The sequence below is a fragment of the Pleurodeles waltl genome, chromosome 2_1, assembly GCF_031143425.1.
Source record: "Pleurodeles waltl isolate 20211129_DDA chromosome 2_1, aPleWal1.hap1.20221129, whole genome shotgun sequence".
NCBI classification, from domain to species: Eukaryota; Metazoa; Chordata; class Amphibia; order Caudata; family Salamandridae; genus Pleurodeles; species Pleurodeles waltl.
The window spans coordinates 299,620,213-300,773,645 of record NC_090438.1 but is presented as its reverse complement, the minus strand read 5'-3'; the positions used below and the strand labels follow the sequence as shown (position 1 = coordinate 300,773,645).

The 1,153,433-nt window shown below is 45.0% G+C and overlaps 1 protein-coding gene and 2 long non-coding RNA genes across 9 annotated transcripts; 2 read left to right on the top strand and 1 right to left on the bottom strand.

The window, feature by feature from the left end:
* Positions 1 to 412,583: 412,583 nt before the first annotated feature.
* MBNL3 (muscleblind like splicing regulator 3) lies at positions 412,584 to 937,735 on the bottom strand. 7 transcript variants are annotated; one of them, XM_069212526.1, is made up of 10 exons: positions 937,437 to 937,735; positions 784,087 to 784,960; positions 595,969 to 596,133; positions 556,182 to 556,382; positions 512,080 to 512,310; positions 449,748 to 449,898; positions 447,886 to 447,921; positions 433,270 to 433,364; positions 431,228 to 431,301; positions 412,584 to 423,244 (listed from the first exon to the last, which is right to left on the bottom strand). In XM_069212526.1, the coding sequence occupies exons 2-9, from the start codon at positions 784,258 to 784,260 to the stop codon at positions 431,245 to 431,247; spliced, it is 1,110 nt and encodes a 369-aa protein (XP_069068627.1). In that variant the 5' UTR covers positions 784,261 to 784,960; positions 937,437 to 937,735; the 3' UTR covers positions 412,584 to 423,244; positions 431,228 to 431,244. The 7 variants fall into 7 exon arrangements, 6 of the variants coding, with proteins under 6 accessions (XP_069068627.1, XP_069068622.1, XP_069068623.1 ...); XM_069212521.1 differs by lacking the exon at positions 447,886 to 447,921 and having other exon boundaries at positions 937,437 to 937,731; XM_069212522.1 differs by lacking the exons at positions 447,886 to 447,921; positions 937,437 to 937,735 and adding an exon at positions 853,798 to 854,029.
* Positions 733,810 to 761,215, top strand: LOC138264207 (uncharacterized). The gene is made up of 3 exons (XR_011199289.1): positions 733,810 to 733,953; positions 734,122 to 734,166; positions 760,432 to 761,215. It is a non-coding gene; the product is annotated as an uncharacterized lncRNA (long non-coding RNA).
* LOC138258773 (uncharacterized) lies at positions 789,980 to 806,952 on the top strand. Its single transcript, XR_011198562.1, has 3 exons — positions 789,980 to 790,032; positions 796,270 to 796,402; positions 806,798 to 806,952. It is a non-coding gene; the product is annotated as an uncharacterized lncRNA (long non-coding RNA).
* Positions 937,736 to 1,153,433: the final 215,698 nt, after the last annotated feature.

Here is a 1,153,433-nt window from a genome sequence, read left to right as displayed (position 1 = left end):
CGATCCCACAATCCCACCAGCACCGCCAGGCAGAACAGACCTGGCAGGGCCTGTGTTGCCGCTGGACACATTATGAGGTTGTACACCGCCAATGTGAACACGGCGGTCCAACCACCAAGTCCCAGCAGGTGGAAATGGACAGTATAAAGAGAGATACTCCTCTGGAGGCAGCCTCTCACGTCCAGTGCCATCATGGAGCCCATCACACATGTCCTGCTGCTGCTCCTGCTCATCGAAGGTGAACAAAATCAACACCACCGTTGTCGCAACGAACTGTAATTATACACACCTACCTGTGTCATTAACCATTCATTGCGCCGTCGTTCTCATGATTTGGGGGAAAAGCTATGGGCACCAAGTACATGTGTCATTGTGTACACAGTCAGAATCATACAGAAAGAAGGACACATTCACAGTCACAGTACACCTTCTTTGGGTAGGTCACTCTCTGCACCACACCACTCCACAAAAACACACGTCTGACCAGGTTAGGCATAAGTACAGTGAAGGATACACAACATTGTTCCACACAACACACCAACATCACATATACAAATACAATACACACACTCACATTCCTCACGGTGTCGTCAACAATGCTCCTGGTAAACAGCCCTGCAGTCATCACACACATTGCAACACAATAGAAGGACAATGGCATGCACAATAGACAGACAAATATACAAAAGTCACTATGCACACAATAACTGCAATAGAGATGGGGCCATCAGGAGAACTCAGGGAAGGAGGCTGCACTGGGACACATATCACATTAAGACTGCCCATAAAACAACTATTGCACAGGAACTGGTCCTTCTGGTATCTCTGGGAAAAACAATACCAGACCCAAATTACATGACTATCTACACAATGTGGAAGTGCAAGTCAACAAAGCATGTACTACTCTAACTGCATACATGAGTAGTACTCTACAGGAACTAGCTGCAAGGTACGCACAGATAAATGGACACATGCACAGTCAATTGCAAACAAAGGTAGCACAACTGAACACACTCCATGTCTGTGCAAACAAAACTCAAGCTGACACATATCAGATGAATACACAGTCCATATCAGGGGAACAATTCTAACACCATACATGCTCATATTGCCCAACACAAGATGAAATACTTACCATACCAAACAGAACCCAATGCTATGACACCACCAATGCATTTACACTCACATATTCATACAGTCAACATATACCCTTGTCTTGAGGGACACCCACACTGCCCATAAAGTCAAATACTACAAACAACAGCAAATGGATCAGCAAGCAGGTTGAAATACACACAATTGTAGGCAGGCAATACAAGTTACTCAGGAACAGCATAAATGTAGAAAAGGAATGGCAGGACAAATGTGTACCCAAAAAAAGACAACTGTTTGAGTTTGTTTCAAAACCAAATTCAAATAGTTAAAGGTCATTGGCCAGTAAACATATTAGTCCATCATAGCACAGTATTGTGCCAAAACTTGACTCCTAACTGCCAGGGAACCGCCACATGAAGGGGCATCAAGTGTGCAGCCAGGAACCTCAGGGATCATCCTGGGATTGGGGGATTGGACTTGAGGGGAAGTTTGGTCTTGGGTTCAGGAGGGGTGGTCTGCTTTTTAGAGGGATGGGCTTCTTCTTACAGGGGAGAGGTATGGGTGCTTACAGAGGGCAGGGGAGGCCTTGGAGGTAGACAATACGGTCTGGGAGGTGGGTGGGGGGTCTCTTGTGTTTGGTACAGGGGGTGGGGAGAACAGGAGAAAGGTCCAGGCCAAACAAAAAAGCTTTCTTAGGGACATGTGGACGGTCATCTGAACGGGTTTGGGATGTGGAGGTCGAACTATCAGTTGTCTGTTGTGTTGGTGTGGATGTCATGGGTGCGTGCGTATGGGAGGTATGACAGGTAAGTAAAAATGGATACTTGAGTGCGTAATTTAGGTTTAGGTATTTTTGTTTTTTGGACGCGGTCTGTGGAACTTGAATCTGGGCCCTGCTGAACCTGGGGTGGGACTACGTCCCCGAGGCTCCCTTGCTGTCACTGTGCACATTTAAGCACTTCGAGGCCCCGCAGCGTGGGACGCGTTCTGTGAAACTTGAATCTGCACCTGTAGGAGGCTGGCATGGCTTGTAGAGGGTACCAGAGGTACTTACACCTTGTGCCAGGTCCAGTGATCCCTTATTAGTGTATAAGAGGTGTTTCTAGCAGCTTAGGCTGATAGAAGGTAGCTATGGCAAAGCAGCTTAGGCTGAACTAGGAGACATGTAAAGCTCCTACTATACCACTGGTGTCATATGCACAATATCATAAGAAAACACAATACACAGAAGTACTAAAAATAAAGGTACTTTATTTTTATGACAATATGCCAAAAGTATCTCAGTGAGTACCCTCAGTATGAGGATAAGTTATATACACAAGATATATGTACACAAACCAAAATTATGCAGGTAATAGCAAGAAAAGTAATGCAAGCAGTGTAAAGTTACAATAGATTGCAATAGGAGCACAATAGGTACAGGGGCAACACAAACCATATACTCCAAAAGTGGAATGCGAACCACGAATGGACCCCAAACGTATGTGAGCTTGTAGAGGGTCGCTGGGACTGTAAGAAAACAGTGAGGGTTAGAAAAATAGCCCACCCCAAGACCCTGAAAGGTAGGTGTAAAGTGCACCTACTTCCCCCAGAGACCATAGAAGTCGTGATAGGGGGATTCTGTAGGAAGAACAAACACCAGCAATGCAACAACAGTGGATTTCCAGACCTGAGTTCCTGTAAGACAAGGGGACCAAGTCCAATACTCGCGACAGTGTCGAGAGTGGGCAGGAGCCCAGGAAATGCCAGCTGAGGGTGCAAGGAAGCTGCCACCTGTTGGAAGAAGCTTGGAGTTCTGCAAGAAAGAAGAGGACTAGGAACTTCCCCTTTGGAGGATGGATTTTCCACGTCATGAAGAAGCTTGCAGAGGTGGTCCCACGCAGAAAGACCGCAAACAAGCCTTGCTAGCTGCAAGGGTCGCGGTTAGGGTTTTTGGGTGCTGCTGTGGCCCAGGAGGGACCAGGATGTCGCCACTTGGAAGAGGAGACAGAGGGGGCAGCCAGCAACGTAAGGAGCCCTCATAGAAGCAGGCAGCACCCGCAGAAGTACCTGAACAGGCACTTAGAAGAAAAGTGAACCGGAGTCCACCCGAAGTCACAAAAGGGAGTCCCATGACATGGGAGGACAACTCAGAAGGTTGTGCACTGCAGGTTAGAGTGTCGGGGACCCAGGCTTGGCTGTGCACGAAGGAAATCCTGGACGAGTGCACAGGAGCCGGAGCAGCTGCAAATCACGCGGTACCCAGCAATGCAGTCTAGCGTGGGGAGGCAAGGACTTACTTTCACCAAACTTGGACTGAAGAGTCACTGGACTGTGGGAGTCACTTGGACAGAGTTGCTGAGTTCCAGGGACCACGCTCGTCGTGCTGAGAGGGGACCCAGAGGACCAGTGATGCAGTCTTTTGTTGCCTGCGGTTGCAGGGGGAAGATTCCGTCGACCCGCGGGAGATTTCTTCAGAGCTCCTGGTGCAGAGAGGAGGCAGGCTACCCCCAGAGCATGCACCACCTGGAAACAGTCGAGAAAGCCGGCAGGATGAAGCGATAGAAGGTTGCTAGTTGTCATCTTGCTACTTTGTTGCGGTTTTGCAGGCGTCCTGAGCAGTCAGCGGTCGATCCTTTGGCAGAAGGTGAAGAGGGAGATGCAGAGGAACTCTGGTGAGCTCTTGCATTCGTTATCTGGGGAGATCCCCAAAGCAGAGACCCTAAATAGCCAGAAAAGGAGGTTTGGCTACCTAGGAAGGAGGATTGGCTACCAAGAGAGGTAAGAGCCTATCAGAAGGAGCCTCTGACATCACCTGCTGGCACTGGCCACTCAGAGCAGTCCAGTGTGCCACAAACACCTCTGTTTCCAGGATGGCAGAGGTCTGGGACACACTGGAGGAGCTCTGGGCACCTCCCCTGAGTGGTCACTCCCCTTTCCTTTGTCCAGTTTCGCGCCCGAGCAGGGCTGGGGGATCCCTGAACCGGTGTAGACTGGCTTATGCAGAGATGGGCACCATCTGTGCCCATCAAAGCATTTCAAGAGGCTGTGGGAGGCTACTCCTCCCCAGCCTTCAGACCTATTTCCAAAGGGAGAGGGTGTTACACCCTCTCTCAGAGGAAGTTCTTTGTTCTGCCTTCCTGGGCCAGAGTTGCCTGGACCCCAGGAGGGCAGAAACCTGTCTGAGGGGTTGGCAGCAGCAGCAGCTGCAGTGGAGACCCCGGAAAGGCACTTTGGCAGTACCCGGGTTTTGTGCTAGAGACCCGGGGATCATGGAATTGTCTCCCCAATGCCAGAATGGCATTGGGGTGACAATTCCATGATCTTAGACATTTTACATGGCCATGTTCAGAGTTACCATTGTCACGCTGTACATAGGTAGTGACCTATGTACAGTGCACGCGTGTAATGGTGTCCCCGCACTCACAAAGTCCAGGGAATTTGCCCTGAACGATGTGGGGGCACCTTGGCTATTGCCAGGGTGCCCACACACTAAGTAACTTTGCACCCAACCTTCACTAGGTGAAGGTTAGACATATAGGTGACTTATAAGTTACTTAAGTGCAGTGGTAAATGGCTGTGAAATAACGTGGACGTTATTTCACTCAGGCTGCACTGGCAGGCCTGTGTAAGAGTTGTCAGAGCTCCCTATGGGTGGCAAAAGAAATGCTGAAGCCCATAGGGATCTCCTGGAACCCCAATACCCTGGGTACCTCAGTACCACATACCTGTAGTGCTGGAAGCGCTCTGTGGAACTTGTACCTGGGCCCTGCTGAACCTGGGGTGGTACCACGTCCCCCAGACTCCTTTGCTGTCACCGTGGGCATTTAAGTGCTTTCAGGCCCCGCAGCGCGGGACGCGCTCTGTGGAACTTGAATCTGGGCCCTGGTGAACCTGGGGAGGGACTACGTCCCCCATGCTCCCTTGCTGTCACCGTGCGCATTTAAGCACTTCCAGCCCCCGCAGCACGGGACGCGCTTTGTCGAGCTTGAATCTGGGCCCTGCTGAACCTGGGGTGGGACTACATCCCCCAGGCTCCCTTGCTGTCACCATGTACATTTAAGCTCATCCAGGCCCGCAGCGTGGGACGCGTGCAAGACGCACCCAGGCGTGTGCCCTGGCGAAGACCGGGCCAAGACGGGCCCGTCTTCGTCCGTCGTCGCCCGATTGTGGCTGGGCTGGGCGTTACCATCTGCTTCTAGGGAAGCAAGTTCTCGCTCCAGGATTTGCTTAAAGGCTTGACTCATTTGCTTTTGCATACTCTCTTACTGTTTACTTCTTATTGTTATCTAGAGATGGGGAAGCGTAAAGCTGTGGATGTTCCTGCTCATATTAGTGGCCCAAAACAAATCTAAAAAACGGTCTAATAATAAAACGAGCTTTACATCTAATCGAGGAAGTCATTCCCTAGAAGATATAGATACTCTAATTGAAGAAGTGGAGGCTATTTTAAGAAGTAACTCTAACTTACCCTCTTTAAAACAGGGCACCCCTGCTATAAAAATCCCTGATATATTTAAGAAAAGGCCGCAGCCGTCTAATTTAGCTAGGGAGATTGAACAAAAGACGATTCCCCAAGCTTCAAGGTCGGAACCATCCTCTGTTCCGGTCGCTACCCAGTGTAGTGGGTCAGATGCTGCATTGTGTACTACAGGTGGCCCCCCTGCAGGGCACGAGGCCTTTTGCTTTACTCTAAGTCCTGAGGTTTTGGTGATTCCCAATACCCTGTGTTCTAATCGGTATGGGCCCCTGGTAGAGAAAGAAGGGTCCTGCGATATTCTTAGACATGTATATACTGGGGCATGCGCTGATGCTGATGTTGCGGCCAACTTATCTTTGGGCATGGAAAAACCACCAATGTTGTGTGGCAACTTTGATTTGTCCTCTGTTCACCTAAAATTGGACGAAGTAAAGAGCCTGCTGCTGACATTGATGAACAAATTAACAAGGGAATCTGGGCTATTGTGTGGTTATAGGTGTTCTAGGCCAAGCATGGATGGGCCCCTGTCTGTCATGGGTAGAACATCTATTGTCTCTGCTGTACCTGAACCTAGGCCTCAATTAGGCAATCAATATTTACAGCCCGGCATCATTCTCCTCCCCACATATCCATCTGTTTTCCATACTGAAGGACCACAGGCCTCCCCTGAGGCCACAAGGCGTAAGTGCATCACTGGTACCAAGGGTTGGGATCTCACCAAGTCTGATAGGCCTGGTAAAACTAAATTTGTTGATTACACCAAGGATCTCGAGGGCGGCTGGCTCCCAGGTGCTGGCTGGAGCAGTCATTTCCCCTATTCAACGTACCAAGCCACCTAAAGGCGTCCTATGCCAGGCTGGAAACAGTTCCAAGCCCCTGGGAACAAAGAAGGTACCTTATTTATGGTTGAGGTACCCAAGCTGCTTCCGGGGTCTGTGGAAACTCAGGACTCCTTGATAAATAAGGTCATCTGTTGGTTGAGAGTTCAGCGAAAATGTCTTTCTGTTATTCGAGCAGATATTTTAGAGGTGGGAAGACGCTGTCAGTTTGGTTCTAATTTCAATTTTATCTCTGTTTTTTTTGCGGACAGGTTGTTAGTGGAAAATGTTATTGATTTTGAACTGCGCACTTGTTATCTCAGGAAATCTATGGGGGTTGGAATTAGGCTTAAATCATCTCCGCCTACCGCTAGTTCATCCACAAACTGCGGAGATCTAATTGGTGGGAAGTCTGATACTAGCCACAAGTGCGCTTTGGCTTTTCCAGCAAACAACTCCCATCTACTATCAGATATTGATCGACTATTCACTGACTCCAATGGAACAATCCCTATTCTGGGTTCTGCGGATAGGCTTGGGGTGTCTGATGAGCTTGTCAACTGTGGGAAGCCCAGTGTCCCAGGCCTAGAGACTTAGAAACTAGTGCTGAACTCGCTATTATGTCCTGGAATTTGGCTGGGCTAGGCAGGAAATTGTTGGATCCTGAATGGGTTAATCTTATAAACACGCAAGATATATGTTTATTCCAGGAGACCTGGGCTGTGGACCCTGTCTTCCTGGATGGTTTTTTATCATACCATGTGATGGCCCAACCTGCAGATGGTATTACTGGTCACGCTAAGGGAGGATTACTTATATTGTTAAACAGGAAATTGCAGTGCGACCATTCTGCACTAAAAATCGATTCCCCGGATATATTAGGTGTTAAGTTTGGATTTGATAGAGACTTCAAGGTAATTATAATTAATATATATGCAAGGTCAGTGCTGTGGGGATTGGAGTCACAGACCATGACTCAGTTGTTTGAATATCTAGACACCCTGGCTTCCAACATTAGCTTAGTGGTTGCAGGGGACTTAAATTGCACATTTGAACCCTCATATTTAAGCAATGACCTAACGGTACTCCTCACTTGATGAATGAGCAATTTTGTATTTGCTCCTGTGCTGCCCTACAATTGACATCACTGTGTCTTAAGTATGGACTTAGGGCCTGCAACTGCCGCAAGCGTTCCGATCCAAGTATTGCCTCCACTTTTAAACGAGGCCAGTCGTCTAGTGTTATTGATTATTTTTTACTGGATATCAGGTTATGGCCAATGCTGGAAGATATGAAGGTGGATTTTCGCTACGACAGCGACCATAACTCTCTGCTCCTTACTTTACATAGTGTTTAATTCAGAAGGTCTCCGAATATTTATTATACAGTTGTCCCGGAGCCATTCTTGGATAACAGTCATATTTGTGTTAGCTGCCCGAAATTGTTGTCTAATCCATATATGATTAGGAAGATTTATAAATTGTTTGTTGATGTAATGGCTAACTTCGAGGAACACAAGGTCGTCAACATTCTAATTCTTACTATTCATGAGACAATGATACACAAGCTACAGAATATCTTTTATAAGAAAATTCCTACTAAACAACTTGACCATACACATAAAACTAGGGAGTGGTTTAATAAGGATTGCTCTAAGGCTAAACTTGCATTAAAGCTAGCCATTGTATCCCGCTCACAGGGGGCGATTAGAACTGCCAGACTAGCCTATTATAAAGCCATAGCACAGGCAAAGAAAAACTGGGATGATTTAATCTGGCAGAATCTGTTAGATGCTGCTAGATATAATAATAAAGTGCTTTTTTCGAAATTATTGTCTGACAGACATAGAGGGGGTAAGAGCATAATTTGCATCCATATTCAACCTGAGAGTTGGGTTGACCATTTTTCTAATCTTTATGCTCTGCCCTGTAATTTTCCCACTCACGATTCTCCTTCGCAGCAGTTGGGTGGAGTGTGCCACCATCTGACGACTTAGGAACGGATGTGCGCAGTCAAGATGACCGCATTGTCTTTTCCCTGGTCGAAACAATTGCTGCAATCAATTCTCTTAAACCCTCTAAAGTCCCAGGCCCAGATAAGATACTGGGGGATTTATATAAGTCTGAACCAGTGATCTGGTCCAGTTATATAAACATGACATCTAATGCAATAGCAGCTGGGGGTCCCATACCCATTACTTGGAAAGGGGCTTAAATAGTTCCCATCTATAAAAAGGGAGTAGTGAGCTCTCCTGTTAATTATAGACCCATTAGCCTTATTGATAATCTCCAAAAAATGTTTGCTAAACAGCTTTTGGATAGGCTTTTAGATTGGGCTGACACCCATTATGTGATGTCTCCACTTCAGGCAGGTTTTCACCCTAAAACTAGTACTGTGGATCAGGTTTTTAGGCTGGCGCTCTTATATTGGAAATATGTAACGCTTGCCAAACAAAATTTATATGTTGCTTTCGTGGACCTTTGGTCTGCGTTTGATATGGTTCCCAGAGAAAAACTATGGGGTGTTCTATATAAAATAGGTACTCCAATGAATATAATCCATCTTTTGCAGCGCCTACACGAGGGCACATATGCCCAGGTGAGGTAGGGTAATCAAGGAGAACTAACACATTGCCATCCAGTGGGGGGTTCGTCAAGGATGTGTTTTGGCACCAACTTTATTCACTTTATACATAAATGAGGTGGAACATGCTGTATCTCTTTTTCAAAATGATGCCCCCTCCTTAAATGCGCAAAACATTCCTATATTGCTTTTTGCGGATGACTCCCTTCTCATTTCAAAGACCCCAGTGGGTCTCCAGACTCTTGCTGATAAGTTTATAACTTTTTGTACTGACCATGGGCGGGAACTGAATGTTAGTGAAACCAAATTAATGGTGTTTAGCCCAGGACTAGTCAGGAGACGTCCTATCACTTTAGCTGGGGTTCCTTTGGAAAATGTAAGCTCGATAGACTATCTGGGTGTGAACATCTCTAACAAATTACACTGGGAAGAACAGATCAACAAGAGTGTGTCTCTTCTCCAATATAGATCTGGGCCCATTTTGCGTTTTTATAAGAGTATCGCCACGAAAGCCGCTTCTCCGGCTATATAGATTTATTTGGCCAAAGCACAAAATGCTGCTACTTACGTCGCTGAGGTGTGGTGCTTTTGTAAAACCACTAAATTGTTTGTGGGTGAAAATAGTTTTGCTAGAGCACTACTTGCGTGCCCAGGCTGTACTCCCTTGATTCCCATCTTTTTGGACCTTGGTTTTAACTGTATTTCTGATATGATAGCTTTAAGACCTTTACTCTTTTGGGTAAAAATTTGGATGACTCCTCAGCTCATTATTTATAAGGATTCCTCTTCTTGATCTCTTAAAAAGACCTAATGCAGCCTCTATTCCATGGTTTAGGCATGTGTCTAACTGGTTTCGTACCCTGGGACTTGGTAATTACTGGGAGAATCCACAGGATTTAGGGAAGGCTCATAAACTATCCCTGAAAACATCTTATTGGTCTTAGGTTAAGAACATCTACCTCCTTGGTACATCACATGGATGATTGACTAATACATTTCTTGATTTTAAGTGATACCCCCAGTATGAGCCTTATTTAGATCTTATCGGCGACTCTCTGGAAAAGAGTCTTTATGTCCGCTTCCGTTACGGATGCTTACCGTTACTGTCTTTTACTGGGAGTTGGAGGACACCATTGGTGTACAGCCTATGTCCAGGCTGCAGTGTTGCCCTGGAATCAGTTGAACATTTTATGTTCTTCTGTCCAGCGTATGCTTCTCCTTGATGTGAATGGCTTTGTCCAGTTTGTCAAAAGTTGGGTTTTAGACAATTTGCTATTACCCCCAGGAATTTAAAGAGTGATACTTCTGGTATTTTGATTCATGCAGTTAGCAAGTTCCTTGTAGCTGCATGGTACATACGAATTTGCTTCTTAAAAATATTGTAATTTGTAAATAAGTATGTTTTTGTTTCTTTTTTTAGTTTTTTAGGGCACACACTGAGATATTTTTATTGGTTTTTAACATCAGTAATGAATGATGTTCCTATATTGTGCAACTTTTTTTTTTTCCTTCTTAATAGTGATTTGTAATTATATGGTGTATTGTTCTCTGCTTTGATGGTTTTATGACCAAATAAAGCTTGTGTTATATATATATTTTCTTTTTATTTAGTTTCTTCCACAATTATTTATTTTTTCTCATAGTTTTCTCTCTACAGCTTTGTAGGTCTGGCTGGAACTCTTCTTTTCCTTCTTTCTGGTTTCTTTACTTTTCTTTTCTTTCGGTTGTAGGTTGGCGCCTTAGAGATCAGAAGAACATTCACTGGAAGAGGGAGAAAAACAAGAAGCCTGTTTTAGAAGGTATGTTGGTCTATGGTTGTTAATTCTCTTTTCCTGTCTGGCTTTCTCTCCTCTCTCTCTCTCTTTCTCTCTCTCTCTGTCTTCTTTTTGTTTCTCCTGTGCCCCTTTTCTAGTTTATGTTAGTAACTGGAGGGTTCTCCTCTATTTCTTTAGTCTGAGGCCTTTCTTTCTCTTTTACTGTCCTCTAAATTACCTTCTTCTATTTCCTCTTCGTTTTCCTTTTGATTAGTATTGTGTACCCTCTCACCTTGTGCCTATCAGCTTCTTGGAACTAGGCTTAGGTACATTACTATTATTATCTTCCCTGCAGTAGGCTTTCTTTTGCTCTCGTTTTTGTGATCTGGTTACCTTTTTTCTAGGTAAAGGGTTCTCTATTTCTAATGAGGTGCCTCAGTCCGCCAGGATTCTGTCTGATGACTAGGTTTCAGGCTGTCCAAGAGTTCAGGAAAGGATATATAATCAGTTCCAACAATGAGTTCTTTGACAAGATCAGGAATGGCTCCTACGAGAACGGATTCTTCCTCTCCTCGCCATTTCATCTGTATGATAGCGACTGGGTATGTTTTACTATCCCCGTGTACACACGTGATCAGGACCTGCTCTCCCATTACCCATTGTTCTGGTCGGACAAGTTTTTGACTGATGAAACTCTGACTACAACCAGAATCTATTAGTGTTTTCTTTATTTCTTGATTCACCAGAAGAAAGGTAGAGTACCGAGTCATTGCATTGCCTAACCATAATACCCTTCCTCTGGTCATCCCTATCTATATTGGCTCCCCTTGATTCCTTTATTTAGGGCAATATCGTGCTATGTGTCCCCATTCTGCACAGTTAAAACATTGGGGGTTCATCATGGGTTCTTTTAAGGGAGCTCGATAGGGATAGGGTTTTTCCATATTTGACCCCATTAATGGTTTACTAGGGAAAGATTGGAGGGGGGATGGTTGGTCGCGTACTGGAGCCCCGAAAGTCGGGAGCCCGGTGATAAGCACACGCTAGGTCCACCACAGCAGCATTATCCAGTCCAGGATGTTGTCGGATCCAATTCCTTGTGGGTATAGGTAGTGCGTCTAAGTATTGTTCTACTACTATAGCTTCAAACATTTCTTCTTTAGTGGCTTCGGCAGGGTTCAACCATTTGTTAGCTTCATGATGAACCCTTTAATAAAGTGTACATGGATTTTCCTGATTCACCCATTTAGTACGTCGGAACCTGATACAATAACTTTCCTGGTCTAATCCTTCACGTCCCAGGATAGCCTTTTTGATGTCTACATATGGGGTTATACCACCTGGGTTCACTGCTTGATAGGCCGCCTGTAGAGGGCCTGTTATTAATGGAGCAATTTATTGACCCCATCTTTCTGTAGACCAGTTAGTCAAACTTGCTACCCATTCAAAGTTTGTGAAGAATGCGTCAGGATCATCATTCTCCTGATATATCCGTAAAATGGTGTTGGGTACATTTGGGTGAACTCTGGTTGTAGCTATTGTTTCGGTGAGCTTCCCTATTGCAGTCTCATGTACTAGTTGATTATTGGCAATAATCGTTGCTTGATTTTTCAACGCATTTTGTAAAGCTTCACGCTCTTCCTTCGCCTCTTTGATTTGTTCTTCCCACATGAGTTGTAAATGACTTTGGCACTCTGCTAACTGGGTGATTATGGGGGTCATTTTGACCTCGGTGGTCTTTTTCCAAGACCACAGAGGGACCGCCGTGCGGAAGACCGCCAGTGGTGGCGGTTTGCCGCTCTGCCTATTATGACCGTTGGCAGCTCTCCGTCCTTTTTCGGACAGAGAGCGGCCAACAGCCATACTGGCGGGAGGCGGGGAAGTTGAGGTTGCTCCACCTCCACCGCCACGCCAACAGAACACCGCCCAGCGAATCACGTCCTGTGATTCGCCGTGGCGGTGTTCTGTTGGCGGAGCTGCCCCCATGGCTCCCGTCCCCTCCCGGAGGATCGACGGAACAGGTAAGTCGATCGTCGGTTAGGGGAAGGGGAGGGGGTGGGGGTGTTGTGTGGGTTTATGGGGGTGTGCGTCTGTGTATGTGGAGGGGGTGTGTGAGTGCGTGTATGCTTGCGGGGGTGTTGCGTGTTTTGGGAATGAGTGCGTGTATGTTTGTGGGTATGTCTGTATGGATGTGTGCGTGTATGTTTGTATGTGGGTGTGCATGTCTGACTGTGTGTGTGGATGTAGGCATGTATGTCGGTGTGTGTGCGTGTAAGTGTGTAGGTGGTGCCTGCGTGCGTGTCGTGTGGGTATGGGTGATGTGATGTTGGGGGTCGGGGTGGGGAGGGGCACTGATAGTGCTTACCGCCATGGATTTCATGGCGGTTCAAACCGCAGGAAATCCACGGCAGAAAGCCGGGTCAAAATACCGGATATGGAGAACCGGCGGATGACCATGGCGGTAACCGCCATGGTCATATTACTACAAAAAAAGACCGCCAGCCTGTTGGCAGTCTTACCGCCGCTTCTCTGCCTTCCGCCAGGGTAATAATGACCCCCCTATGTCTTCTAAGGTAGGCTTCTCCTCCATTTTACTTATCCTGTCCTATAGGGAGTTTTTGATCCTACTTCTGACACCACTTGTGACAGGTAAGTAGAAATGGATACTTGAGTGCGTAATTTAGGTTTAAGTATTTTTCTTTAGTCTGAGGCCTTTCTTTCTCTTTTACTGTCCTCTAAATTACCTTCTATTTCCTCTTTATTTTCCTTTTGATTAGTATTGTGTACCCTCTCACCCCGTGCCTTTCCTAGATTACGTGTAGCTTGGTATTATCATGATTTTTTTTTTATTTCCTGTGTTTTACCAAGTGCATAGTGAACATAGTGCTCCCTACTTCTATGCCCCTTTTATGACCCTTCCTCACACTTCCCCAGTGTGTACCTCCGTACCTGACGTGGCCACGTTCTTCCCAGAACTTGGCCAGCTCCTTCACGTCTTCTCCCCATCAGTTTCCTGGGTCCTCTGTGTCTCCGTCTTCCTACTGCTGCTCGTCTCCTCGGTCCTCTGTGGCTCCTTCTCCCTTCCGCTCCTGGGCTCTGTGTTCTTCCTCCTTTCGTTCACCGTCTCCGCGATCTTCCTTCTTGTTTACGCCGTGCACCCCGTCCGCTTCTTCCCGCGTTTTGTTATGTGAATTGGCCCCGCCTCTTCCTCTCCAGAGTTGGCATGCCGAGAAGTGCCGCAGGGGTACTTCCCGTCGGGCCCCAAACTCTGCGCACTATCACAGGAGGTATGCTTGTGTTTGTGTGGTGTATGATTGGTGGGTGAATGAGTGTATGTGGTGTATGATGGGTGGGTGAGTGAGTGCGTTTGTGTGTCTTGGGGGTCTGGGGAGTGGAAGAGCTGGGGAAAAAGAGTTGTGGATGTGTTTGTGTCTGTTGGGGTAGTTGCTGAGGGTATGCTAGATATGGTGGATATCTGTGTGTCGGCTGGTATGGTAATTGTGGTGGATGTCTGGGGGTCTGTTGGGGTAGTGTCTGTGGGTATGCTGAGTGTGGCGAATGTGTCTTTGACTGTTGTTGTGGTGCCTGTGGGTATGCTTGATGTTATATGTGTGATGCTGGGGTTGGTGGGAGTGACTGGGGAAGTGGTGACTTTTGTTGTGTCTGTGGGTAGCTGTTGTTTGCTTACATCCCAGTGTGTTTTGTGGTGCTTGTGTGTGCTGCTTTTGTGTGTTGATGTGGATACACGCAGGTCTTTCTGTATGCTTTGTGTAGGTAGGGGGTGGGGGGATTTGGATTGGGAAGTGAGGGGGGGGGGGAGGGGAGGTTGGGTATGACTGGCTGCTGTCAGTGAGAAGGCCAGAGTCTGAAAAAATCTCTGTAGGCCAGCCATTGAACCATTAATGCCTTACAGGAATGCATTTGTTTGTTGTATTTGAGTTGTCAATACCTGGATGGCATTCGCAATCGCTGACTGACCCACAGAGATACTTCTCAGGAGGTCAATAGCCTCCTCACCCAGGGGAGCAAGGATAACATGGACTGGAGCAGAGGTGCCTGTGGCAACGGAGACATCCACCCTCTTGCAGGCACAGCCAACTGGGTGGGGAGAAACACAGAGGGATGTGATTGAACGGTGCATGGCGGACAAAGATGGTACAAGGAGATGCCCGATGGGTCCGCCACCATACGGGAGTGGCCACTGGAGGAAGAATCAAGAGGCTGAAGGAATGATGGGGATGTTCTGGTCTCCCACGTGGCACTCCCCTTGCCCATCAGGCCAGTGGGTCCCTCTGGTAAGGTGGTATCTTGCCCAGATGTCCCATGCCCAGATGCTTCCCCACTCAGCTGTGCCCTGTCTCTTTCACTTTCCGGTTCTGATGCTGCAAATACAAAGAGACATAGAGTCATCACATGTCCATGATCACACTTGAACAACATCTGTGATTAGCAAACATTATCATGATATCAAGTAGGCCCCAGCAACAAACTACACCCAAGTGGCCCATATAGGTGCCAGACCATATGCATGGCATATGTACTGTCAACAATTCCCCAAAGGAAATTCAGGGTCTCAGGAAACTACAATTGCATGGCTGAAGTTGTGCAATCACAATAAGCATTCAACAAGTAGCAGACCCCATCACCCTCAAAGCTTTCCCCCGGAGCAGACCTCAGTTACCTGTTGACATACATTAGTAGGCCAATGCCAGATGCTTTCCACAGACCCCACACAAGGTCATGCACACATCTATTTGTCACATACATGATGGCCCACCAGTAAGAAATGATGATCCAAAATCATGTTGATGACAAAAGTGCAATATCATGGAGGAGGTGACATGGAAATACTCATGTCACACTGGAAGCATTCCACTATGCACACTTCACCAAGTGATATTTGTCCCAATAGGGGCATGGAGGTTATATTAATGTTACTCAGATAGGCCACACATGTGCCATGGAAATGGACGCTGTAAACACCATGTGCAATATTTTAGGGAGAGATGTCCCTAAAATCCACAACACAATGAATCAGCAAGCCTCGGGGTAATTACCACTAATGTCTGGCACACCTTACAATGACATACTCTGAGTGCATCAGTAGATGACATTACTGCCTTGGATGTTGGAGAGGCCCAAAGATTTGAAAGTATACTTTTTGAAGGCACTCAACATGTTGCCGAATTGAAAGCTACATCATTGTCTCCATTATGGTCGTTCAGACCCAGTTGTTTTGTCTGTGGATGAATGCTTGTATCCAAACACGAGTGATTCAAACACAACTGCAAGTCACTCCATTATGCTGGCCAACAGTCATGTCACAAACCTTACCCATTACACATGTGAAGTGCACTTTTCCACATGATGCCACATCAAGGGCATAGATATTCACATTGTGGTTGTAATCTCTAGGCCTACCTGTCAAGTTCCTCATTGTCACTGCTGTTGGCTTACCAAATGACATGCTCTGACGCATGAGGAAATGTGTCAGCCAATTAACAATGGTGACACAATCCTGTCTGTGTCACAGTATGAAATGTACCCCCATTGTAAAGGTACTATTCTACACACAGTTTGCTATGCACATATATGCTAGGGAATACAGACATCACCCATCAACATAGGGAGACCATGTATGAAAGAGCAGTTTATAAATGTTTTTAAAAGAGAAAGGGACACATGTTGAGATATAGGCACAAGGAATGTTGGCAACAGTGATGGCATATAAATCATGTCAATGGACAGTCCCCACTTACCTAGGGAAATTATCGACCTATAGCTGCATCCAAACAACAGTGTAAGCTCTGTCACATACCTGTTGGACATTATCACATTACAGGCTGCAGTGAGGCACCAGCACTTATTGAACGCTGAATACAACCAGCCTCTGGGTGTCAGATGTATATATACACTTTTAGCCAGACACATGGCTGAAGACAGTGATCCATCACCTACTTACCTGTGGCCTGTAACATTTAGGAGTAGTGGTCCGTTGCACGGAAATTACACAGACTACAATAACAAACAGTTGTTGTTGATCAATGTACACAGCCATATGTCATCCCTGCAGAGCAAATAGTTTGCAAATTCTACATAGTTGTGCCCTAGGTCCCTGGGCCAGTATGTGAAGCACATTAGTATGCACCACATGACATGTCTAGACAAACAATCACTTATCTACTGTGTGACACATGGCTCATCCCTAATTGTCAGGGGGAGCTGTCAGATTGTAACTCATTCACTTGCAATGTGACAGGCAGGAATATGGCCTGTATTCACCCATTGTGGCTGCTGTGCTGCCCTCAAACGCCCATCAAGCTCTGGATAGGCCACCTCCAGAAAGCGGGCCATTAGGAGGGTCATGGTCTGACAGTCACTGCATCGGCTGCTCTGCTGGCTGTGGACCCCCAGGGTTCGCACCTTCCAGGCAATAGCTCTCCATAATCCCTTCTTTTGTTGGGGCGTTGACCTGCATCAATACAAAAAACAAATCAAGAGAACATGATCACAAGTTTCATCACAAATGGTTGAGTCACATACATGTCAGTAACATCAAGCTAGGACTTTCCAATTTAGCAATACTCCCAAAGTGAGACACATACAAGCAAATAAGTACAGGGACGACAACAGACATATATTTTTCCATCTGCAGACTACCCCACTACCCTTTACAGGCCCTACAATGACTAAGCAAGCTTATTGACAACATGTAGCACATCCTCTAGAAACCTGACTGTGATATGAGCCACTATGAAACACATTACACATATGTGGCTTCTGACGGGTAAACTCCTTAGGCATGAATGAAACAACACATTCAGACTCTGTGAGAATGACTTTCTGCATATAGTCACTACAGGCAACTGCCAGAGTACAAACTTCACCCTTACACTTGAGTAACAATCAAGGGCCTGGCATAGTGGGCCCAGAAAGTGTCTTCCTTGTCCATGTGTGAACATGTGGGATAACAAATGCTGACTCATGCCACTTCAGGGGGTGGGTTCTGTGGTATGTACTTGTATCACAGAACACACCTTTGGACATTTGTCTATCCTACAGAGATGGCATCCAACATACAAAGGCATGCATTGTCCAGTCAGTTTCTGCTATGTGACCAAGCTACTGAGACGTATATCATGGCCTCCCAGGAATCAAAATACTGATCTGTAGGACTGTAATTTATGCAGTAAGCCTGTGCAGGACAAATATGACCTGTGTGAAGGTGATACAAGAGCTGTGAGAGTAAAGGACCTGTCATGAGTCTAAGACACACCTTAACAATGATGCAAAATGTGCACATATGGACTAGACAAACGATTTACCTCTGTAACCATTCCTAACCTAGTCAAAGAAATGAGGCATTCAGGGCAGGTTTTGCCTCTAGAACATCATATTGGCCACATGCCAGTATCTGCTAGGGGTACAGGGAGTGGGCACAGTGATACAGTTGCATAGCCACAGTGACTTTCCCACAGCCTAGACTAGGCTCCATATTGGTATATACATTTCACAGGCCCTGGTCTCTGCAGGCTGAGCAGACAGAACCTACATGCCATTCTATTTCCATCACTTCCATGCATGACAGTACATCATGTGGCCAACAGCAATTTGGCATGTGGTGTGTGCGTTGCAACCTGAAGGACAGAGTGAGTCATGATATGCCTTCTACACATTAGTTTAGCAAGGCCAGATGTGGTTTGAAACATCAGTCGCAGTATGCACATTGCTCACATGATTCTCAAATAACTCATACAACATGCATACACAGTTCATGCACATACATGTTGTCTGACATTTGCAACAATCATGAGGAAAGAGATGTCAGTGGATGACAGTAATGTCTCTTTTCTTAGTTATGTGCATCCAACAAAAGGATGATCTAGCACCCCAAAAACCTCACACTACACAATGTGACTGAACGTAACATATGGCACATATGGCACTGGCCATCAATACTTGCATGTTCTTCATCCCGTTGATGCCAAACAGACTCACAAGAAGTCTAACTGGCACACGGGTACAGTCTAGCCTGTGAGGAGGAAAAGGATGGGGAAGTACAGAGAAAGTTGTGCACATGAGGTACTTACCTGCTCCTCTGGTGAGTCATAGTGCTGTTCATACCGGGGTAGGACCTCAGCCAAAGCCTCTTCAGCTCCTCTGGAGAGAAGGCAGGGGACCTATCACCTGCTATACATGGCTTGATTGCTCCCAGAGGTGGCACACAGGAGCTCAGGTCGTGGAGATGTTGCTGGCAGAAGTGAGTGAATCTGCAGAACATGGCGGTCATGTCCACCACATATGTGGTTGTCACTGCTGGTGGACAGAGCCAATGGGCCGTGACCACCACTGGCAGCAATGTTAGCTTATAGCTGTGTCCGCCACAGTTGCAACTGCCTACTGCAATGACGACTTGCACCGGCGGTCGCGGGTGGTTCCTAATATCCAGTGGAGTAGGTCAGGTATCTGCCATTTTGGAGGCCTGAAATGCTGTATTGGGCTTTATAAACTTCGTCACACCTACAAAAAAGGTTTTTGTACCTCAAAACAGACTTATCTTGTCTTGTCATGTAAGTCCTTCTACTCAACCACCAATGTAGCATACTGTAGGGCCCAGATGGCATTTAACATTAGGGTACAGTCCACCACCGCCAATGTTCATTTTGCGGTCAGGATACACAGTCACATTTCGAGGGGCAATTGTGTAGTTTATCTTTGATTTTTATCCAAATCCATGTTGTGGCCACGTGTTGAAAACCATGGGGGTCACATGTGACGCTTGTGTAGTTGGGAGCTGGTATGTGTACTGGGTGCCATGTCTATCCAGTCAGAAATGCTCTGTCACATGATATCATTGACATTCATTTTCTATGTTGCTTTGGACACACTGACTAATGTTATAAATCATGTCCTGTCAAGGTATCCAGGAACCTCTTGTTTATCGTCCACTGCCAGACCTTCAGACCATGGAGCAACGCCACATAATAATGTATTACCGCCTGGATAGGCAAACAATACTGGATTTATGTCATCAGTTGGAGCCATATCTGATGCCAGCTATTAGTTATCCAACCAGCATACCACCCATTGTACAAATCATGTCAGTATTGCACTTCCTAACCACAGGGTTCTTCCAACATACAATGGCCCTATATGCTGGTATCTCCCAACCTATGTTCAGTCTGGTGTTGAAGGATGTCCTCTCAGCAATATTGAACTACCTTGACAGCTATATCCAGTTTCCCTGATGTGAGGATTTAAGTCATGTGAAGGCTGACTTTTGTGGTTTTGCACACATCCCTCATTTGGTGGGGGCCATTGATGACACACATGTTGGCTTGGTCCCACTGCAGGCCAATGAACAAGTTTATTGTAAGAGAAAGAACTCCCATTCCATCAATGTGCAAGTTGTCTGTTTGGCAGATCTCTACATTTCACATGTACGGAAACCTACTACTAGACAGTGCTACGCAAACAAGTGGAAAGGATTTGTCTACTATTGTCAATCTAAAACCATAGATCCACTTACAGCATCAATACAAGGTATTGTATGCTATTTACATCATTTACAGAAATCAAATTTGGCTTTTTAATCCATTAAAATACACCTTACTGCAATATCTGCATACTTATAAACTGTTCAACATACTTCTCTATTCAGAGTTCCTGTTATCAAAGCCTTCATGGGAGGATTAAAACGCATCATTCCATTCAGAACACCACCTGTTCCATCATGGAATTTTAATATTGTACTTACCAGACTCATGGGACCACATTTTGAACCCATGCAATCTTGCCAAATTCAATTTTTAACATGGAAGGTCGCCTTCTTTGTGGCTATTACTTCTTTAAGAAGAGTTAGTGAAATACAAGCATTCACTCTTGAAGAACCTTTTTTTCCAAGTGCACAAACATAAGGTTCTACTAAGAACAAATCCAACATTTCTACCAAAAGTAGTATCTCCTTTTCACATCAATCAAACAGTGGAATTGCCAGTCTTCTTTCCACAACCAGGTTAGGTGGCAGAAAGAGCTCTTCATACCCTAGATCTCAAAAGAGCTCTTTTGTACTACATATACAGAACTAAAGATTTTAGGAAAACAAAGCAACTTTTTGTTGCTTTTCAAAAACCACATACAGGCAATCCTATATCAAAATGTTATTTATTTATTTATAGTTTCTTTAGAAAATATGTATCGCTACTATGTCATAACAATAAAATACACACACACTCTTTAAACCTGTTTGACTAAGTATTTTTTACCCATGGTTCTAATTATGTATTGTATGTGCATATGTGTGTGTATTCGTGTGTGTGTGTGTGTGTATATATATGTATGTATGTGTATATGTTGTTCCTGTGCTTGGCATGTTCGTGGATCATTGCATGGCTCCTGGGTGGGTTGTTATACTAGATATGTATGAATTCCTGCTCTCATCTTATCACACTTATCTACTTATCATCATATGTCATGTCTCTATCAAACTATCCTCCATTCTCACTCTGACTCATCCCAAATCCCTTCTACTACTTTCATCTCCTAAATAACTCTGCCTAAGCTCTTCCCTCCGCTTCCACATCTAACTCACCAAACCTCACTCTACTACTGTGACCTCCCACACAACCCTACCAAATTCTCCCGCATTTATCTCACACTGCTACTATGCTCTCCCTAACCCTTCCACATACTCTTCCCTCCTCCACCCCCCTTTACTCATCCCAAGCCTTTGGGTTGAGTAAATGAAGGATATACTCCCAATTAACACTTCTGGATTTCTTTCCTCCTCCACCCCTCCATTACTCCAGTCAATCTAACTAACAAACTCTCATATCCGCGGCTCAAATTAACTCATAATAATACTAAAACTGTACTCATTATTTCCCGATACTAATCCATCACTAATTCTTGTTGGGTTCCAGAGTAGCGTGCATGAACTGAGTGACTCATTGTTGCTCATATGTCCCATTCCTTAACAGGAGACTCTGCATATCCGAACCGTCCTTGGTTGTTGACGCCACTAAGGAATCCAACTACGCCCGGGGAAGTCCACTTCAGTGAGGCCCATGGAAGAACATGGCAGGTAGTGGAGTCGGCTTTTGGGCTCCTGAAGGCCAGATTTATGTATCTGGAGAGGACTGGTGGAGCCCTCCTCTACTCACCCAAAAAAGTGTGTCAAATCACTGTGGCATGCTCCACAACATTGCTCTGCGTACATTCCAGAGGAAAGCGAGCCTGCAGTGCCACAGGGTGAGAATCCTGAAATGCCAAGTGAGGGTGACAGTGGTGAAGAGGAAGCAGCTGACTTGCAGGACGATTTTATCAACAGCTACTTTTCATGAGTGTAAGTATATCATGTGATGTAATGACTGTGACTGTACAATGAACTGTAGTTGTGAGCATGTGTGGAGTTGAGTGTTTTAGAAACAACTAGGGAGCTGATACTCTGCAATATCCAGCAAAAGGCTGCTTGAAGTGTTAACTTTTGACATTTCCCCTCCTTGATGGTTTTGCTTTGTTTGTGTCAGTTTCCTTGCAATGTCATTTCATTTCCAGATGTTTGCTATGTGATTTGTGTAATAGGTATGTTTTCAAGCCTATATTCCTTGTTTTGTCTTTGTACAGGTACCTTCACCTTGACAACCTCATGTGGGCATTTCAGAGTTGTGAGGTTGGCAGGTATCTGATGCTGTTCTGACCTTCAAAATGGACATGGATTGTTCCAGGTAATGTAGGTCACAGATATTAGACCTGTGTCTAAACAGCTTGCACAGTGTTTAGGTGGAAGGTCAGAAGTGCACATTGGACTTGTTTTGTGTGCTGTGGTGGGCTGATTGCATCATGTGTGTCATCATGTGGGCATGACATATGTAGTCATATATTGCAATCAAGTAATTTTCCCTTCACAATGGCAAAACACTCTTCTTGTTTGACCTCTATGTAACTGTAGATGTGTTTCATCATTGCAGGGCAGAAGTGACTGTGCCACAACACTGACATATGTTTGTGTCATACTACCAGATGCACGCTCATTGGATTATGATGGGCATGTGATCAGTGACTGTTGTACTGCCATCCGTCTGTATCTTGGATTATGTGAGGTTGGATCACTTTGGTGTGGTATGCGGTAAGATTCAAGCTGGTGACATCATCCACTTTAATGTTTACCTATGTTACAGGACAATGTCTGAGAAATACCTTCCTTCCATGGTCTGGGGGACGTACCTTGGAATATGCACTTTGACTCAGTGTGAGTCACACATTCTTGTTTCAAAAAGTCAAGACATATGGACAGCCTATCTGCTGTACACTGGAATAACACGTTTGGTGTGACCAGACACTTGTAAGTATGTGTCTGTGTCTGTGTGTAATGGCTGTAGTCCTGAGCAGTGCATTGTGTACCTGTAACATATCCCTCCCTGCACAAGTAGGTCATCATATGGTGTAGTGAATCGTAGTTTGTTTTAATGGGATAGCAGGAGTTAGCTTAGCCGAAGGCTTGTAAACTCGTGCCCCCGTCACCTAGTGACTTTTAACCTACTTAGCTTGCTCTGTCTTAGCCCCTTTAATTATTTATTTCTTCTAAGATGGCTACCTTGTTTATAGTTAGGCCACTTGTTATGAGTTTTATTATCAGTGTCACTGCGTCAAGGCGTCAAGATCAAGCACAAAAGACAAACAAACAGTAGGTGCTCACACTTAGGGATTTTCCCTCTCTATACTTTCGAGGGATTGTTGATATTAATTGCCGTCCCAAGCATGCCTGTTATCCATTGTTTTGGAATACACCTACGTCAGGGGACCTTGTAGATCTGTATAAATACATCACACTTTTAGACAGATAATCAGAGGGATTCCGACCAGAGGGCATCGCCACCATCGCTGATACCGATGCTGTAGTCATCTTGACGCTGACCCAGTCTTCGTGTCCCTGCGGAGTCTGAGATAGAGACCTCATTTCAAGGTAACGAGGGTTGGGGGCTCCTCTCATGGACTCGGCTTTGGCAGATTAGGTTTAGCAAACCCAGCTCTCCTTTAGGTAGGAGGTTAGGCCTATTCTCATTAGGGTATTAGGGCATATTCCATCTTATATATACATATATATATTTATTTCATATATTGCAAAATGGTGGGGGTCTTCATAACAATGACTCTCTTCTTCACAATTCTGTTACTTGCTATATTCATTATCCTAATCATTGCAGTCCATGCAACTTATCGCAAATTGCAGTTATGTTAAATAAAAAGCTATTATAACTTTACTGCATCTGTGCCATTGCCTGTGTTTGTATGAGACATAATATATCTGTGAGAAAAGGGTAATCTCCGTTTAACCACGACAACCCTGAGATATCTTACTTTGAGTCCATGCGTAAGCGACTGCCACAAATCACCTTTTAATATTGTGTTTCTGGTGAGGTGCTGCTATTGAGCCGGTAAGGTTGGGACAACAGTAGCGACTTGTTGTAGGAAAGACTCAGTCACCTACAAACAAAAGTACTGTTATCCTTAAACCAGCAGTCTTGCTCAGAGCAAGAGTCCAAACTACGACATGGCGCCACCAACGATGGTGTTTAGGCACTAATTTACGGATACCCTGACTATCACTGTCTCACAGACAACAGGTACCCTAAGTACCGTTATACGGAGACGTCCGTGGTCTTTGGGAGAATCCTCCTCAGCTGAACAGGTAACACCTAATTAAGCTGTAGGTTGTTCAAGCTCGAACTCATAAAAAGGAAAAACTTCCCCTATTTGGTGTTCCGTTTCTCTAAACGACTATGGCTAATACCATAGACATTCCTGCGAATGCTAGACATGCACTTACACAACATTTATTAGCGCATGGCCTTACAGAGGAGGGCGGGGATGTTATGTTGATAATAGAGGCAACTGATGCATACCAAACAGAAACGTTTTACTGTTGGGTCACCTTTCCTGAGGCTAACCAAAGAACGCACACATTTCACACATATGAAATTGCGAACGTACCTGTACGGTACGAAGCATACCAGTATCATGAAATATCGCTCACATATCAAGAGCATCAGAACTGGTTTGAAGGTGCCCTACCACATGTACTACGACGACTGAGGCTAGGTCCTTTAAGTAATGAGGGACCTGCATGGCCTACGTTTGCCACATATACACCTCACCCAGGCATACAGACCATGCCGATCGCAGATTTACGAGTATTATATAATGAATTAGTGGCATTATATAGACGATTGGTTCAGTTCGTAATGCGAACATTGAACACTACACCAGCGCGTCCAGCACCCCCAGTAGCTGGTGGTTATCAATTGGCTACTGGGATTAATCCACAAACAGTGCATACTATTATGGGTAAAGTGCCCACGGAACGGGAAAAAATACCGTTCTGGATAGCCCAGAAACCTAATCAGCTGGAAGCTGTGTTTCCCCATACGGGACCACAGGAAAAACATAAATTTCTCACTATGTGCTTGCCGTTTCCGATGGTTCCCTCAGTGGATGACTGTGCCACATGGGGTACAGTCTTCGCTGCCGTTTATACTACCACACATGGTACTGCGACACTTGCCAATTTACCGGAAGTGTTAAAACAAATACAAAATAAACATGGGGCTGCACCGGCCTTAGATCTGGGGATGAAATTGATGCGTAACTTTGATGCTGTCTCTTCAATAATACTGAGTAATATTAAAGGGGAAGCGGTAGCACTGGCAATACGCCAGCGTCTCTGGGAAACTCCAAATTTGGAACAAGAGAGACAGCTACCGAAAATAATTTCTGATACTTATACCAGTATAGGACGGGATAGTTTGGGAGCCAAACCTAAAAAAATTGAGTTACAAGCTACTTCCCATAAGGAGGGTACAAAGCAGGCACAAGAGGGCTCTAAAAAGCGCTGGGACAAACAAAAAGATTTCAAAGAAAAAAGAAATAAGAGAGCTGATTCTCCACACCCGGAGTACTCCGAAAGAAGGTATACTCTCAGAAATAGGGAGCACATTAGAACTCCAGACAGATATACTGATTCACGTCCCTCTCGTTCATTTCAGGACGCACCGGATAAACGTAGCGAGAGAGGGGGCTGTCAAGATCGACGTCCGGAATACGTGAAAGAAAAGAAAGACTCACCACAGTCTGCCATTAAAAAAGAAGAAAAGACTCCTCAGCAAAAGCCGCAGTTTAAAAAGAAGAAAGTGGCGGCACTGACAATTAAAAATGCCAGTAGTATTGAGAACACTGTTGAGGAACAAGAAGTGGGCCGTGACTCTGTTGGACAGCGCAGCAGAGGTCACGATATGTCGCCAGAGTCTGAAAGATCATCTGGATGCGACAGCAACTAGCGATTACATTGTGGTTGAGACAGCGGATGGCCGCGTTCTCCCACCCAATAGGGTTTATGATTTAACAATTCAGATAGAGGGGGACGTGGAACGCATTATTAGTGTAATATTTTGGGATTAACTTACCAGTGATATCCTGTTGGCCGAGAGAGACTGGCCACCTGAACACGTCCGCAAGCTCCCACATGGGGAAGATGTCATTTTGCCTTCTTTCTCCGATCTTGTTCCAGAAGCAGCCAAAGAAGCCTATGCTGCTGAATGGGCTTTAGTGCAGGCACCCGCTCTATACCGTAATCATGTAGGTTGGGACAAGGACTCTCCTTGTCATGTTATTCCCGTTAGGTCTACAAACCAACCACAGCCACAATACCCTGTTAAACATGAGGCGAAAGCTCCGGTGAAGGAGATACTATCACAACTTGAGTAACAGGGAGTGCTTGAGCCCTGTACATCGGCAATGAATAATCCACTATTCCCCGTTGCAAAGCCAGATCACTCATATAGAATAGTGGTTGATTATAGACACTTAAATAGTCATACACGCACATATGCTATACAAAATTCACATAGCACAGCACTGATAAACAATATAGTGCGTAAAAAAAATAAAACTACATTGGATATATCTAATGGATTTTTCTGCCAGAATTTAGCACATGAAAGTAGGGACCTAAGTGCATTTTCATTTGGCTCTCAGAAACGCTTTTGTCGTTTACCTCAAGGCTATAAAATTGCCCAGGCCTTTTTTCAGCCCGTGTAACATCGATTTTGCACAAGCTTGATTCCGATGCATTGTCCTATGTGGATGATATCTATCTCACTGACGACATTCATCTTGCGAGGGTCGATCGGATCATTTTAGGATTTGCAGACCTCGGTTATAAATTTAATTTTAAGAAAAGCAAAATAGCCTTTCTTAGTGTATTGTTCCTGGGATATGAGCTATCCAACGAGGGGAAGAGCCTGGCCCCGCACTTCCTATAAAAGTGTGCTCAACTACAGCCTCTGAACACACTTAAGAAATTACAGTCATTACTGGGTTTCTTCAATTTTGGCAGAACATACATTCCAGATTATGCAGAACGCATCAAGCCACTTTATGACTTAATTCAGCCCAATTTTTCTAGCAGACGATAGACGATTGAACACACACACATCCTTAGGGACATACAAAGGGACATGCTAGAAGCTAAACACTTACACACACGTGACAATAAAACAAATTTGGTCATCAGAATAATTGCTGGTGCCCTTGGGTTTATGTCACCTTTAATGAGGGTGACACAGTGCCGATAGCATATAAATCACACTTATACTCAAATGCTGAAAAACGTTTTGCACCTACAGAAAAGATTCTGACAGCAGTTCAGATGGCCGTCATAAAAGAGAGGCTACTTGCCCAGGGGAAACGCATAATTGTTGTCTCCCCAGTGCCGGCCTTAGAGGCTGTCACTAAAGCGAGCGTTCCGAACGCTAAGGCATTACATCCACGCTGGATTCAATGGGCAACGTCTCTGACCGCCACTGATGTTGATTATGTATTTGACCCAAGACTTCAGACACAAGAATTTCTCCAGTATGAACAGGAATACCCCGCTCCTCTACATATCTTGCCACTGGACAGTTATACTACTATCATTTATACTGACGGATCAGCACAACCGGCTGTAGGTACAAGACATCAATACTCGGCAGCTCGCGCAGCCGTATGCGTAGTGATGGAAGATGGAGTTTTCCACCCTCACAATACCTACACGCAGACCTTAGGGGACTGCACAGCCCAGTTGGCTGAGCTTAAGGCTCTTCTTCTAGCGCTCGAACATACTGAGGCAGGAAGCCAGACTTTGATAGTCTGTGATTCATATTACTGCGTCCAGTCATACAATAAATATCTCAATCATTGGAAACTGAACGGGTTTAGGGATTCTAAAGGGAACACCATTAAACACAAAATGTTGTGGGGAAGGGTGGCTGATCTTAAGGATAAGCTACCATGTGTCCATGTAGTTCATACATTAGAACACCAACGTGTAGGAATACACGTTGCCGGCAATACATTGGCTGATGAAGCGGCCAAAGCATCAGTAGCTACGGCTTCTGTGGCTGCAGTGACTCGTTCTCGGACGAGGTTGGATAATGAAATACTGATTGCCGTTAAAGCTTCGGCTGTAGGCAAGACCCTTCCAAAAGGATACCCTACAAACTATACTTACCATATCAGTGCACAGAATGTTGCTTATGCAACAATTCCTGGAGTTGGAGATCGAGTGATCCCCAATGAAGACCAGAGGTTAGAGCTGATTACAGCCGCACATGAGGGTGTCGCTTCTGAACATGCTGGTATACAGGCCACAATAAAAATTCTACAGCAACGATACTGGTGGCCTGGTCTATGCAGACGGACTAAACAGTATGTCCTTTGCTGTGACATTTGTCAGCAGATTAAGGGCTCTAATATCAAACGCCCTCTGCAGACATCCCTCTTAGTGTCAGACAAGCCACTCCAGTGTGTGTACCTAGACCATTGTGGTCCCTTACAGCCTCATGGTGCATACAAATACATTTTAGTGGCTGTGGATTCCTGTTCTAGATTCCTGTGGGTATGGCCACAGCGGCCGGCTGATGCCCGGACTGTTATAAAAGATTTGCTGATCTTTATCGGTACATATGCGGTTGCAGCATTCCATTCGGACCAGGGCCCTGCATTTGCCTCTAAAGCATTCAGTGACACCATGGGGACAATGGGTATTGAACTCCATTACTCCTCACCATACCATCCCGAGGGAAATTCGGTCGTGGAGAGGCGGAATCGGGATCTAAAGCAGTCCTTAACAGCTCGAGTATTAGGTTCAGGCCGCAGTTGGTTACATCACGTATATGGGGTCCAGAGAGCACTGAATAATCTGCCAAGACGGTCCTTGGGGGGAAAGTCTCCATATGAGGTTCTCTTTGGGCTACCTATGTATGTCCCCGATCTTGAATTCCCTGGTATGGTGGCAGCAGAAACACCATTTGACATAAAAGAACGTCTCACTGTTTTACAGGAGCTTCAACAATTTTGTGATGATAAATTGTCTGCAAGTGCTGCCACCTTAGGAATAAGGGACTTGGCGAAAACTTCAACTGGCTGGATTCCTAACGTTGGGGATCTGGTTCGTGAGAAGATCGCTGTGAAAAAGGAGTTCGGTCCATCATACAGAGCACCTGTACCAGTCTTGGGAATAAAAGGCACCAGGACTGTCATCCTACCACCATTGTCCGGTTCTAAATCGAATAGATTCATCTCCATTGATAACATCAAATTACACCATGTGGCCGATTCTTCACAGTAGACCAGGAGGTCCCTTGGGTGGTTCCCGATCCCCTCTCACTACTCAACAGGACATCCATCTACATAGTAGGATGAACATCACTGCTACTGACTATGCAACTATGTCAACTGCTGTTCCAGACACTTCCTCGACCATGGGGAGGGCGGAAAATGAACTTTTGTAGGTTCCAGTCACATCTTCGGTGACCATCCCGCTTCAAGATTTGGCTGTATTTTACACGAACACTTCCACGACTAATGACTATCAAGAACCTCCACAAGCGGTGGATCAGAATTCAGTGGGTCCTGTGTTTGCAGAGACTTCCTCTGGCTATTTCGTAGACATTGATAATTTTCCTTCGGATTCATCTTCAACTGTGACTAACGAACTTTCAAAAAGTAGTAAGCTGTATCGATGGCTTAAAAAGAACTATTTGATCTACCCATGGAACTATCTATGGTTCTGTTTGACATTTATTGCATTATTTTTATGGATTGGATTTGTGACTGTTTTCTTTTTGCTGATTAATGGTCACTATATTCCTGATCGCTCCTCTGTGGAGCCTGTTGATGAAATTTTAACACCACATCATTCTTCACATAAGGTCCGACGAGATTTGTCCCCTGTAAATATTACAGCTATACCAATTACTGATGGGATTGTGTGGGACAAAGTTCCATTCGATATATATGGGCCTACAGAGATTATTCAAATACCATACATGTTAAAAATTACAATGTCTGATGTTATTACACCTAATGTTGTCTCTGATGATTGGGATGTCCAAACAATTGATTCCATGCTAGCTGAAATGAGGTACTATTCCACTTTTGGAAGTGATGATGTATACCACTAAACAATGAATTATGGGGAAATGTTCTGCTATAACAATTGGGGACATCACTACCTACACCGTGCAACTAGATATAGGCCTCTCGTGAATTACACACAGTGGGAACACTGTTCCACACCACAGGTGGGGAGTCCAAAGTATTACAGCGATAAATGTACATACTTTTCCGGGCATGATACAAAAAAAGCAGAGTCGTATTATTTTAAAATACCTCCGGCACAACTTAGAAAACTTTTGCTAACAGATACGAAATTGATTTATTCAGATTCCTTTGTTTCCCGGCTCTCGCTTGAGGGTTACGAATATTGGAAAAGCACTATTGATTTGAAAAGTGTATGGGGAACACAAGATTGGCAGATACAGGGTAGGGAGGCTTTGTTTCGAGCATGCCTGATTCCTGTGCAAATGATTTTCTTAAATGACACTATTGAGCAGACATCCTGTCTGGGGTTGGCAAAAATTAAAGACCTAAACACGCCCAGTATCCCTACTCCGGCAAAATTTAGAGATTGGCAACACTTTCTTAATGTTTCAGAAGACAGGCTAGATGCAATGGTTAAGGCTGGTACCTATAATTCTTCACTTTCCCATCCCGGTGGGTGGTTGGAATGGCCCACCGACACTGATGAGTGTCAAAAGCGTTTCTTGGACTCCTCAGGGGGTTTTTCCATTCACAGGCCTGACCCTCGCTTTCTATCAGGTCAACATACAGGTATAATTACAACATACAGTGTGGGTAAGCTGTGCCAGCAATGGGTGCAGACAAACATGTTAACAGAGGTTAAGAAACACCTGAACACTCTTTCTGACAGTATAGACTTACAGGATTTCCTGTTAGGTCCTAGGAAACAGCACTCGAAACGGTTTTTATATGCTATGTACAATGAAATTTGGAAACTTTCTCAGATTGAGGCTGCTGCACGTTTAAGGCAAGTAGATAGGGAAAATTTGGAAAAAACATTAGCTGTTGTCGACAATGGCATGAACACGCTGTCCAACAGGATTTATTCACTGTCAAATATAGTGTCGTCTGCTATTGATATCACTCAGACAGACTTGTCCCGATTATATCATGGGCAAACACAGCTACGTTCCATCATGCAGCTGGGTTGGACATTACAGACACTGAAAAGTGGGCACATTCCATGGAGGTACATTAATGGGAGTGAGCTATTCACTGCTTTTAATTTTTCCAGGGAACAAGAGACAATGGCTAAAAGGGAGGCTCGTTTCACCCTGCTTCAAGTAGAGAAATTAGATAAGTTGCCCTTCACGGTAGCAGAGAGTCCTTCAACTATCTGGCTCTTGCACGGCATTATTAATTTACCGATTTCGACCTTTCGTTTCTCAAGCTGCCTGAAACATCTTGTAGTAGGATGATATGAGCGGCTTGGAGATAGCTTTATTAAGGAAGAGTGGGAGTTGCACTTTCACTATAGATGTCTGAATGGTGAACAGGAGGTCTTTCTTAGCGGTAGTGAGTGTGAGACTGCTGTTTGTAATTCTATGATATGCAAACAGGTGTCTCTTCACGGTCTTTGCAATGCGGGTGTCGCAAATTTGGCCTGTTTTCTGAAGGGTACTCCTGTCCCCTTGATTCGTCCAGTATTTCATGTACTTTTCAGTGGCAGTTATGTGGTACTCAACGATGAAAGCTGTTGCGGCTTGCGACCTGGAATTGCCTACGCAATCTCAGTCACGAAGGTCGTTACGTGCTGTGGACATGTTTTGTTTCCCCCCACATGAGAGATAAAAGTAGCTGAAATGTGGCCCCACATAGATACTATTAATGTGAACTATGACAAGTTTAGTAGACTAAAGGCGCAATTGTTTCAGAAACAGGTCGCCTTGACATCCGCAAAAGAGACGTATGCTCTCCAGATTGCGAGATCATCAGCCGAGATACAATCCCTTTTAAATACCGATTTCCCCAAACACTTTGGAGAGCTGGTATCCAGAATATTCAATGCTTCAAGCACAACTGGGATTGTTCATTTCTTTAAGGCTGTCGGGTCTGGTTTCGTGTCCATCTTCCAGACTGTCTTCAGAGACATCCCATCAGCCATCCATTCTCTCTTTTCCAGTGTGTTTGGTGGCTTTCCAATTATTTTGGCTTTAATTGGCGGACTACTACTGCTATTTCTTCTGATTCGCGGTGGTTGTTTCTTTCCAGCAACCCAGAGCAATGGAGCCGCTCCCGCCAACTCCACTGTGCAGTGAGCGCATGGTCCGGATCTTCTGTACACCTTTGCTGGTGGAACTGGAGTTTGACTGGTCGTTGTCATTCTGGCCCCTTCTCTGGTGTGTACAACCGGTCTTCCGCTGCATATGGTGTCTCTTTGAACATCTGCCTATGGTCTGTCTTGCTGTTGCACCGACATCTCCTGTGGACCACGAACTGCTGATGTCCCTGATGAGGGTTCATACACGGTCATGCCCCTTGAGACTGAGGTTGCTCCGCGAGGCCACCTATGAGCCTTCCGTTATAAGATCTAACATGGATGAGGACGCTGCAGCAAGTATCGATGCACCAGTGAATATGGCTCACTTCTGCTCTGTGGATCCGTTTGTCCGCCCAGCACTAGACTTCACTTCAGACGATGTTGACTCATTTTTGAGGTCCTTGACTGGTGACTTCGATGACATTCTTCAAGATCCTGCGTATAACACATAATTTGATTAATTTGCTTACCATTCCCGGTTCCAAATTATGCAATTATAATAGACGTTTGCTGTACTTGTCATAGTTGATATTAACATCTCTGTATGTATTTTTAGACAGATTAATTTTAACGTATTTTAACACACAGCGGTTGTTTTATTATTAGTTTCATTTATTAGCTTGTTTTTTGCCTTTGACTTTTAGTTCAGAAGCAGTTTTCTTTAGCGTTTGTGTTCCTGTAACTTCATCATACCTGTTACGGCAATGGGGAGGGTGTAGTGAATCGTAGTTTGTTTTAATGGGATAGCAGGAGTTAGCTTAGCCGAAGGCTTGTAAACTCGTGCCCCCGTCACTTAGTGACTTTTAACCTACTTAGCTTGCTCTGTCTTAGCCCCTTTAATTATTTATTTCTTCTAAGATGGCTGCCTTGTTTATAGTTAGGCCACTTGTTATGGGTTTTATTATCAGTGTCACTGCGCAAGGCGTCAAGATCAAGCACAAAAGACAAACAAACAGTAGGTGTTCACACTTAGGGATTTTCCCTCTCTATACTTTCGAGGGATTGTTGATATTAATTGCCGTCCCAAGCATGCCTTTTATCTATTGTTTTGGAATACATCTACGTCAGGGGACCTTGTAGATAAACACATCACACTTTTAGACAGAGGGATTCCGACCAGAGGGCATCGCCACCATCGCTGATACCGATGCTGTAGTCATCTTGACGCTGACCCAGTCTTCGTGTCCCTGCGGAGTCTGAGATAGAGACCTCATTTCAAGGTAACGAGGGTTGGGGGCTCCTCTCATGGACACGGCTTTGGCAGATTAGGTTTAGCAAACCCAGCTCTCCTTTAGGTAGGAGGTTAGGCCTATTCTCATTAGGGTATTAGAGCATATTCCATCTTATACATACATATATATATTTCTTTCATATATTGCAAAATGGTGGGGGTCTTCATAACAATGACTCTCTTCTTCACAATACTGTTACTTGCTATATTCATTATCCTAATCATTGCAGTCCATGCAACTTATCGCAAATTGCAGTTATGTTAAATAAAAAGCTATTATAACTTTACTGCATCTGTGTCATTGCCTGTGTTTGTATGAGACATAATACATCTGTGAAAAAAGGGTAATCTCAGTTTAACCACGACAACCCTGAGATATCTTACTTTGAGTCCATGCGTAAGCGACTGCCACAAATCACCTTTTACTATTGTGTTTCTGGTGAGGTGCTGCTAGTGAGCCGGTAAGGTTGGGACAACAGTTGCGACTTGTTGTAGGAAAGACTCAGTTGCCTACAAACAAAAGTAATGTTATCCTTAAACCAGCAGTCTTGCTCAGAGCAAGAGTCCAAACTATGACAATGGTTCACATGGTCTTACATCTCTACATAGCAAAATGTTGAAATTAAGCAAGCAGACAATGAGTTTGTGATGGATGAATTTCTTACAATGCTGATGCAGAAAACGAATAAGTACAGAAAAGTACAAAAACGTAAAGTGAAGGTGTCTGTCATGGTGAATGAAATCATTAGAGTAGATGTCACACCTCTGGGAGTCCAAAGTCCAGAGTACTCCTTCAATTAGAACTGGTAAGTGGTTGAGTATTAGTCAACAGATTGAATATGTGGCACACACAGGAGAGTTCCCTTAGGAAGAGGTCTGGACGTCCCCACTTGTAGGGGTGGGGGATGATCTACTGATACAGAGGCAGCGGTGTCTGGGACCGGTTCTTCCACTGGCAGGGCCTCCCTTCTAGTGTCTGACACCAATGTAGATATGGCTGGTGTTGATGAGCCAAAGGAAGGGGAAGATTAGTTTTGAAAAGCCCTGCTCAGGACTGTGGGTATGTCCCTTATCACCCATTCTAGGGAGGCCATGCTGGTATTGTGGGCCTCCATCTGTTCTTGCATGCACCTATGCATGTCCCTCTGTAGCAGTTTTATTTCCCGGAGTTCGGTCAAGGCCTGGCTCATCAGGCCTTGGGACTCTTGATAGACCCCCAAGATGTGGCTGATGGTGTTCTGGCCAGGAGCAGCCCCAGTGGCCTCACCCTGCTGGCCACAGCATCACTCCCACACATTCTACCCCCACGGCTCTGTGCCCTTACCACAGGGTGACCTCTGCCACTGGGTCCTGGAACCTCATTGTCCAAAGTGTTGAGCTGCAACTCAGGATCCAGGAACGGGGGGAGCACAAGATGGTAGTCACTGTGCTCGGTACACAAGTTGGGGGAGCGAATGGTTGCCTGTGATGTTGAGGCAACCAGGCTGCAAGGTGTTGATCTGGCCACAGTGAGACTCACTGTTGGTGTCTGACCAGGTTGCCCAGATGGGCTAGAACCGTCCTCCACGTCCAGATGTACAGGAGTGTCTTCTTCTCTGAGGGCTTCATTTGGGGGGTAGTTGCAGTCTCTTCTGTGGCCTCTGTATGCCTAGTGGCAGCTCGAAAGATACAATGTTATTGGTTGTATTGTGACATCTACCTCCAACAGTTTAGTGTTACATTAAGCATAGACCTTGTACAAAGTTAATTTGCAGTTAATCCTATTGTGGCAAGTACCCATGGTATTGGTTGAATTGACATTACATTTGTAAAGCATACCAATTCAATTTGAGTCAAGCAGCTGCTGCTATGTGCAGATCATTAGCAATTGGGAGGGTGGCATGAGAATGCCATCTTGCCACAAGTGTAGGCAAAACAGTGGCTAGGCAGTATATAATTTTGGCCATTTTGAGGCCTAGTTGATTGTTATGCAGGCAGACCCAGGAGTTTGTTGTATATGTGACTGAAGTCATGTGGTCAGTGCAGTGTGAATGCGTCTGCTGACAATACCCTTCTCTTTATGCATCTTGATGCCTTTGGGATAATTGTTTTGCATATTGAGTAAGGTGTCTTTCCTGTCCTCAATAATTTCATCTTGGGTCAGCAGGTCAAGATGGAGCTAGACACATCTCGGAATTGAGCATGATCTGTATCATGGTCACTCCCAGGTGAGTAAACGTCAATTGAGAGTTAGCAAGCAACGGTATTTGGGCAAGTGTCCACTGTGCTGGTATTTGGAGTTATAGAAACAGTGCCTCCTAGGAGTTGCAGTCATGTCACTCTACATGCTACACACACTTGACAAATGTTATCTTCCCAGATGAGTAAACTTCATTAGAGAGTTCATTAGAGAGTTCACAAATAGATGGATTTGTGCAAGTTAACACTGGTTTTGTGGTTGGAGTTAGTGGAACAGGACCTATTTGGCTTTGAATTCTAGATACCCCTTCTACTTCCTACCATCATACAAATGGTATCCTCCCAGATGAGTAAACGTCAATTGAGATTTAACAGACATGGGCATTTGGGCATGTAAACACTGGGCTTGTGTTTAGAGTTAGAGAGACCAAGCCTCCTGGCCTTAGCAGTCATGTCACTCCCTCTACTTTATACACTTGATAAATGACATCTCCCTAGGTGAGCACACTTCATTTGAGAGTTGACAAACAGATGTATTGGGGCCAGTGACCACTGTGCTGGTGCTTGTAGCAACAGAAAAGGTGCCTGTTGGGACCTGCAGTCATGTCACTCCCTGTACTACACACACTATACAGATGGTATCACCCCAGGTGAGAATACTTCCTGTGCAAGTTCACCAACAGAAGTCTTTGTAGAAGAGGACACTGGGCTGGTGAGTAAGGTGACTGTGGCAGAGCCCCCTGGCCTTAGCAGTCATGTCACTCCCTCACACACTATACAAATGGTATCCCCCCAGCTGAGTTAACTTCCATTGAGAGTTGCCAAACAGGGGTCTTTTGACAAATGAACACTGTTCTGGTGTTTAGAGCAGAGCAATAGTGCCTCCTGTGATTTGCAGTTGGGTTATTCCATCTAGTTCACACACTTTTCCAATGTTATCCCTCAGGTGAGTAGACGTCATTTAGGAGTTGACAAACAGGTGTCTTTGGACAAGGGAACAATAGGCTGGTTTTAGGGTTATATAAACATTGACTTCTGTGTGTTGTAGTCATGTAACTCCCTGTACTACATACACTATACAAATATTATTCCCCCCATGTGAGTACATCTCATGCACGAGTTCCCAAAGAAGGGTAGTTTGAGATGGAACACTAGACAGGTGGTAGGAGTGACAGTAATAGAGCCTCCTGTGAGTTGCAGTCATATAACTCCCTGTACTATACACACACTACAAGTAGTATCCTCCCCAGGTGAGTACACTTCATGTGTGAGTTCCCAAAGAAGGGTATCTTGAGAAGGAAGCACTGGATTGGGGGTTGGTGTGACAGTAACAGAGCCTCCTGGGAGTTGCAGTCATGTAACCCCCTATACTACACACACTATACCAGTGGTATCCCCCAGGGTGAATATATTTAATTTGTGAGTTGACAAACAGGGGTATATGGGCAAGTTGCCACTGTGCTGGTGTTTGGAGTTACAGATACAGGGCCTGCTGAGAGTTGCAATCATGTCACTCTCTCTAGTACACACACCATAAAAATGGCATCTTCCCAGGTGAGTACACTTCAACTGAGAGTTATCAAGCAATGGTATTAGGACAAGAGAACACTGGGCTGTTGGCTGGTTTTACAGACACAGGATCTTCCTAGGTTTAGTAGTCATGTTACTCCCTCTACCTCCCACATTTGACAAATGGTATCCTCCCATCTGAGTAAGTTGCCAAACTGAGGTTTTTAGAAAAAGTGTCTCCTGTGAGTTGCAGTCAGGTCACTCTCTCTACTACACACACTAGACCAATCACTTCAATTGAGAGTTCACTAACAAATGTATCGTAGCATGTGGTCACTGTGTTAGTGTTTGTGGTTACAGGACTAGTGCCAGCTGGGAGTTGTACACATGTCAGTGCTTTAAAAATGTTATCTCCCCAGGTGTGTATCCTTAAATTGGTAGGTAATAAACAGGGGTATTTGGACAAGTGACCACTGGTCTGGTGTTTGGATTTATGGAAACAATGCCTTTTGGGAGTTGCAGTCATGTCAGTCTCCCCAGGTGAGTACACTATACAAATGTCATCTCACCAGGTGAGTGCACTTTAATTGTGATTTGCCAAATAGAGGTCTTTGGACAGGTAAACACTGGGCTGGTGAGTGGAGAGCATGCATGACATAGCATTTTGGTGACATTTTTTATGTTGTGCCTTACAAGACTTCACTCCCCCAGGTATTCTTGTCAAGCTCTCAGGATGGAGGACTGCCAAGACCTTCTCCTCCCAGGGAAAAAGTATTAATGGGGCACTGGGAGGGCCACCGCCAGTCTTCTTGGCCTGCAGCTGGTTCCTGAAGACCAGGAAACAGACCTTGCCCCTGAGGTCATTCCACCTCTTCCTAATGTCCTCCGGTAGGAGAATGGCCCTTGTTGCAGTTACTCCCCACCCCTCATTTTTTGCCTGATATTGATGCTGACTTGACAGAGTGTGCTGGGACCCTGCTAACCAGGCCCCAGCAGCAGTGTTATTTCACTACAAATGTGCCATTGTTTCCATAATTGGCGCACCACTCGCACACAGATAAGACCCTTGTAAAAGATACCAGTGGCACCCAGGGCCCTGTGACCAGGGTAGGTCCCTCAGGGCTGCAGCATGTGTTGTGCCACCCTAAGGGACCCCTCATCTAACACACGCACACTGCCATTGTAGATTGTGTGTGTTGGCAGGGAGAAAAAGGCAAAGTCGACATGGCTTCCATCTGAGGGTGCCATGCAACAAAACAGTGCCTGTGGCATAGGTAGGTCACCCCTCTTGCAGGCCTTAAAGACCTAAGGCAGGGTGCACTATACCACAGCTGAGGGCACAGCTGCATGAGCAATATGCCCCTACAGTGTCTAAGTCCATTCTGAGACATTTTAAGTACAGTGTGGCCATATTAAGTATATAGTCTGGGAGTTTGTCAAAACAAACTAAACAGTTCCATATGGCTACATCAAATACTGGGAAGTTTGGTATCAAACTTCTCAGAATAATAAACCTACACTGATGCCAGTGTTGGATTTATTAAAACAATGGACACAGAGGGCATCTTAGAGATGCCCCCTGTATTTTACCCAATCCTTCAGGGCAAGACTGACTGGTCTGTGCTAGCCTGCCACTGAGAGACACCTTTCTGACCCCCTGCGGTGAGAGCCTTTGTGCTCTCTGGGGCCAGAAACAAAGCCTGCACTGGGTGGAGGTGCTTCACACCTTCCCCCTGCAGGAACTGTAACACCTAGCAGTGAGCCTCAAAGGCTCAGGTTTCGTGTTACAATGCTCCAAGGCATTCCAGCCTGTGGAGATGCCCAGCTCCCGGACAAAGCCCCACTTTTGGCGTCAAGTCCAGAGGGATAATTAGGAAAAACAAGGAGGAGTCACCATCTCAGCCAGGAACACCCCTAAGGTGTTCAAAGCTGAAGAGACCCCCTCCTTGCAGACTCCTCCATCTTGGTTTCGAGGACAGGGACCAATAGGGATAGGAATGTGGCCCCCTCCCTAATGGGAGTGGATACAAGGAGTGTGTGGCCACCCTCAGGGACAGTAGCCATTGGCTACTGCCCTCTGACCCCTAAAACACCCCTAAATCTGGTATTTAAGGGCTCCCTGAACCATGCTAGTCAGATTCCTGACAAGGTGACAAGAAGAAGAAGGACTGCTTAGCTGAAACCCCAGCAGGGAAAGGAAGGAGACAGCAACTGACTTGGCCCCAGCCCTACCGGCCTGTCTCCTGCTTCTACGAAACTGCAGAAGAAAAGCGATGCGTCCTGCAGATCCAGTGACCTCTGAAAAACCTCCAGAGGACTTCCTGGATCACAGAGGATCAAGAACTCCCATGGACCGCGGCTCTGTCCAAAGAAGAACAGAAGAAGAAACCTCTTCTGAAGGACTTCCACCTCACTCCAGAAGCGCAAGTCCTAACCACTCTGCACCCGACGCCCACGGCCCAAGTCCAGGTGGCCCAACTGACCAGAGAGGAGCCCCAGGTGACGGCGACCAAGGGCCCACCCTGGGTTGACCTCTAAATCCCTCCACAATGACGCCTGCAGAGGGAATCCCGAGGACCCCTCTGACTGCGACTGCCCTGGACGAAGATAATCAACACCAAAGGACCCACTGCACCCGCAGCCACCAGGCCTTGGAGGAATCCACACCCGGTACAGCAACGATCAAAAGGCAGCCCTCTTCCCTGTCTGACCGGTGGTGTGCCCAGGACACCCCTCCCCCCCAGAACTTGCCTGCAGCGCCTGAGTGACTCCCGGGGTCCCGTCATAGAGTTTCATTGGAAACCTGATGCCCTGTTTGCACCATGCACCCGGCCGCCCTAGTGCCACTGAAGGTGTGGGATTCGTGCCTACTTGGGGCCCCTCCTGTGCTCCTCTAATCTTCCCTTGTCTGCCCTCCGAGCCGTGGGTACTTACCTGCTGGCAGACCAAATTAAAAGTATCCCCTGTCTCCATAGGAGCCCAAGCTAAAATTGCTCAACTTTGTCCTCTGAACCCGGGCGGCCCGTGTTGCTGGTGGTGGGTGTTTGGGGTTGACTTGAACCCCCAATGGTGGACTACCTATAACCCAGAGACTGGAACTGTAAGTCATGTACTTACCTCTAAAACGGTACTTTATTTTCTTCCCACAGGAACTGTTCTGAAAATGCATTGTCCATTTTTAAAATATATATTATCTGTTTTCTTCAAAACTGTTTACTTGACTAAAGTGAAACAGAGTTACATTGATGTCTATGTTAAGTACTTACCTGCAACAGCATTTACTTCTGAACTGGGTCTTGTGGTTCTAGTAATAAAGTAACAAACAAAAAAAAATTCTATATAAAAACCTATTGGTCTGGAGTTAAGTCATTGAATGTGTGTTTCTTTTTATTGCTTGTGTATGTACAACAAATGCTCAACACCACCCTCTGGTAAGCCTAACTGCTTGACCACACTACCTCAAATTGAGCATTTGTATTATATATTATTGCCTCTGTCAAGCCTCTTGGGGAACCCGTGGACCATGTGCAAACTATATTTCATTTTGATTTAGTATATACAGAGCCAGCTTCCTACGCCTCCTTTCTGTGCATGGTGGTGCCTACAGCATTCACTCTGTTGACTATCCTGTCCCACATTTCCATTTTCTTCTGAAAGGAATGTGCTGGACTTGTGCTCCAAACAATTGTGGCTCTACTCTTATGATTTCATCCACCATGACTCATAACTCATCTTCAGAATAATGGGGATCTATGGGATGTGACATGGTGGAAAAAAAAAAAAGCGGATGACAGTGACTTACTAAAAAGGGGAATGCAATAGGGTGTGAATGGACAAACGTGTGTGCAGGGTGTTCCATGGGATGGTGAAAAAAGGGGTGCCTAATCTATATACTCTACAAATAAAGATGCTCGGGCTTCGTTGTCTTGCAGTATAAATGCAAAGGATTGTGGTCTGTGAAGGGATGTGTTTTTTATAGTGTCCTTTGCAGGTGTGTCTATTGTGGTTGGTCGCTGTGCTGTCGGCACTGGAGGTCGGACCGCCTATTTCCAGGCCTCTGTGCCGCTGGTGGTTGGCCTTTTTTGGTTGGTAGTCGGCGGTCCTGCCTGTATAACTTGAAATATGACGGTCTTTTTAGGACCAGCAACATGGAGGTCTTGTGGCTTGTGGTCCAACTCATAATGAGGCCCTAAATTCCCGCACTATAGTCCAACAATTAACATATATCTAAATTAAAAAAATATAATTACACAATTTGCATAGTTAATTAGCAATTAAATAATGATTAATTTATAAAAAGTTAATTCATAAATTATAATTTAATAAACTTTCCACCCTATAACCATACAAACACAACCACCTGCACATAAAATACAACTTAAAAAATATTTCCACAATTTCCACACTTAATAATAAAATAAATAATTATTAGTAATTCCAAAAATATATAAATTATTTATACTTAATTTATTTCCCACCCTGTACCCCTACTTGTCCCTGCACCCCTACAAACCTCACAATCCACTACAACACTATGAATTAGTATTTTACAATTAAATTAAAAATATAAATAACCTAAAACATTAACAACATGTACACAAAATAAAACATAAACAATTTTAATATCATTTGAACACATAAAGAAATATATTTCTTAACATAAAATGATATTTCTGTTAACAATTTTTTTGCTCATGATATTTGTGTCATAAAAATTTAAACTCGATATTTGTGCAACTCAATATTTTTGATTCAATATTTTGTCAGAATACCAACCAACCCACAAGATACCTATGCTCTGCCTCAATCTCATCTGTACACACTCCCAGCATCCACAAATGCAAAAATGGTGGTTTCTCATATTCCTATATTACACCCAAGATATGGAATGACCTTTCTCAACACATTAGAGCCTCTTCCTTACTTCTTGCGTTCCACAAGAACCTGAAGACCATATAAGCACCTTGGGACCACACACTTATAGACCTTGCCCAAGCACCAGGATACCCTCGCAGGTGATTAGTGCGCCATACAAATCAACATAGCATACCGGGGGGATTCGACAGTCATCACAGTCATTTTTATTTTGCATAGCTGCCATCGCATATCAGAGTTCGGAACTGGGAAAGGAAATGCCACGAAAACAATACAGCAGGGAACTCTGGCTTTCAAACTGACGAGGCCCACTTGTGCACTCATATCACGGCCCTCCTATGCCCTGTCAAGTTGCAAGCCCACTGAGCAAAGGTCCTTAAAGACTCCACCCATTTTCCTGTCTGTCTCTAAGCCTGTTGGCTCTTGTTTCCAGGAATAAGAACTCTATGTCTCTGCATTCTACCACAAGGTCACCACTGTAATGTTCCCTGTGTCACTTCTATATGTTCTGAATTGTTTGGTGTCTCTGACCAGCAACTGCAAGATGAATAATCAATACACAATTGATCTGGTGATTATGGCAATTTTACCTTTAGGACACAAAGAGGACAGGTGCATGAATACTATATGATTCTTTGAAAAATCTAATTTTCCCTTTACTCCTTGTGAAGATCCAAAATTGTTGCTGCTTTTGTCCTCTGTAATGTGACCAGTGACTTCTCTACTTCTATGTAGAGTGAGTTACACAGGTGCAGTTAAACTCTGTTCAAGGTTGACAGTGATGGTATCCAAAAGACCGTGACATGCTATAAAGCAAGGTGGATTCTGAAAGGTGAAGGTGACCTCAGACACATCCATTCTGCTGGACATGGTGTGGCACCTTCTCAACCACGTTTTGAACAGCTCACAAACATTCACTGAATGTACTAATGATTGCTGCAATGCGTTTATCAATTGCCTTGTTATATTTTGAAGTTGGTGGGTGTTTACATAACATAGGTTTTACATTATGAGTGTATTTGATGTGTGGTGCAAACCGTAACTATAATTTATGTAATTGACTATACAGTACTGCTGTAGTATGTATATAAAAAGAGTCTCTCTGGAGTGTTCTCAAATTATAATTACGAGTAAAGACAAGCTGATTTGTCACACTGCTTAATAGTTACTTGTAAAAGGGTCTTAACAAGCAGTGGGATTCAATTTTCACTGTGGGAAGTGCCTGTGTCACCTCTTAAGTGCTTCTAGAAAGATTATGTAAGCTACATTCCTTAGAAGCAGAATTTAAAACTGTTTCTTTCAACAGGTTTACATCCACAAATTGCATGCAGAATTCTCAGCATGCTATATTCTTTAAAATCCTGCCTGAAAAAATGAGATTCAATTGAGTGCCAATACCTCATTGTTTTAATGCACCTCTGCTTCCTTCCGTATCTCATCCGTATCCATCTTAAGCTCTTTTTGGAAGTCATAACAATATCTGTTAATAATTCAAGCATTCAATTGCTTCTCACATTGCCACCTCTAATGATCAAATCTATGTCAATAATGTACCACATTGAATGCATGGATTGAGCATGCAAAACTAACCCCAATAACAAATGGACTGACCACTAACTTTGGGCTCCCAGGTAGCATGCTACTCACTGTACAGCGATTCAATGCCTTGTCAGGGGTAGTAAGCACTATATAAATGAACATATGCCATGCATTAACACTTGGCTGTGCTTTTAAAAATTGGGGAAAACAATGATTTATTGGGAAGCTGTGTCTTATGCTTGAGAAACTAGGACCTAAACTCACTACATGGTGTGTATGTGCTCACATGGCACTGCCCTATTTTAGGCCTTTATGAGGATACACAAATCAACAGAGGGGTGGCTAAGGGAACAAAGAGATTGATGATAACTTAGGCAGTTTTGACTGCGGTAGGACTGCTGGAGTTGGAGGCCATAGTATATCACTCTTTATAGGGAGAGGCTAGACTGAGGAAAGTATATCGAGAGCTGAAGAGTTCAAGTCACAGAGTGTTAATCAGGAACTTCTATTAAGCCATATTCCTGTATACTGATCCGAATAAGGATGTGCATTAGGATGTTCACTGCTGATCTCAAGCGACATGTACTATTGTGGGATTGATTACTGAAGAGATCGGGAACCTGATGTGAAACCCACGTTTAACTGTTGGTGTGCATCAGGATGGTGACGCTCCTGTGCCAAAGGAACACAAAAGACCCTGAGTTCCTAGGTGCTGCAAGCTTACTTATGGATGGTATGATCTGTAGACATCCTGATTTTCTTCAAGCCGGGCAGGGGAATAAAGAGTGAAATAAAGTTTTACAGGGCATTGGCTACCAGCGGGTTACAAGTCCATGACCTATTGGAGTTAGAAATAGGCTTTCAGAATGGACTTGAGGCACAGTTATAAATAAGTGAATTTTCGTTTACCTACTATTGTCTCTGAGACACTTAGAGAGTGTAAGGTGATGGCTTCTTTTGAGCATCTATTTTCTTGCTTGTAGATAAGCAAGCATTTGGTTCAGTTAGCAGGATTTGTTTATAGACCCAAGACCTCCTGACCTTCAGAAAACGTCTCAAGACATGGTTATTCGACCAGTAGCTCCCCCCCCCCAGCGCCTTGAGACCCTGACAGGTGAGTAGCACGATTTATACATTTATTGATTGATTGATTGATGGATATTGTGAATGACGGGTGGTTGATGTAGAGGAGATATCAACAGAATGAAGGTAACCTGTTGGTGCTACAGAAGCTATTATAAAAATAGCAGAGGCAAACCTTTAAAGAATATAAATCAGCATGGAGTTGTCCAGCCTGAAAAGGAAGGAAGGCACATGAGATTAATTGTAAAAACACTTGGGTGGTTGGGCAGATGGATCAATGACACAATATTGATGCTAATAACATTGCTTCACAAAAACATCGGAAAATAAATATTGCTCACAAACATATTGCCTCCCTATGCTTACCTAATAAAAACACAAATATCGATAATCAAAATAGCACTATTAAAAATATCTATTTTGGCACATTGTTTGTTTTAAAGACATATTTTAATATTTGTAACCATACAAACAAGCATCAACTGATACATAGCCAAGGGCCACAGTCCATCATGTCAAAGGTGAGGTAAGGTCCTATAGTAGAATCATTGTTTCATCATAATAATGATTTGCCCAACATATACATTCACATAACTTTCCTACACTATAACCTGCCTTTCCCCCTTAGCCCTCCACAACAATCATGACAACGGTTCAAGCTTATTCTTCGTCAATAACTGGCGACCCTTCATCATCTGTTGACAAGGATGACCTTGCCCCCACCGGGTACATAAATCTATTCAGTAGTCCCATCCGTACCTCAATGTACATAGCTTCAAGTGGACCTCCTCAGCTACAGCCCATTCAGCTATGTCTGCTGCCCACCACCTTTCACTTGGTTCGCACTGACCCATCCATGTAATCGCCACCTGTCTCTTGGGCAACTGTGACGTCAAGTGCAGGATTTTAAAGCCTATTTTTTGGCCATTCAAACTGCATATAAACAGCAGGGTTCGTATCCACAGGGATCCACACCACAGTATTAATTCGGGTTAATACTTTCCCCCAACATTCATTCACCTCAGGGGCTTCCCAGGCCAGATGTGAAAAAGAGGCCCTCCAGAGCGTTGCACCTGTGGCAAGAGGCTGACTTACTATGGTCTATTCTATGCAGTAACCTTGACTTGAAATACGTGCGATGAAGGAAGTGAAAGTGTGGAAGCTTAAAACATCCATTGCTCGACACAGTCTTCACCAAGGTACACATCCTTTTCCAACGGGGATTCCCCGCTTGAGCCCCAAATCTCCTCTCCCAGGCCACCCATGCTGGGAACTGATTCCGCCTATGATCCCCCTTCAAGTCTTTGTACAAGTGGGAGACCAAGTGGCATCTCCCACCCAACACTAAGAGGCCTCTAAACGTATATGTCCCTCACAATAGCTGTATAGCCCTGAAAGCTATAAATTCTTCGCTAGGAAACAGATCTCCCAACATCTCGCAGGCTCCAGCCCTCCAGGCCGAAAGATCTACAGATTCCCTCAGTGTTCTACAGGCCAGTAGATCCCAAAAAAACATATCCTCAAGCAAAGGGGGCCCTTCCCAGAACCATCTGTTTGTTCCCATAGGTAGGCACATCAACTACATCCCGACCCCCCTGTCATCAGGAGCCCTGGTAGGGAAGAGCGCCATCCCATGTCCCCCAAAAGTGACTTCTCCTAAGTACCCTCCTCTAGTAACCAGTGTGCCACATGCTGTATTTGGGAGGCCAAGTAATATCGCTCTAGATTAGGCACAACCAAGCCTCCTTCTTCTAGCCATTTAAACATGCCAGCCCAGATCAGCAATGTCAGGAGGAAATTTAAACTATGAAAAACCGTTTGGGGCAGAGTGTCAAATGAATGCTGAATAATATAACGCAACAGGGCAAAAATACCATCTTCGCGGCAGCCACACGGGCCATGAGAGATAGTGGTAGAGAATTCCAAAATTGCACCAATGAGCGAAGGCCCTTAGTGACCCTCCCTATATTATGCTGCATATATTTCTGTGGTGTATGGGTCACAATCATTCCCTGGTACCGGAAGGTATCTGATTCCCAGCAGAGAGGCACAGTTATCAAGTCACCTAGCTCACAAGTAGCAAGAAACCCCCAGAGGAAAAGCAAGTGATTTTCCATACTTGAGGCTCCGGACAGTTCCCTGAGTACAGTTAATTATAACAACAGGATGGGAAGCGAGTGCCTAGGGGACGAGATATAAAAAAGTGTATTGCTCAACTATAGGGACACTAACGGCCCGATTATGAATTTGGCGGTCGGACTGCTGAGCCTATTACAAAAACACAGTTGACATGGCGGCCCCCTTGCGGTGGTTAGCTGACGGCAGTCAGCTGTCGTAGTATGCTCTCAGCAAAGCATCAGAAAAGTGCCGATTGGCTGGATTCAGAAACAACACAGCTGACATCCATTGGCCAAGTAGACACATCTGCAAATCACTCTATAAAACACACCCCATCCCAGGCCATGAACCTTTGCCTCTCCACTGCAGCACAGCAAGACAGAGACCACACATCACTTTTTCATTTTTGTTATGTAAGGCAACCCTGTTTTCCCATCTAATTTAACACCTTTCACACACTTTTTCCCCCCCCCAATATCACTTGTCTTGCTTAGTTAGTCACTGTCACCCACTTTAATTTACAGTCATGTCACAGCCTAAAATTCCACGTTTTTCAGAGGATGAGTTGAGAGTCATGGTGGATTAAATCATAAAAGTAGAACCACAATTGTTTGAAGCCCAAGTCCAACATACTCTTCTCAGTAGAAAAATGGAAATGTGGCAAAGGATTGACTACAGAGTGAATTCTGTAGGCACCATCTTATGTACAAAGGAGGATATGAAGAAGAGGTGGAATGAACTGAGAGGGAAGGTGAGTTTCCTGGCCTCCAGGCAACACATGGAGTCCCAGAAGACTCCAAGCGGCCCATTACAACTCTTTCCCTGGGAGAAGGTCTTGGCCATCCTGAATCCTGAGGCCTTGACAGGAACAGCTGGGGGAATGGAGTCTGGTAAGTAACACCACAAAAACTGTCACAAAACTTCAATGTCCTGCATGCTCACATCTCAGCTTTTTCCATTGTGTTTTTCATCTACTTTTCTAACATGCAATACCGAAAGTATCAGAGACAGTAGATTGTCAATGTGTATTGTCATACATAACATCACATGTGTCAATATCCATTGCATGCCATATGTTTGAATGGGGTCTGTAAGAGTTTTACTATCAAAAGATCATGTCAGGACCCACGGTATGTGTCAACATGCAAATGTATGGCCCAAACTAACTACAGTGTGGCAACAGTGTTGGGACGTAGAGAGAGTGGCATGACTACAACTACGATGAGGCCCTATTTCTGTAACTCAAATCAAGAGGCCATTGTGCACTGGCACAAAGGCACTTGTTAGCCATGTCACAACTGATGGTCATTCTTCATGGAGTTTACCATTTGTCTAGTGTTGGGGGGTTAGATAGTGACATGACTACAACTACCATGAGGCCCTGTTTCTGTAACTTAAAATAAGAGGCCATTGTGCTCTTGTACAAAGACATGTTAGCCACGTCACAACCGATGTTCACTCCTCATGGACTGAGCAATCTACATATCATATTTAACTCTGAGACGTGTCTCCCTACCTAGCTTGATGTTGTCCTGGTAACCCCAAATAACACTATTGATGCCATGAATTACACCTTACCAAGTGTCTACATTAAGGGGGTCATTCCGACCCTGGCGGTCCATGACCGCCAGGGCCGGGGACCGCGGAAGCACCGCCATCAGGCTGGCGGTGCTTCCATGGGCATTCTGACCGCGGCGGTACAGCCGCGGTCAGAAACGGGAAACCGGCGGTTTGCAGCGCCGCCATGGGGATTCCGACCCCCTTACCGCCATCCTGTTCCTGGCGGTTTTCACCGCCAGGAACAGGATGGCGGTAACGGGTGTCGTGGGGCCCCTGGGGGCCCCTGCAGTGCCCATACCAATGGCATGGGCACTGCAGGGGCCCCCTAACAGGGCCCCACATTGATTTTCAGTGTCTGCCAAGCAGACACTGAAAATCGCGACGGGTGCCACTGCACCCGTCGCACGCCTTCAACTCCGCCGGCTCCATTCGGAGCCGGCTTCCTCGTTGAAGGCGCTTTCCCGCTGGGCTGGCGGGCGGCCTTCTGGCGGTCGCCCGCCAGCCCAGCGGGAAAGCCAGAATGGCCGCCACGGTCATTTGACCGCAGTGCGGTCATTCGGCGGCTCCCGCCGGGCGGGCGGTTACCGCCGCCGGCGGGAGTCGGAATGACCCCCTAAGTATTTGTAAGGCAGTAAGCTGCTACAGCCGATTGAAAGTGGGAGGTAGCCCATTGGCTCTGCAATGCTCACATGATGTCTACTGTTACATATATGACCAAGTTGTGTGTTCACCTGTATCTTACTCAACTAGGCCTTGAAATGCTCAAATACTTGACTGTGTTGGCTATATTGTTTGCCAGATGTCATGTTAATTCCTTAATCCAAAATGCAATTTATCAGCTCGTTTTATAAGCTGCTAAATCCTAATAATTTTTGCAACCTTCACAAATATCTTGTCAATGACTTCAATACCACGGAAATATATCACAACAGGAACCCCTACCGTTTAACATTTCCCTTGGTCTCTATTTACTGTGACACTAAACATTTGGATGTAGATTCCACACTTCCACCAATAACAACGTACTCTATTTCTCAAAAGGTTGAACTGGCACTACACCTGGGTACACACTGTCCACCAAACAGACTCCCAACCCACCCCTAGTTGAAGCCCTCAGGGATGACAACACTCCAGGACGTGTCGATGTGGATGATGACCTAGCACATATGGTCAGACTGGTCAGACAGCAATAGTGAGTCTCACTGTGCCCATATCAATACCTCCCACCCCAGCTGCTACAACATCTCAGTCAGCAACATACCCACTAACCTGCGTACCTGGCACAGTTAGTACAATCTTGTTTCCCCCCCAGTCCTGGATCCTGTAGTGCAAATCACCACCCCTGAAACAGAGGGACCAGGACCCAGTTGGAGAGGGCACCCTAGGCCAAGGGCACAAGCTTGTGGGGTAGTGCCTGTGTGAGGTATGCTGTGGGCTGGCAGAGTGAACTCCAACAGGGACACCCTAACAGGGTTGTATGGATGAACATCCTTAAAATCCTGAGCAATAATTTTCTACCACCATCTACTCCTTCCTGTGGTGCAACTACATCAAGCCCATCTACATCTGCAGCTGACACAGGAAGGGAGACCCTGCCAGAGGAAGAAACACCGTTAGACACCCCTGCCTCTGTTGCAGCTGTATCTCCCGCCCTCGCAAGCGGGGACTTCCATGCATATGTCCAGGATGTGCAGATGGCTAGACACCCACCACTGCCAGCAAGAAGCCTCAACCTTAATGTCATCCTTTGTGAGTCACACATTCACTCTGTGGACTAACCTTTTCTATTTCTGATGGGAGGAGTAATCTGGACTTTGGATTTCAGATGATTTGGCATCTACATCTATGGGTTCATGCACCATGATTACTTAACTTTCTATTTATGTTTGTTTTTGCACCAAATATGCCTTCAGTTTTAACACTTGAATAAATTAACAAGTCAGAAACTCATTGTCTGCTGTAGTAAATTTCATATTTAGCAATTTAGATATGTAAGACTACATGAACTATACAATGGCAAATCAAGCTACTTGTGTACGCATGGATATGTTGCATGTACACATGTATGTACCAACACATACATACAAGTGTCTTGTCTTAGAAGACTTTTATTACCCCTCTCTGAGGGTACCTATGTGTGGATTCAAATAAATGGGTGCATCAGTCACAGGATCCAGAGCAATACGTATGATGAATAAGACAAAAGTAATGTGACAGAACATTACTGTCTGAAAAACCATTACACACATTTCACATTTCAATTGTCTACTCCTCAAGATCCAGCTATAATTCCCATTGTTGTCTACACGTGTCTACAAAATATATGTGCACATTATACACCTTAATGGTCTTCAAGTGCACATAGATATAGAAAAGTATGTTCTGTCCTACCAAAATACAGTCACCAGCAGTGTACAGTGCACCACTGTTATATGGCATTTATTACCAGTAATGCACTACACTGATGATTGTGTAGAAGAAATGACACATAAATGGAGAATAACATATATTTACATGTTGTAGGAAAGTACCATCTTGCCTGGCATGTTACCCCCATATTTCACTGTATATATGTTGTTTTAGTCTATGTGTCACTGGGACCCTGCCAGACAGGGCCCCAGTGCTCATAAGTATGTGCCCTGTATGTGTTCCCTGTGTGATGCCTAACTGTCTCACTGAGGCTCTGCTAACCTGAACCTCAGTGGTTATGCTCTCTCTGCTTTCCAAATTTGTCACTAACAGGCTAGTGACCAATTTCACCAATTCACATTGGCATACTGGTACACTCATATAATTCCCTAGTATATGGTACTGAGGTACCCAGGGTATTGGGGTTCCAGGAGATCCCTATGGGCTGCAGCATTTCTTTTGCCACCCATAGGTTAGCTCTGACAATTCTTACACAGGCCTGCCAGTGCAGCCTGAGTGAAATAACGTCCACGTTATTTCACAGCCATTTACCACTGCACTTAAGTAACTTATAAGTCACCTATATGTTTAACCTTCACCTAGTGAAGGTTGGGTGCAAAGTTACTTAGTGTGTGGGCACCCTGGCACTAGCCAAGGTGCCCCCACATTGTTCAGGGCAAATTCCCCGGACTTTGTGAGTGCGGGGACACCATTACACATGTGCACTGTACATAGGTCACTACCTATGTACAGCGTCACAATGGTAACTCCGAACATGGCCATGTAACATGTCTAAGATCATGGAATTGTCCCCCCAATGCCATTCTGGCATTGGGGGGACAATTCCATGAGCCCCCAGGTCTCTAGCACAGAACCCGGGTACTGCCAAACTGCCTTTCCGGGATCTCCACTGCAGCTGCTTCTGCTGCCAACCCCTCAGACAGGTTTCTTCCCTCCTGGGGTCCAGGCAGCCCTGGCCCTGGAAGGCAGAACAAAGGACTTCCTCTGAGAGAGGGTGTAACACCCTCTCCCTTTGGAAATAGGTGTGAAGGCTAGGGAGGAGTAGCCTCCCCCAGCCTCTGGAAATGCTTTGATGGGCACAGATGGTGCCCATCTCTGCATAAGCCAGTCTACACCGGTTCAGGGATCCCCCAGCCCTGCTTTGGCGCGAAAGTGGACAAAGGAAAGGGGAGTGACCACTCCCCTGACCTGCATCTCCCAGGGGAGGTGCCCAGAGCTCCTCCAGTGTGTCCCAGACCTCTGCCATCTTGGAAAAAGAGGTGTTTGTGGCACATTGGACTGCTCTGAGTGGCCAGTGCCAGCAGGTGACATCAGAGGCTCTTTACCTCTCTTGGTAGCCAATCCTCCTTCCTAGGTAGCCTAACCTCCTTTTCTGGCTATTTAGGGTCTCTGCTTTGGGGATCTCACCAGATAACGAATGCAAGAGCTCACCAGAGTTCCTCTGCATCTCCCTCTTCACCTTCTGCCAAAGGATCGACCACTGACTGCTCAGGACGCCTGCAAAACCACAACAAAGTAGCAAGACGACTACTAGCAACCTTGTATCGCTTCATCCTCAACTGTTTCCAGGTGGTGCATGCTCTGGGGGTAGCCTGCCTCCTCCCTGCACCAGGAGCTCTGAAGAAATCTCCCGCGGGTCGACGGAATCTTCCCCCTGCAACCGCAGGCAACAAAAGACTGCATCACCGGTCCTCTGGGTCCCCTCTCAGCAGGACGAGCGTGGTCCCTGGAACTCAGCAACTCTGTCCAAGTGACTCCCACAGTCCAGTGACTCTTCAGTCCAAGTTTGGTGGAGGTAAGTTCTTGCCTCCCCACGCTAGACTGCATTGCTGGGTACTGCGTGATTTGCAGCTGCTCCGGCTCCTGTGCACTCTTCCGGGATTTCCTTCGTGCACAGCCAAGCCTGGGTCCCCGACACTCTAACCTGCAGTGCACAACCATCTGAGTTGTCCTCCGGCGTCGTGGGACTCCCTTTTGTGACTTCGGGTGGACTCCGTTTCACTTTTCTTCTAAGTGCCTGTTCAGGTACTTCTGCGGGTGCTGCCTGCTTCTGTGAGGGCTCCCTACGTTGCTGGGCACCCCCTCTGTCTCCTCATCCAAGGGGCGACATTCTGGTCCCTCCTGGGCCACAGCAGCATCCAAAAACCCTAACCGTGACCCTTGCAGCTAGCAAGGCTTGTTTGCAGTCTTTCTGCGTGGAAACACCTCTGCAAGCTTCTTCATGACGTGGGACATCTATCCTCCAAAGGGGAAGTTCCTAGTCCTCTTCGTTCTTGCAGAACACCAAGCTTCTTCCAACAGGTGTCAGCTTCCTTGCACCCTCAGCTGGCATTTCTTGGGCTCCTGCCCACTCTCGACACTGTCGCGACTCATGGACTTGGTCCCCTTGTCTTACAGGTACTCAGGTCTGGAAATCCACTGTTGTTGCATTGCTGGTGTTGTTTTCCTTGCAGAATCCCCCTATCACGACTTCTGTGCTCTCTGGGGGTAGTAGGTGCACTTTACACCTACCTTTCAGGGTCTTGGGGTGGGCTATTTTTCTAACCCTCACTGTTTTCTTACAATCCCAGCGACCCTCTACAAGCTCAGATAGGTTTGGGGTCCGTTCGTGGTTCGCATTCCACTTTTGGAGTATATGGTTTGTGTTGCCCCTATACCTATGTGCTCCTATTGCAATCTATTGTAACTTTACATTGCTTGCATTACTTCCTTTTGCTATTACTTGCATAATTTTGGTTTGTGTACATATATCTTGTGTATATTTCTCATCCTCATACTGAGGGTACTCACTGAGATACTTTTGGCATATTGTCATAAAAATAAAGTACCTTTAATTTTAATATATATGTGTATTGTGTTTTCTTATGATATTGTGCATATGACACCAGTGGTATAGTAGGAGCTTTACATGTCTCCTAGTTCAGCCTAAGCTGCTTTGCCATAGCTACCTTCTATCAGCCTAAGCTGCTAGAAACACCTCTTCTACACTAATAAGGGATAACTGGACCTGGCACAAGGTGTAAGTACCTCTGGTACCCACTACAAGCCAGGCCAGCTTCCTACACATGTTACAACACATTTGTAGTGTTAATGATGCATTTACCAGTCAACAATACTGTAAACCGCTAAAATGGCGGATGCCTGACCTTGTATATTGGACTTTTGACCGATGGAAATCGACCGCACGGTGGGCAATTTTATCCATGTAGGGCACACCCATAGGCTAACGTTGTTGATTGTGACGGTCGTGAGCCAATGACTGTGCCCATCCACGCTGATGACTGTGTAGTTGTAAGCTGTGGCTTGAAAAATAACTCACTTGCCTCCTGACACTGCTGCCATCAACACCTCCGCCTTTTTATCTGCTGTCTGCCACCTCTGGGAGCAATCATGCCAGGCCAAGCCGGTGAAAGTGCCCCGCCTTCTCTCCAGAGGAGCTGGAGAAACTTGTTGAAGAGGTTGTTACCGTGCATGGTTAGCTCTGTGGCTCACCAGAGAAACAGGTAATTACCTCATATAAATATTCAAGCATGTTCAACAAAATCCTTTCCTTTCTCATAGGCTACAATGTACCTGTAGGTCCCAGATTTATTTTTTGGATGACTGTAATTACATTTTGTGGTCCATACATAGGATGTACATGTCATGGATTATGGAGCCCTGTACGTCATGTATTTCAAATGACCATTGTGTTGTGTGATGTATGAAAAGCCCTTCTGTTGCATTCACATGTCTATGCAAGTAAACTTTTCAGGACAACAATGGTATATTTGATGATCATATGATCGTAAATGAGAAAATAAATGTAGTTGCATTACAGCATGAGCTGTGCATGTATACTGTTAGAAGCAGTTGGGGAGGATGTTAGCAATGTGTACAGTCCCACATATCACTCAGCCCAGATCATGCCTTGGCAAACTGTTGTCTGAAAGCTAGCTAAACCTCACTGACCCTTCAAAGTGCCACACAACCTTGAGCTCACATTTAGGTTGACCACAAGATGTACTGCTATGCATTGAAATAAAGAAGTGTGATGTTCGTGTTGGTTCAGTATGCTCAACCTGAGGAAAGGAAGGCCTGGCAAAGGTTTTCCCATTAGGGGCCATAGCCCAGACTGGGTCAGAGTTACTGTGGCAATGCAACTGATGTAGAGGGTAAACTCCCTGTAGACCTGCAGATCCTTGGAGGTTCCCAAAATGAGTCTTCCGAACCAGTAGTATACCTGAATGCCTTCACATTGACTACATTTGGAATGGTGACTGAGCTAACCCCCTGACCTGCTACATCTTTCCATTGACCCTCATTGCCAATGTGTGACATTTACTGCTGACAGGCCCCTAACTCCCACAGGTCTGTTGTCCCTTTTCTCTAAGTTATGTTTGCACTGTACTGGCCTATTGTACAAGTGACAAACATACAGTGCAGATAGTTGGTTAATTCTGGAGCGATCATTACATGTGAATCATTAGCTTTGTTACATTCAACCAATTAGACTAAACATACCTTCATATGTTGAATGTCATCTGTGTAAGAGTGCCACATATGGTAAAAGGTTTGTCCTGTGATACCAGTACAGACCACACAAACTCAATCAGATGTAGCATGAGATTCCGTTCAGTAGTCCACATGTCTACACATCCACAGATAGTAGGTTATCAGTGACACTCATTCCAGCCCTTTCATTGTCACCTAAGTCTTAGGGTGTAATCTATACTATGGTAGCAGCCTGTTTGGACTGTATGAAATAAGTCAGTGTGTCTGTACAGTCATGCACAAGTAGTTTACTCTTCAGAAGGTCACAATGGTGTGTTGTGTTTCGTAGTGTCTCACATCACAGTACATGTCGGTTGGCCCCCCGGGCTTCATTATGTTATCGGGCTTAGTTAATGTAGGTCATGACCAGGGTTGTGGATCGTCAGCAGACGACTACAAAAGCGTGTGTGTATATCCCTGTACTCATCAGCATGTGAAATGTCCACATGTAATGTGTTAATTCAAAAATTCTTATGCTAGTTGTCTACAAAATGTGTGTGGCCCAAACAGATATCCTAAATTATGCATTTATGATCTCTTTATTCATCTATTATATCCATACAGGTTAACACCCATCAGAAGGAAGCCATTTGGAGAGCCATCACTTGTAAGGTGCGGACCCTGGGGGGCTATCGCTGACACAGCATCAATTGTTAAAAATCTGGGAGGATCTGAGACGCTGGGCCCGGAAATTCACGGAGGTTCAGCTGGGGCTGTCCTCGCAACATGGATGGGGTGCACGCCGGACCCTGACCTCCCCCCCAATGGCCCGCATACTGGCAGTGACCTACCTGCTGCTTAAAGGCCAGTTTAGGAAATCACAGCAGCTACAAGGGGGTGAGTCCTGGGTAGATTAATACATGTTACATTGCCACATTTACGTGTTAGAAGTAGCCATCTCCCCCTGAATGTTGGAGGTGGCCCATATGTGACACACACAAAGAGTTATTGTTTGTGTAACTCTGATGATAGGAGCATTCTGATGTGCCTTGCCTATTGTCCAAATGACTATGTACACAACAGAGTCCAGTCCACTATCAATATGCTACCTTGAGCAGACACATGGCTGAGTACAGTGATCAATCAGCTCATGTTGTTTGATGTTGTTGGTGACACTTGTACCCAACAGGACACTTTTTTCTTCAGTGTGTCATGAGTGCTGGTACCTCACTACAGTGTCTCATGTGATGGTGGCCCTCATACATGTGACATAGCATATAGTGCACTTTGGGTGCAATACTTTCCCTTGGCTAGTGGGGAATATACAGTTATGTAACTTGGCTAACATCGCTGTTGCCAACAGTATTTGTGCCTTTATGTTGTCATGTGTACTTTTCACTTTGTAGTATCATTTACACTACTGTTTCACACATTATCAACCTGTCTTCATGGGAGGATGTCTGATTCCATTGCATATGTGTGCCTGCAAAGATATATTAGAAAATACTTATATGTGATGGGTATGCAGTTCATGTGTTCCCACAGACAGAAGTGTGTAAACATTGTTTTTTGGGCCAGACATACCCTACTCCATTACTTAGTGTAATTTGTCTTGTCCACTTGCTGAAGCAATGAAGGACATGACAGGTAGGTCTACAATAATTCTTCACAATGTGCACTTCCATGCCATTTATGTTCAATTATTAATCTTACTGATTTGTACGTTTATTGGTGAAGGTTCATTAACTGACTGTTGACATGCATCAGGAAGTGACATGCAGAAATGTGGGAATCATATGTGAGTGTGTAAACTCAGTAATACAATGGAATGTGTGTTTGCATAAAAAGGTACAGTGATGTGCCTTTCCATTGAGAAACAGATTAAACCACCTCTTCAGGTAATTGAGTTTCCCTGACCCTCAACAATATTCAATGTACTATTGGCGTTTAGTTATGCAATTTTAGAATGGTGTTCTCACCAGTACCAATCACAACTGGTGATTTGCCTAGGCGTAGCTGATTCATTGTGCAGTGGCTATTTGTAGAAAATCTCCCAGACATTTTGACCAGATTGTCTCCAGTGCAACATGTTGTATATAGCGGAGCTACATTAGTAAAACTTTCATGAGACTATTTTGACAATGGACATATTAAGAAGTTACAATTGGGGAGATTCTACAGTGTGACACAAGTTTTTCCGTGTCACCTTCTTCCAGCTACTGTACATCTTGCTGCAGCATAGCTGCATTAGTTGATCATCATTTCATCATGATGTGGTATTAGATATATGAACATTTGCTGATTTTAGGGCCTTGTGTGGAATCTGTAGGAATATATTTGGCATTGCCATACTATTTGATGATAACAGGTTACTGAGGTGTGTTACAAGAGCCAAACCATTCAAGGTGACAAGGTCTCCTTCTTGATACATGGCTATTGTTATTGCACAACTTCACTAATGCAACTGGCTTTATTCTGACTTCACTGTGATTCTGACTTCACTGTGGGCAACTGTTTACAGTTCATGTAGCATGCATGCATGTGGCCTTGCAAATATTGGAGCCACTTTGGTAAACCTTGTAGCTGGGGTCTACTATACATTATAGTAATGTTCTCTGATCCAAACTGTTGGTCAAGGGTGCTGTAGCACATGCAATGATCCTATTTGTATTTGTCATTTCAGCATCATCCCAGGCAAGCAGCGGAGACAGGGCGACATCTGTGTGGAAGCAGCTGGCCACGGTACCTCCTCGAGTGACACTACAGACACAGAGGGACCCAGTGGCCTGAGGGTGAGGGGGGTGTCATGGGGGACACAGACTGTACATCATCGCAATCTGAGTCCAGCTCCAGTGAACATTCCCTAGTGGTGGCGTGATATACAGAACCAGTTCCTACACCCCAACTACCATCTCCACCTTCCCTGCTGCTCTCCCCACCCAGTTAGACAGTCCTGCTCACTTAAGAGGGGAGCCATCTACATCAATCTAGGCACCTCACCTCCTGCCCCTGTTCCCACTGCTGTCCTGAGTAAGTAGGCTATTGACCTCCTTGGAAACATCTCTATGGATCGGACGGCACTACTAAATGCCATCCGGGTACAGGGCAAAGGATTGTGGCCTACCTGGAAGGCGTCCACAGTTGTATGTCGGTCCTACAGAGATAATTTCAGGCTCTGGCCTCCTCCCTCATGGCAGCCTTCCACCCATACATATTTCCACCTCACCACCTGCCTCGTTCCCATGCAATTTCCCTATTCCAACACCTGTCCAAATCACACTCACACATAAGCATACACATACCTCAACAGCCCCAAGTAGCACACATAAACAGAAACACCACAAAACACACAAGCATGCAACCACTCACCAGACAGTCACCCCTCTCCCAACTACCACCACCCTACCATGCCCCAGACACCATATCCACAGTCCTATCCACCACCCCTACCATGCACCCAGATACCACAGCCACACCTACACACCCATGTGCCACCCCACCATACCCTCACACCCCACACCCACATACACAGGCATTGCTACCACACCCACAGATACTACACCCATGCCAACAGACACATCAACCCCTCCCACCATTCCCCAATACACCACACCCATACCAATAGACACATCCACCAGTCCCAGCATACCCAGCATATCCACATCACACACCACAAAGAAACACAAATACCCACACGAACTCACACAACAGACATATACAAAACACAAATATACTTCTAACACACAAACAGCAGCACCAACAACACATACACCTAAACCTGACACTTCCACTTCCTCACCCTCCCAACCCCTAGTCTTACCCATTTCCCAACAGAAAGTTGCTTGCCCTTACCCCTGTAAAACTCACCCCTCTCCCAAAGCCAAAAGGACCACAACTAAACCCCAACCCATACCTTCCACATCCAAGTCCTCCCCTGTGACACCTGGTCCTCCCCAACTAAATCCAGCCATACCGCAAAGAATCCGAAAAAAGACACTCCTCCCAAAGTCAGGCCTACCCCTCCAAAAACAAAATCCACCCATCCCAAAACCGACCCCCACCCCTCCCAAAACACATCATTGAGGTGCCTGGACTGCCCACTAGATGCCCCTTCCTGGTGAGATTCACATGGCAGTGCTATGAGAGGCACATTTAGTGGCACAGCAGTGTGTTTGACCACATATTGTTTGCTTGGACTGGCCATTGGCCTTTACTTTGCTTCAGTTTTGAATTATTTGGAATAAAACAAAATTGCTAGTTTACTTACACACTAGTCCTGCCATTACATTTCTGCCATTTTGATGTTCATGGATACTTAGGGACAAAATACTACAGTTATGTTTGTTTCACCTTGATTGATGATCCATTTGAAATGGTTGGTATGATCTGACCTTGGAATCAGTGCTGGAGCCACCCAGGACAAGGGGAAAAGTTCAATGGATGGATGTGTGGGATGTAATTTTATTAAGGCTAGCATTGCATTGGATGGAGCTTCATATGGTAAGTGTTTAATCTTGGCTTGGCCAATGTCAACATCAATTGGGTAACCTTTCTCCCTATGACGTAGATTGGACATTTGTTTCATGTGTTCAAACTAGTGATCTGTTTCTCCACACAGGTAGGGTGTTCAATTGTCATAAAATTGTATACATTTTAATGGACATGTGTCCATTTTCATGTATGTACCTTACACCTACTTTAATTAAATATGTGACCCATGCGGGTACTGCTGTATTTGCTTTCATGACTTGCACTTACACATTTCTAACATATGCATGGCACTTGTGTATACTGTTGGTTGTTCCTGATATACATCAAGCCACAGTTCCCGTGCAAATAATGGTTTTGAGGCATGTGCAAAGTGGAATGAGGAGTAACCCTTCCACCGAGATCGAAATCAGGCCCTACGACTCCATATTGTACTGCCCAGATCTTGAGTCCAGGTGATCCAGGGATTGTATGAGAAATTGGTTTGTGTGGTTGGATGGGGTAAAACCCTACTCAAGCAATAGCCACAATCCTTGTCAGGGTGAACCACAAAAAATCACTAAATTAACCTGGGTTTAATCCTCTGGTAGCTTGCCACAAAAGCAGTCAGGCTTAACTAAGGGGCTATGTGTAAAGTATTTATGCAGCACACAAACTGTAATAACGTGAAAACACAACATAAGAAAAGCTCCACACCAATTTAGAAAAAGAGTCCATTTTATTAAATATTAAAGTATTTAACAGAACACTACAATGACAGAAATTCAATAACTAGAACCAAAGTAATTTTTTAAAATAAATTTCAAAGTGTAAAACAGCACCTAAAGATTCAAAGCACCAACCCGGACATCTATTTGTGCAAAACCGGGGCAAAGTTGAAAGCAGACCGCGTTGGAGCACATGACAGATACACAAAGTGTATTTTGTACGGTCTCTGCTTACCTTCAGACTTAGAAGACATTGTGGAAGAAAATGTCTGACAAGGTAAAGTTCAGTGGGCCAAGGTAGTCAGCGGTGTCCAAAGAGGAGGGGTCATCATCGAGTAGTCGCTGGACAAAGTCATGGTGAAGATTCCTTTGTTTGGACTTAGGGCCTGATTATGAGTTTGGCGGTCAGACCGCCAGACCGCTAAGGTGGTCATCCCAAAAAGACAGCTGCACTGGCAGTCTCCAGACCTCCATATTACGATGTGTGTAGGCTGAACCACTGACCACCAAAACAAATGGCTGCCTGCCAACTGTGCGGTGGCCTGCAATCTTGGCTGTGTCATCATGACCAAGTAGAACCACTGAGCCAATGCAGAAACAGTGTTGACGTGGTGTTCTCCTTGCTGCGATCAGCTGACAGCAGTCAGCAGCAGTGGTACACATTCAGCAAAGCAACAGACCCATTGGATGTATTAAAAAACAATACAGTTGACATATATTGGCCCAGTGGACACGACCGCAAAACACACTATAAAACACACCCCTTCCCAGACCATGAGCCTTTGCCTCTTCACTGCAAGAAAGAGACCAGAGCCCATCGTTTTTCACATCATTAACAGATAAGGCACCCCCTTTTCACCATTCCATTCAACACATTTCACACACTTTTGTCCATTTACTCCTTAAATCACTTTTTTTAAAGTAAGTCCCCGCCACCCACTTCATTTTACACCCATGGCATGCTACAAAAATCCCTGTTTTTTCTGAAGATGAGTTGAGAGTCATGATGGATGAAATCATAAGAGTAGAGCCACAATTGTTTGGAGCCCAAGTCAAGCATAGTGCTCTCTGAGTACAGAGTGAATGCTGTAAGCACCACCCTGCATCCAAAGGAGGACATTAGAAAGAGGTGGAATGACCTGAGTGGGAAGGTGCCTTCCTTGATCTCCAGGCAACACATGGAGTCCCTGAAGACTGGTGGTGGTCCTCCCAGTACTGCATTACAACTCTTTCACTGGGAGAAGAAGGTCTTCGCCATCCTGCATCCTAAGGGCTTGACAGGAATAGGCTGGGGGGGGGGTGGAGACTGGTAAGTTATAACACAAAAACTGTCACAAATCTTCAGCGTCCTATATGCTCACATCTACCACTGTGTTGTTCATCTACTTTATCAACATGCAATACCCAGAGTTTCAGAGACATGACTACAACTACCAGGAGGACCGGTTTCTGTACCCCTAACCACCAGGCCTTTCTACACTTGTCCAAATACAAATGTGTGCTGTTAGAAATGGGGTCTTTGGTTGAAAGTCAGGTTACCCCCTGTTCAAGCAAGGACCCTCACTCTAGTCAAGGTAAAAGAGAATCACCCTCAGCTAACTCCTGCTTACTCCCTTGGTAGCTTGGCAGAGCAGTAGGCTTAACTTCAGATTGCTAGGTGTAAAGTATTTGTACCAACACACACAGTAACTTAATGAAAACACTACAAAATAACACAACACCAGTTTAGAAAAATAGGAAATATTTATCTAAGCAAGGCAAGACCAAAACAACAAATATCCGACATACACAAGTCAAGTTATGAATTTTTAAAGATTAAACTCAAAAATAGCGCTTAGAAATACAAAATGCTTCGATGAGATGTTAACACGGAGTCGTGACTGAGTCGTTCCCAACAAGCCGACACCAGCTGCGCCGAACACGGAGTCGCATATACCCCCAAGTACAGTACTTTTGGTGAAGAGTGAAATCAAGTCGATGCGTGAACTCGGGGATCGCGGCGTGTGTGCAAAACGTTGAATTCATGCAGATCTGCAGCGGTGTCAGGCCTGCGAAGGTCGTCACGTTCCAGCAAAGATCACAGAGTCAGTTGCAGGCGGTGTCACCAGATTCAGCAGCGTCGTCAGTCCGAAATCGTCCGAAGTCTATTTCCTTGGATTTCCACCAGCTTTCCTTTCAAGGGCCCAGGAACTGGATAGGGCACCACTTGTCAGAACCGGAGTCTCTCCAGAGACTCCAGGTGCTGGCAGAGAGAAGTCTTTGCTGTCCCTGAGTCTTCAAACAACAGGAGGCAAGCTCTAAATCAAGCCCTTTGAGATTTCTTAACAAGATGGAAGGCACACAAAGTCCAGTCTTCGCCCTCTTACTCTGGCAGAAGCAGCAACTGCAGGATACCTCCACAAAGCACAGTCACAGGCAGGGCAGCACTTCCCCTCAGCTCTTCAGCTATTCTCCAGGCAGAGTTTCCTCTTGTTTCCAGAAGTGTTCTAAAGTCTGTGGTTTTGGGTGCCCTTCTTATACCCAATTTCTCCTTTGAAGTAGGCCTACTTCAAAGTAAAGTCTCTTTTGAATGTGAAATCATGCCTTTCCCAGGCCAGGCGCCAGACACTCACCAGGGGGAAGGAGACGGCTTTGTGTGAGGACATGCACAGCCCTTTCAGGTGTAAGTGACCACTCCTCCCCTCCCTCCTAGCACAGATGGCTCATCAGGAAATGCATACTACACCCCAGCTCCCTTTGTGTGAGGTGCAACCAGCCCAACTGTCAAACTGACCCACACAGGGAATCCACAAACAGGTAGAGTCACAGAAAAGGTATAAGCAAGAAAATGCTTACTTTCTAAAAGTGGCATTTTCAAACACACAATCTTAAAATCAACTTTACTAAAAGATGAATTTTTTAATTGTGAGCTCAGAGACCCCAAACACCACATGTCCATCTGCTCCCAAAGGGAATCTACCTTTAAATCTGATTAAAGTGTAGATTCAAGTTGAATTTACAGTTAAAACTGCACACACAGACACTGCAATGGCAGGTCTGAGACATGATTACAGAGCTACTCATGTGGGTGGCACAACCAGTGCTGCAGGCCCACTAGTAGCATTTGATTTACAGGCCCTGGCACCTCCAGTGTACTTTACTAGGGACTTACTAGTAAATCAAATATGCCAATCGTGGATAAACCAATCAACAATACAATTTACACAGAGAGCATATGCACTTTAGCACTGGTTAGCAGTGATAAAGTGCTCAGAGTTCAAAAACCAACAGCAGCAGGTCAGAAAAAAATAGGAGGCAGGAGGCAAAAAGATTGGGGATGACCCTGCATAAGCAAAAAAGTCCAACATGTGCCATCTCTCAAATGATGTACCCTCCCCTGGGAGTTTAGCATTTGTGTAGTGTGGAGACTCAGCAGGTGGCATGACTACAGCTCCCAGGAGGCCCTGTTTCTGTATCTTTAACCAACAGTCCTTCTTGCACTTGTCCAAATACTCCTGTGTGCCATCTCTCAAACGATGTACCCTCCCAGGGAGTCTGTCATTTTTGTAGTGTGGGGAGGCAGCAAGTGACATGACTAAAACTAACAGGAGGCCCTCTTTCTGTACCTCTAAACAGGCCTTCCTGCATTTGTATAAATACACCTGTGTGTCATCTCTCAAATCATGTTCACTCACATGGAAGTTAGCAATCCATATATCATGCTCAACTCAGAGATGTTTCTATCTACCTAGCTTGCTGTTGTCTTGGTATCCCAAAATGAAATTATTGAGGACAGGAATGGCACCTTAACAAGTGTGTACATCAAGCGTTCCTAAGGCATTAAGCTGCTTCATCAGATTCGTAATGGCATTTAACACATTGACTCAGCACTGCTCATATGATGGCTGCAGCTACATATACCACAGTGTTGTGTGTATGCCTGTATCTCAGACAACTAGGCCTTGGAATGGTCAAATACACGTCTCTTCTCCACTCTGTTGGCTTAACTGTTTCCAGGATGTCATGTTTATTTCCTCATCTAAAGTGCACCTGATCACCACATCTAATGAGCTGCTTGAGTCTAATAGTTTCTGGAAGCTTCACATGTCATGTCAACAACTTCAATACCATGGTAACATAGCACAATCAGCAAACCTACCACTTAGAGTGCCCAAGGTCTCTATTTACAGTCACACTAAAAACGTTGGATGTAGATTCCACACTTCAACAAATAACATTGTACTCAACAGGTCGAGCTGGCACAGCACCTGGACAGACATCATCCACCAACCAGACTCACAACCCACCTCTGGATAAAGCTCTCAGTGACAACACCACTCCTGGACATGTGGATGACAGTGCTGGCCCATCTGGGCAGCCAGGTCAGATGGCAACAGTGAGTCTCACTGTGCCCAAAACAACACCTCCCACGTAAGTTGCTTCAACATCAAAGATAACAGCGTGCCCCCCAACCCATGTACCTAGCACAGTTGTACCATCTTGTGTCCCTAGTCCTGGATTCTGAAGTGCAAATCAACAATCCTGATACTGAGGGTCCAGGACACAGTTGAAGAGGGCACCATGTGCAAAGGGCACAGGCTCGTGGGGGATGCTGTGGGCCATCAGAGTGAGGCCACTGTGGCCTCTAACGACTGGGATACCATCAGCCAAATCTTGTGGGTCTATCGTGAGTCCCAAGGCGTGATGGGCCAGGTGCTAACCGAACTTGGGGAAATCAAGCAGCTGACTAGGGACATGAGCCAACATATTGAGGCACATATTCAACATGGGCACCCTAACAGCGGTGCTGAGGGACAGCCATGCAACCCTGAGAAGGGCTTTTCCAACATGTACCCCATCTTGTGGGCCAACTACATCAAGCCTAAGTACATCTATGGCAGACACAGGAAGGGAAGCCCTGCCAGAGGACCAACCACCCTCCGAGACACCTGCCTCTGCAGCAGCTGGCCCATCCCTTCCTCACAAGTGGGACGTTCCTGTAACAATCCAGGAGGTTTGGATGGTAAGACACCCACCACTGCCAGCAAGAAATCTCATCCTTAATGTCCTCCTTTGTGCGTCACACATTCACTCGGTGGACTGATCTCAAACACCATTCCATTTCTGATGGGAGGAGCTCTCTGGACTTTGGACTTCTGTTGGTGTGGCATCTGCTCCTATGATTTAATTCATCATGACCGACCCTTCACTTTTCATTTATGTAAGTTTTTGTCACAAGTTTCTTTTCACCCTTAGCACTGTAATAAATTTACCAGTCACAAACTCATTGTCTGCTGTCTTAAATTTCACATTTAGCAATATAGGGCCATATGTACAAACGCATTTTCCCATAGACACAGAATGGGTAAAACCCTTTGATACATGTGGCCCATAGAAATGTAAGAACATGTGAACCATACAATGACAAGCTACTTGTGGAAGCAGGGATATGTTGCATGTACACAGTGTCCAGCTCAGGATTACAACCATTCCACACAAACAAATGCATACAAGTGTCTTGTCAAAGAAGAACATGTATTACATTGTTCGGCTCATAGGCTGTCAACATGTCTGAAACATAGAAAATCTTACATGTTTGAATCATACTGGGTAATTGATCAGATTTACAGTTATAGACCTCCAGACCATGGAATATCAGACATTGTCCTGTAGAATAGGCAAAATTAAAATTGGTTGATGTCATCAGCTGGAGTCACATAGCCTACCTCAGAAAAGGAATCCAACATCATATAATACAAGACTCAGTCAGATGGCAGTACAACAGGTTCTGATCACAGGGCCATTACAACCCTGTGCTTCTGCATCTAGTTGTATGACACCAACAAATGTCAGTGATTTGCCAAGGCACTTTGGCCTACAATGATAAAACATCTCAACAGCTACATACAGTTCATACAAAAAGAATGTTTAGCCAATGTAAAGGGAACCTAACGTGAATTCCGCCTAGTAGTACATATTTTCTGACCATATGATGACACACATGATGCTTCAGGGCCACCACACAACAAGGAACAAGTGCAATGGAGTCTTCTAAACTTCCATATTGTCACTGTACAAGCTGTCTTGGCACAAGTCTTGTACACCCAAAGTCTATGACCTACATTCCCAGGAACAAGCCATGTACACTTTGTATGTCCCAACAGGATCATATACCTCACAATGTCACAGTTCGGAAATGCAAATGAAGATGTCACCGTGAAGGTATCTGAACAAATTAAAAAACAAGCAGTATAGTTATGAAACCATACATATGACACAATTCACATAGCAAATGTCTGGAGAATGCTGTCCATGTTATACATCTCACACAAACAAAGCCACATCTCTTAATGTTATTGTGTCAAAAGCTTCTTCATCAGACACACTTTGCCCTTATTTGGCAGATCTTCAGCTTCAGAACTGCTAAAACAATATACTCACGTCATCACAACAAGAGTTCATTGTACAGTCAAAGTCATGATATCTCATTACATGCCCACATTCATGAGAAGAATCTGCTGATAAGATCGTGTTGCAAGTCAGCTCCTTCCTCATTACCACTATCATCTTCATTTGGCATTTCCAGATTCTCACTGGGTGGCACAGCAGGCTCCCCCTCCTCTGGGATGTGAGGGATGTTCCTTTGCAGTGTGATGTTATGGAGCATGCAGCACATCACAGTGATTTGACACACCTTCTTGAGTGACTAGAGGAGGGCACCAACAGTCTTGTCCAGACAGCAAAATCTGGCCTTCAGGAGCCCAAAAGCCCATCCAATTGGTCGGCATGTTCTTCCCTGGACCTCATTGAAGCGGACTTCCCCTGGCATAGTTAGATTACTCAGCGGTGTTAACAACCAAGGTGGGTGAGCTATGCTGATTCTCCTGTTTTGTAATGAAACATAAGTGCCACAATAAATCACACACTTTGTGATTGTAGCACCTGACATTGCACACAAGTTCACAACAGATGTAACTTACCAACAAGCCAGGCCCTCTCCGGTTGTAGTTGTGGTATCAGCTGGGATATGATGTTGTTCCGCATTACAAAGGAATAGTGGACTGAACCTGCAAACCTGGCACAGGCGTTTTAAATGTACACATCTGACAAGCAGACAACTTGCACGTTGATCGAATGGAAGTGTTTTCTGTTGCAATAGACTTGTTCACTGGCATGCGGTGGCACAAATGCAATATGGGTGCCATCAGTGGCCCCCACAACATATGAGAGGCGTCCAAATCCTCAGAAGTCAACCTTCATGTTGGCTAAATCCTCACGTCTGTGGTGGAATGAAATTAGTTGGTGCGTTAGTCACTATGTCCAGACCAACATATCTGATTAAGACCAAAGTCATTTGACAAAAAATTACTGACTGGAAATACATTACACCCATTACACATCAAAACTGTCTATTACTCAAGTCCAGCTATGATCCCCATGGTTGTCTAGACATGTGTCTACTACATATATATGCACATAACACACCTATCTGCTCCTCTTGTGCCCCTTCATATTGTGAAGTATGTTCCGACTGCGAAAAATACCTTCACGGGCAGGGTACAGTGTACCGGAGTTAATCTGTGACCAACAACACACTACACTGATGACTGTGTAGGAGAATCTACAAATTAAGGGAGCTTTACATCTGTTGAGATGGTACTACACATTGATAGATGTTGTGATGCATTTAAAAGTCAACAAAACTGTAGTTTCAAGTGCCAAAATGGCAGATGCCTGATCGCGTTCATTGGACTTTAGAAACCTCCCGCTTCCAGCGGAAGTCAACGCATGGCAGGCAGTTCCAACTACGGCAGACATAGCCATAGGCTAACATTATTGACTGTGACGGTCGTGGCCCAATGGCTGTGCCCATTGACGGTGATGTTCGTGGCATACATGTACACTACACTTTGTTAAATAATTCTTCTGCCTTCGTCACTGCTGCCATCGACACCTCCACCTCTTCAGCTGCTGTGTGCCACCTCTGGGAGCAATCACGCGAGGCCAAGCAGGTGAAAGGGCCCATGCCTTCTCTCCAGAGGAGCTGGAGAAACGTGCTAAAGAGGTCCTTCCCTTGTATGACCAGCTCTATGGCTCACCAGAGGAACAGGTAACTACCTCACATACATATTTGACCATGTTCAAAACCATCCTTTCCTTTCTCAGAGGCTAAAATGTGCCTCTGAGTCCCAGTGAGTCATTTTCGTGCATATTGTCACAACCTGAGGCCCGTAAATAGGGTATACAGGTTGTGGATTGTGGAGCCCTGTACTCAGAGTATTTCAAATGACCATTGTGTTTTGTGATGTGTGATAAGCCCTAGATCTTCCTTCTCCTGCATTCACATATCTATGCAAGTAAACTTTACAGCCAAACAATGATTTGTCTGATGATCCGATGACAGTAAATAACACTGTACATGCATTTGCATTACAGCATGAGCTGTATATGTATGCTGTTTGAATCAGTTGAGGATGTTGTGAGCAAGTGTAAAGTACCACAGATCATTCAGCCCAGATCAGACCTTGGCAAGCTGTGGTATGAGACCCATGTAAAACTCATTGGGCCCTTCAGAGTGCCACACAACCGTGAACTCATATATAGAATGGCCACAGGATGTACTGTCATGCATGGAAGTGATAGAAATGTGCTGTTCATGTAGGTTCTGTAGGCTCAGCCTGCAGAGAGCAAGGCTGGTCAAAGTTTTTTTACAGTATGGGACAGAGCCCAGGCTGGTGCACAGTAACTGTGGCTATGCAACTGAGGCACTGGGCATACTCCCTGTAGACCTTCTGATCCTTGGATGCAGCCGAAATGAGTCCTCTGAAGCAAGATTTGGCCTGCATGCTTTTACGGTGACTATATTAGGATTGGGGACTGAGGTAACCACCTGACCTGGTACTTATTTCCATTGACCCTCATTTTCAATGTGTGTCATTCTCCATCTACAGGTCCCTTACTCCCATACTTCTGTGGTCACCTTTTCAGAAGTCATGTTTGTACAGTACAGGCCTATTGCACAAGTAAATAACCCGCACTGCAGATAGTTGGTTGAAGTAGAGGAGATCATGACGTGAATCACTAGCTTTGTTACATGCAACCAATCAGACCAAACATTCTTTTCTGTGTGGAATGTCATCTCTGTAGGAGTGCCACATATGGTAAGAGGTGTTTCCTATGATACCAGTACATACCACACAAAACCACTCAGAACTAGGATAATATTCCATCATGTGGACCACATTTCCACACATCCACAGAGAAGAAGCTTCCCCTGACACCCATCCCAGCGATGTCTTTCATTGTCTTCTAAGTCTTACCTGTAACATTGCCAGGTTGATGTGTTAGAGGCAGGCATCCCCCCATGAAGATAGGAGATGGCCAATGTGGAAAGTTTTTGTTTGTGTAGGTATGGTGGTTGGTGCATGGTGATGTGCCTTGACTCTTGTTCTAGCGACCAGGGAAGTAACAGAGTACAGTCCACTAACAATATACTCTCTGACAACATGAGGTAATAGATCACTGTACTCAGCCATTTGTCTGCTCAAGAGAGAATATTGGCATTATACCCAACAGGCCACTTGTCTTTAGTGTCTCAAGAGCGCTGGTGCCTCACTACTGTCTCTCATGTGGTAGTGGCCATCATACATGTGACATAGCAGACATTGTTCTTTGTGTGCAGACACTAAGCAATACTTTCCCATGGTGTAGGGAATGTAAAGTTAAATGATTTGGGTAACATCACTGTTGGCATCAGTATGTGTGCCTACATGTTAGTATGTGTATCTTGCACTTTTGTAGTACCATTTCTACTACTGCTTCATACATGATCTACCTGTCTTCATGGGGTGATGTCTGATTCCATCACATGTGTGCATGCCAAAATCTCTTGTTGAATAGTTTCATATGATGGGTATACATTTCATGTGGTGCCACAGACAGGAGTGTGTAAACACTGTTTGTTGAGTCACACATACCCTAACCCATTACTTCATGTCATTTATCATGAACAATTGCAGTAGGAATGAAAGACATGATAAGTTGACCTACAGTAATTTTCCACAACGTGAATTTCCATGCCACTGTTATTGAATCATTTGGCTAAGTGCTAATTGTTGAAAGTTAATTACCTGACTGTTGACTTGCATCAGGGAGTGACATGCAGAAATGTTGGAATCATATGTGAGTGTGTACACTCAGTAATCCAATGGAATCGGTGTTTGCATGACATAAAGGTACAGAGATGAACCTTTCTATTGAGAAACATGTTAAAAGCCCTCTTTAGATTTTGGAGATTCCCTGAGCGGAAACAATGTTCAAGGGACTATTGCCTTTTAGTTATGCAATGTTAGAAGGGTGTTTTCAGCTGTACCAGTCAAAACAGGTGATTTCCCTTGGCCTAGCTGATTCATTGTGCTATGGATATTTGTCGACAAATCTCCCAGACATTTTGACCAGATTGTCTCCAGTGTACTTGTCTGTGCAAGATGTGTTCTCTAGCAAAGCAACGTTAGTACAACTTCGATTACACTATTTTGACAATGTGTGTATTGTAGAACTACCATTGGTGACTTTTTACAGTGTTGCATGGGTGTTTCCATGTCACCTTCTTCGGGCTACTGTACTTCTTACTACAACAATGCTGGATTATTTGCCCATCATTTCATCATGATATGGTATTGTGTATATGAACATTTGCTGATTGCAGGACCTTGTGTGGAATCTGTGAGAATGCCCTTGGCATTGTCATTATATTTGATGCCAACAGGTTAATGAAGGATGCTACAAGAACCAAACCATTCAAGGTGATAAGGTTTCCTACTTGATCCATTGATACTGTGATTGGACAACTTCACTCATGCAACTGAAGTTGTCTGTGATTCTGATTTTCCTGTGTGGAAATGTTTACAGTTCATGTAGCATGCATGCATGTGGAGTTGCAAATATCGGAGGCACTTTGGAGGACATTCTGGCTGTGGGCTACTGTACATTATGGTAATGTTTTGTAATCAAAGCTGTTATTCAAGTGTGTTCTGGGACATGGACTAACCCTATTTGTCCTTGTCATTTCAGCATCATCACAGGCAAGTTGAGGAGACATCAGTGGGGAAGCAGCTGGCCATGGTACCTCCGGTCACAAGACATCAGACATGGAGGTACCCAGTGGCCCACAGGGGAGGGTAGTGCCACGGAGGAGACCGGCTCTAAACCATCTTTTTCTAAGTTGACCTCCAGTTGTCCCTCCCTAGTGGTGGTGGAACATTCAGGACCTGCACCTGATCCATTCTTGTTCGCCTCCCCCATTTCCAGCTCCACCCTCCCTGTTGCTCCCCACCCAGTTGGCCGGGCCTGCTCCCCCAAGAGGTTAGTTGTCTCCTTCGCGCCAGGCACAATCAATCATTCAGTTTTTTTAGAGCGCAACTTCTCGCCATGAGGGTCTCAAGGCGCTGGGGAAGGGGGGACAGACAGAGCCTTATTCAAAGAGCCGCGTCTTGAGGTTCTTTCTGAAGATGGTGAGCGATGGGCTTTGTCTGAGTTGCAGGGGTAGGTTGTTACAGCTCTTTGGTGTGAGGTAGGTGAAGGACCGTCCTCCGGCAGTGGTTTTTGGTAAGCGTGGCATGGGGGCCAGTGCTTGCTGGGCAGAGGGGAGGGATCTGGCGGGGGAGTAGAAGGAGATGCGGTGGTTCAGGTAGGCCTGTCCGATGTTGTGTCTGGCTTTGTACTTGAGGGTGAGTAGCTTGAATTTGATTCATTTTTCTATCGGGGGCCAGTGGAGGGGCCTCAGGTGCTGGGAGACATGTTATTGGTGTGGGAGGTTGAAGAAAAGTCTGGCGGAGGTGTTCTATATAAGTTGCAGCTTTTTGATGTTTCTCGTCATGGTGCGTGCGTAAAGAGCATTGCTGTAGTCAAGCTTGCTTGTGACTAAGGCATGGGTGACAGTCCTGTGGCAGTCTGCTGGGATCCATTTGAATTTCCAGAGAATGAGGAGGGTGTGCCAGCAGGAGGATGTGACTGCGTTTACCTGACGGGTCATAGATAGGGAGAAGTCGAGGATGATGCTTAGGTTGCAGGCATACTCAGTAGGTGAAGGTGGGGTGCTGAGAGATGTGGGCCACCAGGACCCGTCCTATGCTGAGGAGGCGTTTCCCAAGATGATGAGCTCTGTCTGGTCAGAGTTGAGCTTGAAGCAGCTTTCTCTCATCCAGGTGGCAACAGTTTCCATTCCTGAATGGAAATTCCTTTTGGCCATGTCCGGGTCTTCGGTGAGGGAAATAATGAGTTGTGCGTCATCGGCGTATGACATGATGTTCATTCCGTGGCTTCTGACGATGGCTGCTGCGAGTGGGGTCATGTATATGTTGCAAAGAGTTGGACTTAGAGAGGATCCTTGGGGAAGACCACAGCTGACTCCTGTGGGTTTAGATGTGTAGGGTGGAATCCTGACCCTCTGAGTTCTTTTGGACAGGAAGGAGTGGATCCATTTCGGGGCTGTTTTGCAGATTCCCACGTCGTGGAGTCTGGTGCATAGTGTGCTGAGGAAGACCATGTCGAAGGCTGCTGAGTGGTCGAGGAGTATGAGTGCTGTGGTGTGGCCGCGGTCTAGAAGTGATCGTATGTTGTTGGTGGCTACAAGAAGAGCTGTCTCCATGCTTTGGTTGTTGCAGAACCCGGACTGGGAGCTGTCAAGAGAGTTGTTGACCTCAATGAAATTTCATAGTTGTGTATTGATGGCTTTCTCCAGTACTTTGGCCGGGTAAGGTAGCAGTGAGATGGGTAAGAAGTTCTTTAGTTCTGATGGGTCGGCCAAGGGTTTCTTCAGGAGGGGGGGCACTTCGGCATGTTTCCAGTCCTCTGGGAAGGTGCCCGTGTTGATGTAGCGGTTTATCGAGTTCTGGAGCTCAAGGGTGATGGATGTGCTAGCTCTTTCGTAGATGTGGCGTAGGTCAGTGGGGGCTCCGGAGTGGGTGCTGTTCATGATGCTTTCTGTTTCCTCTGTGGTGAGCGTGGACCAGCTGTGGATGGTCTGGGTGAATTCTGGGGGGTAGGTCGTCATAGGTTCTGGTGAGGGGTTGGTTTTCTGGGAGGAGGCTGTCATAGATGTCTTGGATCTTGCGGTGGAAGAAGGTGGCGAGTTTGACGCAGAGGTCTTGCAACAGGGGGATGTTGGTGGCTTTGGAGGGAGGATTTGTGAACTCGTTGATGACTGAGAAAAGTTTCTTCGTGTTGTGTGTGGAGGAGTTGATGCATTCCTGGAGTGCGTTCTTTCTTACGTTCTTGATGTGTCGGTGGTGGATGGCGGTTGCGGCTCTGAAAGAGGCGAGTTTTTTGCTGGATTGGCTGTTCCTCCATTTCTTCTCTAGGCACCGGCGGGTGCGTTTGGATTCTTGGAAATTGGTGGTGAATGAGCTGGCTTTCTTTGGTATGCACTTAGCCGATGTCAGACGGAGGGAGCCTAGAGTGTCAGCGCATTCGGTGATCCATGCATTGAGATTGCACGCTGAGGTGTTGGTGTCATCGAGCTGAGGGAGGTGGGAGGGATTTGGTGAGAATTTTAGTGGGTTGCTCGTTGGTTATTTCATTCCGTTTCTTGTGGGGGCACCTGGAGGCGCGGATGCGGCTACTGGGTGCAGTGATGGAAAAGTGTAGGCAGGGGTGGTCGGTCCAGTCTGGGGTTGAGATGGTCTTGATGGTAATCCAGTTGCTTGAGGTGAAGATGGGATCCAGTGTGGGTCCTGCGATGTGCGTGGGTGTGGTGATCAGCTGTCTGCGGCCGAGGGTGGCAAGGTTGTCGAGTAGAATGGTGGTGTTCAGATCGTTGCGGTCCTCAAGGTGGAAATTCAGGTCACTGAGGAGGAGGTAGTCGTCAGATGCCAGGGCCTGGGGGATGGCAATGTCTACGATGTCATCAATGAATGCTGGACGGGGCCGGGTGGTCTGTAGATGAGGTTGCCTCGGATGGAGGAGTTGGTATCGGTGTGGACCAGGAAGTGAAGGTGTTCCATGGTGGTGCACTATTCTTCTGAGTTGGCCTTAATACGTAGTGAGGACTTGTGTATGATGGCAAGTCCTCCGTCTAGGCGGGAGGGCCGGTCCCTCCTTAGGATGCTGTACCTGTCCAGGATTGCGATTTCCGGTCCGGAGAAGGGGTTTATCCAGGTCTTGGTAAGGAAAGTGATGTCCGGTTGGGTGGTGTTGTAAAATGCCAGAGTTCGGTGGTGTGCTTGTAGAGGGAGCAGATATTCAGGAGGAAGCAGTTGATGGGGTTGTGGTGGGTGTTGGTGTTTCCGGGTGTGGGGAGTACCTTCTGCTTATTGTGGCCAGCACTGAAGTTGCAGTTCCTGCAAGAAAAAGGTCTATGGGTGTCCTTGGGGGATGTAGAGCAGCAGTCGGTTAGACGTCCATTGTTAAGACGGTGGAGTGTTACGGCGTTGTAATGGATAAATACAAACATCACAAGACACCCAAGCATGCAAGCACTCAACAGTCACTCACCCCACTCACAACCACCACCACATCCACCATACCACCAGACACCACCCCAACACCCATAGACACAACCACCACATCAACCATACTACAGTTGTGTTTGTTTGTGATGATCCATTTGCTGAAGCTGGTAATATCTGACTTTGGAACCAGTGCTAGAGCCACCCAGGGCAAGGGGAAATGTTCTAAGGATAGATGTGTGGGATGTGATCCAATTGGGGTGGCATTGCATTGGGTGTTGTTTCATATGGTAAGTATTTCGTATTGGCTTGGCCACTGTAATATATATATAACATATAATGGGTTACATTTCTCCCCCTGATGTAGATTGGATATTTTTTTAATGTGTGCAAGCTAGAGGTTTGTTTGTCCACACATGGAGGGTATACAATTGTGCTATCTTCCTATACAGTTGAACGGGCATGTGTTCATTTTAATGCGCAAACCTTACTTTATCTAAATGTGTGACCCATTCTGTTACTGCTGTATTTGCTTTCTAGACTTGCACTTACACATTTGCCACATGGGCATGGCACTTGGTTATGCTATTGGTTGTCCATGATATTCACAAGGCACAGTTTTCCTGTCCAAATAGTGTTTTGAGGCATGTGCAAAGTGAAATGTGTCCCATGGCAGCAGCATTCCTGGGGTTTCCCTGATGCTGCCATACCTAATCTGCTTAGGCTGTTTGTCACAAACATTATTCTGCATCCCATTTACCTTACATGTTCTTGCAATGTGGGTGTTATGTGTGAGTGCACTATAAGGATTTTGCAGGGAAGGTGTGTTTGGGTTTAGTAAAACATCCATACAGATGAATGTGTTCTGTCACGACAAGCCATAAAATGTGTACAATGTGAGGGTGTCACTTCAATTTGCAGGTGTAACATTGATATGGATTTGCTTTCTGTTTGACACAATGTTATGAACACATCACTTTCCTTGATACTGGGATGTGTTCACATATCAAGTTAAGTAGAGTGTGGCGGTCCAGTGTCAGTGACTTACTGTCGGTTGCGTCCACGACGACGTTGATTTAGTGCACCATCGAGCAGCACAGGCAGCAGCAGGACATCTAGGATCGGCTCCATGGCAGCAACGGATGTGTGAGGCTGCCTACAGGTGAGTTTCAGCCTTATATCCCTCCGTTTCCGCCAGCTCAAATGTGGAGGTTGGACCATCACGGTCTCGTCAGCAGGAAGCAACATCAAGATTGGGACAGAGGTTGCACTGGCAGTCCACCCTTCGATAAATGCATTGGCCTATCTCACCAAAACTGCAGTCTAGATTTGCTGGTGGTGTGGGCGGGACCGTGGCAGTCTTTTGTTTATGTATCTGAATGTATCGTAATACATGAGTCGGACTGCCAATATTGCGTAGTTGGACCGCTGCCACTGCTAGGACGGTCCCCGGACTGCCAAACTCATAATCAGGCCCTTAGTCTATTTTTTGGAAGTTGAAAATCTTGAGTGAGACGAAGCTGCAGGCTGTGGCCAATGAGGGCCTCACAAGGCTGGATACCCCTCCAGTGAAGAGCACTGAACACGATTTGCTGCTGCAGAGAAGATTGTAGCAAGAGCTACAGAAAGTCAGTCTGACTGACGATGAACCTTATGTGGATCGACGATCAGGTAGGGCCTGGACTCCTTTCAGTTCTCAAAGCACTTTTTGGGCAAAAATGTCCCAAGTTTTGGATTTGGGCTGTCTGGGCACCTTTCGCACCACTTTCATGGGTCCAGGACTGGATGGCCACCACTTCGAGAACTCACTCATGCAGTGCAGGATCAAGATGGTTGGAGCCTTTTCTGTCCCTATGGCTCTGATCAGGAGGCCAGCCAACTAGCCCTTGGAATCACTCTGGAAGTCTTGGGTTCAAGTAGAAGTGCAGGCTCAATCAGGAGGCAGACCTCCGGGGGTTCAGAACAAGCCTCAGGCCGTCCTTTATTGTGCAGCAAAGTAGTCTTCTCAAGTAAACAGCAGGCCACAGGCAGTCTTCTGAAAGTCCTTTTGCAGGTCCAGGAGTGAATTGAAGATTAGGTCTGAGGGTCCTAATTTATACCTGACACCCCCTTTTAAGCGGGAGAAACATCAGGAGGCTTCCACATACAGTGGTATATGACATGTTCTGCCTCTCTGCCCTGGTCCCAGTCTGTCTGCAGGCACAACAGGCTAGTGAAGTTCTTTGTGCGAGAGCAGGGCATAGTCTTTTGAAGTGCAAATAAGACTGTGAACAGCTCTGTCCCATCCTGCTTGAGATGCCTTCTGTCCCTTTATTATGTGGTTGTCTGAGAAGAACATACAAAGGCCAACTCCCAACTACACCCAGTCATGTGACCAGGAACAGGCCATGGCACCAAATGGCTAGGACAAGAAAATGCCAACTTTCTGAACATGGCATTTTCAGAACTGTAACTTAAAATCCGACTTTACCGTTAAAGAGGATTTTAAATTACAATTCCTCAGACACTAAACATACCTTTCTCACCTGCTCCAAATAAAAAGTTAATAAGTATTAGTAACCCAATGTTATCCTATGGGAGAGGTAGACCTGACAGTAGTGAAAAACAAATGTGTGAGTTTTTCTTAAAGTACATGTCTACCTTTTTAATTCCAATTCACTCTGCCCTGTGGGCTGCCTATGGCCTACTTTAGGGATGGTTCATATATAATCTAATAGGGAGCTTAAAGCTTGGCAAGGGGGTTATTTTGCCAAGTGCAATTGGCAGTCTAAAGCTGCTAAAAGGTGGGGATGGCAGACTTAGGATTTGGTTTGAAGGGCTACTAGGTGGGTGACACAATAAGTACTGCTGGCCCACTAATAGCATTTAATGTGGCAGCCCTTGGTGTATGGTGTACCATTTTACTAGGCACATATAAATACATGAAATATGCCAATCAGGTATAAGCCAATTTTACCATGTGTTTGGGAGTAAGAAGAAGCATGTTAGCACTAAGTAGCAGTGGCAAAGTGCACAGACTCATAAGTCTAGCAAAAACAAATTCTGAAAAAAAGGAGGCGCCCAGTATTCCTGCTCCTGTACAATTTTACAAATGGCAAAAGTACATAAATGCAACTGAAGATCAGCTCAATGAGTAGGTCCAGAATGGAACATTTAACACATCACTTTCAGGTCTTGGTGGGTGGTTATCGTGGCCAGTAGACACCAATTGGTTCCATGCACGGTTTGTAAATTCCACATGGTGTTTTAGAACAAATAGGCCAGACCTTCGCTATGTGTCATTGGAACACTTGGGTATAGTGACAACATACAGTGGGAAAATTATGCCAGCAATAGTTGAAAAGTTTTTCACTTGATGCTGTTAAAGAACACCTCAGTCTCCTGTCTAATGATACAGATTTGCAGGATTTCCTGTTATACCTCAGGAGACAACACAGAAAACTCTTCTTATATGCAGTATATAATGAAATTTGGAAACCTTCCCAACTAGAAGCTGCTGCCCAGTTAAGGCAAATAGATCAGGAAAAATTACAGAAAGCATTAGACATTGTAGTTCACCGGCAACACATTAGCGCAAGGGACATATTTTCAACATTTATTTTAACGCAGCAACAACAAATAATGGCTAAAAAGGAAGCAACTTATGTAAAGCTAAACATTGAGAAATTAGAAAAGTTGCCCTTTACTGTGGCTGAAATATCATCTGCTGAATGGTTAATACACAGGGTTCTTAATCTGCCTATTTCAACACTTCAATTCACATGCTGCTGGAGACACATTCCAGAAGGCAGATATGAAAGGCTTGGAGATAGTTATATACACGAGATGTGGGATTTTCCCTTTTTGTACAAAATGTTTCAATGGCACGAAAGAGGTCTTTCTTAGCAGAAGTGAATGTGAGACTCCCGTGAGCCATTCTATGGCTTGTAAGCAGCTGTCTTTGCATGGGGTGTGTAATGCCTCAGCAGCGTACTTGGCTTGCTATCTGAAGGGAGTTCTAGGCCCCTTGATTAGACCTGCATTCCAGGTGCTCTCAAATGGATCTCTGTGCTACTTAACAGTGAGAGTTGTTGTGGAATGCCAGCCGGAATAGCTTATGTCATTTCGGTCTCCCAAATTGTCACCTGTTGCGGGGAATGTCCTTTTCCCCCTACAAAACAAAGGGAAGTAGCAGAGATTTGGCCTCATGTTTCTACTTCAGATGTAAATTTTGATAAGTTGAGCAGAGTCAAGGCTTTATTGTTTCAGAAACATGTGGCGCTTACATCTGTGCGTGAGACCTATGCGCTTCAAGTTGTGAGGTCATCTACAGAGATTCAGTCCCTTTTAAGTACAAACTTTCCAAGATATTTTGGTTAACTCATGGGATGAATATTTAACACGGCCAGTACTATTGGGGTCACGCATATCTTTAAGGCTGTTAGTTCTGGTTTCATTCACACCTTTTCCTCTATTTTTGGCTTAATACCTTCATCCATACACCCAATATTTTTGAGTGTATTGGGGGATTCCCAATTACATTGGCTATCATAAGTGCATTTTGCTGTTGGTATTTTTTTTTTGTGCAACGGCTGTCCCTTCACAACAAGGAGGATTGAAAGCGCTTCCAACAGTGAAACTGTGTCGTGAACACATGGGGGGTCATTATGACCCTGGCGGTCCGAGACCGCCAGGGCTAAAAGGACGGAAGCACCGCCAATAGGCTGGCGGTGCTTCCAGCCCTATTACGACTGCGGCGGAAGCACTGGGGCCGGCGTTTTCCCGCTGTTTTAGCCCCGGCGGTGATAATCCGCCAGGGCAGCGCTGCAAGCAGCGCTGCCCTGGGGGTTATGACACCCCTACCGCCAGCCTGTTTCTGGCGGTTTGCACTGCCAGGAAGAGGCTGGCGGGAAGGGGTGTCCTGGGGCCCCTGGGGGCCCCTGCACTGCCCATGCCACTGGCATGGGCAGTGCAGGGGCCCCCTAACAGGGCCCCGGCCAGCTTTTCACTGTTTGCATAGCAGACAGTGAAAAGCGCAACGGGTGCAACTGCACCCGTCGCACGGCCGCAACACCGCCGGCTCCATTAGGAGCCGGCTCCTATGTTGCGGCCTCATCCCCGCTGGGCCGGCGGGCGCAAACTTGGTTTACGCCCGCCGGCCCAGCGGGAATGTCATAATGGGGGCCGCGTACGCCGCACAGCGGTTACCGCCTGGCCGCCAAGGTCGTAATGACCCCCATGATGCAGTGTTTCGGAGCACCACCACTGGAAGAACTGGAGTGCGACTATGTAGGAGGCTGGCCTGGCTTGTAGTGGGTACCAGGGGTACTTACACCCTGTGCCAGGTCCAGTTATCCCTTATTAGTGTAGAAGAGGTGTTTCTGGCAGCTTAGGCTGATAGAAGGTAGCTATGGCAAAGCAGCTTAGGCTGAACTAGGAGACATGTAAAGATCCTACTATACCACTTATATCATATGCACAATATCATAAGAAAACACAATACACAGAGTTACTAAAAATAAAGGTACTTTATTTTTATGACAATATGCCAAAAGTATCTCAATGAGTACCCTCAGTAAGAAGGTAATATATATATACAAGTTATATGTACACAAACCAAACTTAGGTAAGTAATAGCAAGAAAAGTAATGCAAACAGTGTAGAATCACAATAGGTTGCAATAGGAGCACGTAGGTATAGGGGCAACACAAACCATATACTCCAAAAGTAGAATGCGAACCACCAATGGACCCCAGACCTATGTGAGCTTGTAGAGGGTCGCTGGGACTTTAAGAAAACAGTGAGGGTTAGAAAAATACCCCACCCCAAGACCCTGAAGAATAGGAGTAAAGTGCACCTACTACCCCCAGAGAGCACAGGGGGATTCTGCAGGAAGAACACACACCAGCAGTGCACTGACAACGGATTTCAGGACCTGAGTACCTGTAAGACAAGGGGACCAAGTCCAATAGTCGCGACAGGGTCGAGGGGGGGCAGGAGCCCAGGAAATGCCAGCTGAAGGTGCAAGGAAGCTGCCACCGGTTGGAAGAAGCTTGGAGTTCTGCAAGAAAGAAGAGGACTAGGAACTGCTCCTTTGGAAGACGGATGTCCCACGTCGCGATGAAGCTTGCACAGGTGTTCCCACGCAGAAAGACCGCAAACAAGCCTTGCTAGCTGCAAGGGTCGTAGTAGAGGTTTTTGGGTGCTGCAGGGGCCCAGGAGGGACCAGGATGTCGCCACTTGGAGGAGGAGACAGAGGGAGTGCTCAGCAACTCAGAGAGCCCTCACAGAAGCAGGCAGCACCAGCAGAAGTACCCCAACAGGCACTTAGAAGAAAAGTGAACCGGAGTCCATGTGAAGTCACAAAAGGGAGTCCCACAATGCCAGAGGACAACTCAGAAGGTTGTGCACTGCAGGACGGAGTGCTGGGGACCCAGGCTTGGCTGTGCACGAAGGAAATTCTGGAAGAGTGCACAGGAGCTGGAGCAGCTGCAAATCACGCGGTATACAGCTTTGCAGTCTAGCGTGGGGAGGCAAGGACTTACCACCACCAAACTTGGACTGAAGAGTCACTGGACTGTGGGAGTCACTTGAACAGAGTTGCTGTGTTCCAGGGACCACGCTCATCAGGATGATAGGGGACCCAGACGACCAGTGTTGCAATCTTTTGGTGCCTGCGTTAGCAGGGGGAAGATTCGGTCGACCCACAGGAGATTTCTTCAGAGCTTCAGGTGCAGGGTGAAGACAGGCTACCCCCAGAGCATGCACCACCTGGAAACAGTCGAGAAAGCCGGCAGGATTAGGCGGTACAAAGTTGCTGGTAGTCGTCTTGCTATTTTGTTGCGGTTTTACAGGTGTCCTGGAGCAGTCAGCTGTCGATCCTTTGGTAGAAGGTGAAGAGGGAGATGCAGAGGAACTCTGATGAGCTCTTGCATGCGTTCTCTAAAGAATTCCCCAAAGCAGAGACCCTAAATAGCCAGAAAAGGAGGTTTGGCTACCAAGGAAGGAGGATTGGCTACCGAGAGAGGTAAGAGCCTATCAGAAGGAGACTCTGACGTCACCTGCTGGCACTGGCCACTCAGAGCAGTCTAGTGTGCCCCCAACACCTCTGTTTCCAAGATGGCAGAGGTCTGGGACACACTGGAGGAGCTCTGGGCACCTTCCCTGGGAAGGTCACTCCCCTTTCCTTTGTCCAGTTTCGTGCCAGAGCAGGGCTGGGGGATCCCTGGACCGGGGTAGACTGGCTTATGCAGAGATGGGCACCATCTGTGCCCATCAAAGCATTTCTAGAGGCTGCGGGAGGCTACTCCTCCCCAGCCCTTCACACCTATTTCCAAAGGGAGAAGGTGTAACACCCTCTCTCAGAGGAAATCCTTTGTTCTGCCTTCCTGGGCCAGGGCTGCCTGGCCCTGTCTTTGCTCAGGTATGGGGGATGATGTCTTCCCAGGGGGAAACCTGAAGGGTGGATTAGGGCTTATCATCCTTTGCTCTAACATAGAGTAGGTAGGAAATATATATATAATATTCCTAGTGACAGTATGGTGGGACTGTTTTTGTGTTTCACTTCTCACATCCTAGTTATTGTGAAACATGGCATTTTAGCTAAGATGCAGTTACTTCAATAAATCTTAATGCATTATACTCTGCTTCTGTTTGTCTTTGTCTGTGTGAGAATTATGTAACTGCGAGAAAAGGAAGAGATTTGATTGACCACAATTCCCTTGAGGAGTCTTCTCTGTTATGTTCCCGGTTGCACAATCATCCCCGCTCTGTGTGGAGATGAGGTACTGCTAGTTGGCCGCAAAACCCGGATTGTGCCGACAGGTGTCACATGGTGTGGGATTGTACTCACTACCCCACAATTCAGGTGATTCTGCCACCCAGATCTAGTAGTCTCATTAGGATAATGAGAACCTACCTGACAACATCAGTAAATATGATGAGGAACCACAAATTTCAACATTAACCCATGACATTTAGTACACATCCATTTTGAGAATAATTACCATTTCAAGAGTAACTGCTTTCTAATATCATAAGGAAACATACAAAATCAACGTAAATGATGATATTTTGGTTAATATGGTTATACAACACAGGTTTCAATGCTACACTACAGTGAATGTACCTCAATATATAGACTTTTAATGCACCACTTTACGATTAGCTTGTTATAAAGTCACACAGTGTAATGTCAATGTGGTCATGTGTAGATCAACACTGTGACATAAAAGGTGACAGCCAAGTCTCTGCTGTATCAGTCCCCCCCCTCTGATGGCGTGTCAAGCTACCACATCAGATTACAATCTCTCATATCAATGAGACCGGTCAAAATCTCTGAGGTCGAACCAGGTAAGAACTTCTGAACTCCTCTAACTGCTTAATGTCACTATAATAGATGTTTCCTCTGTTCTCAAGTTCTATTTCTTCATGTTTCCTCCACTTTTCTGCTCTTTTCTTTTGTACGAATTTGTGTAGCTTAAAATAACTTTTGCCCTACTTAGCTTTCTCTGTTTTAGCACATTTATTGAATTAAATCTTTTAAGATGGCTGCCTTGTTTTTGGTTAGGTCCATGCTTTAGTTTACGTTATCAGTGCCACCTTGCTAAGGTGTCAATATCAAGCGATAAAGATAAACAAACTGTAGGTGTTCACATTAGGTACTTTCCCTCTTAACGCTTTCGAGGGAACTGTTTATATAAATTACTGTCCCAAGCATGTCTTGGTATCTATTGTGTGGGAACAAACCTACGTCAGCGGTCCAAACAGATCTGTATAAATTCTTCTCACTTAAATAGATAGTCAGAGGGATTCCAACCAGATGCCATTGCTGCTATCAATGCTGCATGTCGCCTTGATGCTGAGCCAATCTTCGTGTCCCTATGGACTCTGAGCTAGGGACCTCATTCCAAGGTAATGAGGGTTGGTGGTAACCCAGATCTGTGACTGGGGGTGAATGTTTGATTGATTCCGCATTCCGTCCATCCAGTTACGCTATCCCACAGCGTTTGTGTTTTGCTTTGCTTTTGACGCCCTAAGTGCGCCGGGTATGCCCAGACGTGGGTCCCGGGCTCACTGTGCCACTGGATTCAAGCTAGCCTGGCTGATGAGGGGTGAAACCCCGAAACCGGTCCCAGGATGCTTGTTTCCGGTCCAGGGAGAACCTGGCCTGGCAGTTCGGGCTGGACTGTTCCCTTGAGGAACAGGGTCAAGACTGATTTGCATATGGCTGGGTTCAAACTGGGGTGGCATGGTGAGCAAAATAATGGATGGATTAAACCCAGATCTGTGACTGGGGGTGAATGTTTGATTGGTTCCGCATTCCGTCCATCCAGTTACGCTATCCCACAGCGTTTGTGTTTTGCTTTGCTTTTGCCGCCCTAAGTGCGCCGGGTATGCCCAGACGTGGGTCCCGGGCTCACTGTGCCACTGGATTCAAGCTAGCCTGGCTGATGAGGGGTGAAACCCCGAAACCAGTCCCAGGATGCTTGTTTCCGGTCCAGGGAGAACCTGGCCTGGCAGTTCGGGCTGGACTGTTCCCTTGAGGAACAGGATCAAGACTGATTTGCATATGGCTGGGTTCAAACTGGGGTGGCATGGTGAGCAAAATAATGGATGGATTTAACCCAGATCTGTGACTGGGGGTGAATGTTTGATTGGTTCTGCATTCCGTCCATCCAGTTACGCTATCCCACAGCGTTTGTGTTTTGCTTTGTCTTCTCATGGACATGGCATTGGCAGATTAGGTTTATCACACCTAGCTCTCTTTTAGGTTAGAGGTTAAGCTCATTATGCTAGAGTATTAGGACATATTTCACATCTCATGTCATTACGTGCTATTGCGTGATGGTGGGGGTCTTTGTATTAATGACTCTTGTCTTTACTATTCCGTTTCTTGCACTGTTCATTATCCTAATCATTGCAGCCCATGCAACTTATCGCAGATTGCAGTTTTGGTAAATAAAACCTATTGAAACTTTACTGCATCTTCTTCATTGCCTGTGTTTGATTGAGACATTGAGTTTATGTGAGATACGAGTAATCTCCGTTTCAACATGACATTCCCTGAGATGCCACACTTGAGTCCATGCGTAAAAGCTGCCACAAATTACCTTTTACTGTTTGGGTTTTTAGTGAGGTGCTGCTTGTGAGCCGGGACGGTTAGGACGACAGTTGCAATTTGTTGTAGGATTGGCATTGTCGCCTACAAACATAAATACAGTCATCCTTAAACCAGCATTCTTGCCTAGAGCAAGGGTCAAACTACAATACTAGTATCTGTAGACAACTTATTTAAAATAGTTGGCAATTTCCTTATCTTCAGATCATTTAAGATCACACCTATAGATAGAATCATAGCACCAAAAATATGTCCTACAATATATGAAGCACCAGCACCTCTCTTGACTTAGGCATTTAACTTCTCATCCCATAGGAGATCACCAAAATGTTCCACATGATAAATCTTTGGAAAAACTATTCCTACATAACATGTCCCATTCCTTCCTTTCAATAATCTAAAATAAGCTCCTGGAATGTGGGGTCCTTTCCATTCAACATAAATGTCCACTACTCTGAAATTTAAATACATGCCTACACTCACTTATCCCAACAAATGTAATGTCAGTTTTCGACTTAGATTTATATACACCTAATTTCTGTACATGTTGTCAATCTAGTGTCAAGACAGCTCGGTTTCTGGCTTCTGAATGGAATTATTATTCTTTTCCCCAACTACTTACCACCACACCTCTCACTGCCTTGTTTTCCTTTTCTCTTCTATCTTCAGCTGGTCCTAAAAATTCATTTTCTACTGGCGTAAGATCACATGTCACATTGTTTCTATGGACATAAACTGTACCAAATGTCAAGGTAGATTCAAAGTATCCTCCTATTGTCTCTACACTTTTTCCCTTAGAAACCCTATTCGGTTGTCTTATGTCTAGAAGGTGTAGGTAAGCCTATTCCGATAAGCAATGCAATCATCAGGAAGATTATCACAACTAGTACTCCTAAACATAAGTATCTATATTCACTGCTCTTATTTCTTTTGGGCTCCATGAGTTCTTTAATTTCAGACCAGTATTTAAAAAAATGGAAATGTAAAATGCAAAAATGTCAAATATAAAATTGCGGCTGCAAAAACAGCAATGGTCACCTTCAGTCTTTTCGTTGTGAGCAAATAAAATAGCAAGCAATTATCTTTCAAAAAAGTTCAAATGTTAAGTGCATTAGTCTTCCTTAAATTGACTCCATGTTCTTCTAAATGACAACCCTACAATGAATGTTGCATATTCGGACCCAGCAATCTTCAATATTCCCTACAAAGGTTATCAACTGGTTCTACTAAGTGTTCAAATATCTCTAATAAATGTTCAGTTCAAGATCACTAATAATCACATCCAGAATAAAATGTCTCAGTCTATCAAGTGGCAAGGTAAGTGCAAAGTTCATTTGAACCACAAGAGTAAACTCAAGAATGTTTATCTGGGTACTAATGTTACGTACTGCGCTGGACTTCTCACCTCTGGATACCTGGTTGGTGAATACACCAAGGCGGTCATTCTGACCTCGGCGGTAAAAGGCGCTTACCGCCGGTCAGAAGACCGCCATAACACCGCCGCGGCCGCGGTAAACCGCCACAGTCATTCTGACCCGCAACTGGCAAACCGCCAAAAACCCGACATCCACAAAAGGTCAGCGAAAAAATGGCGATGACCAAACCTCCACCGTCACGCCAACAGAAATACGTCCATACCATTCCGACCCACAAATCCACGCGGCGGTCTTTCAAACGCGGTATTCCATTGGCGGTACACACCGCCGCGGTCAAAATACACACACACACACAGAAAACTCAGCCACATTGGTCAGTTTGAAATACACACACCTGATACACATACTAACACCACTTCCACACACCCAACACAATATAAAACACACACCCACATCACCCACATGCCCTTACGACCCGGAATCATCAACGAAGGCTAGAGAGAGAGCACAGAATAGACAATCCCACAACACAGAGGCACACAACACCATCACCCACACAGAATCCACGCACCAAACACCACACACCACCACACGCACCACACTCATCACCACAAACGCCACCCCACACCTCAACCACACCACCCCATGGCACCCCAAAGACACCCCAGGTTCAGTGACGCAGAACTCAGGGTCATGGTGGAGGAAATAGTCCGTGTAGAGCCCCAGCTCTTCGGGGCACAGGTGCAGCACACCACAATTGCCAGGAAGATGGAGCTATGGCAAAGGATAGTGGACAGGGTCAACGCGGTGGGACAGCATCCACGCAATCGGGACGACATCAGGAAGAGATGGAACGACCTACGGGGGAAGGTGCGTTCCATGGTATCAAGGCACAACATTGCGGTGCAGAAGACTGGCGGCGGACCCCCACCTACTCCCCCAGAATTTACCGCGTGGGAGGAGGAAGTCTTGCACATCCTGCATCCTGAGGGCCTCGCAGGAGTAGGTGGAGGAATGGACTCTGGTAAGGCAAATCTTCACTACTGCTTCCCACCCCCACCCCACCTGCATGCCAAATCATACCCCCACCCTCACCCCCTCCCCCATCACACCAACCCCTAGCAAAAGGCTCACCATCACAACCCACCCATCCCAACACCAAGCCCTGCATGCGACCACAAAGCATGGACACCCATCACCAAAGCATGCCCACTGCACACACACATCACCCCCACAAGCCACCCTCACAAAAGCCCCCACAAGGAAATGCCTGCACTTGGGTACACAGACACCCACCCATCACACGAAATGCCACACACAGAAGCAATAACCATACCTTTATACCCCTGCAGGACCCGAACGCCACCACACCGCCACGGAGGGTCCCGAGATGTCCATCCCACCCCCAGAAGAGGCCCCCAGCGATGACAGCAGCTCTGTCTCCCTGGAGCCAGATGACCAGCCCGGCCCATCGGGGACCTCTGGACAGTCGGTTCCCCACAGACAGCCACAGGCTACACCAGACCCAACCCCCTCTGGGAACACCAGCACAGCTCCCACCCAGCGGGCCCATGCCTCTGTCTCCAGGACACGTCAATCAGCGGTGCGTCCACCACTACAGGGCACCCAGGTTGACCCACCACCCCAACAACAACAGGGACCTGGGGGCAGTGGTAGTGGGCACACCGTCCAGGGGACAGAAGCCCAGGAACACAGGGGAACTGGGAGGGCTGCTGTGCGACAGGGGGGGGACAGGCCCGGGGAACCCACTCTCCAAGAGGCCCTCTCCTCCATCATGGGAGCATACCACCGCTCCCAGGAGACGATGGCGACGGTACTGGCCCGGTTCCAGGAGATCCAGGAACTGCAGGAGGAATGGTACATGGGGTTCAGGGAGGAACTGAGGAACATCGGTTCCGCAATGGGGACCATCGTCCTGGCCCTTACCCAGATCGTCACCACATTGCGGGACCATTTGGCACCCCAAAGGGCCCCTGTCACTAGCCCAGGCTAGGAACAGCCTACCACCTCCGCCGGTGCAAGTGGACAGGAGGCCCCCACACAACGACAGGCCACCAGAACCCCACCTCCTGCAGAAGAAGAACCACCCCGCAAGCGGAACCTGAGATCTCACAAGAAGACAGAGTAGGATTGCAAGACCCCCGCCAGCCTAAGATACCCCCTGATGTCATCCCACTGTCCCACATTGTCACCCTGTCCAACTTTGAACTGCCCCTGCTCCATCCTTACCCAGGCATATGGACAATGCACCTGTGCGACTGAGAACTGGACTCTGCCATGGACATTACTCCACCCCCACCCATCACCGTTTCCCAATCATGTACCTATATGTAGCACTTAAAATAAATCACTTATTGCACTTAAAAAAACAGGAGTCTGCTTGTATTTTCAACAAATGTATTACACATAACGGTGCAATAATGTCCAGTTACTTTTTGATGACAACATACCAATCTCAATAAGCTTTAGTCCATGGGCAAACAAAGCTGATGTCAGGCAGTGGGTCATACAGCTCTGAAAAGGGAAGGGAAAGTCACAAATCAGTTAACAGGAACTGGGGGGAAACACAGACAGTGGAGACGCATGAGGCCTTCAGTAAATGTAAAATGGGGTGGCTGATTCTTACCTGGGTGCTACTGAAAGTATTGTTGTATGACTGTCTCCCTGTTGTCCGTGTCGTCCCAGTCGTCTTCCTCCTCTTCACTCTCCACAGGCTCCACAGCTGCTACAACACCACCATCTGGACCATCCTCCAGCAGAAAAGACACCTGGCGTCGCAATGCAAGATTGTGAAGCATACAGCAGGCCACGATGATCTGGCACACCTTCTTTGGTGAGTACATGAGGGATCCCCCTGTCATATGCAGGCACCTAAACCTGGCCTTCAGGACCCCGAAGGTCCTTTCTATGATCCTCCTAGTTCGCCCATGGGCCTCATTGTACCGTTCCTCTGCCCTGGTCCGGGGATTCCTCACTGGGGTCAGTAGCCACGACAGGTTGGGGTAACCAGAGTCACCTATTAGCCACACACGGTGTCTCTGTAGCTGTTCCATCACATAAGGTATGCTGCTATTTCGCATGACATACGCGTCATGCACTGACCCAGGGAACTTGGCATTTACATGGGAGATGTACTGGTCCGCCAAACAGACCACCTGGACATTCATCGAATGATAACTTTTTCTGTTTCGGTACACCTGCTCACTTCCACTGGGGGGAACCAAAGCCACATGGGTCCCATCAATGGCACCAATGATGTTGGGGATATGTCCAAGGGCATAGAAATCACCCTTCACTGTAGCCAATTCGCCCACCTCAGGGAAAATAATGTAGCTCCGCATGTATTTCATCAGGGCAGACAACACTCTGGACAAAACCTTAGAAAACATAGGCTGAGACATCCCAGATGATATGGCCACTGTTGTCTGAAAAGACCCACTTGCCAAAAAATGGAGTACTGACAGAACCTGCACCAGAGGGGGAATCCCTGTGGGTTGGCGGATGGGGGACATCAGGTCTGGCTCCAGCTGGGCACATAGTTCATGTATGGTTGCTCTGTCAAGCCGGTATGTAAGTATGATATGTCGTTCTTCCATTGTCGACAGGTCCACCAGCGGCCGGTACACGGGAGGATTCATCCTTCTCCTTGCAAGTCCCAGCGGACGGTGCCTAGGAAGGACAACATGGAGCACAGAGTCAAGCAACCCACAGGTTCGTTCACACAGCTTGCACAGTACAAGAATCGCTATGCATTGAATGGCTTGTATGAGTGGCAATGCAAGGCCTAGGCCTGTGTGACGCAGTAGAAATCATGCCATGTGGGCCCTTAAAATGGCGGCTGCCTGACCTGTGAAGTGTGACAGTGGGATGTGAGGTCACTGCGCTTGGGTGGCACACCGTGGCGGTAGGCGGTCGAAGACCGCGGCGCAAAGCAGCATTGGTTAACATTGAACCCTATGGCTCTCAGGAGCCAATGACGATGTGCGCCGGCGGTACGCACCGCCGCGGTACGCACCGCCGCGGGCGTGACCGCCATTTTCTATCTGATTAATCACTCGAGACCTGATCATCCACAGGAGAGGACCTATACTGCAAGTGCTGCTGTGACCTCGGTCTGGGAGATACAATGGCTGCTGCGACTGGGGAAAGGGCCCCTGCCTTCACTTCCGAAGAATTGGAGAAACTTGTTGATGGGGTCCTCCCCCAGTATGCGCTACTTTATGGTCCTCCAGACCAACAGGTTAGTACACAGGGTGCACGTTGAATGGGCTATGCCTGTGTTGAGTGGGGTGCATGTAAGATGGTGGGGAGGGGAGCGAATGAGGAGTGCAACGCACGTAAAAGATGAGAGCATGTGCCACATGGCAAGGTTGGGTAGGGGGGGGCACTCACATTGACCAGGCAGAAAACTGATGCAATTTCTTTTACCACCCTGTACATGTCACATAGGTCAGCGCCCATCAGAAGATCGACATTTGGCGTGCCATCGCCAAGGACGTCCGGGCCCTGGGGGTCCACAACAGACGGGGCACCCACTGCCGAAAGAGGTGGGAGGACATCCGCTGCGGGACCAGAAAGACCGCCGAGTCTCTGCTGGGGATGGCCTCCCAACGTAGGAGGGGTGCCAGCCGCCAATTGACCCCCCTGATGTCCCGGATCCTGGCGGTGGCCTACCCCGATTTGGATGGGCGCGTGAGGACATCACAGCAGACATAAGGGGGTGAGTATCAGCACATTCTGCTATCTTTGCGCGCAGGGAAGGTGTCTGGGTGGGGGAGGAGGGCTGTGGCTATCTCCAGGCCAGGGCGCATTCTGTAAGCTAGGCCCCTCCATTAGACACGGCCCTGTGCCCCCACCCCCACCTCTGTAGGGTGCCAAGTACAGCTATCCATGGTCCGGCCTCACCCATGTGTACATTTGTTGTCCATAGACCCGTAGGACTAGTCACAATAACTGAGTAGTGTACCCCCCTTGCGCGGCCTAGTTCAGGGGGCTTCTGTGTCTGTCCTCTCCGACAACGGTGTTGCCAATGCATGCACTCAACCTGTCTTCATTTCTCCACCCCCTCCCCCCATTTTCTTTGTCTTCCTGTTCATGTGTGCATTAGCATCATCTGGCGGAGGAGAAGTTGCATTGGAGCACGAGGGAGCTGCATCTCACATGGCCCCGGAGGGCCATACGACAGACTCCGAGTACACCAGTGAGACGGAGGGCGAGTGGAGCTCCACAACGGGGACCCGTGGAGACGTCAGCAACACCGACACGTCCTCGGAAGGGAGCTCCCTAGCGGTGGCGGCAACATCCGTGCCCACCGCCACAACAGGTACAGCCGCAACCCAGCGCACCAGCCCCTCCCTCCCAGCAGCCCCTCAGCCTTTGCTCCGTGCCCGCTCGCCCAGGAAGGCGGGCATCTCCTTCGCCCCAGGCACCTCAGGCCCTGGCCCAGTTACCCCTGCTGCCCTCAGTGAGGAGGTCATTGACCTCCTCAGGACACTCATTGTTGGGCAGTCTACCCTCTTGAATGCCATCCAGGGTGTAGAAAGGGAGGTGCATCGGAGCAATGCATACCTGGAGGGCATTCATTCGGGTCAGGCTGCCCATCAGCGATCGTTCAACGCTCTGGCCTCAGCACTGACGGCAGCCATTGTCCCTGTCTCCAGCCTCCCTCTTCTGACTCCCTCCACCCAGTCCCAGTCTCCTGTTCCTCTGCCTATCCCATCCACACCATCAGACCAGCCTGCACACACCTCTACACCCAAGGGCAGCTCATCCAGACATAAGCACCACAGATCACACAAGCATTCACACAAGCAACATCCAGATGCAGACATGCCAACAGTCACTACCACCTCTGTGTCCCCCACCTCTTCATCTCCCCCCTCCCTCCCTGTGACTTCTCCACTCACACCTGCATGCACACCACCATCAGCCAGTACTTCCATCACCAGCACACCCTCCATTACAGTCCGCACACGTGCAGTCACCACCCCCACTGCCATTTACACGTCCCCTGTGTCCTCTCCCAGTGTGTCTGTCACCCCCTCTTCCAAAGCACACAAACGCAGGCAGCCACCCACCCAACAGCCATCCACCTCACGACAGCCTCCGTCACAAGCACCTGCACCCAAAGACAGCATACTTGACTCTCCTACAACCACATCCTCTTCCTCCACTCCCAAACCCACTACACCTACCCGTCCCTGTCCTCCCCAAGTCCTTTTCCTTTCCAACCTTGAACTCAGTCCAATCACTGACCCACCCCCTCCATCTGGTAAGACCAAAAAAAGCACCTCAGCCACCACCAGCCCTGCATCTACTGTGACCATAGTGCAGGGCTATTGGAGTCCACCAGATCCTAGGGCAGGAACATCGGCCAGCAGCAAGGGGACAGCCAGCCCCCCCCCCTGGGAAGAGGACAAAGAAGAAAAAGGCCCGGCGCGACAAGCCTGAGACGGCTGCCACCAAGGACAGTAGCCTTGCCCCGTCACCTGCCACATCATCCAAGGGAGGCAAGGGCCACAGAGCTCCTGCGAAGGAGGGCAAGGGCAGCAGGCCGGAGAAGTCAGCCAGCAGGCGAGCTGCCCAGGAGGTCCCCACCAGTCCCATCCCGGGTGTGACGGACGACACCCACGGGCCCAGGACTCCATCACAGGAGGGCGCCGCGACCGCAAGTTCGGATGGGGAATGAGCGGGAAGTCTTGCCCAGGTCTGGCTCCCTAGACACACAGAACAAGCACCGCTGAACGGGCCCCGCCGGGCCAAGAACCGCTGAACAGGGCCCCGCCGGGAGGAGCATCACTGAACGGGCCCCGCCGGGGCAAGCACAGCTGAACGGGCCCCGCCGGGAGGAGCACCGCTGAACGGGCCCCCCAGGCCAAGAACCGCTGAACGGGCCCCCCGGGCCAAGAACCGCTGAACGGGGCCCCGCCGGGGCAAGCACCACTGAACAGGGCCCCGCCAGGGCAAGCACCGCTGAACGGGCCCCGCCGGGCCAAGAACCGCTGAACGGGCCCCGCCGGGCCAAGAACCGCTGAACAGGGCCCCGCCGGGAGGAGCATCACTGAACGGGCCCCGCCGGGGCAAGCACAGCTGAACGGGCCCCGCCGGGAGGAGCACCGCTGAACGGGCCCCCCCTGGGCCAAGAACCGCTGAACGGGCCCCCCGGGCCAAGAACCGCTGAACAGGGCCCCGCCGGGGCAAGCACCACTGAACAGGGCCCCGCCGGGGCAAGCACCGCTGAACGGGCCCCGCCGGGAGGAGCACAGCTGAACGGGCCCCGCCGGGCCAAGAAGCGCTGAACGGGCCCCGCCGGGCCAAGAACCACAGAACAGGGCCCCGCTGGGGCAAGCACCGCTGAACAGGGCCCCGCCGGGGCAAGCACTGCTGAATGGGCCCCGCCGGGAGGAGCACCGCTGAACAGGCCCCACCGGGCCAAGAACCACTGAACGGGCCCCACTGGGCCAAGAACCGCTGAACAGGGCCCCGCCGGGGCAAGAAGCGCTGAACAGGGCCCCGCTGGGAGGAGCACCGCTGAACAGGGCCCCGCCGGGGCAAGCACCGCTGAACGGGCCCGCCGGGCCAAGAACCGCTGAACGGGCCCCGCCGGGCCAAGAACCACTGAACGGGCCCCGCCATCTCAAGCACCTCTCCGCTGGGCCCCGCCGTCTCAAGCACCGCTCCGCTGGGCCGTTCATCTCAAGCACCGCTCCGCTGGGCCGTTCATCTCAAGCACCGCTCCGCTGGGCCCTTCATCTCAAGCACCACTCCGCTGGGCCGTTCATCTCAAGCACCACTCCGCTGGGCCCTTCCTGTCAAGCACCGCTCCGCGGGGCCCTTCCTGTCAAGCACCGCTCCGCTGGGCCCTTCCTGTCAAGCACCGCTCCGCTGGGCCCTTCCTCTCAAGCACCGCTCCACTGGGCCCTTCATCTCAAGCACCGCTCCGCTGGGCCCTTCATCTCAAGCACCGCTCCGCTGGGCCGTTCATCTCAAGCACCGCTCCGCTGGGCCGTTCATCTCAACCACCGCTCCGCTGGGCCGTTCATCTCAAGCACCGCTCCGCTGGGCCGTTCATCTCAAGCACCGCTCTGCTGGGCCCTTCATCTCAAGCACCGCTCCGCTGGGCCGTTCATCTCAAGCACCGCTCCGCTGGGCCCTTCCTGTCAAGCACCGCTCCGCTGGGTCCTTCCTGTCAAGCACCGCTCCGCTGGGCCCTTCATCTCAAGCACCGCTCCGCTGGGCCGTTCATCTCAAGCACCGCTCCGCTGGGCCGTTCATCTCAAGCACCGCTCCGCTGGGCCATTCATCTCAAGCACCGCTCCGCTGGGCCGTTCATTTCAAGCACCGCTCCGCTGGGCCGTTCATCTCAAGCACCGCTCCGCGGGGCCCTTCCTGTCAAGCACCGCTCCGCTGGGCCGTTCATCTCAAGCACCGCTCTGCTGGGCCCTTCATCTCAAGCACCGCTCCGCTGGGCCGTTCATCTCAAGCACCGCTCCGCTGGGCCCTTCCTGTCAAGCACCGCTCCGCTGGGCCCTTCCTGTCAAGCACCGCTCCACTGGGCCCTTCATCTCAAGCACCGCTCCGCTGGGCCCTTCATCTCAAGCACCGCTCCGCTGGGCCGTTCATCTCAAGCACCGCTCCGCTGGGCCCTTCCTGTCAAGCACCGCTCCGCTGGGCCCTTCCTGTCAAGCACCGCTCCGCTGGGTCCTTCCTGTCAAGCACCGCTCCGCTGGGCCCTTCATCTCAAGCACCGCTCCGCTGGGCCCTTCCTGTCAAGCACCGCTCCGCTGGGCCCTTCATCTCAAGCACCGCTCCGCTGGGCCCTTCATCTCAAGCACCGCTCCGCTGGGCCGTTCATCTCAAGCACCGCTCCGCTGGGCCCTTCCTCTCAAGCACTCCTCCGCTGGGCCCTTCCTGTCAAGCACTGCTCCGCTGGGCCCTTCCTGTCAAGCACCGCTCCGCTGGGCCCTTCATCTCAAGCACCGCTCCGCTGGGCCGTTCATCTCAAGCACCGCTCCCCTGGGCCGTTCATCTCAAGCACCGCTCCGCTGGGCCGTTCATCTCAAGCACCGCTCCGCTGGGCCGTTCATCTCAAGCACCGCTCCGCTGGGCCCTTCCTGTCAAGCACCGCTCCGCTGGGCCCTTCATCTCAAGCACCGCTCCGCTGGGCCCTTGCTGTCAAGCACCGCTCCGCTGGGCCGTTCATCTCAAGCACCGCTCCGCTGGGCCCTTCATCTCAAGCACCGCTCCGCTGGGCCCTTCCTGTCAAGCACCGCTCCGCTGGGCCCTTCCTGTCAAGCACCGCTCCGCTGGGCCCTTCATCTCAAGCACCGCTCCGCTGGGCCGTTCATCTCAAGCACCGCTCCGCTGGGCCCTTCATCTCAAGCACCGCTCCGCTGGGCCGTTCATCTCAAGCACCGCTCCGCTGGGCCGTTCATCTCAAGCACCGCTCCGCTGGGCCATTCATCTCAAGCACCGCTCCGCTGGGCCCTTCCTGTCAAGCACCGCTCCGCTGGGCCCCGCCGTCTCAAGCACCGCTCCGCTGGGCCCTTCCTGTCAAGCACCGCTGGCCCATTGACAGTGCCGGTTCAGTGTCGAGCAGGGCTTCAGGGAGCACTCGGGGCACCATGCCTCCTCCAATCACAGTGGAGTCAGTAATCCATCTGATGGACTGTGGCTTTGCACCCCCCAGGATGGGACAGTGGGCATGGAGGCCCCTCGTGGATCTGGCGTCGTGGACTCATGTGGCTGAGGTGCCCCCCCTTTCCTTCCCCCTGAGGTGCCTGTACTTTTATCATCTGATGCCCCTGCAGTGTTCTCTCCAATGGTATCTGGTCTCCTGTGTGGGCTTTGCCCTTGTGTTTGTGCACATTGGCCCACGGACTGTGGAACTTTGACGGAATGTGCAGGACTTTTTGCCTATGGATATCTTGTTGACTATCTTCATTCCTTATTTTTTTATCTTTTATATGGCATATTTGCCATTCCTTCTATGGAGCTATTTATACATATATTTTTTCGAACATCTAAATTGTGTCTTTGCATTATTCTGGGGGGTTTGTGTGGTGTCACTCTGACTTGTTGCTCGGCAATGGGGTGTAGGTATTTGTGGTGGGGGGGTGGTTGTATGGCGCATGTGTGTCCCCGTAATATTTTCTCCTCCCCCCTCCCCTGTGTCGTAGGTGCAGTACTCACCGTTGTCGTCTGCGCCGGCGTTCGTACTCCTGGTAGATGAGCAGGTAGACAATAGCTGTTAGGATGTGTAATTCGGGCTCCATGCTGTCCTCCTTCCTCGTGGAGTGTGTATAGGTGAGCGTTTTCCCGTTCGTTGTCTGTTTCCGCCGTTTTTTATCGGCGGAGCTCCCGCCCCGGAAAAGGTGGCGGATTGGTGAGTTGTGATAGGGTGGGCGGTACATTGTCTGCCGCCTGCCTGTTGCCGGTGACCGCCGCGCTGTTTGTCGGTCCCGCCGTGGCGGTCGGAGTGTTAATGTGGCGGCCTGTGTTGGCAGTTCCCGCCAGAGTTAGAATACCATTTTTTGGACCGCCGGCCTGTTTGCGGGTTGGCTGCCGCTTTATCACCGACCGCCAGGGTCAGAATTACCCCCCAAGTCTTTTACAGGTTCTGGATACTCCCAGATAAGGGCGACCCCTTCTAGTAGCCCTGTGCCGCTTGACAGGCTATGCCAAAGCAGACCGTACCCTCCAGAAGGAGTCCCAGAGGGAAAAAAAAACAATACTGGGCAAAAAAACTCAAACAGGAATTCCTGAAGAAAAAACAAGAAAAAACAGGACTAAACAACAGGAAACAAAAATAGGCAAAAATCTCCCAAGACAAAAAGCAGGAACAAAGAACAGGCAAAAATCTCCCAAGGCAAAAAGCAGGAACAAAGAACAGGAGCGAACAGCACAACCAGAAGGAAGTGTTTGCAACGCAAGGTGGAACAAGACTGACTAACTTATATACTGAGAAAAGGGAAGTGACATCACAGGAAAAGGAAAGAGCACCATCTTGAATTGGGAGGAGCCCATAGACCAGTATAGGAAAAAGGAAGTAGTATAAAAGAAAAACAGAGCATGCTGGGACAAAAACACGAAGAAGACAAGATGGACACAACATGGACAGAGACAGGTAAAAAGACCAGACAAACACACCAACAACAAAAAAGAAGAAAAAAGGGCTACAGGTAAGTGTAACACGACCGGGAGCAAAATATATGCTTCCCAGAATGTGTAGTCAAAAAACGCGGGGAACGGCGCTCCAAATATCGGTAGCGTGTTCCATCCGCGAGGACAGAAAGAGACGCTGCGTCTGAACGCGGAGTTACAGTAGGTCCCCTCCCCGAGGCACCAGGTTTGTCAGGATGACTGTCAAAAAACAGGCGGACCAAACGGGGAGCATGGACGGAGGAAGCATCCTCCCAAGAACAGTCACTGAGAGGGTATCCTTTCCAATGGACCAAAAACTGTAGTTTGCGTCGAAAAATTCTGGAGCCACAGATTTCCTGGACTTCATACTCAGGCTGTCCGTTAATAGAAAGAGGAGGCGGATGCTGGAACTGGCGATGGTATGGATCTGGAACAAAGAGTTTTAACTGGGACACATGGAAAACAGGATGAACCCTCCAGGTATGAGGTAAGCGGAGACGCACAACTACAGGATTCAGGACTTGCAAAATCCGAAAAGGTCCATAAAAACGTGGCTTGAACTTATTGGTGGAAAACCGGGGAGGTAGGAATCTGGAAGATAGCCACACCTTGTGGCCCACTTGATACAAAGGTGCGGCTTGTCGATAACGATCCGCCTTTCGTTTCATTGCCTGTTTCGAAGCTAGGAGAGTTGTGTGAAGTAGGCCCTGGATTTGACAGATCTGTCGTGAAAAAGAAGTGACAGCAGGCACAGAAGAGGATGTTCGGGAAACAGTAGTGAAATTCCTCGGATGAAATCCATAGGTACAATAAAAGGGTGTGGTCTTGGTCGCATTGTGTATTGTGTTGTTATAGGAGAACCCGGCAAGAGCAAGATACTCTGACCAATTGCTTTGTGTGGCATTGCAGTAACATCTCAGATACTGCTGAAGTTCTTGATTCACTCTTTCAGTTTGCCCATTAGTTTGTGGATGGAAACCAGAGGATAAAGAAATCTCAATGTTAAATAAGGCTCAAAAGGCCCTCCAGAAACGTGATACATATTGAGGCCGTTTGGCTGAAATTACCTCTTGCGGAAGACCATGGAGGCGAAAAATATCCTGCAGAAAAATGCGACTCATTTCTGGGGCCGTCTGTAGTTTCTTCAAGGCTGAGAAATGGGCCATCTTGGTGAATGAATCTACGGTCACCATGGTTACTTGGTTACCAGAGGAGGTAGGTAGAGAACATATGAAATCCGTGGATAGAGTACACCAAGGAGCGGAAGGAACCGGTAAAGGTCTTAATAAACCTGCCACCTTAGTTCGGGGTGTCTTAGTCTGAGCACAGACTGGGCATGCTGACACATAGGTTTCAGTGTCTGTCTTAAGCGAAGGCCACCAAAAAGATCGCTGAAGCAGCTCCTGGGTCTTCCTGATACCTCGATGACCGGCTATAGAAGAATCATGGCACATTTGTAGAGCTTCTGTCTGCACTTTCTTGGTAGGTAGAAAAAGAGCATGTTGATGATAGAAGTAGTTGTCCTTCTTCTGCAAAAAAGGAGTCACTCTATCCCATTCTGAAGCAGACAGAAACTGGTACTCGGATTGAACGCGTTCTTGAAAAGATTGAGAAGCTCCGATGATTCTGCTAGACTCAATCAGAGGTGGAGAGGAGTTCTGGGCTGTGTCAGGATATCTGCGGGATAAGGCATCTGCCACTGAATTCTGGGAACCATATATGTACGTGATCACGAAATCATACTGGCTAAAGAAGAAAGCCCATCAAGTCTGACGACTATTGCGACACTGAAAACCCCAAAGACATTGGAGATTACGATGATCAGTCCTGGCTTCAAAAGGTTCTCTGGAACCCATCAAGAAATGCCTCCATTCTTTACAAGCTACTTTGAGCGCGAGTAGTTCTCGTTCTAGTACAGAATAATTGCATTCAGCCTCTGATAGGATATGAGGCAGATAAAAGATAGGATGTTCCAGTCCATCGGTGCCTTGTTTTTGTAGTAGAACTGCCCCAATAGCTCTGTCTGAGGCATCAGTCTCAACGATAAATTTCTTGGTATTGTCAGGATGACGCAACACGGGTGCTTGGGTAAAGGCTGTCTTCAGTTCTTGAAATGCGCGTTCAGCATCCTTGGTCCAAACGAAACCCTTCTTCAGGTTCTCTTTCTTAATTGTTTGTGTTATGAAACTTTGTAGGTGGGCAAAGTTCTGAATAAACTGACGATAACAGTTTGATAAACCAAGGAAACATTGCGTTTCCTTAATGGACGTTGGAGAAGGCCAATCTAATATGGCACTGACCTTGTCAGGATCCATGGATATTCCGTGTTGATTAATACAGAACCCCAAATACTTTACTTCAGATTTATGGAACTCACACTTCTCAGGTTTACAAAACAATTGTTTTTTCTTGAGCCTTTCCAGGACTTGCAGGACGTAATTTATATGTTGCTCAGGATCATGGGAATATATCAAGATATCATCCAAATAAATGACTACATATTGGTTGAGTACATCAGAGAACACCGAATCCATAAATCATTGAAAAACAGAAGGGGCGTTGGTCAGTCCAAAAGGCATAACACGGTACTCATAGTACCCAAAAGGGGTACGGAAAGCTGTCTTCCATTCATATCCTTCCTTGATCCGAAGGAGATGATAGGCACCCCGTCAATCTAATTTGGTAAACATTTTGGCTCCTTGAATGGCATCCAATATATCTCTGATTAAAGGCAGCGGATATCGATCCTTAATTGTTATTCTGTTGAGTTCACAAAAGTCAACACAAGGATGCAGATCCTTGGTCTTCTTTGGGACGAAGAAGAGAGGAGCCGCAGCGGGGGACGTGGAAGAAGCAATCAAACCGTTGTGCAAGTTCTCGTCTAAATATTCCTTTAGCACCTTCTTTTCTTGGTCTGTCAGAGAATGCATTCGACCAAAGGGGACGACTTCATCAGGAATGAAAGGAATAGCAGTCATAACTGCGATGAGGCGGCTAAATAGGATTACTAGGTTTCTGAAGAATCCTGATATATTCCTGATAACAATCTAGAACTGCATGGATCATATTGTTAGAGTTAGTGTTATCCTTAGTTGACTGACAGGACCTTTTGGGAGTCCAATAAAAAGTAGTGGAATAACAATTCTGTTGACAAAATGAAGACGTTAGGGATATAGTTCTTGTTTCCCAATTAATATAGGGGTTGTGTCGGGCTAACCAGGGTATTCCCAAAATCATGATGTGATTTGGTGAGGCTATAAAATCAAAGGCAACATGTTCTTGATGCCCACCAAATGTCAAACAAAGAGTAGGAGTTGAGGCCACCACAGGTCCTGAGGTTAACGGAGAGCCATCCACTGTGTGAACCTGCTCAGGAGTCTCTTTAAGAATGTGGGGAATTCCTTTACTCGTAGCCCAGGTCTCATCCGGATAGAGTCCACTGGCTCCACAATCAAGGAGAGCCAGAAGGTGGTGTTCTTGATCTTGTGAACTTTGTAACTTGACCGAGAGGATAAACAGGGTGGACATGCTTTCTTTGGAGGAACATATTGATGGTACTTCAGCTCTTCTCGTCTCCTTCCTCCTTACAGGGGATGGGAGCTGGCATTTCCCGCAGGTCTTGAGGGACGTACCGGACAACTACGGATCAGGTGGACAGCCTTACCACAGTACAGACAAAGTCCCTTTCGTCGTCGTTCCTCCCTTTCTGACTCCATCAATGGCCCACGAACCAGATCTATCTGCATGGGTTCTCCAGGGGGAGTTGCAAGGGCTTCGTATGGAATATCTTCCGTTCGCCGACTGCTAGCACGAAAGGTACCAGACTGGTATGGAGCTCGCGTTCTACGTCTCTCCATCTTGCGCTCTCGAAGTCTATATTCAATGTTCATATATTGATCCATTAATTCCTTCAAAGAACAAGCTGGAGAAGAATGAACAAGCTCATCTTTAATTTCTTCACGCAGGCCTCGGCGGAAAAGGGTTATGAAGGAGCGTTCCACCCAGGAGGTTTCAGCTGCCAGCTGTTTGAAGCGGGTTATATACTGCAGAAGATCCTGATTACCCTGCTGAATGTCACATAAGGCTTCTTCAGCTGCTGCTTCTACCCCAGGTCTCTCAAACATTTGTTTGAAAAGAGTCAGGAAAGCGGAATAGTTAGCCAGGACTGGGTCTTCTGCAGAAACCAGAGGGGTCGCCCAAGAAAGCGCCGGACCAGACAAGGCGCTGATCAGATAGCCCACCTTAGCTTTATCCAAAGAAAACTGGAGTGGACGAAAGGCAAAGAAAACCGTCAGGGTGTCCAAAAATTCCTTCATCTTCAGAGGATCTCCAGAATATCGAGGAGTAGTGGCAGATACGGGTGGTATGTCCATTGATCGGGAAGACAAGACCTGTCATAGCGCAGTGTTCTCTGCCCGTAACTGTTGTAACTCTTGGGCTTGTTGTTGGACAGTCTGCAACATGGCTTGAGCATTTTCTGACGCCTCTCCCTGTGGATCTTCCATGGCGATCTTGCAATGCGGAATCTTTTGGCGTTGCAATCTGTTACGTACTGCGCTGGACTTCTCACCTCTGGATACCGGGTTGGCGAATACACCAAGGGGGTCATTACAACATTGGCGGTAAAAGCCGCTTACCGCCGTGCAGAAGACCGCCAACACACCGCTGCGGCTGCGGAATTCCGCCACAGCTATTATGACCCACATCTCGGAATCCGCCGAAATTCAGACACCCACACAAGTCCGCCACACCAAAGGTCAGTGATAAACTGGCGAAAACAAATCCTCCACCGTCACGCCAACAGAAACACGCTCATGCTATTACGACCCATGAATCCACGCGGCGGTCTTTCAACCGCGGTATTCCATTGGCGGTACACACCGCTGCGCTCAAAATACACACACATCTACAAAACACCGCCACATTGGACAATTCAAAATATACACACCAGATACACATACACACACCACTCCCACACAATCAATACTATATAAAACACACACCCACATCACCCACAAACCCCCACGACCAAAAACTATAGACGAAGGCGACAGACAGAGAGCACAGCAATAGACAACCCCACCACACAGAGGCACACAACACCATCACCCATACAACATCCACGCACAAAACACCCCACAGTCCCTAGTATATGGTAGGGCATGTAGGTTTAGGGACCACAGCATAGGTGGTGCACCCATAGGTGCACTGCTGAGGTGCCCAGTGTCATTTTAAAGGCAGGCCTGCCTTGCTGGCTGCTTTTAAATTAAATGTATCTGCAAATTCGACTTTGGAATTAAAAGTAGTTCCAAAGTCTTAAACTACCTTATTTTTACATATAAGTCACCCCTAAGGTGTGCCCTATGTGCCCCTAGGGCTGGGTGCCATGTTACTATAAGCAGGGACTTTATAAAAATAGTTTTAAACGCCCTGGTGAGGTAAAAACAGCCAAATTCGTTTTTCCCTCATTGTAGTAAATGGCCTTCATAGGTTAGAATGGGGAGCTTTATTTTATTTTAATTTTTAAAGTCTCCTTAAATGATGCATACCAAGAATTTGGTATCAAATTAATTGTTGTAATAAATCCCACAACTCCCAGTTGCTGGATTTAATGTAACTTGTTCAGGTAAAGACTTTTAAACTTTACCTGAAAAGTTGCCCATTTCAGCCCTGCATTGTTTTTGCTGCTGTGCTCTGATTGGCCAGCTCTAGTAGCTTGGCCAAGCTGCCTTGATGAGGTGTGAAGTGGCCTGGCTTCACACAAAGGAATGTGCCTGTGGGAGGGAATCTCCCCTCAGCAGATGTTGAGGCAGGAAGGGGGAGGGCTGCCAAACTGGTCTTCAAAGGCAGAGAAGGACATTTGGAGCAACCAGCAACACCCCCACATCCTGCAACCCCAGACAACTAGGTGCTCCCTTTATTAGATTAGGAGAGGGCAGGAGAGGGGTGTGTTTATGATTTTTAGCCACACCAGTGGGTGGGCTCAGCCAGATGTAACCTCCAAAAATCAGATTCAGCCATGATGGATTTTTGGAGAATGTTGCCTCCTGGGATTGATTTTTGCCACACTTCCCAGGAAGTGGTCATCACAGGGGGAAGGACCCTGCACCTGATTGGAGAACCAGGACCCCCCTGCTCTTCACCCAGGAGCAAGGATAAAACTGGCAGACCTGCACCCACACCTCAGTTCCCTACCACATCCAACAAGGAAGAACAACAGAAGAAGAAGGACTGCCCTGCTGGACCCCTGGCCTGCACCTGGAACCTGCACTCAGAAGGACTGCACCAGCTGCACACTTGGGCTTCACCACAAGAAGGACTTTGCCTGGCTTCAACTGATTCAAGGAGGGACTCCCTGTTTGCTACAGGTGAAAAATTGCTACAGAGTCCCCTGCACCAACTCCTGAAGAAAGTGACCAGCTGACCACTGTCCAGTGGCCAAAAATGAGTTTGCGCCAGGTGCATTCTGGGAGTTGTAGTCCGCACCCCCCAAGGACCATCTCAGAACTTCTGGACCCTTGGGGTGAGCTGTGGACCTCAAAAGAACCTTCAAAGGACATCTGGGAGAAGCCCCAGAAGTTTGGAGAAGTTTGGACAACTTTTGAAAAAAAGCTCCATAGAGGGACCGACCCGCCGCGGCAACTCTAGCCGGCTTGCCTCAACTGCGACCCGGCCTGATTTGCTGGTTCGTCCCAGTAAAGAAAAATCTCCGAAAAAGAGACTAAGGCCCTCATTCTGACCCTGGCGGTCGGTGATAAAGCGGCGGCCAACCCGCCAACAGGCCGGCGGTCCAAAATATGCAATTCTGACCCTGGCGGGAACCGCCAACACAGCCCGCCGCATTAACACTCCGCCCGCCACGGCGGAACAAACAAACAGCGCGGCGGTCCCCTCCAACAGCCAGGCGGCAGACAATGTACCGCCCACCCTATCACGACCCACCAATCCGCCACCTTTTCCGGGGCGGGAGCACCGCCGATAAAAACACGGCGGAAACAGACTACGAACGGGAAAACGCTCACCTCCACATACTCCACGCGAGATTCCGGCAGTATGGAACCCGAGTTGCAGGTCATCCCCGCACTCCTATACCTGCTCCTGTACCAGGAGCACGCCCGGCGGCGCGGAAGACATCGGTGAGTACTGCACCTACGACACAGGGGAGGGAAAAGATTACCGGCACACACCCACCCACCCACACCCACTACAACACACACATCAATGCATTCCCACAGATCACTGTCACAACCCACAAACCCCCCCCTTCCGAAATAATGCAAAGACCAAAAGAAGAGATCTCAAACGGGCAGATATATTGAAAAATGGACAGCAGTAATCCAAATAAATAAATAAACTATGTACAAAATATATACAGCTACTAAATGTAGTCCAACCACTGTCCGTGGACCACAGGGGTCCTGAGCAAAGGGGCAAGGCCCAGTCCCACGACAAGAACTCCACGGAGAGAACACTGCAGGGGCATCAGAAAGAAAAAAGGACAGGCACCTCAGGGGGAAGGGGGGGCACCTCAGCCACTTGAGTACACGACGCCAGATCCACGAGGGGACTCCATGACCATTGGCCATCCTGGGGAGAGCAAAGCCACAGTCCAAACAGTCCATACAGTGGGTGGCCTGCCCACTGGGCCATCCTGGGGAGAGCAAAGCCACAGTCCAAACAGTCCATACAGTGGGTGGCCTGCCCACTGGGCCATCCTGGGGAGAGCAAAGCCACAGTCCAAACAGTCCATACAGTGGGTGGCCTGCCCACTGGGCCATCCTGGGGAGAGCAAAGCCACAGTCCAAACAGTCCATAACAGACTCCACTGCCACTGGAGGAGGCATGTTGGCCAGAGGACATCCTGCAGCCCTGCCCGAGACAGATCCTGCCCTGCCACGTCTGCCAAAGGGCCAGCGGTTCCTGCCTGGAAGGGCCCAGTTCAGCGGTTCTTGCCTTGAAGGGCCCAGTTCAGCGGTTCTTGAGACGGCGGTCCCCAGCGGAGCGGTGCTGGAGACGGCGGGGCCCAGTTCAGCGGTTCTTGCCTTGAAGGGCCCAGTTCAGCGGTTCTTGCCTTGAAGGGCCCAGTTCAGCGGTTCTTGAGACGGCGGTCCCCAGCGGAGCGGTGCTGGAGACGGCGGGGCCCAGTTCAGCGGTTCTTGCCTTGAAGGGCCCAGTTCAGCGGTTCTTGCCTTGAAGGGCCCAGTTCAGCGGTTCTTGCCTTGAAGGGCCCAGTTCTGCGGTTCTTGAGACGGCGGTCCCCAGCGGAGCGGTGCTGGAGACGGCGCGGCCCAGTTCAGCGGTTCTTGCCTTGAAGGGCCCAGTTCAGCGGTTCTTGCCTTGAAGGGCCCAGTTCAGCGGTTCTTGCCTTGAAGGGCCCAGTTCAGTGGTTCTTGAGACGGCGGTCCCCAGCGGAGCGGTGCTGGAGACGGCGGGGCCCAGTTCAGCGGTTCTTGCCTTGAAGGGCCCAGTTCAGCGGTTCTTGCCTTGAAGGGCCCAGTTCAGCGGTTCTTGCCTTGAAGGGCCCAGTTCAGCGGTTCTTGCCTTGAAGGGCCCAGTTCAGCGGTTCTTGAGACGGCGGTCCCCAGCGGAGCGGTGCTGGAGACGGCGGGGCCCAGTTCAGCGGTTCTTGCCTTGAAGGGCCCAGTTCAGCGGTTCTTGCCTTGAAGGGCCCAGTTCAGCGGTTCTTGAGACGGCGGTCCCCAGCGGAGCGGTGCTGGAGACGGCAGCCATTCTATTGCCAACTGCTCATTGCCTGGTGGTGCCCTCCTGGGCAGCGGGGATGGTGCTCCTTCAATGCCCACCTGGGCTGTGGGTGGTGGGGCCCTCCTGGCCAGCTGGGCTGGGTCCTCCCTGGGCAGCGGCTATGGGGGTGGTGGGCTCTCCCGGGGCAGCTGTGCCGGTTCCTCCCGGGGCAGCGGCTATGGGGGTTGCGGGCTCCTCCTGGGAAGCTGTGACGGGTCCTCCATGGGCAGCAGGCCTGCTGCCTGACTTCTCCGCCTTGCTGCCCTTGCCCTCCTTAGTCGGGAGTCTGTGGCCCTTTCCTCCCTTTGGAGCTGTGGCTGTTGACGGTGGCTGGCTAGTGTCCTGGGGGGATATCGAATCCGGGCTCCGGCGGCGGCCCTTCCGCCTTCTGCTCCTCTTCCCAGGGGGTGGGCTGGCTGTCCCCTTGCTGCTGGGCGAAGATCCAGACCTGCGGGCTGGTGGGCTCCAATAGCCCTGCACCCTTGTCAAGGGGGCTGCAGGGCTGGTGGTGGCTGAGGTGCTCTTTTTACCCCGACGAGAAGGAGGGGGGGGGCTCAGGGTCAGGAAAGAAGGTAGCAGTAGAGAGATAGATTTTCTTGGGACAATGGAGAGTGGTAGGTACAGTGGGTATGGGAGTGGAGGGAGAGGATGTGGTTGTAGGCGAGACAAGTTTGCTGTCTTTGGGTGCAGGTGCAGGAGCGGGAGGCTGTCGTGAGGTGGATGGCTGTTGGGTGGGTGGGTGGCTGCGTTTGTGTGGTGTGGAAGAGGGGGTGACAGACACAGTGGGAGAGGACACAGGGGACGTGTAAATGGCAGTGGGGGTGGTGACTGCACGTGTGCGGACTGTAGTGGAGGGTATGCTGGTGATGGAAACACTGGCTGATGGTGAGGTGAATGAAGGTGTGAGTGTAGACGTCACAGGGAGGGAGGAGGGAGACGAGGAGGTGGGGGTCACAGAGGTGGTAGTGACTGTTGGCATGTCTGCATCGGAATGTTGCTTGTGTGAATGTCTGCGTGATCTGTGGTGCTTATGTTTGGATGAGCTGCTCTTGGGTGTTGAGGTGTGTGCAGGCTGGTCTGATGGTGTGGGTGGGACAGGCAGAGGAACAGGAGACTGGGAGGAGGGAGTTAGTAGAGGGAGGCAGGAGACAGGGACAATGGCTGCCGTCAGTGCTGAGGCCAGAGCCTGGAACGATCGCTGATGGGCAGCCTGACCCGAATGAATGCCCTCCAGGTACGCATTGCTGCGATGAACCTCCCTCTCCACCCCTTGGATGGCATTCAAAAGGGTAGTCTGCCCAACACTGAGCGTTCGGAGGAGGTCAATGACCTCCTCACTGAGGGCAGCCGGGGTAACAGGGGCAGGGCCTGAGGTGCCTGGGGCGAAGGAGATGCCCGGCTTCCTGGCAGAGCGGGCACGGGGCGAACGCTGAGGGGCTGCTGGGAGGGCGGAGATGGTGCGCTGGGTGGCGGCTGTACCTGTAATGGCGGGGGGCACTACGAGGACGTGTCCGTGTCGCTGCAGGGTCCAGTCGTCCCCGTTGTGGAGCTCCCCTCGCCCTCCGTCTCACTGGTCCAGTCAGACTCTGTGGCATGGCCCTCCTGGGCCATGTGAGATGCAGCTCCCTCCTGCCCCGATGCCACTTCTCCTCCGCCTGATGACGCTGATGCACACAAGCACAGAAAGACAAACAAAAAGGGGGGGGGGAGAGAGAAATAAAGAGATTTTGAGTACATGGATCACCGGTACAGTTAGCGGACATGACAGACACAGATGCCCCCTGCACTAAGTTGCGCACTTGGGGTCCGCTACGCATTCCGTGGAACATGCCCTACACGCCTAGAGTTGACAACTGCACCCATGGATGACACGGCCCAGGGATGGCTGTACTGACACACTACTGAGGGTGGTGGCTGGGGACACAGGGGCTTACGGGGGTGCCCAGCCTACAGATATCGCCCTGGCCTAGGGGGACCCACAGCCCTCCTCCCCCACCCAGACACCTCCACTGCGCGACAACAGAGTAGATAATGCTTGTACTCACCCCCTTGTGTCTGCTGTGCTGCCCTCACGCGCCCATCCAAATCAGGGTAGGCCACCACCAGGATCCGGAACATCAGGGGGGTCAGTTGACGGCAGGCACCCCGCCTACGTTGGGAGGCCATCCCCAGCAGAGACTCGGCGGTATTCTTGGTCCCGCGGCGGATGTCCTCCCACCTCTTGCGGCAGTGGGTGCCCCGTCGATGGTGGACCCCCAGGGTCCGGACTTCCTTGGCGATGGCACGCCAAATCCCGATCTTCTCGTGGGCGCGGACCTATGTGACACGTACAGGGAGGGAGAAATACCACGTTCAAGTTTGTCTGCATTTTCGTTGCCAGTGGCCCAACGCCCCCCCATCCCCGCCAGGCCACCCGCCAGGCCCCCCGCCAGGCCCAACATGCCCCCCATCCCCGCCAGGCCCCCTGCCAGGCCCCCCGCCAGGCCCAACATGCCCCCCATCCCCGCCAGGCCCCCCGCCAGGCCCAACATGCCCCCCATCCCCACCAGGCCCCCCGCCAGGCCCCCCGCCAGGCCCCCCGCCAGGCCCCCCGCCAGGCCCCCAAGCCAGCCAGTGGCCCCAAATCCATATTGAATTAAACTCACTTGTTGGTCTGGAGGACCGTAGAGTAGCGCATACTGGGGGAGGACCCCATCCACAAGTTTCTCCAACTCTTCTCCAGTGAAGGCAGGGGCCCTTTCCCCAGGCGCAGCAGCCATTGTCCCTTCCAGACCGAGGTCACAGCAACACTTGCAGTATAGGTCCTCTCCTGTGAAAGTTCAAGTCGCGAGTGAATAAGTAGATAGAAAATGGCGGTCACGCCCGCGGCGGTGCGTACCGCGGCGGTGCATTCCGCCACCGCCGGCGCCCTTCGCCATTGGCTCCTGAAACCCATAGGCTTCAATGTTAACCAATGCGGCTTCGCGCCGCGGTCTTCGACCGCCGACCGCCGCGGTGTGCCATGCCAGCGCATTGACCTCACATCCCATTGTCACACTTCACAGGTCAGGCAGCCGCCATTTCGAGGGTCCACATGGCTCAATTTCAACTGCGTCACACAGGCCTAGGCCTTGCATAGCCACTCAGACACGCCATTCACTGCATAGAGAATCGTTTACTGTGCAAGCTGTGAGTACGTACCTGTGGGTTGCTTGACTCTGTGCTCCATGTTGTCCTTCCTAGGCACTGTCCGCTGGGTTTGGCGAGGAGACGGATGAATCCTCGCGTGTACCGACTGCTGGTGGACCTGTCGACAATGGAAGAACGCCACATTATCCTGACCTACCGGCTTGACCGTGCCACTATACATGAACTGTGTGCCCAGCTGGAGCCCGACCTGATGTCCCCCATACGCCAACCCACAGGGATTCCCCCTCTGGTGCAGGTCCTGTCAGTACTCCATTTCTTGGCAAGTGGGTCATTTCAGACAACAGTGGGAATTGCTTCTGGGATGTCTCAGCCCATGTTTTCGAAGGTGTTATCCAGAGTGTTGTCTGCCCTGATGAAATACGTGAGGAGCTACATCATTTTCCCTGAGGTGGGCGAATTGGCTACAGTGAAGGGTGATTTCTACGCCCTTGGACATATTCCCAACGTCATTGGTGCCATTGATGGGACCCATGTGGCTTTGGTTCCCCCAAGAGACAGGGAGCAGGTGTACAGGAACAGAAAAAGTTACCATTCCATGAACATCCAGGTGGTGTGTTTGGCTGACCAGTACATCTCGCAAGTAAATGCCAAATTCCCAGGGTCAGTGCATGACGCCTACATCCTGAGGAATAGCAGCATCCCTTACGTGATGGAACAGCTAGAGAGACACCGTGTATGGCTATTGGGGGACTCTGGGTACCCCAACCTGTCGTGGCTACTGACCCCAGTAAGGAATCCCCGGACCAGGGCAGAGGAACGGTACAATGAGGCCCATGGGCGTACTAGGAGGGTGATCGAACGCACCTTTGGCCTCCTTGAGGCCAGGTTTCGGTGCCTGCATATGACAGGGGGATCCCTAATGTACTCACCTAAGAAGGTGTGTCACATCATTGTGGCCTGCTGCATGCTTCACAACCTGGCTTTGCGCCGCCAGGTGCCTTTCCTGCAGGAGGATGGTCGAGACGGTGGTGTTGTGGCAGCTGTGGAACCTGTGGAGAGTGACGAGGAGGAAGACGACGGTGCTGAAACAGACAACAGGGACAGAATCATTGAACAGTACTTCCAATAGGACACAGGTAACAATTCAAACATAATTTAGTAAATGTGAACTACTCTCCTGCATCTCTGCTGCCTGTCTATTTGCCCCAGTGTATGATGACTGAGTTGTGGCTTTTCCCTCCCTATTTCAGATCTGGGGTCCCCACTACGAGTCCTGTGCTTCGTTTCCCCATGGACTACAGCTTTGTGGCAGCTGTTTGTTGACTTCACTATGTACAAGGACATATTTGCAATGTCATGTCAATTACAATATTTTGAAATCACAGCCAGACTCCAGATAGTTTTGTGCAAAATAGGTGTTTATTTCAGTGCTCAAAATGGGATGGGTGGTTTCAAGTGGGTGGGGGCTATGGTGAAGGAATGTCCATGGCAGAGTCCAGAGTAACAGTCACACAGGTGCATTGTCCGGAGGCCTGTGGAGAGATGGAGCATGGGCAGTTCAAGGATGGACAGGGTGACAATGTGGGACAGTGGGCTGACATCAGGTGGTATCCTTTGCTGGCGGGGGTCTTGACATCCTACTCTGTCTTCTTGCGAGATCTCAGGGCCCTCTTGCGGGGTGGTTCTTCTCCTGCAGGAGGTGGGGGTCTGGTGGGCTGCTGTTGTGCCGGGGCCTCCTGTCCACTAGCGCCGGCAGAGGTGGTTGGCTGTTCTTGGGCCAGGCTAGTGGCAGGGGCCCTTTGTTGTTGTTGAGTGTCCGTCCTGGTGTTGATGAGGTCCTGCAGCAGCCCTACCATGGTAACCAGGGTGGAGGTGAGGGCTCTGATGTCCTCCCTGTACCCCCGATAGTGTTCTTCCTGCAGTACCTGGATCTCCTGGAACCGGGCCAGTACCGTCGCCATCGTCTCCTGGGAGCGGTTGTATGCTCCCATGATGGTGGTGAGGGCCTCGTGGAGAGTGGGTTCCCTGGGCCCGTCCCCCCCCCCTGTCGCACAGCTGCCCTCCGAGTTGCCCTGTTTCCCTGGGCCTCTGCCCCCTGGCCAGTGTGCCCACTACCACTGCCCCCAGGTCCCTGTTGTTGTTGGGGTGGTGGGTTATCCTGGGTGCCCTGTAGTGGTAGACACACCGCAGATTGACGCGCCCTGGAGACAGAGGCATGGGCCCGCTGGGTGGGAGCTGTGCCGGTGTTCCCAGAGGGGTTTGGGTCTGTAGTGGCCTGTGCCTGTGTGAGGGTAACCGACTGTCCAGAGGTCCCCGATGGGCCGGGCTGGTCATCTGGCTCCAGGTCGACAGAGCTGCTGTCATCGCTGACGGCCTCTTGGGTGGGGGGTGTGGAGAATTCTGGGCCCTCCGTGGCGGTGTGTTGACAGTCGGGTCCTGCAGGGGTATAGAGGTATGGTTATAGTTTCAATGTGTGGCATATGGGTGTATCTGTGGGTTCCCGTGTCCCCAAGTGCTGGCATTCGTGTGTGGGGGCTTTGGTGAGGGTGGCTTGTGGGGGGGATGTGTATATGCATTGGGCATGCTTTGGTGATGGGTGTCCATGCTTAGTGGACGCATGCAGGCCTAGGTTTTGGGATGTGTGGGTTGTGATGGTGAGACATTGGCAGGGAATAGGTGTGCTGGGGGTGGGGGTGAGGATGGTGGTGGGGGTGAGGATGGTGGTGGGGGTGAGGGTGGGGGTGAGGATGGGGGTGGGGGTGAGGGTGGGGTTCGAGGATGGGGGTGAGGGTTGGGGTATGATTTGGCATGCAGGTGGGGGGGAAGCAGTATTGAAGCTTCAACTTACCAGTATCCATTCCTCCGCCGACTCCTGCGAGGCCGTCAGGATGCAGGATGCAGGATGTTCAAGACTTCCTCCTCCCATGTGCTCCATGTAAATTGTGGGGGTTGAGGTGGGGGTCCTCCGCCAGTCTTCTGCACGGCGATGTTGTGCCTGGATACCATGGAACGCACCTTCCCCCGTAGGTCGTTCCATCGCTTCCTGATGTCTTCCCGATTTCTGGGGTGCTGTCCCACAGCGTTGACCCTGTCGACAATCCTCTGCCATAGCTCCGTCCTCCGGGCAATGCTGGTGTATTGGACCTGTGTGCCGAAGAGCTGGGGCTCTACCCGAACGATTTCCTCCACCATGACCCTGAGTTCTTCGTCTGAGAAGCGGGGGTGTCTTTGGGGTGCCATGGAGTGGTGTGTATGATGTGTGGGGTGGAGTATGTGTAGTTAAGTGTGTTGAGTGTGGTGGTGTGTGTTGTTTTGTGTGTGGATATTGTGTGGGTGATGGTGTAGTGTGCCTCTGTGTGATGGTATTCTGTGATCGCTGATGTGTCTCTCTGTGCTTCTTTCTGAATTTTTGGTCGTAGGGGTTTGTGGGTGATGTGGGTGTGTGTTTTATATTGTATTGTGTGTGTGGGAGTGGTGTGTGTATGTGTATCAGGTGTGTGGAATTCAAATCGGCCAATGTGGCTGAGTTTTGTTCGTTTGTGTGTATTCTGACCGCGGCGATGTGTCCCGCCAATGGAAAACCACGTTTGAAAGACCGCCGCGTGGATTCGTGGGTCGTAATGGCATGGGCGTATTTCTGTTGGTGTGACGGTGGAGGTTTGGTCACCTCCACTTTTCCGCCGACCGCTGGTCTGGCGGTCTGTTGTGGCTGTCGGATTTTCGGAGGTTTGGCTGCTGCGGGTCAGAATGACCGTGGCGGGTTACCGCGACCGCGGCGGAATTATGGAGGATTTCTGACCGGCGGTAGGTGCCTTTTACCGCCGAGGTCAGAATGACCACCTAAGTCCGGAGGTAAAAAGTTGACCGGGACCTCCCAGCCAGCGTATCCGAGGAGGGCTCCATGGACGTCGGATCAAGATCCAGGTTTATCCAGGTCGAAGGATTTTCACCTAAAAAAAACCGACTAAGTCCGAAGGTAAAAATCTCCACCGAGGATTCCAGCATCGCGTATCCGGAGAAGGGCTCCAGGAGGTCGGATTGGACTGGCAGGTTCGTCCCGCTGAAGAAAATCTTCAAAAAAAAGACTTAGGGGGTTATTCCAACTTTGGAGGAGGTGGTAGTCCGTCCCAAATGTGACGGATTTACCATCAGCCGTATTACGAGTTCCATAGGATATAATGGACTCGTAATACGGCTGGTGGTATATCCGTCACTTTACCGTCACTTTTGGGACGGATTACCACTTCCTCCAAAGTTAGAATAACCCCCTAAGTGTGAAGGTAAACTTTTAACCGAGGCCTCCCGCAGCCTGTAGCCGAGCAGGGCTCCATCGCGGTCGGCCTTAAACTTTGACTTTGCCCCGGTCGAGGTGCAACCAGATGACCCGATTGGCGCTTTTTGTTTCTAGGCACTAAAAAATAATAATTCTTTAAAAATTCATATCTCCGGTTCCCCTTATCCGATTTTATTCGTTTTGGTGTCATTTTAAAGATAAAAATATATTCTATTTTTATAAATTGGTTTTGGATTTTTAAACTGTTTCCTGTGTTTTATTTAATTACTGTTTTGTGATATTTGAATGCTTTACACTCTGTCTCCTAAGTTAAGCCTTGACGCTCGTTGCCAAGCTACCAAGGGTTGAGCTGGGGTTAATTTACTGAGACCTAACTGGACCTTAGTGGAGGTTAGTGGCCTATTGCTAAGTGTAGGTACCTACCTGCCCTTACTAATAACCCATTTTCCAACACACAGTTCCTGGATTGTGGCACGGTCAAACCTGTAGGTGATGATCAAATGTCGCTCCTCCATTGTTAACAGGTCCAACAGCGGTCGGTACACCGGAGGATTCCGCCATCTCCTCAAATGTCCCAGCTGACGGTGCCTAGGAAGGACAACAGCGACCACAGAGTCAACAAATTCCCAGGTATGTACCCACAGCTACACAGAACACGACACCAAATACAAAACTCTTCCTGTATGTGTGTTGAGTGTAGGCCTACGTATGTGTGACGCTGTAGTAAATGAAGCCATGTGGGCTCCTGAAATGGCGGCTGCCTGACCTCTAAACTGGAACAATGGGATGTGAGGTAACTGCGCTGGCGTTGTACGCCATCGCGGTAGGCGGTCGTAGACTGCGGCGCAATGCTGCATTGGTTAACATTGGACCCTATGGGTCCCAGGAGCCAATGATGAAGTGCGCCGGCGGTGATGATACGCACCGCCGCGGACGTCACCGCCGCGGACGTGACCGCCATTTTCTATCTGTTCAATCACTCGATACCTGATCTTCGGCAGGAGAGGACCTACACTGCAAGTGCTGCTGTGACCGCGGTCTGGAAGAAACAATGGCTGCTGCATCTGGGGAAAGGGCCCCTGCCTTCACTGCTCAGGAGTTGGAGAAGCTCGTGGACGGGGTCCTCCCCCAGTACACGCTACTGTACGGTCCTCCAGACCAACAGGTAAGTACACAGGGAGCACGTTGTATGGGCTATGCCTGGGTGGAGAGGGCTGGATGTCAGTAGGAAGGGGGCAGAGTTGTGCGAGCATGAAGGACTGTGAATGCATGTGCCACATGGCAAGGGTAGGGATGGGGGCCACTCACTTCGACGGTGCAGTTGGTAATGACTTCTCTTCTTCCCCTGAACATGTAATGTAGGTCAGCGCCCACCAGAAGAAGGACATTTGGCGTGCCATCGCCAAGGACGTCCGGACCCTGGGGGTCCACCAGAGACGGAGCACCCACTACCGTAAAAGATGGGAGGACATTCGCCGCTGGAGCAAGAAGACGGCGGAGGCTCAGCTGGGGATGGCCTCCCAATGTGGGAGGGGTGCCCGTTGCACCATGACCCCCCTGATGTTCCGGATCCTGGCGGTGGCCTACCCTGAGTTGGATGGGCGCTTGAGGGCATCACAGCAGACACAAGGGGGTGAGTACACTCTCATTCTGCTGACTTTGCGCGCAGTAGAGGGGTCTGGGTGGGGGAGGAGGGCTGTGGGTTTCCCTAGGCCAGGGCGAGTTACGTAGGCTGGCCCCTCCAGAATGCAGGCCATGTGCCACTCCACCCCACCTCTGTAGAGTGCCAAGTACAGGTAGACATGCCCCTGTGTCATCTATGTGGACAGATGACACTCATAGCCATGTAGGCCATATCCCAGTAATTGCATCTGTAGAGGCCAAGAGCACGGCGTAGTGCAGGGGGCTGCTGTGTCTGTATTGTCCGCCAACGGTAGCGGTAAGCCATGCACTCAACCTGTCTTTCTTTTGTCGTCCCCCCCCCCTTTTTGTGCTGTCCCTGTTCTCTTGTGCATCAGCATCAGCAGGCGGAGGTACAGTGGTACCGGAGCACGAGGGAGCTGCATCCCACATGGCCATGGAGGGCCGCACCACAGACTCTGAATACACCAGTGGGACGGAGGGCGAGGGGAGCTTCACGTCGGTCACCGGATCAGCAAACAGCGACACGGACTCGTCCTCCGATGGGAGCTCCCTTGTGGTGTCAGCACCATCTGTGCCCCCCACTTCTACAGGTACAGCCGCCACCCCACCTACCAGCACCACCCTCCCAGCAGCCCCTCAGCCTTCGCTCCGTGCCCGCTCACCCAGGATGGTGGGCATCACCTTCTCCCCAGGCACCTCAGCCCCTGCCCCTGTCACCCCTGCTGCCCTCAGTGAGGAGGCCATTGACCTCCTCAGGTCACTCACTATTGGGCAGTCTACCATTGTGAATGCCATCCAGGGTGTAGAAAGGGATTTGCAACACACTAATGCATTCCTGGAGGGCTTTCATTATGGTTAGGCTGCCCATCATCGAACCGTGCAATCTCTGGCCTCAGCACTGATGGCAGCCATTGTCCCTGTGTCAAGCCTCCCCCCTCCAACTTCCTCCACCCAGACCCAATCCCCTGTACCCCAGCCTATCCCAACCACACCATCACACATGCATGCACACACCCCAACACACAAAAGTAGCTCAGGCAAACATAGGCACAACACATCCCACAGGCACTCACACAAGCATCACCCACATACAGACACAGCAACATCCACTGCCTCCACTGTGTCCTCCTCGTCGTCGTCTCCCTCATCCCTCCCAGTGTCGTCTACACTCTCACCTGCATGCACTACATCTACAGGCACTAGGACTCGCACCAGAACACCCAGCACCACACCCCGCTCACCTGCACTCACCACCCCCACTACCATTTACACGTCCCCTGTATCCTCTCCCAGTGTGTCTGTGATGCCCCCCCCAAAGTACACAAATGCGGGCACCCACACACCCAACATCCATCCACCTCACGACAACCACCATGACCTGCACCTGCACCCAAATCACCTAAAGTTACACCTCCTACAACAACCTCCTCTTCCTCCACTCCCAGACCCTCTCCAGCTACCCATCCCTGTGTTCGTCAGAAACTTTTCCTGAGCAACGTTGACCTCTGTGCCACCACCCCCACCCCTCCAATTCATAGGTCCCGTAGTAGCACCTCAGCCAAAAAAAGTCCGGTACCAGTGGTGCGTGTTAGAGGTCTGTGGAGTGCATCGGCCACCATGGCAGCCCCTGTAAAGCACCTTAAGTTGGACAGTGCCCGACGGGAGAGGGGGAAGAGTCCTGCTGGCAAAACAGCTCACAAGGGTCCCGGGGGGAGTGCCGAGTCAGCTGTGACTCCTCCCAAGGTGGTGAAGGGGCAGAAGAAGTCTCCAAAGTCTGGTAAGAGCAGCACGTCGGAGAAGGCCGCCATCCTCCCCGCTGGCCGGGACGCTACCGCCAGCACTATCGTCACAGGTCCGGAGACCACCGCCAGAGTCAGTTTCCTGGAGGGCACCACTATCGTCACTGGTCCGGAGGCCACCGCCAGAGTCAGTGCCCTGGAGGGCACCACTATCACTGGTCCGAAGACCACCGCCAGAGTCAGTGCCCTGGAGGGCACCACTATCGTCACTGGTCCGGAGACCACCGCCGGAGTCAGTGCCCTGGAGGGCACCACTATCGCCACAGGTCTGGAGACCACCACCAGCGTCAGTGCCCTGGAGGGCCCCGGCAGCCACAGCCCGCTGGGCACTGAGGGACCGTCATGCCACACACCGCTGCACAGGTCAGAGACAGCAAAGTCAAGCACCGCTGAACAGGGCAAAGACCGCCATGGCAAAGCACCGCGGAACAGGGCAAAGACCGAGATGGCAAAGCACCGCTGAACAGGGCAAAGACCGCCATGGCAAAGCACCGCTGAAAAGGGCAAAGACCGCCAACTCAAGCATCGTTAGCCCATGTGCAGCTGGGACAGTGACGGAACTGGGACCGTCACGGGGAGTGTGATGCACTCTGGGCACCAGTCCCCCTCCAGAACCAGTGGAGACATGCATCCACTACCTCTGTCCTGCACAGGATGAAGCACTCTGTGCACCAGTCCCCCTCCAGAACCAGTGGAGACATGCATCCACTACCTCTGTCCTGCACAGGATGAAGCACTCTGGGCACCAGTCCCCCTCCAGAACCAGTGGAGACATGCATCCACTTGAGAGTCTGTGGCTTTGCACTCCCCAGGATGGTACAGTGGGCAAACCACCCACTTGTGAGACTTGAGAGACTGTGGCTTTGCACTCCCCAGGATGGTACAGTGGGCAATCCACCCACAGTAGAGACTTGAGAGACTGTGGTTTTGCACTCCCCAGGATGGTACAGTGGGCAAACCACCCACTTGTGAGACTTGAGAGACTGTGGCTTTGCACTCCCCAGGATGGTACAGTGGGCAACCCACCCACTTGTGAGACTTGAGAGACTGTGGCTTTGCACTCCCCAGGATACATCAATGGACATGGAGCCCTGTCGTGGATCTGGCGTGGTGCTGTAATCCGGCTGAGGTGCCCCCTCCGTCCCCCTGAGGTGCCTGTTGTATTTCTATCTGATGCCCCTACAGTGTTCTCTCCGTTTGTGGACAGGTATCTAGTGTGGGCCTCGCCCATGCTTTGTGGGCCCAGTGGTCCACGGACATTGATATGTGCATACCTGCAATACTAATCGTGATGTATAATTTTTAGAATGTGTATATATATCAGCATATATTTGGTTACTGTGTTTTGATACATTACAATGGTTGAACTCATTTCCTTTTGTCTTTGCATTCTTCCGGGGGGGTTGGGGGTTGTTACTGTGATGTTTGGAAATGCATTGGTGTGTGTGTTGTAGTGGGTGAGGGTCGGGGTGGGGGTGGGGGTGTTGCGTGTGTGTGTCCATGACTTTTGCCTCCCCCCTTCCCTATGTCGTAGGTGCAGTACTCACCATTGTCTTCAGCGCCGCCGTTGCTGGTGTTCGTAGAGGAGCAAGAAGACAAGCGCAGGGAGTATTTGGAGTTCCGGCTCCATGGTGCCCTCCTTCCTCGTGGAGTGTGTTGAGGTGAGCGTTTTCCCATTGCAAGAGCTGTTTCCGCCGTGTTTTTATCCACAGTGAATCCGCCCCGGAAAAGGTGGCGGATTGGTGGGTTGTAATCGTGTGGGCGGTACATTGTCTTCCGCCTGTCTGTTGGCGGTGACCGCTGCGCTGCTTGTCTGTACCGCCGTGGCGGTTGGAGTGTTAAAGTGGCTGTCTATGTTGGCGGTTTCCGCCACGGTCATAATTCCCTTTTTTTTCCACTGGCCTGTTTGCGGTATTACCGCAGCTTTAACACCTTCGGCCAGGGTTGTAATGACCCCCAATATCTTGAAAAGTATCAAGCTATAGGGTTTATTTGCCCTTCCAAATTCCATGCGACCTCACCTTTGTATTTTATCTCCAAGGCCAATGGTGAGCTGCGCTTTTATATTTCAGAGAACTTAATAACATCACTATAAAAAAGTTACCCACTGCCGCTGATTCCTGTGTTGCAGGAACAGGTGAAAAATGCAGTCATCTATACCAAATAGGATCTTGAAGGAGAGTACCATCTGATACGCATGCGGGAGGCAGATGAATGGAAGACAGCTTTTTATATTTGGTATTGTCTATACAAGTATTTGTGATGCCTTTCGGTTTATGCAATGCTCCTGCAGTGTTTAATTTTTTTCTTGAATGATGTGTTGAGGGAATATTTGGACATATTTGTCATTGTCTATATTGACAATATCCTCAGATACTCTCCTACTAAATCCTTCCTCATCCATCTTGTTAGCACCAGCCTCTCGACATTGAGAAAGAATCACCTGTTTTGCAAGCTCTGTAAATGACCAACGTTAAGGTCCTGGGAGTAATGCTCATACAAGCCATGAAGGATTTGCCTACACTGCGGAATGTGTGATATATCCAATGCTTTATGGGGTTTCCAATTTCTACCACAGATTCAGAAATTATTTCTCCAAGATGGTGGCCCTGTTAACAAAATTGTTGACTAAGAAGACTGTCTTTCTATGGCCTGTCGAAGCACAATCTGCATTTGAGGACTTAAAGAAGGCCTTCACCTCACCTCCTATTTTAGCCAACCTGGATCCTGAGAGGCAATATATCGTGGAAGCTGACACATCTGATGTAGTGTTGATGCAGATATGCTAATTAGAAATTATTAATAAATGCTTATATGTTATGGTTTATAAAAGTTCATAGAGAAATTAATCATAGAGAAAAATTAATGTGCATGTTTGAAAATGTGCCCATGGGGAATCGCACCCACTTATACGAACTTGTACTAAAAGGACAAAAAATGTGTGAAATAATGAAAATGTATAAATAATAATGTAGTGGTATGTCATATTAAGATGTATAACCTATGTTTTGCATTATATTGTAGAGTTAACTTAGCCGAAGTTGTGGCCTAATTTTCCAGGCTTCATGCAGAAGCTGAATTTCTAGTGCACTGCAGAGAAGCTGGTGCGTTGAACTGTCCCTGAACTGCATACGTTAATAAAATCTGCTTAGCTAGAATCTTCTGCAATGTACTGATGAACAGGAGATGAGGGACTAGAATATGTAACAAGTTTAGTGTTAGACAGACTTGATGTACTTTCCCAGGACTCGAACAATAGAAGCACTGACTGGAGAAGAAGATTCAACATTTTCGATACCTGATGAGCCGGATGATGAGGACATCGTACAGTAAACCAATCAACGAATTGGGGATGGGGAAATATTAGAATTCATAGATTTGTAAAATTAACATTATAGTTTAGCGTCACAACTGCCGATTGACTACCCAATTAGGAATTAGGGGGATGGACTCAAAAACTCTAATAAAAAGTCATGACAAGGGGCTAAAACTTCAGATGCGAGGGGTGAATTGAAGAGGCCAGAAGATGCGATTCGAGATTCTGTCATTGGGCTTATGCTTTGAGAGCCTGATGCGTTGATGATCGATTGATGACCTGAGGACGAAGACTGACTTTGTTGCTGATCCATTCCCTGAATAGGTAGCTATGACAATCTGACTGATTAACTTTTGTGCCTTTCTTTCTAGGTACCAACTGTGCTGTTTAATAGTTATTCTCTTAGTTAAATGTTTTCCCAAATTCATGTTTCTAAATTGTTTTCGCATGAAGTCCTACATGCTAAATGCTAATCTGGGTTAGGTGAGGATTCTTTGGGTGACTCTGACAGTGACAAATGATTGACAGACTGATTGCTGAACTCTGCTTTTAATGCTGTTATATTAATCTTTATTGGCTTATGCTGAAGCATTTGAGCAAATGTTTTCTCAAGTTCTGATTAGATTATGTTACTGGTGGTCAATAATGAACTAATTCTGAGCTGATTGAATAAAGTTTGAATTAACTTTATGACTTAGTATTATAACTAATAGGGAAATAAAATTGAGAAATGTATAATTGAGTTGTGGTTATTCGTGAAATGTTGATATATTGTCTCATGCTTAATGATTTTCTTAGTGGTTGTTGATTGATTACATTGATAATTGATGTTTATCGATTACTACATAGCTAGGATACTCCATGCGATCCAAAAGGTTAATTGGCCTATACGTGTCCCCTTGTAAGTTTACTTACTAACGACCAGGTGCGCTAACAGTTTTCGGTAGCAGCTTGATTGTTAGTTTCCTTGGAGATCTAGTTATGTGGTGATTGGTGGTTATGGTGGTAGTTTAAGTTAGGGTTAGTTTAGTTTCTGAAATGGCAATTGTAGCCAAGATGATGTTCCTTTAAAACCAGAAATGACTTTCCCAGATCCTGGATCCCGCTAGTAAAGGTGGGTATGTTCTCAGCATATTTGTGATAGTATGAAAGTGGTAGGATTGCGATTGCAAAGGCTTGTGCAGATCGCAGGTGAATTGTGATGTATGAAAAAACTAAACCAAATGGTTTCGCTATTTTTTTTATTTTGCAACTCGTTTTCCTTTAAGGAAAATGGGCTGCAAAATAAATAAAAAATCTGCTTTATTTAAAAAGCAGTCACAGACATGGAGGTCTGCTGACCTCAGCAGGCCACCATCCCTGTGAGTGCAGGGACTCGCTATGGGGTCGCAAAATGCGACCCACCTCATTAATATTTATGAGGTGGGTCTTTGCGACCCCATAGCGAGTCGCAGACGGTGTCTGAAACACCGTTCTGCATCCGATACTGCGACTCGGAAATTGCGAGTCACACCGACTCGCAATTTCCAATTCGCAATATCGGAAATTCGTACATCTGGCCCTAAGCCACTTCCGAGACCTGCACAATTTGAGGCTTTAGCGGGTTGGGAGCTCATAGCCAGACAGCAGCAAGAGATGAAGTTTCAAAGGAGGATAAGGAAGGTAGAAAAATCCTTAGCAGAAGCAAGGTGTGATTGGGTACAGAAGAAGTGGAGAATGACGACATTACAGGGTGTTAGGTTGTTTCCTGCTATTGCAGTGGAAGATCAGTCAGAAGAAAAAGAGGATGATGTCAAGAGTGATAAGGGTTCAGGAGATAAGAAGAAGAAAAAGACTTATGTAGACGAAGAAGATTCAGATGTTGAGGATCTTATCACACAGATATTGAGGGATCAACCTCTGCCATATGCGGCGCATGAAGGGGGTCCAAGTACTAGTTCTGTTCCAACTGCTCCAGCTCAAGTGATGGGAACAGTGGGACCAGTGCAGACAGATAATGGACAGATACAAGGGGTAGTGCAGAGTACTCCTAATGCAGTGACTACTGCGGTGGTACAAGCGCAGATGCACCCACCATTGATACAGACAATTTATCCAGATGTACCAGTTCTTGAGACAACTTCGAACTTAGTGGTGCTGACAGTGCAGGTGGTTCCGAGGCTGATACTAGTTCAGACCGAGCCAACTCCAATGTTGTTGCCTCAGGCACAGCCACAAAGTTTGCCGAAGTTCACGCCAATGACAGGGACACAGTCAGATGTGATGAGTCATAGTATGGGAGTAGCCCTTCCACAAAATGCGAGTGTCAGAGCAGCACCAGATGCAATATCGCTGCCGATTACTGTTGGTCCAGCAGTACCATTGTTTGCGCAGAAGAAAACGATTGCAGGAGAACAGGGCGAAATGCCACAGAGCCTTGTGAGGAAGGGAGTGAGTGATCATGTGCAGGTGATATCATCTACGGGTCAGACCTTTGATGGATCTAAACAGTTAATGAATTTTAATCCACTTGTTGTGCTTCCAGATGCGGTAAATGGCCCGAGTGCAAGTCAGAGCCTGAAGCTTTTGACACCGCAGACCCCAGGTGCAGTAGTACAGCAGGTACCATTGCCGAATGAGAGTAACATCTCATTACAGGGATTGACAGCACAGCAATTGAATGAGTGGTTGGATAGTTTGAATACTCCTTGGAACACTTCCAAGGGTGAAGAGCAGATAAACCGTATAAGGTTGGCTACCTAGATAACCGAGCTAGTTGAGGGAACGATGGGAGTGAATAGATAGAATCCTATACAGAAGAAGAGCTGAGGTATTTTTGTCTGAGGATTACAAGAGAAGTAGGCAAGATACATCAGAAATTGGCAGACCTGGCAGACAAACATGACATAGAAATTGAGAAAACAAAACACTTGAAACGAAGCTACAGGTTAGATTTCGAGACAAAAGATTTTGAATCCATGAGGTCAGCAGGGATGAAAGCACATCTAAAGGAGTTATTGCAGATTGCTCAGATTTGGGTAGCATTAGAAAAGTGGGAAGGAAGATGGGCAAAGAAGAAGGATAAACAGAAACGAGATTCACAAGAAGAGTCTGAAGGTGCTCAGAAAGAAAAGGATCCAGTGAAAATCTTACCTCTGAGGAAAATTCCAGGAGGGCAGTTTGTTCATGTTCCATGGCACAGGAGTGATATTCTGTCATTCACAAATGATTATCCAAAACTGAGAGAGAAACCGGTTGAGTGGTACCAGCAGACAGATAGATTTGTGAAGCTTTCTAAATGTCTGTTAGAAGACTTGAATACCTTGTTGGAAATAGTGGTTCCAGCTGATTTGTGGGATGAATGTAAGAAAGCAGTAGATTGGCCGACGAGTGAACCAGAAAGGGATAGAGTTACAGGTGCACCATCACCTGAAGTGATGAAAAATTATTGTAAAGTGATTGAGTTCCTGAAGATGAGAATTTCACCTAAAAACATTGACTGGCAGAGGATTAACAGGACAGTGCAGAAAGTGAAAGAGTCAATACCTACTATGAGAGATTGCTGAAAGCGTTCAAAGAGTACAGTGGCAGAGAAGCAATTGAGCCGAAAGACATGTTGCACTTTGTGGTTAGGTTCATTGAAGGATTGAGACCTGAAATAGGGCAGGTGATTAAGAGTCATTTGATTTGCTGGCAAGCAAAAATGATTGATCAGGTATTGCAGTATGCGAAATACTGCAGTGATGAGACTGAGTTAAAGCAGAAAAAGCTGAAGGAGAAGTCAATGGTGATGCAAATCAAGGCAGCTCAGACAGGTGTGCAAGGAGCTTTAGTGCAACAGATACCACAGCAGCAGGGAACTGTCATGTTCCAACCTCAGATGAGAGGTAGGGGTTGTGGAGTCAATATGAATCGTGGTCCGGATTTGAGTACTGTAGTGGTTCATAATGATGTACAAGGGATAAAAAAGATGTTACAGTGTCATCTGTGTGGAAACGTGGGACACTGGAAGTGGGAGTGTCTGTTGATGGTGCAGGATGGTGTTGTTCAGCAAAGTGGTGATGTCAATACATTTCAAACTGTGAAAGTCCCTAGAAAATCTAGTGCAGAATTTTCAACCCATGCAGTAGGTGCAAGTACCGCGTGCACAAGTGACACAGTTGCAACCAATGCAGCAGCAGGTTCCTATGGTACCTAGACAGCAAATGCAGATACCTCAAGCCCCAATGGAACAGCAACAGATGATGCTTACTCCGCAGGTCACAGGTCAGAGACAAGATAGAAGTATTGACACTGTGCACCAATTCCCATTACATAGTGAGAATGAAATAAACGACGAATGGATGAGTATTAGTTTGGATGAAGAACCATGTATGCTTGCAGCGTCCTTAGAGGTAGTTCAGAGAGGACCTTTTGCGAAGGGAAAAGTGATGGGTCACAGAGTCTCCTTCTTAGTGGACACAGGAGCTACGCGCTCTACAGTGAGAAGTGCAGAAGTCCTGAACTTACCCCTTTCAGAAAAAACAGTTCAGGTTGTGGGAGTAGCAAACTGACAGTTGACAAATCCGATCACAGATCTAGTACAGGTTGAGATTGGCAATTTCCACGGATTGCATAGGTTTGTAGTCTGTTACTCAAGTCCAGTATCTCTACTGGGAAGGGACTTGTTGTGCAAAACCAGATGTTCAATTAGTTGTTCGACTGCAGGAATAGAGGTTCAGACGAATAGTGATGATGATGAAGAACAGGCACCTGAAACTGAGACTGAAAACGTCAATGAAGAGTACCCATTGATTGAGTTTTTTCTGATGTTTACTGTGAAAGAATTGCATGCAGACTTGCAGGGAACAGTACAAGAGAACGGTTGGGATCTGACAGGTAAAGAAGTGGGTTTGATCAAGGGAGTGGAACTGATTAAGATTACTTTGAAGCCGAATGTAGTGTTCCCGCAGCTTCCACAGTATAACATGGCACAGGATGTTCTGATGAAAGTGGCACAGATAATTGGAGATTTTCTGAAACAAGGAGTTTTGAAAGAAGTGTTGAGCAGTCCATGTAATTCACCGATAATGGGCTTAAAGAAGCCTTGTGGGAAAGTACGAATTGTGCAGGACTTGCGAAAAGTGAATGACATGATGGTCAAGTGTTTTCCTGTATTGCCGAACCCAGCAGTGATACTGTTTCAGATTCCACGCGATGCAGAGTTCTTTTCTGTGCCTCTTCATGAGGATAGTCCGTTTCTTTTTAGTTTCAAATTCCTAGAAAGAGTCTACAGCTGGTGCAGACTCCCACAAGGGTATACGGAATCACCGTCTCTATTCAATCAGATCCTGAAAAAATATTTGGAGTCATTGGAACTACCGTACCAATCAACTCTAGTGCAGAACATTGATGACTTGCTGATTGCGTCCAAGACTAGGGACGAGTGTAAATACGACTCGATTGCCCTGTAAAGTGTCACCGTTGAAATTGCAGTATTGTCAGAAGTCAGTGAAATACTTGAGACACCAGATTGAGAAAGGGTCAAGGAGAATCTCTAGAGAGAGGATTACAATGATACTGCAGAGACGTCCTCTGACGTCACAGAGAGATGTCAGAATGTTTCTGGGAATGGTAGGTTATTGTCAGCAGTGGATTCCAAAGTTTGCTGAGATTGCCAAACCATTGCAGCAGCTGACACACAAGGATGTTATAGATCCCATAACTTTAGACGAGGATCAGATGAAAGCGTTTACTGAGTTGAGAGAGAGTTTGTGCAGAGCTCCAGCGTTGGGAATGCCTGATTACACAAAGCCATTCACATTGTTTTGTCATGAACGTGATGCTTGTTCTTTGTCTGTCTTGACACAGGTCCATGGAGGTGCTTATCGCCCAGTAGACTATTTTTCAGCTACCTTGGACCCAGTCACAGCAGCTTTACCAGGTTGTCTGCATGCTGTTGCCACAGTTTGTCAAAGCCTTTCACAATGTGAGGGAGTAGTGATGGGATACCCTTTGACGGTAATGGTTCCTCACTCTGTTTAGATTTTACTGACAAGGACGAAACACAGTACTTGACTGGTGCAAGATTGACAAGGTATGAGACAAGCATAATGGGTGTTCCAAATGTAACACTGAAAAGTGGTACAGTGTTGAACCCGGCAACACTACTTCCAAACGATACTGTTGGAATTAAAAAGGAGGAAGACATTGAGCATGATTGTCTTGAGGCAACTGAACTGTGTACAAAACCAAGGCCTGATATCAGAGATGCTCGATTGGAAGAAAATGACCAAATTGTCTTTGTTGATGGCTCATGTTTCAGAGATGGTACAGGGACATTGAGAGCAGGAAATGCTGTATGCACAATCACAGGTACATTAGAAGCTTCTTAGCTTCGAGGTGTATATTCTACACAAGTGGCAGAATTGGTAGCTCTTACTAGAGCGTGTCATGTTTCTGCAAGACTGAGGGGCACAATCTATACTGACAGCCAATATGGATTTGGCATTGTTCATGATTTTGGTCAGTTGTGGTCACAAAGAGGATTCCTGACCTCTACCGGTACACCAGTGAGAAATGGTGACAAGATAAAAGAGTTGTAGGCGAAACAGTTACCTGAAGACATTGCCGTGGTGAAATGCAGTGCACATCAAAAGGCACAGGATAACATCTCACTGGGAAATGGATATGTAGATCAAGTCGCAAGGTTTTGCGCATTGAACTGTATATCATTCAAAGACAAATGGGAATTAATGTCAGAAGAAGACAACACGTACAAGTTTTGCATTGAAAGTGATCGATACTCTGGAAGAGTTTAAAACATTGCAAAGTAATGTTGACAAGGAAGATAAAAGTCTTTGGGCCAAATTGAAATGTGTCCAACGTCCTGATGAGATTTGGGTTTCAGAGGAGAGTCAGATGGTCCTGCCAAATAGTTTATTGTCACAAATGGCCAGATATTATCATGGCCAGGCACATATTAGGAGGGTTGCCATGGTTAGATTGTTCAAGATCGACTGGTTTAACCCTAAGTTTATGCAGCCAGCAGAGGCAGTATGTCATCGCTGTATAGTTTGTCAGCAACTAAACATGGGAAAAGGGACAGTGGTGAACTTGAGACACATTGGAAGAGCAGGAGGTCCATTCAGTAGAATGCAATTGGATTTTATTGAGATGCCTGTGTGTGGAGATTTGAAGTACGTGCTGGTGATTGTGTGTGTTTTTAGTCACTGCATTAAAGCATACCCTACCAGGAGGAATGACAGTCTCACAGTAGCAAAGTTGTTACTTAGAGAGTTGATACCACTTTTCGGGTTTCCGATCTCTTAAGAATCAGATAGGGGAACTCACTTCAATAACGAGGTGATTAAACTCTTATGTGCAGCACTAAACATCAAGCAAAGGTTGCATTGTAGTTACCGCCATGAAGCATAAGGACTGGAGGAACAGATGAATGGTACCTTGAAGTCAAGAATTGTAAAGATGTGTGCAGCTACAAATCTGAAATTGCCAGATGCATTGCCTTTGGTGTTGATGTTGATGACAGGAAGACAGGACTGTCTCCCCATGAGATCCTCATAGGCAGAGCAATGAGATTACCAGCAGTTCCAGCCAATGCACTTATAACTATTACAGATGATATGATGTTGGACTACTGCAAGGGTCTGGCTGGTGTGGTTCGCTCTTTTTCTCAGCAAGTGCAGGCCACCACCCTGCCACCCATCCACGATCCAGGGCACAACCTGAGAGCCGGTGACTGGGTCATTGTCAGAAAGCATGTTTGCAAGACCTGTTTGGAACCGCGCTGGAGAGGTCCTTATCAGGTGGTGTTAATAACTACGACAGCTGTGAAGTGTGCAGGACTTCCAAACTGGATACACGCGAGCCATACAAAGAGAGTGGTATGTCCACCAGATCATGAAGAAGCGTTGTTGAAAGCACCAACAACAGCGAAACAGGTCGCCGCACCTGAGCCAGAAAAGGAGCCAATAGAGCCTGGAGTTGAACCAGAGCTCGTGGAAGATGGTTCTATTACCCCTGTAAGAGACAAGAGTGAAGAATTACAGGAGGGTGCGCAAGAACCAATCTCGACGGACACAGCAGGAGAGCCTAGCTCAGCAGAGGTTTTCCCAGAAGCAGACGGTGCTGAAAAGCAGACAGAGCAAGTGCCAGACTAAGAGGGGGAAAGAATTGAGACGGATCAAAGTCAAAGTGATCCGACTCCTCCTGAACCCGTTGCAGGTCCATCAAGAGAAAACACCATAGAGAAAGAGAAGGAGAAGAGTCCAATCTTGAGAAGAATATTAACAGAGGGAACAAGAAAAGGAGATAATTGACCTGAATCGCAGATAGGGAAGAAAAAGGAACTGGTCATAAATGAAACAATAGAGGAAGAAGTGGATACTACGAGAGAAGAAGAATTGAGTGAAGGAGAACTAAGTGGTGATCGAAAATTGAAAAGAAAGAGAATAGCAAGTCGACGCTACGCAGGTCCTGAATGGGCGTATGCAACTACCAATTAATGGCAACACAAGTTTATGTCTTTTTGTTTTGATAGAGAAGTTCTGAGTCAGTACTTTGATGTAACCTTTAGGGAAACAAGAAGCTGAATTGTTGAGCTAATCTGAAAAACCTAAAAGAGACTGTTTGAAAATAAAAATTGAAAGAGATTAATAATCTGATTTGACTTTGAAAACCGGATGTGACAAGCTGCTAATCGAATTGACAAAAGAGAAGGGTTCCTGGATGTGAAACTGAACTGCGAGAGAAGAATGTTTCTTTATTTTTGATTTTACTGCACTTTATATAAGAGTTATTTCTGCTTTCTGATTCTTTACAGATCATGGCTGAGCTAAATAATCAAGATAGAATTGCTAGGCGCTGTAGATACATGAGTGTTGGATTGGCAGTTATGTGTAGAATAATGTTTATAGTAATGATTGTGGGAATGTCTGTTCATGAGACGAGGAGAACCACTATTACTTCTGACCCTGAAACTACTACACTAACAGCTTTAGAGTGGTTTAAGCTAGATGAGAAATATTTGCATGACTATACTAATGTTCAAGGAGAGCTTTCTTCTAACGTTTTCTATCGCTTGTTGAGTGAGTATGTTGAAATGATGGACGCGAGGAATTGTCTTGTGTGTACGCAAATTCCTTCATCAGTAGAGGAAAGAGTTACGTACCATAGTCGTCTGCTAATTTATGGAATAAGCTGTAGTCTGCTACTAACAAGGTTCTATAATCAAGAGTACATACAGTATTTTTACTCAAATTATGATTTGGTGTTTTCGTTTGTTCCTATTGTTAGATATCTGAGTAGAGTAGCTAAAGAGCATGATATAGTGCTAGGATTCTTTGACTCTAAATTAACATTTGGAACAACCTATGCGCATCAAAATATTCTCACATGCCTGCTTACACCTTAAGAAAAGAGCTTTATAGGTCATAAAGTGATAGGAGAAAAGCACTAAAAGAAAAATTAGAAAAAGGTCTAGAGAAAAGGACTTATAACAATGATTATGCTTACACTGCTATTAAAACGCAAGGGAAATTAGCCTTAGATGCACTACATGTAGGGAAGTTTTTTATATATAGGCAAAAATCACGCACTGACACTTTATTTGTGGCACCGAGTGAATGTAGGCATGTGTTCTTGTTTCAGAGTAAGTGTACTTTTATGCTGAATGGCCAGGACCATGCGATTCCAGGAATCTACTATATGTGTGTATTAAATGATTATTACCATCTTCCAAGAGGATGGTATGGGACATGTTATTTGTGGATAGTTTTCCCTAAAAGTTACCAGATAGATGACTTAAGAAGTGTCTGAAATTTACTGAATTACTTCCTCCTACTTTTTCTGACCAGTTTTGTTTTTGGCTTTAGGACTCTGGGTACTTTACTACTGCTAACCAGTGCTAAAATGCATATGCAATGCATAGCAGACAGTGAAAAGCGCGACGGGTGCAACTGCACCCATCGCACCGCCGCAACACCGCCAGCTCCATTTGGAGCCAGCACCCGTGTTGCGGCCGCCATCCCCGCTGGGCCGGCGGGCGGAAACTCGGTTGTTGTGATGGCCACTGTAGAAGTGTGGCCGCATTGGCGGCCGCGCAGCGGTTACAACCGCCGCCCGCCAAAGTTGTAATGAGGGCCATGGTGTTCACAATTTAAAAATACATCTTTTGGTAAAGTTGGTTTTAAAATTTTCATTTTGAAAATGCCACTTTTAGGAAGTTTGTGCGTTCAACAAAAGTTCTATGGTACACCTGAAGAAAACAATGGTTCAGCCTATGTTTTACTAATTGGAGCATTTTGTACCACATGTTAATTTCTTTCAATAAACATACATTGGAATGGTTTGGTTTTTCTGGAAAGATGTGGCCTGTGACTAGCCAATACAAATGCTTTGATTCATATGTTTTTGCTATAATGAGAATGCAAAATGGATGTAAGGAGTGGTAAATTTCTGCTTGCTCTGTTTTTGATGCTTTAGCAGGATTCCTCGTGAGAGTTCCTGCATATTCTCTACCCCTGGGGGTTGTATGTCGGAACCACGCATTCTGTTGGAATGCACGTCGTTACCATGAGTGCGTTACGATGAGAACGTAATTACTATGCATATCCCTTCCCACGCATGCCTTTAGTACGAATTATGTTGTGAAAGCATGTGTTTTAAAGGCATGTCCATGGTAAAGGGCGAAGCACAACTCTGCCCCCCAGTCATTCAAAAAAATGCCCCTCCCTCACCCTGAACCCTAAATCTGTCCAACCCTATCCCCCACCCTGATCCCTACAATCATAGTCCTGCCCTAATCCTGAAAAACGCCCGCCCTAAAACCTAACCCCATCCCCACCCTCTCTTCAAAACAATACCCACACCCCAAAGCCTAATACCCCCAGTCCTAAGCCCAAAAACCGTCTTCCCTGCCCTAAATTCTAACCCCCATCCCCTCTCTAAAACAGTACACCACAGGCCCAATACCCCCAAGCCCCAAAACCACCCTGCCCTAAAACCTAACCCTGCACCCCTCCCTAAAACAGTACCTTCCACCCGCACCTAATGCCCCGCCCTAATCCCGAAGACTGCCCCTCCCCTAAAACCTAACCCCTAACCCCTGCCCCCTCCGTAAAACAGTCCCCCACCCCCTAGCCCTCCTCCGCACTTAACCTGAAAACCGCCCCTCCCTAAAACAGTACCCCCAGGCCCAATACCTCCCCAAGCCCAAAAACCACCCCACGCCCTAAAACCTAACTCCCACCCCTGCCCCGCCCTCCCTGAAACAGTACCCCACCCCAGACCCAATCCCCCACCCTAATCCCGAAAACCGACCCCGGCCCGAAACCTAACCCCCAAACCCCTCCCTAAAACAGTCCCCCCAAGCCTAAACCCCCCTCCACACTTAACCTGAAAACTGCCCCTGCTCTAAAACCTAACCCCCATCCCCTCCTTAAAACAGTCCCACAGCCCACCCCCTCCATACTTAACCTGAAAACTGCCCCCACCCTAAAACATAACCCTCCATCTCCGCCCCCTCCTTAAAACAGTACTTTCCCACCCCCCAGCCCCAATCCCCCTTACCTTACTCCTAAGGTGCGTCTCAACTCATTCTGAGGAAACTGAATGATCTTTCAGTTTTCTCTAACGACGCTGATTGCCTTCACCATGATTACCACACATAGCCCTTACCATGCATACCTTTACAATCGTTGTAATGGTATCTGTGGTAAAGGCTATTTGTTGTAATGATGCATGCACTGTAATGCATGCATGGTAAAGGCTAGTCGGGGGAAACAGCCATGTACTAATGGCTGTTTCCCCCCCAAGTGATGCAAGTCCGTAATGGTGATTGAACTGTACTTGAGGATTATCGTTCAAGGTGTGAGTGTGAACAAGGATTATAACAAGACTTCTTATATAATGTTATCCAGAGCAACAGTATTAAACACATAAGGAAAGCCCCCTCTGGATGTTTGTGATTAGCCTAAGAGGTTGGACACTTGCTTGTTATTTATTTCTGGTACTACGTAGTGGTAGTTATGCACACATGTGTTATATGTCAAACTCACAATCTCTGACCTTGTATATTGTTTCCTTTTTTACTTTAGATCTGCCTCCCAGCTGTTCCTTCTGTTCCCTTTCTTCCCTTTCCTCAGTTGATCCCCTTAACAGTCTGCGCTGTCATAGCATACAGACTTCAAGCTATCGAGTGGTGAACCATTCTGAGTACGGTTCTGATCCTGTGGAGTCAAGGGCTGACAGCAATAATCCAGCACCACGTCATCTGTAATTTGCAGGCACAGCTGGTAATCTCATGGCAGAGCCCATAATTATTTCATGGGGTGATAATCCTGTTTTTCTGTCCATAGTACTGCGCAAATCACCAACACAAGAGGCAAAGCATCAGGCTATTTCGATGAGGTGGAAGAACAAACACTGTGCAGAACACTTCACAACCACAATTTGGACAGGCAACTGTAATGCTTTCAACAAATTGTAAACTTTTTCTACATTCCTTATTGGGGATCCAAAAGGGGTCATAAAACCTCTCTGGGACCACACCTGTCAAAAAACATGAACAACACCAAAACCATACTGACTATCAGGGAAAATGGTCATCTTCAGCTGTTCAGAAAAACAGCAGACTCTTGCAGGAGCACATAGGCCCATATTTATACTTTTTTAGCGCTGCTTTTTGGCGCAAAAACGGCACAGACTTACAAAATACAATTGTATTTCGCATGTTTGCGTCGCTTTTGCATCAAAAAATTGCGCAAATGCAGCGCTAAAAAAGTATAAATATGGGCCCTAGTTCAGCTACTTGGGCAGAAAAGACTCCTTGAAGCCAGCAGGTTTTCACCACACCTGAGACAGTACAAACTACATAAGCAGCTATCAAGGTACCTTCAAAGTCTCTCAAACAGGAGCTATCAATAAACCTCGACAAACAAACATTACATGATCAGAGTCAGAAAGTGGGGTATCTTGAATATCAGGTCTTCACTTGGTGTACAGTTCAGTGACATCTAGGCAGTCATCTCAATTTCAACATCATCAAATTTTTTGTCATCGACAGGTAAGGGTAATAAAGCGGTGGGGTTTCAAGTCAAACACCTCTTCAATGTTACGTGTCGAGCAGATAGAGTGGCACGATCATACTCTGTTAGCCTGTTGCTTGTCAGATGCTGGGTCTTGGTAGGTGTTAACAACATTTTGACAGAATGGGGCACAACAACATTCAATGCCTTTTCACTATTCTATGATGGCTCTGGTTGCAGCGACTGCCTTAAGACAGCTGGGCAACACAGAAGTCACTGGGTGAAGAGTGGCTGAAGAGTATGTGCCAGGTCTCTGCATGTTTCCATGTAGCAGAGTCAAAACTGAGAGGGCACATCCCTCCCTCTCACAGCACATCAAAGTAAAACAATTGTTGTAATCAGGCATTCCCAGAGCAGGGGCAGCTCCATGAAGGCAAGTATGTGGTTATCATCCAATGGTACCGGATCAGACACATTCTTGTGTATCAACCACTGTAAAATGCTGGCCAAAAGGGAAACGTTTGGAATCCACTTGCAACAGTAGCCAACCCTTCCCAAGAACATCCTGACTTCTTTCTGAGTTGTTGGGGATTCCAGATTCTTTTACAAGATCTGGTTATTGATAGAAGGGCTCATTGTATACCCTTGTGGGATACAGCACCATGCCAAAACACAACGAAAAACTGGCTCTCCTCATGAAACCGTATGGAGAAGAAGGCTTGGCACAGGTCAATCAGAGTGAACCACTGTACTTCACATGGAATTTGAAACAAAATCACTGCTGGATTCGGTACCACAGGACAACAAGGAACTACTATTTTGTTGACTCTTCTAAGGTCCTGGACTATACAGTATTTTCCATTCAGCTTCCACAGTCCCATAATGGGAGAGTTACATGGACTTCCCATTATCTCCTTCAGAATTCCATGTTCCACCATGGACTCAATCTCTGGAGTAATCCCTGCAATTGTTTTAGATGTCCTGTTGTATTGATGTATTCTTGGGTACTCAGGGCCATATTTATACTTTTACACGCAAAACTGCATTAGCGCAGTTTTGCGTGTAAAAGTATAGCACCGGCTAGCAACAATCCTGGATGCTGGCCGGGCGCCATATTTATGGAATGGCGTTAGCCGATGATAATGTTCTGTTAGCGTCTTTGTAAAGGACGCTAACTGAGTGGGGGGGTGTAGGGGAAACTGGAGCCTGTGCGCCAAAATATGGCGCTACATTGTTTAAAACCAAAAAAATGCCTTTACGCAGTGTAACACTATTTCCTGGCGCACAACCCCCATAGACATGGCTCCCGTCTTAATAAAGACAGGAGCCATGCCCACCACCCCAATGCCCATGCCCAGGAGACAAACGTATGGCATGGCCATTGAGGACAGTGCCATGCAGGGGGCCCCAAGTCAGGGCCCCTGAGTGGGAAAACAAATATTTATATATATACTTACCAGGACTTGCCTGAGATGGGATCCCCATCCTGTGATGTCCCTCTGGTGTGGGTGGGGGTGTCCCTGGGGCCAGGGAAGGGCACCTGTGGGCCCTTTCCATGGTCCCTGACCATGGAAAAAGGTGCACAGGTCCCCTAAAACCTGCCCATACCCAGGCATTAAATAATGACGCTAAGCAAGTTTAGCACCATTATTTCAGGCCCTCATCACCCGTGCTTGAATTTAGCACAGGGAGATAAATATAGCGTTAAGGCCATATCGTCATTTTCTGGACGGGAACACCTACCTTGCATCTCATTGATGCAAGGTAGGCTTTGAGGTCCAGAAAATTACGTTAACTCCATATCTTTGGCGCTAGATGGGTCTAGCGTCAATGTATAAATATGGAGTTAGGATTGCGCTGAATTAGTGTAAACAAATGATGATTATTCAGCGCAACCAGGGTATAAATATGTGCCCCTAATTATCTGGCTTCACAGTTATCTTAACAGTCTTAACACCTTTGATGAGTCCTATCTCTTTTCCTGAAAAGTCCTACTGTAGTGTGGTTGGTTTTACGTATCCTTTGCGCGTTAGCTTCAGGCTTTAGGCCTTTGTGCACTTTGCCCTGGATGTATTTTATTCATTTACTGGCAGCCTAGAGCCTCTGTGCACTTTGCTCTAAATGCTTTTTATTAGGTTTCGTACTGTTATTTTTCAAATAGCCAGTTCTACGGTTTTGTTTTTTATTCATATCACACTGTTTTGCCTACTTCAGCACTGGAGTTCTCCATAACACATTCACTCTGTCCTTCAGTCAAGGATACAGTCTGGTACATTGCCGATAGACGTGGTAGGAGTTTAGATTTGGCATTCCTGCGTAGGGACATTTTGTGATCACGCTGACATGTTAGTTATAAAATCACTTCCTTGTCCCAATACACGCAAGAGGGAGATTCCGACCAGGGAACCACAACTAGACGCTGACTGCCTCGTTGCAGATGCTGAACCAAGATCACAAGCCTTTGCTCAGGTATGAGGGCTGATGTCTCCCCAGTGATACAGACAGGCAAGCTAGAAGCTTAACATGCTGTGCTCGAAATAGAACAAGCAGAGGGAGAGTAGAAACTATTATACACGATGATCGTTTTGTTCTTATGTTTTACTCTCCTGGTAACTATTTCAGTCCTACTGTGTTGTATGGTTCTGGTTATTGCGGCTCATGCCTTATTATCTAAAATACAGTCGTTTTATTAAATCATTATATAAAACTTATACTGTCTTTGTCATTTGTATATGAGATCATAATGTAAATGAGAGAGTTGGTTTGGATCCGAGTGACCACGACTTCCCTGAGAAGTTCCAAAGATGTCATGCGCTCGGCTGCCCAATCATCTCTTCCAAGTGGGAGAAATGAGGCACTGCTAGTTAGCCGGAGCAAAAAATGGATTTAGGGTGACAGAGTTCCTTACACGTGGGTCAGACTCAGTCCCCCACAGCGTTATCGATCCTGCTGCCTAGAAATCCAGTAGTCTCATTTAGGATAATGAGAGCCCACGCGACATGGCGCCGCCAACGATTGGTCTGGCTCTAATATTTAGGTCCGACTGACTCTCTCGGTCTCATATATATTTTGACTCCTCGGTTCCGTAAGCGGAGACGACCTTGGGGCTGAGGGTTTCCGCCACCACGGGATAGGTACATCCTATTACTTAGTGGTTGGTTGTTCAAGCTTGAACTTTGAAGGGAAAAACCTCGTTATTGGTGGGCCTTCAATACCCAGGTGCTGTTTTTTTCTAGATGGCGAATCCGGTAGTGGTGCAAGTAGCGCTTAATATGCGACACCCGCTCACAGGACATCTGATAGCACATGGACTGACGGTCCAGGGGGGTCCGGTCACTTTTGTGGTGGACGCCCATAGAACAGAACTTTTTTATTCTTGGGTCGTATTTCCAGCAGTTGATGGGGGTACAAACACTTTTTACGAATACACTGTTGCGAATGTCCCTGGACAATACAGGGCTTATGCATACTTAGAGATACCTTTATCTTATCAAGAACACCATAATTGGCTTGATGGCGCCCTCCCACACACAGTAGCACAAGTTAGGTTAGGTCCACTGAGTAATGATGGTCCTACCTGGCCTTTATTGGCTACATATACACCTCATCCTGCGGCTGCTCAATTGACAGTGGTTGAAGTTCGTCGTTTATATACAGACTTAACGGCTACATATAGACGATTAGTTCAGTTTGTCATGCAGACACTAAATACAAACGCAGCGCGTGCTGCTCCGCGCACCCACAGGCGGTGGTTCCGGGTATCAATCCGGCCACTGTACACTCAGTTATGGGTAAGGTACCGGCTAAACGAGAGGAAACTCCATTTTGGCTGGCGCAAAAAATTAATACACTGGAAGCAGTGTTTCCCCATACGGGACCTCAGGATAAACATAGAATATTGACGATGTGTTTGCCGTATGGGATGGTTCTTCCGGTGGACCTTTGTAATACCTGGGGCACGGTGTTTGCCGCGCTCTATACTACGGCACACGGTACACCGACATTAGCTAATTTACCGGAAGTGCTTAAACAAATTCAAGATGAATATGGGGCTGCCCCTGCCGCAGTTTCTTCTATTATTTTGAGTAATCTCAAGGGGGAGGCAGTAGCACTAGCAGTGCGAATGCGCCTTCGGGACGTTCCGCAGATTAATCAGGAGCGGGAACTTCCGAGAATAATAGCAGAGACATATTCCAGTATTGTTCGCGATAGCCTAGGGGCTAGACCGCAAAAACCCCAATTACAGGGTGAAAATAATAAAGACAATGCTAAACAACAGCAACCTGAGGGTACTAAAAAGCGCTGGGAAAAGAAACAGCAAACACCTAAGAAAGATGGGGGACAGTCTCTGCAACCGGAGACCCCGCAGAATAGGTATAATCTCAGGAATAGGGATCATTTGAAGACGCCTGATAGATATCAATATACTGATACACGCCAATCTCGTTCCTTTCAGGACTCCTCAGAGAAGAGAAGTGAGAGAGGTGGGCGGTCAGAGCGGAGAACGGAGTACGTGAAACCAAGACAGGATTCACAACGCTCAACGGAGGTTTTTATTAAACAAGAAGAGAAACCGCTGCAAAAAAAACAGCAATTTAAAAAGAAGAAAGTGGCAGCAGTCTCAGTTAGACATGCCGCTCAAGAAGAGAGTTCTCTTGACGAACAAGACATGTGCGTTGGCACTGTTAGACAGCGCGGCAGAGGTCACAATAGTTCGCCGGAGTCTTCTAGAGCATCTGGAGGTGAAAGCAACTGATGACTTCATACAAGTCGAAACGGCGGATATGCGAGTCTCTGATCCTGATAGAATATATAAAGTGACTCTGCAATTAGAAGGGGACACTGACCGCATTGTACACGCCATCTTTTGGGACCATGTGGTAAAATCATATGATGTTCTGCTGGCCGAACAGGATTGGCCACCTGACTTTGTTCGCGACTGTCCGGTTGGGGAGGAGGTTATTATACCTTCCTTCTCACCACTTGTTCCGAGAGAACTAGCGGAGTCCTATAGTAAAACATGGGCTCTAACACAGGCTCCCGCCCTATATAGAAATAACGTGGGGTGGGATAGACAATCACCTTATCATGTAATTCCAATAAAGGGCGAACCTCAGCCACAGCCGCAGTATCCTATCAAATTTGAGGCAAGGGCATCGGTTAGGAAAATTCTTACACAATTGGAGTACCAGGGTGTAATTGAGCCCTGTGTCTCGCCGATGAATAATCCCTTATTTCCGGTTGCTAAACCGGACCATTCATATAGGATAGTGGTGGATTACAGACATTTAAATGGTCATACACGCACATATGCAATACAGAATTCACATAGTGCAGCGCTTATGAATAATATAGTGCGTAAGAAATACAAAACAACGTTAGATATCTCGAATGGATTTTTCTGCCAAAATATAGCGCCCGAAAGTCGGGACTATACCAGTTTCAGTGCGTTTGGCTCTCAGAAAACGTTTTGTCGTTTGCCTCAGGGGTATAAGAATAGCCCAGGACTGTTTTCGGCTCGTGTGACTGAAATGCTGCACGAGTTGGACCCTGAAGCGTTATCATATGTTGATGACATATATCTGACAGACGATGAGATTCTGCAACATCTAAGGCGTGTATCGTGCATTGTTGTGGGGGTTGCTGATATTGGCTATAAGTTTAATTTTAAGAAATCGAAGAATGCCTTCCTCAGCGTCATTTTCCTGGGATATGAGTTGTCGGCTGAGGGCAAAAGCTTAGCGCCACATTTTTGGGAGAAATTTGCTTTATTGCAGCCTCCTAATACGGTTCAGAAGCTCCAGTCATTGTTGGGGTTTCTGAATTTTGGCAGAACTTACTTTCCTGATTATGCTACGCGTATAAAACCCTTATATGAGTTGATTCGTCCGAATTTTCCGAGTAGATTTTGGGCGATTGAGCATACACACATACTACGAGAGTTACAGACTGATCTCTTAGCAGTTAAACACTTACACACACGGGACAATAAGACACATTTAGTCATCAGGTGATACCTGGGGCTGTTGGGTTTACATATGTCACCTTTAATGAGGGTGAGACAGTCCCGATTGCATACAAGTCCCACTTGTATTCTGCTGCAGAACAACGATTTGCACAGGTTGAAAAAATACTCACTGCAGTACAGATGGCTGTGATTAAAGAAAGACCGCTTGCCCAAGGACAACGCATCGTTGTTGTTTCCCCGATTCCGGCCTTAGAGGCTGTTACAAAAGCGAGTGTTCCTAATTCGAAAGCTTTACACCCGCAATGGATTCAATGGGCTACGTCTTTGACAGCCACTGATGTAGATTACATATTTGACCCTAAACTGCAGACTCAAGAATTTCTTCAATATGAAAGAGAGTACCCAGTCCCTGCTGGCACATTGCCTATTGACCAATATCAGGTGGTCATGTATACCGATGGCTCTGCCCAACCAGCGGTTGGGACTAAACAGCAGTATTCTGCTGCATGTGCGGTGGTGAGCGGCACGATGGAGGGGGAAGTGTTCTGCCCCCGACATACTTATACTAAAACCTTGGGAGATTGCACGGCACAGCTGGCTGAGCTCAAAGCTCTATTGTTAGCGTTGGAGCACGCGGATCCGGCGATTTTAACCTTGCTGGTCTGTGACTCCTACTACTGTGTACAGTCTTTCAATGAATATCTACACTATTGGAAGATGAATGGGTTCAGAGATTCTAAAGGCAACACCATTAAACACAAATTGTTGTGGGGTAAGGTTGCGGATCTGAAGGACACGCTTCCTAAAGTCCATGTTGTACATACACTTGGACACCAGCACGTTGGAATACACGTTGCTGGGAATACTTTGGCTGATGAAGCCGCGAAATCAGCAGTGGCTGTCGCCACTGTGGCCGCAGTGACTCGTTCGAGTTCCAAACCAGACACCGAGATTTCGGCTGCCATAAAAGCTACGGCTGATGGCACGCCATTTCCTAAAGGATTTCCTTCTAAATATAGTTACTGCTTGAGTAGTGCGCTAAATGCTGTTGTTAATATTCCAGGCATTGGTGTATGTGAACTACCCAATAAAATTGAGAGACCTCGATTAATTTCTGCAGCACATGAGGGGGTGGTGTCTGCACATGCTGGTGTGGCGGCCACGATTTCACTTTTACAGGCTCGTTACTGGTGGCCTGGTCTCTATAAAGAGACAAAGCAATATGTCCTTTGTTGTGACGTTTGTCAACAGATCAAAGCTTCGTCGGCTAGACGCCCGCAGCAGACGCCCCTTCTGATTTCAAATAAACCTTTACAGTGTGTGTACTTGGATCATTGTGGTCCGCTGACACCAGATAGTGCATGCAAATATATTTTGGTTCCTGTAGATTCGTGCTCCAGATTTGTGTGGGTCTGGCCACAACGCTCGGCTGACGCTCGGACTGTTATTAAAGATTTGCGCATCTTTGTCGATACATTTGCAGTTGCGGCTTTTCATTCGGACCAGGGCCCTGCTTTTGCCTCTAAGGCATTCAGGGACACCATGGCTTCGTTGGGGGTCCAACTCCAATTCTCGTCTCCATTTCATCCCGAGGGAAATTCTGTTGTGGAGCGTTTAAATCGTGATTTAAAGCAATCCTTAACGGCCAGGGTTATAGGTACGGGTCGTAGTTGGCTAGCCCACCTATATGGAGTACAGAGAGCACTTAATAACTTGCCTAGACGGTCACTGGGGGGTCGTACTTCATATGAGTGCCTGTTTGGAACACGAATGTATGTTCCTGCTCTAGATGGTTCTGGTGTGGAGGCGGCAGATACGCCCTTTGACATAAATTATCGTGTCACTGTTTTGCAGGATTTACAACAATTCCGTGAAGATAACTCTTTTGCAAGTGCTGCCTCCTCAGGAATTAAGGATGAGCCAGTAACACCTACTGGTTGGATACCCAGGATTGGGGATCTGGTGCGTGAAAAGGTCGCAGTAAAGAAAGAATTTGGTCCTTCTTATCGAGCACCTGTCCCTGTGTTAGGGGTTAGCGGCACGAGAACTGTGATTTTACTGCCGCTGCAAGGGGCCAAAGGAAATCGCTTTGTTTCCATTGATAATGTCAAGTTACAACATGTGGCCGATTCTGCACAGCAGACCAAGAGGGACACCCAGTAGTTCTGGAATCCCTCTCACTACTGGGGAAGAAGTCCCGCTGCAGGTGATTTACACCGACGCTGTTTCCTCTCCGAGCTTGGGGAGGGTGGAAGATGATCTTGCGATTGTTCCACAGACGACGATTAATATGGAATCTTTTGATCAAGTTGCTGTACGTTCTACTGATGTTTCTGAACATGTGGTTTATAGCGTGCCTAGGCGAGAGCCACCATCTGCTTCTTTGTTCACAGTTGCTCCTTTTGCAAGAACTGCCTCTGGCTGCTTCAACGACACTGATGATGCAGTGTCCAGCTCCTCTTCCTCGATGTCTTCAGTCCGAGGTCCACGTAAGCTGCTTTGTTGGCTTAAAGAAACATATTTTGTTTTTCCTTGGAACAATTTGTGGCTATTTATGGCTGTAATGACTCTTTTTTTGTGGTTGGGATTTGTGGTTACTTTTTTTCTAGTAATACATGGTCATTTTCTTCCTGAACGATCTGACATTGAGCACGTGGAGACTGTGTTGAAACCACATTTTTCGTCTCATATGGTTCGAAGAGACTTGTCCAATGTAAACATTTCTGCAATACCGATTCCGGATGGGATTGTGTGGGATAAAGTAATGTTTGATATATATGGTCCCACTGAATTGATTCAAATACCGTATGTCCTCAAGTTATCAATGAATGATATTGTTATACCAGGCATTGTTTCTGATGATTGGGATGTGAAGACAGTAGATGCTATGCTGACAGATTTGCAATATTATACTGTCTATGACGATGAAGATGCTTACCAATTTAGAGATAATCATGGTGACATGTTTTGCTACAACTATTATGGACACCACTTTATTCATAAAGCTAGTAGCCCTAAGTCCATATTTAATTATGTGCAATGGGAACATTGCTCGACTCCCCCACAAGGGAGTTCGAAAACGTATTATGATAAATTTGCATATTTTTCTGGGCATAATCAACGAAATGCTAGGTCTTACTATTTTAAAGTTACTCCATATTCTAATAAGCAAATGTTATTGACCGATACTAAATTACTGTATTCAAATTTGTTTGTATCTAAACTTTCGGTCGAGGGGTATGAATACTGGTTTAAGACTGTTGACTTGAAAAGTGTTTGGGGTACGAAAAATTGGCAGATGCAAGGCAGGGACACATTATTTAGAGCATGTATTATCCCTGTGCAGATGATTTTCCTCAATGACACAGTACAACAGACTAGCTGTTTGGGCTTGGCGACAATTAGAGAGTTAAATTTGCCTAGTATACCTCCCCCTTCCAAATTAAACAACTGGCAGCACTATGTGAATGCTACTTTTAGTGAATTTACACATTGGGTCCAGAATGGTACGCTTAACACTTCATCGATACATCCGGGCGGGTGGTTATTATGGCCTATAGACACTAATAAGTGTCATCAACGTTTTGTCACCTCTTCAGGGGGGTTCAGGACTAGTAGGGCAGACCCTCGTTACATTTCACCAGAACATGCTGATATTATAACTACATACAGCGTGGGGACGCTTTTTCAGCAATGGTTGAAGTCATCCACGCTGGATGCAGTTAAGTCACATCTCACGTTACTGTCTAATGATACTGATTTACAAGATTTTTTGTCAGGTCCCAAGGTACCACGGAAGAAAAGGTTTTTATACGAAGTTTATAATGAGATTTGGAAGCTTTCACAACAGGAGGCTGCAGCCCGGTTGAGGCAGATTGATCAGGAAAACCTGATGCAGACTTTGTCTGTTGTTGATAATGGCATGCATACCCTTTCTGACCGTGTTTACACGATTGACAGCATTGTTTCCTCTGCTATTGACAATATTAAATCGGACATGTCTTCTTTATATCATGGGCAGAGTCAGATGCGGTCCATCATGCAGCTGGGTTGGACTCTTCAGACCTTGAAGGCAGGTCGCATTCCATGGCAGCACATTCGTGCCAGAGAGATCTTTGTCTCCTTTAATTTGACTCGTCAACAACAGCTGATGGCTAAAAAGGAAGCGACGTATGTTATGTTGAATATTGAGAAATTGGAGAAACTGCCTTTCACAGTGGCTGAGATTCCGTCAGCTGAGTGGTTGATTCATGGGGTTATTAATCTGCCTATCTCCACTCTGCAATTTACTTCTTGTTTGAAGCACATTCCGGTGGGTAGATATGAACTATTGGGAGACAGTTACATACACGAGGTGTGGGAGCTTCCCTTTCAATACAGATGTGTTAATGGTTTGAGGGAGGTTTTTCTTAGCAGTAGTGAATGCGAAACTTCTGTCAGCCATTCTATGGTTTGTAAACAGCTGTCCTTGCACGGAGCGTGTAACGCTTCGATTGCTAACTTAGCTTGTTATCTGAAGGGAGTTCCAGTCCCGGTTATTAAAAACACTTTCCAGGTGCTTTCTAACGGCAGTTACAGTGTTCTTAACAGCGAACGCTGCTGTGGCATGCGTGCCGGAATAGTTTACGTTGTCGTTGTCAACAAGGCCGTTACATGCTGCGGGAATGTGTTGTTTCCCCCCACTCAAATTAGGGAGGTAGCGGACATCTGGCCTCATATTGCTACTTCCAAGGTTAATTTCGACAAGTTGAGTCGGCTAAAAGCTTTATTGTTTCAAAAGCATGTGGCCCTTACATCTGCTAGCGAGACCTACGCACTTCAGGTGGCAAGGTCATCGGTGGAGATACAGTCCCTTTTGAATACTAACTTTCCAAGTCACTTCGGTGAACTTGTGGGACCTATATTTAATGCATCCAGCACTGCTGGTATTGCACATTTTTTCAAAGCCGTTGGTGTTGATTTTGCTCACACCTTCTCTTCCATATTCGGTTTGATACCTTCGGCTATACACTCCATTTTCTGAAGCATTTTTGGGGGTTTCCCGATTACTTTGGCTTTATTGGCTGTGTCGTGAACGCATGATGCAGTATTTGGTTTGGATCTGAGTGACCACGACTTCCCTGAGAAGTTCCAAAGATGTCATGCGCTCGGCTGCCCAATCATCTCTTCCCCGTGGGAGAAATGAGGCACTGCTAGTTAGCCGGAGCAAAAAACGGATTTAGGGTGACAGAGTTCCTTACACGTGGGTCAGACTCAGTCCCCCACAGCATTATCGATCCTGCTGCCTAGAAATCCAGTAGTCTCATTTAGGATAATGAGAGCCCACGCGACACTACACTTCAGGGGACACAGTATCTCGCAACTCAGTGGGTAAATCATTACATGTCAAGATAGGGAACAGTTTGACACTTGGAGTTTGATTTGCAATTTTAAATGCCATATCCCTATCATGGGTTTGACTCTCGATGACTTTTGGTGTACAGTAGATGGATCAATTCAACTTGCAAAGCAAGTTGCTTTCAAGTACACTCAAACTACTTGAATCACACATCACAAGTTGGTATTCATCTTTAAAGGATCCTATTTCTACAAGGCAGCTTCTGTTACTGGGCTTGACAATTGATGGTTTGAAACTCCTACACCTTGCATCATCTTTCCTGAGAGAGGTAGGTTTGAAACCTCTGTTCTCACAGTAGAGCAGGTAGAACTAGTGTCAACCAGAAAGGACACATGGTAGCCATTCACATTACCATCAAAGTATGGACCACTCTGGTCCACCTCTAAGGATGCATTAAAAGTGCATCCTCCTACCCCCGGGCACCGTCATTGGGAAGTATCTGAGAAGTACTCATCATCCAAAGAAATAAAGGGAAACTGACTTGCCTTTGGTTGGAATTTACATTTGTGTCTTGGTTCAAATTTTGTCTGGGAACATTTGGCTGTTTTTGGGGCATCAGGGTTGTGGAACCTGTATCTGTTGTCTCTGGGCACATTTGAATTTTGCATTTTGGGGTTTTGGCACTTGCTGCATCTGAACCTGATTGTTTCTCTGTGTTTTCACAAACCCACCATTTTGCATCTGATTATTATTCACATTAAGAGGACAGTACCCCTTCCAATGGCCCAATTTGGTGCACAAATGACATGGGTTAGTTGTCTTCAAATTCACTACATCCACACCTGTATTGGGATCAAAAGGAGCACCTCATCCTCTGCTCTGCTACTGAAAGTCATTACCTCCTTGAATTAATGGGGTTCCCTGTAGACACACTCCCTGCATTCAGTAGTATTCCTTGCAAACTGAGGATTCGGATTCCTCTGTGCAGCCTTCAATTGCATTACCATCAGTTTCTCTTTTAACTTTTTCTGCTTCAAATGCAATTAATCACTGCAATACTTTGCGTGTCACAGGATCTCATCAATCAGTTTGTTCTGCCAACAAATCAAATGCTACTGAATCATGGTATTCACTTCTGGCTTCAAATCCTGTACAAACCTGAACAAGAAATTACCCATATCTTTTGCTTCAATTGTCTAGGTACCACTTAAAAGCTTGAAAGCCTGCAACATTCTCTCATAATATAAATGTATCAACTCTTTAGACTTTCAAGACATTCTGTCGATCCTCAGCCAATTAATATCTTTACAGGAAACCTTTTCTTTCAAAACCTTAATCACCTTCTGATACTTTTTCATCACCTCTTCAGATGCGCATTACTCAACGGGTCTCTTGGAGGCTCCCTATCAGGCCAATAAACAGCAATTTTGCTTTCACTCCACAAGTCACTCGGAACCACAATGCCAAGCAAGATGTTCACATCCTCCCACAAACATTTGGAAAGTTAACAAATCATTCAGTCTGTCATTACCATTCTGCAGGTTTCTCTCTCAATTTTGGGAAATCATTGGTATATGACAAAATGTCACTTCTAATCTAAGGTACATGAACATGTCCTCTACCAGAAACTTCTCTCATTGGAAGAATCTTCATGTCCCCCTCTCTCTTACCTGCTCCAGCCGGAGGCAGATCTAGTCTAATTTTTTTCTGATCCTTCTTCTTTACCCAAAATAATTGTCATTTCAAGTGTAACTGCTCTCTAATATCATAATTAAACATGAAATCAAAATAAATTATTATATGTCTGTTAATATGGTTATACCACATGGATTACAATGCTATTCTCCAGTGAATGCACCTCAGCTTGGACTTTTAGTGCACCACTTTATGATAGGCTTGTTATAAATTCACACAGTGTAAAGTCAATATGGTCACATATAGATTAACATTGTGACATCAAAGGTAACAGCCTAAGCTCTGCTGTATCAGCAGTGACCTGGACCATCCGATTGTTGGAAGAATCAAAGCTAACCCTTGCATTGCCTGGGAGTCACACGTACACACCTATTGTGCTCAAGTGGAAGTCACCAGCTGCAATGCTGCAGTGCCTGGGTGTGCCTCACTGGCTTCCACTCAAGGCTCTCACTGCGAGGTCCGGGGTCTATGACATGAACAATGTGGAATTCTGCAGAAATTGTTTAGTGCATATTTGCACATCTGCTTTTACTCTAGCAGTTGGACCTTTCAACTGCCATAGACTTAGTGTGGGTGTATCCTGAAGTCAATGTAAAGCTATCCCTAAAGATACAGTTCAATACAGGCGTTTACTTTTTCATTTCTTCCCTGGCTTAACAACTGAAGCCTCATGCCCTTCAGCTTCATTCATTCTTTAGTATCTTGATTTAGGCTCTGCTTTATCACTTTTTTGCTATCCACTTTATGCACAATAATGAGTGTACTGGCTGGCTGAACTGTTTCATGGAAATGAAGATGGTGTTATTCTTGTGAAAAGGTGTTCCACTTTCGGGAGAGGGAACGCTATTTCACAGTAGAGGGGGTGTGGAGAGAAAAGAGTGGTGTAGATGTTACCTACAATTCCCACATTGTATCACAATTCCCATGTTACACACAAATGAGCCCATGCCCAAGTCACACATACGAATGCAGATACCCTCAGTCACTCATGCCTTCACAAGCACATACATTTACAGATGCTCAGTCACAGAAAAGCTCACTTCCACACACTCGTGCATGCACAGATAATCAACCATATGCCCACACCCTTCCTCCCACTTCTTACCTCATCGATGACAGAAATGATCACCTCTTGGTTCTGCGGCATTCCTCTAGGTTTGAGCTTTTCAAACACTACTCTCTGGCAACAGCAGCTTGGAGCAGGAGTGGGAGCAGTGGGGCCCCATGGTGGCCCAGTCAAGTGGGACTAGACCCTCTAATGGCACAGGAGAAATGCCCACTGCAAGTGTCAGTCTCCTGTGTCATGGAGAATAGAAAGACAGAAATTTGGCCGGTCAGCATGGACACAAGAAAGGAATGTGGCTTCTGGGAGCCAGAAAGTAGGACCTGCTCCAGACTGAGACACCTTGGAGTAAAGGCCCTAGGGAGGGTGGATCTTCCACCTTTCCTCGCCATGACTCAGATTGGAGTGGCATTAGCAAACTCACTGACTTCATCATCAGCCAGCGAAGGGCCTTGGGGAAAGGTGTGGTCAGATGGAGGTAAGGGAACATGGCCTTGCCTCCTGCTTAAGATTGTCTCCCCAGGCCCACACCCGAATCAGGACAGACATTTACACTTGTGGCGTGGAAGCATTTCTGTGGGATTGAGAGGGCTGCACAAGGTTGGAGTCCTTGAAGGATGGTTTTCTACGCCTAGGGCTGCTCCTTGTGCCTCAGTCACTTTCCCTAGGTCCCTGAGGTTAATTGCAGCAGGCACAGGGAGGCTTGAAGAGAGAGAAAGAGATGGAGGTGGGTGGGTGGGTGTAAGGAAGGTAGTGACTGGAGGGGGGAAGGGGAGGGTGGGGGAAGAGAGAGAGGGAGTGAGAAAGAGAGAGAGAGAGAGAGAGAGAGAGAGAGAGAGAGAGAGAGAGAGAGAGAGAGAGAGAGAGAGAGAGAGAGAGAGAGAGAGAGAGAGAGAGAAAGAAAGAGAGAGAATGGATCGATGGAGAGTGATGGCTTGAGGAGACAAAGGGAACAGTGCATATTTGAGCATTTTTGCCAGGACTGCTTTCTGCTCCAGAGTTCGACCCTTGCCCTGCCTGACCCTGTGCACGTGTGCAGTGAGGTAAGTAGTCTGGTTATGATTAGATCAAAGCAGGCCACTAGGGTGCACAGCTGAGAAAAAAGAAGAAATATTAGTGAGGTGTGTAAATTGTGTGTAGGCTACAGAAATCAGTACTAATATTGACTGCATAGTTGGGTATCCCTGACTCAAGGTTAAAAAACATTAGACATTGATATTCAGCCTGTTCTGGAATTCACAAATGGTCAACGACCTTTAAGAGTGTTGTACCAGGAGTACTCTTGCGTGGCTCATCAGTGCTCGCCTTTGCATTCTAATTACCATTTGTAAGAGTGTACAGTTGAGTCTGGTCCATTGCTGTTTCACTGGTGAACTATATTAAATGCTCTAATCAGTGTACATGCAAATTAAAAAAAGGACTTGAGCAAATTCTTCTAATATTAAACGTAATCAGGTGAGTGCAAACATACCTATACACGTACTCTCTGAATACTAATAATTTAGAATCATCATTACTATTCTCAGTTTAATACCCATTTGTATATTTCTTCAATGCAGACACACACAATTTGAATTATGTCTGCCGCGATTGTTCTAGAAAGCTATGCGAGTATGTTGCTTCAAATCATAAAATTGTGTGAGGGGCTATATGAATATGTGTTGTCTTGGCAAATAATGATTTTGTTTATTTCTGTAGTGATCGATGTTGGTGGCAATGCACCAGAGCCACCTTGGCTTTTGAAGTATTGATCACAAGATCATTTCACTGGACAAATCCCAGAAGGTCAGCCTTTTGCTGCCCGAACATAGAATCGTTGGTATCAACAGGCAGCAGATTATGATGTAGGCATGCAAGCTTGATGACCACATGTAAGCACCGAAGTATGTTTGCCCCATTCCTGAGTGAATGTCAAAGTATATTTTAGTATAGGTTCCTAGCTCCCGCCCTTTCATCCCCATGGTCCACCCTGGTAGCCGTCTAACAAACCACTTCTTCTAAGAATACATCTTGGCCAGTAAGGTGTCAAATCAGGGCCCTAGTATGTGACTCCCCAGAGTGAAAAGGCTATTTAAACATTCCATGTAGTGATTAACCACTGAAAACAACATTCTAATCTTCATGCCCCTTTTCAACAATGAGAACACCTTAAGACGAGACCAGGGCTATGTCGAGGCTTAGCAATTGATTGGCCACCCATTGGTACTTCAGGCTTCCCTCAATATCTCATCCACCTTCCTTTGAGATACTACAGTGTGAGATAGTTATAAAGTCAATTCCGTCTGCTCTATGAGCTGAAGTATCATGTCTATGAGCAAAGGAACTGCTTGCTCCTTCTTGCTGTAACCTGCTTCATGTGAGGGTAGAATTAGTTGGATTACTACCCCTTTTCCTTCTGCAATTTTCACATACTTTTAATGAAGTTGTAATAGGATTTGATACCTCTGTTCCTCCTAGTGCTGTGGGCGTCTTCTGATTCCTCAGTGTGAACGTTGTGGAAACCTGACCTTGCTGCAGTCCTTGAGTAATTAAATACTCACACTCCAGAAAATCAAATACTTTCAGATTCTAATCCTGGTACTGTTTTCTGCGTATACCCATCTACTCTTGTTGTGCTTTCTCCACAGAGATTCAATATAAACCCATGCATGCAAAGGAGACAGTTACCATCTCTGGAGATGCTTGGGGACAAATACATTTCACAGTTTCTCCTTTGACCCTTGCAACTGTCCGGTTGTTGCAGACTTCTGTGCGTTACCTTTTAACGTTCTTCGTCAAAAGCTAAAGGCAATAACGAATATAAAGCTATATAAATGTATTTATCCTGGGTTCCTTTGATTCATGTTGGCGCCACCAATAAATTTCCAAAGGTCTGAGTCCAGATGCCTTTTAAACTGCCTCGGGCACTGCCTGTGGAACGCTAATTAATTCCAAGTACTGAGCAGCAGTGTAAAAACATGTTTGGGACAGCGGAAGTAGCAGCATGCACCCTCTGACCAGTGATGACCTTTTGTGATATCACCAACAGCCTCGCATTGCCTTTTAAATGACTATGGACTTGAGTGCAAACCAACCTATGTTCTAAGAGGTCAGTCCACAAAATTCTAAATGGTAGTGGGTCACAATCTGACTTACCTCATCAATTTTCAGGAGGTAGTTATCAAATTGTAACTCACTGCGACTGGATACCATCCCAGAAATGGTAGCCTGCTGTGGTCAGAGGACCACCTTGTCTGTGTTCGCATAAAGTCAACTTTTTTTTAATGCAGCCCATTCTTTTTAAAGGATCAGGGGCAGCACTTAAAGAGAAAAGCTTTTTTAAAGTTTGTTTGAGGGTTTGCAGTGGTCCCCTGGACCACTTCCACTCTCCATCGTAAATGTATTTACATTTACAAAAAGACAAGGGGTGCCTTTGGGACCCCTTCCTTTTTAGGTTGAGCATAGCAGCGCGCAAGAGCTGCTTTTCTGATGTGTTGGTATGTATCTGGGCTTTTAAACACACCCATCACGATCACTCATTCATGGGCTTGCCTTTCAAAAATCCTTTCTTTTTGTTGGTAAATGCTTTATGTTTGTCCTTCCTTAGGGCGGTTTTGTTATCGTCTTGGCCGTCGGCCCTGTTACATGGTTAATTGCATGTTTACTGATAACTTTGACTTAGAGCAAACTTCTTTTTCCTTTTCTGTGTCTCCTTCACACCCACGGTGCTTTGAATACGCTTGCTTAGGTCAATTGTTTTACTTTTTATTTTCAGTTTGTGGCAAGAAAAGTCCACAATTTACAATGTTAACAGCTCTAACTCGAGCAAACGCTAGACCCATTGCAGTGCAAATGCTTGTTTTTTTGTGTAGTCCTCCCTGCCATAAAGTTTGAGTTATTTTTATGACTCTACCTCGAGGAGAGAAACGTTATACAGTTGCCATGAAGTTGTTTGGTAATTGCTGGTTGTAATACATGCTGTATTGTTGCTTTTTGAAACATGGCAGAGCCTTTTATTTTAGGGTCCCTGTGATGGAGAGATGCAGGTGTTTCCCTGCAATTGAGTTAGGGTGATTTGTGGAGAGAAAATGTGGTAATATTGAATAATCAGGCTGTTGTGCAGTTGGCGGCCATGTTTAAGTATGGCTGTGTTCACCAGTATCCCAACACAGCCCATTCTTCCACTGGGCGATGATTTGTTTACATGCAGCTAAGGAGCACAGGAAGACTGTCAAACCTGCCGCACTAGAAACGATGTACGGGGTGAATGGAGCAGGTTACTGACAGTCTCTTCAAACACCGAACTGTAGAGAAGGTTGTGGTGCTATCCAGACAGCTGCCGATTCAATGCTGCACTTAGTCAACTCAACCTAGAAAGCATCCAGTTTCAAACTATAGATTCCCTTAAATGTAACAGGCTGAGTTTTTGCGCACAGATTTAAACCCTATGGAAGTGTGTCAGCTTTCCTTTCAATTTTGCAAATAACCAGCGTATTATGATGTTGAGTCACATTAAATTACTTTACTTATAACGCAAAATAGGCACTCTTGCTTCAAAATGCACTGATATGTAAAAACTGGGTTCATTTAGGGGCATATTTATACTCTGTCTGTGCCGAATGTGCGTCAAAAATTTTGATGCACATCCAGCGCAAACCTTGCCCCATATTTAAACTTTGACGCCCGCGGACGTCAAAATTCCACTGTGTGCGTAATTTTTTGGATGCGGCAACCCGCCTTGCGTTAATTATATGCAAGGTAGGCGTTCCCGTCCAAAAAATGACTTAAGTGGCCGTGCGTCCTATTTATGCTTTCGGGCAAAAATGGTGCACGGCCGGGAGGCGGAGCCGGAAAATGACACACAGCCTGATTTGCAGAAAAAAATAACACCTGGGTCAGGGCAGGTGTTAAAATGGGGCAAACACACCTGTATTTAATCAGAGCACACAGAAGCAACAGCAGAGCAGCAAAAGGGAGACATGGAGGTGCTTCTTTTCCAGCGTGCACGCAGACACAGAGCCCAGCAGCAACAACAGCAGCTACCACAACACCAGCAGGGACCCCAAAGGCAGCACAGAAGGCAGGAGAGGATATTCCGCCCCAGAACAACCCTTCATGGCCTCAGGGAACATGACATCATCCAGAGGTACAGGTTGAACTGGCAGGCCATTCAGCAGCTGCTGCGAAACATTGAGCCAGAGTTGGCACCCACCTTGCTGACACCCAGCACCACCCCAATAGAAACCAAGCTGCTTGCCGTACTTCACATGCTGGCAAGTGGCTCTTTTCAAACAACTGGTGCCCTGGTTCCCGGAATATCACAGCCATCATTCTCTACCTTTTTGTCCAAAGTACTGGATGCCACCATTGGACTCACACACCGCCACATCTGCTTCCCTAACACACTGCAGAAGCAGCAGAAAACAAAACAGGGGTTCTACCTCATTAGTGGCTTCCCACACGTCCTTGGTGCAATCGACTGCACACATGTACGTCTTGTGCCACCTGCTGCAACTGAACACCTCTACCGCAACAGGAAGCACACACATTCCATCAATGTAAAGGCCATTGTCGATCACCAAGGATTGTTCACCAACATTGTGGCTAAATATCCTGGGAGTGTCCATGACTCATTCATCTTCCGTCACTGCACCATCAATGAACACTTCCAGGATGGACGGTATGGCAATGGACTACTTTTTGGTAAGTACAAACACCTACTTATATACACACTGCATAGCAACCCTCACAACGTTTGGAGTGATTTGCCTAATTGTCACCTTGCAAATTGTAAGCGTCTCAATAATGTTTACATTAATCCATTGCATAAGTCTAAAGGTATGGGTTTTCCAGGGTACATAGATGCTAACATGTTACCACCACTGTCAATTTTAACCTGTGTATGGAACTATCATCTCACCCCCAGTGAAGACACAGGGACACCAGTATCACAAGTCACAATGCTAGGGAGGGGACACTGTACCGCAAATCCCAAAACATACTGCTGACAACCGGTCAACAGCCAAACACTCGTTCAGCCAAGGAAACAACCCAATGCAGATGGTACATCCTACTAGCCTAGGATGCGACATAATAACACAAAAGATTCACAGACAATACAAGACAACTACTGCCATGAAAGGTGATTTCAATGGGGCTAGCTACATCAACATGATCCCATCCATTTTCTCTTGCAGCTGATCAGGGGTATGGCATCCAGCCATGGATAATGACACCTATTGGCAACCCGAGTACTGCAGCAGAGCGTGCCTACAATGACGCACATAGGAGGACATGCACCATAGTCGAGAGGACCTTCGGCATCCTCAAGTCGAGGTTCCGGTGCCTCGACATCACTGGTGGTAGCCTCCTATATTCCCCGGAAATGGTCTGTAAGATTATCCTAACATGTCCTATTCTGCACAACATTTGCATAAAAAGGAACATTCCCCTCCTGGAACCCGAGCTACAAATTCCTGAAGAGGAGGAAGAGGATGATGGTGGCCTGCAACATGAGGGGGAACAACAAAACACGGCTGCTGGTTTACGTAGGCGGCAACATATCGTGAGTAATTTTTTAAAAATATAATCACCATCACCACTTTATTAACTATTTGAAATAAACACCTATAATAATCACCATATCATTGTTTGGCTATTCATTTGTGCACACCTTTATCTCCAACTATCAGATTAAGAGTGTTGCCTCATGGAGCATTGCTGATATACCGAATAGGACACTGAAAATCCCAGAGCAAATCTGATGCGTACCATACAACGGTCACATACACACACACAGTAAATGACATATATCCTGTACATTTCACCTTTGAAAGGCAATAGCACACCTATTTCACACATACATGTTGAAAACATGGTTCATCGCAGCATATGTCTCACAACTAAGACACCATCACTCAATAAGGGGAAAACAAGCCTCATACATGAGGCAGTTGATGTGCTTTTGCATCAGTAACAGGAATGTATGACCAGACCCTTGACAGCAGTAAGTCCAACTGCATCCAATCTTTGCAAGGACTATCTGTGACCAGAGTTCCATAAAAGCAGAACATAGACAGCACAAGTGCCACACATATGAGCAGCATTGCGCACATGACATTCCATGTACATGTCAGCCCCTTTCCTAACTCCTGACACACCCATGCTCCTGGTCACAACCCACCTGTCTGAAGAAGTCCCTGGAATAGTAAGATGTGTACCTTGATATTCCCTCCTCTACACACACAGACAAACAATAGTAATCCTGTGTGCTACACCCTTTCCTATGGTATACCATTGTCATAGATCATCTGACTGCATGGATGTCAGGTCAATTAATACACTGGCTTCTAGTTTTCAAGCCCTGTTAGCACTTGTAGATTGCTTCCCGTATTAAAATGTCTGTTGGCCATTAGAATGCAAATCTTACCTACAGGACTTGTAAGAAATTGATGCAGCCCACACCTGTGATCACCTCCATGAACACCACCCATTTCAACAAGCACTGGCCCTGCTGATGCCTGGAAAAGCATAGGAGTTGCCATTTTGTCAAATACACCGTTAAGCATTGCTACGAATTAAGCCGTGTAACACAGCCCTAGGGTTCATTTGTCACCTTCAAAAACACAGGACATACACAGTTTTACATGTCAACTGTCTAGTTCGTCCTCCAAACAGTCTTAGTCAGACCACCGATTATGTAACTCGTTAAATTGCTGGATCCTGATTCACCCTGCATCCTGTCAGCCTGACTGGCATCTGTCTGTGCGTCACCCTAAAGTTTTCTGTGGCTACATATGTACCACACTTGCCTTAGCAAACCTCTCATTCCTCAGAGGGTATTTGGGCATGTGCTTCATCAATGCATACCCAAATACATTGTATAGCATCATCTGCCTTTTAATTGTACCATATTTGTTAAATCCCCTGTGAATACCAAAATTCATGGCCCATCCCTTGTCTGGGTCTCATTTATGCATGAATGACAAAGTGTGACAGTGTCCCAGGGCCGTATGCAGGGATTGGGTACGGGGCCTTCAGCAGAACTAGCAACCTCTGATAATGTCAATGAAAAATTCACACGTCAGGACCCTGACAGTTCACACACAGAATTACATTGCTCACAACATTTTGATGGGCTGTGTGTGGTGAATAGCTGCGAGAATAATCAGCACAGAGGCTATGATGTTCCCAGATGCAGTGGGAATTGCAGAAGCTAACCTGTGTACGAATGTTGAAATTACACCTGCCGGAACATGACACCTGAGACATTATCTCACTCAGCACACCAAGGTTGCCATGTTGACTGTCTCATTACACGTCTTCAGTGACAGGGTGGGACCATCCCCATGTAGGTTCTTATGTCCACATCCACTTTACTCACATTGATCAACAAAGGATACTCAGTAGATACTGGAATAGCTACCACTGACTCATGATGAGACATGGACCTAACTGTGACAAATTACACCCCTAAAAATATACAGGCTCAACATTGGACCACACACATGAACAAGACACCTCTGTGAAAGTGATCACTGGAAATATGTGGACACATGCTGCCTCGTCTGCTGGTTCACCACAGCCACTGGAGAGTTGTGGCACAGTTATATGACTTCAACTGTGGCGTCATATTACATTTGTGGTTCACCTTTGGCTGTCTGGGCCAACTACATGGTACCCACTTCCTCTATGCATGTGTCTGACTCACTGTGGGATTCACCAACAAGTGCCTAGGAAGCTGTTACCACATTCATACAGGCATATGTTCAATAATGCATCATGTGATGCACACACACTTGGTCAACAAATACATTAGTTGCTACTGCACACACATTGAGCCATAGGCATTGAGGTATTGTACATATGTGCATCACATTGCTATCCTCTCCTGATGCCAAACATGCCCAAATTGTGCAATACATATATGTAGGCCACACATATGGCCATCTAGTGTGTCAGCCAACCGTCAAAATACTGTTAAGGAAGTAGCGTGTCATGGTCCACTGCAGTATGATGTCTCACATGTGAACACACACCATCAACACCATAGTGGGTGCCATCAGCCTATCTCTGATGTGTCCCAAATGTAACATAACATAAAAACAGAAAAAATGCCCAAAACCAGTTCATGTACTGAAATTTTGACGTTGCTAGCGTTATGTTTTCCCCATAAATACTGTTTGTGCGTCATACATTTTTACGCACAGGAGTGAAAATTAGGCCGCATCCAAATAATTGTACAGACTATTTACTATTATTTGGATGCGGGCTAATTTTCACTCCTGTGCGTCGAAAAAATATGACGCACAAACTGTATGCGTGAAAAAATATGACGCATAACGCGAAAAAACAGCGGACATTTTATGCAGGAAGTGATGTAATAGGATATCCTGTTTACAGATCATGTACAGTGGGTGTACTTTCACTTTCAGTTTGCAGTCTGTGAATCTTCTAGACTGTGTGGCTGTTTACTGAGTGGTGTCCAGTGATTTTGTGCTTATGTGTCCTGTGTGCTGTCTCAATTGTCAATTTGTGAAATAAATATTGTTGGTGTATAGTGTCCTACTGTGTGTTGTTTAAATTTGTCCAGTTTACTGGTGTTTTTGTTGTTTGTGGGAGTCTGTTGTCGGTAGTGTTAGTTTGGGGATAGTTGGGCTCTTTTAGTGGTTGTTTACTTTTCATTTGTTTTCGTACCCCTACTTTCCCCCTTTTCCCCTTTCTATTTCTTTAACCCCTATTTCCCTTCTCATTTGCATGATGTCTGGTAGGCCACGTCTTGGCAGGATGGGTGAAGAGGAGTTGGGGGGCTTCATATGGCTTGTGTGCCATTTCTTACCACTGATGATCGAGGCAGGGTGATACAGGGGTATCAAACTGAGGCACGCAGAATCCGGTGGGGAAAGGTGCTGCATCACCTTCAGCGTGTGTATGCCAGCCAGAGGAGTGACCACCAGCTGAAGCACCAGTGGGCAGACATCATCACCAGGGAGCAGGATCTCTTGGACCACATAGGAATCGTGATTGGTGGCACTGTTGGTGAGTACTAATCATGTAAATGTGCACGATTAAATGCTCTGTAGTGACATCAGATGATTTGTACAATATCTGCCAGCTAACTTGCTGACTGTGTGTAATGCTGTGGAAACATACAGGGTACTTGATACACTATGGGAAGGATCAGAATTGCTAGCTGTCAGGTAGCACGTGCTCTGCAAACTTACAGGATACTTTTCCGTTAAGTAAATTAGTGCTGCCTTTGTGTCAGACAACCAAACAAAATAGGAGCCAATCATGTCTATATAGTCCACATTTGCCAGAGAAGTAAAGATGTACTAAAATATTGGCTAACTTTGTTGACGCAATAGTTAGACTGACTTTGGAAACACTACATGATGCAGAAAATGAGTGCTGGCTTCACGTCAATTGATGATAGCAAAGTGGCCCAGACATATGACTCATGTGAGTCTGGTGAATGTGGAAGGAAAGCGTTCACGGAAGTTCTATGAATGTTAGGGATGATTGTGGTCCTTCAACTTTTTGGATACATGTGAGATCTGGATTTGAAAATATCGGTAAAAGGTGTAAGGTGCCCTCAGCTAACATCTTCGACTGGTATTTGGAGAGAGTTGTGCCGCATTCCAATTAGGGATGGCAGTCCAAAGGTATGCACATGGCTTCAAATCTCCATGGTTGGTGCAAATCACTATTGCAGGGCCACATGAAATGAAGAAACTGTAACAACAGGAGGGCTTACAAAAGTCCCTGCCCCTCTGTACATTGTACCTATGTGTATGAAATGTGTCATGGCCACATAGGCTTTTTGACTGGTAATGCAGTCCTCAAGTAACCAGGCTTTGGATGTCTCTCTTGGATGCACATGATGAGACGATTACACTCCATTATTTTTTCTGATCACTAATGACGGGGCATGTTTGTCACCACATGATAGATAGGGCCACTGCATGTGTGCAGATATGTGTGTAACTGTCACAGGAGACCCATGCTATGTACATGTTGGCCGTGATATATCAGATGCAGTATCATCATGTCAGAATGGCTGTCATTTCCTTATTCAGCCTACACATTGTATATGTCTTTGAAATTGTTGGTCAGTGCACAGATTTTGAGCACATTTCTTCTTTCCATGCCTTACCGGTGGACCGGCACCCTACACTGTGGGAGAGGTGGCTACATTTGAGGACCCCGACCACTCCAGTAAGTGTTGATATGTCTGTTATGTGTTGTGTTTGCTGGTTATGTGTAATGGACTCATGTGTGTTGAACGCATAGCAAGGTGTGATGCATTGGTCAATCATTTGTCTTGTTCCATGAGTGGGATTTCAGTTTCTCAAATGTTTTGAGTTGGCCAATGCATATCCTATTGTATTATCTAGGGATTGTAGGTCATTACTGTAGGCCCCACAATGAGTACTGGGGTGAGTCATGTGGATGACACTTGTATCAACAAGAGTCGCACTGGAAGTCAGCTCAGATTTAGTCAGCCTGTCAGACCCACATTCTCCCAGATTGGTACAGCAAATTGCTTTCCAACAGACTTCTGCTTCCCTACTTACCAAGGTACTTATTAACCTGTAGGTAGAACTTCCTAGCAGCATGTGCTTCCACATGTTGTGCTACATGTATGTGGAACTTCAGTGCAATGGCCTAGGTGAGCATGCTAATCATGATCATGGGTGTTCTTGCAACTCTGTGTCTGGTGTAAGTCATGCCTTACTGGAAGTATATGTTGTGTACCAAGCTCTGCATTTCCTGACATGTGTGGCGCTTTGACTGGTCAAGAGTTTGCAGACTCCTAATTGTTGATAGACCTTACCTGTGGTGTGTGTGTAGAGCCAAACACGTGTGGAGTTTTCTATACACCCCTCGGTGTCCATGTTGTTTGGAATTGTTAGTTGTTTCTCCACCCCCCCACCCTCAAACACAGGCATGGGTTTGTGAATAGGGTACCTAGGACTGATGCTACCAGTATGTTACACATACATGGGAATAAGTGACTGTTTGGTTGGAACCTAGTATACACACTCAGGTATGGCACATGGGTACTATACTGGCAAGTCCTGTTACAACTTGCAGACCATGTGGCTTTAGGTTTGCATTCCGTACACTGACATTTGTAGCCCAGGTATTTGCGGAGGATATGCAGCATGATTGTTAGCTGATAACTGGCAGAACTCAGATGGCAAGTCAATGCCAGTTGTTACCTATCTTGTAGGTTTTGGATGTGCTATGTGTGATATGACCTTTGTAGGCTGGCCTGCCATGTACTTACTCAGGGACATTCAATGATCTGTATGGTGATATGATCTGTTACAAGTACAGTAGATATATTGTCTGATTGACTTCTTGTGCCATTTCGCACAATGCAGTTCCTAATGTAAATTATTTGCATTTGTCTTCACAGCTGCAAACATGACTCCTGACCAGGTCCGTGAGTTCCAGCGGCGGGCCATGAGATACCAGCACATCGTGCTGGTAGAGTCGGGGTTCAGGAGGATGGCCCGTCGATACCACCATGAACGGGCCTCCGGGGCATGGAGGGCCTTCTCACAGGGTGGCCCTACTTTGCCCACCACAGCCACCACCAGCACAACCACCACTTCAACCCAGGTGACCCCTCCCACAGCTGGGACTGTTGTCCCTGCGTCTGCAGTACTTCCAGGCCCCAGCATATCAACAGGTGCAGGACAGCCCACTGGCCTTGGCTCCACACGCGCACAGACCTCCTCCGCTGGTACCCAGACTGCCCCAGCTCCATCAGTTGACCCTGCACAATTCCATGAAATGGAATGGAAGATGGACCGTGTCTTGCGGAAGATAAGCAATCTGAGCCGGGATGTTCGCCATATTAACAGGCGTGTGAAGTCCATAAAGAGGACCCTCCGGAGAGCCAACCTCTAGACTGTTGTGACAATGGACATGATTCCCTCCCCTCCCTCCTCTTTCCTTGTTCTCATACTTAGTGGGCTTAGGGGGCTTAGTGTTAGGTTAGTATGGTCTGTTAGTTTAGTTAGTGTTAGTGGGTGGGGGGTCCTGATTCTTTCTATTTTTACTTATTAAGTGTGTGGGTGGGTGGGGGGCTATGTTGGGGTTCTTGTGTGTTTAATAAAAAATAAAAAAAACAATGACAATAAAAAAATACAAAAAAAAATATATTTGTTTAGGATAGTATAGTATGTGTTTAGGTTAGTATGTGTTGTCCTCCATGTGTCCCGTCTCATAAGGGGGGTGGGGGATTGATGTTTAGAACGTTTCGTTACATGTGATAAGTAAGTTTAGCTTAGGTTAGTTAGGGACAGTTGTGGGTAATGAGTAGTCAGGGTAGATTAGGGTAGGTAAGACTTTTCCCTTAGTTTCCTCTTCTGTGATTACCATTAAATAAATACATAGTTAACCCTTTACAGTATGTGTTAAATGCTACTTGATCATGGCCTTGGAATTACTGTACATGAATGTTGTTCTATTACATTTGTGTCCTATGCTACAAACAAATCCCAACTGAGCTGTAAGATTGGCAACTACCCTGGAGCTACCTTGCAATGTTTCCACCATTCGTTTCAACCACCAATCACAATTAATATGGATCCCAATGTGTTTCTGTCGATAAGTATGTTTTCTATGTCACAAACAGTGCTTCCAGACTTGGTATTGGGGGAACAGTTTTAGGTCTGACTGCAGTGTGATGTTCATGGACACCCTTATAAGATGAGTTCTCGTAAGCACTATTGTATTCTTGTCTTAATGACTAACATTGATCATTTGTGACACAGTTCAGCATGTGTTGGTATTGCATGGTGACAACATTTTGCTGCCACTATTTGATGACTTAGATATCCCTTGAGGAAGCATCATTCTGTCCAACACAGCATGATGGTGTATGGTTTCTCACTTCATCAGATATTTCCCTCAGGAAGGGCAGATTAGGATGCAATCATGGTCACTGTGCAGATTTATCTGACTACATAATATCAGGACAGTTGTATTGACAAGCTACGTAATTTGACAGTAGGCACATTTCAGTTATCCACTGCACAGTTGATATGTCACATTACCCAGAGACAGATTTGTTGTGTAAGTGCTATATGTGCATTGTCCATGAGTGTGAGTCCATTATAGTGACATATTACATTGTGATCCTACACAAGGGGTTAAAGAAATGCTTTTGACATGCTGGGGTGATGTTTCAGACAGTGCAGAGGGACAGGATTTGCCAATGAGTAAGAGAGAGACAATCACTGGGCAGGCTGACAAGATATACAGTGGTAAGCAAAACAGTCATTAAGTAGAGTTGTTGTAAGACTGGCATGTTACAAAGCGCAGGACCTTGGTAATAGTTGACCATGTGGCAGGGAGTAGTGCTTCCAGTTACTTTTCCGGGTGAATGTGATCTGTTCCAGGTCTTCTTCTTCTGATGTGTGTGTTGCCTCCTCTGTCCTTGTTGGTGGTGGTTGTGAAGGGGCAACACACACCTCAGTGTTAGAAGACGTGGAGTCAGACAGGCTCTTGGGGAGAGGCAGCCGAGAAGACACAGGAAGGGGCACAATTTAAGGAAACTTTGGTGAAGGAAGCCAGGAGAAACACAGTGAGGCAGTGTGGGGGGGGGGGTGACCCCCCTTCCCCCCCGCTTTTCTTAACAAGTGTGGAGGGGACTGATCAGTGGCCCCGGGACAACTTGGTTGTAACTGCCGAGGAGAAGGGAGACAAAAGGGGGTCATCAAAAAAAAATATCTAAATCTAAATCTGGGGAAGGAGGAAGGACTGTGGTGAGGAAGGTGGGGGAAAGCAAGCTTAAGGGAAGAGATAAGTTGACGCCCTCCCTAAGGTCTTTTTTCAAAGTGAAACCAGATGTAATTAAGCTAACCCCTGGTCAGGACAGAGTGGCAATGGAGGTTACCACCAGGCAGTCGGATAATGCTGATGGCGAGGGCAGTGGTGGGGGAGGCCCCCCCGCCACCGTCAGTAGAAGAACAGATGGCCCCAGTACAAGCTATGATCCCAAATGCTACGCGCGCAGAAGTTCAAGACCCCGTATCTAAGTTGATAGTTGTGGAATCTCCTCAAGCCGCTCCTGTCATCTCCCCTTCATTGAGCTCTTCATTGGAGGCGTTAATTGTGTCCATTTCTGAGGATGTAAAAAAGGGTTTTGCGAGTTCAGAGGTAAACCAAGGGGAGATAAGAGAGGTCTGTGCTATTTTAGAAAGAAAAATTGATGGCGTAATGGAAAGAACACAGGCTCTGGAAGAAGCGATGGGGGGTATGAAGGAGGAATTGGCACAACATAAGGGTGAGATCGATACACTGAAAGGGAGCGAATTGGCGTTAAAGAATAGGGTTGAGCAACTGGAAAATTACTCGAGAAGAAACAATTTAAAACTTTTGAAAGTACCTGAAGGAGTAGAGGGTAACGATCTTAAGGCCTTTGTTGTATCACTAATTAAATCAGCAGTGGATCTGGAGGAGTCTGAGGAGGAAATCGGAAAGGAGATTCAGAGAATCCATCGAGACCCTTTCAAGCTGCGAATGAACAGTAGTAGACCTCGGAAAATTTTGATACATTTTTTGACATATCAGATGAAAGAAAAGATCTTATCTAGAGCGTTGAAACAAAAATCTTTAAGAGTGAAGGATATTGTTTTCGAGATCAGGTCTGATTTATCCAGGGTTACTATGGATAGGCAGTGGGAGCTGGGGAAACGTTTGGAGAGTTTCAAATCTTTGGGGGTCTCAGCTCAGTTGAAATTTCCAGCCTTCCTCCGGATCATGTATAATAACAAAGGGCCAGATGTAGTAAAATTGCAAATTGCAACTTGCAATTTGCGAGTCCTTCCGACTCGCAAATTACAAGTCGCAATTTGCAATGCAGAACGGTGTCTCAGACACCGTCTGCGAGTCGGTATGGGGTCGCAGAGACCCACCTCATTAATATTAATGAGGTGGGTCACAAATTGCGGCCCCATACCGACTATAGGCACTCGCAAACATGGAGGCCTGCTGTAGTCAGCAGACCTCCATGTTCGTGACTGCTTTTAAATAAAGCAGTTTTTTTTTTTTTAAGTGTAGCCCGTTTTACTTAAAGGAAAACGAGCTGCACTTAAAAAAAAAAACCGAAACCTTTAGTTTCGTTATTTTTTCAGGGCAGGTAGTGGTCCCTTGGACCACTACCTGCCCTGAAAAAATAGTTTTGGGTCCATTCACAAAGGGGAACGGGTCCCATGGGGACCCCTTCCAATTTGCGAGTGGGTTACCATCCACTTCAAGTGGATGGTAACTGTGACACCATTTGCGACCGCATATGCGGTCGCAAATGGTATTGCATACCACTCCGAATCGCAAATAGGAAGGGAACACCCCTTCCTATTTGCGATTCTGAAATGCATTTTGCGAGTCGGTTCCGACTCGCAATATGCATTTCTGAATAGGAAAATGCGATTTGCAAATTCGCAAATGCTTTCCTACATCTGGCCCAAAATGTATAATATCAGAGACATAAGTGAGGCAGATGAATTATTGGTAGTGGCAAAAAATACCACAAAAAATGGGCAGTATACTAAATAAGTTTGCGTCTAAAAGTTTGAGTTCCCCCAGGAACACGGGGACGCTCTAAAAATTGGGATCATTATGGTCCTTAGTCGGGGGGGTTTTCCACGGGTGGGGTATGGGGGGAAGGGTGTGGGGAGTGGCGGGTAGGTTCAGGGTGGGGGAGGGAGAGGGGGGAAAAATGCAGGGCCTCTTTCAACCCAGTAATCTGTTTCCTAAGATTGATCTATAGCTAGCAGGGAGAGAAGGCAGCGGGTGAAGAATATATCATTGCAAATCCTTTCATGGAATGTTAATGGCTTGAGGGTGCGAGGAAGAAGGGAGCGAATATTACAGTATTTGCAGGATTCTCCGGCGCAAATAGTGGTTTTGCAGGAAACGCATTTAACAAAGGTAGAATGTACTAACATTATACAAAGGTTGAGGTGGGTCCAAACATTTTCATGTACAGAACATAACTATCATAACGAAGGGGTGGCAATCTTAGTTAAACACTCACAGCAGGGGAGTGGGGCAATTTTGGAATCCAGATCAGACACAGCAGGGCGATGGGTGATAGTTAAAATACATTTTGGGGGTCGTAATCTGATCGTAGCAGGTTACTATGGCCCCAACTGCGATGATATAGAACCGTTGAAGCATCTCTTTTCTCAGCTTCTTGAATCTTCGGATCCGGTTATCTTGATGGGGGATTTCAAGGTGGTGTTAGATAATAAGCTGGGTAGGCATAACTGCAAGTCTCAAGGCACGCCTAAGTCACAACAATATTTAAGGAGGATGAGGAAGGAATTTGGTCTGTGCGATATTTGGAGACAAAGGGCGGGGAATAGCAGGGATTTTTGCTTTTTTAATAAGAAATATAGACACGCCTCTTGAATTGATTACTTTCTATTAGATTCACGTTTGGGAGAGGAGGTGAAGAATATAGCGTATCTGCCCTCGCACCTATCTGATCACTCTGCAGTGGTGTTAAATATGAGTTTGCGGCAGAGAAGCTGTAGTAATCGGTGGACGATTGACCGATCCTTGTTATTCGATCAGGAGGTGCTGTTAAAGTTGCGTAAGGAATCCGAATTCTTTATTAGTGTAAATCTGGGTTCCGCCCCAATATCAGTAGTATGGGACACGTTTAAAGTGGTTATTCGTGGGGAGATTAGGAGGTGCTCTATCCAGAAACATAAACTGCTGAGAGACGAGATCAATACGATTGAGCAGGAAATGCAAAAATATAAAGTTGAAATAATAGAAGCAGGGGAGACTGAGGCTTTGAGGGCCAGCTTGGATGGGCTGAGAAGTCAGCTGGAGAAGATACTACAGGGAAGAATTCAAAAGAAATGGGAGGCAAGCAAACTGGCTCATTTTGAATATGGGGAAAATGCGGGGAAATTATTAGCCTGGAAAGGCAAAACAGATTGTGTTAGAAATTACATCAAGGAGGTTGAAGTGGAGCACTCAGGAGAAAAAAGAACGGATGAGGCGGCAATAGAATCGGCTTTTCTATTTATTTTTTCACAATTGTATTCAGAGGAGTTAGAGGTGGATGAAGACATGGTAACGGATTGGATGGGGGCCGATATATTTTTAGGGATATCATTACAGGAGAGGGAAACATTGAATGCTCCAATAACGGCTGAGGAAATTAGGAGAACCTTGATTAGTAGTAAGTCGGGGACGGCGCCGGGTCCAGATGGTATCCCAGTGGAAGTCTATAAGGTATTAGGGGATTCAGTTATCCCCGTATTGACTGAGTTGTTTGGGGGGATTCTGGAATCTGGTAATGACATTCCTCTTTCATGGAATGAGGCGGTGATCTCTTTAATTTTGAAACCGGATAAAAATCCCGCGAAATGTGCTTCTTACAGGCCTATATCATTGCTGAACAGTGATTATAAATTACTAGCTAAGATTCTAGCAGATAGGTTGAGTAAGATAGCTAATAACTTAGTGCACACAGATCAAAAAGGCTTTTCTAAAGGCAGATATCTGAATGAATTAACTTTTGAACTGATTGGGGCAATAGATATGGCTACAACGTTTGGGGCACCATTGGCAATTATTATGTTAGATGCAATGAAAGCCTTCGACCAAGTAAATTGGAACTTTTTTAAATCGATCTTGAGGCGGGCCAACTTAGGATCCAAGTTCTGTGGGGTTATTGACCAGTTCTATACATCGCCATGTGCTAAGATTTTGGTGAATGGGAATCTTACAGACCCCATAACAATTTCAAGAGGTACTAGGCAGGGCTGCCCCCTGTCGCCTGTATTGTTTAATTTATATATTGAACCGCTTGCTAGGAAAATTAGACAAAATTCCCTAATCTCGCCCTTTTGCTGCAATGGTTGGGAAAAGAAAATCTCCTTATATGCGGATGATTTACTGATATATACTAATAACCTGCCTGTAGCTTTTAATACAGTTAAAGATCTGGCCGAACAATTTGGAAGGGTATCAGGGTATCGGATCAATGTGGGGAAAACAGAAACCATGCAGTGGAATATGGACGTAGGGTTAACATCAAATACGCAGGAAATACGGTACCTGGGCATTTTAGTGACCCAAAATCTGAAGGATTTAGTGGAAAGGAATGCACGGAAGTTATTAGTTGAATGTAAAGCCATGTTACAAAAATGGGCATATCTCCCTTTGACGATTCTCGGGAGGATACATTTAATTAAGATGTTTATTCTGTCCAAATGGAACTTTGTGTTTGCAGCCATACCTTTGGCAATGCAGAAGGGATACCTGGAGAAATTGCAGCAGGCGATAAGTAGTTTTATTTGGAATTCAAAGGGGCCGAGGATATCATGGAAAAAACTATGCAGAAGAAGGGAAAAGGGAGGACTTGCCTTACCTGATTTGGCATATTATGCGTGGAATTTTTTGTTTAAGAACTCAAGGAAGTTGTTTCTGTGCCCAGATGGTTCAGCAGTGGGCAGAATGTATAAGGCAATGGTTTCATCTGTGAAAGGGGCCTCAAGGTTTTTTCTATTCAAATTTGGCGATCCTAAATTTTTCAAAAAAGTTACATTGAAAGTGTTGCAAGGATTGGCAAGGAGTTGGTATCAGTTGAGACGATGTCTGGGTGCACATTATTACAGCTATCAGGCCCCTATCTGGGATTCTCCTGGCACCCCAGAATGCTGTAAAGATATCTTAGCATTACCATTCAAAAGGGCAGGTGTGGAAAGGTGGGGTGAGCTTTCGCGAGAGGGTACTTTACTTTTATGGGATGAATTGGTAAGGATGACGAATGGATCGCTGTCCAGGTTAAAATATTTAGAGATAAGAGAGTGGGAAAAAGAAATTAAAGGGGGATTGTGAGTGGTAAATGCTTTGGAGGATTCTTTTTTAGATCTGGCGAGCTCGACACCTGTGAAGAGGTTGACGGTGTGGTATTGGGAAATATTAGAAACTTTTGATGAGAATTTTGTCTTACCAAACAATCTATGGGGCAAGGTGGTGGCAGGCGATAAGATTGGGATATGGTGGAAGAAGTCATTTGTGACTCTTTACGAAGTAGTGAAGCCTGCCACACTAAGGAAAAACCATCTTTATACTTTGCACAGAGCATATATATCACCGGCAAAACTTGCCAAGTTTAAGAAGGGGGAAGGGATTAAATGTCCGAAATGTGGCGGGCCAGGAGCAACGGATATACATATGTTTTGGGACTGCCCTGCTATTCAGGTGTTTTGGGAGGAGGTTTTTGGGGCAATATCATCTATGCTGGCCTGGAAAATCAATATATCACTCCCACTGATTATATTTGGGCAATTACAGGAAGAGGGTTTATGGACCAGGGTGAATCAAATTAATCGTAAATTTTTGTTTTATGTAATTGTGTTGGGCAGGAACGAAATTTGTAAAAAATGGATGAAGGAGCATCCTCTGAGTTATACAGACTGGCTTAAGGCAGCTCTACGGGTGGCGAATATGGACTTAAATGTGCAGGGTTCTAAGAGAAACGCGGAACTGTGGTCGCCATTACTAAAATGGGAGGGAGAAGTTTGAATCTGTTCTCTTGTTAATATTTGCTAAGAAAAAAAAAAAAAAGAAGGATCTGCTGATTCTTAAGAATAGCAGCCACATCACGATGGTAGGCAGCCAGGTCGGCCCTGAGGGGTTCAATGTTGCATTCGTGCACGCGTTGACAGGATTGCTGTTGTAGGTGTTGGATCAACTGTATTACAGATGTGCTGATTTCCTTCAGGCTTTTTTGCTGTTCCTGCAGGATAGATGTTATCGCTTGCATAGTTGCTGCCTGATCTGCAGATGACATCATGCACGAGCGCACCCCCTCAAGGCTGGCTGCCATAGTTTGCATCCCTACCCGCACCTCCTTGGCCAGCTCCCGCTGTACTCCGACTACAGTTCGCTCAACGCTGGTGCCTGTGTCGTCTGAGTCCTCAGCTGTATTGGAGCTGGCAGGTCTTACAATTGGGGTGGTGGGTGGGTTCTCTGTGATGGCTGCTTGTTCTGTGCTCCTCCTTGTAACTGAAGGTGGGGTCTGGAGGGTTCCAAGGACCTCTTGGATGGTCTCCTAGGAAATGTTTGTCACCTCGTCATCCATGTCATCAGGGTATTCTGGCACAGGCATATCCGCAGGAGATCCATCTTCCTCTGCAATGAAACGGGGTACAATTAGTGTGTCTGTGTTGTGGCATTAGTGATGTGACATGCCTGCCTTGTGATGAATTCACATTGTGATCTTGTTTCGTGTTCATTGATCCAGTCTTTCAGATGGGCATTCTCCCAGGCCTATGGCCCACCTGCATGTCCATGTATAGTATTAAGGGTTTGGACTTCTCTGCATCTTCTCCTCTAGTATAGTTTTATGCCAAATAGTGATTTGCCACCTTCTTGTCCTACTCAGCCCTCTGTCTACATCCATTCTCATGGTGAGGCCCTTCACTGGCTGTGGGTGTTCTGATGACACTGGCAGCACACTTAACAATCTGGACCTGCCCCAGTCTCTGATCTTTCACATCCACTTAAATGTGGTTGACATGTAGCATTACCTATACATAGCAATGTTATGGCACACTTAACAATCTGGACCTGCCCCAGTCTCTGATCTTTCACATCCACTTAAATGTAGTTGACATGTAGCACGTCCTATGAATAGCAATGTTATGGCACGATATGGATGTTGGCATTGGTAATGTGTACAGCTGATGTTGGGAATGTGTGGTACATTGGATTGCCCTGATAATCGTATCAGTGTACTATTTCCTCCTCTGACTGTGCAGGTGTATTTCAGTGACCAGTTACATGTGTCCTCCCCCTCAATGCTGTTGTCTGAGCAGTATGACATTTGGGATGTTACATTGTGACCCAGGCACAGGATGGACCCTGACATATGCAGCATGGGTATGTCCTTAGTGCTGTGTAGCTCCTATTGTTGTTGACATTGGCTGATGTTTGCAACAACTATGGGCATTGACATTTGACAGTACTGGGGCCTTTGTCTTTTTTCAGGGGATTACTGGAGCTGTCATCCTCATCCCTCTAATTTAGGTGTGTATGATCCATGGGGAGGTTACTGCCATTGACAACTTGAGCTGCACACAGAGCGGAGTTGGTAGTGGCAACTGTTGTCGCAGTTACATTCCAGTTCTCGGTATGGCTAGAGGTTGTTAATAGGACCCTAGTTAATGTAGGGGGTATGGTCGCTGACGTGTGCCGGGATGTCAGTTTGACGTTGTACCCTTCCCTCCTGGCGTGGCTTTCCCTTTGCTCCATCGTTGGCATGGCAGCATGCCCCCATGGGACTGTTGTTGGTGTAGTGTAATGGTGTGCCCCAGCTTCTGTCTGTGCAGGCCTTGCCCCCATGCCATTCCCCCTTTACCCATGCCACTCCATGTATATGATGACTTCCATGCATTTTGTGGTCAGTATCCCCCCCATTGTAGTTGACATTAGTGCATTATAATTCCCCATGCGACTTACCCTGCATGTGTGTTGTCTCCTGGTAGTCTGCGCTGTCCTGTCCTTGAATCCCTGTGATGATCTCCTCAGGGATGACGGCTGAGACCATCTCCTCCATGTGGTCCAGGGCCTTCTGGTGTGCTGGACTCCAACCTTCAGTCTGCAGTGCGGCCTTCCTGTTCCTGGCCATCTTTTCCTTGGTCCTGCGCTTGCAGTCATGCCAGCGTTTCTTGCACTCGATGACTGTTCTGCGTACTTCTGCTACACTGTTGATCTTGTCGACAATTTGTTGCCACATAGCCTCTCTCCTACTAATTGGCAATTTTGAGGTGACAAAGAGTTGGTGCTGGTGTTCCGTCACCTCTTTAACCAGAATTTCCTGTTCCTCTGCACTGAAGCGACACTTTCTTTTCTTCTTAAAGTGTCCTGGTTCTAGTGTGGGTCCTCCTGGCTGGTTCCTGGTCTGTTGTCATCTTCCTGGGGTCTGTAGATGCATTTGGGATCCATTTTGGCTCTCCTCTGCTGAAATGGCAGTGTTGGTTTTTTTTTTTAACGCTATTGCGTCAACAAACGTCGCACATCCGGTTTGCAGGGTCGTAAATCGACCCACAGTAATTTCCGCTGCGTTAACGTCATTTTGCTTTACGACTTGACGCTGCGGTGTGCATACAAAAAAATGACTCACACCTGTGGTTTGCGCCGCCGAGCGTCAAAGTATAAATTTGACGCCCGCACAGCGCACCAAAATGGCATTATCCAGGGGTATTATTTTTGACGCAAAACTGCGCCGGCGCAGTTTTTCATCAAAAAGTATAAATATGGCCCTAAGTCTTTGGTGGGTGACCGGTGCTCGTGTCGTAAAACACATTCAGAACAGGTTGACAGCTGAAAAACTGGCTCTACTCTTCCTTGATTTCTGTAGTACAAAACCCTACAGCCTCAGCTTCCACCGGAAGCACAGGGATTGGAGAGCCTAGGGTTGACTTTTTGATTGGGCGAGCCTCTTTCTTGAGCGTTGCGGATTTGAGCAAATGGTGGGATTAAGCTGACAGTGCTGCTGTGTGCCTTGAGCTACTATGAAGCTGCAGTGTGAGGTGGAGGTTGTTAACCATGTGCTGCCCACCTTCGGCATGAGGAACTGATGCAAACGCACATGTGCCATGCTGTCCATTGGCAGACAACATTTCCAGAGCAAGTCTGGGGGTAGGAGTGCTGCTGTCTATTTGGTGATCTGCACACTTAAAGGTAAGGAGGGGTCCAAGTACAAAGTAAGGGCTCACTCCAACACTACTATCCTGTTTTATCAACATAAAGCTACATAGCTGCCAAGTTTTTGGTTTGCTTTTCTGTGACTCTTCTTTGTTTTCAGTGTGATTGTGTGTGAGGCTTTTACACTTTACTGCAAGCAGATTGGTTTATCTCCTTGTAATTAGATGTATTTCTAAAACATCCCAGTTGTGCAACGTAATGGTCTGTAAGCAGTAAAGGAAGGTGTTTAGTTTTATATGGGCATTTGTTGTGGTACACGACTGGGAACAGGTAGGGGGACCCTGTAGTAAAAGAATATCACCATTGCTTCTTGTTTTAATGCACTTTGACAGCCTTCTCAGGTTCTTAATGGTGAGAGAAAGTGAAAGTAAGTTGCACCTGCTCAAGGGCATCTCGTCCACCGAAAGATTATCAACCTTTGCTGGATTTGAAGGCATAAACATCCCATATGGCATGGTGATGGGCCTCTCCTCACCAAGTCTATCTTACACACCACATGCCTCAACCATTCAGTTCATTACACTCCAGGGTGAGCAGTGGTGTGTTTATGTCTTTATTTTACATAAATGGTGAGTGCTGTCCCTGCGCAGCAGGTGAGACAAGGCATAGGTCTCTACTGAGGTGCTCACAGCTGCATGACAGTAAACACAGCACATTCTGTCAAGGCGGCATCAGAAGCTGAGTATTTGTATGTGTTCTTTCTGCCTGCGTGTGTATCTGTGCAAGCATGTCTATGTCTACCTACGTGTGCTAATGGCCGTCTGTGGTTCTCTTTGAGTAGTGCATGTCCATGTGTGCAGGACACTAGTGCCATAAACTAAACATGCCAACACTGTCAAAGGACCTTAATTAATGCCTGGTAGTAATGGGGCCAGTGTACCATAGATGATTTACCACAAACACTGCTGTCAGGAAAATGTGTTGCATGGCTAAACACTTAAGTTCCCAAAGTCATTTACAATGCCAATAGCTTCAACTCTCACAAATGAGAGACCTATTGCATTGCACATGCTTGTTACAGATGTTTTCCCTTAATTTTGGGAGTAATGTTTTGCGACCGGATTACGGTTGCAAAACAGTGATACATGCTATTTGGAAGGGGCGCCCTAAGAACGGCACTTACAAACAGTAATTTGTTATGCCTTTCTAAATCCGTTTTGTGATTTAGAAACTTGTTGCCGAATCATAAAACAGGATAAGTAGATAAAACACACATTGCAATGCAATGGGTCTCTCAATGCATTTGCAATGCACTGAGTCGTTTGCTCACGTTAGAGGTATTGGCGCTGTAAATTCCTAACTGGACGTTTCTTTCCACATAAATTGATAATGAAAAGTGAAACAGTTGACATAAACGAGCCGTTTCAAAGTGCCATTTCCGCCATGAGCATGAGTGCAAAGGAGAGACACAAAAGGAAAAAGAAGTTTGCTCGCAGTCAAACATATCGGCAACCATGCAATTCTATGTCAGGACCGGAGGCTTCGGATTATTCTTTTCTCTCTAAATGAGCTAAAAATAGCCTTCTCTCCGTGACCGACGCACAGCACACACCCCGTTCTCTTCAGATCAGAAGGAACGAGGCGTGCGCATGCGCGCGCATGAAAATTAAAAGAGGACTTGTCCTCTAGCGCGCGCCGCTGTCTAGGAGTCGGAACGACTCCTAAGCTAGACGCGAGCACGCCCTCCGGCAAAGCCGAGCCCTCAATTAATGAAAGGCCGAGAAATCCGTGCGGAATGTGCACGCGACGCGTTCAGAGCCTGCTCCCGCTCCACGTTGTGCCGGCAGAAAAATAGTAGAAAACAATAGTAATGAAGAGCAGAAGGAAAGGAATACACATATCTCTTGGCTGCAGCAGCAAAGAAAGAGGAAGGACTATGCAGCGAGGGACAGTTATATGGACAGGTTACTGGTGATTGGTGGACTAGAACTACTGTGTTTATGGGAAATGTAGTTCTTTTGTTTTGTTAAATTTCATTGGCTGCTGAGTTTTGCAGTAAAGAGAGAGAAAAGCATAATCCTCGCCTCCGTGTCCTTAATAGAATTGAAAATTCTTGACGCAATAGCTAGACATTTTTTTATTATCCATGTAACGGGGCAGTGTGCAAAACGGTAACAAAACAGCACCAAGGAGGGACAAATGTAAAGCATTTACCAATGATAAAGGATTTTTAAAAGGCAAGCCCACTAAGGAGTGAAAGTGAAAGGCATGCAATGGGCGTGATTAAAAGCATACAAGACTTACAACAGGTCAAAGCGCTTGCATCCTCGACCTAAAAACAAGTTTGTACATTAGGCCTTTGACACATACCATAATAAATCGTTATTTGGAAAAGATGCCCTATATACACCCCTTCCAAATAGAGATTCTTCATGGGTTTCCAAACACATTTTGCGATTCAGTAGCATGTTACCACATCATAAAACAAGGTTTAGTACATAACAAAAACCCATTTTGGGGTCGCAAATCCTGTGATTTTGAGAATCGCAAGCTTTGTAACGCCAAAGTTGCTTTATACATCAAGCTCTAAGGGTAGAGCAAGAGGTGGAAATTAAAGAAAGTAAACTGGGACATTACTTTCTATTCTTTCAGCTGCCTCCCTGACTGATGAAATCACTTGGGGTAGTAAGGCAAATAACAGCGATATCAACAAGGAAGACCAACGGTGAAGTTGTTACCCTGGATACAATTAGTTGACATACATAGCAAAAGTGGTATTTTAACACGATATTTTGCTCCATTTCTGTTTGAGGCTGCCAGCACTCCTTGCTGGCAGTGTGTTTGTGAAAAATACATAGAATGCATAAACAAGACCGGCAATTTAGAACTGACATTTACACAGAACGCAATGTTCAAAAAGAAAATTTGCACCAGACAAGTGAAAAAATGTAAATTGCTTCTCATTTGGCACAGATGTGTTTTTTGCATCTACATTCACGCAAATGTTAGTTTTACACAGGCCGAGTGATCCAAAGTTCCTTCTAACATGAAAATGTATGCCATCTGGCCTCTGGTGACTCATGCAAGGCAATGATGGGCAAAAAATGCTTCTTGGGTGACAGTGACCCGAGGCATTTAAAAAATAGGTTTAGCTGATGTCACCCCATCTGTATCTATGTAAAGCAGTAGAAAAAGTGGAAGCTCTAAAGCGTGATGCACACATTGTCATGGGACCTTAGATGAATATAGATTCATAAGCGGCAAATACATGGCCTCATTGAAATATCAGAGCTTCCAGAAACTTTGGACGCAAAAAGTTGGATTAAAACAAAGAAACCCGAGTCTTGGCTACAGCATGGCGTTCAAGGACGAAAGTCATAAATATAGCAGCAAGAAATCTTTTGAATGTGATGTGAATATATTTTTGGGACAGTACAGGTCGTATTAAAAAAAAACTCACAGGTACATTAGTTAGAGTGAGATGGCACCTGTAGCAACATCCAACCATCTTTAGCCCCTTCAGTTCCACTCCAGGGTAAGCAACCCTAAGGTGAGTAGAGTAACGCTATAGGCCAACCGCCCAACTACTGGCATTCCAGCTTTACTTAAGTGACTATGGTGACTCTGGAAGCCAAACTTGACAGATCTGTTCCCAGTACTTTGCTCTCCTTAAAATCTCTAATTATTGCTCGCTGAGTCGGTGCGTAATTTGTTTCATTGCATCCAACTGTGCTACTACTTGGCCATCTTTTATTACAGAATAGTTTTCCCAGGACCGCGCCGTGAGCTCTATTCTGGTGTGGTGCTTAGGGGCTGCTTCTCCATCCACAGCAGTGGCTCTACCAACAATGGTGAAAAAAAGACTTTCAACTGAAGTGAGTGTTGTCATGCACTGCATTTACTACGATGCATTTGGGCAAATTATGTGCTGGTATGCCTGGCAGTGTGCTCCCTCCCCCACTTGATGTATTTGTAGAGGTGTCTGTTATTGTGTTTATTGCAGGATAGTCTTCTATCACAGCATACATCTCTGCTCTGTTGAATGCATCTTGAATCAAATATTTCCCCAATCTCCATGTTCTGTACCAGTGGTTTTGAGCTCACGACCCTGGTATTAACCATATGTGTGCATGGTCAGAAATTGCTTTGATGCCAAAATCAGTGTCTGATAGCAAACACATTGCTGATCTGGAAATGAGAATCATGTCAATCCTGGGATAGGACTGGTGGGATGTGAATAGAATGTATAATCTCAATTTTCTGGGTGCATCGCTCTGTAGGCATCGACCTTCCTCAACTCCCAGATTTGTTCCTGGATCTCCTCGGACATACCATTGTTTGTGGACCAATGAGTGTGGACGTGCCTAGTACAGTTTGTGAGGCTATGTTGAAATCTCCAGTGAGCCTAAGAGTTTCCATAATACCTTTTCAGGTAATCTGCCCTGCCCCAGATTATGTGCATCTAGGGTCCTAATCTTGATAATGTCTGATGTGCAGATGCTCATTGCATCCCGTCTTTGCCTAAAAGTACTTTCAGTACAGTGCCTCTAGCACTAATATGTCAAAAAGTTTACATGGAGAATAGTGCCCCTTCTGGCATCTTACGGATGCATTTCAATGATACTGATGTGTAATTTTCAGAGTGGAGACAGACAGAATAGCCCTTTTTTAAGTGCATTTTCTGCATCACGATTTCCACCCTGTCAGATGTTAGGAAGGTGTGGATTCTCCTCCTTTAGAAGGGGAGTTAAGTCCCTTCGCGTGTAACGATAAGATCGAAAATGGTGTTTATATTGAATGATCCCCATAAGTAGGTTTGATGTGGTTTGGAACCTTCTTGCCTATGTGCTTTCTCACATCTTTCCCACCCCAACCTCCAACATCCAATTCCATTGTTCTCTGTTATATGAAAAACTCTGCAAACCATACCAAATGTAGTGATTCCAACTAACAACAGGAATAAAAAGGGGAAGACACATGACCAGTATCTGGTACGATTACCACTCATAGTTGTGGAGTTGTAAATAATTCTATTAACTGGTGGCTATATTCATAGTGTCCATGTTACTGAAGGTGTTCCTTTGTGAAGACCTCATGCTCCACATTAACATCATGTTCATAGATAGTTCAGGTTAAATCTATGCATTATTATATTTGGAAAGGCAAATCTCATTATCGTTCTCACTTCTTCCTATCCTCGCATCATTGGCTATCTCACTTAGGCTATCACATTGAAGATGGTGACCTTCCTCTGGTTCTCGTTTTATTACCCTCTACTTATTGTCTATAACCACCTGCTGCGTTGTTCTCCTTCCTCTGTTTTGTGAACATTGTGGGTTTAAACTTCTACTTGAAAGGTCACCAAGCATGGAAATGTCCATCACAATCTATTTTTTTTTCTTTGTTTAGAATGGCAGCAATGGGTTTCAACTTCCTTCATTTCTCAAGGGTTGATGGGCGAGATCTTGTAGCAATATAATCTTGTAGCCAATATGTTCTCTTTTTGCATAAATAAAGATAGCTTTCCCACTATATCCCTGGGCCTGTTTTTGGTGCTGAAGGTTTTAGCCCCTGCTCTGTGTGCTCTTGCGATACCAACAGTCTCTCCTTTCATTCACAGTATCTGGCCAAATAGTGAGAGGATATACGCAAGTAAGTCTTTGTGTTCTGCTCCTGCTGTTATGCAATGTCTCTTCGTGCTCTGTTCCTGATGTCTCTTCGTGCTCTCTTTTCCAAGTCTCACATTTCATTTGAAAAGTATCCATCTGCGTGATCAAATTCTATTGGAGTTCTCTGTTTTCACTTGTGAGAGCTTTTGAATATCAGTCTTCAGTTCACCCACTCTTGTACTAGTTTGATCAATATCTTTGCTGATTGACGAGATTGAATTATTGATGCTGTTTGTGATGCTTTCTAGTTCATGTTTTAGATTTGCCTTGCATTCTTCCTTCAGCTCTTGTTGGCATATATTGAGGTTGTTCTTTGTGAGGGTAGATTTGTCCCTACAAATGTTGGCCATTTTGTGCTTTTCCTGCAGGGACCTCCAAAGTGTGTCCTCGGATTCTTTCTGTCTGGCACCCTCGAAGGACTCTATTCCTTTTCCTGGAGGCTTTGAAGGCCTCTAAGGCATTCTGGTTGTCTTTGGTGCAGTCTCCAACTGGAGAGAAGACAGGTTTGTTTCAAAGATTTCTAGTCTGTGGTGACTCCCTTTATTTACAGCCTCCTCTATTATCCTTTGCCTTATGTCAGCCAGTGATAATGAGGCCTCCCAAGCACCTTCCCCTGGAGCCCAATTCTGTCCTCAGGTTTATGATTAGTGCTGAGTTTGTATCGCAATGGAAGGCATTAGAGGATAAAACTCTGAAAAGATTTGCCCATACTTATAAGGGTTCTTCCCCAAACCCTTCAGAAAAATCGTTTCATGCATGAGTATTTGAGCGTGTGTGGGTGGGGGTTCCCTTCAAATTTAGTTAGTAATGTAGATTTGGGAGCTGCCGTGGGAGCCCACAGTGCCACATCCATCCATGTCATCAGGCCCCTGTTGGTTGATGTTAATCTTTAAGGCCTCACAAGCTCTCACAAGGTCAGGGTTGGCGCCGGACACTCCCTTCTCCCGACACTTACTCCGACATATCCACTCTTGTTCCTGGACTTTCCAGGTCGTATTCCACTTCTTACCACAACCCTACTGGGCTGGGAGCCCCTCTTGGCACTGGCGCCACCATCTTGATTTTGTGCGGCAGTTTCCCTACATGTATTCCGTGTCTCGAACAACTGTTGCCCCTGTTTCTCTTCTACTTTAAATCTGTAGCATTAGTGTGGTAACTTAATGTGGTAGAATGCAGAATTTTGGCTCTGTAAAGGTTCCACATTCTTACCTATTACATCACTTGTATTCTTACCTGGCTGTCTCCTTGAGGTAAGAGTGCTTATGTTTGTATAAAGTTCCATATTCTAAACTGTGCTTTGGGCAGTTGTAATCTTACTGCTGTTGCATTTGGATGAAACAATATATGGACATGACTTTTGTTAAAAGTTCAGGTACGCATCTTATCTTGAACCACAACATATTTGGTGACTAGGGAAACCTTGAGGAACCCACACAGAGCATCCATACACTGTTATTTTTATTCGAAAGAAAGAAGCAGCGGCCTGTTCTCAAGATAGCAAGAAGACAGGAAGGTATTCAAAGGCATCCTACCATCACCTTAATACAGCAGAGTGCCAAGGATATTGACGAAATTTCCGTAGACCAGAAGAGGTGTTCATTTTGATTACTGATTTGACGTTGTGAGAATGTAAATTTTCTAACATGTTTATTAATGCTTTTGGTATGCTAATTACATAATGAATTAATGTGTAAAACGGGTGACTTTGGAAATTGTTCACCACAGTTCATTTCTGTTCTTAACTGAGCAAAATCCGAACTAAATGTTTTGGTTATTTTCCTTAGTACAATTCTTATATAAAAGTGTACTTGATGGTTTAATAGATGTGTCCACAGCTACCCCTAGTGGGTTGCTGCATTATGTCTTACAAGGCCATGTTTAACTGAATTCTTGAATAAGTTGAATGTTCTATTGTTTGAGAATGTTACTAATATGTGGTTTCTTCCTCGAGGATGGAAGTGAATGTAGCAAGCAAGAAAGTTTCTCCCTGAGAAGAGAAGTTTAGACGAGATCGAACAATGGAGCTACAGACGAGACGGAAGAGGAAAAGTTACTGTTGAGAATATGTCCTGGTTAATGTGACATTGTTGTATTTAAGTTTATCAATTAGAATTATTATTGGCTGAAACGTAACCACCCCATGAACTGACCATTCATAAGCTTTTTGAAGATTAGTATAACAGCCTGAGTAGGATTTTCTTTAGTCATATTTTTAGAGATTTAGATTTCAGAATTGGAGAACTAAAGACTTCATGATAGAGACCTTAGTAGTGTAGGTTTAGCTGTTGATAGGCCCGATTCTTCTGAATACTTACCTGATAATGTCCCCTTGCTGATGTAGACTGCTTGTTGTTATCGTTGGGGTAAAGTATGCAGTTTGTTTGTTATATGTGTCTCCTTTGCTTTGCAGGTACCATCTGCAACTTATAATTTGATTGCTGCATGTTATTTATGTTTTATTTTTTAATAATAACCTGAGTTAGAGAGATTTTTCTAAATTTGTGTTTCTAATTTTTTTTACATGAAGCCCAACATGTTGATGGTAGTTCATTGTTAGTGAGGGTATTATTAATATTGAATGCTCAAGATTTATATTGACACACTTTGAATGTTGTACTAATGCACATATTGCCATTATTATTGATTTTGGTGTTGCTAATCAGTGTTATTATTTTGGAGATTATTTGTTTGATTGTTTTGATTAAACCCAGATATATTAGACGTTCTAATCAATCATTATTAATTCTATATGCTTACCATTTGTGTTTGAGAGTTATTTTCGTGACACTAGCATTGTTAATCTAGGGAAATACATTTTATATTTCTTCTTAATAAATGGGTGTGGTTATTGTTTGAAGTTAAGATCTTTGATTATATTGATTATTGTTGATGATTAGATTCCTCATTGATGACATCCCCTCAGTCTTCTGTCGCTTCGATCCATTGACCTCTTGCGCAGCATCCACTATTCAGTTTAAGTAATAGCTAGGATTTAGTGGCGCTGCAGCAGTTTTTGGTAGCAGATTACTGTTACGTCATTGTTTGATGATGTCATAATGAGTTTAATGTGATTTTCTTCCTTTTCTGAAAATAAAGTTTGTTGGTTTTCTTTTTCTAAAATGTTATACGGATTTAACAAGATGAGTTGCTAGTTGCCTTAAGTGACTTTCCCCGGTTCTCGGAGACCCTCTAGGTTGAAGGGTATGTTTCTAGTGGTGTTTGGTTGAATTGAATGAAGTGATTTGCGCTTGCAAAGCTTGAGCTAATTTTCAGATGATTGAGGTGTGTATGAGTTTAGAGGAGTGGAGATACTCAAGTAGAATTTAGAAGGAGTGGGCGTACACATATAGGCATGAGAGCAGGGGAGCGGCGTTCTTCATTTGAGTGTGGCGCTTAATGCAGGACAAATTATCCCCATGGTTGTTGATCACAGACCTAAGGAGAGGGGTCTGGGACTACGGAGTATATTGACAAATGTAGTGAGACACTTGGTATATCTTGTAATTTGTCCATTTAACAGACCTTTCTGGCGTGATTGGTAAGTCGAGTTTGCGAGATAATTGCTGCGATTTAAACTATTCTGAGACTTGGTGAGTACTAAGTGCACTAGAACGACAGTCCAAGGATCAGTTGGGAAGTATAATTTGCATTTCATATTTTACTTGTAATTGAGGGAACTGTGAAAAAAGAGTTGGTGAAAGCAGAAGGTTACTTTGGAAGGTTCTGAAGCGATTGTGTTACCCTACCTGTAGTAAATGGGGAAATTTATTTTCTTATTTTTGGTTTGAGGCTCACAAATTAATATTGTGCTGAATTTATGTGTGGGTTGTGAAAGAAATCGGTACAATAGACTTTGTCAGTGTCTCAGCGAGCACGCTGAGGAGGTGTGTATGTGTTAGTGTGACGTATATGTGCCACACTAGGATTGGTTGATTAGTGAGAAGGGTCGCGCATGGATTTCTCAATCAGTCCGATGATAGAGTAACGCGATTGGAAGGTGAGAGGGTCGAAGAGAATTGTGGGATCGTAGTCTCTTTTCTTGATTGGTTGTTTTTTTTACATTCTATTTATTATTTGTGTTTCTTAGTTTAATTCAGTTTGTAAATAACTTTTGCTGTGGACATCAGGTTTGAATAAAATTCAGTTGCAAATGAAGTTTTTCAAGGCTTTGAGAAGTGCACTGAGAGATGATGAGTATGTTCTGGCGCTCGAAGGAGAAGTTTGTGAACCAGAAAATACTCCAGCATATATTGTGTTTGAGGAGAGGGGTGCAGGAGTGTGTCTTTGGTTGAAACATTGGGTTATGATTCCAAGAAAAGAAAGTTGTTTGGCTTTTCCAGAGAATGGAACATTTAATTTGAGAATTTTGGAGAATTTGAAGTAAAAGATGTACAGTTCAAAACCTACACCGAGGCCAGCACAATATCAAGCTTTAGCGACTTGGAAGCTGGTAGCTAGACAGCAACAGGCATTGAAATTTTAAAAGAAAATGAGGAGAGTGGAAAAGATGCTAGCGGAGGCTAGATGGGATGAAGAGCAGAAAAGATGGAGAGTAGAAACACTACAGGGAATTAGATTATTTCCTGAAAGAACAAAGGAGGATGAGAATGAAACAAAAAATCGAAAGAAAAAGGGTTCAACAGAGACTAAAGAACAAAAATTGAAAGACTTGAAACGAGTCATGTTTAATGACGATGATGAGATGGGTGAAGATGAGATAGTTTCTGAGATTTTAGAGACTTATCCTCCACCAAATGCGAACCAGAGAAGCAATAGTAGATCAAATGGAAGTGAAATTAGTTATACAAATCCTACTGCACCATCCACATCAGAAATATCAAGGAGTATCCTGAACAATGAAAGAGCTCAGATGCAGAGTAGTTTCAATGATTCATTGAACAACAGACAGCAGATGGAAATAAATATTCCTTAGATACAGCCAGAGGCTCAGTTTATAAGGACGACTACTAATTTAGTGTTGTCTCCTGGTCAGCATGGATTGAACATAAGAGAGCCTGTTCAAATACAGATTCCACAAATGCAGAGCATGGGTGCAGGACAGATGCAGAGAGTTGCATCTTTAGCTAATCCAGATGCAATTACTGTACCTATTACAATGGGTCCGGTAACTCCATTATATGCACGAGTAAACAATAGTGGAGTGAATTCTGATTAAAGTTCAGAATGGGGTTTTGTAAAAATCAATTCCCAGACAAGGACAAGCTTTGAATGAGACTAAGGCCCTCATTACAACATTGGCGGTAAGTGCCGATAAACCGCCATGCTGACTGCCGCCTACATACCATGACCGCGGCAGTATACCACTACCCTTATTATGACCTACACATAGAAATCCACCACTATACAGACACCCACACAAGTCTTCCAGCCCAAAGGTCAGTGATACACTGGCGGTACCAAAACCCACACTGCTACGCCAAAAAAACACACCCACAGCATCATGATCCATGAATCATTGTGGTGGACATTCAACCGCAGTAAACCATTGGTGGTATATACCGCAACGCTCAAAATACACACACACTAACAAAACAGCACTACATTGGACAATTCAAACTACACACACCTGACACACACACCATACCCGCAACACTATAAAACACACACCCACAATACCCACAACCCTTTATGACCCTAACATTTCGGCAAGTCAGAGAGAGACAAACCAGGAGCACACACTGAATCAGCGCCACAAAACACCATCACCCATACACCAACTACGCACCTCACAGCACACTCCCCAACACATCACCCCACACACCCTCACAGACACCACTCACACTACACCCATGGCACCACAAAGAGACCCCAGGTCCTCAGAGGAAGAGCTAAGGGTCATGGTGGAGGAAATCATCCGGGCAGAGCCACAGCTATTTGGATCACAGGTGCAGCAGACATCCATTGCTAGGAAGATGGAGCTATGGCGGAGGATCGTGGACAGGGTCAACGCCGTGGGACAGCACCCAAGAACAAGGGATGACATCAGGAACGATCCTACGGGGGAAGGTGCGTTCCGTGGTTGCAAGACACCAGCTAGCTCTACAGAGGACTGGCGGTGAATCCTCACCTCCTCCCCCACAACTAACAACATGGTAGGAGCAAGTCTTGGCGATCATGCATCCTGAGGACCTCGCAGGAGTAGCAGGAGGACTGGACTCTGGTAAGTCAAATCTTTACTACTTTATCTCCCACCTACCTGCATACCATCACAAACAAAAACCCCTACCCTCACCCCCATCACCCCACACCTCGCACATACCCCACCATCACAACCCACCCACCCCAAAACCAAGCCCTGCATGCAACAACAATGCATGGACCCCCATCACAGACCTGCATGGACAACCATCACCACAGCATGCACCCTAGTGACACTCACTTAGCCAAACCAATAACGTCTCACACAACCCCCAGGTGCCTTGCTTATAACAACCATAGAGGGAAACATATCCAGGCACCAGATGGCACACGCAGATGCAATAACATTTTCATCCCCACAGGACCCCCACTCAACGCCACCGGAGAGAAAGTGCCAGCCACATCCAGTCCACCCCGAAGAGGCCCACAGTGACGACAGCAGCTCTGCACACCTCGATCACGATGACCAACCTGGCCCATCAGGAGCCTCTGGACAGTCAGTGACCCAGCCACAGTCCCAAACCACCACACGGCCTCCCCCCACAGGAAACACCACCACAGCACCCACCCAGCAGGCCCATACCCCTGTTCCCAGGACACGTCAATCAGCAGTGTGTCTACCACTACAGGGACCCTAGGCAACCCCACAAACACAGGACGATCAGGGACCCTGGGTAAGTGGCAGTGGGCACAAGGTTCAGGGGACAGGGCACAGGACAACAGGGAAGCTGGGAGGACTGCTGTGTGACAGGGGGAAGACAGGCCCAGGAAACCGACTCTCCACAAGGCACTCAGCAACATCCTGGGAGCATGGAGACCATGGGTCAGATACTGACCAAGCTGCAGAAGATCCAGTGGCTGCAGGAGGGACAGTACCTGGGGATGAGGGAGGACCTGAGGGACATCCACACCACCCTGGTCAGCATTGCACGGGTGCTGGCAGACATGGCCAACACAATGAGTGAGGCAGTGGCACACCAACGGGCCCGTGACACTAGCCAAACCGAAGAACAGCCCTCTACCTCCGCCAGCGCTAGTGAACAGGAGGCCCGCCACAGGACCAACAGGCCACCAGCACCTCACCACCTGCAGAAGGAGAACCACCCCACAAACGGTCCCTGCGATCCAGGCAGAAGCCAGAGAACACTGCCAAGACCCCTGCCAGGAAATAAGACTCTCCTGATTGTCACCCTTGTGTCCCACTCTGTCACCCTGTCCACCTTGAACTGCCATTGCTCCACTGCCTATGCCTCCTTGGACAATGCACCTGTGATACAAATAGACTGGACTCTACCCTGGACTTTCCTTCATCAGCAACCCAGCCCATTGCACTACCCCCTCCACTTATTAGCACATAAATGAACACCCTTGGAACAAAATCAAGTATGGAGTCTGTCAATTGTTTGACATATGTATTAGCTTAACAAACTATAAACATTGCAATTGAAATGTACTATAATATTTACATATGTATGACCTGCAGTGGGCAGCAGTAAACACACCAGGAGCCAGAGTAGGGCACAGAGATCTGAAAATAGAGATGCCAAAGGGTACAGTAAATGGCCAGAGAAATAGGGAAATCAGGCTGCCATGTTCAATGTCAAACACAAAACTGCAATGAAAGGTGACGTTACAGTGTTTTACCTGTGTGTCACTGGAAGTACTGTTGAATAAGTGTAATTCTATTGTCCATATCTTCGTCCTTAGCCTCCTCTTCATCACTGTCCACAGGCTCCACCACTGCCACACAACCATCCCCAGGTTCATCCTCCTGCAGAAAAGGCACCTGGCGTCTCAAGGCCAGGTTGTGCAACATGCAACATGCAACATGCAACGATGATCTGGCACACCTTCTTGGGTGAGTAGTACAGGGATCCACCTGTCAGATGGAGGCAGCGGAATCTGGCCTTCAGGAGGCCAAAGGTTCTCTCAATGATCCTCCTTGTTTGCCCATGTGCCTCATTGCAATGTTCCTCTGCCCTTGTCCTGGAATTCCTCACTGGGGTCAGTAGTCATGAGAGGTTGGGGTAACCAGAGACACCTGCAACTATTCAAGGGATATCTACTGGCCACACACTCACCCTTAGGGCCAAACCCACACCCACATACCTACATCAACTGGGTGGTGACCATGGGCTCACCTATTAGCCACACCCTGTGCCTCTGGAGTTGAGACATCACACATGGAATGCTGCTATTCCTCAAGATAAAGGCATCATGCACAGAGCAATGATACTTGGCATTCACATGGGAGATGTACTGGTCCGCCAAACACACCATCTGCACATTTATACAGTGAAAGCTTTTTCTATTTCTGAACACTTGTTCTTTTCTCCTGGGGGGAACAAATGCAATATGTGTACCATCTATGGCACCAGTGATGTTGGGGATATGTTCCAGTGCATAACAGTCAGCCTTAACTGTGGCCAAATCCACCTGGGGGAATAAGATGTAGCTGCACATGTGTTTCAGCAGGGCAGACAACGCTCTGGTCAGCACGTTAGAGAACACTGGCTGAGACATTCCTGATGCTATGACCACTGTCGATTGGAAGGAACCACTTGCCAGGAAATGGAGCACTGACAGAACCTGCACTAGAGGGGGGATACCTGTGGGGTGGCGGATAGCTGAAATCAGGTCTGGCCCTATCAAGTCTGTAGGTCAGGATAATGTGCCTGTCCTTCATTGTCGCCATGTCCACCAGGGGTCTGTACACGGGGGATGTCTCCATCTCCTATTCAATCTTGGGGGTGGAACTCTAGGGTGAAAAACGGTGAGCAGAAGGTCATATTCACACATATGTCAAAATTAATATGCATTTCTTACTTTACAGAAACAGTATGTGAACTCGTGACTCAGCTGATGTGCCAATGTCTGCTATGACGCAGTTAGGTGCCATGGCCTGTGCCTCCCTGAAATGGCGGCTGCCTGACCTGTGAGGAGGGACAAGTGGAAATGAGGTAATTTCGCTGGCGTTGAGCTCCATTGCAGTAGGCGGTCGACGACTGCCGCGTAAGATCGCATTGGTCATCATTGGGCCATATGGGTTCCAGGAGCCAATGGCGATGTACGCCGGCGGTGACGGAATGCACCGCCGTGGACGTGACTGCTATTTTCTATCTGTGCACTCACTTGCTACCTGACCTTCAACAGGAGAGGACCTAAAGTATAAGTGTTACTGTGACCTGTGTCTGGAAGCAACAATGGCTCAAGTGTCTGGGGAAAGGGCCCCTGCCTTCACTTCGGAGGAGTTGGAGAGACCAGTGGATGGGGTCCTACCCCAGTACACTTTAATCTATGGTCCTCCAGACAAACAGGTGAGTACACTGTGTGCATGATGCGTGGGCCATGAATGTATGGAGTGCTGTGTGTGTAAGCCCTGTGTAGGGTGGGGTCTGAGGGGTCCTGGGCAGAGCGCTGCATGTATGGTGATCAATGTATGTGTGCAAGGGGATGGGAGGAATATGGTGGGCCATGAGTATGACAGTCCGGACGGTATGACTAATCCCTTTTCTGCTGTATTTTATTTGCAGGTTAGCGTCCATCAGAAAAAAGGTATTTGGCGTGCCATCGCCAAGGAGGTGCAGACCCTGGGGTCTTTGACAGGCGGAGCACCCACTGCTGCAAACGGTGGGAGGACCTGCGCCGCTGGGCAAGGAAGAGGGCAGAGGCCCAGCTGGGGCTGGCCTCCCAACGAGGAAGGGGTGCCCATCGTACCCTAACCCCCCCTGATGTTCTGCATCCTGGCGGTGGCCTATCTGGAGTTGGATGGATTCTTGAAAGCATCACAGCAACCACTAGAATCAGAATCATGACTTTGTGCGTGTTAAGGTTTTACCTGGGTGGTGGATGTGGGCTGTGGGTGCCCCTAGGCCAGGGCGAACATGGCAGGGTATGTTCAAGGATGGGCAAGCTCAGATGCACTCCAACCCCAATAGTGTTAGTGGGCATCTACTACTGGGCAGGGTCCTGTGAGTTTCGAGTGTGCAGCTAATGGTGTTAGGCATTGAACCCCATGGGCTGGTGACTAACATTGTAACTGGTAGTGCATGGCCTAGTGCATAGGGCTGTTCCCTGTGTGTTGTGTACGCCAACTGTAGTGTTGTTGCTGGCATTGACGAAGTGTATCCTCTTTCTCTCCCCCCCCTTTTTGTTTTGTCACCCTGTCCTTGTGTGCAATAGCATCATCTGGCGGAGGAGCAGAGGCACCGGGGACAGAGGGAGCTGCATCCCACATGGGCATGGAGGCCGAATCCACTGACGCTGAGGGCAACAGTGGGACAGAGGGCGAGGGGAGCACCACGACGGAGACAGGAGGGGACTCTACCGACAGCGACTCCTCCTCAGATGGAAGCTCCCCAACGGACACCACTGTGCCTACACCAACAACAGGTACAGCCTCCACCCCCGTACCAGCAACGCCCCTCCCAGCAGCCCCTCAGCGTGTTTCCCGTGCAAGCTCACCCAGGAGGGTGGGCATCTCCTTCGCCCCAGGCACCTCAGGCCCTGCCCAAGTCAGCCCTGCTGCCCTCAGTGAGGAGGCTATTGACTTCCTGAGATCCCTCTCTGTTGGGCAGTCAACCATACTGAATGCCATCCAGGGCGTAGCAGGGCATTTGCAACAAACAAATGCATACCTGGAGGGCATTCACTCTGGCGTGGCGGCCCAACAGAGAGCATGCCAGGCTCTGGCCTCCGCACGGATGGCTGCCATTGTCCCTGTCTTCAGCCTCCCCCCTCCAACTTCCTCTACCCAGTCCCAATCCCCTCAACCCCAGCCAATCCCAAGCACACCTTCAGACCTGCATGCACCCAAATTAACACACAGAAGTGGCTCAGGCAAACACAAGTACCACACTTCATCTCACAGGCACTCACACAAGCACCATCCTCATGCAGACACATCAACATCCACTGCCTCCACTGTGTCCTCCTCCTCTCCTCGTCCACCTCCCTCCCAGTAGCGTCTCCACTCACACCTGCATGCACTACATCCTCATCCACTACCTCCATCACCACCACGCCCATCACTACACAGCCCTCACTGGCAGTCACCACCCCCACATCGATGCACACGTACCCTGTGTCCTCTCCCACTGTGTCTGTGACCCCTCCTCCCAAAGTACACAAACGCAAGCACACACACACCCAACAGCCATCCACCTCACAACAGCATCCAGCCCATGCACCTGCACCCAAACACAGCAGAATGACACCTCCTGCAACCATTCCCTCTTCCTCCACTCCCAAACCTTCACCCTCTTCCCGCCCCAGTGTCCCTAAGAAGCTTTTCCTCTCCACCATTGACCTATTCCCTACCCATCCCCCTGTCCTTCACCGCGGGCCAGGATGGCCAGAACCCAGCCCAGCACCTCAGCCACCCAGTCCACGACCACTGTGGTTTCTGCAGCTGTGAGGGGCTCCAAGGAGGCACCCATCAGCCCAGCCAATGTGCCAGCACCACCTTCCAAGGCCAAGAAGGGTCCGCCACCTGGCAAGGGCAAGAAGGGGACACCAGCCAGCAAGGGGAAGGAGGCACAACCAGCCAGCAAGGGCAAGACAAAGACTCCAGCTGGCAGAAGCAAGGAGGCACCACCATCTGCCAAGGGTAGGCAGGGGCACAGAACACTAGCCATGGCACTTCAGTCGTCTGAGGCTGCAGGTGAAGGCCTGGAGGCTACCACCACCGCGGCCAGCACCGCCACCTGCACCGCTGCCAGCACCGCCACCTGCACTGCCGCCAGCAGCACCACTGCCAGCAGTAGCAGCCGCAGTGGGCAGCCGTCCGAGGCTGCAGGTGAAGGTCTGGAGGCTACCACCACCACTGCCTGCACCGCCACCTACACTGCGGCAAGCACCGCCACCTGCCCATCCGCCAGCAGCACCACTGCCAGCAGCAGCAGCCCCAGTGGGCAGCCATCCAAGGCTGCAGGTGATGACCTGGAGGCTACCACCACCACTGCCTGCACCGCCACCTGCAGTGCAACTGGCATCCACTGAGCAGCCGTCACAGCAGGAGAGCAGTGTATAGTGGTGACTACATGGGCTGCAGTGCATCCTAGACCCTGCAACACCTGTCAGTGTGACACACAGGTGAGAGACTGTGACCTTGCACCATCCAGGATGAAGCACACTGGGCACAAAGCCCCCTCCAGAACCAGTGGAAGAAGCCATCCACTCAGCCCCTGCTTGCCAGGATGAAGCACACTGGCCACAAAGCCCCCTCCAGAATCAGTGGAAGAAGCCATCCACTTGAGAGACTGTGGCTTTGTACTACCCAGGACCAAGCAGTGGGCAAACCACCCACTTGAGAAACTGTGGCCTTGCACTCCCCAGGACCAAGCAGTGGGCAAACCACTCACTTGAGAGACTGTGGCCTTGCACTCCCCAGGTTCAAGCAGTGGGCATGGAGCCCCCTCCAGGCCAGTGGCGTTATTCCATCTTCTGGCTGAGGTGCCCCCCATTCCCTGTCCCCCTGAGGTGCCTGTGTGTTTTCGACCTGATGCCCCTGCAGTGTTCTCTCCGTATTGAGGCAGGAGTCAAGTATGGCCCTGACCTATGTGTTTTGGCCCAGTGGGCCATGGACATTTTGGAGTGGGCATTGTCCCTCCTTTTGTATATATTGTACATCCTGTTTATTGTTTAAGGACGTATATTTCTAAAACTGTACTATTACACTCATTTTACTCCATTCCTTTTCTCTTTGCGTTATTCCTGAGGGTTACGGGATGTATATGTAATGTTATTGCATCTTTTTGTGTGTATGGTGTTGGGGGTAGGGGTGTTGCATGTGTGTGTCACTCACTTATTCCTCCCCCCATCCCTTGTGTGCTAGATGCAGTACTCACCGTGGTCGTCTTCACCGGCATTTATGTTCCTGGTGTATGAGAAGGTACACCAGCTCAGGCTCCATGGCGTCGTGGTTCTTCCTTGAGTGTCGAGAGGTGAGTCGTTTCCCTTCAATGTTCTGTTTCTGCTGTGCTTTTGATGGCGTTGGTACTGCCCCGGAAAAGGTGGCGGATAGGCGTGTTGTAATGCAGTGGGCGGTACATTGTCTTCCGTCTGGCTGTTGGCGGTTACCGCCGCGGTGTTTGTTTCTACCGCCATGGCAGTCAGTGTGTTACAGTGGCTGTTTGTGTTGGCGGTTTCCGCCATGGTCATGATTCCATTTTTTTTACCGCCGGCCTGTTGGCAGTGATACCTCAGCTTTATCACCGACCGCCAGGGTTGTAATGAGGGCCTATATCTTAAAGACAGAGAGTAAGACACAATAAACAGAGTGAGATTGACAATGGAAAGAAATGAACTTCTAGAAGGGACCATGGGAATAAATAGACTTGAGTCCTATACCAAAGCTCAGTTGAGATATTTGTGTAAAATAATTACCAGAGGAGCAGAGAAAGTTCACCAGCAGTTACAAGAAATAACAGATGATTATGATATTGATTTGTCAAAAATGAAAACTTTGAAAATAAGTTAGAGATTAAACATGGAGGATAAAGATTTTACATACATGAGATCTGCAGGGATGAAAACACATCTTAGAGAATTACTTGAGAGAGTGCAGGTTGGGAAAGCATTAGATAAATGGGAAAGCAGATGGTTCAAGAAAAGAGAAAGACCAAAGAAAAATGATGTGACACAGGCAGGAGATTCAGTGAAAATGCTACCTATGAGGGAAACACCTGGAGGGAATTGTGTACATGTACCTTGGAATAGAAGTGATATTTTAAGTTTTACAAATTATTATCCAAGGATGAGAGAGAAGCTAATGGAGTGGTACCAGCAGACAGATAGGTTTGTGAAGTGTCTGTGTCTGTGGGAAGACCTGAATACACTTTTTGCTCTTGTTGTTCCAGCAGATTTGTGGGTTGAATGCAAAAGGAGTGTTGATTGGCCAACGAGTGAACCGCAGAGAGATCTGAAAACAGGTGCACCATCTCCCGAAGTAATGAAATATTACTATAAGGTTATTACATTTTTGTCAACACCAGGGCAGTGCGCGCTCTATTGGGACTAGAATGCAAAAACCCAGCACTCTCAAAACAACGTAATTCATGCATTGTGCTGATATGTTGTTGTTTAACCTTTTGCATTGCAGAGTTCAATCCTGAAGACTTATTTTTAATGTGCTTACAAATGCTGTTCATTTGCAATGTATTGCTGCAGGCTTTCAGAGTGTGTTAGGGTGTGGTCCCTTTCGAGGGCCTTCTAGAGACTTTCCCTGCAACATGCTTGGGTGTGGTTGTGGGCTGGTCCAAGACTCTATAAAAAGGAGCCAGCCCAGCTCCAAGTGCTCACTATTCAGAGGTCCCGGTGCAGAGCAGCAGCTACTTCCTGAGCTCCTGTCCCGGTGGCCTTTTTGATCTTCCAGACATCTGACTTTCATTCTTCATTTGGAGATCCTTGTTCTGGGTGGTAAGACGGTGTTTGGGTTGGCCTCCTGACGCCGTTATCGAGAACTCTCATGTTCTTGGGCCTAATTCTTTTATGATTTGACAGAGTACTTTGCGCGTGTGAAATATGTGCTTGAGTGTTTGTGACATTTGCAGGGTGACTTGCGAATCGGCAAGACGCGCGATTCGTTTCATGATAATGTAATCTTGTTATTCATTGCACACTACCATTTCTTGACAGTTGCATGGTGGCTTAAGAATCGGCAAGACGAGCGATTCGTTTTAGGGTGTTTTAACTTTGTTGTTCATTGCACGCTACCATTTCTTGACATTTACATGGTGGATTAAGAATCGGCAAGACGCGCGATTCGTTTTATGGTGTTTTAACTTTGTTGTTCATTGCGTGCTACCATTTCTTGACATTTACATGGTGGCTTAAGAATCAGCAAAAGACGCGCGATTCATTAAATTGTACTTTGATCTGTTATTTCTTGGCATTTACATCGTGGTTTACGAATCAGCAAGACGCGCGATTCGTTTAATGATGATTTGACTTTGATATTCATTGCGTACTACCATTTCTTGGCTTTTTACATGGTGACACTCAAATCGGCAAGACGCACGATTCTCTCCTCAAGTTTAATTCATGTTGTTTATTGTATGCCACTATTCTAAGATATTTATCATGTAATATTCGAGTTGACAAGTTATGTGATTTGTTTTTCCTGAATCCATATTGTGTTATTCATGGTGCACAATCCTTTTATGTAGTTTACTATATATATATATATATATATATATATATATATATATATATATATATATATAAATCTACAATATGTGCAATTTGTGTTGAAACATTTTAAGAGTACACAGAAGATCAGAGTTTCTAGATGCAATATTGTATGGTCCTAGTATGCATTCTCAAAAAAGGATTTATATGACTGGTTTAAAATTTAGTCAGAATGTTTTTCTGATTCTCATGTAAAGGAAAGTACTTGAATAAGAAAGTTTTCATTTAATCCATCTTGATTCCCTTACAGGTATCCGGCCATCTTGAAACTTAGTCATTTTAAACTTAATTCTTAGATTGTTCATGTTTTCAGAATGACTATGCTTAGAATCATAGTCTAGTATTGATTTCAGGAGATATAATTTTGATATTGTGTGCTCTAAACTTTTTCTTACTACAGGTCTCCTTCCCAGCTGTTTCCCTTCCTAATCCCCTCTTCCCCTCTTGAACTCTCTTAGCCTCTGTGATTTATCTATCAGAGTCTTGGAGCTGTTCAGTGGTGGAAGTGTTGGGAACGTGCGCAGACCCCAAAGATCTGGTGACTCTGACAGTTTTTGAAAACAAGAGTTTCGCCGAACAATGTTGGTTGGCAGCGTATAGATAGAACATCACAGAAAGGAAAGTAATTGGTTCATGCATATTATGAAAGGTTGTTGAAAGCGTTCAAACAATTCAGTGGTGTGAAAACAATTGAGAAAGGGAGTATGAATCATTTGGTGTTCAGATTTGTTGAAGGGTTGAAACCAGAAATAAATCAGATGATTAAGAATCATTTAAGTTGCTGGCAGGCAAAACCGATTGATGAAGTGTTGCAGTATGCTAAATACTGTAGTGATGAAATTGAGTTGAAGCAGAGAATGTTGAAAGAAAAAGCGATGGTGATGCAGATTAAGGCTGCACGGACAGGATTACAGGGAAATTTTCAGCAGATGCCACAGGAAAATGGTTTGTTTCCGAGTCAAGGTTGAGGCAGAGGTCGAGGTAGAATGATGCTTCTAGTAGTCAATAGAAATGTGGATTTGAGTTCAGTGGTGATGCAGGATGAGCAACAAAGGTGAAACGTATTACCTTATCATATTCGCGGAGTAATTGGACATTGGAAGTGACAGTGCCCGATGTTAAATCAAAGTGGAGTTGTGCAACAGACAAATGGTGTCATTCCATATCAGAAATTTCCAGAACTATGTAAATAATATGCACGGTTTTCAGCCTTTACAGCCAATAAAGCAAGTACAGAATGCACAACCTCTGGTACATCAGGTACAAATGCCACAAATGCAACAAATGCAGCCACAGGTGCAGATGGTACCTGTACAGCAAAGACACATGCCAAGACAGGTTAAAATGATACAGAGCCCTATGAATCAACAGCTAATGCTTTCGCAAGTGGTCACAAATCAGAGAAAGCACAAAAGAGTAAAAACAGCTGAACAGTTTCCTTTACACAGAGAGGATGAAATAAAAGCTGAATGGCTGTTGGATATTTCAGATGAGGAGGAGTATATGATGGGCGTATCATTAGAAGTGGATCAGAGGGGTCCTTATGTGGAGTGTGAAGTACATGGTCATGAGGTTAATGTTCTGGTCGATACAGGAGCAACACGCTGAACAGTGAGAACTATAGAAGTTCCAGACATACCGATTTCATAGAAGACAGTGCAGATAGTAGGAGGTACAAATAAACATTTGATTAATACTCTTACAGAACCAGTTCTTGTGAAAGTTGGACATTTTAGCGATTTCCATAGTTTTGTTGTTTATGATTCTTGTCCAGTGTCATTATTGGGAAGAGACTTGCTGTGCAAAATAAATTCTTCAATCTTGTGTTCAATGAAGGGGATTGAGACAAACAGTGATGGGGAAGATTTGTCAGTTGTTGTGGAAAGAAGGATGGTGTCTCGAGAAGATAGTTTGATTTATCACGATGACCAGACAGATGAAAATGAGCAAGCTAATGAGGATAACAATTCGGAAGATTTAATTAATTTCTTTCCAGTTTTTAAAATAAAAGATCTGCTGATCGATTTACAAGAAAGAGTTAAGTAAAAGGTTTGGGACTTATGAGGAAAGGACATTGGTCTGATTAAAGGAGTTAAAGGAGTCAAGGTAACAGTGAAAGAAAATGTAGTGTTTCCGCAAAGTGCACAATATCCAATGACAAATGAGGCGATTGAAGGGATAAGACCTTTGATAGAACAATTTTTGGAACATGGAGTCTTGAAAGAAGTGATGAGTAGCCCGTGTAATTCACCAATAACGGGTCTGAAAAAGGCGAATGGGAAAATTTTTCTTGTCCAGGATTTGAGGAAAATAAATGATATTGTGGTGAAATGTTGTCCAGTTGTGCCAAATCCAGCAGTGATAATGTTTCAGATTTCATGTGATGCACAATGGTTCACAGTAATTGATTTGTGCCAAGCTTCTTTTCTGTGCCTCTATATGAGGAGAGTAGATATCCATTTTGTTCCTGACCAGAGTCTGTTGCTGGTGTAGAATTCCTCAAGGTTTTCGGAATCACCATCAATTTTCAATCAGTTTTTGATAAAGAACCTGGAGTCATCGGTAATGCCTTACCAATCAACACTGGTGCAGTACATTGATGATTTGTTAATTGCATCAAAGACAAAGGAAGGTTGTAGAGAGGATACAATTGCATTGTTGAACTTTTTGGGAGTGAATGGGCATAAGGTAGCTCCTACTAAGTTGCAGTATTGTCAGCAAGAGGTGAAATATTTGGGTCATTTGATCATGAAAGGATCAAGGAGAATTTCAAGAGAAAGAGTAGCAGCAATAATGGAAATTAAAATACCTAGTTCGCAGAAAGAGTTGAGGATGTTTCTGGGAATGGTAGGATATTGTCGCCAGTGGATTCCCAATTTTTCAGCTATTTCTAAGCTACTGCAAAGACTGACACATAAGGATGTTTCAGATCACATAATGATGGATGAAGAATGCATGAGAGCATTTACTGAACTCAGAGTTTGTGTCAAGCTCCAGGTTTAGCTATAACTGATTACACAAAACCTTTCGTGTTGTTTTGCCATGAGCGTGATGGATGTTCTTTGTCTGTCTTGACACAAACACATGGTGGTGTCAATCGTCCAGTAGCATATATTTCAGCTACTTTGGATAATGTTGCAGCAGCCTTACCAGGATGCTTGCGAGCAGTTGCAGCAGTTGAGCAGAGTATAACTCAAAGTGAAAACATTGTGATGGGTTATCCTCTGACAGTGATGGTGCCTCATTCAATAGAAATTCTAATGACCAGATCAAAAACACAATACCTGACAAATGCAAGGACACGATATGAGACAGTGATTCTTGGAGCACCAAATGTAACGATCAAAATGTGCACAGTGCTTAACCCGACAACATTATTACCAAATGAGGGAGAAGATCCAAACAGAATAGATGACATTGAACATAATTGTTTGGGAGTGACAGAATTCTGTGACAGAATTATGCACAAAACCAGGAGATGACATTAAAGACACTTGTTTGAAGGACAATGATCAAATTCTCTTTGTTGATGGTTCTTGTCTAAGAGACAACAGAGGGGCATTGAGAGCAGGTTACGCAGTGTGTACGGTTACTGGCATACTAGAAGCCTCATGGCTTAAAGGAGTAATTTCTGCTCAAGTTGCAGAGTTGGTGGCTCTTACTAGAGCATGCCTATTATCAGATCAGATGAAAGTAACGATCTACACTGATAGTCAGTATGTATTTGGTATTGTACACAATTGTGGGCAAATTTGGCCAAAGAGAGGATTTCTAACATCGTCAGGTTCACCTGTGAGAAATGGTGAAAGGATACATGATTTACTAAAAGCTGTACAGAAACCTGAGAAAATTGCCGTGGTTAAATGTAGCACACCCAAGAGAGGACAATATTATATAACATTGGGAAATGCTTATGCAGACCAGGTTGAAACATTTTGCGCTCTAAATGGAATTTCATTAAAAGGAAATTGGGAATTGATGTCTGAAAATGATAACGTGTATACAAATTTTATGCTGCAAATTGTTGACACACTACAAGAGTTAAAAGCCTTACAGAATAATGTTCCAGAAGAAGAGTGTAGGGATTGGTTAAAACATCACTGCATTCAAAGAGAAGACAACATTTGGATGACAATAGAGGGAAAAGTGGTTTTACCAAACAGTCTATCGACACAGGTGGCCAGATACTATCATGGTCAGGCACACATAGGGAGAGATGCAATGATCAGATGTTTTAAACAGTTCTGGTATAATCCAAAATTCAGACAAGTTGCTGAACTGGTTTGCCATAGGTGTGTGGTCTGCCAGCAAACAAATTTCGGCAAAGGAACAATTGTCAACATAGGACATATAGGTATGGCAGGATGTCCATTCAGCAGGATGCAAATTGATTTTATAGAGATGCCTGTGTGTGCTGGTTTGAAATATGTGTTGGTGATTATATGTATTTTTAGTCACTGGATTGAGGCATATCCAACAAGGAGAAATGATAGCCTTACACTAATTCCACGTTTTGCTACCCCGGTCTCTATAGAATCAGATAGGGGAAGCCACTTCAATAAGGAAGTGGTAAAATTGCTTTTCTCAGAATTAAATATTCAGCAGAAACTACATTCTAATTATCGCCCAGAAGCTTCAGGACTTGTAGAGCAGATGAATGGAAATTTAAAGTCACAATTGGCAAAAGTATCTGCATCAACAAATTTAAAATGGCCAGATGCTTTACAACTAGTGCTAATGTCAATGAGACACACTCCTGATAAGAAGACTGGGTTGTCTCCCCAAGAGATCCTAATGGGGAGAGCAATGAGATTGCAGGCAATACCTGCAAATGCGCTTCTGAATATTACAGATGACATGGTGCTAGATTATTGCAAAAGCCTAGCTGATGTGGTTTGGTCCTTTTCTCATCAGGTAGAAGCAACAACAGTGCAACAGATGCAAGGTCATGGCCACAGCTTGAGAGCTGGTGATTCGATGCTCATCCAGAAGCATGTGAGAAAGTCTTGCCTTGAACCACAGTGGAAAGGTCCTTACCAAATCGTACTTCCAGCAACAACAGATGTGAAGTGTGCAGGTTTGCCGAACTGGGTGCATGCTAGCCACACGAGAAAAGTGAATGATCCAACAGAAAGTGAAGAAGAACTGTTGAGATTACTGACATTTGACAACATCGGGAGCAAAGAAAAGGAAAGTGAATTGAACATTGAAAATGAGAGAGATGTGCCTACTCCTATAACAGATGAAAAGGAACAAAATGCAGAAGAAGCTGAACAATCTGGCGAAGAAGTAGAAAAGTTGGTTTGTGAAGAAAGATAAACTCTGACTGATTCTGATCAGAGGAGAGTGTCCTCGAATGAGAGTGATCAGAAAGAATTGGTTAAGAGAAGATCTGCGTAGAGGAGGGTGTCCTCAGAGGCAGGTTGTTTGACACACCAAACCAAACAAAAGACTGACCCCATTGGGAATGGAATTGAGGGTAGTCCCGTCCAAGTGGATTATACTCTTCCTGAACCAGTTGCGGGAACGTCAGAAGAAAAAGGTTCCTAGGCAAGTGAAGACTCAATCTTGAGAAAGTGGTTAATGAAAAAGACACTAAAAGGAGACAATTGGCCAGAGAAAAGTTCAAAGAGTGGAAGAATGAATGTAGTACCACCAATTCAGGAGGAAAAAGAGTTGAATGAAGAAGAAAATACTGGTGGAGAAGAAGGTGAAAGCAGTAAAAGACCGAAAAGAAAGAGAGTTGCAAGCAAGCGATATGCTGGACCAGATTGGGCTCATTTAACTACAAATGATTGGCAAGAAGAATTTTTGAGCCATTGTTTTGATAAAGATACTGAAAATATTTATTCTGGTATGTGAAGATTGTGAGAAAAGACTTTGGGAAAAGATTTTGAAAATTATTTGAAAGTCGTACTTAAGAAAGACATTATGACTGGAATTGACAAATGAATAAAGGGATTTGACAAGCTGCTATACCGAAAATTGACAAAGAGAGACTGTACAGAGTGAATACATTTGTGAAAAAAAAATTCAGAGGGATTTTTGATTGCTTACTTAATTTTAAAGGTTTTTGAAAAAAAGTTTTTCTTTTTTTTTCTTTTAGACCATGGAGACTATGAGAAACTTTCATAACCAAAACAGTAGAATTACTTGTTGTAAAGTTCTAAGTATTGGATTGGCGGTAGCGAGTGTGCTAATGTGTTTATTGTTGTTTATAGGGGTGACTGTTTACGAGACGAATGGAGCCAACCATGCTGCAAAGATTGATAATTCTTTGGATATTACTGGTACATCACTTACAAAAGATAAGTTTAGAATAGATGTTAAATACTTACATGAAGACGAAAAGCTTTCCTCTAATGTTTTCTATTGATGATTGCATGAGTTTGTTGAAGTGATGGACTCGAAAGATTGTTATGTATGTACACAGATTCCGACTTCAGTTGAAGAAGGAACTACTTACCATAGCTTGCCTGTAACATATGCTATAAGTTACAGTCTTTTACTAACGCTCTTCTATAATCAAGAATATATTCAGTATTTCTATTCAAATTATGATGTGGTATTTTCATTTGTACCTGTCATAGGTTATTTCTTTGAGCCTACTTTAACTTTTGGAACAGCATTCGCGCACAGGAACAACCTAACATGTGTATGAACTCCTGTAGAGGAGACATTTTTAGATAACGCAGAAGAAGAGAAATAAAGGCAAAGATAGATAAGGGAATAATAAATAGAAAACCTGGGGTTGATTATGCTTATACTGATATTACTAAACAAGGACAACTAACATTAGATGCTGAACTTGTGGGAAGAATGTATATATAGACCTTGGAGTAAGAATGATAGAGTGTTTGTGGGAAAGAGTAAGTGTAAACATGTTTTTCTGTTTAGGAGTAAGTTGGATTTTTTGATGAATGGACAGGATCCACCAGTACCTGGAATTTAATATATTTGTGGAAGAAATGCATATTACCGTCTTCCTAGAGGATGGCATAAAACATGTTATTTGGGAATAATCTTTCAGAAAATCTATCAGTTGGAAGGCTTGAGTAAAATACCTGAAACGATGAAATTTCAAACGAGACACAAGGGAGAATCAATTTGTAGCATTGTGGGAGACTTGAATTCTAGCAAAATACAGAAGTTGTCTACAATAGTGGATAACATGTTGACAAGTTATTCTGGAGCTATCATTCTTCTAGATACTGAGTTGGCTGCTACAAGAGCTATGGCATTTTAGAACCATCTAGCGTTAGACATTCTTTTAGCAAAAGAGGGAGGAGTTTGCAAATTACTTGGTTTGAATCATTGTTGCTCATGCATTCCTGATAATTCAGGAAAAGTTAAAGAATTAATTAAAAATGTAACGATTAACAAAGGAGATTTAAAAGAACTAACAGAAACTACAGTTTGGGAAAAAGCTGGCAAGGGAATTGCAGCTTTGGGAAATTGGTTTAGTAATGCGGGAAGAAGTGTTATTTTGGCAATAGCAAAATGGGTGTTAATTATTGTATTTTGTCTAATTGGAATCTGGGGAGCATAAAAAATGATAAAATGTTTGAAAAAGAGAAAGCTGGAAAAGAATCGGAAGAGATTTGATATACAAATGACTAACATCTATGGGGAAACTAGAAGGAGAAAGAGAAATAATGCGAAAATAAATGAGACCAAATTTTGAAGTATTGATGATAATGAATAAATTTAATGTGGATTGATGTGATGACATAAATAGTCAGCGGAGGAGGAATTGTGAGAGTGTGAATTTTCTAACATGTTTATTAATAATTTTGGTATATGTAGACGGGTCTCATCGTCCTCGTCTAAGGCTCTACGGACTGGCGCCTTTCGCGCGCCTAGTCCGACACCCTTACGCGTTTCCATGGAGACGCATGGACGCCGGCCGGAACATCGGCACCGGATTTCCGCGTGTCAGGCGGACAACAAAAGATGGACTTCCAAGGGAGAGGGGCGGAGCTCGCTGGAGGAGAGGAGCGACGGACGAACGGAGACAAAACCCCGAGAGAGGAAGACGGCGGAGCCGAATCCGAGGAGAGGGCGGCACGCCAGACGAACGATGAAGCAAGAAACCAAGACACCGAAGGAGACAAGCCCCGCCACGACCCAGGAGGGTCGTGGCTTTACAAGGTACGGTCCTTGTTGAGGGGACAACGGTATTCTGTCAATAATAATAAGGATAAAAGGGGGGGGTTAGAAGAAAAGGGGCACCGGGGACGGAGCAGTAAAGGGTGACTAGCTGGGCTGAGCTCTTAAAACTGTGTAAGACCACTAACCCTGAAAACTCCCCACCACGTCCTCACAAAGGTATAACCCTATACCTGTACACCCTAACACACCACCCTCGCTACTTTCTCTTCACCCTCCCTCTCCTTTACTAACTTAGCCCGAAAACCCCCACACAACGCCACTTACCAGTTGTCCTGTTCCTGTTTTCTTGTTTTTCTGGGACCACGAGAGGGAAAGACGCGACACAGGAATCCGCCACGACCTAGGAGAGAAGGAATAAAAACAGAACTTTAAAACAAGAAGATCCTACGGGAAGCAATTCCAAAAAGGACATTTGTATGGTTGCACTGTACGAACAGTTTAGACTCTACTACAAACAATAAAATAAAACCCCTTTTTAGGTTTCTCCTATAAGACGGGTCCGAGTCCTTTGTACCGCCAAGCCTTCCACAGTATACTAATTACATAATGAATAAATGTGTGAAACGGGTGACTTTTGAAAATGGTCGCCACAGGTCATTTCTGTTCTTAATTGAGCAAAATTCTAACTAAATGTTGTGGTTATTTTCCATAGTTCAATGTTTATATTAAAGTGTACTTGATGGTTTAATAGATGTGTACACAGCTACCCCTAGTGGGTTGCTGCATTATTTCTTACAAGGCCATGTTTAACTGAATTCTTGAATAAGTTGAATGTTCTATTGTTTGAGAATGTTACTAATACATGGTTTCTTCCTCAAGGATGGAAGTGAATGTAGCAAGTAAGAAAGTTTCTTCCTGAGAAGAGAAATTTAGACAAGATGGAACAATGGAGCTTCAGACGAGACGGAAGAGGAAAAGTTATTATTGAGAATATGTGCTGGTTAATGTGCAGTTGTTGTATTTTAGGTTATCAAATAGAATTATTATTGGCTGAAACGTAACCACCCCATGAACTGACCTATCATAAGCTTTTTGAAGATTAGTATAACACTGTGAGTAGGATTTTTTTTAGTCAGATTTTGAGATTTGGGAGATTTAGATTTTAGATTTGGAGAACGAAAGACTTCAGGATAGAGACCTTAGCAGTATAGGTTTAGCTGTTGTTAGGCCTGATTCTTCTGAAGACTTACTTGATGATGTGCCCTTGCTGAAGTAGACTGCTTGTTCTTATCATTGGGGTAAAGTATGCGATTTGTTTGTTATACGTGTCTCTTTTGCTTTGCAGGTACCAGCTGCAATTTATAATTTGATTGCTGCATATTAATGATGTTTTTTTTAAATAACCCGAGGTAGAGTGATTTTTCTAAATTTGTGTTTCTAAATTCTTTTTACATGGAGCCCAACATGTTGATGCTAATTTGTGGTTAGTGAGGGTATTAATATTGAATGCTCAAGATTTATATTGACACACTTTGAATGTTGTTCTGATGCATACATTGCCATTATTACCGATTTTGGAGTAGCTAATCAGTGTTATTATTTTGGAATCATTTTGATTAAACTAAGATATTAGACATTCTAATCAAGCATTATTAATTCTATATGCTTACCATTTGTGTTTGAGAGTTATTTTCGTGACATTAGCATTGTTAATCTAGGGAAATAAATTTTATAATTCTTCTTAATAAACTGATATGGTTATTGTTTGAGGTTAAGATCTTTGATTATATTGATTATTGTTGATGACTACATTCCTCATTGATGACATCCCCTCAATCCTATGTCGCTTCGTTCCATTGACCTCTTGCCCAGAATCCACTATTCAGTTTGAGTAATAGCTAGGATTTCGTGGCACTGCAGCAATGCCACCTCACCCATCGGCTGCCTGTCCATCTCAGTGCATCAGAGAGTAATTTTAACATAATTGGAATTATAACATTTTATTGGCGCCGTCTTGGGTGCAGCTGTGCGTACTCTACCATTGGTCAGTGCAGATATACATGATGAACGCCGGTTATAAGAAAATAAAACATGTCAAAGGTGTTTTGGCACAGCTATATGGACGACGATTATGTGCACACCAGATCTGTTAGCCCACCTTAAGAATAACTTCTGATTGTAAGTTAGTGGTGAGCATTTACACAGTGATACGCACACATTGTTCTATGTATTAAAGACATGCTTCATCCATCGGTGATGCACGCAACTTACATTTAAAACTATAGACGTGCATTTTAAAGGCCGTATTTATTTTTTCATTTCTAAGTCATCTTTTCATCAACAATCCTGCTGTGTTCACTCATTTTGGTGCACAGTTGTCTAATTCTATTTAAAGGAACTTGTGGATATGTTTGTCACATGTGATAACCCACCACCTCAATTTTTTAATAGTCCAACCTTCCATGAAATGGGAAAAATTGAAAATAAACTTTAATAATTATTTATTGGCCCCAGCACCAAGGAAGAAATCGCATTTGTTGAATTTAATGGGTTCTGATGCTGAAGATGTTATTGAACACTTACGGTACTGGCAGCACCGTAATGGGTGGAAGCAGGTGATTATGACTATTTTTCAGAAGCTTTAGATCAACTTAAGAAAAGGTTTAGGGAAGATCCTCATATTGTTATGGGGAGGTATTGTCGAGACGGGGCCACTCACCTGAAAAGCAGGATGTCTGCAGGGGCGATGGTATACCCCCAACCTCCTGGAACACCTCTCGGCACTTCCTGGTGGACAAAGAAACCCCAGCAGGTGTCCCAAAAAGACTGGGGGAGTGGAAGAGAAAGAGACAAAACACTGCCACGTCTTGCAGGTCCAGCCAGGCACCCTGTATCTTCGGGGGGGGGCAGGTCGTTGTTGACAGAGTGATAGTAGAGTTAGTGTACTCACTTCCTTGAAACTGAATCTCTCTTTTTGATATGGGCACGGGAGCGGTAGAAGAACACCGGGATGCTCCAGCACTTTTCTTGGATAATAATAACTGTTGGCACAATTACTAACACTGCATTACCAAAAACCCAAACTGAGTACCATAACAATAAGTACTGCCACACTAGGGCTGGCTTCACAGAGATTCACTGTTGCACACTACAATTAGAACTGTGGTTGCACTTATCATGCACAAGAAAGGCAAACAAGGGCATTAATTATATCACGTATAACTTTCCTGCATGCATAGGGTTAAACTAAAAGGATCAAAAACAATCCAAGAAATACAAATGTCCACTCTGGGTTTAAACAGTTAGGGTGACACAGTTTCGTTTGGTTTCACTGACGCAATTTAAATCCAAAAGGTATGCTATTAGAGAAAAAAAAGTTACGTAAATGCTCTTTTTGTAGTACTTGAGCTCAAGCAGACTTCCTGAAGCACATTTAGGCAAGTAACTACAATAATAATGTAAAATGTTCAGAAATGCATTTGTCTCTTCAAGATAAGTGCTCTGCCAAAATATGAGGTATGAAATACACCAGCTCAAAGAACAAACTCCCTGGAGAATACTAGTCACATAGCTGCAGTCTTTTCCGGAGTGCTGGAAGAACGCCTAGTGTCAGCTGGTACAGGAACGAAGAAAAGAAATGCCTCAAAAGTCCTGAATAAGAGGATGACAGCAGGGGCTAAACTGCCAAATCAGATGCTGAGATCAGGAAACAAAACAAAGCCAGGCAGGGAGGCATGCTTCACTCTGCTCTTTATAGCCAATTAGGAAAGCAGTTGAGTTTCCACATGTGGATGAGTCTCCACACCCAATTAGAAGCACATGTCTACACCACACCCAATTAGAAGCACATGTCTACTCCTGCTCACATTAGCAAACAAGCATTGGTATAACAAGCATTGATAAAACCAATTGTGTAACACAGCACATTATGTTTACTTAGAAACATGAAGTTTAACCGGGAACAGAGATATGATTTAACCCTAATCCCTGGGGATGCTGACAGATAAGGCAGGAGACACCTTGGGGATTCCTGACAGGTATCACTTTTACACTTGACATCAGTTTCTGAAACAATCAGTGGATTCGTATGTTTCTGCTCTTCACATTCTTGCAGCAGATTGTGTATTTGGGGCACAGAATGACACATATTAGAGATCAGTTGATTATAAAATGCTTGAATGAGAAAATCCAAGGAGAACTTCTGCATCAAAGCAATCCAACATTGCAGGAAGCAATTGACGTTGCTAAAAGCGTAGAATGTTCCATCAGTTCCTTTAAGACTATTAATGTAGATAATACTTCTTTGAGGTAGCAGCTTTATCAATAAAAAATCCAAATAAACTGGTAGGGTTTAAAAGGAAAGTTAGTAAACCTTACACACCAGTGGTTGACTTGAACAATAGAATACAATGCACTTGTTGTTGATCTAAAACACATTTTGCCCAGTACAAATCTTGTCCGTTGAAGGAAGGCAGTGTTTTAAATGCGGAAAACTTGAACATATTGGTACAGTCTGTCAAAGTACTGCCAAAAGAGTTTCAAGTGTACATAATGAATATGTCGAGGAAAAAATGCTCACTGAGAATGTTGTTCTGCGTCTCAGACAACAAGTTGACAGGGATTGATTAGTTCGAGCAAAGGTCTTGGAAAAAACTTGTCTTATGGATGATATTGGATCTGATGCTGAAGTTAGGAAGATTCATATTGTTGCTAGCAGTGAGGTAAAATGTACTGATGTGGACTCAGAGCCATATATACCACCCATGTTTGAAATAACAATTGAAATTAAAATATTAAGAGTAATGGCGGATTCAGCACCCCCATTTACCATTATTTTAGACATATTATTTAAAAAGAATTGGCAAAGCAAAAATTTAGAACCAACTGAAGTGAGAGTTTTTGGTTTTGGTGGGGAGTAAATCAACATAATGGGCTATTTTGTTACTGACATAGGTTTTAAGTGTAAGACAAAAGTTGGCAAAATATATGTACTCCAAGTCTTAGGTTGGAGAAATCAAGGGAAATTTGATGACTCTCAACCCAAATGCTAAAGTGTATGTATATTTAGCAGAAGATATGATGAGGGTACAAAGGTGGTCATTACAACCCTGGCGTATGGTGTTAAAGCGGCGGGATTTTTTTTGGAATTACGACTGTGGCGGAAACCGCCAACAAAGACAGCCACTTTAACACTCCGACCACCACGGCGGTACAAACAAACAGCTCGGCGGTCACCGCCAACAGACAGGCGGGGAGACAATGTACCACCCACACTATTATGACAGGCCAATCCGCCACCTTTTCCGGGGTGGATTCACTGCGGATAAAAACACGGCGGAAACAAGCATTTCGAAGGAAAAACGCTCACCTCTACACACTCCACGAGGAACGACGACACCATGGAGCCGGAACTCCATATTCTTCCTGCGCTAGTCTTCCTGCTCCTGTACCAGGAGCACCAACGCCAGCGGCGAAGACCACGGTGAGTACTGCACCTACGACATAGGGGAGGGTGGAGGAAAAAAACAGGGACACACACACGCAACACCCCAACCCCCACCCTCACCCACTACAACACACACACCAATGCATATCCAAACATTACAGTAACACCACCCAACCCACCTGGAAGAATGCAAAGACAAAAGGAAATGAGGGTAACCATTGTAATATATCAAAATTCAGTAAGCAAATATATACATATATACACTATTAACAAAATATACACCACGATTAGTAGTCCAGGTATTGCACCATTCATAGTCCGTGGACCACTGGGCCCAAAATGCATGGGCGAGGCCCACACAAGATACCCGAACATGACAGAGAGAATACTGCTGGGGCATCAGATAGAAATACAACAGGCACCTCAGGGGGAATGGAAGGGGGGCCACCTCAGCCGGATGAGTGCACGACGCCAGATCCACGAGGGGGCTCCATGCCCATGGATGTATCCTGGGGAGTGCAAAGCCACAGTCTCTCAAGTCTCTACAGTGGGTGGTTTGCCCACTGTGCCATCCTGGGGAGTGCAAAGCCACAGTCTCTCAAGTCTCTCCAGTGGGTGGTTTGCCCACTGTACCATCCTGGGGAGTGCAAAGCCACAGTCTCTCAAGTCTTTCCAGTGGGTGGTTTGCCCACTGCTTTATCCCGGGGAGTGCAAAGCCACAGTCTCTCAAGTCTTTACAGTGGGTGGTTTGCCCACTGTGCCATCCTGGGGAGTGCAAAGCCACAGTCTCTCAAGTCTCTCCAGTGGGTTGTTTGCCCACTGTACCATCCTGGGGAGTGCAAAGCCACAGTCTCTCAAGTCTTTCCAGTGGGAGGTTTGCCCACTGCTTTAACATGGGGAGTGCAAAGCCACAGTCTCTCAAGTCTTTTCAGTGGGTGGTTTGCCCACTGCTTTATCCTGGGGAGTGCAAAGCCACAGTCTCTCAAGTCTTTCCAGTGGGTGGTTTGCCCACTGCTTTATCCTGGGGAGTACAAAGCCACAGTCTCTCAAGTCTCTCCAGTGGGTGGTTTGCCCACTGTACCATCCTGGGGAGTGCAAAGCCACAGTCTCTCAAGTCTCTCCAGTGGGTGGTGTGCCCACTGTACCATCCTGGGGAGTGCAAAGCCACAGTCTCTCAAGTCTCTATAAGTGGGTGGTTTCCCCACTGTTTTATCCTGGGGAGTGCAAAGCCACAGTCTCTCAAGTCTTTCCAGTGGGTGGTTTTCCCACTGCTTTATCCTGGGGAGTGCAAAGCCACAGTCTCTCAAGTCTTTCCAGTGGGTGGTTTGCCCACTCCTTTATCCTGGGGAGTGCAAAGCCACAGTCTCTCAAGTCTTTCCAGTGGGTGGTTTGCCCACTGCTTTATCCTGGGGAGTGCAAAGCCATAGCCTCCACTGGTTCTGGAGGGGGACTGGTGCCCGGAGTGCTTCATCCTGTGCACGACAGATGGAGTGGATGCATGTCTCCACTGGTTCTGGAGGGGGACTGGCGCCCGGAGTGCTTCATCCTGTGGAGGACAGGCAGAGTGGATGCATGTCTCCACTGGTTCTGGAGGGGGACTGGTGCCCAGAGTGCTTCATCCTGTGCAGGACAGAGGTAGTGGATGCATGTCTCCACTGGTTCTGGAGGGGGACTGGTGCCCAGAGTGCTTCATCCTGTGCAGGACAGGCAGAGTGGATGCATGTCTCCACTGGTTCTGGAGGGGGACTGGTGCCCAGAGTGCTTCATCCTGTGCAGGACAGACGGAGTGGATGCATGTCTCCACTGGTTCTGGAGGGGGACTGGTGCCCAGAGTGCTTCATCCTGTGCAGGACAGAGGTAGTGGATGCATGTCTCCACTGGTTCTGGAGGGGGACTGGTGCCCAGAGTGCTTCATCCTGTGCAGGACAGACGGAGTGGATGCATGTCTCACTGGTTCTGGAGGGGGACTGGTGACCAGAGTGCTTCATCCTGTGCAGGACAGATGGAGTGGATGCATGTCTCCACTGGTTCTGGAGGGGGACTGGTGCCCAGAGTGCATCTGCCGCTCATGGGCTAGCGGTGCTTGACTTGGCGGTCCTTGCCCTGTTCGGCGGTGCTTGACTTGGCGGTCCTTGCCCTGTTCAGTGGTGCTTGCCCTGTTCAGCGGTGCTTGACTTGGCGGTCCTTGCCCTGTTCAGTGGTGCTTGCCCTGTTCAGCGGTGCTTGACTTGGCGGTCCTTGCCCTGTTCAGCGGTGCTTGACTTGGCGGTCCTTCATTGCCCAGCTGGGCTGGAGCTGGCGGTCCTTCATTGGTCAGATGGGCTGTGGCTGGCAGCGCCCTCTTGGGTAGCTGGGCTGTGGCTGGCGGGGCCCTCCTGGGCAGCTGGGCTGTGGCTGGCGGGGCCCTCCTGGGCAGCTGGGCTGTGGCTGGCGGGGCCCTCCTGGGCAGCTGGCGGGGTCCTCCTGGGCAGCTGGGTTGTGGCTGGTGGGGTCCTCCTGGACAGCGACGATGGGGCTGGCGGTGGCGTCCTGGGCAGTGACAATGTGGAAGGCAGTGGCGTCCTGGGCAGCGACGATGGGGCTGGCAGTGGCCTCCTGGGCAGCGACGATGGGGCTGGCGGTGGCGTCCTGGGCAGCGACGATGGGGCTGGTGGTGGCCTCCTGGGCAGCGACGATGGGGCTGGCGGTGGCCTCCTGGCCTGCGGGGATGATGGCAGTCTTCTCCGCTGTGCTGCTCCTCCCAGACTTTGCGGGTTTCTTCTGCCCCTTCCCCACCCTGGGAGGAGTCACAGCTGAGTCCACACTCCCCCGGGACCCCTGTGAGCGGCTTGGGTGGCTGGAGTCTTCCCCCTCTCCCGCCGGGCACTGGCCAACTTCTGGTACTTCACAGGGGGGGACTGGCTGTGCTCTGGCTCCGTGATACACTGGCTGGCCTGGTGGCCGGTGCACTCCACATACCTGTGACAACAGGCACCACTGGTCCCTGAGATTTTGTGGCTGAGGTGCTAGTACGGGACCTATGAGTTGAAGGGGGGGGTGGTGGGAAATAGGTTAAGGGTGGACAGGAAAAGTTGTTTGGAGACACTGTGACGGGTAGCTGGAGGGGGTTTGGGAGTGGAGGAAGAGGTGGTGGTTGTAGGAGGTGTAACCTTTGTGGTTTTGGGTGCAGGTGCATGCGCTGGAGGCTGTTGTGAGGTGGATGTATTTTGGGTGGGTGTGTGCCTGCGTTTGTGTATCTTGGGAGGGGGCGTCACAGACACACTGGGAGAGGACACAGGGGACGTGTGAATGGTAGTGGGGGTGGTGACTGCATGTGAGCGGGGTGTGCTGGTGGGTGTGCTGGTGCGGGACGTAGTGGCTGTAGTGGTAGTGCATGCAGGTGTGAGTGTAGACAAGACTGTGAGGGAGGAGGGAGACGAGGAGGAGGGGGACACAGTGGAGGCAGTGGATGTTGGTGTGTCTGCATATATGTGATGCTTGCGTGAGTGCCTGTGGGATGTGTGGTGCTTATGTAGACACAGGGACAATGGCTGCCATCAGTGCTGAGGCCAGAGTTTGAAAGGTTCGATGAAGGGCAGCCTGACCAGAATGAATGCCCTCCAGGAATGCATGTGTATGTTGCAACTCCCTTTCTACACCCTGGCTGGCATCCAAAATGGTAGACTGCCCAACAGTGAGGGATCTGAGGAGGTCAATGGTGTCCTCACTGAGGGCAGCAGAGGTGACGGGCAGGGGCTGAGGTGCCTGGGGTGAAGGTGATGCCCACCCTTCTGGGTGAGCGGGCACAGGGCACACGCTGAGGGGCTGCTGGGAGGGCGGTGCTGGTGGGGGGGTGGCGGCTGTACCTGTAGTAGTGGGGGGCACAGATGTTGTCACCACCACAAGGGAGCTCCCATCGGAGGACGAGTCCGTGTCGCTGGTTTCAGCACCTGTCACCGCCGTGGTGCTCCCCTCGCCCTCCGTCCCACTGGTGTATTCAGAGTCCGTAGTGTGGCCCTCCATGGCCATGTGGGACGCAGCCCCCTCGTGCTCTGGAGTCACTGCTCCTCCGCCTGATGATGCTAATGCACACAAGAACAGGGAGACCGCAAAAAAGTGGGGGGAACAGAAGAAAGACAGGTTGAGTGCATGACTTACCGCTACCATTGGCGGACAAGACAGACACAGCAGCCCCCTGCACTACGTCGCGCTGTTGGGCTCTATAGTGCAATTCCTGGGAAATGGCCTACAAGGCTATGGATGACATCTGCACACAGATGACACAGGTGCATGAATACCTGTACTTGGCACTCTACAGAGGTGGGGTGGGGGGCCACAGGGCCATGCCTTACGAAGGGGCCTAGCCTAGGGAACTCGCCCTGGCCTAGTGAAACCCAAAGCCCTCCTCCCCCACCCAGACCCCTCCACTGCGCACTAAGTCAGCTGCATGAGAGTGTACTCACCCCCTTGTGTCTGCTGTGATGCCCTAAAGCGCCCATCCAACTCTAGGTAGGCCACCGCCAGGATCCGGAACATCAGGGGGGTCATGGTTCGACGGGCAGCCCTCCCACGTTGGGAGGCCATCCCCAGCTGAGCCTCCGCCGTCTTCTTGCTCCAGCGGCGAATGTCCTCCCATCTCTTCCGGCAGTGGGTGCTCCATCTGTGGTGGACCCCCAGGGTCTGGACGTCCTTGGCGATGGCACGCCAAATATCCTTCTTCTGGTGGGCGCTGACCTACATGAAATGTACAGGGGAAGAAGAGAAGTCATTACCAACTGCCCCGTCAAAGTGAGTGGCCCCCATCCCTACCCTTGGCATGTGGCACGTGCACCCACCGTCTTTCATGCACTCATAACTCTGCCCCCTTCCTTCTTACAACCAGCCCTCTCCACACAGGCATAGCCCGTACAACATGCCCTCTGTGTACTTACCTGTTGGTCTGGAGGACCGTAGCGTAGCGTGTACTGGGAGACGACCCCGTCGACAAGCTTCTCCAGCTCCTCCGATGTGAAGGCAGGGGCCCTTTCCCCAGACACACAAGCCATTGTCTCTTCCAGACCGAGGTCACAGAAGCACTTGCAGTGTAGGTCCTCTCCTGTTGAAGATCAGGTATAGAGTGATTTAACAGCTAGAAAATGGCGGTCACGTCCGCAGCGGTGCGTACCATCACCGCTGGCGTACATCGTCATTGGCTCCTGGGACCCATAGGGTCCAATGTTAACCAATGCAGCATTGCGCCGCGGTCTTCGACCGCCTACCGCGACGGTGTACAACGCCAGCGCAGTTACCTCACATCCCATTGTCCCACTTTAGAGGTCAGGCAGCTGCCATTTCAGGGGCCCACATGGCCTAATTACCAACTGCGTCACACATACCTAGGCCTACTCTCAACACACATACAGGCCAGATTTTGTGTATGATTCGTGTTCTGTGTAGACCGTGGGCACATACCTCTGACTTGTTTGACTCTCTGGTCGCTGTTGTCCTTCATAGGCACCGTCCGCTGGGACATGTGAGGAGATGGCGGAATCCTCTGGTGTACCGACCGCTGGTGGACCTGTCGACAATGGAGGAAAGAAATCTGATAATCACCTACAGGTTTGACCGTGCCACAATCCAGGAACTGTGTACCCAGTTGGAGCCTGACCTGATGTCAGCAATCCGCCATCCCACAGGAATCCCCCCTCAAGTGCAGGTGCTATCAGTGCTCCATTTCCTTGCAAGTGGGTCTTTTCAAACAACTGTGGCCATGTCATCAGGGATGTCCCAGCCTATGTTTTCCAACGTATTGTCCAGAGTGTTGTCTGCCCTGCTGAAACACATGCGGAGCTACATCGTTTTCCCTCAGGTGGAGGACTTGCCTACAGTGAAAGGTGACATCTATGCCCTTGGACATATCCCCAACATCATAGGTGCCATTGATGGGACCCATGTAGCTTTGCCCCCCCCCCCACAGGAGTGAACAGGCGTACAGGAACCGGAAGAGTTATCATTCCATGAATGTACAGATGGTATGTTTGGCCGACCAGTACATCTCCCATGTGAATGCCATGTTCCCTGGCTCAGTGCATGACGCCTACATCATGCGGAATAGCAGCATCCCTTATGTGATGGGTCAACTCCAGAGGCACCGTGTGTGGCTATTAGGTGACTCTGGTTACCCCAACCTGTCATGGCTACTGACCCCAGTGAGGAATCCCAGGACCAGGGCAGAGGAACGCTACAATGAGGCCCATGGGCGTACTAGGAGGGTGATCGAGCGGACCTTCGGCCTCCTGAAGGCCAGGTTCCGGTGCCTCCATATGACAGGTGGATCCCTATTCTACTCACCAAAGAAGGTGTGCCAGATCATCGTGGCCTGCTGTATGCTCCATAACTTGGCTTTGCGACAACAGGTGCCTTTTCTGCAGGAGGATGGTCCAGATGGCGGTGTTGTGGCAGCTGTGGAGCCTGTGGACAGTGATGAGGAGGAAGCAGAGGAAGAAGACATTGACAACAGGGACTCAGTCATCCAGCAATATTTCCAGTGAAACACAGGTGAGAATACATTCCTGTCTACTACAAGTACTTTTACACTTCTACCTCTATCCTGTCTGTCTATTTCACCCAGTGTATGGTCACTGAGTTGTCACTTTCCCTTACGGTTTCACAGGTGTGGGTCCCAACGTGTGTCATCTGCTTAGATTCCTCAGGGACTGGAGCTGTGTGACATAGGTATGTTGACATTACTATTTCCTGAAAATGTTGTCACTGTAATTGCAAAAACACTATTTCAAACTCACAGACAGACTCCAGATCTTTTGGTGCTTTAGGTGTGTTTATTTACATACAAAATATTGGAGGGGAAAGTTAAATGGTGAGGGGTGATGGCGGAGGAGTGTCCATGGCAGAGTCCAGTCTATTTGTCTCATAGGTGCATTGCCCATATGGGCATAAGAAGTGGAGCTATGGACAGGGTGACAAAGTGGGACAGTGGGTTGACAATCAGGGTGGTCTCATTTCTTGGCGGGGTCTTGGCATCGTGCTCTGTCTTGTTCCTGGATCTCAGGTACCGTTTGTCGGGTGGTTCTCCGTCTCCAGGGGGTGGGGTGCTGGTGTGGTGGTCCTGTGGCAGTGCCTCCTGTCCACTAGCGCCGGTGGAGGTGGTGGGCAGTTCATCGTCCATGCTAGTGTCAGGGGCCCCTTGTAGTGCCACAGTGTCCCTCCTGGCGTTGAGTATTTCCTTCAGCACCCCTACAATGGTGCCCAGGGCGGAGCTGATGGTTCTGAGTTCCTCCCTGAACCCCATATACTGTTCCTCCTGCATGCGCTGGGTCTCCTAAAACTTGGCCAGGACCGTTGCCATCGTCTCCTGGGAGTGGTGGTATGCTCCCATGATGGAGGAGAGGGCCTCGTGGAGAGTGGGTTCCCTTGGCCTGTCCGCCCCCTGTCACACAGCAGACCTCCCAGTTCCCCTGTGTTCTTGGGCCTCCGAACCCTGGACCGTGTGCCCACTACCACTGCCCCAGGTCCCTGTTGTTGTTGGGGTGGTGGGTTATCCTGGGTTCCCTGTAGTGGTGGACACACAGCTGATTGACGTGTCCTGGGGACGGAGGTATGGGCCCGCTGGGTGGGTGCTGTGCTGGTGTTACCAGAGGGGGGAAGGTCTGTGGTGGCCTGTGCCTGTGTGAGGGGAACCGACTGTCCCGAGGCCCACTATGGTCCGGGCTGGCCATCTAGATCCAGTTGGACAGAGCTGCTGTCATCACTGTGGGCCTCTTCTGTGGGTGGGGTGGAGATGTCTGGACCCTCCTGTCTGGTGACGTTGGGTAGCGGTCCTGCAGGGGTGGAAAAGCATGATTATTGCATCTGTGTGTGTCATGGTGTGCAGTGGGTGGGTGACCATGTACACCCAGTGCTGGCATTCCTGTGTGGGGGCTTGTGTGATAATGGTTTAGGGGGGAGTATGGGTATGTGCAGTGGGCATGCTTTAGTGATGGGTGTCCATGCGTTGTTGTTGCATGCAGGGCTTGGTGTTGGGATGTGTGGTTTGTGATATTGGTACATTTGTGAGGAGTTGGAGTGATAGGGGTGGGGGCGAGGGTGGGGGTATGTGATAGCATGCAGGTAGGGTGGGGGATATGGTAGTTAAAGGTTTGACTTACCGGAGTCCATTCCTCCACCGACTCCTGTGAGGCCCTCAGGATGCAGAATCGCCAAGACCTGCTCCTCCCATGTTGTTAGTTGTGGGTGAGGAGGTGGGGGTCCGCCGCCAGTCCGCTGAACCGCCTGGTGGTGTCTTGAGACCACGGAACGCACCTTCCCCCGTAGGTCGTTCCACCTCTTCCTGATGTCGTCCCGATTTCTTGGGTTTTGTCCCACTGCATTGACCCTGTCGACTATTCTTCGCCATAGCTCCATCTTCCATGCAATTGAGGTGTGCTGCACCAGTGCTCCAAATAGCGGTGGCTCTACCCGGACGATTTCCTCCACCATGACCCTGAGCTCTTCCTCTGAGAACCTGGGGTGTCTTTGCCGTGCCATGGGGTGGTGTAGGTGATGTGTGGGGTGCTGTGTGTGGTGACAAGTGTGGTGATATGTAGTGGTGTGTGGTGTTTTGTGCGTGGAAGTTGTGTGGGTGATGGTGTTGTGTGCCTGTGGCTGCTAGTTTGTGGATGGTGGTGTCTCTCTCTGGCCTTCTATCTGTATTTTTGGTCATAGGGGTTTGTGGGTGATGTGGGTGGGTGTTTTATATTGCAATGGGTGTGTCGGAGTGGTGTGTGTATGTGTATCAGGTGTATGTATTTCGAATTGTCCAATGTGGCGTGGTTTGTAGAAGTGTGTGTATTTTGAGCGCGGCGGTGTGTACCGCCAATGGAATACCGCGGTTGAAAGACCGCTGAATGGATTCATGTGTCATGATAGTGTGGGCATATTTCTGTTGGCGTGACGGTGGAGGTTTTTTTTTCACCAGTTTATCACTGACCTTTGGTGTGGCGGGCTTGTGTGGGTGTCTGAATTTTGTCGGATTTCGAGATGTGGGTCATAATAACTGTGGCGGAATTCTGCGGCGGCGGCGGTGTGTTGGCGGTCTTCTGCACTGTGGTAAGCGGCTTTTAACGCCAATGTTGTGATAACCCCCAAAGTGTTTTGAATGGGGAAAATAATTTGGAAAGTATTTTAGATAAACCCAAAGGTCTATTTAAACAACAACTTAGTGAAGTAAAATACTTTTCTCATCAAATTCAACTTTAAAAGAATTCTGTCCCTACCGAACGTAAATTAAGACATGTTAGTTTACAAAGATTTGTCTCAGATGTTAAACAATATGGTGGTCATTCTGACCCTGGCGGTCTTTGACCGCCAGGGCGGAGGACCGCGGGAGCACCGCCGACAGGCCGGCGGTGCTCCAATGGGGATTCCGACCGCGGCGGTAAAGCCGCGGTCGGACCGGCACCACTGGCGGGGTCCCGCCAGTGTACCGCCGCCCCATTGAATCCTCCGCGGCGGCGCAGCTTGCTGCACCGCCGCGGGGATTCCGACCCCCCCTACCGCCATCCAGATCCCGGCGGTCGGACCGCCGAGATCCGGATGGCGGTAGGGGGGGTCGCGGGGCCCCTGGGGGCCCCTGCAGTGCCCATGCCACTGGCATGGGCATTGCAGAGGCCCCCGTAAGAGGGCCCCTACATGTATTTCACTGTCTGCTGTGCAGACAGTGAAATACGCGACGGGTGCAACTGCACCCGTCGCACAGCTTCCACTCCGCCGGCTCGATTCCGAGCCGGCTTCATCGTGGAAGCCTCTTTCCCGCTGGGCTGGCTGGCGGTCTGAAGGCGACCGCCCGCCAGCCCAGCGGGAAAGTCAGAATTACCGCCGCGGTCTTTCGACCGCGGAACGGTAACCTGACGGCGGGACTTTGGCGGGCGGCCTCCGCCGCCCGCCAAGGTCAGAATGAGGGCCTATGTGTGAAGAGGGGATAACCGAGCTGGTGAAATCATCAGTTCAAATTGACTGTGGATTCCAGACACATTACCACATTTATCATACTGGATAGGGCATTCAGGTATATCAGAATGTCGTTTGGACTTGCGTCTGACGCATCGGTATTCCAGAAGTTGATGTTTTTTCTATTCAGGGAGATCGACGGGGTGGCGGTATTTCAAGATGACATATATTGGTATACTCTGAAACTGCAGATCAACATTTTAACATACAAAATAAAGTGTAAAACCCTTTAGAAAAAAAGGAAATAACTGTTTGGTTGGATAAGTGCAAATTGTTTGTTCAAGAGACAGAATATTTGGGACACACAATTCACAACGAGCGGTATTTACCCCATGAATGATTTATTGGAATCAATTTGCAATTTGCAAATTCTGGTTGGCAAAGATCAACTCGAATCATATTTGGTTTATGTGAATATTAGGTGAGGTTTGTCAAAAAGTTTGCTGATATTGTACATCCTTTGCGATTATTACTTAAGAAAGGTACAAAATTTGACAGGGTTGAGGAATACACTCCAGCTTTCACTAAGTTGAAAGAGGGAATTAATCTTTCCAAACCTTTGTTTCCTTTTTCACACAATGCTGTGAATGTTGTCACTGTAGATGCTAGTGCCAGTGGTTTGGGTGCTGTGTTGTCAGGAATTGACCTTACTATTGCTTTTGCATCAAGACTGCTGATTATTGTTGAATGTAGATATTCAACCATTGAACAAGAGGATTTAGGATGTACCTGGTCATGCCGCTGTGGACGCAACAGACGGTAAGATCACACACCTACCCGTGTCCCTAAACACAACAACAGATCAACACACTGCTATCCACATGGTATGTGGGTTACAATATGTGGACCAAATACAGTTGTCATTGTGTCCTGGGTCGGAGTTGTTCACAATGAATGACCCATTCATAGCCACATAACTACCCCTTTGGGCAGGTCACTGACACTGCACTGCCACACTCCACAAAAACACATATCTGCTCATCCCAGTTTGAGGGACAGTGACCTGTACAGAACATTTTGTCACAAAACAGCAACACCACATCAACATCACACATAATTAAACTGACACCCTCACATTGCTCACATTCCATGGAATGTTTTGAGATTGAAGACACACATGTATGGATGTGTCATTTAACACAAATACTCCTTCCATGCAACGTCCTTGTAATGGGCCCATACATATCACCCACATTGCAACACTATGGAAGGTTAATGGGGTGCACAATGTTTTGTGAGTAAAATGTCCAAAGCTCACAATGCGTACAATACCTGCACAATAGGGAAGGGAGCAACAGAAGCTCTCCAGGAAGGAAGCTGCCCTGGGATACATTTCACTTTGCATATGGCATGCACTGTCCACCGCTGCTGGGGGCATTTTTATCCGTCGGAACAGACTGTTAAATTTCAAGGATATTTGAGAAGCAGATAGTTAAGTGTTGCCCAAATTCTTGTTGTGGACACGTGTTGATAACCATGGGGATCACATTTGACCATTGTGTAGTTGACAGCTGTGATGTGTACTGGGTGTAATGTATTTCCAGTAAGAAATGCTTTGTCACATTATTTTGTTGCTCTACATCATGTATGTTGGTGTGGACACTGTGACTAATGCTCCAACGCATGTGTTTTCATACATAGGTACCCTGGAAGAGGAAAGAGACAACAACCTCTAGTTTACCATTCATTGACAGACCTTCAAACCATGGAAAAATTTCACATCATCAAACAGTACTGTCTGCATAGGCAAACAATTGTGGATTTATATTATCAGTTGGAGCCAGATCTGATGCCTGAAAACACTAATCCAACATGCATACCACCCATTGTTCAACTCATAGCAGTATTACACTTCCTGGCCACAGGGTCCTTGCAATATACAGTGACCATATCTGGTGGTATGTCACAACCTATGTTTAGTCTTGTGTAAGAGATGCCCTATCAGCAATAATGAAACACATTGACAGCTATATCTGCTTCCTCCGACATGAGGATTTAGCCAATGTGAAGGCTGACTTCTATGGTTTAGCTCACCTCCCACATGAGGTAGGAGTCACTGATGGCACTCATGTCGCCTTGATGCCACTGCACGCCAGTGAACAAGTCTATCGCAACATGAAAAACTTCCATTCTATCAACGTACAAGTTGTCTGCTTGTTAGATCTCTACATCCTAAACGTCTGTGCCCACTTCCCTGGTTCAGCCCATGAGTCCTTTGTAATGCGGAACAGCACCATACCCCAGCTGATGTCACAACTGCAACCAGAGAGGGCCTGGCTGGTTGGTGAGTCACATCGGCCCAGATGTACGAAAATGCAATTTTGCATTTCTTAAATAGTGACTTCATAGAAATTGCTATTTAAGAAATGCAAAATGCTATGTACAAAGATACAGATTTCCTAAAGAAATCGGTATTAAGTAATCTCATTTCACTTGAGTCAAAGAGCCGGTTTTGCATTTCCTAAATAGCGATTTCTAATTAAGAAATTGCTATTTAGGAAGTGCAAAATTGGGATGGAAATGGGAAAAAAGCCCCCCTTGGTGCACCCCAAAAATAGGGGTGCACCTGTAGAGCACACATATGCCTAAGTGGTGCTTTTTTATAAATTGCACCTGGTTACCACCGACTTCAAGGTGTTGGCAATTGCATCGCTGAAAAATGCCCAAATCGCTTTCTGGAAATGCATGGTACATCAGAACAGGAAATACAAATAAAAAATCCCTATTTGCATTTCCTGTTCTGAGAATCACAGACTGCAATTTCTACAGGGTAGAAATGACAATTTGCGATTCCTTAAAGGGCTTTCTACATTAGAAAATCACAATTTACATTTCTTAATGGCTAGAAACAATGATTCGGACCGTTAAGAAACGTAAACAACCTTCGAACATCTGGCCCATCTTTCCTGATTTTGTGGAGCAATGGCAAGTGCTACAATCATGATGTGACTGACTCATTGTTCCACTTATGTCGGATTCCTAAATAGGAGACTCAGCATATTGAAACCATCCTTGGTTGTTGATGCTGCTGAGGAATCCAACTAAACCAGAGGAAATCCACTTCAGTGAGTCCCATGGAAGAAGACGGCAGGCAGGGCAGGGTGCTTTTGGGCTCCTGAAGGCCAGATTTCACTGCCTGGACAGGACTGGTGGTGCCCTCTTCTAGTTACCCAGGAAAGTGTGTCAGATCACAGTGGCATGCTGCATGCTTTGTAATATTGCCCTGTGGTGGAATGAAGAGGAAGGAGCTGACTTGCGGCAAGATCTCATCGACAGCTTCTTCTCATGAGTGTATGTCATGACTTTGACTGTACAATGTATTGTAGTTGTGACAATATGTGGAGTTAATGCTTGGAAATTGTTAAGGAGCGGATGCTTAGGCAAAGTCAGCCAACTGGATTTTGGTAAAGTAGCTTTTGACACATCCACATCTTGATGATGTTGCTTTGTTTGTGTCAGATTTATTTTAATGTCCTTTGTTCTCCAGCTGCTCGCAACGTGACTTGTGTCATATGTATTGATTAATAACTATACTCCTTGTTTTGGTCTTTGCTCAGGTACCTTCACCATGACATCCTCATGTGGGCATTTCAGAGTTGTGAAATTGGCAGGTATGTGATGCTGTTTGGACATACAAAGTGGACATGGATTGTTCCGGGCAATGTAGGTCACATACTTTCGGTGTAGGAGACCTGTTCCAAGACAGCTTGCACAGTGATAGGATGGAAGTGCAGAAGACTCCATTGGACTTGTCCATGTTGTGTGGTGGCCCTGATGCATTATGTGTGTCATCCAGGTTGGCCCCTCTGCTATGGCGGAGGAGGGTCACCCGCTGCTGAAAGCAGAAAAATAAAAGGGAAATAAAAGTATTTTACTATCCCTTTATTTTTATGCTTTCAGAGGGAGCGGCGGGGCAATTGAAATGCACACTTCGAAACTCTCCAACTGGCTGTATTTCACAGCAGGGTGAAGACCAAGTGCAGTGCCCCACTCCCTCCTTGAGCGGCCTTTCTGCCCACTCAGGCTAATCACAGCACTTCTTTCATGCTGTGTAACAGCATCAGAGAAGTGTCGGGATTGGTTGGGGAGGGAAGAAGACGAGAGGAATATGACACTAAACCACTACTACCTAAACAACTACTACTTAAACAACGACTTCCCAACACCGAAAAAACCTATAAAATGAATTATTTTACAACGAAGTCTAAACAACGAAAAAAAACATTAACTAAATTATTCCTTAACAACGAACACCTATTTAACGACTACGAAAACCACTAAATCACGAATCTTCCATTAAACGACTACTATGTAAACCACGACTACCTAAACAACGACTCCACAAATAACTACTACCTAAATAACGACTACCCCAAAAAAAAATTACCTAAATAACGACTCCACAAATAACTAATAACCAAACAATCTACTACCCAAACAACGAATACTTAAACAACGTATCCTAAAATAACGACTACCCAAACAAACGACTAGCCAAACAACGAATACCCAAACAAATACTACCCAACACCGAAAACGCCTAAACACCGAATATATTTAAAACAAACTCCAAACAACGAAAAATATTAATAATTAATACCACATCTAAACAATAATGATTAATAAATAAAATATTAAAACCACTACATTACTAGGCAAAAAAAAAAAAACGAAATCGAAAATAACAATATATTTCCTACATACAAAAACACAAAACATCACATAAACATATAAACACCATTTTAAAACAAAATAAATAATACTTAAATAATTATAAAACAAACACAACACTAAAAAAAAAACCCCACATAAAACGATAGTCCTACAACACTTTCTACATAACCCAGGAAGTACTTCCTCTACTGAACAAATGAGAACGAACATAAAAAAAAATACAAACTACAAAACAAATACACTCCACAATTATATAAATCTAATATCACAAACGAATTCGCAATAAAAAAACACATCCAAAACACATTCAATTTTCAAATAAAACAATAGTTACAAAAACACATATAAATACCAACCACCTCCATTTTCTACTCATTACTACACCGAATAACTTACAGAGAAGACAAGAATATCACTACGGAAAATAATTAAAATATAATTTATCCAACACCGCCATCTACTGAGATAACAAGGTAAAATATCCATAAATAAATATAAAGAAATTTACTAACCTATACCACAGCTAAAATAATACATAATTAACATACCTTTCGTACTATTTTGTTACAGGCATAAATATCAAGAATCTGACCAAAAAAATAAACACAACACCTTCATCATCAAAGGTAAACCATTACCATTATTCAAAAACAATTTCACTAAACCATAAACAATTGCATTAAAAAAATTGTTAAATAACGAATACCATAATAGAATTAAAATATATATATTAAATATTAAAAGTACAAATTAGTTTAAAAAAATTAAAAAAATCACCTAATAAATTTAACCAAAAACCAAATATTATTCACCAAATTTGAAACCTACTAAAAAAATACTTCTAAATCAAAATAACTAAATAATTCATAAAACAAAAGAATAAACTAAATAATACACTTTTTCTTATTTCTTACAGACTCCAAGAACCCAAAAAAACACCAGAAGACCTAAAAAATTGAAAGAAATCAATTTAAAAAAAAATAACATCTGAAATAAGAAGAAAAACTCAAAGTAAGTATAATATTTTCATTATAACATACAAGCAGATTTTCTAGTTAAATAAAACAAAACAAACATTCTTATTCAAATACCCCTTAACATAACACCAAACACACATAAATTCTATAAAATTAAAAACTCTTCACAAACACAGCACATATATTATATAAAAAAAAATAACTATAACAACTCCACCAAACACTTACCTCTAAACAGCTGCTCCACAATAAACATAAATACATTTTACAACAAAACACCAACTTCCAAAACAACTAGAGCCTTAACAACAAAGACAGACTACCAACCTTGTTCTTACTACTAACAATCTTACCACAAATACCTTAACAACAATATTTCATTGTAAAACCATACTTGAAAAAAGAATTACTAATATGCACCATTCAGCCTACATCCCTCACGCCACCCCCCAACCACACCCCAAAACCTAAAACACCCTGAACCCCCTCCCCAAAACCAAAAACGTCCCACCCCCCCAACCCCACCCCAAAACCTAAAACCCCCTAACCCCCCACCTCATCCCCAAAACCAAAAACGCCCCACCCCCCAAACCCACCCAAAAACCTAAAACCCCCTAACCCCCACCTCCTCCCCAAAACCAAAAACGTCCCACCCCCCAAACCCACCCAAAAACCTAAAACCCCCTAATCCCCCCACCTCCTCCCCAAAACCAAAAACGCCCCACACCCCCAACCCCACCCCAAAACCTAAAATCCCCTGACCCCACACCCACTCCCCAAAACCAAAAACGCCCCACCCCCCCAACCCCACCCCAAAACCTAAAATCCCCTGACCCCACACCCACTCCCCAAAACCAAAAACGCCCCGCCCCCCCAACCCCACCCCAAAACCTAAAATCCCCTGACCCCACACCCACTCCCCAAAACCAAAAACGCCCCACACCCCCAACCCCACCCCAAAACCTAAAATCCCCTGACCCCACACCCACTCCCCAAAACCAAAAACACCCCTCACCCCCAACCCCACCCCAAAACCTAAAACCACCTCACCCTCCACCACTTACCAAAACCAAAAACGCCCCACCCCCAACCCCATCCCAAAACCTAAAACCCCCTCACCCTCCACCACTTCCCCAAAACCAAAAATGCCCCACCCCCCGTCCCCACCCCAAAACCTAAAACCCCCTGACCCTCCACCCCTCCCCAAAACCAAAAACACTCCACCCCCCCAACCCAACCCACCCCAAAACCTAAAACCCCCTGACCCTCCACCCCCTCCCCAAAACCAAAAACACTCCACCCCCCCAAACCCACCCCAAAACCCTAAAACCCCCTGACCCCAACCGCCTAACCAAAACCAAAAATGCACACAATCACCAAATATAAAAGATAACAAACCACCTACCCCAAATAATTACAAATAGAAAACATTATGGGGGTTATTCTAACTTTGGAGGAGGTGTTAATCCGTCCCAAAAGTGACGGAAAAGTGACGGATTTACCACCAGCCGTATTACGACTCCATTATATCCTATGGAACTCGTAATACGGCTGGTGGTATATCCGTCACTTTACCGTCACTTTTGGGACGGATTAACACTCCTCCAAAATTAGAATAACCCCCTATATATTAATTAACTTACTAAGTGTTAAACTAAATCCACCACAAATGTAATAATAAAAACTGCAAACTTCTTTTAACCTATTTCTTTTATATTATTTACAGATATTTCACAAATGGCATCGCAAGGAGAAGCAAGTTACATAACCTCAAGAACCGGAAACCAGCTACTAAAGTATGAAGGTTATCTTTATTGCAGAGACAAGGTTGTCAACCTCAGGAGCCATTGGAGGTGTGTACAATTCTACTCTTCACATTGTAGAGGCAGAGCTGTAACTCTAGAAAACACCGTTGTTAAAACAACAGATCACAACCACTCTGCCTCTGCAATAGAAATTGAAATAAGAGAAAACATACAAAAAATAAAAAACATTGCACATACCTCCAATGACTGCTGCGGACAGGTTATAAGGGAGGTAGTACAAAATATTCCAATACAGATTTCCGGTAGCATGCCTTCTGTACCAAACCTCAGGAGAATATTTCAACGAGAAAGACTAGCAAGTAATCCCCAACATATAACACCACAAACCTATGAAGACATTAACATCCCCCCAGAACTAACAATTACCTTCTCCAAAGAAACTTTCCTCATCCACGACAACGAAAACCCTCAAAAAAGAATACTAATATTCAGCACAACATCCAATTTACTAATCCTACAAAATAGTGAAATTTGGATGATGGATGGAACCTTTAAATCTACACCCCATCCATTCACTCAAATTTACACCATACATGCCACAAAAAATAACACTACAATCCCCCTAGTGTATGCATTACTACCTGATAAACATTCCTCTACTTACAGTGAATTTTTATCAACAATCAAAAACAAAACATTAAATAAAACACCTAGAAAAGTAATACTAGATTTCGAATTATCAATTATAAATACAATACTAAAAATATATCCACAAATGCAAATTCAAGGATGCTTTTTCCACTTTTCACAAGCATATTGGCGTAGAATACAAAAATCATCTCTAAGTAGAGAATATTTCTCAGATTGCATACTACAATTTGAATTAAAAAAACTCACAGCATTATGCTTTGTACCACCTACAAAAGTAGATGAGTATTACACCACAATAACACAGAGTCTAACTATTATACACAAAATGAAGACAAATTAGAACCCTTACTAAATTACTTTGAAGAAACCTGGATTGGACACCTAAACAGAACTGGTCGCAGACGAAAGCCAAGATTTCCAATAGAATGGTGGAACTGCTACCAAACCGGTTTAGAAGGTGGTGCAAAGACTAATAATGCCATAGAAGGATGGCACAACGCCTTCAATAAAGTAATAGGTAAACCCCACCCAAACCTGTATCATTTCATGGAAATTTTGAAAAAGGAACAAAGTTTCCAAGAAATGAGACTTGCTCAATCACTGTCAGGTAGCCTGAATCCACGCACAAGTAAAAAAAGCAAAGAAATGACTGAAAGAATTTTGGCAAAAATACAACAATTTGATACAATAACACCATCAGACTACCTCAACAGTCTAGCATATATTCTACATTACTAACAACAACTAACCTACTGAAAAAAATACTTGCCAGTTTTAAAAAAACAAACACCATGAATTAAATTGGCATTTTCCAAAATTCTTTTACACTAAATTTGCACAACAAAAATTGTTCCTACCTTTGAAGTTTTCATGTCTTTATCCAAACACATGATGGTGAATAAATCTTCTTCATTAATATAGAAAGAAGCATCTCATACTGAGAAAAGAAAAAAAAAACATTAATCATCCAAAAACAATTCAGAAATATTCAGATTAAATTGATGATAAAAAAAACAATTCATTATACTATAATAACAATCAAAGAAATAAAATATAATACTTTACTAAAGCAGAAATTAGAAAAATATCTAAAAAACGTAAAATACCAAATATACTTTTTTTTTACCAAAAAAAAAGTAACAAAATTAATCACATACTAACCAAAGCCACATCATTAATTAAAACATTAGACATGAAAACGATATAAAGGATACTACTAACACAAAAAAAAATTAACTACAAAACCTATTACAATAAACTACATTTTTTTTCATAAAACGAACAACTCCCTCAAAAATCCCAAAACTAAATTTTTCAAAAATATATTCAATTCTTTCCAACTACTACAAAAGCACTATAATCATTTATAAGATATAACACTGCTAGACAAATTTTTTTACTTTTACGAAACCACTATCGTATACAAAAGTATACGAAAAGAAATAATTAAACATAACCAACATAACAAACACCGAAAATCTACTACCTACCTTATAACAACCTCCGACAACTATTTCTGTAATAAAAATACCCGACTACATACTACAAAAAAAGTTATAATCCCACTTACCTGAACGAGGTTTCCGCTTCCGTCCTATCTTGACCGCGACGCTCCTCCGACTGAATACAGAAGATGTCAAACAACGTAAACATGGAAGAGCACTAAAAATAGAAAACGGACTATTTCACTCATAGACTATAATAGGGAAATTAAGAAAATAACACTAAAAATAGATAAAGAAATATAAATAAATAATGAAAAAAATTCTATAAATATGTAAATATCAAATAATACTTTTAAAAAAAAATTGCATTTTTTTAAACTTGCATATGTTCAAAATAAAAAATATTTTACAAAAATGAATGGGATTTAAAAAAAATAAAATGTAATTTGCATGCAAAAAAAAACATTATTGCAAATGCAAAAAATTTTAACACCTAAAAAAAATAAAACAATTCTATATATAATCTATAAATAATTATTTAACTAATTAATTTTTAGAAATAATATTAAGACAAATTAATATATATAAAAAATTATACATCCTAAAAAATAATTAAAAAATATGAAGAATATTAATCACATCACATCCAAAATAATATAATCAAAATAAAAAATAAAAAACATTTTAACAAATTTTTAAAATCACAAAAAAAAGTAAGAAATATTAAAAATAAAAAAAAATGAATTATTATATTCCAAAACCTACTATACCAACTACTATACTATTAAAAAATCAAATATACATTTTTAAACATAACTATTTTCAAACTAATTTATTTTTACACCTTCAATAACAAAAAAAAATACAAAACCTAAAAATATAACACTAAAAATAATTCACCCATAATAAAAAATTATAAACTATCAATACAGATCCAAATCATAATCCACCAATAAAGCAAATTGCATCCCCCCAAAAAAAAAAAAACATAAATAAAATAAAACTCAAACATAGAAAAACAAAATATTCATAAAAACAATACCCCAACCATAAACCCTACATCCCCTATATCCCACCCCTAATTCTAAATATACTTTCAATAAAAAAATAAACAATTAATTAAATACAATAAATAATACCAAACTACTAATATACTGCCAACCCATAACTCCTAGATCCCATATATCCCACCCCTAAACCCACAACATAAATGCCAAATTTTAATAAAATACAACTACTTAAATTAATACCCAAATATTAATACACTTCCCCACCCATAACCCCTACATCCCATATATCCCACACCAAAATCCACAACAAAAATTACAACAAATAAAAAAACACAAGTACTTAAATTAATACCTGACTATTAATACACTTCCCCACCCATAACCCCTACATCCCACATATCCCGCCCCTAAACCCACAACATAAATTACAACATATAAAAAAACACAAGTACTTACATTAATACCTGAGTATAAATACACTTCCCCACCCATTACCCCTACAACCCACATATCCCGCCCCTAAACCCACAACATAAATTACAACATATAAAAAAACACAAATACTTAAATTAAAACCTGAAAATTAATACACTTCCCCACCCATAACCCCTACATCTCATACATCCTGCCCCTAAACCCACAACATAAATTGCAACATACAAAAAAACACAAATACTTAAATTAATACCTAAATATTAAAACAGTCGCCCACCCATAAACCCAACACCCCATATATCCCGCCCCTAAACCCACAACATAAATTACAAAATATAAAAAAACACAAGTACTTAAATTAATACCTGAATATTAAAATACTCGCCCACCCATAAACCCAACATCCCATATATCCGACCCCTAAACCCACAACATAAATTAGAACATATAAAAAACACAAGTACTTAAATTAATACCTGAGTATTAATACACTTACCCACCCATAACCCCAACATCCCATATATCCCGCCCCCAAACCCACAACATAAATTACAACATATAAAAAAACACAAGTACTTAAATTAATACCTGAGTATTAATACACTTCCCCACCCATAACCCCTAAATCCCACATATCCCGCCCCTAAACTCACAATATAAATTACAACATATAAAAAAACACAAGTACTTAAATTAATACCTGAGTACTAATACACTTCCCCACCCATAACCTCTACATCCCCTATATCCCGCCCTAAACCCACAACATGAATTACAACATATAAAAAAACACAAGTACTTAAATTAATACCTGAGTATTAATACACTTCCCCACCCATAACCCCTACATCCCCTATATCCCGCCCCTAAACCCACAACATAAATTACAACATAGAAAAAAACACAAGTACTTAAATTAATACCTGAGTACTAATACACTTCCCCACCCATAACCTCTACATCCCCTATATCCCGCCCCTAAACCCACAACATGAATTACAACATATAAAAAAACACAAGTACTTAAATTAATACCTGAGTATTAATACACTTCTCCACCCATAACCCCTACATCCCAAATATCCCATCCCTAAACCCACAACATAAATTACAACATATAAAAAAACACAAGTACTTAAATTAATACCTGAGTATTAATAAAATACCCCACCCTTAACATCCACAACCCATAGAATCCATTACTTAATCCACACAATATACTTTAAAAAATTAAACATATAATAATTAAACCCTAAACAAATAAAAAACAAAACACAAAATTCACCTTAAAATTCATCAAAAAATAATTCACTTACCTTAAAATTTGTTGTTCTGGCATTAGTTGTTCAGGTAAAATCGTTGTTAAACCAGTAGCTGTTCAAAACTTTGTTGGTAAGACCCAGTAGTTCTTCAAGATTCGTTGTTAAAGCAAGTAGTAACTCAAACTTAGTTGTTCAGGTTGTTTCCCGACGACAGGCATCAGGAGTGGCGCATCAAGGAGGGGCAGGTACGATTATTATTTATTAATTTTTTAACTACCCCACAGTGCTCCCAGTCCACCCACTTAACCTCCCATGCCTTCCTGGCAGCAGCCGTGACTGGTGTCATCATGTAGTCAGAAAATATGTAGTTGTAGGCCAAATTAATGTTAGTTTCCCTTCACATTGGCCAAACACTCTTTTTGTATGAACTGTATATAGCTGTTAATGTGTTTCATGATTGTAGGCCAAACTGACATTTGTTTGTGTCATATCACCAGATGCAGAAGTACTGGATTGTAATGACTTTGTGATCAGAAACTGTTGTACTGCCATCTGTCTGAACCTTGCATTATATGATGTTGGATTCCTTTTGTTTGGTAGGCGATATGGCTCCAGCTGATGACATCAACCACTTTCATGTTTGCCTATTCTAAAGGACAATGGGCCTGATTCTGAACCTGGCGGGCGGTGACCGCCAGGGTCACCGGCCACGGGAGCACCGCCGACAGGCTGGCGGTGCTCCGAAGGGCATTCTGACCGCGGCGGTTCAGCCGCGGTCAGAAAGGGTAAACCGGCGGTCACCCGCCGGTTTACCGCTGCCCTTCTGAATCCTCCATGGTTCAGACACCCCCTACCGCCATCCTGTTCATGGCGGGAAACCCGCCATGAACAGGATGGCGGTAGGGGGTGCCGCGGGGCCCCTGGGGGCCCCTGCAGTGCCCATGCCAATGGCATGGGCACTGCAGGGGCCCCCGTAAGAGGGCCCCGCAAAGTATTTCAGTGTCTGCTATGCAGACACTGAAATACGCGACGGGTGCCACTGCACCCGTCGCACCTTCCCACTACGCCGGCTCAATTCTGAGCCGGCGTCCTCGTGGGAAGGTTGATTTGCCCTGGGCTGGCGGGCGGCCTTTTGGCAGCCGCCCGCCAGCCCAGGGCAAATCTCAGAATCACCGCAGCGGTCTTTCGACCGCGGTGCGGTGTTCTGACGGGGTTACTTTGGCGGGCGGCCTCCGCCGCCCGCCAAAGTAAGAATGACCCCCTATGTCTGATAAATCCATTCCTTCCATAGTCCAGAGTTCTGTACCTGTATATTTGATCATTTACCCAGTATGATTCAATCATGTATGATTTGCTATGTTTCAGACATATTGACCGCCTATGCTCTGAACAATGTAATAATAGTTCTTCTTTGACAAGACATCTGAATGTATCTGTTTTTGTGGAATGGATGTAATCCTGAGCTGGACATTGTCTACGTGCAAACTATCCCTGCTTGCACAAGTACCTTGGATCATCATCGTATGGTTCACATGGTCTGATATATCTACATGGCTAAATGTGAAATTTAAGATAGCAGACAATGAGTTTGTGACAGGTGAATTTACTGAAATGCCACTACATGCAGAAAATATTTGTGACAGAAATAAACAAAAATGTAAAGTAAAGGGGTCAGTCATGGTGGATAAAATCATTGGAGTAGGTGTCACATGACTGGAAGTCCAAAGTCCAGAGTATTCCTCCCATTGTAATAGGAATGTGGTTAAGGATCAGTCCACAGAGTGTATGTTTGACACACAAAGGAGGTCATGAAGGAAGAGGTGTATTTCTGGCAGTGGTGGGTGTCTTGCCATCCACACCTTCTGGATTCTTTCATGAGGGTCCCCGCTTGCAAGGGAGGAAGGAGATTAGCTGCTACAGAGGCAGGGTTGTCTGTTGGTGGATGTGCCTCTGGCAGTGCCTCCCTTCCTCTGACTGGCAGCGTTGTACTTGGACTTGATGTGGTTGACCCAAAGGAAAGGGAGGATTGGGTTCAAAAAGCCCTGCACAAGGTTGTATGAATGCCCCTCAGTACCCCTGTTAGGATGGCCATGTTTACATTGTGGGCCTCCATTTGATCACACGTGTCCCAATGCATGGTACTCTAAAGCTGCTTCATTTCCTGGAGTTCAGTAAATCCCTGGCTTATCATTCCTTTAGACTCCTGATAGACCCCCAAGATGTGACTGATGGTGTCCTGGCTGACAGCAGCCCCAGTGGCCACACAGCCCTGGCCCACAGCATCCCTCTGACGTACCCTACTCCCACAAGCCTGTGTCCTTGGCACAGGGTGCCCTTTCCAACTGGGTCCTAGACCCTCAGTGTCAGGAATGTCAAGTCACACCTCAGGATTGAGGGGCACAAGATGGTGGAAAAGGAGCTAGGTGCGCAGGTTGGGGGTGGTCGTAGCCTGGGATGTTGATGTAACAGTGCTGGGAGGTGACATTGTGGGCACAGTGAGACTCAGTGTTGATGTCTGACCAGGTTGCCCGGATGGGCCAGGACTGTTATCCACGTCCACAATCTCAGGGGTGTCATCACTGAGGGCTTCATCCAGGGGGTAATGGGTGTCTGTTCGTGGCCTCCATATGCCAAGTGGGAGCTTGACCTGTCGATGAAGGAAGAACATTGTTACATTGTTACTGGATCAAGTCTGGCATCTACCTCCAAAGGCTTTGTGTTACGGTACGCAGAGACGTTGGGCATTCTTAAGTTGTAGGGTAGCCTATTGTGCCATGTTACCATGGTATTAAAGTATTTGACACAACATGTTTGAAGCTTTCCTCAACTATTTGACTCAATCAGCTGATGAGATGTGAAGATCAGCTGGACTTTGGATGATGTAATGAAAATGACATCTTACCAACAGTGAAGCCAACACAGTGGAGTAACAACATATGCCTTTGACCGTTTGGAGGCCTAGTTGAGTCAGATACAGGCAAACACAGAACTTTGTTGTATATGTTGCTGCAGTCATCGTGTGTGCAGTGCTGTGTCAATGTGTTTGCTGCCGCTACCAATCTGGTGATGCAGCTTAAGGCCTTAGGAATACTTGCTGTACACACTTGGTAAGGTGTCATTCCTGTCTTCAATTGTTTAATCTTTGGATAGTAGGTCAAGATGTAGCTAGGTAGAAAGATAGGTATCCTAGTTGAGCATGTTCTGTATTTTGCTCAATCACAGGTGAGTACACTTCAATTGAAAGTTAACAAACAGGGGTATGTTGTCAAGTGACCACTGGGCTGGTGGTTGGAATTACAGACACAGTGCCTCCTGGGACTTGCAGTCAGGTCACTCCCTCTACTTCCCACACTTGCCAAATGGTATCGTCCCAGGTTAGTGCACTTCAAAGGGGAGTTAACAATCAGGGGTATATGGGTAAGTGACCACTGGGCTGGTGGTTGGAGTTACAGACTCAAGACCTACTGGGAGTAGCAGTCTGGCCACTACCTCTACTTCACTCACTTGACAAATGTTATCCTTCCAGGTGTGTACACTGCAATTGAGAGTTAACAAACAGGAGTATATTGGCAAGTGACCTTTGGACTGGTGGTTGGAATTACAGACACAGCACCTCCTGGGAGTTGTAGTCTGGCCACTCCCTCTACTTCCCACACTTGACAAATGTTATCCTCCCAGGTGAGTGCACTTCAATTGAGATTTAACAAACAGGGGTATATATGCAAGTGGCCACTAGGCTGGTGGTTGGAATTACGGACTCAGGGCCTCCTGGGAGTTGCAGTCAGGTCACTCCCTCTACTTCACACACTAGTCTTATCTTGGTTATTACATATCTGTAGGCAGACTGTATTTAGGTTTGAGCATACATTTCCATGTTGAGACATACTATGAGTCCTCGTATGATTTCTTGAAATGGAAAGACTTAGAGGCACCGTTTTGACTTATGGCATGTGATGGGCCTTGGTAGCTGTGATACATATTGACAGTGTAACATCTCAGATACTCTGGGTATTGAATGTTGGTGAAGTACGTGAACAACACAGTAACAAAAGCTGAGCATGCAGGACATTGCAGTTTTGCAACGTTTTTGCATTGTAACTCACCAGACTCCACTGCCCCAGTTATTCCTGTCAAGCCTGCAGGATGCAGGATGGCAAATACCTTCTCCTCCCAGGTAAAGAGTCTTAATGGGGCACTGGGAGGGCCACCATCAGTCTTGTTTGTCTCCATCTGTTGCCTAGAGGCCAGGGAATGCACCTTGCCTCTCAGGTTGTTCCACGTCTTCCTAATGCCCTCCTTTGTATGCAGGGTGGTGCCTACACCATTCACTCTGTCAATGATCCTTTGCCACAGTTCCATTTTCCTACTGAGAGGAGTATGCTGGACCTGGGCTCAAAACAATTGTGGCTCCACTCATCCACCATGACTCTCAACTTTTGACATGTGTTATGGTGGACAACTAAAGTGGATGACAGTGAGTTGATTAACAGGGGAAGTGCACTAGGGAGTGGATGAAAGAAAGTGTGTGCAGGGTCTTAAATGGGATGGTGAAAAAGGGGTGCCTAATCTATGGAAAAATTAGAAAATGGTGGTCAGTCTACTTTATAGTCTACTGGAAATGCAAAGGATTGTGTTCTGGGAAGGGGTGTGTTTTATAGTGTGATTTGTAAATGTTTACTTGGTGAATGTGTGTCAGCTATGTTGTTTTTGAATTCATCCAATGGGCACTTGTCTGTTGCTTTGCTGAGCTCATACCACGGCAGTCAGCCGGCATTGGCTTTCTGCCACATGGGGGCCAACTTGCAACTGTGCGTTTGTAATAGGCTCTGTGGTTGGCCATGGCACTGGACGTTTGACCGCCTAGATATAAGACCACCATGCTGCTGGCAGTCTGCTTTTTTACAAGGCGGTGGTGGTTCTGCCTGGATACATCGTAATATGGCATGCTAGAATTCATCGGCACAGAGGTCTTTTCTGGACCGCCAACATGGCAGTCTGACCGCCAAACTCATAATTGAGGCCTAGGTTGCCAAAGAAATTCCCATTTTTTTGTCAGGTTTTGATTGATGGTGTCGTCTATATTTGGTGTTTGTTTTTGTTGTTGTTTTATTTTCTTTCATTTATAGGGAAGGGAGGCAGGTATGTAGCAAGTTAATGTATTAGAATGTAGAATTTGGGCTTCTTAACGGATCTACATTCTTAACTATTACATCACTTGTATTCTCACCTGGTTGTCTCCTTGAGCTAAGAGTGTTGATTTTTGTATAAAGTTCCATATTCTAAACTGTGTGTTGGACAGTTGTAATACTGCTGCTGATGTGTTTGGATGCTCCAATAAATGGACACGACTTTTGTTATAAATTGCTGTGCGCATCTTATCTTAAACCACAATAGTTAACCCTAGTGAAGTGGCAGACATGCTCTGGGATCTTATCCTTCCTTGCAACCTTTTTGAAAGGCAAGGAGTCACTGCAGATTATCCAGGTGCTTCTGTGTCACACTATCAACCCAGAACATATTGACTTACAGCTCTATCGTGACTATGATGGCATTATTTTGGGAGTCAATATTTTGGTTAATATGTATGAGTAGGTCCATACTTCAGCTGCAATATTGTGGTACAATATGCGTGTCACATTGGCATGGGAGGGCGGGAGCAGTTCCTTAGGTGTTACTGAACCTTCGGGCGTACAGGAGGGGAATCATCATAAACTGTTTCTTATGAATGGGTCCCTACTGCAAGAGCAGATACTTTGTTTTTGTTTTTAATTTTACAGATGGAACCATACATCCTGTCTGTGATAAAAATGTGTGCTACTTCAATGGCAATAGCACACAGTGTTATTGGCAGGGGATAGTGATACTATGACCTGAAGGACAGCCATTCAAAAGAGACCGAAAAGATTAAACCTGTATGTGAAGTTGAAAGTATTGCTATCACTGTAAGATCGAGTGGAGTGTGAGTGGAGACGAGACTGGGAGGGAGGTGGAGGACGTGGAGGAGGGGGACACAGTGGAGGCAGTGGATGTTGGTGTGTCTGCATGGGTATGGTGCTTGTGTGAGTGCCTGTGGGATGTGTGGTGCTTATGTTTGCCTGAGCCACTTTTGTGTGTTGATGAGTGTGCATGCTGGTCTGATGGTGTGCTTGGGATAGGGTGAGGTAGAGGGGATTGGGTCTGGGTAGTGGAAGTTAGAGGGGGGAGGCTGGACACAGGGACAATGGCTACCATCAGTGCTGAGGCCAGAGCCTGAAATGCTCTCTGTTGGGCTGCCACGCCAGAATGAATGCCCTCCAGGTACGCATTTGTTTGCTGCAAATGCCTCTCAACACCCTGGATGGCATTCAAAATGGTTGACTGCCCAACAGTGAGGGATCTCAGGAGGTCAATAGCCTCCTCACTGAGGACAGCAGGGCTGACTGGGGCAGGGCCTGAGGTGCCTGGGACGAAGAAGATGCCCACTCTCCTGAGTGAGCGGGCACAGGAAACACGCTGAGGGGCTGCTGGGAGGGCGATGCTGGTAGGGGGGGTGGCAGCTGTACCTGTGGTTGCGGTGGGCACAGAGGTGCCCGCCACCGCAAGGGAGCTCCCATCAGAGGAGGAGTCGCTGTCGCTGGTGTCTCCTCCAGTCCCCGTCGTGGAGCTCATCTCGTCCTCCGTCCCACTGGTGCCTTCAGATTCCGTAAATTCACCCTCTTGGGCCATGTGGGTTGCAGCTCCCTCCTGCTCCGGTGCCAATGCTCCTCCGCCAGATGATGCTAATGCACACAAGGACAGTGTGACAAAACAAAAAGGAGGGGAAAGACAGAGGAGACACATGGTCAATGCCAGCAACAACACCACTATTGGCGGACATGATACACAGGGAGCAGTCCTATGCACTAGACCATGCACTAACTGTTCATGGGAAAATTACCTGCCCATGGGGGAATGTGCCTAAGCCCATTTGATGCACACCTTGAACCCACAGGAGCCTGACTAGGTGTAGATGGCCACTACCACTTTTGGGGTTGGAGTGCCACAGAGCCTGCCTAACAATGGACCTACCCTAGCAAGTTTGCCCTGGCCTTGGGGGAACCCACAGCCCACTTCCCCCACCCAGACACCTCATACAATGCGCAGAGTCAGCTGAATGAGACTGTACTCACCTCCTTGTGGCTGCTGTGATGCCCTCAAGCGCCCATCCAACTCAGGATATGCCACCGCCAGGATCCGGTACATCAGGGGGTCATGGTGCGACGGGCACCCCTTCCACGTTAGGAGGCCATCCCCAGCTGGGCCTCCGCCGTCTTCTTGCTCCAGTGGCGCAGGTCCTCCCATCTTTTGTGGCAGTGGGTGCTCCGTCTAAGGTAGACCCCCAGGGTCCACACCTCCTTGGCGATGGCATGCCAAACACCCTTCTTCTGGTGGCTGCTGAACTAGAGGAAAAGTGAAGTAAGAATGGATTTTACTCCCCCGTCCGGTTCTTCTTACTTAATGGCCACAACTTTCCACCCTGGTCCAGAAACACATACACTGACCACCCCCCCCTGTATCTTCCATCCACCCCACTCCATACATGCATGTCCCATCCATCATGCTCATAGTGCACTCACCTGTTTGTCTGGAGGAACGTAGAGTAGGGTGTACTGGGGGAGGACTTCATCCACCAGGTTGTCCAACTCCTCTGCGGTGAACGCAGGGGCCCTTTCCCCAGACACTGTAGCCGTTGTCGCTTCCAGACTCAGTTCACAGCAGCACTTGCAGTGTAGGTCCTCTCCTGTTGAAGGTCAGGTATCAAGTGAGTGAACAGATAGAAAATGGCGGTTACGTCCACAGTGGTGCGTACCGTCACCGCAGGCGTACATTATCATTGGCTCCTGGAACCCATAGGGCCCAATGATAACCAATGCTGAATTGCGCTGCGGTCTTCGTCTGCCTACCGCAACGCTGCACAACGCCAGCGCATTTATCTAATTTCCCCTTGTCCCTCCTAACAGGTCAGGCAGCCGCCATTTCAGGGGCCACATGGCAGGGCAACTAACAGCATCACAGCACTTTTGGGCAGGAATACGGACAGACAGCGCCACACACTGATTACATCACAGTTTTTCAAAACACCCTTGTGCAAGCTATGTGGTGTATGACCCTCTGCTCACCCTTCTCCTCCATAGGGCACGTCTGCTGGGGCAGATGATGAGATGGCATCATCCTCTGCTATACAGACCCCTGGTGGACCTGTCGACAATAGAAGACAGACACATCACTATCACCTACGGACTTGATTGTGCCACAATCCATGAACTGTGTGCCCAGTTGGAGCCAGACCTGATGTCAGCTATCCACCATCCCACAGGAATCCCCCCTCTAGTGCAGGTCCTGTCAGTACTCCATTTCCTGGCCAGTTGTTCCTTTCAAACAACAGTGGCCATGGCATCAGGGATGTCACAGCCAATGTTCTCTAACGTGTTGTCCAGAGTGTTGTCTGCCCTGCTGAAACACATGCGCAGCTACATCGTTTTCCCTCAGGTGGAGGATTTGCCCACAGTGAAAGGTGACTTCTATGCCCTGGGACATATCCCCAACATCATTGGTGCAATTGATGGTACACATGTGGCATTTGTCCCCCCCCGCAGGAATGAACAGGTGTACAGAAACCGCAAAAGCTACCATTCCATGAATGTGCAGATGGTGTGTTTGGCAGACAAGTACATCTCCCATGCGAATGCCAAGTATCCTGGCTCAGTGCATGACGCTTACATTTTAAGGAATAGCAGCATCCCTTATGTGATGGGGCAACTCCAGAGGCACTGTGTGTGGCTAATAGGTGAGCCCAAGGTCCCCACACTGTTTGATAGGTGTATGGGTATGGGAGAGTCCCTAAGGGTTGGGATGTGTCTAACAGTTGTCCCTCAATATTTGCAGGTGACTCAGGTTACCCCAACCTGTCATGGCTACTGACCCCAGTGAGGAATCCCAGGACAAGGGCAGAGGAACGCTACAATGAGGCACATGGGGGAACTAGGAGCATAATAGAGCAGACTTTTGGCCTCCTGAAGGCCAGGTTCCGATGCCTTCATCTGACAGGTGGCTCCCTATACTACTTACCGAAGAAGGTGTGCCAGATAATCATGCCATGCTGTATGTTGCACAACCTGTCTTTGTGATGCCAGGTGCCTTTTCTGCAGGAAGATGGGCCTGATGTTGGTCTTGTGGCAGCTGTGGAGCCTGTGGACAGTGAGGAAGAGGAGGCAGAAGAAGAAGATATAGACAACCGAAAAAACATCATCATGCAATACTTCCAGTGAGACACAGGTAAGAGACTGGCACCGCTCCTCTCATATCATACTACAGTAGGACATTGCATGATTCTGCCTTTTTACCTCTGTGTGTGGACCCTGACAGTTCACTTTGGCTTTCCATTTCACAGATCTGGGTACCACTTTCTGCCTTCTGCTATGTTTACTGCTGCCCAACAACTGACGAACATTGGTATGTGAAAATGAACATTGACCTTGCTATTTGTCAGAGAGGTTGTAATAACACAAGTGTGAAAGTACAGACTGACTCCAGATTGTTTTGTGATTCAGGGTGTTTATTTAAGTGCTATTCAGTGGAGGGGTACGAGCAACGGGCTGGGATGGTGGAAGAAGGTCCATGGTGGAGTCCACTCTATTGGTATCACAGGTGCATTGTCCAAGGGGGCATAGGAGGTGGAGTTATGGCAGTTCAAGGTTGTCAGGGTGACATAGTGGGACAGAGGGGTGGCAATCAGGAGAGTCTTATTTCCTGGTGGGGGTCTTGGCAATGTTCTCTGTCTTGTGCCTGGATCTTAGGGACCGTTTGCGGGGTAGTTCTCCTTCTGCAGGGGGTGGGGTGCTGGTGGCCTGTTGTTCCTGTGGCGGGTCCTCCTGTCCACTAGCGCCGGCGGATGTGGAGGGCTGTTCATCATTCAGGCTAGTGCCAGGGGCCCGTTGGTGTGCCACTGTGTCCCTCATGGTGTTGGCCATGTCTGCAAGCACCCCTGCAATGGTGACCAGGGTGGTGTTAATGGACTTCAAGTCCTCCCTGATCCCCAGGTACTGTTCCTCCTGCAGCCGCTGGGTCTCCTGAAACTTGGCCAGTACCGTGCCCATGGTCTCCTGGGAATGGTGGTATGCTCCCATGATGTTGGAGAGTGCCTCGTGAAGAGTGGGTTCCCTGGGCCTGTCCTCCCCCTGTCGCACAGCAGTCCTCCCAGCTTCCCTGTTATCCTCTGCCTCTGTCCCCTGAACCGTGTGCCCACTGCCACTGACCCCAGGTCCCTGATTGTCTTGGGATAGTGGGGTTGCCTGGGGTCCATGTAGTGGTGGACACACTGCTGATTGATGTGTCCTGGGGCCAGAGGGACGGGCCCGCTGGGTGGATGCTGTTGTGGTGTTTCCTGAGGGGGGAGGTTCAGTGGTGGTTTGTGACTGTGGCAGGGGAACTGACTGTCCAGAGGTTCCTGATGGGTCGGGCTGGTCATCTTTATCCAGGCGTGCAGAGCTGCTGTCGTCACTGTGGGCCTTTTCTGTGGGGGGACTGGATATGGCTGGCACCTCCTGTCCAGTGACGTTGGGTAGGGGTCCTGTTGGGGTGTAAATTCATAGTTATTCTATCTGTGTGTGCCATCTTGTGCAATGGGTGACTTACCCTCTACTCCTGTGCTTGCATTATTGGCTTGGACCTTGTGTGATTGGTTATTTTGGGGCCTGGGTGAGTCTCTCCACTGGACGTGCTTTGGTGATGGGTGTCCATGCATTGGTGTTACATGCAGGGCTTGGTTTTGGGATGTACGGATTGTGATAGTGGGGTATCTATGGGGTGTTGGGGTGATGGAATTGGGGGTTGGGGTAGGAGTTTGTGATGGCATGCAGGTAGGTTGGGGGGATTAAGTAGTAAAGATATGACTTACCAGAGTCCAGTCCTCCTGCTACTCCTGCGAGGCCCTCAGGATGCATGATCGCCAAATCTTGCTCCTCACATGTTGTTAGTTGCGGGGGAGGAGATGAGGGTCCACCGCCAGTCCTTTGTACGGCTACCTGATGTCTGGATACCACGGAACGCACCTTCCCCCGTAGGTCATTCCACCCCTTCCTGATGTCATCCCGTGTTCTTGGATGCTGTCCCACTGTGTTGACTCTGTCGACAATTCTCCGCCATAGCTCCATCTTCCTTGCAATGGACGTCTGCTGCACCTGCGATCCGATAGCTGTGGCTCTACCTAGATGATTTCCTCCACCATGACCCTGAGCTCCTCCTCAGAAAACCTGGGGTGTCTTTGAGGTGCCATAATGTGGTGTGGGTGATGTGTGAGGTAATGTTTGTTGTGCTGTTTGATGTGTTGTGTTGGTGTGTGTTCTTTGAGGTGAGTGGATGTTGTATGAGTGATGGTGTTGTGTGCCTGTGGATGCTGGTGTTGTGTTTGCTATTCTCTCTCTCTCTGCTTCTTCCAAAAATGTCTTTGTAAGGGGTTGTGGGTAATGTGGATGTGTGTTTTATAGTGGTGTGAGTGTGTGGGTGTGGTGTGTGTATATGTATCAGGTCTGTGTATTTTGATTTGTCCAATGTGGTTGTGTTTTGTAAATGTGTGTGTATTTTGAGCGCGGCGGTGTGTACTGCCAATGGATTACCGCCGTTGTATGACCGCCGCGTTGATTTGTGGGTCGTGATAGTGTGGCCATATTCTTGTTGGCGTGACAGTGTAGGTTTTGCTATCACCAGTTTATAACTGACCTTTGGTGTGGCGGACTTGTGTGGGTGTCTGTATTGTGGCGGATTACGAGATGTGGGTCGTAATACCTGTAGCGGATTTCTGCCACGGTATCTTGACGGCCGTCAGCACGGCGGTAAGCGGGATTTACAGCCAGGGCTGTAATGAGGGCCAATATATCACAGCATCCTTGCAAAGCTTGAATACTTTCAAACAAATGCGTTGCAACTTTCAAGTGGCAGAACCAGCATTATTTGATGGAATAAAACTGGCACGTTAAGCATTAATTTTTGCTTTACATAGATTGAAGATCCTGATTATAGGTATAGTTGCATATTTAGGCAGTCATAGCTATTCAACAGCTTCGAAGCATGGGAACATTTCAACAGCATAGCCTTGTTTTGAAGTTTTGAAGGAGGGAAATCTTTATTCCTCCAGTCAATGCATTTCTAAAGATCTCTATGTAATTGAATATTTCAAAGATGTGATCCTTGAAGTGAATTTATGGAAACTTGTAAATATATATTAGCAGAGGTGATTTGGTGATCATGTTCTATTTCCTACTACATTACCCTTTTAAGAGTTTGCTGTCTTGTGGCCCCTGAGTTTTTGACAGTATTTTATATAAGCTCCATGACTCACTGAATTTTGCTAAATCCCAAACTCTTAAGTGTAATTTTGGAAGACCAAAAACGTGTTTATAAGTTTTCTACATAAAGTTATCAAGCAGTATTGTGCCTCTACCACACAATGCTTCGCTCCACATGTAAGCGTTGGCAATAGTTCTGAGGTAACAATTGTCAACATCTGTACAGGAAAGGAACTGTGAATGATTTATGTAAGGTGAGAAAATTCACAATTAAGGAGCGACCTTTATCTCTCAGCTGCTGCATTTTGGGTAAGACGGACCCTCTTAAGTCTATAATTACTCCCATATATTTATACTCTTTTATTACCTCTATTTGTTGAGTTTGAAGAAACCAATTTTGCTCTTTCATATTTTCTTATTAATTTCCATTTCCTTCATTTTACATTCATTTCGTTCTTTGTAGAATAATCTGCTAGCACATTGATAAATCTTTGTACACCTACTTTGGTTTCGCTGATCAAAATTACATCATTTGTATTCAGCAGATTTGATAGCGGGTGCCCTCCAAGTTTAGATGTGTGAGAAATGTCAGAAGTCAGGTCAGCTAAAAAACGTTTACATAACTGTTGAGCCAAAAGACAACCCTGCTTCAGACCTGAGAAAGTATTGATCTTGAGAGAGATCATGTACCATCCCTAATTATTATTCTCATCCAAGTGTTGCTCTCAATAAGTTGGATGGTCCTTAACAATGGTGGTGGCATATCCCATCGGGTCAACTTTTCCCCCAGTTTGATTTTGAGGACACAGCCAAATGAAGGTTTGTTGTCTACAAAGCAAAGATCTGGGAAGACCGAACCTTTTGAATTGTATTAATTATAAGAGAAAATGCCAGGAGGTTTTGTAGAGTTGCCTGTCCTCTGAAAGATTCTTATTTGATTGACGGCAATTACAACCCTTTCCTTCACCCAAGCTGTTAGATCTTCCATTAGCAGTGCGGATACGTATTCAGCTTCATTGCCCAAAAGCACTATTAGCCTGTAAATCACAGGTGACAATTTTGCACCCCCTTTGTAAATCGTAGTGATTATAGCTCCGCCAAGAATCAGGTACCTCCCCTGTTTTAAGAATATGGTAGAAATCCACCAATAGTTTCACTGGCCAAATGTGCAGATGTATCTTAAACAGCGCTCAAAGGATGCCGTTCAGCCCACGTGCCCGACACTCCACCCTCTAATGATTTGAACAGCTACTAGGTTTGACGTGTATTCTAGCACTTCCTCTCAGCAGTAATTTCCATATGCCTCTGCCTGTCCATTTGGCTTAGTGTCTCACTAGTCATTACAGTGTTTTCAAAAATTGGGGTACTTTCTTTAACCCATTTAGTGACCAGAAATGGTAATTTAGAAACGCAGAGCAGGTGGTTTCTGTGATGTTTGAGTTATTTGCTCTATAGGTGCCGCTGCCAATGTTGCTTACAATTTTCCAGATTTTTTTTGTTTTTTTCCCCACTTGCATATAAGACTTTGGCGCAAAAGTAATCCTTGTGTGTCCTACTTCTTGGATACCTGTGTTCAGGTGACTGTTAAATGGAGTTATTTAACATTTTAACTGCCTGATTAACTTTGTTTTTGGCCAATCTGGAGGCTGCTGCTGGCCTTTTATCGCAGACCTTACATTTATCTTTGTCTGGCTTCAGGGCGTGGGTTCTATAGGGGCAGACATATTTTGCTAATACATTATTTGGAAAGTATTTTTACAATTTTGTGCAGGTTTGAAAGTGGGGGTCTTCAAAGCTTTTCTGGAGAGATTCAGTTGCTAACTCTATTTTGATAATTGAGTGGGCACCACTTTATTTTTATGATTTCTGTATATATTGTCACTGAAAGAGTTTTTGCTGAGGAAGGTGAATTTAGAGTGGCCAACAGCTCTATTTTCTGTGCAAGGTGATCACTTTCCATCATTTGGTCAATGGTAAACAATCTTATATTCTATAATATTGATAAGGACACAATTTTATAACCAAGAAGAGAATTGTTTTTTGAGGTATGATGTGCCCATGATGGTGGATTTATCCTGGAAGTCTACCATTTATAACCTTTTAACCCTAGCTGTTCATCCTCAATCATGAAATGATTATCTCAGTGCCTGGAAGGCCATCACGTGTGGGGTGGGGTTTTCCATATTAGATTTTGATCCAGAATCAGCTCACCAGGTTCAGAAGCTGAAAACAAGTTCATGTTGAAGTCCCTGGACTGCAAGATTTCAGTTTGAGTTCAACACTTTTTCAAATCAATAATTAGGGAGATGCTCTTTTCTGATAGATCTCTTTTACCTTTCATGTCCGGATGTATACAAGCATTGATCAATATCCATTTACCTTTCGACTTGCAAAGTTTCGGATATATAGGTCACCAAGCCCCCTTTAAGCAACAATTTTTTTGTTGACTTAAATGTCGGGTTATTGAAATAAATAATGCCTGGTAGTGGGTGGGAGTTCACGGACCACGTTTCTAAAGTATGATCACTAGAAAGGTGCTCAAATAGCAAAAAAGTCGGCATCGTATGTTTTGTGTGCCACTCCACCTATGTTCCATGAGCAAAGGTTTACAAGCTGAGATGAAGTGATGTTTGGGGATCCTTGGGATCTTGACTTCATTGTCTTAAGTTTTTATTTTTATGAGGTACTGTTGGCAGTCAGTTCCAATTCTCCTGTACATGGCAACTCAAGGGGCTTTGACAATCATGTTCACCCAACTCCTTCCTGCATACTAACCCTGTCTCTTACCAATTGCATTATGAAGGACAGACTCTATGGGCTTCCTTTCATTTTATGCTTGTCCTGTCAACCACAAAGTTGCTTGTGACTCTGCTAAAAAATGTGGCTAGGCATGACCTTTGTAATAGGTAATTTTTAACCAGTTCTTGAACTAGGTATTTCAGGTGTGCATCAGGTCACCAGTGTTGCTTCCGTTTGCTGATGTGGGCATGGAGTAAGGAACTCAACGGATTCAATGTCATACAAAAGGTCCAAAAAGTTAAGAACATGCTTAAGGAGTTTCGCAATTTTGCCACGAAACGACCTTTCAATCAGAATTCTGTAACGAAGTGCAAACAATGTCCCTTTTTTTCACCACAGAACCCTGCAGATTAAGGGCCCTATGAACTTGGCTTCCTGATTAGAGCTGTTAACTACAATGTGTGTCTCACAACCATTAGCCACCACTGAAGAATTGTTTATGTTTCCAGGTGTAATAATCTCTGCCCTGTCTGGATTATCATCTGACGCTGTATGGAACCGTTGATGGAGCATTGTTAGGTCCTCTACGAGCTTGTCACTCATCGTGCCTGGACTGCTTCTTCTTTCCCTATAAGATTTTGAGAAAACCCGATTTTTGTAAACATTGAAGAGAGGGTGGGCTGGCCTTGATTTCTTAAAGACAGGAGAACCATTTTATTCCTGGCCTTCCTCTGACTTCTTCATTCACTTTTCGAAAGCACTTTAGTGAGAGTGGGCTGTATGTTGCCTAATCCACTGTCGCTCACAATTGTGTTGACGATTATCTAAAGGAGCATCATTCTTGCCCTTTTGGTATATTTCTGTTAGAAATTGTTGCTGATTATTCCCTAAAGCTGGGAGGGTGGAATTAATGGAATACTTTGCAATGTTATTATTTTTTTCATTGAGCTTAGTAACCAACAAATACCATCAATCAAGGCAGATGATTTACATCATAACAAATTTCAACGTTTGAAAAAACGTCTGGTAGTGCAGCGTAGAGAGCAACATCAGATACCAGGATACACATTTCTAAACAGTACAAAGTACATAGAATCAAAATCATAGTGGTGCAGTACATTTTACGCCATATGATTTCCAAAACATAAAACACGGTACCCCCTTCTTATAAAAAACAGCCGTGCTTTGGAAGTCTGCCACTTGCACACTTCCAAAGCAGTAGTAATGATAAGCAGTTCTTCGTCCAACCTACTCCCCAGAGCAAGCACCATACGATCTATTAACGTGCATTGCATTAAATAAAGTATACGAAGTATACGAGTTGCCTTAAAATTAGAATGTATCCCACCCAGAGCAGCATGAAAAAAAGTGCAAATACAAAATGGTAAATGATAAAGTCTTGTGTGTGAATAAACAGAGTACCCCCATCTCTATTACAGTAAAGAGCAAAGTGCATGGAAGTCACCCTTTAAGAACCACAGAAATGAGAGGCTCAAAATACTGCCAGATGGCAGCAAAGCTCTTAAAGCCTCTGACTCGTTTTGCATAAGCCTCTTCAAATTTCATTGTCCTTACCATCTCTTCCCAACACCTCTGCAATGTAGGAAAGTGGCGTATCATCCAATTTTGGAGAATCAAAGAATGAGACACTAGTAATGCAATTTATATGAAAAACTGCCCAGCCCTATTGATTCTCTGACTCTCCTTTGAAACCTCAAATAATACCAAACTAGTCCCAGGAACCAACATTGTCTGTACTCCTTCACTTATGGCTGAAAATAGCCCCTTCCAGAAGTGACTTAATTTTGGGCACAAATAAAATATATGGCGCCAATCCTCCGCGTCATGCTGCAGGCAACAAAAACATTGTCGGGGACATCAGGGAACATTCTGTGAAGGGCATTTGGGGTACAATACACCAGCCACCGGGGCAACAAAGACATTCTTTTAGAATTAGCTGCTCTCAGCGATTTATCGCCTATCTCTGTGATGACCTGCCAGTCATCTTCTGTCATTGCACATTGAGTTTTCACAAAGATTTTCTCAAAGAACACTTGGATAGCATCCTGAATCAAACTGCTACGCAACAACCTGTATCAATTCCCAATGCCCATCAGTTTGCTCTTAACAAGTAAGTGCATGACCGTGTGGGGTTCCTGGCTAACTTTGAAAGAATTTGAAGCAAAATGTGTTAATTGTAGAAAGCTCCACCTAAAAATGGTACCCTGGACGTAACACCTCAGGATTACCTCATCACCATGTTATTACTTTACCTCTGATGGCAAAATCCCATCTCTCCTTAAAACCCTGAGACAACCAGAAACTTATCGCTGCCCTCAATAGAGACATGCCACAATGACTGCACTCCGCAATCTGAAGGTAATTAGAACCTGCAGGGATCTGGTATGTTTGAAGCAAGGCTGACATCCTACATAATCACTTCTGAAGAGTCCTGTACCTTGTTTTCTTCTGAAATGCGTCTGTTTTTATGAAAGCTGCCAAACTGATTGCCGATTCCTACACCATTTTTCTTAAAAATAAATAATCCAATACTCCTTTCCCTTCCAACAATCTTCCTGCTAAATCTAAAAGAGCTGGTTGATAATAAGACTGGATATGAGAAAGCGCCAGACCTCTCTGAGTCTTATTGTATTACAAAACTGCATATTTGAGCCTGGGGGTCTTCTTGTTTCAACTAAAACTTCTAAGAAGGGAATCAAGTTCCTGAAAATACCCGCTGTTGAGTTTAAATGGAAAAGTAGAAAATAAAAACAGGAACAGAGGTAAAATCGTCATTTTGACTAATGCCACCCTCCCAATAACCGTCAGGAGGAGAAGAGACCATCTGTTCAGCAATTCTTGTGTCTTTCTCAGCATAGTGATGTACTTTAGCTGGAATAACTGGGGAAGCTGACAAGTAACATATATCCCTAGAAATCTAATTGGACTTTGAGAACTGGTCTGTTGTATAGAATCAGATGGGTCTTCTACCAATGCCTTACAAATCAGGAATTCTATCTTGCTTTGATTGACCTTGTACCCACCTACACCTGTAAATCCCCCTAGCTGGTCAGTGGCCCCCTGTACTTTATCAGGCTTGTGGTACAAAATGATGTCGTCTGCAAACAACTTTAATTTGGACATCCCCTCCACTGGTGCCCTTATATTTGCTGTGCTACAAATGTTTACTGCTAGGGGTTAAATATAAAAGGGAAAGAGTGTTGGGGACAGGGGACACCCCTGTAAGGTGTCCCTGTTGATAAACCCCTTACCTACAAATAATTTTAGTTCTGTCTTCATTGACAGATTCTATCTCAGCTTGTTTCCTTTGTTGGTGCTCCTTAGACTCTTTCTCACCTAGATATTTCTTTCTTTATTATGGAGTATTCTGACATAGTTGACATGTTACTACCCTTCATCTTGTTATTCGCCTGATTTTTCTTACATACAAATTGTGTTTGTTTTCATCTCTGTTTCTAAGGGCTCGGGACATTCAGAAGCATGCTTACCTTTTCAATCAGTGGGCATGGAGTTGTTTTTAGCTCAGCCTCTGCAGGAATAATTACATTAATCAGATCCATTAACTGGCGTATATTCCTGCGATGGATCCTGCCAGCACGTTCAATAAAGTCAATCTGAAGATCCATTTTTTGACTGATCATTTGATGAATCCACTATTCATTGGAAACGGATACAATGTACGGAGCAGGTGTCAGCTAACAGGGTGCTTAGTGACTGAAGGCCAGAATCAATGGAAAAATGTATGGGGCACCACAGGGTCTTTGTTTGAGCGGAAGACTGAATACAACTTTTATTCACTGTTCACACCACTAAGTTTTATACCGGAGTGTAATTAAAATGTATTAGACTTTAATCTCTTGCCATAGACAATCAGTGACTGAAGGTCAGAATCAATGGGATCCTTTATGGGTGGTACCCCAGGATCTTGGTTTGAAATGAAAATTGAATACAACTTTTGATCATTGTTTGAATCACTAAGTTTTATACTAGAAGGTGATTTCGATGTTTTTAACTTAAATCTATTTCCATTGACATTGATGGAACTTAAGATGGGTCTGTCCTCCAGGTTTTGTGTAGAGACACGTTTGTTGGAATAACTTGTCCTTTGGTTGATTTAGTTTGTATTTTTAAGACGTTAGTGATTTCTAAAAATGGCTCAGTTTCCTACCTTTCTAATCCCTGGGTCTTTTTGTATGTTGAATTCATTAAATAAGAGCACAACCATTTCTAGAGATGACTGAACCAGATCTTCTCTATTTTTCTGCAGGACCCTCTGTATGTTCTATAGTTAATAGTGTCTGCTATGATTCCAGTGTGTATTTCAGCGCTCGTTAGTCCTGATTTACATAAACTGCATTATCTTGTTCCTTCAAATAGTCGCTCTAGGAGTGATTATCTTGTGCAGCGCCCTCGTGAGTTATTGTTCCTTGATTTTCTTTCGGCGGTTGAAATTTCCCGTTAGTTTGGCTATTAATAAAAAATATCAGTGCTAACATTAGAAACCGTAGAAGTTGCTGCATTCATTTTAAATTAAATAAAGGGTCTAGAGTACCTATAGGACTAGTGTGACCACCTGGCATTGAGGCAAATTCTGGACAGGACTGTAAAAAATTCAGGACAAAGGGTCAAAATTCAGGACAAAAATTCAGGACAAAGGGTCAAAATTCAGGACAAAAATTCAAGAACAAACGTTAGTTTTACAGACACACGCAAGAGAGGCCATGCCTCACTATGTTGTCAGTGCATTTATTTACTCTTTTTTAACATAGCACTATTTATTCACTGTGGACCTTTTGTGATTGCCTCCTGGTATGCTACATTCAGGTGTCACATTATGTCCTTGTTCAGTAGTAAATTAATGCCCTTCAGTACTGCGGCAAGGCCATCACCCCTACCCAAATCTACCCAATCTTTCCTGAAGAGAAAGTAACAGCAACATTTTGATTATGTTTCTGAACATTTTAAAACCCCTGGCAAACAGTTTGGGACACATTAAGGTAATTAACCTTATGCAAATTGAACAAAAACATCTGGCTTACCCCAACCGCCCATGGACTTTCAACCTATTTTTTTTTTTAAAGAGGCAGGGCAGATGGTGTGGGCGACAGTCTCACACCTAATCTCAGGATGTGATGTACCCATAACTTGTCTGTAGTCTCACTGCACTAGAGTGTATGAATGGGACTCTACATTTATCTCAGAAATGGGAGCCCGGACTACCAATCAAAGATAATAAAAGAGGAGGATGAAATTGAGATCAAATGGGAGATCCACGGCAAGTAATTCAAAGGGTTGTTGCTAAAAACTGGATAAATAAAGAAGAGAAGAACAAGGTGGGACAATTCCTAAAATCAGACAAGATGTGTCCACCAAAACTATTCGTAGGTATTGGGTACCTGGGGAGTTGTCTCTGCACACAGGAGCGAAACAGAAGGGGCACTGTCAAGTGGTTGAACAAGCAACACCCATCCACCTTGGCAAACTCTTCTGGTGCAATGGTCCGCTGTTAGTGCTTTTGAAGGGTGTAGGAAGTTGGCTCTGTATGTACTATTTAAAAGTAAGAAATAGTATGCACAGAGTCCAAGGGTTCCCCTTAGAGGTAAGATAGTGGCAAAAAGAGATAATTCTAATGCTCTATTTTGTGGTAGTGTGGTCGCGCAGTAGGCTTATCAGAGGGTAGTGTTAAGCATTTGTTGTACACACACAGGCAATAAATGAGGAACACACACTCAAAGACAATTCCAGGCCAATAGGTTTATATATAGAAAAATATCTTTTCTTAGTTTATTTTTAAGAACCACAGGTTCAAGATTTAAAAACAATACTTTAAATGAAAGGTATTTCACTCAGGTATCTTAGGAACTTTGAATCATCACAATAGCATGTACAGTTTTTGCAAAAATGGCAATAAGCTATTTTAAAATTGGACACAGTGCAAAATTCAACAGTTCCTGGGGAGGTAAGTATTGGTTAGTTTTGCAGGTAAGTTAAGAACTTACAGGGTTCAAAGTTGGGTCCAAAGTAGCCCACCGTTGGGGGTTCAGGGCAACGCATAGGCTTCAATGAAGATAGGGGTGCCCCGGTTCTAGTCTGTCAGCAGGTAGGTACCCGCGACTTCGGAAGGCAGACCAGGGGGGTTTTGTAGGGCACTGGGGGGACACAAGTCAGCATAGAAAGTACACCCTCAGCGGCATAGGGGCAGCCGGGTGCAGAGTGCGAACAGGCGTCGGGTTCGCAATAGGTTTCAATGGGAGACCCAGGGGTCTCTTCAGCAATAGAGGCAGACAAGGGGGGGGCTCCTCGAGGTAGCCACCACCTGGGCTAGGAAGAGGGCCGCATGGGGGTCGCTCCTGCACTGGAGGTCGGATCCTTCAGGTCCTGGGGGCTGTGGGTGCAGTGGGTTTACCAGGCGTCGGGTTCTTTGATGCAGGCAGTCGCGGTCAGGGGGAGCCTCTGGATTCCCTCTGCAGGCGTCGCTGTGGGGTTCTGGGGGGTCAACTCTGGCTACTCACGGGCTCGCAGTCGCCGGCTGTCCTCAGGAGTTTCTTGGTCCTTTTAGATGCAGGGTAGTCCTCTGAGGCTTCAGAGGTCACTGGACCCTGGGGGACGCGTCACTGTTGCAGTTTTTCTCGAAGTGGGGAGACAGGCCGATAGGGCTGGGGCCAAAGCAGTTGGTGTCTCCGTCTTCTCTGCAGGGCTTCAGGTCAGCAGTCCTTCTTCGTCTTCAGGTTGCAGGAATCTATCTTCCTAGGTTCTGGGGGCCCCTAAATACTCAATTTAGGGGTGTGTTTAGGTCTGGGAGGTAAGTAGCCAATGGCTACTAGCCCTGAGGGGGGCTAAACCCTCTTTGTGCCTCCTCCCGGTGGGGAGGGGGTCACATCCCTAATCCTATTGGGGGACTCCTCCATCTACAAGATGGAGGATTTCTAAAAGTCAGAGTCACCTCAGCTCAGGACACCTTAGGGGTTGTCCTGACTGGCCAGTGACTCCTCCTTGTTTTTCTCATTATCTCTCCCGTCCTTGCCGCCAAAAGTGGGGGCTGTGGCCGGAAGGGCGGGCATCTCCACTAGCTGGGATGCCCTGTGGCGCTGTAACAAAGGGGGTGAGCCTTTGAGGCTCACCGCCAGGTGTTACAGTTCCTGCAGGGGGAGGTGAGAAGCACCTCCACCCAGTACAGGCTTTGTTCCTGGCCACAGAGTGACAAAGGCACTCTCCCCATGTGGCCAGCAACATGTCTGGTGGGTGGCAGGCTGGTAAAACTAGTCAGCCCACACTGGAAGTCGGGTATGTTTTCAGGGGGAATCTCTAAGATGCCCTCTGGGTGTATTTCACAATAAAATGTACACTGGCATCAGTGTGCATTTATTGTGCTGAGAAGTTTGATACCAAACTTCCCAGTTTTCAGTGTAGCCATTATGGTGCTGTGGAGTCCGTGTTTGACAGACTCCCAGACCATATACTCTTATGGCTACCCTGCACTTACAATGTCTAAGGTTTTGCTTAGACACTGTAGGGGCATAGTGCTCATGCACCTATGCCCTCACCTGTGGTATAGTGCACCCTGCCTTAGGGCTGTAAGGCCTGCTAGAGGGGTGACTTATCTATGCCATAGGCAGTGTGAGGTTGGCATTGCACCCTGAGGGGAGTGCCATGTCGACTTAGTCATTTTCTCCCCACCAGCAGACACAAGCTGGCAAGCAGTGTGTCTGTGCTGAGTGAGGGGTCTCCAGGGTGGCATAAGACATGCTGCAGCCCTTAGAGACCTTCCCTGGCACCAGGACCCTTGGTACCAGGGGTACCAGTTACAAGGGACTTACCTGGATGCCAGGGTGTGCCAATTGTGGAGACAAAGGTACAGGTTAGGGAAAGAACACTGGTGCTGGGGCCTGGTTAGCAGGCCTCAGCACACTTTCAAATCATAACTTGGCATCAGCAAAGGCAGAAATTCAGGGGGTTACCATGCCAAGGAGGCATTTCCTTACAAAGGGTGAGCAGGGGCCAGGCCCCTTGCAAGGCAATTGCCTGCTTTGTCCATGTCTTTATATGGTTTTGAAATTGAGAAAAAGCCAAACTAGAGATCTGGGTTATCCCTAAGTGTCAAGTACACATAGAATCTTCAAAATATTTGGGATGTAAATTGCACAAACTAAATTTACAAATTTTAAAATGTAATTAGTGTTTCTTTAACATATGGCACTGTTTTCGCTTTCATATACAATTAGATCTCAGATTGAACTGGGAACCAGTTACCTTTTGATACCTAGTGATTAATATCTACCATTCTTACACTGATTTCCAGGATGAAAATCTCGGCAGAGCGAACGGTCCCTCCAAGCCCAGTTTGCTTTTTGGTCTTCTCTTCTGCTTTCTGTAAAGGCCACGTGGCACTAGTGAAGATGGTGTGCTACCCCAATGATAGTATTATTTCGCAAACCTTCCCCTGCTCGTCCTTCATTCCTTCTTCAGACAGGCCACACATCTGATTTGGTCACTGCAGTGCCATCGGTTCCACTCTAAAGCTAACTGTGAATGCGGGTGGATTAGGTCTTCTGGACTTAGAATGCTAATATTCAGCTGCACAGGTCCAATGGGTGGCTCACTGGCTTTCTGCCCACCTCCCTGCATGAGATGGGGTTTACCAGTAAAGACTTTTAAGGAAGGCTTAATGCACTGCTCATTGTTTCCTACTGACCATTCTACGGATCACCATCCGGGGTTATCATGCACAGCTTTCTCTTGCCTTGCCAGAACTTGTAAACTCACTGACACGAAGAAACCCTGTGCTTCTGCACAACCTTTGCTAAGCCTTCCCACTCGCACAGGATGGCTGTGCTCAGAGCAACTCCATCAGTAGCATGTTGTAGATGTCTTAAAATTGGGGACTTTGTTTATGAACAGTGAGCTACTAAATTTCCAAACCCTTGTGGCAGACTACCATCTTCACCCCGGTCAACTCCTCACTTACAACCTCCTTAAATAATAATTAAATGCCCTATTTCATGTCTGCCACCTAGCACTAACCCTACAAGAGGTGTGCCAGAAGCTCTGTACCATAGGAAATGGTGGTAAACTGATAGAACGGGTGTACAGACCTATCCTGCAACATGGAAACCACTCCAGGTCTTCTCGTCATACTACCTGGGTGATTGATGTAGCCAAACCTCTGCAAGATATGGACTAAAATACTGGACTTTCCCCACAAAGTATCCCCCAGCTGTCACTTTAAGTACATTCGTAGTGCTTCCTTGTGAATGCATTCTACCCGTTGCTTGCCATTGACCTTGTCGTTTGTAACTCACAATTTGTGCTTTCAATTTGCTGGCTTTATTTGTTTTAGGCTATGCAGCTTGAATTCTTCCCTTCCCTTGCCAAAACCTTATTTACAGTATCCTGCCGAGTGCTCCCTTTCTGTGAACAGGCCTGTAAATATTGTTCTTCTATTATCATATGTGCTGTGCATTCAAAGAACAAAGTCAAATGTCAGGCTCTGTCTTCGGTGGGAACTTAGTGTTTACTTTTCTTTCTCTGACTTCAAAGTGAGAGGATTTATGCAACAATCTTGCTGGATACTGGGGTTAGGAAAGAGTTTTTTCTATCACATGACAACATTTAAATAAACTTCAGAATATATCAGAATTAGAAGTACAAATCAGGCACATTTTTGTTAATTCTGAACTGTGCTGGAAACAAATACCTTTACATGATTAAAACAAATCATTACATTAGGTGATGCAATTTCCACACATCATCGTCTGTGCACAGTATAGTTTGATTTAAAAAACTGTGTATCTGTGCAAATGTAATGGTAATTTCAATCAAAAATATGTTGTCTGTAATGGCAGTATGTTAGCATACCATCCATACTGCACTCCACTCTGCTCTGCACCACTACACACCACTGCACCCTACTCTACTCCACTCCATGCCACTGCATTCTTCTCCATTCGGAACCACTCCACATTATGCCACTGCATTCTATGTTACTTCACACTATGTCGCTCTACTCTACTCTGTACCACTCTACTCTATGCCACTGCACTTTACGCCTCTCTACACCACTGCCCTCTGCTCGTCTGCACACCATACCACTCCAGTCTAGGCAACACCAATCTAATCTGCACAACTCCACTCTCTGCCACTCTGCAACACTGCACCGTACGCCACTGCACTCTAAGCTAATACACTCTGCTAATGCACTTTACTCTGTAATACTCAACTCTATGCCCCTGCACTCTACATCAATACACTGTACATCACTCTAATCTACTCTGCACCTCTGGACTCTATGCCACGGCACTCTACACTACTTTACTCTATGCCATCACACTCTATGCCACTTTATGCAACTCCACTATAACCTGCACCTCTCCACTCTAAGCCACCTCACTTTACTGTGAAATAATCTACTTTATGTAACTGCACTCTACTTTGAAACAATCTATTCTACGCCACTGTACTCTATACCACTCTGACCACTGCACTCTAGTTCAATGCACTCTACACCACTGCAAGCTGACACTCTGCAACACTGCACTGGCCGCCACTATACTCTACACCACTCTGCTCTGTACTACTGCATTCTGCACCAATATACTCTATTCCACTGCATTCTATGCCACTCTACTCTGCCCAATGCCACTCTATGCAACTACACTCTACACCAGTGCACTCTAAACAACTGCACTGTATGCCACTGCCCTTTACTCTGCACCACTGTACTCTATGCCACTGTTCTCTGTACCACTTTACACCACCGCACTGACACTCTAATCTGCAACTCTGCACTCTACACCACTCCACTCTATCCCACTGCACTCTAGGCACTATACTCTACTCTACACCACTCTACAATACTCCACTCTGCACCACTCTACGCCACTGCACTCCCTGCAACGTGAGTCTACTCTGCAATCTATGCCACTGCACCACTCTACACTACTGCTCTCTCTGCCACTCTAATGTATGCCACTCTACTCCACTGCACTCTATGCCAGTCTACTCTGTCCCAGGCCACTCTATGCCACTGCACTCTAAACCACTGCACTCTAAACAACTGCACTGTACCCCACTGCACTGTACTTTGCACCACTAGGCTCTACGCCGCTGCTCCTATGCTACTCTGCTCCACTCCACACCACTATGCCACTAACTTTAAGCCATGCTGAACAGCAGCTACTCTGGTGTATAACATGGCTAATGGCTAAAACACATTAGCAAAGCCAATAACTCTTTCGTAGATGAGACCTATTGCTTTGCCAATGTTTGTTAGTACTATGAGGTACCGAAGTACTTGAAAGAACTGTGAAAAATACAATTACATCATAATAAAGGCTGCTACAAAATGCGGAAATACATTTTGGTTAAATAAAAAAAAAGTGCTTCTCAAATACAGATTTGAATAATATACAGTTTATAGCTAGTACTAAAAATTTTATAACACTCCATTAAAACCACACACTCCACAGCTCACCTTGGAACACCATTACAATACCTCTCTAAAAGAGATATCTTTGCCACCAGAAAACTTCAAGTGACTCCTTTTAGTAAAGTCAATGCAGGTTTTCAAGCCCTTTTGTATTTGCAGATTTACCAGTTGGGCACATTTGCATGTCTTTAGGGAAGGAGACCCCTGGCAAGAAGGTCTGATTCTTATCTGTCTGCCTCTCCCTCAGAGCACAGGAGACTCCCTGCCTCCCAGCCAAGCTGGGGAAACTGATCTGCCCGTAATTTTGCCCTGCCTCCGTTGCCCTTTTGGTGAAAGGCTAAAATTACGGACAAATGCCGTCCGTTAAAGCTTTCATCACGGACAACGGACAGCAGGGGGAAATTACGGACAGTCCGTGAAATTTACGGATGGGTGGTCACCCTATATAGGACTCTTGTTTTCCAATGTTCGCTATAGACACTCTGCATTTGTGACGTCATGGAAGAGAGCACGCCCCCTAGGGCATACGTTTTAAGTCATGAAGGTGTGACTCATGCTGCGGGAAAATTAAAGTCCGTTGGAATTTTCATACTATTTTGAAACCTGCTGTGAGAAGATTGTGTAGGGGTTGTCCCTCCTTGTGCCTTGTTCAATGATCCCTCCTGGCTTTCTTTGATCTCATCTGAAGAAGACGGCTCGTTTTTCTTGACCTCATACTGTTACAGCCATACTCTGATGACAATATGATTATCCTGGCTGCTTTGCTTAATAGTAGGGCCACTTTCTCGTTGTTACTACCATACACAGGACACACAAAGTGAATTGTTTAAAGCAGAGACTTTTGACCCCTGGCACCACCTGCCCCCTTACAATAACCAATGGTATTAGCACGAGTTTAAAAAGGCTTTCTTAGAAGAATGAATTGCAACATTTGGGTTGCAAGTGGTAAATCGTGAGCACATGCTGCACTGGGCCTCTGCCAGCTGCTTAGTGCTACTACAGGGCAAACCCATAAACAAACATCCTATGGGACCTCCTCCGCACCTCTGCCTCAAGCAGCCGCATTACCCAATCTCCTCGGCTCCTGAGAAATCTAAAGGCTCTCTTCGAACGGCTCCTATCCTGTAGCTCCTTCTTCAGTTGCAGCATCTTAGATTCTCAGTCTTGGTCTGACTTCAGCTCCAGCTTCCTATGCTCTCAGTTTTTTTCTCCATGGAGTGGACGGGCTTGCTGTGCAGCGTAGTCATTCTCTACTGTTTTTTTGCTGCCTGGAGTCACCGGTGTAGCATCTTGATGTTATGCACACTAGAATCCTCTTGGTTCTGAATGGACTCTGATTACAAAGTAGGTAATATACAGGGAGGTGTCAAGGTGTGGCTAATGGAAAATATGTAGGACAAGTTTGCAAAGGTTGTGGAAAGAGCACCATTTCATGACCGTGTGCAGAGCTAATAAAAATTCATGTGCATCACAATGACAAGAGAAAATGTCTGCAAGAATGATCCAGAAGCATTTGTGCCATGCCCCTGAAACCAGAAAGCAACATCAGCTAAGACAAGTAGAAACCAGGCAAAATCAATTGTCATCAAAATCATCACACAAAGGGGGTCATTCTAACCTTGGCGGACGGCGGAGGCCGTCCGCCAAGGTTCCGCCGTCAGAACACCGCACCGCGGTCGAAAGACCGCGGCGGTGATTCTGAGATTTGCCCTGGGCTGGCGGGCGGCCGCCAAAGGACCGCCCGCCAGCCCAGGGCAAATCAACCTTCCCACTAGGATGCCGGCTCAGAATTGAGCCGGCGGAGTGGGAAGGTGCGACGGGTGCAGTTGCACCCGTCGCGTATTTCAGTGTCTGCTAGGCAGACACTGAAATACTTTTTGGGGCCCCCAGGTGCCCCGCGGCACCCCCTACCGCCATCCTGTTCATGGCGGGTTTGCCGCCATGAACAGGATGGCGGTAGGGGGTGTCAGAATCCCCATGGCGGCGGAGCGCGCTCCGCCGCCATGGAGGACTCTGACGGGCAGCGGAAAGTCGGCGGTACACCGCCGACTTTCCGCTTCTGACCGCGGCTGAACCGCCGCGGTCAGAATGCCCAGCGGTGCACAGCCAGCCTGTTGGCGGTGCAACCGCGGTCATTCGCCCTGGCGGTTTTTACCGCCAGGGTTAGAATGACCCCCAAAGTTCTTTAACATCACTATCAAGTCCCAGCAAAGAAGATGAATGTGCACTGAAGATATCCACCTAAAGACGGCATGCACATGTCAGGTTGGCTACCTGTAAAGAAGATCACAGTTCAAAGAAAGTTCACCAAACATACTGACAAATGTAATTTGCACACTGTCCCAAAATCAAGTTGAAAGTGAACGATCATCCAATAACTTTCATCGTAGACAGTGGTGCGCTGATTAACATCGTACCAGTAGAAATGCTTAACAACCTATCCCCTGTTCCTAGTCTCATTCCATCAGGCATGAAGGTGCATACTTGGGCTGCTTCTGAGCCACTACAAACCTAATGGTCATTCTTAATGACAATATGACACAGACATCGGTGCGAGCCACCATTCATGTTCTACAAAGAACTATTTCAAGTGGCTGTTTACTCAGTTTTGCCACTGATGCTGACGTGGAACTGCTATCTCTCACCTACAACCTCTGTTTAGTCGGAGATTATGAGCCAATTCAAGTTGTTGTTCCATGGCTTGGGAAAACTCAAGACAATGAAAATACAGCTTCATATCAAGGAAGACATTCGTCCTGTTGCTCAGAGGCACTGTAGAGTTTCTTTTCAACTACAAGAAGCTGTAGAGAAAGAGTTGGAAGCCCTTTTAAAACATGACATCATCATCGAATGCTCCACAGGTCTTACACCCATAGTATTAGTTCATAAAAAGGAAAGTAGAGGACCAGTGCATATTTGCGTTGCTAAGCGTCAGACAAGCAAAGCCATTGAGAGGGAGTAACATCCTGGTCCACACATAGCGGGCATGATCATGTAATTGAAGTGAGCCAAAGTGTTATCCCACCTTGACCTGAGTAAAGGATACCACCAACTTGAGTTGGAGGTGAACTGCATGTACATTACTACCTTTTCAACTCATGTTGGTTCATGCAGATATAAGAGACTGAGTTCTGGAGTATCTTCGGCTGCTGAGATATTTCAGGATGATTTTCGCTGAGTGATCCAACCTGTTATGCATGCTTTCAATTACAGTGATGACATACGGCTTTTTGGGAAAACACAAAAAGAACACAAAAAAGCCCCTTCCCAAGTGTGCCAGCTACTCGCTGATGCAGGTCTTACTCTGAATGCTGCAAAGTGGTAGTCTCACAAAACCAAATGAAAAATGTTTTGGGCACGTATTCTCTGATGGGGGAATGACTCTAGAACTAGCAAAGGTGCAAGCACTACCATCCTCTTACCCCCCACCAAGATGTCACCATGCTTTGATCCTTGTTAGGCATGGTTATCGCTCAAGATACATCCGCAAGTTTGCTGCAGTGACTGCCCCATTGCGAAACTTGGCAATGTGAAATATACTTCCAGAATGCGACCAGAGTTTTAAAGACATTAAACATGGGATTGAAAATGCAATGGAAATTACCTACTTTGACCCCAAGCTACATACTGAAATAATGGTTGATGCGAGCCTGGTAGCATGAGGAGCGATCCTTGCTCAACACAGTAGCCATCCAGATTATCCAAGACACATTGTGGCCTATGCCAATCGAAGCCTGTCTGATACAGAACATGGTTACTCTCAGTTGGAGAAGGAGAGTCTGGCTGTGGTGTGGGCCTAAGAACATTTTCATATATTTCTCTATAGAAAAGGATTCACTGTCATCAAGAATCACCAGGCATTGCTTAAAATTTTTGGAAACCTGAAGGCTAAGATTCTCCCTCACTTCAAGAGGTGGGCGATATGACTACAAGAATATGACTATTAGATCATGCACAAACTGAAGAAGGATCAAAATCCAGCAGATTACTTTTCATAAGTGCCACTGTATTGTCACAGTTCAATATCCAAGTCATCTGAAGTGTATCTTAACTTTTTTGTGAACTGAAGCACACCAGAGGCTCTGTCTGTGGAACAAATCATTGCTGACAATGCATATAAAAACATTAACATAATCGAAGAACTGATTACCACGCAAATAATGGAGGAGAAATACCTGGCTCCTTGCAGATGATGATGATGTTGAATTCCAAACGTTAAAAAATGTACAGGATGAGTTAGCATTCACCAAAGAAGGTGTGATGCTATGAGGCTTGAGAATTGTCATATCTGGAAGCCCCAGACAGGAAGTCATCGAGCTGGCCCATTAAGGACACCATGGTGTTGTAGCCACCAAAAGAGCATTGGGAGATTGGGTGCCTTTCCCTCGGCTACATGAGAAAGTCGAGAAAAAGCTGAAGGCATGCCATATTTTCAATTATTTGTCCTCCAGAGTGACACAATACCCAGTGACAATATCTGATATTCCTGTCCATGCCTGAGAGAGAGTTGATGTTGACATTTTTGGGCCTTTAGGAAATAGACATTTGTCATAGATGAATATTCACATTTTCCTTTAGTGGAAGACCTATCTTCGGCAACCCGTGACAAAGTCATAGAATAACTTGATGATATCTTTGCAACGTGGGGCACCTCGGAAATCCTCAAATCTGATCCATGCAGCATCCATGGAGGGAATCAATTTGAAGCAAGCCATGTGTCAGGCCCTTTGGGCCTATTGATCAACTCCTCACTACATAACTGGGGAGAGTCCAGCTACTTTGCTATTTGGGAGCGCCATCAGAACAAAACTACCTCAATAGACGCCAGATCGATCAGTGGATACTGACAAGATTCGAGACAGCAACGCGGCTCGGAAAAGAAAAATTAAAACATACGCAGATCAGTGTTGCCATGCCCAAGAGACAGTTTTTGACAAAGGAGACCGAGCACTGGTTAAGCAGAAGCGCAGATGAAAGACTTACTCTCCTTTTGCTGCTGATCCCTTACAGATTGTGGTCTGGAAAGGACATATGGTGATAGCACATTGCCTTCACTCAGGCACTTCACATTTCAAACACGTACCCTGACACTTGTTGAGTTCTGAAACTGTATGGGAAGCGACCCAGCCAGCAGATTCTGCTCAGGAGCATGAGCGTATGGCGCCATTGCCCGATCAGGGTGGATCTCAATCATCTTGAATCACCTGAGCTGGCAGATAAGTGGAAACTCCTCACCAATTAATCAAGGAATTGTGATTTTGTTGATGTCTGTCACCTTTTTATTTAACAAAGGGGGGATGCAGCATCTTGATGTCATGTGCACTAGAATCCTTGTGATTCTAGGGGGACTCCGAACGGGAAGTACGTAATGTACGGGGACATGTTAAGGTGGGGTTAACAGAAAGTATGTGTTAATGCACAGGGTGTTAGTATATGCTGGGGAATAAAGTTATGTTTGACTGCAGCTCCCATGTGGCGTAATTCATCTACATGCTCCAGAGTTAGGGAAGATGCTACAACCAGCAGTCATTGGAGGCACCGTCAGTGAACAAAAGGCAACCAGCACGGCATACGAATGGGGAGTGAGTCATGAGGGAAGAGTCACTGCAATGGCAGCCACTAAAGGTATGCTCCAGCAAGTTGTACCGTGCAGAAGTCCTCTTTATCTTTCAAGTTCAGTTCCTGCTGCTCCCCAACCTCGCCTCTCTGTAACAGGTTGAAAACAAAGGGCAAAATAGCATAGCTTTGTCAGTCAGCAGCATATGGCAGTGTGTATTCCTTTTCATTTCCTCATAGGCTAGAATTAGTTACGTTTTGCAATGTGTGCATTGTAAACAACATCAACATTCACAAACTTTTTCATTCTATGTCTGCCAAAGACCAAAATAAAGGGAGAGGGAAAATGAGTCCCCTGAGGCATATTAGCAAACCTGCCAATCCTTCACTACTTGTTGTCTGCTTGAGTGAAGTGGTGGTCATCATTGAAGGAGGTAATTGATAACTAGGAAAAGCATTACAATGGATGCAGTCTTTGCTATAATAGCATATGATGCTAAATACCCCGACAGGAAGGACTGGCTTTAAGGCCCTTTCTGAAATGTCAAATGGATGACCCTTCCTGTAGTTGTGAGCATTCAAATGTGTGTTCCCTCGTTTATAGGAGGGCACATCTACTTATTAGAGAAGTATTTGCAAAGAGGAAGCAAATATTTAGAGCATCACCTGAATGGTCCTTTCAGTAAAGGGCATGGAGGGTCCCAATGAGGAGCTGTAGGTGTGTCCTGGGTAGGAACCTACCCTATGTCACTGAAGATCAGGGCATTTTTTGCCAGTTGAGGACAGGCTCTCAGCAGGTATATATGTGCCAGCTGAACTGGTATCTAAGAGCCCAATGGAGTTTCTGAAGCCTGAATGATGCTGTCAGAAACAAAGCTGGCTTTATCTGTGAACTTGAGATCTGGCTGAGGGTTTCTGAGGATAAACCAATGGTCTTTTGAGGGTCTGCTCAAGGTGTCTGAGAGAACTCTGAGGGTCTCTAAGGGCTGGCTGAGGCAGTGTTAGGACTATCTAGTGGGTAACTGAAGACAGGCTCAGAGACTCTTGAAGATGTTTAAGACCTGGTATGAGTAGGGGGCAGTCAAAGGGTCTCTTAGAGCACACATATGGATTCTAAGAACATGGTAGTAGTGTTTGAAGGCACACCAAAGATCCCAGGGAGCATGCCAGGTTTGTTTTAATACCAGATGGTGGTGGCTGAGAATCTGTGATAGCTAGCAGGGTGTGTCCGAAGCTAAGGATTGACAAGACATTTTGAGTGTCTTTCATGGCCTACTAGAGGTGTCTAGGGTTCGACTGGGGACCAATAGGGCCATTTAGGGGAGTACAAGATGACTGAGGGCAGGCAATGGGTCTTTGAGCTGCTGACCTCTTGGTCTGCATGCCGCTCCCCGTGGCCTGAGCTTTAGCACAGGAGTCAGCTGAGTCGTTTCTAAATGAGACCTCAGAGGTTTGATCCTGCTGCCACCCTGTAGTCATTACTCTGCTAATCTGGTTGTAAATATTTTATTTGCTGTAGTCGTTACTCTGCTAATTTTTGTTGTAATTATTTTCCAGTGTTTTACTGGTATTGCCTTACTTTTGCTTTGTGGATTTTGTTTTTCTTCATCACCCCTCTGCCCCTGCTCACTCCCACCATTTTTTCCCACCGGTGTTTCTCGCTCTCAGCCCGCCCTGTCTCTCTGTCAGCCCCTCCCTTCACCCACTGCTACCTATAGAGGCCGCTAAAAACTCATTGGCAGCCAAGCCATCGACACTGAACACTACATCTTCCTCGGAGACTTGAACTTCCACTTCATGGACCCCCAACAATGCCAACACCATAATTCTCATGGAGAGCATGAACATAATTGGACTCAACCACACTGGACTCCATCTTCACCTCCAGCAACAAAGTCTCTTATGACCATACTACAGCGCTCACCTGGACAAACCACTCCATTGTACACTTCACATCAGCTCATTACAACGCAGCCAGGCCAGCCCTCACCACCCCCATCGGAGCTTGAGCAAGATATCTGAAGCCCAACGGTGTGACACCCTCAACACTCACCACCCAGACATCCCAGCAGACAAAGATTCAGGGTCAGAAATTTCACCATGTGGATCTCAAATAGCACAGACATTGTCATCCCCAGCAAACCGCACAAACGGAATAAACCCATAAACCACACCAAGCAAGCCAGCTGGTATTCACCAGAACTTAGAACATCCAAGCGCAGGTGCAAGCTGCTCGAAAGAAGGTGCCGCTCCACAAAGGACCCCATCGACCGATCCCCTTTCAAGGACGGGCTCACCTAATACCACAAACGCATCAATAAAACCAGGAAACTAGCCCTAGCCACCCACATACAAACCAGCTCCAACCGCAGAAAATAATTTTTCAAAATGTCAAAGAATTCTCCAACCCATCCACATCGGAAAACTGCACCACCCCTTCACAGAACCTATGTGACTCTCATGCTGACTTTTTCCATGAGAAAATAGCCACCATCTCCAAACAATTTGCACCCTCACATCTGTCGCTGACACCATCAGTCTTATGAGCTCCTCGAACACCCCCACCAACTACACTATCACCAACTGGAAACATCTGACTATGCAGAACACTGCTGATCTCATGAGGTCCATCCACTTTGGATCTCCCATGAACCCTTGGCCACATGTTCAACGTAGGCAACACCACCATCGCCGGCAAACTCATGGACAACCTCAACTCCTCAATTAGCACAGCTACCTCCCCCGAAGGCTGGAAAAATGCAGGAGGCAAACCCCTGCTGAAAAAAACCCTCAGTGATGCCAACAAACTCAAAAACTACTGGCTGATCTCCCTGCTCCCCTCTGCCACCCTCTTCCTCCTTGACCTCTCTGCAGCCTTCCACACAGTCTCCCACCACACACTGCTCACTAGGCTCCACCAAATAGGAATCTGAGGAAAAGCCCTTAAATGGGTCACCTCTTTTCTATCAGGCAGAACTCAGGGAGTCAAAGACCAAGAATATCATCTGCAGTGTCCCCCAGGGATCATCACTCAGCCCCACCCTCTTCATCACCTACATGACCCCTCTGGCCAACATCGTCAGAAACCACGGACTTAGCATAATTTCCTATGCTGATGACACGCAGCACATACTTGCACACTGCAAATTCCCTCCACAATGAAATCCAACTTCTGTGACTGCATGAGCAGCATCGCAAACTGGGTGAAGGACAGATGCCTCAAACTCAACTCCCAAAAAAATGGTGGCACTACAGTTCGGTAACACCGCCTCATTCTGGTATGACTAATGGTGGCCAGTCGAGCTGGGACCCTCCACCCAACCCCTACGAACCACGCCAGGAACCTAGTAATTATCATAGAGAGCAAACTCAACATGAATGGCCAGGTCAACGCAGTCTCCTTCACCAGCTTTCTCACCCTACGAATGCTCAGCAAGATCTTCAAATGGCTCCCTCTCAACACCAGACGTATCGTCACACAAGCCCTCATAACTAGTCGACTAGACTACAGCAACACTCTCTATTCCGGACTGACCACTGCACTCACAAAAATAATTCAAATCATCCAGAACTCAGCTGCAAGGATCCTAGATCTCCCAGAATGAACCCACATCATTCCCCACCTAAGAAACCTTCACTGGCTCCCAGTAAACAAACTATGGCAATTTAAGCTCCTGACTTTTGCGTACAAATCCCTGCACAAACTAAGGCCAACTTGCCTTAATCACCACATGGACTTCCACCATCCCTCCAGACTCCTTCGAACCACCTCACTCTCTCTCGCAATCACACCACAAATTTGCCGCGGTGGTTGCTCTTCCACATACCTAGCAGCAAAGGCCTGCAATAGCCTCCTTCCCCACCTAAGAGTATCAAACTACATTCAGGAGTTCAGAAGAGGTCTCAAGAAATGGCTGTTGGACTGAGACAGATGCAGCTTCAACAGTGCCCGTATACCCTCTCTGGTGATTAGTGCACTTTGTAACTCTGATGATTGATTGATTGAGGGCATATTGTTCATTGAAAGCACACTGGAGTTTTCTGGGCACACAACAAGAGCCTTTGAGGGGAGGCCAGGGTGGTTTAAAAGAAAGCTGGAGTTAACTGAGGGCAAGAGCAGAACATCTGATGGTGTGTAGAAGGATTACCAGGGACTGACTGGTGTGTTTAAGGACAAGCTAGGATGGCCTAAATGTGGCAAATGTAGACAGAGGGTCTCTGGAGGTTCAGCCGAGAGTCCCTAAGTGCCTGCCATGGATGTCCAAAACAAACCAATTCTCTGGGTGGTGTCTAAGGGCCAATTAGGTGTACCTGAAGGCAAGCAGAGTCATCTGGAAGTCGTTGAAGAAAACTCATTGGCAGTAGGTTTAATTTATTTGGGCTTCTACTATGGTGGAAGCGATGCCTAAAGCCAATTGGCAGAATCTGAAGGTATAGAAAGGTCTTCTGAGGAACATCTTGTGGTGTCTAATGATTATTTGGGGATGTCTGAAGGCAGATTGGGGGCTGCCAGAGGTATCTAACCATCAAATGGTGATTTCTGAAGGCATGCCGAGCCTTGAGAGAATAATGAGGATTTCTAATAGCTGGCCTGAAGTGTCTATGTTTGTGTCAGAGGTGTTTTAGATTTGTATATGGTTTTCTGAAGGATCTCTTAAGGCCTTCTAGGAGTGTCAGAGTACAAGCCAAGTGTCTTCAGAGCCTAGGTGCCACTCAATGTTGCAGGAACTGAAGGGTGCGCTTGATGGCTAAGGACTTCTGAGGGGGAGATTACCTCTCTAAGAGTGATCTGGGGGTGACTGAGACCTAGTCATGGGTCTTAAACATCTCTAAGCAGAGACAGGCAGTGTTTGACGACATCCTGATCTTGTGGAATGGGACTAAAGGGGAGATGTTGTCATATCATGTTTTTTTAAATACAAATAAGTTCGATGTGAGACTGTCACTTAAATACCACAGACAAGAAATTGACTTTTTAGATTTACACCTTTTTGTACAGGGGATTACCATCCATAGTGATATCTTTGTAAAGCAGACTGCATGTAACAGTGTACTCCACACTTCCAGTGCCCATCCTAGGACCACCATTGATGCCATCCCCTATGGGGAGATTGTAGGAGCCAGTGGCAACTGTAGCTGAATGAAGAAGTTTAAGATGAGGCTTGAACTCATGAAGAGGAATTTTAAGGACAGAGGCAATGGTGATGAGAGTCTGGCTAAAGCTGAGACCATGGCCCTAAGACAGGGCCAAAGACAGACACTGGTAGGTGCCATGAAGGATAAGGGGCCCAAGTCCAAAGATGAGGTTCTGTTTGTGACACAATACAATGCGTACAATAATCATATATTTAATGTTTTGAGAAATAATTGGCCTATTCTTAGATCTTTTACCCTACCTTCTGGTATTTTTATCTGAGAGACCCCGAGTGGTTTACCATAGGGGGATGACTTTCAAAAGATCTCTATGTCCCAGTTATGTGCGTGGTTCTCAATATGATGGTGTTATTAAATCATAGGTTCACCACAAGCCGAATGGGTTTTATTCAAGTGGTATGTGTAGTGTGTGTCAATTTGTATGGAATAAAACCTACACTTTCAGTTATAATACAGGAATTGAATATAAGGTGACAACATTTATCAACTGTACCACCCCCACACTGTTTATATTTTGGGCTATGGTTTTGGTAAGGTGTATGTGGGCAGTAGCATTCGCCCTCTCAATACACGAATACTGGAACATGTGAGAGCTATTACACAGAAGAATGAGATATATCTAGCAGCAACACATACAAAAAAACCTAACCTATGGATATGGAAATTTGTTTCCGTGCATTAGAACACATAAACAATAATGAGAGCAGTGGAAACAGGCAAATGGCCCTGTGGCTAGCCGAAGCAGGGTAGATATGTAGCTTGAGAACAGTACTGATAGTGAATTCCACCATTGCCTATAAGTCCTGGGTCAGATGTGAAATATCTGTCTTGCATTAGCCTCAATTTACTAATGATTTCTATGCTTCTGGAAAGAAATGCCCGCAGTTAGGGTGTGTGATAACCAGCTGCTTATGCACTTGGGTCTACTAACAACGTTTAATTGCTAAAGGCTGTCACATCACTGTACTCAAAATATAGAAGTCACTTTTCTCCACTGCACCAAGCAAGACTTAATCCTGTGGGTCTCTGGTTATACACAGACCTCTGCAATGCATTATCTAATGGAGGGTTCATAATGAACTATAGCGCATATCCCAAAGAGAAACAACTTTTTAAATGTATTTTTCATTTAAGGTGCATGTTATGTTATATGTAGCTACTTGACGGAGAAAGACCAAAAAAACTTACAGAATATTTTATTCTTTTTAGCCACACCTTTGACCGCGTCACCTCACACACTGGCCCCACCCCCACTGCTTGCAGAATCACAGTTCCCATAATGTTTTTTTAATGCACTTCGACCTCCGGCACTGAGCGCGACGATCCAAGTTTGTGCTCTCAAAGGTGATAGTATTCACAAAGGAGAGTATGTAAGAAATGTAGGCATCCACGGATGTCAGGTTTACATAATTTCGTGGGAAGTTTAATAGGACTCAGATTTCTTCTGGACTTTGTTGGATACTGCGAAAGGTAGGTGGGGTGGGTGACGTGAACCCACAGGTGAGGAGAGTAGCAGTTTTGGCTCAAGGGCTCTTGGCATTTTAATGTTGAGCAGCTAAAGAACATTTAAGAACCATAGCTATGCAAGGGTAGAGAGAGAGAGACTATTTAGTCACAATAGTTCTTAGAGTTGCAATTCAGACTTTTGAATGAGGGGGGACGCAGATGTTGTCTATGCACCCTTAGTTTATCTACATGATTCTCTTTGTTTGAATGATCGTCGCACTCGTGTAGAGCAATATCTTGGGTGATGTTGTGTAACAAAAGTAAGTGATATTAAGTTGAAAGAGTGATTTTGGTGATTATTAGGCTGACGTCTCTTGTGGTGTAATGCCTCTACTATAAGGTACAGAAGCAGGGTGTTGCTAGCCCATTTATAAAGGTATGAGATGTAGGAACAGGCCTTAACAGCACATGTATAAGGGGCCTGTTTTGGGACATATTGTTATGCATGTGGATGTCCCTCGTCTCTTTCATTGGTGTGCGTGCAGATGTCCTGTGTGTATCTCATGTAATGGAGCAGTTACATAAAGGTGTGTGGCACTGATGATTGCCAGAATTGCCTCCTTTTCTGCCTTGACACTGTTGGAGATTACACTGGGGAATGGTTTTGGCTAGCACATTTTTAAAGGGGCTGAATTTAGGAAATGCTAGATTTACATGGATGCCCTTGTATCTACTTACGTGTAATGAGTAACATTAATCCCATCCCAAAACTAGTGCTGCATCATCCACCAAATCTTTGTTTTTTCCAGGACCTAACGATGGCCTCAGAGGAACCGTGACACAAGTTCAGAAGGAGCAGATGGTGCTGTTTTTTGGGTCCCACATTGAGATAAGGGGACCTACTCCATTCTGTGAAGGCACATACTATGGGTGTTTTCAAGTAGGTTTCATTCTTCTTTACAGGACGCAGTGTGGTCCTTTGATTCCGCAAAGGACATTGGATTCCCATTCAGGATTTAAATGCTAGTGTGGTCCTTCTATTCAACATATGAAATCTGATTCTCATTTTAGATTTTAAATGCTATCATTTAATATGACAGCATTGTGGCCCTTGGAATATGAGATGGATCATGTGAGTTTTGGGGAGTGTCTATGATCTGCCATGAGCATAAATGAATTGTTGGCCAGGCTGGTCAAACAGGAAGATTCTCATAACCCTATCCTGTCCATGACTGAACCTATCGGCCAGCTGGTCTATTCTCAAAGTGCCATCAATTATATATTTTGTTCCCATCTCGGCTTATGTTATGCCCTCCGCAACGGATATGCACAAACAAGATTGAGACCTACCTATCCCAGGTAACTCTTTCCACACTCACTCCTGCTGCCCAAGAGGGACTTGACTGGCCTCTTACAAGGGAGTAAATAACTGCAGCAATCTGTTCCCTTAAAACCTCGAAGGCTCCTGGTAGCGACGGCTTCCCAGTGAAGTTTTACTGCAAATACACCAATATAATAGCGGACAAACTCCTTAAGGTATACGGGGATTCACTACAACGCGGTCTGCTCCATCCTACCAAGCGCAAGGCTATCATAATCATGGTTCCTAAGTGGGGCAAGGACCCCACTATGTCCTCTCCATACAGGCCAGTCTCCCTATTAATCCTCGAAGACCTGGTCAGTGAACTGCTCTGTGTCGCTCCTCCAGTAAGTGCGGGCCGTGTCGGTTGAACTCTAACCCTGGTTGGAAGTTCGAGGCCTTCCTCCACCCGCAGGCTCCTGTCTGCGCCTCATCCCTGGTGTCTAGTGGGAGAGCTTTTCTCTTCTGCTAGGCTGCCCACCGTCACTAGGCCTCTTTTTCTCTGTCTTCTCCCTTTCATACTTTTCTGCTTGCTGTATTGTGCCCTTGCACTTTCTGTGCTTTTTTCTATCTGATTCCTCTTTTTCTCTGCTTTTTACTCTCATTTTCCAATTTTTCTTGCCTTCTCTCTCTTTTCTCTCTTTGACGCTTTTTCCCCAACTTTCACTCTTCCCTCTCTCTGCTGGCCCGCCCCCCTTTTTCTCACCATTTTTCACACTCCCACCTCCCAGCTGTCCTCTACTCCCCCCCTCTCCCTACTTAATGGCAGCCGCTGCGCGGTAGGAAGAGCAACCCCACTGATCTGGTCAGTGAACTGCTCTGCCTCAGTGTAGCTCCTCCTGTAAGTGCAGCCCATGTTGGTTGAACTCTGACCCGGTCAGAAGTTCGAGGCCCTCCTCCACCTGCAGGCTCCTGCCTGCCGCTCATCCCTGGTGTCTAGTGGGAGAGCTTTGCTGTTCTGCTAGGCTGCCCACCAGCCCTAAGCCTCTTTTTCCCTCTCTTCTCCCTTTCATGCTTTTCTGCTTGCTGTATTGTGCCCTTGCGCTTTCTGTGCTTTTTTCTATCTTATTCCTCTTTTTCTGTGCTTTTTACTCGAATTTTCCTCTTTTTCTTGCATTCTCTCTCATTTCTCTCTTTCACGCCTTTTCTCAACTTTCACTCTTCCCTCTCCCCGCCACTGCTGCCCCCACGGCCCTGCCCTTTTTTCACTCCATTTTTCCCACTGCTACTTCCCAGCTGCCCTCTCTTCCCTCTTCACCCTATTTAATGGTGGCCACTGTGTGGCCATGCAGCAGGTGCACCCTGGCGCGCCAAAGGCAAGACTGTTTGTGCTCGTCTGCGACCTGACCGCGACCAGCGCCAGGACCCCTGGACCTCCCACCTGCCACCTCTACAAGTCAGCACCACTCCACGCACTCAACCCAGGATGCAACAACACCTGCAAGCCCTCATCACCGGCCGACACCCATGGACCCTTCAGCTGCCTCCGCTACCGTCAATCCTACACCACCACCAAGACTTTTGACCCAGCACAACCCACCTGCAACAACACACCCACACCGAAGATCCTGAAATGCATCCTCCTCAACGTCCGTTCCCTCCACAAACACGCTACCGAAATCTGGGACCTCCTTGACAGCACCATCCCGGACATCGCATTCCTCACCCAAACCTGCACCAATACCACCTCTGGCCCGGACATTGCCATTGCCATTCCCCAAGGATACAAGATCACCTGGAAAGACCACCCCAGCCACCCTGGGTGGAGAACCGCCATCGTTCACAAGTCTAACCTCCGACTGAGTACACACTCTAAAGACTCCACAAGCCTGATGGAACACCTTCACTTCAAACTTCAGACAAGTCCAAGGTCCACCCTCAGGGGAACCCTCATCTTCCGCCCACCCAGGCTCTGCGCACATTTTTCTTACTCCATCACAGACAGTATCACCGCACAAGCCATCACAGCTTCCAACTACACCCTGCTGTGAAACCTCAACTTCCACCTCGACAACCTACAAGACCCCAACACCACATCCCTCATAGACAACCTCCACAACATAGGGCTCCGACAGATCGTGACAGGAACCAACGCGTTCAGCAGGACACACCCTCGACCCCATCTTCACAACAGGAACCTTCGTCACCGTCAGCCACACCTCCGAACTTCCATGGACAGACCATGGCTGCATCCACTTAATCTTCAACAAACCCACCATTGTCAGACCATAACACCAACCATCTTGTAGAAGCTGGACAAGAATCACCAACAACCTGCTCACCGCCTCCCTCGCCAGCTCCACCCCTCCCATCGCACACAACGAAGACCCAAATATCGCAGCCCGCACCTTTTACAAATGGATCGCCGAATGCACCAACACCATAGCCCCCCTCAAAAAGAACAACAGCACCCACGCCAAGAAAGCCAGCTGGTTCACCTCAGAACTCCGAGAATCCAGACGCACACGTCGACGCCTTCAGAAAATCTACAGCAGCCCAAATCAACTTCAGAGCCGCCACCACCGCACACTACCATCTCATCAAAAGCACCAGAAAGAAAGCAATACAAGAAAGAATCTCCTCACACGCACACAACAGTAAGGAACTCTTCAGCATCATCAAAGAGTTCTCCCAACCCAACAGCAAAGCAACGGACATCCCACCCTCACACGATCTTTGCAACAAACTCAACACATACTTCCACCACAAAATCAAACGATCTACGATAACTTCAGCGAGGGCAACCTACGTGCAGAACCCCTTCTACCGCAACCCGAGACCAAAAAAACGATGATCACCAACTGGACTCACCTCACCTCCGAAGATACACTGAAGACAATGAGGACCATACAATCCAGGGCCTCCACGGACCCATGTCCCTACTACATCTTCAACAGAGCTGCTGAAACCATCGCCCCCAAACTCTGCCTCACCATCAACCGCTCCCTAGCAGACGCCTCCTTCCACGATGACTGGAAACACGCCAAGATCAACCCTCTCGTCAAGAAACCCTTGGCAGACCCCACCGACCTCAAGAACTACAGGCCCATCTCCCTGCTCCCTTTTCCAGCGAAAGTCATCGAGAAAGCCATCAACAGCCAACTCGCAACTTTTATCGAAGACCACAACATATTCTACACCTCCCAGTCTGGCTTCAGAAAAAAAACACGGCAACAAAACAGCCCTCCTAGCCGCAACGGACGACATCCGCTCCCTGCTGGACAAGGGAGAGACTGCGGCCTACATCCTGCTCGACCTCTCGGCAGCCTTCGACACAGTCTCCCACCACACCCTGATATGCAGACTTCACAAGGCCGGCATCAGAGACAAGGCCCTCGACTGGATCCAATCTTTCCTCTCTGGTGGAACTCAATGAGTAAGACTTCCCCCCTTCCTCTTGGACCCCACACCTACCACCTGCAGAGTTCCCCAGGGATCCTCCCTCAGCCCCACACTGTTTAACATCTACATCTAGCCACCATCGTCAGAAAGAATGGACTCAACATTGTCTCCTACGCTGACGACACCCAACTCATCCTCTCCCTATCCAATGAACCCAACAAACCCAACATGGCCAGACACAACTTCCACGAAGGCATGGGAGCAGTCGCCAATTGGATGAAAAGCAGCTGCCTACAACTCAACGCAGACAAAACTGAAGTACTCATCATGGGCCCTCAACCCGACGTGGGGAACGACTCCTGGTGCCCCCCCAACCTCGGAAGCCCACCCACCCCCATGAACCAAACTAGCAACCTCAGAATCATCACGGACTCCAAACTCAACAATGACCGCCAAATCAACTCAGTCACATCCACCTGCTTCCGCACCCTCTGCCTCCTACACAAGACATTCAAATGGATCCCCCTCGAACACAGAAAGACCGTCACACACGCCATCATCACCAGCAGCCTGGACTACGGCAATGCGCTCTATGCTGGAATCAACAAGAAACTCACCTGCAAACTACAGAACATCCAGAACGCCGCCGCCAGACTGGTCCTTGACCTACCTCAACACTGTCACATCTCCCAGCACTTGCACTGGCTCCCCATAGAGAAAAGAATCACCTTCAAGATCCTCACCCATGCACACAAAGCCCTCCACGACACCGGACCAGCCTACCTGAACAGGCGACTCAATTTCCACATACCCCACAGGACCCTATGCTCAGCCCAGCTCTATCTCACTGAAGTGCACCACATTCTTCTGCCTCGCCACCACAGCATGGAATGCCCTACCACCCCTCCTCAGACAGACTACACCCCTCCTCAACTTCACGAAAGAGCTGAAGACATGGCTATTTGAAGACATGGCTATTTGAAGAACCACTGCACTGATGGATGCTCCACATCTTCCCCCCCTCAGTGCCTTGAGATCCTCACGGGTGAGTAGTTGCGCTTAACAAACACTGATTGATTGATTGATTGAAGTCAGTGTATTTGTAAAGCGCAGCTATTTACCCGTTAGGGTCTCAAGGCACTGGGGGGGAGCAGTAAGTGAAGGTCAGAGGGGGTCAGGTGAAGAGACAAGATTTGAGGTCCTTTCTGAATTCTGATAGAGTGGGAGATCTTCTGAGGTGGATAGGGAGAGAGTTCCAGGCCTTGGCGGTGTGGTGGGAGAAGGACCTTCCTCTGACTGTTGCCTTCCCGACACGGTGACGGTGGCGAGGGCAAGGTCGACGGAGCGGAGTTGCCTGGTGGATGTGTTGAATTGGAGTCTTTGGTTGAGGTATTCTGGTCCGGCGTTGTGGAGGGCTTTGTATGCATGCGTGAGAAGATTGAATGTAATTCTCTTGTCTATTGGGAGCCAGTGTAGGTCTCTCAGTAGGGCGGAGGTGTGGCTGAGTTGGGTTGGCTGTGTTTGGGGTGTTCTTGATGAGACAGGTGGAGGCGTTCTGGATGCGTTGTAGTCTTTTTTGTACCTTGGTGGTGGTTCCGGCGTAGAGTGTGTTGCCATAGTCTAAGCGGCTGCTGACGAGGGCCTGGGTGACTGTTCTTTTGGATCCGGTTGGGATCCATTTGAAGATCTTCCGGAGCATGCGCATGGTATTGAAACAGGTGGAGAAGACTGCGCTGACTTGACGGTTCATCGAGAGTGCTGAGTCCAGGATGAATCCATGGTTGTGAGCGTGGTCGGTGGGGGCCGGTGCACTTTCGGTATTTAGCTTGAGGCACCTCTCCTTCATCCAGGCTGTGACTGCCCTCATTCTATTGTAGAAGTTGTCTTTGGCTGTGAGAGGGTCGTTGGTGAGGGAGATGATTAGCTGAGTGTAGTCAGCGTAGGAGACGATGTTGAGTGCGTGGTGTCTGGCGATGGTGGCTAGGTGGGCCATGTAGAGGCTGAAGAGAGTGAGGCTCAGAGAGGAGCCTTGTGGGACGCCGCAGATGATCTTGGTGGCCTCTGAATGAAAGGGGGGGAGACAGACTTTTTGGTTCTGTCAGAGAGGAAGGAGGTGATCTAGTGCCCTGTCTCGAAGACGGCGGACAGGTCGAGGAGGATGAGAGCTGCGGTCTCACCCCTGTCTAGGAGGCGAATGTCATCTGTGGCAGCGAGGAGGGTGATCTTTGTCCTGTGGTTGGTCTGGATGCCAGACTGAGAGGGGTCAAGGATGATGTAGAGTTCGATGTGTTTGGTGAGTTGTCTGTTGACAGCCTTTTTGATGACCTTGGCTGGGAAGGGGAGTAGAGAGATGGGCCAGAAGTTCTTGAGGTAGTCTGGGTCTGAGGTTGGATTCTTCAGCAAGTGCTTGATTTCGGTGTGTTTCCAGATTTCTGGGAAGGTGGCGGTTTCGAAGGAGTGGTTGATGATGTGCCGGAGCTTGGGTGCGATAGTGCGACTTGCTTTGTTGAAGATGTGGTGGGGGCAGGGATCGGAGGGAAAGCCAGAGTGTATGGGGTTCATGATGTTGAGAGTTTCCTTGTCGGAGATTTTAGCCCAGCAGGGTAGGTGGTGGGGGTTTGGAGGAGCTTCACTGGAGGCTATGACAGGGTTTGGCGTGGGATGGTCCTGGCCAGAAAACTGTCGTAGATGTCTGCTATCTTGCGGTTGAAGTAGGTGGAGAGGTTGTTGCAGAGTTCTTGTGAGGGGGGGATGTCCGTGGAGTTCACTCTGGGGTTGGTCAGTTCGCTGATGATCTTGAAGAGTTCCTTGCTGTTGTGTGCGTTGTTGTTGATGTGTTCCTGGAAGACATTTCTCTTGGTGGTCCTGATGAGTTGGTGGTGTGTGTTTAAGGCTTTTTTGAAGGTTTTGTGGGTGGTGGGGGTCTTGTCGGTGAGCCATTTCCTTTTGAGGCGTCTGCAGTTCTGTTTGCGTCTGTGGAGGGTTTATTGATGGGGGCTAAGGTTTTGGTGCAGTCTGAGATCCAGTTGATGAGGACCTGGGCAGCTGTGTTAGTGTCAAGGTCATCTGGGGGGTGAATTGTTGAGGCTGGTGAGTAGCTGGTCCTTGGTAATCTTGTTCCAGCTCCTGAAAGGAGCTGGAACAAGACTGTCAAACTGCTGAAGGGTGTTCTAGTCTCTTATCTTTTTCCTCACCTTTCATCATTAGTACATTCTGACCAATCCAGGATTATTCCTAAACTCAGCACTCTACACAATTTGTGCTGACTGGCACATATTTACCACTCCACACAGCCTAACCCAGAGGAAATGGCTGTAGTATTCTTAGACATAGCACAAGCCTTCGATTCCCTGCATTGGCAATACATGTGTCAGTTGCTGAGCAAACTCAGCATCAGACCAGACTGTATATGCTGGGTTCAGCTCCTCTACACAGACCCTTGTGCCCAGATGAGAACTGGAATGGAAGTGTCGTCGATTTTCACTCCTGGTAGGGGATTGCACCAGGGGCGTCCCATCTCACCACATCTTTTTGCTTTGACTATGGAGCCACTGGACGAAAGCCTTTGTCAGACATTGTATCCATGGGGCATTCCACTTGTGGAGACCTCTCATATGGTCTCCCTCTATGCCGATGACACCCTGGTATGTCTCCGTAATCCATGCAAATCTGTGCCTCATCTCATGTCAGTGCTGCAAGACTTTGAGAAAACTTCAGCCTTCAGGGTTCATCCCTCCAAACCTAAATTGTACCCCCTGGGTTCTTTGTCTGATTGCACCCGAGAGACTCTCCCTCCATTGATAATACCATGGAAAACCACAGATGTGTAATATCTGGGAATTCGGCTGGCACCCACAGCACAGTCTTTCCATAATTTTAATATTAGAAGAATGATTTTGGGCCTTAGGGCCTCTGTAAAATTCTGGCGGGGATTGCCCCTGTCTCTCATGGGAAGAATAGCCATAGCCAAAATTATTATACTTCCTCGCTGCCTGTATACTCTACAAGACTCGTTTTACATGATTGCTAGGGAATTCTTTAGGAAAATAAATAGCATTATCTTTGAATTGCTGTGGGCAGACACACGGAAACGGGCTAGTCTCTCTGTCCTGCAGTGTACATAGAAGAAAGGGGGGGGGTTGGAGTTCCTAAATATAGAGTTATATTATATTGCAGCGCATCTCCAACATGCCATCTATTGGCTCTCCCCAAAAGATTCCTGGGACAAAACCCTATTGAGACTGTCCTATGCAGAGGGAGAGCTACTGACCCTCCTGATGCGTGGATTTACACTTCCTACTGATGCTCCATATTTGATACGTCAAGTGCTTAGTATATAGGAAAATGCTGTCAAGAGGGTTATCCACCGGGCTCCGTATGCCCTGAATATGTCTATATGGTCTCTACAACAATTTTGAAAAATTACAGAGTCGATGTCTATCTGGTGATGGAAGGAGGGAGGTTGCACCACCCTGAATGATACCTGCCCTAAGGGCCGCTTCATTCCAATGTTGGAGACGTTTGATGCATTCTGTTTGGGATCGCGACAATTTCTGCAATACAGTAAAATCTCCACAATAGCAAGAGAGCTTTGGCTTACCTTTCCGATTGCCCCTCCATAATGCATTCTACTCTCCTGATGATGGCAGAGGAAACGATGTCTTATATATCGTATGTATCATGTGTTGCGTGAGGACTTGATGAGCGCTACATTGGCGGTTCAGGCTCGATGGGAGGTAGTGGTTCCAGAACCTCTGTCTGAGAAAGACTGGGAACATATTCACATCGGAGTGCGTTTGGCCAGTTCTAATGCCCACTTCAAACTAACGCAATACAATTTTCTGCACCAAACATATCTCTCCCCACTAACATTACATGCGATCTATACCACGCTCCCTGATGATTGCACTTGATGTCATGTCCCCCAGGCAACCTTCTTGCACATGATATGGGCCTGCGTGGCCCTGTCCCCCTACTGCAGGGGAATACTGGATGACATTAATAGAGACTCCGGGTGGAAGCTTCACCTAACAATACAACAGGTTAAGCCACATACCTGCTCCTGCAAAGAAACCACTTAGCAGAATGTTAATTCTCCTTTGTCTGATGCAAGCGAAATTCCACATAGCAATTCACTGGCTCTCCTCTGAACCCCTCAAACATACCACATGGCTCAGAGACATAAATGAATTGGCCATTGCGAAAGAGCTCCGTATGAAATAGGTACACACGGATAATAAAATTGAAGACGAGCTTCGAGTGTGGGCAGCCATGTTGCAGGATCTCAACCATCATCCAGAGATTCTATCATTGAGTTTGGAATTGGATGGCTGACTATCTCCGGAACCTATGCTTCCCACATGTTCTACTGACACTCCAAGTTATCACATGACCCACCTCTACAAACTGCTCCGACATACCTGTACCTACATACATGCCAGACAGCGCAGATGCACACGTTCAGGGGAGGGATGGGGAGTTCTAATTGCAGTTATTATTTATTGACTTTATTGCTCCTTAATTATCAGACTGTTGACGTTTGGATATATGAACTAAGTAATTTCTACAATTGTTGTACAATTGGTGTATCCTATATGTTGCTGTTTATTTGGAAAATCAATACAAATGGTGTAAAAAAATAAAGGGGGTCATTCCAACCCTGGCGGTCATGGACCGCCAGGGCCGGGGACGGAGGAAGCACCGCCAACAGGCTGGCGGTGCTTCTGGGGCAATTCTGACCGTCAGAAAAGGGAAACCAGCGGTTTCCCGCCAGTTTTCCCCTGCCCCAGGGAATCCTCCACGGCGGCGCTGCAAGCAGCGCCGCCATGGGGATTCCGACCCCCTTCCCGCCAGCCTGTTCCTGCCGGTTTACACCGCCAGGAATAGGCTGGCGGGAACGGGTGTTGTGGGGCCCCTGGGGGCCCCTGCAGTGCCCATGCTACTGGCATGGGCACTGCAGGGGCCCCCTAACAGGGCCCCATTAAGATTTTCAGTGCATGCAAAGCAGACACTGAAAATCGCGACGGGTGCCACTGCACCCGTCGCACACCAGCAACTCCACCGGCTCCATTCGGTGCTGGGGCTTTTTGCCGCCCGCCCAGCAGGAAAGACAAAATGACCGCCGCGGTCATTTGACCGCGGTACGGTCTTTTGGTGTCTTTTTGCTCATTCATTTTTTTTTTCTTTCTAAACTGTCTTGAGAATTTTTTGTAGTTTTCCTTACTTTTAAATTGTTGGTACTGCTTGAACTTAATAGGGACTTCTCTCTGGATTGCCTGCTGTGTGTGCTATAGCTATCAGAGGTTGAGCAGAGAATCGCTCAGAACTGTGCTATGAGCTAACCAAGGGGAATTTATTAAGTTGGTGGGGCACCTCACTTCCAAATTAATAACTCCATTCCTGACATTAACATTAAGTACACTAGCGCCAATAAAGTATATCATTAGATATAAGGTATTTGTCATTAGGATTCTTAGTACAAGAGATGGAAGTAACTGATAATACTCATGTAGGAGACTTTGAAAATTTCCTAGGTAAAGTTCTAGGATTAGAGAGTATTAATATGGAAGTGCTTTCTGAACAGAAGAGAATTACGCTCTTTCTTGAAAGAACAATGTGAAGATATTGAACCTGAGAGAAGGTAATAAGATATTTTAGATGTACGAAGCACAACACAGAACATATGCAGAAAGAGTCAGTAGGAAGCAGTAGCCACTTCACCAAAATTCTTTGCCAAAGTGTTTGCCAGTGTATGTACACTGTTTGTGCATACAATATAGTGACCAAGCTCTTTCACGAAGCGAGGCCTTTTGGCTTTGTCAATGCTTGTTTACAGCGTACTTCTGGATAAGTGCATTCAAACACACAAGTGTCTTTGCAATTGTTTTTGACTGTATGCTTACAACATTTCATTTATGTGTGAGAATGGATGTATACTCTCTGTGAGGAATGTATGACAGAACAATGAATGCTGGAACCACGCATGCCTGAACAACGCGGTCGGAACAACAACCGCATTGTTACCATGAATGCCTTTACTACGCATGCCTTTATGCCTAGTAACGGCATGTGTGGGACCGGCATGTGTGGTTCTAGCATGCGACCCCCCACTTGCCCTAAGGCCCAAAGGTACCCCACCCCTAATACTAAAACTACCCAGCTCCCCCACCCCTAAAACAAAACTAATCCGGATACCTCCCACCCACCCCGAGACTTAAACCCTTCCCCGATCTCCCCCACACGCCCTAAAAACAGCCGACCCCCATCCACCCTGTTAGAAATGGGGTCTTTGGTTGACAGTCAGGTTACCCCCTGTTCAAGCAAGGACCCTCACTCTAGTCAGGGTAAAAGAGAATCACCCTCAGTTAACCCCTGAGCCCCTTGGTAGCTTGGCAGAGCAGTAGGCTTAACTTCAGAGCACTTGGTGTAAAGTATTTGTACCAACACACACAGTAACTTAATGAAAACACTACAAAATGACACAACACCGGTTTAGAAAAATAGGAAATATTTATCTAAACAAAACAAGACCAAAACGACAAAAATCCGACATACACAAGTCAAGTTATGAATTTTTAAAGATTAAACTCAAAAATAGCGCTTAGAAACATAAATGCTTCGATGAGATGTTAACACGTCGTCGTGACGTAGTCGTTCCCAACAAGCCGACACCAGCGGCGCCGGACACGGAGTCGTGTAGACCCCCAAGTACAGTACCTTTGGTGAAGAGTGAAAACAAGCCGATGCGCAAAGTCGGGAGTCGCGGCGTCTGTGCGAAACGTTGAATCCGTGCACTTCGAGCGGCGTTAGTCACGACGTGGTGCGGCGACTTCCACGGAGTCGCGGACTTCAGCAGGGCTGCTGCGGCGTCGGGCCTGCAAAGAGCGTCGCGTTCCAGCGAAGGTCACGACGTCAGGTGCAGGCGGCGTTACCGGATTCAGCAGCGGCATCGGTCCGGAGTCGTCCGAAGTCTATTTCTTTGGATTTCCACCAGCTTTCCTTTCAAGGGCCCAGGGACTGGATAGGGCACCACTTGTCGGAGTAGGAGTCTCTCCAGAGACTCCAGGTGCTGGCAGAGAGAAGTCTTTGCTGTCCCTGAGACTTCAAACAACAGGAGGCAAGCTCTAACTCAAGCCCTTGGAGATTTCTTCACAAGATGGAAGGCACACAAAGTCCAGTCTTTGCCCTCTTACTCTGGCAGAAGCAGCACTGCAGGAAAGCTCCACAAAGCACAGTCACAGGCAGGGCAGCACTTCTTCCTCAGCTATCAGCTCTTCTCCAGGCAGAGGTTCCTCTTGGTTCCAGAAGTGTTTCTGAAGTCTGTAGATTTGGGTGCCCTTCTTATACCCATTTTAGTCTTTGAAGTCACCTTTCTTCAATGGGGACTCACACCTACTTGTGAAATCCTGCCTTGCCCAGGCAAGGCCTCAGACACACACCAGGGGGTTGGAGCCGGCATTGTCAGAGGCAGGCACAGTCCTTTCAGATGAGAGTGACCACTCCACCCCTCCCTCCTAGCAGAGATGGCTAATCAGGAAATGCAGGTTACACCCCAGCCCCCTTTGTGTCACTGTCTAGTGCGAGGTGAAAAACAACCCAACTGTCAAACTGACCCAGACAGGGAATCCACAAACAAGGCAGAGTCACAGAATGGTTTAAGCAAGAAAATGCTCACTTTCTAAAAGTGGCATTTTCAAACGCACAATCTTAAAATCAACTTTACTAAAAGATGTATTTTTAAATTGTGAGTTCAGGGACCCCAAACTCCACATGTCCATCTACTCTCTAGGGGAATCTACACTTTAATCATATTTAAAGGTAGCCCCCATATTATCCTACGAGAGAGACAGGCCTTGCAACAGTGAAAAACGAAGTTGGCAGTATTTCACTGTCAGGACATGTAAATCACATTACTATATGTCCTACCTTATCCATACACTGCACCCTGCCCTTGGGGCTACCTAGGGCCTACCTTAGGGGTGCCTTACATGTAAGAAAAGGGAAGGTTTAGGCCTGGCAAGTGGGTACACTTGCCAAGTCGAATTTACAGTGTGAAAATACACACACAGACACTGCAGTGGCAGGTCTGAGACATGATTACAGAGCTACTTATGTGGGTGGCACAACCAGTGCTGCAGGCCCACTAGTAGCATTTGATTTACAGGCCCTGGCACCTCTAGTGCATCTTACTAGGGACTTACTAGTAAATCAAATAGGCCAATCATGGATAAACCAATTACATACAATTTACACGGAGAGCATATGCACTTTAGCACTGGTTAGCAGTGGGAAAGTGCTCAGAGTTCAAAAGCCAACAGCGACAGGTCAGAAAAAAAATAGGAGGCAGGAGACAAAAAGATTCAGGATGACCCTGCTTAAGCAAAAGTCCAACACGACCCCCTACCAGCCTAAAGCCAGGGGAGAACAATCAATACCTTGATGTACTTCCCTGATTGGGGCGATAGAACAAGGACCCAGGCCCACAACAGCAGGGGCATGTTCCAGTTCTACGCCTTCCTGACTCCAGTTGGATCCCTCTGTCCATACTCTCAGGGCCCACTAAGCTAACCCATGGGGAACCCTTCTTCACATCTGCAGACACCATCTGTGCAGCTCCTAACTTTACTTTGCTCACAGATGTATTGCAATGGGCAGATAGTACCACCAGGGCCAACACAGTGGTGTTGCCCACTCCACCCCTAAGGTGTGACTCTCGTTCCCCCCCCCCCCCAGGGGCAGCTATGTCCACCAGGACAGCAAGCCACAGTGACCCCTGACAACTGTCAGGGATGAGAGCCTGACCTCAGGCCTCTCCAACCACTGTGACTGTGGAGAGTGGGGGGCGGTAGCCCCAGGTGCCTGGCACCATTTGATCACTCTATCTTCCACCAGGTCAGGGATGACAACCTGACCCTGGTCCTCCCCTTTGGGGCTCTGTACCCTCCCTGCAGAAGCGGTACCCCCAGAGTCAAAAACTGTCAGGGTGCTTGTAGAAGCAGTCCTGCACAATTCTTCCACCAGTGTAGGGCTGGTAACCTGCAACTGGTCTGCCAACCTGGGGTCTGTACCTTCAGGTTGGACCAGGGCCAGGGGTGAGGCTTCCCTCCCCCTTCCCTCCCTTCTGGGGTCCTGCACCCCCCAACTAGGAGTGGCCCCCTCAGAAGGCAACATGGGATGGGCACTGTTAGCAGTAGCCCCTTCCTCCAGGTCAGGGGGGACACCCTGAACCTGATCCTCCAGTCCAGGGTCTGTACCCACAGACTGGACCACCGCCTGGCAACCCAGGACTTCCTGGGGGGCATGCCTACCCCCCACCAGGTCAGAGTTTACCCTCTGAACCTGGTCATCCAACCTAGAGTCACCACCCTGCGGTTGACCCACTGCCTGGCACACCAGGACTTCCTTGGGAGCACACTTACCCCCCATCAGGTCAGAGTTTACCCCCTGAACCTGATCATTCAACCCAGAGTCACCACCCTGCGGTTGAACCTTTGCCTGGCACACCAGGACTTCCAGGGGGGCACACTTACCCCCCTCTAGGGACACACTGTCCCCAAGGGCCACACAAGAGTCTGGCTGGCGCAGGTCCCCTGACCTCTGCCCATCTGACAGAGTCTGGATTCCCCCAACCCAGAAATGGTCTCACCAAGGTCATTCCTGGGGGGCTCTGCTCTCAGAGCTGACCCCTGACCCTCCAGGTTCTCCACTGGGGTCCGCAACCCCCTCTCAACCCTCTGTCTGGACTTCTGCACCCCCTCACTAGGAGTGGTACTGCCAGACACCAGAACTGGTGGGACGCTAGCTACAGCCGCCCCCCCCCAAGTTCTCCTGACTGTGGGGTCTCCCTCAACAGATGGCCCTATGGTACAGGCTAGGCTCCCCTCCTGGTGTTCCCTCATGGAACCCTCCAGGACCTGGGACCGGATCTCGGGCACCTTGGGCCTCAACCCATCCCCATTCCCTCTCCTCTGAGACTGGACATGGGGTCCCTCACCCATCCCACTACACTGGGACCTACCTGGGACACTACACTCCTTCCCTACCTCACCTGGTTGGGAACTACCTAGACGACTCCTCTCAGGAGCACCCCCAAATGCCTCTTCAGTCTCTCTGGTACTCACCCAGAAGTCTGCCTCCATTGTAAGCTCCCTGGGGTCAGAGAACTCACACTCCACCTGGTGTTGGCATAGCTCTGGAAAATAAGGACTAGACATATGCTCTCCAGCAATTACATCACTCAGCCCCTCACATGAATTAACCAAAGTACCCTTCACCCAACCATCCAGTGACTCTGCTTTGAAAAAGCACCCCACATCACCCTCCTGAGACTGGTGAGACAGTACCTGACTGTCCCTGACACTCAACCCACACTCTTCTGGGATGTCTTCACACTCCATAACCATGACCTCTACCTGGGGGGAACCCCTCTCCCTGTCACTCTCACCTAGAGTCAGTAGAGTGTCCCTCCCACCAGTAGGAATATGACTCCCCATGCCAGTTCCCCAATCCACCTCAGGGACCCTGTGCATCACTGGAGCTACCTCATACCCCTGAACCTCCTGGTGTGTGTTAACTCCCTCCTTCAAGTAGGGCACCACATCTCTGGGCATGTGCACTTCTTCAGCAGCACTAGATATAAAATTGTTGCTGCCACCATTCCAGCTGGATTCAGCCCTCATGACTTCCAGCTCCTTAATTTTGAGCTCATAAGCCCAAATCCTCTTTTTGATCTCTAGTCCCTCCTCCTTTCTTCCAACTCCTTCTCCCTTTGCATCCTCAACTCCTTGAACTGGCGAGCCCTCTCTGCCTGTCTGTCCTGTAACTCTTCAGGAGTCAGACCCTTGGATAACACCCTGCTACCCCTCCTGGGGACCCTCCCCCCAGGCGTAACAGGTACCTCCACTACACCACTGTGTATCCTCTGCACTTCCCCACCCACATTCTCCTCCTCTGTGTGCCCTCCAGCCTTCTTGATTGTCACCCAGCCCCTCTGTGCCTTTTGCAGCTCCCCCTCCCTGGTGGAGCTCTCAGTGGGACAGTCAAGATCTTTAAGGAACTGTTTCAATTGAGCAACTGAGTACTCCTTCAGTTTCTCTATTTCAAACACAGCTCCAGCTGTTGCATCTCCAGATTGAGACATGATGGTCACAAGTGCAAAGTTCCAAAGGCAGAAAATAAGTTCCCAATGAAGTAAAAAGAATCAGTCAAGGGATCAGCAAAATCATGGAAGTAGAATAAAAAGAGTCCCAAAGAGGAAAAATCGAAGATCACCAAACAAGTAGCATGTGGTCACGTAGTGGTCTGAACTCAAACAGTAGTCTACACTTAATTACTGTATGTCAAGTACAAATACAAGTCCAAATCCCAACCGCTGATCACCAATGTTAGAAATGGGGTCTTTGGTTGACAGTCAGGTTACCCCCTGTTCAAGCAAGGACCCTCACTCTAGTCAGGGTAAAAGAGAATCACCCTCAGCTAACGCCTGCTTACCCCCTTGGTAGCTTGGCAGAGCAGTAGGCTTAACTTCAGAGCGCTAGGTGTAAAGTATTTGTACCAACACACACAGTAACTTAATGAAAACACTACAAAATGACACAACACTCGTTTAGAAAAATAGGAAATATTTATCTAAACAAAACAAGACCAAAGCGACAAAAATCCGACGTACACAAGTCAAGTTATGAATTTTTAAAGATTAAACTCAAAAATAGCGCTTAGAAACAAAAATGCTTCGATGAGATGTTAACACGGTGTCCTGACGGAGTCGTTCCCAACAAGCCGACACCAGCAGCGCCAGACACGGAGTCGTGTAGACCCCCAAGTACAGTACCTTTGGTGAAGAGTCAAAACAAGCCGATGCGCGAAGTCGGGAGTCGCGGCGTCTGTGCGAAACGTGAATCCGTGCACTTCGAGCGCCGTCGGTCACGACGTGGTGCGGCGACTTCCACGGAGTCGCGGACTTCAGCGGGGCTGCTGCGGCGTCGGGCCTGCGAAGAGCGTCGCGTTCTAGCGAAGGTCACGGCGTCAGGTGCAGGCGGCGTTACCGGATTCAGCAGCGGCATAGGTCCGGAGTCGTCCGAAGTTGATTTCTTTGGATTTCCACCAGCTTTCCTTTCAAGGGCCCAGGGACTGGATAGGGCACCACTTGTTGGGGTAGGAGTCTCTCCAGAGACTCCAGGTGCTGGCAGAGAGAAGTCTTTGCTGTCCCTGAGACTTCAAACAACAGGAGGCAAGCTCTTGAAGATGTGGTGGGGGCAGGGATCGGAGGGAAAGCCAGAGTGTATGGGGTTCATGATGTTGAGAGTTTCCTTGTCGGAGATTTTAGCCCAGCAGGGTAGGTGGTGGGGGTTTGGAGGAGCTTCACTGGAGGCTATGACAGGGTTTGGCGTGGGATGGTCCTGGCCAGAAAACTGTCGTAGATGTCTGCTATCTTGCGGTTGAAGTAGGTGGAGAGGTTGTTGCAGAGTTCTTGTGAGGGGGGGATGTCCGTGGAGTTCACTCTGGGGTTGGTCAGTTCGCTGATGATCTTGAAGAGTTCCTTGCTGTTGTGTGCGTTGTTGTTGATGTGTTCCTGGAAGACATTTCTCTTGGTGGTCCTGATGAGTTGGTGGTGTGTGTTTAAGGCTTTTTTGAAGGTTTTGTGGGTGGTGGGGGTCTTGTCGGTGAGCCATTTCCTTTTGAGGCGTCTGCAGTTCTGTTTGCGTCTGTGGAGGGTTTATTGATGGGGGCTAAGGTTTTGGTGCAGTCTGAGATCCAGTTGATGAGGACCTGGGCAGCTGTGTTAGTGTCAAGGTCATCTGGGGGGTGAATTGTTGAGGCTGGTGAGTAGCTGGTCCTTGGTAATCTTGTTCCAGCTCCTGAAAGGAGCTGGAACAAGACTGTCAAACTGCTGAAGGGTGTTCTAGTCTCTTATCTTTTTCCTCACCTTTCATCATTAGTACATTCTGACCAATCCAGGATTATTCCTAAACTCAGCACTCTACACAATTTGTGCTGACTGGCACATATTTACCACTCCACACAGCCTAACCCAGAGGAAATGGCTGTAGTATTCTTAGACATAGCACAAGCCTTCGATTCCCTGCATTGGCAATACATGTGTCAGTTGCTGAGCAAACTCAGCATCAGACCAGACTGTATATGCTGGGTTCAGCTCCTCTACACAGACCCTTGTGCCCAGATGAGAACTGGAATGGAAGTGTCGTCGATTTTCACTCCTGGTAGGGGATTGCACCAGGGGCGTCCCATCTCACCACATCTTTTTGCTTTGACTATGGAGCCACTGGACGAAAGCCTTTGTCAGACATTGTATCCATGGGGCATTCCACTTGTGGAGACCTCTCATATGGTCTCCCTCTATGCCGATGACACCCTGGTATGTCTCCGTAATCCATGCAAATCTGTGCCTCATCTCATGTCAGTGCTGCAAGACTTTGAGAAAACTTCAGCCTTCAGGGTTCATCCCTCCAAACCTAAATTGTACCCCCTGGGTTCTTTGTCTGATTGCACCCGAGAGACTCTCCCTCCATTGATAATACCATGGAAAACCACAGATGTGTAATATCTGGGAATTCGGCTGGCACCCACAGCACAGTCTTTCCATAATTTTAATATTAGAAGAATGATTTTGGGCCTTAGGGCCTCTGTAAAATTCTGGCGGGGATTGCCCCTGTCTCTCATGGGAAGAATAGCCATAGCCAAAATTATTATACTTCCTCGCTGCCTGTATACTCTACAAGACTCGTTTTACATGATTGCTAGGGAATTCTTTAGGAAAATAAATAGCATTATCTTTGAATTGCTGTGGGCAGACACACGGAAACGGGCTAGTCTCTCTGTCCTGCAGTGTACATAGAAGAAAGGGGGGGGGTTGGAGTTCCTAAATATAGAGTTATATTATATTGCAGCGCATCTCCAACATGCCATCTATTGGCTCTCCCCAAAAGATTCCTGGGACAAAACCCTATTGAGACTGTCCTATGCAGAGGGAGAGCTACTGACCCTCCTGATGCGTGGATTTACACTTCCTACTGATGCTCCATATTTGATACGTCAAGTGCTTAGTATATAGGAAAATGCTGTCAAGAGGGTTATCCACCGGGCTCCGTATGCCCTGAATATGTCTATATGGTCTCTACAACAATTTTGAAAAATTACAGAGTCGATGTCTATCTGGTGATGGAAGGAGGGAGGTTGCACCACCCTGAATGATACCTGCCCTAAGGGCCGCTTCATTCCAATGTTGGAGACGTTTGATGCATTCTGTTTGGGATCGCGACAATTTCTGCAATACAGTAAAATCTCCACAATAGCAAGAGAGCTTTGGCTTACCTTTCCGATTGCCCCTCCATAATGCATTCTACTCTCCTGATGATGGCAGAGGAAACGATGTCTTATATATCGTATGTATCATGTGTTGCGTGAGGACTTGATGAGCGCTACATTGGCGGTTCAGGCTCGATGGGAGGTAGTGGTTCCAGAACCTCTGTCTGAGAAAGACTGGGAACATATTCACATCGGAGTGCGTTTGGCCAGTTCTAATGCCCACTTCAAACTAACGCAATACAATTTTCTGCACCAAACATATCTCTCCCCACTAACATTACATGCGATCTATACCACGCTCCCTGATGATTGCACTTGATGTCATGTCCCCCAGGCAACCTTCTTGCACATGATATGGGCCTGCGTGGCCCTGTCCCCCTACTGCAGGGGAATACTGGATGACATTAATAGAGACTCCGGGTGGAAGCTTCACCTAACAATACAACAGGTTAAGCCACATACCTGCTCCTGCAAAGAAACCACTTAGCAGAATGTTAATTCTCCTTTGTCTGATGCAAGCGAAATTCCACATAGCAATTCACTGGCTCTCCTCTGAACCCCTCAAACATACCACATGGCTCAGAGACATAAATGAATTGGCCATTGCGAAAGAGCTCCGTATGAAATAGGTACACACGGATAATAAAATTGAAGACGAGCTTCGAGTGTGGGCAGCCATGTTGCAGGATCTCAACCATCATCCAGAGATTCTATCATTGAGTTTGGAATTGGATGGCTGACTATCTCCGGAACCTATGCTTCCCACATGTTCTACTGACACTCCAAGTTATCACATGACCCACCTCTACAAACTGCTCCGACATACCTGTACCTACATACATGCCAGACAGCGCAGATGCACACGTTCAGGGGAGGGATGGGGAGTTCTAATTGCAGTTATTATTTATTGACTTTATTGCTCCTTAATTATCAGACTGTTGACGTTTGGATATATGAACTAAGTAATTTCTACAATTGTTGTACAATTGGTGTATCCTATATGTTGCTGTTTATTTGGAAAATCAATACAAATGGTGTAAAAAAATAAAGGGGGTCATTCCAACCCTGGCGGTCATGGACCGCCAGGGCCGGGGACGGAGGAAGCACCGCCAACAGGCTGGCGGTGCTTCTGGGGCAATTCTGACCGTCAGAAAAGGGAAACCAGCGGTTTCCCGCCAGTTTTCCCCTGCCCCAGGGAATCCTCCACGGCGGCGCTGCAAGCAGCGCCGCCATGGGGATTCCGACCCCCTTCCCGCCAGCCTGTTCCTGCCGGTTTACACCGCCAGGAATAGGCTGGCGGGAACGGGTGTTGTGGGGCCCCTGGGGGCCCCTGCAGTGCCCATGCTACTGGCATGGGCACTGCAGGGGCCCCCTAACAGGGCCCCATTAAGATTTTCAGTGCATGCAAAGCAGACACTGAAAATCGCGACGGGTGCCACTGCACCCGTCGCACACCAGCAACTCCACCGGCTCCATTCGGTGCTGGGGCTTTTTGCCGCCCGCCCAGCAGGAAAGACAAAATGACCGCCGCGGTCATTTGACCGCGGTACGGTCTTTTGGTGTCTTTTTGCTCATTCATTTTTTTTTTCTTTCTAAACTGTCTTGAGAATTTTTTGTAGTTTTCCTTACTTTTAAATTGTTGGTACTGCTTGAACTTAATAGGGACTTCTCTCTGGATTGCCTGCTGTGTGTGCTATAGCTATCAGAGGTTGAGCAGAGAATCGCTCAGAACTGTGCTATGAGCTAACCAAGGGGAATTTATTAAGTTGGTGGGGCACCTCACTTCCAAATTAATAACTCCATTCCTGACATTAACATTAAGTACACTAGCGCCAATAAAGTATATCATTAGATATAAGGTATTTGTCATTAGGATTCTTAGTACAAGAGATGGAAGTAACTGATAATACTCATGTAGGAGACTTTGAAAATTTCCTAGGTAAAGTTCTAGGATTAGAGAGTATTAATATGGAAGTGCTTTCTGAACAGAAGAGAATTACGCTCTTTCTTGAAAGAACAATGTGAAGATATTGAACCTGAGAGAAGGTAATAAGATATTTTAGATGTACGAAGCACAACACAGAACATATGCAGAAAGAGTCAGTAGGAAGCAGTAGCCACTTCACCAAAATTCTTTGCCAAAGTGTTTGCCAGTGTATGTACACTGTTTGTGCATACAATATAGTGACCAAGCTCTTTCACGAAGCGAGGCCTTTTGGCTTTGTCAATGCTTGTTTACAGCGTACTTCTGGATAAGTGCATTCAAACACACAAGTGTCTTTGCAATTGTTTTTGACTGTATGCTTACAACATTTCATTTATGTGTGAGAATGGATGTATACTCTCTGTGAGGAATGTATGACAGAACAATGAATGCTGGAACCACGCATGCCTGAACAACGCGGTCGGAACAACAACCGCATTGTTACCATGAATGCCTTTACTACGCATGCCTTTATGCCTAGTAACGGCATGTGTGGGACCGGCATGTGTGGTTCTAGCATGCGACCCCCCACTTGCCCTAAGGCCCAAAGGTACCCCACCCCTAATACTAAAACTACCCAGCTCCCCCACCCCTAAAACAAAACTAATCCGGATACCTCCCACCCACCCCGAGACTTAAACCCTTCCCCGATCTCCCCCACACGCCCTAAAAACAGCCGACCCCCATCCACCCTGTTAGAAATGGGGTCTTTGGTTGACAGTCAGGTTACCCCCTGTTCAAGCAAGGACCCTCACTCTAGTCAGGGTAAAAGAGAATCACCCTCAGTTAACCCCTGAGCCCCTTGGTAGCTTGGCAGAGCAGTAGGCTTAACTTCAGAGCACTTGGTGTAAAGTATTTGTACCAACACACACAGTAACTTAATGAAAACACTACAAAATGACACAACACCGGTTTAGAAAAATAGGAAATATTTATCTAAACAAAACAAGACCAAAACGACAAAAATCCGACATACACAAGTCAAGTTATGAATTTTTAAAGATTAAACTCAAAAATAGCGCTTAGAAACATAAATGCTTCGATGAGATGTTAACACGTCGTCGTGACGTAGTCGTTCCCAACAAGCCGACACCAGCGGCGCCGGACACGGAGTCGTGTAGACCCCCAAGTACAGTACCTTTGGTGAAGAGTGAAAACAAGCCGATGCGCAAAGTCGGGAGTCGCGGCGTCTGTGCGAAACGTTGAATCCGTGCACTTCGAGCGGCGTTAGTCACGACGTGGTGCGGCGACTTCCACGGAGTCGCGGACTTCAGCAGGGCTGCTGCGGCGTCGGGCCTGCAAAGAGCGTCGCGTTCCAGCGAAGGTCACGACGTCAGGTGCAGGCGGCGTTACCGGATTCAGCAGCGGCATCGGTCCGGAGTCGTCCGAAGTCTATTTCTTTGGATTTCCACCAGCTTTCCTTTCAAGGGCCCAGGGACTGGATAGGGCACCACTTGTCGGAGTAGGAGTCTCTCCAGAGACTCCAGGTGCTGGCAGAGAGAAGTCTTTGCTGTCCCTGAGACTTCAAACAACAGGAGGCAAGCTCTAACTCAAGCCCTTGGAGATTTCTTCACAAGATGGAAGGCACACAAAGTCCAGTCTTTGCCCTCTTACTCTGGCAGAAGCAGCACTGCAGGAAAGCTCCACAAAGCACAGTCACAGGCAGGGCAGCACTTCTTCCTCAGCTATCAGCTCTTCTCCAGGCAGAGGTTCCTCTTGGTTCCAGAAGTGTTTCTGAAGTCTGTAGATTTGGGTGCCCTTCTTATACCCATTTTAGTCTTTGAAGTCACCTTTCTTCAATGGGGACTCACACCTACTTGTGAAATCCTGCCTTGCCCAGGCAAGGCCTCAGACACACACCAGGGGGTTGGAGCCGGCATTGTCAGAGGCAGGCACAGTCCTTTCAGATGAGAGTGACCACTCCACCCCTCCCTCCTAGCAGAGATGGCTAATCAGGAAATGCAGGTTACACCCCAGCCCCCTTTGTGTCACTGTCTAGTGCGAGGTGAAAAACAACCCAACTGTCAAACTGACCCAGACAGGGAATCCACAAACAAGGCAGAGTCACAGAATGGTTTAAGCAAGAAAATGCTCACTTTCTAAAAGTGGCATTTTCAAACGCACAATCTTAAAATCAACTTTACTAAAAGATGTATTTTTAAATTGTGAGTTCAGGGACCCCAAACTCCACATGTCCATCTACTCTCTAGGGGAATCTACACTTTAATCATATTTAAAGGTAGCCCCCATATTATCCTACGAGAGAGACAGGCCTTGCAACAGTGAAAAACGAAGTTGGCAGTATTTCACTGTCAGGACATGTAAATCACATTACTATATGTCCTACCTTATCCATACACTGCACCCTGCCCTTGGGGCTACCTAGGGCCTACCTTAGGGGTGCCTTACATGTAAGAAAAGGGAAGGTTTAGGCCTGGCAAGTGGGTACACTTGCCAAGTCGAATTTACAGTGTGAAAATACACACACAGACACTGCAGTGGCAGGTCTGAGACATGATTACAGAGCTACTTATGTGGGTGGCACAACCAGTGCTGCAGGCCCACTAGTAGCATTTGATTTACAGGCCCTGGCACCTCTAGTGCATCTTACTAGGGACTTACTAGTAAATCAAATAGGCCAATCATGGATAAACCAATTACATACAATTTACACGGAGAGCATATGCACTTTAGCACTGGTTAGCAGTGGGAAAGTGCTCAGAGTTCAAAAGCCAACAGCGACAGGTCAGAAAAAAAATAGGAGGCAGGAGACAAAAAGATTCAGGATGACCCTGCTTAAGCAAAAGTCCAACACGACCCCCTACCAGCCTAAAGCCAGGGGAGAACAATCAATACCTTGATGTACTTCCCTGATTGGGGCGATAGAACAAGGACCCAGGCCCACAACAGCAGGGGCATGTTCCAGTTCTACGCCTTCCTGACTCCAGTTGGATCCCTCTGTCCATACTCTCAGGGCCCACTAAGCTAACCCATGGGGAACCCTTCTTCACATCTGCAGACACCATCTGTGCAGCTCCTAACTTTACTTTGCTCACAGATGTATTGCAATGGGCAGATAGTACCACCAGGGCCAACACAGTGGTGTTGCCCACTCCACCCCTAAGGTGTGACTCTCGTTCCCCCCCCCCCCCAGGGGCAGCTATGTCCACCAGGACAGCAAGCCACAGTGACCCCTGACAACTGTCAGGGATGAGAGCCTGACCTCAGGCCTCTCCAACCACTGTGACTGTGGAGAGTGGGGGGCGGTAGCCCCAGGTGCCTGGCACCATTTGATCACTCTATCTTCCACCAGGTCAGGGATGACAACCTGACCCTGGTCCTCCCCTTTGGGGCTCTGTACCCTCCCTGCAGAAGCGGTACCCCCAGAGTCAAAAACTGTCAGGGTGCTTGTAGAAGCAGTCCTGCACAATTCTTCCACCAGTGTAGGGCTGGTAACCTGCAACTGGTCTGCCAACCTGGGGTCTGTACCTTCAGGTTGGACCAGGGCCAGGGGTGAGGCTTCCCTCCCCCTTCCCTCCCTTCTGGGGTCCTGCACCCCCCAACTAGGAGTGGCCCCCTCAGAAGGCAACATGGGATGGGCACTGTTAGCAGTAGCCCCTTCCTCCAGGTCAGGGGGGACACCCTGAACCTGATCCTCCAGTCCAGGGTCTGTACCCACAGACTGGACCACCGCCTGGCAACCCAGGACTTCCTGGGGGGCATGCCTACCCCCCACCAGGTCAGAGTTTACCCTCTGAACCTGGTCATCCAACCTAGAGTCACCACCCTGCGGTTGACCCACTGCCTGGCACACCAGGACTTCCTTGGGAGCACACTTACCCCCCATCAGGTCAGAGTTTACCCCCTGAACCTGATCATTCAACCCAGAGTCACCACCCTGCGGTTGAACCTTTGCCTGGCACACCAGGACTTCCAGGGGGGCACACTTACCCCCCTCTAGGGACACACTGTCCCCAAGGGCCACACAAGAGTCTGGCTGGCGCAGGTCCCCTGACCTCTGCCCATCTGACAGAGTCTGGATTCCCCCAACCCAGAAATGGTCTCACCAAGGTCATTCCTGGGGGGCTCTGCTCTCAGAGCTGACCCCTGACCCTCCAGGTTCTCCACTGGGGTCCGCAACCCCCTCTCAACCCTCTGTCTGGACTTCTGCACCCCCTCACTAGGAGTGGTACTGCCAGACACCAGAACTGGTGGGACGCTAGCTACAGCCGCCCCCCCCCAAGTTCTCCTGACTGTGGGGTCTCCCTCAACAGATGGCCCTATGGTACAGGCTAGGCTCCCCTCCTGGTGTTCCCTCATGGAACCCTCCAGGACCTGGGACCGGATCTCGGGCACCTTGGGCCTCAACCCATCCCCATTCCCTCTCCTCTGAGACTGGACATGGGGTCCCTCACCCATCCCACTACACTGGGACCTACCTGGGACACTACACTCCTTCCCTACCTCACCTGGTTGGGAACTACCTAGACGACTCCTCTCAGGAGCACCCCCAAATGCCTCTTCAGTCTCTCTGGTACTCACCCAGAAGTCTGCCTCCATTGTAAGCTCCCTGGGGTCAGAGAACTCACACTCCACCTGGTGTTGGCATAGCTCTGGAAAATAAGGACTAGACATATGCTCTCCAGCAATTACATCACTCAGCCCCTCACATGAATTAACCAAAGTACCCTTCACCCAACCATCCAGTGACTCTGCTTTGAAAAAGCACCCCACATCACCCTCCTGAGACTGGTGAGACAGTACCTGACTGTCCCTGACACTCAACCCACACTCTTCTGGGATGTCTTCACACTCCATAACCATGACCTCTACCTGGGGGGAACCCCTCTCCCTGTCACTCTCACCTAGAGTCAGTAGAGTGTCCCTCCCACCAGTAGGAATATGACTCCCCATGCCAGTTCCCCAATCCACCTCAGGGACCCTGTGCATCACTGGAGCTACCTCATACCCCTGAACCTCCTGGTGTGTGTTAACTCCCTCCTTCAAGTAGGGCACCACATCTCTGGGCATGTGCACTTCTTCAGCAGCACTAGATATAAAATTGTTGCTGCCACCATTCCAGCTGGATTCAGCCCTCATGACTTCCAGCTCCTTAATTTTGAGCTCATAAGCCCAAATCCTCTTTTTGATCTCTAGTCCCTCCTCCTTTCTTCCAACTCCTTCTCCCTTTGCATCCTCAACTCCTTGAACTGGCGAGCCCTCTCTGCCTGTCTGTCCTGTAACTCTTCAGGAGTCAGACCCTTGGATAACACCCTGCTACCCCTCCTGGGGACCCTCCCCCCAGGCGTAACAGGTACCTCCACTACACCACTGTGTATCCTCTGCACTTCCCCACCCACATTCTCCTCCTCTGTGTGCCCTCCAGCCTTCTTGATTGTCACCCAGCCCCTCTGTGCCTTTTGCAGCTCCCCCTCCCTGGTGGAGCTCTCAGTGGGACAGTCAAGATCTTTAAGGAACTGTTTCAATTGAGCAACTGAGTACTCCTTCAGTTTCTCTATTTCAAACACAGCTCCAGCTGTTGCATCTCCAGATTGAGACATGATGGTCACAAGTGCAAAGTTCCAAAGGCAGAAAATAAGTTCCCAATGAAGTAAAAAGAATCAGTCAAGGGATCAGCAAAATCATGGAAGTAGAATAAAAAGAGTCCCAAAGAGGAAAAATCGAAGATCACCAAACAAGTAGCATGTGGTCACGTAGTGGTCTGAACTCAAACAGTAGTCTACACTTAATTACTGTATGTCAAGTACAAATACAAGTCCAAATCCCAACCGCTGATCACCAATGTTAGAAATGGGGTCTTTGGTTGACAGTCAGGTTACCCCCTGTTCAAGCAAGGACCCTCACTCTAGTCAGGGTAAAAGAGAATCACCCTCAGCTAACGCCTGCTTACCCCCTTGGTAGCTTGGCAGAGCAGTAGGCTTAACTTCAGAGCGCTAGGTGTAAAGTATTTGTACCAACACACACAGTAACTTAATGAAAACACTACAAAATGACACAACACTCGTTTAGAAAAATAGGAAATATTTATCTAAACAAAACAAGACCAAAGCGACAAAAATCCGACGTACACAAGTCAAGTTATGAATTTTTAAAGATTAAACTCAAAAATAGCGCTTAGAAACAAAAATGCTTCGATGAGATGTTAACACGGTGTCCTGACGGAGTCGTTCCCAACAAGCCGACACCAGCAGCGCCAGACACGGAGTCGTGCAGACCCCCAAGTACAGTACCTTTGGTGAAGAGTCAAAACAAGCCGATGCGCGAAGTCGGGAGTCGCGGCGTCTGTGCGAAACGTGAATCCGTGCACTTCGAGCGCCGTCGGTCACGACGTGGTGCGGCGACTTCCACGGAGTCGCGGACTTCAGCGGGGCTGCTGCGGCGTCGGGCCTGCGAAGAGCGTCGCGTTCTAGCGAAGGTCACGGCGTCAGGTGCAGGCGGCGTTACCGGATTCAGCAGCGGCATAGGTCCGGAGTCGTCCGAAGTTGATTTCTTTGGATTTCCACCAGCTTTCCTTTCAAGGGCCCAGGGACTGGATAGGGCACCACTTGTTGGGGTAGGAGTCTCTCCAGAGACTCCAGGTGCTGGCAGAGAGAAGTCTTTGCTGTCCCTGAGACTTCAAACAACAGGAGGCAAGCTCTAACTCAAGCCCTTGGAGATTTCTTCACAAGATGGAAGGCACACAAAGTCCAGTCTTTGCCCTCTTACTATGGCAGAAGCAGCACTGCAGGAAAGCTCCACAAAGCACAGTCACAGGCAGGGCAGCACTTCTTCCTCAGCTATCAGCTCTTCTCCAGGCAGAGGTTCCTCTTGGTTCCAGAAGTGTTTCTGAAGTCTGTAGATTTGGGTGCCCTTCTTATACCCATTTTAGTCTTTGAAGTCACCTTTCTTCAAAGGGGACTCACACCTACTTGTGAAATCCTGCCTTGCCCAGGCAAGGCCTCAGACACACACCAGGGGGGTGGAGCCGGCATTGTCAGAGGCAGGCACAGTCATTTCAGATGAGAGTGACCACTCCACCCCTCCCTCCTAGCAGAGATGGCTAATCAGGAAATGCAGGTTACACCCCAGCCCCCTTTGTGTCACTGTCTAGTGCGAGGTGAAAAACAAACCAACTGTCAAACTGACCCAGACAGGGAATCCACAAACAAGGCAGAGTCACAGAATGGTTTAAGCAAGAAAATGCTCACTTTCTAAAAGTGGCATTTTCAAACGCACAATCTTAAAATCAACTTTACTAAAAGATGTATTTTTAAATTGTGAGTTCAGGGACCCCAAACTCCACATGTCCATCTACTCTCTAGGGGAATCTACACTTTAATCATATTTAAAGGTAGCCCCCATATTATCCTATGAGAGAGACAGGCCTTGCAACAGTGAAAAACGAAGTTGGCAGTATTTCACTGTCAGGACATATAAATCACATTACTATATGTCCTACCTTATCCATACACTGCACCCTGCCCTTGGGGCTACCTAGGGCCTACCTTAGGGGTGCCTTACATGTAAGAAAAGGGAAGGTTTAGGCCTGGCAAGTGGGTACACTTGCCAAGTCGAATTTAGCACTGGTTAGCAGTGGGAAAGTGCTCAGAGTTCAAAAGCCAACAGCGACAGGTCAGAAAAACATAGGAGGCAGGAGGCAAAAAGATTCAGGATGACCCTGCATAAGCAAAAGTCCAACACACCCCAAAAACAAAACTATCCTAAGCCCCTCCACCCACAAAAATCAAACTGTCCTGATCCCCCACCACCAAAAACCAAACTACCCTTATCCTCACCCCGCCCCTAAAAACAAAAGTACCCCGATCCTCCACCCCCAAGAACCTAACTACCCCGATCCCCCACCCCAAAAACCAAACTACCCCGACCCCCCACCCCCAAAAAACAAACTACCTGACCCCTCAACCCCCCAAAACCAAATTCCGAATCCCCCCACTCCCAAAAACCTAACTATCCTGATCCCGCCACCCCCAGCAAAAAACAAACTACCCTGATCCCCCACCCCCAAAAACAACTACCCCGACCCCCCACCCTGCCCCTAAAAATAGTACTAGCCCAATCCCCTCTCCCCCGCCATTAAAAACAGAACTACCCGTCCCCCACCCCTAAAAACTACCCCCCAACCCAACCCTGTCCCACCTTACCTGACCACATCCTCTCCCGATGCACTCTCCCTTCTTCTCTGCCTTAACCACACATGTGCGGTGTTCAGCACAAGCTTGGTTAAGGCAGAGAAAAAGGGAGTAGTTGTTAACGCAAGCATGGTTCTGCTTTCGTTAACAATGTAATTGTTGTTCCAGAGTCGTTGTTCCGGACGTTTCCCCTCTGTGAGTGCTTTTGATTGCAACTCCTTAACTCTGTTATTAACGATTCAACTAAACTTTAATATATTATTATGTGCTGCTATGAATAAGGTTCTACCTTTACTTATATCTAAATACAAGTTCAAACTGTTTCTAGAAAATGTCCTGGAAATCAGTAACTATCACATATGGAAAGGTTTGTGAATTCATGTAATTTGGAAATCTTTAACCAGGTATAGGTGTAAATCAGAAAATACAGATTTTCTGGAAGGGTTATGAAATGGACCCCTAGAATCTTTTTTTATTTCTATGTAAATATAGGATGGCATTGATGTTGCCACAGTAAGTGGAACTGGAAGCTGGTGTTACAGTTTAACATCATAATGTACCAGTTGAATGGTACTGGAGATCTTCGAATATTAATTAGTGAACAGCAAGGTATGAACGCACACAAATTTAATAAACTAGTGCCTAACTCGTTATATATAATTACAATGAGAAGTCATGTTCTTACCTTTGGTGCCTATAGCACAAAGAAACAAGCTTTTCCTCAGAGAAATGCATGACTGTAAAGTATTTAAGCTGCAGTAGAATGCCAGTAAAGTCCAGAAGCCACTCAATAAAATTCCCAAATAATTTGAGTAAAAATAGGAAAAATGAAATGACAAGGCACCTGGGGGAATCAAAGATATTAATTTTCACAGTTTAGATTTATTTGAAAATTTGCCAAAAACATCTAAGTGAGTCAATGGGTGCTTTTTTAGGACGACCATAAATGGGGCACATTTGTATTAAGATCACTGTTCACCAGTGGGACACTACATCTAAAGAGGCGTATAGAGGAATAACAGAAGTGCACAGTAGGCAGCTGGTAAAATCATCCTTCAGTGGCACTTTATCACACACAACTTCATTTAATAAATATGACTTCAAATGACCAATGTTGGAGGAGATGCAATCAAGGTGAGCGGTTGGGCACACACTGTGGGACTGCCCAAAAGTGAATACGTCCTAGGAGAATGTATTGAAAGATTTAGAAAAGATATCTATCATTAATGTACTGGACCCTCCCATCAGCTGTACCTTAGGCTGGATGCTATCTGTGAAGGGATATACAGAGGCGGACAAAAACCTGTGCTGTATGCCTCTCTGTTAGCTTGGAAACAAGCCTTGATCTGCGGGCCATAACGGCTTGCTATAAGAGGCTCTGGCAGATATAGTGCATCCACATAATTACCTCAGCACTACACAGTGAAGATCACAGCTTTACAAAGACGTGGGGCCCACCGCTGCAGTTCCTTGATAAAGACTAAAGAGCATTTGACATGTCCCAGATCGCTTAGGGTTCTACAGGTAGTAGAAATATGAATGGAACTGAGCGGGAAAGGCACTATGCAGAAACCTTTCAAACAGACAGGTGTTCATGAACATGCACTGTCACGAGAGGGGATATTTGGCTGTTGCCCTGTTACCTTTGTTTTTTTTTTCTTTGTTGCAATGCTACGTTAACAAATGACAATGAAAATGAGTTGAATCATATAAGAAATGAAATAGCTCGAAATCCTCCAACAGGACAAGGTTAAAAGAAATAGCCAGGCAGGGCTCCACGGGGCTGGATACTTACTGCGCAAGGTCTTTTTGTTGCAGGAATAAACTGTGAGAAGGAGCCCGAAAATCTTGTCTGCCAGGGAAGTCTATGGGGGTCATTCTGACCCTGGCGGTCAGTGTTAAAGCGGCGGCCAACCCGCCAACAGGCTGGCGGCCTAAAAATATGAATTCTGACCCTGGCGGGAACCGCCAACACAGGCCGCCGCTTTAACACTCTGACCGCCACGGCGGTACAAACAAACAGCGCGGCGGTCACCGCCAACAGGCAGGCGGCAGACAATGTACCGCCCACCCTATCACGACCCACCAATCCGCCACCTTTTCTGGGGCGGGAGCCCCGCCGATAAAAACACGGCGGAAACAGACATCTCCAATGGAAAACGCTTACCTTGACACACTCCACGCGGAATCGGAACAGCATGGAACCCGAACTCCACATCCTCCCAGCCATTGCCTTCCTGCTCTTCTTCCAGGATCACGAACCTCGCCGCAGACGACAACGGTGAGTACTGCACCTACGACACAGGGGAGGGGGGAGGAGGAAAGGTTATGGGCACACACATACGCCACACACCCACCCCCACCCTCACCCCCACCGAAATACCTACACACCTATGCAGATAAAAAAGTCAGAGTGACACCCCCAACCCCCCCCCAAAAAAACAAAGACAAAAGGCAATGAATGTAAAAGTAGAACCATAGTATTGCAACAATAAAGTATAGCGACCTTAGTAATATATGAAGAATGAATACACATCTAGAACTCTATCCATACAAGTAGCAAAAGTCCGGCCCAGTCATTCAAAGTCCAAATGTCCGTGGGCCAATGTGCAGCAACACATGGGCAAAGCCCACACACGAGATCGAGTCCATTGGAGAGAACACTGCTGGGGCATCACTAAAATAAAAAGACAGGCACCTCAGGGGGAAGGGAAGGGGGGGCACCTCAGCCACATGAGTCCACGACGCCAGATCCACGAAGGGCCTCCATGCCCACTGTGCCATCCTGGAGAGTGCAAAGCCACAGTCTCACAAGTCTCTACAGTGGGTGGATTGCCCACTGTGGCATCCTGGGGAGTGCAAAGCCACAGTCTCACAAGTCTCTACAGTGGGTGGATTGCCCACTGTTACATCCTGGGGAGTGCAAAGCCACAGTCCATCAGGTGGATTACAGAGACCACTGGTCATGGAGGAGGCATGGTGGGCAGAGTGCGTCGTGAAGGCCTGCCCGACACAGAACCGGGACTGCCAATGGGCCAGCGGTGCTTGACAGGAAGGGCCCAGCGGAGCGGTGCTTGAGATGAAGGGCCCAGCGGAGCGGTGCTTGAGTTGAAGGGCCCAGCGGAGCGGTGCTTGACAGGAAGGGCCCAGCAGAGCAGTGCTTGACAGGAAGGGCCCAGCGGAGCGGTGCTTGACAGGAAGGGCCCAGCGGAGCGGTGCTTGACAGGAAGGGCCCAGCGGAGCGGTGCTTGAGATGAAGGGCCCAGCGGAGCGGTGCTTGAGATGAAGGGCCCAGCGGAGCGGTGCATGAGATGAAGGGCCCAGCGGAGCGGTGCTTGACAGGAAGGGCCCAGCAGAGCGGTGCTTGACAGGAAGGGCCCAGCGGAGCGGTGCTTGAGATGAAGGGCCCAGCGGAGCGGTGCTTGAGATGAAGGGCCCAGCGGAGCGGTGCTTGAGATGAAGGGCCAAGCGGAGCAGTGCTTGACAGGACGGGCCCAGCGGAGCGGTGCTTGACAGGAAGGGCCCAGCGGATCGGTGCTTGACAGGAAGGGCCCAGCGGAGCGGTGCTTGACAGGAATGGCCTTGTTCAGCGGTGCTCCTCACGGCGGGGCCCTGTTCAGCGGTGCTTCTCACGGCGGGGCCCTGTTCAGCGGTGCTTCTCACGGCGGGGCCCTGTTCAGCGGTGCATCTCACGGCGGGGCCCTGTTCAGCGGTGCTTCTCACGGCGGGGCCCTGTTCAGCGGTTCTGGTCACGGCGGGGCCCTGTTCAGCGGTGCTTCTCACGGCGGGGCCCTGTTCAGCGGTGCTCCTCACGGCGGGGCCCTGTTCAGCGGTTCTGGTCACGGCGGGGCCCTGTTCAGCGGTGCTCTTCACGGCGGGGCCCTGTTCAGCGGTTCTGGTCACGGCGGGGCCCTGTTCAGCGGTGCTTCTCACGGCGGGGCCCTGTTCAGCGGTGCATCTCACGGCGGGGCCCTGTTCAGCGGTGCTCCTCACGGCGGGGCCCTGTTCAGCGGTTCTGGTCACGGCGGGGCCCTGTTCAGCGGTGCTTCTCACGGCGGGGCCCTGTTCAGCGGTGCATCTCACGGCGGGGCCCTGTTCAGCGGTGCTTCTCACGGCGGGGCCCTGTTCAGCGGTGCTTCTCACGGCGGGGCCCTGTTCAGCGGTGCATCTCACGGCGGGGCCCTGTTCAGCGGTGCTTCTCACGGCGGGGCCCTGTTCAGCGGTGCTCCTCACGGCGGGGCCCTGTTCAGCGATGCTCCTCACGGCTGGGCCCTGTTCAGCGGTTCTGGTCACGGCGGGGCCCTGTTCAGCTGTGCTTCTCACGGCGGGGCCCTGTTCAGCGGTGCTCCTCACGGCGTGGCCCTGTTCAGCGGTTCTGGTCACGGCGGGGCCCTGTTCAGCGGTGCTCTTCACGGCGGGGCCCTGTTCAGCGGTTCTGGTCACGGCGGGGCCCTGTTCAGCGGTGCTTCTCACGGCGGGGCCCTGTTCAGCGGTGCATCTCACGGCGGGGCCCTGTTCAGCGGTGCTCCTCACGGCGGGGCCCTGTTCAGCGGTTCTGGTCACGGCGGGGCCCTGTTCAGCGGTGCTTCTCACGGCGGGGCCCTGTTCAGCGGTGCATCTCACGGCGGGGCCCTGTTCAGCGGTGCATCTCACGGCGGGGCTCTGTTCAGCAGTGCTTCTCACGGCGGGGCCCTGTTCAGCGGTGCATCTCACGGCGGGGCCCTGTTCAGCGGTGCTTCTCACGGCGGGGCCCTGTTCAGCGGTGCTCCTCACGGCGGGGCCCTGTTCAGCGGTTCTGGTCACGGCGGGGCCCTGTTCAGCGGTGCTTCTCACGGCGGGGCCCTGTTCAGCGGTGCTTCTCACGGCGGGGCCCTGTTCAGCGGTGCATCTCACGGCGGGGCCCTGTTCAGCGGTGCTTCTCACGGCGGTGCCCTGTTTAGCGATGCTCCTCACGGCGGGGCCCTGTTCAGCGGTTCTGGTCACGGCGGGGCCCTGTTCAGCGGTGCTTCTCACGGCGGGCCCTGTTCAGCGGTGCTTCTCACGGCGGGCCCTGTTCAGCGGTGCTTCTCACGGCGGGGCCCTGTTCAGCTGTGCTTCTTACGGCGGGGCCCTGTTCAGCGGTGCTCCTCACGGCGGGGCCCTGTTCAGCGGTTCTGGTCACGGCGGGGCCCTGTTCAGCGGTGCTTCTCACGGCGGGGCCCTGTTCAGAAGTGCTTCTCACGGCGGGGCCCTGTTCAGCGGTGCTCCTCACGGCGGGGCTCTGTTCAGCGGTGCTCCTCACGGCGGGGCCCTGTTCAGCGGTGCCTGTCTTGTGTGTCCAGTGAACCACACCTGGCCAATACTTGCCGCTCAGTCTGCATCGGACCTTTCCGTTGCGGGGCCCTCCTGTGATGGAGTCCTGGGGCCCTGGCTCTCCTTCGATACCCCCGGGATGGGGCTGGTGGGGCCCTCATGGCCAGGTCGGCTGCTCCCTGCCTTTTGCTCCTTGCTGCCCTTGCCCTCCTTGGCAGACTGTACGTGGCCCTTGGCTCCCTTACCCAATGTGGCAGGTGACGGTGCAAGGCTACCCTCCTTGGGGGCAGGTGTATCAGGCCTGTCGCGCCTGCCCTTCAGTTTTTTGGTCCTCTTCCCAGGGGGGGGGGCTGGCTGTGCCTTTGCTGCTGGACGATGTCCCAGCCCAAGGAAAGGGCGGACTCCAAAAACCAGGCACGACGTTCTTTGGAGTTGCTGGGCTGGTGGTGGCTGAGGTGTTTGTGGAACTCTTACGGGATGGAGGGGGTGGGTCAGGTTAGGAAAAGAGGTCCACTTTAGAGAGGAAAATTTTCTTTGGAGCCATGGGAAGGGTGGCTGGAGTGGGTATGGGAGTGGAGGAAGAGGATGTGGTTGTAGGAGAGTCAAGTGTGCTGTCTTTGGGTGCAGGTGCTTGGGCAGGAGGCTGACGTGAGGTGGATGGCTGTTGTTTGGGTGCCTGCCTGCGTTTGTGTGGTTGGGAAGCGGGGGTGACAGACACACTGGGAGAGGACACAGGGGACGTGTACATGGCAGTGGGGGTGGTGACTGCACGTGTGCGGACTGGTGTGGAGGGTGTGCTGGTGATGGGTGCAATGGCTGATGGTGGTGTGCTTGCAGGTGTGTGTGGAGACGTCACAGGGAGGGAGGAGGGAGACGAGGAGGTGGGGGACACAGAGGAGGTAGTGGCTGTTGGCATGTCTGCATCTGGATGTTGCTTGGGTGAATGCTTGTGTGTCCTGTGGTGCTTATGTCTGGATGAGCTGCCCTTGGGTGTTGAGGTGTGTGCAGGCTGGTCTGTAGGTGTGGATGGGATAGGCAGAGGAACAGGGGAGTGGGACTGGGTGGAGGGAGTCAGAAGAGGGAGGCTGGAGACAGGGACAATCGCTGCCGTCAGTGCTGAGGCCAGAGTGTTGAACGATCGTTGATGGGCAGCCTGACCCGAATGAAGACCCTCCAGGTATGCATTGCTTTGATGCACCTCCCTCTCCACACCCTGGATGGCATTCAAAAGGGTAGACTGCCCAACAATGATGGTCCTCAGGAGGTCAATGACCTCCTCACTGAGGGCAGCAGGGGTGACTGGGGCAGGGCCTGAGGTGCCTGGGGCGAAGGAGATGGCCGGCTTCCTGGCCTTGCGGGAACGGGCCGAAGGCCGAGGGGCTGCTGGGAGGGCGGAGCTGGTGCACTGGGTGGCGGCTGTACCTGTAGGATCGGTGGGCACGGATGTTGCCGCCACCGCAAGGGAGCTCCCTTCCGAGGACGTGTCGGTGTCGCTGCCGTCTCCACGGGTCCCCGTGGTGGAGCCCCCCTCACCCTCCATCTCACTGGTCATGTCGGAGTCCGTTGCATGGCCCTCCGGGGCCATGTGAGATGCAGCTCCCTCTTGCGCCGATGCCACTTCTCCTCCGCCTTATGATGCTAATGCACACATTCACAGTAAAACAAAGAAAATGGGGGGGGGGGTGGAAAACATAAAGACAAGTTGAGTGCATGCATTGGGGACACCGTTGGCGGAGAGGACAGACACAGAAGCCCCCTGCACTACGCTGCGCACTTGGGGTACACTACTCATTCACTGGGACATGCCCTACAAGCCTATGGGTGACAACTGCCCACACAGTATACACTGGTCCATGAATCGCGTTACTAGGCACCCTACAGAGGTGGGGGGCGGGGCACAGGACCATACTTCATGGACGGGCCTATCCTACAGAAATCGCCTTGGCCTAGGGATACCCACAGCCCTCCTCCCCCACCCAGGCACCTCCACTGCGCGCAAAATAGCTGAATGTGCTGGTACTCACCCCCTTGTGTCTGCTGTGATGTCCTCAAGCGCCCATCTAAATCGGGGTAGGCCACCGCCAGGATCCGGGACATCAGGGGGGTCAAGGTACGACTGGCACCCCTCCTAGGTTGGGAGGCCATCCCCAGCAGAGCCTCTGCGGTCTTCCTGCTCCCGCGGCGGATGTCCTCCCACCTCTTGCGGCAGTGGGTGCCCCTTCTGGTGTGGACCCCCAGGGCCTGGACGTCCTTGGCGATGGCACGCCAAATGTCAATCTTCTGATGGGCGCTGACCTATGTGACATGTATAGGGGGGGAAGAGAAACATCATCACTTTTCTGCATGCTCGATGTGAGTGGCCCCCCCTCCCCAACCTTGCCATGTGGCACATGCTCTCATCTGTCGTGCCATGCATTCGTCATTCGCTGCCCTCCCCTCCATCGTACATCCTCCCCACTCAGCCCAGGCATTGGGCACTATGCATTGCCCCCGTGTACTCACCTGTTGGTCTGGAGGCCCGTAGAGTAGCGCATCCCGGGGGTGGACCCCGTCAACGAGCTTCTCCAACTCCTCGGAACTGAAGGCGGGGGCCCTTTCCCCAGTCGCAGCAGCCATTGTCACTTCCAGACCGAGGTCACAGCAGCACTTGCAGTATAGGTCCTCTCCTGTGGATGCTCAGGTCTTGTGTGATCAAGCCGAGAGAAAATGGCGGTTACGGCCGCGGCGGTGCGTGCCGCGGCGGTGCGTACCGCGACTGCCGGCGCTCACCGCCATTGGCTCCTGAAACCCATAGGGTTCAATGTTGTCCAATGCGGCTTTGCGCTGCGGACTGCGACCGCCTACCGCCACGGTGTGCCACGCTTGCGCAATGACCTCACTTCACATTGTCACACTTCACAGGTCAGGCAGCTGCCATTTCAAGGGCCCACATGGCTTCATTCCTACTGCGTCACACATGGCTAGGCCTTGCACCGACAATCATACTAGCCATTCAATCCCGAGAGATTCGTGTACTGGGCATGCTGTGGGCACTTACCTGTGGGTTGCTTGACTCTGTGCTCCATGTTGTCCTTCCTAGGCATCGTCCGCTGGGACTTGCGAGGAGACGGAGGAATCTTCCCGTGTACAGACCGCTGGTGGACCTGTCGACAATGGAAGAAAGACACGTCATACTCACCTACAGACTCAACCGTGCCACTATACAGGAACTGTGTGCCCAGCTGGAGCCAGACCTGATGTCACCCATCCGCCAACCCACAGGGATTCCGCCTCTAGTGCAGGTGCTGTCAGTACTGCATTTTTTGGCAAGTGGATCATTTCAAACTACCGTGGCATTTCATCTTGGATGTCTCAGCCTATGTTTTCAAAGGTGTTGTCCAGAGTGTTGTCTGCCCTGATGAAATACATGCGGAGCTACATCATTTTGCCTGAGGTGGGTGACTTGCCTACAGTGAAGGGTGATTTCTATGCCCTTGGACACATTCCCAATATCATTGGTGCCATTGATGGTACCCATGTGGCTTTGGTTCCCCCAAAAGACGATGAGCAGGTGTACAGGAACCGTAAATATTATCATTCGATGAATGTCCAGGTGGTCTGTTTGGCTGACCAGTACATCTCCCATTTAAATGCCAAGTTCCCAGGGTCAGTGCATGACGCGTACATCATGCGAAATAGCAGCATCCCTTATGTGATGGAACTGCTACAGAGACACCGTGTGTGGTTAATTGGTGACTCTGGTTACCCAAACCTGCCTTGGCTATTGACCCCAGTGAGGAATCCCAGGACCAGGGCATTGGAACGGTACAATGAGGCCCATGGGCGGACTAGGAGGGTGATTGAGCGGACCTTCGGCCTCCTGAAGGCCAGGTTTAGGTGCCTGCATATGACTGGTGGATCCCTAATGTACTCACCAAGGAAGGTGTGTCGTATCATCGTGGCCTGCTGCATGCTTCACAACCTGGCTTTGCGACGCCAGGTGCCTTTCCTGCAGGAGGATGGTCCAGATGGTGGTGTTGTGGCCGCTGTGGAGCCTGCGGAGAGTGAAGAGGAGGAAGACGAAGAGAACGACACAGACAACAGGGACAGAGTGATACTGCAGTATTTCCAGTGACACACAGGTAATAATCTACTCCTGCATTGTATTATATCTGTAACTGTAGTGGCTCTCTACTGTCTGACCTTTCACCCCAATGTATGGTAACTTAGTTGTGTATATCACTTCCTATTTCAGTGATCTGATCCCCACGGAGTGCCCTCTGTTTTTTTTCCCCATGGACTACCGCTGTGTGACACTGGTATGTTGTCATCACAATGTAACTAGAAATGTTTTGTTGGTTATATCGAATACATTTGGTTTAAATAAATAGATAGCAGAATCCAGTTGGTTAATGTGCAATAATTGTGTTTATTGAAGTTTTAAAATAGGTGTATAGTTCAAACAGGGTGATGGTGGAGGCATGTCCATGGCAGTGTCCAGACTGTCGTTCCTACAGGTCCATTGTCCATATGCCTGTGGAAGCTGGAGCAGGGGCAGTTCAAGGTTGGACAGGGTAAACAAGTGGGACAGTGGACATTCAGGGGTTTCCGTGCATGGCGGGGGTCTTGACATCCTACTCTGTCTTCTTCCTCGATCTCAGGCCTTTCTTGCGGGGTGGTTCTTGTTCTGCAGGGGGTGGGGTCCGGGAGGGCCGTTGCTGTTGTGTCGGGCCTCCTGACCACTAGCGCCGGCGGAGGTGGTGGGCTGTTCTTCCTCCATGCTAGTGGCAGGGGCCCTTTGGGGGGCCACATGGTCCCGCAATGTGGTGACAATCTGGTTGCGTGCCACCACGATTGTACCCATTGCGGAACTGATGCTGCGCAGTTCTTCCCGGAACCCCATGTACTGGCCCTCCTGCATGGCCTGGATCTCCTGGAACCTGGCCAGGACCGTCGCCATCGTCTCTTGCAAGTGGTGGTACGCTCCCATGATGGTGGTGAGGGCCTCTTGGACAGTGGGTTCCCTAGGCCTGTCCTCCCTCTGTCGCACAGCAGCCCTCCCAGTTCCTCTTTGTTCCTGGGCCTCTGTCCCCTGGACGGTGTGCCCACTACCAGTGCCCCCAGGTCCCTGTTGTTGTTGGGGTTGTGGGTTACCCTGGGTGCCCTGTACTGGTAGACACACCGCTGCTTGACCTGTCCTGGAGACAGAAGCATGGGCCCGCTGGGTGGGTGCTGTGCTGGTGTTTCCTGAGGGGGGTAGGTCTGCTGTGGCCTGGGGCTGACTGAGGGTAACCGACTGTCCAGAGGTCCCCGATGGTCCGGGCTGGTCATCAGGTTCTAGGTCGACAGAGCTGCTGTCATCACTGGGGTCCTGTTCTGGGGGTGGGATGGACAAATCTGGACCCTCCTGGCCGGTGTGTTGGCGTTCGGGTCCTGCAGGGGTAAAAGTATATGGTTATTGATTTTGTGTGTGCCGTGGCGTGCGATTTGTGGGTGCCCTTGTCCCCCAGTGCTGGCAGTCCCATGTGGGAGGAGTTGTGAGGGTGGTTTGTGGGGGGGATGGGTATGTGCAGTGGTCATGCTTAGGTGATGGGTGTCCATGGTTTGTGTTGGCATTCAGGGGTTTGGGTTGAGTTGGGTGGTTTGTGCTGGTGAGACATTAACAGGGAGTATGTTTCCTGGGGGGTTAGGGGTGAGGGTGGGGGTGTGGGTTGGCATGCTGGTGGTTGGGGGGGGTGAAGTAGTTGAGATTAGACTTACCAGAGTCCATTCCTCCGCCTACTCCAGCGAGGCCCTCAGGATGCAGGATGTTCAAGACCTCTTGCTCCCATGCTGTGAATTCGGGTGGAGTGGGTGGGGGTCCGCCGCCAGTCTTCTGCACAGCGATGTTGTATCTTGACACCATCGACCGCACCTTCCCCCGTAGGTCGTTCCAGCGCTTTCGGATGTCTTCCCGATTTCTGGGATGCTGTCCCACAGCGTTGACCCTGTCGACGATCCTTTGCCATAGCTCCGCCTTCCTGGCTATTGTGGTGTGCTGCACCTGTGTGCCGAAGAGCTGGGGCTCTACCCTGATTATTTCCTCCACCATGACCCTGAGTTCTTGGTCCGTGAACCTGGGGTGTCTTTGGGGTGCCATGGGGTGGTGTGGATGAGGTGTGGGGTGGTGTTTGTGGTGATGAGTGTGGTGGTGTGTGGTGTTTTGTGCGTAGATGTGGTGTGGGTGATGATGTTGGGTTCCTGTGTGTGTTGTGGTTTGCGTTCCCTGTGCTCTCTCTCTGTGTATTACGCCTTGTCTCTGAATTTCGATTTGTGGGGGTTTGTGGGTGATGTGGGTGTGTGTTTTATATGGTGATGGGTGTGTGGGTGTGGTGTGTGTATGTGTATCAGGTGTGTGTATTTCAAATTGTCCAATGTGGCTGTGTTTTGTAAAGGTGTGTGTATTTTGAGCGCGGCGGTGTGTACCGCCTATGGAATACCGCGGTTGAAAGACCACCGCGTGGATTCGTGGGTCGTAATGGCATGGGCGTGTTTGTGTTGGCGTGGCGGCGGAGGTTTGGTCATCTCCAGTTTATCGCTGACCGCTGATGAGGCGGGCTTCAGTGGATGTCGGGTTTTTGGCGGTTTGGCAGTTGTGGGTCAGAATGACCGTGGCGGGATGATGGCGGTCTTCTGACCGGCGGTAAGAGCCTTTTACCGCCAGGGTCAGAATGACCCCCTATATTTGGTAGCCTTAGCACCTTGCCCCGGACCTCTGGAGTTTTTTTTCTAAGTCCCCACTTTTTTGTTAGCTGCTGAACGTATTTGTCCTTATCAATTCTCCAGCTCTGAAACTACAACCGACAGCCTAGAATGAGGCAAGTTCAAGTGCTCTCTTCAGCCAAGGTTTAGACATTACTCTAGTCAGCTAGTTCTTCGGCAAATCGCAGCTCTTGTCTTTTATATTTCTTGGGACCAAAGGAGGCCAACTGGCCAGTCCCTTAAAAACACTTCCAGATTTTGAGTTCAAGACAATAAAGGCAAGGCTTCGGTCTTCCCCACAAACAAAGAGCTGGTTCCTCCACTTCTGATGTTGCCCAAGACCACTTGCGTGGAGTCTCTCTGTGGAAGCCTTTCATATAACAACCGCTGCATATTGATTGACAAAAAAATCATCCTATCTCCATAAAGTTCCGACACTTCAGGTCAACTGTCTTTGCAGCAGTCCCTTTCTTTTTACTGCAAATAATTTCAGAATGTTGTATTCTGATGATCTTTCTAAATGGCAGGGCCATGAGGCCACTGTGTGGATTTATTTCTCATCCCTCCCAAACGCCAGTCTCCCTGAAAACCAGAATCCAGTCTGTGATGGTTCCTGAAATCCAAGGTAGTACAGGCAATGACGGGAAGCCAGATGTCTCTTGGGCAGGCCTTCTTCAAAGATGAGCTTATATGAGAGCTCTGTTTAGGTTAAACATTCCACTGTCTGGTTCCTATTTTTGTTAGTTAACATGTATGTCTTCCTCCCTTCTGCGCTTACAGATAATTAGAGATGGATAACATGGAATAAACCCTTGGCATGGGCACTGCAGGGGCCCCCAGGGGCCCCACGACACCCCTCACCGCCATCCTGTTCCTGGCGGTCGGAACCGCCAGGAACAGGATGGCGGTGAGGGGGTCGGAATCCCCCATGGCGGTGCAGCAAGCTACGCCGCCATGGGGGATTCCTCAGGGCAGCGGAAAACCGGCGGGACACCGCCGGTTTTCCTGTTCTGACCGCGGCCAAACTGCCGCGGTCAGAATGCCCTGCGGGGCACTGCCAGCCTGTTGGCGGTGCTCCCGCCGACCCCGGCCGGAATGACCCCCTAAATGTATGTTAGACCTGACAGCCTTAGGGTGGTCACCCCTAACTTTTTGCCTGCCTCCCTCCACTTTTTGGACAGTTTTTGCTGGCTTTTAGACTCTGCGCACTTTACCACTGCTAACCAGTGCTAAAGTGCATATGCTCTCTCCCTTTAAACATGGTAACCTTGGATCATACCTGATTGGAATATTTAATTTACTCATAAGTCCCTAGTAATGTGCACTATATGTGCCCAGGGCCTGTAGATTAAATGCTACTAGTGGGCCTGCAGCACTGGTTGTGCCACTGACTTCAGTAGCCCCTTTACCTTGTCTCAGGCCTGCCATTGCAAGGTCTGTGTGTGCACTTTCACTGCCACCTCAACTTGGCATTTAAAAGTACTTGCCAAGCCTAAAACTCCTCCTTTTTCTACACATAAGTCACCTCTAATGTGTGCCCTAGGTAACCCCAAGAGCAGGGTGCTGTGTGAGTAAAAGGCAGGACATGTACCTGTGTAGTTTACATGTCCTGGTAATGTAAAACTCCTAAATTCGTTTTTACACTACTATGAGGCCTGCTCCCTTCATAGGCTAACATTGGGGCTGCCCTCATACATTATTGAAGTGGTAGCTGCTGATCTGAAAGGAGTAGGAAGGTCATATTTAGTATGGCCAGAATGGTAATACAAAATCCTGCTGACTGGTGAAGTTGGATTTAATATTACTATTCTAGAAATGCCACTTTTACAAAGTGAGCATTTCTTTGCACTTAAATCTTTCTGTGCCTTACAATCCACGTCTGGCTGAGTTTAGTTGACAGCTCCTTGTGCATTCACTCAGACACACCCCAAACACAGGGTACTCAGCCTCACTTGCATACATCTGTATTTTGAATGGGTCTTCCTGGGCTGGGAGGGTGGAGGGCCTGCTCTGACACAGAGGACTGCCACACCCCCTACTAGGACCCTGGCAGACAGGATTGAACTGAAAGGGGACCTGGTGCACTTCTTAGCCACTCTTTGAAGTCTCCCCCACTTCAAAGGCACATTTGGGTATAAAACAGAGACTCTGCCCTACCACCTCGGACACTTGCTGGAGAAGAAACCTGAACCAGAACCTGCATCCTGCCAAGAAGAACTGCCTGGCTGCCTAAAAGACTCACCTGACTGCTTTCTACAAAGGACTGCTGCCTTGCTGTTGCCCTGCAGCCTTGCTGAACTCTTGCCTTGCTGCTGAAGTGCTCTCCAAGGGCTTGGATAGAGCTTGCCTCCTGTTCCCTGAAGTCTCAGGACCAAAAAGACTTCTCTTTTTCAACTGGACGCCTTGTGCGCCGAAAAATTCGACGCACAGCTTGCTCCACGGTGAAAAATTCACTGCACGCCGATCCGGAAAGACGCCGCTCGACGCGATGCCTGCGGTGCGACCGGAACTTCGACGCACGGCCTCGCCTGGACAACGCCGCCCGACTTCCAGAGAGGAAATCGACGCGACGCCTGCCGTGAGGGAGAAGATTCCATGCACAGCCCACCGGAACAACGCGCAGCCGGATAACAAGCCAGGATTCCACGCACAGACCCCGGGACATCTGGTAATCCCGCAAACCACAGAAGGAAACTGTCCGCGCGCCGGAAAACGAAGCTCCACTTCCCTGTGTGAAAAATTACGACACAAGTCCGTGTGTGAAGGGGCAAAACCGACGCACACACCATTTTTCCACGTATCTCCTTTGCGGAGATTTTCCACTTTAAACCAGGTACTTTGTGCTTGAAAGAGACTTTGTTTGCTTTTTAAAGACTTAAGACACTGTATATCACTTTTCAGTGATATCTCTACAATTTCATATTGCATCTTTTATCATTTTGACCTGCAAATATCCAGATAAAAATTATATATTTTTCTAAACACTGTGTGGTGTATTTTTGTGGTGCTATATTGTGGTATTGTATGATTTATTGCACAAATACTTTACATATTGCCTTCTAAGTTAAGCGTGACTGCTCGTGCCAAGCTACCAGAGGGTGGGCACAGGATAATTTGGATTGTGTGTGACTTACCCTGACTAGAGTGAAGGTTCTTGCTTGGACAGAGGGTAACCTGACTGCCAACCAAAAACCCCATTATAACAATGTAGAAATCTGTGCTGATTTTTGGTGATTCAATAAAATCATTGTACCACCCTCTTGCCACAATGTACTTGAATTTGTACTAATGGGTTAGTCAAGCATTTAAGTTACCTGTTAAAACTGGATGCCCTTGGGCACTCGTTTACATCATGCCATCTAGTTCCATTCTGCAGTGGCAGGACCGTCCTCTCTCAGCAGGTGGTTGGACTTACACACTGTGGAGTGTTTACACTTAGAATCTGATGCTCAGCCAAACCCACCACACTCCTTCATGGGCACTAGACTGTAAGACAGGCTTTCTCTCAACCATCTCCTCCTGCTGAACTCCTCCTCTAGAAGTAGTGTGTACACATTCACAGGATGTGACCTCCATTTTGTTCCCTATTACCATTTCCTTAGCCTCCGGTTTTGGGGACATTAGGTATCAAAGGGCTTTATCCCATTCTGTGTCTACTGGAAAATGTTGTAGTACATATAGGGCCTCATTCTGACCCTGGCGGTCTATGACCGCCAGGGTGGAGGCCGGCTGAAGCACCGCCAACAGGCTGGCGGTGCTTCATTTAGTATTCCGACCGCGGCTTTGAAGCCGCGGTCGCCCAGCCGGGTCCGGCGGTTTTCCGCCGGATTTCCCCCGGCTGGGGGAATCCTCCATGGCGGCGCTGCTTGCAGCGCCGCCATGGGGATTCCGACCCCCTTCCCGCCACCCTGTTTCTGGCGGTTTTCACCGCCAGAAACAGGATGGCGGGAACGGGTGTCGTGGGGCATGGGCAGTGCAGGGGCCCCCTAACAGAGCCCCATAAAGATTTTCACTGTCTGTCTGCACCCCTGCAACTCCGCCGGCTCCATTCGGAGCCGGCTTCCTTGTTGCAGGGCCTTTCCCGCTGGGCCGGCAAATGCCCGCTCCGCGGTCAGAAGACCGCGGATGCCATTCTGGCTTTCCCGCTGGGCCGGCGGGAGGTCAGAATGACCCTCATAGTCTAAATCACAATTGTACCTATTTCATCTTGGTTTCCACTAACTTTGCAGGATGTACAAATGTCCATTATTTGTTATTTGCCCCTCTTCTGATAGGGCAGAGACATTTCTTTGGCAGGAGCGGCTCTCGGGGTGCGGAAGGGGTAGGGCGGCATGCGGAGGGGGGCAAAATACAAATTAAACTTATTATATAAAAAAAACACTTACCTTCTCCAACTCCACGCCACTCCTCTGCTGCAAACAGGCACAGGCTCTCAGCCTGCCCTGTGGCCAATCCTGACACTGCTCAGAGCAGCATTAGGATTGGCTGGGAGCGCCCAGCCAAGGTACTCCCAGGCTGACTGGAAGCCTGTGCAGGCTCTCTCCAGCTCAGCAACTATGTTGATGGCTGGCCAAACATACACGTGTAGCCCCACTGCTCGTCACCACCGTGGCCCCACTCCTTTTAAAGAAAACGATAATAAACAAAGGGGCATATTTATACTCTTCTTGCGCCGGATTTACGTAAAAAAAGATTACGCAAATTCGGTGCAAACCTAACACCATATTTACACTTTGATGCCTGAGCCCGTGAATGCCAAAATTCAGCCGTGTGCATCATTTTCTGGATGTGTGAAACCGCCTTGCGTTAATGACATGCAAGGTAGGTGTTCCTGTCCAAAAAATGACTTAGACACTCGCGCGCCATATTTATCCAACTGCGCAAAAATGAGGGCACGGCTGGGAGGTGGAGTCGGAAAATGGGGCACAGTCCGATTTGCGTAAAAAAATAACGCCTGTGTCAGGGCAGGTGTTAAAATGGGGCAAACACACCAGTACTTAAGGAAAACACACAGAAGCAACATAAAAGCTCCAAAAGGAAGACATGGAGGTGCTATTCATCCAGCATGCACGAAGATGCAGAGCACAGGACCAACACCAGCAGCTTCCACCACACCAGCAGGGACCCCAAAGACAATGCAGAAGGCAGGAGAGGATATTCAGGACCAGGACAACCCTTCTGGGCCTCAGGGAACATGACGTCATCCAGAGGTACAGACTAAACTGGCAAGCCATACAGCAGCTGCTGCACAACATTGATCCACAGTTGGCACCCAGCTTTCAGACACCCCACACCATTCCACCAGAGACCAAGCTGCTAGCTGTCCTTCACATTTTGGCAAGTGGCTCTTTTCAAACCACTGGTGCCCTGGTTGCTGGGATCTCACAACCCTCATTCTCTGCCTTCCTACCCAAGGTACTGGATGCCATCATCTCCCTCACACCCTGCCGTATCAGCTTCCCCAACACACAGCTGAAGCAGCAGGAGACCAAACAGGGTTTCTACCAAATCAACTGCTTCCCACATGTGCTTGGTGTCATTGACTGTACACCTGCTGCAACCGAGCATCTATACTGCAACAGGAAGCACACACACTCCATCAATGTGCAGACCATTGTGGATCACCGGGGATTGATCACCAACATCGTGGCAAAGTATCCTGGCAGTGTACATGATTCATTCATCTTCCGCCACTGCACCATCAATCAACACTTCCAGGATGGACACTATGGAAATGGCCTACTTGTTGGGAAGTACAGAAACCTAGTTATATACACAAAGCACAGCAACCCTGTTGGACACACAACACATACACCACTACATTGACACGTGGCCAGGAAGACAATGAGGTTGTGACACTGCTAGTCATGTTTGATATCCTGAACAATGGGATACACACCTATGGACAAATGACAGATGCAAATAACAACAGATGCCACTCCAGAGACACAAGGGACAAATTTAAAACCACAAAGTGACAATGGCCTTAACTGGCAGTACAACTTGGAAGATCAATCTTCCAACATCACATCAATTACACTCAATCACACACCCTTCCAAGCAATACGTACTGTGTAAGGGGTGTGTAATGTGTTTCAAACACCATGAGACACATAGCATGATGATGATGACTGTAATGAATGGGATATTGAATCATTGAGACTGTACCAACATCTCACATCACTCCTGGGCTGACATTGGTCGCTACCAATAAGGAAGAGGACTGTGCTAAGAACACATATTGATGTGACAATATTGCAAAGTGCACATTGCTACACATACGGATTGAGACAATTACACATACACACAACAGATTTACAGGCATATGGACCTTCTGACAATTAAACCTTCACCCCCACAATCAAGTTAGCCACCTTACCTGGACCAGGTTCAGTAGTGTAGGTACACGATTGAACATGAGCCAACTTGGTGAGGGCACAAAAATAGGTTTACATAGAACTTGTCACACATGGGATATTTGTGCTTTGTCAATTGTCAACACTTCAGTGCTGCCAATGTATGGAGATGTGTTGTACATTGTCACCTAGCCAAATCAAAGGGCCTCACTGTTGTTTTTCACATACTATTACATATGTTGAATTGGATGGGATGTTCAGGCCATGTAGTGCAACCATGTTACCGCCACCGTGGAATTGATTCTGTGTGTGGAAATATCATGTCACGCCCAGTGAAGACACATGGACACCTCTTTCACATGACAGAAAGCATGGGAGTACACAATGTACTGCAAGTGTACAAAAATACTGCTGTTATCTGGTCAATCAGCCAAACACCAGTTTAGATAATGAAACAACCCAATGCTGATGGTACATCCTCGAAACCTAGGATTCCACACAATAACACAAACACAGATGAGTCACAGACAACACAAGATAACAACTGCCAAGCAAAGTGCTAATCATGGTGCAAGCTCCATCAAACTTTTTTCACTCATTTTCTCTTTCAGCTGATCAGGGGTATGGGATCCAGCCATGGATCATGACCCCATTTGCCAGCCCAAGCATAGCATCAGAGCGTGCCTATAATGAGGCACATCGGAGGACATGCACCATAGTAGAGAGGACATTTGGCATCCTGAAGTCAAGATTCAGGGGCCTCGGCATCACCGGAGGCAGCCTCTTATATTCACCAGAAATGGTCTGCAAGATCATTTTGGCCTGTGCCATCCTGCACAAGATATGTGTAAGGAGGAACATTCCCCTCTATGAACCAGAGCCACAAATGCCTGAAGAGGAGGAATAGGAGGATGTTGTCCATCAACATGAGGGGAACCATCCAAACACTGCAGCAGGATTGCGTCGGAGACAACACATTGTATAAAACGTCTTTTAACCCTGGTCACCATCAACACTGTCTTACCATATGTCATTAAACACCTCATTTAATCACTAAATCATGGTCTGGGTAATTATGTATGCATCACATGATCCCTAGGAATCACAATCAGAGTTTAGCCTCAAGGAGCAGTGCAGTAATACAGATTAGGATACTGAAAAAGCCACATCACATTTGATGGGTATGAATGTACACCCAACTTCACACACAGTGTAAATTACATATATCGTGTTCATTTCTCGTTTGAAGGGCAACATGAGAGTATCACAGCTATGGCACACATCCATGTTGGCAACATGGTTCATCGCAGCATATGGCGCACAACTAAGGCACCATCAAGCGTGAGTTTAAAAACTGCTTCATACATGAGGCAGTGGATGTGCTATTGCACTGGTAACAGGAATGTATTACCAGACCCTTGACAGCAGTAAGTGTGACATCAGCTATCTCCGCAAGCAGCATGTGTGACAAGAAGTCCAAGTAAGCTGCAAATGGATAGCATGAGTGCCCCAGGTATGACAAGCATTGCTCACAAGACATGCCCTGTGCATATCATCCCAAGTTATAATACCTCCCACAGGCATGTATTCACTCTCTCACCACCCTTCTCTAGGGAGCCCTTTAACTGAACTATTTGTACCCTGATAATCCTTCATCTACACACACCCAGACTCACATTCTGATTCCAGTGTGCTTCCCTCTTTAGTATGGCATGCCATAGTCCTAGTTCATCTGTCTGCATGGACATCAGGTCCGAAAATGCACTGCGTGGTAGTCTGTAGGGCCTGTAATCACCTGTCCATTGCTTCCCATGTGAAAGGTACTGTTGGCCTTTTGAACTTGATTCTCACCTACAGGACTTGTGAGAGACTGAAGCTGCACACACCTGTGAGCACTTCCATGCAGACCAGCCATTTGAGCCTGCACTGCCATTGCTGCTTCCTGGAACTGCTTAGAAGCTGCCATTTTATGTATATCCTTGTTGTGCATTGCCATATAAACCACTTGTGTAACACAGCCCTTGGGTTATTGTGTAACGTTGCAGCCCACAGCACAAATTCAGTTTTTATTTTCCACAGTGTTGTTCCATCTTTTCCCAGTCAGAGTCTGCTCACTGTGCATTTGCCTTGTTCATGTTAGTTCCTGACAGAGAGTGCATCCTGTTAGCCTGATTGGTTCCTGTCTTTGTGTTACCATAGAGGTTCCCTGTGGCTACATTTGTCTCATAATTGCTTTCTATGCCCTCACTTTCCTCCTGGGGTATTGTGTCTGGTAGGTCTACGATGAATCCACAAATATATTGTATAGTGTCATCAGTTTACTTATCGTATCATGGTCTGGGACATGTATTCAAATAGCCTAATCCCAGCCCTATCCCTTGTCTGGGTTTCATGTATGCATGAGTGACAAACAGTGACATTGTACTATGGCTGTATGCATGGATTGGGTATGGTGCCTCCAGCACAACAAACAACGTTTGCTAATATGCATGAAAGGACAAAACATGTTTGAGCCCTGACGGTCCACACACAGATTCACATTGGCTGCAACCCAATGATAGTGCTTGGGTGGTGACTAGCTGTGAGATTAATCAGCACAGAGGCACTGATGTTCCCTGTTGCAGTGGGAATTTTAGAGGCCACCCTGTGTACAAATGTTGGGATGAATCCTGCCGGGTTCTATTTACTGATCCATTACGTTTGTGAGCACACCAAGGTTGCCCTGTTGTCAGCCTCATAAAACTTCTGCAGTGCCATAGCTGGACTATCCCCATGTGTGTTGTCAATTCCTCTTTGGCTTTCGGTCAATTCTGCTTTGAGGGATACTCTGTTAATGCAGGGAATGGTTCCACAGACTCATGACTAGACCTGCACGTAACTGTGACAACATGGAGGCCAATAATGACACAGGGAACACCTGGCCACACACTTGAACTGGACACCTTTGTGCAATTAACCACTGAAAATATGTGAACACATGCAGCTTGGTCTGCTGGTCCACCACTGCCACACGAGAAACATAGGTCATATATATGACATAACATTTTTGGATTGGTTTGGGGACTCTGTGTCACAAACACTGTACCTACAGAGCATTTTCAAATGCCTGACTCATGGGTAGTATACAAACAAGTGACCAGGATGTGGTATCCAACATTCCTGTACATCTGATGGCTTACTCATTGCCATTATCAACCGTCCTCTATCTATCTTGTGCATAGTTTGTCATGGGAGTTGTTTTATCCCAAAAGTCAGGGAAGTTCACACAGCATTAGATGCTATGTGTATGACAAACACATATCCTGTCTCATTTCTACACTGAATAGCATCTGATGGTTATCCACATTTACAACGCATGCATACAAGCACATTAATGAAAGCACGTCTTGTGACGTTCACAAAGAGGCCCAACAACAATTGAAATTACCAATTCACAGACATTACCACACCCGCCATGAGTGAATGTATTAAGTTGCGTAGACTTGCTATCCTCTATTGACGCACAACCTGCTCAAACTGGGTAATATTAATTTTTGTTCAATATGTTTGGGTAGCTGTTGTGTCAGTGAAGAGTGCTCATCTAGTACAACAACATGAGTATTATGGTCCGCAGTAGTGTGGTCTGCCACATGTGCCCAAACACTGGAACACACAATGCAGGTGCAAACATCCTATCTCTGTACAGTTACAGCTTTCATGTACGTTAAAAATGAGAGAAATGACACAAACACTGTAAAAGACAGATATTTTGAAGCAAACGCGTCAAAAAAGACGAATATGCATCAAAATTAGCCGCATTTGGGTTGAAAAATGAAGCTCATAGCCATTATAGATCCATTGGGCCGAGCGGTAATTTCTACACTGTACCCCATGAAATTGGTTACCAATAAAAAATATTTGGAACTATGAATGCAGGGGAATTTTGAAGCATTTGCGTCAAAAAAATTTGATGCACAGCCTGTAAGCATCATAAAACTTTCCTGCATCATTAAAAAAACGCACCACATTTGAGACACGAAGTGATGTAATAGGATATCCTGTTTACAGAAATGATACAGTGGGTGTACTTTCACTTTGCAGTCTGTGATTTTTCTAGACTGTGTGGCTGTGCTGAGAGTTTTGTCTTTCCAAATTGTGCTTTTGTCTTCTGTGTGCCATCCTATTTGTCATCTGTTGTTTTAGTAATTGTGTCAGTTGTTCATTGTAAGTGTGTTTTTGTCATATTTGGTGTCTACTTTTGTCTTTGTACTGTTGTGAGTGTGTAGTGGGTATTGTTAGTTTGGGGATTGTTGGGCTGTTTGTGGGTTACTTATCTTTCATTTTCCTCCCTCCTTTCACTGTATTTTCCTCTGTACCCTTTCCTATAAATATTATTTTGGTCATGTTGGGTAGGCCACGTCTGGGGAGAATGGGTGAGGAAGAGCTGGGAGCATTCATTTGGCTGGTGTGCCACTTCCTCCCCCTGATGATTGAGGCTGGTGGAAGGGTGATACAGGGATATCACACGGAGGCGAGGAGGCTCAAGTGGTCCAAGGTGCTGTACCATCTGAGGAGAATTTTCAACACACCGTGCAACAACCACCAACTCAAGCACCTCTGGGCTGACCTTGTTGCCAGAGAGCAAGACCTGCTGGACCACCTGGGTGTGGTGATTGGTGGCCCTGTTGGTGAGTACAATTCAGACTAATGTGCACATATAAACGCTCTTTAGTGACAGTATCAGATTTGTTGAAATGCTGCATGCATTGTTTTTGGACGTGTGGAATGCAAGTTAAATATACAGTGGCCCTGATTTATACAATATTTGCTACACATTACCGTCATTTGTTGACGCAACCGCTGCATAAACGTACAAAACACAACTTGATCTTGTAAATTAGTGTTGCTTTGACATCAATAGATGACGGGAATGTGGCTCAAACATATGTTTCATTCATGGTCTGTGAGTGTACCAAGAAAGAGATGTATTTCACAGGCTAAAGCAAGGAATTAATGTGGTCCCCAATTATTTGGAATACGTCTGAACTGTATTCCTGGCCATACGTACAAAGTTCTTCCTAACCTCTGGTAATATCTTTGGCTGATACTTTGACTTGCTTTGTGCTGCAATTAAATTAGAAGTGGATGCCAAAGTAATGCACACGGGTTCATATCTACATGCTTGGTGCTACTTTCCATTGCTGTAGCGTAAAACATGAAGCAAATGCTAAAAATTTAGGAATAAAAAATATCTCCGGCCCTCTGTTCATTGTCCCTGTGTGTTTTAATTTGCCTTGGGCACAATAGCTGGAACAGAGCTGATGCATTTGCCGTCTGTGTCACTTTATAGCCATGCAATTCTCATCAGTTATTGGGTCATCATGGGATACCTGAAGTTGGTGATTGCATGGTCACAATTTGTTACTTGCATGATGTTGTGCAAGGGACCCCTGATCGATTCCATCATACATATAAAGTGCCCAAATACTTTGCTACTTTACGTTTGGTACACCCCTGCTGATCTAGTGCAGCATTTGTACAATAGCTAACTTCCCAGTATGAAGGCTATCACAGACATTGGTATATGCTAAGATCAGAAGACCAGCATTCCTGTGACTGCTGCCATTATCAAGGTGCATACAAATTGTAACCTACATCACCAAGATTGCCACAGTAGGACATTTGCTAAACCATGTTTCAATAATGGAACAGTGTCAATTTGTTGTATACCTGGAGATCACCCAACTTGGCTAATGTAAGATGCTGAATGTGGCTAACTCTGAATTCCTATACCCGATATGGGTACACAGGGCAATGAGTGACACATTTCAGATGCAATGGCTACACCTGTACCCATGCATTCTGTCACGGATGACCAAAATAGACACTGTCAGCATATATTTCTTTGTTGTATTAATTTAGATAAATTGCCAATCAATGTTTAGCGTCAGATTGTCATCAAGTAACACACAGCATCACACAATAACTGATTGTCCCTCGATGCACAAGGCACAATACCTGAGTGACAGGTATTGCAGTGCACCAGGAACGTGGCTTTGCATGTCTCTCATAACAACAGGTGAATAAATGGAGTACACTCTATAAATTAATCTGCAACCAACAGAGGAATCATGTTTGTCACCACATGATTGTTAGGGCCACTGCATGTGTGCATATGGGTGTGTATCACTCACGGGAGTGACAGGGTCAATACATGTTGGCAGTGGTATGTCTGTTGGAGTGTCATCATGCCTGAGGGGCTAGACTATCAGATATAATGTCACACACAGTAATCATTTCTTCACAGTGTCATACAGTGCACTGACATTGAGCACATTTCACCCTTCCATGTGTTACAGGTGGACCTGCCCCCTACACAATTGGAGAAGTGGCTTGATTTGCGGGCCCAGACATATCCAGTAAGTGTTGGTATTTCAGTTCTGTGTTGTGTTTGCAGCTGCTGTGTGATTGACTCCTGTGTGTTGGACACATAGCAAGGTGTGATGTGCTGGAACATGATCTGATATGTGAGTTGACTGGAGTTTGACTTTTTTTTGCCATACTTGAGTTGGACAATCAGTGGCGTAGAGTCTCCCTTTGGGATTGTAGTGCAGCACTGTAGGAATTGTCATGTGAATAGGGTGACATTTGTTGTTACTTTTCTTGAAATTAAATATTTGGAGGTAGCCATTTTCATGATTTAGTCAGCAAGTCATACCCTGAATCACACAGAGCAATGATGCTTAAGGATTACCCACAGACTTGAGCCTCCCTTTTAACTAATGAACATGTAGGACTGTATGTTTGACTTCCTAGCAGCATCTAGCTCCACATGTTGTGCTACGTTTATGTGGCACTTGAGTAGAATGTCATAGGTGTGCATGCAGCTCAAGCCCAGATGGGTGCTTGCATCTATGTGCTTGTTGTAGGACAGGTATTGATGATATCAAATGATGTTGACAATTGTCCGCAATTAGGAACATAAATGTGGATGTGATTATACAATGTTTATGTCTATCCTAGTTGGACACCCTCCTTATCTGTGGTGGACTGACTAAACCCATGGACAGCTGTCCAAAGCTTCCTGGCTTTCCTTGATGTCTGAAAGTATGTGTTGCATGTCCATCCCTTCCGAGGCACAGGCTTAGGGCTATGAAATATGTGTACCTAGGTGTGAGAATCCAAGTGTAGTACACAGACATGTTATTTAGCAATTCATTTGTTCCAACCTAGGATACCCCCTCAGGATTAGCAACTGCATACCATCCTGGCAATTCCATTTACAAATCACAGATCTTGTGGCCCTTGATTGTCATCCAGACGATAGTCATTAGTTGGCCTGTCACATGTGGAGGTCTTGCAGCATTTGTTATGTGACAAATGGCAGAACAATGATGCCTAGATCATTTAAGTAGGTACACATCTTTTTGAGCAGTGCTGTGCTGTTAGTTAGGACATGTGTAGGCTGCGTTGGCATGTACTTCCTGAGGGACACTCTGTGATCTGTACTGTGATTTGGCCTGTTTAAGCTAATTTTGAGGATTGTTTTTAATATCATCAGTAGCTGTATCACACAATGATGTAACTAATGTTTGGCTTCATCTTTTTTAACAGAAGCCAATTTGGATGCCAATCAGATCTGGGAATTCCAGAGGAGGGCAATGCATTACTGGCACATTCTGGATGTTAAGTCTGGGTTCTGCCACATGGCACAGCGTTATCGCAGGGGTCTGGAGGGCATTTGCCCAAGGGGGCCCATCCCTGCCCACATCAGCCGCCACCACAGCACCACCACTCCATCCCAAGTGGCACCAAGGATGACAGCCACCACTGCAGGTCCCTCTACATCCTCTGCTCCTGGACCACTGAAATAAGCCCCTGCACCTCCCCCTCCAAGCATGGCACCGGCAATAGCACAACCCTCCACAACTGGCACACAGACCACCCCTGCTGCAGTCATTGACAATGTTGTTTTTAGGAACATGCAACGTGACATGCAACGGATGTTGCCCAGAATGGATAGGCTGCAGCAGGAGGTGTCCCAGATTAACAGGAGAGTGCGTGGGATAATAAAGATCCTGCGGAGGGCAAACTTGTGACTTTGAGACCCTCAGCCATGATTCCCTCCCCTCCCTCCTCTTTCCTGGTTCTTATATTTAGTGGGTCTAGGGGGCTTAGTGTTAGGTTAGAATAGGCTGTTAGTTTAGTTAGTATAAGTGGGTTGGGAGGTGGAGGGTATGATATTTTTACATGTTTTTTGTGGGTGGGTGGGTGGGGGATGATGTTGGGGTTTTTGTGTATTAAAAAATAAAAAAATACAAAAGAAATGTATAAAAAATACAACAAAATATATAAAAACAAAAAAACTAAAAAATATATAATTGTTTAGGATAACATAGTATGTGTTTAGGTTAGTATATGTTGTCCTCCATGTGTCCCGTCATATAAGGGGGGTGGGGGATTGATGTTTAGAGTGTTTAGTTAAATGTGATAAGTAAGTTTAGCTTAGGGTAGTTAGGGCCAGTTGTGGGTAATGTGTAGTTGGGATAGGTTAGGTTAGTTAAGGTGTTTCCCCTAGTTTTATTATCCTTTTCTACAGTTGAATAAATATTTAGGTACTCCTTTACAATATGTGTCATATGCTTGGGGATCAGGGCCCTGGCATGGGTGAACAGTGTCAATTTAGTATTTGCATTTGTGTTCCATCCTGCATCCAAATCCCAATGAGCTGTCACATTGGCAGCTACACCAAAGCTACTTCTCTATGCATCTGCCATCCATTGCACCCACCACTCAAGGTTACTATGGTTCTCAATGTGTTGTGAAGTTTGGATGTGTGTTTTCAATCTGTCATACTTTGAGACCAGATTTTGTTTCTGGGACACTGTGGTATGTCTGCCTGCAGCCTGATGTTCATGTGAACCCTGATAAGGTGAGTGATTGTAAAATCTTATGTAGTACAGTATACATAACTCACACCTATTATTTCTTACATTGTACTGCCAGTTTAATTATTTGTCCGTACACTCGTACACATCCATTCCTGCTGTATGGTGTGTGTGTGTTGAAATTTTAGAGTCAAATGTCACATACCTAAAAATTGTCTAGAAGACAAATTTGAAGAAATTGATTTTCTGCTTAGACATCCCTTGAAGCAGACTTATTCTGTCCAACACAGCATTATACTGTAAATTTTCTATGAACTTCAGAAATAACCCTCAGGAAGGGCAGATAATGGTACAATCAGACTCCAGTGCATAGTTATCAGCCCACAATCTTTCAAGGCAGTTGTATTGTCATTCTATGGCCATTGACAAGATGCAAACATCAATAATCTCCTACACGGTTGATGTGTCACATTACACAGAGACAAAGTGGTTGTGTAAGTGCTATTTATTTTAAAGTGCTGTAGTGCTATATTTACATAGTCCAGGATTGTGAGTCCATTAGTGTGACGCCTTCTATTATGATACTACACAAGTGCAAAAGGTCATGTCATTGGACATGCTGGGTTGAAGTGTCACACAGTGCAGAGGAACATGAATTGCCAATGAGGTGGTGAGAGACAATCACAGAGCATAGTATTAAGGTAAACAGTGGGCTGGATAACAGTGCATGTGAGCTGCAGTTGCAAGACGGGCATGTTACGAAGCACAGGACCTAGAATATCAGTGCCCATGTGGCAAGGACTTATGCTACCGGGTACTCTTATGGGTGAAGTTGATCTGTTCCACGTCTTCATCTTCTGATGTGTGTGTCGTCTCCTCTGCCCTTGGTAGTGGTGGGTTTAAAGGGGCAACACACACTTCAGTGTTTGAAGACGTGGAGTCAGAAATCCCTGTAGCTGCCAACTGTGGGGCTATTAAGGGCATTACTGCAGCAAGGAGGAGCTGCTGGTTCTCAAGTATAGCAGCTACATCACTGTGGTAGGCAGCCAGGTTGGCCCTGAGGGGGTCAATATTGCATTCATGCACGCAGTGAAAGGTTTGGTGTGCGAGGTGTTGTGGCAACTCCCTTACTGCTGTGCTGATTTCCTTCACACTTTGTTGAAGTTCTTGCAAGATAGATGTTCGCCCTTGCATAGCTGCTGCCTGTTCTGCAGATTACATCATGCACAAACGCATCCCCTCAACGCTTGCTGCCATATTTTGCATCCCCACCGCACCTCCTTGGCCAGCGCCTGCTGTACTCCAACTACAGTCCTCTCAAAGCTGGTGCCAGTGTCGTCAGAGTCCTCAGCTGGGTTGGAGCTGGCAGGTCGTACAATTGCTCCTCTGATGGCTGCTACTTCTGTGCTCCTCCTTGCGACTGAAGGTGGGGTCTGGAGGGTTACAAGGACATCTTGGATGGTCTGCTGGCTGATGTTTGTCAGCTCGTCATCCATGTCACGAGTCCAAGACAGGCATATCCCCAGGAGAGCCTTTGTCCTCTGCAATGAGATATTGTACAATTAGTGTGTCTGTGTTGTGGCATTTGTAATGTGAATTTCCTGAGTTCCTATTAGTTGCACTTTGTGATCTTGGTTCCTGTTCATTGTTACTGTCATCAATATTGGCATTCTCCCAGGCATATGCCCCACCTGCATGTCACATGTAGTGTGGGCAGTTTGGGGAAATGTCTGCATCACATCCTCTAGGTGTAGGTTCCACCCAAATTGTATGTCGCCACCTTCTTGTCCTACTCAACCCTCCGTCTACTTCCATTATCATGGTGTGGCCTTGCACTGGCTGTGGGTGTTCTGATGGCACTTGCACCACATAACAATCTGGAACTGACCCAGTCTCAGATATTTCACATCCAGCTATATGTTGCTGATAACTAGCATATACTATGTATAGCATTGGCATGGCACAATACAGGTGTCAGCATCGGTAGTGTGTACTGCTGATGTTGGGAAATGTGTGCTACTTTGGATTGCACTGATGGTCCTATCATTTCCTCTTATGACTGTGCGGGTGTGTTTCACTAGCTGGAAACATATGTACTCCCCCTCAATATTGTTGTCTTAGCAGTATGACAGTTGAGATGTTGCATGGTGGCATTGCAGCTATTGTGACACAGGCACAGGGTACGCCCTGACATGTGCAGCATGTGTATGACATTACTGCTGTGTGCCTCATAATGTTTATGACAGTGCCTGATGTTTGCAGCAACTATGGACATTAACATTTCACAGGATTAGCACATTTTTATTAATTACAGGGGATTGATAACATTGTCATCCTGAACCCTCTAATGTGGGTGTGTTTGATACATGGGCACATAACTGTCATTAGCTACTTGACCTGCACACACAGCAGAGGTGGTAGTGGCAACTGTTATCAATGTTAAATTCCACTTGTGGATATGGCCTGAGACGGGAAATTGAGGCATAGTTCAAAAAAGCGACAATACCAGCTGTCGTGTGATAGCATGCCAGTTTTACGTTGTACCCTACCCTCCTGGACTGGCTTTGCTTTTCCAACATCCTTGGCATGGCAGCATATCCCCATGCAAAGGTTGTTGGTGTAGTGTTGTGCTGTGCCCCAGGTTTGCCCAGTATAGCCCACGCCCCCGTGCCATGCCCCTTTGCCCTTTCCACTACCTGATTATCATGGCTTACATGCATTGTGTAGTAGGTTTGTGCCTTCCCCCTGCTTGCAGTTTACAATTAGGCATTTTAGTTCCCCATGCCACTTACCCTGCATCTGTGTTGTTTCCTGGTAGTCTGCGCTGTCCTCTCCTTGAATCCCTGTGACAATCTCCTCAGGGATGACAGCTACCACCATCTCCCCCATGTGGTCCAGGGCCTCCTGCGGTGCTGGACTCCCACCTCCAGTCTGCAGTGCTGCCTTCCTGTTCCTTGACATCTTTTCCTTGGTCCTGGGCTTGTAGTCATGCGAGCCTTTCTTGCACTCAGTGACTGTTCTCCATACTTCTGCCACACTGTTGATCTTATCGACAATTTGTTGCCAAATTGCCTCTCTCCTCCCAATTTGGAGGTGACAAATAGTTAGTGCTGGTTTTCTGTCACCTCTTTCACCAGTATTTCATGCTCCTCTGCACTGAACAGACACTTCCTTTTCTTCTTTTCCCTCTCCTGGGTCTTGTGTGGGTCCTCCTGGCTGGTTCCTGGTCGGTTGTCATCTTCCTGGGGTCTCTCATAGCTTCTGGAATACATTTTGGAGCTTCTTTGCACATTTTGCAGTGTTTGCGCTGCTTTTTGAAGCTATTGCATCAAAAAATGGTACGTATCCGGTTTGCGACACCGTAAACCTGATAAAAGTCATGTGTGCTGCGTGAATGTTGTTTTTCTTTACGACATGGCGCATTGGTTTGAGTAAAAAAAGATGACTCTCACCAGTGGTTTGCGCCGCCGTGCGTCAAAGTATAAATTTGACGCCCGGGTGGCGCAATGAAATGCTGTTAGCCGGCATTAACATTTTTGACGCCAAACTGCATCGGCGCAGTTTTGCGTCAAAAAGTAAAAAATATGTGCCAAAGTTTATTATTGTTTTCTTTTAAAGGATTTGCAGCTGCCGCTGCTGGCTGGTGGGGATCTGGGGACGATGCTCCCCCACCCTAATGAAGGACCCGCCCCTTTGTTCATTGGTATTATTTCCCTTGTTATCTGCTGTTTAAATTCAGAGGAAATTTTGCGTAGGCACCTATTACATTTGTGCCGATCATTCCCACCCGCACCACTCTCTAGATAAAGCTGAGTGCGATTTTGCCAACAAAAGCTTAGTTGTGAAGCACATTTTATATTCCACAGCTACAAGTTCACGGAAGAGATAGTGGGTCTCTGATTTCATACAGTGATAAAACGGTTTCTACATTTAAAACTCTTTATACTTATTTAGCGCAGCATTTGTGGCACTTTTTTGACGCACAAACGGCGCATTTGCGTCAAAAAATGACGAAAATGCGGCGCTAAAAAGTATAAATATGGGCCCAAGATCATATGGTAGTACCTCGCCATATACATTGAACAGGTAGCGTATGCATTAAGCACCAGCTGACATAGCTGGCTCATTTTATTTTCCAGAAGTATGGTACAGGAACACAGTGTACAGGAACACGCTGTGGTTTTATGGTCCTGCACTGCCACCTAGTGACTATCATGCACTGTTGCGACAGCAGAATTAAATCAATAGACAAACCCACTGCTCAAGTCATTTTTGTAGGAATAAGTAATGGCAATTGAGAATTCACAGAATAGTTTGCTTTGAAATTCCTCTGCTCTGGGCGATGTCAGTGTCATATATTCCCATGGTTACAATGACAGATGTACTTGAGTGGTTGTCTGATTTGTACGCCGTGGAGAGATCATATGGTTCATTGTTCATTTTTAATAGGGTGGCTTTCACTCCCTTTATTAAAAGCTAGATTCACTAAGTATAAAAAATTGTAGTTTGCAATCAAAATTGGCATATTCTGATTCTCACGTTTTGGGACTTTTATCCCTGCTTAATTAATTGGTACAGTGAAAAACAGACATGTATGAGTGATTATCTGCGTTCGGGTTATGGATGGGACTAGGTGGTTGAATAAGGGAGAAGCAGGCTGTTGCCCATTGTGGGTAGTCACTGGGGATGCCCATTAGGAATAGGGTGAGGACTCACAAGACATAACTTTGTTGATATTCTCAAATTTGGTCAAGTTCCACTAATGGCTCCATATTTTCTGGCGGAGGCGAGGAGTTGTCGCATGAAACAAATAGAATTTAGTTGGGTAAGTTCACATTTGAGCAATATTTTTTCCAACAGTCTCCCACTGAACTGTTTAGCATTCAACAGAAACAAAACACTAACCAGGTGATGAAGCCTTTTCACCCTTCACAGGAATCAATGCCCAACGAGGTCAGCAGATCTTTGGACCCTTCGTAAGTGTGTGGTAGAACCAAAACCACAAAATGTCATTATAAACCAATTAAGTTCCACAGTATGACCTATGTAGCCAAAAGGAAAACTCCAGCCAGAAAATAAAGTTAAGGGGTTTTATTACAAACTTAAGCTCTAAGTCGTGTAGACAACTCTCAAGACAAAGTTATAAAGATGCAGTATTACCAAGGGCTGACCCAGGGTGCAGAAATAAGTTCAGGTGGACTTACATTAATAGAACTAGGCATTCAACATACATGATACAGAACATCAATAAATGTCGATAGAAAACAAGTGTTGCACAGTTTTAAGAAGCATTAAGGCAATTCAAGTCACCTGGGTTCAGCAAATGTGAGCAAGGGAAAACCCTACACAGCCAATCAGGGGATAACATCTGCTGGGCGGAACATATCTGGTCAAAAGACAAAAAGGGCAAAAATAATTTGAAAAGAGGTAATCTTGGGCAACAGGTGACTAAATAAGATGGGCATATAGTAAGTAAAAAGGGAATAACGTCAGCATATCAGAAGCTCAGTCAAAAGTATTTTTGGGAGTGTTAGAGAGAAATCTCTAAGTCTCAGCAAATCATTTCAAAAGGGCAAGGGTAGAGGCGGGAATATCTCTCAGAGTCCAAGGGACTCAGCAAACAATGGCACAAGAGATTCTGCATGGTGAAGTGCAGGTCCGGCATCTAAGAGAATCTTCTCTTCAAGGAATCTGACCAAAGTCCAGCTGGGCATCAGTATTTTAAAGTTCATAGGGCAGGCTGATTTGCCAGTGCAACTGTACACCTGAAGTTGAAGGGGAAACATCCAATACAAAACAATCATGCAACTCCAACTTGAAACATCCACATTTTTTCCCAGGTTTGTCATGAGAACGCTGTCAATCTGTACACATCCATGCAAGATTGAAAGAAATGTTAAAACAGTTTTGTAGCCCAGGCGGTTCTCTCCTCAAGGACATTTTCTCACACTCTCTATGTGTAGAACAATAGCATATCATGTATATATGACCATTGTGACATGAGGGACGGTACTAACATTTCTTCTATAGCCATTACAAAATACTCCAACTTTCATTTTCAATAAGGCAACTCAAAATTTCAGAGATCTATCCAGGTAAGGACTTCTTGACTCCTCTTACTGCTTGATGTTACTATAGTATATGCTCCTTCTAGTCTCCATCTCAATCTCCTTCTTTCTCTGTTTACTCTTGGTTCTTTTCTCTTTCAGCTTCTAGAACAATTTGTAAAGATCAACTGCAACTAGGGCACACAAGGCCATAATCAATAGGGATCTCAATATGGTCCCAACAATTCCTTTCCCTAGACTTCAGAGCCACCTTCCAGTGGCTGAAAACCCATTACCTATTCTTCCCAGTCTCCTGTCGCTGTTAACTCTTTAAGATCCTGCCTCAAGTCTGTCATGTTTGCAATGTATTTACTTATCTCCTTACTATTATCAGGAATATAAGTACAGCACTGTTGAGCGTGCAAAATTTTGCTAACTTCTCCCTCCTTTTCTACAAGAATGTCTCACGCAGGGCGATTTTGTAAAACCATTGATCTTACGGCAACCATTTCTGTGTCCATTAATAAAATTACACCTACTAAGGAAGTTGGCAACTTCCTTATCTTGAGATCATTCAAAATAACACCTACTGATGGAATTATGGCACCAAAAATATCTCCTACAAAGTCTGAAGCACCAGCACCACTCTTGACTCTGGAGTTTTATTTCTCATCCCAGAGTGGATCATTAAAATGGTCCACATGATAAATCTTTGGAAGAACTGTTCCCAGGTAATATGTAAAATACCGGCCTTTCAGCAACTTGTAATAGGCATTCTTTCAACATATGAAAAAAACACCTAGTACGGCAGGGTCTTGCCCATTCAACATAAAGGTCCAAAACTTCTAAGCAAAAATACATGTCAACATACATTAATCCCTACAAAATGCGTATCAGTCTTTGATCTAGGTCTATATATACATAACGTCCCTACATGTTGTCAATCTAAAGCAAGAAATCCTTGATTTACAGCTACTGAATGTCTCATCTTTTCCCCAATTTTGTAAAACGTTTCCCTTTTCTATTTTAGTCTTCATAGATCTGCTCCTTTCCCCTACTTGTCCAATTATCTCCTTCTCTACTGGACTAATGTAGGTCAGATTGCTTCTGTGGGCATAAACTGTACAGAATGTCAATGCAGGCTCAAGTAAACCTCCCACTGTGTCAGTGTATTTAGTCTTTGCAATGTTGCTCAAATGTTTCATGATTGGGACAATTGAGACACTAGGTCATAATTCGAACAATAATATTGCTAATATTCCTGCTGATAAAAAAGTGTTAATAACAGACTACAGGAAATTCCACAGGTTACGGGCAAACTATGGTTAGTGATCCCTTCACTCACTGATTTCTTTTGTTTCTCCTCTCAGATTTCAGAAATTCCTGTCACCGAAATGGAAGAAAAAAGTGTTTTATTTTGCCAACTTTTGAGGTTTGCAAAGGATTCTGGGTAGCAGAACCTGGTGAGAGCCCCACAAGTCACCCAATGTTGGATTCCCTTAGGTGTCTAGTGTTAAAAAATGCACAGGTTTGGTAGGTTTCCCTAGGTGGCGGCTGAGCTAGAGGCCAACATCCACAGCTAGGCACTTCGTAAAAAACAGCTCTGATTGCTTTTGGAAAATGTGAGGTGTCCACGTTGTGTTTTGGGGCATTTCCTGTTGCGGGCAATACGCCTACCCACACAATTGAGGTACAAATTTTATCGGGAGACATGGGGGAACGCTGGGTAGGAGCAAATTTGTTTCTCCTCTCAGATTTCAGAACTTTCTGTCACCGAAATGTGAGGAAAAAGTGTGATTTTCTTTACCAAATGTTGAGGTTTGCAAAGGATTCTGGGTAACAGAACCTGGTGAGAGCCCCACAAGTCACCCATCTTGGATTCCCCTAGGTGCCTAGTTTTAAAAAATGCACAGGTTTGGTAGGTTTCCAGGTGGCGGCTGAGCTCGAGGCCAAAATCTACAGCTACGCACTTTGTGAAAAACAGCTCTGATTTATTTTGGAAAATGTGATGTGTCCACGCTGTGTTTGTGGGCATTTCCTTTTGTGGGCACTAGGCCTACCTACACAAGTGAGGTACCATTTTTATCGGGAGACTTGGGGGAGCACAGAATAGTAAAAGAAGTGTTATTGCCCCTTGTCTTTCTCTACAGTTTTTCCTTCCAAATGTAAAACAGTGTGTAAAACATGACCTTTATTTGAGAAATGCCCTGTATTTCACATGCTGGTATGGGCACCCAGGAATTCAGAGATGTGCAAATAACCACTGCTTCTCAACACCTTATCTTGTGCCCATTTTAAAATACAAAGGTTTTCTTGATACCTATTTTTCACTCTTTATATTCCAGCAAATTAATTGCTGTATACCCGGTATAAAATGAAAACCTATTGAAAGGTGCAGCTCCTTTTTTGGCTCTGGGTACTTAGGGTTCTTGATGAACCAACAAGCCCTATATATTCCCGCAACCAAAAGAGTCCAGCAGACGTAACGGTATAATGCTTTCAAAAATCTGACATCGCAGGAAAAAGTTATAGAGTAAAATATGGAGAAAAATGGCAGATTTTTTCACCTCAATGTCAATATTTGTTTTATTACAGCTGTTATTTTCTGCAGGAAAACCTTGTAGGATCTACACAAATGACCCCTTGCTGAATTCAGAATTTTGTTTATTTTTGCAAACATATTTAGCTTTCCAGGATCCAGCATTGGTTTCACACCCATTTCTGTCACTAACTGGAAGGAGGCTGAAAGCACAAAAAATAGTAAAAATGGGGTATGTCTCAGTAAAATGCCAAAATTGTGTTGAAAAATGTGGTTTTCTGATTCAAGTCTGCCTGTTCCTGAAAGCTGTGAAGCTGGTGATTTTAGCACTGAAATCCCTTTGTTGATGCCATTTTCAGGGAAAAAAAACACAAGCGTTCTTCGGCAGCCCTTTTTTCCATTTTTTTTTAAATAAACAAACATGTTGCTGTATTTTGGCTAATTTCCTGGTCTCCCTCAGGGGAAACCACAAACTCCGGGTACCTTTGGAATCCCTAGGATGTTGGAAAAAAGGACACAAATTTGGCATGGATAGCTTATGTGGACAAAAAGTTATGAAGGCCTAAGCACAAAATACCCCAAATAGCCACAAAGGGGTTCAGCACTGGGTGGGTGGGAAAGGCTCAGCAGCCAAGAGGTTAACCCCTTCGCTGCCAGGCCTTTTCCCCCTCCTGTGCCAGGCCCTTTTTTGCCTATTTGGGGCAGTTCGCGCTTAGGCCCTCATAACTTTTTGTCCACATAAGCTAACCAAGCCAAATTTGCGTCCTTTTTTTCCAACATCCTAGGGATTCTAAAGGTACCCAGACTTTGTGGGTTCCCCTGAAGGAGGCCAAGAAATTGGCCAAAATACAGTGAAAAATTCGTTTTTTTCAAAAAAATTGGAAAAAGGGGCTGCAGAAGAAGGCTTGTGGTTTTTCCCCTGAAAATGGCATCAACAAAGGGTCTGCGGTGCTAAACTCAGCAGCTTCCCAGCTTTCAGGAACAGGCAGACTTGAATCCGAAAACCCAATTTTTCAACACAATTTTGGCATTTTACTGGGGCATACCCCATTTGTGCAATTTTTTGTGCTTTCAGCCTCCTTCCAGTCAGTGACAGGAATGGTCATGAAACCAATGCTGGATCCCAGAAACCTAAACATTTCTGAAAAGTAGACAAAATTCTGAATTCAGCAAGGGGTCATTTGTGTAGATCCTACAAGGGTTTCCTACAGAAAATAACAGCTGAAAAAGAAAAATATTGAAATTGAGGTGAAAAAACCATCAATTTTTCTCTACGTTTTACTCTGTAACTTTTCCCTGCAATGTCAGATTATCGAAAGCAATATACCGTTACGTCTGCTGGACTCCTCTGGTTGCGGGGATATATAGGGTTTGTAGGTTCATCAAGAACCCGAGGAACCCAGAGCCAATAAATGAGCTGCACCCTGCAGTGCGTTTTCATTCTATACCGGGTATACAGCAATTCATTTGCTGAAATATAAGGAGTAAAAAATTGCTATCAAGAAAACCTTTGCATTTCCAAAAAGGGCACAAGATAAGGTGTTGAGGAGCAGTGGTTATTTGCACATCTCTGAATTCCGGGGTGACCATAGTAGCACGTGAATTACAGGGAATTTCTCAAATAGATGTCTTTTTTACACACACTCCTATATTTGGAAGGAAAAAATGTAGAGAAACAAGAAATTAAAGAAACTATTGATGATTATGTGGCAGAATTGAGTACATTAGCGCTAGATTGTAAGTTTGGGGCACTTAAGGATGATTTAATCAGAGATCAGGTAGTTATGCATGCAAATAATCCTGGGATACAAGAATGTTTATGGGTTAATGGAGATGCACATTTGAGCGATGTTTTGGCTATGGTTTATTAAGCTGAAATGTCTAGCAGATGCACTGGTGCATTGAAAATAGGGATAAAAGAGTATGAAACAGTATGCAAAAACAAATATAAAAATTCAAAGCAGATAACAAAGATTACGAAACCTAAAGACTCACTAAAATGTTATCAATGTGATGGTAAAAACGATCTTGCACTTAGCAAAAGTTATCCTGCAGTCAAACAGAAATGTGCAAATTGTGGTAACATTGGGCATTTTTCAAAAGTGTGTAGAAGGAAAAGGAATTAGTAAAATGCATAAGTACTTCAACCTACCAGGAAGAGGGAAGCAGTTTGAGTGAAGACAGGTGTGATAGTGAGAAAGTAACTAGTTTAAGTAAGAACTTTATTATAAATATAAAGGGAGATTCAGTAAACTCTAAACCAGAATGTTGGATGAATATTTGTGGCGTTGCTTTGAAAATGTATGCTGATTCGGGATCACCTTATACCATCATTAACCTTCTTATTTGGAAAGAAAAATTTACTAAAAAAAAAGTGGGTGACAAGTTATTGCCCTCAGATATTAATCCTGAAGGATATAGTGGTGTATAAATTGACATGCTGGGTTTTAGGTGGTTGGTGTTTAAATGCAAGAACAGGAAAGAACCAGGCAAACTTTACTTGGCGAAAAAAGGACCTCCAGTACTTGGGTGTATGATCAGGGCAGTTTTCTGCAAGGATTTAAGGAATCTTAAACACCAAATCATTTTGAAGGATGGTACCATACCAAAAATACATTAAGTGAGGAACATTCCTTTTACGGTGAGAGACAAAGTTTCTGCAGAACTAGAAAAGTCTGGTGTTTTAGAACCTAAAGAAGCCTCCAACTGGATTTCTCCATTAGTGATTGCTAGACGAGGTAATGGAAAAATAAGACTCTGTGTTGACTTACGTCATTTGAATAGCAACATAATCGTGGACAAGTTTACGTTACCGAACATTAATGAAATGGTATCTTGCGTCAGTGGAGCAAAGTGGTTTTCCACAATTGATTTATCTTCTGCTTATCATCAGATTTCTTTAACGGAGAGTTCAAGGAAATATACAGCTTTTGTAATACCAGAAGGATGTTATCAATTCAAACACCTGCCATTTGGTTTAGCATGGGCAGCAGCAGTTTTCCAGAGGTTGTTTTTAAACTGTTCAAAAAGGAGAAAAATGTAAACATTTTCTGAGATGACATTCTGCTTTTTGGAAGCACAAAAGAAGAACATGATAGCAGTCTCATGAGAGTTTTGTCATTATTAAAATCTAAAGGATTAACTATTGGGTTTACTAAATGTAAATTTTCAGAAAACAGCGTTTCATATGTTGGTCAAGTTATCAGTACAGATGGAGTCACACCAAAACTCTCTTTGGTAAAAGCCACTAAGGAGGCACATGTTTCTACTAATAAAGAGGATGTAAAGTATTTCTTAGGAATGGCGAAATACTGTGCCAAGTATATTCCAGGCTTTGCTGAAAAAACATATTATATTAGTATATTAGGCAATTGCTTAAAAATACATGTAAATTTGAGTAGTCTATGTAGGAGGCTAGCCTGGCTCATAGTGGGTACCTTGTGGTACTTACACCTTGTGCCAGGTCCAGTTATCCCTTATTAGTAGATTAGAAGTGTTCTAGCAGCTTAGGCTGATAGAGGTAGTTTTAGCAGAGCAGCTTAGGCTGAACTAGGAGACATGCAAAGATCCTACCATACCACTTATATAATATAGCACTGTATCACAAGAAAACACAATACTCAGAGTTACTAAAAATAAAGGTACTTTATTTTAGTGACAATATGCCAAAAGTATCTCAGAGGATATGCTCCCTTAGGAGATAAGTAATATACACAAAATATACATACAAACCAAAATCAGGTAAGTAAATAGTTAGAAAAGTAGTGCAAACACTGTAGAACACAATAGAATGCAATAGGAGACAACAGGCCTAGGGGCAACACTAAACCATATACTCCAAAAGTGGAATGCGAACCACGAATAGACTCCAGACCTAGTATAGTGTGTAGAGGGTCGCTGGGAGTGTAAGAAAACACTAAGGGTGTCCAAGATACCCCACCCGAGGCCCTGAAAAGTAGGAGTAAAGTTACCCTACCACCCCAGAAAGACAGTAAAGTTGAGCTAGGGGATTATGCAAAGGCAACAACTGACTGCAAAGCACTGAAGACGGATTCCTGGACCTGAGGACTTGCAAAGGAAGGGGACCAAGTCCAAGACTCATGCAAGTGTCCGGGGGGGCAGGAGCCCACTAAACCCCAGATGAAGGTGCAAAAGAGCTGCCTCTGGGTGGAAGAAGCCAAAGATTCTGCAACAACGGAATATGCCAAACAATCAATCAATCAAGGATTTATAGAGCACACTAAACACCCGTTAAGGTCTCAAGGCGCAGGGGGGGGAGCTACTGGTCTTAGAGCCATGTCTTGAGGCATTTCCTGAATGTGAAGAGGTCTTGGGTCTGGCGAAGGTGGAGCGGTAGGGAGTTCCAGGTCTTGGCGGCTAGGTGAGAGAAGGATCTTCCTCCAGCGGTGGTGTGGCGGATGCGGGGGATGGAGGCGAGGGCGAGGCTGGCGGAGCGAGGAATGCGGGTGGGGTGTGGAAGGTGAGTCTGTCGTTGAGGTAGGCTGGGCATGTGTCGTGGAGGGCCTTGTGTGCGTGGATGAGGAGTTTGAAGGTGATCCTCTTTGATACTGGTAGGCAGTGAAGGTCTCTGAGGTGGGGGGAAATGTGGTCGTGGTGTGGGATGTCCAGAATGAGGCGGGCGGATGCGTTCTGGATTCTTTGCAGCTTTGTTAGGAGTTTGGTTGTTATTCCTGCATATAGGGCATTTCCATAGTCCAATCGGCTGCTGACCAGGGCATGGGTGACAGTTTTCCTGGTTTCAACGGGAATCCACTTGAAGATTTTGCGGAGCATGCGGAGAGTGTTGGAGCAGGAAGAGGAGATGGCATTGACCTGCTGAGTCATGCTGAGTGTGGAGTCCAAGATGAGGCCTAGGTTGCGTGCGTGGGTGGTGGGTGAGGGCTTGGTTCCTAGGGAGGTGGGCCACCAGGAGTCATTCCAAGTTGAGGGGTTGGTGCCAAAGATGAGGATTTCTGTCTTGTCTGTGTTTAACTTGAGGTGGCTTGATTCCATCCAGCTGGCGATGGCGTGAAGTCCATTGTGGAGGTTGTTCTTTGCAGTTGTAGGGTCTTTCGTGAGGGAGAGGATGAGCTAAGTGTGGTCTGCGTAGGAAACTATGTTGATGTGGTGGATTCGTGCGATGTTGGCGAGGGGGGCCATGTAAACATTGAAGAGCGTGGGGCTGAGCGAAGATCCTTGGGGAACGCCACAGATGATTCTGGAGGCTTCTGACGGGAACGGTGGGAGGCGGACTCTCTGGGTACTGCACGAGAGAAATGATGAGATCCAGTCGAGTGCCTTGTCGCCGATTCCAGCGTTGTGGAGGAGTGTGTAGAGAGTGTGATGACATACCGTGTCGAAAGCTGCGGAGAGGTACAGGAGAATGAGTGCTGCTGTTTCTCCTTCGTCGAGCATGGTCCTAATGTCGTCTGTGGCAGCAATGAGTGCAGTCTCGGTGCTGTGGTTTCTGCGGAATCCGGATTGGGAGGTGTTGAGTACTTTGCTGTCATGGTTAGAGCGGCAGACCCTGATGCAGAAATCTGGCCCGGGACCAGGGTTCAATTCCCGCCTTGGCGGGTCTTGGGCTCAATTTCCTCGGACCTGATCATTCTTGCATTGGTGCCTAATCTAATTCACGGGTCCCACTCTGTAACTCTGGGCAATAGCTTGCTTAATCTCCACAACGGCCCCAACAGCGCTGGGATGCCTGGCTTCACCTTGGAGGTTGCCCAGGAGTGGGCACCTCACAGGGAAAAGCCAGGAGCGGTTCCACAGCGGTATGTGTACAGCGCCTTGAGACCCTAACGGGTGAGTAGTGTGCTATACAAGTATGAAGTTTACAGTTTACAGGAACCAGGGTAGTTGGCTGTTTACAATTTTTTCGATGACCTTGGCTGGGAAGGGGAGAGTGGAGATCGGCCGGTAGTTCTTGGGGTCGTCTGGGTCTGCCTTTGGTTTCTTCAGCAGTGTGTTGATTTCTGCGTGCTTCCATCTTTCTGGGAAGGTGGCTGACTCGAAGGAGCTGTTGATGGTTTGGAGCAGGAAGAGCTCTGAGGAGGAGAGAGGGGGGCGGCACCTTCCGGGAGAGGAGAAGCCAAGAAGCCCAAACAAGCCCAAACAAGCCCAGACATGCCCAAACAAGCCCAAAACAATGGCAGCACTTACCGGAGCAGTGGTGAGGAGGAAGCGACCTGCCTGCAAGGATGCTGGGTCAGAGGTCGCTTCTAACCTCGCGCTGCGGCCAGCATAAGAAGGGAGGTGGGAGGGAGTGGCAGCTGGGACGAGGGAGGGAAACCTCCAATGGGAGTGCGGGGTGGGGCAGCAGGAGTCAGGAGCGGGAAGAGCTCCGGGGAGGAGGGAGGGGGCGGGGCCTTCCAGGAGCGGAGAAGCCAAGAAGCCCAAACAAGCCCAAACAAGCCCAGACAAGCCCAGACAAGCCGAAACAAGCCCAAAACAATGGCAGCACTTACCGGAGCAGTGGTGAGGAGGAAGCGACCTGCCTGCAAGGAGGCAGGAACTTCTCCTTTGGACAGAAGATGTCCCATGGCGTGCTGGAGGATGCAGAGTTGTTTCCACGCAGAAAGACTTCAAACAAGCCTTGCTAGCTGCAAGGGTCGCAGTTGAGGACTTTGGGTGTGCTAGGGCCCAGGAAGGACCAGGAGGTCGCCCCTTGGAGGAGGAGACAGAGGGGGCGCTCAGCAACAGTGAGAGCCCACGCAGAAGCAGGCAGCACCTGCAGAAGCACCTGGACAGGCGTTCAGAAGATCTGAGCACAACGGTCATCTTAGCACCACAAAAGAGGGTCCCACGAAGTCGGAGTCCAACTCAGCGAGTTGGGCAATGCAGGATGGAGTGCTGGGGACCTGGGCTGTGCTGTGCATGAAGAAGTCTTGCAAAAGTGCACAGAATTCCTAGCAGCTGCAGTTCACGCAGTGCACAGGATTACTGTCTGGCGTGGGGAGGCAAGGACTTACCTTCACCAAATTTGGACAGAAGGGCCACTGGACTGTCGGGGACACTTGGACCCAGCTCCTGTGTTCCAGGGACCACGCTTGTCAGGATGAGAGGGGACCCAGAGGACCGGTGATGCAGAAGTTTGGTGCCTGCATTGGCAGGGGGAAGATTCCGTCGACCCACAGGAGATTTCCTCTTGGCTTCCAGTGCAGGGTGAAGGCAGACAGCCCTCAGAGCATGCACCACCAGGAAACAGTCAAGAAAGCCGGCAGGATGAGGCGCTACAATGTTGCTGGTAGTCTTTTTGCTACTTTGTTGCAGTTTTGCATGTGTCCTGGAGCAGTCAGCGGTCAATCCTTGGCAGAAGTTGAAGAGAGAAGTGCAGAGAAACTCTGGTGACCTCTTGCATTTGTTATCTGATGAGAAACCCACAGGAGAGACCCTAAATAGCCCTCAGAGGAGGATTGGCTAAATAGAGAGGTAAGCACCTATCAGGAGGGGTCTCTGACATCACCTGCTGGCACTGGCCACTCAGAGGTCTCCATTGTGCCCTCACACCTCTGCATTCAAGATGGCAGAGGTCTGGGACACAATGGAGGAGCTCTGGGCACCTCCCCTGGAGAGGTGCTGGTCAGGGGAGTGGTCACTCCCCTTTCCTTTGTCCAGTTTTACTCCAGAGCAGGGCTGGGGGGATCCCTGAAACGGTGTAGACTGGTTTATGCAAGAAGGGCGCCATCTGTGCCCTTCAAAGCATTTCCAGAGGCCAGGAGAGGCTACTCCTCTCAGGCCCTTAACACCTATTTCCAAACGGAGAGGGTGTAACACCCTCTCTTAGAGGAAATCCTTTGTTCTGCCTTCCTGGGACTGGGCTGCCCATGCCCCAGAGGGGCAGAAACCTGTCTGATGGTTTGCAGCAGCGCTATCTGCAGAGAAGACACCAGAGGGCTAGTTTGGCAGTACCCGGGGTCCATGCTGGAGCCCCGGGGATGCATGGAATTGTCACCCCAATACCAAAATGGTATTGGGGTGACAATTCCATGATCCTAGACATGTTTCATGGCCATGTTCGGAGTTACCATTGTGAAGCTACACATAGGTATTGACCTATATGTAGTTCACATGTGTAATGGTGTCCCCGCACTCCCAAAGTCCGGGGAATTTGCCCTGAACAATGTGGGGGCACCTTGGCTAGTGCCAGGGTGCCCTCACACTAAGTAACTTTGCACCTAGCCTGTACTAAGTGAGGGTTAGACATAAAGGTGACTTATAAGTTACTTAAGTGCAGTGTAAAATGGCTGTGAAATAACATGGACGTTATTTCACTCAGGCTGCAGTGGCAGTCCTGTGTAAGAATTGTCTGAGCTGCCTATGGGTGGCAAAAGAAACGCTGCAGCCCATAGGGATCTCCTGGAACCCCAATACCCTGGGTACCTAGGCACCATATACTAGGGAATTATAAGGGTGTTCCAGTGTGCCAATCAGAATTAATAAAATTAGTCACTAGCCTGCAGTGACAATTTTAAAAGCAGAGGGAGCATAAACACTGAAGTTCTGGTTAGCAGAGCCTCAGTGATGCAGTTAAGCATCACTCAGGGAACACATATAGGCCACAAACTTATGAGCACTTGGGTCCTAGCTAGCAGGATCCCAGGGACACATATCAAACACACTGACAACATAGGATTTCCACTATGAGCACTGGGGCACTGGCTAGCAGGATCCCAGTGAGACAGTAAAAACACCCTGACATATACTCACAAACAGGCCAAAAGTGGTGGTAACAAGGCTAGAAAGAGTCTACCTTCCTACAGTCTACACAATGCAATGAAAGTTTTCAAAGCATAAAAGAAGAACGTGTTAATGCACTTGCATTAGGAGGTTTTGATCAAAATGCAATGTGCAATATTACCGCATACACTAGTAACACGGAAAAAGGGAGCAAGTAAGGAATGTGTAGCTGCATATGCTTCACCATCTTTAACACCTACAGAAGAGAAATACCCAGTAATTGAGAGGGAAACATTAGCTTGTGCATGGGTGTTAGATCATTTTTGGGTTTTTGTGTGGGGAAAACCATGTATTATACAAACTAATCATCAACCATTGGTAAAAATATTAACTACAGAAGGCATGGTAAATTAATAAGCTAGGTTAGCTCGATTATCTATGCAGCTGTCTGATTATCAGTATAAGATAGTTTATGTTCCAGAGAAGGATAATGTGGTAGCAGACTTTTTATCTAGAATGCAGAATGAACTGGAAGAATGTGATTATGATAAATGGAATGAGTTACAACTTGCTTTGATTCATGATAGAGGAGAAGCAGATGTTAAAGGAAATGTTTGGAATAAAGAGTATGAAGCTGATCAAACTTTATCAGATGTGAAGTATGTAGTTTTTGGCCTAATAAACAAAGTTTGATGCAAGTTTTGAAATCGTTTTGGGAGGTGAGATTGGAACTTACTGTGTAAGACAATTTAGTTTTGAGAGGGGAAAAAAGAATTCCACCTCAAACTTTACGAGAGACGATTATTGCATTAAATCATGAGGGTCATTCAGGAATCACAAGAACTAAATCTATAGTAAAAAAAATGTTTTGGTGGCCTAACATTGAGATTGCAATAGAAAGATTGTAAGGGAATGTCCTAATTGTAGATTAGCTGACAAGTTATTAAGGACTTCACGACCACCAATGAGTGATTGTTTAATACCTAATAATCCATGTGAAGCTATATTAATAGACATTGTTGGTCCCATTGGTAACCGACAGAAGTACATTTTAGTTCTAATTGATTTGTTTAGTCGTTGGGCAGTAATTACATTTGTAGACACATCAGATACTGAGGCTGTTTTGGAATTTTTGGATGAGACTTTCATTTCTGAAGGTATTCCAGATAATATTTTAAGTGACAATGGTGTGCAGTTCATGTCAATAAAAGCCAAAAGGTATTTTGAGCGAATAGGAGTTAAACACAAAACCACTTCACTTTACAATCCTAGTGGGAATGGCATGGTTGAAAGGTTCAACCGAGTAATTAAAGGAATCATCCATTGGCAATGGTTAGCAATGAGGATTGGGTTACTCAATTAGGAAAAATTATTTGGGCATACAGAGTCACAGACTTTGATTCTGTTGGTGTTTCACCTTTTGTTATGATGTGTGGTAGGAATGCTGGGACCAAATTTACTCCAGGATGGTTGTTCCGCTCAAGTGTTGAATAGTGGTCTATTGAAGATGCTAGGAAGAAAATTAAAGAGGTTCATGCCAAATAAATCATATTATGATGATAAGAAAGGAACTAAACAAGTAAACATCAAAGTGGGTGATTGGGTCAGGATAAAAAGACCAACTGTAGATTTTATGAACCTGAAGAGGTTGTTGAAGTATTGTGCAATGCTGTAAGATTAAGTAATGGAAAGGTTTGGAATCTGAATCAAGTAGCTCATTATAATAAAGGTGTTTGGAAACAAGAGCATAAAGATAGCAAGGAACTAAAGATAGACTTTGGAGCTGAAAATGATTTTATGGAGTGTGATTGTGTTAATAATGGTTAACTGAATAGTAAGACACCCATGGGAGAGGAACCACTGGATCATAGTAAATCTAAGCTAATGGGAAGAACAAACCTAGGAATGGATTTGAATAAATATGTTGAGAATATAGACATTAAGAGAGGAAAATGTTTGTGAATGGAAAACATCTGGGAAAGGAATTGATTAATGATAATGAACTTATCATGCATCCTGAGGTTGACAAAGACATTGGAGCTCATGATGTAGGTACTGAGGAAGAAACAAGATTTGTACAAAGGAGTAATCAGAAAAGAAAAGTTTCTAGGTGGTTGGAGGATTATATACATGAAAATGTGAAAATCTGAGATATAACTTTTCATGTTTATTGTAGGTTATAGAAACATTTGTAACATAGTTAAAGTTTTGTTCCAAGTTAGAAGCAGTATGCATTTTAATTATTCTATGAATGTAATTTATAAGTTGTATTATTATTTTCGTTTTCTTTTACTAAAGAGTGGGATGTGTTGTGGCTAGGCAAGAGCTGCTGGCTGCCTTTCTGGATTCTCGATTGAGAATACAGGTACGTAACAAGGGAGGAGAAGCGATTTAGTGGAGGACGGAGGTGGGAGTGATCAGAGTGAAGGGCTGTCTGTATCGAATAGTATGTCTTAAGGCAGAATTTCACCAGAATTAAACTACATATTAAAGCAACAATTTGTGGAGTATCCATTTCAACAATGCTTCTTCACCATTATCCATTCGCTAGACTAAGGTCATGGCAAAGCTCCTGCTGCGGCTATACTGTAGCTTTTCCAACCGGATGAGACAAAGAATGAACCATGTCAGCCAGTCCTTTGCAATAATCCAGCCCAAGTCATCTGTAATGTTCACAAGCGCATTTTCAGACACTGCTGGCAATCTCATGTCCCTGCCCATGATGATTTCATGAGGCAACAAACCAGTCTTTTTGTCAGGTGTACTGCGTACTGTGCTGCCTCTTGTAATAAGAGAAGAGGCAATGCTCCTGGCCATTTCAGAGTGTTGGATGCACATACTGTTGTCAGTCTAGACTTCAGAGTACTTGCTTGACGAGTCCAGAAGCATCAGTCTGTAACTCCAGTGTAATCTTTGCTCAACTTGTAATGTCACACACAATAATTTTAGGACCTCACTGAGGAAATGCGTTCATCGGTCTGACACTAGAGAAGTTGGGAATTGAAATCTCAGTATCAACTCTCTCAGTAACAGCTTTGCTACTGTGAGACTGCCTTTCTCCTGGTAATGTAGGCTTCAACTCAATGAGAGAAAATGCATACAATTACTAAAACATATCTGAGTCCATTGCATACAGGCAGCTCTATGAAATCCAGTTGCAATTCGTTAAACTGTCCTAATCTACTTATGTGACTCAGATTGACAAGTGTGCATTTTCCTACATTCATCTGCTGCAATGTGACACATCTGTGGCAAACAGCTTCTGCAATCACTCTCAATCTGGAGTTAAACCACAACTGTCTAAACGTTCTGATCATTGCATCTCTACCTATATTTACCTGTGCATGACAGGGTCTAGCCATGGGTGACAACAAGCTATTGGGCAACACTGTTCGTCCATCACTTAAAACCCAAATATCATCCTCATCTCTCTTTACACATCCTGCTCTAACCCAACTTTGCTGTTCCTTTTCTGTCACTTCTTCCTGCAGTCTCTTAACATCAACAGCAGTTAATAGGAAATGTTCACTTATTTCATCATTTATATCATTGGTCCTCTCTCCATTAAAGAAAGTATAGCTAAGGGTGCAATATCTCAGCATCTCATTACCATGTTTTTTCCAAAGTTACATAATCAGTAGATTTTTTCTAAGCGGCACACTTGACAACAGCGATCTTTGCAGGCAACTGTGATGCATTCAACAGATTATAAATCTCATCTTCATTGTGGATAGGTGGTCCAGAGGTGGCCATGAACCATCATTTTGACCACAACTGTCTTAAATCATGAACGACATGAAAACCATACTGACTGTCAGTGAAAATTGTCACTTTGAGCTGTTCAGAAACACAGAGTTCTCTAGTAAGAGCAACTTATTTGGCCACTTGGGCTGAAAAGATTCCTCAAAGCCAGGAGACTTCAATTACACTTGAGACTTTGCAAAATGCGAACCATGTTTATCTCTTAAACAGGACCCATCAACAAACATGACATTGTCATTTTTAGTCAGGGGAATGTCTTGAATGTCAGGTCTTGGTTTGGTGCCCACATCAGTCTCATCGTGAAATTCATGCTCAACGTCATCCTCACAATCATTGGTATTTTCAACAGGGTTAGGTAACTACATAGCAGGATTCAGAATGGTACATCTTTTCAATTTAACATTTGACGAGGTGAGAATGACCTGCTCAAACACGCACTGGTGAGATACTGAGACTTGGTTCATGTTAACAATATCTCCACAGAGTGGGGAATAAAAACATTAATAGAGTGACCCATAATAAGGCTTTCACACTATTTGATGCGGACGCTTAGGGCATCGACTGCCTTCAAACAACCAGACAGCGCAGGAGCCAGAGGATTAACTGCGGCAGAAAAATATGTGACTGGCTTGTTCGCATTTCCATGTAGAGGTATCAAAACTGAGAGAACACATCCATCCCTTTCCCAGCAAAACAGGGAAAACATTTGTTATAATCAGGAATTCCCAGAGATGGGGCGTGACATAGGCTTTCTCTCAGCTCTGTGAAGGCACATATGCACTTGTCATCTCATTGTGCTGGATCAGACACATTTTTGTGTGTCACCCTCTGTAAAGCCTTGGCCAAAAAGGGAAAGGTTTGGAATCCACTGGCGACAGTAGCCAACCGTTCCCAAGAACATTCAAACTTCTTTCTGAGTGGCAGGGGAATTTATTTTCATAATTTCTGAGATTCTGTCTTGTGACACCTTCCGCACACCTTTCTCAATATGGTGACCTAAATAAATTACCTCTTTCTTGAAATACCCTAGTTTGGCTGTGCAAAATGTATGTCTATTTTCTCCTAAATGATTCAAAAGAGCAATTGTATCACCCTTGCATGCCTCTCGAGTGTTTGATACCATAAGTGGTCATCTTTAAGTGCAATAAGACTGAATGATAGGGCATTTTAAGTGACTCCAGATTCTTTTTCAATATCTGATTAAAAATAGACAGACTCTCAGTACCCCCACCTGGAGCTCAACACCATGTCAAAACATAACTGTCGAATTGAAAGGTAAAGTGGAATTGGCTTTCCCCATACAACGACATGGACAAAAATGCTTGATACAAATCAATCACAGCAACCATTTTGCTTCAAATGGAATTTGAAATAAAATCGCTGCAGGATTTGGTACCACCGGACAACATGGAATGACAATCTCATTTGTTTTTCTCAGGTCCTGGACTATGCAGTAGTTTCCATTGGGGTCGACAGTCCTAGGATGGGAGAGTTACATGGACTTCCCATTATTCCTTTCAAGATGCTGTGTTCAATTAAACTGTTTATCAAAGGAGTAATTTCTGTAATTGTCTTGGGGGTCATGTTATACCGGGGAGTTTTAGGATATACCGAATTTGGCTTCACTGTTGTTTTTACAGGCTGAACACCTTTGTTCAGTCCTATCTCTTTTCATGAAAAATCCCAAACCTCGGGTGTCATTTTGTCATTTAAATCTTCATGGATATCATTACATGTCAGCTTTGGAGATAATGTGACATTCAGGTACTGCTTCAGAATTTTACAGGGTACATCTTCCACATTTATTTGTATTGTTATTCCTAGGGGTGTGCAGCTAATGGAACAGTTTAGCTTACACAGTAGGTCATGTCCAAGCAAGCTTACTGGACTTGAATCACAGACCACAAATGGGTGCTCATCTGCAAATTAACCTATTTTACTGAGACTAATTCTGTGACAGGGTTGGTCAGCTGCTTATTTGCGACTCCTACGACCTAGATTCCCTTTCATGAAAATTGTAAATTTGGTACTTCTGCTGTTCTGACAGTGGAGCATGTAGCCTCAGTTCCAACCAGAAATGACACATTGTGTCCCATGATGTTAGCATTTATATAAGGACTACATTGATTTACTTCTAAGGATGCACCTAGCTTGCAATCTTCATCAACTGAGCTATCTGCTTGAAGAATGTCTGAAAATGCCTCATAACTCAAAGTCATTAAGGGAAACTGTGATGCTAACTGATTTACATTTTCATTTGCAATTTGATTTAGATTTTGTCAGGGAACAATCATTTGCTGTTGTTCATCTGGGCTTGCAGTACTTGCATCCATTGTCCTTGGGATACATTTACATTCTGCACCAGGGTCTTTGAACTCTTGAGCAACCTCAGTATTCTGTACCTAACTATTCACATTGTTAAGGGGACACTCCCTTCTCAAAAGGCCCAAATTTCTGCACTTATAACACAGATTAGTTCTCTTCAAAGCCTAGACATCAATAACACTTACAGGCTAATCCCCCCGAACGTCCTCTACTTCTAGGCTGGATAACATTCATTCTCTGCTGTTGCACTTCTTGCATACCACCAGTGTTCACCATCATTTGTGGGCTTTGAATAACTTCCTGTACAGCTTTTAAGTGTATGACCATTACCTCCTCTTTCAACATTTTTCTGCTTCTATTCCAATTCATTGCTGCAGTATTTTGCAAATCACAGCATCTCATCAATTGATTTGTTCTGCCAACAAATCAAATGCTGCTGAATCATCTCACTTATGTCTGGTTTCAATTCTTGCACACATCTGAATACAAAATGACCTATAGCTTTGGCTTCTATTGCTTCTGTACTACTGAAATGCTTGAAAGCCTGAAAGAATCCTTCATAATAGGCATGAATTGACTCCTTTGATTCCTGTGTCGTCCTGTCAATCCTCGGCAAATAAATTTATTTCAGCAGCACCTTGCTTTTCAGGAACTCAATCACATCGTAATACCTTTTAAACACCTCTTCAGATGGCACACCCGTTACAGGGTCTCTTGGGGGGTTCACAATCTGGCCAATCAACATTGACTTTACATTTAGTCCATAAATCACTCAGAACCATAATGCCAAACAACGTATTCAAATCCTTCCACAAGCATTTCGAAAGCTTCACAAGCCTTCCTGTCTGCTTGTACCATTCCACAGGTTTCTCTCTCAACCTCGGGTAATAATTTGTGAATGTGAGAATATCACTCCTACTCCAGGGTACATGAACCTGGTATTTCTCTCATGGGCAACATATTTACATTGTCCTCAGCTTGATTTGCTCCTGCTACGGGCACATTTGGCTTTGCTTTCTTCTGATCTCTTTTCTTTGCCATCTACCGTTCTACTTATGTATATCACTCCATTTCAAAATGTATGTAATCAGTTCTTTAATGTGCGTTTTCATTCCAGGGGATCTCATGTTGACTATATATTTTGTGCTAAACTCCAATGTATAACTTCTCTTTAAGGACTTTGATTTTTCCAAATCCACATCATATTTCTTGGCTACTTCAGCTAATCTTTCATAAGCTTGTCCTGCACGTTGAATAATGTCTTTGCAGATGAACCGCAGTTCGTCTTCTGTGTAAATATCCATTTGGGCTATATCTAACATTCCTAATATCATTTCATTTAATTCCAATTTTAGTCTGGGCACATGTGCTGCTCTATCTCTTTCTGAGGTTTCTTCTGGTTTTACATTACAGTTTGTTATACCTGTCACACCTTTGGAACTCAAAAGTTGTTACCATTCATTTAGCTGCTGTGCAGTGAAACCTCTCAAATTACAGGATTATTCTGCAACACTTTTGCTTTTGCTCTTAAAGCAGTCTGCCGGTTTGGGGTATTAAAAATAGACATGCTCAATGCTCTCTGGCATGTTAAAGGGTCCTCGTCCTTGTGGAGTGCTGCAATTAACATTCAGGATATGATCTGGGCACAAAATAAGGTGAGACTCTCTGAGGAAACCTCACATCAGGGGTAAATCCTGCCTGACATGTCACTGGGTTTGGATCTGCAATTTGTGTAGGAGTTAACAGTCTAACATAAGAACTCGTTCTCTCCACCTCTGAGTTAGAATATACTGAGCTCTGCAAGCCATTCAGTGACATTCCAATGGATGTAACCAGTGTATTGGAAATTGTCTGGACATTTAATGAATGTGTGTTGCTTCCAGACGTACCTGGAACATACAAAGGAACAACAGGACCTATAGTTACAAGGAACTGTTAGTGCAGCTGGATCAATATGATTTGTCTGATTCTGAGGTAATGTCATTCCTACACTCTGTCCTGTTACTGAAACTCTGTCCTACTTGAGATGGTGAAACATTTGGCATTGACTGACCTGGACTAAACATTTGCACAGGTTGATTCAGAACAAAATTTGGCACAGGCGGATTCACATAAGGTGTCTGCACCGATTGGTTCACATTAGCATTTGGCAGAATCTGATTCACAAAAGGACCTGGTACACTGTACTGTGTTACAGCTCTAGACTGGTCAATATACTTCAGAAATCTGTCACTGAACTTGCAGGAGTACCTGCTACTGTTTGATTTGTGGTTTGTGCAACTGGAGAAGTAGGCACATTCGGGGTTAAATTTTGGGCAGCTTCACTACTTGCTCCTACCTCAACTGAATTGTGCGGATAATTCAACAAGAGCTGATTTTATAAGCTTATATTCCAAAACACTCCCGTATGTGACTGTCTTTTTAACCTCAGTAGATGCTGTTCTGCTTTACCTATCTTTTTCTCAGTCTTGTGTTTAGTGCTTTTACCATCTTCACTAGAAATAGGTGAATATATTCTAACTCCCTCAATTATGTCTGCTGTCCAGGCTTTCATTTCTGCATTCATGAATGTCTTTATTACTTCATGCATTCTGTTCTCATATTTAGCTGCCATTTTCTAACCCTATGAGTTCCCAAATACTAAGGGCTTCAAATTGTGTGGGTCTTGGTGGTTGTTTCATCTCATAAAGCTTTTGCCACAGATAATTTAAAATTGGTAAATTAAAAGTTCCATAATGGGCAAATGGTATTGCACCTTCTTTCTCAGTAATTGTGCGCTATTTTTCAAGCCACAAACATGCATGAAATCCTTTATCAGACAATAGATAATGACCCGGAGTACCTTTGAGTGGAGTCTCTATACACTCTCTAACAGGAATAAATACATCTCCTTTTAATGCACTCTTTAAAGCTTTAAAGAACTTTATTTTTAATCAAATCTAATCAGTCACAATAACTTTTCGGTTGAATCAGGAAGTAACTTTAATCCTTTCTCTCAATGATGTCACACTCACTTCTTTCTCACACAATCACTTACACACACCTAATGCAAAATACTGGAAGCCCAAACCAACAACCTGTCTGCACACTACAGGGTAGGAACACTTCAAATTTGTATGGAGATAGGCTTTCCAGCTGTAGCTTTCACAATTACACAACGAGGGAAACTTGATTTGTAAAACTCACTCCGGTTGAATCAGATCCTCCATGTGCACTCAGGATTTAATTAATACCAACCAAACCCACAGTCATTCGAGGAAACTATTGGCACTGTCAACAATGTTTCGTGACAAGCACGTCACTGCAGACGCCAAAAAGCACTTCACAACCTCACACTTTACTGCAATCTTCAGGCCAGCAGCAATGCAAGTGCAAAACCCTAGTAATACTTACACATCTGTCTCTAGCAGGAATGATGCTGAAACTTCAACAGTCTCCAGGGTGGATCATGGGACAGAATTTGGGGTGGACAAAATTTAGACTGGGCAATCACATGAGATCAACCCTATCTCCCTTGCACTATGCGTAAATGGTACTCACCCCTTGTGGGACCAAACATACCTCTGCTACCAGATGTGATGGAGCATTTTCATCCTTCACATGAATAATGCCCGAAAAGGTCCATGGATGTTTGGACCTTGCATATGGGTGTGGTAGAACCAAACAACTAAATTTCAATATAAACCAATTAAGTTGCACAGTCTCCCCCATGTGGCCAAACGAGGAAAACTTCAGTCAAAAATAAAGTGAATGGGGTTTTATTACAAACTTAAGCTTAAAGGCACGTAGGCAGTTCTCAAGACAAAGTTATAAAGACACAGTATCACTAAGGGTTGACCAAGGCGACATAATAAGTTCAGACGGACTAACATTGATAGAACTAGGCATTCAACAAATATGATACAGAACATCAATATATTGATCTGGTGGATAGAAAACCAGCGGTGCTCAGTATACTAAGCATTAAGGCAATTCATACTATGTGGGTTCAGCTAATTTTGGCAAGAGAAACCCTACATATTAGCCAATCAGGGGACAGTGTGCTGGGATGAGCATATGTGAGCAAAATTCATAAAAGGCAAAAGGAATTTAGAAAAAGGTCATCTCGGGCAACAGGTTACCAACTAAGATGGGCATAAAGTAAATAAAAAGGCGTCAGCATATCAGAAGCTCGGTCAGGAGTCTTCTCCTGAGTGTTAGGGAGAAATCTATAAGTCTCAGTAAATCATTTCAATGGGGCAATGGCAAAGAGGTCAATACCACTCAGAGTCTAAGGGACTCAGCAAGCAATGGCAGAAGAGATTCTGCATGGGGAAGTGCAGGCACGGCATCTGAGGGATTTTTCTCTTCGAGAAATCTGACAAAAGTCCAGCTGAGCATCAGTATTTTAAAGTTCATAAGGCAAGCTGATTCGTCAGTGCAACAGTCCACCTAACGTTGAAGGGGCAACATCCAATAGAAATCTATCAGGAGACTCCAACTTGAAACATCCACATGGTTTCCCAGGTTTGGCATGAGAACGGTGCCCATCTGGACACTTCTACGCAAGATTGAAACAAATTTTCACACTGTCACTCCACATTCCAGGATGTTCTTTCCTCAAGGACGTTTTCTCACACTCTCCATGTGTAGAACAATAGACATCTATTACCAAGCTAGCCTTCTCATAGGAACGAAGTCTGAAAGAAAGGTACACGTTAGGAAGATGACTCGATATTTTCTGTCACAAATACAGGGCCTAGCAGGCCTCACTTAGGCTAATGCAAACAAAATAAACAGCACGTTAATACATTCAAGTGAAACATATTTTAATATTCAAACAATAAATTTAGCATTAATAAATGATCATTAGCATTTATGTCACAGTAACTTTTAAATTAAATGACTTTGTCAATATATTCCCATTAGTGTTGCGCAGAACTGCATTTCTCTATTTTTGCATACAAATTTAAAACACTCATCATTAAAAATATCGTTTCAATGCATATTATTAGTTTAGACTCTTAAATATACCATAATGACAGTATAACTCTTCAAACCTATAATTCAACCTCAATACCACTTAGGGTCCAGTGATTAGTCTAAGATGAATGCACACTAACATGGCTTCTTAGTGCATCACTTTACAATCAAACTATTAGTACTTTGGTTAACATAATGCATAAACTGTCAGGTATAGATGATTATTGTGACATCAGGGATGGTACTAACATTTCTGCTATATCACAGGCATCATAACAGCACATATATTTCATATAATTGAGCATATTGTTATAATATAATGATGGGCCTATATCAGTTCCAGCATGCGTAGTTACTATAGCCATGATGTCACAGTAACAGGCATCATGTAATGTTAAGGGTGAGCTGGGACGGTGACAGCTGACGGATAGCAGCAAGAGAGAGGTTCATGTTGTAGTTGGTTAAGATTAAACCTATGAATTATTCAGTTCTGGTCGTTGGAGTCTTCTTCAATTATCTTGCCCAAATGAACGGTAATTACTAATAAGACACTCAAAGCATCCACCAGATCACATTACATAGAACACAGCAGGAACATCCAACAAAGCACAGTTGAGTCACACAGCTGAGTATCAACATGGTCTCAGCATAACTAACCATATGAAACAACACACACAATATCCAACAGAACACATTATACAGAGTGCCTCACATACTTTCAAACACAGTAGTTATGACATCATTCATCCTCTCAACATGCTATAGATCTATCTACTGCAGAAAACACTAGAAACAACTACTAACTAGGTTCCAGTAAAATCCAAAGGTGCTAATAAGTGTCTGTCGCGGTTCTCAGCGGCACCCACTACTTTGTAAACTGTAATCACGTAAGTCACGCATACTGAAAACACTAACTGATACACAAATGCAACACTGATGCTACAAAGCATCTCAAACCTAATCAGAATCTAATTTGTGATGGATTTCTGGAAACTGAGGTTGGACAGTAATTTGACAGGGTGAAAGCCATGCTAATGAGCACAACACAAATGACACTAACAAAACATAATATAGTTTATGTATATTGGAGACATGTGGCCTAGTGGCGAAAGCTACTGCCTTGGCACTTGACTCAACATTGTGGGATTCTGGGCAAATGACTTAGGCCCTCATTATGAACACGGCGGTGTTTACCGCTGTGTTCAGGCTGGCGGTCATTTATCTGATTGCCAGTCCCCCCCTGGGACCCTGCCGGCCGCATAATGAACATTTTGCTGGGCCGGCGGGCGGAAACATTGTTTCCGCCCGCCGGCCCAGCAGAATGCCTGGCTGGGACATTGCCGGCGGCTCCACATGGAGCCGCCATCAATGCCTCTGTGCAACGGGCAGTGACCAGTGTGATGGGGCACTGCATAGGGGCCCCTGCACTGCCCATGCCAAGTGCATAGGCAGTGCAGGGGCCCCCAGGGGGCCCCAGAGCACACCTTCCACCAGCCTTTCCCTGGCGGGGGAACCACCAGGGAAAGGCTGGTGGCTGTACGGATCATTATTTGAGGGGCAGCAGCGCTGCCCTCTCAGATGAGGATTCCTTCCACCGTCAGGCTGCCTGTCGGAGGCAGCTTGGCCTCCATGCGTACATTATATGGCGGTTCAGCCCGCCATGCCGGTGGCAGTCTTTTTACCCACCACCGGCATGGCGGGCTGAACCGCCTGGGATCATAATGACCCTCTTAATCTCCTTTTTCTACAACTGTGAAATGTAATGTGCGTGAAATGTCTCTGTGTAATCCCCCATGATGAACACTATTTGTAGCTCGTCTCCCAACTCTCCCACATAATGTATAGTGCTATGATGCTTCATAGCTCGATTTGTGTGATATACATACCGGGAGACACATAGCATAGAGTAGCATAGGATAACAACATAACTTAGCATAACATAGTATATCCTAACATGTTACTATTTCAATTTATCAATCCTGGTCTGTCAGGAGAATTTGCCTGGATTCCCTGCATGGGACAGGCTAAAAGCCTTTGTATGAACTCTCTGAATCCAATGGGTTGATAATGGATAAAGTTTATTTTTTGAAGATTTAGCCTTCTGGTCAGCAGTCCAAGGCCTTCTAAGTCAGTGCAGCACATCAATAACAGCTTTCCAATAAAGGCAAACACTCTCAGTAGTTAAAATTATATAGATCAGATTTTTTAAGGCATAATAGGCCGTGGGGCTAGTGTCATAGGCTTGCCCCTGTGCACACAATTTTATACTCATGTGAAGGATAACCCTCTACCACTTCTTTGTTCCTCCTGTTTAAAGCTTCTACTTAATAAGTGCAGGAAATCTACTTTTTTTGTGTGTTAATCCCAGTTTTTTTCCATCTGTTGATGGACTTTATTTTATTGCTGGTTTTCAGAGTGATATCCAGTGCCCAGTATATGTGCTCTGACCTCTAACACATGGAGAAATTAACTAATCCTTGATTGCCATAGTTAATGTTTCTATAAAGCCATAGTACCTGGTGTAGAAATACACTAATCACATGAAAAGTTAACTGTCCACTGTTAACTGTCCACTGTCACCTGTGACCTACAGCACTTAAGCCCTCATTACGACCCTGGTGGTGAGTGATAAAGTGGCGGTAATACCGCCAACAGGCTGGTGGTAAGTACCACCAAATGATGACCATGGCGGTAATAACTCCCATAGACATCAAATGTACCACACCAACCGCCAAGGTGGAAACAACAACCACCACGGCGGTTGCCATCAACAGCCAGGCGGAAGACAAAGTACCTCCCACCATATTAAGACAAACAAATCTGCCACCTTTTCCGGGGCGGTACCAATGCCACCAAAAGCCTGGCAGAAACAGAGCTCAGAAGTGAAAGGACTCACCATCGGAGACACAGGGAAGAACAACACCGCCATGGAACTTGAACTGCAAGTCTTCCTGATGATGTTCTACGTTATGCTCCACCTGGAACACCCAACACCGACGAAGACGACAACAGTGAGTACAGCCACTTAGCATACAAGGGAGGGAGGGAGGAAAACGAGAGTGACACACACACACGCACAACACACACCATTCACACACACACCATGCACACAACCAGCTGCAGGTGTAACCCAATGGCACATGACACAGGACACAATAAAACAAGGACCCGATTTTGAAAGTACTGAAAATGTATTAGCATAGCAAAACCCAGCACACAAACCAAATATATAGAAATGTTCAATGCCCAGTCCAAAGTCATAAGGCACACAAGGCCACAGGGTACAGTCCAAGGCCCAACCTGTATCCTGACATCATCTGGAGAGAACACTGCAGGGGCATCAGTATGCAAGTGGGAAGGCACCTCAGGGGGATGGGGGGCACCTAAGCCAAATACGGAAACTTCCCCACTGGTTCTGGAGTGGGCTCCATGCCCATTCGTCTTTGCTGGGGAGTGCAAGGTCACAGTCTCTGAACTGGGGAACATGCCAACTGGTTCTGGAGGGGGCACCATGCCCATTTTTATTTTCTGGGGAGTTCAAGGTCACAGTCTCTCAGGTTGGGAACATGCCAACTGGTTTTGGCGGAGGCTCCATGCCCATTTGTCTTTGCTGAGGAGTGCAAGGTCACAGTCTCTCAGGTGGGCAATATGCCCACTGGTTCTGGAGGGGGCTTCATGCCTATTTGTTTTTGCAGGGGAGTGCAAGGTCACAGTCTCTGAGCTGGGGAACATGCCCACTGGTACTGGAGGGGGCTCCATGCCCATTTGTCTTTGCTGGGAGTGCAAGGCCACAGTCTCTGAGCTGGGGAATATGCCCACTGGTTCTGGACGGGGCTCCATGCCCATTTCTCTGTGCTGGGGAGTGCAAGGTCACAGACTCTGAGCTGGGGAACATGCCCACTGGTTCTGGAGGGGGCTCCATGCCCATTTGTCTTTGCTGGGGAGTGCAAAGCCACAGTCTCTCAGGTGGGGAACATGCCCACTGGTTCTGGAGGGGGCTCCATGCCCATTTGTCTTTGCTGGGGAGTGCTAGGCCACAGTCTCTGAGCTGGGGAACATGCCCACTGGTTCTGGAGGGGGCTCCATGCCCATTTGTCTTTGCTGGGGAGTGCAAGGCCACAGTATCTGAGCTGGGGAACATGCCCACTGGTACTGGAGGGGGCTCCATGCCCATGTGTCTTGCTGGGGAGTGCAAGGCCACAGTCTATCAGGTGGGGAACATGCCCACTGGTTCTGGAGGGGGCCCCTTGTGCAGCAGTCCCTGGTGGGTGGCCTACCTGTTCTCCGCTGGCGGTGATAGCTGCACTGCCTCAGCTGGTTGTGAGTGCTGCTCTGTTGCAACAGGTGATGGTGCCTCCTGGCCTGCCTTTGCTGGTGGTGAGGGCTCCATGACCACAGGTGGTGGTGGTTTCACCCTCCTAGCCTCTAATGGCGTTGAGGGTTTCATTCCCTCCATGGCAGGAGGTGCAGGCACCTTCCCTTCCTGGTTGTAGGTGTTGTGGGCTCCTTCCCCTTTCTGGCTCTAGGTGTTGTGGGCTTCTTCCCCAACCTGGCTGGAGGTGTTGTGGGCTCCTTCCCCTTTCTGGGTGTTGGAGTGGAATCCCTAACAGTCCTGTCTCCATGACTAGGAGGTGCCTCCACTGTCCCAGTGGACTGTTTGGCTGAGGTGCTGGGCTGGCTGGTTGGCACCCTGGTTCTGTGGGCAGGACGGGGGGAAGAGGTCAAGTTGGGCAAGGAAAAGCTTCTTAGGGACGGTGTGGCGGGAGGAGGGATGGGAGTGGAGGTTGAGGGAGTGGTTGTTGGAGGTGTACGTTTGCTGGACTTGGGTGCAGGTGCATGGGTAGTGTGCGTGTGTGAGGTGGATGGCTGTTGGGTGTCTGAGTGCTTGCGTTTTTGTCATTTAGGGGCAGACACGGTGGGAGAGGAACAGGACAAGTGAATGGATGTTGTGGCTAGTGAGGTGTGTGTGCTGCTTGGTGTAGTGATGCTGGTGGTGGATGTTGAGGCAGGGCAATGGTGATAGAAACGGGTATGGTGGGCCATTTGTGTGACAGGCTGGACAGGTTGTCTAATGGTGTTCTCCTGTCTGTATTGCCTCTGCAGGTCAACACCCGTCAAAAGAAGGGAATATGGCGTGCCGTGGAGGTCCAGGTGGGGATGGCCTCCCAATGTGGAAGGGGTGCCCGTCGGACCCTGGCCCCCCTGGTCTCACAGCAGCCACAAGGGGGTGAGTACAGTGGGTATCAATACATATTTTGGCTGGTTGGGTGGTATCTGGGTGGTGGATGTGGGTTAGTGGGTGCCCCTTAAGCCGGGCCTGATATTGCAGCGTTGGTCAACTGAAGGGTAATGGGTGCATGGCAAATACAGGTAAGCTAGCTTGTTAGCAGTCCATTTCGGCCAGGGCATCGTGGGTCCCAGGAGTGCTGCAGTTGGTGGTGTGTGGTCCTTTTCTTGCCTTAATGACTAGCCATATCACTGGTAGTACAATGCATAGTGCTTAAGCTTGTTCCGTGTGTGTGGCAGTGATGTGCATGCCGATAGTGGTGTTGGTGCAGTAATTGAGCCCCTTTTCTTGTTTTGTCATCCTGTCCTTGTGTGCATTTGCATCATCTGGCGGAGGAGCAGGGGCACCTGCGACAGAGAGAGCTGCATCCCACAGGACCCAGGAGGCAGAGTCCACCAACGCCGAGGGAACCAGTGGGACAGAGGGCGAGTGGGGCACCACGGTGGAGACTGGAGGAGACAACACAGACTCAGATACTACCTCCAAGAGGAGCTCCCTGGTGGTGGCAGACACCTCTGTGACCACCCCAACTGCAGGTACAGCTGCCACCCAGTACCCACATTGCCCTCCCAGTCGCCCCTCAGCGAGTTGCCCGTGCCTGCTCACTCAGAAGGGTGGGCATCTCCTTTAGCCCAGGCACTTCAGGCCCTGCCCCAGTGAGCCCTGCTGCCCTAAATGAGTAAGCTATTGACCTCTTAGGATCCATCTCTGTAGGGCGGTCAACCATTGTGAATGCCATCCCAGATGCAGCAATGCAATGCATTCCTGGAAGGCATCCACCGTGGATTGGTGGCCCAACAGAGATCAATACAGGCTCTGGCCTCCTCTCTGATGGCAGACATTGTACCAGTTTCTACCGTCCCCCCCTGCAACTACCACTTCCCAGTCCCAGTCTCCTCAACCCCTCAACATCCCATGCACACATACAGACGAGCATGCACACAAGACAACACCCAAGAGTGGCACAGGCAAACACAGGCACCACATTTCATCCCACAAACACTCATGCAAACACCAGACAGTTGCAGATACAACCACATCGACTGCTTCCACTGTCTTCCCCCTCCTCCTCCTCCTCCTCCTCTTCCACCTCTCTCACAGTCACGTCCACACTCACACCTGCATGCACTGCATCAACAACCACCACCAGCATCACCACACCAAGCAGCACACACATCTCACTAGCAGACACCTCCACAACATCCATGCACGCTTCCCCTGTGTCCTCTCCCACCACCCTGTCTGCCCCCCTCCTAAAGGACACAAACGCAAGCACTCACACACCCAACAGCCATCCACCGCACATCAGCATACTGCCCATGCACCTGCACCCAAATCCAGCAGACATACACCTCCTACAACCACTCCCTCAACCTCCACTCCCATCCCTTCTCCCTCCTACCACCCACCATCCCTAAGACGCTTTTCCTTGCCCAACTTGACCTCTTCCCTCCCCATCTCCCCCTGTCCTGCCCATAAGAGCAGGGTCCCAATGACCCAGCCCAGCTAGTCGTGGTGGCAAGTCAGTGAAGGATCACACTCCACCAGCCAAGAAGGAGAAGGATCCTACACCTCCTGCCATGAAGGGGAAGGAGCCTGCACCTCCTGCTTTGAAGGGGAAGAAGCCCTCTACTCCTTCCTGGAAGGCTAAGGAGCATGTATAACCTGCCATAAAGGGGAAGAAGCTCTAAACCCCTGCCAGGAAGGGTAAGAATTCCACACCTCATACTATAAAGGGGAAGAAGCCCTTCACTCCAGCAGAGGCTGTCAGGGTGACACCTCCTCCACCACCAGTGGTCACGGGGCCCCCACCGCCAGCTGAGGAAGTGCATCCCTCACCACCAGCAGAGGCTGCCCTGGAGGTACCTCCATCTGCCACCACAGTTCAGCCCTCGACACCAGCAGAGGCTGCCCAGGAGGCACCTCCATCTGCCACCACAGTGCAGGCCTCACCACCAGCAGAGGCTGCCCAGGAGGCACCTCCATCTGCCACCACAGTGCAGCCCTTGCCTCCAGCAAAGGCTGTCCAGGAGGCACTTCCATCTGCCACCACAGTGCAGTCCTCGCCACGAGCAGAGGCTGCCCTGGAGGCACCTTCATCTGCCACCACAGTGCAGCCATCACCACCAGCAGAAGCCATTAGGCCACCCTCCAGGGGCTGCTGTACGAGGGGCCCCCTCCAGAACCAGTGGAAAAGTCACCCACTAGAGAGACTGGCCTTGCACTCCTCAGGACAGAGAAATGGGCATGGAGCCCCCTCCAGAACGAGAGGGAAAGTCTCCCACTAGACAGACTGTGGCCTCGCACTCCCCAGGACAGAGAAATGGGCATGGAGCCCCCTCCAGAACCAGTGGGAAAATCACCCACTATACAAACTTTGGCCTTGCACTCCATAGGACAGAGAAATGGGCATGGAACCCCCTCCAGAACCATTGTGAAAGTCACCCACTAGAGAGACTGTGGCCTTGCACTCCCCAGGACAGAGAACTGGGTATGGAGCCCCCTCCTGAACCAGTGGACTTTTTCATGTATTCGGCTGAGGTGCCCCTCACCCCCAGCCCCCTGAGGCGCCTGCCCACTTGCAAACGGATGCCCCTACAGAGCTCTATCCTGATGAAGTCAGGATTCGAGTTGGGTCTTGGACTGTGCCCTGTGGCCATGTGGGCCCTTAGTACATTGGACTGGGCAGTGGCCCTTTGTGTACATTTGTATATATCTGTTTCACATACAATTGGATTATTTATTAGTTGTTGACATCAATACATTCTCCTTAGTGCATTCTTGCTGTCCTTGACTTATTCTGCAGTGTATCATGTGTCATTTTTTTTCGTGTGCAGCTGACTGTGTGTATGGTGTGTGTGTGTGTGTCATGCGTGTGTGTGTCACTCTCGTTTTCCTCCCTTCCTCCCTTGTGTGCTAGGCGGCTGTACTCACCATTGTTGTCTTTGTCGGCGTTGGTGGTCTAGGTGGAGCATGAAGTAGAAGAGCATCGGAAAAACTTGCAGTTTGGGTTCCATGGCGGTGATGTTCTTCTCTGTGTCTCTGATGGGGAGTCCTTTCTCTTCTGTGATGCATTTCCACCAGGCTTTTGGTGGTGTTGGTACCGCCCCGAAAAACGTGGCAGATTGATGTGTCAAAATATGGTGGGCGGTACTTTGTCTTCTGCCTGGCTGTTGACGGCTACTGCCGTGGCGAGTGTTGTTTCTGCCCGGGCCGAAACAACACTCGCCACAGCAGTTGGCAGAACTGCCAGTTGGCAGTTGGTGTGGTACATGTGATGCCTATGGGAGTTATCATTGCCATGGTCATAAGTTGGTGGTAATTACTGCCAGCCTGTTGGCAGTATTACCGACACTTTATCACTCACCGCCAGGGTCATAATGAGGGTCTATGTGCCTTAGCAGACTACATCCCATTGTATTTACAGATTTTTGCCTGCTTGCTGCAAACTTTATTGCCTTTAACAGAGCCACTGCCACTCTGAGAAACCAAATGTTTTGAACAAGCTGCAATATATGCAACAGAAGATACTAAATTTTTAGGTGTGGCCACTTGCACATCTAATTTAGCTTCTAGGTAATTTATTGTATAAGCTGTGTCATCCAGTGAGTAGCACATTGTTTTTTATTAAACGTGCTAGTGACCGCACTGAAGGCATTTTGTGTGGCCATTTTAAAAAATAAGGGATTCAACTTTCACCTCTTCACCTCTTCTCCCTTACTGTTTGAAAATCTTGGTGGCAAAGAAGCCAAAGACAAATCACGATTTAATGGCCTATTTGATAAAGGGACACACATTTATAAAACCTGGTGACAACCTCAAATTCTCTAAGGTAGTTTTAAGTGTATTTGTGATTAAAAAAAGTATTTGTCCTTGTAAAACAAAGAATATACAAATTCCCTACTGTGAGAAATTAGGTTGTTGGTTGAGAGGGGTAAAACCCAACTCAATACTTGACAGGGGGGTGATTAATGAGTATTAGGCGCTCCTGCTCTCCTACCAAATAACTCGTAATATAGTGTAATACACGGTGCAGAATACTGAGGTTACACCCTCTAAATCCCCCAACATGATAACATAGCGTTATCAAAATTAAACAATACGTATTTGCACACGTGAACAAATTGAATTCAAATAAGTGTAATAACAGTAAGTAGCTCAAATCTAATATTTATCTCCAAAATAGTGACAATTCTTAAATCCAAACATCACAATGATACAGTAAGCCAAATTACAAAGTTCCAAAATTTATGTCCTCCTCATGTTGAAGTTCCAAGTTATATAGTCCATTTCCCAAAGTAACTTAAGTCCGCTGCAAGTTCCACTAGATGATCCAAACTTATTCCACCAATCCAATATAGTCCTTTCAAAATTGGTTCATCCCAAAAGTTACCACTTATAGTTCATCCGTCGTCAACACGTGTTTCATCCGGGGAGTACCCCTGGATTTCATCAGGACCTCCTACAATAATATTTCCATAAATACTGCTTCAGTATACAACTAATAAGTAACATTCCTGATTACATTACTATTAATATTTTAATATATTACACTATTGGACAGTAGGAACCACAACTAACTATTATTAATAGTAATTATATATTACCATTGTTAGTGAAACAAACCCATATTCGCGATCCAGAGACAAGACAAAAATTACTGTGTAGTTATTTAAACTATGTGTTTAAACATGCACATTCCAAGAGCAAATCACCATAACTGTGATACATTCCCAACACCCATATAATCTCCATTAGAAACCTGAATGTGTAATCAAATGTTTCAAATAAATCATACCTTCCAAATAGAATCAAGTTGTTTATATGCTTATTAATCCTCCCTGTAATTCCAAAAACCTTTAATGTACCCAGCTGAAACACAGGTAAATATTCATAAATATAACAATTTAATGGCCTATTTGATAAGGGGACACACATTTATAAAACCTGGTGACAACCTCAAATTCTCTAAGGTAGTTTTAAGTGTATTTGTGATAAAAAAAAGTATGTGTCCTTGTAAAACAAAGAATATACAAATTCCCTACTGTAAGAAATTAGGTTGTTGGTTGAGAGGGGTAAAACCCAACTCAAGCAACAGCCAAAATACCTGTCAGGGTGAACCACAGAAAGTCACTAAATTAACCTGCGCTTAATCCTCTGGTGGCTTGGCGCAAAAGCAGTAAGGCTTAACTGAGGCAAGGTGTGAAATATTTATGCAGCACTCAAACAGCAATAACATAAAAACACAACACAAGAAAAATCCCACATAGATTCTGAAAAATTAGGTGTATTTTAATAAATGATTTAACACTAAAATGACAACAATTCAATCAGTAGAACTGGAGTTATGAAGTTTTAAATTTTAAAGTGCAAAATAGCACCTAGGAGATCAAAGCCTTATCAGTGGACATATAGGTGGTCATTATGACGTTGGCGGAAAGCCACGGACGCCAGAAGACAGCCAGTGCTGGTGGTCTTCCACCCACCATATTATATTATGGGTAGTGTTGGAAATCCGGCAGTAGTCGTGGTGGCGGGCAGAGGTGCTGTGGCGGTTCCACCACAGACCCCACCTCGCCAGAGGACACCACCCGCCATATTATGTGCAATATTTCAACGTGGCGGTGTCCTGATGGTGGGGTGCTGCCTGAGGTGGAAGCGCCCCTTCCCATTCCCTGCCAGACAACCTTCTCCCCAGACCAAGTACGTTGATCATCCAACAAGGAGGGGGGTGGGAGGGTGTTGTGTATGTGTGTGTGAGTGTGTGTTGTCTGCATGAATGTGTGTATGCATGGTTGTATGCATGTCTGAATGTAGAAGTGAGTGCGTGTTTGCATGGAAGCATGTATGCGTGTGAGTATGCATGTTTGGATGGGTGTCACTATGCGTGTTTTGGATGGGTGTGAGTATGCTTGTTTGGATTGGTGTGAGTATGCATCGCTAAATTTGTGTATGAGTGCTGAGATGAGTGCTGAGATGAATACAAGTATGGATGTGTGTGAGTGAATGCATGTATGTAAGTGTAGGTGAGTAAGTGTATGCGTGCTGAGCGCGGGTGTCTGTGTGCATGTGCATGAATGCGGGGTGGAGGTGATGTGTCTAGAGGGGGGTGCTATGTCTGAAAGGGTACGGGGTGGGGTGCGATGTGTCTGAAGTGGGCGAGAGGGGGGATCTGTGCTTGGTGGGGGAGAGTCATCTACCAGTGACAGGGAAGAAATTACTCGTCACCAGTAGCCTTTCCGCCAGGGTTTTTGTAGCGGTGCTACTGCTGCAGAAACCCTGGTGAAAAAGCAGCACCTAGGACCGCCTGGTTGGAGATGCACATCTCCGACTCAGCGGCTCCAATCGCCATGGCGGTATGAATGGAGATGTGACGGGTTGGCAGAGCTCAACCTGCCACACTCTTGGGCCCTCATTACGACTGACCGCCAAAGCGAACGTACTGGGAGATCGCCAGTGCTGGCATTCTACTGCCCACCATATCAAGGGTACTGCCGGATTTCTGCCACACTTTGGGTTGAAATCCAGAAGTAAACTTGCTGGGGGACAGAAGCGTTTTGGTGGTTCCACCACTGGCCCCGCCCCACCAGGAGGACACTGCCTGCCATATTATGGGCCATAATGCGGCCTGGTGGTGTCCAGCACACGTGCCGCTTCCAGAGGTGGAAGCGCCCCTTCCCGTTCCTTGCCAGAGGACCTTCTCCCCGGAACAAGTAAGGTGATTGTCTGACGGGGTGGGGTGGGGAGTGTTTGTGTTGTGTGTGCATGAATGTGTGAATGCATGGTTGTATGCGTGTCTGAAGGTTGAAGTGAGTTTGTATCTGCATGTAAGAGTGGATGCATGTGAGTATGCATGCTTGGATGGGTGTGAGTATGCGTACTTCAATCCGTGTATGGATGTTGTTGTGAATATGTGTATGGATTATGTTGTGAATGCTTGTATAGATAGGTGTGAGCGGATGCGTGTATGTAAGTGTAGGTGAATGGGTGTATGCGTGGTGGGTGTCTGTGTGCATTTTTGTGAGGAGGGGGTGGGGAGTGCTGTGGCTTAAGCAGGTGGAGGGTGAGGGGTAGTGGGATGGGGAATTGTGGCTGAAAGGGAGTGTGGGGGGGTCTAGTGCTTGCTGGGGGGGAGCCATCTACTGGTGACAGGGAAGAAATTCCCTGTCACCAGTAGCCTTTCCGCAGTGGTTTTCGTGGCAGTGCAATCGCTGCGGAAACCATGGTGGAAAGCTGCCTCTTAATACCGCCGTCGGTCTTCTATGGACCGTCGGGTCGGAGATGATCATCTCCGGCCCAGCTGTTCTGACCGCCATGGCGGTATGAGTGGAGATGTGGCGGGATGGCAGAGGCCAACCCGGCACACTCATAATGTGGTGGTCTGCACCACCAGCCTGTTGGCGGTGAAACCACCACCTTTGCCCCGGCAGTCAGGAGACCGCCAGGGTCATAATGACCCCCATAGTCACTGCGAGACCAGGGAAAAGTCGAAAGTTATGGCCAAGCATGATGGAGTGTGGTTCAGATGGATGGAGTGGATTGGGCCTGGTTTTGAAGATAAATGTCTGAGAAAGTAAAGTTCAGCGGGGCAAAGCAGCCTGAGATATTCTAAGAGGAGACATCATCGTCAAGGAGCCACTGAACGATGTTGCACTGCAGATTTCTAAGTTGAGACTTAGGCCCTCATAATGAACATGGCGGTCTGGACCGCCATGCCGGCAGTGGCGGTAATTGCTGCCAACGGCATGGCAGTCCAGACCACCATATTACAAACGTGGCTGAACTGCCACGGTTGAAATACTGCCACCGCCAGGCTCCCGCCACCAGGCAGCCTGGCGGTGGCAGGGTTTCAGATCCAACAGGATAATGAGTCAAATTCCACAAGCCTTTCCCTGGCAGTTTACTTGGCATGGGCAGTGCAGGGTCTCCCATGCACAGCACCGTCACGCATTTCACTGCACGAATTATGCTGCTGCACCCACCTCACTGCCACATTGCCGCCGGCCCCATTTGGAGCCGGCATCAATGTTCAGGCCCTGTTTCCAGCTGGGCTGGTGGACGGAAACACTGTTTCCGCCCACCGGCCCAGCAGAATGTTCTTTATGTGGCTGGTGGGGTGTTCTTCACGCTGGCGGTCTTCTGTCGACCATCAGAGCAGAGATCTTAATGACCCCCTAAGTCTCATTTATGGAAGTCAAAAATCTCCAGACAGATGAAACTGCAGGCTGTAGCTGATGAGAGCTCCACGAGGCCTCATGCCCCTTCTGCAAGGAGAAGCTGAATAGTATTTGCTGTTACAGAGAGGAACATATTGGGAGCTATGGCAAAGTCATGCAGACCAGCAGCACACCTTGGGTGGATCGGCCAGCAAGTTGGAACTGTCTCCTCTCAGTTCTCAGAGCACTTTTGGAAGGACATTTTTTTAAGTACCAAATTTTGTTTCTCAGCTATCTTGGTACATTTAGTACCACTTTCTAGGGTAAAGTTCTGGAGGAGTGTTGTAAAGTGCCCCTTTTGGAAGGTAACCCCCCACTTTTTGCTGTCAGATGCTGTGATTTTTGACCTGTTAGTGTACTGAGGCCTGCTAACCAGTACCAATGCTCTTTCCCTTAAATTATATGTCAAATTGTATAGGCCAATTGGCAAGCACTTTCCCACTCCTGTAAGTTCCAAATAAATGGTACCCACGGTACCCAGGGCAAAAGTGTTAAAGGGGGGTAAAAGGGCTGTAGCACTGATTGGGCCACCCTGAGTACCCCTCGTAAAATAGAAACTGCAGAGCTGTCATGTCAGACTGCACAAGCAGCCTTCTGCTCGAGAGACTCTGCCCACACCAGGTATAGGCAAAGTCCCTGTTACTGCCCATGACCAGGTCAGTCACCCCTAAGGATGATCCTTCTAGCCCAGGGGGCAGGGTGCACTGTTCCATGAGCGAGGGCATATGTGCAGGAGCACATATGCCACTGTGCTGGCATTTAAACTGCTATGCTGACCCGAGTAACCAGTGGTCCATTGGATAACATGAGCTGGCATCTGACCACTGCTCAGATGACCAGCTCTGCAATGGCCCAGCCGAATTCTGTCTTGTTTGGTATCAAACACTGCACTTTTTAACCCTGAACATCATGCCCATACTAAGGATTAAAAAGCAGATGCCCAAGGTGCACCCTTAGAGGTTGCCTATCAAGTTACCCAGTCTTGTACTGTTTTGGCGGGATCTCCTGAGCCGCTGCTGCTACAGACAAGCGTCTGACCTCCTGCCGGTGGTGCTAGGCACCTTGGCAGGGCATAAGGCAAAGGACCTGGGCAGAAAGAAAGTCACACCTCCTCCCTCTCAGGCTGGCTAGTGAGATTAGCATCAGTGGTGAGCCTCAAAGGCTTCCCCCACCTTTGATGTGCAGAGAGCTGCCCCCCCAGTGGAGGACGAAGCCCTTCCCGCCCTGCCCAGCTGGGCAGGTGGGAAATTAGCTATGCTTTGAGGTGGGCTATGAGGTGTGCACAGCCAAGGAAGGGTTCTGCCATCTTGGCAGACCCTAAGAATAGTGGGTTCTGGGTAGAAAGTGACATACTCCCCACAGGAAGTCATCCCTGCAAGGGCGGAATAGTTGTGGAGACAGTAGCCTATTGGCCACTGTCCCTCACAACCTTAAAATGACCCCTAAACCAGGATTTAATGTGTTTCCCTGGCACGAGAACTTGGATCTTACCTGGACAAGAAGAAAGAAGCACAAAAAGACGTCTGCACCAACAACAGGACCTGGACTCCAGCCACAGTGCGAAGAAGAGGACACAGAGTGACCTAAGGAGATCATACGTGGAACCGAGTGGCAAATGTGTGCTGAAGGTAAAAACTCATTGGTCCTGACCAGAGGGCCCCCCCTTGGACACCGAAACCCCAAGGAAGACTCCCCTCACTGGTGGTACCAGTCCCCTGTAAATTGCAGGAGTAAAGAAGTGCTGAGATCAAAGTACTGTGACCCGACAGGCTCCGAGTGCCTGAGCCCAAAGAAACTCAGTGTCCAGCATCTAAAGAGTGAGGCCTGTGCAAAGTTTTAAGCCTCTACTCCACACCAAACGACCTCCAGCTGTCAGAAAGCTTGTGGATCAGCCTTGCAGCTGCCAAGGGCTTGTCTATCGCCGGCACAGAAAATGATGGCCATACGATGTTCATTGACTTCAGACCCTCCCTCCCCCAATCCCTCCCCCCCAGCATTGAGCCTAATGCCACCAGCGACCCCTCTCCTGTGGTACTGCAGCATGAAGGATGTGACTTTGACTTAAGCAGCAAAGCAGCTTTGGCATGACCAGCCCAGTGATTGACAGCTAGGAGCTACCTCTGCACCCGGATCAGGTGGTGAAGATCTAAGTGTCGATTCTGGGTCCTGGCCCCCTAAAGATCTCTACATCCGAAAGGTAGAGTGTGAGCCCACCCCCAAGTCCAGTTTTGCAACGGAGTGCAAAGCGCACCAGCCACTGCAGACTGTTCAGCACCATGTACAGCCAAGTCACCTCTGCAACTGGACTCCCTGGACAAGGTACCAAATGTCTGACTGTTGAATCTTGGTCTAGAACTGTGCAGAACCTTAGGTTCCTCACCCTACAAGTGCCAGAGTGCACACTGCTATTTCCCCTATTGACTTAAATTCAAGTCCTTTAAATCCACAAAGTACTGCATTTTCTAAAGAATTAAAAATTCACAACTCCGGTTGTACACAAGCTACCAAGTTGCTTTTGGTGTCTAAATTAAGATTAAAATCTGATCTATTTTTCTAAATTGGTGTTGGATTTCTGTTGAATTGTGTCATTTACGTATCATCCATGCCAGTAATGTGAACTGCTCTACACATGTTCTTCTAAGTAGCCTGACTGCTCTTTGGCACACTACCAGGACTGAGCTAGAGTTTGCTGAGAATGAATCAGAGGTCCACTACTGGGTATGGTGTTGGTATTCCATGGTAAGACTACCTCATCATACCATATAATACCTTCAGCTTGCTACAAGGGGCACATCATGGAGGGTCAGAAGTCATTCAGGCTGTGTTCAGGTGTGTGTTCATTGTGGTTGTAGCCTTTTCTGTCTTTGGGACTATCAACAGGAGACCAGCCAACTAGCCCTTGGAGTTACTCTGACAGCCTGAATTAAAACATAAAAGCAGGTCTCAAGCAGCAGATCAGTCATTTGTTGGCACAAGGCACATTGCAGGCAGCAGGGCAGTACTCTTTGTGCAGCACGGCCAGTCCTCTGATGTACCCAGCAGATCACAGCCATTAGGTAATCCTCTGAGAGTCTTCCACAGGTCCAGAAGTGAACTGAAGAATGGATCTGAAGGTCCTAATTTTATAACTCATTCCAGCTTTAAAGTGGGAGAAACATCTTGAGTCCCCCTCCACACACAGATGGTGTTGGAATTTTCTGCCTCCCTGCCATGGCCCCAGAAGGTTTGGATGTCCTAGAAACTTTGTGGGTATATGCAAGTGATTTATTTCAGTCTTCATACATCATATTCTAGGTTTTTTCCCCAAAAAAATTCCCATTGTAACTCCCGGTTTAGCAGAGTGGTCATAGCCATGGCAAATGAGGACCTATACAACCATGTCACTATTCACCTCCAACTACCTAAAGCAAACAACAGTGACAGCACCTCCTATTTTATGTGTTTCATAGTTTTAGAAAGAAATCAATCAGATCCATGACAGAATCATATAGTAGAAACTATACAGCAGTATATCCATAATTTTCAATCATTTTAGCCATTGAATTTAGTTTCCTTGAGGTTCAGCAGTATCTTACAGTAGTCAAGCTGACCTCTTTCCAGGTTTCTAATTGTCTAGCCCTGAAATAGCCCCAGAATCTTGCCAGCCTACTAAAATCATGGCCAGGGTATACATCTGAGCTGATTCAGTTCTCTGTCTCCATCCCCGTCAGCATTGCAGAGTGAAACAACACAGTCAGGTAGGTTTATTTATTACAGGCCTGCCACCTATAAATAGGTAAACCGGGGGAAATCTGCCAGTGTTATCACCTATATAATAACCATTTCCTTTATACTCTTATCATCTGCCATCCCATTGCAAATGGGCCGCAAGATAAACTAATAAAAATTGCAGTGCATACATGCCTGCCTCATTCACTGGGACCCTTGTCACGTAGGTTCTCATTACCCTACGAGGCAACTGGATTTGGGTGGCAAAGTTGCATAGATTGTGGGGTACTAAGTACAAGTTTACACCATGTGATGCCTGTTGGCCTAATCTGGGTTTTCCGGCTAACTAGCAGCACCTCATTTCTGCCCATTAGCAGAGATGATTGTGGCAACCTGGTGTATGACAAGAAAGACTCCTCAGGGGAATTGTGGTCGTCCAGATCTCACCCCCTTTCTCTCAGGTACATTAGTATCACACAGGCAAAGACAACAGATGCAGAATATGATTCAATAAGGATGTATTGAAGTAACTGCATCTTAGATAAAATAGCATGTATTCCAATAAGTAGGATGATAAAGCACACTAAAAGCAAAAGGGTGACAAGGAGTGTGAAACACAAAAAACAGTCCCACCATACTGTCACTAGGAGTGATATATATTTATCTTTCCCACCTAAACTATGTTAGAGCACAGCATAAAAATCCTAATCCACCCTTCAGGTTTCCCTCCTGGGAAGATGATATCCCCTATACCTGAGCAAGGAAGTCTGTAGTCTAGAGATTCACTGTCCCCATGTAGTCTTAGCAAGCAGCAGTAGCGAAGGCAATCAGCAATCAGCATGCAGTCATGGTCATCTGGCTAGAATCTCCCTCTAACATGTGTGGGACAAAGGAGTGTTTTTATAATAAAACAGTTGACATAATAAGAAAGGGTCCCCACGTAGGGATGTGTATGCTTCTGTGAATGTTGAAGACACAGCGTGCCACTTCTGCCGGCAACTCTATCTGCCTGCAGCCTTGAAAAAAACACAAAGTGAAATGAATGTCCTGCTAAGAACGTAATGCTTTTCTAGGTGAAAGAACAATTAGATAGAGAAAAATAAAACAATACTGCAAATGTGGTTAATGCTAGAAAAATAAAGCAATGCTGAATACAATGTAATTGGGCTAAAGTGCACAACAGCAGGCCTAGTTTTACTTAAATAACGTGGTTAAAATAGCTATACAACACCCTCCCCTTGCCGGTTCAAAGGTAGTTTAAAGCCCAAAATAAAATAAAGGTGTAATAGCGTAAGAGCAAATAAACATAAATATCAATAATGACAAGTTAAAAGACGCTTGAAGGAAAAGAAGGACAATTTAAATGGCGCCAATAGTAACCAAGTTCTAAAGTCAGTTTCATTTTTTAAATTGCCAATTATGTCCGGGACAATTGAAGCCAGGAAATGTTCCACTTTGGCAGGTGGTAAAATATCCAAATTGTTGCCAAGAAAACCATAGAGCACTCGTGTTCCAAAGCCTGAGCTCCAGATGAGGCAGCAGCATTCCGTGTTGTACCCAATATTGAGTTAAGAGTTGCATTGTCTACAAAGGGCAACTCATAGACGACTTCCCGTAGCAAATGCATCATCAACGCGCATGTCTGGTAATGAACCCTCATTGAGAACATCAACAGATCAGCGTCCAATGAAAGTAAGAGCTGTGTAGAAAGACATACTTTTCAGTGCACATTCAAAAAGGCACCAAAGGCATCGAAACACGGGTTGCACACAATCCAAGACCGGTCAGAATGACAAAGACCAGTCGCACTCCAAATGCTCCAGGAGTGGTGCTCTGATATGCTGCATCATGCGTTCACGACACAGTTGCGCTGGTGGAAGTGCTTTCAATCCTCCCTGCTGTGAAGGGACAGCCATCGCGCTGAAAACATAGCAACAGCAAGATGCCACCTATTATAGCCAAAGTAATCGGAAATCCCCCGAAAATACTTGAAAATATTGTGTATAGCTGAATGTATTAAGCCAAATATAGAGGAGAAGGTATGAATGAAACCAGAACCAACAGCCAAAAAGAAATGCGTGATTCCAGTAGTACTGGAGGCATTAAATATTCATCTCACGAGTTCATCAAAGTGTCTCGTAAAGTTTGTACATAAAAGGGACTGAATCTCTGCCGATGACCTTGCATCTTAAGGCGCATAGGTCTCATGCGCAGATGTAAGCATCACATGTTTTTGAAACAATAAAGCCTTCAGTCTGCTCAACTTGTCAAAATTCACATTTGAAGTAGCAATATGAGGCCAAATGTCTGCTACTCCTCGTTGTTGTGTAGGGGGAAAAAGGACATTCCCACAATATGTGACAATTTGGGAGACCAAAACAACATAAGCTATTCGGGCTCCCATGCCACAACAGCTCTCACTGTTAAGGAGCATATAGCTGCTGTTTGAGAACACTTAGGCCCATATTTATACTTTTTGACGCTAAACTGCGCTAACGCAGTTTAGCGTCAAAAAATTTTGCGCCGTCTAACGCCATTCTGAAGCGCCATGCGGGCGCCGTATTTATGGAATGGCGTTAGACGGCGCAATCAGACCGGCGCTGCCTCGTTTGCGTGGGAAAAAACCACGTAGACCAGACAGCGCCGGCGTAGGGGGAAAATGGCGTATGGGCGTCTTAAAATGGGGCAAGTCAGGTTACATCGAAAAAATCGTCGTAACCCGACTTGCGCCATTTTTTTTCGACGCCCATCCCCCATCAACATGACTCCTATCATTGTAAAGATAGGAGTCATGCCCCCTTGCCCAATGGCCATGCCCAGGGGACTTCTGTCCCCTGGGCATGGTCATTGGGCATAGTGGCATGTAGGGGGGCACAAATCAGGCCCCCCTATGCCACAAAAAAAAAAAAAAAAAAAACTTACCTGAACTTACCTTAATGTCCATGGGATGGGTCCCTCCGTCCTTGGGTGTCCTCCTGGGGTGGCCAAGGGTGGCAGGGGGGGTCCCTGGGGGCAGGGGAGGGCACTCTGGGCTCATTTTGAGCCCACTTGTCCCTTAACGCCATGCCTGACCCAGGCGTTAAAAAGCGGCGCAAATGCGCCGTTTTTAGCCACGCCCACTCCCGGGCGTCTCTTTTGCCCGGGAGTATAAATACCACGTAAAGGCCTGGGAGTCATTTTTTAAGACGGGAACGCCTCCCTTGCATATCATTAACGCAAGGAAGGGGTTCACGCTAAAAAATGACGCACATTCCGGGAACTTTGGCGCTAGACGCCTCTAACGCCATAGTATAAATATGGCGTTAGTTGGCGTTAGTTTAGCGTCGAATTTGCGTCGAAAAAAACGACGTAAATTCCGCGCAAACGGAGTATAAATACGGGCCTTGGAACGCAGGTCTAATCAAGGGGACTGGAAATCCCTTCAAATAGCAAGCTAAGTTTGCTGCTGAGGCGTTACATGCCCCATGCAAGGACAGCTGCTTACAAACCATCAAATGGCTCACAGAAGTCTCGCAATCACTACAGCTAAGAAAAACCTCTTTTATGCTACTGAAGCATCTGTACGAAAAGGGAAGCTCGAACACCACATGTATGTAACTATCTCCCAGCCTTTTTTATATGCCTTATGGAATGCGTTTCAAGCAGAATGTGAACTGAAGTGTTGAAATAGGCAGATTTATAACCCTGTGTATTAGCCATTCAGCAGATGGTATTTCAGCCACAGTAAAAGGCATCTTCTCTAATTTCTCGATGTTAAGCATGACACAAGTGCCTTCCTTCTTAGCCATTATTTGTTGTTGTAGTGTTAAATTAAATTTTGAAAATATGTTCCTTTCACTAACATGTTGCCAGGGAATGCGACTCGCTTTCAGTGTTTGTAAGGTCCAACCTAACTGCATAATAGACCTAAGCTGACTCTGTCCATGGTGTAACAATGACATGACAGTCTGTAGTATGTCTACTGCAGAGGATACAATGTTGTTTAAAGAGTATATCCGGTCGGACAAGGTGTTAATCCCATTATCTAGAATGGCTAATGCTTTCTGTAAATTTTCCTTATCAATTTGCCTTAACCGGGCAGCCGCTTCTTTTTGGGAAAGTTTCAAAATCTCATTATATACTGCATATAAGAAGTGTTTTCTGTGTTGTCTTCTGGGGCCTAACAGGAAGTCCTGTAAATCTTTTTCGTTAGACAGGAAAACTGAGGTGTTCTTTAACAGCATCTAGTGAGGAACTTTTCAACCATTGCTAGCATAGTTTCCCTACGCTGTATGTTGTTGCTATACCCAAGTGTTCCGATGGCACACAGCGAGGGTCTGGCCTATGTGTTCTAAAACCCACATGGAGTTTAAAAAACATGTATGACACCCTTGATGTCTACAGGCCACAATAACCACCCCTTGGACGTGAAAGTGATGTGTCAAATGTTCCATTCTGGACCCATTCATTGAGCTGATCTTCATATGCATTTATATACTTTTGACATTTGTAAAATTTTGCAGGGGCAGGAATACTGGGCGCATTCAGCTCCTTATTTTTAGCCAAGTCTAAACAACTAGTTTGTTGCGCAGTTTCATTTAAGAATTTGATTTGAAGAGGAGTCAGGCATGCTCTAGATAAAGCTTCCTTTCTCCTTATTTGCAAATTTTTTGTTCCCCACACACGTTTCAAGTCTATCAACTTCAACCACTAATCATACCCTTCAACAGCTAACCAGGAAACAAAGGAATCAGAATAAATTAATTTTGTGTCTGTCAATAAAATGTGTTGAATTTCCATTACTGGCAATTTAAAATAATACAACTCAGCATTTTTAACAATTTGGCCAGAGAAATATGCAAATTTTTCAGTATATGTTTTGGAACTCCCCAATCGTGGAGTTGGACGGTGTTCCCACTGTTTGTAATTAAAAATATTCTTTGGGGTACTTGCTCTGTGAATGAAATGATGTCCATAATAATTATAACAGAACATATCTCCATCATTTTCTTTGGATTGAAAAATATCCTAATTTTCAAATATGGTATAATATTGCAAATCAGACATCATAGAATTAGAATTTTCACATCCCAATCATCAGAAACTACTCCGGGTGTAATTACGTAATTCATGGAAAGTTGAATACATATGGAATTTGGATAACCTCTGTCGGGCCATAACTATCATATAATACTTTATCCAACACAATCCCATCAGGAATTAGTGTAGCAGAAATGTTCACTAAAGACAAGTCTCTGCGGACTTTGTGCAAAGAAAAATTTGGTTTTAAGAACCTGATCCACCAATTCAACTGTGGAGCGTTCAGGAAGGTAATGACCATATATCATTAAGAAGAAAACAATGACAAACCCAATTCGAAGGAGAAAGGCAAGTACAGTTAATAAAACCCAGAGATAGTTCCATGGAAGAATGAAATAGCTAATTTTGAGCCAAATTATCAGCTTATGTGCTCTTGACAGTTCTGTTGTAGTAGAGGCAGATGAGTCAGTGAAAGTGTCATTGATGTCGGCAAAATATCCAAAAGCAGTTTGTGCAAAAACTGGAGTCATGTTTGGAAGAGGCAAACTTCTAGAAGACTACATTGGTGGTTCATAGTAGACTATGCCATCCGTTTGTGTAAAGATTGAATAAAATTAATCATTATTATTGGTGTTATTTGTAGTAGCAGTTAGTGGAACCAATGAAAGCTCATTTTCCACCCTCTCCAAGCTCGGAGAGGTGTCAGCGTTGCTGCTTAAAACCTGTAGAGGAACATCCTGGTCTGTAGTGAGAGGGTACTACCCAGGAGTCCCCTAGGTCTGCTGTGCAGGATCAGCCATATGGTGTAGCTTGACATTGTCAATAGAGACAAAGCGATTTCCTTTGGAACCACGCAGCGGTGGAAATATGACAGTTCTGGTACTGTGTATTCGCAGGACTGGAACTGTTGCACAATATGAAGGATCAAACTGCTTTTTCACAGCAATCGTTTCTCGTACCGGATCCCCAACTTTTGGAATACAGCCGGTAGGTGTATTGGTAAATCCCTTATTCCCAAGGAGGCCGCAATGGGAGATGCGTTGTCATCACAGAAGTGTTGTAAGTCCTGCAAGACAGTGAAAAGTTCATTTATGTCAAAAGATCTATCTGCCGCCTCTATGCCAGGGCCATCAAGGTCTGGAAAATACATCTGCGTTCCGAACAGGCATTAGTAGGAAGTATACTCCCCCAGGGACCTTCTGGACAGATTGTTAAGTGCTCTCTGGACTCCATACAGGTGTATAAGCCGACTACGACCTGGGCCTAATACTCTGGCTGTTCAGGATTGCTTTAAATCTCGGTTTCCTCGCTCCACAACACTATTTCTCCCTGGATGAAATGAGACATGTAATGCAGTTCAACCCCTAATGTCCCAGAAAGCCCTTCAGGGAAAAGTAGGGCCCTGGTCCAAGTGGAAAGCCACAACAGCATATGTGCTGATAAAGACTTACAAATCTTTAATAACAGTTTTAGCGTCAGCCGAGCGTTGTGGCCAAACCCATAGAAATATGGATCATGAGTCAACAGCGACCAAAATGTATTTGTATGCACTATCAGGTGTCAAGGGACCACAATGGTCCAAGTACACACATTGTAATGGTTTGTTGGATATTAGGAGGGGTGTCTGCAGTGGGCTTTTGACAGTGGATCCTTTTATTTGCTGGCAGATGTCACAACAAAGAACATATTGCTTGGTCTGTTTGTAGAGACCTGGCCACCAGTAAAGTGCTTGTAACAACGATATTTTAGCTGCCACACCAGTATGCGCAGAAGCAACTACCTCATGTGCTGCTTTGATTAATTCTGGTCTTTGGTCTTTATTGGGAATCCCACAATTACCCACCCCTGGTATAACTGCTAGGGTTGTACTGAGGCATGAAAAGCAGTAGGAATATTTAGCAGGATATGCTTTTGGTAAGGGTGTGTTGTCAGCCAAAGCTTTCACAGCAGCTAGTTTTACATCATCCAATTTCGTTCTAGAACGAGTTACTGCAGCAACAGAAGCCGTAGGTACTGCTGATTTGGCTGCTTCATCAGCCAAGGTGTTGCCTGCAACGTGTATTCCAACACACTAGTGTCCTGCTGTATGTACAACATGGACATTGGGTAGCGTTGCTTTCAGAGCTGCTATTTTCCCCCACAGAAGTCTGTGTTTAATGATGTTTCCTTTTGAATCTCTGAACCCATTCTGGTCCCAATAATGCAGATATTCCTTGAAAGACTGGTCACAGTAGTACAAATCACAGACAATCAGTTTCAGCTGCTCAGGATCCATATTTTCGAGTGCCATTGCCAGAGCCTTGGGCTCTGCTAGTTGTGCAGTGCAGGCCCCTAAGTTCTACATGTAAGTATGTTGTGGATGGAACTTGCCATCTTTCATGTATCTACTCATGACTGCGCAAGTGGCAGAATATTGGTGTTAAGTGCCTATTGCTGGTTGGGCTGAACAATCAGTATACAAAACTGTTTGATACTGTTCAATAGGCAATGTGTTTGCTGGAACTGGGTATTCAAGTTTGTATTGCATACACTCTTGGGCTTGTAATTTTGAGTCAAAATATCAGTGGCTGTCAGAGACGTTGCCCATTGGATCCAACGTGGATGTAATGCTTTAGTGTAAGGAAAGCTAGCTTTGGTAACAGCCTCAAGGGTTGGGATGGAGGTTACGACAGTGATGCGATTCCCCTGGGCCAGTGGTCTCTCTTTGATGACAGCCATCTGAACAGTAGTGAACATTTTCTCAGTAGGAGCAAAGCGTTGTTCTGCTGTAGAGTACAAATGTGATTTGTATGCAATCAGTCCGGTCTCACCCTCACTGAATGTTACATAGGTGAAACCAATGGCAAGCGCAATTACTCTGATGACCAGGTGTTTTTTGTTGTCCCTTGTATTTAGGTGTTTTGCTTCAAGCATGTCTTTTTGTAATGCTCTGAGAATGTGTGTGTGTGTGTTTGACTGTCCAGTATTTGCTGGTAAAGTCAGGACATATCAAGTCATATAATAGTTTATTGCGTTGTGTATATTCTGTAATGTATGGTCTGCCAAAATTTAAAAAGCCCAATAAAGACTGGAGATTTTTTATTGTGTTTGGAGGTTGTACGTGTGTGCCTTTTTCTGAAAATTGGGGCACAAGGCTCTTGCCTTCATCTGACAATTTCTTTCCCAAGAACAGGACACTATGAATTAAAAAAAAAAAAAATTTTAAATTGAATTTGTAGCCGAATTCGGCAAATTCTACAACAATGCGGGCTACCCATCTCATATGTTGCATGAGGTCATCGTCCATAAGGTAGATATCATCCACGTATGACAACGCCTCAGGGTCAATGTCATGTAAAATAGATGTAACACAAGCTGAGAACAGTCCTGGACTGTTCTTGTACCCCTGTTGGAGTCTGCAGAATTTTTTTCTGAGAGCCTAAAGCGCTGAAACTTGTTAAGTACCTACTTTCAGGTGCTATATTTTGGCAGGAGAACCCATTCGAAATATCTAGGGTCATTTTGTATTTTTTGCACACTACATTGTTCATAATGTGTGCATTTTATATAGCAAATGTGCGAGTGTGACTGTTAGAATGTCTGTAGTCTAAAACTATTCTGTATGAATGGTCGGGTTCAGCTATGGGGAACAAAGGATTGGTGAAACACGCCTTGGTACTCAAATTGTTTGAGGATTTCCCTCACAGGTGCTTTAGCTTCATGTTTTATTGGATACTGAAGTTGAGGTTGAGGTTGGGATTTGATTGGTATCACGTGATGGGGGATTCCTTCTCCCACCCTACATGGTTGCGGTATAACACAGATGCCTGCGCCACTGCCCAATCAATGGCGTGCATTTCTACTAGCTTTCTAGGAACAAGGGGCAAGAAAGATTTCTCAATAATCTCTTCTCCATAAGGGAGATCACATGCAAATTCTGGTGGTCAATCCTTTTCGGCCAGTAAAATATAATGAATGATGACAACGCATTCCCAAAAGATAGTGCCAACTGTGCGTTCAGTGTCTCCTTCCAACTGTACAGTTACTTTATACACCCTGTTGGGTGTGGAGACATGCATGTATCTCAACTTGTAAGAAGTTATCAGTTGCTTTCACCTCTAGATGTACTTGAAGATTCCTGCGAACTATTGTGACAGTCTAGCAGTACTAGTGCCCACTTTCTGTCCTCTGGTTAAGCCATATTCCTGAGTGGCATGTCGTATTGCAACTGCTGCCACCTTTTCCAGGGACCCAAACATAAAGGGGTTACCTGTTCCCATTTGGAAATTACACTTGTAATAAAATGTAATAAGGTAATTCCAATGTTATCCTACAGGAGAGGTAGGCCTTACAGTAGTGAAAAACAAATTTAAGAATTTTCCCTTCTAGGACATGTAAAACTTAAAGGCACATGTCCAACTTTTTAAATACACTTCACCCTGCCCTTGGGTCTCTCTGGGACCTACCTTAGGAGTGACCTATTTGTATTAAAAAGGAAGGTTTGAGCCTAGCAAATGGTTTATTTTGCCAGGTCAAAAAATTGCACACACACAGGCTAGCTAAAGTGGCAGGCCTGAGACATGTTTAAAGTGCAACTTAAGTGGGTGGCACAATAAGTGCTGCAGATCCACTAATAGCATTACGTGTACAGGCCCTGGGCACATGTATTACCACTTTATTAGGGATTTACAAGTAAAATAACTATGCCATTTGGGTATAGGCCAATTTTTTAAGGAGCGTGCACAAACACCTTAGCACTGGTTAAAAGTAGTAAAGTATCCAGAGTCCTAAGGCGGGCAAAACAAAGTCAGCAAAAACAGGAGGTCTGAAGGCAAATAGCTAGAGGGAATCGCCACCAAGAATGCCAGGTCTAACAGGAAGGATTTAGAAATTGTGTTTAGCAGTACCACTCAGCTAATAAATTAGAAATGTAAAATCCCTAAAATTGAAGTAAAGGTACGATTTTCAATTGGCATCGGGTCATTGATTGGTTCATTTTGTGATTTTTTCAAATTATTTTTGATTGTAATTTGTTTGCCTTTTTAACATTTTAAGGGAACATGGATTTTGTGATGGCTACCCTGGCAACTCTCAAAGTGGTGGAGATGAAGGCTTATGCAGAGAGAGAAAATTGAAACTCTGACACAGTGCCAAGAAGGTGGATGTTTAAAAGGCCCTCAGGGCCTAGGAGGAGGCTTGCCAAGCATAGGCAACTCTAAAGGACGAAGGATGAAGGTGAAGTGGACAACCAGCCCTGACATTGTTTTTCAGTGCAATATTTAGGGCTGGAAGTGAAGAGGGCTTTGCCAGCACAAGCCCTTCTAAACTGGCCATCCACCACTTTGGTCTTAGTGACAGACAATCAGCAGGGAAGCTGCAGACCATACTGGAAGCCATCACCCTTGAGGAGAAGAAACTGGCACTAGAAGAAAACAAATTAGCCTTGGAAGAAAAGAAGGCGAGGTTGGACTTGATATTCAGTGAAGATGGGGTTGCAATGATGAGATACCTGCAGGGGGCCAACTAAAGGAAGGGTTCCCTACATAATGAATGAAGGAGCAGTACAGGGCCAAAACTGTACACAAAGAAAAAAATATATATGTTCCAATCCTGGAATGCTCCAAATAATCCTGTTAATGTTGAGCAAAAAAATGTGTACATACATTGACAATGGTAGACATATACATAGATCTTTGATATCCAAATGTATTATTAATCCATAAACACTTGTATCTTATTGCAAAACTACAGAGTGGTATTCCCTAAGGAAGTAATCTTAGATAAGGGACAAACTTCATGTCTGCATACATGAAGGACATGTCGGATGAGTGTGGGTGACTTATAAGTTCACAAAACTATAGCACCCCCAAAAGAATTATCTTATTGGGAGTTTCAACAAGACCTTAAAAGGTATGGCTATGGAAATGTCTGGATGACCTACTCCCATGCCTATTCTTTGCCTACAGGAAGATAGCACAAAAGTAAGTGGTCTTTAGTGCCTTTGAACCTTTGTATGGGCACCCTATCAGAGGTCCATTACGGCTTGTCCGAGAAGGGTGTGAGAAACCTCTCAAGATGACCAAACAGTATATTGTTGATTATGTGCTGGCCCCGCATTCCCACAAGGTTGAATACATGAAGGGGGCTAACAAGAACCTGGAGACCAGCCAGGAGATTATCAAGCACTGATATGACCAAAATGCAACCTTGGTAGAATACCAAGTCAAAAAGTGTTCGTTGTGGACACTGTGGCTTCCAGGTCCCTCAGGAAAAATGGACTGGGCCCTGCAGGGTCCTGGAAAAGATATGAGGGGGTCTTGGTACCCCCACGGCTCCCCAAAGGGTAGTCCATGTTAACCATCTGATGCCCCACTTTCACAGGACAAACATGGCCATGCTCATAGTCACAGATGGAGGGGATGAAGAATTGATTGGACCTCTCCAGTACTCGTATCCTACAATGTCAAGGATGGTTCAGTGGCGAGTGTAAGGTAGTAGTACTCTGTCATCAACTGTTAGGGGATTTTTCTGGGCTGTCCTTCCTGACAAAGGTAATTACCCAGTGGGTTGTGTTCAACATTCACACTGGTAATATCTTACCTGTCAAAAAGAAAATACACAGGTTGTCAGATAAATCCAAAAGGGGGAATCACAGAACTCAGGTTCTGCAGGGATTACTGAAGACTAAATTCCCTCACCAAGGCTAACGCACACCCCAATCCCAGAACTGATGAGCTCATTGACCAAATAGGGACTGCCAAGTATCTCAGTATGTTTAATTTAACTTCAATGTACTAGCAGATTTCCCTGACAGAGGGAGCAAAGGAGAGATCAGCATCTTCCCCTCCTGTGAGCCGCTTCCAATTCAAAGTAATGTCCTTTGGATTGAAGAATGACTGTGCCACCTTCCAGGGGCCAGTGTACAGGGTACTGTCTGTACTAGAGACCTTTAGTGTAGCATAGCTAGAGGATACTGCTGTCTTAAGCTCCACCTCAAGGAAGTGCTTCAGGCCCTCTAACAGACACGACTGACTATCAAGGCCGGCAAGTGCCAGATAGAGCAGCTTTCTGTAGTGTACCTGGGCCATCAACTTGATGGAATACATGTGCAGCCTCTCTGGCCCAAGATCTAGACAATCATGGCTTGGGAGCCTCCCAAAAAGACTCAAGTTAGAGCATTCCTGGGTCAGACAGATTACTACAGGAAGTTTGTCCAAGGGTACTGAACCATTGCACCCTCCCTCCCAGAGCTGACTTCAAAGAAGCACCAAAGAAAGACATAATGACTTAGGGGTGTTAGAAGGCCTTGGACATCGGGAAGGATGCGCTGTGCAAAGCACTTGTACTTAAGGCATTTGATTTCAGCAGGACAGTTGTGCAGTGTTATCACAGCTGAACAGTGAGAGTCAGGAGGAAACAGTTGCTTTTATCAGCAGGCAACTAATCCCCAGGGATCAGCATTGGAGCGCCATAGAGGGGGAAGTCTTTCCTATGGTTTGGTCATTGAAGAAGATGGGACACTACTTCTATGGGACTGACTTCAAGGGTCAAACCGATCACAGGCTTCTTTGGTGGCTCATGTAGATGAGAGAAGTAAGCCCTAAACGATCAAGGTGGTCAGTTTCCCTACAGGGTATGGTCTTTACACAGTTGAGCACAGATCAGGGACTGACCATGCCAGTGCAGATGGCATTTCCAGGTTTTTCCACTTAGATGATGAGAACTGCCAAGGGAACGGCTGAGTTGCACCTCATCTTTCATATGGGGGGGGGGATGCCTCCTTTTGGATGACCACACCTATTTTATGGACTAATGCTGATGGTTTTTTTATTCTGGCCCTAGGAGTCTGCTAAACAGGCCTTAGTACATGTTCTCTGACCCTTAAAACATGCTGAATTGGCTAACTTCCTAATTGGTACATTTAACTTACCTATAAAACTCTAGAATATGGTACCCCTTGTACTCAAGGCTTGTACGTTAAATGTTGCTAGTGGACTGCAGCACTTACTGTGCCACCATTAAAGTGATACACTAAGATATGTCTTTAGGCCTGCCACTGCAGCCTGGAGGAGTAGTTTTGAAACTATCATTCCAACCTGTAAAAACAAACCTATTGACAGACATGCACCTTCCTTTTTAACACTTTTAAGTGACCCCTAAGGTTTGCTTTAAATGTCAGTAAGGCAGGGTACAAGGTATTTAAAAGTAGGATGTGTATGTTTAATGATTTACATGCTCTGGCTGTGAAAAACCCTCCAAAGTAATTTTCCACTTTGGCAAGGATACCTCTTCCATAGGCCAACACTGGTTTACATTATTACATTTAAAGTGCTACATTTATATTACTATGAACGAACAAAAATTATTGCAAAACTATTCTGCCTAAAGCAAAAGGCTTTCTTGCCAGTGTTCTGTTGTCACCTGACCCCTGATGGCTCCCCTGGAGTGGGATGTGGATTGCTCCCAGACAATGGACAACGGGCTATGGGTGTGGGGAGGTGTCTTTTTTCCTTGAGTAGATTGGCCTGGGGCTGTGGCTATTGTATTGTGCCATACTGTACTCAGGTCACGTCCCCACATTCATAGGAAGCGTACTTCATAGCAAATTACTATGGCCACTTATGTCCTGGAAAATGTCTTCATCTCCTCACCTCTTGCCACTTCTTTTGAGATTCCCTACAGATCGGACCTCAACCCCAATGCACTGTCAGCATCAGCTACATTGTTGCCTTCTCCATCCTACTGAGGTATTATGAAGAGAAAACAAGTAGTTCCATGTAGTGAAAAGCATAAACATAACATGGTCTGCCCCGTGATGTTCCTCTTCCTCTTGAATGATGTTGGCTGCAACATGGAGTTTCTAGCGGGTCTCTAGCATTCAGCAAAGTAACGTAGTCTGAGGGGGAAGAGGGCAGAAGACTACAAAGTAGGCTGTATTAATATGCTGGCAGAGTTAATATTTGTCAGGGATGTCAGATTTAGGTCAGGTGAACGCAGCTTGTTTACAATTTTTTATTCTGAGTTTTCCATAGTCAATAGGCATACATTAAAAATCCAATTAGAAAATTACTAACTTAATCCAAATCTTCACAAATACATTTGACTACGTGAGTAGTGCCTGTTGATATTTGCAAGAGAAGTTAGCTAAGAGACAGGCCTGACATTATTATCTCCTGCATCAGGACAGGGTTTCTTCAACAAGGGGAAACATGATACATTTTAATGCTGTTCAAAAACCCTCCATTCACATGGGGCAAAATTACTAAATGTAACCAGCTGTGTAAAAGTTGATAATTCAAGTCTTAAAAGTAGTTTGCTGAAATGGGTCAATAATAAATGTTTGAAGGTTACATCCTTGGAATCATTTTGAGCCTATTATTCGCTGACATTTCTTTGAAATGTGGCCAAGTGACCCTGAATTTACAGTAAAGGTTCAGGTGATTGAAAGTTTGGAAGTTGAGGCAATTGCTCAATGGATTTGAATTTCCACTTGGCAACAGCGACTTCGAAAGAAAACAAAGGTGAAGGTTGATGGCCAATTTCACAGCTGCCAATAGTTGTTTAGGATGTTTGCATTAAAGATGTTTCTCGAAGTTATCATCATTGCTTAAGCTATCCAGGTTGGAAGACGAGGGAAATTAGCAGAAAGAATGCTCCATTATGCTAGCAGATTTTCTTTCTTCAAAATATTTTCCAGAGGGCAATGGCAGAGAGGTTTTAGATCTTTTTCTCTCATTTTGTACGATGTGCTAACTCATCAAGGAGTGCAGTCATGCATTCACTGTGTTGGTAGTAGAAACATTGATGCATGAGTTAGAATAGAGAAAATAAAATGTATTTAAATAAATTGATGCTGAGGTGTTGTTATCAATAGTTTTAGTTCTGCAAAAAGTAATGCCCTTTTTGGGTTTGCCAATGGTATCGACTATGTGAAGCCCAACAAAAAAGATGCTGTGAAATGTTCAACGAAATCATTAGGGTTTGGGTTATAAATAGTTAGCAAATGATGTTTCGAGATAATTAGGAACACGATGGAACCTTTCATATGTCGATTTACAGCAGTGCTGAACCGGTTAACGTATTGACAGCAATGTCAATAGAATCTTGAACAGAGTCTTTATGAATAACAACCATCCCTACATCAGACATATCTTCCTGGTCTCAACATATATTAGAGGGAGGAAGGAGGTCCATAATACCAAGATTCATGAAGGCAATTTTCACTAGGAAGTCTAACTCAAGATTAACAGTAGCATCAATGCTCTCTAGTCTGATCCACAGATCTCCTCAGCTGATTTACAGTTAATTAAAAGAAAAACCTACCTCCCCTCAATGCTTTTCCACCGTTTGAAACTAACGCCTCTAATCTCCAAGATAATGATGGCTACTTCAGGTTCCCCTCAGGATCCGGGCACACAACATACCCAAGATTATGGGCCCCCATCTTAGCCCAGTTGTTACTAACCTGTTTAATGTTTCCCGGTCCTCCGGCATGACTCGCATGGCAAACTAGCTAACTACAGACCAATATCACACTGTTTATAGTAACACAGGTGACCTTGGTCTAGGAAAAGACAGTAACATATGTGCTAAAAAGTGCACAATACTCGAAAATGCTCCCACTCTGGTGGCTTAAACCTTTTCTACATGCCTAAAAGAATCCAGGAGCGTGACACCCTGGATAAAGGGGAAACTGCCAAACTGCAGGGGGCTTATACTTAAATGACACATTTATTACTCTGGCAGAGGCAGGTGAACTATTCAGGATTAGTTAAGGACAATTTTTACAATAAGCAGCCATGCCACACAGCCTGTGATATATAGACCAGATCACAAAAGGGATCGCAAAAGGGACTGGTTTCCCGAATTTATGCAGTCCTGAAGGGGGACAGGCTGACTTTGCAAAGTTGCGTCATAATTCGGATACGGACCTAGATGTCCCTTTGATAGATGTGGAATGGCAGAGACTTAGACCACAGGTACGTTAGACAGCAATTAATGATAGATTCAAATTCACATAATTCTATTACTTTTACAGAGCGTATTTGACTCCCCAATGCCTGAACACCATTTACTCCACCCACACAGCCGATTGTGTATGTTGCAGAATGTCTTCAGCCAGATTTGGCAGGTGGTTGTGGTCGTATTGGTTGGAAGTTAGCTCCTCGGTCCCCCGGATTACCGTAGTCCGTTTGGACCTGTCCATCAAACTCTGCTTACGGGGCCTCTTGTCCCCCACTAAGGAGGGATGTAAGATGGGTTTCAAGTTTGCCCTTCTAGAACTGGTACTAGTCAGATGCCCCGGATAGCCATCCACTGGGCCCAAGCAACGCCCCCGACCCATGAAAAATGGCAAAAGGACTTATTAGAATAAGTCATTGCAGAGGGAGTGTGACTCCAAAGAGTTTGCACAGATGATCACACGGAGAGAGATCTGGGCATATGGGACGAGATGGTGGACCGCACTGGTGGGAACCACAGCGGACAGATGGATGAACCAGTCCCAGTTCTCTCATATGACTTATTGGGCTCCCAAACCCCCACCCTCTATATGCTGTGACCGAGACTGAAGGTCATGGGTGACTCACACCCCCTTGTAGCAGATGAATGCTTGATAGAAACTGTGAAATGATGCATGCTATAGTGGAAAGTGCAATGGGAAAATGGTGCTGTGTCAACCGAAGGACATATTGGTGTGAGTGGCATTTGATGTTTTGATTCCCTGCATGGCCTTCTTTACCCTGGACAATACCCCAGCTCGCCCCATCCTTGATTGGTCAACTGCTATGTTTGTTTATCCTGAAACCACTGACCTTCCCTTTCCTGGCCCCTCCCCTTACAGAACAAGATTGATTGTCCACTTTGCATGCACACCTCTGGATATGACGGATATTGGCATCACATGTTTTTGTAATCTTGAATATCTGTCTAAAATGTTGATAAAGACATACTAAAATAAGACTACAGACCAATAGCTCTTTTTTCAGGCTTTTTCAAGATCTTTGAAACTTGCAAAAATTCAACCTTCTGGACTTGTGTCAGGGTTTCGACATGGTTTTTAGCAATGAATCGTTGCTGACTGTGTCATAGATGACATCCACATTTACAGTGACTCTTTCTCTTCCCCCTTCTAGAAGAGGCAGCAGTGGGAAATGGCGTCATAAACTGATTTGCTTCCTTCCTCCAGGACCATTATAAAGTGGTCCTCACACCTCATTTTAAAACCATTTTCATAAATGTATCATGTGGAGTCCCCTAACACCTTTCTCTTAGCCCAACCCTTTTTAATCTTTATGCATCCCATCATCCATTCCTTTGGATTCATCTTTTACCATTACGCGGATGACACTCAACTCATTCGCCTAATGGATGCTGACTTGCCATCACTTTAGTCCATTTTCAGGTCCTGCATGCATTGTCCTGCATTGTGAACTGGATGAACTCAGACAAAATTCCTTGAAAACAGAAATATTAACATATGTGCCTCCTACAACTTGGAACCCTTTCTTGTTGTCAACTGAACTACCACCCTCTACACTGCCAGTTTCACCTGTCCAAAAAATTAAAAGTCATTTTGGACTCAGAGCCTACTTTTATAAGCACACAGGGGCAGTTTCTCCTTTTGGGCTGAGGGGCTGCGTCCCTCTAAACTTCCAACACATTCACAGCAAAAAATAATGTATTTGTTCAGAGATGAAATCGTAACTCTAGACAAATAGATACACTTAAGTCTGGGCTGGCTGTCCCAGACTGCCTGGCCCGCCTCACCTTGAAGCACGAGACAGAAGCTAGGCAGTAAATCAACTTTTTAAACTGTGACGCACAACACAGGGCTGGCTGCTCTAAAGGCCTTCTTTTCCATTATGGTCTATGGCAGTATGCACTATAGGCCAGTGATGCTTTCAATGGCATAGATCCCACCCTTTCTTCACTCGTCACGCAGTAGGAGTGGATGCAAGCAGGTGTGATTTAGCGCCTTGGCTTCGGTAGGTGTTATAATGGTAATCTTGTGTTATTTTTATTGTACTGAAACCTCTTGTCACGCCAACCTCCCCCACTGTGACACTTCAGACCATGGCTGCAGATCGCTGGCTCCTTTAGAAGTGCAGCTGTTGTATTTGTTCCTCCACGCATTGATCCAAAATACAATTGGGGTTCTTGTTCCTTTGTGAAACTGATCCAAATATCAGGATCAAGTGTAAAGGGAAAAATATGTGCTTACAGTAAAGGCACTTATCTGCTGTATGGCTTTAAAACTGAATAATCACAAATGGTGTGGTGACAGAGCTCAAAGTATGACTTTTCTCTACTTCTGATAAGCGAAACCATCTGTTGCATCCATAGGTCGTCTCGAGAATGTAACACTAATATGGCAACCTGAATATTTTCCTAATGGAAGAGGTGGTCTCACACACTAATAGCATCATGCTTCATCCTTGACCACCTCTCCCCACTCTGGTAGGACAATGCCAGCAGGGCGGATTCAACCTCTTGGTAATACCTACACCAGAGGGAGTTCTTACATAAAAACTACCGGATAAAGTCAGGGATCCAGATCTTGGTTAAAAATACCTCCTGGACTACCAGTGTTGTTCACTTTTATTAGTGGTGTCCAAGGATATGATTAAAAATACTCTCCGACAGTAATAAGGGCCTGTGACGGGCTGGACCCTGCTCGCCCACACTCTGCTCCTGCTTGTACTGAATCTGCCCCTGGTGCTCTGAGGCTCCCTGATTGTGATTGGAGGAAGGGTCGGCAGTGGCGATGCCCTGACACTTCAAAAATGCAGCGGCAGACTTTCATGGCGTTCAGAGCTTTGGAGGAAATCCCTGGAGACCAGGGGAGCGCTGTGAACCCTTTTGTGGAGGAAGAAACACCCAGCAACAGAGTTGTGAAGGTGAAAGCCCAGGAGTGGACATCGCCAAAGAGTCGGAGACGGCGGTCTCATACAAGCACTGAAGCTGCAGACGGAAGACGAGCGTCCGGAGATCCTGATCCAGGCAACCGGGGAGACGAGTGGCTGCATCCCGCCACGCTTCAGGAGAAGCGTGGCCGTTCAGGTGCGTGGGACTACGTCCCTGAACGAGAGTGCGAGTGAGAGACAGAGGGTAGAAGGGGGGAGGTCGGAAAGTGTGGAAAGGCGGGAGGGGAAAGACAAAAACGAGGAACCATAACAAGCACAAACACGGAGGAAAGGAGGGGGGGGGCTGGAACAGAGTAAACAGACAAGTAACGGAGGAAAGGGGGGGGGAGAAGAGAACGAATATAATACTTACCCGAGTCCTTGTAGAGTATCCGATACGAAGGCCAGCAAACCCATGCGTAGGTCCGTGTAAGCATTAAAGGAAAAATAGAAAGGATAGAAATGAAAACACTGAAGGAAGACAACATCTATTAATTGATACTAAACGGAATGTAATAAGAAGAACAGAGAGTCAGGGAAGGGGGAAAGGATACAGAGACTAAACCGAGACGGGTGGCATGTACACTTACCGCTATCTTCTCTTCTCTCCACATGCACTTCCCGGGGATGACCTGTGAACCAGGGAGACAGAAACGAAGAGTGAAGACAGAATCTCAAGAACATCCCCACCCTCAAGTCATACAACCAAATACTCACCTGTTTTCTACTACATCTTCAACTTTCAATAAAAATAAACCTTTCTTCAGACTACCGCGGTCTAGAGTGCTTTATGCACGACTACCCGCTCACAAGTGGTGTCAGAAGTGGGATTTTCAAACACAGAAAAGAATCCACAACTATGGAGGAGAAGGCAACTATGGCAGATGTCATAGCCCAATTGGCTGAGGGGCAACAACATCTTCAGTTGATATGGGAACAACAAATGAAAGAAGCCAAAGAGGAACAAGCATTGCAGACAGAGCTAAAAAGCCAGGTGACGATTATGGCTAATAACCAACTGGTACATGAAACAGCATTGGGTAAACTTACCGACACCATCGCCCATACAAAAGTACACCCCACAGTTCCAAGTAGTGTGTTACAACGATACCAGGAATCGGAAGACCCCGACTCTTTCTTCACAAACTTTGAAAGAGTGGCCAGTACTGCTAATTGGCCTGAGGACACATGGGGTCAATATATCGCCCCCCTACTCACTGGCCACTTGCAAACAACGTATCAAGCTATCAATCCGAGTGGGAACTTACCATATAAAGACATAAAGAAAACTATCCTAGAAAGAGTGGGCTTGGACAGTGAGAGTTATCGCACTAAGTTTAGACAACTAAAATGGCAGCACCAGGAAAATCCCCGTACCTTGTACCATAGAGTCCAACATTCAGCCGGGAGATGGTTGCAACTTACAGAGAAGACAAGAGAAGAAATGTTTGAAATAATAGTATTAGAACAGTACTTGGATGCTTTACCTCCTACCACTCGGAACTGGGTACGACAGCATCCTGGACTCACAAACGAAACAGCCGTAGATCTTGCCTGTGCTTACCACAGAGGCTCTGACTTCCGGGCTACCGTTAGCCGGGCTCCTCCTCCTACGATCTAACCAGCCCTTCCTAGACTACAACAACCTCGGCCAGTCGGAGCCCACGGACCGGAAAGAACGCAACCAGGGGGCCCGGGACCCTCTGGATATACAGGCTCTGGGCCTCAATGCTACAATTGCTCAGAATGGGGTCATATAGCCCGATATTGCCCGCATAAAAAAGATGTTGAGGAACCCATGGAGATAGGGCTGACAAAGGGGAGAGTATTCTGGACTGGAGGAGAAAAACCAAAATATACCCTCCCTATCTTTGTCAATGACATAGAAAGATTGGCCCTAATCGACTCCAGATGTAGCCAGAGCGTGATCCGTAATGATTTAGTGATGCCAGGGCAGGAAGAACCCGAGTCCCAGGTTCTCATCACCTGTGTACATGGGGACCAACGGTATTATCCCCTTGCCACTGTAAAATTACAATGGAGAGAACAAATCGAGAATCTCCGGGTTGGGGTACTCTCCACCCTAGATGAAGACATAATCCTCAGGACTGATTACGAGGACTTCCCTTCCTTATTAGAGAAAAACAGGCAAGAGCACCTTCTGAGGGGTTGGTGGGCGGAGGCACCTAGTGGTATCATAACTGAAGAACCCACACGGGAAAGGAGTATCCTCAGCAGGAGACAAAAAAAAGAGCAATGACGGGCTTATATACAGCACTGTACAGCACAAGGCGGCCCTGCTACAAGGGGGAAGATTTGCACGATCACCGGGGATTTCCGACAGAATCAGAATGAGGATCCAACTTTAAAACATGCATGGCAACAGGCTGAGGCTGGGGCAGCACCAGGGGTAGGTACCAGGTTCTTGATTCGTAATAACCTGTTATACAGAAATCCCACACCCACTAGAGGGAACGACCTGCAGTTAGTAGTGCCCAAAAGTCACCGCCAACAAGTGTTACAATTAGCACATGGGGATAACGGAGAAGGGCATTTAGGGAGGGAGAAAACTGAGGAAGCAATCCTTAGACGATTTTATTGGCCAGGGGTTTATGGTGAAATAAGGAAGCATTGTTCAGAGTGTCCCAAATGCCAGTTGTATAACCCCTCTCCACAAAAACCCGTACCCCTACAACCTCTTCCGATTATTGACGTTCCCTTTACCAGGGTTGGAATGGACCTTATCGGGCCCCTCACCCCTTCCACTCGAGGTAAACAATATGTTCTAGTCCTAGTGGACTATGCCACACGCTACCCCGAGGCCATACCCCTTTCCAGTATACACACTAAAGCTATTTCCCTGGCAATGATAGAGTTCTTTTCACGGGTGTGTTTCCCAAAAGAAATATTGACGGACCAAGGGACTCCTTTTATGTCTAGGTTAATGGCTGAAGTATGTCGTTTGCGAGGGGTAAAACAAATCCGTACATCAGTGTATCATCCTCAGACAGATGGGTGGGTGGAACGATACAACAAAACCATTAAATCCTTGCTAAGAAAGAGTATATCTGAGGCTGGTAAGGATTGGGAAAAGAAACTACCTCTGGTTCTGTATGCTATTCGTACCCATGTACAAGCCTCTTTAGGTCATAGCCCTTTTGAAATGTTGTTTGGTCGACAGCCACGCACGCTGTTAGATATGTTAGCCGAACAGTGGGAGGACACGGAGGAAGAGGTAAAAGACCTCTTGACCTATACACGGGAATTAAGAGAGAACCTTCATACAGTATGGGAGGAGGCCCATGCTGCTTTACAGTAAGCTCAAAATAAGCAGAAGCAAAGCTATGACACCCGAACTGCAGTGCGCACCTTAACCGTAGGAGACAAAGCTCTAGTCCTACTCCCTAGCACTGAGAATAAATTACTGGCCAAATGGCAAGGACCATTTGAAGTAATAGCACAGATCAATCCCACCACATATAAGTTGGCCATTCCCCAAGGAAGTGGAAGGGAACAGATCTATCACATCAATCTTCTTAAAAAATGGTTAGAACCCACAGGAGGCTCTTCCATTCATTTTATTAACACAGAGGTTACTGAGGACATCCCATATCATATGTTACTTCACCGGGGCCTGCCTAGCCAGGCACAACCATGGATCAATCCCACTCTTGCAAGAGTGTATCACGAACAACTAACCCGCCTAGTACAGCACAATCAAGATGTCTTCTCTAAATATCCAGGCAGAACCACCCTAGTCCAACATCCCATTCGTCTGAAAATGAACACTGTCTCACGACAGCGTCCCTACCGTATTCCTGAAGCCAAGCAAAAGGTCATTGAAGAGGAAGTCCAAGCCATGTTGGCAGCCGGTATAATAGAACCATCCGCCAGCCCATGGTGCTCGCCAGTCGTATTGGTACCCAAGCCAGACGGTAGCACCCGATTTTGTGTAGATTACAGGAGAGTTAACAACTTAACCTATTTCGATGCATATCCTATGCCTAGGATAGACAAGCTTATTGAGAGGTTAGGTCAGGCTAAATTCCTCTCCACCCTGGATCTCACCAAGGGGTATTGGCAAATACCCTTGAAAAAGGACGATAAAGAAAAAACAGCATTTGCCACCCCCTCTGGTTTATATCAGTTACTGTCCTCCCTTTTGGACTGCATGGGGCCCCGGCCACCTTCCAAAGACTCATGGACGAAATCTTACGTCCATTTAAGCAGTACGCTACTGCCTATCTCAATGACATCGTTATTTATAGTAACACTTGGGAGGAGCACTTGACACACCTAGCTACTATATTACAAGCTCTTCAAAAGGCCCAGTTAACAGCCAATCCTGAGAAATGTAGGCTTGGACAGACTAGTATCAAATACCTGGGGTATATTGTGGGGAACGGTCAAATTAGACCCCCAGTGGAAAAAATTGAAGCCATCTCAAGAATGTCATTCCCCAAGAGAAAGAAAGATATCCGAGCATTCTTGGGTTTGATTGGGTATTATAGACGTTTTATTCCCCATTTCTCTACAGTAGAGCAACCCCTTACTGAGATGCTCAAAAACTCATATCCCAACACCGTTGGTCCTCCCTCGGTGTCTGCCTTGCAGAGCTTTGATAAGTTAAAAACAGCCCTCATGTCTGAACCTGTCCTTTGCTGTTTTGCTGATTTCTGTAAACCCTTTGTTTTACTGACTGATGCCTCTGACGTAGGTTTGGGAGCAGTGTTGACCCAACCACAGGATGATGATGCCCTCCACCCCGTTTTATATATCAGCAGGAAACTTCTACCGCGGGAAGTGCATTATCCAACTATAGAGGAGGAATGTTTGGCGATTAAGTGAGCAATTGAATCCCTCAGTTATTATCTGTTGGGCAGGACATTTACTTTGATTACTGATCACACTCCTCTGACTTGGCTTGCCCATCATAAGGACTCTAATTCCCGTGTTCTCCGCTGTTTCCTTTCCCTACAGCCCTTTTCCTTTCGGATACAGCATCTTCCGGGGAAGCAAATGGTGGCCGCTGATTTTCTTTCCCGCTATCCGGTCTCTGAGCGTCTCGACAGGCCGCTCTCTAGGGGGAGTGTATGTGACGGGCTGGACCCTGCTCGCCCACACTCCGATCCTGCTTGTGCTGACTCTGCCCCTGGTGCTCTGAGGCTCCCTGATCGTGATTGGAGGAAGGGTCGGCAGTGGCGATGCGCTGACACTTCAAAAATGGCGCGGCAGACTTTCATGGCGTTCAGAGCTTTGGAGGAAATCCCAGGAGACCAGGGGAGCGCTGTGAACCCTTTCATGGAGGAAGAAACACCCAGCAACAGAGATGTGAAGGTGAAAGCCCAGGAGCGGACATCGCCAGAGAGTCGGAGACGGCGGTCTCATACAAGCACTGAAGCTGCAGACGGAAGACGAGCGTCCGGAGATCCTGATCCAGACAACCGGGGAGACGAGTGGCTGCATCCCGCCACGCTTCAGGAGAAGCGTGGCCGTTCAGGTGCGTGGGACTACGTCCCTGAACTAGAGTGCGAGTGAGAGACAGAGGGTAGAAGGGGGGAGGTCGGAAAGTGTGGAAAGGCGGGAGGGGAAAGACAAAAACGAGGAACCATAACAAGCACGAACACGGAGGAGAGGAGGGGGGGGCTGGAACAGAGTAAACAGACAAGTAACGGAGGAAAGGGGGGGGGAAGAGAACTAATATAATACTTACCCCGAGTCCTTGTAGAGTATCCAATACGAAGGCCAGCAAACCCATGCATAGGTCCGTGTAAGCATAAAGGAAAAAGAATCTATTAATTGATACTAAACGGAATGTAATAAAAAGAACAGAGAGTCAGGGAAGGGGGAAAGGATACAGAGACTAAACCGAGACGGGTGGCATGTACACTTACCGCTATCTTCTCTTCTCTCCACATGCACTTCCCGGGGATGACCTGTGAACCAGGGAGACAGAAACGAAGAGTGAAGACAGAATCTCAAGAACATCCCCACCCTCAAGTCATACAACCAAATACTCACCTGTTTTCTACTACATCTTCAACTTTCAATAAAAATAAACCTTTCTTCAGACTACCGCGGTCTAGAGTGCTTTATCCACGACTACCCGCTCCCAGGGCCTAATTACCCTGTCTACTCTAGCCAACATGTTTCTGCCTGCTCTATGAGCCTAAAACTGTCTTGGGCTTTCATCAGGGCTGAGGATCCCTAAAATTTAAACCCAAGGTACTTTACCCAGGGACAAGAAAGCCACTCAGGACCTACCTGTATGGGAGTCAAAATGGAGGTACCCTCTATCTGGGGGGTAACAAGCTTCCAGTCTGGAGCAAAGGTAATGAACTTTTTAGTCACACATTCATCAAAAGGTCCATCGCGTAGTAGCACCTAAACATTGTTCCTGCCAGCCGCTTGGTGGCACTGTCCTACCAGGGTGGGGAGAGTTGGTTAAGGATGAAGCATGACACTATTAGTGTGTGAGACCACCTCTTCCATTAAGAACATATTCAGTTTTCCAGATTAGTGCTACGTTCTTCAGACGACCTACGGATGCAACAGATGGTTTTGCTTATCAGAAGTAGAAAAAATTGCAACTTTTACACCGTTTGTGATTATTGATTATTTTGGGAGGACATGTGGTGTGCTTTTCTTTCTTTGCGTGTTACTGGCTTTAAAACTGGCTGGATCATCACGCCCTTAGCATTAATGCCAAAAACATGGATTCATATGCAAACATTGAATGTTAAAAGCAATTTAGTTCCTCTGTTATTTCACGATTTATTTAATGTTGCATTCATCATGAGAGTTAGCTGTTTCATGATGCTCCGTTTCTGTGCATTGTATTACTCTTGCATAGTGCACACTTTGACTCATGCCAGGTGTTTATGAGGGGCTTGATTGAGAGTGCTGGTGCCGAGACTGAATCTAAAGCAAAGTGCCTGCCAGTGTGTTGGTGCCTCTGCAGAGCACATAGAACAATGGTCATGTATTCCAATTAAAAATGAAATTCAGTTAAGTGTGTGTGAAGAGGGTGAACAGTGGTCAAAATATGTACAGGGCAAAAGCAAAAGGCAATTGTTGATTGTCATTTATCTTAAAGAGCTAACAACCACTGACAAAGTGTAGGAGGCTGGCCTGGTTTTTTAGTGGGTACCTAAGGTACTTACACCTTACACAAGGGCCAGTTATCCCTTATTAGTAAAATGTAGGTAGCCAGGCTCTCTAGAGGTAGCTGTAGCTCAGCAGTCAAGGCTTTTCTAGGAGACATGCAAAGCTCATGCAATACCACTGTAGTCACACAGTACTCACACACATGAAAGAAACTACTCAGTGTTACAAAAATAAATGTACTTTATTTTGATGACACAAATGTCCAAAATACCATAGAGACTATACTCTCTTAGGAGGAAAGTAATACACAAATTATATACACTAGTATGTAAAAATAGCTGTAAACACAGTTAGAAAACAGTGCAAATAGTGAAAATCACAATAGTTTAGAAATGGGCCCAGGGGGAACACAAACCATATACTCAGAAAGTGGAATGCGAATGTCAGTTTCCCACCTAGGCAAGTGTAGTGCTTAGAGGGGCACTAGGAATATTAGAAAACATCAACGGTAAGTAATAGAACCCACCCCAGAGCTCAGGAAAGCAAGAGTAAATAAACAGTCACTTTTCTAGAACACACAAGAACCAGGGAAAAAGGTTATGCAAGAACCAGAAGAGTCTGCAAGACACCAACAATGGATTCTTGGACCTGAAGACCTGTGGAAGAAGGGGACCAAGTCCAAGAACCACAGAAGAGTCCAGGGAGAACAGGAGCCCCTGCTAACCCGCATGAAGGTGCAAAAGAAGAACCACTGGTGAAGAACAACAGTCAATACTGCATCCAAGGAGATGGATGTAGGTTCTTGGTTGGTGCATATGATGTCCCACACTGGATGGATGATTGCAGTCTGGTTTGCGTCATTGGATTCCGCCAACAAGCCTTGGCACATGCAAAGCTCGCGGTTAGCAGAAAATGGCGTTGCCCGGAACCAGCACAGGGATAAAAGTGCAAAATGAGGCCCATGCAGCACTACAACAAAGGGTCCCATGCTGCTAGAGAACCACGCAAGAAGTTGTCCATCGTAGGATAGAGTCCTGGGGGCCAGCGCTGCACGGTGCATGAAGAACTTCGCGGAAGGATGCCAACAAGCCTTGGCAACTGCAAAACAACCAGTGCACAGGAGTACTGTCTTGCGTGAGGAGGCAAGCTCTTACCTCCACCAAAGTTGGACAGTAGGACGTCAGGACTGTCTGGACCACTTCAGTCCACCACCCGTGATGCTGGATCCACGCAACCCATCAGGAGAGGGGACCCATGCAACCGGTCTTCACTGCAGAGAGGTGCCTGCTGAAGCAGGGGAGTGACTCCTTCACTCCAAGGGAGATTCCTTCATTCTTTTGGTGCAGGCTGAAGACAGGCTGTCCTCGGAGGATGCACGACCTGGAAACAGTTGCGGTTGCTGGCAGGAGCTGAAGATACAATGTTGCAGAAGTTGTCTTTGCTTCTTTGTTGCAGTTTCTAGAGTTCCTAGAGGGTCCAGGGTGTAACACCCCTCTCCCAAAGGAAATCCTTTGTTCTGCCTTCTTGGGCTTGAGCTGCTCAAGCAACAGGAGGGCAGAAACCTGTCTGAGAGGTGGCAGCAGCTGGGGCTGCCTGGAAAACCTCAGAGGGCTGGAATGGCAATACTGGGGGTCCTCTAAGGAGCCCCCAGAGTGCATGGAATCATAAAACCAACTGCTTGCAAAAACCTTGGGGTATGATTCCAACATGTTTGATACAACATGCCTATGTTCGGAGTTAACATTATGTAGCTGGACATAGGTAGTGACCTATGTTCAGTACACGTGTAAAATGGCGTCCCCACACTCATGAAGTCTGGGAAAATGGTCTTGGAGGTCGTGGGGTCACCTCTCCTAGTGCAGGGGTGAGCTCACACACAGGTACTCTGCATTCTGCCCTCAGGGCTGGAGGGCCTGCTATAGGGGTGACTTATAAACGACCTGGTGCAGTGTAAATGGCAGTGAAAGGGTGCATGCACCTTTTCATGCAGGCTGCAACGGCAGTCCTGCAGAAGTCTTTGCATGGGCTCCCTACGGGTGGCAAAAGAAATGCTGCAGCCCATAGGGATCCCCTGGAACACCAATGCCCTGGGTACCTAGGTACCATATACTAGGGACTTAAAAGGGGGCACCAGTATGCCACATTTGGGTGAAATACTAGGTTACCAGTATGCAGTGAAAAATTTAGTGGAGGGGTCCAGGTTAGCAGGATCGCAGTGAACACAGTCAAACACACTGACATCAGTTAGAAAATGGGGGTAACCATTGCAAAAAGAGCGTACTTTCTTACACAAAGTCAACAATATTGACAGATTTTAGGTGTATGTCAGTTGTTGTTATATTTCTGGATACAATAACGTCTCAGAGAGAAACCAAAATACAAGCCAGGTTGCACACTAAAGGAAACACAGAAATTTATTTTGCATGTTCCCTTTTAGAGAGCTCCTGCTTTTATCATCCCACTCAAAGACCAGTCTGCACATATTTATTTAAGGCTGATTGCAGCCAGCAGCTGTTGGTGCTTCCTGATGCCTGGTTAGGACATTTTCTTCCAAAGTGGATGCTGCATGCAGTGCAAGACACTGGGTGAGCACACATTAAAGGGCCTGAAGTTGTTGCAGTGTACAATTGACACATTAAAGTCAAGGCTGAACATATTAATGTAGTAAGATATGGGGCAATTTTTAATGTGTTTAATATTTCAAAACTATACACTCCCACTGCTTAATAAACCTTGCTTTCTTACTAAATTTATTTCCTGTCAAATTAACCATTTATCATTCTTTTTTACATTTTTTCTTGAGAGGAAGACCAACCCTGAACCCCATGTTTGTCCACTGTGCTTGTTCGCTTCACTCACTAAATAAAAGTCATACCCAGACTTTTACGCCCCACCATGTCACCAGCCGCCACTGTAAGCACATTTCAAAAACTGTCTTAACTCGTTCCTGTTTTCTAAAACCTCTAAAAGAATCCTCCCTTTCCTACGTGTGTCACACAGGAAAAGACTTATTCAAGCCACGATTTGTGCCAAAATGGTTTACTGCAATTTAGGTGTCCCCAACCAAATGATATTTCATATTCAATATATTCTCAGAGTAAGTATGTTTTGTCACATCACTACACATTACACTATAGTCTTAGCCACTCATTGTTTTAAATTTTTGGTCCTCCTTTCACTAATCTCCTGATTGCTTTTACCCCCATTTTCGATGTCATGTTAGCACTAGGACACCCTGCCAGGATAACCGAAGCACAGTATAATGTTTTTCATTCATTCATTCACATCACAGAGAAGAATTCAAAGTGTTAATGAAGGATGTAACAATCTGGTTTAGCAGAATCTGAATGAGGTTATTGAGCTCAATGTCTTAAAAGGAGTTTTGTGGTTGATGTTTAATGGCCGCAGGGATGGTTGAAACTTAGAGTAAAGTGAAAGGGAATCACGCTGTATAAGGGGGGTTCCACATGTCCTCAATAGAGAGGTAAGAAAAAGGGCGGGCAGGGGGTTGGCAGGGCTGGGTCAATTTATAGACACTTGTCTCAATAAAAATGCTGCCCCACTTGTGTGGCTGGGTTTAGTGCCCCCAACAGGAACGGATCAAACTAACATGAATGGGAGTCCATGCAAAGGGACACTCATTGACCTTGGTTTGATCAGCTTCTGCCATGGACACTAGGCCCAGCCACACAGGTAGGGCAGCATTTCTATTGCGATAAGTGGGAGGATGCTGGATGGAAGGAATTTTGTGGATTCCTGCTGTTTCCAGAAGTTTATGTCACAGAAATGCAAGGAAAATGAGCAATATTAGGCAAAGTTTGAGGTTTGCAAGGGCTTCTGTTGAAGATAACCTGGAGAAAGCTGGTGCAAACCACCCCACTCTGATTTCTCCCAGGTGTCTAGTTTGAAAAAATTTGCAGGCTTGCTAGGTTTCTCTAGGTGCCAGCTGAACTAGGGCCCACAACCCACAGCTAGTCACATTGCAAAAAAGGGTAAGTTGTCAGTGAAAAATGTGATGTTTCCATGTTGCGTTTCGGTGCCATTCCTGTTGCAGTCCCACCTACACAAAGTGAGGTACCATTTTTATTGAGGGACTTGGGGGAATATGAGGTGGGAGGAAATTAGTTGTTCCCTGCAGATTCCAGTATTTTCCATTAGAGAAATGTGAGGAAATTGTGTTTTCTAGTCAAAGTTGGAGGCTTGCAGGGGCTTCTGGGTAAGGAAATATGTTGAGAGCCATGCATGCAAGTAACTCCACCCTAGATTGCACCAGGTTTCTAGTTTTCAAAAATGTGCAGGTTTGCTAGATTTCCCTAGGTGCCGGTTGATCTAAGGTAAAAAATGTACAGCTAGTCACATTGCAAAAAAATAGGATTAGTTTTCAGTTGAAAAATTTGATGTGTCTATGTTGCATTTTGGCATCTTTCCTGTCATGGCCACTAGTCCTACCTACACAGGTGCGGCACCATTTTTATCCAGAGACTTGGGGAATAGGAGGTGGTAGGAAATTTGTTGGTCCCTGCAGATTCCAGAACTTTCCAACACAGAAATGTGAGGAAAATGTTTTTTTTAATACAAAGTTTGAGGTTTGCAAGGGCTTCTGGATAGGCAAACCCAGTGAGAGCCATGCAAGTCAATCCACCCTGGATTCCCAGGTGTCTAGTTTTAAAAAATGTGCAGGTTTGCTGGGTTTCCCTGGGTGCTGGTTGAGCTAGGCCCCAAAATACACAGCTAGCCACGTTGCAACAAAAGGGCCATTTGTTAGTGGAAAAAAACGGATGTGTCCATATTGGTTTCTGGGGCCTTTTCGCAGACACTAGCCCTGCCCACAAAAACTAGGATCCATGGTTTCCGGAAGACTTGGGGGAATAGGAGGTGGTTGGTAATTAGTCGCTCTCTGCAGATTCCAGACCTTTTCATCACAGAAATGTGAGGAAAATGTGTTTTTGGGCACCCCACACTGGATTCTCCTAGGTGTCTAGTTTCCAAAATTGTACACATATGCAAGTTCTCCATATGTGACTTCTGAGCTAGGGCCCTAAATCCACAACTAGGCACACTGCAAAAAAGGGTCTGTTTCCAGTGGAAAAATGTGATGTGCCCATGTTGTATTTTGGTCACTTTCTCATTGTGGGCACTAAGCCTACGTACACAAGTGTGGTGCCATTTTCAAAGGAGACTTAGGGGAACACAGAATAATAGTACAAGGGTTGTTACCAATTGTATTTCTCTGCATTTGTCCCTTCCAAATGTAAGCAAGTGTGCAAGGAAGAAAACATTTTGAGGAATGCCTTTTTATTCACATGGTAGTATGGGTGCCTACAATTTCAGAAATGTGCAAATAACCACTGCTTCTAACCTCCATATACAATGCCCATTTTGGAAATACATAGGTTTTCTTGCTACCTATTTTTCACTCTTCATATTTTACCATAACAATTGCTTAAAACTCTGTACACAATGAAAAACCATTTAGAGGTGCAGTTCAGTTATTGGCTCTGGGTACCTCGAAGATTGGAAAACCCACAAACCCTATATATCCCCCCATCAGAGTGGTCTGGCAGGTGTTATGGTCTCTTGCTTTTGTAAATTGGCCATTGTGACAAGAAGTTACAAATGAATACATTGTCACAAATGGACGTTTTTTCCTACTAATTTTCAATATTATTTTATTCCAACACTTCGTTTCTTTGGGAAAACCTAAACAATTCTACATAAATGATCCCTAGCTGAATTCAGAATTGTGTCTAGATTTCAGAAATGTATAGCTTTCTGGAATCCACCATGGGTTTTACACCCGTTTCCACCACAAACTGGAAGAAGGCTGACAGCACAAACTATAGGAAAAATTGGCAATTTCCCAGTAAAATGCCAAAACTGTGAAAAAAACTATTTGGTTGTCTTAATCACGTCTGCCTATTCCTAAAAGCTGGGAAGATAGTCATTTTAGCACCGCAAACCTTTCTTTGATAACATTTGCAGGAAAAAAGGCACTATCTTCTGCAGCACTTTGTCCAAAAAAGGACGAACATTTAGCATGTGTAGCTAATGTGAAAAAAGTCATGAAGGACTAAGTGCGAACTATTCCAATGGGTCAAGACAAGGCTTAGAGCTGGGGTCCACAAAGCACACTCAGGGGGTCTTTGAATGTTTAGAAATGTAATTAATATTAGCAGAGAAATAAAATGTATATAAATGAAGAAGCTAAATGTAAAATCAAATATATTTAAACATTCTGTTAATGTTAAGGAATTTGAAATTGAAGGCTAAAATTTAAGTTACTAACTTCAAATTAATTGGTCGGAGCAGTGTAAGTGCATCAAACAGAATATAGTATCGATGACGAGCAACCACAGTTGAATTTAGAAAAATGCCAACTCTCCAATTAAAATTAAAAATGTCTAATATTTTATATTCGTTTGTAATTAAATGCATAATTTATGTATTTGTTTGAGGAATGATTTTTTCAGTATTTTTTCTGGATTTTTGTTCAGTTCAAAACTTCAAAAATGCTTAGGATGGGGTCCCCAACTTTTAGAAATGACTCAGTGGGGGCCCTCGGATTCCAGCAATGATTAAGTGAGGGTCCACAGTAGTCGAAAGGTTAAGAACCACTGATCTAGGCAGTACCGTCAAGCATTCCACTTTTATCACCGCAGTTCACCATTACCAAACACTCCTCTTTCCCTTAGATCAATGAAGGGGAAACAGTCGGTGCTGTGTTTTATTAGAGTCTGCCTCTTCCTTCAACATTCATGTTTCAGTCCAAACTTTTAATATTGAGTTATTGTTATTTACAAATGTCAAAGAAACAGTATGTATTAAATATAAACACCCATCCCCATTCACAGGACAGGACACACAGTGTTACACCTCAGCATGGGTGGAAACGTGTGACTTTTCCCCACTTCACTAAGATTTCCAGAAGTATAGGTAACACGCTTGTACCAGTCACAGGTTTCCAGGTGTAGTCCAGGAAAGCTTTTATGAATTTCTGTTACTCTCAGTCCATGGCCTCATCCTAACATGCTTTGGGGTATTCACAAAATGTCAATGCTTAAAACATCTTGAAACACCCACTTTCCAGTCCCTGGTTGGGGCCTACACTTGAGCATGTGTAGGGCAATAAACTGCAGGTTAAAACTATTTATGAGTGCTTGCTCACCTTTTGTGAATATCTTGCACATGTACATCCATACATTTTTATGCAAAGCTGTTTTCTGAGCGGAAATATGTTTGTGAATTAGTCCCTCAATATTCAAGGGAGCTCACTTGAACTTTGAGCCCACTATGCATATAGCATATCTACTATAAAATGATTGCCAGAAAATGCCTTGTGTAATAAATACAAGTAATCGTTGTCTGGAAAATCTTGCTTTATTATTCACTAAATGTATATACAGTATATATTCTCCTTTATCCCACTGTAGTGTGCTTGTGTTATGAATTATGAATCAAATAAATAGATATATGGAGGTTGCTTCAATGACATTCTTATCCTATGCATTATTAGATTGCCTAATATGCATTGCTCACGCATTTGACAAAAAATGGGTTTAGAACTCTGAATTGGTAGCCTTACTTCAGGCTTTGCAGGAACAAGAGAAATAAAAAAACAAGTTATGAAGCTAATTTCGGATATTCTCAGGGTATGTATTATTAAATAAACATGGTCATTGATTTTATACTCTTTATTAAAAGTTTCAAATAATAAACAGTAACAATATTGAAGGAACTTACTAAAATGGATAGATAGCATTATGCACGTCTCTAAAGCACATACAAGCACTACAGCAATATAATCTGGCAAAAACGAAAAGTAAATTCAAAGCATTGAGTACATCCTGTCTGTAGCAGGTGAGGGAATGCAAAATTACATTCGAAAGCACAACCGGTCGACCACTGGATAAAGTAGGTATTTCAACACATATTGACTCTGTTGCAATTTGAGATTGGTATGCTAATTTGCGTGTTTATAGTCGTCACATCGTTTTCCTGATAAAATGAAGTTGTGTTACGTTACAGTTGTAGCGCCAAATGGAGAGAAAATCGTCAGCCTTTTTGCATTCAATTTTGCTCATTTTCTTCAACACTACTATGTTTATAAACCAAAATGCAAAACTAACATTCTGTGTTCAGTTGAATCGATGTGACATTTAACTATTTTGCTTAAACTATCTTATTTACATGTTTACCATTTTTATAATAAATAACAAAGAAAATATTGGAATCTCTCCTACTTATGGTCACACCATTCCCTCACCTGCTAGAATACACGAGCCATGGCAACAAAATCATTTGGCTTCCACCGCTATCAAACAGCTTCTGTGTACAGTAATAAAGAACAAGAACCTTGTAATTCTGTGTCAGGTATTTTCTCTCGGTTGTGTGTTTGAAAAAAAACACATTTATTTTATTATGGTATATTTAAAGTTTGACATATATTTGAAGTGAACATATTGTTTTGATTAGAGAGAGCATGTCAAAGTAGATCACTGGCAAACATTTCAGAAGTGGTTCTGGTCCAATGGAGGCCATTCCCTAACTCCTACAGTCCTGCCTAAATAGCTAGACTCCACCAGGTAATGAGATGGGCACTTTTAACTTATTTTGTCACTGGCAAACAAAAAACTCCTGACAATTTTGTCATCACTGGTTTTACAAGTAATGCAAGGCAAAAATACTTTTGCAATGGCTTAGCTTTTTTTTCCCCATGTAACATTTTTGCAATGTTTTGGTCCAAGTGATATAGTGTACACATCATTGTGAAAATTTGAATCCTTTCTTCGTATGTCATTTATTAATGAGTCAAGAACGATCGGGGCACTGAACTCAAGGTAAAATATTATATGAAGGACCATAAAATACTGTGGGCCAGTTCTTGTCATTTAACTATGTGAATACATGATTTATATGGCATTGAACAGGATTAGACAGTTTTCAGGGTAGTCTAAGCATGCCTCCCTTAGATGACGCTCTAGTTGTTGTTTTGAATTGAAGCCAGATGTGACTAGTGTTACAAATGTCCTGAAAATTGTCATTAAGATAAACACAAAAGGTCCTCATGTACGTTTTACCTATGTCAGTGTGCTGTCTACAATAAGAATCAAATAAATAACCCATTTCTTTCTTGCATCCGCCTGGGGTCTACTCTCTTTCATCAAGGTCTCAAAAGTTTTAGACAAACCAGCAGAAAATTAAAAACATCAGAAACATAATTTTCAACATGTAATTATCATTTGCTTCTGAATGAAACAGTATCTAATTACAATGGATGTCCTTTAAAGGTCTCATGTAAATGTTACAAGTACAAGGGGATAGATATGAACTCTTTAAAATTGCAGTGATAATAGTTTGATAAAGAAGGATAAATGTCACCAGCCGCCACTATAAGCACATTTCAAAAACTGTCTTAACTCGTTCCTGTTTTCTAAAACCTCTAAAAGAATCCTCCCTTTCCTACGTGTGTCACACAGGAAAAGACTTATTCAAGCCACGATTTGTGCCAAAATGGTTTACTGCAATTTGGGTGTCCCCAACCAAATGATATTTCATATTCAATATATTCTCAGTGTAAGTATGTTTTGTCACATCACTACACATTACACTATAGTCTTAGCCACTCATTGTTTTACATTTTTGGTCCTCCTTTCACTAATCTCCTGATTGCTTTTACCCCCATTTTCGATGTCATGTTAGCACTAGGACACCCTGCCAGGATAACCGAAGCACAGTATAATGTTTTTCATTCATTCATTCACATCACAGAGAAGAATTCAAAGTGTTAATGAAGGATGTAACAATCTGGTTTAGCAGAATCTGAATGAGGTTATTGAGCTCAATGTCTTAAAAGGAGTTTTGTGGTTGATGTTTAATGGCCGCAGGGATGGTTGAAACTTAGAGTAAAGTGAAAGGGAATCACGCTGTATAAGGGGGGTTCCACACGTCCTCAATAGAGAGGTAAGAAAAAGGGCGGGGCAGGGGGTTGGCAGGGCTGGGTCGATTTATAGACACTTGTCTCAATAAAAATGCTGCCCCACTTGTGTGGCTGGGTTTAGTGCCCCCAACAGGAACGGATCAAACTAACATGAATGGGAGTCCATGCAAAGGGACACTCATTGACCTTGGTTTGATCAGCTTCTGCCATGGACACTAGGCCCAGCCACATAGGTAGGGCAGCATTTCTATTGCGATAAGTGGGAAGATGCTGGATGGAAGGAATTTTGTGGATTCCTGCTGTTTCCAGAAGTTTATGTCACAGAAATGCAAGGAAAATGAGCAATATTAGGCAAAGTTTGAGGTTTGCAAGGGCTTCTGTGGAAGATAACCTGGAGAAAGCTGGTGCAAACCACCCCACCCTGGTTTCTCCCAGGTGTCTAGTTTGAAAAAATGTGCAGGCTTGCTAGGTTTCTCTAGGTGCCAGCTGAAATAGGGCCCACAACCCACAGCTAGTCACATTGCAAAAATGGGTAAGTTGTCAGTGCAAAATGTAATGTTTCCATGTTGAGTTTCGGTGCCATTCCCGTTGCAGCCCCACCTACACAAAGTGAGGTACCATTTTTATTGAGGGACTTGAGGGAATATGAGGTGGGAGGAAATTAGTTGTTCCCTGCAGATTCCAGTATTTTCCATTAGAGAAATGTGAGGAAATTGTGTTTTCTAGTCAAAGTTGGAGGCTTGCAAGGGCTTCTGGGTAAGGAAATATGTTGAGAGCCATGCATGCAAGTCACTCCACCCTAGATTGCACCAGGTTTCTAGTTTTCAAAAATGTGCAGGTTTGCTAGATTTCCCTAGGTGCCGGTTGATCTAAGGTAAAAAATTTACAGCTAGTCACATTGCAAAAGAATAGGATTAGTTTTCAGTTGAAAAATTTGATGTGTCTATGTTGCATTTTGGCATCTTTCCTGTCATGGCCACTAGTCCTACCTACACAGGTGCGGCACCATTTTTATCCAGAGACTTGGGGAATAGGAGGTGGTAGGAAATTTGTTGGTCCCTGCAGATTCCAAAACTTTCCAACACAGAAATGTGAGGAAAATGATTTTTTTAATACAAGGTTTGAGGTTTGCAAGGGCTTCTTGGTAGGAAAACCTAGTGATGACCACACAAGTCATACCACGCTGGATTCTCCCAGGTGTTTAGTTTTTAAAAAAAGGTGCAGGCTTGCTAGGTTTGTCTAGGTGCCGGTTGAGCTGGGGCCCAAAATCCACAGCTAGCCTCATTGCAAAGAATGTTTTTGCACCTTTCCTGTTGTGGCCACTAGCCCTACCCACACAAATGAGGTACAATTTTTTGGGAAACTTAGGTAAATGGTAGGCAGTAAAACATTAGTTTATCACTGCAGATTTCAGAACTTTCCATCACAGAAAGGTGAGAAAAATGAGCTTGTATTAAAGTTTGAGGTCTGCAAGGGCTTCTGGATAGGCAAACCCAGTGAGAGCCATGCAAGTCACTCCACCCTGGATTCCCAGATGTCTAGTTTTAAAAAATGTGCAGGTTTGCTGGGTTTCCCTGGGTGCTGGTTGAGCTAGGCCCCAAAATACACAGCTAGCCACGTTGCAACAAAAGGGCCATTTGTTAGTGGGAAAAAACTGATGTGTCCATATTGGTTTCTGGGGCCTTTTCGCAGCCACTAGCCCTGCCCACAAAAACTAGGATCCATGGTTATCGGAAGACTTGGGGGAATAAGAGGTGGTTGGTAATTAGTCGCTCTCTGCAGATTCCAGACCTTTTCATCACAGAAATGTGAGGAAAATGTGTTTTTGGGCACCCCACCCTGGATTCTCCTAGGTGTCTAGTTTCCAAAATTGTACACATATGCAAGTTCTCCATATGTGCCTTCTGAGCTAGGGCTCCAAATCCACAACTAATAAAGGCTAAATATCCAGCAGGGATAAATATATATTTAATTATCTAAGCAAAAAACTAAATTTTTTACTGAAAAATAATTTCTTTTATTCCAAATAGATAAATTAAATCCAGAAGTCCAAATGTCGCCTGTACATAACCATATCACATATAAAACACAATACAAAAACTAAACAAGGGCACCGTGGTACATAAAAAGAGAACTGCTCAACCATCTAGTGGTAAGCATGTATATTTCCAGGTAGTGACTGTTGTGGGAAGGACATATCTTATATAGTGAAGACCATTGTTCACAAAGATAAAAGTTCAATCCATTCCCCAAGTTGTTCAATCTTATTCAAAAATTTCAAGAGCCACTCCTTCATATGATGTAGTCGACGTGTTTCGGCCTTATCACATACGGCCTCCTCAGGACAAAAAGTAACAGTGCCTAAACAATTATAATACAACAAAATTACCACACTATATACAAAAACATATCAAACAAACCCTTAACACCAGGAGTAGGTAAAAACCACTTCTGTTCACCAACACCTTTAAAGTGCTCAATAATTCTTAAAACTAATATTGTGAAACCCTTATTAACTCTAGAAATATATACAAAAATATTCACAAATATCTACAAATATATATAAGGCAGAACCCTAGAGCAGAACCATATGGCAGAGTTACAATCATATAGAATCTGCTATATGTCAAAACTCACTTAAGTACATAATCGAGTGAAAACACTCAAACCATTGCTCAACCAAATGATTGAAATATTAAATGAAGATTAACTAAATAAGCAGAACCAAAACCCAAAAGCGTCCATGCGACAAAAAAACTGACCTCGGTAAGAATCACGAAGAAATACCTAAGCGAAATAGCGAGAAAATCGCAGCTATGGAAATAAGAAAATAAACTAAATTAAATCAGTAGCGAGCTGATATCTGCAGCAATGCTCCACTACAAAACATATACACGGACTCAGAAGTCAGCGTCTGTAACTCGCGGTTACTTCCGAGATCACTTTTGAAGTCACATTAAGATTGGAGGCCTTGTTATATGTTGAAAGTTTGTAATGATTGCTGTATATGCTGTATATGCTTTATGTTTCTATTGTTTTAATCTGTGCTGTTATATATTACAAAATGGCCGATTTATTTGTGGTCTCACATATTACAAAATGGCCCCCATAGTCTCTGGCATAATGCAGCTTGGCAGTCCTTTTTTAGTTTTCTACCCATGAGTCTTTGTGACTTCAAAAGTGATCTCGGAAGTAACCGCGAGTTACAGACGCTGACTTCGCGTCTTTGCTTTACGCGATTAGAGCCGTAATGAAGCCGAGCAGTTAGAACTCGGACGCTAGAGGTAAGCGCTCATTAGTCCGTGTATATGTTTTGTAGTGGAGCATTGCTGCAGATATCAGCTCGCTATTGATTTAATTTAGTTTATTTTCTTATTTCCATAGCTGCGATTTCCTCGCTATTTCGCTTAGGTATTTCTTCGTGATTCTTACCGAGGTCAGTTTTTTAGTCGCATGGACGCTTTTGGGTTTTGGTTCTGCTTATTTAGTTAATCTTCATTTAATATTTCAATCATTTGGTTGAGCAATGGTTTGAGTGTTTTCACTCGATTATGTACTTAAGTGAGTTTTGACATATAGCAGATTCTATATGATTGTAACTCTGCCATATGGTTCTGCTCTAGGGTTCTGCCTTATATATATTTGTAGATATTTGTGAATATTTTTGTATATATTTCTAGAGTTAATAAGGGTTTCACAATATTAGTTTTAAGAATTATTGAGCACTTTAAAGGTGTTGGTGAACAGAAGTGGTTTTTACCTACTCCTGGTGTTAAGGGTTTGTTTGATATGTTTTTGTATATAGTGTGGTAATTTTGTTGTATTATAATTGTTTAGGCACTGTTACTTTTTGTCCTGAGGAGGCCGTATGTGATAAGGCCGAAACGCGTCGACTACATCATATGAAGGAGTGGCTCTTGGAATTTTGAATAAGATTGAACAACTTGGGGAATGGATTGAACTTTTATCTTTGTGAACAATGGTCTTCACTATATAAGATATGTCCTTCCCACAACAGTCACTACCTGGAAATATACATGCTTACCACTAGATGGTTGAGCAGTTCTCTTTTTATGTACCACGGTGCCCTTGTTTAGTTTTTGTATTGTGTTTTATATGTGATATGGTTATGTACAGGCGACATTTGGACTTCTGGATTTAATTTATCTATTTGGAATAAAAGAAATTATTTTTCAGTAAAAAATTAAGTTTTTTGCTTAGATAATTAAATATATATTTATCCCTGCTGGATATTTAGCCTTTATTAATTTACCCTTGTCCCTTATCCAGGTGGGTTACCGGGACTGCCCCTTTCTTGGTATATATACCAAATCCACAACTAGGCACACTGCAAAAAAGGGTCTGTTTCCAGTGGAAAAATGTGATGTGCCCATGTTGTGTTTTGGTCACTTTCTCATTGTGGGCACTAAGCCTACGTACACAAGTGTGGTGCCATTTTCATAGGAGACTTAGGGGAACACAGAATAATAGTACAAGGGTTGTTACCAATTGTATTTCTCTGCATTTGTCCCTTCCAAATGTAAGCAAGTGTGCAAGGAAGAAAACATTTTGAGGAATGCCTTTTTATTCACATGGTAGTATGAGTGCCTACAATTTCAGAAATGTGCAAATAACCACTGCTTCTAACCTCCATATACAATGCCCATTTTGGAAATACATAGGTTTTCTTGCTACCTATTTTTCACTCTTCACATTTTACCATAACAATTGCTTAAAACTATGTACACAATGAAAAACCATTTAGAGGTGCAGTTCAGTTATTGGCTCTGGGTACCTCGAAGATTGGAAAACCCACAAACCCTATATATCCCCCCATCAGAGTGGTCTGGCAGGTGTTATGGTCTCTTGCTTTTGTAAATTGGCCATTGTGACAAGAAGTTACAAATGAATACATTGTCACAAATGGACGTTTTTTCCTACTAATTTTCAATATTATTTTATTCCAACACTTCGTTTCTTTGGGAAAACCTAAAAAATTCTACATAAATGATCCCTAGCTGAATTCAGAATTGTGTCTAGATTTCAGAAATGTATAGCTTTCTGGAATCCACCATGGGTTCTACACCCGTTTCCACCACAAACTGGAAGAAGGCTGACAGCACAAACTATAGGAAAAATTGGCAATTTCCCAGTAAAATGCCAAAACTGTGAAAAAAACTATTTGGTTGTCTTAATCACGTCTGCCTATTCCTAAAAGCTGGGAAGATAGTCATTTTAGCACCGCAAATATTTCTTTGATGACATTTGCAGGAAAAAAGGCACTATCTTCTGCAGCACTTTGTCCAAAAAAGGACGAACATTTAGCATGTGTAGCTAATGTGAAAAAAGTCATGAAGGACTAAGTGCGAACTATTCCAATGGGTCAAGACAAGGCTTAGAGGTGGGGTCCACAAAGCACACTCAGGGGGTCTTTGAATGTTTAGAAATGTAATTAATATTAGCAGAGAAATAAAATGTATATAAATGAAGAAGCTAAATGTAAAATCAAATATATTTAAACATTCTGTTAATGTTAAGGAATTTGAAATTGAAGGCTAAAATTTAAGTTACTAACTTCAAATTAATTGGTCGGAGCAGTGTAAGTGCATCAAACAGAATATAGTATCGATGACGAGCAACCACAGTTGAATTTAGAAAAATGCCAACTCTCCAATTAAAATTAAAAATGTCTAATATTTTATATTCGTTTGTAATTAAATACATAATTTATGTATTTGTTTGAGGAATGATTTATTCAGTATTTTTTCAGGATTTTTGTTCAGTTCAAAACTTCAAAAATGCTTGGGGTGGGGTCCCCAACTTTTAGAAATGACTCAATGGGGGCCCTCGGATTCCAGCAATGATTAAGTGAGGGTCCACAGTAGTCGAAAGGTTAAGAACCACTGATCTAGGCAGTACTGTCAAGCATGCCACTTTTATCACTGCAGTTCACCATTACCAAACACTCCTCTTTCCCTTAGATCAATGAAGGGGAAACAGTCGGTGCTGTGTTTTATTAGAGTCAGCCTCTTCCTTCAACATTCATGTTTCAGTCCAAACTTTTAATATTGAGTTATTGTTATTTAAAAATGTCAAAGAAACAGTATGTATTAAATATAAACACCCATCCCCATTCACAGGACAGGACACACAGTGTTACACCTCAGCATGGGTGGAAACGTGTGACTTTTCCCCACTTCACTAAGATTTCCAGAAGTATAGGTAACACGCTTGTACCAGTCACAGGTTTCCAGGTGTAGTCCAGGAAAGCTTTTATGAATTTCTGTTACTCTCAGTCCATGGCCTCATCCTAACATACTTTGGGGTATTCACAAAATCTCAATGCTTAAAACATCTTGAAACACCCACTTTCCAGTCCCTGGTTGGGGCTTACACTTGAGCATGTTTAGGGCAATAAACTGCAGGTTAAAACTATTTATGAGTGTTTGCTCACCTTCTGTGAATATCTTGCACATGTACATCCATACATTTTTATGCAAAGCTGTTTTCTGAGCAGAAATGTGTTTGTGAATTAGTCCCTCAATATTCAAGGGAGCTCACTTGAACTTTGAGCCCACTATGCATATAGCATATCTACTATAAAATGATTGCCAGAAAATGCCTTGTGTAATAAATACAAGTAATCGTTGTCTGGAAAATCTTGCTTTATTATTCACTAAATGTATATATATATTCTCCTTTATCCCACTGTAGTGTGCTTGTGTTATGAATTATGAATCAAATAAATAGATATATGGAGGTTGCTTCAATGACATTCTTTTCCTATGCATTATTAGATTGCCTAATATGCATTGCTCACGCATTTGACAAAAAATGGGTTTAGAACTCTGAATTGGTAGCCTTACTTCAGGCTTTGCAGGAACAAGAGAAATAAAAAAACAAGTTATGAAGCTAATTTCGGATATTCTCAGGGTATGTATTATTAAATAAACATGGTCATTGATTTTATACTCTTTATTAAAAGTTTCAAATAATAAACAGTAACAATATTGAAGGAACTTACTAAAATGGATAGATAGCATTATGCACGTCTCTAAAGCACATACAAGCACTACAGCAATATAATCCGGCAAAAACGAAAAGTAAATTCAAAGCATTGAGTACATCCTGTCTGTAGCAGGTGAGGGAATGCAAAATTACATTCAAAAGCACAACCGGTCGACCACTGGATATAGTAGGTATTTCAACACATATTGACTCTGTTGCAATTTGAGATTGGTATGCTAATTTGCGTGTTTATAGTCGTCACATCGTTTTCCTGATAAAATGGAGTTGTGTTACGTTACAGTTGTAGCGCCAAATGGAGAGAAAATCGTCAGCCTTTTTGCATTCAATTTTGCACATTTTTTTCAACACTACTATGTTTATAAACCAAAATGCAAAACTAACATTCTGTGTTCAGTTGAATCGCTGTGACATTTAACTATTTTGCTTAAACTATCTTATTTACATGTTTACCATTTTTATAATAAATAACAAAGAAAATATTGGAATCTCTCCTACTTATGGTCACACCATTCCCTCACCTACTAGAATACACGAGCCATGGCAACAAAATCATTTGGCTTCCACCGCTATCAAACAGCTTCTGTGTACAGTAATAAAGAACAAGAACCTTGTAATTCTGTGTCAGGTATTTTCTCTCTGTTGTGTGTTTGAAAAAAAAACCATTTATTTTATTATGGTATATTTAAAGTTTGACATATATTTGAAGTGAACATATTGTTTTGATAAGAGAGAGCATGTCAATGTAGATCACTGGCAAACATTTCAGAAGTGGTTCTGGTCCAATGGAGGCCATTCCCTAACTCCTACAGTCCTGCCTAAATAGCTAGACTCCACCAGGTAATGAGATGGGCACTTAACTTATTTTGTCACTGGCAAATAAAAAACTCCTGACAATTTTGTCATCACTGGTTTTACAAGTAATGCAAGGCAAAAATACTTTTGCAATAGCTTAGCTTTTTTTTCCCCATGTAACATTTTTGCAATGTTTTGGTCCAAGTGATATAGTGTACACATCATTGTGAAAATTTGAATCCTTTCTTCGTATGTCATTTATTAATGAGTCAAGAACGATCGGGGCACTGAACTCAAGGTAAAATATTATATGAAGGACCATAAAATACTGTGGGCCAGTTCTTGTCATTTAACTATGTGAATACATGATTTATATGGCATTGAACAGGATTAGACAGTTTTCAGGGTAGTCTAAGCATGCCTCCCTTAGGTGACGCTCTAGTTGTTGTTTTGAATTGAAGCCAGATGTGACTAGTGTTAAAAATGTCCTGAAAATTGTCATTAAGATAAACACAAAAGGTCCTCATGTACGTTTTAACTATGTCAGTGTGCTGTCTACAATAAGAATCAAATAAATAACCCATTTCTTTCTTACATCCGCCTGGGGTCTACTCTCTTTCATCAAGGTCTCAAAAGTTTTAGACAAACCAGCAGAAAATTAAAAACATCAGAAACATAATTTTCAACATGTAATTATCATTTGCTTCTGAATGAAACAGTATCTAATTACAATGGATGTCCTTTAAAGGTCTCATGTAAATGTTACAAGTACAAGGGGATAGATATGAACTCTTTAGAATTGCAGTGATAATAGTTTGATAAAGAAGGAATTGTATGTTTAACTAATGGTCTTGCTGACTCAATAAAGACCTCTACCACCTTCTCTGAAAAGTAAATCAATAAATCCTATTTCTCACAATCGAAGACCACCAGGAGACCAAGCAAGACTAGCAACCCATCCATCACCCTATGATGTGTCTAACAAGTTATCTATTACATCCTGTTAGGCTGTTTATACACAAAAGACTAGGGGTGAAACCCCAATTAGTTTGTGAGCCAGAATGTGGGCATTTTGAAGATGTTCTGGGAGGTGATTGGTAACAGTATTTTTGAGGAGCAGCCATTAATGTGCAAACCTGGAATTGTTCTGTTACTTTGGAGTCAAATGGATGCACATTTGTTATTTTTTGTTTTTATTTAGCAGAGGGTCATAACAGCCTTCTTTGGAAGTCATGGTCATATGCCCTTACTGAAGAGGCTCCAATAAACAAGGATAAAGGCTTAACAGTATAGGTTTGAAACTTGCAATATAGCCATCCAGGTGCTACAATTAAGGATAGGTTTCATTTCTTTAAAATGTTGTCAGTACACATCCCTCTTCCACAAGGAGAAGGCCAATGTGAAACTTGGAATGCAAAATATACTATGCAAAATGGATGAGCTGTAATTATTAGGGGGTACAGATACAGATAATGCATGTAGAGTCTCCACTATATACACCTGACTATAAACCCTATTCACAAATAGAAGTGAGATTTCTTATTTACTGGACTGTATGCCGTTCAGTATTTCCATATGTATCTTTAACAAAAGTCCCTTTAAGCTTTGAAAAATATGCTTTTATTCTATTCATAGAAACTGGCTAAGAAGATAGAAATGGAATTCAAATACTTGTCCCCAATTTCAATTGTTATTGTACCTGGAAACTTGTGGACTTTTTTGACAGAGGGCCTGATTATGAGTTTGGCGGTCTTAAGACCACCAAACTCATGGTGGTGGTCTGACTGGTGCAGTCCTGGCAGTCCGACCGCCAGATTATGATCCTGGCGGTCGGACCATCAGAAGATCATCGCCACCGCTAGGATCAGGGATCCCCATGGGTTGGTGGCAGTGAAAGTCGTGGTCAGCCATAGCGGGGCTGAGTTTGGGACTTTCCTTTCCACCAGCCTTTTCATGGTGGGGTCCCCACAATGAAAAGGCTGGTGGAAAGGGAGAGTTGGGGCCACAGGGGAGCGCCTGCACTGCCTATGACCATGTTGTATACAATGCAGTGGCCCCCCGGTCAGCACCCTTTGAAGGCGCAATCCTGAGGGTGCTGAGTGTCGAGGCCTCTGGGAGTCGAGGCCAATGCCACCGCACTGTTTCTGCCGGTCAGCCCGCTCGTACCATTGTTATATGATGGTGGTAAGGCCGCCAGCCTGAACCTCCCGACCGCCATATTGCAGTTCGGGCAGTTCAACTGCCGAGTTCATAATCAGGCCCAGTCTTTTGACATAAATTAACACAGTGTGCATCATCTTGAACAGGAATGAACATAAGTGCATTTAACTACTGATGGGAGTACTGACATATATAACAATTGATTTGAAGTGCAGAATGAGAAGTGACCTGTTAATAAACCTCATCTGTGGGCAGTAGCTGCAGGTGATTAAAACACAGTTTTAAGCATATCTTTTCTGCAGCATTTTTCTTAGCATTTTGGCATTAATCTGGTTTCTCCACTGGTGTCACTGAAATGTTAATTCATTCAAGCTACCACTTTTATGAAAGAAGAAACCTATCACATTAAATCTGTTTAATAAATAATGTTCCATTTTAATTTCAAAAATTATAGCTAACTATATTGCCATATATGTCTGAAGTATTACAAAAAGTGATTACCTATTGCTGTTGATGGTGCTTGGTACGATGGCCAATTAAGTAGTTAAAAAATGTATATGTTGGCAATATCTCTGCATAGATGTAATTTGGTTGCACATCAAACAAATGCTCGTTTGGCATTCCAAAGATGTGTGATTAAGAAAGACTGTGTTATGTTTGAACAAGCATCAAAGGAGTAAATTAACAGTTGCTAAAATCTTTGCCAGTGATCTGGATATGTATTGGTTCCCACTTCCTGTGCTGCAGTTCGAAGTTGGCCTGTTATTAATCTGCTGTATAGTAAGCTAAGGCAGACTACAAAGCTTTTACACCAGCAAAGCAACATCATGCTTGCAGATAAGTTTCATAGCAAAAACGCCTCTGCATCAAAGCCTTAGTAACACCTATCTCGATAACAAACTTTTCCTGTATTTTATGGACTTTTTATATTCAAAATAAGTTCCAAGGATTTCTCTCGTGACTATGTACATAAGTGCAAAAAAGGTGTGCCTCACACATTCGTACACCAACTGGATCAGTTAACTGCAGCATATTTGTATCTTCAACACTGTTAAGGGGGTCATTCCACAATATTTTTATGTACATATTTTGCAAATATAAATTAGTATTAAAATAGTCCAGCGAAAAATGTTTTAAAGGCAAAACTACCTGAAACTAAATGATTCCAAACTTACAAAATGCTAATATACATAAAAATCAAAGTAAGGCAATTTAAATGTTCTTGTAAATTTAAAGTGTTGTCTTGTAAAATCCAAAACACTGTGGAACAACCCTATACACACAACAATTTCTACATGCTATAAAACCTGACTCTAAATCCATGTGTTGTAAACTTCTTAACTGAAGAAGTGAGATAAAGACACAAATTCAGTCTTCACATGGGACTTTGGGTTTTTAAAAAAGATTCAATCATAGCTTTTCTGACAGTATTGAACTATACCATAAACAAGCTCATACTGTTACACATCACGTAATTTACATGTGAAAAGTTCACAAATAATGTATACAAAGGTAGCCATGTTGTAGTTTTGTTGCCATAGCAACAACTTAATAAAACTAGTTAACAATGAATCTATCATTGTAAGAGTTACATACAAAGTTAGTTTTGTTCTTAAACTGTAAAATATACAGACTCGATATGCATTGTATCTATACCATATCATGCTACAGTGTTGATTTATCATGTAACTAAATGGATTCAATACATGTTTTACAATCTTAAACATTGCCTAACTCTCCTTCAAAATTAAGTTTGTTAGTTAATAAGGATATCAAGTTGTAATATGTTGAGAAAAAAAAACTTTAACACTATCAGTGAGTAATATGTTTTGTGAAGTTCTGGTTATGCCTTGTAACATTTTGTGTTTTAACCATATTTACATTTGGATTTGGCTACCAACTACTATATAATAATTTCAGTCTGAACGTACAATGTAGCTAGAGACTTCAGGAGGCACATGATTAAATCAGGTCAACTTAAACTATATCCATTTAACAGGAATGAAATATTAGATTTTCCTCATAGGCTCTTTTTCACTTTCTTTAAAGTCAAGTACAAGGGAAGAGGAACATTAAGTCTATGTTTTTCTTACAATAATTATTTTTGCTTTTTTAAGCCAATGCATTTGTAGAAATTTAAATTCGAGGCCACATTTTGATTTTGAGATTACATACTAAATATATTATGGCCAGTTGCTCAATTTGAATTTTATTAACTAACAAAAAGTTTCAAAAAATCTATTTATTGTATTTTCATGTATTTCCACTCGCTGCTTTGGATGTGTACCTTACAAACATTACCCATACATTTAAAAGGACTTATAGCAGCCCTGTGAAATTACAAATCTAATTTTTCATTTTCCTTCTGCATGACCTGTTTTATCCAAGTGTCAGCATTCTTGCATATTATTTGCATAAGGCTGAGAGAAATTGACAAAGATAATTAACTTTGGAGAAATAAAAAAATATAGGTCATGAAAATAGGGAAGTTTATACAATGTCCCCAAACATGATGACCATTTAACACATATTACATACACTCATCAAATGACAGATTAAATTATTTGTGTATTTTGTTTAGAGTCACCATTTGATCTGTGACTTTAGAAGAACATGTTACTTTATGTTTAAAGTCTAGTGACTGATTTTCTTTCTTGCACAAAGACATTGAAACATGAGTTCTTGCACACAAGGTTTAAATAGGCTACCTCAAAAGGCATATTTTCTTTTGCCCTGATTGTTATCATATAGATGATGAATTTAGTGCTACAAGCTTTCACATCAATAAAAAACAGGTTACAAAGGAACACTTACTTTGCCAACAGAGATGGAGAAAATAGGTGGCACCTAATACAACTACCCTGTATGTCCCTCACTGGACCTTCTTATCAGATAAACTATTTCTGTGCCTTAACAGAATGTAAAATAGTTGTAATGTAAATGTACATTCTATGCAAATCTAAGTGAGATGTAGAAGTGTTCGATACTAAGAGATTGCATCAAAATGTCATGTTACACAAAAATTCATTCAGCACTCAAACGATCTCATCTACTTCAACAAGGAAAACTCTTCTGAGCTTTAATACATTTACCTAATGAGAACAGATCTGTTCTTGAGGCACTGGCACAGGGTGTGCAAACCCTATTTGGAGACATATAACAGGAAATACTCAAATCTGCATTTCCATAAATTATGCAAGTATTTTGGAAAACAGAAAGTCAGAGCTTAAAGGAAATAAGCCCACCAAATTCACAACTAGTATGACCGGCTGACAGACTCAGCAATATGTCCTTGTCTGCTTTTGTGGTTTCATCGAAATTTTACCAAAGGTTGGTTGGAGAGGGCCTATATAATGTAAAACATAACAGGATACGTTTTCTGATAAGAGTTCTTCTACTGTAGCTATTTAGACGTTTAGATAAGTGGATGGGAATAAAATGCAAATATCTCTATTTTAAGATTTTTTTAAATAAATGTAGAAATGAAATATATTTCCCAAAAATTATTTTGAAGCCGGAGACTTTATCATGATTGTATCCATTTCCAGAGGAAAGTACTCTGAAAATGTCCTGTATAATTGGCCAACTAGAAAGTTTTAGAATGAGTAACCGTAGAACTCCCATAAGAAGTCGTCCCTTGAAATGTGCAACCTTTTTTCAGTTCCGAGGTACTGAGAGAGAGCTTTCCTCTGGATTTGTTATCCCTATGTCGCTACTTGCCTCCGTCCTCTTAATACAACCTTTGTAGTGATATGTGGGTGGTCAACAGATAATGATGGACATTTAATGGCATAGATTTCACTGGAGGAAAGGCTACATTGATAGGCAACTGCAGGATGGGAGCTTAAAGCTGCCAGTGTGAGATCTTTCAGGAAATCTTCATGTTAATGTTCATAGTGATAGGATTCTCATGCCATGGAAACACTCCACACAATATCAGATAGCATTTACTACAATGCAAAAATAGTGCTGAAATGTGTGACAGTTACACATTACTGCTTTCTAACTTACACAGAAGTAAAATTTCTACAAATTAATACTGCAATTACAACAATGACACACCTTAAAGTATGCATTGCTAAAATTGACTTTTCTGCTGCATCTGCCATTGTCCTTGCTGCAGGGCATTTAGATGCATGTTACACCAATGGACTGTTTGAATGACAATATTCTGATAGGGATCTTAGAGGTTGATCTATAATTTGGCATACAGAGATTTGACAGTCGGGGCAATAGAGTAATTTACTCCATTGCCTTAACTGCACCTCCACCCGCCAAATTATGATTTGACAGCCGAGCTGGCGGTCATTTCTGAAGCACTGGCAGAAACTGCCGTCATGTTGCTTTCAAAGGTCTGTACACTTGTTTTTCAAAGGTGTACCTTCTCGCAGCTCACGTTTCATACTGTTTGAGTTAGTAATGTTATTACTGGTATACCACTAAGGGATAAAACATTTAATAGGATGAACACCATGACCATGACTCACAAACAAGGGGATGTTCTGAATATGTAACTACAGGTGTTTTTTTATCAATCTTTTTAATCGCCACAGACAACATCGGGCAGGGTTTTCTGGTATGCAAGGATGAGTCACAACTGTTCCACTAAGATTAGTGAAATTCCAAAGCAACAGACATATGTTGCTAAGAAAGCATTATGTTTGACAATTTTGTATTGTTAATTAAATTCATCTTAGAGTGGATAATTCCTTGTATAACTGATCAAAATAGACCAGAATGTGTTAATATAATGCAACTGTAGTCAGAAAAAGATGACGAAAAATTACAGTGTAATACAGACAAATGAAGAGGTTTACTCATTTATGTGGTTATGTCTACTTACACTTTGACCTTTGTATGGTTTCGTGAAAATTTATTTCTAAGAACCTAAATGTATGTTTGCGACTATACCAATAGTGGATGTCAATGTTGGGGGATGACCACTTTTGACTAGTAACTGGGAAAGTCTATAACTAACACCTCAAAGAAACACAAGCATTAATAGAGTTAATATGTCTCTCCTATGAAATCTAGTGGCTTTGCAGGTATGTTTCTGTAGGTGGCAGTCACACTTGCTTGTACACATAGGTGTGGAAGCCATCTTGTAATGAGTTTTCTTAAAGATAAATAAAACTGCTGCTTTTATGGGCACATGTGTGGCCAATATCTTTTAATAATTTTTATTTTGCTTTTACAAAATACATGAAGCCAACTTTTACTTTATTTTTCATTTACCACTCCAATATGGCAAACAGCCAACTCGGAATGATACATTTTAAAAAATCAACTCCCGTGCATGAATTGCCAATTAGCAGTGTGCAGACACTGCAACCATGGGAAAAGTACTAAAAATAAATTGATCCATTTAAAAAGAGGAGGAGATGGAAGTGTAAGGTACTAAAAGCTGGCATAGAAAGGAGGGGTGTGGATCAACTAACAGAAAAGCAAACAGCCCGGCAGTAGAGTGCAGATGCTGGTCCCAAGGATGAACCATTTGAAAAATGTAAAAATAAATATATTAAAAAACAGTGCAGTGAGCTGTGGATTGGAGGACTAATTGACCAGTTGTGGTGGTTTTTGTGAGCTAATGGGAGAGCGAAAGGAAAAGATGCACTGCCATGGAGTGCTGGAAGCCTCCTCACATCAGAAGTGGAAGGATACAAAGCTTCCAGTCACAAATTATGTAAAGAATCAGTGCTCCAGAGGAAGCATAGGCTTTCCTTCCAAGAACAAGGAGGAAAGCCATTTAATACGGAGCTGAAAACTGAGTTAGGTTGAAAGCACCCAATCATGAGCGACCCAAAGACCACTCTGTATAATGTGTTGTACACAATAGGTCTTCACCAAAAGACAGCTAAAACTCTCTCTGAGTCAAGACATTCATAGGTGAATTGGATTAATGGTTTAAATTTACAGGCCCTGGTTTATTGCATTGCTAGGTGTATTCTCAGCGTATTTAGCATGAGCAGCAATTCTAATAAAGCAAATGTATGTGAAATTAATACACATCTTAAAGTTTTAAGCAGCAATTGGCCAAGGTCACCCTGCGACAAAGATATAAAAGTGTGAAGTGCAACAGCTTCTCAGCAACAGCCATTTATATTAGCAGCTAATTTTATATTAAGTCTGTAATTCCTCTGCATGGTTGTGTATCAGGGCACTCTGAAATAACTAAACTATATGGTGGAATCCGGTCAGCTGGTGCTTCTTGGGCGGTGATAAATCACCTGAGATCAAACATAGATCTTACACTTGCTTCGTGAAATCAATGGCCAAATCTTTCAGAAAATAGGTCAGACCTTTCCTCATTAAGAGTAGCTCCTGTGTTTGGTGTCATGTTCTTGCAAGTTCTCATCAACTGTTGGGAGTGTTCCTATCACATTGCCACCAGCGTGGGCAGCTCTCAGTATACTGCTGGTGAACACCCGCAAAGCTATGCATTTTTATAGGTTCATCAACCTTTACTTGTGCATCTGCCCAGTATGCCCAAAAACCTGCAGCTACAACTATATTCCACCACACTGGCATTTGTGGGATTAAAATTCAGCCATTCCTAAAACTGCAACTCAGAATTCAGATTTGTACAAACAAAAATATAATTGTGTACTTTTAAAATGAACTTAAATATGCAGCATTTGTGAACTCTGCCAAAGCTGATCTAAAATCGTACACCATTACATTACCTGTACAGTCTATTAATAAACTCAATCTGAAGATTTCAAGACTTACAGAATCGTACCCTGTGTGCTTTGTGAATTACTTGAAATGTTTTCTAGTGAAACTTTTGAATGAATGTAGAATGTTCCTCAAAACATGTGCAGACAACCTAGTGTTCTGCATAACATTACCAACATAAAAACAAAAACTGGCTTAAAATGTGGGCACATTCAGAACAAATTTCTGAGGAGCAGAATATTTCATGATGACTTTAAAACTATTTTCAAATTAAACCATAACATAAACATCAGCTATGAAAAAGGACAATGCAGAAAAAAGTGATAATTTCTAGGTAGCCGAATAATTATGAGATAGTTTAGTGTATCGTGAGACCTAAAATCATCTGTTTATACAGGATAAATAAAACTTTAATCCAAGCAAAACTGTCTTGAATCACTTTTAGACACTTTGTTTCTGTTTTCCATAATACACCATACAACAAAAAAGTGTATGAAAACTTAAGACATCTTAATTGAAAAAACCTACCATTGAGATAATTGACAATGATACATATATGAATCAGTTGACTAAAATGTAAACAACAGACTAAGATAACACTTTGAAAAAAAGACAAACATTTATCCATTGAGAGTATATAGTAAACCAGCAATCCAATGTGCAGGTGCACATTTGATGATGGTCTTCTTAAAATGATTAACTGCGTCAAAGTAATGTATTATGAAAGTATTTAATTTTTCTATTGTGGTTTCTTGTCTTGATGGACCACTGTTGGTCATTTATTTTTCTAGTGCTTTTCTAATACTTCCAATGCTTTAATTTTGGTTAACATGTTTGCTGCAATGGGCTTCCAGTAGAGGTGGTGTTGGACAAAGGAGAATATTTACAGAAAGGGTGTGTACAGTGTCCCACTGGAACCTCCCGATACTCCACGTGTTTTCTGTTCACAATTTCAAGATGGTCTACTAGAAAGAACAAAAGAAGGGTGATAGTGATTAAAGATTATTTATAGCAATCTCCTGATTATTAAATGATACATTGCATCCTGTATATTTCATATCAGACCTGTTGTTGTGTCGAACCTTGTTGTCATGAGATTAGTTACTTCCACATTCATCTGACATCTCTTAATACTATTTACTACCTAATGCCTCTTTTTACCCACAATAAGCATCCTCATGACTGTTTAGAAGCTCAGTGGGATAATTAATCCACTGAATGTCCCCTATGTTCGAATTCCAGACAGTCCACTATGCATTTCCTCTTTTGTAGTTCACTAAAGGAGCATTATTGTGTGAGGATATCCTAAATATCTCATATCAGTAACAAGAAACAACTGTATTGTGGTCATTTGAAAATAATGTCACGTCAAATGTCACGGATAGTCATGTGCGATAATGCTATTGCTTGCAGGCACCAAATGCCACTGTATTTCTCATATTATAGCCAGCAGGTATTATTTATCTATAAATTCACATATATGCTTAATATCATTAATACTACCAAAAAGAGCTGCAATGCTTTGCCATTAATTCATGTAATATTTGTATACCATATCATGAAACACCTACAAGTGTACACTGTTATTTATGGAATCCCCATAACTGGAGTCATATTAGTGGGGCAGGTTCCTAAATAACGTGTTCCCAATTGGTATTAACAAGTGATCTACATTTTTTATATCAAGAACCATGGGCATGTTAGATCACCGTGCTTCACTAAATCATACCTACATCTAACAACTGAAGAAGATTATAGATATAATTTCTGTAGGTTTTTGGACTTCTCCGATTCAGAAAGAAAGAGTAAACACACCAAGTTATAACGAGCAATGGCAAAGCCGATAGGTCTCACCTTTGAGAACTACTGAGTTTGCCAACGCTTTTTGACAATGTGTTTATCATTGGCAAAAAAAAGAAAGAAAAAAGGCACGATGGCCCCACTGCTGCTGGCAGCCGAGGCAGAAATACAGAAGGCAAACTAAAGCTGGGAACAGGATCTCAAATGGCTCAATCTTAAATGTCACCAATACATGCAGCACAAATTTAGCATTCAGTAAGGAGCAGTAAATGAGATCAGTTCTGTAAATGCACAGCGCAAAAGCAGTATGTGTGCTCAGACATGACCCAGTACACAAGCGAGAAACAGCCACTACTACTGATGGCATGAGACTGATATGGGAAAGGAAACAACAAGTGGCATTACTATTATCAAATGAGGATTTACCACTATTAAACGAAGTTAGGAGCATAAGGTGCTATTAAGGTCACAAAATAGCCCAGCACTACAGTGAGTGATGCATCCAGCCCAATTTCAAGTGCTCGCGGTTAATGGAGGACAGAAGTGAGGGTGGTGACATTAGCCTGCCTGCACATACAGAAGACCCCACTCTTCAGGACCTTCTGGCTGCAAAACGCAGCTGGGTACTCCTGCTCCTGATGCAAGGAAGCACCTCTGTCAGGACTCCACTGCATGCACTTGCAAACAATTCACAGTACACAAACACACCCACCACTATACCACAGCAGAGGCTAAAAAAAGGGGTGGGGGAAGGCACCTTCTTTTATCTTTATTTGCTGATTCAAGAAATGGATCAGTAAGTAAAAAAAAGTAGTGCAAAAGAGTTCTTTTTTAGCTCTTTCAATAAAGGAGCAGGTCAGGAAAGCAACGTGGAGGGCTTGGGGAAGCAGCAGCACAGAGGTTGGGCGCTCACTAGGCAGAACAACGTGAGGATAAAAGTAGAAACAGTTCAGAGAGAGAAAGATGGAAGGGAAAGGGAAGCATATGGGTGAGAGAGGGCAACATGGAATGCAAAAGGAGAACCACATGGATGACAGAGAGCAACATGAGTGCATGTGGGAGGGTAGAAAAGCACAAGTGTGAGAGAAAGCAGCATGGAGGGAGGGAGGAAAGCGCATGAAGGAGACTGGAAAACACATGCACTCTTATGAGAAAAAGTACTTTCCTCAAAGTGATCAAATGAAGCATAGAAGTCAGCTAGTCAAAGAGATGGTAAAGAGTATATGCTCCATGAGAGGGACAAACACAAGATAGTAATGTTGGAACAAAGAAAGCCACTGATAAAAGCCAGCAAATAAGAGTGACAGTTCTTAGTAAGCCCATTATATCTTTCTCGCAACCAGACAACTTGTGCTGTCTGGCAAGCTCGATCTAAATATTGCAGACTTCAAAGCATTATATTTTGGCACATGGTAATCATTTTTCCAATGAAGGAAACCCTTTTCTTATACCTCCATTGAACATGGACGTGTACCATTGTCTTTCCTACTCTGGAATGTCTTATGCTCGTAACTTTCACAGCAGTAGTTTTATGATTTATTCAAGAGCAGTAGAGTACCTGCAAAATGTTTTTGAAATCTCACAAAAATATGAGATTTTGGGATTCCACAAGAATCCTTTCTCTCCCAGCCTTAAACATACAATAGCAGAAAATTCACCTTACTGGCACATTTTTCAAATGTATTAACTGCACTTTATGCATTGAAATTTCCTCTAATTCTTATTCTGTGAATCAGGATGTGGAATTCTGAATCACTAATTTGGATATGTAACAAACACATGTGTGACCAAATCTTTGTGAATTGGATCTTCTGCAATGTTCTTGATTTACTCCATGGGTGCTTCCTATTAATATTAGAAACTGGGTAGAAAATATGTAATCGCTAATTTATGTGTGCTATCTTGGTCTGGTTAATCTAGTAATAGTACATCATATCACTGTGGCAAAGTGTTACAATAATTTCACCAGCGTTTTAAACAATTTGAGCATCACACCATAACATTAAGCCTAATTTAGAAAATTTCACATTTTTTGAGGGCCATATTGCTCCTAGCAAATGTGCAAGTATATTTGCTCTGCACACAGTACTTGATTTACAAAGAGAACTACATATAGAGAGGATTACTAAAGTCCTAATCTGGAGGCCGCCAGGGCCCCGGTGGCGGTCTGATCAAAGCCAAAGCGGTGGTCTGACCACTTTGGCAGCAGTCAGATCGCCATATTATGACCATGGCAGTTGGGCCACGGTCGGACCACCAGTTTCCCTCCAAAGAAGAACTCGCGGTCCTAATCTGCCAGGGCGGTGCTGCATGCAGCGCCGCCTTGGGGATTATGACCCCCCCTCTCTGCCAGCTTTTACATGGTGGTTGCACCTCCATGTAAAAGCTGGCAGAGACAAGGTGCAGGGACCCCATGGGAGCCCCTGCACTTGGCATGGGCAGTGCATGGGCCCCCATTTACGGCCCATTGCTTTTTTTACTGTCTGCTCTGCAGAAAGAGAAAAGTGTGATGGGTGTTGTTGCAACCTACGCACCGCAGCATTGCGACCCAGCGGTGATCTCCTAATGGGGCCCGGGGGAAATCATCTGCCCTGGCCGCAACCTGACAGCTGGAGTTTGGCAGGCGGCCTTTTCTGCCCACCAAACTCTTAATGACCCCCTAAGGACCTGATTTAGAATTCAGCAGACAGGTTACTCCATCACAACGGTGACGGATATCCCGTCTGCCAAAATCTAAATCCCATAGGACATAATGGGATTTAGATGTCAGCGGACGGGATATCTGTCACCATTTTGACGGAGTAACCCATCCACTGATATCTAATTAAAGGCCCTAGGTGGCCAACACAGGTACTGAACTGCCTTTCCTGGACCCTGTTAATGCTCACTACTTTAGTGATCACTGGCACCTGTGATTACCAAGCATTCCGATGCCTTTAACTTTTCTCTTCCACCAGTAATTCAGAATTGTTAGTGAGAATAAATTCCTTGTTTAATGAGTAGGGCTCTCAGTACTAAATACTTTTACCCACGACAGTCAATCTTTCAACAGTTATATCAAGAGCTGAGTGTTAATTTAAAAATAATCCTGAAGAAACATTGTTCTATCTATTTTCCCCCATGTGAATCCGAAAATGAAATGTTCTGCTTTGGTCGTTCAAGAGATTGTGCAGGAAAACGTACCTGATTTTATTTCTATCTCAAGATTGAAGGAAGAAATACATTTCTACACACAAGAACCCATGTTAGTGTACAAAAGGCAAATACGCCTTCCCTAGTGAGATTCCTACATTAACTCAATTTAGGTCAGGACTTCTGTAGAGCCAGCAGATATGCATCAAGCACACATCTCCAAATGCTAATGCAACACATTTTCAGCAGTGCAAATTAACTTGGTGAATCTGCTCACACACAAGTTCAATTGACAAAATATGTACATGTGCAAGTTGACCTTATACATATATATTGATGAGTGCAAATTCAAGCTCACGGTTCACAAAAAGTGGATCTACACTTGTACGTTAACTGACCCAAACAAAATATTATTGTAAAAACAAACTAAGGCCCTCATTATGAACATGGTGGGAATCTCCGCCGTGCTCATGCTGGCGGTCTGAACTCTGGACTCTGCCAGCTCAATAATGAACATTCCTCAGGGTCCGGCGGGCGGAAACTGTTTCCGCCCGCCGGCCCAGCAGAATGCTGGGCCTGGACATTGCCGACGGCTCCACATGGAGCCGTCGTCAATGCTGCAGTGCGGCGGGTGCAGCAGCACCCGTTGTGCAAATCACTACCCGTAAATCGGGCAGTGACCTGCGCAACGGGGCTGTGCAGGAGGGCCCATGACAAGTACATGGGCAGTGCAGGGGCGGCCAGGGGGGCCCCAGAGCACCCCTTCCGCCAGCCTTTCCCTGGCGAGGGAACCCACCAGGGAAAGGCTGGAGAAACAAGGGTTCTTTATCCCGAGGGCAGCACTACTTGCAGCGCTGCCCTGTCGGATAAAGAAATCCACCATTGTCAGGCTGCCTGTCGGCAGTAGCCTGGCGGTGGCAGAGGGCCGCCTGTGGCGGTCTTCCCTTGTTCATAATATGGGGGTCCAGATCGCCATGCTGGTGGCGGTAATTTCCGCCACCGCCGGCATGGCGGTCTGGACCACCATCTTCATAATGAGGCACTAAATCTGATACCCTGGGGTGGGAGTGAGTTATGAAATGTGGTGGTGTCCTGGAAATTTTGAGCACAACAATGAATTAAAACGTTTGTTGCTATTCAGAAACCTTTTTCCACAACCGATTCTCAACTTGCAATCAGTCAGAAATTTACTATTGAGAAGGGCAGGAATAAATCTGTTTCGTAAGGGGCATAGCAGTAAAAACCGCCAGCATTGATGGAGAAAATATTTTCCCCTCGGGCAATTACAATTTTAAGGACCCCTTTTCACATACACAATTGTATACGAGGTACAATAACGTAACTGGCTTTGCATGAACGGGAATTCACAAAAGTTTTGAAGGGGTAGTCCTGGAAGAATGCAACTGTTGATGCTTTCCTAGAGTACTCTTGCAAAAGGTTTAGAAACCATAAAATTAAAAAAACTTACAGGTAAAAAACAAATGAAAATATATGAGCTTTTGAAAACTCCTACCAAAAATGCATTATTTCCCGCAACAGCATGTGCAAAAATGCAACACAAGGTTTTGGAAATCATGGCCAAAATAAACATATGATTTTACTGACCAGTATGACAGTGAAACATCATGATTTAGTGAGGTCTATGCTACTTGTGATGACTGCTTGCAGTTGCCCATTATTTAGCTCTGTAATACTGCACCAGGCTCATATAATACTGAAGGGTGAGGTATGTTCTACAGGTCAGTCTAGGCATACGTACAATAAACTCTGCACCCTGCATTCAATCCCAGCATATAGTTTTTTAGATATTAACAGACAAAAAATGTTCATGGAACCTCCACACATCCCATAATTTTGAATCATTCGCAGTAGTTTCAATCCCAAATCTGAGGCCCCACACAGACAAATATATGTGGTAAAGCACTGCATATTCAGTGCACATTTGATAAACAGAAACAAGTGAGGAGTGGAATGCTTCCAATCTGCACAGTAGTCAAGGGAAACAGTACTGACTCCCAGGTTTGACTGGGCATTAAACACTGGATCCAAGCCAGTGGTGTAGCAAAGGCACCTGCAGCCCCCGTGGGATGGGAAGGGGGCACCGAGCTCTAGGGGATCTCCTCAGCACAGTACACTATGCATGGGCGGCAGGGCCCTTACTGGGTCAAGGAGGAGGGGGCCCCCTCAATTTACTTTGCAGGGGGGCCCCCTGAAGTTTCATTACACCACTGATCCAAGCTCTGCTGTGGCAGTCCTTAACATATTTCATTTCTTGGTTCTGCCATTTCTGGCCTAATAAGCTACTACTACCATGGGTAGGGAAACTCGTTCTAGCTCAGCCTTTGCATACAACTACAATATTTACTTTGGAGAATCGTGGATAATATCTAGGCAGTACCTTGAATCACCAGCTATCAGTTACAGAGCATTTAGATCATGTAGTGATCTTAGAGAAACTTGTCCCATTAAACCTTCCATGAATACCCACACCTGAATAAAGCGGCAGACGATCAAAGAGCTATACATCTGCCTAGAATTAGTACATTTGCTGAGGAGCTGAAACAAATAGGATTTAGGGACACATGCACAAAGCATTTTCGCAGTCGCAAACAGGGCGATTCGCAAAATCGGCCCATTTGCAACTAGAAAAATGCTTTTTTGGATGTACAAAGCCCAAACTGCGATTTGGTAACTTGTTACCAAATCGCAATTTGGGTTTTGCGATTCGGTATTAGGAAGGGGCATGTCACGGGCATCCCTTCCTAATACCGAATCTAAATCGTATGTATGATTTATTTGTGTCCATGAATGTGGTCGCAAAACAGTCGCAGTTAGCACCATTTTCTAACTGGTGCTAACCCATTCGCAAAGGGGAAGGACCCTTTCGCCTTTGTGAATGCATGCAAAAACGTTTTTTGAGAGCAGGCAGTGGTCCCACAGACAAATGACTACTCTTAAAAAATGAAGCTGAAACGTTTCAATATTTTCTTTTAAAACTCAGCTTGTTTTCCTTTAAGGAAAACGTGCTGCGTTTAAAAAACAAAATTGATTTATTTAAAAGCAATCACAGACATGGTGGTCTGCTGACACCAGCAGGCCACCATCCCTGTTAATTTTACGATTCCCGGAGGGTCGCAAATAGCGCCCTACCTCATAAATATTAATGAGGCAGGTATATTTGTGACCCACCGGGAGTCGCAAAAGAAACTCAATGGAGTTTCTTACATTTGGAATTGTGGTTCCCTAATTGCGATTCAAATGGGATCGCAATTAGGAAATCACAATTCCAAATATTCTTATATGTGGCCCTTACTGTGTTACAAAAGAAAGTCTGTGTGTAACTAAATTACAAGCCTTGATACCTTAAAGTGTAGGGGTATTTCCATCTGCCTATGTTAAACTGCTTCCATGATTGACAACCAATTTCTCTTTCACCTTGCCTTTTGCTGTTCATCAAAGGACATGTTTTTAAATATAAATCAACAGACTAGTGCTGAGGTCTGAAGTGCTAGAATGAAGGCACTGAATATCTTGCTTGCTACAGTTATAAACTTGTATGCTATCAGCTGCCATTTCTAATTAAAGTACGTCTTCAAAATATCATCAAAACACTGATTAAAATGTATTTTTTTAAAATGCCCACAACATATACTTGTCTCATTTAAAAATGTGGATTTCGGCCATAGAAACGCGTACATTGAACAAACGGACGCATACAGCTGGTTCAATCTTAAATACTTTCATTAGATTTAATGTAAATACAACATTAAACAAAATATTGTTTTAAAAACCAGTTACACTGTGACATTAGCAAGACAAAATTGTTTTACTGATTATGTGCATATTTTGATTTAGTGATCTCACACTGCATTAAAAAACGTATAGGGCTTAAGACAATCTTGATGGGGACACCAATTTTATGTGGATACTTAAAATTTGAACATTTAGTTATACTCCATACAGAAATTTCAAATGTGGCTATGACTTATTTAGGTTAGCATAAAAAAGAAACTTACTGTTCTATTGGAAACATCTACATCTGTGAAACAAACATGCTGCTACTCAGTTCATCTACTGATAATTGGGATATCTATAGTAAAAAAGATTTGAAATTAAAATATTTTCATCAGGTTATTGTTTGTTTTCTTTATATTGCATCATAATTGTTACACAAACAGTGCTATCGGAAATACAAGAATGTGTTATGTGCTTATTCAGTTTACAAGTCACAAACAATTCTTTCCCAATATTGTTAACAGTAATGATAATACAAGCACACTTGAGAGTTTTAGCAATATGAAAATCTATCCTCATATACAGTCACATCATCACTAAAAACAGATTTTTGTGCAAGTCACAGAGGGGCTACTACAATTAAATGTACTTCTAACTGTTACCAGAAGAATTTAAGTCATAAGGGACACCATAGTCCCACCTACTTCTACTTTAATCAATATGTTTTTTCATCCAGAACTTTAAGCCTATTTTTTTTTTTTTTATTGAGTATTATGAAAGCTAGAATGCACTAGGTTGTTAATACAACCACTACATGAAGGTCCACGACTGTGGCATGGTGTTCCTAATAACATGAAGTCATCCGGTAACCCTGTAACTTCAATTAAATATTTATGTTGTACATGGGGAACATGGTTAAGATTGGCAAGCACGGTAAAAGATATGACTGCCCTGCAACCTATAAAACCAGCATGATGTCCAACCACAAGGGGTATAGGTAACCATGCCCGAAAATGGAAGATAAAATTCTGGGATGGGAATAGTGATTACAATATAAATAAGAAATATTACTATTAATATTAGTGTTAATATTAATATTGGAATATTTCAGAAGTGTACATTTGCATGGCACATTTCAGGAACATTGCTTAGAAAAAGCAAACTAGCAGAAGGTAAACTGCTCTCAAAGATTTTAGCATGTGACTCATTCATATTACTGGAGGGCTAAGGCGAATGTGCACATTCATTAAGCAATTTTTCAACAACCACTCTCAATAAAGGCATGAGCGGGTACATACAGATGCAATGCAAAGTGCCAGGGCAGCAAACTCTAGTAACTTTATTAAATAGCCTATTTTTTTTTATTGTGGAAATAATATTTGCTGGTACTACACATTACTCGTAAAGCACCACTCAGGAGTTAAATTTAAGCATATCAACTTAGCAATAATATTTGATAGTGGCCATGTGCCAATCATTTTTCTGTTGGTGTTCGAATAGGTTGGACTTTTAAGATTTTGATGAATGGGGCAATAAGTAAATGCCAATTTTACCTCATGTGAAGAAATAATGTTATTTGAAATGTTTCTGATGTTAAAGATAGGCTTATATATATATATATGTATATATATTTAGGATTTGTTAAATACACAAGAATAACATCCAGGCAGTGGCTGAGGAACAAACAGGCCTCTCGGACACTCCTATGCTATAAATCTTACACAGGCCATTTTGATTTTATTTGATTTCTTTGGCTCTAAACATGGGTGCTCCTGAATAGGGACTGCTCTGCCAAATGTGTTGCTACTTTAAGGGGTTCTGTCAGATGCCTTTCAATATCTCCATAACTATTTTTGCATTCAGATACAATGGTCCTCTACACTCTGCACCAAAAGGTATTTGTTGCATAATTTCCCAGCCAGCGGACAGTAACCTGCGGCCCATGCAACAACATTCATACCTTTTTCCTTCTACTTTAAAAGATATCAAACTATGTTAGAAAATAATGAAACTCTTGAATTGCCTCTGAAGAAGTATACTATAAGCAGAGTCCAACGAATCAGAATAATACAGGTAAATATATTTTAAATGTAGAGGACAATGTGGTAAGCTACATTCCCAATGGAGTTCTGCCAAGTATATAAGCAAACTCCTTTATGCAGGATGCTAAGCAGATTATATAGGGAGAAGGAAGTTGACGTTTCTATGCTCAACACAATCCAAAGAGTATCTTGATTTGTATATAAGTATCTTTATTTATTTTTTTATTTATATAATAATCTAGACTTGTACATGTGAAATAAATCTATTGAAAGTGCCAAACCTGATTGGCTGTAGCTGTTGCAGCGAAGGGGACGCTGGTGGCAGGTGTTGTTGCTGCAGACACAGTGGTGGGCGTAGCACTATGCATCATGGGCACTTTCAGAAGGGTACCATGGAAGCGACATACAGGAGGGTGGAACATAATGGAACCATGGCAACATATGGTAGATTTGGGGTGTGGTAGGTATCACAGCAACAAGCCATGTGACATCACCATGAAGGATACACCAGGCGCAGCATGCAATCACAGTGCAAAGCAAGACAGCATTAAAAGAAAAAGAGAAAAGGGGAAAAGCCAATTATAATTAAAGAAAATTAAAAAAAAAAAACATTCTTAAACACTTAGTACATTTATAAGCACAAAATGAACCCTTTCTCTCTGATCCTAATTGTTCAGCACCACAGTGTAGACACTCGGATTGCAGTTCTCACTGAAGGCACGATTAATCATTTTATCAGACACCTGAATTAGTTTGTCATGAATGTCCTTTGTGCGATCAAGCAGTGCCTTCTAAGTCATAAGGTACATATGAACTATTACATTAAAAGACTGCATGGGGTTGGTTTGGCTAAAAGTGACTGGTTTGACCACACATGACCTAGATGGAGCATGCAGACATAGCAAGATTCAAGTTACTTGATCAAGCTTTGTGAGATGGGTGTTCATAATCTTGTTGATTTCTTCCCAGACAAGGTTGTGATTTATGAACCAAGATTCTTGAAACCATGATCCAGTTCTCAGTTCTTCCACACACCATGAAGAAATATGTTGGTAATTCGATGCACTTTCAATTTAAGATGTGCTACATCATATAGCTTACAGTACACACACTACAAATCAAACACCATGGGCAAGAGTAACGGTATTCTAGCAATGGGTGCAGCTCACTCCGAACTTACTCCTATCTTTTCAGAAATGTCAAACCTAATTAGTAAAAAAAAAGGGTTTCTGAGTCATGCCAAATATGACCATTTTGTATCTTCCTATTGAGCTGGTGAATTTTTAAAAAGGTACATTTCCTGAGATTTCCCAAATAAGAGGGTGGTATTAGAGGTTTTGGTTTTAGACACAAGTGAATTCAAAAACTGTTTACTTAAGCAGTGAAACAATGTGACTCATCTCAGTGAGCCCAGGGACAAGATTGGTATCTATAGGTTGCTGGAGGATGAAATGCTTTGTCTGGAAAAGTAAACCATAGTTTTGGTCTCAGTTAATGGAACAAACCAACAAAGCCATGCATTCGATCGAATGGACTTAAGTTTGAAATTGATCTAACTTTTCACTAAATGTCAACGGTGGTATTGTTATAAGCACTTTGTGGTGAGCATGCCTGTTGTTTTCATCGCTCTCTTGAGTAGATCTGGTTGGTGCTCAGACAGATTGGGACGTGGAGAGTTGGCAAAGTCTTGTTTGGCATTCTACAGTGTTGCATTGATATGGAGCCCTTTGTTGAGAAAAACAAGAAGGGGGAAACATACTAAGTTTAAGGGAAATCTGAGAAATGCACTAAATGCACAAGCTACGTTACTAAGACACTACTGAGATATGCATTTCACATAAAGTAAAGGTCTAACAAAAATGGATGTGATTCACATCTGTTTTTCTATGGCAAAAAAATGTTGTCCATATGGTCTTCCACAAGACCAGCGGATTGAACTTGCACATGGTTAGGGTTTGCTTCTTCTTGCAATTATCAAAGTGTGCTACCTCTTTGCTGGGGTAGAGCACCATTCAAAATGCCTAAACCTTCTTATTTGTTGGGCCTTCCCATTAATTTGACCACTCATTGATAAATGCAACTTGTGAGAGAAAAGTCTCCTGATACTGATTCTGTGTGCCAGATTTGGGAATGGAGGCTGTCATGTGGCCTTTTGTTCACCCAAGCTGATTTTAGGTCTTACAAATGTTCTATAAATCGTGCCCAAGTTCTGGGAGAGGTAGGGGCATCTTGAGAATATGGTGGGGTTACCAGACGATGTTGTCACTCTTGGAGCTGTGTAGTTCTAATCCTCTGATTCAAGTCCATCCCTCCAACATTCCATCCACAGCTTCTTGACACTCATTTGAAATGATGGGCAGGTCCTAGGTAACAGAAGAATCAGCTGAATCAGCAAGTACTGCATGGTGAAGGCAGAACCAGATGTAAACTAACAGTACCAGTATGGGTAGTGCCACCAATGACAGTGCAAAGTGGTCGAGAGGAGTATGAATACTGTATAAGATTAGATTGGGTATTTCAAAAGTATTTCTTCTGATGGTGGTATATAGATAAGAGAAATTTAAATTGCTCAGTAGGGAGGCAATGCCTCTCTGTATTGCTTGTACTTTGTCAGCAAATAATATATTTACTTTACATGCTGAACATGTTCATATTTAAGAACTGTTTGATAACTTAATAAATTATTTTGGGTAGAGGCTTCACTGCCTTGACAAGTGCATTGCAGCACTCCTTTGTTAGCTAATCTATTCATAATGAGCTATCTATAACTTTAGGCATATTTGTTTGCAGACGCATTTGTTTCTCACCACACCAGTGTAACCAACCGATGAACAATAGCTTGACAACTCTCATGAAATGAAATCAATCCTAACTTTAAGAGCAAAATGGCATTCTAACCAACAAAGGTACAACTTTATGCATTACTCATTTCAGAAAATTATGCACATTTGAGAAGTGCCTTAAAAACGTACAACCTGATGTCAACAAGGAGCCCTTCAAAGTCTGAGAGACTACACCATAACAATATTGTTCCCCAATGGAAGACAAGGGGGGTGATCAGCAAAAATTGCACTAAAGTTAGGGAAATGTTTTTGCAAAGGCCTTGTATGAAAAGCATTTATGGGCCTACAAGGTAGGAAGTTCCCTCAATGTCATGCAAAATAGGTTCCTGAAAAAGATGTTGGGAACACATGAGAAACGTGCAATTGGAGCTTTATTGAAGCTGGTAAAGATTCACAGGAGAGAAAAGTTGGAACTGTGGGGGTAAGCGAGAACCGTCAATGAGTGTGAAGTACTAAAAGCTGCATTTCACAAACACGGCCAAAACCACAATCATATGGTTGAATTTTGTGAAATAAGCAGAACTACTGACATAGAGCATTGTCCTAGACCATGAGAAACCACCCTAATATTCCCCCTGAATTATTGTTAAAATGTTTTATCAATACCCTTAAGCGAAATTTTAAGGGGGAAGCAATGATATTTTTTTTTATTAAAGGTATATAAGATCTGTCATAGGATGTCAGTAGCAATATTTAGGTGACAACATGCCAAATCACAGAGCCATGTAAATATTCTTATCTTGATCCTGCAGGGTACAGATTCACTATGTAACGTTTACCTACTTAATAACACAAGCCTTAAGAATCAATCATTCATGAAATTATTACTACATTGCATTTTCAGTCGAATTTATTACATGGGGGCAGTATACATTTTTATAGCAACAGGTGTGCGTGTGTAGTTGGCCACAGACAACACACGTCTTCCACCCTACAAGACTAGATTCCTCTGCAATTACATGTACTTAGGGCAAAGGAAAAACTGCACACACAAAGTGTGGTTATGGTAGAATGCAGTTACTCCACTGTTCATTGTTTCCATTGTTTTAGTTATCACGGATACAAGGGGTTTAACAAGACAAAAGAACCTGTAGCCTTTGTGTGTGCTCAAACATGACTCCTCTAGGTCTTGCTAGCTATTAATACTGGTTATGAAATTAAGGAGAGCACATTGATACTGAAATAAAACATATGCTAATTAAACTTAAAACGAAGATTTATCCTGTCTGACTGGATTACTTCTACACCAATAAAACTATCACAGTTCTGACGGTTAATTTAAATATCTTAAATGTGAGGATATTGGTATTATGCCCAATAACTTAAAGGAATGCTTGTGACTCTAGTTTAATATTCAGGATCGGCTGCCCTAGCAAAGTGAGGTTTTTATTATTCCTTAAAGTAATATTAAGCAATATAAATACATAGACCCCGTCTTATTGCTGTTAATGTGCTTCTGCACTATTACATTAGTTGATAGGAAAAAGCAATACTGATAAAGGTCAGTCCTTCTTTCCCTATGGAAATACAATTATAGGGCATATTCTGGATAGAAAGTGGGTGATCCTTCTATCCTACCAAGGCAATCATTAATAAGACAGTACAATAAATAATGCATTTTACTACACCTAGGATATAAATAATGTTCTCTTGACTGCAACCCTTTAGGAACAACATTGATCAGAATATTATGGGCAGCAACTGGGTGTCTGTTCAACCTTTTACTTTCAATTTTTAATAGAAGAGTAAAGTAAACAATGTTTCTACTGCTCTTAGGGCTCTGTGATATGCCCATCCCACTACCACCTTTTTGGTTAAAAGTGCCCTCTTTGTCCAGAGATGTCCTCCTCATCTTAAGTTTATTTCTCATTGAGGTGCAGCTGCCACGTCTGTCCGATGGAGGTATGGATCAAGTGAGTTACTATCATCAGTGGTCAGGAGTACTGGAGGAAGAAGTAAGCTACAGCATGGTTAACTAGAAAGGAAACTGCAGAAGCTATGCTCATGAAAACATTGGTCAAGGCAAATAAGACCAATGCAATTGGTTTAAAAATCCCATTTTCTTATGGCAGCCAGAGACTGGCCAGTGTCGTCTTTCGCAATGAGGATTGTACAGTCAGTACTACATGTTGCATTGCATTGGCTTAGACTGGCAACCACTTGTAATGACAAATAAAGAAAAATGTGATGTAACTGAACACAGACAATGTCTTTTAATTTGGCCGCTTAAATCTAAAAAAAGAGTTTCCCAAATATGTGAACATTTTAAAGAACATTTCATTCCAGTCATATAATTTCACATAAATATGCAATAAGTGAGGAAAAAGCCCAGCTCTGTCTTTGTTTTACAACATCCAAGTCTTTAAAATAACAACCATCTCAGTAAATCGTCTAGAATATCGCTGACACAAAGAGCCTGCATACTCACAAGCTGAATGAAGCTAGTACTGCCCCCATCATGTAGCCTCTTCTCCTCAACCACCTCATTAGACCTAGTCCCTCATTTTACAGAGTGCATGCCCTTGCTGCTGAGAAGTGGCCCTCACTGCCTTATCGATTAAGAAATGAGACAAACCACTTCACTATTGGAAAGAGACTTAAGACCTAGAACGGTTGCTTTCTTCTGCTCTATCCGTTATAAGATTTTACTATTTAGCGCCAGGACCTAAGGGTAGCAGTGTGCTTTAAAAATTCTTTAACATACAATAAGGTGAAATTCCATTCACTTGTAAATGGAAAACAACTTTTTAATGAAGTAGGGAGTTTATTACAAAATAGGTCTATGAGCTACTGAAACATATGTTTTAAGGTCAGTTTTACTGCAAGGTAAAGATTTTCATAACGGGGAGATTTTTTTATGGCTCTATTAATGGCTCTGGTAGGTGATCAAAGTTGTCAATAACTAAATTGCTGTTACTGACTGTGCCTAATTTAATAATGAATTGAAAGAGAAATACCCAATTATCTTAAGTGTTCTGCACTGAAAGGGAACACTTCTATTGTTCAAGGACAGTTATGGAAAGTTCATGGAACCTGCCCTGCTTCTAACAAAACCCTCCTTACACAGCTTCGGACAGGCGCTTCAAGAGAATTTTCCAAAGCATGCATGTGGTGGAAAATATTTAGAACGTATAGTTTATTGAAAATGGTGTCTGGTCTCATCATATGAGCACATACGAAAAACTGCAAAAAATACACACTCACAGAAAACACCTGAATTTATGTTTAGGAAATTAGAGAATTATTCAGAAATTAGAGGATCATGGAACCAAAATGTTTCAGTGAGTAGCTGTGACCTACTACTGGATTACTCCTGACATGTTTTTGAACTATACAGGAGTACATAATGCTTACTCATAGAAGAAAGCTTTGTGAGCTGGAAAAAAAAGCTGCATACAATCATGCATACTTCTGCATGTGGATCATGCTGCCTCGCGAAACCGAAGAGAGACTTGATTCTTGAAATCCGTGGGGTAACTATCTGGGACAAAGTGTGTTTCCATGCAACTGCTGAGCACGGCTGGCAAGGAAATATTCCTTAGTGTATATGTCAAGATGGAGCGGTATTTGTTTGCTTGTAACTCAAGATGGTTGTTTTAGAGCTCAGCCGTATAACTCATTAATAGACCTCACCCTCCTGCCTTTTAGTAATGACCTCTCAAAGAAATTGTTCATATTATTAGGTATTATCGCTTCTCACTAACATCCTACCTCTCTTAGATCTCTGAACGTATTGTCAGCCACCAACTTTGGTCTGTCTCGGGAGTTCTTAGTCCCACCAAGTCGGATAAAATAGCAACTGGTTCTGTTTGCTGCTCTCTTGAAATTGAAACTAAAAGAATCTACACCCTGTAGTGGTAGGTAATAAGACTGGAGGTCGGCAAGGAAGTCTACTAACATGCCCTAAAATAATAAAACCTCTTCAGTGTTCTGTTTCTCTAAATCCCTCTCCCTAGCTGGGTCTTGAGTTGCTTTCACCTCTTCAAATTTGAATATCACCAGCAAATAGTGAAACGAATCTGTCCGTCCATCTTATTTCCAAGACACTCATGGTTCTGGCTTGTGGTAAGGCAGTTGGAACAGCCTGACTGACCCCCTCACCAGATCCAACAGATGCAATATTGGTGTATGTTTTCTTTTATAAACCCAGATGTCTCAATGAATACAGAGGGATCAGAAAATCCCATTAAAGCAAACGATCACCTATGCCCAAGGGCAACACTTAAGGTATACTTGGAAAGAAATAAAAACATCTACTTTCTGAAATTGTATGTGCCTCGTACAATCATGCAGACAGAAACACAACAATAAAACACAGTGTAACATTCAACACTGAAATGGAGTCCGCCCTACCAACACTCTTTTACAGTACATCAAACAACATTTTATATAATTCCTGCTAAATTAGTTTCTTGCTTCACTTTAGTAGGTCCTTGTAGCACAACCTTATGTCATATAAACGATATTAAGGTCCTTACGGTGTTGAATCTCAAGTCCTCAGCATGATATCAGTGATTACCGGGGTGCAAACATCAAATAGTTAGCAAATAGGGATTAGTGCATCTCTGTTGGTTGTGCCACTTTTTTTGTGAGCTCTGAATATATTTGTCATTTCTTCTCTGTATAGATATTTGGGTGTGCCACGATGGCCATTTGTTTTTCTCATTGGATACACTGGCGGCAGGTCACATGTTGCTCAAAAAGCTGATGGGTCTACTTTATGCAATATATGCCCTCAGTGAAACTCAAATGCAATCATCTCTAAAGAAAAGCCTCTCCTATCATCTCCTCTATCTGTTGAATTACCAGGGTGTCAAATGAAAAATGGACTGATTTCAATATTAAAAGGCAATTAATACGTTGTTATGGCTCCATGTGTGGTATAAGCAGCTGCCTCCAGCTGCTCTGCTGTGATCAACCATACTGGGATATGACAGACTCCTCTTTGCAATGGAAGCACATCAGGGTGGTTTAATGCCAAAGTCTATCAATAACAACCGGTAGCAGAAACTGGACACAGCATCACATTCCACATTTCCCTTTTCGTGATGATGAGCATGAAGCACTGTAGACTAAACTCTTACCGGGCCAGAGGTTACTTAAGCTACTAATCTTTCCAGTCAACAAATTGATGCTTGGCTGAATCTAAAGCAAGGGTACACAATGACACTTACGTTTCCCACAGCACAGTCTACCTTAATTCACACATAGCTTCCAAGCCACAAAAACTGAGTCCAGATGGACATTTGTGCTTGTCTACCTTTGGCGACTGTACATACAGTTTAGAGTGTTATTGGCCCCTACCCTACCCCTATATATTTATTAAACTAAACTCAGGTCAGGGGAAGAAGTGCCCGAGTCCTTATAATGCCTGCCTGAAACATTTTTCTCATGTTGCAGACAGTGAATTCGAGCGCTCTCTCACGCGGGAGCCTGACATGTGGGAGTGAATGGCCCTAGGGCAAAAAGCCCCCTGGGCCAATGAGAATACTCTATTTTTATTTAAACTTGGTTTGAGGGACTCTTGTGAGAGTGCCTCATAACCAACCACCCAGATATACAAATATTTTTGATCCTCAAAAGAAAGAGCTCATCATTTACAAACTGTGTAGTAGTCACACAATATACTTAGTGTGGAGTGTGTGTGTATAGAGATATATATATCTATATGCACAGAGACACAGAAACACACACAAACACACACAATGTACTGGTTTTCATTTCTCAAACAAGATTCCATTGTCTGATTCTAAAAACTATCAATCTATATATCTATAAAAGTCAGTTAAAACATACCGTTTTAAACTAACAAAACCAAAGAAATTCACTTATCTCAAGTAACTATAACCAGTGCCCTAAAGTAACTATAAAACTTACAACCCCACAAACAGTGTGGTCGTCAATGATGCAGTTTCAGATGTTGCACTGTTATCAACAATATCATGGAACATGTCATGAGTGATGTAAATGAGGTAATTAGCAATGCATGGAGAACCAACCCCTCTCACTGAGCCAGGCCCCATCCACCAGAGCAGATTTATTAAAATTAGGGGAGGGGCGCATACCCCCCTCCGATTGAGCCTTTGCAGGCCCCAGGGACACCACCCCCGGACCTTTTGCTTAATTAAGGTGACGGAGGCACACAGCCCTCCTCCCTGGGCCACTATGGGGCTCAGAGTATCTCAACTCGTTGCAAGCAGGCAACCCCATACTGCGCACGGCCTTTGCCCCTGTGTGGCGTGGCATTGGTGCAGGGCCAGGCCTGGTGGCTAGCCGCGTGTTCAACCCCCTCTCCCCCCACTGCATAAGGCCTTTGGCCATGCACCTCATGAGGTTGGCTGCACAGGCCCTGCATCCAAACCATTTCCAGCAGTCGATCCCATGGAACAAACAGCCTTCTAGCATGCACAACATGCAAGTGGTCTCGCAGTTTCTGGCTACTCTCAGGCAGACCCGATCCCCTAGAGCCAATTTGTCAAAAAAGGGGAGAGGAAGCGCAACTCACTTCCCAAGCTATTACAGGCCCCGACGGCCCGATCCCCTGAGCTGTATTTTTGTTATTAAGGGGACAGGAGCGCACGTACCCCCACCCTGAATTTTGCAAGACCAGGGACCACATTCCCACAGGGTCTTTATTTTTTAATAAAGAGAAAGGGGCACATGCCTTCCCTCCCTTTGCCACTACAGGCCCTGGGGACCCCAACCCCGGTGCTGTATTTGTATTTATTTTTTCACAGGGAGGGGGTGCACAGTCCTCCTCCCTGAGTTTGTATGGCCCCAGGGACCCTATCCCCTGAGCCTTTCTTTGTTTTTTTTTAAGGAAAGAGGGCACCGGGCCCCACTCCCCAAGCCTTTATGGCCCGGGGATTCCCATCCCACAGGACCTTTATTTTTTTTTTTAAGGGGAGGGGGACATGTGGCCTCCCCGTCCCGACCCTTTTGGGGCCTGGGAGACCCCATTAAATGGGACTTTCTTTTTTTGTATGGCCCCGGAGGGCCCATCCCAAGCCAAGACATTTTTAAAGGGGAGGGGGGGTGTTGCTCTCCTCCCTACACCACTATAGGTCCTGGGGACCCCATCACCTGGGGGCCTTAATTATTTTTATTAAGGGGGGGCACGCAGCACCTTTCCCCCAGCCACTATGGGCCCCGAGGACCCCATTCCCTGGAGCCTTCATTTTTTCTTAAGGGGGAGGAGGAGTGTGTGGCCCTCCTCCCAGAGCCAATAGTAGACCGGGTGCTCCCCATCCCCCAGGGTTCCTAGATGCTCCGGGTGGATGCCTCACTGTCCACCTGGGGTACCCACTTAACAGTACCTTGGGGGCTGTGGGGGAGGCAAGAGTTATAGTTACTTGAGGTAACTATAACCTTAACTGGTGAATTTCAGTGGATTATGAGATTTTTAAATGTTACGCTGTTACTGAACATTTCACCTAACTGTAATGTTATTTTGACCTTTGGTGTGTGTGTATATAGATAGCTACATACACACACACACACACACATTTATATATTGGTAGACACGCGGGCACACAGCACCTTTCCCCCAGCCACTATGGGCCCCGATGACCCCATTCCCTGGAGCCTTCATTTTTTCTTAAGGGGGAGGAGGAGTGTGTGGCCCTCCTCCCTGAGCCAATAGTAGCCCGGGGGCTCCCCATCCCCCAGGGTTCCTAGGTGCTCCGGGTGGATGCCTCGCTGTCCACCTGGGGCACCCACTTAACAGTACCTTGGGGGCTGTGGGGGAGGCACAAGTTATAGTTACTTGAGGTAACTATAACCTTAACTGGTGAATTTCACTGGATTATGAGATTTTTAAATGTTACGCTGTTACTGAACACTTCACCTAACTGTAATGTTATTTTGACCACACACACACACACACACACACACAGACACACACACACACAGACACACACACACACACACACACACACACACACACATATATATATTGGTAGTCACATGTCAGAACAGAAACTTGCACCACTATCCTGGGTGCCTCGTAGGCACATTGTGAGATTGACTGTGCAGCATGCTGACAAACATCCTTGATGCGTCATTTAACATACACACATCATGCCGCCACTCACATTAAGGGAAATTAGAAAACTGCTGCTCATCTATATATCTTGGAACTGTATGAAATTCAACCAATAAAAAAGGATAATGCCAATGGAAACCCTACCACGCACAGTGTGCGCAATGAGGCAACCTGGTGTAAAGCAAATTGTATACTGTATTCCTTTGCTCCTAACATCCTACCAATGTGCATAATTAACTGTTTGTACATTCTAACATTATTTTGCTAGGCACATGTACACCACTTGGATCTGGTCTTTTCAGTACACCATATTTTTAGGGTTGAACCACCTGAGCTTATTGTGAAAGGGGTCCCTCTTGTGCTGGCAACTAATCTGTACTTCCAATGTGGACGTTTCCAGCTATTCTTCCATATCACTTGATTCACCCTCCATATCACTTGAAAGAGGTTTAGAACTTAAAATGAAGAGAGCAAAAGTAATGTTTCTTTTCCATGTTCCACTTCTGTTATGTCATGGTATGGCAATTAGAAGGGAACTAGCTAAGCAGGCAGAAATGAAGAACGAAGGAAAAACATCAAAACCTTGAAGTTTGGATCATCTCCTTGGACATTCAATTTTGTAATCACAATCCTATTTCAACAAATTATTTTCTCAGTAGACAATGGGCACAGTGGTTATTTAACTCAGTTAACTTTCTTTATATTCAGAGGCATTCTAAAGCATTCTTTCACTACTGTCTTACATTTTCTAAGTACCTCATACAAGTCTGTTCACTTTGGATGGTTTCTTAGAAATTTCATCTTGAAACAAACACATTGTACATGCTCTCCTGAAATCTTTCATTATTCTGAGATCCATACGGGTGTGTCAAAACTTTAGCCTTGTGATGTAACAAAAAGTATGTTGGGATTCCTGGGAAGCAGTCTTCCCATCATCACACAAAGACTTTCCTTCAAGTATGCTTCAAGCACTTGTGTGGGCAATGGTAATATCTGTCACATTTTAACAGATCCCTACATCTTCTACATGATCTTGAGCATCTCTCAAAAAGGCTCAGTTTATCATATTTTATGCACTGGGCCCTTGATTCCCATGGGTCATACTGATCTGCAAATGAAACTGTGCACAAGGCGTCTCGCGTCTAACTGAGTCTAAATGTTCCTGTAATTATCTTGAGGGGAAATGGCCATTAACCTCACCAGAAAAAATGCCTGGGAGGAGGAATGGAAGTGTAGTTGCTTCAAAGCCTGGAGGGCTGCTAATCAAATGGTTTCTGGCTGCTCCATGGTATCTGATCACCACCCAAACATTCAAACACACAAGAGGTCTCCCTCACAAGATGCAATACAATCAGCTGATGCATAATTAATATGATTAAAAGCAAAGTGCTGCTAAACAGGAGGTGTGTCCAAAACCTACTGCTGCATTTCTTCTATTGCAATCATATATATAAAAATTCAATGACAACAGATCATCTGGACGTTTCCCACACAAGCATAACCACGCTTGCTGGAACAACTGCCCTTTACTCTGCCTTAACCACACATGTGCTGAACTATGCACATGTGTGGTTAAGTCGGAGAAAAAGGCAGAGTGCATCGAGAGAGGACGCGGTCAGGTAAGTGGGGTTGGGGCATGGTTGGGGGATAGTTTTTAGGGGTGTGGGTAGATAAAGGGCTTAGGGCTATTTTTCTTTTTAGGGGTGAGGTGGGAGGGTGTTTGGTAGGGCTTAGGGTGGTGGGGTAGTGCAAAGTTGAGGTTAGTCTTTAGGGGTTGATAAAGGGCTTGGGGTGGGGTGGGGGTTGGGCTATTTATTTTTATTTTTTTAAGGGTGGGTGTGTGTGTTTTTTTTTCTTGGGTGGATCAGGCGAGGGCACGGTCAGGTAAGTGTGGCTGGGGCAAGGTTCAGGGGTAGTTTTTAGGGTTGGGGTAGGTTAAGGGCTTGGGGTGAGGGAGGAGTTGAACTAGTTTTTTTTAGGGGCAGGGCAGGGGGTCGGGTAGTTTTGTTTTTAGGGTGGGTGGGGGGGGTCGGTTGTTTTTAGGGCAGGTTGGGAGTCTCAGGGAAGGGTTTAGGGCTCACGGTGGGTGCGGGTGTCGAGTAGTTCAGTTTTTAGGGGTAGGGTGGGCAGGGTATATTTGTTTTTAGGTGTGAGGTGGGAGGGTTGGGTAGTTTTGTTTTTAGGGTAGGGGGGATGGAGTCGGGGTAGTTTTGTTTTTAGGGGCGGGTGGGGTAGTTTTGTCTTTAGGGCGCGTGGGGGAGTTGAGCTAGTTTTGTTTTTAGGGGTGGGGTGAGGGGGTCAGGTACTTTTCTTTTTTGGGCAGGTGGGGCGTCGGTGTAGTTTTGTCTTTAGGGCATGTGGGGTCTGGAATGTTTTAGGGCTCAGGGTGGGTGAGGGTGTTGGGGTAGTTCAATTTTTAGCAGTGGGTGGCGGAGGTCAGGGTAATTTTTTTTTTTTATTCAAGTAGTTTTAGAGCTCAGGGTGGGTGTAGATGTCTTTGTAGTTCAGTTTTCAGGGGCGGGGTGCAGGCGTCGGAGCAGTTTTGTTTTTAGGGCAGGTCGGGATAGTTTTGTTTTTAGGGGCCGGGTGGGTCAGCTTAGTTTTGTTTTTAGGGTTGGTGGGGGGTTCGGGGTAGTTTAAGTATTAGGGGTGGGGTACTTTTGAGCGTTAGGGCTGGTGGGGGATGGCATGATAGAACCACGCATGGCATTCCCACACATGCCTTTACTAGGCATGCTTTTACAACAAAAAATCGTTGTAAAGGCATGTGTGGTAAAGCCATGCGTGGAAACAATGCGGTCGTTTTTCTGACCAGTTGTTAAGGCACGCGTGGTTCCCGCATGTGTTGTACCATCATACAGTCTCTGGACACAGGGGTGTTCTTAATCAGTTCAGAAACTGGCCTGCTGGAGCATCCTGCATGACCTTCTTGACTTCTCCAAGCAGCCACTGACCACACTGCCACATCAGAACCAAACTAGGGGCTAGATGTATCAAAGGGTTTTACCCATTTTGTGTCTATGGGAAAATGTGTTCATACATATGGCCCTAAGAAACTAACTAGCCCTTGACTTTTTGCTCATAGTTTCTGAACCCTTTTGGCATTATATTTCAAATTTTCATCCGTTTCTATTGGTTACTTACACATCTTCTGAACTATATATTGCTGTCAAATTACACCCAGTAAAAACAAGTCTTGTCACATCCTCTGCAGTCTTAGGTAGGGTAGCTGAGCGTCCACAATTTGACAAGTGTCCTCCATCAAGCAACAGACGACCGACCAGAAGACCCAGTTATGCTGGCTTCTATACCTTGATGCATGCTGACCAGTCGCAACTAATTGCTGTAGGGCAGTGGTTCCCAAGCTTTTGACTTCTGTGGACCCCCACTTTATCATTACTGGAACCCGGGGACCCCCACTGAATCCTAATTGGAATCCGGGGATCCCCCACCCCCACTGAGTCATTACTGAAAGCTGGGGGCCCTAATCTGTTAATATTATTTAATTTTCTAAGCAGTCGCGGACCCCCTGAGGTTTCACGGACCCCCAGGGGACCCCGGACCACAGGTTGGGAACCATTGCATGTTCTTCCCAACAGAGGAGCTGGGATCTGGAATGTGAATGTTCAACTCTCTTTTCATGCTAGTCTGTGCCTTATCTATGCCGTTTGTCGACAAGTAACAGCATTGCGTCTCCACGAAAACTACGTGTTTCACAGAGCTCGTCCTTTGTCCAACGTTCAAGAGCTGCACAGTCAGGCAGCCAGGTATTATAGTGGCATAAAAATCAACAAAGGACATTGCCTTGGGAGCCTTCCTGATGACAACAGCATGCATTATTAGATGCAGAGGACAAATGCCGCGAATCATACTTTTTGTTATAACTGAGGTTCCCAGGATCAAATGCCAGAAAACAAGTTAGCATTGTTAGCATTTAAAGAGAAAACATCACTAAAGAACAAGGAAGCAAGGCCAAGTTTCAGTGTAGGAGATTGTATAGAAAAACCTACCAACGCTTGCAGAGGGAGTCATGCACAGTACTGACCCTGTACATCATGCAGTGAAGCGTGGAAAGATGAACAGAGGGACAGTCCATTAGTCAAGCTTTAGGGTTAGAAAGATCTGTAACTAAAAGCATGTCATTTTCTTTGCAGCATTCATTCAGTGTTTTTAGCGCATGCACAACGGCTGTTTCAAACTGCATTTGCTAAGAGTACATATAGCGTAGGCCTCCAGTTTCCAAAATAATTCTTAGATTCTTGGGCAGAAACAGACTTTGGTTTTGTTTCTCAGAGCAAGGCTGTCGCCTCGAGCTCGTTCAAAGAGCTGATATCGGAGCCCTAAAAAATACACGTTTATTTATGTCACAGAAATTGATTTTCAATCTCCATTCGGGATGAAGAAAGTGTACCGTTTGTGTTAGTCACCGAAAAAATTTAATTTCAAAATCCATTATCCTGATTAGTAAAGCTCAGTTTTGGAAGTGAACATTCTCGTGCCGTCCATGGAGATTAAACATAGCTGAAGTCCAGTATTAACAGTATTACTCAGTTTATAATCCTGTACCTGTTTGCTGAATTATTACAAATGAGACGTGTTTTTTCGTGTCCCCTCTAGTGAGTACACGAAACAAAACGTCTAGAAAATATATGTGCCCATTTGTTATATTTTGAACATCGTGAAAACATAAGGAAATAGCCAACCCGGTCAGTCAAATTGCAAAGAAATCCCGTTTTTCAGAACACTCGGTAGCATGTCAAGTCTCTTTTCTGTGGCAGAGCAAGGGCAGCATAGGTATTTGCTGTAATACATGCTATTTAATTTTTGCTCAAAATTCGATTGAGACCTATCCCAGTGAAAACATATCACCATACAGATGAGTAAGTTGGTGCTATTGGTGATAACCTTAACTAAAAAAATAAAAAAAAACAGATTCTTGTCCTCTGCCGTGCTGGACTATGGACCATGCAGCTACTAATGTCTAATTGGTACTTTTCATGGAAGGGCCTTGAAGACACAATACAGTTTTAACATTACAATGGTTTTAATGAATCGTTTTAATGCCAGGAGTGAACAATGCAACAGATCCAGAATGGTGAAAACTGAAGTCACTGAAAACAGACCACTTAGGTTGGGAAATATTTGATTCTAGTATTTTGACAGGTGTATGTCGACGGTCTTCTTTGGTGATAATAAGTCTGAAAAAGAACTTTAGGACGACCGGTAAATGGGGAACATGATAAATATTTCACAATTCAGCAAAAATACTGCACAATCCATTATTACACCCAAGAGTCAAAGAATTAAATTGGAGTTTTACTAGGGTTACCAGGTGACTGTGCCACCAGGCCATGTCTCCAGTCTTGTACTCGTCTGATATATTAGTGAATTAATGTGCCTGTGATCAGGGTTTAACCACTAAGAATTACAAAAATAAAAACAGTGTTTTATGAAAAGAAAATCCACGACTGGAAAATTGTACTTTGTAAAAACAGTGCATTGTGGGTGCTATATATTAATTGTTCATCTCAATAGGTCTAACACACATGCAAGCAACAATTTGTAAATGGAAAGTCCAGAACTGTAAAGACAAGCCTGTTGAATGGGGCCATCTGGTAACCGTAGGATTGGCCAACTATGAGACACAGGAATTACAGCATTTTTTAATTCAACTGTTTAAATACCAGTACTGGGAAACTCGATACTATCAGATAATTAAAGAAAGGGCACAGAATAGTCTTATTTCCTTCAAGCAAGTTTACATATTACTGTAGATCAACATATTCGACTTATTTTAAAAGTGTATCCAAAGTAGGACTTTACTTGTTGTCTTTTTAGTTGTAAAGCAACTGAATTGAAGGTAATTACATACCTGTTGGGATAAATGTATGATGTTGCAGCTGCATGTTAGCTAGAGCCTGTTGGTAGTGGAAAACAGTTGGGTTAAAGATGGTGGCGGCACCATTGTTTTTTTCAAGTGCTGGCCTCTTTGGTAAAGGTTGAAGTGCACCAGGCGGCAGGGCCTGTGGATGAGGGATTCATTAAAGACAAATAGTATCCAACAACCAAACCACAAATTCATCAATCAAGCGTACAATAACATTAAGTCAGGACCAAAAATCAGTTGCAACTGAATACATTTACCAAGATATAAAGACGAGTAACTGAACTAACATGAGCTGAAATAAAGTGTCCTATTTAAAGCCTCACAGCTGAGCTATTTGCCAAAATATGACGAATATCCCATTTCCAGTACTACGAGTCCAGTAGGCTATAAAGCCGTTATAATACCGCTGATGGGGCAACCACTGTGTTTGTGACAGAATATCCCACCCACAAAACAATAAAAAAGCCTGAACCTCCTAAAACGTAGGGGTGTGCAAAGTTTATCGTATGCATGCATACTCTTGCTGAGTTTTGAACATCAGCAGTTCACAACATTTGACAATGTTCTGAAGAATGGCCACTCATGGAGTTTTCTCTCACAGGTGTTAGGTGGCAGCAGTAACTTGCGAGTATTTTGTATGTGAATGCATATTCTCCTTAGATTTTTTTACATGAGTAGTCTTCAAGAATGTCACACCCCTGTCTTGTGAGCATTTCTTTATTTGCAAGTGCGTGCCTTCCTTGGTTTTTCTCACAAGTACTCTGAAATCATGTTGTGCCAGTAACTCACAAACATTTGGTATGTGAGGACATACCTTGCTTAGGTTTTCCTCGCAAGTGAATGAATACACATAACTCGCATGTCCTGATTTTCAAAGGAAGGTCCAACATGCATTGACATTTGCTGCCTTTTTATGTTTTTTGTACCTTTTCTGAAAAATACCTAAGGTTTTCCATAACTTGGCACACCCCTCCTAAGAACCAGGTAGTTGCACAGAAATGAGAAAATATTGATAAAATGGCAAAACAGCAGGGAAGTGTTTTGATGTGAATAATGATACATATAAGAAGCAAGGGCATGTATTGTATGTAAAGCCACCCTTCTCATTTGCAGCCAACAAGTAGTTCACAGTCACATCAGGACTAACTGCATAAAACTCGGAGTGAAGAAGGTTGAAAGCATATTTAGAGTAAAAAATACATGTATGTATAAAATATATTACAAGTCCAAAAACACTAAAACTACCTATAATTCACATACATGTTTACTAAATGCATGAATGGACTAAAGCAATATGACCTGTTATAAGGCCACTCATCACAGACACACACACACACACACACACACACACCCACAACCACTCCCCCCCCCTTCAAAGCCATTAGGCCTGTGCAAATTTTCAGGTACGCCAGTGTAACCCACATATATTCTGGCATTACACTTGTTACATGAAATTTCAAAAGTATGTAATTTCAAGTCCATTCGGTAAAAAGCCTATCAGAGGTGCGGAGGAATCAACAGAACTTGAGTAAATGTTTTATTGCACCATTTCATGCTGAATTGTCAGATTTACATTTTGTGCAGTTTTGTGACTTTTTTCGAAGATTTCACATAATTATGCAAAATTAATCTAGGCAAATTTAGCTCTACTATCATACTTTAAGCCTCAAACGATCTCCAACTGAATATTTCAAACAGCCAACAAAATGAAACTCACCAACATACTAGAGCCTTTTTAGGAGATGAAAACAGCTACCCACCATAAGCTTAGATGAATGCCCACAATTCTGGAACCCACACTTTAAACAATATATCAATTAGACCTTCTTCATCTAATCTAACTATCTCAACACTGATGGCAACCCCTACTACATTCAAGAGAAACCAGCACTGTGTTCACCCAGGACTAAAATCCAAAAAGATTAAGGCGGTCATTCCAACCCTGGCGGTCCGAGACCGCCAGGGTTGGGGACCGCGGGAGCACCGCCAACAGGCTGGCGGTGCTCCCATGGGCATTCTGACCGCGGCGGTACAGCCGCGGTCAGAAACGGAAAACCGGCGGTGTACCGCCGGTTTTCCGCTGCCCTGGGGAATCCTCCATGGCGGCGCAGCTTGCTGCGCCGCCATGGGTATTCCGACCCCCATACTGCCATCCTGTTCCTGGCGGTTTCGGCCGCCAGGAACAGGATGGCGGTATGGGGTGTCGTGGGGCCCCTGCAGTGCCCATGCCAATGGCATGGGCACTGCAGGGGCCCCATAACAGGGCCCCACAAAGATTTTCAGTGTCTGCCATGCAGACACTGAAAATCGCGACGGGTGCAACTGCACCCGTCGCACCCCTTCCACTCCGCCGACTCCATTCGGAGCCGGCATCCTCATGGAAGGGTGTTTCCCGCTGGGCTGGCGGGCGGCCTTCTGGCGGTCGCCCGCCAGCCCAGCGGGAAACCCAGAATAACCGCAGCGGTCTTCTGACCGCGCAACGGTATTCTGGCGGCTCCCGCCGGCCCTGCGGTTACCGCGGCCGGCGGGAGTTAGAATGACCCCCTAAGTCTGCCCATTTCCTCTCTGGACTCAGCATTCCCCTGGTAACCCCTTTTCAGTCGGAGTTAACAAGAGTGAGTCACTCCAAGTGATACAGAGATCTCCACATGAGGAACAGTTCAGGTGTCATAGCAATCAGCACTCAAGGTATGCAGTGTGCAACAGAAAGTGAGGCTCACTTAAAAAGTTGTCACAAATTAGGTCAAGGTAGGCAAGAAATTCAAAATTCAACTCAAGAGAGGGGTGAGATGAGACTAGCTACAGTGACACACATTAATTCAAGCAACAATATGTTATAAAGGTCCAGCCAAAGGTTGTGCACACAATAATTTTAATAACATCTAACATTTTATACTTATAGCATAAACAGTTCAATGAAATGGAAACTACGGGAAACATACAATGGAAAACACAATGTACACAATGACGGTGAAATGAGCTAGGACCCTCACTAGGAAGGCGTAGTCTGAGATAAGCTAACAATCAGTTGTTCATGCATAATAAGTAATCAAACTATAACCCCTGTCTAAATACTACACAAGGTCTGTGAACGGTTTTAATAATCACAAAACTCTAGCAGTAGTAATTGTTGGAATGTGTGCAGAATCACCTCCAAGCAGGAAACACCAGAGACCAATGAAATGCAGAATGGATATGGTCAGGGCCAGACAGGGAACCCAGAGCAGCCCTGACATTTTTGTCAGACCAGCCCCCGAGATGGGACGGGGCTGAAGCACAGCAGCTTTTGCTTTTTTTTTGTTAATTAGGGGCCAATATTGTAGCATAACCGGCACCCAATAACAAAACTGGCCCCCATCGCTGATAAAACAGCCCCGCCCTGCCAGGAAAATGCCTGATGCCTGCTACAGCCAGTCCGGCCCTGGATATAGCATCTGGAGTGTGGAAACTGCTATTGATTGCAAAGCTCCCGCATACAGATACAGTTTACCAAAACTTTGGATCGCAAAACAATCATGCAAAAAATTGGATACTTTGTACCTCCTAAGTTAGTTTAAAGGTTTCACTATCCTGATTGTTTGGAAACACAGGATTGAGGCAGTAATTACAACATCAACTACATTAATTGAAGGGCAGAGTGTGTCGAATTTCTAATACATACATGGGGGCACTGTTGAGGAACTCCAACGGGGGCGGGGAGCCAACTGGCACACAGTAGCTGCTGTCTAAACTGCAAACATACTGGATTTAGTAGCTGGATAGATGTTTTGGCTAGGTCAAGGGAGCAATGAAATAATAAAAAATAAAAAATAAAACAGTTGCGCAAAGAAGTGCATGCTTGCCAGATTGAGCCATTTGAACTCCCCTACACTTGTAAAGTGATCTCTCATGTTCATGATGGGATGATTCAGTGCCTCAGTGGATGTTTGTGACCACCTTTTCTCACTGAAGTTAAATGAACTACAGCATGCCTCCATCTCACAGTGAGGTATGCCGTGGTCTCAGTAGATGGGTAAGCTCTCTCTAGGTGTAGGGCTCTAGTTTTGGCTGGGGACATTCATGGGGGGCAAATGCAGCAGAAACGTCAAGCTAAGCTTTGGCATGGCCTTGTGTTTGTCGTAGCCAAAAGGCAAGTGGGCAGCACAGTGGCTCCGCAGTCTAATGTGCAACAAGGTGTGCTTGCAGGTCTCTCTCTCCAGAGGCACATCAGAGAGAAATTGGTGTAATTCCCTCAAGGCTATCTAAAACATGTAAAGTGGGGAATGTGGTTGCCTTCTGTGGACAGCATTCCGCATCTTTCTTGCAAACAACATTTAAAAGTATCTGTATGTTTGGCACACTAGTAGTGATCACAAACCCTCATCCATAACTCAGGCCAACTAATATTTGCAATAGGTTATGCCAGCAACCACTGCATCTTAATATTCATGGATATTACATTTCATTTAAAAACATAAGCATGAAGAACCCCTTAGTACCTGAGCCTCTGCAGTTCATTTAGTACAGAGGTGCATTTGAATCTCCAGTTGGTTAACATGGCCTCCCCGTAAACTGCACATTAGCTACCACCAACCAGGGCTGGGTTGAGGATGATCGAATGGGCTACTTCTGAGGAGGGAAAGGTTGGGGCATCAATGGAAGTCTCCCCTCTTAAACCTCAAATGGCAGATTAACCTGCAGGCACCAATCAGTAGTTTGGCGGTGCTGAGAATTTTGGGCTTCTTAAAATGTCACCATTAGCAAAACGTCCAAGGGAATTTTAAGAGAAATAATGAAAAAGAACGGCGCAGACACCAGCTTCACAGGCTGTCTTTGACTTTTGTCTTTATGTCAACAGAATTGGAGGTTCACATTATGCTTCTTTTTCCTTCTCTTAGCATAGCAGTCACATTTTGTACGTAAACTACTTTAAAAAAAAAACTTAGGCAAAAGTGCAGTTCTGAATTGGCAACAGTATTAAATTCCTGGATTGGTTGACCTTTAGTGACCACTTCCTACTCAGGTTACCCCTCCCCCAAGCTCATATTCCTACAGCAATGTTATGTTTTGACCTTCTCCTTCGCAGTGGTGCTGGTTCAATAGTACTCAGAATGATTCAAAGGGATTGTTAATTAGGAACTCTGGTCGCTAGGGAGTTTTAGTAGTGTGTTTTTTAAAGATTCCATTTGACACTTTTTGAATCTTTATTTCATGTGTCAAATTCCTAACACCCTTAACTCACATCTCCCTCTAGAGGACTGCATTTCTTCTATCGATACCAAGACATGTTGATGAACACAATTATCCTGTGGCATTCTAATAAGGTAGCAGATGCACAGGGATCAATATCAGGGGAAATACTGTCCACTCATGAAGTTCATCCTCTATATCCTCCCCAGACTGGAAACTAGTGAACCCTTCAACAGGTCTATGCCAAAGAATATTTTCGATCATCTAAGAGGAGCGTTCTTGAAAGGAGGCCACCATACACCTATCTCTGAGGAAAGATCAACAGGGTAATGAGGAATCTGAATGGCACAATTTAAACCACTGTCAATTTGGAATGAAGTGTGCAGGCTGAATCATGACCTATATATCCTTAGTCGGCATATGAAATAACTCAGCAGTTTGAAATGCTCCCACTCTGAAGGACACTCTTCTGGGAGAGTGGGGTGGTAGATTTGGAGATGTATTTATTGGTGATGAATCTCTCACATTTTGGATTTTCGGTGGTTCACAGTAGACACAGATGCTAAATATTTTTCAGGACAGAAAACATTCTTTTAAAAAGGATATTGTCTAGCCTTAGACAACCTAATGTCCATTGAAGCGTTGTTTAGGATAGTAAGGCTTCTGGCTTTTTTCATTCAGGCCATTTTACTGAGTTCTGGGCCCTCTGTTTTCAGGGAATCATATAGATTTAAGATACTCCTCCTAGGATGGAGCCTCTAATCTAGAGCACAAATCTTTCTGTGTGTGGAGGCTCAGATGGATCTTCAATGACAGCTGGATCACATAGATGTCTGAAACGGACAGTGTTGTATGTCATCAACTGAGTAGTTTGATACATAGATATTTCAAAGGGGGTAAACAGAACAAAAACAAAAAGAGTTGAATTTGCACACAAAGTGCCTGATTCACAAACTGCACTTTGTAGAACATATTGTAGTACTAAAAACATACCACAAATTGCAATTCATAAACTGCATGAGGAGTTTCATGACCTATACTTATATGTGCAGAGTTGTCGCCCTGACTGCGAAGTCTCTGCATACCTAAGTATATGTTATAGTATGGCAGGGACTGGCAGGAGTGGATGTGAAAACAGGCAAAATTACTACTAAAGTGGATAGGATCAGAAATGAAAAAGAGGGGTTTAGGGAGGGTTACGAAATTTAGTAGCATAAGCATATAGATCCACTTTGAAATATATAGTAAGGCTTCTGTAAACTAACACCATTAAAGAAGTCCAATAAACAAATGATTTTGGGTGCTCCCAACAATGTCCTAACACCCTCCTACCAATAAAGTACACAAATGATTGTAAGTTAATGGGAGCTACAATCAAATAAGTAAGCACTCTGTGATACTGGAACACACATTTCTCAGTAAATATCATCCAATTCTGACATTATTACAAAGAAGCAATCTATGTGTTCTTTTCCCCCCTTTAATTTCAACACTTCAAGTATTGTGGAGATTTTTGGTTGAGAAACCACAAGACCATATACACATAGCAGCCAACACATTTCATCTTGAAAATACTTCTTCAAGGCTGCAGTGATTACAGGACACAAGTTTGGATTCATACATTTACCCAATAAAGACATGTACATGTCCAATTGCATCCCTAGGCCACAAATATCTAAATTACATTAAACAACCTTGATCCATAAACACCGATCCAGAAATAAGTATTTTACTATTTTTGTTAATTACTGATCTTGACAGTCCCACTTGGAAGCACTTCTTACCAGAATTAATAATGAGTCTTCCAATGAAGATGGATCTCCTAAAAGGTTATTGTGCATCTCAGTCCTATAGTTGAGGGCCACCCAATGAGTCTAGTTGCTTGAAGGAATTCAGTTTTGATGTGGAATTTACCAGACGTAAATCAGAGACTAGAGATGATTTGTACAGTGGGTTTCCTCTTGGACTCAAGCTTTGTAGTGGATGGATAGGAGTGCAAGGCCAGGATGCAGGACCTGTGACTAAGGAACTTGGTCCAACTGTTATACAAACAGAAATCCATATGCTCCTACTTTGTCAAGCTGTGTGATACAAGAGGCAGGCATAGAAATATGTGTGTTTAGTGCCCACTCAAATAGTAATGCTCTAGCATCAATCTTTTCTTGCAGAAGTTCACCGGAAGGGTATTTTGAATGCCACTGGTTTTGTTTCCAAGGAATTTACACTTAAAACAACATAGCAGGTGGCTTTAGCAATACTTGCCAAGCTATAAGCAAGTATACAGGGATCCACTGATCTTGATACAGAATCATGATTTCCTACACTAAAATAAATGAAACTCACAATTCTGTTAAAGTTAAAAGGGCGTCCATTATCTTGCCCACTAGAGAATGAAAATCATGATATATGGTTTTAATTTTACTGTATTGGAATAAGATCTTATAAATCTCCCACAAGATGACCTTCACTGATTTTCGTTGATAGTAGTCCTCTCCAGATCTCATGTCTCTTCTAAGGAGCCCTCTCAAGTCTTTATTAGCTATTATATCTTTACTCATCCTAAGTGCTGATCAAAATAAGTCAATGGTATTATGTCTTGAGGATTCTGCAACACTTCTTTCATCACAATATTGGATTGCTACAGTAATGTACCTGTTGGGGGGATAATTGCCAGAGATGATGCAAACAATAGGAGGCTTCGGACAGGAAAAGGTATTGTTGGTGGACCTAGCTAGTGACAACTCCATGTTTCTATTTCAGGACTACTTTGTTTCCATAAAATTAGTGAGCAATATAGATTTTACATAACATTTACAGCTGTTAGAAGAGAAGAAAAGTAAAAGGAAGTATAATAAGCATCGTTTGACTTCTACATATGTGTGTATTGAAAAATAGTTTACAATCTACAGGACATGTAGAAAGAGGTAAATGCCCCTTCCTGCATAAAAACAATCCTGCTTGTCACACAGGCATGCTTGCACCATGGCCCAAGTGTGCCAGAATTGATGTTATGTAGCACTCTGGGCACTCAGGCAGGGAGATGGCTTGAATGTGTCATATCTCAGAAAATATGGCACATTGCTGCACTCTCCCTGTCACACAGCACAGCAAGTTGTCCTGCTGCATTGCGTTGCATGACATTTTGATAAATCTGGCCCCTGTCCTTCAACACTAAAGGTTCTCTGAACTGTGGAGCTTCCAGGGACGCTATCCATACTTTCCATAGATTCTAAAGGAGATGGGAACAGTTGCAAAATTTTGCAGATTGATGTTTTTCCACCTACTGGTTAACAGAATGTCAATAGTATTTTTCTTATGAGAAAATAACAGGGGCTCTACCTTTAAAAGAACGCATCTGACTTTTAAACCAACACAGTTTCATCAGCACACTCATAATAATCACACTACCATTATCCAGTAACTTCCACAAGAAGTTGAGATGTAGTATACTAGGAAACCCTTTGCATCATGCGAAGAGTGTAACAAAGTTCACACTCCTTAGTCAGTGTGTATTATGTTTACTGAGACTTTATTTAAAATGGAATTTTTATGATGACTAGAAGAGCTTGACGGGATCTTTGGAGCAACAGTAAGGTATCCTCAAGTGCGTTAGAAAGAGAGGTAAATCATTGGGAACATCAGCAACAATTTCTCAAGTGGGTTATAAAAAGAGGTAAATTATTGGGAGTTCGGTTCAAGGCCCAAATCTACATACCACGCTCAGCCCCTCCTGAGAGCAGAATCTAATTAAATTAGATTCAGGAAAGTCATGAATCCTGGCCAATTCAGACTCGGTTTATTAATCAAATCTCTGGACTCTTGGGCCCAATGTTAGAACATCTCAGAACTTTAGCTGTGGGCTCCACCCTTCTGTTTGGAAACTTTCTAAATCCCCAGCCTCCCTACCCATACTATACATCACTGAGTTTGGATAGTGTTCCTGCCACTTTCTATACTTTGAAGTAACCTAAAGGCTACATGTAGCAGATTAGAAAATTACCATAATAAATACAGGGAGTGCAGAATTATTAGGCAAGTTGTATTTTTGAGGATTAATTTTATTATTGAACAACAACCATGTTCTCAATGAACCCAAAAAACTCATTAATATCAAAGCTGAATATTTTTGGAAGTAGTTTTTAGTTTGTTTTTAGTTTTAGCTATGTTAGGGGGATATCTGTGTGTGCAGGTGACTATTACTGTGCATAATTATTAGGCAACTTAACAAAAAACAAATATATACCCATTTCAATTATTTATTATTACCAGTGAAACCAATATAACATCTCAACATTCACAAATATACATTCTGACATTCAAAAACAAAACAAAAACAAATCAGTGACCAATATAGCCACCTTTCTTTGCAAGGACACTCAAAAGCCTGCCATCCATGGATTCTGTCAGTGTTTTGATCTGTTCACCATCAACATTGCGTGCAGCAGCAACCACAGCCTCCCAGACACTGTTCAGAGAGGTGTACTGTTTTCCCTCCTTGTAAATCTCACATTTGATGATGGACCACAGGTTCTCAATGGGGTTCAGATCAGGTGAACAAGGAGGCCATGTCATTAGATTTCCTTCTTTTATACCCTTTCTTGCCAGCCACGCTGTGGAGTACTTGGACGCGTGTGATGGAGCATTGTCCTGCATGAAAATCATGTTTTTCTTGAAGGATGCAGACTTCTTCCTGTACCACTGCTTGAAGAAGGTGTCTACCAGGAACTGGCAGTAGGACTGGGAGTTGATCTTGACTCCATCCTCAACCCGAAAAGGCCCCACAAGCTCATCTTTGATGATACCAGCCCAAACCAGTACTCCACCTCCACCTTGCTGGCGTCTGAGTCGGACTGGAGCTCTCTGCCCTTTACCAATCCAGCCACGGGCCCATCCATCTGGCCCATCAAGACTCACTCTCATTTCATCAGTCCATAAAACCTTAGAAAATCAGTCTTGAGATATTTCTTGGCCCAGTCTTGACGTTTCAGCTTGTGTGTCTTGTTCAGTGGTGGTCGTCTTTCAGCCTTTCTTACCTTGGCCATGTCTCTGAGTATTGCACACCTTGTGCTTTTGGGCACTCCAGTGATGTTGCAGCTCTGAAATATGGCCAAACTGGTGGCAAGTGGCATCGTGGCAGCTGCACGCTTGACTTTTCTCAGTTCATGGGCAGTTATTTTGCGCCTTGGTTTTTCCACACGCTTCTTGCGACCCTGCTGACTATTTTGAATGAAACGCTTGATTGTTCGATGATCACGCTTCAGAAGCTTTGCAATTTTAAGAGTGCTGCATCCCTCTGCAAGATATCTCACTATTTTTGACTTTTCTGAGCCTGTCAAGTCCTTCTTTTGACCCATTTTGCCAAAGGAAAGGAAGTTGCCTAATAATTATGCACACCTGATATAGGGTGTTGATGTCATTAGACCACACCCCTTCTCATTACAGAGATGCACATCACCTAATATGCTTAATTGGTAGTAGGCTTTCGAGCCTATACAGCTTGGAGTAAGACAACATGCATAAAGAGGATGATGTGGTCAAAATACTCATTTGCCTAATAATCCTGCACTCCCTGTATATACCCTCAGTCACAACCCCTATTAGAGTTCCTTGCTGTGGTGAGTCACCAAATTAAAACTCTTTAGGACGGAAGACCACCAGTCCGGTCTTCCGCCCGCTGGCCCCATTAAGAGTTTCCTGGTGGCCCAGCAGGAAACTCACCACAACATTGATGCCAGCTTATAATCGAGGTGGCTGCAATGTTGCAGTGCGTCGGGTGCAATAGCACCCGTCGTGCTTTTCACTGCCTGTTTTGCAGGCAGTGAAAAGCATGATAGGGCTGCCCATGGGGGTCCCCGCACTGCCCATGACAAGTGCATGGGCAGTGCAGGGGTCCCCAGCACCCTGTCTCCGCCAGCCTTTGCATGGCAGTGGAACGGTCATGCAAAGGCTGGCGGACACGGGCCGTAATCCCCAGGGCATCACTGTCCTGCAGATTAAGACTGCCGGCACTGCTAGACTGTTGACCGGCAGCAGCCTGGCAGTGCCAGCAATCAGACCAGGGCACTTTCGCCACAGTCAAAATGTGGAGGCCAGACCACCGCATTGGCGGAGGTCTGACCTCCACTGCGGCCCTGGTGGTCTCATGACTGCCAGGGTCGAAATAATGGCCTCTGTCTTACTTAACTACAACATTTTACATTTGACTTTACCTCAGAGTGAACAATGGCAGGACTGAATATATAATTAACAAATTATGTGTGTTTAATTAACATGGATAAGTCACAAGAAAGTCACAAATAGTCTAAGTGAACTGTCTTTAACAGAATGAAGCTTTAAGTTAGCATATGTAGGCCGCAAAACAAATTACATGGTCCTTGGCCTGGCTGCACTGATAGTTAAATGAAATGTATCTTTTAAAAAAAAGTTACACTGTATTCTGGTTCTCGTTTATACAGTGTTTTCCTTTCCCTATAAATAGACAAAATGTGCCCTGTTCGGTGGAGAAGTTTATTTTTCACTGTAACAATTTACTAGATCCATAGGAAACCTGCCTGCGGTGAAGAAACATGCATATAATGTTTTATTGCTCAAGGCTGATATCTTTGCTAGCAGAACTGTGTTTTATTCATATTTTCAAGCAAGTACCCTTTAGCAATGCAATGTCACTTCTCCCATGTAGGTTAGAAGTCCTACTTGACTATTAATACTGTGAACATTTTTTAGAGTGTGTGTTGTATGCAATGACAATTATGAATGATGGTTTGCTTTTATTAATGCAACATTCAGAGAACAACCCATTGTGCCACTTCACACCATACACAGACACGGTTCTCTGACACCGAAATCTGAACTTTTTGGGGGGATGTGTGCCAATGCTTTTTTCCATTATTGATAGTGGCAGACACCATGTCAATCTTCTTTTTGAGCTTTACATAGAGATTTCACCTGATTCTCTCTTGCCTTTAAACTGAACAGTCCATGTGACAACTTGCTTTTTGAGTCATTATTTGCCCTGTATTGGAGTGTCATTGGCTGTGGCTATTAGCTAATACAGGGAACAGCTTCCATTGCCTATTTATGTTATTTCATATTTACCTGTATGTTAAACCATTTGATTTGTTTTTGCCTTCTGTACTGATTCAAAATCTAAAATAAACCTTCATGGTTTGGACTTGTCTTGTGTGGATTTTCCTGTGTGAATTTTGTTAGGTGGCTTCTCTGTGAGCTCTTGTAATTCAGTGTCTGTGGCTCTTGTCCTTAAGGACTCACAAATAATCTGTCTCATCGGCCCTGTTAATGGTAAAAAGTGCTGACTGTACCAAGTTCTGTGGCGTAAGGGCCCAAACATTCTCAATTTAATGTCAAGGACTTTCTCTGTGAAACATTCTTGAATGGGGTACTCCCATCAGCAACAAAAGGCTCAGTGGGCTATGTCGGAATATTATAGGTGTACAAATACTGCATCAGTAGGCCAAAATAGAATCCGAAGCCACATGATACAACTACGCTATATCATGGCTAAATACATGTACGTAACTTTAGTAAAGCCCGCAACAAGGAACAAAGTGCCTACAAATACTAGAATATCAAACTGTTGTAAAGTTCACAATATGTAGCTGGCACAACCTAAGATTTCTGGAAGTAATGATTGTGGGAAAACCAGGCTGATTGTAAAAGCCCCCTCATTTTTGCCCCCAGTTTTAGCTGATACAGGTGTTTTCCGATTCGGACTGTGACCTGGGCACTGCTTACCAGTCGCAGGGCCAGTGCTCTGTGTAAAATGATATATGCAAATTAGGCCTAATTTTAATTGCCTCTGACAACCTACCTTTAGGTCCCTAGTATAAGGTAGGGCATGTAGATGTAGGGACCACAGGGTAGATAGGGCACCCCTGGGTGCACTGATGTGGTCCCTGGTGTCATTTTAAAGGAAGGCCTGCATTGCTGGCTGCTTTTAAGCTAAAGTTAACTGTAAATGGGGCCTCTAAGGAAAATAATGTGTGGAGTAGGGATTCATTTGAAGTGTGGTTTGAGCATACTAGTATGTGGACTTTGAAAAGGTAATCTACTTGAGGTTTCAGGGAGAAACCTGCAATTACAAGAAACGGATGCATCATATACTTTCAAAACATGAGACAGTGAATCCAATTGTGGGGCTATTAGCACTGAATATTAATGGAAGGAGAAACAATAGAAATAATTCACCCAAACTTAGTAAAAGCAAAGACAACCTATCCCCATCCGAGTGTTACCTGTACAAATTATTCAGCTATTGACAACTAACAGTGCCCTCAAGCATGTGTGTGGCAAAGAAAGAAATCGTATTGTTACGGAGCTTTATGGTGTTTGATGGGCTATTTCGTCAGGGATGTTATGGTCATATAATAAGATGACTCTCTTTCCTAATTGTGCTGTCCCTTTGTGACTCCTGGTATGTGCAGAATTCTGTACAGGAATCAGGGACTAGGGCTATGTTGTATTAGTCTGGTACAGTGTACTACTATCTCCTTTTGTTATAGTAATCTTTTTTTTGATTGCCTTAGTTTCTTATTCGCGATCCATGGCCTACACTTACTTGCATATACTGTTCAGATGATGAGACGTGCTCCTCTAAACGTCATGGGTGCACTGGTCTTTCACAACAGAAGAGGTCAGCAATTGGTGTAATATGGGAAGATTCATGTCTTTCATGTACGAGAAAAAATAGGTAATGTCAGGACAAAAGACAAGTCCCAGCATTCCCCTGGACACTCATGAGGCTTGCAATGGTGATGGCCATCTTTGTAGGCAACCCAGATGCTTGTTTAATGCAGCTTGACCCTTGCTGCCAGAATTTACTGAAAATACTACTCCATGAGTATTCCAAGACTTACTGGATACAGAAACAAAATAATGAATAGTAGTTGCAATCAAGGATTTGGACTTTTGATGTTTGCACATTATTCTGGAGTCATCCTTTCAAGGTTTATGAACTCTACTTGCACTTGCTATTCTACGAAAGGAGCAAGAAAATGCTCATCTTGTAGGGATTGTGTTTACATTTAATTCCGATTCACATATGGTATTAAGTATTTATAGTGAGGGGATGGGGTAATTTCTACTCAATGCCAATTTTCAGGTTCCGGTACTTAAAGTGGCCAGAATAATAGCATTGCCACCCTACAGCCAGGAATTCATGCAAGCTCAGTTAGGGGATATCTTAAAGCAAGAAAATATCACCTCGTGCTATTAGACTGATATAAGTGAATACAGCCTCTATTCACCTAAACAACTGTAAATATGCACATTGTTGCTAATCACCTCATTGGTTGCTGAGGTTCATGCATTTTTATGTGCACATCTGTTCACCAAAGTTACCCATACAGCTATCCCTACAATTGGTAAAAAAAAAAAAAAAAGCAGATGACTTTAGTTTTATGTTACAGACTTTACCCAACTACCGTAGGTGCAGATATTGTTTTGTACGTTTTTTTCGATGTTACTGCTGCTAAATATATAAATAGTTTTTTTTAAATATTCAAAATGTTTGTATGTGTATACACTGTCAAAATTTTTAATCAAGGCAGAATTTGTTTTAATAAAATATTATCATATGCAAGGGATTTTACAGATTTGCAACTTACAATATGTTTTATGTTCTCTCGTGGTATGTCACCAATCAGCTGTGTCTTTTTTTGGTTGTTAACTGCTTCATCAACCTCAGTATAAAGGGAAACGCAAACAGGGTCTTTCGATCAGCCCTCCTTATCTATTGGTCTGTTCAAGTGTCATTCACATTTTGCTTCTACCCACTAGAGCATACAGCGGGGGGGGGGGCAATAGGTAAGAACAATTCAGCAAATGGTTGTCTTGTACTGTAAGCGACATAATTCTTTCTCGTCACATGTGGACATTTAGCTTCCAGAAAATAAGTCACTTTTTTGCCACGGCTGGTGTGCCTGGACTGGGGAGACTCTATTTTTAAATACTTAGCCTTTTTTCATTTTCCACGTGTTTGCAAAAATACATGACAAACACAATGCACACTTGCCAGGGTAAGACCTATGGCTGTATTCCACATTGCAAGAAAAAACCTTTACGCTTTGGAGAGTTGAAATTGCCCATTGGTCTTTTTAAATGGCTTTTCCAAGTTATGTCCTTTATACAATGGTAACATCTTCTTAAGATAATATAATTTTCTACTCTAACCTTCATTTCAAATTCTATAGTGTATGCAGTTTACAATTCTTGACTATGCTTCTGCTATGCCAAATAAACAAATGCAGCTGCTTAAGTGTTGATGAAGCATTAAATTAATCAGGACTTTTTTAGCACTGTTAAGAGAAACTGAATCGTTGAGTGTGATACATTATGGTATCTGTGTAGCAATGTCGAAAAAGTACAGTATGAAAATGTTTTGAACTTAAAATATGATCACAAATGAGGGTAGTAGTTATTAGTAGTGCAGGAGGTGGGGGAGGGGCGGCAAGGTGGCCAACTCAAGGGCATTTAACAAAGGACCCCTCTGCCCGCAGTATTGGGGGGGCGAGCTCCAGTGACCTGGGCTGAGAGCTCCGGAATGAGTCATAAAGGGGGCCCCTCCATGTACTTTGCAGGTGGGTCCCTCAAATTTCGTTACGCCACTGGGCCGACTGGCAGCATTAAAGCATACCTTTCGGCCCGCTCACATAATTCTCCATCATCCTCCAATCCCGAAATGTCTGTGACCCTCTGACCAGCTGCTATTCTGAAGGGGCTCATCGGAGGAGGGAGGTAAGGCTCATTTTTGGGATGAAAGACACCCCCTTCAAAGCTGCATTTCAGTTTTTTATTGTGTACCACACAACGACCCCAGCCAGGGATCCTCAGCCCCCACCTGCCTCAATCCTTCTGACAATCCACATCCCGGATTCCAGAAGTGGAAGCACCCGTTATTAAGCATTCCCTTGACATCATGAAAATCTAATCACAACATATCCCCTTTGCTAACTCAAATGTTTTCCTTATACATCCTAAAAGTGAATTTCATATTTTCCCTACACCATTGACTAAATCATAGATTGAGTACATAAATAATCCAGCAATTGTTGAGGCTTCGTTTTATTGTGAGAACCCCAAAACCTTTCCTTCACTTCTTTATCCTCAAATATTTTGTCTGAGTTCCCTTCATTACCATTTCTTTCCACTTCATTGCATCTTGTTACACTTCTCACATTCCACCACTTCCCGCCAGATAGTTTTATCATGTTTCCTTTGACCATTACAATTACCTTTGGCTCAGATAACTTTGAGACACCCTTCCTCACAATGTTTCCTGTGCACTCTCTTACCCACATTCCTTCTTATTCCATCTTCTCACTTTTTAGGTAGAGGACGCAAGTGCTCTGGCCTGCTGTAATCTATCTTTTAACCATGCCTACTGCATGCCCATCACTACCACTCGTTCATGGGCTTGCCTTTTGAAAATCCTTTGTTATCACTGGTAAATGCTTTATGTTTGTCCCTCCTTAGGGCAGTTTTGTTATCACCTTTGCAATCGACCCTGTTACATGGATAATTGCACTTTTGCTGAAACGTATGAATGCAAGCAAACTTCTTTTTCCTTTTGTGTCTCTCCTTCCTGCTCAGGGCGGCCATGGCACTTTGAATCGGCTTGCTTACGGCAACTGTTTTACTTTTCATTTTCAATTTATGTGGCAAGAAAAGTCCAATTAGGAATTTACAATGCTAATAGGTCTAACTCGAGCAACTGTGAGACCCATTACATTGTAAATGCCTGTTCATTGTACTGTTGTTTATACGCTGCTTGGTATCTTCTCACCTTTGATCTCTTCTTTTCATAATCCAAGTCCTGGCACAAAGACCTGGACATCCATGCAGGTACAGCCACAGTGAAAGGCACCTTTCCTTTCAATAAGCGGAATAGTGTTTCATCAGTAGCATAGTGACGTGTTGTTCTATAGCTCCATAACATAACTGACTTGGCTTCTCCAACATAAATTAGTAGAAACAGCCAATTGTATGCTTTCACCTAACACATGGTTAACTTGCTCAACCAGCCCATTACCCCTTGCATTATATACAGGGGTTCAGTTGGGTTTAATTACCTATTTCTTTAAGAATTCTTCAAATTCTTCAGATATAAATTGCGGACCAATGTCTGGCAATATCTCTGCTTGGCAACCCTCTCTGCAAAAAATATTTCTTCACAAAATGTGATCACCTTCCTTGCCCTCATATCTCTCATGAACACTACTTCTTGCCATTTGGAAACATAATCCATCATCACTACCTGAGCACCTCTCAATCATGCCTTAACAATCAAATGGACAGCATAAATCAATGGCCACCTTTTCCCATGCCCTTTTTGGCCTTGCTACAGGACTAATATTTAACTCTTGTATCACATGGGCTTTGTCACTAAACATGCACGGAATACACGCTCTGACAAATCTTTCTATTTCCAGGTCCTTCTCTCGCCACCAAAATGCACTTGCACCTTTCTTTTCTTCGCTGTCATACCTCCATGTCCTACGTGCAATAATTCTAACCATTTATTGCATAATCCTTTAGGTAACACTAATCTATCTCCTCTACTTATATCGTCCACAACAGATAACTCTTCTCACACATTTTTAAACATCAACAGCTCTTTCACATATTTCCAAATTTTTGTCTTGGGTAACGCTTCCTTCTACCCCACTAACAACAGATCCTTTAAAACAGCCTCTTTCCACTCCTCTTCATTTATGGCTCCACACACATCTTCCACATCTGCTACCATCCACTCTTCATCCTCTTTTTCTCTTTCATCATTCAATGGTAACCTGGATAAACAATTAACGTGAATGTTTTTTAAACCAGGGATATACTGAACACTGAATGTGTATTCTTGTAGGCGATACAGCCACTATGCTATGGGTGGAGTAGCTTTTCCAGCCCCGGCAGTGGAAAACAAGTCCATTAATGGTTAATGGTGAGTGTGCAACTCAAATTCCATACCCTACAAGTATATTCTAAAGTGCTGTACCCCCACCAACATGCCAATGCTTCCTTTTTCACAGTGGAATAAGTATTCACAGCACCTTTAAGAGTATGTGATGAATATGCTGCCACTCTTTCACTTCCATTATGCACTTGCTACAGAGCCGCTCCTAGACCATAACTACTGGTGTTTATTGAAATTATGATCTTGTCTTCCGAGTTAAAATGTTTTAAAGTCACAACTTTAACAACAGATGTTTTTACCACATCAAATGCTTGTTGGCATTCAGTTGACCAAATAAACTTTGCTCCCATTTTCTTAAGTTCATGCAATGGTTGCACCTTTTTGGCAAAGTGATGTACGAATTTTTTATAATATTCTGCAAGGCCAAAGTATGATCTCAACTGGTATTTGTCACTAGGTGATGGTGTCTTCTCTATTGCCTCCACCATTAGATTTTAGGCTTAACCCCTTCATAGCATAAAGTATGCCCTAAGTATTCCACTTCTCTCACACAAAATTTGCATTTTCCCAACCTAATGGTAAGCCCTGCTTTTTCCAGTCTGTCCAATACTTCTTTTAGTATTATATTATGTTGTTGTTTGTTCTTGCCCCAAACCAAGACATAGTCCTAAAACACTAGAACTTTTTCCAAACCCACTAACACCTTTTGCATGACTCTTTGGAACACCGTTGACACTGAGGTTAGCTTGAAAGGTATGCAAATTAATTGATACTCCCCTTCTGGTTTTATGAATGATGCTAAATGACATGATTCCTTTTGTAACCGTATCTGGTGATATGCACTGGACAGATCTAATGTGGTAAAATATTTGCCTTCTTTTGCACTAGTTAACATTTAATTTATTTGTGTGTGTGTCTGACCCACAACAGGCAAACCGCCAAAATACAGACATCCACAAAAGTCCGCCACACCAAAGGCCAGCGGGAAACTGGCGATGACCAAACCTCCACCGTCACGCCAACAGAAATACGCCCACACTATTACGACACACGAATCCACGCGGCGGTCTTTCAACGCGGTATTCCATTGGCGGTACACACCGCCGCGGTCAAAATACACACACACTTACAAAATACAACCACATTGGACAATTCAAAATGCACACACCTGAGACACATACACACACCACTCCCACACACCCAATTCAATATAAAACACACACCCACATCACCCACAAACCTCCACTCCTAGAGATTCGTGAACACGCACCGAGAAAAGACATCCGAGCACCCAGACGCCCAATTCACTGTCACCCAGCAATATTTGCACGCACTTCACACAACACAACAATACACATCACCACACTTAGCAGCACACAATCCACCCCACACATCACCCACACCACCCCATGGCACCGCAAAGACACCCCAGGTTCTCTGATGATGAACTCAGGGTCATGGTGGAGGAAATTGTACGAGTAGAGCCACAGCTGTTCGGGGCACAGGTGCAGCACACCACCATTGCCAGGAAGATGGAGCTATGGAGCAGAATAGTGGACAGGGTCAACGCTGTGGGACAGCACCCAAGAAATCGGGACGACATCAGGAAGAGGTGGAACGACCTACGGGGGAAGGTGCGTTCCATGGTATCCAGGCACAACATCGCGGTGCAGAAGACTGGCGGCGGACCCCCACCTCCTCCCCCAGAATTTACAACATGGGAGGAGCAAGTCTTGAACATCATGCATCCTGAGGGCCTCGCAGGAGTAGGCGGAGGAATGGACTCTGGTAAGGCAAATCTTAACTACTTCTCCCCCCCACCCCACCTGCATGCCAACTCATACCCCCACCCTCACCCTCACCCCCATCACATCCTACTCCTTGCAACTTTCTCACCATCACAACCCACCCATCCCAACACCTAGCCCTGCATGCGTCCACAAAGCATGGACACCCATCACCTAAGCATGCCCACTGCACATACACATACAAACCTCCCCCCCAACCACCGTCACAACAGCCCCCACAAAGGAATGCCAGCACTGGGGTACACGGGCACCCACCCATTGCACGCTATGACACACACAGAAGCAATAACCATGCTTTTATACCCCTGCAGGACCCGAACGCCACGTCACTGCGCAGGAGGGTCCACAAATGTCCCCTCCACCCCCAGAAGAGGCCCACAGTGAGGACAGCAGCTCTGTCTCCCTGGATCTAGATGACCAGCCCGGTCCATCGGGGACCTCGGGACAGTCGGTTCCCCTCACACAGCCACAGGCCACAGTAGACCTTCCCCCCTCTGGGAACACCAGCACAGCACCCACCCAGCGGGCCCATACCTCTGTCCCCAGGACACCTCAATCAGCGGTGTGTCCACCACTACAGGGAACCCAGGGTAACCCACCACCCCAACAACAACAGGGACCTGGGGGCAGTGGTAGTGGGCACACGGTCCAGGGGACAGAGGCCCAGGGAAACAGGGGAATTGGGAGGGCTGCTGTGCGACAGGGGGGGGACAGGCCCAGGGAACCCACTCTCCACGAGGCCCTCTCCTCCATCATGTGAGCATACCACCGCTCCCAGGAGACGATGGCGACGGTCCTGGCTAGGTTTCAGGAGATACAGCTTCTGCAGGAGGAACAGTATATGGGGTTCAGGGAGGAACTAAGAAACATCAGTTCCGCCATGGGTACCATCGTAGTGGCCCTGAATGAGGTAGTCACGACATTGCAGAACACTGTGGCACCTCAAAGGGCCCCTGACACTAGCATGCACCAAGAACTGCCTACCACCTCCGCCGGCGCTAGTGGACAGGAGGCCCCGACACAAGACCAACAGGCCACCAGAACCCCACCCCCTGCAGAAGGAGAACCACCCGCAAGCGGGCCCTGAGATCCAGGAAGAAGACAGAGTAAGATGTCAAGTCCCCCGCCAGCAAAGGATACCGCCCTGATTGTCATCCCACTGTCCCACATTGTCACCCTGTCCAACCTTAAACTGCCCCTGCTTCACTTCCCACAGGCATTTGGACAATGCACCTGTGAAACTGATAGTCTGGACTCTGCCATGGACAATCCTCCACCATCCCCCCTCACTGATTTGCAACAACCCATCCAATTTAGAGCACTTGAATAAAAACACTTATTGCACAAAACAATCTGGAGTCTGGCTGTGATTTAGAACAAATCTATTAGACATGACCGTGCCAAAATGTTCATTCACATTGTGATGGTAACAAACCGCTGTCACACAGCTGTAGTCCATGGGGAAACAAATCAGATGTCACGCAGTGGGGCCCACAGCTCTGAAAACGGAAGGGAAAGTCACAACACAGTTACCATACACTGGCGGGAAAAGTCAGACAGTAGAGAGGTAGGAGTTATTAAGTAAATGTAATATGCCCGTGTCTACTCTTACCTGTGTGTCACTGAAAATACTGCTGTATTACTGTGTTCCTGTTCTCTATGTCGTCCTCTTCGGCTTCCTCCTCTTCACTCTCCACGGGCTCCACAGCTGCTACAACACCACCATCTGGACCATCCTCCTGCAGAAAAGGCACCTGGCGGCGCAAACCCAGGTTGTGAAGCATACAGCAGGCCACGATGATCTGGCACACCTTCTTTGGTGAGTACATTAGGGATCCACCTGTCATATGGAGGCACCTGAACCTGGCCTTCAGGAGGCCAAAGGTTCGCTCGATCACCCTCCTAGTCCGCCCATGGGCCTCATTGTACCGTTCCTCTGCCCTTGTCCTGGGATTCCTCACTAGGGTCAGTAGCCAGGACAGGTTGGGGTAACCAGAGTCCCCTAATAGCCACACCCGGTGCCTCTGGAGTTGACCCATCACATACGGGATGCTGCTATTCCGCAGGATGTAGGCGTCATGCACTGACCCAGGGAACTTGGCATTAACATGGGAGATGTACTGGTCAGCCAAACACACCATCTGTACATTCATCGAATGATAACTCTTCCGGTTCCTGTACACCTGTTCACTCCTGCTGGGGGGGACCAAAGCAACATGTGTCCCATCAATGGCACCTATGATGTTGGGGCTATGTCCAAGGGCAAAGAAGTCACCCTTCACTGTAGGCAAATCCCCCACCTCAGGGAAAACGATGTAGCTCCGCATGTGTTTCAGCAGGGCAGACAACACTCTGGACAACACCTTGGAAAACATAGCCTGGGACATCCCTGATGATATGGCCACTGTTGTTTGAAATGACCCACTTGCTAAGAAATGGAGTACTGACAGCACCTGCACTAGAGGGGGGATCCCTGTGGGTTGGCGGATGGGTGACATCAGGTCTGGCTCCAGCTGGGCACACAGTTTCTGTATAGTGGCTCGGTCAAGCCTGTATGTCAGTATGACATGTCGTTCCTCCATTGTCGACAGGTCCACCAGCGGTCTGTACACGGGAAGATTCCTCCATCTCCTCGCATGTCCCAGCGGACGGTGCCTATGAAGGACAACAGCGAGCACAGAGTCAAGCAACCCACAGGTACGTAACCACAGCTTGCACATAGCACGATTCCCAATGCATTGAATGGCTTGTATGAGTGTTGGTGCATGGCCTAGGTATGTGTGACGCAGTTGGTAAATAGGCCATGTGGGCCCTTGAAATGGCGGCTGCCTGACCTGTGAAGTGCGGCAGTGGGATGTGAGGTCAATGCGCTGGCGTGGCACACCGCGGCGGTAGGCGGTCGAAGACCGCGGCGCTAAGCCGCATTGGTTAACATAGAACCCTATGGGTTTCAGGAGCCAATGACGATGTGCGCTGGCGGTCGCGGTACGCACCGCCGCTGTACGCACCGCCGCGGGCGTGACCGCCATTTTCTATCTGCTTAATCACTCGATACCTGATCTTCGACAGGAGAGGACCTACACTGCAAGTGCTGCTGTGACCTCGGTCTGGAAGAGACAATGGCTCATGCGACTGGGGAAAGGGCCCCTGCCTTCACTGCGGAGGAGTTGGAGAAACTTGTGGATGGGGTCCTCCCCCAGTATGCGCAACTCTACGGTCCTCCAGACCAACAGGTAAGTACACTGGGACCATGCTTAGTGGGCAATGCCTGGGTTGAGTCGGGTGGATGAAAGATGGTGGGGAGGGGAGCGATTGAGGCATGCATCAAACGACAGATGAGAGCATGTGCCACATGGCAAGGGTGGGGATGGGGGGGCCACTCACATCGAGCATGCAGAAGGTAATGACAATTTTTCTCTCCCTGTACATGTCACATAGGTCAGCGCCCACCAGAAAGTCGCGATTTGGCGTGCCATCGCCAAGGACGTCCGGACCCTGGGGGTCCACAACAGACGGGGCACCCACTGCCGGAAGAGGTGGGAGGACATCCGACGCGGGAGCAGGAAGACGGCGGAGGCTCTGCTGGGGATGGACTCCCAACGTATGAGGGGTGCCAGTCGTCAATTGACCCTCCTGATGTCCCAGATCCTGGCGGTGGCCTACCCCGATTTGGATGGGCGCGTGAGGACATCACAGCAGACACAAGGGGGTGAGTACAAATACATTCTGCTGACTTTGCGCGCAGTGGAGGTGTCTGGGTGGGGGAGGAGGGCTGTGGGTATCCCTAGGCCAGGGCGATTTCTGTAGGCTAGGCCCCTCCGTAAGGCATGGCCCTGTGCCCCCACCTCTGTAGGGTGCCAAGTACAGGTATCCATGGCCCTGTGTCATCTATGTGTGCAGTTGTCATCCATAGGCTTGTAGGCCATGTCCCACGGATTGCGTAGTGGACCCCAAGTGCGCGGCGTAGTGCAGGGGGCTTCTGTGTCTGTCTTGTCCGCCAACGGTAGCGGTAATCCATGCACTCAACATGTCTTTATTTCTCCTCCCCCCCTTTTTTGTGGTCTTCCTGTTCATGTGTGCATTAGCATCATCAGGCGGAGGAGAAGTGGCATCGGAGCACGAGGGAGCTGCATCTCACATGGCCATGGCGGGCCATGCAACTGACTCGGATTTCACCAGTGAGACGGAGGGCGAGGGGAGCTCCACAGCGGGGACTCGTGCTGATGTCAGTGACAGCGACTCGTCCTCTGAAGGGAGCTCCCTTGTGGTGGCGGCAACATCTGTGCCCCCCGCAACAACAGGTACAGCCGCCACCCAGCGCACCAGCACCGCCCTCCCAGCAGCCCCTCAGCGTTTGCCCCCTGCCCGCTCACCCAGGAAGGTGGGCATCTCCTTCGCCCCAGGCACCTCAGGCCCTGCCCCTGTCACCCCTGCTGCCCTCAGTGAGGAGGTCATTGACCTCCTAAGGACCATCATTGTTGGGCAGTCTACCCTTTTGAATGCCATCCAGGGTGTACAAAGAGAGGTGCACCAGAGTAATGCATACCTGGAGGGCATTCATTCGGGTCAGGCTGCCCATCAGCGATCGTTCAACGCTCTGGCCTCAGCACTGATGGCAGCAATTGTCCCGGTCTCTAGCCTCCCCCCTCCAACTTCCTCCACTCAGACCCAATCCCCTGGACCTCTGCCTATCCCAGACACACCATCAGACCAGCCTGTACACACCTCAACACCCAAGGGAAGCTCATCCAGACATAAGCACCACACATCACACAAGCATTCACACAAGCAACATCCACATGCAGACATACCAACACCCACTGCCTCCACTGTGTCCCCCTCCTCCTCGTCTCCCTCCTCCCTCCCTGTGACGTCTCCACTCACACTTGCATGCACAACATATTCAGCCACTACATCCATCACCAGCAGACCACCAGAACACTCCGCACACGTGCAGTCACCACCCCCACTACCATTTACACGTCCCCTGTGTCCTCTCCAAGTGTGTCTGTCACCCCCTCCTCCAAACTACACAAACGCAGGCAGCCACCCACCCAACAGCCATCCACCTCACGACAGCCTCCAGCCCAAGCACCTGCACCCAAAGACACCAGACTTCACACTCCTACAACCACATCCTCTTCCTCCACTCCCATACCCACTACACCTACCCGTCCCTCTCTTTCCAAATTGATTTTCCTTTCCAAACTTGACCTCTTTCCTACAACTCCCCCACCCCGTCCGTCTCATAAGACTCCAATCAGCACCTCAGCCACCACAAAACCGGGACCAGTGAAGACTGTTGTCCATGGACTGTGGAGTCCCCCACCCTCAAGGGCATCCAGTTCAGCTAGGAGCCAAGGCACGGCCAGCCCACCACCGGAAAAGCATCCTAAGATTGCCAGTGCCCGGCGAGAGCGACCAAAGACCCCAGGGACCAAAATCCCTACATTGGCACCGTCAGGAAGTGAGGTGCCACCTGGCACACTGCCAAAGGTGGGAAAGGGTCACAAGCGTGCAGGGAAGGGTAGGAAGGGCAGCACGCCCGACAAGTCTGGCAGCAGGCCAGCTGGCCAGGAGGGCCCCACCAGCCCCATCCCAGGTGTGCAGGAGGACACACACAGGCCCGGTACTGCAGCCCAGGAGGGCCCCGCCAGCCACAGCCCAGCTGCCCAGGAGGGCCCCGCCAGCCACAGCCCAGCTGCCCAGGAGGGCCCCGCCAGCCACAGCCCAGCTGGGCAATGAAGGACCGCCAGCCACAGCCCAGCTGGGCAATGAAGGTCCGCCAACTCAAGCACCGCTGAACAGGGCAAGGACCGCCAAGGCAAGCACCGCTGAACAGGGCAAGGACCGCCAAGGCAAGCACCGCTGAACAGGGCAAGGACCGCCAAGGCAAGCACCGCTGAACAGGGCAAGGACCACCAAGGCAAGCACCGCTGAACAGGGCAAGGACCGCTGAACAGGGCAAGGACAGCTGAACAGGGCAAGGACCGCCAAGGCAAGCACCGCTGAACAGGGCAAGCACCGCTGAACAGGGCAAGGACCGCTGAACTGGGCCCTTCATCTCAAGCACCGCTCCGCTGGGCACCGCCGTCTCAAGCACTGCTGAACTGGGCCTTTCATCTCAAGCACCGCTGAACTGGGCCCTTCATCTCAAGCAGCCGCTCCGCTGGGCACCGCCGTCTCAAGCACCGCTCCGCTGGGCACTGCCGTCTCAAGCACCGCTGAACTGGGCCCTTCATCTCAAGCACCGCTGAACTGGGCCCTTCATCTCAAGCACCGCTCCGCTGGGCACCGCCGTCTCAAGCACCGCTGAACTGGGCCCTTCATCTCAAGCACCGCTGAACTGGGCCCTTCATCTCAAGCACCGCTGAACTGGGCACCGCCATCTCAAGCACCGCTGAACTGGGCCCTTCATCTCAAGCACCGCTTCGCTGGGCACCGCCGTCTCAAGAACCGCTGCACTGGGCCCTTCATCTCAAGCACCGCTCCGCTGGGCCCTTCATCTCAAGCACCGCTCCGCTGGGCACCGCCGTCTCAAGCACCGCTCCGCTGGGCACCGCCGTCTCAAGCATCGCTGAACTGGGCCCTTCATCTCAAGCACCGCTGAACTGGGCCCTTCATCTCAAGCACTGCTGAACTGGGCACCGCCGTCTCAAGCACCCCTGAACTGGGTCCTTCATCTCAAGCACCGCTCCGCTGGGCACCGCCGTCTCAAGAACCGCTGCACTGGGCCCTTCATCTCAAGCACCGCTCCACTGGGCCCTTCATCTCAAGCACCGCTCCGCTGGGCACCGCCGTCTCAAGCACCGCTGAACTGGGCCCTTCATCTCAAGCACCGCTGAACTGGGCCCTTCATCTCAAGCACCGCTGAACTGGGCCCTTCATCTCAAGCACCGCTGAACTGGGCACCGCCGTCTCAAGCACCGCTGAACTGGGCGCTTCATCTCAAGCACCGCTGAACTGGGCCCTTCATCTCAAGCACCGCTCCGCTGGGGACCGCAGTCTCAAGCACCGCTGAACTGGGCACCGCCGTCTCAAGCACCGCTGAACTGGGCACCGCCGTCTCAAGCACCGCTGAACTGGGCCCTTCATTTCAAGCACCACTGGCCCATTGGCGGAAGGGGCAGGCCCGCATCTGTGTCGGGCAGGGCTGCACGAAGCACTCTGGGCACTAGTCCCCCTCCAGTACCAGTGGAGACTGTTGTCCACTTGAGAGACTGTGGCTTTGCACTCCCCAGGATTGAACAGTGGGCAAACCACCCACTGTAGAGACTTGAGAGACTGTGGCTTTGCACTCCCCAGGATGGCACAGTGGGAAACCCACCCACTGTAGAGACTTGAGAGACTGTGGCCTTGCACTCCCCAGGATATGGCAGTGGGCAAGCCACCCACTGTAGAGACTTGAGAGACTGTGGCTTTGCACTCCCCAGGATATGGCAGTGGGCAAGCCACCCACTGTAGAGACTTGAGAGACTGTGGCTTTGCACTCCCCAGGATGGCACAGTGGCCATGGAGGCCCCTTGTGGATCTGGCGTTGTGGACTCATCAGGCTGAGGTGCCCCCCCTTCCCTTCCCCCTGAGGTGCCTGTAGATTTCCTATCTGATGCCCCTGCAGTGTTCTCTCCGTTGGAGGCAGGTATCCTGTGTGGGCTTTGCCCATGTGTTTTGGCCCAGTGGCCCACGAACAATGGCTGATGGACATATCGGACTGGACAATTTATGTATATGAAGTTATAGATGTGTGATATATTTTATACTCAGTCTTACAATATAATTCTATATTTATAATAATTTCCTTTTGCCTTTGCATTCTTCCGGGGGGTTTGGGGGTGTAACTGTGATGTGTTGCTATGCATTGATGTGTGTGTTGTAGTGGTTAAGGGTGAGGGTGGGTGTGTCGCATATGTGTGTCCCCGTAATTTTTTGCCTCCCCCTCACCTGTGTCGTAGGTGCAGTACTCACCGTTGTCTTCTGCGCCGGCGTTCGTGCTCCTGGTAGAGGAGCAGGAAGACAATGGCTGATAGGATGTGTAGTTCAGGTTCCATGCTGTCCAGATTCCTCGTGGGGTGTATGGAGGTGAGCGTTTTCCGTTTGAAATGTCTGTTTCCGCCGTGTTTTTATCGGTGGGGCTACCTCTCCGGAAAAGGTGGCGGATTGGTGGGTTGTGATAGGGTGGGCGGTACATTGTCTCCCGCCTGTCTGTTGGTGGTGACCGCCGCGCTGTTTGTTTGTCCCGCCGTGGTGGGCGGTGTGTTAAAGTGGCAGTCTCTGTTGGCGGTTTCCGCCAGGGTCGGAATTGCATTTTTTTTACTGCCAGCCTGTTGGCGGTTTGACCGCCGCTTTAAAACCGACCGCCAGGGTTGGAATGAGGGCCATAATCTGTGTAATTCCTCTCTCAATGATTCTCGCAACGCTAACGGAATATTACGCACCTTATGTACTTTGGGGAATGCTCGATCCTTTAACAGAATACAATGTTCAAATTGTCTTAAATGCCTTACGTCTTTTTTGAATAACTTAGGAAATGTTGTAACCCATTCATTCTTGTTATGCTCCTCAATCAATAATATCTGTTTGGGATGATTAGGGTCTAGAATTATTCCCAATGTCCGTTGTTTGTTCTATCCTAACAATGACCTTCTTTATTCCACTACATAAACTTTGCCTTTAGTTTTTCTGTAATGGAATTATAATTCTGTCATAAAATAAAATATCCTAATACAGGCACTTTAACACCACATTACCCTTCAGGTTCTTTATCATTAGGGTGCAATTCATTCATTTTCATTTTCTCCCATGTGATTTTGTTGATGAAGGTAAAAGGTGAACATGAAACTGCCCACACCATTAATTCATTACTGTCCATTTTCACCATACATTTAGAGGGGTGATGTAGGAAAGTCCTCCTTTTTTCCCTGGTCACTGCCACACTTTTTGGACAGGTACTGGTAGTTACTGACTCTTGGCTGTGCCCTGGGTACTGCTTACCAGTCCCAGGGCTAGTGCTCTGTGTAAAGTGGATATGCAAATTAGGCTAATAATAATTGGCTAAATTAACCTACCTATAAGTCCCTAGTATAAGGTAGGGCATGTAGGTTTAGCACAGGATAGGTAGTGCACCCGTAGGTGCACTGCTGAGGTGCCCAGTGTCATTTTAAAGGCAGTTATTAAAAGTTGTTCCAAAGTCTTAAACTACCTTATTTTTACATATAAGTCACCCCTAAGGTGTGCCCTATGTGCCCCTAGGGCTGGGTGTCATGTAACTATAAGCAGGGACCTTATAAAAGTAGTTTTATAAGCCCTGGTGAGGTAAAAACAGCCAAATTTGTTTTTCCCTCATTGTAGTGAATGGTCTTCATAGGCTAGAATGGGGAGACTTTATTTTAATTTTAAAAGTCCCCTTAAATGACAGATACAAAGAGTTTGGTATCAAATTAATTGTTATAATAACTCCCACAACTTCCAGTTGTGGGATTTAATATAACTTGTTCAGGTAAAGAGTTTTAAACTTTACCTGAAAAGTTGCCAATTTCAGCCCTGTATTGTTTTTGCTGCTGTGCTCTGATTGGCCATCCTCTGGCAGCCTGGCAGGGCTGCCTTGATGAGGTGTGAAGTGGCCTGGCTTCACACAAAGAGATGTGCCTGTGGGAGGGAATCTCCCCTCAGCAGATGGTGAGGCAGGAAGGGGGAGGGCTGCCAAACTGGTCTTCAAAGGCAGAGAAGGACATTTGGAGAAACCCAGCAACACCCCCACATCCTGCAACCCCAGACAACTAGGTGCCCCCTTGATAAGATTAGGAGAGGGCAGGAGAGGGGTGTGTTTATGATTTTTAGCCACAACAGTGGGTGGGCTCAGTCAGATGTAACCTCCAAAAATCATTTTCAGCCATGATGGATATTTCGAAGAATGTTGCCTCCTTGGATTGATTTTTGCCACACTTCCCAGGAAGTGGTCATCACAGGGGGAAGGACCCTGCACCTGATTGGAGAATCAGGACCCCCCTGTTTTTCACCCAGGAGCACCCACACCTCAGATCCCCATCAGATTCCAACAAGGAAGAACCAAAGGAGAAGAAGGACTGCCCTGCTGGACCCCTGGCCTGCACCTAGAACCTGCACTCTGAATGACTGCACCAGCTGCACACTTGGGCTTCACCACAAGAAGGACTTTGCCTGGTTTCAACTGGTTCAAGGAGGGACTCCCTATTTGCTACAGGTGAAACATTGCTACCCAGAGTCCCCTGCACCAACTCCTGAAGAAATCAACAAGCTGACCACTGCCCAGTGGCCAAAAAGGAGTTTGTACCAGGTGCATTCTGGGAGTTGTAGCCCACACCCCCAAGGATCATCTCAGAGCTTCTGGACCCTTGGGGTGAGCTGTGGACCCCAAAAGAACCTTAAAGGAACATCTGGGAGAAGATCCAGAAATTTGGAGAAGTTTTGAAAAAAAGCTCCATAGAGGGACGACCCGCCGTGGCAACTCTAGCCGGCTGCCTCAACCGTAACCCGGCCTGATTTGCAGGTTCGCCCCGGTGAAGAAAATCTCCAAAAAAGAGACTATGGGCCAGATGTAGGAAACGGTTTGCATGTCACAATGCAAAACGGCCATCGCGATGCTGATTCACATTTTGCGAGTCGGTACCGACTCGCAAAATGTGAATCCAACTCGCAAATAGGAAGGGGTGTTCCCTTCCTATTTGCGACTCGCACCGCGATGCAGATTTGCTTTGTGACCGCGAAAGCGGTCGCAAAGCAATTCGCAGTTAACACCCACTTGAAGTGGGTGATAACTCATTCGCAAACGGGTTTCATTATTTTTTTGAATTGCAACTCGTTTTCCTTTAAGGAAAACGGGCTGCAATTAAACAAAAAACAAAAAACTGCTTTATTAAAAAAGCAGTCACAGACATGGAGGTCTGCTGTCTCCAGCAGGCCACCATCCCTGTGAGTGCAGGGACTCGCTATGGGGTCGCAATTTGCGACCCACCTCATTAATATTCATGAGGTGGGTCTTTGCGACCCCATAGCGAGTCGCAGAAGGTGTCTGAGACACATTTCTGCATACAATTTTGTGAGTTGCAAATTGCGAGTCGGAGTGACTTGCAATTTGCAACTCGCAAAATTTACTTTTGCTACATCTGGCCCTAAGTCCGAACGTACAAAGTAGACCAGGACCTCCCAGCCAGCATATCCGAGGAGGGCTCCAAGGATGTCGGATCAGGATCTAGGTTTACCCCGGTCGAAGGATTTTCACCTAGAAAAAACGACTAAGTCCGAAGGTAAAAAATCTCCACTGAGGATTCCCGTGACGCGTATCCAGAGAAGGGTTCCAGGAGGTGGGATTGGACTGGCAGGTTCGTCCCACTGAAGAAAATCTTCAGAAAAACGACTAAGTGCGAAGGTAAACTTTTGAACTAGGCCTCCCGCGGGCTGTAACCGAGCCGGGCTCCATCGCGGTCGGCCTTAAACTTTGAGTTTGCCCCAGTCGAGGTGCAACCAGATGACCCGATTGGCGCTTTTTGTTTCTAGGCGCTAAACAATAATTCTTTACAAATTCATATCTCCGGTTCCCCTTATCCGATTTGATTTGTTTTTGTGTCATTTTGAAGATAAACATATAGGGCCTCATTCCGACCCGGACGGGCGGCGGACGCCGCCCGCCGGGCGGAAACCGCCCAAACACCGCCCCGCGGTCAGAAGACCGCGGGGGGCATTTCAACTTTCCCGCTGGGCCGGCGGGCGATCTGCAAAAGATCGCCCGCCGGCCCAGCGGGAAAGCGCCTTCCACGAGGATGCCGGCTCCGAATGGAGCCGGCGGAGTGGAAGGTGTGCGACGGGTGCTGTGGCACCCGTCGCGCTTTTCAGTGTCTGCTAAGCAGACACTGAAAAGCAATGTGGGGCCCTGTTAGGGGGCCCCTGCAGTGCCCATGCCATTGGCATGGGCACTGCAGGGGCCCACAGGGGCCCCACGACACCCGTTCCCGCCAGCCAGGTTCTGGCGGTGTAAACCGCCAGAACCAGGCTGGCGGGAAGGGGGTCGGAATCCCCATGGCGGCGCAGCTTGCTGCGCCGCCATGGAGGATTCCCATGGGCAGCGGGAAACCGGCGGGAGACCGCTGGTTTCCCGTTTCTGACCGCGGCGTTACCGCCGCGGTCAGAATGCCCATGAATGCACCGCCAGCCTGTTGGCGGTGCATTCGCTGCCCTCGGCCCTGGCGGATTCAATCCGCCAGGGTCAGAATGAGGGCCATAGTCTATTTTTATAATTTGGTTTTGGATTTTTAAACTGTTTCCTGTGTTTTATTTAATTACTGTTTTGTGATATTTGAATGCTTTACACTCTGGGGGTCATTCTGACCTCGGCGGTAAAAGCCGATTACCGCCGGTCAGAAGGCCGCCACAATACCGCCGCGGCCGCGGTCAGCCACCACGGACATTCTGACCCACAACTGCAAAACCTCCAAAAATCTGCCCTCCACTGCAGACCGCCACATCAGCGGCCAGCGGTAAACTGGAGAAGACCAAACCTCCACCGCCACGCCAACAGAAATACGCCCATCCCATTATGACCCGCAAATCCACGCGGCGGTCATTCAACCGCGGTATTCCATTGGCGGTACACACCGCTGCGGTCAAAATACACACACCTTTACAAACCCCTACCACATTGGACAATTTGAAAGGCACACACCTGAAACACATACACACACCACTCCCACACATCCAATACCATATAAAACACACACCCACGTCACCCACAAACCCCTACCAACAAAAACCAGAGACGAAGGAGAGAGAGACACATCAGAGAATAGAGAGCCAGACACACAGAGGCACACCACAACATCACACACACCACATAGAAGCACAAAGCACCACACACCAAAACACACATCATCACATACACCACCCCACACCTCATACACACCACCCCATGGCACCACAAAGGCACCCACGCTTTTCGGACCAAGAACTCCGGGTCATGGTGGAGGAAATCATAAGAGTGGAACCCCAGCTCTTCGGCTCACAGGTTCAGCACACCACCATAGCAAGGAAGGCGGAGCTCTGGCAGCGGATCGTGGACAGGGTCAACGCGGTGGGACAGCATCCCAGAAATCGAGAGGACATCCGCAAACGATGGAACGACCTACGGGGGAAGGTGCGCTCGATGGTCTCGCGACACAACATCGCAGTGCAGAAGACTGGCGGGGGACCCCCACCCACTCCACCCGAATTCACAACATGGGAGCAAGAGGTACTAAACATCCTGCATCCTGATGGCCTCGCTGGAGTACACAGAGGAATGGACTCTGGTAAGTACAAGGCCAACCACTTCACCCCCCCCCCAGCATGCTAACCCCCACCCTCACCCCCAACCCCCCAGCACACATCCTCCCTGAGAATGTCTCTCCAGCACGACCCACCCAACACCAACCCCTGCATGCCATCCCCAAACTATGGACACCCATCACCTAAGCATGACCACTGCACATACCCATCCCCCCCCCCACAAAACACCCTCACAACACCTCCCCCAAGGGAATGCCAGCACTGGGGGACAAGGGCACCCATAAAACGCAAGCTAATGCACACATAGAAACAATAACCATACCCTCTTACCCCATGCAGGACCCGAACGACAACACACCGGTCAGGAGGGACCAGAAATGTCCATCCCACCCCCGGAACAGGCCCCTAGTGATGACAGCAGCTCTGTCGACCTGGAACCTGACGACCAGCCCGGACCATCGGGGACCTCTGGGCAGTCGGTTCCCCTCACCCAGACACAGGCCACTGCAGACCCAACCCCCTCTGGGACAACAGCACAGCTCCCACTCAGCGGCCCCATGCCTCTGTCTCTAGGACAGGTCAAGCAGCGGTGTGTCAACCACTACAGGGCCCCCAGGGTAACCCACCAACCCAACAACAACAGGGACCTGGGGGCAGTGGGAGTGGGCACACCGTCCAGGGGACAGAGGCCCAGGGAAACAGGGCAACTCGGAGGGCTGCTGTGCGACAGGGGGGGGAGGAGAGGCCCAGGGAACCCACTCTCCAAGAGGCCCTCACCACCATCATGGCAGCCTACAACCACTCACAAGAGACGATGGCGACGGTACTGGCCAGGTTCCAGGAGATCCAGGCACAGCAGGAGCAACGCTACATGGGGTTCAGCGACCAACTCACCAACATCTCAACCGCTATGGGGAGCATAGTCCAGGCCCTGAACCGTATAGAGGACACGTTTCGGGACCATGTGGCATCACACAGGGCCCCTGTCACTAGCCAGGAACAGGAACAGCCAACCACCTCCGCCGGCGCTAGTGGACAGGAGGCCCCACCACAACGACAGCCCACCAGAACCCCACCTCCTGCTGAACAACAACCACCCCGCAAAAGGAGCCTGAGATAAAAAAAAACGACAGAGTAGGATGTCAAGACCCCCTCCAGCATCACATACCCCCTGAAGTCCTCCCACTGTTCCACATTGCCACCCTGTCAAACCTTGAACTGGCCCTGCTCCATCCTGCCACAGGCATATGGACAATGCACCTGTGAGACTGAGAACTGGACTCTGCCATGGACATTACTCCACCCCCACCCATCACTGTTTCACTATCATGTACCAATATCTATGCACTAATAATAAATCACACATTGCACTGAAATCAATCAGGACTCAGCCTGTCTTATTTACAAATGTATGACACATTACATATCAATTACGTATTTTTAACATTGTGAATTACACATACCGAGGTAACTTAGCATTAGTCCATGGGCCAACCAAGCCGAGGTCACGCAGTGGCTCATACAGCACAGAAAAGGGAAGGGAAAATCAAACATCATGTTTATAGTTCTTGGGGGAAATCAACAAAGTTGAGATGCAGGAGGCTTTCAGGAAATGTAAAATGGCATGGGTGATTATTACCTGTGTGCTACTGGAAATACTGTTCTATTACTCTGTCCCTGTTGTCTGTGTCGTCCTCTGAGTCTTCCTCCTCTTCACTCTCTGCAGGCTCCACAGCTGCTTCAACACCACCATCTGCACCATCCTCCTGCAGGAAAGGAACCTGACGTCGCAATGCCAGATTGTGAAGCATACAGCAGGCCACGATGATGTGGCACACCTTCTTTGGTGAGTACATCAGGGATCCCCCGGTCATATGCAGGCACCTAAACGTGGCCTTCAGGAGGCCAAAGGTCCTTTCGATGATCCTCCTAGTTCGCCCATGGGCCTCATTGTACCGTTCCTCTGCCCTGGTCCGGGGATTCCTCACTGGGGTCAGTAGCCAAGGCAGGTTGGGGTAACCAGAGTCACCTATTAGCCACACACGTTGTCTCTGTAGCTGCTCCATCACATAGGGGATGCTGCTATTTCGCATAACATACGCGTCATGCACTGACCCTGGGAACTTGGCATTTACATGGGAGATGTACTGGTCAGCCAAACAGACCACCTGGACATTCATCGAATGATAACTTTTTCTGTTTCTGTACACCTGCTCATCGTCTTTTGGGGGTACCAAAGCCACATGGGTCCCATCAATGGCACCAATGATGTTGGGGATATGTCCAAGGGCATAGAAATCACCCTTCACTGTAGGCAAGTCACCCTCCTCTGGGAAAATGATGTAGCTCCGCATGAGTTTCCTCAGGGCAGACAACACTCTGCTCAAAATCTTAGAAAACATAGGCTGAGACATTCCAGATGACATGGCCACTGTTGTCTGGAATGACCCACTTGCCAAAAAATGGAGGACTGACAAAACCTGCACCAGAGGGGGAATCCCTGTGGGTTGGCGGATGGGGGACATCAGGGCTGGCTCCAGCTGGGCACACAGTTCATGGATAGTGGCACGGTCAAGTCTGTATCGAAGTATTATATGGCGTTCTTCCATTGTCGACAGGTCCACCAGCGGTCGGTACACGCGAGGATTCGTCCTTCTCCTCGCAAGTCCCAGCGGACGGTGCCTAGGAAGGACAACATGGAGCACAGAGTCAGGCAAACCACAGGTACGTACAGACAGCTTGCACAGTTAAAGAATGGCAATGGGTTGAAAGGCGTGTATGTGTGGCAATGCAAGGCCTAGGCCTGTGTGTCGCAGTCAAAATTAAGCCATGTAGGCCCTTGAAATGGCGGCTGCCTGACCTGTGAAGTGGGACAATGGGATGTGAGGTCAATGCGCTGGCGGGGCACACCGTGGCGGTAGGCGGTCGAAGACCGCAGCGCAAACGCGCATTGGTTAACATTGAACCCTATGGGTTTCAGGAGCCAATGACGATGTGCGCCGGCGGTCGCGGTACGCACCGCCGCGGTACGCACCGCCGCGGGCGTGACCGCCATTTCCTAGCTGATTGATCACTCGAGACCTGATCATCCACAGGAGAGGACCTATACTGCAAGTGCTGCTGTGACCTCGGTCTGGAAGTGACAATGGCTGCTGCGACTGGGGAAAGGGCCCCTGCCTTCACGTCAGAAGAGTTGGAGAAGCTCGTGGATGGGGTCCTCCCCCAGTATGCGCTACTCTACGGTCCTCCAGACCAACAAGTGAGTACACCGGGTGCACATGGAATGGGCTATGCCTGTGTGGATTGGGGTGGATGTAAGTTGGTGGGGTGGGGGGCGAATGAGGAGTGCAACGCACGACAGATGAGAGCATGTGCCATATGGCAAAGTTGGTGGGGGGGGGCAATCACATCTAACATGCAGGTCATTGATGATTTCCTCCTTTCCACCCTGTACATGTCAAATAGGTCAGCGCCCATCAGAAGATCGAGATTTGGCGTGCCATCGCCAAGGAAGTCCGGAACTTGGGGGTCCACAACAGACGGGGCACCCACTGCCGCAAGAGGTGGGAGGACATCCGCCGCGGAACAAGGAAGATCGCAGAAACACTGCTGGGGATGGCCTCCCAACCTAGGAGGGGTGCCAGTCGCACCATGACCCCCCTGATGTCCCGGATCCTGGCGGTGGCCTACCCTGAATTGGATGGGCGCTTTAAGACATCACAGCAGACACAAGGGGGTGAGTATCAGCACATTCTCCTATCTTTCTGCGCAGTGGAGGCGTCTGGGTGGGGGAGGAGGGCTGTGGGTGACATTAGGCCAGGGCGCTTTCTGTAGTGTAGTCCTCTCCCTTAGGCATGGCAATGTGCCCCCGGCCCCCACCTCTGTAGGGTGACTAGTACAGCCATTGATGATCCAGCATCACCCATGTGCGCGTTTGACGTCTCTTGGCCTGTTGTCCTAGTCAGTAGTACTGAGTAGTGTACCCCGAATGCGCGGCTTAGTGCATGAGGCTCCTGTGTCTGCCCTCTCCGCCAACGGTGTTGACATTGCATGCACTCAACCTGGTCTTCTTTTTTCTCCCCCCACCCTTTCTCTTCATCTTCTTGTGCATGTGTGCATTAGCATCATCAGGCGGAGGAGATTTGGCATCGGAGCACGAGGGAGCTGCAGGACACAAGGCCCCGGTGGGCCCAGGAACAGACACCGAGGGCACCAGTGATCCGGAGGGCGAGGGGAGCACCACGACGGGGACCGCTGGTGAGAGCAGCGACAGCGACACGTCCTCGGATGGGAGCTCCCTAGCGGTGGCGGCAACATCCGGGCCCCCCGCCTCTACAGGTACAGCCGCCACCCAGCGCACCAGCACCGCCCTCCCAGCAGCCCCTCAGCCTACGCTCCGTGCCCGCTCGCCCAGGAAGGTGCGCATCTCCTTCGCCCCAGGCACCTCAGCCCCTGCCCCTGTTGCCCCTGCTGCCCTCAGTGCGGAGCTCATTGACCAGGTGAGGACGCTCATTGTTGGGCAGACGACCCTTTTGAATGCCATCCAGGGTGTGCAAAGGGAGGTGCAACAGAGCAATGCGTACCTGGAGGGCATTCATTCGGGTCAGGCTGCCCATCAACGAGCGTTCACTGCTCTGGCCTCAGCACTGACGGCAGCCATTGTCCCTGTTTCCAGCCTCCCTCTTCTTACTGCCTCCAGCCTGTCTCTGTCTCCTGTTCCTCAGCCTATCCCATCCACACCATCAGACCAGCCTGCACACACCTCAACACCCAAGAGCAGCTCATCCAGACACAAGCACCACAAACACTCACCCAAGCAACACCCAGATTCAGACATTCCAGCAGTCACAACCACCTCTGTGTCCCCCTCCTCCTCGTCTCCCTCCTCCCTCCCTGCGACGTCTACACTCACACCTGCATGCACCCCAACATCAGCCAGTGCTTCCATCACCACCTCACCCTCCAGTACAGTCCACACTCGTGCAGTCACCACCCCCACTGCCATTTACACGTCCCCTGTGTCCTCTCCCACTGTGTCTGTCACCCCCTCTTCCAAGACACACAAACGCAGGCAGACACCCACCCAACAGCCATCCACCTCACGTCAGCCTACAGCACCAGCACCTTCACCCAATGACAGCACACCTGACTCTCCTACAACCACATCCTCTTCCTCCACTCCCATCACCACTTCTCCTACCCTTTACCTTGGACCTAAAAAGCTTTTCCTGGCTAATCTTGACCTCTTTCCCTCCGATGAGCTCCCCCCTCCATCTGCAAAGAGTCCCAAGAGCACCGCAGCCACCACCAGCCCAGCTTCGAGTGTCACTGTTGTGCATGGGTTCTGGAGTCCACCCTTTGCCAGCAGTGACACATCGATCAGCAGCAAGGACACGTCCAGCCCCCCCCCCGGCAAGAGGACCCGCAAAAACAAGGGCCGCCGTGCGAGGACTGACAGGGCTGCCCCCAAGGAGCAATGTGCGGCCACTTCACCAGCCACACCATCTAGGGGAGGCAAGGGCCCGAGAGCCCCATCAAAGGAGCGGAAGGGCAGCAGGAGCGCGGAGAAGGTGGACCCCACATGTCACATCCCAGCTGGGAAGGAGGACACTAAAGAGGCCAGGAGTCCATCCCCGAAGGGTCCAGAAACGTCACGGTCCGAGGGCGACTGAGCAGGGAGTCCAGGCCAGGTCTGGCTCCCTTGACCTGCTGGATGAGCACCGCTGAACAGGGCCCACCGTGGAGAAAAGCACTGCTGAACAGGGCCCGCCGTGCAGAAGAGCACCGCTGAACAGGGCCCCGCCGTGAAGATAGGCACCGCTGAACAGGGCCCGCCGTGGAGAAGAGCACCGCTGAACAGGGCCCGCGGTGCAGAAGAGCACCGCTGAACAGGGCCCGCCGTGGAGAAGAGCACCGCTGAACAGGGCCCGCCGTGGAGAAGAGCACCGCTGAACAGGGCCCGCGGTGCAGAAGAGCACCGCTGAACAGGGCCCCGCCGTGAAGATAGGCACCGCTGAACAGGGCCCGCCGTGGAGAAGAGCACCGCTGAACAGGGCCTGCCGTGCAGAAGAGCACCGCTGAACAGGGCCCGCCGTGCAGAAGAGCACCGCTGAACAGGGCCCGCCGTGGAGAAGAGCACCGCTGAACAGGGCCCGCCGTGGAGAAGAGCACCGCTGAACAGGGCCCGTGGTGCAGAAGAGCACCGCTGAACAGGGCCCCGCCGTTAAGATAGGCACCGCTGAACAGGGCCCGCCGTGGAGAAGAGCACCGCTGAACAGGGCCCGCGGTGCAGAAGAGCACCGCTGAACAGGGCCCCGCCGTGAAGATAGGCACCGCTGAACAGGGCCCGCCGTGGAGAAGAGCACCGCTGAACAGGGCCCGCCGTGGAGAAGAGCACCGCTGAACAGGGCCCGCGGTGCAGAAGAGCACCGCTGAACAGGGCCCCGCCGTGAAGATAGGCACCGCTGAACAGGGCCCGCGGTGCAGAAGAGCACCGCTGAACAGGGCCCGCGGTGCAGAAGAGCACCGCTGAACAGGGCCCCGCCGTGAAGATAGGCACCGCTGAACAGGGCCCGCTGTGGAGAAGAGCACCGCTGAACAGGGCCCACGGTGCAGAAGAGCACCGCTGAACAGGGCCCCGCCGTGAAGATAGGCACCGCTGAACAGGGCCCGCCGTGGAGAAGAGCAACGCTGAACAGGGCCCGCCGTGGAGAAGAGCACCGCTGAACAGGGCCCGCGGTGCAGAAGAGCACCGCTGAACAGGGCCCCGCCGTGAAGATAGGCACCGCTGAACAGGGCCCTGCCATCTCAAGCACTGCTCCGCTGGGCCCTTCTTCTCAAGCACTGCTCTGCTGGGCCCTTCATCTCAAGCACCGCTCCGCTGGGCCCCGCCGTCTCAAGCACTGCTCCGCTGGGCCCTTCATCTCAAGCACCGCTCCGCTGGGCACCGCCGTCTCAAGAACCGCTCCGCTGGGCCCTTCTTCTCAAGCACCGCTCCGCTGGGCCCTTCATCTCAAGCACCGCTCCGCTGGGCCCTTCTTCTCAAGCACCGCTCCGCTGAGCACCGCCGTCTCAAGCACCGCTCCGCTGGGCCCTTCTTCTCAAGCACCGCTCCGCTGGGCACCGCCGTCTCAAGCACCGCTCCACTGGGCCCTTCTTCTCAAGCACCGCTCCGCTGGGCCCTTCATCTCAAGCACCGCTCCGCTGGGCCCTTCTTCTCAAGCACCGCTCCGCTGGGCACCGCCGTCTCAAGCACCGCTCCGCTGGGCCCTTCTTCTCAAGCACCGCTCCGCTGGGCACCGCCGTCTCAAGCACTGTTTATGGTTCACTGTGCCCACCATGCCTCCTCCTTGACCAGTGGAGACTGTCATCCACCTGATGGACTGTGGCTTTGCACTCCCCAGGATGGTACAGTGGGCAGCCCACCCACTGTAGAGACATTGAGAGACTGTGGCTTTGCACTCCCCAGGATGGTACAGTGGGCAGCCCACCCACTGTAGAGACATTGAGAGACTGTGGCTTTGCACTCCCCAGGATGGTACAGTGGGCATGGTGGCTCCTCGTGGATCTGGCGTCGTGGACTCATGTGGCTGTGGTGCCCCCCCCTTCCCTTCCCCCTGAGGTGCCTGTAGTTTTTACATCTGATGCCCCTGCAGTGTTCTCTCCAAAGGACTCAGGTCTCCTGTGTGGGCTTTGCCCTTGTTTCTCAAAACTTTGGCCCACGGACATGATGAATTCGTAGGATGTGCAGGACTTGTTACTTCAGTTATACACTGATGTTTATATCATTTGTTTTCTTGTAAATATCTTTCATGGTTGTACGATAATTTTCAGGAGCTTTTTGGTACATAAATATTTATTCCAAATTTGATTATGTCATAGCATTTTTCAGGGGTGTTTGGGTGGTGTCACTGTGACTTGTTGCTCTGCATTGGTGTGTACATAGTTGGGGGGGGGTCGCATATGTGTGTGCCCGTAACCTTTCGTCCTCCCCCCTCCCATGTGTCGTAGGTGCAGTACTCACCGTTGTCGTCTGCGCCGGACTTCGTACTCGTGGTAGATGAGAAGGTAGACGAGAGCAGGTAGGATGTTTAATTCGGGTTCCATGCTGTCCTCCTTCCTCCTGGAGTGCGTAGTGGTGTGCGTTTTCCCGTTCGTAGTCTGTTTCCGCCGTGTTTTTATTGGCGGTGCTCCCGCCCCGGAAAAGGTGGCGGATTGGTGAGTTGTGATAGTGTGGGCGGTACATTGTCTGCCGCCTGGCTGTTGGCGGTGACCGCCGCGCTGTTTGTTTGTACCGCCGTGGCGGTCGGAGTGTTAAAGTGGCTGTCTGTGTTGGCGGTTCCCGCCAGGGTCAGAATTCCATTGTTTTGACCGCCAGCCTGTTGGCGGGTTGGCCGCCGCTTTAACACCGACCGCCAGGGTTAGAATCACCCCCTCTGTCTCCTAAGTTAAGCCTTGTAGCTCGTTGCCAAGCTACCAAGGGTTGAGCTGGGTTTAATTTACTGAGACCTAACTGGACCTAAGTGGAGGTTGGTGGTCTTTTGCTAAGTGTAGGTACTTACCTGCCCTTACCAATAACCCATTTTCCAACAGGTGATATACATTGTCTCATCAGATTTCCCATCCTCCTTTGGTTCTACCCCACCCGCCACTATTACTTCTATATCATTGATTTCCTCTTCCCCACTTGTGTCAGTATCATTTTGTTTTGCTCTAGTTCTTTGCCTAATTACCATGTTAACTGCTCTCTTTGTGGTGTCTTTTCTAACATTTTGCACACTCTTGAGAAGTGGCCTACCCTATTACATATAAAGCATTTGCTTTTGATAGCTAGACAATTACTTGTTTCTGCTGTGTGCTTAAAACTGCCACACATTTAACATGTTTTTTACATTTCAGAACCTTGGCTTTTGTTATCTTTTTGGATCTCTTTCCTGACACCTCTTTTTACTTTGTTTACACTGTATGTTCAACCCTTTTTTTCATGACCTTAAGACCCTGTGCCACTCAATTCCTTAACATACTGTGTGGTGTTCTCCATATGTCTAGCCACATCTATTGTTTTATGCAATGTGGGATCTTTCAATCCTAGTAATTTTTCTTGCATTTTGAGATTGCTCATTCTGTTAAATAATTGATCCCTTATAATTTAATCTCTGAGATCTCTAAAATTACATGTGACTGCAAAACTGCAACATATTGTTCTATCGTTTCAGCTTGTTTTTGAGAAAGTGAAAGAAATGTATGTCTTTCAACAACAAAGCTTAGTTTTTCCCATAATTCTCCTTCAGTGCCTTCAAAGTAATATTCATCTTCTTCCTCATTGTTAGACTGAGCATTACCTTCACTACCCAAATTTTCTGGTTTCTGCAATGTTTTAAGTATCTTCCTCCCTGCTAACCCTAGATCATGTTTGAGAAAGGAAAGTTTCCTTTTTGCTGCAAATGTATCACCCCCTATAGCTGTTAAATAGGTTTTGAAAGATTCTTTCCAATCTTCCCATGCCATACAAGGCTGTCCAGGATCTTGTAAAAAGGGAGGGGGAGCTGGTATATTGTTGAATGACATAGTCAATCTGTCTCTCCACTCACCCACAACAGCAGTACGTATGTGCGGGTTATTTTCTTAGCTTATACTTTATAGTATTTCCAAGGTCCACTGCTTGGCCTATACTTTATATTATTTCCAAGGTCTACTATTTCCTTCTTTTAAAATTTGACTTCACTACCCCTCATGTACATATTTACACAATACTGTGTCTCTTTGAAACTGTGCACATCTAATATAAATAGCATATTGCTTTTAATATTACTAGCAATGTTTCACCAAGCTGTGCGTATCAGTGATAAATAGTCCGACACTTTTAGTATTAGCAATGTTCCCTCCAAGAACTAATATGACATGCATTGCTTCAGCAAGAAATAGTACAATATGTCATTGTTGTGCATGTCAGCAAGAATTCATAAATGAACTATGTGCACTTTTCAATACCTGTTTTTGTCAGCCGTGCACAACGGCGTTAGTTCCTGGATGTGCACCTACGCTATAGCTGTGCACGTCAGCGACTCCTTCCTGATAAAACTATGTGCATAATTATTTGGATGTGCACATCAGCTACATCTAATGGGTTACATTTACCCACACCGCAACTTTGCTTTCACCAATTCCGTGTCGACTCCACTACGTTCCCTTGAAGCCTCTGCTGCTGCAACGTCTACGTCCCCTATGCACCCTCGCTGTTATGGTAACTACGTGCTACTTGGTGATGCAGTGATGTGTGATCCTTCAAAGAAAAATAGTTCTTATCCTGGGTGCCATGCCAGGAACGACACAATGCCTGGAACCAACACCTGGAATGATGCGATGCCTGGAGCTTGACAATGACGAACGCTCTAATAGTCTCTTTAAATGATCCACACTTCGAGGAAGGCCGTTAATTGACAACACGTTTGGCTCAGTTATCTCACCACCATGCATACACCCTGCTGTCAAAACACTGTTTCCTAAGCTCACACTACTTCTAAATATTTATAGCATAATGTTTTCTCAAGTATATTCCAAATATCCTTGGCTGTAATCAATTTCTTGCCACAATAGGATCCAATATCTTCTTTTATGACGCAGAGAAATCAAATCTGCATCCCTCAAGAATTACCTTCTTGTCCCTGAAACCGTTTACTTCCTTCAGCTGTAAATGCACAACAATAAAACTTGGCTGGGGTCGTCACAGCAATCGGTGCTGCCAATGTGGTAATGGCCATCAACAGGAGTGTCTTCCTCTTCAGCATCCCATCCTTGTCGTCACTTTTGGGATGAAAGACACGCCCTCCAAAGCTGCTTTCAGTTTTTCCGTCTGCTTCAATCCTTCTGACAATCCACAACCTGGATTTCAGAAGTGGAAGCATCTGTTGCTAAGCACTCCCTTGATATCACGAAATTCTGAACACTACACTCTTGTCGGAGGATTTGTGCACTGGGATGCCGGTGTTTGGCCGGGCATCCCTGTGCGAGGCCTGCAGAGCCTCTTTCTTTGCTGTATGTCAGCTCCACCCCTGATTGTCAGTGCAGTTTGCATTGTTCCTTGCCTGACTGCTGCAGAGGGAGATGTGAGGCCCGATCCCCACTGGGCCGGATCTGCTGACAGGGCCCTTGCTGATGGTAGTGGACCACATCAAGAGGAGTGTTGTCACTGTGGACGGGCCTGGGCGACCCCCTTACGTTGAATGCTGTGTGAGTGTGGTGAACAGCAGGCCCCTGCAGTGAGCGACTCCTCCACCTTCTCTACTCCTGGACACATAAACAAAGGTCCCCCCCTGTTATCGCCACGATTCCCGTGGTGCAGACCAGACCCGGCTGGGGCACTGAGTGAAATGGAAACGTTGAGCATGGTGGCAGGGAGGCTCATGAGATCGCACAAAGACACTTAACCAGTGGGATCGCCTGGAGATCAACACGATCTGCCACTGCGAAATGGGCCTGTTTGGGGTCCCACATGCTCATGGTGCAATAAGCCTGATAGTGAGTACTGTGTAGAGGAGGACGTTCTGGGCTGCATGTGCAAAACAATTACCTTGGGGGCACTGCCTGAGGTGTCTTGACCTTCCACTATCCCCCTGAGGGCACACAGGATTGTACTTGGAAGGGGACTTGGGAAGCTGGCTGTGGCTAGGGTGTATAAGCCCTCCCCCGCCAGCCTGGGGATTGAGAACTGTAGGAAAATGCCACTGTTGGCATGGTTATCCCCTAACTTTTTGCCTTTTGTTGATGCTAGTTATGATTGAAGGTGCGCTGGGACCCTGCTAATCAGGCCCCAGCACCAGTGTTCTTTCCCTAAAACTGTACCTTTGTCTCCACAATTGGCACAGCCCTGGCACACAGATAAATCCCTTGTAAATGGTACCCCTGTGTGTGTACAACAAATGCTTTACACCACCCTCTGATAAGCCTACTGCTCGACCACACTACCACAAATAGAGCATTAGTATTACCTACTATTGCCACTATAAACCTCTAAGGGGAACCCTTGTACTCTGTGCACACTATCTCTCACTTTGAGATAGTATATACAGAGCCAACTTCCTACAAGAACCGAAGCCCCCAAAGGGGCAACACCTGTGTTGGGCCGCGAGCCCCCCGTCAAGTGGAGAAGCAGAAGAACCCTGGGGGGTTGCATAGGATTATCCTGTGCAGACTGATGACATGCTGTTCGGACCCCTCGGAAGAGCGAGCACGGCCAAGCAGATGCCCAGAGATGCCCAATGAGTTCATGCGGGATGGTGTTTGCCCAGTGAGGGGAGAAAGGTGATAGCATGCAGACTTCCTTGTTCCCATGGACTGGGGTGCGTGATAGTGGTGTGCTCCAGCCACTGATCAACAATGGGCACGGACCGGGGGCTACATGGGACCCAACAAACAAAGATCAACTAATTCACTACCAAAAGGCTGGGGAGGGGAGCAGGAGGCTGGAGGGAGCCTGTAGATGCCTCAGGGCCCTAACCAGACCCAGATTTTGGCAGCAATCGAGGCCTCCAGGACAAATGTACAAAGATTGACTCGGACTACCTGGAGGTCAACCTGCATTAGGCAGCTATACGTATAGTCACAGAAAGATACACAGCAACCAAGTAACAGGACAATCAATTGCAGGAGTAACCATCATTCCTTAAAGCCATGGTGGCCACCCTCACTGCACAGTCAAAAATGCTGGAAATGGGCACGGAAAATGCGGGAGGTAAATCCAGGAAATGTAATCTATACTCTGCGGGTTCCCAGAAAATGTGGAGAGCAGCACACCTGAACTATTCCTGGAAGGATGGCTGGGAAAAGAAATCCCAGCAGCTGCCCTGTTCCCAGTCTTTGTGGTGGAAAGGGCACACTGGCTCCTAGCAGCATCCCCTACCCCGGGGGGACCACCTAGGAATGTACTAGCAAAGATCCTCAATTACAGAGACAGGGGTGCCATCCTCCAGATGGTTCGATGGCAAGGGGGCACGGTTTTGATAGCCATGTAATCTGAATATTTCCAGACACCCCACAGCGAGTCCAGCAACAGAGAGAAACGTTTGAGGGGGTCAGGCAGAAACTGAAAGCTATGGGACTTAAGTGCATGTTGCTCTAACCGGTGAGCCTAAGGTGGTACATGAAGAGCGTCTGCATTTTTTCACATGGCTGGAAGACCACAGGACTGGCTAGAGGTCTACAGAGAGGGTTGTACCCCTGCCCAAGGTCCCGGGGTAGCACCAGCTGGTTGCAGAAAGGGCACCAGAACAAGATGGCAGGATGAAAAAGACACAGGCACAGGAGGGGGTTGGAGTTGGACACCCCGGTGGTAGTGCACCAAGATAGAATGCTGGACGTTGAAAGACCGAGGCTGGAATGGGAGGAAGCCATGGCCCTGGTGGAGGTGGTTACCTCTGCTACATCAGCTGACAGTGGCTCGGAGGTGATGGATGATATGCCGGATGTTGAAGCCACGCAACCCTCAAACTAGTGGATTGTAGACAGTGGCTTGTATGGAGCTTCCCATTGGCGGGCATACCTGGATGGAGGCAAGGTGCCCCTTAGAGGACTACTGGACCTGAGAAGCTGATATGGGCCAGCACGCTGAGGTGTACAGGCTCTGATGGGACTTGTGGGTTCACTCTTAAGGTAAGTGTGTTTATCCTAACATGGGGGTGGTGGTGGTGGAGCTAATAGCTGCACCATTCACCACTCAGGGGAGGGGTAGAGGGAGGTGGGCCAGGAATGAGGACACCAACTTCCCACCTACCTATCTGTCTACTTACCCACTTGGTCCTTTTCTTTACCTTTCTTCTGCTGGGTGAGGGAGGGCAAGGGGTTTCTTTTCTAAGTTTCACTCTACAAATGTTGGAGTAACAGGTGGGAGTTCTGGGCTTTGGGGGAGGGTGAAAGACCTCTCTTGCCTCACTAATGAGTAGTTGTCCAGTTGACATGAGCTTTACACTTGCTGGGGGTGGCGGGAGGTGGGGAGTAGGGGAGGCAGAAGAGAGTGAAGGGTTCCCAAATGGGTGTTTAGCTAGTTACATTCAGTTTTTTGAGGCGGGAGACACACACAAAGACGCACTACATTGGTAAAACGGGCGGGTGCTAATCTAGACACTGACATATTCATACCTTATTATAAAGGTAGACCTCAAGATGAAACATGGCACTCCCTAAAGTCCTGGAATGTCAAATGGCTGGGTCAAAGGTGAAACGGGCCCTGGTCATGCAGTAAATATGACATCTAAAATATGGCATAGTCCTACTCCAAGAGACACATTTGCTGGGGACCTAATGCCACTTCGTGGGCAGGTATGCATATACTATACTAGCACATGAGGTGTTCACCTCAGGATCTAGGGTGTTGCCATATTGATTAAAAAAAAATACCCCGTTCCAGGTGTCACAGAACTGGATAGACCAGAACTGGGGATATGTGGGGGTGCAGGGACTTTGGGGAAGGTCTTCAATTACTCAGATCAGTGTTTATGCACTCCCCCCCTTTCCCATCTCGAGGTGCCCGTATTGGAGCAGGTGGCAGGCAACTCCTGGAAGCCAATTTCACCTTACACATCATGGTAGGTGAATTTAATGATGTAAATGCCCCCGGTTTGGACCGTTCAGGAGTGGCTATGGCCGTCTCGAGGGACACACCCTTGGCGCGATTCACAAACTCTGGGACAGGGACTCTCTGACCTCTGACGGTGACATCATCCAAGAAATAGGATAGTCCTATTTCTCTGGGATATTTTCTAGGATTTACTATGTCTTTGTTCTGACAGGTGAGGTGGCAGGTTTGGACAGGGCACACTACTTGACACAAGGCCTGTCAGACCATTTGCTTATCTGGATTACGGAGGGAGGGGGAGGTGCCCTCCCTGGGGTGCAGGCTGAAGACTTAACTTAAAGATGTGGATCGTACTGACTTTGTCAGTAAATTGCTTCACTCACCACACAGCTCCACCTGGTAGCTGCTGCCCCCTGACCCTTCAGGTCCTAAGTTTGAGGCCCTCCTCCACCTACAGGCACCTGCCTGCGCATCATCCCTGGTGGTCCAATACAGAGCATCTCTGCTCTGTTGTTGCTCTCTGCCCTCCGTTTTTCTGCTCCTCTGCTCCTTTTTCACCTTCCTTCTCATCTATTACTGCTTTCTTTCACTTTCTCTAATTTTGCCTCTTTTTTTATGCCTTTTTTTCCTTTCTGCGCTTTTGCTGCTGCTCATCCCCCATGGTCTCACCCCCCTCCAGTGCTGTTTTCCAACTTCCTGCTTCCCAGCTGTCCAGCACTCCCCAAGCACTACTTAACGGCGGCTGCATGGAACAGGCGTGCTGCCGGGGTGCCAAAAGCGTGCCACAGGCAAGCCCGTTTGTGCCTGGACCGCACCTAGAGAAACAGACCCTGGTCCTCGGAACATCCAAAGGAACGACTCCTGCACCCTCCAAGCACTCAAGCACGGCTGGTCCACCGCCTGCCAGCTTGCATCACCAAACACTTAAGGCCCATTCACCTGCCACAACTGCGCCATCTCTCTTCGCACACCAGGCCCACCGACGGCACTACCCTCAAGAACCAGACCCAACCACCTCAGATACATCCTACCTAACACCTGCTCCCTCAAAAGACATGCCGTGGAGATCTGGGACCTAATCGACTCCATCTCTTCAGACGTCACCTTCTTTACAGAAACCTGGATGACCTCCACCTCAGCTCTGGACATTGGAACTGCCCTCTCTGACGGCTACAAAATCATCCACAAGGACTGCGTCAACCAACCGGGAAGAGGCATCCCCATCCGACACAAAAACACCATCCGCCTCACAACCAGCTCCGACAACCTCTCACCCGACATGGGGCAACCCCACTTCCAGATCCAGACCAAGCCGAACGCCACCCTCCATGGCACCCTCGTCTACAGACCTCCCCGACCCCGCCCCTGTTCAGTGAAGCCATAGCCGACTTCATTGCTCACCATGCTCTCACCTCAATGGACAACATCCTCCTTGGTGACCTCAACTTCCACAACACCTCATCCCTACTGGAGAACCTTACCTTCATCGGACTCAAACAACTGGTCATAACTCCAACCCACTCAGCAGAACACACGCCTGGACCGCAAGCAACAACGTCTCTGTCAGCCACATCTCCAAGCCACACTGGACCGACTACCACTGCGTCCACTTCTCCTTCATCAAACCCACTGTATGCCACCACACCCACCACAATCCTCGCAGAAGCTGGAACAAAGTCACTGAAGACCAGCTCACCACCTCCCTCAGCAAACTGACATCCACGGGCGCCAACATCTCAGCACACAACCTTCACCACTGGATTTCTGGCTGCACCAACACACTGGCTCCACTCAAGAAACCCTTAGACAAGCAGCCCTCCAAAAAAGCCAGCTGGTTCTCCCTCGCCCTCCAAGAGTCCAAGCACACCAGCAGACGGCTGATAAAAGATGGAGGACAGCAAGATCATGGCAGACCATGCAGCCTTAAAAATCGCCGTCACCACCACCTCATCAGAACACCAAAGAATTTAGCCATACAGGAACAAATCAATGCCAGCACACACAAAAGCAAAGAACTCTTTGCCAAAGTCAAAGAATTCGCCAAACCCAACACAGAGACAGGAGACATTCCCCTCTCCAAACTTCTGTGACAACCTCACCACCTTCTTCCACTGCAAGATCAAGGAGATCATTTACAGCTTTGCAGCCCAAGACCCATCCACTCCACCGGCAACCACCGCATCCAATGGCTCCAGACCGCAGCAGACCATGCCCAACTGGACCACCCTCACCTCTGATGACACTCTCAGGATCATGAAGAGCATCCACTCTGGAGCTCCCTTCGATCCCTGCCCTTACCACATCTTCATCAGAGCCGGCACCGCCTCCACACGCAAACTCTAGTGCACCATCAACTGCTCCATCGAGTCTGTCACCTTCCCGGAAGACTGGAAGCATGCAGAGATCCACCCCCTGCTAAAGGAACCCTCTCCTGACTTGACGGACCTCAAGAACTACAGACTTATCTCGCTGCTCCCCTTCTCAGACAAATTAATTGAGAAAGATATCATCAAAAAGAACCACATCCTGGACATCTCCCAAACGGGCTTCAAAAGCAACCACAGCACTGAGACCGCTCTCCTCACTGCTACAGATAACATTCACACCTTCCTCGACTGAGGCGAAACTGCTGCCCTCATCCTCTTGGACCTCTCAACCGTCTTTGACACCGCCTCCCACCACATCCTCAGCGCAAGACTCCACGATACAGGCATTCACAACAAAGCCCTAGAATGGATCCACTCCTTCCTAACCAGCCGAGCACAGAGAGTCAGACTTCCACTGTTCAACTCAGAACCCACAAAGGTCAGTTGTGGAGTGCCTCAGGGATCTTCCCTGAGGCACTTCAATATCTACATGGTCCCGCTTGCAGCCATCGTCAAAAGCCATGGATTCAACATAGTCTCCTATGCCGACGACATCCAGCTGATTCCCTCCCTCAAAGACCAACCCACAGCCGCCAAGAGCAACTTCTACAATGGGATGAAGGCAGTCGCCACCTGGACGAAGGGCAGCTGCCTCAAGCTTAACTCAGACAAGACCGAAGTCCTCATCCTAGGCTCCACCTGGGACAACTCCTGGTGGCCCGCAGCAATAAGAACCGTCCCCACCCACACCCAAGGACCACGCACGAAACCTCAGCATCATCCTGGACTCCTTGTGCTCAATGAACCACCAAATCAATGCAGTTATATCCTCCTTCTTCCACAAGCTCCGTCTGCTTCATAAGATCTTCAAGTGGATCCTCACTGAGTCCAGGAAAACCATGTGCTCGTCAGCAGCAGACTCACCTACGGCAATGCACTCTATGCCGGTACCACCCTGAAACTCCTAAAGAAACTGCAGAACATCCAGAATGCCTCAGCCATACTCATCCTGAACATCCCATGCCACAGCCACATCATTGGTCACCTGAGAGACCTTCACTGGCTAACTATCAACAAAAGAATTACCTTCAAGCTCCTCTGACACTCCTCAAGCACGCCTACAATGCCCTCCACAACTCCAGACCTGCATACCTCAACCATCGCCTCTCCTACACTCCTACCAGACATCTCCGCTCAACTGGCCCTGGCCACCATCCTACAGATCCGGAAGACCACAGCTGAAGGAAGATCCTTCTCCTATCTTGCTGCGAAGTTCTGGAACTCCCTACCTCTGCACCTCAGGCAATCACCATCACTGCCTCAACTCAGGGAGAACCTCAAGACCTAACTCTTCAACTAAACCGCAGATCCATCGCCGCCCCCAATCAGCGCCTTGAGACCTTATGGGTGAATAGTCACGCTTCGTAAGAATCCTGATTGGCTGATGTGGAGGTTGCCCAGAAGATACAGATCGACTCAGAATTGTACTTCAAACAAAACAAGGTGATGGTAGATTCGGCAATAGTGCTTTGGGAAGCTTATAAGACAGTCCTGACTGATAGGACGCAGAATGTACTGGCACGTAAGAAACCTAAAGCAAAGGCGGAGATAGAGGAGCTTGAGTGTCAGCTCAAGGACCTTGAGGAGTCCTCCGGGGCCCGGACAGATCCACAAATCCTCTACACTTTAGAGATGCTCAAGAGGGAATATCAGGACCTGGCCCAGAGGGAGGCAAAAAAGCAGCTGCTTGCCACACAGCATAAGCTTTATGATGCCCAGGACCAATCAGGCAAGTTGCTAGGCTGGCTAAGTAGGAGAGAGGTAGAGCCACGCTGGGTGCGATGTATCACTGATGAGACCGGAGCTTCCCACTTGATAGACAACGAAATTGTGGAGGCCTTTGCATGGTTTTATACCTCATTTTATAGGGCCAGACCGCTGGTAGACATGAAGCACCTACTTAGATAACTTAGACATTCCAGTGGTGCCTGCCGTGGACCAACTGGCGCTAGAAGAGGAAATCACAGTTGAGGAGGTCTAGGGGGCCATTGCAAAATTGAAAGCAGGGAAGACGCCCGGACAAAATGGCCTCCTGGCTGAATTCTTCAAGAGGCCTGGGCCAAGGGTGAGCTCCCGTCATATTTACAATGTGCTACCACTGCAGTGATACACAAGAAGGGTAAGCCAGAGACCAGCTGCTCGACCTCCCTATAAACATCAAAACAAAGGTGCTGGCCACAATTCTGGCCATCAGACTCTTAACGGTGATAGTCCCGCTTATACACAGAGACCAGTCAGGCATGCCCGGCAGGTCGACCAGACTCAACCTCCGTCGTCTACATAACTGGATGGTGGAGGTTTGCTAACGGGAGGAACCCCATGTATTTCTAGCGTTAGATGCTGAAAAGGCATTTCACGCAATCGTCTGGCCCTTTTGTCATCAGATACTGAGAAAAGTAGGATTTAGCCCCAAATATAGACAATGGATTTCAATACTCTACCAACCCTCACCTAAGGCGGTGAGGGTGAACACCATTCTCTCGCCAGCCTTACTGATTGGACAGCGCACCCAATGGGATGCCCCCTGTCCTCCTTGCTTTTTGCCCTCAACCTGGAGCCCTTAGCCGCTATGATCTGTGCCTTTCCTGACATTCAAAGATTCAAAATCTCTGATGCTGACAGTAGTGATGAAAAGTCTTGCTTTATGCAGATGATATACTGCTCTATGTCACCGAGCCAGCGATTATGATTTTGGCTATCATCCAGATTGGGGCTCACTCTGGTTACCATATCTATTGGGGAAAGTCAGTGCACTGACACCCCTGTGAACCATCTTTCCTCAGATGCTCCAAGTGGAGACCAATGGTTTTCAGTGCCTGGGCATTTATGCTGCTCCCCGCAGGGAGATGTTTCTGATGTGCTGCTAGACAGCATGGCTAAAAGACATTCACATTGACAAAGCAAACAGCTTGGGCATAGCCGAAACCTATTGGCTTTGACAATGCTTGCTGTGAATTGACAGAGAAATAATGAATGGAATACACAATATATTCATTTTAAAGATGCAGAACATTAGGTGGTCGTTACTGTTTAAAAACTAAAATGTATATCTTTATAATGCAGTGTATACAACCCCATGAAATATTCAGTGTCGCAAAAACTTGGCTGGAATTGAAGAATCTGACCAGGGTTAAATAACGCGTTTAAAGTGTAATGCAACCACACATGACAAATACATAGCTTATGTTTTTAATAGTGAAGTTTGTCTGTTTTGAAATGTGAAAATAGGAACGAAATACTAAACTATCAGCACTTTATCTTGTGTGGGAGTTTATCGCTGGAAGGTAGCAATGTTAAATATTAAGTGTTTAATGTGTTACGGCTCTATGGGAAAGATTTACGTATCTTATGTCGTCAAGTGGGAAGTTTGCAATCAGCGATGAGTTAATTTGGTACACACTTACTATTATTATAGTGCCAACATGTTATCTCGTGTGGGAGGCTGTCACCGGATGAGTGCTGTGAGCTGGAATTAGTAGATGGGGCCAAAGCAGAGAAAAAGGCCCTACGGCGGTTTCTGAAAACAGTATCTACAATCAATGCCACGCAGGTCCATATGCGCAATTCCATATCAGACACTACAAGATCAATCAAGAGCGCTCACACTGACCAGTATCAACCATAAACTAATGCATTGAAAAGTCTTGCTGATGACTGCTCCCTTTTGTACAGCCTTTCTCAAACCAGAGGGCGGAGCTATCCCAGCGTGATGATGTGATCTCGTTACGTCGACGCGTGGCCCAACAAACTGGTTTTAATATAGTTCACCCACGCAAATAGGCCTATCTATAAGTAGTTACAGACGTACAGTTGCTCTTAATATCGAACTCACTGTTGCTACAAATTACCATTTAATAATCTAATGAAGAAAATCCAGCGTCGGAGTATGAAGTCAGAAATAGTTGCAATGTAAGACTGCTTGTTCCACAAACCAAAGAAACTACGGCTATATTGTATTCTTTTTTCAGAATGGTTAGATTGTTAAATTTTTTTATTTAAGGATATAAAGTGGCTTATTACTAACAAGATTTGTGCACCGACGTCAAACCGGTGTGGAAAAAGTGAACAAATGAGAGACTGACAGGTTCCGATACCTTTGGGTGCAGAGAACACCCATCCGTGGAAAATGCACCAGTCAGCCAGATTTGCTGCTGCTGTGTGTGATGCACATAGGTAGCAACTAGGGTTGTCACCTGACCAGTTTTCTATTAGCACCACTAGTATTTTAATATCTCGGCTGGAACAAAATTAAGCAAAAATCACCTATAGCGAGTATTTTTAGCCCTTCTATGTAACATACTTCAAACGGCAAACATAATTAGAAAACACTATTAAATTTGTTCTAGAGCGGCGTGAACAACCCTGACAAAGTAAATACAAACAGAAAAGTTTTCTATTTTATGTATATTCCTGTTTAGTATCATGTCCTGGCCTTTGCCCACCATTTAGAAAGTTTTCTATGTACATAAGAGGAACCCTGATTTACAGAACAAGCATCGGATGACATTTTCGTCCACTGATCAGATATACTTCGTGGACAATCCACCAGCTTTGGGGATTTTCCTTCTGAGCATGGTATTGACCATGGGTGGGGCACTGTATAATCCTGGGAGGCTTCCCCAGTAAAATGTTAATGAACACCCTCAGATGTTCTGGTTTTTTTTTCTCAGATAGTCGTAAAACTACTACACACAACTTTTCAAAGTAGTAAAGGAAACGAAGTACCATCAAATTTAAGAGTAGGGGAAGATAGGGTTAATCACATGTGAGGTAGCCATGTGATGCAATTACCGGTAAGTAATTGCAGTATTTCTCCTCGTGGAAACCTGTTTTTCCGCTTGAAGGTTAAAAAAGGGAAAATGTGCAAATGTTTCGCAATGTTTTATGAAAGGCCTATTTTCGCCAGAAATTGTTCTGACATGTTGTGCAATGCTATTTCGCCGTAAGGTCACGCAGACTAGAATGTGTTTGTTAATGACAGCAGCTTAAATGGCTTCTCCCCTTACAAGCACTCCATTCTCTCTACCATGATAATAAGTGCTCCAGGAGTGATTGCAGGCTACCTGGTATGGTTTTAATTACACTTAACTAATTTCAAGAGAGTGCAACTCCTCCTGCCTATGACATCACTAGCTGCATCAAAGCTACCAAATGACTCCCTGTCACTGTGGAACAAAAAATGTCCTAGCTAACGAGAAGGAAAGTTTCAATTCTATTAAGGACACGGAGGTGAGGATTATGCATAACTTTCTTCACTTTATTTCAACAGCAGATTCAAAGAACGTAATAAAAGTAAAAAATATGCAAAGACTACAAGTCCCATGAACCTTATAGTTTAGAGTCTGTAATACTCCAATCACAACACAGCACAGTGTATAAATAGGTATGACGTCCCTTCCTGTTCCTCTTCTTCACTCGGGGAAGTTAAAGATGAAAGTAGGTTAGTCCATTCCTTGATTATTGCCTGTGCAAATAGAATAATTATAAACACTTTATCCAGTTCATTATACAACATTGATAAGATTCATAAGAGAAAGTACAATGCTGAAAGAAAGATAATTAGTCATAATGAGATTAATTGTATGCAACAATCAAAATTTAAAGCATTAACAGCATTGCAATAAAAGGTTACTTACTAGAGTAAGAGAAATAACAGTAGCAGGCTATGAAGATCAAATGCCTGGGTGGGATACTCCGCGCCTCTGTGTCCTTAATAGAAATGAAACTTTCCTTCTCGTTAGCTAGGAAATTTTTCATTCTATTTCAGGACCGGAGGCGAGGATTATGCAAGTTTAAATCTTACTTACAACCAGAGATGCAGGTTCTAAAATAGGTTTAAAATATAACTTTTGAAGGTGGAATCCGAAGACCAATCCGCTGCATTCATGATGTCGTCAAGTCTACCACCTACCTGTATGGCTTTAGAAACCATTGCTCTTCTGGTGGAATGAACTCCAAGTCTATGGATGTCAATACCTGCCTCTGCCATGATCCATCTAACCCACCTAGCAATAGTAGGAGATGAAACTGCTTTAAAGGGTTTCTGTAAGGCAATGAGAAGTTGATTCTCACCCGCAGGTCTGACGTCCAACGTAATGTCCTCATATGTGTTGATACAATTTACTACACATTATTTTTGATGAAAAAGCCGGATAAGAAACCACTCTGATATTGGTTTTGGTTCTCCTAGAGATAGTGAAAGTTACACCTTGCAGAGTAAAGGCTCTAGCAGAGAGATCTAAGGCTCTAACATCAGATACTCATTTATAGGAAATGAGACAGAGTAGAATCGCCAATTTAGCCGAAATTTGTTTACGAGATAAGAGATGATTATCGTGCCACTGGGAGAGGAAATTTCAAATTACATTCATGTCCAATAAACCTGAATATCTGGGCTCAGGGGGCTTAGAAAGAGGAATGCCCTTCATTAACTTACATACCTATGGATGTTCACCTACTGGTTTGTTGTTGATGGCTATATGTCCTGCAGATATGGCTGACCTAAAGGTGTTAATGGTACGATAAGCCAGACCACAGTGGGCAAGTTCTGCCAAGAAATTTAGGATATACGTAAGTTGTGCCCCCAACAAATCAATATGTTTTGCCACACACCAACGATTCCATTGGTTCCACGCCAATCTGTATGTGTTGGTGGTACTAGTGGACCAGGCCCGTTGGATGAAGTTATTAGCTTCATTTGAAAGGAGTCTGTTTTTCCAACATCCCCGGAAATCCTCCAGCCCATGAGAAAAAGATGACCTTGGAGAGCCAACGGGTGAGGAGACCCTTGGTGATCAAGAAGAATCGAAGGGAATGATGGTAAATGGATCGGAAGATCCCAAGACAACTCCATGATAGTCAGGAACCATGCTTGAGATTTCCAATCGGAGTCATTAGAATCAAGGACGCCATTTGACATCTTGCCTGAGCTGCAACTCTGGAAATCATTATGAAGGGGGGGGAACGCATACAGAAGGTCTTTTGAGCAATCTTGAAGAAAATAATCTATTGCTATTGCTCCCGGTTCCGGTCTCCAGCTGACATATCTCGTCAGTTGGTGATTGAGACGGGATGCAAAAAGGTCTAGATTGCAAGGTCCCCACCATTCCATCAGGGCTAGAAAACTTTGCAGATCCAAATTCCAATCAGTGCTGTCCGTGAAGTTCCTGGAGTTCCAGTCTGCTACTGTGTTCTTAATCCCCGAAAGATACTCTGCCACTACGAGATCTGTTTCTGAAGGCAATAATGCCAGAAATATTTCACTAGTTCTGAAAAGGCCTTCAATCGAGTGCCTCCCAGTCAATTGATATACTGGACCGCTGATATGTTGTCCATCCTCAAAAGAATGAACAACACACCTTGTCCTTTGTGAGGGACTTGATTGCAAAAGATCCGGCCAGGAGTTCTAGACAATTGATATGGAGAGAGAATTTCTCCTCTGAACATCTGCCTCCCACGGAAATTTCCCCACATCTGGCTCCCCATCCCAGACGACTGGCGTCTGATTCTATAGTCATGTCTGGTACAGTACCAAAAATCACCGTGCCATTCCAGGCTTCCATACGGTCTATCCACCATTGTAGTTCCATTTTTAGCCTCTGGAGATAAGGAAATCATGTCTGAATAAGTTAGACACTTTCTGAGGTGAGAAGCTTTTATTTTTTGTAAAGCACGATAGTGAAGAGGACCTGGGAAGATGGCTTGGATTGAAGAGGATAGAGGTCCCACAATCCTGGCCAACTGACAAAGTGAAATTCTCTCCCTTCTGAGAACCTTGTTGAGTTCTTTCAGAATCTTGGAAAGCTTTGATAATGGAAGGCTGAGAGAAGCTGTGACAGAATTTATGAGGAAACCTAGAAAGACTGTTTTTTGGGTTGGAATTAATTCTGATTTAGATTCATTGGTCACAAATCTGAGATTCTGAAGGAGAACAAGTCATGCTTAGATTGGAAGTGAACTGATTGGTCCATCAGAAGAATATCGTCCAGATAAATTATCATCCTTATTCCCCTGGTATGAAGGAATTCTACTACCAGCCTCATGAGTTTGGTAAAACACCATGGAGCTGAGGATAGGCCGAAAGGGAGAGTTTGGAACTCGTATATGTGACCTTTCCATGAAAACTGAAGAACTCTCCGGTGAGGAGAAAAAACGGGGACTGAAAGATTTGCATCTTTGAGGTCCAGTCTGATCATCCAATCATTTGGAAGTACAATATCCCTCAATAGATGAATGCCTTCATTTTTGAAGTGCTGATAAACTATCCATTCATTGAAATCTCTCAAGTTTATTACAGGACGAAAACCCTTGTATTTCTTTTCCACCAGAAAAATGTTGCTTAAAAACCCATTCGGATGAAGAGTAGATCTGCAAGTGGCTTTTTTTCGGTAGGATATCTTCAACCTCTAGATCTATGAGATTCATCTCCTGAGATGGGAAAACTAAAGGTCTGGGCCGAGAATGCTGTATTGGAGTGCCGTAGAATTCTATGTGAAAACCACAAACTGTTTGAAGGATCCAAGGATCCTTTGTTATTGTCTTCCAAATTTGAGCAAATCTCAGAAGCCTTCTCCCCAGTTCTAGAGGGAAAGAAGGGGTAATGCTTACCAGAAACTCCTACTGGTGCATTAGCTCCTCCTCCTTTGGCTCTGCCGGAACCTCGAGAGGGATAGAATGTTCCTTAAGGCCATCATTCAGCCATTGTTCCTCTTTGGGTATCCTCTAGAGGGGCCTTGATGGTAAAGACGGTCAGAGGAGCGACCCCTTCCTCGTCCGCTCCCAGCAAAAACCTTAAAAGGGAAAATCTTTTTAATAGAGTTTTGGGCTTTGTCAAGAGCCGAAAAGGTTGCTACAAATTTGCCTAGTTCCTTGACAAAGGGTTCCTCAAAGAGATTTCCTTGGGTTATAGCTCCTGCCTCAGAAGTAGCTACCTCGCCAAGTTTGGGGTCAATTTTAATAGGAAGGGATCGCCTGCGTTCTGCAGCAAGAGGACAGTTGGCATTCCCTAAGAGACAACTAGCTCTTTGAGCCCAACCAGCAATAACCTCTACCGAGAGTGGGGTACCGGATTGCTTAGCTTGCTCCGCTAATTGAATAATCTGGGTAAGCGGGCCAACTACATCAAGGAGTTTGTCTTGGCAATTTCTCCAAGATCTGTCAATACCCTTTTTAGGGTCTTTAATGTATTTACTAAAAAATGTGCATAACTTTGGGTCGATGTTGGGAGTGACTGCTACCTTGCCCGGTAAAGAGGGTTTGGGATATTCTGCCCTAAGTTTAGCTCTGACCTCCCTCTCTACGGGTTGGCTTATTTTATCAGCCACATAATCGGCTACCTTAGGCTCAGGAACGCATTCAGAAGTCCTGGGATGATAAATTTCTGAAGGGTTAAACATATTTGAATCTTCTTCAGGAGAATCTGGGGGAACGGAGATAGGACCCCAAAGTCTACTCAATTCTTGTTCCTCATCTGAGGAAAAATCAGCATCTGAAACACCCTCCCCTCCAAGGGAGACCCCAAATAAAGGGTCTGGATTTTTTGCGACAAAGTCGCTCATTTCCACAGTATTATCTTCCTCCCGGTAGGGTAAATGTTTGAGCGTGCGCGCACTCTTATGGAAGGTTTCGGTAAGTTTATCAAAACCTTCCAGGTGACCTGCATCATGCTTTGAGGCCTTTTTACCTCCTAATCTAACCCCACTAGGGCCCGGTTTGGATTGAACAGGATCAGTAAAAAAAAACTGTATGCTCTTTGCACGCATATCATCCTGTTCCCTAAGAGGTGCAAGTGCACTGGAAATAGCCATAGAAAGCACTTGACTCACCTCTGGGGGAAGACGTTGGGAAGGCCATTCATGCTGTGCACCCTGAAAGGAAGCATTTTCGTGACCACTAGATTGGTCCATTATAAGGGTGAGAGCACCAAACTCAAATAAGACTATAATAGATTTTTTTTTAAATTATGTCCTTTTTTAAATATTTTTTTTATGTAGATTAGGACAAAATATCCTAAAAAATATATACACCCAAATAATAAAAGGGCACCCCCCTCACTGGTGCTCAAAATTATTCTGAGAAGAAAAATATATATATTATATAATGAAAAATAAATTAGTCACTAGATGAGGCAATTTGCTGAAAAAAGTGTTCACCAACGGTGTCTGAGCGAGGGTTGGTTCAGGGAAAACGAACGTGTGACAGGAATTAAAAGAATTTCCTGTCAGCGTTGCCCTGAAGCGCGCGTCGTCATCAGCTGAGGCGCTCCGTAAGAGCCACCTCAGGAAACAGCTGATGCGCCTGACAGTTCGACAGGAAGCGCGCGCGCACCTCCATCGAGGTGCGAAAAAATGTCAGAGAGTAAGCGCTTGGGCCAAAAGCCTACTGCGCTTAAAGAGCAATAAAAACAAATATATAAAATACACACAGTTAAGGAAAATATACGTTATTGAGATTGTACTTAACTGACGAGCAGTGAAGAAAGAGGAACAGGAAGGGACGTCATACCCATTTATACACTGTGCTGAGTTGTGATTGGACTATTTCAGACTCTACCCTATAAAACTCATGGGACTTGTAGTCTTTGCATATTTTTACGTTCTTTGAATCTGCTGTTGAAATAAAGTGGAGAAAGTTATGCATAGTCCTCGCCTCCGGTCCTGACATAGAATCTTTTACAAATACTTACTTTCAGATGTACTAGTTCAACTGGATCAACTGATGTGAACCAGGACTACAACTCCCAGAATGCATTAGCAGCATGCACTCACTGTGACAAGGAGCCCTTTGATCACCTTAATGTACGAGGAGTGGAAACAAGTTAACTCATCATTGCAATTAGATCATTTGAAAAATTAGAAACCTGATCATTGACACTTAATTGTTTTGTGTATTTCAGAGCAATGCCTGTTTATAGAGGGAATGGCCCTGGCTCCTTGTGACCTGCGCATGCACTTACTTTGCCTTGACCTATGATGCCATGTGCCGATTTGCCACCCAGCTTATTTTTCCTTTAGGGCATGGGTACTCGCACACATTTTCTCAGGAGCCAAAAAGTTTGGTCTGTGATGTGCCCGAGGGCCGCATTGATGCCAGTGGACGGGCGGTCAGGTGAGGGGATTAGGAGGATTGGCGATTAGGTACAGGTAGGTGAAGAGAAGGATATACATCTAGTGAGTAAATTGAGCAATATGAAACTAGAAAACCTGGGATTAATCTTGGCTTCTCCACTTTTCCAAATTGTGTGATGCTAGGCAATTGCTTAATTTCACTTTCCCTTCTTTTTTTCATTATCACATATGAGGACAGTGACATTTCAGGGTCTGCACTGTACAAATCTGCTCCCGTATTTTATTTAATGAACTATAATGTTGTTCATGTATAAAAGGAACCCGGGCCACTCAAAAAGTGCACATAACATCTGACTTGCCTCCTTAATTCACTATTCGCGTATTTGTCAGGGTAGGGGTAAGAATTAATGTTTCTAAATTCATGTTTGAAAACTATCACTTTTAAATTAATACTTCTCATTGCAATGATATAATAAATTATACTTAGGTTCTGCATGTTAACTTAATACACTTTTTGAATTTTGAAGCAGCTGTTATATTTTTACACTTTTGATGCAAGATGTCTTTAAAAATGAACCTGTTTCTGAAGTGAAGCTCAGGACTCCCTAGTTACTTCCTTTCCTTAACACAAGTTAACTTTGAAATAAAGGATTGCTTCTCTATTTAAGATTGTTCTGTTAGAGCTGAATAGAGTGAACAGCAGCCCTGTACTCCTGTTGCCCAGGGGGCCTAATGTAAAGGTAATGGGGGCCGCATGCGGCCCCCGGGCCGTACTTTGAGTATCCGTGCTTTAGGGTAACCATCTCATTCCGTGTAATCACGAACACTATTTCCAGCCCTACGCTTACCTGTGAGATGCATTCTGGGAATTGCAGTCTTGGTTTACTTCAACTGACCCAAATTCACTACCATAGATTACATCAATTGTTTGTTGGAGAAAAGCCCTGAACTAGAAATAGTGTCTATGATGATACTAAGTGAGGCGACCTCCCTAACTTCCTTTCAGAGCTTTTCTGTTCGCATGTTCTGAAGTTTGCACAAGAAGGTCACGCACTTACCATTGCAGCAGTCTGGTTCACCTGGTGCTGAGCCGCCTTGATTTTGGCTTGCAGGTGCGGCGGAGGGTGAAAGTACTTGCATTTCTCTCTTGAGCATCGGCCTTTGATGTAATCCATGCACACTGTAACAGTGTTCTCATTTGTGTCAATCATCGCGATATCTATAGGGTGGGCGTAACGGCAGTCGTTCTCACCACGTGTGCAATTTCCGCGCTGAAATTCTCTGCAAACCTTAAAATAAAAACAAACATAACTTGCATCTGAAATGTGCGCATTATACTATGCTGAAAACGGTGGCATCTTGTATAGCAAAGAAATCAAAAGTGAAAAATTATTACTTCTCCTTCCTGAAGTTCTTCTTCTTTACAATTAAGGTACTCTATGTGCAACAACTCTTTTGGCAAATATTTACCAAGAATGCCAGCATTTCATGTAATCTATAACAACTACTTCCAGCCACAAAGGTTATATAGTTAAAACACTTCTCTGCTGACAAACTTATTTTGGGGATAATTTTGATTCGTTTTGTGAATTCATATTTCTTATAAATGTTTAGTTGACCATTTTCATTGCGTGCCAAATAATTCCAATTTATGCTATCCCCTTATAAGCCCTATAGGGCTATTCATTTATAGTGGTTGGACATTATTTTTAATCTGATACATTAATACATATATTTTATCCATAATCATTTGTATCTGCTACAGCATACAGTTACTCCACAAAATATTCTTATTCTGGGTTGAAAGTCTATCCTTTATGTGGTTATATAGGTGGAACCTCAAGTTTCATTGGGCCTCATACACAAAGCTATTGCACTTGTGTAGGAAATTGATTTTTTGGGTTGTGGGGGTGGTAAACCTTCTCAAGCAACTATCACAATCCTTGCCAGAGTGAACCACAAAAAGCCACTAAATTAAGCCTCTATTAGCTCAGCACAAAAGCAGCGAGGCATTAACTTAGAGGCACTGCGTTAAGAATTTATGCAGCACACAAACAGTAATAAAGTGAAAACACAAGAAAAATCCCACACCAATTTAGAACAAGCATTTGCATTGTAATGGGTCTCGTATTTGCTTGACTTAGAGTTATTAGGGTTGTAAAGTCCTAACTGGACTTTTATTGCCACATAAAATGAAAATGAAAAGTAATACAGTTTTACATAAGATACCCGATTTAAAGCACCACGCAATGATGGTGAAGGAGCACACATAACGAAACAGAAGTTCGCTTGCAGTCAAACGTATCAGCAAATGTGCAGCGAGATTGCGCTGCTCAGGAAATAAAAATAAAAAGTTAGTCCAGAAACCATGCTGAAAACATGAAGCCTCTTATGTTTTCAGTAGTTGGCCGTTGTGCTAGAGGAGGGCTAAACACCAGAAAAGGTATGACGTATGCATGACTTGCACAAATAAAATCAAGTAATTTTAAAAGGCAAGCCCACAAGCCAATAAAACTGATGGGCATGTGGTGGGTGTGGTTAAAAGCCCTCAGACAGATAACAGCAGGCTAGAGTGTTTGCGCGCTCAAAACTAAAAGTAGAGAAAAATATATTAAATAATTTGGCACAAAAACTAATCTAATCAGTGTAATCAGAGTTTTAAATGTTACATTTTTCTGTGAAAAATAGTGCCGAAAAGATCAAAGCGCGAACCAAAGTCTCCTAGTTGTGAGAGAGAGGGGCAAAGTTAAAAGTTATTGCCAAATGCGATGGAGCAGTGTTCGGATGCACAAGGTGGACTGGACCCCATCTCAGCTTACCTACGGACTTAGAAGAAAGGGTCCTGAGAAGGTAAATTTCAGCAGGGCAGGCAGCCAACAGAGTCTGAGGAGGAGCTGTCGTCAGCGGGAAGCCGCTGGACAAAGTCAAAGTGAAGATTTTACATTTGGACTTTGTCACTTTTTTGAAACACAAAACTCTCCAGCAGGACGAAGCAGCAGGCTGTAGCCAACAAGGTCTCTACGAGGCTAGATACCCTTTCTTAGGGGATCCGGTAAACAAGATTTGCTGCTGCGGAGAAGAATGTAGTGGAAGTTAGCACAAAATTAGGCCAACTGGCAGTGCACCTTGGGGACATTGGCAAGCAGGTAGGTCCTGGTCTCCTGTCGGTTCTCAGGCCACTTTCTAGTTGAAATTTTTTAAGTCCCAAGTTTCACATTGTGACTGTTTGAATACCTTTAACATCACTTCCAAGGATCCATGACTAGTTGGACACCATTTGGAGGGCGGGACTCACTTCAGTCGGGGTCCAGGTACAGGGTTCCAGGTCCAAGGTTGATGGAGCTTGTTGCGCCCCTCTAGTTAGAAAACAAGAGCAGCCAACTATCCATTGGAGTCACTCTGGTAGTCCTGGGTTTAAACAGCAAGGCATGCCTCAAATAGCAGGGCGATCCTCTGAGGGTAAAAGGCAGGCTTCAAGCCGCAGGACAATTCTCTGAGGTACAAAGTAGGCCTCAAGCAGCAAGGCAGCCTCCCGGAGTACAAGAAAGTCCTTTTAAGTGTCGTCCATAGGTCCAGGAGTGAACATAAGAGTTGGTCTGAGGGTCCAATATTTATACCTGGTGCCAGTCTTTTAGGTGGGAGAAAACTCTAGGTTATGTGACTTGTCATTCTAGCCCCATTTGCTTCTGGAAATTCCCTTCCTTCCCCCGCCCACAGTAATGTGACACAGGCTTCAGACACCAAATGGGTCGGACAAGAGCATGCCAACTTTTTAAAATCTGACTTTTCCACTAAAGATAATTTTAAATGACATTTTTTTAGATCAAAAATGACATTTTAACGTGTTCCCACTCAAACGTTATCACCCATTAACTGTCATCATGTATGCCAAAGTTATCCTATAGGAGAGGAACGTCTCACAATAGTGAAAAACTAATTTGGGAGATTTTTTTTACTACCAGGAGAGGTAAATTTAAAAACACATGTCCTCCCTTTTAAATGTAATGCATCCTGCCTTATGGGTAGCTTATGACCTACATTAGGAGTGACGTATTTGTATGAAAATGGAAGTTTAGGCCTAGTAAAAGGGTTATTTTGCCAGGTCAAATTGGCAGGTTAAAACTACACACAGGTTGCAATGCCAGTCCTGGTTAGCAGCGGTAAAGTGCAAAAAGGCCTAAAGCCAATAGCACCAATTTCAGCAAACATGAGGTGATTAGTCAGGAAGGTTGGGGGACGACCACACCAAAGGTTATCAGGTATAACAGCGTGCAACTTTTTTAGAGTGTAAAATCTAGTTTGTTATTCACAGAACACATTTTATCATCTGTCAAGTGATGTATCCGTGTGAGTAACTCTTCTTTTCGGGAACGTTCCAGGCAGAAATGCCCACAAATGTGGACATTTCTGGGTATTCAAAAATATTGTCTGCCTCCTTTCTGGCCAGGGTGTGGCTGAACATTTACTCTTGTCAAGAGAAGGAGTAAATCCCTTTACAGTATTAGAAGGGGACTGTGACACCTAAAAAGTGACAAAGGCTGGGGGAAGTTGTTTTGCAACAGAGAGAAGTATTCATCCTTATGGAGAAAAAAAGAAACAACGTTAGCAAATGATTACTCCCGGAAAGATTTGACTGTCGTAGATTCTCAGGCATAGCCTTCAATAGTTTAATACATTTCAAATAGCTGGAAATCTGCACTTGTGGGTTTAGAAGCCTGTGGATGAATAATTCCGTCTGCTTTAAAGAACTGGGCCCAAAATGCATTTCAAATAGCTGGAAATCTGCACTTATGGGTTTACAAACCTGTGGATAAATAATTCTGACTGCTTTAAAGAACTTGGCCCATAATGTCTGTATAAGCAGGTTTCAGCAATCACCCATGGTCCCATAACCACTAAAATACCTGAGTGATTGATGTACATCAGACACAGACAAATGCCGTTTTTATTTTCTACTTTATTTTCTTACCAATACTAGTGAGTTTCAAAATAGAAGAGAAAGTCATCAGTGGCTTTGCAAACAACCATTTTCCCTGAAAAGGTGGCAAGGCATTAAAATGCTTTAGTTTTAAGTGCCACACCTACTGACACTGTTTTTGGAATGCCTAATAACATACAGGCAGCAGTATTCTGAATGATTTGTAGCTTTTTTAACACTGTCGTGGAGTACCTAAATAAAGTACATTACTGTTATCAAGGCGAGAAAGGTTCAAACCTTGAATCACAATTCTATGTGTCTCCTCCAGGAGCCACTTTAGCACCTTTCTCAGGGCTCTTAGGAGGCCAAATCAATTAACAGCCAACTTCATCACTTTGGAGGCCACAGTAAGCTTAAATTTCACTTTAGGGGATGGCCGTTCTCCCGGAGAAGGAGACCAGATGATCTGATCTCAGTGTTGAATTGTGACCCAGGACCAGGGCCTCAGTTTTGTCACCATTCAACTTCAGGCAGCTGATTTTCATCCACTCAGACACTTTCTCTAGGCAGTTATTTAGTCTTAGAGAAGTGGAGACTATGGGGGTCATTCCTACCCTGGTGGTCCGAGACCGCCAGGGTAGGGGACCGCGGATGCACCGCCAACAGGCTGGCGGTGCATCCAGGCCCATTCTGACCGCGGCGGTAAAGCCGCGGTCAGAAAAGGGAAACCGGCGGTTTCCCGCCGGTTTTCCCCTGGCCTGCAGAATCCCCCATGGCGGCGCTGCAGGCAGCACCGCCATGGGGATTCTGACCCCCTTCCCGCCAGCCTGGTTCTGGCGGTTTTGACCGCCAGAACCAGGCTGGCGGGAACGGGTGTCGTGGGGCCCCTGGGGGCCCCTGCAGTGCCCATGCCAGTGGCATGGGCACTGCAGGGGCCCCCTAACAGGGCCCCACATTGATTTCCAGTGTCTGCATAGCAGACACTGGAAATCACGACGGGTGCAACTGCACCCGTCGCACAAAAGCAACTCCGCCGGCTCCATTCGGAGCCGGCTTCATCGTTGCTGTGGGTTTCCCGCTAGGCGGGCGGTCGGCCTTTTGGCGGTCGCTCGCCCGCCCAGCGGGAAAGCCAGAATGACCGCCTCGGTTTTTGACCGCGGTACGGTCTTCTGGCGGTTCCCGCTTGGCGGGCGGCGCCCGCCGCCCGCCAAACTAGGAATCACCCCCTATATCTGGTGACAGTGTAACATTCAACTGCGAGTCGTCTGCATAAGAGACCATCTTGAAGCCAAAGGAGCATATAATTTCTGCTAGTGGGCTGACATATATATTACAAAGCGTGGGGCTCAGAGAGGAGCCTTGGGGCACTTCACACTTCAGTTGATAGGTGGTTGACAGCAACAGCCCTTTGCTGACCTAAAAACTCAGTTTCTCCTAGAAGGCGGTAAATCACCTTCAAACTTTCCCTGCAATGCCTACTTCTTCTAATCAATGTAACAGAATGGGATAAGACACCGTATCAAAGGTGGCACTTAAGTCAGGAGCAAGAAATGAAAAATCTACTCACCAGAGTGCCAGGATTTTGTAAGGTGAAGTGTCTGACCCATGTGAAATGAAAGGCTTTTGGTATCAGGTTTTTCCTAACACCCAACATTTATATAACTAACTCAACTTTACAAACATTTCAAAATATATTTCAGTAGCTGTGAAAGACCATTTCTGTGTGATGAAAAAAATATTTTAATAGAAAGGAAAAAAAAACAGAACACTTTACTTGGAGATGTGCAAATGATAAGTGTTTACTGAAACCCAATGTTCACATATTGTTATAGTTTTATCAGTAAAGTTGCAAGTTAGTGGAAAGGTTTTTGGACATTTCTTGGAAATGTACTATCTTTAAATGATAGTGTACTACCATATCATGCTTTAGTAATATATTTACTCCTGCCCTGATGGCAAAGCTATTGGTAAGCTAAGAGGCAAGTCATGCATGGATCATGTGTACCCTATGTGTGGGCTAGATTTATTAGACATGGAGAAAATGTTTAGTGTATATAATCAAACAAAAGAGGATTTTTGTTACAGCAGAAATGCTGAACTCAAATATTTGAAGGTGAGAATGAAGAAAAAGGTGACTGTAAAATACAATATTTGCCTGGGAACACACAATTTGAGACCCGTTTCTGGGTCAAGTAGATTACAGTCAGGTCGAGTAGATTATTCAAGCTACTCGACCTGCAGGTCTAGTAATATTTTTATGATTTTTCGAGGCCTGATGAGGATTAGTGCTATTGATACACCTTCATCCATACTTATTTTGAGATTCTCTGTGGCTCTTAAAAGAGCTGTTTCTGTGCTGCAGCCTGCACAAAAACCCATCAGTGTAGGATGAAGAATGTTATAAATTTCTAGAGGACCATAATATATCTATTAATTAATTTCTCTACTATTTTACTAACTCCTGGCAGAAGGGACACAGGTCTGTAATTTCCTATAGTCTCCAGATCAAAATTGGACTTCTTTAATAGCGGACTGATGATGGCATATTTCTGTTACTATGAGACATTACACTTATCTAAAGAAAGGTTAAACAGTTAATGAGTGAATCATCACTTTACCTCCCCTTAACAGAATATCAACTGGAGCCTGGTCGAGCAATGAGCCAGACGTTACTGACCTTGCCACAGCAATAACCTCCTCTTTGGTCAATTGCGGGAAGATAGAAAGTACTGAGTTGATGGCATTAACTCTAGATTTTCTGTCCACCATAACCATATCATCTGATGATCCTGAAAGGGCATAATTGATGTCCCTCACGTTCCCAAGAAAGTGTTTCGCAAGTAATTCATACCATTCAAATGATACGGTGGGCCCACTTTCTGGGGTATCATGGTTCAGAAACATATTACCTATATTGTAAAAACCTCTCTTGAGGAGTTTGCTGATTGCTTGATCCTCTCTGCAAGATTACCCAACTTTGAATTGGGTGCTGGTATTTATTCAGGAATGCTTTATAATTCTGTTTGCTTATCTCATCATATTTAATTCTCCATTTCCTTTATTATCTTTTGCATTCTTTTTTTCAGTTGCCTTAACACCTGTGTAAACCACCCATTTTTTTCTGTACTGATCTTTTTTTGCTTCCTTTTAATGGAATTAGGTTGTCTAGATTCTTTGTAACCCACTTTTTGAACCCAGCTTACACTGTTGAGACCTCTGCATCTTCAACCATTCTCTGAACTTATCTGCATAGGGCTTGCTGCCATTTGGAGTTCTCAAATTAGACCACTGCCGAGAGACTTTAGAGTATGAAGTTCTGGATGCATGGTTTCATACTATTGGGATCAAGAATGGGATGATATAGCAGTCAGTCCAAACTGCTGCTAGAGGCACCACACTACCTCATTAGATATATTTGATAAAGTTGGGCCCAAAGCGTACCCCTTTTCAGATGTTGGGAATTCACCAACTGTGGTAGAAGGATTACTGATAGGTCGTGCAGAAAGTTGGCATCCTGTGCAAAACCTGTATTATCTACATGAATATTTAAGTCACCCAATACCATAAAATTGGCTATCTGAAGACTGCACTAGTGTATTGGGCACCACCCTCATAAACTCTACAGCCGATCAAGGTGGCTGATATATCAGCAGTTCTGAGAATGTAAAATTGTGGGAGAGCTTGATTGAAAATGCGTGGCTTTCACTACCTGGGATTAGGGTTGGAGTAAATTTGCATTCTACTTCATTTTTTATGATTACAGCAACCCCTCCCACTCTCTGATCAGCCCTATCCCGCCTGGCCATTACATAGCCTGGTACTAAGGCCTCTTCCGCAAACATCCCACCTTCTTCCGTGAGCCATGTTTCTGATAAATAAAATAAAAAAAAAAGGGGGATACCGGCTGGGTGTCCTCTAAGAATGTAAACAGTTCCATTCTGTGCTTTGGGGAGTGAGCTACAGTTAACTAGAAACATTTGCCACCCACACTTTGACTGGCTATTTTTACTATATAAAGAGATACCAGAATCCACTGTTTCTGTCTGCTCTGTCATCTCCAGAAGATACTTGCACCCATGGTATTTGCCCGGTAAGCTAGCTTGGTCCAGCAAATGCTGACAACTTACTCGCAACTGATTGCTAAGGCTTTTCAGCTCTGTTGCTGATCATCTGATAATTCCTGGATTAACTGCTTTAGGACTGGTAGGGTTGCTGACCCCTGACCCCAATTGGATGTGGACATCCGCAGATGGGCTTGCCTTTGGTGCGCCAGCGACATGCACACATGCGCTGTGCATCCTCGCACCGGCCGCCATTATATATTATGGCCTTGGTAGCAACTAGAACGTCAACCGTCTGAGGCAACTCATGCAAGTAAAAGAAGGACTATTGGCACTGAACACGGCCAATATTCCCCAACAGTAAAAGCCCCTGAGCAATGTCCCTCACTGATCTCAACCCCAAAAGTGCAAAGTGCACAATAAAGTACTTCACCAAATTAAAAATGTCCTTAAAATTAGCCCCCCACACACAATAACCGCACCAAAAGCAGCTGTTAAAAATAGTCTCAAATCGCACTAACATCCGCAGTTACATAGGCCCTCATTCTGACCCTGGCGGATTGAATCCGCCAGGGCCGAGGGCAGCGAATGCACCGCCAACAGGCTGGCGGTGCATTCATGGGCATTCTGACCGCGGCGGTAACGCCGCGGTCAGAAACGGGAAACCAGCGGTCTCCCGCCGGTTTCCCGCTGCCCATGGGAATCCTCCATGGCGGCGCAGCAAGCTGCGCCGCCATGGGGATTCCGACCCCCTTCCCGCCAGCCTGGTTCTGGCGGTTTACACCGCCAGAACCTGGCTGGCGGGAACCGGTGTCGTGGGGCCCCTGGGGGCCCCTGCAGTGCCCATGCCAATGGCATGGGCACTGCAGGGGCCCCCTAACAGGGCCCCACATTGCTTTTCAGTGTCTGCTTAGCAGACACTGAAAAGCGCGACGGGTGCCACAGCACCCGTCGCACACCTTCCACTCCGCCGGCTCCATTCGGAGCCGGCATCCTCGTGGAAGGCGCTGGGCCGGCGGGCGATCTTTTGCAGATCGCCCGCCGGCCCAGCGGGAAAGTTGAAATGCCCCTTCTGACCGCGGGGCGGTGTTTGGGCGGTTTCCGCCCGGCGGGCGGCGTCCGCCGCCCGTCCGGGTCGGAATGAGGCCCATAGTCTTACCCGCTTCACCTTCCTCTAAGGACTAAGGCTATCCACACCAAACCATTTTTGTAATCTTATTTTACCATGGGGTTCCAACTCATTTGGGAATCAGAGGCTAAATTGCTGTCTAAATAAGGTTTTGCAAACAGTAACTCTCTATCTGTAATCTATCCTGTGTGCAGCCAAGTGAACTAAATCAGTAGCTTTTGTTCCCTTAAAATAATACATGTAAACCACATTTGAAAAGTAGGGAACACAATGAAAATGTGTTTATTTACTGAAATCATAAGCTGATGTTTAGAGAAAAAAACAGTTGAATTTCCAAAATATATTTAAAACTGATATTTAAGTGATGAAAAACCAAATGGTGTTGGGGAGACTATTACTAATACTATTAAGTTGGTGTGAGGGGGCCACTGCAGCTATGACTGTTATTTATTACCAATGCAGAGGCATTCCATATTGCAAAAGCTTTTTTCCTCATTGCTGCTGGCAACCATGCCTGTTGCACAGAGGTGGATACTGCTAGTAATCTTCCATATGGTGGCCACTAATGTAATCTTGCCTGATATGGTTGCTACTACAATATTAGTAATTTAAGAGGATTTTCATTTAACATGCGCATCTCTTATTGCAGAAAAGGTTGGAGACCTCTGGTCTAAAGTGATCAAGCAAAAGGACCTTTCACCTCATGCTGGATGTTATTTACGATTCATGGAACAATCACTGATACTTACTTTTCTAGATGGGAATGGATGTTTCCTGGGAAATGGTGCACTTCGCACTCCTGAAGTCCCTCATTATTAGGGTTTTCAGTCCCAATCTAAACAGGGGTCATCACAAGGTTTTTTGCCTTGCACATGATTATGGACAATGTATAGTACAGTGAATGTTATGTGGACAGAAACAGGTTGCTAGGTAAGATTGTTACTTACCCTGTTACTTACCCTGTAAGCATTTGTTCGTGGCATGTAGTGCTGTAGATTCACAAGCTCTGCATACTCCTGCCACCTAGTGTTGGGTCCAGAGTGGTGCATCTTGTCTTTCTTCAAAGAAGTATTTTGAGTCACGAGATCAAGTGACTCCTCCTCTCAGTGATATTGCACATGGGCATCAACTCCTTTGTTAGATTGTTTTCTCTCCACTATCAGGTTCGGATGTGTGTGCCTCCACCCCACCTTTCGACTTTCACGGCTACTGTCTGGAGCTCATTACCACACCCAAAATTTCCCCTCGCACTCACGGATTATCGCATGAACATTTGACGCTTCTGAAACAAGAGGTCCAAGCCCCTTTTTGCAAGAGGGCCATAGAACCAGTTCCTCCACAACACCAAGGCTCAGGAGTATAGTCCCTATAGTTCCTGATTCCAAAAAAAGTACACGTCCCTCAGACCAATACCGGACCTCCGACCTCTAAACAAATACATCCTTTCAGAACATTTCCACATGGTCACTCTTCAGGATGTCAGTCCACTTTTGTGACTGCTCTAGATCTAAAAGACGCCTAATTTCACATACAAATTCACCATGCACAGCGAAAGTACTTTAGTTCGTCATTGCAGGCAAACACTATCAGTTCAAAGTCTATCCCTTCGGGGTCACTACTGCTCCCAGGGTTCCCACAAAATGTGTAGCAGTAGTTGCAGCTCACCTTGTATTATGTCATTCCCATTACCGGTTGCTACTGATATCTGTGTTATTTCCCCCAAATCAGCCTCTTTCACCTGGGTACTTCTCCCACCTTTTACCTTGCTTACTTAATCCCTCTAGCAATATTCCAAGTTCAAAGCAGCTTCTTAACTGCCGAAACAATGCAATTATTCATACATGAAAAGTCATCTTGTACTGCCATTGTTCTGCTTTGTATTATGTCTGAAGCACAAGAGTCAACTTCTTGGATGTTGATTAAATATTTAGGTGATCTGATGGTGCCTTTTGGTCTAGTTAAAGACTATTTTAGCTCTCTCGCCAGAGCTGTTGTACTTAAAGTAATACATAAATATATACCTACAAAGAGAGGGGCTGCTGGTCGGCCCCACTGCGGCCACTGGTGACTTTAAGTGTCATTTATTGTTACCTTCATAGGCTAGGGCTGTGAGCTAGCTCAGTTCACTCATTACCTTTATTCCCACAGCCATTTGCCATTTAGCTCTGCCCATGAGACAGCCAGTTGTTGAACAGAACATTAGTCGAATGGCAGGTTTTTGTTGGTTCACATTTGCTTCCATCCTTGGGATGGGGCTGCACAAACATGCAAGCAAAGATTTACTCTCCAGGCTCTGTGCCTGCCGTTCATTCAAATGCAGGGTGAGGCCACTAAAGACTTTATTATTGCTAACATGCAGACAGTCATCAACAGATCTCATCACCTGTGTGCCACAACCCAATGTCTCCTTGGCATATGCAATTCCAGCTGCATTTTGGCACATAGTAATTCTGAGCACCATCCAGGCTGCACACTGTCTTTGTGAGCAAAATGGTGTTTGGTTGCTTCCTCAGTGCAGTTTTTTTCCCTCATTGATTTTCTAATAAAATATTTGTTTTAACTTCCCTGTCTGTTTGAAAGCAGTAAAACGTATCACTAGTATGAAGAGTTCTGTAAGGCTTTATCTAGATTCCAAGTTCAATCCGACAGGATCTACAGATGTGCTTTCACCTTGCTGAGAACTCTTGCTGCCTGTCCACCAAGGTGTTTGGTATTAAAAAAACAAGACAACAATGTCTTTGAAGGATATGACAACCACAACAAACCAAAAGTACAAGTTACTTACCTTTGATAATGACATATCTGGTAGAGACATATTCTAGTTGCATATTCTTTACCTTAGAATTTCCCTCAGGCGTCAGACTGGATCTGGAGATTTTTCTTCGAGCAATACCCTTGCGCGTCGGTAGGTGGGGTCGTCGACTCCGTGGACGTCGTTGGCATTGTAGTCACCGTGATGACGTCGGGAGTAGAACATAGGCGCCACCTTGGCGCAGTGACGTCAGTTTCTTTTAAAGACTTTCCATGCCAAAGCGCAGAGCAGCTAAGAACACTGAGATTGGGGCGCCAGAGCTAAGGACCTGAAGGGGGAATCCCTGTCCCTAGAAATCAGTTTGCAAGCGGGGAGGATGGGTGGGCGGAATCTGCAAATAGAATATGTCTCTACCAGATATGTTGTTACCGAAGGTAAGTAACTTGTACATCTGATAGAGACTTCTAGTTGCAGATTCTTTACCTTAGAATAGATACCCAAGCAATGCCATCCTTGGAGGTGGGCTGCGAACCAAGATCATACTAGGAATCCTGCAGGACCGAACTACCAAAGTAGCCGTCCCAATGGACCTGACTGTCCAGGCAGTAGTCTTTAGCAAACGTGTGCAGGGACGCCCTTGTAGCTGCCTGGCAGATATCCAGGTCAGGAACTCTGCATGCCAATGCTTTGGAAGCAGCAGTTGGTCTGGTGGAATGAGCACGCAAGCCCTCAGAGGGTTGCTTCTTGGCCAAAGCGTAGCACATTTTGATGCAAAGAAGTACCCATCGAGAGATGGTACATTTTTTCACCGCCTTCCCCTTTTTCGCACCCACATACCTGACAAAGAGTTGATCATCCACCTGGAAAGCTTTAGTACGATTAAGATAGAATGCCAAAGCTCTTTTTGTGTCCAGACGGTGGAGTCTCTCCTCCTCCTGAGAAGGATGTGGGGGTGCATAGAAAGTAGGCTGGACTGGCCTACATGAAAAGGCGTAACCACCTTTGGAAGGGAGGAAGCTTTAGTGGGCAACACCACTTTGTCAGGGTGCACAGACAAGTATGGAGGTTTAGACGAAAGGGCTTGAAGCTCACTCACCATGCGAGCAGAGGTGATGGCAACAAGAAAGACAGTCTTGAAATTGAGGAGCCGCAAGGGACAATTGTGCATCGGCTCAAAGGGAGTACACATTAAATAAGTAAGGACAAGATTGAGGTCCCACTGAGGCATGATAAATGGATTCAGAGGAAATAAATGGGTGAGGCCTTTTAGGAATCTACTCACAATATAAGATTTAAGAAGTGAGGGCTGATCAGGTAACCTAAGGAAGGCCGAAATGGCAGATAAATACCCTTTAAGGGTGCCCAAAGCAGAGCCCTGCTGTGCCAAAGAAATAATGAACAAAAGAACCTCGGATACAGGGGCAGGAAGGGGATCAACAGATTTGTTGGTGAACCATGCCACAAATTTATAACATCGCAGACTTCGGGTGGAAGGTCAAAAGTCGTCAACTGTCGCCGCTCAATCTCCACACATGAAGGCAGAGGTTGGACAGGTTTGGGTGAAGAACTGTCCCCTGCTGCTGCAACAGAAGATCCGACCGAAGAGGCAGTCTGAGTGGAGGATCGATGGACATGCTCAATAGCTCTGGATACCAGACTCTCCTTGCCCAGTCCGGAGCCACCTAGATGAAGTGGGCCCGGTCGTTCCTGATCTTCTTGAGAACTCTGGGAAGAAGTGGTATAGGCAGAAAGGCGTAAAGGAGGCCGAGTTCCACTTGAGACAAAAAGCGCCTCTGAGCAAGTGCCACCTTGGAAACTCCAACGCGCAAAACAGCTGACATTGCGCGTTCTCTGCAGAGGTGAACAGATCTAACCAAGGCTCTCCCCACTGCTGAAAGAGACCTTGTGCCACCTCCGGATGGAGAGGCCATTAGTGATCGGCTGTGCATTGACGGCTGAGTTCTGTCTGCTCTGGCGTTGAGAGAACTCACCAGATGTTGAACCACCAGGGTAATGCCCTGATGTTCCAGCCATGTCCAGAGGCGTAGTGCCTCCTGACAAAGGGTCCAGGACCCTACTCCGCCCTGTTTGTTGCAGTACCATATGGCTGTAGTATTGTCCGTGAAAACCTGCACTACTTTCCCTTTGAGAGAGGGAAGAAATGCTTTCAATGCAAGCCTGATCACCTAGAGCTCCAGAAGACTGATATGGAGCCCAGACTCCGCCGGAGACCAGAGGCCTCTGATCTCTGCCTCTCCCATGTGGCCTCCCCAACCCAGCGGTGACACATCTGTCATTATGGATACATCTGGTTGGGGAAGGGAGAGGGATCTGCCGTGGACCCAATGCGGATTAGAAAGCCACCACTGCAGGTCTATCGCAGTCCCCTTTGAGATCTGGACCCTGTCAGAGAGGTTCCCCTGATGCAGCGCCCACTGAAACTTCAATTCCCACTACAGAGTCCGCATACGCCATCAGGCATGTGTTACTAGCAGGATGCAGAAGGCCATGAGGCCCAGCAGCCTCAGAGTCAGTCTCACCGAAACCCAAGACAGAGGCTGAAAGATCGGAATCATAGCCTGAATGTCTTGGATTCCCTTTTCGGGAGGGTAAGCCCGAAACTGCACTGTGTCCAGAACAGCTCCCCTGAAGGGGAGCGTTTGAGAGTGAGTCAGGTGTGACTTTGCACGTTTATAGTGAACCTCAGCGTGTGCAGGAGGTTCGCCGTAGTCTGAAGGTGGGAGACGACTTTCTGGGGAGAGTCTGCCTTCAACAGCCAGTCGTCGAGGTAGGGGAAGACTGATACCTCTAGCCTGCGCAGATGAGCTGCATCCCAGGGGTGCTGGTAAGGCCGAAGGGGAGTACGGTAAACTGAAAGTGCTCGTGACCTACCACGAATCGTAGGTAACGTCTGTGGTCAGGCAGGATGGGGATGTGGAAATCAGTGTCCTGCAAGTCCAACGCTACCATCCAGTCTCCTGGGTCCAAGGCAGACAGAACATGAGCCAGGGTGAGCATTTTTAATTTCTCCTTCCTGAGGAAGTAGTTGAGGTCCCAAAGGTCTAGGATAGGACGTAAGCCCTTGTTGTTTTTCGGCACCACAAAGTAGAGGAATAAAAACAATGACCTACTTCAGGCACCGGGACTTTCTCTATAGCTCCCTTGGCTAAGAGAGCTGCGACTTCTTGGCGAAGAAGGGCCAAATGATCCTCTGGAAGGTGGCTGAAGGATGGAGGCATGGCTGGTGGATCAGATTTGAAAGGGAGGGAGTAGACCTTTCGAACGATCTGCAAAACCCACCTGTTCGTAGTGATGGATTCCCAGTGGGGCAGGTGATGGCGAATCCTGCCGCCAACTGGTTGGGAGTGAGGGGACAGACTAGGAGGGTTTGGAGGCTGCAGCGGAGGCAGAAGTGGAGTGGGCAGACCTCTGGTTCCCTGTCTTATACCCATGTGGGATTTTGTGTCCCCGGCCATGCAGAGGCTGGACAACATGGGTGGCACGGTGGCTGGGTGGAGAACGCGACAGGGCGAAAGGGGCAAAAAGCAGACTGCCAGGGACGTAGGGCAGAGGAAAGACCAAGGGACTGAGCCGTAGTCAGGGAATCCTTGAATCTCTCCAAGGCCGAGTCCCCTTTGTCTACAAACAGACAGGAGCTTTTAACCCCTTCTGTGCCGCGGACGTAGTGGTTACGTCCCGCGGCACAGTGCTGCTGTGCCGAGGACGTAACCACTACGTCCTCGGCACACAGCCCAGAGGGAGCGCTCTCGCTCCCTCTGTGTGCTTCCCCCCACCCCCCAAAGTCAGGGATGGAAGGGGAAGCCCTTCCCCTTCCACCCCGACCCCCCCACACCCCCATAATGACATCAGCGCGCGATCGCGCGCTGACTTCATTATGGGGTTCTCGCCGCACAGGAAGCCATTTGCTTCCTGTGCGGCGAGAAAGGAAGAGGTAAGAATCTCTTCCCGGTGGGTGGGGGGCTTTGTAGAAAGAGGCACCGGGGAAAAGGAAAGGCTTTTCCTTTCCCCCGGTGTCTCTTTGAGCATTCCTGCTGCCCGATCACATTGCGATCGGGCAGCAGGAATGCCCACTAGACACCAGGGATTGTTTTTTTTTGTATATATTTGCCTTTTTCGGCTTGCAGGGAGCGGCCCCTTGGGCAGGGTCGCTCCCCTTTAGGGGGCAATTTCTTAGGCCATTTCTGCCCCCCTTGGGGGCAGATTGGCTACTTTTCAGCCAGATCTGCCCCCAAGGGGGGCAGAAAACACTAGATCACCAGGGATTTATAATTTTTTTTGCATTTATGTGTTGGGGGGTGCCCACTTGGGCAAGGGGCGCCCCCCCCAAGGGGGCAGAGAACTGTTGGCCTTTTCTGCCCCCCTTGGGGGCAGATCGGCCTATTTTTTTTAGGTCCATCTGCCCCCAAGGGGGGCAGAAGCCACTTAGGCACCAGGGATTGTGTGTGTAGTGGATGGGGGGGCGCCCCCTTGGGCAAGGGTCGATCCCCTTTGGGGGGCATGTCTTTTAGGGCCATTTCTGCCCCCCTTGAGGGCAGATCAGCCTATTATTTTTAGGCTGATCTGCCCCAAGGGGGGCAGAAACCACTAGAACGCCAGGGATTTTTTTTTAATGTGTTTATTTTTGTGGGGGGGGGCGTCCCCTTGGGCACGGGGCGCCCCCCCAAGGGGGGCATTGACCTGATGGCCATTTCTGCCCCCCCTGGGGGCAGATGGGCCTATTTTTGTAGGCCCACCTGCCCCCAAGGGGGGCAGAAGCCACTTAGACACCAGGGATAGTGTGTGTGTGTGTGTGTGTGTTAGTGGATGAGGGGGGGGCCTTGGGCAAGGGTCGCCCCCCACTTTGAGGGCACATGTACCCAGGCCATTTCTGCACCCCTTGGACACAGATCAGCCTATTATTTTTAGGCTGGTCTGCCCCCAAGGGGGGCAGAAACCACTAGAACGCCAGGTTTTTTTTTTTATTTGTTTTTTTTTGTGGTGGGGCGTCCCCTTGGTCACGGGGCGCCCCCCCAAGGGGGGCATTGACCTGTTGCCCATTTCTACACCCCCTGGGGACAGATGGGCCTATTTTCTTAGGCCCACCTGCCCCCAAGGGGGGCAGAAGCCACTTAGACACCAGGGATAGTGTGTGTGTGTGTGTGTGTGTTAGTGGATGGGGGGGGCCTTGGGCAAGGGTCGCCCCCCACTTTGGGGGCACATGTACCCAGGCCATTTCTGCACCCCTTGGAGACAGATCAGCCTATTATTTTTAGGCTGGTCTGCCCCCGAGGGGGGCAGAAACTACTAGAACGCCAGGGATTTTTTTTTATTTCTTTATTTTTTTGGGGGGCGTCCCCTTGGTCACGGGGCGCCCCCCCAAGGGGGGCATTGACCTGTTGCCCATTTCTACACCCCCTGGGGGCAGATGGGCCTATTTTCTTAGGCCCACCTGCCCCCAAGGGGGGCAGAAGCCACTTAGACACCAGGGATAGTGTGTGTGTGTGTGTTAGTGGATGGGGGGGGCCTTGGGCAAGGGTCGCCCCCCACTTTGGGGGCACATGTACCCAGGCCATTTCTGCACCCCTTGGAGACAGATCTGCCTATTATTTTTAGGCTGGTCTGCCCCCAAGGGGGGCAGGAACTACTAGAACGCCAGGGATTTTTTTTTATTTGTTTATTTTTGTGGGGGGGGCGTCCCCTTGGTCACGGGGCGCCCCCCCCAAGGGGGGTATTGACCTGTTGCCCATTTCTACACCCCCTGGTGGCAGATGGGCCTATTTTCTTAGGCCCACCTGCCCCCAAGGGGGGCAGAAGCCACTTAGACACCAGGGATAGTGTGTGTGTGTGTGTATGTGTGTTAGTGGATGGTGGGGGCCTTGGGCAAGGGTCGCCCCCCACTTTGGGGGCACATGTACCCAGGCCATTTCTGCACCCCTTGGAGACAGATCAGCCTATTATTTTTAGGCTGGTCTGCCCCCAAGGGGGGCAGAAACTACTAGAACGCCAGGGATTTGTTTTTATTTCTTTATTTTTGTGGGGGGGGCGTCCCCTTGGTCACGGGGCGCCCCCCCAAGGGAGGCATTGACCTGTTGGCCATTTCTACACCCCCTGGGGGCAGATGGGCCTATTTTGTTAGGCCCACCTGCCCCCAAGGGGGGCAGAAGCCACTTAGACACCAGGGATAGTGTGTGTGTGTGTGTGTGTGTGTTAGTGGATGGGGGGGGCCTTGGGCAAGGGTCGCCCCCCACTTTGGGGGCACATGTACCCAGGCCATTTCTGCACCCCTTGGAGACAGATCAGCCTATTATTTTTAGGCTGGTCTGCCCCCAAGGGGGGCAGAAACCACTAGAACGCCAGGGATTTTTTATATTTGTTTATTTTTGTGGGGGGGCGTCCCCTTGGTCACGGGGCGCCCCCCCCCCAAGGGAGGCATTGACCTGTTGCCCATTTCTACACCCCCTGGGGGCAGATGGGCCTATTGTCTTAGGCCCACCTGCCCCCAAGGGGGGCAGAAGCCACTTAGACACCAGGGATAGTGTGTGTGTGTGTGTGTGTGTGTGTATTAGTGGATAGGGGGGGCCTTGGGCAAGGGTCGCCCCCCACTTTGGGGGCACATGTACCCAGGCCATTTATGCAACCCTTGGAGACAGATCAGCCTATTATTTTTAGGCTGGTCTGCCCCCAAGGGGGGCAGAAACCACTAGAACGCCAGGGATTTTTTTTATTTGTTTATTTTTGTGGGGGGGCGTCCCCTTGGTCACGGGGCGCCCCCCCCCCAGGGGGGCATTGACCTGTTGCCCATTTCTACACCCCCTGGGGGCAGATGGGCCTATTTTCTTAGGCCCACCTGCTCCCAAGGGGGGCAGAAGCCACTTAGACACCAGGGATAGTGTGTGTGTGTGTGTGTGTTAGTGGATGGGGGGGGCCTTGGGCAAGGGTCGCCCCCCCACTTTGGGGGCACATGTACCCAGGCCATTTCTGCACCCCTTGGAGACAGGGATTTTTTTTTATTTGTTTATTTTTGTGGGGGGGGGCGTCCCCTTGGTCACGTGGCGCCCCCCCAAGGGAGGCATTGACCTGTTGGCCATTTCTACACCCCTTGGGGGCAGATGGGCCTATTTTGTTAGGCCCACCTGCCCCCAAGGGGGGTAGAAGCCACTTAGGCACCAGGGATAGTGTTGTGTGTGTTTTTTTTTTTTTTTTTTTTAGGGCTGTCCCCTTTGGCAAGGGTCGCTCTCCATGGGGACACACTACTAAAGGTATTTTCTGGCTTCCTTGGGGAAGACAGGCCTATTTTATTAGTAGGCCCATCTGCCCCTATGGCAGAATCCACTTAGGCACCAATTTCTAAATGTTTGATGGTGGGGTGTTTGTCAACTGAAGAAGTCTTTGCATTTGTGATAAAAAATGTTTTCCTCCTTTTTGTTCTAGTTCAAAGCTTTTGCTTTATTTGCTGTGGCTCCTTGCGGTTTTGGCGGTGGTTGACCTGCAGTTTGCACAGTTGCATGTTTTAGGTAAGTAAAAACAATTTTCTCCAAAGGAGTATTGTTGCCATGCATGAATGACATGTTTGTAGGGGGTGTACTAAATGCAGGATTGTGTGTGAAATTGTCCTTAGGTTTGTGCACAATGATATTTGTTTTGTCTTATTTCTAATTTGCCTTTCTTTCTTTATTTTTAGTGGGATATCATTGGTGATTGCTGTGTAGTAGCTGGTGAATCAAGCTTTTTCAGGCAAGTGAGCGGTATAGTTTTTGAGTTTAGAACTCTTACTAACAAAGCTACACTTTGTTACTTGTCTTACACAGTGCTGGTTGTTGGTGGTGAATTTGTCCAGTTAATTTTAGCAGGAGAGATCATGGCTAGCCGCAGGATGACCGCTCAGCAGGTGGTTGGTATGCTTTTTGAGTCACAGTCTGATCATGACTATGAGACGGACTCTGCATCTGAGGCAGAGGAGGAAGTCAGAGATTCTGGCAGTGATGTTTCTCTTGGAGGGGAATCTTCTGATGATGAAGCCACACTCAGTGCAGATGAAGGGCCTGTTTTAGAGGAGGACATTGATGTGCCAATAGTGCAGCAACCTGGGGCTGAAAGGTTTCCCGTTATAAGACCTGATGTCTGGGTTGCCCCAAACATGGAGCAGCCAGAGTTGCCTGCCTTTACTGGTCTCCCGGGGTGTAACGCCAGTACAGAGAACTTTATGCCTATCAATTTCTTTGAGTTATTCATGGATGATGTGTTTTTGGAAGAGATTGTTGAGCAGACTAATTTGTATGGGGAGCAGCATTTGAGGGACAACGCTGCTAGACTTAGGCCACACTCTAGAGCTGCCCAGTGGATTCCCACAAATTTGGAGGAGTTAAAAAAGTTTTTGGGTTTGACTTTTTTGATGGGGTTGATAAGGAAGCCGTCACTGGCTTCTTATTGGTCTACTAGTCCCTTGATGGCAACAGCTATATTTCCAGCGACCATGAGTCGTAATCGGTATTTGCTTCTTCTTAGGATGCTGCATTTTGTTGACAATGCATTAGCCTTGCCACGAGATCACCCAGATTCTGACCGTCTTTTTAAGATTAGGCCTGTCCTTGATCATTTTGTAGATCGGTTTTCGGAGGTCTATGTTCCAGGCAAAGAGTTAAGTGTGGACGAGTCTTTGGTCCTCTTCAAGGGTCGTTTGGTTTTTGGGCAGTACATTCCTAGCAAAAGGGCACGATATGGAATTAAATTGTATATGCTGTCTGAAAGTAGGACAGGATATGTGTATAGTTTCCGTGTGTACACTGGTAGGGATTCCAATATTGACCCCCCTGGTTGTCCTCCCACTTTTGGAGTTACTGAGAAAATTGTGTGGGATCTTGGTAGACTACTGTTCAACAAAGGTCACCATTTGTATGTAGATAACTTCTACACTGGTGTGCAATTGTTCAAGGAATTGTTTAGAGTGGACACAGTTGCTTGTGGCACAATCCGTTCTAACCGGAAAGGCTATCCAAGGGAGCTTGTCTGTAAAAAACTTGAGAGAGGACAGTGCTGTGCCTTGCGGAACGAGGAGCTGCTAGCTTTGAAATTTTCAGACAAGAGGGATGTCTACATGCTAAGTACCATCCATGATGAGAGTACTTCCCCTGTGACTGTTTGGGGCCAGGTTGCTGAAGTGCGCAAACCTGTGTGCATTTTAGATTATAATAAGCACATGGGAGGTGTAGATAGAGTTGACCAGAGGTTGGAACCTTATACTGCTATTCGTAAGTCTTACTTTTGGTATAAGAAGTTAGCACTTCACCTCTTCCACTTAGCAACCTTCAATGCTTTTATTGGGTTTAGGGATAGGTCTCCAGAGTCAAAGATGACATTTGTGACATTTCAGGAGTCAGTGATAGAGAGCCTTATTGTGGTGGAACAGGCCAGAATTCCTAGAGGAGCAGTGGTGGAGGATGTGGCTAGATTGAAAGATCGCCACTTTGCTGAGCACATTCCTCCCACACCCAAAAAAGACTTTCCAGCTAAGAAATGTAGAGTGTGTTTTCGAAGAGGTATCCGGAGGGAGACTCGAATGTACTGCCCAGATTGTCCTTCAAAGCCTGGGCTGTGTGTCAGTGCTTGTTTTAAGAATTACCACACCCAGAAGAATTTCTGGGAACAACCATGAGTGTAAACTCATGTCTGTTTTGTATTTTCATGTGTTTAGTTTCATGGTTAGCATTTCTGTCATGTTCTTAGTTAGAGCTTTTGTGTTTGTAGTTTTGTAATTCTTTCTACTTAGTTAGGGGTTCCTCTGTTAAAAAAAAAAAAAAAATTATGCCATTGTGGGTGGAGTGGGGCTTGGCTGAGAGTGTACATATTGACTTGCTGTTGGCTACTGCAACACACTGCCAGCCAAACACCAGTCCACACACTCCCATCAGCTAGTGTGATTGTTGTATCAGGCATGTGGGCATATGTAAGTGATGGGCCCTTGAGTGGCGCTGTCTGTCGATGTGAGTGTTGTAATGTGCTGGGCCCGTGGCTGGCGGTGTGAATGGCCTTGTGTGTGTCATGTATGAAAGTTGTGTGAATGGACTGTAAAGCGGTTGGTGCCTTGTCGCGGCTTTACAGCTCACGAGCTGTGAGTCATTGGTTCAGTTTTTTGCCTTTCAGTTACTAACAGTGCATTTCATTTTTGTGAAAGCTCTTGTTAGTAAAATTTGATCCACTGAACCATCACTCACCCTCGTGCCAAATCCAACCAGTATGTGTGGTAAAAATGACAAAACCTGCTCCGCTGTAATCAGGCGTCGCAGCACACCTGTGACACGCTAGGTGCCTCAGGTGGGACCCCGATGATGAAGCATGCCACCAACTTGGTTGGTGGGTGAGGGGTCTTTTTCACATAACCTAACTGTGTTTCTTTTCAAAATGTTAGTGTTTGGCACATCACGGACGTATGTGGGCACATCAAAACGATATATTACAAAACTACCTGTGTTTGGGGGGGAGAGGGCACCTATGTTTTTGGTCCTGTGTGCGGCCTTCATCTAGGGAAACCTACCAAACCCAGACATTTTATAAAACTAGACACCCCAAGGAGTCCAGGGAGGTGTGGCTTGCGTGGATCCCCCAACATTTTCTTACCCAGACTCCTCTGTAAACCTCAAAATGTGCTTAAAAAAGCATATTTTCCTTACTTTTCTTCGTAGGATCACCACTGCAGCACAAAATTCCTACTCCCCAGTGTTCCCCTCAGCCTCCCAAGTAAAATGACACCTCACTTATGTGGGTCCCCAAAGCAGAGTCAGTCTAAAGATGTATAAAAGAATATGGTGGTCATTCTGACCTCGGCGGTAAAAGGCGCCTACCGCCGGTCAGAAATCCTCCATAATCCCGCCGCGGTCGCGGAAACCCGCCACGGTCATTCTGACCCGCAGAAGGCAAACCTCCGAAAATCCGACCGCCACAACAGACCGCCAGACCAGCGGTCGGCGGAAAGGTGGAGGTGACCAAACCTCCACCGCCACGCCAACAGAAATACGCCCATCCCATTACGACCCACGAATCCACGCGGCGGTCATTCAAACGCGGTATTCCATTGGCGGGACACACCGGCGCGGTCAGAATACACACCAACGAACAAAACTCACCCACATTGGACGATTTGAATCCCACACACCTGATACACATACACACACCACTCCCACACACACAATACAATATAAAACACCCACCCACATCACCCACAAACCCCTACGCTTACAAAATCGTAAAGAAGGCAAGAGCGAGACACCAGCATCCAAAACATAACAGCCACAGCCACTCAACACCATCACCCACACACTATCCACACACAAAACAACACACACCACCACACTCAACTCACTTAAATACACATACTCCACCCCACACATCATACACACCACCCCATGGCACCCCAAAGACAACCCCGCTTCACAGACGAAGAACTCAGGGTTATGGTGGAGGAAATCGTTCATGTAGAGCCCCAGCTGTTCGGCACACAGATACAATACACCAGCATTGCCCGGAGGACGGAGCTATGGCAGAGGATTGTCGACAGGGTGAACGCAGTGGGACAGCACCCCAGAAATCGGGAAGACATCAGGAAGCGATGGAACGACCTACGGGGGAAGGTGCGTTCCATGGTATCCAGGCACAACATCGCCGTGCAGAAGACTGGCGGAGGACCCCCACCTCAACCCCCACAATTCACATCATGGGAGGAGGAAGTCTTGAACATCCTGCATCCTGACGGCCTCGCAGGAGTCGGCGGAGGAATGGATACTGGTAAGTTGAAGCTTCAATACTGCTTCCCCCCCACCTGCATGCCAAATCAGACCCCAACCCTCACCCCCATCCTCGAACCCCATCCTCACCCCCACCCTCACCCCCACCACCATCCTCACCCCCACCACCATCCTCACCCCCAACACCATCCTCACCCCCACCCCCACCACACCTATTCCCCGCCAATGTCTCACCATCACAACCCACTCATCCCAAAACCTAGGCCTGCATGCGTCCACTAAGCATGGACACCCATCACCAAAGCATGCCCAATGCATATACACATCCCCCCCACAAGCCACCCTCACCAAAGCCCCCACACACGAATGCCAGCACTTGGGGACACGAGAACCCACAGATACACCCATATGCGACACATTGAAACTATAACCATACCTCTATACCCCTGCAGGACCCGACCGTCAACACACCGCGGCGGAGGGGCCAGAATTATCCACACCCCCCACCCAAGAGGCCGTCAGCGATGACAGCAGCTCTGTCGATCTGGACACCGATGACCAGCCCGGACCATCGGGGACCTCTGGACAGTCGGTTCCCCTCACACAGGCACAGGCCACTATAGACCCTAACCCCTCTGGGAACACCAGCACAGCTCCCACCCAGCGGGCCCATGCCTCTGTCTCCAGGGCGCGTCAATCTGCGGTGTGTCTACCACTACAGGGCACCCAGGATAACCCACCACCCCAACAACAACAGGGACCTGGGGGCAGTGGTAGTGGGCACACCGGCCAGGGGGCAGAGGCCCAGGGAAACAGGGCAACTCGGCGGGCAGCTGTGCGACAGGGGGGGAGGAGAGGCCCAGGGAACCCACTCTCCACGAGGTCCTCACCACCATCATGGGAGCATACAACCGCTCCCAGGAGACGATGGCGACGGTACTGGCCCGGTTCCAGGAGATCCAGGTGCTGCAGGAGGAACACTATCGGGGGTAGAGGGAGGACATCCGAGCCATCAACACCACCCTGGTTACCATGGTAGGGCTGCTGCAGGACCTCGTAAACAGCAGGGCGGACACTGAACAACACCCAAGGGCCCCTGCCACTAGCCGGGACCAAGAACAGCCATCCACCTCCGCCGGCGCTAGTGGACAGGAGGCCCCCGCACAGCAGCAGCCCACCAGACCCCCACCTCCTGCAGGAGAAGAACCACCCCGCAAGAGGGCCCTGAGATCTCGCAAGACAGAGTAGGATGTCAAGACCCCCGCCAGCAATGGATACCACCTGATGTCATCCCACTGTCCCACATTGTCACCCTGTCCATCCTCGAACTGCCCATGCTCCATCTCTCCACAGGCCTCTGGACAATGCACCTGTGTGACTGTTACTCTGGACTCTGCCATGGACATTCCTTCACCATAGCCCCCACCCACTTGAAACCACCCATCCCATTTTGAGCACTTCAATAAACACCTATTTTGCACCAAAATATCAGGAGTCTTGCTGTGATTTCAATAGATTGTAATTGACATGACAGTGCAAATATGTCCTTGTACATGGTGAAGTCAACAAACAGCTGCCACAAAGCTGTAGTCCATGGGGAAACGAAGCACAGGACTCGTAGTGGGGACCCCAGATCTGAAATAGGGAGGGAAAAGCCAAAACTCAGTCATCATACACTGGGGCAAATAGACAGGCAGCAGAGATGCTGCAGAGTAGTTAACATTTACTAAATTATCTTTGAAATGTTACCTGTGTCCTATTGGAAGTACTGTTCAATGATTCTGTCCCTGTTGTCTGTTTCAGCCCCGTCGTCTTCCTCCTCGTCACTCTCCTCAGGTTCCACCGCTGCCACAACACCACCGTCTCGACCATCCTCCTGCAGGAAAGGCACCTGGCGGCGCAAAGCCAGGTTGTGAAGCATGCAGCAGGCCACGATGATGTGACACACCTTCTTAGGTGAGTACATTAGGGATCCACCGGTCATATGCAGGCAGCGAAACCTGGCCTTTAGGAGGCCAAAGGTGCGTTCGATCACCCTCCTAGTACGCCCATGGGCCTCATTGTACCGTTCCTCTGCCCTGGTCCGGGGATTCCTTACTGGGGTCAGTAGCCACGACAGGTTGGGGTACCCAGAGTCACCCACTAGCCATACACGGTGTCTCTGTAGCTGTTCCATCACGTAAGGGATGCTGCTATTCCTGAGGATGTAGGCGTCATGCACTGACCCTGGGAATTTGGCATTTACATGCGAGATGTACTGGTCAGCCAAACACACCACCTGGATGTTCATTGAATGGTAACTTTTTCTGTTCCTGTACACCTGCTCCCTGTCTCTTGGGGGAACCAAAGCCACATGGGTCCCATCAATGGCACCAATTACGTTGGGAATATGTCCAAGGGCGTAGAAATCACCCTTCACTGTAGCCAGTTCGCCCACCTCAGGGAAAATGATGTAGTTCCTCACGGATTTCATCAGGGCAGACAACACTCTGGATAACACCTTTGAAAACATGGGCTGAGACATCCCAGAAGCAATTCCCACGGTTGTCTGAAATGACCCACTTGCCAAGAAATGGAGTACTGACATGACCTGCACCAGAGGGGGAATCCCTGTGGGTTGGCGGATGGGGGACATCAGGTCGGGCTCCAGCCGGGCACACAGTTCATGGATAGTGGCACGGTTAAGACGGTAGGTCAGGATAATGTGGCGTTCTTCCATTGTCGCCAGGTCCACCAGCGGTCGGTACACGGGAGGATTCATCCGTCTCCTCGCCCAACCCAGCGGACGGTGCCTAGGAAGGACAACATGGAGCACACAGTCAGGCAACCCACAGGTACGTACTCACAGCTAGCACAGTATACGATTCTCTATGCAGTGAATGGCGTGTCTGAGTGGCTATGCAAGGCCTAGGCCTGTGTGACGCAGTTGAAATTGAGCCATGTGGGCCCTGGAAATGGCGGCTGCCTGACCTGTGAAGTGTGACAATGGGATGTGAGGTCAATGCGCTGGCGTGGCACACCGCGGCGGGCGGCGGCCGAAGACCGCGGCGCGAAGCCGCATTGGTTAACATTGAAGCCTATGGGTTTCAGGAGCCAATGGCGAAGGGCGCCGGCGGTGGCGGGACGCACCGCCGCGGTACGCACCGCCGCGGACGTGACCGCCATTTTCTATCTACTTATCCACTTGCGACTTGAACTTTCACAGGAGAGGACCTATACTGCAAGTGTTGCTGTGACCTCGGTCTGGAAGGGACAATGGCTGCTGCGACTGGGGAAAGGGCCCCTGCCTTCACTGGAGAGGAGTTGGAGAAACTTGTGGATGGGGTCCTCCCCCAGTATGCGCTACTCTACGGTCCTCCAGACCAACAAGTGAGTTTAATTCTATCTGGATTTGGGGCCACTGGCTGGCTTGGGGGCCTGGCGGGGATGGGGGGCATGTTGGGCCTGGCGGGGATGGGGGGCATGTTGGGCATGGCGGGGGGCCTGGCGGGGGGCCTGGCGGGGATGGGGGGCATGTTGGGCCTGGCGGGGGGCCTGGCGGGGATGGGGGGCATGTTGGGCATGGCGGGGGGCCTGGCGGGGGGCCTGGCGGGGATGGGGGGCATGTTGGGGCTGGCGGGGGGCCTGGCGGGGGGCCTGGCGGGGATGGGGGCCATGTTGGGCCTGGCGGGGGGCCTGGCGGGGATGGGGGGCATGTTGGGCATGGCGGGGGGCCTGGCGGGGATGGGGGGCATGTTGGGCATGGCGGGGGGCCTGGCGGGGGGCCTGGCGGGGATGGGGGGCATGTTGGGCCTGGCGGGGGGCCTGGCGGGGATGGGGGGCGTTGGGCCACTGGAAAGGAAAATGCTGAGTAACTTGAACGTGGTATTTCTCCCTCCCTGTACGTGTCACATAGGTCCGCGCCCATGAGAAGATCGGGATTTGGCGTGCCATCGCCAAGGAAGTCCGGGCCCTGGGGGTCCACCATCGACGGGGCACCCACTGCCGCAAGAGGTGGGAGGACATCCGCCGCGGGACCAAGAAGACCGCCGAGTCTCTGCTGGGGATGGCCTCCCAACGTAGGCGGGGTGCCTGCCGTCAACTGAGCCCCCTGATGTTCCGGATCCTGGCGGTGGCCTACCCTGATTTGGATGGGCGCGTGAGGGCAGCACAGCAGACACAAGGGGGTGAGTCCAAGCATTATCTACTCTGTTGTTGCGCAGTGGAGGTGTCTGGGTGGGGGAGGAGGGCTGTGGGTCCCCCTAGGCCAGGGCGATATCTGTAGGCTGGGCACCCCCGTAAGCCCCTGTGTCCCCAGCCACCACCCTCAGTAGTGTGTCAGTACAGCCATCCCTGGGCCGTGTCATCCATGGGTGCAGTTGACAACTCTAGGCGTGTAGGGCATGTTCCACGGAATGCGTAGCGGACCCCAAGTGCGCAACTTAGTGCAGGGGGCATCTGTGTCTGTCATGTCCGCTAACTGTACCGGAGATCCATGTAATCAATATCCCTTTATTTCTCTCTCCCCCCCCCTTTTTGTTTGTCTTTCTGTGCTTGTGTGCATCTGCATCATCAGGCGGAGGAGAAGTGGCATCGGGGCAGGAGGGAGCTGCATCTCACATGGCCCAGGAGGGCCATGCCACAGAGTCAGACTGGACCAGTGAGACGGAGGGCGAGGGGAGCTCCACGACGGGGACGACTGGAGCCTGGAGCGACACGGACACGTCCTCGGAAGGGGGCTCCCTTGCGGGGGTGGCACCATCCGTGCCCCCCGCCATTACAGGTACAGCCGCCACCCAGCGCACCATCTCCGCCCTCCCAGCAGCCCCTCCGCGTTCGCCCCGTGCCCGCTCTGCCAGGAAGCTGGGCATCTCCTTCGCCCCAGGCACCTCAGGCCCTGCCCCTGTTACCCCCGCTGCCCTCAGTGAGGAGGTCATTGACCTCCTCCGAACGCTCATTGTTGGGCAGACTACCCTTTTGAATGCCATCCAGGGGGTGGAGAGGGAGGTTCATCGCAGCAATGCGTACCTGGAGGGCATTCATTCGGGTCAGGCTGCCCATCAGCGATCGTTCCAGGCTCTGGCCTCAGCACTGACGGCAGCCATTGTCCCTCTCTCCTGCCTGCCTCTACTAACTCCCTCCTCCCAGTCTCCTGTTCCTCTGCCTGTCCCACCCACACCATCAGACCAGCCTGCACACACCTCAACACCCAAGAGAAGCTCATCCAAACATAAGCACCACAGATCACGCAGACATTCACACACGCAACATTCCGATGCAGACATGCCAACAGTCACTACCACCTCTGTGACCCCCACCTCCTCGTCTCCCTCCTCCCTCCCTGTGACGTCTACACTCACACCTCCATTCACCTCACCATCAGCCAGTGTTTCCATCACCAGCACACCCTCCACTCCAGTCCGCACACGTGCAGTCACCACCCCCACTGCCATTTACACGTCCCCTGTGTCCTCTCCCACTGTGTCTGTCACCCCCTCTTCCACACCACACAAACGCAGCCACCCACCCACCCAACAGCCATCCACCTCACGACAGCCTATCCCTCCTGCACCTGCACCCAAAGACAGCAAACGTGACTCACCTACAACCACATCCTCTCCCTCCACTCCCATTCCCACTGTACCTACCACTCTCCATTGTCCCAAGAAGCTCTTCCTCGCCACTACTAACTTCTTTCCTGACCCTGAGCCCCCCCCTCCTTCTCGTCGGGGTAAGAAGAGCACCTCAGCCACCACCAGCCCTGCAGCCCCCTTGACAAGGGTGCAGGGGTATTGGAGCCCGCCAGCCCGCATGTCTGGATCTTCGCCCAGCAGCAAGGGGACAGCCAGCCCACCCCCTGGGAAGAGGAGCAGAAGGCGGAAGGGGCGCTGCAGGAGCCCGCCTTCTACATCCCCCCCGGACACCACCCAGAGACAGTCACCAGCCACAGCTCCAAAGGGAGGAAAGGGCCACAGGCCGACGACTAAGGAGGGCAAGGGCAGCAAGTTGGAGAGGTCAGGCAGCAGGCCTGCTGCCCAGGAGGAGACCACAACCCCCATAGCCGCTGCCCCGGGAGGAACCGGCACAGCTGCCCCGGGAGAGCCCACCAGCCCCATAGCCGCTGCCCAGGGAGGACCCAGCCCAGCTGGCCAGGAGGGCCCCACCACCCACAGCCCAGGTGGGCAGTGAAGGAGCACCATCCCCGCTGCCCAGGAGGGCACCACCAGGCATTTAGCAGTTGGCCATAGACCGTCCGCCGTCTCAAGAACCGCTGAACTGGGCCCTTCAAGGCAAGAACCGCTGAACTGGGCCCTTCAAGGCAAGAACCGCTGAACTGGGCCCCGCCGTCTCAAGAACCGCTGAACTGGGCCCTTCAAGGCAAGAACCGCTGAACTGGGCCCCGCCGTCTCAAGAACCGCTTAACTGGGCCCGCCGTCTCAGGAACCGCTGAACTGGGCCCTTCAAGGCAAGAACCGCTGGCCCTTTGGCAGACGTGGCAGGGCAGGATCTATCTCGGGCAGGGCTGCAGGATGTCCTCTGGCCAACTTGCCTCCTCCAGTGGCAGTGGGGTCTGTTATGGACTGTTTGGACTGTGGCTTTGCTCTCCCCAGGATGGCCCAGTGGGCAGGCCACCCACTGTATGGACTGTTTGGACTGTGGCTTTGCTCTCCCCAGGATGGCCCAGTGGGCAGGCCACCCACTGTATGGACTGTATGGACTGTGGCTTTGCTCTCCCCAGGATGGCCCAGTGGGCAGGCCACCCACTGTATGGACTGTTTGGACTGTGGCTTTGCTCTCCCCAGGATGGGCCAGTGGTCATGGAGTCCCCTCGTGGATCTGGCGTCGTGTACTCAAGTGGCTGAGGTGCCCCCCCTTCCCTTCCCCCTGAGGTGCCTGTCCTATTTTCTTTCTGATGCCCCTGCAGTGTTCTCTCCGTGGAGTTCTTGTCGTGGGACTGGGCCTTGCCCCTTTGCACAGGACCCCTGTGATCCACGGACAGTGGTTGGACTACATTTAGTAGCTGTATATATTTTGTACATAGTTTATTTATTTTTTGGGATTAATGGCGTACATATTTCAATATATCTGCCCGTTTATGATCTCTTCTTTTGGTCTTTGCATTATTTCGGAGGGGGGTGGTTTGTGGGTTGTGACAGTGATCTGTGGGAATGCATTGATGTGTGTGTTGTAGTGGGTGTGGGTGGGTGGGTGTGTGCCGGTAATCTTTTCCCTCCCCTGTGTCGTAGGTGCAGTACTCACCGATGTCTTCCGCGCCGCCGGGCGTGCTCCTGGTATATGAGGAGGAATAGGAGTGCGGGGATGACCTGTAACTCTGGCTCCATACTGCCGGAATCTCGCGTGGAGTGCGTAGAGGTGAGCGTTTTCCCGTTCGTAGTCTGTTTCCGCCGTGTTCTTATCGGCGGTGCTCCCGCCCCGGAAAAGGTGGCAGATTGGTGGGTCGTAATAGGGTGGGCGGTACTTTGTCTGCCGCCGGGCTGTTGGCGGGAACCGCCGCGCTGTTTGTTTGTACCGCTGTGGCGGTCGGAGTGTTAAGTTGGCGGGCTGTGTTGGCGGTTCCCGCCAGGGTCAGAATGCCATTTTTAATACCGCCGGTCTGTTCGCGGTCCGACCGCCGCCTCTCCGCCGACCGCCAAGGTCAGAATGAGGGCCTATGTCCTTATAAACTTGCTGTGCTATCCCCTCTATCTCTACAAGTTTTGGGCCTTATTCTGTTGCAGGCACCTGGCCCACCCACACAAGTGAGGTATCATTTTTATCGGGAGACTTGGGGGAACGCTGGGTGGAAGGAAATTTGTGGCTCCACTCAGATTCCAGAACTTTCTGTCACCGAAATGTGTGGAAAATGTGTTTTTTTAGACAGAATTTGAGGTTTGCAAAGGATTCTGGGTAACAGAACCTGGTCCGAGCCACACAAGTCACCCCATCTTGGATTCCCCTAGGTCTCTAGTTTTCAGAAATGCACAGGTTTGGTAGGTTTCCCTAGGTGCCGGCTGAGCTAGAGGCCAAAATCTACAGGTAGGCACTGTTTTCAATGAAAAAATGTGATGTGTCCACGTTGCGTTTTGGGGCATATCCTGTCACGGGCGCTAGGCCTACCCACACAAGTGAGGTATCATTTTTATCGGGAGACGTGGGGGAACGCTGGGTGGAAGGAAATTCGTGGCTCCTCTCAGATTCCAGAACTTTCTGCCACAGAAATGTGAGGAACATGTGTTTTTTTAGCCAAATTTTGAGGTTTGCAAAGGATTCTGGGTAACAGAACCTGGTCCGAGCCACACAAGTCACCCCATCTTGGATTCCCCTAGGTCTCTAGTTTTCAGAAATGCACAGGTTTGGTAGGTTTCCCCAGGTGGCGGCTGAGCTACAGGCCAAAATCTACAGATAGGCACTTTGCAAAAAACACCTCTGTTTTCCTTCACAAATTTGGATGTGTCCACGTTGCGCTTTGGGGCGTTTCCTGTCGCGGGCGCTAGGTCTATCCACACATGTGAGGTATCATTTTTATCGTGAGACGTGGGGGAACGCTGGGTCGAAGGACATTCGTGGCTCCTCTCAGATTCCAGAACTTTCTGCCACAGAAATGTGAGGAACATGTGTTTTTCTAGCCAAATTTTGAGGTTTGCAAAGGATTCTGGGTAACAGAACCTGGTCCGAGCCACACAAGTCACCCCATCTTGGATTCCCCTAGGTCTCTAGTTTTCAGAAATGCACAGGTTTGGTAGGTTTCCCTAGGTGGCGGCTGAGCTACAGGCCAAGATCTACAGGTAGGCACTTAGCAAAAAACACCTCTGTTTTCCTTCACAAATTTGGATGTGTCCACGTTGCGCTTTGGGGCGTTTCCTGTCGCGGGCGCTAGGCCTACCCACACATGTGAGGTATCATTTTTATCGTGAGACGTGGGGGAACGCTGGGTGGAAGGAAATTCGTGGCTCCTCTCAGATTCCAGAACGTTCTGCCACAGAAATGTGAGGAACATGAGTTTTTTTAGCCAAATTTTGAGGTTTGCAAAGGATTCTGGGTAACAGAACCTGGTCCGAGCCACACAAGTCACCCCATCTTGGATTCCCCTAGGTCTCTAGTTTTCAGAAATGCACAGGTTTGGTAGGTTTCCCTAGGTGGCGGCTGAGCTACAGGCCAAAATCTACAGGTAGGCACTTTGCAAAAAACACCTCTGTTTTCCTTCACCAATTTGGCTGTGTCCACGTTGCGCTTTGGGGCATTTCCTGTCACGGGCGCTAGGCCTACCCACACAAGTGAGGTATCATTTTTATCGGGAGACGTGGGGGAACGCTGGGTGGAAGGAAATTCGTGGCTCCTCTCAGATTCCAGAACTTTCTGCCACAGAAATGTGAGGAACATGTGTTTTTTTAGCCAAATTTTGAGGTTTGCAAAGGATTCTTGGTAACAGAACCTGGTCCGAGCCACACAAGTCACCCTATCTTGGATTCCCCTAGGTCTCTAGTTTTCAGAAATGCACAGGTTTGGTAGGTTTCCCTAGGTGGCGGCTGAGCTACAGGCCAAAATCTACAGGTAGGCACTTTGCAAAAAACACCTCTGTTTTCCTTCACCAATTTGGCTGTGTCCACGTTGCGCTTTGGGGCATTTCCTGTCACGGGCGCTAGGCCTACCCACACAAGTGAGGTATCATTTTTATCGAGAGACGTGGGGGAACGCTGGGTGGAAGGAAATTCGTGCCGCCTCTCAGATTCCAGAACTTTCTGCCACAGAAATGTGAGGAACATGTGTTTTTTTAGCCAAATTTTGAGGTTTGCAAAGGATTCTGGGTAACAGAACCTGGTCCGAGCCACACAAGTCACCCCATCTTGGATTCCTCTAGGTCTCTAGTTTTCAGAAATGCACAGGTTTGGTAGGTTTCCCTAGGTGGCGGCTGAGCTATAGGCCAAAATCTACAGGTAGGCACTTTGCAAAAAACACCTCTGTTTTCCTTCACCAATTTGGCTGTGTCCACGTTGCGCTTTGGGGCATTTCCTGTCACGGGCGCTAGGCCTACCCATACAAGTCAGGTATCATTTTTATCGGGAGACGTGGGGGAACGCTGGGTGGAAGGAAATTCATGGCTCCTCTCAGATTCCAGAACCTTCTGCCACAGAAATGTGAGGAACATGTGTTTTTTTAGCCAAATTTTGAGGTTTGCAAAGGATTCTGGGTAACAGAACCTGGTCCGAGCCACACAAGTCACCCCATCTTGGATTCCCTTAGGTCTCTAGTTTTCAGAAATGCACAGGTTTGGTAGGTTTCCCTAGATGGCGGCTGAGCTACAGGCCAAAATCTACAGGTAGGCACTTTGCAAAAAACACCTCTGTTTTCCTTCACCAATTTGGCTGTGTCCACGTTGCGCTTTGGGGCATTTCCTGTCACGGGCGCTAGGCCTACCCACACAAGTGAGGTATCATTTTTATCGGGAGACGTGGGGGAACGCTGGGTGGAAGGAAATTCGTGGCTCCTCTCAGATTCCAGAACTTTCTGCCACAGAAATTTAAGGAACATGTGTTTTTTTAGCCAAATTTTGAGGTTTGCAAAGGATTCTGGGTAACAGAACCTGGTCCGAGCCACACAAGTCACCCCATCTTGGATTCCCCTAGGTCTCTAGTTTTCAGAAATGCACAGGTTTGGAAGGTTTCCCTAGGTGGCGGCTGAGCTACAGGCCAAAATCTACAGGTAGGCACTTTGCAAAAAACACCTCTGTTTTCCTTCACCAATTTGGCTGTGTCCACGTTGCGCTTTGGGGCATTTCCTGTCACGGGCGCTAGGCCTACCCACACAAGTGAGGTATCATTTTTATCGGGAGACGTGGGGGAACGCTGGGTGGAAGGAAATTCGTGGCTCCTCTCAGATTCCAGAACTTTCTGCCACAGAAATGTGAGGAACATGTGTTTTTTTAGCCAAATTTTGAGGTTTGCAAAGGATTCTGGGTAACAGAACCTGGTCCGAGCCACACAAGTCACCCCATCTTGGATTCCCCTAGGTCTCTAGTTTTCAGAAATGCACAGGTTTGGTAGGTTTCCCTAGGTGGCGGCTGAGCTACAGGCCAAAATCTACAGGTAGGCACTTTGCAAAAAACACCTCTGTTTTCCTTCACCAATTTGGCTGTGTCCACGTTGCGCTTTGGGGCATTTCCTGTCACGGGCGCTAGGCCTACCCACACAAGTCAGGTATGATTTTTATCGGGAGACGTGGGAGAACGCTGGGTGGAAGGAAATTCGTGCCGCCTCTCAGATTCCAGAACTTTCTGCCACAGAAATGTGAGGAACATGTGTTTTTTTAGCCAGATTTTGAGGTTTGCAAAGGATTCTGGGTAACAGAACCTGGTCCGAGCCACACAAGTCACCCCATCTTGGATTCCCCTAGGTCTCTAGTTTTCAGAAATGCACAGGTTTGGTAGGTTTCCCTAGGTGGCGGCTGAGCTACAGGCCAAAATCTACAGGTAGGCACTTTGCAAAAAACACCTCTGTTTTCCTTCACCAATTTGGCTGTGTCCACGTTGCGCTTTGGGGCATTTCCTGTCACGGGCGCTAGGCCTACCCACACAAGTGAGGTATCATTTTTATCGGGAGACGTGGGGGAACGCTGGGTGGAAGGAAATTCGTGGCTCCTCTCAGATTCCAGAACTTTCTGCCACAGAAATGTGAGGAACATGTGTTTTTTTAGCCAAATTTTGAGGTTTGCAAAGGATTCTGGGTAACAGAACCTGGTCCGAGACACACAAGTCACCCCATCTTGGATTCCTCTAGGTCTCTAGTTTTCAGAAATGCACAGGTTTGGTAGGTTTCCCTAGGTGGCGGCTGAGCTAGAGGCCAAAATCTACAGGTAGGCACTTTGCAAAAAACACCTCTGTTTTCCTTCACAAATTTGGATGTGTCCACGTTGCGCTTTGGGGCGTTTCCTGTCGCGGGCGCTAGGCCTACCCACACAAGTGAGGTATCATTTTTATCAGGAGACATGGGGGAACGCTGGGTTGAAGGAAATTCGTGGCTCCTCTCAGATTCCAGAACTTTCTGCCACAGAAATGTGAGGAACATGTGTTTTTTTAGCCAAATTTTGAGGTTTGCAAAGGATTCTGGGTAACAGAACCTGGTCCGAGCCACACAAGTCACCCCATCTTGAATTTCTCTAGGTCTCTAGTTTTCAGAAATGCACAGGTTTGGTAGGTTTCCCTAGGTGGCGGCTGAGCTAGAGGCCAAAATCTACAGGTAGGCACTTTGCAAAAAACACCTCTGTTTTCCTTCACAAATTTGGATGTGTCCACGTTGCGCTTTGGGGCGTTTCCTGTCGCGGGCGCTAGGCCTACCCACACAAGTGAGGTATCATTTTTATCAGGAGACATGGGGGAACGCTGCGTGGAAGGAAATTCGTGGCTCCTCTCAGATTCCAGAACTTTCTGCCACAGAAATGTGAGGAACATGTGTTTTTTTAGCCAAATTTTGAGGTTTGCAAAGGATTCTGGGTAACAGAACCTGGTCCGAGCCACACAAGTCACCCCATCTTGGATTCCCCTAGGTCTCTAGTTTTCAGAAATGCACAGGTTTGGTAGGTTTCCCTAGGTGGCGGCTGAGCTACAAGCCAAAATCTACAGGTAGGCACTTTGCAAAATTTCCTTCACAAATTTGGATGTGTCCACGTTGCGCTTTGGGGCGTTTTCTGTCGTGGGCGCTAGGCCTACCCACACAAGTGAGGTATCATTTTTATCGGGAGACGTGGGGGAACGCTGGGTGGAAGGAAATTTGTGGCTCCTCTCAGATTCCAGAACTTTCTGCCACAGAAATGTGAGGAACGTGTTTTTTTAGCCAAATTTTGAGGTTTGCAAAGGATTCTGGGTAACAGAACCTGGTCCGAGCCACACAAGTCACCCCATCTTGGATTCCCCTAGGTCTCTAGTTTTCAGAAATGCACAGGTTTGGTAGGTTTCCCCAGGTGGCGGCTGAGCTACAGGCCAAAATCTAAAGATAGGCACTTTGCAAAAAACACCTCTGTTTTCCTTCACAAATTTGGATGTGTCCACGTTGCGCTTTGGGGCGTTTCCTGTCGCGGGCGCTAGGCCTACCCACACATGTGAGGTATCATTTTTATCGTGAGACGTGGGGGAACGCTGGGTGGAAGGAAATTCGTGGCTCCTCTCAGATTCCAGAACGTTCTGCCACAGAAATGTGAGGAACATGAGTTTTTTTAGCCAAATTTTGAGGTTTGCAAAGGATTCTGGTTAACAGAACCTGGTCCGAGCCACACAAGTCACCCCATCTTGGATTCCCCTAGGTCTCTAGTTTTCAGAAATGCACAGGTTTGGTAGGTTTCCCTAGGTGGCGGCTGAGCTACAGGCCAAAATCTACAGGTAGGCACTTTGCAAAAAACACCTCTGTTTTCCTTCACCAATTTGGCTGTGTCCACGTTGCGCTTTGGGGCATTTCCTGTCACGGGAGCTAGGCCTACCCACACAAGTGAGGTATCATTTTTATCGGGAGACGTGGGGGAACGCTGGGTGGAAGGAAATTCGTGGCTCCTCTCAGATTCCAGAACTTTCTGCCACAGAAATGTGAGGAACATGTGTTTTTTTAGCCAAATTTTGAGGTTTGCAAAGGATTCTTGGTAACAGAACCTGGTCCGAGCCACACAAGTCACCCCATCTTGGATTCCCCTAGGTCTCTAGTTTTCAGAAATGCACAGGTTTGGTAGGTTTCCCTAGGTGGCGGCTGAGCTACAGGCCAAAATCTACAGGTAGGCACTTTGCAAAAAACACCTCTGTTTTCCTTCACCAATTTGGCTGTGTCCACGTTGCGCTTTGGGGCATTTCCTGTCACGGGCGCTAGGCCTACCCACACAAGTGAGGTATCATTTTTATCGAGAGACGTGGGGGAACGCTGGGTGGAAGGAAATTCGTGCCGCCTCTCAGATTCCAGAACTTTCTGCCACAGAAATGTGAGGAACATGTGTTTTTTTAGCCAAATTTTGAGGTTTGCAAAGGATTCTGGGTAACAGAACCTGGTCCGAGCCACACAAGTCACCCCATCTTGGATTCCTCTAGGTCTCTAGTTTTCAGAAATGCACAGGTTTGGTAGGTTTCCCTAGGTGGCGGCTGAGCTACAGGCCAAAATCTACAGGTAGGCACTTTGCAAAAAACACCTCTGTTTTCCTTCACCAATTTGGCTGTGTCCACGTTGCGCTTTGGGGCATTTCCTGTCACGGGCGCTAGGCCTACCCACACAAGTCAGGTATCATTTTTATCGGGAGACGTGGGGGAACGCTGGGTGGAAGGAAATTCATGGCTCCTCTCAGATTCCAGAACTTTCTGCCACAGAAATGTGAGGAACATGTGTTTTTTTAGCCAAATTTTGAGGTTTGCAAAGGATTCTGGGTAACAGAACCTGGTCCGAGCCACACAAGTCACCCCATCTTGGATTCCCCTAGGTCTCTAGTTTTCAGAAATGCACAGGTTTGGTAGGTTTCCCTAGGTGGCGGCTGAGCTACAGGCCAAAATCTACAGGTAGGCACTTTGCAAAAAACACCTCTGTTTTCCTTCACCAATTTGGCTGTGTCCACGTTGCGCTTTGGGGCATTTCCTGTCACGGGCGCTAGGCCTACCCACACAAGTGAGGTATCATTTTTATCGGGAGACGTGGGGGAACGCTGTGTGGAAGGAAATTCGTGGCTCCTCTCAGATTCCAGAACTTTCTGCCACAGAAATTTAAGGAACATGTGTTTTTTTAGCCAAATTTTGAGGTTTGCAAAGGATTCTGGGTAACAGAACCTGGTCCGAGCCACACAAGTCACCCCATCTTGGATTCCCCTAGGTCTCTAGTTTTCAGAAATGCACAGGTTTGGTAGGTTTCCCTAGGTGGCGGCTGAGCTACAGGCCAAAATCTACAGGTAGGCACTTTGCAAAAAAACCTCTGTTTTCCTTCACCAATTTGGCTGTGTCCACGTTGCGCTTTGGGGCATTTCCTGTCACGGGCGCTAGGCCTACCCACACAAGTGAGGTATCATTTTTATCGGGAGACGTGGGAGAACGCTGGGTGGAAGGAAATTCGTGCCGCCTCTCAGATTCCAGAACTTTCTGCCACAGAAATGTGAGGAACATGTGTTTTTTTAGCCAGATTTTGAGGTTTGCAAAGGATTCTGGGTAACAGAACCTGGTCCGAGCCACACAAGTCACCCCATCTTGGATTCCTCTAGGTCTCTAGTTTTCAGAAATGCACAGGTTTGGTAGGTTTCCCTAGGTGGAGGCTGAGCTAGAGGCCAAAATCTACAGGTAGGCACTTTGCAAAAAACACCTCTGTTTTCCTTCACAAATTTGGATGTGTCCACGTTGCGCTTTGGGGCGTTTCCTGTCGCGGGCGCTAGGCCTACCCACACAAGTGAGGTATCATTTTTATCAGGAGACATGGGGGAACGCTGGGTGGAAGGAAATTCGTGGCTCCTCTCAGATTCCAGAACTTTCTGCCACAGAAATGTGAGGAACATGTGTTTTTTTAGCCAAATTTTGAGGTTTGCAAAGGATTCTGGGTAACAGAACCTGGTCCGAGCCACACAAGTCACCCCATCTTGGATTCCCCTAGGTCTCTAGTTTTCAGAAATGCACAGGTTTGGTAGGTTTCCCTAGGTGGCGGCTGAGCTACAAGCCAAAATCTACAGGTAGGCACTTTGCAAAATTTCCTTCACAAATTTGGATGTGTCCACGTTGCGCTTTGGGGCGTTTTCTGTCGCGGGCGCTAGGCCTACCCACACAAGTGAGGTATCATTTTTATCGGGAGACGTGGGGGAACGCTGGGTGGAAGGAAATTTGTGGCTCCTCTCAGAGTCCAGAACTTTCTGCCACAGAAATGTGAGGAACATGTGTTTTTTTAGCCAAATTTTGAGGTTTGCAAAGGATTCTGGGTAACAGAACCTGGTCCGAGCCACACAAGTCACCCCATCTTGGATTCCCCTAGGTCTCTAGTTTTCAGAAATGCACAGGTTTGGTAGGTTTCCCTAGGTGGCGGCTGAGCTACAAGCCAAAATCTACAGGTAGGCACTTTGCAAAATTTCCTTCACAAATTTGGATGTGTCCACGTTGCGCTTTGGGGCGTTTTCTGTCGCGGGCGCTAGGCCTACCCACACAAGTGAGGTATCATTTTTATCGGGAGACGTGGGGGAACGCTGGGTGGAAGGAAATTCGTGGCTCCTCTCAGATTCCAGAACTTTCTGCCACAGAAATGTGAGGAACATGTGTTTTTTTAGCCAAATTTTGAGGTTTGCAAAGGATTGTGGGTAACAGAACCTGGTCAGAGCCACACAAGTCACCCCATCTTGGATTCCCCTAGGTCTCTAGTTTTCAGAAATGCACAGGTTTGGTAGGTTTCCCTAGGTGGCAGCTGAGCTAGAGGCCAAAATCTACAGGTAGGCCCTTTGCTAAAAACAGCTCTGTTTTCTGTGATGTGTCCACGTTGTGTTTTGGGGCATATCCTGTCGCGGGCGCTAGGCCTACCCACACAAGTGAGGTATCCTTTTTATCGGGAGACTTGGGGGAACATAGAATAGCAAAACAAGTGTTATTGCCCCTTGTCTTTCTCTACATTTTTTCCTTCCAAATGTAAGACAGTGTGTAAAAAAGACGTCTATTTGAGAAATGCCCTGTAATTCACATGCTAGTATGGGCACCCAGGAATTCAGAGATGTGCAAATAACCACTGCTTCTCAACACCTTATCTTGTGCCCATTTTGGAAATACAAAGGTTTTCTTGATAACTATTTTTTACTCTTTATATTTCAGCAAATGAATTGCTGTATACCCGGCATAGATTGAAAACCCACTGCAGGGTGCAGGTCATTTATTGGCTCTGGGTACCTAGAGTTCTTGATGAACCTATAAGCCCTATATATCCCCGCAACCAGAAGAGTCCAGCAGACGTAACGGTATATTGCTTTCGAAAATCTGACATTGCTGGAAAAAGTTACAGAGTAAAACGTAGAGAAAAATTTATGTTTTTTTCACCTCAATTTCAATATTTTTCTTTTTCAGTTGTTATTTTCTGTAGGAAACCCTTGTAGGATCTACACAAATTACCCCTTGCTGAATTCAGATTTTTGTCTACTTTTCAAAAATGTTGCGGTTTCTGGGATCCAGCGTTGGTTTCATGCCCATTTCTGTCACTGACTGGAAGGAGGCTGAAAGCACAAAAAATCGTAAAAATGGAGTATGTCCCCGTAAAATGCCAAAATTGTGTTGAAAAATTGGGTTTTCTGATTCAAGTCTGCCTGTTCCTGAAAGCTGGGAAGCTGGTGATTTTATCACCGCAAACCCTTTGTTGATGCCCTTTTCAGGGAAAAAACCACAAGCCTTCTTCTGCAGCCCATTTTTCCAATTTTTTTGAAAAAAACGAAATTTTCACTGTTTTTTGGCTAATTTCTTGGCCTCCTTCTGGGGAACCCACAAAGTCTGGGTACCTCTAGAATCCCTAGGATGTTGGAAAAAAAGGACGCAAATTTGGCGTGGGTAGCTTATGTGAACAAAAAGTTATGAGGGCCTAAGCGTGAACTGCTCCAAATAGCCAAAAAAAGGCTCGGCACAGGAGGGGGAAAAGGCCTGGCAGCGAAGGGGTTAAAGGGCATGTCCATGAGGGACTGATGGACATCCCCAGTAAAATCAGAAGTATGCACCCAGGCGTGGAGTCTCAAGGCCACCGTTGTAGTAACCGATCTGCCCAGAGAGTCGGTTGTGTCCAGCCCACAACGGATTGTGAATTTCGCCACATCTTTCCCATCCTTCACAGCTTTGGAGACGATATCACGGGCCTCCTCCGCTATCTGCAGCAGGACTTGCGCAACTGTATCCCACAAAGAGTGGATATAGCGGCCTAAAACGCATGCAGTGCTCACAGACTGCAGCGCAAGACTGAAAGAAGAAAACAACTTCTTACCAAATTGTTCCAGCCTTTTTGATTCCCTATCTGGGGGTGCGGAATGTGTATGAAGAAGAGGAAGCCTGGATGACAAGACTCTCAGGCGTGGGGTGTTGGGACAGGAATTTAGGGTCGTTCGAGCGGGCTGATGGCGGCGTGCGATATTCCTATTCACAGGAGCCCCTGTGCTGGGTTTGGACCAAGTACCCAAAAGGACATCGGTGAGGGCTTCATTGAATGGCAAAAGGGGTTCGGATGTGGAAGCCCCTGTCTCATCAGGAGATTGGACCTGAGGTTCTTGGCCTTGAGCTTCCTACTGTAGAGGACAGTAGGAAGCTCAAGGCCAAGAACCTCAGCTGCCCTACTGACCACCATACCATAAGTTGCTCCCTCCGCCGCAGCCACGGTAGGAGACAGCATGCCAGCATCTGGAGAAGTATCCAGACCACTGGCGTCGCCCAATTCCTGAGCCTAGCCCAAAAGATGGGTCCCAGGGACTCCTCCAATCCTTCTGTGAATTCGTACCCACAGGAAAAAGGGTCAGAATCCGACCTGGGGTGAATAGGCCCCATCGTAGACAAAGGCGGCGTTGGACAACGACGCCCGACTCCGAGTTGTCGGGGATAAGGACCAGATCAGCGCTGGGGAAGGTCTCAATGGTGCGACCAGCGCTGGTACGGATCTGCTCGGGACCTCGGTGGCCGGAGCCGAAGCCACCAGCGCGGAACCCAAAGGCCCCTCAACCGAACCCCTTGGGCCCCAGGCGCCATATCAGGGTTGGTCCACCTAAAGATGAGGTGCCTGGCCTCATAGAATTCTTTAAGTTGGGCGGAGGTCGCTCGGCTTCCTTGAGTTTCCCAGGAAACTCGGGGAAGCACGGAGCAGACCCTGACACAGGCTCCGAGGACAGAGGCCTTGAGCATCGATTCTCCTCCCACATCGCGTCAGCCGAGCGACGGGGTGAAGTCTGAGAGCGATGGGACCTCTTCGACGACTTCTTTATCTTACCTGCACCCGAAGATTTTGAAGATGATGAGTGGTGAAGGCTGCGCGAACGGTCTTGAGACCTTCCTCTAAATAGAGACTTATGCGGAGTAGAGTGCCGGGCCACCATGAGTTTGAGGGACCGCTCCTTCAAGGCCTTCGGGTGCAAGACCTGGCACTCGGAAGCACGACTTCGGGTCGAGGTCGCGCTCAAGACACCACAAACAACCCAGATGCGGATTTGTCACCTACATCATGTGGTGACAGTCCTCGCACGGCTTGAAACTAGACTTCAGGGACATCCTCGACGCACCAAATATCTCACTCGAACACTCGACAAAACTGTCGAAGTCAGTCAAATAAAGACCAGGGGGCGCTCTCTCAGGATCAGCGTAGAAAGAAAATAACTGCTGTCACTGCGTGAAGGGGGCATCTATGTACTACTCCCGACGTCATCACGGCGACTACGACGCCAACGATGCCCACAGAGTCAACTGACACCACCTACTGATGCGCAAGGGTATTGCTCGAAGAAAAATCTCCTGATCCTTTCTGACGCCTGGGGAAAATTCTAAGGTAAGGAATCTACAACTAGAAGTCTCTATCAGAAATTATCTTGCAAAGTAGGCACACAATAAGAATACATAATTGAACCAAAAAATCACTGTCAACAACATTGTGAACAATTCCACAAACTAGGCACAAGCTTATTTTGAAGATTCCCAAGTAATTGGTCACTAAGGTTTTCAAAATGCACTTCAATGAAACACAGGAGCGTGCTCCTTTCTGCATCATTAAACAAAACCTGTTGACAAACCCTGGCAATGCATCCAGCACAACAATGTATCAAACAATGGAACAAAAACCACAACAGGGAACATGGTGCAGATACATTTATTTTCTGTAGGCATTAACTTGCAGTGAACATGACAAAAGATGAGCTGGGTTTTATGGACACAACCACAAATTCTACAAGGCCTCATTATGGGCTGATAAGTGAGATATATTAATGGAAAAATACAATGCACAGAACGCATTATAATGAGAATGACGATTGGGGAATATTTACGTTTGAAGAAATAACTGACCCCCAAACTGTGACAAAGACTTTGAAGGTCACAACATGTCAGTTTGTTGGCTGTATTTTTGCCCTGAATAAAACTGGATTTTGGAGCTCCCAGAGTGCAACATATATAGAATGGTAAATCTTTGCAAAAACCATGACAAAACAAGACTGACAAAGCTAAAAGGCTGGGATCTAATGCCAGACGTATTGGCTTTACACATGCTTGTTCAAGTTACTGTGTTGTCATCTCAGAGCCTGGCCCCCTCCTCATCCAAGCCATCTGTGCAAGCTGGTGCATGAAGTCACACAGAACAAAGTCGTATCCTGGTGGTATAAGTCTGCTAACATTTTTAGTTTTTCAGATAATGAGATTTTCCTAAAGAAAATATTTGTAATATATATTTAGCTTCTCAACAATGCAAAGGAAATGAGCAATATGGTAAACTAGTTTCTGAAAAGAAAACATTGGAGTTTTCTGAAAAATTTTACTTAAGCAGATTTAACAGAATGGATTTTGTAATCCGATTGTCCCTTTTTTGAGTGTACGGCTGTGAACAATGAGTACTAGTGAGACAAAGTTGATTTCTATAATATGAGATTGTATACCACAATATACTGTACCTCAAGCTTATCTGTACGCATTAGTTTCTGACCAGCAGAGCCTCCTGGTACTGTAACATTGGGATTTCCAGAAACCAGCATAGGTGTATTTGGTAAAAGTTCTGCAGGTACCAAGCCCATTCCATGAGAAACATGGCTCAAATAGGGGCTAAAAGCCATAGACGGACTTGTTGCAAGCGATTGGGTCACAGGGAACGTAGTCTGTATGTTAAAAAAAAAAAATACAGCATTTTTAGGTAGGCACACAGGGCATATCATTTCACCAATTATTTAATTAGCATTAACATGATCGGGTAAGAATTGTTATGATAAAGTATTGTTTATTCGGTTTAAACTGTGAAGCTGAAATGTTGGCATATCCAACACAAATAAGCATTTAGGAAATTATCTGTACAAAACATATGCTTTACAATTCTTTAACTATTGATAAAGCACAGGGAGCTGCACAGCTCAACTACATGTACTGCAGCTACAATAAAGCTATGGAATGCTTAACGAAACACATGTCAAATAACACCTCCTTGTGGCTGTATATCGCGCCATACTTTTCTTCAAACAGACAAGCACTATCATCAAAATCACCTTCCCACCTGGCATCATTCAGAAAGCCAAAATGGTTGAGATTTATCACCAAGGTTGTCAATCATCCCAAGTATCATCAGTTTCCAGTCTAACCATAAAACATACTAATCACAGATGACAGCACCACCTTTGGAGGAAATTAAAGTTCACCAGTTACAAAGGGGTTCTAACAGACTCAGTTAGTTATATGGATTTCTGGACGTACCTTAAAATATTATGAAGAAAGTTCACTGGGGGAGCTTTGGCACTACTAAAGGGGTTAACTTCTGAAATGTTCATGATGGATGCATCTTAGTATCAGTTATTTGTGTCTTATGGTGTCTGAAATTCTTTAAATAGTATTTTTTAATGTAAGCAACGCCTCTTGTTTTCAACTTATGTACCACAATCTATCCAGTCAGTATTTCTAATAACCAGCGATTTTGAATGAGGCCAGTGTATGTTGGTATGAATGAATTGAAAGAAATGTAAAATATGGTGGCTTACCAAGTGCTTAAGAAATAACCATCCATTTCAAGACTGTTTCTATGTAACTGAAATATTTTAGTAGTATGTGCTAATTCATATACTACATCAATAGGTACTAAATAATGCACAAAACAATGTCATCAATAGAAAAACGAGGCATAATGAAGAAGGCCGGAATCGTCCTAGCTGACTGACATGACATGGATAAGGACAATTATATTTTAAACGGAGAAATAAGAACCACGACACATCCAACTGTTCATAATTGTATTCTTTATTCTTCTTAGTTGGATCACACAGCAACTCGTAGTGAATATGGCATCATCACGGTCAAGGGCCACCAAATATAGTGCCAAATATATTGTCAAATCAAAACACTTGTATGTTGTTCAATGCAAACGACAGCCTATTCAATGCAAATGACAGCCAACACTTGTTTCGTCAGATGCGACTTTCTCAAGGCTGTGAAGTAATGTTACAGATAATAAATAAACCAGCTGTTAGTTCCAACAGTCCAGTATGCCATATCATTTAGCCCAAACGGTGAAAACGGTGACAATCCACCTATGATGCCTGTGTGCCAAATGAAGAAAGAGTTTTGGAAACACCACACGTTGAATAACACGGTGTCTAGTAAGTGAGTTTCATAGTGATTTCATGCTCTATATATAAAAGTACATCCTATATAGGCGACAGATAGTCGGAAGATAAAGTGGACGACAGAAAGTGCTATATGTATCAGAGAGGTGCAGGACTATAGTCAGAGTAAAGTAATTAGAGAATAATAAAACAAATAAGAAATTGTAATAATTAACATACCTTAAGTATTAAGGTAAAGAGACTATAAATTAAATGTTGAAGCTGTAGTATACGAATTCCAACAATAAAATCTTCATAAATGTGAACAAAATCTGATTGGGTAAGTCCAAGAATATGTTTTGATGTGTCTCAAAACCACACAGGGACCATGGTAAGTCTAACCAAAAAAGAAAGAGGGGGGTTATTAACAGTGGGAGTAGCCTGGCCACTGTACAGTTACGCAATGTGTAGACTAAATGCTTACTCCTGGCCATAAGGGCTTCTGCCAAACATAACATATATTTGGCACTATATTTGGTGGCCCTTGACCGTGATGACGCCATATTCACTACGAATTGCTGTGTGATCCAACTAAGAAGAATAAAGAATACAATTATGAACAGTTGGATGTGCTGTGGTTCTTATTTCTCCGCATAAACGATTGTGGACCATCTTGGCTCTCAGTCTGCACACCTTGTGGCTAGGTGTGGCAACCACTCTGGCTCTCCTGGAATACATAACTTGAGACTTTGGACTTCCTTCACTAGTTTTCTTGTTTATAATTTTGAAGCTAACTTTTTGGAAGTGCGCACCACTGTTCTACACAGCCACAAGATTGTCTCTTCAAATTATATTTTAAACTATACAGTAGTCAATACCTCTATTTTTCCTAAATCAAAACAGCTTAGAAAGGGCAAGTTTAGAGGTCTTATTATCACTGGTATTTTTGAAAGTCAAGAATACTGCTCAAACAAAACCTGAAGAGAACCTTTCAGAAGTTAACCCCTTAAGTGTTGAGGCTCCCCCAGTGCTGAGCCCTTTTTGGATATGTGCAGAAGTTCACACGTAATCCTTCATGATTTTGTTCCACAAAATATATTCATGCCAATATTATGTCATTTTTCACACACTCAGGGGATTCTCAGAGAATTGCCCAATATATTTTGTTTCTCCTAGAGTAAAAGGGGAAAATGGTATAATGAAGCAGAAGTTTGTTTCTTTTATTGGAAAATGGGAAAAATCCTGTCCAAGAAACTGTATGATCTTTTCCCTAAAGATGGGACACTCAAAAAATTTGCTATGGTATGATTGCATGGTCGTCCACCCTTCAGAAACATGCAAAGTTGTAAAAAAAAAAAAAGTCTTTTTTTTTTCAGGATAATTTTTTGATTTTTTCCTATTTTGTTGCGGCTTCTACCAAGTTGCAACATGTGAGGACGTGTGAGACCCATGGCTTAACCTGAAAATCTGTAAATGTTTTAAGAGTAGAAACAATTCTGTATTCAGCAAGGGGTCATTTGTGTATATCACATAAACTAATTTCTGAACTCAAAGAAAAAAGAAGGGGAAAAATTAAAATATTCATCAATTGAAATCATTCATTTGAATCTTTATCTTTATGTCTGTCAGATGTTTCTGTTCACAATAATATATAGTGCTGTTTACTAAACACAAGATACACAGAGTGATAAAAGGAGCTGAAGAGTATACTGATTTTCAGGTATGCAGTCATTGCAACACAGGATTTATCAGGGGTTATAATGTTCATGCAACAGTTACCACACAGTTAAGACGTTTCTTGGCACTTTACAATGTGGGACTTTACCATGCAGGTAAGAGTTTTTAAATATATTCAAATAAGGGAATTAAGGAGAGCACACAGTTTTCATAGTTTCTAAGTTGGATAAGGGTAGAGGTAAGTAAAAGGTAGTAATGTTTTTTTTAGAGTTCAGGGATGGGCAGGATTGCAGGGATGTAAGGGTGTTTAGGGTTCATGATTCAGTAAAGACAGGCGTAAGGTTTTTTTTAGGGTTCAGGGATGGGTAAAGGTATGGGTAGTAAGACTTTTTAGGGCTGAGGGATAGGAAAAGTTGCAGGGGTGTGAACATTTCTTTAGGGTTAAGGGTTGGGTAAGGATAAGTGTAAGTAAGAGGTTACTACAGTTAAGGGATAGGGAAGAAGAGGGGTAGTAAGAGGCTTTTTAGGTAAGGCAATGGGGATTAAGGGCATATTTAAGGTTAGAGGAATTTGGAAGGGGGTAAGGATAAAACAAAACAAGGTTTTTGCGGCTTTCTCCTGCAAAAAATAAAACACCTATTCCTATCCCCTCTCTCTCTCGCTCGCTCTCTCTCTTTTTTTGTGTATATATGGAGGAGTGATGCAGTTGCTCCGAAATCTATCTCCACAACTAGCGTGTACCAAAAAAGTGACACTTGATACACTGCAGCTGCCATAAGTAAACATGTGTTATATGGTAAGTGGAAAGATGGATATATATATATATAATATAAGATTTTTTTTTTATTTATTTAAAATGTCTACGTTACAAGGACGTAATAGTTAGGTTCTGAATTTACCCATACAAAACAATAGCAATTCAGCAGTCATAGTTATACAACTATAATTCATGCCCCCGACATGCACAGTTTGTTATAATGTTTCATTTATATATTTAATTATGTTATAGCAGTTGTCATGAGTGCTGTAATATATGGGGTAATTAGCAGTGCATGGTGAGGGCGCGAGTTATAGCTACCCTAGGGCACAAGTTATAGTTCTTTGAAAGAACTATAACTATAACTACTGATTTCTATGGCCTGCGGCCAGGCCCTGCAGCCAACCCCTATAGCCACCCAACCCTGCGCACAGCCTTTGGCTGTGCGCAGCGGGGGTTGGCCACACGGCCCGACCTGCAGTCAGTTCCTGCGGCCAACTTCTATAACAACCCAACCCTGCACAGCCCCCCCTTCCTCTGGGGCCCAGCCTAAATATTTATTTTTTTTGGGTGGGGGGAGAGGACTGCACAGACCCTCTCCCCAGGGCACTCTCAGCCCTGGGGAACCCATTCCCCAGGGTCTGACCATGTGCTCTGGGGGACCCCCAGTGTCAATGTTGGGGACTATGGGAGGAGTCTGAAGTCTCCCCAGGAAGGCTCCCCAAGGTCCCTACATTGCTGTCAAAGAGAGGAAGTTAATAAAGCAGCTTCCTCTCTGTGAGAGCAATTGTTTCCTCTTGTCTCCCTGCACCTCCGCGGGCATGTAGACAGAGGAAACCTGTGCTCCGATAAAGGGAGTGCTGGTGTACAGCTCGCCCTTCATCAGACCCAAGTGTTTGCTTTGACTTGGCGGCAAGTTATAGCAAACAACTTTCTCCCGGGAATGGGCACCCCAGGACATAGCAGGAGCCAGCGCTGGGGGGGTGGTGGTCCCCAGAGCCATCGGCGGCTCCAACACAGAATAGCCCTGGGGAGGTGGTGGTCCCTGGGGCTGCGGGGGGTCCGCGCGGCCCCCATAGTCCCAATTTTGTGAATGCCCCCGGGAGGTGGTGGTCCCCAGTGCAGCGGGGGAGGTGGGGAGAGAGGGCTGCGTAGCCTCCCGCATCATTTTACATTACAGCCCCGGCATCATATTTGTTAAAAACCCCCAGGGAGGTAACGGTCCCTGGGGCTACAGGGGGGAGGGGGGAATGGGCACCCCCTGTTACAAATAATAAATGCCCCGGGTAGGTGGCAGTCCCTGGGGCTCTAGGGGGGCCAGGCACCCCCCTGTATTTCTTTTGACAATAGTCCTAGGGAGGTGGTGGTCCCCGAGGCAGAGGGGGGGTCTGCAGCCCCCCCCAATTTAAAAGTAACAATGCTCCCGGGACGGTGAATTTGCGGCAATTCTTTTTTTTTAAATGCTTTTTAGCCCGTGGGATGCCCCTTCTGAGACCCCAGCACCAAAGCTTAAGGAGTCAGGGTGTCCCTATCTTGGTCCCCTTTTTTTTCTTTTACTTTTTTTGTGGGACTCTGCTGAAGCAGAGTTCCAAGATGGCTGCCAACACTTCCTGGTTTGAAGTGCTGGCAGCCAATCAAAGCTCTGCATTTGCCGTCCACGATCAAATATTTCCTAAACTACTGGACGCATTTACTCCAAATAAGCAAAAGCACAATCTGAGTACCGAAAGCTAGCTTTCTGCCAAATCTGATGTAATTATGTACAGTGGTACAGGCTGTAGCCTTGTTCAAAGGTCCTATTGGAATTAACATGGGAAATGCAACTTTTTTGATTTACCCCCCTTTTTCTTGGCACCCACTTGATGGATCACGCTGAAACCTTTCATGTGCAACAAGAATTACCAGGGCCATTTTTTGGCCAGCTTTGTGAAGATTCAGTAAACGGTGCAAAGATATAGGCAAGCCAAAAAATGCTTTTTCTATAGAAACATGATCCTAACTGTTCTTAGTGGCAACTGCCAACAGGATATATATATATAAATAAAATTTGGAGCCACAAAAAATGAGTGCTAAAGACACATTGTGAAGGTCAACACGTCATATTACAAGTGTTGTAAATGCATACATGGTAAACGCACCTGTTGTAACAATTGATATTCCTTTTCTCATTGTGTACCAGTCATGCATCAGTTCACCAAGTAAAATCTAATGAATGAAAAACTGGTATAAAGGAAAGCTATTTTTTTTTTTTTTTTACATATGCCCCAGGCTCAGAGTTTAGGAATCCTGTTTATTCATGCAACTGAATTTTGGGGTTACCCATAATTATGTGATATTTAGAGAGTGTTTCGCAAAATGTGTTCTTTGTTGCAAGCCGACTCATATTTTGTTGCATTGCACTTGAAACATTTTTTTGTTTCTACATGGGGAAAATATTCTCCCATCACCAAGCCATGGAGAAAAACCTTCCTTCAGAGTCACATCAATTTAGGTGACTTTCACCGCTCCCAATTCTCTGAATCAGAAACAAGATATTTCCAAACAAATATGTTTATATGCTCACTTGCGTTTCATTTAATATGTTTGTAAATCAGGCGCTTTGAAAGTAACATCCGAAGATGTAGAGCAGTGTTTTTAAAAACTACTTTAACTAAATTCAATTAAGGGTAACAGTTGCAAATCAAATAGGAACCTGAAATAGACATTATTTCCAAGCAAAATAACCAAAGGCAAAACAAGAATTTATAAATTGTAGACGTTTTCACGCACTGCCAAGACAGGATTCAGAGAGGCCAAGAGACAGTTTTGTCACATATCAGCTGGAAAGTTAATACATTCAAACATTTTAATTATCTAACAAACTCGGAGTAGCATAAGAAAATACCCTAAAACGATAATAGCTGCCACTTAGGAAGAAGCCACTGCCGAACAGCTTACACATGACCTTGTTCGTGATTATATTTTACAAAAGAAGGACTTTCTCTGAAAAATATAAAGAGTCAAATGTTTTCCACAAGCTTCTCCATTAATGATCAGCATGGGTCTTGGTGTTTGATACCGAAGATGTTTCTAAATGGTGAGCGCAAGCCTCCCTCAAAAAGATATCATGGCCTGACCCTTCCCAGATTGTTCTGGTGCAAACCAGCAGTGAAGCCTTCTGTGAGTCAAAAAGTGTTAATTAACCCCGGAAGATGAATATATGTATTGTGTATATTAAGAGAGTAAATTTCACTGTGCAGTCAAGATTAGAGGCTTGTCTCTGGTGCCTGTGGGGTACAGGTAAAAAAAAAACTGGGGCTTCCACTCCAACTGTCAATAAAGGAATGGTTTGGAAAACTGGCCTATAGCACAACTGTCAACTGGATATGCTTCAGCCACTGCCATGAAGTTTACTTGGTATAGTATGCATGGCAGAAGTGCAAGCTTCTGTTACACAAAGAACGTGTATGGCATGGGTAGCTGCAGCACAAGCTACACTATCACTCAAAGAACTGGTAGACTATTGGTAGTAACAAGGAAAGTGTCTTAACTCATAGAAGATGGCCAATACAACACCAAGAGTACACGATGCACAGGTAGAGCACAACAGCAGCCAGTCAATCTTCACTCACACACACAACAGGTATAGCGCGGTCAGCAACGGCACATACTTTACTAAAACAGACTATTGATAGCTGGGCACAAAAAGTATATGGAGCTCTTAACTTATTGCAGAATATCTGTGTGAACATGCTGTCCGCATGGCATAACAGCCTATAATCAGCATAATTATGAGCAGGAAAGCAGTTGAGTCACAACTATACGCAGAATAATTTTGTAAACAACATCCGGGTAGCAATTCTTCCAAAACAAACGTTCAGAAGGTCATTATACAGAGTTTGCTGGATGTGAAGAGGACGCATTAGCGAAAGCTGTTAATTTCTTTTATAGTTAGGGTAGTTGTATTTTCTCTGACTAGTGTACAATGAATTCAGCGAAAAGGGATTGGTTATAACCCTGGGCATGGTATTAGGCAATTAATGCATGTTCTACTTGAATAACTTGCTTTGGTGTCTATTGACATTGCCAAAGCATTTGACACCGTGAACTGGTGTGATCTCTTGGAGGTCCTGGAGGCAATGGGGTTGGGTCCCCGTTTTTTAAACTGGTTGACTCTGCTCTACACAGAAACCTTGGCTAGGGTTAGACAGGATAGGCAGTGCTCTGACCCCTAGTATTTGCAATGTCAACTGAGCCCTTGACCCTACGGCTTCGGCAGGACGGGGGGAAGTGGAAAATCCGGCTGGAAGGTGTAGATCACCTGATCTCACTATATGCAGATGATACTCTCTTTTATTTGACCTCCCAGAGGGTATCAATACTGCTGCTTCTAAATTACCTGGATACATTTGGGTATTTGTCAGGATTGAGGATTAATATGACCAAGGGCCGGATTACAAGGCTGGGAGTCTGAAGACCGCCAACCTCGCATTGGCAGTCGGACTGCTGTGGTGGTCTGACTACCACATTACGAAGGTGCAGGGCAGACCCTCCAACCTACCACATTCCCTGCAAGTATCTCAGATCCCGACGAGCTGACAGTACTGAAGGCTGTAATCAGCCAGGGCGGTGCTACCCTGCTGATTACAACCTTGTTCTCCGCCAGCCTTTCCATGGTGGTACCACTGTCATGAAAAGACTTGCGTAAAACATTTACAGGGGGCCACATAGGGGCCCCTGCACTGCCCAAGTCCATGGCATGGGCAGTGCATGCCCCCCCCACCCAGAACTCCCGAAATGCACACTGTCTGCTTTGCAGACAGTGAGCATTTCAAGGGTGTTTGTGCCTCCTGAGTGCTCTGTTATGAGCTGGCAACAATGCTGCCGTACCTTTCTCATTGGGCTAACTGGTGAAAGCTTGGTTTCTGCCGGTCAGCCCAGTGGGAAAGTCGTAATGGGCCTGGCGGGGAGGTTCCCAGCATGGTGACGACCATCCCATCTGGAGTTTGATGGACGGGTGTTTCTGTCTGCCAAACTCCTAATTGGCCCCCTAGTCCTTAATATTCCCATTGGGCTGAATGGTGGCTTGGGATCCTGCCACACTGCCGGCCTTGTCCTTAAGATGGGAGACTGAATGATTCTGCTGTTTGGGAATAATGGTGGCCCATACAATCCAAAAGCGGAACCAATATAACACTGATCGGGTAATGGAGGGCCTGACGAAATCCGTATGGTTTTGGAATACACTCCCCTGTCCCTTAAGGGTGAGGTATCTGTAGCAAATATGGTATTTTTACTGTGTTGCCTATATACTCTAGAGCACTGATTGGACACACTCCCCAGGGCTATATTCAAATGCCTACACGCCCTACTGACCTCTCTGGTGTGGGTGGGGGGTTGCAGTAGGGTGGCTTGGAATGTTTTACAATTACCCTTAGAGGAAGGAGGGTTGGCACTGCCAAATATCGAGTTATACTACTTAGCCTCCCAGCTACAACATGCAATGCACTGGCTATCCGAGGGGGACAAGTAGGAGAAGGAATTACTCGGGGACAACACCCTCGAAGGAACCCTGTCACAGCAACTTCACGAGGGTGGACGACGTACCCCTAAAGTTCCATATTTAATTATTCATACAGCTTCCCTGTGGGAACGAACGGTGAAGGTAGTGCTGAAAAAGGCTCCCTTCGCAAGGAAGTTCAATTTCTGAGACCTTATGGCATTCCGGCAATTGAACACTTTGGTCAACACAAGCGCATGGAGAACCAATGGGTGTTTAACTCTGGGTGGCCTATACCCAAGTGAGATGTTTATTACCTTTGAAGCTGCGCAAGAGACTTTTAGTGTGGGCCAATAACATTTCCTAGTGTATGCCGAGTTATCTGGCCTACACAACCCGAAGTTCCCAGAGCTATGACTGAAGACATGCCTAGGACTACACTTAGGTCTAAGGCCTCCTGGGAGAAAGAACTGGGTGCACCAATAGAGGACAACCATTGGAAAAGCACCTGTGTGCTGATTAAACAGGGTACGTGCAACGCACGCTTCAAACTGATATTCTTTAACTATATACATCGCACATACATTACCTCACAACTTCTTGATAGAAGTGACCCTGCCAAAATGGATAGATGCTATAGATGCAGGCATGGGCCAGCAACATTCCTTTATTTAGCCTGGTGTTATCCTCGGGTGTATGCTTATCGGGGCATAGTGGTTCAGAGGTTTAAACACGTTACAGGGTTAACAGTAGAGATGAAGCCCACTACATGCTTATTGGAGGATGTTAAGAAACAAAAGGGCAGGAAAATGAAATGGAAATTTGTACAATTGGCCCTGCTGTTACCGAAACGGGGGTTGCTATCACATGGATGAACCCAAGGGTACCAGAGGAGAGTACCTGGATGACAAATGTACAGGAATGAGCAATAGCGGAGTAGATCAGGCTTCGTCAATGTAGAAGGGATAACCATGTGGAGGAAGACCTACAGACCCTCACAGAGGTAGAGGGAGTAGAGGATGTCCTTGCAGGCGAGAATTAGAACAATTTGCAGGACACACTTTTCCAACGTTTTCACCTCCCACCCTGGCAGACAGTGTTGTATCCTGCTTCTGAGAGCGTGGCTATGTGCCATCCAGGGCACACTAAAGAGGCTTAGGAGGTGTGGCAGCTGATGTGTCAATCCTTGGGAGGGAATCCAGACCACTGGCATCTTGGAGGTCCTCCTACCAGTTATCCTCTAGGTAAGGCTGGGAAATCTCATATGCCGCATCATAGCGCCATTTTTAGAGTATGTGCCAAATAACTCATGGAGCCCTTCCAAATGGTTGAGGCGCTGTGGCAGAATGAGAAGGCTGGTAAGGAGATTTTGGATCTGATTTTTAAAAATGACCTTGGTAGAGGTCAGGGCAGCACCATCTCGGCATCAGACAGCACTATGGGTTGGCTGTAGTCATCTGCAGTCGATGGCACTGGCTTCTGTAGACCGTGTTCCACAGTGGGTGGTGGCTCCGGAAAAGGAACCAGTACCTAAGTCGTTCCTTAGCCCTGAGCCGCCATTCTGGCACCGAGGGCAGAACCTCCAGCAAAGGCCCAATTGGGTGAACTTGTATATTGCTCTTATTGTGATGCAATATATTTTTTGGTCATGTATTCTGCACGAAGAGCATGTCAAAATGCCTTTAATTGTGGGCAAGTTTGTCCTTACAGTGTTCAGTTTATTTCAGCACTTGTAAAACGGTAGTGTATCAGAGCAGGTTTAAAGTATGGTGAGGAGACAAGAAAATATTACATGAGTAGGGAAGATAAATAATAGAACACCATGATTGCATTTCTGAAAATATTTGAGGCAATCCAAAAACGTATGCATGGCCATTCAAGACAATTAAGGCATCATCTTTTGAGTTATACTAATACACATTTGAGCAGATCAACAGATAGGTGAAGGTGCAAAAAAATTAGACTTTCCCTGTTTGCATACAACATTTCCATTACCAAACATATAGACCCCATTGCGTGAGGTCTCCTAAATTAATTTTAGGTGAGCACAAAACATACAGGTGCAAGCACAAATGGCACATACACAGAATAAGGAATGCAGATATATCAACAGATTAAACATACTACCATGAAAAATGCACCACTCTGGAGCATTTTCCGCAATACTAAATGTAAGGGCAAGAGCAACAACATCAGTATTATCAAGGGGAAAGGGCACGAAGAAATGAACAAAGGAGTCATAATTTTGTCAGCATTTGCTTAAAACATAGTTCACAAATCATCCCAGTGGTTTATCACCCCAAATCATCACTTCTACAGTTAGTGAAAAGTGGGTGCAACTAAGAAATTGGGGTGCCAAAATCCTCCAATATCCCCATATTTTAGGAAGGCGTAAAGAAAGGAATTCCACTAACGGGAAAATATTTTCCTTGTGGAGAATAAAATTAAAATAAGTTTGTGATCTGCTGCAGTCTGAGTGGCTGCCATCTACTATCAAGAAAAGTAAGGTAGTTCATCCACCATGGGAGGGAGTGGGAGGTATCTGGGGACACAACAATGGGGTAGAAAAACCATGAGACAAAAAATTGGGCAGGGTGTTTGGACCATAAAATGACAACCAGGGATTGCAGCTTACCATTTTGGAATGCTGTGTTGAAATTTGACTGTGGTGGTTTCTGAAAGGTAAGAAATAAGAAAATAAACACACCCTGGGCTCAAATAAACATTACAAGGGGATTGGCAGGGTGAGAGAGCAAGCCATCACTAAATCTGCAATGAAGACAAGCTAAAGGTGAACATTAAGTGAGGTGGGGTTTTCAGACTGTGCACACGAAGTGTAAGGTCCCTGAAGAAGCATGCAGTGAGCAGAAAGCAGCAGAGGCCTATCACTGAACCAGCATTAATAGTGGGATTAGTATTGCTGGTTGGGGGCCTGAGTGTACAGTGAGTAAATGGCTCTGGGAGGCCAACATCTCCCTCCTCACTTTGGCAGCCTTACTTAGTATCGTACTTTTTGTAGGGCTGAGTCTGTCCTCCTTATAGCCTATATAACATCACAAAAAAGGCCGAGCCCAAAGGAGCTTCCACAGGGTGGAAAAAAGGGATTTTGTTGTGTGAAAAGCCCTGACCCACCAGAGTTGCCCCTTGGTGGCATGCTTCATCATTGGGTTTCCTCCTGTTCTGCTGCGGAACAGGGCATGCCACGACCGACGGAATACGTGGGAGCACTGTTTCAATTTCATCAATGTAAATTTTGAGAGGGATAGGAGTGGTGGGATCTTAGGTGAGTTAAAAATACCTGCCTCTGAGTAGTATTACTAATTTATTAAGTCTTACAGGGTGATATGGTTAAAAAAAGGGGCGCTGGAGGAGGTGTATATTATATACCTTGCCTCCTGGTCAGGCTACATGTTTCGGAGTTTATCCCTAGACTCCTCTTCAGGACCAAGGTGGACTCCCTAGCGTCACTCCTTGATTAACTAACACTAATGAAAGCACTAACATTAAATGCTCTGTGGATTGGTATGGTACACCTAACTAAAGTGAAATAGTACTCAATGGTATCGATGTCCTTCTGGAATAAGTGTGGAAAATGAAAGAATAAAGGTTGCTATTCATATTACTTATGGGTGTGGTGCCTCTTCAACCTCCATCCCACTCGTGGGAAAAGGCACTCGTGAATCACATAAAATAGACAAATACAGGACATACTACACTTAGAAAAACATGTAAACACACTTCAACGCGTGAGTCACCTCCAAGAAGAAGACGTGGTGCATGCGCGACCTACTTTTTAGTGCTACGCTTTCGTATCATAGATCCTCCGGGAGGGGGGTGTGCTTTAGTTGCACACTGAAAATATATGCCGGATATTAGATGCACCAGATGGCCGCTTCTGCTGCGTGTTGTAAAAAGAGGTAAGCGCACTTAACTTCATCTAAGTGAAACTCCTGCTTTCTGCCTAATGCTCACCTCCCTGCGGTCTGAAACAGCGTGGTTAACATGGGAGTTTAGTTTTTAAGCATACTGTACCTGACGCGCATTGCACTAAAATGCTAATCTTCTCAAACGGCGGCCTCTAGTGTGCTGAGGTAGGGCTGCAAGGGCCTCTTGCTTAGGTGTCTCTCAAGTGGTTCTGTTTCAGGGCGGAAATCAAAAAATGGGGGGACGAAATGGTGAAAAACAGCTCTACTTTCTCAAGGAAGTGGGGTTTATATGACTTCAGGTTTAAGACTAGTTATTGGTATTACAAATAATGGTCGCATATATTGATGGCCTTGTCAAGGGAAGGTGGCCTTCTGAATATTATAGCGTTACGCTCATCGGGGTAACAAGGTGTTAGTGTTGCATTCACTGGCACCAGAGGATATTCTCATTGAGACCTCGTTGGTGTGTGCATAACTTAAAAACCCACAGTTTTTCACTTTCGAGCAGGAAGGATTTGCTCTTAATCTCTTTGTGATGTTCAAGGATAACCCATCGGTAATCTCGGTAATCCTCCACTGTGTGTGCACTGTCAAGGTAACGAGTGGACATTTTTGTGGTGGCACAGCCACATCTCAAATTGCTCTGATGTTCACAGATGCGAGTTTTTACTTTGCAGGTGGTCATTCCTATGTAATGTAAATTGCATGAGCACGTAATCATATAGACTACTCGTTGGGTGTTGCAGTTGGTGAAATCCTTGATTTTCCACGTTGTATTGTCATTGGAAAAAAACCTTTTGGTAGCGTTTGTTAGATGGCACACCCTGCAGTTCCCACATGGGGAATGTCCTGTCGGTGGTGTAGAAGGTTGGTGCCATCCAGTTTTTTCTTGGACAGCCGTGGGTGGGTATGTACTAGCTTGTCTCTTATACTTTTGCCACCTTTGTGGGAAAACATGGGCTTGGGAAAATTCAAATGTCCGCTATTCAGAATGCTCCAATGTTTGTTTATAATCTTGCTCACTTGACTAGAGGCTACATTGAATGTTGTGATACATATAAGTCTTTCTTCCTTCCCCTTTTGAGGAAGAGTGTCCGGAAGAGTCTCTCTGTTATTGTTGTGTGCTCGTTTCATGGCCCGATTAACGATTTTGGGGGGTATTTCCTCGCCTCGAATTTGGATGCTAGATTCTGGGCTTGTTGTTTGTAGTCAGACCCCTCGGAACAATTCCTCCTTATTCTGAGGATCTGTCCAAACAGGAGGTTCTCCCTCAAATGATGGGGGTGAGCACTATTGAAAAGAAACAGACAATTTTTAGCTGTCAGTTTTTCATGGGTGGTCGTTTTTAGGGCCCCCTTGGTTGCTATGATGTTGAGGTCCAGAAAAATCAATTGTTCCTTGCTTTTCATAAGAATGCATCTCAGGAACTAGTCCTGTATATTGAGCCACTCTAAAAAAGGCCTCAGTTGTGTCTCTTCCCCTTTCTAGATGACCAATATGCCATCAATGTATCTCTTCCATAGTACAATGTTATCTCTATATGGGTTAGTGGATTTTAGAATTGTCTTTTTCTCAAGATGGTAGACGTAGAGACCGGCTAGACTTTGAGCAAAGGTGCTTCCCATGCTTGGCTCGTGTTTTTGAAGGTACAGGCTGCCTTCAAACTCAAAAAAACTTTTTTGTTAAGGCCAAAAACAGCTTTCCATAACTATGCTACGTGGGGTATGGTAGTCCCCATCTATATAAAAAATAACCTCCTCGATTATGCCTAAAGTGTCACCGTGGGGAAGACTGGTGTACAGCTTTCCACATCCAGATCTAACAGTGTTTCATTTGCAGGATTGAAAGGTCTATCTTTTAAAAGACACAGTACATCTTTCGTGTCTTTAAGGTATGTGTCCGCATTTTAGACTATGGGTCTAAAGAAGGCGTCAGCAAAACAGGACAACCAAGACTGAATTTTTTCCAGATAAAATAGGTCTACCAGGACGTGTTTCCAGGTTTTTATGAATTTTAGGAATGGTATAGAAATAAGGAGTCACTGGATTTTTATTGATTAGAAAATCCCCTTCTTTCTGGGAAATCCAGTCATGCGCTAGCGCTTGCTCCACCATACTGGTGATCCTAGTCTTGAGGAATTCAGAGGGGTCTGCCTGGAGTTTCTCATAGACTCGTGTACTGCCCAGTAGTCTCAGACACTCTTTCCGATAGTTTTCTGTTGTCTGGATTATGAGGCTGCCCCCTTGTCTGATGGTTTTATGACTATATTGGTGTTATTAGCTAGTTCTTGTAGTGCTTTCTTTTCATCCCTTGTTGTGTTATGGAATACCTTTAAAGTGCCAGAATGAATCTCATTGATGTCCTTCCGGACTGCTTGTTCAAAGGTAAGAATTTCTACTGGGATGGATACACCAGGGGGTGTAAAATACGATTTGTTACGTAGGTCAGTGTCAACAATTGTAGAACCAACTGTAGGTGGCCGACCCTCAAAATAGGATCTTAGCTTGATCTTTCTGATGAACTCATTAACTTCTGTATGTAGTCTGAATTTGTCTACGGGGGCAGTTGGGACAAAACCCATGGGCAACCCTGGTGGGTGATGGTTTTTCACACAAAAAAATACCCTCTTTTTCCACCCTGTGGAAGCTCCTTTGGGCAGGGCCTTTTTTGAGCCTCACAGGGTGACATGAACAGCAAGAAATCATCAGAGCAATGATGAATCAGTAACGCGGCTGAGACAAGTCAAGAGACATTACAGTAAACGCTCCCTCTACACCTGCATCTGACCTAAAGGGTTACTCATGGGGTCCCAGGGTTCTAGCTTGAAGTATTCTAAATGCATGCCAACACCATTAGAACAGGTTTTTCAAAGAAGGATTTTGCAATATAATGACCAAACCTGCAGATAAAGACAAAGGCACAGATGGGATGATAAAAAGGGGAAGCAATTCTTATATGTGTATAGAGAAAATACAGGCATAACATGATAAGGTAGAAAAGATGATAACTTTGCACTCTAAAGTCCATCAAGTTGAGACAAGCGTGATAGATGTCCAGAAAAGGGCCACACAAGCATTACATCAGGACACCATGCGAAGTGCAAACTTTCGGAGTTGTGGAGTTTCTTCCACTGTCTATATGGTACAAAAATGTGAAACTATCATAAAAACTAAGAAATATTACTGATCATGTTTCAATCCTCAAAGGCATGATCAAGAATGTCCTACACCAGAAGGCTAGCCCAGAGATAGGTGAAATTCCCCAAAGCCTACAAAAGTGGCAAACTTACAAGAAATTCAAAGAACGGGGACGGAGTTTGAGGTACCATTGAAAGATGCTTCTTGAGCTATTACCTCGCTTCTCTCATGCAGCATGCCACCCGCTGGCTAGAGGATGTCGATAACTGGGAGAAGCACCTGGTATCGGGCACAGCCGAAAGTTCCGAGCTCCCAGCTCTGCTAATGGAGGGCTACAGTGCGCCTTGCCTTTTGTGGTCATACAAGACTGCTCATGTGTGGCAGAGGCTTGTGACAGTGGTTCTCTGGCGGGCTCCGTTCCACCAGGAGCTACTGGTGTGGATTTTCATTCCGATTCAATGCATGGAGGAAAATATGTCTTTTCAGGCCTGGGGAGGGATGGGGGGTGTTGGCTGTGAGTTGCTGGGGACTTGTATCCTAAGGAGCACTTTATCTTATTCGGGATGACAGGGTACACTTGCACTATGACCAGGACATATCTTATATTATGTGACCTGACCAGGCTGACCCAGCAGACCTGGACTACATTTCCTACGGTGATGGTGGCATCTGTCACTTTGGTGGACCTTGTCATGGTGCCTTCGGTGTCCCTGCTATATAAAGCAATGGTGGAAGAAGTTGCGAGTCTCCCCTTGCATGCTCAAGCGACCTGGGAGACTGATCTAGGCATTGCTTTAGAGGACGCTGACTGGACTTGCGTCTGCACCCTTACCATGACTGTATCTAGCTAAATTTGATTTAAGTTGATCCACTATAATTTCCTCTATCGCACCTATGTGATGCCTCTGAGACTTCATTGGCTGTCTCGTACTCAGTCAGATGCATGTCTGTGCTGCGGGCTTTCTGGGGCTGACTTCCTGCATATGGCCTCGGGGTGCCAACAGGTACAAGACTTCTGGGTCTGGGTAGTGGACAAACTCACACAAACCACATTGTTGCGGGGCTCCCTACCTCACAGTTCTGTCTACTGGGAAAATTAGGAGGCCTAAAGTTTGCGAGATGGCATACAGATATCTACAGCCAGCATTATTGTTGGCCCGACAAAGGGTAGCTATCACGTGGATGGGTCAATGTCAGAACACTAGTACAGGGATCTAGCAGAGCGGACTCTTGCAGAGGAAATTCAAATGAAAAAAAATCTGAAGGGACGTCAAGTTGGGGGATAACTTGGCCACATGGAGGGCCCTGGGAGACAGATTTGTAGCTCCGGGTGATGCATCCTCTAGCGGGGTAGATACTGATACTGAAGACTAGGTTGCCTGTGACCCTGGGAGGGAGGCAATGGCGTTACCTGCCTGGAGAGTTCCCCTACCTTGAGGCTGGATCATCGGCCACTGTGTGATTGTAACTGCTGTTTTCAGTAAGGAATTGTTGCCTTGGCTGAACAGAAATTTGTCTTTTTAATTGTTATCATGTATGCATGTTGAAAACTGTGATATATTATTAGAGCATGCTACTGCAAGTGTATATTTTTCGCTAATAGGTGATGGGTTTTTTCTCAGTCAATAAGTGCACCTGGATACTGTGTTGGATCCATGACCTAAAGACAGAGGCTGATAAATCAGACAGGTATTTTGAGGAAGGGTTAATATACTTATTTCAATTTATTTAGATTCAGTGTCACACTATGAAAGAGAAAAAACATTTACTAAGGAGAAAATTATACAATTTATATTTATTAAAAAGATATCTGTATATTATATTAAGGAATATTATTTTTATAACATAATGTGTGGGGGAGTAGTTTTGATGTACACATTTAAAAAAATGTAGGTCCATGTGAATGGGTGTGGATGCTATGGCGTAGAGTCCAAATATTTTGCTTGATGAAAATGCTGGGTCTGAGAGATTTTAGGAGATTGTGGTCTTGCAAAGTAGAAATACAGTAATGACTGCCGTATCAGAACACCCTTATTCCTGGGGGTAATTGTAAACTGACCTAAAGGAAGAGGCCGCATCCTGCCAGACTGTGTGTGATTATTTCAAGTGCCCTCCTGCTTCTCTCATCCTAGCTTAAAAGCCAATATTGATTTACATTGAAGCTGCCATCCCACTATGTATAAGATATGATGTCTGTTTGCCAAGTAAAGCAAAACTTGTGAATATAAATGTTAAAGAAACCGCGCATAGCAAAACTAGCCCCCACATGTCAATATCATTACTAAATCTGTGATGTTTCAGCAACAACATTCAGGGTTAAGAGCCTAATTACGGACCGTCAAACCTGTGGGAGCGGTTAGACCATAGCACTCCTGGCGGTCCGACCGCCATATTATGACCCTGGCGGTCGGACAGCCGAGGGAGCACTGCCAGGATCATGGATCCAGACAGGTGGCGGCAGTCGGAGTCAGCCACGGGGGCACTGAGTTCAGCTTCGTCCGATCGCCAGAGTCGTAATGAGGCCCTAAATATCTTGATCCTGAATGCCTCACGTAGCAAGGCTATTCACTACTTCCAATGACAAATTCATTTCTACAGAACATTTAAGGAATATTTCTCCAAAATGCCTTTATAGGGTAATACTGACTTGTCTCCTTGTTATTTCAGCTTAACTAGTCCATTCACCATACCATATCGATCTTTTTGGAGAGGACAATTCTCAAATCTATGCCATTAAGGTTCACACACATAAGGTGTTGTGGCATTATGTGTGACTTAGTACATACGGGAGGGATCAGGGTGAGTGGCTTGAAAAAGAGGCAGTTACTTCTAAAGGGGAGGGATTTAGCAAAGAGTAAGGAGGGGCTTAGAGGGGGTTTAGTGAGCGGTTCATGCACCCACCAAAAAGTCACCCCACTGCTGTTCACAAACTGCACTTCTCAAGTTACTACAGCTAAAAAGGGAAGAAAACAGTACTATAATAATAAATCCAGGATTTGTAAAGCACAGCAAACCACCCATGGTGGTCTCAAGGCGTTGAATTGTAGGCATGGGGAGATTAAGTGATTTGCCCAGAATCACAGGATGTTGAGCTGACGCTGAGACTCGAACGTGGCTCCGTCACCTCTGAGTCAGAAGTTCAGGCCATTACACCACACTACTCTTCCTCTCAAGTGCTCCAGCTCACAGCTTTAGAATGTCCAGCACCACGAATGAGCAACCACTGGCACTGCAACACTCACCCACATAATATAATAATAATGGTAGGGCCGTAAATTAAACCCCCAAAATAAATAATGTTAAATTATTTAAAATAGTTGAAAATGTAAATATAATTGAGTGTAAACAGTCTTAATTATAAAATATTTTAACAAGCATTTTTGAATTGATAAATTAATGTAATATAAGCTTTTATTGAAATATAATTAAATTGCTTTTAATTAATTATATCCAGCACTGTTAGTAATTAATGCATAATAAAAATATTGTTTTTACTTTAGGTGGGAATTTGTCTTTTAATGTAAACTTCACAAACATGTTTTATTTAATTTATTATATTTAGATTAAGATAATAGTGCAATGGCAATTTTTTGTTAAGGTGTTCTACATTTAAATTCACATATACAATTAATTCACATTAATATGTAACATAAAGGTAATACTATTTTTTTAGTTAAATAAACTGCTTTACTTTTCCCTACACTTTATCATAGGAAGACTTCACAATCGGGGGAAGATGTCCCTATGGTAAAGTAAAGGGATGATTAAAAAAAGTGTATTGAACATCATCATAGATTTTTATGTAATTTGCATAATTTTGTTTTGATCAAAATGGAGTTCAAATATTTTATAAATAAATATGCATAATGTTTAGATATTTCTAACATTGTTTTATTTAGTTATTTAACTAGTTTAAAATAATGTAATTTAATGGAATCTTATTTACAATGGGGTTTTATTTTAAGTACCTGCCACCACTGTTTTTTATGGAAGGCTGATGCAGCATTATTGATATGTTTGTGGTGCTGAATGTAATACTCTTTCTTTTTTGGCAGTAGTAACTTACATTTGCAAATCTTAGTCCTCACCCTTTTTCAGGGAGTGGAGACGCAAAAGTCTACACTGTTGAGTAACTTTACACTCAGATTTTGTGAATAGCCAAAAGTTGCAAATTTATTCAAAAGTGTAAGAGTAAGTTACCCACAAGTGTAAATTACCTATGGGAATAGCCCCAAACGTCATTTGGCCAGAATCACAGGATAATGAGCCAGTGCTGGGATTCAAACCTGGTTTTGCAGCCCCAAAGTTGCCAGCACTGGCCATTTGTCCTTCTTAACTTGACTTCTCTTTATAGCGACTACCATAGCATCTACCTACAAAGCCTATTGTAATAGCAACTGAATAACAGACAAGGCTAAGACAGCCATGCTGACTGCCGCCAACATACTGCTGTCACTGCAGTATACCGCTACCCATATTAGGTCACACACATAGCAATCCGTCACTATACAGACACATACACAAGTCGGCCAGCTCAAAGGTCCGTGATAAAATGGTGGTAGCAAAACCCCACACCGTAACGCCAAAAGAACTACGCCCACAGAATTATGACCCACGAATCACCACAGCGAACATTAAATGGCAATAAACCATTGGCGCTACATACCGCCGCGCTCAAAATACACACAACCTAACAAAACAACATCACAATGGACAATCTGAATAACAGACACCTGACGCCCTCACACACACCAAACTCACACCCACACCACTATAAAACACCCACTGACAATACCCACATCCCTTTACGACTAACAAAAATTGCCACTAGAGAGAGATACAGCAAGAGCACCCACACAACCAGAGCCACAGAACACCATCACCCATACACCATCCACGCACCTCACAGCACACACCCCAACACATCACCCCACATACCCTCACACACACCACTCACACTACACCCATGGCACCACAAAGACACCCCAGGTTCTCAGAGGAGGACCTAAGGGTCATGGTGGAGGAAATCATCCGGGTAGAGCCACAGCTATTTGGATCACAGGTGCAGCAGACATCCATCGCTAGAAAGATGGAGCTATGGTGGAGAATCGTGGACAGGGTCAACACCGTGGGACAGCACCCCAGAACAAGGGATGACATCAGGAAGAGGTGGAATGACCTACGGGGGAAGGTGCGTTCTGTGGTTGCAAGACACCAGATAGCAGTACAGAGGACTGGCAGTGGACTCCCACCTCCTCCCCCACAACTAACAACATGGGAGGAGCAAGTCCTAGCAATACTGCATCCTGAGGGTCTGGCAGGAGTTGCAGGAGGACTGGACTCTGGTAAGTCAAATCTCTACTACTATCACCCCCCTACCTGCATGCCATCACATACCCCCACCCGCACCCTCACTCCCATCACTCCACCACCTCCCACACACCCCACCATCACAACCCACCCATCCAAGCCCTGCATGCAACACCAATGCATGGACACCACTCACAGACCTGCATGGACACCCATCAACAAAGCATGCACACGTGAGACAATCACCTATCCAACCAAATCACCACTCACACAAGCCTAAGCTGCCAGGGCAATTAGAACCTTACATGGCAACACACCCATGCACAAGATGTCACACGCAGAAACAATAACACTGCATTTACATCCTCACAGGTCCCTCACACAACGTCACCGGAGAGGAGGTGCCAGCAACATCCAGTCCCCCTACAGAAGAGCCCCACAGTGATGATAGCACTCTGCTCGCCTGGATCAGGATGACCAACCTGGCCCATCGGGGACCTCCGAACAGTTAGTTACCCAGGCATAGTCCCATACCACCACAGAGCCTTCCCCCCTCAGGAAACACCACCAAAGCACCCACCCAGCGACCACATACCTCTGTCCCCAGGACACGTCAATCAGCAGTGTGTTCACCACTACAGGGACCCCAGGCAACCCCACGCAGAAACAATAACACTGCATTAACATCCTCACAGGTCCCTCACACAACGTCACCGGAGAGGAGGTGCCAGCAACATCCAGTCCCCCCACAGAAGAGCCCCACAGTGATGATAGCACTCTGCTCGCCTGGATCAGGATGACCAACCTGGCCCATCGGGGACCTCCGGACAGTTGGTTACCCAGGCACAGTCCCATACCACCACAGAGCCTCCCCCCTCAGGAAACACCACCACAGCACCCACCCAGCGACCCCATACCTCTGTCCCCAGGACACGTCAATCATCAGTGTGTCCACCACTACAGGGACCCAAGGCAACCCCACAAACACAGGACGATCAGGGACCTAGGGTCAGTGGCAGTGGGCACACAGTTCAGGGGACAGAGGCACAGGACAACAGGGAAGCTGGAAGGACTGCTGTGTGACACGTGGAGGACAGGCCCAGGGAACCGACTCTCCACAAGGCACTCACCAACATCCTGGGAGCATACCACCATTCCCAGGGGACGATAGGCTAGACACTGGCCAAGTTGCAGGAGACCCAGCGGCTGCAGGTGGGACAGTACCTGGGGATCAGGGAGGACCTGAGGGACAACGACACCACCCTGGTCACCATTGCAGGGGTGCTGGCAGACATGGGCAACACCATGAGGGAGGCAGTGGCACACCAACGGGCCCCTGACACTAGCCACACCGATGAACAGCCCTCCACCTCTGCTGACGCTACTGGACAGGAGGCCTCGACACAGGAACAACAGGCCACCAGCACCCCACCCCCTGCAGAAGGAGAACCACCCTGCAAATGGTCCCTGCGATCCAGACAGAAGCCAGAGAACATTGGCAAGACCCCTGCCAGGAAATAAGACTCTCCTGATTGTCACCCTTGTGTCCCTCTCTGTCACCCTGTCCACCTTGAACCGCCATTGCTCCACTTCCTGTGCCCCCTTGGACAATGCACCTGTGATACAAATAGACTGGAACTCTTACCTGGACTCTTCTCCACCCCACCCCCCCAGCCTATAGCAATACCCCACCCACTTATTAGCACATGAATAAACATCCTGTAAAGAATACAAGTATTGAGTCAGTCAAGTGATTGAACTATGTATTCGTTTAACAATCTGTAGACATTGCAATTCAACTGTACAGTAATGTATACATAGGTATGACCTGTAGTTTGCTGCAGTCAATACACCAGGAGCCAGAGTGGGGCAAAGGTATTCCTAAATAGACATGTCAAAGGGTACAGTATGTGGCCATAGTAGTGTGAATATCAGCCTGCCAGTGAAAATTTACAATACAAAACTGCAATGGAAGGTGAAGTTACAGTGTCTAACCTGTGTGTCACTGAAAGTACTGTTGAATGATTGCTGTTCTAATGTCCACATCCTCATCCTCTGCCTCATCTTTGTCACTGTCCACATGCTCCACCGCTGCCACATGCCATCTCCAGCCTCATCCTCCTGCAGAAAAGGCACCTGGCGACGTAAAGCAAGGTTGTGCAACATGACACAATGATCTGGCACATCTTCTTGGGTGAGTAGCACAGGGAACCACCTGTTAGATGGAGGCACCAAAACCTGGCCTTCAGAAGGCCAAAGGTTCGCTCTATAATTCTTCTTGTTCGCCCATGTGCCTCATTGTAACGTTCCTCTGCCCATGTCCTGGGATTCCTCACTGGGGTCAGTAGCTATGAGAGGTTGGGGTAACCAGAGTCACTTGCAAATACCGAGGGATACCTGTTAGCCAGACACCAACCCTTAGGGCCAACCCAATACCCATACACCAACATATACTGGGTGGGGACCATGGGCTCACCTATTAGCCACACCCTGTGCCTCTGGAGTTGAGCCATCACATATGGGATGCTGCTATTCCTCAGGATAAAGGTATCATGCACAGACCAAGGATACCTGGCATTCACATGGGAGATGTACTGGTCCACCAGGCGCCAGGCACACTATCTGCACATTCATAGAGTGAAAGCTCTTTCGATTTCTGAACACCTATTCATTTCTCGAGGGTGGGGCGACAAAGGCAATATGTGTACCATCTATTGCCCCAATAATGTTCGAGATGTGTCCCATTGCATAGAAGTCAGCTTTCACTGTGGCCAAATCCTCCACCTGGGGGGAAAAAATTTAGCTGCGCATATGTTTCATCAGGGCAGACAACACTCTGGTCAGCACTATTGATAACATTGGCTGAGACATTCCTGCTGCCAAGCCCACTGTCACTTGGAAGGAGCCAGTTGCCAAGAAATGGAGCACAGATAGGACTTGCACAAGAGGGGGGACCCCAGTGGGGTGACGGATAGCAGAGGTCAGGTCTGGCTCCAATTGGGCATGCAGCTCTTAGATTGTGGCCCTGTCAAGTGTGTAGGTGAGGATTATGTGCCTGTCCTCCATTGTTGCCAAGTTCACCAGAGGCCTGTACACGGGGGGATGTCTCCATCTCCTATTCATCCACAGTGGTTGTAATCTAGGGGGCAAAACGATGAGCATCTGGTCAGCATTCAACATTTCCAAAATGTCAGTGCACTGCATGTTGTGACAGAAACAGTATGTTGATGTATAGGCCGAAATGGTGCCTATGTGTGCTGTGACGCAGTTAGGTGCCATGGCCTGCCCCCCCCCCTGAAATGGCACCCGCCTGTCCTGTGTGGATGGACAGGTGGGAATGAGGTAATGCCGCTAACGTTGTGAGCCATTGCGGGAGGCGGCCGAGTACCGCCGTGCAACTCTTCATTGGTTGTCATTGGGCCCTATGGGTTACAGTGGCCAATGGTGATGTACGCCGATGGTGACGGTACACACCGCAGCGGACGTCACCGCCATTTTCTATCTGTTCACTCACTTGCTACCTGACCTTCAACAGGAGAGGACCTACACTGCAAGTGCTGCTGTGACCTGTGTCTGGAACCGACCATGGCTCGTGTCACTGGGGAAAGGGCCCCTGCCTTCACCGCTGCGGAGTTGGAGAGTGGTGGATGGGGTTCTACCCCAGTACCAAATGCTGTATGGGCCTCCAGACCAACAGGTGAGTACACTGTGAGCACGATGCATGAGGCATGAATGCATGGAGTGTTGTATGTGAGGGCCTCATGTAAGGGGGGGTGCTTGAGGGATCCTGGGCAGCATGCTGCATGTATGGTGGGTAATGTATGTGCATAAGGGGATGGGAGGGATATGGTGGGCCATTAGTGTAACAGGCCGGACGGTATGACTAATACCCTTTTTCTATGTGTATTTCCTCTGCAGGTCAACGCCCATCAGAAAAAGGGAATATTGCATGCCATCGCCAAGGATGTGCAGACCCTGGGGGTCTATGGCAGGTGGAGCACCCACTGTCGCAAACGGCGGAAGGACCTGAGATACAGGGCACGGAAGACGGTGAAGGACCAGCTGGGGATGGCCTCCCAACGAGGAAGGGGTGCCTGTCAAACCCTGACCCCTCTGATGTTCTGCATACTAGCGGTGGCCTATCCAGAGTTGGATAGGCACTTGAGGGCATCACAGCAGCCACAAGGGGGTGAGTACAGTTTCTGAATATATACTACTCGTGGGGTGGTCCCCATGTGGGGGATGTGGGCCTGTTGGTGCCCCTAGGCCATGCCAGACATTGCAGGGTAGGATCCATGTTGGGCACGGGCTGATGAACTCCACCTCCAACCAAGGTAGTGGGCATCCACTACTGGGCAGGGCTCTGTGGGTCTCAGGTATGCTGCAATTGGTGTTACGTATTACTGGCCATGGCATGGTGACTAGCATTGTGACTGGTAGTGCATTGCCTAGTGCGTAGGGCTGTTCCCTGTGTGTTGTGTACGCCAACAGTGGTGTTGTTGCTGCCATTGACCAAGTGTATCCTCTGTCCCTTCCCCCCTCTTTTTGTTTTGACATCCTGTCCTTATGTGCATTAGCATCATCTGGCGGAGGAGCAGAGGCACCGGCAACAGAGAGAGCTGCATCCCACAGGGCCCATGAGGCCAAATCCAGTGACGGTGAGGGCACCAGTGGGATGGAGGGTGAGGGGAGCACCACGGCGGAGATAGGAGGGGACTGTTCTGAAAGTGATACCTCCCTCGATGGAAGCTCCCTATTGGTGGTTGACAGCTCTGTGCCCACCCCAACTACAGGTACAGCCACCACCCCGTACCAGCACCGCCTTCCCAGCAGCCCCTCAGCGAGTTTCCCGTGCCCGCTCACCCAGGAGGGTGGGCATCTCCTTTGCCCCAGGTACCTCAGGCCCTGCCCCAATTAGCCCTGCTGCCCTGAGTGAGGAGGCTACTGACCTCCTGCGATCCATCTCTGTTGGGCTGTCAACCATAGTGAATGCCATCCAGGCGCTGGCAGGGCATTTGCAACAAACAATGCATTCCTGGAGGGCATTCACTCTGGCATGGCGGCCCAACAGAGATCATTCCAGGCTCGGCCTCCTCTCTGATGGCAGCCATTGTTCCTGTCTCTAGCCTCCCCCTTCCAGCTTCCTCTGCTCAGTCCCATTCCCCTGAACCACAACCTATCCCAAGCACACATTCAGACCAGCATGCACCCAAGAAACCCACAGGAGTGGCTCAGGCAAACACAAGCGCCACACATCATCCCACAGGCACTCACACAAATACCATCGAGATGCACTCACACAAATACCATCCAGATGCAGACACACCAACATCCACTGCCTCCACTGTGTCCCCCTCCTCCTCGTAGTCCACCTCCCTCCCAGTAGCATCTCCACTCACACCTGCATGCACTACATCCACACCCACTGCCTCCATCACCATCACGCCTATCACTACACGCCCTTCACTGGCAGTCACCACCCCCACATCCATGCACACATCCCGTGTCCTCTCTCACTGTGTCTGTGCCCCCTCCTCCCAAAGTACACAAACGCATGCACTCAAGACACCCAACAGCCACCCACCTCACAACAGCATCCAGCCCATGCATCTGTGCCCAAACACAGCAGACAGACACCTCCTACAAACACTCCCTCTTCCTCGCTACCAAACCTTCACCCTCTTCCCACCCCAGTGTCCCTAAGAAGCTTTTCTGCTCCACCTGTGACCTCTTCCCTACCCCCCCATCTTTCACGTTGGGCCAGGATGGGCAGAACCCAGGCTAGCACCTCAGCCACCCACCCCACGGCCACAGTACTTTCGGCAGCTACTGCAAGTATGAGAGGCTTCAAGGAAACACCCATCAGCACTGGCAGTGTGCCTGCATCAGCTGCCAAGGGGAAGGGCAAGGTTGTAACACCAGCTGCCAAGGGGAAGAGCAAGGATGTACCACCAGCTGGTAAGTGCAAGGAGGCACCACCAGCTTACAAGGGGAAGGGCAAGGACGCACCACCAGCTGGCCAGGGCAAGGAGGCACCACCAGACGGCAACGCCAAGGAGGCACCACCAGATGGCAAGGGCAAAGGCAAAGGGCCTGCCCCTGCAGGCAGGAAGGACAGGAGGTCTGGTGCTGGGACTGAATCTGAGCCCGCAACACCAACCATGGCGGTTCAGACGTCCGAGGCTGCAGAGCAAGGGCTGGAGTCTCCCCCACCACTGCACTGCCACCAGCACCACTGCCAGCAGCAGCAGCCCCAGTGGGAAACCGTCTGAGGCTGCAGGGGAAGGGCTGGAGCCTCCCCCCACCACTGCCTGCACCTACACCAGCACTGCCACCAGCACCACCACCTGCACTGCCACCTGCACCGCCACCAGCACCACTGCCAGCAGCAGCAGCCCCAGTGGAAAGCCGTCCGAGCCTCCCCCCACCACTTGCAGCACCGACACCAGCATCGGCACTGCCATCACTGAGCAGCCGTCGCCACCGGCGGGCAGTGTGTAGTCCTGTCTCCATGGACTGTAATGCATCCTGCCCACTGCAAATTGTGTGGGTCTGACACCCAGGTGAGTGACTGTGACCTTGCACTCCCCAAGATCTTCATCATAGGGCACAAAGCCCCCTCCAGAACCAGTGGAAGAAGGCATCCACTCACCCCCTCCTTGCAAGGATGAAGCACACTGGGCACAAGGCCCCCTCCAGAACCAGTGGGCAAACCACCCACTTGAGAGACTGTGGCTTTGCACTCCCCAGGACCAAGCAGTAGGCAAACCACCCACTAGAGAGACTGTGGCCTTGCACTCCCAAGGACCAAGCAGTGGGCAAACCACCCACTAGAGAGACTGTGGCCTTGCACTCCCCAGGACCAAGCAGTGGGCAAACCACCCACTAGAGAGACTGTGGCCTTGCACTCCCCAGGACCAAGCAGTGGGCAAACCACCCACTAGGGAGACTGTGGCTTTGCACTCCCCAGGACCTCGCATAGGGCATGTTGCCCCCTTCAGGACAAGTGGAGTTGTACCATCTTCTGGCTGAGGTGCCCCCCATTCCCCGTCACCCTGAGGTGCCTGTGTATTTTCGACCTGATGCCCCAGCAGTGTTCCTGCCGTCTTGATGCAGGAGTAAGGTGGGCCTTGGCCTACGTGATGTGGCCCTGTGGCCCACGGACATTATGGACTGGGCAGTGTCCCTCCATTTGTATATATGTAAATACTGTTTTGATTTTTGAGGACATATTTCTAGTATTTTATCTTATTACACTCACTTCAATCACTTCTTTTTGTCCTTGCATTATTCCTGAAGGGTACGGGGTGGATGTGTAATGTGTTGCATCTGTTTGTGTGTATGGTGTTGGGGGTGGGGGTGTTGCGTGTTGCGTGTGTGTGTCACTCTCTTTTTCCTCCCCCCTCCCCTGTGTGCTAGGCGGCAGTACTCATCGTGGTTGTAGTCGCCGTCGTTGGAATTCCTGGTGTAGGAGGAGGTAGACCAGCATGGGGAACACCTGCAGTTTGGGCTCCATGGCGTCGTGGTTGTTCCCTTAGTCTCCAGAGGTGAGTCCTTTGACTTCTGAGATCTATTTCCGCCGTGCTTTTGATGTCGTTGGTACCGCCCCGGAAAAGGTGGCGGATAGGCCTCTTGTAATAAGTGGGCGGTACATTGTCTTCCGCCCGGCTGTTGGCAGTTACCGCCATGGTGCTTGTTGCTACCGCCATGGCGGTCAGTGTGTTAAAGTGGCTGTCTGTGTGGGCGGTTTCCACTGTGGTCATAATTTCATTTTTTTTACCGCCTGCTTGTTGGCGGTATTACTGCCGCTTTATCACCGACTGCCAGGGTTGTAATGAGGGCCTAAGCATTTTCTCAGACCACTAATATCTGGCCAAGAATGACACGGCCATCTCATAATAAAATGCTCACTGGCTATAGTAAATATTTTACTGTCTTGCTTTTTTAGGTTAGCTGCTTTTGGAAAAAGATTAGAACTTATTTGCAGGTGAAAATAACACAGCAATATTTCGGCTATATTTAGGTATCAAGAATTTTTCCCAAATGTAAGCAAGATGAATTAAAAAAAATATATATATATATATTTATATCTCACCTTGCCAATGAAATACACGTACCGGTTAACTGGTGATAATCTGTTCTTCGTGGAGCTAAATCTATTTTAACAGTGTCCAGGAAAATAGGCTGACACAGCAGAGCATGATGGTAAAAGGGACCATAGGACTGGAAGCTTGGGTGCAGAATTACACTTTCAGATATGTTAGGTTTGTAACCTTGGAAAAGAATCCTGGCAATCACTGGTCAGAGTTCTGTGCGTCAGTGAAGAAGGAGAATGCCATTTAGAGCTCAGATGGTTGTATGTCATAACGAGGTGAATAGGATTGACCTGTACAAAAACAATTGTGATATTGTGGTAAAACATCACGCAGATATCAGGTATGACCTAGGCACAAGTAGTCGCCTGATAATTACTACTACTCAAGAGCATGTGGAACAGGCATACACTGCTCCAAGTCAGAACGGCATGTTTCACCTATCAATCAATCAATCATATTTATACACCGCGCTACTCACCCGTGAGGGTCTCAAGGCGCTGGGGGGGGGGGGGGGTCACTGCTGCTCGAAGAGCCAGGTCTTGAGCTGCCTCCGGAAGGCAAGGTGGTCGAGGTGGGCGGGGAGGGAATTCCACATCTTGGCTGCCAGGTAGGAGAAGGATTTTCCACCTGCAGTGGTTCGGCGGATGCGAGGAACGGCGGCGAGAGCGAGGCTGGTGGATCGAAGTTGACGGGTGGGCGTGTAGAAGGTGAGGCAACGGTTGAGGTATTCGGGGCCCTTGTTGTGGAGGGCTTTGTGTGCGTGGATGAGGAGATTGAAGGTGATCCTTTTGTTGACGGGTAGCCAGCGTAGGTGTCTCAGGTGGGCGGAGATGTGGCTGTGGCGGGGTACGTCGAGGATGAGGCGTGCAGAGGCGTTTTGTATTCGCTGAAGACGTTTCTGAAGTTTTGCGGTGATTCCTGCGTATGGAGTGTTTCCGTAGTCCAGGGGGCTTGTCACGAGGGCGTGGGTCACAGTTTTTCTGGTGTCTGCGGGGATACAGCAGAGGATCTTTCGGGGCATGCGGAGTGTGAGGAAGCAAGAGGACGAGACGGCATTGACTTGCTTGGTCATGGTGAGAAGGGGGTCCAGGATGAATCCAGCTCAGACCCCTTTAGCTATACATTAAGAAATAACAATTCTGCAGTGTAATGATATATTGTTTGAAGTCTTTAAATGAACACAACTATGCTGTGAGGAAGACCACTTGGTACTGTACCATGGAGCAAAGTACGCTGTCAGCATACCATGAATATTTTTCCCTGGAACAATATAATTACTGTGCCCATGGACAACTGCAAATCTATGCGGATACTGAGACAAGACAATATTATGTTTTGCAAATTGAGATGGTGAGATGACTGAAATGTAAAAATATATCTTTACAAAAGCTGTAAAAAAGATCAACAGCAGCACACCCTTATAAATAAATCACCTGACAGACATCAGATCCAGTGTGAGTTATTTCATGTGAGTAACTGGTTATGGAAAAGACAGCACAAATTGAAAAACTCTTCAATATGAAGCAGAAGTGACAATTGGTTGCTTAGGACCTTTTACAGAATGCCCAAACCCCCATTTTAGCACAAAAGAGGTTTCTGGCAATCTATCAAGCCTTGGTCGCACTGAGCTTGTGTGAAACACTCCCCTCCTCCAGCCTCGGGGACCACTGTTTATAAGAAATAGTTTTTGAAATGCCTTAACAAAGCACTAGCTCAACAAACAGCAAGCGGTACACTGGAGCCATCCCATTGCCTCACTTTTTAGGGGTGAGCGCAAATCGCTCCGTCCCCTGTTGTAATCTCTCTTTGGGCTTCTAACAACCCCCATGTCACATCAGTCACTTTCATTGGTTCGTGGGCTTGCCTTTTAAAATCCGCTTGCTTTCATTAGTGAACAGCATGCATACGTCATGCCTTTTCCGGTGTTTAGGGACTACTTTTTCTGTTTATTTCGCAGCACGATCTCACTGGGCAGAAGTCCAGCGCTTTGCATAGATAATTGCACTTTGCAGGTTACATAGATAATTGCACATTTGCCGGTTACATGGATAATTGCACTTTTGCCGATAGGTTTCACTGCAAGCGAACTTTTATTTCCCTTTGTGTGTCTGCTTTGCGCTGATGGTGTCTGTCGGCTCGCTTATGTGAAACTTTTACTTTTCAGTTTATGTGGCAAGAAAAGTCCGGTTAGTTATGTGAAATTGTTTTACTTTTCATTTTCAATTTAGGTGGCAAGAAAGGTCCGGTTAGGAGTTTACAACGCTAATACCTCTAACTCGAGCGACCGCAAGACCCATTGCATTGCAAATGCTTCTTTAATGAAGCAGCAGATACATACCTCGCAGCTTGTCGCATCCTGTTACTATCTGTCCAGCTGGAGGATAAGGGGGATGGTTGTGTTGTGGCCAATAAGGATGGGCATCAAATTATCTCAGCAGCACATCAAAATCCAAGAGTCTTTAATCCCACACTTTGAAAACCAAGACAACTGTGCTGCATGTAGGATGCTGTGCCATATTTGTGTTCGTAGTGGAATCAATAACAGACGTAAATTACAGGGTATTAAAATATGGGGTGTAATGCATGGCCTAGCTATTATTCTTTAACAGGAGATCCATATCTCAAATTGTAGACTTTCCAATTCTGCTATGTTTAATACATAGTCAGGTTTTCAATGCTATTCCCCAATGGGTGTCGCCCACAGAGGGGTAGATATATTTGTGGGGAAAGTCTACAAGTTGAAACGCATAGCTGACACACCGATAAAGGAGGATGATGGGCCTGGATCAATTGCACAATTGGCCATAAATTAGACTGTTATTAACGTATAAGCCCCCAGAGGAGATAATACTGAAACATTAATAGATCTTTTTCACTATATGTCAAGATAATTATTGGTAGTGATTTAAAATGTTAGCAACTACCAGATTTAAATTTTACAATGCCCAATTGAAGGCAGAATGAAACTAAGACAATAATGGTTCTCACTTTGTAACAGAAGGATCTAGATTTGACAGATCCATGGAGATGTAGGTTATTGGATAAAAAGTAATATACATGTGTCTCAACGAGGTATAAATTGGTTGCATGTATTGATTTTTCTTCATCAGTTTTTGAATCTGTGCAACTTTTGAAGTATCCAAATGGCTTTTCAGATCTCTCAGCATTAGAATTGACTACAGCAGATATTTAGAAGCCCGTTCTGCCAAGAAATGGATTTTTAATAAAATATGTCTAGAACATAAGCTATGAGTCTCAGACGTCAGATCAACTATACAGGAATTATTTTTCCAGAACAAAGGGACAGCTAGTGGTGCTATGGGTTGGGATGTATTTAAGGAAACTCTGAAAGCACAAACAATAGCTCGGTACACAACAGAAAGGAGGAAGAAAAGGTCAATAAAATAAATGGAAAGACTAGTTAAGCAAGCTTATGATAAATATCCAAAGTACAAAAGTGATTTGAATTGAATTGGTTCCGCGAAGGTGTAACAAGACCTTTGTGAACAGTACCATAGGGAGATCTGTTTAAATAAAGTTAAGTGACATATTTACAAAAAAAAAAAAAATATGAAGAATGTGAGTTCTCAGGGAGATTCCTTGCATGGCAGATCAGAAAGAAATCCACAGAAAGAACTATTAAGATGCTGTAATTGTCCAAAAACAAAAACTAGACACACAAACCAAAATAAATTAAGGAAGATCTTCTGACAACATTACGATCAACACACCAAGACCCGTCGCCTGGACAGACCACGTCATAGTCAGTTTTACAATCAACATCCATCAACCCACAAGAGCCTCCACAGTGGGCCCAACAGAGGCGAGAGACGAGAACAAACCAGAACTGACATGCGTCCTGGTACGTAACATTGAGAACTTCAACAATGGATCACCAACTGCACTGACACTCTAGCCCCAGCTAAAGTCAGAACATGAACCAGCGGTTACAGAGAAGATCTCAAAATGACCAAGCAACACTGCAAACTACTGGAATGGAAATGGAGAACCAGCAAAGGGGAAGTGGAAAAAGATACCTTCAAAGTTGCCCAGAGGAGGTACCGCCAGTTCATCTGAGAAACCAAGAGGAAGGCTCTAGTCATATGAATAAGTGCCAGCTCCAACATGTGCAAAGAGATCTTTGCAGTCATCAAAGACTTCACCACAGCCATCCCCGGAAAAATCAAGGAATCACAAGATTTGTTTGCCGACCTCTCAAACTTCTTTTGCCTCAAAACCACATCCTTCTACATCAACTTCCCCTGTAGCCAGACCCCGTGGCCCTCTCCAGAATTCACCCAGTCGCAAAGGAAGTCAACACAATAACTACATGGGACACCATTAGCATAGAGGAAACCACAATTATGAAGACCCTGGCAGACCCCTTCTCCCTACCAAGCCTTCGATATAGAAGCAATCCCTATCAGTGAGTGATTGCTCCTTTGTCCCCTATCCGAACACCTCCATCAGTACAGCCATCTCCCTGGAACCATGGAAACACGCAGTGGCTAACACCCTCCTAAAGAAACTCTTGGATGACCGGACCAAACTTGTTAATTACTGACCAATATCCCACCTTCCCTACCTAGCCAAAGTCCTGGTAAAAGCCATCAACCTCCTTACCAAGCACCAGCTTCTCAACACCACATAATCAGGATTCAGATCGACTCACAGAACAGAAAACTGCTTTTATTGCAGCAATCGCTGACACCTGCATAATCCACAATGGGAATAATCCACAGCCCTCTACTTATAGACCTATAAGAAGTCCTCAACACCCCATCCTAATACAATGACTCCACAAAACAGTCATTCAGGAACTTGCCCTAGAATGGATCTGCTCCTTCCTAACCGGAAGATCTCACACTGTCAACATGCCCATTATGCACCTGAGATCTTATTTATGGAGTCCTTCAGGGTTCTTCACTCAGCCCAAAGCTCAACATCTACATGACTCCACAGTTTGCCATCATAAGAGTTCACAATATAAACATTCAAACTTATTCAGTTTACAGTATATTTTATTTATGTTTTGGATCTCAACATAACATACGGTGTATTTGTAAAGTACACATTCACCCAGAAGGGTATCTTGGTGCTGAATAACAGATGTTTATTGTTAACCCAACTCAATGTTACTCTGTCAGCATACCATGAACATTTTTTCCCTGGAACAATAAAATTACTGTGCACATGGACAACTGCAAATCTATGCAGATACTTTCTACTTTATATTCCTCAGAAGGATGAAAGGCTGAGTGGACCTGCCAGGATTTGAACTTGTGGCCACGAGATCAAACACAGGAATCTATGGTGGGGGATGTGTTAGTCCACTGAGCCACTAGACCAGGCTCTCAACAAAGGTCCACATAAAAAATAAGCAATAAGAACAGTGCATCCAGAAGGCATCATCACTACAACAGTTCAAACACAAAATGAAGTAGAACAGATTTAAAAATCCATACAATGATAAAATTCCATAAAGTGCTCAACTTTGCTTTTTACAAATGTGCAAATACAAAATACTTACTTCGAAAAAAAGTGCAAAAAACAGAATAATGCAAATGTGCATAATAATCAAGACTAAGACAACTCATATGCAAAAGCGCTAGAGCATTTCAAGGTCATTACACTCCATGCTACCATAAAGAGAATAAAGTGCAAATCCGCAGGCAAGATGCAGTAACCACAAATACTTAAAGATATTCATGACAAAAACAAAGTGCAGATACTGTAGCGACGATTAACTAAAAAAAGTTACACACAAATTTGACCAGCAAAAAATGAATAGCAAAAATACATTGACAAAAATAAAGATCATATCAAACCAAGTTCATTAACGTGCAATTGCAAGGGAGATTTACAATTCTCAACAAATACAATGGAGTTCGGGGAGCTTTAGCACCAATCCGGAGAACATTTTAAAACCCATTTAAAAAACATTTTTAAAAAAGTCTACATTTTTCCACGAGCCATTTCAGAAGGAGGGGCAAACAAACAAAGTCTAGCATCAGCAACCGAAGTTATATTATATTTCAAAAGGATTGGTCTCAAAAAGTTACGATGTGCAGGTTTGGACATAGAAATGTACGTGATTCAAATATTGAACATGGGAAAGGCAAAGCTTGCAATACCTCTCACCCTTTGGAATAACCTCCCAGACTCCTGTAATAACACATAGTGGTAATACGTTTAGCCTTAATAACAAAATAATTCTGCGTACACCATGCGGAAGAATCCATAAAAGATGAGGTAATTTACAGATACTACTACCTATTATTATTTCGTTCCTTACAGACTGACTACAGAGTGAGATATCTCTAGTCCTACTCACTGTCAACAGTAACTTTAGCAAATTTTTAAACATAGGTTTTGGGAAAGGGAGATTCCCAGTCTGAACAATTTCAAACATTTCCAAGGCTTTCATATAGGTAGAATAAAAAGTGCTTTTTTCTTTCATGATTTGAAAGATTGCACATTTCATTGCAGCTTCAATGCAGCCCATTTTGCCACCCAATAAACTATTCCCCCACATCAAGGCCACTGCCAGTGCAACCACAAATGTGGAAGGTAACACAAATTCAAGCCGAAGAGCTAGAGGAGAGGCCATGGAGTTTATTCAGATGACATGCGACTGATACTGTCCCACTCAGAGAACTCACCCAACACCAGGAACAAGTTCAACACGTGTGGCAGAAGTGCCCATGTTGATGAAATCCAATTGCCTCAAATTGAGCTTGGACAAGAACATCTCACCCTGGGGTTTCACCTGGTAGCCCACACAGATCTTGGAAACACTCTCACACTCTGCTCGCTAGCGAGAAACGTCAGAAACATCACAGACAACAAACTAGACATGACTGCCCAATACACATTGATCTCGTCCTGCTTCATCCCCTAAGGATGATGATAAAAATCTTCAACAGGGCACCAGATAACAGCAGGAAAACTTTCACCCAAGCCCTCATCACCGCAGACTAGATTATGGAAATACACAGGAATTAGCAACCAGCTCACAAGAAGACTGCAGACTGTCCAAAACGTAAGAGCCCGGCTGCAACTGAATTTCTTTATCACATTTAGAGAAATCTTAAACCCCTCCTTGTTAATACCGGCAAATTATGTTCTAAACAGTAGTGATATTGTCACCACCCATGATAAAGGGATAGTGAAGAGCTTTTAAAAGGAAAAGGTGACCCAGAAGATTTAAATTCATATTGACTGATCATCTTACTCAACTCAGACTATAAAATTATTTCTACGTTAATAGCATGACTAGAGTTGCTGGTACGCTAATCCATGTATATCAAAGGTGTTTAATTGCTGAGCTTGAATTATATGCCAATACAAACTATTTACTAGAAGCACCAGGTGTTTTAATAATATGCAGATTCCTGCAATGGTGCTTTTATTAGACAACGAAAAGGCTTTCGACCTTCTGTACCGGGAGAGCATGTTTTTCATTTTACGAATGGTGGGTCTTCCTCTCCAGCTCACAAGCATGTTAAGTAACGTCTATGGATGTGCTAATGCAAGACTGATGTTTAATTTATTAGATATAGGAGCTTTAAAGGTGAACCGTTGAACGAGACAGGACTGTCCGCTATCCCGGACTGTACTGGCTTTTTTTTTTTATAGAGCTTCTCACTACAGCTATTCGGTGCAATAAACCAATAAATACTCCTATTCAGAAATGGCGAAAATGAATTACATGCAGACAATATAAGGATATTTGAGTAATTGGATAATGAAACGAGAGAGGATTTTCAATAGTTTTTTAATATTTTAAAGAACTAAATGGATACAAAATGTATAAATCAAAAACTGATATTTTATTTTGCAACTATACTCCAGAACTTTTAGCTACTGAAATTCGATGATCATATAATAGAGCTAAGCACTACATGAGGATTTATCTTATATCACATCTAGAGGATCTATATGATTTCACTTGTACACTATTATTAATTTATAAAATAAAATCTTTGTTACCTAGATGGAATTTCCTCCCTCGATTGTTGGTAGAGTGGTGATAATTAGAATGTCAGTTTTACCACAGTCTGCACAGCTTTACTGCAGTCTTATGTGTTTTAAATCTTAGGTTTCTTTTTAAAGACGTAGAGAGTTTATTTTCCTCATTTATATGGGGAAATAATACTTCAGACTGTCACTTGGCACTCTATACAGATACTTGGCACATGAAGGCCTAGCCTTTCCAAATACCGAAACCTATTATTTTGTGACTTTTATATATTCATCCTCAAAATAAAAAAAATGTATTTTGCACATAAATCATTTGAGAATGCTCTCATGATCATGCTACTTAAGGTAAATATAATTGATAACCTCATGAGGTTGGCAGAATCACATAAAAAGCTCAATATAAGGTATTACAATGGATTTTTAAAAGTCTTTTTGTTTTTTAGGAATTCTTTTCCACATATAAATGCTGCTACTCATTTTTAAGGATATAAACACAAAGGATGAGCTATTCTTGGATAAAGTAACAATGTCTGGAAGGTTATTTAACATTTTTTTATCAACTGTCAGACTTTTTAACAAATGGTTTTGGAGATATTGGTCAAGACTAGAACCATAAATGAACATATTTTAAGGATGGCTGGTCTGGTGATAAAATCCTATATATCCTTTTCTCCTAGGTGCTGACACAAGCAATTTGAGCTTCAATAAGGATTTGATTTTGGATCATGAGATGTTGTAATTCCTGGAAACTTTACCTGACTAGTCTAAAAGAAAGACATTTTACTAGAGTCTCCGGTAAATAAATTGTTCTAATAACACTGGATCCATGAAATAAGGTTAATCAGATGGAGCTTTCAGCTCTAAGAGGGGTCAACTACCATAAGATGCAGTGTTATGCAAAACTGTTAATGTATCGTACTTCATTGTTTCTAAATATGATTAACTCTGAACTTTCAGCGAATTCCTTTATATGTGAGTCAGATGAAAAAGGAAATTGGTCCCATATTATAATGCGCTGCTCTAGACTAGACCTTTATTGTAAAGTAATCTTTGAATACTGTGAAAGCAAATTAAATGATTGTGCAATCATGCAATGATTTTATTTGGTTATTTGTTTTCAAGGGATTATCGGACAAGTATAGTAAGTGGATATGTATTTCTGTGCTCATAGCCTGATTGTTAACATTGTAACAATGGAAGACTACATTAATTCCAGTGTTTCAGGAATGGCTGGCCATAATGCACAGTGAAACACAGAGAACAGATATATATGTTGCTCAAATAAGAGCGAAACAAAGATTTCTTAGGTTGTGGGAGAGTTTAATTTAAAAGCGATTGTGTATTAATTTTAAAATGTGTACTCTTGACGTACCTGTGACATCTCTTACAATGTTCTAGTTACATATTGTTGCATTATTGAATACTTTGTTAGATCTCCCTTAAAAAATAAATGAAAAAAAGGTCTGCTCAGGTTTTTTCTCGAACAATATAAATACTGTATAAATCAACAATTGGAAATGACTTAAAATCTAAATGGCTATTGAGACAAGACAGTAAAATATCATAGAATGTGAGATGGTGAGATGATTGGAATGTAAAATATAAATCTGTAGAAATACAAAAAAGATCAATAGGAGTACACACATACAAATTAATGCAACTAATAACAGTTCTAATGTTAGTTTTTCAGTTGTGTTATTGGTTATGGAAAATATAGCAAAAATTGCAAACATTCTCAATATGAAAAAGAAGTGCTAGCTTTCCTCCGCATATTATGGAACAATTTTACTTACAATTGGTTGTAGTTGAGCGCCTGGTAGCATAAACTGCATTTGCTGTGCAAGCATGGCTGCAGCTGTCTTTTGCTGAATTAAATTGTTACGTCCATTAATTTCTAGCTGCGTTTTTAAATGTGGTGGAGGATGAAGGTATTTGCAGTTCTCTCTAGTGCATCTGCCCTATAAAGAAAGCAAAATCACAGCATCAAAAACAATATCTTGCTCTGGTACAAAAAGAACAAATTCATCAATTCATTTTATCAATATGCTCAGATTGTAGACAGTGCAGTCAATTTTTATCCAAAAAATCATATTTTAAATATTCCTTTAACCAGCAATGGCAACTTGAGCCGGAAACTCAACAGTATAAAGATAACACAAGGGACTGATTCATAAACATTTTGCTTGAGTAGATGTCACATACTCTTTCAGTACTCCTGATTAACTACAGAAATCCAGAAGTAGGCCAAAGGTACAATAAGAGTAAATATTCCTAGTTAACTACTGTTCATATCTAAATTTTATGTGTGGTAATCTTATTGGTGTGGGCAGTAGCAATGATCAGCAATCAGCTAAGGTAGCATTCAAACACAATTATTCTCTTTTGCTATGAATCTATGAAAATTCGGCTAACTACAAGGTTTTGCGTGACCTCTTTTGAACAAGTCCGCTCTACACATCTGAATCAAGTATGGTATAACTTATAAATATACCTCTTTATAATTCTGTGCCCCATATCTCAATAAAATACATTTTAAAATAAATGAAATTTCACAATTCCTGACCACTTTATTTGCTCTGTGTCAACCTACTACAGGTGTATGTATTACTTTTCAGAGCATTCTTGTGTTACTTTAATTGAAACCAGCAGCCTGTTATGTTAAATCTAATCTGCCAAGCAATATGTCAACACACACACAATGTACATTATATGTGTGTGTGTATATATATATATATATGAATATATATATATATTCATATATATATATATATATATATTCATTGGAAAAAACAAAGGTTTAAGTAACGTTATAATTAAGTGAAAATTTAAGTGACAACACAAGGGTTTAAACTTAAAATACCACTGAAATTCACCAGTTATATTTATAGTAGCTATAACTCATGTCCTAGGTAACTTGTGGTCCCTGGGGGGGTCACTTGCCCACCCCCGTATATTATACTGATTGACCCAGGGAGGTGGCGGTCCCTGGGGCTAAGGGGGGTGGTTGGATTACCATATAGTAATTACAATTACTTTTTCTTTTTTTAAACATAGAAATTCACTGAGAAAACCAAAAGTTACAGGGACGTTCTAGTTAGGCTCACATTTTAAATGTACAAAACCACAGCAATTCAGCAGTTATAGTTAGTTAATTCAAGTAACTATACCTTGTGCCCTACGGTAAATATTACTTGTGCCCTCACCATGTACTGCTAGTTACCCCACAACAGTCATGACATGTTTGATAACATCATTGATCATATCAATGTAAAATTTGCAGTACATTTATTAGGGGAAATCTGTGCATGGTGGAGGCAAGAGATATAGGGCCTGATTCTAACTTTGGAGGACGGTGTTAAACCGTCCCAAAAGTGGCGGATATACCACCTACCGTATTACGAGTCCATTATATCCTATGGAACTCGTAATACGGTAGGTGGTATATCCGCCACTTTTGGGACGGTTTAACACCGTCCTCCAAAGTTAGAATCAGGCCCATAGTTACCTTAGGGCACGAGTTATAGTTACTTGAAAATTATAAGTCTATCCAAAATCCTGAATATGAAAAAGGTTTTCCCTGAACCACAAAATCCTGCAAATAACAAGGCCTCTTACTGATCATTTGACTCTTCCTTCTGACATATTCTAATGTGAGCCCCTCTTTGTATGCCCACAGTCAGTCTGGACCATTTTCGTTCCAACATCACAAAGACCATTACTTTGTTTATCTTTCTCCTGTGGTAGATGTACAACAACAACTTTATTCTTGTTCCAGATTTGGCCATCATGTGTCTTTACAACATTCTTAAACAATTTGATTACTTCCAAGTTTCTTGTGATTTTAGACCACTTGGAACATCCTTTTGGCGCTCTCTGAAGAGCTGGACTCCGAAACCTTCAAGACTGCAGCAGGAGTCACACTGGCATTCTATTCCAGACTTGCTCCTTACAGAAAGCAGTGCATGTTGCCCACTCATTTGGGTAAGAGCTGCTAGGCTGCCATTGAAACCCCAAAGTTGTATGCGTGTGACATGCACCAATCCTCTCCTATACCGGCTTCCCTCAAATTCTCTTTGCTTCGCAGCCATAGTTCGTTGTGATCTGTGAGACCACTGTGGCAACTTTCCTCTGTCACCGTAGAGTTGATCTTTTTCCCCACTGCCAACATTACGCTACACTATGCTCTGACTTACCATTCCTGCCTCAGAAATATAGAAGTGAATATAGGTTGAGCAAGTCAGTGCTTCACAACTGTGCTTGCACTATGTACTATGAAGCTGGCCTTCTTATTGAATTTTGTCCTACATTTTTAGTTATGTCTCACTCTCAGTCTGCTTGCTGGTGTTTCTGACCTCCATGTTTTCTGTACCTCGCTTTCTTTTGCCCCGTCTGCCTACCATCCTCAGATCTGCCTTTGTCTTCTATTTTCAGATTTCATCCTAGCATTATCCACAGTCACTCATCTCACTGCACTTCATTACTATGGTTTAGCAATATAAACTGCTGTGGATTATACCTCAAATTAAAAGAAGTAGTGGAACTTTGGGTAGTGTTTACTATTTCCCCTCTCTACTCAACAGAGTAAGTAAGTCCTTCATGCTAGATCAATAGTGGTCTTTGCTCTCACAATCAGGTAGCTTTTGTTTGAGGGGCAAGCACAGAGGCATAGGTTGAGACTAAGGATTGCACACCATGGGAACTCCCTCCCATTTGAGCTAATCCTTCACCAATCAATGGAAAAGATGGATGATGCTCTATACAAAAAATACGTAACATTATATAACATATAACTGAAGTGTAAGTCATTCTCCCATAATAGATATGTTTAAGCAAAAAAAAACAAGAAAATCATTTAACCTTTCAATGGATACAATCAATAACTGCACATTAAAAATAATCTTTTCAGAATGGGCAGCCACTTCAAGATAATATTTGAAACTCAGGACTTAAGGAAATGAAATAAGTCTGCCAGTCTTGTTCGCAGACATGTCAGCTGGGAATATAGATAGGGCCAGTGTGGGACCATAGCACCACCCATTATGGATTTGTAAAAGAATCTGTATTTTCCATAAAGAAATGAAAGGCTGCAAATTGGTGATTTTTTTAGTTTAGTAAACATACACATTATTAAGAAGCAATGGATTATTTTCAATACATCAGTTTTCAAGCAGTTTCTCTTATTTCATTTTGCTGCTTGTTTACTATGCATTCAGCTTTGAACAGTAGTGAATACGTTCCAGCCTCTTTTCTTGCCTCCATGCTCTTACAATACATTTTAATAGCAATGGTTTATGTTGCTGTTGATGCATTATATTTGTCCATACATGGTAGAAGATTTTTATAGGTCAATATGCATTATTGAAGACTGGACTCCATAATTTTTCTATGGCCCAAAAAACCTAATACTAACACCAACATAACAGTCCTCATTAAGGGTTTGACAGAGTGGGATACATGTTGAAAACCATTTGTCCCCCTTCAAGGCTTTCCAAACCTGCAGATCCTTTATTCTGTGTAGTCAGGGACATTTTTGGGTTACCATCAGCAGAACCTCCCTTAACTGTGCGGATGGGAACCCATAGCCCAGTAGTCCGTCGGCACCAGTACCGCTGGACTACAGTGACAGTCATCCCACTCTCTTTAGGATGTGACTAGCATCATTTATTATCTCTGTAGTGAGAGTGAAGAAACTGGCAAAAAAAAGTTAAAATGGCAGATGGGAGCTCTCTGAGCTCTCTAGACAGTCTGCAACAGAGGACTGTCTGCCAAGGTCTACATAAGGCAACATATTCTTTGTGAAACTATGAAAGACTTTTTGAAGAAAGCATAGGTAAGTGCTTTCTTTGTAAGTGAGAGAGGGTGGGAGGAATCAGCTCAACTATTCCCAGTATTTCATAACCTCTCAACTAAGGTATAAGCGAGTTAAATCTTCTAATTTAGAGCCTTTAATGAGTAGAAAGAGACGCAATACAAATTCAAAGACGGAATAACATGCTCTCAAGCCTGAGAACATGAAATAAATTTCATTAGAACCTTGGTAAAAGCAATGCTTAACAAACAGCATCCAAATCTGCGTTGACTGAGACAGCTTGTAAAGACAAGTTAAACCACTTTCATTCGATGATGATCCCATAATAATACATAATTAGTGTTTGTTTTATGTACTGGTCTGTGCAACTTTGATGTAAATATAGGCAGATTTACGCTGTCTCCCATGGCAACTTAGGAAAATGTATGCAGAGCTGCTTTGGGAACTATATGTTAGTTTGTTGCCAAACTAGTCACTTGTTATGTTCCAGCGATTGAGCATTGGGAGATATTAGGATACTATATTATGTCAATGTAGATCACCAAATAAAGGGCAGCTTTTGAAATTCTTTTCTTCAAGGCCCCCCTGAGACGCAATAGGTGGCCAAATGATGAAGCATGACACTATAATGTGTGTGAGACCACTTATTCCATAAGGATGAACCCCTCAAATAGGTCCCCAACACACGGGTATCACAATAATACTTTACTTTTGACTACATCACGGAAAAGAGTGATCTCATCATAAGTTGAACAGGTCCTGCGGGACTGTTCACTAGATCCCCCCGTACCTTTTGTGTATATGGCTTTTGATTCTGGGAGGTAATATGGCGGATATAACCTTCCTCATCTCTCTATGTGTAATATGTCTTTATTGTTCATTCCATTTATTTTCAACTAATGAAAACCATAATTATGTCCTCTTTTACCACAAATAATCTATCCAGCAGGTGTGTGCAAAATCAGAAATTTCAAAACGTTCCATAGGAATTTAATGACATGATGCATTTAGAGGGAAATGTATGCGGGAATGTTGTGTGACTTTTGTTTCATGTGAGCGAGCAGTTTCTGTAAAGAAATAAAAATAAAAAAATAAAAAGTTGACAACATACAAGTAGGAGGACTGAGCAGAAAATGTTTCTCAGCAAGATATTTTCTGTATAATGCACAACTTTGGGAAATGTTAAGAATATTGCATGAAATTTGGAAATTAGGCTGATTTTACTGGAAGAATTAACATTTAACCGAGGTCTAAGGTAAATGTCTGATAAATTACTCAAGATGCAAATTAACCATCAAAACCGGTATGTCATTTCCTCTCCTGGGGTGCAGGTTGTGGAAATGGTTGCACATTACCTTTCATAACTCTTGAAAAAGTTTGATTTTTAGGTCTGGTGCTAGCCATGGACCTTTTGATTTTACTAAAATTATATATATATTTACTTAAAGGGCCTTTCAGACACTTTTCTTCATCCATTGGTCTCTTGCTGTCATTTGCTTTGCTTCCGCCCACTACACCATACAGTATAGTGCAAATTGTCTGCCTACTTCAGCCACTCGTTAACTTCACTCAGATTGACTGCATTTTGCTCTCTCACAATGAGCACACTAGGTAGTTCTCATCTGTGTCAGTGTTTTTTATTTTTATTTTATAATTACTTTAGTATTGCCTTTATGTTGAGGTTTTACACCTGATGTGTGGACAGGCCAAATTTCACACTTGCATCAGTTACTATCTCCAGCCAATGCTGTTTATTTGACATCTGGTATATCACAGCATAACAGACTGTGTCCATTTAGAAATGTAGTACACAAACTAAAACGTCAATATTATATATGTGAATTCATATGCAGAATTGTTTTTCAGAACACGTTTATTCTGGACTCAATTTCACCAATTATTCTATATTAAACTTTGCCCTGGAAAAAAGAAACTGCCTGTATGGTGTTTACTTTTCAGCATTTGTAACACTTTTCATTCTTTCCTTCCTTCTTTCTTTCTTCTTTTTTTCATTGTTTCTTTTTCAGACTTTCCTTCTTTATTTCGTGTTTTCCTTTCTTGAATTCCCTCCTTTGTTTTTTTCTTTCTTCTTTTATTGCCTTACTTTTTCCTTTCTTGTCTTACTTTCTTCTGTTTCTTTCTACCTTTCCTTCCTTCTTTATATGCTTTCTTTCTATCCTTCTTCCTTCAATCAATCAATCAGGGAATTCTTACAGCGCACTACTCACCTGTGAAGGTCTCAAGGTGCTGAGGGGGGGAGGTGTAGGGGGTGGAGGGGCTGCTACTGCTCACACAGCCAAGTCTTGAGTTGTCTCCTGAAGGTAAGGAGGTCCTTGGTCTGATGCAGGTGGGTGGGAAGAGTGTTCCATGTCTTGGTGATGAGGTGTGAGAATGATCTGCCACCAGTGGTTGTTCTGCGGATGCGTGGGATGGTGGCGAGGGCAAGGTCAGCGTAGCGAAGCTGTCGGGTCTGGGTGTAGAAGGAGAGGTGTCTGTTGAGGTATTCTGGTCCGGTGTTGTGCAGTGCCTTGTGAGCATGGGTGAGGAGTTTGAAGGTGGTTCTCTTGTTAGCGGGGAGCCAATGCAGGTCTCTCATGTGGGCTGTGATGTGACAGTGGTGCGGGATATCCAGGATGAGGCATACAGAGGAGTTCTGGATGCATTGCAGTCTTTTCTGGAGTTTGGCCGTGGTTCCCGCATAGAGGGCATTGCCGTAGTCCCGTTTGATGCTTACGAGGGCCTGGGTGACTGTTCTTCTGGTTTCAGGGGGGATCCATTTGTAGATCTTCCAAAGCATGCGGAGGGTGTTGAAGCAGGAGGAGGAGATGGCGTTGACTTGCTGGGTCATAGATAGTGAAGAGTCCAGGATGAATCCAAGGTTGCATGCGTGGTCAATGGGTGTCGGTGCGGTTCCCAGTGTGGCAGGCCACCAGGACCCATCCCATGTGGAGAGGGTGGAGCCGAAGAGGAGGACCTCGGTCTTGTCAGAATCCAGCTTAAGGCAGCTGTTCTTCATCCATGCGGCGATGGCCTTCATTCCTTCGTGGAGGTTTGTCTTGGTGGTGTCCTTGGTGAGGGAGAGGATCAGCTGGGTGTCATCGGCGTATGAGATGATATTGAGGTTGTGGGATCGGGCGATGTTAGCGAGCGGAGCCATGTAGACGTTGAAGAGGGTTGGGCTGAGGGATGAACTCTGGGGTAAGCCGCAGATGATTTTGGTGGCTTCAGAGTGGAATGGAGGGAGGCGGACTCTCTGAGTTCTGCCGGTGAGAAAGGAGGTGATCCAGTCCAGGGCTCTGTCGCGGATTCCTACGTCGCTGAGGCATGTGCATAGGGTGTGGTAGCAGACAGTATGGAACGCGGCTGAGAAGTCCAGGAGGATGAGGGTCGCAGTTTCGGCATTGTCCTGTATGGTTCTGATCTCGCCGGTGGCGGCGATGAGGGCAGTTTCAGTGCTGTGGTTGCTGCTGAATCCGGATTAGGATGGGTCTAGAGTATTGTTCTCCTTGAGGAAATGGGTCAGTTGTTTGTTGACAATTTTCTCTATGACTTTTGCCGGGAAGGGGAGCAGGGAGATGGGCCAGAAGTTCTTGATGTCCTTTGGGTCCGCCTTAGGTTTCTTGAGGAGGGCATTGATCTCGGCGTGTTTCCAGCTCTCCGGGAAGGTGGCGGACTCGAAGAAACTGTTGATGATCTTCCGGTGTTGGAGTGCGAAGACGGAGCTTGCTTTGTTGAAGATGTGGTGAGGGCAGGGGTCGGATGGTGAGCCGGAGTGGGCGGTGTTCATGATTTTGATGCTGTCGTCTTTGACGTGGAGCCAGGAGAGCAGGAGGCTGGTAGGTGGATAGTCTGTGGAGTCGGTGGTTGACGGGGGGTCTGAGTGCTGAAGCTGTCATGGATCTCTGCGATCTTGCAGTGGAAGAAGGTGGCTGGGGAGTCGCAGAGGTCTTTTGATGGCGGGATGGCGTTGACATTGGAGCCGGGGTTGGAGAGCTCCTTCACGATGTTGAAGAGCTCCTTGTGGCTGTGTGCGTTGTTGTTGATGTGTTCTTTGAAGGCTGTTCTCTTGGCGGTTCGGATGAGTTGGTGGTGTCTTCAGCATGTTTGCTTAGATTCTTGGAGGTTGGTGGTGAACGAGAAGACCTTTCTGTCGGTGCGTCTGTTGGAAGGATTTTTGATTGCGGCAAAGTGTTGGCACAGTCGTCGATCCATTGCCAGAGGTTGCGGGCAGCTGTGTCTGTGTCGGTGGTGTCGATGGGTGGGTTCCGGGAGAGGGTGGTGATCAGTTCGTCTTTGGTGACATTGTTTCATCTGCGGTGGGGAATCCGTTGCGGGTGATGGTGTGTTGTGGGTTTCTCTAACAAGAAGTGGATGCAGCGGTGGTCTGTCCAGTGGAGTTTGGTAGTGTGGCTGAAGGAGACGTGTTTGCCTGCAGAGAAAATGGGGTCTAGTGTGTCCCCTGCTGAGTGGGTGGGTGTCGTGACGTGCTGTTTGAGGTCGAGGTTGGAGAAGTTGTCGAGCAGGGTGGTAGAGTTGTTATTGTTGGTGTTCTCGGGGTGAAAGTTTAAGTACCCAAGGAGTATGTAGTCTGTGGATGCGAGAGCGTGCGTGGCAATAACGTCGGTGATGGAGCCTTCTGCGCGTGGCCGCCATTAAGTAGGGAGGGGGGACAAGCCAGTTGGGAGGCTGGAGCAGGGGTGAAAAACAGCGTGAAAAAAGGGGGCGGGCCACGGGGCAGCGGCGGCGAGAGAGGCGGGGAGAGAGGGGTGGGAGACCGAGAATGAGAGAGAGAGAGTGGAGAGAAAAGCACAGAAGTAAAGCAAGAGTCAGCAAGAGCACAGAGGGAAGCAAATGGCAAAAGGGGGCAAAACGGGGCAGACACGGATGAGAGAGCACAGAGAGAGAGAAGCACAGAGAAGGAGGAGAGAGGCAGTCTAGTAGGAAAGCAGAGCTCTCCCGCTTGACACCAGGGATGAGGTGCAGGCAGATGCCTGCGGGTGGAGGAGGGCCTTGAACTCCTGACAGGGGTCAGGAATTCAGAGGAGCGAGGGCTCTACTTAGCAGGTGGAGATACGGGAGGCAGAGCAGTTCTCTGACCAGGTCAGTGGTATTGCTCGACCTACCGCGCAGCCTTCTGCCTATCTTTCTTTCCTTCTTTTTTGATTTAATTCCTCCTTCCCTGCTTTTTTCCTTCTTCCTTTCCTTCTAGCCTATCTTTCCTTCTCTTTCTTTCCTTTCTTCCTTCTTTTCATGTTCCTATCCTTTCATTCTTTCTTGCTTTCATTCCTTTCTTTTTTCTTTCTTTCCTTCCTTCTTTCTTTCTATGCTTTCTATACTTTTTTGTGCCTTGTTTTCTTCCTTCTTGCACCCTGTCCAAGTAGAGACCACAGTCCTAGTCAGGGTAAATCACAACACAATCTAAATTATCCTGTGCTCACCCGCTGGTAGCTTGGTACAAAGCAGGCAGGCAGGCTTAACTTAGAAGGCAATGTGTAAAGTATTTGTGCAGTAACTCATACAGTAACACAGCAAAAATACCTCAAAAAGACCTCACACCAGGCTAGGAAAATAGAGAATATTTATCTGATTCAAATAAGATTAAATTTATAGAAATTCAATAAATATTCCTCCATTTATTATGCTTAATGTGCAAGGGAATCAGTGCAAAATGCAGGTTTTAAAGTGTTCTCAATCCCAATCAGGGACTACTTGGTGCACATGGCACCTGTCAGAGGATCTGCACACTTCCAACAAGACCGGCGTGTGCATGAAAGTCAGCGACCTGCAAGTGTGCCGGCGTGCGTACAGACCTCTTGTTCAAGGTCGGGAAAAATCATTACCTCTCTAGAGCTGCCGGGGCTCGGGTTGCCTTGGCTGATGTCAGTGCCTGGTTTTGGAGTTTCTCACAGGGTGGGTGGCATTGACACGCAGACTGTTGTCATCTAGGCAACCTGGCAGAGCCTCACAGCAAAAGGGCTTCTCTTGGTGCTGCAGCATCGGGGACCGCAGAAGCGGGAGGCATTCTTGTGGTGATGCACTTGATATCTCAGTTGCGCTGGGTCAGAGTGAAGTTGTCAATGCTCGATCTCAGAGAAGCGCTACGAGTTGAGATACACAAGATAGTGGGCCGGCTCGCGGGTGATGTAGATGCAGGACAATGTTGGACTCCTCGTAGACTGGAATTCCACAGGAGACTTCGAAAACTTTGACAGCCCTGAGATTTTGGGGAGTAGGGGGCAGGCCAACAAGCCCTTGGAGATCACTTTGGAGGGAAGGGAGGGTCCTTCCAGAAGAGTCTGGAAGCAGCAGGTGGAAGGGCTACAAGCAGGCAGCAGTGCTTCCAGACAAGCAGTCCAGTTGAGTCTTTTGAGCAGCACAATAGTCCTTCTGCCTGAGGTTCAGTTATAGGTCCAGAACTGTCTTCAAAGACCCAGTACTTACACCTAAATGTGCCTTTCAAGTGGGGGAGACTTCAAAGACTCGGTTTGAAATGCACCAATTCCCCTTTCTTTAAGCCCAGTCCTGTCTGCCAGGTGATCCGTGGGGGTTATCAGTCCTTTGTGCTGGGTAAGACCACAACCCTTTGAAGTGTAAGCGAGAGCCCCTCCACCATTCCTGCCTGGGGAGACCCATTAGTATGCAAATGAATGCAGATGCAGTTGAGTGTCCTGTGTTTATGGCTGTCTGAGTGGAAAGCACCAGGGGAGCTGTCACCCAGCACAGACCAGACATTGACTGGAGACAGGCTGGAAGGCACACAGAGCAGTAAGAGCAGAGAAATGCCTATTTTATATAGGTGGCATTTCTAAAATAGTAATTTTACATCTGACTTTACAATTAAAGATTATCTATCACTACCATTTCCAAAGATATGAAACCTAATGTAGCTACTCCTGTCTGATCAGGAATTACAGCTAAAAGGTATTTTAAGGGATTCCCAATGCTGGCCTATGAAAGGAGCAGTAGTGAAAAACGACTTTGGGGATTTGTCACTACCAGGACATGTAGAACTTACAAGTAAATGTCCTGCCTTTTAAATACCCTGCATCCTGCCATGTGGATCACATAGGGCCTTCTTTAGGGGTGACGTATATGTAATAAAAGAGGGGTTTAAGGCTTAGCAAGGGGTTTTAAATGCCAAGTCGAAGTGGCAGTAAAACTTCACACACGGGCCTTGCAAAATCAGCCTTGAGACATGGTTAAGGGGCTACATATGTGGGTGGCACAATTATTGCTGCAGGCCATTAGTAGCATTTACTTTACAGGTCCTGGGGACATAAAATGCAATTTACTAGGGATTTATAGGTAAATTAAATATGCCAATTGGATAGGAGCCGATGTTACCATGTTTATGGAAGAGAGCACAAGCCCTCTAGCACTGGTCAGCAGTGGGAAAGTGCACAGAGTCCTAAAACCAGCAAAAACGAGAATATATATAAATATATACTAGAAGTGTGAAATTCCTATTGCCAGACTCCCAGGTCATATTGTTTGGGGTCAAGGACAACAAGTTTTCATGTTTATTTTGTCTTTGGGACAAATAGGCCCAAAACCCTGCAACAAAAAATCTGTGCAACCAGTTTAAACAAGATAATGGGAAACATAAAAATAAACAAGCATTGGTGAAATGCAATTTCACATGACCTAATATGTTGACAACATTTCCTCAACATCTATATTTAAATACCTTTCAAATTTCCATCTTGCCCCGACAAAGCAGATATGATACAACTGCAAATGTTATTAAAATAGGCAGTGCGAGAAAATGTTGTTACATCGGTCACCCTTACAAGCTATCCCCACACTCCATAGTTATGGCCATTCTCTTTCTGCCCCTTTTATTCTCCCTATCGCACTCTGTAAGACAGGGAAAAGTAAGAGAGTACTAGTGATAGTAGTACCCACTTACGGACAAGATACACAGAAACAGTAGTGTGCCAAATCCTAAGAAATAAAGCTATTACCTTTCAGCCTCACACGCCCTAGGATCTGGCACTCTGCTGCTCTTAGGTTGTGCAACACCCACGGTCTTTCACCTCCATAGCCTTTTGCTCTTTTGGACTAAGCACTTTGATTGGCTGCAGCATAGCAGCAAAGGCTTGCTGCCCGGCGAGTCAGGGATCTATTAACCCCTTCGCCGCCAGGCCTTTTCCCCCTCAGGTGCCAGACCTTTTTTTGGCTATTTGGGGCAGTTCGTGCCTAGACCCTCATAACTTTTTGTCCACATAAGCTATACACGCCAAATTTGTGTCCTTTTTTCCAGCAGCCTAGGAATTCCAAAGGTATCCAGAGTTTGTGAGTTCCCCTGAAGGAGACCAAGAAATTGGCCAAAATACAGTGAAAATTTTGTTTTTTTCAAAAAAATGGGAAAAAAGGCTGCAAAAGGCAGCTTGTGGTTTTTTCCCTGAAAATGGCATCAACAAAGGGTTTGTGGTGCTAAAATCACCATCTTCCCAGCTTTCAGGAACAGGCAGACTTGAATCAGAAAACCACATTTTTCAACACAATTTTGGCATTTTACTGGGGCATACCCCATTTTTACTATTTTTGTGCTTTCAGTCTCCTTCCAGTATGTGACAGAAATGGGTGTGACACCAGTGCTGGATCCTGGAAAGCTAAACATTTCTGAAAAGTAGAAAACATTCTGAATTCAGTAAGGGGTCATTTGTGTAGATCCTATAAGGATTTCCTACAGAAAATAACAGCTGAAATAAACAAATATTGAAATTGAGGTAAATAAAACTGCCATTTTTCTCCACGTTTTACTCTGTAACTTTTTCTTGCGATGTCAGATTTTTAAAAGCAATATACTGTTACATCTGCTGGACTCTTCTGCTTGCGGGGATATATAGGGCTTGTAGATTCATCAAGAACCCTAGGTGCCCAGAGCCAATAAAGGAGCTGCACCTTGCAATCGGTTTTCATTCTATACCAGGTATACAGCAATACATTTGCTGAAATATAAAGAGTGAAAAATAGGTATCAAGAAAACCTTTGTATTTCCAAAATGGGCACAAGATAAGGTGTTGAGAAGCAGTGGTTATTTGCACATCTCTGAATTCTGGGGTCCCCATACTAGCATGTGAATTACAGGGCATTTCTCAAATAGACGTCTTTTTTACACACTTTCTTACATTTGGAAGGAAAAAATGTAGAGAAGCACAAGGGGCAATAACACTTGTTCTGCTATTCTGTGTTCCCCCAAGTCTCCTGATAAAAATGGCACCTCACTTGCGTGGGTAGGCCTAATGCCCGCGACAGGAAACACAACATGGACACATCACATTTTCCCAAAGAAAACTGATGTGTTTTTTGGAAAGTGCCTAGCTGTGGATTTTGGCCTCTAGCTCAGCCGGCACCTAGTGAAATCTACCAAGCCTGCATATTTTTGACAACTAGACACCTAGGGGAATCCAAGATGGGGTGACTTGTGGGGCTCTCATCAGGTTCTGTTACCCAGAATCCTCTGCAAACCTCAAGATTTGGCCAAAAAAGCACTTTTTCCTCACATTTTGGTGACAGAAAGTTCTGGAATCTGAGAGGAGCTACAAATTTACTTCCAACCAATGTTCCCCCATGTCTCCCGAAAAAAATGGTACCTCTCTGCTGTGGGTAGGCCTAGTGCTCGTGACAGGAAATGCCCCAAAACACTATGTGGACCCATCAAAATGACCAAATACTAAACTACCTGTTTTTTGCGGGGGACCTGCATTTTTGGTCCTGGGCTGAGCAGCCATATAGGGAAACCTACCAAACCCAAACATTTCTGAAAACTAGACCCGGGAGGGAATCCAGGGAGGTGTAACCTACGTGGATCCCCCAATATTTTCTTACCCAGAATCCTCAGCAAACCTCAAATGTAGCTAAGAAAATCACATTTTCCCACATTTCTGTGTGGGATCACCGCATCGGGACAAATATCCTACCACCCAATGTTCCCCTCAGTCTCCTGGTAAAAATTATACATCACTTGTGTAGGTGGGCCAAGTGTCTGTGACAGGGAAAAGCCAAAAACATGTTGAAATTGAGGGGAACCAAAGTGGGTCCAAAAGAGCAGTTCGAAAAAAAAAACTTTTAGGCTGACATGTGGGGCCGAATCTTTATTAGTATAGATGAGACAATGCTGGGTGGTAGGAATTTTGTGGATTCTTGCAGATTCCAGAAGTTTCCATCACATAAATGTGGGGAAAATGTGTGATTTCCAGCAAAGCTGGAGGTTTGCAGGGCACTGAGGGTAAGAAAATGGTGTGGGGTGCATTTGAAGCACACCATCCTGGAGTCATCCAGATGTTTAGTTTTCAGATGTGCCTAGGTCTTGTGGATTTTCCTAAATGGCAGCGTCCCAAATTCCATAAAGTGCAGCCCTCACCATCCCAAATGGGACGATTTTGAGAGTTGGCCGAGCTCTCATGGCCCAAATGTAAAACCAAAACCCAAAATAATCAAATGTCCTCTTGCTTGCCGTGGGATAAAATGTTTTAGTGTGCAGGGGGAGAGCTGAAAGACTGTTACCCCCTTCAGTTGGGGTGGGCAAAACCAGGCCCATACTGGTTGGTAGCCACCACCCCACTATTTTCTTTTAATTCCCTGGCATCTAGTAGACTTTCTGCCCCCCCCGGGGGTGGATCCGGGGTAATTGCCCCATCTGCCCACTGGTGGGCAGTACAACTTTGGCCCCCACTCTCTTATTTCGAAAAAAAAACTTCCCTGCTCTCTGGTGGGCTTTCTGCCGGGGCCAATGGCCTAACATAAATTTGCCTCCCAGGGGAACGACCCTTGCCTAAGGGGTTGCTCCCCTTGTGTGAAATTGAGGCAAAAAAATAAAAATACATGGTGCCCAGTGGTTTCTGCCCCACCCCGGGTGCAGATCGGCCTAATTATAATAGGCTGATCTGCCCCTGGGGGGGGGGGCAGAAAAGGCCTAAAAATATTTTGCCCCCTGGGAGAGGCCCTTGCCCAAGCGACCGCTCCCCTTATGTATGAATATATCTTTTTTTTTAAATCCCCTGGTGTCTAGTGGCATTTCTGCTGCCCGATCGCAACGCAATCGGGCAGCAGAAATGCTGAGAAAGACATCAAAGGAGGAAAAGAAAGGCCTTTCCTTTCCTTTGAGCCTCTCTCGGCCCCTCCACGTGATCGGAGGAGAAATGCTTTTGCATTTCTCCTTTTGCATTTCTCCTCCAATTCGCGCGGGGGGTAGGCCTCTGATGAGGTCAGCAATCAGACGCCACAGGGGGGTAAAGGGGAGGTGGAGGAGGAAGCTATTCCCCTTCCATCCCTGCTCAGGGGATGGAGGTGCTTGGCCCCCATAGCAGGACGAGCTGGCCTCATCCTCGGCACCGGACAACCGTTGCTGAGGGCAAGACCAGCTCCTCCTGGGCACCCTAGGGGTTAAAACTTCTGGTACACGACACTTAACTGATGTTTCAGTATAATACTTTTCTGAAGCACTCCAAATGTGATTATCGCTGCTGTTACTTGCTTGGCTGAAAGTGAAAGAAAAATGAAAAACAGAAAAGGGGATAAGAAGAAGAAGGAAAGAAACAAAACAAAATAGATTCCATTAAAATCAATTAAAATCCAGTCATTTCCAGAGGACTAAAATGGACTTTGGAAAAAGCAGTATTTCACAACTCAAATTCAAATGCCATTACACTCAACCCTGGGCATGATGAATACACAACACTGCTCATATAAGTTTTCACCCTCAGTATACCAACTTAAACGTACATTCATTTCTTCATCTGTATTCAAGTCCCCATGAACTTTGCTATCCAATTTCAGAATCTATCAGGATTCTCATCTTCTCAAGGCTGCTATCCTATCGCCCCCTCTTATAGTAAAACATATCCTGTCAATGATAAAAAACCTCAAGAGACTGATGTAGCCCAATGAAATTGTGCAAAATGTATAGCTAGAGGATAGTGTTTGTTGTTATGGGTGATAGCTCTCAGATGTTCTAGGACAAATCTCTTTACTGGATGGATGATACTACCAAGGTACTATCTTTCACACTGACACACAAGCACTTACACAAAATCTAAATTGTGTGTCAAACATTTCTCAATTTCTCAGTACCCAGAGGGGTTGAGTAAAATTTCTTGACATCAAAGCTACTCTTGTAGATTTTACACGCATAAAAGCCTGTTTTTAGATTAGTCAACCAGGAAGGTCTGTGTTTCATTTATGCTCAATCTATCCTTCAATGTAATCCCTCTTCTTTACTGAATCATGGGAGGATCTTTGATCACTTCACTTAAGCAGCTTTCACTGCGTAAGATCTGCCAATGTTTACCCAAAATGTGTCTGACTACTTAGCTCTGTTTTTGAAGGTGGTAATAAACCTGATGTTATTTTCATCTCCCTTAGTACCAACATGCTTCTTAGGGATCAGGCGTTCCTGTCTGTGAACACGTGTGCGTCCTGAATACCAAGTGTGGAATACCATTATACCTTAATTATATAGGCATAATATTTATGTAAAAAATACTGGTTTGCAAGTTTATACAAATTTTCTATACCTAACGATGTCTTCAAGTTAAGTAGAAGTGGATTTAAGAATAGTAAAATTATATATATATATATATATTATTATTATTTTTTATTTGTACCCCCTGATTTCTGCATTGATCCCTCTGACCCTGCGTGCCTCACCATCCCCTGGATCTTGCAGTGCTTCCTGCTCCATAGACCTTTAGCTCCCTCCCTAACTTTGATCCTGCATGTTCGCTTAAACCTGTGTTGCATAATGTGTCCTCGCCCCGCCTCTTGAGCTGCTCCCTTACCCACCGCACCCTGCATTGCCCTCTCTTTAAGAGGCACGAGCTCCCTCTTTTCAGCATGGGTTGCTTCCCCCCAGATCCTGCACACTTTACGTTGTGTGGCTGCACTCCCAACTCCTGGGATACTGCACTCTGCATGCTCTGCTCCCCCGACCCCCACCCAACAGTGCCAGCCATTATTTTCTTCTGTACAGTGAGAACATGTTCACCAGGCTTCGCTAAGACACAGGATGGGTACAGAAAGGACCAGAGCAGCACAAGTGCCAGCGCATGTGTAACAAGCATCCGCTTCCTTGAGCAACGTCTAACTCAGGGTTGCAAACTTATTTCCAACATGCAAACGCCAGTAGGAATGGCATTACCGCTCCTGGTAGCTCATTAGTATCAGTCATACATTATCTGCCAGGCCTTTGAGAAAGGCCCCCTGTCTTGTAAATGTTTTTGATAAACCACTAAAGCCTCCCTACCCCTGCTGCAGCAATAAGTGAGCAGCACGTGGGGGGGGGGCTGCCTTCCTCAATGACCTTGTTTGGCCGGAGAGAGGTGGGGGAGGGCTTCGCGAGCAACCTCTGCTTTATGAATCATTCCCCTCTTTCTCCTCATCCCGCTGCCACGCCCTCTCGCGCTGCCAGTTTCCAGGCTCTCTGTTTGTTTTGCAATTGCATGTGGCGGCCCTTAATTGGCTGGCACTAAACGCTGGCTTCAGCTGCGATTCCAGCACTCGGGTCCACAATGCCAGCTCTGGGGGTTTTTTAACTTTGGAAATTAACTCTTTCAGAAATGCGCAAAATGCAGCATATGTTGAATGTCACATCAATTTGCTTTTAAGGCATTAAGAATGTAAACGGGCAACAGTGCGGTGATTTATTGAGTGTAGGATATATTGGTTTTAGTGTAAAAATACATTATCAGATTCATGACACTCTCGCCTGGAAGGCTCAATTCCAGCGAGGAAATGTGTAGTCATTTAGGCTAATTAGTACTTTTCTGGGTAAAAGATGACAGTTTTGTAATATATATATTTCTTTATTTTTTTAGTTTTTTTTAGTTTTAGATATATTTTTGTACGTATCTGTTTCTTGTTGGCATTAGTAGTGATTTTTTCACCTGCAGGGTTTTTGTTTAATCAATTTTTTGGGGGTTATGAAGTATGTGTACTGGATATATAAACACGGCATTTAAGACATAACTATTTGAAAAACATGATATTTATTTGGTATACGCAGTTTAATAATAACATTATGTTGAATACTTTGAGGATACTAATAATGTAATGCTATATAGGCTATACAAATAGTAAGAGAAGGAATATCAACACATTGTGGAAGTGATATTATGTACAAAAGACTAGCCTAGTATGGCCGCCATGCTATTCAAGGTATTCTATAGATGTGCTGTGTTTGTCAGTTTTTAGTTTTGTTGAGTGTTGGTACTTGTATGCTAATTTGCCAAGCTCCCCCATCTGTGAACAAGGCTACGGCTGAAACGCGTTGGGAGGAATTTCGTTGTAAAGAGTAAAAAGCTTTAATCATACTGGAAGTGTCCTGACCCTTCTTGTTATTACAAGATTTCCTTGCATTTTTATGGCATTTCTCGAAGCCATGGTCGGACCGCCACTTTTTGAGCCTCGGTAATTCGAGTTCTTTTTGTGAATATATATATATGTATATATATATTTTTTTTTATTTGTACCCCCTGATTTCTGCATTGATCCCTCGGACCCTGCGTGCCTCACCATCCCCTGGATCTTGCAGTGCTTCCTGCTCCATAGACCTTTAGCTCCCTCCCTAACTTTGATCCTGCATGTTCGCTTAAACCTGTGTTGCATAATGTGTCCTCGCCCCGCCTCTTGAGCTGCTCCCTTACCCACCGCACCCTGCATTGCCCTCTCTTTAAGAGGCACGAGCTCCCTCTTTTCAGCATGGGTTGCTTCCCCCCAGATCCTGCACACTTTACGTTGTGTGGCTGCACTCCCAACTCCTGGGATACTGCACTCTGCATGCTCTGCTCCCCCCACCCCCACCCAACAGTGCCAACCATTATTTTCTTCTGTACAGTGAGAACATGTTCACCAGGCTTCGCTAAGACACAGGATGGGTACAGAAAGGACCAGAGCAGCACAAGTGCCAGCGCGTGTGTAACAAGCATCCGCTTCCTTGAGCAACGTCTAACTCAGGGTTGCAAACTTATTTCCAACATGCAAACGCCAGAAGGAATGGCATTACCGCTCCTGGTAGCTCATTAGTATCAGTCATACACTATCTGCCAGGCCTTTGAGAAAGGCCCCCTGTCTTGTAAATGGTTTCGATAAACCACTAAAGCCTCCCTCCCCCTGCTGCAGCAATAAGTGAGCAGCACGTGGGGGGGGGGGGGGGGGGGGGGGGGGGGGGGGGCTGTCTTCCTCAATGACCTTGCTTGTGCCGGAGAGAGGTGGGGGAGGGCTTCGCGAGCAACCTCTGCTTATGAATCATTCCCCTCTTTCTCCTCATCCCGCTGCCACGCCCTCTCGCGCTGCCAGTTTCCAGGCTCTCTGTTTGTTTTGCAATTGCATGTGGCGGCCCTTAATTGGCTGGCACTAAACGCTGGCTTCAGCTGCGATTCCAGCACTCGAGTCCACAATGCCAGCTCGGGGTTTTTTTTAACTTTGGAAATTAACTCTTTCAGAAACGCGCAAAATGCAGCATATGTTGAATGTCACATCAATTTGCTTTTAAGGCCTTAAGAATGTAAACGGGCAAAAGTGCGGCGATTTATTGAGTGTAGGATATATTGGTTTTAGTGTAAAACTGCATAAGCAGCGCTTTTAATTGTTTCAGCAACCACTTGCTAAAACGGAAAGTTTGTAGCATTTTGCGCCCTTCTACGTTCAAGGTTAGCAGGCAGTTCAGAAGCTTCTCTCACTCCCACAAACAGTAAATAAACAGGAAAGGTGTAGCAAGGCATGGATCCTACACACAAAGGATGGAAGAACGTTGAGGAGGAGTGATTCGCCACGTGGGCCATGTGACTGATGATGCTCTGGTCCCACATTCTATGATACTTGCCTTATTCAGTGCTTCCGAAACTTTTTAAAACCACGACGCGCTTTTACAATTATACTGATAAAGCCATACTGAACGCAAATGATAATGAATGGAAATAGGGTTTCAGTGAATATCCAATATTAGTCCATCACCAAGTAAAGTGTCTTGATTTGTTTTGTTCGTACTGAAATCGTTGCTTCCATCACAACTCAGAATCACAAAAAAATGTCTTTCATTTATGCTTTCCTAACTCCTGAATGTGCACAGTTCAGTTATTGGTGTTTATATTTTAGTGTGTGTTGCAAAAAATGAATTCCTGCAGCCTTTCCATTCACACTCTCTGTACCCCAGCACGATTATCATATAATTAACTTTACTTATCTTTATCTGACTGCAAAGTGAGAGGGCTCTGCAAACTCCAATCACTATTACAAACAAATAAGCATCAATTTGTCAGAAGTGACAGCCTGGCATTTGACCTCTGTTTCTGAAGGGCAGAAAATGTGACAAGTTCAATACAGAGTTTAACGCATCTTTATTTATTGCTTGGACTTTCAGAACCCACCCACATTTTGGGAAACACTGCCTTATTTAGTTTTTTAATTCTTTGTGCACCCAATTAAGCATGCACATGGACACCTGGAGCATTATATCACATTCTGAGTCCCAAATAGACAAAATGCAAAATTCCCAAACAGAAAAAAACAAATACAAGGTAAGTGGCAGCAGCAACAATGCGAGGTTCCTTGACATACACAGAAAAGGTACAGGACAGGGCAGCATGTGCACCAGCGGTGCAAACCCCCTCACATATCCACAGCAGTAAGTGGCATTCCACGCGGAACAGCACGCTTCCTGACACACGTGTGCAGCATGTCCAACAGCAAAGTTACACAGATCAAAACAATCAACTGCCCCATTAGAAGGCACTCCACTCAAAATTGAATTTGCAGGTAAAAATTTGGATAAAATGTTTTAATTATGCAGTGTTTACATTTACAGCCTTAGGAACATAGTTTCATCAACAACTGCTGAATACACCAATGTCTCTGCTGTTATTAACTGGCTACATTCCCTACTCCCGCTAGCTCCTTAGTCCTTGGGAATATACCGTTCATGTATCCACATCCACTGCCTCAGTAAAATCCATATTGGCCCTATGAATCCCTGAATCCCTGTAGTGGGCCTGACTCCTCAGGCCTATACGCCATACTGACTTTGGTGCTGGCACATGGGAAGCAGAGCTTCTCCACTCAACAGCAGAGCTTCCCAAGACTACAGTTGCATCAGCACCTCGACCAACAGAAGTAACTCGGATACTCGGTATGAGTGCAACAATGCTAGGGACGTCAATTATGCAATCAAGATGAACCAATGGAGGTTGTGACCAACTGAGGATTAGAGTGGGCCAATCGTCAGACGAGCACACATGAGACGGTGAAGGGTGAATGACCAGTGCACGTGGAGGTGGCAGGGAGGGGACCAAGCACCATCAAGCTTTAGCCATACCTGCACTTTATCGGTGTCGCTCACAGCATCAATGTCCACCCACAGTACTCAAAACAAAAGAAGTACTAAGAAGAGAACAGCAGTAGTATCTCTGGCATTAGCTGAGGCGGTAGATAGCATCTATATACAGCGGATTCATACACCACGAAAAACCCAAATAAACATTTCTCTGTCCATGAAGAGCAATGGAAGCACTCCTTGAGCAGAGCAAATCAATGTTAGGTATCCAGCTGTGTAGTACTTTCCTTATACCCCTCTTCTGCTGGCACTAAGGAACTATTGTACCAAAACATTAACTGAAACCGGACGGACACTACAGATTAGAAGCCATATAGGAAATAATATTTGCAATTCTTACTAAACATAGGAAAAGACAGTGAAAAGTTTAAAGTCCATAGGAGGAAATCCACATTTCAGCACAATGGATGAAAAGGTCAGGTAAGATTTCCGGAATTTATTTGATGTGTTTGTTTATTTCTAAACGAAGAAGTAAGCAGCCTGCCAATCCACAGTCCAGCACAACCTTTACCTTTGTGTGCTGCAAGCAACATAAAGCAAGTTCCTTTTATCCTTTATCCACTTAGTGAAGCTTGCAGCTCTCTGACCATGGTGGCTTTGGAATTTGTTAAGAGGCTACTATTTCAAGGTCAGCAACCACGTTTACACGCTAACAGTAAAGTGGTTTGCTGCTCTGTTATACATATGTCCTGCACACCTTTCATAATATACTGAAAGGAAGAAAAAATATTTTCCCTATGGTCAGTGAATTCTGAAGTTCTACCACTATGACGGCTTTGGATTTTTTTGTGATTAATGTTGCAAACAATGCAACCTTGATTGGAGCACAACAATACAATTTGCAGTACTAATATATCTACTGATTACATTATTTAGATAAGAAATGTATACCTCTCCTAGAGGTCAACCCAAAAACGATGATCTTGTACATGATATTTCTTCACGAATATGCTTCTAAATTTCCACCTGATACTGAAAGGCTATGCTCGATTGTCATGTAGAATTGGCCCTCCTTCCTTCAACACCCATACACAGGTAGTGCAACCTGCCACACTAGATAATGTGCATTTTACCACAGAGGAGTGACACACTGCTGATCTACTGTAACCCAAAGCATTTCACATTTGTCATTATCTTGTGTGATGCAATTGCTTTATAATATTGTGTGTTCTATCAGCGCTTTATCGATCTCTAAAATAGAGTCTGTGGCTACCTTACAAAATCCCAAAGCTAACTTGTCAATGAAACAAATGAAAATACCCTTATACAAGCGTGACAACTATACAGGGCCAAACCAACTTCCTTTATGCAAGTGTTACATGTATCACTTTCACTCACATCTGACAGGCATAAAGAACTTACCTAGAATGCTTAAACAAGTTGACAATTCTTCGTTTTTTGTTATCATTTTTCTAGTCGGGCATTCTTCAAGACAGAATTATCTAGTACACAGTAATAATTTATAAAACAAAGGTAGTCTTGCACATCCATCATAGATGCAGCAACACGAAAATTCCAAACTCATTGATGGGCAATATAATTGTCAAAATTACATATTATTTTCAGAATACCAGACTCATGTATTTCTATTTTTCTTATGCATACATTATTATAAAATATAATAAGATTTACAATAAAAGTAATATCAATGATTTGCGTATTTTGATGCAGACGTCAAAAATGAATTCTTCGGGTCTCAAATTCTTCTACCTGGCAGAGCGCTCGTCCTTAGCATTAGGGACGTAGAATCAAAAGAAGAGCGTCCTCGAAGGCAAAGAAGACGCAGCTTCAATGGGGCTGTTTAGAACAATTACGGCGCTCCCTTAAGCGCTCCACTTCCCAGGATCACACCCGAGCCTGCATGCCAACCTGTGTGGTCCTCTAAACATTTGTAACCCCCGAAGCAGCGAAGGTATTCTTTCATTCATTTAAACCTTTGTTTGCCAGTGGACTTCACCCTGTATCACTCTGTAAAATACACAAGTAATCAAATATTGCTGTAGGCAGCTCGAGATAAGGACTGTACATTATCAACTGTCTTACAAAGGAGGGCAGAGGCTCAGTGTTTGTTTCTATTGTAAACCACGTTAATTATAAACGGAGTTTGCCAACCGTTTTTGGGACCGAATCATAAGTGTTCCTAAACATTACGTTTCTACTAACGCCTTTCCTTATCACGTGCACAGACATACATTTTCTTTACTTTTCACATCCAAGGCACAATTCTTAAACAAGCACTGGCAAATCCAATAGGTCTTGAAAATGCAAGTACCTTCATAGAAGAATTCATATTACCTTTGCCAATATGATTTAGCCATGTTGTATACCAACTTGGCAGCTGTTCAGAATAGCTAAAAGTTAGTGGCATAAAGGAGAAAGGCACGGAGTGTAGTATCGTAAAGTAAAGTGTTGAGGACCAGAGTGCGGTGTGATGGAGTGTGTAGAATGGAGTGCATAGAGTTGTGGAGGGAGTAGAGTGTCGTAGAGTAGATGAGCATAGACTGGAGTAGAGTGCCACAGAGTTGAGTGATGTAGAGAGGAGTAGAGTGCCATTGAGCGGAGTGGAATAGACTGTTGTGGAGTGGTACAGAGTGGAGTGGCTTAGAAGGTGTTGCGTAGAGTGGAGGCGGGTGTTGTAGAGTGGTTTACAACAGAGTAGATTGTCATAGAAGAGTGGCACAGAATGGTGAACTATAGTAGAGTGGAATGGCATTCAGTGGAGTGGTACAGTGTCAGAGTGGAGGGGTATAGAGTGGCATGGAGTGAAGTGGCATAGAGCGGAGTATTGGATTGGTGTAGATGGGTGGAGTGGAGTAGTGTGTTAGAGAACAGAGTGGAGTAAATTGGCAAGAAGTGGTGTAGAGGGAGTTGCTTAGAGCGTTTGAGAGTGGAGTAGTGTCGTAGAGCACCATAGAGTGGAGTAGAATCTTGTGAAGTGGTGTAGAGGGCACTACGTAGAGTGTTGTAGAGTGGTGTATAGTGGAGTAGGTTGTCGTAGAGTGGAGTGGCATAGAGTGTAGTAGAGTGGAAAGGTATAGAGTGGAGCAAAGTGGAGCACAGTGTTGTGGAGTGGCATAGAGTGTCAGAGTGGAGCAGCATGGAGTGTTGTAGAGTGGAGTGAAGTAGTGTGTCACAGAATAGAGTGGAATAAAGAGGCATATAGGGAGTTGCTTAGAGCGTCGTAGCGTGGAGGAGTGGCATAGAGTGAAGCAGTGTCAGAGTGGAGCAGAGATAAATGGAGTAGAGCGTCAGAGTGAAGTGTTATAGAGTGGCCAGAGTAAAGTGGCAGAAAGCACAGTGGTGCAGAGTAGATTGGCATAGAGTGCAGTGGCCTGGAGTGCACTGGGTTTGAGTGATTTGGCAAAGAGTGCAGTGGCATAGAGTGCTGTGGCATAGAGTGCAGTGGTAGAGAGTAGAGTGGAATAGAGTACAGTGGTGTAGAGTGGAGTGGCACAGCGTAGACTGCAGAGGCGTGGAGTAGATTGTTTCAGAGTAGAGTGAAGTGGTGCAACGTAAAATGGAGTGGTGCAGGGTAGAGTGCAGAGGTGTAGACCAGAGAGGCATAGAGTGCAGTGGTATAGAGTAGATTAGAGTGGCATAGACTGTGGTGACATAAAGTTTATTGGAGCAGAGATGAGAGGTGCAAAGTAGAGTGCAGTGTAGCAGAGTATAAAGTCTTTGAGTACAGTGGCACAGAGTGCCTTGGCGTAAAGTGCAGGGACACAAAGTGCAGTGGTGCAGAGTGGAGTGCTATAGAGAGCAGTGGCATATAAGTCAGTGGTGCAGAGTAGAATAGAGTTGCACAGAATGCAGTGACATCGAGTGTAATGGTGATGAGTGGTGTAGCGTGCAGTGCTGTAGAGTTCAGAGGTGGAGAGTGCAGTCTTGCAGGTTACAGTGTCTTAGAGTAAAGTGTTGTAGAGTGCCTTGGTGTAGACTTTTGTGGTACAGAACAGTGTGTTGAAGAGGTAAGTGCTGTAGAGAGCTGTGGCATACAGTACAGTGGTGCAGAGTCGAACAGAGTGGCACAGAGTGCAGTGACATAGTGCAATGGTGTAGAGTGGCGTAGGGTGCAGTGGCACAGCTTGCAGAGGTGTAGTGTTACACTGCAGCATATAGTGGAATAGAGAGCAGTGGTGCAGAGTAGTTGGCGTAGAGTGCACTGGTTTTGAGTAAAGTGGTACACAATACAATGGGGGAAGTGCAGTGGTTTGGAGTAGAGTGGCATGGAGCACAGTGGCATAGGGTGGTGTAGAGTGGCAAAGCATAGAGTAGTGTGGCCTAGAGTGTAGGGTAGAGTGCAGGGGCTTAGACTGGAGTGGTGTAGAGTGCAGTGGCAAAGAGTGCAGTGGTGCATAGTAATGTAGAGTGCACTGGCATGGAGTAAGTAGTGCAGAGTAGAGTATAGCGGTGTAAAGTGAAGTGGCATAGAGGGCAGTGGTACTGAGTGCAGTGGTGCACAGTAGATTAGGCTGATATAGAGTGCAGTGGCATAGAGTGGCAGAGCAGAGTGATGCAGAGTATAGTGGCAGAGATTTCAGTGGCTGAGCGTGCAATGTTGTTGAGTAGAGTGTTGAAGAGTGCAGTGGTGTAGAATAGAGTGACTTAGAGTGTAGCGGTATAGAGTGCTATGGCGTAGAGTGGTGCAGAGTAAATTGGCACAGAGAATAGTGACACTGAGGACAGTTGTGCAGAGTAGAACAGAGTTGCTTAGGGTGCAGTGGCATAGAGTGCAGTAGCATAGAGAGGGGTGGCATAAAGTGGAGGAGTGCAGAATGGAATACAGTGGCGCAGACTGCACTGGCATAGAGTAGATTGTTTCAGAGTAGAGTAAAATGGAGTAGAGTGCGGTGGCATAGAGTGCCGTAGAGTGTAGTATCAGAGTGCAGTGGTTCAGAGTAGATTACAGTGCAGTGGCATAGAGTGAGGTGTGCAGAGTTGAGTGGTGCAGGGTAAAGTGCAGTGGTACAGAGGGGAGTGATCAGAGTAGAGTGGCATAGAGTGTGGTGGTGTAGAATGCTTTGGCATAGAGTGGAGTATAGAAGAGTGGTGCAGAGTAGACTGCAGTGGCATAGAGTAGAGTGGCATGAAGTTCAATGGCAGAGAGTCCAGTATTGCACAGTAGACTGTCGTAGAGTGCAGTGGTGTACAGTAAAGTGCACTGGCATAGAGTGCAGTGGGGTAGGGTGGTGCAGATTAGAGTGGCATAGAGAGCAGTGGCGTAGGGTACAGTGGTGTACATTGCATTGCTTGGTGTGCAGTGGTTAAAGTAGAGTGCAGTGGTGTGGAGTAGAATGGTACACAGTACAGTGGTTTGGTGCAATGTAGACTGCAGTGGGGTAGAGTGGAGTGGGGCAGAGTAGATTGTTTCAGTTTAGAGTGAAGTTGTATCCAATGGAATGGCGCCCATTAGAGTAGAGTGGTGCAGGGTCGAGTGCAGTGGCACAGGGTTGAGTGCAGTGGCATAAAATGAAGTGGTGCAGAGTAGATTAGAGTGGCACAGAGTCGATGGCATAGATTCCACCTGTCTAGAGTGGAGTGGTACAGAGTAGGCTGAAGTGGGATAGGGCAGGGTTGCAGAGTGGAGTGGCACAGAGTGCAGTGGTGAAGAGTGCAATGGTGCATGGTAGAGCAGAGTGGGGTAGAGTGCACTGGAGTAGAGTAATACAAAGTAGAGAGGCGTAGACTGAAGAGGCATAGAGTGGAATGGTGCAGCGTAGAGTGTAGTGTGGAGTGACGTACAGTGGAGGTGCACAGTGTGAGTTTTGCAGAGAAGTGTGCAGTGGCATGGAGTAGTGTACAGTGGAGTAGGGTAAAGTAGAGTATTCATGGTGTAGAATCACTGCCACCACACATCTTTAATTTAAATGACCATTAAATTTGCACAGACATACAGTTTCACTGATAAAAGTATTAAGGTATATAGCTCACAAACTATATATAATGTGTGGAAATGTCATCACTAGTGTATTGATTTGTTTTGATGGTGTATTTGTTCTGTCACACTTTGGAATTACCCCAGTAGTCAGCATGATCCGTCACATAAATCCTCTTACTTTGAAGTCAGAAAGTGAAAAGTAAACACCAAGCCACCTTGAAGACCACGACTGTCTTTGAATGCACAGATAATGTGATGAGATAGGAACAAGATTTAAAGGCCTATTAACAGAAAATGAGTTCCTGGAAGGATACAGAAAACACGGTTTAGGCAATGGGACAATGGAAGAGCCTATAGCAAATAAAGCCAGCACATAGGAAAGCGAGAAAGGGTGAGTTACAAAGCTAATGGTAATCAACAAGCGGAATACATTCCATGGTCAATTTTCTGAAAGTCCCCAAGATGTCTTTAGCAAATCAGACAGTGCAGTAACCAACTACCTATCTGCATAAAATAAAACCTTTCATCTGCATGTTTACATAATGTGATTTGAAGGAGACACATTAACCCTCTAAGCAACTCTGAGTCAAAACTGTGACTAGAACAACACAGATCTCTCCAGCAAATGTGTTAACCTCCAGAGTTGTCTCAGCATTATTATTATTTCCTGGGATGTACAGGGCATAAAAGGATCTCTGCAGTACGACACAACACTGCCACTCCACTCTACAACATTTGACTTCATTCTTTGCCGTTCCACTCTACGACACTCCACACCACTCTCCTATATGCCACTAACATTTAGCCATGCTGACCAGCAGCCGCGCTGGTGAACAACATGGCTAACACACACTGGCAAAGCTAATACCTCTTGCATAAGCAAGACCTATTGGCTTTGCCAATGCTTGTGTTATTTGCAGTTCATAAATTGTAATTCTTCTAATATAGCACAGCACAGCGAACTATGAGGAACATGTGACTCCCACACCTTGTAATCCTTTCTGTCTTATGTAACAAATCCTGTACGTTGATTTACACACATATGATATATTGTCAATGTGTAAGTTGTACAAGTAATGTAACGCGCTATGACAGCAAGCACTGTGATGAGTAGCAATATAAAATAATTAAAACAAAATAGTGGCATTCAAAATAGTTATTTGTGTAAATAATGGGACAGACCAACATATCCTACGTTCTTACTGTGCATGTGCTCTTATATACAGGGACCGAACAAAGCCCATGCCATCACTCTCATTAGTACTTGTGAAGTAATGTTCTCCCCCATTGTATTTACACCCCCCCTTGCAATTACACCCCCGCCCACTGCATTTACATATAGGTGTGAGGCTTTAAATAGATCCCAGCCTGATGGCCTTTGTTTGAGGTCCAGCTGGAATTTTAAATAACAACCCCCTCCTCCCCCATCTACTGCACGTTGCTGCTCGGAACAAAAGCAGACAACTTGTTGCGGAATGTGTCAAGTTGTCTGAGGATTACACGCAGAAGAGTTCTTGTCGGTATGGCCCAAATTCTTGGCAGGGTAGACAGTGACCACCCTGTGAAAATAGTGAGTGGACGCTGCCTACCTGTGTGTACCTGTTCACAGCAGGGACTTTCAGTCTGTTAAAAAACAAGACAGCTAATCCTGTAATCTAAGTCTACTTCAATCTTACTAAGGTAAACATTATCCATCAAGAGGGGAATTTAGGGGGTTTTCTCCGTCAGGAACTATCCCTTTCTGCTCCCCCAAACAAACTTGCTTCTTCCTGCTTTTACCTGCTCAGGACTCAAAGAAAAAAAAATCCATTCCTTCCTTTACAAGCTTCAAATTTGGTAATTCAAGCTACAATTGTAAACTGACTGGACTACTGCAACGCCCTGTTTTTGCCCTCCCACTTTGCCCCCGCTTATGTTGTACTGCATCTTCAGTGGATAAAGAAGGCACCAGCTCACATGGCCCTAGGGCTTGAAGCCCAGTCCCCTTCTGTTGCAGCAATGAAAACACTCCCCATGAGAGAACACATTATTTTCAAATCACTCTACATGGTGTTTGACATGTTTCATGGCTTTGGCCTTAGGTACCTGCAACTCAAATTTGCTCAATTTAATTCAGAACCCTGTGTCCAACATTGGCAGACCTTCCATAGTGCCAAGATGTCGCCATTAAAGTGCTGATGATGCCACCTCCTTTTCTTCTACTACAGCAGCCAAAATCTGGAACTCCCTACCTTCATTACTGAATATGCGTGATGTCAGTATCCTTCCACATAGCTCTTGAAATATTGTAGCATCCGCAGATCTGAAGCATCTTCATTCAGTCCAGTGCACTGTGCCCATTTGCAATTGATTGAAAACGGTGAGATATAGTTATAAATGGTATGAAGAATATTACACTGGTTAGAGGACCCGTATGTAGGCTATTGTGTTCACTGTTACCAGTAGGAACATTTCAGAACTTCTAAACAGGACACAGTGGAATACGTTTACCTGGAATATACTATTTAAAAGCAAGTACCATGTGTGTTGAGTTGTATTCAAGTGCCACTTAAAGAGAATGTTGCTACTGTGGATACACTAGTAATATAACATGTGAAGCCCCCAGTTAAGATCCCACCTGATAAAGAGTGTTCCTGCTGCTAAGACACGTTTAGGGGATCAGTTATGGTCTTGGTTCATTTGTGTCCAATCTACATACATACACTATAGCTGGTTTGTCACGTGCACAACTTTGTCTCCGTGCATCACTTCTGCTTATTTTGGATGAGGTAAAGGGCATACCCAAACATTTAGTGGATTATTTATAACTTTTAGAAACACATAGAAGAGACTCTCAGTAGTCTTTATTCTTTTAAAGAAATGCAATGTCCCTTTCGTGTCTTGCCAACGATGTACAACGAGCTAATCAGACAGTGCAGGGTCACAGTATACAGTATTAACCAGCTTTAGATGGACCAACTGTTGCATTTATGGTAGGTCCAGCTAACTCTATAGACAGATTCGAAGCTCACCCAATTAGCCACAACTTCAACTTAATTTAATCAGAGTAAATAGAATCTCGAGGGTTGGGACGCTTAAGTAGTTGCCCCATTGGTAAGTTCTCCTCTCTGTCCAGTATCCTGAACAGACAAGCTAGCAGACGCAGTTACCAACTCATCTTACAAGGCATCCACAGGGGGCAGTGACAGACAGTATTTTATCAATGGTTGTCACATGTAAAAAGATCATACGCTTCGGAAGTTTGATTCTATTAACTATTAACTGAAGTCATCTTGGGCTCATCGGTGGGTAACAATGAGACAAACAGTACACAAGGGAGATTTTCTGTAAAGCCACAACATGATCGGCATACCTTCTGCACACATAGAAAGTGTAGCTAAAAGACCGAATAAGAGAAGCTAAAGTGAGTATGTACAAGCAGGATGACAAGGAGCGGCTTTTTTTAGAACACCACATGCCATGAAGAAGCATTTGTGTGGGTAGTGATCAGTTGATTCTGATTCATCAAGAATGACCACATCCATCGGTGTTCCTGACTAAACATGTGGGAGGAAGTCCAAAGGAATCTGGTGAGTCACCTTGTAATTTTGATGAAAGAGCTGATAAAATCAGAGCACTGGCACTGATGGCAGCCGCATTCCACCCAAGGTCGCTGAGTATAGAAACCAGCACTAACTTGGCTTCTCTGACATGTCTAAGGCTGTTTGGGCTCTAGGGAGAAGCTTGTTTGCTTTTTTGAAGGCCTTTACTACCTAGTCCCTGCCTATTCAAAAACAGATTGAGACGTGGCCAAAAGCTGCACCAGAACATTAAATGTGCAAGTGAGCAAGTTAAATAGCAGTTATGTTGCTAAAACAAAATTAAAGGGATTCGACTAATGACTGATTTAAGGAAATACCCATTTCAGTTATAATTCAGAAGCAAGCAAAAGAAAAAGGGAATGGTACTTTGAACTATGCTTCCAAAAACATACTGCTGCCAAAAAGGAGTCGATAATTACTGTTAAATAATTGCTCATTACACTGCGAATATTTGCAAACACTCTGCACAAGATGGTGCCTTAAGGACCATAAACACATACCGCCCTGCTTCAAAGCAGAGCAGTTGGCGAAATCTGCATTTTAGACCTACAAATCTTGTTTTGCATTGCCATAATTTATAGAGAGGCGTGTTATTGATACATCAATAAAACATTGTATCCAGAACAAGACCGTATGAAGCATGCAGACATGTATGTAAACGGAACAAAAGACACAAAGGCACCTGCGCAAAAAGACCAGCAGACACAAAGGCACCCAAGCGTAAGATCATCTGAAACTGAAGGTATCCATGGCTCAATGTCTATTTCTTGTGTGTTGACTGTAGGAATGTAAGGTGACTTACAGTCAGGTGTGCACACAAGAGGCACAATATTGAGCCACCAATGTACAAAGACAGACAACAAAAATACACACATCACAGACGATAAACATACAGACGTAAACACAGACAACAGGAATTGTCATTGTAGCTATTAAGACAAAAAACTCAGCAAACCTATTCCAACCTTGGCCTCCATGGTATAATCATATACTTGCAGAGCTGCAGCTCAGTACCATCATCTGCCTAGTACTCACTTATTGTGTAGTTAGGGTCACCAGTTTGCTCCATGTATCCCAAACAACATTTAGCCAGTAGAGTTAACTTTTACAAATTATTGTAAACAGGTGTATTAGCAAAAGAAATTGAACTGAAGCAAACAAAACTGCAACTCCTAGAATGCAGTGCTTTTTATATTAACACCCAGGATGAAAAACCTGTCGACGATCACAAAAGGAGTAATCTCGCCTCATGTTAAATTATCCACACAGAAAATACTTTTGCTGGTTAATGTTGATAATGTGTCTTACTTTGAGTTATCTGCCTTAAAGTAATTAAATGCGTTTTGTGTCAGTTTCGCAATAGCTTAGATAGGTAGAGACAAACGTCCATTGCATCTTACCCGCTTGTTGAATAAAGATTATTTTTTCCATTCTATTTTTGTAGTGTGACTTGTTAATCCTTGCCTGTTTTGCCTCGTACAATAAAAGTCACATCTTAATAAAATCAATACAAGAGCACAGCAGCTGCCCTAAACAGTGATCACGCTATTGCGTCTCTTCTTAGTATCTGTGTTAGTTAGGTAGCAAAAATTCAACAGAGTGGAATACTCAGGAAATAGGATCTAATCTGACAGAAGAAATATGTTCTGAAAAGATTTTACCATTTTGTCTTCTCTCTAATCACATAATGGTATTCTCCTCTTGGTGTCATATTTTCTATAAACAACATGACAAAAATAAAAGCTGACAACAGCATAACTACCGAACTAGGCCGGGGCATGGAACAGGACTCTGGGTGTACTCTGGAAGGTGAAGGACTCTTCAGCAGGGGCAGAAAGTGAGTCCAGGGATATGTGAGGGCAGCATGTAGTGCCTGTCACACTGTAGTCCAGAGCCTGATGTCGGTGCAGGCACCACGCTTGCAGAAGAGAGAGATCCCAGGAGATGCCGGTGCCAGGGGCGGATGTGCAGGTAAAGTCGCTGACCGGCAGCGGCTGCTGAATCAGAAAATGGAGGCGCCTCACTAGCCTTGGCCTCCAGCTGCAGCTGATGCCAGAACAGAAGCTAGGGAGCCCGCACTTGCTATTAAGATACAATGAGGTCTGTGTGGTGTGAAATTAAATAGGGAAGAATAAACTCTATAGAGAGGATGCAGGAGTCTTGTTAATTAAAATAGATCAAAAGATTTTTGTGCAAAATTCTGTTTTAGTCAAGTACTTTGTACTCAGATTCACTTCAAGCAGAATCAAATGGAGAAATTGACCTAGAACTTCGATCACTTGTACTAAGAGGCTATGGGTAAAGCGAGCAACCTATAGAGAGGTAATTCTTGTTGTAAAATACATAATGATTATTTCCAAGAAAGTCTTACAACCGTGTTCTGTATTCAGTTTCGAAGCTCATGTATGTTATTCTTCTTTACTTGCCACAGATCCATTACTATGTATTCGAAAACATAAAACTTCCCTTTATAAGAGCTTTTGTTTGTGGTAATATATGACTTTTCAGAAATGGTACAGAAGGTAACCACATTGAACGAAAACCAAAACAAACACTGTTATACAATTGTACAAATTAGGGAATAGGAAGTTTGACCAATTCACATGGTGCCTAAGGTTTCTACCTTTCAGTGGTACACTGTTTGCTGTAATGCAGAGTGTCTGACCGCATTCTAAATTTGACTCCCACCGCTGCACAGGGAAGGAGCATGATCTCTGGCAGGAAGGTTTTCGGCTGTTTGTATCGGAAGCCATCGTTTGTGAGTCGGGGTTGGTAATCCCTTTTGATGCACATCCTTGCTTATTGACTAAGGTAATAGCCAATATTTTGCAAAAAGAAGAAGCCTGATATTTTTACCAGCTCAAATCCTCCTTTTAGGGAGACACAGTATGCTGTATTTTCTTTTCAGAAACTGAATTTATGGCATACGCACAAGGGCATTAGGACAAATTCGGCACACAGGGAAATAGTACTTCCTTACATTTCGTCTCCTGATTTACACTATTAACAGAGAAAAACGCTGGGTTTCACGAAATATGTTGAGCATGTGTGCTAATTCAGTTGATAGTTGCATGCTCCCACAAAACAATAGTCTGACAAGATGGCAACTGCAGGATCTGCAACTCTCCACGTTAGCCCCCTTTGCACTTATTTGCATATTGTCATTTACTGACTACTGCAAAACATAAATATGCATGAGTGAAACGGAGTGAGGTTTTTACAAAATGTAATGAAATGGGAAATAGACTCATTCAGCTTAACCCAGATTTTCACACCTTCATGACCAAGGGTCAACACACCTTAGGTTGTGCTGTAGAGGTATGAAACATACTGAGACCATTGAATCAGATGATAATGGTATTCAACATGACACAGACCTTGTGAATCCCACATACATATCTAATCTTCATGTTCACCACAGACTGTCAATAAAAAAAGTCCTAACTGGGGTTTAGGAGACTGGTCGTCCCCTTGCTCTTCTACTGTGGGTACATCATGACTAGTGTTGTTTCTTACAGGCGTTTCCCTAGTAATCTGCTCTGTGTCTGGAGTTGTTTCCAAACAACTCATTCATGTCACTTAAAGTCATTATATTTAGTATTGAAACATCATTAATTGCACACTAATGCCCTGATTTGAACACTGGTGGTTGGCCTGCCCTCTGTCAGGGTGGTGGAGGACATTATACCGGTCACCCTGATGGACTCCTGCATGCGGTGATCTCTGTGCCCACAGAGGAACAGGTGTCACAGCATGTTAGGTACAACGCCCTTATCTTTCAAGCGACAGTAAACCAAACGTTTTAGTTTTCAGAAACAAACTCCGAAAATAGGAGTTTGTTTCTGAAAACAAAAAAACTAATGATCCCACACGCTGGGAGCTTTCTCCAAGGGTGCACAGGCATTTTCATTTTTTTTCTGTCTGGTACAACAAGGTTTTTCTGGTGGTGACTGATATCATGCAAATCTGTTCTAAATAGGGTAGGAGGTCTGACGCCCTTACTCCAGCACTCAGTATGCTCACCAGAGTAAGATTTCTGATGGTGGAGCCAGCAAGAGCACCACTGTCAGAAAGATGACAGTTCGTCCAACTTTAAATAGAATGGGCGGACCCTCAGTTAGGCGGACAGGATACTCCACCATGTTTGTGATGGCTTAACTTGTCCCCCTAAACGAGCCATAAATGTTACGTGATAACAAAGTGACTCATGGTTACTTGCACTGTTTATTTTGGTCAAGGGAAAACTGGGTGTCAAGATTATAAATTATGAACTAATAGATCCCAATCTTAGACTTTCAATAATAACAATTCTAATAACTGGTGAACAATAAACGTCTTCTACCCAGATCATAATTTGAGCGCCCTAGTTTTGGAAACCTGAAACCACAAGTCAGGCCCCATCACAGTATCTGCCATTACATCATTTATATAATTATGTCAACCATGGTCATTATTTCAAGTTGCCACCACCTTGATTTGGTAGGAGTAGTGACTGTAATGAAGGCTAAAATTGTCACATGCTTCCTCTCAGGGATTTTAATACCCACCTCTTTGTCTGACCTTGTCTTCTGCAGGGCGCAATCTTTGAGAAAGGGCACACAAGCGTTAAAAAAGAGTTGAACCACAATCTACCAACAAAGCTTCAGGTTCTTTATGATGCATCTGAAATCTGCTGAATGTCTCAGACTCTTGGAGTGATGTACACCAAAGGCCTCAGCAAACGGGCATCTGGCAGCACCTGATTACATATCACAAAAGATGTTTGTCCGTTTTAAGATGTTGGCAGACACTTTACATCTTTTAACGGATCAGATAAGAAGGGCATATAAAAGGAATTCTTGATCAAGGCTCATCCTGACCTCCAAATTAGGATACTTTCAATTTGGCAAAGTTAACGTTTATTCCAGCAAACGATGCTTCAACACATGTCTCTCTCTCTCTGCATGTAACCATCAGACAGCATGCATTTTTTTTTCAATACAAATATCATTTATCGTCAGTTACGGTATCATCACGCTGAACACTGTTTTTGCGATTTGTCCTAAACCTTCTGCAGTTTTAATGAAACGGAATTTAAGGGCAAAATCATAATTTGTGCATTACCTTGGACTAATAAAATGAATAAACCACCTTAAAATAAACTTCTGCAGCCTGCTGCTCACTAGCTCAAGTCTAAAGCATCCTGATTAGAATACTAGTGGAACACTCACTGGTAAAAGAAAAGCAACACAAACATTTTCGGATGAAATCATACAAGGGAATTGCTGATTACATTACTTAAAGTGCAATCATACGTTCTAACAATTTCCCAATTTTCAAAACAATACTGATACAAACATTGATAGAGAATTACTACCTTCAAACTTAATGAAAAATATGGATAATTGTATGGGCTCCAAAATCCCGTGCAAAAATAAAGATAACAAGACATGGTCGCTCTGCCTTCTTCAGTATAATTCACGCTGCTGGTTTGATGGGATACTACATTGAGATGTAGTGTTCTTTCCAGTCTTCAACTCTTTCTTAAATTAGAATACCATTGGCACAGCCCTGACAGGTACGAGGATGTTAGGAGTGAAGAGAGAAGTATGAAGCAGTATATTGACAAGCATAGGTGTCTGGCTCACTTAACTAACATATCACCTGCACTGGCAAAAACGACAAGTTTGGCATTGCCTGCCAAGTTATTGGCTTTGCCAGTGCTTGCTTTTGTTGAATGATCCTTCACTAATCTAAAATTAAAATAATTCAGTTATGGATTTGTTATACATTATTTAAAATATTCAAGGATGGCCGTCCGTTCGTGGTGTAAAAACAATACAGAACTAGATGAAGAAATATCAACTCACGTGAGTCGAACTGAGATCACTACAGATTTCTTACAGCACGGCAGGTAAACAAGGCAAAACATTTTATTAATACCCTGGCAGGTTAGCAGATTTTAAACATTTGCAGCACAGAAAACCTGATGAAAACAATTTGCACAAATACAGTTCGGTTGCCTGTGCCCTTCACCTCAGTAACATTTGCACTGCATCCTCCAGTCATGCTTGGAAAAGCCTCACAAAGACACTCCCCCATCTTACGAGAATGAGCACAGCCCCAGTGATCAGTCATTCAGAATGTTTCCTTTTCTGGCATTCAACTCTTTACAGACAAGGTTAACAAAGCAATCCACTGCAGCTCCATGCCAGCGTAGAAAATGAAAGAAAGTTGCAGCTCTGAAAGGAATGCCTGATATGGAATCTCGAAAACGTTTGCAAGCTCGAAACACCTTGGGCCTGATTCACAAGAGAAAGCTTTCACTTTTGTGTAAGTTAGGATTGCTAATGAATTTTACTAGTAGTATCTTTACCACTGCGAAGCCTCCGCATATAAAAAGATGGGGCAGTCCTAATTTTGTATGTGCGGAACCACCTCGTAAATATACTACTAGTAAATGCATTTGTGAATAGCAAACACTCGTAAACTTCCAGAAAGGTGCACATTTGTCTTTATGAATCAGGCTCTCAATTTACGAATAGATTCATTGCACCCTGGACTACAGCCATCATGCTGGCGCTCCACAAAAGCCGCGTCTTCCATTTTCATTTACTAACCATATGACAGCCTTAGTTCTCACCCGTTCTCGCGTGGCCGACAGAAGAAGGCGTGGCCGACAGACGAAGGCGTGTCCTCCCCGTTCACTGCTATTTCTAACGGTGGTGCCGCGCAGGAGCACAGGAGGTAAAACGCACCACTCAGCTGTGCTGGGATTTGCCTGACCTCTGTACTGCCCAGTGGTAAGATTTGCTTCCAGGTGGGTGGACATTTTTAAGTAGTAGGGCCGCCATGATTTAGGAAACTGAGAAGAAATAGGACACGTATCTGGGGTAACAGCACGTTTCTGCTGATAGACTCTAGCTACCTATGCTATCACCCATTGACAACATGACTGACTTTCAACCTGCACGTTACCTTTAGGCTAGAATGGCGCTGTAAAGATAGTATATGCATACATAACTCGTTCTTGAATTTATCTTTTAATCTGGTGTATGAATTTGTAATCATATGCTTTGTTGTACAACAGTGATGATGTCATATATTATATCACAATTGCCAAAAGAAATAACATTAAATGCAGCTGCAGTTGGCGGGACCAGGCTGAGCCCAAGATGGCCACCTACACCTGATTACTTGTTGCCACAGGAGAACCATGATGCACAGCAGAAATTGTAAGTCAGCTGCCTAGCAGCTTTATTAGGGTGCAAGTTCCTGCTGGATGGCAATGTGAGGGCTGCGGGAGGCCGACAGAGCCAGTGGCGCCTGTGGCTAAACCAAAGCAGCAGATGAGTGCAGCAAGGGCTGGCATTGCTGTGGGCAGGCAGTGGACCATGCTGTGGAATCAATTTGTGGCTCAAGGGCAGCACTCTCAAAGAAACATCTAAGTACCCTTCCTCCTCAACTTAGATAGGGAGTCCCTGCTCTGTTTGCAGATGCTAGGGCTATAGTTGCCAGACAGGAGCAAGAGCGCGTTTTCATCTTATTATCTGCCCGTAAGACTTTGTTAGGTGGACAGCAAGGAGCTCTCTCTCTGCCTGGCTTGCATGACCAACACAGTTGCTGCGATCTGTTATGCTTCCATAAGGAGATATAACAGATGTGAGAAAAGGGACTATTTTTTGCACCTAGGCCTTCACAGTGGCGTAGCGTGGGTTGTCAGCACCCGGGGCAAGGCAAGTAATTTGCGCCCCCTAACCCGGGGCAAGGCAAGTAATTTGCGCCCCCTAACCCGTGGATTTAGTCTCTTCCAAGATGTTGCGCCCGGTGTGGCCGGCCCCCCCTGCACCCCCCACGCTACGCCACTGGGCCTTCAGCAAAAAGGTGTGCACTTGAACTAAGGGCAATAAAGGCAATCCATAGCTGATGAGGCGATGCCAAACCCTGATAAAATCAACTACCCTGCTTCATGCTACTTTTGAATAGAAATTAATCAGCTTTATTTGCAGAGCAGAAGAAAATGTAGGCTAATTAAATGGATTGGTACAGATCAATCAAGCAGATGCAACTTTGTCTAAGGTGATTCAGAAACTGGAACACCAGACACAGCAACCAAAAACTGAGCAGGACATGAATATTGGTGTGTTTTAGCAGAAGTGCCGACAATTTTATTTATAATTTAAAAAAAATACAATTCAAAGTCATCATGTAAACTATGGGACAAGCTGGGCCCATAGATGTAAAAATCGAAACCATCATGATTCAGAAACAATAATAATCAAAATAAATATACAATCCATATCCCAGCCCAATGCCAACAATCACAATAGTAGAGCTCAGTACAAATTAGTCATACTTAATCCACTTAATCCACTTTAGACATATCCTAGCTTGTTTTCTAACTCCCCTGTAACCAAGAATATGTTTTTTCTGCTTTTTATTTCTTTCATTTTGTTCTGTCTCTCCTTATGTGATTCTTATTGGCAATGCTTGGTTCTGGTTATCTAGCAAAAATCAAATGATTCATGTGGACATTTACTAGCAATTCTTATCTCTGGTCAGGTGGAGAAAATCAAATGATCCTCTAAAAGTATAATGCAATATTTTACTGTTCTGTGAAATAGAATTACAAATTCATATCATATAATGATGTACTTTGATTTTTTGTATTTATTGAATATCTTCAATAAAGATTTAATGAAAAAAGATATTAGGTCGTAAGATGCCTGGCAATGTTGGAACAATATTGTGAAATGTTGGTCAGTATGATGAGGATCACCCAGCTCATGGGATCTGTGCTACATATAGCTGCAAATGCAAAGTCACCGGTTTTGGCAGCAGAGGTGATACTGTGGGGTGTGTGAAAATGGTGTGTAGATGGCGATACACATAGGACGGGTCACTAGCTGCACATGCTTCCTGCTGAGAAAAAGAAGAGGTGAGTAGGGCAGAAGGCATGGTGATGATCATCACTTATGCACCACAGAGACAGGAGGCCATACTGGTAGCATGGAGTGATGAGGAGAAGGTCAGTGGTATGTAAGAACCAGCTACTCCTCTTCCATGGTGAGTGTCCTAACACTGAGCTATCAAAAAATATCTGGGTGAAGCCAGCAGCTAATGAATGAAGGCAATGAGGCATCTGTGGTACTTCCAACCTATTTAAAAGTGTCCCATATTGGGAAGAAATGTGTGTATCCCAAAGTAAGGCATCCAGGTCTTTGGTTAGGGAGCCATTGGCGGTGTGGTGTTATCCCCTCTGGGGTTGGGGCGGTGGTGGTGAGGGGAGATCAGAAATTGTTCCGCTCCATTTCACATAGCTGTTTATTAATCCTTTTTCTCTCTGTTAGTCAGTGATTTCCCCCTGTGGGTTCTTCATTGGCTAGTGAATATTACAACAGAAGGGTTGTATTAAGATATCTTCTTAAAGTAAACTGCTGTAGTAGAGTGCACATGCTCAGTCAAGGATTAAGAAAGTTATACAGTTGGGGGGTGCAGAGTACTACAATTTTATTACTACTGATTTCAACCCTTAATAAATATTATTGAAAAGTAAATGCATTTTTAAGCGTGCTACACTACTATCAGCAACAAGATGCTCTTAATCTGCCACAGTTACACCCAGCAACCACACGCACCTTAAAGACATTAATTGTTGCTGCAAAATACAGAAAGCTTCACTCTGGGTAGACACAGAAGCAATAATTTGCAGTGTGGCTGAAGATGTCAATAATTTTGTAATACACTATGACCCTCATTCTGACCGCCGCCCGCCAATATCTGGCCGCCGAATGACCGCCCCGCTGGGCCGGCAGGAAAGCCCCTGTAACAATGAAGCCGGCTCCGAATGGAGCCGGCGGAGTTGCAGGGGTCCGACGGGTGCAGTGGCATCCGTCGCGATTTTCACTGTCTGCTAAGCAGACAGTGAAAATCTTTGTGGGGCCCTGTTAGGGGGCCCCTACACTGCCCATGCCAGTGGCATGGGCAGTGTAGGGGCCCGACGACACCCGTTCCCGCCATCCTGTTACCGCCAGGAACAGGCTGGCGGGAAGGGGGTCGTAATCCCCATGGCGGCGCTGCAAGCAGCGCCGCCATGGAGGATTGCCTGGGCCAGGGGAAAACCGGCGGGAAACCGCCGGTTCCCCTTTTCTGACCGCGGCTTTACCGCCACGGTCAGAATGGCCCTGGAAGCACCGCCAGCCTGTTGGCGGTGCTTCCGTGGTCCCTGGCCCTGGCGGTTTGAAACCGCCAGGGTCGGAATGACCACCTATGTCTTCTGTGATTGTTGCTGTCATTTCTGACATCAACTGCACATATACATAAAGTAAAAGAAAGTGCACTCAACATTTACCAGTCACGTATTTCCTGAAAGAAATTAATTGTACATGAAAGGTTCACTACCACTGGCCACAGTACTCACTGGGAAAACATCCTGTGCCAAGTACTCTTCACCAGTGCTCACGAGCCGGGCTTATGACCATGCCAGCTGGAGGCTGTGGTTTGTCATGCTGTGCACTTTCATTCACAATCCACTACCCCTCACACTGTGTCAGCTGTGGACACCCTGTCTCTGTGCCCATTTCTCAGACACCATTTTTGCAACCTTAGTTTTAAAGTGTAGTTACAGTTTTTTGTATGTTTGTCTATGGCAAACAATGCCAATATAGCTTTGGTGCATTATGAATATTGACTCCGAATGTCTAGATTAAAAATTAAATTGAAGGAAAGAAACTGCACAGCGGTCCGGCCTAAGTGGCTATAAAATGTTTCACTCGCATTATCTCAGCAACCGGTGAAGGGAATTACACCAATTAAAATAAGGCACCCAGACTTTAGTAGCAGCTGTGGATGGCAAATTTCATGCACCTTTTTAAATGTCTGGCTTGACAGTGCATTTGTCTAAAAGACCTATCCTAACTAATTCATTTAAACATATATCGAGTAGGCTTCAGCCCCATTCAGAGGACTATTTATTTCTCTCATATCTTGCTCACTTCACCACCTTGAGAGTGCTTATAATGCAATGTATTAGGGACGATTTTAAGTCTCAAAAGTGCACTGAACCTTATAGATGAAATTCTTATCATGCATGCGTTGTATAAAGGAACAAATCCTTCATCGGGCTGGCGTTAGTCAAGACTTTTTTTATTTTACAAACACTATATTTAAAGTAAGCTTATGAGCAATTTCAGACAGCCCTCTTCATCCATTTGTCTCTTGTTGTGTCATTCACATTACCTCCCGTCCCTCCCTCGCCTTCCTTTAAACCAATGAGGCTTCCTGCCTCCCACTAGACCCTCCCCTTCCCTTTTAAAACCCCCCCCCACCCCTACCCCCTCCTGTTCTTTTTGTCTAGCCCACGCTAGACTTTCCCTTTTCACTTACCTTCACGGCGGGGCCTGGAGGTCATCGTTGGATGCACTCCTCGGGAAGCGGAGCTCCGCGAGGTGTGCTTCGGCCGGGCGCGTCTTTTCTGAGCAGGTGGGGCTGCTCGTAAGACGCGTCCTGGGAGGCGGCTGACGGGGTCAGCCGGCTCTTGGTGGCTGGGGCGTTCAGTTCCGGTTTTTCTTCGCTGCGGAGCCGCGGAGGGATGCCGAAGAGTGTTTTTGGGTATCTGTGCGGGTAAGACGGGCATTCTGCCCGCATTTTGACTGATATTCTTGTTTTATCCTTTATTTGGATTGGTTCTGGGATATGGTTCCTGGGCCCTGTATATTTTATCTGTGGATGAGATCGTGCCTAGAGATTCAGTTGATGGCCGGAATCCAGGTGCTAGAGCTCAGTGGCGAGGTCAAGTACCTTTGGTGCGGCAGGTTACCTGTGTACAGTGGTACGACTCCCGCCTACACCCTTAAAATGGCTTATGAGGATTATTTCTTCTTCCTCCTCAGAGGAGGGAGGTGCTGATGGCATTTCCACTCCTGGGAGCCCCCAGATTCAGGGTGGTGGTGCTGCGCCCATCATGTCCAGGGAGGAGGTGCAGGAGGCTGTTTCCAGAGCTCTTCATGCGGGGATGGCCTGGCCTAGTGGGGCTAGGGCTACCCATTCTCCTGCAATTGCAGGGAAGTCCTCCTCTGAGAGTGTGGGAGGGGATGCTCCATCTAAGTCCTCTGGGGGGTGATTTTGGCTCCTGGAAGGTGATGTGGGTTGTGATGGCACATGTACGGGACAATTTGGGGTTTCCTGTGTTTAGTCCCGCCAACGCTGGCTCTCCCTTATTTCCGCGATATCAGACGCTGTCTGAATTTTCCATGCCTTTTCGGGGACCTGTGAAGGATATGGTGTTTTGGGAGTGGGGATGTGGATATGGCTCAGGTTCCACGGTTCATTCAGATACGTTCTTTACTTTAGGGTAAGGAAGTATGGCCTCCCTCGGTCCTCCTGGTTTCACGTTTGGCTCCCCTGATTGGCAAAACAGCTGTCAATCCGGAGGATTGTGTGCCTGCTGATGCCACGGCCCGTAGGGTGGACTCAGGGCTTAAGAGGGCTTTTGCGGCTGAGACTCTGGCTCTGAGGGCAGGTATTTCTTCTGCTTATGCGGCCCAGTCGTTGGTGCAGGACTTGGATGACCTGGCAGTGGCTGTTCAGGATGGGGCAGAGTGTTCGGAGCTCCTGGCTGGTATGGGGCAGCGGCCTGGTTGTTGGCAGATGTGTCTTCAGATGTGGTCCGTACTTCGGCTCTGGCTTCTGGGGCTTTGATTGGGGCTCGTAGGTCCCTCTGGTTGCGTTCCTGGAAGGCTGATTCAGGGGAGAAGGCGGCCTTGTTGAGACTGCCGTTTGAAGGCCGTAACCTATTTGGTGGGCATTTGTCGTCCATGCTTTCCAAGGCATTTAAGGAGAGGAAGCATGCCTTACCTTATAAAGGGGGTTCTTCTTCGGGTAAAGGGTAGAAGTATCGTTCCAGATCTTCTCCTACTAGGGATGCTAAATCCTTTTTTCGGGAAACGACGTTTTCTGTCGCGTTTTTCGCCTGAGGAGTCTGCTCCTGCGACCCGGGGTGGTTTCAAGTAGGGGTCCTGACAATCACTGTGGGCCTGGCAGAGGGCCAGTTGGGGGAAGACTGTGTCACTTTCTGTCAGCTTGGGAGGACAGTGTAGACGATCATTGGGTAATAGACATTGTGACCGATGGTTATGTCATAGAATTTGTTGTGGTTCCTCCAGATTCAGGGGTACGTCCCACACCTCTGCCTTCAGGGGGGTCACGGTGAGGTGCATTGTTGAACGGAGTGCGAGACTTACTGGTCAAAGGGGCCATTTCCCGCGTTCCGCTAGACGAACGGGGTCAGGGCACTTATTCGGTCTTGTTTCTTGTACTGAAAGTTTCAGGGGGATTTCGGCCTGTGCTCAATCTAAAGGAGGTGAATACCTGGATCGGGACAGTGCATTTCCGCATGCTGTCCATTCAGCCTATTTTTCCATTGGTCAGACGTGGGGACTTTCTGGTGTCACTGGATCTGCAGGATGCTTACCTACACGTGCCTGTGGCAAGATCCTCTCAAAAGTTCCTGAGGTTTGCTGTGGATCGGGTGCACTGTCCGTTTTGTGTTCTGCCGTTCGGCCGCAAGACTTCTCCTCAGATTTTTTCGACGGTACTGGCCCCCCTGGTGGCTTTGCTACATTCAGTAGGGGTGTTTACTCATCCATATCTGGACGACATTTGCTCCATTCTACCTCGCAGGCCCTATTTCGGAAGCAGGTTGCCCAAGTTCTGGTGTCCGGCAGTACCACGTTTTTTTTAATCAACGGGGGGCTATCGGTTTAGTCCCATCCCAGGATCTGAGTTTTCTGGGGTCTCAGTTTCGGACTCTTCTTGGATTGGTGGCAGTGTCAGTGAAGAAGTTTGTGGTGCTCCGGTCCATGGTGTTGATGGTTGTGGTACAGACGGCCCTCCGTGCTTTTCTATGATTGCGGCTGCGAGGTCATTTGGTGGTTCTGCGGTGCTTGTTCGGGCAACGTAGTGGCCAGGGCTTATGTCATACTTCGAGGGGGGACCTGGTCTAGGGCTTTGTTCGGTCTGGCCTGGAAGATATTTAAGTGGGCTCAGGAGTGGGTTTCTGCTCTCAGTGCTGCATACGTTCGGTCATTGTGTTACTTCCTCTCAACTTTTCTCCATCCAGAGTTCGCTGTTTCTTCATCTGGTTCGGCTCTGGGGTCTTCCAGTGCTGGATGTGTTTGCGTCCGAGAAAAACGCGTAGCTCGGTCACTTCGGCTCCCGGTTTTCGGTGTCCCCAAGCCTGGGAGGTGGACGGGATGTCGTGTCCTTGGCCGAGGGGCCTTTTGTATGCGTTCCCGCCGTTTCAGCTACTCAGGCCTTTGCTGTTAGGGGTGCGGCTTCTGGGGGCCAGGGTTGTCCGGATTGCTCCCCATTGGCCTAGGGCGAATTGGTTCCCATTGCTGCGGCTGAGGGCATCCGGTCGGATGTGGCCTCTTCCTCTGTGTCCGTCTCCCCTGGAGTTTCCCGGCCTCTCGTTGAGGTCTTAGGGGAGGTTACACTTGACGGCCTGGGAATGGCCCGCCGAGGTTTGACGGGTCTGGGGGTGCCTGTGGCTTTAAGTTCTACTTTACTGGGTTACAGGCGGTGTTCCACTTTACTTCCTTGGGGTAGGCTGTGGAAGGTTTTTTTCTTCTTGATGCTTGAGGCATGTATTGGATCCTACCGGCACGTCTCTCTTTGATGTGATGCAGGTCTTGCAGGACGGTGCACAGTTGTGGTTGTCTGGGGTGTCCCTGCTGGTACAGTGGGCGGCTATTCAGGCATTTTGAGGTCCGTGGCGCAGCCTTCCGGTTAAGGGTCGTTTGTTGCCGGGATTTTTTCAGGGGCTTCTTCATTTGTTTCCTCGCCCTGTACGTTCTTTTCCTTCAGGGGATCTTTCTTTGGTATTGGAGGTTTTAACGGATTAACCTTTTGTACCTCTGGGGGACTGTGTTTACGTCTTCTTTCCTTAAGGACGTTCTTTTTGGTGGCCATTGCTTCGGCTCGCCGTTTAGTTGTATTGGGGGCCTGTTCCTTTCCTTTTTGGGAAGTTTTTCCGGATCGGGTGGTTCTGGTTCCGGTACCTTCTTTTATCCCGAAAGTCAATTCTTCTTTTCATGCTCGCCAGGAGGTCATCCTTCCTTCCTTTTGTCCGAATCCCGCTTTGGTGGAGGTGGTTCGTTTGCATTTGTTGGATGTACGCAGGGCTTTGTTGGAGTGCCTGAGGGTGGTGGCTCCTTTCCGTATGGGTGATTCGCTTTTTGTAAGTTTTGGGCCGGCCCGTAGCGGAGATGCCTTCCACGGCTTCCTTGAGTCGGGGGGTGAGATCATTGATTCTGTTTGTTTTTTTCCTTGATAGGGGTTGTTCCTCATCAAGGGGTTTGGGGTCGTTCTACCAGGGGTATGGCGGCTTGGGTGGCAGAGTCTCAGGGGATTTCAGTGGTGGTAAATTGCAGGGCCGCCACTTGGGCCTCGCCTTTGGCGTTCGTTCGGCATTCTGGCCGGTCGGACTTGGGTAGTTTGGAGTCGGTATTGGTTCACCGGGTCTTATCCTCTATGAAGTCTTAGGGGTGGGGTTTTGGTGGCCTTTGTGCATGATATTGAACTTCTTGCAACTCAGTGTCCGTCTCCTGTGTGCTTCTTGCTATGTCTCATTGGTTTAAAGGAAGGCGAGGGAGGGACGGGAGGTAATGCGTCCATTTTCTTGCGATAATGGCATTACTCCTAGTCCTACTCCCTCGCCTTCCTTTCCGTTCCCTCCCGCCCTCCCGGTACGGACTGTCTGAGTTGCTGCTTGGGCTTGGTTTTTGTACAGGAGGGGGTAGGGGTGGGGGGGGTTTAAAAGGGAAGGGGAGGGTCTAGTGGGAGGCAGGAAGCCTCATTGGTTTAAAGGAAGGCGAGGGAGTAGGACTAGGAGTAATGCCATTATCGCAAGAAAATGGACGCATTTTTATTCGGCCCACTACAGCATACAGCATGGGACAGTAGGTCAGCGCACTTCAGCTAAAGGTTTACTTCACTGCAAGTGATGGCATTCTGCCCTTTCTCAAGTAGCCATTTGCACACAAATAAGTTTCTTTCATCACATGGGTTGCTAAGGTAATGTCTGCTTTTTTAAACAGAAAAAACATATTTTTGCTTTTAGCTGTTTTTGTATATTGGCTACAGTGCGGCTTCCCCAATAGTAGAGTTTTGCAAAAACATCACAAAACAAGCACTGAGCAACCCAAATGGCTGGCAGTCAATGCCAGGTCTGGTGGCTTAGCCAATGATTTTTTTTTAAATCTACAAAAACATTTATTACTTCAAAAAAGAGGGAAAGAATACCCCATAACTAATTTCAATCAAGATGACTTTCATCGTAGCATGGTTTGATAAAGTTATTGAAGAAGTCTAAAGCATTTTAAAGGCTGATATGCAATTCAGTTCTTTAGAGCAGGAGGTGGAAGAAGGCACAAGATACTCAAGTCCTGCAGAATTTCTTCTTCTGGCAGATACAGGGACAAGAACCTGCCTATCCGCAGAATGAAGTTACTGCAGAGCTACATCAGACTAAGAAGCACTCTAAAGCTCCACACCGGAGCAGCCAGCCCTCACTGCTGACAGTTTCTATGAGCAGCAAAGTCAATCGTCTCCTAGGGCTATTTGTATTGCTCATAAACGAAGCCAGAAGTGATTCTCACAATTCCTCTAGTAAGCTGAGTCTTTATCTCCCATGATGTCCCTGGCTTTGACAGTCTCTTGTCTACCCTCAGAAAACCCTCCCACCAGCTGGCCAACAGTGCAACAGACACAGCGCTTACTTAGTATGAACAAGGTTCTAGGTCCGGCTCCTAGCAGGCTTGGGCCGAAGCTCTGTTTTAACTTGTTATTTCACATTCAAATATTCACCGATCAACAACAGCTCTAGAAGTCAGAATTTGACTGAAACCCAGGCTTTATATCCCTGATAATTATATGTTCAATGTGCATTCATAATATATATGGTCTTTATTGTATACAGTTAATTGAAACCATTACCAAATTTGCGATGAAAATGCAGAGCACGAGTGTTTGGCAGAGCCAAGTCTCAAGGCATAATAAAAACATAACAAGTCTTAACACACAAATACAGAAAGTTAAAAGGTAGTTCAAATCAAGGACACAATGTTAATTAAGTACAGTGCTGTTGTCCAGGTTCATGAGCTTAGAAAAAAAGCAGCAATTCTGTGTGATGAAATAGCATCATTTTAAGGCAACAGGCTAACTGAAAACCTGCCCCTTTAACAAAGTACAAGTGTGTAGTGATAGCAGCTGCTTAGCTGTTAGAGTAGACGATATTAACAAATATATATATATATATATATATATATATATATATATATATATATACATATATATATACATCCATATATATATATGCATTCATAGTAAATTAAATCATGAATTTATCGAGGAACTTGTCATTTTCATATAAAACCATGTCACTTAAAATGTGCTAAAAAGTTTAGTCTTTTATCACAGAATGATGAGCTATAGTTCGCACTTGTGCCAAGCACAAATACATGTACACCTCAAATTCTAACCATGTTTAGAAGACCTTAGTGGTGCAAAGAAACAGTTAAATGGTGTGATCATCATCTACATACATACAGACAGTAAACTTGGGTGCACAAATTCATGACTGTCATAATTCTGTAATTTGTTACTAATGAAGACCTCTAAACTGGATTAAAATCAAGGGTAGTTCACCGGCTGACAGTACAAAGATTTAAAGGAAAATATGACTGAATGTTCTTGGACTATGCCCAAGAATGCCTGATACCATTAGGTCTCCTGATGCTGGAAGTGTCCCTTATGTTAGTATACTAGGCCTCCAGAAGGCACCGCAAAAAATAGTTAGGTTCTGTTGAAGAAGTGATCTAAAGATGTAAGCATGAGTGACACACTATACAAACTGGTGAGTCTGATGGCTTTGCCACTTGAACTTAAGACAGCTCATAGGGTCAGAAAATTATAGCCACGGTCAGTGCTTTAAGTGGGATAAAAAAAGTTGGGAGGTCTTTGAAATGGGCACAGTCATATAATACTATCTAGGAACCTGTAAATGCAAAACAAGGGTGTGTGCTAAAACATGCCACATGATCAGTATTTGTGGACGTGTTTTCTGTTAGTGCATCTCAACATTACACACAAGACTGTACAGGAATCACAACAAAGAAAGTATGCCGCTAAAACAAGCCATAGTTGTTGACTTGGTCAATGCTTGTTTCTGTAATTATGAAAGCATTTTCTCTAAGGTGGCTGAAATTGGGAAAACATATTTTCAGATCACCACTTTAATGCCACTCAGACACTTTACCAATCTACGTGAAACTAAAAGTACAGCAAATAAAAACGTTATAGAATGGTTCTGGCAGATTAATTTATAGACACAAGTAAATAGCAAAAAAGGTGGTTCCTTTTAAGAGCTGAGCCTGAGATAGCATCTCGCTTGTGGGACACTATTGTTAACAAAAAGGGTTTGGAGCCTGCCTGTAGCTCACTATTTGTAAGCTTGCGTGGCACTCCTTTACAGCCTCAAAACTGGTCACTGCAGGCCTTGCATCATTTCCTTTCCTTTCTCTGGAACAAGGACCAAGTACTGATTGATCAACTTAATATGTGCCTGCCCACTGCTCCTGCCATGACAGAGGTACTATTTTGTTATTTTTAACTTCTAGTTCCCCGCAAACTGAAGGCAGTGTAACTGGCAAATATGTTCCCAGCAGGACAAACAAAATTGCAAAGTTTTATTTTCTACAGTTAACTTTCTTTTATTTTGTCAAGTCTTCTTTTCTTACTTTGCACTCATGCTTTGTTTTGATTTGTTTTTGCTCATTGGCACCATTTTCAAAAGATGACAATTATCTTGTTCTAAATATTGCAAAGCAACATTGTTTCTTTCTTATGTGTAATTTCCGAAATTATGCTTTAGCACATAATCATGCACTGCACCCCAATCCACCCCACACCAATCCACCCCACTCAATCCCAACCCAATCCAAATCCATCCACACCAATCCAATCCACCCCACTGCAATCCAACCCACTCCACTACAGTCCAATCCAGACCGCTCATCCCAATCCAATCCACAGCACCCCACTCCAATCCACCCCACTCCAATCCTCCCAATCCACCCCAATCCAATTAACCCCGCACCAATCCACCTCACTCTAATCCAATCCACCCCACACCAATCCAAAATAAGACACCCCACAATCCACCCCATTTCCCAATCCATCCCAATCCAATCTTCCTCACCCCAATTCAATTCACCCAATTTCGGCCCAGCCCACCCCACTCCAATCCACCTCAAACCAATCCAATCCTCTTAACTCCAATCCAAAATCCACTCCACTACAATCTTCCCCACTCCAATACAATACAATCTAGCCCACTTTAATCCACCCCACTCCAATCCAATACAAACAACCCCACTCCAATCCATTCCACCCCATTCCAACACAATCTACCTCACTCCAATCCAATCCACCCCACTCCACCGCAACCCAATCCACACCATTTCTCTCCAATCCAACCAACTCCAATCCACCTTAACCCACCCCATTCGGATCCCCAATCCAATTCACCACACTTCATTCCAATCCACCACACTTCATTCCAATCCACCCCACTCTAATCCACCTTAATCCACCCCAATCCAAGCCACAATACTCCAATCAAATCAACCACACTCCATCTATCCAACTCCAGTCATTCCACCCAACTCCAATCTACCACAATCAATCCAGTCTACCTCGTTCCAACCCAATCCTATGGAAAACAGTAGTGCCAATCAAATGCACCATAGTTCAATTCAACCCAATACAATCCATCTCAATCCCCCCACCCAATACAATCCTTCCGTATCCCAATCCAATACACCCGACTCCAAGCCACTTCACCTCAATCTAATCCAACCCAGTTCAATCCACCGCACTCCAGTCCAATCCACCCCACTCCGACCAATTCACCCATCCCTCTCCAATCCAATCCAATCCACCACAATCCACCTCACCCCAATCACTCCAATCCAAACCACCCCACTTTACTCCAGTACAATCTCCCCCACTCCAATTCAATCACTACCTCAATCCTTCCATCCCACTCCACCCCACTATACACTATTCCACTCTACAACTCTGCCACTGAGCACTACTCCCTTTTACAACTCTACTCCCCTTACTCCACTCTACGACAATCTACTCTAACAAATCCACTCACCGACACTATACTCCCCCTTCTCCAGTCTACAACACTCCACATCATTACCTTTTAGCCATGCTCAACAGAAGCCGCACTGGTGTACAATATGGCTAAAACACATTGCCAAAACCAACTGCATAGGCGAGATCTATTGGCTTTGCCAATGCTTGTTACAGTGTGAGACAACCATAAGTACAGAGGCACTACAAGCACTTCTATACATATTCATACATACATCAAGTAACTGTAGAGTAGTTGTTACACGTTTTTGTTTATCTTGCTAGATGTTCGTTTTGTTGCTGGCTACTTCTTGGGGAGCACGCTTTTAACTGTTTTTTACATTTAAGAAGTATTCTATCAATAAATCATAGCGTACATATTTAAAAAATAAATATTAACGAGCCCAATCAACATGCTTCCTAATCTACAACACACATGCCAACAGACCGGATTAAGGCGGGAGACTCCAGATTGTTTTAAGCAAAAAAAAAAAGTCTATATTTTGGCAGTTTCCCGCCTGAAATTGCCTCTCCCCTCAATGAAGGTCTATGAGGAAAAAACGGTCCCCCGATTTGTTTTTCGACATCTCACCCTTCCTAATTTAAATATGCAGGTTGGCATTTATGCTACAGGAATCAAAGTCGGTGGCTGAATCTCAGAAGAGGATTTATCATTTCTCAAAATCAATTAAGGTCCGATGCATATCGCACAAAGCTGTCTGGCCTTATTGAAATCTGCGGCACGCGCACTTGTCTTGATTTAACATAATTGATCGCTGGATCATTATACTTGCGGTAAACACTGATCAGAGCCGCTGCTCTGGTTAAGGGATTCAGTGACTGCCACGAGTGCTGTTCATCAGCTAATTACAGGGTCGGGTCCCTCTGATGAACTGACGCTCTGCAATCACGACCGTCACATCTCTATTAAACACAGCAGGGCACCTTCTGCAGCCACAAGGGCGGGTTTTTTGAGTCTGTGAACGTCTCCTCCATCTGAAGGAAAACCTATTCATGCGCTCAGGGCCGGCTTTAGCGTTGGTGGCGCCCTGTACAACAGTCTTTTTTTGCTGCCCCCTGTCCCATGACCACCTCCCCAGATCCCTCACTACCACCTGGCAAATGTGCCACTAATCTCTCCATAGCCCCCCTTTCACATGCATTCGTTTTTAAAGCGATTGTAAAGGCTGGCTTTACTAATTCACTCAGCTAGGCACACAAAATATAATTCTGTTCTCTGCAGCAGGCATATCAACCCTCTGCGCTACTTTAAGGTGAGTCAAAGCTGCCCACAAAACTCAGATCTCTCTCTTTAGCAAGAATATTAATAAGAATTATCTTGACATTTTAATTGCTTCCTGAAGACTGGACGCACAAGAAACGTTTCAGGAAGCTATTTTAAATCGCAAGTTTTTAAGTTATTGCTAAATACAGCGCCCCCACCCCCCCCCCCCTTGAGGTCAGCACCCGCTGCTGCACCGCTCGCACCGCCCTAAAGCTGGCCCTGGATGCGTTCATGTTGGAAGAAACGGGTTTCCACATGCGTGATTACAATGATTTTACGTCCACGAAGACGCACATATGGCAGTTTGCTGTCTTTTTTTTGTGTTCAGCAACGATGGTCATACAGACTAATAGGTTGGAGGCAGTGGTTGCATTCGACGGAGATCAGACACCATAGATCACTGGTTCTTAATCTTTCGATTCCTGTGGACCCTACTTAAATATTACTGGTGACCAGGGACCACCCTCCGAACCATTTTTTAAATCCGGGGACACTGGCATAAACTATTTTGATGATCTGAACCACAAAACAATACACACAATGACAGAAACAAACATTCGTCAAACAAACACACAAACGACGAAATCTTTTATTTAATTCACAAATATGAAAAAGAAACATTTTTTGTCGACATGTTTTATTGAGTGTTTAAAGTTTAGAGACAAAAAATCATGCTAACAATAGCCATCTGTAACCACGTCACAGAGAGATAGAGCATATAGTTCACAAGCATAGCAGGATGAGCAGAGGAGAAGCAAATCACCAATCAAATAATCTTGTACAGGGCCTCTGGTGAGTCACAAAGACTGGGTCCTGCAAAATCATTCAAGCGGCAGTCGAACTGGGAGAAGAGGACTGACTACTGGGAGCCCCATGGGTCCAAAAACTCAGCAAGTAGTCCTCTCCCCATCTCCTCAGTGTAATCTTCTGCCTTATCATCAAGTCTACACTTTCTCAATCATACCTCCTCCACCACAGCCCACTCTCCCACATTACCCATCCAACCATCGAAACTGTTCCATCCACGTGATTGCCACTCGCTGCTTAGCCTGCAGAAACAGCACATGTAGAAACATAAACACAATTTTCTGGCCTTTGGGCCTACATGTGTCACCCAATAAACAAATGGGCTCTGGGGAACATGGGATGGGTGCCACTGCCTGCGTCCTAGCCATCACACTCACCCAAAATGCCTGCACTTGCGGACATTCCCGGGCCAAATGTAAAAAGGAAGCCTCCTGGTGATAGCAGAAGGTGCAGCTTGTTCTTGGGCTTTTTATGCAAGACCACATGTGTTATGTATGTGCGGGCAGAAAATGAAGAGTGAGTTTAAATGTGGCTTTAGATGAAACTGATTTCACCAACGCACACATCTTCTCCCACTGTGCATCCTCAAGTTGCATCCACAGGCCACTCATGAGGGAAAGGGAGTGCGTGTCCAATCAGCTGGCATAGCCTTACAGAATGAGGAAATCAAGTGATGCTCCTCCTGTGGGTCCAACAAGTCACTGAAAGAGTGTGACATGCTAGGGGCCACGGAGAACGAGGGGCATATACCTTAAATTATAGTGGCAAGACTAGCGTATTGAAGAAGTTGGCCTACTCCCACACCTGTGCATCAGCAAATGAGTTAAATTCCTGCTTGGGGTAGAGATCCCCTGGGGTCTCAAAAACCCCTCTCATCAAGTGGACACGTCTGTGGATTCTGCAAGCACCCTAAAGGCTGGTAGAACCCAGAACGCGAAGTTCAGTGGCCCGTTTCAACACCACATTGACTGTACATTCCCACAAGGATGTGTGTGTTTAATGAGATACGACCCCTGGCCAGCGTCTATTACCCCCCCCCACCCCCAGCTAGCTAGCTGTGCCCTGCTAGAGCCTCTTCTCCCAGTTGTCCCTCTGTCAACCAACCAAAATTGTAACTTTAATGGGTAAATTGGAGTTTTTCGTAAATTCATTTGAGGTCACCCATCGTCCAAACTGCGTTCTGTTTGATACACTTACACAGGTCCCACAAATCAGTCTGAGGATACCAACTTAATTTTTAGCCTTAAATTTCAAATTCTTTTACATCTGCAGAATATTTAAAACTTTTCATTTTTACATTTTCCTTTTACCTGCATAAACTTTATTAATCTGTTAATATTATATTATTTTCAAGCAGTCACGGACCCTCCTGAGTAGGGAACGTGGACCGCCAGGAGGTCACTGGACCACTCGTTAACAACCACAGCAACAGGCAGCACTAGTGCTGGTGAAATGTTGCATTGATGTTTCTGGATTAGATGTAGTTGCATAAATCAGGTAGTACAAAGTTGTCAATCAATAAAAAGTTTGGTTTTGCACTTAGCAGGTGGTGCAAATATCACGGCGAAATTGCACCAATGTAATTAATGTAATTAGAAAATATTGTGCACAAAACTACGCTAATGCAGGTTAAATAATCCAGCCTGTTGTGTTAAAAAATATAACTTTGAGGATGGAATTATATGTCAGATTATATATTCATGTGCTGGTGTGAACATCTCTTAAATATTACACAATCATAATGCCATCCAAGAAACATGCAGTTATTTTGCAGTTACTTTGTCATTATAGAGGTTAACTGTTGTTGAAAACCAATCACAGCAGCCCCTAAAGTGCTTGAACACTCTCTTAGAAAACACAAAATGTTGAAAGAAATATATTAAAATGTTTTAGATTTAATTTCACTTTGTTCACTTTCATTTTTAGTTCTGTCATATGAAAGTAAACTGCAATAGTTCTATGTGCATGTGTAGATAATAAACCCAGATACACTGCTTAACAACCACGTTCAACAAAGGTGCACAAAAAGTTTAAGACCTAAATTGGACATATCTGCATGTTCTGGAGTGATGGGGAAAGGACTAACCAGGAAGCTTTTAAAAGAATGATCTTCAAGTCTGAAGAACCCATCTAAGGTATTGGCCATTGTCAGGGTATCTTGGGCCAGATGTAGCAAAATAACATTTTGCGACTTGCAAATAGCGAGTCATTGCGACTCGCTGTTTGCAAGTCGCAAAATGTTATGCAGAACGGTGTCTCAGACACCGTCTGCAAGTCGGTATGGGGTCGCAATGACCCACCTCATGAATATTCATGAGGTGGGTCGCAAATTGCGGGCCCATACCGACTATGGGCACTCGCAAACATGGAGGCCTGCTGTAGTCAGCAGACCTCCGTGTTCGTGACTGCTTTAAATAAAGCAGTTTTTTTTTTTTTAAGTGTAGCCCGTTTTCCTTAAAGGAAAACGAGCTGCACTTAAAAAAAAAACGAAACCTTTAGTTTCGGTATTTTTTCAGGGCAGGGAGTGGTCCCTTGGACCACTCCCTGCCCTGAAAAAATGTTTCTGGGTCCAGTCACAAACTGGAAGGGGTCCCATTGGGACCCCTTCCAATTTGCGAGTGGGTTACCATCCACTTGAAGTGGATGGTAACTGCAACACCATTTGCGACCGCATATGCGGTCGCAAATGGTGTTGCATACCACTAGGAATCGCAAATAGGAAGGGAACACCCCTTCCTATTTGCGATTCTGAAATGCATTTTGCGAGTCGGTCCGACTCGCAGAATGCATTTCTGCATAGGAAAAGGTGATTTGCAACTCGCAAACAGCAGTTTTTGCCGTTTGCGAGTTGCAATTCCTTTCCTACATCTGGCCCCTTGTTCTGTATATGACAATTCAATATGAAAGAAGAAATCCAGAGCTCTCGGATCTTGAGAGACAAGGCCAATAGTGTTTGAAACTCCTGGAGACGGGGCAAGAGGCCTGGATAACTATAAACATAAATTGCGATCCTGAAAACAAGAGTCAGCCTGTGTAACTGATCTGTGGTTCTAGAAAGGTGCACACCCAACTGCCTATAGTAAACAGATATTCAAAGGCTACAGTAAGTCCTGACATTGGAAGAAGATATGTTGGAACGAAGTTAGAAAGGGAGAAAGTAGTGAATGACATCTTAACGCCCCCCTCAGAGTACAAGAAAATATATATTTTTGAAAGAGGCATTTTACTATTAGCAATCTAACTGCTGACCTTGAGGTTTCACTTGCAAGGAATCACATGAGCCCCAAGGACTGAGAGCAGTAGAAAGATAATTTATGAGGACCAAGAGCCATATGTACGAACACATTTTCCCATAGACACAAAATGGGCAAAACTGCTTGTTACATCTGGCCCCAGTTGTCTGGCATAGACTCACACTCAGAAAAGGCTCAGAATTTTCTCCATTAACCTGGGAAAAGGCGAAACAGTTTCAGTCATCTATCGAAATCAGGACCTCAAGGTGTTAAAAACTCAGTAAATATTCTGCATCGTCAAAAGGTTCAATAGCCTGAAGGATACTGGCAGTGACCTATGAAATGTTATCAAACTCATGCTGATATATCAAAAATGGGCAAGCTGTAGATGCTAAAATGATGCTGATGATCACAATGTGGTTCCAAACACTTTCTTCAGATAACTACCCCCAATTCCCAAGCCCTGTATAATTTTCAAAGTTGTGCACTGCAAATGCTTCGAAGTACTTGTGACAATAAATGTATGGATGGAATTGATTAACTTTGACTAACCACATGTACAAAGCCATCGTTAAAACTATTTAAGGCTTTACAGGTACATGAACAATGCCTTTCAAACATACACTCCAATGTACAATATTGCTTGGATGCTGGGCCCTCAACTGCACTACTGATTCTCCCTCAGTGGTACAAGTGGGGGACCGCATCGATACCCACAAACAAATAGTTCACACTGGTTTCCCCTCTATGATCCACTGCTTGGAGTAGCATACTTTATGTTCACAGTAAACAAAGGAGACTGAAACCTTCCTGCGATAGAGAATATAACAATTCTCAGGCCGTATTTATTCACAACCATATAAACACGACATAAAAAACATCATCATATGTATAGTATTTCTTTTCATCCTTAAATTTACATAATTATTTACAATGTGCATCTCAAATAGTTTATGTTCTTTAAAAAGGAGTCATGGTTGTCCACCCACCAGGCACCTGTGGCATCGTCTGTAAACTGGGGGCCGTGTTCCCCCCAAAACCAATTACGCTTCACAAGGCGAGACTCACCTGCCCCCTCAAGATAGAGGGGGCGCGGGCTAGCATGAAAACTGTCTCCCAATCCAACCATGCCAGAGCCAACCCTAAGCAAGGATCCCCCCTGGCACCCAATGGGAATGATACTGGGCAACCGGGCCATACCTTGGTCCCCTGGCGCAGTCTCATCCCCCCAAATTCAAAAATTCCAGGGCCATGTAATGGAGTACCGTGGGGGGAGCTATGGACATTCGCAGTAGCGGTCATCCCGAGCCCCTTTCCTAAACCCACAGCACCGCCACCCTGGTTTGAGCCAAAAAGCTCCTGATACCGCCTTGAGTTCGCCTGCACTAGTATTCTTGATGCCAAGGTTATCCACCTGTTGTGTGCCAAAACATGACTCCTTCCCTCCTAAGGTCTTCCTAATCCTGCTATTCTTTGGGGATGGGTGGGCGTGAAAGAATTCCTCCAGTCCTCTGGAGGAGTGCGTCGATCGTCAGGGGCAGCCCAGGGTCAAGAAAACAACCTGACCCTAGAGGGACTTGAGTCCCCCTTTTAAACTAACTCGGGCTGCCCCTGCTGGTCACCTGGGAGCCCCCACCACACCCCCTTCAGCCAATCGGCTCACCCTCGGGGTGAGCACGATTTTTAAAAATTTCGCGGCAGCCACCGTTGGGCTGCCAGCCAAAACCGGTCCGATCCGGCCCGCACCTGTATGGGGACACACTATGCCGTGGTGCGCGCCCCCTGCCCAATTTTCAGACACTCATTGAAGCCACTGCAATACACTGATCTAGTCATTCATCTTTCTAGAGGCATTCCCCACCACTGTATGAGAACATGCAGTAACTGTAGTCCACTCCTTTTGATGCTTCCTGCCCACTCTGTGAGTCACTCTAATATGTAAGGTACTCTTATCAAAACAATTATTTCACCTAGTCATTCTTCACAGACTGTAGCCCAAACATCTCACCTCCTCTCTAATAGCCCCTCACCCTCGTTCATTAACTTTAGAAGTACATGCTAGAATATCCATATGAGTACAGGGTACCACCCCACCCCCAGCATGCTGTCAAGGATGCTGCTTTTAGATGTGGATGGTGAGAGGGATCATCAGCTATCCAGCCTGGCAAACCGCCTTGAGGGAATACCCTCAAGTACCTTGTGGACATGCATACACTCTCTAATCCCCACAGTCCTCTTGGGGACACTCAGACTCACTCACAACATACACACTCGGTAGACTAAGGGGCTTGCACAAACGCATTATCCTTACCTGCCCCTAGATCTCAATTCACATCTGGCAAGCCACACTCAATTTTCAGCATCCCCACCACACCCTCTCTTCAGAAGACTGCAGTACTGCGTGCACCTAACGAGTGCATGAGACTGCGCCGGACTCTGCTTAAACGGTCTTGTCTGTCTGTGCTTGGCCACCTAAATGTGCAGTTAGCTTTCAGGTTCACGTACTTCAATGCAGGTGTACGTCACTACGTCCAACTAATATGTATGCATCAATGTTCAAGATTTTTATTTTTTATTTTTGTGACTTGAAGTTCATTAGCCATTACATACTCTGTCTTTCATCTGTAAGTCCCCTCGGTGCAGTTTAAGATTAAACACTTTCATGGCTGTCTATGTGGTTGATGCAGTTCTGCCTTAGATCAATCAGTATATGACTGAGCTCCATGTATATCTGCTGTTTAGATACAGTGTCACTGTATTGCACAATTCAGGGATAGCGTCTGTGTGCATTTGGAATGTTTATTAAACAATATCATTGCATTCCATAGGACATGAAGTGGCTTTGATTGACATGAACTTGATTGTAATCACTGCAAATACTATGAAAGTAAATTCATCAGTACCTGACGGGTGTCACCTGCAACAGCTTGCACACTGGCATGTTCTGTATCTGTTCATGCTATCACTTAGAAATTAACGAATCACTAAATACAAACAATGAAATACCGAGGTGAAGTATAAACTACTTGGAAAAAATCGGGTACGGAAAACAAATTTGTTTTTCAGATAGCCTACATTTGTTCTTACAGGGATGCTTTCCAGTTTACGAGCGTCTGTGCACAGCAGAGCTCTGCTCACTGATATTTCATTATTCTCCACTGATGCAATAACTTGCAACGTGTGCTCCCTTGCCACACAACAGCACCGGCCTGCAACGGAGCCTCTCCGTACTCTGCGCCCCCAGTTGTACAATACTGAACTTTTAAAATGTCTTACAATTGTACAATTAGTGTAAGGTCTCAAATTACTCAAGCCACTATTAACAAAAAAACGATGTATAATTTTTGTTTCAATTACGATTCATACTTCATTCAGCCAAGGCGCTTCATTCTTTTGTCATCTACACGCCTTCTAGAGCACGACTTCTGTTGCCTTTAACCATCGGGACAATGGAGGTTAATACTATTATTTATATAATATAATCCTGCCTTTCCTTTAGACTCCTCTTCTTTCAAGATCAAACCTCACTTTTCACTAACACTGATATTTTAGTTGCCTCTTGTATAAAATTGAATTGACGTTCTGCAATTCAGAATTGATAGAAACAGAATACGAGTTCTGTTCTCTACATTTTGCTACTTCAGTGTTGCCATTCTTCTTTTAACTGTATTTTTTAAATCCAGGGTGCCATTTTTTATTTGTTTTTTTATGTACCATCTGATACTCTATTACAGATATGAATATTACATTTGTATTCATTCAAAAAAGGTCACATACGACTCCTGTGTATTACATATATTAAATGTTATGCCCTGGACAAGGTGAATGTATCATGTAAAACGAAATCTGATTAAAGAGAAAGGATTTCCCCTTAGTCCTGTAGCCTTAATTAGAATAATTAAAAACGGCAGGGGATCAGGGGGGCTGCACTAATCACCAGGCACAACTGTGGCGAAGGGGACTACCTCTCCCAGGGCACACCAGCTCAAGGTGGAGCCCTGCACTGCAGCCTGCACCAGACAGCGCTTAAAAGTGTGCCTTGTCCCTCACGGCACGGGGGTGGGGGGTAGCTGCACTCATCACCAGGCACAACTGTGGCGAAGCGAACTACCTGTCCCAGGACACACCAGGGCAAGGAGCATCATTCCAGGTCAAGTCTAGTCATCCTGGTGAAGAGAAAGCAGGGAGGAGGTTGCTCTGTTCTATCACCATCTTTTAAAGTTATCTCAATAGACAGGATGATCCAGCGAGTGGTGAGTGTCATAAGTAATAAAGCTGACCTCACAGAACGCAGACTTTTGCCTGGTTCCTCAATTAAGATGGGCCCTGCTCCCCTTCTTCACCTGCCCCCGCCAAGCCTATCAGGTTGGCCACTGTTGCACTCCACCCCAAGAGACACAGCTCCCTCCACACTGCCATCAAAATTTGTAACGCCCACTGTACCTGATAGTTTGATTACTCTGGCAGTGGCTAAGCGTCCAAAGGAAACTGCTAAGCCACTGCCTGCAACAGGAGCAGGCCCGGCCAACCAGCAGTCACCGGACCACTCCTTTAAACCCCAGAGCGGGTGGAGGGGAATGGGGGGGGGGGGTTGAAGAACATGATTAAGGGTTGTGTGGATAAAATAATGGCCCTTGTGTGGGTAGAACTATCCCCTATATTGCTTCAGTTGGACGCTATTGAGCAATCAATGGCAAATCAGAAACGTGTGTGGGATTCATTTGCCCAGGACTCTGGACCAACTCCTACTGCAAGCCCAAGAGAGTTTGAGAATTCTGTTATACACCAAAACAGATGCCCGAGACTCCAATCCGGCCCGCTGAACAAACAGACCCTGGACCTTTGCTTGACCTGCCATGGCTGGATTCTACTATTTTGAACTCCAAGAGAAGCAGAGGGCCCTGCACCCCAAGCCTAGACACTTTGCTGAAAAAGAGACTGTTACTATTAGCAAATCCCAAGCCCCAAATAATGAGGACCAGAAAGGCTGTCTACATTTTTCAACGTAACCAGTCATTAATCTACCCTCAGCATTAACTCCGCATGTGGCATTTCTTTCCATCGTACCTCCAATGAGACCATAACAAAGAGATTCCCAGGTGGAAGTACTTTCAGCTGGTTGGGTTGCCATAAAAAAATCCTTTAGCTATGGCTAGTAATATTATTTTAACAACAAGGGTGGGCTAGATTGGTGCGGGACCTAAGGACATGCAAGGAAACTGTATTATTGTAAATTTTAAGTCACCTCATGTGGTGAAACACTTGCTCTTCAGCCAGTCGAATAATCGGAGGGGAAACAGTAGTATTGCCATATTGCCCCTGGGCTACTTTTACAAACCCATCACTCATGACTCAAGAAGGAATGAGGGGAGAATACAGGTCTGTAGTGATGAACATTACCCCAAGTAGCGGGATCCCGATGCATAATCGTTGTAGTGCTCTGGCTGATATTGACTGACTTAATGAGGCATTGCAACAGACAGATGTGTGGGTGGGCGCTTGGATAGTGTTGAGGATGTTTTATCTAGTCGTGCTGCTGGCTGAAGTGTGCCTCTGCTTGGGGAAGGGGCCATTCAAGTAAGCAATGCCTATAAATGTAAGGATGGGGCTATGGAAGGCTCGGTTCCAAAAAATGTGGTTGGTGGGGGGGGTATGAGTGTGGTAATTGCCGATTCCAATCCTAGCACCAAGATCATATCACAGCCTATTGTGGTCCTAGGACAATGGGACCACCTTCAAAATGGGTTCACATGCATTTTCTGTCTAGATCATCTCTGGGTCCTCACACTAGGTTAGTGGGGAACCCAAATAATAACCCATCCAACCATTCAGTGCATTTGTAAACTCTTTTATGGCTGGAACTTTTGTTTAGTCCCTGGGAGCAGCTTGTGTTTTAAGGGCCTTGTTTGAAAAAATATTCCAGTAGGCCTACTAGCCTTTTAGGTATATGCAGGGCCACTGGAATTATGTGGCAGAAAGGACAAAAATATGCAGCAGGGTTGATCAATTAATGAGGCAAAATAAATCCAGTTATAAATTTACAATGCCAATAGCTCCAACTCAAGTAAATGCGAGACCTATTGCACTGCCAATGCTTGTTCATAGTATGCCATGCAACAGTAACAGTAATACAAACATCATCCACCTTTCTAATTATACATAATTATTAGCATTGTTCAAAATAGGGTTTATTGAGCTTAACGCTTCTTGGTTTCTCAGCAGCCATTCAAGGCTTATTCCATGTGTCATTTGAGAATCTGTAAATAGGCTCAAACAAGAACACTACAGGATAACCCACATTGGCAACCTTAATTGTGCCAATCGTTGACCAATTTGTGCCAAACTTGTAAACAATTGCCTTTGTGAATGGGTCCGAAATATTTAAACTGGGAATCTCCAAGAAATACTCATACATAATTAGTTAAAGAATCACTTGAGGCCTAGTGGTTAAGGTCTTAGACTCTAAAGGTTCATACATAATTTGTACAACTAGAAAGGATTGTCTCCACTTTGCAGATTTACTAATATAGAGTTGGGCTTTGCAACCTAGCCTATACAATAGTAAACTTCCTCTAATCACTAGCCTTCAGTTGTCATCATGTATATAATGAAATATGCAACATATATATAATCCTTATGTAACCTCACAGACTATGTAACCACCAATCTATGGGCGAAAACTTGTGTACATAGTACAGCACTGTAAAAAGCTCGGGTAATGTACGTAGTCTATAAAACTCTCAAATAAAATAAATACATTTATGAGTAGGTGAAGTAATACCTGTGTAATATTTCTTCACATAATAATGAATGCGACTGGGAAGTGACCTCATAGCGGCTAGTAAGTATGCATGAGTTATTTCAATTCATGTTTTCGAAAAATGCCACCTTTTTTTAAATGAACATCCTAAACACCCAATGGCTTTCTTTAATGAGCACCCTAAACACCCACTGGTTAAAATGTGCCAGTACTCATGAAATTCCATAAAGTGATTGGTTAGAAGCCTTTATAGAACCATGTCGGATTGAATGTAATCAAAAATCAATAAATCCAATCCGGCAACTTTCATAAATTGGTGGGCCGACACAGTGATGTTCCAAGTGGATGGGATGTGGGTAGGTTGTAAGGTGGTAAGGTTTTAGCCAATAAATTGAATATTGTTTCAATATTCTGGTTTGAGGAGGATGGGCATTATGGCAGAAAGATTATCAGTGGATTAGGTCAGAGGTCAGGGTCAGGGTCTGGTAACAATGTCACTTTATAGAGACAATGGAGTTTCTCATTGAAAAATGGTTTGAGCCCTTTTTATATCGATGTCTACCAGACAGCTGCACTATTTGGTTTACTAAAGCCATCTTGGGGACATTCAGAAAGCGTCCCTCGGAATGCATTCCACAAGCTGCTTACCATTGGCTTTGTGGTTTGTAACTCACATTTTCTGGCTTTCTATTTCCTGTGTTTATTTGTTTTCGGCTGTCCAGGTTCAGTTTGTCCCTCCCAAGGAGCAAAGCCTTTTCACACTACCTCTCCTTGTATTCTTCCACAAGTGCTCCTTTATGTAAACAGGTCTGTAAACCTTGTTCTTATCTTGTCATATTTGCTGTGCATTAAAAGACAGAGGTCAAATGTCAGGCTCTGTCTTCAGAGGGCGCCTGGTGTTTAATTTTCTTTCTCTGACTTCAAAATGAGACGATTTATGTGACAATCTTGCTGGATACTAATGGTAGAGGAAAGGGTTATTTTTTATAGCACATAACACAATTTAAATGAACTGTGAAAGTATTACAGAATATATCAGAATTAGCAAAGCACACATGAAGCACATTTTTTAAATTCTGAAGTGTGTTGGAAACAAATACTTTAATATGATCAAAACAAATCAATGCACTGGGTGATGATATTTTCATAAATTGTTTGTGTGTGTTGTCTGTAATGGTAGTGTGCCACCAAACCATGCAAACTCTACCCTGTGCCACTCCAAGACACTTCACTCTACTCTGAAACAGTCTACTCTACGAAACTGCAGTCTACACCAATGCACTCTATGCCAATGCACTCTACTCTGCACCACCGTAGTCTATGCTACTTCTCTCTACGCCACTCTACATCAGTGCACTCTACACAACTGCACTCAATGCCACTCTTCTCTGCAATACTGGACTCCATGCCAGTCACCCTGCAACACTCCACTCTATGCCACTTTACCCTAACTTCCTTTCTGCACCACTCTATGCCACTGCACTCTGCAACACTCCACTCTATGCCACTATACTCTACTATGCACCACTGTACTCTGCCATTTTGCTCTCCTCTGTCACTGCACGCTATGCCACTACTCTGCTCCACTCACTGAACTCTACAGTGCTGCACTCTATGCAGTACCCTAATCTATGATAATGCATTCTACGATGCTGAATTGTATGTTGCTGAATTCTATGCCACTGCACTCTACGCCACTACAATCTGCAACACTCTACGCTACTAATGCACTCTATGCCATTGTACACCATTGCACTCTACGACACTCCACTTTGCAACATTGTACTCTATGTCACTGAGCTCTAATCCAGTCTACTCTGCACTACTGCATTCTATGCAAATGCAGTCTATGCTACTGCACTCTGCATCACTCCACTCTTCACCACTGCATTCTGTATCACTCCACTCTACACCACTGCACCCTGCAGCACTCCACTCTGCACCCCTGGACTCTACGGCGCTATATTCTACTCTACACCACTCTAACCCACTGCACTCTATGCCACTCTACCCTGCATCACTGTACTCCACGCCATTGTACTCTATGCTATTCTACACCACCGCTCTCTACTGTGCAACACTCAAATCTACGCCACTGCATTTTATGACACTACATTGGAGGCTGCTGAATTCTATGCCGCTACACTCTACACCGCTGCACTCACTGGCACTACCCTCTGCAACTCTCTATGCCAATGCACTCTACACCAGTCCACTCTACGCCAATCCATCATACACCACTCTATGCTTCTTTGCCAATGCTTGTCTGAGTTACAAGAGAGTTGTGGCAAGCATCCCGTGAAGAGGAATGTTGGCACGTACCCTCCTCCCCCGAACAAAATAGAGAAATATTGTTTTTGGAATGTTTCTTGTAATTCTGCATACACAGTTGGCCTTGAAGAGGAGAAAATACAGCTTTATATTTCAGGTAGGTGTTTCTCTGTGCTGGAGTCTTTGGTGCCACATAAATGCTATTAATGTAGAAACGTTTAGTGTTGTACAACGTAAATATTTACGTGACATTCGCTCAATATGGTACCGAGGTATTAAATGCCAGTGCCAATTTGGCCTCCGTACTGTTGAATCTGAAACAGGTATTCGTTTATGATGTAAAGCTCGCTTTGACACAGTGTGACCATGATGTATGCGGCTTTAACACAGTGAAATGTATTTTATTAGACTGTGCAGAGCATTAAATCTACACAACAGTGAACTCAATCTTATGTATAGAGCAGAATATTACCACCCATTAGCAAAGTGGCTTTTTCACTGTTTGGCAGCAGCTTCGTGATTTGCCTGATCGAATGTGTAAGCAGAAATAGTAACACGGAGTTTAAAAATAAACCTTTGAAGAATTCCCTGTCAACTTAAACTTACGAGACATTGTGTACACAGCGGCACGATGCTGGTGCGGCCACTGCCTGTTGGAGCACGTACGGCTTTGGCTTAAGGCCAAACCATGCACAAAGCAGGCTGCCTTATGTCTCACGTATTAAATACGCGCAGGACTGAGAGGAGAGCGCTGCGGTGTTAAGTTTACAATAAAAATGCACCAGGTCTCTCTTTGCATCAGCGCTGTCGCAATAACCGTCTGCACTGTACTAGATTCGGCAAGAGAGGGGCGGTCGAATGCACAATAAACGCACTCGCTTGGTTATCATAACCAGCGCGACAATTTTCACTTTTTTAGGCTCAAACCATCAGTACAATTTTTATGGAATCCCCCTTGAACCCAAGAATGGAACTTACTGTGGCTGCTAGAACATACTGGACTAGAGTAAGTCACAGCAGCGCAACCCGTACAACTTTGGTATCCACTTTGGAATGAACCTGAACTCTTGCTAAGATGCCACCCAAACTACTTGGAGTGGAGGAAGGATTTCAAAATCCCTCTTTTCAGGGAACTGTTTGCTCTTGTTCATTGGCCCTTGAACAGGCACGGTCTGTACAACAGTCTAAATGCTGTGCCCAGAAAGATAAAAGATCCTAATGAACATCTTCTAGGAAGACCCTGCTCTGCCCCTTGCCTATTTTGCTTTAACCAGTCATTTAAGGCAGCGTTTCTTATACTTTTGTTGTTGAATCATTATTTGAATCCAGGGACCCCCACTGAGCCAATAATGGAAGTTGGGGACTCCTGACTAAGCATTTTGAATGAGTTGAACCACAATACGATACACAACAAATGCAGAAACAATAATTCATCAAAAAATACAAAAATGATGAAACTATGGTGGCCCTGCACCCTTTTTGCTTCCATTTGGAAGGAAGTCTTAAGCCACATAAAAGCTACAGTGGGATATCCTCTTCCCGTGTCCTGTATCACGGTCATTCTTGGGATACAACCATTAACCCTTAAAGCGATGACTCATGCTGACTGGACACATCAGCTACATGCTTCAGGCAGCCAGACGGGGCGTGGCCCTGGCCTGGCAACAAAGAGCCCCTCCCTCCATGGCACAGTGGTTTACCTGTTTGTGGCACACGATGATAATACAGCAACTCTCTCATAACCTGAACAGAACTAAAGCTAAATTTCAATCTACCTGGCGCCCTCTGATACAATACCTCACCAGCATTGACTCAACCTGCTTTAACCCACCGAAGCTCAGAGCACTGCAGTTATCTACCTGATCCCCCACAGGCCTGTCTGATTCACCTACTGAGTGTGATCCCCCTCTGATCCCTGGGACTCCAAGGTTGAGAAACAACATATTGTCGAATCTGCAGCACTAATGCACTCCGTTTACTGTGACCTGAAACACGTTCAACTGGTTTTAGCTATGCACCGCAACTGATTGTTTACCCTCTGTTTTCCTTCCACTCTCCCTGCTCCTTCCCCCTGCACAGTAACCTGACTCTGAATAGAGAATTTGGCATAGTATCTATGTAACACTATTCAACAATACCTATGTTCTATCTGAATTTATGCACCTGATATGATCACTCTTTAATGCCAACTCCCAGTTTCTATATGTTTACATATCCTGGAAAATTTTAATAAAGAGATTTTGAGTAAAAAATGATTAAACTTTTTATTTAATTCACAAACAAAAAAGAAATAAAATGTTAATGTAAAGAGAAAGGCTAGACTTTTTCTAAATTGAATGGAGGCACTCATCGTCCATCCTATATTCTGTTTGATGCACTTGCACTGCTCCCAAGAATCAATCTGGGGATACTTACTTTTTAGCCTCCAATTTCAAATTTCCTCACACTTACAGAACAATTTAAAACGTCCAATTGTACATTTTGCTGTTTTATTTATATACACTTTATTAGGCTGTAAATATTATTTAAATTCTTAAGCAGTCCCAGACCCCCTGAGTATATTTTGAGGACCTAATAGTGTGTGTCCCCTACTTGTACAGTAGAATTGCAACTCTGACCACTTATTAAATTAGGATTTAGGTGCCGATTCACAAAAGCATTTATGAGTAGAGAAAGTAGCTCTACAGAAGTACTATTTTACATGGTCTTAGATATCTTGATGAATCAGAACTGAAACATCAAACTTCCTATTAGTAAAAGTTAAAACTGGGCATAGTCTTTTTGTCTGTGTTAACTGTTAACAAATATTCCTCTTTTATTCCCATTTTATGTGATTTGGCAAATCGATTACCTGTGACTGAAAACTCCATTAAGTAACTATGTCATAAACGTAATTTTAGTAAATTTAAAGGGTCTTGGCTAACACAGACCTCAAAAAGCTAACTGCTGTGACATTGACTGCCAGCCTCTTGCCTGTGGGAAAGAAAGAAGGAAAGAAAGCATGATAGAAAGAAACAAAGAAAGCAGGAAAGAAAGCAAAAGAAGGGAATGTATGAAGGAAGGAAAGAAAGAAGGAAAGAATTAATAGAAGAAATAAGTTAGGCAACAAATAAGGAATGAAAGAAATAAGGAAGGTGTTAGAAGTGGGGCCTTTGGTTGGCAATTAGGTGCCCCCTGTCCAAGCAAGGACCCTCACTCTAGTCAGGCTAAAGGAGAATCACACTCAGTTAAACCCCGCTCACCCCATTGGTAGCTTGGCACGAGCAGGAAGGCTTAACTCAGAGACAATGTGTTAAGTATTTATACCAAAACACACAGTAATCCAGTGAGCCATTACAAAATGACACAACACAGATTTAGAAAAATAGTAAATACTTTATCTAAATAAACAAGACCAAATATGATAAAAAAATCCCCAATACACCATTAGAAATATGATATTAGCACTTAAAAACACAAAAATAGTGTCTAGAGGCACAAATGCTGCAATTTGATGTTAAGCGGCATTGTGACGAAGTCGTTTCCCACAATGCAATGCCACTCATGCTGTTTACGGAGACATAGGGAGCCCCAAGTACAGTACCTTTGAAAAACAAGTAGAGAACAGGCTGGTGCACAAAGTAGGGGAGCGAGGCATCGCTGGATCTGATGCTACATCAGTTCCGGAGCTAGGGGGCAGAGGAGCAGAGGTGTTGGGCAGCAGCATTGGATCCCTACTGCAGAGCGGTGGAGGTGAGGCGGCGTCGGTTGCGAGGTGTCGGTCCCTTGGTACCTCTGGCAGAGACAAAGTCCGTCAAAGTCACGCTCCTCTTGGGCGACCTCATGGGGTCACAGGTGCCGAGACCGAGTCGGGTGTCACGAACGTCAGTGCTACGACATTCCAATCTAACTGAAGTCGGGCTGGATCAGCGGCTGCAGCGATGCGAGGCCTGTGGAGTTGTTGGGGTTGTCGCACTTCTACAATGCCCACGGCTTTGAGTGCAGGCGGCGTCGCAGGTTCCGTGCAGCAGCATCCTTAGCGAAGTTGCACAGTGTAGTTTCACAGGATTTCACCAGAAATTCACTTCCAGGGGCTCAGGAACTGAATGCCACCCTCTGGCAAGCTAGAGTCCACAGCATGCAGGCTCAAAACTGGATGGTGAAGCCTTAGCTGTCCCTGAGGCTTCAAAACAGAAGGCAACGTTTACTCCAAGCCCTTGGAGATTCTTCTCATGCAGGAATGCACAACAAAGTCCAATCTTTGTTCCTTTTCACATGCAAAAGCAGCAATTGCAGGATAGCCCAACAAAGCACAGTCACAGGCAGGGGCAGCACCTCTCCTCAGCTCTTCTCCTTGATTCCAGAAGTGATCTGAAATCTGGGGTTTTGGGTTCACTACTTATATCCCTTTCTGCCTTAGAAGTAGGTAAACTTCAAAGGAAAGTCTCTGTTGTTCATAAGATCCTGCCTTGCCCAGACCAGGCCCCAGACACACACGGGGGGGGGGGGGGTGGGGGGGGTGGCGGAGACTGCATTGTGTGAGGGCAGGCACAGCCCTTTCAGGTGTGAGTGACCACTCCTCCCTCCACTCTAGCACAGATGGCTCATCAGGATATGCAGGCTACATCCCAGCACCCTTTGTGTCACTGTCTAGAGGAGATGCACAAATAGCCCAACTGTCAAACTGACCCAGGCAGGGAATCCACAACCACGCAGAGTCACAGAATGGGTTAAGCAAGAAAATGCCTACTATCTAAAAGTGGCATTTTCAAACTAACAATCCAAAAACCAACTTCACTACAAGATGTATTTTTTAATTGTGAGTTCTGAGACACCAAACCCCAGATTTCTATCTGCACTTTAATATTTAAAGGCAGCCCCAATCTTAACCTATGAGAGAGAAAGGCCATGCACACTGAAAACTGAATTTGTCAGTACATGTCCCACCTTTAACATACACTGCACCCTGCCCATGGGGCTACCTAGTGCCTACCTTAGGGGTGCCATACATGTATAAAAAGGGAAGGTTTAGGCCTGACAAGTGGATACACTTGCTAAATCGAACTGGCAGTTTAAAACTGCACAAATAGACACTGCAGTGGCAGGTCTGAGACATGTTTACAGGGCTATTCATCTTAATGGCACAACAAGTGCTGCAGGCCCACTGGTAGCATTTGATTTACAGAACCTGGGCACCTCTAGTGCACTTTACTAGGGACTTACTAGTAAATCAAATGTGCCCATCATGGAAAAGCCAATTACACATCCATTTTCATATAGGGAGCACTAGCACTTTAGCACTGGTCAGCAGTGGTAAAGTGCCCAGAGTAACAAAAACAGCAAAAACAGAGGCTAGCACACAATAACAACATGGGAAGTAGAGGCAAATAGTTAGGGGAGACCAGGCTAAGGATTCCAGGTCTTACAGAAGGCAACACATCATTACAGTTAACACATTTTCAATTTAAATTAATGTTACATTTGCACATACAGTTTTACTGATAAAATTATACTGCCCACAAACAATTTGTGGAAATGGCATTACCTAGCGCACTGATTTTGTTTTGATTGTATAAAATTATGTGTTTCCACTACACTTCCAAATTACAAAAAAAGTGCTTCATTTGTGCTTTACCAAAACTGATATATTCTGAAATATTTGCACAGTTCATTTACAGATATTTACCTTTTATTGTGAGTTATAAAAGAAAAACTTTTTTCCCCATAATTATCACATAAATCCTCTCACTTTGAAGTCAGAGAAAGAAAAGTAAATACCAATCTCCATCAGAAGATAGAGTCTGACATTTGACCTCTGTATTTTAACGTACAACAAATATGACAAGATACGAACAAAATGTAAAGTGCTGTTTACAGAAAGTGACGACTCATGGAAGAATATAAGGAGTGATGGTGAACAAACATTACTCCAAGGAAGGGACGAAAACATACTGGGTAGCCTAAAACAAAGAAAGCCAGCAAATAGAAAGCCAGAAAATGTGAGTTACAAACGTCAAGGCCAATGGTAAGCAATGAGTGGAATGCATTCCCAAGGAAACTTTCAGTATGCTCATAAGAAGTCTTGTCGCAACCCAAGGGCTGCGATATCTGATAGGCTTCAACCTAAAATGCTTTGATCACAAGCTGGCATCTGCTTAGGGACCATATGTAGAGAAGTCTCTAGAAAAACAACCAGTGGTAGTGTTTGTTTGCAAACAGTAATTTTATTTTCCATTTTAATGCAAAAAGAAGAGAAACCAATATAGTCTTCCAGTGAAAGGTTTAGGTAAATTTGCAGGCCAGTAGTGTATTTGTTAGCACAGTAAACAGTAAACAACTTTGTGAATCACTGAGTGGGCTTCACAAGTCTGATTACTTGATTGCTGAATTTGCCAAGACTTGGGAACAACCACTGAAAGGTGACTACTTTTCTTTGGATTTTTTGTCATATTCAGGGCAACTATTACAACCACATTTCTTTCCCCTAGCATGGCTGCCTGTTTCTTTAAAGAGGCAGTAGCATGACATCTGTTTTATCAATCTAGCCAACAGCAGCCACTGCTGAAATGCACGATTTTCAAATGTGTGTGGCTTGGAGTGTAGCCTTACAAATGTAGCTGGTTTTAGCTACCATTCAAAATAAGTTTTATATACTGCTTACTATACGAGGTTACATCAAACATCATTTTTTGTGGTTTCAACTCAAGGAAAATACTGATTTTATGCAGTGTGAAATCATTTTTTGTAAGCAAAAGTATTTCGTAGTGGATAAAAGTCATTTTTTTGTTTATGTTAAACAGGAGTAAGGATTTACTGCGTATATCCAGCCTAGCATTAATTGATCTTTTAGCTAAACTCAATTTTAATAATCATCATCTTTGCCTCAGTTGTGTTCTACTTAAGTGAGTTTTTACTACTGCGACATTCCAAATTTTCTTCATGTTAGACCTCAATAAATTTAGTATTGACCTATTTCTCAAGCTAAAGAGTGACTACATAACACTGTATGGTTTATAGCAAACAAAATTCCACACCGAGACGAATAAAAAAAAAACGTACCTATCTGTTTTGTCGAGGTACTACTGTTACAGAAAGTTATGTTTACTTTGTTGAAATGGCATGTTTAGTGCTGAAAATATTACTTTTTTGGCAAAAAAAACTCAAGCTAGTCATAAAAGTTGAAAATACTCTTGGCTTCCAGAGTGTACACTAGTATTAAAAAAAATAACAAAAAAAATAATAATATATATATATATATATATATATATATATATATATATATATATATATATGGAAAATGTCACTTACCCAGTGTACATCTGTTCGTGGCATGTTCCACTGCAGATTCACATGCTAAGCATATTCTGCCATCTAGTGTTGGGCTCGGAGTGTAACAAGTTGTTTTTCTTCGAAGAAGTATTTTCGAGTCACAGGATCGAGAGACTCCTCCTCTTCAGCTCCATTGCGCATGGGCATCGACTCCATGTTAGATTGTTTTCCCGCAAGGGTAAGGTAGGAGTGATATATATATATATATATATATACACAAATGTACAAGTGAATGTTGAACTTAAACGGCTACAGGCTCCCGGGGAGGTGGGAGGGTGCATGTGAATCTGCAGCGGAACATGCCACGAACAGATGTACACTGGTTAAGTGTCATTTTCCGTACAATGGCATGTGTAGCTGCAGCTACACATGCTATGCATAGATTACAAAGCAGTTTTACCTCCCATAAGTGGTCAGCCTGTAGGAGTTGAAGTTGTTTGAAATAGTGTTCTTAGTACAGCCTGTGCTACTGTGGCCTGTTGTGTTGCTAACACATCTACACAGTAATGCTTGGCAAATGTATACGGTATTGACCAAGTGGCTGCTTTACAGATTTTGGCCATTGGTATGTTTCCTAAGAAAGCCATTGTAGCCCCTTTTTCCGCGTGGAATGTGCTTTAGGTGTTACTAAAAGCTGCCTTTTAGCTTTTAGGTAACATGTTTGGATGCATTTTACTACCCATCTAGCGAGCCCTTGCTTTGAAGTAGGGTTACCAGTATGTGGTTTCTGGAACGCCACAAATAACTGTTTGGTTTTCCTAAAAATAATTTAGTTCTATCTATGTAATACATTAGAGCTCTTTTAATGTCTAATTTATGCAGGGCTCTTTCTGCTACAGAGTAAGGCTGTGGGAAGAAGACTGGTAGTTCCACTGTTTGATTGATATGAAACGGTGATATAACCTTTGGGAGAAATTTTGGGTTTGTTAGAAGTACAACTTTATGTTTGTGTACTTGTATGAACGGTTCTTGAATAGTGAAAGCTTGGATTTCACTAACTCTTCTTAATGAAGTAATTGCAACTAGGAAGGCAACTTTCCATGTTAGGTATTGAATCTGACATGAATGCATAGGTTCAAATGGTGGACCCATGAGTCATGTGAGTACTATGTTTAGATTCCACAAAGGCACTGGAGGTGTTCTAGGTGGAATGATGTGTATTAATCCTTCCATGAAGGCTTTGATAACAGGGACTCTAAATAGATAGCTGTGTTGCATATTTTGTAAATACGCAGACATTGCAGTGAGATGTACTTTAATGGATGAAAAGGCTAAATTTGCTTTTTGTAAATGAAGCAAATAACTTACAATGTTTTGTATTGACACTGAAAGAGGGGCAATTTGTTTAGATTGACAGTAATACACAAACCTTTTCCATTTGTTTGCATAACACTGCCTGGTAGTGGGTTTTCTTGCCTGTTTAATTACTTCCATAGATTCAGTTGGAAGTTGTAGATATCCAAACTCTATGACTTCAGGAGCAAAATCGCTAGATTGAGTATTTTGGGATCTGGATGCCTGATCAGTTGTTTGTTCTGCGTTAACAGATCTGGTCTGTTGGGAAGTTTGATATGTGGTACCACTGACAGATCTAATAGTGTTGTGTACCAGGGTTGACGTTCCCACGTTGGTGCTTTAAGTATGAGTTTGAGTCTGTTTTGACGCAGTTTGTTGACTAGAAATGGAATGAGAGGGAGTGGGGGAAAAGCGTAAGCAAATATCCCTGACCAATTCATCCATAGAGCATTACCCTTGGATAGAGGATGTGGGTACCTGGATGCAAAGTTTTGGCATTTTGCTTTTTCGCTGTTGGTGAATAGGTCTATGTCTGGCGTTCCCCAGTGGTGAAAGTATGTGTGAAGCACTTGAGGATGAATTTCCCACATCTGTGTTTGTTGATGATGTCGGCTGAGAACATCTGCCAATTGGTTGTGTATTCCTGGAATGTATTGTGCTACTAGGTGAATGTTGTTGTGGATTGCCCAATGCCAGATCTTTTGGGCTAGGAGGGACAGTTGAGATAAATGGCTCCCTCCTTGTCTGTTTAGGTAATACATTGTTGTCATGTTGTCTGTTTTGATAAGGATGTTCTTGTGAGTCAGAAGAGGTTTAAAAGCTCTGAGTGCTAGGAATACGGCTAGCAATTCTAGGTGATTTATGTGAAATTGTTTGTGGTTGGTGTCTCATTGTCCTTTAATGTTGTGATTGTTGAGGTTTTGCCCCCATCCAATCATTGATGCATCTGTTGTAAGTATGGTCTGAGGTACAGGGTCTTGAAAAGACCGCCCTTTGTTTAGATTTGTGGAATTCCACCACTGAAGTGATATGCGTGTTTGGCGGTCTATCAACAATAGATCGTGAAGTTGACCCTATGCCTGCGACCATTGCTGTGCAAGCCACTGTTGTAAAGGCTGCATGTTTAATCTTGCATTTGGGACAATGGCGATGGATGATGTCATCATGCCCAACAGTTTCATTACGAATTTGCCCGTGTACTGTTGGCCTGGCTTAATTTGTGCTAATACATTGTGAAATGCTTGCAACTCTTTGTGGACTTGGGCTTGCAAAAGCTGTTTGTGTATTTAGTGTGGCTCCTAAATACTGTTGAATTTGTGCAGGTTGTAGGTGGGATTTTTTGTAGTTTATGGAGAACCCTAGGGTGTGTAGTGTTTGTATTACATAATGTGTCTGGTTTTGACACTGTGTATGACTGCTGGATTTTATTAGCCAATCATCGAGATATGGGACGACATGAATGTGTTGTCTTCTTAGGTAGGCAGCTACTACTTCCAAGCATTTTGTAAATACTCTGGGAGCTGTTGTTATCCCGAAGGGTAACACTTTGAACTAGTAATGTTTTCCCTGAATTACAAACCTCAGATATTTTCTGTGCGCTGGATGGATGGGTATGTGAAAATACGTATCCTTGAGGTCTAATGTTGCGATGAAATCTTGCTGCTGTAGCAGTGGGACCACATCCTGTAGTGCTACAATGTGAAAGTGTTCTGACAGGATGTAAAGATTGAGAGTTCTGAGATCTAATATTGGTCTGAAGGTTCCGTTTTTTTGGGGAATAAGGAAGTACAGTGAGTAAACCCCTGTTCCTATCTGATCTTGTGGTACAAGCTCTATCGCTTGTTTGAATAATAGCGATTTTACTTCTTCTTGCAACATTGAGATATGTTGGGAGGAGAGTGTGTGTGGTTTTGGAGGTATATTTGGGGGAATTTGGGCCAATTCTATGCAATAACCATTGCGGATAATAGATAATACCCAGTTGTCTGTTGTAATGGGTAGCCAATTGTTGTGGAAACTTTGCAGTCTTCCCCCCACAGGTGAGGTGTGAGTTGGGAAGAGATGGAGTAAGTCACTGTTTGGCAGTGAGGCTTGTTTTGTTGCCAGATATTTTCCCCTGCCTCTGGGAAATTGGCTTCTGTAATTACCTTTAAACCTACCTCGTTGGTATTGAGGTCGGTAGGTTGACTTTGATTGTGAGGTGGATGTCTCAGGTTTTTGTGCTCTAAAACCACCTCTGTATTGAGGTTTCCGAAAGGATCGACTATATTGTGTCGTATACAAAGCATCCATGGCTTTAGCGGTGTCTGAGTCTTTTTTCATTTTCTCAATAGCCGTATCTACTTCAGGGGCAAAAAGCTGTTTTTGATTAAACGGCATATTAAGGACTGCCTGTTGAATTTCAGGCTTTAACCCTGAAGACCTAAGCCATGCGTGTCTCCGTATAGTAACAGCAGTATTAATTGTTCTAGCTGCTGTGTCTGCAGAATCTAGGGCTGATCTAATTTGGTGATTGGTAATAGCCTGCCCTTCCTTGACTATTTGTTGTGCCCTTTTTTGTTGGTCTTTGGGGAGATGTTGTATGATATCCTTCATCTCGACCCAGTGGGCCCTATCATATCTAGCCAATAGTGCTTGGGAGTTGGCTATCCTCCATTGGTTGGCTGCCTGCGATGCTACCCTTTTGCCCGCAGCATCAAGTTTTCTACTCTCCTTGTCTGGTGGTGGTGCATCCCCAGATGATTGGGACTTGGCTCTCTTTCTGGCCGTGCTTACAACTACAGAATCAATGAGGCAGTTGTTGTGTAATGAATGCCGGATCAGAGGGAGGTGGTTTATATTTTTTATCCACTCTGGGAGTAATTATCCTGACTTTGACTGGCTCTTGAAATATCTGGTGTGCATGCTTTAACATGCCTGGAAGCATGGGAAGGGACTGGTATGTAGTGTGTGTAGAGGATAATGTGTTAAAGAGAAAATCATCCTCTAAGGGCTCAGTGTGCATGGCGACATTGTGGTAGGATGCCGCCCTAGCTAAGACCTGAGTATATCCGGTGCTATCCTCCGGTGGTGATGGTTTGGAGGGATAGCAGTCTGGGCTGTTATCAGGAATGGGATCTGGATCATAGAGATCCCATGGATTCACACTGTCTTGTTGTGAATCAAAAGAATGTACAGGAGACTGTACAGGTGTGGGAATAGTAGGTGGAGAGACAAGCAGGTGAGGAGAATGAGGAGGAGACTGAGGAGAAAATTGTGGAGGTGGAGATTTTTGTTTAGTCTTTGGCACTTTAGCTGGTGGCTGAGCAGTGCCCAATTGTTCCTGAAAGGCCAGCTTCGTCTTAGGCTTCAGAGGAGGTGCAGTTATGATCTTGCCAGTATCCTTGTGAATGTGAATTCTGGCTTGCCTTTCATCTATGTCCTCCATTTGTGTGGGTTCCTCCGAAAATCTATGGCTTCTTTAAGTACTTTGGAAAGTCCATGTTCCTCCGTATAAACTTGCCTTTTCGGCTCTGAAGCTGTTTTTTTCTTGGGATCGAAAGGCTGGGAGTGGATGATGGCCTCGGCTCCGAAAGCGATTTTCGAGGTCTGCTTGTTTCAGAGCCAGTGCTTATGCTCGAGTCCGAAGGCTTCGGTGGCGTGGCCTTATTTGGTGCCGAAGTTGTTGCTTGGTCACCAATGGTCTTTTTGTGGGCCGAGCCATGGCCTTCCCGCAGTGGCGTTCCCAAGGCCTTATGTTTGGGCTTGGCTGGGACAGGGGCAGGCGTACTCACATGCTGTCCTGCCGAGACCAGTCTGTCCTCCTCGGACTCCTGTTCGGAGTCGGACCCTCGGACGGAGACTGCGGTGTGCATAAACTCCTCTTCCTCGACTTCGAGACGTTCAGTGCTCTTCGCCGCCATCTCCAGTCTTCATGCTCTTCTTTTCTCGGAGAGTTTTCTTCGAACCAAAGGATTTGCAGGCCTCACAATTTTCATCTCGATGGTCTGGGGAGAGACAGAGATTACAAACGAGATGTTGGTCAGCATATGGAAATATGGCGTGGCACTGAGAACAAAATCCGAATGGGGTCCGGTCCATGAGGCTTCCACGCAGTCGACCCGACCAGGCCCGAGTTGGGTGCGGGCGCCCCGAAGGGCGAGTAAAGATGTTTGACCCAACGGTACCTAAGTGTCAATACTGACAAGAATTAACGAGTTATAGAACTTTTCCGACTCGAACTATCAGAGCGAAAAGAAACACGTCCGAACCCGATGGGGGAAAGAAAACAATCTAACATGGAGTCAATGCCCATGCGCAATGGAGCCGAAGAGGAGGAGTCACTCGATCCCGTGACTCGAAAATACTCCAAGCCCAACACTAGATGGCAGAATATGCATAACATGTGTATCTGCAGCTACACATGCCATCAAACATATATATATAAATATATATATATATATATATATATATATATATATATATATATATATATACAGTGCTTTCAGTGGGCCGGTACTGTCTGGTACTGAGTACCAGCACTTTTTTTATTTTGAGAGGGTGCGTACCGGCTCTTCTCAAGAAAAACGTAATACTTTAATTGGAGAGTACCGGCACTTCTCAGAAACGAGCAGGTACTCTGATACATAGTACCTGCACTTCTAGTTTTCCATTTTAAGCACTGTATCTATCTGAAAACGGGGTCCTGAAGGCACAGAGTGTCCTTGTTACTTGAGTGAGGTTGGCAATCTCAAGGGAACAGGAAGCTTCGGGCGGGTGCTATGAACGACTCCTGCATAAAAAGGCTGGCCAAATAAAAAATAAGCACTGTCAAAGCCACCCATGTTGGCGCTTATACCTTGGTTGTTTTCTTTTTAATGCAAACAATACAGCGTAAAGTATATAAAGTCATGTGACAAAAACTTGAGTGTAGGTAAGCAGTGTGAAAAATCTGAAATTAAGTATCCAAATGATAAGTAAGAAAGAAAACATAAGGCTGGGGTGATCACTTATAAAATGGAAGAAGGTGAGGACCCTGTGGTACAATCAGCTCATAAGCATCATCCCATTTCAGATCCACTGCCTGGGAGCACACAGAGAAAAGCCAAGAGAACCAATGCTATCAGTGAGATAAGGCATTAACAGTGAGGCCAAAGTGCCAACTCGTAGCACTGGATTCAGGCGTAGCAGGTACAAGCGCTGAAAAACATAGTGGCGGGACTAACCTGCATATGTAATGACGATTCAGTAAGTGATATCACAGCATACCACTAAAGTATCCCTATTTAAACAAGCAATAACAACGAGGAAGGAACTGCGGGGAAAGAAGTAACATATACCATGACAGAGTACAGGCCGAGTGGCTTCATCATTTCAAAGCACCAATCGCTGGAAAGTTGCACGGACGGTCAGGCACTGGCTCAACATATTGTGATTCTGAGCAAACCATCTAATTGCCCCATGCTAAAAAAAAATGAATGTAACCCTGTTTAATGTGTCTCTGTGCCTAAATAAAAATCATGAATGTAACATAACTGGAACTCATGTTTAGCTCTACAATACCTTTGATTCGAGTTCCCGCTATAGGGGGAAGAAGCACAAGGGGGAGTGGAAGGAAAACAAATAGTACCTTACTCATACTGCTAGAAGAGGACAGCCACTAATTAAGTTTAATTAATTTGTGCTTCCTCCATGCTCCACTGAAGGAATCGAACTGACACAATGGCCAATGATGTCCAATTAAAAGCCTGCATTGAAGAGTGAAGATAGAGCGCACCAAAGGTAAATAAGGGTGGGCTCCAAGCCCTTTACTCTAAACAATACCCCTTGCAGCAAACAGCGCATGCGCGCTGTTAGGCGAGACCTAAAAAGGGGTGATGTGGTCCCGACATTCCAATTACATGCACATGTGTCAGAACCTTTTCACACACCAGCGGGATGATGGAGCCACCGTTTGTTTACATTTTTTATTTACTAATCCAATATGCCAGCCATCACTTGGATTGGTAAATTAAAAAAATATATTTTTTGTGCAAAAGCTCGAATTAGGAAAAAAGGACCACAGGAAATGGGGTTGTTAGGAGATAAAGAAGTAGCAGGTGACAGGGAGGGAGGAAGAGGAAAAGCAGCAGTACACATAGGGCAGGATCAAAAAGCACGCGAGGGAGAGAACAGTACAAAAGTACACATCGGAGAGAGAACAGCATGAAGCACAAGTTGGGGGAAGAAAAACATGGATGAGAGAGAGATTTTCGTGGCTTGTTATCTCATTGGACATTTCCTGAGTTACTGGAGCTTTTGCAGGCTGATTCTGTGAGTCTCAAGGCAGCTGCTGGTGCTTCTGTTACATTGCAGAACCAAATACAGAAGGAGGCATAAGCAAAGAGCGTGAGAAGAGGGAAAGAAGGAGAGGAGAGAGATCAGGGACAGGGAGGGAGGAGAGAATGTGAGAGAGAAAATGGATGGCTAGAAATAGTCACTAGGATAGAAGTAAAAGGGGCCTGTATGACCGTTTGTGCTAAGATTGGTTTTGGTGTCAAGTTCAGTCCTGGGTGAAGATAAGTAGTTGGAAGGGTGAGTGAAGCCTAAAGACAGATGGAAAACACATGCACTCTTATGGAGTGCTTAAGCATAAAGAAAAAAGTAGTTCCCTAGATGTGGGGTGGGAAGGACACACACACCGAGGCTATGCTCCAGGGCAGGAACAAACACAAGCAGGACCAGTCAAGTAAATGAATGAGAAGCAAGGAAAAGTCAACCTCTGGTACGCAATGGGTGGTGTTTTAGCCCACTGTAAGCTCTTGGAAAGCCGACAGCAGTTTATTTTGCAAATAGACAGTTTATGGTGTCTGGTAGGCTCAAACTGAAAACGCCCTAAAATAGATCCATTTTGCGAGTACAGTCATATTTTTCTACATAGACCTGCAATGGAGCTGCACTCAATACCAATACAATTGTTTTTATGTATCCAACAAAATAGAGTACTGCTTCCCAAACTGTATAGAACCACAATACAGTTTTCAGAACAGCAACCTTTCGCAACCTACCTAACTTTACTGGCCATGAAGTGAGCATTTTTAATGCCACTAAAGCATCTCGTAGCAGCACACTCTCATTTACTGACAGCAGTTTCTATTGAAATGCCTGCTCACTTTGCAAAGACATACAGTTTTATTGACTAAACAATGCTGACCACAAATGATATTGTATGGAAACTGGTTTTCAGTGAATATTTTTCATTTGTGCATCACCAAGTAGTGTCTTGATTTGTTTTGATTGTATTAAAATTGTTGATCCCATCACAATCTAGAATTATAAAAAAGTCCTTTATTTTTGCTTTCCTATCTGCTGAATGTATACAGTTAATTTAAATGTATTTACATGTTGGTGTGTGTTACAAAAAGTGACACCCTACAGCCTTTCTGTTCACACTCTCTGTACCCCAGCAAGATTGTCACATAATTCACTTTACTTATCTTTCTCCGACTGCTAAGTGAGAGGAGTTTGTAAATACCAATCTACGTGTTGAAAACATAAGCAGCACCTTGTCAGCAAATGTGAAAAGTTTAATACAGAGTTTAAAGGCATTTGCTTATTGCTTGGACTTTCACACCAAAAGTCATCCCTAAATGTTGGGATAGAGAGTTTGCCAAGTAGACATCGGTTTGTGGCATGTAGTGCTGTAGATTCACGTGCTTTACATAAGTCTGCCATCCAGTGTTGGGCTCGGAGTGTTACAAGAGAGAGCGACAGAGATAGTATATAAAAAAGATGCGCATGTAGTGTATATACATAAGTACAATATTTGTTTTCCATTCAATGGCATGTGTGGCTGTAGATACACATGCTTTGCATGGACTGTTAAGCAGTCCCCTCCAAGTAAGCGATGGCTAGCCTGTAGGAGTAGGAGTAGCCTGAAAAAGTGTCCTGAGTACTGCCTGGCCAACATTTGCTTGTTGGCAAGCTAAAACATCTACACAATAGTGCTTAGTGAATGTGTGTGGTGTAGACCAAGTAGCAGCATTACAAATATTTGCTACTGGAATGTTTCCTAAAAAGGACACAGAAGCACTTTTTCTAGTAGAGTGTGTTCTAAGAGATGTAGGCAATTGTCTTTTAGCTTTCAGATAACAAGTTTGAATACACTTGACTATCCAGCTATTCATTTTTTTTAAATTGGATTGCCTTTCTGACGCATTGAAAATGCTACAAAAAGCTGTTTAGATTTTATAAAAACTTTTAGTCCTGACAATGTAATACATAAGAACTCGAGTGTGTGCAAAGCTCTTTCAGCGACTGAGTATGGCTGTGTGAAAAAAACAGGTAACTCAACTGATTGGTTAATGTGAAATGGTGAAACTACTTTTGGGATAAATTTAAGATTTGTCCTAAGGACTATTCTATCTCTAAGTACTTGGAAAAAGCGTTCTTCTAAAGTGAAAGCTTGTAATTCACTTGCACGTCATAGGAAAGTGATAGCCACTAAAGAGGCATCTTTCCATGAAAGAAATTGCAAAGAACAAACTACAGGAGTGCATAGATTTAAATGGTGGCCCCATAAGTCTAGTAAGGACAATTTTAAGGTTACATACTGGCGCCCTGAGGAACCCAGAGTGGAATAACCCTCTTAAGTCCTTCCATAAACACTTTAATTACAGGAATTCTGAATAAAGAAACATGTCTGTTTTGTAGGTAAGAGCTATAGCTGCTAAATCAAGTCTAACAGATGAGTATGCTAAATTTGGCTTTTGTAAATGTAGCAGATAACAAACAATGTCTTGCACAGATGCTTTGAGTGGATAAAGGTGTTTCGGTTGACAGTACAACACGTTTCCATTTTGCAGCATAAGACTGTCTAGCTGTAGCTTTATTTGACTCTCAAAGAATGTCCATACATTCAGAGGGAAGTTGTAAATAAACAAACTCTATGACTTCAGGAGCCATATCCTAAGATTGAGTGTTTTGGGGTTTGGATGTCTGATTTGACCTCGCTCTTGAGACAAAAGGTCTGGTCGTCTGGGAAGTTTCTGGTGGGGAACTACAGACAGATCCAATAGTGTTGTCTACCACGGTTGACGTGCCCATGTGAGGGCTACAAGGATCATGGTGAGTGATGTTTGTCTGAGTTTGCGAACCAGAAATGGAATGAGTGGTAGAGGCCGACAAGCGTAAACAAATATCCCTGACCAATTAATCCACACAGCATTGCCCTTGGACTGAGGGTGTGGGTATCTGGATGCAAAGTTTTGGAATTTTGAATTTTCTACGGCGGCATAAAGACCTTTTTCTGGTGTTCCCCAGAGGTGAAAATATTAGTGAAGTATTTGTGGGTGAAGTTCCCTTCATGGACTTGTTGCTGAATTCCGCTTAGGAGGTCAGCAAACTGATTGTCCATTCCTGGGAGATATCCTGCCAGTAATTGAATCTGATTGTGAATTCCTCACTTCCAAATTGTCTGAGCTACAAGTGACAATTGAGATGAGTGTGTGTCCCCCTGTTTCTGCAGCTAATACATAGTTGTCATGTTCCCTGTGCGGACTAGAACCACTTTGTGGGAGTTGTGGCAGAAATGTTTTGAGTGCTAGAACGACTGCTAGTAACTCCAAGCAGTTGATGCGATAAGGTTGTTGAATGGGATTCCATCTGCCTTGCATTGTAAGGTTGTTGAGGTGAGATCCCCAGCCTATCTGTGATGCATCTGTAGTGAGAGTGATCTGAGGCAAAGGGTCTTGAAAAGGCTGCCCCTTTGAAAGGTTGGTGGGATTCCACCATTGCAGAGAGCTGGTGAGTCTAGCGGTCCAACAACACTAGATCCTGAAGAAGATCCTGTGACTGAAACCACTGATGAAACATACACTACTGTAATGAACAGTCTGGCATGAGGAACGATGGCAATGCAGGAAGCCATCATCTGTAAAAGCTGCATCACTAGTCTCACTGTGTAAGTATGTTTCTTTTTTAATTGAGACAGAAGAGTTTGGAAAGCTTGAATCCATGCTGGGGTTGTATATGCCAACTTTGAGTGAATATTGAGAATTGCTCCCAGATATGGCTGTATCTGTGAGGGTTGGAGATGGGATTTGAGACACTTGATTGTAAACCCCCAGAGCGTGTAAAAGGTTTACTGTGTACTGAGTATGTTTCTGACATTGTTGGATGGTATTGGCCTTGATGAGCCAATCGTCCAACTATGGGAAAACATGAATATGTTATCTTGGGAGGAATGCAGCCACTACCGCTAAGCATTTTGTGAATAGCCTGGGACTGGTTGTTACCCCGAATGGTAGAATCTTGAATTGATATTTTTTTCCTACAATTACAAATCTGATATATTTGCGATGTGCTAGATGTATGGGAATATGGAAATAAGCATCTTTGCAATCTAATGCTGTCATGTTATCTCCTTGCTGTAATAGGGGAGTAATATCTTGCACAGTGACCATATGAAAATGGTGTGGAAGTATGTATAGGTTGAGAGGTCTGAGATCCAGAATTGGTTGTAATGAGCCGTCTTTCTTTGATATAAGGAAGTATGGGGAATATACTCCTAACGTTTGTTGAGCTAGGGGAACTGGTTCTGTAGCCCCTTTGAGAAGAACAGATTGTACTTCTTCTTTTAAGACAATGAGAAAAAAGAGTTTGTGAACACAAGGGGGAATATTTGGTGTAGTAGAAATGAGTTCTAGACAATAACTATGTTGGATGATTGATAGAACCCATTGATCGTAAGTGATATTGGACCATTGAGGATAGAAATTTGCTAGTCTTCCCTTCACTGGAGAGGTGTGTGCTGTGGGGATTTGTAAGAAGTCACTGTCTTGTATTTGAGGCAGAACCTAGAGGTAGAGTCCTTACCTCTTCCTTTATTATTTGCGCCCCTGTAAGAGCCTCTGAAGGAACCTCTATTGTAAAAATGTGTTCCTTGTTTAGTTTGCGAGATGGAAGGCTCGGGTAGATGATGTCTTGAAACCTCCCCTAAATTGTGGCCTCAGAAAAGTACCCCTAGTTGGTGTAGTTAGTAAGGCCCCCATAGCTTTAGCTGTTTCTGAGTCTTTTTTTAGCTTGTCAACAGTGGTATCAACCTCTGGGCCAAACAAGTGTTCTTTATCGAAAGGCATGTTGTAAACTGCCTGTTGTATTTCTGGCTTGAAGTCTGAGCACTTCAACCAAGCATTTTCTTATAATAACACCTGTGTTTACACCACATGCTGCTGTATCCGCTGCATCACTGGCACATCTAATTGAATTGTTTGAGATGGCCTGCCCTTCTGAGACTATCTCCTGACTCTTTTTTGATGTTCAGGTGGAAGATACTGGAGCAATTCCTCCATTTCGTCCCAGTGGGCCCTATAATACCTTGACAGGAGTGCCTGAGAATTTGCCATTCTACAATGATTTGCAGCTTGAGCAGCTACCCTTTTGCCCGCTGCGTCCAGTTTTTTGCTGTCCTTATCAGAAGGAGGAGCATCTCCTGTGGACTGACTATTAATACGCTTTTGTGCCGCACTTACTACTATAGAATCTGGAGGTATTTGTGATTTAATAAATGTTGCAGCTTTCTTGGTGTAATGACTCTTGCCCTAACAGGTTCTTTGAAGATCTCTGTGGCATGTCTAAGCATACCTGGCAGCATGGGTAGGAACTGACTCTCTTTATGAGTGTTGGTTAAAGTATCAAAGAGGAAATCCTCTTTGATAGGGTCAGTGTGCATATGTACATTATAGTATGCTGCTGCCCTTCCAACAACCGGGTTGTATGCTGTTGTATCCTCAGGGGATGAAGGCCTTGCTGGATATGAATCAGAGTCATTAGGGAGTATGGGATTTGGATCATATTAATCCCATGGATCTACATCTTGTGGAACATCACCTAAGTCATCTCTATGACGTGATGATGACCCTTGGGGAAAGAACTGTAGCTGTGTGAAAGATGTAGGAGATTGTGGTGATGGTGGAATACAAGGAAGTACAGGAAAGTAAGGTGGAGAAGGGTGAAGTTGATCTCGAGCCTTGTTTTGTTCTTGGAGACTTTTTTTAGGAGGAGGAGCAGTGACCAATGTTTCTTGAAAGGTAAGTTTCCTTTTAATTGGAACAGGAGGAGAAGCAATTATTTTCCCTGTTCCCTTTTGTATATGAATCTTGCACTCACGTGTGTCTATGACTTCCAAAATGGGCTCCACTGGTGAAGTCCCTTCAGCTGAAATTGTGGAGTCTTTGATAAGCATAATTTTCAGTTCCAAAGTTTTCGGCATTGACATTTTTTTTTAACCAAAGGTGTCACCTCCGAAGCCGATGCTGAAGGCTGATTTGTCAGGGCCGAAGTGCTCGAATCGAAAGCTTGACTCCGTCCCAATACTGGTTGGGATGCTGTTGAGTCTTTGGTCAGTGCCCCAATCTTTCCCAATTTCAGTGCCGAACCACAGGGTGGGGCATCTGAATATAATTTTAGGATCCTACCATGGCCCAAATGCAGTGGTGGACCGATGACCAGTTTGGATGTCTTTTTCAACATCTTTATGTGCAAAGATGGGGCTGATGTACTCATGTACTGTGCTGCTGGAACTGACTGGCTCTCAATGTCAGAATCTTCGTCCGACTCAGAGTCTCAGATCAAGAGGGCTGCCTGATGTCCAATTTCTTCTTGTGTGTGTTCCTCTCCAAAGATGTCGGGAGTGTTGTCCGCTGTCTTCGACGCCATCTCCAACTGACGCACTCTTCGGTTCCAGAGAGTTTTCTTAGATTTAAAAGACCTACAGGCATTGCAGGTCTCTTCTTTATGTTCTGGGAACAAGCACAAGTTACACAGCATCTGTGTACAGGAACTTGGAGTGTCATCAAGGAAAGAACCTAAATGGAGTTCATTCCATCACTCCAGCATTTTTAAACAGCACATAACAGAGTAGGCCCAAGAAGGGCTTGGACGCCTAATAAGGCACTGAATCAACCCTGACGTTGAAAATCGGACTGATTAGTTTAAGTGTAGAAATATGTGATCGAAATACTACACCGTCATCGAAAGAAAGACGGAAAGGAAAGTTCGAAAGAGACCGAACCGAGATCTACCGGAGCGAGAGGAAACAGATCCGAGCCCGACGGCAGAGAGAAAACAATCTGACAAAGGACTCGATACCCATGCGCACTATCATCGAGAAGAGGAGTCACTCAATCTTAACTTGAAAAGATTCTTCGAAGAAAAACAACTTGTAACACTCCGAACCCAACACTAGATAGTGGACTTATACAAAGCAAGTGTATCTACAGCCAAACATGCCACTGAACAAAATGTTTCTGTTAAGTGAGTAAATACATAAACAGTACCTGGGGTGACTGGTGTTCATGGGCAAAAGGGGCATTGCCCTGCCACCCTCCTGGGAGAGGCAAGAACAGAGTAATAAAGACAGAGCAGCTAAAAATAAATCACTGCTCTGAGACAGTGTGCTGAATCCCCCGGTTGAACTCTAGTGAACTTTGCAGATGTCCTACAGCGCAAGTGCCAGCCAGGCAAGGTTTTCTTCAAGCTGCCGGCAAAAGCTACAGCAGTGACATCACCGGAGAGGGATTGCTAAATTAGAAAGCAAGTGATCCGGTTGCTTTTGGGGTACATAAACAGTGGCACTGGGAGGAGTTATAAAACTCCATCCACTTCAATGGCTCAGGGTGGGGCAGGCCAATGAGGACAAGGAGGGAGAGGGTGGCAACAATATGTTGATCATCACAGAGGGACAGGCTGCAGGAGGTGTGCAGGGGTCTGCTCTACTGGCAGTAGCACATGTTTAGAAGTGCATTTGGTTTCACTTTAAAAAAAAACCTTATTGAGCTGAGCACAACAGAGTGCCCCTTATCTCGACCATAGAGGACCAGGAGAGGGAAGTAACCAGCTCGACAACAATTGCACTAGTGGACTAAGAGGTAAGTGTGCAGCTAAGCTTCTGCCGGAATCAGGGGCATCGTCTCACCCCGTTGCTTTAGCAGCTACAGTGGGGTGGGGTTCTTGATGGGCCTCTTCTGTCCGCAGCTCAACAGACAAAGGTTCATAATTAACTTGGGAGGGTGAGTGAAAGGATGGGTAGATGGATGGATGAAATGGTAGATGGATAGATGTGTGGAAGAATAAGAATAAGGATGGCCGTAAAAATGGAAGAGTGTAAGAGGATGAATGGATGGATGATGAGGGAAAAGCTGGATGGTTGGTAGAATGAGTGAAATGATGGATGGATGAGTGGAATGGTAAATGGATGGATGAGTGGATGTATGGGGTGAAATTATGGATGGATGAGTGAAAGGATGTATATAAAGATGGATGAGTACCACAATGGATAGATGAGTGAAAGGCAGGTAGATGGATGTCTGGATGAGTGAAAGGCAGGTAGATGGATGTCTGGATGAGTGAAAGAGTGAAATGATGGATGGATGACTAGATGGAAGAGTGAGTGAAAGGATGGATGGCTGAGTGAAAGTGTAAATGGAGAGATGTCTGAAGAAATAAATGGATGGGATGAAGGGTGGATGGATGGGTGTGAGAATGGATGGCTGAGTGAAAGGATGGCTAGATGGGTAAGCCAAATGGAGGATGATAGATGGATGGAGTGAAAGGATGGACAGACTAAGCAAAAGGTTGGATGGATGAGTGAAAGGATGGATGGATGGATGGATGAAAGGGGTATACATAAGTAAAGGATGGATGATTAAGTGGATGGATTGGTTTGATGGATAGGTGTCTCTGGACCAGTGGCAGCTCTCCTTTATGGACTCCACAGCTACACTACACCCTCCTTGTTTTGTGGTCCATTTTTATTGTATCAAGAGTGAATAGTTATTATATATTTTTAAAATAAATGCAGACCCGCTTCGGGTCCAGCAACAAACGGAGGCAGCTAGTGACATTGTTTGATTGCTGATACAGGTGCATGAAGGTGCCTGCGCCAGGCATCAGATACTTTTCAAAGCTCTGTGAATATATCTGTGTGACTATGTGTGTGAATTAAAGTGAGAGAAAGTCAGTGAAGGAATGAGTCCGAGTGAGTGAGAATGAGTGACAGTAAAGACCAGTATGTGTGAGAATGAATGTGAGTGAGTGAGTGAGTGAGAATGACAGTGAGTGTAACTGAGTGTTACTGTGTGTGAGACTGAGTCACAGTAAGACAAGAGTAATTCAGAATGAGTGAGAACAAGTGGGACTGAGTAAGGATGGGCCAGAGTAGAATGAGTGAGACTGTGTGACTGAGTGAGACTGAGTGAGTTAGAGTGAGTCAGTAAACTTAGTGCATGAAAGTGTGAGAGAAACCTTCAGGAAAAAGCTCTTTGGAATTCGAGCCAAGGATTACACCTCACCACTTTTAAAGGTCACCAGCTGCCCCTGAACATAACAATACATAAATAAATATCTGACTCAAGCTTCGTGAACAATTTTAAATCAGGCCGCAGCTCCGTAACCTTTTTAAGCTAGGAAATAGTGGTTAATAAAATAACAGTTTTCCTGTCCAGTCTTGAATATTAGCTACTTGACGTGGGAGGACTTAATTTTTATGACATTTCCTAGGGTACAATATATCTCAATTCATACTCCCATGGGTTGTACGAATGGAATTTCAATGACAACGGAGACCACTTATTTATACCTTCCTCTGCTAGAAAAGGAGGCTGATGCAAGTACGAAAGAGTACAACTTGGGTCCCTGGGTCCCAAGAAGGCCACACCACTCACTGACAGTTGCCTATATGTCCTTCTACAGGGTACAATCTAGAGATTCCTTATGAAGACTGTCCAAGGTGTTTTCCACTTTATATCTGCCAACTCACTGACTGACCACTAGGAGCAGTCTATTTCTCTTAACTTGTTGAGCCACAGTGCTCACTTACATGCTAGAGATCAAGTGCCTGGATGTGCCACAAATTAGTGTTTAGTAGCTGTAGTATCCCCAGACCTTGTGGGGCCGGTCCCAGGACGTAATGGTTATGTCCATGGCGGGGAAGGGGTTAATGTACATCAACATAAAAGCCTGACCTCTTTGTCAGAATGAAATCATGCTTAAAGAAAAAAGAGCACTGAGTACTCCCATCTAGCCAATCTGAAACTCGTTAGCCTTTTGTGACATCAACGGTCTCAAGCGACCAGATGAAATTGCAGTGAGTCAAACTATCCATCACCAGGACTACGGCAATAAGAAAAGTAACCATAGCAGTGCACAGACATCACACCCTGCTGCAGTCAATGCAGAGCATTCTCCGGCCTGTGGCTTTTTATTCACTCCAAGCCTTGATAACTGGGAGCTCCTGATGAGAAGATCAAAGTCTGGAATCTGCATCAGACACACAAAAAAACTCCTGCAAAGACATTCTAAGTGTGAAGGTAACTTTTTTCTGGAAGGTCAAGCTCCTACGCACTCTGCCCTGGTCCTCGTATCAACCAAGCAGACCCTCGATCCTGGACCCATGAAGCCACTTACAACTGAACATGTTTACACTGCATAGATGTTAACAGGTGCATTTAATTTGCCTTATCACCCTAAACCATAAAGGAAAGTCAGCTTTATTTTACACCTATTATTCCCGTCTCATGCCTCACCACTTAGTGGTATCCAGATAATACATTCGTACTATATTTATATCTTAATTTGAGTCCATCTGAAGCGTTTTTTCATTTATTTATTAAATTTAGTAAGTTGTGTTCATTTTGTCTTTGCAATAAAATTTGTGAACCAGCCGCACAAATGATATGTGATTGTTCGGGGGCACAGTGTAGACTTACTTAAATTGATTATTCAGAAAGGCCAGCATTACATTTACACTATAATGAAAATAGTTTTATTGTAAATGAGTTAATCTGGGACCAATTCACAAAATCGGTTGTAACTATCCTCATGCCTGCAATGTGCCTAGTCAATGTAGAGATTTACAGCTGCTGCTTTCCGTCACAAAACCTTTAGATTTATGTGTAAATTCGGAGTTCTAGAGATTATGTAAAAAAATGCAAGGTATACAGATACATTTTTGGCGTAAGCCTGTTATGGCAGCTGTATCTGTAAGGAATCTCACAAATGCAGATATTCTGCACAGTAAAGCAGAGGCAGCCTTCAAGATTATTATTTTTTATGGGACGTTATTTTCTGTCAACAGTCTTTGCTTCCCTTACCTTGCTGTGGAAACAGAGATTATTGATGAACTTTCCACATTCATGTGCAATACCTACACTTACACCAGAAACGGCCAAATATGCCTGTGAGGAGATCAGAAAATTCAGTACCTTACTTGAAAGAAGAAATCAGTGTCAAAAGTACATAGACAATATTTGATTTTTCCATTAATACATCCCTTGAAACATCTTATGACAGAAGATGTTCTTCCAAATTTGTGTAACTTCATCATTCATAGATGACACGAGGACATGGAGAAATGGCTCCGTGAGCCACAGGTGCGCTTGTTTCAATTGTAACAAACAAGGTGACAGATGGAATCCTTGAATTACTCTGCCATTGGTGATCACTCAGGCTGCATGCTAGTTCGTCCTTGTTTGTCCACAATGCCACTCTAGACAGATGAGTTTTGCTGGCTGACATTATGACTGTTTCTAAGAAAAATTAAATATACACATATAAACGTCATTGAATCTGCCTCTCTGTGTTGGAGCAGTTCTTAAAACGTAAGGAGCATGTATTTATTTACTCATTTCCATGCTCAGGGTATTTGTGACACGCTTAACAGGTTATCTTTCAGCAACTTCACAAAACAATTCACCTACACTAGGACAGCACATAGGTTGGAAGTTGCTTATATAAATAAGTGAATGGAAAACGAAGCCAGGTTATCAATTCCAGCAACAGAAAAACTATGGAAACAATTAGGGAATCTAAAACGTCCCCAGCCATGAAAACAAAGTTGAAAATCGTACATTATTTCATTTTCTTCAAACAATGTGAGACCTAGCTATAAATGCCTTTTGGAGAATAAGAAGCAGTTCTTCTGTAATACAATTTATTATTCTATTACAAAAATATATTATACAATTGTAAAATAAATAGTTCAATAAATCCAAAACAATTTATACTCCATATTTACATTGTATTCCTACACCTTTCACTTCCACAGTCACACATCTCACAACACATAAACTGACTCAAATTTAGACAAAAATTGCAGGAGCATAAATATCCAGAGCTTAGTCTAGACATCTCGAATAATATATACTATATAAAGTGTTTACATCACTCAAAATAGTACAAATACTTCTAACTGACATATCTTCACATAATACAATAATAATCTATGAAGAGGTCCGATAATAACTAATAACGACAGTACATCTTAACAGTGGAACCGAATGAATAGCATACTTCCTGGCACTAACAGGGGGTTCTGCAGAACAGCATCATCTGGTTGTCAGCTCCTTGAAAAAGGGATCTGGCAGCTAAGTCTGATGAACAGGGCAATGTTTCTTTCCAGAGTTGGTATAAACAGCACCCATGTATAGTGTACCTTGATGAGGTGTTTGGCAGTCCTGCAGGGGTGGGGTGGGGGCGTGGTAAATGGTGTGAAGTGGGCTGACTCCAACTGAGTCCTGTAGAAGGAGAAGGGGTATGATGCGAAACAAAAGCCAACAGTGCAGAAGAGGGCAGATAATGACGGACAATGTTTTAAAATTCAGTGGTCAATAAAGCATTTGGATGCTCTTTAATAAACCTATATTCGAGTACTGGAGTATTGGTGAACTCTCAGTTGTACCAATACTTGCTGCAGGCCTCTGCCTCTCTCTGTCCTCTGTAAGTGGTGTTGGTAAACTGACATGGTAGGATATCTTAAAAACAAAGTGAAAAGAATTGTGAAACTTTTCTGGATGTAATCGCTGTTACACTGGTGTCTAATCTTCACCAGCCGTGTGGACTTTCTAAATCGTCCTTCTCCTCAACATGATCTTATGATAAACCTCAAAATACTGTATTCATATCTAATAATCTTTCCACCAATAACGTGTCTTATGCAGACTCGGCTAAGACTACAAGCGAACCACTAAAGGGATTTGAGTGTCATCTTCTAATATATACGATCTTCTATCGTGTAGAACAGTTAATTTCCCTTCATGAGATTTTTAAAATGGCCCCAAGGCTTAAAGAACATAAATGATCACATACATTTGGTACAATTTTCGATCTGTGCATTTTCGTTTTTGAGACCACAAATGGATGCATTTGTGAAGCTTATTTATAGAGATACGGACTACAAACACAAACCGACTCCAGGCAGACCAGCAGCAACTGTCCTACCTGGAATCTTTAGTGTCATGCCAAAAATGGAAGATCATTGACACCCATGTCAACTATAGGATACTAATGAAAATCATTAAAATAACTCTAGGTTTCAAGGCAACATATGCCTAGCATCTTGAGTACAACTAAATACAACATTTTCCCTTATAAAAACAATAAAGATGTAAAGGGAAACATTTATCTTTTTGAGAAAGCAATACTTCAACCATATGCTAACTCTAAATGGCACATTTTGGTCCATTATCTGTCACTGCTACTTCTGGATATCCACCCCCCCCCTAGAAAATGTCTTCACAAAATGCCACAATATTGTGAGACTTGTTATCTTTTACAAAAGCTACTTCACGCCATTTCAAGTAATAGTCCAATAAAACCAATGCTAATCTACTCTCAGGACCCAAACAATCAAAAGCCCCACAAATATCAATCGCAACCCTTTCCCAAGGTTTTTCAGGAAACTTCATCAGAGCGATGGGCGCTTCTGACACATTCAGAGTTTTGTCACTACAGTCACATGGCTAACAATACTGGACATATCTCTATATCTGCTTATCCATACCCGGCCACCATAAATCTTTCTGGGCCTTATTTTTGATTGCAGAAATTCCTCCATGTCCTCAATGTAACAACTCTATCAGCCTGTGGCGCAGTGGAATAGGCGCCACTAATCTGTCACTTCTCCTGGCTATGCCTTCCACCACTGACAACTTTTCCCATACAGGTAAATACTCCCTTAACATTTGCTCTTCTTCCTGAGTCAAAGTTGCCAAATCAGGCAGTTTTTCAAGGAGTAATTTTACATCTGGATCCTTTGCTAACTCACTCAACCATTCACCCTTCCATAATGCTCCCCTGCAGGAGAGGCAAATTTCCAATCAATCATCCTCAATGCTACAAAAGTCACCATCTAAAGGCAACAAGGACATGTCATCTGCATTCACATACTTGTGACCAGGTACATATTTAGCACTCAAAGTATATGCCTGCAGCCTTTATAACTACTTCACTATGAGAGGCATAGCTTGCCCAGTATCTTTCGTGGCAAATAGGTCAATTAATGGGCAATTACCTGCCCTCAATTCAAATTGGGTTTCCCATATAAATGTTCTGTAATACTGTACTTCACACCAACTTTTCAATGACAGAATATATGACTTCTGCACATTTCAATGTCCTTGAAGTAAACACAACTACTCGTTCTTTTCCTTCATCTTCCTGCATCAGAACATCACCCAGTCCATAACATCTTGCATCTGTTTCCACAATAGAACTTCTCACTGGATTAAAAGGCACCAGTACATTAGCATTCACTTTTGACACTTTTAAATTAGCAAATGCTTGCTGACATCTTTCTGACCATTTAAATGTTGCTCCTTTCTCTAGCAACATATGCAAAACATGTGCCTTGTCAGAAAAAATGCTCCATAAACCTGGAGTAATATTCTGCCAGATCCAGGAAAGAAATAAGACGCTCTTTAGCCTTTGGTGTTGGGGCATTCTCAACAGCATCCATCACCTTGAATTTGGGTTTAATCCCGTTATTAGATAATGTGTGCCCTAAATACTCCACTTCTTCTCTCTGAAACTTACGCTTGTTCAATTCCACTGTCAATCAAGCACCCTTCTAACCGGTACAACACTTTCCACAACACTTTATCATGATGGTCTTCATACTCCCCCCCCAACAAAATATCAACCTTATATACTAATACCATAGATAATCCCATTAACATGATTTGCATGACCCTCTGAAACGCAGCAGATGTAGAGGCCAGTCCAAAAGACATGCCTTTAAATTGGTATGCTCCTTCAGGTGTAATGGATGAAGATATGTGCCTGGACTCTGGATAAAATTGCACCTTATGAAAGGAGCTGGAAAGATTTAGGGCCAGATGTAGGAAACGTTTAGCGACTCGCAAACAACAAAAATTGACGTTTGCGAGTCGCTAAACGCGTTTCCCAATGCAGAAATGCATATTGCGAGTCGGTACCGACTCGCAATATGCATTTCAGAATCGCAAATAGGAAGGGGTGTTCCCTTCCTATTTGCGAGTCTGAGTGGTATGCAATACCATTTGCGACCGCGTACGCGGTCGCAAATGGTGTCGCAGTTACCATCCACTTCAAGTGGATGGTAACCCACTCGCAAATTGGAAGGGGTCCCCATGGGACCCCTTCCACTTTGTGAATGGACCCAAAAATATTTTTTCAGGGTAGGTAGTGGTCCAAGGGACCACTACCTGCCCTGAAAAAAAACTGAAACGAAAGGTTTCGTTTTTTTTTTAAAGTGCAGCTCGTTTTCCTTTAAGGAAAACGGGCTACACTTAAAAAAAAAAAAAAAACTGCTTTATTGAAAGCAGTTACGAACATGGAGGTCTGCTGACGACAGCAGGCCTCCATGTTTGCGAGTGCCTATACTCGCTATGGGGCCGCAATTTGCGACCCACCTCATGAATATTGATGAGGTGGGTCATTGCGACCCCATTGCGAGTTGCAGTCGGTGTCTGAGACACCGTACTGCATACCAATTTGCGAGTTGCAAATTGCGAGTCGCATGGACTCGCACTTTGCAACTCACAAATTTTTTATTTGCTACATCTGGCCCTTAATGTGGTAAAATATTTTGTATTCCTCATATTCATTAGCATCTCACTGATATTTTCAAATGTTTTCATTTACATCACAAAGAGCAACACACATACAAATCTTTACATTAACCTTTGTTGCTTGTACTATTGGAGTCAACCATTCAGATGCCTCAGTTGGCTCACTGATCCCTCCTTTGCATGAACAATTCAGTTCAGTTAGAGTCCACCTTTCTGCACTGCATTCACACCACTTCCATCTGACTTATTTTTGTCTTGATCCCCATTCAACTCTTTTACATAATGAGATGCATTCTCTATACGACGTGATATGGTTATAGTTTTTTCCAAAGAACAATTCTTCACCTGCAATAAGGTTATTCTTTCTGGTTTTCATTTGGTGACTTATAATTTCTTCTTGTAAGTTCTTAAATTTACAAGAAGCTGATAACATCCTTAAAACAGCTACATAATGCTCTATTGCTTCTCCTGGTTGCTGAGCACATGAAAAGAATTTGTGGTGAACTGCCACAATGCTTAATTTCTTGCCATTTTTAGCGTCGAGCCTGCGTTGCATGCGCTTGCGCATGTGTATCGCTAGCGAGACGCTTTAGGTATCAGAAAAGGGCTCGGAGCTCCGTCGACGTCACGTCAGTGTCTTTCATTGGCAAGTTGGCTTGCCTGTTACAATTTGCTTCTTTTTATTAGTGGAAGGCATGCAAACGTCATGCCTTTTCCGTGGTTAGCCCTCCTCGAGCGCAGCGACCAAGTACGGAAAACATGCGAGGCTCGCTGTGGTTGTGGACTACTTTTTCTCTGTTTTTAAAGCGCGATCTCACTGGGCGGAAGTCGAGCGCTTCGTTAATTGCACTTTTGGCATTAAGTTCATAATTGCACTTTGTGTGAACTGTACAGCGCGATCGCGCTGTTTTTTTCTTTTGATGCAGGAGAAATCCGGTTGGGAGTTTACAACAGCTGTAACTCCGACAAATGTGAGACCCTAGTGCATTGTAAATGCTTGTTTTTATACTGCTTTTATAACCATTGTATTTTCATCTTTGGGACCTCCCTCTACATCTGAACCATCCCCCATTTCATTCTCAACACTTACCAAACTACGTACGGTGGCAGTGTGCTGCCCAAATTCCCATGGCGATTGGATTGTACATGCCCAACAACAGGGTCCTTCTCAACTCTTCAATTACACTTTGACATAAGTGGCCAAACTCTCTCTGCACGGTTTTCTGCTACAATCGCCTGCACAAGTGATGCACACAGCAAGGTGTGAGCCAGGTCTGCTCTTCACTTGTTTACGTTCCACAACTGCACAAGCAGCAGCTCAAGACACAGTGAAACCAGTGCTTGTTTGGGTTAGAGGGGCAAGACTGAGTGCGCAATACTGTAAATATCACCTAAATTAGTCTTTACATTTATCCCGCCGTTACAGTACACAGTAGAGGTTTTTCTACGATCCCAGGCACACCAGCAGCAACTGTCCTACCTGGAAACTTCAGTGCCATGCCAACAATAAAATACCAATGACAGTCATTAGAATAACTCTGGGTTTCTAGGCAACAGAAACCTAGCATCTTAAGTACTACTAAATACAACAATCCTACCATTCACTAATGACATCAACATCCTTGGGAGTGGAAGGGGATACTAATTTAATTATTTGTTTTCTATATAACGTACAAGGTCCAAAGGGGTCAGAGAACTTCACTATACAACAGTACCACATACAGTATTGTATGTATGACCAGTCCTCTGTACCTTGGCTTCTGCTTCAATGGTCTGCATGTGTGAGAAGATGATGGGCAGCAGAAGGGGCCAATTAAGGACAGGAGTGGCTGTGACACTGCACACACATGGTGGCTAAGGCTCATTACCAAACTTCTGTAACAAATGCCAAATTGAGTAGACCTGAGTGATAACACCCTCCAAGCAGACTACAGTAAGAGTGAGAGAGACTTCAAGCTAGGAAGGATTGCATAGGTAGTAAATAAATGGACCGAATCATTGTGGAGCATGTATGCATGTGTGTATGTATTATTATTATAGCACAACCCTAGCCAAAAACTAGTGGAGTGCTGGACAGGGTCAAAGACAAGGATCAAGTCTATGAGTAATCGGAGAGGAAGAGGGTTTGTGGACACGTGCTGCACTTTGATGTAGTGTTCTTTAAGGATTTGCATCTTCAACTATCTTGTAAGTCAGAGCAGTGTTGAGATGGCTTCGATGGATATGGGGATGTTGTTCTAGATCCTGGGTGCATAGATTGAAAATCCTGCTGTCTTGGATTTTCTTCTGGTCACTTCAGAATGTAGAATTCGTGAGCTACACCACATAATTTCTGAGCTCAAATAAAACAGTTGTGTAACTGAGGCTTACTATTACAAGTCACTTAGATGGTGGCACTGCTACCTCCGCCCATGCTAGTTGCCCAATAAAAATGTGCAAAGCAAGAATCTGGTTGTTGCAGTACTATCTGTCTGACATTTATGAAGCCTGGTGTATCTGAATGATGTTGGTGTGGCATGCAAGCGCAGACCTGCTTGCACATCTTACTGATGTTTGCAAACACTGCGTAAATTGTAGGGTGGGGGTTGCAATTATGCCTGTGCACAGTAGGTACCTCCACCCTGGTTTAAATTAAGGAACACGCCTGTTTTTTTTATTTCCTGCTAATGGTCCCGGAAATACCACAATGAAGAAAGTAATTTTCACGTAACCCCCACCACCAAAAACACACACCTTATCTTTGCTCTGGTCTGCATCTAACAAGACACTATGCACCTGTGATATTTTACAGATGTGTGTAGAGTTATTTGACATGACACTGGCAGTCCTAAAGTCATTCAAACAATAACATACCACAAGCCTGAACTGGAAAAACAAAACCCCAACACATTAATAATTTAGAAAGAACACTGAAGTACAGGTGCAAAACAGTATCAAAGTTGTCTTTTGTTGAGAATTGAATGGTATTTGTGATGTTATGTGATGCAATGTTTTGATGATATTATCAGCAAAATAATATTGGTTGGGCTGATTGTTTCTCAAAGCTCTGGACTCACAACGTATGTGCATTGGCAAAAAAGCTCAATGTCACTTTAAGAAACACACATGTCAAAGGAATGTAGCCACAGAGTGATGGCCATGGCTATTCCAGCCTATGATGTTCATCTAATCATTGTTAATATCCAGTTGAACACAATCACACTACTCCAAAGTGTGCATTTCTGACAAATTGGAGCTTAAGAGATTAATCCGTTTATGGCTGTTCAATCAAAATTGTTTACAATAAATATTTTTGTGTGATCATCAGCAACGTGTGTCTTTCCCGTAGTGCAACGAATCCGGCATATGGACACACAAAATCACAAGTGGGTTTGAACGGTACAGATATTCTTTGAAGAGGGCGGTTTGTAAAAGGTATTTTCTGAAAAGAAACACTGACAATATAATTTGGGAAGTGTGCAGAGAAACACCTTAAATTATTGCAGCTTCTTTGCAATGCTAATTCATCAAAATAAATGATCAAGGAAATCAGTTCCATCCACTTTATTAGCCCCACTGCTCGAATGTGGCGCTCTATTTGAATATACCAACCTCTGAATTTATGCCACCAATATATTGTGTATTAGAACAAAGAAATCACATTCTAGTCATGAAGACACGAGAAATGCTAATGGGTGCTGTAAAGGTTCGCATGGTAACGCTGTCCCATGAGTTTGTGCATCAGGCAGAGGTAACTGATTCCAATTTCCCTTCTGCTCAACTAAAATGAGCTCTATGTTTAGACTGCAGTCGTCAATTGAAAAGTAATTTCACTCTCTTCAGAAGCAATATAAAGTAATGTGTTTTTCATTATTCGACTTTGACAACTTCTGTGAAGCTGGTAATTCACCTTGGCCTCATTTCACAATGTTTTAATTTACATTAGGAAGCACTTCATAATTTAATTTTTGGGTTTAAGCAGTCATTTGGGATTATTTTACTAATCTGAGAAGTCTCCTGAGAAATAATAATAAGAATCGTTCGGATAAAAGAGAGCCAGTTAAAATCATATACTGTGACCGTTGATATAATTTAAGAATTAGGTACATTACAATTGAATTAGAGGCAAATTGGGTTTAGGAAAACTAAAAGATGAAGACTCATTTGATTGCCTCTCGTAACAGCTGAAGTCCTAGCCAGCTCTCCATCCTGAAATTAGATAGCGGCCTGCTGGCAAAGGTTCCACATATGCTCCCCTGGTTTTGGCAGCCCAATGGTGCTAGATGCAGGAACAGCAGGAGTTTGGTACAGGCCTGTTTCTACAAACCTTCTAGGGCATCCGTGCCCAGATGTCCTTGATAAGGATGGACTAGACAAGGACGACTACCTGTCTGCTCTTGTTAGCTCTGGGCAGATTTGTTCAGGACACTGCAATCTGCTATTCATTTATGAGTGTATTTGTCATCATAGTTTCAATACAACTATGTGTAAATTCTTGATTTTTTGGGTGCCTACTGTCTCACGCCAGTCTTACCATGAACATTCCTATTTGTTCTACTCATTATGCTCTACATTGCAATTCATGCTACGCTAATCATAACAACTATATATATCCAGCATGCTCAGAATTCTAAAGCTCTCCCGCACCATTGGATTATATGTCAGAATGTATATAACATTAAAATGTAACACTAAACGTATTTAAAATTTAAATTAAACTTTCAGAATTATTAAAAATGAGAGAACAATTTTAATCAATTCTGTACGTAACGTTTAGTACATTTTAATACATAGTAAATAAAATAAAAAAATTTATGGTAGATGTAATTAAAATTAATAACTTTTTTGAAATTAAATATATTTCAATTAATTATTTCAGATTTTTTAAAGTTAATGTGCTGTTAAATTGTATTTCATTAATTTGTTTATGAAAAGTGTAATAAGCTTTTCAAATTTCCCCTATACTTTTCCATAGGTAGAACTTGCCACTGTGTCAGCGATCTCTGCTTTTGTGTGAAATGTTCCATGTAGTAACCTTACACTCCGAAATCCTGGTGTAGCAGGCTCCATCAGGGGGTGGTGATATGTGAGTCTGCACCTAGGAGTAATTTCACAACTGGAAATGGTGAACTGCAAAACAGTGCAAAGTTACTTCTAGGTGCAGTGCTAGATTTACATGTGAGTAAATTTTCATATGCAAACTTCCTTTAGTGAGTAAGGCCCAATAACTTTTTATTCATAACTTACCTTTATGTCCATTATGGAAACCTCCTGACACCACCATAGTAGTCGATCTCAACAATTCAGCATCTTTTTTTTTACACTTCCCTTACCCCTCCCATCGAAGGGGCAGAGAAGGCCTTCGTTTTCAGCCTGACTGAATTTCATTGCTCTAACTATTCCATTTACTACAATTACATCTTTTGCATTCCAGGGCATATCTTATCTTGAACCTCACCCACTCACGTTACTGGTTATCAATTGACCTCCTGTCCCTCTAATTTCATTTTTTGATGACCTGGTTTGTATTAATTCCAGTATTTCTGATGCTTATGATACTTCTCTGTTTATTCTTCGCTACTGCACTTTTACTGATGAATTTCTTACTGAATCGTTTGTCTTGTCACTTCTTGCTTCATCCCAACCCCAAATCTTAGATGGCACTCTCAATCTTAATTTTGTCTTCATACTTTGTTTTTCATTATTTAGCAACAATATTTCCTTATCCTTTGTCTGACTACATCTTTATTTGAACCCTGACTTTCATTCTCTTTCTTCTCACCTCTGCTATGTTCATCATTGATGTTGAAAGGTTTCCTCTGTGTCAAGGTTCAGATATTTTCTTCTATATGACATCTACAAAGTCAAAAGTCTCACTTTTTCTCCACACAATGATTGTCCGCTAACTATGGCTCTATAAAGAAGTACTGTCCTTCATTATATACTGGCTACCAAAATATTTAAATTACTCTTTTCAATCTACTCAAAATGCCTGCATTTGTTTTCTCTTCTCTTTTTAGCTCCTCGGTCCCACGTTTCTCCATGTCACTCTAGACTATGTTGATTACCATTCTCTAAATATAAAAAATAAATATTGATTCAAAAGGCTAAGATACATGTGAAACTTTTGTTTATAGCAGTCTATGTTGTTGTTCTTAAAGGTCATTCAGAAATTGGAACAGGTGATGAGTGGGACATGAACCAGTGAGGGAGGAGAGACAATTTAAAAATAACATTACGAAGTATTTAAGTCACTTTAAGTATGCCATTCAGAACACGCTAATTGTTAAACAACCACACTATTGCAAATTTAACCTTTTGTAGAAAAATAAAATTCAATTCTGCAACAAATGTAATATCTATTCACAAAATGAAACTATAGTGTGTTATTTCTCTACATACCATTTTGCATTTTCGCTGAATTAACAAAGGAATCTAGGCAAATGCCTGAGAGTGTCTGCATTTTCAAGCGGCTGTTAAAATCAAACATAAGGCAGGCAGTGAGACCTAATGGATGCAATGATATATCAGTTGAAATACTAGTGTTAATATGTAGACTAATGCAGGTGATTTCAGGCACAATCTTAATGCCGCAATAATGAATTCAAGGAGATTCCTGTACCTCATAATCTTCCTTATTTTGTGATAAAAATCTATGCAAATGATCACCCACCTTTCCTTCCCAGTGTATCCTACTTATATTTTCTATCTTAAATATTTATATTTCCCTTTTTCATCTCAACAAATATCAATTTTCGTGTGAGTCAAAAATCTTTTGTACTTACACAGTATCATAGTAACTAAAGAAAGATTTACTAAAGTTATTTAACTAGAGGTAGCTATTCTGTGCCTCATGGAACCCTATTCGCTTTAAACATAGTACACTTAAAAAAAACAATTCTGTTGCTGCAGCTTGACATATTATTTCTAAAGGAGAATTTTGGCAGTTTCAGTGTTAACAGCAAGTTAAAATACTGTGCGTCAACACCTGGACTTGTGTTTAGGTATTGGTGTGCCAATGGTGAGTGCCAATGAAGTGGCACAGCTCCCCTTCTATCCTCATTTGAATTGTATGACTTCTTGGAAAACAGGAAACAACACACACAGAATAAACTGTACTTAAAGAGATGTTAAGGGTAAAACTTCAAAACACAGAAAACCTTTTAAAACTCAAATGTTAATTCGTGAGAAACGCCAGTAAGCACTCAGATTTTTTATGGAAAGGAGTTTTCATGGAAAAGTTAAGCTATTACCAAACACATTGGCCTGTATGGAGGGTACAATCATCTGAGTTCTTGAAATCCTTTTAAGCAAATAGCTACACTTCCAAATTGAGAATCTACTTTAAATAATAGTCAGACCAGCTTACTTCCTTTCTCTGGGAAATGCAGCCTTTATATTAAAATGCAAAAATACTGGCTTACATCAACACAAAAACTCTGACGGTTTGTTTAAAAAAAATTATGGTTATATTCTAAAACTAGAATGCAGAAGCAAAGGTTGCAATGAGTGGAAATTAAACGTAAAATAAGATTTAATTAACCCCCAGCTTTGCTCCCATGCAAAATAATACATTTTAAGCGCAACCACATAAAACTCTAAATGCACAAACTTGAAAGAGATTAAAAAATATCCCAAACTTATAAATGTGTACAATGGATTGACCTCACTAGGGAGCTGCTCCTATCTCGATTAGATTGCAGCAACGTAAATTCTGCACATTTTTCCTCTTGTAGACCTACCAGCCTAAACCTAATCTCTCATTGAAAAACTCTCCACAAAAATAAATAAAAGGATGAAATCAGTTATATCCTATAACTTGCTAACCCTACTTTTTTCACTTTTATCATTCAGTTTGCCCAACAATGTACTATAAAACACTTGATTATTCCTCTCCTCATCCTCTCTATTGATTATCTTCTTAATCCCACACTCCCTTTACTCCTGATCCTTCTACCCTGTATGTGCTATATCCCTTTGAATTTCTACCTTTCTTACACTGAAAATTGATAAAGTGAACTAATTGTTCTTCCAGCCTCACCGATTTCTTTCCTATCCATCTTCACCATCCTCTTTGATATGTTAATTTATGTGTGTTTTGTTAAGCACAACACTCACCCTTAGATCATATTGGTGCTGTATGAACCTTACCACACGAGAGTATCAGAAAAAACACATTCCAAAGATAAAAGAAAATCACTAGCCTGCTAAGATAGCCAATATCAACTATGATTCTGAATATCTCAAGATTGTTAAATCTGTCTAAACTAAACTGACCTGTGGATCTTGCTTTCGTCTTTTCATACTAGCCTTGCTCCCTCCTTTTTAACCTACTTAATCCTACAGCTGCCTCTTCTGCGAGCTTAGCTGTTGAGTCCTTCTGCTTTCCTCCAATTTGCATCCTACTCAGTATCTGTCTTTCATGTGGCATCTTTCTTTGTCTGTTCAAACATGCCACTATTCTAAGAAACCTGTGCTTTGCTCATCATCTCCATCTACATTTTACCTTAATTCTCTATCTCCCTTTGAATTCAGGTACCTTAAGCATATTGCTTATATCAAACTATCATCTTATCTTGATGCAAATTAGCTTATGGTTCATTCCTGTCTTTATTTAAGATCCACTTTTCTTCATGTGGAAATCTACTTGTTCTGGTTGTTATTTTAATCATCTCTGCTTCTAATCTGGATCCTTGTGCTGCATCCAACATGCTTGAATGCTATATAGTCTTTTTTACTCCGTTGTTTAACATTTTTGGAAAGCAGTTTATTTCCACATCCCCTTTCTTTGTTCATGTTCCTTTTCTTCCTCCTGGTCTGAGCAGTCTTCCATTTCTCTTAACATCTACTATTTTGCAGAAAACTCTGTTCTTGGTTAACTTGTGTTTTCCATTTACTTTACTCATGTAGTCTCTATTATAACTTTTCTGAACCTATCCTAGCACTTTTATGCAGATGACTCACAGAACTTTGCCTTTCTGCCTGTGATTGCATTTTCACACAGACCATTTTGATATCTCTGCAGCGCAGGCATTGCTGTTGTCTCATTCTTTACAACTTAAAAATGTAATGCTAAAAAGCTGCTCTTACCAGCCTCATCTCCACAGTCCTGTCTATTACTGGTGTCTACGCCATTCCCACATCTTTACTTTAACTTTGAATTGCCACCTGGAATTTAGAACTCATCCTTGACCCTTCTGTCTCTTTATTCCAGTCACAGCTCCTCTGTAACCTACACAGGCAGATTTTACCTCTGCAGCATTCATAATATGTGGCACTAACTCCCAGTCTCAGCAACTGGCCTTCTTACACTGATGCTTGAACTCACTTTTTTAAAACATATTTTATTGATTTTGCTTTTTAAACAGGAAACAAAGCCTACAAGGCCAACAAAGTACTCAATAATGGCAAAGAAAAATACAAAGAAAATTACAAATGTCTGCATGGCCCTACCCCTCCTCCCCCCAACCTGACAACCATCAACTGAGTAGGATATAAAGCGGCAGCTTATAATCCATGCCCCGCAATCACCCCAGCTACCCTCAATCCGTAAATAACTCGATTCCATCATCCATCAATAAGCTCATTGGTCGAACAAGCTCCAATTCAATACTTCGGTAATCCACCCTCACCTACCATATCTTGGGGTGCTTCTGAGGGCTACCTCTTGCTTTAAATAATGCCACTTCCATTCCCATACAATGATCCATACTATCCTTCCACACCACAAAGGACTGAGGAGCTGCAGCCTTCCATTCCTGTGATATGTCCCACTTTGCTAAGGTAAGGCCCAGGTATTAAAGATATAGTAGATACCTATTTTCACCTAGATAACTGGTGGGCTGTAGCAGGGTGAATTTTGAATCCATGGGGATTGGCCAGGTGAGAACTCTGCAGGCTGTCCCCCTATGCCAGTATTTCTGTCGACACAGACAACTCCACACCGTGAAAATAAATGTGCCCTCCTCTGTGCCACATTGAAGACAGGTTGGGGATGCTATCAAACCCATGTGCCAAAGTCTACATTGTCTGAAGTAAATCTTGTGAAGAGGTTTAAGCTGAATTAGCCAGAGTCAGGCTGCTATTGCAGCCATATGCGGTGCCCCCAGTGCCTCTGTCCAGTTTTCAAGGACCCCAATATCCATCTCCCACGCAGTTCTGAGGGCCTGAAACACATCAGGTTGATTGGATATGAGTGTTTGATATAGATGTGCAACCTTATGGTCCCCCAGGTCTCCAATCAGTAGTTTACCCTCTAGTGGATTGAATTCGGGCAGGGTCACCAGATCTACTATGTAAAGAGTCCGAGCACGACAGAGTTGGAGTTACCTATGGAACTGACTACGATGAAGTTGGTATGCTCTTTGTAGAGTTCAGAATGACTTTGACTCTGTCCCATGCATTACGTCCCAAGTGTAAATTTACCAATAAGGTCCCAAATTACCAAGAAGGTCGCAAGCAAATATTGGATACCTCTTCATAAATATGTCTGTTCCGTCAACCTGCTTCACCATGCCGTCTGTCAGAGGGAGGAGCACCACAAGGTAAAGACTACTCTTGTCGCCACAACTATATAGTTCAGAAAGGCTATGAATCTCCTATTGCCCACCTCTCAGATGCATAGGTGGGGTCGCCCTGAACACCATTCCACCAGTCACTGATAGTCAAAAGATGTGATGCACGATAGTATGACTGTATTATCTGCCGTTGCATTTCCCCCACAATAGGTGGACTGGAAGCATTTACTCAGTGCAATACGTGGGGTCCCACTGTCCCAAAGGACAGCAGTGAGGATGACTTTCAAGTGATGGAACCACTGTCACAGAATAGCATAGGGGAAGTTTTGTAGTTGTTCTAGAACCAAGGTAGGGACAGCATCTTAAAGATGGCTGAGTGGCCAGTCACTGCTAATGGCAAGACAGACCATATTTGAACATTATCCCCCAAGAGAGCCAAATTCTGCTCTAGATTATGTGACAGGGTCACATCAGGGGATATGGATATGGATACACCAAGATATTTAAACCCGTCCACCACCACCCGCAGGACAGAAGACCCATCAGAACCTGAGGGCCCCTACGACTGGGAACACTATGGGCTTCGAAAAATTGAAGTACAGACCCGCAGTCTCACCGAAAATACACATGATTTGCAGCACACGAGGCCCAGGTTCGGCCGTGGCATAGTGAAAGAAAAGGAGAAAAGGACGTTGGCTGCATATGGTGCTATTCTGGCCAGCCCCTGTCCCCATTCAAAGCTCCGTACCTGGGCATCCATCCTCATCCATGCCGCCAGAGGCTCTATAGCAAGAGCAAACAGCAGGGGCCACAGGGGACTAGCCTCCTATGTCCCCCGCTGCACCAGGAACAAAGCTGACCAGGGACCTGCCACACAGACCAATGCAGTTAAATTAGTATACAATAATTTGAGGTACAAGAGGAATCAAGGGCTTATGTTTAGATGTTGAAGTAAGGTAAAGAGTGAGTCCCATCTTACAGAGTGAAATGCCTTATCAATTACAGCTAAATGTTTCACTGCTGGGCCCCCTAGCCCGTCAGAGGCACTAATGGGCCAGATGTATCAGAGGATTTCACCAATTCTGTGTCTATGGGAAAAAGCTTTCGTACATATGGCCCTAAATATTGTGGCTCACAAGACATAAACCACACCTGATCTGGGTGGACTAGATCTGGGATAATGTGCATCAGCCAGTTTGCAAGGGCCTTATTCATGATCTTCACCTCTAGGTTTAGCAGAGAGATTGCTCGGTAGGAGGAATACTAATCTGTTGGCCGGCCAGGTTTGGGCACCAGTCAGGAGGGAGTACCGCAGCATGGGCTGTGGAGTAAATCACTCCTACCATGTGGTCATGCAGTTTGAGCATATAAGCCTTATAAATTTGATCGGGACCCAATTTGGTCCTGGGGCCTTCCCATCGTTCAAACCCGCTCGAGCCAATAAGAGCTCATCCCCAGTTAGTGCACAGCCCAGCGAATCTGGGCTTGACAAAAAGAGCCTTGAGGGCTTGGAACTGCACAAACTACACAATCTTCTCCCAGGATAGGATCTCCTGGTGGGCGTACACTCCCTGAAAGTGAGCAGCAAAGCTATTGGCAACCTTCTGTGGATCCATGAGCAACACTCCCGACGAATCTTGAACCAGTGGAACAGGAGAGGAATGAGGAATATTCTAGCACAGTCTATTAAGCATTTTACTAGATCTATCCCCCCACTGATAAATGCGACTCGAGGGTCACTCACCATGATCACTTGGCCTCGTCTAACATGACCTGCTTGTATTGGGGCTACAGGAGACGCAGTTGCCTATGAGCTACATGTTCACTCATCTCTTGACCTCCCTCCTCAAGCTGAGTCATCTAGGGCCAGATGTAGCAAAGTTTTGCGAGTCACAAATGGCCCGAATCGCAAAATCGGAAATGGGATGCAAAAATCCAATTTCCGTAGTGCAAATTGCGATGCGAGCCATTACCGACTTGCAAAATTTGTCCTACCTACATCTGACCCCTAGTTTCTAGGTCTACCAAGGTGCATGTCTTACTTAGCAGCAGCTAATGTCGACCCCAATCACTGGGCGCGTCAAAGCTTCCCAAAACACTGCCAAAGAAACAAAAGACAGAACATTAGGTAGGATACTTTTGGAAAAACAGCTTTCCATGTAGTGACTGTGGTCCAGGTCCTGTAGCAAAAGGTGCCAGCGGAAAGCTGGATGGCAACGGCCCAGCCGAAGCCACATGGCTATCGGAGAGTGGTCCGACAGCCTCTGGCCAAAACCGTGATGTCTTAGTCTCTATGTTGGTAATACTGCAGGACCAGGAAATAATCCAGTCAGGAAAACGAGCCATGGGCAGGGGAGAAGAATGCATAACCCACTTCAGCAATATGATGGGCCCTCTATACTTCCACCAAGCCCAAAGCAGAAATAAAAGAGGACAGGGGTGTCACACCCAACTCTGGGAGCACTCCAATGGAGCGTGACTCATCCACCACAGGGTTTACCACAACGTTCCAGTCCCCACCCAACACTCTGAGTCCCTCAGGGAGGTCTCCCCATAATGTCCTCCTTTGTTCTATAAAGGTAGGCCCAATGGGGGAGGGGCGTATACACATATAAATATAATAGTTTCGCCATACAGTGTTCCCATAACTGCAAGTTGGCGGCCTAGCGGCCCTGGCGACCCAACCCTATATTAGTAAGCTAGTATGAGACAATATTCCGGTACCTCTAGTTCCCAGCATGAATCTAGTCTGAAAGGCCTGAGAGTAACCAAATCTAGTGAGGCATGGGACTTTGTTGCCGAGTAGGTGTGTCTCCTCAAGAAGGAGGACATCTGCACCCGCCCGTTTCACCTGTTGCAGTACTCCTCCTTCTTAACCTTATCAACTAGGCTGTTTACGTTCCATGATAATACCCCCAGATGGTCTTCGTGATCACTGGTTGAAGGATCACTCATAAAGGAGGAGAATGTGCGTGTCAATAGCTGTAGTATGTGGGTATTCAGGTGTGCTGTAGACACATAACACAATGAAAAACCCAAAACATTCAGAACCCCTCAAAACGGATACCTCATCTTTTAAAAATCAGTAAACTCCCACAACCCCCATACTTCAGAAACGAGAAGTATCTGTCATGAGGCAGGGAGTAAACATAGTGGGGGGATGCAAACAACCAATCCAAAGTTTTACAGCCACCCTTAAATCAAAATCACATCAGAATTTAGAGAAAGCACCCCCAGGATTGACAGCTTTCAACCATGTTACTTGGAAGGCACTGTGGGGAGCACTTGGGTGTCCTGTGATCCACCCCCAGATGCCCGAGAGTCTTAAGTTCGTCGGGGTTCCTCCATGAGGAATGCAATCAACTGCGATGCTTCGCTAGGGTTGTTGCCTGCCTGCCATGCCTCATGGGACGGGTCTGTCCCAGGACAGACTGCGGGGGGAGAGGGGAGTTTCACATACATCCTCTCATCCATCCACTGGAAAACTTCTTCTGGCGTTTCGATGAATAGTGTCTGGGATTGATAGAGGACCTTGAGCTTTGCCGGGTAGAGGGCCATATACCCAAGGTTGAGTGCCCTGAGATGCTGTTGGCAGCTTGTAACGACTGCTGCTGGGACCATTCTGGTATCATCTGGGAAGATCATAATAGGCTGAGATTGGTGCAGAATTTTGTCTTGGAGCTGGGTAAACTTGAGTATGGCATCCCTATCCATAATTAGGGAGCTTTGCAATCACTAGCCTGCGCCTCGCCCCAGGAGGGGGACGGTGCACTAAGGCTCTATGGGCCTGCTCAAACTTGAAGCAAGAGGAGAGAGTCTCCGGGTTCATGAATGTACGAAGCCACCTATCCAGGAAGCATTCCATCAAAAGGCCCTTGCATCCCTCCGGAAAGCCAATGAACCATATGTAGGTTATTACTGCATGCCCTACCTTCAGCATGTTCGACCCTTGCCACCAGTTCCGGGTCACTGCTGTGAGTTTCATCACGGTCTGTTGTAGAGAAGTAACTGAGGCCTCCACCCCAGAGATCTAAGTTTCCACCTCAGTGAACCTCTCAACAGACTTCCGCAGGTCCTGGCAGAGGAGATTACCCTCATGTCGACCATGTCCTGTGCTTGTGTGATGGCTGGGCAATAGGACAGTATTGTCTGGGGTCGATCTTTCCTGGCTGCCTACTCCCGTGAGTGCAGCGGGCCCACGCAGGTTGAGTATATGGATTGTGTTCTGCTTGGTCCCGGATGTGGACTTATCTTTTGCCATGGTGGTGATGGCAGATCTGTGTTTTTCAACCCCTCAGCGATGCACTAGGTACAGCAGTCAACCCACCTGACTCTATCCACAGCCCACGTAGTAGGTGGCATGACCAGTCGGGATCCCTAGAGAGAACAAACAGAGCAGACCGCCCTCCACAATCTGGAAGCTGGATCAACACAAATAGGAGCAGGAGTCGGGGCTCACACCACCACAAATCCCACCAAACTTAGTCCAGCCATTTCTGCACCACCAGCACCCACCCCCTGTACCACCCCCTGGGTGGCAATGCACAACCAATGTCAAGGTGCACCTAGAGGACCACACATCATGAAGAGAGGAACAAGCGAAGTGTTGTCAAGGGGAGCAGGTGCAGCCCCAGCAATAATGTCTAGTTGAGTCAATGCAGTTTAAAACTCCCCAGGTGCCCCTGACCAAGTTGGACTGTGAGCAGTCTAATCACTCAGTCATATGGCCTAAGGATCCGACAGAGATTCATAGCCCCAAGGCTCTGTAGCAAGACCAATAAGCAGGACATCTACGGTAGCCAGTCAGAAGCAAATGTCGGACCGGGGCTACAAAATATGCCAGTTAAGCCTCTTCACCCCCTGCAGGAAGCATGCTTGCCACCTACATTGGCTCTCCCGGGCCCCTACTTGCAGGATCATAGTAGAGAGTCAGCCCACTCACAATCAGGGTGCAAGCGGGGCGACGGAGCACCTCTGGGACCTGGGCGCCATATCCCTGCATCGACCAGGCCGCAGCACCCCACAGCACGGACCCCCACACCGTCCAGGTCCTGCCACAGTGACGGCTCGGAAGCCAGAATCAGGAAGGCCCAGGTCGTAGGTCTATATGGAATATCCCCCTGGGTCCCACTGCCTGCTTACAGCTAACCCTGAAAGGCCCCGGGTCCCAGCCGGGATGGCGAAGCAGATCTGGGCAGGGAGTCTGCTGACGATCCTTCCCCCACCGCAAGTAAAAGAGGGTCTGAGCCACGACACACAGGACACACAAAGGCCCCAGGCCAGGACATGTCAAGGTCGTCCCGACATCTGCAAACAGAGCGGGATCAGGTGGATAAAGAAATCCAGGCAACACCGGAACTGAGTAGCCCCTACGCCTACTTCGCCATGGCACCAAACCCAGTCTAGGGCAGTCTGTTATGCTGCTGGCTTTGCTGTAATTGCTGCTCGACCGCTCCTCGGAGGCCACAGTGCCCGGTTCCTCACTTCAGGCAGTATGGCTGTGGCCATCCTCCTCCAGGCACCTATATTGTACCACTGATGTTTTCAGGGGCTTTGGTGCCCCGAATAGTGGTGCTTCCGCGCCGATGTGAGGTAGGATGGTGTCATAATAGAGGTGACTATACAGAATGGTTTCAATTCGCTGCCACCATGTTCAGCGGTCAAACCACACCCCAGATGCTTGAACACTCTTAACAAATTATTGGTCCTCTATTAGTGCTGCTCTCTGTAATATTTCCTAAACTCGACTACGGTGTGATTTAGCTCTTCTATGCATCCTCCTTTCTTTCTTCTTCCCACTGGACATATCTCCCCTTTAACACCTTTTTTCCTGGTTGCTCCTCTTAATTTTCACTTTCTGCATCATATTTAAGAATATTCATACTAATTTCTCCTCCGTTATCATCACGGTTTATGGTTTTAAATTATAGTTGTTACCTATGTCCTCTGCTTACACTCTTTCTTCTTTTTGTTAATTTTTAATGAAATATCTCCTATGCTTTTCCTCTCAAGCATAACCCTTATATCTCTTGATTAATTAATTACATTCATTTTGTACCATCGTTTTTTAGATGTTTAGCATTTAGTTGGTTACAAAATGGGCACTATAATTACAATTAAATTAAATTAAATATGCAGTTCATAAAGTATGAAAAACACAGAGGACTATTTTTCAAAAATGCTGCTATTTACCATAAAAATGTGTAGTTCCTCACAGAATCCTCTAGAGAGGGGCTGATAGTGTCCATACCAAAAGCGTCTGGGGACCCACGAGAGGGAGGAGCTTACTGGCTGCTGTTCATGCTAAACCTGGACTATAAAATCCTGGCAAACCAGTTGCTGCCACACCTGCAACTGGCTTCAACCCGCAGAATAACACCTCGCTCAACATTCTGAGGCTGTACAGAATACTGCAAGAGATGGCACCCAATAGGCACCGAGGGCAGTGGTTCCATCCATAGATATCGACAAGGCATCTGATACCCTGCATTGGGATTACAAGAGTGGTTATGCAGAAAATGGGTTTTGGAGCAGGACGGGATAGATGGGTAGCACTCCTGTACTCAGGAGCAAGGGCCACAGTTCAGGTTGGTAAGCGCATCTCCTGGGCAATCGTGGTGCACTGCAGTACTAGACAGTGGTGCTCATTCTCCCCAATGTTGTTTGCCTCAGCGGTGGAGCCATTTGCCAGTGTGCTCCACAAAGAGGGCATGGAGAAAGGCATCCAGTTGCATGATATCGAGCACATGATCTTGCTATACTTGGATGACATGCTGCACTATCTTAGAGACGGGGACACAGGAATGCCATGGAGCGCCTTAAGGAGCTGGGTAGGGTCTCTGGTTTAAGCACTAACTGGCACAAGATATGTGCGTTTTCCCAGTGTGTCAAGCCTTGCAAGAGGCATCTGTTTGGAAATCTGGGTATGGCACTAAGTGGGCTGCATGGCAGTGTAACATTCTGGCACACCCTACAACTGCCCATAATGACCATAATGGCCAGGATAGCACTGTTTAAGATGGTTACTGTTAGACCTGACAGCCTTAGGGTAGTCACCCCTAACTTTTTGGACACTGTTTTTGCTGGTTTATAGACTCTGCGCACTTTACCTCTGCTAACCAGGGCTAAAGTGCATATGCTCTTTCCCCTAAAACATGGTAACCTGGAATCATACCTGATTGGACTATTAATTTACTTATAAGTCCCTAGTAAGGTGCACTCTATGTGCATAGGGCTGGTAAATTAAATGCTACTAGTGGGCCAGCAGCACTGGTTGTGCCACCCACTTAAGTAGCCCCTTCTCCTTGTCTCAGGCCAGCCATTGCAAGGCCTGTGTGTGCAGTTTCACTGCCACATCGACTTGGCATTTAAAAGTTCTTGCCAAGCCTAGAACTCCCCTTTTTCTACATATAAGTCACCCTTAATGTGTGCCCTAGGTAACACCTAGGGCAGGGTGCTGTGTAGGTAAAAGGCAGGACATGTACCTGTGTCCTGGTAGTGTAAAACTCCTAAATTCGTTTTCACACTACTGTGAGGCCTGCTCCCTCCATAGGCTAACATTGGGGCTACCCTCATACACTGTTGAAGTGGCAGCTGCTGATCTGAAAGGAGCAGGAAGGTCATATTTAGTATGGCCAGAATGGTAATACAAAGTCCTACTGACTGGTGAAGTCGGATTTAATATTACTATTCTAGAAATGCCACTTTTAGAAAGTGAGCATTTCTTTGCACTTAAATCCTTCTGTGCCTTACAATCCACGTCTGGCTGGGCTTGGTTGACAGCTCCTTGTGCATTCACTCAGACACACCCCAAACACAGGGTACTCAGCCTCACTTGCATACATCTGCATTTTGAATGGGTCTTCCTGGGCTGGGAGGGTGGAGGGCCTGCTCTCACACAAAGGACTGCCACACCCCCTACTGGGACCCTGGCAGACAGGATTGAACTGAAAGGGGACCTGGTGCACTTCTTAGCCACTCTTTGAAGTCTCCCCCACTTCAAAGGCACATTTGGGTATAAAACAGGGCCTCTGCCCTACCTCATCAGACACTTGCTGGAGAAGAAACCTGAACCAGAAACTACATCCTGCCAAGAAGAACTGCCTGGCTGCTCAAAGGACTCACCTGCCTGCTTTCTACAAAGGACTGCTGCCTTGCTGTTGCACTGCTGCCTTGCTGAACTCTTGTCTGGCTGTGAAAGTGCTGTCCAAGGGCTTGGATAGAGCTTGCCTCCTGTTCCTTGAAGTCTCAGGACCAAAAAGACTTCTCTCTTTTACTTGGATGCTCCGTGCGCCGAAAATTTAGACGCACAGCTTGTTTCGCGGCGAGAAAAACGCCGCACTCCGACGCTGATCGACGCAACACTCTTGGGACGATCGAAGATCCGACGCACGGCCTCGCAAGGACAACGCCGCCCGACCTCTAGAGGAGAAATCGACGCGACGCCTGCCGTGAGATCGTAATTTCAACGCGCAGCCCCGCAGATCGAAGTCTAGAGGAGAAATTGACGCGACGCCTGCCGTGAGATCGTAATTTCGACGCGCAGCCCCGCAGACCGACGCGCAGCCGGAGAACAAGACAGTTTTCAAAAACTAAATCCTCACTCAACATGTCTCTGACTGGGTCTCAGACAGGGGAATTTGACCTAGTCCAGTTGGATGCATATACGGTCAAACAACTAAGAGGATTCTGCAGGGCATTGAGGGTACCCACCCAAGGGGCCTCCAGAAAGGAGGACTTTCAAGTGGCACTGAGGGCCTGGGCAGAAGCCCATTTAGAGGATGACGAGGAAGAGGAGCCAGAACATGGCCCCTCAGAGGAATTTTCACTATCTGTGGATGGTGTTACCACTGCAATTGTGCCCCCTTCCAGACCAGGGAGCAGTGTCTCTATGCGAAGCCTGACCGCAGAGGAAAGGAGAGAGGAAAGGGAGTTCCAATTGCAAATGGCAAAACTGAAAATTGAGGCTCAACAGGAGGAGAGGAGGGCAGAGAGAGAAGCCAAACAAAGTGAAGCTGAAAGAACAGCCAAACAGATTCAAGCAGAAGCTGAAAGGGCAGCCAAACAAGCGGAAGCTGAAAGAGCTTTGGCTGAAAAGAAACTATTGTTGGCTCATGAACTGAGTCTCAAGGAGCTGGAGATCAAGGCGAGGCAGTCTGAATCCAGCAATAATGGTGGTAGCATACAGACAGGACCTGCTGGAGAAAAGAAGGTTCGTATACCCAAAAATGTGGTGCCCAGTTTTGTGGTGGGAGATGACATAGATAAATGGTTAGCTGCTTATAAAGTTGCACTAAGGGCTCATGAGGTTCCTGAAGGGCAATGGGGGGTAGCTATGTGGGGTTATGTGCCGCCATTGGGGAGGGACACACTTCTCACATTGGATCAACCTGATCAAAACACATACCCACTTCAGAAAGCCACTTTACTTGCCAAGTTTGGGCTGACCCCTGAGGGATACCGTCAGAGGTTCAGGGACAGCACCAAACAAACCACACAAACATGGGTAGATTTCTTTGATTTCTCCAGTAAGGCACTGAATGGATGGGTGTGGGGCAACAAAGTAAATGACTATAAAGGGTTATATGACTTGATTCTGAGAGAGCATATGCTTAATACTACTTATACAGAGTTGCGCCAGCACCTAGTGGATAGTAAGCTGACTGATCCCAGGAAGCTTGCTGAGGAGGCGGACCTCTGGGTTAGCACCAGAGTGTCCAAGAAGGTACCTGGGGGGGACACCCACAAAGGTGGTCAGGGTTCCCAACAGAAGAAAGAGGGGGGAGATAAACTTGTGGATAAGGAACTTTCCAAAGGCCCCCAAAAGAATTCCCAGGGAGGGGGTGGCAACCCTTCCTTTTCCAAATTTGGGAAAAAGCCAGGGACATATGACAAGTCAGGGAAAACTAGCCCCAAATGCATGGAGTGTTACCAGTATGGTCACTACAAAGGCGATCCACAGTGCCCTAAGAGGGCACCGTCCACTACCGGACAGGCACCTGGGTTGACTAGTGTAGCGCTCGGGGGGAGATGGACCCAAGTAGCTTTGGGGAGCAGGTAGAGATTTCCCTAGTGTCCCTGGGAGAAGGAGAAATGGTGCCCAAGGCCCACATGCCCAAAAATACTTCCAAGTACCGGCAGTGGGTCACCATTGATGGGCAAAAGGTGGAGGCTCTGCGTGACACAGGAGCCAGTATGACTACTATCAAGAGTCAGCTGGTGTCAACAGAGCAGATAGTACCTAATACATTCCACCAGGTCAGAGTCGCTGACAATCGCGAGAGTCACCTACCGGTGGCTCTGGTTCCCTTTGAGTGGGGGGGGGTCTCTGGTACTCTAAAAATAGCTGTGAGTCCTGCCATGCCTGTAGATTGTCTGTTAGGCAATGATCTTGAGCACACTGCTTGGAAAGAAGTGGAGCTCAAGTCTCACCTGGAGATGTTAGGGTTACCTGAGTGGGTCTGCATGACCACACGGTCCATGGCTGACCGAGAGGGAAGTCAAGGGCATCTGGAGCCTGGAACGATGGCCCAGAGAGCTGCCAGGAGGAGGGACCAGGGGCGCGGGAAACCGGCCCCAGAAGTTCCCACAGTGGCTGACGGGGCTCCTGAGGAGGAGGCTCCCGAGCCAACTGGGGAAGACATTGCCGCCCTGGGTGACTTACCTGAGCTTGCTGGCTGGCAAGTTGAGGGTGGACCCACCAGGGAGGAATTCTGCAAGGCGCAGAAAGAATGTCCCACTCTGGAAGGTTTGAGGAAACAAGCCTCAAACCAGGCAGCAGGCGACGCCTCTGGCGATCACCACCTATATTGGGAGAATGATCTCCTCTACAGTGAGCCTAAGGTTCCGGCCTTTGGGGCAGCACATATGCTGGTGGTCCCCCAATGTTACCGAACCTTCCTACTGGGTCTGGCTCACGACATTCCCCTGGCAGGACATTTGGGGCAGGGCAAGACCTTTAACAGGCTTGTCACCCACTTTTATTGGCCCAAAATGAGGACACACTCAGATAAGTTCTGCAGATCTTGTCCTACCTGCCAGGCCAGTGGTAAAGCAGGAAAAAGGGTTAAAACCCCCCTGATTCCACTTCCTGTCGTTGGCACCCCCTTTGAAAGGGTGGGCATCGACATTGTTGGTACCTTGGACCCCAAAACTGCCTTAGGCAACAGGTTCATCCTGGTTTTGGTGGACCATGCCACCCGTTACCCAGAGGCAATCCCTCTGAGTATCGTAACTGCACCGGTGGTGGCCAGAACCCTGATGGGGATATTTACCCGTGTGGGATTCCCCAAGGAAATAGTGTCTGACAGAGGCACTAACTTCATGTCTGCATACATGAAGTCTCTGTGGGATGCGTGTGGTGTAACTTACAAGTTCACCACCCCCTATCACCCCCAGTCTAACGGTCTTGTGGAGAGATTCAACAAGACCCTGAAAGGCATGATTGGTGGCCTCCCTGAGGCCATGAGGCGTAAGTGGGACGTCCTCTTACCATGCCTTCTCTTTGCTTACAGAGAGGTCCCCCAGAGGGGGGTAGGGTTCAGTCCCTTTGAGCTTCTCTACGGGTACCCTGTCAGGGGACCCTTAAGCATTGTCCAGGAGGGATTGGAGAAAGCTCCAAAGACACCCCCTCAGGATGTGGTCAGCTATATGTTGGCCCTCCGCAACCAGATGACCCGCTTCTGGAAAGAGGCCCAAAGTAACCTTGAGGCCAGTCAAGAGGTAATGAAACACTGGTATGACCAGAAGGCCACCCTGGTAGAGTTTCAACCTGGAGACAAAGTGTGGGTAATGGAGCAAGTAGAGCCCAGAGCTCTCCAGGACCGCTGGTCTGGCCCATTTGAAATAAAGGAGCGGAAAGGGGAGGCCACTTACCTAGTGGACCTCCAAACCCCTAGGAATCCCCTAAGGGTGCTCCATGTGAACCGACTAAAAGCTCATTTTGAGAGGTCGGAGATCAACATGCTTCTGGTCACAGATGAAGGAACGGAAGAGGAGAGTGAACCTCTCCCCGACCTCCTCTCTGCCCAAGAAGGTGATGGGTCAGTAAGCGGGGTCATTCTGTCTGACTCCCTGACTCTAAACCAGAAAGGAGACTGCTATGAGCTGTTGGAGCAGTTCTCCCCCCTGTTCTCCCTTACTCCTGGACTGACCCACCTCTGTGTTCATGATATTGACACTGGTGACAGTCTCCCTGTAAAGAACAAAATTTACAGGTTGTCGGATAAGGTGAAGGCCAGCATCAAGGAGGAGGTCTCCAAGATGTTGACTCTAGGGGTTATCGAGAAATCCAGTAGTCCCTGGGCCAGCCCAGTGGTGTTGGTCCCTAAGGCTACTGCCCCAGGTGCGAAGCCAGAACTCCGGTTCTGTGTGGACTACCGGGGTCTCAACTCAGTCACACGGACTGATGCTCACCCCATCCCCCGAGCTGATGAGCTCGTGGACAGGCTAGGCGCTGCCAAGTTCCTGAGTACGTTTGATCTTACTTCAGGGTACTGGCAGATCGCCCTGACTGAGGGGGCCAAGGAAAGATCCGCATTCTCAACCCCTGATGGCCATTACCAGTTCCGGGTGATGCCGTTTGGGTTGAAAAATGCCCCCGCTACCTTCCAACGGTTGGTTAACGGGGTCCTAGCTGGCAAGGATGCCTTCTGTGCAGCCTACCTGGATGACATAGCTGTCTACAGTTCCAGCTGGGAGGAACACCTGCTTCACCTCAAGGAGGTGCTTCAGGCCCTGCAACAGGCAGGCCTGACCATCAAGGCCAGTAAGTGCCAGATTGGGCAGGGTTCCGTGGTGTACTTGGGACACCTAGTGGGTGGTGGCAAGGTGCAGCCACTCCAGGCCAAGATTGAAACTATCAAGGGCTGGCAACCACCGCGAACGCAGACTGAGGTGAGAGCCTTTCTAGGCCTCACAGGATACTACCGCAGATTTGTCAAGGGCTATGGTACCATTGTAACACCCTTGACAGAACTCACTTCCAAGAAACAACCTAGGTTGGTGAATTGGACAGAGGCTTGTCAGAAAGCCTTTGACGCCCTGAAGGAAGCCATGTGCACGGCCCCCGTACTCATGGCCCCTGACTACTCCCAGGAATTTATCGTGCAGACAGACGCTTCAGAGCATGGCATAGGGGCAGTCCTAGCACAGCTGAATGAGGAGGGCAGAGATCAACCGGTAGTCTTTATTAGCAGAAGGCTATTACCACGGGAACAGAGGTGGAGTGCTATTGAGAGAGAAGCTTTTGCTGTGGTCTGGGCACTGAAGAAGCTAAGACCCTACCTGTTTGGGACTCACTTCAGGGTTCAGACAGACCACAGGCCCCTCAGATGGCTCATGCAGATGAGGGGTGAGAATCCAAAACTCTTGAGGTGGTCCATTTCCCTACAGGGGATGGACTTTACGGTGGAACATCGCCCAGGGGTTGACCACGCCAATGCTGATGGTCTCTCCAGGTACTTCCGCCTTAGCGATGAGAGCTCCCAGGAGGTCGGGTAGCTCTCCCCACTTTCAGCTGGGGGGGACACATGTTAGACCTGACAGCCTTAGGGTAGTCACCCCTAACTTTTTGCCTACCTCCCTCCACTTTTTGGACACTGTTTTTGCTGGTTTATAGACTTTGCGCACTTTACCTCTGCTAACCAGGGCTAAAGTGCATATGCTCTTTCCCCTAAAACATGGTAACCTGGAATCATACCTGATTGGACTATTAATTTACTTATAAGTCCCTAGTAAGGTGCACTCTATGTGCATAGGGCTGGTAAATTAAATGCTACTAGTGGGCCAGCAGCACTGGTTGTGCCACCCACTTAAGTAGCCCCTTCTCCTTGTCTCAGGCCTGCCATTGCAAGGCCTGTGTGTGCAGTTTCACTGCCACATCGACTTGGCCTTTAAAAGTTCTTGCCAAGCCTAGAACTCCCCTTTTTCTACATATAAGTCACCCTTAATGTGTGCCCTAGGTAACCCCTAGGGCAGGGTGCTGTGTAGGTAAAAGGCAGGACATGTACCTGTGTAGTTATATGTCCTGGTAGTGTAAAACTCCTAAATTCATTTTCACACTACTGTGAGGCCTGCTCCCTTCATAGGCTAACATTGGGGCTGCCCTCATACACTGTTAAAGTGGCAGCTGCTGATCTGAAAGGAGCAGGAAGGTCATATTTAGTATGGCCAGAATGGTAATACAAAGTCCTACTGACTGGTGAAGTCGGATTTAATATTACTATTCTAGAAATGCCACTTTTAGAAAGTGAGCATTTCTTTGCACTTAAATCCTTCTGTGCCTTACAATCCACGTCTGGCTGGGCTTGGTTGACAGCTCCTTGTGCATTCACTCAGACACACCCCAAGCACAGGGTACTCAGCCTCACTTGCATACATCTGCATTTTGAATGGGTCTTCCTGGGCTGGGAGGGTGGAGGGCCTGCTCTCACACAAAGGACTGCCACACCCCATACTGGGACCCTGGCAGACAGGATTGAACTGAAAGGGGACCTGGTGCACTTCTTAGCCACTCTTTGAAGTCTCCCCCACTTCAAAGGCACATTTGGGTATAAAACAGGGCCTCTGCCCTACCTCATCAGACACTTGCTGGAGAAGAAACCTGAACCAGAAACTACATCCTGCCAAGAAGAACTGCCTGGCTGCTCAAAGGACTCACCTGCCTGCTTTCTACAAAGGACTGCTGCCTTGCTGTTGCCCTGCTGCCTTGCTGAACTCTTGTCTGGCTGTGAAAGTGCTCTCCAAGGGCTTGGATAGAGCTTGCCTCCTGTTCCTTGAAGTCTCAGGACCAAAAAGACTTCTCTCTTTTACTTGGACGCTCCGTGCGCCGAAAATTTCGACGCACAGCTTGTTTCGCGGCGAGAAAAACGCCGCACTCCGACGTTGATCGACGCGACGCTCTTGGGATGATCAAAGATCCGACGCACGGCCTCGCAAGGACAACGCCGCCCGACCTCTAGAGGAGAAATTGACGCGACGCCTTCCGTGAGATCGTAATTTCAACGCGCAGCCCCGCAGATCGAAGTCTAGAGGAGAAATCGACGCGACGTCTGCCGTGAGATCGTAATTTCGACGCGCAGCCCCGCAGACCGACGCGCAGCCGGAGAACAAGCAGGAAAATCCACGCACAGACCCGGGACATCTGGTAATCCCCGCGATCCACAGAAAGAGACTGTCCGCGCGCCGGAAAACGACGCCCGACTTCCCCGCGTGGAAAATAACGACGCAAGTCCGTGTGTGCTGGGGAGAAATCGACGCACACACCCTTTTTCCACGCACCTCTTCTCTTGTGGCCCTCTGAGGAGATTTTTCCACGCTAAACCAGGTACTTGTGCTTGAAAGAGACTTTGTTTATATTCTAACGACTTAAGACACTTTATATCACTGTCCTGTGATATTTCTACAATTTTCCATTGCAACTTTATTCTTTTTGACCTACAATTATCCTGATAAATATTATATATTTTTCTAAACACTGTGTGGTGTATTTTTGTGGTGCTATATGGTGGTATTGTATGATTTATTGCACAAATACTTTACACATTGCCTTCTAAGTTAAGCCTGACTGCTCGTGCCAAGCTACCAGAGGGTGGGCACAGGATAATCTTGGATTGTGTGTGACTTACCCTGACTAGAGTGAGGGCTTTTGCTTGGACAGGGGGTAACGTGACTGCCAACCAAAAACCCCATTTCTAACAGTTACATACCCAAAAGTGCTGTACCATTTCGCCAACCTCCAGATATCTATGGAATAAGCTTGGTTTAGATCTCTAAACCTCTTACTGCAAGAGCTGACATGGGATGGGGGTAGGTACTGCCTGGCACTCCGCACGCTCTAGCTCCCAAGTCAGTGAGAAGGGCTAGGAGTGCTAAACTTTGGGCTTGTATACCTGGCAGCACAGCTACTGTTGCTGGTGAGGTGGATGGCAGGCTGCAACGCTACTAAACTGAACAAGTTCAGGAAGCCATGTAGGTATGGGCTGGCATGCACTGGCGTTGCCCATAGTGGGGATGCCCCAATTGCGTGGTGGCTATTTCGTGACTCAACAAATGTGAGCCTGACTGGAGGCAGAGACACATTGGGGGACATATACGAAGGAGGCATCTTGAGTAGTCTTCACAGTTTGATAGCTAACTATGAGCTGCTGGGTGCTCAAGTCCTTACATATGGGGCACTCACACATGTGCTTTGGCACTTTGGAGGGGAAGCGAGTTTAGAGCCAGTGACTCCTAACACACTCCCATTCCCGCTCACCATTGTGGATGGTAGGAAGCCGATCATCTTGCTGTACAGCAAGTTGATTCTAGAAACATTTGATGGCCTGCCAGGCCTCCGGGGTCAATAAGAGGAGATCCTACAGAGGCCCTTTGAAGAGACAAAAGTGGACAAGGACATTAGAATGCACCTACAAGATGTTGAGAAACACAAGATTCAAATACAGCCAGTTTAATTATCTGCACATGACATACCTCACACCACACAGGCTAAATGTGATGCTACAGAAACAGGCTCACCATTGTTCCATGTGCCACCCAGCCAGCAGATGCTGACTTTGCTCATATGGTGTGGCTGTGTCCCGAGATCACCAGATTTTGCTTGGAGGACCTTTTGAGGACACTGGACAGGAACGATCTGCTCGCTCGGCCTCTACCCTAGATGGCCGGAGAGGAAAACAGATTTGTGGGTCTGGCTCTGGGCATCACCCACAGTCATATCTAGACACTGCAAGTCCCTGGGGGGCCCCCCTCACAACCGATGGAAGGCAGAAGTGGTGAGCTGAGCGATGGCTGAGGGAACAAAATTTAAGGCCTAAGAGATACAGCGACTGTGCAGGCGCCCCTGGCTGAGCAGTGGCAGGAGGTGCCTTTCTGCAGCCATCGAATCAGGACGATCTGTTCTGATCCTTACTACTCCCTCCCCAACGTGCCATCTACTGAGAATTCAATAAGACGGAGAGACCCCATGATTGCTGGGGTGCTACCACCAGGTGGAAATGTCCAGTGGCAGCCAACCACCACCCTCCACCCTCGAGGCCATAACCACACAAAAGTATTAAAGAACAAAGATGCCATAGACATTAAGACGTTAGTTTTACATTGGCAGGACTAGTTCAATGTTTAATACTAGTTCTATTGCTCATAGATTTCACGCAGTACGACGATGGGATTGGTACGGCAGGAATGGGAGAATATGGAAAAACTGAATAGTGAGACTCCTCAGAGGCCTGTGGGGAGCAGGGTGAACAACGAGGAGCGCGCTGGGTGGATTCTGATATTGGGAATGTATCAGCAGTGCCCATGCGCGTGACAACACTGTAATGCATGACTTGTTCCTGAGCACAATAGCAGAATGATTGTAACTGCGTTGTTTACCTGTTTAGCTTTAGAAAACTCAATAAAAAGATATTTAAAAAATTGCATGAAATGTGTATTTATAAAGGTACCGAAAATGCATACTTATAAGTATTTAATTTGGAAGGTACAGGTAATCAAACTAGAAAAATATAAACAGTCCGCCCCAAGATTCATACAGGATACTGAAAATTTTGAAAACTGATTTTTAGGGAAACAACAGACAGAAATGGGCAGTATTTGCTCGTATAGCACCCCTTTACCTTTGGTTTCAGGTATTTATTCTATCAAAAATAACAGAAAAATAAAAATGTCTAGGGACTTTAACATATCAGTGATATTCGGTTTAATGTAATATTTGTCTTTGAGGGTTTTACTATAATTTTGTGCCAGTGAGGTCTGGGATACTAATCGTATTGGCGAGTCCAGATTTAGCTAATTAGAGGCAAGCCCGCGTGCTCAGCAGCGCTTAACCGGTCTTGGAATAAACCTGCCAGAACGCTCTTGCAGTGTCCTCAAACAACCATCGATGTATGTCTGGTACACGGACACATTTAGACTGTCGCTTTCAGACCTGTCTAGCAGGTACCTTTCACCACCGTGGTAGTCATACAACTAGAACATAAAAATGCCATCTCGCTTTGGGAAAAATGTCACTTATCGAAGTATGAGTGTCCTTAAATGCTGATCCTTCGAGAAAACGTACCAACAGTGCACAGCCACAAGCCTATCGAGTCAACGTCCAAGTGCTCATTAGCTGCGCCGAGCGAGCCAAGGGGCATCCATGGCTGAGAGCTTTATTGCACGAGAACATGTGGTACTAAGATCGCATCTCCACTCGTTTACGTAATCCCCCAGCTAGGTGGCCAGAGGTTCCCTTGAATGTTTTCTTTGCTGCACGCCAAAGACGCACAGTAGTCTTGGGTAATAAAAACCAAATTAAGACCTGTTGCGCAGATAATTATTCTTTTTGTTACTTTGGTTTAAAACGCCTCAACATCTTGACGCATTGTTTGTAAATGAAGACATACATGTGTATGGTTAGAATTTTTGAAAAAGCTCATTTAAAATATTCAACAGTTTTACGAGATACACTTACACTTTCTGTAATTCTGCGATAGTATGAAATGCCATTTAATTCAATCTCATTATTTTCCTTTGTATGACAATACAGTCCAGCAAAATACAGGGAGTGCAGAATTATTAGGCAAGTTGTATTTTTGAGGATTAATTTTATTATTGAACAACAACCATGTTCTCAATGAACCCAAAAAACTCATTAATATCAAAGCTGAATATTTTTGGAAGTAGTTTTTAGTTTGTTTTTAGTTTTAGCTATGTTAGGGGGATATCTATGTGTGCAGGTGACTATTACTGTGCATAATTATTAGGCAACTTAACAAAAAAAAATATATACCCATTTCAATTATTTATTATTACCAGTGAAACCAATATAACATCTCAACATTCACAAATATACATTTCTGACATTCAAAAACAAAACAAAAACAAATCAGTGACCAATATAGCCACCTTTCTTTGCAAGGACACTCAAAAGCCTGCCATCCATGGATTCTGTCAGTGTTTTGATCTGTTCACCATCAACATTGCGTGCAGCAGCAACCACAGCCTCCCAGACACTGTTCAGAGAGGTGTACTGTTTTCCCTCCTTGTAAATCTCACATTTGATGATGGACCACAGGTTCTCAATGGGGTTCAGATGAGGTGAACAAGGAGGCCATGTCATTAGATTTCCTTCTTTTATACCCTTTCTTGCCAGCCACGCTGTGGAGTACTTGGACGCGTGTGATGGAGCACTGTCCTGCATGAAAATCATGTTTTTCTTGAAGGATGCAGACTTCTTCCTGTACCACTGCTTGAAGAAGGTGTCTTCCAGGAACTGGCAGTAGGACTGAGAGTTGAGCTTGACTCCATCCTCAACCCGAAAAGGCCCCCCAAGCTCATCTTTGATGATACCAGCCCAAACCAGTACTCCACCTCCACCTTGCTGGCGTCTGAGTCGGACTGGAGCTCTCTGCCCTTTACCAATCCAGCCACGGGCCCATCCATCTGGCCCATCAAGACTCACTCTCATTTCATCAGTCCATAAAACCTTAGAAAAATCAGACTTGAGATATTTCTTGGCCCAGTCTTGACGTTTCAGCTTGTGTGTCTTGTTCAGTGGTGGTCGTCTTTCAGCCTTTCTTACCTTGGCCATGTCTCTGAGTATTGCACACCTTGTGCTTTTGGGCACTCCAGTGATGTTGCAGCTCTGAAATATGGCCAAACTGGTGGCAAGTGGCATCGTGGCAGCTGCACGCTTGACTTTTCTCAGTTCATGGGCAGTTATTTTGCGCCTTGGTTTTTCCACACGCTTCTTGCGACCCTGTTGACTATTTTGAATGAAACGCTTGATTGTTCGATGATCACGCTTCAGAAGCTTTGCAATTTTAAGAGTGCTGCATCCCTCTGCAAGATATCTCACTATTTTTGACTTTTCTGAGCCTGTCAAGTCCTTCTTTTGACCCATTTTGCCAAAGGAAAGGAAGTTGCCTAATAATTATGCACACCTGATATAGGGTGTTGATGTCATTAGACCACACCCCTTCTCATTACAGAGATGCACATCACCTAATATGCTTAATTGGTAGTAGGCTTTCGAGCCTATACAGCTTGGAGTAAGACAACATGCATAAAGAGGATGATGTGGTCAAAATACTCATTTGCCTAATAATTCTGCACTCCCTGTATGCTGTGCATTTTCAGGTTGTAGTCCAGGGTCCTAATTAAACCTAGGTGCTATTTTCCTGTTTGCGCCTCGGAGCACCTTTGAATAGGTGTGCTGTGCCCAAACAGAGAAAGCCCACTCTATTGCAAAGAAAACATTGCCCTACTTCTATCCTGCTCCTATCCATTTACAAATAATGAAACAGGGTGCTCTGTCTAGGGCAAAACTAAACTAAACAAGGGTTCTATCCTTTCCCCAACCCTGTTTAATCTATATCTTGAATCTCTTGCTGAGATTATGAGAAAGCCTGGAATCCTTTATTACCAATATTCTGATGATTATTAGATCTGCATGAGGATTGCATCCTCTGAAGACATCTATCTTCTCCCCTCCAAAAAAATGGATGTCCGACTACTACTTAAAACTCAACCTCCCTAAAACTTAATTGCTGCTATTCTCTCCAAACAAATCTTACCTCTCCTCCAAAGAACTGCAGTCTGACCATTGTGTAGAATGTCAAATAGCTGGGCTTTATCGTTGACAATAGTTAAGACATCCAGAAGCAAATCTCAGTGCATACCACCAGCTAAGACTGCTCTTGGGTCTCAGGTAGTTCATTCCTAGCAGGACTTGAAACCTGCGGTCCAGGCACTGGGTATTTCCAGACTAGATTATGGTAACTCACTTCTCTCCTGTCTCCCATCTAGCTCCTTTCAGAGCAGTGGTCCACACTAGTGCCCGCTTTGTGAAAGGCCACAGGAAATTCAACCCCATCTCTCCTATTATTTGCACCCAGCAAAAGCCCCCTTCGAAGCAAGAGCTTAATTTAAGACTTCATTCACTACTCATAAAGTCTTCCACAGCTGCACTCTCTCCTACCTGGTTAGAAAACTGAAAGTTCCTGGAGTTCAACAAGGGTAAAGGGTGATGAGCCCCCCCCCCCCCCCCAGTTGAACCTCTGACTTTCAGGCAAGAATGCTAAATGAGACAAGCATTATTTAGCAGTGCAACAAGGCTTTGGAATGCCATCCCACTAGCCTTTCACACTTCTTGCCTGTTCAAATTCATAAGGGAAATCAGCATCCTACTATCTGGGATACACTTTGGTTAAAGAGGGGATCCTTGCTCCTTTCTCCTGTGAAGACTTGTCCTGTCTTTCCTGTTACAAAGTATGTGTTCACTCTACTCTCTTGGTTACATATTGCTGATTCACAATGATGGTTGACTAACTACTTCTTATCCTGTAACACCCCTGCGGATATGAGCTGAGTGTTTCTTGTTTTCCCAGTTCTAATAGATTGTTTTCATGTTGATTGCTAACGAGCAACTTTTTCCTGCTCTCTTATAAAGTGCTCTAATGCCTTTGGACCAAGTCTGCGCTGTATAAAATCCACAATGAATAAAAGTAAAAATATCTCATTCCTTATAATAAAAAAAATGCATAATGTTGGATTCTTTCATAAAGCTCTCGAATACCCCTGGGCTATGTTCGTGAAATTAAAAATAAACTGCAAACAAAATGACCTTTAACAAATTTCCTGTGCATTGATCCACATCAATAATCTCTATATTTATGACTTATCACTTGAAGTGCTGGTTGACAGTGAAGAGCATACTTCTTGGGGCCTTGTTACAGAAAGTGACCCGGGGGCGCAAAAAGCATGTGCTCCTGCTTTTGTGCCCCGGGGGCAATTTGGTATTACAGAAGGGGCCACAGATGCTTGTGCAGCCTCTTCTGTAGTACTGATAGCGGTGATGCACATGTAGCACCGGGACTACCTCAAGAGGGCATTCCCTCACTTGCATGGTGTCTGACCCCATGCAAATTACGAAATCTCTTTGCCTCTGCGCCAATGCCGTTTTATGACTCTGGTGCAAAGTCAAAGAAGCTGTCAGGAGGGACACTGAACTATGCCACATAAAGTTGGACCACTATCAGTGCGCCCTTCGATGGGTTACTCTCTGGAGAGGGAGAAGAGGGTCCCTTGGAAAACCGCAGACATCCCCCTGCAGGTGGGTGATGTCACTCACTGCAACTGCCCCCAAAGGGGTCTCAATTCCCTCCTCAAAATGCAGACAAGTTGCCACCTGCACTGCGAAACACGAAGCAACTTTGAAGCAGCTGCTCTGTATTTCAATTGAATGTACTGCCCCAAAGGCACCCTATTTTTAATGTCTGTGAACAGAAAAACAGCAGGCAAGCCAGTTTAGGACTGTCTCATCGACGTCCATCCAGTCCTTCAGGTTGCTAATCAGAATGTGGTAAATGACTGTATCAAAAGGCAGACACATTTTCAAGAAGCACAAGTAGACAGGAGTTCCCCAAGTCGAGGAGGTTGATAGATTCATGCACAGTTTGCAAAAGGCCCATTTCTGTGTTAAATCTCTTCCTGAAGCCAGACTGGACAACATCAAGGTGCTTATTGGAGAGGTTTGTTTGTGGAGTGGGTGTGGAGCGATATCCATGATGTTATGCAACTTTCTAATAATTTCACTAACAAGGGAAGGGTGCAAACTGGGTGATTAAGGTTCACATTACTGGTATTAATATCGGATTGTTTCAGGATGGGAAAGTCCTGACTGATTTTCAAATTGTTGGGAAAAACACCTAATTTCAGTGAGTTCACTAGAGAGGTCGCATAGCAGCACTGTGGCCATTTCTCAAGTGATATGATCACAATCAGCGGAAGTTAAGCCAAAGTCAAGATTCAAAACTGGTTCACCCAATTCCAAAATCAGAAGTTCTAGCCCCCCAAAAAAACATCTACCCCCTTTGACTGGAAGACATCTACCCTATGATTGATATAAATTTACCACAACATTGCCTAACAATCCCAGTAATTTCTCTCTGTTACATATGACTAAGGTTTTATAACTTTTTTAGGAAGAAACGGACACTGAATAGTTATAAAACTCGTTTCCAACCACAGCAGTTTTTGCCAAGAAACAAAACCTCTCAATCAAGAAGGATTTCAATATATGATCATATAAGGATGCAGTAGGATGTTAGTCTGCTCTTACAATTAACTCTAGAAAGCACTGTACTGCTTTTGTGGCCACGGATTTTGCAGAACATAGAGTCAATTGCTTTCAATGGAGTGTGAATGCTCAAATCTTCTTAATAATTACCTTTGTTTTTTAATAATCCTGCAAACAGGTCGTGGGCAAATACAAACCGTAGTTCAGGTATGAAAAGATTTTGCCATTTTAAATTTAGCTAAAAGTGGGATGAACTGCAAGTTTTATATATGTTCCTGACAAAATATAACCAAGCAGGGTGACTGCACCAACCAGCTTAAGTTCTGATTTGGTGTACAGTAGAGCACAACACCACTTAACACAAGCGTTCTTCTATTGGGTGCCACATGCTCTGTATACTATACTACCATCAGATCAGATGTTCTACCAATTAAGTGCATCGTTTTCAATTAGTCCAACAAAAGTATTAAAAAGTGGTATTTTCGAGTTTTTAGGCTTGTCTAATGTCAAAAATGTCTTGACAGGTGGTGTCCATTGAACAGTTCTAATGAACCAAAACAGATGTACACACGTTGCCACACATAATTCTATCAATAACGTGGTATTGTTTATTCCTTAGCAATGCATCAATAACTATGATGCAGTTTTTGACCATACTATTCTGACTGACGGAGGTAAGTACATGTGTACAGCTTGAGCATTAAAACGCTCTTACAAGTGCCATTCGAGGTTATAGACAATAGAGATCTGTGAGTAAAATGATACTGGAAAAAATATGGTTGTAATTGTGGAAAATGCCAATAATAGGCATGTTTAAAACTTTTGCAGCACTGACTTTGTAATTGTTTGTGTGTTTGGTGTAACAACATTGGCTGCTAATGCAGTAGAAAATATACCTCGGGATAATAAGCATGTTTTATAAAGTCACCCAAAGACGAAGATCATTATCCAGTACATTACAATCTCTATTTACAATCAACAATACTGCTCTGGAATTTGTTGAGTAAGAACGCTAGAGGACACAAGGGCTCCCAGCCCGTGTTGTCAGAAAGGCATCCTGCCAGCTTCTGTTCTCTCATACTTGGAAATATGCACTTATCGCCGATCAAGACTAAGTACTGGAACCTCATCACAAGACATCTCCCATCATCAGATCATCATCACCTGAGACACCTCCTACCTCAATTTTACATTTCACTACTGGCTCATCAATAGCTACGTCCTTTCCCAATAGATCGCCTGCCACAGCTGCAACCTCATTACATGAGCTATCTTCCCATTCCCAGACTGTTATTAACTGCCACAGCTACCCTCAGCAGAATCCCATCACCCAGTGCACCACCACCATAACTCCACTATGTGTTAAATCTCCTCAACTTACGTCCATAACCTGTCACAACTCCTCGGAAGCTACAGTGACCACTTCAAAATCCTGTTTACCTTCTTCAAATCCTACCACCAGACACTTATCACCTATCGCAATTCCGACCATCAGAAGAAAACGCTCCCACCTCAAAAACGTGGCTCAACATCTACCATCAAAAATGTATAATTTTAGACATATCTCAACACAACAACATTTCATGCCACAGCTCTCAACCTCATCACCTCCTTCATCTCCTGCGGCCATATGCCGCATCTCCTACCTAAACAAAAGAAACAATGCCAACCTCCACATCACATGCAACAGCACATGCCACAGCTCCTTCCTACATACTAGAGACATGGCTCACCACTATAAAATAACCTGCAACAGTAGCTCTCACTACCAGAGGACACTGTCTACCCAAAGAATATGTTGACCTGCCTCAGCTTTTACCACTATCTGTTTATCATGTAAGACATCTATCTCCACCATAGTTACGACGTACACCTTGGTGACCACTCCCACCAACACAACATCAACTATTACCCCTTCCACCAGCACAGTTCCATCATTTACTGCAGACTCCACCACCAGAGGCTCCATCCCCTGCTGCATGTGACACAAGCAGAATCCCATCATCTTTACTCTCCAATACCAGAAAATGTTCACTGGCCACAGGTCCCAGACCAGGAACCCCTTCAATTCTGAGTTACTGTCATCAGAATTACCACACCTTCTCCTTCACCTGAACTTAATTGAACGTCCTTGTCTTATGCACCAAAATGCCATGAGCTGCCACTGCTCCCACCAGCAGTATTGTGCATTATCTTTCTATTTCTTCAGCGAGTGCCTGGTGGTGATTTAGGTGGTTGTCGTGATCTTGCTCCAAAGTTAAGTACATACCTTAATAACTAGACGAAGCATAATGTAGGTTTTTTGTAATCTATCAGTCTTACGGAGCCTAGAAAAAAACAACACGAGTGAATGAAAAAATACTGAATACATAAGGATAAGAGAATCCCACTTAAGCATGAATCAGAAAAGGGAAGATTAAAAGCTAACAGCACAAATATAAAGTTCAGCCAGTCAGTGTCTAATATCCATGAACACTGTAATCCTCATTTTTAGATGATTAAGTGTGGCTGATATATCGTGGGTTCCTCATCATTTCAGGACAGTGTGCCTTTCACAGTTACAACTCGTTGGTTGAAATACACGTATTTATAAGTAAAACACACACTGTTCCCCGCCCTTGCTGAAAACAAGCAGGCTTGAGCTGAAAACGACAGTCTCTGTTAGCTTAACATGCAGAAACACAGAGGTAGTCTAAAGAATAAACTGTGGGTTTTGATTCTAGAATTTCCGTGCCTTCATTCCTGCCTTCCCCTTGAGTGTCCTTGTTATCAAGTTACCACAATCCGCCAGTCTAAATTTGCTTGGCACTTTGAAAAACTGATTTGGTAATTCATCAAGAAACACGTTATCTTCTATTTCATTGGTAATCGCGCTCAATAGAAATACCAAAGGCAGATTTAATGAGTTACTTTTGAGTACCTACATCTCTGTTGAAAATATATGAATATGGAAAGGTGCCAGATCCTGTAAACACTAGAGGTCCACTGAAAAAAAGAGCGTGATAAATCGACCCCTGTAAATGCTATCCATTACGCTGTTACAGATTCCTGTCACTAGCAAAATATCTAAATGAGCTATTGTTTGCTTTTCAGGTCGAGCTAGGCAATGCCCAAGCGCTGTCTGAGACATGTTGTAATCTACATCTGTGGGCTTTAACCACTCCCATTTCACACCCACTCATTTTTATTCGTTCCTTGGCCTGCCCTTCAAAATTCCCTTGATTTCGTAGGAAAATGCTTCACGTTTGTTTGTCCCGCCTGAGGCTGCTTTGTTACCACCTCCCAGACTGACCATGTTACATGGAAAATCGCACAATCAGCCATATAGCTTAGTGTGGGACACTATTTTTTCCTTTCTCCTTGACACTTTGTGGCCATATGTTGTTTCTTCCTCTTCCCTCAGCTTCATGTTTAGGATTGTTGTGTTTATTGGTGGCCTCCCTCCGGGAGCCTACACACCAGTGTTAATGCCTTCCCCTGTGGTTACCTGACAGGCACTCCATTCAATTTTAATGCGCTTCCTTTGTGGACTTCCACACTACCTATCTGCCTTTTTAATTGCCATTATTTTATTTGTTACAAGTTTATTTTTAGATCAGCATTTTTACTTTTTTATTTTTTAATAGAGCCGACACCAGAATCAAACTCGGTTCCCCGTTCCGAAAGTCGGCAGCTCTGTATGTTACGCCACATCACTGATATTTTTTTTTCAAAGCAAACCAACCACTGTGTCTTGGGCACGGAGTCTAGATTTTATAACAGTACTAATCCCAGAAGCGAAATTGAAAACAAAATGGCTGCGTGCTATTAGTGCACGGCCCCAGCAAACCTGAAATCACCACATTAACAAAAGAGGACTCATCCCCTGCCATAGCAAGCCAGCTGGATCTACTAAACATTCATCCGACTAGGCCCCTGTTGAGCGCACTGTGGTCCAATGCCAGCCACAGCCCTATTTTAGCTTCCCCTTTTCTAACACATCATACACAAACAGGAAACTTCAATCTGAGAAACACCCGCCGCCAGGGGCAACAGGTCTGATGCCGGGAGAAAGCAGCCTCATCTGGAACCAAGAGCGTCTGCTATGGCTACAATTGAAGGTGGTAGGGAGTGGTGGGCGCAGAATTGTGCCTGTTACAGGAGAAAATTAGTTTCCAGGTAGTTTATGTGCAATACTCCTTGTGTGCAGTACTCCTTTGTGTAAAATGTAAATACCAGCGTTGTGGCACTTTCACAGTTAATAGAATAAAGCAGTTAACTACGTTCACCGAGATTGATTTCAGTAATGGATCGCCTGTGCAATGTATTGCTCTAGTTGCATTTTAAAACACCTGAAGTGTTTATGCAAGATATACAATAAATAATGCTTCGGAATTGCAAAGCATCATGCCAGTCTGCACCACCAATCCGCAAAGCCTGTGACCGCCTTTTTAATCTGGTTAATAGATACATATGCATGTATACAGGGAGTGCAGAATTATTAGGCAAATGAGTATTTTGACCACATCATCCTCTTTATGCATGTTGTCTTACTCCAAGCTGTATAGGCTCGAAAGCCTACTACCAATTAAGCATATTAGGTGATGTGCATCTCTGTAATGAGAAGGGGTGTGGTCTAATGACATCAACACCCTATATCAGGTGTGCATAATTATTAGGCAACTTCCTTTCCTTTGGCAAAATGGGTCAAAAGAAGGACTTGACAGGCTCAGAAAAGTCAAAAATATTGAGATATCTTGCAGAGGGATGCAGCACTCTGTAAATTGCAAAGCTTCTGAAGCGTGATCATCGAACAATCAAGCGTTTCATTCAAAATAGTCAACAGGGTCGCAAGAAGCGTGTGGAAAAACCAAGGCGCAAAATAACTGCCCATGAACTGAGAAAAGTCAAGCGTGCAGCTGCAACAATGCCACTTGCCACCAGTTTGGCCATATTTCAGAGCTGCAACATCACTGGAGTGCCCAAAAGCACAAGGTGTGCAATACTCAGAGACATGGCCAAGGTAAGAAAGGCTGAAAGACGACCACCACTGAACAAGACACACAAGCTGAAACGTCAAGACTGGGCCAAGAAATATCTCAAGACTGATTTTTCTAAGGTTTTATGGACTGATGAAATGAGAGTGAGTCTTGATGGGCCAGATGGATGGGCCCGTGGCTGGATTGGTAAAGGGCAGAGAGCTCCAGTCCGACTCAGACGCCAGCAAGGTGGAGGTGGAGTACTGGTTTGGGCTGGTATCATCAAAGATGAGCTTGTGGGGCCTTTTCGGGTTGAGGATGGAGTCAAGCTCAACTCCCAGTCCTACTGCCAGTTCCTGGAAGACACCTTCTTCAAGCAGTGGTACAGGAAGAAGTCTGCATCCTTCAAGAAAAACATGATTTTCATGCAGGACAATGCTCCATCACACGCGTCCAAGTACTCCACAGCGTGGCTGGCAAGAAAGGGTATAAAAGAAGGAAATCTAATGACATGGCCTCCTTGTTCACCTGATCTGAACCCCATTGAGAACCTGTGGTCCATCATCAAATGTGAGATTTACAAGGAGGGAAAACAGTACACCTCTCTGAACAGTGTCTGGGAGGCTGTGGTTGCTGCTGCACGCAATGTTGATGGTGAACAGATCAAAACACTGACAGAATCCATGGATGGCAGGCTTTTGAGTGTCCTTGCAAAGAAAGGTGGCTATATTGGTCACTGATTTTTTTTTTTTTTTTTTTTTAATGTCAGAAAAGTATATTTGTGAATGTTGAGATGTTATATTGGTTTCACTGGTAATAATAAATAATTGAAATGGGTATATATATTTTTTTGTTGAGTTGCCTAATAATTATGCACAGTAATAGTCACCTGCACACACAGATATCCCCCTAACATAGCTAAAACTAAAAACAAACTAAAAACTACTTCCAAAAATATTCAGCTTTGATATTGATGAGTTTTTTGGGTTCATTGAGAACATGGTTGTTGTTCAATAATAAAATTAATCCTCAAAAATACAACTTGCCTAATAATTCTGCACTCCCTGTAGTTTTAAATGTTTTAGCAATCTAACATCGCAGGGCCAGAGACCAAAAGAGCATGCATCAAGTGACATGGGCTATCTGTCATCAGATATGTGCTTGCACCATGTCACTTCCAAATGCTGTTTTTGTTCTGGTGCCCTCTAGGGGCTGTTTGGAGCATTACAGTCTAATGCCAAAACTTTATTTCTGATAAAAGTTTTTATGGGTTTACATGATGATTGTATATGTTTTATTAATCCCTCCTTATTGCAGTTATGACCACGATTAAGGCCAAATAACTGTCTTGTGTATTTGTGGGGAGGAATTGTGTTAGCTAGCCAGCAACTCTGATGGTCGGGTGGTGAAAGAGGTATTCTATTGTAATTAGCATGGCAGAATTAAATCGGGATGCTAAATAGCAACGTTAGAGGAAGAAGGTACATGGAAGTGCTTTGGTTATATGCAGAGCCACTGGAATTATGTGTCAGGAAAGGACCAATTTATGAGGCAGGGTTGACCAATTTATGTGGCAAGAAAAGTCCAATTAGGCATTTACAACGCCAATAGCTCTAACTCTTGCAAATGTGAGACCTACTGCATTGCAAATACTTGTTTAGATGTTGCAATTCACCCACTTTGGAATTTTGCATAGCAACAACTACGTATTAGGGAAAGTCCAAATATTTTTTATCTGTTATGCTAAAAGAAATTCCACTTCCCACCTTGTAATTAGATTTACACCAGACTTTTACAGAGGCAAATCTCTGACCAGTTCTATGGTGGGAAAGGGATAGAGAAGAGTTTGTGAATGGCAAAAAAGTGATATGCTCCTGGGAATTCAAAACTCACTAAACAAGCCACGCCTTATTATGTCCATTACACACGTCTTGCATGCAATAAGTACTACATAATTGAACACAGTTGTTTCTTACAATTAAGCAAGAGCAAATGGATTCACATCTGCTAGGTAGTGAATACCTAGCATGAGCAAATCCAAACATTTTCAGCCACACAGCATACATTTGCTGCCTATTCAATCAAGTCTTAGGGATAGATTTCCAAAGGATGTCTTGCGAGGGGCAGTATCTTTACTATGAATGTGAAGCAGCTGAGTATACCAATCTTCTGAATGTTGACTGGCAGCAGCCAGTCAAGAGTGGAAGGGACATAAGCCCTGCTTTGCACTGCCACGCTGCGTTATTATAAGCAGAGATCACAAAGTGTGCAGCTCAACCCCGAACATACATTAAAAATAGTACAATACATGACAGAAAAATATAAATGAAATATTTACCACCGACATATTGCCATGCTGGTCCCAGAAAAGACAGAAATTCCAGGGAATGCTACTAATCACACATTTCTCATGATTGCTCCCATATGTTTAGTTCTCATTATCCCACGACCCAGAACTCCAACTGATGCATGGACTATATTTATATATGCATACAAAAAACAAAGGTTACAGGGACATTATAGTTAGGTTCACATTTTACTTGTACTAAACCATAGAAATTCAGCAGTTACAGTTATCTCAAATAACTATAACTCGTGCCCTAAGGTAACCATACCTCACACCCTCACAATGCACAGTTTTCTCATCACTAATTTTACTGCAAATGTTACATTGATATTATCAATGATGTTATAAAACATGTCATGAGTGATGTACAAAATAAGCAATGCATAGCAAGGGTATGAGTTATCGCTACCTAAGGGCAAGAGTTATAGTTACTTGAGATAACCATAACTGCTGAATTTCTATAGCTTTGTGTGAGTAAAATGTAAACCTAACTATACTGTCACTGTAAACTTTGCTCCTTTTAGTGAATTTCTGTGTTCTTTTAAATTTTAAATTTAATGTAATTTTTTTATATGTTTCGGCCCCCCTGGGGCTAGATAGGCCATGTTTTTGGCCGATCTGGCCCCTGGGGGGGGGGGGGGAGGTTTGAAACCCACTAGGCACCAGGGATTGTGAAGTGTGTGTGTGTTTTGTGTGTTTGGGGGGACATTTCGTATTGGCTCTCTCTGCCCCCCGGGGCAGAGGGGCCTATTTTTGTATGCCCATCTGCCCCCAAGGAGGGCAGAAACCACCAATACGGCAGGGATTTTATTTTTGGTTCCCCTTTTTTTGTTTAGTGCTGGGGGTGCCCCCCGTTTGCCCCCTTTGGCAAGGCTCGCCCCCTAAAGTGGGCACAGAGCTGTTGGCCATTTCTGCCCTCCTTGGGGGCAGATCGGCTAATTTTTTTACGCCCATCTGCCTCCAAGGGGGGCAGAATCCACTTAGGCACCAGGGATCCTGTGTGTGTGTGTGTGTTTTGTGTGGGGGGGCAGCGGCACCTTTGGCAAAGGGGCCACGTTAGTGATGGCCATTTCTGCCCACCTTGGAGGCAGATCAGCCTATTTTTTTTTTTTAGGCCCATCTGCCTCCTAGTGGGGCAGAAGCCACTTAGGCACCAGGGACAATTTCTAAGTTCTTGGTGGTGGGGTGTTTGTCAACTGGCGAAGTTTTTGTATTTGTGATTATAACAGTTTATTTCTTCTTTTTGTTCTAGTTCAAAGCTTTTGCTTCCTTTGCTGTGGATCCTTGCGGTTTTGGCAGTTGTTGTCCTGCGGTTTGCATAGTTGCATGTTTTAGGTAAGTGAAAGCAATTTACTCCAAAGGAGTATTGTTGACATGCATGAATGACATGTTTGTAGGTTATGTACTAAATGCAGTATTGTGTGTGAAATTGTCCTTAGATTTGAGCACAATGATATTTGTGTTGTCATATGTCTAATTTGCTTTTTTCTTTTTTCTTTTTAGTGGGATATCATTGGTGATTGCTGTGTCTGTGCAGAGTAGTTGTTGGTGAGTAGCTTTTTCAGGCAAGTGAGTGGTATAGTTTTTTAGAACATAACTCTTTGTGATAAAGCTACACTTTGTTTATTACTTATTTTAGTGCTAGTTGTTGGCAATCCATTTGTTGTTAGTGAGGATCATGGCTAGCCGCAGAGTGACCGCTCAGCAGATTGTTGGCATGCTCTTTGAGTCGTCTTCAGACCATGATTACGAGACTGACTCTGCATCTGAGGCAGAGGAGGAAGTGAGAGATTCTGGCAGTGAGTTTTCTGTCCGAGAGTATTCTTCTGATGAGGAAGCTACTCTCAGTGCAGATGAAGGGCCTGTTGCAGAGGAGGACATTGATGTGCCAAGAGTGCAGCAGCCTGGGGCTGAAGGGTTTCCCATTAGAAGACCTGACACCTGGATTGCCCCAAACATGGAGCAGCCACAGTTACCTGCATTTACTGGTCTCCCAGGGTGTAGAGTCAATTCGGAAAACTTTTTGCCTGTCCATTTCTTTCACTTGTTTATGGACGATGTATTTTTGGAAGAGATTGTGGAGCAGGCTAATTTGTATGCAGAGCAATATTTGCGGGACAACGCTGCCAGACGTATGCCTCAGTCTAGAGCTACTCAGTGGGTTCACACATATATGGAAGAGATGAAAAAGTTTTTAGGTTTGACTTTTTTGATGGGGTTGATCAGGAAGCCGTCACTGGCTTCTTATTGATCTACTAGTCCCTTGGTGGCAACGGCTATATTTCCTGCAACTATGACATGTAATTGCTATTTGCTTCTTCTTCGTATGCTGCATTTTGTAGACAATGCTTTAGCCTTGCCACGAGATCACCCTGATTGTGACCGTCTTTTTAAGATTAGGCCTGTCCTTGATGATTTTGTAGATAGGTTTTCAGAGGTCTATGTTCCAGGCAAAGAGATAAGTGTGGAAGAGTCTTTGGTCCGTTTCAAGGGCGTTTAGGCCCGTATTTATACTTTTTTAGCGCTGCATTTGCGTCGTTTTTTGACGCAAAATCGGCGCAAACTTCCAAAATGCAATTGCATTTTGAAAGTTTGCGCCGATTTTGCGTCAAAAAACTACGCAAATGCGGCGCTAAAAAAGTATAAATATGGGCCTTAGTTTTTAAGCAGTACATTCCTAGTAAGAGGGCACGGTATGGGATTAAATTGTATATGCTGTCAGAAAGCAGTACAGGATATGTGTATAATTTCCGGGTCTACACTGGTAGGGATTCCAGTATTGACCCTCCTGGTTGTCCGGCCACTTTTGGAGTTAGCGAAAAAATTGTGTGGGAACTTAGTAGACGACTGTTTAACAAAGGTCACCATTTGTACGTAGATAATTTCTACACTGGAGTGCAGTTGTTCAAGGAGTTGTTTAGAGTGGACACTGTTGCTTGTGGCACAATCCGTTCTAACCGGAAAGGCTATCCAAGGGAGCTTGTCTGTAAAAAACTTGAGAGGGGACAGTGCAGTGCCTTGCGGAATAATGAGCTGGTAGCTCTGAAATTTTCAGACAGGAGGGATGTGTACATGCTATCTACCATCCATGATGAGAGTACTTCCCCTGTGACTGTTTGGGGTCAGGCTGCGGAAGTGTGCAAACCTGCGTGCATTTTGGACTACAATAGGCACATCGGTGGTGTTGATAGAGTAGATCAGAGGTTGGAACCTTACACTGCTCTTCGTAAGTCTTACGTGTAGTATAAAAAGTTGGCCCTACATTTATTTCATTTGGCAACTTTTAATGCTTTTATTGTGTTCAAGGATTGTTCACCTGAGTCAAGCATGACATTTGTTAAATTTCAGGAGTCAGTGATAGAAAGCCTTATTGTGGTGGAACAGGCAAGAGTTCCTAGAGTAGAAGTGGTGGAGGATGTGGCTAGATTGCAAGATTGGCACTTTCCAGATCACATTCCTCCCACTCCCAAAAAAGACTTGCCCACAAAGAAATGTAGAGTATGTGCCCGGAGATCAATCCGGAGAGAGAGCCGGATGTGCTGCCCCGATGCCCTTCAAAGCCTGGGCTGTGTGTGCCCGGCTGTTTTAGAAGTTACCACACAAGGAAAAACTTTTGGGAAATACCGTGAGTGTAAACTGCCTATTTTATATTTTCATATGTTCAGTTTCAAGGTTGACATTACTGTCATGTATTTAGTTAGAGCTTTTGTGTTTGTAGTTTTGTACTTATTTTGTAATTAGTTAGTGGTTTCTTTGTTGTTTATAAACAAAAAAAAAGTGATGGCGGTGTGCGTGGGGTGGCGCTTGGCTGGCGGTGTGCTTGGGCTTGGGCTGGCGCTTGGCTGGCGGTGTGCTTGGGGTGGCGCTTGGCTGGCGGTGTGCGTGGGGTGGCGCTTGGCTGGCGGTATGGGTGGGGTGGCGCTTGGCTGGCGGTGTGCTTGGGGTGGCGCTTGGCTGGCGGTATGGGTGGGGTGGCGATTGGCTGGCGGTGTGCTTGGGGTGGTGCTTGGCTGGCGGTATGGGTGGGGTGGCGCTTGGCTGGCGGTGTGCTTGGGGTGGCGCTTGGCTGGCGGTATGGGTGGGGTGGCGCTTGGCTAGCGGTGCCAGCCAAACACCAGTCCCCACACTCATCAGCTGGTGTGATTGCTGTATCAGGCATGTGGGCATATGAAAGTGATGGGCCCTTGACTGGCGCTGTCTGTCGATGCAAGTGTTGTAATGTGCTGGGCCCGTGGCTGGCGGCATGAATGGTCTTGTGCGTGTCATGTATGAAAGGTGTGTGAATGGACTGTAAAGCGGTTGGTGCCTTGCCGTGGCTTTACAGCTCACGAGCTGCGAGTCATTGGTACAGTTTTTTGGCCTTTCAGTTATTACCAGTGCATTTCACTTTTGTGAAATCTCACGTTAATAAAATTTGATCTACTGAACCATCACTCACCCTCGTGCCAAATCCAACCAGTATGTGTGGTACAAATGACAAAACCTGCTCCGCTGTAATCAGGTGTCGCAGCACACTTGAGACACACTAGGTGTCTCAGGTGGGACCCCGATGATGAAGCATGCCACCAACTTGGTTGGTGGGTGAGAGGTCTTTTTCACATAACCTAAGTGCGTTTCTTTTCACAATTTTTGTATTTGGCACATCACAGACGTATGTGGACACATCAAAATGATATATTACAAAACTACCTGTGTTTGGGGGGGAATGGGCACCTATGTTTTTGGTCTTGGGTGCGGCCTTCATCTAGGGAAACCTACCAAACCCAGATTTTTTTTTAAACTAGACACCCCAAGGAGTCCAGGGAGGTGTGGCTTTCGTGGATCCCCCAACATTTTCTTACCCAGACTCCTCTGCAAACCTCAAAATTTGCTTAAAAAAGCATATTTTCCTGACTTTCGTTTGTACGATCACCGCTCCAGCACAAAATTCATACTCCCCAGCATTCCCCTCAGTCTCCCAAGTAAAATGACACCTCACTTGTGTGGGTCCCCAAAGCAGAGTCAGCCTAAAGATGTATAAAATAAAAATATGTCCTTATCAACTCGCTGTGCTATCCCCTCTATCTCTACAAGTTTTTGGCCTTATTCTGTTGCAGGCACCTGGCTCACCCACACAAGTGAGGTATCATTTTTATCGGGAGACTTGGGGGAACGCTGGGTGGAAGGAAATTTGTGGCTCCTCTCAGATTCCAGAACTTTCTGTCACCGAAATGTGAGGAAAATGTGTTTTTTTAGCCAAATTTTGAGGTTTGCAAAGGATTCTGGGTAACAGAACCTGATCAGAGCCCCACAAGTCACCCCATCTTGGATTCCCCTAGGTCTCTAGTTTTAAAAAATGCACAGGTTTGGTAGGTTTCCCTAGGTGCTGGCTGAGCTAGAGGCCAAAAATCTACAGGTAGGCACTTTGCAAAAAACACCTCTGTTTTCTGTCAAAAAATGGGATGTGTCCACGTTGTGTTTTGGGGCATTTCCTGTCGCGGGCGCTAGGCCTACCCACACAAGTGAGGTATCATTTTTATTGGGAGACTTGGGGGAACGCTGGGTGGGAGGAAATTTGTGGCTCCTCTCACATTCCAGAACTTTCTGTCACCGAAATGTTAGGAAAAGGTGTTTTTTTTAGCCACATTTTTAGGTTTGCAAAGGATTCTGGGTAACAGAACCTGGTCAGAGCCCCACAAGTCACCCCATCTTGGATTCCCCTAGGTCTCTAGTTTTAAAAAAGGCACAGGTTTGGTAGGTTTCCCTAGGTGCCGGCTGAGCTAGAGGCCAAAATCTACAGGTAAGCACTTTGCAAAAAACACCTCTGTTTTCTGTCAAAAAATGGGATGTGTCCACCTTTTGTTTTGGGGCATTTCCTGTCGCGGGCGCTAGGCCTACCCACACAAGTGAGGTATCATTTTTATCGGGAGACTTGGGGAACATAGAATAGCAAAACAAATGTTATTGCCCCTTGTCTTTCTCTACATTTTTTCCTTCCAAATATAAGAGAGTGTGTAAAAAAGATGTCTATTTGAGAAATGCCCTGTAATTCACATGCTAGTATGGGCACCCCGGAATTCAGAGATGTGCAAATAACCACTGCTCCTCAACACCTTATCTTGTGCCCATTTTGGGAAATACAAAGGTTTTCTTTATAGCTATTTTTCACTCTTTATATTTCAGCAAATTAATTGCTATATAGCCGGTATAGAATGAAAACCCACTGCAGGGTGCAGCTCATTTATTGGCTCTGGGTACCTAGGGTTCTTGATGAACCTACAAGCCCTATATATCCCCGCAACCAGAAGAGTCCAGCAGACGTAACGGTATATTGCTTCAAAAATCTGACATTGCAGGAAAAAGTTACAGAGTAAAACGTAGAGAAAAATTGCTGTTTTTTTCACTTCAATTTCAATATTATTTTTTTTCAGTTGGTATTTTCTGTAGGAAACCCTTGTAGGATCTACACAAATTACCCCTTGCTGAATTCAGAATTTTGTCTACCTTTCAGAAATGTTTAGGTTTCTGGGATCCAGCATTGGTTTCATGCCCATTTCTGTCACTGACTGGAAGTAGGCTGAAAGCAAAACAAATCGTAAAAATAGGGTATGTCCCAGTAAAATGCCAAAATTGTGCTGAAAAATTGGGTTTTCGGATTCAAGTCTGCCTGTTCCTGAACGCTGGGAAGCTGGTGATTTTAGCACCGCAAACCCTTTGTTGATGCCATTTTCAGGGAAAAAAACACAAGCCTTCTTCTGCAGCCCTTTTTTCCCATTTAAAAAAAAATGGAAATTTTCACTGTATTTTGGCTAATTTCTTGGCCTCCTTCAAGGGAACCCACAAACCTCTAGAATCCCTAGGATGTTGGTAAAAAAGGACGCAAATTTGGCTTGGCTAGCTTATGTGGACAAAACGTTATGAGGGCCGAAGCACAAACTGCCCCAAATAGCCCAAAAAAGGCGTGGGTCAGGAGGGGGAAAAGGCCTGGCAGCGAAGGGGTTAACCATGCCTCAGGCCTGCCATTGCAAGGCCTGTGTACGCAGTTTCACTGCCACTTCGATTTGCCATTTAAAAGTACTTGCCAAGCCTTAAACTCCCCTTTTCTACATATGTCACCCCTAAGATAGGCCCTAGGTAACCCATAGGGCAGGGTGCTATGTAGATAAAAGGCAGGACTTATACCTGTGTAGTTTATATGTCCTGGTAGTGTAAAACTCCTGCTGTGTGGCCTGCTCCTTTCATAGTCTAACACTGGGGCTACCCTCGTATACTGTTTGAGTGGTAGGTTCTGGTCTGAAAGGAGTAACAAGGTCATATTTAGTATGGCCAGAATGGTAATACAAAATCCTGCTGACTGGTGAGGTTGGATTTAATATCACTGTTTAAGAAATGGCACTTTTAGAAAGTGAGCATTTCTCTACACTTAAATCCCTCTGTGCCTTCCAATCCACGTCTGGCTGGGTTACTTGACAGCTCCCTCAGACAACCCCAAACTCAGTCACACCTGCACACATCTGCATACTGAATGGGTATTCCTGGGCTGGGAGGGTGGAGGGCCTGACACTTACATGTCAAAGGACAGTGGCCTGCCCTCACACAATGGACTGCCAAACCCCCTACTGGGACCCTAGCAGACAGGATAGAACTGAAAGGGGACCTTGTGCACTTCTAAGCCACTCTTTGAAGTCTCCCCCACTTCAAAGGCACATTTGGGTATTTTAACAAGGCCTCTGACCCTCCTAACTCAGACACTTCTGGACAAGATACCACTGGTGAAGAAACTCTGAACCAGACACTGTAACCTCCCAAGAGGAACTGCCTGGCTGCCCAAACGACTCACCTGACTGCTTTTCTGCAAAGGACTGCTGCCCTGCTGTTGCTCTGCTGTCTTGCTGCCCTCTGGCTCTGCTGAGAAGTGCTCTCCAAGGGCTTGGATAGAGCTTGCCTCCTGTTCCTTGAAGTCTCAGGACCAAAAAGACTTCCTCCTGCAAAGAACTCCTTGTGCGGCGAAAATTCGACGCACAGCCTGCCAGAAACGATGCACAGCCTGCATTGCCGTGAGAAAATCACCACATGCCGAACCGGAACGACGCAGCCCGGCTCCCCGAGAGGAAATTGACGCAGTGCCAGTGTTGCGACCGGAACGTTGACGCAAGGGCCACTAGATCGACGCCGAGCCAGAATGACGCAGCCCGACTTCCTGCGAGGAGAATCGACGCAGCGCCTGCCGTTCGACCGAAATTTCCCTGAAATCGCCCACCGGATGAACGCAGCTCCTGTGACTTCGTCCTGCACGCCAAGGATTTTTAAGAACTAAAAACTCTTTTTATCATTTTCTAAGTGATATTTCAACGTGTACTTATTGAATCTTGATCATATTGACCTGCATTTATCCCGATAAATATTATATATTTTTCTAAACACTGTGTGGTGTATTTGTGTGGGGCTATATTGTGTTATTGGATGAGTTATTGCACAAATACTTTACACGTTGCCTTCTAAGTTAAGCCTGACTGCTCAGTGGCAAACTACCAGAGTGTGGGCGCAGGATAATTTAGATTGTGTGTGACTTACCCTGACTAGAGTGAGGGTCCTTGGTTGGACGGGGGGAACCTGACTGCCAACCAAAGACCCCATTTCTAACATTGGTGATCAGCGGTGAGGATAGGACTTGTATTTGTGCAGTGGCATACAATAGCTAAGTGTACACTACCTACACACAGTTGAAGGTCAAGTTGATTTTTTCTGCAGTTTCGTTTTCTGCCTAACAGTTTTTAACTAAATCCTCATTCAACATGTCCGTGGCTGGGTCTCAAGCAGGAGCTGAAGATTTTGACCTAGCCAAGCTGGAGACATACACTGTTAAACAGCTGCAGGGGTTCTGCAAGGGGATGGGAGTACCTACCCAGGGTGCCTCTAGAAAGGAGGAATACCAAACGGCGCTGAGGGCCTGGGCAGAAGCTCATTCAGATGAGAATGTTGAGGAGGGGGAAGGTCCACAGGATGGCCCCTCACATGGTTTTTTGCCAGTAGCAGGGGATGTTATCCCTGGAAGTGTGCCCCCTAGTAAACCAGCGAACAGTGTCTCTAGCCATGGCCTGACTGCAGAGGAAAGGAGGGAGGAGAGAGAATTTCAACTACAAATAGCAAAGTTAAACATGGAAGCAGAGGAGAGGAAAGCAGAGGGAGAGGCTGAGAGAGCAGCCAAACAAGCTGAAGCTGAGAGAGATGAGGCTGCAGCTGAGAGAGCCTTGGCTGAAAATAAACTTTTGTTGGCTCATGAACTGAGACTCAAAGACCTGGATATCAAGGCGAGGCAGTCCGAGTCCAGCAGTGATGGTGGCAGCATACATGCATGATCTGCTGGGGAATGGAAGGTTTGTATACCCACAAATGTAGTGCCAAGTTATGTGGTGGGAGATGACATTGATAAGTGGTTGGCTACTTATGAAGTTGCACTAAGAGCTCATGGGGTCTCAGAAGACCAAGGGGGGGGCGGCCTTGTGGTGGTACGTACCAGTAGTGGGGAGGAACACACTCCTTGCATTGGATCCTAAGGATCAAAACAGATACACAACCATTAAAGCTGCAGTCCCCACCTGAATCAGACAAGAAGAATGGGAAGTTTATCTCCTCTTGCTTAGAGTGCTTCAAGTTTGGACACTATAAGGGAGACTCTCAGTGTCCAAAGAGGGCACAGCCCCCCACTGGAGGGTAGGCACCTGGGTTGGCTAGTGTAGCGCTCGGGGGGAAGGTGGTCCCCATTTTGGGGAGCAGATAGAGGTGCCACTAGTATCCCTGGGAGATAAGGAAATGGTGCCAAAAGCCCACATGCCTGCCAATACTTCCAAGTGTAGGCAGTGGGTCACCATTGATGGGCAAAGGGTGGAGGCTTTGCGAGACATAGGAGCCACTATGACTACTGTCAGGGGTCAGCTGGTGTCAGCAGAGTAGGTCATCCCTAATACATTCCACCAGGTCATAGTCACTGACAATCGTGAGAGCCACCTACCAGTAGCTCTGGTTCCCTTCGAGTGGGGGGGGGGTCTCTGGTACTCTAAAAGTAGCTGTGAGTCCTGCCATGCCTGTAGATTGTCTGTTAGGCAATGATCTTGAGCACACTGCCTGGAAAGAGGTGGAGCTCAGATCCCACCTGGAGATGTTAGGTTTGCCTGAATGGGTCTGCATGACCACATGGCCCATGGCTGCCCGAGAAGGAAGTCAAGGGTTTCTGGAGCCTGGAACAATGGCTAGACAGCTGCACAGAAGAAGGGTAAGAGGTGCGGGAAACCAGCTCCAGATATTCCCATGGTGGTTGACGGGGTCCCAGAGGAGGAGGCCCCTGAGCCAATTGGGGAGGATATTGCCGACCTGGGTAATCTGCCTGAGCTTGCTGGCTGGCAAGTGGAGGGCAGGCCAACCAGGGAGGAGTTCTGCAAAGCGTAGAAGGAGTGCCCCACTCTTGAGGGTCTGAGGTAACAGGCCTCAGCCAAGCAGGAGGTGAAGCCTCTGGCAATCACCACATATATTGGAAGAATTATCTCCTTACAGTGAGCCTAAGGTACCGGCCGTTGGGGCAGCACGTGTGCTAGTGGTCCCCCAGTGTTACTGGGCCTTCCTAGTGGGCCTGGCTCACGACATCCCCCTGGCAGGACATTTGGGGCAAGACAAGACCTTTGCCAGGCTTGTCACCCACTTCCATTGGCCTAGAATGCGGGTAGCCTCAGATAATTTCTGTAGGGCCTGCCCAACCTGCCAGGCTGGTGGTAAGACAGGGAAAAGGCTTAAGGCCCCTCTGATCCCACTTCCCATTTTTGGCACCCCCTTTTAAAGGGTGGGCATCGACGTCATTGGTCCCTTAGACCTCAAGACCGCCCTGGGCAACAGGTTTATCCTGGTTTTGGTGGACCATGCCACCCGCTACCCAGAGGCGATCCCTCTGAGGACAGTGACTGCACCAGTGGTGACCAGAGCTCTGATGGGGATATTTACCCATGTGGGGTTCCCAAAGGAGGTTGTGTCTGACAGAGGCACAGACTTCAATGTCAGCGTACATGAAGTCCATGTGGGATGAGTGTGGGGTAACCTACCGGTTTACCACCCCTTGCCATCCTCAAACTAATGGACTTGTTGAAAGATTCAACAAGATCATGAAATGCATGACCACTGGCCTGCCTGAGGCCATGAGGCATAAATGGGATGTCCTCTTGCCATGCTTTCTCTTTGTTTACAGGGAGGTGCTCCAGAAATAGGTGGGGTTCAGCCCCTTTGAACTCCTCTATGGTCACCCTGTCAGGGGACCACTATGCATAGTACAGGAGGGGTGGGAGAAAGCTCCCAAGAAACGTCCCCAGGATGTGGTCAGTTACATTCTGGCCCTCTGCAACCATACACAGCGTTTCTGGAAACAGGCCAAGAGCAACCTCGAGGCCAGTCAAGAGGTGATGAAGGAGTGGTATGACCAGAAGGTCACTCTGGTGGAATTCTCCCCTGGAGACAAGGTATGGGTGATGGAGCCAGTAAAGCCTAGAGCTCTCCAGGACCACTGGACTGGCCCATTTGAAATCAAGGAGCGGAAGGGGGAGGCCACTTACCTAGTGGACCTCAATACCACTAGAAACCCCCTGAGGGTTCTCCACCACAACAGACTGAAGCCTCATTTTGAGAGGACTGACGTCAGTTTGCTCCTTGTGACAGATGAGGGCATGGAAGAGGAGAGTGAGCCTCTACCGACCTCCTCTCTGCCAATGAAGGTGATGGGTCAGTGGAGGGTTATAATCCCTCTGACTTCTTGACTCTAGATTAGAGGGGAGACTGCTATGAGTTGTTGGAGCAGTTCTTTTCCGTGTTCTCCCTCACTCCTTGACTCACACACTTGTGTGTCCACGACATTGACACAGGAGACAGTCCACCTGTAAAGGATAACATATACAGGGTTTCAGAGAAAGTGAGGTCCAGCATCAAGGATTAAGTTTCCAAGATGCTGGCTCTTGGGTTGATAGAGCAGTCCCTGGTCCAGCCCAGCAGTGTTGGTTCCCAAGGCTGTTGCCCCCGGTTCCAAGCCAGAACTTAGGTTCTGCGTGGACTACCGGGGTCTCAACTCTGTCACGAAGACAGATGCTCTCCCCATCCCCAGAGCTGATGAGCTTGCCAGGCTCAAACCTTCCTTTTTACTACATGGAAGTCACCCCTAAGGTATGCCCAAGGCAGCCCCATGGGCAGGGTGCAGTGCATTTAAAAGGTAGGACATGTACTAGTGTGTTTTATAGGTCCTGATAGTGAAATACTGCTAAATTAGTTTTTCACTATTGCAAGGCCTGTCTCTCCAGTGGGATAACATGAGGAGTGCCTTAAAATATCCTTTTAAATGTAAATTTCCATTGAGAACAGGTAGAGATTTGGCGTTTGGGGTCTCTGAACTCACAATTTAAAAATACATCTTTTGGTAAAGTTGTTTTTTAAATTGTAAGTTTGAAAATGTCACTTTTAGAAAGTGGGCATTTTCTTGCTTAACCATTTGGTGACTCTGCCTGGCTGCTGAATACACATCCGGGTCAAACTGACAGTTGGGCTATTTGTGAATTCACTCAAGACAGTTGCGCAAAGGGAGCTGAGGTGTGTTCTGCATATCCTGATTGGTCTTCCTGGGCTGGAATGGAGGGAGATTCTCACACTTGCACCTGAATAGGGCTGTGCTTGTCCTTACACAAAGCAGTCTCTAACCCCCTGGAGTGTCTCTGTGGCCAGGACAGGCAAGGTCTTGTGCACTACAAAGACTCAACTTTGTAGTTTGCCTACTTTAAAGGCAGAAATAAGTATAAGTATAGGACTGCTGACCACACAACTTCAGAACACTTCTGGACTGAGGACATTCTGCCAGGGAGAAGAGTGGGATGTTGAGGAGGACCTGCCACTCTGCCTGTTGCTATGCTATTATGGGCTGCTGCTGCTACTTCTGCCCTGTGAGTGAAAGGACTGGACTTTGCTTTCTACATCCTGCTTCCCAAGGTTCCCCAAGAGCATGAACTGAGCTTGCCATCTGTAGTGAAGTTTCAGGGACATCAGACTTCATCTGCCAGCACTTGGACTTTCTTGTTGAGAGTCCTGTCTTGCCAAGTGGTGCCAAATCCAGTTCCTGGGCCCTTGGAAGTGAATTCTGATGAAACCAAGAAGAAATCAAGTGCATCGACACCGAAGTGACTTAGGAACCAATGTCTCTGAACAACTCAGTGCCACTGCCTGCACCAGGAGCCATGGTCCCGCTGAGTGCAATGACTACAACCAATGCTGCAGGGCTGACGCAGCTGAAGCGCTTCCGAACTCCCGCCACTGCGTGTGTCCTGAGTGCTGTGTCCCGATGTCTGGTACACCGTACTCCGACACAGCACCTGTGACCCCCATTGTGAGATCTCGACACTACAAAGTCGATGCTGCATGTCTTGACCTGCTGGATTCATCAACCATAAGGAACCAGTGCCTCGCCACCGACGCCGCATCACCTCCCCTGCAACTGCAAGGAACCAACACCTCATCTCCTCTGCCTATCAGTAAGGAACGGACACCTCACCTCCCAGGTAGCAGTAAGGAACCAACGCTGCACCTCCCCAATTTTGTGCAACATCTTTGTTTCACCGTTTTTAGAGGTACTGTACCTGGGGATCTGTAAGACTCCGTGACTGGCCCTCACTCCCTTGGGAGTGGCATCGGACTGTTGGAAACAACTCCGTCAACTACGTTGTGACAGCTCCAGTTGGAGATATGGTGTTTCTAAGCTATACTGAGATTACTCTTTAAAAAAATTGTATCTTAGCTTGTTTATGTTGGATTTTTGTCAATTTGGGCTTGTTGTATTCAGATAAATATTTGCTATTTTTCAAAACTGGTGTGGAGTACTTTTGTAGTGTTGTCACTGTGTTACTCTGTGTGCGTGTGTGTGTGTACACAAATACTTTACACACTGCCTCTGAGATAAGCCTGACTGCTCGTGTCAATAGGGTGAGCAGGGGTTATCTAGGTGTGTGACTCCCTTACCCTGACTAGAGTGAGAATCCCTACTTGGACAGGGTGCAAACCACTGCCAACTAGAGACCCCATTTCTAACATACTTACTACCTATAGAGTCCCTGTAACCTTTGTTTTTTCAGTGAATTTCTACGTTTTTTTAAGATTAAGTAAGATGCCCATCGCAATGCATGGTGGGAGGGGGTGTTGGACGCAGAGCCTGGCCTAGCACTGTGCTGCCCCCAACCCAAGCTTGCTGCTCCTGTCTCTCCTGCCTCCTTGCCATCCACCGTCCAAGTGCAGGGCCCTGCTCCCTCATTACAGCCCTGTGTGGTCGTTGTTCTGTCACTGCCCTTCACGCCTGCCCTGAACAACTGGATTGCTGCCACACCCACCTCTTCCCTACCCTCTGTTGTCTGAGCCCATGCACCAGCCCCTCCCGCCTCCCCTACATAGTCCAATGTGCTGGCACTACCCCCTTCCTCCTGCCCTTCATGGACAGTTATGCTGCAACTTTCTTTGTCTGTCTAGTATGGTCTGTCTGTTGCCCTTGCCTCTTCCCCTCTGCTGTCCATGTGCCTGGGCCTGTCCCCTTCCTATTGCTTTCCACGGTCCGTTTTGCTGCACTGCCATCCCGCTTGCCCTGTGCAATGTGTTGTGCTACTGCAAACCCTGATGCTTTCCCTGTAATATCAGTTTTGTGTCCCTACCCATCTCCCTCCTGTCCTCTGCTATCTGATTCCATGTCCCTATCCCATTCCTCCTGCCCTCCTTGATTCAAAGTACCATACTTGCCAACACTTTAAACTTGGTTAGAGGGTGATTTTGAAATAAGAAAACCTGAGGAATTGATTATCCTCATTGATTTACGTGGAATAAGATGATATTTTAGGCAGGAAGCTGATAAAATAAAGCCCATTTGGGCTTAAACACAATGGGAGCCCTCTGCCTGAATTTAGTCTGTTGTCATGTATGGTTGTACTTCCACTGCCTCTTTTTCCTGCCTTCAATGGTCTGCTATATTGCCACAGCCTCTCTTTCATGTCCTGCATGGTTGGCTTGTTGCCCCGCCCCCTTTCCCTCTGTCCTCGATGGTCCATTGTGCTGCCACTGCCTCTCCCGCCTGCCTAGCGTGGTCAACGTATTGCCTCTGCACCCTCCTCCCTGCCCTCAATTGTCCAAGTCTGTGCCCCTCATCTCTGCCTCCCTACAGTATTCCAATGAACAACTAGCTTGTTAACATTCTATATTTATTACAAACGTGTGGTACGTTATCTTGATGTAACCAAAACTGTAATACCTAAAGCATTTCCTTTAGAAAATATAAAAATGAGCGGGTCTTATTGCCAGAGAAATTATGGTTAGTGCTGTAAAAAAACGAAAATGCAGACATATTTTCTGACTTCTCAAATAGCGACAAAGCACTTTTAAGGTATTTGCTATCTTTATTTTTTTATCCAGTTGATCACTTGATTATTTGTTACACTTAGGGGAGAGGATGTTGTGTTACAGCTAGAGCAGCAGACTTTGCAACTGGGGAACCAGCTTTGAGTTTTGGTGTCCGCTCGACATCCTGTGAATTTTTGCAAATCACTTAATTTCCCCATGCCTAACACCAAAATAAATGTGTCCTGATGCTCATGTAATGCACTCCAATACCTTTGGGTCAAGTCTGTGCTATATAAAACTGCAGAAAAAACAAAAAAATTAAGGGGGTCATTCTGACCCCGGCGGGCGGCGGGAGCCGCCCGCCTGGAGGGAACCGCCAGAATACCGCTGCGAGGTCAAAAGACCGCCGCGGGTATTCTGCGTTTCCCACTGGGCTGGCGGGCGACCGCCAACAGGCCGCCCGCCAGCCCAGTGGGAAACACCCCTCCATGAGGATGCCGGCTCCGAATGGAGCCGGCGGAGTGGAGGATGTGCGACGGGTGCAGTAGCACCCGTCGCGAATTTCAGTGTCTGCTAAGCAGACACTGAAATTCAGGGTGGGGCCCTCTTACAGGGGCCCCTGCAGTGCCCATGCCAATGGCATGGGCACTGCAGGGGCCCCCAGGGGCCCCATGACACCCCATACCGCCATCCTGTTCCTGGCGGCCGAAGCCGCCAGGAACAGGATGGCGGTATGGGGGTCAGAATCCCCATGGCGGCGCAGGATTCTACAGGGCAGCGGAAAACTGGCGGGAGACCTCCGGTTTTCCCTTTCTGGCCGCGGCTGAACCGCCGCGGTCAGAATACCCTGTGGAGCACCGCCAGCCTGTTGGCGGTGCTCCCGCCGACCCCGGCCCCGGCGGTCCTTGACCGCCGGGGTCGGAATCAGGCCCTAAGTGTTTTAAACACGTATGACATTGGGCTACATTTGTGTGATATTTGGCTACATTTGGGGTCTTTTTCCCTCTTGTGGCCATCTTGGGAGACTTATTTGTTGCGAAACTCCATAATTTCCTAATTTACTACAGTATCCTCAATAAAAAATGCTTTCAGTTTTCCGCTTTGAATCCATCAAGATGGCGTTCAGACATGCCACACTTTTGGCATAAATTCAGAATTTTAGCACACTAGTTGCACATTATAACTCTGCAGAGAAGCTGCTGATCACTAGGGAGTTAACTGAGTCTGCTGCTGGTGTTGAAAGTGCATGTTTCAGTCTGCATGTCAGAATGTTTTAATTACATAGAAGAGGAAGAAATTTGGGAACTCACTTAAAACATATCCTATTTTTTTTCTACAGCACACAACCATCATTTCTATGACAAAATTAACCCCTTCCTTTTGTTCCTTTCAAAATTGAATGTATTAAGTTTTACCAGTTTGATTTGATCAAGAGGGTGTCTGTGTGCTACACTTTGTCATAAGTAAGAATGTTAGTACTCCAGTTATTCTTTAGAACACTCTGGGAGACTGCAGTAGACTAGAACACAAAGGAGTCAACTCACAGGCTGCTCCTGTTGGAAGTACATGTTTTACTGAGAATGTCAGACTTCATTCTCATATGGCTGAGAATTATAGTGTGAATTTACAGATAATATGCTCTCATTTTAGCTTCTGGAACACCTTCATTAACCACTATAGGAAAATCATGAGAAAACAGTTTTCTTTCAAACATGATTCATGAAATCCCATCATTTTCACCTTAGAACTTCTACAAATCCTAAATTAGTATGGTACCATAACAAATGATTTTTATTGTAAATACAATCTGTTATTAACCTTTATGACCTTCAAAGTCTGCCATTCCCTACAATGCATTTTAACCTCTTCGGTGCCTTGGACGAGATGATCTCGTCCAAGGCTACAGTTCCCCTGTGCCTTGGACGAGATCATCTCGTCCATGGCACAGGGAAACTTGGGGGCGCGCTAGCGCGCCCCCCGTGCACCCCCCTTCCCCCCCCAAGTCGGGGATGGAAGGGGAAGACCTTCCCCTTCCACCCCCCCCTGTGACGTCAGCGCGCGCGCGCGCGCTGATGTGTCACAGGGGCCTCCCTCGTCGCGCTGGAAGCTCTGCTTCCAGCGCGATTGAAAAAGAAATGCAAAAGCCCGGAGGGGCTTCAAAGGGAAGGAAAAGTATTTCCTTCCCTTTGAAGTCCCTCCGAGGGTTTCAAAAGCCGGATTGCTTGCAATCCGGCTTTTGAAACCCCACTAGACACCAGGGATTTTTTTTTTTTTCTTTGAAATTGACAAAAGGGAGCGACCCCTTGGGCAAGGGTCGCTCTCAGGGGGGGCATTTTTTTGAAAAGGCCTTTTCTGCCCCCCCCTGGGGGCAGAAATCTCTAGGCACCAGGGACCTTTTTTTTTTTTTTTTTTTTTTTTTTATTGAGGTGGGGAGCGACCCCTTAGGCAAGGGTCGCTCCCCTTGGGGGAAAATTATATTTTGGCCATTTCTGCCCCCCTTGGGGGCAGATTGGCCTATATTGATGAGGCCAATCTGCCCCCAAGGGGGGTAGAAACCACTAGACACCAGGGATTTTTTTTTTTTTTATTGTTATTGACAAAAGGGAGCGACCCCTTGGGCAAGGGTCGCTCCCAGGGCGGGCATATTTTCGGGAAGGCCTTTTCTGCCCCCCCTGGGGGCAGATCGGCCTACTATTAGGCCGATCTGCCCCCAGGGGGGGCAGAAACCTCTAGGCACCAGGGACCTTTTTTTTCATTTTTTTTCATTTTTTTTTTTTTTTGGTGGGGAGCGACCCCTTAGGCAAGGGTCGCTCCCCTTGGGGGGAAAATTATATTTTGGCCATTTCTGCCCCCCTTGGGGGCAGATTAGCCTATTTTGATGAGGCCAATCTGCCCCCAAGGGGGGTAGAAACCACTAGACACCAGGGATTTTTTTTTTTTTTTATTGTTATTGACAAAAGGGAGCGACCCCTTGGGCAAGGGTCGCTCCCAGGGGGGGCATATTTTCGGGAAGGCCTTTTCTGCCCCCCCGGGGGGCAGATCGGCCTACTATTAGGCCGATCTGCCCCCAGGGGGGGCAAAAACCTCTAGGCACCAGGGACCTTTTTTTTTTTGTTTGTTTCATTTTTTTTTTTTTTTGGTGGGGAGCGACCCCTTAGGCAAGGGTCGCTCCCCTTGGGGGAAAATTATATTTTGGCCATTTCTGCCCCCCTTGGGGGCAGATTGGCCTATTTTGATGAGGCCAATCTGCCCCCAAGGGGGGTAGAAACCACTAGACACCAGGGAGTTTTTTCTTTGTGTGAATTTCACGCAAAGGGAGCGACCCCTTAGGCAAGGGTCGCTCCCTGGGGGGGAGGGCAATTTATTTTAGGCCATTTCTGCCCCCAGGGGGGGAAGAAACCTCTAGGCGCCAGGGGAATTTTTCTTTGTTTTTTTTTTTAGAGATGGGGAGCGACCCATCAGGCAAAAGTCGCTCCCCTGGGGGACAAATTGTATTTAGGCCATTTCTGCCCCCCTTGGGGGCAGATTGGCTGAGTTTAGGTCAACCTGCCCCCAAGGGGGCAGAAACCACTAGGCACCGGGGATTTGTTTTTTGGTGCCAATGTCACGCAGGGGGAGCGACCCCGTAGGCAAGGGTCGCTCCCGGCGGGGGAGGGTGGGGGTTGGGGGGGCAAATTTATTTTAGGGCATTTCTGCCCCCCCCCCTGGGGCCGGCTGAGCTACAGGCCAAACACCACAGGTAGGCACCTTGCAAAAAACACCTCTGTTTTCTGTGAAAAAATATGTTGTGTCCACGTTGTGTTTTGGGCCATTTCCTTTTGTGGGCGCTAGGCCTACCCACAGAAGTGATGTACCATTTTTATCGAGAGACTTAGGGGAACGCTGGGTGGAAGGAAATTTGTGGCTCCTCTCAGATTCCAGAACTTTCTGTCACCGAAATGAGAGGAAAAAGTGTTTTTTGGGCCAAATTTTGATGTTTGCAAAGGATTCTGGGTAACATAACCTGGTCAGAGCCCCGCAAGTCACCCCATCTTGGATTTCCCTGGGTTTCTAGTTTTCAAAAATGCACTGGTTTGCTAGGTTTCCTCAGGTGTCGGCTGAGCTACAGGCCAAAATCCACAGGTAGGCACTGCTTTTTATAAAAAAATGTGATGTGTCCACGTTGTGTTTTGGGCCCTTTCCTTTCGTGGGCGCTAGTCCTACCCACACAAGTGAGGTATCATTTTTATCGGGAGACTTGGGGGAACGCTGGGTAGAAGGAAATTTGTGGCTCCTCTCAGATTCCAGAACTTTCTGCCACAGAAATGTGAGTAACATGTGTATTTTTAGCCAAATTTTGAGGTTTGCAAAGGATTCTGGGTAACAGAACCTGGTCCGAGCCCCGCAAGTCACCCCTCCTTGGATTCCCCTAGGTCTCTAGTTTTCAGAAATGCACAGGTTTGGTAGGTTTCCCTAGGTGCCGGCTGAGCTAGAGGCCAAACTCTACAGGTAGGCACTTCGCAAAAAACACCTCTGTTTTTTTCCAAAATTTAGGATGTGTCCACGTTGCGCTTTGGGGTGTTTCCTGTCGCCGGCGCTAGGCCTACCCACGCAAGTGAGGTATAATTTTTATCGGGAGACTTGGGGGAACGCTGGGTGGAAGGAAATTTGTAGCTCCTCTCAGATTCCAGAACTTTCTGCCACAGAAATGTGAGGGACATGTGTTTTTTTAGCCAAATTTTGAGGTTTGCAAAGGATTCTGGGTAACAGAACCTGGTCCGAGCCCCGCAAGTCACCCCTCCTTGGATTCCCCTAGGTCTCTAGTTTTCAGAAATGCACAGGTTTGGTAGGTTTCCCTAGGTGCCGGCTGAGCTAGAGGCCAAAATCTACAGGTAGGCACTTTGCAAAAAACACCTCTGTTTTTTTCCAAAATTTAGGATGTGTCCACGTTGCGCTTTGGGGTGTTTCCTGTCGCCGGCGCTAGGCCTACCCATGCAAGTGAGGTATCATTTTTATCGGGAGACTTGGGGGAACGCTGGGTGGAAGGAAATTTGTAGCTCCTCTCAGATTCCAGAACTTTCTGCCACAGAAATGTGAGGGACATGTGTTTTTTTAGCCAAATGTTGAGGTTTGCAAAGGATTCTGGGTAACAGAACCTGGTCCGAGCCCCGCAAGTCACCCCTCCTTGGATTCCCCTAGGTCTCTAGTTTTCAGAAATGCACAGGTTTGGTCGGTTTCCCTAGGTGCCGGCTGAGCTAGAGGCCAAAATCTACAGGTAGGCAGTTCGCAAAAAACACCTCTGTTTTTTTCCAAAATTTAGCATGTGTCCACGTTGCGCTTTGGGGTGTTTCCTGTCGCCGGCGCTAGGCCTACCCACGCAAGTGAGGTATCATTTTTATCGGGAGACTTGGGGGAACGCTGGGTGGAAGGAAATTTGTAGCTCCTCTCAGATTCCAGAACTTTCTGCCACAGAAATGTGAGGGACATGTGTTTTTTTAGCCAAATGTTGAGGTTTGCAAAGGTTTCTGGGTAACAGAACCTGGTCCGAGCCCCGCAAGTCACCCCTCCTTGGATTCCCCTAGGTCTCTAGTTTTCAGAAATGCACAGGTTTGGTAGGTTTCCCTAGGTGCCGGCTGAGCTAGAGGCCAAAATCTACAGGTAGGCACTTCGCAAAAAACACCTCTGTTTTTTCCTAAAATTTAGGATGTGTCCACGTTGCGCTTTGGGGTGTTTCCTGTCGCCGGCGCTAGGCCTACCCACGCAAGTGAGGTATAATTTTTATCGGGAGACTTGGGGGAACGCTGGGTGGAAGGAAATTTGTAGCTCCTCTCAGATTCCAGAACTTTCTGCCACAGAAATGTGAGGGACATGTGTTTTTTTAGCCAAATTTTGAGGTTTGCAAAGGATTCTGGGTAACAGAACCTGGTCCGAGCCCCGCAAGTCACCCCTCCTTGGATTCCCCTAGGTCTCTAGTTTTCAGAAATGCACAGGTTTGGTAGGTTTCCCTAGGTGCCGGCTGAGCTAGAGGCCAAAATCTACAGGTAGGCACTTTGCAAAAAACACCTCTGTTTTTTTCCAAAATTTAGGATGTGTCCACGTTGCGCTTTGGGGTGTTTCCTGTCGCCGGCGCTAGGCCTACCCATGCAAGTGAGGTATCATTTTTATCGGGAGACTTGGGGGAACGCTGGGTGGAAGGAAATTTGTAGCTCCTCTCAGATTCCAGAACTTTCTGCCACAGAAATGTGAGGGACATGTGTTTTTTTAGCCAAATGTTGAGGTTTGCAAAGGATTCTGGGTAACAGAACCTGGTCCGAGCCCCGCAAGTCACCCCTCCTTGGATTCCCCTAGGTCTCTAGTTTTCAGAAATGCACAGGTTTGGTCGGTTTCCCTAGGTGCCGGCTGAGCTAGAGGCCAAAATCTACAGGTAGGCAGTTCGCAAAAAACACCTCTGTTTTTTTCCAAAATTTAGCATGTGTCCACGTTGCGCTTTGGGGTGTTTCCTGTCGCCGGCGCTAGGCCTACCCACGCAAGTGAGGTATCATTTTTATCGGGAGACTTGGGGGAACGCTGGGTGGAAGGAAATTTGTAGCTCCTCTCAGATTCCAGAACTTTCTGCCACAGAAATGTGAGGGACATGTGTTTTTTTAGCCAAATTTTGAGGTTTGCAAAGGATTCTGGGTAACAGAACCTGGTCCGAGCCCCGCAAGTCACCCCTCCTTGGATTCCCCTAGGTCTCTAGTTTTCAGAAATGCACAGGTTTGGTAGGTTTCCCTAGGTGCCGGCTGAGCTAGAGGCCAAAATCTACAGGTAGGCACTTTGCAAAAAACACCTCTGTTTTTTTCCAAAATTTAGGATGTGTCCACGTTGCGCTTTGGGGTGTTTCCTGTCGCCGGCGCTAGGCCTACCCATGCAAGTGAGGTATCATTTTTATCGGGAGACTTGGGGGAACGCTGGGTGGAAGGAAATTTGTAGCTCCTCTCAGATTCCAGAACTTTCTGCCACAGAAATGTGAGGGACATGTGTTTTTTTAGCCAAATGTTGAGGTTTGCAAAGGATTCTGGGTAACAGAACCTGGTCCGAGCCCCGCAAGTCACCCCTCCTTGGATTCCCCTAGGTCTCTAGTTTTCAGAAATGCACAGGTTTGGTCGGTTTCCCTAGGTGCCGGCTGAGCTAGAGGCCAAAATCTACAGGTAGGCAGTTCGCAAAAAACACCTCTGTTTTTTTCCAAAATTTAGCATGTGTCCACGTTGCGCTTTGGGGTGTTTCCTGTCGCCGGCGCTAGGCCTACCCACGCAAGTGAGGTATCATTTTTATCGGGAGACTTGGGGGAACGCTGGGTGGAAGGAAATTTGTAGCTCCTCTCAGATTCCAGAACTTTCTGCCACAGAAATGTGAGGGACATGTGTTTTTTTAGCCAAATGTTGAGGTTTGCAAAGGTTTCTGGGTAACAGAACCTGGTCCGAGCCCCGCAAGTCACCCCTCCTTGGATTCCCCTAGGTCTCTAGTTTTCAGAAATGCACAGGTTTGGTAGGTTTCCCTAGGTGCCGGCTGAGCTAGAGGCCAAAATCTACAGGTAGGCACTTCGCAAAAAACACCTCTGTTTTTTCCTAAAATTTAGGATGTGTCCACGTTGCGCTTTGGGGTGTTTCCTGTCGCCGGCGCTAGGCCTACCCACGCAAGTGAGGTATAATTTTTATCGGGAGACTTGGGGGAACGCTGGGTGGAAGGAAATTTGTAGCTCCTCTCAGATTCCAGAACTTTCTGCCACAGAAATGTGAGGGACATGTGTTTTTTTAGCCAAATTTTGAGGTTTGCAAAGGATTCTGGGTAACAGAACCTGGTCCGAGCCCCGCAAGTCACCCCTCCTTGGATTCCCCTAGGTCTCTAGTTTTCAGAAATGCACAGGTTTGGTAGGTTTCCCTAGGTGCCGGCTGAGCTAGAGGCCAAAATCTACAGGTAGGCACTTTGCAAAAAACACCTCTGTTTTTTTCCAAAATTTAGGATGTGTCCACGTTGCGCTTTGGGGTGTTTCCTGTCGCCGGCGCTAGGCCTACCCATGCAAGTGAGGTATCATTTTTATCGGGAGACTTGGGGGAACGCTGGGTGGAAGGAAATTTGTAGCTCCTCTCAGATTCCAGAACTTTCTGCCACAGAAATGTGAGGGACATGTGTTTTTTTAGCCAAATGTTGAGGTTTGCAAAGGATTCTGGGTAACAGAACCTGGTCCGAGCCCCGCAAGTCACCCCTCCTTGGATTCCCCTAGGTCTCTAGTTTTCAGAAATGCACAGGTTTGGTCGGTTTCCCTAGGTGCCGGCTGAGCTAGAGGCCAAAATCTACAGGTAGGCAGTTCGCAAAAAACACCTCTGTTTTTTTCCAAAATTTAGCATGTGTCCACGTTGCGCTTTGGGGTGTTTCCTGTCGCCGGCGCTAGGCCTACCCACGCAAGTGAGGTATCATTTTTATCGGGAGACTTGGGGGAACGCTGGGTGGAAGGAAATTTGTAGCTCCTCTCAGATTCCAGAACTTTCTGCCACAGAAATGTGAGGGACATGTGTTTTTTTAGCCAAATTTTGAGGTTTGCAAAGGATTCTGGGTAACAGAACCTGGTCCGAGCCCCGCAAGTCACCCCTCCTTGGATTCCCCTAGGTCTCTAGTTTTCAGAAATGCACAGGTTTGGTAGGTTTCCCTAGGTGCCGGCTGAGCTAGAGGCCAAAATCTACAGGTAGGCACTTTGCAAAAAACACCTCTGTTTTTTTCCAAAATTTAGGATGTGTCCACGTTGCGCTTTGGGGTGTTTCCTGTCGCCGGCGCTAGGCCTACCCATGCAAGTGAGGTATCATTTTTATCGGGAGACTTGGGGGAACGCTGGGTGGAAGGAAATTTGTAGCTCCTCTCAGATTCCAGAACTTTCTGCCACAGAAATGTGAGGGACATGTGTTTTTTTAGCCAAATGTTGAGGTTTGCAAAGGATTCTGGGTAACAGAACCTGGTCCGAGCCCCGCAAGTCACCCCTCCTTGGATTCCCCTAGGTCTCTAGTTTTCAGAAATGCACAGGTTTGGTCGGTTTCCCTAGGTGCCGGCTGAGCTAGAGGCCAAAATCTACAGGTAGGCAGTTCGCAAAAAACACCTCTGTTTTTTTCCAAAATTTAGCATGTGTCCACGTTGCGCTTTGGGGTGTTTCCTGTCGCCGGCGCTAGGCCTACCCACGCAAGTGAGGTATCATTTTTATCGGGAGACTTGGGGGAACGCTGGGTGGAAGGAAATTTGTAGCTCCTCTCAGATTCCAGAACTTTCTGCCACAGAAATGTGAGGGACATGTGTTTTTTTAGCCAAATGTTGAGGTTTGCAAAGGATTCTGGGTAACAGAACTTGGTCCGAGCCCCGCAAGTCACCCCTCCTTGGATTCCCCTAGGTCTCTAGTTTTCAGAAATGCACAGGTTTGGTAGGTTTCCCTAGGTGCCGGCTGAGCTAGAGGCCAAAATCTACAGGTAGGCACTTCGCAAAAAACACCTCTGTTTTTTTCCAAAATTTAGGATGTGTCCACGTTGCGCTTTGGGGTGTTTCCTGTCGCCGGCGCTAGGCCTACCCATGCAAGTGAGGTATCATTTTTATCGGGAGACTTGGGGGAACGCTGGGTGGAAGGAAATTTGTAGCTCCTCTCAGATTCCAGAACTTTCTGCCACAGAAATGTGAGGGACATGTGTTTTTTTAGCCAAATTTTGAGGTTTGCAAAGGATTCTGGGTAACAGAACCTGGTCCGAGCCCCGCAAGTCACCCCTCCTTGGATTCCCCTAGGTCTCTAGTTTTCAGAAATGCACAGGTTTGGTAGGTTTCCCTAGGTGCCTGCTGAGCTAGAGGCCAAAATCTACAGGTAGGCACTTTGCAAAAAACACCTCTGTTTTTTTCCAAAATTTAGGATGTGTCCACGTTGCGCTTTGGGGAGTTTCCTGTCGCCGGCGCTAGGCCTACCCACGCAAGTGAGGTATCATTTTTATCGGGAGACTTGGGGGAACGCTGGGTGGAAGGAAATTTGTAGCTCCTCTCAGATTCCAGAACTTTCTGCCACAGAAATGTGAGGGACATGTGTTTTTTTAGCCAAATGTTGAGGTTTGCAAAGGATTCTGGGTAACAGAACCTGGTCCGAGCCCCGCAAGTCACCCCTCCTTGGATTCCCCTAGGTCTCTAGTTTTCAGAAATGCACAGGTTTGGTAGGTTTCCCTAGGTGCCGGCTGAGCTAGAGGCCAAAATCTACAGGTAGGCACTTCGCAAAAAACACCTCTGTTTTCTCCCAAAATTGTCGATGTGTCCACGTTGCGCTTTGGGGCGTTTCCTGTCGCGGGCGCTAGGCCTACCCACGCAAGTGAGGTATCATTTTTATCGGGAGACTTGGGGGAACATAGATTAGCAAAACAAGTGCTATTGCCCCTTGTCTTTCTCTACATTTTTTCCTTCCAAATATAGGAGAGTGTGTAAAAAAGACATCTATTTGAGAAATTCCCTATAATTCACATGCTTGTATGGTCACCCCGGAATTCAGAGATGTGCAAATAACCACTGCTCCTCAGCACCTTATCTTGTGCCCTTTTTGGAAATGCAAAGGTTTTCTTGATAGCAATTTTTTACTCTTTATATTTCAGCAAATGAATTGCTGTATACCCGGTATAGAATGAAAACGCACTGCAGGGTGCAGCTCATTTATTGGCTCTGGGTTCCTCGGGTTCTTGATGAACCTACAAGCCCTATATATCCCCGCAACCAGAGGAGTCCAGCAGACGTAACGGTATATTGCTTTCCATAATCTGACATTGCAGGGAAAAGTTACAGAGTAAAACATAGAGAAAAATTGATGTGTTTTTCACCTCAATTTCAATTTTTTTCTTTTTCAGCTGTTATTTTCTGTAGGAAACCCTTGTAGGATCTACACAAATGACCCCTTGCTGAATTCAGAATTTTGTCTACTTTTCAGAAATGGTTAGGTTTCTGGGATCCAGCATTGGTTTCATGCCCATTCCTGTCACTGACTGGAAGGAGGCTGAAAGCACAAAAAATGCAAAAATGGGGTATGCCCCAGTAAAATGCCAAAATTGTGTTGAAAAATTGGGTTTTCTGATTCAAGTCTGCCTGTTCCTGAAAGCTAGGAAGCTGCTGAGTTTAGCACTACAAACCCTTTGTTGATGCCATTTTCGGGGGGAAATCCACAAGCCTTCTTCTGCAGCCACTTTTTCCATTTTTTTAAAAAAAAACGAAATTTTCACTGTATTTTGGCCAATTTCTTGGCCTCCTTCAAGGGAACCCACAAAGTCTGGGTACCTCTAGAATCCCTAGGATGTTGGAAAAAAAGGACGCAAATTTGGCTTGGTTAGCTTATGTGAACAAAAAGTTATGAGGGCCTAAGCGCGAACTGCCCCAAATAGGCAAAAAAAGGCCTGGCACAGGAGGGGGAAAAGGCCTGGCAGCGAAGGGGTTAATGGGGTGCTTTTATGTATACTGGTCCCAAGATGGCTGACAGCAAAAAAGATCTCACTGAGAGATCTATGCCTAGGCTCTGCACAGATATCTATATTTATTTTCCCTTCAATTACTCCAAAACAACTGAATGGATTTACACCAAATAATACAAAAGCACGATCTGTGCACCAAGATCTAGCTTTTTGCAAAATTTGGTGTAATTTTGTTCAACGGTTTGGGCTGTAGTTTTGTCTAAAGACCCTATGGGAAAATGAAAGGGGAAAACATGTGTTGGGCCCCACTTTTTCTCGGCCCCGCCTTGATGGATCACCTTAAAACTTTCAACACAGCAGCTGAACTGACTGTCGTACTAATTATGAAAATTTTGTGAAGATTTGTCAAATGGCATGAAAGTTATTGGGAAAACAAAAAATGCTTTTCCTATGAAAAGTAAGTCCTAACTATAACTACCTACTGGCCACCACCAGTAGGTAAGATATATATCTATGTCTACAAATATATAACAAAATACCTCATTCTGCACCACTCATAGGGATGCCTTTTCTGTGACAGGAAATGAGAGCTGTTATTTTTTTTAGGAGGCTCAATTTGAAACATACCTAATAGCTGTAGGTGTAATCGATAGTAAAGATGATGCCTATTTCCATAACCCTATTTTGTGGACACGCACTATAAGACACGTTTTGCACAGTGGACAAAAACTGCCCACTGCGCATTGCATTTGCCCAGAATTCTATACTTTACCTACAAAGTTTTGCAAACCACCTGAAAAAATGGCTTAGCTGGTCGTGTAAATCAAAACTACGTTAGTCCTATATTGCTATTACCTTTTTTAATTGAAACACCATTATGTAATTACTTATTAAGGAATTTAATGTGCTACCAATCACTGGACCTTCAGAGCAAAATTAAAAGGGTTTTAGTATGAAGCTGTGAAACTGAGTGTGCCAACTGTTCCAGACAGATACTAATATATATATATTTTTTTTTTTTCAGGGAAAGCAACAAACATAAATATGAGCTATGCTTCAGACTGCTGTTAAAACTTCAAGAACAAAATGCAAGTGGCTCAAGGGAATTTTGCCTAGAAGACAAAAGAAAGATGGCACAAGTGTGAAAGAGAGAGAGGGTAGTTGTTAAGCATCAAAACAATTCAAATACTGTTTACACTGTTTGTGGGTGAGGCCAATGCAGTCCAATACTTATTTACATCAGCTGTGCAAGCAGTGTCTGTACGTGCAATCTTCTTGAAAGTAATGCCGCTGAGGAAACTGTCAAACCTTTAACCAGCAATATAGTGGAAAGCATAAATATGAACAAATAGCTTCTTGGTCACCTTATGGTCAAGGATAATTATATTCCCATCTCTTTCCTATACATTTATGCCAGTACTGTGGAGATGAAGATGTGGTATGCATATTAGGGTTTAACTGTGTGCATTTTGCAAGCATCAGTCACAAAATGTATACTTTGCTTCTCGTCCATGAGATGTGGACTGTGACAGACTTTATTTGGCATACAATTCCATAAGCTATGGGGACCATAATAATGTGTAGACAATGAAATCGGCACCTCTATCATCTGGCCTACACTTGTCTTTTCGACAGGTGGTAACGAAACCATGATTCGCTTCTTTAATTTATCATCTCTATGACTGGTATTATTATTTTTCCTTTCTTCCTTGCTCCCTTGGTTTTGTTTCTTTAAGTACCCTTTTCAGTTTTACGTTCTATACTTTGTTATTATTTCACAACATTGTTTCATCATCTAATTAATTATTGTCCAGGTTTTTTTGAGGCGCCACTAAACGCGGTGCAGTAAAAGAAATAAACATACAAATTGTTACAAACCTTGAATGAAGTTTACACACTTTGTGCCAGACTCAACAAAGTTTAATACTTCAGGCCTTTTGGTTCTCACAAAACCTTTGCTTCCAGGTATTAGTAGAAAATCTGGATTTCCAGGAGCAAGCTACACTTAACCCTACTTCAAGATGGAAAGTCTGCCTGTGTAGGATTGGTGTGAAATTTAAACTTGTGTTTTTTTGTCATAGGCAGCTTTGCCTGTGCAGAAGGAATGTATTTACTCTGTAGGCATCTATTTGTTGCACGTAGTGCTGTAGATTCATACGCTTTGCCATCTAGAGTTTGGTCCTGATGTGTGCAAGTTGTTTTTCTTCAAAGAAGTCTTTCAAGTCCCGAGGTGCAGTGACTCCTCCTCTTGGTGATAATACGCATGGACATTGACTCAATTGTTGGAGTTTTTTCCCACAGGTGGGTGAGAATGGAGTCTAAAGTGTAAGTAAAGAGATATCCATGTTTATGCAGAGTAAACTGCAACAGACACAGACTGCTGGGGAGGAAGGTGGGTGCATGTGAATCTACAGGCCTACATGCCATGAACAGATGTTTACAGGGTAAGTAACATATTCCGTTCGAGGCATGTGTTGCTGTATATACACATACTTTGCATAGAGTTTAGAACAGTCCTCCTCAGAAGCGGTGGCTAACCTGTGGGTGTTGCAGTTGTTTAGAAAAGTTTACGTAGCACTGCCTGGCCTACATTAGCTTGTTGGCGTGCTAGAACATCCACACAAAAGTGTTTAGTGAAAGTGTGTAGTGTGGACTATGTAGCTGCTTTGGATATGTCAGCTATTGGAATGTTTCCTAGGAAAACCATGGATGCCCCTTTCTTCCGAGTAGAATATCCTCTGGAGATGTGGGTAGAGTTCTTTCGGCTTGAGCGTATACATGTTTGAATGCACTTAGCTATCCATCTAGCAATACCTGATTCGGATATAGGCTTTCCCTTATGAGGTGCTTCTAAGAGTTTTAGTTCTATCAATGAAGAACATAAGGGCTCTTTTGACATCTAATGTGCGAAGAGCCCTCTCCGCAACTGATCCTGGTTGAAGGAAAAAAACGAAACTCAGTTGATTCACTAAAGTGAAAATCAGAGACAATTTTTGGGAGCAACAAAGGGTTGGTGCAGAGGACCACCCTGTCTCCGTGGAGTTGGAAGAAAGGTTTTTCCAAGGTTAATGCCTGGAGTTCACTAGCACGTCTAAGTGAGGTAATAGCAATTAAAAAACATTTAAAACCTTCCAAGAGAGAAATTGAAGGGGGCAGGTATGCAGGGGCTTGAATGGAGGGCCCATGAGTTGTGTAAGAACAATGTTAATATTCCATGAAGGTGAAAGTAGAACCCATGATGGAATTACTCTCTTAAGTCCTCCATGAATGATTTAATGACTGGTATGTTGAATAGAGACATGTGCTGCTTATTTTGTAGACAGGCAGCTAGTGCAGTGAGATGTAACCTTATGGGGTGAATGCTAGCCCAGAGTCTTGTAAATGAAGCAAGTAACAGGCAATGTTCTGTAGAGGGGCATTTAAATTATCAATTTGTTTTGAAAGCAATAACAAACAAACCTCCTCCAGTTAGCATACTGAAGTGGTAAGCCTATGGGCTTCCTTAAGAATGGCAATACATTCAGGTGGTAGATTCAAGTCACTGATTTCTAGGATCTCAGGAGCCAGACTGCCAGGTTGAGAGCCTTGGGTTCTAGCTGCCTGATTTCTCCATGGTTCGGAGTGAGAAGGTCCAGCCTGTTGGGTAGCTTCTTGTGGGGGATTACAAACAGGCCAAGTAATGTTGTGAACCAGGGTTGAGGGCCCATGTGAGAGCAGCTATTATAAGTGTGAAAGATGTTTGCCTGAGCTTCTGTACCAGAAAAAAGAAAGGGCAAGGAGAAATGCGTAGGCAAATATCCCTGACCAACTCATATATAGTGTGTTGCCCTTGAATAGTGGGTGTGGGAAACTGGATGCAAAGTTTGGGCATTTGGAGTTGTCTGGGGGTTTCAAGGAGATCTATTTGAGGGAACACCCATCTGTTAAAGTATAAAAGGAGAACTTAGGGGTCGAGTTCTCACTCATGGACCAGTTGCTGCATCCCACTGAGTAGGTCTGCAAAATCTCTGTTTGTTACCGGAAAGTATTCCACTAGCAGGGGAATGCTGTGATGTACAGCCCATCTCCAAATTGTCTGAGATAGGTGAAGTACTGTGGAGAACGGTTCCCCCCGTTTCTGTAGATAATAAATGGCTGTGATATTGTCCGTCCGGACTAGGAGAACCTCACCAACCAGGTGAGGTCGGAATGCTTTAAATGCTAGGTGAACCGCTTGAAGCTCTAGTTAGCTGATGTATTGACCCTAGTGTTTGGTGTCCCAGAGACTCTGGCCCTCATTCTGACCCTGGCGGTCGGCGGAGAGACGGCGGTCGGACCGCGAACAGACCGGCGGTATAAAAAATGGCATTCTGACCGCGGCGGTCCCCGCCGCGACCGACCGCCACTTCTCCACTCCGACCGCCACGGCGGTCATGACTGCCGGGCTGGAGTTTGCGCACTCCGGCCCGGCGGTCGTCCCAAGACCGCCAAGGGTATTATGACCCTGCCTACCGCCGCGGTTTCTTGCGGGCGGGAACCGCCGTGCGAACCATGGCGGTAAGCACTATCGGGGCCAGGGAATTCCTTCCCTGGCACTGATAGGGGTCTCCCCCACCCCCCACTACCCACCCAAGTCCTCCCCCCACACCCTCCACCCCCCTGCCACCCCCCAGAGGTGGTACGAACCCCCTCCCCACCCCCACCCCGACATGCACATACATGCACCCCGACATGCACACACCCCCAACATGCACATATACACACCCCCTACACACACATACACAACGGGGACACATACCCGCACACATACATGCAGACACGCGCACCTGCCGAACAGCACACATTACCCATAGACACAGCAGCACCCCCCGCCCGCATACACGCACTCACACACCCCCTCTACACACTCACACGCACACCCCCATGCACGCCCACATCACACAACACCCCCCCACCCCCTCCCCTCACGGACGATCAACTTACCTTGTGCGTTGGTCCTCCGGGAGGCGACGGGAGCCATGGGGAGGTGACCGCCAACAGAAGACCGCCAACAGAAGACCGCCACACAGAAATGTGGGTCGTAATTCTGTGGGCGGTGTTCTGCTGGCGTGGCGGTGGAGGTTGACCAGTCTCCACTTTCCCGCCGACCGCCAGTGTGGCTGCTGGCGGTTTCCCGGCGGGACGCTCCCAGCGGTCAGAATGCGCACAGCGGCATACCGCCGCGGTCGGCGGTCTTCACCGCGGCGGTAACTCGGCGGTCTTGCGAAAAGACCGCCAAGGTCAGAATGAGGGCCTCTGTATTTTGAGATCCAGCAAGTGTGCACACCACCCTATGATTTCTTTCTGACAGTGATGTGGAAAAGAGGGTCGAGGAAAGGCTGCCCTTGTAATAGGTTGTTGGTGTTCCACCACTGTAGAGAGTGATGGGTGTGGTGGTCTATCAACACCAGATTTCCTAACTGACCCTGTGACTAAGACCACTGTTGAGCTAGGCATTCCTGTGATGGACGCATATGTAGTTGTGCATGGGGTACTATGGCAATGTAGGAGGCCATCATACTTAGGAGTCACACGACTGTCCTCACTGTTAGTTGTTGACTTGCCAGAAATTGGGGTAACAACACTTGGAAACTGTGGATTCTTGCAGGACTAGGATAGGCTAATCATATTTGTGTGTTTAGAATAGCGCCTCGATACAGTTGAACCTGCAGATGTTAAAGGTGAGATTTTGAGATATTGATAATGAACTTTAAGTGATAGAGCAGATCTATCGTAACCTGAGTGTGTTGTTAACACTGGTGAGGAGTGTTGGCTTTGGTAAGCCAATCATCCTGATATTGTAATACGTTAACTTTTTGTCTGTGTAGATAGGCTGCTACCACCGCTAGGCAGTTAGTGAATACCGGAGGTGCAGTAGTCACCCTGAAAGGAAGGACTTTGAACTGATAATGTTTGCCACCCATCTCAAAACTGAGATATTTGCGATGTGATGGGTGTATGCGTATGGGAAAATAGGGGTCTTTAGGTCAAGTTTAGCCATAAAGTTGCCTTGTTGAAGAAGTCGGATCAAGTGCTCTGATAGGGTGTACTTGTTTAGGGGCCTGAGGTACAGAACTGTCCGTAACGACCCATCCTTTTTGGATATTAGGGAAGTGATTTATTGGTGGAAGTGTTGTTTCGTGTGGGGAAGCACCATTATCTCCGACTTTGGCATTGTTTTCCCTGTAGCAGCTTCAGAAGTAACATTTTGGGGACGTTTGTTGACCCTGATTACAATGGTAGGAGATGGAGACATTGCTTTTGCTGTGTCTTTTGCAATGTTTTCTAGTGTTTGGTCTACTTGGGGAGTGAACGGTTGTTCCTTATTAAAAGACATATTGAGGACATTTTGTTGTACCTCTGATTTGAAACCAGAAATCAGCAGCCATGCATTGGACCTGAGCAAGATGCTGCTGATGGTAGCCTTACCTGCACGTCAGAAGTGTCTAAGGCACAGCGTATTGAGGTATTTGATATAAGCTTGCCTTCAGCAACAAGTTCTTGTCCTCGTTTTTTGTATTTCTATGGCAGATACTGGAGCAGATCCTCCATTTCATCCCAATGGGCCCGATCGTAATGAGCAAATAGTCCCATTGAATTGGCAAAACGCCAACGAGTGGCGGATTTTGCCGCAACCCTCTTCCATGCCGCATCAATACACTTGCTTTGTCAGGCGACAGGGCATCTCCACTAGCTTGCGAGTTGGCACGCTTGTGAGTAGTGGTAATGACAAGCAAGTCTGGTGGTAATCGGTCCCTGATGTTAATGGGATCAGATGGGGAGGGCTTATACTTTGTCTACCCTAGGCGTTACAACCCTAACCCTAACATGGCCTTTAAAGATGTCCTCTGTCTGTTTTAACAGGCCCCTTCGCATAGGAAGTTACTGTGTGGCCATATGAGTAGTGGAAAGTGTTTCAAAGTGAAAGTCCTCTTCTAAACATTCCTTATGGAGTTGTACATGATGACACATATTAGCTCTACCTATAAGTTCCTGATATGATGTTGAGTCATCAGGAGGGGAGGGAGAGGCGGGATATACATCCAGGTCTGTGTCCCCAGGAGGGTCGATATCATAAGCACCCCAGAGGTCGACATGTGGTGGTGTCCCAAAACTGTCTTGCTCCCCCTGCCCAAATGTATCATATAGTGGAGACCCTTGATGTCAAATATCTAGTGTGTCTTCTATAGACTGTGGAGGAGAGCGTGAAGTTGGTGGTGGAGGTGGTGGAGGAGGTAGAGGTGGTGAGGGTGGCAGAGGGGGCAAAGGGCTGGTGGACTTGTCTGAAGTTTTTCAGTGTTTTGGTGGTACCTCTAAGTTCAGTTCAAAGACAGCTGTCTTTTGGTTGGGGGTTAGAGGAATTGGAGCCGAAGATCTGGCAAGTATCCATCCGGTGTGAGGCTGTATGTGGATGTGCTTTTGCTTGGCATCCAGTTGCTCTTGGAGTCTACGAAGTATGAGATATACTGGCTTGCTTTTGGAAATTGGCTTTGAAGCTTTCTGGTCTGACACAGGTTTTGGTTTTGCCACCGAAGCTCAGCTCGACGTTGAAGCGGCAGACGTGGATGGTGATGTTTGGCTCGTGACTTTGGGTGGTGTAGGCGTCGGGAGGCATTATGAAACGAAATTGCTTGATGCCAAAGGCTTTGGCTGGTGTTTTGGCACCGAGCCGGAGGGCGTAGCATCCAAACCAGTTGCTCAGTGCCCACCATGATCCAAAGGTGGTGGTGGACCAAGGGCTTCTGTATGTTGTTCCAGGGGTGCTAAAATGTCTTTTGGAGGGATCAACACGTTGTTGAGGGACAGGGGTGCCGTACTAATGAACTGTTAAACCAGTGTAACTTCCTCAATCTCCAAGTTGACCTCTAGATCACAGCCAGAACTGCCCTTGATCGATCGCACCTATTCCTCTGCAGCTGAGGGTGTTCTTCATCTCCTTCGATGTCTTCATGACCAAGATGTCTGAAGTATCCTTGATGCTTCGCCGCAACATTTTAAGGTGATGTGCTTGACGGCCTCTAAGCGTTTTCTTTGAGCAGAAGAAGCAGCAGGTGTCTCAATCTATTTCACTATGCTCCGGTGACAAACACAGATTACAGACCAGGTGTTGATCGGTCGGGGATATTTTGCATGGCAGATCAGGCAGGTAACAGAAGGACGTTCGTTCTATCACCAGTGAAGCATTTTCTTAAGAAGGTGATGGAGACCAAAGAAAGGCCCCAAATGGCGAGGCCTTGTAGGGACCGAGATCGAAGCGGCTAGACTTGATGAGCGATCGAGAAATAATCTGATACAGAGAACGGAAAACATGATCGAAACAATACTGATGAGGAGAATAGTGTTGCACGAACCGAAAGGAGGCAAAGGAGACCATGGCAGTGTTGAACCAGAGTGCAGGCACACTTGTCCAAACCAGATGGCAGAAACAAAACAACCTAACAACAGAGTCAATGCCCATGGTCATTATCACCAAGATGAGGAGTCACTCTACCTCGTGACTCGAAAGACTTCTTTGAAGAAAAACAACCTGCATAGATCTAGATTCAACACTAGATGGCAGGAGAAGGCCAAGCATGGGTATCTACAGCCACACATGCCTCAAACATGTCTTTACCTACACCGACATGAAACACAGAGTGAATGTATCTCAGACAAAATGCAATCTAAAACTAATTTTTGCAGTTCTAAATGTCTTTGTGTTTTGCTCAAGAAACTATCGGCAAAAGTGTGATGAATACCCACAATGTACAATTTTGTGGGACAACTCTCAACTTCTGCCTAGCCACTTCCATCCCCTGCCTGTTTCCTCGTCTTTGTCCTCATTTTCAACACTCACTTGAACAAAACAGTCTGTCTACTAAACAGACAATGTGAATAAGTGCAATTTGGTCTAGATATTCTGCCTGGTAATACTTAGGTACAGGTGTATCATGTACTTTTGTGGTCTCAAAGAGCCCATTCGGACCATTTGCAACCGCAAATAATGCATTTTGGTATGTATGAATTCCAATTTGCAATACAGTGACATGTAACAATGTGGAACTGCGACTACATACCAATTCAGTATTAGGAAGGGGCGTGTCAAGGGTGTCCCTTCCCCATACCAAATTGCAGCAGTATGTAGGAATGTTTAGTGACCAAAATGCAGTCGCAAAACATTTGTATTTTACCACCTACTTTATGTAGGTGGTAACCCATTCGCAAATGTGAAGGGGCCCCCAGGAGACCCCTTCCCCTTTGTGAATGCATGCAAAAACGATTTTTAACAGCAGGCAATGGTCCCACGGACCACTACCTACAAATGAAGGAAATCTTTTCATTTTTGTTTTTTGAACACTTCCAGTTTTCCTTAAAGGAAAACGGCCTTCATTTGAAAAAAAAAAGATTGTTTTTTTAAAAAGCAATCACAGACATGGTGGTCTGCTGAACCCAGAAGGCCACATCCCTGTGATTTTAGCGATTTGCGAGCCATTGGGAAACGCTAAATGAAACTCATGGAGTTTCATATATTCAGATAGCTATTACCTAATTGCGATTCACAGAAAATCGCAATTAGGTAATCGCTATTCAAAAAAATTATACATCTGTCTTTCAGCTCCTGCATCAGGAGTTCCAATTTAGAAGCTGAAATGTCACATTTTACTTGCAGTTAAGAACCTACAAGTGTAAAAATGTCTCTGAATTCAGGTAATTGTGGGCACAACAATGTTTATGCACTATTGTTGTCCATAACATAAACGTACATATTATGGAACTGCATGGCATGGCAAGAACAGAAACTATCACACACGTGGTAGAAGAATGAGTGTGCTGTCTGAATGTCTAAATATTTCAAATTAGTACAACAGCATTCGACCTAGTGCGTACATGTTATGAATCATACTGAAATGTGTTTAATCAGCGCTAAAATCATAGTTTGCTATACATGTCTGCTGCTTTTTGTATGCATGCAGATGTTGTCGGTGTTTGCCTTTCTTATGCCCATCCACAGTGAAAGCTTGCAGAGTGCCCGCCGATATTTGCTTTCATAATTCAATGCAGAACAGCAGTGAAAGTTAGTTCTGGTCTACAGTACTTTAGCAACATGCACAAACTGAACTTCGTAATTAAGAAACATAATATGTGTGTTTTCAATTTCTCAATAGCAAGTCGAGATGAATCTATGATATTGGCAAACAAGCATGGCCGGAAGGCAATTGCTAAGCATGAGGCGGGACACTCATCCCAAGCCACCAATCATCACAGAACCCTCAAGAGAAACAAGATGAGTAGCAGGGGAGTAGATGATAAAGCACAAGGAATCATCTTCTACCATAGCTCACTGTAAATAGAATCTGATTTTAGCCAGTCACCTTGAGCCAACCTTCCTTTATAGACAGCATCCATGATCTCACTCTCCCGCCACGGAATAACCCTTCCCTTCTCTCCTACCAGCCTTCTCAACTACATGCTCCAAGATGTCTGTTCTTCCACACTCGTAATCAGAGGCTCCATATCCTTTTCAGCACCAAGCTCCAACCATGTGCTTTCTTCCTCTCCCCTCCACTCTCTGACCACAAAATCGTGCCATTCCCACCACCCTCTTGTGCCAGCTCCACAAGTCTCCCTTCTGCGTCACCTGTTCCTACCTTTTGATGTCCACTCTTTCATCAGACTCTAACAGTCTCAAATTTACCCTTGTAGTCCATTCTCTCACCCCAAGTGAGTTAGCCCCTCTGCTTGGCTTGGAGACTTTCAGAACCCTTCTCTTCCTCAGTAGCCTCGACTTCCTGACCTGCAGTATCTCGGCAAACTTGCCACACAGCATCCTCTTTTCAGTGCTGGGTATGTCACCTGGACCTATGTTGCAAATATAGACTTAATGATCCCTCAAGTACAGTGAGGATGAGACAATAAAAAGTAAATATAAAAGTTTCAAGAACACACCACTGAGCTCAAGTAAAAAAAATGCTGGGACAGAAGGTTGTCAGTCAGTGAGAACCAGAGGAGCATCATGAGAGGTAGGTGGTAGACAAGACCCGGCTACAGGGCACCAATCGTGTGATTTCACATTGGACTGTTGAGCACATTGCCCAGATACCCTTCTCTTGCCATGCAATATGTACCTGTCAATATTATATTATTCTGTCAGTTAATATGTCAACTATTTTATCAAGCTAACTTTATTGATGGGATTAGCTATGGGAGGCTCACGGTGCACTGTTCCATTGGGAGTATGGAGAATCAGCACTTCCTGCCCATAGCTCTATGTGAGTAAAGGCAGAGTTAACCATCTATGAGATTGTTACTGTGCAAGTGCAGAACAATCATATTTGTTGACTCAGGCACAAGTGGAGAATAACTCTTAATGAAGAATCAACTGAATGCATGGTATCTACAAAGTTGCTCTTTGCAGAGATTTGAGCACTTCCTAAATTCAAGTAAAAGTGAAAGAAAATTTCAGGTACGATTTGGTCTGAAATGAGTACACATCTTCATACTTGCCTCAAGATGGCAAACAGGTAATTGTACAAGAGCAGAAAGTTGACAACTTGTTATGTTTGGTAACAGGTCTTCGGAAATTCCAATGGGCCGTTCAGAGTCATATCTTGTGCACCAATGCAGGCAGCCAACTTGGAAGTTTCCTTTTCTGTGACTGGGAATGTGGACGTTTACCTTTTAATGAAACTTCGTTTGAAACATACCTCGTATTAGGCTGGGATGCAAGAATACATGTGGAATGTTAGTATTACGTAGGAGAGTTTAGTATCTATGGAAGAGCTTGCTTACCTCTTGTATTTGAGAACATTTGGAATTAAATCATTGAGATCATTCTTGTAACTTTACTTCAAGACATGGAAAGATAAGTGCTGAAAACTGGAAACGAGGTGTGAATAAACGAACTAGCCAGAAAAAATAAACATTTAAAAGTGTTTCTCATTTCATTGTTTTATTATTCTGAAATGTTTAATAAAATCATGTGATTAAAATTACACCTAAAATAAACAATTTAATTTTGCAATTGTTGCCAACTTTAATCAGTTTGATATGAAAGGGGGAGATGGAATTACTCCTGTGACCATGCCACTGAAAGACAGGACCATTACTATTTCACTGCCCTATGACCTATAAATACGTCATCAATTTCTCTGACATACACAAAAATCCTGGTAGAGAAAGCACTTCACTTTAGTATAAGGATTTAAACCACAGGTTATCACACATGGAACAACTTCACCAGACCTGTCCTGTAAAACAAGTTTTGATAAAACTAACTGTATGAACTTAAGGTTGTTTTATATTAACCATGTACTTCTAGGTGCTAGATGGATTCCCGCAAAAGCTGTTCATGAGAAAACATCATTGGTGTCTGATTGTTTATACTCTGAGCCATGTTCTAAATGAGTTGCTATGGATTTTTTGGTGGCTAGACAATCCACATCAAACCAACTATAGGGAACTAATTTTTTCTGGTCACAACTACTGAGAGCAGGTATAAACTAGATACTACAGACACATCTAACACGCCTTTGTCTTTGTCCAAAATATTGAGCCATACAACACTGTTTTGCAATTCGAAAAAAAAAAAATGTGTAGCACTTTTATCATTTGTGTCCATGTTACAAAATGTTTTGCATCAGATTGGAAATTGACGAATTTACAATAATTTTACTAAACTAATCCTATTGTATACGAAAAAACATTTAATTTAAAAATGACATAATTTAATAATTATTCGATGTGATATAATCCCAGTGCGGCGAGGAATATTACATGCAATGTAGTTTTCTTATATTATTCACTAAATCTATGCGAGAATACAGTTTAACTTGTTGTGGTTTGGTATTTCAAAGACCGTTTGTGTAAATAAACAGAACGCCTAATTCAGTGGTTTTGACCCAAAACGACAATAAAACAGAGAATTGAAAAACTGTAAAAACCGATACAAGACACCCATAGCCGTTTCAATGTTCTTCATGCTTGCAGTGGTCTTTGATTATTTAAATCCGTTGCTGGTCTTAGTGTTCTTTTTATATAATGCTTCCTCCTACAGATGCTTGGTTTTCTTGCAATTCATTATCTTCTCTAACAATGTTTCTCACATTTTCAAGCAATCCCATTGTACACACGAGAAAGGAAAGCACAAAAGGTGACTGTGGAGGTGGCAGAAGACATTAGGAGCAGCACAACCAGTGACTGTAGTCTAAACTTTCACAATAAATCAAACATGTCTTCTCCATTAACCTCAGAAATTAATTTGACCCAGGAAGACGCTCACAGAAGCTTCTAAACTCTGGACTGGCCATCAGCTCTTAAAATGAAGGGTGACTTTCAGGGTTCCATTTCATATCCTCTCACTGTCCACTGCTGATTTATGTTCGTAAAACACATTAATGAACACGGGACTGTACAGTCCAAATAAGAGTTTGGCAGCCTCATAATATCAATGAACACCACTGCAATCAGAATGTCTAATTACTTCAGGTAAAAAACGGTGTCTATTACACTAGCGCCTATTGTAATGCAGTTTACAATTATACCGTAGTCCTGGTCGGAGGTAATGGGATGTGATATAACAATGACGGGTTGTCTGTTAATGGCTCATGCATCTCAGCACTCTAGAGTTTTCTGAAGCAATTATAAAAAAATGATACATGGGTCTGCAATAAATCTGTTTATTAAAAACTAACGATATATTTAGAAATGGATGCTCCCTCAGTAAAGTTTCAAAGCATTAACATCTCTATATGACTCAGGCTTTGCCAATGTAGTGTAATATTTTTAAGATGCTGGAAACTACTAACACGTGCAGGGGGCATCTGGGAGTACCACGGAGCCCTATTTCCCCACTCCAAGGGTGCCCTCCGGCGGTGCCCCGACTGTGCGCCACCTCTTCATGGTGCACAGATAGTGTGACTCTCAATGGCCCATGGTCATAATACAGTGTGGGTACACAGTCAGTGTTCCCCTCTCATATATGGGGTACCCCCTGTGCAAAGAAGGGGACGCCCTTTTCGGCTAGTGCTGGAGCTACGTGTATGCTGGTCTCATCTGCACCACGGAAGTGGGGTCACACTACAAACTTGGGCAAATTCTGTAATCCCAAAATGGCCCGAGGTCACAGAAAGCAGAAGTACAACGCCGCTGTGCCCGCAGGGCGCTTTACATAATATGGCCCCTGCTATCTTTGTAACCAGTGAGAATTGTGTGTTAGATGAAATGTGTGTGTGAGAAGGCCTCCATCTGATGCCAATGTATCAGTATAACCACCGTACGGGGAGTAGGTGGGCGACAGGAATGATGTGACATGCCAGAGACCAATTCTGCACCTCCTCTTAAAAATTCTGAAATTGATTTGCCCATCAAATTTCAACAATATTATATTCCAATACTTAAAGCCATTTTGCAACGGTATGCAGACTTTGTGACGTGTTTATTAGGCCGGCGGACATTTCGCCGCCTGTTCTGCAGCTCCTAGTTAGACATCGCTGCAGATGTAGGTGGCAACATTTTAATCATCAGTGCTGAGAGGGCAACAGGATTACATAGGGGCACCCCTCGTTAAAAAAGGAAGGTTATCACTGCTGGGTAAACATCAGCGTTGAGAGTGTGTCAGTGTTTGTCCTGCACTAAAATGTTCACACATCTTTTGCGCACTACTGGGCAGCTGAATGAGATACTGAATGCAACCGAAAGGCAGTGGAGAAAATAAATCTGCACGTCCAACCTCACTCCCCCATCGGTAAATGATCATGCTCACAGAGCCTCAGCTGGAGAGACTGGAGACCTGCAAGCAAAGGCGAGCAGTTATACCTGGCATGGCAAGAGTCGAGAATGACTGGAGTGAAGATGGATCAGAGGTGGGAGCTGAACTGGGACCTTAAAATATTGTGGATGGGAACTAGGCAATGCAGAAGATATTAAGAATGGACAAAAAAGAAATGATACCCAACACTGATACTACAAACTTCTTAACGTGGAGTGTCAGAGGACTAAATAATTATGTCGAACTGAGGTTACTAACACAGACAATACATTCATATAGCCTCTATGAAGGGCTGGGCTACACCACGCTGGTTTCTCGGCTTCTTTCGGAAGGTGGGAACATGGAAAGCCCCAAGTATACCATGCAAGCAACTAAAACGGAAACAGACTTGTTTTAGTCTTAATAGGACAAATATATGTCTAGTGACCATATATGCCCCTAAAACAGTTAATGCATACCTCTATCACCATCTGCAAAATATCACCTTACTATATATAGTTGGGACTGTAATTTTGATGGGGGACTTTAAATGTGTATTGGATCCTAGAAGGGACAAACGACCGCCTCAGTTTGGTATTACCCATAAGCCATAAAAAAAAAAAAATCGATGCACATGTAATTATTGAATACCTCAACCATCCTTAAAATTAGGCATGTCAAACCTGACAAAATCTAACAGGGAAAATGTATACCGTATTTACCATACCATACAGATTTTTGAATGTGTTAAACACAAAATATATTTGTTATTCCCCAATAACTCGTAATGGGTTCTATTTATCACACCGAATAAATAACGAGCCCCAGGTTATCATTATCCACCCGGTGCAATAAATAAGCACCTTTAGTTCTATTTGTACTGTTTCCTGGTACAGACCAAGCAACAACACATGGACGTATGACACAAATGTACCACTGCAGAAAAGTGGTACCCAGCAGCAGCTTCTCTGTTAGGGTGGAGGTGCGTCACCCCTCCCCCCTCCGCCCCCACCACCCCCACCAGCAGCAGAAGCTGCAAAACCTTTAACAAATAAAACAATAACAAACCATGTTTATCGTTTCGTTTGTTAAAGGGGCGGGGCCATGGGGTTGACGAACAGTGAGGTGAGTGCACTGCGCACTCCCCTCAGTGTGCAAGTATATTTGGCCGGCTGTCTCGGGCTGGCCAAACAAACATGCACAGTAGGCTCTCTCCAGCCCAGCAACACGTTGCCGGGCTGGAGAGAGCATGCACAGGCTCCTGTTCTGCTCGGGAGCACCCTGGCTGGGCGCTCCCGGCCAATCCTGATGCTGCTCTAAATATGGGACTGGCCGCAGGGCAGGCTGGGAGCCTGTGCCTGCCTGCAGCGATGGGAGAAAGAGGAGCTGCAAAGCAGATCAGGTGAATTCTTTTTTTTATATAAAATTTTACTTCCTCCCACTGCTGCGCGCCGCATCCGCCCCACCCTGCCCCTTGTGAGTGAATCGAGTCGCGACTGGTGATGCCCATGTCCAGGAAAAAAACAATCATGTTGGTGCCAAAGGGAGGATCACAAATTGTGCACCACTGTGTAAGGCAAGCTGATACCCCAGGTACGGGGCCACATGGATAGCAATAAGTACACAATGAAGACATGTGGTATGTCTACCGAAGTCAAATGCATATCACTACTAAACTGTGAAGGTCGGTGTGCAAGAGTGAAATGCCTTCCACACTGCCACACTCTTCTTTCCACACTGACACACTCTCCTTATCTACACACACCTGTGCAAACACATTGTCCTGTAGCAATGTGAAAAAACAGCCCACACTGGCCACTTCATCACCAGGAAAAGAATGAATATAAACAACAGACCAAACATGAATCTGCGTTATTGAGCAGAAACTATTTTTTGTTTTAGAAAAAGACAAGATTGTCTTTGAATGTGTTAACCCAAAATGGAAAGCATAGTTTTTTCTATGTATTGTGACCAATATGCTGATGTTTGAAAACAGAATTATTAAAAATCCAAACCATATTCAAGCTCCTCTTTGAATGATAGCTCATACTGAGTTTGGGAGATTTACAGTTTTAAGTATTTGCTTTGTTCCTATGGGATCTTGTGATGTGGCTGTTATTTTAGTCTGAAGGGGTTTATTTATGATAATTCTTTGTCTGACACTGCTGTTGGTAACCCCAACTTATATTGAGGGTGGTTTGTGTTCTATAAAAAATACTAAATTTTAAATATTGTCCGGCCAAAATATTATATACAGACTGCTCCATTATCATAAAGGTAAGTATACTTAGGGAGGTTTAGTTTTATTTAGATTGTTAACTCCACGTTTATCTTGAAGCTATATATAACTGCAAGGTATGTAGATGTACAGTTTAAAATAGTAAATATCTATCTATCTGCCTATCTATCTATCTGGAAAATGCTGGTTACCCTGTACACATCCTTTCATGGCATCTAGTGATGTAGATCCATATGCTTAGCATACTAGTGTTGGCCTTGAATGTTTGATTTGCCTAAGTGGGGGGTAATCACAAAGAAAGGAGCTGCAGAGGGCACGAGTGCATACAGTGATGATCTCATGAATCTGGTGAGGACTATGTTGCGGTTCTACGCAGGAGAGGAGGCTGGTCTGGGAGGTATGATCCATTTGAGTCCTTTCATAAAGGCCTTCACCACAGGTTTGCTGAACAGAGACGAGTTATCTTCTGTGCAGATAGGCTGCAAGTACTGTTAAGTACTGTTAAATGCAGGCAAACGGAGGTGTATGAAAGGCCTGCCTTTCGTGTAAAAGGTAGTAACAATCTCCTGCACCATGATATTTGTAAAGAAAAAATTGTAGTAATGTACAAATATCTTCCACTTTGCTGCACACCACGCCCATTTTGTGGGCCTTCAGCCTCATTCAGAATGGGCATACGCTCTTTGGAAAATGGAAGTAGTCAACATTTAAGACCTTAGGTGCCAAATCTCAAGACTGAGCTGCTCGGGATCTAGATACCTGACCTTACCTGTCTCTGTGTTAAAATATCCAGCCTCGGGGGAAGCCTTTCGTACCTTTTCGTGGACGCTGATTGACAACTCCAGATGAATAGAGCACACGTTCAACTAGGATGAGTGCCAGTTATGTTTGTCTAAGCTTTCTCACCACATAGGGAAGCAGTTAGTGAGATGGAAAAGTGTAGGCAAATAATCCTCACCAGTTCACCCATAGTGCATTTTCCATTGACTGTGGATGTGGTATCAGGTGGCTAAGCTTGGGCATTTTGTGTTGGAATGCTGGAAGTATGTGTGAAGGATTTGGAGATGCAGTTCCCACTCATGGACTTGTTGATGTGTCCTGCTGTGCTAGGTGAGAGAGCAGAGGAGAGAGTCTTCTGCCCTGTTTTTGGATGTATTAAAAGATGGTCATATTGTCCTGATTAGGAATTATTTGCCTTAAATGACCTAGAGAAAGGCTTTGTGGGCCAACTGAATGGTAAACATTTCCAAATAATTGATGGGACGATCCTGAAGCTGAGAGGGCCACGGTCTTCGGACTGAGATGCACACCTCATTGGTCATCTGTAGGACAGGGTCTTCGAAATGCCTGCTTAGTATTAAGCTGGTGGCTGACCTCCACTTTAGAGCATGGTACAGTTTGATCTGAACCCAAGATGCCATCTGTCCCTGAAGTTCAAAATGCCAGCTGATGACTGTGCTGAACAAGATGTTGCATGTACTGGGAAGTTGAGACCTTTTGCTCTTTGGGATGTGCAATACTTCAAAACGTAGGAAGGAGTCTAAGAAGAGATGTATTTGAAGAGGCTGCAGATGGGGTTTGCTGGTGTTTACAGAAAAGCCCAGGTTATGGAGCTTTAACACTACCACTCGAGTGTGTGAAGACAATGGAGCCTGCTGCTGCTCTTAATCAGCCAAGGGGAGAGGCAGTAGAAGACATGGATGCCTTCTCTGTGCAAATAAGCTGCCATCACTTCCAGATACTTCTTAAACACCCTTGCGGCTGTGGTGAGCCCAAAGGGAAGTACTTATAATTGGTAGTCTTGTCCACTCACCACAAAGCGAAGGAACTGCCAGTGGGCAGGGTGGACTGGAATGTGCAAACAGGCGTCCTTGACTTTTGAGCGCCATCATGAAATCTCATTGTTGAACTAGAGTAATGAACTTCTTCAAGGTTGTCATCCAAAAATTGTCTGAAATTATGTAGCAGTTGAGGGATCTGAGATTAAGGATGGGCCTGAGACAGCATTCGTTCTTGGGAATTAGGAAGTAAAGCAAGTGTTGAACCTGACATGCTTGGTGTGGTTTCCCCCCAAAAACCTTTTGCACTCAATCCTCCTATTTTTGCTGAATTCGTTTTTGCTGCCCTTAGGACTCTGGGGACTTTGCCACTGCTAGCCAGTGCTAGGGGGTCGTGCTCTCTCCCTAAAACATGGTAACATTTTCTTCCACCAATTTAGCACATTCAATTTACTTGTAAGTCTCTAGTTAAGTGGTACTACATGTGCTCAGGCTTTGTAAATTAAATGCTACTAGTGGCATTCATTGTGCCACCCACTTAAGTAACTCTTCATACATGTCTCAAGCCTGCTATTGCAGTCTCTGTGTGCAGTTTAAACTGCTATTTTGACCTACCAAACTAAACCTTTTGCCAAGCTTAAATCTTCCTTTTTAATATGCATAAGTAACCCCTGGGTCGGCTCTGAAAAGCCCATAGGGCAGGGTGCAGTGTATTTAAAAAGTTTGACATGTACTTCTAACTTTTACTTGACCTGGTAGGGAAAAACTCTTACATTTGTTTTTCACTATTGCAGGACCTGCCTTTCTCGTAAGATAAAATTGGGTTACATTATTGCATTTAATAAGTGATAACTTTCAATTGGGAGCAGGTAGGAATGTTTGGCGTGGTCTCTAAAGAATTGTAATTTAAACACTCTTTAATGGTAAAGTTGGATTTTAAGTCACAATTCTGAAAATACCACTTTTGGAAAGTTGGCATTTTCTTGTCCCAACCATCTGGTGCCTGCAGCCAATATCCTTGGTCACATGACTAGGTGTAGCTGGCAGTTGGTGTTTGTGTATTACTCCCAGACAGTGAGACTAAGGTGGAACAGATGTTGGCAGGATAGGCCATCTCTAACTTGATAAGGGGAGGAGCTGTCATCTGCCACACTTGCACATCACAAAGGCTCTACCTTCACCCACTCACAAAGGGTTTCACACTAGTCATTTGTGCCCCTAGACAACCTGGGGCCAGGGCCAAAATAAAAGGAAATCCCAAACATCTTTGGGATTGGAAACATCTAGAAACGTCTCCTTCAAAGCTGGCACCAAGGATAAATAGTGGACACTCAGACCGAACTCTTCACTACTCATCCGGACCTGTGAAATACTAAGAAGAACGACTGCTGAGCAGCTCTTTTTCAAGAAGGACTGCTACTCTGCTGCCCTTCTATTCTCCTGTCCTACTGCCCTTCTGCCTGAGTGAGGAGTAGACCTTCATCTTAAATCCAGGACCACGAGAGGGACGCCAACGACTATTTGGCTGGCATCTTGATCACAGCCTTGGGACAGGCAAGGTTCCGTCCACCTAACACCTGCACCAGAGCTCTGCCTGCTGTGAGTCCTGACCCCCAAATGGTGTCACCCCCGACCCGGACCCTTGGAAGCGGGCCTGAAGGTGCTCTGTCAGCCCAGCTGTGGTCCCAGCATAAAAGAAGGAATGCAACTCATTGCCTCGCAACTCCATATTGGTACTGCCACAGTATGATGCATCGCTGATGCAGGACCTCACAGCTCCTCAGATCTGACATGGCATGAAACATCCTTGATGCAGGACCTCGCATCTCAGCCCTGCAGCTCCTCAGAACTGTTGCTGTGTGATAAATCCTTAACATTGGGCCTCACACTGCAGCCCCGCAGCTCCTCGGAACCGCTGCTGTGCAACCCATCCTCGATGCAGGATTCAACATTGCAGCCTCACAACTCATCAGAACCACCGCTGTGTGACGCATCCTCGATAAGGGACCTCATAACACTCTGCAACCAGGATTTATGGTACTTTGTTCGGAGAACCTAACTTGGCCACTGTATCCGACCTGCACTCCATTGCAGCCGGTCTGAATTTGTGACTTTGTCCCAGTCCGGCATGCCCAGATAACCCCAGCTGGTGCTTTGTGCTTCTAAGCAATGTTTTTTATCTAAATCCTTAAAAATGCATATCTCTGCTTCTACTGATTTGTATTTTTTGTCGTTCTTTGCTGTGAAATAATGTATTAAATGCCACTCTTATTTTCTAAATTGGTGTGGGATTTTTCTTGTGTTGTGTTTCCACGTTATTACTGTTTGCGTGATACATACATACTTTACACAATGCCTCTAAGTTAAGCCTGACCGAACCTACATCCTGGTCCCATGGTGTTGCAGGTAATACCCTTTCTATGGTGCCCTTTTGTAGAAGGTAATGTACCTCTTTCAGAGAAGGGAGAGGGGTCCATTGCTGAGCATGTGTGACCATGGTGGAATGTTGGGGTGAGGGGCTGTCGTTCAAGGCAATAGCTGTGTTGTATGATGGCTATCACTCATTTCTCCAACATGATCTCCTTCCAGCGTTGGAGGAAATTGTCATATGAGATGCCAATTATGCCACAGAATTTGTCATGAGTGATGTAATACTTGTGATCATTAGCAGTATATGGTGGCTGCGCAAGTTATAATTAGCTCGGTTAACTTCAGTGTATTTTAAACAATACAATTTTAACTCACATTTTCAGTTAAATTTAACGGCATGTTAACTTTTGATTTTTTAAGTGAATTTCTGAGGGTTTTTTTTTTTTATGTAAACTAAAATATTATTACCATATCTAATTATAACTGCCAATTTAAACTGTATTTGTTGAGTGAGTTTCTGAGGTTTTTTCATGTAAACTAAAGTAGTATTACCACACTTAACTATGACTGTCATTTTAATTTTTGTTTTTCTGTGAAAATGTGTGTGTGTTCGTTACATTGTTTTAGTCAATATTCTGGATATTTTACTTTGGCATCAGTCATAATTGTGACAAACAGCTGGGTGATCACTACTAGTAATCCTGCAAGGTGTGGTCACTGTTGTGATGGTCTCCGATGTTGTCACTACTGCAACAATTGTCATTTATTAGTAGTTCGGGGCTATTTTGACTGATCATAAGTAGCACTCAGTGAACAAGTGTACACTGACATCACTTAATTATCTTTATGGCATACTCTCCTTGGGGGGGACGGGATGTAGGTGAATGCCATGGCAAAGAGGTGACAGAACAGGATATGCATAAGCACACAGAGGGAGGTGTGACGCAGAAGCAAAGTCCACTGAACAACGCTAGATAGAGGTTGGCGTGCATATAAGGAGGTTGCTGAATGCTATTATATGTCGGGAATATGTCCTGCATGATCTATGCAGAGTGACAGTGAGCCTCCTGCACCAAGAGTAATTAGTATTGTGTGACCATCAGTGTACCTTAGACCACCTATAGCAGCTATAGTTGTTGCTGCATGTCAGTGTTGTTTGTTAGCTCTGGCAATGATTGTCAATGGCTATCCAGTACTGTTCGACATCTGATGATGGCTGAGCTGTGGGTCATAAGACTGACCTTGATTAAGTCTCTTCCTTTTACTGGCTAGATTTGCTCTGGTATACTAATTGAGGCAGACACACAAATCATTGTTTAAGTCCTAATGTGGGCCCTATTGCATTTCTTCTGTAGCTGGGTTGTTGCACGGTGTCATTCCATGTCTTTATGCAGTAGTCACTCTCACCTGTTGTGGAACTGAAGAAATATTACTGTCTGGGGTAGCATTTAGCAGTGTAGAGTTCGGAGTGGCCATATGCACAACTCACCTAGCAGGACACGATTCCTGCACGAGTCCCTACGTACATGCCAAGACTACTGGCATCAGGTATTGCTGCATCATGTCAGGAACAAAGGGTAGGTTTGTGTTGGATATCAACTATATATTGCAACTGGTTTAAAACCTGGGGTTGTGGTAAATACAAGGGCATGTGTGAGGCTATTTAATAATAACATTTTTTCTGCAACTTACATTTTCCGGCTGAGGCAACGTTAAGTATGATAATCCAAGTAGTTATTATTTTTTTATTCAGCATTTTTTTTGGTTTTTCATTTGCTTTGCTTTCCCTGGTGGGGGTGGACAGATAAAGTAAGTTATCTTCACTGAACTTAGCCTCCTGTATCGGCATTTGTAGAATGTGCATTGGTACAGCCTCTACTGTTTGCACAACGTGTTGTTTGCTTTCTTGGCTAGCCTTTCTTTGTGGTTGTGGTGAGTATGGCTTTGTTAGATCAGCTCAAAGAAAGATACCATGCCTAATTTCAACCATTATATACAATCAGGTATTTCTTCATACGCGTATGAACAGCCACGGTTGTATGTCAGAATACTGAATACAAAAATATAATCGGACTTTAATATCCTAGCCAGATTATCAAATCCAGAATATTGTGCGGGAAGGGGGACGTATATACAGATAAGGATTACTATTGTTAACTTCATATCTACATACCTTGAAGATACATTTATCAAGGTACACATATGTGGAGGTAAAGATAATAAATGTATGCTTACCTGTAAACATTTACCTTCATATTATTAAAGTATCTGATATTCTGGTTGCAATATTTTTGTAGGATGGTATTTAAAACACAATATTCTAGTGCAATACCCACTATTCTAGGAACAGCTTTGTGTACTGAGGTTAAGTGACACCCGCCCGAATACTGCCTCATTTTATACCAGGGACAGCTGCATATACGGAGGTTTAACCTTGTGTATGCCAGCATAGATTTGTGTCATATATCAAATATCAAATATTATATAACCAGGTGCCCCCTCACATGCCCAGGTTTATTCTAAAATACTCATCTACATGTAATGTATACCCAGATCTGCTTATTATACAGACGTTCACTTGAACGTGTACAGCCTCATGAGGAAATAGTCCTCCAAAACTGTTCACTATTCAGTGCTAAGTTTTTCCAAAAATGGTGTTCATGTTTGCTGGGTAGTTCTGTTAGAATTGCTCAATAATGAGGCGATGCAAAACAGAGCAGTAGCCTGCCTCCATGGATATGACCACAATGTAAAAATAATAATCAATGGCTCTCAGATTAAAGCATATGCGCAGTTAGGCAGTTACGTTTATTGTATTTCTAGACCATATTTCTTTACAATTTCAAATACAAGTAACAGTCACTGAAGTGTTTAGGGAAAAGAAGGAGGAGGTGGTATTCAGGAACATCTTCAAGAGGACCAACTGGACAACGTGGGATTGCCACTGCTAGACTAAGTGGGCCAAACCTCCTTTAGGGATCTTCACATCATATTGTACATTATGGAACTACTGAATTTTACAGAGATGTGTTTGTCTATACATTTAAAACACTGTGTGGTGCATCACGATTTGTGTTTTTCCTATTGTAAAAATATGCAAAAAACTCAAGTAGAATGAGATATTCATCAAACCAATTTCTCCTCTTTTGCTTAACTTTGTGCTGCTATGCCTAGTGTACAGTGAACTATTGTGCTAGATTTCTATAAATACATTCATTCATTTTGGGTCAATCTATGCTGTTATCACACACGGGTGACCAGTCAACCGACATCTGTCAAAACCCTAAACCATCGTACATAATGCATGAACTTGCTAACCCCGCTATCACACAAACTGGGATAAGCATAGAAAATCATCAATGTTTGTAAGTACTTTAATGTTGAATATAAGGTCTATGAATTCAGTTTCAGGAAATAATATACTTGTGGAATAATCTACCATTAATAATTGCATGTATCATTGCTTGAAGTTCATAAGACTGAGTCGTGCCACAAGGCAGAAGAGAATTACAAGAAAAGAATGTGAAACATAAATTACACTGTCCTTACCTTCAGAGAATCAAAGCAGGCAATAACTCTGCCATTGTCCACATGGCAACTCCGTGACGGATGAGCAAACTTGCATTCTGCATCGGATCGAGAACAAGTACCTCTCTGAAATTCTCGACAGACCTCCAGTGTCAGCCATTTTGTATCACGAACCAGGGAGACGTTAACAGCCATATTAGAAACGAATTTATAAAGCAGCCAATCACGCCCTTTTAAAGGCCAGTGTTACTGTTTTTAGTGAGGGCTTGCAGCGTGAATTCAAGTTAAAAGGTAAAGGAAACAACTAAAGTGTTGCTTTGGTAAAATTTCTATGGGTAAGCACTTAGGTTTTCATGTAATAAGATTATATTTATTAAAACAATAATTGAACGTAAAGCCAATCACAAAATATAAATCTTACAACTGCAAATCAAATTAGAGGCCAGCTCCTAAAAGTGCAATTGTTGAACTTTAGAAAGAAGAGTTGTTTGCCTGTCACTGCCAAAGAAGTTACTGGAAAATTAGCTGGCAGGCTTTCAAAAGGATTCTGTGCTCTCCAGTTAATGGTTTCAATAATTCTTCCGAAAAAAGCATACGTTTTTGGCAGAGCTTCAGTTTTTGCAATGGACGTTTTGCGTAGGAAGAAACTTTTTCTTTGTATTTCCGAATAGTTTTAATCTGACACTGTTCACATAAGCAAAAAATATGTGATCACTGCCGACAAAATGAGTTTGTAATAAATAATTTAGCAAAGTGGCTGATGGATGAAATGCCGTTTGGATACGAACAGCAAGCAACGGCAAATTATTAAATATATATGTACATTCAAAATGAAACGCAGGACTAGACAGACATCCAAGCAGATGTGGCTTCAGGAAAGGCACTTTTCAGCAACCTGCAAGAGAAAGAAAAAGAACATCAGCCAACGATGGCCATGGTCCCGGCCATACACTCAATTCAATAAGATATTGTATACATTTCGGACAGGAAGCCTCTGGTCCTGACAATGCAGCAAGTGCAGTCAGCCATTGTACAGAAAGGGCATTCCCCCACGCGAAGCTGCGCGTGTTAGGGAGAGCAGCCAGTTAGATTAATTGTTGCATCAGAGGGCTAGGCGGCCACCCAATAAAAATGCTTGTATCACAAGGAGCCAACTGGCAGACGTTCCCTTCTGTGCCCGCTGCAAAGAAAACGCTACTTATTAGCCTGACAGAACTGGCCGGGGCGTGTGAAGTGTGTTTGGGTATTTCATAGGTGGGACAGGCCACCGGGGTACCCCGCTGCAGGCTGCTAACAGTGATATACTTCATGCTGACTGTGCATAAATCCCTAGTACGTTTATAAACCACAGGCTGAAAGGAATGCCACTGGCAGCGAACAAGTAGCGTACGTTAATGCCCACCAAAGTCGCGCGTCTATGCCTTATTTTTTTACTATTCGGAACTTCAGATGGCTCGGTGCCACAGCAATCCAAATCTAACCAGATCGAGAAACCGCCCGAAGGGGCTCAGGGTGGACAGCACAGACTGTATGCTGATTTCCAGACAAAGAAAAAACATGCCTCCTTTTTTTCAGCATTGCATTACAAGTCTTAAAGAGACAGTCAGGAAGAAGAGCTGATGCTCGTTTAATTATGTCAATGAAGATGAAATGCAACGGAAATCTGCAGGCGCCTCGCTCACATATTAATCACAACTGATCATGAAAGTGCATGCCTTAACCCATTCCTAGCAAGCAAGGATTTCAGCAACGGGCAGCCAACGAGAAAGGCACAGACCACGCCTGCTACTGAGTTCTAAAGTGCTGTGGAAAGCAAAAAGAATACCTTTAATGAACTATAACCAGGGCCACTGCAATTACGCGATTGTGCGGACGCGGCGATATTCGCATAATTACAGATTTGCCACATAACCATCTGCCATACAATCTGCAGAATTTAACAATAAACATTTTGTTTCTTGCTCAAATGGTTTTAAAGTTACTAAAAAGGAAGCGCGTGAGTTGCCACTCAGTGGAAGGCTCTTTACAAAGTTACATTTTGGTTGCTATATTGCTATATTTGGGCGTTAAACTTGTACTAATGAGGTCCAACAATGCCCAGACAATGTTAACAAGTTTGAAAATAACAAAATAATGATGTGATACTATCACTAAATGTGCTGCATAATTTGCCTTTTCTTGACACATAATTTACTCAACCCGGTCGCATAATTTGGCCCTCTCCTGCTGCATAATTCTAGCAGCCCCGACTATAACCTAACAATAGTTGGGATTCGGGGGAAGTATGATTCATGCTTATCGTCTACTATACACATTAAAAAGAAGCAACGTGTAACATAAAACCAGTGCTTGAATAATGTTATTTCTAGATCAGAAACAATTGTGCACAAAACTGCAAGGCCCATGGCTTTGAAGGGTTTTAGTAAATCATCTTCATTAAATGTCCCCACTACGTTCCGCACCTTTGCTCATTGTGTGATGAGCTTTGAAAACTTTACAGGAAGCGTCCTTAAGGTTTGTCTTTCAGGAAGTCATTCTGTAATGAAGTAAACTGCCCAGACTACATCATAAAGGAGCAACACTGGCTTCACGTCCATGACTTCCAATGACCACTGCGTCCAGCATTATTAAGAGCTCAATGCAAAGTGAGGCCACTGACTGAGATTGTGAAGTGACATGCAATAACTGACCTTACTGCGGCGAAGAAGCATGATGCAACCAGTGTGTCTTTAAAAGTACCTGACAGCTTGCACTCTAAAGCCTTCCTCGAATCAAGGGCCAGATGTACTACTAAACGTTTTTACAGTCACAAACAGTTTTCACTAACAAAAACGTTTTCTACAATGTACTCAGAACCATCTTAGAAGTCTGTAAATGTTTACCAACTCCTAACATGGCTTTGCAACTCTAAACGGAATGGCTATTTGGGCGGGGCATGTTGTAGGCGCCTCTTCCAAATAGCAATTTAGTACGAGCTAATGTGTAGCAACCAAAATCCGGTCGTAAAACATTGTGAAATTGACAACGTCTTAATTAGGATTGTAAAGCATTCACAAAGGTTAGGTAGCCACTTAGGTCCCTTTCATCTTTGAAAATGTAAAATATAAAGTTTGTTAGGAAGTAGGGGATTACTGCCAACTCTCAAACATCATTTTTAATGAATTTTTATTTTTAAATGCACTACCGTTATATATAAGGAGATTGGGAAGAATTGTAAAAAGTTTACTTTATTAAAATACAATCATGGCCACCGGATGAATATAAATAGGTAGGTTGCAATTTGCAATTCACACCTATTCGGAATTTTGACACACCTATTATTATAGGGCCAGTTCAGAAAATTCTTTACTGGTTCCAAACATACTGGCTGCAAATTGTAACTCGTTTTTTGCAACAACTTTTTAGCACATCGGCCTCAAGTTTCACTCTTAGAAACTTCCTCAGAATTGACTCTCGGTGAAAGAGTACACAACATGATTGTTCATTTTAAGATTTATATAGCCGTTTTCAGGCACTGGTGTTTATTGGTTTGTTGTTGGTACTAATACCTGGTGTTGTGTATGTAGAGCACTTCACATGGGTTTTTTGGGTGTGGTGTTATACTGTAACTTCACTTGTAAAATACTGTATCTTAAGGTACATAAAAAGATGGGGGAAGCTGCCATAACCAACAGCACCAGATACGAGAACTTGTAGTTTCAACACCAGGAGCCAAAACACTGTGGTCACAATACATGTATCAGAAAGTCTGGGTTGGTTCCTGTTGCTCAGCACAGAATCACACACCTGGATGGATGCTCTATGAACCAAGCAGTCGCACTTGTACAATTCTGCTTCACTGGTTGCCTGTCTAATCCCTCCCGGGCAGTGTGGAGGTGGACTTGTTTTTAGTACATCACTGTAGGAGTTCTGAGAATCAGAGATGGGTGGGCTGGCACATACCTTGCCAGGGATGTATATTTTGATAATTGGGAGGTTTCAGTTTTTGGTGGAAGGGATTGGCACAGGGCAAGATACTTAAATAAATCTCCAATAAAGAGGCTGACATGGGTTGCTCAATAAGGAAGTACATGGCTTTTATGAGGATGTCTTGCCCAGCTGTTCAAGTCACTGATGTCTCTGGAGACACTAAGCTTGTCAAAGATATATCTGGTAACTTGTGGCAGCCAATATTTTTTTAAGTGAAGTGGGTCTACTCGAATAAGCAATGGGTTTCACAAGTAAATCAGTCCAACAACTATAGGCTGGGGTTAGCAGGTCAATGAGATGCATGCCCAAGTTCATCCTGGATTCAATCTGTTGTATGCCTTTAAGTGGGTGTGCCCACTTGTCAGCTGTACTTTGAAGTAATTTATATCAGCCAATATCAAATCATGTACTAGAATGCAGATATGAATTTTAGAGATGCCATTCTTCAGGAAAAGTAGCCAGTGTTGATCCCTTTGTGTATACATCTATATGCAGTTTGCCATCCACTTAGCAGTCCTGCAGTTTGGTGTTTAGAACTAAGGTTGAAGAAATCCAATTGACAGCCACCATTGATAGCCACTGTTGAATGGCAACTAAAGATTATGGTCCAAATGTTTTGTTATTTATTTGTTAGGTTTATAATCAATGTACTGCTATATTGCAATAGGCCCACATGTGCTGATCTGCAACTGAGCCCCTACACCTTTGCTTTCTTTCTTGACACAATCAGTCTCCCACAGGGCACTCTACAAGCTGACAGTGTGACCCAGAGTAGAACTCAAAAACTGGGCCCTGTTACATAATCTGAGCTATGAGGAGCAATTTAGTAAATTCATAAGAAACATGGCCACGCCCTAAGAATTTACTGCAATCAATTTATAAACACCAACCACCACTTTACATGTATGAAGCACCAGCTCTGACAGTAGCACAGTGCAATGCCCTGCTGCTCAATAGAGATCACTTTGTCTTTGCACAGGGTCCTTACAAAAACCAGGTACCAACTGTGAGCCAGCTGCACGATGATAACAGAGTCCCAGTGTAATGCTGTTGTCTCAAGTGGGGGTGACTCTAAGTTTGCACAGGGTCACAACGTGGAACTGATGAGGCAGTAAGCAGTTTTCTAGTTATTCAAGATTTGCTGTTGTAATACTACTGAATGCCGCATTTGCATCATAGCCATAAATGTGTTGAATGTAGTGATAGTTGTATGTATTTCCAATAACACAAGTGTCATGTAGAGACATTAAGGCCTGCGTTGTCCATGAAGAACAGCTATACCTTATTTCACTTTCCATAGTACCTTTTGTGTAAAACTGTGAACACAATGCAATGATAATGTCCAGTACCTTTTCAGAAAGTGATGGCAGTCACACCCTGAGATCCCACCAGCATATACAAAGCATGTATGCCTCACAAGTAAAAGGACTTGGAATTCACAGAGAGCACGATTCATTAAAAAGAGGGCAGTCACTTTTTATTACCAAAACATGATAAAATCTCGTAATTTGTGACCTACTCGGCCTTCCAGAAAGCACTCTACATAAATCAATATAATCGAATACTCCTGGCGCACTCCAAAGTGACTGCCAACACTTCAAACGTCGGAAGAATCGGGGCATAACACTCCTCTCCGTTCAATTACTCCTTTCTGTACACCCTCCCGGCTTAGTGCAATGTATTTACAGGGTTCATGCAGAAGGGGAGGGTTAGCAAGAGCACAGGCACCTAAAACGACAGTTGTTCTTATTTTAAAAATAAACTACTGTACGCCTGCACCAGTTTCGGTGCATCTCAGAAGGACGATCTGAATACCGGCCAGAACCAGCGGAACGCTTTTCACATGTGCCCGTCCACCAACTCCGCCATCTCATTGGTTGCGAAGGAGCTGCGCGCGCCACTTCCGATGTAAAACGGGGGAGGGGTGGGTGTGGCCATCGTAGCACATGATGCAGCCAAGCAAGGGCACAGCGCGGAAAAGCCTGTCCCAAATCGACGGTGAGTCAGTCTTTAATATGTATTTAGTGCACCCCGGATACGGCTGTGCCACACCCCATCTCCTGATGGAGACTGTCCCCTCCCTGGGTGCAACCACAATAACAAGACGGCACAGGTTACCGGTGGGCGCGGTGCAGCTTTTTTGGGAAGCTGGACATGGGAATGAGCTGGATGCTGTTCACACCAAAAAGCGCTGCGAAGAGACCAAGGCCTCTGTGTCTGTGCGTGCTTTAAGCACAGCTCTCTATGCATTCATTGTCATTGCTTACGCAGTGGGTAGTGCGGTCTATACACAGTTATTTTTGGACCAATGATGGGAAGCAGGTCCACCATGTTTCAGGGTTTCAAATACGACACTAGGAAAAATAATAAAGAACTAGTACCAACTAGGCCAGTAGTTCTGCTTTTTTCGCCAACAGAGAGAGGCACACAAGACCCTGCAGGGCCCCGGGCACACAAGCACATCGCCCGGACGCCACATGGAACAGGAAACTCTCAGCCAGGAGCCTTTCATGCACATAGACCCACAGTGGTTCCCAACCCCAGAAGAGTGGAAATGGTTACAGTCAGTGCTTTAAATGGAAAAAAATAAGTGCAGGTACTCATTACATTGAGCTAGGGGCGTGGCTAGTGGGCGGGGCTAAAGGCAGGTGAGATATGATGATACGAGGATGCTTCTATCTAGTACGCATTTTGCCCATGCATTGCCTTTGATAGTTGTCTCAAAGGTCCCCGTTCCATTGGTTATAACTTGTGTTAGTACAGCCGTGGTGCAGTGTTTTTGCACAGTTATGTTATTTTCATGTGCAGATTTATCGTTGTAATCAGTTCTGTTGTGTTCATGGTTCTCACCTCCATCTGGCTCTTTCTGCCGCACCAAACACCCCAAGATTCCCCCAAGTGCAAATTGGCTCTCTTAACAGTAACATACTCTGGAATGAGGACTCAGCGAGTTGTGACTACTGCTGAAATCTGCTGTGAGTTTGGACGTCACATATTTGCATACTGGTAAACAAATGTCAGAAAATTGAGTAATATTAAATTGGGTATTACTGATACAGACAGTGCTTAGATTTGGCAAACATGAAGCATGAATTGGTATCCGAAAGTAATTTATATGTCTACTCATCCATTCTCTCCAAAAATACATTGCAGATTAGCAGGTACTCACATCAGGCAAAGTGTCAGCTGCAAGGCATGCTTCACAGAATATGAATGTAGAGAAACTGCACAGCCCCTGGAAAGCGCAGTCAGTGAGGCACATTGCTTCGTCCCTTTCTCTCTTATGGCTCACTTTTTATCATAAAAACGCACCTCTCTTTCTCGTTTTTGTCGCTCTCTCTAGTCACCATCTCTATCCGTATTCACATCTCTAGTCTCTCAATTCCTCCCCTGCTCACTTCTGTTTCTCTCCCATTATCTTTTCCTCTTGCTGCCCCACTCGCTACCTCTGTCTCTCTATCTCATTTTCCTTTCAACCCGCCTCTGCTCCTTCCATCTCTACCCCCTCACTCTTCATATTCTCTCACCTTCTTCTCCCTCCTCTCCTGTGGGCAGAAGGCCCCACGGCCGGAGAGCTGGCAGTGGCAGATACTGAGCCCTGCAGGGTCCAGCACATGTGCAGAGTCCAGCAGGGTGGAGGTCAGGAGGAGAGCAATGCTTGGTGGAAAGGTCAGTAGACTTCAACCCAACTCACCTGGGCTCGAAGGAGGCCGCTGAGCCATCTTCACCACCTCATCAATGTCCCAGCAGGCGGGCGGGGCGGGATTTGCAGGGGCAATTGAGTCCGTGGAACGACAGTCAGACCCCAGTGAAAATGGACCTGATTACCTTGGTTCAAACGTGGCCACTCATGCTCAGTGCCTCTCCCCTCCCACTCATTCAAACTGCACACATCAGTGTGCCCTGGCAGCCAATGTCCCATAAAAAGACAACCCAGCATGGAGGCCTGGCAGGGGGCTGGTGAGGACACTGAGAGCTTCCATCTAGGTGGGGATGGTGCAGAAGAGGCCCACTTGCCCCTGCAGCAGGCCTCCAGCAGGTCATTCAGGCCCCATCGGGCCGCTAGCAACTGATAAATAATGCACACAGGAAGCCCCCGGGCCCGGTCTGTCGCTCAGTGCCCACCTTATCGATCTGACCCTGAGTACCGGTACTCTACTTGGGAGTGGAGAAGTGCCGGTACTCAGCTCGGTAAAAATAAGAAGTGCCGGTACTCAGTACCGGTGAGGACCGGCCCATTTAAAGCACTGGTTACAGTATTCACTCTTCTAGGGTTGTGTACCTCTGTAGGTCTATGTGTATGACGCTGCAGCAGGAGGCACAGGCTGATGTTTAACAACGAAGCACAGGAAAATGTGCGACCACCGGAGCTCAGGAGCAACAGCGAGGGAGTTCTTGCCCCTAAGAAAATGTTTCCATTGTCGCCTTCCATATTTTAAAAGTTAGGCAATTCCTCCCCAGACTTCCCCATAGAATGGTACAACACATTTATGGCAGAGTGACCGGCACTGACCGAGTCTCGCTCTGCCTTCAGCCTCATCCCCAGAGCGCTCAGTGCTGCTGTCGTGGACCTCATGCATACAGCCCGACCCCTAAAGGTAACTTCCCAGTATGCGCTGTACGACACTGAACGCATTACCGACTTCGATTACCTCGACGGTTCTTGCACACACTGTTGACAAATAAATCATTGTTTCTGCCTGTAAAGTTACTTTAAAGTCTGTTTTTTAAATAGTGCTGGTGCTAACTACCCACCACATATAAGCCCCTAACTCGCACATATTCACACTCAGATTTGTTCTCTATCTTTCGCCCCATTCTCACACTCTCATGCTGCCATAAGAGACTGTCAAATTAGTGTTGTGTAAAAAAGACAGAGTACTATTTCCACAACACTATCTGTCAAAAAGCGGCAGAGGTACCAAAAGAATCGCGGCCCCCATGCTGGTGAGTCCCCCCGCCAGACACTGGCACACATTAACCACTGACTGTACATCAGGGTAGCCCTGACGCGCCTCTATTGAACAGTGAGTGACGTGCTCCATGGCAGCACATGGTGCTGTGCATCAAGCCGCTGGATGATGCAGTTCAGGGCCATGGGATGTAGGCATTAAGGGGGCACTGTGATTTGCAGGAAGGACAGGGTCCGCTTTAGAGCAGTGCCACCGGTGCCCTGCCAACTTTCAGGCAATAACAATGTCAAGGTAACAAGATAACTTGTGATTAATGTTCCTGCTAGACAGATTGGAATTTTGCCTAGTGCCATTTTGACTCGCTATGAAGTAGCACAGAGGGTGCCTGCTGCAAAAAAAACAGATCTGTATTTTATGTGGATAGCAGAGTGGATCAGTCAGTCAGCCTTTGCTAAGCTACCGCCCTGGGTGTGGGCGTAGATAAATTTGGCGCCCTTACTGACACCCCCCTTCCTCCACGGACTAGGACACAAATATCCCTGGACCACTCCCAGCTCACCTAAATCACTGATAGTTTAGCTGCCTCATCAATACCATGGTTTTGTTGGTGTGTGTCTGTCAGAAGGTGAAGGGAGGAGGCTAAAGGGGTGTTAAAAACATAGCCCGCTGTATGATAATGAAGGACTAAAACACCTTAAACTGGCGAATCAGACAGAAACTAACACGCATTGACAAGCACAAAGCTAGAGCAAGACGAGACGGGAGCTTCCGTTGGCATAACCTTAAGGCACACAGCTCCATGCGTCCCTCAGAATATTGGCACCTTGGGCCTGGGCTCAGCTCGCCCATGCTAAGGGCCGAACCTGCCCTGGGACTAGTAAAGACAGCCTTTGCCAGGGCTTTAAAACAAATGAAAGCCACCAGTACTTAAGCCGTCCCTAAGTAAGGTTACAGGGTGAGGTCAAAACCTGTATGAGCAAATGGACATCTATCTAGATACTACAAAAGATAATAACCTTATATTCTGTAAAACAAAGAGGGCCACTTGAAACCTTCCTTCTAAAGTACTGGAGTATTTTGCATTGGACGGTTGGGAAGCTATTTGCAGGTAGCTATCATATTTTAAAATGGTTGGTTTTGTACTGACACTGATGCGCATAGGTGGCAAAAATAAGTAACCGAGACAAACAACATGCAGGAATACACGTACACGTTTTATTTCCAAGAGAAGCTACTCGTATATTTAGCCAGTTGCTGCATTTTTGTCCATTCGCATTTTACTAAGATTTTTAAAGCACAAAAGCACACGTTCCAAAAGTCAACGTTCTGCTGGCTAAAATGCCAAAACAAACTGATGATGTCACACGAGTCATGGGACACTTGGCTAGCCATGCACTTATATAGAAGCATGGGAAATAGAAAGAAACATACATTGTTTTGTTTTGATTTTTAAAATGTGATTTGTTTTTGGTTTGCAACTTTAAATTCAATTTTATTTTACAACACACATTCTGAACAAGATGCGTGACGGCTCCTTTTGGAATGTTAGATTTAGTATTCAGATTTCATTAACGAATTGAAGGTCTCCAGGCAGTAAAATGTTCCAATGGGAAGTGAAATAAAGAAGAAATGAAGTGTAACCATCAGGGAATGCACTGTCCGACACATGCGAATTACGTGATGCTTCTATTTTTTTCTAACATTCCACCAAGGACAACACTAAAAGCAAATTTAGCGTAATAAAGTAGTTCGACTCCATTCTACCGTACGCCGCTTGCTCAGCCATTTGCAAAGTCAACAACTTCACCTAGAACACCCACGTCCCTTGTTCTTGTATATCCAAAAGGAATTGGCATATGAATGTCTTGCACAGTTTTTAGAAAACCAAACCTAACAAACATTGACAAAGCCAATAGGTTTAGCCTTGGGAAGCTAGTGTGATGGTTAAAGCTCTTTTTATTTTTAACAACCACATGCTTGCAATAAAAAAAAAATTAAAACATAAATATTGCATATCATTTTAATTAGACAATATGGGTGCTTCCAAGCAGGTGTAGAAACACCTTTTCGCTTTAATGCAGATCACAGGACAACAGTATTATGTTTGCACAGAAAGAGGTACTTCTGACTTTGAACTACCGTAGCCTGAGGATAGCGCTCAATCATAGAAGGCTGATGAAAACAATAGTAAGGATCAAGAATGTAAATAAAATGCATTGGAAAAATAAAGTACTGGCCTGTTCACACTGGTACTGAAGTGTGCTTCTTTCTAGGTTTATGTGCTATTGGCTCAAGCAGGTTGACCTACTGCTCAATGCTCTATGCTGTGGTCGTCCAAGCAGAATGTGAATCACAATTGGACAGGTGGATAAACAGCGCAGACTCAAAGCCCCCCGTTTATTTGTATATACACGCTTTCGTATTAAAGATTTTGTTTCTATACATGATGCTGGCGAGAGAGCTAATGCGAACTTAAAAATACTGGGATCAAAGTAGTTCAGTTATTTGGCAAAGAGATCTTGCATTGGAAGGTAAGAGCAGCCGTGGAAAGCATCTTATCATCATCCCCACACACTAATGGACAAGTGCCCTTTTCCAGATGGATAAAAGGGCTTCTATGTCACAAGATTTAGTTTTCAACGAGGGGACAGCAATTAGCTTTCCAACACAAGTTCCAGTTATATTCTCGGAAAAGGTGTAGGTGTATCAGGCAATCCTGAAGTGAATCTCTGAAACTTTAAGATTTCAGTTCTTCTAAGTCTTGTACAATATCCATGCACATTACTTTTCCGCAGCAGCAAATCCAGTATGTGTATTAAGGAAAATGTGATGCAGTTCAAAAATAGATTTGAAGCCAGAGCTCTATTCCCTGAAAGCTTTGATGAAGATTCAGGGTAAGCCATCATCTTCGCAGGTGGTGGCCTATGCTGAGAATGCCATGATATAGTCTATTGTTGGGAACAATTCTCATTCACAAGTCTTCAGATACAGGTTTTACACAAGCCTGGATATCTCCTATCTTCAGAAAAATGCAAGAAAAAGAAGATGGCTATGTTGGCCCAAATCCTGACTAGACACAAACTAACAATTAGAAGGGTGAGTGGGTAGCTGAGGGATGTGGTGGAACGGTCAAGGGCAGAAGTAGTGAATTTCAGGGCAGTTAGAAGGAATGAAAAATCAGTATGACTTAGTCGATTAAAAAGAGTTGCTGCAAGCACTGCTATGCACTCTCAACCATATGCCCTTTGAAACTTCTATGACCCTTAAATAGTGAAGCTGGTACAACAATTTCCAAATAAACACTTTCTTCATTGCATTCTAGGAGCTCCTGGGATGTCTCATCTCCAACTCCTACACAAACTGCACCTGTAAGATGTCAACACAAGTCACTGATCACAGTCACTAGCTAAGATGACGGTTATATATTCATCATCTTATTATATGGATTGCCTATGGTGAGTTAGTTATCTTTTGTTTATACCACAATGAGGTTGCATGTGCTGTGTTAATAATGTAAAGTCTAATAAAATTCTTAAAGAAAATGTGTCTTACATTGAAGTAAATGGATTTGAGGAAGCTCATTAACACTTTTTTCATAACACTAATCTTTTTGTTAGTGCAATACCTACTTTAGATGTATTTACAATAATCTCTTTGTCCCCGCCAATTGCTTTAAAGGCCCTCTGCATTGCACCTTAAGCAATGTTCCTACAATAAGTTATGTTTCTCTGAGCTTGGACGTTGCTTGTGCTCAAAAGCCCAGCATCAGACTGGGTCATCTCAATTCTACAAATCTCTCCTGGGAGGTTCTTTTTTCTTTACACAAGCTACAAAACAATAGAACTCTTTCCAGCATGGAATTGTAAAATGCAAAACCACCTCTCTTTCTGGAAATATATTAAATATTGGTTATCGTCTGCCTCAAACGTGTGATGCAACCCTATCCATCTGATGCATTTCCAGGACAGTCTTGGTGCACATCCAAACTTGACCACTCATTTGAAAATTGAACAAATTTAGATACTTGGACAGGGTATTAAGGAGAGAGAACTTCCAAGATGCTTACTGTTCGCTTGCACTGTATGGTTGTGTGCTGCAATGTGATTTTTACCACACAGTGTATGCTTTCATGGCAGACAATATGTAGATTAAGGGCCTGATTCAGATATTGGCAGCTGAGTTAATCCGTCTCAACGGTGACGGATATCTCGTCCAGCAATATCTAAATCCCATTACACCCTATGGGATTTAGATATTGGCAGACGGAGTATCTGTCACCATTGTGACTGAATAACTTGTCCGCCAATATTTAAATCAGGCCTTAAATTATTCACTATGCCCACAGCCCTGTAGCCATAGTAAACAGATTACTATCTACTATAATACACCTGTTTGCGAGCACCACTGGCTCACAAGGCCTCAACTAGAGGACATTACATTTTTTTTAAACAAAAATGTGTCAGTGCTAACACTATAAAATACTATTGGTTCAGATTACTGTATAGAGTTGTCAGCTCAATAGCAGCTTCACCTTTCTATTTCTATTAATGTTTATGGCCTCCTGTGTGCTCATAACCTCTTTGGTGCTAATAACCAGAAAAGGTATGAGTGGATGGCCCGGACGGATCCGCCACTCCTACTGAGGGGGTCCTGACTGTACAGAAAATTAAGCAATATTACCAGATTACTAAAGTATATATCAATAAAGAAGCAAACCTGAAAAATTAAAATGTTAACGTTTTGTAAATGTGAAGAAAAGTTGAAATAGTGGGCTAAAGATTATGTTCTTCTCTTTAGCTTGATTTGGGGAAGGAGGTGAAGTACAGCATACAGTTTGGGGACCTCAGCCGAAGCACTGACAAAGCTAGCATGATTTAGCAGTAAAAGAGGCAGCCCTGTCCTAGCATAACCATTTGTCTTTTACAATTGAAAAACAGATTTTGCAAACCTCCAACGGTCTCATTAAAATTACGTTTTTTTAGATTTGTGAATTCATTAAAATATTTTATTATTTGTCTTTTTGTTTGGTGTATACCTGTTTCTGTAGTTTCTCTGTATTCTGTTGAGATCCTAAAGGTAGAAATTACTTAGGCCATGTACAATCCAGTTAACAGACCCCTTGCTAAGAATGACACAACCATACCTGTTCTTGAAAAGAGCTTGTAAGGCAGAGTGAGGATAGTTTGACCCCTTTCAAGACTACAGGCAATTCTCCTTGTCTATCACGATGGCCTTCCTTACGAGCAAACTTCCATTCTACACTGTCATAGCTTTACTCCAGACCTCTCTCTGTTTTATCCTAGTAGAAATGCAAGGGTGCTTTCAGCTGGCAAACCATGCCCGGTGACTCAGTCATAAACCATCAGTTGGGTGCGCATAGAGGAAACTGCATTTCTACTTGTATTCAGCACTGTCCACACAACACGATAATAAGGTAAAAATGGCACAAAGTTTACTCAGTGCACTAATTCGGAGGAGATTAAAAAGTTAAAACAGAAGCCAATAATGATCTGTGGGATAGGACGACTAATAGGCAAAAATACTGGTGCTTATAATCCACATCTTAGCGACCTCTCAAGGAGCAGAAGCTGCGCATGTATGTGAAGCTTAGCAGAGAAAGAGTTTAACCATAAGAATAACAGATCATCAGAATCAACTCTGAGGAGGATGTCCACCTTCCTGGACACAATACCTGCGGAGTAAACGTTGTTGCGTAATCTCGGAGGCTGCTTTAAAGATATTCTATTCTACATGAGATGCCAAAAGCAGATTGGTACAAGATGTTTCAAAAACATTCTGGATAGGATATGGCTTCCTTGATTTATTAACCGCTCGGCACAATACCATATGTGGAAAAAATGAAGTATACTGTAGGGGCTTCCGTAACACCAGGTTACAGTATTACTGCGGCATTACGAGTTACTACCCTACTGTCCAGTATAGAATGGGGATTAACATGCAAGAATAGGTGTTTTCACACCCAGTCCCGCATGTGAACCATTCATTCTCAGCAGTTTAAAGAGGACAAAGTCCTCTGGGTAGGACCTTGTGGAGTTGACCCTGGTAATTCTTCATCCGTGAATACTAGGTTGCTCTGTTGGCCATTTACAACAAAGGCAGACTTACTGGCCCTCTCATAATGAGGGTTTCAGTATCTTAACATCTGCTATGCACATATGCAAGGCGGTGACTCCCAAAGACCCACTGTTTAGAAGAAAGAGGCGGCTGGTACTCTTATCTTTTTTCCAAGGGGTAAAGTAAGCAGTACTATTTCAGGAAAGAAGAATGTTTGTTAGTTCAACCTTCAACATAATGATAAGCAACTGATGTAGTACCATTCAAATTAGGATAAGTAGTCAGCAGTAAGCGAGGGAGTCATTTTATGACAAAAGTAACATGTGCCACTGTTCACATGCAGTAAGAGTTATTTTCGATTAAGTGACACATGGATGCATACGTTTATACAGGTGAATAGGTGGGTACATGCATGTAGTGCCTCTCCTAAGTGGGTTTGTTGTCCCATATACTCCTATCACCATTCTCAAAGATTTGCACCACTGAACTTTTTGTTGTTGTTGTGTTGTGTAAGACTCACCTAACAAGCACTGACAAAGCCAAAAGATCCAACTCATGAATAAAAGTACCCCTTTTGTGTCCTTGATGGGTTTAGGCATTAAACAGCTTGTCAAACATCACCCTGTCACTCACTGTATCTTTTCAACCAACCACCAACTCATTCTTTTCATTCATTCTCTGGCACAGCTGCAATAAAGCACACACAAACTCAACAACAGGTGAAAGATATACTAAAAGAATACAAGCAGAACAAACATGCTGCAATCTAAACAGTGGGCATTTGCTTGAAATAACAAAACTAAACACAGCAGTGGGAATCCATCCTACAATGGTATCGTACATAGTTTATAGTTGTTTTAAAGTTCCGACATGTCTGCCTCAGCCTCATTTAGAACCAATGTGTTGCCATCTTGAATTGGCAAAACAATGATATACCATTGACCACTGCATTCTAGAATGGTGCGAGGAACTGACTACATTGGATGCGGCGCACTGCAGATGAAAGGAGTGGCAAGCAAGTGACCCATTAGCACTGCCTCGAAAGCTGTTGTGTCCTCTTAAGAAAAAATAATAATAAGAGGATAAGCAAATGAATGACTGTAGATCTATAAAACAAGAACATTAAAAACTAAAGAGTTTAAGGCCTAAATATAGGTGAACAAGCCCTGAAATGGAAGCATGGTCATTTTCAAGTGGACTGATGTGGACTGAACCACAGCTCCATGCAGAATATTGTCATGGATGGAAGCAGAATGTAAATGTCAGACAGACCAAAGGCAGAACAGAGCTGATGCAAAGACCATCTATGTATATAGATATATATTAATGTATATGGATGATTGTATTATTTATTTATTGTTATTACAAGAGTCTGACAAACAGAAAGAGTATTCTTAGCAAGAAATACTACAGAGCAAATCTTCTACCCAAAGAGTTTGTCAGAGGCAGTAACCAACACCAAAATCCTTCCCTGCAAAGATAATCAGTGTCACTTCATGCAACAACATAACTATCTGTAGGCTTTAATAGAGAGGAATAACAATCCACCAATAAATGCCTTTTGACTTTACTATTTGCTTCCCACAATCAGTATGTCAGGCCTACTGCCTTTATCAAAACTTTTTATAATAAACAGATCAGTCCCATGGCATCTGATGTGTGTTTTCTTTGTGGCCCAATCAGGCCTATAGCTGTTATCCATGGCTTGTCACTGTACTGAGTGCAAGCTTTCACACAGGGCAACCACCAGGCATACAATCTTAAAATTACAAATGTAAGTACAATTTCAGTTGGGAAATAAAAATACTGTCTCTCCAAACAGATCCTAGTGAGGATTATCGTAGTACATACCTTCCATCCCCATGGTTTGTTTGGTTGGGTCACCAACATCTTTCCCTACTACTTTAATCTGTGAGTTCCATTTAACAAAATACCTTACTACAGGCTTTAGCAAAGTGTAATAACAATCAATTTTTAATGGCATACTGCCTTTAACACACTTTACCCAATAAGTTGATCAGGCCTACTGGCTTTGTCATAATATTTCATAGTAAACAGATCAAACTTATGGAACTTGGCATGACTTTTCTCAATCAATCTATAAGTCCTATATCTTTTACTTTTGGCTTTACACCTTAACTAACACAGGCCTATTCAATGAATGAATGAATAAATACAATTTGTAAAGGTCAAAGCTACTCCAATGGAATGTCTCAGCACTATCTAACCTTGATCAGAAAAAGCCACCCACAGTCAGTCCAGCATTAAAAAAATGCATTTTTAATTCTTCCCTGAAAGGGGACTCGCCCTAGATTGAGCGCCAACAGAAAAGAAGCTTGTGTGACACAAGCTTCTTTTCTTTTAGTGCTCACTCCAGGCCAGCACGAAGACAGAACAATCTGATGAGACAAAACTTAGAAATCTTAACAAATAAAGTTGTGGGCGAGCGGAGAGTTCTAGAGGGGACATACTGGAGGATTCTCCTGATCAGGTAGCTAGGGTCCCAAATGTAGAAACCACAGTGAATGATGGTTAAAGCTTTAAACAGAATATTTTATTGATGGGTAGAAAAACCAGTTCCCTAAAATGAGAAGAATCAGATTCTCGCCAAGATAAACCCAAAATAAGCTGGGCCAATTCTTAAAATCAGCCACACCGAAATGGAGGCAATTTTAGTAGTCCAGCCTCAATGTTATCAAAGCATGGACTACTGTCCTACAGGCCTCGTCTGTTAAAAAAGCCCAAGAATTTCCTGACTGAACTCAGCAGGCCAAAAGAAGTCACAGCCATTGACCTAATCTGGGTGTCCATGGATAGGTTTTCATCTACTCCCAGACTCAGAGCTGTCAATGTTGGTGAAAGGAAGGAAGGAATGGCCCATGCTCCAAAGGTCTCTAGCTTTGCTCAGCACGAGAATTTCAAGTTTGTCAGCTTTGCATTGAAGATAGTTCTTGCACATTTAATGCAGGGCATCATTCAAACCGGTAACAAAAGAAGACATTTTCTGGGAAGTCAAATGATTGAAGGTGATAAGCAGTTAGATATCACCAGCATATGATATGGTTGCCACCCCACAGGATTCAATTAAAGTAGTTAGCGGGGACATGTAGATATTAAACGGGGTAGGGCCAGAGGAAATGCCCTGTGTTACTGTGTGGAATTCAACATACGCTTTTCACAATAAATATGTAAGGCCTAGTGCCTTATAATAACATTGCATTGATAAACAGATTAGTGCTGTAGTCATGGTCACTGGCATGCGACCATAACCAAATGAGTGCTGCTTTAGTGAATATAAGCTTTGCCATAAGCGAAAAAGTACAATTCAAGCTGATTTCTTTAGAAGAAACTCACAAATTCTGCATAATCAGCGGAACCAACATGTGGATGGAGTCTAAGCCCTTTTCTGAGTAATACTTTGAAAGCTATTTTTTGTTTATCACATAAGGTCAGGCCACAGATCCGCTATCTAGCCAAACCTAAAATTCTGTACTGATTGGTGAAGCTCTGCACATCCAATACTGCTCTCAAACACACAACTGAACTCTGAAGTATAACGTTAATGATAGAAGGGGAGGGTGCTGGGTCTGGATCAAAGCAATATATTCCTCATGACTGTCCTCTTCCCACCTTTGGTTCTGCCAAAGGAAAACAAAAACCATAAGTTATCTACCTGTTTAGACACGTTGACAGCATTACAGGGCTATTTTGTGCCCCAGAAATATAGAGTCTTAACCCCTTGTAAGCTTGCCATTTTATGTGTTTTAGTAAGACTTCTCTAGGCAGCCATGCTGCTGCTGGCTCAGGCAGCTGGATGTACAAACAAAATAATCAAACCTGCCTGGAGGGGAAGCACTTGCTTCTGTAGAAGCACCCAACTTCTGTCCAATCAAAACATGTGCTCCTCTCCACAAACATGTGGAGAGAGCCAAAGCCCCTCTTCTGTGGTACTCCTGAAAGCTCTTTTTTAGGTTGTTCAAATAAGGTCCGCACATAGGGGGTCATTCCGACCCCGGCGGGCGGCGGGCACCGCCCACTGGGCGGAAACCGCCCAAACACCGCCCCGCGGTCAGATGACCGCGGGGGGCATTCCGACTTTCCCGCTGGGCCGGCGGGCGATCTGCAAAAGATCGCCCGCCGGCCCAGCGGGAAAGCCCCAGCAAAGATGAAGCCGGCTCCGAATGGAGCCGGCGGATTTGCTGAGGTGCGATGGGTGCAGTGGCACCTGTCGCGATTTTCAGTGTCTGCCAAGCAGACACTGAAAATCTTGCTGGGGCCCTGTTAGGGGGCCCCTGCACTGCCCATGCCAGTGGCATGGGCACTGCAGGGGCCCCCAGGGGCCCCACAACACCCGTTCCCGCCAGCCTCTTCCTGGCGGTGTAAACCGCCAGGAACAGGCTGGCGGGAAGGGGGTCGGAATCCCCATGGCGGCGCTGCTTGCAGCGCCGCCGTGGAGGATTCCCTGGGGCAGGGGAAAACCGTCGGGAAACCGCCGGTTTCCCTTTTCTGACCACGGCTTTACCGCCGCGGTCAGAATTGCCCCTGAAGCACCGCCAGCCTGTTGGCGGTGCTTCCTCCGTCCCCGGCCCTGGCGGTCCATGACCGCCAGGGTCGGAATGAGGCCCATAGACAGCTAAGCAGTCAAGCCAGCCCAGAAAACTAAAATAACTTTGTAATGGAGTTGTGATGTTTAAGAGTTTTTTTTCCATTAAATGCTACAGAACTATAGATGAAATCAAGCATGTTTTGTGATGATATTCAAGGTGTTTGAGAGCAGAATGGGGAGTACGAAGCAGTGAGAGGTGTATGGAAATAAGGGTGTCCCGCGTTTGCAGGGAATAGTACAAATATCTGATTGAACCCTATTGCACAGTAGGAGGAGCATAGCAGGAGGTATACAGGAGGGGGATTTGCTATCTATTTACTGTAATATTGAACAACTTGAAGAACATTTAAAGGGAAACATCATGGCTGTAAGTGCAGTGAAAAAGTGTGGGTCTCTAAGAGGGCAGTGGCCTGCATAATAGAGGGCACGGCCTAAACATGTAAAGTACATTTCTGTGATTCCCACAGCGTGCCATCCAACCAGTATTTTGGTTCCTCACTGTGCTTTCAGTTATTGCATCTAGATATATATTGCAACATCTGACATATACCTAAAACCAGCCAGGACTCTTGGATTCGTCACTGGTTATTAGCTGTTATGAGTAACAACAATGATTTTAGCGTAAATAATATTGAAAATGTTTCACATTTGAAATTGTGAGGGTATGAATTTAGCATTAATGAGGACTATGAAAGTGACAGAGGTCTACAGTGTGTCTCAATCACTCCTCTTGTGTTCACTCTGTTAGACATGTACGTACTTTTTCCCCTTGTCTCCTGCATCTGCCTATCAGACCCCTCAGCATTTCTCTACAGCACCCTCTTCTTACTGTCTCCCGAATGCACTTCCACACATCGCCTTCCCTTCACCCCCCCAAACACACAACGCACCCCCTTCACCTGTAAGCCCGGCATTTTGCCTTGACAATTGTGTATTTCCGTCACAAATATTTGTACAGATTCACAATTGCAACTGAAATACGTAACCGCTGCTCTGTTCGCTCTACAGGGAGGCCAATGATTGAATGATCATGTATTCTGAACACCTGTTTGAGCAACTGACAGGCACTGTGAGGAACTTGTGCTGCCTTCAGCCTGAACTCCAGGGCCTCAGTCACAGGCCGCTATAAAATACACGGAGGGGACTCAGCCGACCGTATATACTGTGCACGTCTAATATGCTAAACAAGGAAAAATGGAACACAATATCCTGGAAATAGTTAACACCATCTGTGAATGTAATATTAGGAAAATGTTAAAAATAGATGGAAACCAATTTTATGACATGGATTACAGAATCGTTTTTGCATTCAAATCGATCAGTGTTTTTGCCGTTCTGGAGAAGGACATCTTTCAATGTCTGTTGTTAATTACTATCGAGTCTGCGGCTCGGACTGGCCCGGCCCACTTAAAGTCCCCGGAGACATGATTCTCCCTTACGGAAATCATCACTTTGGTGTTAATCACGTGGGCCCCGCCTGAAATATGCTACTTTAACCACCGCTTAGTAGTATTTCTTCCTGTGACCTCGCAGCACAAACATTTTGTTTCTTCTTTATGTCTTATGCTTTTTTACCAAAGTTTTGCTGGCGGCCCTTTCTCTGAGCTCGGCAGCTTTCACCTGTCTCGTGACGAACCAACATAAAACATGGCATTATTCGGTACAGGTTTCCGCCGAGCTCTTTTTATTCCTGAGGCAAATATGTGGTTAGCGCGCAGCAGGTCACGCGCGGAACTGTTTGCATCTTCGATCCGTGACGGATGCCTGCCTTCCAGTTCTTGCTGCTGTCTGCGCTTTATTTGCGCTTTATTTCTGCATTTCCCTTCCTCAAGATTCTTCGTTCTGCGGCTGAATTTGACTCGTTTCAGTGCTAGGCCTCTCCTTTCAAGCCGCGTTTCTAATTTACTGCATGTGGATCTCAACCCAGGTCCCTACGCATGTCAAAAATAATTTTAAAAAAACTCAGGCAGATTCACTCCTAGCTACAACAAGCCAAAAACACGACCACGGTCCTGTTTGGGATGCTGCAGGTTTCTCGAACATGCGCTGGCAGGATTCACTCAACTCTCTCTTCGCCGTCGCTCTTAGGAGGAGTCTTACAGCATCGCTTTTCCAACGCCATTTAACCTAAAGTCTCAGCACTTCTGAATATCTACGCCCGACCACTATGTCAACCACACCACTAGCCTAGAAAATTCAAGAAAACTGTATATATTTTGTGCCACTAAGTTATTCCTTTATGTAGTGCAGTCTCTAATTCCTGTTCCCTATACTTTCTTTTATTACGAGCTAGATAGACAGACAATTATGTGGGCACTATTAGAGATGATTTTGGTTCCACCCACATATTGGGAGCCACAAATCCAAGTTTTAATTGGGCAGAAGTTGTGTGCTTTTAAAAAACAAATACTTGCCTTCCACATAGCTTTGGTCATTGTGTTTATAAATCCAGTTGACAGAACTTGACAGAACTTGATCTTACAGGGGCACACACATGTGTCTGCAATGCTATTAAAATGTCTTAAATAACTAGATAATGTATGTTCTTCTCTGGCAGCAGCACAGGTGGGTGGAAGCCAGTAATTACCTACATGGTCTTTTAGGTCTAGATTGAAAGTGGAGCTGCCACCTGACCATGTAATCTACACCAATGCTATTCTACAGTTCTTTGCTTCCACACAAATACATACTCATTATCATCATTAACATGCCATGTACTTATAATGCTTCACATTCCCATACAGCACTCTTTTACAGCCAGGCATAAGGGTGGGGCCAATGCTTGTTGCTGTATAAAACAACTAAGTGAATCAGTATGTTTCTATAGATCTCCATGCACTACTCTTCTGTTGATTCAGCAGAAGCCACCTTGTTCATGGGGCTTGCACCTTCTCTCCTTCTCTGTCAGCTCTGGGGTCGGTCCTGTCCACAGTCCCTGGTACCCCTCTGAGCCCCACAGCAACCTACATCTGAGCACTGCTTACCTAACCACCCCTAGTGAAAAATGAGAGAAAATGTATGTCACTGAACAATAATGTGCATGTCTACTATATATTCGTCTATGTAGACATATATACTTACATATTGAAGATTCGAATTAATTAACTTTATTAAAGCTAACAATGCTATTTATGCATATAACTCTATATATATTTTTTTCTTCCATTAGATGACATGACTATGTGACTTCAGTATATCAAGCATCCAATATTCAATTAATTTAAGAACCTGGCTGCTTAAATTAGACTTTTGCTGTCCTTTATCAATGGGAATGGCCCTGAAGAAGGTGACCTGTAATCTCTAGGAACACCGAAACGCACGTAGGCCGTTGGTTCCCACAGCATATATTTGTTGTAGCGACACAATTTGGACCTGCTCTTTTTCAAATATAGATTATCTCTGTATCATACTATCAGAGTTTGAGTATTGTTTTTCTGTTTTTTATATGTTTTTATATGTCTGTATTTATTGTATTTATCATGTATTAGTCTCTCCATGTTTTTACATGTGTAAGTTAAATACTTGGCTCCATTGTAATATATTGTCTTTTGTCGCCTAGTCTGACTGTGGTGTGTCTGATTTAGGATTAGAGTTTCATTTATTTATAACACATATAAGTCACAATAATATGTTTATTCACACTCTTCTATTAAAGGTTTTCTAATTGTGAACTTGTTCTTTGTTCTTTCCTGTTATTATTTGATTTTGTACAGCAGCCGGGTATCATTTTTCTTGGAATGACCTTAATTTATTAGCTTGCTTTTATAAGTCTGATAAGGATTTAATTCTGAAGTTTAGTATATCTTCAGATATTATATTACAGTTGTAGCTCATGTTGTAATTTCTCCCACTGGGTACATCACAAACAGGGATGGGGACATATGGGATGGACAGGAGAGATGGTAGTGAGACAAAAGCCAGGTTGAGGATCGGATCCTTCCAGGGCCTAAATGGCCCTAGAAGAAGAGAAGACGGCCGTGTGCAGAAACCATTAGACTGTTTGGCAATCTGCAATGCAACCTTCCATGCATGGAATTCAGAGCCAGTTCACAGTTGGCCAACTGTAGGCAATAGTGGTGCCTCCATGAATGGTGTCAGGTGGATGGTAATTTGGAAGCTGAGGATGGGAGAAGTGGGCACACTGATATGCTTAATGCTTCTGCAAAGAAAAACCCAGAAACTTTGACCTTACCTCTGAAGAAATGAAAATAAAAATCATTTTTTTCAGTGAACACACAATCATAATAGTTTTTTTGATCTCTTTAACTAGTCTAGAATGATATGCTGTCTATTCATATTTAGAAACTTCCAGGCCATACCTAACTTGTTCCAGCCAGTACAGATATTAAAGGTGCCTGGAACGCCCCAGGCAACACAGAGGGTTATGGAAGATTGAGGAAAATACGGAGGAAGAAAAAGGACAGGTAGGGGAGAGGGTGCACAATACAATGTTGTACACATACAAACATGTACAAGCCGATTCAGTTTTTACGGTTGAACAACATAATATCCAGCAACTTCTCTCCAAAGACCAAACAACAATAAGAGTTTCTTTTTGATAACGTAGAAAATACACAGCCTAGGCTACGTTTTGAAAGCACAGGTCAAAGGCTGCTACTTTTCACATACCACACGGCAATGAAAGTTATATTTTACTATTGCAACAAAAATCTTAATGCAGAGAAATAAAGTAACATGTCGCCCATTCGTTCCTCTTTCAAAACCCAAAAGGTGTTATACCTGTAAGGACCAATCCAGGGACACAAGGCAGATCGTAGGGGGAGGGAGAAAAAGAAAGAGAAATAAAAAATAAAAGAGAGGGAATAGAAAATTGACGGGGGTGAGGACAGGGTTGTGCACTAAGGTAGAGACATGTACAAATAAGAATTCAAAGTTACGTAATGTCATGATATGTTATGTTACTGGGTACATAGAGCACACGTTTTCTTGTGCTGAGTGGGGGTGCTTCTGCTATATTGCGAATTGTAAGCCTGTTTGACTAGCCAGGTCCTCAGGCTTTTTTAGAAGGAACTGAAGTCACTCATCTTACGTATTTTCAAAGAAAGAGCGTTCCACATGGTGGGTGCCAACATAGGAAAATGCCTGCCTCCCGACTTGCACTTCTGACATTTTGGGACAATCAGTTGGTTTGCATGGCTGGATCTTACGTTGCGTGAAGGCACATATTTGTTAATCATGCCAGCTACAAGCCTAGGATCTGAACCCTTAATGCTTCTAAATGCCATGCAGCAAGCCTTGAATTTTATTTGGTGTCTGACAGGAAGCCAGTGCAGCTTCTTTAAATGGGAAGAAGCAAGGGCATATCTTGGCTGGCACAAAAACCATCTAGCTGCCTCATTCTGGATGACTTGTAGTTTATGTAAAATAGTATTAGGTAGGCCAGCATAGACCGAGTTAGCATAATGTGGGCGAGAGGAGATTGGCTGGAATCACTATCACTTTTCGTACATCAAAAGTTTACAGACGAGGCACCTTTTTCATCAATTTTAATAAAAACATGCATTTTAATGCCCAAACCCTCCTGGAGTCTACATAGAAATATTTCCATCAATCACAACCCCTAGTCTCTTAGCTGCGGGTGAGGGGGAGGAAAGTATATAAATTGCCACAAATTGACATTTAAAACATTCAAGTGCAAATTATTTTGAGTGACGATGACTTAAGAATAGTTCATGTTTTGACAAATATAACATTCAAACGCAAAGATAATTGCTTAAACTGCTCAGATGTATTTTTAGGCCTGTGTATTAGAAGCACAAATGCCTGTAATATACTTAAAATAGTCTCAGTCAGCCTTTATCAACCAATGTTTTCTTTGGTCTTGTTCTTCGCTCTTCTCTGGCTTTTTCTTATGCGTTGCTCCCCATCTGCCTTGTGTGTTACTCTTTGTTCCTACCTTATCTACCTCTGGTTTCTACCTCACACCATTCCTGCTTTCATCTATCTGTCGGTTTTGGTTCCTGCCATCCGTTTCTTTTTAAATGCCTTCTTCTTATCAATACTGCTGAAATTAAAGCCTATATATAATGAAGAATACCTTACTTTCATTACAGTTAGATGGCAAGCACATTTTGTTACATTACATAGATGCTGCAAGTCACCAAGGAGTTCCATGATCATAGAGAGCAGTGGACTTCATACATTTTAATGCCGCCCCCCCCCCCCCCCAAGTGGAAAAAAAGTTATCGGGGGCCCATCAGAATTTTAATGTTTCACAATTATTCTATTAAATTGGCAATGTTTAAATATGTCAGGACTTATTTAAACTTTGCAGTAAAGTTATGTTACTGTTTTAAAAATTGAATATACATGATTTCCAAACATACTATTCTGGCCAGGCAGGCCTTAATAACATGTAAAAGTATCCACAGTGTGATTATTTAAAATGTGGGTTTTGAAAAATATTTGGAGTTTATTCCCTTATAACAGCATCCCAGTTTACCCCAGCCTCCACTAGGAGATGAACTTATGGGGGAAGCAGCTTTGCTTACTTCAACTGAGTGGGATGGGGCGCTACCAGATTGTTCACCCCACAGTGGTGAGCGATGGATGGTTTATCAATGCGCGGATGGCCTGGTCCAAGGTTCAACTACTTGTGGCTCCATCTGGGAAACACGTAACTTGAGTGATTTTTCATCATGTGGGTAGGCAACCAGGCCTATGTTCAAGTCCAAAGTGGCAGCACCAACAGGCATTACCTGACAAGTCACTGCCAACCTGGCAGACAGTGAGCACAGGGACCTTTCTACTCTTAAAGACACAGATCTCATCATGATTGTGCTCAGAGCAATAAATGGTGTACCATCCTTATTCACTCAAAAGTTACAAGTGAAGTTAATTTGCTTACGTACAAATCATGACTTGTCATGGGGTAAACTTGTGTCACTCTCTTTGCAAGGCTGCTTTAGCAAACTATCTTTTTTTCTTATTTACCCTTACGATCCCCTCTTGTGCAGTGCCCTATGTTTACCTTCCATGCTGCTATTGCGTGGTTATCTGTAGCCAATATTTGCAAACACCAAACAGGTACAAAGTGCCTGCATAGGTGGTGATTTCACACCAACTGGGCGGACAGAGACACTTCAACAAACACACGCTCGATTCATAAAGGACAGTTAACGTCCAAATAATGGAAAGAGTATCCATTGTGGGCATACACCCTGATAGTTAAGGTGTATTGCGCAGTTGCAAGCCTTTAGAATATGCTTCAAAGCAATGGTTTGTAGCAAGGAAATATATATAATGAAAAGCAGATTTATATAGTACAGCTTATCACCTGTGGGGGTCTAAGGGCGCTGTCCATGGGCACCGGGAGATTAAGTGATTTAACCAGTATCACAGGACTTTGCACCAATGCCGAGAGTCGAACCCGGATCTCCAGCTCCCGAGGCAGTCGTACTGAACGCTGCGCTACATCATATATATATATTGTTTTTTTTTTTAAAGGACATAGGCATTTAAGGACATACACAGTTTCTGTACTCAATTTTGCTTGGGAGAGAGTTTTTGTACATCCTTGTTATGTAATTCCATGGCATGATAGGATGATCACCACTTGTCTATTAGCCATAGGAGTGGTCAGTAGTTAGTTTTCACTATGGGATTAGAGTTGCATGCATTTAAAAACAGAGATGTAAATGGTGGTGTAACTGTGACTGTGTCGAACTGAAATACTTTGATTTGCATCAGCTAATTAAATTATAACTAAGTGCACTTTAAGCAGAGTGGGCCGTTCTTGTTGGAGATCTATACATATGTATGTGTGTGTGTGTTGGATGCCCTTACTTCAGGTTTATGCTGTAACAAACTGCAAAGAACACATTGGAGTATATGTGTTATTGCACTTTTTCTAGGATAATAATATTTCTGGTGTACTTTTTAGGGTCTAGTGCACAAGCGCTCCGTCACTCTTGTAATCTCTCTTTGGGCTTTTAACCACGGCCATGTCACGCCTGTCACTTTTATTGGTTCGTGGGCTTGCCTTTTAAAATCCGCTTGATTTCATTAGTGAAAGGCATTGATAGGGCATGCCTTTTTCCAGTGTTTAGCCCGCCTCCACAGCATCGGTAAACGACAGAAAACTTATGAGGCTCCATGTTTTCAGCCTGGTTTCTGCACTACTTTTTTTTTTTCCCCACGCTGCGCGATCACGCTGGGTTTTACATAGCGAAATCGTGCTCGTTTTTTTTTTTTTTTTCCTTTCAATTTATGAGGCAAGAAATGTCCGGTTAGGAGTTTACCACCATTATAGCTCTACCTCGAGCAAATGCAAGACCCACTGCATTGCAAGTGCTTGTTAATCATGTCGCCCGGTAACCATTTTGTAAGTACGCTGATAAAGCCATTTTCTTAGGTGCAGAGGGCGCTTGGCCCCTCGGCTTCTGTCTCCCAAGGCAGCTGGAGCATGTAGCATCACTTGCTGACACATGAACACAGCAGCATTAGCAGTCAGATAACAAATAACCGGCATGACAAACGAGGCAGGGCCCAGAGGTCATCTCGATAGGAAGAGAATCTCTCCCGCAATGGTGTACTCCCCAGACAAGGCTGTGCGCATCAGTTAAATAATGCTAGAAACAGATGTTACGTATACAGGCTCAGGGTAACTCCTGGAACAAGGAACACACACAAACACACAGATAGCAAAATGTCTCAAAAATGTGTATTGCCTTTAAAGGTACCGAGGACAGAAAGTACAGCACAAAGAGAAAGCTATAAGAAGGTCAATATTGATCTTATCAAGAGGAGCAGCTGATAACCCATCAGTTTTGGGTTCAGGAAGAAATTCTAGTTCTCTGCACAAAAGATAAACATGGCTGGCCTTTGTGGGGCTGCATGTGCTCACTAAAATAACATTTTAAACAGTGCTTAATTTGTAAATAACGTGCCGATGCCCAAGGTTCTCCTCTGAAACACGCAGCTGGTGCAATTAAATGTGCGATTAAAGAGTACTGAGGCAGCCTAAACCTGAAGCCATCTCGGGCGTCTTTAATCAATTCATTGACACTCCCTATCTTCTTCAGCTCACTCCTGCAGCTTTCTGTTTTCTCCCTTTGTGATACTTTTCTGTTTTTCTCTAACTCCGTTTTCCCCATATGTCTCTTTTGCTCGCAGTAAATGCTGGAGGGAGAAAAATAAGTGCCGGCCCTCAAAAATAGGTGCTGGTGCCCCGCACCGGAAACCACCGGCTCAAATTAAGCACTGATTTTAAGTCTTCCATGCTTCTTCAGCATAAACTACACCTTTGTTTTTCAAGCAGCCAATGTTGGCACTTACCAGTATATCACACAGCTATGTTCCGAGCCTGCTTTGGTAGTCATATGGTAGTCGTGACGTAGTCACTTAGCAGTTAGATAAGATAGGTGTTAACTCTGGGCTGCTTTTCTTCTGTGCCCTACAGAAAATAAAGGCCACAGTGTATAAGAGTTGCCCTATGTGAACTACCATTGTCGTTTCTATGATACCTGTTCGCATACATAGGATTGTACAAGCTTTACAAGCAGAGTTCCCTGAAATTTGTGTCTGCGCATGTGCAACATATATATCTGGTGCTGGTACTGGAGATATTACAGAAAAAAGATTACTAATATCGACTTACAAGAGGCACAGAGATAAAAAGATATAAAAAAAACTCCGCAGACTGTTGCCGACCAAGTATGCTAACTAGTGATGTGGAGTGCTAGTTTTAAAACACCTTCATCACATTAGGCTTTCTGTACGTGCGTGTACGTGCAAGTTTAACTTAGGGGCACAAATGGCTTGCTCTTCCAGCACAAGTTCACTTCTGGTGCTCACAAAATGCGAATTTACACTCAAAAACTGATTTACTTTCAAGTGAAATTACACCAGAATAGTGTAATTTGGCCTGTGAGCAAATCTCCTGATCGGGCATGGAACAGGTGTTCTGTGCACGGGATGTCTTGAAAAGGTGGCAAATCGGCATCTTCCTCTGAATGCTAGCGTTATAAACAAGCTAGAGGCGCTATCTTACACATCCTCTGGTCCTTCACCGAGGCCCAATCTTATTGGACTCAAATTTGGCAAACATTAGAGAAACAAGTCATCTTACTTGCACTCCCTCTGCAGCTTTAGCCATCCTACATGACACACAGGATGTGTCTTCTCTCAATAGCCACAAACAGAGATGGTTGGACTCTGCCCTAGCAGTAGCTAAACGCTTCTCAGTCGCTGGAAGATGCCTACGATGCCCACTCTCGAATACAGCAAGGATGCCATGGCTGCAATGGCGTCACCTGCACAGTTGATCTATAGACTAAATGATCAAGTGCAATTATTCAACAGCATCTTGGGGCCTTCCTCCAGTAAAGACCACAAACAATCTCTTGTACCTTGCTACTCGAGGTTACACTAAGGACAGGACTGTACAAGGTTCTCTTAGCATGTTCTTCCATGGAAATACGACATGTGTACATCACAACTATGTATCTAAATATCTTGGGACATTAATATATCACCAGTGATGTATGAATATAAATATATAAAGAAAAGGAAAAAACACCCACACACTTGCCCTGAGCCAGGAAAGACAGTCTTAAGTCTTTCTTAAACCCTTCGCAAATCTTGCCTTCTCACCTAGAGCAAGTCAGTCTTAAGACTGTAGTAAGTATAGAAAACAACTTAGTGAATTAATTTTCAAGGGCAGTCTTCTTGGATGTAGGAAGACTGGGAATAAGTATGGGGCCCCAAGTGAACCAGCTTCATTTAAGTCAGCTTAAGGATTTATTTTTACTTTGCCAACCTCATGAAGTTTCTGAACCTCATGAAGTTTCTGAAGTTGAAAAATGCTCGGGTGTAAGATCCAAAAAAAGTGAAATTACGTAGGACAAAATCACAGAAACCCTATTTTTAGAGGAAGAAGTTTTCAGAAAAAAGCAACAGAAGGAGCTTTCCCCTGCAAACACGTTTTGGAACGGACTCTGCCCGTTGGTGAAGCTGTGGAAACTTAAGTGATGAAATGTAATATCTACCATATCCTGTTATTTGTTCAATGAGATAAAAATCTGCTTCACACAGGGGCTCATTATTTAATAATGAGACATTAAATGATTGATATGATTTAGGAGTAGGAAAAGTCAAGGATCTGGACTTTGAAGTCTTACAATTTTGATCCCCACCCCCCTCCCGATTAATCGTTTGTTGTAGATATCATGTGGGGATCACCCTTGACCCCTGGAGCCCAAAGTTGGAAAAGCAATGCTTCTGTTTTTGACAGCAGGTTCAATTCTTCAGTATTAAACCGAGGAGTGAGAGATTTCTGGATCATGAGCATTACTACTTCTGGTATCAATAAGAGCTGTGCTTAAGAGTATTTAGAGCTTTTTGCCTTTATTGTATTTTGAAAATGTTTCAGTGGCGGAACTGAGAGCTTTCCATCACGCCACTACACCTAGGACACTTAAGAAGTGTCTGTCGTTGACTGATATCCTGGGAGTTAATATGGAGCCTACCCCAGAAGTGTCACTGCTGGGCCTGACTGAGGATATTCTGAAGCCCAACTTCAGACTTTGCTCTATGGTGTTACTGTTTGCCAAACTGTGAGTAGCTATACACTGGATGGCTCACACGCCTCCTACGGTTCAAACACGGTTAAATATGTGGCACATTACAGTACGAAGGAGGAGAAAACTGCGACCTGATACATCCAATGGCATGTCCCAATGACTTCTAGGCACCATGAATAATGCTATGAGTAACGAACCACTGCAGATGCCCCAGAAATGAGTGAGGTATCTATAGAAGATAGGAATCTGGGGAATGTGAGAAGTTTAATCTACACACACTTGACATGTGAATTTTGCTTTTGCAAACTATGAGGTGTCTATACTGTTATGGACATAATGTTGGGTTAAAAATGAAAAATTCAAATTAAAAATAGAAGTGTCTGAGTTAAAACTGCAATTGTGCCTGCTGGTGCTCAAATCTATATATTTTGAAAAGAGCACAGGTATTCAGGATGCTACACATCACTATACGTCCACTGGCTACTGGGCACACCAAACCGCACATGCGTGGTGATCCTTGGTTCTTGTTATGTTTCGGTGGTGTTTGCATGTTATGCTCTGCGGAAGTGTAAAACGTATGTAGGGTGAAACACCTAAGGTGGAGACAGTACATCGGCCCTTGGAACCAGACGTGCTTCATTCCGTTCCATGTTATGAATCATAGCTTACACTGGCTCAATGGAGCAGAAATCTGCCTGCAGTGGTCTAAAACAGGCAATGACACACAGAGACAGAGTAAGGATTCTCCCTTAGTAGCAAAAATGAGGAAGATGGTTCCATTGTTGTGGTAAGTCTGGGGCTCACAGACCTCTTCTCCGCTGGCCACATTGCAGCTCATAAGGTAGTGGACGTATAGTAATGTATAGTTTGATCTACAAATCGCAACTGTGCATCTCCAACACCCACATTCACACCCGCATTCATTGTTCAGAATGTATTTCAGCAGGTGCAAAGATGAAACTTAGTAAGTGAGTAATTATTTGAGAACCGGATTTAAGAGTTGGAAAGAACGACTCAGTATCATTTACCGATGGCACGGGTGTGACTAATAGAACACTTGTTTCTAATATTAGATAACTATATCTGGAAAAGCTGCTTATACAGTGTATGCGAATAGCCCATTTTCCAGTGGGGTTACTTGGGCTGCCCTATCTCAGGAGATGGTAAACATCTCCAACAAAGCCATCTATTATCTCGAATTTACTTAAAAGGTCAAAGAAGAAAAAGTATTTTGAGAAATAGTAAGGTCACTCTCAAATTTGAAAACTTGCCCTCTCGAGGAGAGCAACTAAAAAGAATGTTGTCAATGTTATCCTTAAAATCATCAACTTAAACTTGATGTTTAGCCGGGTCTGGTGGCTTCCTGGACAAAAGGGATCTGTGCTAGACCCCCATGAGTAGAGGGGTCCTCTCAACCTTTCATCTTCACGAGATCGATGAAATGAGCTGTATTAAGTTGGGTATTATCATCTGTTATCTGACCAAAGGCCTAAGAAACACCTTGAGGTGATTGTGTGCTCTACAAATACATCCGACATCTGGTTAGGTTTAGAGCACGGAGAGTCTGCATACTACATTTAAAACAAGCATTTGCAATGCCATGGGTCTCGCGTTTGCTCATGTTAGAGCTGATCGCGTTGTAAACTCCTAACCCGACTTTTCATCTATCGGCAAAAGTGTTTTTATGTACGTAACCCGAAAAAGTGATATCAACTGTGTAAAGCACTCGACTTCTGCCAAGCAAAATCGCGCTAGGAAAATAGAGAAAAAGTAGTCCACGATCCGACAGAAAACAGCGAGCCTCGCATGTTTTCTGTACTTGGTCGCTGCGCTCGAGGAGGGCTAGGCACCGGAAAAGGCATGACGTGGGCATGCCTTCGACTAATGAAAGCAAGCAGATTTTACTAGGCAAGCCCACGAACCAATGAAACACACTGACGTGACGTCGACAGGGCTCCGAGCCCTTTTCTAATAACTAAAGCGTCTCGCTGAGATACGCATGCGTGAGCGCATGCAACGCAGGCTCGACCCTAAAAAAGCTCTCAGGTAGCTTAGAGCATAAATAGATTTTTTAAATCTCTTTCTTAGAATGGTATGTCTTTGTTAAATCTTAGCCATGCACGTCTATTGTGGGGCACACTAACAATTCATTTTAACAGGACTTTCTACCAGTTTTTGTGCATTAGGAACGGAGTTACCAGGTTATCAAATACATCATTTAATAGTGCTCGGTTTTACAACAAACACAGGGAAATATATTAGGCTATGATGGTATCATAGTGATTCAAGCTTGCAATCTGCAGTTTTCGCAAAAAGGTGACAAACTATTAAATAACTATTTAACTCAGAATGCCATTTTGCTGTCATAGGTGAATCCTTGCCTCAAGCATGTTCGTTCTAATGATAATGCTCTGTGTGTGGTCAACAGTGGGTTAACATGCACACCTTTCTCACCTGTGAGCAGGAACAAAAGTAAAAATGATGATCTGCATTATAAACAATTGTGGTGAGGAACCATCAAGTCTTATGTTGGCAGCGGGGATGGTGAGTGTGGCTAATGGATGTCCCAGCCCAGATCAGTATCACAAACAGCTAAGGAGAAGCAACTATGTCCTCATGCTTTCAACACTGATCTTGGGCTACAATTATAGTTGTGTCAATTACAGATTGTTCATCTGAGCATAATATACGAATAGGGTACCTCAACTACGCCCTTAAAAACCCTAGCAAACATCTAAAAGCCACCCTAACGTACAATTCTGTAGCAAATCCTGTTAGTATAGATGTAAAGGGTGCATTTAGAAGAGCTTGACTCAAAAGTAAAAAAAGCCATTCTCCACACTGGACTATAAACTCTTAAAGATGCAGACTATTATACTGGAACCCTGAAAATGTACATATTTTGCTGCAGCAAAATATGGGTGTGGGCATGTGGGAGAGGAACACTACTTCAAAGCATGTGTATACTTTCCACACCAGTCACATACTGCTCCTATCGTTACATACTGGGCATGGTGGAAGTGGAAATAAAAGAACTTACACAACCTCAAATTGCCCTTCCTATTTAACCAGTGTTGTTGATTTATTCATAAAATGCATGCCAATCTATTGCGACAACTCCAACTCTTCCTTATCCATCTACATTTCTAAAAATCTATAATATGTAGAAATGTTTTAAACAAACATTGGGGAAGCCAGGAGGTCTGAAGTTGGCCACCAGCCTTTTGGCTTTACCAATGCTTGCTTTGTTTTGGTGGGGTTTGTGCAAAGATTTAATGTTGTGGGCCTTCGTCAAACTAAACACATTTGCTAAAAGCACAAACACTTTTTGATCTCTAAAAGCACACAATGCCATATTATTCCCTGGCACTTAAGATAAATACTTGTGATCATTGTGAAAGGGAAGAAAGAGGTCACTCAAAATGAAATCCGCAAATGGCTAAAGTGGCCAGCCCCTCTGCCCCAGAGCATATGCTGTAGCGGGTGGAAGAATAGTGTCAATGGCTCAATGACAGACCAATGGATGAAGAGTGCTGGCTGAAAGCACCTGTCAGTACATTGTATTTACAATTTTAGTAAAATGTTGGCTAAGGTCAGCTCTAAAAAGAAACAGGAGATATGGTTTTATCAGTTACTTCAGAATATTTTCAAACACATGTAGCTCATGCACTGATTGTAAATATAAAGAAGTGAAAACATCCGCTTCACTTGAGGCATATCTTTATTTAATCATAGAAAGTAAAACACAAAAACTGCATGTGAAAACTAAAAATAAAAAGCTCTTTTACAATTGATACCTGAATATATTTGTACATGCAGGACATTAGAGCTATACTTTACATGCAAACCCCAAATGTAAAATAAAGCAGTGCTTCATTTGAGCCGGTGGTTTCCGCTGCTCGGCACTGCTACTTAGTTGCCAACATGGAACTTGTAAGAGCTGCCACATGGTGGCGCTGTTTGTGAAATTTAAAGATGAGCAGAACAACATTTGTTTAATAATTCAGTATATATTAAAAACAACTAATACCCGCCACCCACGCCATTCTTATAGCTTTGGGGGAATTGAACACTCTGAATTCTCACACTTGCAGCAGTGTGATGGCTAGTAGTTGTGTAAGTACTGTCATTGGCTGCGCTGACAGTGGCAATGTGTGGGGCGAACTGCGGTGACAGCCTGATGAGGGCCCTGGCACAGATTTTTTTTTTTTTTTTTTTTTACAAACTAAGCACTGAAATAAAGGAACCTGCCTACTTACATTTTAACAAACTCCTTAAAAAGCTAATTGCTGGGTTCATTATCAGTGTAAATTAGCCTCACAAAACTCCGTTCACACTCACCTCCCACAAAATATACCAAAGTAAAAAATCTAGCAACACAGCAAAGCATGTTCTCTAAATCGGATTTAAACAGTACATCATGTTAGAGTCTGTGTTTATATGTACTTACTTAAAATTATCACACTAGGTATATTGTTCTGTATAGTCTGAAGAGTATTCGGCAGGAATGATTTTAATATAATAGTTTCTGATGTGTAAATACTCTTTAAACAATCCTTAATAAACGCTAGCTCTGATCTGTTTGAAGGAACACCACGTAATGCTTTTTCAGCGTTCTCAGCGGGGCTCAGGCAGGATACCCCTTTCCCATTAAGCATGTGGTGCTCAGAGATCCTTTCAACGGGCAGCGTTTGTTTACATTCAGGCTGGAGTTTCAGAAGAAAGATGACACATTATAGGCAGGGCTTCAGCAACAAGACGTTTCTTTTGTGATGCTAATAAGGCTCAATGAAGTGATGCCGACCTAACCCAGCAGGGAAGCAGTCCTGCAGTCAGTGGGATTAGCCTTGTGAGGTTAATGACAGTCCCTCGGAAAGGTGGTATTTGTATTTATTTTAACATTTCTCTATAACGCGGATAAAATCCAAGATGATGGTTATGGCGCTTAATTTAAGAGCATGATAATCAGTAAACAATGTGCAATGGTAGAATAGAGGATAAAGATGGCAGATAAATACCTGCTCACTTTCAGTGTTTTCCACAGAGAGGCTGAAAGCCCATGTGCACACGTGGAGTGACCACTACCCCAAAAGTGCATACATGCTCCGAGATCCTGGCTACATTCTGCTTACTAACTCACTGCCTGCTGTGATACCATGTAGGCACTGATATAAAAAATATTGTCAAAGCTGATAGTTCTTGCCTTTTAGCTTTGCCAGTGCAGACCTACTGGCTTTGATGAAGATTTTTTCCAATGCTGTTCAGTAAGAGCAATAACAAAAAAAATAATTCCGCTCATGCTGAACAGCAACGGCAAAAAGGGCAATGATGTATATCAACACTACGGTGAGACCAGGGTGCTGATTTTTGGATGTGCATCTGTCAATTCTTTGCACGTTAGTGGAAACCCATCTTGAAGTGATAAATGAAAAAAAAATAGTTACGCATTTTCAGAAATAAGTAGCCCAGTAGCAAATTGCACGTTGTGGTCCTAAAAAGAATAAAATAACATTTAATTAAAACAGAGCATTGGGAGGGGCAGAGGAGCAATGGAGGAGGAGACAACAACACAGTGAGCTGCAGTAGTGGGAGTATGACGGGGGAAGCACCAAACAGGCAGAGAGGGGGATGGTGGAAGAAAACACATCCACTTCCATGGATGGAGTGCTAAGAGGAAAATTCAGAAAATAGTTCTCTAAATGTAAGCAGTGGAAGGACACATGCCACCCAATCAAAAGGATTGTAAAGAAGCTATGCTCCAGGGGGCTGGGAAATACAAGAGGATGCAAAGCCATGACATAAGAATCATGCAAGCCATGACATAGGAATCACGCATGTGAGATTGATAAGAAAGCCAACCAATGCCGCTCAAGCAGTGTGACTTGCATGTCCCCTGCACTTCCAGGTAATTCTGCCTTCCTTGCCATTCCAATCGCTGTCTTCATTCTTGCATTCAAAGCTAAGTATGACACACGAACAGTCCCCGCCACATCCCAGAGCCAAGGTTTACCATCAGTGGTTCCGGAAAGCAGCTTTGAGTCAGCCCTTGCTTATCATACCGACTCTTACCCTGCTCTTGGATTTCTATCACTGAAGGACCCTATTCAGCTCATACAAGATGTTCTCTGCGTAAGTTTTGTGTCCAAACCTCTCCAAAATTAAACCTCTATTTTAATCCCATTTTAGTGAAATTCAAATGTGTGTTTTCTACCTTGATTCCTTTGGCTGTGTTGATAATGAAAAAACATCTCCCCTTATTTCTCTTGTAACGAGGGGTACCCGTGTGAATGGTCCTGCCCAGTGGGCGGATGTACAAATGAAGCTGCACTGTGCGGCATGGCACTGCTGCTCTGCAAGATTTCTTGCTTTTTGATCCTATCAACTTTTGCACTATTGGAGATTAACTCGTTTTTTTGCATTTTTTCCTAGTCGTGTACATATTACTTAACAACTACCATTTTAAGTCAAATGCATTCTGCTTATTCTGTAATTTGTATCAGTCAGTTTTCCAAAGACAGCTAGCTACACTGTTTTATGCAAACTCTGAAAACAAATAACCAGCCAGTCTGAAAAGGGTATTCTGGGCTAAGTAAATGATGCAAATTATACAATAACAGTCAACAACTGTGGTTGCCGGGCAAAGGCACACTGCGGAATACATACCACATACTAACATCCCCTCACTATTTTTGCTGTAAGGTTTCCATACTTAAATGGTGATAGTTATCCCTTATCCCTCATGGATAAGTGTATGTACTGAGCATATGCTGTTCAAACAGGAATTTCTATTGTAACATCAAACTACTACCTGTTGCGTAATCGACTGACGTCACACATGAGCTGCAGTCAAGTAACGCTTCCTAACTATAGCTGAAGAAATGAATATCCCAGGTTCATGGTCCATGGTTCTCCTGGCACAGAATGAGTGAGTAGGTTAAACAGTGTTTAAAGCGCACATCATGGATTTAGCCATTGTTTGTGGTTATGGAGCACATGGCATCAAGCAAACGTGATGGAAAGCACTTGATAGATGAGAAGTCAACTTCTGGAAGCAAATGCGACATCGACAAAAACAACCTCTCCACCACAGTTTTATTTCTGATGGACAGAATAAAAAGTAATTTATCCCAAACTGATTTGAGAGCACTAAGTCATGACAGTTTCTCTCTTTGATGCAGTACTTTGTGAAACAGACACAGAGGGCCTCATTCACAAAGGTAACGTTACAGTTTTGTGTACGTTTACCACTTTTTTGTTCGTATTCATAAACTACTAGTTTAATTTTACTAATAGTAATTTTACGACTCTAGAGACTCTCTGTTTGGGGTGGAGAAATTTGTGCATAAATGGATAGGAGAGACCTTTCTGGTTTGTGCAGAATCCCTGCAGTCATTAAGTCACTAAAAGATAGTAAAATAAACTTGTAGTTTGTGAATATTATGAAAAAATAGTAAACAAAAGTGTATGTTTACCTTTGTGAGTCAGGCCCTGACTTTTAAAGTTTACTCGGGTGGTCTCTGTAAATTGTCCGTTAGCAAGGCTGACCTATTTTCCCTGTAACTTTAGAAGTAGACTTAGTCAAATTACACATTCTTCGTGTTCTGTAATAGATTTATGGATGTCTTTGTGAGGTAGGTATATTTTAGGAAGTCAAATGTTAGGTTTAGTACATCACCTATGACTTATAGGAAAATAGTCTGGTAAATAAAACTAGAATCGCACTCAGCAGATGATATGGAGGTAGGATTAGTTGCCACTGTAATCTGAGATCAGGATCACCATTTACACCTGAGTTCTGGTGAGGCATAGAGAGTGCTTAACGAAAAATGGTTATTGAAGAATAGCCACAGCAGCTTCTGTGCCTCAGACAGAAGTTACTAAATTTTATTTTGGTGCCGCTGGAGTGCTTGAAGAAACTCCTTAGGAGGATCGAGCTGCTCTGGTAGGGATGATAATTACCTTTAAAATGGGAGATCCAGGAAAATTAAGGTAGATAATAATAAGAAGCATTGGCAAAGCCAATAGGTTTCACCTATGCAAAATCTATTGGCTTTGTCAATGTTTTTTTACAGGTTGCACAGCAGTCAAAATTGAGGCAAGTGGGAGGAGGGCGGTGGGTGGCTGACAAACAATGGCGACCGGGAGAAGGGCGGAGGGGAGGCTGAGGAAGAACAGAAAGCGGGAGTAGGACAAGAGGTGGGTGACAAACAACAGCCAACTGGAGGAGGGAGTGGTTGAGATACAACAGCAAGCAGAATTAGGGAGGGGACGTGCAAAAAGCAATGGAGAGCGGAGTTTGGGGGGAAACACAACCGAGGAGGTAAAGGAGAAGGACTGCAACTATAAAGGGCTTTTCTCATGTTGCCTGAACTTCTGGAAAAGGTATTGCTGCCATCTCCCATGCTTCCTTCGCCTTCTACGTTTAATGCAGTCACAACCGCAAGGCATGCATGGCTAAACAGTACAAGCAGACAGGAATGCAAATTTGACTATAACAAACAAAAGTCTGGAGCAGATCGTGCAAAACAGTAGTGGGTATAATATTGGTTACTTTTTAACAAGCACCTTGTGATGTTTCTAACAAACTGGAGTCGTTTTGCTATTAAAAATTGCATCTCCCGATTCTGTGAGGACTTGGACCCCAGGAGCCAACTTGAAGGTGCTCAGTTTCATGCGCCTGACATACAGGGGCGTAGCTTCAGAGGTCTGTATGGGGTGTTACAGTCCCTAATACGTGTGTTTGCTGGTGAATAGTTGGGTACAGTGGCTTTTAGTCGGGTATGGTGATGTGTCTGTCGGATTTCACCTAGGATTTATGCACACACACACTGATAAACCCCCCCCCTTTCCTCTCTGTTTTGAAATCCCTAAAAATCTTCCTTATTTTACAAAATATTGTTTCTCTGACTTTGTCCTCCTACCAATCTGTATACCTCTCCCTTTCCACAGCCCCTTTAGCCCCTCTCATGCGCCCTGCTTGTCGGATAATTCGAATCTATCATCCTTAAAACTTAATTCCATGCAGCATGTTTTCATATTCCTTGGCTTTTCACACCTATTGTTAACGCGCAACAAAGTTGATAAAACACTTGACAATTTCTTGTCCTTCTCATTCTTTGTCTGGTAGTGTCCAACCTCTAGAGTAAGCCTGACAAATGTGTAAACTACCTTGTGGGCTCTTGTGCCTGAGCTTGGTGGGCAAGTCTTTAGATTCAGTGCAACTTTTGCCAGGTCAGTGCCCCACTCCATCCCTATGTCAGCAGGGATATGGCTTGGCCAGTAAGACTGGGGGTAGTGGGGCTGAGCTTCAGAATTCCTGACAATTACGCTGGCATACAATGTCAAAATACATTATTGACAAGTGGGCCCTAGACAGCGATCACAGTTTTGCACCACACTTGCTGTATCAATAAGGTGCTATTGCATTATACTTCTCATACTTCATTGATTTAAAAGTGCATCACCACACTTAGGGTACAGCGCCCCCGCCAAAGTGGGGGGGCGCGTCCCGTTAGGAGCCGGGGTCTACGAGGCCCGGCACTCCTCTCAGGTGCGCACCTGTGGTGCGCAGATGGCCGGTCGGACTTCCGCCCCCAGGCCTCGTGAGGCCTGGGGGCGGAAGTCTTCCCCGGAACGAACGTTGGGTCCACGTTGGGCCCTGACTGGTTCCGCCCGCCGCGAACTGGTGGGGGGCTATTTAATGGCCCCCCCCCAAGAAGGCAAGCCCTTCTTTACCATTTCGCGGCAGCTGGACGGGAGCGGGGTCCCGCGTTTTACCCACCCACCCTCTCCTTTTGTTAGGCAGTAGGCATGCGGACGGCGAAATTGAGATATAAATGTGACTAGAAGCAACAGAAGGGGGTCCCCAAGGTGGGGCCCCCGGGAAGACACCTGGGATAGGATCCTGAAGTTCTGAGCCAACCAACGGATGTACACACCAGATCAAGGGGTAAGGGAGCTCAGATCGCTGGGGGGAACATGGGGCTCCAGCCCTTGGCCGCCCCGTTACACCCTGAGTCTGATTGGTGTTTGGAGGAGGGGGCGGAACCCGAAGCATGAGGACAAGGTACAGTGTAGTCAGGGTAACCGCCCCTCCTAGGGATACAGGTGATAGATGGGTCACCTGTGTGGTCCAATGGTGGTTCAGGACAGGAAGGGATCCTGTCAGAATTGATTTATGGTCACAAAAATGCTCATGACATGTAGATAAAAAGATGTAAATGTTTAATATGCTTGAAAAGTTATAAGATGTTTGATGTTTGAATAAACCACTTCCAACGTTTAAAAGTTGTCGGTTTGTGTATTTCTGGTGGGGAGTGGGGGTCGTATGGAGGCCTCCGGGTCCTAAGATACACAGAGAAGGCACATGTGCCTGTGACTATTGAACAAACGTAGGTGGAGTTTGTCTAAAGATGGCAAACTAAAGTTTAATATTTTGCTGATTCTATATTATGGAATCACTTTGAGCATGTGTTTGTGGCACATAAAACACAACTGTGGGTGCACCCCACAATGATCTGCAGACCCTCTGCATCTGCCAATGCAGTGATTACAGAGTAAAACCCCTTGGTAAAGGGCTTCAGCAGGGCTATTTAGTGTGCATATCACAATGTGGATCTTATATTTTGTATTGAGTATAACTAACAAAACACTTCCTGCCATCTGTATGCCACCCTTTAGAAGTCAGTCAAATTAGAAGTGGAGCATGGTTGCAGGCACAATCACAATAGGCATAAGCAACTCTAATTCAAGGTCCTCCACACTCCTATTGGCCCCTCCTCATGCACAAACTCAATGTCTACATTCTCAGAGTTGAACAATGCATAAGCGCGCTGCTGACAGGAATGCAGGGGCCATCATTAAGCCAGCACGAAGAAATGCCTGGTGTCCGACTGTATCAGCACAAATAGCTCTATTGTGCATTTTGATTGACAGTCACCAGTGTGAGCATGATCAAAGGGAATTTCTCCTCCCCTACACTACTCAATTCAGGGAGAATCAGCCATAACAGTGGGTGACCGATCAGACAAACTGAATATTACAGACATTTCAATTTGCGAATGTCGCGTTCCACCAGCGGCTTTCCTTTTCAAATTACTGTCTTCAAAATAGACACTTTCTCTGTGGTGTGTTTTAATGGCTGTATTGATTTTTCCATTCGCGCTTCAGAAGAACTTCTCTATGGTTTACAACAAAAGTGTGCATCTAAAATATTATATTCAACCCAACAAATGCTTCTCCCCTTTGACATGGGGTGAGGCGCTTTTGACATAAAGATACTGAGGTTATTTACAACACCGAGCAACTTTAGATACTCAGCTATGCGCAGAACCGATCAAACAGATCAACATCAGTATTTAAGCAGTTAAAATGCCAAGAATCCAAACGATCTAAAGATGCTGGTACGTGTGTAATCCAGTTTGTCATTCACAAGCCTGACCTGCAACTATGCCTTGGTAGCTGTGTCCTCCTTTGTTTTTTATACGTCCTTCTATAATCTTTAATCTATATTTACTGTGTACCTTTCTGGCGATGTTAAAATGTGAGGCTTTACCTGCAAGAATATAAAATCTGCTCCACGAAGATTAATTGTTCAAATTTGTAATTACCTATTGCAATGATGTTCGGTAAATCGTGATACATGTTTTAAAACTAAATGTAACAGTGATACACAACTACATTCAAGACACTTGAGATTGTTTGTGCATTGTCGCAACTCACATTTTGAACAAATATAAGTTATCACTGCATATCAAACATTTCTACATTCATACTTAAGCCCCCACTAAAAACCAGGCAGAGAAGTATCCCTGGGTGTGATACCACTCACCCAGATCACAACTAGCCTGTTGTTTCCACATCTGGTTTTTCCAGGTAGGGGACCACTGGACCTCATACCGGACTGAACCAGCCAGTAATTCCAGCCAATAAAGTTGCAAATGGCTTTGACTGCAATAGCAGCCAAGTTTGAATCCATGCCCTTACCCAACCATTTTGTTTGGCAAGGGTAAGCATAATGTTTTCTGTCCTGCTAGGAACATTTTCTCCCTCCCCCTTCTATTCCTTCCCCCACCACCCTCCACCACTGCACAGCATAAAGTGCTCTTTCTTGCCAGGTTACATTTTCCCCCTGCCCTTCCCTACCTTCCCCTAACTTCCCCATCCCTCCTTCACCCCTGACAAGCACCTGGCCACCAGCCCACATTTTCTACCTACTACTAGGAGGTAGTAAACATGATCGGTAATCTCACCCTAATACAGGGAAAAACATGCAGAATGGTTCACCCCACACCCTGGAAAACTAGATCAGCACAGCTGTTCACCATTCCATGTGGATGAACTAATAATTGCACGGTACTGGCAGGGTGTTACCAAACAGTAACGTTAATTTTGAGTGCAGAGTTTGCACACGCCCCCTTCAGTATCACCATGCAACTTATAGTGAGAGCCTTAGAGACATAGGGCCTGATTATGACCTTGGTGGATGGGAGACTCCATCACAAATGTGACGGATATCCCGCCCGCCATTTTACAAGTTGCATAGGATATAATGGAACTTGTAATACGGCGGACAGGTTATCCGTCACGTTTGTGACGGAGTACACCATCCGCCAAGGTTGTAATCTGGCCCAGTGATATGGATGCTATGGAATGAATAATTTTGAACCATGAAGTACAATGGTTTGGTGATTTGTTTTAAGACTACTTAGTTCTCTAGTAAGTAGATACAGTCAGGCTGTTGAACATCACTGATGCATCCCATGTAAATGTTTTATTTACTCTATTGGGAAATAGCACAAGTTGGTCCCCTTCTAATAAAGTCAGGTTACAATATGTTGATTTTGTTTATGTTTTTTTACATTTTGGTTAGCATATTAGCATAATGGCATTGTGTTCACCACATAGATAAGCAATTCAGTGGTTATCTTTATTCATGTAAGCGTGATACTGGAAGACAGAAGTAATGTTCCCAGTAGCAAATAATCTCCGTTTGTCATTGAATTTCTACCCTATGTGCGCTACTTTTTACTTTTCAGTCAACTCTTACTTTTTCAGCAGCGTACTGCCTGACCATTAACTTATTTTTGTAGGTGTCTAAAGAAGTTAAATATATCAAGACAGTGAGGTTTCACGTCAGATTGGTTACTATGATGTGCAAGCAGCAATACAAATCAATATCTGTGTGAGCAGATAGTTATAAAACCCACTGACAGAACTGTTCTTGATACTTCTTACTTTATCTTGATTGAAAAATATCAGAAAAATATCTGCAGTGATAGCATAGTTGTACATTTGTACTCGACAAAGCCTAAAATAATGTTGGTACGACTGAAAAGAGAGTAGATTACAGCAGATTCAAAATGGGGATTTGGCCATGCCTCATCTGTCATCATTGTAACTATTTTATAGATGGAGCTTGATGGGACTGGCTGCCTATCAGAACCCTCGTCGACCGGGGAGAAACAGAAGCCTTGATCCTCATTGACTTTGCAGCAGCATTTAACACCATATCCCACCATACCCTTATCAAGAGGCTTTATCCCATCGGAATCCAAGGAGACCCCCTGAAATGGATTGGATTCTTCCTCACCAGAACAGCCCAAAGAATTTGCCTACCACCTTTCACCTCGGAACCCAAGAACATCATCTGCGGCGTCTCTCAAGGCTCGTCCCTCAGCCCAACTCTGTTCAACATTTACATGACCCCCTTGGCCAACATCGTCAGAAACCACGGAATGAACATCATATCCTAAGCAGACAACACCAAGTTCATCTTTTCGGTATCAGAAGACACCCAGTTCATCTTTTCGGTATCAGAAGACCCCTCCACCATAAAGACCAACTTTTGCAGGTGCATGACGGGCATTGCTGACTGGATGAATAGCAACTGCCTAAAACTCAACACAGACAAAACAGAAGTGCTGATCTTCAGAAAAAACACTTCCCCATGGAACGTCTCCTGGTGGCCTACTGAACTAGGACCAGCACCCACTCCGATAGACCACGCTCACAACCTTGACATTATCCTGGATAGCAAGTTCACCATGAAAAGCCAGATCAGTGCAGTCTCTTCTGCCTGCCTCAAGCCCTAGTCACCAGCCAGCTGGAATTACGGGAACGCACTCTATGTGGGAGTCACCACGCACCTCCTGAAGAGACTACAGGCAGGATTCAGCTGCCATACGTATCTGCAAACCTTCCCTAAAGGACCTATACCATGCCCCAAACTGAAGAAGCTCTCTTGGCTCCCCATTCAGAAGAGATGTCAATTTAAGATGCTGATCCCCACCTACAAAGCCCTTCACAATCAATGACCAGCATACTTTAGCCACCACCTGAACTTCCACCAACCCTCCAGACACCTGCACTCCGCTTTCCTCTCCCTTGCACACACACCCCGCATCCACCAAAGCAACAATGGAGGGCGCTCCTTCTCCTAACTTGCGGCAAAATCCTGGAACGACCTTCCACTTCACCTACGGACCTCATCCTCTATGCTGGAATTCAGGAAAGGACTCGTGAACTGGCTGTTCAACTGAGCCCCTTCGCAGCCATGTTCTCAGTGTCTAGATACCCTCACATGTGATTAGCCACGCTCTATAAATTCTGTTTGACTGATTAATTGATTGACTGCCTAGCACTGGTAAAATGCCTTTAAGGAACGTAGAATTGTGTGACTTCATGTTTTGTATTTTATTGCCTCAAATGTCAACATGGTTTTCCAACATGTACAATAAGACACAAGAAATGTTGATTTCCGGGACAGAGAATAAATCTGACGTGTTGGAAAGATTATACGTGCCTAGATCGCAGACCCACAATTTTTATGTGAGGGTACTAATTCTAGAAGTGATCAACCCCTCCTTAAGGTAGGCAATGAACAATGTTGAATGAAATGTACCGAGACCTGGTAGATTAGCATTTAGAAAGAGTAGCACACTTGGAACGTGTTAATGAATATCGGAGTTTGCCAGTTTTATTATTTTTGTTCCATGTGCTACCAACCTAGAAGATAAAGAGTGGTGGTTAACAGTACAGCTTAAAGGATCTAAATGACTATAATTCTGTACACGGGTCAGAGCTCTGCAGGAGTACTCCCGAAACCCTTAGTGATTATTTAAAAAGAAAATCTAATTAAAACGTGGTTGTCAACTTGCAAAATTAGATATATAATTTGTTGTCAAACGAGCATATGGAGTCAAGAAGAATCCACGTTGCTTGTATCAGGCAGTAAATACATAGGCACTTGCATTCCAAAAACTAAAAGGCATATACGTTTTTATGATACCCTCCTCGATTTGGAAGCAAGTAGATGATGCATTTTTATTGCTAAATATCATATTCACTTAGTTCAGACAGGAAAAAATGTGGGTCCCTACTAGTATAAAATACCTCAAAATGTTGGGTTGAAATAGAGAGAGCTGCAGTGGAATCCCTTTATAATCTGTGCAAAATCTGATGAAGCTACAAATGCACTCCGGGCTACTGACTGAAAGGAGATTCTTGCTGCATTGAACCCTGTTTCACAATTAGATAATTGAAATATAAAAAATCTACAGAGATTCTTAATAACTAATAAGCTGTTGGGCTATTTTTTTTTGCTTCCCCGCTGAGATGGAAAGAGACAGAAGAAACTAATGACATGCGTGTTACCTATTTTGTGTTGGTTTTTCTTGATGTGTACATTTACTTGGATCAAATGCAAAAACAACAAGTGATGGACGGAATGCTGAACATTGTCAAACATTCACCCCCAGTCACAGATCTGGGTTTAATCCATCGTTTTTTTGCTGCCCATGCCATTCCAGTTTGGACCCAGCCATATGCAAATCAGTCTTGACCCTGTTCCCCATGGGAACAGTCCAGCCTGAACTGCTAGGCCAGGTCTTCCCTGGACTGGAAACAAGCATCCTGGGACCGGTTTCGGGGTTTCACCCCTCATCAGCCAGGCTACCTTGAATCCAGTGGCATGGGAAGCACGGGACCCACGTCTGGGCATGCCCTTCCCACTTAGGGCGACAAATGCAAAAACAACAAGTGATGGACGGAATGCTGAACATTGTCAAACATTCACCCCCAGTCACAGATCTGGGTTTAATCCATTTACTTGGATCAGACATTCCGTTAGTCCTACATCAAAATATGCTGCAGAAATGTGACCCCTACATTAGAGGATGTGGACAGTATGTACCTTGAAGAATGCCCCTAGGTTGGACTGTCTGTTTACATGACTCCAGTGGCTGGAGCACACCTGCAGCACAGGGGCCCAAGCAGGCTGAGATCTGTTCGTGTGGAGCTTGGATTAAAGCAAAGGTAGGTTGTCAGATATGTTTGACAAATATAAACAAAGTGCGTTCATTACCTGTCTCCTTTTTACTGCACTTAAGTTGCACGTACAAATCAAAGAATGGAATCTTATGGATGTGGAATATCTGAACATTAAATAGGGGACCCTATGTCACTCTGAAAACCAGTGGCGCGGAGAAAGTATTCAGTGGCATTTCTCTTAAACTTAATAGACTGCTTGATTGTTGTTAATAAAACGATTAAACGGCACTCGATTGCTTATTGGTAAACGTAATGGTATTGAATTTCTGAACCTTTAGTCACATTACGTCCTATTCCCATTCAAACTGGTGATTTTGTTTTGTTAAGTTCGGCTTGTATATGACTCATAGGCACATTTTAAATCACGCATTGTGTTTGTATTCAAGGTACTGTGCACACACTTGTAAAGTAGGCGCCCAGACCCTGTAAATTCACGTGTCTGTCATCAGACGGTGCAGCGCCGAGATGACTCAGCAGCGCTCTGGGAGCATTAAACGGACTGTGCCTACTGTGCTGCGTGGGGCATCGCGCTGTACACTACTGCACCTTGTTGCCAAGAGATGCGTGCTTTGTGAATAAGATATTGATAATGGCAGTCCGAAACCCATTTTAAAGGTTTGAAATGAAATCGTCACCCTGGCATCAAGGAGCTAGACGGATCCAGCACTGTTTCAGAGAGCGGCCCAGGGTGGGTGCCTGCTTCCCCCCGTGTTGTGAAGGAGTACCGCTCTCATCGGCGAAGAGGCCTTCAAGCCTCTTTACCCTCTCTAAGCAGGCACAGAGAGGGGAGAGCGGCTAATCGGGCCTGACCTGGAGATGTCAACCCCTTTTCAGCTGACTCGACAGAACTGTCAGGGCCCGGATGCTGGTGCAAAAGCTCTCCTCAAACGCTTGGCGCCCGCCCAATAATCTGCCTCCTGGACCGGGCCGAGCCCTCTCCCTTTTCTGCGCACCTAATCCTCTGCCTCAAGGGCACGGCCAGCACGCGGGGATTCCCGGCTCGGGCTTGTCTGCCCTCTTTCCTTGAGTGACACGCATTAATGCTTCCTTTCCTTTTGACAGCGGGGGTTTATGGACTGTGGTTAGATCGGGTGCTATGATACCCACATAAACGTACTCTGCCTTTAAAAAGAAAGCATCCTTGCATTGGAAGCAGTGAAAGGCTGTGTCTACGCAAAACACCCTTTGACCCGAGGCCCGCCGTGGGACGGGCTGAGTCTGAGGCTCGGACGGGAGGGCGTGGGGCGGGCGGAGGGCAGGCTCGTGGTTAACGGGGCACGACATTCTGCACATTCCTCTCCCGCACAAAGGGAGCATCAATCTCATTACTCATTGTCTGGGCCACGTGCACAGGCGTGCTAACAATAGCTTGCACACAGAGGCGATGTAAACATGTGGACCTAGGAGGGACAGCAGGGGTTCCTGTTTCACGGATCTTTGAAAAGTGCACCCTTCAGGCTGTTATCTGTGAGTCTCTCAATCTCTGCCTCAATGTGCAGAGGAGAGTGCCTGGTGAAGTGCACCCCTCAGCCTTTTAGCTACCTCTGCCTGCGCGTGCACAGGAGCGTGCCTAGTGCAGGGAACCGTGTGAAGTGCACCCCTCAGCCTTTTAGCTACCTCTGCCTGCGCGTGCACAGGAGCGTGCCTGGTGCAGGGATCCGCAGTGCCAAGTGCAGGGAACCGTGTGAAGTGCACCCTCAGCCTTTTAGCTACCTCTGCCTGCGCGTGCACAGGAGCGTGCCTGGTGCAGGGATCCGCAGTGCCAAGTGCAGGGAACCGTGTGAAGTGCACCCCTCAGCCTTTTAGCTACCTCTGCCTGCGCGTGCACAGGAGCGTGCCTGGTGCAGGGATCCGCAGTGCCAAGTGCAGGGAACCGGGTGAAGTGCACCCCTCAGCCTTTTAGCTACCTCTGCCTGCGTGTGCACAGGAGCGTGCCTGGTGCAAGGATCCGCAGTGCCTAGTGCAGGGAACCGTGTGAAGTGCACCCCTCAGCCTTTTAGCTACCTCTGCCTGCGCGTGCACAGGAGCGTGCCTGGTGCAGGGATCCGCAGTGCCAAGTGCAGGGAACCGTGTGAAGTGCACCCCTCAGCCTTTTAGCTACCTCTGCCTGCGCGTGCACAGGAGCGTGCCTGGTGCAGGGATCCGCAGTGCCTAGTGCAGGGAACCGTGTGAAGTGCACCCTCAGCCTTTTAGCTACCTCTGCCTGCGTGTGCACAGGAGAGTGCCTGGTACAAAGATCCGTGTGAAGCGGAACCCTCAGACTTTTTTCTATGAGTCTCTCAATCTCTGCCTGCGTGTGCACAGGAGAGTGAGTGCCTGGTGCAAAGATCCGTATGATGCGGAACCCTCAGACTTTTATATATGAGTCTCTCAGTCTCTGTCAGCGTGTCAACAGGAAAGTGCTTGCTGCAAGCTAAGCGTGAAGCGCCTGCCTCAGACATTTTTCCACGTATTTGCCAATGTCTGGCCACTTGTGTGCAGGACAGTCCCTGGTGCAGTGAATGCCAGTATGTGTGCAGGAATCCATTGGAAGGGCGTCGCTCAATTCCCGCCTCGTGTGCACTGGGCGGTCCCTCGTGCAGCTCATGTGAAGCGCCCTCTGAGAGCCCCTCAATCCCTGCTGCCATGTGCACACGCGAGTCCCTTCTGCAGGGATCACTGCGGAGTGCACGCTGTATCTGCCAGCGTCTACCTGAATGTGCACAAGAGGGACCTTCCTGAAAGAATCTTAGGGAAGTGCATCCCTCAGGCCTTTATTCACGAGTCTCTTTTCCCTGCTCGTTAGTGCAGGGATCATTGTGAAGCCCACTGTGCAGCTTTTTAACTACAAGTCGACCACTGCCCGCCTGCACGAGGAAAGACTGTTCCTAGTGCTATCATCCACGTTAAGTGCGAATTAGCTTGAATACATCGTAAAACCTTAGTGTCTTTTGGCAGAAAACGGGAGACGGGAGGGATCTGAGAAGTATGAAAACAGGAAATGTAAAAAAGCAAACAATACTCTTGTGAAGAAGTTCATACAAAGGGATCTCAAAAAATCTTGGACATGAGAGGGTACGAAAAGACAACTTAAAGCAAGTGTGAAATATACATAAAGGTATAAATAGCATCAAGGATTAACAAAAATACATACATTAAATGTCTTACTAGAAACAAATAAAAACATATGCCCTCAGGGCATGACAAACAACCTGAAGGCTGTCTTAGTTATTTTTAAAGAGTGTTAGGGTGGGACAAATTGCCTCATTTTGTTTTACTACCATGTGCCGATGATTGATTGCCCTTGAACATTTTTTCAAAATATTCCAAATGTCGAGTATTTTCAGGTAAACAGGTTGGTTGGCGTGAATGGGCACTCGGTGGCTTTACCAGACGGACTGGCAGAGGACTGAGGGGGCACCTTGAAGGCAGCAAGAGACAACCAGATGACCTAAGAGCGGAACTTTACAAGGGAGAGAGAGGGTGTGCTGCGGCACCAAGATGGTATATTCTTCCACACATATATGGGGATATTACTGCAGCTGTGGTAAACTGATGGTGGGTTATCAGGCACTCTAATTAGGATCCCTTAGCGTAGAGTGTTTAATCAAGTCACACATGTTCCAGTACTTGCCACTCACAATCCAATCTGAAATGTATTTGTTTCTCTACTTGTAAGAACAACTCATCTGTCTCTAAGCACAGCCTCATACATTGGAATGTCTTCATTTTCAGGGAGAACAAGGGTTGCACTGTGAAATGTATGAAGGGACTCTGAAAAATACATATGGTAAGCAAAGCCTTTGGACTGCAGGAAAAGTATTCTGGATGATCAATTTACAGAATGTATTTAGGTAGATCATCACTTTAAACGTGTCTCCACAGATTGATAGTTGATGGCATTTGAAACATAATAATAAACACTTATTTATCTGTTGATGTTCCACACAGCTGTGCATGCCCTTTCTTAAAACAGAAGCACTGTTTATTTCAAACTAAAATTTATGTGCCAATATATTTATCAGTATCTTTTGGTCACATCTTAATTTGGAAACAACTGTTCAAACTAGTGCAGAGTGCAGGCCTGAAATATGTTTATTAACATAATGTAAATTAGAACTTATAAAGAGGCAGCAAGGATTCCAAGGAAACTCCATAATAGAATAGGATCATTAGGGTCGAGCCTGCGTCGCATGCGCTTGTGCATGCATTTAGCTTACGAGACACTTTAGGAGTTAGAAAAGGGCTCGGAGCCCCGTCCATGTCATGTCAGTGTCTTTCATTGGTTTGTGGGCTTACCTGTTAAAATCTGCTTGCTTTCATTAGTGGAAGACACACATACGTGATTCCTTGTCCGGTGGTTAGCCCTCCTCGAGCGCAGCGAACAAGTACTGAAAACATGCGAGGCTTGCTGTCTCCTGTCAGGTTTGTGGACTACTTTTTATCTTTTGTTCACAGCGCGATCTCGCTTGGCAGACGTCGAGCGCTTTGCATAACATCGACCCTATTACATTGTTAATTGTTATCTTTTGCCTGTTGCGTAGATAATTGCACTTTTGCCGATAGATTTCACTACAAGTGAACTGTAGCAGCGCGATTGTGCTGTTTTTTTTCATTCAATGTGGCAAGAAAAATCCGGTTGGGAGTTTACAACTGCTAATAGCTGGAACTCAGAGAAACGCGAGACCCGTTGCATTGCAAATGCTTGTTTTTAATAGAAGCTAAATAGTTGCTGTAAAAAACGTATAACAGAGGTAAGAACGCAAATAGCAAATTACTTCCAGCCTTAATTTTACTAACTGTTCTGCATTTAATGCATCAGATTGAGGGATGGAGGCCATTGAAAATAGGGATTTTTAAATTCTAGACCGACGTTACTCAAAGTACGGCCCGCGGGCCGCCAGCGGCCCCACGGACCAACCTTGGCGGCCCGCGGAGACGTACAACAAACGGCCTATGATAATGGCCGCAGTATGTAAACATAGAAGAGGGCCGCGGGAGCATGCGCAACAGTGGCTTTTTTGCGCATGCTACCGCGGCCTTCCTCTATGTTTACTACGGCGGCCATTATTTATGGCGTTTCCGTGGATCCTGGAAGCCAAAGCCCCATAAAAGTCAGCGCTTGCAGCTAACTTTTACGGGGCTTTGTCATCTGCTTCCTGTCACCGGCTCCACGTCTGCTGCCCGCCTGCCTGCCTGCCGTTCTACATTTGTGGCATCTTTACAGTGCTTTGAGTCAGGTAAGGCTCTTTGGTATTTATTTATTTGTTTTTAATGTAGTGTGTGTGTTACTGGGGTAGGGGTGAGAGCAGATGGCGCTGTGTGTGTTACTGGGGTAGGGGTGAGAGCAGATGGCGCTGTGTGTGTGCGCTGTGTGTGTGTTACTGGGGTAGGGGTGAGAGCAGATGGCGCTGTGTGTGTTACTGGGGTAGGGGTGAGAGCAGATGGCGCTGTGTGCAGATGGCACTGTGTGTGTTACTGGGGTAGGGGTGAGAGCAGATGGCGCTGTGTGCAGATGGCGGTAGGGGTGAGAGCAGATGGCGCTGTGTGTGATAGACCGGACCCTGCAAGGGTAAGAACTGTGCTGCAGCATTGTTTAGTAATGTTTTGAAAAAGGGGGCGGGGTGGTTGTTCCCCCTCTAAGCCCCACCCCCCCGCCGTCACTTCAGTGCGGCCCTCGGCCGCAATCCAAACTGCAATTTTGGCCCCCGAGAAAAAGTTTGTGAGTACCCATGTTCTAGACATAAGAATATGTTTTTGTTTGAATTAATTACTTTGTAAGTGAATTACGGTTTAATACTATTACTAGATAAACAACAAACCTAGGTCATTTCAATCATTGAATAAGATCCTTCCATCTCCAAACTGAGATTATCACTACAAAGCAGAATTACTGCTCAGAAGATCCGAAGTACCCAATACAATCCTGCAATTTTCCACACAAGCATTCACTGAATAAGACAGTTGATGCACTGTTATCCAACTCCATAGTGAAAGAAAATAATCCCTACAAGGAAAGCAGCAAATGACCCAGTACCCAACTAATGGGGTGTAAATGGGTTACGGACAGGTACGGCAGGACACCCCGGTCAAAGCTCAGATCTTTTTTAAACCCCATAGCAGCAGTGGTGAAAGGAAGACCAAGGGCACCAACAAAGGGACAACAGCCGCTCATAGCACAGCTGATTATAATGTACTGTAAATCTGGAAGTTTGATGACGTGTACATTGTCCAACATTATGGTCATATGTCAGAAAAAGAGCAAAGTATTGAGCTACATATACAGGTAAAAAATAAATTAATGCAATACCAATGAGGCCTGTATTCTAATTCAATGTAGAACAAAAAACAACAAAATATTTAGTGGGACTTAAATAATGGACGATGATGTGATGACCAACTCAAGGGCATTCCTTTTCTCAACCTCAAAAGAAGAAAAAGCTGAGTCAGTTCTGCAGAAATTCAATCTAGTGACCTGCAGGTTCTAAACATATCTCAGCAAAAGACAGCTGATGCTATGAGCATTTTTCCTGGCTTTTTCAAAAACTGCCTGGCAGGCATTCAAAAGTGGATGTATCACAGTTGGCTCTGTCTTAAAGTCTTTATGATCTAAACAATAATACTAGTACTAGGGAACCTTCTTTCCTTCCAATTGGTCTTTCATTTGCCTAAAATCCTTTCAAAGCCTTTGCAAACTCGGTGTTGTTCCTGATGCCAACACGTCGATCATTACTCAGGTTAAGAATGCTAAAACGAATTCTACTGTCTGCTTTCTTTGAGCACACTGCTTCTGTTTCACAGAACTGCTCTGTTGCTGGCTGTGCTGATCGCCATAATGGACTATTAAACAAAAGGGGTTCGCCATCATGACAGACCCCGTCATGCAGTTGGGGCCTCACTTGAGTTAGAGGATAGACACTAAACAGCCACTAATGTTACTTTTTTAACATTTGGGGTGCCTAACCAAGATAGATGCTCAGGATAGCGGACAGCGCCCACTGGGTGAAGGGGGCACCTCCGTGGGCAGCACGGGTAGTGAAGCAGGCATTTAAGCGCAGGAGCCTGGAAGGACTACTAGTAATTTCCTGGTCTGTCCCGCTGATGCTACCACTGCTGCATGTGACCCCCAAGCTCCTGTTTGCCTGGAGTTTCAGGCCTTTCTTCCCAGGTGTCGCCCAGTTGCCGTTTTGTGCCCACCTCCACCTTGGAGCCCATTACCTCAGCCGGATAATCTCAGCAGCGCTTTTGGGCAGAAGAGGCCTCTCTGAGAACTTGATAGTGGATATTTCTTGGTTAGGAAAGAGGTTCCTAGAGTTTGGAACTGTCTGTCCGCATATTATCCCGCACAGGTTATGGATGGTCGGTCATCACTCAATGGGGCTTAATAAATCAGTGAGGTACTTAAACAGCCGTCTGAAGGAGCTTCTTAACATGGCTTTACCAAAATCAATCCCTTACGGTTGCCTCAGGGGCGATGCATTTTTTCACAGGAATGGCATTCATCTACCCGCCCAGGGCAATGAGATGTTTATCGAATCTCTGTTAGCTTTTATGCGACCCCATTTTTCTCAATTAGGAAAGGTCAACTAGAGATGGAGGCATGGACAGTCAACTCACCATCCAGACCTACTGAGAGGGTGAAGTTGTCCTGGCATCACAAACAAAAAAACAGGTAAATTCTGGATTGATTTAGCTTTAAATCTTATCTCAAGTGGTGGGAGGAGTACTGTGGTTTGTAGTGCAGGGCTGGGGATGTGCACTATAGTGATTGTCCTTAACCCTCTGGGGTACTATATTCTACTACGCTGTGGATGTTGGATTTGGATGATGGAGTTGGTGCTTGCACCAGAGTAGCAAGGTATGGTCCAGATCCATCTCCTGAAGGGTGAAAGGTTGGCTTTGGCATGGTTGATTATGGGCTTAGCTTATATTCTGGTCCAGGCTCCCTTTGCTGTAAGGAAGCAGGTAAGTTCATCCTCTGAACATTACATACGGAGGGCCCAGGAGTGTTCGCCTGAATACAAGTTGATTAACCAGTGCTGTAAGTGCCAGCAGGATTATCAGCAAAGAATCCATAAAATGTCAATTAGAAAATCCAATATCTAGTTTCCTGTCAATTCTATAATACGTTTTGTCGACTGAATCAGAATTTTATGTGTAATTGTAAATACAAAATGTGTTGAATTTGCTTGATGCATGTTGATGGATTGTGTACTAAACAGAGCCTGAGAGCTGTTTATGCTCTAATGTAATTTACCAAATGGTCTCAGGTCGTACTTGTGCATGCTTACCTTTGCTACATGACTGCCTTCTTTTTGGGCATGCCTCACCTGTGATTAGGTGTGGTCCTAACACCTGTTGCAGCGGAATGTACAGCAGCATACCTGCCAAAACTGCAAACCATCTGCATAGAGTGCAATACTATGCATCGCACCTTCTTGGCAAGAAGCACATAAATTACACTGATCAAAGACAAATGTCTCTTGGTTCCTGAATATACAACGAATTACTTTCAGATCGATAAATTTGAACATAATGAACCAGTACATAGTCAAGTATCTCTGTACCTTACTAAGTTGCAGTTACCAGAGTATCTGAAGAGACCAAGCTCAAGGCTTGGCCTTATGAAACTCACTTCCTGTTGTGCTATGGCACCAAAGACAATTCTCTAGTACCCAACAATTTCCTAACAACACAACTCTTCCAAAAAGTTTTTAGCCTGCTCCTGCTGAAGCAGGTGTTTTACCTACAGATTATTAACAAGTGTTTATGTAGTTTGAATAATGCATTTTGTAGAAAATGAATAACGTAAAGAAAAATAATGCACGTTTGAAAATGTGACCTCGGAGAATGGCCACCAGTGTTCACGAAATGTACTAATTGATGATTAATACTTATGAAATATTAAAATGTACTAAACTAATGTAGTAATATGTCATATTAAGGGTTATGAAGTATGCTCTAGCTTATTAATTGTAGGCCTTAACTTAGCGAGTTTCTTGGCCTAGTTTTGCCAGGCCTCATGCAGAATCTGTATTTCTAGCAGTTATTAAAAATGCTGACAGAGTGAACTAAACTGTGAAATGTCCATTGTCTTGTTAAAAGTGCTTAACAGAAGCTTTTCGTGAGAACAGACTAACAGGAGAGGATGTTCCCACTAGTGTAAAAACTTATGTGCAATGTGTGTGAGATGTACTTTCCCAGAATGAAGACACTGACTGGAGTTGAAGATGCAATAATATTGTCACCTGCGAGCCGGATGATGAGGACATCGTAAAGTGGACCAATCAACTTCATGAGAAGAGTGAAATAGTAGAATTCATAGATTTGGTATAGAAATATTACTGGGTGGAGTATAGCCGTACGATTAACTGACCAATACGGAATTAGGGGATAGTTTAGGTGACTTTGATATAACAACGCAACAGGGGGAAATTATTCAGATGATGATGAGACCAGAGAATTATTGTGATTTTGAGAGAAGAAGAGACTTTAGAAGAGATTTGAGATTCATTCTGTCATTGGGCCTGTACTCTCTGACTGAGAGCCTGATGCTTTGCTGATCGACTGATGACGAAGACTGATTCTGCTTGCTGACCCATACCATAGATAGGTGGATATGACAATGTGACTGTTATGCATTTTATGCCTTTTCTTTCTAGGTACCAACTGCGTTGTTTTGTTAGATGTTTTTCTAAATTTGTGTTCTAAATTGTTTTGCATGAAGCCCAACATGCGAATGCTAATCTGACGTTAGCTGAGGGCATTCAAATTGACTGACAAATTACGGGGACAAATGTTTGACGAGTAATCTTGCTGAATTCTATGTATGTCATATCATTATTGCAACTGATTTTGCTATTGATTTGCATTGTAGCACTAGAATCTGTTGTGATTCAAGCTTTGGATGAGATTGCGTTTCTTTCGCCGCTTCGGGCAACCACTATTGTTCATATATGTGTTTCATTTGATTTTGAGATTAATCTACATGACTTTAGTATTGTTAATATGAGGGAAATAAAATTACAACATTTTTATTAAAGGTGTGGTTATTCATGGCTGAAGAGCCATGGTGTATAATATTTACTAACTCAATTCATTACTGATTTTATTTATTACTAATGATTGTTGATTATTGTGAAATTATTATTGGTTCATGTACTGAAGCTATGGTGAGAACTTCTTTAATGAGTCAAAAGGTTTATCGACCTATTCGAGTCCCCTTGTAAGTTTACTTATTAAGGCCTGACGCACTAATACTCCCTAGCTGACAATCAAGCCCACAGAGACTTCCTGTCTCATTGTAATCAGTTCCCTCAAACTTCCTTCTCTTGAAATTTGTAATGGAATGGCTGGAACAGTGCAAACAAAATATTTACAAATATGGATTCAAATTACTCTGTGGCTTAATAATAATAAAAGTATTTTGAAAGCAAAGGCTGTAGAGTAAGTTATCATCCAACATGATATTTTCTTCTTCGCCTGTGTTTCCCTTAAATTCATATTTAGGCCCCACCACTCACTGATGATCATCTTTAACTAACAAGCTCACCATACCACTTTATTGGATTCATATTCACCATTTAGTTTAACTTAGTGGTATGGATTGAGGCAACGCACTGGACTGGGCTTATAAAGGGAACCTTTGGCATCCAGGGAAAGAAATAGCCTCCTTTACACCTATCACTTTCCTTGTCTTTTTATTTAAGACAGCTAACATGATCAGCACATTCCATCAACTTCTGTGACACATGAAAGCCATCGACTCAACAAGAATCACTTGCAAAATCACTGCCAAAGCTTGGCATGGATTGGACAAACCTATTTTTTCCTGTTGCAAATCTTTTCAATATATGCCAGTAAGTAATGTAGTATGGTTACCAAAAAGAAAAACCGAAACAGCTTTTTATAAAGATGTAGAAAAACATTTTAACCGTTAGGTGAAAAGCTATTATTTTTCAGAAGTGTATCTGTGACCCACACACTGACGTGCTTAAAGTGGTCACAGACCTATGCAAGCAGGTGTTCACTGTAATTATATTCAGTGCTACTGATAATATCCTTAATCGCAGATACCAAATTAGGTCAGTATATATATTTTAACCAATATCTGCTCAAACAAATCTTGCCCTACATACAGCTTACATTTTTACAATATCAGTTTTTAAATGTGATTGAACTCCTTCAATCCTATCCTATGTACAGACTGCTTGCTAACAGGTGCAGTAATAAATATTCTCCTGGCGTCCACAAATAAAGACACAGTTTTTCTCCTATGTACTCCAGCCCTCTGCTACCGAAGGAAGTATAATATATAGCACGCTGGACTTGGTCTTCATCTGTACCGTCAACACCCCCAACACCACCATACTTCCATCTCTTGGTCTATCGTTGGGAATTTAGTACTTGCTACTTAACTGCAAACATCTTTCAACGTTCCATCATAAGCATACTATCCTAATTTTATATCCCAAGAAAGATCAATCAGAAGATACTCCATAAAGCCTTTACAAACTTTTGGTCTCCTTCACAGACCTACATTTCCTCCATGACTCTCCACACACAAAGATGACCAAAGCCCTAGACTAGGTAGCTCTACCTTGTCACAAAAAACTAAAAACCAGCAGGACCAGTGTCTCACTAGTGTTTGAAATGAACTTGGAGATCCTAAAAAGATGAGGTAAATACTTAGCCATGGAAAAGGAACTATGCAGATGCCAAATTACTTACCACAATACAGTACAACTAACCAAGAAATTACTATGCCAACCAAATCTCCAAACAAATGAGCTTTTCAATATCTAGAGAGATTGAATGCATACAGAAATCCTAAAAAAACACCACAGTCAATACCGGCCAATTCTGTGAAAATGTACTCATCTTTTTACGATAAAAGACCCACAAATTTAAATCAAATGGGAGCCATCTCCATTCAACCCTTTTGTTACACCATCCACAAATCCCATCCTAACAACCTTCACCACATGGAGTCAGTTTCAAGAGTGGGAAAACAAAGGTTTTACATCTACTATCTTAACTGTGCCTTGTGGCCTCACTCACAGATCATTAACATTCACTCAGCGAAGGCATTCCAAGCATTGTAATATCCTCACTACCACAGAACAGATTTCCCAAGCCAGCAAAATAAGCCATCATCACACCTCAAGGTAGGTACAGCGCAGTTCTGTCCATTTCAAAGCTACATTTTAGAAACAATATCATGGAATGACAAGTCATGTCCAATGCAGGACTGTGTGGAGAAGAACAATATTCTCCATGACAGAAAATATATGTTCAAACCAGTGAGAGAAACATAAGCCATTACCACCAATATTATTGAGGGATCACTTTCGTCTTGAAACTGTTATATAGTAATTCTGATTCTACTTCATTTTTGGCAGCCTATGATATAGTGACAATGACTATAATACTGGGGGGAGTCACAGGAACAATTCTACAATGATGTTCATAATTCCTCTCTAACTAAAGCAAAACAATCAATATTTGTGTGTGTACTTATCAACTGTGGGATCTCACCGAGCCCATCCTATTTCATCTGCTCTTTATCATATAAATGAGATTCCTGGTCCAGCTTACCTCCCTCTACAGCACTCAATTTTAAATGCATACAAATGTAATAGAGTTCCAACTCCAAGCTGGCAAGAACTCAAACAAATTAAACAACACCACAAGATACCTAAGTACATCAACTGCTGGTTGAAATAAAATTACCTTCAATTGAACAACTGATAACTGAATTAATTAGAACTGAACGCATTTTCGCTCATTACATCTCATTACTGAGGCCTGAAGAACTCGGATCCCCAAATACTTCTGTAAAGAAATGTGTGGGTGATTAAAAACGCCAACCACGAACTCATGATGCTAAGAAGGATGTTGAACAGCTTCTGTGAAAACGCTTTAGTAAATATCACTGCAATATAATGTATACTGGAGCACCCAAACAGAAATTGAAAAGTTACAACTATTTTAGAATTATACTATAAAACTTGAGTGAAGTGGGACAAATCATTGTACATCAATCCAGACTTGATGTCACTCTCCCGTGCTCAGTACTCGAAATGCACAATGGCATCAGCCCAAATTACCTACAAAAAGTAATATCACATTGCATCTCCAATCACAACCTTCATTCGAGCAAGGAAAATGTAACTGCACAGCCTAGTTCTAAATAGAAGACTCAATGAATCAGAATCATGGAAGTGAAGTGCATGTGAATCTGGATTCAGTTTGCCCAGAATGGAGGAACCCAGCAAACTTATTTGGATCCTTTCTATGATGACGGGCAGGGTCCCACTCTACAGTCACAACATTCCCAGAGTCTAAATGTCTGGTATCCCACATCTCCAGATTGTCCTCTGGCCACCTACTTACCACAAACAGGTGCACTACAAAAACTGATACTCTGCTATCTTTAGTGCTACTGAGTTGCAACTTGGCACATATTAGCACTATAAAAAAATCAACAATAGGAGTAAGAGCGGATGTAATTCAGAGGAGTTTCCCTGCTTTCCACCTGTACGCCTAAGGTATAGGTAGGAGGGAGAGGCGTAGGGAAATATTCAAGTGTGCTGAAAGGAGTTCAAGAAGCTGAAATAGCCTAGTGCACCAGCGGTGTAAAGTATGAATCACCAAAAATAAAGAAGGGTTCAAAAGGCAGGCCAGTGGCAGAAAGTGACTACAGGGATATTGGCAGGCGTGGAATTGGCAGTGGTAAAAATCATAAAGGCATCATTTGATGTCCACACATGAATTTTAGCCATTCAAACAAATCACCAATATACAAGTAAGGAAAACATTTACTGTTATGCTCTAGAAGTAAATATACCTTCGCTATCATAATGTACATAGAACATTGTGCACATGTTGCTGGGTGGGGGGAGAGGGGGCTACCTGAATGCCCATTTTTTCAGAAACACAATATAAATCTTCATAAGATGCAGATGCAACCTAGGCTTAAATTTGAGCCTGAGTTCTGGGCTGACATCTAGGTTTAAGATGTGTGTTTGATGGTGGGTAGATGGGAATTTTTTCTACCGCAACTCATAATAGTAATTTTATTATAGTAGTGAAGACAAAAAACATTCAGCCACGTCTTACTGTTGCTTTCAAACACTACACCCCTTTTTAGCAAAATACCTCCTTCCACTTAGTATCTGGAGAATTTCAGCCCAATGCGAAGTTCTGTAAGTTTTTAGTCCTTGCACTGCACAGAATCACTGGCAATGAGATCTGCTCCCAAAGCAACCTTCTCACAAGTGTAAAATTCTTCCGTGCAAATGGAAAAAAATGGTGAAATTGAAATTTTTTTAATCTGCTCCCAGAACCAGTCACTGATTTTTATGCTACAGGGAACCCAACACTGAGCTATTCACACTGAGCAAAAATAGACATATGACCATCGGTTATTAATATAAAGTCACAATAGTGCTTTCCCACAGACAGCGTTGATATACATAACTATGGCTGTCCCATGCATTTTTATCCAGGTTTTGGTGGGATCTGTGATGTCCTTCACTAGATCGAGCAAATGGGAAAATGAAGTCAGGCACTTGGTTGCCAGTTCTATTGAAGAATTTTCTAGGGCGCATGGCCGGTTTTTGGGTGTGCCAGCAATATTTTTGTGATCTCGGCTAATGCTGTCACTTTAATCTTGGTGACTGCAGCCTGGGTTCAGAAGGGCTTGGAGGTCACTAATACCCTAGTTGTGCATAAGCTTGAGAAATATAAAGGTTAACGTATAAAGGAAATTATAGACCAGCTTGTACATAGCGGGATGTAGCGGATGGGTTGCGGGACGCTCACTAGCCAGCCCAGCTGTTATAGCTTTATAGCAATGGTGCAACAATGATGTTCCAAATACTTTCTACATAATTTGCTTGATATAATAAAACAGCCGGTTATTTCCAACCCACTTGAAATTGCTCGCTCTGGAAATAACTGTGTGTACCTTAAGGGCATAACTTCTTTTTTATGCACAGCAGAATGGTGAAAATAAGTCTCTCTCGCAAGAGCACAGTTTTTGTAGTTCTTAAGTCGTCCTAAAATACCCAAAGTTCTGCCTCCATGAATTGTATTACGAGCAAGAGCTATGCACGGCTGGTATTCCTTCAGGATGCTTTGAGAATTGTTTGCATAGTACTATCACTACACTGGAAAATTATTATTTCTGTGACCAAGTGCTTTGCATTACTAAAGACAGGTTTAACTTCTGCTATGGGAATTACTGTATATATGCTTTTACTGACAGGGATATTTTGGAGTAATACAAGGCCTACAGTGTACATATATGTATTCTCACCATAGGCCTTGCGACTTACAACACTAGAAGATGGCAAGCACTACACAAAAACAATGTATCATTTCTGGGACCAGTTTGGGGTTTTTGTCTCACCTCAGTGTGTGATCCTTCATCAGGCAAGTACAGATCTTTATTCCACCTGCCACAGGAACTGACAGCAGTACAATTCAAAAAGGTGCTGGCTTGTCGAGATTTCTTCGTACAAACATGTTCCACACTTACTAGACTTGGTGCTTATGATGCAAAGGTGTTACTTGGATTATATGGAAGCCATATTATTTTAACTTTTGTGTACAATCTGTTGTAGTTTTGCCATATTTTTATGCTTTACTATAACGACTGGCCTGAGATGTGTGTATTACACTCCTAAATACATTGCAAATCAATCTTCTAAACATTTCTGATGCTGCTTTCAACAGAAAATGGCTTGGTTCAGGGCTAGAAACAAACAATTGCATTTGTTTTCCATCTAGACAGCAGTGGTATACTGACAACTGCTGTAAACACCCCATTTTCACAAATAATCAAACAAATTGGTTTGAATAACTAATAATGAATACCCATCAAAAGGATCCTTGTGAGGCATGCTTTTTTTCCAATTAGGGATTATGCTGCACTGCTCGGTGGGATACCAGAAACGCCTTTGGCCAACTACTGCTGAAATGTGAGCAAGGTACCATGGAACTCTGCATTGGTAATGCGTTTGCCACAGGGGCAGCTCCTTTGCAAAGGTGAAGGAGCATCGCCCCCCTGGCTAAGCCAGAGACTGAAAGATAAAACAATAATGTTTTATCTTTCAGCTGCTGTCTCAGCTGGCAACATGTGAAGGAAGGAGCAGGCTGAACCACAGGAGGGGGGAGGAGGAGAGAGTGCACCTAGGTCCGCATGTGGGTTTGGCCAGCTGTCTCAGGCCAGCTAAACACACATGCGCACTTAGGTTTTTCCAGCCTGGCTGTGTTGAACAGCCGGGCTGGAGAAATTGCACAAACCCCAGCAGCAGTCCAACCTGCTCAGAGCAATCCTCACACTGCTTTTGTGCTAGGTTTAGAATGAAAGCAGCACCAGGATTGCTGGGGAGCCTGTGCTGGTATCCCACTGAATGCTGGGACACCAGAAGAGGATTGAGGCGGCAGCTGGCAGCGACGGGAAAAGGTACATTTTTTTTGCCACTGTTTTTTATTGCCCCGTCCCCGAAACCACCCCCCCTACCCGCCACTACCCTTGAGATGAGCAGCAGCCGCCACTGGTATGCCACAAGAAATATTGTACATGTTGCAGGAATTCTAAGTTAATTAGTAAATCAACACTGACAACTTGCTGATGGTTTTTGTTGTATATATGCTGTGCATGGGAGTTTGTACAACGAATGACTGAATTCATATTTTAATGTCAATTAATTAAAATGTGTACCTATATATAAAAGAATGACAAAATCACCAACAACTCATTTCAAGAGACAGTTAACACCTTAATAAAACATGTTTGTCGAATATTTCCCAGTCAGTAAATGCATATGTGCAGTCATTTGCATACCAGTCCAAACCTGTCTGTAGTAATACAAAGAACTTGGTCACAGTAAGTATAATTTTCCAGAATTTCAAATAGTGCAAGCAAGAGGTGTTTAAAGGCAAATAAAACCATAAAAGAATCGGCCGCCACCTTGATGAAGGTGTGCCTGTGGCCTGCATTTGCTGATTGATAGAAATTGAAATTAAAGTCAGAATCTCGCCAAAGCAGACCAAGTTCACCGGAATCTCTGTTGTCGAGCAAACATTTGAAGCATTCTTACAAGCGGAAATCCCAAATGTTAAGAATATTGGCATCAGTAAAGTCTGTTGCATGAAGAAATTCCGGGCAGCGGAAAAGTAGGTGAAGCATAGGCTCTCTCTTACACTTACAACAACTACAAGGTCCGATCCTAAAATCCATACCCTAGCTGGATCGATACAAAAGACCATCAGTCTTGTGCAGAGTTCGTAGACAAGTACTTTAACTGGGAAAGTATCAAACACAAGAACCATACCACACACAACACAACTTCTATACTGCTCCAAGTTACCAAGCCCTTTGCAAAATTAGGGGGCACTTAGATGTGCAACTAACAGCATTCAGAAGGTAAAACCGAACTTTGTTATTCACAAAACGTACGTCTGCACTAGCAAATAGATTACTCATATGTAAAATTACAACAGGATGGTGTCATTTTAGATGTGAGTCAACCCCTAACCATGGCCGGCTTTAGGCGTGGGCGAGCAGGGCGCCAGACTTTCAGGGGGGAGCACTTGGATTGCCTCGAAAACTTCTTTAATTTGTTTAATTTTATAACAGGCCTCCGGTTCTTTCTCGCCAGGTGCTGCACAACTCTTTCCGACCTTTTATATCCTTCTGTTTGCTTCCCCTTGCACCCCACTTCGCACTGTCTCCCCACCCCTCCACCCACACCTTTGTCCTACCATTTCTAACTTCACATCTGAATAGGTGATTCAGGTGAGGGGGGGCTGGCCTGTGAACACGGAAGCCCTCCACCTTCACCACCAGCAGCAGGGAGGAGTCAGGTTAGGTCAGGGGCAGACTTTCCAAAGCTCTCACCAACCAACTGCTTTGGCCCGTAAACATCTGCCCACCACTGCTGGGCGGCCAGCGAGAGGTGATTTATCGTGTTTACTTCTTTTCCTCGTGCAGACATAGTGGGTACAACAGTGCCAGACGGCAGAACAGGCTTCTCTCGTTCGCACGGAAAAGGTGTCGCATAGCAGACGCACCAGCAGCACACGCAGTAGTAATTCCGCTGATCAGTTACAAAGGGTTAAATTATGAGACCGGAGAGGAGAGGAGGAGAGGAGAGGAAGGGGACGGGGCAGAAAGGGCGCTAATTTGATTTCGCCGGGGGCACTATCGTAGCTGAGGCTGCCTCTGCCCCTCGCAGTTTTATTTTGTGGGCCTGCTCGGGTGAAAAACACCTCTAAATCCTTTCTAACACTCAACTCACGAGTTTGTGGACGTTCACAAAACATTTACAGGCAATTACAATGCCAAATGTGTAAAGTTTACGCAGGTGAATATGTTTGGAAAGCTGCAACAGTCACAGCTTCCCACGAGTACTGCTGGGAATCTTTGCCATCCCAGGGGAACAAACTTTCAACTTTTTTTCTTAATAGGGTCGCTAGCTGTGGCTACCACTGTGGGCACGCGCACTGCTATCTGTCTAATGTACTGGCAGCTGTAACCTACCTGATCCTTTCTCTTGAATAGTTATGAGTGACAAGGTAGGGGCATTTCTATAGCTAAACAGGCGCTTGAAAAGCTAGTAGGTCTGGCCTTGGCAGGCCTGTAACTTTATATTTTGCCAAAGTATGCAACAGGCAGTAAAAGCAGTACTTAATTTCTAAAAATGAGTGCTTGTGCTGAAGGCCTGCTCAGAAGCTCGAGGTGAGTGATATTAAATGTCTGTGCACCAAATCCCAAGCCTTGGTAGCTGTGAATCCAATGCTTCTTTAACCATTATCAGACACTCCCTGCCCCTTTACATTCACTCTTGCTTGTCCCTACTTTCTCCTTTTGTGACGGTTTTTCCATCTTTCTCTTCCACCTGCCGTCCTCTTTCTGTGTTTTCTTTCTCTTGCTATTGGTAAGGACTGACAAGGAAAAATATGTGCCGGTGCCGAAAATTGAGTAGCAGTGGGCCCCAGAGGCAACAACCGGGTCAATTGAGGCACTCAGTTAAAGTAAGAAAAACTTTAAAAAATGTTTCAGGCTCTATGTGACATGCATAAGTTTTAAAAAATAGTAAAAACTGACTCATTACAAAAAACAAAAAAACAAAAAAACACGAAAAAAGCTAAAATAAAATCACAGCTTTTCCTACCACCTTTGTCTTGGCATGAACTAGTCTAATTTTTGGGTGGACAGTCACGTGCGCAAGCTAAGTGCTATAATCGTGAAGAGAGCCAAAGGCTGAAGAGGGCTAATGCAATGCCTCATGATGTGTAGCGTGGTTAGTGGGTGCAAAATATAAATTATGTTTGTACAGACCAATGGATGAAGAGGCTGCCTGAAAGGCTCTCAGGACCTCATTATGAGGTGGCCAGACTCTGCTGTCGAGATACCAGAAGGCCAGACTTTAAATTACGAGCAGGTGTCTCCACAGGAGCCATTATGAGTTTTCCTCCAAAATGGGGAAAAACTGCTAATACTCAGAATTACTGGTTGCTTTATTGGCCAGTTTTTCGCCATTTCAGCTAAAAAACACAAAATGTTGACATCTCCCACCTGCTCTGAGCAAGTAAGTGCCTGTGATGCTGCCCTTCTGGGTGTTGGGTGGGTAGAGAGAGGTGAAGGCACACTTGTGCCTGTTCAGGGGAGCATTATCACTCTCCCTGCTTCTGGTTGGGTGGGGGCCAGGTAATGCTGCTGCCTGTAGCCCCTGCCCTGCAGAATGTCATACAGGCCCAGTGTCTCTGGGCTATGAATTATTGGATCCTGAGTTTTCGAATCAGGTAACTCCAGACCCAAACACATGCATAATGGAGACCTGTATTATTTCACCCGGATTTATCGCTCCTTATTTGCTGCATCAAAGTGTGCACGCTTGTACAGTTCCAGCATTCACAACACTGAGCTGCATCTCAAAGTGCATCAGCATGTTCAGTGCTAGCATTCATGCCCTTTAGCTGTATCTAAGCGTGCCAGCTTGTAATGTGTAGGCATTCACAACTCTTAGATGCTGGTCTATTTGTGAGTCTCTACAGAGATAGCATGCACAGTTTTAACTGCTGGTCTAGTTCAGTTGCTGCTTGTGGGGGTTACACAGGGCGGGGGAGAGAGCAGCAGGGGGATGGGGGAAGTATATATTTTTTTTAAACGTACCTGCGCGCAACTGCTCCTCAATCCTCCTAGTAGGCACAGAATCCCAGCCTGCCCTGCGGCCAATCCTGTGCTACTCAGAGTAGTGTTAGAATTGTCTGGGAGCACCCAGCCAGGGCGCTACCAGGCAGACTGGGACCCTCTGCCTGCTCTTTTCAGCTCGGCAACACAGTGCCGGGCTGGAGAAAGCACTGTGCGCATATGTGTTTGGCCGGCCCTAGAACGCCAGCCAAACACACATGCGCACTGAGGGGACTGCACAGTGCACTCCCCTCATCTCAGTCATCCCATATGGCCCCACCCCTTTCACAACGAAAGGATAATAAACATAGTCTATTATCTTTTTGTTGTAAACGGTTTGCAGCTTCTGCTGCTGGCGGGGAGGTGACGCTCCTCCACCATAGCAGAGGAGCCGCTGCTGGTCTAGTTGTGTCCACTATACGGTGCTAGCATTCGCACTAACATTCATAGCTTCAGCTCATCTAGGTTTGCCAGTTTATACGGTACAAGTATGCACAACTCTCAGCTCTTGCTCAAAGTGCACTAGTATGTTCACTACTAGGATTCACATCCTTTACCCTCTGGTTTGTGTGAGACGGCTAGTACAGCACTAATTTTCACAACCCTTAGTAACAAGTTTAAGTGTGCAGCGCACCCTGTACCGCCATTTGCACACCACAGATACTGGCCTATGTCCGCGTCACTAGAGCACGCACATACAGTGCTCGCAGTGACGCCCCTCATCCTCTGATCTAACTGTGTTCCCTTGTACAGTGTTAGCATTAACGGCCTTTGACTGCTGGTCTGTATCTACTGGCTCGCACGGTATGTCTTTTAATGCTACCATTCACATCACCTAACTGCTCAATTGTGCTCAGCACACAATACTAGCATTAGCACCCCTCAACCACTAGTCCAAGTGAGCCCGCTCTCAGAGTAATAGCATTCACAACCACTGGTCTAAGTGTACCCACTGGCAGAGTACTAGAATTCACACCCACTGCTCTAAGAATGCCCACTGGCATTGAACTAGAATTCACACCCACTGGGATGTGTGCACACTCGCAGAGTGCTAGAATTCACACCCACTGGGATGTGTGCCCATTAGCACGATACTAGCAGCACCCCTAAACCACAGGTCTAAGTGTGCCCACTCGCAGAGTACGAAGTGCATTCGCACCCACTGGTCTAAGTGTGCCCACTGGCAGAGTACTAGAATTAGCACCCACTGGGATGTGTGCCCACTAGCACGATACTAGCAGCACCCCTAAACCACAGGTCTAAGTGTGCCCACTCGCAGAGTACGAAGTGCATTCACACCCACTGGTCTAAGTGTGCCCACTGGCAGAGTACTAGAATTCGCACCCACTGGGATGTGTGCCCACTCGCAGAATACTAGAATTCACACCCAATGGGATGTGTGCCCACTCGCAGAGTACTAGAATTCACACCCACTGGGATGAGTGCCCACTCGCACGACACTAGCATTAGCACCCCTAAACCACAGGTCTAAGTGTGCCCACTCGCAGCGTACTAGCATTAGCTCCCAAGCTGGACTTGCCACACTGGTGTCATGCTCTAAGATGAAAGGCTGATATGTACACTGACATTACTAAGTTACTTTTATTACCACTCAAATGGCAGTTACAATTCCTGTAGAAAAAAAAAATTCTATTCACATCACACCGTGTCTACGTTTCATAAAGTCAAAAATCATCTGCCACGAAACCCAATCCATCTCATTTAATTTTTGATGTATGCAGGAAATAGCAGTGAACGTCTACCGTCCTGCCAGTATCAAAGGCGCACATTTTCATGTGGAAAAATACTGCTGCTTCCGAGCAGACCTGGAACAGGAAGTGAAGAAACTGGCGCTCCAGCTGCCGCCCCAGTGCAGTCTACATGAAAGCAGCTACGCCGCGCTTCCGGCCACACGATGCGCAGCCCGGCGTCCTATACAACTGAGGATGTACAGCCAGCCATTCGTCCTTGCACACTGGTGTATCTGAAAAACGCACTTGTTTGTAGGGGACCCAAAAGCAGAGTTTTCCTATGTAATCGCGTGACTTTGCCCAGAAAAGTACAGAGGAGGGTAGTTTTCAATTACAACAGCTGGTCACATCGTATTCCTACCTCAGTCAGCTCCGTTTCGAGGCGCCTTTTCAAAGCTAAAGTACTTCCTAACTCGCAGAGCATGGCCCCCCTGGCGCACTCCACTACCGCCGCGCTCTGTACAAATCCAGCGTGCACAATATTCCAGAAGGACCTGGGTTCATCCCGACAAAGACATAAAGTCGTTGCTGCCAATGCAGATGTGCCGCCAAACCTGAGCTGTTTCTTGCGAAAGTCCCACCCTTGCGGGTCTGCCAATCAAACCCCGATCACGAGGCCGTTTCCTCGGGCTGAATACAGTTCCTTATTGACTCAGCTTATGTCTGCAGCGTGCTGCTCGCAGGCTCTGGACGGCTCTGAGGCACAGATCAGATTACGTAGGGACATTCTAACTGAACATGTGCAGTCAGGAGCTTGGGGACAAAAATAAACAGTATGTATGTGGCAATTGCACTGTGTGCCCAATGAAAAAAGTCTGCATCCACAGATCAATTTCAAAAGACTATAAAGCAGGGACCTTGTGTAGCTCACCGAGTCAATGGCTCCTGTATGGGATTTTCAAAGCACTGCTGAAACTGAAAAGCAACCTGACCCCCCCCCCCTCACCCCCCACACCCCCACCAACCCCGTGGTCTCTGCTATCGACTGAAAATCCACCTGAACACACCAGAGACACTGAAATGGGCAAGAAACCATTTCACCATTTCTGATCCAACAGGAGCTCATGTGATTGGCTAACACTCACCCTGACTTCAATCACTAGAATTCCATACATTTGGTTCACCGAGAAGTAACTGCCCTGAGCTCATGGAACTCTTAGAAATTAGAAAGAAATACCCCTGATCTTGTGGGATTACATAGGTCTGGTTAGCAACTGCTCTGGGTTGTCTATGATTGGTTCACAATGGTCTTGACACCAAAGGATTACTAAAGATGGTTAATAATCAATTTGTTCTAATTGGGGTCTTTAAGATTGTTTGCCATTACCCCAAATTCAGAGTACATGCCAGGACTGTCCGGATTGGCCTGTAGTCACCATGGTCTTATACAAGCCGACAGGATTGGTGAGCAATTGCCTTAATACTGAAATGGATGCCGGATTTTCCTGATCTTGTTAAAACATTATCAGCCATCACTGAAATAAACACACACTACGAGAAACATGGAAGATGTCATAGTTTTTTGGATGACAATCTACCAGTGAATAATTTAAATAAATAGGTGCCAGAGCCCTTCTCAGGAAGCCACCGCAGCTCGCACCAACTACTGCCACTACCGGCGCTGCCAGTGACGGTACCTACACAACTGCTAACCGTCAGACTGCCACACGTTTGACAACTCAGACTGTTCAAGGCCCCAAAGCTAAAAGAATGGTTTGGCAGCAGGTATTAGTTGTTTTAAATGCATATTGAAATAATAATCAACTGTTGTTCTACTTATGTTTAAATTACGCAAATGGCACCACCATGTGGCAGCTGTCATAAGTGCTGTTATTGACAATTAAGTGCCAGTGCTGAGCACCAGAAACCACCGGCTCAAATGAAGCACTGCAATCTACATGGAAGAAATACGCAACATACTAATGAAAAACACTGGAAAAATTATTTACATGGGCGGGAGACACTGCAGATAGAAGGTATGTAATTGCCTTCCTTGGAGATCCTGAGTACAAATGCTCAGTAAGAAGCTGCAGATGAATGTCAGAATCCCAGTGGGAGTACAAGGATGTGCTTGGACCCTGCCATGTACAATCAACTAAATATAGAGAGAGGCCAACCCAGCCAGACAAGAGGTCAACTAAATAAAATTGGCATTTTGAACATGATGACGTCCTACCCTGTTAGTGGTCTTTCCGTACTACAGAATTAATGGAGCTGCCCTGCATCTCTCAGACGTAACAACCATAATGAAGGGGGGTGAAGTCCCCCTTATTAGGCTCTCCCCGGTCATTAGATATTATGAAATGGGATGGCTCTTGTTCCTGTCTGCAGCTCACTCCATTTAATACACATAATACTGGGGATGGCTTTCTATCCTTCAAGGAGTGCACCCATTCTGTCGATGTAAGGTATGGGTAAACTCACAAGGCCTCCGCTAGCCCATCCAGTACAGAGAGCTAATGAAGAAGGTAGGTTTCCCAGACTGCCAAGAGCCTGCCCCATACATTAGGACAAAGGATAGTGGTCATCTCCTCTGACTGTTTGTTCAGTATTGTAAACCTAATGGATGGAAGGGGCCCCTAAGGATGGTATGATGGTCAAAACAGATGTAATCAAGAGTGAAGGCAATGAAGAAGGCTGGACGCTTAAGCTGCCATGATCTAGATGCGTACAGCAGGTCACCCAGGAAGTATTCTCCCAGGTCATTCCATGCGTCAGAACTAAAGCAGAAGGTGAACTCCCCAACCTCAAATCAGTGCAAGTCCCAAATTAAACCTAACATAAAGAACAGGGTCCGCATCTGCAGGAACCTCGTTGCTGCCTCGTACAACAGATAACATGTAAAAGTCAGGTTTTCAGCGTATCAAGCAGTTGCTATAGAAATTAGTGAGCCCCCTGATCTGGTAGGAGCCTGCGCCAGACAAACAACCCGAAACGGGGGCTGAGTTCCCAAGACAAAGCAAGGGGGGAGAGTGGAGTCCTCATTAGTCTGCTAAATTAAATAATACTGTCCCTATTTTGTTTTGAGCCTATCCTCTCACTCTAGTTGGTAGGCTCAAGCAGTCTGTGAGGTCATATTGTGCTGCAACTCATTAAAATAACAAGCATTAGCAAAGCCAAGAGGTCTCGCCTATGCAAGTGGTATTGGCTTGGCCAATGTGTTTTAGCCATGTAGTTCACCAGGTTGATTGCTGTTCAGCATGGCTAAAACTTAGTGGCATAGAGGAGAGTGATGTGGAGTGTTGTAGAGTGAAATGGCGAAGAGTAGAGTAGAGTGTTGTGGAGTGGCAGAGAGTGCCGTGTATTGGAGTGACATAGTGTGGAATCCCATATAATGGCACACACTGGAGTGGCATAGAGTAGAATGGACTGGTGTAGAGTGCATTAACGTAAAGTGTTGCAGAGTATAGTGGCATTAAGTGCAGTACAATGCAGCATCGTGTATACAGTGGCATAGATTAGCGTGGTGCATAGTAGAGTGCAGTGGTGCAGAGTGGAATAGTGCAGAGTGGAGTGGCAGAGATGATTGGCATAGAATGGAGTGGTGCAGAGTAGAGTGGTGCAGAGTAGAGTGGCACAGAGTACAGTAAAGTGACTTAGAGTGCAGTGGCATGGTGCAGAGTGGTGTAGAGTTGAGTGATGCAGAGCATAGCAGCATAGAGTAGAGTTGAGTGGCATGCAGTGTGGTGGTGTAGAGTGCAGAAGAAAGTTAAGTGGCATTCAGTGCAGTGGCAGGGTGCAAAGTAGAGTTGAGTGGCATAGAGAGGTACAAAGTATAGTAGCATAGTGAGGTGCAGAGTAGAGTACAGTGCTATAGAGTGCAGTGACAAAGAGTGCAGTGGAGTAGAATGGAGTAGTGCAGTGTTTACTGGCATAGAGTTCAGTGGCAGAGAGTGCAGTGCTGCAGAGTTTCGTGTCAGAGTGAAGTAGTGTAGAGTGGAGTAGAGTGGCATACAGAGTTGTGGCGTACAGTACAGTGATGCAGAGTACAATGCAGTGGCACAGAGTACCGTGATTATGAGTTGAGTGGTGCAGAGTGCAGGGGAATAGAGTGAAGTGGCACAGAGTAGAACAGAGTAGCGTGGAGTGGCGCAGAGTAGAGTGAAGTGGCGTAGAGTAGAGTGGTGCAGGGTAGATTGCAGTTCTGTAGAGTGGCATAAAGTAGAATGGCATAGAGTAAAGTGGTGTAGAGTGAAGTGGCGCAGAGTAGATTAGAGTGGCATACAATGAATTGGAGTAGGGTGCAAGGGCAAAGAGTTGAGTGGTACAGCGTAAAGTGCATTGGGATAGAGTGTACAGGCATAGAGTGCAGTGGTGTAGAGTGCAGATGTGTAGAGTGCAGTGTTGTATAGTAGCATACAGTACCGTGGCATCGAGTAGAGTTGTGCAGAGTAGATTGGTTTGGCCTTGACTGGAGTGATGTAGAGTGCATTGGCATAGAGTAAAGTGGTACATGGTAGAGAGGCATAGTGGCGGAGAGTGCAGTGGCATAGAGTGGTGTAAAGTGGAGTGGTGCAGAGTACAATGCAGTGGAGAGGAGTGGTGCAGAGTGCACTATTCATGGTGCGGTAGCACACTGCCATTACAGACAACACATTTTCAAGTGAAATGACCATTGCATTTGGACAGACATACAGTTTTACTAATACAACTATAAACCGCACAGAAGAAAATGTGTTGAAATTGCATCACCTTGTTTAATGATTAGTTTCGATCATATTAAAGTATTTGTTTCCAACACACTTCAGAAATGACAAAAATGTGCTTCATTTGTGCCGTCCTAATTCTTATATATTCTGAAATACTTAATTCATTTAAACCCTGTTGAGTGCTAGAAACAAAAACGGTGTCCTACCCCCAGTATCCAGCAAGATTGGCACATCAATACTCTCAAGTTTAAGTCAGAGAAAGAAAAATAAACAAGCACCCTTGGAAAACAGCACCTCATGTTTGCCTTCAGTCTTTGAATGCACAGCAAATGTGACAAGATAAGAACACGGTTTAAAGGCCTGTTATCATAAAGCGAGTTAGTTAGAGGATACAGAAACTACGATTTAGGCAACAGGAGGGACAAACTGGACCTGAAGAACCTAAAACAAATAAAGCCAGAAAATGGAAGCTGAAAAGTGTAAGGTACAAACCACAAAGCCAATGACAAAAACAAGTGGAATTCATTCCTAGGTCAACTTTCTGAAAGTCCCCAAGATGTCTTTAGCAAACCAAACCTAAAAATTCAGACTGATTCCCTATAACCAATAAATATACAGAACCAGGCAGAAACCTTGCACTTAACAGCTTAGTGTCTCCCATGCGACCACAATAAACACGTGTGGAGGTGGGTTGTAGCAGCCAAGTGTATTCCCCCCCATTTCCTACCGTCCTCGTCCCCTTCATTACGTAATGGAGAGAAATCTCTCCATGACAGAAAAAGAACACGAGGAATGCTGCGTACATACCCCGCCACCACCAGGGAGTACGTAATCATTTACTTACGCAGCATTCCTCCTGTTCTTTTTTCTGTCCGTGAAAGGGGTTACGAGGACTGAGCTGCTCCTCAGGATGTGTGTTGTCCTTGCTTCCTCCGGCTGGGCAGTGGGGAAGCTTTTTGGCGCTGGGTTTCTGCATGAGTGCTTGGCCTAGTTGCAGTTCCGTGCTTCCTCTATCCTGCCGCTGGGTGGGTCCTTTGCTCGGCTCTTTGCGGCTGGGGTGGCAGAGTATACAGGAAGCGCATCCCTACTCTCGGGTCCTGCTTCCATCTGTTAACTATGCGGTTGGGATGAGGAAGTCGCCGCACATATCCCGATGGATGTCAGGTATTTTGTTCTATTTACTTTAACAGTTATGCTTTGATTTTGACACAAGGCATTTTCTGTGGTGAATTTATGGATTTTTTTGCGGCGTGCTTTTCCTCTGGGACTCCTGTTAGGGGTGGGGCTTCTGCTACATATCGTTTTTCCCCCTCTTTTTTTGGGGGGGGGGTTCTTCTTTTTTTTAACACTCCTTCCTTCTTTTTCCTGGTCAGTTGCTGGCTCCGGTTTGTGGAGGTGCTACATGTGTTGGTATGGGAAGCACACAGCTAAAAGGAAGTATGTGGAGGTTTCTCCCTCCTCCTCTTCTTCTTCTTCTTCGTACTCCTCCTCTTCCCATGGGCATACTCAGAGGAGCAGAAAGAGAGATAATGCCCACCTGCGCAAAATTATTAGCGAGACATTGTTGGAGTTTCAAGTGGCTCCTCCTGAGGTGGTTCCTTCTGGGGTGGCTGCGTCTCCCTCCTCCAGTTCTGAGTTAGAGGGTCCTTCTCCGGAGGAACAGAAGGGCAAATATGTTTCCTAAGGGTTGTTGCCTCCTTTGATGAAGCATGTGAAGTTGAACATGGACTTTCCTGAGGTTGATGTTCCTGAGACTTCGTCTGGCTCTCTTTTGTGCCAATTTCAGAGTACTGTGCCTGTGGATGTCCCTATTCATCCTTGTATTCAGGAGGTGATTAAAAGGGAGTGGAAAGATCCTGACAAAATTATGCTTCCCTGTTTATGGCCAAGTTGTAACCTTTGCAGGATATGGCCAGGTGTTGCCAGACTCTGTTCCTATTGACTCTTTTGTCACCAGTTTGGTTGGACATACGTCCTTGGCTGAGGATGCTGTGATTAGGGATTCAGTAGACAAGAAGGTGGATGTGTCCCTGAAGAAATCTTATGCTGGGACGCACCTGGCGTTGCGGGCTGGCATTTATGGGACATATATGTTGATCAATCTCTCTTGTCTGATCTCAAAGCCCTGAATAAGACACTGGATGGGTCCTCGAACTGCTCTGAGCTCATGTCCCTTATTGAACATCAGGTGGAATTCCTGTCGGATATTTCCTTTGATGTGGTACTGGCTGATACGTCCTTTGGTGAAACCTCTTTTTCCGTTATGGTGTTTGCCTCTTGTGCTTCGCTCATTGGTGTCCTCCCCTTTTGAGCCTCTGGAAACAACTGATATTACATTTTTAACTTTCAAAGTGGTGTTTTTGGTTATTATTTCCTCAGCTAGGCGAATTGGGAGGTTGGGCACTTTGATGGCTCGGGAACACTTTTTTTCTTTTTCCAAGGATGGATTGGTCTTGGGCCTGAATTTAACCTTTGTTCTCAAGGTGGCTTCTCAATTCCATCGTTCCCAGGAGATTGTTCTCCCTTTCCTGCCGGTAGAGTCCCTGGGGACGGGAGATCTGGATTGGTCTTTGCAGGATGTTTGTCGGGCTCTTCTGGTTTATCTTGACAGGAATCGCCCTTTTCGTAAGTCTGATTCTCTTTTTCTTTCCTTTGGCTCCTCTTCTTTGGGAGAACGGACGTCCTCTCTTTCCATCGGTAAATGGCTGAAGCAGGCTAATGAGTTGGCCCCCTCCCGGTGGTGTGCAGGGTCCATCTACCAGAGGTGTGGCTGCCTCTTGGGCAGAAATTAAAGGGGTCTACATCTCTGAGATTTGTCGGGCAGCAACTTGGGCAGTTGCTAATACTTTTGTTTCCCACTATCATCTTCAGAATGTGCTGGGGGATGACCTTCATTTTGGATTAGTGGTTCTTCAGGCAGTTTGCTCCAACTTTGGTGTTTTTTCATTAAATCACTTTTTGGCATGTACCTGTGGTTTGCCTTTGTGATTCTTTGATAGTCTTTCTCTCAGGCCGTTTTTTTCGGCTTGGGTATTCTCCATTATGTAATGAAGGGGACGAGGACGGTAGGATATGGGGATAATGTTAAGTTACTTAATCTTCATTACTCCTCGTCCGGTAGTCCTCGTCCCATTCATTACGCCCCGCCCTCCCTCCCGGATGGCAGGCCTTCGTGGCTTGGTAGTTCAGGAGGAAATGCTGGGTAAGTACATGATTATGTACTCCCCGGTGGGGGCGGGGTATGTACGCAGCATTCCTCGTGTTCTTTTTCTGTCATGCAGAGATTTCTCTCCATTACGTAATGAATGGGATGAGGGCTACCGGACCAGGAGTAATGAAGATTACCTGTAAGTAACTTAACATTAGGTACAGCTCCTCTTTTGAGTGTGCTCTTGAACTTCCCACAATCCACATGAAATGTGTTAACACACTAGGAGTTCTCAATGCACTTCTTTCTGAAACGCGTGCTACATCTGTCCCTTCTGGTGGAACCCATCCTTGTAAATATGTTTCAGTCAAGCACTTGAAAGAACCCAAAGCAAAAAACAGGAAGCATTTACATTGTGACAAGTAAGGCCTGCAACTGTACAGTTTTCTAAGTTCTAAACCATTCAATTTTGAAGTCGCTTGAACAGGAGATGTGTCAGTGGAGTGCCGGAAATACAAGTTGCAGGGATACCTGTGTATCTTTCATGTTGGGTAATAACTTGTCCTTGAAGTACACATCTTACCTCAATCCCGTTTAATGTGTACACAACAGCATGCACTATTTTTCGCAGTTAGCATGTACGGGGCTGTAGGGACATAATCTAATCTACTGAGTAACTTTCATGAACTTTTAGAACTCTTGCCTGCCTGAGAACAGACAGTCTGAAAGTATCACCAGCAGGAGGTAATTGTCAGGAATGCAGTAAACATTACAGTGTATCACTGTGCAGCAGAAATGCAGTAAATACTACAGTGTATCATTGTGAAGAAGAAATCCAGTAAATATGAGAATATAACTGTGCAGCAGAAATGCAGTAAATATTACAGTGTATCACTGTGACGTCGAAATGTAGTAAATATTACAGTGTATCACTGTGAAGTCGAAATGCAGTAAATATTACAGTGTATCACTGTGAAGTCGAAATGCAGTAAATATTACAGTGTATCACTGTGAAGTAGAAATGCAGTAAGTACTTGTATATTACTGTGAAGCAGAACTGCATTAAACATTAGTGTATCATTGTGAAGCAGAACCGCAGTAAATGCTACAGTGTATCATTGTGAAACCGAAATGCAGTAAATATTACCGTGTATCACAGTGAAGCAGAAATGCAGTTAACATTTTAGAGTATCACTGTGTAGCTGAAATGCAGCAAATATTAGTGTATCTCTGTGAAGTTGAAATGCACTAAATATTAGGGTGTATCATTGTGAAGTAGAAACAGTAAATATTTGAGTATTATTGTGAACCAGAAATGCAGTAAATGTTAGTGTATTAACTTTGAAGAAGAAATGCAGTTAACATTACAGTGTATCACTACGAAGAAGAACTGCAGTCAATATTACAGTGTATCACTATGAAGAAGAAATGCAGTTAATATTACAGTGAATCACTGTGAAGCAGAAACACATTCAATACTACAGTGTATGTATCACTGTGAAGCAGAAATGCAGTAAAGATTACCGTGTATCGAAAAAGAAGCAAAATGCCTACCAATCACCACAGGGTACATATAATGCCGTAATATCTCAAGGTTGAGTGCGTTTGCATTTGTTTACAATGCCGTGCAATAGAAAATGACAGTTTCGGTGTATACTGAGGAGAATTTCTGGTAAAATACTGCTGTTTTAGTTATCATGTATTAGAATAACATAAGATGAAAAGGTTGTGTGTGGCTATCTGCGGACATGTGTAAATTCTCCGCATTGTCAAACCCTGTCCACGGAGCACTTAAGGCCGGGAGGAAGGAGGGGTATTGTTACAAAATAGAAAAAAAACCTTGTAAGTAGATAATGGCAGCCAGGGCCACCAGCCAGGCCTCTGAGCCAGGCCCACTTCTCCGGCATATCTGGACACACAGACCCCCTTACACTGCGTCCTGATAAGGTTTGCTCTCTCGGTGGTAATAAATGCCCCGAGTCTTTAGTATGTTCTGTGTATGTCGGCACCACTGTAGCTTTGAATCGTCTCTCAGTTCCTTCCTCACAACTTTCTGTAAGAGGCCATTTCCCTCCATCCAAGTGGCAGACTTCTAATCTCTTACAGAAAGTCAGGTATGCTAGGGTAGTTATTTACTTGATGCACACGTTCACCTACAGACACCACGGCCAAACCTTTTCATTTCTCTCCTTCCTAAGTGTCCATGTTTAAAGCCTTGAGCTTCTGGTAACACCAGGGGGCGTTTAAAAACATACAATGTTACCAGCCCACCCACGGTTAAAGATCAGAACCCACCCGTGGATAAAGATCAGAAAGTGTGACCTCCAGAACTGGACACAATACTCTAGATACGACCCCAGCGTTAATTACACATGCGGGTTTGCAAAACAATTATATTTTTTCAATACCTCTTGTGAACCTCCATTATCAGTTTTTTCTCTTACCATGACAGATGACATTATTCCAAGGTCTCCTGTTAAGAGATGGAATGATTTAATAAAATACTTCTCCTCTGACCATACACTAGTTAACATGGTTATCTGAATCTGACTACTTTAAAAACTTTTTTAGGGATATCTATCAGTGGCGGGCTCTCCATCGTGGTGATCGGGATCCATTCACGGACCAGCAAGGAGGTGCTGTGGCTGTGCCACTCATGCCAGTTGTGCACCCGTCTGAGAGTCAAGGAAGATGAACATTAGCATCGATATACCATATATAGAACATGGCGGGTTGGTTAGCTTAACAGGCACCTCCGACCTCCATCCGGTCAGCTGAACTAATGCGCAGCTGCCCCTGGCAGATAAATGACCTGCTTAACTACTATTCTGACACTAGCCTTTCCCAGCTTGCCGTCTGATGATGTAGAGGAAGTGTGCTTTACTGACCCAGCACCAACCTGTGAAGATGGGAGTGGGTGGGTCAGGTGTGGCCTCAGTCTCTGATCTATTCCCCCTTATCCAAGAAGAAGGAGTGTGTGTGTGTGTGTATATATATGCGTGTGCGCACATGCACTTCCCAATGCATACCACAGGGAGGTATCTCACAACAGGCTGGGTGGAATCTCTAGGGGCTTCATTTAGATATTGGCGATATTAGCAGACAGGTTATTCGTCACAATGGTGAGGGATATCCCATCCCCATAAATCCCATAGTTTCCTATGTGATTTATATTTTAGAAGACAGGATAACCCGTCCCCTGAAATCTAAATCAGGTCTTAAATCTCAGACACCTAACTATTCCACCTAACTATTCCAACACCAAATGCAACAAATCACACAACTTATTGTATGATTCAGGGGTATCATGTACCCCTCTAATGTAAACGTATTACATATCTTAATCACTTAGGATTACTCAATTCCTTATCACCCCACTTCCGGATGTTTTTAATTCTAAAACATATTCAGATATTCTGTTCTTGCACGAATCAGTCAACAATATATTTTTTGCCTCCACATACCACAGAATATTTTATAACTCTTTTCATCAGACAAGGTTATATAGTCCAAGATATAGGACGTATGTGATTTCTGGATACGAGAAGGTCATTTGCTTCCAAAAATGATGGCTGTTATTGCATTCCAAAGCCTATAGATATGTAATTATCTATAAGTGAAAGGTTTGAGTGCTGGATTGTGATTAAAAATATATATATCGTCCTGTTGAAATGTGTCTTTTTGTCACTTTTTCTGCAATAAACAAGGTCTATGAAGTGCCCCAAGTGCCTGCCGTCCTTTGGATCAGGAAGGAGCTTGTGATATATACATATATCTCGTGATCAAGACCTTGTATGTCAAATGTGTCAGTGATGGTTGTTTGTGGCTTTTGATTTCATTAAAAATTAACACTGGACTTCCTGGAGTGGTGCATTTCTTTTTGTTTTGGTGAGGAGATATTACAGGGAATTGATCTATCCCTGAAGCAGGCATCAGCTCTAGAGCGTGCTGTGAGAGGACTAAATTGTTCGTGTATAGGCACATACAATGCTTTTCAACCTCTTTATTATTTTCAAATTTCTCTTTGCCATAACATATTTTGGCTGACCTGCACGGCCTTGATCACCTGACATGCACGCCATTTTGAGTCACTTAGTATTGTGAGTTAAATTAAAAAACATCGAAAAAATACTGTCATTACTGTGCACGTAACTTAAAACTTGTAGCCATACACTTTAAATCTCGAACAATTCATCAAGCAAAAGCAGTTTCCTCAAATTAAAGGCCAATTTTGGCACCCGTGTTCCAACCCCGGGGCCCAGTTGAATATGCAAAGAGGGAGGGAGGCCAGGGCCCAGTCAATTATGGAAAAGAGGCAGGGGTCCATGCAGCTATCTTCCCCAAGCTGAATTTGGCCCAGGGACCCCATCCTCCAGGGTCATGCCGTGTATGCAAACAGGAGGTGAGTCAAATGGGCCCCTCCCTGAGTCATTAATGTTCCTCAAGACCACATCCCCCAGGGCCGGCTCAGGCTTTGTATCAGAGTGCCCACACCAGGGACATAGCGGTTTCGCTGCCGGCACAAGCGCAGGCAGGGAAACCTGTGTTTGCTTCGCTTGCCGGGAGCAATTTCAAAACCTCCTGCCAAGGGAATGCAAACACCAAGGGCCTGATTACAACTTTGGATGAGGTGTTAATCCGTCCAAAAAGTGACAGTAAAGTGACGGATATACCACCAGCCGTATTATGAGTCCATTATATCCTATGGAACTCGTAATACGGCTGGTGGTATATCCATCACATTTGGGACGGATTAACACCTCCTCCAAAGTTGTAATCAGGCCCTAAGTCTGCTCCCATTGGGCGGGAGCATGAAAAATGCTTCAGTCCACTGGTAGCAGACTTTTTATTTGTTTCCCTGTCCGCAGATAGACTTGCAGGGCAACAGATGAAAATATTGCTCCCTCCTGCAGGGAGAGCATTATTAGCCCCCCACCACCTCCAAAGATAGTGGGGATAGTGGGGAAGGTGCCCTGGGTGGGCGCTAGGTTACCCACCCTTTGTTGTCCATGCCCAAAGGAATGGGGTCCCAGGCCAAATATCAGCCCTGGGAGGGGCCGCAACATCCCCCTCCGCCTTTGTATACTTGACCAAGCCAGAGGGTATGGAGACCCCAGGACAAAAGCGGCTCGGGAAGGGGGGCTGTGTGCCTCCCTCCCTCTCAAATATGTTGCTGGGCCTTCACATACTTGGCTGGGCCCAGGGGATGGAGTCCCTTTGGCCCAAATCGTCCTGAGAAGGGGAGCCCTACTGCTCCCCTTTGTATATTCAGCTGGGCCCTGAGGGATGGGATCCCCTGGACTGAAATTGGCCCGGGAGTGTGGGTGCGTGCCCTCTTCTCCTTATATATGGTGTCAGGCCCCAGAAGTGGAGTCCATGGGGCCGAAATCGGCCCAGGTAGGAATCCACATGCCCCCCTTCAAATATGGTGTGAGGTCCGAGGGGATGGGGTCCCTAGGGTTTAAATCAACCCAGGGAGGGAGCTGTGTGCCCACCTCCCCCGCAGATAAGTTGCTGGGCTCTGGGGGATGGATTCCCTGGGGGGAATCGTGGCCCAAGGAGGGAGCCTTGTGTCTCCCCTAAAAAATGCACCAGGCCCCGAGGAATGGGGTCCCCAGTGCCGGAATCGGCCTGGGAGGGGGCTGTGTGCCCCCTGTTAATTTTAATTAGTGGCCTTGGGGGATTGGGTCCCTAGGGCCTAACAAAGCTCAATACTTTTGTCTCTCTGTAAACTCATTAGCATTTCTATCTATCCATAAGTATTTTCTATTTATCCATAGATCTGTCCATTTATCTTTATATGCATATGCATATGTCTGTGTGTATACCTAGCTATTTATTTACCTACCTAGTTATAGAATGAGCACACAAACATGCCATGGTTTGTCTCAACATGATTTTAAAAGAACCAATGAAAAGGCACACTGCAAAGTTGGTCCTGAGAACTAATTAGGAAAATCTAGGTTTTTGGGTATTCTCCCAAATGAACGTAATCTGCCTCAAGACACAATGATGGCAGCGGGTTGTACCAAATACATTAAAGCATAGATTAATAAGGTGCCCCTTCCACTGACTTTAGAGGCAATGAATGTGCAGCATATTCTGGTTAGAGAAACAAAAGGTTCCTGGAGGGCTATACCTTTACAGACTGACTTTAGAAAGTCATGGCCCATGCTGGTGAACTCAAAGACCACACTCACTTAACCTGGCATCCAGTGGGATATGGGATCATGTTTTCAAACTCCTTTATTGTGCGAGCCCCCGCAATCTACACAAGCTGCAACCCATGAATGGAACAAGATCACAACGCTGCTATGCAGTCCTCTCTTGGTAGGACATGGGTGCTTCTGCACGTGATCCTGACCTGGCGCGCACAAGACAGTATTGTTGACGTGGCTTGATAGCTTAGGTACCTGGCAGCATCAATTTTGACGCCCAGGAATTCAACAGTATTGGCCAGAGAGAAAGATTATTCTGGCTACAATGCCCCTGTCCAGAGGTCTGCAAAACTGCTAGATGTGCAAATGAGTAGGCAGGGTGTATCCTCCGACTATAAACTATAAATTGGCTCACATCAACTGCAGGATGTGGGTTAAGACAGATCAAGGAATTCTGCTCAGTGTATACCTTTCATAATCTAGAGCACAGAACCAGCAGCATGTGGCAATGATTCAGAAAGTTCGACCTCAGTGTGCAACATAATCCCAGGCATGTACCTGCAAGATGCGTGAAAGGTAAATCAGGAGTTATGTTATCTTATGCATCTTTTTGAGAGAGCCCCATCACTCCTAAAGTTTTCTTGCTACCCGGCAACAATTTAAATATGAAGAAACTTTGACACATTAACAAGACTTTCCTGGTGAGAAATGCCATGTTTTCAAAGTCTTTCTGAACCTGAGATGATCAACAGGTGATCAGGAGGAGTGCTTCTCTGGAACCAGTGCTAAGAATGCACTTCCACATCTTCCAGACCAATGAACCTGTCAGGAGGTTTATCGTCAGACAACAGAACTCCGAGCTGTGTCTTACTAGATAAGGAGTTTCTGCCTCAATGTGTACAATAAAAGCCAGGCCATAGAATCCTCAATATCTCTAAATTATCAATCACAAGGTATATCCTCTGTGTGTACAATATAACCCATGCTCTACTTCCAGGAGTTGTACCCTTCCGCATACATGCATAACCAGGTTGTAGAGCCTACAATATGTGTAACTATAGCTCTGGCAGCTTATCCTCTGTGAATATAACGCACCCCTGAACTACTTTCCCCTAGTTCTACTTTCCAACCGATGTCAAAGAGCCGGCAAGATGTGTTTACTGTAGATGAGGTTTATCTTTAGTGTCACACTAAAAACAAGACCACAGAATAACTTAGGCTGACCTTCATGGTTAGGTTGTGGTACATTACTGTTTTAAAAAAAGGGAAATACAAAGTAATAACACAGAGACAGCAACGAATCATGCAGACCATAAAACCCCGTCACACTGTTGGAAAATTAATGTAATATTTTGAACAATTGCTAGAGGAAATCAAGTGCTAAATAAACCTTCTCACATACAGTTAGAGGGCACACAATTGTAAGAGCATCATTTTATATGACACATTCATAAGATCATCTTTCTGTGGTAGACCTATCAGAAAAGATCTGCCATGGGCTATCTAAAAGCACAATATTAATCAAATGAAGTGAAGTTGGATATCAGGGATCCTAATTCCCTGGTAACCCAGGACAATTCGATACCTGGGAGTTAATGTCTATCACACAATGGAGGAAATACACAACGGAAACCTTAAAAAGGCAGTAACATCTATCCGTGCCCAAATGACTTTCTGGCAAACACTGCCGCTATCAGTGATGGGGCAAGTTGCACTCCTGAAGATGGTTATCCTACCCCGGATGCTTTATTACTTCTCTAACTTACATCAAAAGATCCCGACTAGGTTCTTCAGGGAGCCGGAGTCCAGGATAAGGGAATTCATTTGGAATAAAAGCCGGCACAGAGTGGCACTGACTAAAATGTACTCGCCACAGAAAAAGGGTGGCCTGGCGGTACCAAACGTGGAACAATACTACTTGGCCTCCCAGTTGTAATGGGCGACCACGTGGTTTTCTGGAGTCCAGCTGTCAGATACGGCAACACTGACTCCATCGTAGATGTTAACAGTGATATCACACCTGTTTCACCCCAGCGAGCGTCTTAAGACACCAGATTCGATCCCAGTAAAGGCGGCACATTACTGTTACCGCAGGAGCCTGCGCATCACGAAAGCAGTTACTCCATACGCACATGCCTTGGCTCTCCTGGGCACACCGCGTGCCACGCAACACACAACTTTGATGGAGTTGGAGACTTGGCACGCCCCAGGGCTATACACAGTGGAAGATTTATACACCGAGGGTGGGTTAACCCCACTTGCTACACTAGGGGAAGAAATGGGTCTACTGTTGGGGCAGTTCTTATTGTATAACTCACTAGTGGCATTGCTGTCCCGGTGCTGGGGAGACATTTCCATTGAACCACCAACACATCTCCTGGTGCAGTATGTGAACGTTATGCCACAGGGTAGGCATTTGGTATGTTGGCTTTCGGAGGCACTGCGAACACACACAACGCACATCTGCACCATGATGCAAGCTGCTTGGGAGGGCGATATGGCCAGACCCTACGCAGATAAGGAATGGGAAGGTGCCCTGAGTAACGTCCTGCGGAATGCACGGTTTCAATTGATCCAATTCTACATATTCCATAGGGCATACCTCACGCTGGCAAAAAGTAAACAGTATTTTCATTGCATGGACACGGCAGGCCCCTGCTGCACCTTAGAGGCAGCAGACCTGTTACATATGCTATGGTGCTGCCCCTCATTATGTCCTTACTGGAGGGCGGTGTCGGAGCAGCTCTCGTTCTGCACAGCGCACCCGCGGCTGACCACATGGGAAGCATGTATCCTGGGGCTTTTCCTTAGAGCCAAAAAACACAGGGCATCCACGAGGTCCTTGGATCTGGGCCTCCTGACAGCTAAGCGCCTCATCACCAAAAGATGGAAATCTGCAGAACCTCCCCCGATAGTAGCATGGAAATGGTCATGGTATGGCCAGAGGCAGAGGCGGTGGCACTGCGCAGGGAAGACAGCTTGGGACTGCGTAAAATTCTCCTGGCATCTAGCTGGGATGCAATGCTGTTGGAGTTGGGGGATCAAGAAAGAGGGCCCGCAGCAGAAGAGCTGCAGGTGGATGCCGCACTGATGGCAGAGAGGCAGGCTGGCTGAATTTGGTAACTTATTGCAGTCCCCATCGGATGATGGGCTAGGCTTTTAAGCGCCTCGTTGGGCGGGGAGGGATGTGCAGCAGAACAAAACAAGCAGAGACCTGGAGAGTGTGTTGAGGCGTTGTGAACTGATGAATGGGAACTGACACGGGGTGGGAGCGGAGGGTGGGGTAGGCGGCTGGGGATCAGATTCTGGACTAAGTTACTGTTGTGTTGTTACATAGTTGTATAAGCGAAAAACATTGTATCTTATTTGCTTCCATATATGATACACAGCGTCCACTTGTTGTGTAAGTGTAGAAGATGCAATATGCTTCCCGAGCTGAACAAGCCCCGTAGGATGGAGGAGGAGGCTATTATGCAGTCCTAGCAGGTCATCTCCTTGATGTGACTTGTACACAATATCCACACGCTGACCCAAATTTCACTATCGTCTAACATATCGATTTGTGTAATATGCTAAGGACATTGTATTACCAAGTCTTCTCAATATGATTGTTGAATATGCTTTGAAAATCTATTTCTCTGTATTGGAAAAATGAGTTAAAAAAAAATGAAGTGAAGTTAAAAGAGAGGGTCATTGTACTAACTTACATGTTCCACCCAGGACTTGGGAAAAGATACAATTTGTTTAGTGTGTCAAACATCTATCAAACTTGAACACTAAAACATGAAATATCATATTTGTGAACTTGTATCTGGTTAGGCTTTCATTTCATTAACAAGATATTTGCCACAGCATATCTAGATAATGCACTTTTTACACAATTCACTGGCCTGGAGTGCACAGTGGTATAGCCGCCTATTTCAGAAAAAAAGTATTTTTATCATAATGGCCAGCGTGTCGTGTTTTTTGTACCTGCAAAATGGCTCACTTGGTTATATGTGCTGATGATGTATACATGGTCTGACCTGAAAGTCATGGGTTTGAATGCTAATAGGGATGATTTAGCTTTATATGCTGCTAATGCTGATGAATTGAGTATCATTAAAGTGGACTAACAGTGACTTTTTACATCATAGCGCATTGCAACAAAAAAACTCTGGCACTTAGCACAATATAAAAAACAAGTTATGATTATGTTCTTTTTCTAGGCTCCACTTCGCTTCCATATATATGGTTGTTGTCGAACAGTTCCAATTTAAGCCAAAAAATTACAAAGGAAAAAGTTGCCTCTTTCTGCGTTGTTTCTATACCACAGTTGGGTTAATCATGGGGACATTAGGTGGTTTTGAGGTGTAATGGCTAGCTGATGTAGCAGTAAGAGCCTGTCATCTGAGCTGGCATCAACAGCAACTGTTCAAAGGTACAATTTTCAATGTTCCTTGCATTTCCACCGTTCATCGGCATTAACCTACCCTCATGGCTAGTGATTCAGATAACTGATTAAAAACCTTAGGCAGGGTGTAGAACTCTGGCACTGGCATTCTAATGAGAGTCATATTCCAATTGTAACCACGTTTTGAGGTATGAAGTGATTCTCCTTCAAGATTTTTCATAATGAATAACTGATGCAGGAAGATGTGGGCGTGAGCGTTCTCGAAATACCCTAGAATTACTGTGAAGATATTGTTCCTGGTGTTCTGCTCATATGGCTTTAACCCTGCACATGCAATAAATCACTGGAAGATATATATATATATATATATATATATATATATATATATATATATATAGCTGATGGCACAGAGATCTCTTTTATTGATTGGCTTCCCAGATTGTACTGAGTAGCACTGTTTCAAAAATTATTTTCGTTGCCCCCCCACAACTGTCCTTTATTGTAGAAAGTTTACAATCTTTCAATCGGTTACAACTTTCACCAAATGTATTTCTTGGACCTTTACATTTTTCCAATCAAATCTAATGTTTTTAGAGAATTACACTTTGATGTGTAGAAATAGCTTTCTTATTTACATGAGTCACCATTAGGTGCTTCATTTTGTGGCAAACAGCGCTATGGGGGTTCTCCAGGCTCCTGTTCCTTGTTGTCAGGTTATGTAGTGTGCCAGGCCAGAAGTGCCCCTAATGTCATTTTGGTAAGGCATCACAATTGTAGACCATGCACGAGTTTAACATGCACACCTATAAACTACGTGTTACATGCAGTGCTTTTCAGCAGACACTGTAACACTGTAAACTTGTTTTATGACAACCTAAGATTGCACACACATAGTCCGATAGTTATAATTTGTGCACCTAACTCTTACAACTCTTTCAGACCGCTAGGTGTTGCTCTCTAAGAAAAGATAGAGAGACAACCCAATTGTCATAAATCAAACATTAATTAATTAATATAATGCACAAGAAATTGAAATAATGTACATCCGTAAGTTACTTTGTGTCATTTCAGAAATTAATTAGTTATTAAGCCCTTCAGGACCTGTAAATATGAATACACATAAATACATGACATAAAAAAATAAGACACAAAATGAACCTCACAAAAATCAAAGTCAGTATACACATGAGATCACGGAGTCCCATTAGTTTTCATAGAGGCCATGAAACACCCAAACGGACCCGCACTGCCCGTTAAAGAACTGCAGGAAAGTTTAGACTCATCACGACTCGCTCATTGCTGCGGCTGTAAGGGAGGGCTGGCCAAGCATGACATGGCGGCGCACAGAGCACCATGCAGAATCATGGGATTTAATTGAAGCAATTAGCTCACGTGTCCTCGACTCACTTGACTATGCTGGTGTCGCATTTGCAAAGGGAAAGGCCCTAAGGATGACCTCATTAAAATGATTATGTCCCATGCGAAAGAGGTTGAGACGTGTCAGCAGCACATATAGAGAGTAGAGGAGTATGTGATCAATACAGAACATTTCCCCAATATTTAAAGTGAAGGCACATTACTTACACGAACTCTCTTGGGGAACCTCAGAAAGCAAATACCTCCAAGAGATTTAAGCCTCTAATCTAACTAATTTGACACTGTGATCTCATGTTTGTACTGACTGATTTTTGTGTGATTCATTTTGTGTCTTATTTTTGTATGTCATATATGTATGTATATTCATATTCACAGTTTGTGGACTACTTACTTATTTCTGAAATAACATAATAACTTATGAATGTAAATGTCTTTAATTTCTTGTGTATTATATTCATTTATACTTGACTTATGGCAAATGGGCCGTCGTTCTAGTTTGTTTTTAGTATGATCAACCCTCCGCGTGAGTCTTAACAGGATCGAAAGCCATTTCGACCAAGAAAGGAAAGGAGCACTCCTCTGGCCACTCAGCATGACACAAAAATGCTTCCCGCACAGGATCACAGAAAATACAAATTTCTGCCAACATTGCCCTTCCCCATGGTAGATGTGCTACATGTCCAAAACTGCACTTTGCCCATATAGTGTTCTGAGGTGCTGTATACATGCTATAATACACAACGCTACTGCTTGGTACCATTAAGTAGGGTAAAAGTGATACCTATTATTTAAAGCACTTAGAAACAGCAGATGTGTGGTACAGAGAACTACTGTCAGTATTATCACATTTGTCCCTACCTATTTATTTGAGAACACAGTCATTAAAAATAATGCAAAACTACTGGCAGACCATAAGCTGGATTTTACACTTGTGCCCCTGTGACTTGACCCTTCCTGACATCACTTCCTTTTTGCCACTGCCTTCCCAATTAGTGATTTCCCTGAGCAAATGGTTTCCACCTCTTACACAGCAAGGCCACGATATTTACCTAAGGATGCTTTTGTCATTTTTGATCTAAAATACTTTGTTTGACTTGACTGCGGTTTAACCCTTCCCCAAGCGATGTGACCTGTGTCAATCGAGGATTTTACATCGCATCAGGCACGTAACCATCCGAGGATGTGTATACCAAAGGCTGCGGCGAAAGGAGAGCCAGACTGTTTGTTTCATGGTGCATGTGTATTTATAACGTGTTTTCTTTATTGTAGACCCGCCTGATTTTCAAACACCGCAGTTAGTAAGGGGCATATGGCCTGCTCTTGCAGCAATGTAACAGAAATGGCCGACAGCCGCTCCGAAGGTCACCGGCTTCCTCTCCTGCAATGCTCTTCCGGATGAACGATGCGCTCTGCACAGCTGAGTGGCTTTGGCACACACTGTTCGCTCACAACCTTTCCGTTCATCATTTTATTGCGAGATCTGGTGTGGGGAGGTACAGGTCAGTTTCGCTGCCATGTGAGGAAATTACATTGTATGATGACTTAATGTGCTGTGCAGCACCCCCAGGTTACCCTCTGGCCGCACTGTGTCCCTTCATGCAGGTCTGTCAAGAAACTGCAACATAAAGATTACAAAGGCCTTTCAGATGTGCCCTCTAACTAGCTGGTGATAGGGCAGCTTTCACGAACCCTTGTATTGAGAGTCCATACTGCAAACTGCGCATTAGACCTGGCTAGCGGTGCGGTCTAGAAAACAACCTGCAGAGGAAACGCGAAGCACAACAGCCGTCCGCTCATCAAACACCAGCAAAAGCCTTCCCTAATCCCACCCAAACACTACGTAACTTCCTGTACCCGGATCAAAGTCATTTTACTTTCACACTTACCAGCACGAGCTATTAATAAATAGGAACACATAACAAATCTCTGCTAATCAAACATATCACCAAATTACCATCCTCAACCTGGACAAACCAGACTTGAAACAAAAGGGTGCAAAGACCGAGAAAGCATTACAGCGCCTTGTTAACAGGAGAAGGAAGTATTCAAAGTCTGATAAAGCATAACACAATGAAGTACTCAAAGTATAACTGGGAGCATTACAGCCAACAGTAGGACAAAGAAGGCAGATAATGCTAACACTTCACAGCAGTAAAAAATGTGGCCATACTACTTAACATCCGGCGAAGGATCACTCTTCTCCGTAACATCAACCGCTAAGTGGCTAAACTCATGTTCAACGACTCAAACCACCTTTGTAGTCTCCTTCTCAACCCCATCAATTGGACTGATCATTTCACTGTCCCATTTCAAATTCTCATTCACACCAATCCCCGTACTTCCAGATCCCCAAAAGCAAAACAGTATCAATTCAATGAAAAAACGTACCTCTTCAGCCCGTCATGACCTGTTAGTCCCAAAAGTAAGCAACATGGTTCCTTCAAGAAAATCAAACAAATGACTTATGAATATGAGAGCATCAACAACTCTAAAAAACTTGCACAAGGGCAAGTCAACCTTGGTAGAAATCAATCGCCCAAGCAACAGCATGCCTGTGATAAGTGAGAATGAATGGAAAAAATGAACAGTGCTTCAACTAATCTTTAACCTAAGGAAAGTGAGAACAGAAAATTAAGTAACCATCAACTGGGAAAACCTGCCTACATCCATGAGCAAACATACTCATCGAAGCTGCAGAGCAGTTATTCTGGCACTCTAGAAAGCCATCAAACCTACCTGAGGATCAACTATCATCCTCATAAGTGACAAATTCGGAGAATTCCCCAACCACTTCACAAGAAAACTTGGACTCACTGTGGACAACCTGAGTTGACTGCCCTGCTTCCACGACTGCCTCTTTAATTTTCCAAGACCTACACATCACATCAGAAGAGCTAGGACATTTCATCAAAGATCAAAAGCCTACAAATTACTATTGTGACCTTGTGCTAGTCAAAATAATCAAATCAAATGTTTGTATATTCAACGATTCATAGCATGTTCTAATAAATGCATTACTTTCTCAAGGTATTTCACTGACATCGCTCAACACTGGCCAGATAACCCACTAAATCCCAAAGCTCCATCTTGATCCTACTTTGACATCAAGCTGTTGTCCAGTGTTCAAGACACAATGCCGAAAAAATACACATTGCCATCTCTGAAGAATTCCTGCTGGCTAATTACCAATCTGAATTAAAGCAGGAACCAGGATTCGAACTGTATATCACAATGGGGTTGAGTCCCTGTCAAGCTATGGAGGGCTGGACACCACAAAACAGAAAAAAAAAGAAAATGTACACTCCTAGCTAAACTCAAAGCTAGTTTTAAATACAAGCAAACTTATCAATTTTGATCATGGAGTATCAGAATACGTCAGCATTTACTAAGTGGTCAGTGTGCTGTCAAGTCTCACAAGCATGTAATATTTGCAAATGGGATTTTGAAAATAATCATAATATAACAGAACCATGTGAAAGAAAGAGAATCATTGGTAAGTGAGTGTGGTTCATAAGAAATAGTGTTTTGTGTGAGTTCAACTTTTATTACCAGTAATGTTTTAATTCTTTGATACAGAATTACAAGTTCAGCATCAGAATGGCAAAATTAAAGGTGCTGGATGACGTACACCATATTCTGGACAAAGGTGACTCCTGCTTTTTGTGATACTAGTTCTTTCAGCTGCGAGTGATACATTTGATGATGGTAGACTTGCTCAAACTCACGTGGGTTTCCAAGAAAAGGTTCTCAGCTGGTTCAAGTCCTTCTTGACTCACAACTCAAGTGGTGAAACAGGAGACTATACTTCCACCACCACCAGTCCTCACGTTTCAATCATACTGCCCACATTATTCAATCTCTACCTGAAGCCTTTATGTTTGACCAAAATAACTAAGGGTGCCACGTACTCCAATATAAGGATGAAACCCAAATGTAACTAAAACCCTATATTATCAAAGGTACTGCTGTACTAAGACACTGCCTTTCTCAATTGCAAACATGGGTGCAAAAAATGTCCTTCTAAACTCCAGAAAACTGAATTCCTTCTCTTCCCAACCTTCAAGTGCAATTTTGTTCAACTCTGCTTCACGACGTCAGCAAAATCTCTAGGTTTCACCCTGGATTAGGCCTTAACAGGTGACCCTCATATCAACAAGATGCTGATGCAGAAAACATGAATTTCCACAACCCTAACAAAATGCATGATCTCTTCCTCCCATATTGTTTTAAACAGCCACACATTCTATAGTCATGTCAGGCAAGAATGTTGGTGATGCCATAGTAGCAGAAGTCACCAAAAATATTTAGCATGTTCATTGTCTTGCTATTCTCAGGTGCTAGGCTCATCCGTTTTATCACCTCCCCATACGCACAACCTCCATGCCCCATCTAATTGAGAGATTCTACTCAGCATCTCTGGCAGCTCAAAGGACTGAACAAGTAATAAATCCGTTCTTGAAATCCCTAAATTCAGAACCTCTATGTTTCAAAAACAGCCCTTCTCTGTAGTGGCCAGTGCACGCTGGAACTCTTTGACCCCATTCACAAACTTCTAGAAGCACTTCAAAACCCACCTCTTCAGACGATACCAAAACAAATTCTGCAAAGTGTCTCAAGTGTCTATGGTTCTATCGCAAGTTCTACTAAAGTTGCTGAATGTCATGCTCAAAATATCAAATTGTTTCATCATCATGCTGTTTGAAATGTTTCATTGTAAACCACCCTCAAAGCAATATGTTCAGGTAAAATATCTAAATGATACAAATAAAAAAGTATACACATAAAAATGCTCATAATCACACACTTCCTTAAAAGAGAAGCTCGTAGCCTTTTTTCAACTACTCATGGACATTTGCATCATTCCTCACAAAATTACTTAGCGAATGTGAGCTTCATGAACTTTGAATTCAAGATCAAGTGCCTAAAAAGAGAGAAGGAATGTTAAACTCCCACCAAAGCTACACAGTTTCAGGGTTGGCTGTGGCAACTCTTACCACAGGACCACAGTAGGAATTACTCTCACCCCAACATACTCCAACCTAATCCCCAAAAGTACTTAACGTTCACTATGTCATAGATAATCAGCATTTATGCAAATGCTTTCCCTTTTCAGGCAAAAGAGTAATGGGGGTATAGAATCTGGTTGATGTAAAATGCACCCGTTGCATCTGTATAGAGTCAGTATAGCACTTTCTAAGCATTTTTCTTTCAGCAACTATTTATAAGGAAACAAATTAATAAAATCAATGTACAATCTGCATACAGTCCAAGCAAAATAGCTGGCTTATCGTTTTTACTCGGCAAGGACTCTACAAAGAGGGCTGTTCTTGTGTTGTAAAATATTTAGTTCATTTGGTTAAGGTTTTAAAGATTGCAATGGTGGATGTTAATAACGTAGAATTTTAGATCATGTATGTCACCATTTTAGTTCGAACCTGAACATTTAACATGTTTTATAATAAATTCCCGCTATTATCACTGTACATGTCATTATCATTTTTTTATTGAACGTGGTAATAAACTTGAACTGATGGCCGTCAATAAAATGACAAAACACATATCAGTGTAAGTTATTCCATAGAAAGCAGAGTCTATGAAGGTTGCTTAAAGTGCCTAATAAGAGGTTTTAAAGTACATATGGTCAGAGGCCTTTCTTAAATGGGTGAATAATAAAACAGGCGTTTACCTACAAAAGTTAACCAAAATCCGTTATGAAGGAAATGCTCACACTTTAGCAGTTGGGTTACGTTTATGTCTTAAAGGAATATGGAATGGAGGGCGATGTTGACCACATAACAAAATTAGTTCTTCGGTAAATAATCTCTGTGGAAGAACAATTCAAGATTTGTGAGGGCTGTAAAGAGTGGGCATATGTTGTTAAACACAGATCTCCATGAAAGAAATAGAGGTATAGGACAAGATTAGACCTACCTATGTCTCACCATTTTCCTGTACTCTCCGATCTATTGCGATCCTGCTTTAAAAAAAATGTTACTCTAGGATGTACCACTGCAGTGGAACAATAAGATTGTCTCCACTGCATTGTATATCAAACTGGCAATTGTGTTATCTCAAAATAAGAAATTTGCAGATACCCACTTCCAATACCACCCAACCTCATGTCACCAAAGTCACCGAAAAAGATATACATCTTCAACTCTTAATTCCATGACATCCTGGACCCTTGTCAAGCTGGATTTCAATCAATTGATAGTACTGAGGTTCCTTCAGTGTGACATTGTTGCTTTAATCCTTAAGACCTATACACAGCTTTTAGCCGTGCCGCTTTTAATATTTAGTTTTTGTCTTTCTGAGTTTGGATACCAGTGCACTGAAATAGTATCCAGTGCTCTGAACACAAATCTGCATGATCGAATGGTTGGAGATAATATGTTTACTACGCTTCTAGAACACAGCTGAACTTACCTCTCAACACTACTTCTTTTTGTCTTTCTAGTCGTTATTTGCATACATAAATTTGGGATAGAACTTTTGTAGCACCTATTTGGAGCATAAGGTTTTATGTGGCATACAGGCGTCCTTCTAGCCTTCATGCTATGATGATGTTTCTCGTTTCACTCCTCATGTCATCAGACTGCCACTTCTTTTCCAAATGTGCAGTAGGTTGATGCTGGCAGATGTCCCTTCCATCACTAGATATTTTGTTTTGATGCAGCTAAATGTGTTTTTTATGGAAGAACAACAAATCACGCATTTGCAGCAACCAGGATACCTTTCTATATTTCTTTATTGACATTGTAAGCACCCAATAATCCCAGGCCATGAAACGTAAGTGTTCAATTGGACTGTCCTGTTGCTCAGTCATATAATTGGGAGCACTTTATACTCTATAGGTGGTTTGTGATCTGTTAAATAAATGGGTTGCATCACTCATGCTAGCACCTACCATCTGGCTATAGCTGTTTCTTCGCTCCATGGCTTCCCCTTAAGCTGCCAACTTCTGAGCACCCTCAAAAAAGAACCCACACCATATGATGGGTACATTGTTCCATCTCCTCCACCCAGCCTACAAGGGGAGGCAGTTAACCTTATAGAAACCTCTTAAATTTGCTAATTATACTTGTGTGTAATATGATGAGATATGGGTCAACAACTGGTAGTGGATCCACAGGTCTCAGAGTTTACTTACAAAGAACCCACATAATCTCCTAAATCTGGCTGCAACGTTGACATTATTCCAACAAATAGTGGTCACTTCTTTGGAGGTCTCTAGAAGCTATTTAGGTGACTAAAATGATTGTGCTTTTGTCTTCTTTCCCTCGTAGCCATCATGTGTCTGTTGGTTATATTAGTTGTATTGGTGGTTTAAAGCAGGTTTGTATTACACAAGAGGGCTTTGCTGAATGGAATGCATGCAGTTAGGCTTACCTCTCGCTCCCTTATAATATGGTCACAGGGAGCGCAAATGTGCTGGTTCCTGTCAGGCACAACAATGTTTATCCAATGTTTCTCCTACCCAATCAGACTCATATTACTCATTTGCTTATCTATTTCTGAAGGTAGTCCAGTCAGTCACCTGATGCACTAAGAATATACTTTACTCCTTGTCTCACCAACCACACAGTTCCATGCCATACAGTGGGTTGGCTAAGTGGCCAGACAGCTGTCACTGGGTCCCCTCTATTGTGATCACATGCTGCATAGCCCCTTTGAGGCAAGCCTCAGTAACCTGCACTGTACGGTGTCACATTCTGGCAAGCAAAGACGGTGGTGTCTCGTCTACTATGTTGCCATAATCCTCTGCAGTGTCTTCAAATCCTAATGGGGGAAGGCCAAAATGTTTGTCCCATAGCCTCCACTACACACCAACAAAGAACTTTAAATCACTGGCTTCACATCCATTTCCTGACATTTTTTTCAAATGGCTCAAACAAGGAGGCAGATTCTCGGGAGTCCAGGCTCTACGCAACGGAACGCTCTGAATCCAAATGTGAAAGCCAAACCCATTCACAGGCGGTTCAGACAGCAGATGGAAACAGAACTCTTGGAACTGGTCTACAACCAAACATCTGAAGCTAGGGCCCCCAACTAAAGAACATCATCAAGGTCATGTCTGACCGATCGGACTGCAACAGCTTCCATAATTGACTTCTCCTCATTTTCAGAGCCGTGAAATAACAAAAAGGAGACATACAGCTCTCTCTAAAACGCCTACATAAATAAAAGAATAAATAAATAAACAAATAAGTAAGTTAATGAATACTTTTGCCCCTTTTGACCGTCATGGCCATGCTGTTGAAAGACCGTTTGGATATAAAGTGGAACATCCCACACTTGAACAGATGTGTACAATTCAGGGGTTGTTCTCACACATGGTCATGATACGTAACCCTTTTCTGCTCATAATGCTATCAGGATTTTGCAGGTAATGGTTAGACATAGAGATCATGGAGTTTACATTCTCTTGCTTCCTCCTGGCTGCATTTTACAAATATTTCATGATAATTATTCTGGCAGAGTTCACATCCCTCCACGGAAACTAAGCAGTAGTGGCCGAGGTCAGGGAAAAGTGATGGGGTGGAGGTAGGCAGAAACTGGGTTTTGGGGGGTGTTGAAGTTAGTTAGTGAGGGTGGATGATGGATGACAATAAAAATATAAAACAACAAAAATAATAACATACCTGCCTCCCGATGCATCGCCGCTCTTCTGCTCCTCTATCTCCACTGCAGCACAGACTCCCAGACTCCCCTGTGCCAATCCACACTCTGCTGTCATGCTGCTGGCAGCATCAGAGAAGCACTGGGATTGGTCTGAGCACCCTCGATTTGCGCTCCCACAGGGACTGGAGGCCTGCTGTCTCAATCCGGCAACACAGCTCAGGTTGGATACAGCTCAGTGCGCATGTCAATTTGGCCATCCTGAGATGGCTGGCCAAACCCACAAATGCGTCTCAATAGCTGTGCCACCACAGTGTGGCACAATGGTTAGAGCAGCAGACCCAGAAGCAGAGATCTGGCCCAGGACCAGGGTTCAAGTCCCACCTCAGCAGGTCTTGGGCTCAATTCCCTTGGACCAGATAATTCACACCTTGGTGCCTAATCTAATTAACAGGTCCCACTCTGTAAGTCTGGGCAATAGCTTGCTTAATCTCCACAACAGCCCTCCCAGCACTTAGATTCCTGGCTTCACCCTGAGGCTGTCCAGGAGTGGGTGCTTTACAGGGAAAAGCAAAGAGGAGTTCCACAGCAGTATGTGTACTGCGCCTTGAGACCCTAAGAGGTGAGTAGTGCACTATACAAGTGCAAAGTTTACAGTTTACTCCTCCTCCATGCTGATGACAATGATGACCCCGCCCCCAAGACTCAGCTAGTGAAGAAAAATTAAATGAAAATTAACCTATTTTATTTTTCAAGTTTTGCCTCTGTTGGGAGATTCAGAGGGAGGTGTATGCCTCAAAACTAAGTTCAACTATTTTGAGTGGTAAAGCAATGTAACCACTTAATGCACTTGATCAAGTTTTCCTTCAAGGGGATGAGGATTTAAGAATGAGCGACTGCTAAAAGTGTAGAGTAAAGCTCCTGTTGTAGCTAGCTAGTTCATGTATTAACTTTCAATTGGTTTACACTGGTTTTGTCACTGCTGGAGAAAGTGAATGGTTGCTTGAATGGTAGTTATACTCCGTATTTCCTCACCTTGGTTTATGGTCATTTTTGAAGACACAACTTTGTTCTAGGTATCCTACTGTTTGTCAATATATTCGATTACTTGGTCTCTGTAATGTACGGGCAGAGACAGGTCATCTAAATTAAACTTTCTCTGCTCAAACATGCGTGTCGGGTGATTTCCATCTGACTCTCTACAGATCATCAGACTGAAATACTTCGGCTGATGCGAAGGGTTTCCACTCCTTGGGGGTAATTTGTATGAATTACTTGGCAGCAGTCCTGGGGAAGGTTAGTCAAGTCACCCCTTATACACTGCTAACAAAGATAATTATTTAGCATTAGTTTGCAGCTGCCACTGAGAGCTACTTATGCCTTGAGGCCCAACCGGACAATCATGCAGGGATGACTGGTAGAGACTGCTGCTAATGCGTGGGTGGCCACGCCATACCTGACGTGACTGCCTGGTCAGAGCCACAATCTAACGCTAAGTAGACATTAATGCACATGCATTGCATTTCACTAACCTCATGCAACATTACCCACCCTTTATATCATTGTAACAAAATTCCTATGGCCACCTTAAGCACGGGCTGTACTGTACATAATATTTATGTTTTGATGGCTCGACTTAACACACGGTTGACGTCTGCCTGGTGTTTTCACATCCACCTACATATCGCGCTCTCATAACCTACTCAGTGAAGTCCATGCTATACAAAACAAAGAACTTGCAAAGACCTTCATTAAGAAGTCCCCAGATTTAGGTGGAAGGATACTGGTGATTCTGGGAGTACTCCTCCTACAGCCAAATGCAGGGATTATAGGGACTTTCCCCCACAATGCAAACTAACACGTGGACCTGTGAATATCGGGTCCAAATCTGTATCTTATTCCACTTTCCGGGGGAGATAACAGGCCCAAATCGGCACACATTTGTCACTTGGCTGCAGTAGGTGACAAATGTGCGCGGACCCCGCTGATTAGCGAGAAATTATGGCGGGTTAAATTCTAGCTGTCGGCCGTGTTTGCTGCTCTTCAATGCTACAGTAAGAGGGGAGGTGGGCGAGGGTGAGTGCAGCAGATACCCACGGGTACAGGCCCAGAATGAGCAGACCAGGGGTTTGCAGACCTGGTTGAGTACATGACCAAAGACTTTAGAAAATTTCAAGTAACGTCAGGAAAGACGGATCTGCGCTATTCATAATACAAAGATGCTACTTTCCAGGTAGCCAGGCTGGAAAGGCCGACGCTGATGTTTATTTTACAAGTTGCGGTTCGGCAATGTGTATTGTTTTACTATCATTATATTTAGGCTCAATTTTGACAATTTGAAGATCAATTGTACGTTTTTGCAGTTGGTCGTTTTGTTGGGCGGAAAAAAACGATTTGATTTTATCACTTTCTTTTTAATATTTGTTTAATAAAATATACCAATCGGATAGTTCAGAAAACGCTTTTGAAATTTTTAGCAACCCTACAAAAAACTTAAGACTCGCGTGAAAGCCAGCAACACTGGGGGTTGGGGAAAATGTTTCCTATCTAGGTTTTAGTGGATAATATCACATTATTGATAAAGGGATAACAACTAAGTGATAGCGCCGGAACATAGGTCCACAGCTCCGCAAACTAATTCAAGGCACTTCTCCTTTCAAAGGATATTCACAACGTGTACAGGCAGACATCGCTAGGCTCGCGGTCATCACTCCTGTCCCCCGACAGAAATGATACAACACAACGTGCAGGAACATAACACATGTACGAATCTGAGTGAAACACTTAGTTTGACTGACAGAAGCTAAAGAGACGGAAGTGTGCGCTTATGCACAACAAAGCAAAACCGGCGAGCGACTGGAAGCCCCTGGGGCGGGGAAAATAGTTCTTATTTTTCACACTGTGGATCCGGTTTCAGGAACTATTCAGCCTGAAGGCAACTTTTTCCTGTCCTCCATAACATACCTTAATATGTAAGAAAGATGATGTAAAACAGCGAAACTGTCATTTAGCATCACAGTGCCAAAGAATGTAGAATGTACCCCCTCGGCCTATGCAAAGCTCAACACACTGGGCCCAGTACTCAAAGATTGTCCAATCAGTAGGTGCGACCGACTCTTGGGTCGGTCTTTGTTCAGGCCATGGGCCGGAATTGGTGATTCAGGCCCACGGCCTGAACGGCCTGAACAAAGACCAGCCTTTCCAAAGGGAAAAGCTTAGGTCACCATGATCGAAGTATGCAATCCTCTAAACTGTCCACCGTGTTTACAAAGATTGTGCTGGGAAGAGGGTGGCCTGCTTTTGTGGCACTCTGGGCTTACTGAGATCCAGCTGTAATCTAGGAGCAGTCCTAAATCAGTGGTAAAACAAGAATAGGTCACAGTAAAATCTTTGTGACTACAGCCCCTAGTCCAGTGGTTTCCAACCTTTTGACGTCTGTCGACCTCTGCTTTATCATTACTGGAACCTGGGGACCCCCACTGAATCATCCGGGGCACCCCCTCACTCCCACAGAGTCATTACTGAAACCTAGGGACCCAATCTGTTACGAATATTTAATTTTCGAAGCAGTTACGGAATCCTGAGGAGACTTCCTGGAACCCCAGGGGTCCCCAGACCACAGGTTGGAAACTTCTACCCGAGTAATTTTAAAAGCTTCTCAGTCCACTGGACTGCTCCATGTTATCAGCACAAAAATATACTGATTTCAGTACTGGTTGCTTTCCTAATGCTGCATTTATTTTCACGTTGAGAAATCCAACTTCTAAACAAAGCGCTGAGCTCTACAGACCTTATTCACATAGGCTCTGCTTTCAGTAGGTGTGACTTACTTTTATAGCACTACCCCTTACTTCTGAAGTCCAGGAGTAAGCCACAAATGCTACAGAATAGTCAGATGGGAATCTTATCTAATCTGGCACAAGAATAAAAGATGTTTGGGGCTTGCAAATCCTATGTCCATTGTGCACTATGCAGTGGAGAGATTTCCAACACTGTAAAACTCCCGGGGTTATTTTCTGCCTAAGTGCTCTTGGCCTGTGTGAATATGTCAGATGAGTGATAAGTGAATGTTGAAAATTTCACAACTATGCAAGTATGTGCATGATTTGACAAATGAAGTTGGAATATAAATGGCAGCTACATGAAGTGTGCCAGTTCTACCAACCCAAAGAACAATAAGGCTTACTTAGACATGCACTACAGCATTACCTATCCTTATTTTGGAAATTTTAAATTTTGAATAGTTTAATATTCTACACGTCCACATATTTTCGAATCAATTAGACTTATGTTTGTCCACAAGTTTATACCATTTAGCCCTTTATAAGTATTTCTCCAGGATAATACAGCTTGCGTTTTTATGTACGTTTTTATGTTATTGTCTTGTATAGAGCTGGCTTCTTGCTCTCAGTTCTTCAATTGAACTTTAAAGTGTCAGCTCGAGTACAAATATTACTTCCACTTCTGCACTAAAAATGTCATCACAAGATAAGAAAACACAATCAGTTAGGGATCAAAAACTCAACCTCAGCAGAAGCAAGTGGGAACTGGGACACCTCAGTTTGTTCATCACAACCATCAGCATCATTGCTCTCAAGGTACTGACAAAAAAAGAATGTTGATGGATTCAAGGTCGCAATCTAGAAATAAATATATTCCTTGTGATTCTGCATATTGGTGTGTCTTTGTTATCACTCTGCATTGTTTAAAGATTGAATCCGAAGTCTGACCAAGAAGACAAAGGGCCTCATTCAGAGTTTAGTGGATCCATTTTGAGTCGGAAAATTAATCAATGGCCTCCCCCATTTGTAAGGGAAAACCTCCCTGCACTTCAAAGCAATTGAATCTTGATAAGCGTTCAGTTTAGGTGTATGTTCCTACACTGCAAAATCAAGAGCAGGCTTCCATTAATCTCCGCTTAATCTTTGTGACAAAAGTACTATTGGAAATTTGGTAGGAGCATTCAAGAAATAAAATTCCCCACTACAGCAGCAGAAAACTATAAATACAGCAGATGGGATGACCCGGGTCAGGCAGCAGGACCTTTACCAGCCCAGCGGCTTAGTGGCGCACCGTCCATTCTTTAACTAACCACAAAGTTCTTCTACAAGAAATGCAGCAAGAAAATATGCAATGTCTGAGATTCACTGAGTATCATTGGTAGAGTGTGGCTTCTTCATAGGCACACAGGGCTAGAAATGATGTATCCCATACCATGCAAGGCTTGATAGAGTGTACAATTAGTTTATTCTTGTTTTTTTTTATAGAGGAATCTTTTTCTGCACTAACCTTTCAGCTTTCAACAACTTCTGGCTTTCCATTAGAAGTTGTAAATCTCAACATGTGACTGTATGTGTGGATCAGAATTAATCTTTCTGATTGCCCAAGTTTTGGTATCAGAACTTCCTAGTTCTAGGCACATTCCCAGTGCTGCATTCCAGACACAGAACCAGAACATTTTAGATGATAAGTGAAGCATGGAATGCAAGGTGGTGTTTGCCGCTATCCTAGTCACGAGCATTGGGAATCTGAACCATATCTCAGGTGGAGTCTCAGACTTGTCTTTGTCAGATGCCGTGTGGTATGTGATGGCCTTATGGTTTACTATGTGTATACGGCAATTTGGTCTCAGAGCCATGTATATTTTCATTGCTTTATTTTGAACTACGCCTCCTGGTTCTCAAGACTGCTAGAGCAACTGGGGTTTCACACGCAGTTGTGGTTGGGGGATTCAATATATGCAATAAGGTCTGGAGTGGACATTCCTTCTCAATACAGGCTATGCTGAAGGCTTCTGTGATTTTATTTTTTGGGGCTTTGCAAAACATTGTTGCTTGGTTCTGCAAGAGACTGTTCCTGAGGTTCACACCATGAACTAGTAATGATCTATCCACCTGCTCTTCTCTTTCTTAATTCCTTTAGTTTTAGCCTAAGGAGCTTGAATGAGTTTGCTGAGCTGAATGCCTTAGTTGGTGTGAGGTAGGGCACCACTTTGTGAATGTTTTAGTGCTCTATGTTCCAACAGATCTTGTGGACGGAGCATCAGAAATGTTAATTTGATTCTAGATTCCAGTACAAGCTACTGGGGGACCATGCAGGATGTAACTTATTTGATTAGTGCAAAACCATCAAAATAGCTCAATACTTGGATGCTTGAAAAGTAATTCCAGATATAAAGAGCCCTCGATTGTTCATCACACTTGCAGATCTTACTACCTGTCCAGCATCGCTTGTTGCTACTACCATTCATCTGAATGAACTGCGTGTTCCTTCTGGGATACTAATTTCTTCCTCTCTACCTTGCTCTCGCTCTTAAAAGTACCCTGGAAAGTGCTGTCCCTACTGACCATCTTAGAAACTTCACTGAAACTGTACTTCAAATATTTAATTACTGTGATATTACTTTGATATATTCTCTCTAGTGATACATGGTCTGTTCTACAGAAGGTAAGTCAAGAAAGAGTTATATGAACCCGTAGTACCTGTTAACATAGACAAACTAATATCATTAATCAAATAAGCTATATAGCAGGACCCTTTTCAATATGTAGTTGCTTAGTGTAAGTACCTGATACCTTGAAGGATCTCAGGCTTGTTTTAAACATTAGCTCCAAAAATGTTATCACGTTATGCTACACTTGTTGCAGCCCCTCAAAATATTTACAAATAGTTTGAAGAAGTCAGTAAGTGTGATGAGATGGCATAAAAAATGAAATCACTGCTATTTATCTCTGTTGAGAATCAGCATTATAAAGACCAAAACTGAATAAGACTGCCTTAATGATGTATAGACTCAGAGACAAGATCTGACAGCATATGGTGGAGGTTAGTCACCAATCGCTTTCTAGGGCTTATACAGTTCTGTAATAAGGCCTTCACTTCAACACAAACACTCAAACAGCCCTTTCTGCATGACCTAATTAAAACAATACACTAATCTCATAACCGTGTATTGCTGTAAATGCTTGTAAAACATGAACAACTGTCTAAGACAGGCTAGCCCACAGACGGATGCTCCTCATATAGGCCTATCTCCCTTATAAACACCAATATCAATGTGTCTGCTAAGGTCTTAGCCTCTCGACTATGCAGACCCTACCCCATTTAATCCACTCAGATCAACGTGGAGTCATGTCAAAGAGAAGTCCCCACCACTGCACTCATAGAGTACAACTCACCCTATCTCAAGCGCACCAGCTTAACAGCCCAGCGACTTTGCTCCTAACTTATTAGGAGAAGTCTTTTGATACTGTTGCAGGGGTCTTTTTAGAGGTGGTGCTGAAACAGGGGGGCTTTAAGCATTTCTTTCATAGACTTATTGGCCTCATATATGCTTCCTCTACCACTCAGGTCTGGGTTAATTGAGTCCTATCCACACCTTTTCCCGTCTGTTGAGGCACCTGATAGGGCTGTCCCATCTTCAGTGATATTTGCCTTGGTGATCAAACCTTTGGCGCACCTCATCCGATGCTGCAACGCCCATAAATAGGGATGGTCCTGGGAGAAAGGCCTTGAGGAGTGCATAGCTCTGTATGTGGACAATATTTTACTGTTTCATGGTGAGCCCCATTGAACGGGCCCATGATACCTTGAGATCCTTCACCTTTATGGGGGGCCTCAAGACTGCGGGTCAACATGTCCAAGTCCCAGTTAGTACCAGTGACAGGGGATGCGAGCGGACATTCTTAGTGCCTCACAATCCCAAACATCATCTCTCCCTTAAGTACTTAGGTATTTTTTTGTGCCGCCTCCCAGAGCTGGAATGGACTCCTAACTTTTAACCCGTTCAGGCTGCACTGACCAGGAACCTGCAGAAGTGGGGCTGACTACCGCTAAACCCTCTATGGTGTGTAGCATTGTTTAAAATAATGTGTCTTCCGCACTTCCTGTATGTCCTTGCAAACTTTCCACACTGATTCCCCGAAGATGGTTTCAGACACTGGACCCAAGATCACTGCCTTTTTCTAGGCAGGCAGTCGCCACTGAGTGTTCTTTATCAACACCAGACATCCTTATGAAGGAGAACTGGAATTGACAGACCTCACTGGCGACTTCTTCGCTGCACAAATCACAAGTGTAAGTGGGTGGTTTAACAGGGAATGGGATGACCCCGTTTATCAGGTACAGCTGCACCTAATGGAACTAGATCATCTCCTAGGTCTGCTTTATGGAGACCCAACTTGTCAGTCTCTCCATGACAGTACCCAGGTGACCTTGCTCTGTTGGAGAGCGGCACTTCGTTTCATTGGTTGGGATCGCAAATTTACTAGGTTGACACTTATGGCATGGTACGCGGTTACATCAAGTGGAGGTCCTGGAGGACTTCACATTCTGTAACAGAATAGGGATTACCTATTTGGAGGATATTTGGAGCGGCTGTGACCTGATGTCGTTCCAAGCCCTGCAGGAACACTACCAACTTTCCTGTACACAATTTGTTTGCTATCTTGCTGTCTCACTTTTTCAGTATCTTCAGCTACACCATGCCCGTGCAGTCCATGTCCCAATAGATATCCAGATCCCATATTTTAACCCCCTTGAAGCAAAGTTCCTGTTGGGGAAGCTGGGAAAAGGTGCAATTTCTATGACCTACCGCTCATTTATTGTTAGTGCTTCACACTGTTTCTCAGCCCCGAGACAGACGTAGAAGGTATGTGTGGAGAAACTGGATTATAAACTAGAATCAAAGAATGACAGTCGCCATTATATTTGGCATCAGAACCTCACCCAAAAGGAAATGACAAACTTAAGACTATTGCGTACCAATGGGGAGATTACCATAAGAGAGGCAGACAAGGGGGGAAATATTGTAGTAATGAACACCTCAGATTATGATCAGGAGATTTATAGGCAACTAGGGGATGTGACTTGTTATGAAAAGATGATATCAGACCCTATCCCCGCACTTACGAATAAAATCAATAAATTTCTACATGACTGTTTTACTCAATCACTTTTAAAAGAAGATGAGTATATGTACCTTCGTATTCACAGACCCAGGAACCCTTGTATATATATACTACCTAAAGTACATAAGAGTCTCACTTCCCCTCCTGGCAGGCCTATTGTTTCAGGCATCGATGGTCCATCTGAGAGACTGTCGGAATATGTTGATATTTTTTTACAGCCTTATGTAGGAAACTTACCTTCCTATATTAAGGATACGAAACATATTCTCAGCATACTCATGGATATAACATGGGAACCAGGGATGATTTTAGTTACACTAGATGTCACCTCCCTTTATACCAGCATTAACCATGAACAAGGAAAGGAGGCACTACGTCTCTTCCTCTATAAAAGACCGGCGAACCTATATGGCCATACCCAAATGCTAATAAAAATGGTAGATCTGATCTTAAACAATAATGTATTTTTATTTAAAAGTGATTGGTATCGCCAAAAGCAAGGTGTAGCTATGGGATCCAAATTCTCACCGGCCTATGCGAATCTCTTTATGGGAATGTTTGAGCAAAATATGATCTGGAGTAAAGAGGGTAGTAAATGGATCTCTGATATACTCTATTGGGGCAGATATATCGATGATTGTTTGATGATCTGGACTGGCGACTCACAAGAACTTGACAACTTCATTAACTATTTAAATAATAATGAGTATAATATTCACTTTACTTCTGAACGAAGTGTGACTAACATTGCCTTTCTTGACGTGGAACTTCTGATTTGCAACAACAAAATAGAAAGTCGTCTTTACAGAAAGAGTACTTCCTGTAACTCTATCCTACACGCAAAGAGCGCACATCCAGTTCATCAAATTAATGCGATACCGTATGGTGAGATGGTTAGGGCGAGGCGCAATTGTAGTCTTGAGGAAGATTTTGGCCTATGTATACAAGATATGAGCATGAGATTCAAAGCACGGGGATACTCCACTAAGGTGATAGACAAAGCTCGGATTAGGGCTTTACGTCTGTCCAGATCAGACACACTGGGTCAAAAATTGAGAACTAAGGATAATGGTATCCGCTGTATTGTGAATTTCACAAAAACGGCTACTTTATTACGTAAATGTATGAACAGACATTGGTCTATTCTAACAGCAGATCCTACTCTGAAAAAAGTGATCCCGGCTACCCCACTGTTTACGTATAGAAGAGGCAGAACCCTTAAAAATTTGCTATGTTCTAATTTTCGCTGTAAACCAACTCAGACTAACTGGCTTACCAGCCGTGGAAAGGGTTTCTTTAAGTGTGGACATTGTGGAATGTGTAGATGGGCCAAGTCAGGCATCTCCACATTCACCAGCTGTACTGGGACGCCATACAACATTAATCACAATATTACATGTGATAGTAATTTTGTCATCTACATGATTATGTGCAATTGTGGCCTATACTATGTAGGCAGTACTATCAGACCACTCAGAGTTAGGGCGGGTGAACATTTCAGAGCTTTGAGACAAGGTGACGAGAGATACCCTATAGTAAACCATATGCGACACTGTCCAAAACAAAAAAACATTGTTGGTTTTGAATTCTTTGGATTTGATCAGGTAAATAGAGACCCCAGAGGTGGCAATAGGGAACTAGCCCTCAGGAGAAAAGAATGTTATTGGATTTTGAAACTCAGAGCGGTGGAGGAGGGTCTCAATACCAACTTTGAAATGGAATACTATTTGGGAACATAAGAATAATTACTGATATTTATGCATCATCTTTACAATCTACTCTCCTCTCATTCTGACTTACTAAGTGCATTAAGCATATGTTATTCATGAATCTACTGCAAGTGTAGTCTTTTGATTATATTGTGTCTCATCTACATACAAGTCACTGGGTCAAATGCTATGTGAATTGATTATACTGACTGGTACCCAACTCAGAGGGACATATACTCTGTATTTGCGGCATGCATAAATACTCATTTGGAGAGATCAGATACATATATTGTGTTAGAACAGGAATACATAGTAATGCAATGGTAGATCATCATTAACTGTCTCAGGTTTGCTTGTTTGTTATCCAAACCATGGTGTAATTTATATGTTTTAGGTATACTTGACAGTGTGTTGTCTATACATAATATGAGTGGGGCATGAGACGGTCACGTGTACTCTTCCCCTTTCTCCTTTTACACCAAACACTTACGTATAGACCACTGGGTTTTTCGTATTAATCTATTCGGTTGTGCTGTGCGAGGGATACTACTACTTCACCTACATATATCTTGTTAGATGCGGCAATAAACAATTATGGTTACAACCAGATATCTTGGGGGAAGGAGTTCTCCCCATAGGCCATTATCTTGACACGGATGGTGGCGGTATGCAATTTAAGGAATTCCTTACAATTTTTGCTTTATTGCATGACTTAGGCTAATAAGAATTTGGGAGGATACTTATTTATTCGTTATGTTTTTGTTGTATATATCGATTATTAACATACATCAAGCTCGGGGTATATGCAGTTCCAAAATGACGCCCATTACGGGAGATAGTCCTTCTTTTCCTCTCGTGTCCTGTTGAAGGCTGGTCCTTCTCTCCTTTTCTAAGATGGCGCCCATACTCATGGGTTAGTCCATTTTCTATTACTTCACTACCAACGCGCGGAGGTTTTAAATTTCTATCCTCCTCCGTTAGTTCGACGTTCGAGATTAATGTACCGATACAGAGGACGCCGCGGGGGGATTTCGACCGCGGTCGTTGCCTTTCTTGATGATGGCTACTTACGTATACGATAGGTGAGATACTGAATTTGGTTATTGGGGACCTGGTGACTTGATGTCTCATTATTACTTTTGGGGATATTTCCTAATCGTGTTGATTTATATTTAGCATGCCTCAATTGCAGCATATAATAATTTTTCTTTCCGATTTCTTTCTTCACTCTGCATACTTAGGAAACGGTTCTTGAATACTTCATTTGCATCCTAATGTTGGATATTATATATATTTTACTCAGGTCAGTCTGGGACCTTTTGGTCACATTTGCTTGTACCCTTATTTGGGGACGTTTTTCTATTTAGACATGTAGGAGACTTAGTGGATTATATAGTGGATCTATGATTATTTTCCACAGACTCTGGACGGTTCTTAATGATACTGGTTATACATGTAGATATAATTTGAGTTAAGGTATGTTTCGATTTATGGGTTTTTCACTGTTTATTATGAAGGGCTCTGGTGGTGTTTCTGTTATCTTACACTGGGCAAGCTATTATTACATTGCGCACTTTGGTGTTGACTGGGTGTCTGGGGTGACTTTTCTTTGGACTTTGGAAACATGCACACTCATATTGTGATCAAACTTTGTACACATGGGTTATTCATATATATATTCCCATTTTGTGCTTTAACTTTATAGGCAATGTTATCATATTTTGTGATAATTTTAATAATTTTATTGTGGTGATGGGACTATATGTTAGTTCCCACCAGATGAATGATCACAAGAAGTCACAAATTACATGTTTTCGTTTTAGGATCTCACAAATTGTCACGATAAGATATACTTTATGGTCTGCTCTTGACGGTTCTGTACACATGTTATGAATTAGTGACTGTTCTCATTTTATTTCAGCCCTGATGAAGTCCGTGAGAGTACTGTTCTCATAGGACGAAACACGTGTTGGCTGTGGCTGTATGTGCTACATGGATACTGACTTCAATACTGTGTTTACTACATGAACATGGATGTCAAAGGACAATTCTGTGGTTACTATGATGAACTTTTTTGTTGAACAATAAATTGAGCTTGAAACTCTCCATGGTATTAATGCCATTATACATTACATATTGATATATTACTTACTTGGAATTATAGATTCATGGGTGCCCTGACAGCTGTGTTTTGTCATTGTGAGTTTCCCTGGAAACATTAGAGGAGTTAGGAAGATCCTCTTGCCAGGAGCACCATGTTAAAATTGGAATGTTAATGCTATTATATTGACTCACTGTGAGCGCCCATATCCTATGACTTGCTTCCTATGTGCTCTCAATTTTCTTTGACACTTATGGCATGGTACGCGGTTACATCAAGTGGAGGTCCTGGAGGACTTCACATTCTGTAACAGAATAGGGATTACCTATTTGGAGGATATTTGGAGCGGCTGTGACCTGATGTCGTTCCAAGCCCTGCAGGAACACTACCAACTTTCCTGTACACAATTTGTTTGCTATCTTGCTGTCTCACTTTTTCAGTATCTTCAGCTACACCATGCCCGTGCAGTCCATGTCCCAATAGATATCCAGATCCCATATTTTAACCCCCTTGAAGCAAAGTTCCTGTTGGGGAAGCTGGGAAAAGGTGCAATTTCTATGACCTACCGCTCATTTATTGTTAGTGCTTCACACTGTTTCTCAGCCCCGAGACAGACGTAGAAGGTATGTGTGGAGAAACTGGATGATTACGACTGGTGCAAGACTTGTCTAGCCCCCCAAGACATTGCAACAAACTGACCAAGCCCTCCTGGCTTGTTGTGCTCTGTGCTCCCTAATTGGAGCTGACTTTGTCTACAATACTCAAACTTGTACAGCTTTGACCCCCACTTTGGGGAAAAACAGGGCACAGGTTCTCTATGATCATCGGCAGCAATGTTGACCATAACCCCCCGGCTGCTTTGTTGGGTCTGTTGGATGAGGTTGGAGGGTTGAGGTTGGAAAGGACCTTTATCGTGGTAGCTACCTTAGTGGCCAAGAGAGACACTGCTCGAAACTAGAAAGCTCTGGAACTCACTTCCCTGACGGTGTGGTGGAGGGGTTTCGGTGTGCTCCCCAAGAACAGCCAATCTTTTAGGCAAGAGGGTGCCCCCGGAAACACAACAAGATTTGGAGAAAGTGGTGGACACATCATGGACTACATGAGGGATCTTAAAATTGTATTCACAATGATTGTGTGTCGAATGAAAAGTATTTGCTACACTGTATGTTGTTATCATTGAAAATCAATAAAATCTGGTTATAAAAAAAACCCATGAAGAAATATTAGAAAGGAACCTAAAAAGATGACTCCTCACCAAAGCAATGTGAATTTGTCCAGATGAGTTGCTCTCAGAACTTCTGAAGAAATTCCATATTCAATGGTGAAAGAAAGACAGGCAAATTGTCACTGAAGTCTATAACACTTGCCAAACAACTAGACAAAGAAAAGCCCTTACACTTTTTTTTACAAACAGATGCTCTCGAACATTTTCTCCTACTCTTACACAACCTACTTCTTCCTCATATTCCAGCCCTTCAAACTCTTGCCACACCTCCAACCACTAAAACTCTGCTGCATGCACCTACTGGCCTGGATTAACAATCATTCCTAACCATCAGTTGATCTATGCTTCCACTGGTATAGTCCATCCTTCCCCGGGACAGAGAGAACTGAACTGGGGAGTGGGGTGTAAATTATTCAAAGAGACTCACCTAAATGCACTGTAACAGAAACAGGGGTGTGGAATTTAATAAAATATCTACTTGTCCATGGGACAAGTTACTTCTTAAATCTACTTGTCCTGTAAAAAAATCTACTTGTCCCTTTGGTGCTATATAGTGCGGCAACACATTATGGCAGCAATCTCATTCTGTAAAAGCTCTGATAATAGCCTCTCTGATTATGTCAGGGCTACTACCATAGTGGGTTTTGAATACTTGCGATTTCCATTCCTACTATAGCAATTTCCTTATTTTGCTACCTTTCCGCAGATCTACACACTTGGGGTGGAGAAAGCAGTAAGCAATAGTTCCAGGGCTGGAATGCCTTTGAGTCAGCAAATCTACTAACTTGCATGTTTTAGGGATTTTCACCAGCTCTTCTCTAATCTTTTCACATAATGAGAAAGGTTGGAAATTTACTCCTGACAATGGCGGAAGTAGATGTTCATCCAGGGTTGGGAAAAAAGTAGCTGGATGGAAAGTGAACTTGTAAACGCTCATTAGGTTATCCCATGTGCAAATCTACACATGCCTATTTGCTCATGCTAAAATACAGTTCAAAAATATTTTCTAGGAGTACAATTTCCTGGCCTACTTCTGTAAACTCTTTTTTTTTTTTTTTTTTTTTTTTTTGTCCTCATTCAACCCCGCATTCTGAGCCACCTCTTGATTCGTACAACCTTCTCACCCTCTAAATAAGAGAGGGACCCTAACCAGGGTGTGCACCATTATATCTCCCGGTTCGTCTAAAGAAACCAGCAGGAGTGGCAAGCGGTGAATAATCATTGGACGGAAAACAACAAACCAATTTCAAATATTCTCAAAGCAGCAAGTTCTCAAAAAAGAAAATTCATAACACTCCCCCACGCTTTAACAAAGGCAATCAAAGTTCCGCATTTCTCTTAGTACCCCGCGTATTCAAGTCCATGTTCGAGGTGCGGAGAGCTGCATTGAGCCAATCCATATAACTCGGAGGGGGCTCCTTCATCCAATTTTTGCAAATTTCATTCCTGCCCAACACAATTACATAAAACAAAAATTTACGATTAACATTATTCACCCTACTCCGTATACCCTCTTCCTGTAGCTGCCCAAATATAATCAACGGGAGTGATACAGTAATTTTCCAGCCTAACATAGATGATATTGCCCCAAAGACTTCCTCCCAAAACAACAGAATAACAGGGCAATCCCAAAACATATGAATATCCGTTGCTCCTACACCACCGCATTTCAAACATTTAATCACTTCTCCATTCTTAAACTTAGAAAGTTTTGCCGGCGAGATATAAGCTCTGTGTAAAGTATAAAGATGATTTTTCCTTAATGGGGCTGGCATCACTACTTCGTAATGAGTCAAAAACGACTTCTTCCATCATATCCCAACCTTCTCACCAGGCACGGCCTTACCCCATAGATCGGTCGGTTGGGTAAAGCTCCCATCAAGGGTTTCTAACATTTCCCAATACCAAACCGCCAACTTCTTTACAGGGGCAGAGACCGCAAATTCTAAAAAAGAATCCTCCAGTGAACTTACCACCCCCAGGCCCCCCTTAATTCCTTTTTCCCACTCTCTTATCTGCAAATACTTTAACCTAGACAGGGATCCACTCGTTATCCCTACCAACTCTTCCCATGAAAGTAAAGTACCCTCTAGAGAAAGATCACCCCAACTTTCCACCCCTGCCCTTTTGAGTGGTAGTGCTAAAATATCTTTACAGCACTCTGGGGTGCCCGGGGAGTCCCAAATAGGCACATGATAACTGTAGTAATGAATACCAAGACGTTGTCTCAGCTGATACCAACTCCTTGCCAGTCCTTGCAGTACTTTCAATTGAATTATTTTGAAAAATTTAGGATCACCGAATTTGAAAAGAAAATGCCTTGAGGCCCCTTTTACAGTGGAAACCATTGCCTTATACATTCCGCCCACTGCTGACCCATCTGGGCATACAAACAGCATCCTTGAGTTCTTGAATAAGAAGGCCCAAGCATAATATGCCAAATCTGGTAAAGCCAATCCTCCCTTTTTCCCTTCTTCTGCATAATTTCTTCCAGGATATACTTGGCCCCTTTGAACTCCAAATAAAATACTTATTGCCTGCTGCATTTTATCCAAATATCCTTTATGCATTGCCAGAGGAATTGCTGCAAACACAAAATTCTATTTAGGCAGAATGAACATCTTAATTAAATTTACCCTCCCGAGAATCATCAAAGGGAGATATGCCCATTTTTGTAGCATAGCTTTACACTCAGCTAACAATTTTCGTGCATTCCTCTCCACTAAGTCCTTAAGATTATGGGTCACTAAAATGCCTAAATACCGTATTTCCTGCTTACTTGGTACTGACCCTACTTCCATATTCCATTGCATAGTTTCTGTTTTTCCCAGATTAATCCGGTATCCTGATATCCTTCCAAATTGTTCAGCCAGTTCTTTAACTGTACTAAAGGCCAATGGCAAATTATTAGTATATATCAGCAGATCATCTGCATATAAAGAGATTTTTTTTCCCAACCATTGCAACAAAAAGGAGGGATGAGGCGATTTTGCCTGATTTTTCTGGCAAATGGTTCAATGTACAAGTTAAACAATACAGGGTCAAGGGACAACCCTGCCTAGTACCTCTAGAAATTGTAATAGGACCTGTAAGTTTCCCATTCACCAAAACCTTAGCAAAAGGTGCTGTATAAATCTGGTCGATAACCCCACAAAACTTTGATCCTAAATTGGCCCGCCTCAACATTGATTTAAAAAAAATCCAATTTACTTGATCAAAAGCTTTCATTGCATCTAAGATAATAATTGCCAACGGTGCCCCAAAAGTTGTAGCCATATCTATTGCCCCAATCAATTCAAAAGTTAACTCATGCAAATATCTACCTTTAGAAAAACCTTTTTGATCTGGGTGCACCAAATTATTAACTATCTTACTCAGCCTATCTGCAAAAATTTTAGCTAATAATTTATAATCGCTATTCAACAACGATATAGGCCTATAAGAAGCACATTTCACCGGATTTTTATCAGGTTTCAAAATTAATGAAATAACCACCTCATTCCATGAAAGAGGAATGTCATTGCCATGTTCCAAAATCCCCCCAAACAACTCTGTCAGAACGGGGATTATTGAATCCCCTAATACCTTATATACTTCCACTGGGATACCATCCGGACCCGGAGCAGTCCCAGACTTACTACTATTAAAAATTCTCCTAATTTCCTCTGACGTGATTGGGGCATTCAGTGCTTCCCTCTCCTGCGATGTTATACCTAAAGATATATCAGACCCCATACAATCCGTTACCATACCTTCTCCCACCTCTAACTCCTCTGAATACAATTGTGTAAAAAAGTTTTGAAAAGCAGATGCTATTGCCGCATCATCCGTTCTTCTTTCTCCTGACTGCTCCATTTCAACCTCCTTAATATAGTTCCTAACACGATCTGCTTTGCCTTTCCAGGCTAACAACTTCCCAGCATTTTCCCCATATTCAAAATGCGCCAATTTGCTTGCCTCCCATTTCCTTTGAATTCTTCCCTGTAATACCTTCTCCAACTGTCTTCTCAACCCATCCAAGCTAGCCCTCAAAGCCTCTGTCTCACCTGATTCTATTATTTCAACTTTATACTTCTGCATTTCCTGCTCTATCAAATTAATCTAATTTCTGAACACTTTACGTTTCTGGATAGAGATATTCGTAATCTCCCCTTGAATAACCGCTTTAAACGTATCCCATACAACTGATATTGGGGCGGATCCCATATTTACACTAAAAAAGAATTCTGATTCCTTACGCAACTTCGCCACCACCTCCTGATCCAGTAATAAAGAACGATCAATCGTCCAATGATTACTAAGTCTTCTCTGCGGGAAACTCATATCCAGCACAACCGCGGAATGGTCAGATAAGTGAGAGGGCACTCAAACGTAAATCTAATAAAAAGTAATCAATTCGAGAGGCATGCCTATATTTTTTATTAAAAAAAGAAAAATCCCTACTATTCCCCACCCTTTGTCTCCAAATATCGCACAAACCAAATTCTTTCATCATCCTCCTTAAATATTGTTGCGATTTAGGCGTGCCTCGCGACTTACAGTTACGCCTATCCAGCTCATTATCTAACACAACATTAAAATCACCCATCAGGATAACTGGGTCCGAGAATTCAAGAAGCTGAGAAAAAAGACGCCTTAGAGGTTCTATATCATCGCAATTGGGGCCATAGTACCCTGCTAAAACCAGATTACGACCACCAAATTGTACTTTAACTATCACCCACCGCCCTGCTGTATCTGATCTTAGCTCCAAAATTACACCATTTCCCTGTTGTGACTGTTTAACTAAAATAGCCACACCTTTAGTATGATAGTTGTGCTCTGTACATGTAAACGTTTGAACCCACCTCAAATTTTGTATTATGCTAATACACTCTGCCTTTGTTAAATGTGTTTCCTGCAAGACTAAAATTTGCGCAGTTGAATCATGCAAATACTGTAATATTCGCTCCCTTCTCCCTCTCATCCTCAGACCATTAACGTTCCAAGAAAGAATTTGCAATGATATGCTCTTCGCCCCCCTGGCTTCTCTCCCTACTAGCTGTCTCTCAAATCTTACGGAACAAATACCCGGGTTGAACGAGGCACTATTTTTTTATTTTATTTTTTCACTCACCCCCCCAACCCCCACCCTGCCCCCCCTCCCCTTCCCCCCATGCCCCACCCGTGGAGAACCCCCCCCCAACTAAGGACCATGTTGGTCCAAAATTTTAGAACGCCCCCGCGTTCCTGGGGAATTTAAACTTAGAAAACCACTAAAACAACATTATTTTGCGGTTTGCCCATTTTTAACTACTTCCAATAATTCATCCGCCTCACTTGTATCTCTAATATTATACATTTTGTTGTTGTACATGACCCGGAGAAAGGCTGGAAATTTCAACTGAGCCGAGACCCCCAGAGTCTTAAAGATCTCCAAACGTTTCCCGAGCTCCCACTGCCTATCCATAGTAGCCCTAGATAAATCAGACCTAACCTCAAAAACAACATCATTCACTTTTAAAGATTTTTGTTTCAATGCTCTAGATAAGATCTTTTCTTTCATCTGATATGTCAAAAAGTTTATCAAAAATTTTCGAGGTCTACTACTATTCATCCGCATCTTAAAAGGGTCCCGATGAACTCTCTGGATCTCCTTTCCAATTTCCTCCTCAGTCTCCTCCAGTCCTACTGCCGATTTGATTAGCGAAACCACAAAGGCCTTGAGATCGTTGCCTTCTGTACCTTCAGGCACTTTCAAAAGTTTCAAGTTATTTCTTCTTGAGTAATTCTCCAATTGCTCAATCCTATTTTTTAATACATGCTCACTTCCCTTCAATGCATCAATCTCACCCTTATGTTGAGCCAATTCCTCCTTCATACCACCCATAGCTTCTTCAAGCGCCTGAGCTCTCTCCATTACACCATCAATCTTTCTTTCTAATACTGCACAAACCTCTCTTATCTCCCCTTGGTTTACTTCTGAATTCGCAAAGCCTTTCTTTACATCCTCAGAAATTGACAAAATCAATGCCTCCAGCAAGGAGCTCAGAGAAAGAGAGGGGGGCAGGAACGGCTTGGGAGGATTCCTCGACCACCACCCTAGGCAAAGGGTCTTGTAACTCTAAGGCCGCTACGGTTGAGTTCTGAACTTGAAGTGGGGCCATCTGCTCCTTCCCCAACAATGGCGGGGGGAAAGACTTATCCATCCCTGCTCCTTCTTTGCTTCCACCAATTGCTTGGGACGACGCAACCGTACTATTGTCCACCTGCCCCCTGCCCTCACCAAAAGCATCCTCCGACTGAGAGGTGGTGACCTCCATTACCGCTCTAGCCTGACCGGGGGTAAGCTTGATTACTTCCGGTCTTACCTTAAAAAAAGACCTTAGGGAGGGAGTCAACTTATCTCTCCCCTTAAGCTTACTTCTCCCCACCTTCCTCACAACAATCCTTCCTCCTTCACCAGATTTGGATTTAGACCTTTTTTTGCCTAAACCCCCCTTATCACCTGGTATCACATCGGAATTGTCCACCTGAAGCTGGTCAGTCCCCTCCACTCTTGTTGAAAAAAAAGGGGGGTGGGGGGATCACCATCCCCCCCCCCCACTTTGCCTCACCGTTTTTTTCCTGGTCCCCTTCTCAAATGTACCATTAGGTTGTGCTCCTTGCCTTGCCTTCCTTGTGGCTTCACTAGTGGAGCTGTTAATGTAGCTGCTGCCACTATTCCCCCAAAGGGGAATACGCGCCGCTCCTTTCCGGACCCGGCGCAGCTCCAGCGCGGCACGGCACCACCACACAGCCCCCGCTGCCCTCCAGCCTGCCTCCGGGCCCAAAAATCCCGGTGCGCACATCCGTGTGCCTGTCACCACCGCAGTCCGATCAGCAGCCCGGTCATGCCACGCCCCCCATGAACTGGAACCGGAAGCGTCCTAGCGCGCTGCTCGGACGCCGCAGCCCGCCATGTTCTCCGCCCCCCGAAGTGTTCACCCTCAGCTTGTAAATTCTTTTGAATTCATGAAAGCCACTAATTCAAAGACATACCATAGGTGCACTTTTATGATTCTTTTTTGGAATTGGGTCCCTAATTAAGTCTGGCATTAAAATGTTTTTTTTATTTGTATTAAACTTCTAATTCTCTCTCTATCTATCAGCTGGTTTTACTGTGAATGATCGCATTCTGCTCTTCCTCAAGGAGCATATTGGCACACAAATTAGTTTTGTTCAGTGTCAGGAACTACTGTGGCAATCAGTGGCGTAACGAAACTGGAGCAGGCCCCCCTGCAAAGAGCATAATGGCCACCCCCCTTTCAGACTCACTCAGGGCAGGTGCTGTGCTGAGAGGGTCCCTGGAGGGGGGCTATGGCGCCTTTGTTATGCCACTTGTGGCAATGTTTGCTTTTTGAGGCCAAAAACTTTTTTTTTCTTTTTGCTAGTGTTTGTTACAATGGTGAGGGCCTGGCCGCTCCCACAACAATAAAGTGGTACAAAGCTGTGTCAAAACAAGACATGCACTGACTAAACCAAAAGACTCCCAAAAAATGTTGGATCAGTTGGCTTCGCTAGTGCTTGTTTATTTTCATGCTTCCCATAATCTTGTTGAAAATGGTTACACTGATTTTTTCATTAGGAATATTTTTTGGGAATACTAGCATGCATCAACACATTTAACTAAATGATGTTTCAAAGAAATAGCACCTAAAATTTCGTAGTAGCGAAACGTTTTTTTCCTACTTGCATTTTTTCTGAACACTTTGAAAGCAAAAAAAAATCACTCTTGCTTATAAGCTTCTGCAAACATTTGCATCTTAACAGAGAGCATTTTGGGAGCATTATACTTAGTGTCACACTTTTTTTTTTTACTGGAACTACTGTCAGTAGTGCAGAGTGACCTTAAAATGTTTATTTACAGCGCTCACCCTAATAATGAAGGCTTTTCATTAATGAACCATAAATAGAAGTTCAAAGAGCATTTACATATAGACACACATATTACCTCCACTGCAGACAGTTCCCTTCTCTGTATGCTGGCAACCAAAGGGTTTGTGCTGTAGGGGGTGGGGCCTACTTGTCCCAAGGACCAAATAAATATGAAAACCTGTTGCCCTTGACCCCCAAACAATATATCCCGGGCATTGGGCAATAGAAATTCCACATCCATGAAAAAGCAGCCCATACACTAGGACTTTCATCTTTAATGTGATTTACCACAGTCCTATGCAATTGATCATATGTGCAAACACCCGCTGGGGAGAGAACGCCAACACTGCAGTTAAAAAGACACCGGCAATATTCCTGCAGGACAACAACATGATGTAATACTCGACCTTTCCCACCTATAGCAGAGGCAGCACCTTTCACTTTATAATAGTCAAATAACTGTTAAGGAAGCAGTTCTCGTGGAGTGGAATGATCATCCGCAGACTTCTCTCAAAATACTCTTCACCAAAACTGTGATTTAAGGGCAACTCCAGCACCCTTGGATAAAAAGATAAAACCTGAACAATGGTCTTATCCATTTGTGTCATATCACATCAAAACCTCTAATTTTAAAAATTATATTACAAAGACATACACAACTATTTTGGGAAATATATTTCATGTGGAGAAGTGAGATGTAAGTGAGTGAAGGCCACATGTTGCACTGGGATGGGTGGAAGTAATTCCAGAGCCTTGAGGCTGTGTACTGATAGGACCTGGGTGGTGTATGCACTGTGGGTGACTTGGTCTCATGAGTACTCAGGTTAAAAATATTGTCAAATTTAGTATAAAAGAATAGGTAGGTAGTGAGTGAAAGAAGTGACGCTCAGACTAGATTCATAATTATATTTCCCTCTCAAAACCCAAACACTATGTCCCTATTTCATCTTGTAGCACATACACCCTATTGAAAGGCCTGACCCTGTTATGTCCCATTTTGGGAAATACAACATGACATAACTTGTCCTGGACTGTGCTACAGGAACACGTCTAATCCATGTGAAGCAGCTGGTAACCCAGGTCACCTAATCAGCCATACAAGGCACAGTGAGAATTAATACATTTTGATTGGCAGAGAGTACCTCTACGTCACTTGAACATACAAATTAAAATATATGGATCAAAACAATCAGTGATTATCATAAGAACCCAATATTTATGTATGTTTATTCACAAGTTTTTGGCTAAATATCGTAGGACTCACTAGTATTTTTAGGTCCTCAGAGATATTAAAAAAGTATTAGGAGTATGAAAAGTAGACAGATATGCAAAATAAAATGATTAGGTTGTGAAGTTTGCAAGTCTTTCAAAAATGATAATTACCACTCAAGGTGACAGAAGTCAAGTTGACAGTCCCGGTTAAAGTCACTTTGAGAAAAGCTTGCTCATTTTGCAAAACAGAATTGTCAGAGGTGAGGTTTTGAATTGTGAACTTTCCTAATTTCAGCATCTAATAGGCCAGCAGGTGCCAAAAAAAGAGAAAGTGGGAGAGAGGCAGGAAGAAGGTGCTGTCAAGTGGAGAGGGTAGCAATGGAGGATCGGTGAGTAATATTTTTTTTAAAAGAGAGGGCAGTGAGGAACGGGGAAGCAAGGAAGAAACAGGAGGGATGGGGGGGCAAAAGGGAAAGTGAGGAGTGCAGGGGAAGCAACACAGAGGGGTGGGGTGTTGTGGGAAGCAACACAGAGGAGAGAGAGTAAGAATAGATACACACTACCATGAAAAGCTTAGAAGAAACAAATGGTTTCCTGAATGCAGGCAACGTCAGCAGTAGAAAGATATAACTAAAACAATAAGAACATTATTTAAACAAAATGCACCTAGGAAGGGCAAACACATAAATAGGAAGGAAAGCTACCCAAACAAGAGGAGACAACTGATATAAACAACAAAGCCATTCAATCATGATCAAGGGGCTGGCCCAAGTCAACTCTATTGTATTCGAAAAAATGGGTCTGCCAACCAGGCAGCAGAAGCTGCCTTTAGCTGAAGCCCAAGACGGGTAAACAAACACATAAATAGCAGACACAGGTAACGAAAGGGGAACTCTCAGTTTCTCTCATTCTCTCTGCCACACAAAATGAGCTCTGGTTCACAACAGCAACACTGCACATAATAGAACCCCTGCGTGGAATCATTTCATATCCCACCTAAATACAAACAGAAGGAAGAAACAGCAGAACCCCATCTACTAAAATGACAGGGCCGGGCTGGACAGCTAATGATTTAAAAAGCACAAGGCTAAATGGTGGTAACCAGCACCTGCTTCTGTCAATGTTGATAACACCACTCCTCTCTCCATTTTTGCACCACTGTCCTCAGTGATATTTTCATTTTTGTTGTTTTTCTATTACCTCTTAGATCTGTGAGTGCTCTGCCTTTGGATTGAGTCACCCACTGGCAAGCAGCTGCAGATTTTTGCAACTGTCTTGGTGCGCCTAGTGAGGGGCCAGGTTCACATTTAGAGAGGGAGCACTGCTATCAGGAATTCAGGGAAAGACAGGTTGAGGCAGCACTCATAGCCTTGACTAATCAAAATCCGTTTCCTCCAGCACATGTGTACCAAGGTCTTAAATGTTATTACTGGTGGCTAAATCGGAGAACAGATACCTCACTTCCATGTTATGCCTGTGGAGATTTGGGGGGCCAAATGTTTGAGATTCGCTATTTCTAATTCAGAAATTAGAGGCCTTTTCAAAAAGGCATTGTGGAGTCCGTATGTTAGTACGGCTGCAGTACTCTTTTATGCACTCTTACATGACTTCGCGAATAGGCCTCAAATTGCCTAACCAGAGAATAACATTGGTACATTCCGGGAATATCCATTTACAATTAGTACTAATAGACAACACTATGGCATCTATTTTCCGCGTAGGAATTTGGACATTTTGTGGCCCATTCATTCCTGTACTCCAACGTCCCATACTCTTAAATCCTTTTATAATCAGCCCCACTGTCTGCACCTCCTGTCAGCTAATCTTACTGCCAGTCAAGCTGCAATCACCTATTCTACTGCCATATTCTTACCATTAAATTTAGCCCTGTTTGGGAATTTGGGAATTGGCCCGCTTGAGAATGGATTTGAGTTAGTCTTACATTTGTGTTAGTTTGGTTGCAATAGCCACTGCTTAATCATAAAATCACCCCCTAGAAACAACAGCTATAGTAAATGATTGCCTGGGTGAAGTAAAAATAAATTTGCATCTCCGCGATTTTCATGTTGTCTTTTATCTGTGCTGGCTGGGGTAATGTTGACTGCTGTGAAAACTCATCATGCTAAGGTTAAAACCCGGGCCAATAAGTACTCTGAGCCTAATTAGGTTTCTAAGTGCAAACCTGGGTCTAAGATAATGGGCCAACAAAAATATTGATCAGGAATCTCTAGAGAAAAACATAACAGGTAAACTGAACTCCCTAATTATCAGTCTCTCTAGCAGTGAAGTAAATAAACTAACACTTATTTGCTGTATAGAGGCAGCTTCTGCTTTAAATGAAGTAGCTTTGATAGTAATCAAAGGGGAGAAAATACATCAGCACCTTGGTAATCCAAAGACTTCAATAATGAAATTAAATTGGTCAGTGGTCTAGAAAGGAAATGGCCAAAAAAAAACAGCGATGCTCAAATATTTACATTCTAAAACGAGCTAAAAAATTATACAAGAAATATCCTAAAGGCCAAAACTCTTGTCCTTCAAAATGAACTAAACAAAGCAAGAAATGGGCCAAATAAAGTATTTACAAATAAAGATCAACAGTAGAGCCATACCTACTCACCCCACACTTACAGAGGTCTCTAACGAGAAATGTGAACTATTCCCTAAATTCTTTTATGTCAAAATATAAAATTAGAGAAGACTTTCTATCCAATCATGGTGGTGCACCAAAAAAAGAAGTGTAAGGGACAAAAACAAACAAGATCCCTTTTTCCTCATAGCTCCCTAAAGGAAAGCACTGAGAAAACTAAGAACTTCCTCACATGATGAAGACACTATACCATTCTCTATAATTAAACTCATAGCAACTAACATCTGCCCACAATGGCAACATATCATTATCAGCTCCCTCAAGACGAGAATTCTCCCGGACTGTCTGAAAAGCGATCAGGTGAAACCACAGCTACAGAATCCCTCTGCAGATACAGAACAACTCAATAATTACCCTCCATTAACTGCACTGACCTTCATGGGCAAAGCATTAGAAAGCCTTGTAAACAATCAAGTGATAGATCATATCAACAGAACCTGGTCTACTGGCATGTATAAAGATTTGGTCACATACGACTGGGAGAGCATGCCAACTTATACGGCTTAAGTATCCTGTATTGTGAGATCCAAGTTGCTGCAAAGTTATTTATTTGAGAAACTCTGACTTCACTCAGAAGCAACTATAAAAAATGTACCCCACAGGAACATCCAAATGAGCAAGATGTCTAGAACCAGATACCGAGTTCATGCTGGAGTGCCGAGACACAGTAGGGTACTGGGGTAAAGTAACCAAAACGACAGCAAAGGGTATAGATAAAGCCAGCGAAATGAAACCAGAATTGAGTTTGCTGGGCCTAAAGCTGAGATCAAAGTAATGGAAATATAGCAGCAAATTAGTTGACTTGGCTTTGGTGATAGTCAGGAGACACACTGCTATGATGTGGAAGGCACAGGGGGATCCCGATGCTGAGCACTAAGTGAAAGATGTGAAATAATGGATGGGAATTAAGATCGAAATGAGGCAATATGAAAAACAGAGTTGTCAAAGGGAGAATATGCCCAAGCTTTGGACATGTTAATATAATCACGTGGGGATTCCACGGAGGACAGTTCTGCAGTTGGATCCTCTTTTTTAAATGCTGAACACCACCACCATGTAGGATCTTTCCCCTTTCAAACACACATGCCTTAAGAGAATTGACCACATCCTCCACATAAAGCTGTAAAACGAAAATAAGGCTACCTGGAGGGACAACATTCTTCAAATTATCTATTAATTGATAATACTCAAGTTGTTCCAAGGGAATACACAAGTTCAAAGCTGGTTAGTTTATTGGTCAGGGTTATATTTTGTTACTGACAGTAAATGCACAGTGAGTAACAAGTAAGGGGCTAGGTGTAAGGCTCAAACTTAAAGAATATGTTGTCATGGCATGATTGTGTTGCCCAGTGAAAAGGTAAATTGATATAAGAAATGGAAATAAAAATGGTGTAAAGAAGCAACCTCATATACTCTAACCAAATAGGCTTTAGTAAGAGTTGAAATACAGAAAAGGCATTATTACTGCTAATTGCTGATGTCCTTGGGATCATGGACAAACAGGAGGCCTGCATTCAAGTCCATCTAGAGCTTATAGCAGTCTTTGATATAGTAGCCATATTGTCCTGCAGAATCACATGAGAACTGACATCAAAGTCTTAAATTGGTTTACATCTAGTCTAACAGAAATATCCAACCTACTCACGTTTGGAAAGTATTTCTCTTCTCTAGCTCAGTCCTCTATGGGATCCCACAAGGTTCCTTTCTGGCCCTTACACTTTTAACCTTCATGTAGAATTACTAATTGGCAAGCTGGGAGAAATAGCTCTCAGTCAGCATCAATATGCTAATGACACTCACCTCTATTTCAAAGTAAGTTCTACACAAGACATGAAAACTCAGAAAAAAAGGCATATAGAGGTCTCAGTGTTTGTCCTCCAGTCACCATTTAACGCCTAACCCTGACAAGGCAGTTCCTCCTTTTGTCAGCTAAGAACAAAAGTGCCCTTGCACATAAGCCTATCTTTGATTCAAGCCCTCTCTGTAGAGACTTGCAATTGTAAAAGAAGCAACATTCTGGGATTTGTTTCAAATCAGTGGTTCCCACAGCTTGAGGTCCGGGGACCCCTGAGGGTGACCCCTCGGGGTTCAGGAAAGCCTACTCAGGGGGTCCCCAACTGCTTAGAAAATAAAGTGTATATAAATAAAGTGGCTAAATGTGCAATTGAAAATTTTAAAACGTACTGTAAATGTCAAGGAATTTGAAACTGGAGGATAGAAATTAAATTGGTCTCCTTAGATTGACTTGTGGGAACATTGAAGGTGCATCAACAGATTATAATATGGACGATGTGTGGCTTCAATTGAATTTAGAAAAGCTCCAACCTTCCTACTGAAATTAAAATTTGTATTTTTTATTTATATTTGTTTGAAAATTAAATAAAATGTGTTACATTTCTCTAAGTATTTGATGAATGCTTGTTTCTGTATTTTTTGTGTATTGTGGTGCAGTTCAAATCATCGACAATGTTTAGGCCAGGGACCCGGCTCCCAGTAATGACTCACTGGGGGTCCCTGGATTCCAATAATGACTCAGTGGGGGTCCCTGGGTTCCAGTAATGATAAAGTGGGGGTCCACAGAAGTCAAAAGGTTAAGAACCACTGTTCTAGATCATGAACTCTTACTATAGTGTCACTTAAGCTACACATACTCAATGAAAATATTCTATGGCAACTACACAATTTAAAGTAGCTGAACTCTACCAAGGATCTTCAGAGTTTAGTACAGTGCTTAAGTCTAGACTAGACTATGGAACTGCACTTTTCACCGCAACCATCCAATCCAAACATTTACCATTACAAAAAAGTCCTGAACTAATGGCAAGGCTTATCTGTAGTATACAAATGTCTGATCACATCTCTCCAGTTTTAAGATCACCAAAATAGCTTCCAATGATGAGACACTGCATACTTACAATTCAATGCATCACATACACATTTTTAATAATCAAAAACAGCTCAACCAATCCTTGTCTAGGGCAGTCTCAAGAATCTGGAACATCATCCTTATAATACTCAACCCATCTTATATGTCATTCGATAAAGGGAGGACATGTGTCTTATTAAACAGATCATGAAATTCGGATGGAATTAGAGTCCTGCTTACCCTAAGTAGCCTGCTACAAGAAAAATCATACTAGTCACTACATTAAACTTCCTTTCTGTCTAACAGACCTAATGATTCTCTTGATGTTAAGGAACACTATAAGGAATCCTGATCTTTTACTCTTTTTATCTATAATAAATTCAAGCAGTACTATTTGAAATGTGAGACCTTGTATGCATGTTCTATGTGTATCTAAATTATTCTGACGTCAACAGCGTCAAGGTCTGCTCTATAGAGTCCTTCAAAAAAATACAAAAACTTAAATGTATTCATCTATGCATATATTGCCTAATAGTTTCCTTTGTAATGGATTGTAGCTAAGCCGATTTATTCTGTTGATTCTTCCCTCTTTATCCAGATTGCGATTTACAAGCTTAAATTCACCCTGCTGCTACTATGTTAGACCCACTGCTTCAAAAATGGTACTTATACCGATGATTGTAGAGACAGAGTTCCCTATGGAATGTGGACCCCAAAAGAGGCTATTATCACTGGTCTCAAAGAGGTAAATCAAAAGATGAGGAAAAGCTTTCTCTTGTTTGTGTGTGGCTATTTACTCTTTTTGTTGGTATATTTTATTTTGTTCTTTGATGTTTACACAGTGTACGGTTTTACAGTCTGTTCAGATGCAACATATTTAATTACTGGTGAATTCATTGTTCATTACTACCAATAATAAAATGTTGGATGGTTGTGTCGTCACTCCCACTGTGTGAACTGAGCAGCGACGTGTTCAATCAGTGTAAAGGGTCAAAGTATAGAAGTGACAAAATTCTTGAGGGGTGGGTCTTTGGTAACTGTACACAGATTGTGGTCAGAAATGTACTAGGCGAGCAGAGAAACAGATTGCCTTGTGTGCAAACTGCACTTATCAATACAACTTTCTGTGATGCCAATTAATGCTCCATATGTCCTAGGCCAGTGGTTCTTTACCTATTCACATCTGTGGACCTCCACTGAATCATTCCTGGATTCCAGGGAACCCCACTGAGTCACTAGAAGCTGAGGACCACCAGCCTGAGCAAGTTCTATGATTTGAACTTCTAAACAATACAAAAAAATTAAAAACAAACATACCCCAAACAAATGCTCAGATATTTAAATATTCTGTTTAATTCACAATCAAATATAGAAAAAACACGTTTTCAATTTTGCTTTTTTATTTGTATACACGTTATGAATGTTAACGCATTAATTTTAATTTATTCAATTTTGTAACACAGATAGAGACCCCCTGGGTAGGCCTTGTGAACCCCTAGGGGATCTGGGACCACATGTTAAGAATCATTGTTCTAGTCGATTGATATTGCTAAAATTTGACTTTGTTTTCTCTGTGCACATCTGAAGTGCATATACATCTAGATTAAATTTAAATTATTTATTACACGATTATGGCTGGCAGGAAGGCTCAGTGAATCAGGAAGCTTGCCACTGTCAAAACGCGGTGGTCTGGAAGTCATGATTTCCAACCCAAGCAAAGCAGAATCACATTTCCATCTTTCCGAGCTCAGTAAATAGAGTACCATAAACTGGATTAGAGCAACATCTGTTATTTATGGTGCTTAGAAACATCTGAAATGTGGGATATATCGGTATATGAAGAACAAGCTATTCTTCTCGACCATTGATGGACTATTTTCACCATTTTGGAAGCACTGCTGTGGTGTCAATGAGCACTTGATGCATTCAAACATGGCGGTACTTGATACAGGCACTTTTGATTAAGTTCAGGTTTTGTGTTAAATGGATGATTGCATGTTAAAATAGAACTAACATATGATGTAAACATTATTTTAGGCTCCAGTCTCCATGACTTTCAAACATTCGTACATTCAGGAAGCTGTTCAAAATGCTGTCACCTAGTGAGTGGGCGGCTCCCCCGCTATGGCGGAGGAGCATCACCCCCACCCCCTGCCAGGAGTAGCAGCTGCAAAACTTTTAAAGTAAAAACATAACAAACTCCGTTTATTATGTTTTACGATAAAAGGGGCGGGGCCACAGGCGTGACAGGGACTCAGCACTCCCCCTCAATGCGCATGTATGTTTGGCCGGCTGTCTTGGGCCAGCGAAGCACACATGCGCACAGGGCACTCTCCAGCCCAGCACTGTGTTACCAGGCTGGAGAGAGCTTGCACCTGCTCCTTGTCTGCCTGGGAGCACCCTGGCTGGGCACTCCCAGCCAATCCTGATGCTGCTCTGAGCAGCGTCAGCATTGGCCGCAGGGCAGGCTGGAAGCCTGTGCGCAAGACGGAGCGGATGGAGAGGTACGGCAGCGGCACAGCAAAAAGGTACTTTTTTTTATTATTGTTAGGTTTTTTTTTTAGTTCCCCTCAATACCCCAGAACCCCCTCTCTCTGGCCCCCCAGCCACACACCGTGCCACCCCGCCCCTTTTCCCTCCTGCGAGCCACGCCTGCTTGTAAGTACATAAGTCTACGTCACCATATCACAAGTGCAGTGAGAACTGAAGAATTTAAAATATTGAGATGTATTTTCTGCACAAACAAAGTTGTTCTAAATCGTGATTTTGCAGAAATAGCCAGAGACTGCCATGCAGCTGCAGTTATTTATGGGCCCTCTTTCTACTGCTGGATTTTAAGGTTTGATTAACCAAATGAGGTAGCTGTTGAAGGTCAATTTATTTCAGTGAACATCAAACAAGTTCCTGTTTGATCTGCTAGCATCTGCTTGCATCACTGCAGTGTCTTGAAGCAGGGTTGCTTTAATCATCACTTCCTGGAGGTGTGCAGCCTGATCTGCTCTATACAGCGCCCCTGGCTCGCTCAGCGCAGCGCACAGGGGAACGCCAGCCTCTGAAACCTAGTGAAGCTGAAACTGGGCACCTTGTCCCAGGTTCTTGGTACTGCTGTAGAGGCAGCATTGACATGCTGTGCAGTACAGATTGTACTCAACGAGACATCTGATAGTGTGCGAGCATGGCATGGACTATTACCTCACTCTAATTACAGGATCAGATCACATGTTCAACAAGAGCTGTAATTTACTTGTGCGGCCCTTGCCAGCTCCTCGGTGTCTCTCTCCTCAATGCATATTCTGCTTCAGAGTTACACCGATCAAGGACGTGAGGTGGGGTAGGTGACAGAAAGTGGACAACAGCTACAAATTCTGAATATATGAATAATACTGTCATTAGATAAACATTTTATTCTACGGGGAACATATGGTGTTACTGATAAAGTCACCAACAAACATAATAATTTTGTCCATCTTCTTTCAAGATCATGAGGATGGCCAGTAATGCGCTAAAAACTAGAAACTATGCAGCCCATTAAATCTGACTATAAACAAGCACTGCAAAGGCAATAGGTATCGCCTTTTTGACCTTTTGGCTTTGCCAAGGCTTTTGCTGATATTGGGCAGCATAGGCAAAAATAAATGCTTTTTGCCGATCCTCTGCAGCATCAGCAAAAAAACAAAAGGAAACGAAAGGTGAGATGAAGGGTGCAAGTCAACCTACACAGGTGTTGCAATCTCCATGGGTGCACTGGCGGTATGAGGCATGCATGCATGTATGATTGCATCTTCACAGGCATGAATTGCCAAGCAAGAAGGCATACGAAATAACAGAAATGCTTTTTTATTTATTTTTCTGATTTACCATTCTAAGATGGGGGGGTATCACTTGGAGCAGTAAATAAAACATTCATTTTTGATTTCTTTTTGTTCAATTCTTCTGGAACCCGGCAGCAAATGTCAGTGGAGGAGAAGGTCCGCTATTTAAGGGAGAGAAGCAGCACACAAGAGAGAGAGAAAAAAAAACTTATGCACTCTCATGAAAGGCTTACAGTAAAAGAAAAAAGTTGTTCCCTGGATAGGAGCAGCAAGAGGATACAAGTCGTCCCATAAAAATTATGGTTAAAAAAAACTATGCTCCATGGGAGGGGCAAACACAGTGTGAAAAGAAACTGATCAAATAAGAAGCAAATGCAAGTAGCAAGAAAGACAACAGCTAGCTGTAAGCCCACTGTATGTTTTTAGGATGGTCCACAAGAAGTCTTTTTTCCTTGCCACGTGGGCACGCCTGATGCGGTCTCTGCGCTGGATGCTGCACACTCGCCAGGTAAGGTCCCTTTCTGTCTTAACCTTGCAGGCTGTTATCCAAAAAGACTAGCATTTGTTTGGAGCACTGACTGTGGCACATAAGGCCCGAAGCTCCGCCAGCTCTGCACTGTCCACTGCGTACCCGTCTTGTGTCCCCCATAACAACCATTTTTGCAGAAGTGGCAAGGGTACTGCAATGTAGAATGCAATCCATTTTCTAACCCACCCCGATTTTCTCAGCATGGATTGTCTCATATGTGTGGTATGGGGTAGAAACGGCTTTGCTTTGAGGGTTCAGTCTCCTCAGAGTCTACCATCGTGGTAATTCCTATTGTTGTGGATTTGGAGGGGGAAGCTGCCAGTCTGAAACACTTCGGTTTGTACAAAGAGTGGAAATGATAACCCCCATCTCCAGGATCTGGAGTAGACTGCAGTAGATGTTATCATCCATTGCTTTGCTTTTGTTTGGACTTGCTATAAGCCACTTGGTCATCCATGCTGCATAGTCAGGTTCAAACTTTTGTGTAGAAGGGACTTGATAAACAAAGTTCACAGCAGAGAGAAGTCGGATATGGGCTGCCAATCTGCTCCTTATGGATGTTGGAGAGCACGGGTCCTATGATGAGCCTTTTGTATTTATTTCTTGTTTTAGAACGTTCTCCTGCTAAGCCCCAGGTAATACATTTTAGCAGTATATTCAATTTCAAAGTAAAAATATAATCAGGCTTTGCTGTGCTGGTTTGATAGCTAGAATGGCACGGTAATAGCAGGCTAGCCCTCTCCTGTCGTGAGTCACTTGTGGGCTACCTGAAAACGTGTGTGGATCACAACGACAAGGTGAACATACCCTGTGTTATTTCTCCCTCTCTTGCTGCGTGCATTTTAGGTCTGAGAATGCTTTCTAAATTCTGAAATGTTATATTTCATCTGTATCATACTACAATTTAAAATACAAATATGTGTGGTCCCTTGTTGTGAGATTTTGTGACTTTATTGGCTATGATAAATTCTCCTAGGCTTTGGAGGCCAATGAGAACAACTAAACTCAGTTCTTCTGATTTAAGTGTTTTTCTAAAAGCAATTTTTGATGTAATCTATGTGATATGGTGTCTTGGTGGTTGATCATTGGCATCTGATGTTTGTGGGTGTCCTGCTAGTCATGGGCTCAGGTCGTGGCTTCACTCCCTCTCACGTTCCAGGCTGCATGGCTGATTGCATGACCCCTGCTTGCCTGGGACACAATTAATAGCATTTATATTCACATTGGAGATAGGATGGAAAGAGCTGGCATTACACAGTTGGCAGATATTACACTATTAAGCGGGCACGCTCGTGTTCAGCTGCCTCGCATCTGTCATGCATTGTTATGACATTTGTTTCCACACTATGGTCCACGTCGTGCAAGGCAGAGGCGTCAATAAACCATGACCTAGCATATGCAGCTAAAAATAAAAACAGGTTATCCATTGATAGTGGAAGATTATTGTTTGGAGTAGTCAAACCACAGACAAGTGTATCAATCATGTTATACAAGTGGAAGGAATTCTGAATTCATATTCCCTCCTATCTGTGTAGTTTAAAATATCAAACCAGCAGCTTGCTTTGTTGACTACTGCTAAGCTCACTCTCAGTGATGTGGCCATCTCTGCACTTGGGTGCTGTTTCTTTTCAGCAGTTTCAGGGAGTTATCCTATTTTGACGGATAAGCCATCTAGACCTGGTAAGAATGATTCAATACTGTGGACTTTGCTGTTATTGGGTTTAGGATATGAGTACTCATACTTTACTTTCAGGATAGATAAAGTAGTCAATTTTGTGTGCTCTCATTGTATTTTGGTTCCATTTTAGGAGTACAGAACAGAATTACAACATGCACTTGATACTAAATTAGACAGCAGCAGCTGTTCAGTCTATGGAGACCTATGCGTTTTGGAGCAGAGCAAAATATTGCTCCCTGTAGGGCATGCAATATCAACTATAATATTTGTCAGGTTATACCTGTGGGCAGTGAAAATGTGGCACACTGCATGCTGTTTCTTCATGGGTGTTTATCTGAAATGTCGTCCTGTGGCATTACAGGTGTAGCATCAAAGTACTGGTGTCGAATCCTTGACGTGGAGCTTGAGTGCCCTCTCATCTCTCTCTCCCCCTCTCCTTTTATAAACGGAGGTTTGGGAAGTTAGGCTGCTTGAATGTTCCTTGGCTTGGTGCCAGTGCTCCTAACAGTGATGTGACAAAAGAGCTGCACTTTTTTCTGAGTATTCGGTAGATGTTCCATTATTTCAGGAGTTGTCCATGCGATGGACAGAAGTTGCTCTGGGATTTGGTGGAGACCATGGCCTTGGCCATACATGGTCACTGGGCTGGGGAATATGATGTTACCAAGTCTGTATGTTTGACCTGTGCTGGGTTTAGAGCTGTGGCAAGCAACGTTAGCCCATTCTTTTGATTTGACAAAAAAAAATATTAGCCTTATGAACTAACAAACTTGCCTTTTTCCTAACTTTTTGCCCTCGGAATAGTGCTGGGAAAGCGAAAACCTGTTTACTGTTCAGATTAATGTTCTTCACTCTTAGTCCCACTCATCCTCGTTTTCAGTCAAGGAAAAGAAGAATGATGCTCAGGAAGCTGGCCCTGGTGCGGTGCTCAGCAGGTGGACGAGCTTGTACTTCCAGCACAGTTTTGAGTTTCCTATCTCGAGTTGTGGATCACCTCGGAAATCAATAAATGAGACAAGGACGAGGGATGTATAGGTAATGAAGATTACCAGTAATTTGTTGGAAATTTTTATGCCAGCTGGTGAGCCAGAGCACTGCAAATGTGGTTCTTTCGTTCTACAAGCACTGGCAATGCAAAATATTGCTGATTTAATGCTTAAAGTGGAGAGCATGAGAGAGGTGATTTTTTTGGGGGGGAACAGGGGAGTGAATTAGGGTGAGAAACAGTGGGCGAATGTAATAGGGACCAAGAGACACTGCCGTGCACTGTGGATCAAGATACGGAGGCAGGTGATGTCTAGCAGCAGGAGCTGCCTCCAGCACCAAAGGCCACCCCGCAGAAGAAATGATCCAAGGACTCCCGCTTGTTGCTCAATCTTAAAAAGAGTGAGTAGGAGATCTGAGGGGAGGCTCTGAATATACTAAAGAGGCACCTGAATGTTAGGCTGAATTAAATCGTTTGACACTTTACTTATGATGTAATTTTATACACCTCAGGCACAAAGTGGAAATGTAGCTGTGGTAATAGCATACGGCTAGACTTTATCAATACTAAAAAGTGTCTATTTAAATGGTGGATAACGTGATTGGTTACTATTACCGGTATTTGTTATTTAGACAATTTAGATTGTGCTACTAGTATGCAAAAACCTGTTATATCTATGGCACAAAAAACAATACATTAACTGTTACTCACCTCAAAATTAACTAAGAATCTCATGGCACAGTTGAGAAAAAGGGGATTTAAATGTTTGTGATGTTTAACCTCCTTCGACGAGGACAGCTGGTCCTTTAAGGGATTTTTGAAAGGATGGTTAATCTTAGGCTATGGTGTACTACGAAAAAGATAGGGCCTTCTCTGGAAAGTGTACTGAGAGCTTATTGGAAGGCTACAGGTGGCGGGACAACTTTCCACCAGCTATCAATGACACGGGACTGATGTCACGGATGTCAATTCAATTATTCTGCCTCTTAATAGCCGATTATGGTGCCATCCTGCATCACAAGGACCCGCAATCCTTCCTCACTCTCACGCTCCGACTAGTTGCACGCCATTTGCACTGGAGAAATCGGACCAGAACCATTCACACGGTGTAAAACTGTGCGTGCTGGCACATTTCAGTCACTAGCTTTCATAAACTTAAGAGGGAATAGCCAAAAGTCCATGTATGAAACGGCTGGTCTTGCGCTACAGCCGTCGTCTGGATACGGACCCATAGGGCCCCCTCCGGTCCAGAGTTGTAAGGTTCTCTTTGGTTCTCTTCTATTGCTGCCAATGCATGGCCATTCTTACTTGAGAGCAGAATAAAGACGCATCTCGCGATTCTGCTCTGCTAGAAAGGACAAGGGCGCTGCAGCTAGCAGCTAACATATTTCCTACATTAGACCATTCAAAACAGATTACTGTTGCAGAGCCAGTGAAGGGGCCATTGTTAGCTCCAGCCTGTGCCGCGTCCAGGGCAGTGCATCATCTCCCGGCCTGGCCCAGGCACATTCAGTTCAAGGGTGACCTTCACGTGTCTTTCAGTCCATGCCAGAGAGCGCAAACACGCCCGCACTCCTCGTTGCCACAGAATGCGCTCTCCTGTATACAGTAAATATACTCTACATACAACTCACGTGTTTAATTCCGTATGACCTCATGGCGGGGATAAACTCGCCATATCAGAGTGATGTCACCAGTTCTCACCATCAGATGCCGAAAAGTGTTATCCAACAACTCACAAATATTTACAATTCTTTATGCTCCAACGCACTCTCCGGCCTCCTTTGGGTAGTAAGTAGCACTTTTCCAAAGACGTAAACTAATTAAATAATCCATCGGCTCAGTGAGTTCAGTGGCTGCCTTTGAAACAAGAATTGATTTTCAGGGCGGTGATTTTCAATTCCAGCACGGTAGACTGCCCCAAATCCTTCTCAGTAGGTAAATTGGGTACCTTAAATTTGGAAATAGTAGCATGTCATTAAAAGCTCTAAGAAAGTGCAAACGTCGAATATTGTCGTTATTAATAAAGCATATTCTTACAGAACTAATGCAGGGTCTGTAACTATTTACAAGGACAACAGTCTCTCAGCAGCACAGGAAGAACAAAAGCGTGCAAGCTCCTGCTGAAAAAGGTAGATTGTTTTAATTCGAAATGAAGCCTTTTGTGCTCAGCCACTCCTTTATAAAATTAAATACTTCTTCACAAAACTGCTTCATACTGTTTACCACTGCGGTGGAAGGGGTGTCCGGTGATTTGTTTTTTCAGTTAAACGTACAGTATTCTGCTCTTCAAACGGCAGGCGTGGAGTTATCACGTCCAACGTGTGTGAAACCGCACCTCAAAAGCCCCGTTTGCACTCCACACGCAGTGTGTTAAATCAGGCATCGTCTGACACCGCAGCCAGCTCCAGGTATCCTTCCCCGGTGATATCACGGATGTCGTCAACACGTGAGACACGTGAGTTTGTTGGCGCGGGACGGCGCGCACACCAGAGATTACTGTTTTGCTTTTCTGCTGGTGATGCACTTTGAGAAGAGCTACTGGGATTACAATGATGACAGAGCGAGAGGAGGCATATCCTGCCCTCCCCACCTCTGCAAACAATCTTTCTCTGGATCTGAATGAGCCAGCACCCCAGGTGTGCAGTTTTTTCAGCTGTCCCTAAAAAAGGGAACATTATTTCACACAGGGAAGAGAAAGGAATCTCATCGTTTTGGATCCATTTTTATTTTCTCTCATATTCCAAGTGTATGTTGTGACTGAGCATGACAGAAATTTCCATAATTTCCTTACGAGAAATGCCCAAAGAATTACGTACAATTAAAATGTATTTCACAAAATGATGGTAGGTCCTTCTTGTGCTACTTTTAGTGTGAAATGCATCTTCACATTCACGTTGGATATGAGGACTAATTTTGCTCTAGAAAAGTGAAAAATATTCCATCAGGTGAGCGATAGTTGCTCATGTTCTGTTCGTTCTCATTGTTCCTGTGCTCACGTGATTTGATTTTTGCCCAAACCAAAACTCTTATCACATCCCTCACCCAACCCCAAGGGTGCAACTAATATCACCCATGTCTTCCCAATCCAATTCTTAAGATGCAAGCACTTGTGAGTCCTGTTCTGTGGATCCTTGTCCCGTTGCTCAACATTTCTATCTTTTTATTTTTCTTCCACCACCCCTGCACCATAGCTCCTTTCATCTCTATCCCTGCAGCCTACCTATAGTCGTATGCACAGCGCTTAATTCTGACGTCCGGCTATCTAAATGAGATTGAGACCTCCTGGCTCCTGCCTCACTGCCGCTATCCCCTGAAGATGGGGTCAGGTGGCCCTCAAGGCCGGTCATGTGGATACAGGGGCAGAGGCTGTGGAATTGACTGGCCAGCATGAGCGCATTCTGCCATCAACATGTCCTGCCGAAGAACATTCTCCAACCACACCAGCTTTCACCAGTGGCACAGTTTGCTCATGAATGCGGTTGGGCACCGACTCAGTGATCTTAAATATTTCCACATTGTCTTTGTGGGTCACGGATGCCAGTTACATTTTTCTAGTTCTTTTACTTTTCTTAAAGATGTGTAAATTTACTGTTTTATCATCTGTTGTTTCAATTGAAAGACATTCTCTGAGGTGTTCACCATGCTGATTTTGCTGCAGTTCTGGTAGGACAATAAGGAAGGGTTGCTAATGAATTTCAGTGCATTATAACTTATGCTTAATTCTGTTTGTTTATTACGCCTTGTACTACATGGCATTTGAGAGGTGTGTATTGAGGAAAGTGCACTTGCAATAGACCAGGTGATCAGGTATTTGTTTCTGCTTGCTTTGCCTTTCATGTAAGGGGAATTGAGAATAACAGCTGTTATGTGTCATGAACATTTATGTGCTCACCACTTAAAAATCGTTTTTATAGTCTATATTTGTTTAAAAAAAGCACTTTGGCATTGCCTGCTTCAGACTGCTGTTCCAGACCAGGCGATATGATACATCGAAGGGGTGACTAAACTGTTCCATCTCCTGTTCATCGGCCCTTTGGTGGTTTCGCCACTGCTGTGTGGCCCTGGGATGCTTTAATGTGCCCAGTCAGCTTCACGATGACCTGTCGAAACGGAAGAAACTGCTTTAGAAATGTATATTACTGCAGGAGTTTGAGTGAATATAATGCACAGCATAGCCCAGGCTTTGTTAAGCTCACTGTGAGCAATAGCCTCTGAAAGGGATGCACTGGCGAAAGAGGTCAAGCGAAAACTACAAAGTCAATGCACTTCTTAAAGTTGTTGTCAATCAATAAAAGGAAGAACTATGCTATAAGTGTGATAAAGTACTCCCCGTTGCACATTGTAAAGGTACTGTAAGTCACAAAGGGGTTCTGTGACAATACAGAGGAACAAGAGCAAGGGCCGATATCCTGTAAAAGGTCATGAAACTCCAAGATGGGATAATTTATCCCATATCGTACATGGCCACACCATCATGCTTGAAGAAAACATATGCTAAATCAATGGTTTGGTGCTCTTTCATAAGAAAGAAATAGAAGGATGGTGAAGAATAAAATTAGAACCCGTGGGAAACCATAGTATATCCCAATCAAATAATAGTTATGTGAGATCCAGGAAAACAATTCCCTGAGATCCAGTCTCACAAAGGGAAGAGTGTACTATATCTCGGTTAGGCAAGTCTCCTGAGATCTAATATTTCAATGGAAGTGTGGCAGTACAGGACATATACTCTATCTACTCTCTCTCTCTATAAATATATATATATATATATATATATTTTATTTATTATTATTATTTTTTTTAAAGAATGTTTGTAAAGCTGTCACAAGCTTCTTCAAGCAAGCAACAGGTTCTTAACAACGCTATAAGAAAAATCGAAATTTTAATACTAAGAATAATATTCTTTTTTCATTATACTTCTCAGCTCAACTGGAAAAGACGTTTGAGTAAATACTGACACACAGCTTGCAAATATGTTTGAAGAAAGCTGAATGAAGTCACCCACTGCTTCTTCGAATTGTCTGAGCTGGGTGTTTCCAGTGCAGAAACTGAAACTCAAAGAGTGGTTATAAAATTATCCACATTGATAAGATAATCTTAGGCGAGTAATTTTAAAGGATGGTGATCTCCCAGAGGGCAGGCGTGGACAGACTGTTCAACATATTATTTTCGCTCTTAAAATGACTCCTTTTAAATGTAATTTCATGTGCCTTTGTAAAGGCACAGTGTGCTTGGAAAATATATAAACCTAATATAAAATGTTCTGACCACAGTATTACCTAAGCCACAATACATTATTATTTGAAGGATAAGCAAAAACAGCCTTCAGTGTGTCTACTGTCAGGACTACAAAATCATTCACATATGCTAAAGCCTAATGTAGCGGTGCCACTGTTTTTCTAGCGCTGGTATTATTCTCAGTGAGTAGCAATATTCAGTGTTAAGGCGGGTGGAGTTCATATGAAAAGTGTTTACACTCATTGGTTGTTGCTGTCAAGTAAATGAGATGACGCAATACCCTCAAGTAAAATAATGTTTTTTGTTGGAGAGGGTGAAGCTTATGGGTGTGCTCTCAGTCTTGAGGTCGACTATAATGTTGTGGACATTCGAGAGTAAAGTGCAGTTTCTCTTCCCGCGCCATCAAGCAAGTGGGACGAGGGAAGCTGAAGGGACAAAATAGATGTTCTGTGTTTGCACAGATACTGACTTTACTCACTCTGTTAAGGTCTTTGAACCTCGAGTCATTCAAGTCAATCATAATATTTCAAAAACTCTTAACTCATTATGTATTATCCACATTTGTGTTGAAGAGTCACTCAAAGTAAAAAAAAAAAACTTAAACTATAAAACTAATGAAAGCATACACATGGTATATTATGTGCCTCTCACATCTATTAGAAGCGAGCAAATGGTCTTAACTTTCCCTGCTTGATAAGTTGGCCCATCCCCATCCAAAAGTACCAGATCCCAGATGTGTCCCCGTGGCAAGTCATCTTCCTCTTGTTTCCACTGGAATGGACCTCATGTAGCTAATTCCTAGCACCGCTTACCTAACTGACTCATGTCCCAAATCTGCTTAGTTAGTTTAGAAGTGTGATACGTCGAACACCTTAACTACTTTGCTGATGTAGCTTTCATCCACGCCTGGCATGGATTTTTGTGCTTAATTATCCTCGACAAAGCTAACTTCTGACCATTGAATTGCCACAACGAGGAGCTACTGAGAAGTAAATAGAGCCTAGATATAACTTTTATTGTCTCATGTCGTTGGTCCTCAATATTTACGTAGAAGGATTAAACGTACTGCAGTGGGTTTCATTCATTAAAAAAGGGTGCAGGTCAAGATGACCCTCTTAAGACCCTGCTTAGTCCATCGACCACCAGTCACCAAACTGCGGTTTCCTGCCAGCTGAAACTACAGGCAACTACCCAAAACAGAGTGTCTGTTTACCCCTTGGGATGCAAGAGTTTTCAGGCCAGAATACTTTATTTTTAACGCTCCTCTTGATGAAATTCTTTTTGAATGTCTCTCTGCCTCGAATCTAGCCACAGATAGGTCCAAATATAAACGCTCCTTTTACTCCAAGTGCATGGTCTGATTCACACATAATATCTCTTATTTGCTGGTAAGCACCACAACTTTCAGTCCCAGGCAGGGCTCACTAACATCTCACCTGCAATCTGTGCTGAGCACTCTAAAGTAACATGTACTAAATACATGCAATAAAACAAAAACAGCACTATATTAAAAAGCATTCACAATAGTAAGCAATGACAATGGGCAACAGTAAAGCAACAGTTTTGGTTAGACAGGAGATTTGATGCATTTAGAAAAGAGGGGTATCATCTGGGGCTTGCAAATGTTTAGAAGGATAAGGCAATGTGGCTGCAATATGGACACTCTTGGCTACTGAAAGAGTTTGGGGGTATGTTGGTCCTCCACTGATAAAACACGATGCAGTTGCAGTCGCTTTTAAGAGGCTGTAATGGTCCAAGAGGACTAGTGAAAGGCAAATATTGTTCTTATGCACAAAGTCAGAAGAGCAGGGAAGGGACCGACACCTCCAGGTCAGTTGGCTTCAACTCAGTATTAGGGAAATGAAAGCAATCAAGTAAGGGAATAAATAGAGTTAAATCTGCATGGTATCAAAGGGGAAAGCAAGGCAAGGCAAATTAATGTCCCTCTGGTATAGTATGTCACATCCCACTGAACATGAATCTAAAGCACTGGTGCAATTTGCAAATTGCGATTTCTGGGAAATATACACAGATGTGGGAGAAATTATGCATATTCTCCGGAAAGAGAGCAATGATTGCAGATCTGAAGACGTTAATGCATACTTCGAAAAATATTTTACTGACTGTAGTAGATTTAGAGATCAATACATGTTTAAAACTGAGCCTATGTTGTGACACACACTTTTTTTGCATGTCACTGAACATTTTAGCTGAATGTATTACAATTTAACAAGACGGACAGAGTGTGAATTAGTATGGATTGTCCGTTTTGCAAAAACGTTCAATTTAATTTTAGTAAAAGTATGCTTAGATAAATGCATTGTCATGCAAGTTAAAAGCCTGACTTACAGTTTGACTGTCAGGTTTTCCATGGGCCATTGTAGCAGATGTTTCTTGTCCAAGACATTGGCAGTAGAAACCCCAGAGTTTTAGGATTCTTTGCTGGAGCAGGGGAAGTTTCTAGTAGATGTGGCAGTCGCTGCTCTGCAGGGAGTCACTTTATGGAATATTCTATTTAACATTTTGACAATTCAAATCTCAGATAGTGAAATTTATACTGCCAAATGTGTGAGATGGAAATGTACCCCCAAGATTAAGGTCCATTGTCAATGTGTGCTTATACCAACATGCTGAGGGATGTCTCCAAGGAGGCAGGAACACTATGCTCACCTTTTGGTGGAAGGGTGCTGTCCTGTCTCATACATGTTCATAGGGCACCTCAGCCAGATACAGTGATGGATCAGACAATCTACAGAAAACTTATCAGAACCATTTTAATGCATTACATGCACATCTTCACAAACCCAATAGCTGAATCAGAGGACCCTTTTTGAAAAGATTTTCTCCGACCAAGAAGTTTCTAATGCTGAATGTAGAGATGGAAATTCTTCCTTAAAAGCTTTTTCCTTACCGTCCTGTTCTAAATCCAGAATCATTCATATTCAATATACCAATTTATGTGAGTAAAAAACATGAAATGTAAAAACACGCTAGTCACAATATTGCAACTGGATTAGAGCTTCTAATTTCCAAAACATATATATCGTGATAAACAGGCATATTAATTTCCAAACACACGACGTAAAACATAGAAACAAATGTAACATGTACTGAAACTAAGTGATGTACTTATGATACTATGAATCAATTATTATATTTAAGTGAAACTCTGAGCACAGTCTCCGCAAACATATTTCATAGGATTTTCATTCCATGCTTCACAAATTTGTCAAGATTTTCTTCTGCCTGTTCACTGCTCTCTTGACTGCCTCCCATGCTTCTCTCTCCTTTCCCAAACACACATTGCCGACGTATGCTCTGAATCGAAAAAAAAAACAGATCAATTTCTGACAAGCCTTCTCTAACATAATAGTTCACTCTGTGGTTTTCAATCAGCTTATCAAGTGAGGTAAAAGCCTTAGGTTAATGTTTCGTCATAACTTCTGTCCACACTTGAGCAGGTGTTATCTGTGAAAAACCCACCTTCCTCTCCACTCTTGTCAGACCAAATGTCCATAATCTAAGAGTACAGCTCTCTAGAATTGTCGCTGTCTTCTCCCCTACCTGCCTAAGGCCTGCTAGTAGCGTCTAACTATTGCTCTGCATGCTGAGATGTTAATGCTTAGGGGAAGGCCCCCCATCAACAAGGACCCTACCTTGCTGCCTACACTGTGTCCCCATTACCACCTTACCTCGTCCCTCCTTTTCCTCTCTCCTGCCACCCCCACAGCACTATAAAGTCACCTTACAGTGGTGTGAAGCACAATACAAATCACCAACATAACATACACTTTGAATGACATAAGACTAGATGTCCTTAGAAGGAGCTTATTTGCACCTACAGAAGAAATATACGTTTCTCAGTCCCAAGACTGCGATTGGAGGCATCTGAGCCTGAAGCCTGGGATCAACGAGTCCTAAAAAAGACCGCTAAGTATCAAACCATCCCTCTGAGGTACATGCATATACTAGTTACATTTCTGAGCAATGCCCTTGCCTTCAAGGCTGATGCCTTCATTGTAATAGCAATGAGTTACACTTACAGGAATGGCTACATTTCTAGCCAGCACATGCAGCTCTAGCTTCCATGTAAAACATGCTGCACTAAGGTATCCCTCGAGGCACTGTCACTTAGAAGGAGATATTAAGCCGATTGACTCCCCATAGCGCAGTACAGACATCTCTTACTCCCTCATCAGTGAACTGAGAACTGCGGCATGGGGAAATCACACGGACAGTTCAAAGTCTTGGTGGCCAGTCGCTGAACCTGACGACTGGGGGCATGACTTCTGGAGATACATCCGCTAGCCGCTGCCCCGCCCCCTCACTAGAACATGTATTTTTCCTGTTTTTGTTGGCCTTTGATCTTCTAACTTTCCAGGTCTTGAGACTAATTCTGCAACCATGTTTCAGCTTTTATATTATTTGTTGTTTTATATGTACAGCGCCCACATATTGCCGAGGGACGGAGATCTATAGGACGCTCTCAAGTACATAAATAAATGCACCACCACTACGGGTTAATCATCTTTTTTCCCTGTACATGAGGTGTGTGTATTTTTAGAACTGAGGCTGAGAGATAAACAATAGCTGGGTGTGTTGTCACTACTGTTTCTCCCACTGACAATACTTCCACCGCGGTACAGCCAGTTACAATGTTACTGCTTTATCCAAGCGAGGGACAGAACCAGCTGGAGGTCACCTGGTGGGCTCCGGAAAAGCCACAGCAGTTAGACGAAGTCTCTTTCTGCTATTCTTTAAGACATATAACTACCCTACTTCTGAATTAGAAAAAGTTTTTTATCCACGCTTTCAAAATTTTGTCGCTCCTGTATATAAAAAAAACCACTGATCTGTGGAACGATTAATTTGTATATCAACATACATACATCCCCGCTTCTTTCTAATTTATATTTTAATTAATGCAATTTTATATAGCGTGGGCAGTGCCCGAAGAAATTACGTGCTTTACATAAGAGAGAGCATGTGACAAGCGAATAAATAGGTTACATAGGCTTTTACGTAAGGCCTGACAAATGACCAGTGAATGCATATGCGTCAGGTTTTTTCTACTTTTTGAACACTTTCCAAACACTTCTAAAATGCTAGCTTTACACTACCTAAGTGAGCACGCGCTTCTTGCACCTCACCAGCGTCCTTCGGCCTTCGCCGCAGCACTCCTAGCAGACACTCTGCTTAAAAACACAGCGTCTTGGCCCTAAAGCCTTATCTTGTGTTTACATACACATCCGGCCCTTCGCACTGGGGAGGCCCGTCGTCCCCTATCCAGTCGCTAGGATGGTATAGTTGTCTTTCTGTGTCATGTTTTGCATAACAAGAGCAACAATTTATTTTCAAGAAACACTTGCAACGATTGTTACAGCTTCGGAGTCAGAAGAGGTACCGTTACACAGAGCAGTGGTTGGTACTTATTTAATCAACATTTGCAGGATGAAAGCCTGAGACAGCATCGCTTAAATGTAAAACAGAAGGTTGCAGATATACTTCTGCATCAGATGTATTAACCCAATAAGCTAACTTTGAACAAGCTAATTTATTTAATGTGACGTCACCTGAACTTGGGATAGTGGGGGCTTTAGGTGGCTGGAGGAGGTCCAATATTTAAGGTGTTTGATTTATCTGCAAGAAACTTCCCTCCCGTGGCCCCAATTCCCCGGAAAAGTATGTTTCACTTTTGTTCCGTCCTGGAACCTTTCACGTAGATTGGTCAAAGGGAGAGGAACATTTATAGTACGAGACCCCACAATGTATTTTTACCATTTTAATACCATAAGGGACTTTTAGCCAACGCGACAAAACGAACTATGCAGTGTTTAGCGCGAGCTAGAGGTTACAGGTGGGGCCCACCGGCACTCAGTTTTGGGGAACTGGCATTTATACTTCTTAATCACACTTTGACCCGCAGCAAGGGAAAGGAAAACAGAAACGTGGGAAAGGAGGAAGAGAAAGGCGGGGAAATACTGGCAAAAGGAGAAGCAGCGTTGAAAAAAGAACGTGAAAGAATGAAATAACATGGCAGGGAATGTATGGTGGTGTATGAAAGAGGCATGAACTGAAATCAGAACTACGCAGCCTTCATATTCGGTACTCCCGACATTCTACAGCGCCGACCGCGGCTGCTGAGCAAAACTTTTGGCCCCGGCGCTTAAGCACGGAAATCGCTTGACACATCAGCACTGAACTTGGGTTGAAGTCAGAGGCCTGCGCCTTCTGTGTGCGTGGCGCCATCTGGAGCAAACAATATCCAGAAGTAATACAAGGTATATGTAGCTGGTCAGTGAAGCCCCGGATGTGCGCAGACTTTGGAATCTGAATCCACCTTAGAATCTGACTGACCGTGAAAAGGAGATCATTCTCTTCGGCCTGCATTTTGTATCACCCCGACGTTATCGAGTTCATAAGAAACAATGTCCTAGTGGGAAGGTGAGGCGTTGTGTGAACACCACAAGTATAGGATGGGCAGGATACATCTTTGAGGACTGGAAAAAAAGCCTTTTAACACCACCACCACAGAAAATGACAACTCTGGTGTTTGGGTACCCACTCACCCAGGAAACTCATACACATTTTCAGCCAACATTTTATACGGATGACCTCAGAAAGCCTACATATGAGCGCCCTCACGATTTTATTTCATGAAACATTGCATTCAAAAGCAAAATACAGAGGGCACAGCAGAGGACAATGTCCCTTGCACAGTACCTGCTGGACACAATTTCAAGCCATGCGATAGGGTACAGGGAACAGAACATATCTGAAAGTCATTTGCTATCCCTGATATCTACTGGGAACTGGGCCAGGGTATGCTCCAGGAGTGCAGGATTCAGCTGTGATTGGTAAAGGATGGTGCTTATGCCTGAACCTCCGCAAGCGTACCAGCGTCACCCGCACCTCGGAAACCTCCACTAGCTCCTGATGCAGAAGAGATGCCAGTTCAGGATCCTCACGCTTGCGTAAAAAGCTTTACACAACTAAGGGCCACCCTAAATCAACCATCGATTGAACTTCCACATTCCCACAAGGCACCTGCATTCCCTCTCGCTCACCATCTCACAAACCCGGCACGCATCGGAGCTAAAGCAGAGGCCGTTCCTTCTCCTACATCGCAGCCAAGTCCTGGAACAACCTGCTCCTCCACCTCCGAACAGCACCCTGCCTGGCAGATTTCAAAGGAGACTCAAGACTGGCTCTTCAAAGGAGGCACGCCACCCACAGCGCCCAGAGACCCTTAGGGATGATAGTGCTGCAGTTTACAAATGCAATGATTAACTGATTGATGCCCAGAACACACTGTGGGAAGGGCTCACTGTGCATGCCAGTGACCTATGCAAAGAGGTTAAGGGAGATCCAGATACTAAGAAGAGAGCATGGCTGAAACTTTTACCTTGTGCACAAAACTCACTGCACATATAGCTACAGGGCACAAGGCATGCACGAAAAACACAAAATGATGCCAATGGGTCCTTACTGTAGTAATTCTGCAGCAAGGTCTAATGGGCATGACCAGAGGATGTGGCAGGTGGCCACTGGGTGCAGGAGTATTGGTTAAAGGTGTTCACCCAAAGGTCACTGCTTGCTTGGAACAACACAGGTTTTTACCGTGTTGTATTAGAAACAGTGATATTGCACACAAAGTATGGCAGGTGGCTATTCCCTGTGCCTATTTGGCGAGATAAACTGCTGTGTCCTTGGGGTACTGTTGCAAACTGGTCAAAGGAAGGGGTCCGTTCAAAGGCCCCATTCTGGGACCTATGTCCACCGTGCATGCTGCACATCATGTTTAGCATGTACATGGGATTTGCTGACTAGCACAAGGCATGACCAATGGCCACACCGTGTGCTCGGTCAAGTAGGTACGCAGGTACTAAACAGAATGCATTGTCCAGCATCACACCCTATAAACAGTATCTTGCAGTACTTAGTACTGAAGTATTTCATGCAGGGATTGGTCGGTGTCCTACCTGTGGGTAGACAGGTACTGACCAGGGCATCGACATAGGCCACATCCAGTGTACGATGCTTGCTGGAGACAGCCACAGATGTAATGCACAAATGGCAGCCCAAGGGACCGGGTCAAAGGCAATGTCAAAAAACAAGTACCCTTTTCCCCAAGCCCAAAAGGTCTTGCCATATAAACAATGCTTGCAGCAATGCTCGGTAGATATCAAGGGCAATGTACAGAAATAGAAAACCAAATAAATGAACTCAAACAGCTTTATTAAAAGGAAGTAGTTATCATCTACTGATGATACAAATAAACATGTTGCAAAATGTAAACGGTTCCTTAAAATCAAGGAGTATGGTTTGGATGTGAAAAAGGACGTTGAAGATAAAAGATGTTGTCCTTGTCATCCACAAATGAAGAAATCACTTAGGTGTGACCGACTGAGTTCTGTAACTTCCCTTATTTTGAAACATACAATCTTTAAGACAGCAAGCAGTATTTTACTCAAGTCAATTTTGCTGCACTGTGGTAATAACATGGATTATGATCTTTGTACAGCAGTAATGTTATATATGTATAAATATATACGCACACACACATATATATTCACTAGAAAATCAAAGGTTACAGGGGCATTATAGTTAGGATCAGATTTTCTACACACAAAAACGTATAAATTCAGCAGTTATAGTTATACTTTCCTCAAGAAACTATAACTTGCGCCCTATGGTAACTGTAACACACACCCCAGCCATGCACAGTTTTCTCATCAAGAATTTCACTGCAAATGTTACAGTGATATTATCAATGATGTCATAGAAGATGTCATGAGTGATGTAATACGTGAGGTAATCAGCAGTGCATGGCGAGGGCACAACTTACAGTTACCTTAGGCCACAAGTTATAGTTTCTTGAGAATGGTATAACTATAACTGTTAAATGTATATGGTTTTGTGTGTGTAAAATCTGAACCTAACTATAACATCCCTGTAACCTTTGGTTTTTCAGTAAATTTATATGTATTTTTTTTAAATTCTATTTCCAAACTTTAACGTCTCTGTAATCTTTTTTTTTTTTAATGAATGTCTAGGTTTTTTAAAATATAAATTAATATTTAATTACCATACGTTAATCCAACTACCTATGGGAATTCGCTTCAGGGCCTGCGCCCAAATCCCCACCTACAGCCAACCCCATGTCGCGCCAGGCCAAATGGGGACTGGCAACAGGGCTTGGTCACCAACCCCTAAAAAGCAGCCAACCCAGGAGGAGGGTAGACAGGCCCCCTCCAAGGGCCAAATTTCGACCTCGGAGATCCCATCCCACTGGGCCCACCAGATATTTTTAGGGGAAGGGGTAGGTAGCCCCCCTCCCCAGCCCATATTGGCCCTGGCGACCCCATTGCCCCAGGGCCATTGCTTAATTTATGGCAGAGAGGTGCATGCAGCCCCCATCCCCAGGCCAATTTCGGCCCGGGGACCCCATTTCCTAGGGCCCAGCCATATTGTAAATGGGAGGGGAGGAATGCAGCCCCCCTTCTCAGCCAATCTCTGGCCCAAGAACTCCCGGGGTCTAGCCATATTAAGCTGGGAGGAGGGGCACACTGCCCCCCTACCCTAGGGCCAGTAATGGCCCTAGGGGCCCGATCCCACAGGGCCCGGCCAGTAAAGGGTGGGTGCCTTGGAGGACACCCAGACCACCCACAGCATTTTTAAAGGGGATTTGTGGGAGGAGCCCCAATGTGTCACGGCCAAAGGCAGTTTCCTACCTCCAATGCTGCTCCCTGTGGCCAGGAGCAATTTCTGTTTCCCTGCCTGCTCACTGTGAGGGTGGACTAAGTGTTTGCTCTCGCTTGGCGGAAGCTTTAAAATTGCTCCCATCAAGGGAGAGCAAACACAGGTTTCCAAACTTCTATGCCCCAGAGGAAGGGGGCACCACTGGACGACACTGTAACCAGCCCTGCGGGATGGGGTGCCCAAGGGGCTATCAATGGCTCCAGGAGGGGGAGTGCAGCTCCCCTACCCCTTCTTGTTTACGGCTAGGCCCAGGGGGGTGGGGTCCCCAGAGCTGAAAACGTCTGGGGGAAGAGGATCCCGTGGCTCTCCTCCCCATTTTTTTAAATTGGCCTGGCCCTGGGTATGGAGTTTCCGGGCTAAAATCGGCCACTGAGGGGGGCTACGCAGCCCCCTTTCTCTTCTAAATATCGGGTATGCCTGAGAGGGGCAAGCCCAGGGGTGGAACTTGGCCAGAGGAAGGAGGCCACAGGCGCCCCCATCCTCTAACTATATAAACTACATTCGCCCCCTGAACCTGGCCCACCCAGGGGACAAAAAAAGCAAGCACGGGTAACTGGGCTTGCTTTTTTAAAGATTGTCCAAATGAAAAAACGTTCCTGGTTTACAAAAAAAACAACATGTTTTTGGCCCCCGGCAGGGTCCCTGTAGCAACCCACCACCAGGCCTTAGAGGTCAGGGTATTCCTACCCTGCCACCTCTTGGTTTTTTTTTCCTTGGGACTTGGCTGAGTCTGAGTTGCAAGATGGCTGTCACCGCTTCCTGGATGAAGTGATGGCAGCCAATCAGATGTCTGATTGAGACCTGCTAGACTTCTGCATCTCGAGGTAAACATAAATATTTTGTCTTTAATAACTCCAAAACTAATGAACAGATCTGCACCAAATTATCAAACGCACTCATTCTGGACCAACGAGTAGCTTTCTGCCAAATTTGGTGTAATTCTGTTCAGGCTGTAGTCATGTTCAAATTCCCTATGCGAAATTGCACTGAGGAAAAGCGTTTTGGGTCCCCCTCCCTTTTTCTCTGCTCCCGCTTGACAAATCACCCCGACACTTATGAGACAGCAGGTGAAATGAGTTCCTAACTAATTTTGAAAGAACAAAAAACGCTTTTCCTATGGATACTAGGTCCTAACTATAACTACTTAATGGCGAACTCCAGTAAGTGATAGAGAAATAGATAGAGGACATCCATACAGCTCTAATTGTAGTGTGCGATGTAGCTGTGAGATCATGAGCAGTAGTTTGGGGTCACATGGCTGCATACCAAATTATAAAATCATGATATATCCGGTCCTGGGTTGCTTGTGTTCCAGTTCAGGGAGGACCTGGCTTGGCAGTTCGGGATGGACTGCTCCCACTGGAGCAGGGTCAAGACTAATTTGTATATAGCTGGGTGCAAAACAACAATGGATTGGGATGCAGCCAGAGTAATTACCAGTGGCTGAGATTAAATCAAGCATTCCCTCTATCACTTTTTGTATATACTGTTGTATCCTTTCTTAGGCAACAGCTATGAAAAAATGTGATGGTTGGCAGATATGAATCTACTGTTGACCATATGACCAGTGATAACATGGAGGATCTCACTTGTGATGTCATGTGTGATGGCTTGTGTGGGTTTGGGAGCAGTGTAATAGGAACTGGTATGGTAGCATAGTGCACCACCATCAATGGTGAATTTAGTGGTCCAAAGCTTTAGCTCAAAGCAAATATTTCCCTTTATCTGTTGCTGACATTATTAATGATTTTTATCAGACTTAATATGTGGTAGTCTGCAATTCCAGTATGATAGATACCCTGTCTCTAACTTTGTTATTACAGTCAATTAGTCACCTATAAGAAAATGGCATAGCTGCTCAACAGTAATAATGTGTTACAGTTGAACTGCAGCATCATAATGCCTGCTGCCGGGACAGTAGCCATGATAAATAGCACATCATGGAGCATCACTGCAGCCACAGTTTAAGGAAAAAGAAATATGACCTGTGTATTTAAAAGGAACAGCACAAATTAAAGATTTTTGGTAACAGGTATATATATATGTATGTATATATGTACGTGGTATTTCTATAGTGTAAACCCAGCAAGAGACAATGTATTACTGCACAGGGTCAAAGACAATCAACGAGTGATAGGAAAGGTAGCTGGTTTGTGGATGGCCTGCACAGTGATTTATTTTTCTTTAAAGAGGTGCATCTTCAACTCTTTCCTAAATTGGAGCAATGTTGTGGTGACCATGATGGATACGGAGATGTTCGTCCAGTATCTGGATGCATAATTGGGAAAGGCCCACTTCATTTTTTTCTATTTTACACTTCTTTGTCTGCAGTCTGATGGTGTCCTGGCTGCGGGCACGTCAAGAACCACCAGAGATGGTGAGCTTGTCTTCAAGATAAGTGGGGTTTGTGATGGCTTTGTAAACTTTGCAGCTGGGTTTGAAGATGTTGCAAGCTTCAAATGAAAGCCAACTGAGTTCAATCAGGATGGAATGATGTGATCGTATTTCTTCAAGCCTTGGATGACACGTGCTGCTTATTTTGTGCACATAGCTCATTACAGGTAGGAACTAAACTGTGCATGTTACTAATCATTCTAAGCTACATCAATTTTTTAAATCTGATGTACATGGGACAGGTACTAATATGTTTTTGCAACAAATTACTAACTGCTTTTTGGTGTGTCTAATTTTGCATTACAGATACTGCTTTTATTTTTCATCTTTGCACTCATACTGTCTCTTTCATATGACAGAACAAGACTCCACTGAAGTCAGATGCTTGTGGAAAAAATGATGGTGTGACTATTTATTATAGGGAATGAAATACCCTCTAGCTTACAATAAAGGATTCGGCAAGTCACCTTGGAGGTCTATGACCTTAGAAAGAAATTCAGCCTTTAGTCTGGTTCGTCTTTGTAGTCATAGAATTCATTGTCATTGTCGTGTACAGCTGGAGGTACTTTATCCCAAATATCATATTGTGCTTCTAGTAAACTAATATACGTTAACTTAAAAAAAGTTTTCTTCCACTTTGAGTAAACACCTGATGCTATTATTACCAAGGAAGACCCTGGAAAGTGCCCAACCATCACAACCCTGTAGTCAACAGCTAGTCTAAGAATACATCTGTAGGGAAAAAACGGGGAGTCATTGTGAGGAAATCTGTGTGCGTCGTGGAAACCTGAGCCTGCTGCGCACCCATATGTAACCGGGAATGTAGTTAGCGGTTAAAAAATGTACTACTTATGAGACGGTGCCTTCTAAGATTCCAACACTAATCTGCCAAATATCACATACTCCTAGGAGGGAATAGCCGTCGAGATAATTAGGTCATTTGCTGCACTTTTCCTTCCTGCTCCTAATTAGTTTCTGATTGATGTGCGTTTTAATCAAGCAGTTCACATGAATAAACTATGCACTTGTATAAATATAAGTTACGTCAACTGGTCCGAGCAGCAGTGATTGCAATAAGAGCAGGAAAGGGGCTTCTCAGAAAATAAAATAAAAGTCGCCGGGACTCATGACACAAATCATAAGGGAGTCGGCCGAAGACGGGGGCAGTGGGGGGCGCGAGACACGCTGCCTCGTGCCAGGGCGGTGTCCCTGCCATGGAGCTGTGCTCAGAGAGATGGGCTCTCCGCTGCAGACATCAAACACACACCTCTCTCTCGGTGAACGGTGGCCTGAGCAAACGTTTGAGGAATGCTACTTAGTAAACATTACCTTTCCTGGGCTGGGGTTCTTTGTCTCCAGGCAGACTACAGTGCAGTGGCGGAGGCACGCCGACTGCGCATGCTCCCATATCGAGGGCACTGAAACCTCTCCTTCACTCGAGTTACAGTAATATTCGCAGAGCCGCCGATGTAGTCCTGTCTGCATTTTTTTTCCAAAACCCTCTAAACAGCAAACTACCGAGTACAACACCATTCACACATTTTTCGCTGGATTAAACAAAAGAGGCAAAAGTTTTGACTTTAAGGGACACTAAACGCTGACAATCTTATCAAGGGATTTAAAGTTGAGTATCAAATGCTGAGTAAGCAGGTGAAGAAGCACTAATTCTGCACTGCATTTCTGAAAATGGACTAACAGAACAACGGGGAAGAATAGATTTGAAATGCACGCGGAAGAATTGTTTAGGGGTGAAAGAGCACAGATAATTAACAGACTGACCTATCATAGTTGAGAGAAATTAAACTAGCACATTAAAGCTTTGTCAGGACCCCCCCCCCCCCCCCGGGATCGATGGTCTTCATCAGCATAGCGTGTATTTGCAAGCGATCAACCACTTTTCCACAATATGCTCTCAAAGCAATGGATTGATTTCGAATTCAAACACGAAGACAGTCATGCACATCAAGGAATATGTTACATTAATCCAAGCTGCAAATACTAACAAGTGGAATAAAACATTACTGTGCTGCGCAAGTGCTTAACGTATATCTATTCAACTGAAGATGACAAAAGCAAGAATACTTAAAACTTTACAACTCCCCATATGGCAGGTTCACGCAGCTTGGGAGGGAGCCGCCTTCCCTTGTAAGAGAATATCCTATGTTTTTTAATCACGGCCTTACTTTCTGCATTCAAACATATCATTTACACTTATTCTGTGCAAGTCTTCACTTTTCTGTGCAAAACTGAACACCCGTATTTTTCAAAAAGCTGACATGCGTGCATGTAATAAAAAAGGAAAGTTTTGCTATTTTGCGGTAGAGCAAAAGAAAAACGTATGTTTCCCAAGGGCGTCGCTTTTCAGTTTTCACCACCAACGCTTTTTAAAAAACTCGGGCATTTACCACGGTTGTCCATTCCACTGGATAATGCACATGGCTCACTTTTTTCAGAAAGAGGCGAAAAAGGGTATGGGGAGAAACGTGGCACCCGTGGGATGCGGTGCGAAACATGTATTTAATTGCGGAGCCCACGAAGATGACAAAGCTAGATGTCAAGCGCACTGCCCTGTTTGAGATCTGTATCTTGCAACTGAAATAACTGTAGCAAATCGAGAGAAAAAAATATAACTCGCCATAAAAGCAGACGTCGCGCTGGAAAATGTAAAGTACCCCGAAAAAGCTTACCTTGTGAGAGTCTTGCTGGTAGCAGAAAGCAGCAGCTAAGGGGCAGAGAACTCTCAGCTGCAGCAGCATGCCATGTGTTAGCTGCAGAAGCAGAAGCAGCACTAAGCAAACTGGACAAAGTGCTGGTGCCGTTTTAACATGGGTGTATAATGAATGCCGCCATCTTAAGCCCAGGCTGCTGCGATGATTAGATATAACCAAATTAAAGCACGCCCCCATGTACATAACTTCATTGCTGGGACGTGCATCCAGGCTCAAACTATGCCGCCCTGGGGTATGACATGTCAAGCAGACACAGAAAAGTGATTCGCGGACCAAAGAGAAAATCAAGCGTACCTATTTTTTTGTACATTTGTTTTTGAGCAGTTTCCTCTGAGCGATCGGACTCGTGGGTGCGACGCGCTCGCGATTTAACCTCTGTTTGCTCTTTTGGTTTAGCATGATTAAGCATTATTCCTCCGGCGCCTCCCCTCTGCTCGACTCATATGGTACATTCCACACAGAGAACACCTAATGGCCTTCAAGATCTACGTCGTATGCTGCAGCTCAGTCTGGCTGCTACCATAGCAACATAGCTAAAACCTTAGTAGACTAGCTAAATGAATCTATCAGTACACTAAAATGAGTCAACAAACCAATTAACGCAAACAAATGCACCAGTGCTGGGGAAACTACTAGCTAGTCGACTCAGACAAAATTACTCCTTTGTTGAAACACCTTTGTTTTCATGGCATGAGCTTTTATATGCAAAACCGTCCTTTTATTAGAACATTTTCATGCAATCTTCATTCACTTTCATATTTCACACAAGCTGCAGCTGATGAATTATTAAAATATAAGCATGGCTATCAAAATTATATTAAAGTCAAAAATAAAAGGCAACACAAATAAACAAGAGACCACTGAAAGCAGGGTATACAGTATAAGAAGGTATTTTTGTTTAGTCACACCAGCACCATGTTTTTAGAATCTGTAGGGGCCTTATGCTTTGAGTATATATGCAGCACACATATTTATGTGTTCATGGATGCGACTGTTTCTGTTCCCTGAACACTTTTTTAGCGGGCCTTTGTTTGTGCAATGCCTCAAAACAAGTTGTTAGAAGCATCCACATGTAAAAATGTTGCTGCTACACAAAACACTTTAAATAAATAAATAAATAAATACATAATAATTAATTCGGAAGAGTACGAACGAACAAGAAGAAAAATCTGATTTCCGGTATATATACAATAAAATTGGCTAGTTTTTTTAAAGCACCAAGTCTAGAATCTATGAATATTTTAGATTTATTTTACAGGTGTCACTCTTTGCAGCACTAGCTTAGACTTTCAAATATACTGTTACCCTGCAGAGCGCACATCAGGTTAGAAGACAGTAGAACGCAGTACGCAATAGTGGGGAGGGGATGGATTCCCAGTGTTGTGCAGGTGAGGTCATGGACAATACAGGATCGCGGCAGAAAAGTCAAGGTGGGAGGGGGGTCAGAGGCTTGAGTAGTAAGGCGGGTCTTTGCCGGTGGCTGATGAGGTGCCACTGGAAGTGCTCAGTCTTTTGCTTCCTTCTTTCTCAGCTGCAGGACTGAGGTGGATAGATTGATAGTGAGCGCCTGATGTTTCTGATCCTGGGATAGATAGGGGTGGCCTGCTTCCTGTTTCTTGTCTTGATTGTGAGTCTGGCCGTGTTGTGACTCCTTGTTGTACTGATCTTCTAAGGTATGATTTAATTACTTAGAATTTTATGAGAGTTTTCATCTGTAGAAGTTCAACAGATATGAAAGGAGAAAAGCATTTAACATAACTTTATGTAGTAAAACAAAATGCATCGAAAACAGCAGTCTACACTCCTACGTTTGGAATAGAAATTTTGAAAGTACAGTTCGGCGATAGGGAAAAGTATTGTATTTTATGACAGGACCGGAGGCTCATATTATGCGTTTCTTTTCTTACTTTTAATAAACAGCAGCAGTCAAGAAACATACTACAATTCCCAGAAGGCCAGAGAACCAGAGCCCATGGGAATAAAAACGTAGTTTAAAATACTGTACACCAATCAAATACGAACATATGCATTGTGACATCACTTGACTGCGAACAGCCCTCTTTTCTTGCTGCTCGCAGTCAAGTTAAGTACCCTTTTTCACTTCTCCATATATTCATTGGTTAAATTAGAATGTATATATTTTATTATTAACTATATTTGTGTTTTTCGTTTTTGAGCTTGACGCGCTGCTCGCATGCTTTAATTATTTATTTTAGCCCCTAGTCGGCAAGTTGCCGCATTGTCTTAGCGCATGGCGCCTCGCGTGCTTCTTTTTCCAACTGCCTAACGTTTTGGCAGTTGGAGCGAAGCGTCTGAGGCATCGTATTGTGTACTGCGCGTTTCCTCTCCAACGCGCTCCCGTTTCACTTCGGCTGCATACCTGGCTTCCCGCTGTTTTGCCTCTTCTCGGAGCCTTTCTTGAAACACCCGGTTGGGTCCTCTGCATTACGTTCACTCAAGGCTGGGATTTCCTGTTTTCTCTGCACGGTGACGTCCATAGGCGGGGCCTTGGTTCCTTCATAGTTTAATTCCCTTTTTTAACCCCTTATTTGCCAGTTCCTTTTGTTTAACTATGGGACCAGACACCTCTCCCCATTTACAAGATGCTGATGACATTAGGCAGGAGCTCTCTGCCTTTATAAAATCTTCTGTCCAACAGGCAGTAAATTCCTCTTTACAAAAAAAAAAAAATAAAATTAGAATTTTCATTTTCAGATATGATTTCTAAATCCATATTGGCCCAGGCAGTGGGGTAATGCAGTCAGCGCCTCTCTCCTTCCAAAAATCCCCAAAAATTACGAAACATGGTGCAAAAGAAAAGTGAGGCTTCCTCACATGTGGCAGAGGACGCGGTTCCTCAAAAGGCTCCCTCCAAGGAGTATAAAAATCTGGACGTTGGGAAAGCAAGTTTGAAACATAAATCCAAATAAAAAAATACTATTACTCCTTTGTATATTTCGTCCATCCCTGACACGGATGATGATGTATCAGATTTGGACTCTGACTCCAATATTTCGGATGTTAGGGACGACGTTTCTGTCTCCCCTCCTCCATTAAAGAAATCCAAATTGACCTCTCTCCATTCTTCCACCCCTATTTCCCTTCTCGACCCTGAAGGTTTCCCAATGTTTGACCCTTCAAATATCTTTCATCCCAATTCTACTGAATGGGTTCCTGCGGATCACGTTGCCCAATATGTTTCCGCAAAAAATGTCTGTCCTTTGGATAAACAAACTAGAGCTAAATTAAAATCGGAATGTCCCCATCCCTCCCTAGCCCAACACCTCTCGGCTACCCCTTCTATAGATCAGCCCCTTCTCACATTTTTTACCAAAATGGGCAAGGATCCACACAGGGGAGTGGATAAGGTGTGGTCCTCCTGCCAAGACAAATTGATGGACATTTTGGGTCCCTTAACCGGCATTTTCGACATTGCAGAAGCGGCTAGGATTGATGGCTCATTTATTGATCCTGAAGAGCTTACCCTGTGGGTACAACGTACTTTTTGCCTTCTGGGTAACGCAAATTCCGCTCTCACCCACAAGAGACGAAAAGGCTTACTTCTAAAGCTCGACCCAAAGTAGGTTAACCTGGCATCGGTCCAACCTAATGTCCACACTGATGGCGCACTATTTGGTGACTCCTTTAGCAAGGATTTAAGCAAATACGTAGCAACTTTTACGTCTTTGGATAAAGCTCAGCAATCGCAAAAAAATATGTTTTCCCAACGGGTTTTTGCAAGGGCCGGCAGAGGAAGGAACCGCTTTGCCGGCCGTTCCTATCCAAACCAAGGTTCCAGAGGATACGATAACGCCTCCTTCCAGGAATATAGACCGCAGTTCTACCCTCAAAGGGGCAGGGGTTTCCGCTCCAGAGGCTTCAGGAACCCAAGATCTTCTACCCAACCAAGTAAGTCTTTTATTTTCTTCTATTCCCATAGGAGGGCGTCTCTGTTTTTTCCGAACAAAATGGCAGGAAATCACGGCAGACCCATGGGTTATCAACACTATTCAGGGCTATTCCATAGAGCTCTATTCAACCCCAGTCCAAACTTTCTCCCCTCCTCTTCCTCGTTTTTCCTCAGACATGGCTCTCCTTATTTCTTCCGAAGTGCAGTCCCTGCTGCAAAAACAGGCCATCTCTCCCACCTTTCCCGACCCATCAGGATTCAACAGCTCCATTTTTCTAGTTCAGAAGGAGAACAAGACAACAGCTCAATTTTTCTAGTTCAGAAGGAGGACAAGAAGATGCGACTTGTAATAAATCTCAAATGTTTCAATCAATTTGTAGTATATCATCACTTCAAAATGGAAACCATCCTCCATTTGAGAGACACCCTGCTTCAGGTAGATTGGATGGTCCGATTGGATCTTCAAGATGCATATCTGGTCGTTCCAATCCATCCTCATTTCAGAAAGTTCCTCCAATTCCAATGGGAAAATCAGTATTTTCACTTTACCTCTCTTCCCTTCGGGCTATCATCGGCTCCATGGTGTTTCACCAAGCTCATGAAACCGGTAGTGGCCTTGCTCAGGGCTCAAGGAATCAGACTCATCATTTACCTCGACGACATTCTATTAATGAGCCAATCTCCACATTCCCTACAAAATCACCTATCCATAACGTGCTCCCTTCTTTCGGAGCTAGGTTTCATCATAAACAAGGAAAAATCCATTCTAATACCTTCTCAAACTATTGAATGCTTAGGCTTTCAGATAAATTAAATTTCAGCCTCCCTCATGCTTCCCTCTGCAAAGATCAAAACCATAATGTCGGAGATTCTTCAAATCTTGCGCAGTTCTCAGATCTCTCTCAGAACGTTAGCGCCGATTGTAGGTCTCCTCTTTTCATCAATTCAGGCTAATTTCCCGGGTCCCCTGCATTACAGAGCCCTTCAGAGATTAAAAATTCGGCATTTACGGAAAGGCCTCTCCTATTCAGATGTCATTCCCTTAGATGTAGACGCACACACAGAACTCCAATGGTGAATAGACCATTTAGATGCTTGGAACGGAAGAACTATCTTCGCATCAGCCCCAGATCTAGTATTAGAATCAGATGCAACCCGAACCGGCTGGGGGGCCCGGTGTGGACCAATCTCGACTGGAGGTACATGGTCATCCGAGAAGTCCAAAATGCATATCAACTGTCTAGAGATGCTTGCCGGCTACTTTGCGATCAAAAGCCTTGCAAAAAAACAGAGTTTGTTGTGCCATCCTTCTCAGAATGGACAACATCTCTGCAGTTCGATTTATCAATCATCTCGGAGGCACAAAATCCAAACCCCTGGCGGAATTAGCCAAGGGCTTTTGGGAATATTGCCTTTTAAACCACATTTCGGTTCATGCAGAGTATCTTCCGGGATCTCTGAATTCAGTGGCAGACTGGCATTCCCGTCACCTTCGAGATTCAAGCGACAGTAAACTCCACGTTTCTATTTTCCAACACTTTCAGTATTTGTGGGGTCCTCTTATAATCGATCTTTTCGCATCCCGTCTCAATTCTCAACTTCCTCAATTTTACAGTTGGCGCCCAGATCCTCAGGCTTTAGCGTCCGATGCCTTTTTACAAGACTGGTCGCTTACCCTCAATTACGCCTTTCCCCCTTTTCTCATGATCAGCAGGGTGTTGGCTCAGGTCAGACGTCAACAAGCCTCTCTAGTGCTCGTAGCCCCATTTTGACAATCACAAGCTTGGTTTCCAACCCTCTTAGAACTGTCAACAGATTTCCCACTGTTGATTCCTTCCTTTCCGAATCTACTGCTAGACCCCTTGGGCCGTCCTCATCCTCTCATTCTGGACAATGTGTTGACTCTCTCTGGAAAATATCGGGCAACCTTGCCTTTTCCCTTACATTTCGACAGAGGCTTCAAAATATATCTCTCAGTCCTGGGCCCCAGGTACAAAGAAAGCTTATAAGTCAGCCTGGTCTATTTGGCACAGCTGGTGTTTGGGAAAAAAACATTGATCCTGTTTCAGCAGATGTAATCTTTATAGTAAATTTCCTAGCGGCAGAAGCAAGTAAAGGTGAGGCTTTCCGTACTATCAATTTGTACAGATCAGCTATTTCTTCTAACCATTCTTTCGTTAATGGGAAACCAATTGGAGAACATCCTCTCATTTGCCGTCTACTAAAGGGAGTAACATTTTCCAATCCTCCGCTTCCTAAATACAGTCAATTATGGGATGTTAGTATTGTTTTGAAATTTCTATTGTCATGGCCCAATAATCCCATGCTTTCTTTGAAAATGTTATCTGCGAAATTAACTATGCTATTGTGTCTTGTTTCTATTAAACGCCTCTCAGATGTCAAAGCTCTAGATATTTCCAACCGTCAGTTTACTCCGTCTGGAGTTTTGTTTACTGTGGTTCGCCGAACCAAAACCAATTTATCTTCAGTTTTTTACCCATATTTTCCTGACCATCCCAAATTATGTGTTGGACAATGTTTAAAAGCATATGAAGTGAAGACTGTAGATTTGAGAACTCCCTCTCATGCTCAATTACTAATTTCTTTCAGGAAACCTCACAATCCTGTTTCGGCTGCTACTTTAGCCCTGTGGGTTAAATGGTTAATGTCTTTGGCTGTTATAGACATTACCATGTTTGGAGCCCACTCCTCCAGGGGTGCCATGGCTTCCAAAGCTTTTTGGGCGGGTTCCCGTTTAGAGGATATTCTCAAGTCCGCAGATTGGTCTAATGACAATGTATTTAAAGTTTTTTACTGTAAACCTGTTGATAATGTTTCATTGAATGTAATTAATATGCTTTGAACTCGCATAATATGAGCCTCCGGTCTTGTCATAAAATGTAGATTTTCCTATTTCTATGACGGAAAGTCTTAATTTTATTAAAGACACGGAGGCGAGTATTATCCCTCCACTTATCTTAACATTGTTTATTTGTTCCCCCCCTTTTCTCTAGCACCATTGGCCATCACTCAATCTTCTACCTAGGACTTCGGCTTTCACCTGGTCTTCTACTCGTCATACCGACAAGACACCACTCTCCGCTCCTTTTTCTGTGGATCGAAATTTCCAGGATCTTCCGTGGTTATCCCGGTGTTTGAACTTTTGTTCGGACGTTCAATCCTTCCTTATGGCAATTCTTATTTTGTTTACCATTTTCCCATTGTTTAATGCTTATTGACTCTCTCGCAAGAAAAGAGAGCTGTTCGCAGTCAAGTGATTTCACAATGCATATGTTCGTATATGATTGGTGTACAGTATTTTTAACTACGTTTTTTATTCGCATTGGCTCTGGTTCTCCGGCCTTCTTGGAATTGTAGTATGTTTCTTGACTGCTGCTATTTATTAAAAGTAAGGAAAGAAACGCATAATACTTGCCTCATGTCTTCAATAAAATTAAGACTTTCCGTCATAGAAATAGGAAAATCTACATTATACTGTAATACAGCATCTGTATATCACTGACTCACATGATAAAATGCCAGTGTGACAGATCCAAAAAAACACATAAGTAGTTAGATAATATGTAGGAAATTACGTTCTGGTTGACTGGGGTATGAGCCCAGGTCAAGCAGCAACCACAATGCTTGTCAAATTAAGGCACAAGCAAACCCCAAATTAACCTGTGTTTATCCCACTCGTAGCTTGCCACAGAGCAATCAGGCTTAACTTAGTGGCAATGTGTTAAGTATTTGTGCAACTCTTCAAACAGTAGCACAGTGAAAACACACCAAAAAAGGAGCCCACAACAAGATTAGAAAAATAGTGTGATTTTCAATAAATAAAACAAGAGCAAAACAACAAAAATCAATTTAGTAGAACCATAGATATTGAATTTTAAAGCTTTTAGGGAAAATGCACCAAAAGGCATACAGCACCAACTGTGAAAATCTGGTTTCCTTGGACTGGGACAAAGTCACAAGTTCAGGCTGGCAGCGATGGAGTGTGGGCCAGCTACAGGAACCCAGGTAGGCCCCTGAACAGAGTACCTTAAATCCTAGTTTGGGATGGGTTGCGTGGACATGTGTCAAAGATGCATCACACAGCTAAAGCGATGCATCGGTTCTGAGATGAGGCGAGGCTGCGGTGTATAGTCCTGTTGTGTCGACACCAAGGATCCTATCAACAGGGCTTGCGATCCGCAGTCCAGTGTCGGGATGCAGTGCAGAGTTGGGGCGATGCATAGGTTCTGAAAAGTTGCAAGGATGCAATGCGTAGTCTGGTGCCGTCATCAAGGCTGCCATCAACGAGAGATGCGAGGGCCTGCACCGAAGATGCGTTGGGCAGTTGCAGTTCTGAAGGCAATGATGGCTGCAGCGGCGATGCAGGTCTCTGCGTCGATTCCAGCCCAAGCAGCAGCAGGTATGTGTTGGTTTTGCCTGGGGTGACACTGTGCAGCAGAGGAGGTGCATCAATTCCACTGGATCCACAGAGGCTGGCACAGCTCCTTAAGCCCACTTCCAAGAGTCCAGGACTGGGGTGGCAACTCTTGGCAGGGTAGATTCACAGGTGGCAGAGTCCAGGTGCAGATGCAAGATTTTTGGAAGCCTGTTATGTCCCCGAGGCTGCTGATCAATTGGTAATTGCTTTATCCATGATTGGCATATTTGATTCAGTAGTAAGTCCCTAGTATAGTGCACTGTTGGAAAACGGCCCTTTCTGAAGGGTCACCCCAAACTTTTTGCCTTCCTCCTCCTCTTTTTCTGTCCTACTTTTTGCTGGTTTTAGGACTCTGCACATTATGCCACTGCTGACCAGTGCTAAAGTGATTGTGTTCTCTCTCCCCTAAACATGGTAACAGTGGCTCATACCCAATTGCATATTTAATTTATCTATAAGTCCATAGTAAAGGGCACTAGAGGTGGGTGCCCAGGGCCTGTAAATTAAATGCTACTAGTGAGCTTGCAGCACTAAATGTGCCACCCACATAAGTAGCCCCCTAGCCATGTCCCAGGTCTGTCATTGCTAGGCCATTGTATGCAGTTACACTGCTACTTTGACTTGGCATTTAAAAGAAGTTGCCAAGCCTTAAATTCCCCTTTTCTTACACGTCACCCCTAATGTAGGCCCTAGGTAACCCACAGGGCAGGGTGCTATGCAAGTAAAAGGCAGGACATGTACTTGTACATTTTACATGTTCTGGTAGTGAAAAACTCCCAAAGTCGTTTTTTTCTACTACTTCATGGCAGTGAAGCCTGCTTCTCTCATAGGCCATCATTAGAGATTCCCTTCTAGGCTTTTAAGCGGTAATTTCTGATCTGAGAGGAATAGACTTGTCATATTTAGTATGGTTGGAATGGTAGTAGTGGTTCTAGCATTCGCATCAAGAATTTTTCAATTCTATTAAGGACACAAGGCGAGGATTATGCTTCTCTTTCTATACTTTAATTTTTACAACAGTCGATTAAAATAAAGATTGAAAAACATTACATATCCTATGAACATGTTAATATCACATGACCATCCATAGAGCCTCCTAGACCTATATAACCCAAATGAGACAATAAGCCTCCTCTTTCTTTGTGTAAGTCAGACAAAACAATTAAACAGAATCCAAACCCTGTAACAACAGGATCAAACCAGCAAAACAGAACTCAAGCTCCAAAGGGAGTGCAGCACAGAATCTTAGGCAAGACTCAGGATACTTTCGATCGACGTTCTGGACTTGACCAGCTCCAAGAGTTTGGACGAAGGAGGAGCAAATCACCTCAGACTACACCCAGGAAAAAGGGCCAGGTTCACTTGTCCTCATTACCTAGGGAAGACATAATACTGAAGCAGTGAACACTGGTCCGGTAAAAACCTTCAAAGCCTTAACATATTTTCATAAGGGAGGGAAAAGAAGGAACACTCAATAAAGCATCAGCAAGAGTAAACATCACATATGACAAAATTTGAAGCGAAAGGCATTAATCACACATGGATTCAGACAAAAGACCAATTAAATGATGAGAAAGACAAATGGGTGGGATAATCATCGCCCCATGTCCTTAATAGAATTGAAAAATTCTTGATGCAAATGCTAGAAAATATTTTATTGTATGTCAGGACCAGAGGACCTAATTGTGCTAGTTTAAAGCTGAGCCACCACTACTGAAGCAATATACACAATAGATTTCTAGTAAAATAATTTAAACGTGGATTCAGATGACCAATCAGACTCCTTTAAAATATCCTGAAGGCGAGAACCCAAGGAAAAGGACTTAGATGCCATGGCGCGCCTGGCAGAGTGAGCACCAAAACTGGAGGTATCAATACCTGCTTCGTTCAGAAGACATCACATTCATCTAGCCAATGTAGCCAATGAAAGAGGACGAAAGGGTTTCAGTAAGGAAATCAACAATTGACCGCTCATGTCAGAGCGAAATTTGGCAGTACTAACCTCGTACCCCTGTAAACACTGCACCATGCATAATTTAGAATTATCCGAAAAACAAGGGTATGAAACCATCCCTAATATTACATTTGGTACGACGTGAGATGGAAAAAGTCACTCCTTCAGGAGAAAACACTCTACCTGCCAAATCCAAAGCCCTTATGTCAGAAACTCGTTTACAAGAAACTAAACACAAGAGCATGGTAGGCCTATCTGGCAGTTGCTTTCTGAAAAGATATTTATTTGCGGGCCAAGAGTCCAAAGAATGCAAAACTTTCTCACATCCCATAGAGAGGAATATCTCGGTTGAGGTGGCTTGCTCAAGGGAATACCTCTTAAGAGTTTGCATACAATAGGGAGTTCCCCCAAAGGTTTGTTATTAATAGGCAAATGACCCGCAGAAAAGGCTGACATGTAATTCTTCACAAACCTGTAGGCCAGACCAGAGGCAGCTAAAGAAGATAAAAAATGTTAAATGTAGATTTTCCTAGTAGTTTATGAAGGAAAGTCTTAATTTTATTAAAGACACGGAGGCAAGTATTATGCTAATTCTTTTCTTGTTTATTTAAATAGCAGCTGCAGTCAAGACAAAACTACAACTCCCATCAGGCAAACGAAAGTAGCCAATGTGAAACAACAAGTAGTTTAGTATACTGCACCAGTCACCAACAGGCTGCCCTTATAATACTTATCTTGACTGAGAACAGCCCTCTTTTCTTGTGCGAGATTAAAAAGTAACAAATAATGGAATAATAGAACAACATATGCATATTGCCATGAAAACTGACAAAAGTTCTTGTAGAACAATTAGCAGTCCAGAAACAGAACTTGGAAGGGTCCGAACGTTTGACTGAAGATGGTTGACTTGAAGCGCAGTTGATGTGGGGGCTCCTGTAAGGTGTCGAGCGAAGCAGCTTGTAGGAGGAAGCCTGTGGAGTCGTTGAAGATGCTGATTGGGAGGGAATAAACAAAGATATGAATTTATAGAGAAGGGATAGTACTCGGCTCCATGTCTTTAATAAAATTAAGACTTTCCTTCATAAACTACTAGGAAAATCTACATTTTATGACAAGACCAGAGGCTCCTATTATGCTAGTTTAAAGCGAATCAATCACATTTAATGAAGCATGTTGAACTAGTTTAAAATAAAACACTTTGAATACATTATCATTAGACCAGTCAGCCAATTTGAGAATGTCCTCTAGCCGGGAACTGGCCCAAAAGGCCTTGGAAGCCATAGCTCCTCTGGCTGAATGAGTCCCAAAGGCAGAAGTATTGATGCTCGCTAAGGACATAATCCATTTGACCCAACGAGCTAAAGTAGGGGAGGAAGCAGGTTTGAGAGGTTTTCTGAAAGAAATGAGGAGTTGAGATGCTGAGGAAACTCTCAAATCGGCTGTCTGTTGTTCATAAACTTTCAAACATTGGCTCACACATAACTTAGGGTGGTCAGGGAACTAGGGATAAAAAACTGATGAAAGATTAGTCTTTGTGCGTCTGTGAACATTAAAAAGAACACCTGTTGGAGTAAAATGACGAGCAGTAACATCCAAAGCTTTAACATCAGAGAGCTGTTTAAAAGAAACAAGGCATGAAAGCATGGCAAGCTTGGCAGATCAGTTTTTCAAAGTAAGCATTGTATTGTCTGGCCAAGAAATAAAAAGATTAAAAATGGCATTTACATCCCACAAAGAACTGTATTGAGGTTTAGGAGGATTGGAAAATTTTACTCCCTTTAAAAGACGGCAATCTAACGGATGTTCTCCCACTGGTTTACCGTTGATGTAAGTGTGTGAAAAAGATATGGCGGAACTGTACAAGTTAATGGTACGGTAAGTCTTACCTTTACTGGCTTCTGCTGCCAAAAAATTAACAATAAAGGTTATATCCTTTGTAAGGGGCTCAATGTGTTTTCCCACACACCAACTGTGCCAAAGAGACCAGGCTGACTTATACACCTTTTTTGTTCCCGGAGCCCAGAAAAGTTCGATGAGGTTTGAAGCCTCTGATGAAATAGAAGGGAATGGCTGGGATTCCTTGATATTTTCCAGGCCGAAAGAGTGAGGAGATTCTCTAGGATAAGGGTGTGAGGAAAGCCGAGGGGACTGGAGAGTAGTTCCGGAAACGGGGGAAAAAGAAAGGGAGAGTCTATTGATGGTTCCAGAAGAGTGGGAAACCACACTTGAGATTGCCAAAAAGGAGCAATGAGAACCAATGTAGCTTGTTGATGTGTTGCTTGAGCTAGCATCCTGGTTATCATGATGAAAGGAGGGAAGGCATAATTTAGGGAGGTTGACCAATCCTGAGAAAAAGCATAGAAGGCTAGAGCTGAGGGATCTGGGCGCCAGCAGAACTGTAGAAGCTGTGTGTTGTGACGTGAAGCGAAGAGATCAATGTGGAAAGGACCCCATTTGTGATGAATGGTGTTGAAGAGTTCGGGATGGAGCTTCTAATCGCTTGAGTCTCGAAAAAGGTGAGCGTGCCAATCTGCCACTGAACTGAGATTGCCTGGTAAGTATTCTGCATGGGCTGAAATTCTGTTTCGGAGACAAAAATCCCAAAACCCTTTCGCTAATTCCGCTAAAGGTTTGGACTTTGTGCCTCCCAAATGGTTGATGTAACGGACCTCTGAGACGTTGTCCATCCTGAGAAGAACTGAACAACAAACTCTGTCTCTTGCCAGGCTTTTGATCGCAAAGGAACTGGCAAGCATCTCTAAACAATTGATGTGCAACCTTGACTCCTCTAGAGACCATGTACCTCCAGTCAAGATTGGACCACACCGTGCCCCCCAACCTAGCGGACTTGCTTCTGATTCTAATACAAGATCTGGGGCTAATGCAAAGATAGTCCTGCTGTTCCATGAGTCTAAATGGTTTATCCACCATTGCAACTCTGTTCGAGAGTCTTTATCTAGGGCGATAGAGTCCGAATAAGTTAGACCTTTTTGAAGATGACGAATCTTTAATATTTGGAGGGCTCGATAAAGTAATGGGCCTGGAAAAATGGCCTGGATTGAGGATGACAGAAGGCCTACTATTCTTGCTAGGGGTCTGATAGAAAGAAGGGAACTGCGTAAAGTTTGGAGAATTTCTGATTTAATGGATTATATCTTTGCTGATGGCAGAAGAAGTGTGGCCAAAACGGAATCCACCAGGAAACCTAAAAACTCTACTCTTTGAACAGGAACTAAGGAAGTCTTTTAGTCGTTGATAATGAATGAAGCCGAGATCTGTGAAAAGAGTGTAGGCTAGATGAATGTGAGAAAGAAGAGACAAACGACTTTGGTTCATGAGGAGGATATCGTCCAAGTAAATGATCAATCTGACTTCTCAAGCTCTGAGAAAGGCTGCGACCGGTTTCATAAGTTTCGTGAAACACCAAGGGGTGGAAGAAAGACCAAAAGGTAGGGAGGAAAAATGATCAGTTTGATTGAGCCATTGGAACTGTAAAAACTTCCTTGGATCCGGATGCCTTGGGACTGTGAGATACACATCCTGGAGGCCTAACGGAACCACCCAGTGGCTTTGAAGTAAAGAATCTCTGAGATGCAGGATGGTCTCCATTTTGAAGTGACAGTTGACGACAAATTGGTTGAAGCGTTTTAGATTGATAACTGGACGCATGTTTTTGTTTTTCTTTTGAACTAAGAAGACCGAGCTGACAAAGCCTGAAGGGTCCAGGGGGCAAGGGACAATTGCTTGTTTTGGAAGAAGAGATTGAATCTCTGCAGAAATCAAGTGTGACATTTCTAAAGAAAACTGGGGAGGATGAGGAAAGATTGACTGAAAAGGCTCTGAGTAGCGCTCAATAGTGTATTCCTGGATGGTGTTTAAAACCCAAGGATCTGCTGTGAGAGACTGCCATGGTGGAAGGAACAATAAAAGACAATCTCCTACAACAGGAAGGTGAAAAGATTGACTTACCGGGCTTGGAAGAGAACCTGGAACCTCTGTTGCCCTTGTTTCAGAAACCATGATTTCTCTGTGGGTAAAATTAAGGTCTGTACTCCTGGTAGATGCTGGTATATGCGCCACGGGAACCTTGGTTATTGCAGGTGCGGCTCACAAAGCTGTTCCTGCCTCTGCCGGCCCTGGCGAAAACCTGACTGGAGAACATTTTCTCAAGCGATTGTTGCGCCTTGTCTAGTGATGCAAACGTAGCAACATATTTACTGAGTTCTTTGATAAATGAGTCAACAAGAAGGAAGCCTTCCGCTTTAATCCCTGGATCTGAGACTGCCAGACTCACAAGTTTGGGATCGAGCTTGAGCAGAAGCCCCTTTCTGCGCTTATGGGTTATTGCAGAATTGGCTTTACCTAATAAACACACAGCTCGTTGTACCCATAACGATAATTCGACAGGGTCCACGCTAGCATTTTCAAAACGGGCTGCTTCCGCCATATCAAAACTGCGGGTCAAAGGTTCCACAACATCCAACAATTTGTCCTGTCATTTAGACCAGGCCTTTTCAACTCCTTTGCGCGTGCCTTTACCAAACCTTGTGAAAAAAGTGATGAGGGAAGCGTCATTAGCTGGAGTTGCTTCAATTTTTGATCGGAGTGTTGGGCCAGGGCATTCTGATGTTAGTTTCGCTCTGACTTGTTTGTCAGGGGGGTGTGCAATCTGGAAGTCGCATATTCAGCCACATGGTCCGCAGGAAACCATTCAGTAGAATGTGGAAGCTGAATGACTTGTAAAGCTCCTGGGTCTCAAGTTTGGCTTTTTTTAATGGAGGGGAGAGAGAATCTCCAATATCAATGTCGGAAGTATCCGAATCCAGGTTAGGGTCATCATCAGTGTCCAGAATTTTTGATATAATAGGAGAAGAAATATGTTTGGATTTAGATACACATTTTTTAGATGATTTGCTAGAGGTTATCCCTCCATTAAGGGAGGCCTTTGAGGAACCACGTCCTCTGTCCTGTGTGAGGAACCCTCACCCATCAATAGCGTCGATTTGGTATTTTTTGTAGAACAAGGACGCTTTCTGCTATCCCCCGGAGAATGGCCAAAAACGTCTTGGACACTAATTTTACCACAGAAGTTTCAAGATTTTTGGACAATTTTTCAAGTGAAGTAGTGACTGCTTGTTCAAGTTGGATAAAATAATTTAAATTCTCTTTAATAACCTCCTCATCCTCCTCAATGTCAGCATGAGAAATGGGGGAGCTGTCCATTGTGTTGAAAAGTACAAGCTCTGGTGAACGACAGGCAAAAACGGTGAGGAAAGGGTTCATTTCCTCACAGGACTCGATGCAAACTGAATGGCGGTCTATGGGTGGAAAAAACAAAAGGAGCGGTCGTAGGCTGAGGTGTGCCACGGGGGAAAAGCTGTCGGAAGGGTGGACAAAATGTTAATTAAGGAAAAAAAAAATGAAAAAAAGACTGAAGTTGAGGAGCGCGATAAAGCACTTGCCGTTTGTTCCCTGTGACCGTTGGTTGAAAATGGCGGTCGTGCTACGATGGAAAAAGAGACAATGCCAGGTAGGAGCGTGCACCACAGGGCAGATGTGCGGCTACAAGCCAACTGAGCAGAAACACAGCAGCGCGATAAGCATACGTGCGAGCAAACAACTTTTATGAAATTAAAGAACAATCCACTGAAGAGGGATTAGCACCCGTTTGACACCACCAATTACCCCAGCGTTTACATGTTGAGGTGTAGTGCTTGTGAGTACCCAAGGACCAGGCCTTAGAGATTAATTCATTATATTCTTGTGAAAGTCCTGCAAGACTACATCTCTCCCTGAAATTTCCCACGCCACTAGGGAGAGGCGTTCCGACTGAACAGGAGGGTGAGGCAAGCCCAAGGGATCCAAAAGAAGATTCCACCGCAATTGGAGAAGGATCAGGAAGGAGCAACTCATTTCCAGGACCACAGGAAACTAGGCCTGTGTCCTTCAAAGAGGAGTCACTAGAGTCAGCTCCACTTTCTTACGGCACGCCTGAGCCAGAACCCTGGGAATCATCATGAAAGGAGGGAATGCATAACTTAGGAAAGGAGACCAATCCTGAAGAAATGCATCAGTTGCTAAAGCCTCCGGATCCAGACGCCAGCTGAAAACATGATTCAGCTGCCGGTTGAGCCAAGAGGCCAAGACATCTATAGAGAAAGGGCCCCAATGGTGTTGGAGAGAATGGAAGACTTTCAGATGTAGTCTCTAATCGCTGAAGTCTCGAAGGTGATGAGAATGGCAATCCGCTACTGAGTTGTTCCAACCCAGAAGATATTCCACAACTAGAGATATCTTATGTTGAAGGCAAAAGTGCCAGAAATCCTTGGCAATCTCCGCCAGAATGCAGGACTTTGTTCTGACTAGCCTGTTGAAATGCCTCACCACGGAGATGTTGTCCATCCGAAGGAGGATGCAACAATCTGACATCTCCGGGGAGAGGCTTCAGATCGCAAAGGAGCACACCAAGAGTTTCAAGCAATTGATATGAAGGTCTGTTTCAATCGCGAATATCAGGCCGCATCAAGCTCCCCAACCCTAAAAGCTGGCATCGGACTCAATCACAATTTCCGGAGATGATCCAAAGATCGCTCTGCCATTCCAGACATCCATATATTCCAGCCACCAGTGAATGTCCATCCTGGCTTCTGTTGATAGGTGAATTAGGTCTGAGTAACTGAGTCCCTCTTGAAGGTCAGAGATTTTCAGACATTAAAGGGCCCTATAGTGAAGGACACCCGGGAAAATGGCCTGTATCGAGGAAGATAGCAGGCCCACCATGCGGGCTATGCATCTCAACACAAACCGTCTGTTTGCACAACATCGATCTCAGTTCGTTCTTGATGTTGCAGATTTTGGGAGGGGGCAGAATTAATTGGGTCAGGACGGAAACCCCAGAAACTCTATCTGCTATGAAGGTATCAGAATGGACTTCTGATTGTTGTCAATGAATCCCAAGTCCTGGAGGAGAGAAATTGCCCACTCCAGGTGAGTCAGGATTAGAAGGGGACATTGTGGCATGATGAGGATATCTTTATCGTCTTTATCTTTATTAAAACTGTGGTGTATGTGGGCCTGAACATATTCTGGCACCTCAGATGGAGTGGTCCAGGAGGTCGACCTAGGATGGATGATATCCTCGGGTTCAACCGTGATGACCTTAGGAGGTTGGGAGACCACCTATGAGTGGTGGGACTTCTTCTTGAATTTACAGGGGGGGAATCATCCTCTTGCTCATGGCTCTGAGTTGACAATGAAGAATCTGAATCTTCCTGAGTACTCGTTTTGGGGATAGAAGAGGCATTATAGTAGTGATCCTTAGCCAGCGAGCTCACAAATTGTTTGAAATCAGCCATGTGGGGATTTTTATCAGAGTTTGAGCTTGTCGAGTCATGAGGAACTGAGGGTTCCTCACTGCTGCAAGACGCAGTTCCAGGGATCCAGCTCAGTTGCTCAACAAAACCAAACAAGTGTTGCTTAATGGGTTGGATAGCCTGAGCCAAGGCCACATTGACTGTGTGGCGCACCCCAGCATCAAGTGCATAGGCCAAGTCTTGTTCAAAACACCCCACAGAGACATCACAGTAGAAGCCTTCCCCTGAATCCTCCTCATATGCAGCCATGATAGATGAGGTAAGGACCCAATACAGCAAAACCAAAGAGTATCTGATAGTAAAAATGCTTCACCAAAAATAAATACTTCAATAGCTGAGGTGGGGAGGCAAAACCTACATACATTATTCCCGAAGGCAGGTATATAAATTCAACCCAAGAGTATACTCTGGGGGACTTGAGTAGATAAATAGCATGGAGAGAGACCTGTCAGAAAAAAGTATCTAGACAAAGCATGATAGTTATTATTGCAGCCCAGAAAAGAATCTTAATCAGGGTGTAGGCGGGGAGAACAGTGCTCAGAGCTGTAGGCTGTTGCATGCATCTCCACCGTGTTCAGCTGCACTCCTTAGAAAGAGTGGGTGTGAAGCCAGTCATACACGCACGCGCACGAAGCCCAAGCAGCAGACAAAGAGCACATCGCAAAATAAAGACTCCCTGCTCCTCATGAAAGCAACATGGCAAGGCACGTGAGCCTGGTTGGGAGGATAACCGCTCCCTCAAGCCCATGGCACGCTGAGGCTGAAATAAATAAAAAGGATGATAAAGGTATACACCTGAGCTCAAAGCACACAATACCGGTAAAAACAAAAAGCAAATACAACTGTGGAAATCAACACTAAAGTGAGAAAGGACTTAAGGCACTTAGGCCCTCATTACAACCCTGGCGGTCCGTATTAAAGTGGCGGTAAGACCGCCAACAGGCCGGCGGGAAAAAAATGGGATCATGACCATGGTGGAAATCGCCAACACAGACAGCCACTTTAACACTCCGACCGCCACGGTGGTAGAAACAAACACAGCAGCGGTAACCGCCAACAGACAGGCGGAAGACAATGTACTGCCCACTGTGTTACAAGGCACCAATCCGCCAGCTTTTACGCCATCAAAAGCTCGGCGGAAACAGTACACAGAAGGGAAATCCCTCACCTCTCGACCACCTACGAGGAACCAGGATGCCACGGAGCCCGAGTTACAGGTGCTACCAATGTTGGTTTACCTTCTCTTCTACCAGGAGCAGCAAAGACTGCGGCGACGACCACGTGAGTACTGCACCTAGCACACAGGGGAGGGAGGGAGAAAAAAGAGAGTGACACACACACGCAACAAGCAACACCCCCAACTCCACCCTCACCCACAACATCATACACACAAATACATGCAACAACATTACATATACCCCCCTGGAAGAACGCAAGGACAAAAGGAAATGATTGTAACAAGCGTAATTATCGAAAAATCAGATTTGGAAACAGGTCTGTAACAGATCATTATATACAAATATGTACAGCAATTACACAAGTCCGTATAGTGTTCCAATCATTGTCCGTGGACAAGTGGTCCCAAAATGCATGGGGGAAGCCCACACATGATACCTGCCTCTAAACGGAGAGAACACTGCTGGGGCATCAGGTAAAAAATAAACAGGCACCTCAGGGGAAGCGGAGGGGGGGGGACTTCAGCCGGATGAAGGGACGACACCAATGCTCCATTAGGGGGCTCCATGCCCACTGATTGGTCCTGGGGAGTGCAAAGCCACAGTCTCTCAAGTCTCTCAAGTGGGTGGGTTGCCCACTGATTGGTCCTGGGGAGCGCAAAGCCACAGTCTCACAAGTCTCTCAAATGGGTGGGTTGCCCACTGATTGGTCCTGGGGAGTGCAAAGCCACAGTCTCTCTAGTGGATGCTTTTCTCCACTGGTTCTGGAGGGGGCTTTGTGCCCAGTGTGCTTCATCCTGCCAAGGATAGGGTGAGTGGATGTATCTCTTCACTGGTTCTGGAGGGGGCTTTGTGCCCAGAGTGCTTCATCCTGCCAAGGACTGAGGTTGTGGAAGCTGTTCTCCACTGGTTCTGGAGGGGGTTTTGTGCCCAGAATGCTTCATCCTGCCAAAGACTGAGGTTGTAGATGCTGTTCTCCACTGGTTCTGAAGGGGGCTTTGTGCCCAGCGTGCTTCATCCTGCCAAGGACTGGGTGAGTGGATGCAAGGATAGGGTGAGTGGATGCTGTTCTCCACTGGTTCTGGAGGGGGCATGGTGGGTGCCCAGAGTGCTTCATCCTGCCAAGGACTGAGGTTGTGGATGCTGTTCTCCACTGGTTATGGAGGGGGCTTTGTGCCCAGAGTGCCTCATCCTGCCAAGGACTGAGGTTGTGGATGCTGTTCTCCACTGGTTCTGGAGAGGGCTTTGTGCCCAGAGTGCTTCATACTGCCAAGGACTGGGTGAGTGGATGCTGTTCTCCACTGGTTCTGGAGGGGGCTTTGTGGCTCGCTAGGTGGCACACTGGCAGCCCTGATGGGTGCCCCCCGCGATGTTACTGGACTTGCAGGGACAACAGTGCTGGAGGATTTGGTGGCTGATGTGCTGGGCTGGGATCTGGACATCCTGGCCCTGTGGGAAGGACGGGGGGAGGTGTAGGGAAGAGGTCAATGCTAGCCAGGAAAAGTTTTTTAGACACACTGGGATGGGAAGATGGAGGGGGTTTGGGAGTGGAGGAAGAGGTAGTGGTTGTAGGTGATGTACGTCTGCTGAGTTTGGGTAAAGGTGCATGGGCTGGAGGCTGTTGTGAGGTGGATGGCTGTTGAGTGGGTGTGTTCCTGTGTTTGTGTAGTTTGGGAGGAGGGCTCACAGACACACTGGGAGAGGACACAGGGGACGTGTGAATGGTAGTGGGGGTGGTGATTGCACGTGAGCAGTGTGTAGTGATGGGCGTGCTGGTGATGGAGGTGGTACCTGAGGATGTAGTGCATGCAGGTGTGAGTGGAGACGAGACTGGGAGGGAGGAGGAGGACGTGGAGAAGGGGACACAGTGGAGGCAGTGGATGTTGGCGTGTCTGCATGGGGATGGTGCTTGTGTGAGTGCCTGTGGGATGTGTGGTGCTTATGTTTGCCATGTCCACTCTTGTGTGTTGATGAGTGTGCATGCTGGTCTGATGGTGTGCTTGGGATAGGCTGAGGTAGAGGGGATTGGGTCTGGGTAGTGGAAGTTGGAGGGGGGAGGCTGGACACAGGGACAATGGCTGCCATCAGTGCTGAGGCCAGAGCCTGAAATGCTCTGTGTTGGGCTGCCACGCCAGAATGAATGCCCTCCAGGTATGCATTTGTTTGCTGCAAATGCCTCTTGACAACCTGGAAGGCACTCAAAATGGTTGATTGCCCAACAGTGAGGGGTCTCAGGAAGACAATACCTCCTCACTGAGGGCAGCAGGACTGACTGGGGCAGGGCCTTAGGTGCCAGAGGGCGAAGGAGATGCCCACCCTCCTGGGTGAGCGGGCACGGGAAACATGCTGAGGGGCTGCTGGGAGGGCGGTGCTGGTAGGGGGGTACCTGTTGATGCGGTGGGCACAGAGGTGCCCGCACCCGCAAGGGAGCTCCCATCAGAAGAGGAGTTGCTATCGCTGGTGTCTCCTCCTGTCCCCGTCGTGGAGCTCCCCACGCCCTCCGTCCCACTGGTGCCTTCAGACTCCGTAAATTCACCCTCCAGGGCCATGTGGGTTGCAGCTCCCTCCTGCTCCGGTGCCAATGCTCCTCCGCCAGATGATGCTAATGCACACAAGGACAGGGTGACAAAACAAAAATGGGGGGAAAGACAGAAGAGACACATGGTCAATGCCTGCAGCACCAGTACCGTTGGCGGACACAACACGCATGGAGCAGTCCTATGCACTAGCCCATGCAGGGGAACTAGACCCATTTGATGCACAGCTGGAATCCACTGGAGCCTGACTAGGTGCAGAGGGCCACTACCATTTTTGGGTTTGCAGTGCCACTGAGCCTGCCAAACAATGTATCCACCTTGGCGCATCTGCCTTGGCCTAGGGGAACCCACAGCCCACTTCTCCACCCTGAAACCTCATAAAGCACACAGAGTCAGCTGAATGAGACTGTACTCTCCCACTTGTGGCTGCTGTGATGCCCTCAAGCGCCCATCCAACTCAGGAAATGCCACCGCCAGAATCCGAGACATCATGGGGGTCATGGTGCGACGGGCACCCCTTCCACGTTGGGAGGCCATCCCCAGCTGGGCCTCCGCCGTCTTCTTGGTCCAGCGGCCCAGGTCCTCCCATCTTTTCCAACAGTGTAGGCTCTGTCTATGGTAGACCCCCAGGGTCTGCACTTCCTTGGCGATGGCACGCCAAATACCCTTCTTCTGGTGGGAGCTGACCTAGAGGAAAAGTGAAGTAAGAATGGATGTTAATCCCCTGTCCGATTCTTCTAACTCATTGGACACAAACCTCCCACCCTTGCCCAGAAAAATCTTCACTCTCCATCCTCACATGCTGGCCTCTGCCCCCCCTGTATCTTCCATCCACACCATTCCATACATTCATGTGCCATGCATCATGCTCACAGTGTACTCAACTGTTTGTCTGGAGGACCATAGAGTAGCGTGTACTGGGGGAAGACCCCATCCACCAGCTTGTCCAACTCCTCCACGGCGAAGGCAGGGGGCCTTTTCCCAGACACTGTAGCCATTGTCGCTTCCAGACTGAGGTCACAGCAGCACGTGCAGTGTAGGTCCTCTCCTCTTGAAGGTCAGATATCAAGTGAGTGAACAGATAAAAAATGGCGGTCACGTCTGCAACAGTGCGTACCATCACCGCCAGCGTACATCGTCATTGGCTCCTGGAACCCCTAGGGCCCAATGATAACCAATGCTGATTTGCACAGCGGTCTTCGACCGCCTACCGCGACGCTGCACAACGCCAGCGCAGTTACCTCATTTCCCCTTGTCCCTCCTTACAGGTCAGGCAGCCACAATTTCAGGGGGGCACATGGCAGGGCAACTAACTGCGTCACAGCACTTTTGGGCAGGAATACGGACAGACAGTGCCACACTCTGATTACATCACGATTGTTCTAAACACCCTTGTGAAACCTATGTGGTGTATGACACTCTGCTCACCCTTCTCCTCCATAGGGCACTTCCGCTGGGGCAGGTGATGAGATGGCGTCATCCTCCGGTATACAGACCCCTGGTGGACCTGTCGACAATGGAAGACAGACACATAATTATCACATACAGACCTGATCGTGCCACAATCTATGAACTGTGTGCCCAGTTGGAGCCAGACCTGATGTCAGCTGCCCACATGAATCCCCCCTCTAGTGCAGGTCCTGTCAGTGCTCCATTTCCTGGCCAGTGGTTCCTTTCAAACAACAGTGGCCATTACATCAGAGATGTCACAGCTAATGTTCTCTAACATGTTGTCCAGAGTGTTGTCTTCCCTGCTGAAACACATGCGCAGCTACATCGTTTACCCTCAGGTGGAGGATTTGCCCACAGTGAAAGGTGACTTCTATGCCCTGGGACATATCCCCAACATCATTGGTGCCTTTGATGGTACACATGTGGCATTTGTCCCCCCTCGCAGGAATGAACAGGTGTACAGAAACCGCAAAAGCTACCATTCTATGAATGTGCAGATTGTGTGTTTGGAAGACCAGTACATCTCCCTTGTGAATGCAAAGTATCCTGGCTCTGTGCATTACGCTTACATTTTGAGGAATAGCAGCATCCCCTATGTGATGGAGCAACTCCAGAGGCACCGTGTGTGGCTAATAGGTGAGCCCAGGGTCCCAACACAGTTGACATAGGAGTCTGGGTATGGGAGAGTCCCTAAGGGTTGGAGGATGTCTAACAATTGTCCCTTGATATTTGCAGGTGACTCTGGTTACCCCAACCTGTCATGGCTACTGACCCCAGTGTGGAATCCCAGGACAAGGGCAGAGGAACGCTACAATGAGGCACATGGGCGAACTAGGAGGATAATAGAGTGCACCTTCGGCCTCCTAAAGGCCAGATTCCGGTGCCTCCATCTGACAGGTGGCTCCCTATACTACTCACGGAAGAAGGTGTACCAGATAATCGTGGCATGCTGTATGTTGCACAACCTGGCTTTGCGACGCCAGGTGCCTTTTCTGCAGGAGGATGGGCCTGATGTTGGTCTTGTGGCAGCTGTGGAGCCTGTGGACAGTGAAGAAGAGGAGGCAGAAGAAGAAGATATAGACAACCGAAACAACATCATCATGCAATACTTATAGTGAGACACAGGTAAGAGACTGGCACTGCTCCTCTCATATCATACTACTGTTGGACATTGCCTGAATCTGCCTTTTAACCTATGTGTATGGACCCTGACATGTCACTTTGGCTTTCCATTTCACAGATCTTGGTCATACTTTCTGCCTTCTGCTATGTTTACTGATGCCCAACAACTGTCAAACATTGGTATGTGAACATGAACATTGACATTGCTATATTTCCGAGAGGTTGCAATTACAAAAGTACGGACTGACTCCAGATTGATTTGTGATTCAAAGGTGTTTATTTCTGTGCTAATAAGTGGAGGGGGCTGTGCAATGGGCTGGGGTGATGGTGGAGGAATGTCCATGGTAGAGTCCAGTTTCTTGGTATCACAGGTGCATTGTCCAAGGGGGCATAGGAAGTGGAGTAATGGCAGTTCAAAGTTGTCAGAGTGACAAAGTGGGACAAAAGTGTGACAATCTTGGCAATGTTCTCTGTCTTGTTCCTGGATCTCAGGGACCATTTGCGGGCTGGTTCTCCTTCTGCAGGGGGTGGGGTGGTGGTGGCCTGTTGGTCCTGTGGAGGGACCTCCTGTCCACTAGCGCCGGCGGAGGTGGAGGGCTGTTCATCGTTCAGGCTAGTGTCAGGGGACTGTTTGTGTGCCACTGTGTCCCTCATGGTGTTGGCCATGTCCGCCAGCACCCCTGCAATGGTGACCAGGGTGGTGTTGACGGACTTCAAGTCCTCCCTGAGCCCCAGGTAGTGTACCTCCCGCAGCCGCTGGGTCTCCTGAAACTTGGCCAGTACCGTGCCCATGGTCTCCTGGGAATTATGGTATGCTCCCATGATGTTGGAGAGAGCCTCATGGAGAGTGGGTTCCCTGGGCCTGTCCTCCCCCTGTCGCACAGCAGTCCTCCCAGTTTCCCTGTTATCCTGTGCCCACTGCCACTGACCCCAGGTCCCTGATTGTCTTGGGTTGGTGGGTTTGCCTGGGGTCCCTGTAGTGGTGGACACACTGCTGACTGACGTGCCCTGGGGACAGAGGGATGGGCCCGCTGGGTGGGTGCTGTTGTGGTGTTTCCTGAGAGGGGAGGTTCAGTGGTAGTTTGTGACTGTAGCAGGGAAACCGACTGTCGAGAGGTCCCTGATGGGCCGGGCTTGTTATCTTGATCCAGGCATGCAGAGTTGCTGTCATCACTGTGGGCCTCTTCTGTGGGGGACTGGATATGTCTGGCACCTCCTGTCCGGTGACGTTGGGTATGGGTCCTGTTGGGGTGTGAATGCATAGTTATTGTATCTGTGTGTGCCATCCTGTGCAATGGGTGAGTTACCCTCTGCTCCTGTGCTTGCATTAATGTGTTTGCCCTTGTGTGATTAGTGATTTTGGGGTCTGGGTGGGTATCTGTGCTGGACATGCTTTGGTGATGGGGGTCCATGCATAGGTGTTGCAGGCAGGGCTTGGTATTGGGATGGGTGGATTGTGATGGTGGGGCATATGTGAGGTGTTGGAGTGATGGGGGTGAGGATGGGGGTTATGTGATGGCATGCAGGTGGGGTGGGGGATTTGACTTACCAGAGTCCAGTCCTCCTGCTACTCCTGCGATGCCCTCAGGATGCATGATTGCCAAGACTTGCTCCTCCCATGTTGTTAGTTGTGGGGGAGGAGGTGGGGGTTCACCGCCAGTCCTCTGTACGGCTACCTGGTGTCTTGTTACCACGGAACGCACCATCCCCCGTAGGTCGTTCCACCTCTTCCTGATGTCATCCCTTGTTCTGGGGTGCTGTCCCACAGCTTTGACCCTGTCCATGACTCTCCACCATAGCTCCATCTTCCTTGCAATGGACGTCTGCTGCACTTGTGATCCGAATAGCTGTGGCTCTACCCCGATGATTTCCTCCACCATGACTCTTAGCTCCTCCTCAGAGAACCTGGGGTGTCTTTGTGGTGCCATGGGTGTAGTGTGAGTGGTATGTGTGAGGGTGATGTGTTGGGGTGTGGGCTGTGAGGTGCGTGTGTGGTGTATGGGTGATGGTGTTGTGTGGCTCAGATTCAGTGGGTGCTCCTGGCTTGTCTCTTTCTCAGTTAGCAATATTTGTTTCCGTGGTAAGGGGTTGTGGGTATTGTGGGTGTGTGTTTTACATTGGATTGGGTGTGTGAGTGTGGTGTGTGTATGTGTGTCAGGTGTGTGTAGTTTGAATTGTCCAATGTGGTGTAGTTTTGTTAGTGTGTGTGTGTTGTGAGTGCAGGGGTGTGTACCGCCAATGTTTTACCACGGTTGAAAGACCGCTGCGGTGATTCGTGGGTCATGATGCTGTGGGCGTATTTTTGTTGGCGTAACGGTGTGGGTTTTGGTACTGCCAGTTTATCACTGACCTTTGGGCTGGCGGACTTGTGTGGGTGTCTGTGTAGTGGTGTATTTCTCTGTGTGGGTCATAATACCCGTAACGGTATACCGCCGCAGTCACCGTATGCTGGCAGTCGCCAGCATGGCGGTCGGCAGCATTTACCGCCAGGGTTGTACTGAGGGCCAACATGTCTGAATACAAATCTTTCCTCCATGGTGTGCAGGTCTACTAGTGGATGGCACACTGGAGGTCATCTTCCTCTCCTCATGGCAGGGTAACTAAGTGAAAACATGGAAACATAGTATGTGACATGCAGCATGCACAATCAAGTACAGTTAATGAAATTACTCACACATAACAGCTGTCGAGGACGGCTACTACCTCTGACATATATAGTACAGCACATAGCTATGCATCTGATGACACCTTCCTTGGTGCACATTGTCTCAATTACATATGAGATTACACTTAATAATTCACCTGTTACTGACATAATCAACATTATCGAGACACATAGGAACCTCAGAGTAGTTGTACATTGCTGTCACCACATGTCCTCCAACAATACTGCAATTGCATCACAGATGCCAAAAAAGTCACCTAAACATGAGGGCAGTATTTACAGATGTACAGCACAATATGGGGTATAGTTAATGACACAGATCATTATACGCTTCCATACATGAAATGTGTTCAAAATGGCAGTCGCCTGACCTACTGCACTGGACATGTGGAAGTCACCTAAGTCTGCCGGCGGAAGTCGTCATGGCGGTAGGTGGTCACATCCACTGTGTAATTTGCCATTGGAACACATTACTGCCTTTGGTGGACTTGGGCCAGTGGTGATATCTGCCGGTGGTGACGGTAATGTACGTGACAGGCGTGACCGCCATCTTCTGCAGTAATGATCACTTGACTCCTGACAATGCTGCCAGCAAGACCTCTACAACCTGAGCTGCTGTGTACTGCCTCTTGGAGCTATCATGCCACATCCTGCAGGTGATAGGGCCCCTGATTCACCCCTGACGGGCTGGAGAAGCTAGTGAAGGATTGGAGAAGCCCCTGTATGGACAGCGGAGCAGAGGAGCAGGTGATTCCAATGTCATACGGATGTGTTATAGGTGTGGTGTATGAAGGTATACCGTTAATGTAAACTAGTGAAGGTGTGGATATATGCAGATGGTATGTTGTGAAGGAGTGTGAGCTGAAAGGTTGGGAATGTGTGCCTACTTGCTGTTACTGATGTGTTCTGTCCACTACTATTGGTATGGTGGATGTTGACATGACTTTCTCCTTTTGTCTGTGTCATCCATGCAGGTCAACGCCCATCAGAAGAAGGGAATCTGGCATGCCATCACCAAGCAAGTGCGGACCCTGGGGGTCCACAGCCAGTGGAGCACCCACTGTAGGAAGCAGTGGGAGGACCTGAGATGCCGGGCCCGAGAGACCACAGAGGTCCAGCTGGGGATGCCCTCCGAACGAGGGAGCGGTGCCTGTTGAACCTTGACCCCCTCCTAATGGCCCACATTTTGGCGGTGGCCTACCCTGAGGTGGATGGGCATTTGAGGGAAGCACAGCGGCCACAAGGGGGTAAGTACTGACAGAACCCATGTCTGATAGTTTACTGTATGCTGTCTATGTATTGCAGCTGTGACGATGTTGTAAGTATGTTGACTACTGGAAATACATGGTACTCAAGTTGCCAATATGCAGACACATATGTGACCATTGTAATATTGATGGAAACATGTTGATCACCTGTATGCAGCAAATAGTATGACTGCATGTGGAGATGCACATGTGACTGAGTTATATGTGTGACTCTACTGGGCTGTATATATTTCTTCCCTGTTGTGTCATCGTTCCCACCTAGTGTCCCCAAGTCAATTCATCCTAATGGTGAATCATCTAGCTCTAAGGTGTCTGACCTCTCTAATTTCACAGGATCTGCTCTTTGTGCAACATTAGGTCTGACAGATGAGTTACAGGGCCAAGTAATTCTGTGTCCTGAAATATTTGTACACTTCATGTGAGGCTGTCATCCAAATATGGCTTTTGTTATGGCCAACTTAGTACTGTCACTATGAGGTTTGAGGAGGTGTACCATTTTGCTGTCATATTCATACAATGGGAAATGTTTGATAAGGGTGGACATCCTACAATGTGGAACTCATGAAGTCTATTAGACCTCGACATTTCATGGTATTTCATTGACATGTTTAAAAATAAACTTGTATCCCTATGTGTTTGTTGTAAAGAAGACTAGTGGCTAGGCTGCCTAACCCTTAGCTCATGTGCATTTTCCATTCTAGATAGACCAATGCCATACATATATGAGTGCAAATATGCTATTTGCTGCCTACATCATGTGTCAATCGATACTTTGTGTCTGATTATATTTTGTTGCCTACTTTTTCCCAGACTCACCTTAGCTGATCTGAGGCTGTTTGGACAGTTATGGTTATGCTCATGTTTCTGAGTTAACGGTGAAGCAGATGTTTCATATCACATAAACCTGTAGGTGTTGCAGGATGTGTTGTAAATAAAATAGCTTTCCTCTAGGTGCATGTCTCATTCATGGGTACACTGGTAATCAGTTGTTTAAGTGTTAACTCTGTACTTAGGTAGTGAGGATCACGTCAGGACAGTTAGTGATGTAGGTGTTCTTATATTGTCATGTAGAGGCTTCTATTCAGCATGTCTGGTGGAATGATATAAGTCCTTCAAGCACAATGTATGTTGTCCATAGTTTTGTTGGTGTAACTATGCTTCCTGTGGTTGTCTGTGGATGTATCCTGTGTGCTAGGTAGCCCCAATTGCAGTACATAGAATTGTTGTCTATGTGACATTTTATCTGACGAGTGGGTGCAGAAACTCCTGATGAATCTATGACAAGTATTTAGATAGATGTTTCCCAGACCAATACTGTGAATTAGTGGTGCCCCCTGTATGGAAATTGCACATTTAGTTTATTCCTCAGAAATGTTTGCCATTGTGTAAGTAATGTACAGAATGATCAGTTAGGCATATGATTGGAAGGCAAGATGCTGTGTCATATGTGAAGTGTGATGATGTACCTTTCAAGGAATATTACTTCTAGTGATGGAGTGGGCATGTGTGGACTCGGAGTAGGCATAATATTGTGTTATCAGTCCCCTGTATTTCCTTAGGCTGAAGTTATGATGGACAGAGATGAGCTGTATAGGGATAAACGTTGTGGTTTAGTCAATCCATCTAGTGCATGATGCTTTTGAGTAACAGGTGATTTGATGGGATGTCAAGTAGTGGTCAGATGGATGGTTATGTTGTCAGTGAGGGTGTTGTCAAATGGGGAAGTTGGAAGTATCTTCTTGTGACATTATGTAGGCTATTTGACTGGGCCTTTCCTAGCAGGAGATGTATAGCTACTGTTGTGCATGTTGTAATGTTTGTGGGAGAAGAGTGTGATGACCCTCTCTCTCTTGCTCCCTCTCTCTCTATTTGTGTACATCAGCATCGGCAGGCAAAGGCACCCTGGGTGGCACCATGGAACCCACTTAAAGAATTTCCAGCTCCTGCCGACACTAACTATGGGATTTGTTTGGGGAGCCTTCAGAGGCTACAGGGGCCTTAAGACTGTCCCAGCAGCCCCCAGCCTTGAAAACTGGTGTGGGTGCCCCAGATGGGCACCAGGGCACTCAAATAAAACATGTAAAAAACATATCATGAATGAGTGATAGGAGCTGCTCGTTTATCATTCACTGCTCCAGGGAAGGAGAGCCCCACAATGTCATGTGAGGACTTTTCTGGAGCCTGGTGGTGCCCCAAGAAGGGCCAAGGGGTACTACCAAGCATTCTTTAAAAAAAAAAACAATTGGAGAGAAGGAAGCAGCACCCCGAAGCAAAATCAAAAATGAAACACAGTAAGGGCCTGATTAGGAGTTGAGTGGTTGAACCGCCACAACTCCAATAGGGTGGTGGTGAGGCGGCCGTCAATTCGGCAGTCTCCCCACTGCCATATTACAATGTTTCCACCGGGCTGACCGTCAAAAATGTCACATTATGACGTTTCTGCTGGTCAGCCAGGTGGAAACAGTACAGCGGCATTGGTCTCAGCTTATTTATGTTAAGAATTACGTTATTTAAGTTAAGAAAAAAACCTAGAAGTTAAATTATTAAACAATAGGTTAAAGTGACATTATAGTAAGAATTTGTAATGATATGTAACATTACATTAAAAAAGCTTAGAAATGCAATGAATAAAATAAATGTTACAGCAACCATATAGTTAGGTAAAAGCGTAACTTAAAATAAACTATTATAAGTGAACAAAACCACTGAAATTCACTGGTTATAGTTAGCTCAAGTAACAAATGTAAGTTGTGCCCTCACCATGCACTGCTAATTACCTCACATATTCAATCACTTAGAACATGTTCTATGACATAATTTATAACATCACTGCAACATCTGAAATTACATCACTGTGCATGTCGGGGTGTGAGTTATAGTTACTTTAGAGCACGAGTTATAGTTACTTGAGATATTACAATGAACAGTATTGAATTGTTGGTACTTTATCCATTGATTGGAATGGTCGATTAAATGATGCGTCTGCTTTAATGAAAGTGGTCTCACTCTGACAAAGCGAATAGGCCTTTCTTACTGATACTGACACCACCTTGTACTGTGATATTTAACCTATTATAGTTAGGGATGATTGCACTTATTGGTTCAGGGTTTGCTGCGGTGTGAAGTCTTCTGAGAGTGTCACTAATGGTATTTCCATCTACCTGATTGCATATATTTGTAATTAATGCTTAGTATTTAGTAGTGTGTTATGTAATTCAGTACTTGTCTAGCAACTTCCAGCAAGTGAGAGCTGTTTTACAGCTCTCGCTTGCAGGAATCAGAGTGTTTGCTGTGACTTGGCAGGAGCTGTCAAAGCTCCCGCCAAGTCAGAGCAAACAGCTATGTCCCGGGCGTGGGCACCTCGGGACATTACCGGAGCTGGCCCTGGGGGGTGGCAGTCCCCAGAGCCGTTATTGGTTCCTCAACAGCATTTGAAATTTGCCCTGGGGAGCTGGGAGTCCCAGGCTGGAGGTCCACAACAGACCCCCTTCATTATCTTTTTTCAGTCCTGGGGAGGTGGTGGTCCCTGGGGGGAGGGGAGGGGTCATACGGGCCTCCCCTATTTCATATTAGAGTTTTGCCCCCGGGAGGTTGTGGTCCCCTTAGTGCAGGCCTCCCGCATATTTCTCTGATATCACCCTGAGGAGGTGGTGGTACCCAGAGCTAATACAAGCCGTAGAAGGGGGTCCCTGTGCGCTCCCCACCTCTTTCAATGCCCCAGTGACCCCCGGAACCTCGCCCACCCGGGGGCAAAAAAAAAAAGTGGGAGACTGCCCTTTTTTTTAAATGTCACGAAAATCAGATGATTTTCCTGAAATTTAAAGAAAAATAATTTTTAGCCCTGGTGGGGACTGTGAGCCTACCCTGGCCCCTCTTCTTTTTTTTTCATTTTTTTGGTAGGACTGCGCTGAAGCTGAGTCCCACGATGGGTGCCAACACTTCTTTGTTGAAGTGTTGGCAGCAAATCAGATATCATCACAGGGACAGTTAGATCCGCAGAGGATCCGCGTCCCTAGATATCTATATTTTTTAAACTCTAATATCGTCAAAGCTACTGGAGGGCTTTACACCAAATCACAAAATGCAATCTTTCTGGATCAAGAGCTAACTTTCTGCCAAATTTGGTGTAATTCCTTCCAGCAGTTCGGGCTGTAATTTTGTTATAAAATTTGAAAAATCCCATTGACATAGAATGGGGAAAAAGTGTTTTGAGCCCCCCCTTTTCTTGGCTACCGCTTGATGGATCACCCCGAAACTTTCAACATAACAGCTGAACTGACTAAAGTATACGTTTTGAAAATTTCAAGAACATTTGTCAAGTTGTGGCAAAGTTATTGGTAAAAGGAAAAAATGATCCTAACTATAGCTACCTACTGGCAAGCACCAGTAGGTAATATATATATATATATATATATGTATATATATATATATATTTGTTAACCTAAACTAGATCTAGCTGAAATGTTATGCATTTAAATGTAGATGTAGCATCATTATGGAGCTGGATGACATCGTGGCAGGAGGGAGGCTTTGGTGGTTTCTGGAGTGTTTGGGAAAGGGACTGCCAGAAGATCCCATTAGCTCCTCTTATTGTCTTGTTATAGGTCAGTGTCATTGTTAGACTTGACAGCCTTCGAGTGGTCATCCCCCATACATTTTGCCTGTTTGCCTCACATTCTGTTGGTTTCTTTTTGTTGGCCTTAGGACTCTGAGCACTTTAGCACTGCTGACAAGGGCTAAAGTGCATGTGCTCTAAACATGGTTTGATTGGTACATCCACAGTTGACATAGTTAATTTACTTATAAGTCCCTAGCTAGTTGAATGCACTACAGGAGCATAGGGCCTGTAAATTAAATGCTACTAGTGGGATTGCAGCACTGCTTGTACCACCCACTTATATAAACCTGTCTCAGGCCTGCCATTGCAAAGCCTGTATATGCAGTTACACTGCCATGTCGACTTGGCATCTAAAACCTATTGCCAAGGCTTAAACTCCCCTTTCATTATATATGTCATCCCTAAGGCAGGCCCTCAGTAGACCACAGGGCAGGATGTTATGTAACTAAAAGGCAGGACATATACTTTTAGGTTGTACATATCCTGGTAGTGAGAAACTCCCAAATTGTTTTTTCACTACTGTGAGCCCTACCCCTGTCATAGGTTAACAGTAGTGATTCATTATAACATTTAATAAACTGTAATTTATTAGTAGATAAAAGAAGATATGTCATGTTTAGTACCTATGGATTTCTAATATTAAAATATTAAACCCTCTTTAATGGTAAAGTTGGATTTATTGTTACAATTTTCAAAATGCCACTTTTAGAAAGTTGGCATTTTCTTGCTTTTAGCCATGTTGCCTGCAGCCTGTCTCCATTACACGTTGCGGCTGGATGACAGCTGGACTTTGTGCATTCCATCTAGACAGCAACACACAAAGGGAGTTTAGGTGTGACTGATAGGCCATCAACATTCTGATGGCCTATCCTGGGCAGGATGGGAGGGAAGACCTGACACTTACACCTGAATAGGCAGTGTCCTGCTTCAACACAATGGTCTGCATAACCCCCTGTAGTGAATTTGGAGCAAGGGCAAGACTAAAGGACATCTGTACACTTAAAAGACCCTTCTTTGATGCCACCCCCACTTCAAAAACACAACTGGGTATAAGTACTGGTCTTAGGTAGGTTGTGTTTCAGTTCAGGGAAGACCTGGCCTGCTAGTTCCGGTTGGACTGTTCTGATTGGAGCAGGGTAAATACCGATTTGCATATGGTTGGGTCCAAACTGAGTTAGCATGGTGTGCAGAGTCACAATGTATTGGGATGTGGTTTCATGTCATTACTAGTAGCTGAGATAAATTCAAGCATTCCATCCATTACTGTTTTGTATACTTCATATTAAAAGCACAGGCACTTCCTTTGGAGAAGGGGCTTGAGACTGTTGAAGTGTTCAATTTGGCTTCCCTTCCTGTTGATATCTGGTTACAACAGGGTCGTGCGACTTGTGTGCATTATCACTTGGAAAACTGTTTGCGTTTTGGTAATTTATTATGGGATCAGCTTGTTGGGAGGCCAGTACCCACAACGTCAAAACACCTGTGTTGTGATGGGAAAGGTAGCACAAGGGAATGCAAATACACCTCCACGATTCTTCTGTTGATTTAAAGGAAGTAAAAAAAGATCTGAGGAGGGCTATTTCAATAATAGCAGGTGAGCCACAAAGTTACTGGGCTGCCAGGAATCCACTCCTGTATGCCCTGCAACAGTTACCCTGCATACCTACACTTCCTCACCGCACTAGTGAAGCATTTTTAAATTAAGTACTCCAACCATCGCAGAAAGAGAGCACTTTAATGCTGATCAGATACCGTTTTAGGGCTCACTCAGCGTTTTTCGTTCTGCATAAACAAAACCTCAAAGTCTGGTGTTCTTAATGGAGAATTGCAAATTAATGGCCATGGCATGAAGGGATTTTTTTTCTGGATGTGGTGTTTTTTTTTAAAGATTATCTATGGTTCCTCAACCTCTAAATGTGACAAGGGAACCAGGAGCTTGGTGGATACACCAACGTATGTTAGTTGTCCCAATCTGACAAACTATAAATTGTGTACTAAATCCTACTTGTAAATTTGTGATTTCACAGAAGGGAATCAGGGATATTCCCAAACCCTACAAATTGATATTTCTCTCCCAAAGCTTCCCTTACATTAACTATTTGAATCTCCAAAAACTGTTGCTTGAGCTCTGTGCCGGTTTCAATAATGGGATAGATGTTCACAGCACAAGCCTGGAAAGGGGTACATTGTGAAAGCTCTGCACACGTTTCAGCAGTAGTATATTGGTTCATGATGCAAGTCTCAGATAGAAGTGCACTGCAAAAGGTATGTGTATTTCTCCCTGCTGTGGTGATAGGGTACAGAGAAAATCGGGTTATAAATGTACTTCATGAATTCTGTGGAGCGTTTAGTACTGGGATATATTGGAATACTGTAAAACAGGATTCAAACCTTTAGCGGACGGTCTGTAGATTTCTCAGTAAAGGCGCAAACGTGTATCATGAGGGTAAAGATGGCGGTAGATTGTGAGAGTTCCATAGATTACTCAGTAATGGCTTAACATTAGTTTGTGCACTTCACAAAAGAGGTATGTTATGAAAGCTCTACGGCCACCCCAGTAGTGGGATAGCTGTTCATATCTGAATTTAGGTGTATGGTTAGAGCTCTAAAGCTGCCTCAGTAGTAATATTGCTGTACGTGTGCAGGCCACAATAAAGATGCCTTATCCGAGCTCTCAGAATGTGCCAGCACTGGATTATCCATGCATGGCACAAGCAAATTCAGAGAAGCATTGTGACTGCTCTACTGATGCCTCCGTACTGGATCACCAGACTATACAGCAGGTCAGAACATAACTGAACCAAGGGAATTTGGTGGATGTGTTACTAAATGAAGGACTGTGCACTCTAAGCCTGAAGGGCACAGCACATCTGTCCCACCCTAGTTATACTTAAGACAGTGAGGTTTGGTACATGTTTTCCTGAAGAATTTGATAGCTATGTAATCTCGAGGAATTTCCCAAAAGGTATACTCTGTGTTCCATTGAGACACCTTTGTTGTACCCCTGGAAAACATGTGACCCTAAACTACACCCAGGCCCTGTTTGTTGGCAGCATATCTGTATTTTTGGAGGACACTATCTGAACCTATGTATGATGTCTATTGGAATTAATTTACATCCGAGGTAGACATCATGAGAGGTCGCCTTGGTGTTTATTTTTTAATAGAGTGATTACTGCAAACATCACCTGGTTTGCATATACAATAACTTAACTTAAACGTTGGAAGACTGATTGTAACATTCTTCAGTGGATTTGTAAATTGAATGCTTTTTAACTGGATGCGAAATGTAAGTGGGACCATGAATGTTGCCAATAGTGAGAGACAGCCCATCACCACATTTTCTTTCCTTCACCTTTTTCATTGTCAGGCTGAGCTGCCTGGTACAGATAAATACGTTGTCTTACCGGCGCCGAACCCTTGAGAATGTACTTAACTGATATCACACACACAACTCTTCACAAGGCATTTTGCGCAGGAACCCACGCCTTTTCTACCCAACACACTCACAGAGGAGGGAGCATGTTCCTCAACATGGCTGGTTGGATTTTTCAAATATGAGTACGCACTTAAAGTAATTGGCAGAGGCCTGCTGTCATTTTGCCAAGACATAAAAATGTAGGTTGAAGTCCCTATCCAAAAAGGGATGATTTCCACACAGATTTCCAAACAGACGTTGATGACTTTTCTGTGGACCTTCCTGAGTGGGCGGACTTGAGACACCCAGTTCTTTACGGCTAGCATTGAACCTGATGCCCTGCTGAAAAGTTCCTGTTATCCTCTGCTGCTACTGTGACCATGCCTGCGTGGAGTCTTCCAGCTAGTATAAGGAGATCAGTGATGTGTTTCATGATATATTATGGAGATAAATCAAATTGACAAAGAAAAATATAATTGAAAATATATTGGAAGCACGAATATCGCCATCATACACACAAAACTCAAAAACACAAATACCGGCTACAAATATTGCTGTAAAAATATCTAAAGTAAATGAATTTCAAAATTAAAATTTTAAAAATACTAAATATCACCAATATAACAAAACATAAGAAACATGACCAAAACCACAAAAACAAAAATATTTTAAGCCAAAACATTGTTAAACGTTATTTACAAATATATTAATGTATATGCAATTCTTCAAATCTATCTATCTAAATTACATATAAATAAATGCAAGAAAATACAGAGCTAGCATTAACCTTATAAAGTGTAAAATTAAACAAGCATTGGTGAATGGATTAGATTTCGCCTATGTGGTTACTAACAAGCTGTTTTCTGTTGTATGTTGTAGCTTGGTGAGCAGTTGTGCAATATAAGTTACTGAAACTCTGTTAAAGTGTTATCACTTGTTTATTGAGAAAGGCAATATATTGTGCTGGACACAATGTGTCTGGAATGGCCAACATTTTGTCAGGGGCTGTTACCATTAAGCTATGTGTGAACAGATTTATGCTATCATTATGCCAGAGGTGTACACCAGAAATCCAGCTAGAAATTGCCGTAAATAGGGAAAGGATGTCCTAAGTATGTCGCAAATTTGCAATATTATGCAGGGATGGATCTCTTAATGGCAAGAATGCACAATAAAATGTCAAGCATGACTACTGTTATGCCAAAGATGCTCAGCTTCTGCCAAGAAGGAATGCAATTAGGCCTAGAATACTCTCAGCATGCCAAGGATGGCCGCTAGAATTCCATGGTTAGGGAAAGAATGCCTAAACAATGAAAGTGGCAAGTGACCCTAACAATAATCACCCGCATAAACTAGTTGCAAACTGCCAGCTGGCTGTCCGTCTGCCCGAGGTAAACACAGCCACAGTGCATATGTTCTTTTTGTTTTTCAATAGTGTTTGACAAGGTGTGCAGCTTAGTTGCCAGACTGGATTGAAAGCTGATTTAATGTGCAGTTTTTATGGTTTTAGGAAAATATCTATAATTGGTGGCAAATTAAGCAACTTAGTATGAAAATGCTTGCCTGATGTGATGCATTGTGATACAGTTACTATGCTGTGCGAGGAAGGCTGCATGGGATAAGGCATTCAGATGGTATTGCGGAGATACCAAAGTGAAACAAAGCTTACCTGGAAGCCTAGAGTCACTCAATGGTGTTCCTCAAGCCATGCAAATTCTGGGGCGGGGCTCACGGCTGAAAGCGTGGCTTAGAGAGTGATGCATTCCAAGCTTCGTGAGCAACAACAAGGGGAAGTGAAACACGGTGCATACAAAACCTGGGGTGGGCTCAGGGCTGAAAGCGAGGCTTGGAGAACAATTTGTTTTAAGCCTTGTGAGCAACAACAAGGGGATATGAAACAAAGCTAACCTTGAAAAAACAGTCACAGTCAATTAATTCTGTTCCTCAAGCCAAGAGGCGACCTGAAAAAACAAGCATGCTGGTTCACTTAAAACCAGGATGAGCTTCAAAAAATGAAAAAATTGGTAGATGTCTCTCTGGCATCACTGCCGTAGGCTTAAAAAAAGTTCCACAAAGTGGATGAACACAGTACTCGGCTGATGGGAAACTGATAAGAGAAACACACAGAGGAACAACAGGAAATAGTATGCTACAAAGCAAAAACAACAAGTGATGGACGGAATGCTGAACATTGTCAAACATTCACCCCCAGTACAGTGGAAACAAGCATCCTGGGACCGGTTTCGGGGTTTCACCCCTCATCAGCCAGGCTAGCTTGAATCATCCTTTTGTTTTGCTAAAGTTGCCCCAAGTGGGAAGGGTATGCCCAGACGTGGGTCCCTTGCTCACTGTGCCACTGGAATCAAGCTAGCCTGGCTGAAGAAGGGTGATACCCTGAAACTGGTCCCAGGATGCTTGTTTCCGGTCCAGGGAGGACCTGGCCTGGCAGTTCGGGCTGGACTGTTCCCATGAGGAACAGGGTCAAGACTGATTTGCATATGGCTGGGTCCAAACTGGGGTGGCATGGTGAGCAAAAGAACGATGGATTAAACCCAGATCTGTGACTGGGGGTGAGTGTTTGCATTGTCAGCACTCCGTCCATCATCCTTTTGTTTTGCTAAAATAGTATGCTACAGCCAATAGAAATGGAGGAAAAGTAAGTGGCAAGCACACAAACCAATGAAACGTGAGGGCGGGATGTAAGCCTCTTTTAAGATTTACATAGAATGCAATAGATTTCACAAGCAGCACAAGGGCTGTGCAGGCCAAACATAAAAAATAAACCACTAACCAGCAACCAATCAAACTGCACTTAAAAACAGTTAGCAAATAGAAACACTTTTCTCCAAATATTTCCACTCCAAGCTTAAACACATTTGGGAAAATATTGGATTTTGGTGGGGGGGGGGGTCTAGATTTCCTAATCCGACTCCAAACATAGCCACGTTGGATAAAATGTTAGACTTTAGAGCCTAGAGTAACCATTCCCATGCCATGCCTAACCACAAGTGTTGAGCACTGGGAGGGCTAGATTTACTATTCCTTTTCCCAAGTTAACTACATTGTGCAAAGTGCTGGACTTTAGGGAGGGTTAGATTTACTATTCCCACTCCAAACTTAACAACATTGGCCAACGCATTGGAATTTGGTGGTGGGTAATAATTACTATTCCCACCACAATTGTACCCACATTGGGGAAACTGTTGGACTTTGGGGAGTATTCCCATTCCAGATTTAACCACATTGGGAAGAGTAGTGGTCTTTGATTTACTATTCACACTTGAAACTTACCCCATTGTGTAAAGTCAGAATTTTTTTAGGAAATAAGTTCACATTTACCATAAAACTGAAATCATATGAGGCATTATCACTCAAAACAACCACAATTTCATGCAAATAGGAACATCAAAAAGGAGTATACTTATGAAAGAGATTACATAACCCCCCAAAAAACAAATAATTAAAATAAATAAATTATTAAATATAAAAAAATCAACAACAATTTAAATTTTAAAGCAAAAGCACAACACCAATTTAAATATTATAAAGTTTAAAAACTGAAATTTTAAAACATTAAAGAATTATTCAAAAACTAGAAAATCACTGTAGGAGACTGGCTCAGTTTAAGGTGTACACCTATGGTATGGCACCCTATACTGAGTCCAAGCAACTCTTAGTGATAGTGTTTTGGTGCTTAGATAACCAAAGCTCTCTAGGGGTAGCTGTGGAGAGCAGCTCAGGGGTATCAGGCAGTAGTGTAAAGCACTTGCAATACCACAATAGTCAGTCATTGAAGTACACACAGGAAATAACCACACCAGAGTTAGAAAAATATGTAATATGTATTATAACTCACACTCTAGAACTGTTTGGTATATCTCCTAACTGGAGGTATGATCATATACAAGTATACTCAGTAATAAGTAAGTAAAGGCATCAAATACATTAGCCCCTATGGGGGGCGAAACCATATACTAAAAAATGGAATGCTAAAACCACACCCAACCCACAGTACAACCCAAGGACCCTTAGGATTGGGGAAGTACTAACACCCCAAAGATAACTAAATAGGATTCCCCAGGCACCTGTGGTAGAATAGAAATCTTGGGTTAGTGTCCATAGGCTAACGTGGGGAAGTCGTGGTTTGAGTGTTCGCATTTTAGGACCCTTCCCCAAGGACCCAGATGAAACTCATAGGCACAAGGGAGGTTGGATAGTGCCTCCACCTGTGGATGCCCAGAACAGTGGAGTACCTACACCAGGAAGCCCATGTGCATAGGGATGAAATTGTGTCCGAACCTCCCGCTAAAATCAATATGGACCTCAGTTGTCCAGCTGATGTTGTGACCCATGGACCAGGTTGTTGGAACCCAAGCATGGATTCCAGAGGAAGAGGACCTAAGGAGAGAGGGGACAGAGACCGAGCCAGTCAGTGGTGCCCAGGCGGTGCAGGAGGGCAATGCCCACCCTTCTCTGTGATGTTTCCTGAAGGACAGTGGACGCAGAAGTGCAGCTGTGGAGTCCAGGCGATGCAGAAGGATCTCAGGAGTCATCCACAAGCTGCCCCACACCGGTTGTCAGGTTGCAGAGGGGGTCAGTGGTCAGTAGGACCACCACCATGCCTTGGCAAATGCAAGAAGCATTGTGCAGAGTTTGCAGGAGTTTTGGCGACCCAAAATATCCAGGTGACCCAATCTTGGCAGGTAGGTCAGGGCCAGCCATCAGCCAACAAGAGAGCCAGGAGGAATCATTGGAGTCCCCCAGCAGGCCCCTCTGGCAGCAGGCACAGGGAGTCAGAGGAAGGCCTCAGCAGCCCAGTAGAGAGGGATGCCCCCTTCGCAGGAGTTGCACAGAGGACATCGTTCTTGGACCCGGAGGATGCCAGGGGCTGGGACTTCTTGGAGCTGGGATGCATTTGGGCTGTAGAGCCAACAAGCCTTGGCAATGACAAGCAGATGCAGTGCACAGGGGTTCCAACGAAGCAGCTCCAGCGAGGGACCACACACTTTTTCCAGTTGCAAGAAACATAGGTTGGAGTTCTGGAGAGCCACAGGACCAACACTAGTGTTGTAGAGCCCTGGAGAGTCCATGGGCCTGCAGGATCCACAATCCGGTTGTCGTCATTGAGATGCCTGTGGATGCAGAGGAGTGACTTCTTCACTCCAGGGGAGATTCCTTCTTGTCTTCCTGAGTGCAGGCAGAGTCTCAGTGACTCTGGAGGATGTACCACCATGGGGTTGCAGAAGTCTTTTCAGAAAGAAGAAACAAAGTTGCAGCAGGAGCCCTCCTACTGGTTACAAGTTTGCTCTTGGTTCCTGAAGTACAGCAGCAGCTCGGGTGTCCTGGTTGCACAAGTGTCTTGCAGAGGAGACTTGCAGATGGTTCCTGAAGTCTTGCAGGCAAAATGTAGGGACCCACCCTTAGGGCAGCTGCTAAGGAACCCTGAAAGGGGTTTGGACACTATCTGCAGTGACCCACCTATCAGAGAGGGGCAGGGATGTCACCCACCTAGACTAACCAGTCAGATTCTGCCAGAGGCCACTGCACATCTTATTTTCAAGATGGCAAAATGAAGTGGCCACCTGTTAGAGCTCTGTGCACCTCTCTAGGGGAGGAGCTGAACAGGGGGATGGTCACTCCCTTGTCCTATGTGTGGTTTCATGCCAGAGCAGGAACTGAGGTTTCCTGCACTGTTGCATACCAGTTTATGCAAGGAGGGCACCAAATGTGCCCTTCAAAGCAGTCTGGTGGCAATGAGAGGCCGCGCAACTCCAGACCAGGGACACATATTTCTAAGGAAGAGGTGGTCACAACTCTGTCCTACAGGAAATCCTTTGTTCTGCCTTCCCCTGCCCGAGTTAGGCCCGAGTTAGGCTCAGCAGCAGGAGTCTGGGGTCGGCCGCAGCACAGGCTGGCATACAGACCCTGCAAGACTAAACAAGCAGACATGGAGGATCCCCTAGGGAACCCCCAGAGTACATGATATCATGCAACTAACACTGGAATCAGTGTAGTTGCATGATTCCAACATGTTTGATACCAAGGTTCGGTGAAGCAGTTATGTAGTTGGACTACTCGTGTTGACCAGTGTCCACTACATACCTGAAAATGGCTTCCCGCACTTTCAAAGCCCAGGGAATGGAGTCTGGGGTTTGTAGGGGCACTTCTGTTGATGCAGGGGTGCCCTCACACTTAGAACCATGCACCCTGCCCTTGGGATAAAGGGCCTAGCTTAGGGGAGACTTACAGGGTCAGAGTGTAGTGACCATGATATAAGGCAACCCTTATATCTGGAGTGAAAGGTGCAAGCACCATGTCACACAGGCTGCAATGGCAGGTCTGTAGTCACGGGTTGCATGGGCCCCCAAGTGTGGCACAATACTAGCTGCAGCCCATGGGGGACCCCTGGTGTACCAATGCCCTGGGTACCTAAGTGCCATGTACTATTGACTTACATGGGTGCCCCAGTATGCCAATTGGGGGGTGTAAAACTTACCTTACAACTACATTTAGGGGAGAGAGCACTGACACGGGGTCCTGGTTAGAAGGATCCCAGGGTACTACAATTTAAACACACTGACCGAGGCATAAAGTGGGGGTAACTTTGCGAGAACGATGCTACTTTCCTACAGTCACAAAAAATAATTTGTACTCTGTTTTCAAAACCATTACATGTTTCTGAAAAATAAATGATAAAATAACACTAAAATCAAACACTAAAAGATACAAACAAATGGATTTAAAAAGATATAATTCATTAAAGATATCTAAAGTTTTTAAAAATAATATACACACTAAAATGTAACTTAAATATGTAAACCTTTTAAAAATTACTAATTTACATTTTTTTTTAAAATAATTAACAAAAATAAAATAAACCTTAAATATCTTTCCCACCCTGTACCCCTATTAACTCTACAACCCTCTCCTAAAATATGTACACTCATCATGAACTATAAAAAATTATACCAACTCTGGGGAATTCGGTTGTTGGTTGAGGGGGAGGTAGAGCAACAAGAAGCAGCCACAATCCTTGTTGGGGTGAACCAAAAAATCACTACATTACCCTTCGATTAACCCTCTGGTTGCTTGGCACAAAAACAGTCAGGCTTAACTAAGAGGTAATTGTGTAAATTATTTATGCAGCACACAAACAGTGATAAAGTGAAAATTCAACACAAGAAACATAGAGTACAATTTCATGAATTATTTGACACCAAAATTACAAAAATCCAATTAGTCAAACTGGAGATATACAGTTTTAAAGTTTTAGGTACAAATAATGCTTAAAAGCACAAAGCACCAAATGTGGTTATCTGGTCATGCCGGCCCAGGACAAAGTCATAAGTTCAGGTCACTGAGATGGACCATGAACTAGATACAGGTTGGCCCCACTTAGAATTATAACTTATATCCTTGATGTGGAGCATTGCACTGTGCAGCAGTGGCTCAGAGGTGTGATGTGGGGTCCTGTGTTGAGCAATGTCGATTCCAAAAAGCGAGTTGGGGTCCTGTGTCAAGTTGTGTCGTGCTACATCAGTTCCGATGAGGAGCTGTGTGGGCTGCGATGGGAGGTCAGCGTTAAATTGCATTGGCATTTTCAGAATTGTGACGTAAAATCTGACTATACCATTATAGAGGTTTCTAAATTACATTATTCTTCTGAGACCAAACATGGCATTTCTACGTGTTCCTGAACAAAACACACCAACTAATAAATGGAATAAGGTACCCCAATGTTAACGTGTGGTAGTGGTAGGCAGCACAGTAATGAAAAACTGATTTTGGAGTTTTTCACTGCCAGAACATCTAAAACTTAAAAATCGATGTCCAACTTTTCAAATGCAGTGCACTATACCCTGTGGGCTGTTAAACGACTGCCATAGTGGTGACATATGTATTAATAAAGGAGGTTTAGGCTTGGCAAAAGGTTTATTTCGTAGTTCGAATTTGGCAGTTTAAAACTGAACACACAGGGTGCAATGTCAGACATATTTCAAAGCGGTACTTGAGTGGTTGACACAATCAATAAGTGCTGCCGGCATACTGGTAACACCTAATATACAATCCCTAGGCACATGTAGTACCATTTTACTAGGGACTTTTAAGTAAATTAAATGTACCAATTCGGAGTAAACCAATTTTATCATGTTTTTAGAAGGAAGCACTTTTGCACTGGTTAGCAGTGGTAACGTCCACAGGCCTAATGCCAACAAAAACTAAATTCAGAAAAACAAGAGGGGTACAGGCAAAAGGTTTGTGGGTGACCCTACAGAGAGGTCCAAGTCCAACATTAAGCTAGTGCTAGTTTTATAAAATTACCTTTATTATATTGGCCGTTGTTCTTAAAGAAAACTTCATTGTAAGCAATGTGAAACAATGTTCCAGCAGTGCTTGTCAGTAGCTGTAAAATGCTAACAACTGAGTATTTTTGGTAGAAAAGTGTGGTCTTTCAATCTCTGTCTGCCCTTGAGGTGACTTTGAGTAAAGCTGTCAATGACAGGGGGCATGGCCAGCATCCATGTAATATGGCGGCAATCTTTTAAGATCTGCTGAGCCAGCCTCTAACGGCCCCTTGACAGTCATGACCTGTGGATCTCTGCCCTGGCATCATGGAATGCCAGGTTTGTAGCGCCATCAGCCCTGAGAGCCCTGAAAACACTTTTCTCAAATGACGTGGGAGGAGCTGCATGGAGTCAAGATGGCAGCACCTTATGAACAAAACGCAAGACAGGTGCCCTTATTGCCTTTCTCCATCCTTGATCAGAAGAGCGACCTTCCTCTTCAGTAAGCAGGACTCTCTGGCATTTTCTGGGCAAAGTATCACCTGTGCTCCATCTAACTACATGAGGCCCTACAGTGGAAACCCCACCATGCTGCCTATATTGCAGCAAGCACGCTGTTGCACTCAGAACTCCTGAACCTTCCCCTGCCAGCAGCCTATATCCCCAGTGTCGCCTTTCATGTGACCTGTGCACCAGGAGCAATCTTCAACCTCCAGGTACCATCTTCTTATTCTTGAGTGACAGATAGGGACTTATTTACTGTTTGCTGGAGGGATTACTCGGTCACAAACGTAACAGATATCCCATTTGCCATATTACATTTCCCAATGGCTATAACGGAATTGTAATACAGTGGACAAGATAGCCGTCATGTTTGTGATGGAGTAACCCCCTCTGCCAAACTCTAAATTAGGCCCTTAATCACAGCTTCCATGTTCTGTTAGTTGCAAAGTGTACTATGAAGTAATTGGGACAGGGGCAGTTGTGTCAGAGATAACCTGCTTTTGAAGTGACTATTGACTATCCAGTGCTTGGTGGGCCTGTATTTACCACTACTGGCAATCTGCTACCACAATAACCTACACAATTCTCAGCCATCATAAGCCTCATTTCGGGTCAACTCTACTCCCAGTATCCATTCTAAACCTCATCTATGCTTGGTACACTTGCTCTACAGTGCCAATCTTCCTTCCTCCCTGTTCTCTCTGATTCAGCACTTCACAAACATAAGTACAAATCTCACCCTCTCTGAAATCAGTAGAGAACTGGTATCTATTGAGTATTACGGGACACAAAGATCACAAAATCCACAAGGAGAAGGATGAAAAGTGCTATCTGATAAGACCCAAACAGGATCCTCCAATCCTCCAGTTAAAGACAAACAAGAGAAGCACCCCACTCTGGAAATGATCCTTAAAAAGCTGAATGTTGTCCACAACATTGGGCAGAGTACGGAGAATAACATGGATATCCTACAAGTGGAAGTGTCTATCATTAGGAGAGAGCTTAAGGAGCTGAATATACTTGTGAAGAATTCTAAAAGCTAAATAACCATGTTGGAGGACCATATAACAGCTCAGTCTAAACACTTGCTAAAAAATAATTCCATGCTGGCACCTCTTAGACATGAAATCACCAAATTGGAGGAATTCAATAGGAGAAGCAATCTCGGAAACTTTGGCCTACCGGAAGCCCCCTCTGCAGTTGCCTTCTTGGAGTCATGGATTCCGTTGACGCTAGGTATTTCATTGAACAAGGACTTTGAACTTGAGAGAACTCAAAGTATTTACCTTCAAGACGAAGAATGCCACATCGCCATGATCTTCAGTCCACTGCATTACCAACACGCAGAGCTCATTCTAACTCATATGTGAAAGATGAAACCACTTTCATGGAAAAGCACTAGAATTTCTATTTCTCACAACTACAACAGAGACACTGTCTCTAGAAGGAAGTGCTTTCTGGTGCTCAGGAAAACATTGCTGGACAGAACAATTGAAATTCTGTCATTAGTTTAATTTAATCGTCTACGAAGGCCAGACCCACATGTTTCACGAACCCCCATAGTACAATCCAGTTCATACTGGTGCCCCAATAGTCCAAGGAGTTTATAAGTATTGTATTTCCATTGTGCTATATGATGCTATATGATATTTTTCTATTACGGTCAGGGTTGTCCTATCCTCTGCTCTGCCATATAACAACCACAGACCTTATGGGGCACCACTTCTATTATTTTCATTATTTGCTACTCAAGTCTTTAATCCAGTTTTGTTCTCATGGCGGGTATCCTACTTTCCGATGGTACTCAGCCTTGAGTGAGCACAATTGTTAGAAGTTTTCCATATCCAAGGCTTTGCTGTATGCGACTTAATGTTTCCCATTGTACCACCCCCCATCTCTGTTAATATTAGACCTATTTCATGGCCCGCTAATTCCTTGGTAAGTGTGATGTTAGTGACCTCAGCCATGTTTAATCTGTCATGCTTAGCGCCCACATTACTTAACACTCCTTGACAACCGATTTGGGTTCAATCCTGCAAGCCAGAAAGAAGGTATTTCCACATTCTCACAGGTACGATATGCTCATTTTTAGTTCCCTAACCCGTTCACCATGTTCTGCATAAATTGTGTATACATAGACGTTCATTGTTATGAATATGTTTGCTACTACATGTTCAACTCTCATCACGGCTGTGATCTTCACCTATTCCATGTATTGTGCTGTTTGGCGGGCCCAAGCACTCCTACTGTTTCCCGTGGTTGATACCTATTGACCTGTATGCCATACCTTGTCTCTCAGAGACCTTCCCACTCCAGTGGGGGTTCTTTGTGTAACAATATTCTGTGTTTTTCCTTTTTCTCTTCCTTTTTCCTCTCTGTTCTTTTATCCTTGCCTCCCCTGAGTCATGTTTGCTTTGAGTTCTCCTTGCCTCGCCACAAATAGTAGCCCCACTCAAAGACATGTTCCCAATTGTTTCCCCCCATTCTGATGGCTGACTAACATGCCGACACTCAAGATTGTTTCCCTTAATAACAAAGGAATCATTCACCCCGTGAAATGCAGGATGTTTTCTATTACTACTGCCAAGCTCTTAAAAGCAACTTGGTTTTACTCCAGAAAACCAGGATCGGCTACAAAGAAGAGCTGTCAATGCATTCTAGTTGGGTTTCTGATTTTGCCTGCTCTGCAACAATATCTAAGAGAAATGATGTAATCACTTTGATCTCCAAAAATTCCGGTCTTTCAGTCATCACATCTAAACTGGATAATGATGGTAGGTTGATGATCACACAGCTTCAGAGTAGTTCGATGGAGATTTATGCAGTAAACGTATATGCCCCCACCTCAGACAACCCCAAATTCTAAGAAAACTGATCTGCACAACTCCCACTCCCCCTCCACCCCACTAATGCCCAGATTGTCCTGGGTGGTGATTTCAACCTCCAGATGGACACCACCATAGACAGGCAAATTGCTTTTAGATATAGGATCCCCAAGGCCCACAAAGTGATGTGTTTGCTCTGTACAGCTCACCGTCTAATTGATGTCTGGAGATTGCACAACCCCGCAGGAAGTGACTTCTCCTTCTTCTTCCCACCACACAACACCTTTTTGAGAATCAACTACCTTGTGGTCAAATCCTCCCTAATCCATGACACAACCTCTGTGGCTATTGAACCCATCACAATTTCAGACCATGGAGCTATTTCAATCACTCTTCAGATCCTCCCCATCCAACTTAAGGGACAAATCTTGTATATGAGCACCGAAGTTCTGGACAATGATAACTGTTCAAGTGTTACATAAATAACTAGCTCAGTTCATAAAGGAAAACAAAGAATCAACCTCCTTCCCGACAATACTTTGGAACACTCAAGTTCTTTTCCAAAGGGCAAGTCATAAGCCACATGTCCAGAAAAAAAAAAACGAATAAAATCATTCCTAGATACATTAACTGCTGAAATCAAGGCTAAACAATTGGTACATAGACAAACTAATGATCCTTCAGACATGTCGGCACTAAAATGACTCAAATATGAATTCAACCCCATCATCAATAAGTGTGCTAACCTATGGGTACATGCCCAGAAAGGCAATTTTCTTTTTACTTAAACAAGGTTGGTAGATCACTAGCTGCATAGCTGCATATCACAAATTCAAATGCAATTCTACTCTAATCCAGAGCATTAAAGATGACCAGGGCAGAATTCAAACATTGACAAAAGAAATCCTCAAAGTTTTCCAAAGATTTTACACCAAACTATACACTCAAACATTAATACGCCCATAGAAGCCTTTTTTAAATTTCTCCATCACCTTACAATAAAACCAATCTTTATTGATGAACACTTATCCTTCAGCAAACCGATTGCCAGAAACAAGATTAGGCTAGCTATAAAAACTATCCCAACTCGTAAAGCCCCAGGTCTCCCTTTCAATTTCTACAAATCTTTGTTCCCATGATTATAGAGCCGTTGGAGTCTGCCCCTGAATCATTTTGTTACCTCTGGTGCTGTGTAGGGTACTGCTTCTGAGACCAACATTGTGGTCATCACCAAAGATGGGAAGGACCACTCCAACCCTAAAACTTTAGACCCATTTCCCAAATAAACATGGAAGTGAAGATTTATGGTACAATCCTAGCTAAACACCTTGCCCCCGGTACCCAAAATGGCTCATCTGACTTAGACAGCCTTTATCAAAGGCCGACTAGCTTTTGACCACATCTGATTATTTTCCCACATAATTGAAAATACTTTTAGCCCACTTTCCTTACCAGCAGCGGCTATAGCCTTCGATGCAGAGAAGGCCTTCAATAATGTTTCCTGGCCTTATCTAGTAGCCGTTGTATCCAGCTACAACCTGGGTGACTCCTTCACCAGAATGACCTTGGCCTTTTACTCTAACCCTTCAGCTAGAATTAAAATTAACAGTACCCTGGCACAATCCTTTGCCCGACAACAGAGTACCTGCCAAGGTTGCCCACAATCTCCTTTAAAAAGTTTTTAGCCATTGATCCCCTCCTAGTAATGTTAAAAGAGCCCATAAGCATCCCAGGTATACAGCTTGGTAACATAACATATAAAACTGCTGCGTATTCAGATGACATTTTGATATTTATGGAATCCCCATGCTCAGCCATTCCAGTGATCCTCAATTCTGGTGATCTTTTTTCCTGCTTTTCTGGTTATTCTTTGAACAAGGATAAAACAGAGGTCCTTCCTCTGATAGTTCACTTCTACCCCTCTGTTGTTGAAACCTCCATTTTTCAATGGAAACCTAATTGTATTATATACCTAGCCTTTGGTTCTGTAATGATCTCTCTGAATCAGTTGTTCTCAATGGAAAAAGGACGATTGAACAAAATAAAGATTTATTGTCCACATGGACTCCCAAACATAACTCATGGTGGGGCAGACTTGAAACTGTCAAAATGATGGTGTTCCCACTGATCAACTTCCTGACTTGCATCCCCCTGTCTGCCTGTCTCATGGCTTCTTCCTTAAAATCGACAGAATCTCCCCTAAGCTAGCAACTTCTTTAATTAGATACTCTACCAAACAACATATTTGGCATCATAGGTTGCACGTTGGTTTCAGGTAGAAACTCCCAGGAAGCCTGCGTGGCTCGACATGGAGATGGCAATCAGCACCTATTCACTTTAGAAGTAAACTTGACTATGTCCCACCAATCTTATCCACACTCCAGTAAGATCTTTAAAGACTCAATCTCAGCTGTACTGTTGGTGGATAAATCTCTTGCATCCAATAAACACAAATCGTTCTCCCTGTCGTTATGGAACAACAAGAAGCTACAGATTGCCAATTCAACAACCATTGGCATGATATGGACAGACAAAAGTGTCTAATTGATATCCAACCTATATATGGACTCTGAACCATTGTCCTTTGCAGCATTACAGAGGAAACATGGTCTTTCAAATATATATTTTTATGACTTCCTACAAATCAAAAAGAAAGTGACCAAGCTAGGCCCACTTCAGAAATCAACTTTTCTTAGAAGGATGCAGCTCTTAGAATTAGGAGGTCATGCTGCATTCAAGATCTTTAAAATACTCAATAATGCCAATCCACATAGAAATCCCCCATACTAACCCAAAGGTCTTCATATTTTCCCTCTAAAACCTCACCACACCTTAGTGAGGAGGCTTGGTTGAAAATCTGCCCCTTGACTGCTTCAAAACAAACAAATCCCCTCACGGATACAAAGAAAGTTTTTGCTTCTCACTTCCTCTACTGGATCCCGCAAAACTTTTCAAACTAAAACTGAAAGACACTGACACTTTCTGGACCTGCAACCTATCGCCTGGCAGTGCTTAACACATGTTCTTCTCATGCCCATTCCTATCTTCCTTCTAGACAGACATCTCCCCCCAGTTGTACACATTTTTCAAAATCTTCATCCCTCTAAATCACCCCTTGTGCTACATGCAGCTGTGCTACATGCAGCTGTGCCACCAATCAAACTCCCATGCTTTCTTGGATTTGTTTTTCACCATTGCCATTAAAGTCATACTGACTGGAAATCCGATAATATTGTTGCTTTTCCTACATGGAGGGTATATGTCACTTATCTTAGAAGCACACATATATCCCAATCACTTGACAAAGGTAATACATTTACATCGCAACATATATAAGAAACATTAAACCTCTTTATTCGTAACTTGTACACACAGTTATGGAACACTTAGACATTGTCACACTGCTGTAGATTTCATTTTCCACTGTCTTGGCAGCTTACCAACAACCCACATTATTACTTCCTTGTCTTACCTCCTCCCTACTCTACTGCTACCTGCACACCTACTTCTTTTAGGTGCTTTTTAGTTATGCAAATCTATGTTGATTATCCAGTAGCCAACAGCGGTTCTAATGATTTCCAGAATGAGACTGGTCTCAACCGCCCTTAAGTACAATCATACAGTTATCAAATGTTTAGTCCTTATTTCCTATCTCCACACTATTCGTATATGATTTCCTGACATAAAAAGTGTCATAACTGTTGCACTTTTGTTATTACTGTGCTCCTTGAACTTTCCAGGTCTTTAGGTATGGGCATTTATTTTGTTTTGCTTTTACTGTCTTACTTAAAAATGTTAATAAAATATTTAGAACAAAAAAAGGTGTCAATGACAACATCTAACATTCCACTAATATAATGGACGCATCTGAGTGTTGTATTTGCATGACATTTAATTAATTAATGCAAAAGTTTTTTAAGCATCTGTTAGATTTGACAGCCTTAGGGTGGTCTTTCCCCCAACTTTTTGACCACTTCCTCCACTTGTGCTGCTGCTTTGCTGGACTCCTGCCTTGCTGTACTGCCCTTCTGTCTGCTGTTTGCCTGCATGTTTGAGAAGGACTCGACCTGTATCACTTGAACCCATAGTGACTACAAGGGCTAACTGGCTGGACTCCTGATCCGAAATCTCAAGGGACATAAAAGACTTCCAACCACTCTGCTCCTACACACAAACTCTGCCATCTGTGTGTCTGCCTTGCCAACTGGTGACACCCCTTGACCTTTGGAAGCACCTTAGACCTTTGGAAGTGGGACTAAGGTGCTTACTCCAGCAGAAACAACACATCCTCTGCTGCAGGGGCAGAATTAACGCATCACCACTGTTGTATGGAACAGAACCTATGCATTGTCTTCAGAAACAACACTGTGGTGATTTTCCAGGCGCAAGGTCCTTGCATCCCTGTCGACGGCAGCCTTAATGATGACGCTGAATCGCTACATTGCAGCCTCTGCACTCATTTGAACCGATGCATTGCCTCAATAGCACAGTGCATCCTTGACACCGGTCTCCACATCACAAGCCCCAATGCCTGGCTATTCAGTGTCAACACAGCAGGAACTTGATATCCTAACTCCGCCACAGAACTGGTGCATCACTGCTGTTGCATGGATAAAATCGATGCATCCCCTCTACAGGGTGTTTGGACCCAAAGCAACTCTCCACAGGCAGGATTTAAGCAACTTTGGTTCAGCAGGCCTGACTGAGTCCCTCCATTGCAGTCAGCCAGAAGTTTTGACTCTGTTCCAGTCTGGCATGACCAGATGACGCCGGTTGGCACTTATTGCTTCTAGGTGCTGTTTTACACTTTATTCTTTGAAAATTCATAACTCACGTTCTACTTATTCGATTTTTGTCGTTTTTATCTTTTCTTAATTATTAAATTCAGATCTATTTTTCTAGCCTGGTGTGGAATCTTTTTGTGTGTTTTCTGTTTTACTGTTGAAGTGTTGCATAAATACTGTACACATTGCCTCTAAGTTCAGCCTGACTGGGTGAGCACAGATTAATTTAAAGCTTGCCTAACACTTACTCTGACTAGGATTGTGGTTGCTGCTTGACCACGGCTCATACCCCAGTCAACCAAGAACCCAATTTCTAACAGCACCTATTGCTTAAGCCTAATTTTGAGATAATTAGGTTGTGGTGTAAAAAAGATTTGTGATCAGTAAGTTGACAAAACAGACGATTTTACAGTTCTGGAATCATTTTGATTGCACCATTTAAACTATGTGTTTAGTGTATGTTTGGCAGTGATCGTAACCATCTAGTGATTATGAACACCATATTATGAAATAAGAATTTTTGGTGGGAGGACAATGATTCTCTCTGATAAAAAAACGAACACAACATTCCAGCAATCAGTCGGTGATTGCCGGAAATATATGCAACTACATTTTGTTTGTGATTTTCTGTGGGTTTATTTTTTCAGCATTTTTACTTTTATGACTTGGATTGTACACGTAGATATAACTCTAAATAGTTAATGAAGTGTTGTTGTTTTAAACAAGAATGACAACCCCAACTGAACATTGTCTTTTTTTTACACTTGTTTAACAGTTTCTAGTATCTAGTCTTAATTTTTACACCACCTTCGTTCAGTTAGCCCCTGACAACTCAACCATGCCAACCCATAGATTTAAGTATACTCTGGAGGCCAGAACGTCTTGCTTTTAAGGAAAACTGAGAATCAACCCTTTTGATCTTGAGTATGCCCCCTGTACAAGTACGGACCTCAATCCTAGTCAGGAAAAGTCAGATACACAACCTAAATTAACGTGCGCTCACCCTCTGGTGACACAGAGCAGTCAGGCTTAACTTAGGAGGCAATATGTAAAGTACTTGTGCAACACAATAATTACAGTAACATAATGAAAACACCACAAAAGGACTCTACCCCAATTTAGAAAAATAAAGAATGTTTATTTGTTTCAAATAGGACCAGAGCAACAAAACCCACATTAAAACTTGTCAGGATATAGATCTTTCAAGTATTTCAAGTATTTAGATCAGTGCACAATGGAAATCGCCTGTGGGATTCTATTGTGGGATTTACGGTCCCACAGAGTACTGGGCAAAGTTCTCAGCACTTGGGCGATATGCTTTTTAAGAAGAAAGTCGCATTGGGTGCTTATTGACCGACTCTCTGGTCCGGTGCCTCTAAGGAAACACAACATCCCATGCGGCAGTGTGCAGTGATCCAAGAGACCTTGCAGATCTCTTGTTTACAGAGCTTGTTGGGGAGGCAGCTGGGTCACGGTTGAACTGGCAGTGACCTCGGAGAATGTAGTTTGGAGATCACGTTCTCCTCCTTCGTCCAAGTCAGGGGCTGCAGTGAGTCGCAGTTGTCGGCTGTCATGTGGCACTGCAGCAGTCTCCCCTGAGGATCACAGGTCTGGTTTGACGCTGTCCTTGCTATGCTTCCGTGCCAGAAGGTTGTCAATCAGGACTCCTCTGCTCTGTCTTGAAGTCCGGTCCTTTGTTACAGTAGCACAGAGAGTGCTGAGTCCAACTGGAGATCAGGAAAGCATGGGTTTTATCACGAGGAATTCTTTGTGCAGAGCAAGGCGCGGGCTATCACCACATTGGTCTGATCTCTTGTGCAACTGAGGTGCTAGTTCTCACAGAATGGATTCTGCAAATGGTTGATGCCAACAAGCCCTCAATTTCTTTCAAGTTGAAAGAGGTTGTAGATTAGGTTCAGTCCTTCTCACTGCAAGAGGCAACAGGCCAGCACATCAGAGCAAGTTGCAAAGTGGCAGTCCCTCCTGGCAGTGCAGATCCTCTTTTTTGGCAGAGTCTCCTCAGGACCCAAAGGTGATTTGGTGGGGTTTGGGGTCCTTTACTCATACCCAAATGTAACTTTCAAGTGGGGGGGGCTTAAAAGAGGCCTTTGAAGATCACAAGATCCCTGCCTTTTTTAAATTGTGAGTCCAAATTTCTATCTTATTCCAATTGGAAGTTACAGTTAACCCCTTCGTTGCCAGGCCTTTTCCCCTCCTATGCAGAGCCTTTTTTTGGCTATTTTTGGAGGTTCGCGCTTAGACCCTCATAACTATTTGTCCACATAAGCTATCCATGCCAAATTTCCGTCCTTTTTTTCCAACATCCTAGGGATTCTAGAGGTACCCAGAGTTGGTGGGTTCCCCTGGAGGAGACCAGGAAATTGGCCGAAATGCAGCATACATTTTGGTTGTTTTTAAATAAAATGGGAAAAAAGGGCTGCAGAAGAAGGTTTGTGTTTTTTCCCCCTGAAAATACCATCAACAAAGGGATTGTGGTGCTAAAATCTCCATCTTCCCAGCTTTCCGGAACAGGCATACTTGAATCAGAAAACCCAATTTTTCAACATAATTTTGACATTTTACTGGGAAATACCCTATTTTTACTATATTTTGTGCTTTCAGCCTACTTCCAGTTAGTGACAGAAATGGGTGTGAAACCAATGCTGGAGCCCCAAAAGCTAAACATTTCTGAAAAAGTAGACATAATTCTTGATTCAGCAATGGGTAATTTGTGTAAATCCTACAAGGGTTTCCTACAGAAAATAACAGCTGAAATAAAACAATATTGAAATTGAGGTGAAAAAAACAGCCCTTTTTCTCCACGTTTTACTCTGTAACCTTTTCCTGCGATGTCAGATTTTTTAAAGCAATATACTGTTAAGTCTGCTGGGCTCTTCTGGTTGTGGGGATATGTAGGGTGTGTAGGTTCATCAAGAGCCCTAGGTACCCAGACCCAATAAATTAGCATCACCTTGCAATGGGTTTTCATTGTATACCGGTTATACAGCAATTCATTTGCTGAAATATAAAGAGTGAATAATAGATAACAAGAAAACCTTTGTATTTCCAAAATGGACACAAGATAAGGTGTTGAGAAGCGTGGGTATTTGTACAATTCTGAATTCCGGGGTTCTCATACTAGCATGTGAATTACAGGGCATTTCTGAAATAGATGTCTTTTTTACACACTGTCTTACATTTGGAAGGAAAAAATGTAGAGAAAGACAAGGGGCAATAACACCTGTTTTTCTATTCTGTGTTCGCCAAAGTCTCTCGATACAAATGACACCTCACTTGCGTGGGTAGGCCTAATGCTCGTGACAGGAAACATAACATGAACACATCACATTTGTACGTTGACATCTGATGTGTTTTTTGCAAAGTGCCTAGCTGTAGATTTTGGCCTCTAGCTCAGCCAGCACCTAGGGAAACCTACAAAACCTGTGCATTTCTGAAAAGTAGACACCTAAGGGAATCCAGTATGGGGTGACTTGTGGGGTTCTCACCAGGTTCTGTTACATAGAATCCTTTGCAAACCTCAAAAGTTGGCTAAAAAAACACATTTTCCTCATATTTTGGTGACAGAAAGTTCTGGAATCTGAGAGGAGCCACAAATTTCCTTCCACCCAGTGTTCCCTCAAGTCTCCCAATAAAAATGGTACCTCGCTTGTGTGGGTAGGCCTAGTACCCGCGAAAGGAAATGCCCCAAAACACTGTGTGGATAAATCAAAATGATCAAATATAAAACTGTTTTTGGAGGGGACCTGAATTTTTGGTTCTGGGCTCAGCAACCATATAGGGAAACCTCCCAAACCCAAACATTTCTGAAAACTAGACACCCAAGAGAATCCAGGGAGGTGTGACTTGCGTGGATCCCCCAATGTTTTCTTACCCAGAATTCTCAGCAAACCTCAAATGTAGCTAAAAAATCTAATTTTTCCCACATTTCTGTGTGGGAACACTGCACTGGGACACATTTACCTACCACCCAACATTCCACTCAGTCTCCCGGTAAAAATGATACCTCACTTGTGTAGGTGGGCCAAGTGCCTGTGACAGGGAAGAGCCAAAAACATGTCAAAAGTAAGGGGGAACCAAAGCGCGTCACAAAGGGCAATTCGGAAAAAGACATTTTTAGGCTGACAAGTGCAGCAGAATTTTTATCGGTATAGATGAGACAATGCAAGGTGGTAGGAATTTTGTGGTTTCTTGCAGAGTCTTGTAGGTTCCATCACAATAATGCGGGGAGAATGTGTGATTTCCAGCAAAGTTGGAGGTTTACAGGGCATAGTGGGTAGGAAAATGGAGAGGGGTGCATGTGAAGCACACCACCTTGGACTCACCCAGATGTTTAGTTTTCAGAAGTGTCTAGGTCTGGTGGATTTTTCTACATGGCATCATCCCAAAGTCCAAAAAGTGCAACCCTCACCATTCCAAGTGGGACGATTTTGAGAGTTAACAAGCTCTCATGGCCCAAATGTAAAACCAAAACCCAAACTAATCAAATGTCCTCTTGCTTGCCGTGGGATTAGATGTTTTAGTGTGCGGGGGGAGAGCTGAAAGACTGTTACCCCTTTCAGTTGGGGTGGGGGCATACTGGTTGGTAGCCATCACCACATTATATATATTTTTTTAATTCTCTGGCATCTAGTACACCCCATCTAGATCCCCGGGGTGTGGATCGGGGGTAGTTGCCCCATCTGCCCACTGGTCAGAACAACTTTGGCCCTATTTATTTGGGGTGGGGGTATGGACATACCCCCACCCTCTTATTTTGAAAAATGCCTAAGTGGTTTCTGCCCCCCCTGGGGGCAGATCGGCCTACTAACATTAGGCTTTAAAACTGCACGGAAAGGCTCTGCAAAAGTTTCAGGTCCTGAGCTCGCCCCCCACGACCGCAGCACCAACCTGCTGCCTCCTGCCTCTGTCCCCTGACCACGCTGCTGTTTGCGTGTTCGAGGCCCTCCTCCACCCGCAGGCATCCTCCTGCGCCTCATCCCTGGGGTCTAGTGGGCTCTGACTAGCTTCACTTGACCCGTGTGCCGCTTTCCGCCGTCCCGTAAGTGTTTTTCGTTTTTTTCGCTTTTTTCAGCGCCTCGCCGCCAGCGCTTCTGCCCCCTTTGTGCCCCCCTGATTGCTGTCTCCCCGATCGTATATTGTGCCATTTTGTTTTTCTGATTGTGTGCTTTTTCTTATTGTAACTGCTTGTATTTTGCTCGTTTTCAGTGTTTTGCCCCTTGTGCGCTCCCCGTTCCCTGCCGCTGCCTCCCTGCGGCCCCGCCCCCCTCGCACCCCCATTTGCCGCTCCCTCCCGCCTCCCGCCTCCCAGCTGCTCCTCCCTCCCCCCTCCCTTCTTAATGGCTGGCGCTGCGCGTCGCGAGTGAGCGACCTCTGACCTGTTTCAGGTCCTGAGCTCGCCCCCCACGACCGCAGCACCAACCTGCTGCCTCCTGCCTCTGTCCCCTGACCACGCTGCTGTTTGCGTGTTCGAGGCCCTCCTCCACCCGCAGGCATCCTCCTGCGCCTCATCCCTGGGGTCTAGTGGGCTCTGACTAGCTTCACTTGACCCGTGTGCCGCTTTCCGCCGTCCCGTAAGTGTTTTTCGTTTTTTTCGCTTTTTTCAGCGCCTCGCCGCTGGCGCTTCTGCCCCCTTTGTGCCCCCCTGATTGCTGTCTCCCCGATCGTATATTGTGCCATTTTGTTTTTCTGATTGTGTGCTTTTTCTTATTGTAACTGCTTGTATTTTGCTCGTTTTCAGTGTTTTGCCCCTTGTGCGCTCCCCGTTCCCTGCCGCTGCCTCCCTGCGGCCCCGCCCCCCTCGCACCCCCATTTGCCGCTCCCCCCCGCCTCCCGCCTCCCAGCTGCTCCTCCCTCCCCCCTCCCTTCTTAATGGCTGGCGCTGCGCGTCGCGAGTGAGCGACCTCTGACCTGTTTCAGGTCCTGAGCTCGCCCCCCACGACCGCAGCACCAACCTGCTGCCTCCTGCCTCTGTCCCCTGACCACGCTGCTGTTTGCGTGTTCGAGGCCCTCCTCCACCCGCAGGCATCCTCCTGCGCCTCATCCCTGGGGTCTAGTGGGCTCTGACTAGCTTCACTTGACCCGTGTGCCGCTTTCCGCCGTCCCGTAAGTGTTTTTCGTTTTTTTCGCTTTTTTCAGCGCCTCGCCGCCGGCGCTTCTGCCCCCTTTGTGCCCCCCTGATTGCTGTCTCCCCGATCGTATATTGTGCCATTTTGTTTTTCTGATTGTGTGCTTTTTCTTATTGTAACTGCTTGTATTTTGCTCGTTTTCAGTGTTTTGCCCCTTGTGCGCTCCCCGTTCCCTGCCGCTGCCTCCCTGCGGCCCCGCCCCCCTCGCACCCCCATTTGCCGCTCCCTCCCGCCTCCCGCCTCCCAGCTGCTCCTCCCTCCCCCCTCCCTTCTTAATGGCTGGCGCTGCGCGTCGCGAGTGAGCGACCTCTGACCTGTTTCAGGTCCTGAGCTCGCCCCCCACGACCGCAGCACCAACCTGCTGCCTCCTGCCTCTGTCCCCTGACCACGCTGCTGTTTGCGTGTTCGAGGCCCTCCTCCACCCGCAGGCATCCTCCTGCGCCTCATCCCTGGGGTCTAGTGGGCTCTGACTAGCTTCACTTGACCCGTGTGCCGCTTTCCGCCGTCCCGTAAGTGTTTTTCGTTTTTTTCGCTTTTTTCAGCGCCTCGCCGCCGGCGCTTCTGCCCCCTTTGTGCCCCCCTGATTGCTGTCTCCCCGATCATATTTTTGTGCCATTTTGTTTTTCTGATTGTGTGCTTTTTCTTATTGTAACTGCTTGTATTTTGCTCGTTTTCAGTGTTTTGCCCCTTGTGCGCTCCCCGTTCCCTGCCGCTGCCTCCCTGCGGCCCCGCCCCCCTCGCGCCCCCATTTGCCGCTCCCTCCCGCCTCCCGCCTCCCAGCTGCTCCTCCCTCCCCCCTCCCTTCTTAATGGCTGGCGCTGCGCGTCCGCGCCAGAGGCAAGCCCGTCTGCGCCCGTCCGCGCCTGGACCGCGCCCAGCACCACACCCCCTGGCCCTTGCGCCCCCCGCATCCGCTACTCGATCAACGAACTCCGCGCCTTCAACCCCGGCCCCTCCACTGAATGCTACCGGGCATCCCCGAAGCACACTAAAGGACCTTTTTCCTGCCGTACCTGCAACTTCTCTTGCATCAGAACGACCAATCCAACTACGAAAACATCCAACCCCAACCACCTGAACTGCATCCTCATCAACACCCGCTCCGCACGAAAACACGCCATCGAGCTCTGGGATTTGCTCGACACCACTGCTCCTGACGTGGCTTTCCTGACCGAAACCTGGTGGAACGACTCCTCGTCTCCGGACATCGCCATCGCCATACCGGACGGCTACAAAATCACCAGAAAAGATTGAACCAACGGAATCGGCGGCGGAATAGCCATCGCTCACAAAGCTACCCTCAAAATCCACACCCACTCGGACGACGCCCTCAGGACAGCCGAACACCTCCACTTCCAGATCCACACGGACCCCAACACGACCCTCAGAGGAACCCTCATTTACCGCCCTCCAGGACCAAGACCCCCCTTCAACGACACCATCGCCGACCTTGCAAGCACCCACGCCCTCGCTTCCCCGGATTACATCCTCCTGGGAGATCTGAACTACCATCTGGAAAATGCCAATGACGTCAACACCGCGTCACTGACCTCCAACCTCCTCAACCTCGGTCTCCGCCAGCTAGTCAACACACCTACCCACATCGCCGGACACACCCTTGACCCCCTCTTCACCTCTAGCAACCACATTTCCTTCAGCCACACCTCCGAACTCCACTGGACTGACCATCACTGTGTCCATTTCACCTATAAGAAAACCACAGAGCAACACCGCATCCAGCTACCTCCCCACCGCCGCTGGGGCAAAATCACCCAAGAACAACTGACCAGCACCCTTGTCAACAACCTTCCACCCGACGCAATCGACCCGAGCACAGCCGCCATCAACCTCCATCAATGGATCCTCGACTGCGCCAACACCCTTGCCCCTCTCAAGAAACCGACCACCACCCAAGGAAAGAGAAAACCAGCCTGGTTCACAGACGATCTCACCACCTCCAAAAGCAACTGCCAGAAACTCAAAAAGAAATGGATCCAAGAACGCACACCCGACAACCTCGCCGCCCTCAAAAACGCCAACCGCGAACACCACCAACGGATCCGCACCGCCAAGCGCGCCCACTTCACCGAACGCATCAACAACAACGCCCACGACTGCAAAGAACTCTTCGGCATCGTGAAGGAACTCTCCAATCCGAAAGCCAACTCCAACGACATCCCGCCCTCCCAGAAACTCTGCGACGACCTCTCCACCTTCTTCCACCAGAAAATCACCACCATCCACGACAGCTTCATCACCGGTCCACCGCCAGACCCCACCCCCGACGTCTCCTCCCGCGACTGCCGCCTCACCGCCTGGACCCACGTGGACGAGGCAGAAACCATAGCAACCATGAACACCATCCACTCAGGCTCCCCCACGGACCCCTGCCCCCATCATGTTTTCAACTCAGCCAACGCCACCATCGCCCCCGAACTCCGCAAGATCATCAACCTCTCCTTCACTTCTGCCACCTTCCCGGACAGCTGGAAACACGCAGAAATCCAACCCCTCCTCAAAAAACCCAAGGCTGACCCCAACGACCTCAAAAACTTCCGTCCGATCTCTCTCCTCCCTTTTCCAGCGAAAGTCATCGAGAAGATCGTCAACACTCAGCTCACCCACTTCCTCGAAGACAATTCCATCCTGGACCCCTCACAATCCGGATTCAGACGAAACCACAGCACTGAGACCGCCCTCCTCGCCGCCACAGATGACATCAGACATCAAATGGACAACGGCGAAACCTCAGCCCTCATCCTCCTCGACCTATCAGCCGCTTTTGACACCGTCTGCCACCGCACCCTACTGACCCGCCTCCAGGAAGCCGGCATCCAAGATAAAGCCCTCCACTGGATCTCATCCTTCCTCTCCGACAGAACGCAGAGAGTCCGTCTCTCCCCTTTCCGCTCCAAAGCCACCAACCTCATCTGCGGCGTCCCCCAAGGATCCTCCCTCAGCCCCACGTTGTTCAACGTCTACATGGCCCCCCTCGCTCAACTGGCCCGCCAACATCATCTCAGCATCATCTCCTACGCCGACGATACCCAGCTCGTCCTCTCCCTGACCAAAAACCCGCTCACCGCCAAAACAAACCTCCACGAGGGACTAAAATCCATCGCCGATTGGATGAACAACAGTCGCCTGAAACTCAACTCCGACAAGACGGAAGTCCTCATCCTCGGACGCACTCCCTCGGCCTGGAACGACTCATGGTGGCCCTCCGTCCTCGGACCCCCACCCACCCCTGCCAGCCACGTAAGAAACCTCGGCTTCATCCTGGACTCCGCCCTCACCATGTCCAAACAGGTCAGCGCCGTCTCCTCCTCCTGTTTCAACACCCTCCGAATGCTCCGCAGAATCTTCAAGTGGATTCCAACAGAAACCAGAAAGACGGTGACCCAGGCCCTCGTCAGCAGCAGACTTGACTACGGCAACGCACTCTACACTGGCATCCCAACCAAAGACATCAAACGCCTCCAACGTATCCAAAATGCCTCCGCCCGACTGATCCTCAACATGCCCCGCCGAAGTCACATCTCCCCTCACCTAAAGGAACTCCACTGGCTCCCGGTAGACAAGAGGATCACCTTCAAACTCCTGACCCACGCTCACAAGGCACTTCACAACACCGGACCCTCCTACCTCAACACCAGACTCCACTTCTACACCCCAACACGTCAACTCCGATCCGCCAACCTCGCCCTCGCCATCGTACCCCGAATCCAGCGCAAGACATCCGGCGGCAGATCCTTCTCCTTCCTCGCCGCCAAGACCTGGAACTCTCTCCCCACATCCCTTCGCCAGACCGAGGACCTCCTCGCATTCAGAAGGCTCCTCAAGACCTGGCTCTTCGACCGCTAAACCAGCAGCGCTCCCCCCCCCCCCAGCGCCTCGAAACCCTGACGGGTACATAGCGCGCTTTATAAATACTATGATTGATTGATTGATTGATTGCAGTGGCAGGCCTGAGACATGTTTGAAGGGCTACTGTAGTGAGTGGCACAATCAGTGCTGCAGGCCCACTAGTAGCATTTAATTTACAGGCCGTGGGCACATGTAGTGCACTGTACTAGGGACTTATAAGTAAATTAAATATGCCAATTGTGGATGAGCCAATATCCCCATGATTTAGATCCCTTTAGCACTGGCCAGCATTGGTAAAATGCCCAGAATCCTATAGCCACCAAAATGAGTCAGGGAAACAGGAGGTCAGAAGACAAAAAGTTGGGGGGAAGCACACCAAGGATGCCAAGTTTAACAAGGGTGATCTCTGCGAAATCACATAGAAAAATGCCTACTGGTGACAAATAGGATGGAGGAGCATTGGGAGACCTCTGTGGAAGACCCAATACTGAAATAGTGGTATCGAGTACACATCCAGATGTAAATACATTATCAGAGCCTTACTGATGTCTTAGTACTAGGAAAGGTGTATTACACATACAAAGATAGAGACACGTGGTGGAGCTCTGTAAATGTATCAGTGCAGGATAACAGTCCATGGTGCAGGTCAGGTCAGGTCAGCCATGTATTGGGAGCTTTATAGACATAGCAGTATTATGAAAGGATTGGTAATTGGTATCTTCTGCCTTTGCAGTTTAAGTGATTGCACGTGTCCATATTCAATGAACAAGTAAAACTATAGTAAGAGGATCTTGATGTTTCCAAAAAAAGAAAAACCTCTGTCCTGCACGGGAAGACCTTGGATATATAAATTTTAGAGAAATACAATTAAGAAATGTGAAACATGCAAGCTTTTTGTGCAGTTCAAACAAGAACTGTAGAACTTGTAATTTGCTCAATGTTAGGTAGGAATAGTTAATCCTCCCCTAGTACATGCAGATTTGTTTTGTTTTTATAAAAACTGGACTACAAGTATAAGAATGCAAAGTACAAACGCAACCTGGATGAACTACCCGCGCATAGCATGATGCAGTGTGCAAGATATGGAAGCAAACTAAAATAAGTGCAAGTATTTGTTCCATTTCTGGCATCTGACTCCCTTACCTATGTTAGGTGGTTTGTAGTTCTGCACTGCCCGTGAGAGGTCTCATGTTGTTTTAGAACAGTACAAATAATTCATTATTACTTACTGGCAATCTTCATTACAATGAAAGCTATTTTCCTTGTAGCAATAATTGGACAATCGAACCAGAGACAGTTCTTAGGCTGGAAAGATATTAATCTGGGGACATATTTACAAGCCCCGTGGCCCAGGGCAGCACAGCAAGTGACCTTGCTGTGCCACATGGAAAGGACAGAAATGCACTGTATCTACAAGATACGGTGCATTTCTGTCCTTTTCTCCTGGGCTGGTGGACAGATTACTGCCTAGAGTCAATGCAGGCATCCTTGCACCATGGCACAAGGGTGTCTGCGTTGTCAGCAGGACTGTTTTTGTGCAGGAAGGGGCACCTTCCTTCACAAAAACAATCCTGGGAGGCATTTTGCTTTTTCTCTGTGTGCTGAACAATGCAGCACACATACAAAGAGGTAACTATGAGGAGAAATAGAGATATTTCTCCCTGTGGCGTCTGCCCTGGGGAGGTGCCTAGTGGTTTCTGCCCCTCTTGAGGGCAGAAATGGGCTAAAATAAACTAAGGGGTCGCTCCCCTTGTGTGAAATTGATGCAAAAAAATAAAAATCCCTTGTGTCTAGTGGTTTTTGACCCCCCTTGGGGGCAGATTGGCCAGATAGAAATAGGCCGATCTGCCCCCAAGGGGGGTAGAAATGGCCTAAATACAATTTGCCCCACTGGGACCAACCCTTGCCTAAAGGGTCACTCCCCATACATAAAAACATAAAGTAAACAAAAAAGATATCCCTGGTGTCGAGGGTTTTTTGCCTCCCTAGGGGCAGATCGGCCTAATAATAATAGGCTGATCTGCCCCCAGGGGGGGCAGAAAATGCCTAAAATATTTTGCACTCTGGGGAGTGGCCCTTGTCCATGGGGCCGCTCCCGTTATGCATAAGTGTAAAAAACAAAGAAAAAAAAGAAAAATCCCTGGTGTCTAGTGGTTTCTGCCCCCCTTGGGGGCAGATTGGCCTAATAGAAATAAGCCGATCTGCCCCCAAGGGGGGGTAGAAATGGCCTAAATACAATTTGCCCCCCTGGGACTGACCCTTGCCTAAGGGGTCGCTCCCCACAGATAAAAAAAAAATTACCCCTGGTGTCTAGGAGGTTTCTGCCCCCCCTCCGGGGGCAGTTCGGCCTAATCATATTAGGCCGGTCTGCCCCTGGGGTGGGGGCAGAAATTGCCTACAAATAATTTGGCCCCCTGGGGAGCGGCCCTTGCTGACTTATGAGTAAGTCAAAAAGAAAAAGCCCTGGTGTCTAGTGGGCATTTCGCATCACGATCAGGCAGCAGAAATGCTTGCAAAGACATGAAAGGAAAGGATTTCCCTTTCATGTCTCTGCCTGCCCCCTCCTCCCGAGCGGAAGAGAAATGCTGAGCATTTCTCTTCCACATCACGCTGGAAGCATGCTTCCAGAGTGAAGGGAGGAGACCTCTGATGAGGTCAGCACGTGGTCGCGTGTTGACGTCATCAGATGTCACTTGGGGGTTTGGGGGAGTCAGGGGTGGAAGGGAAAGCAATTCCCCTTCCAACCCTGCCATGGCGCTCCCTCCGAGCTCCGCTGCCGGGACGTAATGGTTACATCCTCGGCACAGAAGCACAGTGCCGTGAGACGTAGCCATTACGTCCCCGGCACACATCCAGTTAAAGGTTGGTTAAAGGAAACCCAATGTTAACCTATGAGAGACTTAGGTTTTGCTGTAGTGAAAAACAGATTTAGCAGTTTCTCAGTACCAGGGCATCTTGAACTTAAAAGCGCATGTCCAATGTTTTAAATACACTGCACCCTGCCCTTGGGGCTAACTAGAGCCGCCCTTAGGGGCAACTTAATAAAAAGGAAGGTTTGGGCCTGGCAAGTGAGTGCACTTGCCAGGTTGGAATGGCAGTTTAAAACTGCATCAAAAGGCTCTGCAGTGGCAGGCCTGAGACATGTTTGAAGGGCTACTGTAGTGGGTGGTACAATCAGTGCTGCAGGCCCACTAGTAGCATTTAATTTACAGGCCCTGGGCACATGTAGTGCACTGTACTAGGGACTTATAAGTAAATTAAATATGCCAATTGTGGATAAGCCAATATCATCACGATTTAGAGCCCTTTAGCACTGGCTAGCATTGGTAAAATGCCCAGAATCCTATAGCCACCAAAATTAGTCAGGGAAACAGGACGTCAGAAGAGAAAAAGTTAGGGGGAACCACACAAAGAATGCCAAGTTTAACAAGGGTGATCTCTGCGAAATCACATATAAAAATGTCTACTGGGGACAAACAGGATGGAGGAGCATTTTGAGACCTCTGTGGAAGACCCTTTACTGAGACAGTGGTATCTAGTACACATCCAGATGTAATTACATTATCAGAGCCTTATTGATGTCTTAGTACTAGAGAAGGTGTATTACACAGACTAAGACAGAGATATGTGGTAAAGCCCTGTGAATGTATTATTACAGGATAACAGTCCATGGTGCAGATCAGGTCAGGACAGCCATGTATTGGGAGCTTTATAGACATAGCAGTATTATGAAATGATGGTAATTGGTAACATCTGGCGTTGCAGTTAAAATGATTGCACGTGTCCATATTCCATGAACAAGTAAAACTATAGTAATATGATCTTGATGTTTCCACAAAAGGAAAAACCTATGTTCTACATGAGAAGACCATGGACAGATACATTTTAGAGAGACACAACTAACAAATGTGAAACATGAAAGCTTTTTATGCAGTTCAAACAAGAAATGTAGAACTTGGAATTTGCTCAGTGTTAGGCAAGAATAGTTAATCCTACCCCAGTACATGCAGATTTGTTTTGTTTTATAAAAAAGGGACTACAAGTATAAGAATGCAAAGTACAAACACAACCTGGATGAACTACCCATGCATAGCATGATGTAGTGTGCAAGATATGGAAGCAAACTAAAATAAGTGCAAGTATTTGTTCCATTTCTGGCCTCTGACTCCCTTACCTGTGTTAGGTGGTTTGTAGTTCTGCACTGCCGGTGAGAGGTCTCATGTTGTTTTAGAATAGTTCAAATAATTTAATATTACTGTAGGAAAGTACCATCTTGCCTGGCATGTTACCCCTATTTTTACTTGTGTGTTTGTTTGTTTTTGCCTGTGTCACTGGGATCCTGCTAGCCAGGACCCCAGTGCTCATAAGTTGTGGCCTGTATGCGTTCCCTGTGTGGTGCCTAACTGTATCACTGAGACTCTGCTAACCAGAATCTCAGTGTTTATGCTCTCTCTGCTTTTAAAATTGTCACTGCAGGCTAGTGACTAATTTTACCAATTCTGATAGGCACACTGGAACATCCTTATAATTCCCTAGTATACGGTACCAAGGTACCCAGGGTATTGGGGTTCCAGGAGATCCCTATGGGCTGCAGCATTTCTTTTGCCACCCATAGGGAGCTCAGACAATTCTTACACAGGACTGCCACTGCAGCCTGAGTGAAATAACGTCCACATTATTTCACAGCCATTTTACACTGCACTTAAGTAACTTATAAGTCACCTATATGTCTAACCCTCACTTGGTGAAGGTTAGGTGCAAAGTTACTAAGTGTGAGGGAACCCTGGCACTAGCCAAGATGCCCCCACATTGTTCAGGGCTATTGTCCCAGACTTTGTGACTGCGGGGACACAATTACACGCGTGAACTACATATAGGTCAATACCTATGTGTAGCTTCACAATGGTAACTCTGAACATGGCCATGTAACATGTCTAAGATCATGGAATTGTCCCCCCAAGCCAAATCTGGTATTGGGGTGCCAATCCCATGCATCCCCGGGGCTCCAGCATGGACCCCAGGTACTGCCAAACTAGCTCCCTGGGGGTTTTCTCTGCAGCTACCACTGCTGCCAAACCTCAGACAGGTTTCTGCCCCCCGGTGCCTGGGCAGCCCAGTCCCAGGAAGGCAGAACAAAGGATTTCATCTGAGAGAGGTACACCCTCTCCCTTTTGCTAATAGGTGTTAAGGGCCTGAGAGGAGTAGCCTCTCCTGGCCTCTGGAAATGCTTTGAAGGTGCCCTCCTTGCATGGTGCCCTCCTTGCATAAACCAGTCTACACCGGTTCAGGGAGCCCCCAGCCCCTGCTCTGGCGTGAAACTGGACAAAGGAAAGGGGAGTGACCACTCCCCTGTCCATCACCACCCCAGGGGTGGTCCTCAGAGCTCCTCCAGTGTGTCCCAGACCTCTGCCATCTTGAATGCAGAGGTGTGAGGGCACAATGGAGACCTCTGAGTGACCAGTGCCAGCAAGTGACGCCAGAGACCCCTCCTGAGAGGCTCTTACCTGGTTAGGTAGCCAATCCTCCTCTGAGGGCTATTTAAGGTCTCTCCTGTGGGTTCCTCGTCAGATAACGAATGCAAGAGCTCACCAGAGTTCCTCTGCACATCTCTCTTTAACTTCTGCCAAGGATCGACCGCTGACTGCTCCAGGACGCCTGCAATAACGCAACAAAGTAGCAAGAAGACTACCAGCAACATTGTAGCACCTAATCCTGCCGGCTTTCTTGTCTGTTTCCTGGTGGTGCATACTCTGAGGGCTCTCTGCCTTCACCCTGCACTGGAAGCCAAGAAGAAATCTCCAGTGGGTGGACGGAATCTTCCCCCTGCTAACGCAGGAACCAAACTTCTGCATCACCGGTCCTCTGGGTCCCCTCTCATCTTGACGAGCGTGGTCCCTGGAACACAGGAGCTAAATCCAAGTGACCCCGACAGTCCAGTGGTCCTTCTGTCCAAATTTGGTAGAGGTAAGTCCTTGCCTCCCCACACCAGACAGTAATCCTGTGTACTGCAAGATCTGCAGCTGCTAGGGCTTCTGTGCACTTTTGCAAGACTTCCTTTGTGCACAGCACAGCCCAGGTCCCCAGCACTCTGTCCTGTATTGCCCAACTCGGTAAGTTGACCTCCGACTTCGTGGGACCCTCTTTTGTTGTGCTGAGATGACCACCGTGCTCAGATTTCTTGAACACTTATCAAGTGCTTCTGCAGGTGCTGCCTGCTTCTGCATGGGCTCTCTCTGTTGCTGAGCGCCCCCTCCGTCTCCTCCTCCATAGGGCGACCTCCTGGTCCTTCCTGGGCCATCAGCAGCACCCATTATCTTTAACTGCGACTCTTCCATCTAGCAAGGCTTGTTTGCAATCTTTCTGTGTGGAAACAACTCTGCATCCTCCAGCACGCCGTGGGACATCTTCTGACCAAAGGAGGAGTTCCTGGCACCTTCTGTTGTTCCAGAATCTTTGGCTTCTTCCACCCAGAGGAAGCCCTTTTGCACCTTCATCCGGGGTTTAGTGGGCTCCTGCCCCCCCCAGGACACTTGCGTGACTCTTGGACTTGGTCCCCTTCCTTTGCAGGTCCTCAGGTCCAGGAATCCATCTTCAGTGTTTTGCAGTAAGTTGTTGTCTTTGCAGAATCCCCTATCTCGACTTTACTGTCTTTCTGGGGTAGTAGGGTAACTTTACTCCTACTTTTCAGGGTCTTGGGGTTGGGTATCCTGGACACCCTTAGTGTTTCCTAACAGTCCCAGCGACCCTCTACACACTACACTAGGCCTGGGGTCCATTTGTGGTTCGCATTCCACTTTTGGAGTATATGGTTTGTGTTGCCCCAGGCCTATTGTCTCCTATTGCATTCTATTGTGTTCTACAGTGTTTGAACTACTTTTCTAAGTGTTTTACTTACCTGATTTTGGTTTGTATGTATGTTTTGTGTCTATTACTTACCTCCTAAGGGAGTATATCCTCTGAGATACTTTTGGCATATTGTCACTAAAATAAAGCACCTTTATTTTTAGTAACTGTGAGTATTGTGCTTCTTATGATATAGTGCTATATGATATGAGTGGTATTGTAGGAGCTTTGCATGTCTCCTAGTTCAGCCTAAGCTGCTCTGCTATAGCTACCTCTATCAGCCTAAAACTTTCTAAAAAGTTTCTAAAAAGTTTGTGAAAACTTTTAAAAGTTTTCAAAAGTTTGAAAAAGTTTTTCTCTGTTCTTTAAAAAGTTACAAAAACGTTTTTCTCTATCTGTCCTAAACCTTTTCTATCATGTCTGCAGTGGAGCTTACTCCCACAGTTGTCCAGGCAACATATGGGAATCTAAACTTTAAAAGTTTGAGAGGTCTATGCATTGACAGAGGTTAAGCAATTTGTAAGAATCCTACAAAAGATCTTCTCCTCAGCCTTCTTCTAGAAAGTGACCAGAACCAGTCTGGCCCATCCCAGAATCAGGAGGTAGAGAAGGGGGGTACCCAGCCAGACTCAGAGGAGTTCCCCGAGGATGCTGGGGAGGGTTCTTCCAAGGACCTGCCAGCTAACAGGCCACCTAGTGACACTGGTAGTAGGAGGGGGTCACACATTAGTAGGGCACCTTTCACTCCTAAAGGCCAGGTTACTAGGGTCCAGTCAGTTAGGGACAGGTCCAACTCTGCCAATTCCCACATTTCTTCTGTGTCTCACAATTCCCAAGCCTCCCACCTTGAGGATAACTTAATGGAAAGGGAACTCAGAAAGCTGAGGTTGGAAGAGGCCAGGCTGAAGCTTAAACAGCAGCCAGCAGCTGGCCTTAGACAGGGAATCTCTGGATGTGGAAAGGGAAAGGCAGAGGTTGGGGTTAGTTCCCCATGGGGGCAGCAGCAGTATTTTTGATAGCAATCCTGTTAGAGAGCAAGATTCCAGAAACCTGCATAAGATAGTCCCCCCTTACAAGGAGGGGGATGACATTAACAAGTGATTTGCTGCACTTGAGAGGGCCTGTATGGTACAGGTGGTCCCTCAAAGGGAGTGGGCTGCTATCTTGTGGCTATCTTTCACTGGTAAGGGTAGGGATAGGCTCCTTACTGTCAGAGAAAGTGATGCTAACAACTACAAAGTTTTGAAGGATGCACTCTTGGATGGACTTTGCTTAACCACTGAACAATACAGGATTAAGTTTAGAGACACTAGAAAAGAGTCCTCTCAATACTGGACAGACTTTGTAGACTGTTCAGTGAAGGCCTTGGAGGGTTGGTTACATGGCAGTAAGGTGACTGACTATGAAAGCCTGTATAATCTAATCCTGAGAGAGCATATTTTGAACAATTGTGTGTCTGATTTGTTGCACCAGCACTCGGTAGACTCAGATCTGACCTCTCCCCAAGAATTGAGAAAGAAGGCAGACAAATGGGTCAGAACAAGAGTGAACAGAAAGGTTCATACAGGGGGTGACAAGAATGGCAAGAAGAAGGATGGTAAGTCTTCTGACAAGGGCGGGGACAAAGATAAAAAACATTCTGATTCTTCATCAGGCCCACATAAATACTCTGGGGGTGGTGGGTCCAAATCCTCTTCTCACAATCAGAAAAAGCCATGGTATTATTCATGTAAAGAAAAAGGCCATTGGGCAAGTGATGCCACTTTTCCAAAGAAAAACACCAATGCTTCCACTACCACAACCCCAAATGCAACCTCTAGTGCCCCTAGTAATAGCGGTGGTGGTGGAAAGTCTACTACAAATAGCCAATCGAAGGGTGTAGCTGGGCTCACTATTGGCAGTGTAGTTGGGGTTGGTCTTGTTAGGGAGACCACAGAGGCTGTTTTAGTCTCTGATGGTGGCATTGACGTTGCCACCTTGGTTGCTTGTCCCCTTAATATGGGTAAGTAAAAGCAACTTCCCCTAATCAATGGTGTTGAGGTTGAGGCCTACAGGGACACAGGAGCCAGTGTAACTATGGTTATGGAGAAACTGGTTCACCCTGATCAACACCTGCTTGGTCAGCAGTACCAAGTGACTGATGCTCACAATACCACACTTAGGCACCCCATGACTGTTGTGAATCTCAACTGGGGGGGGGGGTACTGGTCCAAAGAAAGTTGTGGTAGCCCCTAAATTACCTGTAGATTGCTTACTAGCAATGATTTGGAGACATCAGCTTGGGCTGAAGTGGAGTTGGAGGCTCATGCAGCAATGCTGGGCATTCCTGGGCATGTTTTTGCTTTGACAAGGGCTCAGGCCAAAAAGCAAAAAGGACAGAGAAACTTGGATCCTGGAACAATGGACCAAGTGCTCCCAAAAGCTAGGGGTAGTAAGGGTAAATCCTTGCCCACTATCCCTCCCTCTCCAGAAGATTCCCCTTTTGAGGAAGAGGAATCCTCTCCCTGTGCAAAACCTACACCAGATGAGCTGGCAGCAGACACTGCTGAGCTATTGGGTGCAGGGGGGCCTGCTAGGGAAGAGCTGAGTGTGGCACAGCAGACCTGTCTCGCACTAGAGGGTTTGAGACAGCAAGCTATCAAACAGCAGAATGGGGATGTCAGTGATAGACATAAGGTATATTGGGAAGACAACCTCCTGTATACTGAGTCAAAGGACCCTAAACATGGAGCTGCCAGGAGATTGGTCATCCCTCTGCAGTATAAGGAGTTTCTCCTTACCTTGGCACATGACATTTCTTTGGCTGGGCATTTGGGCCAGAGAAAAACTTGGGACAGGCTTGTTCCCCTGTTTCACTGGCCTCATATGTCAGAGGACACCAAAAAGTGTTGTCGCTCTTGTGTGGCCTGTCAAGCCAGTGGCAAAACTGGTGGCACACAAAGGCCCCTTTAATACCACTTCCTGTGGTTGGGGTGCCCTTTGAAAGGGTAGGTGTTGACATAGTTGGCCCCCTTGACCCTCCAACAGCTTGAGGGAATAGGTTTATCCTGGTGGTGGTGGACCATGCCACTAGGTAACCTGAAGCAATTCCCTTAAGGACCACTACAGCTCCTGCAGTGGCAAAGGCCCTCCTGGGAATCTTTTCCAGAGTGGGCTTTCCTAAGGAAGAGGTGTCAGACAGAGGTAGTAACTTTATGTCTGCATACCTCAAAGCAATGTGTAAGGAGTGTGGTGTAACATACAAGTTCACTACTCCTTATCATCCACAAACAAATGGTCTGGTTGAGAGGTTTAATAAAACTCTCAAAAGTATGATAATGGTACTCCCTGAAAAACTCAGAAGGAGATGGGATGTTCTGTTACCTTGCCTCCTTTTAGCTTACAGGGAGGTACCCCAAAAATGAGTGGGCTTTAGCCCCTTTGAACTCCTCTTTGGGCACCCTGTGAGAGGCCCCCTTGCACTTGTTAAGGAGGGTTGGGAATAACCTTTAAAAGCTCCTAAACAGGACATTGTGGACTATGTACTTGGCCTAAGATCCAGAATGGCTGAATACATGAAAAAGGCCAGTAAACACCTTCAGGCCAGCCAACACCTTCAGGCCAGCCAGGAGCTGCAAAAGCAATGGCATGACCAGAAGGCTGTCCTCACCCAGTACCACCCAGGACAGAAGGTGTGGGCATTTGAGCATGTGGCCCCAAGAGCACTCCAAGACAAATGGAGTGGATCCCATCTAATTGTTGAGAAAAAGGGTGAGGTTGCCTACTTGTTAGACCTGGGCACTGCCAGGAGTCCCCTTAGGGTGCTCCATATCAACCACCTAAAACCCTACTATGACAGGGCTGATCTCACCCTACTCATGGCAACCGATGAGGGACAGGAAGAAGAGAGAGACCTTCTCCCTGATCTCTTCTCCACCACTGAAGCTGATGGCTTAGTAGAGGGAGTAGTACTTGCAGATTGCCTTACTGCTGAGCAGAAGGACGACTGTGTAAATCTTTTAAGTCAGTTTTCTGTACTCTTCTCACTGATACCAGGTACCACTACTTGGTGTGAGCACACAATCAATACTGGAGACAGTTTACCTGTCAAAAGTAAGATTTATAGGCAGCCTGACCATGTCAGAGACTGCATAAAACAAGAGGTTCAGAAAATGTTAGACTTCGGAGTGATTGAACCTTCAGAAAGCCCATAGGCTAGCCCAGTGGTGCTTGTTCCAAAACCTCACAGTAAGGATGGTAAAAGAGACATGGGGTTTTGTGTTGACTATAGAGGGCTCAACCAAGTAACCAAGACAGATGCTCACCCTATGTCCAGGGCAGATGATCTGATAGATACACTGGCTTCTGCCTACCATCTAAGCACTTTTGATTGAACTGCAGGGTATTGGCAGATTAAATTAGCAGAAGATGCTAAACCCCAAACTGCATTTTCAACCATTGCAGGGCACTATCAATTCACTGTGATGCCCTTTGGTCTGAAGAATGCACCAGCCACTTTTCAAAGGTTGGTGAACACAGTCCTACAAGGGTTGGAATCTTTTAGTGCAGCATATCTGGATGATATAGCTGTCTTTAGCTCCACCTGGGATAATCACCTTGTCCACCTGTGGAACGTTTTGGAGGCCCTGCAAAAGGCAGGCCTCACTATCAAGGCTTCAAAGTGCCAGATAGGGCAGGGGAAAGTGGTTTATCTGGGCCACCTGGTAGGTGGGGAACCGATTGCACCACTGCAGGGGAAGATCCAGACCATTATGGAATGGGCTCCCCCTACAACTCAAACCCAGGTGAGAGCCTTTCTAGGCCTCGCAGGGTACTATAGGAGGTTTATTAAGAATTATGGCTCCATTCCAGCTCCTCTTAATGACCTCCCTAGTAAGAAGATGCCTATAAAGGTATTGCGGACAGCTAGTTGTCAAAAAGCTTTTGATGAGCTCAATCAGGCCATGTGCTCTGCACCTGTCCTAAAAAGCCCTTGCTACTCCAAAAAGTTCATAGTCCAGACTGATGCTTCTGAATTGGGGGTTGGTGCAGTACTAACACAGCTTAATACTGAGGGCCAGGATCAACCTGTTGCTTTTATCAGCAGAAGGTTGACCCCTAGAGAAAAGCATTGGCCTGCCATAGAGAGGGAGGCCTTTGCTGTGGTCTGGGCACTGAAAAAGTTGGGACCATACCTGTTTGGTACTCACTTAATTGTTCAGACAGACCACAAACCTCTACTTTGGCTAAAACAAATGAAAGGTGAAAACCCTAAATTGTTGAGGTGGTCCATCTCCCTACAGGGAATGGACTATACAGTGGAACATAGACCTAGGAGTACCCACTCCAATGCAGATGGACTCTCCAGATATTTCCACTTAGACAATGAAGACTCGTCTGGGCAAGGTTAGCCTTATTGTCCCTTGTGTGGGGGTGTGTGTAGGAAAGTACCATCTTGCCTGGCATGTTAACCCCATTTGTACTTGTGTGTTTGTTTGTTTTTGCCTGTGTCACTGGGATCCTGCTAGCCAGGACCCCAGTGCTCATAAGTTGTGGCCTATATGTGTTCCCTGTGTGGTGCCTAACTGTATCACTGAGACTCTGCTAACCAGAATCTCAGTGTTTATGCTCTCTCTACTTTTGAAATTGTCACTGCAGGCTAGTGACTAATTTTACCAATTCTGATTGGCACACTGCAACACCCTTATAATTCTCTATTATATGGTGCCAAGGTACCCAGGGTATTGGGGTTCCAGGAGATCCCTATGGGCTGCAGTATTTTTTTTGCCACTCATAGGGAGCTCAGACAATTCTTATACAGGTCTGCCACTGCAGCCTGAGTGAAATAACATCCACATTATTTCACAGCCATTTTACACTACACTTAAGTAACTTATAAGTCACCTATATGTCTAACCCTCACTTGGTGAAGGTTAGGTGCAAAGTTACTAAGTGTGAGGGCACCCTGGCACTATCCAAGATGCCCCCACATTGTTCAGGGCAATTTCCCCGGACTTTGTGAGTGCAGGGACACCATTACACATGTGAACTACATATAGTTCAATACCTATGTGTAGCTTCACAATGGTAACTCCAAACATGGCCATGTAACATGTCTAAGATCATGGAATTGTCCCCCCAAGCCCTGCTCTGGCGTGAAACTGGACAAAGGAAAAGGGAGTGACCACTCCCCTGTCCATCACCACCCCAGGGGTGGTGCCCAGAGCTCCTCCAGTGTGTCCCAGACCTCTGCCATCTTGAATGCAGAGGTGTGAGGGCACAGTGGAGACCTCTGAGTGGCCAGTGGCAGCAGGTGACATCAGAGTCCCCTCCTGATAGGCTCTTGCCTGGTTAGGTAGCCAAACCTCCTCTGAGGACTATTTAGGGTCTCTCCTGTGGGTTCCTCGTCAGATAACGAATGCAAGAGCTCACCAGAGTTCCTCTGCAATTCTCTCTTTAACTTCTGCCAAGGATCGACCACTGACTGCTCCAGGACGCCTGCAAAACGCAACAAAGTAGCAAGAAGACTACCAGCAACATTGTAGCACCTAATCCTGCCGGCTTTCTCAACTGTTTCCTGGTGGTGCATGCTCTGAGGGCTCTCTGCCTTCACCCTGCACTGGAAGCCAAGAAGAAATCTCCTGTGGGTCGACGGAATCTTCCCCCTACTTACGCAGGCACCAAACCTCTGCATCACCGGTCCTCTGGGTCCCTTCTCATCTTGACAAGCGTGGACCCTGGAACACAGGAGCTGGATCCGAGTGACCGCGACAGTCCGGTGGTCCTTCTGTCCAAATTTGGTAGAGGTAAGTCCTTGCCTTCCCACGCCAGACAATAATCCTATGTACCGTGTGATCTGCAGCTGCTAGGGCTTCTGTGCACTTTTGCAAGACTTCCTTCGTGCACAGCACAGCCCAGGTCCCCAGCACTCCATCCTGCATTGCCCAACTCGCTGAGTTGACCTCCGACTTCGTGGGACCCTCTTTTGTTGTGCTGAGATGACTGCTGTGCTCAGATTTCTTGAACACCTGTTCAAGTGCTTCTGCGGGCTCTGCCTGCTTCTGCATGGGCTTTCTCTATTGCTGAGCGCCCCCTCTGTCTCCTCCTCCAAGGGGCGACCTCCTGGTCCTTCCTGGGCCCTGGCAGCACCCATTATCTTCAACTGCAACTCTTGCAGCTAGCAAGGCTTGTTTGTCGTCTTTCTGTGTGGAAACAACTCTGCATCCTCCAGCATGCTGTGGGACATCTTCTGACCAAAGGAGAAGTTCCTGGCACCTTCCGTTGTTGCAGAATCTTCAGCTTCTTCCACTCGGAGGCAGCCCTTTTGCACCTTCATCTGGAGTTTAGTGGGTTCCTGCCCCCCCTGGACACTTGCGTGACTCTTGGACTTGGTCCCCTTCCTTTGCAGGTCCTCAGGTCCAGGAATCTGTCTTCAGTGTTTTGCAGTAGGTTGTTGTCTTTGTAGAATCCCCTATCTCGACTTTACTGTCTTTCTGGGGCAGTAGGGTAACTTTACTCCTACTTTTCAGGGTCTTGGGGTGGGGTATCTTGGACACCCTTAGTGTTTTCTTAGACTCCCATGGACCTTCTACACACTAAAATAGGCCTGGGGTCCATTTGTGGTTCGCATTCCACTTTTGGAGTACATGGTTTGTTTTGCCCCTAGGCCTATTGTATCCTATTGCATTCTATTGTGTTCTACAGTGTTTGCACTACTTTTCTAAGGTACATATTCGCCCAGTTGGAATGAAACGAAACAACTATGAAGTCTTGAACATTCTGTGTTTTCTAAATCAGACAGAATTTTCTGTCGTTTTGCAATGCATATGTCTGTAACGAGTGGCCATGATAAGCCTGATCGACAAAGTCTTGTGCCGTGTAAAGTAAGGTGGTTGTATCGATATGTACCTCCCAACACATTTGGATACTATCTTCAAGAAGCTTATGGCCTTGAGAAAGTCTAAATGACCAAAAATGTGTCGGCTGTATTTTGGATTTACTGTGTCTTGAGAAGAATAAACCTCAATCAACTACAGAAACGCGTCTTGGACTTTTGGTTTTTACTCTATTACTTGGATGAACATTGTGGACTACACAGTGTGCCCTGGTATTTTTTTACAAATTTCAATCCTGATCGGTCTTCCAGTCAGCATATTCGACACCCTTGGTGGTTGGGTGTTTAAACAGGCTGGCACCCACCTTATTATTTCATCTCTATTGGACAAGGAATTCTGCCCATAGAATTATACATGCACATTGGATTGGATGTGTGAACTCCATAGCATAAACCACCAGTTGTGTTGCACTGTATTGTCTGTAATGTGTTTTAACATCATGGGCCGGTGTAATTGTCAGGAAATCGGAAGCTGACACCCTCTAGTCATACTGACAAAGCTACGGCCTGGCTATGACGTGGTCAACACTGGGCACATCATATCCTATTTTATTTGCTTTAACTATACTGCCCAGCCACCCCACAGCTGTAGAACATGGCTTAAAAACGTTGAGAAAGCCAGATAGTTTAACTCTTTGGATTTCTCAGTATGTTTTACCATGCTGTACGCAGAGCTACTGTCCAGCATGGCTGAAAGTTAAAAACAGAAAAAAGTGCTATGAGGTGGCCAGCGTTGACCTCCTCATAACCTTTTTTCACTTTTATTCCCGCTGCACAGCTGTCGTGCTGCTGTACAACATGGCTAAAAAGCAATAACATAACCAATACATCCTTCTTTAACGTGCTCTATTGGCTTTGCCAATGCTTGTTTTGCAATGGACACGTGTTCTCTCTTGTCAGCTGTGAACCAGCTGTACCGGTTTATCTGCACTGGTAGTGTTTTTAACAACCCGGTTAAACCTTACACGAGCCAAGCCATGTATTTTGGGAATACTTGTTTACACTTTGAATCACAATACTTAATTGCTGTGCTTGTCCTAGGGGTTGCAGCCACATGGGAATACTTTGCGAAGCTGCTCAGCTACGGAAAGCCTTACCGCAGCAGTACGGGGAACCTGAAATGAAGAATCACAGAATTGTTTGCGGTTTTGACACACCGAGGAGGATTACACTTGGATCAACTCTTAATTTTAGGCAATAAACTCGCAGATGTTTGTGAACTATAAGTTCAAAAGTAAAAGTTTATAATGACAGTGTGAAGAGTCCACAGCGAGCTTTCTTTTGAGTTGCGCACGCCGTCTAAAATCGGATTCAAAGGCCCCAATTCACAAAGGTAAATTTACACTATTGTGTAAATTTATGATAGTTTGCTATTCACAAAATTATTTTAGTAATAGTTTCTTTACAACTCTGCACATAAGAAGATAAGAATCTACCATATTTTTGGTGAGCTGAGTCATTGAATACATCAGTTGCCCTTTGACCTCCACTTTCACTCATATACATATGCACACATACATACAAATTTACACATACAGACACTCTCACATAAACACACACACCCGCACACAGCATACATTTGAAAACGTCTTTTACTTACTTCAGGCGCCATGGAAAGGGCATATTCTAGCTAATGGTACTCCATTTTTATTTCACTAATAGAATATACTATTATTGACTATTAGTGTAATAAAATATTGACAGAAAACAAAGAGTGGAGCCCCAACTGATGCCCATACGGACAGATGCCACTGTGATACTGACACTGAATTTGCCACCACTGAAATCAGGGGTCGCAAAGGCAATGCAAGGGGTCGCAAAGGGCAAGCCAGGGATCGCAGTTGCGACCCCTGACGACTCCTAAATGATGCCCATGAGTTGAGTCTCCTACCATAAGGATACTGTTGGAAAAATATATTTGTGAATAGCAACACTCCTGAACGTACACACAAGTGTAAGTGTACCTTTGTGAATCTGGCCTAAAGATTTTGTTTGCCGTTGGTTTTGCACTTTTCGCCCCGTACAGGGTGTACCTTTATACCGCTTTCACCCCGGTATGACAGTGACGACTCCTGAAGGAAATTGCACGTGTTAGCCATAATATTGAAATTGTGCGTTAGCTGTAATATTGTCAGACAACATTGGTCTCAAAAACATTTTTGCACGCTAGTCCTGTTATGTGATGCAAAAGGTAAACTCGATGCAGAAACATACCTACTTCTGTGCACAGACGGTATTTACCCCGAATGTAATTGTACCTGTTACAACAGCTTCAGGAGGTGATTGTAAACTTCCACTCAGGCAGGATAATGAGCTTTAACGGGTTGGCACTTAGTCATGATTTGACTGTCCTAGCTTTCTTAACCAGGTGTACTGGAAACCATTGGTTTTAGTTTCATAGGCCCTCACCGTTAAATGTTTTTATTCGAATGAATCCAGCAGAAGTCTATTGATTCACAAGACATGATTTCAGATGACTGCCTAATTTGACAATCTCAATCTTATCGTGAGTGAATGTATACAATTATGTTTGCAATTTTGTTATCACAGGTCCTGGATTTTGTGTATTGTTAGTTCTGTACACATGGTGACGTTTTTATGTTTACCCTACAGACAGCTTTATCTGTAGGTGGTCGAATACCTATTTTCTACATAAATAATGCTTAGAGGGAGCTTTTGGTCAGCCCCCTGCTTTCCACTTTCTTCTTGTCTTTGAGCCCCAGACCTTGAGCATAGATTCTGTACCATCAATTTGACTGAATGAATTGTAGTCTTCCGCGCTAAAGTAAAGAAACTGTTTTTTCATTTGTGTCTTAACTTTTCATTGGAGTGCTTGGCTTTCCTCACTCTTCCCATCTGCTCAAAACCTGCATCCACATCTCCATTTCTCCTCTCCCCTTCCCTCCTCTTTCCAACCCCTACTTCATGGCCTTTTAACTTTTTTTGGTGAATTTTTACAATTGCTTCTGTGAAGGCCTTGCAACAGAACTCTGTTACCGGGCTGCTGGATGACCCATTTGTCCTTTCCTCTCCCATCCATCTTATGCCACTTAGATTCACACCTGTAGGAAACTGGGTTATTAACTGTCCATGATGTGAGGCCTGCACAAGTAATAGGTCTACAGTTTTCACATACTCTCTCAGAGTAGCGAAGCAGAGCAATCCAAGGTCTACTCAGTGGAGGTGATGTGGGCTAGTAATCACCATTTACTGGCATGCAACAATAGCACTCAATAAATGATGGTCAAGCCAGTGCTTTTTCTTTAGAAAAGGAAATTACATTTATTACACATACTACTAAATACTACACAATGATTCACACATAATATACATAAGGCAGGAAGAAATGACCTTAACTGACATTATGAAATCACATTTGACCCCCAAAGGATCATGACCCCCAAAATCACAGGACCCCAACTATACCAGAAAACAAATCCCAATATGTGGGGACATCACTTTAAATAAAAGAGGCCTCTTGCCTTTATCAATTTATCACCATGTTACAAGAACAACAAACTACATGTTAAAAATACCATCATTTTGTACGTAAATGTAATGATAATAACCAAGTGTATATACAAATGCTAATGTCAATGAAGCATATCAATCTTGAAAAGTAATCACAGTCAAAATTATTATATCAAAGCATTTTAAAATGAACATAACGTGTCTGTGTTTTTTATATAGTTTCAGGCCACATAAAATGGAACTGTAAAAATAGCACCCAGAGAGCACTGAACTTCATGAGTCTATATTTTCCTTTATACTTTCAGGCCACATGAAATGCAGTTGTAAAAACAGACTCTAGAGAGCGCTGCGCTTCAGGAGTCTGTATCTTTCCTATACACTTATAGGCCATAGAAAACTGTTGCCATAGAACCAGCCCCTCGAGGGCTTTGCACTCCCAGCTGTAGAACAAAAGCTCCATTCTTGGATGGACTTGAAACCATAAAGAAAAGTCTCACCAGGTTGTACATTCTGAGACCTGGGAGCCAAAGGGTCAGTGTTTCCAATTTCTTGGGGAGGGGACTGTGGCACTTTTGCTCCTCCACACACTCTCTTTCACTCATTTGTGGCACCACTTCCCCTTTTGTGTCCGTCAGTGTCCATGAAAGTGGGTTAAAGGAGACGTCCCGCAGAACATTATATGGTGCTCCCTCAGGAGTAATGAATATCAAAGGAATTGCACTGGGGAAAGCCGATGATTGTTTTCTTGGGATGTGGAATCCTACCCGGGCACACCACATGCTTCCATTTGTTGGGGCACCCCAGGGATCGCACCTCCATCTGACCCAGCCAACTCTCCAGGCAGATAACATCTTCTCCTGCTGTGGTTGGGAGCCAGCAGCTCTTCTCCCGGGAGATTATTTGTGTGGTGGCTGCCCCACCCCTCAGAAATGGGCACAGGGAGCAGGGCAGACCCACCACTAGCGGGGAAGTGCAGTGGCACTCCCCCTTCACCATTCTGGTGCCCGGGCCTGGAGTTGGGATTCCAGGTCCCTCCTCCTTCCTTTGGAGAGTACAATGGTGATACTCCTTTGCTGCTTACATCAGGGGCCCAGAGTTGGGACCACAGACCACTTTCTTGCTCCTTGGGGGTCTATAGCACTCCCTACTTTACTTTCTGTGGTGGGGGGCGGGATTTGGGGTACCAGTCCACCACATATGAAACCCAGCCCAGGTGTTGTGATCCATGGGTGTCTAGAGCTCCTGGAAGGGGGGGTGCATGCATGTTCCTCTTCCAGGGTTAAACATTGCAGGTAGTCCTTGTGTTGAAACCTGGGTCCTGTCTCAGCCCGGGGATTTGAAATCCTCAGGCAAGGGAGCTCCACACCCTCCGGGGTCTCACTGAGGATCAAAGGACATAGGGCTTCAAACATGGATATCTCCCTCCCCGTTTGGCCATTTTGCATGATCCTGGGATCTTATCTACTCTTAATGAAAAACTCTAACCCACAGGAGCAGTTCCAGCAGGACTCCTGGTCTAAAAAGTGCTGTACCTTGCAGGCAGCTGGTTCCACTCCCTTTCGGCACCAGCTTTTCTCCTGGTCTTTGTCCCTGGGAGCAGAAGTCCAGATCTTCCCCCAGCGGTCCTTAGGTGGTCTAAGGGGGCCAGCCTCACTGGCCCTTGGAGAGACCCACTTTTCCTAGGGTCATCTGGAAAAGGTTGTTGGCTCTTTTGGGCATCAGGAGGGTTCTCCTTCTAGTTGTTGATGGACATTGCAGTCCCAGGGTCCAGCAGGCAAAAGCATAGAAGCACCAACAACCTTTTCTCTCCCTTGTGTAAGAGGTTTTAAAAGCGGATCGAAGGTTCTAGAAGCCAGGAACCCCTGGCCAATCATAGGGTGCTAACTCTCCACCCTTGTCCCAACCCTCCTGCACAGCATGCTGGGACAGCTCAAGATGGCATCATCTGGGAGTCACTGGTCACATCTGCTGTTGGGGTCTCAGCTATGTCCCTCGCAACCTACAAGTATGAGCTTGGTTCATCTTTTCCATCTCATCCATATCTCACAGGACTCTGTAGTCTTAAGGGAAGCAAAAATGCCCTCTACGGCAAATTTCTCCCTATGTGCATAATAAAGCGTCTCTACCGACATCACAGTAAATCACACTGACTTTACCTATGAGTGTCCATTAATACTATAAGGCCTATCCTATGTCAATATCTAGCCATGCAGAGCTTTTCTGCGTCAAGCTACCTGTACACAGGTAATGGGCTGCACATGATGGTAGTTTCACACTGCAGTCCACACACGTGTACACAGTGTGTGCACAGATGTTTAACTGTAACCACCCAACCCTCTTACCCTAGTTGCGTTGCAACAGCCTTATATTGAAAGGTGGACACGGGCGGTAAACACGCACAGTCCATTTGTCATGTTATTACCTTAGGTGAGACACATGTGGTGAGACTCACCCACTGTAAAAAGTCCAAAACCAGGTAATCTGAAAAGCAAAAAATCAGGATGTATTCAATTGGCAGTACTCATTGTGCAACCCCATCCTCCTTAATTTTTTAAAAAATTCAGCAATACACACTTTGTTGCCTGCACTTCCATTCATTCCGTTTTTAAATATACCATTTGAAAATGCCAGTTGGCCATCTGAGAGCAGTAACTTAAAGGAAATGCCAAAATGAACGGAAGTGCACCACTACACAAACACACGCATGGATGGTCATCTTGAAAGACCATTTCTCTGTTCCAAGATAGCTACTAATTTGTGAGCATGCATGGACACACCTGTAGACATAATGGATTGATATTCTCATAAAGTAAAATAGAAACCAATTCATGATCACACCTGTGTGTGCAAGCATGCATGTGCATCGTGACTCACAGGAGCCATTTCAAATATTTATTCCCTTTTGGAATGCCAAGGGAAACAATTATTGGCAAAGGCGATACCTTGGCACTCACAGTTTAAACAAGTGACCTTTGGCTTTGCCAATGCATGTTCTTTATAGACTTTACAGTCAGTTTTCTCCATACTTCTCTAGGAATAATTTCTGTTTTGAAAATACTGGATAACATTTACAAAGCTGTACACACACATGCAGATATGCACATCTGCAGCTGATAATTAAATGCACTCATCCAAACCACACACCACACAGGCAAATGCAGTGAGCACAGTGGAGGGTCTTACATCAGTGTTATTCATTGCATTTGAATAGAATGTCTCCTGCCTCTCTACCTACCAGGAACCATGTATTTGTCATTTAGGAACAGCATCTCTGTGACTGGACTTATTTAAGTTCTAATGCATATTTTCCAAAATCAAGGAAGTTGTATCATGAGGACAAGAGGCTCACCTTAGAAAAAGTCGAACAATAAATAATGTATGTGTAGGCCTGACCTCTTTGCCTTGCTTCTCTGCTGTCCTGCTGCCCTGCTGCCTGAGTGAGAAGAAACTGCAGGCCCAGTCATCCATTGCCTCACAGCTCTATGGAACTGCTGTTGACCAGTGCATCCCACATCCAGGCCTTCGCAGCTCCTTGGAACCTTCACTGTGTGATGCATCCTCAACACAGGATCTTGCATCACAGCCCCCAGCACTTTGGAGCCAGCGCTGTCACCCATATCCTCAATGCGTCACCTTTCATTGCAGCCTTGCAACTCCTTGTAACTGCCAAAGCGTGATGCACTCTCAATGCAGGATCTTGCATTACAGCCTTGCAGCTCCTCAAACCCACTACTGCGCAACTCATCCTTGATGCAGGACCTCACAACCAGGATCTAGGGCACTTTGTTCAGTGAGCTTAACTTGGTCACTGTATCCAGCCAGCAGTCCATCGTGGTTAGCCTGAACTTATCACTGTGATGCAGTCCAGAGTGACCAGAAAATCACAGTTGTTGTTTTGAACTTTAAAACACTATTTTTAGCTAAAACTTTAAAACTGCATAACTCCTGTTCTACTCACTGAATTTTTGTTCTTTTGGTGTCAACAATTTAGTGCCTTTTAATGCATTTCTTTAATTGATGTAGGATTTCTCTTGTGGATGTTTTCACTTTATTACTGTTTGAAGTACAGTTTAAGTTGCCTCTAGGTTAACCCTGACAGTTTTTGTGCCAATCTTCCACAGGATTGAGCATAGGTTGATTTGGGTTTGCTTGTGTTTCACACGGACAATAATTGTGGTTGCTGCTTGAGAAGGGTTCCACCCCTCTCAGCAGGTAACCCATTATCCTACAATATGCTTTTGTTGCCTTGCGGTAGGTAAATCCAAACTTTTAGTTCCTGTTGAGGGCAGCTGATTTTGTTTAGTCTTCATTATGTGAATATGCCATCCTGGAGATGTCGACCTCCTTGCTGACAGAACAGTATTTAGTGAATTCATTTGGACCGATCTTTGTGCCCAGTACAGATGCAAGTGATGGCAAAGTGCCCTATCCTACCTGATTGGGTGAAAGGTTAACACATAAATTCCTTCCCTGAAAGCATCTACCCCATGCTCTGGTGAGGCAAAGTGTGTCAAGGAGCTTGGGCATCCCGACCACTATAGTATATTGCTGCTCCTCTGCAACAAATGGCACAACACAAGTATATTGCTATTGCTCGTTAAACAAGTGGTGGGATTTTGAACTCAACACATTTTGGCTTGAAAGCTGCGCTTTGGCACCACCTTAGGTTTCCCATTGTAAGTGCAAGATCAGTGATTTACAGTGCAAACAGACCTAAAATCATCCCTTGAGTCTCTTTTCTTCTTATTTTATCTCAGTTCCACTGCATCATTGTTTATTTTAATTGTGTGGTCCGATAATTCATTATGTTAGGGAGGGAGCATGAGCTATACTGTTTCATATGCAAAATGTAATTGCCTTTAGTAACACAAAGTGATAATTGCTGATATATCTTGCCCAAGTTGGTATGCCATCATAGATGCACCTATAGTGATTTATAAGACAATCTAAGAATTATGTAATTTTATTTTCTAAGTCCATTAGTTTAGTGTCATTGTAGATCAGATATGCAAGCAAATATCACTTAATGTTGCTAAATATAATGAAATGTATGCAATTGGAACACTTTATTCATTGTGTGAGCACCTTTGATGAGATAATCATTATAGGATAATATGGTAATTGGTGAGTGTGAGAGATGAAGCAGGCTTAGTGTTTTTGATGTGCTATTGGGTCTTTGGTATTTGTCAATGAAGAAGAGGTTGATGACATTGTATTTGTCTGTGGAGTGAGAAATAGGTGTTTCCAGCTGGGGATTGATACACTGCTTGATTGTCTTGAAAAACATTTTACTTCTGTTGGTGGTTTATTTGATAGTGTTGGTATCATACTTTAAAGGATCCCAAGGTTTGATCTTCTCTGTTGGGGTGACCTTGGTTTGTTGGTAGGATGCTCAGCAGGGAGATAGAGATGGCAAAGTGGTCAGTCAAGTCCATGGGTATGGGTGGCTTGCATTGGATTGTTGCTGAAGTGGTGAAGTTGAGAAAAAAGGGTTGAAGATGTGGCCTTTAAGATGTGTTGGTTGTGTGACTTACTGTACCATATTGATCCTGTCAATGCAGTTGAAGAGGGTATCACTTAATTTATTTGAGCTTGTCATGTCTGGGAGATTTAGGTCAGCAAAGAGTGTACCGTGTGCATGTCGGATGCAAGAGGTAGCGAGCAGATCTGAGAATTCATCAATGAAGTCCCTATTTTGACTGAGAGGCCTGTAGATGAGATGAAAGGTGGCAGTCTGAATTGCAAAGAGTATAAACTGGCATGACAGTAGCCCCATGGAGTTGAGTGTTACTTGCTTGCCTACGGTGCAGGATGAGGAAGACGTATGGATGATAGGAAGGCTTCCTCTCTCCTTGTGAGTGCAGTCCACACAATTAATGTTGTAGGCTTTAGAAGTAGGATGTTTATGATGTAGGAGGATGAGGGTGTGAACCATGTTTTTATGATGAAGAGAGCGCCAAGCTTGTAATGGCTGTTGAGGTCTCTGATATTTGGTGTGTGGAGTACTGCAGGAAGAGCGTTAATGAGCATGCGTTGGGATGCAGTTTAAGCGTGTGTAGTAGTTAGTGTGATGTGCACAAGGTTAGGTCTATGTGTTATGTGAATGCTATGTGAGTGTTTGAGTCAGCTAGGCCTGGGTGGGATTTTGGGTATTGGCAGTGTGGGGTGCTGGGTGAGGCACAGAATTGCATCTTATCTTGCAAGTTTCAGTGAAACAGATGTTCTGGTTCAAGAGCCTTCCTGACCATAATAGGCTGAAACAGACAATGCAATTGTATGTGTTTGCACTTTGCTGCAAATGCCCATGTGGTAGGATGTCCCAGAGGATTTGACTGCAGAAAGGAAAAGGCAGGAAGTTATCTCACTTAATCTACAGATGGATGATGGGGAATCAAGTCCACTTGCCTGGCTTCTTCTTACAAAGATAGCTTTGGTGGAAAACCAGTGTTGGTAAAAGTAAGACAACTGTAACCTTTTTAAAATGAGATTTAGCTTTGCTATAAAAAGATTATTTTCATGTAAAATGTATTTCTTAATTTTGATATTTCTCAAAACTAAGCTGCGTCGGACTGATTCCATCAGGCTGACTTTCTTCATTTTGGAAATTTGTCAACATGACAGAATTGAGATACCTTCACCTGAGGGATTCTACTTCATGTATTTGTGATCAGAAAGCATGTTTTCCTGGCTGTAGCCTTTGCCCACTGAGGTTCAATGAGGCTTCATATGACCAGCAGCCCATTAGACCAAAGGGCACAACGTTTTGAGTTGACCTTTTGGTACAGATTCAACTCAATTATTGTAAGTCATCAGGCAAAATACTACACCAGCTTTAACTCTTTCTCCAAACCTACTGCGAGTGGCTTGAGCCACAGACTTACATAAGAGGATGTTGGCAATTCTTGTGGGTATAAGGTTCTTTTAATGACCAATAATAAATGGTTTACTACCCTTACTTTTTATGGTCGCTTCTTTCTAACAACCTTACTCTTATTGAAGTAATTAAAGCTTAAGTAAACCTGCTCTGGAACCTTAATAATATGTTTCATTAATTGCATAGTTGATAGTTTGATTTGTTACACACAACAGCTGATCTTAACGAGTGCCATGTCGAGTTTGCAACTTTTAAATACACCTTGTCATGGACTTGCAATGACAGTCTGCATGAAGCTGGTGTAGGACCTCTCAGGATGCACAATTAGTGCTGCAGCTTTGGGGGTCCTCTTCAGTACCCATACCCTAGGTACCAGGGCTACCATTTACCAGAGACTTACAAGGGTGGCTGAAGTGCAAAACAGTACAGCTTTGGGGAAAGAGATTTGACCCCGGGAACCTGTTAAGCAGGGGCTCAGGGCACTTATAGTTTGAAACAACATCATTTTCCAAGCAAAAAGTGGGGGGCTACCATGTCAAAAGAGGCCCTTTCTCACACAGGCTACCTACTGCACCATCTGCAGATCATTCAAAATGTGGCTGTACATCTTATACTTAAAGTTCCAGCACAACTGTCAGTGTCTGCCTATCTGCGTCAGCTGCACTGGCTACCTATTGCTAGCTGCATCAAATTCAAGACTCTTTTCTGCCTACAGAGCCCTGGAGCAGAAAGGTTCTTTGTCTCTAAGAAGAAGGCTACTGTGGAGTCTACTGTGAAGGCAGATCCTTGAGGTCTAACACCTAAGGGAGCGTCCACAAGCCAAGACGAGATGGAAGAATCCTTTGTGTTTTTAACGATGAAACTTTGGATCTTGCTTCTGACTACTTTTCATTTTGCCCCATCAGAAACTGCCTTCAAGAAAAGTCTGATGACTTTTTGTTTCTAAGGCCTAGGCCTGTTTTCCATGGGTCAGAATTCTTATTTGTCTGTAGTCCTTTCTGATAGCACTAGGACCCTTCCTTGAAAGAAGCTGTGCGCTTTCCAAATGTTATTGTATTTTATTGTATTCATCATAACAGCTTCAGATGCAAAGTCCTCAGTACATTGATCACATTAGATTCCTTAGAAAGTGGCAAGCTAATCATGAGAATGGTTTGAAAAACGTTTGAGGTGAAATTTCACACATTTGTGACTCAGAGTGTAGTGGCTTTACGAGCATATTGTAATGTACAGAATACCGGCATGGGTTCTGAGGAACTGTACAACATACATTAATTGACCTAGTTTCCTATCTGCATAAGAATGCCCTTGTAAAATGAATATTCAGAAAGGAGTCACCCAATGTTTGTGAGACATGAAACCTTTTTCTCAATTGACGAGCATTATAAAACGGAATGTCAGGTCAAATACCCTGTACAGCTGCATCCATTATAGCAGGTGCGTTGGCTGTGGTTGGACGGACCCAAAAAGGTCATGTGATACTCAAGCTAATAGGAAAGAACATTTAGGAATTAGAACTAGATGTTCTTAAGCACATCATCTAAATACCAGGTGACTTGTGTTGGAAGCCGGTACCAATAGGAAGACGGTTTTGGCCAGAGGAATGCAGGTGCTCAAAGGGCTATGGTTGAGAGGAAGTATCTCAAACCTCCTGAGAAGATCCTCCCCAGAGCCAACGGCACAGGCTTGGTAGCCACTGGGGATTAAATAGAATACCCAATTTTCATAGATGAGGTACAAATTAAAAGCAATGTTAGCCATCATCATTGTAGAGAGAAGAGAGAAGCAAGGTGGTGGATGTCTCTTGGGCAGTGATCTAATTGCTCCTGGGTTAGTACCGGAACCAGAAATGCACAGTGACTTCGACCATGTCAGCTGTGTGGACCAGAGCTCATGCTGCAAGTCAGTCTCAGAAAGAGACTGGATTGTTCGAGATTTTAAAGGTGTTAAGTGGATGTGAGTATACTCTGATAAGACATAAGCCATGGAGTCCATCACCAATTTTTCAGAGAGAGAGACAGATGAGGCACCTGGAGTGGACGAGGTGTCTGGGCTAGTGCCAGAGTGTCTCGGTACTGTCAGAGTTGCAGAGTTTGGTAGCTGCTGGAGACATACCAGGGAGGAATTTTGCCAAGTACAAGTTCAGTGGATACGCTTGTGGGAGCTTAGAAGTAACAGGTCCATAAGGGAATGGTTTAAAGTCATCCTTTTGGCCAGGAGGATTGAATGCTACATAAGGAGCCCATGAATCCTGAGCCAGGAACTAGCAAAAGGCTTCTGGTTCCCCTAGTGCACAAGACATTCCTGCTGTCACTGGCCCACAAAGTCACCTTAACAGGACACTTTAGCATAAAAAAGACCCAGGATAAATTGAACTTTGACATGCTCGCTACGGATGTACACAGGCACAGAGAGATTCTACAAAATATCTCCTGTTCGCCAATTGAATAGTAAGTCAGGAGGCAAGACCAAGCCACCATTAGTGCCACTGCCAGTAGTAGGCATTTCATTCAAGCAAGAGGGCATGGACATTGCTGGCTCATTTCACCCTAATCAGCATCAGGCAATATGAATACCTTGATTGTGATGGATCATGTCACCAGGTATTTAGAGGCAGCATCTGAGAAGCACAACTTCTAATGTAGTAGCTACGACATGTCAATGAATCTTTTCAAGGGTTGGGTTTCCTAAGGAAGCGATTCATGGCCAGGTAACAAACTGTGGGGGTTATTACAACTTTGGAGGAGGTGTTAATCCGTCCCAAAAGTGACGGTAAAGTGACGGATATACCACGAGCCGTATTACGAGTCCATTATATCCTATGGAACTCGTAATACGGCTGGTGGTATATCCGTCACTTTACCGTGACTTTTGGGATGGATTAACACCTCCTCCAAAGTTGTAATAACCCCCTGTGTCTCCTCTTTCAGGAGAGACATGCAGGAGCCAGCTGGTATGACCAGCACCCATTCCCCGGCATACCACCAGTAAACCAATGGTTTGGTGGCAGTTTAAGAAGACCAAGGTGTTCAAAAGCTTGATGGGCATTTTGGCATAGAACATGTTTGTCTACAGAGCTAATACACAAAAATGAGTAAGGTTCAGCTGCTTGAACTTTGTTTTTAGAATCTAGCACTTTTCCTACTCTTCATTAAAGAAGGGTGGGAAGGAAGTTTAGAGTCTCTCAAAAGCATGTGAGAGACTATGTAATTGACCTAAGGAAGCTGATGGTACAATAGGTGGAGGGACAGGCTGTTCCAGGACTTGGATGCTGTGTAGGAGAAGGTGTGGCCTCTGCAGTGGTTGCAATAGAGGTGGGGTGTGGGTGAGGTTTAGCGAGGTGGAGTGTAGTTGTCTTGCTGGGATATAGCTTCTCAGTTGATGGTTGATGTAGGACGGCCCTATGTTGTGTAGAGCCTTGTATGTGAGTGTGAGGATTTGAACTGGCATCTCCTCTGGACAGGGAGCTAGTGGATGATCCTGAGGTGGTGGGTGATGCCAGAGCGCTTGTGGAGGTTGAGGATGAAACTGGCTGCGGTGTTCTGTAGAGTCTGAAGTCTTTTAAGTAGCTGGAAGGACACTCCACCATAGAGTACCTTGTGTGGACTATACAAGGTTTACAGAAGGTTTCTGAAGTGAACTACTTTGGTCACCCCAGAGTGTGTTCTAGGTGAACAAGATATCATGGCAATGACAGAAGAGGTTAAGGAAGAAAGTGAACCTCTTCCTGACCTATTGCACAATAATGGGAAATATGGTTCTGTGGATGAGGTACACCTTGTCTCCAGCTAATGCCTGAGCATGCAAGGATGATGGGGTGATTTTTCTATCTCTTTTTGCTGACACCAGGGTTGACACTCGGCTGTGTGCATGACATAGATCAAATGGATAACTTGCTGAAGAACAAAGTTTACAGGATATCTGACCAGTTCTTGGAATCCATCAGGGCAAAGGTTTTTAAGATGTTGGATTTGGGGGATTACATACTAACAGAATCCTATGGCTAGATCAGCAGTATTGGTGCCCAAGCAAGGATCCATAGACTTGCATTTTCCGTGTACTACCATGCCCTCAATGAGATGACCAAGAAGAATAGACACCCAATAACCAGAGCCGATGAGCTAGTAGCCCAACTTGGTACTTTTGGTGCCTTTGATCTGACCAATTGGCATTGGCAGATCACATTAGCACCTAGTGTCAAAGAGAAGACTGCATTTTCTATGCCAGAAGGAATGTACCAATTTAGAGTGAAGCCTTTTGGGCTTATGGATGATGCTGGCCCTTTTCAGCACCTAGCGAAGAATGTTCTTTCACGGATGGAAGAGTTCTGTGTTGCCTACTTGGATTAGATTGCCATTTTTGGCAATTCATGGGAGTATCATCTGAGGTACAAAGAACATGCATTGGTCAGGATATAGGGACATAACTGACGATCAAGGCAACCATATGCCAGTTGGTACGGTCCTACATAGCCTCTCTTGGGCACCAGGTTGCAATGGGAAGATCCACTCTATATTGGAGTGGAAGGTTCCCACCACCCAGACTTTTAGGCCCTGATTTATACTTTTTTGCACCGCATTTGCGTCATTTTTTGACTCAAAAGCGGTGCAAACTTCCAAAAAACAATTGTATTTTGTAAGTTTACGCCACTTTAGCGTAAAAAAATGACGTAAATGCGGCGCAAAGAAAGTATAAATCAGGGCCTTAGTGAGATTCTTTTTTTTTAACAATTTTCTTTAAAGTTAGCTCTGGACAGAGTTTTTCAAATGTTCATAACATTATATTTCGTTTTTGTAATGAAGCAAAGTCATGTTATACATAGAAACATCCCCATCGGCATACTAATTCACAACCGTTGAATTCAGATATATAGTGTAAAAATCACCACATCCCGCTACACCATCACTTGTCTCCATGTATTTATAATCGTAGATCTTCAACCTGACTGCTCCGCTAGAAAGGGGCTCACCACAGCGATACCATCTCTCTTAGCCTATGTCAGGAATGGAGTCCATATCTTTTTAAATGTGGCAATCCGATCTCTAAGGATTATGGCTAGCCTCTCCATAGAATATACATTCCATATATTTCTCCCCCCCATTGCCATTGTCGGAGCTCCTATGCTTTCTATTTCTGCACTGTAGTCAGCAGAGCTGCTAATAATTGGGTAATCAATTTTCAACTAGGCTCCGACTATGGACTAATGCCCTCATCATCAACATGCACAGTAAGAGAGTTCATTGGTATGCCTACAGGTATTGTTTGAAAAAAAAACAATTGATGCAATCATTTTGGGCAATTTCATAGAGGGGTAACATCGGCATGTCAGTGATAAACAAAATATATGTAAATGAGCTAAATACTATAAAATATTTGCTCAATATAACAATAGATCAATAGAATCACAGAGTGATAAAAGACATTAGTCAACATACTGGTGAAAGGGAGCAGATGTAGCTGTTAGAACAGTTGGGTGTCAGTGACAAAAAGAACTACATTTAACATTTGCATGGTACAATAGTAGAGGTATTGGAAAGTGTTCCAATGTTTTGGTCCTTCGAGGTTACTGGGAACACTGAAAACAGGTGAATGCTCCAGAAAAACGCCAAGTCATGTTGTGATTTTACAATGGGCAGAAATAACTGATTTAACTAAGGGCTTTATTGACAAATATTGAATTTAATGTATATGCTGATACAATATGAGTACTTTGATCTTTGTGGGATATTTAAAGTGGTCCTTGATTAGCAGATTTTTTTTTCTTACAGGAAAAGAGCATTCGTTTGGTTTGGAAGTGTAGTGAGTTCCAAAACCTTAATAGCTCAGAAAGGTTTTAGGGTGTAACGCTCACTCCAAGTCATTCCAACGTACTGGTGCTCTGCTCTTTGGGCTAACGTTCAAAGAAGACATAAATAACATAAACTTAATGTACACACATATAGAAGGAGTACTCTGTGAACAGTAAATATGAATCATATTAGTCAAAAGTATTTTCAAACTATAATCCAAAATGAAAAAGAAGAATTTTTGTTTGCAGTCAAAACATCATTTTGTATTTTTTTGTAGAAATTTTGGGGAACACAGTCAATGTGTTTTGTCCCGTAAGCACTGGGACTTCTTCAGGGCTAAAGAAAATACATAAAATGTAACAATGTAAAAGTTAAAAGCACTACAATGATAAACACTATGTAAAACAAAACTAACATGACATTTTGAAAGTTAAAAGCCTATACTTAGCAAAATATACAATTCATCTTAGAGTACACAAATGTAATCAAGCTGATATATTTATTTTTTGTGTCCCTAATTGTAAACAAGACATGCACAATGTATAATTCCATTGTATAAGAAATAAATAATGTAATTAATTTATATTTCATATTCAGACATAGCAAACGAAAATGAAAGCCAATCATTGTTGTTACAAAAATTAGAAGAATTACTTTTTTCCCTAATGGAAAATTCTCATGTCATCTGTATGGTAGTTTGTGTAGCTCACTGTTAGTTAACTTTTCCATTTTGTTTCACAGGAGTACCTTTTCTTTGGCTTGTTGGGAGCAGTTTTATTTTGTGAGCTAGAGAGCATCCACAGAAAACATAGGTAGTGTAAGATGTATTCTATTTGTTTTGTATTTTTTTATAGATTTCTATTAATATGGGACCATAAATGGGTCTTTTAGTTGTAATGTAATACATCTGAACATTTACATATGCAGTCTAGTTTATTCTTTGAGCTTTCTTGCTACTTTTAGTGGGATTGTGCTACAAATGAAGACCGAAGTGAATGAAGGGCAATAAATGTTATTATAAAAATTTAGATTTGTTTTTTTTTCCTACTGGCCAATTAGTATTTCCTCCGAATGGTAGTTTATGTGACTCACTGCTAGGGCAAACTTTCATTTTGTTGCACAGGGGTGCATAAGCAAGATGGGTTTTTCTTTCGAGTTGTTAAGCCACTTTTATTTTGTGAGCCAAATAGCATTCAAGGAAGATATATGTAGATTAAGCTATATTGTGTTTGTTTATAGGTTTCTAATAACATGTAACCATAAATTGGCCTTTCAGTTGTTCATGTAGTAAATCCCAAATGTACATATGCAGTTTAGCTCATTTTTTGGGCTTCCCTGCTACATTTAGTAGGGTTGTGCTACATATCAAGCCTAAAGTCAATGAAAGACAAAAAAAATTATTTTTATGAGCGTGTTATTTTTTTCATAGTGGCCGATTATCAAGCCCTCCAAATAGTAGTTTCTGTGTCTCACTGCAAAATCAATTTTTCATTTTGTTGCACAGGGGTGCATAAGAAAGATGGTTATGTTTGACTTGTGGGGCCACTTTTATTTTGCGAGCCAGAGAGCACGCAAAGAAAATGTATGTACATTAAGATGTATTCTATCTATTATGTATTTATTAACCCCTTCGCTGCCAGGCCTTTTCCCCCTCCTGTGCCGCGCCTTTTTGTGGCTATTTGGGGCAGTTCGCGCTGAGGCCCTCATAACTTTTTGTTCACATAAGCTACCCTCGTCAAATTTGCGTCCTTTTTTTCCAACATGCTAGGGATTCTAGAGATACCCAGACTTTGTGGGTTCCCCTGAAGGAGACCAAGAAATTAGCCAAAATACAGTGAAAATCTTGTTTTTTTTAAAAAAATGGGGAAAAAGGGCTGTAGAAGGCAGCTCGTGTTTTTTTCTCTGAAAATGGCATCAACAAAGGGTTTGCTGAGGCAAGATCACCATCTTCCCAGCTTTCAGGAACAGGCAGACTTGAATTGGAAAACCCTAATTTTTCAATACAATTTTGACATTTTACTGGGACATACCCCATTTTTACTATTTTTTGTGCTTTCAGCCTCCTTCCAGTTAGTGACCAAAATGGGTGAGAAACCAATACTGGATCCCAGAAAGCTAAACATTTCTGAAAAGTAGACAACATTCTGAATTCAGCAAGGGGTAATTTGTGTAGATCTACAAGTATTTCCTACAGAAAATAACAGCTGAAATGAAAACATATTGACATTGAGGTGAAAAAAACAGCCATTTTTCTCCACGTTTTACTCTGTAACTTTTTCCTGCAATGTCAGATTTTTTAAAGCAATATGCCGTTACGTCAGCTGGACTCTTCTGGTTGTGGGGATATATAGGGCTTGTAGGTTCATCAAGAACTCTAGGTACCCAGAGCCAATAAATGAGCTGCACCTTGCAATGGGTTTTTATTCTATACCGGGTATACAGCAATTCATTTGCTGAAATATAAAAAGTGAAAAAAAGGTATCAAGAAAACCTTTGTATTTCCAAAATGGCCATATGATAAGGTGTTGAGAAGCAGTGGTTATTTGCACATCTCTGAATTCCGGGGTGCCCATACTAGCATGTGAATTACAGGGCATTTCTCAAATAGACGTCTTTTTTACACACTGCCTTACATTTGGAAGGAGAAAATGTAGAGAAAGACAAGGGGCGATAACACTTGTTTTGCTATTCTGTGTTCCCCCAAGTCTCCTGATAAAAATGGTACCTCACTTGTGTGGGTAGGCCTAGCGCCCCCAAAAGGAAATGGCCCAAAACACAACGTGGACACATCACATTTTTTCACAGAAAACAGAGGTGTTTTTTGCAAAGTGCCTACCTGTGGATTTTGGCCTCTAGCTCAGCCGGCACCTGGGAAAACCTAGCAAACCAGCACATTTTTGAAAGCTAGACACCTAGGGGAATCCAAGATGGGGTGACTTGTGGGGTTCTGACCAGGTTCTGTTACTCAGAATCCTTTGCAAACCTCAAAATTTGGCCAAAAAACACTTTTTCCTCTCATTTCGGTGACAGAAAGTTCTGGAATCTGAGAGGAGCCACAAATTTCCTTCCACCCAGGGTTCCCCCAAGTGTCCCAATAAAAATGGTACCTCACTTGTGTGGGTAGGCCTAGCGCCCACGAAAGGAAATGGCCCAAAACACAACGTGGACACATAAATTTTTTTTCACAGAAAACAGAGGTGTTTTTTGCAAAGTGCCTACCTGTGGATTTTGGCCTCTAGCTCAGCCGGCACCTGGGGAAACCTAGCAAACCAGCACATTTTTGAAAGCTAGACACCTAGGGGAATCCAAGATGGGGTGACTTGTGGGGTTCTGACCAGGTTCTGTTACTCAGAATCCTTTGCAAACCTCAAAATTTGGCCCAAAAACACTTTTTCCTCTCATTTCGGTGACAGAAAGTTCTGGAATCTGAGAGGAGCCACACATTTCCTTCCACCCAGGGTTCCCCCAAGTGTCCCAATAAAAATGGTACCTCACTTGTGTGGGTAGGCCTAGCGCCCACGAAAGGAAATGGCCCAAAACACAACGTGGACACATCACATTTTTTTCACAGAAAACAGAGGTATTTTTTACAAAGTGCCTACCTGTGGATTTTGGCCTCTAGCTCAGCTGGCACCTGGGGAAAACTAGCAAACCAGCACATTTTTTAAAACTAGACAACTAGGGGAATCCAAGATGGGGTGACTTGTGGGGCTCTGACTAGGTTCTGTTACCCAGAATCCTTTGCAAACCTCAAAATGTGGCCAAAAAAACACTTTTTCCTCTCATTTCGGTGACAGAAAGTTCTGGAAACTGAGAGGAGCCACAAATTTCCTTCCACCCAGTGTTCCCCCAAGTCTCCCAATAAAAATGGTACCTCACTTGTGTGGGTAGGCCTAGCGCCCACAAAAGGAAATGGCCCAAAACACAACGTGGCCACATCACATTTTTTCACAGAAAACAGAGGTGTTTTTTTACAAAGTGCCTACCTGTGGATTTTGGCCTCTAGCTCAGCCGGCAGCTGGGGAAACCTAGCAAACCAGCACATTTTTTAAAACTAGACACCTAGGGGAATCCAAGATGGGGTGACTTGTGGGGGTAGGCCTAGCACCCACGAAAGGAAATGCCCCAAAACACTATCTGGACACATCAAAATTATCAAATACAAACTACCTGTTTTTGCAGGGGGGCACCTGCGTTTTTGGTCCTGGGCTCAGCAGCCTTCTAGGGAAACCTACCAAACGCAGACATTTCTGAAAACTAGACACCCGAGGGAGTCCAGTGAGGTGTGACTTGCGTGGATCCCCCAATGTTTTCTTACCCAGAATCCTCAGCAAACCTCAAATTTAGCTTAAAAATCACATTTTACCCACATTTCTGTGTGGGATCACCGCACTGGGACACATTTCATACCACTCAATGTTCCCCTCAGTCTCCCGGTAAAAATGATACCTTATTTGTGTAGGTGGGCCAAGTGCTTGTGAAAGGGAAGAGCCAAAAACATGTCGATATTGAGGGGGAACAAAGGGGGTCCAAAAGGGCAGTTTGCAAAAAAAATAATATTTAGGCTGACAAGTGCAGCAGAATTTTTTTCAATATAGATGAGACAATGCTGGGTGGTAGGAATTTTGTGGATTCCTGCAGATTCCGGAAGGTTCCATCACAAAAACGTGGGAAAAATGTGTGATTTCCAGCAAAGTTGGAGATTTCAGGGGATTGTGGGTACAAAAATGATGCAGGGTGCATGTGAAACATACCACCCTGGAATCACCCAGATGTTTAGTTTTCAGATGTGTCTAGGTCTTGTGGATTTTTCTACATGGCAGCGTCCCAAAGTCCATAAAGTGCAGCCCTCACCATTCCAAGTGGGATGATTTTGAGAGTAAGCCAAGTTTTCATGGCCCAAATGTAAAACTAAAACCCAAAATAATCAAATGTCTTCTTGCTTGCTGTGGGATAAGATGTTTTAGAGTGCGGGGGAGAGCTGAAAGACTGTTACCCCCTTCAGTTGAGGTGGGGGTGTAACCAGGCCTATACTGGTTGGTAGCCACCACCCCAATATATATATATTTTTTTAATTCCCTGGCATCTAGTAGACTTTCTGACCCCCCGGGTGTGGGTCAGGGGTAATTGCCCCATCTGCCCACTGGTGGGCAGAACAACTTTGGCCCCATTTATTTGGGGTGGAGGTATGGCCATACCCCAACCCTCTTATTTTTGAAAAAAAAAAAACTTCCCTGGCCTCTGGTGGGCTTTCTGCCCCCTCCCACCCCCTTGGGGGCAGATGCACCTTCCAAAAATAGGCCCATCTGCCCCCAATGGGGGGCAGATATGGCCAACAGTATTGTGCCCCCATGGGGAGCGACCCTTACCCAAGGGGCTGCCCCCTAAAGAAAACACACCCATACACACACACCAATCCCTGGTGCTTAAGTGGTTTCTGCCCCCCATGGGGGCAGATTGACCTAACAAAAATCAGCCAATCTGCCCCCAAGTGGGGCAGAAATGGTCTAAATGCAATTTGCCCCCCAGGGGAGCGACCCTTGCCTAATGGGTCGCTCCCCATCTCTAAAAAAAAAAAAAAAAAAAAGCCCTGGCGCCTAGAGGTTTTTGCCCCCCCCTGGGGGCAGATCGGCCTAATAACAATAGGCCGATCTGCCTCGGGGGGGCAGAAATGGCCTAAAATAAATTTGCCCCCTCCAACCACCCCCGGGGAGCGACCCTTGCCTACGGGGTCGCTCCCCTTGCGTGACATTGGCGCAAAAAAAAATAATCACCTGGTGCCTAGCTGTTTCTGCCCCCCTTGGGGGAGATTGACCTAAAATCGGCCGATCTGCCCCAAAGGGAGGCAGAAATGGTCTAAATACAATTTGCCCCCCAGGGGAGTGACCCTTGCTTAATGGGTCACTCCCCATCTCTAAAAAAACAAACAAACAAAAAAACCACACAAAAAATTTAGCCCTGGCGCCTAGAGGTTTCTGCCCATCGGCCTAATAACAATAGGCCGACCTGCCCCCAGGGGGGGCAGAAATGGCCTAAAATAAATTTGCCCCAGGGCCCCCCCCAACCACCCAAGTGGGGCAGAAATGGTCTAAATGCAATTTGCCCCCCAGGGGAGCGACCCTTGCCTAAGGGGTCGCTACCCATCTGTAAAACAACAACAACAAAAAATCCCCGGTGCCTAGTGGTTTCATCCCCCCTTGGGGGAAGATCGGCCTAATTAAAATAGGCTGATCTGCCCCCCAGGTGGGCATAAATGGCCTAAAATAAATTTGCCCCCCAGGGGAACGACCTCTGCCTAAGGGGTCGCTCCCCTTGCGTGAAATTCACAAAAAAAAAGAAAAACTCCCTGGTGTCTAATGGTTACTGTCCCCCTTGGGGGCAGATTGGCCTCATAAAAATAGGGCAATCTGCCCCCAAGGGTGGGCAGAAATGGCCTAAATATAATTTGCCCCCTAGGGGGGCGACCCTTGCCGAAGGGGTCGCTCCCCACCTCTAAAAACAAAAACAAAATAAATGATCCCTGGTGCCTAGAGGTTTCTGCCCCCAGGAAAAGGCCTTAAAAAAAATGCCCCCCATGGGAGCGACCCTTGCCCAAGGGGTCTCTCCCTCATGCCAATTTCCTAAAAATAAATAAATCCCTGGTGTCTAGTGGGCGTTTTAGCAGCCGGATTGCTTGCTAAAACGCTCAGAGAGACTTCAAAGGGAAGGAAATTCCTTTCCTTCCCTTTGAAGCCTCTCCTGCCTCCTCCACGTGATCGGAAGAGAAATGCTTTGCATTTCTCTTCCGATCGCTGGGAGGAAGCCTCTGTGATAGTCAGCGCACAATCGCGTGCCGACGTCACAGGGGGGGTCGGGGTTGGATGGGCTTCCCCTTCCATCCCTGCCTTGGGGGTTGGGTGGGAACCCCACAGAGGGAGCGCTAGCGCTCCCTCTGGGCTCTGTGCCCAGGACGTAATGGTTACATCCTGGGCACACGAGCACTGTGCCTCAGGACGTAACCATTACGTCCTGGGCACAGAAGGGGTTAATAGATTCCCATTAGCATGTGACCATAAATGTTTTTTTTAGCTGTTCCGGTAATAAACCTGAAAATGTACATATGCAGTCTAGTTTTTTGGGCTTCCTTACTATTTTGAGCTGTATTGTGCTATAAGATATCACTTAGTTGCAAAAACCTTCTAACTTAAGACATACTTACCCTACATACCTTCAGTACCCATATGAAGCATCTGTGCACTCTAATATCCAATGCTGCCAAATATCAGCAAAGTCTGACTGTCCATTTTTGAGCTACACAAAATACAAAAGTCTATGTAAAATGCACCAAATTTCAAGCCTGTTTTGGGACTCCCCTTTTATCTTTGCACCCTGTTGACCAAACATCGGAAAATTTTCAGTGCTCGACAATTCAATGGGGCAGCAGGTCTTCAAAGTTTCATGGATATTCGTCAAACTGATGTAAAGTTATTAAGAGATCAAAAACAAAAAATCCCTATCTCTGGTCCCCCTAACTATAAGTACAGTGTGCCTATATTTATATCACACAGTGGTGTAATTAGAACTTAGTGACCATAGGAAATAGATTGTTCTGGTTTGTTAACAACTATAGAGCTGTTTGAAAAATTTTCACAAAACGTTCCAAAAAAAGTAAAAAGGTCATCAACCTAAGCTCTTTCCTCAAAAGTTTCAGGTCATCCATCAGGTGGGGGCAGAGAAAAAGTGGGAGGGCCCAAAAAGAAATATCCCACTGCATTTTCCATTGGGATTTTTTAACAGTGATGCAGCCAAAATGGCAGAGCGGTATTACACCAAATTTGACAGAGATTTATATCTTTACAGAGAAAGCATACGTTTTGTGATTTGGTGTAAATCAGTTATGTAGTTTTTGAGAAATTAAGGCTGAAAATTAATACATATCTGGATGGTTGTAGACCAGGGACTCCTGGGGGGGAGGTCCACAGGCACACAACTTCAAATGACACACTGAGGGGGTTTCTCCTAGTCGGGCACTTCACTCCAGGGCTGGCGGCAACATGAAGAGAAAAGTTGCTGGTGCCGTTACAGGACAACGGGACTCAAGGGACAGGGACACATAGATATGTAAATATAGAAAGATTTATCAAGCAGCACCAAAGTTTTTAGCAAAATAATTAACACTCTTCCCATGGAAATTCTGACTCACATATGTAATGTATGTGTGTGTATATACATATATGAGTACATGTATATATACATATATATCTATCTAACTACATACATATATATATACATACATATGTATATATAGATATATACATGTATTACCTACTGGTGGTCGCCAGTAGGTAGTTATATTTAGGATCTAGTTTCCATAGGAAAAGCATTTTTTAACTTGGGCATATCTTTGGTGCCATTTGATGAATCTTCATGAAATGTTTCCCAAATAGCACCTTGCCGGGTCTTGTTGTGCATGCGATGTTTCGGGGTGATCCATCAAGCGGGGGCCAATAAAAAGGGGGGTCAAGATTGAGGGTTTCCTTTGTTAATTCCCATAGAGATTTTAGGCATGACTGCAGCCCGAACCACTGAACGGAATTACACCAAATTTGGCAGGAAGGTAGCTCCTGGTCCAGAAAGCACCCTTTTGTTATTTGGTTTAAATCCATTCATACTCTTTGAGATACTAAAGAAAATCCAAATTTGTTTGTCTAGGTATGCAAATAATTTGCAGATTCTCCCAATCTTGTGGAGCGATCTGATTGACTGGCAAGACTTCAACCAGAAAGTGTTGGCAGCTGTTTTGGGACTCTGATTCAGCTGAGTCCCAAACAAAAAGATTAAAAATACAGAAAAGGGGGCAGGGTATAAATACTCTGACCCCCTAGCCTTGGTGCTGTGGTTCCCCTGGGACTCCGTCAAAGCATAAACAGATTTTTTTTTAAACGTTTTGCTGCAAATTCGTGGCAAAAAAAAAAACAAGCACATGCTCCTGCGCTTGTTTTCTACAAAGGGCATGGGTGGGCCAAGTCCGGGGGCCATTACAGTTTATATAAAATAGATAAGAGGGGTTCATGGGGCCCCCTCAGGCTCTCATGAGCCCCCTGGGGACCACCACGTCCATTGGGCTTATTTATTATTAAAAAGGGGGCCTGTGCAGACCCTCATCCATTGGGTTCTTTGAGCCCCGAGGGCCACCTCCTCCCCATGGCTTTTTTTAATAAGGAGAGGGGCTGAGTGGACCCTCCTTCTGGGGACCTCCACCGAGGGGGGCCAGGCGGACCCTGTGGGCCCTGGGGACCACCGCTACCCCAGGGCCAGTTTAATTATTAAAAGTGGGAGGGAGGCTGTGTGGCTCCTTTCCAGGAGTTATTTATGGCCCTGGGGACTGCCACCCCCTGGGACCAGCTCCTGCTATCTCCTAAGGTGCCCACTCTTGGGAGACAGCTGTTTGCTTTTGTTTGGTGGGAGCTGTGATTGCTCCCACCAAGCAAAAGCAAACACTAACTCCACTTCCAGGAAGTGAGAGATGTCAAAATGGTCCTTCTTGCTGGAAGCAGAGTTTTGAAATAGATAAAAGGATTTCCCCCACATGCAGGGAGCAGCATTCCTAGCAGTTCCCTGCGTGTGGAAGCAATGTCTGCTCCCCGCGGTCCTCAACAAATCTTTCTCTCTCTCTCTCTCTCCCCATAATGGGATGGAGGAGAGAGAGAGAGAGATAAAGATTAGTGTTGCAATGGTCCCTCCACACAATGACTTCAAAGTGTCTGTTAGACCTGGCAATAGTTGGCTCGGTCTCCCCTAACTTTTTGCCTCTGCTTCCCAGGTTGTTGCTGTGTGCTGGTCTCTGTTTTTGCTGCTTTTCTTACTCTGGGCACTTAACCACTGCTCACCATTGCAAGTGCTCCCTATGTGAAATTGTATGTGTATTTGGCTTTTCCATGATTGGCATTTTTGATTTACTAGTAAGTCCCTAGTAAAGTGCGCTAGAGATGCCCAGGGCCTGTAAATCAAATGCTACTAGAGGACCTGCAGCACTGATTGTACCACCCACATGAGTAGCCCTGTAAATATGGCTCAGACCTGCCACCGCAGTGTCTGTGTGTGCAGTTTTAAACTGCCAATTTGACTTGGCAAGTGTACCCACTTGACAGGTGTAAACCTTTCCTTTTATACATGTGAGGCACCCCTAAGGTAGGCCCTAGGTAGTACCATGGGGAGGGTGCAGTGTATGTTAAAGGTGGGACATGTACTGTTGGGTTTTACATGTCCTAATGGTGAATTACTGCCAAATTGTTTTTTCACTGGGGCCCATCTCTCTCATAGGTTAACATGTGGGCTGCCTTTAAATATTCTTAAAGTGCAGTTTCCCTTTGAGAGCAGATAGACATGAGGAGTTTAAGATCTCGGAATTCACAATTAAAAAATATATCTTTTAATGAAGTTGGTTTTTAGATTGTTCGTTTGAAAATGCTACTTTTGGAAAGTAGGCATTTTCTTGCATAAGCCATTCTGTGACTCTGCATGTTTGTGGATTTGGGGAAGACTGACAGTTGGGCTATTTGTGATTCTCCTCTAGACAGTGATAAAAAGGGAGCTGGGGTGTGGCCTGCATATCCTGATGAGCCATCTAGGCTGGAGTGGAGGGAAGAGTGGTCACTTACACCTGAATGGGCTATGCCTGCCCTCACGCAATGCAGTCTCTGACCTCCTGGTGTGCTACTGGAGCCAGGCCTGGGTAAGGCAGGATCCTGTGAACAACAGAGACTATTTTTTGAGGTTGGGCAACTTCAAAGGCAGAGAGGGTTATAAGTATTGGACACAAAATCCCAGATTTAATATTTTCTTCAAGATTTGCTTCAGGAACCAAGAGGAGCCTCTGCCAAGGAGCTGAAGAACTGAGGAGAAGTGCTGTCCCTGCCTGTGACTGTGCTTTGTTGAGCTATCCTGTAGTTGCTGCTTCTGTCTGTGAAAGGGGACAAAGACTGGACTTTGTAGTATATTCCTGCTTGCGAAGAACCTCCAAGGGCTTGGACTGAGTTTTCCCCCGGTTCTGAAGTCTCACGGCCATCAAAGACTTCCTCTGCCAGCACTTGGACCCTCAGCTGAGACTCCTGCCCTGCCAAGTGGTGCCCAATCCAGTGTTAGGGTTTGTGCACAGCAAAGAGCATGTCCCCTCTCACTGCACTAGTGGGTTCTGTAATAGCTCCCTTTTAAACTTACTATTGAAAGCCTTTCTTGTTATCTCACCTTCCCCCCCCCTAGGCTTCTGTGTATGTTGTTTAATGTGCTGTTTTGTTTACACATTGGGCCTTGCTTTTACCAAGGCTTCTTTAAAACACTCCTCTCTAGGCCATGGGTTAATTTAACTCATTTGCATAATAACTGAAACTCTGCACACCTTTCAAGAACATGTGCAGCATGTGAGGACCACACCCAGCTCTTCAAACCACACCCAGCTCTGCACACCTTTCAAGAACATGTGCAGCATGTGAGGACCACACCCAGCCCTGTCTATAAAAGGCAGCCCCCGAGCCTCGCCCAGTGCTTGTGCTCGTCTACCTCCCGCTTACCTGAGGACAGATCCCTCGGCGCTGGCACTCCTGCTCTCTACAGACTTTCATTGGCTTCAATGGGCGCAGCTGCTGGCTCTTCCTTCTTCCGGTTTCCGGTTCCTCCTTGCCTCAGCCTCTCTCCTACAAGCAACCTGCAAAAGAGAAAGAAGACAAGGTTAGACTGATCAGTATCTCTTGCCAGCAACAAGTAAGTGCAAAACTTTTATTACCTGAAAGAACTTTGACTACAATTTCTGGATTCGTGTATAGACAATTTGAAACAAGATACCTTCCACGAACATTGTGATTCAAACTCTTTGTTACAACAATACTTTGCGGAACTTTGTGAAGCAAACATTTTTTTATGGAACTTTTAAGAATCGAACCGTAGAAACCATTAACAGCAAGGCAAACATTAAATCAAGGACTTGCACAAATTACATGCTGTATTTTGACGTAAAAGTACAGTATTTGTTTTATAAAAGATTCTGGAAATATGGGAAATGTGAGTCTGCTATTGGCAATTTAGGCTTTAGTTATATTAAGATGAATGTTTGATATTGATAATTCTGATAACGGTATTTGTTTAATGTTTTAGAAGCTTTAGAGTAATAGAAAGCACATCCCAGAGCAGTAACACATTCCAAACCTGGAAACTAGAGACCAGGATCCAAGAGGTACTTTTAGAAGAAAATTTCTAATAAATAAAGGGATAGTCAGGAACCCAGTTAGGAATAGGATGTACTTATCTGTTCTTTGTTTATGTTTCATTAGGCACCAGTTTCTACAGAAGTCAGAGAGGGCCGCAGATTTGTGCAGCACTTCAACAGTGGAAACGCAAGAACGGTGTTGTCTCTTTATTTTATTTTATCCACTTCCCCCCTTCCCTTGAGCTTCTGTTCTTAGCGCACTGTTTTAAAAACTAGTGTGCTGGAACAAGCAGTTTCAGGGTGGGGTCGGATTGTCTTCAACCTCCATCAGAACTGAACAAGGACTCAGGTGAGCGGGGCTTTGACAGAAGCACAAGCCTTAAATAAAATAAAAAATTCAGTTCTGGTGGACGATGAATATCGGGGAAGAAATAGAGGGCATTGACCTCACGGATATGGCGCAGGCCCTAAATGAGGACTTGGCTCATAATTAATCAGTGTCTGGCATCTTGCAACATATGCAAGAGGAAATAGAGAGATTAAAGATGGAGAATACCTCTTTAAAACAGGATTTAAGCAGGTATAAATTTAGGGTATCTCAGTGGAACACAGCTTTTACGCCTTTGTTTAAAACCTCCTCAGAGACAGGGGCGCCATCAAAACATACAACTTTGCCTCCCCCAGTTGAGGTCACTGTTAATGTTCCTAATGCTGTGCCCTTAGCAGCACCTGAACGTTTTCATGGAGATAGTAACAAATTCCATATTTTTATCAATCAATGTCAATTACACTTCGTTTGTAAGCCACAACAGTTCCCTACTGATGCTACGAAAGTGGCATTCGTCTTGTCTTATTTGGGTGGCACAGCAGCCAATTGGTCAATTCCTTTCGTGGAGAGAGATGATCCCATCCTCCATAATTGGAATCAATTTAAACGTACCATGACCAGCCTTTTTGCAAAACACACTTTCATGCAGGCAAGTGATAATGAGCTTTTAAGTCTTAAACAAGGTAACAAGGATTTATTGACCTATCTCACTAGTTTTAATCGTTTACTCACCGAGACACACTGGCCAGAAGAAAAGCGTGTCTCCCTTTTCTATAAAGGTTTGAGAGACGAGTTAAAAGACGCGCTGGCTCATATCGTTGATTTGCCAGAAGACTATTCGGACTTTGTAGATTTAGTTGTGAAATTAGAACATAGACTAGGAGAAAGAAAGGGAGATAAATACAAACTGGAATCACGGTTAACTTTTATTAGACACAAGAAGAAAGACCCAGATAATAAACTCCCTGAACCTGAGCCTATGCAAATAGGGACACTCAGAGGTTCACTCACATCAGAGGAAAAAGAAAGAAGGAGAAAACTTCAATTATGTTTATATTGTGGAAGGGCAGGTCACTTTGCCAGAGAATGTCCAGTAAAGCCTAAAAATCCACGAAAGGGTGCTGTTTCCTCCACCTCCTCATCTGAATCGGGAAACGATTAAGCTCGACAAGGGGAGAGGTTACTTGTTCGAGAAAACATCTTAATCAAACCTCTAATGCTGCAGCCTTCATGGTACCGCACATACCTAGACATTTCATAATTCAGGTCGTTTTAATTGTTACTACCCAAGTGAGGCATTCTCTCCCTGTCCTACTGGACTAAGGCTCGACAGGAAATTTTGTGGATAATAAGTTAGCTGAAAACTTAGGACTTCCTATGTGCCTAAAGCCTTGTCCAGAAGCAGTATGTGCAGTGGATGGGTCAGAATTGACCTCTGGATTAATCACAAAACAAACAAGTCCACTTGTTATGGTCTGTCAGAACGGGCACACAGAGGTGATTAGCTTTGATCTGATAGATACTCCTAATTTTGGTTTGATTCTCGGGGTACCCTGGTTAACAACTCATAACCCAAAAATTGATTGGGTGAATAGAAATGTTACTTTGGATTCCTCTTTCTGTAGAACCAATTGCTATCAAGAAGCAGGTACAGAACAGAGCACAGTATTACACTGTGCTAGTGTTATACAAGATGAACCAAGTCTCCCTCCTGAATATTCTGACTTTAAAGACGTCTTTGATCCAGTAAAGGCTAGTGTGCTGCCCCCACATAGGTCTTATGACTGTCGTATAGATCTTATCCCAGGGGCCCCTTTACCTAATAACAGAGTATATGCTTTGACTGACGAAGAAACCAAATACTTAAGAACCTACCTAGATGACCTAATACAGTCTGGGTTCATCCGTCATTCCACATCTCCGGTGTCATCTCCACTCTTTTTTATCCCGAAGCCGGATAAATCCCTGCACGCGTGTATCGATTATAGAGGACTAAATAAGGCTACAATAAAGAATAAATATCCTCTTCCTCTAATACCTGTGTTGTTGGATCAGTTAAGACATTCTACTGTATACACTAAACTAGATCTGCGGGGAGCTTACCACCTGGTCCGAGTAAAAGAAGGGGATGAGTGGAAGACAGCTTTCAAGACAAAGTTTGGTTTATTTGAGTACACAGTAATGCCCTTTGGGTTATGTAATGCCCCTGCGGCCTTTCAGTTCTTTATAAATGAGGTCCTACACGAATTCCTGGACGTTTGTGTCATAGTATACATAGACGACATCCTCATTTACTCTAAGAACTCAGAAGAACATACCCAACATGTTCGTGCAGTATTATCAAAGTTAAAAGAAAATCATCTTTTTGCTAAGTTAGAAAAGTGTACTTTTAATGTCAGCAAGGTGGACTTTTTAGGATACTGCCTGTCACCTCAAGGAATAACTATGGATGTAAAGAAAATCAGTGCTATTGCTGATTGGCCAGAACCATCCTCTGTAAAAGATATTCAGAAATTTCTGGGTTTCGCCAATTTTTATAGGAGGTTTATTGCACATTTTGCAGACATTGCGGCCCCAATAACTACCTTGTTGCGGAAAGGGCAACGATTTCTTTGGACTGATGAGGCGGCACACGCCTTTCAACTCCTAAAACAAAAGTTCACTTCAGCCCCAATTCTGAAACATCCTGATCCTGACTTGCCTTTTTTTGTTGAAGCGGATGCTTCACAAGTAGCTTTAGGAGGAGTTCTCTCTCAACGAGATGCAGTAGATGGCCAGTTACATCCTATAGCCTTCTATTCTAAAAAGTTATTACCAGCTGAACAAAATTACACTGTGGCTGAAAGGGAACTACTAGCTATCAAAGTAGCCTTTTCAGAATGGAGGCACCATTTAATGGGAGCCAAGTACCCAGTTACAATCTTTTCTGACCATAGGAACCTACAGTTTTTTGGATCACTTAAAGCACTAACACCACGTCAGATGCGCTGGTTAATTTCTTTTAGCACATTTGACTTTGTAATAATCTATAGACCAGGTGCACAACAAATTCAATCTGATGTGTTATCTAGATACGAACATACTTCAGACATGAAACAAGATAAAATAGGAGAACCCATTATTCCTCCCCAAAAGTTTTTGGCACCAGTACAACAGAAGGATTTCATCACAGATCTATGTAATGCACACATGCAAATAGCACCTCAGGATTGGTTAAAGGATTCCCATAACACAATACAACGAGGTTTATTGTATCACGACAACATGCTGTTAGTGCCCACCTCTGAATTACAAACACAGGTGATAATTTGGCATCACGCCTCACCGTTGGCAGGTCATCCTGGTTGGGTAAAAACCCTGGAAAATGTGCAAAAACACTTTTGGTGGGACACTATAAGAAAGGACATTAAGCAATTTGTCACTACCTGTCCAATTTGTGCAAGACATAAATCTTCTCATAAGGCCCCTGACGGTTTGTTAATACCAATGCCAACACCCAAGCAACCTTGGCACACTGTGAGCGTAGACTTTATTGTAGGTTTACCACCTGTAAAATCTTTCACAACAGTGTTGGTTATAGTGGATTTTTTATCTAAAATGGCACATTTTGTACCATTACGGAAATTACCCACGGCGGCAGAATTTGCCGATATTTTTATAAGGGAAATTGTGCGTTTACATGGTTTGCCAAGCAAAGTGGTGTCAGACCGAGGGAGCCAGTTCAACTCTAAATTTTGGAAAAAATTATGTAAAAAACTGAAATTAGATGTGGCATTATCCACTGCTTTCCACCCAGAGACAGATGGACAGACTGAATGACTGAACCAAACCTTACTTCAAACGCTACGTTGTTTATTGGCTGATTATTCTAGTGAATGGTTGGAAGCTCTCCCTGTAGCGGAGTTTGTTTATAATAATACTGAGCATTCAGCTCTACATTGCTCACCATTCTATTTCTTGCAGGGGTATCATCCAAGAGCTATACCCATTTTGTTAGAAGATTCTCTGTTACCTACAGTAACAGATAGACTAACAAGGTTAGGTGACATACAAGACAAAGCCAGGAAACATTTATTAAAGTACAAGGAAAGCATGAAAAGACAAGCAGACAAACACAGATCTGAGGCCCCAATGTATAAAATTGGTGACAAGGTATGGCTCTCCACAAAGAACCTAAACATAGAGGGATCCCGAAAGCTGCAACCACGTTTCATTGGACCCTTTAGTATAACTGCCATAGTAAACCCGGTAACAGTAAAATTAGATTTACCAAAAGAATATCCAGTACATACTACATTCCATGTGTCCTTGCTTAAGCCGTCCAATCCAAAAACCCGACCTGAACCACCACCTCCACCCATACCAATTAAGGGAAATCTAGAATATGAAGTGAAAAGCATAAAAGACTCAAAAAGAATTAGTGGACGTCTGTTTTATTTAGTAGAATGGAAAGGATATGATGAATCTGAGAATTCATGGGAACCAGCATCATATGTACATGCCCCACAGCTGATTAGACGGTTTTATTTAAAAAATCCAGGAAAACCCCGTCCTGTAGGAGGGCCTTTGAGGGGGGCAACTGTTAGGGTTTGTGCACAGCAAAGAGCATGTCCCCTCTCACTGCACTAGTGGGTTCTGTAATAGCTCCCTTTTAAACTTACTATTGAAAGCCTTTCTTGTTATCTCCCCCCCCCCCCAGGCTTCTGTGTATGTTGTTTAATGTGCTGTTTTGTTTACACATTGGGCCTTGCTTTTTACCTTTAAAACACTCCTCTCTAGGCCATGTGTTAATTTAACTCATTTGCATAATAACTGAAACTCTGCACACCTTTCAAGAACATGTGCAGCATGTGAGGACCACACCCAGCCCTGTCTATAAAAGGCAGCCCCGAGCCTCGCCCAGTGCTTGTGCTCGTCTACCTCCCGCTTACCTGAGGACAGATCCCTCGGCGCTGGCACTCCTGCTCTCTACAGACTTTCATTGGCTTCAATGGGCGCAGCTGCTGGCTCTTCCTTCTTCCGGTTTCCGGTTCCTCCTTGCCTCAGCCTCTCTCCTACAAGCAACCTGCAAAAGAGAAAGAAGACAAGGTTAGACTGATCAGTATCTCTTGCCAGCAACGAGTAAGTGCAAAACTTTTATTACCTGAAAGAACTTTGACTACAATTTCTGGATTCGTGTATAGACAATTTGAAACAAGATACCTTCCACGAACATTGTGATTCAAACTCTTTGTTACAACAATACTTTGCGGAACTTTGTGAAGCAAACATTTTTTTATGGAACTTTTAAGAATCGAACCGTGGAAACCATTAACAGCAAGGCAAACATTAAATCAAGGACTTGCACAAATTACATGCTGTATTTTGACGTAAAAGTACAGTATTTGTTTTATAAAAGATTCTGGAAATATGGGAAAAGTGAGTCTGCTATTGGCAATTTAGGCTTTAGTTATATTAAGATGAATGTTTGATATTGATAATTCTGATAACGGTATTTGTTTAATGTTTTAGAAGCTTTAGAGTAATAGAAAGCACATCCCAGAGCAGTAACACATTCCAAACCTGGAAACTAGAGACCAGGATCCAAGAGGTAGTTTTAGAAGAAAATTTCTAATAAATAAAGGGATAGTCAGGAACCCAGTTAGGAATAGGATGTACTTATCTGTTCTTTGTTTATGTTTCATTAGGCACCAGTTTCTACAGAAGTCAGAGAGGGCCGCAGATTTGTGCAGCACTTCAACAGTGGAAACGCAAGAACGCTGTTGTCTCTTTATTTTATTTTATCCACTTCCCCCCTTCCCTTGAGCTTCTGTTCTTAGTGCACTGTTTTAAAAACTAGTGTGCTGGAACAAGCAGTTTCAGGGTGGGGTCGGATTGTCTTCAACCTCCATCAGAACTGAACAAGGACTCAGATGAGCTGGGCTTTGACATCCAGTCCCTGGGCTCTTGAAAGGAGACGCTGGTGGAAAAACCAAGAAAAACCAAGTGAACTGACTTCGGACGACTCCAGACTGAGCTGCTGCTAAATCCCATTATGCAACCAAAGCTATGGTCCTCGCTGGAGGGCGACAACCTCGCAGGCCCAATGCCACTGCAGTCTCTCTGAAGTCCATGACTTTGTGCCAGCCGCATATCGACCCCACCGGAAAAGCACAGACTCAATGTTCACATCAACTTTGCTACACCTCAACCGCTCTGCAGCAAGCACCAACACCTCTTTGTGACGCCTCCGCTCCTTCACTTTGCAGCACCGGAACTGACACCACCTCGGATCCAGAGACGCCATGATCCTTGACTCAGGGCACCGGCTTGTTTTCACATTTTGCTAAGGTACTGTACTTGGGGATCCGTGTGACTCCGTAAACAGCGCCAGTGGCATTGCATTGTGTGAAACGACTCTGTCACTACGCTGTTTAATATCGAATTGCAGCATTTGTGTTTCTAAGTGCTATTTTTGTGTTTAATCTTTAAAAATTCATAACATGACTTGGTATGTTGGATTTTTGTAATTTTGGTCTTGTTTTGTTTAGATAAATATTGGCTATTTTGCCAAACCTCTGAGGTGTCCATATTGTAGTGTTTCACTATATTACTGTGTGTGTGGGTACAAATACTTTACATGTTGCTTCTGGGTTAAGCCTTTCTTCTTGTGTCAAGCTACCAAGTGGGTGAGTGGGGGTTAAACAGGTGTGTTTCTCCTTTGCCCTGAATAGAGTGAGGGTCCTTGCTTGGACAGGGGCTAACCTGACTGCCAACCAAAGACCCCATTTTTAACAGTGTCACACTGGCAATATGCTTTGTTCGGAAGTTATAGTAAAGTTTGGATGAACAGCAGTGCAGAGTCACTTGTGGCCTGCTGGTAAAGCTCTTGGACTGTCACGCAGTAGGTTGAAAGTTCAAATCCTGGTACCTCATGATAATGCATCTATATATTTATTATTGATTTGAATGTTTAGCGTTTCACGTGATGTAATATTTACATTTTTTCCAATCAAAATCTTTGGGTTGAATGTCATAGTTGTGTCTGTACACCACAGCGTAAGAAGTCACCTGTAGTCTAGTGGTTAAGATCTCAGATCCTCACATTGAAGGCTGAGTGCTCCGGTTTAGATGTGCCACTTGTCATTTCTCTATTTTAATTTCATTACAACCTCAAATATTTACGGTACATATCGAAATGTGATCTCACTCTTTTTTTGACAAATACATTTTTCTTTTTAATTTGTCTGGAAGTATCTTATTCTACATATGTCATTCATCAAAGCTTAAAAAATCTCTCTCTCTCTCTCTCTCTCTCTCTCTCTCTGTCTCTTTCTTTCAGTCTCTCACTTTCTCTCTCTCTCTTGCTCTCTCTCTTTCATCTCCATACAATGACTGAAAGCATTACACTAGCAAGATGTTAGGTTTGAGCGTTATAGCTACGTTGTGAAAAACAGAAGGACACAGTCACCTCTGGCCCACTGGTAAAACATTTAGACTATCACTCAGTTGGTTGAAGGTTCCAATCCTGGTATCTCATGGCGGTGTGTCTTTTTATTTACTCATGTTCTGAATGTTCAAAATTTCTAGTGATGGAACATTGAAATTTTTTCCCCCATCAAATTCTTTGATGGGGAATGCCATAGCTATGTCTGGAAACTGCAAAAAGTCACCTGTGGTCTAGTGCTAAATGTCTCAGCTGCCAATGCGCATGGCCAAAGGCCATGCAGGACACAGAGTTGGGTGCAAATAGGGGGTAGGCTGCGTGTGGGGTGGGATTTGGTGCTTATAGGGAAATGTTTGCAGGGCCAAGCTCTGCGGCCAACACCCGCTACGCACGTGCAAATGCTGACGTCTGTGCGCAATGGTGGTTGTATTAACATAAAGTAATAAAAACTACTTTATGTTAAGCCACCCATAGAAATTTACTGAATAAACAAAGGTTACAGGGATGTTATAGTTGTGAAATAGAATTAAAAAAAGCATAGAAACTCATTTAAAAAATCCAAAGGTTACAGGGGCGTTTTAGGTTCTGAATATATACACACACACACAACCATAGAAATTCAGCAATTATAGTTTTCATTATCTCAAATAACTATAGCTCGTGCCCTAAGGAAACTTTAACTTGCACCTTCACCATGCACACCACTAATTAGCCCATATATATATCTATACATATATATATATGGTTTACTTAGGAAAAAATGTGCCTTCTATAGAAACTCTGACATATACATATGTGTGTGTGTGTGTATGTGTGTGAAAGTTTCCATAGAAGGAACATTTTTTGTTTTGCTAATAACTTTTATGCTGTTTGACAAATCTTCACAAAACTTTCCAAAAAAAGGTCATCCACCTCAGATCCATTCTGGAAAATGTTGGGGTGATCAGTCAAGTGGGGGCTGAGAAAAAGTGTGGGGGGGTCCCAAAACACTTTTTCTGCATGCATTTTCCATAGGAAAAATTAGGCAGCTTACAGCCAGACAGCTGAACAGAATTACATCAGATATGGCAAAAAGCTAGATCTCTACCCAAAAGCATGCTTTTTGTGATTTGTTTTGAACTGCTTTAGGAATTTTTTGAGAATTTAAGGTTCAAAATGTATGTAGTGACTATTGATCCTAGGGCACTCAATTAAAAAATTGGAGTGATCTGATTGGTTCTAAGTGATTATTTTCTCTTTGGTCAGTTTGCACCTGTGGGACTTGTGGTTATGTGGGAATGAGCATTCTGATTGGCTGGCCACAGCATGAAACAAAAAGTTGTAGTTGTCAATAAATAAAGATAGTAGGGTGCCCTTATAGCATCTAAGCCAAAAATAAAAAAAATCTTTTTTTGAATTTCGTTGCAATCCTGTTAGAGTCCAATGACACTCCTTTGGAATATAAAAACATTTTTTTTATGAAAAAAACAAAAGAGGGGTGGGCTCTTTTCCAGATGTGCTGAGGAGCGGTGGCCACTTGTGGGGGTTGGGCAGCACAGAGCCGGATTACAGGCCACACCCAGGCGCAACCCCAGCCTCCAGCCCAGTTGAGCACAGTAGAAGACCATGCAGGCCGATAGGTTGGCCATAAGACCGGGCCACAGGCCTTTCCTGAGGCCAACCCTATCCATTGCATCACACAGTGGAAGGGAGCATGCGATGAGGGGTTGGACTCAAACATATTATAATACTTTACTTAAAAAAAACAAAGAAACTCACTGAAAAAAATAAAGGTTAAGGTGGAGTTATACACGAGAAAGGCAGCAAGATTTTAACTTATGTTAAAAAAAAAACACTTTGGAAATTCACTGAAAAACACTACTGTTTGAAAAACCAAAACATGAGCTTTCTCTGGTTGCTGGATGTCAAGACTGCTTGCCAGTAGGGTCCAGGACGAGGTCTACAAGGCCTACAATCCTGTGGTTCTGAGAGGGGAGTGTTGATCCTTTATAAGGACACTTCACAACGCTGCATGGGATGCACTTTTCTGGCTGCTAGATGCCCAGGCTGTTTGCCACTGGAGGCCATGACAAGGACTACATGTCACGGTTTCGGGCGGGTCTTCTGTCACGGTTTCGAGTGGGTCTAGTCAGGACTCTGGTAGGGGCACCCCTTGAGTTCACAGAATATCTCCCAAGGAGGTAATGTACCGAAGCAGAAGAGCATCTAAAGGCATACACGGGGAAAGGACAGCTATGGTAAAGCACAGAAAACAGGATAGTGAAGACAGAGCTACCTTAGTGTAAACAAACAGGGAACGGATCAGGAATGGACAAACACACTGGGGTTACCACTAAGGTTGTACACAGGGTAAGGCTCAGAATTTTCCATAGCTTCAGGGAACATCAATGCCTCTGTGCAGATTACTCTTACAGATAGTCACCCCGCAAGCCCTATAGAACGGAGGCAGCAGCAGTGATTCTGGCTCTGGACCCTTAGGGCACAAACAAGGATTAAATACACAAGACAAGCCTCTGAAGATCCAGCTGGAAGCACTGTGGCAATTCCTGGAAAACAGTAATAGCACACTGTCACTGTTAGGCACTAAAGACTACATACAACACTAGACAAAGGATGGGGGGTGGAATTACCTCCTGGAAACCAAAAGCCAACCCCAGTACAAAGGAAAACACTTATACACAGGTGAGGACTGATAGTACACTTACCAGACACGATAACCCAAGAGGAAACAGAAACAGAAGGAACAAACTAGGAGGCAAAGGCAGGAAGAGGGAACAGGCTCAGGCTGAAGCAAAGGAAGGAACAGGACAGGAAAACAAAGAGCAGGTTCTGGCTGGAACAAGCAGAAACAGGACTGGGAAACAGAGAGCAGGCTCTGGCAGAAGCAAGCAGGAACAGGACTGGAATACAGGGAGCTGTAACAAGCAGGAATAGGACTTGGAAACAGAGAGCAGGTTCAGGCTGAAACAAGCAGGAACAGGGCTGAGAAACAGAGAGCAGGTTCAGGCCGAAGCAAAATAGGACTTGAAGGCAATCCAACAAAGGGTCTGGTACACAAAGGAATCGGACTCCAATGCACGACAAGGAGCTTCAGGAAATGGCATCTTAGAAGCAGTTCCAGGCAGCAGCAAGCCCAGGGTGGAGTCACATGGCTGGGCTGCACAAGAGAGGCCACAGGTGTATGCAGTTTCAGTCTCTCACAAGTCCTGGAGGAGAGAATCCAGTATAAAGGAACAACCAGACTTTTCTCTTAGGAAACAATGGACAGAAGATCACAGGTCTTACCGACTACCAGGCAGTGCATCCTGGGGCCTGAAGTCCGTGGGAGCAAATGTAGTTCTTCCATAGCATTCCATATAGAAAAGGGAAGCAAACAGGAGTCAGGGTGAGTGTTCATGATGATTCCCAGGCTACAGATAGTCCACTTAAAGTGCCCCCTAGAGAGGGATGGCAGTGTCGTAACACTACAAGGCCCATAATCCTGTGGTTGTAGGAGGCAGGTGCTGACCCTTCATAAGGATGCTTTACCACTGCTGCATGAGACATGCTTTCTCTGTTTGCTAGATGCAGGGCTGCTTGCAACTAGGGGCCAAGACAATGACTACAAGACCCATAATCCTGTGGGTCTAGGAGGCTGGGACTGACCCTGTGTGAAGACTCTTCACAACCACAGCACATTCCTGGGTGAAGACCGGGCCAGGTGCAGGCCCGTCAATGTCTGTCCGTGCCTGGACAAGGCTAGATTGGGCCCCTCTCTTTCACCTCCATCTTTCTACTGCCTTCAGCTCTGAACATGGGCAAGCATAAGACAGCAGGTATGATACATGTGTTAGCCAAGGGGTCAACAATTGATCATTTTCTTGCACATGAGGTTGGGTGATATCTAAGGAGATATAGTTGGCCAAAAGAAGACTCTCCTTTGAAGGGGAGAATTCATCTCTGCCATCTCCGATCTCCCTTATGGCCTTTGTCATCACTGAAAATAAAGACCCTGCTGAGGTTGTTAGGCAAAATAGCTTATTGATTGCATGGCTCAACCTCTACCTCCAGGACTCCCACGACCAAACCTTTAGATAAATGTAATTAGAAGGCAGCTTGTCTGCCCAGATCGCAGGACAAAGGAGTTAAAACTAGTCTGGATCGGTTTAGCCCAATTTCTTTAGAATCCTCTTTGGTGAATGAGCTGTTCTAGGCTTAGCACCTTGCTCAAAGACTTTTTCTTTACAATAACATAACGGCTCACCAAGATTGACTCAAGAATGTGTCAATTTGGCAAAGGGGTGACTCCCCTTTCAGACAGTTGTTTACCTGATTTAGCGGCTTCCACTGCAATATGCCAGGGAAGTTAACCGCCTGCCACTAGTTTTCTATCTGTGGCAATTATATCTGTTTCAAACCCCGTGAATGTGAAAGCTACTGTTGCAAATGTGGTGGTTTCTGCAAATTCAAAAACTGGTGTATTGCTCGCCTAGGCAATTTTACTTTTATGTCACAGCAGACGATTTCTTTCATGGGTCACCCGTGTTCTACTTCCATCCCTCATAGTTGTCCAATATTAGCCTTCTTCCCAAAGCTTGTCCCTATGTGCTCACCTTGGCAATTTTTTCAGCTCTGGGTACTGGTTCATCCGAAAATGAGGATCAATGAAAGCCCAAAACTGTCCTTTGGCTGACAAGGAACTTCAACTTTAATGTCTATGATTCCATCCAAATATTGAACTTCAGGAAAGTTTCATGGGTAGGCCCTTCTCTGAAATCTCTAGACAGGAACTATGTTGTGATTAACTTTCCGAGACCCACCTTTGTTTGCAATTTATTAGCCAATTCCAGGTTGCCCTATAAGAACAATTCTTGCATTGAAGTTCTACCACTTGGCTATTTCTACATGCCTCCACACTACCCCTTTTCAAGTGAATTATGGTTGTACCTCCAGGGAGCCGGTTGGTTCTGCTGAACTTGCCTTTGAGATATGTCATAATCCCCCCCCCATACACACAGAGCCTGAAACACTAGGATTCACTTACTAGTTTGTTTAGCTGGAACATTGCAGTGTTAAGAATGAAAATGATTTCTGCATAATGACTTGCTTTGATTATTACATTATATCATTCCAAGAAATATGTGCTGTTACCAGGCCATTTTATAATGGGTTTGACTGTCATTCTATTTTGGCTCTTCACTCATGCTGCAGGCAGGGCAAGCAGGGGGTGTGGCAACCTGGTATAAGATTTAGTTGAATGGTATGGTTAAAGTTCTAAATACATATAATCAGCATATTCAGGGTTTCTGGGTATACTGCACAACTGATTTCAGTTTTTTATTAATCTTACAATGATGATTTTACTCATTAAAACATTGGTAATTACAAACCACTCTTCAAACTTATTGATGAACTGTATAGTAGAAATAGTTCTCATGCTTTAAAGCTGCGTTTGGTTGTCTCAGGTGATTTTTATGCCAAGTTGCAGGCTGGAATTTCAATTTTCACACACTCTGGCCCTTACCAATATTGACAGTTTCGCTCTGGCCCCCTGCAACTCAAAAGAGCGGGAACTTGTCAACTACATCAGTGCATGAGATTTGATTAACAGTCATGGATGTAGAAGCAGTTACTCAAACCCCGCTTATTTCAGTCGAGGGTGAAACTCAGTAATAGACTATGGGGGTTATTCTAACTTTGGAGGAGGTGTTAATCCGTCCCAAAAGTGACGGAAAAGTGACGGATTTACCACCAGCCGTATTACGAGTCCATTATATCCTATGGAACTCGTAATACGGCTGGTGGTATATCCGTCACTTTACCGTCACTTTTGGGACGGATTAACACTCCTCCAAAGTTAGAATAACCCCCTATATGTTCTTTTCCCATGGTGCTTGGAATTATTTGACATCTTACGATATCATAGGAGTATCTTTTAGAGGTCATAACCCTCTTGCTGCAGTAATTGCCTCTCTGATTCCAGACTTTTACTGTATAACTCGTTCCATAAAATAACTATAACTCATAATGCAATGTTGTCATCAATTATATCATTTCAGATGCTGTATTGATGTTATCCATGTTTTCATACAACATGTTGTGAGGTAATAAATGGCCTCATTACGAGGCTGGGGGTCCAAGGCCCGCCAGCCTCACAATGACGGTCGGTTCTCCGCAACTGTGGTGGTCCCACTGCCACATTACAACCCTGGTGGGCAGACCCCCCAGGGAACCACCGTCCCCACCAGGAACATGTTTCCTGATGGGATGACGGCGGTCAGAGTTGTACTCAGCCAGGGTGCCACTCCATGGAATGGCTTGCAGAAAGCCAGTGCCAGGGGCCACAGGGGGAAACCTGCACTGCCCATGCCTGTGGCATGGGCAGTGCAGGGCCCACTTGCCCAGCACCATTGGAATGTTAACTGTCTGCACTGCAGACGGTGCGCATTCCGATGGAGGTGGTCTGATACAGTAATGTCCTCAGCTCCCTTCAAGGAGAGGAGGCAAATATCGTAGCACTGCGGCGGGAACTCATAATACAATGTTCCCGCCGGTCAGCCTGGTGGGAACACTGTAATATGATTGGGGGGGGGGGGTGCACTTGTATGAGGGTATCATCCTCCCAGTGAGTTTGGCGGTCGGCTGATCTGACCACTGATTTCTCAATGAAGCCCATAATGAAGTAATTAGCAGTGCAATGCAAGTGCCAGAGTTGTAGTCACTTTAAGGCACGAGTTATGGTTACTTGAGATAAATATAACTGGTGAATTTCAGTGGTTTTCTTTGTTTAAAATTATATACTTTAACTGACATTTTCACTTAGCTATAATGTTCCTTTAACATTTGTTATTTTCAGTGAATTTCTACGTTTTATTTAGACAGAGTAAGATATCATTACCATACCTAACTATAACTTAGATTTAACCTTTGTTTCTTTTCAGTGAATTTCTAGTTTTATTTTTACACAAAGCAAAATTTTATTGCCATATGTAATGCCGACCCCACACCTGCAGCCAGGTCCCATGCCCAGACCACCACAGGCAGCCATCTCTACTGCCATGCACGTCTTCCACCTTGCACGGCTTGGGGTTGGTTGCAGTTTATCAAACCAACAATGAGTCTGGCCTTTAGCCATGCCCAGTGTGGGGTTGATTACCTGCAGCCAGGCCATGCATCCGACCCCTTTGCTGACAGCGAACCACCACCAAGCAGGGCCTTTGGCAGTGTGCAGTGTGGGGTTGACCATAAGGTAATTATAACTTGTACCACGCCATGCACAAACTTGTCATCAATTATGTAATTTCAGATGCTGAAGTCATGTTATCAATAATGTTATAGATCATGTCATGAGTTATATAAAATGTGGGGTAATTAGAAGTGCATGGCAAAGGCACGAGTTATTGTTACCTTAGGGCTTGAGTTATATTACTTGAGATAATTGTAACTGGTGAATTTCAGAGGTTTTTAAAATTGTTATGTTGTCACTGTAATTTTCACCTCAATATGATGTTACTGTAGGTAGCATCATATTGAGGTGAAAATTACAGTGTTTAAGTAAGACATTATTACAATTCCTAACTATAATGTCACTTTAATCTTTGTTTTTTCCAGTGAATATCTAAGGTTTTTAAATGTAAATAATATTTTATTACCATACGCAAAGCCAACCCCCTGCCATGCATGGTTTTTGGTCATGCGTCGGGTGGGTTTGGCTGCAGGGCTTAGCCTCTGGTGGGGGTCATTGGGGCTGGTGGGCGGGTAGGTGCAGGGCTTGGTGCCCAAACTCCTGTGGTGTGCAAGGTTGACCATGTGATGTTACAATATAAACTGTGCCATTTCAAAGGATCAGAATGACAAATTATAGAAAGTTGGCCTATTGGCTTTATGAAGGGGTGAGTATATCAACATATATAAACAAAACTAATGTCTTTGTCCAAAATCACCAACAAATAATCAAATCTTTGTTTTATTAAGTCACAGTGTAGCACTTAATAGAATTATTTGCCATTAAAAAATGAAATAACATTTAATTTAATTTATTTTTAGCACATCACTCACCTGGTGTCAAGAAACAGTGTAGAGCATAGTCACTCAAGCATAAACATCACAATTTAGTCCCATGAGGTGGCAGGCATTAAAACCTTGTTTCCTGGCTCACATAATGTTCACATTTTCCACTAGTCCACAACTGTCAGAAGACAGTCTTCTCCAGATATATGCCATATCTGGGAGCCATGGTCACATTCTTGAAGACAGTATACTACTAGGTCATTTTGGTAAAGTAGTAAAGCAAGAATAACACGTCAAGTTTCCTATGTCTAAAATTCACCCACTGGACAATATATAGCTTTGAAGGTGGTGGTTTCTACCCACTCTATCTACTGACCTACACGTTGGGGGTCCTTCCTTTGTTTTTAGGTCGAGCGGAAACATACGACCTATTGTATACTTTTAAGTATACTGTGGGCTTAAAGGGATTTCATTTGTTGGTTGCAGTGTTCTTTAAAAATCCTTGCCTGCTAGTGGTAAGTTCTGTCTCTTTGTCCCTCCTTTTTTCTCTTTCAGAGCAGGGACCAACTACTATATAATTACACTTTGTCCTGTTTATCTCTTTTGTAGGGGACTTTTTCAGTTTTTGCCTGCTTGTCTCACACTGTGGGTGTGTGTTTCAGAGCAGCCATGTGTCCTTGGGCAGGTCCTCAGCAGGTCTCCCTTCCCCCAGCTCCCTCTGCAAACATAAAACAACAGCAGAGGGGGGTGTTTCCAGGCCAGCTTGCCCAGGCTCTCTTTGTCTTGCTTTTTTTATTAACAGTAAATATATGGGAGAGTCGATGCTGAGACCCCACCCACGCCCTCCACTATCGGCATAATGTTTGGTCAAATACACACGGCTTTCACTTTTTATTTTTTTCACAATAAATACAGGGGAGAGCTTATGCCTTGACCCCACCCACGCCCTATGTAGACGGCATAATAAGGCTTGTCGGTGAGCCTCGGAGACTGCATACCATAACTTCCTCAGTCTAGATGCCCTGGCTCCTGAACATAGAGTGCTACATAAGTTGCATTATTGGGTAGAGAGAAGTTACCCAAGTTTCATTTTGTAAAGTCCTGCATGTGGTGACTAGTTTTTTTCTGTTTGTGCACGTTTCTGCTCCCCCAACCCACCCAGCTCAATCCTTGCTACTGTTGGAAAACTTCAATGTGTACTAGATGGCTCAAGGACTGGCCAGCCCTGGCTCCAGACCGAGGAGGCACGGATGCCGGATAAACACATGGCCCTAGGTAATAAATTTCAATTTCTTATCAGATGCTGTCTTAGTCTGTTAGTGTGGCCATAAAGGAAACACGTTTTTTACAGGCAAATGTGCCCAAATTTACGGCAGCACCCACTCGCTGCGTAGGAGAAATTGGGATGAATGAATGAAATCAGGTCTAGTTGAATTTAAATTTATCAAGCTCCGAGTCTTATTTCAGTACTCTTGAACTTCAATGAACATATCGTCTTGGCTCATTTCAGGCTTGCAAACACTGCTCATGCAGATGTAATCTTTTGTGTTCAATGCCACCGTCCTCTAGTGCCAAGCTCTTGGTGATTGGGAGCATTTTTTATGTCATTATCAGACCAGGAGTAAAAATCGGTACACTTTGGTATAATATTGGTGACTGGGGCAATTCTGGTCCGATTTCATGTGGGGGCTGTCCAAATTTTTATATTGTTTTTGTCAGGACCAAAACCTACTTGAATGTTATTTTTTAAAATACAAATTACCACTAAACGACATCGATGTTTCTCCATCTTTTCTTTGCCTCTAGCCTTCCATTGAATACTTGACACCATTTTTTTCCATTGTTTATTCTGAATGTTGTCCTCGTCGCCAGTCTTCCATCTCTGGTAACAGTGTATCTTTGCAGGGTATGGTGGTGCTGATAAAGTGCTGTTTTTGGGCTGTGCACGGTATTACCAAACTGTATCTTTCAGTGTTTGAGTCATGCGTATTAAGCTCAGAAAAGACAATGTATTCATGTTTTTCTGAAAACGAAGGGGGAAACAAATGGTAGTAAAAAACAACAATGACCAACAAACACCATCCACGCTCCTGTGCTTCATATCAATAACTCCTAGCCGTATTTAATTCTGTTCAATGCAGGGACACTCGTACCAAATAGTATAAAAAATAAATAAATAATGGCAACATTTATATTTTTTGCAGCTCATAGAGGAAGCAGGTTAATGGAAGTGCTTTACTTATATGGAGGGTCACTGCAATTATGTGGCAGAGAGGACCAAATTATACAGCAGGGTTGACCAATTTATGTGACAAGAAAAATCCGCTTATGCATTTACAACGCCAATAGCTCTACCTCAAGCAAATGCGAGACCTATTGCATTGCAAATGCTTGTTTCTATAGCACCCAGCACCTTGAGGGAACATGTTTCAAAGCATTCTGAATGTTTGCAGAGGGAGGTAACTTTGGCGGATAGGATACGGCTGTTTACCTGTGGTGTTTCTAAGCCTTAGATACTATTATATTACAATTCAATAATTCTTAATAATCATTAGTAAAGACATCTTCTTTATATTATAGCTAGCCTTGCCACAATAAACATGTTATTGGATCAATTTTTTTTTTTTTTTAAATGTGCTTTTGACATCACAATATTTTGACACAATATTTGTATTCCGCTACTTAATCCACGATATTTCAGAGTCTGTTCAGGCTGTGAAAATTTTTACCAAGCTTGCTATAAGTGGGGACTATCATCTGCTAAGCATTGAAGAGTCTTGTGAGTTGAAGACAGCATGTCATACTCCTTTTGGGCATTATGAACACAGAGTAGTGCCTTTCAGACTTTGTAATCCCCTACTGTCTTTCAAAGGTTTATGGATGTCATCTTCTCTGATCTTCTGAATCATTCTGTAATTGTGTACTTCATGAATAGTATGGTATTTGGATACATTTTTCTGAGACCATAGAATAGGTTTTACATGTTAGTGAGGTATCAAAATGTTTAGGATCCCATCAACTAGTATGTGAACTAGAGAAATGTATTTCTGAAGCTCCTAGAGTGGAATATTTAAGAAACAGAAGAAATTTCTGTAGACCCAAGAAAAATAGCAATAGTCAAAGACTTGCCAGCCCCTGTAGATGTCAATGAGATTCCATGTTTCCTTGGCTGTGCAATTTTCTAGAGGCATTATCAAGTATTTTCGGCAGCTCACTTTACGTATCACACAATCAAGATTTTTGTGGCATAAGGCTGGGAATACTGCATTTAAGCATTTGAAAAAAGTTTTGCAGTGGCCCCAGAATTTGAGGTTTTATTCAGTGCAAGATTTCCCATGGAAATACAAACCAACCACATAAATTTACAGGTATTTTAAAATATGACTTGCTGTGGTAGTACACAGAATTGCTGGGCTTATTTTCTCTCACAGTTTCACCTACACATCACATGCTGATGTTGTCTCTAGGCAATTCTCAGATATGAATTATTCAGAGTAGAATTTATCTCCTAATTTACTTGGATTATTATTCCATGACCATATAACAGCAGCATTTATTGTGTTACAAAGAGAAAGTTAGTTTGCCTGAAAGGACTTTCTTTTGCTAGAGAGAGAATATGGATACCGTCAATGGAAATACCAGTTCATGTTATTAAATTATATCATGATTTACCTATTTCAGCTCACCGCAGAGTGAAGACAACTATTGAGTGGCTTATGAGGCTTTTTGGTGGTCATTGATTAAAGAAAATGTTAAGCATTTTGTAGCCTGCCGTGTATGCACGAAAACTAAGAGCTTGCATCAATTACCAGCCCGGTTATTACCGTCCTTAGCGATTCCAGTTAAACCAGGATGTTCTGGCACCACCAATCTTAGAATGGAATTACATGCGTCTGGTGGGTGTATAGTCATCATAGTATGTGCTGTAACTGATCTGTTTCCAACGAATATTCAAAACGTTCAAGAAGTTCAGGTAACAAAAAAGAAGGATATTACCTGAATATGCAGGAGGAGATAAGGTGTGGTTGTCTACTGATTTCTACATACTAGAAGTATTCCTAGAAAGCCTGGACCATATTTTTCAGTTCTGTTTTACATTTCTAAAATCATTAATTCAAACACAGTAAAGTTACAACTGACTTTTAACTGGATGGATCATCCAATATTTCATGTTTCACAAATAAAGCTGGTCACAGCTAGTTGTTTCTCTTCTAAAGGTCCCTATGCCTCCTCTACCTTTTATTGATGGTCATAAGGAGTTAGAAGTGGTTCATATATGTGCATATCAAATGTCCCAAGGTCAGCATTACTTTTTCGTTCACTGGAAGGCATGTGACGTCTGTGATCACACTTGGGAACCAGCACTTCATGTTCATGCTGCTCATTTATTACGTCTTTTTTAGAGTCTCACCTTGAAGCTTTGAGTAATACTCTTGCCAGATCTTTAGTACAGTGCTTAGAAAGTATTATCGATCTTTTGTTGGGTGGGACATACCGTTATGGCATGTTGAATGGGAACCGCGAGTCATCAGAAACCCTGTAGAATAAGGACTGGAATTGTGAATTCTTGCAGGCTCCACTCAGTTGCTTTGAACAGCACAATAAGTGTATCCCCTGTGCCTTCCAGAGGCACTGTTAACAAATACATGACTTTAGGGAAGAGTTCTAATTACCTGAACTACACTCCTACACTCCTACATCTTGAAGCCAAACCTCATTAAACAATGGAAAAATGGAAAGAGGTTTACAACAGGTGTACTTATAAGGTCTAGGACATCTCGTGGCCAGTGGAAAAAACAACATGATTCTGAGGCACAAGAAGCATCATTTTATTCTTTGTGTTTTGCAAACCCAAGATGGTCGTGTTCTGTTTCCTGTGTCACAGGGAAAGGTGTCAGCACCGGTTTTCTATATCAGGTCTCGACGTCTGATCCTCTATGTGGCTCAACATTTGAGGATTTGTGTTCATTGCAGTCATAACCCACTGTGTGTCATTTCTTTGTTTCTGCTATTTGCATTCTAGTTGGAATTCTTTAGTTAGGATTTTTGCTAGTGTTTTCTTCTGAGCTCCAGTTAGAATTGTTGTGTTAGGATTTTGTTTGTTTACTTTTTAATTTTTGCTTGTGTATTTTTGAGAGTTGTTTTCCTGCAACCTGTTTGCTTTTGCCTACCTCAGTGTTACTTGTGCCAAGTTGTGGAACTTTTTTTGCACTTTTTTTGTCTCTTCACCTTCCTCACCTGAATATAGAGGACTGTGCTGAGACTTCTGAGGGCAGTCACCCACTTATCATCCCTCTCTCAAGAAGAAGCTAATGTACGTGGGGCCTGCCATTAACAAACATAACAGAATTACTCTTCTAGCATTTTTCAATTGAAAATGTTAAATAAATAATGTAATCACACCTGGGCCTGCCTCATGGAATATACAGCTGAACCTACACAATGGAAATAACTTCAGTCACCTTGAGGGCATACTTTTTAACTATTTAGGCCCTCCTTACAAGTTTGATGGATAGGAAAGTTAGTCCGTCAAACTCCCGACAGGGTAGCTGCAGCCGCAGTGGCGACCACTTCGCCGGACCTGTTAAGCGTTTCCCGCTAGGCTGAGCTTTCCACCCATCAGCCTAGCGAGACACAGGTGGCAGTATTGTGTCCTGCTCGTAGTTGAGCCGGCACAAGGTGCACCAGCACCCTCGCAATGTTTCATTGTCTGCATAGCAGACAGTGAACATTGCAATGGTGCAGGGCAGGGGCAGTGCCCTGTGGTCCCCTGCACTGTTCCCAGCCAGCCTTTTCATAGTGGTGATACTGCCATGAAAATGCTGGTGGAGAACGAGGTCATAATCAGCAGGGCGGTGCTGCATGCAGCGCCGCCCTGGCTGATTGCGATCTCTGCCACCGCCAGGCTGCCGGGATCATGGATCCCGGTGGTGGTGGCAGTACCCTGGTGGTCTAACCACCATGGTCTTAATGTGGTGTCAGACTGCCATGGCAGCGGTGGCGGTCTGAAGACTGCCAGCCTTGTAATGAGGCCCTTAGTGTGCCACCTTTTTTTTATAATTTAAGCACCCTGCTTTGTGGGCTTATCACTTACACTTTAGAAGTGAGTTCTGAACAAATTTAAAGTTTGGCAGACAGGTTACTGCTTTACATTTGTGGTGACTCCATTTGCGCCATCAATTAAAAGCTTACTCCAATGGCCTGACGGAGTATTGGCCTTCATAGTAAGGTTACCAAACTGTACCGCCTGGTGGTGACAAAAATAAAAATAAAAATAATGACTCCTACACCCAGGCGACAACATCCCTGGGTGTGGTAGACATTAGTTATTTGTTCTTTAAAATCAAGGAGCTTGATTGATGCCCTTCAAACCGATAGGGGCCTTTCCACCAGACCTTTGGTACCTTCAGAGGAATTGTTGTCACAGCAGTTCCCCTGAAAGTACAGAGATCTCCAATTGGTCTGTATTGATCTCTAAATATAGTCCATCAGGGTGAGAGATATAGGTGCTCATTATGACCCTGGCGTCTTTTGACCGCCAGGGTAAGTGTAGCAGTCCCACCACCAACAGGCTGGAAGTGAGGAGCGCCACATTATGAGTGTGGCGGGTTAGCCGCTACCAACCTGCCACATCTTCCCCCATACCGCCATGACGGTATGAAACGCCGGGCCAAAGATGTCCACAGAGGACCGCCAGCTGTATTAGGAGCTGGCCCACCGCCATGGTTTCCGCATCACCACAAAAACCATGGCTGTAGGGCTGCCGGTGACAGGGAATTCCTTCCTTGTCACTGGTAGACATCTCCCCCCAGCAAGCACCTAACCCCCAACCCCCTACAGTCACAGAACCCCCACACCCCAACAGGCACAGCGCCACCCACCCCCTACAGTCACAGCGCCCACCACCCCCACATACATGCACACAGACACCCACATGCACAATGCATATACCCACTCACGTACACTTGCAGACACGCATCCACTAACACTCATCCATTCATGCATTCACTCACACTCATCCATCCACACATTCACTTACACATACTCACATGCATTCAGGCACTCATACTCACAAACATCCAAACACACATCCTGACGCTCATACACGCTGACATGCAGACATGCACTCACTTCAACATTCACTCACACACATACAACCATGCATACACCACAACACACACAATCGCATTCACACACGTGCACACACATGCATAAGCACATGCAGACACCACACACTCAGACACACACACACAACACCCCCCACCCTCCCACCTCCTCCCCTGTCAGATGCCCAACTTACCTTGTCCAGTGAGGAGGTCGTCCAGTGGGGAAAGGGAATGGGCGCTACTATCACCGGCAGTTCCCCGCCAGCAGGACACCGCCAGGCCGTATTAATTGTCTTAATACAGCTGGTAGCATCCTTCTGGAGGGGCGGTGTAGGTGGTAGCAACACCAGTGTGCCACCATCCCACCAGCATTGCTACTGCCGGATATCTGCCCAAAGTGTGGCGAAAATCCAGCAGAACCCAATATATGACGGGCGGCACCCGTGGCTTTGGCAGTCTCGCTCAGAGACCGCCAAAGTCATATTGAGGGCCATAATGTCTTCCACCACCCAGATAGACAGAGTACATATCGACACACAATTAGGAAGGTCCTTAATAGAACAAACTTTATTACGTAGAAATAAATACCATTATGAAATAAATTTGCCTGCACATATATATTAAACCAATATAATTTATAATTAAAACCAGAGCTTGAAACAAGTAGCTAAAGTATAAAGAATACTTTTCTATAGGATACAAATGGGCTATCATATTAGCTCATTATCCTAATTTTCAGTTGTCATTGTCTTTTGAAGATACTCTTGATGTGTTCCAGCAAATTTACTTGCTTTCCCGGGCAGCTGGCAGGTTTAAATGGTATTTGACTTAATAGAAAATTCAGCTTTCATGTTCAAATGTAGACATCTTTTTTTCAGATGCTGCTCTAATTATGCTTCTTCACACAGACTGGACCCAGATTTTTGTTTGAGTTACTGGGGCCTCAATATACTACAATTTGAATAATACTGGTTTCATAAACATTATAAAAGCTAGTCGATTGCATAGCAGAAGTACTGAAGCATTATTTAACTGCTATCACATATGTTCTTGTTCCTATTTGTATGACTCAAGGGAGTAATCTGGTAGTTTGTTCTTTAGACATCATGGGACAGTACAGTATGGAATATCGGTCGAAGTTTCTGCTGTATTGTCTAACAGACTGCATCTAGTGGTGTGGCGGGTGTATTTGCATTTCTATTCTATTTCTCCGATGTCAAGCTGTGCAAAAAGGAGTCTGAAGTAATTTTTCTCAAAGGTCAGTGGCAGGGCCTCTGAGAAGTATGGTTGAAGGCAGAATTGTACATGGTGGGAGGTTATTAGAGTAGCTGTCAACATCAGGGCAGTGCGCGCTCTACGGGCGACTAGAATGCAAAAACCTAACAATTTCAAGCTAACATAATTTATACATTGTGCTGACATGATGTTGTTTAACCATTTGCATTACCGAGTTTAATCCTGAAAACTTATGTTCAGCATGCATATAAATACTGTTCACATGTAATGTACTGCTGCAGGCTTTCAGACTGTGCCAGGGTGTGGTCCCCTTCCAGGGCCTTCTAGAAGCTTTCAATGCAGCATGCCTGGGTGTGGTTCGTGGGCTGGGCTAAGACTCTATAAAAGGGAGCCAGCCCAGCTCCACGTGCTCACTATTCAGAGGTCCCGGGGCAGAGTAGCAGCAACTTCCTGAGCTCCTGTTCCGGAGGCCTACTTTGATCTTCCAGGCCTTTGCCCTTCATTACTTTGGTGATCCTTGATCAGGGCGGTAAGATGGAGGTCGGGCTGGGCCCCCAATCCCATTTTCAAAGGCCCAGTCCAAAGTAGCTTTCTTGTTATCATACCTGACTGGAGATGCAGCTACCTGGGCTATTCCTCTTGTGCATAAAGACAGTCCCCTGCTGCACAACTGGAGAAATTTTGTTCGTGAGTTTGAATGAGTTTTTGATCGTAGAACTGTAACATTGTCAGCAGATCGTGAATTATTAGACTTACGACAAGGGAATCAGGACTTAGGGGGTTATTCTAACTTTGGAGGAGTGTTAATCCGTCCCAAAAGTGACGGATATACCACCAGCCGTATTACGAGTTCCATAGGATATAATGGACTCGTAATACGGTTGGTGGTAAATCCGTCACTTTTCCGTCACTTTTGGGACGGATTAACACCTCCTCCAAAGTTAGAATAACCCCCTTAGTGTCATATTTAGCCAATTTTTATTGGCTGGTCGCTGAGACATCCTGGCCTAAAGAAAGACAAGCGGCCTTGTTCTGGAAGGGACTCAAAGAGGAGCTAAAAGATATTCTAGCTCAAATAGACACGCAGCCTACAGACTGTCAAGAGTTGATAAACCTTGTCTTGAGGCTGGATCATCGTTTATCAGAACGAAAAGGAACACGCAAAAAGACTGAAAACTATTCCTGGCGTGTTCACGATAATATAGACTCAAGAACTCCGAAACAAAGAATGCTGGAACCAATGGAAATTGGAACCCTCAGGAGGCCTTTGACCAAAGACGAAAAGGACCTACGTAGAAAGAATGGACAATGTCTCTATTGTGGGCGCAAGGGTCATTTTGCCAAAGAATGTCCAATCAAACCAAAGAGCAAATGAGGTCCAGTTCAGAAGGTTGCAGCCAATGCACAAGTCGAGTCGGAAAACTAAAGCACCCAAGATGCAGAGAAGGTTGCTCTTGGGTGTCACCGTGGACCCTTCACAATCTAGACATCTCAAACTGGGTATAAAAGTTCAGGTAAAGAAAAAGACCTATTTCAAGAAGGCTCTAGTCGATTCTGGGGCTACCGGGAACTTTGTTGATGCCCAATTGGTTCGTGCATGGGGGATCCCTTGTATTGAAAAAAAGACCCTAGAAATCATCCAGGCAGTCGATGGAAAACTCTTGACTGGAGGTCCGGTAACTCTTCAGACTGTCCCCTTGTCGGTGATTTGTGAAGATAAGAATCCAAGAAAGAAACATAAAGAGAAACTCATCCTTGACTTGAGCCATGCTCCCCAGTATGGAATTATCCTTGGCTTACCATGGTTAACTCATCACAATCCAGAGATTAATTGGGCAGAATGAAAGGTTGTGTTCTCATCTGTGCTATGTGAAGAACAATGCCTCCAAAAGTTTCAAGTATCAAAAGTTTGCAACTCTTACATAGCCACTGTGCGGAGAAAGAAGTTAAATTGCTCAAACAGTATTCATCCTACGAAGATGTATTCGATGAGAAAGAAGCAGAGAACTTACCTCCTCATAGATCTTATGACTGTCAAAGTGATCTAGTTCCAGGTGCGATACTTCCCAACTGTTGTGTATATGCCCTGTCAGAACATGAAAATAAACATTTACAAAAGTATCTAGATCAATTTTTGGAAAATGGTTTCATTCGCCTTTCTAAGTCTCCTGCAGCTTCCCCTTTGGTTTTTGTTTTGAAGGTGAATGGAAAACTTCGAACTTGCATCGACTATAGGGGATTGAACAAAGTCACCATCAAGAATAAATATCCTTTGCCCCTAATTCCGGTCTCACTGGAACAAGTAAAGAATGCAAAAATCTACACGAAGCTTGATCTTCGAGGTGCTTATCATTTGGCCAGAATGAGAGAGGGTGACAAATGGAAAACAGCATTCAAGACAAGATATGGCCTTTTTTAATACACTGTCATGCCTTTTGGTCTGTGTAATGCTCCAGCAGCATTTCCATTTTTCTTGAATGACGTTCTTAGAGAGTACCTCGACATATTTGCCATAGTCTACATCGATGACATTTTGATCTACTCAGACAATGAAAATGAACATGTCCAACATGTCAAGAAAATTCTTGCAGCCCTTGGAAAGCACCATTTATATTGCAAACTAACCAAGTGTGAGTTTCATGTTACCACAGTTGAGTTTTTGGGGGTTATTCTTACCCCTCAAGGTATGGTGATGGCAAAAAAGAAAGTAAAGGCCGTATCTGATTGGCCCACCCCAAAGACTGTTCGTGATGTACAATGTTTCCTGGGTTTTGCTAACTTTTACCGGTGATTCATAAATCATTTCTCCCAGACAGTGGCTCCAATCACTAAGCTATTAAGAAAGAAGGAAAAATGTGTATGGTCCCCAGAAGCTGACCAAGCCTTTTCAACTTTGAAGGAAGCTTTCTCCACTGCCCCAGTCTTGACTTATTCTGATACGGATCGACCCTTCATAGTGGAAGCTGATGCTTCAGATATGGCAATAGGAGCAGTCTTGTCGCAATGAAACAAAGACACGGGTCAACTTCATCCTGTAGCTTACATGTTTCTGAAGTTGAACAAAGCCGAACAGAACTATGTAATTGCTGAAAAAGAGCTTCTGGCGATTCGTGACGCCTTTAAAGAATGGAGACATAATTTGTTGGGTGCCAAATACACTCTCACGGTATATACTGATCATCGCAATCTTCAGTTCATGAGTTCCGCCAGACTTTTGACTCCTCTGCAATTACGCTGGATGCTGTTTTTTGACGAATTTGATTTTGTGGTAACTTTCCTGCCTGGTAAAGACAATCGCAAAGCTGACGCCTTGTCCAGCCAAGAGTCTACCACGTTGCCTGCAGTTCAAACCTCCAGAGCTATCATTGCTCCAGACAAAGTCCTATGTATCATAAAAACTGAAGATTTCTTTGAAGACATCCACAATTCTTTCAATGTTGAGAAATGGCAGACATGGGTTCAAGCAGATTCCAAAAGGTCAATCAAGCAAGGATTACCTTTTCATGACGCTAGTTTGTTTGTGCCCACTACCAAACTTTGCAAGATAGTGTTTCATTGGCTGCATGTTATACCTACGGCAGGTCATCCAGGCACTCCTAAAACTCTTGAATTAATCCAATGCTATTTTTGGTGGCCTACCCTAACAAAAGATTTGAAAGCGATGGTAAACAACTGCGAAGTCTGTGCTCGCACTGAAACAAGTCATTCAAAACCGAAAGGGTTGTTGCATCCACTCCCAACTCCAAGTCGTCCTTGGGAGCACATTTCTTTAGATTTCATTACAGGTCTACCAGTGATTCAACAACATTCAGTAATCCTGGTGGTAGTAGATAGTCTCACGAAATATGGACATTTCATTGCCTGTAAGAAATTGCCCGCCTCCAGTGAACTGGCAACTATTTTACTGAATAGAGTCGTCTGTTATCATGGACTGCCGAAAATGATCCTCTCCGATCGGGGGTCGCAATTTGTCTCCAGTTTCTGGAAGACATGGTGTAAAACACTCCAAGTGACATCTACACTATCTACTAGCCACCATCCTCAAACAGATGGTCAAACGGAAAGACTAAATCAGACTTTGAAGCAATACCTACGTGGTTACGATGAAAAAGAACTTCATTCTTGGACATCAATGCTCTGGTTAGCTGAGTTAGCCTACAATAACTCATTCCATACTTCTACTGGCGTTACATCTTTTTTTGGCTTGTTTGGCTATCATCCTGACACCTTGCCCATCACAATCCCTCAAGAAAGTTCTCTCACTCCAGCTGTATCAGAAACCATTCAACATCTGCATCAAACCCAGAAATTGATTCAACAGCATTTAGAAAAGGCCAAACAAAAATACAAAAAGCATTATGACAAGAAACATTGTGAGGGACCGCAGTATCAACTAGGTGATAAAGTGTGGCATTCCACAAAACATATAGACTTCAAGAAGAAGCACATGTTCAACCTCAAATTCATAGGTCCTTACACTGTCCTTCAGCAAATCAATCCTGTGAACTATAAACTACAATTGCAAAGATCATTACGGATTCATCCAGTGTTCCACACTTCCCTATTGAAAAAGGCAGTCCAGAAGGTCCGCCCTCATCCAGCTCCAGTTCTAGTACAGGGGGAAGTAGAATACAAAGTCAAGAAAGTGTTGGATTCTAAACTGAGAGGACGTTACCTATGGTACTTAATCTCATGGAAAGGTTATGGCCCTGAAAGTAACTCAGGGGTTTCCGCATCTGATATCCATGCTCCAGTACTTGTGAGGCGTTTTCATTGTCTCAATCCAGACAGACCAGGCCCTAGAGCGCATCTGGGAAAGGGGAGTACTGTCAATATCAGGGCAGTGCGCGCTCTACGGGCGACTAGAATGCAAAAAAAAGCTAACATAATTTATGCATTGTGCTGATATGATGTTGTTTAACCTTTTGCATTACAGAGTTTAATCCTGAAAACTTATGTTCACTTATGCATATAAATACTGTTCACATGTAATGTACTGCTGCAGGCTTTCAGACTGTGTCAGGGTGTGGTCCCCTTCCAGGGCCTTCTCGAAGCTTTCCCTGCAGCATGCCTGGGTGTGGTTGGTGGGCTGGGCTAAGACTCTATAAAAAGGAGCCAGCCCAGCTCGACGTGCTCACTATTCAGAGGTCCCGGTGCAGAGCAGCAGCAACTTCCTGAGCTCCTGTTCCGGAGGCCTAATTTGATCTTCCAAGCCTTTGCCCTTCATTACTCTGGTGATCCTTCATCAGGGCGGTAAGACGGAGGTCGGGCTGGTCCCCCGATCCTGTTTTTGAAGGCATTCAAGTTCTTGGGCCTAATTTTTCATGTTGAGAGATTTTACCTTGTGCGTGTGAATGTGCTCTTGGCTTTTCTGGCATTTACATGTTGCTATTTGAATTGGCAAGATGCGCGATTCATTCCTTGTGTTTAACTTTAATATTCATTGTATGCTACCATTTCTTGGCAATTACATGGTGGCATTCGAATCGGCAAGACGTGCGATTAATTTCTCGTGCTTTAATCCTTGATATTCATTGTGCGCTACCATTTCTGGGCAGTTACATGGTGGCATTCGAATCGGCAAGACGCGCGATTCATTTCTTGTGCTTTAACCCTTGATATTCATTGTGTGCTACCATTTCTTGGCAGTTATATGGTGGCATTCGAATCGGCAAGATGCGCGATTCGTTCCTCGTGCTTTAACCCTTGATATTCATTGTGCGCTACCATTTCTTGGCAGTTACATGGTGGCATTCGAATCGGCAAGACGCGCGATTCAGCTCTTGTGTGTAATTTATGTAATTCATTGTACGCTACCATTTCCTGACATTCATATGATGACATTCGAATCGACAAGTCGCGCGATTCCTTTTCTTGTGTCGAATTCATGATATTCATTGTGTGTTATCATTTCATGACATTTATTGGCTGGCATTCGAATCGGCAGAACGCGCGATTCATTACTCGTGTTGAATTCATGCTATTCAGCGAGTGTTACCATTTTATGGCATTTACCTGGGGGTGCTCGAATCGGCATTACGCGCAATTCATTTCTTGTGTTTAAAATCACGGTGTTCATTATGCGCTACCACTTCATGGCATTTACTTGGTGGCTTTCGAGTTGGCAAGGCGCGTGATTTATTTCTAGAGTCTAATTTATGTAATTCATGGTGCACAATCATTCCATGGTATTTACAACCTTTGTTAGAATCTGCAATGTGCGCAATTCATGTTCCGGCAATTTTGAGAAGACAAAAATGTTTGAGTTCTAGATTTAATGTTGTATGTACATAATAAGTTTCTCAAACACGATTCATATGATGGTTTAGAAATCATTCAGATTATTTCCTGATTCTCATGAAAAAGACAATACTTGAGTTTGAAAGTTGCATTTAACCTTTCTTGATTCCCTCACAGGTATCCAGTCATCTTGAAGCCTAGTTATTTAAGTCTACACTTAGGTTGTCCATGTTTTCAGAATGACAATACTTAGAGTAATAGTCTAGTACTGATTAATATGATATGATTTTGATATTGTGTGTTTTAACCTTTTTGCTTCCTACAGGTCTCCTTCCCAGCTGTTCCCTTCCTAATCCCCTTTTCCCTACTTGGACTCTCTTAGACTCTGTGACAATTCTAATCAGAGTATTGGAGCTGTCTTGTGGAGGAAGTGTTGGGAACGTGCACAGACCCCTAGGATCTGGTGACTCTGATAGTAGCATAATGTTTTACTTTCTGACCTGACAGTAAGGGCATCATTATGACCCTGGCGCGATGGCGGTTGGACCCTCCGCCAATATGGCGGTCTGGCAGACACATTACAACTGTGGCAGTCCCGCCACGGTCGGACTGCCAGCACTGCCAGATCACGACTTTTTGTCTGTCTGGCGGTCCTCATCCGCCAGGTCAGCACTTCCTTGGGGATTATGAGTCCCTTCTCTGCTGGTGAATACATGGCGATAGCCCCACCATGTAAAGGCTTGCAAAGAAGGGGTGCAGTGCAGGGGCCCCCCTGGCCAGCCCATCTCAATTTTCACTGTCTGCAAAGCAGACCGTGAAGAATGCAATGGATGCTGGTGCACCCTACACACTAAAGCATTGCCGCTGGGTCAATTATGATCCGGCGTCAATGTTACAGGCTATTTCCCGCTGGGCCAGTGGGTGGAAACTCTGTTTCCACCTGCTGGCCTAGCGGGAAACTCTTTCTGGGGCCCGCGGGAAGGGGAACGCACTGGCAGTAACCTGAACGCCAGAGTTTGGTGGACGGCTTTTTCCGTCCGCCAAACTCATAATGACCCCCTAAGTCATTCTCAAATGAATGTAGGTGCATTCGAATGTGAGGTGCTTTTAAAATGCTGCAAAGAAGGCGCGGGTAAGTTCCAGTCAGATCTTGGCTTAAGAGATTGAGGCTAGAAAGAGTGAAAAACCTACTAAAAAGATTGTATTGAATTTAATTCAGCCACTTTTTTACGGGTGGCTGGAAGAACTAAAATACCATAAGAAAGTGAAGGCATATACTTTGCTTGCGTGACATTCCGCAGGGGTTTTACAGAAGGGCAACTCAGGCCCTTAGTAATAAATAAAAATAGGTATAGTTACGAAGCAAATCTGCATTTGCTTGGCATGGTACTTCAGTGCCTTTAAACTGTAGCCCAATCAAAGCACTGAGGTGTCTCTATACTTTTCTCATATATATGGGACATGCATAGACACACACCAGCCCACATATGGGATTAAAATCCTATGCCATTAGTACATTTCTGTGCCATCTATTGTGGCCTTCCAGGAATATTAAATATACCAAAGGGGTGAAACTAATTTTATCAGTACCATTTCAGGGTCAGAACAGGTGCACAATGGCACTGCATAGCAGTGTCCCTGTGCATGTGCTCTTAATGCCAGCAAAACAGGGCACTGAAAAGAGAAAAATTATGGGTAACTCTGAAGAAAATCAAATTCGCTACAATACGCAACATTGCTCCTGATGGGAAAAATCAAAGAAAAAATTATCTAGCTGAAAATAGGGATAGGCCTCTACTAGAAATGTTTCTAATTAGAGCCCGTAAAAGTAAATGCCTGTAGGAACTTTTTTTAGTAACTGTGTAAACGCTGGTATGGGAAAGGTAAACCAAACATATTTGAAGGTTTGGACATGCCTTGCGGGAACACGGACAGCATATTGTATAGATCTGACTGACAGAGTAAATCTTCAAAACTGCACATTCATAAAGCTTGGCTTTCTAAAGAGGAATATATTGCATAGATTGTCTGATAAAATCTCACTGTAATTGGATCAGTTTTGTCTGCACTGATACTGGGAGAGCAGGGACTGCAAGAGACTGGAGGAGGATTCTTGGTCCTTGAATGAATGAGTTAGTTTTCTCTTTTGATGACCCTGACATTCCCTGTGTATCAAGTTTGATGGACATCATTTCTATTTTAACCTCCCAAATTTTGATTTTCAACACTGGTTGCTTTCAGAATGCCAGAGGTGGGCACTGCAGCTTTCCCATCCAAAGTTCGGTTCTAGAGAGGTCTTCAGATTAGATTTTAAGAAATCGCTTTTTCTGAGTCGCAATATGCAATGTAACATAATTGCGATTCGGAATTCGCGATTTCTTAAAATTCGCTAATGCAATTTGCGAGGCCCAAATACCAAATTGCAAAAAAATTGCGATTCGGTATTTGAAAATTGCAAATTGCGAGAACGCACACCTGGCAGAGCCTGATGACATCACAAGCAGGAAGTGAGTCATCCCAGGCAGTTTGCAGGTGCCACACCCAAAGGAGCAGTGAGAGATACACAGCCCAGCCACAGGGAGCAAGTCTGTGAGCAAGGCTGGACTTCACATCAGCATGGACAACTCTGCAAATGGAAAGGAGAAGGGAGAGAGGAAGAGAATACTGAAGTTCAGTGAGCAGGAACTGGAGGTGCTCACTGAGGAGGTGGTGAGGAGCCATGACCGGGTGTTCGGGAAGAGTTCACTCCAGGTCCCAGAGAGTGAGAAGCGCAAACTCTGGGCGGACATACAAACCAAAATCTGCGCTGTGGGGGTTGCGCAGCGCTCAGTGGAGGAGATTAGAAAAAGGTGGTACTACCTGCGTTCCCGTGCCAAGGAGAGGGTGGCCAGAAGACTACAGGAGGCAAGGAGCACAGGAGGCGGACCATCCACCCAGACACCCTCCACCCCCATGGAAGATCTGATGGAGTCGACACTCCTCCCAGAAGCTGTCAGTTGGGTCACTGACATAGACACATCCGGCACACCAAGCACCAGTAAAGGTAAGTGCAATATTGAAATGTAACCCCATATGTGTATGTACAAAAGCCCCTTAGTAATTAGCAATTAGTGCAAAGCATTGTGATAAGTAGTCCATTCTACATCTTAGAAGCGGCACAACAATGCCTCATGGGAGTGGTAGTCCACAACCAGAGCTTAAACTAGCACATAGAATGTAATTAAGTAGAGTGACACCCAGAAGAACACAACACCCACTACATAGTGATATGATGTAACTGTACATTTATTACCATTGTGTAACCGTTGGTGATACATACATAAATGACATGCTGCAACATGTTGTTGCAGATGGCCCAGGCCCAGCAGCATCAGCATGTGCCATTGTGGGGGATGCTGAACCACAGCCTCCATCAGACTCCAACACCAGTGAGTCAGTGAATATTGCGCCTATCAGACGCAGGGCAAGGGCTGTACCTCTCCCAGAATTGAGCCAGGACTCAGAAGACATGCGGGATGAAGGCCACACTCCATCCCCAGGCGGCAGATCCACCATAATGCAGGAGTCCCAGCCTCAGCATCATTCAATACCCCACAGGAGGCCTCAGTATGCAGGCACACAGCACGTGGAAGCAGGAGAGGGCCCATCATTCTTCAGTGGCCTGGAATCCTCTATGCTTAAACTGCAGCGCCTGCAAAATAAGAAGATCACGGCAATGCATAGGCAGAGGCAGGCACACAATGCCAACATGGGGGGGCTGCATCCGCAGTTGGAGTGCCTTAATTCAAACATTTCCAAGCTGCATGAGGGACAGATCACAGCTGCCGAGAACACCAGGGAGCGGACCAATGCAGAGAAGGAACTCTGCACAGAGATATGGCATGAGAGGGTCAGCCACCGCAGGCATGAGAGGCGATTTATGGGGATGTTTAGTGGATTCTGTAGATCTGTCAATCGCCTTGCAACATCTACGGCGCTCATTTCGCGGCGTGCTGTAGCCGCACAGGTGGAGGCAGCGCACAGCAGTCGGGATGTAGCACAGGGACTGGTCCAGATAACGAATGTTCTGGACACTATGCTGGGTAACCGCTCTGCTACACCCAGTGAACTTGGACTAGGGGAGACTGAGGACTCATCTAGCCTCAGCCGCCTTGCAGTGCCCACGACAGATCCTAGGAGTCGCAGTGCCAGGCACAGCACTGCCACTGAGGCAAATATCAGAGGTGCCGGCGAGGCCGCTGCGCACTCTAGTGGCTTGCGTGGCCGTAAAAAGTGACTTTGATGGCCACAGGGGACTGTCTGCATATTTTGTTTTACAGTGAACTATGAATACAATAGTGAGACACTGTTAATGGCTATTTTATGACCCATGTGTTTATTTTTTTTTGCTAGTGACACTTATGTTACCTGACAGTAAGGTGATAAAGGTACTAACTACCAGAACACATGTCAGTGATGTTGTGTTGTTATTAATTACATCTGAAATGGTTGTGCGTGATGTCAGCACGCCTTTGCCTGCCCTCTGCTACACTGGTCCTGTCTGCTGGCTGTAGGGGGGGTATGGGATCATCATCCTCATCTGATTCTGGATCAGATATTTCCACAGGTATGCCCCTGGTGGTAGCTATATTGTGCAGGATCACACATGTGGCCACTATTCTACGGGTCGTGTCTGGGCTGTACTGTAGTGCCCCTCAACTTTTGTGGATGCACCGGAAGCAACTCTTCAGCAGGCCAAAGGTGCGCTCCACCATATTGCGGGTTGCCCTGTGTGCTCAATTGTATCTCCGTTCTGCTGGTGTTGTAGGATTGAGGTAGGGCGTCATCATGTAGGTGCGCACTGCGTAGGCACTGTCTCCTGGAAGGAACAGAGGGTATAGTGAGTAAGTGAGCCATCTGACGTCACAACGCCATCAATGCACCAGTGTACAGAGGGACAATACCTAGTAGATATCCTTCACCAAACTCCCCAGCTAGCAGTCTTGTGTGAATCCGGCTGTGGCGAAAGATGTACGAATCATGTGTGCTCCCTGGGTACCTGGCTACGAGATCAGTTATGATGTAGGAGGCATTGCATATCACCTGTATATTAATGGAATGTTGGTATTTACGGTTGCAGTACACATACTCTGTGGCCGATGGTGGACAGATTGCAACATGTGTCCCATCTATGGCACCTAGGACATGGGGGAACTGTGCTATCTGGTAGAAATAAATTTTTGTTCGCTGTATTTCCTGTGGGGTGTGGGGTAATCTGATGTACTGGTGTATCCTACTCAGCATGGCGTTGATAAATGCACTGAAAAATCTAGAGAGGGCACTCTGTGATACTCCTCCAGCTGCTGCTATGACCCCTTGATAGCTCCCTGAGGCAAGTAGGTGGAGGGAGCATAATACCTGCACATGGGTGGGTATGCTATTTGTCCTATGTGTTGTGCGCTGCAGTATGGGTTGTAGCTCAGCTATCAGGTCAAGTATCATGGCTGAATTCAACCTGTACTTATCATATATCTCCTCCTCAGTCTGGTCAAAAAGGGTAATGTGCACTCTGAAAATGCACTCCTGTCTCCTCCTCCCTCTCCTCAAACCTGCCAAGCTCCTCATTCTCCTGGCCATGACGTAGAGTGCAGCCATTGTGGAAAAGAGTCTGAGGCATTCTGGGCCTCTTTATATAGGTTGCACCTGGTTACCACCTGGTTTCACTCCGTGGTAATTTGCATGTGCAAAAGGCCATTCTGCGAAAATTCGCAATTTGTGAATTTTTGATGCATCGAATTGCGACATGGTTTTGCGTCTCGCATTTTGCGTCTCGCAATTTCCAACGTGAAATACTGAATCGGTATTTGCGAGTCGATATTCCGACTCACAATTTGCAAGATGCTAATTGCGATTCGGTATTTCATGTCGCAAATTGCGAGACGCAAAATGCGAGACGCAAAACCATGTCGCTTCACAAAAAATCCCAGTTTTTGCGATTCCTTATTTTTGGCCTGCGAATGCCTTTCATGCATCGCAGACCACGTTTCTGCATTCGCAAACGGCCAAATTCTGCAATTCGCACCGTTTGCAAATGCAAAATGATTGGATACATCTGGCCCTTAATTACCTAACTCCAGCTTTCTTCTTTGTCATCCAACTATTGTTGCCGTTGGCATTGCACTTTAACCAGGTAGGGATAATGTTGGATTCACACCGCGATTCAACTTCTATTTCACTCTAGTATCTAGATGATGAAAGGAGGCAAGGGGTACAGTGACTTCCCCCATAATCTTTTCTGCTCTCTGGCGTAATATTTCTGTGATAAGTGTGGGAAATTTATTAAGTCTCGTTTAGACTGATCTCTATGATCCAGTTTCCTTATTGTGCAGCAGCGTCAACCTTTTTCTTCTGCTGTTATTCAGGAAGATCTGGAATGGTTGTTGCCCTGTTCACCAGGTGATACAGTGGGCTACACAGAGTTAGGGCTCTCTCTCAAAAGTGGCAGGTTTGTATAGTGTTGCGTCTAATAGTCTGCTTTAACATCCATTGCTGCACAACATTCCCGCCTACAAACGAACTGCCAGTTGACCCGTGGAGCTTCATTCATGACTATTAAGAAGCTTACCCACACTGAGAACCTTCAGCCCCCAGACTGCAGGCAAACCTCTAACCTGTAGTAGTAGGAATACATAAATACAGGTTGTCAGGTTCATTTTTTTTTTAGCCATTTGCATGTTTGCTGCATTGCTGTGCCTACCCTTGGTTAGATGCATTGCTGTATTCTGCTGCTGCCCGACGGGACTGGGGTCCTCCTTGCAAATGTTTCAATCTGTCAGGTCCATCCAGTATATTTGGAACTATTTGTTCATTCACACTTTCTGCAGCTGGCTGTGTATTTCATCTGGACATTACGGGATTCTTCAAAGTATAACAATGTTAAGAACACATGGTCTTGCCTTTCCTATTCTTGATCATCCTGGGACAGTTGTGCCCTTCAGGATCAAAGATCTCATATAAAGTAGATTGGAGATAATGCATGAAAAAGCAAAAAGACTGGAAGGGATAGTCAAGGACCCCTGCAATTTCACTGCAATTCAAAAGGCTGTGAGACCATAGGAAGAACTCAATGCATGATAGGCAAGGATATACAGACGGATTGTGAATAGCAGGAAAAATAAAACACTTAGATAAACACTTGGCAGAAATTAGGAAGCTGTGAATTGAAGGAATGTCTAGGAAATCAAAATCTGAGAAAACGTGATTCAGTAAACAGTGAATGTTCATAAATAGGGTGTACAGAAAACAGTACTAGGTCAGGGAACAGGAAAACGATGCTAAATAATGCAAATCCAGATATTACAGGAGCACACAAATGATCAAACGCCCCACGTGTGACCACCCTAGCACAGGACTGCCACACGCATCCTGATTATTCCTATGTATGTAGCCTGCAATGATAGGGAAAATGCAGCGAGCAAGGGTTGTTGGAAAAGCAGAGCAACTGTCACAAAGCCCAACATACGTTTGAAAGGGAAGGGAAATCCTGAATGCTTCCCAAAAACCTGGAAATTCGTACAGGAAAGCTTCTTAGATACTCCACTTAGTGGCGTGCATGAGAGTGTGGATAGTCAACAGTTACACTTTCATATTGACCCCAAATATTGCATGCCAAAGAGTATGATAGTTTAATATTGTCCCCTGACAATTGCTATGCTAGTTTCCAAACTCTCCAGTTAGGCACTCATTGTTATACCTGTATTAATGTTGCTGTCGAAAAATACTTTTTACATATTTCTACACTAGTCTCACATTGCTCACGTTAATCACACTGTATCATATTAACAGAATGCTAGATTTTGCCACCACATGCACCATCTCAACGGTCGAGGATACTAGGGCACATAATGGCGATATGCCAAGTGCCTGAATGTTTCAGACCACATGGTGTACCTGCTGGACATATGGACTGATTGTTTATTTCTTCCTTAAAGCCATGTGTAAAGAGCAACTTCCAGAAGCCATACTTTCTGTCGCAAGTGATACTGGTTTCAGAGAAGATCTCATCTGGAAAGTGGTTCCTAGAAGGTCAAGGGAAGAAAAGCACAAATCTCAAAAGTGCTGAGCCCCAACTGTAGGACAGTTCACGCAAGGCTGAGGTTTCAGATATGGAAACTGGTAGGACTGGAGAGGGATGGAGCAGGCAGAACTGGCACACAGCTGAAGCAGAGTTTGAGTAAAGTATCCAACACCAGGAGCAAGATGAAGGTAAGATGTTGTGTTGCTTAAATTCATGCTGATCTGTTGTAATACAGAACAGCTGCTCCACCACCCAGTCGTGTATGATTTTTCTCTTGTAGTCTTTGGAAAACTCTGTCCATCAGCCAGTGCCCCATAGTCAGCAAGGGAAATATATAATTAACATCAAACAAAATGTTTTCAATGTGGGGGGGCAGTGTGGGTGACAAGGGAATTGTATATATCTCCAAAACTGCAAAGCTCAAATTAAATCAAATCAGGGTTTACAGAGTGCAACTACTCACCTGTAAGGGTCTCAAGGTACTGAGGGGGTTGGTCCTCTGTGCTTCAGTTGAAGAGCCAGGTTGAGGTCCTTCCTGAATTGAGGTAACAATGGTGACCCCCTGAGGTGCAGGTGCAAGGTGTTCCAGCTCTTTGCTGCGAGGTAGGCGAAGCTTCTTCCTCCAGCCAAGGTCTTCCTTTTGCAGGGTACAGTGGCTAGTGCCTGTTGAGTGGAGAGGTCTGGTGGGGGAGAGGAAGGTGATGCAGTGGTTGAGGTAGGTGGGACCTGGTCGTGGAGGACCTTTTATGCGTGGATGAAGAGTTTGAAGTTGATTCTTTTCTCGACAGGAAGCCAGTGGAGTTCTGTTAGGTGACTGGTGATGTATTTGCGGCAGGGAACACCCAAGATGAGTCTGGCAGAGGTGTTTGGATGTGCTGCAGTTTCTTCAGGTTCTTCTGGGTGGTGCTGGCATACAGAGCATTACCATAGTCGAGTCTGCTGGTAACAAGAGCATGGGTTACGGTTCTGCAGCAGTCCTTTGGGATCCATTGATAGATCCTCCGGAGAAGACGGAGCGTGTGAAAACAGGAGGTTGCGACTGAGTTGACTTGGCGGGTCATAGTGAGCGATGAATCCAGGATGAAACCGAGGTTGCGTGCATGGTTTGTTGGGGTTGGGGGGTGCCGAGGGTGGCTGGCCACTATGAGTCATCCAAGACTGATGTGGAGGGTCCTAGGTTGAGGATCTTGGTCTTATCAGAGTTGAGCTTGAGGCAGCTGTCCTTCATCCAGGCATCAGTGGCTTCCATCCCGTTGTGAAAATTCTTCTCGGCAATTGTGGGGTTTTCGGTCAGTGAGATAATCAGCTTGGTGTTGCCGGCTTAAGAGATGATGTTGTGCTGTAGTTGCTCCTGAAACTTGATTGGGAGATGTCCAGGATGTTGTTGTCCTCCATCGGCTTATGGAGCTGTGTGTTGATGGCCTTTCCAATGACCTTGGCTGGGAAAGGCAGCAGAGAGATGCGGTGGTAGTTCTTGAGGTCCAGGGGGGCGGCCGTGGGTTTCTTCAGGAGTGGGTGGATCTCGGCGTGCATCCAGCCCTCGAGGAAGGTAGCTGTATCTATGGAACAGTTGAGGGTGTGGCGGAGCTCTGGTGCAATGGAGGTGCTGGCTTTGTTGAAAATGTAGTGAGGATAGGGGTCTGTAGAGGCTGCAGAGTGAATGCCTTTCATGATGGAGTGCGTCTTGTCCATGGTTAGGGTGGTCCGGCGGTGCAGGATCTGTGATGGTTTGGAGGGTCGGACCTGGGAGGTTGTGGGAGGGCTTGGAAGGTCTTGGGGTCCAAAGCTGCTGTATATGTCTTTGATGTCTTTGTAACTGTCTAGTCATTTACAGCCATTCGCATTGCCAACTTACTTACAGGTGCAACATTACTCACTGTGGGACTGATTCACACAAATTGCAGTGCTGTTTTCTAACTTTTTGAAAAAATTATTGCCAGGTTATGTGACAATTGGAGGTTTTTAAGTGTACCTCTGGAAACAACTGTAAATTCCATTACCTGATTTGATAATATGCAGGTGTTCATCCTTGCCTAAACTGAAATGGTGTTTACGTGCTCTGGCACAGGTGTTTTGCGCATGGAGGATTAATCATACAAACATTGAACTTACTTTAATTTGTCACATAGGTTAAAATCTAGATACTTGAATGGGCAACTATACATCTGTCAGCGTTTTATGACTATTGCACAGTGTCACATTCTGGAGAGTTTAGGCCACTTTTGTACTCTTACAACTATATATCTCCTCACTCAGAGTGCATCTCCAACCTACTTTCTCTCTTCATGCCCAGAATCTTGACAGTTATTGAACCATCACACTTGTTGTAGCACCTGACAAGTCTCAGTGTAAGTAGAACACTTTCTTCCATTGGTTACAGGTTTTCTTGTGGGTTTTGCTGTACAGGGTACAGTTTAAAAGGAAGTGGAACAGATCTTCATTCTTACCACAGGCACAGTTGTCCGTGGAAGCCATACTTCTTTTATTTAGAAATGTTCCATGTGGGAGTGCTCCACTCCTGGCCAGGGTGAACAGCCTCGTCTCCCAATGGTTTGTCAGGGTTATCTGATATGGCCATATACACTGAGAGGCATCGAATAGCCACATTAGGCATGCTGCTTGAAAGTTGTTGTGGACTTTCAGTTTCCCTCCTTGTTCTAGCAGTTTCGATTTTTTTTACTGAAGTGTAAGTACTTTATAATGTTATTGTCTCAGGAGTTATTCAAAAGTGACCGCATCAAGGCATTGAAGGGATACTTTGTTCCAAGCCAGTGCAAATTTCGATTTTGTGCTAAAATTCATACAATGCTTTTTCCAGTCTTTTTGCACCAGATGGTCTTTTACGTGCAGTGTCTCACTGTTTATTGTAGCATCTGACAAGTCTCTGTGTAAATAGAACACTTTTTCTTTTGGTTGCAGGTGTTCTTTGGCAGTTGCTCAAGTGATTCTTTTCTCGCAGGTTCTGCTGTACAGGGGACAGTTTAAAAGGAAGTGGAACAGAGCTTCATTCTCACTGCAGGAACAGTTGTCCGTGGAAGCCATACTTCTTTTATCTAGAAATGTTCCATGTGGGAGTGCTCCACTCCTGACCAGGGCGAACAGCAGCAGCGGCTCCTCCATTATAGCGGAGGAGCATCACCTCCAGTGCTTAATTTGTAAATAAAAAGGTGCCGGTGCTCAAAGCTCTCCTCTTAAACATGCGGCTGCAGCAATTGAAAGTGCGAGCAGATAATCCTGAGGCAGCGTAATCCTGAAACCACCTCGGGCCTCTTCAGTCCATCTATAGCCACTCCCTGCCCCTTCTGCTCACTCTGTCAGCTTCCTGCTTTTCACCTCTCTGATGTTTTTTCGTTTTTCTCTTCCTCCGTCTCTCAGAAATAAGTGCAGGTGCTCCACACCGGACACAACAAGCACAAATTAAGCACTGGTCACCTCCCCACCAGCAGCAGCAGCTGCAAATTGAAAAATAAAATGATAATAAACAATGTTTATTATAATTTTTTTTCAAGGAGTGGGGGCATGGGGGATGACAGGCAGGGAGGGGGAATGATGTACACTCCCCTCAGTGCACATGTGTGTTTGGCCGGCTGTGTCAGGACGGCCAAACACACATGCACACTGAACTCTCTCTAACCCGAGCTGTGTTGTCGGGTTGGAGACAGCAGGCACAGACTCCCAGTGTGCCTGGGAGCACAAAGCAAGTGTGCTCAGGCCAATCCTAATGCTGGTCTCATGCTGCCAGCAGCATCAGAGCAGTGATAGGATTGGCCGCAGGGCACACTGGGAGCCTGTGTCTGCAGTGAGTGGATCCAGAATAGCAGCGCGGCGATGAAGCTGGTCAGGTACGTTTAAAAAAAAAGAATTTTTGAATTTTTTTGTCTTTGTTTTGTGCCCCCTGCCCAGCTGCTTTTCCTCGAAAGGAGCTGCCCCTGGGGAACAGCCTCCTCCTCTCCCAAGGATTTGTCAGGGTTATCTGATATGGTAATGTACACCGAGAGGCATTTATGAGCTCCATTAGGCCTGCTGCTTGAAAGTTATTGTGGACTTTTAGTTTCCCTCCTTGTTCTAGCAATTTAGATTTTTGTACTGAAGTTTCAGTACCTTATAATGTTATTGTCTAAGGAGTTATTCAAAAGTGTCTGCGTTAAGGGATAGTTCTTTTTTCCAAGCCAGTGCAAATTTCCATTTTCTGCTTAAACTCATACAATGTTTATTCCAATTTTTTGTACCAAATGGTCTTTTATTTCTGTGTCTCCCTGTTTATTGTACAGCTGAAAGGCAGCATCTCCCCAGAGCCATAGCTGATATGTGATTCCAAGGCAATAGCAGGAAAGCTGACTGGAAGTAATATTTTCCAGTACTTCCTTTCATGGGTAACAATTCTGGATGCACGTTTGTACATCCCCCAAAGATCTGGTCCATGAGCAATTTGGCTTCTGCTTTTGACTGCAACTTTGTTTACTTGCTGGGAGAATCTATTTCTTTGGGATGTGGTGAATCGAATGACTCCTTTGTTTTCTAGACATATAGCTATAAGGGGCTGCATTACACATAGTACCCTGTGGGGCACACTGGCAGGTATTTCTCATATTTTGCTCCCCCATACACTATGGCATTAAAGAAAGGGACCCACAAGCATCTGCAGCTGGTAGTGCTGGTCCACATGTAGTGCCAAAGCAATTTTCAGAAGTCATAACCCTGTTTGCATGCAGGCATGGCCCCAGCACATGAGGGAATCACCTTGGTTCTGTGCCCACGCTGTTCTGTGGACGTGGGCACAGAGGCTAACAGCCTCTTATGAGGCACACTGACAGCGTGCCTAAAGGTGGTGCACTGTCAGACAGGTGAAAGGGGATTACATGGATTTCCAAGACATCCCCTGCAGACATTTGCAGTCACTCGCTGCATCTGCCTGTGAGGCCTTTAAAGTGGCAGCGGCATGACGCCTGCATCGTGAAACACAGAGGAGTTTGTAAACAGCTACTCTGTATTTTACTGATAGTGTTGCCCCCAGGGCATGCACAGGTTTGCGGCTTTCCTAAGGGCAGTGCATTAATTGTACTAAGGTACACTGTCTCTATTTGCACCCAGGGCACCTATGGCACAGACAAAGAAAGTGCACACCGTCTGTAATACAGGTTCAGATCTTGTTGCTGCACAGCAATGTGACTAATTATGTATAGAAATATCTAACCTCCTTAAACTTTGTTTCCTCAATGAAAAAGGATCTTTCCTGTAGCCAGAATTTTTTAAAGGCCAATAGCTTTGTTTTCAATATGTGTATTTTTAGGCAAGTTGTTGCAAATCCTTCTCATTGCTTTCAACTTTACCTGTATGCATCAGTGTGAAATTTAATTTGTGTCTAATAATGTGAATAATGTGAATAATGAAACCAATAATAATTGAGAAAAACAAATTAGTAACCCACCAGAACACTTTATAGATTCCATTCCAAAATGGCCGACACCTTGTATTCAGTGTAGCAAGTCCTTTTATTATGTTGATGTTTTTCTTCCTTGAATTTAAATGTATGATTAATGAAGTAGAGCACATGACCTGTGAACAAGGAGCTTATGCTCCGAAACGCGTCAGGATTGTTTTCTTCTAATAAACTACACGTTTTTGCTTGGGATCATGAGGAGACGCCGCCCTGCTGAGATCCACCACTAAGTAGGTGGCTGAGGTGAAGGCGAAATGGTGTTTGTGTATATATATATATATATATATATTTATATATATATATATATATATATACATATACTTTTTAATCATTATTTTATTTTTCTTAATTTATTTATTCATTATTATTATTTATTGAATTTTCTTTTTTTACTTTCATTTACTTATTTATATTTTGAGTTTTATTTATAGATTTTATTTATGTTTTATTTACACACACACACACACACACACATATATATATATATATGACTGGAAATAGCATGTTGAGACCTTCAAGTAGATTTAATCCCCAATTACCTAGTGGGAATCTGATTGACGTATTTCATGAGTTTGTAGTTGGTGATGTAGATAAATTTCGGACAAATTGCAAAATTAACAATGTGGGATCAAACAGGAATATCCCAAGCAATTTTACATCTAGAAATTGGAGGGATTTAAATTCCTTAAAAGTAAATAACTCCATTATCATTAAACCCTCTGACAAGGGAGGCAACATTGTCATTATGAATATGGAGGACTATATACATGAGGCGCAGCACCAACTAACTAATGAGAGTCATTATGAGAAGCTACATACAAACCCTATTGGACAATACCAGAAAATTTATCATTAATTGCTAGAACGTTGGTTTGCTGATGAACTGATCGATCATAATGAGTATTTATATCTGAAAATTGATTTTCTCAAAACTCCATGCATCTATTTCTTGCCGAAAATTCACAAAAATGTACAACGCCCTCATGGGCAACCTATTGTGAGCATGAACCTGTCTCTTCTAGAGAACACTTTGAGATCTCTGGATCTTTTTCTATGTCCATATGTAATTGAATTACCATCATACTTATGTGATACTAATGATTTTTTATCTCAAATACACAACATTCCACGGCCGAAAAGTCATCTAATGGTCACAAGGGATGTTGCTTCTCTCTATACTTCGATAAAGTACGAATATGGCATGGAGGCCTGTAGATACTTTCTGAAAACACACCCCATAGAATTTTTGCAACATAGTGATATGCTCATGTCCATGTTATCATTCTGTTTGACACACAATGTCTTTCTATTCAATAGTGAGTACTATCTTCAGAAACAGGGTACAGCCATGGGTGCATCTTTTGCTCCCACATATGCAAATCTCTATATAGGATGGTGGGAGAAAGATATAGCTTGGTCAGATGCACATAACACTTTCATGGACAAGATAGTACTGTGGTTACGCTATATTGATGACCTGTTTTTAATATGGGATGGTCAGGAAGAATCTCTACATGAATATATTCAGGTGCTTAATAACAACAAGTTGAATATCCATCTTGAGACAGTCTGGAGTAGAAAGTGCATTGAATTCTTAGATGTCCAACTTCTCATTAAAAATGATAAATTGGAAACCACTGTGTATCGTAAACCTACGGCATGTAACTCTATACTGCATGGAAACAATGGCCATCCGAAAGCTCTAAAATGGAGCATATCTTACAGCCAATTCCTGCGGGCACGCAGGATATGCTCGGAAGATGCTGGTTTTGGGCTAGCCATGGAAGATATCACCCAAAGATTTCTGAAGAGAGAATATCCCCTTAAAATTCTTGTTGATGCTTACAACAGGGTCAAAATTAAACATAGAGGTGAATTGCTTTTTAAAAAGCAATCTATGTTGGACAATCCTGATTCCAATCAATCTCCACCAAGACTGTTTCTGGAATTCAACCAGAAACATATGACTTTGAAAAACATTTAACAACGTAACTGGCACATTTTACAACAGGATCCTCACATTAAGGACAGTACTGGCCAACCTCCCCAGGTTACTTATCATAAGACCAATTTATTGGGAGACTATCTGACAAGAAGTCTATTCACTACTAATGACAACAGGTTGTGGTTGACCAAGAAAAGTGTAGGATTCTTTAAGTGTGGCCATTGCAGGGCCTGTAATTATGTACACAATACACAGGAGTATCAAACATTTGATGGAAGGAAATTAGATATTAAAGAACGGATCACTTGTGATACTCAATATGTCAGATATGTGATTGAATGTGGCTGCCAAAAACAATATGTAGGCAGCACCATTCATAAACTCAAAATTAGATTTTTACAACACTTCAGAGCCATCAGGAACCAGGATAGAACTTATCCATTGGCCAAACATTTCTGGGAGGTACATGGAGGTGATTGTAGCACGTTATGCTTTTATGGGATTAAATCTATCAAACTGGGACCCAGAGCAGGTAATTGATTATCTGAATTAAGACAAATGGAATCTAAGATGATCCTATTACTGGGTTCAGAAAATCCATGGGGACACAATCTTGATGCAGAATTGTATGTCCATCTATGATATGATACAAGAAAATCATTTTTGGCATGCTTTTGTTGTCCATTACTGAAATCTATGGTTAATACATAACTGTGTAGGTGATTTTGCCATGAACATATTGGTGCTGCTGTATAATTATCTGGATTTTCTTTTGTTGCTTTTGGTTTTGTTTTTCACACATATTTTATCTAATAATTGTTCTTATTATTCACTAGAGACACGCACTTTTTTGCACTAGACACTTTAGGGATATGCCCGTGAGCTTTTTTAGAAACCAGTGTGTGGTCTTCCTCCATTCCTATAAATAGGAGATGATATATCTTATGAATTCAAGTTATGATATTTAGAGGCTTAATTTTCTACATTCATGTCAATGCTAATGCATTGAGATCTCTTCATTATAATTTACCAATCAGGTGCTTATGACGATCATTGATGGGTATTTTTTAAAGACCAAGCAGGAAGTTTTTTTATTGTGTAAACTAACCTTTGAAGCCCTATTTTGATAATTGATAATAATATGTATTTTAAAATATGCATAATATTACTATCCTTGGGTTTTAGATTGAGAATACAGTTGGATTGACATGAATATATGTATAAGTATTGCACTTTATATCACAGGTGAGAATATTATGATTGTATGTAATGGATGAAGATCAAACAACATGTTCATTTAAAGATGGCCGCCGTCTTAACAAACACCAGTTGATAATGAAAATAGATGAGGGCTCACAAGTAGTATATTTATAGTGTGGGCTTTGAGGGGGCAAATATGTCCGGTTGAAGGCGTTTGCCGAAATGCGTTGACATTTTTGTTGGGTGACAGTGTTTTCCTCTATAACGCATTTACAATAAAGCAGACAAACTCTATGGAAGAACTTTTCTTTCTTTGTTACTTTTGCTGATGGTACACTGTGATATGGTGCAGCTGTTTGGTGAGCGGGTCTCACCATTTTGAAGTATATATATATTCACATACATGTAAATATTTAATTGCGAGTTAATATACATTTGATGAACAGGTTTTAAGAGTATGTGTGTAATTTATTGTTAGGACATAGTAGCAATACCTATTTCCTAAAGAACTATACATATCTAGAATAGAATATACACATATTCAGATTAAAAATATTTATCAACACAGGCATACACAGTCCCTTGCTGTTTGAGTATGGTGGTTATGAAGGAAAGAGACAACTCTTGAGTAGTCTTCTGAAGACAAGATAGCTATCTGTGGATCTTATTTGGGGGTAATGAATTCAATAGTTTGGCTGCTTGAACGGAGAAGGATGTACCACCTATAGTCTTTTTCTTGTATGGTGCTGTTCTAAAGGTGGGGTGCCAATCTTGAGCGGAGGTTTCTTTGTTGAATATATTTGGTTATTTTGTTTCTGATAAAAAGTGGTCCTGTTCCATGTATAGCTTTGTGGGTGATACAAAGCAGCTTGAAGGTGGATCTTCTGGCAACATGTAACCAGTGTAGTGCTCTCAAGGCAGAGGAGATGTGGGCTTGTGGCTTTACATGTAATAGTAGCCTGGTAGCAGAGTTTTGAATACGTTGTAATTTATTCATAATAGATACAGCTGATCCATGGTAGAGGCCATTGGCATATTCCAGTCTGGATAGTACAAGAGAGATAGTAGCCTGCACCTCATGTTGAAATCCAGTGTGGGTAAAGATGAGTTGCAGAGTCTTCAAGGTGATGAAGCTTGTTCGTGCTAATTTGTCTACGCATTCATAGTTAACTTGGAGTCCATGGTAATTCCGAGGTTTTTAACTTCATTGGATAATTGAGGAGGTGGTCTGAGATCTTCAGGCCAGGCTCACAGTGGGTCATGCTTTTTCCAGTCACCACATATGACTATTTCTCTATTTCTCTGTACTCTACACAACTCTGTAACACTCAACTCTATGCCCCTGCACTCTATGCAATCCATTGCAATCCATTGTAATCTACTCTGCACCACTGAACTCTATGCTACTGAATTCCATACCAATTCACTCCATACCATTACACTCTATGACACTCTACATCACTGCACTCTGCCCTACACCAATCCACTCTATGCCACTTCACTCTACTCTAAAACAATCTACTCTATGCCACTCTACTCCACTCTGAGCCACTCCACTCTATGCCACTGCACTCAATACCACTACAATTTATGACACTGCACTCTATAGCACTATACTTTACTCTGCACCACTCTATACTACTCTACTTTACATCACTCTAAACCACTGCACTCTATGCTACTTGACTCTACTAGGCACTCAACTCCACTGCACCGTATGCTATTCCACTTTACTCTGCGCCACTGCCATCTGCATCACTGAACTCTATGCCACTCCACTCTGCACCACTCTACACCACTCTACACAATGCCACTGCACTTTCCGCCACTGCATTCCACTCTACCTTGCACCATTCTACTCTGCGCCATTCCACTCTGAGCCACTCTACTCTGTGCCACTCTACTCTGCTCCATTCCTCTCTGAGCCACTCTACTCTGTGCCCGCACTCTGCACCATTGCAATCAACACCACTGAATTCTCTGACACTGCATTCTATGCTGCTGAATTCACTGCAATTGCACTCTACACCACTATACTCTGCAACACTCTATGCCAATGCACTCTACACCAGTCCACTCTACTCTATGCCTCTTCAGTGTATGCCACTGTACACGACTCTCCACTATGTCACTCCAAATCACAACACTCTCTTCCACTCTGCTCTACAATACTCTACTCCCCTCTCTTAATCATTCCACTCTACGACACTCCACACCACTCTCCTCTATGCCACTAACCTTTAGTTGAACAGTAGTCACGCTGGTGTACAACATAGCTAAACCACATTGGCAAAGTCAATAGCTCTTGCATAGGTAAGACTTATTGGCTTTGCTAATGCTTGTTGTTTTGTGGTTCTTTAGGTGAAGCACATTCTGCTAGTATCAGACGTGTCCCCCTTACTGTTCTGGATACCCATAATCCAGTCTCATTACTGTTCAGGTACTCTTTGCTGTTAGCTTTTTTCATTATGACTGATTTATGATGTTGAATTTCTGTGTTGGTATGCCAAGCTGAATTTCTCCATTGGGATGCCATATAGTAGCTCAGTTTCTTTGATTCACGAGGTCTCCATGAATGTTTTATTTTCAAAAATGTTTAAAATTAGTGCTCCTTTTTTGTATTGTCTAAGGAAAGTGAATGAGCAACAAAATGCCATTAATTACATTTTGTTTTTATCTTGTCACATTTGCTGCTTATTCTTTTAATATAGAGATTTTGTTTACTTTTCTTTCTCTGACTGCAAAGTGAGAGAATTGTGTAAAGTGAACTATGTGACAATCTCGCTTGGATACCGAAAAAGTAAGACCATAGGATGCTATTTTTTTCTCATACACAACTAAATGTAAATATCCATAAATCAAATGCACAAGTATTTCCAAATATATCAGCAGCTATGAAAACATAAATTAAGCACATTTTGTTTTGTGATTCTGAAGTGTGAAGGAAAGAAAGATTTTAATAGGTTTAAAACAAATCATAGTGGTGCACAAATGGTAAATATTTTATTGTATGGTGTTGCAGAATTTCTATAGTGCTTACTTCCCCTATATGGGGAACTGAAGCACCTTCCTACATGGTCAACAAGCTACGCCATATAGGGTGTGTAGATGGAAGGGTTGGTGGCTTTTATTTTGTGATCCTATGTTGGACGTTTTTCCATGTCAGGCCTGATCACCACGGAGGTGCGGTTACCATGTTATGGAATGCAGTACAAAGTAATGAGATTTATGATAATGTGTGAGAGACACAGCTGGGACGTATATGATTTTTTAGTACATTGACAGTTTGAAAAGCTCTGCAGGTCCCTTTAGGGTATTTCCTATGATTATACCCTGCCTAGATGGCTACTACACTGGATTGTCCAATCAGAAAGCTTTTGTATAGTTGTGGGCATGAGCTGGCATGACTGGAGAGAGAGAATATTGGCGAGATCTGCTAGAATGGACATTGTTACGATCATTCCATATATGAGTATCATTATGAAATGTAAAGAAGCTGTCATAGAACATAGATATTTAGAACCTGCAATGGTGGAGTAGATTAAAGACATTCAATTGAGCAGCAGTGTATGACACACCTATTCAGTTGTTACACGCCTGTTCATTTGTTGATGGGTGATCTGTTGGCTGCACAGTACTGGAGATGGACAACCCTTGTAGCAGATACATCTTATGTGAATATAAGAGGTGTAAGTTACAATTGTCCAATTCCTACTGAGTGTTACGGTATTCATATTAGTGTGGACCAGAGGTATTATATACAAAATTACATAACTATATGATGGTGCTGTTAACTATAGGTCAGACCTCCTCAACTTACCTGCCTATCAAAAGTAGTTTGCTGGTTGGTTTGCTTTTAATCTGTTGATTGTAAGCTTTATATGGATGGGGTCATTACGAGTTTGTCAGTCGGAAACATCAGTCCGCCAAACCTCGACGAGGAGACCACCAGTGCTGGCGGTCTCCCCACCGGTCCCATAACAACGTTACCACTGGGTTGACGGGCGGGAACCAAGGTTCCCTCCCATCAGCCCAGTGGACAAAGGTGTATCAGCGTTGTTTCCTGCTATAATTGAGACAATTGCAATGCTGCCGCACACAGGGTGCACCAGTACCCTAGAAATGCACACTGCCCATGCAATGGTAGTGAAACACCCATGAAAAGGCTGGCAGAGAGCAAGGTTGTAATCAGCAGGGCAGTTCTGACTTCGGAGCCGCCGAGGCTGATCACATCCAAGACCGCCGTCATCCTGACGGGATCAGAGATCCATGTGGAGATGGCGGTCGGACAGCCAGGGTTGTAATATGGCGGTCGGACCGAAAGAGCCACGGTGGTCCGACCGCCACCCTGAGTTTGGCGGTCTTGAGACCACCGGACTCATAATCAGGCCCTGGGTCTGTCTTTCTGAGTTCTGTTAAGATGTGGGATGGTATAGTTCTCTTGGAAATAGCCATGTTTCCTGGTGTCTTCTCAAATGTATATATTACTGAAAGCTTCAAGTGCTGGCTGGCAGTAAATCCTAGGGCTTGGCGGATTGTACCAAGAAAGCAGTTCCCCAGTGAAGCAATTGAAGGACTCAAGTCAAGAGTTCGCTTGGATGAAGGGAGCGAATAAGTCTTGTGGCAGCTTTTTGGATGAGTTCATGAATTTGGGAGTCCCAAGGTATAGGCTGTTGACATAGCCAAGCTTAGAGATTATGAGTGTGAGGATGGCTTGCAGTTTCTGTTGGTATCTAAGGTATAGGAAGCTGAGATATTGTGTTTTCAATGTGTAGAAGACACTCTGACGTTGTTAAGATGTGGTATGAAGGATAGGTATGACTTCATGGTTATTCCTAGGTTTCTGACTTCTCTTGAGCATTAGATGGTTATTTCTCACCCACGTTTTTGTGGCCAAAAGCAGTCATCTAGTTCTAATTTGTTGAGGACTTCTGGGCCATTCAATTTTCAACTGATTTGGAAGTCATCTGCATAGTTCAGGTGAGGTTGAATGATTTCATGATTTTTGGTAAGGGTTAGCTAGATGTTGAATAATAGCATGGGAAAGATCGACCCCGGGGGATGCCTCAGTGTTGCATGTGAATGGTGGTGTTGTAACTTAATAGCAATTAGATTAAGCATTAGCAGAAGACATCTTGTATTTAGCAACTATTGTGAACATTTGGCGGAATCCATTTTGTATTCATGGCAGCAATTTTCTTTGCTGAGGCTTAGTTCAACAAATTGGCGCCCAAACAGGGACTCATCGGCGACTCGGACGCCCAACGGATTGGTCGCGATGAAGGATTGGGATCTCGCTGCGGACGATCAATGCCTGAGGAGACCCGAGTCTTGGCAACCACTGCGTTTTTCCCTTCTTTCTGATTTGACCATCCAGGTGGCGCCGGTCCTCGACTGAGATCCTTTTTGTTCATTCGTCATGCAGTGACCATTTGGTCAATTTTAGAATTTGGCAGTTGGAACCTGGACACCCTGTGATTGGTAAGAGCCGTTTTATGGCACTTGCTGTGGGTTTTGATGCCTTTGTTTGGTAATGAAGTTTAGCACTACTTACTGTGGCTCTCGTGTTTTGGGTGACTAGTCAATTTGTGTCCTTTGAATTGATATATAAATTGAAATTTATATAGGCAGGTAATGAGGAGAATTTTCTCCAATTTAATTTTGATTTGAACGGCACCTTAAGTGCTACTTTGATTATAATATTGCATATTCTGCACTATTTTGGGCATGCCTGTTTTTAGCGCACTTCGTAGGATGTGTTGCTTTTGTAATGGTACCAATTTGAGACTGGAAGAATCGCAACCGGCACCCCTAGAGGGGACGCCCAATCGAGATATGTATGTTAAACAAGTTCTTTCTTCCATAATGTACAGCACATTATGGAATAAATACACTTGTGCGGATCCTGAGTTACGTTGGCCTATGCTTGGGCCATTTGATTTGCGAAAGATTGAGTATGTGGAACATGTATGTGTAAGCGAAAGTCTAGGGAAGATATGTTTGACTGTGTACGAATGTGGGAGAAAGAAGTGCGTGGACGAGTGAAGCGTGAGCAAGCCTTGCTTGAGAAAGAGCAGCGGAAGAATGTATATGTGAAATCATTGGAAATGAGAAAGAAAGAAATAAATGACTTAAAGGAGCTAGAAGAGAAAGAACGTAAATTAGAGGTAACTGGCCAATACACCGTTAGGCAACCTCTCTATCCTATCCTTAATAAACCACACGATGATTTTTTGTTACTAGATTGCCCTCCACCTCCGTATGTCGTTCCTTCTGCCCCGCATGAGTTAGCTAAGGTTTCTGGTTCGGAGCAACAGAAGATGCGAGACAGTCGCTCTATGTTGCCTGCTGACCGTGCGTCTGAGCTTAGATCTATTGCTCGTAAAACAATTTGTAGCGTTGTCTCTGCTTCTGAACTTTTAGACAACATGAAAGGGTGGACGGAAAAGGAGCAGCTATATTTTACTGAGGCATTTTGCACAGAAGTTATTGAACTATATCGGAAATATTCTGATGAGTTAGAGCCCGATGATGTAGCAGCTGATCATAAGCAAATGCGTGATGGTCTTTTTGTTTTCTCCCAGGTGGCTGATGCAATCAGGCGTTTGGTGAAATTATGTGTTGTGGCAGTCCGTTTGCAAGAGGAGAAAAGGGCTGTGGGCGTAGTTGCACGGACATCTCAGACCGGCTGGGTGCAGGCTTCCATCTTCGGAACAGATAAGACTATGATAGTTCACGCAAAACCAATGCGGGAGGCAGCGCCTTTGTATGTTCCTCCTAAAGGATTGGGTACAAGTGATGATAAAACTTCTGTTGATGCTAAGGGTTATTTTATTTATAATTGGGTGTATACTCCTTGGAATAGGGCAGATGTAATGGCACTTGAAACAACATTACCTGACCCGCGGAAAAATCCAGCCGCCTTTTATGAGGAAGTTGAGAGAGCAATTAGTTCTTGTACCATGACTTTGGCTGACATTGATTTATTTTTCAGATTGATATTACCGCCAGATATGTGATGAACTGTTCGTAAAATTGATGATCGTGTCGTTTTTGGGGCGTCATGGAAAGAATTAGAACAGATGGACAGGGATAGGGAACCTGCGAAAAAGCCCTATCAGTTGATTCTAGATCTTCCCGCAGCCATATTAGTTAAGTTCAAAACGATTATTCCCCCTAAAAAGATAGATTGGACTGTTTTAGCGTCTTGTAAGCAAAAGGCAGATGAATCGGTCTGATTTCTTTACACGCTTTGAAGAAGCATTTCATGATTTTAGCGGCAGTTATTGTCAGATGATACGGGCAGACATTTGTTTGTCGATAAATATGTCGCAAATCTGTTACCAGGAATAGCTAGTCCTCTAAAAGCTAGTGAAAGTTCATGGACTACCTCTACTCCGGTTTCTCTTTTGACTATGGCTCAGTATTATGAACGTTAGGAATTCGAAGCAAAAGGTAGCAAGGATAAAAAGATTAAAGAATTAAAGACGAAGGTTATGTTGGCTCAAGCTTATGGTCCGCCTTTTAGAGGTAGTGATAGAGGTGGACGTGGATCTTATGGTTCTTCTTACACTCGTTCGAATTTGTCTGTTGATCAGTGTGCGTATTGTAAGAAATTTGGGCATTGGGCTGCCTGGCATTGGGCATTTGGGCATTGGGTAGTAGGAGGCTGGACTGGCTTGTAGTGAGTACCAAGGGGTACTTGCACCTTGCACCAGGCCCAGTTATCCCTTATTAGTGTATAGGGTGTCTAGCAGCATAGGCTGATAGATAATGGTAGCTTAGCAGAGCAGCTTAGGCTGAACTAGGAGACGTGTGAAGCTACCACAGTACCACTTAGTGTCATATGCACAATATCATAAGAAAACACAATACACAGTTATACTAAAAATAAAGGTACTTTATTTTTATGACAATATGCCAAAGTATCTTAGAGTGTACCCTCAGTGAGAGGATAGGAAATATACACAAGATATATATACACAATAGCAAAAATATGCAGTATAGTCTTAGAAAACAGTGCAAACAATGTATAGTTACAATAGGATGCAATGGGGAAACATAGGGATAGGGGCAACACAAACCATATACTCCAAAAGTGGAATGCGAACCACGAATGGACCCCAAACCTATGTGACCTTGTAGAGGGTCGCTGGGACTATTAGAAAATAGTGAGAGTTAGAAAAATAACCCTCCCCAAGACCCTGAAAAGTGAGTGCAAAGTGCACTAAAGTTCCCCTAAGGACAAAGAAGTCGTGTTAGAGGAATAATGCAGGAAAGACACAAACCAGCAATGCAACAACTGTGGATTTCCAATCTAGGGTACCTGTGGAACAAGGGGACCAAGTCCAAAAGTCACAAGCAAGTCGGAGATGGGCAAATGCCCAGGAAATGCCAGCTGCGGGTGCAAAGAAGCTTCGACTGGACAGAAAAAGCTGAGGTTTCTGCAGGAACGAAAAGGGCTAGAGACTTCCCCTTTGGTGCACAGATTCCTCTCGCCTTGGAAAGTTGTGCAGAAGTGTTTTCCCACCGGAAGGACGCCAACAAGCCTTGCTAGTCGCAAATTGTGCATTTGGCGTTTTTGGACGCTGTTGGGGCCCAGGAGGGACCAGGAGGTAGCAAGTTGGACCTGAAGAGAGAGGGGATGTCGAGCAAGACAAAGAGCCCTCACTGAAGCAGGTAGCACCTGGAGAGGTGCCAGAAACAGGCACTACGAGGATGCGTGAAATGGTGCTCGCCGAAGTTGCACAAAGGAGTCCCACGTCGCCGGAGACCAACTTAGAAAGTCGTGCAATGCAGGTTAGAGTGCCGTGGACCCAGGCTTGGCTGTGCACAAAGGATTTCCGCCGGAAGTGCACAGGGGCCGGAGTAGCTGCAAAGTCGCGGTTCCCAGCAATGCAGCCCAGCGAGGTGAGGCAAGGACTTACCTCCACCAAACTTGGACTGAAGAGTAACTGGACTGTGGGGGTCACTTGGACAGAGTCGCTGGATTCGAGGGATCTCGCTCGTCGTGCTGAGAGGAGACCCAAGGGACCGGTAATGCAGCTTTTTGGTGCCTGCGGTTGCAGGGGGAAGATTCCGTCGACCCACGGGAGATTTCTTCGGAGCTTCTGGTGCAGAGGGGAGGCAGACTACCCCCACAGCATGCACAAGCAGGAAAACAGTCGAGAAGGCGGCAGGATCAGCGTTACAGAGTTGCAGTAGTCGTCTTTGCTACTATGTTGCAGGTTTGCAGGCTTCCAGCGCGGGCAGCGGTCGATTCCTTATCAGAAGGTGAAGAGAGAGATGCAGAGGAACTCGACTGAGCTCATGCATTCGTTATCTAAAGTTTCCCCAGAGGCAGAGACCCTAAATAGCCAGAAAAGAGGGTTTGGCTACCTAGGAGAGAGGATAGGCTAGCAACACCTGAAGGAGCCTATCACAAGGAGTCTCTGACGTCACCTGGTGGCACTGGCCACTCAGAGCAGTCCAGTGTGCCAGCAGCACCTCTGTTTCCAAGATGGCAGAGGTCTGGAGCACACTGGAGGAGCTCTGGACACCTCCCAGGGGAGGTGCAGGTCAGGGGAGTGGTCACTCCCCTTTCCTTTGTCCAGTTTCGTGCCAGAGCAGGGGCTAAGGGGTCCCTGAACCGGTGTAGACTGGCTTATGCAGAATTGGGCACATCTGTGCCCAAGAAAGCATTTCCAGAGGCTGGGGGAGGCTACTCCTCCCCTGCCTTCACACCATTTTCCAAAGGGAGAGGGTGCCACACCCTCTCTCAGAGGAAGTTCTTTGTTCTGCCATCCTGGGCCAGGCCTGGCTGGACCCCAGGAGGGCAGATGCCTGTCTGAGGGGTTGGCAGCAGCAGCAGCTGCAGTGAAACCCCAGGAAGGGCAGTTTGGCAGTACCAGGGTCTGTGCTACAGACCACTGGGATCATGGGATTGTGCCAACTATGCCAGGATGGCATAGAGGGGGCAATTCCATGATCATAGACATGTTACATGGCCATATTCGGAGTTACCATTGTGAAGCTACATATAGGTAGTGACCTATATGTAGTGCACGTGTGTAATGGTGTCCCCGCACTCACAAAGTTCAGGGAATTGGCTCTGAACAATGTGGGGGCACCTTGGCTAGTGCCAGGGTGCCCTCACACTAAGTAACTTTGCACCTAACCTTTACCAGGTAAAGGTTAGACATATAGGTGACTTATAAGTTACTTAAGTGCAGTGTAAAATGGCTGTGAAATAACGTGGACGTTATTTCACTCAGGCTGCAGTGGCAGGCCTGTGTAAGAATTGTCAGAGCTCCCTATGGGTGGCAAAAGAAATGCTGCAGCCCATAGGGATCTCCTGGAACCCCAATACCCTGGGTACCTCAGTACCATATACTAGGGAATTATAAGGGTGTTCCAGTAAGCCAATGTGAATTGGTAAAATTGGTCACTAGCCTGTTAGTGACAATTTAAAAGTAATGAGAGAGCATAACCACTGAGGTTCTGGTTAGCAGAGCCTCAGTGAGACAGTTAGGCACCACACAGGGAACACATACATGCACACCTATGAGCACTGGGGCCCTGTGTGACAGGGTCCCAGTGACACATACATATAGGCCACAACCTTATGAGCACTGGGGTCCTGACCAGCAGGGTCCCAGTGACACATAACAAACATACTGAAAACATAGTGTTTTCACTATGAGCACTGGGGCCTAGCCATCAGGATCCCAGTGAGACAGTGAAAACAGTGACAAACATCCTGACATACACTCACAAACAGGCCAAAAGTGGGGGTAACAAGGCTAGAAAGAGGCTACTTTCTCACACAACCCCCCCCCAAACGAAGGACAATAAGGCTAACCTTGGCCAGTTGAGACTTTATTGTCTAAGTGGTGATAAGTAGAGAGTAGCTCTGCAATAGACTGGTTACTCCCTTTATCATCCACTATATGGTTACTTCCCTGTGGGGATGTAAACCACCCTGTTTGAAGTTTTTTAGCTAAGCAACAATGTGAAGATGTATTTTCAGAGTTTCTATCAGTAAGTTTTAGTTTAGAGCAGTGGGAATTGTCCACTGAACCTATTTGTAGTGATGGAAATGCCAGACAGGGATGCTGTCTCAGAAAAGCCATAGCTGGGCAAAAACGTTGTCCATATGGCTGGAAGAGAGAACAGGGATGCTGTTTCTCTTGGGTTGGAGCAGGGCAGGGATGCTGTCCTATCAGCTCCACACTAGGGCAGGGATGCTGTCCTAAGTGTTGTGAGGCAGTGCAGAGTTTCTGCACTAAAGTTTCTCTGGGAGGGTTGGAGGGATGCTCCATGTTAACTAAAATGGTGATCTTTTTCTCACCAATGTTAGTTATCCCACAGAGAGGTACTTCCACCTCAGGGAGTACAGTTTTGCCAACTGATGATTCCCTTGGAACAGGTGCCACCCCAGGAGAGGTTTCTCCCACCACAGGAATGGTATCCTGAATGGTAGGGTGGTTAGGGGATACTGTGATACCCTTTTTACCTGTTGATGGAGAGGGTTCCTGAGTTTTCCGGCCTTCTCTCCTTTGCTTTTTCATTTCAGTAGAAATGAGAGGGAACAATTCCTCAGGGATGCCCAGCATGGCTGCATGGGCATAAAACTCTACATCAGCCCAACCTGAGGCCTCTAGGTCATTACCTAAGAGACAGTCTACAGGTAAGCTAGGAGATACCACCACCTGCTTAGGGCCAGTAACTCCACCCCAACTAAACTGAATTATAGCTAAGGGAAGAAACTTAGTGGAGTTATGGACATCAATAATCTTATACTGTTGTCCAATGATGTGTTGATCAGGGTGCACTAGGTTTTCAGTCACCAAAGTGAAACTGGCACCTGTGTCCCTGTAGGCCAAGGCCTCAACACCATTTATTGAAACTGTCTGCCTGTACTTATCCATTGTAAGGGGACAAGCAGCCAGTGTGGCAAGGCCAATGCCACTAGGTGTGACAGAAACTGTCTTGGGACTGACTACCCCAGTTTCTACTATGGACCCAAAAGTGAACCCAACTACACCCTTAACTTGACTGTTGCCAGCAGTCCCACCACTAGTACCACTACTGCTAGGGGCACTAGAGCTTGATGTATTAGTGGTGGTAGGCTCAGGGGGTTTACCTGGACAGGACTTATCCCCTGGCCTATGGCCTCTGTTTTTACACACAAAGCCCCAAGGCTTTTTAATGTGTGCAGGTTGAGAAGAAGAGGAAGAATTAGTTTTATCCCCACCCTCTGAAGAGTGTTTAAGATTTGAAGTGGGATCTTTAGTTTTACCCTTATCCCCATGCTTATCTTGACATTTTTCACCATCTTTCTTCTTATTGCCATCTTTGTCACCCCCTGTATGAATTTTTCTGTTCACCCTTGTTCTGACCCATTTGTCTGCCTTCTTTCCCAATTCTTGGGGAGAGGTCAGATCAGAGTCTACCAGGTACTGGTGCAACAAATCAGACACACAATTATTAAGTATATGCTCTCTCAGGATTGTGTTATACAGGCTTTCATAATCAGTAACTTTACTGCCATGTAACCACCCCTCCAAGGCCTTCACTGAATGGTCAATGAAATCAACCCAGTCTTGTGAAGACTCCTTTTTGGTCTCTCTGAACTTTATCCTGTACTGTTCAGTGGTTAAGCCATAACCATCCAGGAGTGCATTCTTAAGAACTGTAAAATTATTGGCATCATTTTCTTTCGCAGTAAGGAGCCTATCCCTACCTTTTCCACTAAATGATAGCCATAGGATAGCAGCCCACTGCCTTTGAGGGACATCCTGTACAACACAGGCCCTCTCAAGTGCAGCAAACCACTTGTTAATGTCATCCCCCTCCTTATAAGGGGGAACTATCTTGTGCAGATTCCTGGAATCATGCTCTTTTGCAGGATGACTATGGGGAATACTGCTGCTGCCACCATGGGTATCTAAACCCAACTTCTGTCTTTCCTTCTCTAATTCAAAAGACTGTCTATCCAAATCCAGCTGTTGCTTTTTAAGCTTCAGTCTGGTTTGTTCCACCCTCAACTTATTGAGTTCCCTCTCTAACATTCTGTCATCAGGGTTGGTGGGAGGGACATTTCTAGAAACAGAGCTATGATGGGAATGAACAGAAGGAGACCTGTCCCTTACAGAAGCCACCCTAACAGCTTGGTTTACAGAAACATTACTACCAGTATGGTGAGAATAAATGCTTTTGCTATGATGTGAGACAACACTATTTATTTGGTGTGGCTCATCATCATTACCATCTATGCTAGATTGTCTAGTAATGGGCAGGCTAGGAAGTTTCTTTCCTGAATCTTTTCCTGGGGGAGTCCCTGAATCAGATTGGGAACTATTAGGTACTTTTTCAACAGATGGGGCACCTATGGCCTTATCCTGTTCTCTAAGCATGTTAAGTAACAGTTCCAAGGAAGGATTTTTCCCTACACTCAAACCTCTCTCTATACAGAGACTCCTTGCTCTTTTCCAGCTAAGGTTGTCATATGCAAGTTTGGACAGATCAACACTTTGGCCTGTGCCAGACATTTTTTAGAGAGAGTTAAAGTGATAGAAAAAGAGAAAAAAGTTTTCAGAACTTTTTGGAAAGACAGAAAAAAACTTTTTAAACTTTTAAGAACTTTTTTTGAAAGTTTAGAAGTACTTTTCAGCACTTAGAAAAGAGTGAAAAGAGGAAATGCAAAACTTTTTGGCTATGTGTATATACACTGACCTTGTTTTGTATATTTTTCTCTTATGAAAAGTACAATGACAAGAGTGGTAAGTAGTCTCAAGCACTTATCCCACCGCTGCCACCAATGTAGGAGGCTGGACTGGCTTGTAGTGAGTACCAAGGGGTACTTGCACCTTGCACCAGGCCCAGTTATCCCTTATTAGTGTATAGGGTGTCTAGCAGCATAGGCTGATAGATAATGGTAGCTTAGCAGAGCAGCTTAGGCTGAACTAGGAGACGTGTGAAGCTACCACAGTACCACTTAGTGTCATATGCACAATATCATAAGAAAACACAATACACAGTTATACTAAAAATAAAGGTACTTTATTTTTATGACAATATGCCAAAGTATCTTAGAGTGTACCCTCAGTGAGAGGATAGGAAATATACACAAGATATATATACAAAATAGCAAAAATATGCAGTATAGTCTTAGAAAACAGTGCAAACAATGTATAGTTACAATAGGATGCAATGGGGAAACATAGGGATAGGGGCAACACAAACCATATACTCCAAAAGTGGAATGCGAACCACGAATGGACCCCAAACCTATGTGACCTTGTAGAGGGTCGCTGGGACTATTAGAAAATAGTGAGAGTTAGAAAAATAACCCTCCCCAAGACCCTGAAAAGTGAGTGCAAAGTGCACTAAAGTTCCCCTAAGGACAAAGAAGTCGTGTTAGAGGAATAATGCAGGAAAGACACAAACCAGCAATGCAACAACTGTGGATTTCCAATCTAGGGTACCTGTGGAACAAGGGGACCAAGTCCAAAAGTCACAAGCAAGTCGGAGATGGGCAAATGCCCAGGAAATGCCAGCTGCGGGTGCAAAGAAGCTTTGACTGGACAGAAGAAGCTGAGGTTTCTGCAGGAACGAAAAGGGCTAGAGACTTCCCCTTTGGTGGACGGATTCCTCTCGCCTTGGAGAATCGTGCAGAAGTATTTTCTCGCCAGAAGGACGCCAACAAGCCTTGCTAGTCGCAAATCGTGCATTTGGCGTTTTTGGACACTGCCGGGGCCCAGGAGGGACCAGGAGGTCGCAAATTTGATCTGAAGAGAGAGGGGATGTCAAGCAAGACAAAGAGCCCTCACTAAAGCAGGTAGCACCCGGAGAAGTGCCAGAAACAGGCACTACAAGGATGCATGAAACGGTGCTCGCCGAAGTTTCACAAAGGAGTCCCACGTCGCCGGAGACCAACTTAGAAAGTCGTGCAATGCAGGTTAGAGTGCCGTGGACCCAGGCTTGGCTGTGCACAAAGGATTTCCGCCGGAAGTGCACAGGGGCCGGAGTAGCTGCAAAGTCGCGGTTCCCAGCAATGCAGCCCAGCGAGGTGAGGCAAGGACTTACCTCCACCAAACTTGGACTGAAGAGTCACTGGACTGTGGGGGTCACTTGGACAGAGTCGCTGGATTCGAGGGACCTCGCTCGTTGTGCTGAGAGGAGACCCAAGGGACCGGTAATGCAGCTTTTTGGGGCCTGCGGTTGCAGGGGGAAGATTCCGTCGACCCACGGGAGATTTCTTCGGAGCTTCTGGTGCAGAGGGGAGGCAGACTACCCCCACAGCATGCACAAGCAGGAAAACAGTCGAGAAGGCGGCAGGATCAGCGTTACAGAGTTGCAGTAGTCGTCTTTGCTACTATGTTGCAGGTTTGCAGGCTTCCAGCGCGGGCAGCGGTCGATTCCTTATCAGAAGGTGAAGAGAGAGATGCAGAGGAACTCGGCCGAGCTCATGCATTCGTTATCTAAAGTTTCCCCAGAGACAGAGACCCTAAATAGCCAGAAAAGAGGGTTTGGCTACCTAGGAGAGAGGATAGGCTAGCAACACCTGAAGGAGCCTATCACAAGGAGTCTCTGACGTCACCTGGTGGCACTGGCCACTCAGAGCAGTCCAGTGTGCCAGCAGCACCTCTGTTTCCAAGATGGCAGAGGTCTGGAGCACACTGGAGGAGCTCTGGACACCTCCCAGGGGAGGTGCAGGTCAGGGGAGTGGTCACTCCCCTTTCCTTTGTCCAGTTTCGCGCCAGAGCAGGGGCTAAGGTGTCCCTGAACCGGTGTAGACTGGCTTATGCAGAATTGGGCACATCTGTGCCCAAGAAAGCATTTCCAGAGGCTGGGGGAGGCTACTCCTCCCCTGCCTTCACACCATTTTCCAAAGGGAGAGGGTGTCACACCCTCTCTCAGAGGAAGTTCTTTGTTCTGCCATCCTGGGCCAGGCCTGGCTGGACCCCAGGAGGGCAGATGCCTGTCTGAGGGGTTGGCAGCAGCAGCAGCTGCAGTGAAACCCCAGGAAGGGCAGTTTGGCAGTACCAGGGTCTGTGCTACAGACCACTGGGATCATGGGATTGTGCCAACTATGCCAGGATGGCATAGAGGGGGCAATTCCATGATCATAGACATGTTACATGGCCATATTCGGAGTTACCATTGTGAAGCTACATATAGGTAGTGACCTATATGTAGTGCACGCGTGTAATGGTGTCCCCGCACTCACAAAGTTCAGGGAATTGGCTCTGAACAATGTGGGGGCACCTTGGCTAGTGCCAGGGTGCCCTCACACTAAGTAACTTTGCACCTAACCTTTACCAGGTAAAGGTTAGACATATAGGTGACTTATAAGTTACTTAAGTGCAGTGTAAAATGGCTGTGAAATAATGTGGACATTATTTCACTCAGGCTGCAGTGGCAGGCCTGTGTATGAATTGTCAGAGCTCCCTATGGGTGGCAAAAGAAATGCTGCAGCCCATAGGGATCTCCTGGAACCCCAATACCCTGGGTACCTCAGTACCATATACTAGGGAATTATAAGGGTGTTCCAGTAAGCCAATGTGAATTGGTAAAATTGGTCACTAGCCTGTTAGTGACAATTTAAAAGTAATGAGAGAGCATAACCACTGAGGTTCTGGTTAGCAGAGCCTCAGTGAGACAGTTAGGCACCACACAGGGAACACATACATGCACACCTATGAGCACTGGGGCCCTGTGTGACAGGGTCCCAGTGACACATACATATAGGCCACAACCTTATGAGCACTGGGGTCCTGACCAGCAGGGTCCCAGTGACACATAACAAACATACTGAAAACATAGTGTTTTCACTATGAGCACCGGGGCCTAGCCATCAGGATCCCAGTGAGACAGTGAAAACAGTGACAAACATCCTGACATACACTCACAAACAGGCCAAAAGTGGGGTTAACAAGGCTAGAAAGAGGCTACTTTCTCACAGTCCAGCACTACGTATTCAGCAGCGTTCACGTGGTCGGGGACAAATGAGAAATCGCTCACGATATTCAGGGCCTAGAAGAAGCACAAATGATCATGCTAGGGTTGATGCTAATGTACGAGGGTAGGATGGGTTTAACACTTTTGATAGACTGAACCAATACCAGATATCTAACTATGTGCAGCCTGATTTCCAAGATTCTGCTTATGCATAGGATTGCCTAAGATGGGGTAAGGAATCAGTTGAAGTTCCAGCAGATCAGAGGGGTCCCTATGTTACTGCACATGTTTTGGGTTCTACTGATAAGTTTCTGGTTGATACAGGAGCTACTCGTAACGCCTTGTCTAAACAATTGATTCCAAGGGCTCCCTTGTCTGGCTTAACCATTACAGCGATAGGTTTCGATGGAACACCTTCCCCTAGCCCATTGTCACAACCACTTGCGTTCCATGTCGATAAACTTACTGCTCCATGTCCATTTTTGCTTTCTCCAAATACACCAGACAATATTGTGGGTCTTGATATGCTCAAGTATTTCAGGGCTACAATACGATGCTCTCCTGAAGGGGTGCGTGTTATTTTGAATGATAATCATCCTGTGAATGAGAATCATCCTGGAAAGAGTTTGTCTTGTTAAAGAGTATATTGCATTAGCTTCACTCCATGGTACTTTGTGGGCTACTTCAGATACTGATGTGGGACAAATGATTATTCCACCGGTACATATTAGTGTCAAGGAGGGAGCTGTATTGCCACGTTTTCCTCAATACAAAATTTCACAGGAGGGCGAAGAAGCACTCACACAAATTGTGCATGATCTTATTGCAGTTGGAGTTGTTGAGGAAGTTTCGTATAATGTCTGTAACAGTCCGATTCTTCCTATTCTGAAAAAGGATACTGATACTGGGATTTACCGATTCATTATTGATTTACGAGAAGTCAATAAGATTGTGATACCACAATATCCTGTGGTATCTGACATCACAACACTTCTTACTTTGGTTCCCCCGACAGCAACTATGTTCTCTATGATAGACTTGAAGAATGCTTTCTTTTCGATCCCTATTCATCCTGACAGCCGATATTTGTTTGGTTTTACTTGGAATAAACGATCATATAGATTTTGCAGAGTTCCTCAAGGCTATACAGAGAGTCCTAGTATTTATAGTCAAGCGTTAAAACGACAACTTGATTTTTTTGTTTTACCTGAAGGTGTGGCTCTCATACAATATGTCGATTATATTTTGTTGCCAGCTGATACCCCTGAGCAATGTGAAAAGTGCACTTTGTCCTTACTTTCTTTTCTTGCTTCACACCATCATAAAGTGTCATGAAAGAAATTGCAATATTGTAGACCAAAGGTAACCTATTTAGGTCACCTTTTGTCTAAGGAGGGCGGTGCACTTACATCAGATCGTATTCAAGCCATTTTAGACACACCAGTACCCTCTACTCAGAAAGATGTTCATGCATTCCTTGGTCTTACTTCTTTTTGTAGGCAATGGATATTAAGGTTTTCACACATTGTCAAACCTTTGCTAGCACTTTTGACTAAAGATACTCCAATGCCCCTCCCATGGACAGATGAATGTGAGACTGCTTTCCGGCAGCTACGACAAGCCCTTTGTTCAGCACCAGTGTTAGGTACTCCAGATTACATGAAGTCTTTTGCACTTTACGTACATGAGAAAGATGGATGTGCATTGTCAGTTTTAGTACAGACACATGGCGATAATCAGCGTCTCTGTGCAGATTTTTCAGCAGTACTTGACCCTGTCGCTCGAGCGTTGCCTGGGTGTTTTCGTTCAGTTGCCACAACAGCTGTGTCAATACGTCAGAGTGAAGGGATAGTTTTGTCACATAAGCTGTTGGTGTTAGTACCCCATGCGGTTGTTGCTCTTTTAAATCAAACAAAGACACAACATTTAACTAGCGCTCGCCTGACAGGATATGAATTGACATTGCTGGCTCCTCACATTACACTGAAGAGATGTGCAACACTAAATCCAGCCACTTTGTTGCCATATCCGGTGACTCAGGCTCAGTCACAAGAAACACATGATTGTATATTCCTCACCGAAGAACAGACAAAGGGTCGTATTGATTTACAAGATACGCCCCTTCCAGATGTAGATGGGGAATTGTGGGTTGATGGGTCTTGTTTGAAGTTGCCAGACGGTTCGACCTCAGCTGCATATGCAATCACCACAATACACACGGTAGTGGAGACAGCTCGTATACCACAGAAGTCAGCTCAAGCAGCTGAACTAATAGCTTTGTCACGAGCATGTGAGCTTAGTACTGACTTATGTGTAAACATTTATACAGACAGCCACTATGCTTTTGGAGTGGCTAATGATTTTGGTTTGCTTTGGAAGGAGAGAGGCTTTCTCACATCCCACGGGATGCAGATAATGCACAGAGAATTAGTGCATAACCTCTTGACTGCATTGACATATCCAAAGAAACTAGCTATTGTGAAATGTAGTGCACACAAGAAAGTGAACGATAAGATAGGGCAAGGTAATGCCCTTGTGGATCTCGTAGCACGTGAGACTGCGATGCAGCGAAGTACTACTTCTATGTATGTAGTGAAGTCACAAGCTGAACGTTGGCATAATGCTAGACAAGACGTATTAGATATAAAGAAATCTGCTTCTGTGAAAGAACGTGAGCAATGGTCTGAAGAAGGAGAATTGGAGGATGAGGGCTGTTGGCGGAATAAGCAGATGGATAAATGGAAATTGCCTATAGCTTTTGTACAACCTATGGTTCAGATGGCACATGGGCTGGCACATGTTGGAGCTTCAACAATAACAAAGTTGCTTACGCAAGTTTGAGAGCATCCTGAAATTTCAAGTAGAGCTAAGAGAGTAGTACAGTCTTGTTTGATCTGTTTACAATACAATCTTGGAAAAGGGACACTTACTCCTGCGGGAGGGTTTGCTACACCAACTGCACCTTTTGAAGTTCTACAAAGGGATTATATTCAGCTTGAACGCTGCAACAATTTAAAGTATGTCTTGGTGGTGGTATGTGCCTTCAGTAAATGGATAGAGGCGTACCCCACAAAGGATAATACTGCCATTACCACAGCGAAGGTGCTTTTGAAATAATTTTTCCCTAGGTTTGGTGTTTGCAGACTTTTATGGAATGATAACGGACCTCATTTTGTTGGGGAAGTTGTTAAGTATGTTCTGAAAGGATTAGGGATCAAACAGAAGTTCCATGCGGTTTTTCACCCACAATCAGCAGGGTTGGTGGAAAGGTATAATGCTACTTTGAAGCTGAAGTTAACGAAGATACAGGCTTCCACATCCTTAACTTGGCCGGATGCATTACCATTGTCATTATTGTCTATTAGGTCAGTGCCACACTCTCGAAGCGGCCTTAGTCCTTACAAAGTGGTGTTTGGAAGGCCAATGAACATTTGGGGAGTTCCTAAGACAAATTCTGTATATGATGTACATTGTGTCCTGATGAATGATTATTTGGCACAGTTAACCAACAATTTGGTTTCTATTCATCAACAGGTTCGAGAAGCACTTCCTGACAGATCTACAGGTGAAGGCTATGAACTTCGACCTGGTGACCAGGTGATGATTAAGTCCTTTGAAAGATCAAGCAGCTTGGAACCAAGGTGGAGAGGCCAAGAACAGGTGCTCCTTGTGACAAGGACAGCAGTTCGAGTGACAAACAGAAATAATTGGGTCCATAGTACTCACTGCAAGAGAGTGCTGCCTACCTTGGTGGAACCTGCTGTGCTGACTGATCATCGTGAGATTTTGACTACGGAGAAAGGCCGTGCTATATCACCTGACGAATCTGCGGAGTTCTTCCCGGACCATACGATTTCTGGAGTGTCGCGATATAATTTGAGACCGAGGAAAGACCCCGTAGTGCTGGAGAAAACTGGTTGAGCTACCGCCCTGGGTTAGTGAAACGGAGAGCCAATGTGGCAAGGGGGGGGATCAGCCATGCATTAGAGTAGTGACACCCGTCTTGGCCCGTGGTGAAGAAATCAGCGGCTGCCCAGGGATAAGAGCTCCAACGATTGTTTTTAATTAATTTCTGAAAGGGTCGATTATCACTGTTGCTAAAATGAATAACAAACTGATCATTAGTACTATGGGGTTTGTTGTTGTTTTGGTGGTTAGAGCAATAATCACCTGGTTTGATGAAAAGAAGGCTCCTGCTCGTGAGTTTTTTGTTGCCACTACTCCAGTACCAGAGGATCGCTATTACTTTACGCTTCCCTATCAGGAGCAGAAGCACCGTCAATCGTACTTCAATAATACTTTCATTCAGATGTTGCATCATACTCATAATGCTACAAATACTACTAACTGTTGGGTATGTGGAATGATACCTGTGCATCAAAAGAAAGGAGGAACACCTTTCATTCCTCTTCCTTTTTCACACAATGGTTCTTGTCAAGCTTGGTATATGCTTTTGTTTGCATCTGGAAAACGTACAGAGGCCGGACTTCTTTTACGCCTTAATAAAGTATGCTACCAAGGCAAAGATGGGTATCTGCAAGCCAAAGGAACTTAGGGCCAGATGTAGGAAAGGTTTAGCGACTTGCGAGTCGCTAAACCCCATCTGGTATGTAGAAATGCATTTTGCGAGTCGGAACCGACTCGCAAAATGCATTTCCGAGTCGCAAATAGGAAGGGGTGTTCCCTTCCTATTTCCTATTTGCGAGTTGCAGTGGTATGCAATTCCATTTGCGACCGCGGACTCGCAGTTACCATCCACTTGAAGTGGATGGTAACCCACTCGCAAATGGGAAGGGGTCCCCATGGGATCCCTTCCCCTTTGTGACTGGACCTAATAATAATTTTTCAGAGCAGGCAGTGGTCCAATGGACCACTACCTGCCCTGAAAAATACTGAAGCAAAAGGTTTCGGTTTATTTTTCAAAGTGCAGCTCGTTTTCCTTTAAGGAAAACGGGTTGCACTTTGAAAAAAAAAAAATGCTTTATTTAAAAGCAGTCACGGACATGGAGGTCTGCTGTTACCAGCAGGCCTCCATCCCCGTGAGTGCCCTGAGTCGCTATGGGGTCGCAAATTGCGACCCACCTCATTAATATTAATGAGGTGGGTCTTTGCGACCCCATAGCGACTTGCAGAAGGTGTCAGAGACACCTTTCTGCATCCCAAATTGCGACTTGTAATTTGCGAGTCGCAGGGACTCGCAAATTGCAAGTCGCAATTTGGGAGTTTCCTACATCTGGCCCTAAATGGGAATGGGAAGAGTATCAACCGGACAATGTTTCAATACCATATGTCTTCACAAATATAAGAGACTCTGACAAGAAAGAACAATTTGTGATTTCTGTTACAAAAACTAAAGCAGATTTATGTATACGTAGCATTGGGCGAATTCCAGTATGGATAAGCGATTGTACCTTGGTTTTAATTATTGAGGGTGTAAATAATAGTAGTTTTACAGCTTCACATAATACATATTTTGTTTGTGGTAACTATGGATATTACCAACTACCTGTTGGGTGGTCAGGTGTGTGTTATGTATCTTTTCTATTACCCCCTGTGTTTTTGGCCCCTGCATCATATCACCGAGATTTTAAACTGTTCAATGACATCATTAAAAATAGATATAAAAGGACAATAAGTACAAATGAAGTAGACCAAACGGACACTAGCCTGCAACAATATGTTGATTTTAATTTAGGGTTGTTCTCCTTTGTGGGTGCTGCGTTATACAGTAGGAAAGTGAGACGATTGACTAGGGTTGTGGAAGCTGTTACCAATCAGGCAGCTCTGGCACTTGGGAATATTACAGAGAAGCTCCAAATTGCGAGGATTGTAGCGCTCCAAAATCGTATGGTACTAGATGTGATATTAGCTGATCGAGGTGGTGCATGTCACATCATCGGTAATAGTTGCTGTGTTTTTATTCCAGATCACTCAACTTCAGTATATGATGCAATATCTAAATTGCATAAAATTGCTGCAGAAATCCACACAGAGACTGGTACTTGGACTTTTTCTGGATGGTTTTGGGCTCTTGTTTCCGCTTGGGGCTCGAAACTACTGACTCTCCTGTGTGTAATGATTGCAATATTTTTCACATGCTGTATCTGTATTCAGTGTGCTCCAATGTTCTGCTCCATGTGTATTGCTGCTTGTATGCCTACCAAAAGAAATATTACAGAAATGAAAGCACAACATATGTTAGATAAGGAAATAGCTGAAATGATGAGCATAAATATACAAGATGAATATTTAGATTATCCCAGAAAGACGAATGTCTTCAGCTAATGCTGAAAGGGTCGTCTGTTGTAACTTAATAGCGATTCGATTAAGCATTAGCAGAAGACATCTTGTATTTAGAAACTATTGTGAACATTTGGCGGAATCCATTTTGTATTCATGGCAGCCATTTTCTCTGCCATGTGCTCGCCATGCGCTCTGTCCTACCTTTCTGTTAACTACTCTTGAAAATCTGTCTAGTGACAAGTTATATTTAGCATCTCCCACTTCCGCACATGCCCAGTAAGATCTGCAGCTGTTAGTAATCAGTAACAGATAGTAATGTGTCAACTAGTCCTTGAAACTGTTAGCCCCTCCTACCTGTTGACTGTGCATTTTCATATGACCTTACATGTATGTAAGTCTTGCTTCTATAATTGTACCACTTTCTTTTAGCCGCTGCGTGGGTATAAAAGGAGCATGCTCACTTAGTTCAGTGTGCTACTTCAAACATTACCGAAGGGTGCTGTTTGAACTGTAGTACCACCTCATGAGGTTTAATAAACTTTGTCTTTTATTTCAGTTTCTGTGCCAACGTCTTCCTATATGGTCTGAGGACTTTGTGCAGAGAAGGGTGAACCCCTTGCACTAGTAGGCCTTGCTGAGGCTTACTTCAACAGTGGTAAATCGTGGGACCAACACTAGTTCACAGCCAGAGCTGAGAGGCCAAAAATTCAATGGTCAATAGCTAAACTCCTTTCTCACCTTTGTGGTATGGTATGTCAAACAATCATTTGATGTGTGAAAAGATTGAACAACTGTGCAGGACGTTGAGCCATGCTGTTCTTGAGCCAGCAATTTTCAGTGATAAAATATTTGCGTTTCGGTGATTCATACTGTTGAGCACAGCGTTCCTATCTTTTGCCACTTTTGATTTTTAACAAAAATCTTTGCTTCATGACTGTGTTCATATATTTATAATGGCATGATATGCTCAAATGTTGTCTTTGCGTACCGGAGTCACCTGTCTTTGTTCCTGTTTGTAGTGTCTAAATGGTATAGTACAAGTAAAGAGATGACTTTGTTTTCAAGCTTGCCTCAAGCCTTTGCATAATAAAAGAATAACAGCAGCTGATTTTAGAATGTTAACTTGTATGCCTTGAAAATTCCACTTTAAAAAACATCTTATGACGTAAACAGAACAAAGAACTGGTTAATAGGAGTAAAGTTCACTTCTTGCCTTGAATTCTAGAACTGTATATGCCGTCAACCACAACAGGAGTGGGAGGTTGTTTTCTATTGATGGGTTTGGAGGGAAACATTGTTTACAAAGATGCCATTACAATGCAGTGCAGTTACCACAATGCCTTTACCATGCAAATGTCTTTGTAACGCAAAACATTACAATGAAAATACCTTTACCATGCATGCCATTACCTTGTGTGGTATTTCTACGAATGCGTTTAGCACAAAAGTCTTTACCATGCAAGAGTTTACAATGAGAGTCATTACCATGCATTATTAGGGGGTCATTACGAGTTTTGGTGGTTCCAGGAACACCATGTTGGACAATGGACTGGTGGAAAAGACTGCCAAACTATGACCATGGTGGTACTTCCAACAGAATACAGCCAAACCACCACCAGCACCTCCAGTGTGGTCAGGCCACCACAGGCGACGGTAGCCACCTGCAGGCCAGCAGAGACCATGTTTCTGCCGGACAGATTACGAGGTTGCACACCACCAAGGTTTCTGCTGTGGTCGCACGTCTATGGAAACTCAGGCAGAAACCAACTATATAAAAGGAGCCACTCATCTGCAGGAAGCCATACTCGTTTGAAGCCGCCATGGATCCAGAACTGCACATCCTCCTGCTGCTCCTGCTTGCTCAACGACTTCGGAACCAACGAAGCAACAGTGAGTACACACACTTACCTGTCATTGTTGTAAATTGTCAAAGTACCTACGCACACACAACATACAAATTGGGAGCAGGTGGCGAGGACGTCACCCACACATAACCCCAAACCGACACTCACACACAGCCACCTGCACGCCCGCACATACATGGTACACACCCTACGGCCATCACACACACACATCTATAACACACAACATCCCCCAGATACACATTAAGGCACAATCACTCACAACAAAACTGAACACCACCAAACGACACAACTACACCACAATCACTACTTCATCAAAGCATTGTCAACAACACACAGTAGACAATAACCCTTGAAAAATCATGCATACAACGCTCAGTACCACCACCAGGGAATGAACACACACAATCACACATTAAAAAAATGCAGCACATGACATAAACCGCAAACACACTTCACAACGTATCTGACACACCATTTTCCACATACATTTACACACACAGTCCAAGCACACAAAGGCACACAACACTGAAACTAACACATATCAACTCAAACACCACACAATACCAACTCAACATGTCAACAACATTCACATGGCCATCGCACAACACACACATCACTGGTGGACAAATGCAATGCACACAACCAGACATTCTGCCTAAACAAAACAGGTAGCACAACTACCACTGACACACAAATGCTCACACACAAACAATGTCAGACAAGACCAAAACTGCCCTGAGTAAAGAAAGGCAGGACAAAGATATAAGGTAGAAACCAACAATAGTTTGGTCCTAATATCTATTATAAGTATAAATAAATGATCAATGTCCAAGGCTAGAGGCCAGTCAAACAAATATGTGTGCAACATGAGCACAAAGCACATGTTTATGACCCCAACTTGACTCCTGACTGCCGTATAGCCTCCACAGGTAGAAGCATCAAGGGGGCAGGCAGGCACCTCAGGGATTAGTGGGAGCAGGAGGGGGTTGGGCCCTGGATTGGAAGGGGGACCTTTGGGTTTAGGTTTGGGAGAGGGGCTTAGGTCGAGGCTTTGGGGAGACTTGGGTACTCTTGGGAGAGGTTTACTTCTTGGCAAGGGGAGAGGCATGTGTACTAGAAGGGGGGGCAGGGGAGGTTTTGGAGATGGAAGGGCAGGACTTGAGGTGGGACACAGAACGTGGGCAGGAGAGAAGTAGGGAAAAGGGAAAACTCAGAGAGAAAAGCCTTCTTTGACATATGGGGATGGTCATAGCAAAAGAGTTTAGGTGAGGAGGGAGAGGAAGTGGTTATAAGAGGTGTAGTTGTGGATGTCTTGGGTGCATGTATGTGTGTGAGGTATGCTTGGTGGTGGGTGTCTGTTGGGTGAGTGAGTGTAGGTGTTTATGTGTTTTGGGAGGAGGGATGGTGGAGGGTGGAGGTGCTGGGAGATGCCTTGGTGGATGGGTGACTGTCTGTTGGCATGGTGACTGCACGTATGGTGAATGTGCTGCATGTAGGCGTCTCTGTGGTTGTGGTGTCTGCGTATGTGGTCACTGGGGTGGATATCTGAGGGTCTGCTCTTGTGATGTCTCGTGATGGGTATAGTGGCTGGATCTGTGAATGTTGGTATGGGTCTGCAGGTGTGTCAGGTGTTGTGCCTGTGATGCTGGGGATGCTGGGGGTGTCAGGGTAGGTTATGACTGTTGATGTGTCTGCAGGTGTATGTTGCTTGTGGCCATGCCGGTGGTGTGTCCTGTGGTGCTTGTGTTTGTCTGAGCTGCCCTTGGCTGTTGAGGTAGATGAATGCTTGTCTTTCTGTGTGCTTTGGCTGGGGCAGAGAAGAGAGGTTTGGGATTGGGAAGAGGAAGGTGGAGGGGGGACAGAAGACAAAGAGTGACTGGCTGCCATTAGTGTGGAAGCCAGAGCCTGAAAGGATCTCTGTAGGCCAGCCAGTGCACTGTGAATATCCTCCAGGAACACATTACTCTGTTGCACTTGAGTTGCAAGTCCCTGGATGGCATTCACGATGGCCGACTGACCCACAGAAATCAACCTCAGGAGGTCAATAGCCTCCTCACTGAGGGCAGCAGGGCTGATAGGGGCAGGAGCAGAGGTGCATGAGGCAAAGGAGACGCCCACCCTTTTGGGTGAGCGGGTACGGACAACTGGGTGGGGAGCTACAGGGAGGGCAGTGGTAGAAAGGTGAATGGCGGACAAAGATGGTGCTGAGGTGGTCCCAGATAGGTCTGCCACCACTAGGGAGTGGCCACAGGAGGAGGATTCCAAAGATGATAATGTTGATCATGTTTTCCCTGTGACACTCCCCTCACCCTCTGGGCCACTGGATCGCTCACTGTTGATCGTCTCAGCACTCTGGGTCCCGTGGCCAGAAGCATCTTCACTCGCCTGTTCCCCGTCTCCTTTGCTGACCGATGCTGATGCACACAAACAGGGACAGTGAGAGGGAGAGAGAGGGAGAGAGAGGGAAAGAGCGGGTCATCACATTTTTCACATAATCACAGTACAACATGCACAACTAATCTCCTGGCAGGGAAGTCCAAATTGTAAACCCTTAGATCCCACATCATGTACAAATACGACACTTCAAACTACCCTATTTGTCATAATTCCACCGAACATCATAAGCCAAGTATTTGAGCACTACTTGACCATCCCATCAAATCACCTGTAACTCTATGGCAGTATTCTCATCATGGCCTAGCTAAGGCACATATTTTATCACCATACAGCTCATCACTGTCCTTCATTTTTTCAGTCTAAGGAAATACAGTTGACAGATAATACCATATCATGGCTACTCGACTACACACCTGCCTATTCTCTCACCAAAAATCATGTTCCATGCAAGGAATGTCATTTCTTATCACATATGACACAGCATCTAGCCTTATAATCACATGCCGAGCTGATCCTTCTGTACATACCTGACATAATGGTAACATACACTGATGAATACACAGTGGCTATCTCAATTTGATATTCCATGTCTGGACAACAGCTATGTCAATACATGTACCAAATCCAACAGGAATGTCTGCAGTCACTATTCACAGACATTGGCAAATACACCATGACTCCATGTACTGAAACTGTGGGCTACCTAGCACACATGACATATACACAGACAATCACAGTGAGCATAGTTACAACAACAAACCATGGAGATCCCACAATTTATTATGAGGGCTCATAACATTCCACCTGACATGCTGATTCAAAGCCACGACATGAAAACATGTGTACACAAACTTCACTTACAGGTGTCCTGACTTGTGATTCCCATAAGAAAAGTACTGACAAAACACTTACGCCACTGAAACCCTATGTACACACGAGTGATACATGCACCTACATGACTGCTATTTCACTGACAACATATCCCACACAACAACAGGTGTATGTGAAATGGAAGTACAGCTAAACTATTGAGTGTGGCTCAATATAGGTGAGCCAAGACCAAATCCTGTCCAAACAGCACACATCAGCCAAGAATAGCCCACTATACATTGTCAGCCACCAAGTATCCTTTGAGACATGATGTAGGCAGGTTACACCATATGTAGCACTCTTATAGGTATGGCATTAGCATATCTAACATGGACAAAGCACATTGTCTAAGGGTTAACCTTCATAGCCACTTACCTCATCTACAACAAAGGCATTGGGACACGTGTTACATGTCCACATGTCAATGTAATGCCAGGAAATGTAAGGAGCTAATACACAACATGAGATCCCAACTGTTGGATGTCCATAAGTTACAAATTCACATACATCATTGTATGATTTTGAGTTGACAATGGGGACACCTCCTCAAATCACATATGGACAGTACTATATTGGCCATATCATTTGTCTGAATGGGATGCCTGCTTCTTATGAAGTATACAACTGTTTCAGGACACGCGATAACTTGGCCCTGTAACTAATATGTCAGGACCAATGTTGCACATAGAGCAGATTCATTGTAATGGGAATGGTATTACACCTTAGAGGTACATTAAACACTATTTGGATCATTGGACTTGGGAACAGTAGCTGCAAAGGATGATACAACACCTTACAAATATATATATGGCTGGGTAGAGGAACACATGTGGCTCAGTCACATGCGCATCTCCACATGCAGTCATGGAAATCAACATGTTTACATGCACAATCCAAAAGGCAAGATCAATCAATCAATCTTTTGTAAAGCGTGCTACTCACCCATTAGGGTCTCAATGCGCTGAAAAAGGGGGGTTGGGAAGGACTGCTACTGCTCGAATAACTAGGTCTTGAGGCGTTTCCTGAAGGTCAGGAGGTCCTGGGTCTGTCGTAGGTGGGGGGGAGGGTGTTCCAGGTCTTGGCGGTGAGGTGGGAGAAGGATCTGCTGCTGGCTGTAGTTCGTTGGATGCGAGGGACGGCAGAGCGGGCAAGGTTGGCGGAACGGAGTTGGCGTGTGGGCGTGTGGAAGGTGAGTCGCTCGTTGAGGTAGGCAGGGCCTGGGTTGTGAAGAGCTTTGTGAGTGTGGATGAGGAGTTTGAAGGTGATCCTCTTGGTGACGGGAAGCCAGTGTAGGTCTCTGAGGTGAGCTGAGATGTGGTCGTGCCGTGGGATGTTGAGAATGAGGCGTGCGGAGGTGTTCTGTATACGTTGTAGTTTCTTCTGGAGCTTGGCTGTGGTTCCTGTGTAGAGCACGTTTCCGTAGTCCAGTCTGCTGCTGACGAGGGCGTGGGTCATACTCCTTCTTGTTTCGGTGGGGATCCATCTGAAAATCTTGGTGGTGAAGCAGGAAGATGAGACGTCATTGACTTGCTGGGTCATGGTGAGTGATGAATCCAGGATGAAACCTAGATTGCGTGCGTGGGTGGTGGGTGTTGGTGCGGTTCCTAGGGTGGCTGGCCACCAGGAGTCATCCCATGTGAAGCAGTTGGAGCCGAGGATGAGGATCTCTGTTTTGTCTGAGTTAAGTTTGAGGTGGCTCTTCTCCATCCAGTTAGCGATGGATTGCAGTCCGTCATGGAGGTTGGTTTTGGCGGTGGCGGGGTCCTTGGTGAGTGAGAGAATCAGCTATATTTTTATATTTTATAATGGCAACTGGAGTACTATGCATTCCCAGTAGTCAACATACCTGTAGCACCTACTACATTGGCACTGAAGGTGTGCTGAGACAGGATACTCATGTGGGGGTGTTTGTTGTGAGTGTAAGGGTGCAGTGTTGGGTAATTGGTGAGGTGTGGGTGCTGCGATGTGAGTTGGAAACGGTTGTAGCAGATTGTGTGTGCTAGTGATGTATATATTGTGATAGTTGTGCTGATGTGGGATGTGTGCTGAGTGAAATGTTTATGTGTGCCTATGGTGTACAAGAGCTAAATCTTATAATTTTGGCTTCTTGGTGTATGTGTATAGCATTCTGGATGAAAAGGATTGTGGGTCATGTAGGGGTGTGCTATATAGTGCTGTGAGTAGATGTGTCTGGTGAGTGGATGTGTGTCAGGTGTGGGGTATTCAAACTATCCACTGTGGTGATGTGTTCTGACATAAGTGAGTGGTGACTGCCGCTTTTCAGACTGCCAGAGGTTTTCTGCCATGGAAGAACTGCTGTAGTGATTTGTGGATCATAATTTGTGTTGGGATGACGTACATCTACATAGCTAGGGACAAGATGTAAGGGATATAGGGGTAATGGGTGGGATGTGTATTATTGTTCAATTATTAAAATTGAAATAACTACATATTTATTTATATATATTAAAAAATGTTAAATATATATATTTAGGGGCGGAACGTAGTGGATATGGGGTAATGGGTGGGGATGTGTATTAATACTCAAGTATTACATTTTAATAATTGAGTATTACATAAAAAATGAATATATACATATATATATATATATTTATATATATATATATATTTAAATGTTAAAAAAATATTTAGAGGCAGGATATGGGGTAATGAGTGGGGAAGTGTATTGATACTCAAGTATTAAATTTTAATGCTTTAGTAATAATTAAAAAATAACTAATTAAGTAATCTATGTAAATTATAAAATATATGCAAGCAATAAAAAATGTATTCTAATATTTTTTATCAATATTTCATTTCTTAAAAATATAAAAAAGTGTATACAATAATGACACCATGATTTTTTAAAATAAATTATGTATTAGGCATAATTTCAAAATTCAGTAAAAAATGTAATAAATAGTTTATTATGTTATTTAAAAAAAAATATATATTTAATAGTATAGCACAACGTATTTTACAATACTTTTTAATGCTTTTTCCAACAGTTTTCCATTTGTTTCAATGGGGGAAATTGTTAATTTTTTCTTTATACTATTTTCCTTGATGTATGTGTTTTTATGTCTCTTTCTTTAGTCGGTGGAGCGTCACGGTCAAGATTGAATGGAAGCAGAGCTGCGGTCAGGTAAAACAGTTGACAGTTTCTTTTTTTTCACAGTGTGGTGGATAGATGTACAGTGCAGAAAGGTGGGGAGGTTATTATATAGTGTAGAGAGTATGTATATGTGTTTTAATTGCGTTAACCACTTTTACATTCTCATGCAGTTAGGTTTGATATACTCATGTTGGGACAGATTTATTTTTTTATTAAAGTAGATTTTTAAAAAAGTGTTTTATTTCATAAACAGAATACCTTTATTTAAACTTACTTTGATAAAAAACAAATTTTTAAGTTTTTTGCAACTGTTTTTCTTTAATAACTGATTATCGGAAAGATTGGAATGGATCACGTGGACTGTTGCAACTGTGATAGTTGTTTTTTTCTATCTTGGAAGTGTATTTATTTTTGTTTGGGTTGTTTCTTGCTAATACAGCTTGAGAAACATTACTTTGATGGGTTTTGTTTCCTCGAGAAAGAATATTTTAAAGGAGGTCAACAGTTTGAAGCAAGCGTGCTGTTGTTTTTTCCTGCAATTATTTTCTTACAAAGTTGGATGTTGTTTTTGTACTAATAACAGCAGAAGTATTTCTTTTTTTGTAAATCTGGATTTTTTTTATTGTTGGTTGATCAAAGGTATTTCACAATTATGGATGCTATATTTGGTTGCTTGGGATTTTCAAAAATGATTGATTGTGAGTTATGGTGAGAGGATTACTGGACAAATCACAGTGACTTAAAGAAAGAAGACTTCTGCAGGTAGGAATTTTAATATTCTCTAAATTTAGAAAAATGTTTTAAAAATGGCAAAAGAAATTGTAGAAAGGGGATTAAAACAGGCAAGCAATTGTGTATGCAAAATGTATGGGTTAGTGATGTAGAATGCAAGCGATATTTTCTAGGTAGTCTAATGTCCCCATTATTGGAAATTGTTGTTTTTTGCTTATTCTTTTAGTTTTTTTAGATCGGCAGGGATTCAGACTACCAGAAATGGACTGAGCCAATCTAATTTCTTGGAAACGTTGTTCTTTTTTCAAAATTTCCAAGAAATGACAGAAGTTAGGGTGACTTTTCCCAATAGATTTAATAAATATGCCATTCTTCGATTGCATTATTTGTTTTTGCTCCTCCCTCTAAGCAAGTAGAGAAGCAGTTCCACCAGTCAATAGAGAGCCTTCGCTGTCACGATCCGACCTGCTCAGATCCCCATTCCAGGTTTCCTCAAAGTAATTTAGAAGAGGTGCCAATTTTTCTTAATTTTGAATCAAATAATCTGATTGTATAATTGATGTGTAGAAGTCATCTACACATTCAGGAGGAACAAAGCAGTAAGCTTTTTTAATTTGTATTGAAGTTTACTGTCTGTCACATAATCCTGTGCTAAGGATGTTTTTTGAATTTTTTTCTCCAATACGCCTGAGAAAAGTGAAATAAATCATCCTTGAAATTAGGTTTCAGGATAAAGCACTGTAATTGGATTTATCATTTGCGTTTCAAATCAATGATAATTTTCCTAGGACTTTTGTTGATGGTTTTAGATTTTACAGAGTTATGCATTGTAGAGAAGATTAGTATTTGTTTCAGTGGGTCTTCATTATCATGCAGAAGGAAGGGTTTATTAATAGAGGTGTCAGTGAGTTCAGGAGGGATGTTAATGTCAGAGAATGATTTTGGTGTTATTGCGTGAGGACTAATTGCCTGTTTTGTTCTTTGAATCGTACGTCTTAAATTAGTGATTGTGGGCATATTATTAGCAACGTGTATGGAGATGTTTTGTGCAATTTCCTGAAAAGTCAGCCACAGGGTTCATTGGAGGTGGCTGCTAGATATTTTAATTGTTGCAAATGTTCTCTAATTTCAATCCCCGTTGCAGAATTACAGAAGCAGAGTGGTTGTGGTCCATGGACCTCCCTACAATGTCACCGAGAGTATCCTCTCTGCCTTTGCACTGGGAAGAAAAATATTCTACACACCTCCAGTGACTCCTGGGCTTAGTTAAACTTTCCTTACAGTAAATGTATTTCTGTTGCGAAAATGAAAAAAAATGTTGTGAAACTTTACAGTCATCTTATGTTTTTATTCAGTGTCACATTTCCAATTTAGAGGAAACAAATATTTGTTATTTGTGTATCTCTATAAAGGAAAAGGAAAGCATAATTCGTTTTTTTAAATGTGCTTCTTTTTTATATTTATTATTTCCTGTTGAAGAAGAAAACAATAACTAGGAGAAAACAAAGTGATATCATTTCTAATTACCTGTAGGTTGTATGGTTGATTGCATGGTTGATGTTTTTCAGTTGGAAATAGTGTCTGTTTGGTTTGTGTGAAGAACATGATTATCTTGCATGTTATTTTTTAAGTCCTACGGAAGTAGAACAAAATATTTTATATATGCTTTTTTTAAAACATATGCTTTGCCTAAAAGATAAAAGGTAAAAGAAGTCAATTGTTAGTTTTTAATAATTTTTTGCAGCTTAAAAAAAAATGATCAGCTAGCTACCTAAAAATAAATCTTTTTGTGTTTGATAGTTGTTTTGTCCTTGTTAAAGAAAATGGAAATATTTGACTAAAGATTTAGGGGGACTTTGGGAGTTTGGCGGACCCAAACATGTGTCTGCCAAACTCCTGACAAGGAGACCATTGCAGTGCTGATGGTCTCTCTACCGGCCCCATTACAACTTTCCCACTGGGCTGACTGGCTGAAACTGAGGCTTCCACCAGTCAGCCTAGTGGGAAAGGTGCAATAGCATTGTTCCCGGCTCAAAATTGAGCCGATGGCAATGCTGCTGCATGCAGGGTGCACAAACACCCTTGAAATGCGCGCTCTCTGCACAGCACTGCCTGCACCGCAGACAGTGCGCATTTCAGGGGTGCTGGAGAGGGGGATGCCACAGGCAAGGGCAGTTCAGAGGCCCCCCTGTGGCACCCTGCACTTGTTCTCTGCCAGACATTTCATGGTGGTGAAATCGACATGAAAAGGCTGGCAGAAAACAAGGTTGTAATCAGCAGGGTGATGCTGAGTTCAGCGCCGCCCTGGCTAATTACAACCAGGATCACTGTCAGCCAGTCGGGGTCTTGGATCTTGGTGCGGACGGTGGTAGGTTGGCAGGTATGCCCACCAACCTCACAGTGTGGCATTCAGACTTCCACAGCTATGGCAGCCTGACTGCTACCATGAGTCTGGCGGTCTTGTGACTGCCAGATTAGTAATCAGCCCCTTAGGGCCTCATTGTGAGTCTGGTGGTCTGAGGACTGCCAGACTTCTGGTGACGGTCGGCCCACCGCACTCCAGGCAGTCCGACTACCACATTACAAACCTGGAAGGCAGACAGGAGTCTGCCAGGGGACGGCAGTCATCTACAGGAACGTAATTCCCAATGGGTAGACGGTGGTCTGAGTTGTACTCAGTGCAGCCGTGCTGATTACAAATCAGGTTTCCACCAGCCTTTCCATGGCAGTCACCCTGCCATGGAAAGGCTGGCGGAAAGCCAGGGCAGAGGCCACAGGGGGGCCAAATCACAACCCATGCCATTGGCAAGGTTAGCCCAGTGGGAACATTGCAATATGACTGGGGGGACACCGCTGGTATGATGGTGATGTCCTCCCCGGGGCATTGGCTGTCCTGTAGTGGAACCGCCAATGTTATAATCAGGCCCTTAGGGCTTGATGATGAGTTTGGCAGTCATGGTGGTGGTATGACCTGAACACGCCACGCGTTCCGACTGCCAGATTATGATCCTGGTGATCAGACTGCCAGGGGGCCGGGCACCTCTACTGGGATCAGGGATTCCGAAGGGTTGGCGGTGGTCAAAGTCATGGTCAGCCATGGCGGTGCTGAGTTCGGCACCACTGTGCTGATCACGACTTCACTTTCTGCAATCCTTTCCATGGTAGGGTCCCAACCATGAAAAGGCTGGCAGAAAGTCAGTGCTGGGGGTTACAGGAGGGCCCCTGCTCTGCCCTCAACTTTGTCATGGGCAGTGCGGGGGCCCCCCTGCCAGCACCTTTGGAATGTGCACTGTCTGCTATGCATACAGTGCGCATTCTGAGGGTGCTCGTGTGCGATGGCATTGGCCTTGGCTCTCTAAGGGAACTGAGGCTGCTAGTCAGCCTGGTGGAAACATTGTAATATGACACGGGTCAGGCTGATGCCTTGATGGCAGCCTCACCTCTGCCGTATTAGTGGTCTTGGCAGCAATGCTGCCGAGATCATAATCAGCTCCACAATTTTTTACCCCTACCTGTTGTTGGTTTGTTGGATTCTTCTAGATCTTGAAAGCTGTTGTTGAGAAACCTCCTGTTTGTCTTTTTTCTAAAGTCAAAGGAAATATTCTTCAGTGAGATACCTATAGAGTAGTAGAAATATTTTTTTATAAATGTTTTTTTCCATTATTTCTTCTACAAAAAAATGATATTTGTAGAAATATTATTGCTAAAAAAGAAAAATATTTATATTGCCTATTAAAAATAAATGTTTATTAGTATTGCAGTTAATTTTTCTTGTTGGTGAAAAATGAGTTATTTCTGAAACAAATAGTAGTTAATTTTGTACTTGTTTTGTTTCTTGATTATTCTGTATTCTGATACAGTGATGTGTCACTGTGAAATGTTCTTCTTATAGTTTTTTTTTCTTAATCCACAGAAAGTATTGTTTTAGGATGGAGAAATATGGAGAGATCTATAAAAAGAAGAATGCTTTTTTTGTAACTGATTTTATCACAAATGTTATACATACATTGCTAATTTTCTCCTCTTTTACTATCCAGCACCTAACCTGAGGTATGTACCTAGTGGAGTTAGCATAGAGAGTTGTCCCCCTAGTTACTGACCAGCACCTTCCCTGAGGTGAATACTGGGCAGATTTAGAATAGTAATTTACCCCCCCCCGTACTGTCCAGCACATTCCCTAAGTCCCCAGCGGAGTAAAAATAGTAATTGTGCCCACCAGTCACTGTCCAGCACCTTCCCTGAGGTAAGTACCCGGTGAAGTTAGAACAGTAATTTCGCCCCTGTTCAGTGTCCAGCACCTTCCCTGAGGTAAGTACCTGGCACAATTAGAATAGTAATTTTGCCCCCCTGTCACGGTCCAACACCTTCCCTGAGGTAAGTACTCGGCGGAGTCAGAATAGTAATTTTGCCCCCTCTTGCTGTCTAGCACCTTCCCTGAGGTAAGTACCCGGCAGAGTTAGAATAGTATTTTATTTTGCCCCAGTCACTGTCAAGCACCTTCCCTGAGGTAAGTACCCAGCAGAATTAGAATAGTAATTTTGCCCCCGTCACTGTCCAGCACCTTCCCTGAGGTAAGTACCCAGTGGAGTAAGAATAGCAATTTTGCCTTCTAGCAACTGTCCAGCATCTTCCCTGAGGTAAGTACACAGCGGAGTTAGAATAGTAATTTTGCCCAGGCACTCACTGTCAAGCACCACCCTTTTAATGTTTACCATTTTCTCCTTTAACAGTAATACTAATCTCGAATTTTCAAAACAAATTATACTTGGTAATTCATTTATGAAAATGTGTACTTTTTTCATTTCATTATATAATATTAAATAATTATTTTTTGTTTATCTGATTTCTAACAAGAGGTTGATTTTCTGTAAACAGTAATACCTCCTCTTATTTTCAATAAGCTCTGCATATTATAAACAAAGTTCACTATAAAAAAATAATTTGCAATCAGACAATTTTTTTAGGTTGTGTATACGTTTGTTCTACATACGACGTGCGACGATAGGTGACAGTGTTTCAATTGTTGTCTATGTTTCCTCTCTCAGCTCTCAGTGTCGTGTGTGGTCACTTCAGGTAGCAGTGTACCACTGGAGACAAAATGGTGGACTGTTATATATATATATATATACACACATATATACACACATATATATATATATATATATATATATATACACACACACACATATATATATATATATATATATATATATATATATATATATATAAATTGTTTTTGTAGGTCAATGATAATTTTAACTAAAATATGTTTTGGTAACTGTGTTTTTTTCTGAGTTAAACAGTGACTAATGGGGTCATTATGAGTTTGGCGGGTGGAAAAACCGCCCACCAAACTCCATCCGTCAGATTGCTGCCAGTGCAGCCCGCTATATTGATGCCGGCTCATCATTGAGCCAGCGGCAACAGCACCCATTGCGGGGCTGTCCATGGTAGCCCCTGCACTTCCCATGCCAAGTGGAGGGAAACTGGTGGTGCTGGCGGTCTGACCGTGGCCCAACCGCCACGGTCATAATGTGGCAGTCTGACTGCTGCCAAAGCGGTCGTACCACCACTTTGGCAGTGGTCAGACCGCAACTACGACCCTGGCGGTCTGAAGACTGTCAGGGTTGTAATGAGGGGCTAAATACATATATATTTTGTAAGCTTTAAAAATACATTTTGACCTTCTTCACAGCACTTGTCAGACATTTTGGTTGGGGAGAACAGCGATCAGTGAAATAGAGGAAAGACGAAGATTCTTATGGTACATAATAAATTTCAAATGTGATGTTACATTCTACTGATATGTTTAATTTACTGCTACGGTGTTTCCTTATTTATCAACATACGTTTTACTTTTGTGGTGATTTTCTACATTGAAAATTAAAATTTCTTCAAAATGGAATACATGTCAGAGGCGTGTTCACCTTTATGTTTAAAAAGTCTGAAGTGTTTAATTTTTTTAATTTAATTTAGCAACATACAACAGTAAACCATACGAATACTTGGTAAATGTTTGCGTAGTACTGGTATGCGTGTAAATGTATGCTTGGTAAAGTTACTTATAGTGTACCCTTATGAGTGTTAGTTCTAATGACATGCGTGGTAATGGAGTGCATGGCAGTGATCAATGCGTAGTAATGCCCGCGTTTTAAAAACATGCGCTGTAAATGCATGCGTTGTTCGGTCATACATCCATTGCGAGTGTCTCATTGACAACAAGGGTAAAACCACAGATGTCTTTGACAATACTTGGACCCCCAGCTGTACAAGGTGAGCCATTCCCCTTCCCGTCCAAGAGAAGATCGCCAAAGCTGAGCCCTGCAGGTGCTTAGGACAGGAGTAAAAATGGAATCATACATCTGGAGCTAGTTTTTCCTCCCCAATGTCCCATTTGTCCCCTCAAGAGAAACATAGAAACAATACAGGCCTACGTAATGGGGCAGTGTAAAATCCATTTAAGATACCTAGCTCCTGACACCACACATCTAAGCAGTGCAACACTTGTAGCCAGATACAATGAGATTTGTAAAAGGCAAATATAACTCTAACTTCCTTCCTCTCTTCTGTGACTGTAATAAAATATATCACAGAACCTGAGGTAGGATGCGGCCGGGGACACATCTGCATGATCACTGTCTGGTTGTGGTCTTGTTGAGGAGTGATCACAATTCACTGGGTTTCCTCAGCTCTTAGCCTTGGCTGTTCACTGGTGGTATTCTTTTATATGTTTGCTTACTGACGAACTTTGTGCTGTGGCCATTCTGCAAGATATTTAAACAGTTATGCTTAGAAACAGCAAAAACTTGTGCTTTGCTACTCCAAATTGCTCTTACTCCAAAATTCTCCAAAATGACTGCTGCTCTGCAAATTATAAGGATTTGTAGTGCGTGGTGGTGTTTTGTAGTGTAGATATTCAATAAAACATTTCTGAACAACAATCTCACTTTACTTCATTGCATTCGGGAAAAACAAATGCCTTTAATACAGTTGGCTACAGAGTGTTTTTAATAGTTGGCGGACTGTACTTCGTTCTGCCAGCTAAGTGCAGGCATTAATTCTGCTGCCCTGACGAACGAAGAGTAGACCATATTTACAGACCTCTGCCTGCCTGGCACAGATCTCTATGCCATCAAAGAAGCCTACGCCATGGCGGATTCTCTAAAGTCAGTGAAAGGTCATCTAATGGTGGCATTGTTTTGTGAAACCGCTCAGCAACCTTTTTTTTTTGTTCTTCAAAATCAAGATCCCAGAGTTTGAGGTGCATTTTTCTTCTTTTCTGTTTGCAACCGCCTGGTTTTATCCGGCAGCCCAAACAGAAAAAAAAGTACATCATAACATCCACCTTAAGGAGGACGGACAATCTGAGGTCTGTCAGACCATCGCAGAACCAGTGGGGCGGACAGGGATGCAGAGTCCTCTGTCTGGAAAAGGTTAAATTAAGCCCCTATTTCCTGACACTCTCTCCACCCTCTCTCATAGGTCCAGAAGACACAGTAATCACATGGCACTACTGCACATTCCTGATCCTCTTTGTTATGATCCCTCCGACGACCGCCTCAGAAACAGAAGTCTTTGGGTCTCTTCAGCACTCTCCTACTGGTCTCTTCTGCCCACCAACATGAAATAGAACCTTGGTCTTCTGCTGCCATCTACTACCAGAAACAATAAAAGTATGTTCTGAGAAGTCCACCACTTATAACTAAAAGGTGGGAAATCTTCCTTCCACTGGGCTGTAGGAGATGCATAGTTTTGAAATATGTTTTGCTGTTTTTTTATGTTACCATGCAGTTGATAGCTATCACCAAAGGTGTGCTGCAAACTCGCTGAGCTGCAAGAATTTGTTGAAATGACGTTTTGAGGAGCCCGCCTTTAAGTTGAGTACATAGACCCATGTTCCGTGAGCCATTCCTGAAAGTTTGTATACTTGCCATCAAGAAACTGAAGTTACAGAACTTTTTTAATGTTGAAATGTAGGAAAAATATAATTTCGAGAATTTAGGCATGGTGGTAAACGTACATGAAAATGATGCAACCTTGGTGGTGTAACTTTAGCGTTTTTTCCTGTTCTACGATATTTAGTGCATAGTTCAAGGATACAATAAACCCACTAAACAAAACTATTTTATCTCTTGTACCCCATCTGACCTACAGCGGCCAGCTTTAAGCTGCTGAATATGTCAAACCTCCAAGTTTCAAAGGCTGAAGGCAAAATAATTGTCATGGAAGAATCATCAACTTTTACCCAGCCATGGCTCATCGCTAGTCAGTTGCAGAGGGTGGCTACTTCCCGTTCTACCTTGGTTCATGGTATAACTTTGGTTTTTAACTTTGCCTTTGCTATCAATGGAATGTTGTTGTTTTGGAATGAATGTGCTGCCGCCATTTGAAGTTCTTCATTTGTATGTAATTTTAAATGTTAGAATTTGTTTTTCTTACAAATATTATTCTGGGAGTTTCAGATATTTATTTCATATATGTATTGTTGTTTTGGTGTTGTTACATATGAACCACATGCATTTTTATGAGAAAACATTTGCTGCTTGAGCCAAGCTGTCGGTGGGCCAGACATTATTCACAGAAATCATTTCACCTTTTAAGAGTGTATTTATCTCGGCTGTAAAGTCCTTGGTGATTTCTACATAAAATGGAACTGTGCAGGCACTGTGTTTCTGTTCGGACTTTATTGTGGGTAATATTCCATATGGCCAGCATTCATAATTATATTCCCAAAAGAAAGAAGGGTGTCAGAATGATCAGCCTTAAGATGTTCATGTTTTTTATGCACATCTGAGCGAAGATGCAAATCGAAAAGGTGAATTCTAAGCTGAATTCTAAGTAAACTTTCAGCAAAGATGCTGATCTATTGCCGAGCACTTTCATGGCTTTTACTAGAAAGACTCAGAACACATATCAATGCCTTGCAGTGTGGTTTTTATTGAAGGCATGCCTGCACTAACCAATGATTACCCAGTCCCCAACACCTGGAGGAAAAGTCCTAGTTACTTCATTTATTCTATTGAGCAGATTTTGCTAGCAGTGTTGGGCAACCCAACAGCTTTAAGTGATTGAGTCATAACATTTGTTTTATTAATTCTTTATTAATTGAAAACAAAGATCAACAGAAAAATTAACTATTAAACTGTGAAAATCAGATATAATTAACTAATCCTACCATTTGGGTAAAATGACAGTGAAAAGAGCCCAGAGTGGATGTCATTTGAAGGTCTGCACTTGTGAGGAGAAATTAACGCAATCAATATTTTGGTTCTCACATATACCATTCTACCACACTTTATAGGAAAACTTCATAATATCGTTTCAATTGATAGTAATGATTTGAAACACAATAACAATCAATGAATCTATCAATTTGCCTTTCACTGATAACCTAGTCTTTATTGGAATTAGCTTTCCTAAAGTAATATTCTGAAGTGATAAATTGCAGAATTAAGTTAAATCTGGTTCTTCCAACAACAATAGTTCTTATATTTGCATTTAGTTGCACACTTTCTTTTGATTTTGAAATATTACCAATTGACGGACCTGATAGTTGCTGACCAGCAGGAGCAATGCATCAAACTAAGCTTACTTCTCCCAACTACCCCTTCCAAAGCGAGTGGTAAATTGGATGTGCTATTGAATGGCATTGAAGGGAAAAGGGGACTAGGATTCGAGAACAAAAACAGAGAGAAGACCGAGGTATTGAGCCTTATGAAAGTTGAATTCCTTCTCTCTTTGATTCCAAGACTCTTGTATGCTCAGTTTACTTATAGCGTTATAGGAAGCACTCTGAAAAAAACACACTTAGAGCTTCATTACGAATGTGGCGGTCTTGTGACCGCCACACTCGCAGTGGAGGTCTAGAACACCGCCTATACAGTGGTCCAATCGCCACATCACAACCCTGGTGGTCTGACCGCCAGCTCCAAGATCCTGGCGGTCTGGCAGTGATGGAGATCCTAATCCGCCAGGCCAGCGCTGCCCTGTGGATTATGACCTCGTTCTTCACCAGCCTTTTCATGGAAGTAACACTGCCATGAAAAGGCTGTCAGAGAACAGGTTCAGGGTGCCGGAGGGGGGCCCCTGCACTGCCCATGCGCTTGGCATGGGCAGTGCAGGGCCCCCCTGCCCAGCACGTCACAATTTTCACTGTCTCCTTTGCAGACAGTGAGCATTGCAAGGGTGCTGGTGCACCCTGCTGGCTACAGCATTGCGCTGGCTCGATTACTAGCCATAGACAATGCTGTAGCCTGTTTCACACTAGGCTGGCAGGTGGAAACCGTGGTTTCTGCCCGCCAGTCTAGCTGAAAGCTCTTAATGGGTCAGGCGGGGAGGTAGCCAGTGTGGCGGTATCATCCCCGTCAGATGTCCAGTGGAAGATGCAATCTGTCCACCGAATTCCAATCAGGCCCTTAGTACCTTGTCCCACTACTCATTAGTATACTTTAAAATAGCCTTTATCATAGTAAGTAGTTTGTCAATATGATTCAAAGACTTTTAAACATCTATAGTTTGCGCTCTCCAGCAAACTCAAAAACATATCTTAGTTTTAGTAGTCAACGTGGCAGCTTGAAACACCGTGCTAGTTTTTGGTTTGTTATCCTTCATTTAACCTTGTTACTCTTCACATAGATTAGATATAACAGTTTATTTTTTGAATAAGCAACATGACTGGGGTTCTCACAATTGGTTTAATGTTTTCTCCTTGGAACTGTGTTTTGCTCAGTTACAGAGTTAAGAGGAAATCACTTTCATTCTTCTCTTTCACTTTATGACAGTTCTCAAATATTCCTCAAACACTTGGTTGTACGAATCTACCTTTTTGGTTGTGATTTCCTAAATGACCTGCACAGTTCAAACATGTAATATCAAATCATTCTCTAGATGACTTCGGTCTTTGTTTTTTGTTTTTTTAAAGGCTATATGTTTCTTGCTTCTTTTTTCCCACATAAACAGTCTGGAAGGCAACTTGATATCGAGTGAAATCATGCAGCGATATTTGAATACCAGGCTTAGATAAGTTCTTGGCTTATTTCTAGCCTCTGATCTTGACTGTGATTTCCTAGCAAAGGATCCATCCAGCGCTCCAGGATTGGGAATTTATAGCATTGAGTTTCAAAATTTCTGCAGAGGTTTTCAAATCTGTCACAACCTTTTCCAGAACTCTCTATCCATAGGAGTGAACGTGAGAACTTCACGTCAGTGCTCCGATACTGCTGCTTCATGCATTTTGCTCCTAGTAGTCTTCCCACAAATATGTTAAATGTAAATACTAATTCACCGCCATTATCATTGGAAAGCCACCCTCGATCTCCATGCGTTTACCCTTTCTTTCCACTCGGAGCAGGCCAGGTGGGGAGCATAACTTAAGCGTAATGGGCAAAAAAGGGATACCTCATGGGTGATTGTGACAATAAAAAACATTAGTATTAAAAATTCTGACAATAAATGCTCAAACTAAGATCCAGAAACAAGAAACCACAGGACAGTTGTAGATCACATGAATCAAATAAGTCATAGGTTCTAAGTATGATCAATATTCTTTTGTTAAGGAATTATTACATTTAGATAAAATCATCAGGATTGTAAGCAATCTAATATAAAGAAAGAGCAATGTCTTTGTTAAAGATAGGGCTTGGACCAAATGTTTGCCCTTACTGAAATGGACAATTTAATATTCAAATCAATTTCTGAAGTTCCTCAACCTTCAAATTATGTATTCATTTAGATACATATAAATTGCAAAAAGCATAAGAGTCATAGACACTTTCTTCAATAATTGAAATATATTGTTTAATGGATTAGCAGTTGAATTTGAGAAATCTTCTATGTTTCTTCGTGCACATCCACTTTAGTGTATTAGACATAAGAAATTATCCGGTCTTTCAGAAAGCTGTTTCAAACAGTCAAATGATATCTACAAATCAAGAATCCAGATAATGCCTATAGGTATGCACAGAAAATATTTGCTTTTTGAAAAACAGTGAGATTATTCCATGTATATTGTTAAAAGTAGGCACAGAAAAGATTTTAGGTTTTATTTAACATAAAATGAGTTTCTTTAATAGAGAAAGGTGATTTCTCCTACTAATGGAGACATTTAAAAATGTGTCTTCATCTAACCAGAACCATACTTGTCGAAAGAAACAGCATATGTTGTGAATAGAAATCGGAAACTTCACGTTGATTCTGTTTGAGTATTTTAGTGTAAATACATCAATTCTAATTCTTTTGTGGTTCCACACAAAGTTTAACAATGAAGAGTTGATGTATTTGAAAAAAGTCTTAGGTAAATTAATTACAAACACAGAAATCATATACATAGTATTGAGAACTATGGGCCAGATGTAGGAAAAAATCAAATTGCGACTTGCAATTTGCGAGTCTGTGCGACTCGCAAATTGCAAGTCGCAATTTGACATGCAGAAAGGTGTCTCAGACACCTTCTGCAACTCGCAATGGGGTCGCAAAGACCCACCTCATAAATATTTATGAGGTGGGTCGCAGTTTGCGACCCCATTGCGAGTATAGGCACTCGCTAACATGGAGGCCTGCTGACGTCAGCAGGCCTCCATGTTAGCGACCTGCCTTTTAAATAAAGGTTTTTTTTTTTTTTTGAAGTGCAGCCCGTTTTCCTCACAGGAAAACGAGCTGCATTTCAAAAAATTCCGAAACCTTTAGTTTAGGAATTTTCAGGGCAGGGAGTGGTCCTTTGGACCACTCCCTGCCCTGAAAAAATAATATGGGGTCCATTCACAAAGGGGAAGGGGTCCCATGGGGACCCCTTCCCGTTTGCGAATGGGTTACCATCCACTTAAAGTGGATGGTAACTGCGACTCCATTTGCGACCGCGTACGCGGTCGCAAATGGAATTGCATACCATTGCGAATCGCAAATAGGAAGGGAACACCCCTTCCTATTTGCGATTCGGAAATGCATTTTGCGAGTCGGTCCCGACTCGCAAAATGCATTTCTGCATAGGAATCACGCATTTGCGAGTCGCAAACGGCAAATTTTGCCGTTTGCGACTCGCAAAGTGCTTCCTACATCTGGCCCTATATTCTTAGTTGTGTCTAATGTACACTACCAGGAAAGAGGAAATGGAGTTCACTCAGTGAGCAAGTCATCTATCTTGTTTTTAATGCACTGAAGACTAAATTTAAAAGAGGGTTTAACAGAAGTAGAAAACTGAATGCCCCACATTTTTATTTTAGAACTATTCCACACAGGATTACAATCTATAAATAGGAAGCAAAGTTTATTTAAAGGTGCCAATTCTGAGATGTTGACATTTCGTTTACAACCTGTAGGGGTAGAGAATGGGGCAACTTTTTGGAAAAAGGCTGACATGCAGGTTATCAGATGCTTGGTGCATAAAAGGAAGTCATTGGCATGTACAGATAACTTTAATTCAAATTCTCCATTTATAAATCCATTAATACTATTATTCTGTTTAATATGAAGCAAAGAAAGGTTGAAAAGCTAAAACGGATAACATCAGGTACAGCGGGTGTCCTTGTCTAGTTCCCCTTTTTAAAGAGAAAAGGGGGGATATTATATCATCAACAAACACACTCATTTTAGGCTTATCATATAGCAATCAAATAAGTTTGTAGAATTCAGTAGCAAAACCACACAATATCAGAGAACCAGACAAAAATCCCAACTTAATGGTGAATTTTTTTTTCACATCCAATGCAATGGCAGCAACAAGGGAAAGTAAATCCAAGAAGGTCCTTGCATTATTTGATAATAGTCTGCTTTGATAAACCGGTCTGATCAAAGCTAATCAACTTAGGTAATTTCCAACCTAACAGCAAGTAAATTGATGTTAGAAATAGGGGCTTCTGGTTGGTTACAGTATGCATCTACACCAGGCAGAACCCACCACTCTAGTCAGGGTAGGCTAGTTACAAACCTAAGATAACCTGTGCTACCCACCCCAGTAGCTTGGCACAGAACAGGCAGACTTATCATAAGAGGCTTTATTTATGTGAATAAAATAAGATCAAAGCAACAAAAATTGTATCAATGTATCACAAGTTATGCTTCTTTGAAGGTAAAGGTTAAAACAGTGCTTGATGTAAATGGGCTCCTCTTAGAGCCATTACAGTAATTTTTTACGTGCGATAAAATGTAACTGGTTTGCCTCGGGACTCAGTCCATCTCTTCATTTCAGTACTCTGCAGGTGAGTGCACGGTTGTTCAGGTGTTTGCCGTCCAGAAGGGCAGGGCTAGGGGGCATATGGCGATCAAGATCTCAAGGGATGCTGCTCCTGCTGTGCTCGCAGTGCACTGGTGCTGCTCCTCTTCTGATTGGACGAATGGTGCTGGGGGCCTAAGTGAAGCACCGCGCTCACTTCTCTGGGGTGCCAGTGGCAACAGGCACACTCAGGACTGTGCTGGGCTGATATGAAGCACCCCACTTCTCTTATATGCCAGCAGCAACAGGCACACTCAGGATGGTGCAGGGGGATGAGATGATTGCTCGAGGTCTTTAATGTCTCTGCCACCTGAAGGAGAACAGGGGGCAGGTCAGAAAGCCCTTGGAGTCACTCTGGGTTTAGTCCTTGCTCCTTGGCATGGCAGAGATCAGCAGGCATCAGTGCAGCACAACAAAGCAGAGCAGCAGTTCCTGGGAACAGTCCGTCCTGGCACAGTGGCAACCCTTACAGCATAGCTGTCTTTACTCCAGCAGAGTTCCTTTCAAGTCCAGTACTGCACTACTTTCAAGGGGTCAGAGGTACAGTACCTATCCCAAAACATGCCTTTAACGTGGGGGATGACTTCAAAGGATCGCTCTGAAGTGCACAGGTCCCCCTTTCAGTCCAGTGGTATCTCCAGACTATCAGTGGGGGATAATAAACCCTTTGTGTGGGGCTTAAGCCAGTACCCTTTGAAGTGTAAGTGTGAACCCTTCCCATCCTCCCTGCCCAGGAAGAACCATCAGTATGCAGATAAATGCAGAAGAAGTTAAGTGGGGGTGTCTGATGGGAATGCACAAATGTAGTTGTCACTCAGCCCAAACCAGACGTGTAATGGGGACAGGCTGCTAGACACACAGAGCAGTGAGAACAGGGAAATGCCCCATTTCTGAAATTGGCATTTCTAAAATAGTAATAATAAATCCGACTTTACCAGTAAAGAGGATTTATCATTACCAGGCCTGTGATATGAACCATGATGCAGCTACTCCTTTCTGATCACGAATTACAGCTTAACAGTATATTAAGGAATTTCCAATGCTGGCCTATGAGAGGAGCAGGCCTCACAGTAAGGAAAAATGACTTTGGTAGTTTATCATCACCAGGACGTGTAAAACGTAGAAATACATGTCCTGCGTTTTACTTACATGACACCATGCCCTATGCACTACTTTAGAAAAGGGGAGTTTAAGGCTGGCAAGAGGTTTTAAAGGTCAAGTCAAAGTGGCAGTGAATCTGCATACAGAGCATCTGCAAAGTAGGCCTGAGACATGTTTGAGGGCTACTGAAGTGGGTGGCACAATCAGTGCTGCGGGTCCACTAGTAGCATTTAACTTACAGGCCCTGGGTATAGGGTATATCACTTTACAAGGGACTTACAAGTAAATTAAATATGCCAATTATGGGTACACCAATGTTACCATGTTTAGGGGAGAAACACGTGCACTTTGGCACTCGTTAGCTGTGGTAAACTGTTCAGTGTCCTAAGTACAACAAAAAGATTCACAAAAAGTGGAGGGAAAAGGCAAAAGGTTTGGGGGTGACCCTGCAGAAAGGGTCATTTTCAACAATTGGCATAATCGAAATTAATGAAACATCAGTCTGTTGTTTGCCCAGAGAGTTAAATCTTTACATTTCTTTGTAATTAAGCAAACCATTGCATAAAAAAGGCCCCCTAGATCAAGTTGTTGTTCAGGTGAATTTTCTTTTCTTAGTGAACCTATAGCCTTCTTGATTTGGTCAGAATTTAAATCCTCCTCTAAATCAGAGATGTGGCAAAATAGATGTTCATTTTTGGAGCTGGTTTGATAAGTACGGGTTACTGTCCTGCTTTGATGGATTAATGTCAAAGGAATATAGGTCTTCATGATCAGTTCCACAGCAAATACTAATGATAATATTATTTGAAGTCTTCTTTTATCATTCTTAATCAAATTAATACGGACTCTCTATTTTTTAATTTTAGTTAGTTAACCAAAAACTTACCCATCTCATTTTGAACCTCCATAGAATTTAGACTCCGTTTTAAATAGCAAACAGCAAGCTTGTTCTGAGGAGACCTTCTTAAATACCATTTTGATTCTAGCCATATCCACAAGGCTAGATTTCACTTTTGTACAATTTTTTTTAAACTATATCATTTTAATATCAATTAAAATTTCTTTGAAATTCCTTCTGTTAACCATCTTCTTATATGACATGCAATTTATTATCAAGGCACTACAAGCTGCTACAAAAAGATCTCAGGTATTCTTTATGGAAAGTATCTGAACTGGGATTCATCAGCAAAATGTCAAACCTTAGATGTAAATGCCATGTCATCTAATAAATGTTTTGGAATCTCCTTTAGCTGCTTCTAACACCAAAGCTATAAAGGTCGAAATCTGTAATTAAGGAGCATTAGCTGGAATCAGAAGTGCCCCAATCTCAGAATGATTTTATGGACTACATTTGAACTAGTGAAAATGTAGTCTATCCTCGAGTTACATCAATTGGTTGGGGTAATGAAAGACAGTTTACAAACCTCTGCATTGTACTATATTCAGGTATCTATCAAGGCCCTTTGTGAAATCAGTATAGAAAACATCTTCTACATTGTATTTTACTCATTTTAATTTGTCTATCTAGAAATAGTCTTATTGCAGTCATCTTCCACAAATGGATTATCAGTGATGATATTAACAAGGATAATGTTCACATGCTCCCAAAAATATATTTCAAAAGCCGTTGGCTCATATAGACCAATAAAGAGTTCCAAACTTAGGGCCTCATTACGAGTTTGGCGGTTTGACTGCCAAACTGCTACGGTGGTGGTGGCCAAAAGACCACCATGTTGGAAGTCATACAGACCACCACATTGCTAGTTGCACAGCTAGGACTGACAAAAGACAGCAAATATCCTGACACCAACTGAAAGGTGGGCAACAGGTGGTCCCACCACCGGCACCGCCAGCTCGTCAACCAACCACTAAACCTATTACAAGTCGAACATAGCGGTCTTGCCAAGGCGGCCTTCCAATGGCAGAACGAACCGCGGCGGTAGCATTCCCTGCAGTAATACACAGCACCACAGTGGATAGATTTGAAAACAACACAGCTGACACACATACAGACACTCAAAACATCAACCAACTACACTATAAAACACACCCCTCCCCACACCACAATCCTTTGTATCTACAATGCCAAACACAGAAGCCAGAGCAACATCGGAGCAAAACTAACCATAGATCAGGCAGCCCACCATCTCTCACAGCTCACATATCTCACATCCTCACAACACCCCCAACACACATACTTGCACCCTATCACAACTTTTACTCCCCATCACCCCCTCATTTCACAGTACCTACAATTTATTTTTAATTAATTTCTATACCACCACCAGGTCACCACAAAAAAATCCCTGTTTCTCAGATAACAAGTTAAGAGTAATGGTGGATGAAATCATTAGTATAGAGCCACATATGTTTGGAGCCTAAATCCAGCAGAAAACTATTGCTGGGAAAATGGAAATGTGGCAAAGGATAGTCAACAGAGTTAATTCTGTAGGCAGCTACCCACGCACCAGGGACGACATCAGGAAGAGGTGAAATGACCTCGCGGGGAGGTATGTTCCATATCCGCCAGGCACCAGCTGGCCGTCCACAAGACTGGCAGTGGTCACCCCACCTCCTACCCCATGGTTTACATCATGTGAGAAGAAGGTCTTGGCCATTCTGCATCCTGAGGGCTTGACAGGAATATCTGGGGGAATCCGGTCCGATAAGACACATCAACAAAATTGTGGCCCACCTAAATGTATTGGCATACATGCTCAATGATCACCTTTCCCCACCTACAATGTCACACCACACAACAGTCCATTGTCCACCTGTCCATAAGTGCCTGTCTGGCCTCCAAAATGCCAATCACACCCACCTGGAGAAGGCACATCTCTGTGTAGTGGGTGTTGTACAGGGATTTGCAGGACTACAACTCCCAGCGGCCACCGTTCCACTATCTCTAAGACCAGAACAGTGTAGCTCAATACAAATCACCACCTTTGTCAACCCCACATTGGAGTGAACCCACCTGAGAGGATATAAACTATACAGTGTGTGGGTGGGACAGGCAAAGACAGCAATGATAGGTCAGCAGACACTGGCAATGTCACTCCGCTCAGCCAATACTGTGTTCTCTGCTACTGGAACCATCCTCCCTCTACTCAGCCTTTGCCATTTCCTCACCTATAGGGATATCAACTAGAGAGTGTGTGGGTAGGATGGGCAAAGACAGCAATGCCATGCTCAGCAGGCACAGGCAATGTCACTCCACTCAGCCAATACTGTGTACTCTGCTATTAGGACCATTCTCCCTCTACTCAGCCTTTACCTTTTCCTCACCTATGGGGATATCAACTGGAGAGTGTGTGGGTAGGACAGGCAAGTAAAACAATTCCAAGCTCAGCAGGCACTGGCAATGTCACTCCATTCAGCCAATAAGGTGTTCTCTGCTATTAGGACCATTCTCCCTCTACTCAGCCTTTGCCATTTCCTCAACTATGGGGATATCAACTGGACAGTGTGTGGGTAGGACAGGCAAAGACAGCAATGCCAAGCTCAGCAGGCACTGGCAATGTCACTCCACTCAACCAATACTGTGTTATTTGCTCCTAGGACCATTGTCCCTCTACTCAGCCTTTGCCATTTCCTCAACTATGAGGATATCAACTGGAGAGTTTGTGGGTAGGACAGCCAAAGACAGCAATACCAAGCTCAACAAGTACTGTGAATGCAATGCAAAACACCTGCTCACTGTGCATTTGTCCTAATATCCTTGTACAACAACTTGCTATGAAGGTCCACTAACCTGAGAGGTTGAATTATGTAGACTGTGTGTAATACTTGGTGTAAATTGAACGTAAAAGCCAGGAGGACAGTCCCTCTAACTCCAATAACCAGGACACTGTCCACAATGACCATGTGCTGTTCTCTGTTAATTCACAAATGCAGATTACCTGCCTGGGAGGGACAAACATACAGATCATGGTACATTCTGTGATGTGCATGATCAACCATATCCTGGTTGAGCAGATAAGCCAAGTTGAAAATAATGTGGACAGGAAGGACAGCCAAATCTAAGTGTCCAATGAACGTAGGACAACTCTAAGGTGCCAAGATTCATCTTCTAAATGCTTGTGGCAGAACACATATCCACAATGCACTGACCACATGATGACAACTAACATATTTAACAACAAGGAGCCAGGTCTGCACGCATAACAGTCTACTTGGTCTTGGATTGACACAAGCCACATCAGGCCCAAACACTGGTTTGACTGCACTGCTGGAAAGGTAGGACTCTATAAACAGACATCCAAGTGCCAAGATACTCTGACCTCCTGTAGCAATGTGACTTGAAATGTAGTTGGTCTGTTCCCCAAATGTCAGGTCTATACAGTTGATAGCACGAGTGCCTCTCACATAAGGGACAAATGCAAAGCCAATTTGCACACCCCCTTAATCAAATGCCACTGTAAAGGGTTGGAAGTACAAGTCACAATACAACCTGTAACATTCTCTCTCACTTCAACAAATCTACCTGCCACTGGGTACACAGAAACCAATCAAGAGACTGTTGCTCCCCCCATGGATCAAGCCCTCTTTGAGGTTACCCCTCCTGGTCTTGTGGACGGTGAGGATGGCGCTGGCCCATCTAGGGAACCTGGTCAGATGACACCTGTCAGCCTCACCCTGACCACATCGATTCCTCCCAGCCCTGTTGCATCAACATCTCCTGCAACCAGTCACCCCCCAAACCTGTGTCTCAAGAAAAGAATCAAGAATCTTGTGCCCCCCAGTCCAGGTACCTGAGTCACATCTAGACACCTCTGACAATGATGGACCTACACCCAGAGGTAGGGGCCAAACTTTCCCAAAAGCACAGGCACGTGGGAGTAGGGTATGTGGGAGGGATGGTGTGGGTCAGCAGCATGAGCTGGCTAGGACACCTTCACCCAAGGTTTGGGAGCATACTAACATTCCCAATGTGTGATGAGCAGGTACTCACTGAATTGAGGGAGATCAAGCAGCTGCAGATGGATTCCTACCATGAAATATTACAACAGTGGGAGACCCACAATGCCACCTTGGCCTCCATAACAGTGGTGTTGAGGGACCTTAACTCCACCCTGAGCAGGGATCGAGAACAACACCAGAAGCCTTCCATTGACCTAGTAACATCAGCCCTTTGGACCCCTGTGTCAGCAAGTGGAAGGGAGGCCCTACCAGGGGAAAGACCTGCCTCAGACACCCCTCCCTCTGTAGCTGAAGAACCCCTGAAAGCAGGGACGTCCACCCAAACATCCAGGAGATGCAGATGCCAAGACCTCAACCATTGCCAGGAAGTGACCTCTTCCAGGTGGATCCCCTTTGTGTGCCACAGAATCACTCTGTTTACTGTTCTTCACACACTATCCATTTTACAGGATAGTAGGACACTGGACTTTGGACTTCAAATGTTGTGGCAGCTACTCCAATGATTTCATCTACCATGACTGACCCTTCACTATTTGTCTATTTTGTTTCAATCAAGTTCCATCTTATTGTTCAGAGCATATGTGAATAAACCCTAGTGGCACACAATCAATGCCTAATTGTTATCTGTCAACATTGAGGGATGTATTATGTGAGTTTCATGCAAATGCAGCTGCAAATGAGCAAGTTTTAAGATGGTAGTGTTAGGAGGGATATGTCAGGCAGTGTCAGGCTGACGATTACCAGCAATACAACAATAGAAGTGTTCACTAACACCCATTTTTTATTTTACACTGTCCAGCCCATAGGCTGCAAATGTGTCTGGGCTGTCATTGCCAAGAAAGTGTGAACATTGTTGCTTCTGGCTACATATCTCAAAGTTCCACCCCACTGGCCGCTGAAGAAAGGGAAACATCCTGAACAACGAGGTCTAAACCACTACTTGCCTGAACCACTACTGCTAAACATCTAAAAAGTCTCTACAACTAAGTACTGAACAACTACTGTCTAAACAACAATTGTTCCTGAATAACAATTGCCTGAACAACTAAGTTTTTCTTTTTGTTTTTTTATGGTTTATTAGTTGCTTAGATTTTATGTATCTATATATATGTATAAATGTAAATATATATACGTTGTATATGTATCTATATGTATATATAAATATATATAAGTTGTTTAAAACCAAAAAGAAACCTTACCTTAAAATTAGTTGTCTGCACCTTCATCCTCATCACTGTCATCCTCACTTGGTATTTCAGGAGGCTCACCTGGTGGCGCTGCCAGCTCCCCCTCATTAGGGATGTCTAGGATGTGTCTCCTCAGGGCAAGGTTGTGGAGCATGCAGCAGGCCACAATGATCCTACAAACCGTTTCAGGGAAATAGAGGAGGGCTCTACTGGATTTGTCAATGCTGCAGAATCGCCTTCAGGAGCCCAAAAGCCTACTCTGCGACATGGCGTGCCTCATTGAAGCAGACTTCCCTTGGCGTAGTTGGGTTCCTCACTGGTGTCAACAACCAGAGACGGTTTGATAGACAGAATCCCCTGTAAGGAAAAGCAATATGCATGCAACCATCAGTACAGAGTAACGTCTCACTAGCAGCAACATAGCATACATTTACACATGACATATGTAAATTAGCACTTGTATAGCACACTACTCACCCGTTAGGGTCTCAAGGTGCTGTACTCATACCACTATGGAACCCCTCCTGGCTTTTCCCTGTGAGGCGCCCACTCCTGAGCACCCCCAGGGTGAAGCCAGGCATCCAAGCGCTGTTGGGGCTGTTGTGGAGATTAAGCAAGCTATTGCCCAGAGCTGCAGAGTGGGACCCATGAATTAGATTAGGCACCGAGGCAAGAATTATCTGGTCAAGGGGAATTGAGCCCAAGACCTGCCGAAGCGGGACTTGAACCCTGGTCTTGAGCCAGATCTCTGCTTCAGGGTCTGCCGCTCTAACCATTGAGCCACACTTCTCCACAAACATATGTTACTTGCCAACCAGCCAAACCCTCTCTGGGTATAGTTGGGTCATTAGCTGGGGTATTGCACTGTTCTGCATGATTAAGGCATCATGGACTGAACCTGGGTAGCAGGCACAGCCTTGAGAAATGTAGACATCTGCCAAACACACTACTTGAACATTGACAGGAATGGAAGTTCTTCCTGTTTCGATAGACCTGTTCATTGCCATGGGTTGGAACCAGGGCTACATGGGTAACATCAATGGCTCCCACAACATATGATATGTGTGCCAAACCATTGAACTCTGCTTTCACGTGGGCAAAATCCTCATATTGAGGAAAACAAATATAGCTGTCCAGGTGTTTCAACACTGCTGTGAGTACAGCCTTCAACACCAAATTAAACACTGTTGCATAGGCTCTCATTATCCTAATGAGACTACTGGATTTGGGTGGCAGAATCACTTGCTCTGTGGGGGGACTGAGTCTTAACCCACTATAGTGACACCTGTCGACCTAATCTGGGTTTTATTCTAGCTAACTAGCAGTGCCTCAACTCTACCCAAGAGCAGGGATGATTGGGCAACCGAACGCATGACACAATTGACTCCTCAGGGAAGTCGTGGTCACTCAGATCTCATCCGTTTCTCTCAGTTACATTAGCCTCGCATATTCAAGGACAATCAGAGGCAGAATATAGTTCAATAATGTTTCAATGAAGTGACTGCATCTTAGATAATAAAGCATGTAATGCAGTAACTAGGACGATGAAGCATGACAGAATTAAAATTGTGACAAGGAGAGTGAAACATAAAAAAAAGATATCATATTGTCACTAAGATCGTTACAAATAGCTCCTACTTAGGCTATATTAGAGCACAGCATGTTCTGCCCTTCAGATACCCCTTGGAAGACATCATCCCTCAAACCTGAGCAAGGGGCCGATAGCCTACATAAGCAGCTGCAGCAAAGCACTAAGCAATAAGCATACAGCTGTGGTCATCTGGTTGGAATCTCCCTCTAATGTACCTGGGTCAAAATAGTGTTTTTATAATAAAACAACTGATGTTCCAAGAAAGGATCCCCACATAAGAGTGTGTATGTTTCTTTGAACATTAGAGACAAAGCGCACTACTTTTGCCAGCAACCTATCCTACTGCAGCCTTGAGAAAAGCACAGGGTGAAAGAAATGTCTTGTTTAAGAACGCAGTGCTGGCCTAGGCAAAGAACAGCTAGATAGAGAAAATAAAACAAGACCACAAATGTGGCGATTGTTAAAATAATAAAACAAAGATGAACAAAATATGTGTAGGTTAAATTGCAAAGCGGCAGGTCTAGTTTGCTAAAATAACGTGTGTAAAACTATAGCTAAAATGGCTACACAGCAACATTGCCTGGAACATCCCAGCAAATAGGGCCACTGTGTTCTGAAAGGAATCTGTGGCCAGGAAGTGCAACACTGACATGACTTGTACAACGGGTGTTATGCTATTTGGATGACGTACGGCTGGCATCAGATCTGGCTCCAACTGACGACAGAGATCCATGATTGTCTGCCTATCTAGGCGATAAATCTGTATGATGTCTGTTCTCCATGGTCTACAAGTCTGCTGGTGGACGATACACAGGAGGCTGTCTGATCCTTCTCCTCCAAGGGTAACTATGTGGGACAAAAAAGTAAGAAAGGTTGTGACTCAAAATTTCCCTAACAATTCACCTAATACATGTAATATATGAACTGTGTCATGTCATGTGAGTCACTGTAAACATGATACACAACACACACCAGGGTTACTACTTGCACATTTGTGAAACATTAACGCTTTGATCATCTACATATGTGTGCCAAACCTCTATCTGGACAACAACCTCATGTCCAGATCACTCCAGAAACTGCTTGTGAATCAATGACCCAAAGCCTAGATTACACGTGAGGGAGAGGGTGGTGGCTGTACCCCCAATTATGTAGTCACATCTACTGGACCACATACCTACATTACAACTGAAAAGATTGACCTACATGACAGGACAAGGCCAGCACTCAATCTTTGCAAAGACATAATTTCTATACTCCTGACGCATCAATACATAGCTTGTGATAGCACTGTATAGCTCTAAAATGGCAGCTGTCTGACCTCCTTCACTGGACAATAGAAACCGCCTGGACGGTGTACTACTGGGTGGTAAGTCTGTGGTGCGTTGGGCCTCTTTGGATATGTGGAGCAATGGGACACAGTGGGGGGTGGAATTCCAATTGGGTGGATAGAAATTTTATCATTCTTATTTTCTGTGGTGCATTCAAGCAGGTTTTCCATCTTTTGGGTGGGGCTCAGTGGGAGAGGACCCTCTAATTGTGGAGAAGTGTGGCACAATGGTTAGAGCGGCAGACCCTGAAGCAGAGATCTGGGTCAAGACCAGGGTTTAAGTCCTGCTTCGGCAGGTCTTGGGCTCAATTCCCTTGGACCAGATAATTCTCGCCTCGGTGCCTAATCTAATTAATGAGTGCAACTCTGGGCAATAGCTTGCTTAATCTCCACAATGGCCCCAACAGCGCTTGGATGCCTGGCTTCACCCTGGGGGTGCCCAGGAGTGGGCACCTCACAGGGAAAAGCCAGGAGGGGTTCCATAGCGGTATGAGTACAGCGCCTTGAGACCCTAATGGGTGAGTAGTGCGCTATACAAGTTTAAAGTTTACTCTTTTTGGTGAAATGTATTTGCGATTTGGCTCTTTAGGACCTTTGGAGGACTCAGGTGGTCATTCCGAGTTTGTCGGTCTTTACCGAAAACTGCTATGCAAGCATCCGCTGAAAGACTGCCAGTAATGGCTGAGTGAAAACCGCCACATTACGAGTCACCCACACAACACCGCCCAACATACACCCACAAAATGACACCATCAGCTGAAATGATGGTGTGAAGGAGGCAGCTGCACCACCAGCACCGCCACGCAGAGAATATCCCGCCCATCATTTAAGGAGCTGAGGATACTGGTTGACAAAATCATCAAAGTGGAGCCGCAACTGTTTGGAGCACAGGTCCAGCAGACATCCATAGCCCGGAAGAATGACTTATGGCAGAGGATAGTCATCAGGGTGAATGCAGTGGGGAACCATCCACCACAAGGGAGGACATTAGGAAGAGGTGGAACGACCTACGGGGGAAGCTATGGGCCATGGCTTCCAAGCACCAAATCGCTGTCATGAGGACTGGTGGTGGGCTCCCACTGGCTCCCCCAGAATTGTCACTGTGGGAGGAGAAGGTCCTGGCCATTCTACATCCAGAAGGGCTGACGGGAAAACCTAGTGGACTGGACACTGGTAAGTCTACTGTACTCCCCAGCCAACATGTCCCAGTGCACAGCATGTACCCCCACCACCCTTTCACCCCTCACATCGCGCTAACGTGCACAAACTCACCATGGACCCAATACCCACCCTTGCATGCCACAGCACTCTACTGACTCCATTCCCTCACAGGCCCATCTAGTGCATGGATACCTCACACTGCAGCAAGTACAACAACTACCACAATGCAACACTCCAAATCCTTGCACGACTGCTACATCCACATCACATCTCTGCAATTGCACGTTAAACCATGTCACTCCCCATCACAAATAAGTATAAGGAATGCACATCAGTACATGGCAATGACAGTTGCAAGACAAACATTAACTATCCTCCAAAATAGGCACATTGCAACATTCCACTGATGGTAACACAAGCAGTGGACTGGTAACTGTCAATGCCATTACTGCCCTGCAAATCCAGTTCATGATGGCAGACAATCATGTGTGTCACTGCTACAATTCCATCATCTGACACGATACCTCTCATTCCACAGGTCTCTCAAGTACTGCCACACAGTGGAAAGCCCAGGCCTGGAAGCAGGTCCAATAGGGAAGGAATCTCCTGGAAGTCTGGATATGGACGACGGACCTGGCCCATCAGGCATGAATGGTCAGTCCACCACTACCAGCCTCACCCTGCCCACAACTGAAACCACCTCCCCTGTAGCAGCCAATGCACAGCAGAGCCAACATTCCCATATCTGTGTCCAAAGGTCACATCAAACATCAGTGTGCCCCACAGGACAGGGGCAGGAGTCAAGAGTGCAAACTGAAGACAATGACAGTCCAGCTGTCAGTGGGAGGGGGCACACTGCACCAGGGGCACAGGCACAGGGGGCAAGGGCCATTGGGAGGGCAATCGTGGGCCAAGGGACGAGGCAGGTACAAGACACAACTGGCCAGGAGGCCGTCTCCAGAGTCCTGGGAGCCTAGCAGCAAACCCATGACAAGATGGACCAGATACTCACCACCTTGCAGGACATGCAAAGGCTGCAGGAGGAATACCACCAAGAGGCCATGCAGCAGTGGCAGGCAACCAATGCCACCATGGTCTCCATATTAGGGAAGTTCAAGGAATTGAACAATATCCTGCGGACATCCTTAATCCAATAGCAGGCCCCATCCAGTAGTCAGGCAACGCCACTGCCAACAACATCAACACCTGCTATTGGAATTGAGGACCAGCAGGAGGACCCACAAGCCTACCCCTGCAGCTGAGGGACCCCCTGCAAAAGAGATCACCCATCCAGACATCCTGCAGGACCTGAGGCCAAGACCAATCCCTCCACCAGGAAGTGATCCCTCTTCTGAACTGTCACCATTGTGTGCCACTGTTACACCCTGTTGGCTGTCCAAAACCAAGTACACAGCATACCAGGCAAATGGATACAGTACCTGTGAGACAAACAGTTGTACCACCCACTCTGATCAGCACCCAGACCATTAACCCACTCCTCTGGACTGTGATGTCATACACTTAATAAACACACATTCACACATGTCATGGTGCACGTTTCTTCATTCTATGTAGTGGCAATCCTGTTTCTAAGCAGCAAATATATACACGTCGGCACCACAACAATGTTGAAGTGACAGATGTAGTGGGACACCCCAGCAGGTGTGTAAGTACATCTAAATTGTAATGAAATCCAGTGTCAACGATGGCAACAGACAATAGAGTAATCAGCTTGCAGACAGGGATGTGACCTGAAGAGGAAAAATGAAATGGAATCAGGCACAATGTTGTAAGGCATTTGAACCAAGTCATACATCCACAGCATTTGAACACATACACAGGATGATTGGACCAGCAGATAGGATACCACATATGTAAGGGCCTGCATAGCCACTCGCACATATGTGGGACAGGAAAGATGTAACATAGGTAACATCCTCTATTGTTCACCTCCCTGAGTAGTCAGGAACAGGTACTTGCCACACAGCAGCCTACAAATCGGCATGACATGCTTACGAAGCAGGGCAAGACTGATAAGTCCCCCTAACATATCCCCAAACAGGCAGACTGAGGATCCTAAACTTTTGGTACAACTATAAGGCTGTACCGCAATGGCACCAGCATTCCACACATGTACTTAGCAGCAGTGCATTTCCACTACCCCTCATGGTAAGTCATATCCCCTTAAAGGTCAGAAACCAAGATAGAAGGCTGTAGTCCCCACATACACCTTGATGCATGCACATACTGGATACAACCTGGCTTTAGCAATACATCTTCCATGTGCAGATGGCATACAATTCACACATACCTGTTCATTATTGAAAGTAGTGACGAATCATGTCAGTCCTTTTGTCATGTGCCTCATCCTCGTCTGCCTCCCCCTCAGCATCTGAGTCACCAGCCCCAGACACTGCTCCAGCATCAAAGTCCCCTTCCTCCAACAGTGGGATGTACCTTCTGAGGGCCAGATTATGGAGCATGGATCATGCAACAATGATCTTGCAGACTTTCCCTGGTCGGTATTGTAGGGCACCACCAAACACATGAAGGCAACGAAATCTAGCTTTCCAGAGACCGAAAGTCCGCTCAATCACTCACCTCATCCGGCCATGTGCCTCATTGTACCTGTTTTCCCCTCCTGTAGTTGGCTGTCTCACAGGTGTCAAGAGCCAGGGCAGGTTGTGGTATCCGGAGTCACCTGTGTGGAAAAGGGAACATGACTATAGGTGACAATGCCAGGCAGAGTGCTGACTGTGTTATGAGGGGTATAAACATCTGACATGGAAAGCAGTACACATACCTATGAGCCAGGCCTTTCTCCCTGTAGCTGTGACATCATTGCAGGGACACAGCTGTTCCTCGGGATGTAGGAATCATGTACTGATCCAGGGAATTTAGCGTTCACATGTGTTGAGTATTCGTCTGCAAGACACACCACTTGTACATTGAGTGAATATGTACTCTTCCTGTTTCTGTAGACTTGTTCATTGGTCCTCGGAGGTACCAAGGCAATCTGAATCCCATCATTGGCCCCAATTACATGTGGTACATTTGGTATGTTGTAGAAGGCTGCTTTTCAGTGGTCAATTCTGTATGTTGTGGGAACCTAATGTACCTGTGCACATGCTTGAGTAGGGCATCCAGCACATCCTGCAACACCTTACTGATCTGGGGCTGTGAAAACCCTGCAGCCAGTCCTACTGTAACCTGAAAAGAGCCACTTGACAGAAAATGCAGGACTGGCAACACCTGGACTGTTGGAGGAATGGCATGGGGATTTCTCAAACCTGGCAGGAGGTCTGGCTTCAACTGGGCGACCAGTTCCCTGATGCACAAACGGTTCAGTCCATAGGTCAGGATGATGTGGCGCTCTTCCATGGTATCAAGATCTACGAGTGGCTGGTAAACTGGTGCATTCCTCATCACTCCATTGTGGCGATATCTGTGCAGGACACAAACAATCTGGGAACCTCTCACAATGTGGGGCACCAAGTATGACATACGACAGTCACAAAGTTTTATTCATGCAAGTTGGCTGTCATGTTGTGGGAAGACACATTACTCCACACTCCATTCCTAACCAGATGATGGCACATGATCCCTCCGGCAATGGATGTATACAGGACATGTACACGCACACCTTCCGTGTCTTCAACTATACTGATCATATATGCTGATAACTGTAGTGACAAGTGTGGCGATGTCACCAGACACTCACTACATGTGTCATTATCCACAGTGTGTGACCTAATGTATCTATTTGTGATGTCATGCAGGTAATTACGCAGTGTGAACCCGGGACAGTCATGTTACAGACTAATATGGCATCCTCCTGTCTGGCATGCATTGGACCTCATTCTGCCGGCGGAAGTAGTCATGGCGGAAGGCTGCCTGAACCCCCGTGCAACTCCTCATTGGTTAACATTGACGTCTATGGGAGACTGGGACCAAGGATGATCACCGCCGGCGTGTGGTCGTAACTGCCATTTTGTATGGGCCAGCCCACTTGAATCCTGGCATTCGGGCAAGACAGACCTCCAATTTGTGTGCTGCTGTATCCTGTATCTTGGAGCAACTATGGCACACACTGTAGGAGACAGGACCCCAGCCTTCACTACGGAGGAAATTGAGAAACTGGTGGAAGGGTCCTACCCCTTTATGAGTTGTTGGACAGTGCTCCAGGGCAACAGGTCAGTACAACGTACTTTGTCTCACATGTCGGGTGATGTTTGACGATGCATATGTGTGCACATTGACATGTCATGACTGATCAGGTGTTTAGTATGCACATGATATGTGTGGGATATTGGCAGTGTGCATGGTCCGTGTTTGTTGAGTGTCACCAAAGGTTACTGCTGTATTGCTATTATTTACATCATGTACCCTATTTTCGGAATGTTTCCCATGCAGTTCAGTGCCCACAAGAAAAAGGGTTTTGGAGAGCCATCGCCAAGGAAGTACAGATCCTGGGGGTCCATAGCCAGAAGGACACCCACTGCAGGAAGCGGTGGGAGGACCTAAGACACTGGGCCCGGAAGACCATAGAGGCCCAGCTGGGGACGGCCTCCCAACATGGGAGGGGTGCCAGTCGGACCCTGACCCCCACTAAAGGCCCACATACTGGCAGTTCCCTACCCAGAGTTGGATGGGGTAAATGTTGACTGTCATGTGACTACTGCATGGTTGTGTACTGTGACCCTCACTGGACTTGGAATTTACGTGGTCAGATGTGATTTAGGGAATGTCCAGTCCTGGTGTTCACACCCATCATGTAGGAGTGTGTCACGTTAGCTATGTTGGACCATGCAGGAAAAGAAGTGGTGGTACTGTGACACATGTTCACCTGTACATATGGGTCGCTAAAGTATGCTATGAGGTCACTGGCTGCATCCTCCATCTCTGTGTGTACTGTAGTAGTACAGGCTGGTCATATTGGCACTGTATTTGGGTAATGACAGGCATGTTACATGAACATTCCAATTGTTTCACTTGCTACATCAATGGACCTCTGCACCACATGTACTCCACACATTCCTGTCAGTTAGTGTTTTCAGTCCCTCTGTGCTAAGATTTGTATCATCCTGTAATGGATGACATGTGGTCCCTATGTTCCTGGGCTGGATTGTTGGATAAGTCATTTAGGCAGTTGATTGGCATGTAGTGGTCTTCATTCATGTGTTTAGACTGCAAGGATGAGGTGAGTTTGGGTATCGCTTGCATGACTCAATTGTAAATGACTGCTAAATGGTCTCTTGTTTCCCCGGCAGGGGCTGTAATCTGTATTGTTTGTATGTGAAGTGGATGTGTGGGTTATCATCATTTCATCCCTTTCTGTTTCTCCCACCCTTCTTCTCTCTCTCCACCTCTGTCTATGTGTGCATTAACATCATCTGGCATAGGAGGAAGGGCACCAGCGAGTGGGGATGCAGCAGCCCATGGGACCCAGGAGGCTGACACCAGCGAAGCCGAGGGCACTAGTGGGACAGAGGGTGAGGGGAAAACCACGGGGTAGACTGGAGCTACCAACACATTTGATACAGATTCCTCTCCTGATGGCAGCACCCTGGCGGTGGCCGACCCATCTGAGACCACCTCAGCACGATCCTTGTCAGCCACTCCTTTACCAGCACTGCCCTCCCTGTAGCACCCCACCCAGTTGCCCATGCCCGCTCACCCAAGAGGGAAGGCGTCTTCTCTGCCGCAGGCACCTCTGCCCCTGCCCCAGTCAGCCCTGCTGCAAACAATAAGGAGGCTATTGACCTCTTGAGGTCCATCTCTGTGGGGCAGACAACCATTGTGAATGCCATCCAGGGTCTGACATCCCAGATGCAGCAGTCCAATGCGTTCCTGGAAGGCATTCAAGGTGCCTTGTGTGGCCTACAGAGGTCGTTTCAGGCTCTGGCCTCCTTGTTGACGGCAGCCAGTGTCCCTTCATCTTCCGTCCCCCCTCCA

What these genes read in the sequence shown, in the direction of transcription:
- MBNL3 (XM_069212526.1), bottom strand. Translation starts at nt 784,260, where the DNA reads ATGGCTGTTAACGTCTCCCTGGTTCGTGATACAAAATGGCTGACACTG. An exon ending in CCTGCTTTGATTCTCTGAAG is followed by an intron (nt 596,134 to 784,086) that starts GTAAGGACAGTG and finishes CTTTCTTTATAG; the next exon opens with GGCAGATGCACTAGAGAGAA. An exon ending in GACTCCCTCTGCAAGCGTTG is followed by an intron (nt 433,365 to 447,885) that starts GTAGGTTTTTCT and finishes CCCTTCTGAAAG; the next exon opens with TGCCCATGATGCATAGTGCT.